At 44.4% G+C, this 849,146-nt stretch overlaps 4 protein-coding genes, 5 long non-coding RNA genes and 2 pseudogenes across 43 annotated transcripts; 4 read left to right on the top strand and 7 right to left on the bottom strand.

The window, feature by feature from the left end:
- Window positions 1-18,285: 18,285 nt before the first annotated feature.
- LOC147362567 (uncharacterized) lies at window positions 18,286-55,576 on the bottom strand. 4 transcript variants are annotated; one of them, XM_086325308.1, is made up of 6 exons: window positions 52,280-55,576; window positions 52,092-52,150; window positions 50,969-51,165; window positions 50,476-50,601; window positions 38,619-46,448; window positions 18,286-18,438 (listed from the first exon to the last, which is right to left on the bottom strand). In XM_086325308.1, the coding sequence occupies exons 1-4, from the start codon at window positions 52,491-52,493 to the stop codon at window positions 50,532-50,534; spliced, it is 540 nt and encodes a 179-aa protein (XP_086181434.1). In that variant the 5' UTR covers window positions 52,494-55,576; the 3' UTR covers window positions 18,286-18,438; window positions 38,619-46,448; window positions 50,476-50,531. The 4 variants fall into 4 exon arrangements, with proteins under 4 accessions (XP_086181434.1, XP_086181437.1, XP_086181435.1 ...); XM_086325311.1 differs by lacking the exon at window positions 50,969-51,165; XM_086325309.1 differs by lacking the exons at window positions 50,476-50,601; window positions 50,969-51,165 and having other exon boundaries at window positions 38,619-43,923.
- A 149-nt stretch (window positions 55,577-55,725) lies between these two features.
- Window positions 55,726-80,200, top strand: CRB2 (crumbs cell polarity complex component 2). Of its 3 annotated transcripts, XM_086325274.1 has the most exons (13): window positions 55,726-55,895; window positions 62,866-63,189; window positions 65,500-65,695; window positions 65,842-65,981; window positions 66,648-66,833; window positions 67,016-67,129; window positions 69,871-70,734; window positions 70,823-71,331; window positions 71,896-72,061; window positions 72,648-73,431; window positions 74,266-74,382; window positions 75,014-75,131; window positions 76,936-80,200. In XM_086325274.1, the coding sequence occupies exons 1-13, from the start codon at window positions 55,793-55,795 to the stop codon at window positions 77,158-77,160; spliced, it is 3,846 nt and encodes a 1,281-aa protein (XP_086181400.1). In that variant the 5' UTR covers window positions 55,726-55,792; the 3' UTR covers window positions 77,161-80,200. The 3 variants fall into 3 exon arrangements, with proteins under 3 accessions (XP_086181400.1, XP_086181401.1, XP_086181402.1); XM_086325275.1 differs by lacking the exon at window positions 67,016-67,129; XM_086325276.1 differs by lacking the exons at window positions 55,726-55,895; window positions 62,866-63,189; window positions 65,500-65,695; ... (1 more) ...; window positions 66,648-66,833; window positions 67,016-67,129 and adding an exon at window positions 67,147-68,657.
- Window positions 64,473-66,390, bottom strand: LOC147362566 (uncharacterized). The gene is made up of 3 exons (XR_015136363.1): window positions 66,153-66,390; window positions 65,365-65,506; window positions 64,473-64,933 (listed from the first exon to the last, which is right to left on the bottom strand). It is a non-coding gene; the product is annotated as an uncharacterized LOC147362566 (long non-coding RNA).
- Window positions 79,452-612,822, bottom strand: DENND1A (DENN domain containing 1A). Of its 27 annotated transcripts, none has more exons than XM_086325286.1 (24): window positions 612,528-612,822; window positions 583,921-583,992; window positions 567,970-568,040; window positions 467,946-467,989; window positions 431,550-431,669; window positions 359,921-359,990; window positions 345,479-345,559; window positions 340,658-340,711; window positions 327,411-327,521; window positions 306,611-306,711; window positions 288,701-288,746; window positions 263,957-264,058; window positions 230,302-230,427; window positions 146,987-147,091; window positions 146,542-146,629; window positions 144,555-144,595; window positions 142,278-142,349; window positions 141,014-141,070; window positions 132,571-132,702; window positions 107,197-107,253; window positions 100,833-100,921; window positions 86,784-86,912; window positions 83,737-83,992; window positions 79,452-82,495 (listed from the first exon to the last, which is right to left on the bottom strand). In XM_086325286.1, exons 3-24 carry the CDS (start codon window positions 568,009-568,011, stop codon window positions 81,308-81,310), a joined length of 3,111 nt encoding a protein of 1,036 aa, XP_086181412.1. In that variant the 5' UTR covers window positions 568,012-568,040; window positions 583,921-583,992; window positions 612,528-612,822; the 3' UTR covers window positions 79,452-81,307. The 27 variants fall into 27 exon arrangements, with proteins under 27 accessions (XP_086181412.1, XP_086181410.1, XP_086181405.1 ...); XM_086325284.1 differs by lacking the exon at window positions 467,946-467,989 and adding an exon at window positions 443,533-443,582 and having other exon boundaries at window positions 612,528-612,821; XM_086325279.1 differs by lacking the exon at window positions 583,921-583,992 and adding an exon at window positions 443,533-443,582 and having other exon boundaries at window positions 612,528-612,820.
- LOC147362564 (uncharacterized) lies at window positions 276,582-291,344 on the top strand. The gene is made up of 2 exons (XR_015136364.1): window positions 276,582-276,769; window positions 277,098-291,344. It is a non-coding gene; the product is annotated as an uncharacterized LOC147362564 (long non-coding RNA).
- Window positions 387,750-388,570, bottom strand: LOC147362563 (small ribosomal subunit protein uS10 pseudogene; annotated as a pseudogene). The gene has a single exon (XR_015136362.1). The product of XR_015136362.1 is annotated as a small ribosomal subunit protein uS10 pseudogene (transcript).
- LOC147362562 (glycine cleavage system H protein, mitochondrial pseudogene) lies at window positions 488,714-489,286 on the top strand (annotated as a pseudogene). The gene has a single exon (XR_015136361.1). The product of XR_015136361.1 is annotated as a glycine cleavage system H protein, mitochondrial pseudogene (transcript).
- A 62,652-nt stretch (window positions 612,823-675,474) lies between the features above and the next one.
- LOC147362560 (uncharacterized) lies at window positions 675,475-678,806 on the bottom strand. Of its 2 annotated transcripts, none has more exons than XR_015136360.1 (2): window positions 678,466-678,806; window positions 675,475-677,989 (listed from the first exon to the last, which is right to left on the bottom strand). It is a non-coding gene; the product is annotated as an uncharacterized LOC147362560 (long non-coding RNA). The 2 variants fall into 2 exon arrangements; XR_015136359.1 differs by lacking the exon at window positions 678,466-678,806 and adding an exon at window positions 678,118-678,449.
- Window positions 678,807-682,150: 3,344 nt separating this feature from the next.
- On the top strand, window positions 682,151-701,858 carry LHX2 (LIM homeobox 2). The gene is made up of 5 exons (XM_086325273.1): window positions 682,151-682,285; window positions 683,791-683,993; window positions 684,900-685,303; window positions 690,965-691,170; window positions 700,957-701,858. The coding sequence occupies exons 1-5, from the start codon at window positions 682,166-682,168 to the stop codon at window positions 701,242-701,244; spliced, it is 1,221 nt and encodes a 406-aa protein (XP_086181399.1). The 5' UTR covers window positions 682,151-682,165; the 3' UTR covers window positions 701,245-701,858.
- Window positions 701,859-746,578: 44,720 nt separating this feature from the next.
- LOC147362558 (uncharacterized) lies at window positions 746,579-747,092 on the bottom strand. The gene is made up of 2 exons (XR_015135682.1): window positions 747,002-747,092; window positions 746,579-746,721 (listed from the first exon to the last, which is right to left on the bottom strand). It is a non-coding gene; the product is annotated as an uncharacterized LOC147362558 (long non-coding RNA).
- Window positions 747,093-816,746: 69,654 nt separating this feature from the next.
- Window positions 816,747-822,821, bottom strand: LOC147362557 (uncharacterized). The gene is made up of 3 exons (XR_015135741.1): window positions 822,685-822,821; window positions 819,662-819,842; window positions 816,747-819,245 (listed from the first exon to the last, which is right to left on the bottom strand). It is a non-coding gene; the product is annotated as an uncharacterized LOC147362557 (long non-coding RNA).
- Between the last annotated feature and the right edge of the window lie 26,325 nt (window positions 822,822-849,146).

Below are 849,146 nucleotides of genomic sequence, written 5' to 3'. Positions count from 1 at the left end.
CAAATCATATATTCTTTTATTTTTTTGGCCACGCCATGTGGCATGTGAGATCTTGGTTCTGCAGTCAGGCATTGAACCCATCACCTCTGCATTGGAAGTGTGGAGTCTTAACCACTGGGCTGCCAGCGAAGTCCCCAAATCATATTCTACTGAATGGATTTTATTTATCCATTCACCAGTTGATGGGCTATGGGTTTCATTTGCTATTATGAAAAATGCTGCTATGAACATTCTTGTACACGTTTTAATGTGGACATATGTTTTCCTTTCTCTTGGGTATAGACCTGTATTTCTCTTTTCCAGCTGTGGATCCTAGGCCCCCATGAGACAACTTGCCCAAGGTTAGTGGCTAGACCATGGAAAAACTGTCCCTCCAACTTACATCTGTTTGATTTCGAACTCAGAGGTCTTTCACCTATTAGGCTAGACACACTTACACTCGTGCAAATTTGTTGACATGTACACACGTTACACCCACACACAACAGACAGTCCTTGGAGCCTGCTGCTTTGCCCAGGGTACAGGAATTCAACAAAATCTATCATCAAACAGAAGTGATGCGATGCTGAGGGAGATACTGAGACTCCCAAAGAATAAATAAGTCAGGACATCGATTTGAATATTACCGAGGGAAAGACCAAAAACATTTAAAGGGGAATAAAGAGATTAGTGATCAGCCAATGGCTCAAATGTGGTCTCTCGTAGCACGCACACAACTTGTATCGATTGCGACGAGGTTTCTGGAAACAAAAGCAATTTACCAGAAGAATAGTACACGAGTCAGAGATGTTTATGTGAAGAGAGCCTCATCTGAAATCTGTCCGGGGCTCTGCTCTCACCATCCAGTTACTCAGCGAGGGCGGGAGTAGCTTACATAAGCAAACTGGCCTCCGATGGGGCGAGCACAGGAAGATTTGATTTCACCGTTTCTGTGAGCGAGCAGGATCAGAAGCTATTCTGAGCGGCCTCAAAGGAAAAGCGCCAGAAATCATAAATAAAGAAGAAGTCAAGCGTGTCCAGTGGCCATATCAAATGTGACATTCCGGCAGAATGTGTGAACATGGTGTCTTTCAAGCTGCTGATTCTTTAAAAAAAAAAAGAAAATACCTTAATTCCCAGTGACAATAGCATTCGCTGCAGTTAAAACCTAACAGAAGGCAAAGCAATGTGGGGCATAAAGAAAAAAGTAATGCTTGGAGGAATGCAACATTCAGCCTTTCATTTATTTTCGATACCTTCTCTCTGCCTGTCCTTCTGGTCCCACTGTTCTCAAGTCAGTCGCCCTGCTTCATTTTTCCCCGTACTTTTTTTATCGCTCCCTGACCATACATTATTATATGTTTATTTGCTTATGGCCTGTGATGGCTAATTTCATGTGTCAGTGTGACTGGGTCAGGGGTGCCCAGGTATTTGGTCACATGTTTTCCTGGATGTGCCTGCCAACAGTGTTTTTGGAGGAGATGAACATTTGAATCAATGGACTTTAAGTAAAGCAGGTTGTTCTCCCTAATGTGGGTGGCCCTCATCCAGTCAATGAAGAGCCGAGTAGAAGAAGAGACGGAGGAAGAGGGAAATCTGCCTCCCTGTTTGAGTGAGGACTTTGGCTTTTTCTGCCCTCAGGCTGGAATCTACACCGTATGGTCTACTGAATTTCAGGCCTTTGGGCTCAGGCTGGAATTATATCACAGGCTTTCCTGGGTCTCCAGGTTGACAAATGCAGACTTGAGGGGTTTTTAACCTCTATAATTGTATGAGCCAGTTCCGTACAATAAATCACTTGCTATAAATACAGATAGAGATGATAGAGACAGAGGTATAGATGTATATGTATATATATCCCGTTGGTTCTGTTTCTCTGGTGAACCCTAATTACATGGCCCATCTCCCCTTGGAGTTTAAGTTATCTCACTTCCAGGTGATGACTCCAGCCTCCTAATTCATCTCTCTGGTTCTCTTTTAGCCTCCTCCTCAATTCATTTTCCACCAACTGGAAGGTTATTCTCCTGCTTTAAGTCACCAAGGTTTCCTCTGGGGTCCAGAGGGCCAAAGAGTAGACAGCAGGCCAGGCTCCCTGTTCTGGAGGCCTGACATCTGGCAGCCACAGATGGACACGCTTTCTGACCGGCTCTCTGAATTCAAGTGACTTGACTTTTCTCAGGTGCCCTCATGTCTCAGGGATGCTTACCCCTCTGATCACTCCCTTATCTACCTGTCTGCCAAACTGGGCCTCTCTGCTCCTTGCCTCCCTCCAAGAAGGTAGGAGTCACACGAGTCCAGCTCAGGCTCCTCAACGGGTCAGCCTTGACCCTAAAGCCTGGTAACAAACTCAAGCATGTATTCAGCTCACTCGCTGGCACACCGAAAGTGCTCAAAGGTGGGTAGCACTTATTTGCTGCTACTGCTGCTGCTAAGTCGCTCTAGTCGTGTCCTACTCTGTGCGACCCCATAGGCGGCAGCCCACCAGGCCCCGCCGTCCCTGGGATTCTCCAGGCAAGAATGCGGGAGTGGGTTGCCACTTCCTCCTCCAATGAATGAAAGTGAAAAGTGAAAGTGAAGTTGCTCAGTCGTGTCCAACTCCTAGCGACCCCATGGACTGCAGCCTACCAGGCTCCTCTGTCCATGGGATTTTCCAGGCAAGAGTACTGGAGTGGGTTGCTATTGCCTTCTCCAGCACTTAATAGCAGCTTTATTGAGATTATAATTCACACACCACAAAATTCACCCTTTAAAGTGTGAAATTCAGTGATATACTCAGAGTTGTGCAACCATTACCATTACCTGTTTTCAGAACATTTTTATCACCACCAAAGAAACCCTGTTACCATGAACAGTCCCCTGTTCTTTCTTCCCTCTTTCCAGTCCTTGGTAACCACTAATCTGCTTGCTGTCTCCATGGATTTACCTATTCTAGATATTTCATATAAAAAGAATCATACAACATGGGGTCTTTTGTGTTTGCCTTCTTTAATTTAGCATCATGTTTTAAAGATTTACCCATGTTGTGGTATGTCTCAGTCATTCAATCTTTTCTAATTGCCAAATATTATTCTATTGTATGCATAGATCACATTTTGTTTCTTCAGTCCCCATTTGACAGAGGTTGGGTTGTTTCTGCCTTTTGGCTATTACAAAAAATGCTTCTGCAAACATTCATGGATAAGTTTTTGTGTGGACAAATGTGTGGATGTGGGCAAGTACACAGTAGTGAAATTGCTGGATCATATGGTCACAAAGAATAGCAAGAAGAGATAAGAAAGCCTTCCTCAGTGATCAGTGCAAAGAAATAGAGGAAAACAGCAGAATGGGAAAGACTAGAGATCTCTTCAAGAAAATTAGAGATACCAAGGGAACATTTCATGCAAAGATGGGCTCGATAAAGGACAGAAATGGTACGGACCTGACAGAAGCAGAAGATATTAAGAAGAGGTGGCAAGAATACACAGAAGAACTGTACAAAAAAGATCTTCATGACCCAGATAATTACGATGATGTGATCATTGACCTAGAGCCAGACATCCTGGAATGTGAGGTCAAGTGGGCCTTAGAAAGCATCACTACGAACAAAGCTAGTGGAGGTGATGGAATTCCAGTTGAGCTATTTCAAATCCTGAAAGATGATGCTGTGAAAGTGCTGCACTCAATATGCCAGCAAATTTGGAAAACTCAGCAGTGGCCACAGGACTGGAAAAGGTCAGTTTTCATTCCAATCCCAAAGAAAGGCCATGCCAAAGAACGCTCAAACTACTGCACAATTGAACTCATCTCACATGCTAGTAAAGTTATGCTCAAAATTCTCCAAGCCAGGCTTCAGCAATACGTGAACTGTGAACTTCCTGATGTTCAAACTGGTTTTAGAAAAGGCAGAGGTACCAGAGATCAAATTGCCAACATCCGCTCGATCATGGAAAAAGCAAGAGAGTTCCAGAAAAACATCTATTTCTGCTTTATTGACTATGCCAAAGCCTTTGACTGTGTGGATCACAATCAACCATGGAAAATTCTGAAAGAGATGGGCATACCAGACCACCTGACCTGCCTCTTGAGAAATCTGTATGCAGGTCAGGAAGCAACAGTTAGAACTGGACATGGAACAACAGACTGGTTCCAAATAGGATAAGGAGTACGTCAAGGCTGTATACTGTCACCCTGCTTATTTAACTTCTATGCAGAGTACATCATGAGAAACGCTGGACTGGAAGAAGCACAAGCTGCAATCAAGATTGCCAGGAGAAATATCAATAACCTCAGATATGCAGATGACACCACCCTTATGGCAGAAAGTGAAGAGGAACTAAAGAGCCTCTTGATGAAAGTGAAAGTGGAGAGTGAAAAAGTTGGCTTAAAGCTCAACACTCAGAAAACGAAGATCATGGCATCCGGTCCCATCACTTCATGGGAAATAGATGGGGAAACAGTGGAAACAGTGTCAGACTTTATTTTGTGGGGCTCCAAAATCACTGTAGATGGTGACTGCAGCCATGAAATTAAAAGATGCTTACTCCTTGGAAGGAAAGTTATGACCAACCTAGACAGCATATTCAAAAGCAGAGACATTACTTTGCCAACAAAGGTCCATCTAGTCAAGGCTATGGTTTTTCCTGTGGTCATGTATGGATGTGAGAGTTGGACTGTGAAGAAAGCTGAGCACCGAAGAATTGATGCTTTTGAACTATGGTGTTGGAGAAGACTCTTGAGAGTCCCTTGCAAGGAGATCCAACCAGTCCATCCTAAAGGAGATCAGTCCTGGGTGTTCATTGGAAGGACTGATGTTGAAGCTGAAACTCCAGTACTTTGGCCACCTCATGTGAAAAGTTGACTCCTTGGAAAAGACTCTGATGCTGGGAGGATTGGGGGCAGGAGGAGAAGGGGACGACAGAGGATGAGATGGCTGGATGGCATCACTGACTCGATGGATGTGAGTCTGAGTGAACTCCGGGAGTTGGTGATGGACAGGGAGGCCTGGTGTGCTTCGATTCATGGGGTTGCAAAGAGTTGGACACGACTGAGCGACTGAACTAACTAACTATGGCCACTGTATATTTAACTATCTAAGAACATGCCAAACTGTTTTCAAAAGTAGTTGTAGCATTTTACATTCCCACCAGCCATGTAACAGGGTTCTAATCTCTCCACATCCTCATCAACACTTGTTATTGTCTTTGTTTTAGCTATGCTAGTGGCTGCTGCTGCTGCTGCTAAGTTGCGTCAGTCGTGTCCGACTCTGTGCAACCCCACAGACAGAAGCCCACCAGGCTCCCCCATCCCTAGGATTCTCTAGGAAGAATACTGGAGTGAGTTGCCATTTCCTTCTCCAATGTATAAAAGTGAAAAGTCAAAGTGAAGTCACTCAGTCGTGTCTGACTCTTTGCGACCCCATGGACTGCAGCCTACCAGGCTCTCCATCCATGGGATTTTCCAGGCAAGAGTACTGGAGTGGGGTGCCATTGCCTTCTCCATCCTAGTGGACATAGTGCTTAATATTCATCGTGGGAACTGGGGTAAATGTTGTGTGCTCAAGAACCCACCCAGCCTCCCTGTTGCCCATCCTTCAAGATGCTGACCAATCTCAGTTGCCAGATTCCTACTTGGCTTCCACCTAGCATCTCTTTTCCTTTTCCTGGCTCCATCCCTCACTTTCTCATACATGGAGACACCCTTCTCTCTGTGCTGTTGGTAGTTTTACCACCCCAAACTAGAAAACATCTAGAACCAGGTACAGCTACCTGACTGAGGAATATGACTGCTGTCTGGACCTTCCAGGGTTTGAAACCAGTGTTCTTGGTATGGACTCCAGCCCACACTGAGCACAAGTACTCTGTCCCTTTAGATACCACAAGAGGAAACAGAGTTAGCTCTGATTAAGGTCAGTTCAAGATACAGTTAATGAGGGACTTCCCTGGGGGTCCAGTGGCTAAAACTCTGTGCTCCCTATGCAGGGAGGGCCCGAGTTCGATTCATGACCAGGGAACTAGGTCCCACATGCTGCAACTAAAGATCCTGCACACTGCAACTTAGACCTGGTGCAGCCAAATAAATATTAAAAAAAAAATAATAAGTGGAATTTCCGTAGGTAGTCCAGTGGCAAAAAATCCACCTGCCAATGTGGGGGACACAGGCTTGACTCCTGGTTGGGGAACTAAGATTCCACATGCGACTGGGCAACTAGGCCCATACACCACAAGTACTGAGCCCATGTGCCCAGAGCCTGCCCTCTGCAGGAAGAGAAGCCACCGCCGTGAGAAGCCCACACACCGCAACGAAGGGTAGCATCTGCTCAGCACAACTAGAGAAAGCTCCAACACAGCAGTGAAGACCCAACACAGCCCTCCCACCCAAATGATAATGTAAAAAATACAGAACCTACACAACAACATATTTACACAAAAAATCGTTAAAACAAAGTACAGTCAACGATGCATGGCAACAGTGGTAACACTGGCCAGCATTTATTTATTTGGCGTTCCCCATTGGCCTGGCACTGTGCTAAGAGCTATGTCGATCTTTATGACAGTCTTGTGAAGGAACACAGTTATTTCCATTTTACTGATGAGGAAATTCTGTTGAGAGGACGAATCACTTACTCAAGGATACACAACATGCAAACACTACAATGTAAGCCGTGGGTCATCCGAGGCAGAATCTAAACGCTTACCTGGTATGTTGCACCTCCCGACGCTTCGGAGATGAGCGAGGTGCAGTCCTGCTCTCCAGTTCCAGGTACCAAACTCGGTAGGAGTTTCCTATTGATGCTGTATGTAACAAGTTAACAGAAACCGAGTTATACACAAAGTCCAAACAACACAAATTAATTATCTTATAGTTCTGGGGGGTCCAAGTTCCCTGTGGGTCTTAACGGGCTAGAATGAAGATGTGGGCAGGGCAGGGTGGCATTCTTTATGGAGGCTCTGGGAGTGAATCCCTTTTCTCATCTCTAGTCTCTCTAGGCTGCCTGTGTTCCTCTACTTGTGGCTCCTTCCTCCACCTTCAAAGCCAGCAACTTTTTTTGGCCTTTGGTTTTCCAATAACCTCTCTAGAATAGCCACTTTGGCTCTAAATTTGAGAAGTTCTAAGACTTTGCAACCCTATGGTTGTTTTTTTTTTGTTTTTTTTGTTTTTTTTAATTGAGCTCACCAGAGGACCAGAATGGGCCAAAGCTAACAAAATGTTCTCAACCCTTATCAAAAATGCAGAAGTGTGTTGACACATGCTACAACATGGATGAACCTTGAAAACATTATACTAAATGAAAGGCCACATATGGTATGATTCCATTTATATGAAATCTCCAGAGTAGGCAAATCTATAGAGACAGAAAGTAGACACATGATTGCCAAGGGTTGGAGAAGTTGAGGTGAAATAGTAAGGGATTAGTAGGTACAGGGTTTCTTTATGGAGTGATGAAAATATTCTGAAGTTAGTGGTGATGGTTGCACAACTGTGAGTATACCACTGAACTGTATACTATAAAAGGATGAATTTTGTGGTATTACTATAGGAAAAAACAAATCTGACTCCATATTGGATGTTTCTTTTACTTCAATCTTTGTATTCTATTGCTTTTGCTGCAAGTTAATCATCAAAGGCATGTTGTCTGTAACCTTAAATTATACATAATTGCCCATCTCTGGGAACCCTGCCACCCAGGTAATGAGTGTTAAGCTAAAATATCATTGTTCAACTTCTGATCAGGCCCACCTGTGCAGGGTGGCAAGAGGGAAGAAATCAACACATCGCCTACAGAGTCTAACTGGAACCAGGATTTTACTCCCTCCCCTCCTAGAATTCTAACACAGAGACGATGGCTCTTTGGGATATTTATCCACCATCTTCTTGGTCTACTGGCTTCCCAAATAAAAATAAAGTCGCTATTCCTTGCTCCAACAACCCCTCTCTCCATTTACTGGTGAGCAGTATAAGCTTCAGCAAAGCACAGCCGCTGCTCCTTACCTTGGACGAGGGGTATCTCCTCACCGCCGCCCTTCCTGACCTTCAACTTGGGATAGCTCCTCTAGGCCCTCCTGCTCCTGCACAGCTACAGCTCCTTGGGCGTGGGGTTGGTCCTCCCGCTGCCTCTGGCCTCAGGCGTGGGGTTGCTCCTCCTGGTGGCCGCCCCTGACCTCGGATGCGGGGTAGCTCCTCTCGGCCATTCCTGTGCCGTCGCAGCCTGGCACTCTCGGCTGCTGCCCCTGACCTTGATGGTCAAGCTGGTTTTAGAAAAGGCAGAGGAACCAGAGATCAAATTGACAACATCCGCTGGATCATGGAAAGCAAGAGAGTTCCAGAAAAACATCTATTTCTGCTTTATTGACTATGCCAAAGCCTTTGACTATGTGGATCACAATAAACTGTGGAAAATTCTGAAAGAGATGGGCATACCAGACCACCTGACCTGCCTCTTGAGAAATCTGTATGCAGGTCAGGAAGCAACAGTTAGAACTGGACATGGAACAACAGACTGGTTCCAAATAGGAAAAGGAGTACGTCAAGGCTGTATATTGTCACCCTGCTTATTTAACTTCTATGCAGAGTACATCATGAGAAATGCTGGACTGGAAGAAACACAAGCTGGAATCAAGATTGCCAGGAGAAATATCAATAACCTCAGATATGCAGATGACACCACCCTTATGGCAGAAAGTGAAGAGGAACTCAAAAGCCTCTTGATGAAAGTGAAAGTGGAGAGTGAAAAAGTTGGCTTAAAGCTCAACATTCAGAAAACAAAGATCATGGCATCTGGTCCCATCACTTCATGGGAAATAGATGGGGAAACAGTGGAAACAGTGTCAGACTTTATTTTGTGGGGCTCCAAAATCACTGCAGATGGTGACTGCAGCCATGAAATTAAAAGATGCTTACTCCTTGGAAGGAAAGTTATGACCAACCTAGATAGCATATTCAAAAGCAGAGACATTACTTTGCCAACAAAGGTCCGTCTAGTCAAGGCTATGGTTTTTCCTGTGGTCATGTATGGATGTGAGAGTTGGACTGTGAAGAAGGCTGAGCGCCGAAGAATTGAAGCTTTTGAACTGTGGTGTTGGAGAAGACTCTTGAGAGTCCCTTGGACTGCAAGGAGATCCAACCAGTCCATTCTGAAGGAGATCAGCCCTGGGATTTCTTTGGAAGGAATGATGCTAAAGCTGAAACTCCAGTACTTTGGCCACCTCATGCAAAGAGTTGACTCCTTGGAAAAGACTCTGATGCTGGGAGGGATTGGGGGCAGGAGGAGAAGGGGACGACAGAGGATGAGATGGCTGGATGGCATCACGGACTCGATGGACGTGAGTCTGAGTGAACTCCGGGAGTTGGTGATGGACAGGGAGGCCTGGCGTGCTGCGATTATGGGGTCTCAAAGAGTCGGACACAACTGAGCTACTGAACTGAACTGAAGTATGAGCTTATTTGTGAGTTACATCTCAATAAGGCTTTAAAAAATGTGGTAAGTGTAAAAGGTGTTCTTGGGACACAAGGTTTCTTAGTCAAATCTGGGCTTTGGGAAAGGTTCTCCAGAGGATGCGATGGAAGATGAGTTAGTGTCAAATGAAGGAAGATAGAAAGAGCATGTAGGCAGAGGGAGCATGGAGGTGTGAATAAGTATGGCCTGTTGATGAGCCTTGTTAGATGAATGGACAGATGGATGGACAGACAAGTGAATGAACGAATAGTGGAGGGAGGGTAGATGGATGGAGGTGGGTCAGTGGATGCAGTGGCAATTTAGGCATGCATAACCTAATGATCTTATCTTATCCAACAGTTATCTCAGCCTTTATGGCTTACTCCCTTGATGTTTGGGTCAGGAATTTAGGGAATGTCAAAGATGAAAGACACAGTATGGCCCCTGGGGAGTCTGCAGTCCTGAGTGCAGAGTTGTGGAGCCACATTACTCTTGGTAGGGGACTTCCCAGGAGAGCCACCAATGGTTACATTTAGGGGACAGACAGAAGGAGGAACTAGAGAAGCAGGTGGAATCAGAGAGCCAGGCAGGAACCAGCCTGGGGCAGCCTCACCAATCAGCTCTGCAGGGAAAAAGAAGCCATGGAACAGGACACCCTCAAGGTGGCATGTCGTCTGGGGAGGGCCCTAGCATCAGACTTAGGAGACCTACATCCTTGTCCCCTTTCTGCATTTGAATCCCTATATGGCTACAGGCTGGACACTAACTCTCTCTGGACTCCACTTCCTTGTCTGTTTGATAACAAACTCACCACTTCATGGCAAAAAGGAGGAGAAAAAGTGGAAGCACTGACAGATTTTATTTTCTCAGGCTCCAAAATCACCGTGGACAGTGACTGCAGCCATGAAATTAAAAGACGCTTGCTCCTTGGAAGAAAAGCTCTGACAAACCTAGATAATGTATAGGAAAGACATCACTTTGCCCACAAAGGTCCATATAGTTAAAGCTATGATTTTTCAAGTAGTCATGTATGGGTGTGAGAATTGGACCATAAAGAAGGCTGAGGACTGAAGAATTGATGCTGTTGAATTGTGATGTTGGAGAAGACTCTTGAGAGTCCCTTGGACTGCAAGGATATTAAGCCCATCAGTCCTAAAGGAAATCAACCTTGAATATTCATTGGAAGGACTGATGTTGAAGCTCCAGTATTTTGGTCACCTGATGCAAAGAGCTGATTTATAAGAAAAGACCCTGATGCTGGGAAAAATTGAAGCCAATAGGAGAAGAAGGTGGCAGAGGATGAGATAGATAGCATCACTGACTCAATAAACATGAACTTGAGCAAACTCGGGGAGACAGTGGAGGACAGAGGAACCTGGCGTGGTGCAGTCCACAGGGTCGCAAAGAGTTGGATACTACTGAGCGACGGATGAATGATGATGAATGTGAGCTTGAAAGTTTCAAAGGCCCTTCGGTGAAACGGAGTTGGTGGGGTTTTGAGACTCAGCAAAGCAAGGGCAGAAACATCATTTCCAATCAGTGCCAGGCAGTGTGGTACAGAGGAAAGAGCGTAACCTCTGGCCTTGGATGGTACTGAACTCTCATCCAGCCTCACCCCTTACTAGATTCAACGTCTTGGGCTATCGCCATAACTTTCCAAGCCTAACTTCCCTCATTTGTGCAACAAGGCTATTAATGCTTATCTCGCAGAGTTCTTGGGAAGCCTTAAGTAAACTGAAAACTGTATGGACAGCACTCGACATTTATCAATTTTTTAAAAATGTTAGTTCCCATCCCCTGATTTTATCTCTCTGCTTAGTGCACATATTTTAGGTCTTAATTTGCACCCTGTTCCCTCTTCCTCCAAGAAGACCCAGCACCAGGGTTGAGCCCCGGGAGCCATGAGTATTAATAACCCTGGTCCCTTGGTCATAGTTGATTGGACTCTGCTGGGTGCCTGAATCAGTGACACATTTGAGAGTCAAGTTTACTTGAGTAAACAAAGGACGAAAAGAAGGAAGAAGAGAAGTTTCCTTCGTGTCTTGACTTAATTTGATCAGCTTCTCACTGACGCTTTGGGTACCTCTCTAGACTTATCCCTGAGGCTGAAGGCCTGACTGATGTCACCACATCACAGGTCTTCCCTGTGGTCTGCCCCTGACAAGGACCCCTCTGAAGAAGAGAGGGTACAGGGGCAGACAAGAGGAAGGACCCCGCTGAGATGTGCTGACCTTGGCCAGGAATGGCCTCCTCTGGCTGGGCCAGAGATTCATGGGTGGGTATACGAGGCAGCCTTAAGGACTAGCAGTGACTCAGGTGGTCCCTGAGGGTTCCTGATAAGGAGGCTCAGGACAACAACGAAGACCGCAATCTAAGCCTCCCGACTCCATTTTGTGCAGACAGGCCCTTGAGGGTCCAGTGCTTCTCTGGTGCCAGGCCACGGAGTGCCATCTGCCAAAGCTGGTCTGCTCTAGGGCCCCTGCAAGCTGACTCCCCCCATCTCAGCCGTCGTGCTCCCTGCTTCACCCCCCCAGTGCCTCTCTCCTACCTTTATCCCATCTCCTGGCTGCCGCCGCCACCACTTCTTATTCATTCCTGGCTTTCGATCTCTGTTCTCTTACTGTGTCTCTTGGCTTCTGGCCTTGCAAAAACAGAGCTCTGCCTCTCTCCGGAGGCTGCCTCTCAAACCCCGAGAGGGAAGCACGTTGGCTCCTTTGGTCACTGTTATCTGTGCTCAGTACATGGGGCTCAGCCAGGCTCCTCCCCAGGCCACTGGCCCACCTGTGGGGTGGCTACCTTTGTGTTGGGTACACACCTTAATCCAGTGTGCAAGGGTGGGTCAGCCAGGCAGCTTTACTCTAGAAGGGGCCTGGGCCTGGCAGCTCTCAGAGAATGCTACATCTTTCTCTAACATATCTGGGGAAGGAGCAAATGAGACTGTGGAGGTGACTATGCTTTGAAAAGTATAATGGGCCTGCTGGCACAGAATATCTACTCTTCACCACATTAACAAGGCCGTCACGTTGCTGCTCCTAGGGAACTTTTGCTTCCCTAGGACTTGTGGCCAAGGGCAGTGGGTACCAATGGCCCTGGTCTGTGATTTCCAAACCCCTCTCCAGGGAAGTTGCTGGGACAGCCAGCCCCTCTCCACCTTCCCCCACTAGTGCTGCTTCTTCGAGAACCCTCCTTACCTGCTTCTCTGCTGCAGCTCCAGTCTCTCTGGGCTCTCCCGACAAGGTGCACAGAGCCCCACGCTGCCCAAGTGCTCCCAGGTGCTCGCACTTTACAGCTCCTTCCATGGGGACCTCAGAACATTCCCAACAGCTGGGGAAGCAGCGCCCTCTTCTTTTCAGCCTTACCCACGGGGAGTAGGGGGAGGAGGCTCGGCCCTTCACTACCTTCTAGCTCACGTGAGCTAGCCTGTTGAAGAGAACGCCTCTTCCTCTGTCAAGGTCCCAAATTCCAGAGAGAGGACTAAGGCTGGTTCAGCTGGGGTCAGAGGTCCGTACCTGTGCAACCAGCTGCAGCCAAAGGCCATGTTGGAACCATCTCCACAGACAGGCAGTGGGTGACAGTGGAGGGGGTCGTCCAGGACCAAGCCTTCACACCGAGGAACCCACACATGTCACGGTCCTGTGCTACCAGATCTCTGATCTCTCCCCGGCACTTGAGCCAGTGACCCAGACTGGCATCAATCACCAGGACCCTCTGCTTCCTTGTGGAGCTTCCTACCCACCTCTGGCCTTGGAGATAGAGTTTCTTCTCTCCCCCTTTTTCCTTTGACTGTCATTCTTTGCACCTCAGGGCTGGACTCTCAGCCCCCAATTCCCTTCACTTGTTTTGGAATCCAAGGGACGAGGGGCGGGCAGGGTGGCCAGCTGATCAGATGGGTGATCCTGACATCTTGGAGTTTCCAGGCTGCTCTGCAGCTTAGGCCCCCTTCTCCTACCTCTAGATATATTCTATTCTTCTTCTTTGCTAATAGCTATCCTGAGATAATAATTCACATACAATATAATTCACCACCTGTTTAAAGTGTACAATTCAATGTTTTGTTGAATATTTTGTGTTCACAATTACAAAACCATCACTCCAATTTGCAACATCCCCCTCCAAATCCCTATTAGCATCATTCACTTTTTTTTTTTGCACCAACTCCTCCCCCCACACCTATAGACAATCCCCCATCTACATTCTGCCTGTATATATTTTTCTATGCCCGACATTTCATAAATGGAATCATACAACATATGGTCTTTTGTCACTGGTTTCTTTCTCTTTTTATATTTTTATTTATTTATTTGACTGTTTTTGGTTGTCCCATGCAAGATTTTTGATCTTCATTGCAGCACGTGAACTCTGGGTTGCAGCCTGTGGGATATAGTTCCCTGACCAGGAATTGAACCCAGGTCCCCTGTGTTGGGACCACCAGGGAAGTCCCTTGGCTTCTTTCACTTAAGATTTTCAAGGTTCAATCACATTGTAGCAGATATCAGTACTTTATTTCCTCTTATGATGGAATAATATCCCATTGTGTGGACAAACCACGTTTTTATTTATCCGTTCATCAGCTGGCAGACAGTTGAGTTGTTTCTTCTTTTGGGCAATTATGAAGAATGCTGCTGTGAAAATTCATGTAAAAGTTTCTGCATGGACTCATTTTCATTTCTCCTGGGTATACAGCTAGGAGTAGAATGACTGGATCATACAGTAGCTCTATGTTCAACTTTTTGACGACCTGCCAGGCTGTTTTCCAAAGCGAGTACACTATTTTGCATTTCCATCAGCAGTGTGTGAGGGCTCCAAGTTCCCCACATCCTCGCCAACACTTGCAACTACTTGTCTTCTTAACTGCAGCCTTGAGAAGTTCTTTCTGTCCATCCTTGAAGGACTTGCTCAGAGGCTGGCTCTTCTACGATCCCCTCCTCTCTCCCTGACTTCTCTCCTTGGACTCCCTGCCTCCTTATGATTCCATGTAACAGGACCTTTATAAAACTCCAATGATGCCAAGGGAAGGCCTCCTGCTTGGGCTGAGTCAGAACCAGTCCCCTCTGGCTCAATGTGTGATTTGAATGGAGATTAGTGAAAGCCCAAGCGAAACCAGCCCTCCATAAGCTGCTGTCACAGGTGAAAGCTTCCATTAGAACCATTCCTCTAGGACAAGGGACTAGCCCTGAGCTTACTCAGGGCTCCATTGATTTGTAAAACAGAAACTCACTTAACTCCATACAGAGACTTGTCAGGGGGCAGAGCAGTATTTGGCATTCAGTCTCCATTATTCTGAAAACAGTAATTAGATTTTTTAAGTCCATTCTTCACCCTCTCTTAGTCTATTTGGTTTAGGTGGGCCTGGACCCAGCCAGAGGTAATGGCCCCTGTTTGGCCAATCACAATAATGGTTTAGGGTCACGTGACCAATTCTGCGCCAGTAATAATCAGTCCTGGGACCTTTTCTAGATGAGCCAATGAGTCAGCAGAAACACTGATCTGCAGAGGGGAAAAAAAGGAGATATGCAGAGAAAAAGCAGGAATGGGAGATTATGTGGCCTCAGGGAGAGAGGTCAAGAGCGAGAGATGTGGAGTCAGAAGCAGCCTGTTCATTCCTTTGGTTTCTGGCTGTGCTTTCTGCAGTGGATTCCATGACATTCCCCCTTGTTTTATTATACACTCCATTTTTAGTTGAAATTCTTCACTAGTCAAGATTCATTCACTTTTGTATTGATCTAATTTTGTATCAAATTAGCTTAAACAAGAAATGGGAGATCTCTGGGCACACAACATCAGAAAACTCAAGGGATAAATCCAGGTATGGCAGAATTTAGAACCTCAGATGACATCACTGAGAAGTAGTCTCTTTTTCTCTGTGTTGGCATCCTCATTAGGCATCCTCATTAGGCAGGGTTTCCCAAGAGGTAGACAAGATGGCCCCAGAAACTCCAGGCTGTATGGAGACCCCTGAAAGACAGCAACTCCTTCCCAAAAGTTCAGTAATGTTGGAGACAGATTCCCATTAGGCCCCAGATCTGCCACTGCTGTTAGTGCTGTTCGTACATGCCTTGGTGGTGTGTGTGTGCTCAGTCATGTTGGATTCTTAGTGACCCCATGAACTGTTGCCCACCAGCCTCCTCTGCCCATGGAATTTTCCAGGCAAGAATACTGGAGTGGGTTGCCATTTCCTCCTATGGGGGATCTTCCCAACTCAGGGATTGAACCAGCGTCTCCTGCATTGGTAGGCAGATTCTTTACCACTGAGCCACTTGGGAAGCCCTTAGTGCTGTTTACTTTCAGCCTTTTGGGGTTAGGGGAGGGGAGGAGGAGAGAAAGAGGAAGAAAGGCATAGGATTTGTTTAGTACCTATTGGCTTGGGGGTCACTGTTCAGCCCCTTTACCTGTGATGGAGCTCATTCACAACCTTGGCTGATTGCCAGTAAAGGAGGGCCAATCGTGTTCAAAGAACAGTCCTTCTGTGCCTGAGACTTCCTGGACTTGAATATGCAAAGATGGCAAGATTTGGGACAGGGCCTGAGAAGTTTGAATTGTTCTGTCTAGGAAAGTAGGAAAATTTGGAGGGGGTTAAAAATAATAATCGATAGTGTGATCACTCATCTAGAGCCAGACATCCTGGAATGTGAAGTCAAGTGGGCCTTAGAAAGCATCACTATGAACAAAGCTAGTGGAAGTGATGGAATTCCAGTTGAGCTCTTTCAAATCCTGAAAGATGATTCTGTAAAAGTGCTGCACTCAATATGCCAGCAAATTTGGAAAACTCAGCAGTGGCCACAGGACTGGAAAAGGGCAGTTTTCATTCCAATCCCAAAGAAAGGCAATGCCAAAGAACGCTCAAACTACCACACAATTGCACCCATCTCACACGCTAGTAAAGTAAGGCTCAAAATTCTCCAAGCCAGGCTTCAGCAATACATGAACTGTGAACTTCCTGATGTTCAAACCGGTTTTAGAAAAGGCAGAGGAACCAGAGATCAAATTGACAACATCCGCTGGATCATGGAAAGCAAGAGAGTTCCAGAAAAACACCTATTTCTGCTTTATTGACTATGCCAAAGCCTTTGACTGTGTGGATCACAATAAACTGTGGAAAATTCTGAAAGAGATGGGCATACCAGACCACCTGACCTGCCTCTTGAGAAATCTGTATGCAGGTCAGGAAGCAACAGTTAGAACTGGACATGGAACAACAGACTGGTTCCAAATAGGAAAAGGAGTACGTCAAGGCTGTATATTGTCACCCTGCTTATTTAACTTCTATGCAGAGTACATCATGAGAAACGCTGGACTGGAAGAAACACAAGCTGGAATCAAGATTGCCGGGAGAAATATCAATAACCTCAGATATGCAGATGACACCACCCTTATGGCAGAAAGTGAAGAGGAACTCAAAAGCCTCTTGATGAAAGTGAAAGTGGAGAGTGATAAAGTTGGCTTAAAGCTCAACATTCAGAAAATGAAGATCATGGCATCCGGTCCCATCACTTCATGGGAAATAGATGGGGAAACAGTGGAAACAGTGTCAGACTTTATTTTGTGGGGCTCCAAAATCACTGTAGATGGTGACTGCAGCCATGAAATTAAAAGATGCTTACTTCTTGGAAGGAAAGTTATGACCAACCTAGATAGCATATTCAAAAGCAGAGACATTACTTTGCCAACAAAGGTCCGTCTAGTCAAGGCTATGGTTTTTCCTGTGGTCATGTATGGATGTGAGAGTTGGACTGTGAAGAAGGCTGAGCGCTGAAGAATTGAAGCTTTTGAACTGTGGTGTTGGAGAAGACTCTTGAGAGTCCCTTGGACTGCAAGGAGATCCAACCAGTCCATTCTGAAGGAGATCAGCCCTGGGATTTCTTTGGAAGGAATGATGCTAAAGCTGAAACGCCAGTACTTGGGCCACCTCATGCGAAGAGTTGACTCCTTGGAAAAGACTCTGATGCTGGGAGGGATTGGGGGCAGGAGGAGAAGGGGACGACAGAGGATGAGATGGCTGGATGGCATCACTGACTCGATGGACATGAGTGTGAGTGAACTCCGGGAGTTGGTGATGGACAGGGAGGCCTGGCATGCTGTGATTCATGAGGTTGCAAAGAGTCGGACACAACTGAGTGACTGAACTGAACTGAAAAATAATAATAGCTGACATTATTAACACTCTGCTAAGGGCTTCCCATGGATTGCTTTATGAAATCCTCACCACCAATCCTGTTATCTTCAGCTTTTATTATCCTCAGAGAAAGATGAAATTGATGTTCAGAGAGGTTAGGTAACTCTCATATTATCACATAGCTGATGAGATGCAAAGCCAGGCTCACAGAGTCAGGCCATATGGGAGCAGAACTCTTGCATTTAACCACTGGACTATTTTGAGTCTCAAGGAAGAGAGGTGTGAAAAAGAAGATGAGGAAGAGAGCCAGGATTATTGTACAACACAGGGAATATAGCCAATATTTTATAACAACTAAAAATGAAGTATAACCTTTAAAAATTGTGAATCACTATATTGTACACCTGTAACTTATATAATATTGTACATTGACCATGTCGTTGCTGTTTAACAGCTAAGTCATGTCAAAGCCTTTTGTGACCTGATGGACTGTAGACTGCCAGGCTCCTCCATCCATGGGATTCTCCAGGAAAGAATACTGGAGTGGGTTGCCATTTCATTCTGCAGGGGATCTTCCCGACCCAGGGATTAAACCCACGTCTCCTGCATTGGCAAGCGGATCCTTTACCGCTGAGCTACCAGGGAAGCCCACATTGACTATGCTTCAATTAAAAAAATTTTTTTAAAGGAAAAGAAAAGAGCCAGGCTGGGGAACTGTGTGAGATAAAGGGGTCCATGAAAACTTCTCCGGGGTGAAACTTTAAAGAACAGGACTGTCCAATGTCTGTTTGAAGTTTTTATTGTCGCACTTGAAACCTTCCCTCTGACTTCCCGAAATCTCCCTCTGCCTGCCTTCTACACAAATACCTCTGCGGTGGGTTTCTGGTGGAAATAGCAGAAGGCGACGGCCACATTCCACGTCTCAGTCAGGGCGCTGTGAAAACAAAACAGCAGACCTGGGTCAGAGGCCCGATCCAGACACTAAACGAATTTAGCAGAAGTCGCTGCTCTGATGCAGAAGGGAGGGAGAAAACATAAACCAGAGTGCTCCAAAGCATAGGCGGTATCTTTGCATTCCCACAGGGTGTGGAATATGGCTTTGAACTGATATTTTTGAAATCATAAAGGATTGGGGGTGGGTAGCCCAGCTGATACATGGGTTACGTACAGAGGGGAAACTGAAGCTGAGAGACGCCCCAGTTCCCCATTAGCCTCCCCATGCCCCAAGCCTTGGGCTGGCGGTTTTGAAGATCGACTCCAGTTTACACAGAGCATGGAGTGGGCCAATGACTTAGGTGAGAAAGGGGCCAGGGAGGGACTTGGGTTCCTTGGGTCCGAGTGTCTGAGCCGGAGCATAAGCCCTCTTGCGGGAACTGACACGGATGAACTTAGGGGGAGTGGGCTGGCTTCGCTACCTTCGGTGGGGAGGGTCCCAGGCCTGGCATGTGGCTCTGTCTGCAAATGGGCCTCAACTGGCTCCTGCTGTAAGCCGAGGAGACACGGGGGCAGCGAGCCAGGCTGAACTTGGCCAGGGACTCCGGTGAGAGACTCAGACCTGCCTGGTGAACTCTGATGAGGGGAAAGCCTGGAACGCTGGGCCCTGAGGGGGAGGGGGTATGGGGGGCTGTCTCAGAGGCGGCCCTGAGAGGCAGCCAGAGCCGGAGGAGGGGCGCAGGAAGCAGGGAGGTAAACTTGACCCGCCGCCCACCTGGGCAGGCTCAAGGCTGTTTGGTTTCCCAGAGCAGCTGAGAGATGCGTCTTGTCAGTTGCCAGAGGGGCCAGAGCCCGGCCAGGATCTGGCGGCTGCCCCGCTCTCAGGCGAGTTCCCGCAGCTTTTCCTCCCTCTCCTGAACGTTCCATTGGCTCCTCCGAGGCTCCCTTCCCGTCCTCTCCCATCCTGCTTTCCCTCCGAGGCTGCAGCGTCCCTTCTATCTGATGATGCCCAGATGTCCACCTCCCGAGAGTCCCCGACCTCGTACCCATCCCTGCCCCCGCATTGCCACAGACCCCTCAGCCTCAGAGGCCCTGATTCACACTCCCCTCTGCAGCCCTAGGCCTGGGGAGCAATACTCCCTTCCGCAGTCCTTTCTCTCCTTACGTCCCCTGACCCCCAGGAGAGAGCTAGACCTTGAGGTCAGGTCCCCAACTAGCCCTGTTTACCAGTGGGTGGGCGCTGGGGGAATCCGATCCCGCCCATGCCTGTGTCTCTTATGTTGAAGCTCTGCTCTTCCTGTGCCTGCGCTCTCCTTCTGCTGTCTTCCCACCCTGGCTGCAGAGGTGGTTGGCTAAGTGCGGCCTGAGCTCTCTGCTGCTAGGTGCTTCCTCTCTGGAAAGTCATCCACGTGACGCTGCGTCAGGCCTATCCCACCTGGCCCAGTGAAGGTGATGGGATCCTGAGATTTGGCCTCGGCCTTGGAGGAGAGGTCTCCTTGGTCCTTAAACCAACCTGGGTTGGGAGGCGGGCTCGCCATTGATCTGAGGGTGTTACCGGCACCAACCAATAACACGGTGACCTGCATTTCCTGAGATAGGCTGCCCCCAGACCGTGCAGAGAGGGGTGAGTGGAGAGATAGGTGTCCCGCTTCCTGGGTCCCTCTGCTTGATCCATTCAAAAAAGCCTCATTCTGTCCTGATTTCTAACCATCTTTCCCCTTCAAATCAGACCGTTTTTTGTGTTCCCCTCATAGACGGTTTATTAAGGACTTTCAGGTCCCTGGGTTACAATTATGGCACAGCTTTATGTTTTCAATAACAGCGACCAGCTGGGCTCTGCAAACCCCTCCACCAGTGGGGAGTTATGCACCTTTGATAGTATTTGGTCCAGTTTCAAACGTTCAGACAGCTTTTGATTATGAAAGCAATCTTTCTCTCGTTAAGGTCTGGTCATTTCAAAACTTCAGGCTCAAATTTGATCCCAAACTTTCTTCTTCCTCCACAAGGTAAGCTAAGCTGGGAGCTCTGGGGGCTGGAGGTGTGAGTGTGGGGTCTGTCAAACACAGTCACACAGTCACACACACACACACCCTTCCTTGTGTGATTGTGAGATCTGTCACACATACACACAAACACACACTTCTTCTGTGTGAGTGTGGGGTCTGTCTCTCTCTCTCTCTCTCTCTCACACACACACACACACACACATACATACCCTTCCTCTGGGCTCACCCCCCAGGGTTGGGGTCAGGGGAGCAGAAGCAGGGAAATGGCCATCCCTCTAGCAGCACCTGGCCAGGCTGTGGTTCCCCTCCTGTAAGTCATGGCTGTGGTGTCTGCAGGTCTGGAGGTAGTAAGTGGAGGCCCCCAGGCCCCTCTGACCAGGGACCCAATCCCAGGCCTCTCCCCCAGGCACAATTGGTCCCTCCCAGACAAAGCTACACCTTCCAGTGACCCCTCAGCCACATCCCTCCAGTGCCGAGACCCCAGCCCCAGGCTAAGAAGGTTCCAGGGAGCCCATCACCTCCACCTCCTCCCAATTCCCCACATCCTGTGCTTGGCTTGACCTCTCTAACTCCCAGGTACCAGAATCCAAAGGACTCTATCCTGGCATTGTGTCATCATGTCCCCCTGTGGTGGTCTTAGGGCAGGTGGCAGTCCATGGCTAAGTCCATACCATTTGGGTAAAGACATGTCAGTCTCCCCTTCTTGCAGTCACCCCCAGACTTTACAGTCAGTACCTGTGGGCTCCCATTTCTCCATGCTGGGGAGAACCACCGGGCACCTGCTCTCCTGCCCTCTCCCTGCAGGTCTCTGAGTGGGGGACAGAGGCATATTGCGATTGTTAGTTTCCTCAAAAGGCAAATTTCTCCAGGCTCTGATGCTCTCAGTGGTAAACCCACCAAACCTGTTGGGCCTCTCTCCTACAGGGGCCCAGAGTCTCAGGGTGATTTCTGGACAAAGATTCCTATCAGGACCTCCCGCTGTGCTGTTCCACCTGCCCACGCTGGGCCGGGACCCCAGAGACCACGGAGTCATCCTAACCACCTTTCTCTTCTCACTGCCCCTGCAACAAACCTCTCCTAGACCGTCAGATCCACCTCTCTGCTCCCTGTTCAGCGTTCAGTTGGGCCCATCTCTTCTCACCTGGACATGCCCTTCATTGCCTCCTCTGCCCCAGTTCCTCCCACCAATGGCAGTGACCTTCCTGAAACTCCTCAAATGTTAGTCTAGTTATATCCCTCCCTCTACCATCCTCTGCTGGTTCCCTAATACTAGGGAATATTCTAGCTCCTGCTCCCACATTCTAGGCCTCTCTCAACTTGAGCTCCAGCTTCCTCTCCAGCTAAGTCCACACTTGTTAGCCACTGCTGGCTTCATATAGTACACAGCCTGACCACTGGTCGTGACTGGCCCCTGGCTCTGTATCGAGGGCTGTGAGGATGAATCAGCAGGAAGGAGAGTGCTGTCATCGATTAGTGATGCCTGCCATGGGCCCAGCTAGCAGAGCTGCTGGGTGTTTGCCTCCCTGTTCTACCCAGGGATCCAACCTGGGTCTCCGGCATCGAAGGCAGATTCTTTACTGTCTGAGCCACCAGGGAAGCCCCAGTTCCAAACTGTCCACCTTTTCCCACCTGGAGGCCACCCTGGACTCTCCATAGCACACTGCCTCTGTAAACTCTCCACTTGTCCCCACCCTTCCATGACTTCACACATGCCATCCCCCCTGCCGAGACTCCCCTCCACTTGTCCTCCATTGTCAAGTCGCCCCTCACTTTTCCATCTTTCTAGACTTAACTGGGGCAACCTTGCATCTTTTTTGCCCAGGTTTACACTGTCAGTTCAGTCACTCAGTTGTGTCCAACTCTTTGCGACCCCATAATTGCAGCACACCAGGCCTCCCTGTCCATCACCAACTCCCGGAGTTCACTCACACTCACGTCCATCGAGTCAGTGATGCCATCCGGCCATCTCATCCTCTGTCGTCCCCTTCTCCTCCTGCCCCCAATCCCTCCCAGCATCAGAGTCTTTTTCAATGAGTCAGCTCTTCCCATGAGGTGGCCAAAGTACTGGAGTTTCAGCTTTAGCATCATTCCTTCCAAAGAAATCCCAGGGCTGATCTCCTTCAGAATGGACTGGTTGGATCTCCTTGCAGTCCAAGGGACTCTCAAGAGTCTTATCCAACACCATAGTTCAAAAGCATCAATTCTTCGGCGCTCAGCTTTCTTCACAGTCCAACTCTCACATCCATACGTGACCACAGGAAAAACCATAGCCTTGACTAGACGGACCTTTGTTGGCAAAGTAATGTCTGCTTTTGAATATGCTGTCTAGGTTGTCATAACTTTCCTTCCAAGGAGTAAGCATCTTTTAATTTCATGGCTGCAGTCACCATCTACAGTGATTTTGGAGCCCCACAAAATAAAGTCTGACACTGTTTCCACTGTTTCCCCATCTATTTCCCATGAAGTGATGAGACCGGATGCCATGATCTTCGTTTTCTGAATGTTGAGCTTTAAGCCAACTTTTTCACTCTCCACTTTCACTTTCATCAAGAGGCTCTTTAGTTCCTCTTCACTTTCTGCCATAAGGGTGGTGTCATCTGCATATCTGAGGTTATTGATATTTCTCCCGGCAATCTTGATTCCAGCTTGTGTTTCTTCCAGTCCAGCGTTTCTCATGATGTACTCTGCATAGAAGTTAAATAAGCAGGGTGACAATATACAGCCTTGACGTACTCCTTTTCCTATTTGGAACCAGTCTGTTGTTCCATGTCCAGTTCTAACTGTTGCTTCCTGACCTGCATACAGATTTCTCAAGAGGCAGGTCAGGTGGTCTGGTATGCCCATCTCTTTCAGAATTTTCCACAGTTTATTGTGATCCACACAGTCAAAGGCTTTGGCATAGTCAATAAAGCAGAAATAGATGTTTTTCTGGAACTCTCTTGCTTTTTCCATGATCCAGCGGATGTTGGCAATTTAATCTCTGGTTCCTCTGCTTTTTCTAAAACCAGCTTGAACAGGAAGTTCACGGTTCACATATTGCTGAAGCCTGGCTTGGAGAATTTTGAGCATTACTTTACTAGCGTGTGAGATGAGTAGCCCACCATAATTATTAGTAAGGCCTCTTTACTCTCATACGAGTCCCAGTCTGCACTGTGAATTATGTACACTCACCCTGACTCTAGCACATATGATGCTAAAGGTGCCTCCTGTCATTTTTAGGGCTGTCTTTCCAGTACCCAGCCCAGTGTCTGGCACAGAGAGATATCTTAGACTGAAGTGGAATTTAACTGGCTGGAAGAAAGAGAGAAAGCAGTTGGCAGGGAGAGGCGGAGAGAGCTGGTGTTGACTGGCATTGGAGTGGCCCCAATGCCCAGTGGACCAGTCAGTTACCTGCATTACAGGAAGCCGGCGCTTCCCATCGGCCCCTCAGCTCAGGACCCTGGGGGATGGGCTGAGATGCAGAAACCCGAGGTGGGAGACTATAAAAAAACTGACTGAGGGGGCCCAGATCCTGCTAGCCCACCAGTGTCATCTGAAAGTAAGACATCTAAAAATACAGCTGCAGACAAACAGGAAGTGGGTGCAGCCAGGAGGTGGCTAAGACACAGCTCTTGGTCTGCACTGCCTGCCACCCTGAGGGTATCCTGGCGGGGGCACTGGCACCCCAGGATCTTCGCTCTGGTAGTGCCCCCTACTTGGAAGGTTCCTCCTTCCCTGGACTCTTCCCCTGTGGAACTCCCCTTCTGGAAGCTCTCAGCTTCAAGGACACTTCAAGAAAGCTGTCTCTGATCTGTCACCCCTCCCCTCAATCTGGATAGATTAGTTCTGATCTCTCCTCCATGGCTCTGTCCTTAGATCATTATTTCTGTGATCGTCTGCCTAACCCTGACCAAAGCCCCTCATACAACCTGGGTCAGAGGGCTTAAAGTCAGGCGCCTGGGCTCAGATTCCCGGGGCGTGACCTTGCGCTGCATGCTCTGCACCTCCTCTGTAAAATCTTTCCTTGCCTGTAAAATGGAGACAGTTCCAGCAGCCGCCTCCTCCGGGTGGTTATGTTGGTAGTGTGCTTTGAAGCACGTCACATGTCTAGAACCTTCCGTGACACCTTGTAAATCACCTTATTATCAGCATTCAGTACTATTACTTGAATCCTAAAGGAAATCAACTGTGGAATATTCATTGGAAGGACTGATGCTGAAGCTCAGTTCAGTTCAGTTCAGTTCAGTCGCTCAGTTGTGTCTGACTCTTTGCGACCCCATGGACTGCAGCACGCCAGGCTTCCCTGTCCATCACCAACTTCCAGAGCTTGCTAAAATTCACATCCATAGAGTCAGTGATGCCATCCAACCATCTCATCTTCTGTTGTCCCCTTCTCCTCCTCCGTTCAATCTTTCCCAGCATCAAGGTCTTTTCTAAGGAGTCAGTTCTTTGCATCAGGTGGCCAAAATATTGGAGTACTGGAGCTTCAGCAACAGTCCTTCCAATGAATATTCAGGGCTTATTTCCTTTAGGATTAACTGGTTTGATCTTCTTGAAATCCAGGGGACTCTCAAGAGTCTTCTCCAACACCACAGTTCAAAAGCATCAATTCTTCAGCACCCAGCTTTCTTCACAGTCCAATTCTCACATCCATACATGACTACTGGAAAAACCATAGCTTTGACTAGATGGACCTTTGTTGGCAAAGTAATGTCTCTGCTTTTTAATATGCTGTCTAGGTTGATCACAGCTTTTCTTCCAAGGAGCAAGCGTCTTTTAATTTCATGGCTGCAGTTACCATCTGTAGTGATTTTGGAGCCCCCCAAAATAAAGTCTCTCACTATTTCCATTGTTTCCCCATCTATTTGCCATGAAGTGATGGGACCAGATGCCATGATCTTAGTTTTCTGAATGTTGAGTTTTAAGTCAACCTTTTCACTCTCCTCTTTCACTTTCATCAAGAGGCTCTTCAGTTCCTCTTCACTTTCTGTCATAAGGGTGGTGTCATCTGTATATTTGAAGTTATTGATATTTCTCTTGGCAATCTTGATTCCAGCTTATGCTTCATCCAGCCACCATTTTGCATGATGTACTCTGCACAGAAGTTAAATAAGCAGGGTGACAATATACAGCCTTGATGTACTCCTTTCCCATTTTGGAACCAGTCCATTGTCCCATGTCCAGTTCTAACTGTTGCTTCTTGACCTGCATATAGATTTCTCAAGAGGCAGGTCAGGTGGTCTGGTATTCCCATCTCTTGAAGAATTTTCCAAGTTTGTTGTGATTTCCATAGTTTGTTGTGATCCGCAGAGTCAAAGGCTTTGGTGTAGTCAATAAAACAGAAGTAGATGTTTTTTTGGAACTCTGTTGCTTTGCTTTTTTGATGATCCAAAGGATGTTGGTAATTTGATCTCTGGTTCCTCTGCCTTTTTAAACCCAGCTTGAACATCTGGAAGTTCTTGGTACTATTGGAGCCTCGCTTGGAGAATTTTGAGCATTACTTTGCTAGTGTGTGAGATGAGTTCAATTGTGTGGTAGTTTGAACATCCTTTGGCATTGCCTTTCTTTGGGCTGGAAATGAAAACTGACCTTTCCCAGTCCTATGGCCACTGCTGAGTTTTCCAAATTTGAAGGCATATTCAGTGCAGCACTTTCACAGCATCATCTATTAGGATTTGAAATAGCTCAACTGGAATTTCATCACCTCCACTAGCTTTGTTCGTAGTCCCACTTGACTTTGCATTCCAGGATATCTGGCTGTAGGTGAGTGATCACTCCATTGTGGTTATCTGGGTCATTAAGATCTTTTTTGTACAGTTCTTCTGTGTATTTTTGCCACCTCTTCTTAGTATCTTCTGCTTCTGTTAGGTCCATACCATTTCTGTCCTTTATTGTGCCCATCTTTGCATGAAATGTTCCCTTGGTATCTCTAATTTTCTTGAAGAGATCTCTAGTCTTTCCCATTCTATTATTTCCTCTATTTCTTTGCATTGACCCCTGGGAAGGTTTTCTTGACTCTCCCTACTATTCTTTGGAACTCTGCATTCAGATGGGTGTATCCTTCCTTTTCTCCTTTGCCTTAAGCTTCTCTATTTTCTCAGCTATCTGTAAGGCTTCCTCAGACAACCGTTTTGCATTTCTTTTCCTTGGGGATGGTCTTGATCACTGCCTCCTGTACAGTGTCATGAACCTCTGTCCATAGTTCTTCAGGCACGATGTCTATCAGATCTCATCTCCTGAATCTATTTGTCACTTCCACTATGTAATTGTCAGGGATTTGATTTAGGTCATACCTGAATGGTCTAGTGGTTTTCCCTACTTTATTCAATTTAAGTCTGAATTTTGCAATAAGGAGCTCATGGTCTGAGCCACAGTCAGCTCCTGGTCTTGTTTTTGCTGACTATATAAAGCTTCTCCATATTCAAACTGCAATATAATCAATCTGATTTTGGTATTGACCATCAGGTGATGTCCATGTGTAGAGTCATCTCTTGTGTTGTTGGAAGAGGGTGTTTGCTATGACCAGTGCATTCTCTTGGCAAAACTCTGTTAGCCTTTGCCCTGCTTCATTTTGTACTCCAAGACCAAACTTGCCTGTTACTCCTGTGAAGAGTCAACTCATTAGAAAAGACACTGATGCTGGGAAAGCTTGAGGGCAAAAGGAGAAGGGGGTGGCAGAGGATGAGATGGTTAGATAGTATCACTGATTCAGTGGATATGAATTTGAGCAAACTCCCAGAGATAGTGAAGGACAGGGAAGCCTGGAGTGCTGCAGTCCATGGGGTTGCAAAGAGTTGGACACAACTGAGCGACTGAACAACAACATCTATTACTGGAGGGCAGGGCTGAACTGATACTCTTGCCTCACCCTGGAGCCCCAGTAAAGTCCTTGACTTGTTTATCAAGTGAACACATTTTTTTTTAATGTACCACTTGGTTCCAAGAAAAAGACTTAAGGCCACGCGACAACACGTGCTATTGAGAGTTCTGCAATGTTAGAGCAAGCTTAAAATGTTAGTTATTTTTCCTAGGCAGCCCTGGTCTCTCCCATGGATAACCATCCCTCCCACCACAGCCTGGTGTGAACTAGCAGGAACCCACTACACTGGGGCTCCCTCCCTCCCAGAGTGCCTGCCTCTGGTCACAAGAAAAGTCTGTGTCCCAGGGCACTGAACTGAAATGTGCCTCAGGTCGCTTCCTGCCACTGGTCCCGGTTCTGCCCTTCAGGCCTTGGACTGAGAAAACCTGCAGGAGATTTGAGCACAGGGAACCTGGCAAATCCTGGATGTAAGTGTAGGGTGTGGGGTGGGGGGGTGGAGCGAGGGCCTGGGGAGGTGCCCTGGGCTGGCTGGCCATCCCTCTTCAGGCCTCTGAGGGCAAGTTGGGCATGTGAGGACGACGGAGCTGTGTTTTAGTTAAACCGTTGTTCTTGCAGGAGTCCCATGGAGCCTGAATAATTGACAGTGTGGTCAGCAGCTGACCGCTACTTCCAAGCGTGGTGGAAATTGACTGGGTCAACATTTACTGCCCCAGCCCCAGGAGGCCCCGGGGGTCAGAGGTGAGAAACACTGCCACGTCCTGCGTCCTAACCAAGCAGTGGGACCCGAGTCAGGCAGACCTGTCTCTGTGCTCAGCCCCGTCCCTCGGCCAGTCTGCTTCTTCTCTTCTGTGGGGCCAGGAATCTGCTCCTTATGGCAGGTAGATGGGCAAAGTGTCCACAATCAGAACACGGATACAAACGATGGGCAGGAGGGGTAGGGTGAAGAGTCCTATTTGGGTCTGAGGGGTTTGCTGCAGTCTGGAGGAGAGGAGGTTCTGGAGCTGATGGAGCTGGAACTCCGGGAGGCTGCAGTACTAAGTGGTCCGCAAAGCTACAGGAGCTGATGAGGGCGTCCCCGGTGAGGGCGGCGCAAGAGGCCTGGAAGGCCACGGATAATTAAGGAATGGGGGTGGGGCTGGGAGAGGAGACCCCAGGGGGACAGTGAAGGAGCTGCCAAGGAGCAGCAGTGTGGGGCAAGGTCAGAGTGTGGAAAGCTGCTCAGAGGTTAGGGAGGATCAGGACTGAAAGGGATCTGTCTTCCGGATCTGGGGGGCTTATCAGGGCCCCCTGTGAGGGCAGTTGTAGGAGTGTTGCTGGGTGGGTGGGAGGAGAACCAGGGCCATGAGTGGAGCTGAAGGGTGCCCAGGCACTCACTCACATGGGTGATACCCAGATGCACAGGGCCATGAGGGGAGCCAAAGGGCAGCCAGACACTCACTTACATGGGTGATACCCGGTTGCAGCTCTGGCATCATCAGGAATACAGGATTTAGCCCAAGATCAGCCCCTATATGTACAAGTCCTAAGTTTGTATCTGATATTAATTCTTTCTCAGCCTAGTCCCTGTTGTCTTCACTAACCTCTTCCCCCTACAATCGTCATCCAGAGAACTCCTATTTACCCTTCAAATCCCACTTTGAATATCTCCTCCCACCCCAGGCAGTTCCTGATGTCTGCCCACGTAGAGTTAACCCCTCTCCCCTCTGTACCTTGGACTTTCTTTCTTCTTTTGCATGTGCGTGGTTGTTCATTCATTGACCGGGGTTGACTGCATACCTACTATGCACCAGGCACTGTGAGGACCCTGGAGGTTCAGTGGGAACAAGACAAATGGGGACAAACTCTGTTTCCAACCAGCTTAGGCCAAAAAAAGTGGGAAGCTCAAGCAGACAATGGATAACCAGATTGCTACTGGGCAGGGCCGCAGCTGGGCCAGGGGTCAGGATGCTGCCAGCTCCCTCCCCACCGCCCCACCCCGTTTTACGCCTTTCCTCTGTCTCTTCAGCTTCCTTTCCTACTCAAATTTCCTTCCCCCACTTTGTGGAAAACAAAACTACTCTTAACTCATGAGTCCCCACCAGGGAGGCTGTAACAGTTTCCCCCAGTTCTAGTTTTAAAAAGACAACTGCGGAGAAGGAACTGGTTGGCCAGGTTTGGGTCAGGAGTCTTGCTTCCTTAATCAATGAGCTGATACTAGAGAGTGAATCATGTGACAATGACTTCTCTCTAGGGACTGCCTGGCTCTACAGAGTGGAGACAGGAGCTCAGCCCTGGAAGAACTAAGGACCTTCTTCCAATAAGAACCATGCAGGGAGGATGGGATGGTCCTCCAACCAGATCCTAAGGCGAAGGAGACCTACGTTGTAGATGAAGGAATACTGGTACCAGCAGTCTGGGGGCTACAGTTCAGAGGGTCCTCACCTTCTTGGTGTCCTGGACCCCTCTGGCATCAAGGGAAGAGTGTGGACCTCTTCTCAGGATAATGGTTTTAGAAGCACAAATGAAAATACATGGGATTACAAAGAATACCAATTATGCTGATTCTTAGGAACTTAACTGTTGAAGGAGTGTGAAAAGACATTGGAAATTTGCTCTGAAATCTCCTGGAGGGGAGAGATGGGAATCCTGGCCTTTCCCTTGAGGGTGGAGGCTGTTAGACCTGCCTGGGGCCTGGAATGGCCCTGAAGGAAGCTGGCAACCAAGGAGCTCCTTGGAGGGAGGGGGTCGGTGACCAGGTACAGCAGGCAGGGCTCTTGGCAGCCCCGTCAGTGGAGACTGACTCTGGTTAATGTAAAGGAGGCATTTGGGAAAGTGTCAGGTGCGGCATTCGATTGATGGCGGACTGGAGAAACAGGTTTGACGGGAACCCAGAGAGTGCCCGCCCAGCCAGGATGCCACACTGGAGTGTGCCGCTTGCCAGCTGATCGCCACGGCTCCGGCTGGCACCTGGAGATGGTGCCATTCTGCAGCAGTGGCCTTTAAAGGTCCACCTGACGCTGGGCCTCCGTGCCACTCCAGCAATTCCCAGACCCAGGAGGGTGTGTCCAGACTTCAGGGCTTCCTTGGTGGCTGAGCGGTAAAGAATCTGCCTGCAGTTCAGGAGACCCGGGTTCAATCCCTGGGTTGGGAAGATCCCCTGGAGAAGGGAATGGCAACTCACTCTAGTACTCTTGCCTGGAGAATCCCATGGACAGAGGACTCTGGCAGGCTACATTCCATAGCGTCGCACAGAGTTGGATACAACTGAAGCAAGTAAGCAGCAGCAGCAGTCCGTATTCCAGCCTCAGAATACATGTCCTGGTCAGCGTCTGCGGTGGCGGGAGTCTGCTCACCATCTGGGGATCCCTCAGATGGATACTGGCTAACCAAAGCGACAAACTTCTGCTATGCCCAGTTCTGAGGAGTGTGTGTGTGTGCACACGCGTGCACACGTATGAGAACTGAGGCCCTGGGTCATCTTCTCAGTGCTGTTCTGTTGAGAGCCTGGGCCTGGGGTGGTGTGAGGTGACATGTAGCCCTTGGGAGAGAGGCTGTTGCCTCCCTGGAAAAGGAGACACTGCTGGCCTGACCCAGAGAACAGGGCCTTTCAGGAAATGAACCCCTTTCCCCCATTTCTTCTCTGCAACCCTTTAGAGACAAGGGTTGCTGCTGACTCCTTCTGGAATGGGTTAGCCAGGGCCCTGGGATTCTCAGACTGATCATGGGCGGGGGTGGTCTCTCAAGAGACCAGGCATCCAGTGATCAATGGACAGGGCTCAAAAAGATGAGATCTTGGGGCTAACCCAAGTCCAGTGGTTAAGACTCTGAGTTCCCAATGCAGGGGTCCTGGGATTGATCCCTGGTCAGAGAACTAGATCCCACATTCTGCAACTGAGGATTGAAGATCCTGCATGCCCCAACTGAGACCCAGTGCAGCCAAATAAATAAGAACAAAAAAGATGAACTCCTACTGAGAACCTCAAACTGGGGGCATGGGTGACCTGCACCTCCGTTTCAGTACTCTCTGCCCACGCAGCTTTCAGCCTAGACCGGGCCAGCTGTTCACCCATCTGTCTCTTCTTCCTCTGAGGCACACAGCCGGGCTACGCTTCCCAACCTTCCTTGCAGTTAAGTATTGAAGGTGACCTTGGATCAACTGATGCAACACGGACAGAGGTGGCCTGATCCACTTCTAGGCCCATGTTGTTGTTTAGCCGCTAGGTTGTATCCAACCCTTTTGTGACCTCATAGACTGTGGCCCGCCAGGTTCCTCTGTCCATGGGATTTCCCAGGCAAGAATACTGGAGTGGGCTGCCATTTCCTTCTCCAGGGGATCTTCCTGACTTAGGGATCAAACCCACATCTCCTGCACATCAGGCAGATTCTTTATCACTGAGCCACCTGGGAAGCCCCGAAGTTTTTATAAAAATCCATAAAACCGTGCAAGCCTCCAAATTCTTCTCCCAGTCAGCCGAAAGCAGATGATTCTGAGGCTCTCGAGGAGGGTGTAGCCACAAGGAGGAGGGCGCCTGGGTCCCTGAATCACCGCGTGGAAGGCCCATCCACCCATCACCCACCACCACATCTGCCCCATGAGCTGGAAAGACAGCTCCTCTGTGCCACGGAGACCGGTGCACGGCTCTGCAGCAGTGGGGCTTCACTGACACACTCAGAAGATGACCGCTGAGCCAAGCTGCTCCCCGATCATGGATGAAGCACTGGCCTGTCCTGGGCCTCAGATTCCCTGACTACCAACAAACAGCCCAGGGAACTCTACCCAATAAATATCCTGTAATAACCTATATGGGAAACGAATCTGAAAAAGAATGTATATATATATATATATATATATATATATATATATGTATGTATAACTGAGTATACTGTTATACATGTATAACAGGTATAATATATATATGTGTGTGTGTATATATATATATGTATAATGCTGTATACCTGAGACAAACACAACACTGTAATCAACTCTACGCCAATTAGCAAAGAAGTCACACTCACACAAACATCCCTTGACTAGATGAGAGCCCAGGCCAGGCAATCTCTAGGGAGGGACCTTTCCTTCTGGGGCAAGGCAGAATTTTAGCTGCACAGTTGCATGCATGCACCCACGCGCGCGCGCGCACACACACACACACACCCCTGCACTGTAAGGAGGCCCAGGAATGATTTCGTGACAGTATTTTTCTCAAGACCTAAATGAGGACAGCAACCTGGAACCTTGTTTCTAACAGACATAAATGTAACAAAACACATGCTGTAGATCAGTAAAATGCGAGGGCCAATTTCAGTGATAAAATGCGCTGTTTATCTGTATTTTTATACCTTCCAGGGTCATAAAAAGAACTACACTCTCGTCAGATGGTGTCCACGCACAGACAGCACTGCAGGGAGAGAGGAAGTGGCAGCTTTTGTTCTTATAACCTTGTGATCCTCTGGGACTAAACAGCCATCCCTGTTGGCCGTTTTTTGACTCCTCCAGGGCTGGGGGAGGGCGTGGGGTGGGCGTAGAGCAGAAAGGGAACAGCAGCAGATGCTGTGGAGGGCGGTTTCTCCCCTGGCTCCTGCTTCTCCCCTTTCTCACACGGAGAACGGTACCAGTGAGGCTGCGGTCTTGCGCCGGTACTTTGTCACAAAGGTCCTTGATGCTAACGACGGCTCACACTTGTCTACCAGGCAGTGCTTACGTGCACATTGTACAAACTCATTTAAACCTCCTGATATAATTCGGCAGGGGGCATGTACAGATAGGAACACTGGGGCACAGAGAGGTGGAGAACTTGTCCAAGGTCACACAGCCAGCCAGTAAACAAGTTGATGTCTCACCTAGCCAGTTCTGGCTCCACGGCCGCCTCTCTAGGTTGGGAGAAAGAGGCTGATCCTTATTACAAAAGCCACCAGAAGCAGAGAAAAGGAGAAAGAAAGTGAACAGAAACTCGCTGCTGGGTGGCGGCCCCCACCAGACATCTGGCAATGTCTGGAGACATTCTTGGTTGTCACAAGTGGGAGGATGGATTACTTTCGTCTATCCATCAAGAGGATAGAGGTCATGGCTGCTAAACATCCTACAAGGCCCCGGACTGCCCCCACCTCCAACAAAGAATTATCCAGCCCCCAAATGTCAGTAGCAGCTAGGTTGAGAAAACCTGCTCTGAGGTCAGGCAGGCCTGTGACCTCTGCCATCTCCTAGCTGTGTGGCCTGGGGCAACGGGCTCACCCACTCTGAGCTTCACTGTCTTTAGGAGAACACTGGGTAGGGTATGAGTGAGGCAAAGCCTGATGCATAGGAAGTGCTCAATAGATGCCAACTCTTGTCTCCACCTTAGCCTTCCCTGCCCTTCCCCATCCTCACCCGCCCCAGGCCCTGTCACGTTTCTTGACAGAGAACCAGAACTGGCTCTCCCCAGTGAGCCTGGGAGACTTAAGGAGTTTATATTCCCCTGCTCACTCCTGGATGTGCCGCCGTCTTCAGTGCCTCTAATTACTTATTTAAAGGCTATCGATTCCTTGGCTGCTGCTCGGAGGCCTCACGGAATTGCCTGTCTCGCAAAGAGCAGAAGTGCCTCGGCCTCACGGTTGCGGCCCCAACCTGACATAACCAGGCAGGGGGTTATTTGCGCTGGGGATGCTCATGAAATATTCATGTACTGATTTAAATACCGAGGATGTGGAGCTGGAAAGAGCCAGAGAGATTGTATCAGCAAAGTGCGCCCTCGTCCAGTAGGGGATGTGGTTGGGTTTGGTGGGGAGGGAGGCCAGCACGTGAGGATTCAAGACAGATACCCAAGCCTCGGGCTCACTATGTGACCTTGGGCAGGTCACTTGCCCATCCTGGGCCTTTGATTCCTCCACTGTCATGAGAAAAAGGGGGTGGTGAGGCTTAAATGAGGTGGATATACAAGAAAAAACGTAGCACATAGTTGGCCGGAAAGATTTAACTGTGTTTAAAAGTCAGTAGGCTTCATAACTGGTTCACTTTGCTGTGCTAGAGAAGCTAACACAACAGTGTAAAGCAATTACACTCCCAACAAAAATTAATAAAAAATAAGTAAAAAAAGAAAAAGTCAGCGAGCCTGTCTGAGCCTTAATTTCCTCCTCCAGAAATTTCCTGGGGCTTCCCAGGTGTCACTTGTGGTAATAAACCTGCTTGCCAATGCAGGAGATGTAAGAGACATGGATTGAACCCCTGGGTCAGAAGGATCTCCTGGAGAAGGGCATGGCAACCCACTCTAGTATTCTTGCCTGGAGAATCCCATGGACGGAGGAGCCTGGTGGACTATAGTCCAAAGTGTTGCAAAGAGTCAGAGATGACTGAAGCAACTTAGCACACACAGAAAAATTTCCTAGGGTTGTTAAAGCTAAATGAGGTGACAGATGTGATTACCTTATACTAGGCAGAGACAAAAGGTTGGCTGATAAATGTCAAGTGCGTTTAACTAACATGTATCAGTGCCCAGGTGCTGTGCTAAGTCCCAGGTACTGTGCTAAGGGCTTAACAGACACTAGCTCTCAGAATCTCCCAGCAACTACGGTGGAAGGTATTGTTGTCTGAGTTCCACTGTCCTGCTGATAAACTGACCGCTGGGGGTGGGGGCAGTGGAGTCCTGATTTGTAATGTTTGCCAATTTCCCTGATGTAAACAGTCCCACCTGTGTGACGGGCCAGTGTGATGTCACTGAATAGATCTGCGATGAGATGTACGTACCACTGGATCCCTGATTAGAGATGAGGAAACTGAGGCTCAGAGAGGTTGAGAGATTTGGCCAGGGTCACACACCATGATGGGTCAGAACCAGGACAAGGCCACGCATCCTTTCTCACAGTCCAGTGCTCCTCTCAATTAATAAGAAATAAGTAAAAAGTAAAAATACTTAGGGCAGTGTGGGGGCCACCTTGTCCTCCCCCCCATCCCAAAGCTAGTTTAGGAAGCCAAGAGAACCACCATTCGTGGAGCACTGGCTCCAAGCTGGGCCCTGTGCCGGGTGATTAAAGATGACACCTTCTTACTGATTGATCCCAACAGCATGTGAGGAATTCTGATTGCCAATTAACGGAGGAGGCAAACAAGCCTAGAGGGTGCGGTGACTTGCCCAAGGCCACAGAGCAGGAATGAAGTAGAACTAGGAATTCGAACCCAGGCCTCCAATGACTCTGAAGCCCACGTAACTTCCTCTGCACCATCCAGCCAGGCCCTTGCCCTGGACCCCAGCCCCCAGACTACCTGATTCATGGAGGGATCCTTGTGGAAACCCCACTGGCACTCAGACCCATTTGCTCTCCAAATTCACCCTCTTTCTCTGTCTCAATGATGTCTATTTGAATCAACTAGGATTTAAAAGAAATCAGTCATTAGGCCCCAGGTCAGATCACGTCTCAGTGGAAGAGGAGCAAGGACCAAGTGGCCCTGGTGTTAAAAGCTTTCCAGGGGATTCTGAAGTGCAGCAGGTCCTGGGAATCACAGTCCTGTTATTTTGTTATCCCTGGTGCCCCTGGGAAGAGGCAGTGGCGAATGGGGACATGTCAGACCCTAAAGGAGTCCCCAAGTGCCAATGGAGGACCCCAATGGCCCTCAAGGATACCAAGGATGTGTTGGTGGGGGATTGTTTCCGCATCTTAAATGGACACACGCCAACTTCAGCCTCTTCCTGAATGAGTTCCCTTGTCATAGAACTGACCTCCGCGGACTGTGGGCACTGGACAAGCACACAGGGCAACTTTTTTCCTCCCCTTGACTCAGCAGCCCACCACTCATTTATTCATTCACTCAGCACATGTTTACAGGGCCAAACACGGGACTGAGTGCTGGGGCACAACAGTGACCGAAGAGTGCACATGGACCAGTGCGTGCAACCGGACGAGAAAACCTGCATTCACAATTGCTGGGGATTTTCTGGCTTTGCTCAGAAAAATGAATCGTACTACAGAAGGGAATGGCAATCCACCCCAGTACTCTTGCCTGGAGAATCCCACGGACAGAGGAGCTTGGCGGGCTACCGTTCGTGGGATCGCAGAGCTGGACACGACTGAGTGACTAACACTACTAGAGGAGGCAGGACGGCCATGCTGATGTCTTGCTTCTGAAGAGGAAGGAGAGGAAGAGAAGGTGGGGCAGGAGGGAGAGAGGCTGGGTTGGGCTCAGGGGCAGGGCGATCAGAGCCGGGCAGCTGAGGAAGCGGGGTTCCTACAAGTCTGGGCCTCAGGGCTAGGTCAGCGGGCATCTCCCCGGTCACCCCCAGGGAAATCGTTAAAGGGTGTCAGGTCCATTGCCTTTGCGATAGAAAAAAGGAAAGAGACAAGGCAGGATCACAAAGACAGGGCTGCCTCCTGCCGAACTCCTCCCGTTTGGCTGAGTCAGCGATGCCGAGAGGCCTCCCTGGCCTCAGAACAGAATTGCAGGAATCTGCAGATATGCTAGGGTTTCTCTGAACAGGGACAGGGGAAATGAACTGCTGTTTTTCTCCTCTGGTTCTAGCTGCTGTCTTTACCCACTCCCACCCTGCGTCTTGCCCATATCTCTGAAAGGCCACTTGTCTCAGACTTCACAGCACTCGACAGTCTAGAAAGCCCTTGCAAAGAGCTCTATGGCCCCTAAAGTGGTTTATGACGCTGAAGTGCTTTTCGGATTATAAAAAGCTAATCCACAACTGCTTCCTTAATGCGGCAACATTTACAAAACGCTCTGCAAGTCACAACGTGTTTTATAGTTTGCCCCGTCCTCTGCAGTCCAAAAATGCTTGCCTCTCCAGAGGGAACTTTCTAGTTTGCAAACCCTGGTCACACCCCTCACCGCATCTGAACTGCAGAATTAGCTCCATGGTGAAGGCTAATAATATCTATTCCTTGTACAGCACTTAGAGTGTGCCCGGCAGCTGTGTGAGAGGTTTGTGTATGTTAATAGGCTTCGTGGGCACAACAACCTGGTGAAGCTGGTATTTCTATCATCCAGGTTTACAAATGAGGATGCTGAGGGCAGTGAGGTAAAGTGCTTTGACCAAGGTCACAGCACAGCAGAGCCTGCATTTGAGGCACTGAAGTTTCATGGGATGAAGGCAGCTTTTGTATCCATTTTTCAGACGAGGAAAACAAAGGCCCAGCTCTGCCCTGCTCACTGTGTCTCAGCACATCTTTTGGCTTCCCTTTTCCTTCTCTGCCGAGTCAAGGGATAAGCCTGCCTTGGTCTGGTCTCCTCCCAGCTCTGAACACATGTGGGACACAGCGGTGACAGCGACAACTGGAGAAGGGCCAGGCCTGAGAAGCCATGTTGGCCCTGCTCCCTGTATGGCCACCGTGTGGCAGGAGCCCTGCCTCGGTCTCTCCCTCTAGGGTTCTGCTCTACTCTGAACAGAACCCAGAGACCTCCTGCCTCACAGATAGGAGGAGGGAGGGCAAAGTGAGGGGTGTGAAGCACAGGGAACTTCTCTGGGGGCCTGACTCCAGGAAGGGAGCTGCAGAGAAGAGAGTAGGCTCCCCTGGAGAATCTTTCCTGAGAGCCTGGCGGAGGGGAAATCACATAGTCCAATCCCAACCCACTGTACAGATGGGAAAACTAAGGCCCAACAGGTGAGAGACTCATTTGTGGTCATGCAGAGCACAGGATGCAGAGGTGGGACTAGGATTTATTTCTACACTCTTCCATGGCCCAAGAGGGCAACTGGCTTTTTATATAACAAGGCCTCAGACATTTGTTCATTCATTCATTCAGCTACTCAGTCAGCTAGTCATTCGACAAACGTTCTCCGTCTCCATTACATGCCAGACCCTGGAAACAACAGTGGTGGGTACAGTCACGGCCCCGATTCTCATGGAGTTCACAGTCTAGAGCCAAGCTGTCCAACACAGTAGCCACATGTGTTCTATTATGCACTTGAAATGCAGCCTGTCCAAACTGTAAGTGTAAAAGACACACTGGTTTTTGAAGATCTAGTAGGGAAAAAAAAGTTCTAAAAAAAACTCAGTTGTTATATTGATTACGTATAGAAATATTTGGAATATGTTGGGTGAAATGGGCTTCCTGGTGGCTCAGATGGTAAAGAATCTGCCTGCAATGCAGGAGACCCAGGTTCAATCCCTGGTTTAGGAAGATCTTCTAAAGAAGGGAGGGGCAACTCACTCCAGTATCCTTGCCTAGAAAATCCCACGGACAGAGCCTGGCGGGCTACGGTCCCTGGGGTTGCAAGGAGTCAGACACAACGGAGAAACTAACACACATGGGTGAAATAAAACATTAAAATTAACTTCAGCTGCTTCTCTTATTTTTTTAAGTAACTACTAGAAAATTAAAATTAAAAATTACTCAAGTGGCTTGTATTATGTTCCTCTTGTGCAGCGCTGGTCTATAGGGAAAGTCTGAAAAGGGACAAATAACCCCATTGGCAGCCTTACCTTTATGCTGATACCAGCCAGAGGTGCAGATAGGCTCGGACACCTCGTGGAAAGCTGATCCAAGACACAACGAAGGTCCAAGAGCTGGAGCCAACTTATCTCCAGTTCTCGGCTCTTCTCCTCCTGAAGGCCCCAGAAATCCCTTTTGTCGTTCTTCTTCCTTCGTTTTCTTTCCTTCTCCTCCCAGAATCCAAGGCCAGCTCCCCTTCAATCCCATTTCATGCCACCACCTGCAGGCTCTCCAGCAGCTGCAAGGCCGGCAGAGAGGCGCACGTGCGGCAGGTCCTGACTGCCCCCCTCCCGGCCCTCACAGCTGCGGCCCATCACCAGTAGTGACTCACCTGATTGTGCAGGGAGAGCACAGGAGGATCTGACCGTGGGGGAGGCCAGGAGGAGGCAGCATTTGAGCTGAGGCCCGGCTGCAGGCAGATGTGACTTCAGGGGACAGGAGGTGACAAGACCGGCTGTGCTGGGCTCTCAAGGGGTCCTGAGAGCAGGCCAGCGTTGCCTGGCTGGGACTCAGAAATCCAGGGCCGTGGCGGGAGGTGGGCTCTGGGAGTGGGCAGAGGCTACATCACAGGGCCGTGACAGCCTTGAATTAGGTCTTTATCTGGAGGGCACTGGGGAGCCCTGGAAGGTTTAGTGTAAGCAGAGTTGTTCCTGGAAGCCTGATGCTTTCCCTGCCCCGGGGCGAGGATCTCAGGAGGCAGAGCCTGAAGCTGGCTCTCTTCTTCTGAAAGCTGGCCCTGCTGGAATGCTAGCTCTACTGCTTCCCAAGGTCCCCTGCTGTGTGACCTTGACCAGACTGACTTCTCTGTGCTTTGGCTCCCAGGGGAGCCGGGATGACAGTGGTGATTCTCTGGGAGCGTTTTTTGCAAAGATCCAGAGATGTGCTGCCTGTGAGGTGCTTGGCACAGAGTAGGTCCACACATGGCTGTCCCCTTTCGCGTTCCCAAGTTCCCATCCCACCTGCCACATCCGTGCCCCCGCGCCTCAGGCAGCAGGAAGCAGGATGGGGGAACGTCTCCGAGCCCGCCAGAGTATTTATAGCTGTGTTCTGTCAGCTCGTTGTTGTTTTTCGGTTGCATATATATTTTTACATTCTCCTCCGTCACACATGGCTTCTCAGTGGCTGAGAAACAGTGCGGGTGGGTGGATGCAGAGGGTGGAGATGGAGGAGGTGGAGCCAGATGGCCCGGACAGCACCTGGGCACCTGAGGACCAGCAGGGGTCAGTGCTCTCCAGCTCAGCAACCATCACTGGTTGCTCCTCCTGTGGCGGGAGGAGCCCCCAGGCTTCAGGGCATTTCTCTCCCTTTGCCCTCTCTGCTCCACCCCGCGAGCGGCCTGCTTCCTTGGACAAGCACAAAGCAGGAGAAAGCACGCTGGACTCGGCCCTGCCACTCACCAGCTGCGCCACCGGGAGCAAGTGCCTGTCCCTCTCTGAGACAAATTTCCTGTCCTGTGAAACCGCAGCAGTGATTGCACCCTCTGGAGCTGCTGTGAGGACTAACGGCAAACCTGAATGCGCAGTAGCTGTTACCGACTGGATGCGCTCGTCTTGTGCCCCCAGGCCTTTGCTTGGGCTGTTCCCCCGACCCCTGTCCCCGTCCCCGGCCAGGAATTCTCTCCTCCTCCCAACCCGCACCTCCACTTGGAGAAGTCCTTCAGGGTCCACCTCTTCCAGTCCTCCTCCAGGCGCCCCGCAGAGCATCCCATTCTCTCTTGGAGCAACTCTGAGAGTTCTTTGCCCCAGTATTCTTTCTCCTCTGAAGATAGTTCACACATTCCTTGCTTATAAAAACAGCCTGCACCCACCCAGTGCAAAGCTTTCTCATGGTTCCATCCTGTCTTTGCACCATCCCCCGGGGATTGGGCACCGCGTCACCATGCTGCCGATAAGGAAGTGGGTTCAGGAAGGAAAGTGAGTCATCCAAGATCTCCTCCAATCAGGACTTCCAACTCAGGGCCTCACAGTCATTGCCATGAGCAGTCATGGGCATCTGCTCCTGCCCTGTGGCGGGCAGGTGCCCTCAGAATAAAGGTTGGTCCAAACAGCCCCTTTTGTACAGGACTCGGGGCTCTTCTCCCAGTCTAGGAGCCCATCAGGGCCAACTTTCCAACCTCTGAGCTTCTTCCCCTCCAACAAGGGACCCCCCCCCCGCCTCCACCAGGCCTCACCTCCAGCTCTGAAGTGGGGTGGGGTGGTGGTGGGGAAGGAGAGCACCATTGCTGGGCAGCAGCCTGGAAAGGATTCAGACCTTTCTGAGAGGGGGAAGGGGCCTTTTCCTGGGAGCCAGAGGTGGAACAGTGGCGATGGCCTCCACCTCTCCACTCTGCAAGACCAACCTCTCAGCTTTGCTGCTGTTTCTCTCCTTCAAAACCTCCTTACTTGGGACTTCCCTGGCGGTCCAGTGGCTACGACTCAGAGCTCCCAATGCAGGAGGCCTGACCATCCCTGGTCAGGGAACTATTATTAATAGATCTCACATGCCGCAAGAAAAACAAAATAAACTTCACAAACTTACTCACCTTTTCTCTCCTGCATTCACCCATCCTAAATCATTTATTCATCAATTACTTAGCTAATTCATGCACTTGCTTACTGCCTGGTGGATCACGGCTTCCCTGTCTACCAGCTGTGTCTCAGTTTCCCCATCTGTGAAATGGGGGTAATAATAATACCCACCTCAAAGGATCGTGCTGACATAGCAGCCGGTGTCTAGCAGGCACTTTACAAGTATCTGCTCTTAGGATGATTTTTCATTGACAGCATTTTCTAAGCACCAATTCTGTGCCTCATGTCACATGGTGACCAAGGTTAAGAAGCTCTGTTTAGAGGGAGAGGCAGACAAGACCAAGGGGGACGCCCACATGGCCTTGCCTATCCTATGTCTGGATGTCTTGCCTTAGTTCCCTGGCACATCAGGGGAGCGGGAAGAGCACAAGCCGACCCTCTATTTGCTAACTCTGTGCTCTTGGGTGGCAGATTGAACCCCTTCTGACCTAATTCTTTTTTAATTAATTTTTATTTTTTGGCTGTGCCACGAGGCATGTGGTATCTTAGTTCCCCCACATTAGAAGCACCGAGTCTTAACCACTGAGTTGCCAGGGAATTCCCCGTGACCTCAGTTTTACTATCTGTAAAGAGACCCAGCAGTAAGAATCTGGGGAGGAGGAAATGAACTCACGTGTGACCCTCCTGGGGCTCACAGTAGTCCGCTTCCAACAATGGCAGCAAGTACTGTTTCTGGTGTCTGGTGGGACTCGAGGCTCCCCAGGGTGCTGTGGAATCCCTGGGGGCTGAGACCCAGTTTCTTCCCCTTTCCTCCTCTTGCTCCCCCACCCTGGGTCCACCTACTGTCTCTCACCTCCACTCGGATGTTCATGCAGTTCCTCCCTCCTGAAATATCCTCTCTCCTGTCTCCTAGAGCTCTGATTGCAGTTCTTCGCGGCTTCCGGCCCCATGTAGCATGGCTTGCAAAGCAAATCTGGGGGAAGACCCACACCCTCCATTCACCTCCAGACTTACTTCCTGCTGCAGCCACGCCTCCAGGAGCCCACCTACTGGAGGGGCCAGTTGGGCTGGCCGCAGCCTCACCAAACTAGCTGGCGGTTGGGGCGTTATTGAGCTCCTGTGCCCTGAGGCTAAGCCCGTAGGGCCATCTCAGCGTCTCCCGCCCACCAGCTCCCAAGGCCCAGAGAACACTCCCTAGAGAGATGGTCCTGTTACACCCACTCACAGCATCCTGGATTGCTTCTTCCCAGCGCTAAGCACAATGGTGATGCATTTGTTTTTTGGTGGATGTGTTTTTCAATACGTGGCTCCTTTGCCAGCCTGTACATGCCACATAGGGTGGGCCCTGCCCCCCGTCCCAGTACCCAGGCCACACCTGGTACGTAGAGGATACTCACTGCACAGCTGTGGATGGATAGATGGATGCATAGATGGTTAGGTGGGTACATGGATGCGTGGATGGATGAGTGGATAGACAGATGGAAGGATCAACAGTGTGCGCAGATAGGGAAAGTGGCTGCCTTAGCCACTTAGTCCAATTCATGCTGCTATAACAGAATATCGCAGGCTGGTGGAGGGGGTGGGGTGGCTTTGAACAAAAGACCTTTTTCTCACAGTTCCGGAGGTTGAAAAGTCCAGGATCAAGGTGCTGCCAGATTCAGTGTCTGGTAAGAGCCCACTTCCTGGTTCGGCCATCTTTTGGGTATAACCTCACAAGGTGGATGGTATCATCAACACAACGGACATGAGCTTGAGCACCCTCCGGGAGATGGTGAAGGACAGGGAAGCCTGGTGTGCTGCAGTCCATGGGGTCAGAGAGAGTCGGACACTGAACCACAATACAAGGTAGAAGAGACAAGGGAGAGATCTCCCGGGGGCCTCTTTTAAAGGGCAGTATCCCATTCTTGAGGGCTTCACGCTGGAAGACCTCATCACCTCCCAAAGGCCCCACCTCTAAATACCCTCACACTGGGGGGTTAGGTTTCAGCACATCAATTTTGGGGGATCCAAACATTCTGTTAGCTACGGCCTTCACTCTTCCATTCAGATGAAGAGAGGACAGGAGAACAAGTGTCAGGAACTCTCAAGGTGAATCCCAGCTCTGCAGGTCTGGGCAAGCTTTGTCCCCTGCCCGGGCTGTTTCCTCACCTGTGCCGTGCCCACCACCATAGTGCCAACCTCAAGGAGATGGTGTGGGAATCAGAGCATATGAATTGGAGGGCCCTGAGAGGAGCAGTGTGCTGCCTGAAGCAGGGGCTGACTGCAGTTACTTACTCAAGGACCACCCACCCCTGTTCCTCACTCCCTTGCTGCCCTGCAGGCGTGGGGACTTGGTCAGCAGCTGGTTCAGGTGACCCACGGTGGGGGCGGGGAAGCCCCTGGGTGGCGTTTCTTTGGGAGACCAGCCTCTGCTTGAGCCTAGATACCACAGAGGCACAGACCGGTCCAGGGTCTGAATGGTTCTGCCATGGGTGAGGCTTCCTCCTCTGCCAAATGGGTGACAAGAGAGGCCCCCAGGGCGGCTCTGAGGAGACAGTAGGGTCATTCCGTGGAGCCCAGGACCCTCCCTGCTTGAGAAACGGCAGCTACGATGATGCTTCTCGTTTCCAGTTCGTATTGATGTTCCATAAAGAAGCTCTCTGGTGGTCCAGTGGCTAAGACTCCGTGTTCCCAATGCAGGCGTCCCGGGTTCGATCCCTGGTCAGAGAACTAGATCCCGCACGCCACAACTAAAAATCGCACATGCTGCAATGAAGATCGAAGATCCTGAGTGCCGCAACTCAGCCGCCTCAGGATCCAGCCAAGAAAACAAATAGTGAAAAGAAGAAGTAGGTCCCAGTTAGTCGTTTTTGAAAACACCTCCCTGAGAGGTGAGATTCTGCGACTCTGCGGGCATGGCTGATGGGGTCGTCAGCCAGCCTCCTCCAGTGAGGTTTACTCTGCTCCTACCCTCGGTCTCAGTCAGACTCCCGTCCCTTCCACTTACTCTCCCTTAGTTCTGTCTTAAGTGTCCTCTGACTTCCATGAGCTACTTGGGCTCAGCCTGCGGCCAGGCTCAGGCCTCAGTCTGGGACTCAGTCTGTGCTTAGAGTCAGGGCTCAGCCTGTGGCTGACACCGGGGCTCAGTCTGGGACTAGGATCAGAGCACGCACCGGAGCTGAACGTAGGCTCTGCCCGTAAGCAGTATTGAGTCCAGTTGGTGACCTGGACTGGATCTCAGTGAGTGCCAAGGTTGGGCTCTGACTGTGACGAGAACTGCAGACTGCAGTCCTGGAAAGCGACTCTGAGCTGCAGGTTTACTGGAGTGTGTCCACCTGGAAAGAAGTGGGAAGGCAGGACTGGGCAGAGGGAGAAGCTTGCAAAAGAGGCCCCTGCAGGGTTCCCTGGGGCTGTGACAGTCCTTCTGCGTCGTCCCAGTTGGGGCGAGGGAGCTGGGCCTTTGCAGCTCCCCAACAGTCAGACACTGGACTCCAGCTGCCCCGGGCAGGGGGCATTAACTCCGTGAACCAACAGCTGCCAATGGTCCCAGCAGCTGGGGTGGGTAATTGACCTGAGGGGGACTCTGGAGCCCCCAGGACCCCTTACAACCAGCTTCGGGGCTCTGGCTCAGACCAGGGTCTCAGCCAGATCCTGAGAATAGAAGACACATGGAGGCTGGACGTCCCCACAGACAGGCTCTCTGTGCCTGGCTTCCAGGACAGGGCCTGGGCTGGGCAGCACAGGCCTCAGCTCACACGTGGAGGAGGAAGAGAAAGTAAGCAGAACCATCTGGTCAGCCTCCCCGAGGCCCAGAGAGGGTCGGCCACCTGCCTGAGGTCACACAGCCGCCCAGAGCAGAGCCAGGCCTGGGGCCCAGGGCTTCTGAGACCAGAGCTTATGTTCTCTTGACAACACCAGACTGTGAGCCTGTTAGAAAGCAGAGGCTGGGGATGGGAGGAGGAGAGGTTCTCCACCCCATTCTTAGTCTGCCAACTCTGCTGCCTCTGGCTGGCCCACCAGTACCCATGCCCAGGGGAGGGAGTGGCATCTTGCGGGCCGGTGGCCCTTCTTGGGTAATGAGGCCCAGCCAGCGGTTTACAGGCCTTACAATGTGAATAATTTATTTGAAACCAAGTCTGGGAACACTGGATGATTTATTTAACAGGGGCTGCTGCTGGGGAGAGGGGAGGGCGACTTTGAACTACAAGAGGAAAGTGGTGCCTTGTGGATGGATTTAGAGAGGCCGATAGACCTGGATGGGGCTTCCCAGGTGGTAGTAGTGGTAAAGAACCCACCTGCCAAAGCAGGAGACATAAGAGACACAGGTTTGACCCGTAGGTCAATCCCCTGGAGGGTGGCATGGCAACCCACTCCGGTATTCTTGCCTGGAGAAGCCCATGGACAGAGGAGCCTGGAGGCCTACAGTCCATGCGGTCACAAAGAGTCAGACACGACTGAAGCAGCTTAGCACATGCCCATGTAGACCGGGTTCCAGTTCTAGTTCTGCCTCCTGCCAGCTGTGACTTCACCTCTACGTGCTTCAGTTTCCTCAGTTGTAAAACAGGGATAATAGAGTTGTTAGAAGGATAAAATGAGGCAGAATTTGGAGAATGCGTCAAATCATGTCTGGCTCATAGTAGGTGCTAGTAGGTGACCGAATAAAGGAAAGCTTATACATAACAGGAACTCAATTGACCATCTGCTCTATGCTGAGCCTCATGCCCAAAACATTACAGGCACTATTCCTACATTACAGATGAGAAAGTAGGAGCTCAGATAGGTTAAGTAACCTGCTCAAGCTCACACAGCTAGTCCTGGAAAAGCAGGGATTTGAACCCACAGGGCCTTCACACTTAACCACATTCCCATATCAAGGACCTGGCACACAGCTGGTGTCCAGTGAATGACCAACTCTTATTTTACTGAAACTTGTCCTTTCTCCCCTCACCTGCTATTAAATTTGATTCTAATAACCAATCTAACAGGTGGTCAGGAAGATCGTGGTCCCCGTTTCTCAGATGAGACGGCTGAGGCTCAGAGAGAGAGGTGAATCTTTCTCAGACCACAGTCCCAGATGGAACCCAGGTCTCTCCAGACCTTGCAGCCGCTGTCACAACTGTGATGTAACCGTTCAGCTGCGGGTGTGCCCGCTCGCCCCTGGGCAGCAATTCTGGGGGCAGAGCCTATGTCTTGGTTTCGCTTGATTCACAGAAGGTCCTCATTAAACATGAGACAAAGGGGACTTCCCTGGTGGTCCGATGGCTAAGACTCTGTGGTCCCAACGCGGGGCTCCCCGGTTTGATCCCTGGTCTGGGAAGATTCCATATGCCACAGCTAAGATCCAGCACAGCCAAATAAATAAATAAAATATTAAAAAATAAAGCAATGATTTATATATATATACATATAAACCCCAGGCAGTAGATGAGCTTTCTCCTTCCATCCTTGCATTGCCTTGCCCTGCCCCTGTAAGACACACTGGAACACCCCCACTTATGCACTCCCATGGGGTAAGGAGGGGGTGGGGGGTGTAGCTGGGGCTGGGGGACATCGCGGCTCCCCGAGCTACCTGCCCACTTGCTATGAACCACCCTGGCTCTTCCGAAGGGTGTGGTCCTTGGCCTCCCACAAGGGGCAGCACTTCACCCATCTCAGATTCCCGGGTCCTTGCCAAGGCATGTGGGGAGAGGGCATGTGCCCTCTCCACACTGACCTGGATGTCGGCACCGCCTGGATGTGAGCAAGGGGATGTAGCTGTTCAGCCCAGAGTGTCAGCCTGTGGCCACAGGGCTCTGTGTGTGTGTGTGAATGAATGGGAGTGCGTGTGTCTGTTATGTGTGAGTGGCATGTTTGTATAATAGGTGTGCATTGAGGATATTTCCGAATCTTGTGTCCATCTGTAGTTATTTGCAGGGGGTGTGTATGTTCCATGTAGCTGTCTGTACATATTTGAGCTTCAGATCTGGAAGGATCAGATGTACGTGTGTGAGCACCCATGTATGAGCATGAGCATGTTCGTGTATGTATTGGGGTGCTCTGGGTGGCATTGTGGGGACGTCTGCATACGTCTATCCAGGCAGGTGTAGGTCTATGTGAGTGAATCTGTGAGCCTGTGGAATCTTGAATGTGTCCAGGTATTTGCATATCTGTGGGATGTGTGTGTGTATATGTGTATTTGGTGTGTGATGTGTGCAGACACACAGGAGTATACAGAGAGAGCCCCAAGCTTTGGAGTGGGGAGTCTTTGTTGCAGGTCCAACTCTGCCCTGTGACCTCAGCTAGACCGCACCCCATCTAAATTGCTGGCAACCGGAGCTTGGTTATTTATGAGGCCTCGACTCGGGGCTCCTGGCCCAGAAGAGGCAGCTGGAAGTGCGCTCTAATGGTGTTGTGGGCAGGTTTTGTTACAGGTTATTAAAATCCTGTTAGCATTATTTTGGGCTTGGATATGCTCTTTCCATCCGACTGAAAAGGAAATGGATTTCCTGTTTCTGTGTCTCTATTTGTTATTCATTCTTTGTTTTCATAAAAATTTAAAAGATTGCACTATTTAGACTCAACTCGAGAGACCAATCACTTCTCCAAAAAGTGTGATTCTGCCACTCCCTTCCCTGCAGCCAGAGCCATCCTTCGACCCATCCAAATGCCCAGCTGTCCTGGGATCGCTCCCTGGTGGCCTCCAGCCCTCTGAATGTGCCCCATCCTCCCGGCCACCTCTGGGCCACCCTTGCTCTCTGCACTCCTGCCACACTGCTCGCTGGCCCCTCCTGAAACCTGCCAGCCTCCAGGCCTCTACCCATGGACCCCCTCTCCCCCCAGGGTGCCAGGAGATGTGGGAGGTGGTGCTCAGAAACCTCCCCCACACCAGGTTTCCGCAGGAAGGGTGGGGTGGGCACTGGCCGGTACTCCTCTAGTTTGAGAGCTCCTCTGACTTGGGGAGCTCTGCTCCGTTCCCCTCCCCTAGGTGGGGCTGCAGCGCTGGCCTGGATTGGTGTTGCCTCTGATAGTGGTGTGACCTTGGCAGCTCCCCTTCTCCCCGTGGGAGCAGAGGATGCGCACAGAATGAGACAGGATGGGCTCGCAGTACTCCTCACCCACAGTCCCTTAACCTCTGTCCTCACCTGCCTATCCCCCCAAATGCTCCCCCATCCTTACAAACCGGCGGCTGGAGGATGAGACAGCCCTGAGACAGTGAGCCACTGGACTTGGGCCAGGCCCTGGCAGTATCCCCAGAGCCTGCCTCTGAGCAGTGGGGTGGGTCCAGTCCCCCTTTGAGAAGGGGGTGGCAGCTGGCAGCTGGTGGGCGAGGGAAGTCTGGCCTATCTTGGAGCGCCCTCTAGTGTCTGCAGGGGGGCCTGCAGCCCATCCTTCAGGGCGGAGAGAGGACTGGGTTTGTCTGGACCACCTTCCCTGAGGCATCTTGCCAGCCTCTGTCTCCACCCTCATCCATTCATCACTGGGGGTTCACTAGGCTGGGGTTCGGGCACCTCTGGCCTCCTCCCTCTTTCTCAGCCCCAGCAAATACCACATTCTGTTGTTCCTGCTGCTCAAATGCTCACCCCCATCTCTGTCCTCTACCTTCCTCTCTCCTAATTCAGACCCCCTGGCCTTCCCCTGGAATACCTCTGCTCCTGCCCTTCTGCAGGGCACCTTCCTCACGCCTCCCAGAGGGCACTCTGCCACATACAAACCTGATCGCGTCACCCCTCTGCTTTAACCCCTTCTGTGGCTCCCCAGTGCCCCCAGGACAAAGCCCAGCTTCCTTGGCACCTTTCAAGTTCTGCGTGAGCCATCCTCTGCTGATGAAACAGCCTCTGATCACAGCCGTTCAGGCAGTGTTTCAGCTGTCTGCCGTCCCGCAGGTACGCAGGTACAACGGCACGATGTCTTCTCCCACACTTGACCTCTGCCCACGCTGGGTCTCCCCCCAGATATGCTTTCTGCCTCCTCTCTCACCAGAAATCTCCCACCTCCTCTAGCAAGCTGCCCTCCAACAGCTGGCCTCTATGTCCTGGGGCTCCCACCAGGCTCTGAGCTACTGCCTCCCAGCACTCTCTGGGCATCTGTCTTTCTACTACAGGTGAGTTCCCCAAGGGCAAAGGCCGACTGGCTCTCACTTGTGTATTTACCACCTACTACACGCTCTTCCTCAGGAGGGCATAGACATCTTGGAGCAGGGCATGGCCGCTCAACGCTGGGGCTCTGAGTGAAGCTGTGGGGTGCGCCTGACCAGACCTGGGGGGAGACCGAGGCTGCTCTGAGGCGGTGATGTCAGAACTGGGTCTTAAAAGAATCAGCCAGGCGTCAGCACACCATTCAACCCAGGTGGGCTTTCCAGGGAGCAGATCCTGGGAGCAAAGACTAATCAGCCAAAAACCAGCTGGGGAGTGTGAGTGAGTGTCTATGTGTGTTCAGCTGGGGGTCAGGGAAGGGGGCAGGTGGAGCTGGTGGTGAAGGTCCTCCTCTGGGGAGGGAAGCAGGCAGCTGCCTGTCAAGGATTCGGGCATCCTGTCCAGGAATTTAAACTTGGCCAGGGGGTAAATGGAGCCAAGGACTTGGGATTTGGAAAAGTCCCGCTGGTGGCTGGTGGAGAACCCAGGAACCTTCTGGGTGCCGTTCTGGGAATTTGTGGGGATACGTTCCGTTGTCGTGATGACTGGGGGCCCCACTAGCATTTGGTGGGTGGGCCCTGGATGCCAGCCACCCTGTGATGTGCAGGACTGTCCCCATCTTGGAGGATGTCCCGCAAGACTGTGACTTTCGAGTGTCTGGCCAGACATTCACGTGGAGGAAAAATATCTGTTTGTAAGTGTCTGAGCCCAGGACCCAGGTATAGCTTGCACTGAAATAAGAGCACTTTTGCAGGAATGCTCAGAGTTTTAACATATACTGAATTTGCTAGAAACACAACTTTCATGTAAATTGAAGAAAGACTGCTCTTTATTTTGTTCAGAACCTTACCCAGAGTTGTCACCATTTGGGAAAGTTACCTACTTAATGTCAACAGTACTTGTGGTATTTGAGTTGCTAATACATCATACTACATAGGTCTGCAAGTTGGGGCTGTTGCACGCAGGGGGGTTCTGCATGTAGGCGCAAGCTTCTCATTATTTTATCACGTCTTCCAGTGTAAATCAATTAAGAGTATTTACAACTAGAAAGATCTATCATCTTAAATTTAACCGATGCTCATTCTGTTCTTAACATGTGCCAAGCACTGTTCTAAATGCTTCATGAATAATTACTTATTTAATTCTGATAACAACTCTATGCAGTCAAGTGCTGCATAAAGGAAAAAAAAAAAAAAAAACTTTTTTGACTGGGGAGCTAACTGAGCACAGAGAAGTTTTAAGTAACTTACCTAAGGTCACACAGCTGGGAAGTGGAGAAGCCAGGATTTGAACCAGTGTCTACACTTCACCGCCAGCCTACAAGGGCTCCCTCGGATATTTCAGTCAGGGCACTGGGATTGTTTTCTGCTGAGGAACTGCACGCACATGCACGTCATTTCATTTCAGGGTAATAAGGGGTGTTACAAGACATTTGTTATCAAGGGGGAGTTGAAACAAAGTTAAGAACCACAGGTAGAGAGCTTGGGAGAGAAGTGGGCTGCTCAGGATGCTCACCCGAGGAGGGTTGTGTGAGATAGGCAGGGGGCTTGGAGCAGACCCAGACACACCGCAACATTCTGTGGGGGGAAAGGGAGCAAGGAACAGCCAGGCAGGCAGGAGGGAAGCAGGGGAGAGAGTTCCAAGATGGAGGGAGCGGGTGACAGCGAGGAAGGCTTTGGAGAGACCCAGTAAGGCCAGGGCTGAAGGCAGCCCCACACTTGGCCCCAAAGAGACCTGGGTTACCTGAGCAGAGAGCGCCTCCAGCGGAGCTGCGGTCGGAAGTGCACCCAGGGCTGGAGGAAGGAGCCGGAAGCCCTCCGCCTCCCGCTGCCTCCCAGCGTGGGGGCGGGGACGGAGCCGTTCGGAGGGCCGCCGGCATCAGCGAGGCAGTGGGGGGCAGACAGTAACCACGCAGCCCGGGGGAGGGGACATGTAGTGCCCTGCTGGGGGCGACCAGGGCAGAGGTCACCTTGGAAGAGGCCACCACCCCTCCCCCGCCTGCCCTGGGGGCAGTAGCCCTCTCTTCACGGAGCTCGGAGGTAGACACTAGTATTGCTCCAGTTTACAGATGGGGAAACTAAGGTTCACAAAAGTAAAGACAGACCAACAAAGTTTTGCCTAGGGGCACAGGGCAAAGTCAGGATTCAAATGAATGGGGCCTGATGACAAAGTGGGAGCTCAGTTATGTCCAACTCTTTGCGACCCCCATGGGCTGCAGGCCACCAGGCTGCTCTGTTCATGGGATTTCCCAGAAAAGAATAGTGGACCGGGTTGCCATTTCCTATTCCAGGGGAACCTTCCTGACCCAGGGATCGAACCCGTATCTCCGAACCTGTATCTGAGGGCAGGCAGATTCTTTACCACAGAGCCACTAGAGAAGACACTAAAGTAGGAAGTACCGACCACTAAGTTTTATGGCTACATCTCCCTACTGTTGGTGGGCACCCACCCCAAGACTGGGTGCCTCTGACCAGGGTAAGTAAGTGTAAGTGTTAATCGCTCAGTCGTGCCCGACTCTGCAACCCCATGGACTGCAGCCCACCAGGCTCCTCTGTCCATGGGATTTCTTCAGGCAAGAATGCTGGAGTGGATTGCCATTTCCTTCTCCAGGGGATCTTCCCGACTCAGGGATCGAACCTGGGTCTCCTGAACTGCAGGCAGATTCTTTACTGACTGAGCTACAAGGGACGCTCTCTGAGCAGGGAGCAGGGAGCAGGCAGCCAACAACTCTTTGAGCTGAGTAGAGTGCAAGTAGTCACCCTCCAGTCAGAGGTATGGGAGGGGAAAGGGTCGATGACAGGGTGTCCTCACTTCGAATCCCGCCCCTGCACTGATTAGCCGTGGGACCCGGGGCGGCCAGTCTCACCTCTCGGAGTCTCAGTTGTCTCATCCGTAAAATGGGGTCAATGCTGACCTTGCAGTGTCCTTGAGGGGATAAAATTAGGTCATGTTGGCTTCCTTCTCCCTTCCTCAGTCCCACCCCCAAGTTGGGAGGATGGAGGAAGTGGACTCTCCCGAGGGACCATCCTCTCAGAGGGGCTGGCCTACTCCTACCGGCTCTTCTCTTCTCCAGATCCGGGCCGGGGACTGCGTCACGACGGTCGCCCGCGGGTAACCTCGGTCGGCCTACCGCCGGCCGCCCACTCCCAGGCCCTTGCTTCCTGCTTACTCGGGCTCCCCCTGCCGGTGCGTTGAGTTCTCGCATCCCTCCCTCAGCGTCCTCCTCGCCCGCCTCGGTGACCTCCAGACCTCGCAGGACACTCCCCATTCTGACCACAAGGTGGCGCGGGGCGGCCACAGGACCCGGGCGTGGGGCAAGGGCGGGGTTGGAATTGTTCAGTCGCTAAGTTGTGTACGACTATGCGACCCCATGGACTGCAGCACGCCAGGCTTCCCAGTCTTTCAGTATCTCCGAGAGTTTGCTCAAACTCACGTCCATTGAGTCGGTGATGCCATCTAACCATCTCATCCTCTGTCACCCCCTTCTCATCCTGCCCTCAATCTTTCCCAGCATCTGGGTCTTTTCCAGTGAGTTGGCTCTTCGCATCAGGTGGACGAAATATTGGAGCTTCAGTTTCAGCATCAGTCCTACCAATGAATATTCAGGACTGATTTCCTTTAGGATTGACTGGTTCGATCTCCTTGCAGTCCAAGGGACTCTCAAGAGTCTTCTCCAACACCACAGTTCAAAAGCACCAATTCATCAGTGCTCACTCAGCTTTCTTTATAGTCCAACTCTCATATTCATACATGACTATTGGAAAATCATCGCTTTGACTAGACGGACCTTTGTCAGCAAAGTAATGTCTCTGCTTTTTAACATGCTGTCTAGGTTGGTCATAGCTTTTCTTCCAAGGAGCAAGTGTCTTGTGATTTTATGGCTGCAGTCACTGTCTACAGTGATTTTGGAGCCCAAGAAAATAAAATCTGCCACTGTTTCTACTTTTTCCCTATCTATTTGACATGAAGTGATGGGACCTGATGCCATGATCTTAGTTTTTTGAATGTTGAATTTTAAGTTTTTTCACTCTCTTCTTTTACCCTCATCAACAGGCTCTTTAGTTCCTCTTTGCTTTCTCCCATTAGAATGGTATCATCTGCATTATCTGAGGTTGTTAATATTTATGCCGGCAATCTTTATTCTAGTTTGTGATTCATCCAGCCTGGCATTTCCCGTGATATACTCTGCATGTAAGTTAAATATGCAGGGTGACAATATACAGCCTTGACATACTCCTTTCCCAATTTTGAACCATTCTGTTGTTCCATGTCCAGTTCTAACTGTTGCTTCTTGACCTGCATACAGGTTTCTCAGGAGGCAGGTAAGGTGGTCTGGTACTCCCATCTCTTTAAGAATCCACACACAGTCAAAGGCTTTAGTGTAGTCAATGAGGCAGAAGTAGGGCTTAGAATGGGAGCTCAGAAAGGCACCCTTCTGACCCCTGAGCTCACTGTAAAAATGTGGGTGTTTGTGTCTGTGTATCCAGAGACCCAGGGGGCTGTGGGAACCTTGGGGTCCTCCTGTTCTCTGCTTGGGGCTGCCTGGATCTCTGAGAAGCAGAATAAAGAGTACTTGCTTCAGCTCATTATCACCGCCATTTTATAGGTGAGGAAACTGAGGCCCAGGAAAGGCATTCACGCGCTGGGGTCACTCTCTAGTCAGTAGTAGAGCTGGGCTCAAACCTGGATCTGTTCAGCTGATGAGACTGTACTTTTCCCAACAGGTGGAGAAGGGCTTCCATGTGGAGCAGGGAGAGGTGAGAGAATTAAAGATGATTTTGGTGGGGAGCTCTAGAAACCGGGGTTTCCCTGGTGGCTCAGATGGTAAAGAATCGGCCTGCAATGCAGGAGACCCAGTTTGATCCCTGGGTCGGGAAGATCCCCCTGGAGGAGGAAATGGCAACCCACTCTAGTACTCTTGCCTGGAGAATCCCATGGACAGGGAAGCCTGGCGAGCTACAATGTATGGAGTCACAAAGAGTCGGACAGGACTGAGCAACTAACACTTCACTTGTAAAAACCAAGAAGCAACCCCCACCCCATAAGGACCAAGCCGGGAGGGTGGAGATGGGGCAGGGATTGGACAAGGGCCCGCCCAGGCCTTCGGTTCCCTCTCTGAGCACTTCCTGGCGCTGAAGGACAGCAGAGCCACTGCTGCCCATGACCTGCGTGACACCCACCGCTCCTTTCCCAGAACCGCTACGGACCATTGCCCATCCCTCCCACGCAGCCTGGAGCTCCATCAATTACTCAGGTCTGTCTCTCCAGACAGTGCCCTCGGGGTGTCAGGGACACATACAGAGCCCAGCAGAGGGCCTGGGAGGCCCGAGTCCATGGTCACTGAATTGGGGCATGAGGGGTGAGTTGGCAGGGGCCAGCTGCTCATTTCAGGAAGTCCTTTCAGTGAGGGGATTCTCCTTTCACCGCAGCTGAGGGCAGTGGAAGAATGGGCTGCGTTTTGATGTTGTAGTGCCTTTGAGATGACCTAGATTCCTGGGTCCAGGTCCTCGAAAGAACTCCTCCTTCACGCAAATAGATACTATTCCCCTCTCCAGCCTGGAGCAAGCAAACATCAAGTGCAGCAGGAGACTGTAAGGTTAGACAACAAGAAGGACTTCCCAGCAGTAGCGCAGGGAAAGCTTGCCGTTCAGAGCTGCTGTAATGGGCTGCCTTGGACTGTAAGGAAGCTTCTGGAGTCATAAACAGCAAAGGTGAAGATCTAGGCAAAGGGGAGAAATAGAAGAGACTCAGTTTGTCTGGTGAGGGGGTGGTGAGAATGGGGGCCTTAGCCTGGGGGCTGAGGTGAGAGGGGCTGTGTGTGGCAGTGTGGGAGTGCAGAGAAGCGGTGGGGGGGACCAAGGGACTCTGAGAAGGAAGAGCTGCCAGGAGTTGGTGGTGGACTGAATGTGGGGAGGGGGGCTTCAGCGGCAGGGGGAAGGGTGATGGGGAGGGGGTGGGTGCCTTTGTGGGTGGGAGGGAGCCCTGGGAGGGAGCAGGATGGGAGGACCAGGCTGAGTGGTAGGGGCTGTGGCTTCCAGCAGAGGGGAGGTCTGGGAGGGGAGCTTGGCCAGGCTGGGGAGGGAGCTGAGAGACGATGGGGAGGAGGGCAGGGTGGGATTGCTGGGAGGATTTGGGAGTAGCTGGATCCTCTGGTGAGAACAGTCCCCAGAACAGAAATGTCTCTGGGAGGCTGAGGCAGCAGGACCTGAGAGGTGGGAGGACAAGGCGGTGGGTGGGGGGGTGCGGTTCAGGAGGGAGAGAGGGGTGGGCCCTGAGATGAGGTCAGACCCACGGGGGCTCCTGAGGCCTCATCTGGAGTCTGGGGCCCCGGGCCTGGGGGAGAGGGGTGGCTCAGACCCCTCCTCTAGAACGCTGCTCAAGGTGGAGCTGCCAGGGAGGGCAGGGGAGGGAGGAGGGGGAGGGAGGAGGGGGAGGGGGAGGGGGAGGAGGAGGGGCGGGCGGGCGGGGCCGGGCCTCTGTCCACAGCATTAGTGCTGGTTGGAGGGAGAGGGGGGTGTGGAGCCAGCCTGGCCGCCTGTTCCCACAGCCGCCGAGCAGAGTGCTGCCATGGCGCTGGCCTGGCCTGGGACCCGGGACCCCAGGCCCTCGGCCCATCTCCTGCTGCTGCTGCTGCTGCTGCACAGGGCCCCAGTCCTCGCTCTACCAGCTGGTGAGTTGGGGTCCCAGGCTTGGGGGGCCTGGGGCTAGGTCTATCCACAAAGCAGACAGCCCAGGCCGTGGGGCTGTCCATGTGGGCGCCAGGCCCGACGGTGGGGTGCACAGGGTGTGCTGCTGTGGGGCGCTGGAGCTCGTGCCGTCCAGGGGGACTTTCTGGGGTCCAGAAAAGGGCCAGCTGTGGTCCCTGTGGTCTGGGTAACGGGTGGGCTGTTGTACCCTGTAAGGCGGGGGGTGGGGGGTGTTGGGCTGGGGTGTTCTGCCTGTGAGGCCTGAGTCTGGGGAGTCTGATGTGAGCTGTGTGCAGGTTGTGGACGGTGGGTTGTGGGTGCATTTAAGTTGTGAGGTGGGACAGCTGTCCTGCACGAGCCAGCAGTTGTGTCTGAGGCTCTGTGGGTGTGATGGGCTATATCCCAGTGTGAGTTGTGGGGCATAAGTTATCAAGTGGGATGAACCATCTCTGCTCTTGACATAAGGACGTGGGGTGGGGGCCGCAGACCCCAGCTCAGTGGATTGCGGTGGAGAACAGGGAAAGAGACGCAGGGTTTCTGCCTGCCTCGCTTTCATGTGTGTGTGTGTGTGTGTGTGTGTGTGTGTGTGTGTGTGTGAGGGACAGGGCTGGGGATGCTCTGGGGTCCCTGGGGGGTGGCTGGGTACTGTTGCCCCCCACACTCCTGGCATTCCCAGATCAAGCTGAAAGGGCTTTGTGAAGCCAGACTGTTCACCAAGAGGTTTTTGCTTTTGTCCAAGTGGATTCACGTGTGCGCGGGCTGGAATTCTTCCTGGGGGGTCTGGGGACGCTTTGTCTTGGTCACTATAGCTACAGGGCCAGGCCTGGGAAGCCTTGTGCAGGAGGGTGGCCTGGCCTCTGCAGCCCAGCCACTGGGGGAGCCCCCACCTCCTCAGAGTCCCCCCCGAGGCCCCTACCTGTGACCTTCTTCAGCCTCTAACAGGGCCCAGCTCACAAAACCTTTGTCTCCGCTCCCCTCTGCCGGGTCCTTGGGGAGGATGAGGCCCCCCAGCCCCCACCGTGTGCAGCAAGGAAACTGAGGTGAAGGGAGGGATGGGGGCTTATAAGCTGGGCCCTGAGGCAAATCAAAAAGGAGCTGGGGCCTGCTCTCTGCTCTCTGCACGAGGGGCACGGAGCCCTGGTCTGGGGATCTGGTGTCTGTCCCCAACCCGACAGTGCACACATATAGATCACACACATGCACACACGCACCTGCACACACATGTGCACACATAAGCCACACGTGTGTGTGCACACGCACCCCCACCCCCACAGCAGCACAGTCAGGTGGCGTGCACCAGGGCACACACCACCACATGAACAGGTGTCCACAGGCACATGTAGAGCCAGCACACATGCACTTGAGCACACACACCCACCTGTGTGTGACACACACGCGTGTGCATTCGTTCGCTAGTGTGCCTTCCCGTGAACCTTGTGGCAGAGTGAACACTGAGTAGACGGGCGCTGCAGAAGGGCACGGACACTGATCCACACACTCACCCCCACCTAGCCCTGCTGGGATCCCCAGGGCCAGCCTTTCCCCCTTCGATTTCAGCACAGGGAGCCCCCTCCCTGGGGATCCCCAGAAAGCCTGGGTGGGGGTGCTACGGGCATGAATATTTCTGGAGACCAGGACCCCAGGGTCTGACTGCCAGGAGGGCAAGGGCAGGAGATGACGTCATTTGAAAAGTAATTTCCATTCCAGAGGGGATGGGGTTCTGGATGCCCTGGGCCTCTGGCTCTGCCGCCCACCCCTACCAGGCCCTGAGCGGGGCCCCTCCGTCTGGGCCCGCTCGGCCACAAAAGCCTGGCTGGTTGCTAGGAGAGCACCAAGCATCTTGGAGCACAGTGGGGCATGTCGGGCTCTCACATCCCTCCCTCCCTGCCGCCTGCTCACCCGGGGAGCCCGGCTGACAAAGGGGTGGCGAGTCCAGCCCTTAAACCCAGCTCCTCCTCCAGCCCGAGCTGCGAGGGGACCTGGAAGACAGAGGCGGGGAGAAGGAGCCACATGCTAGCACCCCAACGTCAGGATTTGTTGGATAGTCACTGCTTGCCCCATGTAAAGATACTGAATAAATAATACACCAGCCTTTATGTGGCAGGCACTGTGCTGCTGGATTTTTGTTGTTCAGTTGCTAAGTCATGGCCAACTCTCTGTGGCCCCCTGGACTGCAGCATGCCAGGCTCCTCTGTCCTTCTCCCCGAATTTGCTCAATTTTTCATGTCCATTGAGTCAGTGATGCCATCTAACCATCTCATCCTCTGCTGCCCCCTTCTCTTCTTGCCATCAATCTTTCCCAGTATCAGGGTCTTTTCCAGTGAGTCAGCTCTTTGAGTCAGGTGGCCAAAGTATTGGAACTTTGGCTTTAGCATCAGTCCTTCCAGTGAATATTCAGTTGATTTCCTTTAGGATGGACTGGTTTGATCTCCTTGCAGTCGAAAGCTACTGGACTAGCATGATGGAATTTAATTCTCACAACAGCTCTGTGAGGTCAACTCTGATACCCCCAGTTTACATAGGAGGAAAGCGAGACCCTGAGAGGGTCAGTAACTTGCCCAGAATCACACCTGAGGATTTCACAGCCGCCTATGGGACAAGTCTATGGACAGTCACCTCTCTTCTCTGTGCTTCTGTCTAAAGGCAGCAAACCAGCTCATGCTGAGAGCTGCTACAAGAATTCAGCAAGAAAATGCAGTGGTTCTGTAACTTAGGTTTGGCGTGAAACCCCATTTCAAAGGAAATTTTAGACAGAAGCCAGAGGCCACTAACAGTTAAAAGTGGCCTGTTGGGGTGGCAGGTCTGGAAACCCATCTGCTTCGCCTCACCCTCCTTCCAGAAACTGCCTGCCTCCATGGCCCCAGCCCTCTGAGATCGTGGTTTGGAAACACTGGGATTTGCCAATGAGGACAAAGGACAGGCAGTGGATCCATGACGGCTATTGTTGGGATTATCAAAATGCTGCCTTTTAACCTCAGGAGATAAACATTCTTGTAAAAGACTGTCCCGAACTCTCCTCCCTTGTTAGAGTCCTTTAGCCCTTTCCGGATGCTCTGTCTCAGTTGCGCTGCACTGTTTCAGCCCTGCCCTTGGGGCCTCATGCTGCTAGATGGATAATTTTTTCCCTAGAAGCATGTCTTAAGGGATCTTGGGTGGCTTCTTAGATATATTCTCTTTTTTGCGTTGTCAAGATGAGAAGCTTCACAAAACCCACCTTCAGCAAACACTTCTCATGAGTTGGCAGTTCTCACTAGGCCTGTTACAAGTGCACATAATGTAGGCATTACTAGGCACCAGCAAGGCCTGGAACACCCTGGGATTGCTAGCAGCTGGGTTCAGGGTGGACAGGGAAGACTGCCCTCTCCGCCCAGGCTGATATTGGAAACTGCACTCTTAGGCAAACCTTCTGAGTCTCGAGTCTCTTTCAGTGCCTGGGGGAGGGCGGGCTAGAATGCTCTAAAGTGACAATACGTGGGTGGCAATTTAGAGTTTGCAGGATGGGAGTTTCAGAAGCACTGGGAGATGTGGACTTCTCACAAGGCTGGAAATGATCTGCTGCTTAGTTTTTCGAGGGGTGATCCTGGGCAAGTTAAACAGAAGTTTTCTTAATGGCCCCCATCCTTTCCAGTTTAACTCAAACTCAATAATGTGATAATAGATGTAAGACACGTAGCAGAGCTACACATGTACTCACGAACGGTTCCTGTTACTATAATCCTGTCCTTTGCGCGAAGAAGATTCCTTTCCGGGAGGTGGGTTCTGGGCCTTCCAGGGCAGGGCAGCAGGTCCGAGGGGAGGGGCGAGTGTCCGTTAATCCCTCCCTGGCCAGGTCGTCCCAGGCAGCCTGAGAGGTCAGGAAGGATTTGTAAAGATAAGCACAGGCCCCTCGTCACCCTGGCAACAGGCCACGCCCCTCCAGCCAGACCAGGAAGGCCCCGCCTCTGACCCGCCATCCTCACCTCTCCTCCGCTCAGCCCTGGGCGAGCCTGGCCTCCTGGGCTGGCTCCCTGAAGGCAGAGAGCCTAAGGTCAGTGCTCGTTCCCAAGCCTCAGTGTGCAAAGAACTCCCCAGGAAGCATGCTGCAGTGAAGATTCTTGGGCCCCGGAACCCAACAGTTCTGCATCTCTGGGTCTGGAGTGGGGCCCTAGCATCTGTATTCTTAATACAGGCCCTGGGGTGATGCTGGAACCCCCCAGGGTGGAGGCTCTGGAGCAGTGAGACCTGGGTTTGGATTCCAGGCCCTCTTGGGAAACTGTGAAGTCGCTTATCTCTGAGCGTCACTTTCCTCAACTGTGAAAAAGGAATGGTAGCACTGTCTACCCCCTAAGGTAAATGTGAAAACAGAGATTACACAAGAGAGATGGCTGTCCCTGTGGTGCAGACCGCCGCTCCACTGCATGCCTCCTGGGACAGAGGGCTCCCTCCCTCTCTGCCTGCAGGAAAACTCCTTCCTCAGTGGGGCCGGGCTCTGTCTCCTGGGGCCACCTGCTCCTTCGGGGACAAAGCACTTTCCCTGTCCCCCCAGGCGCTGTCTCTCCAGTCTGCTCTGAAATAGAGGGTTCTGAATCGGGGGGCAAAGCTCCAGATTGGGGTGGGATCCCTTAGGATGGTCATGCTTTCCTAGTGGCTCAGCGGTAAAGAATCCTCCTGCCAATGTAGGGTATTCGATCCCTGGGTCGGGAAGATCCCCTGGAGAAGGAAATGGTTACCCACTCCAGTATTCTTGCCTGGGAAATCCCATGGAGAGAGGAGCCTGGCAGGATACAGTCCATGGGGTTGCGAGAGTCGGGCACGACTGAGTGACTAAACAACAACAACAACAAGAACCCTTGGGTCACACACACGAAGAGGGACACCTTGTCAGGATCAAATGAAGGGCCTGCTGGCACAGGACCCAGGAGAAAGGGTTCCTCACAGTGGGAGCTGCGGGTGCTGTGCTGATCCTCCTGAGGGCTCTGGGTCCAGGGACCCAGGTCAAAATGGCCAGAGTTCTCACTGAAGGCTCACTGGTGCCCAGCAGGGCTTCACTCACGTCCCCTCAGTGGCTCCTCACAACACCCACAAGGTGGGCACTGCTCACACCCCACTGTTCACACAAGCTGGTCTGATGCCCATCACAGCATCCTCCCCTCTCCTTCAGACTGTTTAGCCCTGGGGGACAAGGCTGACCAGCCATCATGGTTCAGGGCGGGAAAAAAACAAGCTGCCCATAAGCCCCTCCCAGAGGCCCAGAAGCCCCCTGTCCTCACCCATGCAACCAGGCTTGGGGGAGTGGGGCTGTGGGCAGAGAGGGTCTGTGAACCTCAGCGCTCCAGGTCGTCTTGGCTGCACAGTGTTTCAGACCCTCTGTCCTCCTTGGCACAGGCCCGGCCCTGGGTGGGTGCTTGCCCCAACCCCCTCTTAGTGAGAATCTCCGGGAGTGAGCCCGGGCTGAGTTGTACCACGTGCTTTGGGAGCCGGGGGTGGGGCTGACAGCAGGTCTCTCCCTGGATCATTGGCTGGTACCTCTGTCTCCCTGCCGGTGGACCGCCCTGCCTGCTGGAATGTGGATGACGCCTGAGAGGCTGTCGAGCCTTATCTGGGGGTCTTTGCTGGGGAGGGGAGGGGAGGCACAGGGCTCGAAGCTGTGCTGGGGCCTGGTTAGTGTCTGGATGACAACCTGGGTGGGGGTGGGGCACCTTGGAGCACCAGGTGCGGGGGTGGGGGATGGAGGGGGGTGGGGGTGTGCCTCCTTCTTGGGGGCCGCTCCCTTCCCCAATCACATACGGAGTTCTTTGAACGTGTGGGCACTTGACTGCCGTCCCAAGGCTTGCAATCTGCCCTCATCCTATCAGGCATGTACGTTATCATCCCTCAGTAGGAGAAACGACTTGCCCGAGGTCTCACAGCTTGTTTTGAACTAGGGTTTGAACCCAGGACTCTCTGCCTTCACAGCTTCTAAGTTCTTACAGGGGCTTCCCTGGTGGCTCAGACAGTAAAGCGTCTGTCTGTAGTGCGGGAGACCCCGGTTCGATCCCTGGGTTGGGAAGATACCCTGGAGAAGGAAATGGCAATCCACTCCAGCACTCTTGCCTGGAAAATCCCATGGACGGAGGAGCCTGGTAGGCTACAGTCCATGGGGTCGCTTTCACTTTGGGCTTCCCTGGTGGCTCAGACGGTCTTACACCAGCTTGACACTGACAGGCCCTTAGCAAAGGAGGGCGGGAGGGAGGCGGGCCGCAGATCAGGAGGTGACCCTCTAACAGAGGGAGCTCTGCCTCGTGGAGACGTGTCCAGTGGCTGGAGCTGGGAGTTTGGTCAGCATGTCTCACTACCTGCCCTCTACCCTGTGACCGCGGCCAGTGCGGTCGCTCACATTTACTGATGGCAGATCCGGTGAGAAGTTCAGGGAGGGGAAGCAGGGTGGAGCGGGGAGAGGGGCCTTTGAAGTCCTCCATCTCCAGTTTCACGTAGGGATGGAATTACCAGACCCCCAGTGGGAGTGGCGGAGTGGGCAGTGGGAGGCCAGGGACCCCTCCCTAGGTGGGGCTGGAGCATTCGGACGGACCTTGAAGGCTGAGCCAGGACTCAGGCCAGAGACCTCACTTTCACACTTGAGCCTGGACCCGCTCTCCTGTAAAGTGGGCCCAATAGCGCCTGCCTGCAAGGGGTGCTGTGGGGATGTGCGGGCACTGGAGCACGGAGCTCACAGGGTCAGGGGGCGTCTGCTCACTAATCCTGCCTGGGGAGTCAGGCAGCCTGGGTCCTCCTTTACAGAGGAGACACTCCCCAAACCATTCCCAGATCTGGGTGCCTGTTGGGACCTTGTCTGTAGACCCCTTGGCCCTCTCTCCTGAGTCCCGACGACCTCCACTGCTCACCAACTCTGGGATCTGGGGATGGGCCTGAGTGTGGGGAGAGAGGTATCCCAGCAGCCCCTGTCCACCCTGCCCAGCCAGTCTCCTTTCTCTGCAGGGACGGTGCCTTCAGAGACCCCGGGTGCCTGCGCCTCAGACCCATGCGCTCCAGGGACCAAGTGCCAGGCTACAGAGAACGCTGGCTACAGCTGCGTGCCCCTGGAGCCCCGGGGCTGTGCCAGTCAGCCATGCCACCACGGCGCTCTGTGTGTGCCCCAGGGCCCAGGGCCCGATGACTTCCGCTGCTACTGTGTGCCGGGATTCCAGGGTCCACACTGTGAGCTGGACATCGATGAGTGTGCGTCCCGGCCCTGCCACCATGGGGCCACCTGCCGCAACCTGGCGGATCGTTACGAGTGCCACTGCCCGCTCGGCTATGAAGGTAACGGCCAGCTGCCCCGGAGGCGTGTAATGTCGGTCCTGTCAGCGACTCAGAGGTCAGATCGTGAATTTGGCTTTGGCCTTAGCATAGAGACCCGCTCTAGGCACCCTGGCAGTTCTGGGGTGTACCCACTCTTGGTCGTGCTGCGGAACTGATGCTTCTCAGGCAGCTGGCAGCTCTGGATGAGAATGTGGGTGAGTGAGAACTAGCACGGTGCCTGGCACAGAACAGGCACTGGACAATGTTATTTCAGTCCCTTGTGGGGTTCAGGTGATGCTGGGGGTGGAGACACCCTTCGGGCGTCTCTGGGACTAGAGTACAGATAGGCCTGCTTTGGCTTTAATGAGGACACGTCTAGACAGTATTTCCAGTATCGATTCACTCCAGACCTGTCATTGGTGGCTCATCTGATGCTTCGAGAGCATGAACACCCCTGGTATGGTTCAGGTTGTCATGCAGACCCCCCACCCCTGTGGGCAGCCCCCCCACAGCTCCTGCAGAGACACTGGTGGTCTTGCGCAAACTGTAATGTAGATGTACCCCCAGGGATCTCTGCTGTCTTGAGGGGGACAGTTCCTTCCTCCAAAGTCCCCGTCCCAGTCCCATTCAGGCTCCAAGTTGAGAGCAACCTGGAGCAACTGCATGCACATCAGGAAGGAGGGCACAGCTGGGACAGGTCTGGGGGTGAGGCTGGGTTTAGGGCAGCTGGGAGCCTGCAGTGTGGACACTCTGGGTTCCTGAATTCAGATGACTCCCTCTGACTGCAGAGGGCAGTTTGAGGTCACTCAGAGTTAGGCATACAGACTGGGGGGCTGGCTCCAGGAGAGGAGCTGTATCATGGAGAGACATCTCGGCACACAGATGAAAACGAAACTTCGGAAGTGGGTTCTGTGTACCTTTCTCATCACGTGAGAGTGCAGGTGTCTGGACAGATTAGTTGTGGACGTGTGAGGAGGTCATGCAAAAGGCCTCTGTCTCTGCCAGCATCCACGGGTGTCTGGGCTCCCTGAATGCATTTGTGGGAACCGTCTGGGTGGGGGGCGCCAGCAGGTGTGTGCGTGCCCGGATGTGTGGTGCTGACGCCTTGGGTAATGCTTTCTGGGTGAGCTGTGGACGTGAGTGGGGGCAGCATCTGCTGTGATTCATTTCCTCCTCCTTCCGCTCTGAGCCAGGCGGGGGAGGTTGGGATTCCAGGCGGCCTGGGCCTGGCTCCCCCTGGCACAGAGGGTGGGAGTGGGGCTGGGTCACAGGAAGGAGGGGCTCTGTTTTGTGCTCACTGAGCCGGGAATGGGGGAAGGTTCCAGCTGGAGCCAGCTGGGTCCCTGGCCCCCCATGACCAATCCCACTGAGGGAGCAGAGGCAGGGCCACTGGAGTGTTCGAAGGCAAGTGGGCTCCACGATGAACTCTGGCAGCTCGTTTCCAACCTCTGAGCTCCTCTATCTCCCTTCATCGACACAGCCCCTCCCGCAAGAGTCTCCCAACTGATTTAATTTTGTCCAGGACTGACAGGGTTCCCAGGACACAGGACTTTCAGTTTTAAAAGCAAGACGGTAGTTTGGCAGAAACCAACACAATTCTGTAAAGCAATTATCCTTCAATTTAAAAAAAAAAAAAAGGCAAGACGGTACAAGGGAAAACCCGAAGGAGCTGGTTACCTTGGTCCAGCATCTTTCGTTGGGGAGTGCCTCTCCTTGCTGGGGTCCCTCCTTACACCCTCCACAAAAAGCCGACAGAGTGAGCTTTCTAAAATGTAGAAAAGACCGTATAAGTCAGCCGCCTAAAACTTTTAGGATAAGGTCGGATCGTGTTACTTGGCCCCAAGGCCTGTCACCACCCGCTTTCTTGCCCCACCTTCTCCACTCTCCCCTTGTCTTCACCAACAGTCTCCCTGGAATCCAACTACCCGCACAAGCCCTTATCTTAGTCTAGCCAGTGCCTTCTCATCTTTCTCGATTCCCCAGGCTAAGACCCTGACTCTCGCCGTCACAGGATCTAGCACGTACCCACAGTAGCGCTTATCAAAATAGAAAAATCAATCCTCATTTACGTAATATTGACTAATCCCCCGTGTCCCGGGCTAGACTGCGGTGAGCTCTAGGGGGCAGGGAGGTCTGTGTTGTTTCCCTCTCACTGCCATTGCTGGCTCAAGAAACACCTGCTCTGGAAAGACGCACCAACGGATCCTCTCCGGATCCTGACATTCCGCTGCTGGTCACACTGTCTGGAGTGGGTCTGGGGTCAGCCTGGCTCGGCTTCTTCCGCTCTCCCTCTGGGCGTGCAGCTGTCCGTCTGTCTCGGGCCCTGTCCAGGCGTGACCTGCGAGACGGAGGTGGACGAGTGCGCCTCGGCGCCCTGCCTGCACGGGGGCTCGTGCCTGGACGGCGTGGGCTCATACCGCTGCGTGTGCGCGCCGGGCTACGGGGGCGCCAGCTGCCAGCTGGACCTGGACGAGTGCCAGAGCCAGCCTTGCGCACACGGGGGCGTGTGCCGCGACCTGGTCAACGGGTGAGCGGGAGGCCGTGCCCCCGGGCGGGGAGGCTGCGCGGTGTGCCGGCGCGGGGGTACGGGGAGGGGCGCGAGGCAGGGTACGGTGGAGGCAGGGGGCTGGGGGCTCGGGCACGTCCTCAGCTCGGGCCGCGCGCCCCCTTCAGGTTCCGGTGCGACTGCGCGGACACGGGCTACGAGGGCGAGCGCTGCGAGCTAGAGGTTCTGGAGTGCGCGTCGGCGCCCTGCGCGAACAACGCGTCCTGCCTCGAGGGCCTCGGGAGCTTCCGCTGCCTCTGCTGGCCAGGTGTGTGGGCATGCGCGCGCGCGCTCCCAGGGGGCCGGGGGCACAGGGTGCGGCGGCCCGGCCTGGGATGCCAGTGCGGGTGTGCGCTGGTGCAGAGTGCGCGCACGTGACTGCAGCTTCTCTGGGCCTCAGTTTCCCGATCTGCGAAGCAGGGCTGATCATAGCACTTACCCCTGGGCTGTTGGGAGCCGCTGCTGCTGCCTGCTCGCGCAGTCCTGTCAGACTCTTTGCGATCCCACGGACTGTAGCCTGCCAGGCTCCTCTGTCCGTGGGATTATCAGAATACTGGCGTCCGTTGCCATTTCCTTCTCCAGGGAAACTTTCTCCGGATCCAACCCAGGTCTCCGGCTTGGCAGGTGGATTCTTTACCACTGAACCACCTGGGAAGCCCGTTGTGAGGAGAGTAAATGAGTAAAGCCCACGAAGCCTTGGCACAGGGCCCTGCAGGAGCAGAGTGCTCAGTGATACTAGAAATAGTAATGATATTAGTCACATGTTGCTGGTGAAGGCGGTCCCGGTCACTCCTGTCCCGTGTGCCCCTGCCTCAGAGTATCTGGATTGGTGTTCTGAGTTGCTGTCCCAGCCTGGCCCTGGTGGGCTGGGCAGCAGTGGAGGAGTGCTGCCTGGTGGCCCCGTGTGACCTGATGCCCATGTGTGTGTCCCTAGGCTACAGTGGCGAGCGGTGCGAGGTGGATGAGGACGAATGTGCGGTGGGCCCCTGCCAGCATGGGGGCCAGTGCCTGCAGCGCTCGGATCCAACCCTCTATGGGGGCATCCAGGCCACTTTCCCAGATGACTTCAGCTTTCGCCAGGCTGCTGGCTTCGTGTGCCGCTGCCCTCCGGGCTTTGAGGGTGAGCCCCCTGCCCCCCTTCTAGGGAAGCAGGTCTGTAGTGTCCAAGTGCAGGGGAGGGATGCTGGAGTTGGGTTCAAGCATTTCTCTCTGGTCTCAGTCTCCCTAGCCGTAAAAATGGGCCCTTTCCAGTCCAGCTGGGCTCTGAGGAGGCGGAGGGAACCACAACTGGGCCTCTTGCAGGGGATGACTGCGGCGAGGATGTAGATGAGTGTGCCTCTCGGCCGTGCCTCAGTGGAGGCCTCTGCCAGGACCTGCCCAATGGCTTCCAGTGCCACTGTCCAGACGGCTACACAGGTGCCCGGGGTCGGGTGGGCACTGGGGCAGGGCCAGGTCAGAGTTGGTGGGCCTGGGGCAAGAAGAGCCCCTCTGGCTGATGTGTGGAGGCTGGGTTGATGGGGTTAAGGACATTAGGGAGGAGGTAGGGGCAGTGGCCCAGGCAACAGGAGAGAGGGCTGAGCTGCGACCTGGGCTTAGGGGGTGGGAGTGGAGGGAAAATGTTTTGGAGTAGAGGTTGAGAAATACTTACTAGGGGCATGCTCCAGGTCCTGAGGGTTATTCCAGGCATGAGGGGGATGTGTCAGAGATGAGGGCTGAGTTTCTGCCCTGGGTGGCACTGGGTAGAGAGGATGGTGGGTTCAGTCATCCACCCTGAGTCTGTTTGTGGAGCACCCACGGGAAGGAGTCTGGGTGGGGGGCTGAGACTGGGGGTCAGGAGGGTCATCCTGGCAGTTGGGGTCAGAGGCAGCCGAGGTTGTCCGGGAGGAAGTGTGGGATGATGGGCAGAGAGAACTCTAGACACCTGACATCGAAGGGCTGGGCAGAGGCTGGGGCCTGCGGGGAAGGGGACAGAGGAGGTGGAAGCGGCAGGGTGGTGTGTGGGTGGAGGGTGGGGGGCGTGTTACGGAAAGCTGAGGGACAGTGTCTGGAGAAGGGTGGGCGGGAGCTGGGTCTGCAGAGGCCTCTCCCTGCCTCGGGTACGGCGGACACACAGACACACAGACATCCTTCCCTGCGGACACTGATGAGCCCGAGGAGCGTCCCTGCTCTTCTGGAATGCCTGTGGCACCTCCCCCTGCCCGCCCGCATTCCTGTTCAGAATGCAGGGCCTCCTCTCCCTGGCACGGTTCCTGGGCACTGGCTCCCCAGCCCAGGGGAAGGAGGGGGCGATAACTGCCATCCCTTCCACCCTCACCCACACACAGATGCTGGGGTTCAGCCTCCCACTCCCGGGTGGCCAATACCCCTGGGCACCCTGCAGGCCCATCTCCTCCCCGCCACGCCCCAGAGCTGGGGTTCCCTGAGTCCTGCCCCAGAGGCAGTGGCCTCGTGGGTGCCTGGCACACAGTGGGCCCACGGCAGCACGCCCTGCTCTGCAGAGCACTCTCTGCACTGTGCTTCTCCTCAGCAGGGCCCCTGAGCTCGGGCTCTGACCCCCCGGCCTTACAGAGGAAGCCGGAGGGGCTCTCTCGTGGGTGTGTCATCCCCCAGGTTCAGTAGGGTCAGCGGAAGCCCAGCTCCTCCCCACGCTGAGCTCAGCTGACGGGTGACAGGGAGGTCAGCCCTCTGAGGTAAGGGCCCGGGAGAGGGAACCCCGGCTGTGGGGCTGGGCTCCTTGCCATCCTCCCTTTGGGTTGTGCTGGGCGTGGGGGAGGCCAGTGCCTGGCATTCCAGAGTCCGTGCTGAAGGAGGAGGCGGCCGGCCAGGCGGGGAGCACGGCTCCCCAGCCTCGGTGCCTGCCCGCCATTCTCAGCCCGTCCGTGGGGACATGCAATGGGGCTGCGGGCTCTGGGGACCTTCCTGCGGGTGTTGTGGCTCCTGGCAGGTAGGCAGGGTGGGGCCCTCAGGCAGGCGGAGGTGGAGTGCTGGGGCTGGCTGTCCCCGGAAGGTGGCGGTGGTTTGTGGGCTGACTGGGGCCAGGATTCAAATCCTGCTGGCTTCTCTAAGTTTGGGTCCCCCCTGGCTGGGTTACGCAGGCAGGTCTGGCCTCAGTGGTTGTGTGGAGGTTGTGACTGAGCAGGGGTGGGGCTGTGGCTTCTAGATCCATTCTGGGGCCAGACTACCTGACCTGGGGGCTCCTGGAAGGGAGGGTGACCCCACTGCCAGAGCGAGGGTCCTAGGGCAGAGGGATGGGGGTGGCATTAGAGCCAGGGCCTGCTCCAGTGCCACAGATGCATACACCCACCTCCGCTCCCTATTCCATTTCATCGCTCTGTTCACAAGGGCCATGTCATGTCCTTTGCTGGGCACCAAGGACGTACCCAGGCCCCTGGAGAAGATCTCAACTGTGTAAACAGATATTTTCAATCCAGGGTTCTGGGGAACTGTGCCTGGGAGTAGGCAAGGAATTGGGAGGGACACAGTAGCTTGCGGTTGAGGGCCAGGGAAGGCCTCCTAGAGGACTGGCCATTTGAATTTGGGCTTTGCTGGATGAGTAGGAGTTTGAAAGGCAGGGTTAGGAAAATGAGGCATGCCGAGCAGAGGGAGCAGTATGAGCGAAAGCCCAGAGGCAGGACTTCCAGGAAATGCTTGGAGGAACAGGCAGCTCGAGGTCTGTAGGAAGGCGGGTTGACATCTGAATGCTTGATAGTGCCCAGGCCATGAGGGATCAGGAGTGCCAGGGGGAGTGATGGGACATTACGCAGCAGAGGAGCTGGGCCAGGTCACGAGTTAGATCTCTGGCTGCTCGTAGAGGCGGATGATGGAGGGGGTTCTGAAGACTGGTGAACTAGAGGACGCTAGACTGTGGCCCAGAGAGTTCGTGAGTCCGGGAAGGCAAGGTGGGAGGAAAGCAGGCACTGGCGAGCGTGTAGGGGATGGACCTCACAGGGCCCGAAGACTCACCAGACGTGGGAACAAAGGGAGCATCCTGGATTCCAGCCTCTGGGGACTTCTGAGGACCTCAAGAAGTCCTTTGAGAACTGGGAATGGGTTCAGTTGATGGATACTGAGCTCCTTGTCCCAAGAGGCAGGTAGGCTCTGGGTCAAGACTGTGGTTCTGGCCTTGGTGCTGAGCCTTGGCCTGGTCTCTCCCGAAGGCCCGACGTGTCAGGAAGACATGGACGAATGCCTGTCGGAGCCTTGCCTCCATGGTGGGACCTGTGAAGACACCGTGGCAGGCTACATCTGTGGGTGCCCCAAGGCCTGGGGTGGATTGGATTGTTCTGTGCCACTCACCGGCTGCCAGGGCCACACTTGCCCACCGACTGCCACCTGCGTCCCTACCTTCGAGTCAGGGGTTCACAGTTACACCTGCCGCTGCCCACCTGGTACCCATGGACCTTTCTGTGGCCAGAATACTACATTCTCCATGGTGGCTGGGAACCCCGTACGGGCTTCGGTGCCAGCTGGCAGCTCCCTAGGTCTTGCCCTGAGGTTTCGTACCACGATACGTGTGGGTGCCTTGGCCACGTGCTCTGACACTCAAGGCAGCGTGGAGCTGGCGCTGGTGGAGGCCAGGCTTCAGGCCACACTCTGGAGCCACGGCAAGAATGTGCTCGTCCTGAGGCTGCTGGAACCACCCCTCAATGATGGCCACTGGCACCGAGTGGAGGTGACGCTCCGCCTGGGGGTCCTGGAGTTGCGGCTCTGGCATGAAGGCTGTCCCGCCCACCTCTGTGTGGCCTCCAGTCCCATGGCCACGGCTGCCCCGGCCCCCACGCCTGCTGGGTCCCGCTTCACCCAGCTGGGCGGCGTGGCCTTTGCGGGCTGCCTCCAGGATGTGCAGGTGGATGGGCATCTCCTGCTGCCCGAGGACCTTGGTGAGAATGTCCTCCTGGGCTGCTGGCACCAGGAGCACTGCCAGCCTCCGCCTTGTGCCCACGGAGGGGTCTGCGTGGACCTGTGGACTCACTTCCATTGTGACTGCCCCCGGCCCTACAGCGGTCCCACGTGTGCTGATGGTGAGGCACGGGCCAGGTGGGCCCCAGGGCAGCGGCTGTGCCTGCCGTGGCCTGCAGGCCTCACGCCTGGCACCCTCTCTCCCTGCAGAGGTTCCTGCTGCCACCTTTGGCTTGGGGGGCACCCTGAGCTCTGCCTCCTTCCTACTCGACCAGCCGCCAGGCCCCAACCTCACCGTGTCCTTCCTCCTCCGCACCCGGGAACCTGCTGGCCTTCTGCTCCAGCTCACCAACGATTCGGTCGCTGGCCTGACAGTGTTCCTGAGCGAGGGCCAGATCCGGGCCGAGGCACTGGGCAGTCCTGCTCTGGTGCTCCCGGGGCGCTGGGATGACGGGCTCCGCCACCTGGTGACACTCAGCTTCGGGCCTGATCAGCTGTGGGGTGTGGGGCAGCAGGTGCACGTGGGCGGCAGGCTCCTCCCTGGTGACGCCGAGCCCTGGGGTGGGCCCTTCCGAGGCTGCATGCAGGACGTGCGACTCAATGACCTCCACCTCCCCTTCTTTCCACCACTGCTGGGGAACTCCAGCCTGCCCAGCGTGCCCGGCCGCGGGCAGTCCTGGAACCTCACCATGGGCTGCGTCTCTGAGGACACATGCAATGTGAGTGCCAAGAGGAAGGGGTGGGTCCTTTTTCCAGGATCTTCCCTGCATCTCTGGGAGTCAGCATGCCCTTCTACTGGTCAGGGTAGCACCAGGAGGTGGGGCGTCTGCCCATGGTTCCAAGGCTGAAGACAGAGCAGGGTTCGCTTCCATTTCTTTTCTGGCAAGCTGATCTTGCCCTCTGGTAGTCCCCATACCTCCCCTCTCAGTTGTGGTCTGAGACAGACACCCTAGCCTGGGCAGAGGGCTGCCCAAGACTTTCTGCAGGAGTTTGGTGGACAGAGACACCCAGGGTCATGAACAAAGCACCAGCCCTAGAATTGGAATAGCCTGGGTGTGAGCTTGGGCTGCTCTGTTTACTGCCTTGGTGACTCAGGCAGTTGGGTTCTCCTGAGCCTCAGTTTCCTCATCTGAAAAATGGGAATGCTAGGTACTTTCCTATCTGTTTGTGAGGAGGTGATGTATCTGCAGTAGGTGCCCAGTGAAGAGCCACTGTAGGGATGTTTACGGTGGGGAGATGCCAGCCCCAGGCCTGAGCCAGTCCCTGTCCCGATTCTCCTGCAGCCTGAGCCCTGTCTCAATGGTGGGACTTGCCTCGTCACCTGGAATGACTTCCACTGCACCTGCCCTGCCAACTTCACTGGGCCCACGTGTGCCCAGCAGCTGTGGTGTCCTGGCCAGCCCTGTCTCCCGCCTGCCACCTGTGAGGAGGTCCCTGATGGCTTTGTCTGTGAGTGCCTGCCCTGGGCAGCCCACATGCTGGACACCCAAGCTGGCTTAGATCCGTCACCTGCCTCAGGGCTCAGGGACAGTAGACAGGATGGTTGCAGCCTGGAGGAGGAGAGCACTTGCTAGGTTTTCAAGGGCGAATAAGACCTTGGGCAGAGGGAGCGACATATCAGCAAGGGGGCAAAGCACGTGCAAAGGCCTGTGAGGTTTATAAGAACTTGGGACTTTCTGGGGGAGCCATGGGGGCGCCAGCAGGAGAAGCCCATGCTCAGCATTTTAAAAAGAAGACAGTTCAAAGGATTGCAGTGAAGAGCGAGTGGGCGGATTTTCTGAAGGGGTGTTACTGCCTGGTTTGTGACCTGGGGGGCAGCGTGGCTGCCCAGAGTTGGTTCTCTGGAGGTAAGAGAGTTCTATGAGGTACGGGGAACACTTCCTGGGATTAGATCCTAGGTGGGTGTGTGTGCCCCCAGGCCCAAACGGCGGGGGTTGGGGGAGTGGAGGCGGCGAATGGTCCCCACATCACCCAGGTGTGCTTGGGTTGGGGTGGGGGCCGAGAGGCCGTCCTCCGACGCTCTCTCCCCTCGCAGGTGTGGCGGAGGCCACGTTCCGCGAGGGACCCCCGGCGGAATTCAGCGGGCACAACGCGTCATCGGGCAGCGCTCTCAGCGGCCTCTCGCTGGTCTTCCGCACTCGCGACCCCGAGGCAGGGCTGTTGCGCGCTGAGGACGGCCCGGCCGCCGTGTGGCTGGCGGTGCGCAACGGCTCGCTGGCGGCCGGCGTGCGCAGCGGCGCCGGTTTGCCCCGCGCGGTGCTGCCAGCGCCCGGGCCGCGTGTGGCCGACGGCGCCTGGCACCGCGTGCGCCTGGCCATGGAGCAGCCCGCGGCCGTCGCTTCGCGCTGGCTGCTCTGGCTGGACGGCGCGGCGACGCCGGTGTCGCTGCGTGGCCTGGCCGGCGACCTGGACTTCCTGCGCGGCCCGGGCGCCGCGCGAGTCCTGCTGGCCGAGAACTTCACGGGCTGCCTGGGCCGCGTGGCGCTCGGCGGCCACCCGCTACCCCTGGCGCGCCCGCGGCCCGGCGCGGCCCCCGGCTCCCGCGAGCCCTTCTCGGCCCGGCCCGGAGCGCCCGCCCCGCACCTCGGCTGCAGCGGCGCTCCCGTGTGTGTCCCCTCGCCCTGCCTGCACGGCGGCGCCTGCCGCGACCTCTTCGACGCCTTCGCCTGCGCCTGCGGCCCGGGCTGGGAGGGCCCGCGCTGCGAGGACCGCGCCGACCCGTGTCGCTCGGCGCCCTGCGCCCGCGGCCGCTGCCACGCACACCCAGACGGTCACTTCGAGTGCCGCTGCCCGCCTGGCTTCGCAGGCCCGCGCTGCAGGTGCGGTCGGCCGGCCGGGGTGGCCTGGGTCCGAGGGGTGAGGAGTTGAGGGTAGGCCCCCGGGGGCGGTGGATGGGACAGACTACACTGGAAGCCCGACTGGGGAAGCGCTGGTTCCATCGGCCAGCCCCGTCCCTTCTCTGAGCCACTTCGCTGTGATCTGTAACTTGGGAACAACAGCCCCCTAGCGTTGCCAGATAAAATACAGGACACCCGGGTGAATTTAAAGTTGAGATAAACAAAGCTGTCCTCTGGGAGTGGGGGTGGGGGAATCAGAGCTAGTGTTGGAAGAAAACTTAAGAGGCTCTCCTGCGGAGCTGCCCATCACGGACATCTCCCCCCTCCCTGAGTCCCGTGGGACAGGGGCAGAGAAGGATGCTCGGAGTCTTGGCCGCTTCCCATATTCAGTTTGGCTATGACTTCTAGCTCTTTCGGATCCAAGCTTATGGAAGGGTGTCTGGCAGAGGTCTGACTCCCCTTCTCCCTGCAAAGAAGGTCAGGCTTTATGTCCAGGAGCCTGCTCTTACCCCGGGAGGGTCCTTACCTTTCATCAGCTCCTCAAAGGTCTCTGAGCCGCCAAGGGTTCTGCCAGGGTCTAGCTGTGGTACACCTTGTTGGGGGTGGGGCTGGAGCAGTAGAGTGGCAGCCCGGTGTCCCACCCCTCCCACCCCAGACACTACTTCCACGACTTCCAGCAGGGTCTGTCGGAGGTGGCCCTGAATTCCTTGGATGATGATGCAGAAGGCTCAGGTTGCCTGAGTGACCCACAGGGCGTGGGGGTGGGCCAGGTCCCCTGTGTCCTCTCCCAAGTCCAGCCCCTGTGCTTTCTCTCAGGTTGCCTGTCCCACCAGAGGGGTGCAGCCTGAACATCACCTGTCTCAACGGTGGCCAGTGTGAGGAGGGGCCCCAGGGGGCCAACTGCAGCTGCCAGGAGAGCTTTGCTGGGCAGAGGTGGGTCTGGGCTCCGTAAGCCTGGGAGGTGCGCTGGGGAGTGTGGAGAGTACAGATCCAAAGGCAGGGAGTGGACGTCCGGATCCCCTCCAACCAGGGTGGGTGAAGTGGGGTATGGATCCTTGCTCACCTAGTCAGACCTTACTGTCATCACTGCGCTAGACACTCCACCTCTGTCACCTGAGATCTTTCCTTCTGGGGCTTCCAAGACCATCATCCTCTGTTACCAGACACCTGCTGGAGAGTAGTTGCCTAGTGGTGTTTCTTAGAGCACCACACTCAGCATCAGGACCACGTGGGGATACTATGCAAATAGAGGCTCTGGGTCCTCCTGTCGGAGTCAGCATCCCTGGGCAGGCGCCTTTACACAGGCTCCCCTGTGCTTTCAATGGAGTGAGAGGGTGGTTCTTGGTCACGAGTGTTGGGGTGAAGGGGTCTGCTGCATAATGAGGGTCGTATTCAACTTAGGTCCCCCTGGCAGGGCCCAACCGGGTTGGGACCGTGCTGGGGGCAGCGGGTGAGCGGCGTGGAGGGTGTGGGGCGGATTTGAGGAGGTAAAGGAGCTGGGGGAGCTAGAGGCAGCCTGGGAGGGAGCAGCTTCCTCAGCCCCGCCCTCTTCCCTGCCTCCCAGATGTCAGATCCCCTGTGAAGCCAACCCCTGCTTGAATGGGGGCACCTGCCGGGCAGCTGATGGGGTGTACGAATGTGTCTGCAATGCCAGGTTCTCAGGCCAGTTCTGCGAAGTGGTGGTGAGTGATGGCCGACGGGGAGGGTGGCTTGTTTTGGACTTTGTGAGATGATGTTGTGGGGGGCGGGGGGCGTGTGTACAGGGCCTGTGGAGTTATTCCTGGACCTGTCACAGGGTGGGGAGTAGCAGGCCAAGGAGACAGGGCCCTTCCACACCCCTGCACAGGAGGTCTGTTCATTCTGGGGGAGCCTGGGGACCGCCCCCTCCTCCCCCACCGACCATTCCTCTGGGGACCGCAGTGAATTCTGGGATTTACGTTGGTGGATATAGGAGCCTGTAATCTCTGGTGGTTTCTGAGCCAGGTTTGGAAAGTAGGAAGATTTGGGGAGCCCAGGACTCTAAGCCAGAGAAGGCTTGGCTGCCGTGAAGCCAGGCGCAGCTGAAGGGGGCGGTGGAGGGGGGGAATAGATGGGGGCCAGCAGGCAGCCTGAGCATGGACCTCCCTCTGGCCCCCTCCCCTCCAAGGGGGCAGAGCGGACTCTGCAGGCCCAGGCAGAAGTGAGCCAGAGTGGGCCTGGCAAGGGAGGGGCACGAAGCCTCGGGAGGCGCCTTGATCTCCACAGGCTTCTGGCGGGCCGGGTCATAAACCCCAATCCCCTCTGCTTCTGGGGAAATGCTTCCTTTCAAGTTGAACTTTACAGCCTCTGGCTCCCCCTCCCGCCCTCCTCCTAGGGAGGAAATGGCTTTACAGCTCCCCCAGGCTGGAGGCTGGCCTGCCCTGGTTGCTTCGGGGCTGGGGTGAATTTTTCTCTACAGCCTTGGGCACCTTCTTCAGAGCTGGGGGCTGAGACTGGGACCCAGGCTGCAGTGGGCTGAGAGGTCTCATGGGATGGAGGGAGGGCCGATGAATCTGAGACCCTGGGCCTCTGCCCCCTCCCCAGAAATCTGTGATTCTGGGGCTCTAGAGCTCCAGGTCTGTAGAATCTTTTGATGGGGCATCCAGGTGTCTGTCTGGGCCCCCCACAGCCTGGTCTGTGTATCTCCTGGGGGTGGGGGCCGGCTGGGGGACTCTGAGCTCACCATCAACCAGGTCAGCCTGCTCCACCTCATGCCCTGCATGGGCCCCCTGGCCCTGAGATGCCTCCCACTTGGGGCTTAGGCATGGTCTTTGCAGACCTTCAAAAAACCAGAGCGCCCTTTGGGGTTGGGAAGCATCAAGTCCCATCACTTGTTTGGGTGTCTCTTGAGAGAGGTGGGGTGGCAGGGCTGGGTGCTGAGGCCCACCTTGGCCAGCTGAAGGAAGGACCTTTGGCTGGAATTCGAGACTGCAGGATGGTAGTGTGAGCTGGGCATGGCATGGCATGGTGTTGGGGGTGGACAGAGGGCAGTGCCAGTCCTGGTTCATCAGCCCCTAGTCGTGTGTCTGGGGGAATCTGGGCAGAGCCTCCGTGTTCTCCTCTCATACTTACCGAGTGTCTACTGAGCAGGCTGTCCTCTCAGTGTTTTGGGGATACACGGGTGGACAAAATAAACCACAGATTCCTGTCCTCACGGGCAGCCTCGCTCTCACTTCATCAGATCACTGTGAGGTTTACGTGAAACCCCACGCTTGGGGTTGAGCTCCTACTAGGCATTCAGTAAATGTGTTTCTCTTCTACTGGAAGTCCTTGGTTGTACAGGAATCCCCTTGCAGTGGCTATGATAGGTGGCTCCTTTGCTCGCATACCCCTGGGGCCAGGTCTCTCACTCGCTCTCAGGGAAGCTTCCGCCCCATGGTGCTTTTTTCCTCTCCTTTGCAGGGCCTGGGGTTGGGGTGGGGTCTCCCCAGCTCCACTGTCTCAGGCCTCTTACTGCGTCTCTTGCAGAAAGGCCTACCACTGCCGCTGCCGTTCCCGCTGCTGGAGGTAGCAGTGCCCGCGGCCTGCGCCTGCCTCCTCCTCCTCCTCTTGGGCCTCCTCTCAGGGATCCTGGCGGCCAGAAAGCGCCGCCAGTCAGAGGGCACCTACAGTCCGAGCCAGCAGGAGGTGGCCGGAGCCCGGCTGGAGATGGACAGCGTCCTCAAGGTGCCGCCCGAGGAGAGACTCATCTAGGCCCACCTGGCTGCAGCTCCAGCCCCTGTGAGGGCCTCGATTTCTACCTGGAGACCCAAGGAGGCCACTTCTGGGAGCCTGCAGGGAAATGGCTGGCCACTTCTTAGCCTTGGAGAGCTGCTGCAGGGCTCAGGATACCTGCTGGGCAAGTGTCCCCTTTGCCAGGAGCCCCTGCCCCTGCCCCGTGCTGGGCTGAGGGGAAGGGGCACGCTCAGGGAAACAGAGGCGCCTGTAACGTTGTGGACATTCACTGTCCAGCCGCCAGGTCTCACCTCGGCAGATGCACGGCTGTGCTGGGAGAAGCACCTGTGGGTGCACACGATGTGTTTTGGGGTGTGTGTGTATACGTACATGTGTGTAAGTGTGTGTGTACCCGGGACTGTTGATCTGCAGATACCCGTGTGAGTGTTAGGGATGGGGTCGTGGGCATGTTGTCCTTGTTTGTGCGTGTGATCGTGTAGTGGGTGCAGCTGGCCCCACGGAGGAGCAGCTGGGCGGAGGAGACCACCTTCTCTGTCCTGGGACAGGGGCAGCCCGGGGCCACGAGTGCTCCTGGAGGCCAGGCCAGGGCTGGCCCAAGGACCAGAGCCCCAGCTCTGGCAGCTTCTCCCACCTCCCGTCTCCGGAGGCCTGGAGGCAGCTGGAAATCAGCAGGATGGGGGGCAGGAGCCAGAGGTTAATATATGAGCTCCCGGTTCTCCAAACAGATGCTCCTGGAGGGAGATTTGACTGCCCTGCGCTGGAGCCAGGCGCTGTCTGGGATGTGGACTGCAGGGCAGACCTGCAGGAGCCGGGGGTGGAGTTGGGGGGGTAGTGTCTGGGCCCGCACAGTCTGCCTCCTGCGGGCCTGTTGCTCGGAGAACGCGGAAAGCAGCCCTGGCCTACCTCACAGGGCTGTTGTGAAGATGGTGGGTGACTATGGGGAAGGATGGGGCTCTGGGATTCGTTACAGTCCAGCCTGCTGTGGGGCTACCTGGGTCGTCCTGTTAGGTGTCCGGAAGGGAGAGGGAGGGCACGGGGAAGGGGCCTCCCCGAGGGGGCGATGAGGATGGAGGAGCCACCCTCCCTGCCCACCTTGTGCTTCTCCAGTTCCTTCCGCACCAGCGAGGCTGCTCCTTCACCTGCAGACCAGTCGCCTCCCTAACGGTCGCTGGGAGGATTTGAGGAGAGGATGCGTAGGAAGCCCTCAGGGTTGTTCCCTGAGGCAGGTGCTCAGCAAACATTGGCACCACCTCTGTGTCGGGGCTGGTCCTGTGGACAGACACAGATGAGGGGAAGAGCTGGCCGCTTTGCTTCCGGCCCCTTCCCTGGTGATGCCGCCACACTAGGATCTCTGATAGGCATCTGTCGGAGGGCCTGGCCTCTGAGCTTCAGAGTCCCTTTGTCCCTGACCTGGACATGTGCCCTTTGGTCCTTCCTGTTTCCCAGGCCAGCGCCCCCTGTGCCAAGACCAGGAGACCCCTTTCCACTTCTCGATTGTAGGTTGACCTTACCCAGCCCCCGCAGGGGTCTCATCCAACTTCCAGAGGCACAGGAATCAGTGGGAGGTGGAGCCATGTGGTGATGGGGCCACAGGATGGGGTGGGAGGACTGAGGCTGGACGCTAGGCTCCAGGGGCTTGCTTGGTCCTTAGCCTGTAGGAGGTGGGACCAACTTTCCCTGGGGCTCCTGGGAAAGGCAGGGAGAAAACATCTGGTACCATGAGCTTAGCCAAGCTGCTGCCTTGATTAGTTCATCAAGTCAGAGATTTGGCAAACCTGTGTTTTTGCAGATTCCTAAGACAAGACATTCTGGGTGGAACCCCAGTGTATAAAAGCTGGGTGGTTCTTTTTTGTCCTCCTCTTGTTCTTGAGACTTCTGCGAACTTGTAATTTTCAAGCACAGACCAGGGAGGGAGACACAGACAGAATGATGGGCAGGTGGGGGTGAGGGGTGGGGACAGTTAAGGGTGGGGACACCCTTAACATCCACTCTGGGTGCTTGGTTCAGGTATCCTCTCCAACCAGGTATCCAGGTATCCCCTTGAGCTTTACTTTTCCTGGAGCCAAGGTGCCTTTGACGTCATTGGTGACCTGGAGCCCTGCTATGTGGGGCCCGGCAGCCCTGTGCCCAACTGTGACCAGCCTATCCCTCAGAGGCCTGAATGGGAACAGGCTTGGGGGTGGGCCAGGGTCAAAGCCTTCCTGACGACTACATGGGTCCTGCCTCTACCTCTACAAACGCAGATGCTGAAGGTTCCCCGAGGTGGAGTCCCCTCCCTGCAGAGCTTCCTCAGGACACAGAGATACCAGTTTCTCTCCAAGAAGATTTTATTGAACGCACACACAAAATTCATCCTTGGATTTGCAGACTCAGTCCAGCAAGGGAAGAGACAGCAGTGCTCTTGTGAACATGGTGCTCTTGCCACCGGCCCCAGCCAGGGAGACCATGGGGTGGGCTCGGCTTCCCTGAGGCCACCGAGCACCTCTTGCCTTAAGACTCTGCCCCCCGTCAGGACAGGGCTCGGGGGTCTGCCCAGGATGGATCTGCAATCTCTGCTGAAACACCTGAGTGTCCTAGAGGCACCCGTGTGGCCCAGGCGTGACACAGCGCCCTGCTTCCGGTGGCCAGAGGACATTGTAGAGACTGAAAGAGAGGACTTGCCCCAGGGGCCGGGACTGACGAAGGTGCTCGTGTGGGGCCAGCAGCCCTTCACACCCCATGCTGTTGGAGCAAACCTCAGGGTCGGGCCTCGCTCACTCACGGGTGGGGGTGATCTCCCAGTCCCTCAGATGATGACAAGGCTCCCTGGGGTTATAGGGGCCTCTAGAAACCCCCTTGCCCCCTCAGACACCCCTGAGACTGTGTGTCTGACCATTCACAAATAGGAAATGAGAAATCAGGTCGAAATGTTCACAATTTCCTGCATGTCTCAGATGGTTGTTTTCTTAAATGGTTGGGCCATATTTTAACTTGGTTTATTGAAACTAGTCAATTTCAAGATTCCATCAAATCAATAAAAGTAAAAAGGAAAAGAAAGATAAAAGAAATAATAACAAAACATTTCAATTCAGCTTTGGTGATGTTGGCCTCAGGAACTTCTATGCTGGCAGGAATCACAAGGTGGGCAGGGAGGGGGTGACTCCAAGCCCTCCTGCCTCCAGGCTGCCAGAAGCCAAGCCTGCTCACTCACCAGGGGCCTGGAGAGGGGCTTAGTGCCCTGCCCCCTCCTGCCCCAAGGAGCCAGGCACTGGGACCCTTGCATCTCTGTGGTGGTAAGCTTGGCCTTCCAGTGGGGGTCTGGGTGTCTGCTTCTCAGCTCTGCCCCCTGAGACCCACTCGACAAGAGTCTGAGCCTCATGTGATCATAACTGGAGACCAGGAGAACCTCTAGGGACCCAAGGGAGAGTGTGGACAGCGGCCGGACCCGTCCCAATGCTCTTGGGTTTGCCTGTTGCCGTCTTGTCTTCTATAATCAAAGTTGCTGGTGCTCCCGGCCCTCATGCAGGGCTGGCTGGGGCTTGGTTTGGTTACCACAAGGGATCCCGTGGATCCCTCAGCCCCCAGATCCCAACCAAGTCAGAAAAACGGAGGTGGAGGGGTTGGGGTGAAGACTCAGTAAAGAAAGAGTGTGCATATTGCTAGACAGGGTTTGGAAATGCCTCGCCAGGTAGATCCTCCACCTGGGGAGGGGTGGGGGAGGGGGGTTCCTTACTTCAAACTCCAAACCACGTGCCTCTCGTGCAGACGAGCTGGTGTACCGCCAACACTCGTGCCCATCAAGGTGGGGTGTGCGGGCTGGGCTGCAGCTGGGGCAAGAGAACGGGGCTCAGGAGGAGACATCCTGAGGACACGCGGGGCTCCTGGTGGGCAGTTTCCAGAGGGAAGGTGGGTAAGATGTGGCCTGGGGCAATCGCTGGCCCAGCTGACCTCTTTAGTGCAAAACCCAACTAGGGGGGCAGGGGAAGGGTCGGGACAGGACAGGCACCCAGGAGCTGGGTCGATTCCCAGGCTGGAACTGGCGCCATTCTCCAGAGATGGGCAGTGTGGAAAGGAGGAGGGGCGGCAGAGAGGGTTCCCATCCCTTCCCACCAGTAGAACCTGGGTAGAAACAGCAGCAGGGGAAGCAGGGCCGGCCGGCCTTGGCTCGCCCCACCCTCAGCGCTGCTCACTCGAAGGTCTCCCATTGCTTCCTGAGCTGCTCCACGGAGCCGGGGGCTGGGGCCGAGCTCACATCTTGCTTGGTTTTCCGTAACAAATCCTCAAAGGGGTCTCTGGCCTCTCGTGGAGCAGAGGGCTGCAGTGCTGGCTCTAGGCCCTGGGGGGGCCTGGCTGGGAGGAGTGGGGGTTCTCCAGGCCTCAGGGCCAGCCCTTGCTTGGCCTCGGCGGCCCTGGCACTTGAGCGGGCCAGGGGCAATGTTCGGATCCTTGAGGGGGCGACTGCTGGGGGACCCAGAGGCTGCAGGGAGTGGGTACCCATGGGCACTTGGCCAAAGAGGTTGGGCATGGAGAGGGCAGACAGGTTGGGCTGAGATCGATGTGGGGCACAGAAGCCAGAATTGGACAGCAGGAGGCTGGGGGCAAAGGCTGGCCCCAGGGAAGCAGGAGGGGCCCCAAAAGGCCCAGCTGGTGCAGAGACCAGGGGCATGGTGGGCAGTGTCGCTGGCAGAGGTGGGACAAAGGGGTTGAGTGATGGCTGTGGAAATGGGGTGGGGGTCCCCATGGGGGGAAAACTAAATTGGGGAGTAAATGGGGTGGCTACATTTGGGGCTGTAGGGCCTGGTGGAAGGGAGCTGCCTGACCAGGTTGTGTTAAGTGGGTCCAGCAGGGCCAGCAGGGCATCACTGCTGCTGCCGGCAGCCCCTGGGGCCAGGCTGAGTGGCTGGAGCAGTTCAGTGGGGTCTTGGGGTGCAGCACTGGAGAGGAGCCCAGGGAATGGGGTTGAGCTGAGGGCAGCCCGCCTTTCCCGCTCAGCCGGCAGTTGTTCCAAGAAGTCGCCAAGGGCGATGCCGGGGGCCTGGAGCTTGGCTGGGCGGGCAGTAGGAGGCGGGGGCACGATGCCCAGCTCTGGGGTCTTCCTGCCCTGGGGCCGGGGGATAGTGATGCTGCCCAGGGTGGGTGTGGGCACCTCCTCCTTGTCGCTGGGGTTCAGGAGGCCATTCTGGTTCTGGGGCCTGCAGGGTGAGGCCAGGGAGTTCCCGAGCAGGGCTGAGGGCTTCTCGGGGCAGGCGGCGGGCGGCTTGCTGGGGATGGCCATGTCATCCTGGCCTAGGCTCCAGAGCCTGCTGTGCGGGTGGGCGAGCTTCAAGGCCCCTGGTGTCCCACGGCTCCTGTCACTTCTGCCCAGGTCCAGCCTCTGCCGGAGAGAGCGAGGGAGGCAATGACTGCAGCTGACCGGGGACAGATGGGCTCTCCCCACCCCCTCCTGTGCGCCAGGGGGACACTGGGGCTGTGGTCCTGGGAGTGTGGCCAGCTAGGTCTCTGGGGCTCAGGGAAGTTGGGGGCTCGGCCCAGATCAGCAGTAGAAAGCAAGCCCAGGTCTGTCTGGACTCCAGGCCAGGCTTCTCTCACTAGGGTGGCACAAAGGGTCTCCAGAAAAAGCCCTGTCTTTTCAAGCCAGCGCTGCTAATTAGTTTTAGGAAAAGGACTCCATCTGCTGACCCTCTACTGGCCTGACCCATTTTACTTTTCAAAGCGTGTGGGCACTTTCAGCCACCCCTGAGCCCAAGAGGGCAAGTGAGGCTCGGGGGCTGGGTGAGGGCACACTGGCTGGGGATGAAATAGGACTGGGCTCTGTCCAGCTCTGCCACCTGCTGGGCCACGACCTGGGTGTCATGTCCCTTCTCTTGGCCTGAGCTCCCTCATTGGCAGCCTGGAAATAGCAATTCCCTACAGATGGGCTTGTGTGAATCATCGGATATGTGTGCTAAGTTGCTTCAGTCGTGTCCAACTCTTTGAAACCCCATGGACTGTAGCCCCCCAGGCTCCTCTGTCCATGGGGATTCTCCAGGCAAGAATACTGGAGTGGGTTGCCATGCCCTCCTCCAGGGGATCTTCCTGACCCAGGGATCGAACCCTTGTCTCTTAACATCTCCTGCATTGGCAGGTGTGTTCTTTACCACTAGCGCCCCCTGGATACGTGGGAGCTTTGTGAATTCCACACTGTGACCCAGGGACTGCAGAGTCAGCAGCCGCCTGGCATAAGTGAGGAGACAGGCACAGGTGGTGACAGACTGAAAGTCTCAAGGAAGATCAGGGGTCACAGGTGAGTATCCAGAGCCCCAGAGCTCTGATCCACAGGCTCTTCAAGGAGCCTGGTGAGGTGGGGACAATCCCAGCTCCATCAGGGGTCATGGCGCCGCCCATGAAGCAGCGGGCAGATTTTCATCAGGCTGTAGCTGTTCTCCAGCGATCACTGTGTGCGGGGCTCTGGCCACTGGCCTGCCCGGCAGAGTTTGCAGTCAGAGTGACTCTGAGCACTGGCTGAGGGACTTGGAAAAGTGGCTCTTTCTCCTTTGGTGTCTCACTGTCATGTGGGAAAACCTGCCTCACGTGCAGAAAGTGCCCCCAGCCCGTGCCCACCTCCAACCACCATACCTGATAGTCAAAGGTCCCCGGCTGCTCCCTCAGGTCTTTGGGGGTCCGAAGGTCTTCCAAGCTTTTGGCCTGGCCCAGCTGCTGCAGCGGGACTTCCATGTCGAGGTTGCTGAAGACATCCTCCAGGAGGTTGATGCTGGCGGCCCGGTCGTGTGGAGCTGGGGTGGGGCCCACGGGCTCCCGCGCTCGCTGCTCCGGGCTTTCGGCCTCGTCCCCTGCACTGTCTGACTCCTTGAGTGTCCGATATGGCTGTGGCCTGGGGGGAGGCAGAGCAGGCTGGATTCTCCCACCCAGAGCCGTCCCGGAAGGAGCAAGCAGCCCCCACCCCGGAGAACTTCCAGGCCTCAAGGAGCACAGCTGGGAGCCTTGGGAGAGGAGAGTGTTCTGGGTCCCTGCAAGTGCAGGTGTCTGAACAGTGCCTGTCAGACAGACAGACAGACCTGGGCTGATCTCGGGTTCCGCTCACTGAGGGGCCTTGGGCAAGTTGCTCTGGCTCTAGCTTGCACCAGGGAGCCCACTTAGTTTCCTCCAGACCACAAGACCTACCATAGAACTGGTCAGCAGGCTCCCACACCATTCACACAAGGCATGAGGAATGGGGCACAGCCGGAGAGGGAACCGGCAGGAGGACTCACTCCTGAGCCCGTTGTCCGTACCCTCACCCCTGCAGTAGTCGGGTCCTGGGCCCAGCCTGTGCGGAACTGAGCAGGGGGAACTCTCCCCCAGGGGGCTGCACAGTGCACCCCAGGATCCTCAGCCACGAACTACCTAGGCCTCAGCCTGTGCTGATCTCGGTTCCAGCCCTGGTGCCACCTCTTGCTGTGGGACCTTGGGCAAGTCACTTAACCTCTCTGAGCCTCAGCTGCTCCCCCGTTCCAGAGTGCACGTCCTTGCAACTGGTGGTGGAGATGACACGAGCAGACGTGGTGCCGGCTGTAGCAGGCATGCTGAGGCTGTTAACACATCCTGTGCATTCATGCACCAAAATCTTATAGCCAACCCAGGTGCTGGGGACACTGGGTGCCTCTCGCTATCCTCTCTCACAAGCCTGAGCCCCAGGGTACGTGGAGAATGCTGCCCAGACCTCTTGTGAAACTAGGTCGGAGTAGCATCCTACCTCCAATCACAAGGCTCTGCCCCCTGGGTCAGGCGGAAACTGCTCATGGCTCTGGTAAAGTGGGGAAGGTCGCCACCTGGTGGTCTGAAGGCCCACTTGCATGAACCTGGGCAGGGGGACAGTCAGTAGAGGAAAAGGGGCTCAACCAACAGTCTTGACTCTGGCAAGGACTGCGTCAGACTGTACTATCTCCCTGAAGCCATACAAGCAGCCCATGAAGTAGGACTCACACCCTCCACTTTATAGATGAGGAAGCTGAAGCTCAGAGAGGCAAGTAACGGAACCTAAGTCACACAGCACCTGGCAAGAGGCAGAAGTGGAAGCCAAGTATGAGAAACTTCTAAAGTCCCTCACTTGCTCTAACTAAGCCATCTGACCAAGCTCCTTTAACCAAGTTTGAACACAGTGAAGGAGACAAAGAAAAGTCAGTGTGCTTTGTAGTTAAGGAAACAGAGTTTCTTTAGAAGGAATTCATTTTAAGATGGCCGTTTCCCTTTAAACACACACAAAACCCTATGCTTTTCATAGATCATGGTTCAGGGAGTGAGCATTATTTTAAATAATTAAGGCATCAATTAATTTAAAAAGAACGTGGCTGGCCAGATCCCACGGTGGGGGTCCTTGGCTGTTATCTGTGTGTGATCCTTTTACCAGCAAGGCAATTGTAAGTTGATACATGGCTGGACATTTCTTATTCCAGTGATGCAATCTTTATTTTAATTAATAATAGAAATAATAACTGATACATTAAGTCTATGATATTATAGATACTATTGCTTAGGACAAGGCTTTTCTCCTAGTTTTAATGAAGGAGATTCACTGTACAGACCAGGCAGCACGCAAAACTTGGGCAACACTGGCTTAGGGCACTGCTCTCTAAGTGAGGACCTCAGGAGGGGGCTGACTTGCCTGCAGTCACAGGGGAGCTGGTGGCACAAAGGGCCAGAAGCTCCTTGCCTGTGGGGGCAGTGGCAGGAAGAGAGCTTTTGGGCTTGTCGGGTGCCCCAAGGAACCCACAGGCCCAGCCTTGGAGGAGAGAGTGGGTGCAGGGAGATAGTGAAGGGGGCTGACAAGGGGGGAGCAAGGGGAGAGCCCCTCTTCTGTAATCGGGCTGGAATGGTTCACTCCCCAAGGTCTGCTGTGGGTGTTCAGCAAAGGGCAGTTCCCTTCCCCTGAAGGCTCCCATTAGAAACACCATGCAAACAGATAAACACAGACCAGAGCTGGCCCTCTGCTCAGTCCCAGCTGGGAAAAGCCTGTGGGTGGAGAGGCAAGAAGTGGCGAAAAAAACAGGCAGCCACCAAAGCCCAGTTCCCGGGGTGGCTGTGTTGTGGTGAACCTTCTTTTTCTCTTTCTTTGTTGCAATTTGTAATTAGAAGGCGGCTTAGGCTATAAATAATAATGAGAAAAGTTATCTTAAAGTCAGACAAATCGGTAAGATCTTTGGCCATGCCATCATTAATATATATATATTCCATACCAGTAACTTTGTTTTGTTTTTTTTTTTTAAACTTTAAATCTGACGCTCCATCTCCATGGCTTCCCAAGGTGTGCTGAGATAAAGGAAGACTGGGCAGCAACAACCAGCCTAACCGCAGCCGACGCTGCAGTCGGCAACCCCAGTAACAGTCCAGTGCATTCTCCCTGTGAGGAAGGAGACCGATGTTCCCGTCTCACACCTTCACAGCCCAGTCACCCTTGTTACCTCACCCCATCGCCACAGGCCCTGTGGGGCTGGCGGAATGAACGCCCTGGGAGGAGGCACACGGGGGGCCGGGGGAGGTGCGCCGCCCTGCACGCGGGCGCCGGACGGCAGCAGCCCCAGGCACCCTCCCCACACGCAAGCACAAGCTGGCCACCCCCGCCCCTTCAAGTGGTCCCGGAGAGTCACCAAGCCGAGCTCAGGAAAACGGAAGAAGGAAGGAGAGACCATTCAAAGGGAGTGGAGAAGAAAAAGCTTTCGGTGAAGCCAGAGCTCGGGCCCTCTTCCCGCTGGCACTCATCGTCAGAGGAGTCTTCGGAGAGGAAGACAGCATAGTGTCGCAAGGGCCTTACGAGGCTGGGGCAGAGGGAGACAAGAGAGAAGACCGTTAGGAGGCACCTCAGGACCCCGCGTGGTGGGGAGGGAAGGAGGCCTGCAGGCCGGTGCCTGACCCTGGCCTCCCTCTGCCGGCCAGGGAGGAAGCTGTCCAGAGAAGGCCCGATGGGCCCCCACGGTGAGGAAGCTGGTCCCGAACAGAAAAGAAACTGTGGGTTTGCCACCTGTGTCAAGAGCCTTAAATGCATCTATGACCTCATGATTTCACTTTCATTTAGATACCCCAAACTGTAGCAACAGATTATGCACAAAGATGTCCATTACCACTCTGTTTATAAAATACGAGACAATCTAAATTTCTGCAGTAGGAATCTGGTGAAGTGAATTATGGTACAGTTGGCTGAGTATTATCTTCTCATTAAACTATGTTTATAAAAACCTTCTGTCTCATTTGCTAATGGAAAAATGCATAGAAAAAAGACTGGAAAGGCAGGTGTCTAAATGTCAACAAAAGCTAGGGGATTTTGGGTAATTTTTTTTTCCCTTCTCCCATTTTTTATTTTCGTGTCTTCTACATTTTCTCCAATGTGCATATCTACTTCAATAATCAGGAAAAAATAAAAAATGAAAAAGTTAAAGAAGAAAGTGAGCCACGTGGAAGAGCACTCGCAAGAAGGCCCTTTTCTGATTAGCGGCCGCTCTCTGGAGTCTCCCTCAGATGCCTCTTCAGAGAGTCTTTTTCATCTGTGATGTGGAAATTAAATATTCATTGTTATAAAAAATACATCTCCCTTGTCAGCCACCTGTGAGCTCTACCTCTATAAACACAAACACATACACAGCCCACGCCGGCTCCTATGAATTATACACTGACCAGGGCGCGTGAGAGGCGTGTGCTCAGGAGAGAGAGGCTGGACCCCACAGCTCTTGGTTCAAATCCTGGCCCCACGGCTGCTGCCCCAACATACAACTGGGGAGCCGGCAGCCCACGCCTCTACCCAGTGCAGAGGGCTGGATGCACACCGAGGGTCTCCTGGGCACTGGTGAAATTTGGAGAGGTACCTCAAACACAGGAGACACAGGGATACCTGATCGGGACTGTCTCCTCTCTCCCCAGACCCCAGCCAGAGCAGTCTCCTTTCTTTGCCTCATATGATGCAATTCCCTTCTGACTTCATTTCAGGAAGAGGAAACATGTCCAAAAAAGTGCATGGGTACCAGGGCTGGAGGGTAAGTGAGAGACAGCAGCTGTCCCTGGGGGGACTGGGCAAGTGGGCTGTGACCCACCATCCCCGGTGCTAAGACAGTTGTTACCCAAGGATATCTTGTTCTTTCAAATGTGGAATCAAAGCTGGCGCCCAGGGCTGAGGGCCCAGCACGATCACACTTGACCCTTCATTGCCTTGCACTGTCCCTGAAAGTTAGCCAGGCAGAGAGTTTTGTCCTCGTACTGAAGGGGAGGTTGAGGCTCAGAGAGGGGAATTCACTTGCCCAGGGCTGCACAGGGAGGTCACCACTCTCCTCTCCATTCCCAGGCCGCCTTCCCGGGTGTCAGGGACAAGATGCATGTCAGCCCACCAGGACTGGTGGCAGCATGGCCTAGAACGTGCATTTGTCTCTGCTCAGGAGAGAGGGCAGGAAGGTCTGACCCGCAGGAATGTGCCCTGGCCAGCACAGGGGCCAGACTGGGACATAAAATACAGCTCAGCAGAAGGGCCACTTTCCACATGGCGCCTGGAATCTTGCTCTGAATCACAGTCCTGGCCTTGCCAATCTCTTGATGGTGATTTCACCTCAGCTGGTCATGCAGTGTCTAAAGCATCAGCAGTACTGATGTTCAGATGTGTCTGGAATGACTTATTCATCTGTCTAAAGGTTAGGAGGACCCCTTCTTACTTGCCAGCACTGGACTGTTGTCCCGAGTGGGGTGGGGCGCAGCGGGGCAGGCACTCTGCCTTAGGCTGCATTCAGAGAGCTCGTGGAAGGTGCTGGGCAGGCGGGAGGCTCTGAGCAGGGCGGGCGCTGCTTTGTGCCTAGCAAGCCCATCTCTGTGCTGCTTTCCTGCTGCCCCCGCCACCTGCCTTTGCCTTTGCCTGCTGCACTGACTGCCCTGGCCTGCAACACTCAGCTCAAACCGCTCTCCTAGATGCCTTCCTGGAGCTCCCAGTGGAATTTTCTCCCTAGATGGAGTGGGCTTCTCCTTGGGCTGAGTGGTTTAGCGCTTCATCAGTACAGCTGTGTGTGCTGTGTTTAGTTGCTCAGCTGTGTCTGACTCTTTGCGACCCCATGGACTGTAGCCTGCCAGGCTCCTCTGTCCGTGGGGAGTCTCCAGGCAAGAATACTAGAGTGGGTTGCCATGCCCTCCTCCAGAATCATCAATAGAGCTGAACCTCTTGCAGTTCTGTTTGTGATGAGGTCCTCAAGGGCAGCAGCCTGGTGCATTCTCTCTATCCCCACACCCCTGGCACAGTGTTAGGGCAGAGGAAGTCTGCTGAGGGACTGAGCAGAAGCCAGCGTGCTGGGGAGACGAGGCCTCGCACGCGCCCATTTTATCCCTCTTTCTGGACACCCACCAGGCACATGATCCTTTGCTCAGCTTGAGGATGCAGTGTAGGAAGGTCCCCTCTCTGATGTGGAGAAAAGGGAACCCTCCGACACTGTTGGTGGGAATGTAAATTGGTATAGCTACTATGGAGAGTCGTATGGAGGTGCCTTAAAAAACTAAAAATAGAGTTGCCATGTGATCCTACAATCCCACTCCTGGGCATACATCCAGAGAAAACTCTAATTTGAAGGCATACACGCACCCAATATTCATAGCAGCACTATGCACAATAGCCGAGACATGGAAGCAACCTAAATGCCCATCGATAAATGGACGGATAAAGAAGATGTGGGACATGCATACACAATGGAATATTACTCAGCCATAAGAAGGGATGAAATAATGCCATTTGCAGCAACATGGATTGGACCTACAGATTGCTGTACTAAGTGAAATAAGACAGAAAAAGACGAATATCATAGGACATCATTTTTATGTGGAATCTAAAATGTGATTTAAATGAACTTATTTACAAAACAGAAACAGACTCACAGACAAAGAAAAACTTACGGTTACCAAAGGGGAAGGTGGGTGATAAATTAGGAGTTTGGAAATAGCAGATACAAACTACTATATATAAAATACATAAATATCAAGGTCCTACTGTAGAGCACAGGAAACTCTAATATCTTACAATAAACCATAATGGGAAAGAATATGAAAAAGAATATTAATTTAAGAATGAATAGGACCACGTTTATGGATGAAAGTGTTATATATACGGGGGCAGGTGGGAATCTCAGAAAAATGCTTACAATAGTATCCACAAGGAGGTACTGTGCCAGTGTCTTTACATAGGTTATTTCTACCACCCTGCCCCCACCCCCTAGCAGGAAGGTGTCACTGCACAGATTTTAGAGAGGACAAGACTGTCATAAGTCCATTCATCCACCTGTCTTGTCCAGTTACCCATGCACCCAATCGAAAAGCACAGCCTGAGTGCCGACTGAGAAGACCCAGTGCTAGATGAGCACTGGGGGTCATGGTGAAGAAGAAAGGTGTGATCAGGCCACCCAACCGGGAGGTGATGAGCAGGGACTCCAGTTCAGAGCCCTCTCCTTCCAGTCCTCTGGGCTGGTGGAAGACTGTGTACATGTGGGCCTCGTATCTCTGCTTGAGTCAAACTGAATGAGGCTTTGGTGACGCTCAAATCCATCTTGAATGCATTCCAGAACCTGTCCAAGCACAGTCCCCTCCTCTGGCTTTGACAAGCAAGCAGAGAGCACAGCTTGGCACATTAGCTGGATGCCACTAAAGCTGCCAGCAATATCTGGATTCATATGAGAGCCAAGAGCCTTTGTGCTGGACTCTACCTTGGTTTTGTTGTCAGGCTGCTGCACTTCCCATCATTGTCAGAATCCAGTGACTCCCGCGGGCAGATCACAGGTGCTTGGGGGCGAGGTGGGGGAGAGGGAGCCTCACTGTCCAGCTCAACATTTTCCTCTCCAGCTGGCTCTTTTGACCAGGCCAGGCTGGTCGGGCAGGGCTTCAACATGAGGTCCAGGGTGTCTCCTGGACACACTATCTGTCTCTCAAGAGTGATGGAAATACCCAGACAAGAACTCTGCCATGTGGTTTGATGAGAGTTTCTTCAGGTCCAGGCTTTGGGCCACATGGATGACGATGCTGACACTAGCAGTATTTACAAGTGTTGGGCTAAATGCTGTCCGTACGGTTTCTGATTAATTACTCATCACATCATCCTTATTCTGCAGATAAAGCAGCCAAGGCTCAGAGAGGCAGAGTCACTTGCCCAGTGTCACACAGCAGCTAAGGGCAGAGCATGGAATTTGGATCCGCCTGACTCTAAACCACTTTGTGATCCTGCCTCTTTAGTTCTGTGGATCTGAAACAATGAAATAAGGGGTTGTGTGTTTCTCCTTCCACTTTTGATAAAAGGTGAGATTTCAAAATAAACTTATTTAAATTCAGCTGCTCATGTTTGCCCATGAAACATACAGTCAGATATTTGTCAGAGATAAAGGATAAACCGTCGAATATGTCCAGGTTTAAATTTTTTATTAGCTTAAGGCAGAATATGAAAAAAAAAAAGCATACCTCTTCCCTCATTAACCCAATTCAGCTACTACCCTGCAGTCTGCCACCCACCACTTGCCTGGATTTTATTACACACAAAGAGCTGTCTGTGAAAAGGCAGGTCATGGCAAACTTGGCTACCCAGTGAGGGCTGCCGGGGTCTTGGCGAGAAAGAAAGGCCCGCTGTCCATCACATTCAGAGCCCAGTGTCTCCCACGGCTGCTCCCGCCTCTGCCCACCTCATCTCGGCACGGAGTTCCCATGCAGATGACTCCCCGAACCCTCTCTAATGTTTGGTGTAACGTGTCGCTGGCTAGCACGCGCATGTGACAGTGGTGACAGGCGCGGCTGTTCCTTTTTAAATACCATGTCAGAGACACGGCGTCAGGAAGCGGGGACGTGCTCTGTGGCTCTCTGCCGTGCCGGGATCGCACGGGCTTAGTTTTTAATGAGGAAGATCTGCATCTCGAGAGTTTTTTTCATGTGTCACATCGCGTGGACAAATCAGCAGCACGTCACGCTGGCCCACAATGAAATGCTGACAAATGTAGATATTTCAAATTTAATTGACATTTAAATATACTTGAGATAAAGAAGGGGAAAAAATCAGCAAGGACTTGGTCTCCAGAGGTAACGAATGAGGGGAGCTGGTGATCATGTTTTAAAGGATCATTTCATTCCAGCACAAAGGATCTTTACTTTACTGGACGCCGCTCTGGCATCCACTGATTACAAGGCTCCTGTTGGGCCGCTGGGCAGGGACAGGCCCCAAGACAAGGCCTGTCTGTCCACCCTCCCCCAAAGTGCTAGCCAGACCGACCTCGGGACAGTCATTGTACCTCCCTGAACCTCAGTTTCTTATCTGCAAAATGGAGATTCTACAGCCCTCTTGTTAGTCTTATCACAAGAGCTGAGGACACTCGTGAAGGGCTTCACACGGTGCCCAGTGCACGCTCAGCTCCTGCCCAGATGCTACGCTCACCTGTCCACAAACAGATTTTGCACCTCTCCACCCTGTTCAGAGTCTCCCCTGGGTGTTCAAGGACGAATAGGGTGGTCCTGCCTTCAAAGATCTCCCCAGTCAAGGTTGCTGGTCCCCAGCTGGGCACGTCTCAGCACATCAGAGTCACCTGAGAGCTCCCCTACCTGGAGGCGCTGACATGCCTCCTTGCCAGCACTGCCACACAGGGCTGATACTCTGGAGGGCACCTTAGCACAGGCGTGGGTTAAAAACAGAGAAAAAGGCTCTGAAGCAAGTCTCTTCTATGGAAGGGACGAGTGTGGTGGAGGACCCATAAGGGAAGCTCTGGAACATCCACTGGAGCTATTCCGTGTGCCTGGGGCAAGGCTAGGACTGCTAAACAGGAAGAAGAAATAAAGACAGATATGGGAACCTGCTGGACACGCGGTCTTTGTTCTCAGTGGTAGGTGAATATCCACTTAAGAACAGCGATGAGAGACTCGCTGCTGTGATGAGAAGGTGTCTTCCTGTTCCGTGGACTGGTCGAGGGTGGATGGTGAGTGTGAGGCCAGGGCCTTTCCTTCCTGTTGGGGACTTGCCCTGCCAGAGTGCAGTGGTGCGTGTGCCCAGCTCAGGGGCCCCTGGACAAGGCGCCACCTGGGAGGTGACATGGGGGCTGGGCTTTAATCATGAGTCCAACAGAGGCTGTACAGTGGCCTGGAGGTGTCTCTGTGGAGGAGTGGGCACGGGGGCTTGAGGGTGGCAGGTGGGGTTGGCAGGGACCAGGTGGTGTGAGGTCGGGGTGGGGCGGTGGTGGCCTGGGGAGCCGGCACGGGGCACTTACTGGCTCCACTGCCCTCATCTCCATCTCCTGGGTTAGTTGTGCCTTTTACCTTTCTTTAGTATCTTGCTAATTGTCCACTTATTCATCAACCTGTGTCTGTCTATCTGCCTTCCTCCCACAAAGATCACTAGTGTGTACTCCCCATGTCCACACCCACATCCAGCAGGCTGAGGAGACCTTCCCTGGTGCCGGGTGGACACTCACGCAGGCGGAAAGGCCTGGCTCCACTCTCCCACCCTTCATGTTCTCTGCTGGAGGGAAGACGGGGAAGGGGACACCTTGGGGGCGCTCTCCTTACCCGGAAGAGAAATTATGTAGATGCTGAGAAACACCCATCCCTCATCCTGAGGACAGTCTCTGCCTGCCAAGAGCGCAAGTCTTTTCTAGGGACTGAGGCAGCAGTTGTGGGAAGGTGTCTGGTGTGGAAGCAGTGGATGTGGATGTGGGACCCAGTGGGCCTGGGTATACGTGCTGGAGCCAGGGCAGGTCATTCCCCCTGACAGAGTCTTGGTTCCCCCGTGGCTGGGTGGGCTGACAATGCCGTCACTGTGAAGGCTTTGGGGGAGTAGGGGAGGCTAACTAAGATGACACATGTCAAAGTACTGGGCCCAGAACAGGTGCTTGGGAAATGGTGACATGGAATTTGGACTGGGGACGGTGCTTGTTGGTGTGGCAGAGCCTTTCAGAGGAGACTGAGCTCAGTGACATCTTGAGGAGGGGGTGCTGTGTCTGAAGGCATCATAAAGGCTTGGCTTTTCAGTTGCATCTAATCCCCTACTGTGACCACTCCTGGGAGAGTCCCTCCTTCCGGGTGGTAGGTGGAAGTGGTCGACATGAGGGGTTCCTGTGTCTTCCTGGGCTGCTGTGTATGCTGGGGGCCCTGCGGCAGCTCCTGCTTTTCTAGTCTGGGCTCAGGCGTCATGCCTGGCTTCTGTCTTGGCTTTGTCTCTGGGGCCTAAAACTCACCGGTGGAGAGCGGGCAGGGGCCAAGTCGGGTCAGAAGCCTCTTGCCTCGCTAATTGAGTCTGCACCCACCTGCTTGATCTCCTGGCGGCTTGCCAGGCCGTAGTGCCCAGGAAGCTGCCCCTACCCCCTGGGTCCTAGGGCCCAGCTGGCACCCTGGAGATTGCTCCCGGGGCTGATTGCAGCTTCTAGCTCTTAGAGGGCCAGGCCAGGCAGGTGCTGCTAAGCCTCCTAATCACGCCTGGCTCATAGCAGGTGCTCTTTACACATCTGTGGTTTTTAACTGACACCAGCCCTCATCTCCAGGACGCTGGGCTGTAAGCTGCCCGCGGGGATTCCTCCGTTCACTCATTCAGTAAATATCCCTGAACAGAGCTGGGCCAGGCTCTGGTCTTGAAGTTGAAGAGTCAAAGCTGATGGTCACACAGCCCTGCCCTACTTACAGACTATGGGGGTGTGTGAGTGTGCGTGTGGCATGCGGTGATACACGACATGGTAGGTCATGGCTTCGTCAGGGGAAGTCCTGGGTGTTGTGGGCTTAGGAGGAGGCAGGCTGCAGCAGTCACGGCTGCTAACTGAGGATGCTTGTGTGGCTCCTATGGGCAGCTTCCCAGATTGTGTTCTTCGGGATGTTAACAGGTATTGCAAAAAAAAAAAAAAAAAAAAGACAGCAAAGAGAGTTGTGCAATGTCTCGGACTGGCAGCTGGTGGGCCAGGATGCTGCCCAAGTCTGCGGATGCCAAGCCAGGCATGTACACCAGGCCCTCACTCTTGGGCAGCTCTGGGTCTGGGCAGGAGGCAGAGGGGCTCCGGTTGTGATCCTGAGCCAGAGGCCGTGCTGAGCCCAAGGAGACTCAGCATGGGGGCAGGGGAAGTGGGGGTGAAGCAGACGTCATCTCCTGCCAGAGCATGTGTGCAACCAGCCTGAAGAGATACGACTGCAAAGTGTCCTGAGACCTGGTCTTTGGGCAGAGCTCTCACTAAATGCTTCTGGCAGCTTCTTCTGATCTTACTTTAATCTTCGGGGGCTTTGGGTACTGGGGTCATGCAGTGCCATTCAGATGAGCAGACTCTCCAATTCCTGAGCAGTGGGGGCTGGCCGTTTGGTGCACACACTGCCTGCCCAGCCAGCACCACCTGCAGAAGTACTCCTCGTCCAGAAGGATCTCTAAGGCCAGCCGCGTGTCCCGATGGGTCTCTGGACCCAGATTCCCGGGGATTCCACAGTTCTGATGGGAGTGTAAAGTGGTGTGATTCTTTCAGAAAGTTATTTAGCAACACAGAACAGAAATCTGTCTAAAAGACTGGTTAAGGACAGACGTTCCTGGCAGTCCAGTGGTGGAGACTTGGGGGTGTGGGTTCCATCCCTGGTGGGGGAGCTAAGATTCCATGTGCCTTGAATCTCACATGCCTTGAGGCCAAAAATCAAAGCAAAATAAGAAGCAGTAGTAACAAATTCAGTAAAGACTTAAAAAATGGTCCACGTCAAAATATCTTAAAAAAAAAAAAAGACTGGTTAAGGGTTGGTCTTTGGTGTTACGGACAGCTCTGCCACTACCTAGCTTTGTGACCAAGTGCAGCCAGCACTTCTTGGAGTCACAGCTACTGCTTCTATACAACAGAGCTAATGACACCTACCCCTGCCCCCAGATTTCCATGAGGATTTAATGAAACAATGTATGTAAAATGCTTAGCATGCCGTATTCAGTTAATGGTAGTTGTTCTTATAATGATATAAAAACTTGGAGGACAAGGACATTCACTTTGGCATTTTTCACATTTGTGAAAAACTGGAACAGTTTACAAATCCCATATAAGGGGTGTGGTCAGGCAGACCACATAGATACACACAGTGGGATCTTCCATTCCATGGTCACCACGGGGCTAGCAAGGACATGGGGATAGCGGCCTGTAAGCGTGGCTAAGGACAGACTTTCCTGGAAGTCCAGTGTACAATGGGATATTGCAAGGAGGCTGGCAGCTCTGCAAGATACATCTAGAAAATGTGCAGAAATGCTAGTAAGTGGTGGAACTGAAGTAGTGGGATTCAGAATGAACTTGTCTCTTTTCCTTAACTTCCAGCTCACCTGTAAGGCTACTGGGTTATTTTTACAAACAAAGAAAATTACTGGTAAAGAGCAGTTTTTTTACATGGATCTGGCCAGAGAAATGACAGGGCAATGGCTTACAGGCCCCTGGTGGCTGAACACAGACTATTCTCACTTACTTATTTCGAACTCCAAATAACCAGCCTACAGCGGGTCAAGACTCAGGTGGCTGGAGGGTGCTCTGTGTCACCTTTAGCGGACAAGGTATGCACTGAAGGAGCTCAGTCTCTGCGGCTGGCAGGACTGGGCACACCTCAGATCTACAATGAGCACAAGCTCTGTCACCATTAGGACTCAGAAGACAGCCCTATCCTTCCAGGTGATTATGCAGATTTAAGAAAAGGTGGGGACTGCTCCTAACTGTCTCCCTCCCAACTCTCACAGCAGAATGAAATTTCGCGAATGAAAGAGAGGCACCTGGGGACCAGTAGGTCATCCCTTTCCTTTGGCCTCTGCTTGCTGTGTGTGGTCCTGAGGGGCGGGCAGTACTGAGCAGTGCTGCCTTTTACAGCTTGCTATAGACTCTTTCTAAGCCTTAGGTTGGATGCGAAATTGCCCCATATCTAGCAAGCCGGAGGGAAGATAAGGTGGGGCCTGGGAGCCATGCACGCTCCCGTTGAAAAGCCTACCTTTAATGGGGTGGGGAGCTGTGACCTCAGTGTGCCTACTGCAGCCGCCATCATCCTCATAGTCATAATTAGGTTCTTAACAAAAAGGGCTGGATGCTGCAGAAGAAAGGACCAGGCCTGTCATCGAAAAGATGATCTCTCCATTTTCCAGCCCCCAGACCTTGGGCAAGTTATGGAAAGCCTCTCTCCGAGCCTCAGTTTCCCCATCTGTTCAATGGGAAAGCCACTACCCACCCTTCACCATCTTCAGGGATGTTCAGTATATGTTACTTCTCTTTCCTTCCCCAGATAGAAACACTCAGCCACCAGAGAACACTGCCTCCTGAGCTAGAAGAGGACTGAACAGCTCTGGTTCCCAACCCCAGGGAAGCAGAGAGGAAGGTAGCGTGCAGGATAAGACACCTCAGGACATGGAGCTCTCTGGGCAAAGCCAGGAGAACAATGGACCCCCTTGGGCAGCACAGTACAACCGAGAGAACGAAGCTGAGCAGCACCGGGAGTCCTGGCCCTGCCGCTTTCTAACTGGATGGCCTGGAACCCTGGTTCATTCCTTCCCGAGCCTGAGTTCCCATTCTGTGGGAAGGATGCCTAAGAGGGCCAAGAACACATCAGGAGCTCACTGTACTCGCTGCCAACTGGCCTCTGACCCACGGCCCATTCCGTCCAATCCCTCCTAATCCTAACTCTTACCCTAGGGGATCCTTGGGGCATACCATCAGTCCTGCTGTGAATAATAATGTAAGTAGCTAATACTTCTGGAAAAGTCATCACTGAATATTAATGAGCTAATGTTAACCGAAAAACAGAGGGAAATGTTATCCCCAGAAGACTTCCTAAAGGAGTCTTCCAATCGCCATCAAATGGTTTTGAGGGGCTAGGACACCTACTTTTCACTGGGGAAGAAAATTTAACATAGGAAACATTTTGCTTTGGGAAATTGCAAGTCAATAAAATTTAGCTGTGGGATTCCCCTTAGGGCACCCTTTAAAATCTTAAGAAGCTCACACCTGGTAGGTTTTTGAAGATGTTTGTGGAATGAATGGAGGCAAGAATGGACATAAGTTGGAAAGCAAAAAAATGGACTTCAGTGAAGGCAGTGGCCAGCAGTGCTAAGGCAGTGCCAGCGGCCTCGATGAATTCCAGATGCCGCTGCCGCAGGAGGCCGTGGAGACCGACTTATTCTGAATCAGCTCCATCTTGTGGTCCACACAATTAATTATTTAATGTGCTTTTTGGAAGTGAAAGTTGGGGCAAGAAGTCAGGAGGACCGAATCCCGCCCTCCACTTCAAAGATCCTGTGTCTCCTTCTGCCGCCAAAAATCCTCCAAGTTTCTGATGCACTCTGGTATTCCCAGCGGAGACAAAGATTGTGATTCAAGAGAATCCAGGCCAGATTAAAGGGCCAGGCACCGAGTCCGCGTGCCCAGCACTGAACCACCCGCAACAAAGCCCCATTAGGATGTGGCTCCTGCCCGCCGGCTTGTCTTCTCGTGTCTCCCGACACAATGCTGACAGACTGGGGAGGGGCGGGTTCTTCCCCCCAAAACAACATTTTATGAGGAGTCTGTTTTATTAAAATATTTTCCGCTGGATGCTTCCTGTGTTTCAAGAAGTTGGTCTTGCCAGCTGGAGCTGATGACAGTTGAGAAAAACACATCCAAGTGCTGTTGTGACATGGCATTTGGAAGTGGAGCACAACAGGGGGTGGGGGCAGGGAGAAGGCAGCATGGGACGAGACGCAGGGAAACAGCCGGGTTACACCAGAAATGTCACTGGCGCTACAGGAATACAGCCCTGCCTTCCCTCACCCCGTAAAAAAAAAAGAAGTGAACAGAAACTCTTGGAATGATGTTCTAAAATGTACCTCCCTATCTCCTGGTGGGCCACTGTACGGTGGAGCACTGTTATGCGTGATCACAGAGAACTTGTCATTTGTCTTCTATAACTGCCAGTGTGCCAGCCCACTAAACTAGCCAACCCTGCTCCCACCGGTTCATTTCAACCTCAAATGTTTCCCCCAAAGAAATCCAGAACAAGGCATAATGCAATAAAACAAAACAAAACCCACACAAAGTGGTACCGACCCAGCTCTGGTAACCACCAGAATGATGGGGGTGCCAGACACTGGCTCTTTGCATACACTGACGAAGCAATCTCCTATCACGGGGCTGGAAAAGCAACAGCGTAAATACGTGTGGTGGGGAGGTCCAAGCTCTAATCGGGAACTTGGCCACAAATGGGCAATGCTTTTCGGTAGACTGGCAGGTGTTGGTGTGTTTCTGGTACAATGCAAGGATATTCTGGATTTGCCTTTCAGTATCTCCAGGCCCATGACCCTCTATCCAGTACATAAATATTATGTACTGGATAATAAAATATTTAGTCCAGTTTTAAAGAGATGACTCTAAAGAAAAGTGACGCACTTCTTCCCCCTAAAGAGAAATCTTTGGGCTCTGAGGCACTCTGAAGCCACACTGCATTCTCTCCACAAGGGGGCAATCATAATCCACAGCAGGGAAACAATCCGCATTCCCTTTGTGCACAGCTCAAGTGAAACCTACACCCGACTTCTGGAGTCCCCTCTTCCAAATTCTCCATCACCACGCATCTCCCAAGACACACAGACACACAGGTTTGAGGGCCTCCTAGGCAGGCTGGTTCTGTAACCACACCGCAGTCTCCCGTGATACTGAACTATATACCAGAGAATCCTGGATGACAGGCAGGCTAGGCCACAGCCCGGCATCTGAGAATTTCTGCTTTCTTTTGGCTCCTATTCTTGCTAGGACCTGCCATCTCTCTTAACTTCCTTTCCTGAGAAATTTTCTGAAAACAGGGCAGCCAGGAGAAGCACTGCCCTCTTCACCCAAGGGACATCAGGGTCCCAGGGGCAATGATTTTGGCTCGCAAAAACCCGAGGTGGATTCATGTACTTTTCAGGGCGTCATGGGAAGCCGGCGTGTAGCTGCTGAGTTGTCTGGGCAGAGACCAGGGGCTGTGCACCTTGGGGACCAAGGGCAGACAGCATCCTCTGATGGAAGCAGTGCTACCTTCTCCAGACAGCGCTGAAGCCAGGAAGCCTCTCACATTCACACCGCTCACCTCTGGCCCTGGCGTTCCCCTCACCTACCCAACGTCCGCCCAGAGAATGATTCTAAGCCAGGTCCTCTGCTTGCTATGGGGCATGAAACCCAGCACCTGTCCTGAGGAGCTCTGGGCCCGAGAGCTAGAAAAGCAGACTCATGATGAGCTAAACGCTATGGCACAGCTGAGCAGAGGTGCTGGTGCGGGGGGCGGTGGATGAGGATAGCCCTGGGTGTACCTCCCTTGAGCAGCCCAGGCCTAGGAAGGTGGCGCGTGTGTGAGTCGCTCAGTCGTGTCTGACTCTTTGCAGTCCCAAGGACTGTAGCCCACCAGATTCCATGGGTCTTGGCCCTCATTAAATAGGCAGCCTCCTCAACTGGGTTCCTAACTCTCTCCTGCTGACCCTCTATTTTTAGCGTAAGAAAAAGCCGAGAACCACTTTCTGAGCTTGTCTGAGTACCCCGTGGGTGTCACTACTCAAAACCCAGCCTGGTGCCCGGCATCCTGGCCTCTGGGGCCTCCTGCTGGTGTGACAACTGCCAGCGGAACCGACACTGAAGATCAAGCCCTGCTCCCCGACTGACCTCTTTGTGAAACACCCGCTCAGGGCTCCGGGGAAGCCCTTCAAAGGCCAGGGCTGCCGCGTGGGCTCCACAAAGCACTGGCCCCCCTGGGCTCCTGCAGAGGGGAGGGGAGGACGGGGTACTCACTGGTCGGGGCTCGAGACGGACGTCCTTCGGGCTTCCACTGTGATGTTGCTCTTCGGTCTTTTAACGACGTGTGGACGGGGAGGGCGCACCTAGAATGGGCATGGGGAAAATCCCCGAGAAGGGCTGAGTTGGAAAAGCCATTCAAGGACATTTTCAAGATGTAGGTAAGCAGCCCTAAAACAAACGTTAAGGGATTTTCAGAGCACAGACTTAAAGGCTGTGCTTATGATGGAGACTTTTGAAGTGGTGGCCGATCTGTGAACTGGAATCTGTGGCCTACTCAAAGGAGAAAGGCTCTTCTAAAGGGCTGGGTGTCCTGATTTGCACCCAGCGGGTGGTTCCACCTGCTTCCTTGTGGGGCTGCCCTGAGGGCTTAGCGAGACACTGTCTGGGCATGACCCGGAACAAAGAGGCCCTAATAGTAAGTCCCGCTTGCCTTCTCCTGGAACCTGGAAACCAGTTTGTTAGAACAAGGAGGTTTCACTCAGACTTTGTGTTTAGGGCACACATGCCTATTTTGTTCTTTTTAACAGCTGAATTATAGGATGCTTGTTTTACTCTCTAAGTGGGAGGGTGGAGAAGCAAATACTAACAGCATTAGGGCACCAATTAAAGTCCTCCTTCTGCTCCCCTGGGCAGCCCTGTGCAAGGCTCGGTCTGGACCCTCACACAGTCCGTGTGGCCACTGCACTCACCACACAGACAAGCTAAAGGGCCGGAGCCGGGGGTATTGACGGTGAAGGGCATAGTCTCCTGGTCCACGGCCAGACTGCAGAGACACGGTGGTTTTTTTTACTACCTACGGCCTCTGAAGGCTAAGATGAGGGATTGTATAAAAAGACACTTCCTTTTCCTACTAGAGCCGGTGATGACAGTTAGGCTAAGAATTTCTAGGTGTCCTTAGAAGAACGCTCGTTTGGGCCAGTCAACACTAACTGGCTTTAAATTTGGTACCACCATCTCTGTACAATGCCAGAGGAGGACTGGAGAGAGCCTATCTGTGAATTTTGTTGCCAGTAAGAAGGACCGAGCAGCCCAGTGCGGGCTGCTCCTGTTCTGCAGACGAGGGACCACTGCAGGCAACGTCACACTTGCTGAGGTTAGTGGACAAGACCGAGAAGGAGAGCACAGGCACGCTCCAAACCCTGCGCCCTCTCCTGGAACCTCCCCCAGCCCCAAACCCCGCACTGCTGGGCGACCCAACACGATGGCCCTGGAATACAGGTTACAGAAGCTGGCTGCGTAAGAGACAAGTCTTTACTGAGTTTCATCAGGCCCTCAGGCCTCCTCACATCTGATCTAACCAGAGGTTTTCCTGTGGAACAGCCAGTCTGATCTCAGCCTGGTTTGGCAAATCAGAGATGTGGTAAAAGCCAAGTGCAGTCCACTGAACTTGCTGTCTGCTATGGGGTTACTGTGACGCTCCAATGAGCTCATGGAGGCGAAGCGCTGGCATGGGGCCTGGCACACAGTAGGGGCTCAATACAAGCTCATCGTGCTTCCCTGTGACCTTATCAATAGCAGACGGAAGACAGGGGGCATCTCTGAATTAGAAGATGGATTTATGATGGTCTCATCCTTGCCTAGCACTCCGCTCCATGCCTGTATTAGTGACCCCCTCAGCTGGGTTTTTTGAAATGAACGTTGCTGCTTGGAATCTAAGAAGCGCGTAATAATGTTGCTGTTATTATCACTGCTATTAGAACAGTGCCTTCCACGGTGCAGACAGACGTCCAGTCACTGGCTGCTGAGCACACGAGTGGATCCACCCCACACCCGCGCTAACCCTGAACTGGTTTCTGGCCCAGAGCCTGCCTCCTCTGGCAGCTGGTAAGCAGGATCACCTGGTTTGCACCTGACTTTGCACCACAAAGAGGGCATGCAGTTGGGGGCAACTGCTGCCTTGCCCCGGGGTCCTGGGGTGGGGGCTTCAGGAAGGTCAGACAGTAAGGCCCGTTCGCCTGTCCCTGCCCACAGCTGCTCCTCGTACAATAGAGGTGGGTTAGGAATGTGAACTTGTGGCTGAAATGGGGGGATTAAGTTTGTGGCAACTTCAACTGAACTTGCAACGTGGTGAAACATGGGGAAAAAGAACAACAGAGCTAATTAGACGAGCTGAGCTGTCAGAGTGCCGCTGAATGGCTCAGCGCCAACAAACAAAAGGAATGGGTTGGCAATCAGCAGGATCGATGGAGAAGACTGCTTCATTAGGGATGATAAACCAGACAGAGCGGGAGAGGGAGGGGTGGGAGGGGGAGGGCGGCAGCGGAGGCGGGGGAGGGAGAAAAAGGCTCGGCAGACCCAGAGACAGTCACCTGCACGGCTGCAGGCACACCCAGAGTCACACACACGTCTGACTGGTGTGGACAAAGCAGACGCAAAATTATACTCACGGACAGACAACCACCCAGAGACATGCATAGAGGCATGGAGATGCCAACAGACCCACAGTCTGGCAAATACTCGCAGAGGCACGCACAGGAGGAGAAGGCCCACGCACGGATCTCTCTTTCTCTCTCTCTCTCTCTCTCTCTCTCTCACACACACACACACACACACATACACACACGGCCGTGGACGTACAGCTAGAGCCACACCAGACACAGACACACACAGACAAAATGGTTTAATTAAGCCCAAATCACAAGACGATGCAGACAACTGGCCCGTCATATTTCAGTGATCAGATGCGTCTTTCCGGGGTGCTTAGGAAGGGTGGGGGCTGGGGATGAGGGAAGAAACCAGGCGAACACACAACGCGACTGGCGCACCAGCACTCCGGTCCCAGCCGCGCTGGGGAGAAAATGCTAAACAGGGATTTAGAGCTCTGTTCAAGGGGGACTTGAGGGGAAAGTTGGGAAACCAGCCAATTCCCCACTGGATTTAAAACCTGAGAAATCTAAGTCGGCAGGGTTAAATGTGTATTGAATACAAAAGCACCGAGTACATTTGATTTTAATGGTGAGCAAGAAATAATAAATACAGAGCTTATAAAGCGCTTCACATGCGGCCGACCACAGCCTGCCTCTCCCCTGCACGCCCCAGCCCACTCCCCTGAGTCCACAGACACTGGCAAGGCTTTCTTCTGCTCTTTTCTTTCTCTGCTTTTTACAAAGAAAATCTAAATCCTCTGGTCACATCTGAACTCCAGCGACAGGTGCCAGGCTACAAAGCTCCTTCCAAAAAGGCTGGATGCTGGCCCCCACGCTCCCACTGCCCTGGGCTGACAGCCATACTTCTGCCGAGAATGCCTGCGGCTAAGTGACCCAGCAAAGCCCGGTCAGGGGCCAGAGGCTCCTGACATGGGAGCTTGGCGGGCCGTCATCTCTGAGGCCCTCGAAGCCACGGGGCTCATACTCCACGTCTTCCAGGTTCACCCCTAGTGTGCAGGGGTGCCCATGGAAATGCTTGCGTGAGGGCACTCAGAATGAACAGACCTGGGGCACCAGGGAATGCAAGGCCCCGAAAGCACAGAACTTCTAGGGCTCCCACATTAGCCCCACAGTGACCCTGCTTTGGATGAAGGTATTTGGGTGGGCAGAACTGGGCTACGTGTGTCCACCTCTTGCCAGGGACTGTGCTAGGTACTACAAATATACGACCTCATAACCCCACCAGGTAGGTAGGGCAACCCATTTTATAGATGATGAAACTAAGGCTCAGAGAAGGTATGCATATGGCTCCACGTCACACAGCGAAGAAGTGTCCAAACTGTGATTCAAACTAAGACCGGCCTCTCTGGCTTCCAGGCCCAGGAGGATCAGTTCTGTTTGGCCACCTGCCTCTTCAGTGTCTCATAATCCTAGACCCCCGAGTGCCAGGCCAGTCACCTCCCACACTAGGGCAGTGGCGGCAGCAGCTGCTACTCAGTGTTCAGGGCAGTATTTGCCTTCCCAAGTCCTCAGTCACTGGTGGATGTGGCTGGATTCCAGCCCTCCGCACCCCACCCCCCCAGGCTGTCCGGGTCCTCACACTGGCTACACAACCTGGAGTCAAAAGTAGCTGTCTCCAGCTTCTGAGTTCTTCCAAGGGGAGCAGTCCTGCCCCGGATCCTACTAAGAGATTCCCTGCCATCTTTGATCCTAGGTCCCTCCAGGCACTTCTTAGTGCTAGCCACTGGATGACTCTGACTTGGGAGAGGCTGCTTGGTGAGGAGTGAGGAGAGGCAGGGCAGAGGCAGGCCTGGGCTCAAAGGCCAGCATGGCCTCTGATTATCTCTGTGGTTTCAGCTGCCAACTGGGGACATCGCATCTGCCTCCTCTGGGTTGTTGTAAGGACAGAGGAGCAGAGTCTGAGGCACATTAAAGGTGCTCACTAAATGTCATTTCTTCTCACCTCTGCATCTGTGCCAGGGCCTAACACTGCAGTAGCGATTCCATAGGAAACACAAGCTACCACTGATTAAATTTTTCTCACCTGAAGGTTCTCCCCCCATCCTTTGTACTAAGATGGACTCTGTGGAGATGGAGGGCCCAGGGAACTTGGTATGCATGAAAGACCATAGGTTCTAGAGTCTGGTGACCCCTTTGTGTAGTTGAGGGACTTGGGTTAAGTTACTGAGCATCAGTTTTCTCATTTAAAACGGGTGGAGGAGATGCCTACTTCATAGAGATTCTGTGAGGCTCAGCTGGGATGATATGACTAAGAATGATTCGCTGACTATGAAAATCCTAGGTGAATGATTAAGAAACTGGGTCATTCCTTAGAAGTTTTAAGACTGAAAAATCTATTAAGAAGAATAAGAACCACTACTGTGTCCCAGGCCCTGTGCAAGGAGCCTTACAAATGACGTCTATACTCATGCTCACAAAAAACCTCCATGAACAAGGGTGTATTAGAGAGAGAGAGGGGCGAGGCTCAGAGAGAGCTTCAGGACTTGCCTAGAGTCACACAATCCGGGTATCAAGCCTGGCTCTGTCTATTCCCCAGATCCACGTTGCTATTGACTGCACTGAAATTCTCACTAAATCACACAACACTTGACCCAGACGTTGGCTTCCTGTCCCCCAGAGCAGTTTCTCTTTGCTGTTTGTGCCTCCCACCCAATGACAATAAGCAGAAACATTTCAGCCCCTCGACAGCTGTGCTGACCACGGTGTGACTGGGGTATGGGATGGCTCTGTCACGTGTGGAACCTCCGTGTCATGGCTGCCTCCACCCCAGCCCTGCAGCTCCCGTACACGGGAGGGAAGGGAAGGGAAGGAGGACAGTGCCACAGAATGGTCCAACATCCGTGCAGAGAAGGCCACCCATCCGACATTAGGTACGTGCAACAAGGATTCAAAAGACACAGTTTGAGAGCACTCCTAACCACTTCTGGTTTGGTGCCATCTGATTCAAATAGATCTTCACTCTAATAAACTCTTAAAAAAAAAAAAAAGCCAGACACAGCTCAGCCCAGTCACCTGCACCCCTCAGCTGCCACACTTTTCAAGATGGATGTGGACACCACAGCAGGGAGGGCAGGAGGGGCTGGGACTCGGGTTTGTGGGGAAACATGATGGCCACTGGGCTGGAACCAGACCCCTTTTGCTTGACTGCAAGAGTGGTGGCTGCTTTGAACAAGAAACAGAGAAACTCTTCTCTTGGTCAACAGCCCTCACTCAATGGTCCCAGCCAGTTTCCTTCCCATTTTAAAGGAAGCTGCTAAAGTTATCAGGCCTCAGCATGACTGAAGCCTTAGCTCACAAGAAAAAGGACTTCACTGATGCTGAACACCGGATCCGCGCCCAGTATTTTCCCAAGGCGTTTCTCTTGAGAAGACATGGATGGGTCCCTCTCCCTTGCCTGCCCATTCCCAGGTGTTGGTGGGTTTATCACATCTCGTCCTGCTTTTCTGCCCACCCTCGGAGCTTTGCTTGGGAAGGTGGAGCCCCATGTGCGGCCCGGGAGAGGAGGAGACTGGTCTCCATCTGAGCCGGCTCGATATTCTCTGGGCGTAGCGTCCGCCCCTGGGAAGGCACATCAAGTGCATTTCCAAACCAAGATCTGGCACAACGAGACCCCTGCTGCCAGACTTCCGTTTCCTTTGTGAGGAAGAGGCGGCTGCAGCCTTTAAAGCTCACTGGCTAGCAACGTGGCTCAACCTAGGAGACGCGCTCAAACCAGGCACGCATGGCAGACACAGCACACAGCAGCCCCGCTACCTACAGCTCCGACCTGCAAGTTGCCAAACTGGTTCAGAAGAAAGAGACAGAAGCTCAGGAAATGCAAGTCCGGGTACATGCCACACAGAGGGAAGCTGAAAAACCCACTTCCTGGTTTTCCTTGGCAAGGCAGCTGAGTTCAGACCCCCGAGGTTTAGTCAGGCGGGGAGACGGCTCAGGCAGTGTTAGGTGAGAGGGCAGAACCACTGGCTACTCACGGGCCTCGAGCGCTGTATCTTGGGAGGCGGCGGGCGAGTGGGACGGAGTCTCTGTGGCTGCATTAAAGTGGAAACTTAAGGAATCAGTACACACAGAGGTGGTTTGACGCATTTTCACACACAGCTCCGGGCATCCAGCCACCCAAGCCTGAGCCCAAGGGCCATCTTTGATGCCTCCCACTCCCATGGCTGGCTGCCGGCTCCTGCACACCCCATGTCTGAGGCCCTCTCCTCCACCTCTGGCCTGGATCACTATTATCAGCTGGGCCCCCGCCTGGAGCTCCTCAGCCATTCTCCACTCTGGCCGAGAGGAGTTTTCTTAAATGCAGTGTGACCTTGCCACCCCCAGCTTGGAGACTCTGCTGTCCTCTCCTGTCCTGGGGTGACAGTTCACCAAGGCCCTGGGCTGGCGTTCTAAATCCTCTAAGACCTGGCCTCTGCTGTGCCCTACCCAGACCCCTCCCAAACCTCCCCCCCCGTGCTCACTCGAAGACCCTTGCATGGCCCAAGGCTCTCAGGCCTGCTTCATGCCTGCCCAGCAGGTGGAATGACCCGCCCCACCCTGATCTGCCTGGCAAACTTTGCTTGTCCTTCGAGACTCTGCCAAGGTGGGGTGCTGTTCCCCAGTGCTCCCACTCATCACCCAGTGTCGCCCCGTGTCTGCCCCTCTGCCCTCCTACTCCTTCAAACGTTCATTTCCTTGAGGGACTCATCCCTGTACCATGGGGAAAATGTATCTTCTTAATAAATGTCTGATGAATAAATACAATTTGCACAAAATGCTTGGCTTTTGAATAAAAATCAGTGGAGCACAGATCTCTTAGCTTGAACCCTCTGTGTCGAAAGTCAAGCTTTGTTCTCTCAACAGCCTGCCCAGATATCTAGATGCCCTGGACAGTGGGGCAGATGAACACAGTGGAAGGAGAGTAAAGTCCACACTAGACCAAGGTCACGGACACTTGGCAAGCCCTGGGAGGCTTCTGGTTGGTTCTTCCCATCAGCCTCGTGGTTCACAGAGGTCCGTCATTACGCCGCAAAGTCCAGACCTGCACTTCCCACGACAGGGGCCAATGGCCACACAGGGTGAATCCAAATTCAGATGTGCTGTTAAGTGTAAAATGTACATTGGGTTTTGGAGACTTAGTTTGAAAAAGAATGCAAGATATCTCAATAACTTTTTATACTGATTATATGTTGAAACGAAAATGTTTTGGATATTTTGGTTAAATATATTATTAAAATTAATCTCGTCTGTTTCTTTTTAATTTTTAATACAGTTACCAAAATATTTAGAATTCCATATGTGGTTCGCATGTGTGGCTCCTGTTACATTTCTCTTGGACAGCACTTCAGAGCTTCACTTGGTTGGAGTGGTCCTCCAGACAGCAAACCTGCCTTACAATTCCTTCTCCACACCCGACTCCTGCGGGGAGAGGCTGTGTCTCCAGAGTTCCTGGATCCCTGGTGCCCAGCACAGGGCCAGTTGGAATGGCCTATGGAGAAAGTGGGCTGACAGACTTCGTGGAGAACTGGGGTCCCTCATGGCACCCTAAGAGCACATCTGGATGGAAATCAGCCTGGCTTCCTGGATCCTGTGCTGTTTGGAGTGTGGGCAAACCCTCACTCAGAGACCCTTCTTCAGCTGGAGGCTGTCGAGGGTTGGGATGCCGCCCAGAAAGACGAGCATGGCTGCCCGCAGGCACATAGGCTATGGTCCTCGTCCAACCCCTCAACTCTCACAAACACCCTCTGCTCCCCCAATCACCCTCTGCTCCCCTTGCTCTCGGTCCCTCTGCTTCTGGGTGGCCTCCTTCTCGAGCTCCAGAGCCCTCACCACTAGTCACCTCTGACCTGGCCGGCAGGGGTGGCAGTGGGGCTGGGGGCTTAGGAGATGACCTCTGGGGTCAGACAGTCTCACACTGAACCCAAGCCTGCGATTTAACCATCCAAGCTTGACTTTCCTCATCTGTAAATGCAGGTAATGGCACTACCCACCCGAGGGGACTGTTAGAAAGTTTCAATGAGATGATGTTTGCCAAGATCTTTGGCCAGTAGACACCAGCAACTATCACCATTAGCAGCTTTCCCACCCTCCAGCTTCTTCCCCCTCCAACCATCTTCCATCTTATTTCAGAGTGGACTTTAAAACAAACAAACAAACATGCCCAATTATGTTCTTTGTCAGCCTAAATCATCCCAGTGGAAGGCTGGCATCTCCTGAGCTATCTTCTGAGAAATACCATCCTGGGAGATGCATTGTATGAAAGAAGAAAAGGGGGTTCCCCTGGCAGACATGAGAAGTGTTGAGTCTTGCTCTGTTTGGAGATTTACGACGCCGGTTAGCACAGCAAAGCCTGTCAACCCTTCTGATAAAAACTCTACCCTCAACAGGCAAAACAGTATTAACTCTTCCCTCCCCCCACCCCGCCCCATAAAAGTCCTGCTTCCCATATTTATTTGAACAGACTCACATCCCCTATAACACCTGTTAAATATTCCCTGGAAAATGCTGACTGAAGTGTTCAAAGCCCTCCAGAGTCTGGGCCCCACACGTAAGCCTCTGCAAACTCCTCTCTCCCTCCAACCCTGCCCCACTCACCCCCTTGCTCTCCCTGAAAGCTCAGGTGTTCTTGAAGGCTGCTCCTGAAACACCTTCCATTTCCTTTTGTCTCACTCTTGGTGCCTCCGTTCATCCTTTGCTATCTGTCTCAAGCACCACCTCCCCCAGGGGGCCGGCCCTGCCCTACCCTGAGCGGCGAGGGTCAGATGCTCTGCCTGCCATGTATTCTTGGTACAAAGGTTGTAATTATCAGCTCACTCATCTAACTTCTCTGCTTATCCTGGGGTCTAGTGTGGTACTGGATAAATAGGTGCTCAGCAAGATTTCTGACTGAAGCTTCCTGGCACATGTAGAAGAAACACAACGGATGTCAGTTCTCCAGATTCTGTAATTATTTTGCTTTGATTGTCATCAGGAAGTATTAGCTCTTTCGCAACCGAATTTATAAATGGTGGGAAAAGCTGCCTCTTGACCACACCCAACCTAGAAACCAGGAGAGTAAACCAGGGGGATTTATAGACACTGAGAGAGGGTAACGCGGTACACGTGTTCTGAGTGAGACACGGGGTGGATCACAGCAGCTTCCCGAGGGCAAGGCACTGCTAAGAAGCTTCTGCCTCTTGGAGGGGAGAGGGTGAGAGCGCTGCTGAGCTGTAGTGGTTGCTGTTCCCCAAATATGCTGGGGGGCATGACAGCGGGGGACACAGGCTGAGGAGAGATGAGTCCTCTGGGGACAATTAGAACAGGCCATAGCATGGAGTGGTGGTGACTTAGTGGGGAGGAGAGGGTGCAGAGGGAAGCTAGGAAAAAAATCAACTCAACACACTGTTTTCTAGAACATGGCTCCAGTGCTCGGGAAGCTGAATCAGGGAGTGACTGAATGTGGGGCTACAATAGGTTGAGGTAAGGCCCGGGAGGACTGCACATTGCTGGCCAGACTCCGTGAAAGTCATTTCAGTAAACTGGAACCCCCACACCAACCCCAGCCACGCTCTAAGTCCCAGGTTCAGGTGGCCTTGTCTGCTTCTTCCATGGCTCTAGTGCCAGGAGCTTATCCTTCCATGGATAGGGACACAGACTGGAGGGAGGGAGAGTGGCCTGCTCTCAGGCCTCTTGACTGTAAATCCAGGGCCCCTCCCACAGCTGCACAAGAGGAGACCAAACCAGAAGAGCCTTGGAGCAGAGAATTGAGAGGTCCAGGCACTTTTACAGAGAAATCACGTCACGTGCGATCCTCAATTCCCTGGCTACATGGACGGCTGGTTCTTAAGTGAGTTTAAAAAGGCTGGGCCTTTGGCAATCTTTGGCTAAGAAGAGTTCTGTTCAGCAGTTGATCTGGCACTCCAGTGGGGGCACTGGAGGTTTCAGTGGCCAACATAAGCACCCGCCTTTCTGAAAGTCACGTGGAGTCCAGATGCAGATTCACTCTCCCAGAGTGCAAAGATCCCTTCCGTGAGCAGTGATGGAACAATTGTCTGGGGCCAGGGCCTGGGGATTCAGGAGAACAGGATAGAGTCTGTCCTTAAGGGGTGTATGATTCAATGGAATTTGACCTACTTCTCAGAAAAATACCTTTCTTAGAGTACAAAAAGCATTGCTAAAACCCCAAGAAATAGACTTTGGAAAGACTCATGTTCATGACTTGGCTCTGTAATTTTCTAGTTGAATTCAATCCTGGCTTTGCCATTTGGCATGTTATTCAATCTAAGCCTCAGTTAAGTCTTCTGTAAAATGGAAATAACTCCAGAGTCACCAGCACTGGCATGAGGATGCTATAGGAGGGCATCCCGGCTGTGGGAGGCTCTGGTCCGGCAACCTGCTGATGAAATGAGAACATCCGATCCTCTGTCCCTCCCTTAAATCCACAAGTCTTCCCAGAAGAGTCTTGTGAACGCCAGGATGTTGGCTTTCGAAGCAAGCGTGCTTTGAGCAGGGCACTGTTGAAAGGGACTGGGTTTTACTAATCTCTTCTATTTACATGATGTATTTTCCTTTCAAAGCATTTCTACTTCTCTTCTTTCCTTTGAGCCTCACATTCCCTGGTGAGGCAAGTTAGAGGAAGGTTATTTCCCTGCAGAAGAGGCGGCCCAGAGAGGTTAAGTGACTAACATGAGGTCACCGAGCTATTAGCAGGAACTAAAACAAGCAGGTTTTCTTAGTTCATTGTGCTATCCTTGTCAACTGAAACTTCCAAAGTCATCTGGAATCCTTTCTGATTTGGTTTTTCTACTCCATATCCTTTCTACTCTGCTGTTAGGAGATCTGTGCCTTAGAAAGCAGGCTGGTGAGAGAGTGACTGACATCCTCGCCTTCCTTCCTTATTTTAGCATCTCTTTCCAGTGCTTTCCAAAGAAGATTCTTGTCTCGATTCATTCAACAAACAATGGAGTATATTTTGTACAGGTGAAGGGCACAGTCCTGAATAAGACCCAGTCCTGCCCTCAGAGGGTTCCCACTCTGATGGAGGGGTTATAACCGAGGAGAGAGGGGTGCTGAGGTGTGTGGAAGCACCGGAGGGGCTCTTCTATCTGATGGCGGGGGAGTACAGAATTTAAGTGCACGAGACGGGAACCACAGCGATCCAGCAAGACTGAGGGTGAATATGAGGATGGGGTAGGTTGGGAGGAATGGCCTGTGGAGGTCACGTAATTTAAGGCCTTAAATGCCAGTTTAAGGAGTGTGGGTTTTCTCCTGAGTGCAGTGGGAAGAATTCAGGTAGGAAGGGACATATCAGAGGCCTTTGGTGTTCTTGCCGTAGAAGATGGATGGGAGGAGGTTGGGTAGGCTCCTAAGGACGGATACTCTCTTCCAGCTATGGCCTGTCTAGGCCTCCATGTTGTCAACTCACCAGCTGGCCACGTGACTGCTGGGAGATGTGGACATGAGCCGGTAAGCCCCAAAGTGTGACTGACACGAAGTCCCAGAGAAGAGAGGGACTCTTTGACCTCTGCCAGTCTCTGCCTGGCCCTCGGCGTTTATATCTGTCAGCTGTGGGGACCAGGTGAGTATGTTCATTGGCTATGAAACCCACATTGATGAGAACAGCATCTGATTTGCAGCTAATTTGTTGATGCAGCAAAACACATTGTTTCCAAAAGGTCAGGAGGGGAAGCTGTGTTGGAATATCAACTTAATTACCTGGGTGGCATGGACGAGCGGGCACCCAGCACGGGGCTGCAGGGTGGAGAACGCTTCACTGCTGGGAGCAGACCTGGGCAGATAGTAAAGCAGGAGGCGGGGGCAGCCTGCGAGGGGGCGCAGAGCCCAAAGCTGTTGTGGCCTGCTGTGAACTGACGCCTCGGCAGTGTACTACTCGCCAGCCCAGGAAGCCTCATGCCAGGAACGAGGGTCATGACTCCATCTCACAGACGAGGGGAGGCAAGACTTGCCCAGGGTCACACCGAGCAGTGGATGAGGGTCAAAGAGCTCATCTCACGTTAATCACGCACTGGTCCTGTGATGGACGTGGGAGGGGTTGGCTGTTCCAGAACCAATGCATGGATTTTCCCAGTCCCTAAGGAGGACACACCTTGGACCATCCCTTCAACATTCCTTCAAGGTCAGAATCAGTCTCCCCAATTCATTGCTGGGAAAGCAGGCTCAGAGAGGGGAGACACGCACTACCTAAGGCCACGCAAAGGTGAAATGTCAAAGTCAGTGAGGCAACAGGCTAGACTGCAAGCAGGGACCAGAGGTCTGGGGAAGGATGACCAGAGATGCCGAGCAGCTTCACTGAAGGCTGAGGGATATGCACGCAAAGCTTGGGGTAGGGCGGCAACTAGGGCCTCCACACTTCCTGTTCCAGGGGCCAGAGAAGGTGGGGTGCATGCAACGGTGGCTGGAGGCATAAGAATGGTGGCCTCCAAGGTCAGCCTTAAAGGGGATCTCAGATCCTCTGGGTCTGAATGGTGTCCTGAATTGTCCCATTTCTGTCAGATTTTCCTCTACCCACCCAGAGGAGGCCCTGGCATCAGTGGGGAGCCAGGGGAGATGCTGGGGGCTTCTCTGTCCCTGGGACATGCCCCAACCACATCCGCTGCCAGCAATGGACAGGGTGAAACAGAAAATTCACAATTAAACCCCGTCACTGTTTAACGAGGCAAGAGTTCACCTGGTTAATTTTCCTGGCTAGTAGCTACATCAATGCTCTGACCTGTGCATGAAACGGCCCCGGCTGGGAGAGGAAGACAAAGCTTTCTGTGGCTTTACAAAGGGCCTCTGGGCTGAGAGCAAGGCTCCTCTACTCCTCGGGAAGGGAGAGCCACTATTATGCAAGGTATGGAAATAAAAGAGGGCTTCTTTTGATAGGCCTCCAGAAAGGAGTGTATTGAAGCTATATTTGTGTGGAGTGTCTCCTTTGAAATGCCCAACCAGCTCTCTCAGGCACAGCTCTCGCCTGTCCCCCAACTCCTGTCATTATCTTGAATCCTCTCGTCCACACTTGATAGAGCTGATCCTGCTTGTTGGGGAGGATCAAATGCTTGCCTCCGCTTCAGAGTGCCAGCGAGGGTGCCGGAGAAGACTGCGCTGGTGTCCTACAGCACGTGCTCTGTACTGACAGTGCTGGCCAGGCCCTGGGCCCTTCGGGGGGACCCCAGGGTCCTCGGGCCCTGCGGAATCTGTAGAAGTAACCCTCAGCTCCAGGCTCTAATCTGGGAGGGTGCTCACTGAAAGATGCTGTGTGGGACGGACTTCCCCGTCAGAGCTGAGTGAGAAGTCTCCATCCTGTTGCACACACAGTGAGGGAAGGTGCTTCTTCGTGGGAGCGGGAGGCGGGGAGGGGCCGCACCCTGGAGCACCCTCGACAGGCCAGGGGTTACCCAGTATATCCCAGTCAGTTCTAAAGCTCCAGACAGAGGTGTGGCCGTGACCTCTCCTGCCTGAGTCGGCACACTGCACTAGGAAGCTGGTGGGGCTGGCCTTCGAGCGCTGGTTGTCAGACTCTGGAGACAGGTCCCATGTGCCCGTGGCTAACCTTCCTCAGGCAGCCTCGATGGGGGGCTGGGGCCTGAATGTGGCCCTCGAAGAAAAGCCGAAGTGCCTGCCATTGGGTCTGGAAGCCAGTGTCCCTGGAGAGAGGCCGCCGGGGACTCAGCCACCTCAACAAGTCACCTTGCGAGGCCATTCTCTCCACCGGGCCCATGAGTGAGAGCTGAGCTGAGAGACGGTTTCGCCTGGTCCTGAGAGCGAAGCATTCTTCCCCGATGTTGACAGGAGTAGTATTTTGTAGTGGTGCTGGTTAATTTGTAGTGGCATTTGTGGTTTGAAGCCTTGTCAAGATCCCTGATTACTTCCCGTGCAAGGAGCTCGGCTGACGGGGAAGTTCACATGCTGAACAAAAGCGGCGAGGCAGCTGGGAGGGAAGGCAGCGAGGGGGCCGGGTGACCCCGGCCGCTTGGGGGACAGAGGCGGGGGAGGGAGGAGGGCCAGCAGTGGGGCAGGGGAAGGGGGGGCCTTTTGTCTTTAGTCAGGTGCAGCTGCTCGGCCTCAATCGGTGGCATCCCTTGGCGGCCTGAGGTCGGGCAGCAGATGTGGCCGTGGCTGGGCAGGGGCCAGGAGCCTTGCTGACGCGTGCCATTCTCTGCCCAGACAGGAGCAAGGGGCGGGGGCTCCACTGCTACCCACAGCGGGGCAGCCATCTGGGATGCCATCAAGGGTGCCTGGGTGACATTCCCAGGAGGGGGCGATGCGAGGAGGGGCTTCCAGATGTTGGGAGGGAGAATCCCCCTCTGATAGCAGTGGCGGGTGGGGGGGTGGGTGGCTGTTTTGAGGCACTTGCTGTGTTTCAGGTTATGTTCTAGAAGTTCTACCTGGAAGGTCTCTAGTGATCTCAACAAACCTGCAGAGAAGGTAAAACTCCCCATTTGGCAGATGAAGAAACTGAGGCTGCACTGCTCAGTGACTTGCCCAGGCCCCACCGCTAACAGGTGGCAGAGCCGGGCTCCAGACTCAGGTTAAGTCTGACCCCAAAGAAGCCCACACTCCTTCCATCAGACCTGATGCACAAATGGCAGAGGAAGATGCTGAAATTTACCCCTTGAGGATGAGGGTGCTCCCCGCTCCTGGGGGAGTTCTTCCCCCTACCCCTCGTATCCTTGAGCTTTTTGCCTTGCTAGGTCTGTTCTGACCACACAGACATGTTCGTCTTTGCAGCCACCTACATGTCCCCAGGCCTGCATCCTGACTTGGGGAGGGTTTGCTCAGTACGTTTAAGGGCCAGGGCCCACTCAGCAAAACCAAGGCTAATTTATCATCTCAGGAATGATGTCTACCCCAAGCAGTACACTGCTAGGAAATTAAAATAAACATCTTCTCCTGATTTTGCAGTTGTACAGACAGAATTGCACAGAATCCTGTGATTCTCCAGAAAGGGAGTCTGGTGATTATGACAGCTTCCACATGGCTCACCCTGCCACCGGCAGCCCCTGTCCCAGCCCACCCACAGCTTGGGGGACTGGTCACATCCTGTAGGCAGTCCTCGACAGGCTATTCAAGATCCGGTCCCTGGCCCACCAGCTCCGTGTCCCATCATACCAAAGGCAGCCCCCCTGTCCAGCCCCACAAGGGGCTGCCCTGTGCTTCTGTGCCACAGCCCTTCCCAAGGCACGTGCTCGCTCTGTGTGCCCTCCCCACACCTGCTGACCTGGTGGGCTCAGCTCTTCCCTCAAGCCTCTGTCCCCTTCCCAGATGCTGTCCCTCTCTTTCTGACTGGATGCAGCCAGGCTTCTTTCTTCTGTCCCTCCGCTAAAGACAAGGGGCTCTTCACAAGTGCCATGGTTATCTTGGTCACGTCAGGATCCTGGGCTCTAGGTGCAAGGCCTGTGCATGGTCAGTGCAAAGTAGATGCTTGCCCAAGACCGCAGGACTAGCCTCAAATGGTCAGCAAGACCGTCGCCCAGCATTTGACCGATGTGGACCAACTGGCTGTCATCCTGTCACTGAATGCTGCTGTCCACTAAGCTGGCGATGTTTCTGATCAGGAACGGCCTGCTTCTGATCAGCAAAAACTCCCAACCTACAGGCATCCCGGTCTAACGGGTTGAGCCCAAGGCCACCCCAAAGAGCAAGACTTTCTGAGGAGAATGCACAGGTGGGAAGCTTAGATGTGAAATACCCCCCATATATTTCATGTCAAATTTCCCCCATGTCTGTTAAAGACAGTCAGGTTTGCCAGACAGAGATGGGTTTTTTTTTTTTTTTTCCCCTCTCTTCCCTCAGAACAAATGGATGGAGATCCTGGTTTTAAAATTCCTGGACCCTGGAATACATTTCTATCTGTGTCAAAGTCTAGCCCTCCACCGCCTCAGCAGAGTTTAAAATCCTAGCTAATAGGTTAACAACTGTTTTTCTTCAGCTTCAAATGAAGAATATCAGAAGGCTGGGGGGATATGCAGCTCTCCAATTTGTACGGACTGCACACAGCTCCCTGCAACGTGTGTTTGACAGGACTGACATTTTGTACCGCTGTGAGATGGGAAAACGTGTGACATTTTTATTCATGGTGGCGTACGCCCTTGTAATGATCAGCTCTGGTCGATGTGCTTACCGCAGCAGCCCCAGAGCCCTCGGAGAACAAACAGGAGCCCAAGGTGCCAGCAGTTCGACTGCCTTATTAAACACCGCCAGGATCCTAACGAAGACCAACTGCTGGAAAATCTCACTGTCAAATCCTCAAGGACATTGTCAGCGCACAGCTAACTGCATATATTTTTCATTTAAAATACTGAAATCCAGTCTTGTGCCATTACAACCAAGGGGAGGGGCACCCACTCCCGTGGCCATTCTGTCAGCTGCCTCTTTGGAGCTCCGGATGCTGGAGCCGGATGCCCAGTGGGGTTCACGACTCGAGAAGGGGGCAGTGGGAGATGGGAAACCAACCTTCTGAAAACGCAGCCCAACCTGAAAGTTTCAGGGCTCTGGTGAGAGTCCCTTGAAAAGTCGACCCACCAACTCCTAAGCCTGAGTGAATGTGCATAATGAGAAAATCCGATTCCCCCGCAAGCCGACTGTCTTCCTGGAGGTACAGCCCCTCACATCCCGCTCCTCGGTGCTCAGCAGCCTTCTGCTGGCGGCAGACCCTAAGCCAGCTGCAGGAACACACGGCCGTGGTAGGCTGCACACCTTGGCGGCAGAGCTGCGCGTCAGGGCGCCCACCTGCAATCTCACCACCTGCCTCGACTCCAAGACCTCGAGGTCAGCACGCAGGAGGACCTCCTCCCTTCGGTGGTCATTTCAAGTGCTGATGCACACTGATGGATGGCAGCCAATCACACGGCGGGCCCCGGAGCTTCTCCTGGTTGTTACGCAGGGTGGTTTGGTTATGGCTGTTCACGCTAACGTACTGATGTATTTATTTTGTAAGTGTGTATTATTTATGCAGTGCCTCCATTTCCATACTCCAGCCCTGATGTACCAAGACACACTCTGCTATTTATTTATGGGGTCCTTGGCGTAACAAGCCTAACAAGACACCCCTGTGTGGTTCTTAGGGGTTTGCAACAAACTGTAAGTGGTTGGCTAAACAACTGGATGTTCTCCATCCATCACGGGCAGAGGCTTGCATTTTAAGAGGCTGCCCATAAAGCTGGTTTAGCATAATATTGTACATCATCCTTGGCAGAAATGCCCTGGGATGCTGAAGAGCTGGCAACCCAGCGAGAAGGAGCTCTAACTTTCCTCGCTATGGGATGGGGCATGGGGTGAGAGTAAGCCGTGGGTACCCTGGTTACAGGCCCCAGAGTGAGGGGGGAAAGGAAGGCGGATGGAAGACAGTCCCGCAGAAAAAGCAGGACAATGAGGCTGGAGGTACCTTGTCTCTGCCCAGCTGGCCACTCTGTCTCTCCACAGAGCCTTTCCAGTGATCCCGTTCATCCTAACACACGCAGCTTTCACTGCAGGCTGCACCTCAAACCTCCCTTTAGAGCATGCTGGCTGGAGGAGAGAAATGCAGCCAGCAGCCAGCCTTGTGCCATTCCACGGTGAAGACAACAGCTCCCAGGGAGGGCATCCAGTGGACTGCGGTGTCTGTCTGTCTGGTCTCCTGGACCTCTTTCCCATCGTCCCCTCACCTTCACATCCATGAGCTCTTGCCAGAATGCTGGCAGTGCCATTAGTTGTCTCACCTGCTTCCTCCCCTTCCTGCAGCAGCTCAGAGTGGATCCTCCAGGGGCCATTCCCTCGAATATAAGCCCGCACTGGCTCCTGACACCCAAGAAATACCATTCAAGCTGCCCCAAGGCTTGGTCACTAACTACCTCTGCAGTCTGACTCCTGGCCCTCCCCAGCTACCTCCTGGCCTCTCCCTGCCCCACACTAGCCCCTGCTTCTCTGAAGAGTTGGGACTCTCCTCCTCTTTGCTATGTCATTCTCTTTACCTGGGATGCCCTCCTCCCCTGGCTCCACCTGATGTACAACTTATCTTTCAAGATTCAGCAGAAAAGTCACTGAGAAGGCACCCCTGGTCTCCCCAAACATTCTCAGGACTTCTCTCCAGTCAGAACACCTATATCCACTAGCTTTTCTCTTTGCATATGGCTTGTTCACTGTGTCTCCCAGACAAAGAGTGCCAAGAAGGCAGGACACACATCTCATGCCTTTGTGACCCTGGGGACTTGGACAGGGCTTGGAATCCAACATGCCTCATAGTACACTGGATAAGTGAAAGAAGGCGCTGAGGGCATAAAAAAGTAACTCAGGGTTCTGCCCGGCATCAGGTTTTTTAACCACAAAGACAGGAGGGCAGCAGGGGGAGAATTCTTAGCTGGTCATCACGGCTTGGGCAATGGAAGGTGTTTGGTAGACAGCTCAGGGGTGCAGATGCCCCTCTGTCCTGGAGCACCACCGTCTCCTGCCTTCTGCTAATCGCTTTACCCAGCTGCCTCCTCAGGCACCATCTTGCCAAAGGTCAACTTACTGCCCCTCTGGAAACGTTCGCTATCAACCTCTCCAGAGAGTGAAAACAAGGATCCACCGAGAAGGGGTGAGGGACCAGGACATCCCAAGGAGGGCGACCAGGTGGCTGTGACCATGGAACCATATGGCTGATGGGCAGTAAGGTCTCAAAAATACAGTTTACATTGCTTCAAGGCAATGTTAATCCCCCAACACTTCGCATGTTAAGTGAGATATAATCTGCGATCCTTTAGGAGAAGTCCCTTTTACATATTCTCTTCTAGTACTTTTATTATATTTTAAAATTCTTTATAGTATAAACAAAATGATTTGATATTCCAGAAGACATGGAATTAAGCAGACCGACAATAAAACTAAGCCGGCAAAAACAATGGCCGGAGTTAGGGACACAGTCAGTGCCATCTCAGGTCGAGTGGGCAGGAGGCTGGCAAGGCCGCCTTTGCTGCTGTTGCCACCAAGCTGACCCAGGTCCAGCGAGCTGAGCGGTGTGGTGGAAGAAGGCGGGGTCCTGAATCTGAATCCATCCTGCCAACCAGGGGATTAGGGTAAGGTCCCGGACCCCAGTGAGAACTGGGGCAGTCATGGTCCTTCCTGCATCAGTCTGGGGAAGATGATGTGAGAAAATGCAAACGCCCACCGATCACACTGCCCGGCGCCCAGCAGGCACTCAGAAGGGCAGCACCGCTGGTGTTCTTACCCCTGTGTGAAGAAATTCAGGGCTCTGTTAGGTTTATTCTGGGGAGAAACAGAACAGTGACCTTGACCTCCTTAGCCACCCTAAGCCGCACTGCTGGATTCTAAGCATGTCCCAAACCACTGGCAGCCACAGCCAGTTACCCCAGGAACCAGAGAGATCTGAGGCAGAAGGCTCGATGAGAGAGGTACAGTGAGGGAGGGCCTGGGCTCCAGCGTCAGGGAGGCCTGGTTTGGAAGTCTCGCTCTGCCACGTACAGTGTGATCTCGGGCAAGTTGCTTGACCTCTCTGAGCATCAGCTTTCTGGGGATAATAACAACTGTACTGATGTCATAGGATGTTGAGAAGACTCAGGGAGGTGACACCTGTTGAGGGGCCTGGCTTCCACGAGTAGGTCTGCATGAGCATGAAAACCAACGTGACCCATCTGACCCCTCCTCATCCTGTCACCTCCCAGGCAGCCCTTGTCACACCACCTCCCATCCCACCCCCTCCAGCACGGCCAGGTTAATCATTCACTTCATCCCCAAAAGGGCTCAGGGATTGATGGGGGACAAGGCGACAGGGAGCTCTTGGCACAGCGCTCCCATGGCCGCAGGGTGGGGACCGCCAGCGACACTGAGCTGACTCTCCTGGAGGATCATGCTTGTGGGATAGAATTTATTTCCAATATATTATGTTTTATTTCCCCTTCCCTGCTGGGATAAACTCTCCACCTTTGGCACAGAGAATTCTAATCTGACAAAATGCCTCCTCTGGTCTCGCTGAATCAGATTTCCTGCTCCTGTCCTGCTGGGCTCAGTCTCTCCCTGGCAGGGAGCTGCTCCAGCACAGACCTTAAAAGAAATGCTGCTTTTGGGCTCTGGTCAGTCCTCTGGCAAAGAGGCCCCGCTGTCACACTGCTGAACACAGACAGACTTGGGGGACGCAGGAGGCCTGTTGCACTCGCACGGCACTACACGCAGGGGTCCTCAAGTGAACACAGGCCTGCAGAACAACAGCTAGCCCTCCCCTCTTTGGTCTCTCCTGTTCTCTGAACTGACTGGCGGTTCAAGGGCATGGGGAGTGCACAGAGCTGCCTTCCCCTCTGCATGACTCAGGGCCTTCTGTGTAGTCAGTGTTCACCACTCAGTCGCTCCCTAGACTCCCTGGGCAACTCATCTGCACAGGCCCTAGGAGGCTGCTAAGGTCACGGGGAGGAGGTGGCCACTATTCGTGTCTGGGGACAGTGTGCCTGGCACAGGGAAAGTGCTGGTCCAGAGCCGGGAGGGGCTGGCTCTCCTGGGAGGAGTCAGGGAGCCTTGTGGGCCCTGAGAGGTTGATGGCATTTTGTTAGTTGGACAGAAGAGGAAGGACATTGCTGCACTGGAGACAGTAGGAGCAGATTTGTCTCTGGGTCCCCTAGCACCAGATCGGGGCCTGGACTGGAGCAGATACCCACAAACAGCTGGTGAAGGCATGAATATGGAATTGTGTTGGGCACTTCAGGAGAGGCAGGGACCCTGCCCCGGGTGGGGACACTTAGCAGAGTCTTGTGGGTGAGAAGGAACTGGCCTGACATCATGGACACAGGTGCCTCCAGCCCAGCAGGCCCGGCTGTGGGCAGGGTTTGGGGAGGGGTCTGGGGGACTGCGTACGTCCTCCTGATCATCCAGCATGTCCGTGCCTGGGGAGGGACTCCTGGAGAGGGACCCCCATTCCAGAGGGCTCAAGGGCTCGCCTATCTCACTACTTGCTGATGTTTCTGATGCCCCTTGTGCCTCCCAGATCAGCAGACGAGAGTGATGGGCAACCCCTGGGATATGACGGATGCATGGGCATAGTGGGACTGATGCCCAAGGGGAACCAAGGTGGGGCAGGTCTGGGGAAGGCCAAGGACAGCCTAAGACAGTGCAGTGAATGGAGCTCGTGAGACAGGAGTGGATGAAAAGCAGACACTGGAGCTGCCAGAGCAAAGAAAATGATGGAAACCACAGGGGTAGCTGGGTTCCCCGTAGAGTGGGGAGTCAGGGGACAGGCCAGAGCTGGGGAAGAGCTCTGTCCAAGGGAAGGAGGACAACAGACAGCTCCCTTGGTGGGAAGCCCAGTTCAGAACTCCTGCCTTGTTGGACTCGAACTTCATCCAACCACCAGTTTCCTGCCAGGTGGCCTGATTTCCATTCCTTGGTGTGTTTCAGTTGGACCTTTCTGGACGCTCTACCTTGGGCCAAAGGAACGGTTTAGAAGGCAAGAATCCTCTACTGCAACTGGCCAGAGAAAGCCATGGGGAGTGCGTGGACAAGACATAGGGAATTCCAGGGCTTAACTGAAGTCAGTTGCTACCCCATTCTAGAACAGGCTACAACGGCAGCTGTGTTTGGTCTCTCAGGTTCAGAACCTTCACCAAGTATCTGAGATGTGGCCTGAAGAAAGCTGCTCCACATAAACTAGGACAACGAGCTCTCTGCCCAGTCCTTGAAGCTGATGAAGAGCAAGGGCGTTCATTAAACATTGCGTCTACTCTACAGGAATCTCCAGCAAGTCAGCAGTGATGAGGTGATGGGCACCTCCTGAGCATGTTGGCGGGGAGTCACCCCCCCCTCAAACCAAACTGGTTGATGTTTAAAACAAACAAAAAGGAATTTTGAGACGGCCCATGACATGATCACACACCAGATGGATTCTGACCACAGGATGACGCTAAATCACTCACTGTGACACTGTGGGCCCCCTGAAGGCAGGGTATGGCCGTGTGATCATCAGCGTTTTCACAGGTGTGGAACAGAATGGGTATCCATGATTATCTGCTGAACAAGTGACCTTGGCTCTTTCTCTGCTCCTGGGCCCTGGTTGCCTGGCACACCCCACTCCCTGGAAGCTGTCACAGGCAACTGTGTCCATCTCTGTAACCTGTGAGCCCTGACTGTACCCCTGTACATGCCTCCCTGCCATGCGCTCACTTGTCCCCTCTCTATCTGGTGCCTGGTTGACTTCTGACCTTGATTCTCTACCATGTATGCTCTTGATTTCAAGATTGCTCACTGCTCTGTGTATGAACTTTTCTGTCATCAGACAGGAGGACAAGGGCCTGGGACGATGGCTCCTGTTTGGGCTCTGTGCACACTTATCGGTTTAATCTGTTTGCCCTTTGGATAACAGGCCCCCTGATTTCCTTTCCAGGAACCACCCTTCCTTCACGTCTTAGTGTGTGTTTCAGGAAGAGCCCTACCCCTGGCACCCAGGGAACCCTTGGCCACAATGACGGACTCTAAGACCAGCATGTGACCCCATGCTTTCTGCGGCAGTCACTAGGAAGTGACTCTCTCCCACTGTCTTGCTCCTGGCAGGTTATGGCCAGGAGCTGCTGCAGCTACCTGGCCACAAGGAAGGGAAAGTCCCCTGAGAACGGCACCAGCAGAGGAGGCCAAGCCAAATGCAGCCAAATACGGGTCTGATTGATGAGATTTAATGTCTGGATCAAGCCATACTTGAAGCTGGTATGAGGAAACAATTTCTCTTTTGGGGTTTATGTCCCTTGCAAACAAAGTAACCTAACTGATGTGGATTCCCTGGTCCTGGGGACTGGACTAGCTCCTGCCACCCCTAGTACTAACCCCTACACATGTCCAGTTTCTACCTTGCATGCAAACCCCAAGAAAGTACCCAGTTGCCTTTCGTGTCTAGTGATGGGTTTGGTGTGCAGTGTACACCAGGTGCAGGATACCGGCTTTCTTGTGTTGGTGTCAACTGAGGCCCAGAAACATTAAAGAAGGCCTGGGGTCTGGAAGGAAACTAGGAACAAGGATTACCTGTGGTTCAACATCCTGGGATCCTGGGTCACCTGCCTAGGCTGTGGCATAGACCCCATCAAGACAAAACCAGCAGGAAACTGCCGGGTTTTTAGCACAGAGCTGGGGTTTGAACCTGAGGTCTATTAATAGACAAATGGCTTTGAATCTTGACTGTGCTTCTGAGTTGTAAACCTTGGCTAATCCCCTAACCTCTCTGGGCCTTGCAGAGGAGACAATACCTGAGACCCGGCCGTGGCTGAAAGGACTAAGTGGGCTAGCCTATGGGAACTGTCCAGCCTGGCACCTGAACTGGGACACAGACCCACTTCTCCAGGTCTCAGCGAGGTGCCTGGCACATGGTGAGCAATTCAACATCACGGACGCCCTCCACTCCCTCACTGTTCTTCAACCATAAGAGGAGCTCCAACTGCTGTGAAAGTGCCCAAGACCTAGCAGAAGCGGGGTGGATACTACCCCCTAGCCCTCTGCAGTCCCCCTAACTTGTGCTGAATTGAAGTCAGGTGGTGGAGTTAAGAAAGCAAATTGCAATTTTGAACCTGGATTTTCATTTGGCTGCTGATATTGCTCAGCTTTTCCATGGCATGCCAGGAGCCCTTGAACTCCTTGTGGCAAGAGGAATACTATCTGAGAAGGCAACATCATATGTTTAATAAGAAATTGCTTGGATTTTCAACTCAATCCTTATGAATTTCCAGAATCTGACCTCCCTTTTTTGATTGGCAAGTTTTTCCTCTTGAAGTCGAACATGGCTGCTCATGGGAGCAAAGCCTGGCCTTGTTGATTCTGCATCAGAAAGCTGTCTCTGGGCTACCTGGACTTTTTGGGAAAGTGAGGCCACATGTGTCCCACCAGTTGCCCTCTCCAGACAGACCTGAAAAACCCACAAGGGACCACAACCGCTATGGGTGATGGCAGAGAGTGAGTCAAAAGAGCTCTGCAGCCGCCTGCCGGCGCTGAGGGCACAGCTGCCCTCCAGTCACCCTGCCGCCGGCAAGCGGGAGCTGGAGGGAATGGAGCTGGAGACCACCCCAGACGTGTCTGCTTTTTCACACAAAGTCATGGCTGAAAGAGTGGAAAAAGGAGTGATGGAAAAGGGGGAAATATGATTTGGAAACAACAGGGATTGAAGGGGCAGCCTGCAGAGGGCTCTGCCTCGTGGTCTGTGCAGGCGCGGCTGGTAAGTCAGGCCAAGAAGGCACTCTGACCGGCAGACCACAGCGTTCACTTCTCACTCACGCCTGGTGCCCCAGCCTGCGCCCTGGCCCCTGCCGCTCGTGTGTCTGAGTCAGACTTGGGCACCGTCTCCTGGCTGTGTCCCCAGCGCCTCTCCCTCTGCCCCACGATGCCAGCCCTCCTCGGTTTAGTGCTGACTTTCCACAAGAGCGTAGGCACGTGGGTCAGTTACACGTGTGCATGAGCTGGGGTGGCTGCCACTGAGGGGTGTATGTTCTGAGAGACGCCGGGTGACGGGTGCTGGGAAGACAGGCTGGCTGGGAGGCCCTGTCCGTGGGTGACTGACATCTGGCTCTGCTTCTGCTCCACTGGAGGAAGCGACCGATGTTTACTGAGCACCCGTGTGCAGCACAGAACCAGGCAGACAGCGCCTCACTTAATCCCTATAAGGGCCTGTGATGTGAATATTATTATCCCCACCTTCAAGCTGAGAAAACTGATCTCACCGAGGTTAAGTTACTGAGGGCAGGTTACCAGCTTGTTAGTGCCAGAACTGAAAATTTAAGCCCAGAGCTGCCTGATGCTTTATGTTCAACCACACTGCTTCCATCAGCTGATCAGCCTTTGCCTTTCAGCAGCTAAACTCCTGGGGGCATTGGGGTGGTGGTGCCATATTTACTTTCTCTCTCTTTCTGTGAATGGCTGTTACATATGTGTGTGTGTGTAATTTTTTGGCCATACCATTCTGAAAGCAAGTTTCAGACGTCACCTAAATACTGAAGTGTGCACCCCTGAGGCATAAAGATAAGCCCCTAAAAACCATGACATCAACAATAGCTCTATCATGTCACCTAACATCCCAGTCCATCTTCAGATCTCTGAACTTTTCAAAGAATATCTTTGATGCTTAAAAAAACAAATCCAAGTTCATATTTTGCATTTGTTTATACAGCTTAGTCTCTTTTACAGATGAAATCTTTGCTTTCTGGGAAGAATTCAAGGGGCACTGGACCTTCCCTTCCCTTGCCTGCTCTCTCCCCAGCTCTCCTCCTCTCCAGGTCCACTCATTTTGGGAGTCTGGGGTGTCCCAGAGCCCCCTCACCTCCCCTCTTTTCCTGGGGCATTTAGGACTAGCCCTTAGGAGCTCATAAAAACACAAAACGGAATGAGACAGGATCTAAATTCCTATAATACAAATCTGTCTACTGGGAAACAAAACCCTTATTTATGGAAAATGATTTGGAATTTGCTTTTGACCACTAATAGAATATTCATTTTCCTTTTTCCAAATGAATGGAATTATAAGCATAGCAACTGAAGTAAAACCAAATAACCTGGATACACAGAAAGTACTTAAACAATAATCAGTTATTAATCAGTTTAAAAATCCACATAAATAATAAAACCCTAAGACGTTTACTGAAGGCCAGGTCAGTGCCAAGCCCTGTGGTGGACATTCCAGGCTCACATTCTCATTGGGGGAGACAGGAAGGCATTAAAGATATGATTACAAAGCTGTGTGAGATGCACTGCATGTGCCAAGTTCTGAGGTAGGACAAAGACAGGAGCAACCAACTCAGTCGGGAGGATTTACACAAGGGACCGGCTCTGAGGGCAGACAGGCAGATAGATCATCACGGGCCTCATGGTCTACGTCAAGGGTGATGGGGAACCTTCAGGGGAGGCGAAGGGCAGGGAGGTGGCACGGCCACTGGTGTGTGGGTCAAGTGAGGCTGTATGGGGATGCAGCGCAGCTGAATCTGAAGGTCAGTTAGGAGGCTGTGGCTCAGTCCAAGTGAGCGGTAACACAGCCTGACCCACTGCTGTGTCAGAGGTGTGGAAGGCGAGGGACTGAGCAGTGTCAGGGGGCAGAAGGGACAGGCTTGGCAGGGTGGTGGGGAGCAGACCCGGGTTCCTGGATGGACCTCACTGCGGTGGGAGGTGGAGGAGGAGGGGCCGGTGTAGGTGGGAGTGTACCCTCAGCCTGTGGGGTGAGGTGTCGGGAAGGATGCGAACCTCGGTTGGAGGTGTGTGGGAGGCAACGGTGGAGTTGAAGGGAATTGTTGTGTGACTTCTAAGCCCAATGGGGTGGAGGGGTTCCTCAGAGCTGAGGGTGCCAGGAAGGTATTCATTGGCAGGGCAGCTTCTCCAGCCCAGCGTGAGCCTGGCACTAAACAGCCTGGCTCACGCTTGTAAAGTCAGAACTCTCCGCATGCACAGACAACAGGCAACCGCATTCCAGGAGCAGATCCTAAGGGTGTATCCAAACCACTCCATCCCAGGCCTCCAGAAACCATGGTAGCGCTTAGTTTGAGCTTTGGTTTAACTGGCTTTTCAAACTTTATGTTAAAGAGGTTTAGAAAGCTTTGCTCAACTGGGAGAACAGACACGTTTCAGTGCACATTTTTTTGGATTCTATCAGATTGGAAAGCAGGCAATTACTTTGTTTGTAGGATCAACTAGGGGTAACACAATGAAGCGGGTCCCAGAGTGGGTCTGCCCTGTCCTCCCAGCTCCTGAGAAGGCCCAGTCTGTGGCCGAGGCCCACGGCCCACAGCAGCACGTGCCCAGGACCAGAACCCAGTGTCCCTGGGTGCCACTGTCAGTGCGGTCCCCAAAGCCAGCGAGGGAGAGCTCAACTCAGTTGAGAGAAGAGGGCTGCTGCTGGTGGTGGAATAAGAATTAGCTCCTAATTCAAGCAAACGTCTTCTGGGCTTGTTTCCCCATCTGTACTATATTTATGAGACCATCTTCCTTACCACTTGACATCAAAGATTCAATTAAGGACTTCCCTGGTGGTCCAGACTTTGTGTTCCCAATGCAGGGGACCGAGGTTTGATCCCTTGTCAGGGAACTAGCTCCCACACGCTGCAAGGAAGATTCCGTGCCACAACTAAGACCCAGTGCAGCCAAAGAAAACAAAAGATTCAACTAAATTAGTACATAGGTCTTTTCAAAGAGGGGTGGATGGGACCAAAGCCAGGAGCCCTGAATGATGTGACCAAAGACTGAGTTCTCCATTGGATACAATAGTCACTCGATAGTGCCATATTTTCCCGATAGGGATACAAGCCACTCACACCCATGATTGGTGATGTGGGAAAGTAAAAATAAATGTAAATGTCTTCTAAGTTAAAAAAAAAAAAATTAGATGAGTACAGAAGTGAATGAGTACCAAGTAGCCTGTCTACCTAATTAAATACAGGGAGCACAGCAGTTTCCAAGGGGTGCTCCCTCTGCTAATTCCTCAGAGGGGGAAGAGTTAAGGCAAGATGTCTGGCTGAGGGGCACCCAGACCCTGCTGGGGAGGGCAGGGCTTCCTCACTCCTTCCCCAGCCACAGAGAGGAGAGCAGGCCTACTTCATACAGGAGAGAAAAGCATGGGGACACCTCAGGTTCTCTCTGGGCCCTCTGGCTCTCAGCTGCCAGGAGGGGAGAGCGTCTCCATTGAGTCTGGGAGATGGAACTGAGCATGCTCTGTGCTCCTGGTGCTCACTCCCCCGCCCCCTGCCCTGCTACACACACACAGCTGCCAGTGCACAGGCACCCTGGGCACCACCTGAAATTGCCCACATTTCCTGTGGGGCATAGCTCAGTCTTTTCAATTCAGAGATGAGGTTTGAGCAAGCCCATTTGGCTTCAGGTCTAAAGCCATATTCTCTTTTTAGCTTCTTGGTAAAAAAACAAAAAACTGGCATCCTTATCTCATTTGACTGTCTCCCGGGCTTTCTTTCTCATTTGATTCTGAACTTGAGAGAAAAAAAGTTATTTACAGCCTCCTTAGACCTAAACATTTTCCAAGGTAGGAAAAGATATTCTCAAGTCAGAGACTTTTGAACTCTTTAAAGAAATTAGATAAGGATGCAGAGGCTAACTAAAAATCCATTTACTTGACCTTGTTTGGAACCATCGACATGGCTCATGATGAACTGTGAGTGGTGTTACATTATGTCTGCTTTAGAAAAGAAATGAAAGGCTAGAGAGTTCAGTTTGTTGTCTTTTAGTTACAGGGCCCAGCTTAGGTCCACGGACAATGGGCCTGCAGGGGAAGAGGATGTCCCTGTGGGGGCCCTCAGAGAGCCCTGAGCTCACCTCTCTCAGTGTTCTCGTCACTCTGGGTTGGGCGTCCATTTGCTGGTCTGTCACCCTTATTATATCCCACAGGGACTTACCTATCTATTTATTTTACACATGGGTGAGCAGATGCAGAATCAAAGGGAGAAACGGTCATAATCTTGAAAGAAGAAGCTCCAGTGAAGCAGAAGCAAGAAAGTACCTTTTCTCCCCTGAGGGCTCTGCAAAGGCCACCCCCTACCCTGCTGCAACTGGCCACAGGTCTCCATGGAGTCCCCTGGCTGGCTTCACGGGCACTAACTTTGCAAGGTGGAGGGATGAATGTAATCAAGACCTCACTAGTCTCTGCCCCCAGTGGAAAGCTAACTGTTCTTAAAGAATGAAATCCACGGGAACACAGACTCAAGGCAAGGGTCTTTCTGAGGTTGGCGTGGACTGTCTGACTAGCTTAAATTATTTTTCTGGAACACAGTAGCTTTACTGGACATTTCAAACAGAAGCTGATGTCTCTGCTTGGTGAGGGAACTGAAGTGGGCTCTGGGGGTGAACCGTCCTGTGCTGGCAATATGGTCCTGGGAAGGTCCCTGAGCTCTGACTCTGGCTCGAAATACAGCTAAGGACCTCTTCCTCAGAGGGTGTGGCAGAAACGACAAGTTTTCCAAAAGGAGAATATGTACTATTAGGGCTATATGAGTAGTTTAGGTAACACATGGATGGACCTTATTTTTTTAGATAGACCTTATGAAAATATTGGGCCAGTATTGATAATCTATGGGTTTATCAACATCACTGCTTAAGAAAGTAAAATGTCAGATTAGTATAAATGTCAGGTTGGAGTCTGTTTAAAGAAAAATATGAAATGAAAAAAAAAAATAGTACAGATAGAACACAGAGGAGGGTGTGGCAAAAAACTCTGAAATGGAACTCAAAAGGCTTCTTTGAGAATGTACGGCCCCTGAAACACATGCCTGCCGGTAGAAGGTGCTCTAGAAACACTGCCTATTCTGGTCAATGGTTCATCAAAGCAGGTACCCAGGGAAGGACTGAAGGCCAAGCTAGCACCAGGGCAAAGCTGGAAAGAGTTAAAAGAAAGGGGTCTTGGGTTTCCCTGGCCCATCCCCCCTGCCGCTAATCTGTCACTTAATGAAGAAGCTGTGGCACAAGTGAGCTGGCTGGCAGTTCACTTACAGCAAACTGATTAAGAATGTTCAACCAACAGCAGACTGTAGACCTTTCCAGAGAAAATAAATAGAGTGTAGACTGTATGCAAATGTGTTTGTCACTTTGACAGCACGTCTCAATTAAGGCATCTCGCGGCTGTGGGTAGGCTCTGTGGCTGCAGCTGGAAGGGAGAGCCCGCTGCATGGCTGATACTTGGGGCTTGACCTTAATCCGCATGCATGCATTAAAAAAAAAAAAACCCTGCCTTCCTGTACACTTGCATAATGCTGGCAGCCACGTGAGGGAAGTGACAAACGGGGAAAAAAAGCCACTTTCATCCTCTCCAGTTTACAGACCTGTGAAGGCACAGACAGCTCTTATTTCAACAGAGTTTGGGGTGCCTTTTTTAATTGTTTATCCCCCACCCATGCGTGCACACACTCTTATTCTGCATTTAGCTGGGAATGACATTAAAGCATCTCTACTTCTCGCTGAAATGGAAAGAAGGTCTTTCTCCATTTCAAATAGGGCCTCCTTTTTTGTGTTTCGAAAATGGAATGTTTAACACCATGAAATCCCTCTCCCCCGCCCCCTCTTTCTCTGTAATGGGCTCCAAACTCCAGAGAGGGGCTCTTTTCATGGGAAGGTTAGTGTGTGCAGGAATGAGGACAAAGGAAAGCAGGAAGCTGGCTCTGGAGTGCCATGCTGGCGACAAGCAACCGACCGGGGGCTGCGCTTTCAGCAAACACAGTCAGAGAACTAGGGTGCAGATTCCTCCAACAGGGCTTGAACCCCAGGAAGGGGCAGCTCCTTGGGGTGCAAACACCGATGAAATTTGAAGATACTCATTAATCAAGTGAGCACTGCCCTGTGGATGCCTCTTTCCTATACTACACTTCAATTTTTATAACATCCCTTTAAAGTGTAAAATCAGAAAAGGGGGATGGATATCTCCAAGTTTAAGATGTATGAATGTATTATCTAAAAATATTGATCACAGAAGAAGATTCTTGTGTTTCAACAAACTCATCCCTCACCATAATAACCCACCACAACAGTTTCATTAGTTCCCTTCATTTCTAAATAGCTCAAAGACTGGTACATAGCAGGCACTTGATAAATGTCTGTTAAAAGCAGGAACATTTTAAATGCACGCTTCTAGATCTTTTAGGTGATAACATAGCATCATATTAAAGATAAAATCATGAAGATTATTTTAATCACGCTTCATCTAATTAATGGTTAAGAATCAAATGACTTAAGAATGAATAACCGTGCAAATTCTTATTATAGTCATAGCTTGCTAACAGAGCCATTTCTCACAAATCAAGATATTATGACTTTGGCTCATCAAGAGAGTCAATTCAAGAGAAGAAGAGGAGGGTATACAATGTTTTTTAACCAAAAATATAACCACTGATAGGACATGGATAAGAAAAATTTCAGTTTCTATGTTTTACTTAAGAGGAAAAAAAAAATCAAACAACTGAACAATGTTTTAAATGCTCAGGTTGAAAAAAGTTGGTTACAGAATCGGATCATGAGAATTATAGTGTGGGTGTTTACTCTGAGAAGCACGACCCCCAATATTGATTTTCAGGAAGTATATTAATAAAGAACTCCTAATTGATTTTTTAAGACTTCACTTGTTGTCTTTTATTTGAAGGTGCAAAGAAGGGCCTGGGATGCTGAAGCGTTCTAATGAGATGCTTAGCTAACAGAGGCACCTTAAACTGAGTGCCTTGGAATGGGGAGGCAGCAGCTGCATTTAATGACTTCACTTAACAGTTGAGCTGGTTTATGACCAGAGCCACACTGTCTTCTCAAAATTTCTGAAAATTCACCTTTTTGGAAACATGTTTCTACCAAGTGAACCTTTGACAATGTGCAGAACTCCATGGAGTTTTTTGTTTTGTCAGAGAGAGCTGAAATGAAAAACTGTTTACATGTGCTATATCGTCCGCTAAAACAACAGAAAGCCCAGGCCAGGCGAGGGGCCAGGTACATACCTGTCCAAAGTGGACTGTGATTGGCCGCCGGTCCTCTCGGAACTTGGGGTCCTTGGCCTCTACCAGTGGGGACGGCGCAGTCTTTGGCAGCTGCTCTTCTGTGGTGGGGGCACAGCCATTCTCAGTGATGTCCTGCAAGGAGAAGTCCCATGGCGGGGTTGGTGTCTGGGTTATGGCCCCTGCCATGAGCACAGGGGCTCTTTCCCACCCCACTGCTAAGACACCTGCCAGAGAACCCCCTCTCGGACACTCCTGCTAGAGATGGAGGAAATGGAAGGCTAACTTGGCCCTTTCACTTAGGGAAACCAAAATCATGCACATTATATTATAAAGACAACATAATAATTCACAATAGTGGGGAAGACCTTTCCTCCTGCTACCTCACACAGTTATTTTAATTTTTATATATTCACTCTGTCTGCATGCAGGCATTTAAAAATTACTTGCAATCACAACTCGTGCATAATTTTACATTCTGTTTCTTCTACTATAAACATTTCCATGGTACAATACAGTCATTAGAATGATCATTTTAATGGATGCATAATATTTCATTGAGCAGATACTCAATAATTTAATAAACCATTTTTACTACTACTGGGCATTTAGATTGCTCCTAATTTTTTTTTTAAACTTTTTTTTTAAACATCACAGGGATAAACACTGCCATCTTTCTTTCTTTTAGATTAATTCTTTAACAGAAATCCATAGGAATGCAACTGCTTGATCAAAAGATATACACATTATTAAGGCTTTTTATTCATTCTACCAAACTGCTTTCCAATTTACACCAACTACCAGCAATGGATGTATTATCAGTTTCACCATGCGTGTTAGCCATACCGTTTTAAAAATGTATTGCTAATTTAAGAGGTGAAAAGCTAGACCTTGTTGTTGTTTTAATTTGCATGACTTTGATGATTTGTGAGTGTGGACATTTTCTCTGCATTTGTTCACTGATGACGTTACTGTTTGTGAAAACCGTGTGTTCCTGCTCCCTCCTTAGCCTTAGTCTTTTCAGCAGAGAATGAAGAAAGACACTTAAGTCTGAGTTAGGATTCTATGACCTGGAGAAAATTTAGGGAGCCAGTGTCATCTTTTTTTTTAATTTAGAAATTCACATTTAATTTGTGCTTGTGATAAATAAAGTCAAATTTTAAGGTAAAGAAAAACCACAATGTGCAAAAAGCAGTGACGCTCCTTTCCCTAACGCTGGCAGCTGACCATCCCCGTGGGTTCTTCAGGACGTGGATAGTGCCGACTTGTGCAGTGAGGATCATATGGCTTTATTCAAGTCAGGAAAGTTGCTTAAATCTTCATTTAAGCAAGGCAGAGAATAAATGTACAAGTAAAAAACATTTAAATCGTTTTTTTTTTTTTTTTTTACTAAGTAAAAATAACTCACAGCTAGAATAAAATAATAAATACAGACAGAGGATGAGATGGTTGGATGGCATCACTGACTCGATACACATGAATTTGAGCAAGCTCTGGGAGTTGGTGATGGACAGGGAAGCCTGACATGCTGCAGTCCATGGAGTTGCAAAGAGGCGACTGAGCAACTGTACTGAACTATTTTCATTGCAAAAACAAATACACATTTTGGTCAACAAGACACATACCCTTAGTACTCATTAAATTCTGCACATAAAAGACTTGACAATTGATTGTTCTCACTGAGTTAAATACAGAGAATGGTGGCACGTGGAGGAAAGTGATCCCTTACTAAATAATAATGCATTAAAGAAGAAACACAGAACATCTTTGAGCCTCAGTCTCCTCACCTGTAAAATGGAGCTATGGTAGCTATGAGGAATAAAGATGATTAAGCCACATAAATGTCTAGAACATTTTTCCTCAGCAGTGTCCTATGTATGGTACTCAACAATAATAACTGAGTACCTACTAAAGAGGCACTCAATAAACTATAGGGAGTAAATAAACCGTGGTGGTTTAGTCACTAAGCTGTGTCCGACTCTTGCAACCACATGGACTGTAGCCTGCCAGGCTCCTCTGTCCATGGGACTCTGCAGGCAAGAATACTGGAGTGGGTTGCCATTTCCTTCTCCAGGGAATCTTCCCAACCCAGGAATCAAACCCAGGTCTCCTGCACTGCAGGCAGATTCTTTACTGACTCAGTTACAAGGGAAGCCCCAAATCAACTATACTTTAATAAAAATAAATAAACAATAGGGACTGCTCCCCCACTCCTCCTCTCTATATATTCAACTCCATACACCCAGCTGAGTCTCTGTGCTGCTTGGTAACAACACATGGAGATGGTGACCTCTTGGTTTTGCTAGGCAGGGCTTGCACCAAGTGGCCCCTGAGTCTCAGCCGGGCTGAGGCTCAGTGATGAGAGAAGCTGCCGCCAGCCAATTAGAAACAGCTCTCTTGGAAAGGGGCTGCCCAAAGGTGCTCAGGTCAAGTGGAACAAAGAGAGGGAGGGACTCCTTCAGTGCCAGAAAGTAACAAAGGGCACAAGGGGCATTATAGATCTAGTGGGGTTACTGAGAGGACATACATAAGAGGTTAAATAAAGCCAAACAAAACAGTTCACTTTTAGTTCAGGAAAAGTATTGCACTGTATGTGACTGGTTGGGGAGAAAAATAAAGACATGAAGCAGTAAGGTAAGCTAGTAAGAAAATATTGAGAGTAATGAAAACTATAAGATGATAACTATTTTTTAAAATGTCTGTTGTAGTTTTGGGCAAAGCGTCTTAGCTTAAATTTTTAAGTTAAAATTTCAAGTAAAAATGTCCTAGGTTTTGTTTTTACCATTAACTAGCTATCTGATCTTTCCAATTCACTCAACCTCTCTGTACCTATTTCTTTATTTTTACAACAGGGAGACCACCATCTGCTTGGCAAACTTCAAAGCTGCTAAGAGAATGGGTTAAATGAGATGAGATGTGAGGAAGCTTTGAAAAATGTCTAAGTCCTGTGCAAATTGAACATGAGACTTATTCCCTGCAAAATGGAAAAAGCACCATCTGAAAGGAAGAGCTTCCCTGTCCCTGTGCTGAGTGCCTACTACTTGCAGTCACTTCTCCAGGCCCTTGACCTTCACTATCACACTTAGCTTCCACAAGAACCACAAAGTAAATGGGATTATCACTCTTTTATAGGTGAGGAAACAGGGCTCAGAGAGGGCAAGTTACCCAAGACCACACTGCGAGAAAGCGGAGGAGCCCAGGGCAATGTGATTTATACCATATGGACCCATGACAACAGCACAAGAGAAGGTATTCTGAGTCAAGGAGGTGCTCAAAAACTCATCAGATGTGGCCTTGTCCTCAGAAACCCTATCACAACAAATCATTGTAAAGTTGAATAGGACATTTGGAAGCCAAATGTGTCCAGTATACACATGTGCTTGTGCATCAATATACATGTTAATTTTCTTTAGTTAGAAGACCCAAAGGTGCCCAAGATTTCTTACAAAGTCCTGGGGCTCGCCCCACTAATCTGTTAACTTCTTCACTATTTCTTTCACCTGGGGTAGGAAAACTGCTTCCTCCCAGGATCCTAGAGAACAGAGAGGGAGAAGTCCGTCAGGAAAGAAACAGGGGCTCACACCCTCTCCTGCAGGTACCAGCAGAGATCTTACATACTGCATGGATCCAAAAACACAATACTTGGTACCTGTGATTAAAGAAATTGTCCTTTAAGAATTAACTGAGATGCCATCAGCAAAGAGAATGGTAAAATTCTCATACTCTTCTGGTGGGAACACAAACTGCAATTCCTATCAAAACCCTAAAAGAGGAAAGAGCCTCTGGCCCACTAAGTCTACTTTCAGAAATTTATCCAGATGGAATAATTAAGAATTCCTACAAGGTTTACCTATGAGGATGTTTGCCTAAGAAATACTGGAACTAACTAAAGCGTCTAGCAATGGGATTAATGAATGTATGTACATCTATCAGATAAAACTGTATGTGGCCATTTAAAACAACATGTGCAGGAAATATTTAGTGTTTTGAGAAACGGTCAGGATACAGTGAGTGAAAATACAGGTTATAAAATTCCCTTTTTTCCTTGTTGATTTGTTGAATTTTCTCCACAATTTTTTTTTCTTTTTTGGTAAATGCTCAAAATGTCCTTAAAAAAAAAATCAAGAAGGTAACAGGCAGGGTAAATCTGTTCCTTCCTGAAGAGTCACACAGGAGGAAGACACTAGATGGAGCTGCGGGTAAGAGGCCGCTGAAGGTTGGTAGATTTCTCCCATAGCTCTGTTCAGAGCTGGGAGATTGTTAGTTCCCATCCCTTGGTCAACAAAGGAGTCAGAAAAGAATACAATTTCTATCACCTTCCCCAGGCTGGAATCAGAGATCACGCCTGGGATCTAATCTCCATTTGCCTCTGGAGAAGGCAGGGACTGAGTCCCTAGGAGGAGTCCGGAGATGGGAACCCAGAGGAAGAAGGGGGCTTGGCGTGGCCTTGGGTGGGAACTGGGGTGAGGGAGCTGAGGCTATATGACTTCATGAGGCAGAGATTCCAGAACATTCCTGGCCCATGGGAGGCAGGGAGCAGGGTGCCTGGAAGACTACTCTGGTGGCAGTGTGGAGGACCAAAAGGGAGAGGCTCCCAGCCCGGCCATGCTCTCCAGGTACACGCACACGGGTGTGTGGGCAGACCAGCCGCTCCAGATGCGGGATAGAAGAAGACAGACAGGTTGGAATCTCCCATTTGCCAAACGGCTACTATGTGTTGCTGTTTAAACCCATTATTTCTTCTAGTCCTTACAACAGTCCAGTAAAAATCTCTATTTCCCATACTTTATAAATGAGAAAAACTGGCAGGACTGAATCCGGCTTATCTGTCTGCTTCAGAGGCCCCAATTCCACACCACAGAGTGAGGGGTTTGAAGGCTCTCATGGGTGTGAGGCTGGGGCCTCCCATCTCTGACTTAGCTTCCTGGTCTCCATGTTCGGATTTGCGCAGTGTCCTTTTCCAGTCTACTTCACGCTACAGCAAATGCAAACTACGGGATGAATATTGATAGCAAAATAGTATCCAGAGTTGGAATTTCTGTGATTTGAGGCTGCAGTGGAGACAGGGAGCTGACAGTTGTGTGATACGGTGTGAAAATGTCTGTCCCACAAGAGTCTACCTGGGTCTCCCAGCCCCAAAGGTGCTGCCTCACTCCCTTCGATACAGTAGGAAATGCTTCGCCAGAAACTCAAGTCTTCACTGACTCAACTGTGAACCTGCTCCTTTCAGTCACACAGACTCTGAATCGACAAGCTCAAGGTATCTTTAAAAGATCAAATATTTAAAAAGGGCTGTGAGGGAATTCCCTGGAAGTCCACTGGTTTGGACTTGGCCCTTTCACAGCTGCAGCCTGGGCTGGGTTCAATCCCTGGTCAGGGAACTAAGATCCCTCAAGCTGTATGGTATGGCCAAAAAAACCCAAAAAAAGGCTGTGAAACGGGCCCATTTGACTCAGTCATTTTAATTTTATACTGAAGAAAATATTATTATTTTTCAGGGGTTCTCCAATAGGCAAAAAAAAGAAAAAAAAAAAGGGACATCCTTACATAAATATTTTAATGTTCCTCATAGGAAAGAAGGAGTGTGGGAATAGCTACTGTTTTTAAAAGAGGGCATTTGGTGCAGCGGTGTACAACACTGCAATAGAAGGAGGTTTGTTGAGAGCCACAGCCCAGCCATGCAGCATCCTCCCAACAGGCCAGGTCTGGTGGGGAGGGGCTCTGGATGAAAGAACTGATTTTCCCTTTAGAAAGTGATGGCTGGGTAGCATTCCTTGCCATTTCTTCTTCCTAATTTTGAGCAAGTTAAACTTCAAAGAAGGCTAAGCTATAGAAGAATTTGACCACCTTGCTCCATTTATCCAGAGAAATGTGTTATCCATCCTTTTTTGTTGTTGGGCTAAAGCAGAGCAGGTATGGAATAAAAGCTACACTACAGTCTCTATTAACAATTATTTGCCAATGGTCACAGGGATACTTTGAAAGCTCTTCTTTCAGAGGCTTTGAAAGTCTGCAGCACAAATGAACGAGGGATGGAGAAGGGCCCTGCTCAGTCATATTAGAGATGGACCTCCACACACCATGTTGACCTCTCCACAGGTCGGCCCCACATCTTCTATTTGCAATTCAAACCCAAGGCAAGAGCAAAGAGGGCAAGGTTGGGTTCTTGATTATATCTGTGGGGTCACCATTGCTATGCAGAGTTAGAGGAAGCCAGGTGGCAACCCAGTACATTTGAAAATTAGGTCTTTGTTGGGAACAGCCTCGATTTTGTAGCAGAAACCAAACTTGAGATGTCTACATGGGATGCATCTGGGGAGCCACACAGATATGTTGCCATGTAAAGGGAAGGTGGAGGGGTAAAAAAGCCAAGGAAATATTTTCTACTGCGGTGAGAGAGGTCAGACAAAGCCAGATCCTAAATTAGCTCAGGAAAGGGAGCTGGAGCCCTGTGGAAGACCTGGTCCTGTCTGTCCCGAACAATGCTAGAGTCTCAATTACAAAATGGCTCTTCCAAGAACAACTGCAAAATATCAAGTCTGCAGAAATCTGTAAGACCGAAGGGGGAAAAGTGAAAATTGAAAAGGGTGCACTAATAGATCTGTCAACAGTCCGATGGTGACAAGCCACATTTCTATGAAATGCCTTCACCGTTTGTGTCACCTGAAATGTACTGACACTCTCTATAGAACATTATCTCCTGAAGCTATTCTTGAAAAGACTGGCAGGGGGAAGAGGAACAGGGGAGGGAAGACTCTGCCTCAAATGCCATCAAGGAGAGGAAAGGGAGATGGTAGGGAGGAGAGTGATCTAGATTGTCTAAGTGAACCTTTGAACAACATCAAAAGCCCTCAGTTTAACTGGTTATTTGCACAAATTTTACCCATCATAAAAAGGGGATTTTCTTAAGGCCTGATGCTTATGTGTACAAGGAAGGAGGCGATGGCCTGCAGAGAACAGATCTGACCAAGGAGGCAACATGTGTCCTCTGCCTGAGGAGGCGACCTTTCTCTGCTTACTCCAAGTAACCTTCTAATACCAGCCTGATGCGGTTATCAAGGAAGAAGAGCCTGGTGACAGCTCCGCCCTCCCTGCCCCTCCATTTTACATCTGCAATCCAATTCAGTTACGCATGACTGGGATAGGAGATAAAAAGGTGTACTTAGGGACTTAAATAACATCCAAGTAAAGGATTCCACCTGCCAGTCTCTGGCAGAGTGCAACAGACCACAGTTAAGGTCTATCTGAATTTACATTAGCAGGATTTTTATTTCCAGGACTTGAATCTCAGCTGCTAAAAATTCACTCCCAGCTGAAACTAAGAATGTGAATGCTTAGTCAGAGCAAATTATTTTGCAATTAGAGGAATCAATTCCTTTGGCCATTTCAAATTAATGAGAGGTCCTTTCTGACTTCTAAAATTAAAACTGCTTTCAATTTTTAAAAAAACTGCCGAGATAGACAAAGATCCTTATTACCTGGCACATTTTGGAGGTGTGGAGATAATGAAGTAAGTGATCCCAAACATCTTTTGGAAAACAAAACACCTGTTTCAAGAAGGCAGTATGAAATACTACAGTGATAAGAGCACAGACACTGAAGCAGATGAATCTGGAATTGAATCCTGGCTCTGCCAGGCTCCACCAGTGTGACCTTGAACAAATTATTTCACCTTTTAACTGGGGGTCTCCTTACACAGGATATGAGAATAATACCCCCCCAGAGTGGCTCTATGGATTAAATGAGAAAGCTCCTGGGCTGGACCATCCTTAGAAAGTGCTTAATGAAGGGTAGCAATGCTAATACTGATGCTGATATTCATAATAATATAAAGATGCCCTCTCTGTTATAGCAACTTCCCTGCACAAATCTAGAGAATCAGGTAGGGGCAGTCTTAGTCAGGATGCAGTCTGTATGATTTTATATGACTTTACTGATGGTCCATGAAGACAATCAGAGTCTTTCCCTGCCCCTTGGGTCTCACATATGAACTGCGAGCAGAGCCTGCAGTATCCTCCTCAAACCCACGTGCAGGCTTGAACCACGGCAGTCATTTCCCTGGAGGTGCTTCTTGATTTTGGTTACAACCAGCCCCAGGGCAGAGGTCAGCTGTAGGAGCTGGTAGTGCTGGGGTGGGGAGGCCGAGCCAATCTGTATGGACCCTAGTGAAGTGCGGGCCCAGGGGGGTGAGCAGGGGAGAGACTAACAGTAGTAACTCTGAACTTGCTTGCCTTTGTGGGTTTAAGCCAGTCTTAATGTTATTTGAAGACAGTTTTTTGTCTGTGAATATTTATAACAGTGTGAAAACTCCCGGACAGCTGGTAATGCATTTTGAAGTGTGCTAACAACACTGTATCAAACAGCCTCTATTGATCACATCGTACTTTTTTGTGGCCACGCATTTCATACACGGTGCTTATACATTTTGAATAAGAACTTCAAGTACCTTTTGCTTCAAGCGGTTTTTCACCTCTTTTATTCCCATTTTTGCATGATCTTTTGCCTGCATGAAAAATTAATTTAAGTTAAGATTCCCCTTCTGTTTCCAGCAGGGACTGTGCTTGATTTCAGTCCATCGTGAATCACCTTCTCTGATTACTAGAAAAAGGAAGGAAAATGGGATCATCAAGTTGAAAATATAATGGCTATGAAAACAAATACAATGTTGAAAGGTTAAAAAAAAGCCCTTAAAGAGGCTACACAGATTTTATTTTCTGCATTTTGATGGCACTGATTTTTCCCCACCTCTGAAGCTCTTCTTCTGCTCTCTGTAATTATTTATATCTGCAGCCTGGCGACAGCTACCAGTAAGAGGAGAGCAGCAGCTTCTCCAGCTGCAAGGTTCAGAATATCCACTACGCTTAACCAGGGCAGGGCTTTAGGACCAATTTTCTGCCCAGGCCAAACAGACACATTGCTGGGTTTCTCTGATGCCATTTCTTAAATTTCATTTCAGCAGACACCCTGGCTTTGACTTTCTGTCATTCTACGACCTGTGCGGTTCTCTTGGCAGCTACCCACCCTATTAAAATAATTACTATTTAAGCACAGAAAGGACTAACAAAATTAAAAATGGAAATAAAACACAACCACCCCAGTTAAGTGTCTTGGAGTCAAATTAGGAAGCAGGAGAAACCATGAGAAAAAATACTTGAGGCTCGTAAAAGATGGAGCATCGGGAACCGGCGTGTTCTCTTATTTTCACTCTGCTGTGGGCACAAGTTTCACAAACAATGCATTTCCTATAGGGCGGTGATGAGAGAGATGATGAAGAATTTGGGACAAAAAAATGGGCATGTGTCCCACCACGAGCATTCTTCAGTAACCTGCAGAGCAGCTGCTTTATTCTGACATAATAGCGAGGATAAACACAGGAAAGGTCTACCAGAACACCCGACAGACCACAGCCTCTGGGTCTTCTGGATGGAGCACTGGAATTTTAGCCACCCCATCTACATCTGAAAAGCGAAAACAAGTAGCCGCCCATTTCTCTATTGCAGCCACTGTGTGCAGAAACATTTTAAATGAAAAAACGTCACTGACCTGGTCATAAAACATCAATGCTAAACAATTCTGAGAGTTTTGAGAGCTTTAGGAAATAACACAGCAGCCCCCAAATCAGCTCTGCAACATAGGGTTCAGTCTAAGAGTTTTGTCGTCATGCTCAGGAACAGATCTGTGTGGATCCCGAGACCAAGACCAGTACTTACGAACTTATAGACAGTCTTCATGGCCGGGTTTGCTTTCGTTTTTACAGTATTCAAAATTGCTCCACTTCCTTTCTATAATAAAAACGTCAGTTAGCAATTTGGACTGAAGATATAGTAGGCCAACAGCAACAAAGACCTCTTCTCTTTAATCAAGTTAAGCAACATTTCAAAAGTGTGTAACTTAATTAGAGGAACAGGCTTAGATGGTGACTGGTCCTGGGCAATTAAATTCCGACCACAGCAGAATCCCTATGGGTGGGTGTGGGGGCAGAGGGGGGATGGTGGATGGTGATAGAATAGCTGAGGTGGGACCCCAGGCTCAGTATTGTGCTTGGCACCTGTCTGCTGGCTGGGAGGAAAGCTCATCACAGGGTCTCTGAGGCAAAGCTTTCTTTGGAGTGATCTACAAGGAATTCTACAAGAAATCTACAAGAATTTCTTCTCAAGAAATTCTAGTTACCACGGACAACACTAAGATAAGTTTAATAACAATGGATGCTAACACTGAGCTGGGGCAGAAAACTGGGGGCCGATTAGGCAAGGTTATCTGGCTACTGTGACTACCTTAAGTCACGCAGCCTCCTTTCTTCCCCCTGGTTTTCTGTGTTGTTTGTAAGGACTCACGGCGGGGATGCCCCGGTTTAGGTTCTGAGGGTACCAAGCCACTAGAGGGCAGGTCTCTGCCTTCAAAGACCCCTAGTCTGGGGGGAAACAAGTGCCACCCAAGGTGGCAAGAACCACACTGGCCGTGCGCACAAGGCAGGTGGCGGCAGCTCATTGTGTAGCAGGATGGGGAAGGCATCAGAGGATGAAATATTTGGCCCATGAAGGAAGAGTAGGCGCTTGCGTTGGGGACAGCGCGGATAAGGACATTCCAGGGACAGGAAGCAGCTCATAAACAAACGCAGAAGCTGTAAAGCCATGGCATGTTCTGTGAGTAACAACAGTCAGCGCATCATAGGAGGACTGGCGAGTGGAACCGAGAGCCAGACGGGGTCAACCACAGAGGGCCAGCATGAGCAGTCCATATCCCAGAGGATTTTTAACCAAGTGCATCACATAATCAGATTTGTGGTGGTTTGGAAAGATATTGGGTTGGCCCAAAAGTTCATTCGGGTTTTTCTGCAACAATCCCAACAGATTTGAATGGAAAGAGAAATTGGATCCAGGGCATATACAAAAGAGTCAGACATACTATATAATTATTGGGATTAACTTTTAGCACAATTTTTGGTAACCGTCTATATTAGAAACCTTGAGCTTTAATTAAAAACTTCAAAATTTGACCTAGAAAGCATTCTCTGTTGTAGGATAATAGGAAATTTTCACCCACTCATTTGTTCCATACTGCTTTCCAAAATTACTCTGTATCCTATTTCAATGGTCCTTTAGAGTATTAAAACTCCCTTTATCAATCAATCAACGAGTCCTTATTGCTTGTCTGTGATTTGCCAAGTGCCATGTTTGGCCATTCGAGAAGAACAAAAGAAACCTTTCATTGAGGAATTGCTTACTCTCGGCCAACTGCAGCCACTTCCAAGGGGCCCGCCTTGGCAGCAGTGTGCTTGGCCCACGAGCAGGAGCGCACACTTACCACACCGCGCTGGGGCTCCTGTTTATGCGCCTGCCTCCCCAGCAAGAGGGGGATCTCCCCCAGGGCAGGGCCTGTGTCCTGCTTCCCACTGGATCCCAGTACCCAGTGCGGCGCCCGGCACACAGAAAGCCTTCGGTACATACTCACTGACGAACCCATTTAAGGAAAGGCAACATCTGAATTCTTTAGTGGCTTTTGAAGCCCTAGCACCTGGCTTCTAACACAATCAAAAACTGCTTACAACAAGAGTGAGGGGACGAAAACCCTCAGTGATGCATTTTCCATCCTCCCAGGAGCCTTGTGCTGTGAAACGTATTTCAGAGCAGGAAGTGGGACCGATTTTTGGGTTTCTCATGAAAAGTTCCCAACTGGTCTGACCCTAGAAAGAGACCCCTGGAAATCCTCTGAGGAGGCAATATCCTTTCAACACGCCTTGGCCTGCTTCCTGAGGCAAGGAAGCTTCTCCTGCCTCTCATCACCCTCACTGAGGGCGGACTTTGGACAGTCTCTTCCTGCTAGTCTCCACCTGGCACCAGAATGGCCTGGCTTTACAAACAAAAGTATCTTCAGCTGGGCGCACACAGTGCCCTGGGCCGAATGACAGCACTGTGGGTGGCAGGGCAGGAGGAGGGCGGCCAGCAGCCAAGGAGGAGCCCAGGTAGCTCTGCGGGGGTGGCACTTACCCGGACTGTGGAGAGCCACTGGTGGTATAGCTTATCACTCCCTGGGGAAAGAGGAGGCAGAGAAGCTGGTATTTAGAGAAGTCATACATCTGCCCTCAGGAGTTCCTCAAGTTGCTTTCAGCATGCAGGACTTGGAAAGCTCAAAATCTGGAGAACCACACGGAGGCTCCCACGCCCCCTCCCTGAAGGAGCTGCTGCCACAGGTTTCTTTCTCAGAGTGCTATCTGATCCTATCAGTGTCCTGAGTACAAACCCAAATCCTCCTTCTTGCCTACTGGATAGAGGTCAGACCCCCTAACAACCCTGCTTCTCTTCCTCCGTCTTGTCTTGGCACTGCCCACCATCTGCCTCTCCGTGCTGTACTACCATTCTGTACAACCTCAGGCTCCCTGATCATGCATCCTCCAAGCCGTCCATGCCCTCACAAATGCTGTTTCCCTTGCCTGGCTAACATTCCCTGCTCTCTCTGCTGCACACACTCAGTGACCAGCTCAGTCATTTCCTCTGTAGGCTTCTCCCACTCCTTGCCTTGAACTGGAGGGAAGGAGTTACCTATTCTTGTTACCTCTAGAATAGGTAACATCTATAGGTCTGTGCTCTCTAAAATCCTGAGAGTCACGCCAGGGCAGGAACCACAGGGCCGTGTGTCCAGTGTAAGCACACGTTCGGCCTGCCTTATGCTAAAGTAGTACCAGGAAAAGGAAAGGGGGGTGCTGTGGGGAACAGATTCATTTTATCTGGTGGGATATGGAGGTCTTAACAGCAGACAGCTTTTCTAGAAGACTGAATGACTTGACTTAGTTTATCAACACCTGAAGCCTGTCTCCTCCCCAGAACCCATAAATTCAACTGTTAGGACACTTCTCAAACCCGCCTCCGTTGTAAAGCTCTCATGTTACAGAGTGAGCGTTAATAGAGCCCTGTGCTACTTGCACAAAGACCTGTGTCTGCTCCTTTGCCTGCAATGGTTTAGTCTGTATTGTTTTTGGTTGTGAGTTTTCTCCTGGCAGTCTAAAAGTTCCCTGAGGGCAGAACTGGCCCCCTCTCATTCTTACTGTACAGAGTTGTGGTCACAGAAGAAGGCACTCAGGAAATGCTCCTCAGTGATTTCCACACTGGTTTTATTGTTTTTGATTACTGTGCTCTCCATGCAGCACAGGTTAGTCGGGCCTGACAAAGGGGTTCGTAGGTGAGATAATGCCTGGCTCTAAGAATTTATGCCCTGCCAGTTAGATTATCCAGCACAGTCCAGACCAGACACATGCCCAGCAATAAGAGGGGGCCTGTAGCTGACTACCATTGTTTTGCATTTAGCTTTACTTTGCCAACAAAGACTGAGGCGCTGAGATTTGGAAAGGCGGACAGATTGGGATTCAGGAGGCAGGGTCAGCCTCTAACACTTCTCTGGGCCTCAGATGCCTCCTCTGAAAAAATGAGAGCCTGATTCCTCTGGTTCTAAAAGCCTACAGAGACACGGCCCCTGCGATGATCTTTACATCTTAAAGAAACATTTAGCGATCCTGTGCCAGGGTCTGTCCTGGGTGTCTGCACACACCTTTCCTCAGGGTCTCTGATTTCATCTCAACAGGACTCCTATGAGGTAGGCACTGTTACAGTCCGTGCACAGATAACACTTCAGTTAAAAGAGGTGAATGACTCAACCAAGTCCTCACTGCTAGGTAGTGAATCCAGGTCTCCTAATTCAGTACCTTTTGTGCTTTCCACTGCATTGTGGGGGCCACCACGTTATCTAGACTTCACCCACCTGGGGGGAAGCAAGTGACCCCAAGATGCAGGACTTCAGTTGCACCAGTGCACATGTCATCAAAAAGGGAAGGGAATTCCTCCAACGTTTCAAGGCCAAGTTGGAAATCAGTCTCTCTTTCATCCCCAGTGAAGGAAAAAAGAAGTCATGGCCACTCCTTGTGAACACACCCCAATCCCACACACAGACCACAGCTCATAAAGAAAAATGAACTGCCCTTACCAGCATACTCGCTCATGTTGATCTCCTCTTCAAAAACATCACTGAAGCCCTCGCCAGAATTGAGAAGGTCTAATCTACCATCGATAAACTATACAAAGAAAGAACAAAAGCATATCAGCTTGTTCAAAGAAACAGGGGAAGGCCATTCAGCTGGGCTCCTTAGTATACGACCAAAGAACCAAGACAGGAAAAGGCCTTTGGAATTGTGAGTTTAAAAAACTGGCTGTGTGTTTATGATAACTTGTTAAACTACATGGCATATTTGCAAAGGCACTGTCTGGTGGCTAAGCACCCTCCTTGCCCAGTCTCCCTCCCCAGACCCTGGGCCTCTTTGCACTGAGGCCTGAGTCCCACCCATGTCTTCAGCCTCAGTGCTTAGAGTGGAGGCGGCTGCAGAAACCCCACTGGGGCCCCAGACGCAGACCAGGCAAGGGAGGCTGGGCACCTGTTTAAAGAGCTGCAGCTGGGTGGCATTCTGCAGGAACTGCCTCATGGCTCCTGAGCGATAGTGCGACACGAAGGCTTCCTCGCAGAAGGTGATTGGCTCCTCCTGGGAGACAGAGGTAAGATGGAGAGAGGAGGGTTAGAGGGAAGGAACGAGGCCATCAGTGCTTGAACTCTGGCAGGTGGCACTCCTACATCCGCTGACGTACCTCACTCTCACAGACCTGGGAAGTGGCTGTTATCCTGGTGGCATTCTACTCTACGGATGAGGAAGCTAGTTCAGAGAGGAGGAGACATCTCCCAAGGTCACAGAGCTGGTAGGAGGCAGGGTGGGAATGAAGGGCCCGATTCCAAACCCGGGCCGCTTCCATATTAGCCACAGTCATACCCCAACAGCAAGTTATGAGATGTGTCCTTCAGTGGGATGATTCCCAAACTTTTCTTTGCACTTGTAGGAGAGGAACCCGCTCTTTGGATAGCACTTTATACATAAGGAGCCCTGCTACCTTCAACAGCCCAGATGCTCTGGGGGTGCTGGGGGTGGGGATGCTGGCTGGGCTCTCCTTGCTGGCTGGTCTTCTCTCCACCCCGTGCCCCTCTCCCCATCCCATACCTTTGCAGTCCCTAAGGCAGTGAACACAGTTTGAAAACCATTTATAGAGTGATCTTAACCAGTAGCAAGTTATAATTTTAAAATAATAAACAGGGATGATCAAAAATAAGATTTTATCACCCAGGTAACTTTGTGCTTATGCTGTTTGATAAGGAAGTTTGCTTTTACCGAACCACATTTTATGAGTCAAGAAAACGACACCCTAAGCTTAAAAAACCACCCATCTTTGTAGTCAACACCTCAATCCTTCTTTGAAGGTATTTGGAGTACTCATCTACACAGACAAGGCTTTAATTTCAACAGTGTATTCTCAATTCTGAAAGATCAGACTTCTACATCTTGAACTGAATTAAAGGTACCCCTCCTCTCACAGACTTGGTGGCAAACACAGACGTTTGAAGCTCCACTTTTATCCTGCTTTAATGAGTTAGGTGAGTGTTAAATTTACTGTGTAGCTGCTATAAATTCCGAGAGTCCCTCCTGCTTAAATCCAGTCAATATTAGCTCAGCAACTGGGCAGACTTACTGCACAAGGATGATACTAAAATAATAGAGTAAGGGGGACATTTATTTGTATACAGTTGTACCCCACCTAATTTTACAAAGGAACTGAGGCCCCTAAAACAAAGAAAAAAAAATTGGTGCTGGAAAATACATAAACATATAAAATGTATTTATTTGTGAAAAGAGCATCTGGATATGCAGGTCCTGTGTGATTTCTAAAATTAAGTTACAGGGACTTTCCTGTGGTCCAGGGGCTAAGACTCAGGAGTCCCAATGCAGGGTGCCTGGGTTCAATCTCTGGTCAGGGAACTAGATCCCACGTGTCACTGTATGCTTCAACTAAAGATCCCACATGCCACAGTTAAGACCTGACACAGCCAAATAAACAAACATTCTTAAAATGAAATAAAATAAAGTTACAAAATTAGCTCTGAGCTTCCCAGCTGCCAAGGCAAGAAGGGAAGAAGAATGCAAATATTACACTGTCTTTGAGGAGAAAAACACACATCAGCTCCTCAGGGGAAAGAGTTTTCAGGACATTTATTACTTTGGCATGAACTTATACCTTCCTTGCTGCAAAGTGGAAAGATCAGCCAGTGAGAACCAACAGAAGCCCACCTGGAATTCCATTCCTGTGGTCTGGAAGTTTCTCACCCTTGGAACCACAGTAGGGCAATTAATTCTCTCTCCAGGAGGTCTCAACCATGAGCACAATGTCACTCATACACTGATCACTGCTAATGAACACTGTCAGTTCAGACTTCTCTCATTCCAAACTCATGTCTCAATCCCCACCTGGATGGAACCTCAAATTCAGAAGGGCCCAAAAACTGCCAATTACTATCCCATCTGGACTGCACTCTAAATCTGCTTTTCTTTCTGGAGTTATCATCATCCATGGCTGCTCACAGTAGACCTATCAGACTTCTGAGTCTGTCCCCTTTCCCCAGGGCAACGTCTCATCAGCCTGTCCCCTGCTCTCCATCCCTTGGCACAGGCCTGACTGCCATGGTAGGCGTTCAGCTTCATGTGGCTCTCCTCTTTTGTTCCTCCCCAACCACTTTAATTCTTCTGGCCAGAGAGATTTCTAAAATGCAAATTGGATCACGTCACTATCCTACTCAAGGACTGTGGAGATGTTACATTTGGGTGCTTATCTAGTCCTTGCACTAGACTATAAGCTTCATGTGGGCAGACGCAGTCCCCAGCTTTCTTTCCCAGAGTCCTTCTGTGTCACTTTCCTATGCTCTCCTGTACACCTGATGCTTCAAATGCATCTCCTAGTCACAGGCCAGGTTCTTTGCCACTTCCTCCTGTGCTTTTGCCAGTTCTGCTCCTTCTACCTGGGCTATCATCCTTTAAACACAGGCCTGTGTGTGGCAGTCACACACCCCTACTCAGTGCTCCCACAGTGCCTGGTACACCCTGCGTGCAGGGTAATCTTCACTGGTGTCCCCATGACCAGGAGCTCGAGAGGGCAGAGGCCCTGCTGGCCTCACTACTATACTCTCAGCCCCTAAGTAGAAACTCAGGGATACTGGTTAAAGAACCACAGAGTGTGTGTGGCCCTGGTTCTTATCATAGGAGCCCTGCAGTCTCTGTGTGGTTGAGATACCGCTTAGCCTGATGGTAAGGAGGTCTCAGAGCACGGGGCCTGATGAGTGACACTTGTGTCCAGGGAGCTTAGAGCTGCTCAGAGGAAATGCTCATTGGAGCTGTGAGCATTCAGTCCTGGAGATTTGGCCCAGCATTGCCAGGAAGAAGTCTGCTGAGGGATCAAAAAATTCAAGTTTGCAATCAGATTTGTATGCAAGAGTAGCCTGAGGCAGGCTTTAGCTGTAGGAGAGCAGAAAGAATCTCATCTTTGGGGAGATATGAACATGTTGGGGCTGTTGTCTATTTACTGGAGATGACAGCCCCCTGGTCAGATGTCTGTGTCATAGAAACAAACTGAAGGACATGGGCACGGATGGGAAGGACTTAGGGGAAATGTGACAGAGGGGGCCTTTCATGCAGAGAGCTCAGAGAACATTAGCCGTGTCAGCTGAGAATGGAAACAAGTACTGCCTATGGTGCCGGGCTGCTGGGCTGGGTGGCAAAATACCACCGGAGTCAGAGAGGAAAAGGCTAATCCTTTCGGGGCAGCAGGTGTGAACTTGGGAGAAGTGGACACGTTCAGTGGAGCCTGGGAGGGTAAGAGTCAGGTGAACCGTTCCCACCCAACGGGCGACCGTCCTGCCCTAACCTGGTGCTATTACTAGAGGCACGTGTGAGGTCTGACCGGCAGCAGGCACAGAGGGTGCTTTCCCTTGCAGGACTCATCTTCTAAGGAAGTGAGCATACTCACGGTTCACCTGATCCTTACGGAGGAGCAGGTCACATGCCCCGCACAGGGCAGAGTCTGAGTTTTACACAAGGTGGCTTCCGAAGCCCAGCCCTCTTGTGTATGGTCTGCTGTAGACTCGGGCCTTTCTCGAAGGCCTCAATTCTGTCTGCCCTTGGACACCTGCTGGGGAGCACAAGCCTTCTCTTCAAAGGGGGAGCCCCTCACGTTCTCCGAGCCCCTCAGAGATGAACTGCTCCCAGGAGGGAGGAGGTAAGCTGTGGTGAAGGTCCTTTCTGCCACAGGCCCAACTCAATGCCTACCCATTTGCACCCGCTTGTCCACCCGCTCCTGCAGTTGAAATGGGCGCCCCCATTCTGCTCTCTGCAGTGGTGGAGGGGAGTAGGTAAGCTGTCTCGTTAATTCCCTCCTTTGTAGGAAGTGCTGATTTAGTTCTCCTGTTAGGCTGATTAAACCTTTTGTCTTCTTGGGCGACACTCTAGGTGCTGGGGTTACTGACTGAGAGCGATTTTAATTCAGGCAAGTCAGGCCGTGAGCATTCAAGCTCAGATCACATTAGTGGAGTTTTCCGTCCCTGACCCGAAGGACAGATAAACAAAACTGCTTAACCCTATCAAGGACTTGGTTATGAAAAGACAAGTTTTACTCCTGGATTATCTTCTTGACACATGGAGTCGATAAAAAATTCCATTATTGATGAGTCCATCTTTGTTAACAGGTGAAGTTGGTGATTCCAAAGGTTTAATTCCAGAAATAAATGGCTTTTATCCACAGCACTGAGCGTACTGGCATAAAAATAAAATCTCCCATCAGATTCTTCAGCATCTTTCCTTGTTCTGCTGATGTATACTGAAAGCATCAAATTCTTATTTTTCTTCATAAATTTAATTTTTACCAAAATCTTATGTGCATATTTATCCTGAAATTTTAGGGGAAAAATGAGGTGCCCATTCTTTATGGACCTTCCTTAAATTAAAAAAGTGATAATTCTGGAAGATTCATCCATCCAAAAATTTTGAAACACCTACTGTGTGCCTGGTTCTGAGTTAGAGAAATACAAAGATGAATAAAATACAGTTCCTACAAGTAACACTAATAATCAAATGAGGGGTAGGGAGAGGATGAGGTATGTATGGATGATACAAGAATGGCAGAATGTTATGTTTATAGCAGCATCATTCACAAAAGTCAAAAGATGGAAGCAATCCAAGTGTCTACAGGCGAATAAACAAAATATACATACATTGAAATATTATTCAGCCTTCAGGAAGAAGGGCTTTTTGGCACAGGCTACAGTATGAATGAAACTTGAAAGTATCACGCTAAGTGAAATAGCCAGTAACAAAAGGACAACTCTCCTCTCTCTGGAGTTGTCATCTTCACAGGGACAGAAGTAGAATGGTGGTTGTCAGGGGCTGAAGGGGGAAGGAAGGGGAGCTGTTCTCTAAAGGACATAGGCTTCGTTTTGCAGGATGAAAAAAAGTTCTAGGGATGGCCAGTGGTGATGCTGCACGGCAACGTGAAGCGTGAATATATTTCATGTTCCTGGGCTGTCCACCTAAAAATGGTTGAACTGGTAAAATTTATGTAATATATATTTCACCATAATTAAATTTTTAAAAATGATACAATACCTATAGTTGTAGAAGCAGTGCAATAGGTACATAGGAGTTGGTGTATTTTGTACATATTTGAAGTTTTCCATAATAAAAACAAAAAACCTCCTGTTACCAAGGAGTCTGGCTACTTGAGGGAACAAATAAGCACAGTACAGCGTGATGACGGGCACATCAGAGGGCTGGTTCTGGTTTTTCTGGGTAAAGCCATCTTTAAAAAAAAAAACAAAACTTAAAAAAATTAAAGAAGAAATCTGATTCATTTGAGGTAACACAACATGGTGGAGAGAGAATATGTCCTGGGGTCAGAAAGTCCTGGACTTGAATCTGGACTCTGAAGATACTGGCCACGTGGTCTCAAGTAACTTGTCTTCTCTTATCTGCAACAATGACTCAAGGAAGGCCCATCTCTTAGGGTTGCTTCTAAGATTCAGACAGATGACAACAAATACATTTTGCACAAATAACTATTCTTGAGGGCAGAGACTGGGTTTTACTAAGACTGATAACATAATTTGTGGAAGCCAGTGTAAAAGAAATAAGCAGGAAAAAAGTGCTGTTGAGTACTAAAATATAAAGCTTTTTTTTCTTCATGATCTCTTTACGGTGCTTTTAAAGTTTGCTATTTAATGTCATTCCATGTAAAGAAAAAAATAAGAATTTAAATTATTAGCATGGCTTTAATTGTTCAGCTTTGTATCATGCAATGCCAGTTCTAAATGCTAACATATGTGGAATCGTATTTTGTAAATCATATATGCATTCGTGTTTTGTTCTTACCAGACAGTGGAAATGCTGCACAAAACTAACTCAACTGTTTTTTATTTCAATTCTTGATACACACACATTTTATTAACATTCTCTGTCTTTGGCTTACTGACGAGAAAAGAAAAGGGACGATGGTTGCTCCATCTTTTTCTCTCCTTCCTTGTCATCGAGGGAAGAGGTGGTTGGCTAACACAAGGATGAGTTAGGAACGTGACAGGTTTCTGCGGTCGTTATTGGTCTTCCTAGAACACCCCTGCCTTCTCTCAATGTTGAAGAACTTCTGGTTCTGACACAGAGTGTGGACTCTGGGGCCTGTCAGTGCCCCCTGTTGCGGCCGCAGACACTGACACGTTTACCCTGCCAGTGAGCTCCACGCATGCTGGATGAGCTGGAGCATGCTGTGCAGACCTCTGCTCCCGCGCACACCCCACTGCCCCTCAGCCTCCATCCACAGAGCACAAGTTCGAGGGTAAAATTGGTAAGGAAGTTTGAGATGGTGACAGAAGAGCATAAACCACACACAGGCCATCTGTGCACAGCGCTGCGGCTGCATACCGCACAACACACACCAGTGAGGCCTCCGGGCTTCACACTTCTCTTATCCCCCTCTCCCTTCATAGGCTAAATACTAATACTAATACTAAATAGCGGCTCTGGTTGTTGACTCTGTTTGCCATCTGGCTGGCCAGCGTAGAACAGCTTCAGGCAAGTGTGTAGGTTGACGGAGGTGGGGTTTCTAAACTCCTGAGCATGACACGCAAATCTCTATGTGACCTTCCCCAGCTAATGCTTCTTGCTTATGACCCATCTACCTTGTCCATACGCTCATTCCCTTCCAGAAAGTCTGGACTGTCGACCACCCACTGCTTTACACACTCTCACTCTTCTGGCTTCCTTCTTCATGTTACTTCCTTGTGAGAACCTTACCTGATGCCCTCAGGTAAAGAGAGCCTCCATTCCTCCTCCAAGCCCCTACACCTGTGCCCACTGGCCTCTTCCCAGCCCAGGGCAGACTCCTAGAGGTGGGCTAGGACCTGGCATGCAATAAACATTAGCTGAGTCACTGCAGGAAGAGGCAGATGTGGCAGCGGGACGCAGAGCTCGGCTCCAGCCCCAGCTCTGCCCCTGCGCACACGGCTGCACCCTTGGATCCCCATTCTCACCACCTGCCACAGGGGATCGCTCGGGGGTTAAACAGGGGTGAGTGTGATAGTGTGTTTAGTAATGCTTGACCATGGCCATGCATTAGAATCACCCAGGGCACTTTCTTAGTAGTTCCTAAAACTCCCCACGTGACTCGAATATGGCCAAGGTTGAGAACCACGCGCAAGTGAAAGTGACCAGCACAGCACCCACACCAATCAACGTTCATGTTTTGAAATTTAAGAGTAAAGAAATATTATAGAGAAAGCCAGAGAACCTGGCCCTGTTTATCACCAGTAGTCCCAAATCAACTGCATTTTGTTGAAGTACCTCCAATTTCCTAGTAAAATACCCAAATCACTGGCCAAAGTGCAGGAGAGCCATATCTTGCTCTGAGGTTTGAAGGGTCCTTTTAAAGCCTCCCCTGAGCAGCCAGTACTGTTTGCTCCGGGTCTCAGCACCACTCTCAGCTGGGTCACAACAGCTGCTCCTCACGGGGTTGGGCAAGGACCCTCGGTGAGTTCCCAGCAGACATGGAAAAGGCTGAGGATGGTGTCCAGCCTGCTGCTGCTGCTACTGCTGCTAAGTCGCTTCAGTCGTGTCCAACTCTGTGAGACCCCATAGACGGCAGCCCACCAGGCTCCCCCGTCCCTGGGATTCTCCAGGCAAGAATACTGGAGTGGGTTGCCATTTCCTTCTCCAATGTATGAAAGTGAAAAGTGAAAGTGAAGTCGCTCAGTCGTGTCCGACTCTTAGCGACCCCATGGACTGCAGCCTACCAGGCTCCTCCATCCATGGGATTTTCCAGGCAAGAGTACTGGAGTGGAGTGCCATTGCCTTCTCTGGGTGTCCAGCCTAGTATATGCCAAATACTTACTCCTGGGAGGCAGGGAAGGAGGGAGGGAGAGTTGGGACAGAAGGATTAGACTCCAGCTGATTCAGGTTAGCCAGAAGCAGGCATGAGTATAGGGTGAGGAGGCTGAGGTCGGCTGAGCACTTGCTCTGGACCAACATGTGTTAATACCTTCCCCTCCCGGAATCCTCACCAGAATCGTGGGCACCCATGAATGACCCCCACTGTACAGATGAGGAAAGGGTGCCCCGGCCAATGAAATGCTTTGCTCAAGGTTCCAGAGCTGGTGGGTCTGAATGACTCCCAAGTGCAAGCAGCTCTCCCCGCACCCTCAGAGGCACGTGGTGGTACATGCCTGAGTGCCACCAGGGGTGGAGGGTGGTGGGAAGGTGGTCGAACCACAGCCACAGTCATGGCTCTGATGGGGCTGGGCCGAGCCATGTTGGGGGATGAGAGGACCAAGACAGTCTTTCGAACCACGCATCTGGTAGCTCAGGCGCGCCAGGGACAGCCTCCCAGGCTGGGCCCCTGTGACTATAACAAGCCCTAAACAAAGAATCAATGTGTCACTGTGAAGGCGGCTCGCTGTTGGGATGATTTCAGTCAGGGAAATGTGGGTGCCCGACGAGAGCTCCTCAGATGATTTGCAGGGCCAGAGACAGCCGGGCTGACCGTATTTGCCCATTCGGGCGGGCCAGCCACTTGGTATTGACAGGAGACCCCACACACTCTTGCTAGATTACAGTAAAGACATTCAAATCACAGGCGCGCGGCCCACACCCAGCTCCTCTGTGCCAGCAGCTCCTGCCTTCTGCATTAACCGAGACAAACAGGGGGAAGTCAGGAAATTCTGATTAGCAGATGAGCCGGGAGGCTGCGGAAGCCGAGGAGACACGACGAAGGGGGTCCGCGTGCATACCAGCTTAAGATTTCCTTCCCAAAAGAAATGCAGATGGCGGCAGCTCGATGGGAAAGCAGGTGCCGTGATTAAACAGAGGCCGCTCACTGAGTGCCGCCTGCCCTGGGCGCTCTCCTGTGCATCGTCTCACTCTCCAAGGCCACCTGTGAGGCAGGTGTCGCCGAGATCTCCATTTGACAGATACAGCTACTGAGGCTCAGAGGGGTGAAGTCACTGGCCTCTGGCCATAGAGCTGGTCACAGACAGAGCCGGAGTCTGAAGCCAAGTCTGTCTGGCCCTGGCCTCATGTGACACAATATTATTTAAAATATAACACAGTATTTGTATCTCTCTCTCAAATACAGAGATAGTATTTGGTGTAGCAACTGCCACTGGGGCTCCTCTGGCAATTCGGGGTGATGGAGTAGAGGAAGGGTGGGCTCTGGAGAGATGAGTGAGTCTGGGCTCCACCCTGGGCTGGCAGGAGCCATCTAGCTGTGGAGCCTCTGTTTTCTTACCAAACATGCCGGTGACAACCCCCACCCTCATCCTCTGAGCACTCACACCATGACATCGGCAGATCCCAGGAGCAGCGGCTGGGTTAGTGAGAGCTGGTGACCACCCCTCATTGAGTGAACTGCCACGCTGTCCCCAGTAGGGAACCACACAGGGACACGCCAAGATCTCAGTGACCTTCTGCTCAGCCACCAGTGGGCCTCGCTGTCACTGAGCACCACATTCTCGGTTTTAACACAGTGACCCTTACATTCCAAAGTCCCAGGAAAGGATGTGCCGAACTGACTAGAGACGAGGATTTTGTTTCCTGAGAATGAGGACAAGACAGTTCAGGAGCACATACTGGAGAGGGGGTGGGTGTGGAGGCCCTGGTGGTCCCCTGGGCAAAAAGCAAACCAACCTGAAGAGTGACCAGGAGGAGAACCAACGTTTGCTATGGCCATGGGAATACGGGACTCACAGATCAAAAGGCTTTTAAAGCGCACAAAAATAAAACTGGAGCAGCACAAAATAATTCTGTAGAGAGGAGAAATCCCAACTCTCTGAGTTAAGTGAGGGGGAGACAGACAGACCTCACCCAAGATACACCAGTCCTTGGTGACACAGCCTCCAGGGAGCTCATTCACGGTACTGTCCACATGCTGGATTATCGGGCTCACTCACAAGGTCACAGACACATGACCAGCCCTCTCCCAAATGTCATTTATTCAGGGCCAACCTCTGGTGTCTGGATGGGGTGTGCTGCCCAGGAGGCTCTGGCAGCAAGTTTTTAGTCTTGAGCAAATGGAAGCATTGTGAAGGGGAAAGGGGACAAGGAGAGGAGCCGATATGCTCAGCTTGGCTTTGACTCCTTCTCCTGGCCTTCAATTTCTTCATCTATGAAATGGAAAGGGACTGGGCTAGAAAATCTTCAAGGTACTTTCAAATGTTAACATGTACCGTTTCTAGACACCCATCCAGGTCACTCTATAAAAGACCTTTCTCTACAAGGTCACCCACGCTCCCCACAGTGAATGTGTTTCTGTGCACAGCTCTCCATGCAGAGCTGGGAACAGGGAGAACACCATGCCGCTTTCTGCACTGTGGAAGGCCCTGAGCTCTCGGAGACAGTCTTCTTATTCCCCAAATGGAAGATACATTTCTTACCTCATGGGGCTATGCAGGGATCAACAAGTGATTCACATAAAATCAAACTCAGGCCTTGACTCCTAGAGGGGCTAAAAAATATTGGTTTTCTACCCCCAAATAATGGTCGTTCTCTGCCAGAGTGTGCTTCCTGTGACTTACTTCAGGGCCTGTGATGTGCACTCCCTGTCCAGGACACACATCGGGTCATTGGGATCAGGACCATGATGTGGAGCGACAAGAAAAGGATAACGCCCACAGAGACCTCTGCGGAGCCCCTGCCTGGGCTGGGCATGGCAGGCACGTGGAACCATGCTTGAAGGCTGGATCTGCACAATAACCCTACCAAGAGAGGCTCTTTATCCTCACCTTGCAGAGGGACACGACTTGCCCAAGGCCACAGCGCTCCAAAGAGCCAGGGCCGTATTTGAAGCCCTTTCTGTCTGTCCCTAAAGCCCAGACAGGCTCTTCCTGCAACACACCAGGGCACTCAGAGCATGCTTAGTTGCCCAAACTCTTTCCCACTCTGGGTTTCTGGGGGGACTTGAGACAAAGAAGATGATTTCTCACACATGAGCCCTTTCTCATGTGCTGGAGTCCCAGCCTAAGGAGACTGGAGTCTCTATATGGGGATTACGTACTGTCTGGGGACTCGAGAGAGGCTCAGAGCAGCCCAGAGCCCCGTGAGTGGGAAAGCCAGTGAGCCTCTGTGAGCCTGTTTCCTCACCTATAAACTGGGGATATTACCTACTTCATATCGAGAGGTTTGAGATGATACCATATTTGCCTAGATGCCAATTCTGAGGGGCACAGAGCAGTTGCACAAAGGCAGTTCAGGTCCTAACAGCTCTTTTCAGATGCCCTTTGAGAGCTGGGTGCTTCATCTTGTGTGGGGCCTTCTGCATCTTTCCCTCAACAAATACCTGTGATGGGGGCTGGGCGGGGTGTGGACTGTGAGAGCACAGACAGGGTGACTATGCAGGGCACAGCGGGGGGAGCTCCGAGAAAGGCCACGTGGTGGGGAGGGTGGGGGAACAGCAGCACTGATACAGAAACCCAGCTCCAAGGAAGGGCAGGCGTTCACTAGATCGCAAAGCAGAGGGGGCCAGGAGCAGCGGGGCGGCGACAAGGAGTGCGCGGTGAGGAAGTGCTGTCCCTGGGGCTTGAGGGGCACGCCACAGAAAGAGTGAGTGAGACAGAGATGTCACCTGTCTTCTTGAGAGCCAGAGATCTGAGGAGTGGTGAATGCTGGACCCCTATAATACACAACTGCCAAGAAAGGTGCAGAAAATAATTTACTCAGCACGCGCTAGCAGCTTGCCCCTGAGCAACCCACCCAGCCCTGAGCTGAGCCTCCCCTGTCCGAGGAGCAGACTTCATTCACAGGGAAAGAAGGGCTTCATTTTCTCAGAGCCTCATCTTCAAATCCACCCGCTATGGGCCAGGCTGCGGGCGGAAGTCCCCCCTCCTCGCCCTTCCTTCATGGATTAACTGGGGACAGCTGCCCTGGGACACCCCCGCCTTCCTTCTTCCTGCCTTGGCTGGGTGAGGCGTCCCTGCTCCGGGTTCCGCAGCCCCTGCGCCCTCCCACTGCAGCCCTTCCTGCCGTTTCTGTGCTCCTGGCCGCCCAGGCGTCCCTCACTAGATGCGGACTCCTCGTGGGCCCAGGTGGAGTCTTACGTGGCTCTGCCTCTCCTGTTCCTAGCACACTGCCTAGGTCAGCACAGGCACTCCGATGCTTGTTGAATGAATTATTCATGGAAGATAAGGCTACAGGAACACTTCCGAGAAAGAGGCCAATGGGGTGGAGAGCAAGACAGACAGACTGAGGATGCGAGCGTGAGGGTGAGCGAGAGGAAAGGAGGAGAGAACGTGGTGTGTGTGCTGGGAGGGGTAGCGAAGGGAGGCGGGAGGCTGGGAACACTGTCTAATTAGACCACATGTGCAGAGCAGCATCTGGCTCAAAGCGCAGCAGTTTACACCGCTCCTGGAGTTGTCGTGGAGACAACCACATGACCAGCCTGGAGCTGAGACTCGGGGGCAGCAATCCAGATGCACTCCTAACATATTCTGACAGAGAGCAGATGGGCAGCTATTTGCAGGGCCAAAAAATGCCAACTTCGCTCCCCTCCAGACCTGCGTGCCCTCACTGATCATTTTCATCTTGTAAAGTCATTCTTATCTGCCCTGGAACCACCAGTTCCTCCCGTGTAGGAATCAGTGTGAAAGCTGCTATTTCTGTAGTTCTCCGACCATCACAACTTCCGGCCTGCTCCTGTGGGCGAGGAAATGTCACCACCTTTAATGAAGGGGTCCTCTCCGCTGGGCTGCGCTGCTGCAAGGCTCCTCCCCCTTCCAATCTCTTTCTTCAACGTTAAAGTGTCTAAATTCCTCAGTCTTTAGGTCCCACTAAACAGATCCTGGATCAAGGGCAATGTTGAGCAAGTGTGGGGAGAAAAGAGGCTTTGTGGCTGAGCTCCTGCCAGGCCAGGTACTCACCTGGGCGTGCCCTGGGCCTCTCTCAGCTCGATTTACTTCTCTGCAAAATGGGCTTTGTAATATCTATTTTCATGGGGTTATTTCAGGATCAACGTAAATAATTATAGAAGATCCCTGAAAATAACAAAATCCTATAAAAATTTTTTCACCAGGATAAAAGTTCTTTATAAACCTCAAAAATTTTAGGTAGAAAGCTCATTAAAAAAAAAGGACAAAGGATGACAGAAAAGTGACCAAAAAAAATCTTAGGTTCTACATGAAGCTTGATTACCCAGGTATGTGGCAAATTTCTTATATCTTTGGTGAGGGGGGAAAATATCTAGTGTTGGAGAGTCAGGTTGGGTTTGAATTCTGGCTCTGATGCTTACCGGCAGTGTGATCTTTAGGAAGCAACTTAAGAGTTCTGTAGAGCTGCAGGTTCTTTATCCATTAAATGGGAATAATCATTTTTACCACTAATGACCTAATTCAGTATAATGACAACATATATAGGTACTCAGTAAAGGTTTCCCTTCTTCCTGCCTGATCATTTAACAGAATCAAGTAAGACTGAGGATAAGGAAGAGCAGTAGAAAGTGTGGGTTCAGTTAGAGTGGACTGGAGTCACCCTTCCTGGCTGTGTGGCCTTGGGAAAGCACTCATCTTTTCTGAGCCTCAGTTTCCTCTTCTGGAAAAGGAGAATAGGACCTACCTGTCATGCTGCTGTGTGGTCTACAGGGAACAGTGAACATAAAGCAGTTAATAAAGGCCATCATGATTCTCCCCTCTCTTACTGGAGAAATCCTCAACTCTTTTGGCAAAAATTACACCTTTTATGTGGGTCTAGCCTGGGGTACATATGCCACACTGTCTCAAAAGAAATGAGTTTCCTTTTTGATGGACAGGGCATAAAGTGACAAAGTGAAGTGAGGACCGGGACCAGAGGTGTGGGCTGCTTTGGGCTCCCACCAGCGTGGCATCCTGGCCCAGCCTGCTGCCTGAGTGGCGTGTGCGGCGGGCTTGTCCAGGTGCGCAGAGGCTTATTTATAAAGCACCGCAGGGCTTCCCGCTGCCACACACGCCTGCCGTCACAGGTGTGGGGAAGGCCTGGCTAAAAATACTGCTAACGTGGGTTTAATGTCGCCCAGCAGAGACTAATGATTGTTTTAAGTAAATATTAATTATAAGAGTCGCCTGGATAGAGTGGCATGAATATTCCTGCACCTACATACGCAGGCGAAGAGCCTATGTGGGGAGACAACTTCTTACATACCTCCTCCAGGGAGTTATTTAATGACTGGAGGACTCTAAATACTTGGGCCAATTCCTGGTTAAAAGAGTTGGGAAGTGTTTTAATATGTGAGATATAGGGATTTTCCTATCTGAGACAGATGATCTTCACCAGACCAAATAGTTGATTCGACTGGGCCCTTTACAATGAAAAATGATCACAGTGGTGCGCAGAACCCTGATTTGGTTCAGGGTCCAGCACGCTGGCCAGCCGATCGCGGGGGGCAAGTATCTGCCCAGGAGCCTGGAGGTGGGGACCACAGGTCTCTTCTGCTTCCAGTGCTTTGCTACTTGTGTCCCCTTGGGCATGCTCCCCCCGGCTCTAAGTCTCGGTTTCCTCACTCGTATGGGAAGCTAACATTGGGTGATCATTTTGATAATGGTTCCTACATCTAGTATCGCAAGGAGAATCACCTAGGGATGGCCTTTTTTTTTTTTTTTGGTTAGATATTGCATTTTATTAATTATTATTATTATTTTTTTTAATCTTAATTTTATTTTTAAAAAAAAAATCACATGCTCCCCATCCTGAACCCTCCTCCCTCCCAACCTCCCCATACCATCCCCCTGGGCCTTCCCAGCGCACCAGCCCCAAGCATCCAGCATCGTGCACTGAACCTGGACTGGCATCTCGTTTCATACATGACATTTCACATGTTTCAATGACATTCTCCCAAATCTTCCCACCCTCTCCCACAGAGTCCATAAGACTGTTCTATACATCAGTGTCTCTTTTGCTGTCTCGTACACAGGGTTATCGTTACCATCTTTCTAAATTCCATATACATGCGTTAGTATACTGTATTTATGTTTTTCCTTCTGGCTTACTTCACTCTGTATAATAGTCTCCAGTTTCATCCACCTCATTAGAACTGATTCAAATGTATTCTTTTTAATGGCTGAGTAATACTCCATTGTGTATATGTACCACAGCTTTCTTATCCATTCATCTGCTGATGGACATCTAGGTTGCTTCCATGTCCTGGCTATTATAAACAGTGCTGCGATGAACATTGGGGTACACGTGTCTCTTTCCCTTCTGGTTTCCTCAGTGTGTATGCCCAGCAGTGGGATTGCTGGATCATAAGGCAGTTCTATTTCCAGTTTTTTAAGGAATCTCCACACTGTTCTCCATAGTGGCTGTACTAATTTGCATTCCCACCAACAGTGTAAGAGGGTTCCCTTTTCTCCACACCCTCTCCAGCATTTATTATTTGTAGACTTTTGGATCGCAGCCATTCTGACTGGTGTGAAATGGTACCTCATAGTGGTTTTAATTTGCATTTCTCTGATAAAGAGTGATGTTGAACATCTTTTCAAGTGTTTGTTAGCCATCTGTATGTCTTCTTTGGAGAAATGTCTATTTAGATCTTTGGCCCATTTTTTTAAATGCAGATTCCTAGGCTGTGGCTCAGACCTTTACAAAGCTGCTCAGATGATTCTAACACATTTGGGAACCTGGGTGGGGTTCCCACTACTACAAGAGTAGCAGACACTTACATGTGCTTACCACATGTAAGTACAGACACCTTTTTAAGTGTTTTATGTGTATGTCCTCATTTATTTATTTTTCCTCATTTAATCCTTGTAACAGCCCCATGAGGTGGGCAACGGAGGCACAGAAATGAGTTAACTTTTCTAGGTTCAAACAGGCAGATCTGACACCCAGGTGGCCTGGCTCAGGTCTGTGCCAGACCTAGACTGTACGCAGCAGGGGGACGGTGGCTCTGCTCCTCTTCTCTACCACTGCGTCCTCAGTGCTCAGGGCAGAACCTTCTGGAGCAGGTGATGGACGCATTCATCCAATGTCCAAGTGCTTTTAGATAGCATATCTCACAACATCCCAAGGAAGATGCGATCATCACACCCTCCATTTTCAGACAAAGAAATCGAGGGCAGGACAGGGTGATAACCAACTTGAGGCCATTTCTGAGTGACGGGTGGGATGAGATTGGAGGCCAAGCTTGGCTTGCTCCTGTATCTCCTGCTATGTAGCCAGGCAGCACACAATGGCAAATTCCTGCTCCACAAGATGGATGTAAGGATTAAATGGATGTAAAACACCTCATATACTAAACTGCTTTCCAAATGCTCCTAGTAGACTACTTCTATTTCTCCCTAGTTGTTTACTTGAAAGTACCTGTTGCTATGACCCCACACAGTTTTTGGAAGAGAAGGTCCTCAGAGGGGTCTTTATACCTGAGCTCTTTTGCTGGGACGTGTGGACAATAACAGTTCTATGTAAGGCTAAGACATTCAATGGTCAGGGCCCCCAGACTCTGACTTTCTAGAACCTGGATTCATGATCTTCCAGCTCCTGATCTCTATGTCCCTGGGGTGTTTTTAAGTCCCAAAGTCCTGTCCAACTCTTTTGTGACCCCGTGGACTGTAGCCTGCCAATGTTCCCTGTCCATGGGATTTCCCAGGCAAGAATACTGGAGTGGATTGCCATTTCCTTTTCCAGGGGATCTTTCTGACCCAGGGATCAAACCTGCATTTCCTGCACTGCAGGTGGATTCTTTACCATTGCGCCCCTGGGGAAGCTCTGGTGTCCCAAGTCCCTACTGTAATAGACAAAGCTGAGGGAAGGGGGTGGGACTGCATCTGACCCAGCAGGACTTGGGAGGGACTCAGCCCAGATAACCAAAGCTGTCCTCTCTCTGTAGAAATTCCTCGTGAAAGTCTCAACCTCCACTGTCACAGTTGAGTTATTAAGTCTTCCAAAGGCTTCTGGAGTCTGTCAAGGGGATGGGCATCAAGGGGATGGGCTGCAGTCTGTGCCAGGGCACTACAGTGGCTGTGACTTCAGCCATTTCCTAGTCCACAAACTAAGGGCAGTTCAGTTCCCAGGAAATGGCAGGCCCCTTCCAACAGGGGCAGGCAGGTGTCTCTTTTTCCGGAATATCAGATCACCATGACTGTCCTTCTTTCCTTAATAATAATAGTAGTAGTAGTAATAGCAGTAAACACTTACTGAGTGTCTGCCTTTCACAAACGGTGTTCCAGTTAGCAGTTAGCATGCTGAGTTACTTAGAGGAAACTACTGATATCTGGGCTTCCCAGGTGGTGCAAGTAGCAAAGAACCCACCTGCTAATAAGGGAGACGTAAGAGACATGGGCTCAGTCCCTGGGTTGGGAAGATCCCCTGGAGGAGGGCATGGCAACCCACTCCAGTATTCTTGCCTGGAGAATCCCAAGGACAGAGGAGCCTGGCGGGCTAGAGCCATGGGGTCACAAAGAGTTGGACACGACTGAAGCCACTCAGAACATACTAGTATCTGCAACTTTCTCTGAAAATGCATCAAAAATAGGTGCAGTGAGAGACGGAAAGATGCCTGATGCAGCAGACATGGTATGATGTTAATGGCACAATCTAGCTGGTAGGTGGAGAAGGCAATTGCACCCCACTCCAGTACTCTTGCCTGGCAAACCCCATGGACGGAGGAGCCTGGTAGGCTGCAGTCCATGGGGTCGCTAAGAGTCGGACACGACTGAAGTGTGTCACTTCACTTCACACTTTTTCACTTTCATGCATTGGAGAAGGAAATGGCAACCCACTCCAGTGTTCTTGCCTGGAGAATCCCAGGGACGGGGGAGCCTGATGGGCTGCTGTCTGTGGGGTCGCACAGAGTCGGATACAACTGAAGTGACTTAGCAGCAGCAGCAGCAGCTGGTAGGTATGTGTGTGTTCACTGCAAAATTCTTTCAATTTGTATTGAAACATTTTAAACAAAATATTGGGGGGAAAACCCACAGAGGAACACAAAATATTAGGCTTCATGGGGCAAGGGTGGTGGCAGGCAGGATGTGTTATTCTACAATCAACTAGTTTTGAGGAGACACCGAACATGACATTGTGTTATCCAATTTATTGCTGATCTACTGATAGGGAAGTAGTAAAAGTGAGTTATAAATGAAAAAAACAATCTATTTATTGCACATCTACTCTGAGCCAGGCACTGGAATAGTAATGGCTAACCTGGTCAGTCTCTCTCCCTTCAGAGTGTAGGGAGATCACTGCCCCTACCCCCGCTACATATATGTGATGGGAACGTGAAGGCATCTACGCTCTTTTGACAGATCTGAAAATAAATCTCTGAAAGGTCAAGCAACTCACCCAAGACCATCTCACAGGTAGGTGGTGGGAGGGGGTTCCCACCTGTGCATGTCTTAAGTGCAAAGGCTGGGTTCCTTCTTCTGCCACCTTGCAAAAGGTCACCAACACCATCAAATCTCACTTGCTCTGGAGGAGAGGAACTACACAGAGAACTGAAATCCCAAGATTATTTCCAAATTTCATTCCAGCCATTCTTTTCAACCCTGCCCCTCATCAGACTGATTCATAGATTACTAGCAACCAACTTAATTGTCTTCACTTGGGAAATCTTTCAGCTTTGAAGGTGGCTCCCCAATCACTACCTTATGTAATGCTCGTGTTGCCCTGTAAGGTGACTCTGGGATTTCATCTGCCCTGTGACAGGCTGTCTGCTGAGTCCTCCCTTGCCTCTGCCCCAGAGCTAGTGGGGGCTGGTGAGTATGGCAGAAGGACAGGAGAAGCTGCCTAAAGAAAGCACAAGTTTGACAGAGTTTTGACCGGACAGTTCCAGGCTGTCTGCCTATTGGGCTGTCTGCCCCTTCAGGACCCCAAAGGCCTTTTGCCAATAACCTCTCCACAGGGACCAAAAGATTCTCCCTCTTGTTCTGGTGGTACACTGGGAACCTCTCACTTCTTGCTTCCTTTAGAAGATAACTGCAGGGTAATTTGAGGTTCCAGGCAGGGGGACTGTTAAAAGACCACCCCAAGAACCCCTGGAAAGAGCTTTTATTTAGTAATGATGAATGGGGAAAGCAAGTGTCACCTGAATTGTTTTACTAGCAACACATTCCCTGTGTCAGGACAGATAGAAAAAGAGAGCTGGTAATCTGAGTCACTCAGGAACAAAGTTGTTTTAAGAGAAACACAAGGTAACAGATTTCCTGCTGCAGGGTGACTTGACTTCTAAACATCCAATCCCCCGAGCCTTCCCTCTGACCCTGGGAGGCTGTGCTGGTTGGTTTTCGCCTACTGTCGCCTCCCTGGGCCCTGCTTCCAGGCTCTCCGTTCCCTCTCCTGCTGACCGCCACCCGGAGGGATCTTCCTAACATGCCACTTCTACCATCTAGCCACATCACACCCACTCAAAGCGCTGTCCTTCTTGCTGCCCGTGAGGGCTCCGAGGCTCCTCTCTGTTGGCCTGTGAACGCCCCAAAGGCTCCTCCAGCCACAACTCCAATGCCTACCCCTGCAGACTGGAAGTGTCGATCACCACAAACTGCCTGCAGCTCCCCGCACCAACCACACCGTTTCAGACCACCCCACTCTTCTCGTTCCTCCCTTCCTCATCAGGCTAACTCCTACTCACCCTACAAGGCCAAGCTGAGGTGTCATGGCTTGTAGGAGTCAGCCCTGTCCCCGGGGCCCCCCCTCTCTGGAACTTCTGTGGGCTCCCATAGCACCCCAAGCCAACCTCTATCACCTCATACAGTTCCCTCTTACACAGCCTGGCACACAAGTGGCACTGAGCACCTGTGTGCTGAATCAATGAATGAAAGAATGAATGAACTGTCTACAGCCCCGTATGGGGGTGAGTCCCATGAAGTGAAGCTGCTTTCTGAAAAGTAAAAGAATACCAAGATAGTTCGAAACAGACCCACACCATCCCAGAATTTTTCCTGGAGCAGACGGCTGCACAGCAAGGCTGCAATTATAGACACGCACACACACACGTGCACACATTGTTTAAAAAAATTCATAGAATGTACTTAACGCTGACTTTTTTTTTCTTATTGGAAACCTGTTTACAATCTTGTCCACTGTCAGTCTTAAATGTCACTTTTCAGAAAGATGGCTGCTGCCAGGAGAAATTTATTTTCAAATTGAATCACAGCATGTTCATGCAGAGAAGCGCCTCTTTTGAATCTCTAAATTGGAGGGAATTCAGGGAAGAGAACGCGAGGTGATTAGAATCTGCAAAGGCTGATTCAGGAGGAAAAATTATGAGGCTAAAATATGCATGGGTGAGCTAAACAGCCGCTATTAGTTGGTGGAGATGGTGAAGGCAGGATAACAACTACCTAGAAACCGATCAGAAAAGCGAGGATGCACAGGAAGAAGTGAAAGCAAGGCCAAGGGAGTGGGAGAATGAAATGGGGGGCGGGGAATCTAAGCAACAGGAAGAAAGCACACGTCTACTGACTGCCCATCTGTGCCAGGGACTGTGCAAGGCAGTCTTACTGGTTCAGCTTTTACCCATTATTATTCCTGTTGTAAAAGTGACGAGTCTGAGCTTCTGAGAGATGAAGAGACCCAAGTAAGGAAGTGGGGTGTGGGCGTCAGTGTCTACCAGCCACCCTCCCACCAGCTTAGGACTAAAACAAGTTTGCGGCAGGCATCACTGACCCTGCTATTTGCCAGAGGAGGGTGATCAGGGAGGGCTTCCTGGAGGGGGAACACGGTAGCTGAAGCTGATTATGCTTCTTTGTTCCTGCTCAGAAGAGAACTGTCAGCTTAGGAAGCTGAGCTGGACCTCAGCAAAGCTTCCTGAGCAGATACCCTCCCTGGGGAGTGTGAAGTGCCTGTCCTTCATGGCAGGTTCTGTGTTCCTGCTCAGAAGAGACCTGTCAGCTTAGGAAGCTGAGCCGGACCTCAGCAAAGCTTCCTGAGCAGATCCCCTCCCTGGGGAGTGTGAAGTGCCTGTCCTTCGTGGCAGGTTCTGTGTTCCTGCTGAGCCAGCCAGCAGGCACGGTGCAGATTGGCTCTTGTACCTTTACGCCAAATGAACTTGGGCCAGTCTGAGCCCAATTTCTTCCCCGAGAAAATGGAGCTGATGCTACCAGCCTCATGGGGATGTTGTGAGGATGAAAGAACCAGCACGTGGTCGGAACCCAGTATGAACATTATTTTTCTTTAACACAAACATTGCATATGCTGTTGATCATTCCCTTGACCTGGCAACTGTGTACTCATCCATTAGGACCCAGCCCACGAAATGATGCCTTTAAGAAGCCTGTCCCAAATCTGCACAGTTCCCCCTACACCAACCCCAGGCCCACCCCTCCCCACCCTTCTGAGAGTCCAGCAGAGGCCTTGAGTCAGGATTGTGCTTTGCTCACTACTAAACCCCCAATCCCAAGGGCAGGGCCGGGCACACGGAAGGTGCTCCAGGGTCGCTGGTGAGCAGATGGCTGCGGGATTTGTTAGCCCCTCCATACGCTGTTGATGACCCCCCCCGGCGGCCTCCAGGAACTCAGAAAACTAGTTCCAAGTACAGCAAAGGCTGGACCTTGTTTGCTGCTCCTGTGTGCAGGCTCTTTCTATCTGGAAGGCCAGGGCTTACCAGCCCAGGCCCTGGGGCTCTGTGGGTTCCCCAGCCGTTAGTCAACCTGATGCTTGAAAACTGGTGTTTACTGGAGTCTCTCCTCGGCTCCACCTGTTGTGAAGGAAGTGTCCTGGGTTGACCAATGTGCCATTCTGATGGGTTCTGAGGGAGGGTGTGTTCTGGGTGGCTCGGGCTCCAGAGTGGGCTGGGCTGGGGATCTGGGCTCTGTTGTTCACTATCCACTTGACTGTGGGAATGTTTTTAAGCTAATCAAGCCTCAGTTTGTTGTTTGCAAAATGGGCATAATATAACCTACCTCACAGTGCTGTCAGGGGAACAGACAGATTTTATGCCTGACTCAGGGAGAGACGTGTGATGAAGACTCAGTGGCTGGTAACTGTTATTACAATCTATTCGTTCCATCTCCTCGAACTACATAGTAAACTGGTTATTTCCTAGTAATTGTGGTTGTCCAACATAAGCTATTACTTAATTCATTTAAAAACTTGTTTAAATCTGGTCATAGTGACTTGGTTCTGTGGAGTTGGCACCTCTGGTCTTTGAGAAGCCTGAGTGCCTATCCTAAAAGCTCTCTATCCAGTCCCCAAGGAGCCCATGCCAGAAAACTCTCTGTGTCCCCGGCCATCTAGTAATCCTATCTAGTGGGCCACATGGTGAAGGGAGAGAGCTCGGTTTCTGTAGACAGAGGGACCTGGGTTTGAATCCCACCCTGACTCCCAAGCCCCTGGGCAACTTATAGCAAAATGGCTCAGGTGGAGGCAAAGGGCTGTGGTGAGGAATTGATGTTTGGATCCCAGTGTCCTGTGATCCACCAGGGCACGAGAAGAGGGCTCCCCACCCGAGGGTTCCTCCAGCCAGCCCTCTGACACTGTCCGTCCCCTGCCTTTAATCAGTGATTGTCCTAACTTCAGGGTGGCTGTCTCTCGACTCACCAACACTGACTGACAACCTACTAATATACTGGGTGCTTTCTAGGTCCTGGGGAAGGTGCAGTGGTCAGGAGATCTGAAGTCTTCACCCTGCATTTGAGGGCCTCCTGCTCGGGCCCTTCCCTTCCCTTCTTGCCTCACTGACCCCCGCCCTTGCTCCCTACTCTGCAACAGTGCCAAGGGCCTTCGGGTCTGCGAATATACAGGGCGTGCTCTCACCACTGAGTCTTTGCCCAGGTTCCTTCTGCTTGGATGGTTCTTGTTCACATCATCCACTGGCCTGATGGTGCCTCCTGCCCTCTCCCCGTCTCACGCACGAGCTTCCCGCAGTGCACAGTGTGGTGCAAGAGGGAGGCCCTGGGCAACAGCAGGGAGTTCACTGGCTGTAGTGGCCCGCAGCCTTGGTCTTCACTGGCTGTAGTGGCCCGCAGCCTTGGTCTTCACTGGCTGTAGTGGCCCGCAGCCTTGGTCTTGCCCAGCTCCATACCTTCCCACCTTGTCACCTGGGGCAGGTGACACCACCGCTCTGCCCCCATTTCCTCTCCTGTAACACAGACATGGTAATGTCTGCCTCAAAGTTTCATTTCAAGGAATACAGGAGACTATGGCAGGCATGTGGAAAATGGCAGCTATTGTAATTGTCTCCATAGTTTCCTGCCTGTTCCTCTAACTAGACTGGGAACTCCCTAAGGGCAGGAGCCATGCCTCCTTCCTTTCTCAGGATGCCCCATGGGAGGTGCAGAGCCTGGTGCACTTGAAATGAGCAAGTGACAAGTCTTGGGGAGACGTGTCTCTTGAAATCAAAAGCCTCTTTGGTGCTGAAGGAGTTAAAATCTGCTCGTGCTTATAAACAAGCCCCATTTCAGCTCAGCACTATCACTGGGTGTGAGTCACAAGGCTTAGCAGGTGTGGGCAATAATTAAAGGCTTCAGCAATCTACCTGGGCAAGGTATTTTTGCCTCTTATTCCAAAGAGGAAAGTCTCTCTATGGAGAGCAGAGGAGCTCATTAATGAGACTAATTAGGTGTAAAGGGGGTAGAGGCTGGCATCAGCTGCAGCTTGGAGAAGCTAATCATTAAGCTCTGTAATCTCCTCCATGGAACACAAGCAGCTCAGGCTCAGGGGCTGGAAGCAGGCTCCCACACCTGAGTACCTGACCATGGGCTTTGGATAGGCTGCAAGGCCTTACCTCCTCCCCCTGCCATGCTCCACCAGGACACTTCTCTCTCTCTCTCTCTCTCTCACACACACACATACACACACACACACGCGTGCATGTGCATGTGCATACACCCATGTGGCATCGGGTCAGCTTCCAGCAAAGGATGCGGCTCATTCAAGAAGAGGATTTTCTCTTAGTGTTTCCTCACCCCTGAGGAGAACATGCTGGGAAGTTGTGCCTTGGGTTTCATAAGCTTTCCTGGATACAAGGAATGGATCAAAGAATCTACTTCTTGACCTCCACATGTGGAAGATGAAACTCCATGCCTAGAATTCCAGATTGTCTAGCCACCATTAACATTTACTTGGCACTGACCTGTGAGCTCAGGGACCTGTGGACTGGGGGCTGGTATCCCAAGATGTCCTGGATACACTGATGCATGGTAGGAAGGACAGGAGGGAGGGTGGTGGGGAGAGAACAGAGGGACCGACTGGGCCACTTTTCTCAACTCTGTGGCTTTGGTCAAATCACAACAACCCCAAGCCGTAATTCCCTTGTCTGTGAAAGGAGCATAAGAAGATCATGGGTGCAAGAGCATTTTCAAAAGTATAAACCACTTATAGAAGTATTTCACTTATAATTATCTTGCGTTAAAATTTCAGTAAAAGAAAGAGGCTGATCATTGAGGAAGTGGGAAAATAATTCCAATAATGTCTTCACTCAGGGCTTGAGCTCGCCAAGGGCAGATGTCCTTGACCAGGGCTGCGGAGACAGAGAAACTCACACCTGGAAATGGGCTCTCAGATGCTGGAGCCAAAGATACAGAGCTCGCATCGGCTTCAGCCTAGCTGCCTGCTGCTTGGGATGCTCTCCATCTCGGGGACGTGCCTCAGAGACTCCTGGGAGGCAGGGAAGGAAGCAGCTCGGCTCCATATCTCCCCCGTGAGACCACACAGCCCCCTCTGACCTTCTATACCCAGAGCCATGTCCGACAGGAGCCAACACACCCTGAGGGGCAGTTTGCGGGGGACACCCTCCTTGCCTTTATGGCCTCAGCTCTGCCGTGAGCACTGAGGCGAAGCCTTCCCTGATACCCAGCGTCCTCCCCCCCCTACCAATCTCCTGAAGTCCTTTCATCTTCTTGGCAGCCTCCAACCCACCACTGACCACTTGTTTTCATGTTTGTCTTTTCCACCCCATTGCGAATGGGAAGTGAAAATCCTTCTTCTCAACGAAGCTGATCTTGCCAACCCCCGTCCAACCACGGGGTGGGCATGTGACCTATGTCTGGCCAACTGAAGGCCCCATCGTCTGGTAACAGTGATGGGTTCAGGGTGGCCCAGATGTAGCCAAACTGCGCCAAGTGGTCCCCCCTGAGAGCTGGTGCACAGACGCCATGGGTGGAGACTCACTTTAAGCTCTAAAGACCACACAGGCCTTATGCTGCTACTGCAAGAGAATAGAATCTCTTGCCTCTAAAGCAAGAGAATGTTTGAAATAAAAACTAACAGGCAAGCCAAGCCAAGCCTAACAGTGATCAGTGAGAGATGAGACATCATTTGAGCTCCTGAATCCAGCCATGGCTGTAGCAAGAGAAGCCTCAGGGTTCTCAGCTATGCGAGCCAAGAAATTCTCCCGCATGCCTTTTTTTTACCCAAGTTAAAGTTCTACCATCTACAGCCAAGAGAGGCCAAGCCAGGGGTTTAACCAGGTCTAAGGCCGTTTTAGTCAACTTGCAGGTTTTTTTCCTCCCCAATATTATTGCTGCTACCATCCTAACTAGAACAGTCTCCATATTTATCGCCTGCCCCCCTTGCCTTTTAATTATGAGCCAAGGTCACAGTTCTTGACCAGAGACAAGCAAAGACATTGCAGGACCCAAGGCTGCTCTCAGACCGATGCCTGTGGTCCCCAAATTGCTTTCCTGCTTGTAGCTGTCCTGTGGACATTTTCTGACCCCACATGCTCCTTATAAAACCATGTTTGTTTCTCTAACTTTTCTTCTGAGATCCCTTAGAATGTTTTCTATCATTTCCTTGATCTGAACAACAACAACAAAAATCATGAAAATATCAATATACTCCATGTCCTATAAAATCAATAGTTTTAAAATAATTGGAATTAAAAATGGGAGCAGGGGAGCCCAAGACCTGCTCTCAATAACAGTACGAAGCACTCTGAAAGGGGTGCTGATATGTCTGGAGCTGTGATGCTTCATGTACATATTATAATCCCCATCTCACAGATGAAGAAACTGAGACTCAAGAGGGGGTGAAGTAAGCTACTTTCTATCACAGAGCTTGGCAAATGCCTATTCCTCCCTGTTTAAGGCCCAGCTTGAGTGCTGTCTTCCCTGTGACCTGAGCTGCCTTCCTGGCATCTCCAGCAGAGCCCCCCAGTTACCAAGCAGGGTCTTGCTGATGGTTACAGGTGGGCCACCATAGCAGGCAAGATCTCAAGAGAGAGACTTTTTCATTCATCTCCACATCCTGTCCATCAGCACAGGGCCTGGCCCTGGCTACAGTAAATCTTCATTGGAGTAAATAAGTGGCTGAGGGAGTCATGATTTGAACCCCGCCTGCTCAACTGTAAGCCAGGGAGAGCTTCCCCTCCCCCAGCTGCCTCCATGACTGCCTCTGGTTCTCCCTGGAGGGAGGCAGGCTGGGTAGAAGTGGTTACAAGACCAGAAGGAGCACGGACAATGGTAATAAATATGTAAAACCCAGAATTCATTACATCAAGCTAATTCCAAATGCAAAAGACACCACATCCTCTGAGACATATCCCAACGAAGGAGTCTGGTTTGCGGCTAGAAGAGCGGACCAGAATTGTTTGGTCTGACTTAAATGATTCTCTTCTTGATGGGCAAGGTATCCACAAGGCTCTCCATCCTCTACTAACTTTGTGCCCAAGGGATCATCTCCCACCCAGTCTCGGTTTTAATCCTTTAAAAGATCCTTCTTTTGGTCCCTGAGAGATCTCACCACTTGATGGCTCTAAACTAGAGACTCTCTGGTCAGGAATCTCAAAATCTGAGAAGCAGAGGATATAGTTCTCTCTCTCTTTTTTTTTTGAGAATGTAGCTCTCTTAAAGAGACAGTGTTACAGCAAGATGTTAACATTACACAAAGTAAACTGTGTCCTCTGAGGGGGAAATGCTCCACCAACCAGAAATAAAGTGAATATTCCTCATGCAGTGCACTTGAAAACAGGCACGTTCGTGTGGTGCCTGCCTTCATCTGTCAGCCCAAAGAAAGGGAGAAAGGGCCTGGCGAGCCACCCAGGAAAGACAGCTAATGCTTACAATTCAGGCAGGCAGGAGGTCTGCAAATGCTCCCCTCTAGCCTCCCACACTCGAAACATTTCCTGTAGTGAGGGCTTCAAAGGTAGAAAGGGGAAAAAAGATTTCCCCTCTGCCCTATGCCAGCCAAGAGAATATCCTTCTGTTCCCTCTGCCACACACACACACACACAGAGCTACAGGAGAGAACCAAAACTATACACCTTAGCAAGAAAGGAGGGGATTGTGTTTGAGACCATAGATGAAGGTCATGCCAAAAGCACGTGATCTGAAGTGAGAGGTTCAATTCCTATTTCTGAAACTTATGAGGACTAAAGGAGATTAGGAGAGGGTGTGGGAAGAGGCACTCCACGTGAGCTGTTACACAACAGTGGGCACACACATCTACAGATTCTGGCACTCACTAGATGGTATTGATGGGGTCTTCATTATCAACCATAGGAAAGACTGTTCTTCAGTAAAAACTAATGAGCGAAGTCTTGAAGGGCACTGGACAAAGCCCTATTCCTCCCCACTGAAGGCCCCAAACTTCTTTTCTATTGCCTTTGCCTCAGTGGTAAAGCTCCAAATAAAGTTCTCTCTCTGCTGTGGTACTGAAGGTCCCAGTTAAATGTTGCATGATCTCTTTTAAAAGATAAAAGTCAAGTTCAGCCCTATTAATCACTAACACTTTACTGAAAACTAACTAATACATTTGGTGTCTAAAAGCAGAAGAACAAGTCACATCAGATTTTGTGTTAAGGTAGCTTGAGAAGGCAATGGCACCCCACTCCAGTACTTTTGCCTGGAAAATCCCATGGACGGAGGAGCCTGGTGGGCTGCAGTCCATGGGGTCGCTAGAGTCGGACACGACTGAGCGACTTCACTTTCACTTTTCACCTTCATGCATTGGAGAAGGAAATGGCAACCCACTCCAGTGTTCTTGCCTGGAGAATCCCAGGGACGGGGAAGCCTGGTGGGCTGCCGTCTATGGGGTCGCACAGAGTTGGACACGACTGAAGCGACTTAGCAGCAGCAGCTTGAGGGTAGGGTTGGGGCGGGAGGGGGAAGTGGCTACTATAGGTACAATACAGGCTAGTATTAGTGAGACACCTGGAAAAACTCAGTCTCCATGTGGGCAAAACAGAGAAACATTGGCCGAACAACCATAGCTAAATGATGGGTTTGCAGCTGTTGTCAAACTGTTGACCAAAGTGCTTTGTGTGCTTTCTACTTTGTTCTGATCTAACCAACATCACCAATAGTGGCTTAGATAGAAGCACAGAAAATGCTGATCAAATCTGTAAAGGAGATGGTGACAGCAAGAATTAAAAAAAAAAAAATTCTCAGGAGACAGGAACAATGGGCTGAAGCTAACAAGCTGAGATGTATTTGGGACAAATGTAAATTCCTACACTTAAGTTAAAAAAAATCAACTTACAAGTACTAGTCAAGGCTGACCTGTTTTAAAAGCAATTTATATGGCAGGTGTAAAAGTGATAGAATTTTACATTCAGTACATGTTCAGCAATGGTCAACAGTGTGATACGGTGCAAAAAAAGATAATGCAACCTGCTACATTCACAGAAGTAAAAAATCTAGAGCTGTACTCAAGTCCAATAAAGTCCAATAGAGATTTAATGCCAGTCACACATGCAATTTAAAATTCTCTAGCATCATGTTTAAAAAGTAAAAACAGAAACAGGGGAAATTAATTCTAATAATGTGTTATATTTTACCCAATAAATACAGTAATTATAATTTCAATATGTAATCAATATGGAAAATTATTAATGAGTTTTACATTCTTTTCCCATACCGAGTCTTAGAAATCTTGTTATATTTTGCCCTTTCAACCCATCTCCATTTGGACTAGCCACGTTTCAAGTGTCCTACAGCCACATCTAGCAAGTGGCTACTGTACTGGACATCACATGCCTTGAGTAAGAGTGGGGACAGGTCCTCCAAGTTTTACTCACATCAGACTACATGTGGATTTATTTAGGAAGGACAGTGATAGACCAGAGCCCTCCAGAGACTAGCTGAAGAACTCGGACGTGAAGGCTGAGTGCAAAAGGACTTCTAAGACTGAGAGTAAGATCGTAAGCAAGAGATACTAGTGTTACGTGGCTACAGAGCATAAAATTAGAACTAGAGGATGAAAACTGTGACAAGATTTGGCTCTTTAACAACAGGTTTTCCTGACACCAAAAGTGTGTAAGCACAGGCCAACTAACCTACAGAAGAAAAGGATGTATGTAGACAGGAAGACGGATGCCATCTAAGATCCCTGTCACTTCCAAGGTCTAAGTGTGACCACCAGGTAAAATGGCTGGCTGTCTAGCTGATAATCAGAACATGTACTTCGAAAGACATTTTCTCCATCAGGCAGTCTTTTTGGGGGATAGGTTTATTCTGGCTGTCCCTCACAGGCTGCCTGTGTGGTTCTGGTTCAGACAAAGGCACTGTGGGGCCTGAATTTGCATGATGTCTACTGTCAAGGAGTTTACAAGTGAAGGTATGCAGAGAACATTTCTTGCTAATGCTGTCAACTTGCTGGCTCCCAGCTGACTATGGTGAACAGAAGTGCCATTAGAAGGGTCTCTGTGTGAATGTTCCTTCTGCCATCTCATGGGAAAAGGACATTTCTAGTTGCTCCACAGATTCCAAAGACTGAGAGGCCTCTGGCCCCTAAGAGTTGCTGGGAAGCCCAGAGCTCTGTTTGAATGTGTCACAGACACCCCGATATCAACATGTCCCCAACTCAACTCTTTATCTCCTACCCCACCCTGTTCCTCTGTGACCTCGGGTCTGGCAGAGTTCTCTGTTGAGCCAGGAGGCCATCTCTGAGGTGGGTACTGGCTCTCACAACCTGGTGGGAGGAGCACATGTGACCGATGTAAAGCAGACTGGCTGGGACAGAGGGCTTCCCCGGCGCCCTGGGAGGGGCGGGGGGATGGCAGAGATGACTCCCACCTGGGGGAGCCTGGGAAGACCTTTCAGAGAAGGGCCCCCTCCCCTCTCCCCCTGATGTTCATCGGGGAACATGTGTCAGCTGTGTGCCGTGCACTGACGACTGCCAAGGACTCTGATGGGGTTTTGGTCCTTGGGGTGCCTGCAGTCTTCTGGGAGAGACAGGCACACGAATAATGGAGATAAAGGGCTTAAGGGAGAGGACAGAAGCTTGCCTGGGAATAAAGAAGGTCTGAGAGAAGAAGGGGTGGATGCCACCTGGGCTGTCGTGGAAAAGCCAGGCAGAGGAACAGAGGGCGGGATGCTCCTGCTGTGCCTTGAACCTGGTTGGGTGGAGCCTGGAGGGTGTTGCAGGCAAAGAGAGAGCATGAGCCAAAGCATGAGCAGAGCAGCCTGGGGCCAGAGGCCCTCAAGCGAGGCCCTTCAGCCCTCCACAAGGGGACTGGAGAACAGAGGAGAATGTGAAGAGGAGTGAAAGGAGGCAATCGCTGGCCAGATCATGAAGGTCTTAGATGCTAGGACAAGGAGTTGAGACACTATCCTCTAAGACTTGGGGGGCACAGAAGGGTTTTAAGATCAGATCTGCCAGGAGTAAGTGTACATTTTTTAATACAAGAATTTTTTTTTTTGGTCCCTGCCTTCATTTTAGTAAAAATGAAGCATTATGGAGCTGGCAAATCATCTCTGCATCCCAAAGACAGTGCGACATGTGATAATGACTGTGAAGCGAGGCTGAGCCTGTTAGCAAGAATGACCGGGGAGTGAGAGGCAGGAGTGGTGCATTACCCTCCACCATCGTCTCTTTGTTTGAGCATCATTAGGAAAGGAGCCATTAGGAAAACGCCAGCCAGGTAATAGGAGGGAAACAGGTCTTGGCAGGGCTGTGTTACCCATAGAGAAATTAGCAAATAAAATTCAGAGAAGGCAGGGGCCTCTGTGCTTGCCCATGGAGTTTCTCAGGCAGTAACAGCACACAGGCAGCCACCTGAGAAACTTATGATGAGGCCACAGACTTGCTCAGCGCCCCGCAGCAGGCTTCAGGTGGGCAGCAGCAGCCTTCCCAGGTGGGACCTTCATCCCCAGGCTCCTCGCAAGGGCTGCCCTTCACCCCCGCACCGCTCTCCCAGTCACTGGGTGATGCACCAGGGATGGTGTGAGGACCCAGGAAGCCCGCCTCCCTGAACTGATGGCATTGGAGCCTTGAGGGAGGCAGGGCGGGGCTGTCAGCCATATTCCACAACTGTGGGCAGCAGGGGAGGGAGGGACTCGGGTTATTCATGCATCTGTTCCTAGGCACTCTGCTTAGCCCCATGTTCCTCCTATCGAAGTGATCACTCAGAATACAGAAAGTGTAAAAAAAGGTGAGGTGACTCCCTGGTCTGAGCGTTGGAACTGCCATTATGGCAAAGAGGGGTGACCCAGAGGGTGGCGTCATCACAGTAATAACTCTCTCCCCTTCCTAATTCTCTTAGGTTTCAGATATCCCTTCACCCGAGATTTCACGGAGCGCCTGGTACAAGCCGGGAGCCCGAGGAGAGTCTCTATGCTGTAGTCCAGTCTGGTGCTTCCAACAGGAATCCCTGAAGGAATTCGGCTGGGACCAGAAATCTGATTTCCAGGGGTTAAAGTTGGGCACTCTGCCTTAGGGGTACCTGAGAAGCACTGCTGGGTGATGAGCAACTGCTGAAGGGTTACAGGTGGGAGGAGGACAGGGTGTGGAAAACGGCTTGAGGCGGGAGAGTGGAGGCTGGGGGATGGGAGGATGACTGCTTGTACCACCATCACTTCATGAACAGCTTCTGGTTCTCTCTCCTGATGGCAGTTTAAAAGAGAAGGAGACATCCTGGGTGTGGTGAGGAGCTGGGATAATCTGTCTCTAAACGTGTTCTGCAAAGGTTTCTAGGGAAATCCCCTCCAATAGGGGTGCTACCTCCTGGGAAACAGGGGATCTGGGCAGGCAGCCAGGGGCTCTTCACCTCTCCTGGTGGGGTGGCAGAGCGCATTTGAGTGGGCCAGGCCTGAGGGTCTCTCAGCTGACAGCTGCTTCGATGCCAGGAATTTTCATGTCACCTTGTACTGTGGGAAGAGGTGCCAAAGATGAGGCTGGATCCCCAGAGCTTCCTACTTAGCCAGTAATACCAGCTTTTTTTTACTGCTGCTGCAAAGGAAGCTGAAGCTGCGTGGTGGACACAGGGCCTGGAAGCTGGCCTCCTGTGAGGGTGGCTCCTCGTTGTGATGCTCCCCGGCAGCTGGCGGAGCCTGGACAGACAATTACAGCTAAGAATTTGTCCTCAACAGGTCATCAAGCCAGATCCTCTCTACGAAGGATACACAGTTTGACAACCTCATTTCCTCGCCTCTGAACAGCTGCTCTCTCTCTAGAAGCTCCACCTCACCTCCTAACTTGTTAGCAAACTTCTACTTATCTTTTAAGATCCATCTCATATGTTACCTTGTCTTCTGAGAAGTCTTCAGACTTTTTTTAATACTTTTATACATCCATCTATCCCAACCCATCACTGTTTCATTCGCATATATATATTTATTTTTAATGTCTAACTACTTCACAGGACTTGAGCTTGGGCACAAGGGGCTGTACCTTATTCATCTTCTTATCACCAACAGGCAGCAGTGCTGGGCACACAGTGGGAGTCAGCTGAGTGCTTCTCAAATGGATGGTCTTAGGTAAGCTGGGCATTCTGGGAGCTGGGAATAGCCCTCGGAGGATACACTTTCATGAATACTCTGCATCTCTTCTTTCCATGGGCAGACATTCGAATGGCCCATTGCCCAAGTCACAACCTCAAAGACAAAGCCCCTTTTTCTTCTCAAAGAAATTATTTAATAAACCATGGGTGTTCGAAATTGCCACTTTCTCCACTATGAAAAACACCCTGAGGTGGGGGAAGCTGGGGAGGAGGCAAAGGAGAGGGACAAAATATCAGATGTGCATGGTCAGAGATCATGACACTTACATACCCCTAAGAACTCCTGACCAGTAATAAGCAAGTAATGTCCCAACAGAAGGACAAGAGGTTAGACTTGGATTCTTTCTAAGCCAAGCCAGAGTCCTGCTATCAGAGGCCTCTCCAGTTCCTGTCCATTTCTTACCTTCTAAAGTCCCCCTCTGAGCCATCTTCTTGGCCCATGACAAGTATGGAGAGTAATTTTCCGAGAGTTTCTAAGCACTATTTTTCTATTGTCTTAATGGCCCCACTAAGGGCACCATTGTTCCTTAGCGGTATACACGCTTCATTCTAGTAATTAGCTGTCAGAGAAGACCCGACAGCAGCCTAATGTTGTCCGCTCAAATCATATTAATGAAATGCAATCCACTCAAATGTCCTGGATGCATATCTGTAATTGCATTAAGCAGAGAGACTGGGGACATCAGGATCAAACTTCAGTCTCTGAACAGAGCGTTACGATCAAGCACATTAATCCATTATTTCTTCAGAATCTGACAGCCAATTAATATACCAGGCCTTCATACACCAGGCAAAGGATTGATGTCCCTGTCATGGTTTTGTTTTTTAAAAAAATCATTAAAATGACTGTTTGTACTCAGGGATGTCAAAGTAAATGCTGGGTGTAATGCTTCTAATCAAAATCAATTGTTCAAAGGTGGAAAGGTAAGAAACAAACTTTAGAGAAGCACTGTCATCTCTCCTCCCAAAAAAAAGAAATTTAAAGATCTGAAAGCTTCACTGCTTTCCCTGGTGTTTTAAACAAAAAAGTAGCTAAAATTAAGTACTAGTCAGAGTTCAAAAAGCTCAGCTTCATCAAGTGATTTTGAACAAGACACATTCAGCATGGGTTCTTTTGATTTTTAACACAAACAGGTCTTCATTTTAAGGATTTCACTAGTATTCACAGCTTAAGCACAAAAGTACACAGTGCGAGATGGCCCAGTCCTGAGTTTTCCCGCTTTAGTCCATAGAACACATTTTGTTAATTACCAAAGCTGCCTAACACAAATTAGAACTTCTGCCAGCCCGGGAAGGCAAAAATGAGAATAAATACCTCTTCAAATCTGCAGAATTGCACAAATGTCCTATGAGTCAGACCCACTTGGAAGAGTGTGCAGGTCAGCGGTACATTCAGGACTGTGATAAAATTTAATTAGAAGCTGCTATTAGGACACCATTATTGATGCGCTGGAGCACATGGAGATAAAGCTGCAGCCATGTATTGTCCGTGCCCTTGGTGAGAACTGTCTTGGTGGGGCTGGCTGCACTGTGCTGAAATCAAACTCATTTTTGGGTGGAGGACCGTAATGTGCATCCCCTACCGCTCCCCTGCCTCCTCTGGTATGTTCCAGCCACACAGCAATGCACACTTCCATGGTGGGTCCCTTGACAAATATTCCTTGATTCCTGAGTGACACCTTCAACACGGAGTCCCAACATCCCTTTCCTGAGCCAGGGCTGGTAAGCTTCCTGTGTGGCTCCACAACCCCCACGCTTCCCTCTAGCACGGTACCCACCAACACTGCGATGGAAACGCTGTGCTGCAACAGGACTCCCAGGCTGACTTTCTTCACCTGAGCATGTGCACGGCCACCTCACGTAGGGCCCAGCAGGCAGAGTGACTCAAGAAAAGCTTGCTGAATCCAACAGAGCCTGAATATCTTTATGGCTCTTGATGTGAACTGCCACGCTGCTTCCATACTCTCTCAGCAGCATAGGAGAGTGCTTCATGGGCATTATTCCAGTTGTAAAAATGAAGTGTGCCGATGCTGACTTCCATGGCTCACCATACAAATATGGCTGTTTCTAGTTTTATTTACATAGACCCATCTCCCTTCCACCTAAAACAACAAAAACTAAACCAAAACAAAAAAACCAACAATTCCACTTCTCAAGTTAAGTCCCGCCCAAGCCTTGGGAAATGGGACATTTATTTTATATGCAATACCACAAAAGTAGCAGTTGCCTCATCAACCCGGACCTCATGTTGAGAGAGGGAGAGGTTGTAATTACTGTGCAAGGAGGCTTCAGTGGACAGAGAGATGTACAGGGCATGAAACATGATGTGTGCAATTTTAGGGTTCATGTCAGAAAGAAACTTTTAATAGAAGAATTTAGATGCTGACAACTAAGAGATGGATTAAACATGCAAAGCGTTGAGTGCAATAACTGCTTGAAGTTCCTATTATATAAAAGAGTTCTGCACAACACAGGAGGGTGGGGAAGGAGGACACACCATTGACAGTGCACCTACTATGTGACTTGCACAGGCTCACTTTACATGGATCTCACATTCAGTCTCTACCACCATCCCTGTAAGGCAGGAATGATTACCCCTGTCTTACTAAGGAGGCTCAGGGAAACAAGTGTTAGTTGCTCAGTCATGTCCAACTTTTCGTGACTCCATGGACTGTAGCCTGCTGGGCTCCTCTGTTCATAGAATTGTCCAGGTAAGAATATTGAAATGGGCTGCCATTTCCTTCTCTAAGGGATTTTCCCGACCTAGGGATCAGTGCAGGGTCTTCTGCACTGCAGGCAGATTCTTTGCCATCTGAGCCACCAGTAACCTGTTTAAGATCATCAGTGCGCTAGCCAGGAGCAAAGCTGGAGTTTGAGTCCAGGTTTCCCTTGTCCTCCTTTGTTTTGTCCATCTTTTCTCTCCATGCCGTGTCTTACCAAAGGTCAACAATTTTTCTTTTGTGAAAAGAGTTTTAACTACCGTTAAAGCAAAGACTCTATTCAAAATATCCAGGAGCTTGGACACAGAAAGGTATTCAGTAAAGATGTGAGCAGAAGGTATAAATGAAGTGGGCCAGGGCTTTGTGGCCCAACAGGCTGGTGTTTAACTCCTGGCTCATTCATTTACTAGATGTGTGGTTTTAGGCAAATCACTTAGCCATTTCTAATACTTGGTTTCCTCATCTGAATTATGAGGATAAAACCACAAACCATAAGAGGATCCTCTAATTTTATCTAACCATTTTCTCCTGCTTACAGGTTGAAGGATGGTGGTAATTCATCCCTCAAGCCTCAGCTCAGTCACCTCCTCAACAGAGTGCCTCAGGGTACTTCTTGTTGACAGTAAACACGTCTGACTCCTCTACTCAACTCTGAGTACCAGGCCAAGCAGGATGCGGGTCCTCCCCTCTCTGCGCCCTCGGACTCCAGCACAGAGCAAGCATCCTCCATTCACACTTGGGCAAGCAAAAATCCTACACTTATTCCAGTCAGTCTGCCTACACGGCAGGGGAAAGTTTAATTAAAAAGCATAAAACCTGGGAAGCCAAAATTGAAAAAGACACAAGTACTCCAAAGTTCAACTGCAGCACTATTTATAATAACTAGGACATGGAAGCAACCTAGGTGTCCACTGACAGATGAATGGATAAAGAAGCTGTGGTACATATATACATGGAATATTACTCAGCCATAAAAAGGAATGCATTTGAGTCAGTTCTAATGAAGTCAATGAACCTAGAGCCTATTATACAGAGTGAAGTAAGTCAGAAAGAGAAAAACAAACATAGTGTATTAATGCATACATATGGAATCTAGAAAGACTAGTGATGAACCTATATACAGAGCAGCAGTGGAGACACAGACATACAGAGCAGACTTATGGACACGGGGCACGGGAGGAAGGAGAGGGTGGGATGTATGAAAGAGTAACGTGGAACCAGACACATCACCATATGTAAATTAGACAGCCCACGGGAATCTGCTGTGTGACTCAGGGAACTCAAACCGGGGCACTGTGATGACCTAGAAGGGTGGGCTAGGGAAGGAGGTTCAGGAGGAAGGGGATATAGGTATACCTATGGCTGAATTCATTTTGATATACGGCAGAAACTAATACAACACTGTAGAGCAATTATCTTTCAATTAAAAACAAATAAATTTAATTATAAAAAAAGCGGGAAGCCTAAACATTTACTTATTTTTTCCCCCTAGGTTTCATCATCTGTATGATTTTAAATGAAGCAGATCACCTGAATACACCATGGCGTCTGAATGAACAAATATTTGTAAATGACACTCAGAAAGGATGGGTGTGGAAGGCCTCTACAGGTCTCCAGGTCTCATAGTTCCAGTAGTGTCAAGTTGGCAGATAGGGTGGGATTAGATTTTCTTAAAAGCAAATCAAAGCACCAAGAGCACCAATTTCAAGCTCTACATGAATCCTGCTGTTGTTCTTAACTGGATCATCAACATTCAAGCCAAGGAGGAAAAATAAACTCAGACATGTTTTCCCTTCAGAGTCTGGCAGACTCCTATACACCCTTTAAAACCCACTACAGTCACACTTCCTGTGAAGCCTGCCCTAACTCCTCTTCTGGGTTCCCTGAACAGGCTTCAGTAACTGCGCTTAACACGTTGTGCTGAGAGTTCCCCACACGTCTCTCCCACGTGTAAGAACAAAGGCAGGGTTTCAACTCATGCTCAAGCCTCCAGTTCTGAGCTCAGTAGCAGGACTAGAATAAGGGCTTGATAACACATGCTGCGAGAAGGTAATGGCACCCCACTCCAGTACTCTTGCCTGGAGAGTCCCATGAACAGAGGAGCCTGGTAGGCTGCAGTCCATGGGGTTGCAAAGAGTCCGACACAACTGAGCAATTTCACTTTCACTTTTCACTTTCATGCGTTGGAGAAGGACATGGCAACCCACTCCAGTGTTCTTGCCTGGAGACTCCCAGGGACGGGGGAGCCTGGTGGGCTGCTGTCTATGGGGTCGCACAGAGTCGGAGACGACTGAAGCGACTTAGCAGCAGCAGCAGCAGCAGTAGCAGCAACATGTGCTGAGTTAAAGAAAAAACATCTTCACTCAAATGTGGGTTTCTCATTTTCAATAGCAAGGCCAGGACCTAACCATTAGGCTCAACTTAGGTCAGAGCCAGAGTATTGTTACACCAAAAATAAAGCCCACAAAATTTCTAAAAGGTCTATAGAGAAATACTTCTGAGCAATTTTTTAAACAACTTCCTTAGAATTCTTAACAGGGAGTAGTGAGAAGACGGACTGAAGTTCAGTTCCTGACTTTGCAATATCTAGTTGTGACCCTGGCTACTAAGCAAAGTCTTAGTTTGCTCATCGACTAAACAGGGACAACACCACTTACCTTGAGTTAAGTAATGCATGTAAGGTGACTTGTACAGTGCCTGGCAGACAGTCAGTGCTCTTAAACGGAGGCTTTCTGGGGCAGGCAGTATAGTTCAGTGTGAAGATAATGGACTTAGAAGCCAGTTGGATGGGTTTGAGGGCCATCAGCCATGTGACTTTGGGACAGTCAACCACTCTCTCCATGCTTCTTTCTCCTTACTCATCAAAGTGGAACAATTCCAATACCTGTCAGATGGTTTCAAGGACTGGCACATAGTAGGTCCCCAACAAATGGCTTCAGGGAACCAGGGAAACCTTTAGCATCAGTCTTCATCTTCTGCCTTCAACCTCCTAACCCCCAGCCCATCCTGTGTCATCACCAGCTCTATCTGTGGACCCTGGCAAGGCTGCCAGGCGGATGACTTTGACTATTGGCATCAGCTGGTTTCCTGTTTGAAGGACTCCTGGAAGCCCCAAATGCATGGAGATGTGGACTGTAATAAGAGAGGGTTCTCCTTTTTTAAAAAAATTTGGCCATGCCACACGGCATGTAGGATCCTAGTTCCCCAGCCAGGGATTGAACTTGTGGTTCCTGCATTGGAAGCACAGAACCACTGGGTCCTCAGGGAAGTCCCAGAGCGGGGCTCTCCTTAAAACGCACCTTGAACACTTTTCAGATACTGGTGATGCTCCCTTTCACTCTCCCCCAGCTCTAGTTCCTTCTCCAGGCCAGACTAATCTTTCTAAAATGCTGACCAGACCTTATGTTTCTACTGACTGCAGCTCTGTAGTGGGACTCCCCACCTCAAGCTCTACATCCTAAAGTTGGATCCACAGCATCAGAAGGACTTCTGCCTCAGAAGGGTTTGATGGTTAAAGAAATCTGAGAAACACTGGGTTAAACCAAGTTCAGTATGAGTAATTGCTGAGCATGTGGAGTCTTTATTGTACACAGTGTACTTCCAAGAAGTGAATCGAGTCAACTATATTCCCAGTGTCTCTTGGCCACAGAACCCCCTTTATTAGAAGAACACCCATTACCAGTTTGAAAAACACTGGGCATGCTCCTTAGAATGGAACCAAGAGCCTGAGACTTTTCACAAGACTTTCGTTCTAGTTTTGTCCCTCCCTCTGGCCCCTCCTCAGCCTATTGCCATGTTTTAATAGTGTAGAACTCGTGGCTTTGCTCCAGTATGTTGCACCCTCTCTTCCTGCCTTCTCCATTTGGTGAAACTGTGCTTGCCTTTCAAGGTCCAGCCCAAATATCTCTTCTTCTGTGACAACTGCCCCTCATCCCATCTCATTTATCTTCCACCTCTCTCCAAAGAGTACGCTATAAGGATCCATTTTAACAAAGGGATGACCTCGGCTTGCTTTTCACATATACTCCAGCCCCCACCACAGGAGACAAGCCCCTACAGGGCAGGGCCATGAATGACCGACCTTTGTACACCTGGCACCAGGCTGTCACAGGTTAGGTGCTCAGTTATGCTGAGTAAATGCTTACCATTCAGTAAGAAAGAGCCATTGCATGCAAAGTAACAGGATTTTTTAAAAATGTGGTCTAAATGCCTTAGGTTTTATAGACTTAAAGACTTTTTATTTCTCAGAACATAAATCCTTAGCATCTGACTATAAATTCTTAGTGGATTTAAAAGCATCATGTACTTTCTGCTCTACTGACTACAGAATCTGAGAAAAGCAGGGCCAACGGGCCTTCAAAGATCTGCTGACCCTGCTCATCATTTTAAAGATGAAGAAACCAGAGCCCAGAGGAGAGAGGGGCTCTTCCAAGGGCAGCTGTCCTGATGCCCAGGCCAGCCCTCCTTCCCTGAAGCACTGTGGGCTATACAGGCTATCCCCAGGGGTACAGACATGACTGACCACCGTCTTGAGAGCCAACTGCCTCCTCATGCCTAGCTAAGCTGAAGAGAACTTCTCTGCATTGGCGCCAAAATGTGCCGCCTGGTAATCATGGACTCAACAGTCACGAGCTGTGGCGCATACAGAAAAGGCTACAGAAAAGCAGTGACAGCAGGACACAAGGAAAGCCACGCCCACCCCCACCCCGCACCTCCAAAGAGCTGGCTGGTGTTCACACTCAGTGTTAAATGATGGCAGTCACATATTTCTTCAATATAACTCTGAAGGAACTCCGTGATAATTTGGCATCAATACGCAACTTATGTTACCTAACATATTTTAACGGCTACGACTCCCGCATGAGATATTCTATATGGACAGATCTATGGTGATTGGTAAATTACAATATGTACAAGTACAAATGCCTTTAAGGAAACAGAACTTTATGTAAATATGTGCTATTTTATACAGAATCCATGCTACCTACATACACAGGTTGCTGTAATAAATGTGTAAACAGATAATTGTTGGAGAAGATAATGTTTGCCTTCACAGTGACTTGGGTTTATCTCTTTAGACAATGGAGTGTGAAGTAGGATTTGTAAGTACCCTCCACATCTTGAGGCATGTAGGCACACAGCTTTAAAAGAGTTAACATGTCTCTACCAGAAGTCTTAACAAATTGAATCTTATTTAATTAGATATTGTATTTGGGGGGAAAAATGAAATAAAATTCTTTCATTAACTAAACCAAACTCCCTTAAAGGCAACAATATGTTCCTCTTTGTCAGGACAGAATGGAATGAAATCTTTATTTTAATTGGGGTCAGATGAGGAGCCATTTGGCTTCAGATGCTTTGTTTATCAGCCCTGAGCTTTATGGCTGAACCGGAACGTGAAATATTCCATTACACAACCGTTCCACTTAAAAGCCCACTTTCCCAGTGATTTTTCATATGTTAAACGCTGTAAATATAGCCCAAGCTTGCTTTGAAATTTAGCAATAGACTACTTAAAGATTCCCCAGTGACATGATGATCCCAGATGGCCTTGGGTCAGAGGTGCTAGTTCTTCTAGCCAGCAGCAAGCATGGCTTCCCTTAGACAAGGCCCTGTGTTGGAGAAGAGCAGGCAGGGAGCCATAATCATGCCACTGCCCCTCAGCGAGCATGAGTGTATGCCCTTCAGACACCTGAGCTGACAGGTTCCAGACTTATCAACAAGCACTTACTGCAAGCCAGGTTCTGAGTAACAGCACAGTATGGTGATTAAGAGCAAGGACTCTGGGCAAGTCATTTTAGTTCCCTCATCTGTTCAACAGGAAAAATAATACTGAATAGCCTCACCTCACAGGGTGTGAAGATAAATGAATAATATGTGTCAAGTGCTTTCAGAATGCCTGACAGAGTAAGGGCTATTATTATGATTACTGTTAATAAATTTTTCCATCTCTGTCCTCATAACAACTGAGGTAAGGATAAGCAAAGCCCTTTCATAAAGGACGAAACAGGCTCAGAGAGGGTAAGTTATTTGTCCAGAGTCACATAGCCTTCAATCCAGGCTTAAGTTCACAAAGAGATATTCCTTTCAGGACAAACAAAATAAACACACATTTAAACTTTAGAACCCACAAATGGTTCAAAATTTCTATATACTCTTTAAAAAAGAAACACATAACATTTTGGTATGGGTGACCAAGAGGTGGAGAATAAATCTGTAACCACTACCATTTTTTCCTATAACTTGTATCCCAAGGACTTCCTGTAGCCCAGACAGTAAAGAATCTGCCTGCAATGTAGAAGACCCAGGTTTGACCCCTGGGTCAGGAAGATGCTCTGGAAAAGGGAATGGTGACCCGCTCCAGTATTCTTGCCTGGAGAATCCCATGGATAGAGGACCCTGGCAGGCTATACAGTCTGTGGGGTCACAAAGAGTCGGACACGACTGAGTGACTCAAACGACACTACTACACTGTGTCCCTAAGGGAATTCTAAAATAGATCTTATTATCTATTAGTACAGAAAGATGGCCTACCTATCTGGCCTACCAAATTTAAAAATTGGCATCTTTATTATAACTGAGGATAACATTAGTCACGATTAAGTGTATTATTAACTCATTATGTGTTTACATGCAAGGTTCTAGGCTGAGAGCCATTTAAGTTGATTATGTGAGGTTATGATTTTTCTCCCCCAAATGGATAAAGGCAGGAAAATATAAATATAGTATAACTATTTCTTTTCTCAAAAATATTGGAACTTAAAATAAGTGTCAGAGAGTCAAAAAACAGTTTCCATGTCCACTGTGAAGTTTCATTTGGCTTTATTTGCTTTCTCCATAAAACGTATTTACTCAGAAAACAACTCGCTTTTCGTCTTTCAAGTTCTAGCATCGAAATTCATCTAGAGTTTCTGCATTTTTTTGAAGCACATCGGCAATGGGTTAATGATGACATTATCTGACAGCTCCCAAATAACACGGGCTAAGAGGGATGAAGCTAATGAAGAAATTACTCTCTCAGCTAGATTTGGCAAGTCCAGAGCCAGCGTTACACTCGACATGGCTCCTATAAAGAAACTGGGAAAGTGGCAAAGTTTCGTCAGAAGGCACAGTGTGCTTTCGTTTTCAGCGCTGACAACGTCTGCACCTGAGAGGGGCGAGTCAGATTCCAGCACTGTCTTTGAAATTTGCATTCACACATGCTTACAGAAAATACAGCCATTTCAAATTAAATGTATCATTCATGGTTCATAAATTCTAAGACAACATCCATATAGTTCTCTCTACATTTTCCCATCTTCTGCGAAATGTTCTGTTCTGGAAAATGTCATAAAATGAGCTGTTTCTGCAACTTCACAGTGGGTAATTTGATATGATGGTAAATCACTTCCCTTTACTATTTTCATATAATTGTGCCACAGTCTTTTGACACATAAAAAAGTGGACACCCACATACATGTAATTCACTAACTGTATATCTTCACTGAGGTAAAACGATTATTTTAAAAGTTATTGATTCTCTTAACCAGAGATCAAAGCTAAGGTACCATGAATATCTGAATAAATACCAAGGAAGGGTCAAAGGTAACAAAAGTGGAATCAGGTGAAGTACGAAGTGTGAAATTATCTTGAAAAGAAAGAAACTGAAGTAGCTCAGTCATGTCTGACTCTTTGTGACCCCATGGACTGTAGCCTACCAGGCTCCTCCGTCCATGGAATTTTCTAGGCAAGGGTACTGGAGTGGGTTGCCATTTCCTTCTCCAGGGGATCTTCCCGACCCAGGGATTGAATCTGGGTCTCCTGCATTGCAGGCAGACGCTTTACCATCTGAGCTACCAGGGAAGCCCGAAATTATCTTTAAAAAGTTTAAAATAATAGAGAAAAAAAGACAGATATACTGAATTTCCAGTTATCATAATGTTGTCTTATTCTTAGCACATTCTCAAACTTGAAAAAACACTGGAACCAGAGGAATTCAGAGGAGAGTGCCCCCAGCTGCAACTGACAACTGCAGCTGTAGCAGCAGAGCAGTAGAAAGAGGCTCAGCTTCAGCACAGACCCAGCTCTGGTCCCTGCTTGGTTGCTGACAAGCTTTGGACACCGGGAAAGTCACCTCTTACATTCAATTCCCTGTCTCTTCAGTTGAGGAATGTAACCAAAACTGGTACTTGCACCTCTTCCCTGACAGTTGGCTGTGTGTGTTAGGAGGGCTTTGTGAACCGCAGAGCTCAAGCCAATGCCAGCGATGGATGCTGCAGGGTGAGGCTGGGACGTGGACAGGAGAGGCAGAGGGCTGTAGCGTGGCTGGGCTAGGGGTCTGGGGGTTGGCTGTGGTCTGGGGTCATTTGGCTCTCACAACAAAACCCAGCAGCTGTCGGGGCCTTGTGACTTGAGGGTCTCCACTTTGCTCGCGTGTGGAAGCTGTGTGCGGTCAATCACAAGGGAAACCAAAAATCAGAGAGGAAGATGACAAAGGGAGAGAGAGGAACACAGAGGATCGAGTAGGGCAAAGTGTTCCTGGAAAATAAAAGCGCCAAACAAGAGCCAGCAGAATGGCAAAAAGGCAAACAGACGATCAAAAGCAAGAGAACAAAATGCAGGCCGGGAAGTCAGTGCCGAAGAATTGATTAGTCAAACATATGAATCTCTCACACTGAAGCAGAAATATCACAGCCCTGGCTCCTCACTGTGGAGCCCTCTCGGCATAATGGGAGCTATGAAGAAACCGGGGAATAAAGCAACTTTCATTTTTCCTCTGTGAACGCAGAGGGCCTGGCCCCATGAGGACCTTGCCTTGTGCTGGCTTCGAGGGGGAGCATGGCCCCTGGCCACGGGAGTGGGGTGCGAGTGAATGGGCCGGCACTCGGCTCACTTCACTTGAAAGCTTGAAGGCCTATACAGATGCAGATCTCGGGCAAGAACAGCATCCTGGGATGTGGACTTATAGATTCAAATGAGGAAAGGTGAGTGTCCTTCTCAGCACCATGGGGACTAGAGTTCCTTCGCTTCTCTGTTCGGCACTCCTTCCTTGCTGCATAGGCCTACCAGTTACTCCTGCAGCCAGGAATGACAGAGCTCTGCGGATCTCAATAAAGCAGGAGCCAGAAACAAATGATGTGACTGGAAGACGCCCAAATGTGTGGGGTGGCCCTAGAAAGGGTATATGTAAGTTTGGTTGGCAACAATAAAGAACTGTAGGCAGCTTGGAACGGTGGAAGGAGCAGCAGATTTGGAGCCAGCAGACGTTGGTTCTAATACTAGCTTTGCCATTAACAGTTATGTGATCTTGGCCAAATTACCTCATCTCTCTGAGACTCGGTTTCTTAAGCTGAAAAATGGGGATAATGATACATACCTTAAGGAATACTGTGAGGATTAAATTAAATGAGACGTGAAGATGCCTGGAAGTGTGTCTGTCTCACTGCTGTGCAGTTTAGGTGATTTGAAGAAGATATGCTGCCATATTTTAAAACATTTCTGGTATTTTGGAAACTAGAGAATGAGCTCCATATAACTTGTGGCTCTTCTCTGAATAAGCTACAGGAATTTGGGCCACTCAAGTTTATTTCCATTGAAAGTCACTCTGAGGCCTGTCACCTTTGGCCTTTCTTCTCTGGTGACCTCTGCGGTGGCCCGGCCTGAACTCTGGATGGAAGAACTCAGGCCTTGCTTCTCTGCTGACTCTGATTCTCAGGGCAGCCCAGGCCTTCTTGTTTACTCCATACCCAGAATCAGCCTGGCACAGGGGAAACAGCTCAGGCTTTGGGGTCAGAGACTCAGGTGGGAAAGCCACATCTACTACTGACTCAGTGGTAAAGTGTTTCTAAGTTCTCTATATACCGTATACGCATGAGCTACTGGAAATTTCAAGAAGGAAATACCTTTTTTTCAGAGTCGCTCCCAACGGGACACGTGAGATCCAACAGAACTGCTACAAATGGACGATTTTCTACATACCTTGGTGCTACACTGTAATTTTTATCAAGATTTCCGCCTCTTTATCTGCTTGCCAGGTGCCAACTAAGGCCTAGGGTCTGGGGACATCCGAGCTGGAAGATTCACTAGACTTAATCCAGCCCATCTCTTCCTTTTACTGCTGGAGAAATGGAGGCCCAAAGGGGTTAGACAATGTGCACCCATGTTACACAAGGAACTAGAAGTACTGCTTTCTGTTGCTGCTGCCCTGAGTTGGCTCCAGAGTTAACACACAGAGCACTGCTCTTGACCACTGGTAGGAAGGGACTAGCTGGCTGCTTCACGGACAGGATGGATCGGTCAGTACAACTGCGCTTGCTGCTGCCTGGAAGGCAAACGACTACAGAATAGAGGGACACACCCTTGCTGATAATGGCCTATACTGCCCACCAGGGTGTCTGCTTGAGATACACCTTAGATGAAAAGGCAAAACTGCTCATCTCATTGCAGCTTTGCCCAACATCTGTTCCCAAAGCCTCTATTCTCTAGGATAAAAAAGGTAAGAAGGCATCATCTAGAGACAAAGAGCTGCTATATACATGATATTCAAGAAATTGAAGTCAACAGCCATCTAGAAAATTCCCAGACTGAAAAAAATACTTGTAACCTATATCATGAACAAAAGGCTTATTCAACCCAATATATAAAAAGTTCCTAAAAATAAAGAAGAAAAAGAATAATTAACTAATATAAAATAGACAAAATCATATAGTTTATAGGGAAAAAAAACTCCACAAATTACTCTTAAATGTAAGAAAAGATATTCAACCTCACTTGTAATAATATGGATGTATATAAAATTTAATTGAGCTATCACTTCTTACCCATTAGACTGGAAACAATCCATAAGTTAGCAATATAGTCTACTGGTGAAGCTATGGGGTAACAGGATAGGAATGTGAAAAAATGAAACCCCTATGGAGGGGAATTTGGCACTACCTAGCAAAATGATATATGCAATTACCATCTGACCTGACAACCTCGCTTTTAGGATCTATCCCAAAGATATATTTAGAAAAACACAAACCGACATATGTACAGGTTACTCATTGTGACCTCTAACAGCAACATCCAAAGAACATCAACGTGGTACTGGCTGGAAAACACCTGTGACACACAACCACTCTGTGGAGCAAGAGAGAGCTGTGGAAAAGAATGAAGATCTCTATACACTGTGATGGACTGATCTCCAGAAAAGATTGTGTGCAAAAAAAAGTAGGATGCAAAAAAAATGTATGTAGAAGCTTACTTTTTTAAGTAACAAAGAGAGGTTATGGGGGAGGGAAGTATAAGGGTAGAAGGAATGGGGATGAAAGTCTGATTCTTTAATGACAAGTATATCAAGAATCTTAAAGATGTGCATATCCTTTAACCTGGCACTGAAATTACTGGGAACTTAGTTTAAGGAAAAACTCAAATGCCAATGAATTTCTCTTTGCAAAGCTGTTCATATCAAACCACTACTACCAAAAATTTAAATTTCCCTCCAGGGGGGCACAGTTAAGTAAATTGTGGCAAATCTAGGCAAAGGAATTAATAGCCATTTACAAAGACACTATACACTATCTCACGACCTGAGGAAAATCTCTATGATGAAGACCATACGCAAAAGAAGAAACAAATGTACATACATTCAATTATGTAAAAAGGCATAAAAACATTTGGAAAGAAATAGACCAATGGTGAATGCTGGTTGCCTTAGGGTGGTGGGAATGTTAAGAGACACTTTCCCCTCATGTTTGCTTGTCTTTTCCAAATTTTCTACAATGAAAATACATTATGTTCACAATCAGAAAAAACATTACACACTGTTATTTTTTGGATGTTGTTTCAACCTGGACCTTTGCCCTGGTGTATGTTTTTATGACTGCTCCTGTCATTACACCAAGAAGAGAAACATGGTAAGTGACTAGGTAGCCCCGAGTAGCATTAGGTGTTTACCTACGTAGGTAGGATTTTTATCTAGCACAAAGGACCCTATAAGTAGGAACATTCAAAGGCAATTAGTCGGTAACAATATTATAAATAGAAAAGGAGCCAAATAAATGTTTCCTGGATATCATTAATTTAGTTGCAAAATAGATTCAGAGTTACTCTGATAACCCCACATAAAGAAGGCACTCATTATAAAGACAGCCATGTGTTAAACAAGAAAATGTTAGATGCAGAGATGGCTCTGCTGTACACAACTAAGATATTCCCACGGAGACAGCAGTTCTCAAAATATCACCCTCAAAAACAAAAGCTTCGTCTAGGAAAACAATCCCAGCACAAAACTAATTGATTTGGTCCTGCCTACTTGTCTCAGAATCTGGCACACTCTTCCTCCTCCCTCCCTGCTCTGGCTTGGTCTGAATACTATGACCCAGTGCAGGCCACTTCTTGGAATGTTCTTATTTATAAAGTGAGCATAATAATTTACTTTACAAAACACTATTGTATAGGAGTACAGAGAAGACTGGACAAGAGGCACGGGGACACACTTAGCACAGTGCCGGGTAAGTCCTGTCGATCCCATCTCAAAGGAACTCATTCCCCTCTGTCTCCACTGCCACACGCAAGTTCAAGTCACCTCCATCTCCTGCCTGGGTGATCACAGTGATTTTCTATCTGCTCTCTGTGCTTCCCCTAAGGCCTCTCTCCCAGCAGCCAGCGTGATGAAACAAACAAACAATAACAAAAAAAACCCCAAACTGACTGCATCACACCTGTCTTAAAAACCTTCACTGGATTTCCACTGACTTTGAGTAAAATCCAAACTCCCTTCCATGACCTTCAAGACTGTGTGATCTGGCCTTGCTTAAATGTCTAACTTCAGCTCAGGCCACATGCTTTCTCTCCTGCTACGTCCTGGGCTCCCTGGTTTGGCTCCTCCAAGTTGTGGTGTCATCCCTTCACTCTGTCTCATACATCTTGCCTCAACTCACCCTGGTTGGCTGATTCTCACTCTTCATCTCTCAGGTAAAATGTCAGCTCCAAGAAGACTTCCTCAGTCACTCCATCTGAAGTAGAAGCACTGACGTACAACTCAGATGAAACACTTAAAATGATCTAGCTGTCCACTTCCCTGTTTACTGTGTCTGTTTCACTAGACTGTAAGCTCCTTGAGGACATCTGTCTCTAGGTGCTACTATGGGCTGCCTCATTTCCTCCTTTCTTTCTTAACACAACCACGATTTGTTCATGCCCTCACCCTCCTCCGTGAGGACAAGTGTTTCAGGCCCCATCCCAGAGGCAGGGGGTGGGTCCTCACACTGAAGCCAAGCCTAGTGGTCTCAATTTCCTTGCCAGTGACTGCTTAGGGCATATGCATGCGACTCAATTCTGGTGAATGACGCATGAGAAGAAGTCACCAGGAGAGGTTCTGGCAAAGGTTTTCTGAATCTTAAGAGAGATCAGGAAGAGAAGGTCCTTTTTTCTGCCTTTTGAGACTGTTGTGAGGATGTAATGCCTGGAAGTGACACAGTCATCTTGAGACCATGAGGAAAGCCGTCCTAGTGGCATGGGTAGGAAGCTGAGGTCAGCAGATTCATGAATCAAAGAATGGGGTTCTTGACATCAATGAGTTGGCTCAATTAGCTAGACACAGAACTGCCTACCTCTGACCTATGATCGATAATAAAGTCATTATTTCAGATAGATTGTTGGCTGTAAGTTTCCCTGTATATTACTCTGTTCTCTTCTGCCTGCAATCCAGCACAGTGTCTAGCACATAGTACGTCTTCCATAAAACTTATTTGAATGAATGAATCAGAGTGTTAATTGTAAAGTATTACAAAAAAACATAAAATAAAGCCTTGATTTTAGAGTAAGATTCATGCCACTTCTATAAGAAAGTGTTCAGTTTTTGTTTCTCCCCTCTTCTACTTTTTTATTAAACCAACTATAGTAAAAGTAGTTTACTCCCACTTTCTCTGAGTGAAAGAAAAAAAAAAAGAGTGGAAAAAAGAGAAAGAAGAAATTTTAAGTGCAGTTCTACCATCCTAATGTAGTGCAGGACTGGGCTGTTACAGTAAAAGTTCTCACTATAAACATAGACTCTGTGTACCAAGGCAGCTCGCAGAGATGCAGTTCCCCAGTTCCTTTATGCACTAAAGTGTGGGTTTAAATTATTTTACAAATATCTCAGGAATAGGAAGAAAAATTTTCCATTGGCCATTAAGCTTCCTGGAATAGTCACAGAAAAATCTTTTCATGTATATGGAACATCCACTTCCAAAAAAGCAGCCTAGTGGTAAAGAGGTTTAGAATCAGACCTGGATTTGAATGCTGGCTCTGCAACCCCCTCGCTGTGTGACCTTGTGCAAGTCATTTACCTTCTCTGAGCTTCAACTTCCCCATCTGTAAAATGAGAATAATACCTAATTTATAGTTTATTTTTAAGTGTGCTACTCATATGGCCCTTAGCTTGGAGCTTAGTATACTGGTAAAACTCAAAAGATGCTATTATTAGGATGAAATCGTTCCTAAAATAATCCTTAAGTTTCATGATTTCTTAAAGAAGGGCCTTACACGTTGAAGGACACAGTGAAAAGTGTTAGTCGCTCAATAATGTCTGACTCTTTGCAACCCCATGGACTGTAGCCTGCCAAGCTCCTCTGCCCATGCAATTTTCCAGGCAAGGATACTGGAGTGGGTAGCCATCCCCTTCTCCAGGGGATCTTTCCAACCCAGGGACTGAACCTGGGTCTCCTGCATTGCAGGCAGATTCTTTACGGTCTGAACCACCAGGAGAGCCAGTTGAAGGACACTGGAGTTGGCTAAATGCCATGTGTTAATTGAGATCTGGCTTCCCAGTATTGCCGAAAGCCAGCCTCCTTCCTGGGAGACAGCGAGGGCAGTGAAAAGAGCAGAGGCCTTGGAATCAGTCAGAACTGGACTCCAGTCCCAGCCATGTACTCAAAGACTGTGACCTTAGGTCTGGCACGAAATCTCTGCTTTTCAGTGTCCTCGCCTGTAACAGGGGTCCTACTACGTACGTCCCCACCCTCTGCCCAGCATCTCTGTGGACTGAGTGACAGAGCACACGGATAGTGTCGAGCACTGTGCCTGGTGCACAGGAGGGATACAATACACACTGACCCCCATTTTTTCAGTATCAGCTCTTCTTAATCATACTCAGGTTGAAACCAGAAGTTCTGACTACACAATGAACTGGGCCCCCATGGCAGGAGGGTGCAGGAATGGTAAAGCTGGTTTGAAAAAGACGACTAAATTGCTCAACAATGGCAAATACATATAATAAATCTATCCCACAAATGGTTTATTTGGTTTTAACGCCTTGCTGAGCTGCATCCCGCTACCCTCTTGAACATGGGGGTCTCTACAGCTCACTCACACAGAGAAAATTGGCAGACCCCTTCCCTCTACCCAGAGTTGCTTCTTGTGCCCTCTGCCCGAGGATGGTAATGTCACAAGAGCAAGGGAGCTGCACAATGCCCAGAGATTTATGAAAATAAGCATCTGAAAAAGGGAATGCTGTGCAGAGAGTGGTCGTGTGGGCAGGCCTGGTGCATGGGAGCAATTAGAGCAGGTTTGCAACAACTCAGTGCTGTTCTATTCAATTGCTTAAAGAATTGCCATAGCAACAGCAGCCACACATAGTAAAGTGGCAGCAAGATGGAGCAAACACTTGAAAAAGACTCTCTCTTGTTAACCCTCCTCCCCTCCCCAAAATGAATAAAGGGTCATTTTTTCCCTCTAAAATAGTCTTCCAATCAATGTCCACACTTCATGCCAAAGTGGATGACTAGATGCCCATCTTTCTTCTTCTTTTTTTTTTCTGTTAATAACAGCAGCTGCCTTTTAATGATCTCCTACTATGTCCTGGGCCCTGGGCTGATGGAAACTTCACCTAATAATTCTAGCAACTGGTATTTACTAAGTACATACTATATCTGCAACTGGGGATGTGAGCTGTCCTGGACATTGTCTCTACCTTCAAGTGAGAGGGAGCCACACAAATCTGCTTATGAGATGGGGTGGCATCTGAGCCAAGTCTTTTTTTTTTTTTTTTTTTTCACATATTTACAAAGTATTTTATTTTGTATATAATAAACTAAATTATTAGTTTATTCAACGATCATTTAAATATGTATATATCTTGTGCATAAACACATCAGGTATATATATGTGAGCAAATTGAGTCACAGAGTTTGACCCTTTGGATCTTTGAGGCAAAGATTCCAATAAAACTTAAAGTAACATTTGGTAAGAAGCTTTAGGCAAGCCTTAACAGTTCATTAATTTCTATCATTATAAACAAGTAATGGAATTTTCAAGTTACAGTGATGGCAGTTATAATAATACAAACTCTTTCAATTAAAATACCTATAAAAATTCATAAAAAGAGAGTAACTGAGAGCTACAATTTGGACTTGAACATACTAACAGATCATGTCCCAAATAGCATGTCCCTAAATGTATCACTAACTGTGCTGAATTTTTCAAATGCATTCTGGAATTTCATATGTTGCAAGCTCTTAACTAGATTAATAGTAGTTCTAAGAAAGGTAGAGTAAGCCTTTGACTTAAACAACTGCCCAACTGCCCGATCCTGGCGTCAGGGCCCAGGGAATGTGAGGAATGTAAAGGAGCCAATCCCTACACCATAGCATGGAAATAGACTAAAATTCTTCTCCTCATTGTCTCTACTCCTTATCTCTTCATGTTGATTGAACACTCAGTGGGCACCCATTATGTGTTAGGGATCTACAGATGAATAAGAAACTCCCTTTTTGTTCAAAAAACTCTCAGTCTAATGTATAGGAGAAACATGGAGGTAAAGCATTTATGTGAGGCCATATCTAACTGCTAACCTATGGAGTTAGGAGAGCACATTGAGTAATTTACTTGACAAAATAAAACAGATTTTGGGAGGGGTGTATGGGGAAGGGCGAACATTTAGGGAGCGCTGCTTCCTGTCAGCCGATGGCCTAGGGCCCTTAGCTATGTTATGCATGGACAGTAATGACAACCCCCTGATGTGTTAACAGGCTGATCTCCAACTTCATGCCACGTGCTCTTCCTCATCCTGTGGCTGAGATGTTCTTCATCCTACAAGAACCATGGGAAGCAGTAATTCCTATTTCATGTGTACAGTAAGTGTGGAACCAGAGTTCAGCTAGCTGTGACTTGCTTTTAGGACCATATGGCTAGTAAGTTCGAGTTAGAGACTCATCCTGATTAAAAAATCTGTCTTGTTTACTTGGTGTGCTGAATAGAAACAGACTGACAGGTCACTAGTGGGAGACATCATTCACAGCCTGTTCGTGGAATAGCAGAGGTTGGGGCTGGAACCCAGACCAGTGGAGTGGCCTCTTTAGAGAGACTCTATGTAGAAAAGAGTTCTCTCCCCTGCTTTCAGGGCTGTTATTAGGCACAATCTACCCTGCTGGGAAGTGGGAAGGTGACTAAAGGAAGGAGCATAGCAAGAATTCCAGCTTCCTTTTTCTGAGGCCTTCCCTGAAATATGTGCTACCCACCTAAATTCTATGAGAGAAGACACTGTTTGAGAGTTTCCCTCAATCACCTGTGTACGTAGGTGGGTGGCAGACAAATGCCACAAGCCAGGGGGCAGAGAGAAGACTGCTTTAGCTGGATCCTTCTCTTTCTGATCGATAACTCACTGAACAATTGTCAGCTGGCATCATGACCCTGCTCCATAAAAGTCACAGGGGAAAAGAATTTAAGAACATGCTCCGAACATAGGAAAAAACAGGCAGACTGTGCAGAGTCCACTTCCTTCTCACTGATGGGCAAATTCCCAGCATCAGGTCAAAGAAAACCATACATCTTCCAGGTCCATCTAGTAAGTGCTCGCCACCATTCTCTATTCAAACCTTCTCCCCTTTCCCTAGCTGCTCACCTGTCCCTTTTGTCCCCAGCCACACACACAGACATACACACACATCTGCCTGGATGTTGCAGAGAAAACTAAAACCATTAGATGGACCCCTGCTCCAACCTCTTTTTTTCACCAGAATCCCTCCCCCACTTCAGGCTTCCTTCCCCACTGAAACTCAGACAGAGGGGCAGAGGGCCTGTTCTGTGTTCCAAGGCCAGTGTAACCACCCTGCTTTGCCAAACTCCCTCCTTCTCAGGGCCTCAGTTCTGTCAAATATCCTTACCTCCCCTTTCCTTCTCATCAGCATTTTAATGTGCTCATGTTTCTTCCAATGTTAAAACAACAAACACTCTCATCCCTGCTCCCCCACTCCATTTTTCTTCCTTCCTATAAAGCCACCTGGCTATCATGATTCCCTCTCTCTACTTCCTACCAGCCAAATTGTCCAGAGGAGTTGTCCAGTTTCACCCAAGATGCTGAAGACCTTCTTGTGGCTAAAACCCACAGGAGAATCTATGTCTTTATCTAATTAACCTTTCTTCAGTGGTTGGACACTGTTTACTAAGCACTCTTATCCCAGGCTTTGCTGTGTTAGCCTGGTTTTATTCCCACCTCTCTGGATGTATCTTCTCTGGCTCCTTCACTGGCTCCCCCCATTTTTTTGACAGCCTCTTACATACAGATGTTCTTTCTCTTGTGCTCTCTTTACCTCTTATGCTCTTATTTCCCCTAGTTAAATATTTACCATCCATATATTGACATCTCTCAAATCTCTATCTCCATCCCACTCCTCTCTCCAGATTCATATTCAAAGTGGTTCTTCTTCCTTCATCTGAGGGGACAGGAATAGCCCTACCCAGTCACCTGGCTCAGTCTGACTTTTCTTCTCTCCATTCACTCAGTTACCAAGACCTGGGGATTTTACCTCATTGTGTTTCTCAAGCCCATCCACTTCTTTCTGTCTTTTCAGCCAGGTGGCCATCGTCTTTCCCCTGGGCTATGGTAACAGCCTCCAGGGTAGGTTCTGCCTCCAAGTTTGTCTCCCTATTAATCAGTTCTCCTCACACTAATACCACAGTCATCTTTAAAAATTGCCTGCATATTCATGTAATTTCCTTGCTTTAACAACTCTTCCATAGTGGTCCCAGTGATATCAGAATTCATCTTCAGCTTCCTGACTTGGCTTAAAAGGTCCTCCCTGATCTGGCCACACCTACCTTTAAATTTCACTTCTTGCCACGCCTCTTCCTATGCCAATGTCTGTTACCCTCAGAGGATGCTTCCCCCTCCCTGTTCCCTGGCTAACTTGTACTTCTCAAATTTCAGCTTGGGTATCACCTCTTGTGGGGCACCTTCACTGAGCCCCAGTTCCTGGTTGGGTGCCCCTACTAGGATCCATCCTCATCCTCTACTTCCTCTCTGGAGCATTCCTTAAATTGTATTATATTGATTATTTGCTTGTCATTCTCACCACTGGTCTGTCTCATTTTCAGTTGCTAACCTAGTGCCCAGTGTGATTACTGAGACAAAAGAGGAGCTATTTGTGGTTACAACAACAAACAGATGAGTGAAAAGAGAGCTCAAAGAAAGGTACACTTTTTTTTGTTTGTTTTTTAAGTTCATGCCACAAGAGTGGATGGCATAAGACGGTAGGAAAATAACACCAGATTTTTAGTATGAATCAGTTCCTAACCTTGATTCTGCAAGTGACTTGCTTTGTGACCTGGATTGATTGTTTAACGTCTTAGAATCTCAGTTCCTCATCTGTAAAACTGATGTTACCACCTTTCTCTCAGGTTGCTGTATTAAATGAGATGACATGTAAAAAGGACCTGCCATCATGCAGGGTGCATAACAGGCCTCAGAAGTGTGTGTGTGTGTTTAATTAAGTGAAAAAGTCTAATTATTCAAAAAGAATATTTTGAGGTGCATGAGAATAGAGCTGACTGGTAAGACACATGACCAGCACTCCATCTGCAATGATGAAAGAAAGCTAAAGTCAGGAGTCACGAACTCAGTATCAAAGCTATTCTGTGCAAAGGAGAGGATTCCTCCAAAGATGCTAAATTAGAAGAACTAAGTTTCCACACGTTGTTCTCATTACCTTCCTAGAAAGTTGCTGAGAAAGTGAAGTCATTTTTCTTGGGCGGCTTCTCTAGTACACTGTTCTTACAGAAAACCAACATTGCTGATTTCCTCAAGGACTGGGGGTTGCTTAAACAGAAATCAAGATGAAGAGAAACATTTGCCATATTTATTGCTGGAGCCTGATGGTGTGGAAAAAACTCTCCATACAGGCCCCCAAGCTGGAATCCTAGAAGTCACCCAAGACCAGTCCCTTTCTAGCCAGCGCTACATATTTTGACTGACTGATCCTATCTCTTAAATCTCTCTCAGATTTGTTCTCTTTGCTCCATTTCCACTACTCAGAGTTTTAAGTTCAGTTTTTCTTCTATGAACTACTAACGGCCTTCTCACTGGTCTTTGCTTTGGTCTCATTTCCTTCCAACCAACTTTCTGGATGGCATTAGAAAGCAAGTGTTCCCTGCTTCAAATCCCCAAGTAACTGCAGTACACCCAAAGCTCAAGTGAGGCAGTTAAAGGATTCCACAAACTGGCCCCTGCCTCCCAGTGTTATTCAAAATCACTCTCTCTAATCCAGCCATGCCTCAGGTGGAATGAATATGTCTTTTCTAAAGGGTTATTACTCTTACTGTCCCCTCTACTTAAAATCTTTTGTTTTCTGGAAAACTCTTTCAAGCCCATTTCAAGTGAATATCTACTCCTCTGAGAGCCATTCAACCTATCCTGGCAGATTTAAACATATCTTTTTTGTGCCGTTTACTTACCTAGCACCTTCCTTCATTTTACTGCATTATAACTGTTTTTCATGTTTGTTTTCCTCATGGGCCTGTGAGCCCCCCTGTCAAAAAATATGATGAATATAGTATTTTTAAATTAATGAATGAATGATAAAATAATGTATGTGTAACTCTCATCTTTGGTTGTTATGCCCAAGCTGGGTGGTGTGAGCTCTTAGCAAAATGTTACTGAGCTACTTGAGATAAACAACAGAGACTTCTGGGGTGGCTCAGACCGTAAAAGAATCTACCTGCAATGCGGGAGACCTGTGTTCAATCCCTGGGTTGGGAAGATCCCCTGGAGGAGGGCATGGCAACCCACTCCAGGATTCTTGCCTGGAGAATCCCCATGGACAGAGGAGCCTGGCGGGCTGCAGTCCACAGGGTCACAGAGTCTGACACTATTGAGTGACTAAGCATGCATAATGTCACAAAGAAATTAAAAGGGGTGTGATCTGCACAGAAAAAGTCTGTGTGTGTTTGGACCCTTCCTCCCCCTGCTATAGTGATACTCAACACCCAGCATTCTGTGGGCACTTAACAAATGTTGAATAATAACAGTAGACTTTTTATTTCTAGAATAACATTGTAAACATTTCGTCACTTCCCTGTGGTTAAAAAATTCTAAGTTTAACAACATCTGCCCAATAAAACAAAACCAAAATTCTGCTACTGAGAAAAGATAAGTGGGACACAAACAAACCTTGGTGAACAGTCTATTTAGACAGCTGAAAGAATGGGAAAGATGGAAATTTTGTGTACCATGAAAGATAAAAAGGAACTAAAGTTCCATTTCTCAGAAACAATGTAGGACAAAAATGGAAAAGAAGCCAAATATAACTCCTGACACTTCTCAGGTCTTCTAGCATGTGGTACTTCACACAGGCTGAAGCTGAAGTCATGTTCATCCTCCCAGTTACATCCACCCACACGACAGGATAATGCAGTGATCTGAAGCTATTTTACTGTTCTGGGGTTTTAACTTCAGGGATGAACTCATTAAATAGAACCCAGATCAGAAGTCAGGAAGATATGGATTCAAATTCAGGCTCCTACTTCTTACTAGCTATTTTATATAGGGCAAAATCCAATTTTTTTTAAAAATCATAAAATTAGAAGAATATCACCTATTTTGGAGATAGTACTTAAGAGTTCAGCAGAACAAAGCAGAGACAGATTAAAAGAAGATAAAAGAGTAGCTGGATAATAGCTTGGAGGTACCAACGTATTTATATAGGAGATTCCAGAATAAAAAAATATCAAACAAAGGAAACCCTAGGTTTGGCAGAGAAGTAATACTTAAAAAGATAAAGGTTGAGAAAATTCCAGAGTTGAGGAAAGAGGAGCCCTCAGACTGAAGAGACACTACAAGTACCAAGCAGCATGAATAAAAATAAAGAGATAGCTAGATACATTATAGTAAAATTGCAGAATAAAAGATGAAAGAACTTCCTAAAGAAAAAAGATGGATTTTTTTTTTTTTTTTTAACAAAAGAAAGATAAGTGGGTTGATCATGGACTTTTCACCAGTGAAAACAGATGAGAAAAGACACATTTTCAAAGGAAGAAGGAAAACTGTTAATGTACAGTTTTATACCCAGATAAACTATCCTTCAAGAGTCACAGTGAAATAAAAATATTTCAGACATATAAAGATAAAAGGGATTGGTAGATTCTCATTGAACAAAATATGAAAAACATCATTCAGCAAGAATAAAACTGTACACAGGGAAATGACAGTAAACACAGATGTTGGTAAATTATAAAACCAGTCTTTTATTTATTTTTCAAAACAGTTAATATTCTAATAATGATAAGATTTGTACATGGGGGTGCACAATGAGTAAAGTATATTAAAATCCTCGTATTGTTTAGGAAGAGAATAAAGATGCTAAATAATTTAGAATTGTTGATGTATGTGATTAAATTGTTAATTTATGTGTTAATTAATTGTTATCTGGGCTAGACTCCCAAAAAGATCTTCCTGGAATAGCAAAATGTCTCCCTTTTCCATTCTGTAGACGTAGTTTTCCTATTATATTTCCTAAAAAGCCTGCCTTACACTAAGCTCAAGTTTCAAGCTACTCTGTAGAAAGCTTGTTTAGGCGCTCTTCCCTGTTCTGCTTTGGTCTTTTTCTCAGCTGAATCATTTCCATTCCCTGTGAATTTCTTTCATTTTTCATATTTGAACTTCAATTAAAAAAAAAAGCTTTTCCAATTCTCTACTCTTTCTTTTTCTTTTGACATAATTTCAGATTTACAGAAAAATTGCAAGAATAGTATAATATAAAGAATTCCTATTTACCCACCACCCAGATTCCCAAAATGTCAACATTTTAACACAATGGCTTTATCCTCTCTCCCCACACACATATTACTATATTACATGTATGTTTTATCTGTATACAGGGTTTCTCTGAACCATATGGGAATAAGTTTAAGACATGATGTCCCTTTACCCCTACATACTTTAGTCAGTTCTGCTATAATGTGACATATATCTTCCTAAAATTCACCATACTTGGGCACAGTGCTCAAAAACTTCATCAGTGATATGTTAGAAATAAAATAGAAACCTCCTAAAAACAGTATGCCATTTTACACATGTTCAGCGGGTAAGAAATATATAAATACTATATGTCATTTTTACCTTGAAAAAGACTTGAAGTTCGCTGTGGAGATGGGTGTCAGAAGGACTGCAACATGTGGGTAGATTCTGAAGTGGTGGAAGAAGGATGGAGAACTGAAAGATTTGTGGACAGAAATATGTGGCTCGTCACTTTGTTCACGTGTGCATTCTGTGTATTCTGACACATCTTGGTTAATTTGAAATCTTGGTTAGTTTAGGTGCAGTTATCTACATTCGCCTAGTATTTCTCATGGATGATATCACACATAATCAAACATGACTGAATATATTATGCTCAAACTGTTCCCAAATATATCAATTGTATTAGAGCAATCTTGTGTTGTTAAAACAGGCACTATAGCAAACTGTAGTTCCTAAAATCAAGAACGGCATTTTACATAACCATGGTATGATGATCAAAATCAGGAAATTAACATTGGTACGGTAAAAATCTAATCTACAGGCTTTACTCAGAATTCACCAATTGTCCCAATGATGACTTTGTACAGTAAAAGAAAATCCTGGCTCATATATTGCATGCAGTTGTCCTGTTGCTGCTGCTGCTAAGTCACCTCAATCGTGTCTGACTCTGTGCGACCCCATAGACGGCAGCCCACCAGGCTCCCCTGTCCCTGGGATTCTCCAGGCAAGAACACTGGAGTGGGTTGCCATTTCCTTCGCTAATGCATGAAAGTAAAAAGTGAAAGTGAAGTCGCTCAGTCGTGTCTGACCCTCAGCGACCCCATGGATTGCAGCCTACCAGGCTCCTCCGTCCGTGGGATTTTCCAGGCAAGAGTACTGGAGTGGGGTGCCATCGCCTTCTCCTAGTTGTCCTGTTAGTCTTCTTCAATTGAGAATAGTTCTTGGGGTCTTTCTTTTTGTAAGACATTAATATTTTTGAAGAGTAAAAGCCTGCTATTTAATAGAATGTGCCTCAACCCAGGTCAAACCCTGTACTCTTAGCTCAATCTATTACTGTTGGCTAAGGCACTATTAATGCCTGAAATCTTCCTGAATGTGATTCAAGTGCGGAGGTAGGGTCTGTATCTTTTATCATGACTTCCTTTGAAAAACTAAGTGAAATTTGCATTGGGAAACCTAGAAAATGGCAGTTACCTAACTTCCCTTAAAATAAAAGTCCCTTCTTTTAAGAAAATTAAAAACTAAAACACACACAGAAAGCCCATCTACCACAGAAGGTAATTGGCTTACCATACTCCAAAGTACAGAAGTACATGTCACTCACTTAACAGTCATTTTTAGAAGTCTGACATTCAGATTAATATTTTAGGAAGGCTATTGTGACTGGAGGAGGAAGGTTGGGAACTAACATTTTTAAAGCATCTACAATATGGTAATTATACACATTATGGTAATATGCATTTAATCCTCGAAACAGCTCTGTAAAGTTGGCGTTAATGTTCCAATTTTACAGATAAGGAATATGAACTCCTGCCTAGATTGCTCTAAATCGTATACTCTTTCTCCCATATCTCACTGTATCTTCTAAGAACTGCCAGGGTTCTCATGTGTATTAATCAACAAAAAGACAAACCAGCAAGGCTGCAGTCCAAGGCAGAGCATGAATCAAAGAAGCTGAATTTCAGACATGGATAAACAATGCAGATAGTGGTTGTCACTGCTTTACCCAGAGCTAGCACTCACAAATAACGCTGTCATGCACAAGCATATCTAGGACAGGGTATGTAGAAACTGCAGGGTTACAAGTTAATATTTGGATGAATTATCTCATGTGGGGCTTCCTCAGTTTCTGCTATTTAAATGTTTCTCCTGAAAAAGGAAAAGCACATTTTCTACAGAGCCAAGCTGTGTATCTGATTCAACATTTGCCATGTGGTAGTTGAACACCAAGCTCTGTGTCAAGCAAATGGAAGGTGCTCAATATATGATTCAATAAAACATTTTGAAAATGCTTTTAATCAGTTTAGTGGTGGGCTTTTTTCCCCAACTGGATTCTTATCTTGACTAAAAAGAAAATGGCACAATCTAGTCATTCATTCATTCACTCTTCTGAGCACACAAAAAACAAGTCTAAGGAATCTACAAGAACATTCTAGTATCCTTTGTATCCTAAGGTTTACAACAGGAAAGTTCTAAATAACAGATGAGAAGAAACACCACTTATCTCTCTAAACCATAGAGAGTTCCTCATAATTCTTCTAGAAGTACCACACTGAAGCGTGACTTTCTCAGATTCTAAAACTTGCCATTCCCTGTGCCATAGCTGGAGTTCAGAAAGGGTATCCTCTTGGAATTTGGGGGTTGGTGACTGTGATTTCTTTGTGTATACCCTTCCTGTGGGATATCTGGAGGGCTGGAAATTGGAGAGAAAGCACCTTCTAACTAGTCAGGTAGGTTTTAGAATAAGGTATGTGATGCTGCTGCTACTAAATGTGACACATTAGATCATTCTGACACTCGTGGTTCACAGCTGCAGGAGGCAATTCACCTGTCCAACAAAGTTTCTGAAGTCTTTCTTCCTAGAAAGGCCAACAAAGGTAAAGGGTGTAAATTGAATTACCTGTGTTTAGTTACCAAAAACCTGGGAAAGAATGTTTACTTAAATTGAGACACCCTATCTCTTCCAAAGAAATCCAGAACCTCAACATATTGGGTGAAGCCACACTTCATGATCCTTAGGAAGTTGGGAATGTGTTACCCTAAGAAGGGTTCAGACCTTGCAATCTCTAGGCTGGATTTTAAATGTAATATTCTGAAATTATAAAATTATTAACACCTTATCTACTTTATAATTCCACTGAGCTGCCTTTAATTCACAATGTAATTTATATTTACACATGAAAGACTATATGTAACCCACATTAAGTTATGTAGCACAATAATAAAATGACCATCTGTGAAGCTATCCCCTAACTTAAGAAACCGACATTATCACTGCATTGTCTTGGTATCCTACCCTGTCTCTTCCTATCCCTTTCCCTAGACCCCACTAACTACTACTCTCAATTCTGTTTCTCATTCCCTAAAGTGTTTTTTTTTTTTTAATGGGTTTATCACACATCTCTGTGGCCTAAATAATATTTAGCTTGGCTTATTAGTGAGCCTTTAAAAAACTAGTACTGCTGCTGCTAAGATTCATTCCTGTTGTTGTTTCACTAACTCACTAAGTTTTATGGTTACGTAATACCACATAAATATACTACAATCATTAATTATTCTTCAGTATATATTTGCATTATTTCCAGTTTTTTGCTGCTATGAAATTTTTTGTACATATCTCCTAGCCTAAATGGACAAGAGCTTCAACTTTATAAAATAATGTTGAATTGCTTTCTAAAATTGAGGGGCCAATTTATATTTTAAGCCAGCAAAATAAGGACACCTATTGCTTTATACAGTCACCAATACAAGTACTGGCTTCCTAATTTTTCACAATTTAATGGGTGCAAAATGTAATGATGCTTTGGTCTTAATTTCAGCTTCTTTGATTTATTAGTGAAGTTGAATATATTTTCAGAATATCTGAAATATCTGTTCATATCTTTCCTCTGTTTTAATTATTATTAATTTAAAGAAATTCTTTATAAAACCAGAAACCAAGTCTCTATCTATTAAAGTTGCAAGTATCTTCCTTCAGTCTGTGGCTTGTTTTTCAACCCTCCCCCCGCCCCCACCCCCACACACACCACTTGCCTTTATAGTATCTATTTGTTTAGGAGTAAAGCTCTAGGTGACTTTCTCTGAGAAATAAGATTCAAAAAGCTAAGAAACTGGAGGTAGACCAAGATCCCAGAAGACATCTTTGAGTCTTCTCTTTCCCTCATCTGGCACATTAGCAAGTCCCGTCATCAGGTTATACCCCAAATCTGACCACTGTTTTCCACACCCTCTAGGCCACACTGGTCTCTCCTCCAGTTCCCTGACTTCTCCTCTGGAGCCTCTAAAGTCCTTCCCCCACATAGCAGCCAAAACAGGCTTCTTAAAACTTCATTCAAACATGTTACTCTTCTGTTAAAGTTCCTCCAATGGTTTCCACTGCACCAACGTTAAAATCCAAACACTTCCTGAGCCCACAAGGTCCTTCACAATCCTTTGCCTACTTCTCTGACCTGTCTCCTAGGACTCTGCCTCAGACATGCTGCCTTACTTTCCCTCTCTCAAATGGGCCAAACTCTTTTCTTCCTCGGGTATCTGTATCTGCTGTGTGTTTTGCCTGGAATGCTTTTACCCCAGGTAACTGTACACCTGTTATTTCTCATCATTTAGCTCTCTGGTCAGATGCCACCTCCTTGAAGAACACCAAAAAGCACCTCCACGTTCCCCTCAAACCTATTACTCACTGTCCCTTCCATGTTTTCTCCTCTTTGTGGTACTTGTCACCATCTGAAGTCATCTTTCATTTTTTGTTCATGTGTATCACCTGTCTTCCTTCCAGTAGAAGCTCCATGAGAGGAGTTATTACATTTGTGGTTTTCTCAGGAAGAAATGGAAAAACAGAAAAGAAGGATTCTGGGAATTTGCTGGTCATGGTAACAGTAGTAGCACAGTTTTTTCAGTATCTTCAAATCCTCACTTAAAAAAGGCGGAAAAACTAGAAAGCAAAACTTCAAACACACATGCAACATTTACAACAAAAACTGGTGAACAATGAACCCCAAAATACAAGCAGATGAGTACAAACCATCAATATTGCAAATCACCAACAGACCTGCTTGGTGTCAGTGTCTGGAGACGTGAGAACAAGTGAACCTCCAAACAACCAATAGGCATTTGCAAAAAGCTCAGTAGGCCAATTTAAGAACAGCAGTTGAAACTGGGACCTGCTGACCTCTGCAACAGCTGAGTGCAGAGACCTACAATAAGAAGTGTAGGGGCTGGAGCAGCCTAGCCCCTGCAAGCCTCTATGAACTTGAGAGAATGTGTCTGGACTCTCTTCCATGGCAGGGATATACACTCTGGACAGAAGCTGCTGGGAGTGGAAACAAGACAGAGCAGCATAATGACAAGGAAGACGAATGTCTAGATCAAACTGGGAGATGGGAACACAGAAAGAAAGGTTCACAAAGCATCTGTCAAACTTTTGAATACTACTGAAAATGGCAAAGAGGGAGTTCTGTGAAGTCAGAAAAGCTTTCTTGAACTCCATCTCATCCTTAAGTCAGGAAAACTAATTTCACATAAAAAGGGATAATACAAAAGCACTGAGGTAAAATCCCCCACAAAGTTGTAAGAAATAAAAGAGTGAGATATATCCACAAAAAATATCCTGAAAGATATGCCCACAAATAGATTAAAACTGCAATCTACTATTTGAAAATAAGCTAAAGACATTAAGAAAATTATACAAAGTATGCAAGAATAACATATACATGAACTGTAAAAACTCAGAAATGAGGGTACAGAACTTGAATAAGAATTAGAAATAAAAGAAAAATCTTTTCTGAAATGAAGGCTAAACTAAAGGGACCATAAGAGCATATCAATATCAACTCAACAGATAATGCTTTAAGAAAAACGAAAAAGAGAAAGTCTTTAAAAATTAAAAAAAAAGGAGAAATTCTATCTTAACAGTAATATAAAGTTAAAAAAGCAATTGAGATAAAAAAGATTTTAAAGAAAGTGAAAAGTACTGAAGACAGGCAAAGAAGATTAAATATACAAATAATTGGAGCCCCTGAAGAAGAAAAATGAATACGAAGAACAGAACCAATGCTAAAACCTATCATTCAAGAAAATTTTTTTTGAAACTAAAAAAAGACTCAAAATTGTATGTTTCACATATGTTGAATGTGTTAGTTGCTTAGTTACGTCCAACTCATTGCGACCCCATGGACCCCTTAGCCCACCAGGCTCCTCTGTCCATGGGATTTCCCAGGCAAGAATACTGGTGTGGGGTGTCATTTCCTTGTCCAGAGGATCTTCCTGATCTAAGGAGAGAACCAGTGTCTCCTGTATTGCAGGCTGATTCTGAGCCATATTACATACCTGAGATGACAGAACCAAAATGACCATCCAGGACTGCCTAATAAGATTACTGGACTTTAGGAGAGAAAAAACTCCTTAGCATCTAATAAAAAAGAACATGCAATTTATTAAAAAAGAAAATTCAGATAATCATCAGACTTTGATAAGAGCAACACTTTTTGCCAAAAGAAAACATAGCAATACGTTTAAGACATTCAAGAAAAGAAAGTATGAGCCAAGGATTTTATATCCAGGAAAACTGACTCATCTAGAAAGGGCATAGAAAGATTATTATCCACCTTTAACAACAGAGGGAATATTGTTCTCATGAGTCTTCCTGAGGAATCTACTAGGGAGCCAGCTTCAGACAACCAGAATGGCCAAAAAGCTATCACCATTAGAACTGGTTATAGTAACCTAAAGCCTGAGGCTAACAAGGGCTGATAAGGAGAAAGGCTAGTGTGTTATGGCTGTGTGTTCTAGCAAACCAAATACAGTTTTACAGACAAAATCTGCAGGGAGAATAGGGAAAGAATACACAAAGCAAAGTTAAAAGATACTCTAATTGTGTTGGTAGTAACATCTGTAGTGCTTTCTGAGGTTCTGTGAAAGTGAAGTTGCTTAGTCGTGTCCAACTCTTTGTGACTCCATGGACTGTAGCCTACCAGGCTCCTTGGTCCATGGGATTTTCCAGGCAAGAATACTGGAGTGGGTTGCCATTTCCTTCTCCAGGGGATCTTTCCGACCCAGGGATCGAACCCGGGTCTCCCGCATTGTAGGCAGACGCTTTACCATCTGAGCCACCAGGAAAGCCCTATGAAAATAAATGAGTAATTATGGGATATTGTAATTCTGTTATCCCCCATGCCCTTCAGAACCAGAATTCTCAGTATAGAAGAAAGGAAATATTAATGTGATAGAGAAGAAGTTAAGCAAAAGGTTTGTAGTCTTGAATTTGGGTGGGATGTATCCATCTATATGCACATGTACACATGTATTCGAGTGTGTGTGTCTCCCTCCTTTGTCCACTGAAAAGGCCTGGAAACAGTGACCAATCCAGTAGTAGTGAATATCCTAAGAACTCAGATGTTGGTTTTGAGATATTACTTCTCACTAAAAGAAACCAGTGCTTCCTGAAGAAATGTCTGATTCTAGGTTTGGGGCAGGAAAGGTATAAGATGAGTCTGGGGCATCTTGTAATTTCAGATAACAAGGGAGCTAGGGTCATGAACAACAACAAAAAATACTCAGGGCCAACCTGAACAAATTCTCAATGGCCAACATGAGATAGTTTGAGTTTCAATAACAATGATAACTTCAATGGGCCCAAACCTATCAAATATGTTTAAATCTATCAAGTTGTAGTAATACATATACAAAAGAACTGTCATGCTTTGAGGGTGTTAGGGAGTTAATTCTTTATACTAAACACTGGTAAATATAGGAAAGAATCAGCATTTACCTTGTCTTTGCCACAGCAACTATGACACTGGATAACAATATAGTACATGAAGCAAAGTGCCTCTTTATAAAAACATTCCAACTAATAAATCAAAAATAAACAATAAACTGAGAATATCCTCATTTTGCAACTCCCAATGAATAAACATATGTAGATATTAAGCGTCACTGGCTACTAAAAATCACTAATTACGATGCAACCAAACTTGATATGCCTCTCGTAGCCTTGTCAAACACCACCTGCAGTCTCACCAGAAGACTGAACCTTAGTCCATCTGATTTCAAAACTCAGTCACCAGTTATCAGGAAATATAGAGGACAGAGCCTGGTGGGCTGCCGTCTATGGGGTCGCACAGAGTCGGACACGACTGAAGCGACTTAGCAGCAGCAGCATAGAGGACAGAGGAACACAGTGAACAGCACCATGATCATGCAATTGGCATGAAAGGGGTGGAGGAGGAACCTATAATTTTAAAGAGAATTTTAAAAGCCATATAACTTTTTTTTTTTAATGGACAAGACTAAACTACAGCATCTAGGGACATACATTTGGGTAATAAAACTATTTTTAAAAAGTATTAAAGTCAGTATGATGGTTACTTTTGGTAGGAGGAAAAGAATTTTGATGAAAGGGGTTTCTGGAGAGGGTAGAGAAGAAAGAAAGTGAAAGTTGCTCAGTTATGTCCAATTCTTTGCAACCCCATGGACTAGACAGTCCATGGAATTCCCCAGGCCAGAATACTGGAGTGGGTAGCCATTCCCTTCTCCAGGGGATCTTCTCAACCCAGGAATCGAACCCAGGTCTCCCACATTACAGGTAGATTCTTTACCAGCTGAGCCACAGTAAAGTTCTATTTCTTGTTCTGAGTAGTGTTGGTCTTCAGCCATTTATTTGATTAAGGCAGTTTTCTTTATCTGTTTTACAATGGAGAGATTTTTTAAAATGTATAATGATACCTATCCAGTGGGAAATATTGTAATGACTGAATGTCAACATTTCTTTGTAAAATGTCATTACGATGAGAAGTCTTACTATCTTTTCCTTAAATTATGTTGTCTTGACTTTGAAAAAGAAACCTTCATACTAACTCTATTGTGTCCTCATAGGATAGAATGTAGAGAAAACTCTGCTATAAATTAAGTCATTTTTAATCATCTTCAAAATTAATATTATTGATAATGGAGGAAGTTGTGCGTAAGTGGGGACAGGAGGTATATGGGAAACTCTATCTTCCACTAAATTTTTCTGTGAACCTAAAACTCCTCTAAAATATGAAGTTTATTTATTAAAAAAAAAAAAATCCCTACCTAATATTAAGTTCATTCCACGTATCAGGCACCATGCTCAGTTCAGTTCAGTCTCTCAGTCGTGTCTGACTCTTTGTGACCCCATGAATCACAGCACGCCAGGCCTCCCTGTCCATCATCAACTCCCAGAGTTCACTCAAATTCATGTCCATTGAGTCGGTGATGCCATCCAGCCAGCTTATCCTCTGTCGTCCCCTTCTCCTCCTGCCCCCAATCCCTCCTAGCATCAGAGTCTTTTCCAATGAGTCAACTCTTCGCATGAGGAGGCCAAAGTATTATCATTTCAGCTTCAGCATCAGTCCTTCCAATGAACACCCAGGACTGATCTCCTTTAGGAGGGCACCATGCTAAATTATCTCATCTAATCCTCACAACAATCCTATGAGGCAGACTACATTTGTTCTCCTTTTACAGATGAGGAAACCAAATCACAGAGCAGTTAATTAACTTGCTCAAAATTATATCAATAGAAAAGTAGAACCTAGGTCTATTTGACTTCTGTGGGCATTTCCATACTTGATCCATCTCTTAATGCCCAGTCTCTACTTTGGGAATTCAACTGATTTACTGAAAAGTAAAGATCAGGAAACATACATTAAGGTTACAGAAGCTACCACATACAGCACCACTTCTTGGAAACAGAGAGAAAAGAGGCATGAGTTCCTTTGAGCCCACTTGTCACAGAGACCCTCCTCTAGGACAGAGTGATCTCTCCAGCACTAGGGCTTGAATCTAAGCTGGCAAGATGCTTTCCTGCATCAAGATTAAATGGTTTGGGAAATCAGAGAGAAGAAACAGCTCCATGCTGCTGACAGCAGGGAGTGCAGCAAAAATGTTTTCTGTACCCTAGGAATGCAAAGTCACCACCCTGACACATTGAATTATCAACTCTGGACTAAGAAGCAAGATGTTAGAGTTCACATTTCTTCACTCGATGCTGGAAACCATCACCAAAGAGAATCAGAAGCAGCATGGAACCAGTGGGTAAAAAGGTGAGTTCTAGACCCAGATGGCCCCGGCCCTCCATCCTGGCTCTCTCCTACCAGCACCTACCTCACCCAGGGGCCCTCTTTATCCCCTTCCTTGGTTTTCTTTTTTCAAATGACATTTATCACCACGTGACACAGTATAAATGGACTTCCATCTTTGTTTCCTGTCTGTGTCTCCCTAGAATACGAGATGTAAGGGCTGGGGCTTAATTTTGTTCACTGCTGCATCTCTAAGCACTTAGAACAGAGTCTGACATAGTAGGGTCTTGTTAAATGTTTGTTGAAAGTTATTGGTTTAAATTATTTCAACTCTCTTTAAGTTCCTTATCAAACCAGGGATACATACAATGCACATTTAACCATGAAAATATAAGTAAAGGGCAAGAAGTAGGCATTCAATAAATAATGGGTTCTCCTTGTATATCTTTTGCATAACATTCCTCAACAGAGGATAAAATTAATCAACTCAGGATAAAAGCTCCCCTTCAAGGGATAATGACTTTTTGAGCTGGCAACTAACTTGCTCAGCATACCCTCAAACCTAGAGACCATTTTTAAAGCTGTGAACATGAGAGTAAAAGTGTATCACAGTAGGAATATGGGCAGAGAAAATCTCAAGGAAATGGTTTATGAATAATGCCAGTGAGCTGTGACTGAGGAGAACAGGGTGAGTGGAGACCTGCCAGGTCACATCACTAACAGGGACCAGCAAACCAAACATGAATAATCTCCAGTTAAAGGCTTTCCAAAATTCCTGCCACACCTCCATGGAATGTGACTGCTGGTGAATTAGGCATTCACTGGATAAAAGGGAAGCTGCCCCTACAGTCTGTTGTGGTGAGCAGAGGCAATTAACAGAGAGCAAGTGCTTTATATCCACCATCTCATTTAATTCTGAAAATAATTTTTAGGAGGGTGGTATTTTTATCCCCATAAAACAAATTAGAAACCTGTGGTTCAGTGGGAAAGGGCTTCGGAGGTTTCACCTCTTGTAAGTGGTGGCTTTCCTGGAATCTCATCTTTCTTTAGCCTGTACTGAACTGATAACTACAATACATGGAGGGGTACCTCTCCAACACTGGAATATTCCATTGCACATTCAAGCTGCCCCTACTCCAATGCCCCCAGGAAGTGAATATATTAAGAAATTAGACATTACTAGATAACAAATGCTAGCTAATAAAGTGAAGTGAAAGTGGCTCAGTTGTGTCCAACTCTTTGTGACCCCCACAGACTGTATAGTCCATGGAATTCTCTAGGCCAGAATACTGGAGTGGGTAGCCTTTGCCTTCTCCAGCGGATCTTCCCAAGCCAGGGATCGAACCCAGGTCCCCTGCATTGCAGGTGGATTCTTCACCAGCTGAGCAAAATGGGAAGAACTTCAGCCAGTTCACTGAAGTCTGGAGTAGTCAATCAACATATGCGGATCTCTAACACTCCTGTTGGCTCCAGGCTAAGCCCCCAAGTTTTAAATATCTTATTCTTGTTTCAGTTTAAGATAGGAATCAGCCAGACATGTCAAAGACACCTTGTGAAGGTATCACTTACTTATTCTCCTTCCTTACAATTCAGGAACTAAGGTTTAGGGAAGTATAATAACTTGCCTAGAGTCACATGGCTGGGAAGAGGCAGAGTCCAGGTTGGCACCAGGTTTAACTATAAATCAGGTGTTTGTTTGTTTTTTTAAACTTCACCATGTTGTTTATTATTTGCCAGGGGGGTGTGTGTCAGTAAATAGCCTTAATATCTGGAATCTGGGAGCGTTGGTTCTGAGACTGTCTGACCTCAGACCCTCTCTCCACTCTGCTCTATTCTGTACAGTGGGCAGGCTGAGTTCCCTGGTATCCTGAGTCAGCTGGCTTCCTGCTTGGTTTGGCACATGCAAGGTGCTGGTGGGAGATGAGGAGGAGAGGGAGGGAGAGGCTGAGTGTTTTCCCTCTCCCCTGCTGGGGTGGGCTGTCCAGCAGTGGTTCACCTCCATCTGACCCAAGCATCCACAGCACAGACCCACAGGTTCCAGCTTCTGTCAGGTGACCCTCGCCTCGGACTCAGGCACACCACCTCTGCTCTTGCTAATCTCTGGATTATCTTTGCTCCTCTGTCAGCTGGATAACCATTTACTGAATTGTTTTCCCTCCTGTAAACATATGAAGTGGTTCCTGTCATCCTGGTTAGATCCTGACTGATATATGGATCAAACTGCTGGCCGGAGGGGATGGGGACCGGTGGCCTGTGGCCCTGCACTGAGAAAGCCTAAGTGATGGCTGGGCTCCGTGTCTTACTTGTTAGCCACAATCTTCTGTCTGACTTGAAAAGCAATGCTCTGGAAAAGGAACATGCTTTTTTTAACCTGAGGCTCATAGCAGTGAGACTGGAGTGAAATGAACACAGTTGGTATCCCAACTCCACGGCCTTACAGCAAGAAACATTCATAATCAATCTTTAGCTACAGCAGTGTTTCCCAAACTGTGGTGAGAAGTAGTTGATGCCTGGAATGTTAATAGGTAGTTTGTGGGGAAAAGCATTTGAAAAATGTTAACAAAGTTAATCAGGTTTCTTTATAACAGGACTGTAGTAAGGTACATTGTAAATATTTTTTTTTAAAAGTATTACAGTATGCAACATGCAACAGTCACAAATCTTATGTGCTTAGGAAACATATCAATATCTTGTGGATCTAACATTTCAAGGACCATTGTTCTAGAAATGCTGGTTTATGGTATTAGCGCTAAACCCCACGGTAAAGAGTCTGCTTGCAACGCGGGAGACCTCGGTTTGATCCCTGGGTCGGGAAGATCCCCGGGTCGGGAAGATCCCCTGGAGAAGGAAATAGCAACCCACTCCAGTATTCTTGCCTGGAGAATCCCATGGAAGGAGGAGTCTGGCAGGCTCTCTGTGACCATGGGGTCATAAAAGTCGGACATGACCGAGAGACTTCACTTAGGTCTTTCATGGACTGGAGCTGATGCTTTCTTCACTTCGTCCTCAGCCATACTCCTTCCTGTCTATGCTCCAGACACACAACTGCTCACAGTACCTGACCATGTAGTTTCATGCCATGTAGTTTCAATGTCCCTCACCTCTGCAAGGGCTACTTTCTGCCCTTGCTCCTGGGGTACTGCTACTGCTTCTGCATGGCACTATCCCAGGGCATTCTTCCCCGGTGAGCTTTCCCTCGGCGTCCAGAAAGAAGTGACTGCCAGTGCCTTTGGATGTCCACCACCTTGTACAACATTTCACTATTGCAGTTACCAAACTTAGTGCAACTCTCTGTTTACCTTCTCTCTGCCCTGCATGGCTCTTAAGAACAGGACTGAATCTTTCTTGTCAGTGTGTGCAAGCCAGTGCCCTAGGCTGGGTGGTCACCAGGTCAGGTTTGTCAAGGGGAACAAGTATACTAAGATTTTAGGCACTTGTATTCACTTCCTGCTAAGGTTTGATTATACTCGACTTAAAAACATGTTAAGTCAAAGTTCCATTGTTATGATGATCCATGATAAATTAACCCTATATTAATGTAGCTTTTATTATGATGAAAATAAGTGATTTTCTTAAAACAACAACAACGAAACCCTAGTATCAATTGAAAAATGACTAATATTAAGAATATTTAGCACCTGGATTAACACTGCTACCAGAAAGCTCGCCACTAGGTGTCAGCCAAGGAAAAGGGGAGGAAGGACCGCACTTCAGAAATGGTTTACTTTTTCATCCAATTATCACTGTCAATATCAACTATTCAAACAACAAAATATTAGGCCATTAGAATTATCTATTAATGGGATGTTTTTAAGAATATATCTAAAATTTTGAAATTTCCCCTTTGCAATTCATAAATAGTTCATAAATGGTGTTAGTTTAACCTGTATTTTTCAAGAAACATTTGCATAGATTGGAGACGCTGACTCCTAAGAGGACACCAGATCACTATTCTTCTGAAATGGCCTCAAATTGTACATAACACAGATCATATGCTAATCATCACTGGGGCGAGCGGTCAGAGGAAAGAGCATGGTTGTGAGAATCAGACAGATGGAAAGTCCGAATCCTGGCTCTGCCACTTCTTAAAAAAAGTGACACAACTTTTCCTAGCCTCAATTTCTCATCAACAAAATGGGGCCACGTGACTTCTTCCATATGAGGACTGTAAAAATCAAACAAGGGAATATATATATATAAAGAGTGTGGCATAAAATAAATCCTTTGTATTATTTTCTTTTTCTTAAGACTTTGAGTCTTAATGACTTATTTAACAAAACTGTGTGTCAACTCCCAAACTGCTAAGGACACTGTAACTAGGTACTATTGTCATTTCTTTCCGTCCACAGAGAATTATTAGGCACTGTCTATGTACTAGGCTCTGTGCCAGGGATACATGGCTGCCCACGACATACTACCGAAGCTTCCATCTCTTGGTGAAAGGATAGCATAAGGTTGAATGTGACTGTCTATTTCTGAGAATATACCCATTCCCCACAGAAAATCAGCGTGGATGCATGTCTGAGGGATTGAGGGTGGGGGTGGGGCAAGGATATCTACAATTTCATCCTCTAAGCATCATTATGTGCCACCCCCCTCAACAAACCCACCATTACTCCACCTTACATTACTGAACCTCCACTGTGTGCTGGGGGTACAAGAAGGAGTAAGACAAAATCTTCTTTTCAAGAAGCTCACAGTCTGGCTAGGTACATGAAGTCTGCACTGTTTCAGGCTCTAAATTGTCAAATGTTATCTCTGCTTGAAAATGGATCAGTCTCTTTTTCAGAGTCTCACTGAAAAAGTAAATGACCCTAAAGTGAGATGATCTGACTTAAGACATTGGTGACAGTAACCATGCCTCTTTGCCACTGCTTCTGCAAAGACACAGTATTTTAACACTGCCACCATGGATTCAGCTTACTTGCTGAATTAATATGCTGCCTGGTGCATTTTCTTAGCTAGAACTGAATATTTACTGGGTGTGGTGATTTTCACAGAGGGTGAGCCCCTCCAGATCCTAATGGCCTGGCGTTGGCTAGCACGCGGATGCTGCGTAGAGTCTTTGTCTCACATTCACACGTTCATGGTGTGGTGTTTGTGTCAGGTTCTTCCTCTCATGCTCTAAGATGAAGCTGTGGATAATTTTTTTTTTTAAACTAAGCATCTATATTGTGCAACACTGAAACATTTACCACCAGTCTTTCTAATGCATACTATGGGGAAAATGGTATAATTCATTCATTTGTTCAGTCATTCATTCAACAAACATTTAATGAGCACCTACTAAATATTAGACTATGTTTAGGACACCAAGGATTACCAAACGTGGTCCCATCCAGCAGGAACAAAGTAAGAAAGGAGCCAGGATTATTAAATGAGATCAAGTGAAAGCCTGGAATTCCTCCTGGATAGTCTAAGATACACTAGCTGTGTTTTATTTTTCAAGTATTTTAGAACATATGGGGATTTCATTTTGATCATATTCAGTGATGCTCTTTGAAATCATACAAGTAAAGCTTGATCATTGTGTTTAAGAGGATTTCCTGCCAGTTCTCATCTTCTCTCACTTAAGGACTGACTTTTCACTTGAGCAGTCTACTTCTAGAACAACGACTCTTAGTTCAGTGAGTATTCACTGTGGTGTGACTCAAGGTGCCAGGACTCCCAAAGTCTCTTCCTGAGCAACAACCATGTCTCTGGGAGGTGGACAGTGGATATGTGGTGCCAATATCAAACAAGGGTCATCTCCCCCCAACAGGCAAACATTGTTTTGATGAAATAGGTAAAAAGATTCTTAGTTCTATTTTCTCTTATGCCTATTAGAAAGTAATGCATTTTGGAATTTTAAATCCTTGGTACTACCACTCCTACTTGTCTGGAAGTGCAGTAACATGAATAAATAAATATTAAATAAACACAAATGAAGGAAACAAATGTGATTTCTTACAAATCCTTTATGCCATTATTTGAGATAAAAACTGAACTTTCATGGTTACTTCAAAAGACAGAAATAAATGGGCCAGAATCTTGGGTTTTGCCTGGTTTCAGATAGCCTGATACCTACTGAATAAGTATGGCCATTAGTGTTCTAGAACGGGACAGTCTCATTTCCTCCTCTTCCTTCTTTACCTTCTTGTTATCCAGAAAAGGTCATTCTCAGTTAAAATCCACTATTAGCAAAAAGCTACATTATCACTATTTTTCTCAATAGTCTTACAGAGTAGGTATTATCTCCATACTGTTTATACTGTTCATGGGGTTCTCAAGGCAAGAATACTGAAGTGGTTTGCCATTCCCTTCTCCAGTGGACCACATTCCGTCAGACCTCTCCACCATGACCCGTCCGTCTTGGGTGGCCCCACACGGCATGGCTTAGTTTCACTGAGTTAGATAAGGCTGTGGTCCGTGTGATCACACGGGCTAGTTTTCTGTGATTATCTCCATTTTAAAGATGAGACAATTGAGACTCAGGTCATCTTCTGGCAGATGCCACAGCCAGGATTAAAACCTAGGTGACTCTAACGACCATAGCTTTCCATCATACTCAGGAGCCTCCTGAGCCACTTGGAGCCACAGAGCTACAGGGCTGGTCCTGGAGCCCTGGTGTTGGAAGCCTCTCCCCTTTTCCTACTGCATTCCCAGGACATGATCTGGACTTTGGATAAACACAAAAACGATAAAAACAGTAACCACTTACCAGTCCCTCCCTAGGCCACCACAGACTCCTGTGTCAATGCATCTATTTAGCTCAGGCCTATAGACTTTGGCTATAATTCCCTACCTACTTACCTGGAACAAACTGGAAAATAAGAAAATCTTTTACCAACTTTTCCTATAGAACATTCATAGGTACCCATCCATACTTCACAGACAAATGTAACATTAGCATGGCCTGTATGTGGAAAACAGTTTGGTGGCTCCTAAAAAAGGTAAACATAAAATTACTATATTACCTAACAATTCCACTCCTAAGTATACTTCCTGAAGAACTGAAAACAAGCACTCAAACAAATACTTGTACAGATATATTCATAGTGGCATTATTCTCAATAACCAAACATTAACAGATGAATGGGAACATAAAATGCATGGGTATATATACACATTCAGTGGAATATTATTCAGCCAAAAAGGGATGACGCTCTGACACATGCTACAATGTGGATATGTTAAGTGAAATAAGCCAGACACAGAAGAACAATATATGATTTCATTTATACGAAATACCCGGAATAGGCAAATTCCTAGAGACAGAAAGTAGAAGTCACCAGGCGCTAGTAGGCTGGGGGAACTGAGAGTTATTGCTTAATGAGTTCAGCATTTCTGTTTGGGGTGATGAAAAATTCTGAAAATACATAGTGATAGTGGTTATACAACACTGTGAATGTAATTAATGCCATTGAATTGTAACTAAACAATGGTTGAAATTGGAATTTTTATGTTATTTATGTTTTACCACAATTTAAAAAAAGTAAAAAGCAAAGGCTCTGGAAACAAACATGTGTTTGACTCCCTGCTCTACCATTGCCAAGCTGTATGGAGACTCTCGGAGTCAGCCTTGAGGCACACATACCAGTCCCTTCCATGCTTCATCTCATTTCTCCTTTCCCTTGGTTCCCTTATTTCCTTATCTCATCTCGCTTTAAGGTTCCACAGGCTTTTTTGTTTTCTGTGTGTGTGTGTGTGTGTGTGTATGTGTGTTAGCATAAAACAGAGGCACAGACAAATTAGTAACATCATTTATGTATGTTCTGGGTACACTCTGCTTGCCTCTGTGGAGGGCAGGGAGCACACACCAGGAAGCATTCTCAATTCTTTCCATTTTGAGTTGCTCCTAGGCTGAGTCAACAGAAATCTGCTTCCTTACCACGTTGTGACAAGTTGGCACCCAGAGTCAGGCTCTTGCAGACTTGTATTTCTCCGAGTCAGAAGACTTTGAAATAAGGCATACCAAAGCTTTATTTACAAAGATGGTTGGTGGAATATTAATGATAATCTCAAAAAACTGGAAACAATCTAAACGTTCAATGTGAGATGGTCACAGAAATTAAGGCAGCTGTGCTTGATAGAATATTCTGCAGCCGTGTAAAAGAGCCTAGGATGTAATGTAAAATGGAGGAGCAATAAGATTTTAACTTAAGATCTGAAAGCAATGTAAACACTTTGCATAATGAAAAACAATAAGAATGTACAAAAGGTAGTTGAGTAGTTGTATTAGTTTTGTGGAACTACAGGGATATTTTAATTTTCCTAGTTTGTAAATTTCTTTCTTTTTTTTCTTTTTAATTTTCTGTTACACTAAATCACATAAGTAGAGTTTGGGTTTTGTTTTGTTTTTTAAACCATGAGATCAGTGGTGTTACCCAACCAGGAGACAGATACATATGGTATTTTTCTGACCTGCTCCAACATAACCTCGTCCGTTCATGCTTGAAAGCCAGGTTATCAATCTGCTTTTATCTTAATGTCTCTGTCTTCAAGGGGTTTTAGGTGGATAAATATGACTCAGCAGAATTATGTCCGAAATCAGAGGCTGAAAGGTGGATGATGGTAGCATTCCCATAGCTGAATCTGGAGCCGGGCCTCTTGGGAAGGACTAAGCAGGCAGGACTGGAGGAACTGGCTCCTGCCTACACAGGCAGTGCCGCTTCTTTGCGGCACTGATGTTGACTGTCGGTTTACCGTCCCCACTTCAGCCATCGTGCCCTGTGGGTAGGGGCTGAGCTCCATTCGTCCTGGGGAGGCCCAGCTAGCACGCTGGCCCAGAGAGAGCCACATGAGCCTGTTGAATAAACAACTCTCACTGTGCTCCATCTATACTGGCCTTTGCACTGCTACCGGCATGGAACCGAATGCATCTTAAAGTTCCAATCCCCACCAGTTTTGCTGTTTGATATCACATTTACCAGGGACCTGCAATGGATCAAACATGGGAAAAGCACCTTCATACACATTGCCTTAAGATGACTCCACAGAGCCATGAGCTAGGAACTAAGAAACTATGGCCAGAAAAAAGGATGCAATTAAAGCACACAATTCTATTTTTGAAAGTTCTTTAAAACTGAGGCCACTGTGCTAAGAAATGTCTTCCAAAGAGAGGGTGGTGGTGTAGTCTTATTCCGATTTCAAGATGATATAATTTTAAACAAAGGAGTGAGGTAAAGTAAGATTCTTTTTAAAATTCATTCGTTTTCCTGAGGAGGGAGAAAGGGGACTCGAGGCAAATTCAAGACCCACACTGCTATACACATATTCCAAAAGTTGCAATCTTCTACCCAGCAGAGAAAGGATCCTTGGCCTAGCAATTAAAATCATTTGTCTTTTATCCCCTTCTTGCCAAAAAGGACCCCAGCCCTAACTAGTTAATCCCTAACACACACTGCTACTCCCAGAGTTGCCTGGCAACTGCTAGGAGGCGTGTCAGAGAGCAAGAAAGGCCTAAATAAATGAGCTGAAGCCTGGGCTGCCGCTTGACACGGATAAAGGAGGTTTTTCCAAATGGAGCTGCCTGGCTGCTTGTGGTTCTGTCATTAAAGTGGAGAAGAACAAGTCGGCTTGCCCAATATTGTTAAATACCTCGGGCTTTGCACCTGATATTCTCTGAGTGATGGAAAAATGGCTCACATGCCCTTGTGATTCACCGACACTCTCCCCTCTGCCTGGCAGAGCAACAGCAACAACCTCCAAAGCCTCAAGCCAGGGAAGAAGCAATGTGCATGCACTGAACAGAGGTCAAGGGCCAACCCCAGCCCCACACACTTCACACTTCTCTGTTCTTTCATTTCTTTCACCCATCCTTCTGACCACTGTTCCAAAACACAAGCATTGATGCCTCTGCTATGCCACGACCTATGCCCCGTGATGGAAATGCAGAGAAAGAGTTGTTAATGTGGAACACGAGGAAATCAGAACAAAGGCAAGAGAGAGGGTCGGGTGGAAGAAACCTGGGTTTTCGAGTCAGGCCGATTTGAGTCTGACCCCAGGCTCATAACTGCCAGGAAGTAACGGACAACTGCTGCCCCTCTCCCATCTGTGATGTGGGCAGCGAGGGGTAGTCGTGGGGAATTACTATGACCACAGATGCAAAGCAACTCAGGGATGAAGCCTGTTGGAAGCTGTCGAGCAGGTAGAAGACTCGGCTATAGCTGGATACCCTGGGGTCTCACTTTCTGATCCTCGGGAGGAATAAGTCACCTGGCCCTAAAGAGAGACCTCACTGGGGATCCCACAGGGGCCCTCTGGCCCTGAGATGGGCACATGGCAGAAGGCACAGATGGAGGGGGCAGCCTGGCACCTGGCTGGGCCTCAGCAAGGAGGCTGCCTTCCTCTTCCCTTCCAGGCAGGGGAAAGAAAATGAAGCTTGAGACTCCCCAGCCAGCTGCATTTTGAATTTTTTTTTTTCAGTAGGAGAGAAAGAAAAAAGGCCAAGGAGTTGAAAATCTCAAGCAAGCTCTGGGCCGTGGAGGAACTGCTGCCCATCTCTGCCTCTTGGGCTGGGCTGGGCCCCTCCAGAGGGGCCCCACTGGAGCCGAGCAGAAAAGCACACCAAGCCTGTGATGTTGCATCTTTTAAAAAACCCAAGCCCTGTGACTTGGCAGTGACCTGAGTCCCATGGCCACAGCTGCTGGCCCAGGTGGGAAGCTCCTACACTGTATCCTCCGTGCCTCACACGCTCCTGCAGGCCATCTCTGTCCTCAGCCTTAGGCCGTTTCCCACTCGACCTGCCCCAGAGTCTCCCCTCCAGGCTACCAACCACTTCTGGCCACCAGCCTTCTCCTCCAATTTATGAACTGAAGGCCTTAAATGCACTCGGGTACCTTCAACTCAATAAAACCAAGTTGAGGATGCCGCCTAGGGAAATAATTCACACCATGGGATGAAGATTTATACAGAGATATTCACCACAGTGTGGTTTAAGATGGTGAAAGTTACCAGCAAGCAAATGAACCAGCGATGGGATAATGTGGTGGGCCTCTGCACTGGTTTCAGATGGCAAGGACCTGATAAAAATCTCTGTGAGTGGGGCCCAGACATTTACCTTTTTAAGAGCCCCACAGGCAATTCTGATCTACAGCCAGAGATGAGACCCCCTGGAGTCACCTGATGAGAGATGTGCAGCCAATTTTTAAAGAGTTTTTATATGATATGGAAAAAGTGCTTACTACACTCTAAAAGGCGAAACTAAATAACAGGGAACTAGATTGCTTTGCCAGGAATGTCTCAACTCTCTAAAAGTGAAAAATCAAAACCTCAAAGTAAAAACAAAAACAACCCCAATCTTCCAACTTATCCCTCCCCCTCTTATATACAGAATAGACAACTGATAAGGACCTACTGCATAGTACAGGGAACTCAATTCAATACTCTGTAAAGACCTATATAGAGAAGAATCTAAAGAGACTGGATATACATATATGTATAACTGATTCACTCTGCTGTACAGCAGAAACTAACACATTATAAATCAGTTATTCCTCAATACATTTTTTTTAAAGATGAGGAAAACCCAAAACAGAAAAAAAAAAAAAAAGTGAAACAAAAAAAAACCCAGAAAAACAAAAAAAAAAAGAAAAGAAAAAAAGAAAAGCCCAAAATAAACATACAAACTCCAAAACCTAGAACCTTGGTGGAAACATGCTAACATATTATCTCAGCTCCAGATGAAAGGATTATGGGTATTTTCTCATTTCTATTCCCATTACTTTAAACCTTTCTTAAAAAAGAAAAACCAACAAAAAACCAAGAGCAGTTTTGTTTTGTTTTTTTAAATAATCAGAGAAACACAGAAAAGACAAGTGGCCCCATGAAGGACACCCCCTCCTCAGCACTGTGCTGCTTGCCGCCCAAGCGGGCTCGTCCAGGCACTGTTCTCCACGCCTCCCATACGGCCTGACTCTAAAACCCCTGACCCCTTCTTGAGCTCACATGCATTTTGCAGTCATTATTTTAATTAATCTCACAAACAATCTGGTATTGGAAGTGTTGTTATTCCTTTTTTTTTTTTAGATGAGGGGAATTGGCTAGAATTAAATCTACGGTTTAAAAACCATCTAGATAACATCATGAGGCTTGGTCAGAAACTTTCAGGCCTTTGGCTTCTCTCTTGGCCTTACAAAAAAGAGCTATTCTGGTGCACATAAATCAGACCAATAGCATGACAAGTCTGCCTTATTTCATTGATTTATAAGATGCAAATTTCTTCACATGTTAACATCTCTGAAATCTGGATGTCTTACAGTTGATGGCATCCTTCAATTATAATTGGCAGCACCCTTTCTTAACGATACCTGAAACAGTGGTACACCTTACGATGGAATGACACGTAAAATTCAATGAAAGGTACCATGTTTATAATCAATGCTATTTTTAATGACTTCATAATATTCTATCACATGGATATACTTTAATTTACTTAACCAGTTATTTATCATTATGGACACTTAGTCTATTCCACATTTTGACCATTATAATCTGTTACTCAGGACACTTTCACATCAAGCTGTCCCTGTTTCTACTATGGCCATCATCATCCTCTCCCAGATCCATATCTTAGGAGACATTTTGATATTTCTTGCCCCTCATCTCTCATATCTCATCTATTTCTAGACTCATCTGGTCATTTCTTCTTCATAGTACCTTTTCCTGGTGTAGCCACTGAAGGGCTATCTTCTGAGTTCTCCAGCAGTCCCCTGGTCTCTGCTTCTGGTCTCCTTTTCAGTCCTGTCCTGCATTACTAGTCAAACATGACTTCAGTCACATCATGTCTCTGCTCACACCCCCAGTCTAGGATCTAAGGCTCTGTCAAATTTGGCTCTAGCCTCTCCTGCAGCCAGCCCTCTCTCTCTACCCAAACCCATGACCCCAGACAAAGAGGCTATGAGGGGTCCTGTCTCCAAGTCTTCACTCACTCAGATAATTCCATGCCCACCACAGGAAGAGTTGCTGCTATCCTTCTTTTTCCAAGTTTTACCTTTCCTCTGAACTGTATTATGGCTCACTTGTTCCTTATAACCATCTGAAAATGTAGACTAAGTCTTCTTTTTCTCATTTCACAGTAAAGAAACTGCAGTTTAGGGAGATTAAGTGCCCTACTCAAGGTTGTACAGCCTAGAAGTACAGAGCCAGGCTGTAAACTCTTGGACTTCCATCTTTAAACCTGAGGCCTTCAAGGATGTATAGCAGGATGTTTTACTCGCTCAGTCGTGTCTGAATCTTTGTGACCCCATGGACTATAGCCTGCCAGGCTCCTCTGTACTTGGAATTCTCCAGGCAAGAATACTGGAGTGGGTTGCCATTTCCTTCTCCAGGGGAGTTTCCCAACCCAGGGATTGAACCCAGGTCTCCTGCATTGCAGGAGATGCTTTACCATCTGAGAGACGTAAGTACAAATACAACCATAAACTCCTCTGGAGGAGCAATTTGTGCCCAGATTATATACCCAGCAATATGTACCAGAATCAACAGTCTCTGGACTCAAGACGTACTCATGACAACAATGACATCTTTGTAAGACTGTAAATACTTCATGTCAATATCAGTCCCAGGAGCCTAAGATAAGGACAGGCCAGTTGTCCCATTCTTACTTTAAAGATGGGAAGAAAACAGAACTTTCCTTGAATTCTATCAGCTTTCAAAACAGCACTGAACCTGACTGGTTTGGCTGGGCCCAAGGTCAGGACAAAGAATCCAAGCCACCTGTCTTGGAGACAGCAGGACATGAGAAACTTGCTTTAAGCTGAAGGGCTTTTCAGGACCTAAGGGAAGTATCTCTTAAGAAGCAAAGGCAGTGCATTCCTTCTGTCCAGTGACACAGCCGAGCAAGTCGGGCCCTAGTGCTGGATGGAAGACGAGAACAAGGTGGCTCGAGGCTGCTGTTCCGTGGGCACCCACTGCCCCAACCACTTCACAGAGTGTGCACCCTGGCTAAAGGGTGCTTGCTATCACTCTGTGCTTCACTTACACACATGATGGATTCATAACAGTGAAAAAGTCCTTATCCAGGTATAACTGTGGCTTATGAGGATCATGGTCAAGGTTCACCGTCAGAGTTTGCACATGAAATGCACTGTCTGATACCTACTCATCTTTTGTCATTTAATCTAACAAAATGTCTGTCTAGGTCCCTCAGAACCACTCTGACTAGGTTGGGTGTGGTTGCCATCTCCTCCTGCTCAGGATGGAGTCCCATGTCCTGAGAGGAAAGGGCTATCAGCAAGGTCCCCTCCAGCATCCTTTCCTATGCAGTGAGGCAGGCCCCTGGGCCAATTTCTCCATTCTCCTTGGCCGAGAGGCTATGAATAATCAAGCATCTGATGAAAGCTTCTCACTGAAGTTGGGAGAGCTGATAGTTTCTTTGGTTTTAGGGTTGACCTGGTGTCTTCCATCCTCACAATAACTAATCACCTCACGGATGAGGCAACAGAGAGAGGCTCTGAAACGCTGATGGGCTCTGGAGGCAGATGACATCATTCCCCAGTCCTCAGCACACTTAGTAGTCAGTATACCAAGACCACTCTGGGAACCTCTAAGAAGTGAGCCTCTGGATACTCTGCTCTCTCAAGTGTGGAGAAGAGGTTCCTTTGCAAGAAAAGGGCAGTGAGGCACAGAGGGAAGCATGGGCTTTGGGACAACCTACCTGGCTCTTCCACTGGTTAGCAAGTCATTGTTTCTGTGAGCCTCACTTTCCCCATTTGTCAAGTGAAGATGATCACTGCTACCCCACAGGCTTACCAGGACTTCTCAGTTAGAGCAGATGTGTACACTGCTAAGCACTGTGACCCGCAGAGGGTGCTGCTGTCCAGGGAAGGGAGGGGTCCTAACATCCACAGGAGCAGACAGTCCTCCACTCGGGGCAGCGCAGCTTCCTTGTGCTAAGAGGTAGCATGAGGGGAGCACTCTTTTCCGTCTCCACCAAACACACACACACAACCTCCTTTGGTGAATTCAACAGCAAGATGACTAGCAAGTTTCTTGTGGCCCTGACCAAACATGGACTTGTGACATGCCAAGAAGCTACTCACCGGCTCGATTTTCAGAGCGTTTCGGTAGCTGCCGAAGAAAGCGGCCTGGGCCTTGAGGAAGGCTCTGGCCACACCATCGCCAGTTGTCGTGGACACCTTCTTCAGCCGGCTCTTCAAGGAAGAGATCTGATGACAGAAAAGAGATACAGGCTGAGGGCAGGGTGGGAGGACGATGGCTATCCCTCATGCGCACAGAGCTTTAGAAAACCCTGGGGAGGGGGTGGATCTGACACCTCGGCTACTGGGAGAGCATACACACATTCAGGATTAGGGCAGGTTTTTGAAATGTAAATAAATGTTGCTCTTATTAGTGCATATCTAAGAAAAACAAAAACAAAATCACTTTCTAAGCAGTTTTAATGTGTCAGGTAATTGCTTTCACATAAATTTCTGTACTTAATTCTTTCAACAATCCTATAGAAAAGGGATTCTGTTCCTATCTTACAAGGGTATTAACAGTCTCAGAGAGATTAGATTACATGCCTAGTAACAAACCAAAGAAGTGGTCAAGTTGGAATTATGAATTGAAATCTTATAATCTGAGGCCAAACTATACAAATTTTTTTAGTTCCAATTCTATTTCCTCTTTAGATTACTTACAAATATTAGAAATAAATGGCTTATTTATAACACATAATACAGTATATATTATTATATACCTCATACCCCAAATATTTATCAAATGTATTATAAATTATATTTCCCTGCAATGCAGGAGACCCCAGTTCTATTCCTGGGTCGGGAAGATCCCCTGGAGAAGGACAGGCTACACATTCCAGTAGTATTCAAGAAGTATTCTTGGGCTTCCTGGTGGCTCAGTCGGTAAAGAATCTGTCTGCAATGTGGTACACCTGGGTTCGATCCCTGGGCTGGGAAGATTCCTTTGAGGAGGGTACGACAATCCACTCCATAAAGATGTGTGCTTAGTTGCTCAGTTGTGTCTGACTCTTTGCAACCCTATGGACTACAGCCCACCGGCCTCCTTTGCCCATGGGAGTTCTGCAGGCAAGAATACTGGAGTGAGTTGCCATTCCCTCCTCTAGGGGATCTTCTCAACCTAGGGGTCAAATCCACGTCTCCCACATCGCAGGTGGATTCTTTACCAACCGAGCCACCAGGGAAGCCCCCATAAAGTATATATAATATATATTATTATAAAACTCATACTCTAAAGGAACAGTCATTATATAGATGTACAGAAACACACATACATCTTATAGATATGCATGCAACAGATTAACATAAAAAAGACAAAGTCATGGCAATGGAAAAAGAATAAGTCAGGTATAGATTTAGTATATAAACATAAGCCATCAGGTCTTATGTTTTCAAACTGTGGAAAATTCTTAAACAGATGGAAATACCAGACCACATTACCTGCTCCTGAGAAATCTGTATGCAGATCAAGAAGCAACCGAACTGGACATGGAACAATGGGCTGGTTCCAAATTGTGAAAGGAGTACGTCAAGGCTGTACATTGTCATCCTGCTTATTTAACTTATATGCAGAGTACATCATGCAAAATGCCAGGCTGGATGATCACAAGTTGGAATTAAGATTTCCAGGAGAAATATCAATAACCCAGATATGCAGATGACATCACCTTTATGGCAGAAAGCAAAGAGGAACTAAAGAGCCTCTTGATGAAAGTGAAAGATATGCAGATGACATCACCTTTATGGCAGAAAGCAAAGAGGAACTAAAGAGCCTCTTGATGAAAGTGAAAGAGGAGAGTGAAAAAACTGGATTAAAACTCAACATTCAAAAAACTAAGATCATAGCATTGGCCCATAAATTCATGGCAAATAGATAGGGAAACAATGGAAACAGTGACAGACTTTATTTTTTATGGCTCCAAAATCACTGCAGATGATGACTACAGCCACAAAATTAAAAGATGCTTGCTCCTTGGAAGAAAAATTATGACCATCCTAGACAACATATTAAAAAGGAGAGACATTACTTTACCAACAAAGGTCCATCTAGTCAAAGCTATGGTTTTTCCAGTAATTATGTATGGATGTGAGAGTTGGACCATAAAGAAAGCTGAGCGCCAAAGAATTGATGCTTTTGAATTGTGATGTTGGAGAAGACTCTTGAGAGTCCCTTGGACTGCAAGGAGATCCAACCAGTCAAGCCTAAAGGAAATCAGTCCTCAATATTCATTGGAAGGACTGATGATGAAGCTGAAACTCTAATACTTTGCCACCTGATGTGAAGAACTGACTCATGTAAAAAGACCCTGATGCTAGGAAAGATTGAAGGCAGGAGGAGAAGGGGACGACAGAGGATGAGATGGTTGGATGGCATCCCTGACTTGATGGACATGAGTTTGAGCAAACTCTGGGAGTTGGTGATAGACAGGGAGGTCTGGCGTGCTGCAGTCCATGGGGTTCCAAAGCGTTGGACACAACTGAGTGACCGAACTGAACTGAACATCAGGTCTTACATAATAGGTAGAAGTAGACTTCAAATTTGAGTTGAGCCTCCTAGCCGTCAAAGCAAAAAGGAAAACATGAGAAGCTGTGGAATTCTTTGGGTCAAAACAGTTGTACAAATAAACACAAAATTTACTGAAGATGAGAACTGAAAGAGATTTTTCCTGAATCCTCAATGTAGGAAAGATTGTGTGAGCTGACAGTTGTTACCCTCAAAGTCAGAGACAAGATCAACCCTCCCAGGCTGTTTCCAATAAGCCATTCATCTCAGGATGCCATACTGCACAGCTTCTGGGCACACCACTCACACTGTGTTCCATGTGAAAATTGCCCCTGGAATCAGGCAACTTGGTAGCCTTGAAACAATGGTGATACAATGGTGAGCAAAACCAGACAGCAAAAACTTAAACTTATACTCTTGTGAGGAAAATACCAATACATGTGATATTACTACCATGATGAGCCTGTGCTAGAGCTCACCAAGGAGGTCAAGGAAGCCTTTGTGGAGAGAAACAGGCTTATACTGAGATCTGAAGGATGAGCTGAAGCAGTTAATTCACAAAGAATGGAAGAAACAGTGTACCAAACTTGGGGATCAGCATCTGTAAAGACACTATAGTGCAGAAGAGTTCAGAGACTAGGGAGAACTGTGGCTTCACTTGAGAGAAGGTGGAGAAGATAGCTTAAAATGAGAAAAATGGAAGGGCTGGGGTTAAGAATTGAATACATTAAGGAATTTTCCCCTGACTTTGAGATAAATGTAAAGCTAACAACTGTTTTTAAGTGTACAGGTGATATATCAAGAGCGCAATTTAGGAATCTGTATGGGACTTAGATATAGGACTACCTAACGGCCTGACATTATTGATGGATAAGATCTAGGGTAAAATTTTAAGGTCAAATAGGAAATTAGATGCAGGTGGTCCATGAATTATCAACAAAATTTTTTTTAACATGAATGAGTAATGATTTTTTTTCTGGGTGTAGGCTGTACAGCTATATTCAGGTTCCTAAAGGTGCCTGTGAACATAAAAATATTAAGAATCTGGGATGGATTATACTCACTTTTGAAACATTCCATGGACATTATTTCTTGTCAGAAGCCCCAGGCATCTGACAAGGGGTTTGTAATAGCTTATTAAGATATATTTTACATATTATAAAATTCATTCATTGAAAATGTATAATTCAGAAGTTTAAGTACAGTGACAATGTTGTACAACTATCATTACTAAATTCTAGAATACTTTCATCACCCCAAAAAAGAGAATCCAGCTTATTGGTAGGCACTTCTTACTCCCCACTCCTCTTGTCCCCTTCTCCCTTACCCCAGTCCTAGATAACCCCTGATCCACATCTCGTCTCCATGAATCTGCCTCTTTTGGACATTCCATATAAATGGAACCATATACTATACGGTCCTTCTTGTGACTGGCTTCTTTCACTTAGCAGTGTTGTTGCTGTTGGTCAGTCACTAAGTCGTGTCTGACTCTTTGCTACCCCATGAACTGCAGCATATCAGGCTTCCCTGTCCTTCACTATCTCTCATACTCATTTGCTCAAACTCATGTCCATTGAGTCAGTGATGGCATCCAATCATCTCATCTCATTGCCCTCCTCTCCTCTTGCCCTCAATCGTTTCTACCATCAGGGTTTTGCCAATGAGTCAGCTCTTTGCAACAGGTGGCCACAGTATTGGAGCTTTAGCATCAGACCGTCCAATGAATTTTCAGGTTTAATTTCCTTTAGGATTGACTGGTTTGATCTCCTTGCAGTCCAGGGGACTCTCAAGAGTCTTCTCCAACACTACAGTTCGAAAGCGTCAGTTATTTGGCACTCAGCCTTCTTTATGGTCCAACTCTCACATCCATACATGACTACTGGAAAAAACATAGCTTTGACTATATGGACCTTTGTCAGCAGAGTGATGTCTCTGCTTTGTAATACACTGTCTATGTTTGTCATAGCTTTCCTTCCAAGGAGCAAGTGTCTTTTAATTTCGTGGCTGCAATCACCATCTGCAGTGATTTTGGAGCCATAATATATAAAGTCTGTCACTATTTCCACATTTTCCCCAGCTATTTGCCATGAAGTGATAGGACCAGATGCTATGATCTTAGTTTTGTGAATGCTGAGTTTTAATCCAGCTTTCTCATTCTCTTCTTTCACCTTCATCAACAGGCTCTTTGGTTTCTCTTCATTTTCTGCCATTAAAGTGGTATTATCTGCATATCTGAGGTTGTTGATATTTTTCCTGGCAATCTTGATTCCAGCTTGTGATTCATCCAGCCCAGCATTTTGCATGATGTACTCCGCATGTAAGTTAAATAAGCAGGGTGACAACATACAACCTTGATGTACTCCTTTCCCAATTTTGAACCAGTCCATTGTCCATTGTCCACGTTTGTTTCTCAAAATCTCTGCTGTCTCCACATAAAAGCATATACAGAAATGACGCAGATGCCGATCAGCTGATGGAGAAACATAAAATGTGTTCTTTCCATACTTAGCCTAGTGCTCATTATAAACATATTTCATCCACACTGTGGCACTTATTAGTACTTCATTCTTTTTCACAGGTGAATAATATTTCATCATATGGAAAGAGCACATTTTATGCATCTCCATCAACTGAAGGGCATCTGGGTCATTTCTATTTTTTGGCTATTATTAATGCTGCTGTGAACATTCATGTATAAGCTTTTATGTGCAGACAGCAGAGATTTTGAGGCCAGAAACCAAATGGCAAAAATACACTGCTAGATCTTTTAAGATAAAAACAATCTGTGTTACTGTACTTGGGGGAAGAAACCCTGTGCCGCTGCTACAGGGGCAAACCACATGCTTCGAAAATCCAGTGTGTGTAGGCAGGGTGATCTCCTTCTTGGCTAAGCCAAAAGGGATGGGAACATGTGTTGATGGGGTAGCCACTGCATCTCCATGCAGAGGTGGGCCAAGGAAATCAGTTTTCCTCTGGAAGCAGCTTGGAGCCTATCTCCACACCTGGTTGTAAATATTCTGTTTATCGTGACTCGCCCCCACCCATCCCACCCCTATTCTGGGACTCATGAGTCCCAGAGCCCATTCATGTGGTGAGAGCCCACAAGAAGCAGCACTGGCCACCTGGTGCCCGGTGGACTGCCATGGGCCTCCAACTTGAAATAGCAATATAAGAAAAAAACATGTTTTATTAACATGTTAAAAATATTGCTCACTTCCCACCCTCCAAATAATAAAAATTCTGCCTTTCTAAGGGACGAGGGTGACATTTCCATCCTTTGAAATAGTGCAAGCTGGTGTCACTCTTTTGGCTCCTCAAAGCCCTTGGGCCACCTGTGCTGCAGATTATTCCTCACTTAACCTTCCCTGGCCTTTCCCTTTCATTCGGGAGGTGTTTAATTACCTTGGACTCACAGGGCTGCACTTCAGGTGAGCCTCTCCTAATGGCCTCATTACCATTTTGCACAAAGAAGTCGTTGCTGATTGTAACTGAGCAAATAGGAGTGTGTGCCTTCCCGCTAGCCCCAGCTGCTCTGAAACCAGCCAAGCAGTCCTGGGTTCCCGGTGCCCCTGTGACCACTTAGGCCAAGACTTCTGAAGACCTCTCCTCACCCTGAAACAAGGAGAAGCTTTTGTCAGCACTTCAAAATTTGAAACTTCAAGTATATGCGCATCTGATAACTGGTGATAACATTCTGTCCTTTAAATAAAAGCGAGGAAGGAAAATCTGAAGCTTAAATAACCCACAGTTGTCTAAAACCCAACTTGCTCTGAGTGCTCCTGCAGATGCTGGTCAAATCATTAACATCAGGGATCATCTGGCATAATCTGGGGGGGGACAGAAAAGCCAGTGGGGGTAATGAGGTATCAGGAGGGAGACAGAAAACAAAGGGAAGAGAGTACAGAATTGAACTGGTAAGCTTCTTAGCTCTCCCATTCCTCCTCTTCTCCCATCTTGGGTAGCACAGCATCCTCCAACCAGTCTCCCAGGCTAGATTCAGATGTTAGATCCCTTTCTTCTCCTTCTTTTCCCAGAACCATTCTCCACATGTTATCTCCTCCTCCCCCAATATACTCAGAATCTCTCAGTGTCCATGACCTTGGCCCTGCGCTGCTCCACTCTGCCCATCCTCTCTGATCAGTGGAGTTGTTTCCTAGATGGGCTGGCTTCAGTTTTCCCTCAGTGCCATCTATCCATAGCTGTTCTAGTATTCTCAGAAACATATGAATCTGATTTCTGTCAAAGTCCTTCAGTGCCCCCACTCTTGGCCATGACCACTTGCAGAAAAACATTCCAACTCCTCAGAGCAGTCTGTGACGCTTTCTTCAAATGGCCTTGCTTCCTTTGGCCCCACTTAACGGATACTTGACTTACACTGAATTGCTATCTAGAAGCATATACTACTCTCCAGCCCAAACACATGCTGACAACTCAGATGGAACTGTCCCTGGTCCCTTTCTGTCCCACTCATGAACATCTATTTACTCTTTGAAAGACCATGTAAGTACCCATGAGTAGGGGCCTATGCTATGCTATGCTAAGTCACTTCAGTCGTGTCCGACTCTGTGCGACCCCATAGACAGCAGCCCACCAGGTTCCCCCGTCCCTGGGATTCTCCAGGCAAGAATACTGGCCTGGGTTGCCATTTCCTTCTCCAATGCATGAAAGTGAAAAGTGAAAGTAAAGTCACTCAGTCGTGTCCAACTCTTAGCGACCCCATGGATTGCAGCCTAACAGGCTCCTCCGTCCATGGGATTTTCCAAGCAAGAGTACTGGAGTAGGGTGCCATTGCCTTCTCCGGAGTATGGGACCTATTAAATAAATTATACCACATCCTCGAAATACCACATAGCTGCTAAAAGAAGTGTAGCAGTACTTTATGAAGTAACATGAAAAGATGTTCACAAACTACTCCCAAATGAGGGGAAAATACAAGTTACAGAGCAATACATATACTATGAATCATTCAGAAATATATATAAAGACATAAAGTCATTTTTATATATGGCTGTTTATATACAGGTAGTAAGAATATAAAATGCCAAGGATCAAACTAACCATGTGGAGATACTTTCACTTTCTACTTGATGCACTTTTGATTGCTTTGATTATCCTTTATAAAAAAGCATGTTACTTTTATAATGAAGAATTCAAATGAAGTGTTTCTCTTTAACAGTCAAATTAAACATTGCCTTGGGTTAAGGGAAAGCGGGAATCCAGATGTCCCCTCCTTTGTGAAGCCCTCCCTGACCACTAAGACAGGCTTAACGACGTCCTGTCTGGGCCCCCTGGACTGGTAGGTGATGTGTCCGTGAACTGCAGTGTCTACCACCTTTCCTACTAGAGTTCCTAAAAGGGCCAGCAGTGTTCCCGCAGTACTTGGCCCAGGGTTATCATCCAGCACTTTTTGCTAAATAAAAGAACAGATGAACGAGTGTTTCGACATTTTGAAAGGCATTTCCAGTGGTTGAGCCTCCTTGCTTGGAGGAAAGTCTAGGATTACGTTCTTCAGTGACTGATCATTGGAAGAACTGGTCTGGACTGAGAAGGATTGGGGGAGAAGTGGATACTCATCCACTTCCCTTTTGCAGAAGACCATCACTAAGACTGCAACCAAAACTGCAAGGAAAATGAAGCTCTGGTGACTAAGTCAATTAAAGTGGACACCTGCACCAGTCATACTCGGCACTGCACATGCCACACGTCCAGGAACATATGCAACACAGACCACCCCATCCTGCACCCTCTCGTTTGCTCTGGTCACTGCAGGCTCTACCTCTGGGCCTCTTGGCTTCATTGGTCCTCTATCCCTAATACACTCCTCAGGCAGTAGGTGTAGAGCTTGAGTCACAAATGCCTAAGATTAGAGATTAGCTTTCCTTACTTTCTTAATCTTTCTGAGCTTCAGTGCGTTTGCTGTAAATTGAGGTATTTGTAACACATACATTGTGAGGATTAAAATATGATAGATGCAAATGGAAAACAGACGCAGCAAACTGCCTGGCTTTGGGCTTTGGTTGGTTAGTACCTGGACTATTGCATCAATCTTTTCAACTGGTGGCGCTTCCCCTGTTTTCTTCCTGGTCTAATCCATCCTTTGCTATGAATTACCTAAAATGAGAAGCTGAACATATCACTCCCTTCCTCTAAAATTTTCAGTGACTCCATGGTGTTAACATATAAAGTCCAAATTCCTTAGCACAATATTCAAAGCCTTCTATGGGTCTGGCTCCAGCTCTGTTTCCAACATTATCTTTTGCTCAGTTTCAGGGGCCTCAGAACTGTCCCTAAGCCTGGATACACTTTATGTCATTCTCTAACAAAACTTTTCTATTAGAAAAAAATTAAAAAGCCGCTGACTTTCTGTAATTCTCTCTGTCAGACCAAATAGCTCTTTCTCAGGGCACATTAGTCTGTTACTTTGGTTGATGCCTAATCTTTGCAGGCCCCATGCAGGAGAAATTAAAAGATGCTTGCACATCTCGTGCTGGGAACAGAGTTACACATGACCAGGGCCCAGCTCCTATGAGATTGTAGTCAAGCACCCCCAGGCCAGCCATAAGTTAGCTTAATACTACTCCAGAGGGGGTTCTCCCATTGAATTCATCATCATCATCATCATCATCATTTGTTGTTGCTGTTCAGTTGCTCAGTCATGTCCGACTTTTTGGGACCCCAAGGACTGCAGCACGCCAGGCTTCCCTGTCTATCATCAACTCCCGGAGCCTATTCCATTGTGTCCATGTGTCAGTGATGCCATCCAACCATCGCATCTTCTGTCATCCTCTTCTCCTGCCTTCAATCTTTCCCAGCATCAGGGTCTTTTCTAATGAGTTGGTTCTTCGCATCAGATGGCCAAAGTATTGGAGCTTCAGCTTTAGCATCAGTCCTTCTAATGAATATTCAGGACTGATTTCCTTTAGGATTGACAGGTTTGATCTCCTTGCAGTCCAAGGGATTCTCAAGAGACTTCTCCAACACCACACTTCAAAAGCATCAGTTCTTTGGTGTTCAGCCTTCTTTATGGTCCAACTCTCACAACCATACATGACTACTGGAAAAACCATAGCTTTGACTATACAGACATTTGTAGGCAAAACAATGTCTTTGATTTTTAATACACTGTCTGGGTTGGTCATAGCTTTTCTTTCAAGGAGCAAGCATCTTTTAATTTCATGGCTGCAGTCACCATCTGCAGTGATTTTGGAGTCATAAAAAATAAAGTCTGTTACTGTTTCCATTGTTTCCCCATCTATTCGCCATTAATTGAGTAGACCGGATGCCATGATCTCAGTTTTTGGAACGTTGAGTTTTAAGCCAGCTTTTTCATTCTCCTCTTTCACTTTCAATAAGAGGCTCTTTAGTTCCTCTTTGCTTTCTGCCATAAGGGTGGTGTCATCTGCATATCTGAGGTTATTCATATTTCTCCTGGCAATCTTGATTCCAGCTTGTGCTTCATCCAGCTGGCATTTTGCATGATGTACTCTGCATATAAGTTAAATAAGCAGGGTGACAATATATGGCCTTGATGTCCTCCTTTCCCAATTTTGAACCAAGCTGTTGTTTCATGTCCATTTCTAACTGTTTCTTCTTGACCTGCATGCAGGTTTCTCAGGAGGCAGGTAAGGTGATTTCCATGCCTTGAAGAATTTTCCACAGTTTGTTGTGATCCACACAGTCAAAGGTTTTAGCATAGTCAATGAAGCAGATATTTTTCTGGAATTCTCTTGCCTTTTCTATGATCCAACGGATGTTGGCAATTTGATCTCTGGTGCCTCTGCCTTTTCTAAATCCAGCTTGAACATCTGGGAGTTCTCAGTTCATGCACTGTTTAAACCTGGCTTGGAGAATTTTGAGCTTTACTTTGCTAGCATGTGAAGTGAATGCAATTGTGTGGTAGTTTGAATATTCTTTGGCATTGCCCTTCTTTGGGATTGGAACGAAAACTGACCTTTTCCAGTTCCTTTTTCCAGTCCTCAGCAGAAAGCCCACTGCTGAGTTTTCCATTATTTGCTGGCATATTGAGTGCAGCACTTTAATAGCATCATCTTTTTGGAACTGAAATAGCACAGTTGGAATTCTATCACCTCCACTAGCTTTGTTCATAGTGATGCTTCCTAAGGCCCATTTGACTTCGAATTCCAGGATGTCTGGCTCTAGGTGAGTGATCACATCATCGTGGTTATCTGGGTCATGAAGATCTTTTTGGTATAGTTCTTCTGTGTATTCTTGCCACCTCTTCTTAAAATCTTCTGCTTCTGTTAGGTCCATACTGTTTTTGTCCTTTATTGTGCCCATCTTTGCATGAAATGTTCCCTTGGTATCTAATTTTCTTGAAGAGATCTCTAGTCTTTCCCATTCTATTGTTTTCCTCTATTTCTTTGCATTGATTGCTTAGGAAGGCTTTCTTATCTCTCCTTGCTAGTCTTTGGAACTCTGCACTCAGATGGGTATAGTTTTCCTTTTCTCCTTTGCCTTTAGCTTCTCTTCTTTTCTCAGCTATTTGTAAGGCCTCTTCAGACAACCATTTTGCCTTTTTGCATTTCTTTTTCTTGGGAATGGTCTTGATCACTGCCTCCGGTACAATGTCACAAACCTCCACCCATAGTTCTTCAGGCACTCTATCAGATCTAATCCCTTGAATCTATTTGTCACTTCCATTGAATAATCATAAAGGATTCGATTTAGGTCATACTTGAATGGCCTAGTGGTTTTCCCTACTTTCTTCAATTTAAGTCTGGATTTGGCAATTAGGAGTTCATGATCTGAACCACATGATCTGAAGGAGTTCGTGATTTGAGCTACAGTCAGCTCCTGGTCTTGTTTTTGCTGACTGTATAGTCATCTTTGGCTTTTTTGTATAACCAGCAGCTGACATATCTTCCTTCCCACTGTGATGAAGACAATGCTTACAATTCATATCAGCATTCAACAAATACAGGTGTCTTTCTTCATCACTAGGTTGCAACTTGTTGGGCTAGAGGCAATAAGGATGGTATGCTAGTCACCTGTCACCTCTAAAACACTCCTATTCACCTCTTTCTGTCAGTGCTGGCAACTTCAGATCTTTCAGCAGCTTCCCCACTGCTCTGAGGATAAAGACTGAAGTCGAGCCTGCAAGACTCCAGCCTTTTTCAGAACTGCGGCTCCTGCACCCCCTCCATGGCTTCAGCCACCCCACTGGGCTGCAGTCGCCCAGGCCCCTCTCACACCTCAGGATGTTTGGATAAGCTAACTCCTCTATCTGGAGTGTTCTCACCAACATCACCCTGGCCTAGCATTCAGCACCATGCAATAGGCCTTTCCACAAATAATCCACCACCTGTGTTGTCCAATATAATAGCTGCTAAGGAGCACTTGAAATGTAGCTGCTCCGTGAGGAACTGCATTTTATTTCATTTCAATCTATTTAAATTTAAATAGCCACGTGTGAATATTAGCTACCATACTGGACATCCCAGGGCCTAGATTAACTCCTGCTCATCCTTCCAGTCTTAGCTCAATAACACAGCCTCAGTCTGACTCTCTCAGATTAAATCAAGGTTCCCTTGTCAAATACTCTAAAAGTATCCTTTCCTTTAGAGACAAACAGCAATGTAACGATGCATTGTGTGACAGTCCATCAATGTCTGTCTCTTCCATAAGACTGAGGTTCTAGGGAGGCAAGGACCATGGCCACCCTCAGTGCTGGCATAACACTGCAAGCAGAGATACAGCTCTTCTCAAAGTCTGACTCAAGTTAGCCTGTGCAGGGGGCCCCACTTCTTGCATTAACCACTCAGTGTCAGAACTAGAGTTTAAAGTTTTGTGTGTGTGTGTGTGTGTGACAAATCAGATACCTATCATCAGCTGTAAGAGGGGCAACAGAATTACTTTCTCTTCCCCTTTAAAAAATAGCCCTTAAGGATTAAGGCAAATGGATTCTTCCTTTCCTGAATAAACTAGACATCAAGGCTTTGTTATAAGATCTCCTGGGGAACATGTGGGTCTGGAGAGGGGAGAGGGAATTATTTCCTTGTTTTCCCATCCTCAGGGGCACACATACATTGGCTCCTCTGCTGCCTTCACGTGGACATTGAAAATGGTACGGTAATCTGTTAGTGCCTTAGTTTTTGTCGCAAGTTTGAAGTAAAAAGTTTTGATGTGTAAAGGCAATCTCACTCCCCTTTTTCTGAGTAATAGTTTCTGGGAAAACCAGGAAAAAGGAATAAGAATTAGTATTTATCAAGCACTCTACTAGGTACCAAAAGCCATGGTAGGTGTTTTCATACCCAGCACTGCATTAAAATTTCAGAACAAGAAGGCCAGGGTGATGGTTATCCCCACTATACAGATGAGAAAAGTGAACCTTAGCTCCAAGTCACACAGACAACAGAGCCAGGGGCAGAGGCCAAAGTCAAGTACAAATGTGTCTTACTCCAAAGTCTGTGCTATTCCATTAATTCTCACTGCTGCCAGGATTTTTTAGACAAGCAAATAAGATTTGTCCACAATACTGGTTTATTTTTTCCACAGCTGAATATATCTCCATTATTGCTTCCTTTCATTCCTTGCTTTTCTGTTTCTTGCTTGAGAACATGGTTGTACCTTGACCTCGGTTGGCTTTAATTGCTTCTTCTGCATCCCATTTTCCCCTCAAAGAGCCTGGTTCTCCATGGGGGAGTGGGGACTGTGCTAGTTATGTGGAGCTCCAAGCTGGGGCTGGCTATGACCCCAGGGGCCCAGGTTTCTGCTCCCTCTGTCTCTCCTGACATCTCATGGGCCAAGTATTAAGTCAGAAAGTTAGAGGCAAGCATTACAATTCTAAGCAGCTTTTTGACAGACAAAAAGATCAATTTTCATTATGTGAGTGGCTACTTCACTACAAGCTATAATGGCTTTGTTGAGCAGCCTGAGAAGAAACTATCAAGTCCTCAGGATGACATTCTTGGAGTAAAAAAGTACAATTTTAAAACGAAAAGGCCCATTTCTACTATCTGCCAAATAAAGCACAGGAGCAGTCATGTGCTCACAGTGCACTCCAGCCCCCTCCCTGCGCAGTTAATCCTAATACCTCAGCATTGTAAATGGAAACACCAGCAGCAAAAATTTCTGCATTTGTCTATTTGTAATATTCATCTTCCTCCAAACACCTTTTTTTTTTTTTGCCTGAAGCAGAAGAAATTGTCTTTGTTTTCCTTAAAAAACAATTTAGTTTTAACACACCACACACACATACACACACAATGAATGCAGCTGAACACTGAAAGAGGGTATAAGATTTGAGCTCAAAGTAAATGTGTATTTATAGTATTAGGTGGTCATTCAATAAAAAGATTATCTCTATCCAAATGTGTGCCTGCATGTATGCCTATGTATGTATGTATCCATGGAGTATTTTCAAAGAAGGGTTTTCTCCCCCATACTTCTGGCAGTTTAGGTTTAAAGGTCAGATTTAAACTATCACCATGTTTCACAACGCAATCTGTGCAGTGCTGCGTAATGAAATGGTTCAGTAAAGGTGCTCGTGGAAATTCTTTTAATTAGGTCTAAGGCTTTTCAGTTGTCAACATGAATAAACCAAGAACCATTCTCTTGCAAACACAAGGCACAAAATACAAACGCAAGTTACCTTTGAAAAGACAGATACACACTTGTAAAAGGAAAGTTATAATACATGTTTTTTTACAACATATCCTTCACCAATTAAAAAAAAAATACAAACCAACATCTTCCAACAACAAAATTGACTGAAGATTAGAAATAAAGTGGTTACTCTATTTCTAATGAATCAGGACACATGCCTGGTTCTAATGAAAAGTATTTGGAGGAAGACTAAGTTAATCATAACTAAAAATGTTTACTAAGAGACTGACTTTCTTCATGAGCAAAAGTCACCTTTCCATTTAACTATAATTAATTCTACAGATCAGCAGTTTTTCAGCCAGACATGTGAATGTCCCATAACAACTCCCTCAAATTGAATGATAGTGATTAAAAATGCACAAAAATACACTTTTGCACCCAGCATTATCAGAGACCCAAAAGATCAGCATACCACAGTAGAAACATCAAGATTCCTGCTTTTCAAAGCTGTGTGCTGCTGCTGCTAAGTCGCTTCAGTTGTGTCCGACTCTGTGCGACCCCATAGACGGCAGCCCATAGACACACTAAATTATGTAGATTTGGAATTCTCAGCTATCTGCTCAAAGTTGAATCTAGGGATTGAAATTCACAAAATGAAAACTACAAGACATGGAAGATTGCTTAGGGAAGTTGGCTTGTATTTGCATTGAGCTCTGATGGAAAAAGGAAAACTAAACAAATGATTCCAATCATCACCAATAGTTCATATTTAGATGTATACAAAGGTGTTCATAAAAGCCAAATGTCTGGCCTGAGACTGATGTGGAATGGGACAATCCAAATGGAGAAATGGCTGCATGTAATAAACGTGTAATAAATCCAGGCCTTGATTGATCAACCAAAGAATGTATGTCTGGCAAACCCTGAGTTCAAATTCTGACTCAGCTGCAAGGCATCTTCTTTACTTCTTCCCTTCATTTATCAAAAAAGGGGTAAAGTACCTCCCCCCTGCCCTCAGGATTGTTATGTAGATTAAATGTCAAAATTTTCAAAGCCTCTACCACAGTGCCTGGCACACAGTAGGAGCCTAACAGGTGGTGACTACTCTTCCATACTAACCCAACTCCAAAGCCAAAAAACTACCCAAGCCATTATTTTAGCATAAAAAATAATGGGCTCACAATTAACATTTTTCTAGGGCATCAATGACTGAAATGTCACTCATTATGCTAAGCTTATTGACCCAAACATATGTGTCGCTGCTGCTGCTGTTGTTTTTCAGTTGCTTCATCGTGTCTGATTCTATGTGACCCCATGGACTGCAGCACACCAGGTTCCTCTGTCATTCACTATCTCTGGGAGTTTGCTCACACTCATGTCCATTGAGTCGGTGATGCCATCCAACCATCTCATCCTCTGCCGCCCCCTTCTCTTTCTGCCCTCAATCCTTCCCAGCATCAGAGTCTTTGCTTAAGAGTTAATGAAGTGCTTGGTGTTTACAAAGGAAAAAGTAGGATTTGTCTCTGCAACAATCCTGGGCTGAATGGATACAGATTTCCATGCTTAGGAATGCAGCCAGGCTGGATCCCTGGTGGATCACATGGATATATCCACACAGACTGAGATATCTCCCAAGGGGATCTGGGCATCTCCACCTCCTCAGGGGAGAAAAAAAAAAAAACAAAAAAAATAAGAAGGGAGGGTGGGAAGTATATATAATAGATGTGTTTCACAGTGTCCCTGCTGTGATGAACAACTTGATCCACTTACAGTTCCAAACACATGATGCATAAAAGAGCTGACAGAAATTCAATTCTTGCAAAGAAAAGCATCTGCTCTCTAGTAGGAACGGCCAAATATTAAGCAGTTTTAAGGCAGGGCAAAGACCGAGAGGAGCAAACTTCATTATCTAGATAGCCGGAGTCAAGAAATGCAGGAGATCACAAATGAACGAAGAAGTAGCCGAGATTCCAAGCATTAATTACCCAGAGTAAGATGATTCAAGTTAAATCTTTGTTACGACAAATATTAAACCCAGCTGTGTTTATGTAGCAGTTGTGAAAAAGAAGGAAAAAAAAGAAATCCGTGTACAATATCTGTGAGCTCTGCCAGTTAATTGAATTCGCTGGCAGCACTTCCTCTACCACGAGCCAAACATCCTCAAAGATAAAATGTAGCTTTTAAACAGACCTGGGGAAAACGGAATCAAGAAATTTCAACCAATAAAACACAACTCTTTACTGGTATAAAAGTAAAGTAAAATTCAGTAATGAAAGGAAGGAAGTCTCTTAAACATTTACTGCATTCCAGAGTGTGGAGTTGTGGTTTATTGCCAAGGTCTCTTCTGATGTCCCACAGAGCTCCTGCTCCAGCATCTTTAATGAAGCCCCATAAACTCCCATAAAATACTCGATTGTTGACAAATCATACACACACACACTCAGGGAAAGGCCCTCTGGATCACGACATACCTTCCCTTCTTTCATGAAATTTACAAGTCATGGAGTGGACACTGTCATGGAGAGTGGTCGAGCACAGAGCAGACACCTATAGATAATCCCCTAAAGCACAAGCAATGAATGACTGGATAATGGTGATGCTGATAAGAGTTCTACTCAGCAAACTGTCCCCTGACCCAAGTCCGATGTCAGATTTGGGGTGGAGAGAACTTGGCCAGATTCTAAGAACCAGAGAAGCAAGAAGAGGTTGGGTCCAACCCCTTAGTCTGCAGTGCAGTAGATTCTATCTACTATCTATCGTATCATTCCTGACCTAACTACCTTAGTAGATTCCCACTGCCCAAAATATGAAGTCCAAACTTGTTTTTATGACAGAAGACCAGTTCCCATATGATCTTTTCCATCTACTTCTTTAGTTTCATCTTTTGTCCTTCCCAAACACACACCCTGTGCTCCAGCTGGACTAAACTATTATTCCCTGCCCAAACACATTACCCTTTTGTTCACACCTCCAGCTTCAATGCATTCCATTCCCGCCTCCCAGTATGCTCGTCTCTCCTTTTCCAGGAACAGTGACTGTTTCTTGTACATCTCCATGTTCCTATGGTCCAACACACTTGAGCACACATCCAAAAAACTTTGGCTGGATAAACAATCTCCACTCGTAAACTGGCTATCGACCTGCCCTTTTGGGACACACTGAACCAGAAGCATCTGGAGGCTCCTATGGATGGAAACAAAGCTGCTGGTACAAGATGTGCCAGGAGAGCAGGCAGAGACTATAAAGGGACATATTATGGAGCCTGAATTTTACCCAGAGGAAAATGAGGAACCATTAAAGGGTTTTAAGTTGAAGAGTGATATTCACGTTCCAGACTATGCCTTTATTTACAGCAGTAGAGAATGGTCTGGGATTGGATAAGTGGGGACAAGGCTGGAAGTCCAGTTTTCTACAGCTGTTTTACTAACTAGCCACTGACCTCACTGAGTCTTAAATCTTCTCTGCATCTGTTATATCCAATACAAAGTGTGACACATAGTAGGTGCTCAGGAAATGCCTGTTTTGGTTTTTTTCTGGCTTTACTGAGGTCTAATTGACAAAATTGTGTACATTTGAAGTGCACAAGGTGACAATTTGATAAATGTATGTATTATGAAGTAGTCACAATTAATTAACATATTCATAATTTCACAGGGTTACTTTTTCACTGTGTGTGGTAAGAACACACCACACACAGTGTTAAGATCTATTCTCTTAGCAAATTCCAAGTATGAAACAGATTACTAACTATAGTCACCATGCTGTACCTCAGATCTTTGGAACTTATTTATGTTATAATTGAAGTTTGTAACCTCTGACCAACGTTTCCTCACAGGAAATACCTGTTGAATGATGAAATCTTCTATTAGAGGATACTAACAGTATGTTTTAATGTGTTAGAAGGATCAAATCCATGAGGGTAAAAGTCCACAATGCCTCTACACATAACACATAAGATACTCAACACAATCAGAGCCTGTCCATCTCCCCACTCAGCATTTTTCTTCCTATTGGGATTTTAAGAATGGTTTTTCCCAATGTTTACTATTAGTTCAGACATTTCCCAGAAGGACAGACTGCTAAGCCCGATAGCCTATGATGTCTGCTCCCTTGCTTCTGGGATTAAATGCACTGTTGTCTCATAGGCTGGCACACCAACATCAAGGAGGCCCTGCAGCAGCCTCTATAGAGGCTGAGGGTTCTGGGCCTGTGGAAAAACATGGCATAGAGAAGCTCCAGCCAACAAGCTGTTAGCAATGGCCTAACAAATCAAGGCCATCTCTGAGCAGGGGCTGCTCTCTATCCAAGTAGCATACTAAGCAGAGGTACTCCAGAGGCGAGGCAGCAAGCAGATTCCAGGCTGATTTGAATCTGGACCTTTCTGAACCAGTTTTGCCTTTGGACTCCCATAGACAGTCAGTTGCATGGTACAGCCCATTTTTAATGTAATCTGAACCAGTCCTGAGGTCACAACTAAACAAGACGCTGTCATTCATTCAGTGAAAAGTTACTCAGTATGTGCTATATATTGAACTCTGGGGCAGAAACAAACGTGAAGAAGGAAGAGTTTTTAGTCCCTACCCTGGAGGGGATTGAAGAGAGGACACTAAAAGACAAAAATAACTCCCATATAACATGACGAGTGCTGCAAGAGAAGGATGAGCCACACGCTTTGAGAATACAAAGAATACAGCAATCAACTACTGAGGGACAGTCAAGAAAAACTCGATTCTAGAAAGACCAGAAAGCTGACTGGAGTTGGAAGAGACTGAAGACAGGACTGTAATGAGGAAGCCATGGCCAATTTTCCAGTTTCACAGAAGAGAAGTACAGGGTCCAAACAACTACCAGCCTCACACAGGTGACAGGGGTACATATACATGCATATGATCTTCACTAAAAATTATACGGATTTTAAACAATTTTTCAAAAGTAGGTGCTAACTTTCATGTTAGTGATAAAAGTGAAAACTAATAGTCTTTCAGGGGAGATGGTGGTATTTAAAAGTACGCATCAAAAGCCTTAAATTTTTATATATTCATGACTCAGAAATTCTACTTCTAGCAATTCATGCTGCTGCTGCTGCTAAGTCACTTCAGTCGTGTCTGACTCTGTGTGACCCCATAGACCACAGCCCACCAGGCTCCCCCGTCCCTGGGATTCTCCAGGCAAGAACACTGGAGTGGGTTGCCATTTTCTTCTCCAAGAAATTCATGGAATTTGAGTAAATGAGACAGATTTAGCTACAGATCATTGGGATTCCCTGGTGGTTCAGTCCTCCTGCCAATTCAGGAGACGTGAGTTTGATCCCTGGGTCGGGAAGATCCCTTGGGATCTCCTGGAAAAGGAAATGGCAACCTGCTCCAGTATTCTTGGCTGGAAAATCCCATGGACAGAGGACCCTGGCAGCCTACAGTCCATGGGGTGGCAAACAATCGGACACAACTTAGCAGCTAAACAACAACAATGTCCATCATATAGTTTAAAATAATGTGTGTGTTAGTTAGTTCAACTCTTTGCAACCACATGGACTGTAGCCCGCCGGGTTCCTCTGTCCATGGAATTCTCCAGGCAAGAGTACCTAAGTGGGTAGGGAGCCATTCTCTTCTCCAGGGGATCTCCCCAATCCAGGGACTGGACCTGGGTCTCCCACATTCCAGGCAGATTCTTTGCTGTCTGAGCCACCATGGAAGCCCTTAAAATAAAGCAAAAGTTGAAATTATCAGGTCAAATATATTATGGCTCAGACAGTAAAGAATCTATCTGTGATGCAGGAGACCCAGATTCAATCCCTGGGTCAGGAAGATCCCCTGGAAAAGGGAATGGCTACCCACTCCAATACTCTTGCCTGGAGAGTTTCATGGACAGAGGAGCCTGGCAGGTTATAGTCCATCGGGTCACAAAGAGTCAGACATGACTGAGTGACTAACACTTTTACTTTCATATATTATGGTATAGATTCATACAATGAAATGGTAGTTCACACTTTAAAAGGTATGAGTTCTGATGATTAAAATGGTCACACAATATCAATGGCTTTCTTTTTTTTTACTATGATGCAATTAATGCATTATACTTGGTAAACTAGTATTATATGTATATTATATACAATACATTTAATTAAAAAGTTTCATGAATTGATGCTTACCCATATTATCTGTGATATACTCTGATATTTCTTATTCAACTCCATTTAAAAAATGCTTGCTGTGACCCATTAAGTTGATTTTATGGTTTCACTAATGGGTGACTACTTGCATTTAAAGAAAACCACTTTTAGGTTGTAAAGTAAAATCCCAATGGCATTTAGTAATCATGACCAAAGAGTCAAAATGCTTGGCACTCAATATACCCAGTGAATTATAGTTGTACTGTACACTGAATTTCTCCTGTCTCTTTTGAAAAAGGAACTCTGCTCTTCAGAGATCTTTGCTTTTCCAGATACCTGTACAAAGTGGAGTTAAATGTTGAATAAATGAGTTTTCCAAGACCTAGAGTTCAAACCAGACTGCATATTTTGCTCTGTCTTTCATTCACTCACTCACTCCACAAACATTCACCGAGTGCCCCTGTGAGCCATGCACTGTGCCAGGGCTGTGTTCACAACCATGCAGAGCCTAAATGCTTAGGAGGGGAAAGAGTTATGATGTAGCAAGTGGTATAAAAGAGGTATGGAAACAAACGTTATGAAATCCCAGAGAAGGCAGTGCCAAATTGTGGGAGCATCATATTGACAGAAGTGACATTTGAGGGGTGCCTTATAGAACAAACAGGTTCAGCCATGCAGAGAAGCAAGGGTGTCCTAACCAGAGGGAAGAGCATGGAAAGAAACACAGAGATGTGGAAGAGCATGAGGCCTTGGGGAACGGGATCACTCTGCGTGTGGCTAGGAAATGGGGTGTGAATAGGGAAGACACACAAGATGAGGCTGAGAGGTTGCCTGGGGTCAGCGTCCAGCTCGTGAAGAAATGGATGCTGCATAGAAGGACTGGAAACTACTCTGGCCTGGGGCACTGTGGATGCTCTGTGAACAGTATCTTTCTTCTCTTGCCTTCTTCCCTTTCTCACATCAATGAAGACTGCTCAAGGTGGTTTCTCTGTCTCTTCACAGACTTAGAAACCTCTTGGATATCCCTCCAAAATTCCACTAAGAAACAAGAAGAAGTTTAAGTGATTTAATATGCAACATTAAATCATTTGTGATTTTTTTAATCCAAAGAATATGGAAAAGAAAGAGAAACTATAGTCCTGAAGACATACAAACCATAAAGTCAAAAGCCAAGATTCAAGTGTTTCAGGAGACAGGAGGAAAGATGATTTTTCCATCATAAAACTAGTAATAATGGTATCACGGAAAATTTAGAAAATGTTAACTCATAACTTTACTATCTTAATATACTACTGTTGATAAGTTGAAAGTTCTTTTAAAAATCTTTTACTTCTGAGTATCTGGGTGTTTTTTTCCACTATAGTTATAGTAGAGATATCATTCAATATTCTGCTTTTTTTTTCACTGAATTGTATCCTTAGCATTTCCTGTGTTGTCCACATTCTTTATCCCCATCATTTTTTAGTGACTGTATGGAACACCAGTGGAATAAATCACCTTAAATACTCCCCTTAATTTTGGATATTAAGATTGTTTCCAATTTGAGTTAACGTAATACTATTTGGTAAGGTGGCTTTCTCCATTTAGAAGTATTTGTCAGAAAAAAATCTTGAAAGTAGAATACATACAGTCAAAAGGGAATACGTACTTTAATGTCCTATTACATATATCACCACACACGAAAGCCTGATTTAGAAGAGCATCAATCAGGTTATAGAAAGTATGAAGTAAAACAAAGTGTAAACAGATGGTAAGGGTCTTCATATACTCATGCATACACATGAGTGCCTTTGGCCTGTGAGTTTCAGGCCAAAGAATATCAGAAATGGCCCCGACTGAGCTCTGGGAAATCAGTGATAAGGTGCGGTACGTCCGCATCACTGGAAGCCTGGAAGAGTTTGAGCTCTCTTTTACCAAGCTTTTTAAAAGCCTTACAAACTATCCATTGGCTAAACAGCATACAATTAACACTCTTGAAGGAACAAGAGATGCTCTTTAAATTTTAAGAGGGAAACGTGAAGAGTGCTTAGTCAAATGGCTGTAGAGGGAGGGACATGATGTTTCTGTTCTCAGCATCCACATGGGCTTGAGATGAACATGAAGTCTATACACAGGCCTTGACATCAATAAAAGATGGACTATTCTTGTCATATTCCTTCCCCCAAATCCACGGCTAGGGAACAACACAATCTTGTCAGTGAAGGCAATACATCTGCAAGTGTCATGATCCCAGCACAGTACAACAGTGTTAGCCTTGCCAACTTTTTTTTTTTTTTCAAAAGGTACAAAAAACTAACCGAGATAAAGATTACAAAATTCAAGACTAAATTGTCTAGGCAACTAGCAGAAAGCCAAAGCCACTCTGTCTCCAAAGTTATCCCATGACCCACATTCATAAATCATGTGAAAATCAACAGAGCTGTTCTGAAAGCTACTGTGTTAGAACTTCTTTTAAAAATTAATTTCTAAGTCCTCTTCCTTTTTAAAATTTACTGTATCAAGTCATAATTAATATACAGTAGAATGTAAACATTTAAAAAGCACAATTCAATGAGTTTTGACAAATATATACATCTGTGCAACCATTACCACAATCAAAAAACAGAACATTTCCTTCACCTCAAAATAGTCTTTGGTGCCCTTTTCAGTCAGTTCCTGCATTCTCCATCCCAGGCCAGGGTAACTGCTGGCCTGCTTTCACCTACTATAGACTAGTTTTATCTCTTTCAGATTTTATACACAGGAAATCATATAGTATATTCTCATATGTATGGCTTTTTTCCCTCAGTGTAATATACTCAAGATTCATCCATACTGCTTTGTGTATCACAAGTATGTTATAATGAATAATGCAGTAAAAAATAGGGATAAAATATTGTTTATCCATCTAATAGCTGATGGACATTAAGGATATTACCAGGTACTGTTTACCATGAATAAAGTTGCTATAAATTGGACTGTGAAGAAAGCTGAGTGCCGAAGAATTGATGCTTTTGAACTGTGGTGTTGGAGAAGACTCTTGAGAGTCCCTTGGACTGCAAGGAGATCCAACCAGTCCATTCTGAAGGAGATCAGCCCTGGGTGTTCTTTGGAAGGAATGATGCTAAGGCTGAAACTCCAGTACTTTGGCCAACTCATGCAAAGAATTGACTCATTGGAAAAGACTCTGATGCTGGGAGGGATTGGGGGCAGGAGGAGAAGGGGACGACAGAGGATCAGATGGCTGGATGGCATCACTGACTCGATGGACATGAGTCTGAGTGAACTCGGGGAGTTGGTGATGGACAGGGAGGCCTGGCGTGCTGTGATTCATGGGGTTGCAAAGAGTGGGACACGACTGAGCGACTGAACTGAACTGAAACACCCATGTACAAATCTATTTGAATTATACATGTTCATTTATAAAATAATGGATAAATACCTAGGAATGGAATGATTGGGTTATATTGTTGGTATACATTTGACTTCAGAGAAAACTGCCAAACTGCTTTCCAAGGATTGTACCATTTTATGCTCCCACCACCAGTGATGAAAGCTTCAGATCAGTTTTTTCTACATCCTTGCTAAGAGCTGTTATTGTCAGTCTTTAAAACATTTTTTTTTAAAGTCAGGCATGACTTGCTTACAGTAAAATTTACCACTTTCAATGGCTAGTTTTATGAATTTTCAAAGATACATATAGCCATATGACCATCCACACAATCAAGACATAGAACAGTTCCATCATCCCCCAAATTTCCCTTGTAGCCCTTTATAGTCAGCTCCTCCTCCCACCCTCTGCTCCTGACAACCACTAGTTTGATTTCTCTCTTGATAGTTTTGCCTATTCCTAAATGTTAAATAAAAGGATTATTTCACTTGGCATAATGTGAGAGTCACCCATTCTGTTGGATGGTACTCAGTTTCTTTTGATTGCCAAGTAGCATTCCATTTTACAGGTATACCACTGTCCCCTACCAGTTAAAGGACATTTGGAATGCTTCCAGTTTCTGGTGATTATGAATAGACTGGTTAAATACATTCACATACATGTGTTAGTGTGCACATAAGTTTTCATTTTCTTGGGTGAATACCTGAGACTGGAATTACTTGGTCACAGGGTAAACATTTAAGATACTCATTTTTAAGAAATGCATGGTCTTTTTATTTTAGCCATACCAGTACCTTCCTTGTGATATTAATTAACACCCTCACAGAGCATCTTTCCCTGTGCTTACTGGCTATTTGAATATCTTTTATTGTTAAGCATCTCTTCAAGTTTTTTGCTTACTTTTTAACTGCACTGTTGTCTTATTCAGTTTAGCGTTCTTTATTCTGCGGAAAAAGTCCTCTTGCAGATATAAGTATCAAGAGTATTTTCTCTCACTCTGTGGCTTGCCCCTTTGTTCTTAAAATGGTGACTTTTGAATAGAATCAAATTTTACCTTTTATGAGGTTCAATTATGACTTCTTTTATGAAGTGTGTTTTATGTCTTGACTAAGGAAACTTTGCCTACCTCAAGTTCATGAAGATTTTCCCCTATATTTTCCTCTATTCATTTTACAGTTTTTGCCTCTAAGGTTAGGTCTATAATCCATTTTGGGCTAATATTTGCATGAGGTAAAAGTCAATGTTCATTTTTTCCCACATAGATATCCAGTTCTTCCAGTAGCATTTGTTGAAGAAAACTATCCTTTCTCAGTTGAATTACTTTGGCATATTTATTGAAGATCATTAAACCATTTATGTTTGGGTCTAATTCTGAACTGTTTATTCTGTTCTATTGAACTCTTTTTACCTACAATGCTGATCTACATTCACTATAACTTTATTGTAAGTCTTAAAAGTAGGTAATTCAAGTCCTACAACTTTGTTCTTTTTCAACATTGTTTTGGCTATTCTAGATCTTTCGCATATTCATGTACATTTTAGAATCAGCTTTAGCTGTTTTTTCTTTTTTAAGCCATCTGGAATTTGGGCTGGGATTACATTGAATCTATAGATCAATTTAGGAAAAATTAACATCTTAAAAATATTGAGTCTTCCAGTCCAAAAAGTGGAATATCTTTCCATTTGTTTAGGTCTTTTAAATTATTTTCTCAGAAATGTTTTATAGCTTTCAGTATACAAATCTTGCACATATTTTGTTAAATTTATTCCTAAGTATTTTGTGTTTTGTGTGCTATTTTAAATGGTACTTTAAAATATTTCATTTTCAATTGCTCATTGCTACTATGGAGAAATACAGTTGGTTTTGTACACTAACCTTATCCTGTACCTTTGCTAAATTTACGAGATGCCCCCCTTCAGGATCTTCCATATACACGATCATGTTGTCTGAGTAAAGACAATTTTTCCTTTCTTTCTAATCTTTAGTGCTTTTATTTCTTTTACTTTTCTTAGTGAATGGTTAGAAACTCAGTACAATGTTGAGTAGAAATGGGCAAACACCCTTTTTTTGTTCTCATTCTCAGGTGTAAAGCACTGTCTTTCACCACTAAGTATGATGTTATTAAGTTCTTCCTACATGCTCTTTATCACAATGAGGATACTTAAGTTTGCTAAGAGCTTTTATCAAAGACAGATATTTAATTTTTCCTAAAATCCCTTTTTTGGGGGGTTTATGTTTTGATACTGCTTTCCTTTTTCAGTCTGTTGATATGATAAATTACACTGATTTATTTTCAAACATTTAACCAGTCTGTACACATTTGATCATGATATACTGTCCTTTTTTATATACTGTTAGATTCAATTTGCTAATATTTTGTTAAAGATTTTTACATCTATATTTATTAGGTATATTGGTCAATAGCTTTCTTTTCTTTGATTTTCATGTCAGGGTAATGCTGACCTCAAACAATAAGGTGGACGGTGTTCCTTTCCTATTTTCTGAAAATGTTAGTGTAAGATGTATCCTTAAAGATACCATAGAATTAATCAGTGAAGCTATCTGGGCCTGGAGTTTTCTTTGTGGGAAAAGTTTTAACTACAAATTTCTTTAATAGAAACAGTAATATTTTTCTATTTTCTATTCCTTCTTCAGTCACTTTACATAACATGTATTTCAAAGTATTTGTTCATTTCATCCAATTCGTCAAAATTATAGGCGTCAAGTTGTTCCTAATACTGCCTTAATTCCTTTTTTTCTCTCACAGTAAAGTTGCAGTGGTAGTAGAGAGATTGCCCATGTACTCCTCACCCAATTTCTGTTTCCCATATCTCACATTACCATGGCCCATGTCGAAACTAAGAAACTGACACTGGTATATTATTATTAACTGAACTCCACACTATATTGTGATTTCACCAGGTTTCCATGAGTGTGTCTTTTCTAACCTAGGATCCAATTCAGAATTCCACACTATATTTTATTGTCATGTCCCTTTAGTCTCCTCCGGTCTGTGACAGTTCCCCAGTCTTTCCTATGTTTTTATGACCTTGAGAGTTTATTTACTTACTTTGTTCTGAACTGTGCAGCATGTGGGATTTTAGTTCCACCTGCAGTAGAAGTACAGAGTCTTAACCTCTAGACTGCCAGGCAAGTCCCTGGCCTTGATAGTTTTGAGAAGTACCTGATAGAAGGTCCTTCAATTTGAGTTTATCAGAAGGTTTTGTCATGATTTGACTGGGTTTTTAGAAAGAATATCACAAAGGTGACGTATCCTCTTCATCACATCATATCAAAGTTACACAATATTCACATGACATCACTTGGTTAAGGTAGTTTCTGCCATTTCTCCACTAAAGTTCTCTTTTTCCCTTCACATACTTTAGTTTTTGAAAGAGAGTCATTAAGTCCAGCCCACACTTAAATGTGTAAGTGTGTGCGTGTGGGCGGGGGTGGGGTGGGGAGATGGAGATTAAACTCTTTCTTCTAAACAGGATAGTATCTACAGATATTATTTAGAAATATTCTATAAGGGAGATTTGTTTCTTCTCCCCTACCAATTCTCCTCATTAGTGTTTGTATGGTATATCTTCTCTATCCTTTTACTTTTCATCTGACTCTATATTTACAGTGGAATTCTCATAGATAGCATATAATTGAGTCTTTTAAAGAGTAATTTAATATCTTCCAATAAGTGGATTATTTAGACCATGCACATTTAATGTAATAATCAGTAAGGTTGGATAAGTCTATCATCTTGCTAACTTTTCTATTTGCTCCATCTGTGTTTGGTTCCTTTATTTACCCCAAACCCTCGCCAAATCTTTTGGGTCTTCATTTTATTGGCTTATTAGCTATATTTCACTGTTTCATTTTTTTTCCTTAGTGGCTCCTCTAAGGTTTACAATACACATTTTTAAGAGTATACTTTCAAATAATATTATACCACTTTATATAGAATTTAAGAACCTTAGCACAGTATACTTCCATTCTCTACCTGTCCTTTATGCTACTGAGTTCATATATTTTACTTTCATGTATAGCACATAATACACAGATATTATTTACTTTAAATATTCAATTATCTTTTTTAGAAATTAAAAGTGAGAAAAGAGCCTCTTGCATTTACTCACATATTTACTACTTCTGGCACTCTTCACTCCTCACTGTCCCAGTTTCTCTATGGTATCATCACTCTCCCATGTGAAGAACCTCCTTTAACGTTTCTTACAGTGCAGGTCTGCTGACGACTTCTCTCACTTTTATTTGTCTGAAGAAGCTTTACATTTTGCCTTTATTTTAGACGGATATTTTCACTGGATATAGATTTTGAGGTTGACAAGCATTTTCTTCGTTACTTCAAAAATGTCATTCCATTCTCTTCTGGTTCATGTTGTTTCTTACAAGAAGTCTTCTGTCATCAATTCTTTCTTTTATATAATGTATCTTTTTTCTTTAGCTAATGTTAAACTTTTCTTTGTATCACTTGTTATCATGATACACTTTTGTGTGGTTTTGTTTGAGTCTATTAGGCTCAAGATTCATTGAGCTTCCTGAAACTCTGAGTTTACTGTTTTCATTAAAATAGGAAAAAAAAATGGCCATAATCTCATTAGATATTTTTTTCTGTCCCTCTCCTCCTTCCTCTCCTTCTAGTTCTCTAATTACACGTTAGTCCTCTTGATATTACACTAATGGCTCCTCGAGGTTCTTTTTACTTTCTATGCTTTTTCAGTCTTTTCCTTTCTATGCTTCATAATGGATAGTTTTTATTGCTATGTCTTCAAGTTCATTGATCACTTATGCTTGAGTGTCTAATATCCTTTTAATCCTATCAGTGAAAATTTTATTTCAGGTTATTATATTTTTCACCTCTAGATATTCCCTTTCATTCTTTTTATATCTTCCATTTCTCTCCTAATTCAGTTCAAGCCTCTCTTTAAATTCATGAGCATACTTACAACTTTTATAATGTCTGCCTTAAGGTTCTCATCTGCTAATTCCATCGTATCTGTCATTTTTTAAGTTTGTTTCTATTAACTATATTTTGTCTTGGTTATAGATTACATCATTTCTGATTCTCAATATGTCTAGTATTTTTTGATAGGATGCTAGATACTGTGAATGTTACATTGTTGGGTGTTAAATTTTTAGTCTCTTTTAAAAGTGGGTTGCTAAGTTGCTTCAGTCATGTCCGACTCTGTGCGACCCCATAGATAGGCAGCCCACTAGGCTCCCCCGTCCCTGGGATTCTCCAGGCAAGAACACCAGAGTGGGTTGCCATTGCCTTCTCCAATGCATGAAAGCGAAAAGTGAAAGTGAAGTCTCTCAGTCGTTTCCGACTCTTCGTGATCCCATGGACTGCAGCCTGCCAGGCTCCTCCATCCATGGGATTTTCCAGGCAAGAGTACTGGAGTGGGGTGCCATCACCTTGTTTTGACAGGTTCATTTTCCTGTATATCAGGTTGATCCTGATAAGTTTTAAAAAGAAACGGTTTTATTTAAAACTTTTTACTGAAGTTTAACATACATATAGACAAAAGTACACACATCACTCATGTCCTGCTTAATAAATTCTTGGTCATGTACCTGGCATTCAGATCAAAACCCAGCACATTACCAGCATCACTCAAGCCCTCTCTTATGCTCCTCAAGGCTTGATTTTTAAGCTACATGAGGGCAGGGCTAAAATTACCTTTACTCTAGAGCTAATTTAGACTACTCCACCAAGGCACGGCCTCTGGGGTTTCTAATGATTGCCTGAGTGATCAACAAGCTCTCCTTACTTTGACTGGCTAGAGCCTGAATGACTCCTACTCTGTGGAAGCTCCCCTCTACACATGGGCAGATCTGTCTACAGCAGATGAGCCAAGAGGACTCAGTTTAGATTTTTTTGCTGAGTAGCTCCCTTGTATCTGGTACTCCGACCCACAAATTTAAACCACCTCCCCCTCAAACTCAGATGTCTAACCCCTTGATTCAACAAGACTGTTGTGCTTCACTGGGGAGTCCCCTCTAGCAACAGAGTCTAGAAAATGCTTCAAGGCAGAAAGCCACGAGGACCAGAGTCTTCATCTCAATTGCTTCCTTTCTCTCAGGGATTATATTCCTGCACTGCCTGTTGTCCAATATGTGAAAACAGTTGTTTTCATATTTGCCCAGAGTTTTATTTGTAAATGGAGGGAGGAGAAATTCAGTTCCAATTATTCCATCGTGGCTAGAAGCAGAACAAAGGCCTCTTTTAATAAAATTTCCAGCATGGATGCCATGTTTTGCAAGATTTCATCTACCAAAATAACCCAATCCATATGTCCCTTCCATCCTTCCATCTATCTATTCAGTGGCTGCTACATCCCTCAGAAACAAAGATGAATAAAACTTGATTCCTGCCCTCAAAGAACTCACAATTAAAAGGGAAAGCCAGAAATGTATATTGCTGGCTGGTAAGTGTAATTTTATAAGTAATACAGGGGCTTCTGAGAACAAAGAGAAAGGTACAGTCAAATCTACTTAGAGAGGTCAGAGAAGGTTTTTACAGTCTTACATTTAGCCTAAGTCTTATAAATGAATAGAGATTGACAGATGGAACAGAACATTCGGGACAAAAGAAACTGTATGCAAAGTATAAAGTAATGAAACAACATGTAAAATTGGGAGAATTATTAATTCCAAACACCTATAACATAGAGTTTGAAGCAGGGAGAGGAAAGAGCTAAAGTTATGGGGAAAAAAATGGGAGGATCCTATCAAAAAGGGGGGCCTTGCATACCACGCTGACCATTATTCACATCCATAATTCATCATCACTGACTCCACCTACAGAACTTTATACATATTATGTTCATTACATTTAATTCTCACAACCACCTTATAAGGAAATTAAGCCTCAGAGAGCTTACATAATTTTGTCCAAGATCATATGATAAGTAAGTGAAGAAGCCAGAATCTAAACAAAGGTCTATCTTATTCCAAAACCAACAAAAGAAACTTGCCTTTTAAATCTATAGGAACTGGGAAGTTATAGAAGGATTATTTTTGTTTTCAGAAGTTGTTTTTTGTTCTTAAAATTGTGTTCATTGATGAAATGGTTTTCAGTTGGAGGAAATAAAGTTAAATTTATGTTTTAGAAAGGGCTCTCTGGTACAAGAGTAACAAAGGCTGGCATCTGAAGAACCAGTTCCGAGGCTGCTCCAAACAGTGCGGGAGAGGAATAAGAGCTTGGATTAGGTGGTGTTTAGGATGGATGGCGAAGACAATTTGAGAAACTTTAAGAAGCACAATCTGCAAGATGCAGTAAACAAGCAGCTTTGACAAAAGGGGAGATGGTTAGGTCAACTGGATGTACTGAGTCATTGAAAGGACACAGTTCTGTAGCACACGCAGAGGACAAAGGTGTGCTGGATGAGATTTCTCCCTCTCAAGGACTTGACAGCTCACATAGCCTCGAGGAAGGCAAGCACCTTTCAGCACTAGATGGTGGGGACATCACGAGTGCCCAGTGCTTCAGTCCCAACTGCTACTGGCTCTGCTGCCACAGGCCCAGCATCCAGATCTGAGACTTGGAGGGCAAGGTCATTGCAGGTGAACTGAAACAAGAAGTTATCAGTACCAGTGGCAAAGCACAGTCGCCCCAATAGTGTTGTATGCTGGCTTTGTATGCTGATGGCCAAACTCTGTTGGCTGCAGCAGACAATCTGGAACAAGTATGGCAGGTGACCATCAACACCCACTACAAAGAGCTTTAAAAACAATAAAACTCATTTTCTCATTAAAAAAAAAAAAATCAAATCTTTGAGTCAGATCTATGAATCCCACTGAATCACAGTAACTACTGTAAGGATCACTCACGACTATATAGGAATCTTGGATGAGTCTAGAGCCCCATTCTGGAAACCACTGCTGTAGGACCCTTCAGAATCCACCTTGTAAATGGGAGGTCCTCTTCATGCAGGCTGAGAAGTGTTAGGATAAGGAGGGAACCAACTGTCTTCTAACTCCGCCTGTACTTATTGACAGTGATCCTATTAAAGACAAATGCGGGCACCATTTATCACACACTGACAGCATGTGAACTTGGCGCCAAGCATCTGGTGAACACCACATCTCACTCACTTGCCACGACAACCTAACGACAGGCCTAGTACTCCTCTTTCAAGGATGGGAACCTGAAGCTCAGCAAGAGAAAACGACTTGCTCATAGTTGTTGTTTTGATCAGGAACCAAAGATTTGGTTCCCTGATCATTTAAAAGGCATCTTGGAATGTGGCATCTTCAGGAGGCTTCCGTTACCCTCCCCCTGGGCAATTCTGTGTCTGATTCTTATTTTCTTTTGGTCTCTAACATGCTATACCTTGAGATATATGTAATTTACATGTTTGTTTCCCCTAGTGGAATATGCTCTTAGAAGGGAAGGACTAGATCTGCTTTGTCTTTGCTATTCGAAGTGCAGCACCGGGTCAGAGCACCGCCTGTGGGACAGTTGGTCCCCTCCATGGTTTCTGAGCCATCAGTCACTCATCCCCAGCTGCCTGGGGCTCTCAGCCATTCCTTGGACCTCAAATACCCCAGGTTTACATTCTACATTTGCTCAGCAACTACAAAGTCCATACCTAAAACATCCATGACTTAAAGAGAGAACTTTTCCATTGAAAGGGAAGCGGAATAGAAACCTCAAATTCCTTGGATCAAAAGAACTCAAATTACAGCCAAGAGGTCCAAAGACACCAACCACATACCCCGTCCTGATCAACTGCAGACCTCACAGGGCTGGCATTTTCATCTTTCCTACGCTGTCATCTCTCTCTGCCTCAGAGGGGGGCCATGCACACAAAGTGGAGGCAGCATGGGTGGGGCATCATCCATACTAGGCTCCAACCATGGCTCTGCCCTCACCAGCCTTATGGTTGGTGGCAAGACATGCACCCCTCGAGCATCTTTTCTCCCGCACCTACTCCATGGAGCTAGGATGCCAACTGAATGAGACCCCAGATGCAGAGGCACCTAGAGGGGCACTGGGGCCGGTGGCTCTGGAGTGACAGAGCTGGGTTCACTTCTATGGCTCCCCTTCTTTTTAGCTCTGTGGGTGAAGTGAGGATGAGACAAATACCTTCCAAGAGGTGTGAAGCGTAAATGGAAGGTCAGTGATGAGTGTTTAGCATGTAAAAGTCAGTGAATTGTACCACTGTTCAACTATGGTACAAGTAACTCATCCTTACAAATGACCCCCCAAAACCTTGCAGCGAGTTAAGAGCAGAGTCTGAAACCCTGCTGCCAACCATTCATCAACAAGCAGCAACCTCTCCCAGGCAGCTAACCCCCAAGGGCCACTGGGACTCCTGGCAGTGATGCAGGGCAGTGCCCACTGGCCACCACGCAAACCCAGACCTGCATAGTGCACATGGTTAGGAGCACCCACCCCTTCCAGTCTGGAAGCCAGCATGACTTTATACACTTTCTCTCAAGCAGAGTCATGGACACTAAACCACAAACATTAGAACTGTACTTCTGAGGGGACCCCAATCCTCCTCATTTGTATGAATGATGGGGCAGACTGGGTCTACTTCAAAAAGCCACACATAAGGCAGCTCTCAGGTATATGGTCAGGTGTCAGTGTGGCAAATGTGGCAGCCAGTTGCTTTCCCCTAAATAGGCACACCTTCTGTCTAGTCCTGAGGTAACTAAGCAAAAAATAGATTTAGGGCACGTGGAGCCACATACAGAACACCGGCAGCAAATACTCTGCCACATGGGAAATGGCTGGGTTTGACGATGGCACAAGAAAAAAATGTAGGCTTGAAGTGCCCCAAATTGCTCACACTGAAGCCCTTCTGCCTGCCTTTGGTGGGGTTACCTGGGGAGGTTGTTCTGTTCTCTAGACACGGCAGTGGCAATGGGGATGGCAAGACCCCCTAACTCCCCAGGAAGAGAGGCTGTCTAGACCCTAGAGTCACTTCAGGTGAGGGTTATGAGAGCAATACAAAACTAAAAAAGTGAACCACCTCCCAACTTCCTTCACTGAGACAAAGGTTCCAGAGGTCATAACAGAAACCAACTGTGCTTCCTAGGCCACAGGAAAACCACAGCGGTCTCTACCTCTTCTCCTCCCCAAAGGCATGTTCATGGCCACTGCAGGAGCTCCCAGGAGTCAGAACGCAAGAGCTCATTACCCACCACATCATTTGGGAGGCTCTGGAGGTCATCAAAGGGGGTTTCCAGGGTGTTGGTGTCCACATTCAGGATCACGACATCATCCAGGGCCATGCTTCTGACTTTCTGCAAGTAAAAGAAAAAATCCAGAAGAGAAAATCATCGAACTGCCACGAAGACACAGACATTTCCCTGGCTTCCTCAGGGAAAGGGGAGTGAGGAGGAAAAGTGACATCTGACAAAGTGTACTCTGTGGCAGGTGCAATGCCAAGCAGTTAACATGTGAGGCCATCTAACTATCACAAAAACTCTGTGAGTTTCTATGGTTATCCCCAACCCCCAGGAGTGAAAAGGGTTTCAGAGACTAAGTTAAATGCCCTGGGTCACACAGCTAGGGGGACAGATCTTTACACCCCAACATTACTTTTTTCCCCTATATTTTCAAGTTAAAATAAAAAAGAAGAAGCTGAAGTCTAAAGCTCTGGCTCCAGGAACTCAGATATACAGTTAGCTCTTACTATAGTCTCATTCCATCCATCTCTTCTCATTTACCAAAGATTACTTGGCCATCTCTCTCAGATCTTGGCATTCTTGGGTATGGAATACGTTGTACAACCTAGTGTTAACATATTAACATTTCTCTTAAACATTAAGTAGAAAGGTCATACTTTCAATTTGGTTCCATTTTCCACAAAAATCCAGTGAATCATGGCTCTCAGGTTCTGGCCATAACCCATTCTTCTACTGGTATAACAACAGGAAGGGTAAGGGAGGCTTGTGCCTACCAGGTGTTCATATTTGGTGAGAGGATGAAGGGACTGTCTGCTGACACGAAGAGCCTACCAGCCGGCAGTAACTCTCCATGGTTTGTAGAAGTGTAAGCCTATGAGTAAGCTAGTTTTCAATCACATTATTTACCCACTGCTAGAATCCACCTCTACTTCCCCTCACCTACTTCCTACTGCCAATCTCCTTCAATCTTCTTACCCCATTATATATCAAAGCTCATTTCTTTAGAGTCTGGAACTTTCATTTTGTCCTGATTAAGCAGAAAGACCCTGTAATTTGTGGTCCAAACTGGGACACTTGTGGATATGAAAGAATATATTATACCAGGGCAGCAGCGTAAGATGAGCTATGTGGTCACCCTATGTAGAAGGGGTCAGTTTCATCATCAGCCAACCTCTGTGCTACCGGGTATGACTGTGCAGGTATGCACTGCCCAGCACGCCCTGCTAGCCAAGCTGAGGATGAGATCTGCCAACCCACGAGCTGGCTGACAGGCATCAGTTGAAGGCGTGGGTAGGTGCTGGTGGAGGGAGAGAGGAGATGCCCTTTCCTAATTCATCCCAGAGCACTGTATGGGTTAGTGATGGAGCTGGATGTCCCAACGGCTGCTAAAGCCTATGTTTGCTAATGCCCTGGAAAAGGACAACAATTACAGTGTAATAGATGCTCACTAGCACATGTTCTATGCTTTACTTACTAATTTTTTATCAATCCTTGCAAAGTGTACCCTATTATCTTCATGTTAGGTAACTTGAGGAAAATGAGGTTCAGAGAGGTGAGGTGAGTGGCAGAGGTAACGCAGCAGTGGCCACCTACACAGCCTGTGCTCTTGCACGGCACTTTAGCCTCCTTGTTCTCAGACACCCCCAGAGAAACCAAATTCTGCCATGCTTGTTGCTCTGAGCCCTAGCACCCCTTGGCCTGCCTGCCTCCCCCTGTTGGGGTGTGAGTTCCCTCAGGGGCTCATCAGTTTGGTTCAGCACTGCATAATAACCAGCACTCAACAAAATGATTGGCACCTGGTAAGCGCTCGTTAATATTGGTTGATGTTTGTTGCCTCAAATCCCAGCCTCGAGGACAGACTTTGGTACCTAAGTAAACATTTTGAGATTTTTCTCAGCAGGAGGATGGAGCCATGCTGGTCAGAAGCCTCCTAGAGTTGAAACAATACTCCCAGAGGGCAGGGTCCTGGAACTCTTCCACTCAACAAGACCAGCAGCCTCAAATTTCGGCTGCTGTTGACTTCTTCAGGGGCTAGTCCACAAACCTATCAATCATTTCATACATTTACTAAATGCTTCCTGTGGGCGGAGAGCCACAGGGGAGGGACAAGATTGCCTACTTGGAGGTTTATTTTTTCTTCCAAACCCCAAAGCTCATATTAACTGACTGCTTTATTCACAGGGTAAAAAGCTAGCAGCAAGCAACATTGATAACTATTATTTTACAAAGCACAATCCCGTTTTACAGTTGAGAACATTAAGACTCATGAGGAACTGTCCGGAGCTCCTTAGCTGCCTTACTTTGCAATCTAACAGGTTAAATAGTTAGCAGTGCACAAGCAGGGAGTGACAAAAACAGCCTCAGTCAGAACCTTTTTCACTTACATCACATTTTAGAGCTCACAAAGCACTTGCACACAGATTCTTTCATTCTCAGTAGTAGCTGGAGATGAGCGGTCACCATTTTATAGATGAGAAACTGAGCCTTAGAGAGGTGAAGGGGCTTGCTCAAGGTTATATGGTTACTAATTGGCCCCTTCATCTGTAAAATCAAGAAGGTAACTGTGACTATCCCTCTTAGCCCTCTTCCTTGTGGACTGCTGTGAGGACTGGAGGTGGTGTGCGCATAGCACTGGGCACACAGTAGCCTTATAGTAGCTTTTATTATTGCTATTATAATATACACATCAGCCACGACCCCAGTTTGGAAACTATAGTGGCAATGACCTAAGGGCAAAAATCCTCTGGTCCCTTCTGGTAACTGCTGGGCTCTCACTTCAAAGGCAGAGACCCTGGCACTGGACACAGAAAGGGAGAAGGGGTCATGGGGGGCTCCAGAACTTAGCCAGGGACTCCAGGCTGCTGCACCCCACAATCACTAATTTTGCCTCATCTGACCTCCAAAGAGCTCCAGAGAGCCCCAAACAGATGGGGGCAAGAGGCCTGGCCACTGGAGAGAAGCCTGGGCTGAAAGGCCCAGCGACAAGGCTGTTGATACTGGACCAGGATCGGGTGTTGTTTCTGCATTCCCAGTGGGGCCCCGCTGCACAGACCAGCCCTTGTAGGCTCTCCATGGCTGGGCTGGAGCAGGCTTTTGATTTCTTCCCACTCCTGGCTGGAGGACTTGCTGCTTAAGCTGTGTGGAGTGTTTACTTTTTGAACAATGGCAGTAGGCTGAAGAAGAGGAAAAAACCTGGCCCTTTTTTCTGACTTAGCAGGCCAGGGTCCCCTTAGTAACCAAAATGCTTGTGCACCAGGCTCCAGGAGGAGCTGGGTCGGCACAGTTTCCTCTCATAGGACAATGCTGCCCTCCTGGTGGCAAGGCCTCTTCCAAAGGGGCTGGCATGGACTCAAGGGCCTTCCTGAAGCTCATGTTCCCAAGGAAAGAATCGGAGGCCAGCTTGGCCGGATGGTGCCCTATCCTTGAAAGGCTCAAGGAAACAAGAGGAAAAAAGGCAAAAAACAAAACAAAACCCACAAAACCTCTTAAGCTGGGGGGTGGGGTGGGTAGTGCTGATGGAGAAGGAAACTGGGCCATTACTGTATGCCTGCCTTTAACCCTGACTATGCTATGAGGGCAATATCAAAGGAGGAGGCTCAGAGGGGTCAAAGAAACTGGTCCAAATCACACAGATAAGGAGTGACAGAGCTGACTTTTAAACTCAGAATGACTCTTTCTGAAGACGTCCTCAAATCAGCTGCTCAGACTTCAGAACAAGTATCTACATAGGGCATGCAGCTACACCAGCACTCTCAGGGCTTGCTTCCTCTTATGCAAAAGGACCCTTGTCTTTTGTATCATAAAAATTACGTGTGTAAAATGTATATATATGGCTGAGTCCCTTTGCTATTCACTTGAAACTATCACAGCACTGTTAAGCACCTACACCCCAATACAAAATAAAAAGTGAACAAAATACATATGTTTAAAAAAAATTGGAAAGACAAAGAAGTTCAAAGAAGAAAACTGTGGTTACCCTAATCCTCCTCTTGGAGATAACATTTTGGTGTATTTCCTTCCATAACTCTCTGTCCCAATACCTCCTTTTAAAACCACAGTTGAAGCAATTCATAATGTTTCTTTCTGATTTTCTCATTTACTACAATATAAGCAACATTTCACTTCATTAAAAGCTTTGTGAAGATCATTGCTAATTGCTACAAAATGTTCCACTTCCTAGAAACAAACCCAATCAAGCCCCTTTTATTGACTATTTCCAGTTTTTAAGAAAATATTATAAATATTGTTGAGAAATCTGTAGGCATGAAGCCTATGCTTTAGGATGGATTCCTCGAAGTGGAATTTCCTTTCCACTTCTTAAAGAGTGTCCCTCTCAAATTCAACTTTGAGAGAGATATCTTTACTTCCAATTATTTTAAAGTCATTTTATCCACAGCTTGTGTTTCCTACTCTAAGTGAAGAAAAATCAGCAAAGACACGAGCAGATGTCAAAATAGTCCTCCAAAAACCCTACCCAATTAAAACACTTACTAGTACCACAGCACACCGAGACAGCTCTCCGGTAGCTCGTCCCACCAACACATTCCCTCTCTTTTTAGTTACAACATATGCCAAAGCTCCTGCCAGCTGCAAACCCTCCCCCCACCAGACTCTATAGGCTTTTTCTCAGAATGAAAAAAAAAAAAAGATACTGACATGCACACCGGCTTTCCAAATGGCATTTCTTGCACAGAGAAACACACAAAAATGGCATCTTCCCATAAATACTGTTAATCAAAAATGTCTTTCCCTTTATGTTTTGTCATAGAAATCTGACCTCTGTTTTTCAGGACAAGAAAGGGGAAAAAAAATCACAGCATGCGAGGTGGTCAGGGGAACCTGAGCAGACACAGATTCAGCCTCATAAATTCTCCAGGTTTTAGATGGGGATCATGGTAGTACCCACCTCACAGAGTTCTCGTGAGGATTAGATAAGCAAATGTACACAGAGTTAGCAAGATTCCCAGGACGTCCACAGAGGAATTCAGCCAACAGTGGCTCTCCGGCCTGTCACCTCTTCCTCTCGGAGCCTCAGCGAAGCCTGGCTAACCTTACCCCAGAGGGCTTGAGGGAGCAGTTTGCCTTTCCTCATGTGAGCCTGTGGTTTACTCCCACAACCAGAATAATACATCCATCTAGAGTATTAATCCAGGCATTTGATCCCTTCTCTGGTGTGTGGGCTTCTTGGGGCCACCAAAACAGATCTCTGAACTTTCGGCTCCTACCCCAGTATCTGGCCCACAGCAGGCAGTTTCTGAATGAACACATGAATCAAGGAGAGGCAGCAGAGCCTAGACATGAGGAGCACGGGGTCGGAAGCCAGTGTGTCTGAGCTCTCACTCAGCGCCACCACTCGCCAGCTGTGTAAACTTGCACGTTTCACTTCACCTCTCTGCACCTCAGTTTTCTCCTCTATAAACAGTGCCTACATCTCACACTTGTGATGAGGATCAAATGGGCTAACATTTCTAAAGCACTTAGACTAATGACAGGCACATGAGAAGCTCAAGACGAAATGTAAATTAAATGGTCTTTTGAGGGTGATGAAAATATTCTATATCTTTATTGGTAGTATATAAAACTCAGAATTCATTGAATTGTACACTTTAAATGGGTCATTTGTTGTGCATAAGTTATAACACAATGAGTTGATAAACACATTAATGCTATGTCCAGAATACAGAATAAAACCACAATGCTACTGCTGCTGCTGCTAAGTCACTTCAGTCGTGTCCGACTCTGTGCGACCCCATAGACGGAAACCCACCAGGCTCCGCCGTCCCTGGGATTCTCCAGGCAAGAACACTGGAGTGGGTTGCCATTTCCTTCTCCAATGCATGAAAGTGAAAAGTGAAAGTGAAGTCACTCAGTCGAGTCTGACTCTCAGCGACCCCATGGACTGCAGCCCACCAGGCTCCTCCATCCATGGGATTTTCCAGGCAAAAGTACTGGAGTGGGGTGCCATCGCCTTCTCTGAAAACCACAGTAGACCATGAAAAATAACAACGAATGAATGATGGTGACCAAACGCCACATGGAAAGGTAATTCTGCCCTGAGCTACCAACAATGTACATTCTGATTTGCAGCTGTGTTTGGCTCCCAGTCTTTCTTTTTTTGTCTAGCCTAGGATTTTTAAAACTGTTTTTCTACTCATACCCTCCTAGGCTAAATATAGAGTCCAATGCCCCTGATATCCTTCCCGACACAAAAGTGGGGTCCACTTGAGAACCACTCTACCTTCAGTGGATCTTCTCTAGTCGAGATTTCACTGAACCTTACTTTCTAAAGTTGATTGTGTGAAAACAATGGGTCCTCCCCAAGGCCGGCTAAAATATAAAGTATCAGCTGAACCTGTTCAAACCACAGCAATCTTTCACACAGATAGGGATGACCCTGTTTATCTAGGGAGGGCATTGGGCAGCGAGGGACAAAAGGCAGGACTTAGAATCAGGTCCTAAAATGAAGAGCAAGGATTTGCACTGGTCAGGTAATGCAGAGGATCCAAAGAATGGTCAAGAGCATGTGCTGCTTCCCTGGTGATGAAGCTGGGGGCTGGAGGTGGAGCAAAGAAGCTGGTTCTAGACCTTGATGAGCAGGGGCCCAGGTCCATCTCTGCTGCCTCAGCTGAGCACTAGGGTCCTTAACTTGGATGGAGGCTGTGGGGAGGGTGGGTCGGTGAGGTGGCATGTATGGAATCCATGAGCCAGGGCATGGTGAATCTTTTCTGCTGTCCTTCCACCAGGACCATCATCAGGGCAGAGCTACGTCTTCTTTATCTTTGCAACTCCAGTGCCCAGGATGGTGCCTGACACAGGGCAATTGCTGATTAACCGAAGAATGAGTGAAATACTGTTGCCGGGCCCACTCTACCGGGAGGCAGGCCTGGTACAGATGTCAGTGTGAGCCCCAGTGGACAATGTAAGCTCAGTATGAGTCTGCACAGGAAGTGTAATGGGAATAGCAACAATAATGACAACAACAATAAACGTGTAAAATTATCACGACTAATTCATGTAGAATTAATTCACAGTTGACAAAGAAAGTAAGATAGGCATTACCATGGTAGCTAAGATGTGGGTTCTAGAATGAGACAGCCAGCTTCAAGTCTTGCCTCTGCAACTGTGTACCTTCAGTTCTTTACGGAGTCTGTTTTCTCATCTATAAAATGGGGATAATACTACCTACTCTCCAGCAGTGTGTGGTGGTTTAAGGGGGATAATGTGCTGTGCTGTGCTTAGTTGCTCAGTCGTGTCTGACTCTGTGCAACCCCATGGACTGTAGTCCGCCAGGCTCCTCTGTCCATGGGGATTCTCCAGGTAGGAATACTGGAGTGGGTTGCCATGCCCTCCTCCAGGGCATGTTCCCAACCCAGGGACTGAACCCACATCTCCTGCATTGTAGGTGGATTCTTTACCATCTGAACCACTAGGAAAGCCCCTTGTGGGATAATACATGTAAAGAATTTAACACAGCATCTGGTTGCAATAAGTGTAATAAATGGAAGGCTCTCAAAAGCAAGTTTCTATCCTTGCAATTTGAAAGTAAGACTAGAATTCCAAGACTGTATGACTGTGAACAACTGATTTTCAGACCAAAGGAAAAGGCCAATGACTCCACTATTATGATTTTATGCCATTAAAAACTACTCCAACCTATTGTTCTTTTCCTGGCTATGTCTTCTTTCCCTGAGGACATGAGCGTATTCTCTGGAGCCTGAATTGCCCAAGTCCAAGTCCCAACTCCACCAGTTCTTGGGCAAACCCTTTAACCTCTCTGTGCCTCAGTTTCCTCATATGTCTGATGAGATTAAAATAGTCCTGACACCCAGGACAATCATTACCCTTGGGTTAGAGGGAGAATGACAAGGGGGTACAAGAGGGGCTTTGGGGGCTTGTAGTTGATCTGGTGGTGCTTTAAAATAACTTTAAAATAGCTGCTTTAAAATAACTCATCTTGCTCTACACTTCAGATGAGTGTACACCTCCTATAAATCTCATACTTCAGCAAAATGTTTACAAAAAGCAAATAATATAGACTTCACTGGATTGTTGTGGTGGTTAAATGCGTTAATATACGTATAGTACCTATAATAGTGTCTGGCATATAATAAGCACTGGGTATTGCCTATTGTTACTATGAAAGCAGTACAGTAATAATTCTACAAATAAAAAGGATGCAATGTAGACTATATCTCACTGTCAGAAAATTTGTTTGCAAAGGTAGACCCCTCCTAGACACCTATGGCTTTTTCAGTCAGCCCTGTCCCCTTCTCCAGTGAGGAGAAAAGCAACAATATTATTGGGTACCTCCCAAGAGACCTGTGCAGTCCTGAGTCAGCCTGCTTTGGGAGAGTAACAGGACTGAGTAGGGGTCAGATTGGACTTTGGGTTTAACCTTCTTTAATTCCTACTTACAGGACCTACAGCAGGTTATTTAAACGTAGTTGAACCTCAGTTTCTTTCTCTATAAAATGGGGCCCTGACCATGTGCTACACAGGATTGTGACAGGATTAAGTAAAAAGGAAAAAAAAAAAGAAACATTTATTTTATACCTATGTGACCAAGTTCCCATCTGCCTAGGATGCTGGTCTTGGCTACAGGCAGGCCTTCTCCCTGCTGGAGGGACCCCTGAGGCTTGTAAGCAGTCTCCTCTCCGATGGCTGACCAGCGACTGAGACAGCACTTCTGACACCAGCATCTAGACCACCAAGCAAAAGGGACAGGTCTAGACCGACTTCCTGCAAAGACACTTTGCTTCAAGAGGATGCATCCATCCTCTTAAATCAAAGCATTATCAAGCCCACAAAGTGCTTTGCTTTGGCACTATGTGGAAAATCCAGTATTCGTTTCTCTTTGAGAAAGGCACAGCTGATATGGCTCCTGGCATTGCAGTTTATGTCTCACTTAGGTATAACTTCTCGGCAGCTTTCTTTCCTTGTTTAAGTTTTGAAAGGTACGGAATAAACCAAAATCTGCATATTAATAGTTCACCAATCTAAACTTTATCCTAAACAACTACTGCTGGACTTCACACCGTCACCTCTTAAAGGCTGGTTACGAGTGGGCTGAGGCAGAGCTAACTTTACAGGGGCCTGCACAGGAACAGGGACTGTGTTAACTCTGCATCCATCAGATGACTGACTCCCAGAACAACAAAAAGAGCTCCTAGGTGATGTGTTCCTCCTGTGGCCCAACCCTTACATGTACCATTTAATGCAATCCTCATGACACCCTGTGGAGGAGGCACAGTGGTAAAGAATTTGCCCACCAGTGCAGGAGACACACGGGACGCGGTTCAATCCCTGGATCAGGAAGATCTCTGGAGTAGAAAATGGCAACCCACTCCAGTATTCTTGCTGGAAAATTCCATGGGCAGAGGAGACTGGCGGGCTACTGTCCAAGGGGTCACAAAGAGTCAGAAACGACTGAGCGTGCACGCTGCCTCATGACACGCTTGTGCAGAAATGAGGAAATGCAGGGTCAGAGAGGCAAAATAATTTGTCCAAAGTCCACGGCTTAGCAGCAGCGGAGATAACACTGAACTCAGATGAACATCAAAAACTCTGTATTACCCAGTGTATCTTGCTAACTGCTCTGACACTGCTTCCATCACAAACATATTGAGCAATTGTAATTTAAGAGATGTTTGTCAGGGACACACAAGAGGAATCAAGCAGCTTGATGGCTGGTCCAGACACCATTAAAATTTTCAAGGGAAAGGGTTTGCTATGGAATGCTGTACCCATTTGGATGGATAAGGACACTGAGGCTAAAGAGATTAATAGTTTGCTCATGTTCTCCCAAATAGCGTTTGTCAGAGAAAGGATCTGAATTTGGGTTCTCCATGCCAGTATTCCTTCCACTATACTCATATCAAATGTACTCAAATACATGCGCATGTATATGAGAACATAACAAAGAACAGCATGGGGAGCTGCTGGCCTCCTAGGAGGAAGGGAAAGAGAAATTAGAGGGAAAGTGGAAAGGACAGGAAGAGGAAAGGCAAATATTCAGGTATTCTAAATTCTCTATTCCCTCCTGAAATCTCAGATACACGTGGAGGGAAGAGCGACATTTTCCTTCCCTTCCTCTGGCCCCAAAGGTCACTGAGCTGCCAAGCCGTTGATAAACGTAGTGGTTTTTCCTTTGGAGCCAGGAGTCACTGATTTGCTCCTTCCTGCTCCACAAAATTAAAAATCTGAGTCCGGCAGTTCAGAGGACCCCTGAAAACACTGCTGGAATTTCCCAGGGTGCTTTAAACAGAAACAGAAACTTGGCAGGGGAGGGAAGTGTGGAAGCACCTCACAGCTCAGGCCAAATCCTCTCCTCACAAGGTAATAAGCACTGATTCTCATTAAAAAAAATTCAAGAGATTTTTCAACCCAGGTCAGCAAAGGGGCTATTTCTCCAATGGGCTTTTCCTCCTTTTCTGACCATCCATCCATTGGACATTCATTCATTCACCCATTCATTCATACATTTGGTTAGTCATGTCAACCCAATGCATGACTAAAAGGTGATCTCTAAACTCAAGAGGTTCCCAGCCTACTTGTGTTGGGGTGTGGGGGAGAGGGAGTAAACTATAATCAATAAGCCTAAGAAAAGGCACAGTCATAGGAGGTAGAAAAGACCTCACTCTGGTGAAATATCTCCATTCACACAGAGCCTGCCCAGCTGCCTCCTCAGGATGGTCATGGGCTACAGCTGCAGACTCTCAAGGTTGGTATCCTGGCTCACTCACTCACCAGCCAGGCAGCTTTTTTAGGCAAGGCCCTTTTCCTCCTCCAGCAACAATTTCCTTATCTGTGAAACTGGGACTTGATGCTCACCTTCAGGATTGTTAAAAGAAGTCATGGTAGGGCATGAGCTTCATAGAGGGCCAGCCACATAGCAGAAGCTCAGTCAGTGCTGACCCACCTCCTTCTAAGACTTTGGTTTTGCCAGCTCTTCAGCTCACTTTAGAAGTCCACCAAACACAGCACCACCATCCCCCCTGGCCTTTCCTCTGTTCCACCAGAATGGAGGCGTGAGTCCATGTACATCTATGACACAGCTGAGGTTTTACCCCAAACTGAAACACCCTTCCTACTGCTAGAAACTCAGTTTCCTCATTTGTAAAAAGAGGACGAGGAAGGTATCAACACCGTTCACCTCCACTGCAAAATGCAAACAAGAGATGAGGTGGAAGAGCACCTGGAAAGACATGAAGATGGCCAAGACATGGATCACCATGGATTATCTTCATCCTGCAACACTCTGCTCTTCTACAAAACCTTCCTATTTCTGTTCCCACAGCAAGTGGCCTTCTCTGGTCCTAAGCAAGTATAGTGGGCAACACAGATTTGGCTCCCCAATTAACACTTGATTAGTGATGTTTCTAATTAATTCATGTGTACCTGTCACTTTTCCCTTAAAGTAACTCTTTTAACTATACTATATTTACATACAAGGTAATACCACCACTGTCATCTATAAAATATTGTAGAGTTCGAAAACACTACATTTTAAAAAAATACATGATTTCATTTGATCCTCAAAGCAACCTCATGGAATAGGTATTATTATTCCCATCTCACAGAAGAGAAAAATGAAGCTCTTGTCCCAGGTCCTGAGAAATAGCAGAGCCAGGATTTGAGCTCTGGACTGCCAGTCCCCAAAGCCTGGTCCTCTTGTCCTCTCTGTGGGGCCTCCTCTCCTTCTCTAGTTTACCAAATACTGAGGACATTCACATAGGTCACATATTTCTTTTGTAACCTCCATGGATATATTTATCAGAGGCTAGATATATAATAAAAAACAGAACCGAAAAGCAGGGCCAGTATCATTTTTCTTTGTACACACTAAAACACTTCACACAACAAAATAATTTGGTTTGAATTCTTGTCCTACTAATCATTAGCTGTATGACTCTGGATGAGTTACTTAACCTTTCTGTGCCCAAATTTCATCATCTGTAAAGCAAAGCCATTACCTCTAAAGAACAGACTTGTGAAAATTAAATAATGAGCTTAATGCATCCAGCAGTATTTCAAAATAGTATCCATCCAATTTGAAATGATGAAACTTAAATTTAAGAGTTTCACTTGGGGTTTAAGGGGATGATGATTCCCTAGCCCCAGAATGGTTTGGGGTCGCCCTTTCAGAGAAGAGGGCCTCCTTCCTCCCACACAACTGCCACTTGCCATCATTCATTCATCACTAACCACAGCAAACCTGGACTCCCATCTCCACCTGCCTTTTATTTGAAATGTCAATTTTTAAAGAGTGGAGAGGTTGGAAACCCAATTTAACAAGCATGCTGAAACATTGTTTATTGCCCCCATAAACATGGCTTAGTGAGAATTACGGACTTAATCAGAGTGAACTTATCTCCCGGTGAAAAGGAACACTTTAAATTTCAGAAATGGCACCTTCACTGTGAAAATCTCTTAACTTTTCAAACAAACGACAGGGGGTCTTAAACATATGGGCAGTAAAGGGGCAGCCATTACTGTGATTTGTCTTGCCCAAGAGCCAAGGAGCCCTAAAGGTCCATAACAACTTTAAGATCTAGGAAAAATATTTGGAAAATCATATTCAGGAGACATGTCTCTAAAAACACCCGAAAGGTCCGCCGAGTGGGAAGTAATATCTGTAGAGTTGCTTGGGGTTGCCAAAAGAAAGGACCCTGTCGTCATTAGAACAGGGGCTATTTAATAAACAGAAGCACTGAGAAAGCTCACCTTTCCTCCTGTGTGTAAGATTAACCATTTAGCAATAGGCAATATTTTGGGACCAGCTTATCACAAGAGAGGTGCTACAAAAATCCCAAAGGCTGCTAAATGGTTTGTGTGATTTTTTTCTTTTTAAAAAACATTTTCAGAGGATGAGGTCCTGTGAACCCCAGCTTCCTCATTTGAGGCTTAAGACTGCTCTGATCATTCCGGAAAAGGTTTTCATAAAGATGCCCCATTTTGCGCAGAATGTATGAGCCTGGCTGCCAGAGGCAGGAAAGGCAACAGATATAAAATTTTATTATTTCAATGCCCCAGTAGCAGCCAGGAGGACTTAATGAAATCGCCAAGATTTACAATCTGAAATAGCTATTGCACAGACAGATATGGTTAAGGGAGCTGTGCCCTCTGACCTTTCAACCCTTTGATCCTCACACAGCAGGTGGCCTGGAGCCCCCTCCTGGGCATCTTCCCGCTCTTCCGACACTGCTGAACCTTGATGTACAATAAGTCTGACCCTACACAGGTGACTCTCACAGTGCTTATCACCAGCAGCTGCTGCTAATGGAACAGCCCGAACCACTTGGCCTCGAGACTCTAACTTCGAGAAGCTGGGAGAGGGATCTGCTGTGCTGCGTCCAAATGGTGCTGAAATGATGCCCGATAGTTCAGCCCCAAGTCCAGTTGCTCGGAAACGCTTAACGATGTCATTACCAAAAACTGTCCTAGAAATGAAACTCTGATCTCCTTCAATCCATACTTTGAGTTAAAAAAAAAAAAATCACCTTTTAAAAATAAATCACAAATCTCAAAAAAAAAAAAAAAAAAAATCAACCCCGAAGTCCCAAATGCATCTCTCAGAACTTCCCTAAAACCATGTGCAGCAAATTTATACCAATGAAAATCAAAACAATTTTTGGAAACCTAAAATTGACTGTTTTCAGTTCCATGAAATTTCATTTAAAAAACCCCATATGCCAAAATGTCCAAATTCTCTTATTTTTAAAAATTGGGATGACTTCCAAAATCATAGCTATCTTTTTCTTCCTTTTTTTTCCCTTCTAAAGCTAAGGATGGGTAATGTGCATATGTACTTATCAAGCTTCATAATTTAACCCATTCGGTCAGTACAAAATACTTTCAATGAAATGCTGAAGAGGCAGGATATAAATTTATTATGACTGCATCCTTTAAAACAATTGACTCCTAGGCACCAGGATTTAATAGATATTCTGTTTGGTTAAGAACGTGTCTAGGAGTCTAGGCAGGCCCAGTCTGCAGGTTTTCGTTTTTGTCAGATATTTGGGTTTATGGAAGAAAGGGTTTTAGGCAGGACAGAAAAAACATGCTGTGGGATGTTGATAATGTCCAACTTAAGAGCCACTGTTGATTATATTTAGGAAAAGCTCTGAGCCCATGCCTCTGTTTCTAAACAGACATAATACAGTGGCCTCATTCGTTACCTGCAAAGGCATGAGCTTAGGTCCTGAATGTCTGAACCCAATAAGCAAAAAAAAAAAAAAAAAGCCCCACTTCTTTTGTAGTCTAAGAGGCATATATTTTAAATGCTCAACTTTAAATTCATTTTGAAATCAGCTAAGAATCAGACTATATGTAGACAGAGGTTTATAGGCTTCAATTTTAGTCATACTTTCCTCTATAGTTAAGTTTAAGTTTAGTAGAGAGAGCAGTTTAATGGAGAAATTGGTTTAGTAGGGGGAAAAGAAGGTAGAGTTATTATATTACAGTGTGACCACTCTGTACAAAATTATTATTAAGCCCTCTTCTTCAGAGATGCCCACTGGAAATGCTTTATTAATAATAGCAGCTACCTTTGAGTGAGGGCCTACTGATGTGCATAGAACTTCAGCCGTATTATTTCTAACTGTCATCATTTTAAGGCAGGTGACCCCGTTTTGCAGATGAAGATCTTATGGCATACATGCACAGATGCTCAGTGAGTTGCCCAAGCAGGACAAATAGTGGAGCTGGGATTCAAACTCCTGTCACTGGTCACTGCCTGTCTCCTAAAACCCTTGGTCCACCCACATTTTTTCCAACAAAAGCAAAACAAAGACAAACAAAACAATATGCAATAATTCTTGCATAAAATGCCAGATTTCAGCTTGCTTACACATTTCCATGGTCCATTTAAAGGCCTTCTGAATCAATTATTTTAGGTCATTAAGGGGAAGTTTAATTTGGTTGACAAACACCCCTACTGTGGTGACCTCACATATCAGCAACAAATGTCTGATGGTCACAAACCTGTACCGTGAGTCTGCTGAGCATGGTGTTAAACAAAACCACATGTGCTCTGATTCCAAGTGGGATTTGACTAGGCTGACCAAGGGTACTGCTCTTCAATCATCATATGCTGGTCTCTAAGCACCCATGATGGCCCTGCCCCTAATCACTTGCAAGGAGTTTATGAAAAGAAGGCACCAGTCCCACATGGCTGTGTTCGGTTGAGAGTGCCTTTAAGCTAATGAAATTTAGAAAAAGTCACTCAGTAAAAAATACAAAATGAGGCTGAAAAAGAGGGCAGAGCTAACCTTAGGTAGATGTCTCAGCTTATTTTAAAGAAAATTTACCAGTTCTACACATATACTGATAATCACTTCCATTTATTTGGCGCCTACAACGCGTCAGGTACCAATTTTCTAATTTACTCCTCATTAAAAAGTTCCTATGAAGTGGAGAATCTACCCATTTTACAAGCAAGGAGTCTGAAGCTCAAAGAGGCACTTTTACATCCCCATCTGCAAAATAGGAGCATCCCTCTCAAAGGTGTGACAATTAAAAATTACATGGCTCAAGTGCCATGTATATTAGTAGAACATCATTCAATGGGTGATATTATTATTATTAAATATTTTCAATAGGCATCTCTTCAGAGGATAACATAATAGTAGTTTTGTACAAAGTGGTCAAACTCAAACTGTGTTTCCTTCTGCTAACCTGATTTCTCCTTTAAACAAAGGAGCGTGTTTAAAGTCGCCTAGTAGCAGTGGAGCTAGAATTTGAATCCAGGTCTCCATAACTCTAGAGGCCAAGAATTCTTTCTACTCTGTTCCATAGTTTCCTGCATGCTGCTCTTTATCTTAATCTGATAGAAATTTGGAAAAGTTCTTTTAGTAACAATTTAGAAACTTAGGTTTTCTTTGACGTCAGTTTCAACATTGCTAAATTGACTGGCTAAGGGATGACAGGAAAGTTGGAAAACAAAAGCATCAATGATGGTTTTGCATTTTCTACTGGGATCCTCCCTAATAAATTACTCAGTTTTTCTGATCTATAACAGAGGGCTATGTCATCTCACAAGAGAACATTTCAGTCACAACAAATTAGACTGAAAATGTACTGACTGCAAGAGATACTTAAATCAGCCAGAAGTACTTGTTCCCTTTGATTACATAAATTACTACTAGATTTAAGTTGCTTTATATTAACTAATTCCAACATTAAGATAAGTGACATTTAAAAACCACACTCATTTTAAAAGCAGATGCCATGAGGAGGAGAGAGCTTCTAGAGGAAATTCATCAGGTGAAATCCAGAACATTCTTCAGGCTCTAATTTTGCTCTGAATGCTCTGGATGTGACAGATTCACATGTGATGATTTTGCTTGATAACAGCATGCTAAGGAAATTCTAGCAAGACCAAGCTACTGGCCAATTCTTTTTCTTTTTATATAATTAAGCAAGCATTAGGGATTCATTGATCTAAACTTTGCCTCTTATTTTTATAGTACTCACTATGAGGAATAATGTTTGGTAGAATTTTTTAGAAAAGCTCTTCACATCCATTATATCAATTAGTTCTCACAACTCTCTGAGATGGATAATATGATCTTAATTTCACTGATGAGAGAATGGAGATTGGAGAGGCTAAGTAACCAGCTCTAGTCACAAGTGTACTCAGAGCTTTCTTCTGGAGAAATACGAGGCTGGCAAACGTCACCCCTCCTTTCCCCTTGCCGCAATCTCCAGCACGCGGCCTGGAAGCCTCCCTGAGAGGGAGAAGCTCAGGCAAAGGTGAGAGCCTGTATGCCCAGGGCTGGGGTAATCTATACAGCCTCACCCAGGGGCTCTGGGGTTTGACAAGTCCATCAAAGCAGGGAAACTGGATGCAAATTATTTTCTCTCTCTGAGCCTCAGCTTCCCCGTTTGCAAATACGGATATCTCCTCCTTGGCAGAGAGATTCTTAGGATGTGCAGAAGTGAGAACAGGTGGAGCACCCAGCGCTGTGTGTGGTGTCGAGAAAGACACAAAAGACGGTAGCTCCTTCCCAATGGGAGGGCCTCTCCCTTTCTTGCTAAAGCTCTTTCCATGAGCCTATGACTGGAATTACCAGGTGGAATTTTTCAGGCAAATATCACCTTTTTATAAAGCAGGGCTATGATTACTCATCACTAACAAACAGATCTCACATGCAGTGTCTCAATTCTTGTGAGGACAGATGCACAACCACCACCTATACCTGCATATAGTTATGGCTCAGAGTTTCTGCATGAATCACAATATTAACAAGGGAAAACTATATCTGACTACTGTCTACCTGTGGCGTCCTATGACGAAGCAAAACGGTACAATGGTAAACAAGAAATATTCTTCTAACACTCACCATGAAACTTTTAAAAAATAAACATTAAAAAAATGAACAAAGGATTAAAGACTTCCTATGCCAGAGAAAAATGAAAAGAAAAAAACTAGTTAAAATGGTGCCAATTCAGTTGACAGATATTCAAGTTCTCTGCGAGGTAAAGGGGCATAAAAGTTATTTTTCCTTGTCTGTAAATAAGTAAATCCTGTTATTTTGTGTGAAAGCTTCACAGTCAAACCACTACAGACATAGACAAATACCAGATCTGGGTCCTAGCAATCAAGAAGAGGCATTTCAAATGTGGACTGGGATGCTGTCCATGGAGTGGTGTCTCAGTGCTGTCCCAAGCATTCAGTGCATTTGCAAAACCAGGCTTCCATGTGCTCCAGAGAAACCTTCGCACATAAAAGATGGTGAGGAAGAGAGGTAAGCTGTGGGCTGGGCCTGTCTCCTTGTGCCCACATCACATGTGTCTTGAAATTGCATTAGTGGGAGAGGTAGGAAGAGGCCTTATGAACTTGGTACCCGGGTGTCACTCCCCCTGTTCCTACCACCTGGAACTAGTACTTAGTATATATCCTAAATTTATCCTCTCAAATTTGAGCTGTAGAAAAATTATCTAATTCATAGAAAGTAGTTGGAAACAGAGAGGAAACAAAAATCTAGTAAAAAATGTGCTTAAAACTGCAAAGAAAGTCTTCGCTATAAACATCTCTATCATGGTTCAGAAGCTTGGGTTTGGGACAATAACATCTGAATTTTATATATATGGTTGTTGTGTGTAATATACTTAAGAATTACCTTGATCTTTACAAATATCACTCTACTTTATTAACTTGGTTAAGCCATTTCCAAACATTTTATATGGAAGGACCGTGTTTCTAAGAGCCCAGGAGGAGGCGGCCTGACCATGTCCCTCCCCTATTTACACCCTTCAATGGCTCCCCACTGCCCTATAAAGTTGAGACTCTTTAACACGGCTTACAAGGCCCTGGATGGCCTGGCCCTGGCCTGCCTCCCTCAGCAATCCTCTCCCTACTTCAGCTCCATGCTCCTGCCAGACAATGGACTGTTCAGACCTCCTGGGAAATGCCATGATCTACACTGTAAATCTTTGTATATGATGCTCCCTGTCCCCTTGGTGGAAGACAAATTTATCTGCTCAGTTTCCATTCAGGCATTCCTTTCCTCGGAGAAGCAGAGCCCTCAAGGCTCAGTTTGCTGTCTTCTCTAGCAGAGCCTTCAGCTTCTCAAACTCCCTCCATTTACTTTCTCCTTGTCTGCTTCTGTTCCAGACAAAACTCTGCAGGCACAGAGTGTGTCACACTCACCATTTTATATAGAACCCCTAGTGCAATACAGTGCCTAGTACACATCAGGCTCTCCAAACATTTCTATAGAAGGGGCTGCGTACCGTGTACCGACCACAGGCCATACACTGGGATACGCTGGATATACATGGAACTCATTTCTTTAATCTTTACCACACTCTTAAAAGATGGGCCCTAAGGTCAGGAAGCAACAGTTAAAACTGGATATGGAACAACAGACTGGTTCCAAATAGGAAAAGGAGTATGTCAAAGCTGTATATTGTCACCCTGCTTATTTAACTTATATGCAGAGTACATCATGAGAAATGCTGGGCTGGAAGAAGCACAAGCTGGAATCAAGATTGCCGGGAGAAATATCAGTCACCTCAGATATGCAGATGACACCACCCTTATGGCAGAAAGTGAAGAAGAACTAAAGAGCCTCTTGATGAAAGTAAAAGAGGAGAGTGGAAAAGTTGGCTTAAAGCTCAACGTTCAGAAAACTAAGATCATGGCATCTGGTCCCATCACTTCATGGGAAATAGATGGGGAAACAGTGGAAACAGTGTCAGACTTTATTCTTCTGGGCTCCACAATCACTGCAGATGGTGACTGCAGCCATGAAATTAAAAGATGCTGACTCCTTGGAAAGAAAGTTATGACCAACCTAGATAGCATATTAAAAAGCAGAGATATTACTTTGTCAACAAAGGTCTGTCTAGTCAAGGCTATGGTTTTTCCTGTGGTCATGTATGGATGTGAGAGTTGGACTGTGAAGAAAGCTGAGCGCCAAAGAATTGATGCTTTTGAACTGCGGTGTTGGAGAAGACTCTTGAGAGTCCCTTGGACTGCAAGGAGATCCAACCTGTCCATTTTAAAGGAGACCAGTCCTGGGTGTTCTTTGGAAGGACTGACGCTAAAGCTGAAACTCCAATACTTTGGCTCCCTCAGGCGAAGAGCTGACTCATTGGAAAACACTCTGATGCTGGGAGGGATTGAGGGCAGGAGGAGAAGGGGACGACAGAGGGTGAGATGGCTGGATGGCATCACCGACTCGATGGACATGAGTTTGGGTAAACTCCGGGAGTTGGTGATGGACAGGGAGGCCTGGTGTGCTGCAATTCATGGGGTTGCAAAGAGTTGGACACGACTGAGTGACTGAACTGAACTGAACTGAACCACCCCTATAGATGAAGAAAGTAAACACAGACACAAAATAACACTGACATTACTACTGAGGGGAATGGTCAAGCAGGGAATTAGAAGTCCATTTATCAAGTTCTTATGAAGTACCACTCCCACCCCCAGCAGTGTCTCCAGCACTGTTGACCAGGAGAAAATAGGGCGGGTACAAGCCAATTCTACTGAAATTCTTTCCCTAGGGAATGAAAATGATAATCCCTGGAACCCATGAGTCCCTAAAACACAATTTCAAAGCCATCAACTCAACATAAATGGCTTTAAGGCCACTAAGGAAATAAAAACAGCAATGGCTGCTAACCTTCATTGAACTCATGCCACTGCCCCTATTTTACAGGCGAGAAAACAGGTGCAGAGGTCCATCGCCTTGCCCAAGATCAAACAAGGAGGGAGCAGGAAAGCCAGAACCCACGGCCCATTCCCACTGACACGTTTTTCTGCCTCTGTGCAAAGGGGAGCTTCACCTTCAGGCTAACCTGAGCCTCTGTCTGCACTGCGTCACTGCTATCACTTTTCTTTCCTGCTTCTTGACCATTCCACCACCAGGAATTAAAAACACAAAAATAAAACAAACCACCTTCTGCATGCATTCCTCATGCTCTGAGGCCTGCATACAGAGCACTGTTGGTGAGGCTTGGAAAGCAAGATCTTCACTTATCACAAAAGGAGAAGGAACACACCTACCAGACCTGATCTGGCACCCCACTACCAGACCTGGCACAGAGCAGGAGCCGCAGAGCATCTCCTGCACTCAACTGAGGTCGAGGGAATGAAGGGAAATAGTTACTGTGTAATCTGGCCACGTTTTGGTATTTCCTAGCCAGCTAACAGGATCATTCTCTCCAAGAAGAAACTAGGTCTATGCCAATACCCTTGGCTATCCCGCTAACTTACCACCAGCCTCAAATTAGTGTTTGCTTAAACGAGAGAAAGGATATAAAAAGGCAGTGGAGGGATAAGAATGAGGATCAGCTAGAAACTTGTCACTTTAGAAGGAAGGCAGACTCTTCTAGGTGACTATGTTACCAGCTCTTACCCTGTAAGAGCATGAAGGCTGGAATTAAATCTTCTCCCCAAATAACCTTTTTTCAAATGAGAACACTAGGTTATAATTTATATTTCTTTTTGTGCAACAAATTTGAGTGTCATAAAAATGGTTAAAAAGTCTTCCTATGGTAGCTTTTTCTAAACTTTTATGAACATCTGCCACATTCATTTGAAGTTTAAAAAATTCTGGCACATATGCAAAGGCATAATAAGGTGCCTATAGCTTTCAAGAAAAAATAACAAGACAGTAAAAAATAAGCCTTTTGCTGAATTGCCAGTAAGAAAACTAGTGTGCAAGAGGAGATGGGCCCTGCCTAGCTCCTTCCTGAAAGAGCTTTCCTTTGGGCCCAGGTACATGCTCCACCCCAAGCATTATAGCCCACAGTTCTTGGAAGAAGTCTCAGGGAAGCATCTCTCTCATTTGAAGGTATAATAGAACCAGATCAGTGTGATCAAAAAGCACGACTAGAGCACTCCGAGTCTGAACTGAAATCCAGGGGAAATCAGGAGACTACATCTCTTGACTTGGGAGTTCACAGCTGCCTCACACATGTGGGCAATGCTGTTTTGTTTGACAGTGTCTCAGCTGGCTTCAAGAGTGGGTCAACTACTATTTTGGTTTTTCTTTCAGTTCTGACCACGTATCAGTACAGCATGGCAAACTCCTCCCTAATTTAAATCAACAGGGCTAAGATTTATCTTGGCCAGTGCTTCCCAAACCTTCTCATTTAAAACCCTTCAAAAGCTGAGGAGAGTGAACTTGGAACCATTCACCTAAGTGCAAAACTCTGTCTCAAGTTTTAGCTCCAAAATTATGCATGTTGTGCACTGCATGTTTTATTACCAAAACCCCCCCCCTTGTTTTCAATTACTACAATCATATGAAAAGTAAAAAAAAAAAAAAAAAAAATTTGACTCCTTCCATCTTTAAGTAAAATTACGGTGCTGGGTTCCCTGAAAGGAGAAGGCAATGGCACCGCACTCCTGTACCCTTGCCTGGAAAATCCCATGGACGGAGGAGCCCGGTAGGCTGCAGTCCATGGGGTCGTGAAGAGTTGGACACGACTGAATGACTTCACTTTCCCTTTGCACTTTCAGGCATTGGAGAAGGAAATGGCAACCCACTCCAGTGTTCTTGCCTGGAGAATCCCAGGGATGGGGGAGCCTGGTGGGCTGCCGTCTGTGGGGTCGCACCGAGTCGGACACGACTGAAGCGACTTAGCAGCAGTGCCCTGAAAACAGCAACACCTTTTGGAGGGCTCTAAGTGTGTTCTGAATTCCAGGTTTCCATGCACTTACTCCATCCTTCTTTTCAGAAGGCACCTGTTGGGCATCCTGCTGAGTACTGAGGACACCACAGTGAACAAAGCATTGTCCTTGTTCCCAAAGAGCCCCTGCTCCTAGGGCTGATGGAGAGGACAGGGAAGCCAATAGCTGTCATCCTGGGCAAGAGGCAGAGTAAGCAAAGGCAACAGTCAAATGGGAGGCCTCTCAAACAGCTGGGGAAGAGGAAGCTTAGCGTGCAGGGGGGCACAGGGATGTGGGGGTGTTAGGGACCAGCCAGAGCCCTGGCTATCAGGAGACAGTGAGCAGACAGAAGGCTTGACAGCAGCAGGGAGATGAGCAGACCCAGGGGTGTGGCAGAGGCGGCTGGAAGGCGGGCTACTGAGCTCAGAGCGACCAGGTAGAGGGCAGCCCCTATATGTTTGACAGGGGTTGAATTTCATACTCATCTGCATACCTCTATGACCTAGCAAAATGTGTGGAACACAGAGGCCTTGATTTAGATTTTTGAATGAAAAACAAGGCTTTGCAAAAATCTAAAAAAGCAAAGTAAAACATCTATAAAGGCAGTGAGAAAGGAACCGAGGGAGAGACATGTCAGAGACTTTGTGACTGAGTAGAAAGAATAAGGAAGCAGACGCTCAGCCACGCTCAGTGTTCCCTTGTGGCTTTTCAGCCAGTGGTGCCACTCACAGGGACCAGGGACAGCGGAAGGGGACTGAAGGAACTCGATGGGTGTGTATGTACAGATAATAAGGGGTTTGGGGAAGACTGAATTTGAGACATCGATAGTACGTCTTGGTGACCTTCAATTGGGACTTGCAACTCTGGGCTGTAAGTTCAGAGAGAGGCATGTCAGTGTTAGAATCACAGCTGGGAGTCATGGACATCACCTTGGTAGCAAAAGCAAAAAACCTTTAAAAAGATGGCCAGAGGGTATATAGAGAAGAAAAGCAAGCCAAGACTGGAAACCTGGATAATGCTTAAGGTAAAGGACCATGAAAAGCAGTCGGAAAAAATCCGTGCTGGAACAGTCCGGAAGGCAGAAGAGGCAGGAAAGAGCTGTGGATGCTGATAGACCAAATGGTCTTTAGATTAGTGTTTCCAACTGTACAACAATTGGCACGAAAGGTCTATTAGCAAGTATTCACTTTCAATTTTTCACACAGGAGCTTTGAATACACCCCCAAACTTGACAAACAAAGGTAAAACACAGAAGAAATCTCTTCAATCTGATCTAAATACACCATCCAAGATAGTCCATAAACTGTGTACTGTATGTGTTCAGGGCTGGGTGATGACAAGGAGGAACTGTTAACAGAATGTAGGAGCCACATGGCCGTCCTGTCAAATTAGAAATTTGAGCAGATTTCTGTGGTCTATTTTGATCAAGATTCTCAATGTCAAACAAACAGGTTTTTCGATAACCAACTTGTTTCATTTTCGTAAGCACAATAGCACAGTGTGCAACAGTGAAGAAGCAGGTGGTCCTCGTCGACGTGAAATGAAGGGAACAGAAGAAGAGAAGCGGCACTTCCTTTAAGCCATGCAAAGCATCATCACAGACGGACATGGCTTCAGCTTTTCCCTCTGAGAGCTTGTCTCCTGTGCAAAACAGCCAAGTCCCCTGCCTCCTGTCCTATTTTGCTCCAGCGCAAATTCAGCTCTCTCCCGAGGAGGGAAAAGCTTAGGGTTCATGTCGACAAACCAGCAACACTGACAAAAGCACAGAAAAGTCCTTTAAAAGAATTGCTATCTACTCAGTACAGCCATGCAGAAAGCAATCTGTCCTTAGATTCATAGCTTTGACCAAGCATTTCTACTTTAGGGGTTCTATGCTAAGGAAGTAAGTCAAGATGCAGATTAAGCCTTATGCATAAAGATGTTCACTGAAATGCTATTTATAATAGTGAAAAATTATAAACAGCGTAAGTGTCCAACAGTAACGGGAAAATGGTTATGCTGTGGCATATTCAAACAGTTGGAAGGACAGGTAGCAAATTAAAAATTATTACTGACAGTAGACAAAAACGCAGAAATCCCCATGCCATAATATTAAATAAAATAAAGACATAAAATTGTATACCATATCAGCTAAATACATTTATAGAAAATATATATTCACAGAATAAAGACAAGGACGAAGAATAATAAAATGCTAACAGATGAATCTGGAATAATGATACTGCGGATAATTTTAATTTTCCTCTTTATACTTCTATATATTTTCTATACCACATTTTCTACAGAGAAAAATGTAATATAGTGGCAGTGATTTATAATAAACATCATTTTGAAAAGTGAATCATTTTCCTTCCCTCATTCAAACTCTTGAAGAACCCTTTCCTCCTGCCTCTTTGAACTTCACTCCCTCACCCATGAAAACTGACAATCTCCAAACAAAGTGGAAAAACACTGGAAATAAGAGCCCAGTGGAAAGGGTCTAAGCTGAACGCCCAGCTCTGTGCACGAGGTGTTGCTCTGACACACTCCCATGTGTAGCGCTGTGAATCCAGAGACTGCGTCTCTTCCACTGCCATGAAGCAAACAAAACCACAAGTAGAGAGATCCGGGGAGGAGAGAAGTCAACTTACCTCCATTAAACTTAAATGGATTCCTATGAGGTAGGGCATGGGAGCACTGTGAAGAGAAACAGAGACACACAGCTGCTTTAATGTCTGTTGCTTCTGACAGAAAATTACAGATGGTTCACTATTTGGAGAAAAACTGTTTTAATAAACGTATGCACAGTTACATTTCCTTTCACAACAAAAATCCTAATATGACATTTTGTTCCCAAGCCTAGAAACTTAGGAAGGATTTCAAAAGGCAGGCAGCCTTGGAAGCAGTATGAGGGGCGGGAAGAGTGCTGACCTTGGCGTTAGTCCCTAAATAGTAGGCATGTGATTGCATAGCCTTAGTTGCCTTATCTTTAAAATGGCATTTTGGAATCTAACTGCCAGCTTGCTACCAGAATGAGAAAATATACACTGAGTGACCAGTATGGTTCCTGGTACAAATGGGAACCACTGTTGCCATGATTACAACAGATAAAGCAATTAGCAATGTCAGATGGAGGGCATAATGTGCTTCAAAGAGGAATGATTTTTTTTTTATTTGCTATTTCCTTCTGCCATCAAAAGATGTGATCTGTCTATTCTAACTGGACAGAGAATATCACAGACAGTAAGCATCTTCAACCTAATTGCACACATGCCATCTGATGATACTGTAATTCAAAAAACCTTTTCAAAGTGCTTCATTTCCAGAGCAATGGATTCCCTTAGTTAGTGACTGAGCAGGAGGTGAGAATCCAGCTCCAAGGGCTTTAAAACCTGGGCATCAAGGATTCATTTCCCTTGATTTCAGGTGCACACACATACACATTATCATCATGTTGCTACTTACCAATGATAAATGGGATAAACATTATACAAGGAACTTCAAATTCAACTTCCTTAATTCACACAACAACCTCACAAGGTAGGTATTACGCCCACTTCACAGAGGAGGGAGTAGGCCCAGGGCACGTAAATCACTTGATGCTTTCAAACTGTGGTGCTGGACAGCAAGGAGATCAAACCAGTCAATACGAAAGGAAATCAAACCTGAATATTCATTGGAAGGACTGGTGCTAAAGCTGAAGCTCCAATTCTCTGGCCACCTGATGCGAAGAATCGACTCATTGGAAAAGACCCTGATGCTGGGAAAGATTGAAGGCAGGAGGAGGAGGGAGCGACAGAGGATGAGACGGTTGGATGGTGTCACTGACTCAATGGACATGAGTTTGAGCAAACTCAGGGAGATAGTGAAGGACAGGGAAGCTTGGGGTGGTGCAGTTCATGCGGTTTCAAAGAGTCAGACAAGACTGAGCAACTGAGCAACAACAATGCCACAAAACAAGCAGCAACCCTAGGATTTGACTCCAGAGCTTCTTCCTCTACGGCACTTTGCCTTGTAATACTGGACTGAACATTCCCAATCCCACCTCCCACACAGCGTTTTTCCTGGGAGTAGTGGAGGGAGTAGAGATGAAGGGAGAGATTGACAACTTTTCCATCTGTCTCTCCAATGTGTGATACATCCTGGGAAAGGTACAAAGGATATTTTATGAGACCAGTGGAAAGACATCTGCCTCAGTCTGAGGTGACCAGGTACCTTCCCTGCAGGGCAGCTGGTGGCATGGAAGTAGACCTAGGAAGGTGGCTTTCTTGGGGATAGGGTAGGGAAACAAGGAGTGAGTGGTAAGAAATGAAAAAAGGGGAGGTTTTCTTTCCACTGAATGCTAAAGAGTTTAGACTTTATCCTGAAAGCAATGGATAGGCAATGAAGGTTTTTGAAACATCAGATGTGCATTTTAAAATTGCTCAAACATTTAAAAATAAGAAAGAGCACAATTCCCTCATTACCATTCAACAAATAAAATTCTTCAAGCAAAAATCCTTCTCCAGAATATAAAATGTTCTCCTTACTACAGATCTCAGCAGTAATATATCTTGGGAGCCTGTAAAACAGACTTGAATATTAGCAGCACAGTATGGGAAATATTCTTTTAGAAGACTTTTGTATTTGATAATAGCCAAAGAAAGAACTGGACACGCAACTGCAGTGAAAGTGGAGTTGTCTTTTCTTTCCTTTTTTCTTCTTCTCTCCTTTAAAAAAAAAAAAAGTATCCGCTGTGCACATTCAGCTTCCCTTCGCTTCTAGGGGCAAAGAAATGCCCTATGATATTTTTTTCCCTTAAACTGTAAACCATTAGTTTAGCTGCCAGCTACACAAATGCTCAAACTTCCCAGTGTGCCTGGCTCTGCTGTCCAAGCTTTCTCTAGTGTACACTGAAATGAATGTGTTTCTAATTAAGTAGCTTCAGGAACACGACAGCTTCAATGTCAAAAATACAAAGTCTGAACCCTGGCAGGAAGTCTTAAGACTGCAAATGTCTCATCTAGTGGAACCTTGCCTAATGTAATGAAAGGAAGCAGGAAGAGTACAGAATTCCAGAAAAAATGGCCACTTATTAATGTGTCCAGAAGCACAGCCAAACACATAGAAGGGAGAAAAACTCAAATCCATAATATTTAACCAAATCTCATAAACTTCCCCAGCTCCCACCAGCACTGTCATGCAAGTGACAAATGACCCTGAGTTTTAATTAGAATTTCAGAACTGAAATTCCAAACAAATGAGCTAATGTATAGAAAAAGACACTCAAACAACTCAGAGAAAGGTAAAAATAAATATCCACAGAAATTTATATAATTTGACTATAGGCTTTTACCTTAAAAAAATTTTTTCTCTAGAATTTTAAATAGGTGTTAATGCCTTGTCTCTTTGTCTTGCAGTAAAAACCAATGAAAGAGAGGAAAAAGGAGTCTTAGAAGTGAAGGCAGACGTAGAAAGGGACAAAGTGAGACTCACTCTTCAGGTACCATTAGGTAGGTATTTTTTTTAAGCCCAATAATTTTCCAAAGAGTAATTATGGCTTATCATAGAAATGTAGTTTCTTAGCCAACTTAGGGCTGAAATAGCTCGGTATTTAGCAAATATTTTAAAACACATTTATTCTGAAATCACAGCACGCCATGTTTTTTATGAATGCAAATTTGGATAAATAACCTTTTACATTGTCATCGTTTGCTTACATAGCCTCAAATGCATCCCTGAATCTACCGCACTTTTGCTCTGCAAATATACTGGTTACAAATTTCAAATGGGGAGAGGGAGAGAGGGAAAAAAAAGAAAACCAGAGACTTCTTAAGATCTTAAAGTAGCAAGTATGTAACTGGGTAATTCTACCTACATTCTGAAAACAACTTTTATTCTTAATAATACCTCAATAGTTATGGCAGTTACTGACTTCTCTCTCGCTCTCTCTTTTTTGTTGTTGTTGTTGTAAAGAGAATGGAAACACTCATGATCAAGTTATCACAACTACTTTTATTTTTACATTATTCTCCTCCAATATTAACACTAACATTTTAAAATACCTTTGAAATTACAGAGTGCATATATTTTATTGCTTTCTCATTGGCTGCATTAACATTTCCCATATTATACCGCAACCTTTGTGATTGTTTTAAAGACTATATAATATTCCACCAAGTATGGATGTCCCTTAATTTACTGAACTCTATTGCTAGAGTTAGACATTAAGTCACTTCCATCTTTTCACTATGAATAACATCATAACGAAAATGAACAATCTCATGTGCACGAATTTTCAAACATGGAATTACCAAGTCAAAGGGCAGAACTGTTTTTAACATCTTTTGTTATATTTTGGCAAAAGTGTCTTTAAAAGGGCAGTACCAACCTCAGTGGAAATCTTTCAGGATTGTTGCAATGATTAGAGAGAACCCATGAAACGCCTCGCCCAGGAACACCACATGGTAGACTTGGTAAGTCATCGTGTCCCAGCGGTCTCTCGTCACAGCCTGGGTGGACATGGCTGATACCACTGGACTCATTCTCCTAGAGCCCAGGGTTTCCTGTTCCTACCCTTGTTCTGAAGGGCACCTGACAAAATCCTGGTGAGGACAGCTGAGACTCCATGAGGAGCATGCGGTGCTTGACACGCATCACCTCTACTCATGAGTTTCTGATTCCAACATGATCTCTTGTCACTTGTCTACTTACTAAGTTCAGTCACGTTGCTTATCACTTTCTTTGGAGGGCAACCTTTAACCTTGATTTTATGTACCACCAAAAATGCAAAAACCACCAAGTAATCTATGATTCATTACTTGCTTATCACACACAGTGACAAATTTTTAAAACCACTCATTACTATTTCTTTAAAAGAAAATATAGCAAAAAACTTGGTTAAGCTAGTTCTAAAAAATTTCATATTCAGAACCTGACTCATCTGGATCATCTTCTGATTCAGAGTCATTAATGCCCATGCTTTCTCCAAGGGTATCTCAGAAACAAAATGTAATACTTTTTCTAGATGCTATCTATCTTCTTTTGTTGGCTCCCAGAAAGAACTTGCTTGTTGACTATCAAGAAAATGTCAATGCAAATAGCTGTTTCACCAATAGCAAATGAACACCATGCTTCTATGCTCTGGTGCCTTTCAGTATTCACAGTGACTTTACATTTCCATGTTGAATCTGACTGAGATTTGGAAGACATTTTAAATGGAAAATTTGACACCACACATGCAGAACCAACAATGCACATAATTAAAGGGGTGATAATAATAAGAGCTGGGTTTCCCTGGTGGTTCAGTGGTAAAGAAACTGCTTGTCAATGCAGGAGATGCAGGTTCAATCCCTGGGTAGGGAGGATCTCCTGGAGAAGGAAATGGTAACCCATCCCATTGTTCTTGCCTGGGAAACCCATGGACAGAGAACCTAGAGGGCTATAGTCTATGGGGTCGCAAAGAGTCGGACATGACTTAGTGCGTCAGCAATAACAACAATATTAACAGCTATGACCAAGTTCATGCATAGACAGGCTATCACAACCATGTCACAACTGTCTGATGGATGACAGCAATTGTGGGACGCACTGTACATCTCTGAGTTTTGGGACAGGGTGTATCTGCCCTAGGCCTTTGTTCTCTGGGAATTATGGCACTGCCTGACTTCATCAGTGTCACCCTGGAAGAATAAAAGCTATTCTTTCTTCCTTCTCCCCTGCAAAGCAGAGGAGTTATATTGCTAGTGTCAAAGGCAAGGACAACGTAATGACCTTTACCTGAAAGGTGTTTACTCTGAATCCTCTTAAGGGAAAAAGGAACTAATATCAATTGAGTTACTATAAATCAGCTGCCTTTATGCATCACTTCTATACAATTTTCAAGGCAACTCTGCAAGGTATCACTACTATCCACATTTTCAGATGGAGAAACAGGTTCGGAAAGGTGAAGTAACTTGCCCCCAGGGTCACAGAGCTAGTAAGCAGTGAAGCTGAAATTCAAAGTCAGGGCTGTTGGACTGAAAGCCTAAACTGTCACATACTCAGTACTAAAGCCAAAAGAAGGGGAGTGCTGGCAAACTGAGGGGGCTGTTCACCCAATCCTCTCACTGACTCCAGGCCTGCGATGCAGGCCACACAGCTTTGAGGTAGATCCTGTAGCATGAGCTCCTTCCCAGCAATGGACAGGCATGGACATGGATACTGCAGACTTATTAATGATCCTGTAGTCCCCGTTCATCATTACTGCACTTTCTCCATTTGCTAATTCCTTTCCCCCAGATAACCAGGGCCCTCTTAATTATGTTCCCCTGAGGAGACTGGCTACTAATTGGAAAAGAGTCAGGTGAAACAAAGGAACACTGGCTGCCCAAATACATAAAATGCAGCTTCCTGAGACAAAGACGGAGGGGAGGAGAGATGAGATGTGGAGGGAGGTATGGGGACCTCCACCCCCATGTGAGCAACATCCCTTTGACCTCGGTAAGGATATAGCTTAGAGCTCTCAGGGGTTTGGAAGGGCCACTCTTTCTTTTCGCATATTAATGCACAGTGAGCTCTACAATGTACATATCACAGCCCCTGCCTTGCCTCTCAGAGGCATACCACCTTTTAGCCAATACCCAAATCTGCAAAGGGATCCCACCAGTCTTTCCTCAGTTCACTGTCTTTAAAGAAAGGAAAATCTGGTCTTATACATTTGAGCTTTTCTTCCTTCCTTCCTCCCTCCCACTCGAAAAGAAACCAAAGTGTAAACACAGTTTGTCTTAGTTTAAAATTCTGCTCTGAAATAACGAGGCCCAGCATTGTTGGAGAGATTAAAGGACAACAGAATGGGGAAAGGAAAGTGAACAAAAACCATACAACACACCTTATTGGAGAACACAAATAATTCTAGTTTTCATCTTCCTAAGAGTGACCAGAGAGATGGGCCACAGGCTAATACAACGGCAGAGTTGCACAGGGAGCCGAGAAGAGCACGTGGTGTCTACGGTGCACTCGCCTCAGTCAGCGCTAGGCTGAGGGCACGACGGCATTTTCTCACTGGATCCTCAGGACCACGGTACAAGGTGGGTACTGTCATCACTACCAACTATACAGATGAAGAAACAAAGGCTGGGAAGCTAAACAATTCAGTGAGGTCACACAGCTAGTAAATGGCAGCCCTGAGACTAGAACGCAAACCTGTCTTACTGAGTCAGAGCAAGCCCACTGTTCCCCTAGGAGCTCAGCATGTGCCTGGCTGTGGAAGAAGAGCAGAAAGAGGTTTGGAGGTTTTTTCCTAACCTGTTCCCTGGGGGCCTGCCAGCAGCTGTGCAAAGTCTCGGGCCCTTCCACATTCTGTTCAAGACCCTGGCCAGCCCCCTCACCACAGGAACCCTAACCTGCCTCTGGGCTGAGCCACACGTGTCTCTGTGGGCCCTTCCCTGTGTCCTCCAAGTCCTACTGAACCCCGCGGTCTGCCAAACATCCCTTCTCAGATCACCCCAAGGTTGCTATAACCTCCCTATTCAGAGGATTTTGTCTGGGTTGCCCATTTGGCATGAAGCACATGCTAATTTATATGGTTATTCCAGACTGTCGGGCATGGAGAGCCAAACTGTGTTTCCCATTCCCCAGAGTCCATGGTGGGGCCATGAGAAGAGCAGGAGAAATAAAGAGGCGGGATGTGCTGAGTGCTCACCAAATACCAAGGGCTGTGCAGGGGCCCTTATCTCATTTAATCCTCAAATAATCCAACGTATACCATCCATTTTATAAATTAAAAAAGGGACCCTCAGAAACTTGCCCATGGTCACAGTTAATGGTGATTCCAGCCCAAATCCTCCTACTTTAAAGTTTCTTATGATTTACTTTTTTTTATACCATTATGTTACACTTAAGAAAAAAATGGGCATTTGACAGTTATAGCTGAAAAATAAAATAGCAAGTGGACACTTTGTAGCCAGGATAAAAATACATTTGCAAATAGCTTAAATGAGCTGATATGCTTTCTTGTTCTAAACGGAATTTCAGGTAACTTATAGGAATATGTTTAGTACAACAGAAAAATATGAAAAAAAAAATAGAGGCAAAGGGAAAGAACATAAGCTGGGGTGAGGTGGGTACTTCAATGTGTGCTGTAAGGTTCTGCATGCCTGCTGGGATGGCCACACATCTGGCTCTGAGTCCTCCAACTGCCAACCCAAAGAGGGAAACAGGATTGTCACACGATTCGCAGTGTCCACAGAGAAAAATAAACTAGTCACCTAGGAGCTTCAACTTTAAAAAGGCAACTGAGGAGGGGTAAGAGAGAAAACCAACATCTTGTGGTGCATTTACTAAGTGTTCAGTGTTTCCCATATCCTGGTCAGTCAATATTACTATGCATCAGGCGCCACACTGGACAGGGGATAGACAAGAGAACAAATAGTTCTGAACCCTACCTATTTAGAGCTTACATTCAACAGCAGACAGCAAATAAGCATATTCTTGTAGGTGCGTACGCGGCTGTGAGGAGAGTTACAAGGTGCCTGGGGGTAGACCTGAGATGACCTCATCTCAAACCCACAGTGATCTTGAAAGTCTGATCTCCATAATTCACAGAGGAGCCTATGGCTCCAAGAGGTTAAGTGACTTGACAAAGGTCACAGCTGGTGAGAGGCAGAAAATATGACTTGAAAGGTGGAAGGGGTGCAAAATGCCATTAGTTAATCGAGATTTTCTTAGGGAAAAAAGGATTTAACTTCTTGCGTGGCTTCCAACAGGCCCTCCCTGATTTATGAGCAGTAGCACAGGATGAAGGTCCATGTGAGGATAGGAGCAATCTTAGATTAGGAGGCAGTACAGACTGCCGAGCTGCCATCCGCGTTTCAATGGCCAGAGCATGGGGCTCACAGCAATGGAGGAGCTGGGTGCACAGTGCTGGGCACTGGGGATGGTCTGCTAATGCGAGACACGTGCGTATCGGAGCTGACCGTGAAGCGGGGGAGGGAGGACAATGTCCTCCTGAGAGTGGCCCTGTGGCTTCCTGGGGTAACCCTGGGGCCTGGCAAAAGAGCCGCAAGCCACCAAACCCAACTGAAACAGACACAAGAGTTACAAAGATAACGACTGGATGGAAACCCAGAAAGGTCAACATCAAAGCCTAGAGTAGTTTCCCCTTTTATGCCTCCTCAGTCTACCGGAAGGAGACAGACTAGGGAAATCAGGAAGGGCTCCATGGCTGAGACCACTGCGGCAGGAGAAGTTAATCACAGAGGAAAGGTCAGGAAACGGGGCTCTCTATTGCCCCCAGAGAGTTCAATGAGAACCATAAGAGCCAGAGCCAGGTCACAAAAGAAGTCTCCGGTTTGAGCCACCAGAGACCCATGAAACCCTCATAGAAATGCAGGAACGAATGATGCACAGAAAAAATGAGAAGACAAAAAGAGGTTTTGGATAAATAAACCAAGAGAAATTAACCACCCAAAACAGTGTAAAAGTTGAAAATGCAAGAGGTAATGAGGGAAAGAAAATCTCTGTTTTTCTAGGACTAAGATACGTCACATGTCAAGATGCATAGCGTCCAATTACATTTTCAGCATAGCCTCTCAGTCTTTCAAATATTCACATGGAAGACAAACCCCCGTTTGTTGTGAGGTTACTCTGAGCTGAGCACTGAACTGCTGCTTTGTGTCTTCTTCTCGTGAAAGAGGCAGGAACACATCCCCAAATCCCCACCATGAGGGAACCTCCTCCAGAACTGAAGCTTCTCTGAAGATGACGTTACATGGCCTGTGGCTCCTGCTCTACTGGTGACCACAAATATATGTAGAATATCTTTGCTGTAGAGGCCACTGCACTGTCTTACAAGTTTCAGAGTTTCTAAGTGTTGGATTCAAGATAGTCTCCAGGTCAGAAGAGTGAAGAATTACCTATCAGATGTGTCACAAGAAATCGAAAACCAGACCAAGATAAGCACAGGTCAGAGCCAGCTGTGTCCCATGGAGATCAGGCAGAAACTGGGGCAAAGGAAGCAGGCTGTTGCCCCTCATCACATCAGGCAGCAGAAAGAGGACTGGGAAGTGGGACTATCAGGGTGGGTCCAGATACTCAGATGCAGATGTAGCAGCAAAGGAGGTGGAGGGCCATGGGGCAGTGGGCTGCAATCATGAGTGTGTCCCAAAGAGAGAGTCAGTTCAGTTGCTCAGTCGTGTCTGACTCTTTGCGACTCTATGGACTGCAACATGCCAGTCCTCCCTGTCCATCACCAACTCCCAGAGTCTATTCAAACTAATGCCCATCAAGTCGGTGATGCCATCCAACCACCTCATCCTCTGTCTTTCCCTTCTCCTCCCACCTTCAGTCTTTCCCAACATCAGGGTCTTTTCAAATGAGTCAGTTCTTCCCATCAGGTGGCCAAAGTACTGGAGTTTCAGCTTCAGCATCAGTGCTTCCAATGAATATTCAGGACTGATTTCCTTTATGAGTGACTGGTTGGATCCCCTTGCAGTCCAAGGGACTCTCAAGAGTCTTCTCCAACACCACAGTTCAAAAGCATCAATTCTTCGGTGCTTGGCTTTCTTTATAGTCCAACTCTCACATCCATACACGACTACTGGAAAAACTATAGCCTTGACTAGACGGACCTTTGTTGACAAAGTAATGTCTCTGCTTTTTAATATGCTGTCTGGGTTGGTCATAACTTTCCTTCCAAGGAGTAAGTGTCTTTTAATTTCATGGCTGCAATCACCATCTGCAGTGATTTTGGAGCCTAAAAAAATAAAGTCTGACACTGTTTCCACTGTTTCCCCATCTATTTCCCATGAAGTGATGGGACCAGATGCCATGATCTTAGTTTTCTGAATGTTGAGTTTTAAGCCAACTTTTCCAGTCTCCTCTTTCACTTTCATCAAGAGGCTCTTTAGTTCTTCACTTTCTGCCATAAGGGTGGTATCATCTGCATATCTGAGGTGATTGATATTTCTCCCGGCAATCTTGATTCCAGCTTGTGCTTCTTCCAGCCCAGCGTTTCTCATGATGTGCTCTGCATATAAGTTAAATAAGCAGGGTGACAATATACAGCCTTGACGTACTCCTTTCCTGGTTTGGAACCAGTCTGTTGTTCCATGTGTAGCTCTAACTGTTGCTTTCTGACCTGCATACAGGTTTCTCAAGAGGCAGGTCAGGTGGTCTGGTATTCCCATCTCTTTCAGAATTTTCCACAGTTTATTGTGATCCACACAGTCTTACTAACAACAATAAAAAATGTATTAAAAACTTAATGGATCTGGAATGAAACAGTGGTGATGGCTACACAACCTTGTGAATACATGAAAAACCACTGAACTGTACACTTTTAAAATGATTAATTTTATGGTATATGAATTATGCTTCAATTTTTAAAAATAAAATGGAGAACCTGAAAAGGCAGTTTTGCTATAGAACTTAGAGAGTATAGGTATGCTGCTGCTGCTAAGTCGCTTCAGTCATGTCCGACTCTGTGCGACCCCATAGACGGCGGCCCATCAGGCTCCTCTGTCCCTGGGATTCTCAAGGCAAGAACACTGGAGTGGGTTGCCATTTCCTTCTCCAATGCATTAAAGTGGAAAGTGAAAGGGAAGTTGCTCAGTTGTGTCCGACTCTTAGCGACCCCATGGACTGCAGCCCACCAGGCTCTTCCGTCCATGGGAGTTTCCAGGCAAGAGTACTGGAGTGGGTTGCCAGTGCCTTCTCCAGAGTATAGGTATAGATTCTTACAAATCCATGGCATCAATAATGCAAACAGCCATCTTTCCTCTCTCTCATTTTTTCCACCAGGAAGACAGTTTACTCAGAAATTGTCCAAAGCTTCCTCCAAAGGCTCCTGGCACTTTCAGTTTGGGGTGCTGCTGAAGGAAATGAGGGTGCATCTCAATACAGGCCTCAGTGACTGTCATCATCTAACAATTTCTGTTTAGGTACCTACTTGATGCTAGGCTCTTTATGTAGAACTGTATTTTTGATATATTCCTGTGGATGAGAAAAGAGAAGTTCAGAGAGACTATGTGATTCAACTAAAGACATATTCAGTAGGACCAGAGCCAGGATTTGGACCCAGAGGTTTGACTTCCAAGCGTGAATTATCTTCTACTACTCAGCCTCTCTGCTGGAACCTCAAGGTCAAGTTCAGCCAAATTTTAATACGGGATTTACCCAGGAATCTATAATTTTACTTTGTTCAACCAACATACATCATTTGTGAACTTTCTAACCATTAGGTCCAGGACAGACCTAACTTCCCTCCTTGTTTTGTCTGAAACTGAAATCCTGGTCCTTATCCCCTCTTAGGCTTCCAGACAAGTTCTTGCTGCAGTGGTTGCTCGCTCTGAGCAATGGACCTATTATGGCCCCTTGATGCTTACTAGCTTAAAAAAAGAAACAAGAACAAACTGTCCCAACTTTTACCTGGACACCTGAGTTCTTTTGTGAAGTAGTATTTCCTCAGGTCCAGAACCATCTATAAGCCTCTGCCTCTCTATGCCCAGTGCTAGAGACATAAAGGCACTCATATTTACTTGCTCCAAAATGGAAAAGACACAGTTTTTGCTTAGGTGTTAGAATCCAATTTTGATTGATTATATATTAAAGAATTTTAGTGATACTTGTCTACCTAATCCACTTTCATCCTATCTGGATTTGCAAACTTGCACTGGATTGTTGAATCATATATATGTGTGTGTGTGTATGCACATGTACATATTAATATATATTGACTATAAATACATATCAATCTTAACAGAAATCAACCCTGAACACTCATTGGAAGGACTGATGCTGAAGCTGAAGCTCCAATACTTCGGCCACCTGATGTGAAAAGCAGACTCATTGGAAAAGACTCTAATGCTGGGAAAGATCAAAGGCAAAAGGAGAAGAGGGTGGCAAAGGATGAGATGGTTGGACAACATCACCAATTCAATGGACATGAACTTGGACAAGCTCCGGGAGATAGGGACAGGGAGGTCTGGCGTGCTACAGTCCATGGGGTTGCAGAGTTGGACATGACTTGGCAACTGAACAACATAAATACACACACACACACACACACACATATATATAGTCAGTAATAACAAAAATAGTACCTACTCTTTATGGTCACCTGCTGTTTATCAGTGTGTGGGTGCTGCCACTTCAGTTGTGTCTGACTCTTTGCGACCCCATGGACTGTAGCCATCCAGGCTCCTCTGTCACGGGATTCTCCAGGCAAGAATACTGGAGTGTGTAGTCATTTCCTCCTCCAGAGGATCTTTCCAACCCAGGGATCAAACTTGCGTCTCATATCTCCTGCATTGGCAGGTGGGTTCTTTACCACTAAATACTATTCACATTTAACAGAAAACTGGCTTAGAGGTGTTCAGCAACCTCAAAACAGTAAATGGGGAAACCAGAACCAAAGCTGGAGTTTTCTGTTTCTACTATAACACACTTTGTTGATTTCTATCACTGACACCAAGGATATCAATAATTTCACTTTAGCATCAATTTATTCCCAATACCCAGCTCTAGTCATCCATTTGTCGTTTCACAGCTGTGTCTAGACTGCTACCCTTTTACCCACATGGACCATGCACCCTGTAAAAAGGCATATTAAGACTGGCTAAAAATCCTAGATGGAATACATGATGTAGCATGGAGGGGGGTTATTCAGAACCCCACATATAGTACAGATAAAGAGCCTAGAACTAGTATGTCTCACAGAGAATCTAAGCATGCCCACTCTGAGTGGAAGAATGAATCCCAGAGACATCTAGAAATGCCAGAAAATACAATGAATTTTACAAAGTTGGATACAAAATCCAAACCTTAACTGTGCACATTTAACTTTTTAGTTCAGTCATACCCTCAAAGAAAATCAGGCGTTAGCTACTAACTTGGCTCTTGGCCTGGCTGCCCTTTGGGGGAAATATGAACTTGTCCTGATCTGTTTGGAAATATTTTATCACATATTTAGAAATACATTAACAGGTATCCAGAATAACCCAAATGTACAATTCAATTTGAGAACTGATTTGGTCCTTATTTAGGACTACTTCTGAAGGACTAAGGGAAAAAAGGGAATTTACGTGGAAAATACCATATGGCTTCTATTGGGACCTTTTATTAGCAACATTTAATTAGCATAGTGCCTGGTACAGAATAAGTGCTCTATAAATATTTGTTGAATGAATAATAATGAATGATAACATTAGTCCACAATTATTAGCCATTCATCAAAAAGCCTATGTAAAGAATTTTTTCCACAAAATCTTGGTGACAGGCACATCTTATTCTCTAATTCTTTAAAGGACATTAGTAAGGAAAGCTTTAATATGAAATGGCCTTGGATTTCAAGTGCAGGCTCTACCATTTCCTAGTTGTGTCATGGTGGGTAAGTCGCTAAACTTCTTTGCGCTTCAGTTTCCTAATCTATACAATAGAGCTAACCTTGTGCCATGCCATGCTAAGTCACTTCAGTCATGTCCAACTCCTTGCAGCCTATGGGCTATAGCCCACCAGACTCCTCTGTCCATGGGATTCTCCAGGCAAGAATACTGGAACGGGTTGCCATTTCCTACTCCAGGGCATCTTCCTGACCCAGGGGTCAAACCCGCGTCTCTTACGTCTCCTGCATTGGCAGACAAGTTCTTTACCACTAGCACCACCTGGGAAGCCCCAATATTTACCTTACAGTTTGATTTTAAAGATCTGCAGTAATGTTTATAAAGAGCTTGACTTGCACACTGTACTCCATCTATGGTGATTATTATTATGAAAGGGAATGCTGATTTTCATCAGCAAGTGTATCCCTTTGTCCCCACAATAGGAAGGCTTTTCCAATACTGGCCGAGGTCAGGACTGCCATCAGCCAAGGTAGGGAACATTCTCATTTTCACTTTCAAAATCAAGAGAATGGCACAGCTCTAAAGTAGAAAGGAACCAGCAGCACATGTTTTTAAATATTCATAAGGGCTGGAAATGTCTTACTCCTTTCGTTTTCTCTGCCATCTGCTTTTGTTTCTTTTCTTTTCATTCTTATGCCACAGCTGCAAATGAAAACAACCATACAATAACCCAAGTTAAATAAAAAAAATCAAAATAAAAACAATCTGATGGGTAAAAAGAGAAGATGAATTATAAAGTTTTTCCCTGAGCTCACAAGGCAGCAGAAACAAGAAAAACGTTTGATGTGAGTAAAACCTTCTGGAAACCAAAACCCATGTCCCATGTTTATAATAACCATAATAAGAGCAACCACCATTTACTAAACGGCCCCTATGTGCCACTTGATATCAGTATCTCTAATTTCTAAAGCCATTCTTCAAAGTAAGTAAATCAAACCCATTTTACAGAAAACAAATGCCAAATCAGAGAGGTAAGATAGACTTTTAATGGTTATACAGCTATTAAGAGATGAAACAGATTTGAACTTGGGCCTCTCTGAATATAAAGCTCAGACACTTTTTCTACCACTCTCTCCAAAAATGGGAAGGAACATGAAAAAAATTAATTTAGGAAATATTTAAGGCAGACTATTTGTATTAAATGGATTTTCTTCAGATAATTAAAATCTGTGATTATAGCTCTAATTAAAGTTAACTTAGATAATTGGTTGTTGTATTTGTGAATGTGCAATTAGTCTTCCACATAATTGCTGGGTTTCAGCATCATACTTTCCATGTACTCACTGCATCCCACAGCTTTGCTACACTGGCTTCTGTGTTACCAAAGGCCCACATTACAGCTCTTAGGGTTTCTGGGTCCAAGGACTATGATCTATGAAACCAATAGTAGGGTCTGGGTTCAACCCTATTTTAGCATGTCTTTGTCCAGAAGTCAATGAACACCTTATCTTCAAGTGTAATGTAAAAAGCTCTTACAGCCTACACTGTTGTCCTGAAAACTCCTAGCAGCATGTACCTGAAGAAAAACTGGCAGCAGTGGTCCTCATGTGTTAATTACACTTGCGAAGTCTATTATGCATAGAAAGGGCACCTGCTGGCAGTGAAAATGACTAGAATCTGCCCTTCCTGTGCAGTGAGTAAATTGAGAGTTCATTTCTACAGGAGATAATAGTTTTCAGATTCCATTTCGTGTATCCCCTGCATGGGGATATACTTAACATTTAAATCATCTGCAGAGGAACAAACCTCCTTCAAATTTACATGTTTCAGGCTCCTAGCACTTTACTTAAAATGCTGGTTATCCCTGCTGGCTCTTACCACCAAGGATTAAACTCAACAGTGGTGAAAGTCACCAAGCACAACAGAATAAAGTTATTAGCATTGACTCAAATTTCATGACATTTGTAGTTTCTGACCAAAGCAGTGGTAGCAGGCTGAAGGTGATCAAATCAAGCCTTAAATAGAGGATCTGTTTTTTTCTCTTGGGGTCTTTTATTTCATCATTCTTACATCTTGCAGTTAATAAACAGATACCAATCCCCAAAGGCCTGTAATCATCCTATGGTCAAATGTCAAAAAGTTCTTTCATGAAAACAAGAGACCAGCAGAGAGACTACAATCACATAAACAGAAACTTCCAATACAGAGTCTAATCCAAACCCACTCGGGCTCTAAAAATCAACAAGCCTCAACTATGAGCTTTTAGAGTGAAAGTTTGGGGTGACAAGGGCTTGGCAACTGTCCTTGCCAAGTCTTCCCTTCTTGGTTAGAGCTGCTGCACCACTGCTCTCGGTCAGGCTGGTAACAGTCCTTGAGAGGGTTAGAGATTGAGAGGAAGCTGAAAAGAGGATTGTGGGTCAGCTTCCACAGGAAAAAGTGAAACAGCTAATAAATCCTCTATACAAACAAGAAAGGAGAGCTGTGACCTGAGATGGTGGCTGGAAGTAACAACTGGCCAGAATAAACATTGATTTTTTTTTTTAATGAAACTTTTCAATTACAGAACTATACTTTTTCATTGTTAGAAATATGTGAAAGTATGGAAAATACTATAGAGATCATGCAGAATTCTTCTCTCTCCCCCACAACACAAATCACTGTTAACATTTTGGTGTCTTTCCTTCCAGATTTCTGCCTCTCTATATGTTTGTTTGTGTGTATCTAATTTTTGTGTTTTATATATATATATATACACACATAATTTTTGTTTGTTTTTATAAAAATGGAATAGTGGTGACTGTAGCTATAAAATTAAAAGACACTTGCTCCTTGGAAGGAAAGCTATGACAAACCTAGACAGAGTATTAAAAAGCAGAGACATCACTCTGTCGACAAAGGTCCCTACAGTCAAAGCTATGGTTTTTCCAGTAGTCATGTATAGATGTGAGAGTTAAACCATAAAGAAAGTTGAGTACTGAAGAACTGATGCTTTTGAATTGTGGTGCTAGAGAAGACTCTTGAGAGTCCCAACCAATCTTAAAAGAAATCAACTCTGAATATTCATTAGAAGGACTGATGCTGAAGTTCCAATACTTTGGCCACCTGATGCAAACAGCCAGCTGATCGGTAAAGACCCTGATGTTGGGAAAGACTGAGGGCAGAAGGAGAAGGGGGCAGCAGAGGATGAGATGGTTAGACAGCATCACTGACTCTATGAACATGAATCTGAGCAAACTCCAGGAGACAGAGAAGGACAAGGAGCCTGGTGTGCTGCAGTCTGTGGGGTTACAAAGAGCTGGACACAATTTAGTGACTGAACAACAACAACATCTATTTTAGGGAAAGTTACTAAATCTTTTGCGGCCTTGGTTTATCGACCTGTGAAATGGAGCTAATAATACTTGCCTTACAGGGTTGCTGGAAGAATAAAATGAGATCACAGATGTAAAGAGATGGTCCAATAAGTGATGAGGGGACAGGAGGGAGGCACAGCAGAGATTCAAATGTGGCAACCATTGTTATCACTGATGTGAGTGATGGAGCATTTTCGTCTTCAGTTTTGGGACTCTGAGCTGCTGGTTTTAGACTAGATAACAATTTAGCAATCAAAACTTTCCAAGTAATGGAAAGTGAAAGCTGTACCATGAGAGAGGCAGAGGGACTACAATGACTTTCTCAGCTCCACCAATCCCTGCACACCCAAGCCCCTTGGAGTTCCTACCTGAAGCATCAAGACACAGCTAAGCCTCTTCCAGGAAGAATTCCAAGTCAGCCTCCCTCCCTTCTTCAACTAAAACACATTTCACTCAATAGTGAAATTTCCTTCAAAAGACTTCCCCTCAAAAGAGTGTTTTGAAGCCTGGCTTGTACTCCCAAACCACAGCTGAGGGTAAGTCTTACAGAACGTGCCAGGGCATAGCTGAAACTTGAAGACCTTGGGGATCTCGATTGTTCCTGACACCAGTTTCCAATTTGTCTTAAGGAAAAAAAAAATCACACAACTATTTGGTGCTTTGGTTTCCCTACACCAAGGAATGGGGAAGGTATTATCTACCCACTTGAACTCTCTAGAACGCCATGATGTATATCAAAGCTGTTTGGAAACAAACAGGCCAGTGCAATCTGGTGATCTAAAATTCAGATCACTTTGAAGTTAATATTTTTAATTTATAGTCATCAACCGCATTACAAGTTATTGACCTGAGATGCCTGATCATTCTCTGGAGAAGGAACAGCAGAGGACAGGGTGGGCAGTGGCCTTACCAGCAGTAGTCCAGCAGATGTGGAGGCAGGACAGGGATGTACACGTGCTGCCAGAACATGGGGTAGAGCATCGCAGCAGACCCGTGGATGCAGGCAGTCAACTGCAACAGAGATTAAAGATTCAGAGCTAAACAGTTGAAGTTGGGAAACACTCATTTGAGTTCAACAATAAAATTAAATATATACTTATCAACATATTTAGAATAAGTTAACTCAATAACCCTAAATCAAGCTTAATAAGAGCTTCATTTTCCAAAAAATGTATTTTTTTTCATGATTATGAAGCTAATATACAATGACAGTAGAAAATTTAGAAACTGGAGAAAAAGATTAAAGTCTTCACCATCTGAAGATAACTTAACATTTTGGTATATTATTCATACATGTGTATGTGTGTGCTCAGTCATGTCCGACTCTTTGAGACCCCATGGACTATGGCCTGCCAGGCTTTTCTGTCCATGGAATTTTCCAGATAAGAATACTGGAGTGGGTTGTTATTTCCTATTCCAGGGAATCTTCCTGACCCAGGGATCGAACCTGCCTCTCTTGCATTGGCAGGCAGATTCTTTACTACTGTACTGCCTGGGAAACCCATTACCTATATATGGACTTTTCTAATAAAATCAGGATTACTGTAAACACAGTGTTAACTTTCCCTTTAAGTTAATATTATTTGCTGGCGTTTTCCCATATCTTTAAGTATTCTTAGAAAATATCTTTTAATGCCACCCAATGAATTTCTCATATTATATTTAAGCACTCTTCCATCATTAAGTTATATACTTGGATCAACTCAATAACTTTTATATATGGTCCCTACATGCAGAATTTAAAGACAAAGGTTATAAATATTTTAAGGCACTTAACAAATATAGTAATACAAATACAATAAATGTATTCATAGAATAAATAGATAAAGGGTTGAGGCTCTTTATACTCCCCCAGCCATGTACTGGACTGCTTGGCCTCTCTGTACCTCACTGTACCTATCTTCATTTTATTTTTACTTCTCTGATCATGACTGAAGTTGAACATCTTATTATATGTTCTAAACTATATTTCTTAAGTAAATGATCTGTTCATATTCTTAGTCCACTTTTTCTAAAGAGAATTTAGTATATTTTAATTGATTTAGAAGAAATTCTGGATATGCAAAGGACAGTAATCTTTTGTAAGGGTTTTTGAAAATAATTTATGCTTAACTTTCTTTGAAGTTGTGGGTAAAGAGAAAGCTTAAATAATTACATGGGCAAATATTTCCCTTCATGATGGTTTCCACTGTTTTTATACTAAGTCCTTCAAATTCTTCCTCAGCATTTAACTCTTTAATCCATCTGGAATTAATTTTGGTTTAAGGGCTAAGGTGAGAATTTATTTTTTCCACAGAGTTAATCAATGGCTCCAACACTGTTTACTAACATCCTTCCACTCCCTCCTTTTTTGGCCTGTCTCTATTTCATATTTCTTTTTTTTTCTTAAGAGTTACATATATGACACAATCAGTATTTGATATAACAGAAAAATTAGGAAATGAAGATACGATGGAATAAAACTGCTACAAAATTCAATACAGTGAAAGAAGGAAAAAACCAACACCTTTGGAGATAGGGCTATGAAGTGACAAAAGCCAACAACACATGTTTCTTTCTGTCTTTTTTCTTTAATGTTTCTTCGGTTTCTGGGAAGCCTGTTCCCATGAGGACTTTTCTTCTTTTGGAAGCTGTTAACCAGCCTTTGCTGACAGAAGGACATTTACGTGGCAAAAGAGTGACGCGGCAAGGCCCAGTTAAAAGAATCCCAGAGGTTAGTGTAACATGAACAGCTTTAAATTGGATATTCTGCTGATGGTTCACAGTTGTGAGAGCTGTGTATTAAACCCAAGGCTGCTACTTTTTTCCCCTCCTTTTCCCTCCAGACCCTGTTCTTTAAATCAGGTACATGCCATGAACAGGAGCTCATCCAACAAGCGCTCAAAAGCAAGTCCCAGTGACTCTGACAAGGCTTGTAGGTTTAATCCATCTTTTCTCAACCCATTTTGGTAGGTTTCCACATAAAAAAGGCTGTCTGTCATATTATACATGACTAATATCTTCGGGCTTAGAAGAGATAAAAAATATTTGCTGGTGTTGAGTGAGTGGAAAATGAACCAACTTTACTCCAACTCCACCCTGAAGTCAGGCTGGAGGGTTTACATCAGCCTTCAATCCCAGCTCTCTTCTTCTCCATCCTTTAACCAAGTGCCAGAGTACTCATTCTAAAGTGCAGGTCCAGTCATGTAACATCCTGCTTTGAATGTGCTTGGGGGCATACCTGGAACAGGCATGTCTTCGTGTCTGCAGCTCCCCATCTACCTATAGAGAAGCATCTCCAGCCACAGTCCCTGCAATCTTCTCCAGGTTTATCCTTGGAATAAACTGTTTGCAGATTTACGAGTAGATATGTACTCCTTTTCCTGCCCTCTGTATTCCCACAGGCCCAGATCCATGACCCTAGAGTCTGTTCACTATCTTCTTCTGCAAAGCTTTGCATGGCTCCGCTGGGCATGTGTCTCCTTTATTGATGGGATTATAACTGTGTGGGTTTGTCCTCTCACTGTAAAGGGCAGAAGGACCCTGTCTCTCTTATGCTCAGTGGCACAATAAATATACACATATATACACGTTTATGTGCTAGGTAATGCAATATTTATTGAATAAATAAAAAACAATTCCCACTTAGAATATACTCATAAAGACAGCTAGTGGCTTGGTTTTTCATGCTCCTTGACCACCATTTTCATGAGTCTCGGAGAATAGGGTTTAAGACTCAAATTCCAAAATAATAACAGTAAGCTTAGACATACAAATACACTACTTTTGGAAAATCAAGTCAATGGATTCATCCATCCATTTATTTAATAATATGCCTACTCTGTAACTCTACAACACACCAAATAAATAAAAGCACTTAAAAATCTGTATGGTGCCACCCAGATACAAGGTGGTATCATCATATGTATTCACCAGTAATTCTCTTTGAAAAAGTCTTTTAATAGAATGTTCCTGGTTAAGACAGAACTTGAATACCGGCCTCTTTTTAGTTTAAATTGGTTTGAGTCTAAATCCTATTTCAAGCAACACAGCGGCACGGATCTTATCTTCAGACAATGTCCTTTTCATGTCTCTTTAGCCTAAAAAAACCCAAAAAAACCTAGCAAGCTAAATTACAAGGTTTTAAAATTACTTATCCTTCCTAAAAATCAAACTTAAGATGTCTGATCATCATTTTCATTGGGAAATTTTCTCAGTGCCAAATCTCTGCAGCTATAATAAAATGCTCTTACCCATTTGGTTAAAAAACAAACAAACAAACAAAGAGTTCTTTGGCTCTTTTCCAAAATACTAAATGACACACACAATGTGTATCATTTCTTAGAAATAATGGCTACGTGGACCACAGAAAAGCATTATGATACATCTTTGCTTAATCAGAAATAATATATATTCCATACATTATCATTAGCCACTTACTTTAAAAAAACAAACCTCTAAAACCAACCCTATTAAAAAAAAATAAGAGTCCTAAAGGACTACGCTCATTCCTTACAGAATACAAAATTTAAAAGTAATGAAAGTATATAATTTGGATTGTCATCAACAAGGGGGTATTGTGAATATTTAATTGAAGTGCAAGTTGAGGAAAATGATCCTATCAAAATCTCACTCAGTGGGAGAATAGAAAGATAGTATGTGTAAAATTTGCCCAAAGTCATTAGTCACAATGAATATTCATCAGAAGCCAATTATCAATCCCATTTAATGACACCCCAAAAGATTTTGCCCTAAAGCAGCTGAATAGTCTAAGACTCCAGACAAAACTAGACAAATTACACAGCCAACAGCTAGTCTAGCCAGGACACAAATTGTAAAGTAAACCACTGGTGGGTTTTTGGACGCACTTTTAGCAAATTCTGTCCTCAATTAAAGGTGCACAAGGTCAGTCTGATTTTGGAGCTTTCTTTTTGGCTGCATAGTTTCCTTTGAGGCAGAGGGAGAGAAAGGAGAGGCAGTGGAGGTAGGATGCGAATGAAGAGCAATCAAGGATAGGGTTTGAAAGATCAGAGACACTTTTTTTTTTTTTAATTTGAGGTATTTCTTAGGGATAATACCCAGATTGTCACAATCTTAGATACCAATCCAACTGACTCCTAAGAGAATCCTGCAATTTAACATGGAATAAAAGTAAAGAGACCTTCATTAAGGAAAAAAAGGAATCTCAACAGTGTATGTGCCAGGCACCCTGCCAGGGGTTTACGTGTTAAGTCACTTTAGTACATCAGTTGTGTCCAACTCTTTGCGACCCTATGGATTATAGCCCACCAGGATCCTCTGTCCATGGGATATTTCAGGGATATTACTGCAGCAGGTTGGCATTTCCTACACCAGGGTATCTTCCTGACCCAGGCATCAAACCCTCCTCTCTTACAGCTCCTGCATTGGCAGGCGGGTTCTTTACCACTAGCGCCACCTGGGGGTTTGTTGTTGTTGTTCAGTCACTAAGTCGTGTCTGACTCTTCACGATCCCATGGACTGTAGCCCACCAGGCTCCTCTGTCCATGGGATTTCCCAGGCGAGAATACTGGAGTGGGTTGCCATGCCCTTCTCCAGGGGATCTTCCTGACCCAGGGATCGAACCCACGTCTTCTGCATTGCAGGCACTGGCAGGCAGATTCTTTACCACTGAGCCACCAGGGAAGCCCCTGGGTGTTTAGGATCTTGCAAAATACTGTTTTAGAGGTAGGAGTTTGTGTGTGTCTGTGTGTACACATATGTATTCAACACCACACTTCACAGATAAGAAAACAGTTTCACAGGTGAAATGACTTGCCCAAGGCCACACAGCTTGTAAGTGACAGACGGGACTCTGTAGTAAGAGACATTTCCAGGTCTGTCAGACTATAATAGGCACCTCCACAACACAAAAGTTAACTACGAATGTTTTGAGTGTCTATACTGTGGCAATACACCAGGCTCAGGATTCTGAACTAGGTGACATATTGTCCCTGTTGGCATGGCCAAATTATGTAGAATTTGCCATGCTGTTAGATGATCAAATATCTAAAAGCACAATACCAATCAACAGAAAATGATTTTAAAAACAAATACAGCTGATCATTTCCTGAGGATAAGTTACATTTAAGTAAGGTAGTGTAGTATCTTTAATCCATAGGAAATTCTAGACAATGAAGTAACAAGTGTTAAAGGGAAAGGTTTACATTCCCATTTGGGCACTGGAAAGTCCTGCTGGAAAGTCTGGCTTTCACACATTTTCATGGAGCATCCACTAAATCTCTTTTTGATCTGAGCAAGTCATTTCCACTCCTGGGTCTCAATATAGAAAACAAGAGGTTAGATTACATGATCCCTGTCCCCACGTTCAGTTTTGACAACTTTGATCTAGAGGAACTGCTTACCCTTTGGCATAAAGAATGTTTCTCCTCTGCCCCAGTTCACTTTCCTCAACCATACTAAGTACAAGGACAACAGACTGTCTCAAAGTTGGTCTTGCTCTCTCATCTCTGCAATCACGGGCACACCTGAGATTCATGTGGTCTCCGGGAAGCACCACCTTTCAATCATCTCATCTCCATCACCTGACTGTGGAGGGTACAGCCTTCCTCCATGCTTGGCCCTTGACACTCTAAAGGTCTCAGAGGTAGATAATCTTAGGAGACTACGGGCATGAGACTAAAGATGTGAGTTCCTCAAGGACAGAGACCACATTTGATCCTCTCTTTATCTCTAACTATGCTTAATACAGAGCAGGTGCTGAGTAAGTGTTTGGGGAATGTTAGAATGCCTTCACCTTAACATCATGAGGAATGGTAGACAAGATTATCACACATTTAAGAAACTGCCTAATATATCATAACTAGAAGCTAAATTCTGAAAAGATATTGAGATTGCAAGTTTCAAAAGTTGAAAAAAAGGAAAAAAAAATCAGATCATCAGATGGTCAGAGTCATTCTTCAAATACAAGAACTCAGAATGTTAAAAGATTAAACTGACACCGGCTTCATCACAGGGTTAGAGGCATCTGGATTTCTCCTCTGAACCCTAACATCAGGAAACTGATAAAACGAATATAGAAAGAATATCAGATCATTAACCTTAAAGATGGGTCATTTTTCAGTCTACTTATTTCAGCCAAGGATAATCTTATGTAGAACAACTGTACAAAACTGTATGAATCTTACAAAAGTTGTTAGCTTTCTCAATTTGAGAACTAGATTCTTCTATTTAATTATAAGGCACCTTTCAAGTCATAAGGAAGTAAATGGTGCAGTGATTCAGACAATGTGATTCAAAGAGTGTTTTGATTTTTATTTTACTCTCACATGTAAAACCCACTATAAGATCAGCAAAAAGTCTTCAGTAAAACCTTCAGGGACTCTGAAAGTTAATGTACTCAAACCTTCGAAGAGTATCAGAAAAACCTTTAATTATAAATGGCTCAATTGTATTTACTATAGTTAGTGAGGGAAGAGTTGACTTTTCAAGAAACTATCCAAGATGCTTTAGGGGAAAGAGAATTTAGAAAACCTAAGAAATTAAAGGCCTTCAGCTATTCTAGACAGAAAGTGGGCATGCGAGCAGAAAGAAGGAAAAGAGTAAAGAATGCTCTGCTTTTCTTAGAAGTCAAATTCAATGCTTCAGTATTTTTTTTTTTTTTTTGTGGGGTTGGAAGGTCAATCTTTCTTCAAATAGTTTTTCTTTCAGTTGGGTGGAACCCATCTTACCGCTTGCTTCTCCACTATTCTCTGGGGAAAGGGAGGGGGAAAACTTCCACAAAAACCAACATAGCACCATGGAGTCAAGTTGAGTGCCTTCCACTAAGAGAAAGATCATCCAGACCAGGAGGAAGTTTTCCCAGGCAATCACTTGCCTACTCAATCGCGTCTCTTCCCGCCCTCCCCTCTTTGTTCTTAAAGCTACTTACTAACTAGAGTGATCAGAGTAAGTTATTAACCAGAGCAACAAGTTTCACGCCAAGATCTGACACTTCAAAACATCAAAGCAATTAAAACCATCAGAGAAAAGTTTTAGCTACCAAAGCAGAGGCAGACTCTGTGGTATTACAAACTATGTGTAAATAAGCCTGCAGCATCACACGTGGGAAACTGCGGACTTTTTTGTAAGATAATAGAGACAAAAGATAAAATTACATTGGGATTGATAACAATTCATTTTAATTCATGGACAGCCACTTCTCCATTCTGTGCCTGTGACAGTCTAATTGATCCTGGAGTCAGGACGTGCCCTGCAGATCCCTGAAAAGGTGCAACCATTGTCAGTGAGTTCCAGCTGGCACTCAAGAAAAAAAATCTATTTTCCACCTCAAGTCTAGCATAAGTGAATATTTATATTTCTTTGAAAATATTTCCAAGGTCATAATTTGTATTTAGCTAATTTACTGCTTTAATAAAGAAATCACATTTTTTAAAAGAAAGGAAGCATAATTGAACACAGAATCATGAATACCTAGCTATCAGTAATCCCATATGTGAAAAAGAAACTAAGAAAACTTGAGGTAGTAGGAGTTACTAGATTTGAAGGCACAGGGAAAAAAAAAACAAAACTCCCCCTGTATAGTTTTGTCAGATAAATTCAATCTCAGAAAGTAACACTGAATTCAGAAAGATTGAAGCTATGACCAGATATCACAGTGACCACTTACTAAGCATTTACTATCTGCCAAGCACTGTTCTAAGTGCTTCACATATACAATGTAACTCATTTAATCTTCACTGTAGCCCTATAAGGAGAAGGCAATGGCACCCCACTCCAGTACTCTTGCCTGGAAAATCCCATGGACGGAGGGCCTGGTAGGCTGCAGTCCATGGGGTCGCGCAGAGTAGGACATGACTGAGCGACTTCACTTTCACTTTTCACTTTCATGCATTGGCGAAGGAAATGGCAACCCACTCCAGTGTTCTTGCCTGGAGAATCCCAGGGACGGGGGAGCCTGGTGGGCTGCCGTCTATGGGGTCGCACAGAGTCAGACACAACTGAAGCAACTTAGCAGCAGCAGCAGTAGCCCTATAAAGTAGGTAGCATTGTTGTTCTCATTTATAGATGAGGATATTAAGATTCCTAGATGTCAAGGTCTTGGATATTGTGTGATCTTGTGTAAAGTCACAGTAGTGGCAGAAGTAGGCTATAAACTTAGGGAGATGAGCTCCAGAGTTTGTGCTCTTAGCTCACAGGAAACTGCTTCTGTGATACGATCTGAATTAAATCGATAATTACCGAGTATACACTATGTGTACACACCATGCCCTCAAGCAATTCAAAATAGAGAGAAAAAGATCAAAATGCACACAATCAACTTCAACACAAAAGCATTATGAAAGAGGTGCTATAACATAGGTTCAAGTGCGCTAGCATATAAAGAAGGAATCTTTAATTCTGCCTGGGGCAAGAATCAGGCCTGCCTGCCAGAAAAAAAGAGAGAGAGGCAGGAGGGCAGAACCTGGAAGGATGAAGACAGGAAGCAGTTAGTCTTGCTCCCTGGGAGTCTGCTCTGGTGGTAATGCTGGGTCAAATGAACACAGCAGTTTCTTAGGCCACTCCAGCTCTACGCAGTAATGCCTGTGGAGATTTGAACAGGAAATGACAATTTAGTCAATGACTATGTGACTAGTGAGAAGTGGGTGGATATGGAAAATCTCATACGAGTTGCCATGACTATTCTGTTGCTTGGATTCATTCACCATCTACTCTCACCAGTTGTACTAATTAAATCTTCAGAGCTCTTCCAGGATCTCTATCGCCTTCTTTGCTTCAGAAAGTCAATCAGTTTATTGCCCCAAAAAACTAGGATTCAGAGTCAACATTTACTAAATGAGTAGTATGTGTCCAGCAATGGGCTACTGGCTTTCATATCTCTGAAAAACTCTGAGGGGAGTATTAACACTACCTTCTTTTTACTGAAAAGATTAAGTTTCCCGGGGCAACATGGCTAGGGAGGATCAAGTTACACAGGAAGAACTTCAACAAAACCATCTTGACTTGAAGCCTGGTGCTCTCTCCTCCTCTTGTCCTTTTTCTTGGGAAAAGCTAGCAGAAGCAGGGCTGTCTGAATCATCTAGCAGGGAAAACACATAGATAGCAAGACAGCACAAGAGAAAATACATGAATTTTCACAAGGTCTATATGAACTCCCAATGATATAGTCTAACCTCACATCATACTTCATTTGCTCATCAGTGACCATGCTTTCAGCTTGCAGAAATAAAAAAAAAATTGAGTTCTTGACTTCTGACCACACAGTAGGTGCTCCAATTGTGTTAACAAACTCCACACAGATGTCTGCCAATGTGAGTGCCATTAGGGCTTTTTCAAGTATATTAAGATGTCAGTGACTTGCAAGGAAAGTTATGACCAACCTAGATAGCATATTAAAAAGCAGAGACATTACTTTGCCAACAAAGGTCCATCTAGTCAAGGCTATGGTTTTTCCAGTGGTCGTGTATGGATGTGAGAGTTGGACTGTGAAGAAAGCTGAGCACCGAAAAATTGATGCTTTTGAACTGTGGTGTTGGAGACTCTTGAGAGTCCCTTGGACTGCAAGGAGATCCAACCAGTCCATTCTGAAGATCAGTCCTGGGTGTTCTTTGGAAGGAATGATGCTAAAGCTGAAACTCCAGTACTTTGGCCACCTCATGTGAAGCACTGACTCGTTGGAAAAGACTCTGACGCTGGGAGGGATTGGGGGCAGGAGGAAAAGGGGACGACAGAGGATGAGATGGCTGGATGGCATCACTGACTCGATGGACATGAGTTTGTGTGAACTCCGGGAGATGGTGATGGACAGGGAGGCCTGGCGTGTTGCGATTCATGGGGTTGCAAAGAGTCGGACATGACTGAGCGACTGAACTGAACTGAACTGACTTGAATATCACCTCTTAGTGCTTTATGGTAGAGATCTGATTCTTAAAAGAGTCATATAAAAAAGTTATTAATCCTATAATCTAGTGAAAGTGAAGTGAAGTCGCTCAGTCGTGTCCGACTCTTTGCAACCCCACGGACTGTAGCCTATCAGGCTCCTCCGTCCATGGGATTTTCCAGGCAAGAGTGCTGGAGTGGATTGCCATTAAGGAACATACAATTTATTTCACAAACTGACTACACCACTAAAATAATACACAAGATACTCTGCCAATGTTCTCAATGCAATGGCTGAAAAGAAACATCACCTCTCTAGATCCATTTATACAGATGTATCTAAAACTACCCTAGTAGACTACATCAGCACCCAACAGTACTGAGAGATTAAATTACTCTTAGCTCTTTCCTGTTCTAGACTGCTGCTGCTAAGTTGCTTCAGTCGTGTCTGACTCTGTGCGACCCCACAGACTCAGAGCTCTTTCAGAAATATGGAAATAATTTTTTAGTGCTAATCTGTACTCACAAATGGAGAAGGAAATGGCAACCCACTCCAGTATTCTTGCTTAGAGAATCCTGTGGATGGAGGAGCTGGTGGGCTGCTGTCCATAGGGTAGCACAGTCGGACACGACTGAAGCGACTTAGCATGCATGCATGCATTGGAGAAGGAAATGGCAGCCCACTCCAGTATTCTTGCCTGGAGAATCCCAGGGATGGCGGAGCCTGGTGCACTACTGTCTATGGGGTTGCACAGAGTAGGACACGACTGAAGCAACTTAGCAGCAGTAGCAGTACTCAGAAATGCTTTCTAAACAAACTTAATCAGCCCTTATTATATAGTCTCAAGATGAAAAGGACTCTACTGATGCAAAATAATCAAAGAATAAATACTGTCTTAGAGAACTGGTCCTGAATCTGGTTATGTATCAGTAATTTGGGAAACTTTAAAAAAATAGACATTCCACAGTCCCATCTTAGACCTTTTGAATTAGAATGTCTAGAGGTGGTACCCAAGAACTTAAATTTTTATTATTATTTTTAATTTATTTAAATTGGAGAATAATTAGTTTACAACATTGTGATGATTTTAGCCATAATCAACATGAATCAGCCACAGGTATACATTTGTCCCACCCCATCCTGAATCCCCCTCCCACCTCCCTCCTTACCCTATTCCTCTGCGGTTGTCCCAGAGCACCGGCTTTGAGTGCCTTGCTTCATGCATCAAACTTGCACTGGTCATCTATTTTACATATGGTAATGTACATGTTTCAATGCTATTGTCTCAAATCATCCCCTGCTCTCCTTCTCCCTCTGAGTCCAAAAGTTTGTTCTTTACATCTGTGTGTCCTTTGCTGCCCTGCATGTAGGATCACTGGTATCGTCTTTCTAAATTCCATATATATGCGTTAATATATAGTATTTGTCTTTCTTTTCAACTTATTTCACTCTGTATAATAGGCTCCAGGTTCATCCACCTCATTAGAACTGACTCAAATGCATTCCTTTTTGTAGCTGAGAACTTAAATTTTTAATAAGCTGAGTGATTTCTAACACAACTAACTCAGGGATCAGCATTTGGGAATCACTAACAATCTGAACCCTCTGTCTAGTCCAAAACATGTGCTCAATGTGTTGAAGCAAGAAGGGCAGGAGAGGAAGGTAAGAACAAGTAGGGAGACCATGACGGGTTGAAGTCACAGCAATATTTAAAGTACTGCAAATTAAACTGTTGTTACTCTATATATTATATAGCTTATACATCCTCTATAACATCAATGTTCTTCATTCTTGTAGTCTAACATGAACAAGAGAAAAGGAACTCGCACATAATAAATGAAGAACCTAGTTCAAAAAGCAGCTAAGTGTATTTACATTTAAAGACCAGAGAAAAACCACATAAATAAAACATACCAATCTTTTCTATTTCCTGCCAATGGAAGTTCCTTTCATTTATTTCTAACAGTTTTTAATATTCTCTGAGCCACAATAAAATTTTATGTGATGGAGATTAGAGAGGCTATGCTATTTGAAAGTTTGGCTGCAGAGTCTGTATTTCATGCCACTTCGTTACATTTTGTTAAGGATTTCCCTCTTCACCAAAAGGGATTAGTTTTCTTCTCACTTCTTTGAATACTCTTCTTAGGTTGTTAGTGTGAACTAGGTTAATCTCTCTTTTAACATATAAAAGATGAACAAACAAAATGTTCAATTTATTTTATTTTTTTAAATGGAACACTAAATTTAGTCTTAGAATTCTCTGTTTGGTAAGTTTCCAGTTACAAGGTCTTGGCTTCCCTTGAGCACAGTTTGAAACAAAATAATGCAGTTTGTTCCGATGGCTGGAACATGCAGAGTGGAGTATGCAGGCAAAGAGGCTCTGGCTCTGGTCCAGTATTTCAAACCTTCTTAGGCTGCCACTCCCATCTAGGCTTCAAGGGCTCCAGATAAGCAAACAGGATTAGTTATTTCTAGCCCAGAAGAGCTAGAAAAGCTTTATACACATCATTTAGGGACATAGCCCACTCTACAAGTCAGGGTAGTCATGACCAGGTAGATCTGATCAGGAAAGAAGTAAAGATGAAGCCAAGATCTGAAAAATTCCCTAGTCCACAAACTGACTCTTCTTAGGTCACAAGACCAGGTGGTGCTAAAACAGTGGATGCTGTGAATGGAAGTGGATAGGACAGGACTGGAACAAGGTTGGGAAGTTCCCTATCCCTTCACACCAACACTGAAGTGTCTACTAAGGCCACAACTGAGGGTGCTGGGGGAAAAAAGAAATATCACCCACCACTCTCCAGGCCATCAAGTCCTGCCAAGACACATTTTCTGGGATAATAGGAAGAAATTGACAGGGAGAGATATTGGGCTTTTTTTTTTTTTTTTTCCTTCTGTACATGGTATACTTGGAGAAGGAAACAGCAACCCACTCCAGTATGCTTGCCTAGAAAATTTCATGGACAGGGAGCCTGGTGGGCTATAGTCCATGGGGTCATAGAGTCAGATACGACTGAGTGATTAAACGACATAACATACTATTAGAAAAATAGTAATTATTTTCATAGTTGTGGGTATCACACAAATAATTAGGTGTGGAGGCTCAATTAATTAGGTAACAGCCTTGCCACCAAATTGTGCTTCCTTCCTAAGAACTTGTTTTAAAAAGCATCTCTTAAGTGTGACAGACATGCCTCTGGTTCTTGTGACAGTTCCCACACAAGGATTCTGATGTTTGTTTGAGAGGTGACACCCAATAAATATAACCTGGTCCCCACAGCAAGCACTCTGAAGGGGCCAAGATTGATCTGTGTAATTCCTGGTTGTTTCTCCCTTTTCTGAAGCCAAAGCCTCCCTTCCCCAGACACAGCACATAATGACCCACCAGCATGTCCTTTTCTTCTATGACTAGGGCATAACCTTGGGCAAGAGAACCCATCTCTCTGAGTGGACAGATCATTCTGTAAAATGGGGATAATACTGCTCTTCTAGGACTTCTGTTGCAATTAGATGATATTATTTCTATAAAGGTCTTATTTTAGACTTACTTGCTATCCACAAGAGTTACCAAAAAACAATCTTGAGTTAAACTCAGATATGAAAATCTGGAAGAAAAATGGGGCCTTTGTGCTAGAAGAAATCTCACTGAAGCATTTACATTAGAGAACAAGATGTAGTTAAATCTTTCCTATTTATCATTTATAAAGGAAAACAATCAATACACACTGCACAAAAAGAACAAAAAGTTAACATTTTTCTTACACAGAATATCACAACATTATTGACAGAGAAAGCCTGAAATGAATATTACCTGACTCTGAACTAAACATGGCTGGGTTTGTCTCTATTGACACACAGTCAGTTTTATGAAACATGGCCCTCTGGGATGTTCAACAGCTTTTATCTTTCAGATGCTTGATGGCTCTGAGAAGCATCAAGCCTACATCTGTATGAAACAAAATTGAGAAAAATGTGGTTTGTCAAGGTATGGCAGGCCACATCTGGATCTGTCAAGAGAGGGTCATCAAAAACTTCAGGCTACAGTATTCTTTGCATTTTCCATCATCAAAAAGATAATAAAAAGTCAGTATTGAGTAAGTAAAAGGCAACAATTAGAAAGCTTTTAAACTCTAAAATTGAAGAGGTCCAAAGGCTCGGAGAAGGCATTGGCGAACCACTCCAGTACTTTTGCCTGGAAACTCCCAGGGACGGAGGAGCCTGGTGGGCTGCCGTCTATGGGGTCGCACAGAGTCGGACATGACTGAAGCGACTTAGCAGCAGCAGCAGCAGCAGCAAAGGCTTGGATAAAAGGGATGTCTACTCAGTTACTTATCCCCAGAGAAACAACACAAAACAGATCAGGATGTTGCTGATCCCCTATGAGGTAAAAGAAGACCTTCTCCTTCCCTAAAGAGATATCCACCATCCACCATCCATTAGTAAAACTTAGAACTCAGTTAAGAATCAACTGTCTGTTTAAAAGTTTTTAAGCCAAAGTAATGTGTTTATAGCCTGAAAAACGAAACAAAAAGTGTTAAAGGCTTATACTACTGACAAATAGCAGCCCGTCTCATGATATCCCTTACCCTTAATCAAAAGTAATCACATTCAACACAATATTTATCTCCTTATTTTTAAAAAGTATTTAATTTAAAATTTTAAACATTAATCTTTGACTTACCATTATAGATATTAATAATTTATCAAAAACATATACATACATCTTATGCCAAACTGTTCTAGGAGTTTCGCAACTCATTTTATTTGACATGAGGTCACTGGTGACCAAACAGAAGCTATTTCATTGGAGGTAAGGGCTAAATCACAACACAAGACAGAGGAGAGAATGAGAGGAGAGGAATTAGACAGTAAACAGAAGTAACTCTCTTGAGGAATTTTATTCTAAAAGGAAGAAAAGAAATGGGATAAAAGGGATGTGTTTAAGGATGTTTTGTTTTGAAGTTTGGGAGACAATATACTGTGCTGGTAAGTACTTAAGACTGTACCAGTAAAGAAAAAAAAAAAAAAAAGATGCAGGATTGAGAAAGCTCAATGCTGGAGGAATTCCGTAAGGTGACAAGAAGGATGCTGCAGTATTAGCTTTCCTATGAGGCCCTTCTTGGTCATCTATCTAAACTGCAATCCCTGCCACACCAGTCGTCATCCACTCTCCTCCTCTGCTTTATTGTACTCCTTGTACTTAGAACTAGCTACTATTCTGTATTTTTAACCCACCTCATTTACTGATCTACTCTACTAGAACATAAGCTTCATATGAGGACAGGGACTTTTGCCTATTTTGTTCACTGCTGTATTACCAGTACCTATGGCAGTGCCACAAAAGCTATTTGCTGAATGAAGTCAGGTGGACACATGGAATGGTTGGCCTGGAGAGAATGGACAGTTCATCCACAACAGAGAAGGTGAGTGGAGGACTAGCTACCACAGGTTGACAGGTGTGGTAGGGGCTGGCACCACTCTCTCCTGAGCACTTTCATTAGATAAAGATGGAATTTTAGGTAAGAAATATTTTTCCCTTAGAAGTTTAGGCACTGCTTCACTATCTTCTCATTTCTAGAACTGCCACTGTGAAATCTTGTGCAAGTCTGATTCTTAATGTTTATACAATGACTTTGTCTCTATCTCTGTATTGTAAAATTTCATGATAAAAAGGACTTTTTAACTTTCAAAGAATTCCTGAAGCCAAAACCTCCCTTCCCCTGACACTACATCATAATGACCTATGTGCCTGTTTCTTCTATGACTACCATGTGGCCTTAGGCAAGTTAACCCCTGTCTCTGAGTGAATGGGTCATTCTGTAAAATGGGGATAATATTGCTTTTTAAACTTTTAAAGAATTCTGAAATATATATACATATAAAAGCACATATACCATATAAGCAACATTTAAAAGAGAAAAAATTAAGACTCCAAAACCCAGCACCTGTTTAGAGTTGGCCAACTACAGCCCAAAGGCTAAGTTTGGTGTGCTTTCTACTTTTGTAAATACAGCTTCTTAGAAGAGTCACTCTCACTAGTTTACTGACTGTAAACGACGACGTCGTGCTGTGCGCATGTTAAGTCCCTTCAGCTGTGTCTGACTCTTTGCGACCCCATGGACTGGAGCCCACTAGGCTTCTCTGTCCATGGGCTTCTCCAGGCAAAGATACTGGAGTGGGTTGCCATTTCCTCCTCCAGGGGATCTTCCCAACTCAGGGATTGAACCCACGTCTCTTATGTCTCCTGAACTGGCAGGCGGGTTCTTTACCACTAGCGCCACCTGTGAAGCCCTTGAGTCCAGTAATTGCATCAAAGACCATATTTACTACTGGCCCCTTTAAAAATGTTTGCTGATCCCTAACCTAGCTCAAGACAGAAAACAATATTTCTGATGTCACATGTACGCCTCCTCCCAACTGTACTCCTTTCACTCTCTCTGAGGAAACTACTACCTATATTTTGTATTAATAATTGCCCCTCCTTGTATATGCATCCTTAAATAATATGACATTTAGTTTTTCTTACTTGAACTTTATATTAATGAAATCATATTTGATATTCTTTTGTAGCTTGTTTCTTTTCCGCAGAATTCTGCACGAGAGGCCCAATCATATTGACAGTGGAGTTCATCTTCACTTACACAGTATTCTACTGTACAACTATGCAACAATTTATGAGTTCTCTGTTGATGGTTATGGGGGCCGGATTTATAAAACAAAACACTATGCTATGAACGTGGCTGCACATGTATCCCACTATTACATGATCAAAAACAGTGTGTAGGTATGTGCATACAGTCCCCCCCGCCCCCACCAATTCTGCCCAAGAGTGGAACTGCTCAGTTTGGGGCATATGCAAATACTTCTGTACCACATACTCTTCAAAGCGTAGTACATGAAATTCTCTAGTACATCTGCAACATAACACTTGGCTTTATCAGACACCTAATTTTTGCAAACCTAGTGTTTTAATCACTGTAGTTTTAATTTGCTTTTCTGCGATTAATGTGGTTGAGCATCTTTCCATATATTTATTAGTCATTTGTGTTTTTTCTGTGAAATGTCCATTTGTGCTTTTAGCCAATGTTTCTATTGATAGATTTGTCTTCTGCTTTTTTTAGTGTAGTTTTTCATATATTCCAGATGTTAATCTTTTGTCACTTTTATATATAGCAAATATCTCACCTCAGCTTGTGACTTGTCTTTCCATTCTTTGAATGGTATTTTTTAATGACAAAAATTCACAATTTTAACCTTTCTCTTTATACAATGCATAATTTGAATTATTTAACTGAATCCATTTCTATTCCAAGATCACAGATCTACTCCTATTTTGTCTTCTAACAGTTTTAAAATTTTGCCTTGATCTATTTGGAATTCAGTTTTGCATGTTGTATAAGACATAAATTACCTTTCCTGTGTGGATAATCAGTTATTGAAAAGTCCATCCTTTCCCCCAGATTTTACAATGCTACCTCTGCAGTATATGAAGAACCCACACCATGTGATCTGTTTCTGCAATTTCTATTCCATTCTACCAGTCTATTTGTGTATCCTTACACCATTACTCCCCAGGTGACAGCTAGTGGTAAAAAATCCACCTGCCAGTGCAGGAGATGCAAGAGACTGGGGTTCAGTCCCTGGATTGGGACGATCCCCTGGGGAACGGAATGACAACTCACTCCAGTATTCTTGCCTACAAATCCCATGGACAGAGGAGCCTGTTGGGCTACAGTCCATGGGGTCACAAAGAGTTGGACAAGATTGAGCATGCACACAGGCACATGCCATTAGTAGTATCTTAATTACCATAGCTCCATATAAAGTCTTGATGTCTGGTAAAGCAAGCTTTGGGCTTCCCTGGTGGCTCAGACGGTAAAGAATCTGCCTGCAATGAGGGAAACCTGGGTTCAATCCCTGAGTTGGGAAGATCCCCTGGAGGAGGGCATGGCAACGCACTCAAGTGGGTTGAGACTCTCTTGTCTAGAGAATCCCCATGGACAGAGGAGCCTGGTGAGCTACAGTCTATGGGGTCCCAAAGAGTTGGACATGACTGAGCGACTAAGCACAAAGCAAGCTTTACCAACAATTCTTTTTCTTCAAATATGTCTTGGCTCTTCCTTTGGCTTTCCACATTAGTTTCATAATCAGTTTGCCAAGTACTATGTAAAATCCTACTGGGATTTTGAATAGAAATGTATGCAATCTACAATATACATCATTTTGGAGTGAAATGATGCCTTCAATATAATGAGTCTTGCTATTCATGAACATGGTCATGCTTTTTCTCTACTGAATATTCATTTATCAACATATGAATTTCCCCTTGCAATAAGTTAACATTGTGAGTTATAATAATAGATTTTCTAGTATTACCAGGCTTACATTTCTGGAATAAAATCAAGTCAGTTACTATGAATTATATTTGTTATGTATTTGCTACTGTTTAGATTGAGATTTCTACAGTTATGTTAATGAGTAAGATTGGCTGATAAGTTCTCTTTTGTGTGTGTCTTTTCATGCAGCTGAATGTCAAAATTATACAAGTGTCACAAGAAAAGCTGGGATGTGTTCTTTCTTTTTTCTTGACTCTTAAGAAGTTTGTCTAAGATTGAAATTACCTGTGATAAAACATACTTGTAAAACCATCTGGGCTGAGTGTTTTGGAAAAAAATTTTTTATGTATAGATTAAATTTCTATAAATTGAATGACCTATTCAATTTTTATTAAGAAGAAATAGGAAATTCAATTTTTATATTTATTCTTAATTCAATTTTGGTAAATTATATTTTTCTGTTCATTTCACCTTAGTTTTTGAATATTGGCATAAAATGAGTAAAGAATTTTCTTAATACCTAAAACTTCTGCTGCATTTGCTCATTTTGCTTGCTAATTTACTTCTTTATTTCATTTTAGTTTTGGGAAGGAGCAGAAATAACTGCGTGTTTAATCCACTACATTTATCTAAATAGTATCACACAAAAGGTACATTCTTACTTATCTCTAAGACTGAGAAATAACAGAACATACTACAAACTGTTGTATGACAATTAAATGAGTTAATAGATGGAAAGGGCTTAGCACAGTGCCTGGCACATACTAAGGGATCAAAAATACTATGGTAATATCATAGAGAATTCAATTCCACTGTTATGATGTCCTATTTTTGTTACACTTAAGCTTAATAGTTTAAAGCAATAGCAACTGGTTATGGACTAGACTCTTTCAAGTTTAATAGTTCAAAGCAATAGTAACTGGTTATGGACTAGACTCTTTCAAATGTACTCAATCTATTCAGTCTCATCAGGAGGTAATGATTGGCAATACTCTCATTCTGAAACTCAGTCTGGTGTTCAGGCCCTGAGATTATGAACTACATTTACAGTCCAAAATAAAGTGCAAAACAAAGGAAGAGGTCTATTATGGGCTGTTTTCCCTTGAGGGCAAGGGCCATGCTTCTATCACCTACTAGTGCTATAAGCCTAGCACCCAACAGGCAATTAAAAAAATGTGCATACCTGACAAGCAAACAATACCAAAAAAATAAAATAATAAAATTACAATGAAAGCCATAAGGAAAATTCTAATGGTCTCACTAGTTTGCATTTATTAGGTGCCTTGAATTCATAGCTAAACACATAGGTAAATCAGAGGCCTATGATTCTTTCCATAGGTCCTTCAATAGGGAAATTTCCACAATAAGGTCTTTCTACCCTTTCTAACAGTCGATTTCTTTATATAAATTTTACCTCAAAAAAAAAAAACTGTAAACACAATAAATTTTAGTTAACAAACATACTCATTTGGGGGAAGCATAATGATGTTTGTGATTTACTTTGAAATACATCAAAAAATAAGATGGCTTGAAGAATGGTATGAGGAATAGATAAATATGTGCCAAAGGAAGCATAGTAATCTGTTAAATGGCAGAATCTAGATGAAATTATGCAGGTGTTCACTGCAAACTGATTTCAATTTTTCTATGTTGGAGAATTTTCATAACAGGTACTGGGAAAAAGACAAACTCTTATACTTAGCAAATTAAAAAACTAATATAAAAAGAATATGAAAAAATTTGTATTATATAGTGAAAGTTATTATAATAAAAAAAGAGTTCATCCCAATTTTTAACTCAAGAACCCTATAAGATAAATGGAAAAAGATATTAACAAAATGAAAATAGGAAAAAAAATGCATGAAAAATATTCAGTTACTTCTAACTAAAAAAATTAAAAATAAATCAAACCTGCAATACCATTTTATGCTATTTTGTTAGGAAAATTAAAGCACATGTCCACAAGCACACATACAACTCTGGCAAGGATGCAGTGCAAATGGTACACTCATCCACAACTGGCAACCTCCACAATAAAAAAGCCTGTTTGGGAAGCAATTTGGCATCCATAAGGCACAGCACCTATCTGTCCTTTGACTTGGTGGTCCCAATTTTTAGAATATGAATTGTATTAGTCAAATGAAGCCAAAAGATGTTCACTGCAGTGTTACCTAAGAAAGGATTAAACTATGAACAACCTAAATGGCCCTCAAGAGAAGAAAGATTTAGCAAACGATGACACATCAGTATAATGGAATATGACAGAGACATCTCAAAAATGACAATAACAAAAGCTTATATGGAAATACTTAAAGTGTTCATCACACACAATCAAACAGGAAACTATAACTGATTGTTAAGCTACAAGAATAAATCAAATGTGCATTGACACTGTAAAGGGACATGAATAATTAATAAAAATGACATGCTATTATCTGAGAGGATTGTGGATGATTTCTAAAGTTTTGTTTAATCTTTCTGATACATCTTTCAATTAAAATGAAATTAAACAGCCCGTTTCAAGACTGTCTACTCACAGTGCTGAGTTTGCTGCAAATGATGAGTATCCGGCGTTCGTACAGCATACTGGCATACAGATGTAACATGTTGTTTACATCCACAGCCACAAAATATTCTGTCAGATTTCTCTAGGAGAAAGAAGAAGGGGAGGTTTGTGGCTTATTTTCTTTGTTCTTATTAGAAACAGTATCTAACAGAATCTAATAATCAGAAAGTATACTTCCCTCTTCCCCTGTCCTAGTCTTTCTCCCTGGAAGACCAGATCTCAGTCACATGTAAATCATGAAACGTGAAGTTGGAACAGAATTTAGAGATGAAGTAGTCTGAGCAACCACACCTCTGAATGGTGATTACAGTCTACAACGTGAGGTCACAGGCAACACTTTCAGTTCTGAAAGGTGAGCAGGACAAGAAGTCTGCAATCTCACAAATGAGGAAATCAAGGCAAGAGAGAGGTACCGAGATCAAAAAACCTAATGACTGGTAAAGACAGGAAGGAAATGGCAATCCACTCCAGGACTATGGCCTGGAAAATCCCATGGACAGAGGAGCATGGTAGGCTACAGCCCATGGGGTCGCAAAGAGTCGGACACGACTGAGCGACTTCACTTCACAGCTCTAATGCGAGGTCCTAGAACTTTCCCAATGCACCATGCCATATGTATAAGCAAAAGAAAGTACCCAGGGACCAAAATGCTTCTGGCATACAGCCTGTTTTTGTCCAACAGGCTCCCCCCGCAAAGGCCGGGCATGCTCCTCTCCAGTCATCGCTGCTGGGGTCCCCCTTCTCCACAGTTTACATTCTCTAAAACGGCTCAGCTGGAAGTAAAGCAATTTTCAAGATCTACAATTTCCAGGTATTTCACTCAAAAGACGGGAAAAACCATTGAAAACAAGCAGCAGCAAGTTGTGACAACGCAGTGTTTTAAACTAGCTTTTGTCTGTAGCCTGGGCTTCATTCCTTTAATTAGTACTATAGATTGGTACTCTGCAGATTTCAGAAAAAAAAGTAATGTGTTTCATTTCTGCAACCCTTTCTATACCCACCTGACTTTAATAATACACATGAATATGCTAATTTCTTTAGTGTTACGGGTTTTCAATGCCATACAATATAATCCTCTGAAAATGAAAGGGGTTGGAGAGGGAAGGAACACTATTGCCAGGGGTTGCAGTTTATAATGATGAAAGATCCATAACCCATAAATTCAAGTAAACCAGGTGGATTTTATATGCAAAATAGCATAAAGTGCTTTTCAACAATATTATGGGTTGGGAATAAGAATGGGCACTTATCTTATGATTTATGATTGTTTGATTTGAGTACCAGTTTAACTATTGACCTTTGTAAATAAAGCATGCGTGAATTAACAGGTCCCCATACTGACTACCTACCAAATACCAGGCACTGGACCAGGTACTCTTGGCGGTGTAATTTTAAGCACTCTTCACAAAAACCCAATGAGGTATTATTCTTTCCAACATATAGATAAATTAAGTCTGGGAGAGAGTAGTAACTGCTCAAGTTACTACTGGACCCCAATGCAACACCATAGCCCATATACTTTCTCTTATATTACACTGTCCCTCTTAAATACTTTTAAACATCCACAACATACAATGCTTTACATATATTATTTCACTCATCTTGAAGCCACTCCTTGGACAAATATCTCTTCTGCGTGTGTGTATCCAGACATGTCTGACTCTTTGTGACCCTACGGGCTCTAGCCTGCCAGGCTCCTCTGTCCATGGGATTTCCCAGGCAAGAATACTGGAGTGGGTTGCCATTTCCTCTTCCAGGAGATCTTTCTGATCCAGGGATCAAACCCACATATTGTGCGGCCCCTGCACTGGGAGGCAGATTCATTACCACTGAGCCACCTGGGAAGTTTTATTATCATCTCTACATACAGATAAGAAAACAGAGGTACAGAGGAGTAACTTGACCAAGGTCATACAGTAAGTGGATAAGGCATTGTTCAGTCTTGGGTAGGTTTGTCTCTAAATCTGTGCTTTTTTTCTTTACTGTTGCTGTTGTTCAGTCACTAAGTTGTGTCCAACTCTTTGTGACCCCATAAACTGCAGCACACCAGGCTTCTTTGTCCATCACTATCTCCCTGAATTTCCTCAAATTACATTGTTTTTTTTTTCTTTATACACCACTAAAAATAGTGGATAAAAATCTATATTTGGACAGAACAATGCAGGATCAAAGTATGGCCAAAGAAAAAGTGTTTTTGTTAAAAACTGTTATTCTATTTACTGAGTAATCCTTATGTGCCAGACAATAGGTACTTTACCTATTTTCTCTCTAATCTTCTCAACAACCCTGAGAAAGGCATTATCATCTCCATTTTATAGATGGGAAAACTGAGGCTCAGGAAGGTTAAACAGTCTTCCAAAGGTCACCCAGCTAGAAAGGGCCAAGCTTCCAAACCAAGTTTCCTGAACCCCAAACTCTGGCTCTAACCACCATAGCAATTTGCCTCTTAACAAACTTGAAAAACAAAATAAGCAAGAAAGCCAGTTGGAATTGGTCAACAAGTGTATCTCTTGCCCAGTGGACTGAGGAGTGCTGAGCTAATGAAGCCAGGGTAGGGTTTGTTCTGAAGAGTGACACGGCAGAGCTATTCTCGCAAACAAAATACAAGGCCCTCAGCTGAGCATTTCAGTCAAAAGCTTAACTGCTGATGAATTACATGCATTTTTCTTTTAGGAGAGGATGGAAGTAAAAAGAAAATAGAAATGAGGAGCTTAAAGAAGGCCAGAAAGCCCATTAGCACTTTTGACAGATCCAAAGATAACTCTGAAGCCACCAAAACGTGGCCTCAAGAGTCTGCCAAGAAGCTTCACGCTGGGTAGAAATATGTTACACAGCTTGCCGTCCAAATAGGGAGACACAGCGTCAGAGACAAATCCTGTGCCTTATTTTGGTGGGAGAAAAAAAAATCACAAGGATACTTTTGTGGATGGGGAAGGGAACATTTCTGAAATAAAAACACCACTTGGTTGAGGCATAACCCCCAACCCAATCAGGTTCTGAAGGATTCAGGTGCTTGTTCCAAAAACTCTACACAGGTATGTTAAAAATATGTAACATTTAACCAAATTCTCTCTAAACTGTCATGTACTTTTTTTGGTATTTCTCATCCCATCTGTGCTGATTACCAAGATATTTGTGTCTAAACAGAAGCTGTCTTTCTTATCTGCTTCCTCCCTGCCTCTTTCCTTCTGGGACACCACCCGCCTCAGCAGTGGGGAGTGGGTGGGATTGGCCACAGCCCTGGGAACCTCGCTCAGCCCTGGGAGCACCTGTGGGGCAGAGCAGACCTTGGGAACACCTGGAGGGAGCCCTTGCGGTTCCCACCAAGCCTCATCTCAGAAGAAAACCCCTCAGAGAGAGGGGCCTCCTTCCCCCTGCCTTTAAGCATCTGGTGGCTTAAGCTACAGCAACCCTCAATTTCTCAAACCTGTCATGCTTTTCACACCCCTAGGCCTTTACTTCCATTGCTTCCTCCACCTGGAATGCTTTTCCCTTCCTTAAGGACACCCATTTACTTTTCAAGACCCAGCTCAAATGTCACCTCCTCCTGAAAGGTTTCCTCAACTCCTCATTTTTCAAGCTGCCCTTTGTGCTTCCATGACAATCTGTCTCTATCATATAATCACTCAGTTACAAGTATGTTTTTGCCACCAGACTGACATCCCTTTGGGTGAAATGACATATCCCATAATCTAGCAGTTTGATGAAAGAGGGAATCAATGAGTGGAGAAAGCCACTGACTGAAGACTACGGCTCATTAGCTCAGGTGTGAGCAGGGAGGTGTAAGAGAAACACGAGGGCTTGGATGGTGTGTTAGGAAGAATGCAGCACTTGACTTCAGAAAACCTCGGTCTGAATTGGATGAAGTGATCAATTACTTAGTCATGATGAAGGGCCCACAGGAAAAGAATTGACATTGGAGACTCACAAAACCAGGCAAGGTAGCTTTAAAAGCCATCTGAAGCTACATTATTTAAAATGTAAAGAAATAGGCAGTTTGTTCGTCAAGTAACTAGGGCAGGGGGTAAGGAGAACTGTACACAGAGGCAGGTGCACATGTCACAGCTAGATCAACCATATTTCTCGGATAGGTAAGAACACAGTATAGGGAGTGTGGAATAAGAAAAGAAGGCTTCCGTGGCAAGTAGTCCTGTGTCAGGACTGCAGCCAGAACATATTGTGAGCTTGTATTTATAAAATACACAGGTATTTTATACCTGTGTATAAAATACACAGGTATGCCACTTTCTCCCAGCACTTGGCTTCAGTGGAATTAAGTCTTCAGTCTTCCACTTCTGTCTCCTATAATCAGCTAGTCAACAAATACTGATGACTCCTACTAAGTGCTTAGTAAACCCTGGGAGCTGTGCCCACAGAGATTAACTAAACATGATCCCCACTTTCCACAAGTGGCACTGGACCCAGAAACCTGGTATGCCAAGAACTGTCAGTTCAGTCGCTCAGTCATGTCCGACTCTTTGCAACCCCATGGACTGCAGCATGCCAGGCTTAGAACTCTGATGCTGGCTAAACATGCTCCACAGCTGGCTGAGAAGGGAAGATTCAGCTCTGCCAGATGGATATGAGGTGAAGGCTGGGGAAGACTTGACATAGGAGAAGACACTTGCTCTAGGCCTCCAACAAGGGGTTCACTCAGGGCACGCGGGAGAAGCATGTTCCAGCCAGAGGCAAGAGGGAGAGAGCGGCTCTACGCAGGTCAGTGGAGTGAAGGGCAGGATGCAGGGCAGGGAATGTGCTGGGGTAGAGAAGCTGGGTTCAGAGCCTATGGGAGCCTAGACTTTCCTCACAGCTAACAGGGAGCTGCGGAAGGATTAGGACATAAGCATATCTGTGCTGCAGAAGAATCTCCCTAGAGGTCCTGTGGAGGATGTACAGGAGGGGGCAAGCAGCTAACAGGTGCTACTGCCATATTCAGGGAGAGAATGAATAAAACAAGTTATTCAAATAAAAACTTTGCATATGGATGTCACAGATCTCTGTAAACTGGAATCCAGGACTTGATAATGGTTAGACTTGAGAGGGGGTTGGCAGGATCTGGGACAAGCCCCTGAATTCCAGGTTCCTGTGCTCCACATCTGTCCACTTGCCTGACAAGTTTTTTTTTAAGGGAAAGTCCAGCCTTTTGATGAAGAATCAACTGTCCTTCTAAAGAACCACCAATGCTGTCAAACAAAGTGTACCCCTAGTCTTGGGCCTAGTGTCCTGGGTTATAATGTCATCATGGCTAAGCCAATTATCAATTATCAGGGAACAACCACCTCCTTTATTCCCTGATAATTACTCTTCCATGTGACTCATCTTCTAGAAAAGGAAAACCTTGCTTAGAGGGACTGCTTCCCAGTGTCTATGCTCAAAAGGGCTGAGTCTTCTCAGTGCCAGTATGTTTTTTAGGCTTAAGGAAGAACAGTCCTTTTATATTCATGGAGTTTAAGCATTATTTCAGTTGCATATAGTTATGTGCCTCTGAGCATCCTCCTTTATGTCTAGCGTTTATTAAATGGGCCCAATATATAGGGTTAAGAAGCAGGGACACAAAGTTGACCACTTCCCAGGCTGAATGGGGCTCAGTTCTGAGGAAGGTCTCTGGTTAACAGAGACAGAGCAGCCTGGAAGTTAAGCTTCAAAAGAGGCATGTGCTGCACAAGTTCCTTAGACTCTCCAGGCTTTTCATCTCCACAAAGCAACAGCGGCGAAGAACCCTTCCAGCTCTAACTCTCTGTGGCTCTAAATCCAGACAAAGAAGAGAGGAAGACACCTGGCAGAACACCATTTCCCCCAGGAGAAGCCCCATAATGGCTGCTGCCTGCTAGCTGTCCCTGCTGGTTGCAGTACCAATCCAGGTGGCTGGGGACTTCAGGCTCACTGTGATCCACGCCCCGGGTGAGGAAGCAGGTGGGGATGGGTGTGGTGATCAGGGGTGGGGAATGGGGGGTGGGTGCAATGAGCCTCAGGATGGAAGGGGATACAGTGGAGCTTAGAGAAAAAGCGTCTTAGGTTCAGTACCTTAGGGAAATGAGATAATCCCCAAACCAAAGAACAGACTCTAAGCTGGGTACTCCTTGGAGCCTTTGAAACAGATGCTAGTCCGCCCCACGGTCTGTCATTTTATTAGTCTTTGTCACTCTCAGCTTCATACACAGTATAGATGATAAAGACTTACTGTACTATGTCTGGAAGAGACAGTTCAAGAAGCTGGTTTTGCCCAGGGAACTTATTTCCTGAAACAGCTCCTGCTCAGATTATTTTACCATAATGTAAATCTTTAAAATCCTCAATTTTTAAAAAAGAATTTAGGTTACTTTAGTTGTGTAGGATTCTTAAAAAGGAATTATAAATTTGGATTCTAAAATAATCAGTTTGAGAAAGAATCCCACACACTCACATAAGCAATCAAGTCAGAGAAGTATATTATAGGAAAGAAAGCAGAGTTTACCCAGAGGTCAACTTTATCCCTCTGTGTGAATGGAAAAACCATTAGAATAAACAATTACCTGACAACTCTTAATAGCAACAATGGAATTCTCTATAATCTCAGGACTTGATAATAGGTCTCCTACTACCACCTCAACTTTGTTTATTTTTGAAAGTCACAACGAGTTCATAAATCTTTTCTATATCATGGTGCATCTTTTGACAAAGCGGAGTCTGGCCAATGTTATATGTAACTGTCCATTTTAAATGCTTTCCTCGCATCATTAACCACTTGGAATGACACAGGCCAGATAATCAAGACAGGTTTGTTTAATATTCTAAAACAAGGTCTATATGATTATCCATTAATCAAAAGTAAACTTCAAAACCTGGCCACTAAAAAAATCCCTTATACAGCCAGTTTAAAAAGTAATTATTAATACGTATTTGTTTGTGATCTGTGACTTTTTAAAAAACGCAGGTCAACCGTTTAAAATTTATAAAAATTTATGCTCATTTAATTACTGCCTGTATAAAATTCACTCCTACATGTGTTAGCTTGATAGACAGAAAAAACCCTGAAGAGCAATTACATAGTGATAGTTTTTCAGTGAAAAGGAAGAAAATATTTTTACACAGAAACTGAAGAAATAATGAGAATTAACTTCAACAGGGATCTGAAAATGGAAAGAATTAATTTTCTACATTTGCTTTTCATTAACATCTTGCAGACTCACTGGCCCAAAAGCCAAGTGAAAGGAACTGTTATTTTTCCTTCTCCTGAGAGTGACTGCATTGCTCATTCATTCAATCATTTCATAAATGTACACTGAATATCTACTCTGTTTTAGGTACAGTGTTAATAACGGAGATTCACTGCTGAAAAAATACTGACCCCTGTCCATATGGAAGCAGAAACTAAACACATAGTCACACGATTAATTATATAATTTACACTTAGGATGAATGATTTCTTAGGAAGGTACTGGGAGCCATGCAGTGGAGGGCCAGGACCCAGCAGCATCTCGGTGCTAGAATCAGACTGACCCAAATGTGACTGGCTGGGTGGCTAGGGGCAAGTTACTTTACATCTCTGGGCTTCGTTTCCTCTGCAGAATAGGGATAACAACCACACTGTAAGGTGGCTGTGAAGATGTCATGATATAACAAATATTAATAGTACCTGATCTGATCCATGGTGGGTGTTCAACCAGTACTACCTCCTTTGTCTCTCATGTTAATCCTTCCCTGAAATCGTCCAAAGAATAGGATTATCTGGTGACAGAATCAAGTTTCATACCCCCATCCTTTTACCCGTTTCTTGTTCTCTTAGTTCAGTATGTTCGTAAGAGGAGACAAACATATAGTATACACAACACCTTCCACATGACAGGCACGAGTGTCCTGGACTCCATTCCTTGTACCATTTCCAGTCAACAGTGGGTGCTAAGAGGCTTTCGTAGCCAAACATACACTCCATGAGAAGTGTTGATCTTCACAGCCAGTAATGTCAGCAAAAACCGAGACAAGACAAGCTCCAAGAAGTAATGCACCTAGCCCTCCACAGCAACTCAAGAGAGGTTAAGGCTAGAATTAAAAGAGAGCCAAAGGATGAAGGGAAAGGAAGGATCATCAAAAGCAGTATCTCTGTTGCACCAGGCATTGAACTTGGAACTTTACATGTAATACTTCATTTGTTCCTCCCATTTTGCTTTATTAGACGAGGACGCTAGAGAATATAAGTATCTCAAAATCCCCAGAGTGGTACAGCCCAGTGTTTGGCTGTCTCCAAAACTCATGTTCTTTCCACCAGCAGACTACATCATATTAACAACTCCTTCGTTATTGCTTGTTTCAATTTGCAATGCAGCAATTTAGTCATTTTAAATTAATCCTTGAAAAATCACCAAGAGAGTAAAATGCAAATTTCAACATGGCTAGAGCTCAACAGTGAGTCTATGTCAAAAATCACACAAATTGGTCCTACATAAGTTCAGATTCTCCTTAGAGGAAAAGCTTTCCTGCTTCATTTCATACTTGAAATAGGAAAAACCATTTCTTTTCCTTTTTCCTCATAAATATCAAAAGTCAACCATACGGAGGCAGGGGGGTATAATGGAAACAAAATGCTTTGGTTCCTTACAAACCCGGGTCACTACACCCCATTTGGAAGCAGACCTTGGGCTCTAACCTCAGGCCTGTGAGTCCTGGGTCCCCACATGTAAAATGAGGCTCACGTCTACCTCTCACAGAGTAGCTGTAAGGATTTAAATGGAACCATGTATGTTAGGAGGCTGGCAGATTGTTTTTATTATTCCTGCTTAGAAACAAACAAGGCCAGCCTTTTACTGGTTTGCAAAGGAGGATTTAGAGGACAATGGGTCATATGCAGGGAATTGGTTCATTAGTGGCAAAATCAGCAGAGGGAATGCAAATTTTTTTTTTTAATGGTGGGGGCAGGGGAGGTGGCATACAGTGCGGAAAGGAATTGGAGGTGGGGCTAAGAAAAAGATGAAGTTTTTTTTCCTACACTATTTTTAATCTTAGCAATTGTGGTTTTGAAAATTGAGAAATTACCAGGACTTTCAGGTACCTTACAGTTCTTAAGGAATTCGCAGTCCTTAAAATTAAAAAATTAAAAGATGAATTTAACTTAGGCGATGACTGCTATTATAACATTATTTATAATAGCAGAACATTAGAAACAATCTAAATGTCTATTAATAGGTGAAGCATAGTTAAAACATGAGGGCATTTCCATGGATTTAACACATGTATTTGCTTTTCTCTCTCCTGATACCATGCAACTATCAGCCCTCAGCCAGGAAAAGTCACAATGATATAATTTTGAGAGGCATAAACCTCAAAGAACAGGAGAAAAGAGAGTAATGGAAGAGAGATGTCAAAATTTTTGGAAGCCAGATGTTATTAAAGAAATGGTTCTTAACCTGGGTCATTCAGCCCCAGTGAACTTTTAGCAATGTCTGGAGACACAGTCATCACAGGTGGAGATGTTGGTACCATCTTACAATGGATAGAGCTCAGGGATGCTGTTGAACACCCTGCAACATACAAGACAACCCTAAACAACAAAGAATGATCTGGTCCAGGGTATCAAGAGTATCAATCAAGGTTGAGAAACTAGAGAAGACTGAGTTGGCAGCCCAGAAAAGTCTGGGACCAGGGCAGAGGGCAGCAAGTATCCAGCCCAACTCACATCACAGAACTCTAGAAAAGTTCAGGAACTGGAGACATCCAGGACCTCTAAAGGCTAAGGGAAGAGTGCCAATAAAAATAAGAGTATTCAGTCCCAAGATACTCCTCTCCCAGCTCACTCAGCTAGTCAACTAGCCTTTTGGCACCCTTCCTGAGCGATAAATGTTTACTTTCTGGTAACCAGAAAGACTTGGGAACACTAGGTACAGCTGAGCACAGGGGATAAATAATTAAATAAAAATAGGAGAGGTGCTTAAAGTATACATGCTAAATGTTCATATTCTATAAGCTACCACCCTACTTGGCTTCCAGAACACCTGTAATAAAGCTTACACTATTGGCAAGAGAAAACCGACTGGTCCAAAAGGAAAGATTTTGATATGATCATTAATATCTAAATAATAGCCAATTTCAATGTCTTCCCCTCTGTGACCCAACTATTCCATCAAGTAGATGAATATTTAATTTCTAGTTTTATTTCATTGTAATAAAAGACAGTGGCCTGTGAAAATCTGAGTTTTCCTATTTTGAATTCTTCAGTGCAATCTAGCACATAATCAATTTTCATAAATGTTCCAGGTCACATCCCTGGTTTCTGCTCTTTCTATAGGACTTTTCCAGTTTGAGGGGGGTTTCTTCACTGTCTATACCTTATTGACTGCTCAATAATCATCTCCTTTAAATTGCAGAAATTCCTCAAATTTTCTAGTTCATGGTGGCTCCTTCTGCCATTAAGTGGACATTTTTCTCCTTAATTTTATAGTTCTTTTGTCATTTCAATGGAATTTTGAGGGAGATAAAAGGTTAAATTATGGGCTCACAGGGTAGCAAAGTATATGAGAATTCATTTTCTAGTATCAAAAAGATTAATGTTTAAATTCCAATTCTACCACTTCTTGAAATAATATTCAGCCTTAAAAAAGAAGGAAATTCTGATATGCTACAGCATGGATGAGCCACAAATGCATTATGCTAAGTGAAATAAACCAAACACAAAAGGACAAGTATTATATGACTCTCCTTAAATGAAGTGCCTAGAGTAGTCAAATTCATACAGTCAGAATAGTGGTTGCCAGGTGATGGGAGGAAAAGGGAAGTGAGTTGTTTAAAGAGTTGGTTTCAGCTGGGAAAGATGAAAAAATTCTGGAGATGGATGTTGGTGACACTTGCACAATAATGTAAATGTGTTCACCAATGAAATTATATATTTAAAAGAGGGTTAAAACAGTAAATTTTATGTTATGTATATTTTGCCACAAGTTAAAAAAATAATTGAGTGCCTTAGTGGTAGTGATTCTGTATTTAACTCTACATAGTACTATGTACAGTTCAAGTAAAATATTTTGAAATATGTCTTAAGACTAGACTAGCTATGTGATTCAGCTTGTTCAGGGGGCAAATATTACCCTCTGCTGTCTCAGACTCAAGTTCATTGCTACGTTTTTAAGAGACAGGGGTGGGGGTCCTTACACTTTTATCCACAAATCCTTTACTTTCTTAAAAGTGAATTAAAAAATGTAGTAGGAGCACAATTCTACTTGAGTATATCTACCCTAATTAAAAAAAAAGATCTTCACGACCAAGATAATCACGATGGTGTGATCACTCACCTAGAGCCAGATATCCTGGAATGTGAAGTCAAGTGGGCCTTAGAAAGCATCACTACGAACAAAGCTAGTGGAAGTGATGGAACTCCAGTTGAGCTATTTCAAATCCTGGAAGATGATGCTGTGAAAGTGCTGTACTCAATATGCCAGCAAATTTGGAAAACTCAACAGAGGCCACAGGACTGGAAAAGGTCTGTTTTCATTCCAATCCCAAAGAAAGGCAATGCCAAAGAATGCTCAAACTACCGCACAATTGCACTCATCTCACATGCTAGTAAAGTAATGCTCAAAATTGTCCAAGCCAGGCTTCAGCAATATGTGAACCGTGAACTTCCAGATGTTCAGGCTGGTTTTAGAAAAGGTAGAGGAACCAGAGATCAAATTGCCAACATCCGCTGGTTCATAGAAAAAGCAAGAAAGTTCCAGAAAAACACCTATTTCTGCTTTATTGACTATACCGAAGCCTTTGACTGTGTGGATCACAATAAACTGTGGAAAATCCTTCAAGAGATGGGAATACCAGACCACCTGACTTGCCTCTTGAGAAATCTGTATGCAGGTCAGAAGCAACAGTTAGAATTGGACATGGAACAAAAGACTGGTTCCAAATAGGAAAAGGAGTACATCAAGGCTGTATATTGTCACCCTGCTTATTTAACTTCTATGCAGAGTACATCATGAGAAACGCTGGGCTGGAAGAAGCACAAGCTGGAATCAAGGTTGCTGGGAGAAATATCAATAACCTCAGAAATGCAGATGACACCACCCTTATGGCAGAAAGTGAAGAGGAACTCAAAAGCCTCTTGATGAAAGTGAAAGTGGAGAGTGAAAAAGTTGGCTTAAAGCTCAACATTCAGAAAACTAAGATCATGGCATCTGGTCCCATCACTTCATGGCAAATAGATGGGGAAACAGTGGAAATAGCGTCAGACTTTATATTGGGGGCTCCAAAATCACTGCAGATGGTGATTGCAGCCATGAAATTAAAAGACGTTTACTCCTTGGAAGGAAAGTTATGACCAACCTAGACGGCATATTAAAAAGCAGAGACATAACTTTGCCAACAAAAGTCCGTCTAGTCAAGGCTATGGTTTTTCCAGTGGTCATGTATGGATGTGAGAGTTGGACTGTGAAGAAAGCCGAGCGTGGAAGAATTGATGCTTTTGAACTGTGGTGTTGGAGAAGACTCTTGAGAGTCCCTTGGACTGCAAGGAGATCCAACCAGTCCATTCTAAAGGAGATCAGTCCTGGGTTTCTTTGGAAGGAATGATGCCGAAGCTGAAACTCCAATACTTTGGCCACCTCATGCGAAGAGTTGACTCATTGGAAAAGACTCCATTGCTGGGAGGGATTGGGGGCAGGAGGAGAAGGGGACAACAGAGGATGAGACGGCTGGATGGCATCACTGACTCGATGGACATGAGTTTGGGTGAACTCCGGGAGTTGGTGATGGACAGGGAGGCCTGGAGTGCTGCAGTTCATGGGGTCGCAAAGAGTTGGACACGACTGAGCGACTGAACTGATCCTAATAAAGAGATCTTCGTACGAGAAGTTCTTTATACAAAAGCATTTTATTTACAAGAAAAAGTAAAACCAACTCAATTCACAACAGCAAAGAAATAGCTAAGTAAACAACACAGCAAATTGAATATTATGCAGTCAAAAAAAATGATTATGAATGAAATGGCAAAATGCTTATATAAGAGGTAATTCTAACTATGTAAATAATACATTCTAAAAAGACTACAATGAGACACCAATATGTTAATAGGTGAGTAATTTGCAAAGTATGAATAATGATTATTTCTTGTCTTTATACTTCTTTATTTTTCAAATATTCTCTATATGGTTTTGCTTTTATAATGTATTGTTTTTATAGTAGGAAAATATACCCCTTTATTTTCTTTCAAAATTAGTAAAAATGAAGAATAAAAATTTAATTCACATCTGCCCAAGTACTTACATTCTCAGGGATGCTGGGAAGTTCTCTGGTATCAGGCACAGTAAAATAAGAATGCTGTAAAGGAAGATAAAAAATATTTATTCCTGAAAAAGTATGCAACAAGCACATCATTCAGAAACCAGGTAAATGATATGAAGATAATTCCTCACTCAACTAAAGAAATAAGCGTTTCACTCATAGAGAATAGTCTAAGGAATATTTTCTTTGGATAATATTGGATTAAAGCCAGATACATTAAATCACCGTTTAGTAGATGGAGTTCTTTTCCATGAGAGAGGAACATCTTTAGGAAATACAAAAGAACAGTTCAAAGAAGTTAAAGGCTAATTTCTCATATGACATTTTCAGGCTACTGAACACATGAAAGCTGCAGACTTCATAATTTATTGTTCACTGAGGCATGTGGACTCCAGGGACCAAATATCACTAGGTTTACTCATGAATGGTCTTTACCAACCAAACCTGCAATTTAATTTCAGCATCTGAGATTATACTCATCTATAAACTGTGGGCCAAATCTGTCCCAAAGGCCCAAGGGATGGTAAGGATAGCTCCAGCCGAGGGACTGCGGCACTGAGACACTGTAGACGGCTAACAGTGGAGAATGTCTCTCAACTACGCGTGCTCTCCAAGTAAGCCTCCTGACTTCCAGTGCAAATTCCAGTGAAGGGAGCTGAATCAGTGGAGTTGAAACCCTGACCTGTTCAGAGAACTTTTAAGGAGACATCTCCATGCATGTAACAAGCATGTGTCTCTGAGTTAAATGAAAATAGGATGAACTGATGACACCTCCTCTGTGCTCCTAAAGACGCAGAGAACAATGGCAAGCAGGAATGGAAAGAGCTTGGTGCTGGCCAATTAAAGAAGGGATTGTGCAAAGGCCAGGAAAGGTCACATACAGAGAATGTCAGCTTAGCCATGGCCTAAGTTCAAACCTAGACCCCCAAGTGACATTTCAGGAAGCTCCCACCCCCCATTCTTGGATAACTACAAAATAAGTAAGTCTCTGGAAAAATGAGTTGCACAGGCTTCCTAAAATGAAAGGCTTCCAATAACAAAAAGGCCAACAATAACATTATAAGCTATTTTTCTAATATTCGGCAGATATTTACGAACATCTGCTACATGGAAGGCTTTACCTTCCAAGTATAAAGTACCACCAGATACTTTATAAACAGTATCTCTAATTTCCACAGGAAAATTTAAGAAATTATCTCCATATTACAAATGGGTAAATTAAGGCTTAGAGAAGTAAAGTGACTTAAGGTCATATAGCTAGTTGGTGACAGAACTAGGATTGAAACCAGGTTTGCATAACCAGAGCTTTGTTCTTTCCATGATAACACACTGTTATACCTGTGCTTTTTATGAGCAAATTATAGCTAAAGCTATTTGAATTAAATAAACTAAAAAGTAAAAAGCAACAAATATTAAAAGATAACTTAAGAAAACACCCTTTGTAGTGCATTATTCCAAAATCTGTGTCTTTGTGCCAAAACATTATATATTAAGGATTACAATAGAGGGGACATAGGTAAACCTATGTCTGATTCATGTTGATATTTGGTAAAAACCAACACAATAAAGAAATTATCCTTCAATTAAAAAAAAAAACCAAACCAGCTCTCCAACAAATACTAAAGGATATTCTCTAGACAGGAAACACAAAAATGGTGTATAAACTCGAACCCAAAACAATAAAGTAAATGGCAACGGGATCATACTTATTAGTAATTACCTTAAACGTAAATGGGTTGAATGCCCCAACCAAAAGACAAAGACTGGCTGAATGGATACAAAAACAAGACCCCTACATATGTTGTCTACAAGAGACCCACCTCAAAACAGGGGACACATACAGACTGAAAGTGAAGGGCTGGAAAAAGATTTTCCATGCAAATTGGGACCAAAAGAAAGCAGGAGTCACAATACTCATATCAGATAAATTAGACTTTAAAACAAAGGCTGTGAAAAGAGACAAAGAAGGTCACTACATAATGATCAAAGGATCAATCCAAGAAGAAGACATAACAATTATAAATATATATCCACCCAACATGGGAGCACCGCAGTATGTAAGACAAATGCTAACAAGTATGAAAGGAGAAATTAACAATAACACAATAATAGTGGGAGACTTTAATACCCCACTCACACTTATGGATAGATCAACTAAACAGAAAATTAACAAGGAAAAAAAAAAACAAACAAACATGTATCTATAAAGCTCACTAAAGCAAAGCACAGTAAAATGAGGTATGGCAATAAAAGGCAAAAAAATAAATAAATAAAATAAAATAAAATAAAAGTATTGTAGTAGAGATCATGTAGCATATTCGTTATGGGAAACTAATTAAGTCAACTCAAGAACAAAGATTAAAATAGTAAAAGTAAAATACAAGGTTAAATTCGATGCCATAAGATACCAAATTTTATACCAAATGGCTAGAAGGCAGTCCCAGGAACTGTTCAGTAACGGCAGTCTACATGGTGATGAAGTCACTGAATAAGGATTAGCACAGTGAGGGAGAAAGGACTGGAACTGCAGAGTCAGCCACTTAATAGTTATGTGATCGTAGGCAATTCCAATTAATAGCTCAGAAGCTATTTTTTTTTTAACCTGTAAATGGGAACTGTTCAGAACAACTGTTCTGAAGAATAAATGTTTTGTATGTTAAGTGTCTAGCATTCCATCAATGGTATTTTAATAGAAAATTATTATCACTATTCTCAACTGTAGGTTTGTATTCCGATTTTTCTCAATCACCTACAGCAGACACACAGAAACACTCTTGTGACTAAAGACAAAAAGTCCAAGACTGTCATTTTATCATCTTTTCAGGCTTTATAATCTAGATGAGACTAACTTTTCAGAAATGAAACACACAGAGAGGAATTCCTTGTGAACAGGAAAAAAAGAAAATATCTGCCTTTACAAATGCAACAGATTGTAAATAGTGAGCCTATGCAATCCCCAAACCAAGTAGTCCCCAGGCTGTCCTTTGAGATTCTGTCTTGCTCCATCGCCCATGAAATGCTGGGACCAGAGGAGGTCAGAAACATTCCTAGAAACCACTGGCATGAAACAGCTGCACCTTCCAACAGTTCTTCCTGCCCCGGCAATGGCTTGTCCTTGAGGCCTGGCAGCCACTCAGGGGAAGGATAAGGCCCTTCCTCCCCAGCAGCTGGTGACCCAGCCCGGCTACTCCCCAGCTACCTGTCGGATGTCATTACAGACTGAAGCAGGGAGATCAAGCTGCTTAGGAAAAGGGACAGAGACAAAGGCAAGGCTGCTCAGCTCTGCAGCAGGGAGTAGGGCAGGTTTAAAGCTCATTTCTTCATCTTTTTCAGACATTCTTCCTTACACAATATTTCTTGGAAAAGGCTTCTTTCCCTCCTCTGCTCCACTGCAATAAGCAAAAGCCTCTACCAATTCCTTCTTTCCTTCCTTTCTTTCAACATTCATGGCCTAGTGGAAAAAAACATAGGCTTGGGTTTAAAAGCCCCAATCTCACTGATTAACCATACGACCTTGGATGGGCAAGTATCTTTTCCTCTCTAAGTCTTAACTATGACATAAGAATGCCAATATCTATTTTTAGAGTTGTTTTAAACATTAGAGATATATACTTGGCATAAATTAGGAACTTGGTATATAGTAGATGTATTATTAGTTATTGGCAGTAATACTGCTTTTAATGTGATCATCATAAAAAACCTTTCCATGTTCATTTTCTTTAAGAGGGCAAATACTGAGATAATTACCATTGACTATCAACACTGTACCTGCTTCTGGTGAAGATGAAAGACAAAACTTTTTAGAACATTCAGACCCTACAACATTGGGGAAAACAGCCCCTGGATAATCAATAGCTGGCCAAAGAGTGTCCATCTGAGAATTCTGAAGAAGGTCATGACTAGCATTTGACCCAGAGAATTACAGTAACTAAAATATGAAAAAAAAAAAAAAACCCTTCTTATCCAACACCTTATCTGATAGATGAGGAAATCGAGGCCCATGAGGTTAAAGGTTTTGATTAAGATCACTCAGGTCATTGGCAAAACTATGACTTGGGGATTGAAATCTCCCAGTTTATAATTCAAAAGCTTTTCTACCCAGACCACATAGCATGTATGTAAGAGAGTTCAAGGAAACAATCTGGCCAGGAACTGTGCTAGGCAGTCTCCATTCTCGTCCTCAAGAGAGGGTGTGCAGTCCAGTGGGGGAGATAGGAAAACAGGTTGTTCCAAAGTGTTGTGACTAAGTACTGCAAAGTGTACAAGATGCTTGGGACAAAAAAAGAAAACCTTACCTAAGCCTTCGGGGGTGTGAGGGGAGGATTTTGCTGGAATAAAAATTTGAGTTGAGTTCTGAAGGATGAGTATGGGTTACCCTGGTAAACAGGGGAAAGGTGGTATTGAAGGTTTGGGGAAGCAGGATGGGCTTCAGCAAAGGCACAGACACAGCAGGGTTGTGTGGGGTCACCGGGTGGAGGAGGCGAAGCATGAGGCAGGGAGCCCCAGGACAGGGGTTGAGGAGGCAAGGGTTGGCTGTCCCATTCCAAGCCCAACACCTGCCATCAGGAGATGCTAGTGATGGAATGATAGACAGGAAGAGAGGAGCATGGGGGCATTTGGGAGCCCTCTCTCATGAAATCATAGAGAAAGAAAGAAATACAACTCCCTGGCCTGTCTTGAGATCTCTAAGTATTTGGGGGTGGGGAAGGTACATATGACAAAAAGACAATCTCATTTGGCTCTTTCTTATTGTTAACAATGGAATGGTTTCTCAGTGATTGCTAATATTCTACCCCCACTTACCACACTGAGATGAACAGACACTCCTGGGTCAGGGATAGGAAGTTTGTACAGAGTTTCAAGAAGCTCATTCCACTGACTCTCCTGAAAGAAATAAAAGGCTTAAGTAACAAAGGCAAGACTGAGCCCTTAGTCAGAGACCTGCAGGGAGGTCTGGGCACACAGTGAACTATGGGCCCTCATGACTGAGGGGGCTGGGGAGGTGCTGGCCCCACAACAGAAATAGGTTTGATATTCAAGTAGAGTTGGACAAAAGACAGTGCTTATGGCTCAATAAAAGAACCAAATAGATCCTCCCACACCAAGTTTGACATTTTCTACTCAGTGAGACACCTACCATGACCGCCTTTTATGGATCATATACCATAAGCTCTCAGCAAATCTATCCTCTCAACTCCATAGCAACAACTTTTAAATGCAAACAATCCCAGCTTACAGGGCGGGGGTGGTAGGGAGAAATAACGATGACACTATAGATCTTGTCTTTATCATCATTACTCTCAATTAATTTTATTGAGTGTTCACCAGATACACACAGCAGCCTCCAATTATGGAAAGTTAAAAATGAACTACTACAACAGCACGCAATAGAGGCTGGTGGCTGTGCATTTTAATTAGAGAAATCGAGCCACAGGATGAAACATAAAGCAGTACAAATTATTCGATTGAAAACAGATTCACCTTTAAAATGCTCAAAAGAACACTGCTTACAGAATCATCCAAAAGCTATTTCTCCCACCCTGTGGAATTCTCTGTGCTGATAAAATAGTAATAAGCTTACATTTGTACCCATTTGGTAGCTGTTTTCAGCCTCACAACTACCTCACTTTACAGACTGAAAACTAAGGCTCCGAAGGGTAAAGCAACTTGACTCAAATCAGCCAGCTGGGAACTGCACAGCCAGAAGCTAACCACAGGTTTTCTGTGTTCAAACCCAGAGCCCTCTCTGCTGTTCACAACTGTCTTTGTTAGTGAATTTAAAGGAGAGGGAAAAGAGGATAAGTCCAGATTAAAATCATGTTTTCAATCTGAATTCATAACTTACTCAAATTTCTCAGAGGGTAGAAATGAACATGTGCAGGCACACAAGTTTAATTTTGCTTTGAAACAATCTCAAACTTACAGAAGAATTTTAGGACATTACAAAAACAACAACAACAACAAAACCCTTTATTTTCCATTTGAGGGTGGATTACCAGTATTATGCCCTGTCATCCATAAACACCAAGGATGTTCTCCTACATAACCACGATCAGGAAATTAACACTGAAACATCATCATCATCTAATCCTCAGATCCTACCAAATGTTGTCAATTATGCCAATAATGCCCTTGATAGCAAAACAATCCAGTTCAGGAACAAGTGCTGCCTTCAGTTGCTATGACCCTAGTTTCTATCAGTCAGGAACAGTTCCTACATTTGTAAGAACTTGACAGTGAAACCAATCACTTTGTAGAATAATGCTCACTTGTCTGATGTTTTCTACTGATTCAGATTTCAATTCATCCCATTTCTGCTGACGCTCACTTTAATCATTTGATTAATTCATCTGATGTCTCTACTGTAAGATCAATCATTCTCCCTCTGTGTTGAGTAAGCATTTTGTGAAGCAATACTTTATGTAAATCAATAGCTTTTTAGTTTCTCTTCACTTTCCACCATAAGGGTGGGGTCACCTGCATATCTGAGGATATCGATATTTCTCCCGGCAATCTTGATTCCAGCTTGTGCTTCTTCCAGCCCAGAGTTTCTCATGATGTACTATGCATATAAGTTAAATAAGCAGGGTGACAATATACAGCATTGACGTATTCCTTTTCCTATTTGGAACCAGTCTGTCGTTCCATGTCCAGTTCTAACTGACCTGCATACAGGTTTCTCAAGAGACAGGTCAGGTGGTCTGGTATTCCCATCTCTTTCAGAATTTTCCAGTTTATAGTGATCCACACGGTCAAAGGCTTTGGCATAGTCAGTAAAGCAGAAATAGATGTTTTTCTGGAACTCTCTTGGTTTTTCGATGATCCAGCAGATGTTGGCAATTTGATCTCTGGTTCCTCTGCCTTTTCTAAAACCAGCTTGAACATCTGGAAGTTCACAGTTCACATATTGCTGAAGCCTGGCTTGGAGAATTTTGAGCATTACTTTACTAGCGTGTGAGATGAGTGCAATTGTGCGGTAGTTTGAGCATTCTTTGGCATTGCCTTTCTTTGGGATTGGAATGAAAACTGACCTTTTCCAGTCCTGTGGCCACTGCTGAGTTTTCCAAATTTGCTGGCATGTTGAGTACAGCACTTTTACAGCGTCATCTTCCAGGATTTGAAATAGCTCAACTGGAGTTCCATCACCTCCACTAGCTTTGTTTGTAGTGATGCTTTCTAAGGCCCACTTGACTTCACATTCCAGGATGTCTGGCTCTAGGTGAGTGATCACACCATCATGAAAGTGAAAAAGGAGAGTGAAAAAGTTGGCTTAAAGCTCAACATTCAGAAAATGAAGATCATGGCATCTGGTCCCATCACTTCATGGGAAATAGATGGGGAAACAGGGGAAACAGTGTCAGACTTTATTTTTGGGGGCTCCAAAATCACTGTAGATGGTGACTGCAGCCATGAAATTAAAAGATGCTTACTCCTTGGAAGGAAAGTTATGACCAACCTAGATAGCATATTAAAAAGCAGAGACATTTCTTTACCAACAAAGGTCTGTCTAGTCAAGGCTATGGTTTTTCCAGTGGTCATGTATGGATGTGAGAGTGGGACTGTGAAGAAAGCTGAGCGCTGAAGAATTAATGCTTTTGAACTATGGTGTTGGAGAAGACTTTTGAGAGTCCTTTGGACTGCAAGGAGATCCAACCAGTCCATTCTAAAGGAGATCAGTCTTGGGTGTTCATTGGAAGGACTGATGCTGAAGCTGAAACTCCAATACTTTGGCCACCTCATATGAAGAGTTGACTCATTGGAAAAGACCCTGATGCTGGAAAGGATTGGGGGCAGGAGGAGAAGGGGACGACAGAGGATGAGATGGCTGGATGGCATCACCGACTCGATGGACGTGAGTTTGGGTAAACTCCAGGAGTTGGTGATAGACAGAGAGGCATGGCGTGCTGCGGTTCATGGGGTTGCAAAGAGTCGGGACACGACTGAGCAACTGAACTAAACTGAACTGACTTTGTGTAAATATCACATTCCCCTTTTAATTTATCTATTTACTTATTTATATTAGTATGCACACATGGTCTTCTGTTTTATTTAAGGGGTTATAATCCTTTTGTATCATTATTTGTTCTGATGCTCAAATTGTCCCAGATATGACCAGTGAAAATCCTTTGCTCCTTCAAACTCACTTTTGTGTCTTTCTGGCATTTTTACATCATTTTTTTAGATTTTAATTTCTTATAATTTTTTGCTTTATTACTGCTTGAAACAAAGTAGTGACTCTAACATCATGAACAATTAAATAAGGAAGCAGGACTGCAGAGTAGAGAAGAGAAATAATTTCCACAAAGCAAGAAAAAAAAAAAAAAAAGAACTTTATTCAGTGAGATCTCTATGACCCACATGATTAGCAAATTTTGAACTGCAATTTCACTCTATGTCTTTAACCAATTATTCTTCTGGCTCAGCTTTATTTATTTACTTCTGGAAAATAGTATACAAAGCTTTTTATTTGTATTTTTAAATTAATTTTTATTGGAGTATAGTTGCTTTACAGTGTTGTGTTAGTTAGCAAATGAATCCGTTATATGTATACATATATCCCCTATTTTTTTATTTTCCTTCCTGTTTAGGTCATCACACAGAGCACTGAGGATAGTTCCCTGTGCTATACAGTAGGTTCTCATTAGTTATCTACCTTTTGCATAGTAGTGTATATTTATCAATCCCAATCACCCAATTCATCTCACCCTCCCTTCCCTGCATTGGTATCCATGTTTGTTCTCTACAACTGTGTGTCTATTTCTGCTTTACAAATAAGTTCATCTGTACCATTTTCTAGATTTAACATATAAGCAATATTACACATTTGTTTTTCTTTCTGACTTATTTCACTTTGTATGAAATAAGTCTCTAGATCCATTCACATCTCTGCAAATGACACAATTTCACTCCTTTTTGTGGCTGAGCAATATTCCACTGTATACATGAATGGCATCTTCGTCTATACCTCTGCTGATGGACATTTGGGTTGTTTCCATGTCCTGGCTATTGTAAACAGTGCTGCAATGAACACTGGGGTGCATGTATCTTTTTCAAGTATAGCTTCCTCTGGGTATATGCCCAAGAACGGAATTGCTGGGTCATATGGTAGTTCTATTTTTAGTATTTTAATGAAACTCCATACTGTTCTCATGGGTTTCCCAGGTGGCACTAGTGGTAAAGAATCTACCTGCCAATGCAGAAGCTGCAAGAGGCGTAGGTTCAATCCCTGGGTCAGGACTATCCCCTGGAGCAGGAAATGGCAACCCGCTCCAGTATTCTTGCCTGGAAAATTCCAGAAGCACCTGGTGGGCCACAGTCCATGGGGCCGCAAAGAGTTGAACTCGACTGTGCACATACTGCTCTCCATGGTGGCCATACCAATTCACGTTCCCAAAAACAGTATAGGAGAATTTCCTTTTCTCCACAACCTCTCCAGCATCTATTGCTTATAGATTAAAAAAAAAATTCATTTATTCAGCTGTACTGGGTCTTAGTTGCAGCAAGCAGGATCTAGTTCCCTGACCAGGGATCAAACCGAGGTCCCCTGCACTGGGAACAAGGAGTCTTAGCCACTGGACCATCAGGGAAATCCCTGTAGATTTTCAGAAGATGGTTATTCTGACCAGTATGAGGTGATACCTCATTGGCATTCATTTGATTTGACTGGCATTCATTTCTCTAATAATTGGTGATGCTGAGCATCTTTTCATGCGTTTGTTGGCCATCTTAATGTCTTCTTTGGAGAAATGTCTATTTAGGTCTTCAGCCTATTTTTTTTCTATTGGGTTGTTTGGTTTTTTAATACTTAGCTGCATAAACTGTATATTTTGAAGATAAATCCCTTATCAGCTGCTTTATTTGCAAACATTTCCCCCCATTCTGAGGGTGGCCTTTTCATCTTGTTTATGATTTACTTTGCTGTGCAAAAGCTTTTAAGTTTAATTAGGTCCCATTTGTTTATTTTTATTTTCATTTACATTATTCTAGGAGGTTACTTGGAAAATCCCACGGATGGAGGAGCCTGGTAGGCTGCAGTCCATGGGGTCGCGAAGAGTCGGACATGACTGAGCGACTTCACTTTCACGCATTGGAGAAGGAAATGGCAACCCACTCCAGTGTTCTTGCCTGGAGAATTCCAGGGACGGGGGAGCCTGGTGGGCTGCCATCTATGGGGTCACACAGAGTCAGACACGACTGAAGTGACTTAGCAGCAGCAGGAGGTGGGTCAAAAAAAGATCTTGCTGTGATTTATGTCAAAGAGTGCCTAAGAGTGCCCTATGTTTTCCTCTGAGTGTCCAGCATTATATTTAGGTCTTTAATCCATTTTGAGTTTATTTTTGCGTATGGTGTTAGGCAGTGTTCTAACACATTCTTTAACATGCAGCTGTCCAGTTTTCCCAGCACCACTTATTCGAAATACTGTCTTTTACCCCCTGTATATTCTTGTCCCAATGTCATAGACTAGGTGACTACAGGAGTGTGGGTTTACCTCTGAGCTTTCTATCCTGCTCCATTGATCTATAATTCTGCTTTTGTTCCAGAATCATGCTGCCTTGATTACTGTAGCTTTGAAGTAAGGTCTGAAGTCAGGGAGCCTGATTCCGCCAGCTCCATTTTCCTTTCTCAAGATTGTTTTGGCTATTTGGAGTCTCTTTTGTTTCCGTACAAATTGTAAAAAATGTTGTTCTTATTTTGTGGAAAATGCCACTGGTCATTTGATAGGGATTGCACTGAATCTATAGATTGCTTTGGGTAGAAGAGTCTTTTTCATAATATTGAGGCTTCCAATCCAAGAACATGGTATATCTCTTCATTTGTGTCATCTTTGATTTCTTTCATCAGTGTCTTAAGTTTTCTAAGTATGGTCTTTTGCCTCCTTAGGTAGGTTTATTCCTAGGTATTTTATTCTTTTTGTTGCAATGGTAAATGGGGTTGTCACCTTAATTTCTCTTTCTGATCTTGTCAGTGTATAGGAATGCAAGAGATTTCTGTGTATTAATTTTGTATCCTGCATCTTTACCAAATTAATTGATTAGCTCTAGTAGTTTTCTGGTGGCATCTTTAGGATTCTCTACGTATAGTACCATGTCATCTGCAAACAGTGACAGTTTTACTACTTCTTTTCCAGTTGGGTTCCTTTTTAAGATTACTTTTTCTTCTCTGATTGCCATGGTAGGACTTCCAAAACTGTTTTTAGTAAGAGTGATGAGAGTGGATATCCTTGTCTTGTTCCTGATCTTAAGAAGAAATGCTTTCAGCTTTTCCCCAATGAGAATGATGGTTGCTGTGGGTTTGTCTTATATGGCCTTTAAGGTACATTCCCTTTATGCCCTCTTTCTGGAGAGTTTTTATCATAAACGTGTGTTGAATTTTGTAAAAAGTTTTTTCTGCATCTATTGAGATGGTCATATGGTTTTTATTTTCAGTCTGTTATTATGGTGTATCACTTAACTGATCTGCGTGTATTGAAGAATTCTTGCATCTCTGGGATAAATTCCACTTGATCATGGTGCATTGGTGGTTTGCTAATATTTTGTGGAGGATTTTTGCATCTATGTTTCTTGGTGATATTGACCTATAATTTTCTTTGTGATATCTTTGTCTGGTTTTGGTATCAGGGTGATTGATGGTGGCCTTGTAGAGTAAGCTTGGGAGTGTCCCTCCTTCTGTAATTTTCTGGAAGAGTTAGAGAAGTTATTAGCTCTTCTCTAAATGTTTGATAGGATTTACCTATCAGCCATCAGGTCCTGGACTTCTGTTTGTTGGAAGATTTTTAATCCGTTTCAATTTCATGATTAGACTACTCATATTTTCTATTTCTTCCTGATTTAGTCTTGGAAGGTTTGTCCCTTTCTTCCAGGTAGTCCATTTTATTGGCATATAGTTGCTTGTAGTAGTCTCTTACGATCCTTTGTATTTCTACAGTTCAATTGTAATTTCTTTTTCATATCTAGTTTTACTGATTTGAGTCCTTTGCCTTTTATTCTTGATGATTCTGGCTAAAGGTTTATTCATTTTATTTATCTTCTCAAAGAAACAGTGTTTAGTTTCACTGTTGCTACCGTTTTCTTCTTTTCCATTTCATTTATTTCTGCTCTGATCTTTATGATTTCTTTCCTTCTATTAACTTTGAGGGCTTTTTGTTGTTCTTTCTCCAGCTGCTTTAAGTGTAACCTTAGGTTGTTCAAGATTTTTCTTGTTTTTTTGTTTTGGTGGAACTGTACTGCTATACACTTCCCTCTTTTGCTGCATCCCATAGGTTTTGGGTGGTGTTTTCATTACCATTTGTTTCTAAGTCTTTTAAAAAATTTCCTCTTTGATTTCTTCAGTGATCCGTTGGTTATTTAGTAGCATATTGTTTAGCCTCCATGTGTTTTTTTTTTCACAGCTCTTTTTTTTCCTATGCAAGTGTGACAGTCACTCGGTCGTGTCTGCTTTCCGACCCCATGGACTATACAGTCCATGGAATTCTCCAGGTCAGAATACTGGAGTGGGTAGCCGTTCCCTTCTCCAGGAGATCTTCCCAACCCAGGGATCGAACCCAGGTCTCCCATATTGCAGGCCGGTTCTTTACCAGCTGAGCTGCAAGGGAAGCCCTAAACCTGATTTCTAATCTCACAGGGTTGTGGTCATGCTTGATACGATTTCAATTTTATTAAATTTACTGAGGCTTTACAATAAAATAAATTAAAAAAAATTTTTTTTCCAAGGCTTAGTTTGTGACCTAAGATGTTATCTATCCTGGAGAATGTTCTGTGCACACTTGAGAAGAAACTATATTCTGCAGCTTTGGATGGAATGTCTATAAATATCAGTGAAGTTTATCTGGCCTAATGTATCATTAAAAGCTTCTGCTTTCTTATTAATTTTCTGTCTGGATGATTTGTCCATTGCTGTAGGTAAGGTGTTAAACTCCACCACTGTTATTGTTACAGTCAATTCCCCCTTTTACGTCTGTTAGTGTTTGTCTTATGTATTGAGGTGTTCCTATGTTGGGTGCACAAATATTTAAAATGGTTATATCTTCTTTTTGGATTGATTCCTTGATCATTATGTAATGTCCTTCCTTGTCTCTTGTAAGAGTCTTTATTTTAAATTCTATTTTGTCTGATATGGGTATTGCTACTCCAGCTTTGACTTCCATTTGCATATGGTATCCTTTTTCCATCCCCTGCTTTCACTCTCCATGTGTCCCTAGTTCTGAAGTAGGTCTCTTGTAGACTGCATATATATAGTTCATGTCCTTTGATCCATTCAGCCAGACTATGTCTTTTGGCTGGAGCATTTAAATTTAAGGTAATTATCTATACATATGTTCCTACTGCCATTTTCTTAATTGTTTTGGGTTGTGTTTTGTCGGGTTTTTTTCTCTCTCTTATATTTCCCTCTTAAAGAAGTTTCTTTAGCACGTATTGTAAAGCTGGTTTGGTATGCTGAATTCTCTCAGCTTTTGCTTGTCTATACAGTTTTTCATTTCTCCATCAAATCTGAATGAGATCCTTACTGGGTAGAGTAATCTTGCTGTGTTTAGTCACTCAGTCATGTCTGACTTTCTGCGACTCCATGGACTGCAATCTGCCAGGCTCCTTTGTCCATGGGGATCCTCCACACAAGGATGCTGGAGTGGGTTGCTATGCCCTCCTCCAGAGGGTCTTCCCATCTCAGGGATTGAACCCAGGCCGCACTGCAGGTGGATTCTTTACTGACTGAGCCACCGGAGAAGCCTAAGAATGCTGGAGTGGGTAGCCTATTCCTTCTCCAGAGGATCTTTCAACCCAGGAATCAAACCAGGGTCTCCTGCATTGCAGGTATATTCTTTACCAGCTGAGCTACCAGGGAAATCTTGGTAGTAGATTTTTCCTTTCATCATTTTAAATATGGCCTTCCACTCCCTTCTGCCCTGCATAGTTTCTGCTAAAAAAATCTTATGGGGAATCACCTTGTATGTTATTTTCTGCTTTTAATATATTTTCATTGTATTTAATTTTTGCTAGCATGTTTCTCCATGGATTTATCCTGTATAAGACTTTCTGCACTTTCTGGACTTGAGTGACTATGTCCTTTCCCATGTTAGGGAAGTTTTTGACTCTAATTTTCAAATATTTTCTCAGACCCTTTCTCTTCTTCTGGAATCCCTATAAATCAACTGCTGTTGCAGTTAATGTTGTCACAGAGGACTCTGAGACTGTCCTCATTTCTTTTCATTCTTTTTTCTTCATTCTGCTCTGCAGCAGTATTTCCACCATTCCATCTTTCAGCTCATTTATCCATTCTTCTGCTCAGTTAGTCTGCTATTGATTTCTTCCAGTGTATTTTTAATTTCAGTTATTGCGTTGTTCAACCATGATTATTTTTTATCCGTGTTCTTTTAGGTCCTTGTTATCTTCTTGATCTATATCTCTATTCTATTTCTGAGATCTTGGGTCATCTTTATTATAATACTCTGAATTCTTTTCCAGGTAGATTGTCTATTTCCTCCCTTCATTTACTTGGTCCTCTTGGTTTTTACCTAGCTCCTTCATCTGCAATATTTTTTCCATCTTCTCAACTTGTCTAACTTACCATACTTGCAATCTCCTTTCTGATGGCTGTAGGGTCACAGTTTCTCTTGCTTCTGGTTTCTGTCCTCCAGTGGATCAGGTTGGTCCAGGAGCTTGTGTAGGCTTCCTGGTGGGAGGGACCAGTGCCTGTGCTCCAGTGGGCAGGACTGAGTCCTGTCACTCTGATGGGAAGGGTTACATTGGGGGGGGGTGTTTTGGGGTGTCTGTGAGCTTACTATGACTTTAAGCAGCCTGTTTGTTAATGGGTGGGATTGTGTTCCTATCTCGATGGTTGTTTGGCCTGAGGCTCCCAGCACTGGAGTCTGCAAAAAGTTGAGTGGAGCTAAGTCTTGGTATCTAAGCTAACAGCTGTCCCTTCCCTAGGTCTGCTCTCCAAATCCCACTTTTCAGCACCCAGCCTCCCTCCACACCAGCAGACACACAACTCAGGCTGGGGTATGCAGGCTGCACAAATCTTATTCTGGTCTACCTCTCACAGACTGGTTGCTGGTTCCCCTCCGATCCTCTGAAGTTCCTTCTTTGTCCCAGCTGACTTCCGCAGAGTGAAGGGGTTTCTCTGAGTGTAGGAATCCCTCCTCATCCTTCAGCTCCCTGCCAGGGGTGCTGTTCCCTTCCTATTTATTTCCTCTTTTCTTTCTTTCATCCTATCTGGTTGTGTGGGGATTTTTCTTGTGCTTTTAGGTGTCCAGAGAGTTCTGCTAGTGTTCAGTAGGTGCTCTGTGAGAACAGAGAACAGTTCCATTTGCAGATATATTCTTGATGTATTTGTGAGGATAGGTGAATTCCACATCCTCCTATTCTGCCATCTTGACCCCTCCACCCCAAAATGTTTTGAGCACCTCCTCACTTTTGGCACAAAAAGATATCCCAGACTCATCTTTTCACAAGTATAAAAAGAATTAGACATTTCTTCAAGGAGTCCCTGCTCCTTTCAGTAGAAAATGGATTTCAGTTCAGTTGCTCAGTTGTGTCTGAATCTTTGCGACCCCATGGACTGTTTTCCAGCATCAGGGTCTTTTCCAATGAGTCAGTTCTTCACGTCAGGTGGCCAAAGTATTGGAGCTTCAGCATCAGTCCTTCCAATGAATATTCAGGACCTTAAGGATGGACTGGTTGGATCTCCTTGCAGTCCAAGGGACTCTCAAGAGTCTTCTCCAACACCATAGTTCAAAAGCATCAATTCTTCAATGTTCAGTTTTCTTTATGGTGCAGCTCTCTCATCCATACATGACTATTGGAGAAACCATAGCTTTGACCAGAAAATGGATTTAGGAACCAAGATTTGGGTACCCGGGTATGTGCTCCCTGCTACTTGTGTACAGTGGATACTTGGGTGTGCTCACTGCTACTTGTGTACAGTGGAAAACGGGGTGCTCACTGCTACTTGTGTACTGTGGACCCCAGGCCCTTCCAGTGGATAGGGCCAGGGGACATCTCTCTCACACGCACAACCCACAGTACACAGTTACATCTCCATTTTCTGTATATCTGTCACATATACTGAAAGCCATGGGGTTCACACCAATGACTCATTTCAATCCAACACAGGAATAATCGTAGTTTCTTCTCTTTACATATTTTAACTATATTCTAGCCAAAGTGAAAAATGTTGCCTTTATTTCCTTAATATATCGACTTGCTTGTATGTAAGCAATCCTCTCCATCTAGATGTCCTTCTTACTCTGCTCAAATACTGACATCCAGTGCTAGGCCACCAATATCTGCCCCCCTCCCCTGGATCTCCCACCAACAAAAATGCCCTCCTTACCCCAGGGTTCATCACCCTAGTGCTCAGCCATTGCTGCTGTCCTCTTTCCACGTGCCTCCTGTAGATCCCACTGAAGTTCTGACATCTGGTGCCCAAATAAAGCCAAGACACTGTCACCACTGCTGATGCTGTTGCTAAGTCACTTCAGTCATGTCCAACTCTGTGCGACCCCATAGATGGCAGCCCACCAGGCTCCCCCGTCCCTGGGATTCTCCAGGCAAGAACACTGGAGTGGGTTGCCATTTCCTTCTCCAATGCATGAAAGTAAAAAGCGAAAGTGAAGTCGTTCAGTCGAGTCCGACTCTTAGCGACCCCATGGACTGCAGCCTACCAGGCTCCTCTGTCCATGGGATTCTCCAGGCAAGGGTACTGGAGTGGGGTGCCATTGCCTTCTCCACTGTCACCACTGTCCCACGTAAATGCGTCATTGCTTAGCCTCCAACACCCTCAAACAGACTGCTCACTCTCTCTCTGGATCAGACGCCCTCCTCACCCTCTGCCATCCCTTCTGCCGAGATGTCATCATTACTTTATTCAGGGCCTGATAATCACTGTGCATCAGTGACTCAAAGAGACACCCTCATGATGTAGCTTAGACTCTGTCCTCCATGCTGAGCCATCACGGTCACTCCCCATGCCCTTAATTGAAGCTCACCTACCCTGTACAACTTTCTCAATGACTTCTGGACTTGGGGAAGAGTTTGTTTTTTTTTTTTTTTTTTAATTAAATCTCTTTCTACCTGGTCTAATCTGATAACCCACATCTTGCAAATAATCAAGCCAGTTGCAAGCAGACTACCTATCTTCTGTGTCATAATTTCTTTGACCAGAAGAAATTCAATAAACAAGAGTCTTTCGTATAAGGGAAACAGACTCCACTAGAACAGATCACTGAACTCAGTTTCCAACATTCCAAGAGGCAGGGTCCTTAACTGAGGCAAAGGCCCAGAGGATTGGTACACCAGTTTTACAGAGTAATAATCCTATCTGCCCTGTGCATAGTTTGTTACCCACCTAATATTTCCTGTACCCCAAGACATGTTTTTAAAAGTCTAGTAAGTCTTTTTTTTAATGACTGGAGCTTATATATGGTGGGGAAAAAATGTGAGTTAAGTTCCAATTGTAAGACTGTTAACAGCCTACATGTTATACAATTCTATTTACTAAAGACGTCTTTCACTTTTAAACGAAAAACCAAATGTTTGACAAAAGTGAACCATGAATCGGAAATCAATGAGCAGATCCAAGGTGGCTACAACTCATTCATCAAAGCGTAAACCACTTCTTTTATGACAGAATTCCCTGATACCTAAAGCATCCTTTCGGAATGAGTGTAGTGATCCGGGGAGCCATTTCTATTAGTTATTTCTTCCATTTACTGTGGCCTCTGGAATACACTTGCCAATGAGTAAATCTAACTTAAAGATTTATCCATTATTGACACAATTTCTACCTTTTCTTCAAAAATAGCATTTCCCAAAATGTGTTCCAGGAAACATTGGTATCTCAGAATGCTGTCAATATTTGTCATGGAATTAAAAGGTATGGGGCTGTTGTGAATTTCTAGGTAACGTAGATTTCTCCACTGTAGGACTTTTCAGAGTCTATGTTACAGGAATTTTAAGGAGACAAAAATGAGGCACAGCTTTCCCTTTCCCTGACCCCAGTATTACTCACCTATGGTACTCTTTTTGAATGGAGCATTTTTTAGAACTAATGTTCTGTAGACAATATGATGGGGGAAACTCTCTAACATTTAATAAGAATGCATCTCTTTAATTAAAAATCTTAGACCATTTACAAGAAATGAAACTATAATAAGTTAGTTTTATAGACAAATATTCAACTAACTAATAATCAAAGAAATGAAATTAAAACAATGAGAACTGTTCACTTGTCAAGGACACAATGAAGTCATCAAAAGCTAATGATGTGACTGTGGTAATCCAGGTATCCCTGTACTTTGCCAGTAAAGGGTATCTTTTACCCTTTACTGGCAAAATACAGGAGTACAATTCTTCTGGAAAGAAGCTTGGCAAATGTTTTAAAATATTTATGTCTACTAACCTTCAAATGGCCCATCTGAGATTCTCCTTTTAAGGAAACACTCCAAAATGAAGAAAATGTTTTATGTTCAAAGATGTTAATGGCTATACAATAATGGAAAAAAATCCCAGATAATGAAAATTCCTAATAACAGAGAAATGTCTCAGTAAACCAAGGTACATGATACATGATACGCAGCCATGGTAAAGATTTACAATGTTTTTATTATTATGGAATAAACACTTCCATTACTATGGTACCTAAAATTGTGGGTCTCAAAAGTCTAAATACAGTTCCAGTTGCCTCGACACCCACGGAAGATACTTCAGCATGTCACTTCTTCCCAAAGTACAGTGAGGTACAGCTGAACTTTTAAAGTGATTTTCAGACCCTTAAAAAAATTACTGTAAAAGCACAAGAAAGCCCTACTGAAATGGGACTGGGACATTGGGTTAGTCACTTGCCAGTTAAGTGTTTTATTGACAAACCCTAACAATTCAAATTTGTGCCTCAGCAAAATTATTATTTAATACATATCATGAACTTTCAGAGCTGTTTGGGAATATAAGATGGTGAATATTAACTCTGAATGCTAAGGGCCTATTTATTATGTATGTAATTCAAAAAGTAAAGGAAGAAAACATCCCAAAATGCTAGCGATATTTATTTGAGGTTGGGGGGAAGGTAGGGAGACATATTAGGAGCGACTTTCGTTTCCTTCTTACTGCTTTCTGAATTTCCCAAACTTTCTATAATGGGAACGTGTTACTTTTTCAGTAAACATTTTAGTGAAATACACAGCACTATTATTTTTATAATTATAAAAGTTAAAGTTTACTTATTAAACAGAGTAAAATAGAAGGTAAATACCTGTCCTTTTGTCGTGTAATCTGCCAAGATGTTAAGTAGCTTATAAAATACTTCGAACCAGGGGAGATAGCTGAGGGAAGAAGAGGAAACACACGAACTATTAGTATACAGGTCAAAAACTTTAATCAGGAGCTAATTCAAGACAGTACATTTCAGTTTCTCTTTATATCCTGAAGGGCTTTCCTGTTGTAGGCTGTGCTAGAAATGCAGACTGGTAAAATGCTAATTATTTCTGAGATTTTAAAAAATTGCCTGTGTAAGGCAGAGGATTGAATGTCCATTATAAATTATTCCCATGCCTCAGAGCTAGAACAGGTTCATAAAGAAGAAATTCAAAGCAGACTCTGCAATCAGGAACCATCTCTGAAGAGGCCCCCAGGCTCCTCCCACCACACCCACCCCTTCCAGGAAAGCTTCTATTCAAGTTTCTCATGATTGGACACACATGGCCACACAGACACTCGCATAGACACACATACACGGCACTTTCACCGTTGCTGTGTGCAAGTGTCCCAAAGGCCCCAAGAGCTTGAAACCATTCATCAAACTTTCTATTATAATACAGCCTTCTCTGTGCTTATTGCAGCAAGAGCTCTGACTCTCTGCCCCCACTGCCCTCCAGCAGGTCCTGAGCATCATGTCCCTTAATTCTGACGAGAGCCTGGTCCTGACCTTAGTCCATCCTCTGTGTGGCTCACAGAGTGCTCTAAGATGTGAGTGTAAATGGCCCACTGGATTCCATCCCTGCAGCGGTGCCCCATCACTGCAGGACTGCTCAGGACAGCATTCGAGGCTCTTCTGTCAGGTCCTTGACCGTCCTTCCAGTCGCGCTCACTTTGCACCCCATATACACATCCCTCTCACTGCAGTCATACTCTGAGGAACGTCTAGGCATTCTCAAGACTGCCCGGGTCTGCGCTGCATACACTTGGCACTGTTCTTCCTCTGACCTTCACGATCTTCTCTAGCTGACTTCTGCTCATTCTCCTAATAGTTCCCCACTGCTGCCCTGCCCCGACTCTCAAGCCCTAATTCCCCTTTTTCTGTACTGCCCTGTCACATGCCTTCCCAACAGATTAAACATGACAATAAGGAAGGAATCACATCCTTCTTACTCTGTCTTCCCAGGGCCAAGCACGGAGCCTGGCAGACCCTCAGTGCTCAGTGTTGATAACAAACAAAAACAGCAGAGGCGTATTAGTGCTACAGAATTATTGCTGAAACATATTCCTACTCCCAAGAAGTTTTTTCACTTAAAACATCAATAGCTTTGTTCTCCATAGAAAACTTTTCCAAAATGACATCAAACAGTCATGTGGGAAGAGTATCCTATCAACTGCTTGCCGTCATGCTCACATCTGCCCTGCTGCGCTCATAGTGTCCATTACCAATAGAGTGGAGGACTGACTCCATCCCACCAGGCAGAAGGAAATCAGCGCCCTGGACAGATTACCAGCTGTACTGCTGAGGGTAATAAATGAAGTGAGAGGGAACAGAGAGGATAGATAAAGTGCACAGCTCTCTGTCATTAATGTCTGTCTGAAGCCAGCACATGCTACTGTAAAATTTAAGTAGCTTATCAAAATATACTGATAAGCAACTTAACTTTTCACTTCTCTGACAGTATTATCACTTATGTTAATATGCTTCAATCAGCTCTGGCAACTGCATATTGATTATTATAGAGCAAATGACTGCTGCCACTTTACACAGCATTTACTTTGGCAGAGTAATGTAAACATTCAAGAGGGATTAGGGAGGAGATAAGTTTCCCTCTTCCTATTCTGTTAAATAAACCTCTGCTGAGTTAAAAGCCATTATAGAATGAACAATAAATCCCCTCAGAAAAAAACTCCTGCCCAGATTAGAGGACTCTCAGTAAACAAACTTAACCAAGGATTACAAATATCTTTCTTCTTTTCCCTGAAAGAAAAAAATACCACTAGTTAAATCCAGCGGGAAGGGGTCGGTGGGGGGGAAGCAAGAGAAAATATTTTCTTGTAAGGAAACCATGGTTTCAAGTAAATGAGAGCAAAGTTGCAGTCATTTTAGGAAGACTTGAAGGGACATGGGACAGGCTGCTTCTCTGATAATTTAGGACTGCGGTGCACAGGAAGCAGTTCTGGCCACTAGGTCCAACTGACCAACACAGTTTGTGAGGATGCAGGAGGATGACAGGCTACAGTCGCCTGGCCCACAGCCGACTGTGCCCAGGATCTCACACTCAACCTCGACCCCACCAAATCGATTCTTTTTGGCTACACTAAACAGAACCCTCAGCCATGGGAGGCTTTGCAGTTGCCCTGGAAATCAGCCATCTCTCTCTCCAGCCTGACCGGACACAACTGCTCCCCACATGTTGTCCCCTGTGCACTGACAGATGAGTATCTAGCGATGGCAGTGTTAAGGTCTTGAAACCAAAACCCAGCTGTCTTCTTCTTCAAAGGATCCCTCTTTTCCCCTGTTGGGAGGCCAGGGTTCACAGCTGAACTTTATCCAGTGGTGTTTCCTGTACTGCTTCATTAGTGCCGACACAACAGCTTCGAGCTGCTGGCAAGGGTGCAGGTGAGGATATGGAGACCCTCGGCTCCATTTTGTGCTCGTCTGTCAGCACGAAGTAAACACTACTTCCCAATCCAAAGGCAGGAAACAAACGCTCCATTGTGCTGCTCCCTCCTCCCTGGATAGCTAACGGACTTCCAAACATCTCAGGGCTTGCTCAACTTGCTCCCTTCATGCGACTGCTCAAGTTTGCAATGCAGAGCATCACCACGTGTTGGGCTCAGTTCAAGGCTGGGGCCCCAAATCCCAAAGAGTCCCTGCATTGAAGAAGGCCATGGTCCTTTGTGGGAAAAAGAGATAATATAACAAAGAGTAATAGTTTAGGTGGGGGTGCTGGATCTCTTTCCCAAGTGCTTTATTTAGCCTAGGCTTTTGGATCTAATTATTAAATTACAAGGGAACATGAAAACAAATAAACAAACAAAGAAAAAAACAGTCTCAGTCATGTCTGACTCTTTGTGACCCCATAAGTAGACCGAGTATATAGAATAATGACATGAGTTGAGAAAGTAAAAAATTTAAACCATGGTTTTAGGGGAGGGCACACAATGGAGAGAATAGCTAGTTGCATCTATTTGTAGGAGTCAATATGCATCACACAGAAAGGCTGGGCTTCAGCTAAGTCTTGAAAGAGGCTGTTCTTAGTGTATGGGAAGAAGGTTGGAAGGGGTGGAGATAAAGAGCACAGGAAAAACACACACGCAATGGCTTGCCAGCACAAACCTGGGCATGACTTGAGAACTGTGTGCAGCTGGAATAGCCAGAGAGTAGGGTGTGCAGGCTGAAAGATGAGGCAGTGTGCAGAAGGGTCAGGCTCTGGAGGGGCTCTCATGCCAAACCCACGGGCCTCCCTTTTATTCTGTAATCCGTGGGGAACCATAGGGCCAGTTAAAGAGAAGAAACATTTTGAAGATGAGTATTTAGAGCCAGGCAGAAAGTGCTTATTTCCCACTCAGCACAACCCAGTGGATCATCTCAGCCCTGCCAGAGCCAGTGTCCACTTTGCTACCCTAAAGAGAAAACCTTAGATAATACGATCTGGTAATACCCATAATTTGAAAAAGATCAATATAAATGCTCGGGCTCTAGTATGAACAAAAAAATGAAAACTACTTTATAATAAACGGTTTAATATTTAAACACTCAGGCACCATTTTATTAGGAGATAAAATGAAACAGTACCTCCTCAAGGGGCTTGTGGCAGATGTGCATCTACTTGTGTTGAGAATGATGAGTTTAAGGCTAAGAAGACTGACATGCAATATGGTTTTTCAGTTTTTCTTGGTGATTTCCACTTGCCTGAGAAGCTCTTAAAACTCCATCATGGGTACTCTAAGGGAGGTATCCCTTCTTTTCTTACTTCCCATCAGCAGATTTTTGTCACCCAGGATTTACTGGATGACAAAACATCCCTTGACTAAGGCTATTTGCCATTCAGTTGTTAAAGCTTTCATATTAACCACCCCCACCCTCAAAATTTAAAGACGCAGAGCAGCACAGCACATGGGAAAACACAGACTTGAGTCGACTCTGCATGAATCTCGGTAGCAACTGTGACACCTCAGGGAAGTGATCTCTCACAGACTCAATTTCCTCTTCTATAAAAAGATATATACCCTCTAATGAATGTAACTGATGTATACAAGAGACATCCAACCTAGGGCCTGGAATACTCTTCTGTCCCTCTCCGCCTAACATTCTTAGTGTCTGCTTCAGAGGCTCCTCCAGGACTCTGTATACCCCATGCCCTGCAGTCACCAGAGTGGATAGCAGAGTACAAGCTGTTATTAAGAGGAAAATACTCACACATGATATGACCGCTTAAACCAGTAAGTCCCCACTCAGCCCTTCAAGTTTGACTAGCATCTCTATCTACCCCACTGCTAGTGTCTTGGATGGTCCAACATCTACAAGAAAATGCAAATAAAACTACAGCCTCTGCAAACAATGCAGAATTTCATGAAGCCCTTGTTAAGATGCTGGACACCTGCTCAGAGTCAAGGCAAAGTGACTAACAAACGAAGACCTGGCAGCATTAGACCAACAAGGGATGAGAGAAAAATCAAGAAAAACAAGGATGCTGGCACCAAAGTCAAGTCAAAAGAATATGAATTCAGTATCAAAGGGTTAAGAGAAGCTTTGGGAAAATTGATGACATCTTCAAATACTTTTGGAAAAATGACTGCTTTTATGATTATGCTATGAAAGTTAAATATGATATATTATTATGTCTGAAAAATCAAAAAACCTCCCCCCAAACCCCACTTGACTCATTATTCTAAGATTTAATGTGTTGCTAGAATAAAAGCTAGATTTTGTCCAAATGAATTTATTTTTAAAGTTTATTTCTTTTTTTTTCCTAGATAAAATTTTAAAATAAATCTCCCTTCATTTTTACTATAAAATTTTGGTTCCACTTAAATAGGTGCATTTTAGTCCCAGCTCCTGGGCTTATCCACATGAAGACTCACCTTAGTTCTTGATTAGTGTCAACTCCATGAGAACAAAGATCAAGTCTGCTTAGTGTTTAATCTCTAATATGTGTTAAACATCCACTAGGTCAGAACTTCCCTTGGCAGATGTAACTCATCCCTACAGTTTCTACTGAGGCCGTTACCACCAGAGCCAGAGAGGAACAGTTAACCAACTCTTATTGGAAAGTGGGGCTTCAGACTTAGGAAGTGGGGTTTTGTGTAGAAAAATGCTCCAGAAACAAAAACAATTGCTATCAGTGGACTGCTGGAGTCTGTGACAAATAATTAAAATAGAGTGAGCACACATTCCAAGCAGACCAAGAAGTACCCACAAACTTAAGATTTCTTACTCCTTGTCCTTCAGCATCAGTAAATCCCACTATCCACTTTTTCTTTTCCCACTTTAAGTACTACGGGAAAATGTCACAAACTAAACTGATTATTGCAGTTTGATAACCTAATTTTTCAAGCACAGGTGAACCTCTAAAACTGCCCAGGTATCCACTGATCTGTTAGTGTATCAGGCCCCAAGTTTCTCTGAGTTTGCTCTAAACTTGCTCTTTCTCCCATCTCTAAAATCCATCTCTCCTGCTCTTCAAAAGATACTCTTCTCTCAAACCTTACTGAAGAAAAAAGCTCTAACATGAGCTTTCCTCCCTCCCATTCCTACACCTCTCATGCCCTCCCCTTACCCTCCCAACTGGAGGCAGAAAGTGGGAAGACTCTAGACTTCAACCACACTGCCTTCTGTAAGACCTATCTTCTCCCTCGTTACACTCAGTCAACAAGGATTCCCATCTTTAAGCCCAACAAAACCATCCATGTGTGCAGTTTTCACACATACAGTTCTCAAACTACAGCTTTAGCATCGAGGTGAACACATGTTCCTCCCTATGAGAAAAATATCCACATCTTCCTGAGCTAACCGCACAAGCTTCACTGAACATTTTCTGGAATTTAAAATGGAGGTGACATTTACAGTTCAAACATCACACATTTCCAGATCATTCACTTTTCAAATGTTGTGGTCAATCATCCATGAAACCACATATTCCTCTGTATTTATTAAGAGCCATCTGATGTATGGCTGGCACTCTGCAAGGTGCATGAGTAATGAGATCCAGGACCCAGCATTCGGGGAGCTCACTATTTCATGAAGGAAGCAGACACACTGGTGTTCTAGAAAGTTTTCCCATGGAAAAAGACAGTTTGCTGATCAATTTTACACAGACTGCTAAGCCAGGAGATCCACCTATTCTGTCACTAGCTGTGGCCTGGACCATTTCTCCTCCCCAACATGTGAAATGGGGATATTTAACTTACACGGCGATTGTGAGAGGAAAACATACACATCCACCACTGAGCCTGAAACAGACTGAACAATGTTTTTCCCTGATGAAATCACACTCTTTCGCCATTAAGATCAAAAGGTGGAATAACCTAAATAAGAAAAAACAAACAAACTCAATCCCCTTTGGGAGATCAGAGATAGTTTCACTCAATCTGAGCGAATATTCTACTTTGCTCACAGTTGCTAATCTCAAATTGTAAATTTAGTATGGTTTCCAGTTAAGCTCCAGAATCTCTGATTTATGCCCATAATTAACATCCCATTGTGATATCTATTATATCTATGCAGGAAAATGTATGTACTGAATGAGCAGAAATATTAATTTGCCTTAAAAAAAAAAACAAGCTGCCATAAAACATCTGTGCTTACATAAAGCTACCCAAACATACACTTGGATTTGATTTTGGAAAAAAGACTCTCTTCTCTCTTGATGGGTATTCAATAATTGTTGCTTTTAGAGAGCGGATCTGTCATCTTCTTTTCTATGACAGCATTACTATGATTGAGGGAGATTGCTCAGGAGGAAAGCAAGGAGACACTTTTCTGTTATCACCGGTGAAGTGTTGGTAACAGAAGATCTGTAGAGTAATGACACCTGCACTGACAATTCACTGTAATTCTCAGATATTTTCCATTGAGCCCAGAGAGGGCGAGCACAGAGGCCTTTCATCATTTTCCTAAGAGAGTTTATGATGCAGCCCACTCCTGCATTCACACACCTGCAAGTTTTTTTCCCATTCAGAGCATCTTATTTTATGGTTTAAATTACTACTGTAATATAATGTAATGGGTTAGTGAGGGTCTAACCATGGCCCACCTTACAGAAGCTTTCATAGACTAAAGGAGAAACACATTGTCTCTGTTGGGAAAAAAAAACACACACACACAACAAAAGGAAGAAATGGCTACACAAGAAATCTTGTCCTACTTTCAGTAGTAAACAACAAAATTAATTATCCCACTGAGACAACATTTGATATTATTCACATTTTAGAGCTTGGAAGAAGAAGCTAATGAGGAAAGGGGGCAATTTATCAAGTGTTAGGTGCTTTGACATATTACTCTTTACAACAACTCTATGAGATAAATTATCATTCCATTTCACAGAGGAGAAAACCGAGTCTCAGGGAAGCAAAGTGATTTACCTGGGACAGTACAGCTACTAAAAGCACAGCTCAGACATAAAATTAGTCCAATGTGATTTCTATTCTACTCACTCCATACAACACAGTGTTAATTGTACAACCTGATCAAGTGCAACAGTCAATCCTGAGGTGAGGATTTAAAATCCTTAGCGTGTAGTTCTTACTGTAATACCTTGATAAAATGAAAGCTTGCCTCCAAAGGCCCCTCGGCTCGAAGCATTCTGAGCAATCCAACTCTGGCTGCCTCCCAACAATTCAGCGTGTTTTCTTACTTTGCCAGCTCCAGGGACACTAGTCATGTGTCAGCTCTTCACTGCTTTAGGAATTAGTGTACACGCTACATTCAGAAACACAAATATAAATAGCTCGATTTAAAATGTTTTAATCAAGCATGACAAAAGATATATTTTAAGCTTCCAGGGCTTCGTGTCAAAAACCAACGCCTTTGAGTAATTTGAGGAAATTACCTTGAGAAACAATGGCCTGTGTCATAGATTCTTAGACCGTTGCCTTTTAAAACATAAAGCTTTAAATGTATGCTTATGGTGACAATTAAGGAAATGCTAGATTAGACAGGGCATCAGTTTTCCACAAATAGCACTTAAATTTAAGTTCATTTCCACCCCAGATCTCTGCTTGAATGTTGTATCATTCAGTCACAAATCTCTCTATAAAAGTGTCTGACTGTCTCTTAAAACCATTTATGCTCTATGCTTCAGTGCCTTTCCTTGGCAACTTTTTCCATATGCTTAACTTCTTTCAGGAAAGCAGTTCTGTCTCAATTCACAGGACAGCAAACTAATCAACACAAGCAAGCAGGCAGGTAAAGAAAGGAAAGGAGACGGGCACACAGAGAGAAAGCAGGATATAGATGTAGCTGGTCCAAGAAACATAATGTTTTAGAAGGCAGAGAGTTTTAGACCAAAAGAAAACTAACCAACCACCTACCCCCAAGCAATCAGAGAGCCCTGAACTTGAATTTATAACCCAAATACCCTGTACCATATGCAACTTGAGACACACAACTGGTAGCACTATTGGGGATTTATGACTTATGACTTGTTCATATTTAATTTGTAACCAAACACTTCCCCTTCCTCTTAGCTACCTTAGAACTCTTGATTAACTCTTGTTTTCACAGGTCAGAGGTTAAATAAAGGAAGGGAAGCATTCTGGGGTGAGACTGCCCAGAGCACCACATCCAAGAGTGACCTGTGCAAGGAGCATTAAAATAAGTGATAAGACTAGAGATTGTTCAAGACAGCTGATGTTCAAAGCCTCCTTTGGGTACAAGGCAGGATCTTGCAACTAGAGAGCTGGCAAAAAAGGCAGACAGGAAACTGCTCTCAAGTTACCTTTTGTGACAGAGCAACTCTCTTACCAAGAGGTTTCTCCCAAAATATTTTTGGAAATGAGACTGAGGCTTTAAGTGAAGGTGAAACAGAACTTGTAAAAGCCAAATAGCTCTTCTCCTCCCTTTGTTCTGCCAGATGCATCTGTCCTGCCCATCAGAGTCTCCTACTCCAAAGAAAACCTCCACGGCTAGCTCATCGTTTTTGTTTGTTTGTTTGTTTGTTTGTTTTTGCAGACCTAGGCTAGCATCAGAGAAGCAGATTTCTTGTACACACAGAGGCACAGCCATCCTGCTGAACAGGATATAATCTGTCCAACTGAAAGACCCATCTTGTTCCAAGTACCTACTGGTGTGCCATTCATCATGCACCAAACAGATCAAAATAGTAATAGCAGAGACCATCATTTATTCTGGAATACCAATTTATGCTCATCTGTTTTATGGCTAGCTCTCATTTATTCATTCGTCTCTTCATCCCTTCCTTCCTTTATTCACTGCCTAATATAAGCCATGCACTGGATTGAGAGTTGACTAAGGCATAGCTTCCACTAAAGCAAGTCATTGATTTAAATTTGTATGTGAAACCATTATGGAATTAAGAATGATCTGATAGACGCAACATAACAAAGGTTGGAAAATGTGGGAAGCAGTGGTAAGTCACCCCGCAAGGAGCTAAGGCACATGTTTTCTCTGCACTAAAATCACAGAACACAGCCAGAGCCTGGAGCAGACAGTTTCCTCAGCAGAGTCCTTCAACAGGACGGAGGAACCCAATGCTGAGCAACCTGAGAAAGTAGGCATCCACTACAAAGTGATCAGAGTTGAAATATAAAATGCCATTAGTCACTCTCTGCTGTTTCCCGGACAGAATATCCTACTTATTTTTAAAACAATTTTTGTGCTTATGGCTTATTGCTTTATTATAATCCAGGGGAAGAAATCCATAATGCTACAAAAGCTTAAAACTGGAGTCATTAAACTCTCTTAAAGTGTGACAGCTTAGAGGAAGGTCAAGTATTTGGTTAAACAAGTCATAAGTCATCAGCCCCCAGCAGCACCACCAGTTGTGTGTCTCCCTCAAAAGAAACCCTAAATACTAATCTTTAGAGACAGGAAGCTCAGCCAGCAATCCTGGCAGAAACCGGTTTCTTTGACATAAATTCTAAAACTCATAAAGTATGAAAGAGAGCAGGAAAACTGTCTTTCAGGGAGTAACTGTTAAAAGCAGAATATGAAGGTTAGAAAATGTATCCATGAATTATTTTTACTTTATTTCCACCAGCATTAAATTATGTAACCATTTTTGGTGCTTTATTTTAAATGGAAGTTCTACACGTCTATAATAGCAAAACATATGTACATACATCTAAATATGTGCTAAAAGAATGGTTAAATAAATTATGATATATCCAGGCAATAGAAAATTAGGGTTTAAATATTTTTAGAAATACTGTAGGAAAATGCCCACGAAATAATAGACAGTTGATTCAATTGTGCAGGTCCATTTATACGTGAATTTTTTTCACTAAATGCAATACCTGCATTTTCATTTTACAGATCTTTAAGTAACTATGGCATCTGGTCCCATCACTTCATGGGAAATAGATGGGAAAACAGTGGAAACAGCGTCAGACTTTATTTTTGGGGGCTCCAAAATCACTGCAGATGGTGACTGCAGCCATTAAATTAAAGACACTTACTCCTTGTAAGGAAAGTTATGACCAACCTAGACAGCATATTAAAAACCATGATTTTACTTTGCCAACAAAGGTCCATCTAGTCAAGGCTATGGTTTTTCCAATGGTCATGTATGGATGTGAGAGTTGGACTGTGAAGAAAGCTGAGCGCCGAAGAATTGATGCTTTTGAACTGTGGCGCTGGAGAACACTCTTGGGAGTCCCCTGGACTGCAAGGAGATCCAACCAGTCCATCCTAAAGGAGACGAGTCCTGGGTGTTCACTGGAAGGACTGATGCTGAAACTCCAATACTTTGGCTACCTCATACAAAGAGTTGACTCATTGGAAAAGACTCTGATGCTGGGAGGGATTGGGGGCAGGAGGAGAAGGGGACAACAGAGGATGAGATGGTTAGATGGTATCACTGACTCAATGGACATGGGTTTGGGTGGACTCCGGGAGTTGGTGATGGACAGGGAGGCCTGGCGTGCTGCAGTTCATGGGGTCACAAAGAGTCGGACACGACTGAGTGACTGAACTGAAACTGAACTGAACTGAAGTAACTGTGGGGAAAAGTTTGTGTTCGATTACAATATCAAAAGATTGAATCAAAAGAACTAAGGTCTGAATTCTGCTTCTATGCAAGCTGTTTCAACTTCCTGCCCTTAGGGCAGTCATTTATGGACTCTTCTGCTTTTGAGGCAGGGATAGCAGTATGTGCATCTTCACCTTGTGATGGGGGCTGCACCTCTAACTCCATGTTTTCAAGGGTCAACTTTAGATTGAAAAAAAGTAATATTTACAAACTACATATCATATGCAATCACATACACTCATAGAAAGACTAGAAGATAAAAAATTAATGGTTATTTCTAGGTAGTGGGATTACAGATAACTTTGTTTCATTCATCATCCTTCTCTGCATTTTCTATGACTTATCTACTGAGTATGCAGTACCTTAAAAATTTGATAAAGGTTTTTTTGTGTGTTTTAAGTACTTTATCTTATTCATAATTAGAAATACTTGGAACCAGGCTAATGTACAGTAATTCACAAATTATGGACAATCAAAATAATGGAATACCTTTTAAAACTTTCAAGTGTAGGATTTTTTTTTTAAAGTTTGATGTTATTAGAAAAAAATTATTTTAGAGTCACAAACTTATAAGCATAAAATTTTATTTTTTATTTTTGCTTATTTTTTATTGAAGTATAATTAAAGTACAATATAAATTCCAGGTGTACGATATAGTGATTCACATTTTTTTGAGGTTATGCTCCATTTATAGTTACAATGAAAGGTTGGCTATATTCCCTATGTTGTACAAATACATCCTTGCAGTTTATTTTATACATAATAGTATGCACCTTTACCTCCTAGCCCTATACTGCCCCTTCCCCCTTGGAATATTATATATTCATTAAAAACAAACTACAGGAAAATATTTCAACATAGAAAAACATTAACAATATATTTATATATAAAAGTAGGCTCTATAATATGTACAAATGATTTTTCATTTTGTGTGTTTTCCTGTATTTCCCAAGCTTTCTACAATACATATGTATTACTTTTACTTACTTTAAAAAATTTTTTAAAGCCACATGTTTGATTCCTCTCTGCCTACCAACTTCCAAGTGATTTTGTTTGACTGTAGGGAAGTGGATTGGTTAGGGACAGCAGAATCTAAAGCCTATCCTCTTGTTTCCTTAAGTGTGCTTGATTAACTGTGACCACCCAGTTCTCAAAGAGGTTCTGTGGATGAAACCAGACCATGCTTATTACAGATCTCAATTTCAGGGAAGAATGGTGGGTTAACAGGGTTTTCAGTGATCTTCCTTACTGTGGGAGCAATCAGCCTCCATAAAGCTTGGTGGGTCTCAGAAAGGAGACACTCAGTTACGCAAGGCCATGTTAAGTTGAGAGGGGAAAGAAAAAAGGGTCAGAATCTTTTTTTTTCCATTAGATTTTGAGGCCAAATCCCCAAGGCTGGATAGTTCATATAAACATTTAGTATCACAGTAAACTGTGGAAAATTCTGAAAGAGATGGGAATACCAGACCACCTGACATGCCTCTTGAGAAATTATGCAGGTCAGGAATCAACAGTTGAGAACTGGACATGGAACAACAGACTGGTTCCAAATAGGAAAAGGAGTATGTCAAGGCTGTATATTGTCACCCTGCTTATTTAACTTATATGCAGAGTACATCATGAGAAACGCTGGGCTGGAGGAAGCACAAGCTGGAATCAAGATTGCTGGGAGAAATATCAATAACCTCAGATATGCAGATGACACCACCCTTATGGCAGAAAGTGAAAAGGAACTAAAAAGCCTCTTGATGAAAGTGAAAGTGGAGAGTGAAAAAGTTGGCTTAAAGCTCAACATTCAGAAAACGAACATCATGGCATCCGGTCCCATCACTTCATGGCAAATAGATGGGGAAACAGTGGAAACAGCATCAGACTTTATTTTTTTGGGCTCCCAAATCACTGCAGATGGTGACTGCAGCCATTAAATTAAAAGACGCTTACTCCTTGGAAGGAAAGTTATGACCAACCTAGACAGCATATTAAAAAGCAGAGACATAGCTTTGCCAACAAAGGTCCGTCTAGTCAAGGCTATGGTTTTTCCAGTGGTCATGTATGGATGTGAGAGTTGGACTGTGAAAAAAGCTGAGCACCGAAGAATTGATGCTTTTGAACTGTGGTGCTGGAGAACACTCTTGCGAGTCCCTTGGACTGCAAGGAGATCCAACCAGTCCATTCTAAAGGAGATCAGTCCTAGGTGTTCATTGGAAGGACTGATGTTGAAGCTGGAACTCCAATACTTTGGCCACCTTATGCAAAGAGCTGACTCATTGGAAAAGACCCTGATGCTGGGAGGGATTGGGGGCAGGAGGAGAAGGGGACAACAGAGGATGAGATGACTGGATGGCATCACCGACTCGACGCACATGAGTTTGGGTGTACTCGGGAGTTGGTGATGCACAGGGAGGCCTGGCGTGCTGCAGTTCATGGGGTCGCAAAGAATCGGACACAACTGAGTGACTGAACTGAACTGAACTGAAGCATCAATACATGCCAGCCTGTGCTAGACAGCAAGATAAATACATGAGCAAGACACAGCACTGTCTGTCCTCAAGGAACCTAGGTCTCTCAGGGTAAGACAGACATGTAAATGGTTAATCTTGATGTACTGTGAAGCTGCTGTGATACAATGGGGCACTGAGAGCTATGGAAATGCTGAGGAAGAGCATCTCAACCAGACTTGGGTATTAGCTAAACAAAGAAGAGAAGTTAGATGAAAGAAAATTGTACTTCCAAATGAAAGGACAAAATACACCAGAGGCATAGAGACAATGGACTACAAATGACTTGAGGTGGTTGTTTTCCACTTAAAGATAAGGGCAAGATGTTTATCTGTGTGATTTTTGGGGGGAATCAGTTGGGAGGTTGGGTTGGGGGGTGCAGATGGGATTCTTGGCAGTAGAAGAAAATGAGAATAGAGAAATCCAAAAAGACCAGCTTGTGAGGAGTTTTATGTACAAGACTAGGGAGTTTTCCTCTTTTCCTGAAAGCAGAGTTTTAAGAGGGATTTGATCAGTTTTGTTTTTTCAGAAGTGCACTTTAAAGACAGAGTGGACACTGAACTGAAAGGGGAAGTATGGAAGCAGATAAACTCAAAGGTTCTAAGAACCAGGTAGCTGGCAACCCTCTAAAAAGAAGGTTCTAATAGTGAACGCTCTTTTAATCACTTAAAGAAATTACTGAATGCAATTAAAAAGCTTTGGCTCCAGGAGAACTGAAAACTGAGTTCTTATTAGGCAAAGGCTGGCCTGAAGATTGAACCTCCTACAGAATAAACATCTACTGTGTGAGTCTTAGGAGAGGAGGACAGCCCAGAACAACAGGCTTGTTTCCCCCACCTATTAGAGGGCTCCCCCTGAGCTATAACTTCATCTCTCCAAGCCCACTTTCCTTTGCCAAAGGACAATACTTTCTATTTATGCTTTCTATTTATCTAACAAGGCCATCATATAGAATGAATTAAGCAACTTAATACAAATTTAATTATAACCTTCTAATGCAAATAATACAGAGTGCCCATCAGAGTCCACAGACCACACCAAGCACTCAAAACCAGGTGGCTTCTATTGTGATTATTAGGTAGGAGATGGTTACCTGCTCTTTCAGGAGAAGGAGTGGTTCTAAGCCACATTTTGGATTATTTCAAATGCCTTTAAAATGCTGAGCACCACAAGTGTTAGGGGAAGCACACTGACTGAAACCGCTCACCCTGGCCAGGTACCACAGTAACCATTTGCATGAACTGTTTTACGACAGGAGGTCCTAGTAAAGAATACGGAACTAATAAGCCACCACCAACCAGAAGAGTTTGAGAAAGGTCAAAAGAAGACAGCACATGTCTGACCACCTCCCAGAATCCTTCTCATTGGCATCCATCTTGGCTGAGTGATAAGGGCTCCCCCAGGAAGGACTCTGAGTAAGAATGATTGGCCAAAGACAACCCAGAAACTAATGCCATCACCATGAAACCCAAGACTGAGAGTCACATGGCAGAGCAGTTCTCCTGGGTTCCCTTACCTACTGCTCTCTGCCCAGGTGCCCTTTCCAATAGCATCTCTTGTTTTGCCAGCATGTGTGTCTCCTTGGACAATTGTTTTCCAAGTGTTAGACAAAAGCCCACTCTGGGGCCCTGGAAGGGGTCCCCTTTCCTGCAACACAAACGTGGGTGTATTCTTTATAATTACTTTTAACATTTGTCATAAAAGGGGGAACTAGGGTCAAAGAAATCTTATTAATACTTATGAACTTGAAATACTAATCAGCCGTGAAAAAGAATGTAATTTTGCCATTTGCAGCAACACGGATGGAGTTGGAGGGCATTATGCTAAAAGTGAAATAAGTCAGACACAGCAAGACAAATACTGTATGATATCACATATAAAATCTAAAAAATACAACAAACTAGTAAATATAACAAAAAAGAAATAGACTCATAGATATACAGAACAGTAAACATACCAGTGGGAAGAGGAAAGGGAGGGCAATAAACAGATAGGATATTAAGAGGCACAAACTATTAGGTATAAAATAAACTATAAGGACACATTATACAATATGGGGAATGTAACTATAAACAGAGTATAAATTTAAAATTCTGAATCACTATATTGTATACTTATAAATTATAAATTATAATATTATACTACACTTCAATAAAAGTAAATAAATACACTATACCTCCCCTCAAAAGAGGGAAAAAATATTTATCCACTTGATACAAAAGATTTCATTTCAAAGACTGAATAAAAACAAAGAAAAAACATAGGAATCATAAATGTGTTACTAGTATTGTTTGAATGATTTCTCAGTTAATGACTCTTTACAAGATAACACTGCAAATAATTACTTAGGCTTTCCTGACTGAAGGAATATTACATATTGTTCTTGACTAATTAAATAAGACTTAAGCCTAGAAGATTTATGTTATAATGATATAAAAGATAGCAACAGTAATAAGACTCTACAAGCTATCATTAAACAAACATATGGATGTTAACATTTTTACCTCTCACAAATGTTTGAACTTAACTTCTATTTTAAAATATAGCAGCTTCAGTTAATTCAAAGATCCATTCTCCATACTGAGCCATTCACAGGATGGGAATGAAAATATCTAGTCCCTAAGCTATGTCAGGCAGGAACCAAGCAGTTCAAGGGCATTATCTCTACTCCCCTTCTCTACTCCTTGCCAGAGCTACAAGACATGGGTATTGTCAGCTATAACTAACAGAAAGAGAAACGGAGGCTCAAAGGTGTTCAGTGACTTGCTCAAGATCACCAAGCTACTAAAGCTGCAGTCAAGATTTGACGTAAGGTCTTTTGGTTCCAGAACTCATGGTACTTTTTCTTTTTTATAAATCAATTTCAAATTATAAAAAGTGAAAGTGAAGTCGCTCAGTCCTGTCCAACTCTTTGCAACCCCGTGGACTGTAGCCCACCAGGCTCCTCCGTCCATGGGATTCTCCAGGCAAGAATACTGGAGTGGGTTGCCATTTCCTTCTCCAGTGGATCCTCCCAACCCAGGGATTGAACCCAGGTCTCCCGCATTGCAGGCAGATGCTTTAACCTCTGACCCACCAGGGAAGTCCATTTACACATAATGAAGCCCAATCATTCTATGTATACATGAAGAGGAGTTTTGATAACTATATACATCTGTGTAACCACCACCACAATCAGTATGTACAACATTTCCAGGACCCCTGTAGTATCACTGACTCAATGGACATGTATTTGAGCAAACTCTGGGAGCTAGTGGGGGACAGAGGAGACTGGCGTGCTGCAGTCCATGGGGTTGCAAAGAGTCTGATGGGACTTAGCGACTGAACCACCACCACCACCACCCCAATTGATCCCCCTCATCCTTTGTAGAGTGTCTACCACACTATACTGAGATCATCTCTTTACCACCTGTTCTTCCCACCATTCAGTTCAGTTCAGTTGCTCAGTTGCATCTGACTCTTTGCGACTCCACGGACTGCAGCGCGCCAGGCCTCCCTGTCCATCACCAACTCCTGGAGCTTACTCAAACTCATGTCCATTGAGTTGATAATGCCATCCAACCATCTCATCCTCTGTCATTCAAAATTTACTTTTTTTTTAACCTCAAATTAAAATTATTTCACTTGGGTGTATAGTTCTATGAGTTTTGACAAACGTACACTGTGGTTTAACAGCCACAGACAATTAAGACAAGGAACACTTCTACCCCATATCACTCAATTTACTTATGCTGTGCTTTTGTAGTCAACAGTTCCCCCACTCCCAGCACCTGATCAGTTTCCAATTCCTATAATTTTGCCTTTTTCAGATATGTCAAATGAAATAACATAGTATGTAGCCACTGTCATAATCTATCAAGGCTTTTATTAAAACTTTTAAGCCACACTGTATATTTTAGCCTTTTCTTTATTTTTCCTAGAGGACTTTGCCATTTCCACACTTAGATTAAGACAAGTTTTAATAGTGACATATTCCCACAGTCATTCCAATGTCTCACAACACCAAGGCACTAGCTGTTGCTCTATCCCAGGTGAGGAAATGTTACAGGAATACCTTCAGTTCACTTAATGCATTAAAACAGTATACCATTTGCAAACTTCCTTGTTATGTTATTTAAGGCAGAGTTCAAGAGAACAGCAAGCAGAGAGAAGAAAATCTTCTTTAAGTGAACAATGCAAAGAAATAGAGGAAAACAACAGAATGAGAAAGACTAGAAATTTCTTCAAGAATATTGGAGATATCAAGGGAACATTTTGTGCAAGGATGGGCTTGATAAAGGATAGAAACAGCAAGGACCTAACAGAAGCAGAAGAGATTAAGAAGAAGTGGCAAGATTACACAGAAGAACTATACAAGAAAAGTGATAATGACCTGGATAAATCATGATGGTGTGGTCACTCACCTACAGCCAGACATCCTGCAGTGTGAAGTCAAGTGGGCCTTAGGAAGCATTACTACAAAAAAAACTAGTGGAGGTGATGGAATTCTAGCTGAGCTATATCAAATCCTAAAAGATGATGCTGTTGAAATGCTGCACTCAACATGCCAGCAAATTTGGAAAACTCAGCAATAGCCACAAGATTGGAAAAGGCCAGTTTTCATTACAATCCCAGAGAAGTGTAATGTCAAAGAATATTCAAACTACTAATGATTGCATTCATTTCAGATGCTAGCAAGGTTATGCTCAAAATCCTTCAAGCTAGGTTTCAGTAGTACGTGAACTGAGAACTTCAATATGTATAAGCTGGGTTTCGAAAAGGCAGAAGAACCAGAGATCAAATTGCCAACATCTGCTGGATCACAGGAAACGCAAGGGAATTCCAGAAAAACATCTACTTCTGCTTCATTGATTATGCTAAAGGCTTTGTGTGGATCACAACAAACTGTGGAAAATTATTCAAGAGATGGGAATACCAGGCCACCTTACCTGTCTCTTGAGAAACCTGTATGCAGATCAGTTCAGTTCAGTCGCTGAGTCGTGTCCGACTCTTTGTGACTCCATGAACTGCAACACGCCAGGCCTCCCTGTCCATCACCAACTCCCGGAGTCCACCCAAACCCATCTCCATCGAGTTGGTGATGCCATCCAACCATCTCATCCTCTGTCGTCCCCTTCTCCTCCTGCCCTCAATCTTTCCCAGCATCAGGGTCTTTTCCAATGAGTCAGTTAAATAAGCAGAGTGACAATATACAGCCTTGACGTACTGCTTTTCCTATTTGGAACCAGTCTGTTGTTCCATGTCCAGTTCTAACTCTTCCTTCCTGACCTGCATACAGGTTTCTCAAGAGGCAGGTCAGGTGGTCTGGTATTCCCATCTGTTTCAGAATTTTCCACAGTTTGTTGTGATCCACACAGTCAAAGATTTTGGCGTAGTCAATAAAGCAGAAGTTTTTCTGGATCTCTCTTGCTTTTTCGATGATCCAGCAGATGTTGGCAATTTGATCTCTGGTTCCTCTGCCTTTTCTAAAACCAGCTTGAAGTATGCAGGTCAAGAAGCAACAATTAGAACCAGACATGGAACAAGAGGCTGGTTCAAAATTGGGAAAGCAGTATGACAATGCTGTATACTGTCACCTTGCTAATTTACCTTATATGCAGAGTACATCAATGTGAAATGCCAGGCTGGATGAATCACAAGCTGGAATGAAGACTGGCAGGAGAAATATCAATAACCTCAGATATGCAGGTGATACCAACCTAATGGCAGAAATTGAAGAGGAACTAAAGAGCCTCTTGATGAGGGTGAAAGAAGAAAGTGAAAAAGCTGGCTTAAAACCCAACATTCAAAAAAGCTAACATCATGGCATACAGTCGAATCACTTCATGGCAAATAGATGGGGAAAAGGTGGAAACAGTGACAGACTTTATTTTGTTGGGCTCCAAAATCACTGTGGATGGAGACTGCAGCCATGAAATTAAAAGATACTTGTTCCTTGGGAGGAAAGCTATGACCAACTTAGACAAGAGTATTAAAAAGCAGAGACACCACTCTGCCGACAAAGGTCCCTATAGGCAAAGCTATGGTTTTTCCAGTAGTCATGAATGGATGTGAGAGTTGGACTATAAGGAAGGCTGAGTGCTTAAGAACTGATGCTTTTCAATTGTGGTGCTGGAGAGAACTCTTGAGATTCCCTTGGACTGCAAGGAGATCATACCAATCAATCCTAAAGGAAATCAACCCTTAATATTCATTGGAATGACTGATGCTAAAGCTGAAGCGGCAATACTTTGGCCACCTGATGTGAAGAGCCAACTCATGGAAAAGACCCTAATGCTGGAAAAGACTGAAGGCAAAAGAAGGGGGTGGCAGAGGATGAGATGGTTAGGTAGCATCACCAACTCAACAGACACTTAGAGCAAACTCAGGGAGATAGTGAAGGACTGGGAAGCCTGGTGTGCTGCAGTCTGTGGGGGTCACTAAGAATCAGACGTGATTTAGTGACTGAACAAAACAGGTGTTATTTAATACCAATAAATTACCTAAGATACATCTTACATGTGAATGAAAGAAACCATCTGTCTACACTGGGGTCGTAGGATATCCTATCTCCGTATTGCCTTGCTTTCTTCTAGCTATGAGGCCAGCCCAGAGATCTGACCATAACACTATGGGTAGTGCCAAGGGTTTGCTCCAAAACCAGAAAAAGCAGAACCCAAGCTCCCTGTCACCTGCCCAACCAGATGAGTCAAAGGTGGTGTGAGAGCAGCCAGTTGCTCTAAACTGTTCAACCTTTTCATTTTATAGCAGAAGAAAGGGAAGTTCAGAGAATGGAAGAGACTCACTTAGAGCCATGCATTTTTCAGAATCAAAAGGGTATCTCAACAAACCCAGAATGTTGTCCCCAGTGAATGGATTAGCAATCCCTCAGTATTATTCTCGCCTTTCTTTTTCTGCTATATTTCCTACCAACTAGGATGCAAAAGAACATGGCTTCTCTTGTGTGAGAGAATGTAGAGTAGTTGCTGTCTTCAATATCTAGAATTGTCCTGAAACATCAAAATTTCAGTTGGATTCTACAGGAAATTCCCACAGTCTCTTACTAACCAGGATGTGAAATAATGTTTGTTTAGCTCCAAATTTGAGGATCTTTCTGTCTCCTGCACATTTTGATATCTGTTCTGACAACAATCTGGCTTTAGTATTCTATGGCTCATTTAGACATCAAACATGTATTGACTGTGAGGCCCTTTGCTGCGTCCTGGGCTAGCAAGTGAATAAGATGCAGTTTCTAGTTTTAAGAAGCTCAGTGTCCAGAGGGGGAACCAGACACATAAATCAACAAGGGTAATTACTGAGATAACTAAATTGAGAAAAGTGTGCACAGTCACCAATTATCTCGCACATGAGCTTGCACACACACATACACTCATGGGGCAGATGACCAGCTCCATCATATGTGGCAGAATTTCTTTGAATCTTAACAGGGCTTAATTCTAGAATTAAGTAGAAATGGTCACATTAGAAGAACCTTTATTTACAGAGGACGATTGAACAAAGGCTACTGGAGCTCAGGATCCAATCGTGATCCCCAAAAAGGGCTTCTTGATTTTTATGAACAATTTTCTTCTTTCTTTTACTCTTAATACAGAAAAACTGGCATCTTTGTCTGGGTCCAGAATATAAAATCAGGAAATAAAATGGCAAGTCTTACAACTGCGAACTTCAATCAGCTCATTACAAACCAAAGGGACATATTTGAATGCATGTTGCTACATTCATTTACCTATTCTGCCAAGCCATTCAATTACATGATTTCAGATTTTGTATAAAAAATACAGCCATGTTTCTTTCAAAAGCTGGTATTTGGAGAAAGGTGATTAGAACAGCATGCTATGATACATTAATACAGTGGTTTCATTTAATGGACAATGGCAGTTGCTCAAATGCTCCCGGTACTTTAAATTATTACACTTAGAATTCATGACTACAACGTGTCTCGACTTTTTTCTTTACTGCTGCACAATACACTCCATTGCCACTGTGAATGCAAACAAAACACATTATCAGAAGAGTTTTATTAGCATTTATAATCTTAATGAAAGTCATTTCTAAAGGTGGGGGGCAAGTATAGCGGGTTGTGAACACTAAGAAGGATAAAGTGCCATAACTGAGGAAAAGTGGAAAAACAGGAGAAAAAACCTAAAGCAGAAGAAATATCTTAAACAAAATTTAACATCTCCTTGGAGAGAGAGGACACAAAAGAGATGGAGTTTATTCTAACCAGAAGCAGCTGTTGCTGTTCGAATTAGGAAGCATTCCTAATGAATCAGCAGTTCTTATAATAAATACACTCCCCTTTGAAATGTGAGGATTCCGCTATGAGAATTTCTTTTGATATATTTTTTACATGAACTCATTAGACAGAGAAGAGGCAAGGATTGAGCATGTTCCTTTCTAAATTATGACAGAGATCTTATCCATATCAAGTCTTCCCAAGGTTAGTTAGGTGGGGCACAGGAAAACAAAAAATAAAAAACACAAAGCTAAAATGATTTTTACAGATCAGTATCCTTTGCAACTCACTTCAAGCAAACTTTGTAAGATGCTATGTTAACAGTGACATCTTACAAAATACCTGCTACTACTCTAACAAGATCCAGTTAAGTTTAAAATGAAATCAGAGCTATATAAACAATGAAAAAGGCATGTGTTTTGCATTCATTAAAAGGAATCCCCAAATTCCACCATGGTGAAGAGCTGCTTGCAGACTATATCCTGTTCCCCAGATATCCCTCTTGCCATTTTAAGAAGAAAAAAAGGAAAAAAAAATGCATATTTATAAATATGCACACAGGCATATTTATTTCATCTCCACCTAGGTTCCATATTACTTTTTCTTTTCTTGCATTTAAAACTGCCATTTTAACAAAGGTTTCTCCAAGTAAAAATCACTGTGCTCCTATTAACAAAGACCGAAAATTTAAAGGGACATCTTCCCATTAGCAGAGGTAAGAGAAACTGGATGGGCATTATTCTACCTATCAGTTTTCTTCAACTTTTAATCTATCAGTCCTTCTCCTCTTCTTCTATGGTGGGGTTCCAGGATTCTTGGACCCTTGGTACTCAATTCAAACACCAGGAACCCCAGAAAGAGTTGTAGAGTGACATAAGGAATAACAGAGAGACTGTAAAGCTGTCTCATCTTTCTCCCTTAACACCAATGATACTTAAGTCTTAAACTTGGAAATGAAAATGAAAGGATATCCTAAACATAAACATCATCTTTAAGCTGCTTAAAAACAACCCTTTACACAAACTAAGACATGACTTCCTATCTCACTTAGGTCACTTGTGCTCTCAACAACAGGGTAAGGGAACACAAGGATGATAGGCAGACCTGCAGAAAACAGAAGCCAAGGACCAAGATGCTTTAACTCTCCCATTACCATGTCATACAGAAAAGGCCGAACAGTGTACCCTCCGAGGTAAGGAAACTTGCACCATGTGAGTAGGAGTGGTAGACTACTTTGATTCTATAAAATCAAAGCCCTAATACAGGTGAATCCAGGGAACACACTAAGGAGTCTTGAGGAAAGATCCCTTTGTTTAAAGGTCTGTGTGTGTGTGTGTGTGTGTGTGTGTTCTACATTCTGAGTAATTAGAATAGTGGGGCTCAAAAAGGCTCAGGAAATGAGTCTGAGATCAGTTGATAAATGTTAAACGTGTCCTTCTCTCAGCTGAAGAAAACAAGGAAGACAGAAAGGGATTGAGTGACTTGACCAATGTTACCTAATTTTGTTTTAAAGTGGGACTAAATGTCCTAGGGGATAGACTACTAAAAATTAGCGCTCCTTTGTTTTCCAAAACAAGTAGCCAGCAAATATTTCCACAGAATTCCCCTGCAAATCTGTATTCCAAGAGGAACGCCTGTCCTGGCCTGGTGCGTATGTGGCCCAGGCCTTCATCAACCGAAAAAGACGGCTCTGCAGTTGTACATTGTTTCACCCCATGCGCTACACTGGACAAGCACACCAGCTTTGGAAGTATTTTATTGGATGAGAATGGACAAAATACATGAAGGACTGGCAGGGGAAAAGAAGTTTGATATCTAAAATGTAGACAATGATTTCTACACAATGATATGTGCTTCAGAGCTGCTTATGACAGCAAAAAAATGCAAAGAGCTTGCAAACAGCTTAAAAATTAGCAGGTGGTGGTCCAGTGGTAAGAATGTGCCTTGCAATGCAAGGGACACAGCTTCAGTGCCTGGTGCAGGAAGATCCCATGTGCCGCAGAGCAACTAAGCCCCTGTGCCACAACTACTGAAGCCTGTGCGCTCTTAAGAGTCTGTGCTCTGCAACAATAAAAGCTACCACACCGATAAGCCTGTGCACCTCAATGAAAAGTAGCCCCCACTCAAAGCAACTAGAGAAAGCCCACATGCAGCAACAAAGACCCATCTCAGTCAAAAAATTAAATAAACAAATAAATCTTAAAAAAAAATTAGCAGCATGTTTTTCTTAAGGGCTGGAATAAAAGCTATTTAATTATAAACCCAAGCTTCACACACTAGCGATAGGTGACCTACTGAAAACTCATGTTTTCCTTTTCTTTAAAATGGAACTAACTACTTGAAAGAGCTCTTGCAAGGATTCAACAGTATAATTCATGTGACATGCTTAGCACAGTTTCCATGTGGAAAGTAATTAATAAGTGGCAGCAACTATTACTATTATAAATTTCAACAGTAAAGATCATTAGATTAAATATGAATCTCCTATGTGATTTAGTATTATGTGGCCATTAAAATGTCTTTCAGAGAGAAAAGTTTAACATTACAGAACTATATAAAATGAATGTCAAATAGAAACTGTATATGATCTCAAACATGTAAATTTAAAATTATGTGGGGGAAGGGGCAAGGTGGGGATAGGAGATTAAGAGGTGAAAACTACTATGTTTAAAATAAATAATACACAAGGATGTATTATACAACACAGGAATATAATAGCCAATATCTTTTAATAAATTTAAATTATAATCTGTAAAATACTAAATCACTGTGTTCTACAAATATAACTCAACTATACATTAATTAAAATTTATTAGTAGCCATATTAAAGAAAGTGAGAAAATTAATATGTGCATATGTATTATATGCATATTATATATTTTTTAAATAAAACACTAAAAGAAAATGCACCACAATTTTTACTTTTGGATGGTGGAATTAGAGATATTTTCTTCTTTATTGAAAAACATATATTCATTCAAGTGTTCCAACAACAGTGTTCCATCAACACTTTTTCTTGATAGACCATCCTCTCCCCACTCCCTTTAATCATCTTGGCACCTTTATTTAAAAAATAATTAACTGATTCTCTATTCTTTTCCACTGACCTATATGCCTATTCTTGTGTCAATACCACAATGTATACTACTGATTACTATAGCTTTACAACAAGAATTGAAATCAGATAATGTATTTCTTCCAACTTTATTCTTCTTTTTTCAAACTCTGTTTGGCTAAGCCCTTTGCCATATGAATTTCCATACAAATTTTAGAATCTAGCTCGTCGAGTTCTATTTAAAAAGCCTAGTGGTATCGCACTGACCCTGTAGATCAACTTGGGGGAACTGACATCTGTACCAGTAAAGGTCCTCCAAAGAAACAGAATCAATAGGACATATATAAATAAAGAGATTTATTTTAAGGAATTGGTACAAGCAAGTCAAAAATATGTATGGCAGGTCAGCAGACTAGAAACTCAGGCAGGATTTCTCTTACAACTGTGAGGCGGAATTCCCTCTTTTTTTGGGAAACCTGTTGTTTTGCTCTTAAAGCCTTCAACTGATTGGATGAAGCCCACCCACATTATGGAGGGTTTCTTCCTTTATTTAAAGTTAACTGATTATAAATGTTAATCACAGCATCATCTAGACTAGTGTTAGACCAAACAACTGGGCATCAGAGCTTAGCCAAATTACGCATCACAACATCCTGACAAGAGTGAGTCTTTGAATCCAAGAGCGTGCTTTCTCTCTTTACTTATTTAGTTCTTCTTTTAACATATCTCAGCAATGTTTTATACTTTTTGGGGTCAGGTCATGCAAATATATTGTTGAGTTTACCCATAAGTACTTCATATTTTCATATTACAAAAGCAATGTTTTAATGATTGCAGTTTATAATATTAATACCAATTTCCTTAACTCACATCATACACAAAATCACCAGAAATGGGTCAAGGACCTAAATATGAGATAAATCTATAAAGTGTCTAGAAGAAAATATAGGAGAAAATCTTTGTGCTCTTGTATTATGCAAAGACTTCATAAGATACAAAAACCATGAACCATAAAAGAAAAAAATCAATAAACTGGATTTTGAAATTAAAACCTTATGGTACATGAAAGATACTTTTAAGAAAATGAAAAGCCAAGCCACAGACTGAAGAAATATTTGCAAGGCACATTATCTAATAAGAGACTTATAGTCAGAACATATTAAAAAAAACAAAACCTTATGATTACTAGCTCAGTAATCATAAGACAAAGAACCCATTCTTAAAAATGATCAATAGGTTTGAAAAGATGCTTTACAAAAGATGATGTGCAATATCTTCTAGTATATAAGTACATGAAAAGACTTCCAACACTGTAAATCATCAGATCAGATCAGTCACTCAGTCGTGTCCAACTCTTTGCGACCCCATGGACTGTAGCCCACCAGGCTCCTCTGTCCACAGTATTCTCAAGGCAAGAATACTGGAATGGGTATCCATTCCCTTCTCCAGGGGATCTTCTTGGCCCAGGGGTCGAACCTGGGTCTTCTGCACTGCAGGTGGATTCTTTACCATCTGAGCCACCAAGGAAGAACAAGAAACTTCTGAGTGAAACAAAAAACTCTATATATCTTGACTACAGTAGTGGTTACACATCTGTATATATTTGTCAAACTTTCATACCAATTTTAAGTGAGAGAGAGAATGTGTATGTGTGGTTACATTTTTTAGATCTTCCTTATTGGCATATGGAGATATTTTGAGAAACTCTCCCAATCAATACAATTAAAATGATATAGTTACACACACACATAAACACACACAATCTTTAAACGTAATGCTAACCTGGCAAAAAGCATAGGCTCCAGAGAGCAAAAAATGAAATGGAAACTCAAACTCAGAATGGAAAATTAGCATCAAAGTTGGCTTTTACCCTGAAGCTCTTTGCCAAACGATGGGCTCTTTCAGCTCCCAAATAATAGAGATAGAAGGCAGAAATGAAAGGAGATAAAGCCTAGAAACCTCTAAAGATACTACAACTTAAAGCTTGAAGACTACATCTCTAGTGGAACGATAAAAAGAATTGAAAACATTCTGCCAGTAGAGAATTTTCCATTCTTGATGTTCTCACAGGGTGGAAGGCAAACATCTCTACTGATACTGACAATTTCTAACTAAAAGTGTGTTCTCACATAGATCTGCAATTCAAAATTTTACCTACAAATCTGGATAAAATGATCAACGGATAATATAGAGAGCACCACAATCATTAGGACTCCTGGCTAACAGCCAGAAAAGAGTGGGTGACATTACTCATAACATGGTTTAAATAGACAAAAAGAAAAAAAATATGAAAAAGATAAGCAACATGAAAGAAAGTGAAAAAGTTAAACACATCCTAATCAGATTTCCAGAAGGATATAATAAAAAGAATGGAGAAGAAACAGTAGTCAGAGAAGTAATGGCTGAGAACATTCCAGAATTGCTATTCCAGAATTTTGCTGATCCACAAATCCCAAGCAAGGTAAGTGAAATCCATGTCAGAGACAAAGCACTATGAAAATGCAGAACTCCAAATAAAACAGCATGAGAGAAGAAGTGATTTCATGTAAGAACAACTATTAGACTTAACTCATTTGGGGCAAGTAAATACACAAGTAAAAGCAAATTAGAAACACCAAAGGACCTCCTTAAACTAATAAAGAATTAATACCTAAGATCTTATTAGAGAAATATTAAAATACTTTAAAATCGGGAATAATAAAAGGGTATTCACTATCTGTCTCTACACAACACTGTACTGCAGACACAGGGCACCACAACCAAAGAAGAAAATAAAAGGTATAAATAACTGAAAGAAGACAAGACCAAACACTCACTTATAAGTTAAATACTTTTCTATCAGAAACCCAAAAGAAATTAAAATTAGTAGAATTAATTAAGGAGCTGGGCAAAAAAAATCAATATTCAAAAATCATTTTAGTTTCTAAAGAATAGAAAAATAGAAAATGCAAAAACAAAATGCAAAAGGTATTTGCCATTTACAAAAGATATTTTAAAAGTTCTCAGGGGGAAATTGATCCAAAGACATGCAGGATCATTATGGAAGAAAAATATTTAGAGGGAGGGCATACCACACAGCTTGTAGGATCTTAGTTCACCAACCAGGGATTGAACCCCATGGTAGTGAAAGCACCAAGTCCTAACTACTGGACCACCAGGGAATTCCCAAGAAACTTTTTTTTTTTTTTTTAAACAACTGATTATCGATTTATTAAAAAGGTTGATTTAGGCATCGGCAATGGTGACTTCCACCTCGACTCCCGGCTCAATACTGATGGAAGTGATCTGCTTGACAATTTCAGAAGGACTGTGCAGGTCAATGAGTCGCTTGTGGATCCTCATTTGGAATCGATCCCAAGTCTTAGAACCTTCACCACAAGGAGTTTTCCTCGTAGTTATTCTCAGAGTCTTGGTAGGCATCCGAACTGGTCCTTTCACTTTGAGATTCTTTTCCTTCGCTCCTCTGATCAAGTCAGCCCACACCTTCTCCAGAGACTTCATGTTGGGGCTGGTGAGGGTGATCCTAATCCGGTGAATGGCCACCTCTGGCTCCACTGGAGTCTTGCCGGTGTCTTTAAAGGCCATGGCTGCAGTGTGGCTTCCTGACCGACTTGTTCCTCGGCGAGAGCGAACAGCGGTGAGTCAGGAGCAGGAGCGGGCGGCACAAAAGTCCGCAGCAGCCGAGACCGCGTCTTCCTCAAAGAGCCCAAGAAACTTTTAAATGTTACTGCTAAGTCATTTCAGTTGTGTCCGACTCTGTGCGACCCCATAGACGGCAGCCCACCAGGCTCCCCCATCCCTGGGATTCTCCAGGCAAGAACACTGGAGTGGGTTGCCATTTCCTTCGCCAATGCATGAAAGTGAAAAGTGAAAGTGAAGTCGCTCAGTCGTGTCCGACCCTCAGCTACCCCATGGACTGCAGCCTACCAGGCTCCTCCATCCATGGGATTTTCCAGGCAAGAGTACTGGAGTGGGGTGCCACTGCCTTCTCCATAAATGTTACTAAATGATATTAAAATAAGACCTAAAGAGTCTTATGTTGAAAAATTGGGTAGGAAGACTCAATTAACAGAGATGTCAATTCACCCTAGACTTTTCTATGTATTCAGTGAAAAGTCCAATCAAAATATCACCATGGCTTTTATGAAATTTGATGAGTTTAAAATTTACATGAAAAGGAAGGACCAAGCAAAGCAGGATATTTTTGAGAAAAGTAAGGAAACTTTCCTGACAGGTATTAAGACTATCATAATCAACACAGCAACCGATTAGCACAAGGATAGACAAATTAGCTAACAGAACAAAATGAAAAGCCAAAAATAAGACCATGCATATAGGAAAATGCTCTATGACAGGGTTGGCACTGTAAATTCCTAGGGGAAAGACTAGATACTCAAGATGTTATAAGGGCAATTGAACATCCAAATTGGGGGGTGAGGGGAATGGATCCCAACTGTATAGTAGCCATAAAAAGCTTTTCCAGGTGGATTAAAGCTTTAAATGTGAAAGACAGAAATGTCAAACTTTTGGAAGAGAAATAACTCTGATAACAACTTAGAACAAAGACCTTATAAAAGTACATATCTTAGTATCTCTCATGAACACAGACTCAAAAATTCTAAACGAAATATTAGCCAACCAAGACCAGTAATATACTAACAAGAATGAAATATATTATTAAATGGATTGGTAGAATATTTTAAAACTCTAATTTACCATTTCAAAAGAATAAAGAAGAGAGATGTTTATAGCAATATATGCAGAATAAACAACAAAACTCAACATCTATTCAAAATAAAAACTCTCAGAAAACTAGGAATATAAGGAAACCTCAATTTAAGGGCAGCTCTAAAAAAATCTACAGCTCAAACTTTACGGTAAAACACTGTTCTCCCTTAAGCACTGAGAACAAGACAAAGATAATCGCTCCTCAGTTCAGCTCAGTTGCTCAGTCTTTTTGACTCTGCGACCCCATGGACTGCAGCACGCCAGGTTTCCTTGTCCATCACCAACTCCCCGGAGCTTGCTCAGACTCATGTCCATCGAGTCAGTGATGCCATCCAGCCATCTCATCCTTTGTCAGCCCCTTCTTCTCCCATCTTCAATCTTTCCCAGCATCAGGGTCTTTTCCAATGAGTCAGTTCTTCACATTTGGTGGCCAAAGAGTTTCAGCTTCAGCATCAGTCCTTCCAATGAATATTCACGACTGATTTCCTTTAGGATTGACTAGCTTGATCTCCTTGAAGTCCAAGGGACTCTCAAGAGTCTTCTTCAACACCACAGTTCAAAAGCATCAATTCTTCAGTGCTCAGCTTTCATAGTCCAACTCTCACATCCATACATGATGACTGGAAAAAACATGGCTTTGACTACACAGACCTTTGTTGGCAAAGTAATATCTCTGCTTTTTAATATGCTAGGTTGGCTATAGCTTTCCTTCCAAGGAGCAAGCATCTTTTAATTTCATGCCTGCAGTCACCATCTGCAGTGATTTTGGAGCCCAAGAAAAGAAAGTCTGCCACTGTTTGCATTGTTTCCCCATCTATTTGCCATGAAGTGATGGGACTGAATGCCATGATCTTATTTTTTTTGAATGCTGAGTTTTAAGCCAGCTTTTTCACTCTGCTCTTTCACTTACATCAAGAGGTTCTTTGGTTCCTCTTTGATTTCTGCCATAAGGGTGGTGTCATCTGCATATCTGAGGTTATTGATATTTCTTCTGGCTATCTTGATTCCAGCTTGTGCTTCATCCAACCCAGCATTTCACATGATGTACTCTGCATATAAGTTAAATAAGCAAGGTGACAATATACAGCTTTGACGTACTCCTTTCCCAATTTGGAACCAGTCTGTTGTTCCATGACCGGTTCTAACTGTTGCTTCTTTATCTGTATTCAGATTTCTCAGGATGCAGGGAAGGTGGTCTGGTATTCCCATCTCTTGAAGAATTTTCCCAGTTTGTTGTGACCCACACAGTGTAAGGCTTTGGTGTAATCAATAAAGCAGAAGTAGATGTTTTTCTGGAATTTTCTTGCTTTTCCTACAATCCAATGGATGTTGGTAATTTGAGCTCTGGTTCCTCTGCCTTTTCTAAATCCAGCTTGAACATCTGGAAGTTCACGGTTCACGTATTGTTGAAGCCTGGCTTGGAGAATTTTGAGCATTACTTTGCTAGCATGCGAGACGAGTGCAATTGTGCAGTAGTCTGAACATTCTTTGGCATTGTCCCTCTTTGGGATTGGCACTGATTATTCTTTGCTCACTTCTGAATTTGACCTCAGAGAGCCAGCAGCCTCTTACTGTCCTCCCCCTTCTTCCAGGTACTTTCCCATATCCAGTTAAGTTTTCTGCAAAGGCTTGCCTTCCACTAGCATCAAAGATTACTATGTCCTTGGTACATGACCACGGACATGTACCTCAACAATAGCTACTGTCCTCCCACCATCTCTGTAGGAGCCAATTCTGGCAGATATAATGTATACCATCTACCTTGTGAACTGTATTTCTAATGGTACCTATTAAACTGTGTTAGTTGCTCAGTCATGTTCAACTTTTTGTGACCCCATGGACTGTAGCCCTGTAGCCTGCCAGGCTTCTCTGTTCATGGGATTCTCTGTTCATGGGATTCTCCAGCAAGAACACTGGAGTGGGTAGCCACTCCCTTCTCCAGAGGATCTTCCTGACTCAGGGATCCTACTCAGGTCTCCTGCACTGCAGGCAGATTCTTTACCATCTGAGCCACCAGGGAAGCCCAAGTACCTACTAAAGTTGCTCCTAAAACTTGGCCATACTCATTAAGAGGTGGAAAATGCATGGCAAATTTTCCACCTAAAATCTCTAAGGAATCTGAAACCAAGGTTTCCTCAGGCCAAATGATCTAAAATTCAAGGGAATATGGCGAGAGAGGTATTCGAAAGGAAAAATTAACATTTGTTCAGCAACTACTCTGTGCCAGACATTTACCTATACATGCTATCTAATCCTTGCCACAACTCAATGGATAAAGAATTACCAGCACAGATAAAGAATCCAACACTCAGAAAGGTGTAGTAACTTTCTAAAAGTAGACAGCAATTGGTAGACAACGTTTTGAACTCAGGTCTTTCTGATTTCAAAGTCCAAATTCCTTACCTAGCTATATAAATAATACTCAGATTTGTACATTTATTTTTGCTAAAAGCAATAATCTGAAATTATAAAAATGAGGAAAAGGTAACTACTGAGCAATATGATGTAAGATATTGCTCTGTTTTGTTTTTTATACCACTAAGCAGACTGCGTAACAAGGCACCATGTATTAAGAGTTTTAACTGGCCTTTTGTTTGATTATAGGCAACAAGCAACTGGGAAATCACTCTCAGAGTCTGAATGGCCAATTCTGAAGGCTGAGTCCAACAAAACTATTACTCTAGGGTATCCCTTCTGACTATTCACCAGCAAGGAAAGAAAACCCAAGTGCAGTTTAATTGTCAAGTCATGTAAAGGTGATTTATCTAAAGAAAATTAGGTTTGCACTTTTAAGAAATTCCGATGTTTAAAATTTGTTAGGGACCTCACATTCCCTTAAATATTAACTAAAAAGTCTTGAAAGAGACCATTTCAATTTCTCTCTCCCATCTACCTTGGATGAGTAACAGGTATTTAAGAATGTTTATACAAAAAGAAATAAATATATATCAGTGTTTACATATGAATTCAATAGCTTTTCTCTTCAAACTTCACTGCTACTGTGAAATACCATCAAAAACCAGAAACATCATTGGTACGTGGGACAGAAGCAGTCATCCAACACCCTGGCCTTTCAGGTATTTAAGTGACCTGTCATCTTTCTGATGACTTTCTTTATTGCACTTCAGCTATCTCTTCCCTTGGTCTCCTCTTGACCTTCCCAGTGCCAAACTAAGACTCCCCAGTTCTAAACTACTCTAAACCCACTTTCCTATCCTTGGTGTTTGCTCACTTTACAACTCCTACATACTTGTTCTGAACCCTCATACCAATAGTCTCTTCATTCTCTCCCTTTATCAGACCTGATATTCTTCACTCATGCCTTTACCAGAAGGTCCATCATATCAAGACCCTAATGGCCCACATCTCTTATCCTTTCATCACCTTTTCGTGGAAATCTTTTATCCCTGAATGAATCTAACTATTTACTTTCTCTGTGCCTGCACTGAAGCTGATGTGCACAACTGGGGAAAAATTCCTCACCAATGTTATCCCTCTAAAAATTCTACCTGTATAAAAAGTCTACAGCATCAATTAAGCCTTCAATATCACCCAGCAATTGTTTTCTCACTAGTCAGCCTAGGAAACTATTTTAAATCTTCTCTAACATCCACTCAAACATCTACTCTCCATACACTCTCCTTTTTATTCTCAATATCTTATCTCACCATTCATTTCATCAAGACAATAGAAACTAACAAACAAGAATTGCCTCAACTTTCCAGCAACATTCATTTATTCTCGATGTATGAAACACCACTGGATATCTGGGGTCTGGAACCAGATCACCTACATTCTTATTCTAGTTTTATCCTTTGGATAAGTCACTTAACTTCTTTGTGCTTTGGTTTATTCATTTCTAAATTGGAGATCTGAGTAGTACCAGCTTTGCAGGGTAGTTGTGAGAGTTAACAAGAAGCATATTTGGAGCATTTAGAATGGTGCCTGGCACAAAGTAAGCGTGCCAAAAATTTTAGCCACTACCCACCACCATCATATGGGCTTGCCTGATAGCTCAGTTGCTACAGAATCTGCCTGCAATGCAGGAGGCCTCGACTCCTGGGTCGGGAAGATCCACTGGAGAAGGGATAGGCTACCTACTCCAGTATTCTTGGGTTTCCCTTGTGGCTCAGCGTGGGCTTCCCTGGTGGTTTAGAGGTTAAAGCGTCTACTAGCAATGCGGGAGACCTGGGTTTGATCCCTGGGTTGGGAAGATCCTCTGGAGAAGGAAATGGCAACCCACTCCAGTATTCTTGCCTGGAGAATCCCACGGACGGAGGAGCTTGGTGCGCTACAGTCCATGGGGTCGCAAAGAGTCGGACACGACTGAGCGACTTCACTTTCACTTTCACTTTGTGGTAAAGAATCTGCCTGCAATGCCTGAGACCTGGGTTCGATCCCTGGGTTGGGAAGATCCCCTGGAGAAGGGAAAGGTTACCCACTCCAGTATTCTGGCCTGGGGAATTTCATGGACTATATAGTCCATAGGGTTGCAAAGAGTTGGACGCAACCAAGTGACTTTCACTTTCACCACCATCATGACAACTACATGGGCCAGGCACCAGATGTATACAAATCTATATGCAATCTTTCCTCCTCCCCTTCTGGTATAACATAAGAGAAGTCTGTGCCTCCTCCAAGGCCAATACCTCCTCTCTTTCTTTCACCTGGGTTTAGAATAGGATAAAACAGAAATAAATACAGCCTAATGTGAGAAGACCCGGACGGCAAACATAACTAGCCCAAGGTCATAAGGCTATTAAAATGTAGAGCTGGGTTAAGAAATCAAGTCAGCCTCTATAACTACATCATTCTGCCTTCTACATTTCCTTCAGATTTGACAGAAAGTTCTCCCTAAATACTTCAGCTCCTGTTACAGAAGTAAAGCTCAGGTTTGACAAATGAGAATTTCCCCCAAAGTAAATACAGGCTTTTAAAGGCCTGAAACTACAAACATGCATAAAACACTCTAAATTACAGAAGAAGGAGTACCGAATTCTGAAGGTGGTCAGAAAAGGCTTCATAGTCTACAGGATGCCAACAGGAATACTGTGAACAGAAGTATGCAGAAAATCCCTGGCTGAGAGTTAACAAGGGGCAGGGAAAGCCTTGACAGTGAGAAAAAGTTAGAGCTGCTACCAGCAGGAAATCTCCTGGACATGACAAAATCTGTTTAATAAAAAAGGAGAACATATTAAAACTATTTGGCATGTGGGCCCAAATCAAACGGTACAGCATGAAAGTCTGGAGATCACCTGAGGACTAAAAGCAGCGGCCCTTCAAGTAGGGAGTTAGAGTTCCAACAGCTGTCAAGGAATCCTGATCCTTCAAATACTATTAAAGAGGTAATATAAAAGAACTTTAAGGAGTAACTGTGGAGGTGGCAGATAAGAGATTTCACTATGTTCAGAACACCTGGAATCACTTAAGAGACATCTGTTATCATCTGGGAATCAGAGATTAGAGTGCAAGACCACTGGTTTAGGTCAATTCAGAATAGCATTTCCATTTCTCTGCCCAACTGTTCATACAGGTAGGGCTACGGGACTTTGAGCTTTTCATCACAGCTTTACATGGATTCCTTATCATGGCACTTAAAACTATATAGTTCTCCTACAAATCAGGATAAATACAATAGATAATTTATAAAATTAAGACAGTGAGAATATTAAAAAAGTTAGACTATCCTAAATATCACAATATGCCAGGAATTCTTATATACAGTATATTTAATTCTCATGAGAGTATAATTATATATTTGACTGATTAATAGAATTATCATCTCTAACCTGATGTTTAGAAGTAAACTACCTTGCTCAGGGACATACAGTTCGTACTGAGATTCAACTCTCTATCTGATTTTGCCACTATACCTTTTCATATAGGGAGAGCAGGGTGAAAAAAATCACAAAATGATGTCCCTTCACAAAACTAGACCAATGGCTTACAGACAAAAGTCATCTAAAAACACTGGAATTTACAAGTTACTTAAAAAACAATGTGCTTAATTAGAAGCATTTTTGCCCAGCAGGCATGTTAGAAATGATCAAATAACGCAGACAAAGCAGTGGCATTTTCTGCTGGAGAATGTACAGCTGGCTGGATCAGCCTGGGTGGTGAGAACCCCTCACCCTCAGCACTGCTTTGGAATGCTCCCGGAAGTCATTCTGGTGGGCTGGGACTGGTGTTCTTTTCCATGCAATGCTTTGGTCACAGACATCAACCCCAGTAGTTGGGGAGGTTGAGAAAGCATGCAGGTAGCTCCCTCCAGGCCACCTTGTTAACTACCAGGTCGGAGGGACAAAAGCCCTCAGAGTCAGCACTGTCATCACACGTGCTAAGTCGCTTCAGTAGTGCCCGACTCTTTGCAACCCCATGGACTGTAGCACGCCAGGCTCCTCGTCCATGGGGTTCTCCAGGCAAGAATACTGGAATGGATTGCCATGCCCTCCTGCAGGGGATCTTCCTGACCCAGGGATCGAAAGCTGCGTTTCCTATGTCTCCTGCATTGGCAAATGGCTTCTTTACCACCAGTGTCACCTGGGAAGGCCCAGAACGATCGTCACAGAATGCCGTACTGCTCTGACATGAGAAAAGTAGCATAACTTTACATACTTCCATAAGCCTGTGCATTACTATAACTATAAAACAATGGAGAAATTGCAGAGAACAAATAAATTGAAAATGGATTCCATTCTAGGCTCTCTCTTCATAATTGGAGTCCCCAGGTTGGTTGCCAGGAACAAACATTTCTCAGTAACAGATTTCACTAACTTCTTAGAAATTATTTTTTCACCAACTTCCAATATGTGTTTCCTATACAAGTTAACTGCTCTGGATTAGCAAGAAAAATGAGAATACATTGTTGCAAAAAGTTAACCCTGAGGCTTAGAGACCCTGGGATGGCAGGGTATCAGGTTCTGAAACTCACTCATGAACAAAAGAGGTGTTCAATACATCCATGGTTAGTGGGTGAGGAGAATTCTTCAGCAAACTACCTAGGGTTGGTGTTCAGCGGTTAACCAGCATTTCCCTGGATTTGAACTCTGCTGATTCTACCCCAAGGTACCCAGATTTTAGGATCATCAACTGTAGGACTGGAGCTCAGGGAAATTTACGCTCCAAAATTAGATTTTAAAGCCACAACAATTGCCCCTTAAGGGCCTGACTTGTGCTGCCCTGGACCACTCTAGGGAGAAGCCTCTTTCAGAATATATGTGATCTGGGTTACTACCAAAAGCACAGCAAAGACTATTTTCATGTACTCACTTAACAAAGACACTGTAAGAAATTCTAGAGAGTGGCAGGAAAGCACAGCATAAGAACAAGGGAAATTACCTCTCCTGAAATCATTGTTTCTCAGTTGGCATCTTCACAGATCTCTACTCCTGGGTCAAATTAGATCTGATCAAGTAGAGAGTAGACCCATGGATGACACTTACCTTCAAAGAGGAAAGAACACTTGTGATGCCCATTTGTCTTTAAAGGTTCCCAAACATAACAGTATTAAGCTCTCATTTTCAGCATTAGCTAAAAGAGTATTCAAAGCCTTAAAAGGGAGAAGAGGGGAAAGGAAGGGAGCCTGCCGAGGCATCACAGCTGCCTTGAAAGCTGGAAGACCGCTGTAGTCACAGTCCATCAGTTTCATGCCTGTGGTTTCCTTTCATTCTCAGAGTCAATTTAAATTACTAATAATCAGAAAACCTACAAGACAAGACATCTATTAAAGACAACTACTAATAAAATAAAAACTAAATATCAAATCGGATCATGGTACGGCTGGCTCCTGGGTTATAATTTAAGCTTGCATGAAGTGCAAACTAATGCAATGGAGGCACTGCTCTGAAGAACAAAATTAATTGCCTTTGTGAGTTCTCCCAACTCACAACACTCCTTCAGGGAAGTTACTGCTTTGTTAACAAACAGTAGCCACTTAAAATCCCAGATGTTATTAGTGTCCCATACCTTCTTGGCAGGACAGAAGCGAAGGAATAAATTTTTGTTCTCCATAAACTATGCCAACATTTTAAAGTTGGGACCACTTTACTATAATCATATGAATCATAAATACAAATACATAATCTAGTTTTTAAGTCTGATACAAATAACTGTCTTGGTGAGTGAATGTGGCTACTTCCTATTTTACTATTCCTTTCACCTGCTGAAGTTACAATGTAAAATACACAGAGAAAGAATAAATATGGTTACATTATAGCCCAAGAAACTCTGCAGTGTTTGGTGGCATTTGACATAAAATTTAATTGAGAACATCAGATTAGTCAGGTGACACAGTTCTGATCAAGTAACCTTGGAGAAGTAACACCTTCTCTGGATCTCTTTGGGAAATTGAGAAGCAAAATGACTCTGCTAATAAGTGTGGCTATAAATTTCACGAGAGTGGAGATTTTCTTGATTACCACTGTAGTCCCAACACTTATTTGTTGAAAAAATGAATAGAGTCCATACAATGGGCCAAATTCTCACAAGAGGTATATAGGACAACTTCTCTCTTCCCTACAACACCAACATGAAAGGAAATGATTATCTCTATTTCACAGACAAGGAAATGAAGTTTAAAAAGAAACCCAACTGTGCAAGATCCACAGCTACTGGGTGGAGTGGGGATTTGAACCTAGGTTTGCCTAACACTAAAACCTAACTTCATATTTATTTCCACTAAGAGAAAAATAAGTGTTTCTGTGAAATTTAATTATTTTACCTATACCACACATCCCAAATGACTTTTCATCCACCCAAAAAAACAGGATATACACCATTTTTAACTCCTAAACCCTATTTTAGTTAGGGGTTTTTTTTTTTTTTTAAAAAACACTTCGCTTACATTTAAGGAATTGTGAGTAACCCAGTGGACAGAGCATTGCAAGAGCCTTTCACAGTCTCCCAAAGGTTGCCCTTTGGCCACTTAATTTCCTCCAGCTTTTGCCAGAGTGCATAGTTTATTTCCGATCATTCTAATTCACTCACTGCTACAACGCCAGTGTGTTGTTGGAATGGCCCTATCGCTCTAGCATGAACGCTCCAAATTTCTGCAAAGCAGCTACAAAAGCAATTTTGGAAACATACAACTCTTAACAACTCTCCCATCTGGTTTTCACACCGGCTCCTTCCTCCATAAGCCTGCAGAAGTCACAGGCAGCTCCTGTTTTCTGGGAAACTAGCTGTCTTTTCATCTTGCTGGGTGTATGTTATGTCTGTCTGTCAGCAAATTGGGAAATGGCCTCCATCCTGACAGATACATTTTGCAAAGCCTTAAAAGCACACACACTAATGTGAAGAAAAAGGACATTTTTCTGTTTTTGGAATCTGGTTATTTGCTCTTTACAGCTTGTGTGTCAAGGGATTGGGATTTCCCAGGTAGATGTACTAATGTAAAATGCATTAGTGTTAAGGTGGGGGCTCCCAATCCACCCAGGGCCAAAGGGTTAATACAAAATGACAGAATTTAATGACTGCTATTACGGTTGCCAGGCAACCAAGAGAAGGTGTGCCATAAAGGCCTAATTAATGAATGAGGTAGCAAGAGTTTCTGTTAACTTGGTAAGCAGTTCACAGTTCACCATTGGCTGGCTTTGCCCAGATGGTAATACTCTTAAGCTTTCTTAGCTCCACTGAGCAGCAGCAAAATAATGTGATTATAGTTGCAGCTCTGGCTAAGTTCTGACATCTATTCCATACTCAGTGCAATTTCTCAAATCAGTTGAAACAAGAGTCTCCTACAAAGATTCGTATCAGGGATTATATGCTTGCACTTGAATCCTCATACGTCCGGGTCCAGAGGAACAGTGGGATGGTTATTTTCTGAGCACTCTTCTGCTGCAGTAACATTAAGAATAATCAAAATTTACAGTCAAATCTGAATGCCATTGGAATTAGAGGATTTGTTGGGAAAATGTTCTTTACAAAGTAAAGGACAGATGACAGTAATGAAGGACTACAGTGGGAGTGTCCACAACTTGCCAAGTGTCTGTACTGATGTCTTACGTTCATTATCTCTACCTTTCCACAGCTCTCTAAGGTAGGAAATACTGCTCTCACTTTATGAGCTAAGGCTCTGAGATACCGTTAATAAGTATCTTGTTCAGCATCACACCCATTGCTGGAATGTGGCTGAGGCACGATTCAAATCCTGTCCTGACTCCCCAGCCCATTCTCTCCACAGCATGCTATGCTGGGGATGACATCGTGAAGACAACTGCCCTCCTGAGAGTACTCACTTGGTGTCAAACCAGAGCTAACACTTAACATCTATTATTTTATTTGATCTTCATCCTTATAACAATGCAGATTTTGTTGGAATTATTAATCTCCTTTTTAAAGAGAAGGAAAATGAAATTCAGATATCTGGCCCAGTCAGAAATCTGGTAAATGGGGAAACACTTGCACTCAAATCCTCAGTTCAAACCCGCTGTTCTCTCACTGTGCCACACTACCTCCGCTCTTAAACTAGGACTGGCTCTAATTTCCATCCTGAAAATGGACATTACACTCAATTATTCTATTTTCTCCATGCCACAGGCATCAATTAAATATGTGAACTTTTCTTTGGACAGTGTACCTTCTACACCAGAATGTAGCTCAAAAGTCCCCACCTATTCAAACAGGGTTAGGTCCCTGAAAGCAGGTGTAATGGATTGGTGAGACAGAAATAAAGGTTTTTCACCCCCCAACCCTTAGCTAAGTCTTGAAGAAAACAGAGAAAACAAGAGGGGCTAGGGGCACAGAAGAGGCAGCAGTCTCAGAGGGCCCGAGATCCTAAGGGAAAGTTCTTACTCTTTAAGGGAGGAAGGCCTGTGCATGCTGAAGGGCCACAATGGGGCCCCAGATGAACAAAGGTGAAAAAAGCTGAAGAAAGACTGGGACCGGTTACTCTCATTAGTGGGCCCGCAACTTCAAATGTCATCAAAGTAGAGGACCAGGTCAGTCTAGCAAAAGATCAGAAGAACTGCCCCTCCAATCCTTTCAATCGCCAAAATACAGTCTTTTCACTAGCACAGACAAATGTTCACTTTTCTTACTACTTAAAATACATTCCAACCTTTTTGGACTAATCATGGCAGAGTCAATTTCATCCTTTTTTTTTAATGGTTGGGCCCAGGATTATTTACAATTGACTCTTGCTTATCTATGGCAGGAGCTTCCCTGGTGGCTCAGATGGTAAAGAATCTGCCTGCCATGTAGGAGAACCCTGCAATGTATGAGACCTGGGTTTAGCCCCTGGATTGGGAAGATTCCCTGGAGGAGGGCATGGCAACTCACTCCAGTATTCTTGCCTGAAGAATCCCATGGACAGAGGAGCCCAGCAGGCTAGAGTCTATGGAGTCGCAAAGAGTCAGACATGACTGAGCAATTAACGCCTTCACATCACTTTTATCAATGGCAAGCTTTAAAATCCTAGACTGATTTCCTGCTGCCACTCATGTGTGGGCTGCCTCAGTTCTGCTGTTTGTGAGCGTACACGCAGGGAAGACAAACAATACTAGATAAAGCAAAATGGAATCAGAAAACTAAATTATCTGCCTTTGCCCAAAAGAAATGGCATTTATTCATTCAGTCAACAAATATGCCATAAGCATTTAAAGGCAACATGCTAGGTATTTAAGTATAACAAACAGGCCTTTTAGATTATAAGCCTTCAAGATTTAGAATGTAAATGATATTAATAGTTCTTCCAAGTGTATAATTAAGTGAGAACTATCTTCTGCCTCAGTCTGCAAAGCTCACTCACTCGCTCACTTACTCTAATACCTCAACTCTCCCCTTCCCTATCTCCCCCAACACAGGCCTCAGAGTTTCCCTTCTGTCCTATTAACTAATTCATCTAAAATGGAAAATAATTTCTAACACACACATCTGATTTTGCCACCCCCCGCCACCCCAGGATTCTCCAGGTCACTCTTTACTGAAGTCGGGCTCAAGTCCAAAAGCCACACATGGCATGTGGTGTCCTTGCTCTCTGATCCTCCCCACACAGGCCCACTCTGCTGCAGGCACACTGAGTGACTGCTGCTCTTTGCCCCTATCCCAATCCCCACCTATGTGGGTAACACACTCATCTGCCCTTTAAGTGTCATCTCACTTCTGAATTTATTAAGTGAGCAACCTTCCCCAAAGCTTTCTTGTTTTATATATTTATGACACTCAAACGTTACCGTCTTCTCTTACAAAAATACCTAACCTCTGCATTGCCTAGTTCATAGCAGAATGCAATAAATATTTACTGAACTGATATTTATTGAATGGATGGACTATAACTACAGCATATATAACTATAACATACTACCAATTTTATATAGCAAGAAAAAACTACTCAAGCTTGATCTTTGCTTGCTACCCAGATTGTTAAAAAAAAAAAAGAAGAAAATTCCAAATTTTCCTTCCTTCTTTCATTTTTCTTCCTTCCTTGAACTAGCTCACTAGTTCAGCCTTTGTAGTCTTAGCAATTAGTGCTTACTCCCATCTTTCAAGTCAGTTGAGATGCTCCAATTAACCTGCATTTCTCATCCTTACCCTAGAGTTGGAAATTGAGAGCCACTATATAAAACATGCAGCATTCCTCAGAAGAGGGAGGATTCCAGAGATCACACATGTGGGACATCTAATCAACTTCTAAATTCACACATACCTAAACTTTCATAATGAGACTTTAGTATGAATTTCGTTCTTTTACTGAAACACTGCATTCTCAGTGCTGGCTCCAGGCCAAATCTGTCCTCAACTTTGGCACTGAGAGTTCACCACCTGAAGTGAGGAGAAGAGGAGAGAACGGGAAGAGAAGCAGAGGACCATAAAATTGCAAAAATATCCAATGAGCACACTTGAGAAGAAACGCCTGGTTGATTTAAAATGAAAACTAGGATGCAGACAGGAGGTGGCAGCATGGACTTGAGGTCTGAGCATCAAAATGCCTGGCCAGGCCTCCCTAGCCTTTTCTTCAAGGCTGTGCCACTGAGGCTAGACCATAACCTCTCTGAGCACAGGCCTGTCCTTTATAAAAGGAGCAACTCACTTGTCATAGTCTAAAGGATAGTCTAAGAACAAAAAGACTAAAGATAGTAAGCAATTCCTATAAGAATCAAGCTGGAAAAATGTAAATTATCTCCCAATGCTTTCATAGCTGATACAAAATAGTCAAAATCTGAGCTTGCATTCTAATTTTGACTAATATTCTAAATTGGTTTCTAATGCCTCAAAAACATGAAACTGGCTTTACTGTATGCCATTTCAATCTGGCTCAAAAGCCATTAGCAAATCCATCTACAGGAAGATTCTTATCAAACAGAAATTCAAAAGCAACTTTTAGTCATTTTTGAAATCTCCGTTTCAATGAGTTCTATCTAAGTTTACAGTAAAACATCCCTGCATCTGTAATGCCATTCAGAGAGCAATGATACCAATTAAGTATGCCTCAAACCTCAGTAATTGTTAAGAGTTTGATATGGCTAAAAATTTAAAAGTTGAATATAAAACTCTCTCATGACCCTCATTATATTTTTATTCAAAAAGTTGCAATATTAGTAGCATGATTGTGAGTTAAATGCTAAACTTCAGTGACATTCAGAGACGTCATTTACAAAGTTTTTTAAGACACTTAAAAGCTGAATGGCTCAGGTCTTTGATGTGACTGAATGCTTTGCAAACCAACTTGAGAAAAATTTCCTTTTCTCCAGTATGCAAAGGCAGCTGCCCATGACTACAGGTTCTAGAGTGTGATTTGGAAGCATTTTAGCAATACTCCTCATAATTCAAACCCTGGTTAGTGTCTGTCTTTAAGGGTCGTTGTTGGCCAGATGGAAAATATTAAGAAAAAGATATTGCAACGAAACCAGAGGCTGTGGAACACAGTTGCAAGCCCCAGTTAACCACAAGCAGACCTGCAGGCGGGCTCTGCTCAGCTATGAGCAGAACTCTGGCGCATCCTCTCTCTGCCCAGCAGCAGGAGGGCCCCAGGCCAGCTGAGAGCAGCCACTGTGCCAAACAGACTGTGCGAGTCTCACTGCTCCGATGCTTCCAGAGAAAGGGGGAGAATCGATGGGCTCCTTTGTAAACAACTTCTTGTGCTTTCAGGCTGTGACTGACTTCAAAGGTGGCATAACTTAATCCTGTCACAAATTATGCCATGGAAATCCTGAGGCCGTTTTCTTCCTGAGGAAATAAATACCTAAGTGGTGGTCGCTTATAAACTAGATTCTAACAGGTAAACAGCAAACAACAAAAGAAAAACAGGAATGGCTTTTAGCAAGGAAGAAAAATTGCATGGCCAAATATAATTTTTACTCACTATTTAAACCCATTTTCAGTAAAATCTTGCTGGATATTTTTAACAGATCTTAAATTTTTAAAAGTTTGGGTTGACTGTGACATTTCTGTATGTGTCTGTCTCCATTAACAGCTCCCAACTCAAAGTACTGACTCACCCTCAAATATTTGTTTTAATAAAATGTTTTAATTGCTAATAACGACTAAACTTTATTAAAGGCATAGATTTCAACAGGCATTCTTCTGAAGCCTTTATGTGTATTAAATTTCTGGAAAAAATCATTTTACCAAGAAAAACTCTCATTTAGATGTAAGGAAGTACATGATATAAGACAACTGTTAATATCATTATTCCCTTTACACAAAGGCCTAGGATAATTCAGTAATAACTTGTCTAAGATTTACTCTAAGTCTGACTATGAATCCAGATTCTTTCACTACTCCATGCCACGTCTCCAAAGCATTTGAACAAACTTTAGCCACTGCAAGCATGGCTCTTTCCGAAATGCAGTGGACCATGAAGCCCCTGAGGACAGGGATACGGCTTTATTCATAGCTGAATCCCCAGTATCCAGCATGAAAGGATGAAAAGAATGAACGAAGAGTAATAGAAGGAAGAGCCCCAGGCTTTATACCAGTTGCCCACGTGCAGGCAGACTTCCCTGGTGGCTCAGTGGTAAAGAATCCGCCTGCCAATGCAGGAGATGTGGGTTTGATCCCTGGGTCAGGAAGATGCCCTGAAGAAGGAAATGGCAACCCACTCCAGTATTCTTGCCTGGAAAATCCCAAGGACAGAGGAGCCTGGCAGGCTACAGTCCATGGGGTCTCCAGCATGACTTAGTAACTACACAACAACAACCACATGCAAGCACCCAAGATAGGCAGTGTTCATAGACTACAAGTGTCACAGGAGAGGGTACAGTACTGGATGGTTCTGATAACTGTGGGAAAAATTAGTGCATAAAGAAGAGGTCTTGTATATGGGTTTTTAACCTGGGCTCTAGAGACCATAGAGGGGTTCTGTGAAAACCTTTAAAGTCTATCAAACTTTATAAGGACATCCAAAAACATTTTTTTGAAGACAATTTCTGGAGCTTTCAGCATATTTTCAAAGGATTCCCAGCATTCAAAAAAGTTAGTCCAGTGAGGTAATAAAGTTGGAGAAGACTCTGTTGGATAACAGAGTGGGGAAGACCAAGGCCTCTGGTGGTCAAGGGCCTGTGTTCAAGACATGCACTCTGAGTAGTCACTGAACTCTGACCAGATCACCGTCACTCTGAAGCTCAGTGCTGTCATCTGTAATTTACACAGTTATCACAAGAATTAAGGGGGATAATGGATGTTAAAAGTACCAGCCATGATACTGTCTCTCTCTACCTGGCTGCACTCCAAGTATTTATAATACACAACAATAACACATGAGCAGGAGATGGTACAGAACCACTGAAGGGAATATAGTGAAACTAACAGTTGCTCTTTCTTCCCTGAAACTATTTAGTTGTCAGAATAAAAACCAAGGAAATGTCCTCATTTTTATCAAGCTAAAAGTTAATATCCATACCTTAAACTGGATTTTCTGAAGTAGAAGAAGGTAAATTGTATTCTCATATGCAAAGCAAAACAAAAGGAATTCTAAAATGCCTATGACATCTACTTAAAGAAGGAAACATGGATTCTGTCTCAAAATTCATTCACCTGTACAGAGATCCTCTTTTTCAGATCCTCCCAGGTATATCCTTTGAAGCTGCCTTCTTTGACATCATAATTACAAAATGGTACAAGGGCTAAGAGATAACAAGCAGATGAGGACTCAAAGAAGAAACATTAAGAAACAATCTTTTACTTGCTACATACCTTAAATGATAGGAAAATACCATCAGAAAACAAATACTATAAATTAGTGTGAAGCTCATGAAAATTTACTTTTATTTTTTTCAATATATCATTTACATTAGCAGCAACAACAACAAAAAAAAGTGGGGGGAGACATTTAGGTATAAATCTAACAAAATATTGTGGGACTGCTACACTGAAAACTACAAAACATGGAAGAAAGAAATTAAAGAAGTCCTGAAGAGAAAGATGTACGGTGTTCATGAACCAAAGGAACTAAAAATTTTGTTAAAATGTTAACTTTCCTCAAACTGATTTACATATTCAACCCAATATTAATCTAAACCCCAGTAGGACTTTCTGTAGATATCAAAAGGCAAGGAGCTAGAAGAGCAAAACTAGAACTAGAGGAACTAGAGTAGCAAATACAAGTTTGAAAAGAACACAGCTGGAAGACTCATGCTGATTTTGAGTTACTACAAAGCTATAATAATCAATATAGTGTGGTATTGACAGACACATAGATAGGACTGCGTTCAGGAAGAGATCTCACAAAAACAGTCAATTTTTGACAAAGATACAAAGGCGCTTCAATGGAGAAAAGATGGAATTTCAACAAATGTTGCCAGGAACGACTAGATGTCTGCATGCAAAAGAAAAAAGAAACAAAACAAAACAAAACAAAACCTCAATCTTATACCTAGAAAAAACTAACTCAAAATGGATCATAGACCTAAATGTAAAATATAAAACTTTCAAAAAGAAAAATAGGAGAACATCTTGTAGTCTTAAGTTAGGCAATGGTGCCTACATATGACATTTAAATCATGGTCCATAAAAGACTGATGTGTGAAGAATTAATAAAAATTTAAAAATTTACATAAAGTCATAGAAAAGTGAGTTTTTACAGACAAGTCAGAGAAAAAAAGTCTGCAACTCACATATCTAACAAAAGATTTATCAAGAATACTTAAAAAACTCTTAAAATTGAACAATAAATCAACATTTTAAATGGACAAAAGATTTGAACAGATACTTTACAAAATATGATACACACATGGCAAATAAGGACATGAACAGATGCTTAAAATACACCACTCATTAGGGAAATGCCAATTAAAACCAGAACGGATACCACTAACATCTATTTAACAGAATAGCTAAAATTTAGAAATAGTGATAATACCAAATACATAGTGAGGATGATAAGCATCTGGAGCTTCATACACTGCTAGCTGTTGTTGTTCAGTCACTCAGTTGTGTCCGCCTCTTGGCAGACATGCAAAAATGATACAGCCATTCTGCGAACCAGTTTGGCAGTTTCTGGTAAAATTGAATATATACTCAGCATATGATCTAGCAATTCTACTCCTAGATTTTTACCTGACAGAAACAAAAACTTGTGTTCACACAAAAACCTTTATGCAAATATTTACAATAACTTTACTCATCATCATAAAAACTGAAACAACCCAAACATCCTTCAGTGGTGAATGGATAAATAAACTGTGGTTATAGTCATACAAGAGAATTGAATACCTACTTTACAATAAAAAGAATGAGTCACTGATACACACAACATGTTGTTGTTCAGTCACTAAGTCATGTCCAACTCTTTGCGACTCCATGAACCACAGCACGCCAGGCTCCCCTGTCCTTCACTATTTCCTGGAGCGTGCTCAAATTCATGCCCATTGAATCAGTTATGACATCCAACCACCTCCTCCTCTGTTGCCCTGTGCTCCTCTTGCCCTCAGTCTTTCCCAGCATCAGGATCTCTGCCAAAGTATTGGAGCTTCAGCTTCAGTAACAGTCCTTCTAATGAATATTCAGGGATGATTTCCTTTAGGATTGACTGGTTTGATCTCCATGCTGTCCAAGGGACTCTCAAGAGGCTTCCTCTCCAGCACCACAATTCAAAAGCATCAATTCTTCAGCACTCAGGCTTCTTTGTGGTCCCACTCTCACATCCATACATGACTACTGGAAAAACCGTAGCTTTGACTGTACTATAGCTTTTCCAGCAAAGTGATATCTCTGCTTTTTAATGCACTGTCTAGGTTTGTCATAGCTTTCCTTCCAAGGAGCAAGTGTCTTTTAATTTTATGGCTGCACTCACCGTCCACACTGATTTTGGAGCCCAAGAAAATAAAGTCTGTCAGTTTGCACTTTTTCCCCATCTATTTGCCATAAAGTGATGGGACTAGATGCCATGGTCTGTTTTTTGAATGTTGAGTTTCAAGCTAGCTTTAAAAAAAAAAAAACTATATATATATATATATATATATATATATATATATATAAATTTGTTTATTTTAATTGGAGGCTAATTACTTTACAATATTGTATTGGTTTTGCCATACATCAACATGAATCCACCATGGGTGTACACGTGTTCCCCAGCCTGAGCCCCCCTCCCACCTCCCTCCCCGTACCATCCCTCTGGGTCATCCTAGTGCACCAGCCCCAAGCATCCTATATCATGCATTGAACCTGGACTGGCGATTTGTTTCATATGATATTATACATGTTTCAATGCCATTCTCCCAAATCATCCCACCTTCTCCCTCTCCCACAGAATTCAAAAGAGTGTTCTATACATCTGTGTCTCTTTTGCCGTCTTGCATACAGGGTTATCGTTACCATCTTTCTAAATTCCACATATATGCATTAGTATACTGTATTGGTGTTTTTCTTTCTAGCTTACTTCACTCTGTATAATAGGCTTCAGTTTCATCCACCTCATAAGAACTGATTCAAATGAATTCTTTTTAATGGCTGAGTAATACTCCATTGTGTGCATGTACCATGGTCAAGCTAGCTTTTTTAACTTGCCTCTTTTACCTTCATCAAAGAGGCTCTTCAGTTTCTCTTCACTTTCTGCCCTTAGGGTGGTACCATCTGCATATCTGAGATTGTTGATAGTTCTCCCAGCAATCTTGATTCTAAGGAGTCATCCAGCCCAGCATTTTACATGATGTACTCTACAAGTACATGACTTCCCTGGTGGCTCAGATGGTAAAGCGTTTGCCTACAATGCGGAAGACCTGGGTTCAATCCCTGGGTCAGGAAGATCCCCTGGAGTAGGAAATGGCAACCCACTCCAGTACTCTTGCCTGGAAAATCCATGGATGGAGGAGCCTGGTAGGCTACAGTCCATGGGGCCGCAAAGAGTCGAACACGACTGAGCAACTTCACTTTTCACTCTACATGTAAGTTACATAAGCCAGGTGACAATATTCATCCTTGATGTACTCCTTTCCTTTCTCAATTTTGCACCAGTCCATTGTTCCATGTCCAGTTCTAACTGTTGCTTCCTGTCCTGCATTGAGGTTTCTCAGGATGCAGGTAAGGTGGTCTGGTATTTCCATCTCTTTAAGAATCTTCCAGTTTGTAGCAATCCACACAAAGGCTTTAGTGTAGTCAATGAAGCAGAAGTAGATCATTTTTTCAAAATTCCCTTGCTTTATCTATGGTCCAAAGGATGTCGGCAATTTGATCTCTGGTTCCTCTGCCTTTTCTAAATCCTTTTTACATCTGAAGTTCTCAGTTTACATATTGTTGAAGCCAAGCTCGAAGGATTTTGAACATTACCCTGCTAGCATGTGAAGTGAGTGCAATTGTAGAGTAGTTTGAACACTCTTTAGCATTGCCTTTCTTTGGGATTGGAACGGAAACTGACCTTTTCTAGTCTTGTGGCCACTGCTGAGTTTTCCAAATTTGCTCGCATATTGAGTGCAGGACTTTAACAGCATCATCTTTCGGGATTTGAAATAGCTCAGCTGGAATTCCATCACCTGCATTAGCTTTGTTCATAGTAATGCTTCCTAAGGCCCACTTGACTTCACACTCCAGGATATCTGGCTCTAGGTGAGTGACCACATCATCATGGTTATCCAGCTCCTTAAGATCTTTTTTGTGTAGTTCTTCTGTGTATTCTTACCACCTCTTCTTGATCTCTCCGATTCTGTTAGGTCCTCACCGTTTCTGTCCTTTATTGTGCCCATCTTTGCATGAAATGTTCCCGTGGTATCTCCAATTTTCTTAAAGAGATCTCTAGTCTTTCCATTGCTTTCCTCTATTTATTTGCATTGTTCACTTAAGAAAGCTTTCTTTCTCTCCTTGCTATTCTCTGGAACTCTGCATTCAGTTGGGTATAACTTTCCCTTTCTCTTTTGCCTTTTGCTTCTCTTCTTTTCTCAGCTATTTGTGAGGCCTCCTCAGACAATCACTTTGCATTTCTCTTTCTCGGGGATGGTTTCAGTCACACCTCCTGTACAGTGTTACAAACCTCCATCTATAGTTCCTCAGGCACTGTCTACCAGATCTAATCTCTTGAATCTATTCATCACCTCCACTGTATAATAATAAGGCATTTGATTTAGGTCATACCTCAATGGCCTAGTGGTCTTCTGTACTTTCTTCAATTTTGCAATCTCCTTATTGCAAAAGCTCTGAATTTTGCAGTAAGGAGCTTATGATCTAACCCAGTCAGCTTCAGGTCCTGTTTTGCTGACTGTATAGAGCTTCTCCATTTTCAGTTGCAAAGAATATAATCAATCTGATTTTGGTATTGGCCATCTGGAGATGTCCACATGCAGAGTCATCTCTTGTGTTGTTGGAAGAGGGTGTTTGCTATGACTAGTATATTCTCTTGGCAAAACTCTTGTTAGCCTTTGCCCTGCTTCATTTTGTACTCCAAGGCCAAACATGTCTGTTACTCCAGGCATCTCTTAACTTTCTACTTTTATATTCAATCCCCTATGATAAAAAGGACATCTTTTTTTGGTGTTAGTTCTAGAAGGTCCTGTAGGTCTGCATAGAACCATTTAACTTCAGCTTCTTTGGCATTAGTGGTTGGGGCATAGACTTGGATTACTGATATTGAATGGTTTGCCTTGGAAATGAACCAAGATCATTCTCTCATGTTTGAGACTGCACCCAAATACTGCATTTTGGATTCTTCTGTTGACTACAAGGGCTAGTCCATTTCTTCTAAGGGATTCTTGCCCACAGTAGTAGATATAATGGCCATCTGAATTAAATTCACATATTCCAGTCCATTTTAGTTCTGTGATCCCTAAAATGTTGATGTTCACTCTTGCCATCTCCTCCTTGACCACATACAATTTATCCTGATTCATGGACCTAACAGTCCAGGTTCCTATGCAATATGGCTCTTTAAGCATCTGACCTTATTTTCACCACCAGATACATCCACACTGAGCACCATTTCTGCTTGGGCCCAGCCTCTTAATTCTTTCTGGGGCTATTTCTCTGCTCTTCCCCAGTAGCATATTGGACACCTACCAACCTGGGGGTTCATCTTCCATTGTCATATCTTTTTGCCTTTTCATACTGTTCATGGGGTTCTTCAGGCAAGAATACTGAAGTTCTTTGCCATTCCCTCTCCAGTGGACAACGTTTTGTCAGAACTCTCCACCATGACCTGTCTGGGATGTGGCCCTGCACAGCATGGTTCATAGCTTCCTTGAGTTACACAAGGCTGTGATCCATGTGATCATTCGGTTAGCTTTCTGTGATTGTGGTTTTCACAAACATGGGTGAAACTTAAAGACATTTTGCTATGTGAAACAGCAGTCCCCCAAAGATATAGAACACATGATTAGATTTTGCAGCATTTTATAGAAGACAAAAGTTTAGGGATGAAGAAAAGATCAGTCGTTGTCTATGGCTGGTAACAGGTATGTATGTGTGTGCTCATTCATTCAGTTGTATCCGACCCTCTGTGACCCCATGGACTATAACCTGTCAGGCTCCTCTGTCCATGGGATTTTCCAGGCAAGAATACTGGAGAGGGGTTGCCATTTTCTCCTCCAGGGGATCTTCCCGACCAGGGACTGAATCCACAAATCCTGCATCTCCTGCACTGGCAGTGGATTCTTTACCACTGAGCCACCTGGGAAGCCCCGTTGGCAACAGAAAGGGTTTAACTTTTTACAAAGGGAATTTGCTTATGGACTTATGGAACTCTAGTTTAATTGCAGTAGTAGATATGTTTTGACCCTGCATTTGTCAAAACTCATAAAACCATACATTTCAAAAAGTGAATTTAAAATAAACTAAAAATGACAAAATAGGATTAAAAGTCATACTATCTCAAGTTTGACAAAAAATAGATTTAAACTTTTCTAATGTGTCCACTTACTTGATCAAATTTGTTTAGGAATGTAGCCTCTGGAATTAGAAGAATTCTGCCACTTTTTAGTTATTTTGCTTCAGGCAAGCAACTTAATCTCTGCAAATCTCAGTTTTGTCTGTGTAATGTGGTCCATAGTGCCCTCTCCAAGGTTATTTTGAGGATTAAAAGAGAGAATGCATGGAAAGTACTCAGCAAACTGTAAGCATTTAATAAATATGAGCTGTTACAATGTTACACTCACCCCCAAACCAGAACTACTTTTAGATTTTCCCTGGTGACTGAGACCTTAAAGAATCCGCCTGCAGTGCAGGAGACCCGGGTTTGATCCCTGGGTTGGGAAGATCCTCTGGAGACAGGCATGGCAACCCATTTCAGTATTCTTGCCTGGAGAATCCCACGGACAGAGGAGCCTGGCAGGCTACAGTCCATGTGATCACAAAGAGTAGGACACAACTGAGCAATTAAGTACACACAGCACAAGACTGCACTATGAAACCAAGTAAAGTCAGCTATTCAGAGAAAACTGTTTAAGATACACAGATGACTAACCATTTACACAGGCATCTAATAGCCTCTGCTTTCCTTAGCAGGGTTGAATATTACAACTTATTGTTTAATTATATGTCTGCCTTCAAACCCAGGGTCATGTGAAGATGGGGAATGTGCATGTCTTATATAATACTCCATCTCTAGTGCCTATACTGGAATACCCAGCACCTACAGATAACCAGTAAATGTCTCCTGAACCTAAGTCAGATAAGCAGAAAGTATGTGATGGAGGCAGCACATAAGAGTGGGAGGAAAATGAATTTTAGCATCAGATGAGATAAGTTCAAATATTGACTGCTGCTGCTGCTGCTGCTGCTAAGTCGCTTCAGTCGTGTCTGACTCTGTGCGACCCCATAGACGGCAGCCCACCAGGCTCCACCATTCCTGGGATTCTCCAGGCAAGAACACTGGAGGGGGTTGCCATTTCCTTCTCCAATGCATGAGAGTGAAAAGTGAAAGTGAAGTCGCTCAGTCGTACCCGACTCTTAGCAGCCCCATGGACTTCAGCCCACCAGGCTCCTCCGTCCATGGGATTTTCCAGGCAAGAGTACTGGAGTGGGGTGCCATTGCCTTCACTATATAATATTAAAAACTAATATGAACTTATCCAGTGACATTGACAACTATCTAATCTAATTGTCTTATTTTACAGATGAGGTTGGTACAGGTCAGACATCTTGCCCAATGTCACCTGGCCTATCAGAAGTATATACAGAACTTGAAACCAAGTCCTAAAACTAGTATTTCCTATATACTACACTGCTGCCAATGAAGACTGTCTTAATTAACTACCAATGCTGTAAGGCTATTGACCTTAAAGTTATAGAATGTCAGTGTAACTTACTGGTATTTTTAAGACTAAGTTTCATTAAAGTCAGTGAGGTAAGCTAAAGGAGTACAGTAGTTAATCCTGTCTGAGTTAGAATTGTTATTATACTAAGTTAGAATTACTGTTGGGCTTCCCTAGTGGCTCAGCTGGTAAAGAATTTGCTTGCAATGAGGGAGACCCGGGTTCGATCCCTGGGTTGGGACGATCTCTTGGAGAAAGGAAAGGCTATCCATTCCAGTATTCTAGCCTGGAGAATTCCATGGACTGTATAGTCCTGGGGGTCACAAAGAGTCAGACACAACTGAGCAACTTTCGCTTACTTACTTAGAATTACTGTTGGTATCAACAGGGAAGACATTTAAAATTTTAAACACTTAACCTTGAATTGAACTAAGTCACTACGTAATTGTGCAGTTTGAATTAAATTTACTAAGAAAATCTAGTTATGTTTGGGGGGGGGCGGAAACAGAAGCAAAGACTTTCATGTGCATCCCTTGATCTTTAAAATAGTATTATATGATAACAGGAAGTACCAGGAAAAGATTTCAAACTTTTCTGCAGGGGACTTAGCAGCCATCACAGCACTTCAAAGGGAGCAAACAGTGGATTGATATGTATCGTGAGCAACTCCCATCCTCTGGAAATATTTTGAAAACAATACTCTTAAAACAAATGTACCTGAATTCCAAGTGAGTAACCGGACTGTTATTTGGTAACTGTTATTAAAGTTTTGACATTTACATTCTAAGCTATTACGTAACCAAAAATATAAATATCCTTCTGGGAATTTATAATCTCAGAAAATTCTTTCAAGACCATTTAAAAGACCAGTAAAATAACAAGTTTACTGGCCTTAAGCTGAGAAAACTTCCTAGAAGAATGACAAATTTAAATAGAGGAACAATATCCAGAATGTAAAGTGCTAAACAGATTAACATTTATCCAGGGAGTCACAACCAGCATTTGTTAAAGAGGATTTAGGATTATAGTTAAAATGAAATTAAATTTAAAATATTTAAACTAATCTATGTTTGCTTGTTACACACACAAAAACAGTCACTAAATGTAACTTAACGACCCTAAACAACTGTTTGCTGATTCTCCTTTTACAAAGTGAAAACCTGAAGAGAAACAATCACCACGAAGCTGCACAGTGCTGACACCCGGGCCAGATCACATCAAACAGTGCCTTCCGGTTCAACACAGCACAAGAGAATAAAACAATTTTTTCCCAATTTAAACTTGTCCCTAGAGCTGTAAAGAATGAAAAACCGCCGAGTCAACACCTTCTGGGTCTACGCTTGCTTGTGTATATGTTTTGGGGGGTGGGGAGGCGATGTTTTTGTTTGCTTGCTTTTCAGTTTTTACTTCATGCATCTTCAATCTATCTACATACTTTTCTGTCTGTGACTGCCCCCACCATTCATGGGCTTTGTAATGCTCTGAAAACTTGCATTCCAAATTATTAATGGAACAAACCTCATATCCTAAAGTGCCAAAAGAATTGGCTACTGGTACAGAAACCATTTGAAGGACACTAGCAACTTTTGTTAAGGCTATTGTTTTATAGTTAAATGACATTCAGAGCAACTTGAACTAGACCCTTCTACTATCAAAGAGTGCAATTCACTAGGTTGCCTAGGATTTGGCTGGCAGGCCATCCTAATATTTATCTGAGGACAACTTTCACCTTTGGCTAAAAAATACTAACACAGAGCTTGAAATTGACCAAAGTGAGGAAAGTAAATACTATGGAAAAGACATAAACTGATTTGCTGTGGCTATTACTCAAATGATGGAGCTTGCAATATTTTGTTGTAACATGTTCACATGTATGCTTGTGCACATATACAAATTTGAAAAGCTAAAAACATATTAGTATGTCTTTCAGCTACAGCATAACATTCCAGCCTTCACCCTAATCTAGAAATGCTTTGAAAAATAAAATCTGAGGATTTTAACCAGTTATCTGCCATACTCTCAAGAAAGGTGTTGAATCACTCTGATTTCAGTGTTGCTTTTCAATAGCAATAGGTGGGAAAAGAGGGATTTGTAGAGTTTTCAGAATTGACTTAAGTTTCAAATAATTCCCTTATAGACACTAGAGCAGGCAGTGCAGTAAGGGTGTAAGAAGGCCTAGCACAAAATTCATGTAGGAGAGAAGGGAGAGAAAGTAACAAGCAAACTTTGGGTTTTCTTCCTAAGCTTCAGGATCCTTATTTTCTTATTGAATGCAAATTTTAAAGCATTTATCTTTCCTAAGCCCTACAACTAAGTTCCTACTCAGAGTAAGGATAATCTTCTGATATAATAAAACAAAGGGAGAAAGCCAGACTTTAAAGCATCTGGGAGCTACAAATTAAGAAATGTAGTAGCCCACGGAAAAATCTCAGTCCAGCTTAGATATGACTTGTAACTGAAAGTTATCTCAGATTTTTAGGTCCCACTTTTGAGATGATGAACTCATACTATCTTTTAATGAGAGGTTCATATCTGCCTTTGATGTGTGAAAGACACTCCCAGCTGGAGGAAAGTACAAGAAAGATCTAAAATATTTGCTTCAGCTGCAAAGAGCTATTAATGAAAGTTTAGAAAATGAGGTAACATTAGGGGGAAATCTTTAGAAGAAAAGATGACATACTCTCAGTTTATGAACTCTTAGGGGAAAATATTCCCTCAAAATAAAATCTGACAAATAATCTCCCCTTTTCTACACATGAGAGTTGCTCACCCTCCACCTTGTTCAGAGTACATTTTTTAGTGCCCTGGTATGTAGGAGACAAAAAGGGGGGAGGGGGGCGCTTCATATAATTTGCTATTCACACAAAACACCAAGGTTGAAACTCACATAATAAATACAGAGGTTATGAAACCCAATGGATTCATCAGCTCAAATACAGGAGAGCTTTAGAATTAATTCTTGTAAAACAACATTTACACGTGCTTAAGAATAGGAGCACTTACAGTGAAATCCTGTGAGAAAGGGAACTGAACACAAGTTCAAAGAATTCCATGTAATTCTCTGTACTGTGTAATGTTCTGAGATTACTAGCATCTTAATGGACAAAAGGCAAGAAAAAATAGAATCTGACTTTGTCAGTCATTTATCTATCTAAATATATTCTCTAACAATCTTATCCACTCTTAGTATAGTGCATAGGCACAGAAAACAACCATCATTTCCATAGCCCATAGCCTAGTAAAGATTTTCTGGCTTCCCTGGTGTCTCACTGGTAAAGAGTCCACCTGCCAATGCAGGAGACGCAAGTTCAATCCCTGGTCAGGAAGATCTTCCGGAGAAGGAAATGGCAATCCATTCCAGTATTTCTGCTTGGGAAATCCAATGGACAGAGGACCCTGGAGGGCTACGTGGGGTCGCAATGAATCGGACACAACTGAAAGACTAAACAAACAAATAAACAAAGATTTTCTATTTAGAATTTGGGATATTTAGATCACTCTTAGCTGATCTTCAGAGTGACTAAATTCCCTGATTGAGCAGGGTGAGTCTTAGAGTCAGCAAAGTATTTGAGACTTTTTCTATGACACCCTTTGACAGAGAGGAGAGAAATATATGATGAAAATAATTAATTCCTTTCTGAAAAAAATTGTTTTTAACATCTATATCAGGTGTTTCATATAACATTTTAACCTATATGTTAACAACTTTACAAAGTAGGTCTCATTATTTTATCGATGTGGGAAATGAGAATTAGAAAAACTTAAGTGACTTGATTTGTCACATGGCTAATAAGTCAGAATTTGAATCTAGTTCTAAATCTAAAAGCTTTGCATTAGAATTTTAGGTCATTAAAACATTAGGACATCATCTACCTTCTGTGGAAGTAACAAATGGTCTAAAGGTAAAGGTATTGAGGAAGGGGTATTATTTATGTGTATGTGAACAAGCAAATACTGGGGCTGGGAAATAAGGTGCTTGTTTGTTTTTTACCAATTTTATTCATTCAACAAGAACTTAGGGTACACCTATGATAGATCAGGTATTCTCATATGTTCTCACACACATCTGAATTCTTATAAAGTCTCTAGGAAATTAAATACTTTCTCTCAGAGTTTCCATATTTCTAGCCTATGTGCCATTGATTCTTAGGCCAAGAATCCTTTTTCTCCTTACATGTGACTGATTAAAATCACACCAAACATCAGCAGCTTTTACAAGTGGTAAGTTTGCTGGAGTATTTATGTTAAAAATAACAACTTCAATGGCATAACTGGAGATAAATATTGCATTCCAACAACCAAAATTTAACAAGTAATCAAGTAGAGAGAGATATGGACTGATATGATTGTATATCTCAGGATGATAAATGATAATCAAGATAGCTTTCCTAACCACCATCAACATGGTATAGTATTAAAATAAAGAAACTTTGTAAGCAGAATAACTGTTTCCTCTTTTTAGTCTAATTAACTCATTCATTTTTTCAAAACATTCCATTTGCCTCCATGTCTTTAAATTCAGATAATGTAGTCTTTAAAGATAAGAACTAGAGAAAATACTAGTTTCTAGTCTCAATTACTATGCTGGTTTGCAGGGCCATCTAAGGCCCTTTCTTATAACTTTTTTTGACAGAGAACAAGGCACAAGAAACTGCTTAACATTCTCATGCCTCATTTCCTCAACCAATAAAATGAAGGGATATCCTGGCTACCCCTTCAGCTTGATAAAAACTGAAATTTGTTAAGTAAACCCCCAGAGTGGATGCTGAGTACCATCCAAAAATGTGTTGTTCTACATTTGGGCAATGCAACACCAATGAAAAAATTAAATCAAGGGTTTTGAGGAGAGAAGGGAAAGGCCAGAATCATCACCATCAGAAAGAAAGGGCAGTCAGTTTCTCTTTTCCTTATGTTGAGACAGAATTCTGAATCGTCTATCCCAGCCAGAACACTAGGAAGATGTGTTCAATCCAGGCCAGAGTGTTGCTTTTGGAGTGAAGGGGTATCACAGTGCTCTGGAGTTCAGTTTCCTCCGCACATACACAAACACAAGTGCACAGCGCCCCAATGCTGTTTGTCCCCTTGGCTTCACAGCCCTGCCAGTTGGCAAACCCAAGCCAGGAAGTTGTCAATTCCAATTGCGTTTAAGGCCATGTAGTCCTATTAAAGAAGCCTTGCTGGTTAAGGGGCGTCCTCTGTTTCCAAAGCATGGGAAAAAAAGGGGGGGGGATCTGCTTAGATTGGAGCTGGCAACTTTCACTGACTAGAGTTTTCAAGGAGCTATGAATGAGTTTAACAAAGGAGGTCTGTGGCTAGTTTCTGGCTGAAGTCCATGTCAACAGTTTTTAAGGTCACAGGCCACACTAACTAACATTTATTCCCAGCAGACCCTGCTCTAAACACAAGCTGTAAGTAGTACAAATTTGGAATTTTTCTGTAATCCCTTGAGATATTCCTGATCCTTCCACATGTTTCTGCTCAATTAAAAACAATTCTCACTTTGCACCACAAGAGAGGCCATGCTCAGCAATCTCAGTCCATCCTTAGGGTAGATGAACAAAAACCTGGCAAATCAAAGGGCTCGAGTGGGGAAGGGGAGGAATTCAGCTGGATCACACTGAAAAGTGCAGACAGCTCCCCAGGGGCTCAGTTTGTGAAAGCATAAAACGGGTTATGACAGAGATCCTGAGGCCATAAAAAGCAGGTTTGAGGCATGAATTGGGAATAGGTTCCTAGTCTTTTCACACAAATAGGATAGAAATTTCTGAGAAAATTAAAAGATCAATAAGAAGAGTGTAAAACAGTGGTAATCTATAGAATAGATGTTAAATATCCCACTGTGAAATTAATATAATCATTTCTCAGTTAAGATGAACTCTTACTTTCATTGTTTCTAAATTCAAGATGCTTCTTGAAATCAATCTGAAAACTCAATACAACTCCTATTTTCCCCTTGAAAAGCTGTTTTTAACCTCTGTGGTACATTTTATAACTGACAGTATTTTTAAATTTTGCAAGGCAACATGGGAATAATTACTTTGAATTGAGCACCAAAAATCTCATCTAATCCTCATGGCTACCATAGGAAGTATTTTCTGTTTTACGGATAAGGAAACTGAGGCTGAGAAATGTGAAGTGACTTGCTTCCATTCCTATGGCTAGTACACAGTCGAACTGAAGTGTGAAGACAAGTCTGATTCTGGAGCTCAAGTCCATTCTGGAAACTTAGGAGGAGAAAACCATACTAGAGTATCAGTGGTCATTTTGGTAGTTAAAGTACTACCATTTGCAGCATTCTATATTTGGAATCATGTTTTATATGAAGGTAGTTATAATTTTTCCAAATTAAAAAACACATAAACTGTGGTGCAATGAATATTTGAATTGAACTTGACAGGATAAAATTGCAAGAACTACTTCATTAAAAACATACAAAGAAGAAAATTTAAAACACACGTGATCCCATTACCTAACTAGTCTCAAAGTTAATGCTTAAAAGTATGCAATCACCCAGGCTTTTTTCCTCTAATTTTCTTACGAAATAGAGATATCATATATGAAAATTTGTATTTTGCTTTTTTTATATCTTAGATGTTTTCCATGTCATTAAATAATCACCAAAAGCATAATTTTAATGGTATTAATTTAGCAAACTCCCTCCATTAATTGTTACTAATTTCTCATTCTATATACTATAATAAACATCCTCATACATATATCTGTACATATATTTGAGTTTTCCTCAGAAGATTTTTAAAAAATGGGAACAATTCATATAAAGATTGTGAGTACATATCACCAATTATTTTCCAGGCATGTTGGATCATTTTCCACCTGGACCTACAGTGTATAAATGCCTACCTTATAGCCACTCAGTATCATCTTCAAGTTGATGTGACCAGGCTCACATAGACTTGGTTATGTACATGCCCACACAAATCCCATGTATGACAATGACATGTATATGTTACAATTGGTCTATCCTTCTTTTAGAAACTCCTGAGCCACATAATGTTGTAAGCTACCAGATACAACCTTAGCAAGATTTTTTGCCTATATCATCTCTAGTCTTCAGCACCACCACCCCCCCAAAAAAAAGTAGATATGAGGAAATTAAGGCCCAGAAAGAGTAAATGGAGCACCTAAAAGCACATTTCTGCATCAGCAGGATGAGGATTCAAATTCTGTTCTAATTCCAGACCATGCTCTTTATGCCATGCCATCTCACAGCTCATTTCACCTCAGAGATGATCAACTTGCTTCTTACAACCCCAGCAGTGCCTCTTTCTCTAGCAATGCCTCTTCAGACAATGAGGCCACATTAATCTTTAGGGAAATAAAGAATGACAAGACCCAGATCTCACAGGCTTTGAGAAAGGAGAATAGCAAGTTGCATGTCTTCTTTTAAGAAGCAGTAAGTGGCAGCAGTGTGGAACTAGAAGGAGGCTTACACACAGTTGGCAGAACAGTAAAAGGGCATAGCCACTTTAGAAAACAATTTGGCATTATCCAATAAAGCTGAAGATGTATGTACCCAACACACAGCTATTCAACTCCTAGGCTCATATACCACAAAACCGAGTGCCTTTGTGTACTAGGATATCTGTTCAAGAACGTTCATAAAAGCCACAAGCTGGAAATAGCCCAAATGGCCACCTATAGTTGAAAGCATAAACAAATTATAGTATGGTCATACAATATGTAATACTCATATAGTAAAGAGAAGAAACAGCATGGATGAATCTCAAAAACTGAGCAAAAGAAGACTTAAAATAATTTCATATCGTATAATTTAATTTATATAGGTTCCAAACCAGACAAAACCATACCATATTATTTAGGGATACATACACAGATGTAGGGCTTCCCTTGTAGCTCAGTTGGTAAAGAATCTGCCTGCAATGTAGGAGACCTGGGTTTGATTCCTGGGTCAGGAAGATTCCCTGGAGAAGGAAATGACAACCCACTCCAGTTATTCTTGCCTGGAGAATCCCATGTACAGAGGAGCCTGGCAGGCTATAATCCATAGGGTCACAAGAGTCAGACACAACTTAGCAACTAAACCACCACCACACAGGTGAACAAATTATTCTGAGGTGTTGGAAATTTCTTAACTGGGTAATTACATGAGTATTTGCTATATAATTTTTGTATGTACTTATGTGAGTATATATAATATATAAATATATGTACACACACATATATATACTTACATGTGTACATATCACTAAAATCAATGCATTTTCCTTTTGCAGATTATAGTTCACAGTTTACAAAAGAAAAGCACAGGGTTGTAGTTAAACATTTACATAGCAGATAAAACAGTACTTAAGTTCTTTGTGTGTTCTATTAGTCATCACAACGAAATTCTCAATTAGTATTATCCTCAATTCACCACTGAAATAACTGACAAAGATGAATGCTGGGTAAATGAAAACATTTTATATTATTAATCCAATTTTCAAGAAGATTAAAAAATCAAATATAGTACCAATTACCAATGTTCATTCAATTACAATGTAAGTATTATATTGAGGAAAGACAAATTCAGGGAGTCCCACTGCATGAAGGTAAACTCTCTCTTCAGATAAAAAGACCAGGGATAATAATCTCTGGGGAATTAAAAAAAAAAAATTTTTTTAAAGGTAAAAATAAGTATTGCTTCCAGTGGTTAGGGCACAAAGGCTATCTTTACTTAATGAGGATAATCAACACTTAGTATATTTTCATATACTAATAAAGAAAAGGTACAAATTAAAAATTTCTTTAAAATGATAACCAAAATTACCAAATATGTATTCCTTTTAAAACGGATGACAGCAAATGCCTAGCTCAGCAGAAAACTGGACACTAGCAAACATACTTTGCTTCTGGCTTGGAGTTGCTTTTGTGGCTTTTTGGTTTTTTTGTTTTGTTTTTTATCCCCCCAAAGACTTCTTGTTTTCTTGTGGGAGCAGGATTTTAAAACTTAAAAATTTTTTTAAAGGAAACCAGTCATTATGAGTTCAAGCAAAAAAACTACAGGACACCGATTTCTTTTTCCACCACACGTTTAAGTAAGTTCTAAAATGTCAAGTTTTTCTTTAGAGCCCAGCATTTTTTTTGCTGCATTTTGGGCTCATTAATACACATAAAGAGCTAGTTAAAATACCAGACTGAATAACTGAACAATGAGACAATTAACCCCAAATACAAAGCTCCACCTACTTTACTTCAAAGACATCTGAAATATAATAGATTAGAAACCATGAAGGATGATTCTCAGAATTAATTTTGTAATACATATTGCTTTGTATTTTAGATAAGGGATTTAAAATCTCCATAGAGGTACTCTAACACTTCTGAATTGAGTTAGAGACAATTGCCCTTAGCTTTGCTGAAGGTTACTGGTAGTTTCACTTGCCATGAAAGAGAAATAAAAATCTATTCAATTTCTACTGCATACTATAGTACAGAACTTAATTTTATCTACAATGTTTAAAAAGTCCCTAAGTTTCTACATGAAGTTTTAAGGTATGTATGGTTTCTTTACAGTCAGAATATAATATACTCAAAATCAACTGCTGTGCAACTTTAAAAGTAGTCCCTTTATGCTACATTACTTTTGCAATTTATAATATAACTTACACTAGTAAAGGATTACTTTGAAGATATAAATGTCAAAGTGAAACACAGAAAGGAAAAGTAAACTAAATACATTATTTGTCACTTGATTTAACTAAGACTTTTGATACTATTTCTATACTTTTTTGGGCTTCCCTTGTAGCTCAGTCAGTAAAGAATCTGCCTGCAGTGCAGGAGATCCGGGTTCGATCCCTGGGTTGGGAAGATCCCCTGGTGAGGGAAATGGCAACCCACTCCAGTATCCTTGCCTGGAAAATCTCATGGACAGAGGAGCCCGGTGGGCTGGGGTTGCAGAGTCGGGCACGACTGAGCAACTAACACTTATTTGAGCTTCCCTGGTAGCTCAGACGGTAAAGCATCTGCCTGCAATGCGGGAGACCTGGGTTCGGTCCCTGGGTTGGGAAAGTCTCCTCGAGAGGGAAATGGCAACCCACTCCAGTACTCTTGCCTGGAGAATCCCATGGACGGAGGAGCCTGGTAGCTATAGTCCACGGGGTCGCAAAGAGTCGGACACGGCTGAGCGAGTGCTTTGCCTTTGCCATACTTTTAGGTTCATTGTTTTCAGAAGTTAGCAACTATTCTTCATTGTCAAGAAATGGGTAATAGCTCACATGTTAAGATAAAAAGTAGTTGAGTTTTTTTAAAAAATGTAATTAGCTGAATGACAAATTCACTAGAACAAACGCATTTTTAAAAGAACATAAGTCTTAGCAGGAAAAAAAATTTTTTTTTATAACTAAGAGCTTCTTGTCTTGTAAATCAATTTCACACAATTTACAGTCAGAAAGATTCTCAGGAAAGAATATTTAATGATATGTAAAGACACTTACTTACAATATGATAAATGAAAACGCTGGACAGAAAACTATAATACAGCATGATCCCAATTCAAGGAAAGAAACACATCTAGTCATTATGGGAATCATAAGATGATAGACTGCTTTTCTTACTTTTCTGAAGTTTTTTAAATTCCTCTAGTGAGGAAGTATATCTTCACAACCTCAAAAAATTTTACATCTTAAAAATAAGTGACTCATAACTGACTGTAGGCATTGTGGGCTCTTCAAAGTGCAGATGGCATAATGATTTTTCTCCTTGAAATGATGTAAAGAGGTACACTATCTCAGTCTTCCAGGGCTTTTCCATGATGGACAAATGTTAGACTTTCTACTGCTTCTAAAACTGATCACTGGAAGGGCCAGAAAACTTAAATTCAAACTCTTCTTTGTATTCACAAATCTATCTTGTTCTTAAAATAAGAGTGTAGCTTAGATCCAAAGGGCAATTTTAGGTGTGAAGCATACTGAGTTATTTTCCTTTCTACCTCCTGCCCAGTGAAAAGCAATGATAAAGCTCAAATAAATACACTCTGCTTATTGTTGCTATTGTAGGAAAGTGGTTTGCTTGCAGGGAGGTCCAATAAAAATTGATGACACTCAAACTCAATCAAAACACTAGTGGCCTCTCCTATAGAATGCTTTTCCTGTCTTCCAAAAAGGGTCCCTCGTATGGAATTGTTAAGATTCTCTTTCTCTCAGAAGGCAGGCTTAGTTTTACTGGTTTTCCATTCAAACATACCTTACATCAGATTTAAAGAAAACTGTATCATTTTCTTTACTCTATAATCATATACCTGGGTTGTTCACACAGAATGCAACAACACTGGCCCTAAGGAAATATGACTTTTTGATGCTTGAGGCAACTGAGTCTTGAAAAACCTTAGTCCCAGGTGGTCTTGTGCTTATTCTCCCAAGTGGAAAAATCATTGTCATATCTTGGACAAGACTCTGGATTGTGGGGTCAGAAAACTGCTATCATCCAGCTAAAGAACTTGGGACAAAAAAAATCTTTCCTCTGCAGGTCTCATTTTCATCAGATATAAAATGAGGATGGGCTGTAGTACATTTTTCTTAAGAGGTCTTTAAATTCACTTCTGAAATCATTCTGCAAAGGTGAACAACCCATCATGGTTCTTTTATCTAAATATATATGATGAGAAACACACATTAAGAGCATTAAGAAAAGGAAGCGTTCTGCCTTCGAAACATAGAGTGAGATCATACCATGTCTATTGCAATGCCCAACTCATTCAATCCCAAAATGAAAATTTTCTTTTAGCCAAAGTCTTGGATTTTGGCAAACCAACCCTGAGCCAGGCTGGTTTCCTTTGTAAAAGACCAGGAGGAGTGAAAAAAGCTTCTTCTTCCAGTGGCTGGCCCTGAGGCTGGCTGCTGGTGCAGAAGACACACCTGTCTTTCCAACTGCCCAGCTTCCCAGCCCTCAAATGGTAGGCTACTAGGAGAGCAAGAGCAGTTTTATTTATTTCCCTTTCTCCTCTTTAAAGGTGATTTTGTTAAAACTGTACAGCTTGTTACCATTGTCGAATTGTGACTCCCTAGAGGATTATATATTTCTAAGCATGAAGGCATCTGTGTGGCAATAAAACATGCAACATGCCCCAACCACTTCATTTTTTTAATTAAGAAAAAAAAAAAAAGTTAAAGCCTCCCACAAAGTGATGTTCTGATGAGCACACCTCCCATGCAAGCCTTTCAAAATACTCTCAGAAAAGGCCCTGGGCCTAGTAAACCAGAGCCTCCACAGGCCCCATCCCATGGGTTCAGTTTCTGACAGAAGCCATGTGCCAGGATCCACAATGAGTGGAATTATAATCTGCCACAGCAATCAAGCCTTCTCCCAGCTGACCATCCAGAAAACAACATTGGCCCATCATACTTTTAAGGGAAGGAATTAAAAAGAAATCAAACAGCCCCAGAGAGATGGAAACACTCGAAAAGCAGAGGAAAATCTTCTGTTAAATAGTATGAAAGATCCAGGTTTCCCAAATGGCATTCAAGGCATTGGGAAGAAAGGCTGATGTCTCCCAGAGGGGACCCAGCTTTGATGACCAAACTGCCCTCAAACATCAGGCTGTACATTTTTGTACAGCAGGGTACCCTCAGGCGAGACAACCATAAATAGCTTAAAACAAGAATAGGAGATTCCATCTGTTTCTGGAATATTTCAGCAGCACCTGCTTTCAAGGTAAAACTCTGGGAGCTGTCCCCACAACCTTCCTTCTCAACTCCCTTCCCCATCCCCCATACACTTATTTAAAACTGAAGCAGCTAAAACACAATCCAAAAGGGTTTCTGCCATTCCACCTGCCTAAGGAAAGAGTCCTTTGATTTTTCTCCTAAACTGTATGTGTTGCTTAAAAAACACTGAAGCAGTTAGAGAAGCCCAAGTTCTCAAAACCAGACTCTATTACTTCTAGCTTCTTTTTTTCTGTGAAAACTGAGCTTTTTTGTTTATAGTAGAAATGAGTACAATACAGATGAAAAAAGGATGCAATAGTTGTTCTTGCCATTAAGTCAGAAAATGTTCCAGATCCTCACTTAACACAAAGTTTAAACATAAGCCCACACGCCAATCTGCATGGAAAGAAGGATAATAACTCCCCGATAAGATCCAAGGAACACATTCTATTAAGTTATTAAAAAAAAAAACAAAACACTAAAGTTGAGTCTTGAAAATTCCAATCTAAATCAGATGCTATTCCCAAAGTGATGTACAGCATCCCTCTAACAACCAGAAAACCCCAAGCTTGTGTAGATAGCAATTTCATGTACAAACATCAATATTTCTAACACCTGCCCCAGACCATCAGGTGACACAACATTTTCTATGGGATAAAGTCAAAATCTTGAGCATGGCCCACAAAGACTTTCACAGTCTTGTCCCAAGACTTTTACGGCACTGTCTCTCGCTATCGATCTTTCATCAGAATTCTCATCATTCTTTTACTGTACCTTCCATTTCTCTGGACCTCTGTGCACCAGTTCCCACTGCCCAGAGAGCTTTCCTCCCGTTCTCCTCCAGGCAAGCCTCCACTGATTCTCTAAGGTCCAATTTAACTGGAACCCAGCAGCAACACTTTCTCTGATTCTGCAAGTCAAACATGAGCTCTGCCTAATCTGTGACCCCAAAGAAACTTACGGATACATATTTTTTAAAAAAGCATCTATCACAATATATTTTAATTACTTATTTACTAGTTCCTTCCCAAAGACGAAGTGGCCCCCAAGACAGTAAGGGTAGTAGAAGTGAAATGGGAGATGGGTATCAAAATCAGAGGTGGCCTGGAACAGTGCACCTAGAAGCAAATTCAACTTCATATTTGGTAAAGGGCAAAAAGTATATATTGTTAACAGTTTGAAATACCAAGTTCAGAAAATGCAGCTTACCAAACTCTTGGATGAATAGGACAACTGAAAGGTTCTCATATGGGGAGCTGAGGCTAGATCTGTGTCTCTATTTTAAGGGACCTTGAGGTAAATAAAGGCCAAAGACCACATGTTATGCATTGCTCGTTCTTGAAATATGCTAGATACTAAGATACTTACTAAGTGAATACAAACTTTAAATGTTAGGCTAAAAAAAATTTAGATGCCATATTGATGAAACAAGTTATTTCTTCCCAAAATGGATAAGAGGTTCTGAACAACTCTATTTGGATATAAAGACTGTTACTCAAGGTTTCTCAAAAGCTGAAATAAGATCCCTATATATTAAGTAGAAAATTGTAGAACACAAATACTTTTAAAGTGCCTTTATAAAGAATAAGTTAATACTATATGGCTTATCTTCCATAATCTACTGCTCCCCACTCTAAGCAATACAGTTATGACTTTGAACTCCTACATTTCTTCTGATCATCCAAAACCAGAAGCTGTTTATAAACAGCATATTTTATTACAGTTTTAGCCTTGTTGGGTCATGTGTTTTTTGGGCAAAAGAAGCCACAAAAAAAGTGATCTAGGTCACTTTGTCTTTGTCTTACAATATTAAGATTTCAGAGGTAAATATTTAGTACATATTAGACTCAGATGGTGCTATCTGAGAATGCTAAAATACTTTCTTGGATTCTTGGGTTTATAAAGAAGAACAACTAACTTACTCATAACTCATGTTCTCCTAGCTGGTGCTTTTAACCTCGGGCTTCCCAGGTGGCACTAGTGGTAAAGAATCCACCTGCCAATGCAGGAGACATGAGAGATGTGGGTTCGACCCCTGGGTTGGGAAGATTCCCTGGAGGAGGACTCCTGTATTCTTGCCTAAAAAATCCCATGGACACAGGAGCCTGGCAGGCTACAGTCCATAGGGTTGCAAAGAGTCAGACATGACTGAAGCGACTGAACACACACACACACGCACACACCATCTAGTAACTAGCTAAATAATATAACGGTGACTCTCAAAGAAAAGTAAAATGCTTTAATATAAAGAACCAGTCAATTGTGGAAGGAAATAATGCATTTGACTTTATATACCATGGTATTTTTGTTAATAAGAGTTTTTACTTTAGTACAACTACAACTCTGTCAAGGTTAGCTGGTAACAAGAGTTCAAAAAAACTTTGAAAAAGAATTTTTTAAAATAAACTTAGGGATTCAATCCTTCATAAAACAAGTATTACTAACTGTCTACTACGTACAGAGACATTCTTTAATACGCTTTGGATGTATCTGTGAACAAAACAGGTTAAGAATTCCCAGGCTTCATGAAGCTTACATTCTAGTGGGGAAGAACAGACAATGCCCCTAACAATGAATCTAATAAGTTATATTGAGTAAAGGATGTCTAAGAACCTTTCATTGTAAAATTACGTCTAAATTTTGTAACATACTAATGACCCAATCCTTTATGGACACAATGCCTGTCCACTGTGTCACTGAATCCAAAGTGTAAGAATCAAAGGTGCACCTCTTACGACTAATATGAATTGTCCGGTAATATGAACCATGCTTCTGCCAACAACAGGACTTCGTATTTTCTCTTTGAATTAGTATCCAATGAGGCCTGTCCTCCCACTTGAGCCCCCAGTATTCTGCTTTTCCAACTGAATGGAATGGTTCTCCCTGTCTCTGAAAGTCATGCACTCCTCTGTCAAGCACTACACTAAGTGATGGGGATGCATATGCTGCTTAAGACACAACCTTTACCAGTAAAGAGTTAACTGTTCACTAGGAGAAAGACAAAAGAAGATCAAGGCTTATGAGTGGATAGCTTAAGAGTGCAAAGCATGCTGGGTGCATCCAGAAGATGGGATGATTACCTCTGCCTGGAAAAGGGGACTCTGAGAAATGCTCAAGCTGAGCCTGGAAGGATGGGTAAAAATGTATGAAGGCAGAAAGGTCTGATCGTTCATGTGGTCTAGGAAGCAAGTGAGCTAGGAAGCAAGTGAGCAAGTGAGAGAGAAAAAGTGATCCTAAGAAGCGAAATCCTAGAACAGTGGGGGCTATGTCTGCACAAATGCCATCACCAGGAACTACATCCCTCATGGGAAGAAATGGAAAAGCAAAAGTAAAGGTGGCAGCTGAGCAGACTTAAGAATACTGGGCACACTGAGAACATGACTGGAGTTTAAAACACACATTAACTAAAGGAAAAGCATCTGAAGCAAAGCAAGAAGACCAAACAGCAAAAGAAGATGATGCTAAATAATAATGTAACCCAGACCCAAGTCCCACCAATGTTCTCTTGGAAGACCTCTCCACTGGACATGTCACCAACCCGTTATCCAGGGTTAACAGCAAGTTCTTCCACTCACATGCTAGTCTCAACCCAGCAATGTTTCCAAATCAAGCACAGGGAAAGTGCCATTTTGTGTGCCCTGTACATAAGCAAAAACTGAATAAGATAAACAGAGCCTTCTGGCCTCATGTTAAATACCCATGAAATGCATGTCCCAGAATCCACAGAAGACTAAACTACAGCCACTATGCTCTGGGGCACTAGATTAGCAACAGTAAGAAGACACTATTCCACGGGCTCACTCTATGTGTTATATATAGCATATTGTAGCAAGATCATCCATCTCCCCAGCTCATCTCGGGAACTCTTCAAGGACAAGGACTAGCTCATAGTAAGCACTTGATTAAGGACTGACAAACAAGTGAATGAATTAACCCACCAAATTTTCCCCTATAGCTCCTAGCTAGTACACACCAATTGTACACACAATTGAAAACACACCAATTGCTGCTATTTTTCATTCTAAATGATAATAGCAAAAGGCTATTCAACTAGCCTGTCACAAACATGGCCCTACATGTAGATACAAACACCAGAATCAGATATGAGCAATTTTTAAACTTAAATTTTTAAATAAACAGTTTTCCACTCTCTGAAGTGTGCTGAGTGGTTGTAATTGTACCAATTCAAGAATCTCCCTTCCCTCAATACATACACCCAAGCTTTGAAAGAAACATCACATCCCAAAACATTATGGGACAAAACCTTTTTGCAAAACTTCAAGAACTTGGTTTAAACCCTCATCTCCCTGAATGACTACATAAATATGCAGTGTCCTAGCCAAGGCTGAAATACAACATCAGACAAAAATGTAAGAGAAAATTTTCTTGAAAAAAATTGTTAAATAAAAAAGTAAATAATAATTTATATCAGAGTCTAATACTCAGGGCAGGTAGTCCTTGGGCCTGGGCTAGAGGTGTGTTTGAGAACAGGAGTCTTGCAAAGCAGCCGGGTTTGTACCTCCATCTTAAGGTCTTTCCAGCAGTTGTCCTCTAGTGCTCAAATTAGATATACTATGCCTGATGAAGGAGCCAGTGGACTTCGCTGATTAAACACAATAATAAGATTTGTGTAGAGAAATGCAGAAGTAACATTTCTGACTGACAGTTATAGAGCTAAGACATTGAAAGTTAGCCCTCACCACCCCCATGGTGTTAGGGTGTGTGTGTGTCTGGGGGCAAGGGGGTCTGCTCTTAGTGAGGAAGAAAAGAAAATGCAGAGACTAGTACACCAGAGAACTACTCCTTCTGGAATTCATAGTGGGTCTGGCCTCGCTAGGCTCAAGCCCAAGATGGGAGACCCGGGTTTTGTCAGGGGCGCCTCCCTGCTATCCTGCCCTGTGCTGCTGCACATGAGCAGAGACAGGAGGCAGGCCCCTCTGCCACCTACTTAACCAAGGCAGATGCAGAGGAGAGTGTGTGGGATGCCTTTACCTCCCCCTCAGGAGGCGCCCAGCAGGAGCCCACAGAGCCAGCAGCTCTGAAATCAGATTTCCACACATCCTGCAACCCCGGAATATGCCATACCCCTCTGGCAGGAGGAAACAGAGCATTAAGTAAGCGTGCTTCTGGTGTGTGAAGGGAATTTTGGAAGACCTAAAGAAGCCTTCTCACAGGATTCTGCACTTTTTTCAAAACCTCTACGGAGGGAGCCAAGTTGGGAAACAGTTACTTACTCATTGACCCGAAAGGGGCAGGGGTGTTACTTTGAGAAGGACACAATCAGTGTCTGCAAGACGTCCTGAACTGCAGACACATACTTTATTAATAATCTTACATACACAAAATGTCCAAGGGAAAGCCTAACAGGCTAATTTCTGACAGCTCCAGATAACAGAAGGAGGAACTGAAGCCATACTGATTCTCCAGCTTCTACACACTCCACAGACGCAATGATCCCTTTTTCCACCCAAGGGATGTGATACAAATAAATAAATACAATTATCTGTAGAACTTAAAGTGCAAGGACAACATTGTAAAGTTCTTCTCCCCAAGTGCAGTGACTTATGGGAAGCAGATAGGAAAATAAAAAGAACAGCTGGAAAATTTAATTACAGAAGACCAACCCAAAAGCTGACATTGTTTCATAGAACTAGCCAATAGCCAAAGCCATTTTCCTTACCTTAAGATACAGAAGCAACTCTTTGCTCCTGAAGATAAGCGGCAGAACCCGAATCTCTGTTTGCTGTCAATGTCAGTGAGCACGAATGTGAAGTTCTGGCCAACTTGGCTAACTGTGAGGCTGCGCCAAAGAGAACAAAGGGGAAAATGAATGTGCAGTAAGTTTCCTGATAAAGTATCTAATCACAACAAGTCGTTGAACCTGTAACATTTCCTTTCTCAGTGGAATTCTTTATAAATGAACTTAACATTTACACACTTCAAGAGAAAAAACTGAGTGAGTATTTTTTAAAAAAGAAAAAGACAGCAAGCAGTGACCACCTCATCATAGCTACCAAACCTCCTACTTACTGCACTCAGGCAGGTGTCCCTGTTGAGCACTGCATCCAGTTTTGAAAGGTGCATCCTATTAACCTCATTTTACAGATGGAGAAATAGCCTAGAGTGCCACTGCGTAAGATGTCAGGTGGTAAATTGCAAAAAGCTGAATTTTAAACCTAGGCCTATCTGATACCAAAGTCTTCCCTGCCAGTTTGCTGGTAATGATGCTCACCTGATTATTCCTCTAGTTCAGAAAATAACAGGGACTGCAACAGCAGAATTTAAATGCCAGCCACAAAGTTAGACATTTGATATTATACTATCTCATTTACTCTCACAACAACCCTGGAACTTCAAGGATGTTCCCATTTTACAGAAAAGGAGACTATAGAACTTAATAAGTAAATAACTGAATCAAGTTCACGAAGCCACTAAGGGGAGGAGCTAGAATTCAAAAGAGGGCAGGGTTAGCTATTACTTTCCTAAATTCCTGTACCTTTCATAATTTCCAAATTTATGAGGACTATATTTTATATTTTATAGGACAGAAATAGCAAATGTCTTATCAATGCAAGATATTTTCTGAGAAATGGAAACAAGGTTTTACAGAAAAGCATTAAAGATAAAAACTAAAAATTCCTGCATCAACACAAAAATCAGCAGACCACACAAAAAACTAAAAACATTTCAAAAAATTAAGAAGCATATTACAAGTCAGATTAATCTAGAAACTCTTTTAAAGTTACAAAATGTTTTAAAATCCACTTTTTAAAATCAGTTTACCAGTTAGCCTTTGGATTCCTCTTTAAAAAGTCAAATCTTATACTTCCCTGGTGGCACAGTGGATAGGAATCTGCCTGCCAACACAGGGGATACAGGTTCAATCCTTGATCTGGGAAGATTTCACATGCTGTGGAGCAACTGAGTCCATGATCTACAATTACCAGGCCTGAGCTCCACAACAAGCAAAACCACCCCAATGAGAAGCCTACGCACCACAGTGAAGAGTACAGCCCCCATTGGCCATAACTAGAGAAAGCCCATGCAAAGCAACAGAGACCTAGACAGCCAAAAATAAATAAATAAAATTTTTAAATAGTTAAATATTACAAATTCTAGTATACAAATTTATGCAAACAAAATATTTTATAATTTGACACTGACTTATTCAAAGGAACTCATTAACTTGTATTTTATATATATATTTTACAAAACATACTCAAATTGATAAAATATTCAAATTAATGCTCTCACCTATAATTTGCTATAAATTGTCAGTAGAAATGAAAAATCATGGTTCACCAGGCCTTTTCCAAAGGCCGACTGATTGAGTTTTTGACAGCATACGAATTAAGTCTTTGAATATGGATAGCATTCTTTTCTAAAATTCCCTTATACAAGCCACATAAGAAAATTAAAGTATTTTAATTTTAAAAGACTATCAAAGTATTCCAGGACAAAAGGTCAGTGGACCCTACCTGGTCATATTTAAGGAAATAATTCCTGCCCTCAAAGAATGGTTAGAGATTACAAGAAAATAATTCAGAAAGCAAAGAGAGTTCCAACTCTTTTTTAACTAGGAAGGTGAACAAAAACAAGGTAGGAATTTAAAAGCAAGATGGTAATAAAACAGGTGTAAGTAAGTAATGCTATCCCTCCACCTTATGTAAGCCAGAAGAAGGAACACATTCCTATAAAAGTTATAGAGCTGTCAAGGGGATACCAAAACGCTACCTTCTTATGGCTGTTATGTTTTATCTATAAAGCTTGGATACAGTGTTACTATGGTGACTTAATACTATGTTTTAAAGGGGGATTATATGATTAATTTTAACAAGGTTGAGAACTGAAGATGTGTGAGAAACAGAATTCTAGCTCACATAATTAAAGTGATTGGGGGAAAAAAGTGGGCCTCATCAGAGGAGGGGGAAACCCTGTGTTATTAAACTATTTAAAGCAACAGGTCAAGATGATTCTAAGTTACAGATAAGGTCATGCTTTTATGAAGTACTATTATGTATTCATATAAAAGATGACTGTTCATTATCTTAACTAAGGTTTGGTTTCACTTCTAGAATTTTTAAAAAGAAGAATCCTACAAGGAAAGGTACCGATACAACTAGATGAAAAGAAAATACCCAGGATTTCTAGGAAAAGGACACAGAAGGAACACAACTTGGTTTGTGATCTGAGTGTCCTTAATTTCTCTATTATCTGTTCACTACCTATAAAAAGGCTGAAAACTCTTTCAGCTACACTGTAGGCTCAAAGAAAGGTTCATTACTCATTTGCTTGGTTCAAATCCCAACTCAACCACTTCCTACTGAGCCTTAGTTTAGCAAGTTACTTAACCTCCTGAGCAGCTCAGTTTCTCCTGAAAACAATCATCCAACTCAAAGCATATTTGGGGAATAAGTGAGTGTCTGGTACAAAGGCTAGACCACAGTAAGAACAATTAATAGAAGAGACACAAGTTGATACTTGCAATGAAAACTAAATTTCATCTTAGAATCTTCTTGACTCAGCTTTGTAATATTTGAAAGTGGAAATACGAAGGCTGCCTTTCTTCCCTCTCTATAACATCTTTTCAGCAAGGGGGAGTCTTCTGGGTGACCAAGAAAGTTGCTCATTCTTACATTAAAGTGAAAAAGATTCTTTTGGGGGTGCCACAACTTAGAAGGTGGGCACTTACTATTCTCAGTTGATTCACTTTTTAAATTCCCAGCAGGATGAAGTACAAGTCATTAAGAGCCCCAGATCATTAAATCCTAAAATATTTTTTCCTTGGACAGTTCAAATTAACATTCAAATTGAGTTCAGATTAACTCAAAGGAGTCTTAATCTTCAAGGAATTTATCATTTCCTCTCTACTTGCTGAGGTAGTCTGTAACAGTGTTCACTATTTCTCCATAAAAATGACTGTGGGGAAAGGATTGGCTTTCTTAAAGACTGCAGTTTTTGTGATTACCTCCAGGATCAGAATCCATATACTTTTTTTAATAAAAATCAGATTTCATAATGATTAAAGGCAGTGGGAACCTTAGAAACCAACTCATCCAACTCTCTTGTTTCATAGATAGGGAAGTTGAGGCTCAGGATGTTTTATTGTGGTGGTGATGGTGGTTTTGGTTTGCTTTTTTTCTTTTCAAAATAACCAAGACCAAAAGAAAAACCCACACACAATTCTGGTTGAAAATCCTTTCCATTCTGCCACACTGCATCAAATACAAGGAAAACTCTCCCAAGAAGTTACTATTTAGTTTAAGGAACTCAGGTATGTGAGGAATTCAGATAGTTGTCTCATCAAACAGACTAACTATACTTCCCACTAAGCAAGAGAAACCAAACTTGAGTACTTCCAGAATTAAGCCCAAGCGACCAGAGCCAGTATCACCCTTAGCTGTGCTTTCCACCTAGCTGTCTAGGTGAATACAGAAAATAGAAAACAACAACCATCTCAACCACAGACTTTAAATTTCATGCTGCCTCTTAAATGCCTGTCAGCCATTCAAGACCCCTCCTGCAGCATTTTGCCTAATCTTCAAATTATTTATAGGTTCAATGTATGAATGGTATGAAGCATGTGGATGGATAGTTTGATTCCAATCTTCCAGTCAGAAATCAGATTTCCTATATCAGCCTCACTTTTAAGTTTGAGGTGAGACGGTGGGATGGCATCACTGACTCAATGAACATAAGTTTGAACAAACTCCAGGAGATAGTGAAGGACAGGGAAGCCTGGTGTGCTACACAGTTCATGGGGTCGCAAAGAGTCAGTCATGACTTAGCGACTGAACAACAACACTTTTAAGTTTAGCTACATATCTTACAAACCAAGCAAGTACACTGCGCACTGGAACAAGTACTGAACATACAACATCCATCCCGCTGTGGAGCTGCCTGTCTCGATGGAGAAGCATAAACAAACACAAAGCGTATAGCTCGTGATAGTGTTATATGAAACCAAAGAAAGAACAAAGAGGGAAACAGAAGAAAAGGGAAAAGCCCTACTGAGATAATATGGTCAGAGACAGCTTCTCAAAAATGATGACAATACTGACCTAAAGGATGGGATGGAGTCTCTTCACTCCAGAACAGGGGACTTGGTGTTTCAGGCAGAGAAAGAGCTTCACAGAGAAGCTGTTTCTTTGGTTAGAAACAGCTGGGCATGCTCACGGTACAAAAAGGACTTCAGTACATCTAAGGCACAGGGGAGCAGAAGGAAGTGATTTAAGAAGGTGCTAGATAAAGCAAGCACCAGATCACGCAGAGTACTCCATAGATCATGGTAAAGAATTAAGATTGACTGATTGATTAGTAAGGGCAATGGAAAGGTATTCAATGATTTCAATCAAGAGAATAACAGTCTGGTCTACAGTTCTATAATTTTTATCTGACTCTTAGATGGAAAAGTTTGGAAGAAGGCAGAAGCAGAAAAAGAGAAATCAGGAGGCTAGAGCAAGTCCAGGTGAGGCTAGATGGTGGCTTAACTCCTGTACTGAGAGTGAAAATGGATCAGGTGGATAGATAGAGTCAGCAGATGAACTGAGATAGAGTTAAAAGGCAGTATATTACCATTTAATGGTAGGAAAGACTAACATGCTTGGGAAGAGCTCCAAGAGTTTTATTTGTGATATTAAGTCTAAGAAACTTGTAAATAGAAATGTCGAGTACATAGCTGAACACACTACATAGGAAATCTGGGGAAAAGCTTGGGCTGCTGCTGCTAAGTCACTTCAGTCATGTCCGACTCTGTGCAACCCCATAGACGGCAGCCCACCAGGCTCCCCCATCCCTGGGATTCTCCAGACAAGAATACTGGAGTGAGTTGCCATTTCCTTCTCCAATGCATGAAAATGAAAAGTGAAAGTGAAGTCACTCAGTCGTGTCTGACTCTTAGTGACCCCACGGACTGCAGCCTACCAGCCTCCTCCGTCCGTGGGATTTTCCAGGCAAGAGTACTGGAGTGGGGTGCCACTGCCTTCTCCAAGGCTTGGGCTAGAGCTATTAATCAGAAAGGCATCCACGCAAAGATGGTGTTTCACACCACAGTAAAGGATAAGATCACTTAGAAACAAAGTTCAGAGAGATACAAGAGAAACCAGGACTAAGTCAGAGAAACACCAGTTTAAAGGATGTGCCGTGCTGTGCTCAGTCATGTCTCTTTGCGACCCCATGGACTGCAGCCCACCAGGTTCCTCTGTCCATGGGGATTCTGCAGGCAAGAATACTGGAGTAGGTTGCCATTTCCTACTTCAGGGGATCTTCCCAACCCGGGGATGGAACCCAGGTCTCCTGCATTGCAGGCAGATTCTTTGCCATCTGAGCCAGCAGGGAAGCCCATTTAAAGGATGAGTAGAGATCAACAAGGAAGAAAAGAAGAACCACCAGGCAGAACAAGCAGGAAGGAGTGGTCGACTGTATCCACAGGCATCAAGATAAAAGACACCTACCGAATTGAGCAACATGGAGGCTTCAGACAATCTTGATAAGAAAAGCTCTAGCTGAATGTCAGAGCAGAAGACAAGCTTAAGAAGGCAGAGCAATAAATTAAATAGTGCAGGTAACTCTTCCAAAAAGAGGAGAAATAGGCAGTAATTGAATGGGCATGAAGAATCAAAAAAGTGAAAGTGAATTCGCTCAGCTGTGTCCAACTCTTTGCGACCCAATGGACTGTAGCCCACCAGGCTCCTCTGTCCATGGGATTTTGTAGGCAAGAATACTGGAGTGGGTTGCCATTTCCTTCTCCAGAGGATCTTCCCGACCCAGGGATTGAACCTGCGTCTCCCACATTGTAGGCAGATGCTTTACCATCTGAACTACCACAGAAGTCAACAGACTTCATGAAGAGTCAAAAATGGCTATTATTTTTAGGATGGAGGAATACCAGAATGTTTTTAAGCTGTTAGGAATAATTCCATACAGAATACAGGCAGAGGCTTATGATGCAGGAGAAAGAAGATGAAACGTAAGGTTTGGACTTTGGATTAGAATCCCAGATATACCACTCACTACTGATGTGATGAGCATAGGCACCTTTCTGAGCTTTATCTCTAAAATAGGAAAAATACTTACTTTGCAAAGTGGTTTTAAAAGTTAGAAATAATGTATACAAAGTAACTGGCATCTAATAGGTACACAGTGGAAGTAATTATTATTGTTATGAATTTATAAAATTTGAGAGATGGAACTGAAACATTTTACCAAACCTGTTTATTACAGCTTCCCAGCAAGTACTTATTGGGCCATCTACTGCCAAAGCATCCACTGCAGCTGCTTCTCCTTTCCCTCAGAGTATATGAAACATCAGACACGAATCAAGTTTTATCAAACTACCACATCTCCCAACCTTTAGTCATATGAACCTCAAAGCTTCCTTCCATAAACACACCTTTCATCTGCCTAAGACTCGGGTTTTTTACATTAGCTGCGCAAAGATCCAATTGGCAAAAATGGCATTGACCCAAAATGCCCGGAGACTAAGAGTAGGTAACACACTGCCAAATATCTGCTCGAGAAACTCACTCTTAACAACAGAGATGCCTCCACTCCCTCATCTACATGAGCCTGGCAAAGTAAAAATGAATCATAACTAGAGAATCAAAAAAGTATCAAAACAGAACAAGTATCAAAAGTAGGAACAGCAGGGATCTAGTTCAATTCCCTCATTTCATCCACGAAGAAACTAAGGTGCTTGTGGGAGAAGTCACTTGTCTAACAGTACACAGCAAGTCAACGGCAGAATGAAAACTATAACTGAGGTCTCCTAGTTGCTACCCTTGATGCCCTGTCCACTAAAGCCCAATTGCTTCATGGTTCTCGAATGCTATACAAAATGGTCACGGGGCATAGATTAACCAATAGTTCAAGCTAAACCAAGGGATTAAACCAAGGATGGAAAACAAGGGATGAAGGTGGCCAAATGGATTCCGTTTTGAAAAGTACAGCAGGATGAATGTATAGAAGTGGAAGCAAGAAGAGAGGTCTGGGCAGACACATGCCAATGCACTAATCATGTGCCTCAGTTTCATCTTTCAATTATCTGAACAAAAATGGGTTTAATTTTCTTCAGTTATCTGAATTTTCTACTTTTTCACAATAAATATATATTGCTTTTGAAATAAATGTTAAGAATGCTTGGTTAATTTGTGGTGTGATGGATCTAATGGTGGCAGTATGATATAGAACAAGTACGATGGAACTGGAAGTCATACAAATGTGGGTTTCAAAAGCAGCTCTACCACTTACCGATGGTGGGACCTTGGGCACATTACTGAACCTCTCTGAGGCTCTGTTTTCTCATATGTGGCTTTATGACAATGGCAATGTTGCCTTTAGTTGTAAGACAACATTTAGATGTGTAAGCCTTTAGTGAAGGAAAAGAACACAACACAATTCATGGCACATAACAGATACGTAAGAAAACGGTAAATAGCATCAGAACCACATTTGCACCTGTGATTACATCCTAAATCATTAAATGATGCCTCTGCCCTTGAAAAGACTGTCATTTCACTTCATGCTTATGTCACTCGTGTGTGTACTAGTATAATTAATAGGACAACTGAATGGTAGCTGGTTTTATGGTTCTGAAAGAAGACAAGCACAAACATGGAGAAGAATAGCTTTTCCATCATCCAGTGAGTCTCCTGAGTGCTTTGACCAACTGAAGCAGGTTGCCAGCTATCGAGAGCAAGTAAGTAGCACTGCAATATGAAGTGGTATTCAAATCTTTAAGAGACTGCTTTCATAAACAATAATAAAAATTTTTGAGAGTGATACAAGGATCTCAGCACTGTCACTTCACTGTTCCTTTCCATCAAGAGCCTCAAGTATAGTGTAGGGGAGACATGACTTTGGCTTGGGAATAAGATTATCTGCTTTTTATTCCCCCAGCTCTGTAATTACATAGTTGTGATATAAGCAAGGCATTTCACCTCTACAGATCTTACTTTCCCTTCTGTAAAATGGGATGCTTGAGTCAGATGAATTTCAGCTTTAAAGTCCTGTGGTCTTATTCCCACACATTTTCAAGACCCCCTTTCTTGCGAGAATCCAAGCTCTCCGGACACACACAGTATCCTCAGCAGGAGGCTCTACCTGCTCGGGTCAAATGATCTCTAGATCTCTAGGCTCATTCAGTTTCTTGTCTACTTTGCTCTTCAGTGTTGGGATCTCCCATTTACCCTCTTCTTGCTGTCCTTGCAGTCTCAATACAAGCCTCACTCACTATACAATGTTTTCTTTGACCTTCTCTGTCTTTCCCAACCTCACTACCCTTTTAGATAGATATTCTTTACTGTGTCTTTACAAAACTTTCTGGACTAGACTGAGAAACATGTGAAGAGTATGATACCATTTCCATATCACCCAACGTAATGCTACATATCCTGAACCTTCCTTGGTTCTTTTGTAAAAAAAGATACCACCACCATCTATCACCTAGAGTTGCTGGGAAGAATAAATGAGGTATTACTGTAAAAATGTCCAGAACATTGACTAGAATCATTTAAGAACTGAAATACTAATTCTCTTCTTTCCCTCCCTCTATTTGATGACTGGTCTTCCCACAAAGTGGTCTACTAAAAAAATGCACTCATTGTGGGAGACGGACATCTAAACTGTGCTGACAGCCTAAGCAATCCTTGGTAAGTCACAATTTCTCTACAACTCAGATTTCTTCCAGTGAAGAAAACAGCACTTGTTCTCATCTTTTATGACAGGAGGATAAAATGAGATAATACATGAGAAAACACTTTCTTTTGAAGAGCTACCAGCATTATTATGTTTCATAACTCCTAGCTTCAGAAAGAAAAATCTTAAAACAACAGATGAGACAGCAAGATGTCAATGTTAACGGATGATTTGATGATGACTGTGAAAATCCCACTCTTGATATATACCAGAAATATCAGAAAGTTGTATTACTGTTCCTTGAGGTAGAAAAGCACAGATACTGAAAAGATTAGGAAGCTTTCTTTTTTGAAACTAATCACCTGAAGCATTATTTCTCTCTCATGCCAACATACTTTCTAAGTCAAACAATATCATAAATACATCTGGGGTTTCGTGGGTCTTGGAATCTGGACATATCCATTCGACTGTGCTAACTGCAAGCTAATAAAAAACAGTGACATTAAAACTTCAGTTTTGTTTTGTTTGGTAAATAAACTTAATTGGCTCAGTCAGTAAAGAGTCTGTCTGCAATGCAGAAGACTGGGTTTGATCCCTGGGTTGGGAAGATCCCTGGAGAAGGAAATGGCAACCCACTCCAGTATTCTTGCCTGGAAAATCCCATGGACAGAGGAGCCTGGTGGGCTACAGTCCATGGAGTCACAGGAGTCAGACACAACTTAGCGACTAAACCTACCTACCTAAACTTAATTATTATCATCTTCTCTGCACTGAAGTATGCCACAGGTAGAAGTGGGGCAACAGAAAAGAAAAAATGCAGTCCCCCAAATACAGTGATTTATTTGTATCAATGAGAGTTATCAATGCCTACAGGGTGGGTAAAACAATACAATCTAAGAAAGAACCATTGCACACAGTAAAGATTAAAATATATCCATAAAGAGACATTTCAGTTCCAAATGTTTTTGTGAAAAAAAATATATATATATATGAGGAACACAATTAGAGGAGGCTAATTTGGAGAAAAGCATTTTAGAAGAAAGATGTTTTTCCAACAAAGTAAAGCCATCAGACATTACTAGTGACAGAACAAATTTTAGGACTATGCTTTTAGTCCTAAAGGACTAAAACCTAAGGACTTTGCTTTTCTTCCATTCTAGAATGTAATTACTCAGACAGGTAGGTAAGTAAAGATGGGTGTGTGGTGTGAGAGAGAGAGAGGGAAGGGGTGTGTGTGTATTTGGAGGGATTTAATCTCCTTGCACATTTCTTCTAATATTAGTTTATAAAGTCAATTAAGGAATACCTATCCAAAACAGATCACACTCTAACAAGGAGTCATATAAAAATATATTCTTATTTTTCTTTGTTAAACATCTCGCCACATTTTTAAAACATTTCAGCTTTATTAATCTGTATAAATATGTCCCTGCCATAATTTGTAATACAGTTTATAAGCGACTGGAGGAGATTTCATGCATCGCTAATTCATACATACAAATGTGAAGTTTGCATTAAACCTCTCTAAACAAAACCCTATTTCCTTGCTTTTTTTAGAAGCAATAGGATAAAGAAAAGACAAGAAGACTCTCATTACAGAGACTGACCCTCTTAAAATTAAGGCTATTCTGTTTTGAGCATCAACCTGCTACTAAAACAGCCCTGGTATCAGGATTTTAAAAGGCCTGAGTCTGGAAAGACTACAGTGGTTGACTGGCTTAAAAAATAACATGTTAGAATCAGAGAAAACAGTGATTATAAGTGGTTGGCAACATTCCAGAGCTGCTTTTTAGTACTCCTTTGCTTTTTAGTACTCTTTTAGACTCCTTTGGCTACCAATTCCCATCTCACACCATTCTTAGGTTTATGCCAAATAAACCAGGACACTGCGAATACAAAGTGTAGAAAAGATCCAAGCAGAATACTACCCATATGCACTCCAAATCACTAAATTCTTTCAGGCCTGCCTTGTCTGGGTATACTAAAATATACAACAAAACCTTCCTGAAGATGGGCACACTGTATAACTTTCTTGGAACAGATTATGGCACTTATTATTTATAATGATATTTTCTAAAACCTCTATCACTAAAAGTAGAATTTTTAATATATAACATTTACACAGTTTCATAGTTCAATTTTCCATGAAGAGAACATTACAAATAGGCAGCAATCAAGTGAAAAAATAAATGACTGCAAAAATAATGTTTAAACTATAAAGAAAAATATATAGACATTTCTTGAAAATAGGATAATTGTTTTGTCATTTTATTAACAGTTAGTAAATTATAGTTTTATTAGTTAAAAAAACTTCTAAAATTGTTTTAAAAGTAAGCCATTTATTTATAAATTAGCTATTGGCTTATTTAAAAACAAAAGTAATCCCTCAGACTATTTTAATTATCTTCAAGTTATCATATTTGTACTGCTTCAAGAGACAGTGAATCATAATGCAATACTAAGGAAATATTCAGATGACTTATTTTTTAGTTTAGCAATCTATTGAAAATGCTTATTTCCCCAAAGATACTATTCTTAGCCAGCTACACAAAATTCAAGACACTATTTGGCAACATGCCTTTTAAATAGCTGAATACCTTTGAACAAGTTGGGCCTATGTTGATTTAAAGTTGAAGTCTAACAAATTTAAAACAAAGTCCATATAATACTCATAAGGCAATATTACTTGGTTAAGTAAAATATATGCATATTTCAATAAAAATTAAATAGAACTGGATTAAATACCAACCATTCTTAATCATGGTTTGAGTCTGATAACCAAAATTTAAAAATTAATGTCACATAAACTACATCATACAAACTAACCAGTGCAAAGCTCTAGGCTTTAAACTTTTTGATGGTGTCAATAAAATCCCCAGGAAAGGAGAATACTGTAACTCTCCTTGGAACATAGGTGTTTTAAATCATGGTTAAACAGACAGAATGTTAAGAATGGTATGGTTTTTATTTTCCATAGCAAGTTTATTGACACTTTTTCTTTCTAGTAAAGTTTGAAAATCTGATACTACCTGTCCACATAGAAGGGGAAACAAAACTTGGTCAGAGTCTGTAGAACTTCCTGTGGAGAGAAAGAGAGATAATTTATACATCTAATGGGACCAATAAATCTAACATTAACCACGGCACACAATCTAGCAACTTTACCCTAAAGAAAGAGGAGACAGATGAAGAAATATGGGCTTTATCAATTACATGGGAGGAGTACCAGGCAGTCAATCATGAGAAATAATAAACATGATCAAACTTCATTAAAAATGAAAAATTAATCAAGAATCACACATGGGCAAGCAGCAGGAGTCGTGCAGGAAAGCTCTGAAGGGAGGGAGGCGGGTGGGTTGCTGAGTGTTAACACCCCTCCAGGGACCATCTCCAGCCTGACCATATGGATCAGAGTGAATAACACTGAGCCACATGGGTTTGGCCTGGCAGGGCCGCTGTTGCTGGCACCATTTTTGCCTGTTACCTAGGAACAGAGGGGGCCAGGATTAGACAACGCTTCTCAACATCAATAGGCCAAATCACAAGCAAAATAGAGAACCAACTTGAAGATAATTGTCCCCAAACATTATCAACTACATTTTTTTTAGAGTTTAAAACTTTATTTATTTACATTATAAAGAAGTTACCATTTCTGGCATGAATTTATTTTGTAATCAAAATATAAAAATTTTAAGGGTACAGTATTTTTAGTCTTTATCATTAAATATCATTATCAAAATGGTACACACTTACCTGCTTGCAATTTATAAAAACCCAAAGCAAACTACCAGTTTAAATTTCTTTTTACAAATATGTATGTATATAACACCAAACATTATTCCGGGAAAGTATGCAAAAGGGTACAAGAAAAACCAGACCCTTCAAAGAGTTATTCATAAAAGAGAAACTTCTAACATTAAGAATACTATATGAGACACAATATAAAGTGGTATATGACTTTTCCTAATAGATACACTGCACGTATAGAGAATATATACGCTGCAACACACAAACTCAAGTAATTATTATTTCCTTCGTAGAATTTTCTCTAACTTGACTTAATTTTAAAAGCAAACTTGGACAGACCACAGTTGGTGCTTATCATAAGTTCATAGACCAATGTTATAAATTTTGAAAAAGTATTCCTTTCATGCACTTGATTTGCTTTTTAACAATTTAAAATCCCAACTTCAAGACAAAATGAAGAACACATTTTTCAGTCATTGAGAAGCTGGTTCAAATTAAAACAAACCTGCCCATTGCAAATCCTAATCCAAGTGATAAATTAAAGATCAGTTTACAAATGTAGCACTTTTCTAACCAATAATAATGAATTATCAATGCTAACTGAATTGATGCTTCTCGCTTCATTTATTTTTAAAACCAGTTCTATCATTCAAGAAATAAACCACATCAATCTAATAACCCACTCAATGAAGCAGAAAGCACATTGACTTCCTCTGCCAGAGCATGTTCTGCCTACATAATTCAATTGAGCATATCCTACTTTTTAATATCATTTTGGACTGGATGTATATCACAGCACTGTTAAGGCACGTGGTGAAACAGAAAAGGAAAAGAAAAGTGAAAAATGGTGAGTAAGAATACTTCAGCATATCCTGGGGGCATTATTAATACATTAGTTAATTTCATAATGTGGCATAGTCAAAGACTATATATGTATGTGTGTATGTGTATATATTGTTTTAAAATTCATGTTAAAATAAATTGCAATAGGTAACAGGGAAACAGAAAAACAATGGCAATTTCTCAATGCATAATGTTATTATCAGGCCAATACTGGCAAAGAGATCATACAAAATATTTATTTTAATGTCTGCAGTTTTAATTATAAAATATATTATAACCCCCCACAAACTAGGCTCTTAGGATTTACATGCAAAATGAAATTCCTTACAAATTCCTTTCACATCAAGTTTCAAATACCACAAAGCATTGCTTGACTCTAGTTCATGTACCAAGCATTCTTTAAAACTCAGTCCCCTGTGCTCACTCATTGCCAACATCAGCTAAAAAGACATTTTATCCTTTACCCTTCAAAAGTTAGAGGTGCAGAAACACTCCTCTACTCTATGCTGGAGTTGAGCTGCCAAAAGGCCTCAAGATTTTTTGAAAGAAAAGACCCCCATGGCTACAGCAGAGTCAGAGAAATCTGATATGACCAACTTATTACTTACTACAATATAGAAACTACTTACCACTTTCTAATGTCAAGAGTAATAACCAACCATGAACTTGTCTGTCAGATAATATTAGAACAAATATCAAAATACCCAACGTAGGCCGAGTATAACCCACCTCCCAAGAGTTTTCCTTTTTACTCCAGAAAGCAGTGGTAAGTCTAATTAAGCAATGGGATGGAGGAGGGGAGGAGAGAAGGGAATAAAGGCAAATGTAGGCACATGTTTGTGCATTACAATATGTTTCTTCATGTTTGTGATATTACAAGAGCTTGATATTCCAATTTAAGTCAAACAACATGGTGGTGTGCTGTCAGAGAAGAAAACAAAAATGAGCATTACTCTGTGTTAGGCATATTCACACATTATCTCAATCAGAACTGAAAAATTAACTTCTCAGTTTGGGGAGGACAGGAAGAAGGGGAAAATAAGTAATGTTTTCTATAAACAAAAACTGATGAAACAAACCAATTTTCTTAATACTAATGTTCTCCCCTATTTATAAACATTTAACTACCTGATCCTCTCATTCCAAAGAAAAACACAATTAGTTTGATATGAAAAGTACCACTCTCGGAGAAAGGGGACTTTAAAAACCCTGATTTAAACATATTTTGAGCCTTATGCTTATAGTACAGTATCCCCCAGTCTTTCAATATTAACTTTACTGGGAAAACAGTCACTAGCCAGTTACCAACCCCTTTTTCTCTCTAGAACCTGTGTTAGAATCTCTAGTGTCTCTGGCTAGAGAACTTTCTTTGTGGAAGGTAATTTTCTTGTTTCCTCCTCTCTATCTCTGTCTGTCTCTCGCCTACCCAAGCTCTTTCAGACAACTAGCCTCAGTACAACCTCAACTGCCACATAAATCGGTCTTCGAGATGCAGTCCAGCTGATGAAATGTAAATGACCTCATTGCTAAGGCAGGGGGTGGGGAAGACTGTGCCAGCTCTCCAGATCAATTCCCAAGTTTATATTTTCACAAATCTTTTTATGTACAGTTTGATTTTTTAACATTTTAATGAGCAAAAAGTGCATCTATAGTAGCCAGTCACCACAGTTAAAGTGCAGGGCATGAACTAGATCCCAGGAGGGAACCAGTCCACCATGTCACCACTGGCTTTAGGACATTCGCCACCTGGTTCCATGTCCCCAGGTTCCAACTCTTTTCATAATCAAAACACTGCTGACATTATAAACCCCAGACGGGTTTTCTAAAATCCCTCCCAATCAATATATCCAACACATAACTTATTGGAGACAACACTGAGCTCATTGATTAAGGAGAGTTCAGTAGCAAAGTTTTCAAAATAAATGAGACAAGAATACAGCATTCAACCCCTTTGTGTCACCAGACAATTTATGAAATAGGCAATTTCCAAAAGGGCTTTTCTTCCCAACACAATATGCAATACTTCATGTTGGAAGAAGTAACAGCAGAGGGGGCAGGGAGAAAGTGTGGAGGGTGGGTAGTTGCACTAACCTTTCAGTTATGTGTATATTAAGCAGCAGATCACACAGTACAGGAGAAAAGCAACATCTACAAGCTCTGCCCGCAAGGAGATAAACCAAATCTCAGAATGTGAATCAAAATATGAAATCAACAACCCTAAGTCTGGATTTACTTGCAAATGAAAATCAGAAATGAACTCAAGATTTATTTCAGTCTTCTTTGGATTCACTTCACCCAATTTGAATTTGCATAAAGTCAGAGGGTCCATCAAGGGAACTTATTCCAATATGGACAAAGTCAATTATGTTCTGTTGAAACTGAGATATTACCTTAAAAACCTGGTAAAATTTTACATTTATAATATTATCTATAATAGAATTCCATCTGGAGGCAAAAAAAGTTTGAAGACTAAATTTAATTTAGTTAACAAGGATTATTAATAATGAGAAGGCTAAACCAATTCCCCCTGGATTTGGGGTGTGGAGTGAGAGGGTATATGAGATCCTGCAACACCCATCAGTTCAGATGTCAAATACTTTGTTTTCATTACTTCACTGAAACCCATAAGCAAAAATTAGTTGTGTTTAGTAGATTAAAACAACTGACAGTCAAACACAGACATACACACTCCACACATAAATGCCACCTGAAAGACAAAAAAATAAATGCCACCATGCTGATTATAACGTCCAGTGGGGTCACAAAATGTTGGGAAATGAGGCACATTCTCGACAGCTCAAAAGGAAAAAGAAAATGTGTGCAGGAGAAGATTTAAATAGAGCAAAGAGATGGCTTGAATTTTAAAATATGTAAAGCTATAATCAGCCTCTTTGTAGATTGCTGGTGTAGTGGTCAATAATTTACCTTTGTCCAAAAAAAGAGTGAAGGAGGAAGAAGCAGGGAGACAGTAAGAGAGCTAACTTGTGTAATATCTAATATGCATAGTTAATACAGTAATTAAAAATTAAATTATAATAATATATAGAAATTCACCATTTTCTATATCATGTATCATATACACTTTATGTCTAAATTATCAAGGACATTAAGTACATCGGTGGAAAGCTAATTTATTTGTTCATTTCAAAATGTAGATGTAGATCAGTGGAGCCCAAATACTGTTTCACTGTTTCTAAATACTCTTATTTCTAAAATACTGTTTCTATGTTTAATTTTTTTTTTAATAGCATGAGGGAAATGCTGACCCTCTAAGTCCTGCAATTGAGATCAGTGCAACTGACTTGAAAGAAAAGTCTTTGATTGATGATCTTAAAACTCAAGTTGAAAGTTAAAAACAGAACACACACAAAATCCAAACATATAAAAAAGCTAACAAAATTTCTACTTTAAGCCATTTCAAGTTAAAACCAGGGACTACAAGTAAAAGCTAACAGAGGTTTTAATGCTTATGATTAAGAAGAGTAAAACAGAATGGTAAGGTCTTAGAAGCTTAATTAGCACTAAGTTTAACGAGGTTGATCAGAAATTTCCTAAATATGAAAACAGGAAATACAATTTTTCTCCTTCACTAGAAATGTCAAATTAAACCCAAGATCCATACTACAGTTACAACCAAATTTTTGTATTTTTTTTTTTTCAGTGAGAAAAAGCTTTGAATAAGGGATTTTACAGAAAGGCCTTTCAACACCCAAACATAAAAGCCGGGTCAAATTTCTAACAACGCTGCTCAAATGCTACATACAGAGTCTGCTTCTTTTCTTTGGTTACTGCAATACTTATTCCCAGCTCACTTTTTATAAACTTTAGTTAATTTTGAGCCATACATATGTTATCACTAAGCTAACTTGTGTAATATCTAATATGCATAGTTAATATGGTAATTTAACTATAATAATATATAGAAATTCACCATTTTCTATATCATGTATCATATACACTTTATATCTAAATTATCAAGGACATTAAGTACATCAGTGGAAAGCTTACAACAGAAGAGCCACCTCTAGAACTAATTCTAAATCTAAATCTTCGTGACCTTTTAAGTCCAAAGTAAAAATACTGACTCTTATAAAAAAATTTTAAATTCTACACAATCGCTTTATCCTTTTGTATCTTTCCCTTTCTTTAAATATTACTTAAAACAAAGTTGTCCCCTAATTACAATATTATGTAACATCCTATATTCTCAGATTTAATTTTATTAACTTTAAACCTTACAGCAAAAGGTTTGAAAATGAGAGAGCTATATTTACAAGGTCAATGTTTAATAATCTTTTTTACACTGTTTCAAATACTTCCAAAACAAACAAATGATTTGGTTAGAATCTCCACAATTAGCATTCAGAGGTATCAGTAATACAATTCCTTACACTTAACAGTATTACTCTACAATATTTTGCTTTGTTAATTACCCTAAACCTTTCAAATCCTATTGTCTGAACATTTATGTTATCAATTTATCTAAAAGAAAGAAAGGTTGGGGGAAAATGCAAGGGCAAGGTTGGGGGGAACTTTGGTGGGGGACATAAATCAGAAGTTACCAAAGGAAGAAAGTCCCAATAGTGAAAGTGCAAATATCATTTTACTGAAGCAACTTGCCCTCAGGAAGATACTACTCAAAAAAAAAAAAAAAAAAAAAAAACTACTAATAGAAATACTATTTTGTAAGCATATTAAAAACTGTCGGATTTTAAATATTTTAAATGCTCACTAAAATGTGCACAGATGGGCAACTTTTCTATTCACATTAGTCTAGGAAAAAAATCTTTCATTATCAAGCTCAAAGTCCTTGAATTTTTTAAACTTAATTGTGCCTCTGTTTCTTAGAATTCACACCCCAAGGCCAAAGCTTTCCTGCCACCAGCCCTTCAAATCTGACTTGGACATTACACGGGAGGAGGCTCCAAGCCTCCCTGAGGTCTCACTCCTTTTACAACACGAGAAAAAGCAGTCGATAATGGGCCCATGCTGAATTCACTGCTCTCCACGTCTCCTCTGGGGACACAAGCCTAGCAGATGTGATAAAAACTGTGTCAGAGAAGTGGCTCTAGTTTGTGCCTTAATGACAACTTAAACCTCTAAACCAATACAACCAAAGGACTAACAGAACTGGCTGTTACCTCTCTCTCCTGCCAATCTTCGAATATCTCTGAACTAAATTAGCACCTCTACCCACAACATCCCCTGCCACCCCATAAAATCCATTCTAATTTTAAAAGATAAATGAATTCAGCAAACACACTGGCGGCACAAGTGTCTGGGCTCTGTGTGTGTGTGTCCTATAATTAAGCCCTAGCACATATTTCACGTAGTTTAGGTTTTTCCAAGGTATGATTGTGCATTCAGGTATCTTAAAGGACTGCCTAGTATATTTCTTCTGATCACCATTCTGATGACCACATTAACACATACAACTGGTAGCCTTACAGTTCCCCAAAAGTGCCTAAAGGCCTAACAGTTATTTTTAAATACATTCAACCATAGGAAAGAAAAGTGATATTCTGAGTTAAACATTCTAATTATTAAAATTTATACAGGAGAATTTTTAAAACCATGGGTGGTTATACTTTTCTTTTAACTTGTAAGAACTCTTTGTCTAGCCTAATGATATGGTAGCAAAAAAAAAAATTTAAATGTGTACTTCTGATAACATTTTCTAAATTCTATAATTCAGCCTTCAGATGATAGGCCTTTTTACCCAGTATCTTGAAAGCCTATTCAGTCACAATTGCATACCCACTTAATCAGCAATCATTGTTCTGGGATGCAGGACTTTGTTGTCAAGACAAGCACCAAAACCTTAAAAAAAATTTTTCAGAACTGGCATAAGAAAAAAGTGATCTTTGTCAGACAAGGACAAATTTATGCAAATCTTTTATAAACATTCACAAACATTTATTTAGCTTTTGAAATGTTGGCCTCATTTGAGAGCATGAAAATGAGGGGGAAGTAGGAAAACGCAAAGGACAGCTTAGAAGCTGGCACGCTACATAAATATTCAGAAGGAAGATTATAGGATTCATGTTAGGCTGTCTTAGGCTTCTCCAAAGTCCACACAGAATAGCAAAGAACAAAACTAACGAGAAGTACAGCAGATGTTAGACAATGCATCAGCCTCTTTTCCTCTCACTTGGCTATACTTGGACGCTTTTATATTTTCTTTCAATATGGTTAGGTCATTCAAGGATTCTCCTATAGACTATGTATTGTGGCTACAGATCTATAAGCTGGAGGTCTGTCAGCTTTCCAAAAGTTTCCAATGAAAAGGCATTATGCAAATTCTACTTCTCCTACCCTCTTTCAGGGGGGAAAAAAGCCTCCAGTATGCAGTCATCGGAGTATTGGAAGCCCCAGCCTTCATTTCTGTATAGCTGTGTTTGCCTCAGGGCCACGCTGCTTGTTTTGACAGTGGATCCCCCTAGATAGTTGGGATTAGTCGAGCTTGTTTAGATAAACTTGAAATCAAGGCCTTCTCTAGGTAGACAGCTAGATGTAGCTACCGAGTTTCCAGCTGCCTCCTCCTTTCATCCCCAAACAACTGGAGATTCACAGTAGCTATCACAGCCACAGGCTATGTCACATACATAAGTACAAAATTAAAGGCTGCTAAAAGAAGCCTTTGTAAGTTTTAGTGCTAAAATAAGGAATCTGTACTGCTTGGTTTATACAAATTATTCTAGCACTACCAGTATGGAACTGAAATCATCAGTTAACAAGGCATATTAATCAAGGTTCCCAGCTCCTTCAAGTAGACAGGATCATAGTTTGATAATATACCTAACCTTCTGCTTCTTAGCTCTTGTATGAGAGTAATCACTTAAAATGTTGAAAAGGAAATAATAGGCTTTATTTATCCAGTGGCAGGGGATGTCAGACACTGTCAACCAACACTGTGAGTAGAATATGAAAATCAAAATGTAAATATCATATCCACTTTTGAGAGAGAATTATTTAGCAATTGATTAGACAGGGCCTCAGTACACCATCATCTTCAATTACAGAACTGTTTCACAATCAACTTTTATTTTCCACAACTTGCAAATTCTGATGGAATGATATCAGGAGGATTCAAGAACTGGGGAAATTTATACTCAGAGCAGAACAGATCGATGACAGCTCATTACAAAGACAGAAGGCAAGTGATATGAAACACTATTGATATAAAAAGTATACAATTCAAATAGTTTTCTAAAATCTAACACTCAAAAGATTTTACTCTTTTGCAACTAGAAAATGTCTCTTCAGAGCACCAGAAAACTATAAAGAAAATAATTCAATTCCCATATATGTTTTATTTCATGTTACATATCTTGCTCCAACACATTGATGTTTACCTGAGGCTGCCTGGGATAACCTAAACACAACTGAAATAGGTTTAAACATTTTCCAGAACTATTATGTGATGAAGCATACAATACAAAAGGCTTCTGACCATACTGTCAAGTCACACAAGGCAATCTTCAAGCAAATTCACATATCATCAATGAAAACGTGCTTTCATAACTTTACAGTTAAGTCACTATTTAAAAGACTTAAGACACGTAAGAAATTCTGAAACTGCAGTCATCACTTGAAGTTTTCTAAAGAAAGTTTTGGGTTATTTCACGTACAACTACCAACTAAAGAAGGGCACACCAAACTTCTTCTCTAAAGGGTCTAGTAGTAAATATTTTAGGCTTTGTGGGCCACTTATAGTCCCTGTCACAGATTTTTCTGGGTTCCCCTCTTCACCGACTCTTCAAAAAAAGTAAAAATCATCTTAGCTCAAAAGTCACAAAGCCCTAACCTCTGATCTAGTGTGTCAAGAAACCTGGTCTTGACCAAAGTATTGGTCAAGTATTACCAAAACAAACTCACCAACACTCCAAAACTCAAATGTAGAAATTCCTGAAAAGTAAAATGATGGTCCCAATCATGTTAGTTGTCTGGTGATCCAACAATTCACACGTGATTATTGCTAAATGGCCAAATGTCTACTGCATACAAACATGCTCTCTTTTGGAAAAATGATTTAAAATACAAAGAAGTACAAAGAATTAAAAAGAAAACATATTTCCACCACTAGGAATTTACAACTGTTTCGTGGCATGGACTCTTCAGAGAAACAATTTCTTCTTATATTAACAGTTTGTCACTACAATTAAGGTACAGGAGTCTTCTTGACAGAAAAATGGATTCATGCTCTCTGGATTCTTAAGAGCTCTTCAATTTGAGAGTTATTTAGTTTATAATACTTTTAAAAATAATTTTACTTAAGTATAGTTGATTTACAGTGTCAATTTCTGCAGTACAGTAATGTGATTCCATAGTTTAAAATATTTTAGAAAGCAATATTAAAAGAGAAAAAAGCTTTTTCTGGTGCTCTCTAGGCCACTCACTCAAACACATGTTATATGTACACCCAACGTGCTACTGGATGTAGAAAACAGAAGAGCCTCTTCTTGACTCTCTCACTTCTCAATTTCTACTCCGCTCTCCAACTCCTTTCCCCTTATATCGGTTTCCTAGGAATTTATCTTCCTTCTCTCTCTGTATCCTCCTCCATTAATATAGTCTACTTTACCATCACTGTGTAAATAACTCAAGCTCAAATCATTTCTAAACTACCTCTCCACTCCAGATGCCCATTCCAGCTTTCTTTTGAACACTTCTTCCCCATGTACCATAGGTACTTCAAGCTCAACATGTTGAAAATTCAGGTGCATCATCTAGGTCCTAGTACACTGCTGTCTGCTAATCCCTTTCACGCCATGAGAACAAGAAAGAATTTAAGTACTTGGGGTACAGATGATCCATTCATGTGACTTTGATTCAAATACTTGCTGTGGTTGTTGAATTTCAAAATAACTCTGAAGAAGCCTTCCCAAGTGTCAACTAACAAGAAAAAGAACAAGAGTCCCAGAAATCAAGAATATTTCAAAGTCATCTCTAGATAAGAAAACTGGTATGTTTCCCTAAGTAAGATAATTTAGTACCAGACAACGTGCTACTGATCCTGTCTGCATGGAGTTTTCAATCTAGTTGGAAAGACAGATGTTATGCAAAGGAATATGCTAATACACTATTCAAATTGTGACAGCACACTCTCTTCAGTCCTTTCACAGCTTCTAAGACAAAATGACAGGGGCTTGAATTTAGATGAAAGGGTCAAGAAAGACATCTCAAAAGGCAACATTTTGAGCTGAGACTTGAGGAATGAGCAGATGTTTAGAAAAGCTAGACAGCATATGAAAAAGCAGAGACATTACCAACAAAGGTCCATCTAGTTAAAGTTATGGTTTTTCCAGTAGTCATGTATGGATGTGAGAGCTGAACTATAAAGAAAGCTGAGCACCAAAGAATCAATGCTTTTGAACTGTGCTGCTGGAGAAGACTCTTGAGAGTCCCTTGCACTGCAAGGAGATCAAACCTGTCAATCCTAAAGGAAATCAGTCCTGAATATTCATTGGAAGGACTGATGCTGAAGCTGAAACTCCAATACTTTGGCCACCTGATGCAAAGAACCGACTTACTGGAAAAGACCCTGATGCTAGGAAAGATTGAAGGCGGGAGGTGAAGGGGACGACAGAGGATGAGATGGTTGGATGGCATTACCAACACAATGGACATGAGTTTGAGTAAACTCTAGGACTTGGTGATGGACAGGGAAGCCTGGCATGCTTTAGTCCTTGGGGTCACAAAGAGTCAGACACGACTGAGCAGCTAAACTAAACTGAGGTGTTTACCACACAAAGATTGCAAGAAGGACAGGGAGAGGAAAATAAATAACAGCAAAAATAAACAACAGCACGAGTAAGAGCCCTTGCCATATTCAAAGAAATAAAATAAGCATGGCATGATGGAACAGAGGAGGTAAGGGAGAGAGTGGCAGAGACCAAATCATGCAGGGCATTAGAGGGCATGTCCGGGAATCTGGACTTGATTCTTGGGCACTGGAAGTCACTAGGAAGGTTTGAATCTTCTGCAACCCACTTGCATGTCACTTCCTAACCTTTCTGTCTACTCCCAAGTCTTCTAGATTCCCAGGGGATTCAGAAGCTCTTCTCAGTGAGCTCCCTGAGTCTCCTGAGTTCCCATGCCAATCCTATTGCCATCATGCCTATCATAAGACTATCCATAATCTCAAGACCCTCCATTTCCACAGGAGGGGAAAGACACACAACTGGGTGCCTGTCAGACCTCTGAGATGGAAGAGGGGCCTCAATAATAACCCTGGCAGCTGAGAGAGGGGTTGTGGTGGAAGAGAGCAACATAGCAACTGTACCAGATTTGAATAGGATCAGCTTAAATCTCCCTTCAGAACCTAACAGTCTACATGTCTTCTTGTTTAAGCTTCACAGGAAAGCAGTGAGACCAAATGGACAAAGAAGAACTGAGTTTATCAGAGAATCAATATTTATTCTTAATACAGAAAATGAAAAGAATACAGAAAACTATTAAATCTATATAAAATGTAACAGTAGTCATTCCTGTCAAAGGTTTACCATTGATGACTTAAACCTAAGAACTATGTATATAATTTAAAGTACCTAATTGACTTATCTAAGTTCTTCTGTTTCAGCCTGTATTTTGTTTTCCATATACCAATGGTCATCTGCCCTCTGGAGGAGGTTAAGCAACAAGTGGAAGGAGACTGACAAAGCCGCCGATGTGTGTCGTGTCTTGTGCTAGAAGCTTTACATATACACAGTGATCCTACGAGTAATCTGATATTGACATTACCACTTACCCGCTTACACATGAACTGAGCCTTGAAAGTCAGGTAAATTTATTTTCTGGTAGAATAGCAAAGAAATTTGCCTACCTGGAAACAGACAGTGATGGAAAAGCTAAGATTCAAACCCAACCACATCTCTCCTGGGAGCTCAAGCTCCTCCCATCTAATTTTCAAACTGCAGCAGTGGAGTAAAAGACTTTTGTTGTTGTGTCAAAAGCCGTAGGTTATGGTAACTTTATGTGCAAGCTCGCCCAGCTTACCCTGGTTATGCTCATTCAGTTGGTCACTCAGTCGTGTCCAACTCTTTGCGACCCCATGGACCGCAGCATGCCACGCCTCCCTGTCCATCACCAACTCCCAGAGTTTACTCAAACTCATGTCCATCGAGTTGGTGATGCCATCCAACCATCTCATCCTCTGTCATCCACTTCTCCTCCTGCCTTCAATCTTTCCCAGCATCAGGGTCTTTTTAATGAGTCAGTTCTTCGCATCAGGTGGCCAAAGTATTGGAGTTTCAGCTTCAACATCAGTCCTTCCAATGAATATTCAGGACTGACTTCTTTTAGTTATGCTCATTATCGCTATGTTATCATGGTGCCCCCTTGTACACTCACAAGTGTCCTGGATTGGATGCTATGGTCGTTAACCTTTGAGAAAGGGAAAACAATGGCTTATCTGAAGGGTACTACTGCCTTATAATGGGAAGCTGGGGAGTGGTATTAGAACAGTCTTTATCACTTGACTCAAGGCTCTTTATCCATATTATTGGATTTAACTACATTCTAGGACTTAATGCAATACCAGACATCAACAATTACACAGAAACAGCAGTCTTCTCTTTACTTCATTTTCCTCATGCTACATTAGAAAACATTTCTTATTAAAAAACTAGACTTATTCAAGTGTTGTGTACATATCATGCCTCATTCTCCTACAAATTCTACAAAATAAGAATTTTGTTTTACAGATGGAAAAAAAAAATGATGCTGAAAAAGTAAAGCCTTTGCTCAAAGTAACATTTCCAAAGTCAAATCTCATATAACATGGGGATACTTGCCTTTTACTTTTCTTTGAATCAAACATACCCTAACTTAAAAGTTTTTATGGGGGATGAAGTTTGTTAAAAAGTAAGTGAATAATGAAAAGTATCTTGGCTGTCATTATATATATTTGTTATAACAGATACATTTTTAAAATTCAAAATATTTCTCAATTTACCAGGATTTTAGATCTCTAGGAATGATAAACATTTGGCAAGTTGGAAGAATTCTCTGATAAAAATAATGTTCTTAACAACCACTGTTGATACTTCTAAAACAAGGCAACATGTTTGAAATATATTCAAATATAAGAATCTTAAATTCCTCTGTTAGGCAAGGTGAGATTTAATAAGTGTGTGTTTTGGTTTGTCCTGCTGCTGCTGCTAAGTCACTTCAGTCATGTCTGACTCTGTGCGACCCCATAGACGGCAGCCCACCAGGCCCCCTTGTCCCTGGGATTCTCCAGGCAAAAGCACTGGAGTGGGTTGCCATTTCCTTCTCCAATGCTCCTACTTTGTTCAAATTCTGAGCCCAAAGATCATAGTGTGAACATTATTTGGTTGTTTATTATTATAAATCAAATATTTGCCTATTAACATCCATGTACAGTACCAGGTCCTACAGATGAGACATGTAGCAGGCAAGTATCCCTGACTTTCTGCCTGGGAGAGAAGAAGGATACGTAAACAAGCATGTGCAATAAACTGTTTTAAGTTTTCTGACAGAAGTATGGTCAAGAAGAAGGCAGGCACTATCAAGTCCACCCAGGGGAAGTCAAAGATTCCTCAGAGGTGGTCATATTTCAGCTGACTTTTGAGAGGTGGGTCAGCATTTACTAAACAAGCAGACTAGGTATTTAAAATATTATATAAATGTCAAATAGTTAATAATACTTAGAATATTATATAAATATAATATACATATGAAATATTATAGAAAAATATTCCTGGGATAAAGGCAATGTGAAACAGTATTACATATTTCACAAGGTTGATATGACAGTACATGATTTTTGGTAAATTCATTTTTTTAAAAAAACAATGTTAATTATCTTTTCCATTTCTACCTACCAACTCTGCTATATAGGTAGATATAGATATACATACACACACATATGTGTACACACAAACTAGTTCACAGCCTGGGCTTCATGTTGTATCACATTTGAAATCTGAAACTGACCAAAGTCTGAAATTATGGTAGAAGAAGGAAATGGCAACCCACTCCAGTATTCTTGCCTGGAGAATCCCAGGGACGGAGGAGCCTGTTGGGCTGCCGTCTATGGGGTTGCACAGAGTCGGACACGACTGCCGTGACTTAGCAGCAGAGGAATATTAACTCCACTGCACAGAAGTATTTTTTGAATGAAAGTAAACACAAATAATACAAAGTACTACCTGCAACTAAAAAGGCTAATTTACAAGGACAGTGGGACAGTTTTAAAACCTGAATTTGAGGTTTTAAAAACGGAAAGTCTCCATATACAGATTTCACAGCAGAAATAAATAAAAGTAATTATTTAAAATCCTTTTATTACCATTTAAAGAGTTTCCATATTTTCTGTACATCTTCAGTTCAGTTCAGTTGCTCAGTCATGTCCCAATCTTTGCGACCCCATGAACCACAGTATGCCAGGCCTTCCTGTCCATCACCAACTCCCGGAGCCCACCCAAACCCATGTCCATTGTGTTGGTGATGCCATCCAACCATCTCATTCTCTGTCATCCCCTTCTCCTCCCGCCCTCAATCTTTCCCAGCATCAGGGTCTTTTAAAATAAGTCAGCTCTCTGCCTCAGGTGGCCAAAGTATTGGAGTTTCAGCTTCAATATCAGTCCCTCCAATGAACATTAAATTTCAGGACTTGTTTCAGGTCTTATCTCTTCATCTTTACTTGACAAAGTGCTCTCTCTTACTTTTCTGACCTCTCTAAATTTTGCTCTAGAACAGTGTGTACTTAGAAAGAAAAGATTTTTCAGAATTCTTCCTAGGATCAGTCTGAAATTCTCAAAGCAATGTTATGACACATAACCCTGCTGCTGCTGTTAAGTCGCTTCAGTCGTGTCCGACTCTGTGCGACCCCATAGACGGCAACCCACCAGGCTCCCCCGTCCCTGGGATTCTCCAGGCAAGAACACTGGAATGGGTTGCCATTTCCTTCTCCAATACATGAAAGGGAAAAGTGAAAGTGAAGTCGCTCAGTCGTGTCTGACTCTTCGCCACCCCCTGGACTGCAGCCCACCAGGCAATACCTGACAAAACAAAGGCACCAAAACCAGGTTACCCTGTTACCTTGCATCTATTCCCTAGAAAAAGTAGGCACTCTATAATAATTGGCTATTGCTAAATGTCAGGTATTATTCTGAGCACTCTACACATCTCAAATCACTTTAAACCTCACAAGAATCCCAAGATGCCTTTACTATAATTATCTCTAGATCACAGGTGAGAAAATGAAACCCCAAAGATGTAAATTCCAGTAAATGACAGAGCTGTCTCCAAAAGTTTTGTGCTATCCTTTCTGGAATCTGAACTCCTTAGCAATTATGTCTGTGTATTAATATACTTCATATTCACAATTATTCACTGGCCCCTAATTTATCCTAACTGCTAAGAAGAGCCAGTAATATCGACTATGGTCATTCCTATATTTGAAGAGTTCACAGTAAATAAATAATACAATTATTTATTGGGCTTCCCTGACAGCTCAGTTTCTAAAGAACCCACCTGCAATGCAGGAGACCCTGGTTTGATTCCTGGGTCAGGAAGATCCCCTGGAGAAAGTATAGGGTACCCACTCCAGTATTCTTGGGCTTCCATTGTGGCTCAGCTGGTAAAGAATCCACCTGCAATGTGGGAGACCTGGGTTCGATCCCTTGATTGGGAAGATCCCCTGGAGAAGGGAAAGGCTACCTACTCCAGTATTCTGGCCTGGAGAATTCCATGGACTATAGTCCAGGGATCGCAAAGAGTCGGACACAACTGAATGACTTTCACTCACTCAAACAATACAATAAAGGAATCAATGCACCAAGTGCTCAAGTGCTGAGGATAGAGAGACTAAGTCAGGGCAAGTTTTACAGAGGAAATGACAATAAACTGGGCATTTAATGTTGAAAAGAAGTATGTTGGATGGGAGGGAAGTGAGAAAGGCATTTCAACCATAAAAATATCTTGCACAAAAATATAGAGGTGGGAGAGAGCTAACCATGCTGGGAAATAGTGAAACATTCTATCTATGTCTGGTTATAAAGGGAAGTGGTAGGAAACCAGGCTGGAGGTTGGGGCAAGGTGATGGGCCTTAAATCCAAGTTAAGAAATTTGAAGTAGATCTTGAAGGCACCAGGGAACCATCAGGAGTTTTGATGTTAAGAGAATTGGTGTGACTTGATTTAGGTTTTACAAAGATATTTCTGGACATCTTATAGAAGGTAGTGATTACAAGGTCATTGGGTTGTAGGTCATCAGAAAGACTCCACAGGAAAGAAGATGAGTGTGAATGAGGAGAGAAACAGCAGAACAGGACAGACTAGAGAGCAATTTAGAGGGATAATAAACAGGGCTTGATGCAGGCTTGCAGGTACATCCAAATGAGCAACAAGGACTGATTAAGTAAGGCTAAAGTTAAGACTCAGACTACAGCTCCCAAAAGCAAGCATAATTCACTTAGTTATCAGAACTGAATACCTCACCAGAAATTAAGACTCTAATACTATTCAGAAATGTCTAAAATATGCCAGAGCTTTTTGGGAGCCAGAATAAAACCAGGAGAATACTTCTAATAGGAATAAGTAAGCATTATGTAATTTCATTTCCTAGGGTCAGGTTCAAGTAAGAGGTAGTACAACATAGTACAACATAGCCTGGCATGACTTCAGAAAGAACAGCTCAAAAAGAATTTGTCTTTCTAATGAGTTCTTTCTATATAACTGTAACAGCTGGGGAATGACCAAATTGGGACAAAATCTTCAACTCAAAAGAGTCTTAAATCAGAAAATGTATCAATTTTTCAACTGAATTTGGCTAAATGTTTAAGGTTTTGAAATACAGCTTCATTAAGATAAGCCAATCCAACCCCACCCCATTCTTAAATTCACCCTTTTCTGGAAATGGGGTGGGAGGGTGGGGAATAAAAGATACACATATGACAAGAATAGCACCCATTATATACAAAGTGGTTTTTCTTCAGCAAACACTAAAAGTTTTCAATCAAGGTAATAAATGTGACTTGTAACAGTACAGGGAGAAATAAGAGGCAACCTGTGACAGATTATTTTTTAGGATTACTTTTTCCCATCCATGAGCCTATAACTTGTAAAATATTTAAATAAGAATGGGAAACTTTCAAACATATACAAAGAAGCAGGCACTTAATTTGGGATGCATTTATACACCTGAAATCTTATCAATAGATTTTTTTTTTTGAATCTGTAATGTGTCCCTCAAAATAGCTACATTTGATAATAGTAAAGACTGCCCTACTTGAAGAAAGCTGCTTCAGCCTGGTGCTTTGTTGCCATTATGCTAAACAATTACTTCCTAGGTTTTAGGGTCTGAAGAAATTAAGAGCTTCTATCTGTGGATGAGAAAATTACAATTCTACCTACAATTGCAGACTGACAAGCTATTAAGAAATATGGAAATTGACCTTTTTGAGTAAGAGGGTTTGAAAAAAAATCCATGAATCAACAGTGACTTTTAGAAAAGCACACATCTAAAATAGACCTAAAAGATGATCTTCTTTAAAGGCAGCTGCAAGACCTTCCACTTGAGTTTCTCTGTACCACTCTTATTAACTTTACTAACTTCTATGGCTTCACAATACAAAGAACAGGAAACTGCAGAACTATGATTACACGGTGGTATCACTACCCAAAGCTTCTAGTTTTCAAAGTAGTATTCCCAATTTCTGGCCATGCCATTGTTCTAAACCTATCAAAACACTCTGAACATGTATTATCTTTGGGGGAGATGAAATCTTCTATTTCTTCCTTCCTCTTTACCTGGTACGGTGTCCAGATCATATTCTGCAGTCACTGTACTTATTAATCTCTCACTCAATTAATGCACAAAATCAAATCTAGTCTCCAACACAGTTTCTGCCACCAAAAACAGACATGGAGGGTGGGGAACCCAGAAAATGTAGCTACTTGTAAGTTAGCATTTTTAAAGCCAGATTTTGGAATCATTTTAAAGGGTGGCCTCTTGAAATTTTATGTAAGTAAATCCCTTGGATAATATTCAAATCAATTGACAAATTCTGTTCCATGGCATATAGTGTCATTGAAAGTTTCCAGGACCAACTTGACTTTACCATTTAAAGTGGATCAAATCTGAATGAACTGTATGAGTGGGCTGGAAGACCTAATTTTGGAGAAAAAGAGGAGGGAAAGAAAGCTCAAAAGTTTCCAACAGGATGGGAAACACCCAGGTCCAATTCCATTCTTTGTGAGCTTGGTGAATGCAAGGCCCAAAAAACCACAAACCCAAAGTCTCAGTTCCAACTGGTGGATTCTATGACTTTGACAAATCACTATAGAAAGACCAGTGGAATCTTTGTGGAATCAATGTCACACTTTATACAAACCAGGTACACTGCTGCTTATGTTTCTCTGCTCAACAGTTAAACAATAGGAGAATCAAATTTTATCACTTGTTTTCCATTTTGTGTAAATATTGTACATGTGTGTCATATTATACAATATTGGTGCAATGAGGCTTCCTTTCACAGTAAGAAAAAATGTAGGAGCTGTGCATTATATCTGTAGCTTTATTAGAGAGTATTCTTTCAATTAACCGGGGTAGGAACAAGTTTTGAATAGAAATGTCCAACCTCTGGCTCAAGATTTTGAAGAAAATAACTTGGAAGTTTCCGTACACAGCTGGTCACTAAAAGGAGGAGGCAATCGCCAACACATAAGTAGGGAGTCTTGGTTAAATATTATCTCTGTTGCCTTTCAAATCAGAATCTTTCAATCTACGTATATACTGTGAATAACTGAGCTTAATTTTTTTTTTTTAGAGCATACCTGAAGAACCATGAACAGATGAAAACTCCATATTTAAGCAATTACATGCAACTCAGAAATGCCAATTTCCATCACAATTAGCCTAAGTTATGCAACATATTTTTGTTCCTTTTTAGTATATAGGTGATGTATGTTTTTACAATTTGCTTAACTGCCTATAGTGAAATTTTAAAATCACACAGACCATATAAAACCATAAAAGAAAGGGTACCTTTTTATTTTTCCCAATGTACCATGTTTCTACATTGCTTATGGAGCTTATACAAGAAACACTGTTAGTTTCTATATAAAGATTTCCATAAAATTTTTATAGATTCTATAAATGCATAAAGATTGTTGGTTTTATTATAACCTCTGTTTCAGTGCCAGTGGAAAGAAAAATTACCTGCAACTCTGAAAAGCGATCTACAAATACAGGGACGGGTAGGTATGTTCAGACCTCTAGCTAAAGAGCTCTAAGACATTTGCTATATTTCATCAAAATATAGATGAGCGCAGGGGAGAATCAACTTCCAGCACATTCAACTCTAACCACCACTCTCAGAACAAACAGGCTATGAAAAAGTGCAATTGTGAGAACAAATGATTAAGTCTTCATGTTTTAGCACAAGAAGTAAATCACATCAAAACTAATGCATTTTTAAACTGTAGGTGTAATGCCTATTATACTTGACACATTACAAAGCTACTTATGGAAATCTTCTCTGTGATAGGTTACTATATCTTTATTCTAAATTATCTCATACTACATGTTATAATTACTAAAGGCTCATTTTTTAATCTGAAAAATCAAGTTTTAAAGCCAAAGATGGGATTTAGACGAGAGGGGTGACTATAATTTGCTAACATGTAAATTTAACTATCTTCTCCTTCAGTTCAATTAGTATTCATTAAAACTACACTAAACACAATGAATAAAGTTTTACCAATTATTTCCATAATTATGAATGAATACAGTAAACATCATAGAATAATTATAAATCCACTTAGTTAATTACAAGGCTAGTTCTAGCAGGGAAAGATATTCGTGGTTTTCTTTCTTATTTTTAATGCTAGATTGACATGTTGATAGCTTTGAGAAACGATTTCTAGAAATGAAACATATTATGATTATGCTCTTTTTTAACAAAAATTTTCTATTAGACAGGTTTACTAAGAGCTACATTATCTAAACTTATAGTAAGAGAATGAAAAGAATTTGGTTTAAGTTCCCAAAACCAAAGTAACTCAAAAATTGTATCTGTAATTTAGTAACCTTAACCTTAAAAAAAAATTAGATTAATTCAGATTACACTTAAGAGAGATATAACTTTTTAAATTTCACAAGTGTGTTGTTAACAGGTTTTTGGTTTTGTTTTGTTTTTTTTTTAATGCAGGATCCATTCCAATTCAGGATCCTACCAATGTTGATGTTTTAGTATTTAAACTAGCTAAGCATTAAACAAAGCAGATGAATAAGTAATATGAACTCTGAAAAGACCCTGCTTTTGCCTTTGTTGTTGTTTGTTTTTCTCTTTCAAAATACATAGGCATTGCATATCTTTCAGGAATTAACAAAGCCTGTACTTTCAGGTTTTAAGACAGTAAGTCTAGCAGATTTTAAATGAAATATTGAGTGCTACACTGATTTAATGGTTTTAAACCATAGATGTCATTGCAGTCTGAGGGTGTCACAGACAACTTAAGAAAGAAAAAAAAAGGGGGGGGCACAGAGAAATCACTTTGTCAGTAATTACCATCAAGAGTCCTAAAATGTGGCTCAGGCTGCTCATTACTACTTCCTTCTGTATCAAGACCCTTATTTACATTTCAGATTACATTTTTTATGAAACAGTAAGATCTATCAGAGCTGAGAGGACTGAAATAATGAGGGGAAAACATTTTAATAAAACGTGTTGGGTCTGCATTACTTCCGTGTCAGAAAGAAAGGCTACTTCTGTAGTGATGGATCATTTATTCTGCTTCTAAACGAGAAGCAAAAAAGATGAAACTGATGAACTTTTACTGCCCATTTGTCTTTAGCAGACAATTAAGACAGAGAAGATCAAAATGGATTATCATACCACGCAGACAACTGGCCCAACAGTAATACATCTCCGGGACCACAGATTTGTAACTCTCTTTTATCCCTCCCCTTTCTTCTTACTTCTTTTTCCACTCTAAAGGCAGTGCTAGCTTTGTGGCTCAAGGAGAGCCAAAAGGCTGGTCATCATTATTCAGTCACAGATGTCAATCTAACCTCCCTTTTTTCTCAGTTTCTAAAGCAGTGAGCCACAATAATTTGTGACAGATTCTTTTACTGTAAGGTACAAAGAACACACAGAATAAAACATCTAGCAGCAGCAAGCGTCTCTGATCAAGTGTGCTGGTACATGGGAAATACACTATATGTAAAAACAAGCACTAGTAGTTTAAGCGAATGGGGAAAAAACTGGGCGGCGGGGGGGTTGTGTGTGTGTATAGTAATAACTGCTATACTTTGTGGTGAATTATCTCAAATATTCCTTATGGGTTACATCACAAATGTGTTAATACTAGAAATATTGTCTAGATTAAGTACATATTCAGCATTTAAGGCTTATATGTAATAGATTTCTAAGAATTCCTTTATAATGGCACACCAAGGGAAAAGATAATTTGGCTTAATCCAACAAATGCTAAGAAGAAAAAACATTTAATATTAGAATCCAAATTATAAAAACATAAATAAAAACTCAGGTCTCAATTCCTTTACTACTAGGTCAACTCTCAAATTTCTTGGGGAAACACTGTGTCAAATTGGAAGAGATACCAAGTAAGGTAGTGACATGCATACATTTATAAGTCTACATCCAGCCTATGAGTATCATCCTCCAAATCTCCAAACTAAGTCACTGATCTAAACAAATGCCTATCCTAAGAGAACTTTAAAATAGCTAAAAGTTATTTAGATTCCTATTATAATTTTGAATTATTCCAACTTCAATACATAAAATACTTATAAGACTATTTATTAACTAAAGCAAAGAGAACTAAGTTAACAACACAACAATACTTAATCAGTAAACGGGGCACTATACGCAATGACAAAGTCAATGAAAATCTGTATTTCTCTTTATTTCTATTTCATTTTTCATGTGTATGTATGGAGCACCTGTATATATACATACTCTACCCAAACATAAACACATACATACATTTAAAGAACATGAAAAAATAAACACCAAATTATCACAGTAGTTATCTCTTGAGTAGTAAAATTTCGATGACTTGTATTTTTTTTCTTTTCATTCTTTTATTTTTGCTTTATTTCCTAAATTGCTTTTTGCTCATGAACATATTACCATGCAATTTTTTTTTTTAAGTTACCCCCCTCCCAAAAAAAAGATCATGGTGCTCATAAATTTCAGATACAGCAAGAAACTATGTTGAAAGGAACAAACCCAGGTGTCAACTATGTTAAGTTTTCTCCTACATAATTTTTTCTCATTGGGTAATTCAGATCATGGGACCAAAAAGGTAATCTACCTAGACCACAACATTTTAAAAGAATGATTTTCTTAAGAACTACGTGCATGTGTGCTTAGTCACTCAGTTATGTCCAACTCTGCGACCCCATGGAGTACAGCCTGCCACGCTCCTCTGTCCATGGAATTTTCCAGGCAAGAATACTGGAGTGAGTTGCCATTTCCTCCTCCAGGGGTAAGAACTATGGCAGCAAGTCTATTCTAAACAAAGCTTTAAGATGTTCCACCCTTTAAACATCGTCTAAAGAAAAAAATCTTTATAAGATCCTATAATCTTTGGATTGTGTAAATTAAATCCAAAGGGTTCAATTCCATACCAACTTAAGGTAAGATAAAAATTTAACTTTCCTGTTGGAAGATGAAGCCAGGGTAGAGTGAGAAAATGACTATTTTTGTTAAATTTCATTTTAAAGTCTTGAGGTCATATGCAAAAAAAAACTATACCAGTTTTCTTAGGTTCTTGTACAATCCATCTCATGACAAAGCATCTTATTATCCTGATTATCCAGTTATATTCCTAAAAATGTATGAGATGCCTTGCCCTATATACAACAGGCCACACTGCAAAGGTGGTAGTACTTACTGTACTGGATACTTATATTCCATCGTACTTATCCTCATCTAAGGACATTTTTTAATACACAAAATTAAATGGAGGCACTTCAGAAAAATGTTTCTATTTTGTACAATATACCACATGTAAAATGCTTTCTAAAGTTTATTATGTAATCAAGGATGCTTTTATTTCAAAACCTTTTAAAAATAAGTATACCAAAATGCATGTTTGGTATACTAACATAATATACCCCAAAAAGCTGGTATACCCCAAAAAGGTACAAAACATTTCTAATATTTCTCAAGATAGAAACTGAAATCCAGAATGTATAACCTGGATTTAATTATAAAGAGTAGAGCAGCTTCAGAACTTTAGCAGTATTTTGTGAGTAAAATAGTTCTTTCTACTCCATTCCATGCTTGCAGAATGCAAGAAATTCAAGATGGCACAATGGCAAGACCAACTCGCCAAACAACTTTCACTACCATCATTAAAACCACCCTCACCCTAAAGACCATTCTTGCATGTGTATCTATCTTGTCCTTTAAGTACTACCATGACACAGTTTCATTATTCATTTCCAATTTTAGGAAATGTTATAAGCTTCCATCCTCCCTACCTTTTTGTTATACTGGTTCCTGACTGCTTAAATAGAATTAAAAAAAAAAAAAGTTCACAGGCAATCCAAAAAGGATTTGCTAATGAACTGCAGGCTGTAGCATACCTCAAAGTGAAAAGTAAAATTTGTGATAGGTTTTCTTCCTTACTTTTTGTGCATGTTTCCCCTGAAGGTAACACCCCAAATCTAGCACCAATATTTTCAATCCTACTTCAGTATGTTTTACTTTTTGTCTTAGGTTCATAATTACTGTTTCCCTTCCTTCTAAAAATTCATTTATCTCTTTCAGTAAAAAGAACAGTAATAATATGTTGAACAACTCTGAAATAAATTTTGTCATGTAAAAAATTAATTACGCATTCCGAACCTGGTCACTGTAGTCCTCCGGGAATTGCCTCTGCACCTCAGGATCTGTAAATAATTGACAGATAATATTAATTGGCTTTGGATTAGTGAGCAAGCAGAGGATCACACATTAATATTTGATCAGAAGATGATAGCAGCCCTGGCAGGGGATCCAAGGGGGGCAGCTGAGGCTGCTACACTGATGAGCACAAGGAAGGACTCAGCAAGGCACTCCCACTACCCTCCTCCAGAAATACAAAAAAGAAAAATTGTAAAGACCCCATGCTACTGTTAACTTTAGACTATTACCTAATGCAAAAATCTTGCCAGCTGCAAACTGCCCTCAATACATTTTTCCAGAGAAAGTGAGTCTTAAATCTGCTTGACTTTTCTTCTCTTATCAGAAGTATCCTTTCACAGTTACAGATGTGGGCTTGGTATGTTCGGGTAGGGGTGGGGTCGGGGGCTGGGGTCGGGGAGAAGTCAGGTTGAAGGCAAGAATCAGATAAGAATTCTTTCAAGGAAGAAATGCAAAATTTCCTGTTTTAAAAAATAGAATAAATTCTTCCCAAAATATTTATGCTCTCTTGAAAATAGATGAAATTTTTCAAAAGAAAACAATACACTTTTAGCTTGTCAGTATTAACAAAATATCATATGAGATTAGACTTGCTCAGAAACTATAAAAATACATAGGTGAAGATATTTTTCATGACCAATCTGTTTAAAATGGAATCAGGAAAGTGGTCACTTGATTCTTCAACATAATTGCAGGATAACCCGATGCCATCATCTCTAAATCAATATAGAAGTGTACTAATTAAAAGCTATTAGCACTCCATTTGCTATTGATTAGGGAAACATTCAGTCTTTTCTAAAAAGAGAGATCTGGTTCCTCAGAGACACATTAAGAAGAGTGATCAGAATAGTATCTATTTGAGAAATTATGTATCAATGCAAAATGCTTTCATAAAACCACAATATTTGAAGGTCCCCAACCACAGTCCCCATAGTATATACTACTCAGTTGTCATATCTATCTTCTAAAATATCAATTTACTTCTCCATAAAAGTGAATCTATGTAAAAGTCAAAGTCCTCCATGTCACAAGATAAAAATGCAATTAATTGTTCTACAATTAAAAAATCAAAAAGGGGGGGAAATTATGGGCCTATTCACAAACTACATTTAAATCTTAGAAATGCTAGTTTTCAAGTCAATGGATGTCATTTTTCAACACTCAAGACTAATAACAAAAGGAATATTCAAAAGGTCACACAAAAAGCATAACTTCCCAAAACAGGTGGTGCAGAAAAGTTGAAACTACCTGTACACTACTTTGGCTCTTAAAGTGTCTTCTGATTGACTTTAAAACTAGGGACAAATTTCTTTACCCTCATCTGCAAATACTTGGAAGACACCAATGATATGTCTAGACCAGTACTAGTAGAATTCTAGAGTAATCCTCATTGCAGTACCTTGCAGGGCTGCTCTGGTAAGTCAGAGGAAGTAGCTGCTGAAAACACACAAGGATTGTGGATGTTGTGACAGGAGGCCAGAAGGCACAATCTTGTGGCATGAAAAGCACTAGGTATGGGGCGGGGGTGGGGATGGGGGAGGGGGGAATGGGGACTTGCCAGCAGGATGCAGAGAGACAGCCACAAGCCCAGCAAACCCCTAAAATGTGCTGTGGGGGTGGAGTAGAAGATCCAAAAAGAAGGCTCTAATTCCTAAAATATACATAAATGACTCTGTCCAGAAAAATAACTGGTATTTTAGGATTTAAAATCTGCTACTGAGACCCACCCCCCACACTCCCCGTGAAAATGCAGCTCTAAGTCACTGATGGACACAGTAATACAGAGGCTGGAAAAGCCACAAAATAATCTAAGGCTTATTCTTTTTCTTCCAGTTGTCATGTGGTGAACAGTTAGCTCTTCAACAAGAAAACTTCATACAAAAATGACTCACATATAAATCTTTAATATCAAGTCCTCTTTTATGCAATAGTTTGCTTCTTGGGAACCACAAAAATATCAATGGAAATAAAGAGGGAATAAAGTAAAAAACTACTTTTTATCACCATTTTCTGAGAGGATGAATATCAGAAACCAAAATTTGTAGTATATTCTTCAATTTTAAAAATGTTTGCTTATAAGTAGGAAAAGGAAGGTCTTTAAATCTCTTTAACCAACTAAGCCAACCATGTTAACAATAAACTACATTAATAATTTTGTGATTTTTTAAATGCATTTTATTCATATAGACTTGTAAAAAGAGAAGGAAAATAGATGAAAAAGATCAACTTGTTTTAATACAGTGAAAGTAAAAATGACCATGGAACTCCAAGATGGGGGCCATTCAAACCAGATTATTCTAAACACTGCCTCAATGATAGGCAGCATCAACTAAGTACCTCCATCAACTAAATTCCTTCAACTGTCCTGAGACTAACCCTAGAGTGGGACTCCCAGATTTTAACACAATTATGTTCCAACATAATACATGGATTATTATTTACAATGACTCAAGCATAAAGCTTTTGATTCCCTTTCTGTAAGACCCTGAGATTTACAAAAAAAACTTCATAGGTCTTTAACACTCTCAACAGCAACATTAAAAACAAAAAAAAGGCAATGCCTTTTAAAACTAAAGCCCAACTTATAAAGTTCCATTCAATTAGCTCAAAGATCCAGTCTGACAGTTAATAAAACTATGAAAGCCATTTTATAAAAATTAACACAAAAACTAAAAAAAAAAAAAAAAAAAATTGTATGAACTTTCTTTAAATGTCTATTTTGCACAGGGGGTTGAAATCATTTTTCACACTGAGTCAATTGCAATGCCTTAATGTCACCAAAATATCGACATTGGAAACATCTGAGTTAAAAAGGTCCAAATACAATCTGCTTTTCTCAAGCAACACAACACCCGCCTTACTAACAGTTTCAGCATGGCACATGTACAAAACCTAGCACCCTGCAGTTCAGCAAACCGCCTTTAAATTTTCTGTCTGGCAGCAATCCACTTGCGTGTCTGTATGCTTTTACAAGTACTCTATGTATTTCATTGCATCAGCTGCATTTCTTTGAGTTTTAAATGGTCTGGGAACATTTTATGACATGTTCTATATCTTTATATGGAAAATAACATACACTGGAAAACTGTGCATCAGTCTAATATTTATGTATCTATTTCTTTACCCACCATCCAATGCTATAATTGCTAATGCTCCAAAATTTCTTCTCACATTCATACCCTCACTGCCAAATGCAGTGTCACCAAACAGCTAACTTCCAACGCAAAAATCTGAAGATGAGAGTACTACCAAGGAAAAAAGGAAAAATTAACAATTTGTTTAGGCATTGGTAGTAAGAATAGTTATCAGCATATGTCAAGCTTTCTTTAAGAATTGTCCCTCTGATAGAAAATTAAGAACTTAATATAGTAATGCACTACACCCTTCTTTCTCAGCAAATTTCTCCAGATTTAACAAATTATTTAAAAAATTAAAAATCAACTTCAACATCTCCCAGGAAAACACAATCCTTTTGTTGAAAAGTATTTAAAATACCTTGCTAACAAGATGTATGGTATGGAAGAGTCCATACATGACTTAACCACATAAGGCTAAAAAGAGATAGCTGGCTCTAGAACAAGATTTTGCATTATGTCAATCTGATGAGACACCACCTTTTCTCAGCACTGTGACCATGCAAGACACTGACCCCACACTGACACATGTATGCCACTTCCACTGGAGGTCACAAAAGCATTTCCATATTTAAAGCAGACAGTTTACAGTATAGGACTCCCAAGAGCATAGTCTCATTCAGGAGTAGATGTGACATGACTATGCTTAATAGCCTATGTCTTCGCAGCAAAACAAAAACAAAAAAACTGCTCTCAGAAGAAATGCTTTTTTTTTTTTTTTTTAAAGAAAAGCTAATTTTCTTCTATCTCAATAGCCTTTTTACTGTAACGTACTATTAAATCTTTAAGATATACCAGATTGCCACAGGATGTTTAATTAATAGAATAAGACTTTGGGCAAGACTTACTGGAAAGGCACTATAAATTATTTTACACAGGCTCCAAAACCTTGAGTGCTGCCTTAGGCTTAAAGTTTCTAGAAAACGTGGCAGACAGATCTTTTACGACAGAAATGCAAAATAATTCATAGAAGTACCGTGCTTATGTATGAGGGTCCATTTGTAAACTGGTAACTAAAAAGTGTACATACACACAAACACATAGCTTACCAAATTATTCTCCTGTTTTCCTTTGCCACACCAATGACTGACTCCATTTCAAGGGTCAAGGCATGACACTTTAACTGATTATTGAAAAATACACTGATTCCATTTTCTGTGAAAGGTGTAGCAACTGCACAGTAATCAAATGTTACAATCTTCTACAACTGGAGCTCTTTTAGGAAATTTAAAAGAAACTGCAAATATAGCCATTAACATGGAAATCTACACTGCTTTCACTTTTAACATGCTAGATATCAAGGCAGAAAATGTTATATTTAACATCTACTAAATTCCAACCATTATCTCTAGGATATTTCAGTCAATAAGAGACAAATAGTGAATACATTTAAGCTTACAACAATAAAAATATGCCCTGTTAAAGTGAGACTTTAAAATGAGCTATAACGATATAATCTCATTGTTCAATTTCATGGAGTTTAAGATACTATCTTCCTTTCCCCTAAAACCATAAATGTTAATCCCAGCTGTAATCAGATTTAATTTTCCAGATGAGAAGATGAGAATATGCTGCAAGTGAATAATAGTCCATTACACTGCTCCTTCCCTAATGACACTTTCCATTTTTATATACTAAAAATATAGACCCTCAGAAAATAGTCTGCAAAGGTGTACATTTTGAGGACAAACTCAATCTTCCTCAACACACTTAAACTGTCTTTTAATCTTCAAGAAGAGAAGTTAATTTTTCGCATCATGTAGAATTAAAGTTTCTTGACAGGAGAACTGCAAACTGGACTGCACTAAACTAATAAAGAGCTTCAAGGACACTGCCTGTTAAATCTGGTTTAGCTACAAAAAGCTTCACCTACTTTATTTTATAAAATAACTGAATCATTAGTTTAGCATTTTAACTAAATGCAATCATTCTAGAAAATTATTTCATTTATGACTTAAAATTCACTTATTTAAAAAATACATTTTTGAAAGAAAAGTTTCACAGTTAAAAAAAGACACATTTTCCTTTTCCATGATAATGAAACCAAATGATTTATATTGTCTTTTCTTCTAAAAATTATTAATTAAAAATTACTGTATAGGACAACTTGGTACTTTGAGGTGGCTTAAAAGAGGGGATATTTGCTGTATAGCAGAAACTGACTCAACTATGTGAGGCAACTGTAACTACAATTAAAAAAAATTAATAATAAAAATAAAATAAACTACCTATTTTAAAAATTATTGATTCCAAAATGCAGATTTTATTCTGAAATTACAATGGAGAATAATTCACTGATTTTTTTAAAAATCATTTCAAAGTACTTTAAATGAACATTCAGCCTTCATACACCAATGGAATTTCTTACTTTAAAAATCTATTCTAGGTATTACCTTTTTGCTCCAAAACATGAAAACTGTTAAGACATAAAAACTTTGAGTCATCACCAATTTTTAACCATATTTCTATTCTAGACTTTCCCCTCAACAATAGCATTTAAAATACATTCAAATACTAATTCACAGCAACCAGCCTAATAAACAGGAGCGGTTTACCATCTACACCTATAATGAAAATCCAAATAGCGTTATTCAGTAAAGGAGAGCACAACCCACCTCAGTATGTTAAGCAATGGAACCATTCACGTGCCAGATTTCTCCTCAAACTAACCATATTTTGCCTTTCAGACATATCCTGCTTCGATGTGACTATTTATGAATAAACAACAGACACTGACCTATTGTTTTCAGTTGTCGGAGTTATGAATGTAGTACAGTTACCAATTAAGTGAATCAACAAGTACTAACTGCATCAGCTGTCCTACAAATAATGAGTCCATTGACATTATGCAGTAAAATAAGAGAGTTTCATCTCTTTCTAGAGAATGCTGATAGATTTTGACCAGCAAATACCACTACTTACTGATAATTTGAAATATTTCTCATAAACCAATTTCACTACAGGAATACAAATCTGATCATTAACCAAATTTCTGCTGTGTAAACCCAAAAATCAAGCCTAAGTCAAATTCCAAAGGGAAATTTAAAACAGAAAAGAGATGGTATGCTGGAAAGAATGAAAAAAGTCAAAAGAACACATTCACTTACACTTACCTTGTTCCCTACTGAATATCCTGGTTTTCAACTTTCACTATTATTTAAGTATTTAGGGTTTCTTACACCGGTTCAAAGTTTAGAACTAATCTGTAAAAATCTATCAGACTGATAAATATTGAAGAAGGTTTTTAATGGTTATAATCTCAGGCTTCCATTTAATTTCTCTAGGAGTTAAGATTAGTTTTACCCCACCTTTTTAAAGATTACCACAAATATCAGATTTTTATTCCAATGTGAATAATTACTTCAGATGTAACCTAAAGGACAGCTGTGCCTTTTATGTACTACCAAAGTGGGATCACTGCATATGGTCTTCATTAATAGAAACATTACATTTGTCCAATTTGGTGAAAAGAGATAACTTAATTATCTACTCAAATACAACTACTGACTGAGTACCCACTATGCACTCAGCCCAGCCCCAGGATCAAACCCTTGTCTCCTAAGTCCCCTGCACTGGCAGGAGACTTTACCACTAGCAGGTTTTTTGTTTTGTTTTGTTTTTCACCACTAGTGCCACCTCGGAAGCCCTTGATCAAAAGTGGAAAGTGTAAAAGAATTAGAATAAGCATGAGGAAGAGGAGAAGAAAGATCCAGTACAACTAAATAAAACCCAGTGAACAGGAGGGGAGTTCTCCTGCCCTTGGACAATCCCTGAATCCAACAAGAAAAAAGTTACCTCTTCTTTTCTGGCAAAAACTCAGCTAAAGAAAAACCACAGCGTGTTAGTTCCAAGAGCCCTCACACCTCACTGTTTACCTTGATACGAAAGACAGTCTCTCTACTTCTACTGGGGAATTGCACATGACTTCACTTACGGCTCAGCTGGTAAAGAACATGCGTGTGCAATGCAGGAGACCTGGGTTCGGTCCCTGGGTTGGGAAGATCCCCTGGAGAAGGAAAAGGCTACCCACACCAGCGTTCTGGCCTGGAGAATCCCATGGACTGTATCCATGGGATCACAAAGAGTCGGACACGACTGAGCGACTTTCACACCATGTTCCAAGCACTATAACAGGCATTTTACATAAAATGTCTAATTTTATCCTCATGACAAAGCTATGATATTGGGACTATCACAATTTTATCATAGTTAAAAAGGCAGTAAGTTATCACTCATTCAAAGTTAGAAAATTAGTATTTATACACGGTGCAAATCCTCTAATGTGATCGGCCCCATTGATCAATAAGACATAGTCTTTGCTCTCCCTGAGTTTACAGTTTAATGCAGAATACAAAGAATTAAACCAGCAATCCTTGCAAGGCCTGGTAAATGCTATCATAGTGATTAGCACAGGGGCACTGAGCCTAGTCCTGGCCAGGACAGAAAAAACTTCAGGGAAGAAGCGGCAGAGTCATGTGTAGAGTCCAAGGCTACACCAGGGTTCACCTCATACCACCACAGGCCCCTTCTGAACAGCCTAGGCGAGAATGAATAAGTATTTGTGAGTCCAGGGCCCATGTTTTACTTAGCTTTGTCTCCTACAAAATGTCTTACAGATTATATATACCCAACAGATATTTTGGCATAATAAAATAAATAGAATATAATAAATTCATTAAATACCCTGTCTCTCCAAATGGATAAAAGGCCAATTTCAAAACATCTAATTGAAAAGAAGCCTTTGAATGCCACAGGCTTACTAAAGATACACTGGCATATAGTAAGCACACAATAAATATTAGTTGTTGTTATATTATTAACCCCAGTGGAGAAATAAGCAAGCACTATAAATTAGATGGCTACAGATGTATAGGTGTACCTCAAATTGGAAATTCATGTGTTCCTGAAATAAACTTTTATAAACCCAATTAAAATTTTCCCATTGCCTGCTATTACCTACTTAGAAAATATTACAACTTTATCAGAAACTGATTTTCTCTGCATCGTCAGTGGTTCAAAAATCCTTTAGCTACAGTTTATTTGCCTCCTGGCATCTGTTTGCTAATGATCTGTAAACATCAAATGCACCAGGGACTCTCCCAGACTTATTGAAACCCTGAGGTGAATCTTTGTATAAACTGAAGGACCTTTCTGCTAATTCCTTTGCTTTCTAAGTTTGCATTCTAGATTCAGAAATAGTTTTATTAAAGATTTTTGAAGTAATAATTATAATGCTATCAGCTACCACTTCCTGAATGCCTAGGTATGCCAGTTGTTGCCACAGGTAGTTTTATTTTATTATTTTATTTAATCCTAACAACAACTCTGCCAGGTAAGTAGATGTAGCCTTATTTTATAAATAAGAAAAGTGAGACTCACTAAGAACAAATTCAGAGTTAAGTAACAGAGCTGGGGTTGAGCCTAGAATCACCAGACTACTAAGAATCCAACACTGGTTTTCATTTTTGCCTTTATTTATCTATGTTCTCCTGTTGATCTGTCTTCTAGTCATTGTTGTGTCTCAACAATAAGAATACAGCTGGACAAATAACTAAAACGTGTGATCATGAAACATGCTTTAGCAGATTATGAAGGAGAGCTTTCCAATTTCTCTATTTAAATTTTTTTGCCAAGTTCAGGATATAAATAAAATGACTCCAAAGTAACTAACACTCAATTCAAATAGTAAATACACTATTTCAAAGATAAGTTCATATTAAAAATTCAGAGTAATTTTGAAGGCTAGAGGTTATCCTTGTATCATCTATGAAAAAAATCACTGGCTAAACAAAACAAATAAGAACACAGAAAAAAAATGTCTTCCTACATAAGAAAATGTGTTTCCAAGTACCTCTAAACCAAACCACAGTGAGAACTAAGGCCAAACTAGTACACACCGTATAGATAAAGCCGACACACCAGCAAGGGAAACATACTATGCCTGTCAACCAGTTTTCGTATACCAAAATTCTGCCTTTCTTTCCTGGAGAAACAAGTCATTGTTGCTAGTTGTTATCTGTATCATTAGAGAAGCAGTGCCTACATCCTTTATCGCTTTTGTATGTGTGTGCATGGTAAAATATACATAACATAAATTTGCCATTTTAACCATTAAGTGTACACTTCAGTAGCATTATACATTATTCACATTATTGTATAACCATCACCATCATCCATTTCCAAAACTTTCATCTTTGCCAACTAAAATTCCGAACCCATTAAAAAAATTGGCCATTGTTCCCTCCTCCTCCTCCAGCCCCTGGCAACCATCATTCTTCTTTCTGCCTCTATGAATTTAACTACTCTAGGTACATCACATTAGTGGAGTCATACAATATTTGTCCTTTGATGACTGGCTTATTTCACCTGGCAATGTCTTCAAGGCTCATCCATGTTGTAGCATGTGTAAGAATTTCCTTTCTTTTTAAGGCTGAATAATATCCCATTGTATGTACACACCACATTTTGTTTCTCCATTTATTTATCTATGGACACAAGTTTCTTCTATCTTCTGGCTTTTGTGAATAATGTTGCTATGAATGTGTGAATACAGATATTTGTTCGAATTCCTGCTTTTTTTGGATATTTATTTGGAAGAGGAAATGCTGGATCATATGGCAATTCTACATTAAATTTTTTTTAGAATGGTTCTTTTAATTTTTACTAGTATCCTGTTAGCAAAATCATTTGAAGGTCCCATAAACACATCCCTGTAACTTTCCCTCATTTCTTACTCATTTGGCTAACTGTGGAAACTATACTCTTGAGAGTAGTCTTATATGTTATAACTTGGTCACTTTCCCTAAAACCCTGGTGGTCTCCAACCTGGATGGTCTCCAAAATGTACAGAACTAAACTTGACCATGCTTTATTCACCACACTTTGACTCATTCTGAAGAATTATTCAGATCATCTTCATTAACTTCCTATTTTAATAAACAGCTCTGTTTGGTTCTTCTAATATGGCTGAAGACTTTCATGTTTCTAAAAAGCTAGAATCCTTAACCTGGCCATTAAGACAAACCCACCCAGGACTTCCCTGGTGGCTCAGAGGGAAAGAATCTGCCTGCCAGTGCAGGAGACAGGCTCACTCACCAGTCTGGGAAGATCCCACATGCTGCAGAGCAACCAAGCCCAGGCATCACAACTATTGAGCCTATGCTCTAGAGCCCGGGAACCACAACTATTGACCCTATGTGTGTATCACAACTACTAAAGCCCACGTACCCTAGAGTCCAGGCTCCGCAACTAGAGAAGCCATCACAATGAGAAGCCTGCACACCACAACTAGAGAAAAGCCCAAGCAGTAGGAAAGACCCAGCACAGCCAAAAATAAATAAAATTACATATATAAAAAAGACAAACCCACACAATTTCATCTCTACTTCTTAAAAACAAATTCACATATCTAGCCCGCCTGATCAATTTACTTTCCTACAAAACCTGACGTCTTCTCACGTCTAAATCAGACCATGCTATCAGACATCAGAATTTATAAATTTGGCCAATTATATATTCTTACATGAATTAATATTCAATCACCCTGGCACTTAAAAAAATTAAAAAGGAACCATGTCCACCGTCTAAAGTGCAGTGAATTTTACACATGACTGGTAAATGAACAGCAAGCTGGCACATTCACTTACACTGCTCCCCGACTCAAGAAGCTCCTTTACGTCTTTCTAGCACTCATGGTCAGCTGGCAGCAAAACTCTCAACCTCTACGTTCCCAACACATTCTCACATTCTTACTGTGGTCAAAAGCTGGCTTCCTCGTGAGCCCTCTCAAGCGGTGAATGTTTCCTTTCCACTTCTCTTCCCACTGACCTGAAGGTGGAGTAGGTGGTCTCTGCTCCTTGTTGTCACTTTAGGAAACTTTCTCCTTCATTTTCCAAAACTCCAGATTTCAGTAGAGTCACTGGAGTATATTCCTCCTCCTAACTCTGCTGTCATCTACTGCTTTTCATTCCTTAACCTTCATGAATCCTGGTGCACTGCCCCTCACTCTGCCACTACTCCCACCACAGTCTTATTGATTTTGCTACATATTCACTTAGATGATGCTTCTAAATCCCAAAATTCTTGATTCTTTGCCCTCCTCCCTGCCCAAGGAACTTGTCTTCCAGCAATCTCAGCTACTCACTTCCAGGGTCATACCTGAACTCTACAGTTCCAATAACTGAAACCCCCTCAATAATCACATCTCAAGTACCTCAGGCTCCAACCATGACCTACCTCCTTTCCTTCAGTTCATTCTTCTCTAAAGCATCCCAAATTCATTCTTCAATTCCACAATGACCTACACTCTATCAATCTCTTCACTGCCCTTCATCCACCTCAAATCTACACTATCTTCCTTACCTAGCTTAAATTCTATTTTGTAACTATTCCTTCACCAACATCCTTGACTCCTTCATGCCTCTCTTATTTTGTTTTTGTCCTCCTTCCCTGGCAAAACCACAATCCTTGTTAAATCTAGTTATCTACCTACACCCCTGTACCTGACTGTGGCTAAAGAAATCCGCACAATTGTGCTAACTTTAAATTTGAATTACTCACTGTTAAGTGAGCTTTAATGTGACTTGGTAATTATACCACATTTTTCTTAAGTCATTACTCTTTTACTCTCCTTAATGACTATGTCATACTTTCTCCAACTTTCCCAACCTCAGTTAACACTAATTATCTTAACTTGCCCCTCCAGTGAGAAAATCGGGCAATCAGAAGAGAACTCTCACAAGCCTCCTCTGCCACTTTTATCCACTTATTATCTCTGACCCCAAAGACTCTGCCTTTATCCCATTACTATGAAGAACTGCACACAGGGTCTGAAAAGACCCTTCCTCCACCTGTGAACTAGGATAATATCCCCTCTCACCAACTCAAATACTGCTCCGCCAATTCTTTGTTCTATTAATTTTATGTCTCTGCTGGATCTTCACCATCAGCATGCAAATCTATTTTTTCTGCAATATTTTTAAAAGGTCAACCCCACCTCCTCACCATGGCTACCTCTCCATTCCTCTCATCCTTAGTCAGTCAGTTCAGTAGCTCAGTCATGTCTACTCTTTGCGACACCATGGACTGCAGCATGCCAGGCCTTCCTGTCCATCACCAACTACTGGAGCCTACTCAAACTCATGCCCATCACGTTGGTGATGCCATCCAATCATTTCATCCTCTGTTGTCCCCTTCTCCTCCCGTCTTCAATCTTGCCCAGCATCAGGGTCTTTGCCATTGATTCAATTATTTGCATCAGGTGGCCAAAGTATTAGAGTTTCAGCTTCAGCATAAGTCCTTCCAATGAACATCCAGGACTGATTTTCTTTAGGATGGACTGGTTAGATCTCCTTGCAGTCCAAGGGACTCTCAAGAGTCTTCTCCAATATCGTACTTCAAAAGCATCAATTCTTCGGTGCTCAGCTTTCTTTACAGTCTAACTTTCACATCCATACATGAAGACTAGAAAAACCCTAGCTTTGACTAAACAGAACTTTGTTGGTAAAGTAATGTCTCTGCTTTTTAATAAGCTGTCTAGGTTGGTCATAACTTTTCTTCCAAGGAGCAAGCGACTTTTAATTTCACGGCTGCAGTCACCATCTGCAGTGATTTTGGAGCCCCCAAAATAAAGTCTCTCACTGTTTCCATTGTTTCCCCATCTATTTGCCATGATCTTAGTTTTCTGAATGTTGAGTTTTAAGCCAACTTTTTCACTCTCCTCTTTCACTTTCATCAAGAGGCTCTTTAGTTCTTCTTCACTTTCTGCCATAAGGGTGGTGTCAATCTGCATATCTGAGGTTATTGATTTCTCCCAGCTATCTTGATTCCAGCTTGTGCTTCATCCAGCCCAGCATTTTGCATGATGTACTCTGCATATAAGTTAAATAAGCAGGGTGACAATATACAGCCTCTCATCCTATTTAAAGCTATATTCCTCAAAAGAGTATCTATACTCACTGTCACCAATTCCTAACCTCTTACTCTCCTGAACCATGCCAACCAAGCTTTCACCCCATCACTTCTCTAAAACAACTCATGTACCAATGACTCTCTTACTCTTGACATTAATTAATCCTCAGTCCTCATCTTACCTGACTTTCAACAACATTTGACACCATGACTGCTTCCTCCTCCTTGAAGCACTTTATGTGGCTTCCAGAGCATCTCACTTCTCTGTCCCACTGCTGCTCCTTGGGCTTCTCACCGACCTCTTCTGAAAGAAGAGCCCCAGAGTGTAGTCCTTGGACTTCACTTGTTCTTGGTGGTGTGTTTTGCTAGTCTCTTTCAGTTTTATCGACTTCCCTGGTGGCTCAGAGGGTAAAGCGTCTACCTACAATGTGGGAGACCTGGGATCAATCCCTGGGTCAGGAAGATCTCCTGGAGAAGGAAATGGCAACCCACTCCAGCATTCTTGCCTGGAAAATCCCATGGATGGAGGAACCTGGTAGGCTACAGTCCATGGGGTCGCAAAGAGTCGGACACGACTGAGCAACTTCACTTTCACTTTTTCAGTTTTATCACTTCAAATATGCACTGTCAACTGCATATTTCTCCAGCTCTGACCTCTCCCAACTCCAGACTCATTTATCAGTCTACTCAAGATCTCCAGTTGGATATCTAACAGACATCTCAAATTTAACATGTCCATCACTGAACTCCTGCTGTTTTCCTCACACTCAGATCCAATCTGTCAGCCAATTCCTAGGAGTTAATTCATCAAGGTTCCCATAGCTTCTGGGTTCTACAACCATTCCGAGGTATGGCTCAGTGGAGATATGTGAGGAACGATGGCTTGAGAAACAGGGCTTACAGGATAGGTGGGTCGTTTGGGGTGGCGGGGGGGATGGAGGTGGACGAACAGTTAGGTGGGCAGCAGAAGCTAGTACACAAGAGAAAGGAGAGGGAAGAAAAAAAATCCCAATCCTACTAAAGTTAACTGTTGTCAAAGTTTCAGTAACTCTTTTCCAAGCCTGAATAAACTTGGATTCTCAGAGAACTTCCTTGTGCTCAGGGTTCACTGAAACAAAGGTACAGCAGCAAAGCTGCCATCTTATTGCTTCCCTAAGACTTGCTCACACAATCCCTCATAGACGAATTTGAATAAACAAGCAACTCATCCCTGAGAATAGGAGTGACGCTTTGTCAGGGTTGGTTCTTCCCAGCTGCAATCTGGGGGTTACTGAAATGCAAGTTTCTATGCGCAAGACAAAGAGGGGCCAAACAATAACAAAACGTCAGAATAAATTCAGAGAAAAGTTTATTACAGGGCCCTGCAAGGAGACGGTTATTAGCTCATGCCTGAAAAACCCCAAATTCCCAAAAGCTTTCAGCAAAGCCCTTTAATAGGAGAAGTGAGGGAGGGCGTAGTTATCGTTGCAAACTTCTTGGTGTCAGATCCTTTTTTCTTGAGGTCAGGTCATGGTCAGGTAATGATGTTCCTGTAACCTCCACCAAAACAAATGTTAATTCTCTGTTCTGACAAGAAAGGGCAAAGTCCCAAGACACAATGTTCACCCTCCCAGGTCCTGGCTAAGAGGATGTAGATCTCAGTTGGCAGCCACCTTCAGGGCCAGGTCCCCAGACACTGGCCAGCTGTCATTGCTGAGGGAGCCAGGCACCTAACCCAACTGACTGTTAGGCTGCCCAGAGGGCGAGGGGTCTCACAGACTGTGACCCAGGCAGGCTGCCACTGCTACTAGGTCACAGAGACAGGAGTTGGGAAAGCGGTTCACCACTGCCTCAAGGCCTGGGCCCACCCAGTGGGTGGCCTTGGCGAGGGTTCTGGAGCCCTGCAGGACAGAGCCCCCTAAACTGTTTCCTGGGCTCCCCAGCTCTCCTGCTGGCCTGAGGCTGGGTGAGCTGGAGGACCCCTGGGAGACCAGGGATCTGCCTCTCACCTCACTGTCCACCTGACCACCACCACTCTGCTGACTGTTGGCCGAATAGCCCACTAACCGTCACTCATTGACAGTTGCTTGCTTGTGGGAGGGGCTCACTGTGGTGCTGACCAATGGCTGAGCAGGACCACTAAAGGGTCCTGCAGTAACTGTTGCTTGGTAAGAGAGTGTGGGGGTCGCAGTATACAGCCAGAGCTATGTCTTAAGAGCTGCACTCAGCCACACTCTGTTACAGTTCTCAAGACAGTTACTGGTTCTCAAGATTGGACCTTCTTGGATAGGGCCAATGATGGGAAACTGAAGGCAAGGACAGGTTAGGAGTCCAGCCTGAATAAGTAAGGAACACTCTGGCCCAATGAGGAAAACAGGACAAATGTGAAAGATCAGTCATTCACCTGGAAAGAAATGGGAGCCAACAATACAGCAGGGCTGACTGGGAAAGGTCAGGATTTCAGGTACAGCCTGAGAGTACATACAGTTTTGGTAAAAATACTGCTACATAAGCAGAAGATTCACCAGAGGAACAGAATAGTTGGTTACCTCAGAAGTTGTTTACTGTTTTTATATGCTTTCTACCTCTGGGTGGCATGGAGGAAAAGTGTTAGGCACCTACTAGATGCCAGTCAATGTTCAAAGTGTTTCACATCCGTTATTGTACTTAATCCTGAAAAGTTTATGAAGCAAACTTAATTCCTGTAAGTTCCAGGGGACCCCAGAAAGGAAAGTATAGCTGAACTTTGTTGTGTATGTTGAGCTACCGTGGCAGCAGTACATGGTTTGTCTTCCAAAGGGTGCGGTACTGGAAGAAGGAATGCTACCTGGACTGTGTGGTCAAAGAAGAGGGCTGTGGTAGTGCAGTGGGGTGCAGGTGTTACTGAATCACAAGTCCATGTACCCGACGCATAGTGAGGCCAATCAATGCTAACCATTTGAGTCTGGAACAGAGAAAAAGGTTTATTACAGGTTCATGCAAGGAGATGGGTGGTTCATGCTCTAAGAACCCCAAAGTTACTGAAAGCATTCAGCAAGCCCCTTTAAAGGCAAAAGGTGAGGGAGCGGCATGGTTAGTTGCTACAAACTTCTTGGTGTCAGATCCTTTATTCTTGAAGTCAGGTCATGGTCAGGTAATGCTGCTCCTGTAAATCTCTACCAAAGAAATGGCATTCTCTGTTTTGACCAGAAAGGGCAAAGTCCCAAGGCACAACTTTCACCCTCCAAGGCCCCAGTCCTGGCTAAGAGGAGGCAGATCTCCATTGGCAGTTCCTTCACAGCTAGTTTCCCATACCCTGCTCAGCTGTCACCCCTGAGGGAACCAGGCACCAAACCCAACTAGCCTTCAGTCTCCTCAAGTCACCCAAAAGGCAGGGGCCAGGTCCCACAAACTGCAACCCAGGTAGATGGCCACTGCCATTAGGTCACAGAAACAGGGATGGGGGAAGGGATTCACCACTGCCTCAAAGCCTGGCCCAAAGCTAGTGGAGGGCCTTAGTGAGGACTCTGGAGCCTTGTAGGGCATAGTCCCCAGTCTGTCCCCTGGGCCCTTCAGCTCACCTGCTGGCCCAAGGCTAGGTGACCTGGAGGGCCTTCAAGAGAAGGCCTGAATATGCCTCTTACCTCACTCTCCACCTGATGACCACCACACCACTGACCCTTGGCTGAATCGCTTCCCTACTGGGGCCTCATTGACAGTTACTTGTGGGCAGGGCCCACTGTGGTGCTGACCAATAGCTGAGCAGAACAACTAACCATCACTCACTGAGAGTTGGTTGCTTGTGGGTGGGGCCCACTGAGGCACCAACCAACAACTGAGCCTAGGAACATGGTGTGGAGTAATGAGACCCAGCAATGGCTGCCTGCTAAGGCCTGTGCTCATCCTGCTCTGTTATACAGGGTTGGTGTGTACTGGCTAGGATGTGTAGAGAGAAGGTATGGTCAGTGTCTTGGGAAAGAATTCTCCAATCTGTGATTGTTGAATCCTATAAATTTGTCACAGAGTGTGACTGAACACAGACCATAGTACACAGCCTTTGCTGTGCACCATTACCCCAGCCCTACCCAATTAACAGGCATCGGTTACCACGGGACCATTAGTGGTCCTGCTCACCCACTGGTTAGCACCACAGTGAGTCCCTCCCACAAGCAACCACTGTCAATGAGTGACAGTTAGTGGGCTATTCAGCCAACAGTCAGCAGAGTGGTGGTGGTCGGGTGGAAAGTGAGGTAAGAGGCAGATCCCTGGTCTCCCAGAGGACCTCCAGCTCACCCAGCTCAGGCCAGCAGGACACAGCCCCCTGCACGGCTCCAGAGCCCTTGCCAAGGCCACCCACTGGCCAGGCCCAGGCCTTGAGGCAGTGGTGAACCTCTTCCCCAACTCCTGTCTCTAAGGGTCAGCTGGGTTAGGTGCCTGGCTCTCTCAGCGATGACAACTGGCCAGTGTCTGGAGACCTGGCCCTGAGAGTGCTGCCAACTGAGATCTGCCTCTTCTTAGCCAGGAGCAGGACCTTGGAGGATGAACATTGTGTCTTAGGACTTTGCCCTTTGTCAGAGCAGAGAATAACATTTGTTTGGGGGAGAGGTTTACGGGAACATCATTACCTGACCATGACCTGACCTCAAGAAAAAAGAATCTGACACCAAGAAAGTTTGCAACAACTAACCATGCCCTCCCTCACCTTTCCTATAAAAGGGCTTTGCTGAAAGCTTTCGGGGAGTTTGCAGTTTTTCAGGCTTGAGCCACCCACCTCCTTGCTGGGCCCTGTAAAAAACCTTTCTGTGTCCCAAACTCTAACATTTTGTTATTGTTTGGTCTCTCCACACATCAAGCACAGGGACTTGCATTTCCATAACAAAACTACCCTGACAACATTTCCCTTCCCAAGCGAAAAAAAGGGGTCCAGTGAACTAGTTGGTCATTCATGGCAAGATTATTTTTACACATCACAATTAGTGATGTGTTAGGCACTAAGACAGAGAAGACAATGGCACCCCACTCCAGTACTCTTGCCTGGAAGATCCCATAGACGGAGGAGCCTGGTGGGCTGTAGTCCATCCAGTCGCTAAGAGTCAGACATGACTGAGTGACTTCACTTTCACTTTCCACTTTCATGCATTGGAGAAGGAAATGGCAACCCACTCCAGTGTTCTTGCCTGGAGAATCCCAGGGACGGGGGAGCCTGGTGGGCTGCCGTCTATGGGGTCGCACAGAGTCGGACACGACTGCAGTGACTTAGCAGCAGCAGCAGGTACTAAGAAGGCATCAAGAGACAAGATCCTATGGTTTCTCCTTGATAGAACACAAGGAATAGTCTCCTAAAATGACCCAGGTACAACAGAAATTAAGAAGCTTTGAAAAGGAAGGGTGAGTAGGTGACCTGTAAGACAAGTAGCAGTCTCTGCTAAAGAACTGTTGGCTCTCTTTCACATCAACATAGTCTAGAGTTACCAAGGTAACCAACATTTCAACTTTAGTTCTTTTATCCTTCTTGCCTAAAGCCTTGACCAGACCTTGTAAACAATCAACTGGGCCTCCCTTTCCTCTCACAGCTTCCAAAATTGAAGGCATTTCCCAAAAAGATGGGACACTATACACCACAGCTCACCACCCTGAAAGATGCCAGAAAAGGGTTACAAAGAGATGCTTCTGTTTTCCCTCTGCTCCCATCAGATTTGCAAAGGTTCAAAGTATGGGAAACATCTGGAGTCAAAAATCTGGGTAAATAAGCGCTCTCATATTTAATTAAGAGTGTGGTTGGACAGAAAGTAATTTAGTGCAATTTTCACCAGCACAAATACTCAATTTTAAATGTCTAGGAAGGAATGATGCTAAAGCTGAAACTCCAGTACTTTGGCCCCCTCATGCGAAGAGTTGACTCATTGGAAAAGACTCTGATGCTGGGAGGGATTGGGGGCCGGAGGAGAAGGGGATGACAGAGGATGAGATGGCTGGATGGCATCACTGACTCGATGGACGTGAGTCTGGGTGAACTCCGGGAGTTGGTGATGGACAGGGAGGCCTGGCGTGCTGTGATTCATGGGGTCGCAAAGAGTCGGACACGACTGAGCGACTGATCTGATCTGATGCCTTTTAAATCACCAATTTTACTTCTAAGAAAGCATCCATGGATTTCATGGAGATCACTGTCTTCTGCAAAAAAATTCATTAGAGTGTTGTTCAAAACACTAGTGTTGAACTTTCCTGACAGTTCAGTCAGTGGTTAAGATTCCACACTTCCAATGAAGGGGACACGGGTTTAAACCCTGATTGGGGAACTAAGATTCCGCATGCTGCATGGGGTGGCCAAGAAGAAAAAAAAAAAAATGCAACACTGAAAACATGAAGCCACCTAAATAATTAATGGGGCAATAGTTAAATAAACTCGGAGAAGGCAATGGCCCCACTCCAGTACTCTTGCCTGGAAAATCCCATGGATGTAGGAGCCTGATAGGCTGCAGTCCATGGGGTCACTAATTGTCGGACACGACTGAGCAATTTCACTTTCACTTTTCACTTTCACACATTGGAGAAGGAAATAGCAACCCACTCCAGTGTTCTTGCCTGGAGAATCCCAGGGACGGGGGAGCCTGGTGGGCTGCCGTCTATGGGGTCGCACAGAGTCGGACACGACTGAAGCAACTTGCAGCAGCAGCAGTTAAATAAACTATGGTAAATCTATGTAATAGAATGTTATAGAGTCATTCAGAGTGATTTAGGAGAATGTGGAACAACCAGAACCGTCATTTACTGTTAGGAACAATAAATTGGTACAACCACTTTAGAAATTATTTGACAATATTTAAGTAGGCTAAACAAACATACACCCACCTTATGACTCAGCAATTCCACTCCTAGGCATATAGCCAAGAGAAATAAGTGTACAGGTGTATCAAAAGACATACACAAGAATATTCATGGTAGGCTTATTGCTAGTAGTAAAATAAGTATCAGTCAACAGAAGGATATATAAATTGTGGTATATTCCTACAGTGCAATACTATATAGCGATTAGGAAGAACGAATTACATGTAACACCATGGATAAATTTTGATCAAAAGAAACTAGATGACCCCATTTATATGGAGTTCAAAAACCAACACTAATATACAGTTGTAACGATCAAAACAGTAGTTGCCTCTGCGGGCAGGAGGAGAAGGGAGGATACTGACTAGAAGGACACACAAATGGATCTTCTAGCTGTACTGAGGTGTAACTGACAAATAAAACCTGTGTATATTTAAAGTATAACTTGAGGCTTTGACATATTAATATGTAAACATTGTGAAATAATCAATCAAGCTAAATAATCTATCCATTACCTAATATAATATATAGTTACCTTTCTTGTGTGTGGTAAGAACACTTAAGATCTACACTCTTAGCAAATTTCAACTAGGTACACAATTCAGTATTGTTAACTACAGTCATACTGCGGTACCATAACTGAACTTGATCTTGGTGGGCTAAGTATATACATACATTAAGCTATTTGTTCTTGCTGTTTAGTTGCCAAGTCATATCCGATTCTTGAGCAACACCATGGACTGTAACCCACCAGGCTCCTCTACAATTAACTTTGTGGATTTACATTTTTGTAAACTGCAATACCTTTTTAAAAATAATGAATTGGGGGGCCCGCCCCGTCCCGCCCCGCCCCCGCCGGGCCGGGGTGCTCTAGGTGCCTCACGGAGACCCGTGCGAACATGGCGCTGCGCGCCGTGCGGAGCGTGCGGGCCGCGGTAGGCGGCCTGCGCGCCATCTCGGCACCCAGCGCGCCCTGCTCGCCGCGGCCCTGGGGACTGCGAGCGGGTGCAGTCCGGGAGCTGCGCACCGGCCCTGCTCTGCTATCGGTGCGGAAATTCACAGAAAAACACGAATGGGTAACAACAGAAAATGGTGTCGGAACAGTGGGAATCAGCAATTTTGCACAGGAAGCTTTGGGAGATGTTGTTTACTGTAGTCTGCCTGAAGTTGGGACAAAGTTGAACAAACAAGAGGAGTTTGGTGCTTTGGAAAGTGTGAAAGCTTCTAGTGAACTCTATTCTCCTCTATCAGGAGAAGTAACTGAAATTAATAAAGCTCTAGCAGAAAATCCAGGACTTGTCAACAAGTCTTGTTACGAAGATGGTTGGCTGATCAAGATGACATTCAGTAACCCTTCAGAACTAGATGAACTAATGAGTGAAGAAGCATATGAGAAATACATAAAATCTATTGAGGAGTGAAACTGGAACCCCTAAATAAACTACTTTGAAACAACTTAATCTAGCATAGTTGTCTTAAATTAGTGGTAGATAGATATTTAGAAAGCAACTTTTAGCAAAAGAAACTACTTGTAACAATGTTTCCTGAAGAAAATACCCCTTAACTTTCTAATGACCAGATAAACACTGCATCTTTTTCCACAGCATCCTGTGATTTTCAGGCTAGGCTCCAGTTATAATATTCAGAATTCCTGAAATTATCTCTGGTAAAACTAATTACAAAAATTATGTAATTCAAGGATAACTTGGTTATCTTAAACCTTATATGACTTGTAACTTGCTTACAGCTATCCTTGGATTTAGGTCAAAATTATCTTTCCACTAGAAATAACTGCCATTGGAGAAAAGTTTGTTAGTTGTATAGTGTCCAGTGAAGAATATTACTATCTTAATTTTGCAATACACTGTGTTTGCTGGTGCTATTTTTATACAGTGAAGCAACAGCCTTGCAGGAGAATAAACAATTTAATAATAAAACAGTCAACTTCTTAAAAAAAATAATAATAATGAATTGATTAGAACTATGTATGAAGGATATGGAAAGGTGTCCTTTTTAATAATTTTTAGTTGAACCTCTGAAATACTCTTATATTGAGTGCCATAGAGATTTAAAAATATTAACTTTTTAATAGCTTGTCTTTGGTATATTGCATGTATCACATAATTTACCCATTTAAAGCATATAATTCAAAAAAAATAAAATAAAGTATAATTCAATAATTATTAGTAAATTTACCAAGTTGTAAATCATCACCATTAAGTCAGTTTTAGAACATTTTCATTAAACTAAAGAAGTCCCTCATGCCCCTTTACTGTTAATCTATTTTCCTACTCCTGTTCCAAACAAGCAGTAATCTATCTGCCCCTATCTTCCCAGATTTGCTTTTTCTGGACATTCATCTAAACGGTATCATACATTGTGGGGTCTCTGCATCTTGCTTCTGTCTTTCCCTGAGCACAATGTTTTTCAAGTTTGTTCATGTCATGGCACATATAAGTAGTTTGTTCCTTTTTACAGTTTACTAGTTTCCTATGACATGAATATACCACATGTTATCTGACTTATCAGGTGATGACACAAATACTAACTTTTTGCAACATTCCTATCCACAAATACAGCTAAAGCATCACCCATCATCCTCATCCCATTTTCCTCCCCTTTTCAGAGGTCACCATTGTCTTGAGGTTGGTGTGCAGCCCTTCCCTTCGTGCTTTTATACAGTTAATACATACAAATATACCCATAACAAAATATACATTTGTTTTGTATTTTTATCATTGCCATATCTGGTTTACAATATGTAATATTTTTCAACTTGCTTTTTTTACTCACAATTATATTTTTAAGGTTTGTTCGTTTTGTCTCAAGTAGATTGGATTCATTCATTTTAAATGCTATAATATTCTCCAACTACAAATATGTCATAATTTATCTATTCCCCCTACTGATGACCATTTAGGTTTTATTTCCATCATCTTAGTTTCAGTGACATTGAATGTCTTACCTAACCACAATACTTCTTTTCTAGTGGGGTTTGGTGTTTATATGTCGAATCATTTTCAGTTTTATATTTTTAGTGAAAAAAATTGTCAGTATTAGGTATTCATTTAAGGACTTTGAGTTCATTTGATTCCAGCTGAAGTTGGAATCATTGGTAGACTCACAAATATATCATTCAGTGAATGTTTAGTTTTTCTTTAAATATTTTTTAGGTAGCATCACTTGGACAGAGGAAACTAGTGTGTATTTATATATATTTCAATATATTTCTACCATTAAAAAATCTATAAACATTTTTGATTGTGTCTCCTTGTGCACATGTGATAATTTCTCTACATTATCTACGTAAAAGTGACACTGCTGGTTCCCAGTGTATGAATACCCTCCACTTACTTTTACCAGCACTTAAGAGCTTTTGTTTCCCGACACGCTCACCAACACTTGCTATTATTCACCTTAAAATTTTTTCTGCCAGTCTCACATATGAAATGGCATCTCATGGTTTTGATTTGAATTTCCTTGATTTTTAGTCCTGTAATCTTTTCACATGGTGGTTATTTTAACTTGTTCTTTTGTGACTTGCTATTTAATATTTTGGTCTATTTTTCTACTTATTTCTTTCAGTTTCCTTATTATTCTAGATCTCAAGCCTTGCCAAATTTTTCCTTCAATCTGATCATTTTGTTTTGTTTATAGTTTGTTTGGTTTTTTTTGCCATACCAAAATTTTAAAGGTTAGTAAGGTCAAATCAAGTCTTTTACCTCATGATTTGTGCTTCTCCATATCTTATTTCAAGAAATCTTTTTCCTATCTATACCTTTAAAAATATTTCACATTTTATTTGAAAAGCTATGAATTTTTGTTTTTAAGGCAGTTCTTTAATCCAGCTGTAATTTATTTTTATGAATGGTGTGAGCAGGCAGGAAACTTGTTTCAAATGGACAGCCAATTGTCTCTGCCTGGTGACACCCATTCTGCTCTTTAACTCCTAAGGGCAGCTGGCAAAGCCTTCCTCATCCAAAAAAATGCCTCGAGAAAGAGTTGGATATGTAATTTTTCTTAGACCCAAAGAAAAAGACCTGATTCACATTTATCCAACAAAAACAATGAATCCAAACAGATAACAGACCACCAAGTACAAACACTAAGCAAGAGCAAAGTGGTCAGATATTTCTACCAGATTTCTTTTATGAATCGTGAAATATTAAGCTTTAGGAGCATTTCATGGGGACACAAATCCAAACTTTTACCTAGCCCTAAACTTCACAATCTCACAGCTTCCTTCTTTCCAAAGCTTAGTTTTAGAAAAAAGGCACAAGGAAACTGCCTATCTCAATAATTGCAATGTTAAGAGAAAACAAATGCCTCATTTGATACTGCTGCAATCATCTCTAAGCGTCATTCATAGTGACATTAGTACATAAACAAAAATTATTTCACCAATATAAATCCTCATGCAACTACTCTGGAGATTTTTACATAATGTTAACATTTACCACAATAATTTACATAATGTAGCTAGTATCAAGCAGCTAAATTTGAATTCTTTGTTCTCATGAAAAAGGGAAAGAACACCATTTTAGTTAATGATATGTTTCCGAATATGACACTACAAGGCATTCTTCAGGAGGTATATAACATGGACATTGATAATTTACTGAATAAATTCACTATGATCAATTCTTTTATAAAAATTCACAGGAACTGTTAATGAAAGCATATGTTAATTTAATATTTTTCACCCCTTCCTTCTCCTGCCATTTATTAAAGCCTAACTTATTGAGAATATAATTTTTAACAGTATTTCTTTGCAAATGCTATACTAAAACTGCTGTATAATTACCTTTTAGGTTGCAAATTCTCATTCTACATACTTTATAGTATATTTTAAATCCACTTAAAAATGTAAGCTCAATGGTCAAGAAAACAAAAAATACTCTTTGGTTTAAAAAAATCATTAATCATAATAAACTCAATTAGACACAGTATGAGGTTTTCCTCAAAGCCATACAATAATAATACAAGTATTGTATTGTTCAAATATTCTCATTGTTATACAGGTTGTCACATTTCATGTTTAATAGGAACTGACTCAAAGAGACCTTGAAACAAAAGTATCCTAACCAAGCAGCAGTTCCCAAAGTGTCATGCTAAAAAAACATTACTCTCCAATTCACACAATTCAAACAATCAAATCAGAGAACAACCACTTCTTTATTAATAGAACAATACACACTAGTTTCCTCTGTCCAAGTGATGCTACCTAAAAAATATTTAAAGAAAAACTAAACATTCACTGAATGATATATTTGTGAGTCTACCAATGATTCCAACTTCAGCTGGAAACAAATGAACTCAAAGTCCTTAAATGAATACCTAATACTGACAATTTTTTTCACTAAAAATATAAAACTGAAAATGATTCGACATATAAACACCAAACCCCACTAGAAAAGAAGTATTGTGGTTAGGTAAGACATTCAATGTCACTGAAACTAAGATGATGGAAATAAAACAGTACCTTCTTAACAAAGATATCACAAATAGCTTTATCCTTCAAAATTATTTATTCAAGATATAATTTGCTCCCCTACAGGGTCAGATGACAATGCAACTAACTTAATACAATCTAGGCACTGTCTATATATGCACCTTCTGTTTTTAAATCAGTAGGAACCACTGACCAGCATAAGCACTATTTCTAATTAGATACTCAGCAATTGTATAAAGTATGACACCCCCCTCAAATACACATTTGACCATAAAACTAGTTTAATAAATTCACATGACTACAGACAACTGCACCATATTGAACAGGATCTTAAAAAGGATCAGAAAGTCAGTTATTTCAAATAGCGATTTTACTGCAGATCAGGGATAACCTCCAACCACAACCCCAAAAGGGGGAAAATGTTTTATTAAAAGCATGTTTTCTAAGAGAATTCCTAAAGATACACAATATTATGTTCTATCTAATTTTCCAAACTGACTTATTCTCCTTTATTATATAATATCTAGTACATGGATAGGCTAAAACATATCTATCATTTAGTCTTTCAGGACAACCTAGTAGTCTGTATTCCCCCCGCCCCCCAAAAAATTGGTGTAATAATTAGAAGGAATAGGAAAACTTACTGCAACTATTCAGAGGATAAGGAAAATGGAAACAATTATTGAGGGCCTATTTGGCAATGGACCCCAAACTAACTAAACATTTCCTTTTTTAATTTTCACAACAATCCTATGAGATAAGCAATATTATTCTTAATTTACAGATGGAAAAAACATATCTTAGACGTTAACTGATTTCCCCAAGGTTATGAAGCTATTAAGTGACAGAGCCAAGACTTAATTTCAAATCTATAGGATTTCAAAGTCCAAACTTTCATCTGCACCAAGCTCTCCCCATTAAAAAAAGGTGAAATAGGCTTTATAGGTTAAACTGAGAAGTTAAATGCTGTGGATGAAGCTGTTTCTCAGCAGATTTATAATTTCAAATAAGTTTATAAGTTTATTCAATATGACTCCTTGTTAACTGGGAATGTTAATTTGGGAATCAAAAATCTGTGACAAATATCAAAACAATTTGGAGGAATATAAATAATTACCTGTCTCTCTAACACTAGGTTTGGGGGCAACAGAGTGATTCATTTCAATAGTCCCTTGAATAGAAGCAAATATCATCTTACTTTGAATTCACAAAGGACTGGACAGTTTTCAAAGAGTTTTCACAAACTTTAGAATTCATAAAGTCCTCAAAACAATCCAGTAAAATGTTACAGGAATATAGTGGATATATAAAAGAGGAAAATACAAAGAGGTATTCTAAATGCAGACAGTAGTGCTCATCAGTCCCACTAACTCCACACCTTCTCACAGCAAGAGAATACTGCCCCGTTCTAAAAATGCCCAAACTCTCTACATAAACAACTCCAGGTGCTACTATCATCATTTGAAAAATGACAAAGTTGAGGTTCAGAGCTTAGGCTATTAATGAGGGCACAAATTAAGTGTCAGGGATAAGACTGAGAACCAATCTTTGGCCTACAAGATCAGAGATTATTACTGTCCCTAGAAGTGCTTTTAAAGATAACTCATCTTTATACCAAATTATAATAGGAGATGTAAAGTTACACAGATTTCACTGTTCAGTCGCTCAGTCATGTCCGACTCTTTGCGACCTCATGAATTGCAGCACGCCAGGCCTCTGTGTCCATCACCAACTCACGTCCATCGAGTCAGTGATGCCATCCAGCCATCTCATCCTCTGTCGTCCCCTTCTCCTCCTGCCCCCAATCCCTCCCAGAATCAGAATAGTATTCACTGTAGGAAAATATAAATAGTAAACAGCACACTGGTCCACAGGTTGGGAGGCTTGAGGAAGAACATATCCTTTTATGTGAAGACATACACTTAAAGATGCTAATCATCCGTATGTAAGTTGTAACAGTAACATAGAATGGGAAAGACTAAAGATCTCAAGAAAATTGGGAGATATCAAGGGAACATTTCATGGATGGGCTAAGAAATGGTAAAAAGCTAACAGAAGAAGAAACTTTGAAAACTGTGGTAGAAGAGCATTTAACAGCTATCTACTGAGAACACTTCTCCATACTAATTTTTAAAGAATAGCTTTACTATCAGACCCTCTGCCTTTGTTTAAAATTACATATGATTTAAACACATGCACACATAGGTACACGTATAGAATGTACACATACACATATGTACACGTACCGAAGGGGACTTCACTATCCAAACTCTAACCATCCTAACAGTCAGATAAATGTCTGGATGAGTCTCAAAAATCCAAATTCTTGCTATGTGTCATTCCAAAATTAGGAATCGAATACTAAAGATTCAAATGATGCAGTAGCCTTGTCACCCAAACTCAAGAAAAAAGAGATTCTGAGAATAAGAAATATTTGATATAAATTGGAGTGTGTGCACGTGTGTTAACATATACCAGAATGTCAGCAATTATACCTAGGAATTGAGATTAGACACTATTTTAGCTTTTTCTTTTTGCTTTTCTGAGTTTTATAAATAATCTCCAACGTAGCTATTCTAAGTTAAAATTTAAAAGATTATCTTAAGATATAAATTCATATCAACCATGCAAACTAATACATTATTTAGGGATACTTACATATGTGGTAAAAATAATCATGAAAAGCAAGAAAATAGGGGAAAATGAGTGGTGAGGGGACCGTGGATGTTACCTGAGGGTAGAAATGAGGGACAACAGGAGGGCAGATTCAGGGAAGGAGTAGACAGAAGGCTTCCAGGCCTTAGCAATATTCCATATAAGCGAACGTGATAGTTTGCCTTCCAAGATGTCCCTCACAATTCCCACCACTCCTTTGGCACATGGCACTTCTTTCTCAAAGTCATGGAGTCTGCTGGCCCTTTCCTTCAACTGGGCTGACTTCATGACTTGCTTTGAACAACAGAATGCAGTGAAAATCATGCAGAGCAATCTGGGGGCCTAAGCCTTTAGAAGCTCAGCAGCTTCTGCTTTCATCTTTTTGGGACATGACTTCCATGTTACCTCAGGCTGAACTTCTGAATGAAGAGAGGCCATATGGGACAGAGAATGGCTCAGCCAGGACTTAGCTGTTCCGGCCACCTAGGTGAAGCATGAGACACATGCATGGAGTTCAAAAGATCAATTCTTTGGCGCTCAGCTTTCCTTATAGTCCAATTTTCACATCCATATATGACTACTGGAAAAACCATAGCTTTAACTAGATGGACCATTGTTGGCAAAGTAATGTCTCTGCTTTTTAATATGCTGTCTAGGTTTGTCACAGCTTTTCTTCCAAGAAGCAAGAGTCTTTTGATATTGTGATTGCAGTCACCATCTGCAGTGATTTTGGAGCCCCAAAAAATAAAGTCTCTCACTGTTTCCACTATTTCCCCATCTATTTGTCATGAGTGGATGGAACCAGATAACATGATCTTAGTTTTTGAATGTTGAGCTTTATGCTAGCTTTTTCACTCTCCTCTTACACTTTCATCAAGAGGCTCTTTAGTTCCTCTTCGCTTTTTGTCATAAAGGTGGTGTCATCTGCATATCTGAGGTAATTGAAATTTCTCCTGGCAATCTTGATTCCAGCTTGTGCTTCATCCAGCCCAGCATTTCACATGATGTACTCTTGCATATAAGTTAAATAAGCAGGGTGACAATATACAGTCTTGACGTACTCCTTTCCTGATTTGGAACCAGTCTGTTGCTCCATGTCCAGTTCTAACTGCTGCTTCTTGACCTGCATACAGATTTCTCAGGAGGCAGGTCAGGTGGTCTGGTACTCCCATCTCTTGGAGAATTTTCCACAGTTTGTTGTGATCCAAACATTCAAAGGCTTTGGCATAGTCAATAAAGCAGAAGTAGATGTTTTTGTGGAACTCTTGCTTTCTCGATGATCCAACGGATGTTGGCAATTTGATCTCTGGTTCCTCTGCCTTTCTAAACCCAGGTGAACATCTGCAAGTTGTTGGTTCACATACTACTGAAGACTAGTCTATACTTTTGTCTTATCTTTCTGTCCTAGTGTTTTTTGTTTGGGCTACAACAACATGGTAAGATAAAGAAGCATGCCATTGAAAACCACTTTAGAACAGTTTAAACAGCACAGGCATCCTGTGCAAAGATGTGAATACTGACTAGCTAAAACCATCTGGAACTGGCAATTTTTTAGGAGCAGTGTTTTGACAACTTTATCAATTTCCTCCGTGAATACTGTTCCAGGTAAGTTTTCTACCTCTTCTTCATCTACTTTGGTAATACGTACTTTCCTCTAAAATATTTATTTCATCACATAGTCATAGAAAAACAGTATTCGCATGTATAAATGCAACAGATTGACTATATACATAATAACAGAAATTATTTCTGAGCATTGGAAAATTTTTATATTGCAATTTCCCGAGTTTTCCAAAGTAAATCTCAGTTTTAAAATGAAAAAATGTAAAGAATAAACAAGAAATCACTGTATAGCTCCTGTTCTAAGAGTAGCACAGCATCTAACTCACCAGTCTGCAACAAGTGACAGAAATTCATGATAAGAAAACATGAAAATTGAACTCTGCATCTTGACCATAGTCTTTTCTTACAATGGATTAGAGGTAAAATTTTGTATTATTTGAGCATTTTCCATTAATAGCTCAAAACATATTAACTCTAAGGAAGGGGGCAATCTATGCTTGTATAAAATTTTATAAGATCCCCAGGATATTCTGTTCCATCAAGTCTGTAAGAGTTCCAAACAGGTGCCTTAACAGGGCTGCTTTCTCATGCCTTTTAAAATCCATTGGTGTCTCTAGCTTTGCAGAGGATGGGATCCAGTTTCTCAGCCCAACAATATGCAGAGGACAAGCACACAAAATACCATCCCAGTGGACACAATAATGCAGCAACAACCAGAAGCTCCAGCCTCCCTTAGCTTTTATTATCATAATTTATGCATCCTTAGAGACTGGAATATAAAACAGTGATTAATGCTGAGAACGTCAACACCATCAAAGGTTGGAACTGACCACTGGCTTTAAGGAAGGAAACCATAATTCAGTTACATGAACATTTATCAACCCCATATTTTAAAAATCCACTGAAAAATGAAATCACTTACCAAGCTACCATAATCATAACTATTATCATCTTAATCCTTTAAATGCTGTGGTTTCCTTTTATCTGGGTCTGTCTTTCTATAACTCTACATAGAATCTGGTTTTTTATACATCTGTACAGCACTTGATTTTATCAAACTAATATTAACAGCCTATAAAGTCACTAGAGTAATAAAATTTAATAAGAGCAATAATTTGAGCTATTAAAGAATGTCATTATGACAGATATAACTATGCTAACATCAACATTATATAGTATACATAAGACAGATGTCACCATAACAAATATTAACAACATGGAGATACATTTTCAATATAGTGGAAAAGGCCAGAGTACACAGTATACATAAGTAAAAATTTCTTTAAAAAAAACACAGGTTAGAAATAGATATAGGCTCCACATAAAGGGGTAAATTAGTAATCCCAGAAGTTTTGGTGATTGTATTGATGCCTAAGGAAGGTTCTAGGGCCTTGAACAGTGTAAGAAGTCAGCAAAGGCACAGAGAGTAACATCTCTTGAAGAACTGGATATATCCCCTTTTAGCTGCCCTAACTTAAACACAGCGTTGCCTATAGGTTACACTACACTGTGCTATCACTACAATAGCGGCTTTCAGACTTCTTTCTTTTACCCATAATCCGTATAAGAAATATGTTTGATCTCCAACTGGTAATACAGAACACCCACAACCACAAGTTTCAGGAAACACTACTTTTCTTTGTTGCTTTGTTCAGCTGCTAACTTGTGTCTGACTCTGCGACCCCATGGACTGGAACACACCAAGTTTCCCTGTCCTTTACTATCTCCTGGAGTTTGCTCAAACTCATGTCCATTGAGTCAGTGATGCCATCGAACCATCTCATCCTCTGTCACCCCCTTCTCCTTCTGCCCTCAATCTTTCCCAGCATCAGGGTCTTTTCTAAGGAATCAGCTCTTCACATCAGGTGGCCAAAGTATTGGAGCTTCAACTTCAGCATCAGTCCTTCCAATGAATATTCAGGGCTGGCTTCCTTTAGGATTGATTGGTTTGATCTCCTTGCAGTCCAAAAGACTCTTCTCAAACGTCGTCTCTAGCACAACACTTTGAAAGCATCAATTCTTTGGCGCTCAGCCTGCTGCATGGTCCAACTCTCACATCTGTACACAACTACTTGAAAAACCACAGCCGACTACACAGGCCTTTGTTGGCAAAGTGATGTCTCTGCTTGTTAATATGCTGTCTAGGTTTGTTATCATGTTATTTTATCTGATAATAGCTATTCTATTCCATTTCACATTTTAAAATTCACTTTGTGGCCCACTAAATTGATTTCATTACCCTCTAGTGGGCCATAACCTATAGTTTGAAAACCACTGGGAGGCCTTTCTTAATGCTTAGGGGGAAAAAAAAAGAAACTAATACCAGAAACCCATTATGTACCACATAATATGCAATAAGACATCATTTGTGTCCTAATTTAATTTTCACACCAACCCTATTAGGCAGGTAATGTTCATTGATTTCAACAAATATTCATCCCTTCAACAAATTTACTCAGTACTTATGTGTCAGGTACTGTGCTAAACTCTAGAAATAACTGAGCGGTGAGCGAAACATGCTATCTATGACCATGAAAGAAAGATACTAAATGAGAGGTAAATATTATAAAGAAAAACCAGAGCATGCTATGACAGCACATAATATACAGACCCAACTTACACTGAGAGATTATAAAAGCCTTCCTGAATACCACTGGAGCATAGATTTCAAGGAAGCAAACGAACTGGACAAAAGTAGGGAAAAGGAAAATGGTGTGGGCAGAAGCAACAGCAGTGACTGGAGAAGTCCTGAGGCAGGAAGGAATTTGGGTTAAAAGAGGAAATAAAGAAGGCCAGTGTAAGGATCACTGAGCACAAGAGAAATGAAGCTAAGGAAAAAGTCTGCTGTCAAGCCATGCACGATCTCATGGGGCACAGTAAGGACTTTAGAGTTTATTGGGGGGTAAAAAGGAAGGCATTGACAATTTTTGAACAAGATAGAGTGGAAGGCAGGGAAGAGGATCAGATATGGAGAATGAACTAGAATTAGGCAAAGCTGAATCTAAGTTTAGTTAGGTGGCCACAACAGTAGTCTGAGTCATACTTTTCTCACTTCAACACAGGTCATGGCAATGGAGGTGAAGAGAAGTTAGGAGACTTGAGATAAGAGGTAGAATTGAAGAGATAAGAGTAAGCCAGTGACTACAGAGACCAAGACAGAGGGACACGGAGACAATGACTCCCAGGTTTCTGGTACAAACAACTGTAAAATGGGCAAGCTGTAGAATAAAAAATTTGGGTGGAAGATCCTAAGTTCAGCTTGAGATGCCTATAAGGAGAAATTTAAGAAGAGCATGCAGCAGACAGAGTTATCACATACCTAATAAAAGTCAGAGACAGACTGGAATCCTGCCAAGACTACTGAACACTGAAATCAAAGTTCTTTCACAGCATTAAAATAAAGATGAGATTTATGATGATGACAATGATGAGTATGATACGCATCAGCTAGCAGTTATTGAACTTCTTTGTTCTACGTACTCACAACCACTCTACTGAAGCTGCTGAGGCCTAGAGGGATGAACTGTTCTGCAGAAGTTGACAAAGGGGCAACACCAAGATTGAAAATCAGATCTAGAAAAGGTCTGAAATTCTAAATCACAGTGTCTCACCAAAATTGGGATACCAATATCTTCAGCTCCCAATCACCTGCCAACAAGAGAATGAAAGTTCTTTGAAGACACAGCAGAGCTGATTCATCTTTGTGAACCCTATCACAATGCCTCATTAGTGGTTTGCTGAATGCAATGTGAAGAAGTATGTACTCAACTTACTGTTAAGTAAATGTTTTTTTAGATTTGGAAAATCACCAACAGATTACATATAATTAACTTTTTTTCCCCTAATGTATATAATTTAAACCCAAAAGGTGAAAGATGAAGTCGCTCAGTTATGTCCGACTCTTTGCGACCCCATGGACTATAACCTACCAGGTTCCTCCATCCATGGGATTTTCCAGGCAAGAGTACTGGAGTGGGTTGCCATTTCCTACTCCAGGGAACCTTCCTGAACCAGGGATCAAACCAGGGTCTCCTGCGTTGCAGGCAGATGCTTTACCGTTATTAACTTTTTTTTCTAATGTATATAATTTAAACCCAAAACTCTTAGTTAACTTTTGAAACTGTGAGGGTCACAAAATAAGTGAAAGATGTCAAAATGGCAATAATGCTCTTCAGACAGGTTACATATTCTATACAATATTTTTCCTGACACCAGCATACCTCATAGTCTATATCTAAGGTAGTACTAAATAAGCTATCATTCTGTTTTAAAAGTGAAGGTTTCAGCCATCTACTCTAGAAGAAGAGTAAACAATTAGAAAATAAAACAAAACTCCTCTACTAACCAGAAGTTTGGCCTCTGGAGAAAAATGTTAACTTCACTGTGTGATTCCAAATGTTAACTTCACTGTGCAGAGTGAAATTTCAGTTCAAGAACATTGGTATTACTTACACATCTTATATAAATCTTACTTACAACTAGAATGACTGAAATTAGTTCAAAGTTGATTTCATGGTATGTACTATAAGGAGACCTTCTAAGAAAGAAACCTTGGCTCCATTTACCCAATAAATGGTGAACAGCTTTTAAATGTGTAGGAGGCATGTTTACCACACTTCATAGACTCTAAGAAGCCACTGAGAGCAAGATGCACCAGTCTATGACTATGCCTGCCCCAAAAAAAAAAAATTTAAATTTAATTACAGTATAATGGCTTCTCATGTAAAATTAGATTATTCAGTTCTTTAGAACAGATTTTTTTTCATCTAACATTACTGTACATACCTAATAAATAGAATATAAGCACAGTAATGTGGCTCAGACAGTAAAGAATCTGCATGCAAAGCAATAGACCCAGGTTTCATCCCTAGGTAGGAAAAATCCCCTGGAGAAGGAAATGGCAACCCACTCCAGTATTCTTGCCTGGAGAATCCCAAGGACAGAGGAGCCTGGGGGTTACAGTCCATGGGGTTGCAAAGAGTCAGACACAACTGAACAATTTCCAAACTCAGTAACTTAATGGAAGTATTTCTAAAACTTCTTCACATTCAGAGAGCAACTCTTCTCAATCACTCTTCAACTCAAAATTCTCAATCCAGGCTGCTTCTAACAACATCATCCCCTGTTCTACCAGGAACACTTGGTGATACAGCTTTTTTTTTTCAAAATTTTTTTTCCCAAGCTGCTGACACTCATTTCACAATGAATGCTGACCTTATTGGAGGATCTAAAAGAAAGTTTTCAGATGAAAACCTAGACTCATATTCCTTTCTCAGACAGTTCTGAAATGTCAATAGTTGCAGGTGCCACATGGTATCTTGATACCCCAGGACTAAAAGCCCAGTTCTTCCATGCTTCAGCAATGACATCAAGACAGCTGCCTGGCCTGCACTGATTATAACACCCCATCTATTGTAAGATGCATTGTGATTTCAGACATTAAACTAAGGGAGAAAATGTGTTCCAGAAGTTATCCATAAGGTAATCTGGCTCTAACTCTACTAGATGGCACATTTATCACATGAAAGTCTCATCTGGAAAGGAAAACATGGTTGACTGTAATTTTGTACCCAACTGTTCACTGCTCCTTCCTGGAGAGATTATACATCCCTGCCTATTGGTGTATGACTTGCAGTATGTCCTTCTCTATGGAAGTAGTGGCCAAAGAAACGTGAATGTGAGTGATCTGTGCCAATTCGCAGCCAAAGCTGTGCAGGCCATTATGTCTCCATTGTTTCTCTTTCCTTTCACCATGAGAGAGGCATGTCTCAGCTGAGTGCTACTCCTTCAGTCTGGGTCCCTGATTAAGATACAGAGCTGACCCTGGAGCAGAGCTACAATGAAAACACACTGTGGGAAAGTAATAAACTTGTTTTTCTCAGCCACGGAGATTTCTGGGGTCCTTTCTGTTAACTTAAGACAGAATAACCTAGGGAAAGTTTATCAGAACCGAATATTCCTGATATGAACTCTAAAAACCTACTTCCAAATGGCAGGGCCTCCAACGCTCCTCTAAGCCACCACGTTCTCCCCTGTAACCTACTGTGTGGCACACACTTACCCTTTGTCACGTACTTCTAGGCTAGTTGGATCAAACCACTCCTCACATCACACTCCATGCTACTCTTGATTCTTTTGGCTTAAGTTTCTCAGTACTAGTTCTCCTCTTTGCATTCTCATCTTGCTCCTCAGACTTGATTCAAGATACCATTTCCCATTGAATCCCCAATGAATCTATTCCTGTTCTCCGCCATAGCCTGCCATCCCATCTATCGTGTCCCAGAACCCAGCAACTTTGGCACATATCCTGTGGACAACCATGTCACTCCATCAGATGTGAGTTTCAAACACAACTAGATTCTCATAGTTGGAGGTCTATCAAGAAGTACTTTAAAAATCCTCTTTCAAACTGAATATGATCCAAAGCAATATGAAAAAAAAAGTTAAAACAATGTAAAGTTTGACTCTAGAACTAATCATCTAAAGCTAACTTAAAGGTGGAAAATAACTTCTAAAATTCTAACAAATCTGTAATTAACCACACAGTATAGAATGAAAATTATACACTGAGATTTAACAAGAAATCAAAACTTATAATGTATGGCAAATACTGTACTTGGAAAGTGTTTTTTCCATTGAAAAATAACTAAATACAACTAACTGTGTAGGTGGATTCACATCCAATTATTCATGCATACAAAATTAATCATAGGTTTCTACATTCTACAGTACATATATATACCCACAAAATACTGATCCTATTTGAACTTGTTTCTCTGTCATTTAGATTTCCTGTGTACTTGCCATATAACATCAAAGTACTTGTTACCCTCAAGTCCAAAGTCTGAAAGAGAAAGTGGACTAGAACAGGATTATTTACTGCCTCAAGGGAAAGATTCTGTTGTGATCTTGAACAAATTCATTAATGTATTCAAACATCTGTTGACTCACAAGGAAAATGAAGGGAGTACCATCTTCCTCAAGGAATTAATGTTATGAAAGTGAAACATAATAATTAACTTAAACCAGTGCCTGAATAAACGGCTCCATTTTTAAAAGCTAGCTGAATTTCCATTCCAGTAAAGAAGAACTATAATTTAGATCTATATTTCTATTCAGAAAAAAATAGAACAGATGAATACAAAATAAAAAAGAACAACCACTCAAAGGCATCAAAGAACTACCAAAAAGGTATCAAATTACATTGTGCCAAGATCCCAGAGATCCTTTAAAAAAAGTTTTTTTCCTACCTTTGGGGCCACATTTCTCCTAAAGGTGTGGGCTGATATGAGGAAAGGTAGGTAAGAGGTTAAAAGGTGATCAAAGTTTTCACATCACCAACAGGTTAACAGGATGAAACTAAAATTCAGGGCCCATAAAAGGGAGATCAGGCTTCCCAGATGTCACTGGTGGTAAGGAAAACGCCTGCCAATGCAGGAGACATTAGAGACATGGGTTCAATTCCTGGGTCAGAAAGATTCCCTGGAGGAGGGCAGAGCAACACACTCCAGTATTCTTGCCTGGGAAATCCCATGGACAGAGGGAGCCTGGTGGGCTACCCTCCATAGAGTCCATAGGGTCACAAAAGAGTCACAGTCCATAGGGTCACAAAAGAGTCACACATGACTGAAGTGACTTGGCACGCACACAAAAGGGAGGTCATCTCAGGAAGCACCTTGGGCTTTCAGCAGGAACCCTGAATAATTACGCCTCATGATAAAAATTCAGTTCAGCTCAGTTGCTCAGTCGTGTCCAGCTCTTTGCAACCCCATGGACTGCAGCACGCCAGGCCTCCCTGTCCATCACCAACTCCTGGAGCTTGCTCAAACTCATGTCCATAGTCAGTGATGCCATCCAACCATCTCATCCTCTGTCATCCCCTTCTCCTGCCTTCAATCTTGCCCAGCATCAGGGTTTTTGCCAATGAGTCAGTGATTCACATCAGGTGGCCAAAGTATTGGAGTTTCAGCTTCAATCTCAGTCCTTCCAATGAATATTCAGGACTGATTTCCTTTAGGAGTGACTGTTTAGATCTCCTGGCACTCCAAGGGACTTTCAAGAGTCTTCTCCAACACCACAGTTCAAAAGCATCAATTCTTTGGCACTCAGCTTTCTTTACGGTCCAACTCTCACATCCATGCATAACAACTGGAAAAACCATAGCTTTAACTAGATGGACCTTTGTTGGCAAAGTAACGTCTCTACTTTTTAATACGTTGTCGAGGTTGGTCATAGCTTTTCTTCCAAGGAGCAAGCATATTTTAATTTCATGCCTGCAGTCAACATCTACAGTGATTCTGCAGCCCAAGAAAATAAAGTCTCTCACTGTTTCCACTGTTTCCCCATCTATTTGCCAAGAAGTGACGGGACCAGATGCCACGATCTTTACTTTCTGAATGTTGATTTTTAAGCCAACTTTTTTTTTTTACTTCTCCTCTTTCAATTTCATCAAGAGGCTCTTTAGTTCCTCTTCAGCTTCTGCCATAAGGGTGGTGTCATCTGCATATCTGAGGTTATTGATATTTCTCCCAGCAATCTTGATTCCAGCTTGTGCTTCAGCCAGCCCAGCATTTCGTATGATGTACTGTGCATATAAGTTAAATAAGCAGAGTGACAATATACAGCCTTGACATACTCCTTTCACCATTTGGAACCAGTCTGTTGTTCCATGTCCAGTTCTAACTGCTGCTTCTTGACCTGCATACAGATTTCTCAGGAGGTAGGTCAAGTGGTCTGGTATTCCCATCTCTTTCAGAATTTTCCACAGTTTGTTGTGATTCACACAGTCAAAGGCTTTGGCGTAGTCAATAAAGCAGAAGTAGATGTTTTTCTGGAACTTTCTTGCTTTTTTGGTGATCCAATGGATGTTGGCAATTTGATCTCTGGTTCCTCTGCCTTTTCTAAATCCAGCTTCTACATGTGGAATTTCACGGTTCATGTACTGTTGAAGCCTGGCTTGGAGAATTTTGAGCAGTACTTTGCAAGTGTATGAAATGAGTGCAATTGTGCAGTAGTTTGAACATTCTTTGGCATTGCCCTTCTTTGGGACTGGAATGAAAACCTGACCTTTTTCAGTCTTGTGGCCACTGATGAGTTTTCCAGATTTGCTGGCATATTGAGAGCAGCAATTAAACAGCATCGTCTTTTAGGATTTGAAATAGCTCAACTGGAACTCCATCACCTCCACTAGCTTTGTTCGTAGTGATGCTTCCTAAGGCCCACTTGACTTCGCATTCCAGGATGTCTGGCTCGAGGTGAGTGATCACACCATCATGGTTATCTGGTTCATGAAGATCTTTTTTGTATAGTTCTGTGTATTCTTGCCACCTCTTCTTAATATCGTCTGCTTCTGTTAGGTCCGTACCTTTTCTGTCGTTTATTGTGCCCATCTTTGGATGAAGTGTTCCCTTGGTATCTCTAATTTCCTTGAAGAGATCTCTAGTCTTTCCCATTCTATTGTTTTCCTCTATTTCTTTGCATTGATCGCTGAGGAAAGCTTTCTTATCTTTCCTTGCTATTCTTTGGAACTCTGCATTCAGATGGGTATATCTTTCCTTTTCTCCTTTGCCTTTCACTTCTCTTCTTTTCTCAGCTATTTCTAAGGCCTCCTCAGACAGCCATTTTGCCTTTTTGCATTTCTTTTTCTTGGGGATGGCCTTGATCACTGCCTCCTGTACAATACCACAAACCTGCATCCATAGTTCTTCAGGCACTCTATCAGATCTAATCCCTTGAATCTATTTGTCACTTCCACTGTATAATCATAAGGGATTTGATTTAGGTCATACCTGAATGGTCTAGTGATTTTCCCCACTTTTTTCAATTTAAGTCCAATACAAACAAGATGGTGGAGTAGAAGGACATGCGCTCATCTTCTCCCGCGAGAACTCGAAAATTACAACTTTCTGCTGAACAACTGTCAACAGGAGAATGTTGGATTCCACCAAAAAAAGATACCACACATCCAAGGGCAAAGTAGAAGCCCCAGCAAGATGGTAGGAGGGGCAAAATCACGTTTAGTATCAAACCCCATACCCACCAGAGATGCTCAGCTCAAACAAAACTTGTGTGCACCAGGAGATCCCACAGAGACTGAGCCAGACCTGCCTTTGAGTGTTTGAGTGTCTCCTGTGGAGGTACAGGGTCAGCAGTGATCTGCCACAGTGGGAGTGGCTCTGAGTACAGCAGACCTGGGTATGGCATAAGCCCTCTTGGAGGAGGTCACCATTAACCCCACCATAGAGCTACCAGAACTTACACAGAACTGGGGAAACAGACTCTTGGGGGGCACAAACAAAACCTGTGTGCAGCAGAACCAGGAGAAAGGAGTAGTGACCCCACAAGACACTAACCCAGACTTGCCTGTGAGTGTCCAGGAGTCTCAGGCAGAGATGTGAGTCAGCAGTGGCCTGTTATAGGGTCTGGGGCATTGAGTGCAGCAGTGAGAGCACAGGACCTTTTGAAGGAGGTCACCATTATCTTCATTACCTCCACTATAGTTTGGCCTCAGGTCAAACAGGGAGGGAACACAGCCTGGCCCATCAAAAGAAAATCGGATTAAAGATTTATTAAGCATTTACTGTGAAAGTGCTGCACTCAATATGCCAGCAAATTTGGAAAACTCAGCAGTGGCCACAGGACTGTAAAAGGTCAGTTTTCATTCCAATCCCAAAGAAAGGCAATGCCAAAGAATGCTCAAACTACTGCACAACTGCACTCATTTCACACGCTAGTAAAGTAATGCTCAAAATTCTCCAAGCCAGGCTTCAGCAATATGTGAACCGTGAACTTCCTGATGTTCAAGCTGGTTTTAGAAAAGGCAGAGGAACCAGAGATCAAATTGCCAACATCTGCTGGATCATCAAAAAAGCAAGAGAGTTCCAGAAAAACATCTATTTCTCCTTTATTGACTATGCCAAAGCCTTTGACTATGTGGATCACAATAAACTGTGGAAAATTCTGAAAGAGATGGGAATACCAGACCACCTGATCTGCCTCTTGAGGAATTTGTATGCAGGTCAGGAAGCAACAGTTAGAACTGGACATGGAACAACAGAATGGTTCCAAATAGGAAAAAGAGTATGTCAAGGCTGTATATTGTCACCCTGCTTATTTAACTTCTATGCAGAGTACATTATGAGAAACGCTGGGCTGGAGGAAGCACAAGCTGGAATCAAGATTGCCAGGAGAAATATCAATAACCTCAGATATGCAGATGACACCACCCTTATGGCAGAAAGTGAAGAGGAACTCAAAAGCCTCTTGATGAAAGTGAAAGAGGAGAGTGAAAAAGTTGGCTTAAAGCTCAACATTCAGAAAATGAAGATCATGGCATCCGGTCCCACCACTTCACGGGAAATAGGTGGGGAAACAGTGGAAACAGTGTCAGACTTTATTCTCTGGGGCTCCAAAATCACTGCAGATGGTGACTGCAGCCATGAAATTAAAAGACGCTTACTTCTTGGAAGGAAAGTTATGACCAACCTAGATAGCATATTCAAAAGCAGAGATGTTACTTTGCCAACAAAGGTCCGTCTAGTCAAGGCTATGGTTTTTCCAGTGGTCATGTATGGATGTGAGAGTTGTTCTGTGAAGAAGGCTGAGCGCCGAAGAATTGATGCTTTTGAACTGTGGTGTTGGAGAAGACTCTAGAGAGTCCCTTGGACTGTGAGGAGATCCAACCAGTCCATTCTGAAGGAGATCAGCCCTGAGATTTCTTTGGAAGGAATGATGCTAAAGCTGAAACTCCAGTACTTTGGCCACCTCATGCAAAGAGTTGACTCATTGGAAAAGACTCTGATGCTGGGTGGGATTGGGGGCAGGAGAAGAAGGGGACGACAGAGGATGAGATGGCTGGATGGCATCAATGACTCGATGGACGTGAGTCTGGGTGAACTCCAGGAGTTGGTGATGGACAGGGAGGCCTGGCGTGCTGCAATTCATGGGGTCACAAAGAGTCGGACATGACTGAGCAACTGAACTGAACTGAAGCATTTACTGAGCCTTTGACTGTGTGGATCACAATAAACTGTAGAAAATTCTTCAAGAGATGGGAATACTAGACCACTTGACCTGCCTCCTGAGAAATCTGTATGCAGATCAGGAAGCAACAGTTAAAACTGGACATGGAACAACAGACTGGTTCCAAATCAGGAAAATGAATGAAGTCGCTCAGTCGTGTCTGACTCTTTGTGACCCCATGGACAGTAGCCTGCACCAGGCTCCTCTGTCCATGGGATTTTCTAGGCAAGACTACTGGAGTGGGTTGTCATTTCCTTCTCCAGGGAATCTTCCTGACCAGGGATCGAACCTAGGTCTCCCTCATTGTAGACAGACGCTTTACCATCTGAGCCACCAGGGATGATGAAGCAGGAAAGGAGTACGTCAAAGCTGTATATTGTCACTCTGCTTATTTAACTTATATGCAGAGTACATCATGAGAAATGCTGGGCTGGAGGAAGCACAAGCTGGAATCAAGATTGCTGGGAAAAATATCAATAACCTCAGATATGCAGATGACACCACCCTTGTGGCAGAAACTGAAGAAGAACTAAAGAGTCTCTTGGAGAAAGTGAAAGAGGAGAGTGAAAAAGTTGGCTTAAAACTCAACATTCAGAAAACTAAGATCATGGCATCTGATCCCATCCATTCATGGCAAATAGATGGGGAAACAATGGAAATGGTGAAAGATTTTATTTTTTTTGTACTCCAAAATCACTGCAGATGGTGACTCCAGTCATGAAATTAAAAGACAATTGCTCCTTTGAAGAAAAGCTATGACCAACCTCGACAGTGTATTAAAAAGCAGAGACATTACTTTGCCAACAAAGTTCTGTCTAGTCAAAGCTGTGGTTTTTCCAGTAGTCATGTATGGATGTGAGAACTGGACCATAAAGAAAGCTGAGTGCTGAAGAATTGATGCTTTTGAACTGTGGTGTGGAGAAGTCTCTTGCGAGTCCCTTGGAGTGCCAGGAGATCCAACCAGTCACTCCTAAAGGAAACCAGTCCTGAATATTCATTAGAAGGACTGATGCTGAAGCTGAAACTCCAATACTTTGGCCACCTGATGCAAAGAATTGATTCATTTGAAAAGACCCTAATGCTGGGAAAGATTGAATGTGGTAGGAGAAGGGAACAACAGAGGATGAGATGGATGGATGGCATCACTGACTCAATGGACATGAGTTTGAGCAAACTCCAGGAGTTGGTGATGGACAGGGAGGCCTGACGTACTGCAGTCCATGTGGTTACAGAGTCAGACACAAATGAGCGACTGAACTGACTAATTGAACATGGCCCCGCCCATCAGAACAAGACCCATTTTCCCCCTCAGTCAGTCTCTCCTATCAGGAATCTTCCATAAGCCTCTTATCCTTATCCATCAGAGGGCAGACAGAATGAAAACCACAATCACAGAAAACTAATGATAAAAATGAAAAGGAAATAATGATTCCTCAAAGACTGAAGCCCATCTTCAAATGATCTAAATCTCTGACTGGCAGAGAAAAAGGATGGGGTGAAAGAACTGGAGATTGTTATTGCCCCAAACTAAACACTCTAAACTTCAAGCAGGACAAATACAACACAGTACAACTGGTGAAAACAGAAGATGAAGAGGAAAACCTTAAAACCAGCCAGAAAAAAAGAAACATTACCAAAGGAACAACAATAAGATTTATAACTGACTTTCCAGTAGAAGAAATGGAACCCAGAAGACAATGAGATAATACCATTAAGATTCCGGGAAAAAATAACTGCCAAACTAGATTCTTACACCCAATTAAAATATCTAAGATGAAGGTGATAATCTAGGAAGAAGAAGGTGGGGCAGCAGCATGGGTTTTGAAACTCTAAATAATCTAAATAAGTTCCTCTCCCAGGATAAGGCCCTACACTGAAGCGAAATGTGGCTGAAATTAAAATGAATGAAAAAACTACAAGTTAAGTAAAATTAAATTTTCATGTAAATGAGCAACAAAAACTTGTTAAGGTAAGATCCAATAGGAAGTTACAACAACAAAAACCAGAATAAGAGTCAGACTTATATTCCTACAGACAATGAAAGCATGTCAGAAAAACATAGCCACAAAATAATCAAAACTGTAATATTCTATTTCAAAATAGTTAAAATATATTAAGAAAATTGTACAAGACATGAAAGAACAGAAGTCAAAACTATAAGTGTACAAAAGAAGCAATGAACTCAGGAAAGAATCAGAATTAAAAAATCATTTCAGATATGAAAACTAATTAGAGGAAATATGAAAACAAACACATATAACAGATAGAGCCTGAAGAGAAACATAAGTGAGGGTAGTGAGGGCAGGGGCAGAGGGAGCCCAAAAGAAATGAAGAAACAGAAAGGATTCAAAATAAAGTACCAAATTTTGAAGAGAGACGCAAAGAAAATCAAACAGATAACATGAAGTAGAAGTCATTCAGTAGTGTCCAACTCTTTGTGACCCCATGGACTATACAGTCCATGGAATTCTCCAGGTAAGAATACTGGAGTGGGTAGCCTTTCCCTTCTCCAGGGGATCTATCCAACCCAGGGATCAAACTCAGGTCTCCCACATTGTAGGCAGATTCTTTACTAGCTGAGTCACAAGAGAAGCCCAAGAATACTGGAGTGGATAGCCTATTCCTTCTCCAGCGCATCTTCACAACCCAGGAATCGAACCAGGGTCTCCTGCATTGCAGGTGGATTCTTTACCAACTGAGCCATCAGGGAAGCTCCCAAACAGATACACAATTAACGATAAAAAGAAAAAAGCAAGAGAAAATACACTAAAAAATACCTAATTCAAGAAAACTTGTTAAAATGTAAAAAAATAAAAGCTTTGAAATTATATGTTGAATAAATACACCAAGTATCTCAGACTATTAACCTAGAACATCCAACACCAAGACATAGTCTAGTAAAATTACGCGGCTTTGGACCAAGATGGAATAAATGTAATGACAGAATTTGCTTAAAGCCTGAACCAAGAACAAAAAACAAACCAAAAAAAAACAACAGTTATCAAGACACTAGACATCAGGAAGTAAAGGATAGTAGTCCCAGAGAATGAGAGACAAATAAAGTAAGTCTATAGTTGTACCAGCTTGCTGTCAAGTTTCCAGGAGGGTGAAGCCAGGAGAATCCCACCAGACTCTTTCAGTTGAAGAGACACAGCTGAGGAAGTCAAGGAAAATCAAGGTGGCCAAAGTTAGCAGGGTAGAGGACCAAAGAGGGAAGAAATGCACAGAGCACTCTGGAAATTCTCAGAGGGCCCCTCTTAACTATTCAGGATAGTGCTGATCTACACATGCATGTGAGGAAATCATCTAAGGATGGGGGAAAATCATCCTAGAGGTTTAAAGGGAAGAATGTCCATACTTATACAAGGCCAGAAACAGTGACTGTTCCTCCCAGCTAGACAGAAAAAACACTCATGATTCACTGGATACTACCTAGAGTACAAAAAAGGGTCTTACCTCAGTAGTGGGGAATAATTAGCCCCAGATTAAATGTTGCTTTTGGCACTAACAAATCTTAAAAGCAAGACTACAAAGTATCAAATTGTTTCCAAGTAAATCAACTATGATGCTGGGAAAGATTGAAGGCAGGAGGAAAAGAGGAGGACAGAGGATGAGATGCTTGGATGGCATCACTGATTCAATGGACATGAGTTTGAGCAAGCTCTAAGAGTTTGTGATGGACAGGGAAGCTGGGCATGCTGCAGCCCATGGGGTCACAAAGAGTCAGACATGACTGAGTGACTGAACTGAAGTGAAATCAACTATGCATCAGAAAACTAGCTCAAGAATACTTCAGTTCAGTTCAGTCCAGTCACTCAGTCGTGTCCAACTCTTTGCGACCCCATGAATTGCAGCACGCCAGGCCTCCCTGTCCATCACCAACTCCTGGAGTTCACTCAAACTCATGTCCATCGAGTCGTTGACGCCATCCAGCCATCTCATCCTCTGTCATCCCCTTCTCCTCCTTCCCCCAATCCCTCCCAGTGTCAGTCTTTTCCAACGAGTCAACTCTTCACATGAGGTAGCCAAAGTACTGGAGTTTACAGGAATACAAAAATATCCAGCATCTAGCAAGGTAAAATTCACTTTCTTTGGCATCCAATCAAAGGTTACCAGGTATACAAAGAAGCAGGAAAATACAAAGTAATTCATTATCCTGAAAATTGTTAAGAAGCCACCATTTATCTTACCTTTAATTATGAACAGAAACACAATGACAAAGTAGTATATCTCTGTACAAGTATTCCTACTACTAAATTAATGGATCAAGGCAGTGAGTAACAACATCTATTAACATAAAGGGAGACAACTGGACATTCTGCACCTCCACAAAAAAAAAAAAAAAAAATCACCAACACCTATGTCTTGACAAAGAGATCGAACATGATTCTAATCAAGCCTTCAGGCCCAGGAGCCAATTTGAAGAAAACACAAAGGAGAGAGGAACAAGTTAAAACACACCATGAGTATGCAATCAGCAAAATACAGACTATGGGAAACTAATAGGTCACATGCCTGGTGTTCTTCAGTAGACAAATTTTAATAAAAATAAAGGGATATAAGGTGAGCTTCCCTTGTGGCTCAGATGAGAAAGAATCTGCCTGCAAGGCAGGAGACTTGGATTGGATCCCTGGATTGGGAAGATTTTCTGGATAAGGGAATGGCTACCCACTCCAGTATTCTTGCCTGGAGAATTTCATGGACAGAGGAGCCTGGTGGGCTACAGTCCATGAGGTCGCAAAAAGCTGGACACAATTGAGTGACTAACACTTTTCAATTTTCTAGTAATTTAAAGGGATCCATTTAAAAATTTTAATGTATAAGACTAAACTATACTGCCTAAGAAGGCATACCTGAGTGATAAAATTATGAAGAAACACAAGAAAGTGATTACTATAAAGTTAGGACAGTTATTTTAAGGGAGGAGACAGTTAAGATTGAGATGGGCCACATGGAACATTATTTCAACAATTAAAAAGGAATGCAGTGGTGATATGTTCCATAACATTGATGAACCTTGAAAACCGTATGCTAAGTAAAAGAAACCAGACACAAAAAGCCACATCCTGTATGATTTCTTATATGAAATGTTCAGAATAGGCAAATCGATTCAGACAAAAGTAAGTTTATGGTTGCCAGGGGAATAGGCTTCTCCAGTGGCTCACACGGTAAAGAGTCTGTCTGCAATGCAGAAGATGCAAGAGACACGGGTTCAGTCCTTGGGTTGGGAAGATCCCCTGGAGAAGGAAATGGCAACCCACTCCAGTATTCTTGCCTGTAAAATCCGAGGGACAGAGGTGTCTGGTGGGCTACAGTCCATGGGGTTGCAAAGAGTCAGACATGACTGTACAACTGACACAGAGAGGATGAGGAAAAAGTGGAATGACTGCTAATGGGCATGCGGCTCCTTCTTAAGGGTGATAAAAATGTCCTAGAATTAGACAGTAGTGATGATTGCACAACCTTGTGAATACCCTCCCTCCCCCCAAAAATTCAATCAGTAGTATGCTTTAAATGGTGAATTTCATGGTATGTGAATAAAACTTCCATTTTAAAAATACCAGATGAAGTAAACTTTAAGGCAAAAATCGTTACTAGATATAAAAATGGTCCTTTCATGATGATAAAAAGTTTAATTTATGAGGAAGAAATAATTCTCAATTAGTATGCACCCCTAATAATACCACCTAAAATGTACAAAGCAAAAACCGACAGAACTACATACAAGGATAAATGAAAAAAACAAAATCATATTCTATGATCTGGTTTATACACATTTCTTCTGCAACTAAAAAAACAAAAAGTTAATAAGGGCACAGATGAATTGAAAAAATCTTGACCTAGCTGGCATAGAACACTGCAACAACAACTGCACGATACATGGAACATTTACCAGAAAATGACCAAATTCTGGGCCATAAACCAAGTCACAATAAATTTCACATGATTAAAATCATAAAGAAGAGGAGATCAGTAACATTTTTCTTAAAGGGCCACAGAGTTAATTATTTTAACTCATGGACTAAATGGCGTATATCATAACTATTCATTCTGCTGTTGTAGCAAGAAAGCAGTCATAGATAATACATAAACAAATGAGTATGGCTGTGTTCCAGTAAAATGTCACTTATAAAAACAGATGTCTGACCCCCTGGGCAACAGTTTGCAAACCCCCAAAAGACTATGTATTCTGGCCAAATTGAAATTAAGCTAAAAACCACCAGCAAAAAATAAATAATAATTTGAAAAATCTCTATGTGCTTAGTCGTTCAGTCGTATCTCTTTGCGGTCCCACATACTGTAGCCTGCCACGCTCTTCTGTCCATGGAATTTTCCAGGCAAGAATATTGGAGTGGGCTGCCATTTCCTCCTCCAGGGGATCTTCCTGACCCAGGGATCAAACCCACATTTCTTATGTCTTCTGCATTAGCAGAAGAGTTCTTTACCACTAGTGTGACTTGGGAAGCCCTGAAAAATCTCTAGATGGTTGGAAATTGAAAAGTACACTTCTAAATAACATTCAGGTTAAAGTCAAAATAAAAATTAGAAGATACACTGAACTTTAAAATTAAAACATTAATAAACTTTGTGATACAACCAAAATCATGATTACAGGGGGAAACGTAACCTTTATTTTTTAAAAGATTTAGCAGGAAGTAAGAAAAGCTGAAAATCAATGATGTAAGCCAGGATAAGCAAATTATAGTTCCAGGATCAAATCCAACCCACCATCTGTTGTTATAAATAAAGTTTTATTGAAACGCAGACCTGTCCTTTGTTTACATATTATCTATGGCTGCTTCCCTTTTACAGCAGCAGAGGTGAACAGTTAGAATTGTATGATCCATAAAGTCAAAAATTCTAATTAAAAGACATAATTTAGAATAGCAGAGAATACCAAATATCCAGGAACAGGTCTAATGAAAGGTGAACAAAACTCCTACACAGAAAGTTGTAATAACCGAGAAATTACAAAAGACTTAAATGGACAAATATGTCATGTTCATGACATAATTCTCCACGTGAAGACTAGTGAAGTTGCTCAGTCGTGTCTCACTCTTTGCGACCCCATGGACCATAACCTACTAGGCCCCTCTGTCCATGGGATTTTCCAGGCAAGAGTACTGGAGTGGGTTGCCATTAAATAATCAACCTGTTCCAAATATTTACCAATTCAATAGAATCCTAATCAAAATTCTACCAAGATGTTTCAAAGAAATTAACAAGTCAATTCAAAAATTATATGAAACTACGAAGACCAACAATAATCAAAAAAAATGTTTAACAATAATAAAATGGAAGAATTTACATTACTAGATAATACAACTTATTTTAAAACTTCAGTATTCATTCAGTTGATACTCATACAAGCAAAGATAACTACATCAGGAAGAGACCCACCCATATATGGACTTTTGATTAATGAAAAGTAGGGGAGAAGACGGAGAAGGCAATAGCACCCCACTCCAGTACTCTTGCCTGGAAAATCCCATGGATGGAGGAGCCTGGTAGGCTGCAGTCCATGGGGTCACTGAGAGTCGGACACGACTGAGAGACTTCACCTTCTCTTTTCACTTTCATGCATTGGAGAAGGAAATGGCAACCCACTCCAGTGTTCTTGCCTGGAGAATCCCAGGGACGGGGAAGCCTGGTGGGCTGCCGTCTATGGGGCCACAGAGTTGGACACGACTGAAGTGACTTAGCATAGCATAGCATAGCATAGCGCAGGGGAGAAGAGGAGGGAAAGTGACAGAGGCAGCCAAACAGCTGCCCTATGCCTCATACCATGCTCCCCTCCCCCACCAAAAGAAAAAACAAAAAATCAATCAATTCCAGGTACACTGCAGACTACATATGAAAGGCAAAATTCAATGTTAAAACTTCCAGGATAAATACAGCAGACAGTCTCTTAAATCCTTGGAATAGGGAAAGAGTTTTAAAATAGGACACAAAAAGCACATAGGATATATGTGAAAAGTAAAAATTATGGACTATATGAAAAGTAAAAATTTCTACTCAGCAGAAGACCCCATCAAGAATTGAAAGACAGCCCCATTCTTGCCATTTTTATTCAACATAACACTGGAAGTCCTGGCCAGAGCAGTTAGACAAGAAGAAGAAATAAACGGCATCCAAATTGGAAAGGAAGAAGTAAAATTGTTCTATCTGCAGATGATATAACCTTATATAAAGAAAACCCTAAAGACTTCATCAAAAAATATTAGAAATAATAAATGAATGTAGTAAAGTGGCAGGGCACAAAATCAACATACAAAAATCTATACTTACATTTCTATATGCCAATAATGAGCCAGCAGAGAAAGAATTATGAAAACAATTCCATTTATAATCATGTCAAGAGAATAAAATACCCAGGGAATAACTTTAACCAAAAAGATGAAAGAGCTGTACATTGAAAACTATAAGACATTACTGAAAGAACCTGAAGATGATACACAAGAAAGGTATTCGGGGCTCCTGGACTGAAACAACTAACGTTGTTAAAATTTCCATGTTATCTAAAGTCATCTTCAGATTCAATGCAATTCCTATCAAAATCCCAAGGACATTTTTCAGAGAAATAGAACAAAAAATTCTAAAGTTTGTATAAAACCACAAAAGACCTCAAACAGTCAAAGCAATTCTGAGAAAAAAGAACAAAGCTGGAGGTATCACACTTCCTGATTTTGATCTGAATTACAAAACCACAGTAAACAAAACAGAATGGTATTGGCAAAAAAAAAAAGATACGTATCTCAATGAGTAGAAGTGAAAGCCCAGAAATAAACCCAAACACATATGGACAATTAAATTACAAAAAATGAGCAAGAAATAAACAATAAAGAAAGAGCAATCACTTCAATAAATGGTGCTGGGAAAACTGGACGGCCATGTGCAAAAAAAAAAAAAAAGCAAAACTAGACCATCTCACACTATACACAAAAATCAACTCAAAAAATATTAAAAACTTAAATGTAAGACCTGAAACCATAAAACTCCTAGAAGAAAACATGGACAATATGCTCTTTGACATCAGTCTTAGCAATGTCTTTCTAAATATGTCTCCTCAGGCAAGGGAAACAAAAACAAAAATAAAAAAATGGGACTACATCAAACTAAAATAGCTTCTACACAGCAAAGGAAACCATCAACAAAACAAAAAGACAACTTACCAAATAGCAAAAGATATTTGCAAATGATATACTTGACAAAGGGTTAATATACAAAATATATAAAGAACTCATATAACTCAAAAACAAAACAAAAACCCAATTTTAAAAATGAGCAGAGAAACTGAATAGACATTTTCTCAAAGAAGACATACAGATGGCCAACAGGTTTGAAAAGTTGCTCAATAACACTATTAGAAAAATGAAAATCAAAACCACAACGAAATATCATCTCATACCTACTAGAATGCCTGTTATCAAAAAGGCAAGAAATAACAAGTGTGGGCAAAGATATGGAGAAAAGGGATCCCTCATGCACTGTTGACAGAAATGTAAATTAGTGTAGCCACCTATGGAAATTAGTATGGAGATTTCTCAAAAAAAAAATATGAATAGACTCACCATACAATCCAGCAATTCCACTTCTGGGTATTTATCCAAAGACTATAAACACACTAATTCAAAGATATATGTACTTCCATTTTCATCACAGCATTATTTATAATAACTAAGATATGGAAAAAACCTCAGTGTCCATTAATAGATGGATAAAGAAGATGTGGTAGATACATACAATGGAATACTATTCAGTCATTTTTTAAAAAGATAAAATCTTGCTGTTTTTGACAACATGGATGGACTTTGAGGGTATTAATCTAAGTAAAATAAGCCAGATGAATGATTAAAAAAACCATATGATTCCTCTCATATGCAGAATATTAAAAAGAAATGAAATTAATGAACCAGCCAAACCAAACAAAAACATGTACATATAAAGAACAGAGTAGTGGTTGCCAGAGGGGAAGATTTGGGGGGAATGAAATAGGTAAAGGAGATCAACTACATTAATGAATGAAAACAAATCTTTGATAGTAAGCACACTGCAGGGTATACAGAGGTAGAAATATAATGCTGTACACGTGAAACCTAAGTAAAAGTTATAAACCAATATTACCTCGTTTTAAAAAAAGAGGGGAAAGATAAGCCATAGACTAGACGATAAGGGTAACAAATATAACCAAAGGACTTATAATCATATTTTTAAAACTAAAAGAAAAACAAAATAGCCAAACAACCAATAAATATATTAAAAGATGAACAATTTCATTACTAATAGGAAAATGCAAATTAAACCACAATGAAATACATACAACCACCTAGTATGGCTAAAATTGAAAAGAGTTTTTATATTTAAGTGTTGGTAAAGATGTGGAGCGATGGAAACTCTCACACATAGTTAAATGGGAAGCAAATTAGTTTAATCACATTGGGAGAACTGCTTGGCATTTTATGCTAAAGTTAAACATGCACATATTCTATGACCTAGCAATTTCACTAAGTATAAATCAACAGAACAGAAATGTGAGAACATAAGCACCAAATATATTCAAAATAATGACATATGCTTCATTATTAGAAATAGCCAAAAACAAAAGGGAAATGTCAATGTCTATAGACAACAAAATGGATCGATTATGGACTATTCATACAACAGAACACTGCATGGCAAGGAATGAAATAAGCAAACTATAGTCACATAACAAGGATAATCTCATATATGTGGATGGTGAGCGAAAGAAGCCAAACGAAGAAATAAACACATTCATGACTAGTTATATGATTCCACTTATATATGTTCAAAAACAGGCAAAAACAATCAATGTTGTTAGAAGTTAAGATAATGGTTCTCTTTAGGGAAAAAGGAGGGGGCGATGTTTGGAAGTATACATAAGGATGGCTTACAAGATGCTGGTAAATGTTCTATTTCTTTACCTGGGTGGGAGTTACATGGCTTAACTTTGTTATAATTAATCAAGTTTTTAACTTAAAATTTCTTTACCTTCCTGTGTACTTAAACTTTTTCTAAACATAAAAACAAAAATGATTAGCTTAAAAAAAAAGTTAGCATGCAACATGTTTTGTCAGCCAATTTTCTTTCTTCTCTAAAATCCTTGGGGGTGGGGGGAGGTGAAATTTTCTATAATGATTAAATGAAGCCCCTATTAATTGTGAATCAACAGGATATACTTTGAGCTTAAAAGGCGTAATATTTGGATTTTAGAAATAGGATAGCAGAACGTCATCTTCAGCTTCACAAGCAATGAAGGTTTCTCAATTTGCCTCTGTGTTTGATTTAACTGGAGGAAAAATACCCATGTATTTTTCTGCACATAAGCTTCCAAGTGGGAAAATGAGAGTAATTCACTTTTTAAACTTTAAAAAGATAATCTGCATTTATAATACACAACAGTGGGTCTCAAAACCACAGTTTAAGCAGAATACAGTGGCTCGTTTCTTATTATTACTACTGTTAGAAGAATGATTCTTTGACACAAATTAAGATATTTGAAATTCCTTTGCCAAAAGAAAAATAGATGAAAGGTATTTACCTCCTCCAAAATTTAGCAAGCACCAAAATTTATTCAACACAAAAGGATCGTGGCATACTGATAAAACAAAAATCAGTATCATTTACTGAGTTTTATTATGTGCCAGGCACTTGCTAAGCATTTAAGATATTTATTTTATCACAGCAACACCACTATGAGGAAGACAGGATTATTTTTTCCATTTTATAGATGAGGATATAGAGGCTTATATAAGCAAATAATTTGCACACAATAAGTAACACAGGGGACATTTAATTAGTTTTTCAGTTTGGTGTAAAAAATCAGTTTTCTATTTATATTTTCTATTTTGTATCTTTTTTTATCTTGAAATTTTGAGCTTAAGTATTATATAGAGTAGGGAATGTGCACAGATATGTACATACATACACACATACTCATAAGGGTTTTAAAGACAAAAAACAACCCACATCTGCAAGTCCGCTGTGCAGCACTGCGCCTGACAGAGCTTAGGTTTGCTCTAAAAAACAAAACGGACTTCTCAATGATAGACGAACAAGCCAAAGCACTGCATATAGTAAGTCTACAAAGCATTAACTGGATTAATTAGCAAGGGATTTGAGAAGCAGCTTGGAGCTAGGAAACCAAAACACTAAATTGTTTAAATACTTTGGCAAAAGATCAAGGTTTCTAGGCAGCACTGGGTCTCCTTCCATCCTTTTCATTCCATGTTTTAACACATTTAACCTGTCTGAGGTACTTTTTCATGAAATATGAATGACATTGTCAAAATACCAAAAAGAAAAGTGAATTTAAAAAATACTGCAAGCTGTTACCAATTCTGCCAACATGCGAGAGCCCAGGCAACATTAATTACAAATCAATCGCTTAGGATATAAACAGCTCTTATCACTGGTAAACTCTCCCTCTAAAATAACTTGCTTTAGATCAAAAAATAAAAAAGCAAATGTCTCTTCTATTATACTTGGTGACCTAATCAGGACAAAGAAACAAAATAAAACAGGAGAAAATGCATGGAAGAGTAAATGTGAAAAAGGAATCCTAGCTAGATGAACGCGTGGAATGCTACAAGAACAGCACTATCATTTAGAAATAATGAAGAGGAAGTCAGGGTAGGGACACTCACTGAATGGGTTTCTGGTTTCCAGGAAGTAAGAATTTTTACAACGCAAGTGATTTTCACAAACACATATGGCAGCAAAATGATAAAAGAAAGCTTTCAACTACACAATCATGGAGGGGAAAAAAAAAATCTAGTTTTATGAGGGCCAAGCACACACATCGCAACCCCTCCCCCAACTCCACCACACACAAATGCCCAATCAAAATAATAAACTCAAAAATCAAAGGGTTCTTCCAAAAGTCTGGTTAATCTAGAATCTGGCCACAAACTACTAATTTCCCTCAGTCTATCTTGACTATCTCTTAATTTTCCTAAAGGGTTAGAGGAAAATCTAAGTACCTTTCTACAGCAAAAACTCAAAATTCACTACAACACTATTCATTTATTCCAGTGGGTGGAAAAATAAGAAAGAAATCACTAACTTTCTATCAAAATACATTCAGATTTCTCTTATATACCCTTAGGTTTCAACAGACATAAGTACAAAAGTGGGAAGAGCTTCAGCTACAAAGCTTGGTGAAAGCAGTAATGGCTGAGGACGGTTTTCTTAGCCTCCATCAATTAAATGATGAATATGCTCCATCTTGGAGCACTGCAAGGATAAAAGATACATCTGCACTATGAAGTAGCGTATCTGATCAAAGTAAGTGTTCACCAGTTACTATTACTTCTTGGTATACGGTATGTAAAGCTTCAAGGACAATACGAATTCTTTGCTGAATGAGAAATTTTATTGACAATTTCATAAACAAGGTTCTGGCAGATTATGGTGGGTTGCTATATGCTGCTCATGAACAAAATTTATTCCAGTATGTCCAAGGCACTATGTCCTCAAAGAGTTCACAGCACTCTCACATCAATTGTGCACTTTTACAAAATAACTGAGGAAAAGCTAATGGGCAATAATACCCCTGAGTTTACATATGAACTAACAAGACAGAGGAAATCAGAGAGTTAAACAGGGCAGCCAAGCTCATATAAATTTCCTGACTACAGGTGTTTTATTCACTAAGCTTGGCTGCTTGTAAAAGAAAAAAACACACAAATTAATTTTTTTCAAATAAAATTATAATGAAGCAAGTGAGTGAGTGGAAGTCGCTCAGTCGTGTCCAACTCTTTGTGACCCCATGGACTACACAGTCCATGGAATTCTCCAGGTGAGAATTCTGGAGTGGGTAGCCTTTCCCTTCTCCAGGGGATCTTCCCAACTCAGGGATTGAACCCAGATCTCCCACATTGCAGTCAGAGTCTTTACTAGCTGAGCCACAAGGGAATTCCAAGAATACTGGAGTGGGTAGCCTATCCCTTCTCCAGCAGATCTTCCTGACCCAAGAATCAAACCAGTGTTTCCTGCATTGCAGGCAGATTCTTTACCAACTGAGCTATCAGGGAAGCCCGTTTTCCAAAAAAAATGAGAGGATATATCAAAAAATTTCCAAAAGAAAAGTGGCCCAAAAGGGTAGACAAAAATGTATTACACTTTGGGTTTAAGTTTTTTAATATTTCATATGATTGAAATTTTTTTAAGTGACAATATCATACACTATTCAAATCTGAGGAAATACTAAAGAACTATTGCATTATAATAATTTTCCACACAGGTATACGTAGCTTTTTAAAAATATTTAATGCTGTCTTAAACTAGTTGCTTATTCACGTTACAAAATTCACTACTTCTTCACAGAAGTTCTGTTTCATTTAGCAGTGGCTAGTTTACATAAAACACTAACAAAAAACATTAGGGGATACTTATTGAACAAAACAGGCTACAACTATATCTGTTATCTTCTTTAGTTCCCTCACTAAACATTTATTGCATACCTACAGTAAGTGAGGTACTCTGAATAACTTGTATCACTAAATGTCTTATCCTTTAATTCTCAAAACAACCTTAGGAGGCAAATGGCAATAATTCTGCATCACTGATGAGAAAACTGAGATCCAGAAAGATTAAGTGCCTTGCCCATATTAGCGTACTGATCATTGAAGGATCAGGATTTAAACTCTACACTGAGCATAAAACCCGTGCATCTTAGACTATGCAGGTTGCGTTCCCATATCCCTGCATTCTTTGTAATTAAAATATTCAAAGGGATACCCCATCACACTGCCTTCACAGACACCAGTGTCTCATCACTCAGCGAAGATTCTGCACAATTAGCCCCCTCTGCCTGCTCCCAAAAGGACTGAGCATCTTTCAACAAACCAGGTCAAGTTAAAGAAGAAAACACAACTTTAAAACAGTCTTGTTGCATTAGCACAACCCAGAAGCAACCAGATTCCCTTATCCAGAGTTAAAAATACAAATACAACATTCAGACGTATACAGCTCTTCTGAAAACTGAAAAACTATTTTTAAATTATTTTCCAAAGCTATACAATTTCTATAAGGAAAGGTTGCAAGCACAATTAAGGAGTCCTTGACCCTAGTGTTGCCAATCTCACTCCAAACCTCAAGGTTAGAACCTCTCTTCCTAAAGAGTTCCAACAAATCTTAGGCAAAAATTAAGAAAGTTGAAAATATGCTCAAATGTAAAAACCAAGAAAAATGTTAGTCTACTTTGAATTCAGCTAATGTAAGTTGAAGGCATAAGACAAACCAATGCAAATTCCACATCATTCTGACGTTCACACACTCCTCTTCATCAGCTGCTGACGAGTGAATCTGCATTACAGAAACACATTTGATAACAAAAAACTGTACCAGCTCCTTCATTCCTCACAGCAAGCCTCGAGGATGAGCCCCATTAATAACTCCATTTTACATATTAAAAAATAAAGTTAACTAATATAGTCTATCATCACACAGCTTATAAATGGCAGCAACTGAACTAGAATTTATGCTTTTAACTGAACCATAAATGAAGCAAAATCTTGTTCCCACAGTGAAGTTGAACCCTCCAGAACACACCTGAAACATTATCTTAAACAGAGATATCACAGACATAGGCATATTCTTTTTGAAGTAACACAGTATAGTGGAAAGATGCAGGCCTAGAATCAAATCACCAATCTACTACTTACTAACTGTAAGTTAATTTCTCTGTGTCTTGGTTTGCAACAACTATAAAAATAAAAGCAACCATTCACATTTTATGGGTTCCAAGAAGAATAAGAAAAAATATGCACACATGTATACATATACATGTATATGTGCACCCGTGTGTGTGTGCGCTAAGTCGCTTCAGTTGTGTCTGACCCTGTGCAACCCTATGGACTGTAGCCTGCCAGGCTCCTCTGTCCATGGGATTCTCCAGGCAAGTACTGGAGTGGGTTGCCCTTTCCTTCTCCAGGGAATGTTCCTGACCCAGGGATCAAACCCACAGCTCTTATGTCTCCTGCATTGGCAGGTGAATTCTTTACCACTAGTGCCATCTGGAAGTTGCATGTATGCACACGTGTGTGTGTATATGTGTGTAAAACAAACAAAAGGGCAACAAATGCTGTCATATCCACCCTATTATCTACCTCTTGAGTTTGCTTTATCTCAATACTCAGAAGAAAAATGATAATGATGATGACTCTTAAAAAGCAAATGCAGAAACTAACCAGGTCACCAGAAAATTGAAATGCTGACAAGAAATTGAAGAAGAAAATGGCAACCCTCTCTCATATTCTTGCCTGAAGAATTTCATGGACAGAGGAGCCTGGTCTATAGTCCATGGGGTCGCAAAGTGTTGGACATGACTGAGTGACTTTCACTCAAAGAAATAGCCATATCAAGAGTCATCAGTCACAATGAACCAAACCCAAACACCCCAAAAACTTGCTTAAATTGCATCAGATATTTCTACCAATCATTCAATGTGGCACCTGGAAAGAAAACCCAACTAAGAAAATTTTTCCTTCTAAATTCAATTTCCTTGCATAGTGGTAAGCAAAATCCAACTACAGATTTGGACCCTCGGGGAGTCCTACTTTAGAAATCTAATTCCAAAAGAAAATCACATCACCTGCTCTCAATGGTAAACTCCAAAATCTCCAAACATTTCCTCAGTTTCCAAATACTACACATGACTGAGAGAGTTCATATACTTATTTACAGGCAAGTTCTCAGCACATTAGGTAGAAATTATCTTTATGTGTATATCATCTCCACAAAGGCACACATGGGCAAGGCTCATGTCTTATCTAGCTACATTCACCCATGCTCACCCACGGCCCCCAAAAAAGGCAGTGTAGCACAACACACCTGGGTGACCACAGGGACCATCCTTCAGTTGAGCCACATACTCTCTGCTGGGAACAGACAAAGAAAATGTCTGCTAGCCTTGGAAAGCCAAATTTGAAAGATCATATAGCCTGACGATGCCAACGTGAACCATAATCAAGGTAAGCAGGGAACCAAGGAAGCCAACAGGGAAAAAAAAGAGAATAAGCCACCTCATGATGGACCTGATACAATCACCCCAGTCCGTGACTTTCAGCTACAGCTTGTCCTCATGAAGCACAGCTACATTTTACTTCCTATTCTTCCCTGTACAACAGATCCCTTCACTTCCATTCCTGCCTTCTTGAGATAGTTTTAGTGAAATTCTACTCCTTGCATTCAAAAAAGCCTTAACAAGGACATTAGCCCAAAGCCTGATACACAAAAAGGATTCAATTAGACATTTTAAAACAGGAGAATAAACCTTATGAAACTGATGTTCGATGGGCAGTCCCATAAATACAGATAGACAGACCAAGTTCCCTTAATCCACTTACCAAAAAATTGCTGAGGAAATACAGTATTTGACACATGACAATTTATTCTAATTTATCATCCAATAATAATTAAAAGCATTCAAAGCTTACAGTGAAGTTCATATTGCAATTCATATTTTCTTTTAAATTAAATAATTTGGAATCTTGTGAAGAGTCCCACCTTTCAGCTCATTACCTCATTCTTGTGCAAATACAATCTGTCTATCAACATATTAGCATTTCAATCACCTTTGCTTTTTTCATAACTGGGAGAAGCTGTCTTCATTTATTCCTATTGAGCATATACCATCTATGAATTATTTCTAAAGCTAGGCAGTAAAATTGAATTTAAATTCAAATAAATGAGAAACTGAAACTATTTCGAAAGTAAATGTAAGACACTGATTCAGTATATATGCTCCCAAATAGAATAAACACGCTTTTCAATGATTAACTCACTTTAAGCTGCAAATAATATCTTCTGAATTAAGTTGCTATAATAGTTTGAAATGGAAAACGAATCTCACAATTCAAGAATTTTTTCTATTTTTTTTTTTTTAAGAATTCTGCATCAATTTATATTTCTGAGGTAAATACAACCACCATTCAAAAAAATTTTTTTTCTAAGTCCCCTTTAAGCACTCCTTTAAGGCACTGACCATAAATGGTGTAATTTGCCCTGGACATCATTAAAATGTAAAGTTAATGAGGATTCAGCTGAAAACAGAAGGAATGTAACCTATTTTCAGGCAAAAGTTCTAACACAGCAATCAGAGGAAAAAGCTCTTTGATGTTTCTTTGTCTCTTCTCATTAATGTTTTTTTGGTCTCAAAAAAAGAAAGAGACAAGACTATTTAAACCAAAAAAAAATTTTTATATGTATACACATGCATACCAAAGTTTAAACACAATAATTATAACAGAACTCCAATGAGGTCATTAGAATTTTTTTGTGTGAGATAAACAAGAGTTAGTCATGTAAAGATCAGGATAACACCACCTACTTGGCAGAATTGTTGCAAGGTTTTGAGATATTGTAAGTAAAGTGTGTAGCCCAGTAACTGATGCATGGAAGGTACTCACTGATACTAATTCTCTCCCCTTTTGTCCCTCTGGTCTCCAAAGGCCCAGTAGAGTGCTAGCACAAAAGCAGTGCTCAAAGGACAGCCATTATTATTATCACACATGATGCATTCCTTTTTCCTGTTATATTAACATGATGTATTCCCTTTTCCTGCTATATTAATCCTAACCTTCTTTTCAAGATTTATGCAAGACTCAGCACCTCCTGTCACTAGGCAGGTGGGGCATTATCCAAATAACCAGCGTGGAGTAAACAGTCCCACGTGACCTTTCATCATGTGAAGTGCCTGCACAGGTATAAATATTATATCCTCTCCGGTTTTATTGCCTCATTTTACAATTATACTACTAAACAGCAAAATAGCATGCAGAATGTTAAGTGGCATTCTGTTGCTTGGAATTTTATCCCAAGGCTCCATTCAGAATAACAAATGTGGGAGCTATTTCATCTCCGCTCTATTGTGAAGAAAGTCATCACCTTTACTTAAATATATACAAGTATTTGGCTTTCTGTAATCCATTTTGTGTTAAGTGAAATACAAAATTTAAGCTTAAATCTTAAACCAAATGTGACAATTACCAAGAAGGTGTCATTTAGGAAGTATTATAGTGATTTCAAGAGAGCTTACCATATACTTTGTATGAATAACTGTTATTATCAGGCTCATAACCCCACTATACAAAGCCCAATCAGCAATAAGTGGATCTATTAAAGATGATCCACCCCTATATAACACTAGAATCCAGAAATTCTCTACACCCAAACAAAAAAATTGTAAATTCAATAATCAGTTTTTCTAAACATTAAAAGATCAAAATAATGTTTCCCAAGCAAATTTCATCTTAAAAGCATTTCCACATAAATTATCTCATTGTCACTGACTCATTCATTCCATAAGTATTTATTAAATCTTCTTAGTATTGAGTACTGGTCATACAGTGATAAAGAAAACAGCAGATAATAACTACTCTCTCAGAGTTTTAGGTCCAGTGGAGAAGCTCAAACAAACAAATAGCCATGTCAAGAGCTACAAGAGAATACGGTATTGTTACAGAACAAGTTTACTTTGGTGATCTCAAAAAGTTTCCCTGAGGAAGCAATGTCTGAGACAAGAGTGAAGGAATGGGAATTAACCTAGTTAACAAAAAGGGGCAGAGGAGGGGTAAGGAAGGTTTAGGATACTGGTAGCTGAGATGGAAAGAAATGACTAAAAGACATTTGGGTAAATCAATCAAGTATTTATAATGCACTGAATAGGCTGAGTGGGATGGTAGGTGACCAGGATAAATACAGTAGGTTTCTAGCATTCAGAACTGGATTAAAATTTTTTAAAGTCTTGCTGACTAAAAAGGGAACAGATCTTCATCTGGGTTAATGGGGAAATCGAGTTAGGATTTCGATATTTTGAATTTCAGATGCCTCTGAGGCATCCAAATGTACTAGGAGCTCAGAGGAGGAATTTCCTACCTCATTCATTTATTCAACATGCAATTCCTAAGAAACAATTATGTGTCAGTCCCCAAGCTCAAAGGAGATGAACAAGATGCTGAGCTGCTCTTTGAAATAAACACACACAGTAACAGAGGTGCAGAAGTGCACTGACGTTCAAAGGAAGGAGAAACAAAGACTGCCTGGACAATCAGGGAAGACAAGACGAAGAAAATTCTTTAAAGATAAACAGCAATCCCTAAATGGACAAAGGGAAAGGCGTTTTAGACAAAGGAAAAGCATCTGAAAATGGTAATTAGTTTGCAATAGCTGCAAGTACAAAGGGTATGAGTAGTAAAAGGAAAAAACAAAAGGACCAGGGGTCCCTGGTGGCTCAGTGGTAAAGAATCCACCTGCCAATGCAGGAGACAGGAGTTCGATCCCTGGCCCAGGAAGATCCCACGTGCCACAGAGCAACTAACCCCATGTGCCACAGCTTCTGAGCCTGTGCTCTAGAGCCCAGGAGCCACAACTAATGAGCCCACGCGCTGCAACTACCAAAGCCAAGTGCCTGGAGCCCATGCTCTGCAACGAGAAGCCCACGCACACAACTAGACAACAGCTAGAGAGTAGACACCTTGTGCCACAACCAGAGAAAAGCCCACGTGCAGCAATGAAGACCCAGCACAGGCGAAAATGAAATAAAACTGCAAAAGAGCATAAGGACCAAATCTGCAGAAATAGAAAGGCTTATAAGAGAATCCTATGTTCTTTCTTCCAAACAATGTGAACAAATTACACAATTTAGATAAAATGGACAAACTCCTAGAAAACCACAAACTACCAAAACTGACTCCGGAAGAAGCAGATTATCAAAACAGACCTATAACAAGTAAAGACAATAAATTACTAATTTTAAAATGTCCACCAAACAACAAAAGTGCAAATCCACATGACTGCACTGGTGAATGCTACCATACATTTTAAGAATAATGAAGACCAATTCTTCACAAAGTCTTTGAAAAAATACAACAGAAGAAAAACTTTCCAACTCTTTTATGAAGGAAGTATTAATACTGATAGCAGAACCAAAATATACATCACAAGAAAAGTACACATATGCAAAAATCATCAACAAGGCATCAGCAAACCATATCAAGTAACACATAAAAAAAGAATTAAGTTGGGTTGAGCAGCTCCAGCTCCACCTCTGGTGCAGGGCCCGTGGACTTAGTGATACAGCAGGACCACTGGATCTGGAAGGTGGGTGGGCAGAGCCGAGCTGCTCATTTAAAAAAAAAAAAAAGAATTATACCCAGGGTGAGCCGAATAAGTGAAAGAAATTAAGAGGTACAAGCCTCCAGTTATAAAATAAACAAGAGGTGGATATGTAATATACAGCATAAAGAATATGGTTAATAACATTGTAATAACTTTGTATCCAGACAAATGGTTACTAGACCTATCATGGTAACCCTAAATCAAATCACTATGTAGTGAAACTGAAACATAATATTGTATGTCAATTACATTTCAGTTAAAAGTAAAAAGGATATACACCATGCTACTGCTAAGTCACTTCAGTCGTGTCTGACTCTGTGTGACCCCAGAGACGGCAGCCCACCAGGCTCCCCCGTCCCTGGGATTCTCCAGGCAAGAACACTGGAGTGGGTTGCCATTTCCTTCTCCAATGCATGAAAGTGAAAAGTGAAAGTGAAGTCGCTCAGTCATGTCCGACTCTTAGCGACCCCATGGACTGCAGCCTACCAGGCTCCTCCATCCATGGGATTTTCCAAGCAAGAGTACTGGAGTGACTGAAATTTATTCCGAGGATGCAAGGTAGGCCTAATATTCAAAAATAGATAAATATAATAAATCATCAGTTCAGTTGCACAGTCATGTCTGACTCTGTGTGACCCCATGGACTGCAACACACCAGGCTTCCCTGTCCATCACCAACTCCTGGAGCTTGCTTAAACTCATGTTCATTGAGTCGGGGATGCTATCCAACCACCTCATCCTCTGGCGTCCCCTTCTCCTCCTGCCTTCAATCTTTCCCAGCATCAGGGCCTTTTCCAATGAGTCAGTTCTTCACATCAGGTGGCCAGTGTATTGGAGCTTCAGCTTCAGCATCAGTCCTTCCAATGAATATTCAGGACTGATTTCCTTTAGGATTGACTGATTGGATCTCCTTGAAGTCCAAGGGACTCTCAAGAGTCTTCCCCAACACCACAGTTCAAAAGAATCAGTTCCTTGGTGTTCAAATTTCTTTATACGCCAACTCTCACATCCATACATGACCACTGGAAAAACTATAGCCTTGACTAGATGGACCTTTGTTGGCAAAGTAACGTCTCTGCTTTTTATGCTGTCTAGGTTTGTCATAGGTTTTCTTCCAAGGAGCAAGCGTCTTTTAATTTCATGGCTGCAGTCACCATCTGCAGTGATCTTGGAGCCTAAGAAAATCAAGTCTGTCACTGTTTCCTTTGTTTTCCCATCTACTGCTATGAAGTGATGGGAATGGATGCCATGATCTTCGTTTTGTGAATGTTGAGCTTTAAGCCATTTTTGCAGTCTCCTCTTTCAACCTCATCAAGAGGCTCTTTAGTTCGTCTCTGCTCTCTGCCATAAGGGTGATGTCATCTGCATATCTGAGGTTATTGATATTTCTCCCGGCAATCTTGATTCCAGCTGTGTGTCATCCAGCCTGGCATTTCACATGATATACTCTACATATAAGTTAAATAAGCAGGGTGACAGTATACAGCCTTGATGTACTCCTTTCCTGATTTGGAACCAGTCTGTTGTTTCATGTCTGGTTCTAACTGTTGCTTCTTTACCTGCATAAGATTTCTCAGGAGGCAGGTAAGGTGGTCTGGTATTTCTATCTCTTGAAGAATGTTCCACACATTGCTATGATCCACACAGTCAAAGGTTTTAGCATAGTCAATGAAGCAGAAGTAAATGTTTTTATGGAACTCTCTTGCTTTTTCGATGATCCAACAGATGTTGGCAATTTGATCTCTGGTTCCTCTGCCTTTTCTAAAACCAGCTTGCACATCTGGGAGTTCTCGGTTCAATTACTGTTGAAGCCTAGCTTGGAGACTTTTGAGCATTATTTTGCTAGCGTGTGAGATGAGTGTAATTGTACAGTAGTTTGAACACTCTTTGGCATTGGCCTTTCTTTGGGATTGGAAAGAAAACTGAACTTTTCCAGACCTGTGGCCACTGCTGAGTTTTCCAAATGTGCTGGCATAATGAGTGCAGCACTTTCACAGCATCATCTTTTAGGATTTGAAATAGCTCAGCTGGAATCCCATCACCTCCACTAGCTTTGATCATAGTGATGCTTCCGAAGGCCCACTTGACTTCGCATTCCAGGTTGTCTGGCTCTGGGTGAGTGAGCACATCATTGTGGTTTTCTAGGTCATTAAGATCTTTTTTGTATAATTCTTCTGTGTATTCTTCCCACCTCTTCTTAATATTTTCTGCCTCTATTAGGTCCATACCATTTCTGTCCTTTATTGTGCCCATCTTTGCATGATATGTTCCCTTGGTACTTCTCATTTTCTTGAAGAGATCTCTAGCCTTTCCTTTCCTTATCTTTTTTGTCTAGCCATTCTATTGTTTTTCTCTATTTCTTTGCATTGATCACTTACGAAGGCTATCTAATCTCTCCCTGTTATTCTCTGGAACTCTGCATTCAGATGAGTATATCTTTGCTTTTCTCTTTTGCCTTCCACTTCTCTTTTTTTCTCAGCTATTCGTAAGGCCTCCTCAGACAACCATTTTGCCTTTTCGCATTTCTTTTTCTTGGGGATGGTCTTGATCACTGCCTCCTGTACGGTGTTACAAACCTCCATCCATAGTTCTTCAGGCACTCTGTCTATCAGATCTAATCCCTTGAATCTATTTGTCACTTTCATTGTATAATCGTAAGGGATTTGATTTAGGTCATACCTGAATGGTCTAGTAGCTTTCTCTACTTTCTTCAATTTAAGTCTGAATTTGGCTATAAGGACTTCATGGTCTGTGCCACAGTCAGCTCCCAGTCTTGTTTTTGCTGACTGTATAGAATTTCTCCATCTTTGACTGCAAAGAGTATAATCAATCTGATTTCAGTATTGACCATCTGGTGATGTCCATGTGTAGAATCATCTCTTTTGTTGTTGGCAGAGGGTGTTTGCTATGAACAGTCATTCTCTTGGCAAAAGGCTGCTTTTTCTGTACTCCTGCTCTTGTACTCCCTGCTTCATTTTGTACTCCAAGGCCAAACTTGCCTGTTACTCCAGGTATCTCTTGACTTCCTATTTTTGCATTCCAGTCCCCTTTGATGAAAAGGACATCTTTTTGGTGTTAGCTCTACAAGGTCTTGTAGGTCTTCATAGAACTGTTCAACTTCAGCATTCTTGCCTTGAGAACCCCATGAACAACATGAGAAGTATTCGAGTAGTGCCTCTACTACCTGGTAGTCATGTGACCTTGGGCAGATTATATAATGTCTGCATGCCACAGTTTTTCCATCTGTAAAATTGAGACAAAAATAAGTATCTCCTGGGGTTTTTGTGAGGATTAAATGAGTTACAGGTAAAGTATATAGAACAACAGCTGGTTAAATAGTTAAGTTCTATGTAGGTCACAGCCACCATGATTTTTAGTGTAACTATTAAAAGTATAGAAAAAGCATCTAAAATCCAATTATAAGAGGGAAAACAAGAATTAGAAAAATGCTTGATTAACCCAAAAAGGGGAATAAAAGAAAACTTTAAAAGCATTCCCAATGAAAGACAGAGATATCAAACTACACTTTAAAAGATCCAGTTATATGTTGCTTACAAGACATACTTCAAAATAAAACTGAAAAAGCAAATAAAACAATGAAAATATATAATTTGATGACTTTTGACATATGCATTAACACATGAAACTATGAAAACTATCAGTCACCCCTAAAAGTTTTCCCCTGCTTCTTTGAAATCTATTCCTCCCTCTCCACACACCACCACCCATCTCTAGGAAATCCCTGATGGGCCTTCTGTCATAAACTATAGATTAGTTCTCACTTTCTAGGGTTTTACAGAAATGGAAGCAGAAATGCTTTCTGTCACAAACTATAGATTGGTTTTCACTTTCTAGTATTTTATATAAATGGAATCAGAAAGTATGTACTCTTTTGTAGTCTGGCTTCTTTTGCTCAGCATAATCATGCTGAGACTCATCCAAGTTGCTCAACAACTTGATCCTTTTACTGGGATTCTATTGTATGTATATAATTCAATTTGTTTATCCATTCCCAGCTTGTCCCAACAGCAAATGATGTTAAAATTAAGAAATGACTCCTGGGTAAAGGTCAAATCCATGGCCCTCTTAAGATACCCTGTCTCAAGATGATGCTGAGGGCATAATTTTAAAATTCTCTATAAGACCTCCAAAAGATCCAATGTGGTACAGTAGAGAATCATTCAAACAACAGGGCTTTTAGGAAATTTAAGAGTATGGTTCCTCAGTGGTCTTTTAGAAACCCAAAGCAGAAACAGTTCATCTCATTTGTAGATACAATTCATATGTAGATATGAATATTATGCTTAGGAGTAATCCAATGGTTTTGCAAGAGAACTAAGGATTTTTAAAAAGAACCATACCGGGAGAAAAACTACCAGCTTGGACTGAAAGGAACAGAGAAAATACAAAAAAAAGAAAAAGACATCTGAATCACCAAACTCTACAGGCCTGAAGCAGGCTGAGGAAACTACTGAGTTGCTGGCACAGGTTCCCTTTTCTTGAAAAAGAAAGACAACTCAAAACCCAGATGCCTAGAAGATAGAACTAAGAACCACAGAGAATCATTTTCAGGCAAGGACTGGACTGAGTCTCCATCAAGAAACTTCAACATTTGCCCAGCTATACTTCAGGACTGCTATGGAGCACAGCCTCCTGTGTGCTCCTATGTACCTCCCACTGCCTCCTTTAAGAATATGAGTGTCTCTGGTAACTGTCTTATGCCTGTCCCACCATTATATGTTGGGGAAGGAATGGAGGAGGAAGGGCAGGTGGGTGATAGCGACAAATAACTTTTCTCTTTAGTTCACAAACTAAGAGGACCTGTGTCTGAGAAGTTGTACTTAAGGAATTATATCTGAGGCACTTCATTCTCATCTAGGCCTGATATAGTTCAGAACATTGAGGGGTATGAGCTGACACTATAATGGGATTAAACTTTTAGGGGGCCTTGGAGGAGACTGAATGTACATATATTTCCATAGCAATAGGGTACAATGTTGCCCCTGCTAGTCTGAGTTTCCACAGCACCTTGTGTCTATCTTTAATATATTTATACCAAATATTTATAGTTGCTGGTTTACAATTCATTTTCCTCACCAGATTTAAACTCCTTAAGAAACAAAGTGTTTATTTATACCCAAAGCACTGAATAGTCCCTTAAACTACTTGTTTCAGTGTATGAATCAGTATATGAAGCAAGCCCAGGATGTCAAGGATCCAGGTCATGCAAATTCATGCTGACAGAGACAAGGCCAGGTTCCCAAGGCACTTGTGAGACAGCCCTCAGTGAAACAGTCAGGAACACTAAGCAATTAAAAACAAGAATAATCACTTTATAGATCATAGCAGTATATTGTTGTTGCTGCTGTTCAGTCACTAAGTCGTGTTCGACTCTTTGCAATCCCGTGGACTACAGAATACCAGGCTTCCCAGTCCTTCATTATTTCCTGGGGTTGGCTCAAACTCACGTCCATTGAATTGGTGATGCTATCTGACCATCTCATCCTCTGCCATCCCCTTCTCCTTTTGCCTTCAGTCTTTCCCAGCATCAGGGTCTTTTCTAAGGAGCCAGTTCTTCCCATTAGGTGGCCCAAGTATTGGAACTTCAGCTTCAGCATCAGTCCTTCCAGTGAATATTCAGGGTTGATTTCCTTTATGATTGACTGGCTTGATCTCCTTGCTGTCCAAGAGACTCAAGAATCTTCTCCAACACCACAATTCAAAAGCATCAATTCTTTGGTGCTCAGTCTTCTTTCTTTATGGTCCACTGCTCACGTCTATACATGACTATCGGGAAAACCATAGCTTTGACTGTACCGACCAATGTTGGCAAAGTGATGTGTCTGCTTTGTAACATGCTGTCTAGGTTTGTCCTAGCAATGTATGGAATACTGAAAATTAGAACTGATTCTCAAGAACATCCTGAAAACATCACCCTACATGTATTTTACTAGAGTGACATAGCTCAAAAACATTATCTGATCAGAGTACAACTAAAGAAAAACCTTCCAAAGGTGATTTTTTTTTCATTTTAAGCTTTACTGTAAATAATAAGTGATAGGTTATCAACAGGGCAGAATAAAGTGGACTCCTCAGCTGTTGCATAAAAGAGAAGGGAGGGGAAAAAAGGAAGGAGGGAAGGGGGAAGGAAATATTTCACTTAAAACATTTTCTTTAAAGGCCCCTGAATGGAAGACAAGGAAATTATCAGCTCCAGCATGTTTACTCTGCTAACACTTGGGCTTTAGGGAACAAATCCTTCCATGAGGGTTTTTAAGAGATTTCTTTTTTGACACAATAAGGGCTCGGTGATAGAGTAAAGCCACCATTCAGCATCACTCCAGGGCAGCACGTAGAGACATCTTTCCCTCTTGAGATGCCAGCTTCTCAATAAGACTACTGTTGTTTTAACTGGGCTAGAAAGTTTCTCAGACACAGTAGTACCTCTTTTAGATAATTATTGCAACATACCCAAAAGAGCAACTTCTAAGATATCTTCCTGGAAAAAAATAAGTATATATCCTTATCTTTAAAAAGTCATCTCTATTGTCTGAGCATGTAATTTCCAAGAAAAGGGAAACTTTGGGTAAAACAAACATTGGGCAGCAATAACTGAGTCAGACAAAAGTACTTACAAATCAGTTTTGAATTTGTTAAAGTACCTTATTTTAAGCCTGATCATTCTTAGTACTTTTCTTCTGGCAAATCAACCCTCCTGGTCTCTTAAACAAATGGCCATCAGTGAACATTCATTCCAGCTCCCAGCTAACTCTTCTGCCCAGGAATCTGAGACTGTTGCTTGACCCCAATTATAGCTTTCCTAAAGAACTACTGAGACCCTTGAGGCTTAATACTTTGTCTCAGATCAAAAAAATAAAATTCAAACTGACCCAGAAAGCAATCCAGAACCCAAATAAACTGAGTGATTTAACCACTTTAGGCAAATGATTAACAATCCAAATGAAGTCTCTCCTCTTCTGTCTCTTGGTCAAACATATCTTTATCAGTTACCTAGATAGTATCAGATACTGCATAACCTACTGCATACATAGTGGTAATAAATGCAGTGCATGGGAAATAGAAGATAATGAACCAATCTTTGATACACACTAAATCTCTTTTCCACCCTGCTAGGAAAAACAAGGCTAAGTCCCTGGAGATATTCTAGAAGTAAATGTAACTGCAGGTAAAAATCCCACTCTAAAAAACACAATTACAGTGTCTGGCTCAGAGTAAATGGGGCCATTTCAAAAGCCTCACAAACTACTGATACTAATGTTATCTTGCTTATTTGGACAAAATAAATTCCACAGAATGAGAAATTCTCCATAACAAATATTTTTAAATATCTCTTCATTTAGGTAGCTACCTACTAAATAGGGTTATCCATTGGAAAAGAATTTAAGCAACATTGTTCTTGACCTAAAGAATAAAAGAAAAGAACTATAATACAATATGCAGGGTATCAAAAGGAAAATCATCTAACCAAGTCTGAATGGGGCTGGGGAAGAGAAGGAGGTAAGGGTAGACAGAAGGGATGGTTAAAAAAGATCTGGAAGAGGGGGCACCTGATCTGAGTCTTAAATGAAAGTAAACAAGGCAGAAAGGAGAAAGAAGATGGTAAAGAAAAAGGAAGAAGCAGAAGAGATTTAAGTGATATAGCTACAGCACAAGGTCAACGATGGGCTGATGAAGTAACAGGGAAGAAGGAGTACTAAGTCATGAAGGACTTTGTATGATGCTAAGGATTTGAGTATTACCATATAGATAATGGGAAGGCATTACACAGTTTACTCAAGAGATGGCAACGATTATATCTACACATCTTACTGACAGCAGGACAGAAGATGGGCTGGAAAGGGGAAGACTCCAGTTAGGAAACCAATTAAGTGGCAATAATTCAAGAAGAATAAGGAGAGCCAGAACTACAACAGAGGAAAAGCTGGATGATGAAGAAGAGAGACAGGAAAGAGACCAAGAAATTAGACTTCCTTTTTCTCTCCCTGTCGTCCTAATCAACAATTCAATCCTAAAGCCAAGGTAAACATCCATACTTGGTAAGAAGGAAACACAGTGGTTCAGAGCAGTGTCTACATAGCTCCCAACACAGGGAAAGAGAGTCCAAGCAATATGAGGAGTGTCCCTGCTGTAAGGGGCAATCTAGTATAGGTGTCAGAATCCAAGAAAAATAATGAGGGCATACACACAGGGGAGTTGCCCAGCACTAGAAGTCAGAGCCCAGGCAGGGAGAAAAAGGAATCACAGGGAGCAGCTGGCTGGTATGGGTTATCAGAGCCTAAACAGTTTGAGAAGAGTGCCCATGTAAAATTGGGAACCGAGGAGGATCAGTGCATTTAAACAGGGTAAAGGGACTTCTGCGCCTAATACAGGGTATCAGATCCTAAGCAGGAGGAGGAGGGCAACAACACAGAAGGAGGTGGCAGTCAGGTATGGAGTATCAAAACCCAAAGTGAATAAGGCATCCACAATGAAGAAACCAGCCTGTCATGAATTATCAAAGCCCAAGCTGGATGAGGTATGGCAGAGGCAGCATGGCAAATGGTGTCAAACCCTGGTAGGGTAAAGAGGGCATCCATGCTGGGAAGGAGGTAGTGGTAGCCATGATGAGAGACTGGTCATGTACTAGAGAATGATAAAGTAAGTTAGTGTGTTAAGGATAATGGGAAGCCGGGTACTTGCTGCCAAAAAAAAGAAGTTAATAATAGGGGAAAGGGAGAAAGCCAGAATGAATCTTGTGGTGTTAGACTGAAATTGGAAGTACTGAAAATACATCAATATACACAGATGGATACAGAAATACACTTAGATGTAAATGTGTGTTCACATATATATCACATACTCTTCTAGTTCCATCCACCAGGAAGGCCTAGGAGCAGCAAGACCTCAATAGCAATGAACACACCCAGCACCCAGATTTTTGCTGTTTTTTTAACTTTTTGGCTGCACCTCGAGGCATATGCAATCTTAGTTCCCCAACCATGAACCAAACCTGTGTCCTCTGCAGTGGAAGCACAGAGTTTAACCAGTGGACCACCAAGGGAAGCCCCAAATATTGCTTTTTTAATAGCATTCTCCACTCAGTTCAGTTCAGTCCCTGAGTCATGTCCAACTCTTTGTGACCCCAGGGACTGCAGCACACCAATTTTCCCTGTCCGTCACCAACTCCCGGAGTTTACTCAAATTCATGTCCATAGAGTCAGTGATGCATCCAACCATCTCATCCTCTTCATCCCCTTCTCCTTCCACCTTCAACCTTGCCCAGCATCAGGGTCTTTTCAAATGAGTCAGTTCTTCACATCAGGTGGACAAAGTATTGGAGTTTCAGCTTCAGCATCAGTCCTTCCAATGAATATACAGGAGGACTGATTTCCTTTAGGATGGACTGGTTTGATCTCCTGGCAGTCCAAGGGACTCTCAAGAGTCTTCTCCAACACCACAGTTCAAAAGCATCAATTCTTCAGCACTCATTTTTCTTTATAGTCTAACTCTCACATCCATACATGACTACTGGAAAAACCATAGCTTGGACTAGATGGACCTTTGTTGGCAAAGTAATGTCTCTGCTTTTTAATATATGGTCTAGGTTTGTCATAGGTTTTCTTCCAAGGAGCAAGTGTCTTTTAATTTCATGGCTGCAGTCACCATCTGCAGTGATTTTGGAGCCCAAGGAAATAAAGTCTCTCGCTATTTCCATTGTTTCCCCATCTATTTATTTGCCATGAAGTGATGGGACTGAATCATGATCTTCCTTTTGTGAATGTTGAGTTTTAAGCTAACTTTTTCACTCTTCTCTTTCACTTTCATCAAGAGGCTCTTTAGTTCCTCTTCACTTTCTGCCATAAGGGTGGTGTCATCTGCATATCTGAAGTTATTGATATTTCTCCTGACAATCTCAATTCCAGCTTACGCTTCAGCCAGCCCAGCATTTCATATGATGTACTCTGTGTATAAGTTAAATAAGCAGGGTGACAATATACAGCCTTGACATACTCCTTTCCTGATTTGGAACCAGTCCATTGTTCCATGTCCAGTAATAACTGTTGCTTCTTGACCTGCATAAGATTTCTCAGGAGGCAGGTCAGGTGGTCTGGTATGCCCATCTCTTGGAGAATTTTCCACAGTTTGTTGTGATCCACACATTCAAAGGGTTTGGCATAGTCAATAAAGCAGAAGTAGATGTTTTTATGGAACTCTCTTGCTTTTTTGAAGATCTAACAGATGTTGGCAATTTGGTCTCTGGTTCCTCTGCCTTTTTTAAATCCAGCTTGAACATCTGGACGTTCACAGTTCATGTATTGTTGAAGCCTGGCTTGAAGAATTTTGAGCATTACTTTGCTATTGAGCAAGATGAGTGCAATTGTGCAGTAGTTTGAGCATTCTTTGGCATTGCCTTTCTTTGGGACTGGAATGAAAACAGACCTGCTGAGTTTTTCAAATTTGCTGACATATTGAGTACAGCACTTTCACAGCATCATCTTTTAGGATTTGAAATAGCTCAACTGGAATTCCATCACCTCCACTAGTTTTGTTCATAGTGATGTTTCCTAAGGCCCACTTGACTTCGCATTCAGGATGTCTGGCTCTAGGTGAGTGACCACACTATTATAGTTATCTGGGTTAGCATTCTCCACTAAAAGAACCAAAGCTCCTTGGAAATATGGCAGATTTCAGAGCTAAGAAAAAAATAAATAAATAAAAGATGAGCATGGAACACCTTGTGCCAGAAAGCAAAGAGGTACTCAAGGAGTGGTGAGGATGTGTCAAAAGAGTAAAGTGCCCTCTCAAGCTGGTTCCTACTGATCAAAGTTGGAACAAACTGCATAATGCAATTCATTAAAATAGTCTAGGAAATTCAATAATAACCTTGAATAAAAAAGGAAATTCTGAGTCTGAAGTCAAACATACAAATAATCTGAAAGTGTAAAGAGGAAAGGAATATTGATATCATTTCAAGGTACTTTCCCCCAAAACATTTATAAAGATGTAAAGAGAAACTTTTCAATAGAGACGCCTGGCAAACTATCTTAATCACTATCAAGTGATCATCCTTAGCAATGGGACAAGTCAAAATCATGCACTATCTGACACGAGAAGAGCAAAGTATCACTTCTGTGATTTTCCTGCCAAAGATGCTCATTGTTGTTGTTGTTCAGTTGCTAACTCGTGTCTGACTCTGCAACTCCATGGACTGCAGCATGCCAGGCTTCCCTGTCCTTCACCTAAATGCTTAACTTCAATCTAACCACAAGGAAACATAAGACAAACACTAACTGAGGCCTGCAATCTTCACATGTCGAGATAATGCAAGTCAAGACTGAGAACTGTTGTCAACTGAGGAAGACTTAAAGAGACATAAAACTAAATGCAGCTTGTGATTCTAAATTGAATCCTATTGCTTTAAAGACCATTTTTGGGAAAATAAACTGTGAAAAATTCTTTGAGATGGGAATACCAGATCACCTCACCTGCCTCCTGAGAAACCTGCATGCAGGTCAAGAAGCAACAGTTAAAATCGGACATGGAACAACAGCCTGGTTCAAAATTGAGAAAGGAGTACATCAAGGCTGTATACTGTCACCCTGCTTATTTCACTTATACGCAGATTACATCAAGTGAAATGCCAGGCTGAATGACTCACAAGCTGGAATCAAGATTGCTGGGAGAAATATTAATAACCTCAAATATGCGGATGACACCACCCTTATAGCAGAAAGAAAAGACAAACTAAAGAGCCTATTGAGGAAGGTCAAAGAGGAGAGTGCAAAAGCTGGCTTAAAACTCAACATTCACAAAACGAAGATCATAGCATCCAATCCCATCACTTCATGGCAAACAGATGGAGGAACAATGAAAACACTGACAGACTTTCTTTTCTTGGGCTCCAAAATCACTGCAGATGGTGACTGCAGCCATGAGATTAAAAGATGCTTGCTCCTTGGAAGAAAACCTAATGGAACCTTAATAGCATATTCAAAAGCAGAGACATTACTTTGCCAACAAACGTCTGTCTAGTCAGAACTATGTTTTTTCCAGTGGTCATGTATGGATGTGAGAGTTGGACCATAAAGAAGGCTGAGTGCCAAAGAATTGATGCCTTTGAACTGTGGTGTTGGAGAAGATTCTTTAGAGTCCCTTGGACTGCCAGGAGATCAAACCGGTCAATCCTAAAGGAAATTAACCCTGAATATTCACTGGAAGGACTGATGCTTAAGTTGAAGCTCCAATACTTTGGCCACCTGATGCGAACAGCCAACTCACTGCAAAAGATCCTGATGCTGGGAAAGATTGAAGGCAGGAGGAGAAGGGAAGGTGAGAGGATGAGATGGTTGGAAGGCATCACCAACTCAATGGACATGAGTTTAAGGAGATGATGAAGGACAAGGAAGGCTGGCGTGAGGGAGTCCATGGGATCACAAAGAATCAGACACAACTGAGTGACTGAACAACCAAAACTGGGGGAACTGGCAAAACTGGGAATTAGATGGCAGTACTATATCAATGTTAATTTCCTCGTTTTCATGAGTATATTGTGGTTATATACAGGAGAATTGCCCTGTTTCCATCAAATATTGAATTTTTGAGGGGAAGATCTGCAACTTATTCTCAAGTGGTTTGGATTAGGGGGAGGCATAGACTTGCTTGAAATGTAATTACAACTTTTCTATAACTTTGAAATTGCTTAAAATATTTTTAAAGCTTTTTAAAAACATGGGGAAAGATACTGTGATTTAAGTGAATGTAGGGAGAATCTTGACTTTCAGGTTTCTGGAAGTGTAAGCAAATGAATGAGTATCAATGCCATTCAACAAAACCTTAGGAAAGAACTAACAGCTTTTAGGATTGGCTCTTCAGTTTTGTTTTGCTAGGTGTGGCCACTTCACTCTGGCCAGGAGTTGGGGTAGAAGATTGGGCGAAAGGGGTGCTAATTCAATTTGAAGAACCTCTGGGACATTGAGAGGCAGCTGCTGGCAGAGAAGCCAAGTCTGGCACCCAGGAGTCTGGGCCAGAGAGATAGACTGAGAAACTGTTGGTCTCTAAGTGATAGCAGAAACCAAGGTATGACTGAGATCACACTAGGAGAGTTTATACTCCTTCACATTCCAGAAACAATCTGAGATGACTTTTGAAAGCATACATATAGTTAAAATGATTTAAAAAAGTACACATGAAGGATTTCCCTGGTGGATAGGAATCTGCCTGTCAATGCAGGGAACATGGCTTTGATCCCGGGTCCAGAAAGATTCCACACATCATGGAGTAGCGAAGCCAGTGTGCCTCAAATACTGAGCCCACACTCTTGAGCCTGCGAGCTGCAACTAGTGAAGTCCACGTGCCTGGTGCTTCACAACAAGAGAAGCCACCGTGATAAGAAGCCCACGCCACACAGCAAAAGAGTAGCTCCCACTTACCGCAACTAGAGAAAGCCCAGTGCAGCCAAAAAATAAATAAAAGTGAAAAACACACGTGTAAACTGAGGGACTAAAGACAAAGGGAAGATTAAAAGGGGGGGAAATAAAGTCAGGGGAAACAATATTATGTAAAAATGCATAATAAAAAATGCATATGAAGATACTAGCTTACTAACAAAGCTGCATATAGCACACAGAGCTAGAAGGCATATAGCCCTAAGGTTCCTGAGGGCCACAGAGAACATACAGCAAAGAGGAGCCTGTGAACACTGCACGGACGCCCGTCTACCATACAGTCTGAGCTTCCTTCGTTAGCACTGACCAGTAGTATAAATCTGACGTTTTCCTTTTGAAAGAAAACACGGGTATATCATTTTCTGTTTGCTATCAAAATGAGCTTATATTTTAACACAGTATAAATAATAAAAGTTCTTATGTTTTTAAAATCATTAAAACACAAATCTACAACCATGAATGCTTTCTCTTCATTTATAGAATAAATTAAGAAAATTAACAACAGTAACAAACATTTGCATGGGGCTTACAGTTTGAAAAGCATTTGTATTTACTGTACATTATTTCACTCAGTCCTCATACCATCCACAATAACAATCAAGACTGGCACAGACTTAATTTCGCAGGTTAATAAATACGTTCAAAGAGGTCAAATTATGTATCCAAAATTATAAGGCTAATAAGTAGGTGAATTTGGACCATAATTCCAGTTTTCTGACTCCATGGTTTACACGTTCATTCACTCATTCATCCAATTATTTATGGAACACCTCTCAAAGAACACTGTCCATTAGGTACTGTTGCTACGAAGATCAAATAAAAGAACATGGGGCTGTTTACAAAGTGTGAAGCCTAAAAAATGATAAAGTATCATCATTAGATCATCCTTTAAAGATATCAGCCCTTCATACATTTTGGGGAAACTAAATATGATATGGAAATAGAAAACACGCATAAAATTGGGTTGGAATATATTGGAAAATGCATAAGCAGAGGAGTGGGCTAGGATGAAGCTGGGATAGGTAGGGGATAGATCACGGAAGATCTCATTTGCTCTGCTAATGAGCTTGACTGTAGCTTATGGTGAAAAGAAGACACAGAAAAGTGTAAGAACGGGAGTAATGTGGTCTCAGCTGTGCTTTTGAAAGATCCCTCAGATGACAACATTAAATATGGATGTGAAGGAAAACATAAAGGACAGTTAGGAGGCTATACTAATAAGCTCGGAAAAAGAGGGTGCACGCCTGAGCTAATTGAAGGTAGCCGCTTAACTTTAAGCTAATTTTAATCTGCAACATTGTGTTGTCTCTGGTCTCTAAAGACCTAAGGGAAACAGACAGGCCAATAGGCCCTTAGAAAGAACAAGTGTTGAACAAGCTGCAAGTCATACTATGGACAACTGAAAAAATAAAACAGACTCATCCCTGGGACTTTGTTTCTGCAATGGAGTTACACAGTATAATTACTATTCTTATTAATCTACAGGGAGCCTACTTTAAAGTCATTAGTTCATTGTTTCTTTTTAATCTGAATGATTCTCAGTAATTAAAGTTTTTATCAGTTACAGAATTCTCTATAGCAAAATAGAAGAGCTGACTTCAGATGCATTATGCTTTAAGCAAAAACTAACACTCATTAACAAGATTACCTGTTGTGATTAAATAAATACAAACTGTTTGCAAAGTTTGTAAATGAGTATAACAGCATAAAAGTAAAGCTTACCACTAACCACAAACCTTATTTTCTTAACTCTTCAAGTCCATGCAGGAAATAGCAATCTCTCATTTTTCAGTTTCCCACTTCCTCTCTGCATTGCCTAATAAACACCTATGCTTCACTTTCCGCTGCTTTAACTTCCTCAATTGTATCTGCTAATAATGCCTAAGCATGTTGAACAAAACAGCAGCCCCTGAAAGAAAGCCTGTGTCCTCTGCTTTACAGTGCTCCACATGGCATAATAGAGTTTCTAACAGTGCATCAGGTCGTAAAAGTTGTCCATATTATGGAATCTCAAGACGGCTATTTTGTGGAAAACATTAATTATATGTACAAAAAGTTCTTAACAAATCTTTAGTAAAGGCTGCAATTAATTTATGGAGCCATGAAAAGTATACAAAGGGTATCAGTGATAATACTAGAAAAAAGAAAGAGTTTCATCTGGCCATTAAACTGCAAAGTTCATGTCTAATTTGACTGGTAAGAGTCAGACTACAGACTATTAAACTTGGAAGGGATCTTAAAGGTAGTCTAGTCCAATGCCTATGCCCCCACTTCAAGGGTAAAAAACACATGTAAGATCCTGACCAGTGCTTACACAGCCTATTCTGACATCTCAATTTATTTAGAAAAATTCTCCTTCAAATATTCAAGTTTCAATTTGGCAGTTAATTTCAGTCTGCAGTTAAAAGGCACTAGCTGTCAGTCAGATCTCTCACCCAGTTCCCTCCTGAAAAGAAAAACTGACAGATCACAGGAGCTTTCTTTTGTAAACCAATTCTGGAACTTTCATGCTTCTTATTTGTTAGGTTAAAGGTTAAATTGCTGACCTGTGCCCTCCTGCTTAGCGGCCTTCCCCTTTTTCTGTAAAGCTTTATTTTGGGGCTGTATTTACATGGATTAGTCCCTTTTCACGCTAAGAAGGAATCTGTTCACAGCCAAAGCCTTAGTTCTGGTTGTACAAAAAGCAGCCACAATTATTCACCACCAGACAATGACCATATTGTGGATTTACAAAAAACCCACCCCAGCCATGGAAAGATCTGTTCTTGCTGCACAAAACAATAGAAGAAAAATCTTATCAAGCATTCAAGAGAAAGCAAACAAAGCAAGCCCACTGTGAACTTGATGAAGATGTCAAGCTCCTTTAAAATATATATATATAAATCAACAAAGAGGGGTTTTCTTGTAAAGTCTTGGGAGTGAGACTTTTTCTAGTCTGAGTTTCCCTTTCTGGTTAAACACAGTCAGTAGCAGCAAGACATTGACAGCCAAGACCAGCAAAAAGCTGCCATTTTCTAAGCACGCTTACAGACACTCTTTTAAATGCACAATGCAAAGAGGCTTTCCTTTCCAAATATGCCCAGTGCAAATGCCAGGCAAATCATTTTTAAGCTAGTCCCTTACTACACAAGCTCTCTCAGCAAAGGCAAAATTCCTGTCCCAATCTCTAAGGAACAAACATAGGCTACTTCCCCAACCTATAACTTACTAACTCCTTTGAAAAAAGAAGGGGGGGTGGGGGCAGGGGGTGGAGAAGGCATTGGATTTAATTAAACCATAGCTCCAATAAGATTTCCTCATCTGACACCCATGAAGTATTATACACACCCTGTTTCTTTGGGATGGGTTTGAATGACAGTTCTCAAGTCACAGAAACAAATTTTCACTGGGAACATTTTATGTAAGGTGAGGACTTCACAGCTGCTACAAAAGCTAACTCCAGTCTAGGACACAGCTGTCTAACAAGACATGAGAGCAAATACAAAAAATTTCTCTCATCAACATGTCTTTCAGATAGATGATTTCTATTTTCTTTAGGCTAAAATGACCTAAATCCACCACCAGCAGAACACCATTCAAGTAAAATAAGAAAGTGAAATAAACACTAGTAGAAACGAGCATTAAATGCATACCTAAGAATCCCTAAAATATAACTAATTTTTTTAAACAAATGGTACTTTAATTCATCACAGAGCAAAATACTAAAATAATACTTTATTGTTAACAATTTCCATCTGTAACAGTTTTCTTTGACACAGCCCTTCTCAGTCCTCTATTCCTCTATCTGCCTCTCCATTGCCCTAAGCCGTTCCTGCCAAAAAAAAAAAAGGCAATACCAAAAATGTCCAGTCACCGCTGTATCCATTGAGTCAGTGATCCATCCAACAGAGGATGAGATGGTCGGATGGCATCACCAATTCAATAAACATGAGTTTGAGCAAACTCCAAGAGATGGCAAAGGACAGGGAAGCCTGGCATGCTGCAGTCCAGAGGGTTGCAAAGAGTCAGACACGGCTGAGCAACTGAACAATAACCAAAAATTTAGCCACAATTTATAACTTGAGAGTAATATAATTTGTCTTCTTTAAAAGGGGGCTGAATTTATTAATATATGTATAACAACAGGGAACTGGTTAATCAAACTCTAAGGCTCTGATGGAACCTTCAAAAATCAAAATGTTTAAGATAACCAACTTTTTTGGGAGGTCTACATCGCAGGGCATGTGGGATCTTAGTTCTCCCCAATCAGGGATCAAACCCGTACCCTACCACAGTGGAAGCATGGAGTCTTAACCACTAAGCTGCCAGGAAGTCCCTGTGATAATCATCTTAAGGTCTTACTTTTTTTCATTAAAAATGTACACCAAAAAAGAATAATAAAAATTAAAAAAAATAAAAATGCATACCTGCAAGGTTATCAAATGGGAGTATTCAAAACCTGAGAGTGGGATTGCAATAGAGGCGATTTTATTCTAAACTTCCTATAAAATTTTGTCTTTTTGATAGTACTTTTAGTTTGATCATCAGTGCTATGAAAATGAGACAATTCTGGCCAATGGTCCTACTTAGATGACTATGACCACCACAGAAAGTACTTCCGTGCAAAGCCAAAGCACAAGAGTCTTAGAAGTTTGCTTACTTTGAATTAGGAAATTTATGATCCCCAAGAAAATAAGGATGGCACTACAAGGACCAGAACACAAGTAGGAAGTACTTAAACTCCTCACCAACTTCTAGGAGGAACAAGATTAAGGCACAAACTACACTCAGAGTCGATTCAAATGTAAATGCTCCGCTTCCTCTCTAACAATGATAAACTCCCTCAGAGTTAATAGTTTCTCCCTAAGAGATTCATCTCTCTTTTCAACTTAGAGGTATGTTTTGGAGAAAAGGAAGAAACACATGGTGGGGCTTAGAGCAAAACCTTTTAAATTCTTTGTCATAAAAGCTGTAGAGTAAACTACATTTCCTTTACTAATCCTTCGAACACTTGTTAAACTTGAGTGCGCTGACAACTTTGCCACTGCAATCACATTTTGGTTTCTAACAAGTTAAAAAAAAAAAAAAAATACTGTGGTTGTACTAAATTGTATTACCATCTTCCCTGAACTCCAAGTGAGAATTTATGCTGCCTGCACAAACTGTTGAAAGAGACACTCTCTAGGGAGAAATAACTTTTGGCACATTGCATAGCAAAGCTAAAGTTACAAAAGCAGGCTAAAATATCTCTTTCACCACACATATATTTTCATTCTCATTCGCTCCCTCTCTCTCTCTTCCTCCCCACTCTCTTGTCTCTCACACTTACTAACATGTAAACACAAAAACATGCTATGCCCTCCACAGGCAAAGGCACTGTTTTGGAAAACTCTTAGTTTAAGTTCATATCTGGAAAACTTTTAAATTATGCACAGAAGTTTTCTCTTTTTTAAATCAAGTATGTACATCTTTTTGTTACACAGCTTTTCCATGTCTTAGGAAATAATAAAACTCCACATTGCTCATCAAAATAAATTTTAAAAATACAGAAAATCATTATCAAGCAATTCAAAGACTCCACAGTCCTCCAAGCTATGAAAAATAATATAGGTGTTCTTTCATGTCAGGAGGCTGAAAGAGCAGAGAACAATGACTGGACAGAACTAAAGAAAACAAATGAGATGCTGTTATTTTATTGTTAGTATTTTATTTACTCTTCACAGCAACTCTAAAAGATAAACATTAACAAACATATTTGCAAGTAAAAAAACAAACAAAAAAAACTTCCCCAAGGTTATTAGCTGTGGAGCCATAATTCAGACCCAGCTCCACAGCTCCTTCCACTACACCCACTGCTCCAGCCAGAAGATAGAGTGGGCAGCTTTTACTGAGACAAATTCTCATGATGCCAGACCACCAGGCAGTTTCCCAGGGGCAGCAGAAAAAGCCTAAAATGCAAAAAGTATGGGCTGTTGCCGAGGCTTGAAGTAAATGCTTCATTGTACTCTGGGAAGTCTGATGGACACGTACTAAATGAAGAGGAAAAGGCATTCCTCACCCAGTGAGACAAGTGTAAGTGCGCCTTCCTCTAAACTTATCCTGAGCATCTCTGTTCATAGAAAAGGCAGAATAACATCTTCCAGAAAAACCACTAGAGAGAAAACTGCAATATAACTTGCTTCTAATATAAATCCCCTCCCTCTAGTTCGACCTAAGGATTTCCATTAAAAAACAGAATACAGCGAATTGAGCAGCCATTCAACCTACTGGAAATGAGATATTTATCAACAATAAAACTGCAGAGACTAATCAAAATATCAAGGTTTGCTACAAACAGCTGCAATTGTGTCATTTCATTCATTTGCCCAACAAATAGGTACTGAATGCTTACCACGTCCCACTCACTGTCTAGGTGCTGGGCACACATCAATGAACTGAATAAACAAAGACCTCTGCCCTTTCAGAACTGACAGTGTGGTAGCACAGGGTCTCTCAGGCTAATCAGAATCTGCCTAAGAGTCATATTTTTTTAACTAGTAAAAAGAAATAAACTATTCCTCCATGGGTCCGCAAATGCTTTGCCTTCTGTCTGAAATGCCTCCTGGGACCCTTCCCCAGCACCTATCACACAGCAAACTTTAATAAAAATTGCTGAATGGGTAAAATATGATTAAAAAAAATCTTTCTAAACAAAATGGAGAAAATGTAGTAGTGAACAGCCCTAAATCTCAACTTATATTGGGTCTAGGCCCGAACTTTAATCCTACAGCAGACCCAGAGCAGCTCAAACAAAACCTGAGTAAATTCAATCTCCATTCAGCAAACCCAAGAAAAATTAGGTCGGCTTGTTCCAGGGTCCAACCTCTAGGATTAAGAACTTTTTCAAAACCTAATCCGGACTTGCTAAGATTGCTGGACGTAAGAAAGGACCTAGTCAAGCCTTCCAAATGCCCTGGGCCTAGAACTGCCTTAGATCTGGTCTCAATGCCCTGTTATCACAGTATAGAAGGAACGAGCCTTCAATAGGTAGAGGTGACATTTCCTCAGTTCAGACCCGCAATGACCCTCAACTTCTAGTTCCAAGGATCAAAACAAATGAATCCAACTTATAAAACACAGTTCAGACTGAGAGGTGCTCTGTGCAGTATCCTGTGCTTAATTCTTTAATATTTTATCACTTAACCTTTGCAATAACACTATCAAGTACTATCAATTTCATCCCCATTTTACAATTTAGAAAAGAAACTAAGACAAGGATAGAGACTAAGTAATTTGCCCAAAATCACACAGAGAATAAGTCATAAGTGGAGTTGGAATTTGAACCCAGATGATCTAATCCTAGAAACCAAGCTCTTAACCAGATTTTTGCTAATAAAATTTTTGAAGTTTTACGGGGAAGAGAGATAAGAACTTCTATTAACTAAAAAATTTATCAGGAAGAGGAATAAACTAAATGTTATGCTGAGCTGATTTTCTATTTCATTGAGAGCCATGATGAAAATATTTTTCATTTCAGCCTTTGTAGAAAATCTTCCCCAAATAATTCCCCAATAATTTTCCATTCATAGCAAGTACAACCTAACAAACCTAATGGCACTCTCTTCCTGTGATGTTCTGCAAGTCAATTTCAACATTCTGAGTATCAGTGGTGATTACCACTGAGGACAGAAAACTGAGCTAAATATACACTAACTATTGACCATATTCCAGAAATGAGCTCTTTTAATAAATCTCTGATACCAATTTACTTTCTTGGCATGTGTCTCTTCTCACAACTAGACAGACCAAAGAACAAAAACCTCTGGTAGTTGAGGACAACTGTGACGTAAGTGGAGGAAAAAAATATATAGGTTACGCATTGGAAATTATCCATGTGTCCAAAGTGTACTTTTCTGGAAAGAACTCAGAATTAATCCCACATTTTCTGAAAGAGAAAACTGGTCATCCAGATAGTTTTCCTTTTCATCGAGTTCAGTATCTTCACTATTGTTCTAGTATTTTGAACCCTTTCAAAAAGGAATTTAATTATATCAGAAGGGAGATTTAACCTCTTAAAATCACAATTGCAGGAGGTTTCATTGTTTGGGGTTTATTGTGGTTTGAAGTTTGGGTTTTTGTTTCTGTTTTAAGGATGATGTTGAATTAAGTCATCACAAGAAAGCCTAATTTGTACTTGTTTCTGCGTTACGCATTTTAATACACAATGTCAACCAGAAACTGGCACTTGCCATCTACCTCTACAAGGATTAAATCACATGCTGCCACAGCTGCTGACCTCCAACAGCCCGCTGAAGGAGTTTAGGGTAGAAAGCAGGAATGAGGCACTCTGTGCTCCAGGAAAACCGGCAGGATAGATCTTCAGATAGTCAGATGTTCTCAGGAGCTGATTTTATGAGCCCGATTCTTGTATCTCCTCATATCTAGAAAAATACTAAAATACTTCATGGTGACAACGGTTTCTCGTGACTTGCAAAAACTTCATGAGACCAGCATAAACTTTATAAAAAATAAACATGCTTGATTGCATGTACTTCCCCTTTACCAAAATCACATATATACTGTCCCCCCCTTACCTCTTTGCAACAGATTCCCAAAACTATCTGAGGTGCTGCCTCCCAGGCTGCAGTCCTCACTGACCCAAATAAAACTTAACTCACAACTCTCACATTGTGCTTTTTTTTTTTTTAAGTAGACAATACTGTCTGTAATTCACCAACAAATAGATATAAGTTTCCTTTAAACAATAAGCAAACTAGAATCAGTTTAAATAATTTTCCCATGGTCAAACAATTAGTTGGTGGCACAAGAAATCTGACTTCAAAGACTACAGTCTCTCCACTACATTGTCTTTTATTACAAATTATTCATGAAGATATGAGTTGGCCCAAAAGTTTGCTCAGGTTTTTCTGCAACATCTTACAGAAAAGTCTGAATGAATTTTTGGGCCAACCCAATAGACATTGTTATAACCTAGACAGTAATTCATCTGCATCTATTTTGTCTTCAAATAAGGCTTTGTGATAACATAAAATTCTAATGCCTAAGAAACACTAAAGGTTAAAAAAAAAAGTCTTAAATCAAGCAATTTCTTAAAGTTTCCTGCTGGGCAAAGCAAGCTTACAGTGATAGCTTTCCTGAAGATTTATTTTTCTAATAAAAGCCTTTAGGGAGATTGCATGTTATCAATGTAACATAAAGAAGGAAATGCAAAATGTGTTGTGAAATAACACCAAAATAAGTTCCAAGGCTAGAATATAATTTCCTAAAGGTTAAATAAAGTTTCCTAAGCAGTTAAAACATGAGGTCCAGTTCCTGTCTTACAGAGCTCATATTCCACTTTCTAGAGTCTAGCACAGCGCTGAACCTAAAGTAAGAGCTCAAAGAATAAGTGATTAAAACTGTAACCAAAAATTAAATGTGTAAGAACTCAGTCATGTAGATTCCTGGGGAAATAAGACTTATATGACAGTTTTTGAGAAAGCTGAAGATATACATTTTTTTCAGCACTGAAACTTCATCATTTTGGTTGTAATTCTAAACTATATTATATCTCACTGCTTTTTTGAAAAGTATATTTTAATAAAACATTTTTCTGATGACTGCAGTGAACATTTATTTTGGCTGCCTAGCATCCATCCATTCTCCCTTCCACTGGTAATAGCACCAGATTTTCCTCTGGGGAACAACCCTGCCCCATTCTCAGCTACAGAACCCATACGGCACTGAACAGGCCTCCCACATACACACTCCTTCACTCCTCAATCGGCATCTCAAAGTCACCCACTCAAAACCACCATGATCGGTTCACAGAGCAGTCTATGACCCAAACAAGGCCTATTACAATGGTCCTTGGGTTAATGGCTCAAAATAATATAAGATACTCTTTTTCCACTTGGGTGACTAAACTAGTAGATACAAATTTTGGATTTGCTAGTAGCCATCTTTGCCATCATATAGGGACCACCTGCCCAGAAATGAACACAGAAGACAAAAAACCAAGAACTAAAGATATGACAAATCTATGAAACTATATGCAGAACACCTAGATCCAGCAAAATCCAAAGCCAGTTTTACCAGTGCCAATTCTCAATACTGAGAACCAATACATTCCCTATTTTGCTCAAGCCACATTTCAATGGGCTTCTGCCATTCTCGGCAAAAAGAATCTAATGCAATGATTTGAAGTTATCAACATAATCAACTGTGCTGATCAATATAATACAGAAAAATCTTCAGGGCAAACCAAAGCACATAGGGTATAAGCTAAGAGCTTTCCCATGAATAAAATATTTAAGTTTGAATGCATGGATTCTGAGAAATCTACTTTGGCTAGTTTGTTGTACTTCCCATTTTTCAGCTGCATTAGACTGATAACAACTGTTGGACATTAGAGTTCTACACAGATAGGAAATCTTGTGTTAAATAAAAATAACATAGTAATTTAAAATAACAGTATAATAAATTGCTGCTAAGTCACTTCAGTCGTGTCCGACTCTGTACAACTCCATAGACGGAAGCCCACCAGGCTCCCCCGTCCCTGGGATTCTCCAGGCAAGAACACTGGAGTGGGTTGCCATTTCCTTCTCCAATGCATGAAAGTGAAAAGTGAAAGGGAAGTCGCTCAGTTGTGTCCAACTCTTAGCAACCCCGTGGACTACAGCCTACCAAGCTCCTCCATCCATGGGATTTTCCAGGCAAGAGTACTGGAGTGGGGTGCCATTGCCTTCTCCAATAAATATTAATTAAATTATTAATAAAATATCATTTTATTAATAATTAAACATACTCTGGAATAAATCTAACCAAAATAAATACAAGAACTACATGAGAACTACAAAACTCTGATGAACAAAATCAAAGAATTAAATAAATGAAGATATATTCCATGTTCACAAATCAGAAGTCTCAATATTGTCAGGATGTCAGTTCTTCCTAACTTGATTTAAAGATTCAACACAATAACACAAAAAATACCAGCAAGTTACTTTGTGCATATCAACAAACTGATTCTAACGTTTACACAGAGAGGCAAAAGGCCCAGAATAGCCAACACAATATGAAGAAAAAAAACAAAATCTGAAGACTAACATTAACTGACTTCAAGACTGATCATAAGTTATAGAAACCAACAAAGGATGACATTGATGAAAGAACAGACAAATGGATCAATGAATCAACAGACAGCCCAGAAACAGACCCACAAAAATTAGTCAACTGATCTTTGCTAAAGCAGCGAAGGCAATGCAATGGAGCAACAATGGTCTCTTTTAACCAACAGAGCTGGAACAACTGGACATCCACACGCAAAATACTGAATCTAGACACATACTGAATCTTTCCTTCAGGGCTCACAAAAATTAACTCAAAATAGATTATGACCTAAATGTAAAATACAAAACTATAGATCATGATCTTGGGCATCTTGATGACCACAAACAGGACCTATGAAAGAAATAATTGATAAGCCAAACTTCATCAAAATTAAAAACTTATGCTCTGCCAAAGACAATATCAGGAAAACAAGAAAAACAAGCTATAGACTGGAAGAAAATGTTTACAAAATACACATTCAATAAAGGACTGTAATCCAAAATATACAATGAATTCTTAAAGCTCAAACATAAGAAAACAAACAACCCAATTTAACAAATGGGCAGAAGATCTTAACAGAAACCTCGCCAAAGAAGATACACAGATGGCAAATAAACATAAGAAAAGATGCTCCACATAATATGTAATCAGGAAGATGCAAATTAAAACAATGATACACCACACACCGCTGTACACCTTTAGAATGGCCAAAATTCAGAACACCACCACCACCAAATGCTGGTGAGGATACGGAGCAGCAGGAGCTCTCATTCGTGGGTGGTGGGAGTGCAAAGTGGTCCAGCTAACTTGGAAGACAGCTTGGTGATTTCTTACAAAACTAAACAGACTCTTGCCATAAAATCCAGCAATCAGGCTCCTTGATATTCACCCAAAGGAGCTGCAAACTTATCTCCACATGAACACCAACATGTGAATGTTTATTAGAAATGTTATTCATAACTGTCAATACCTGGAAGCAACCAAGATGTCCTTTAGTAAGTCAATGGATACATAAACCATGACACATCCAGGCCATGGAATATTATTCAGCACTAAAAAGAAATGAGGCATCAAGCCATGGAAAGACATGGAAAGACATTAAACAATATGACTAAGTGAAAGAAACTCATCTGAAAAGGCTACATACCAATATGATTCCAACTATCAATATATGACAATCTGGAAAAGGCAAAAGTGGAAAGAGTAAAAGGATCAGTGGTGGGGATCATCGAGTGGACAACAGGGAGGGCTAAACAGGTAGAGCACGAAATTTTTAGAGCAGTGAAAATACTCTGTATACTATAATGATGGATATATGTCATTATACATTTATCTAAATTCACAGAATATACAACACCAAGAGTGAACCATGACATAAACAATGGACTGTGGGTGATTATGACAAGTTAATGTAGGTTCATCAATTGTAACAAACATACCACATTCATGGGAAATGTTGATAATAGGAGAGCTTGTGAAGGTATGAGGTAGGCATATCCAGGAAATTTCTGTATCATCCTCTCAATTTTGCTGTGAACCTAAATCTTCTCTTTAAAAAAATTAAACCTTTCAAAACAATAACAACCCCTATTATTTGAGAACTTTCTTATCCCAAGCACTAAGCATTTTACTTTAATCCTTTCAACTGAATGAAGTAGGTACTATTAGGACCTCCATTTTATAGCTGAGAAAATGAGGCTCTGAGATTGGCATTTTGTGACAATAAAAATAAACAAACTCGCTGCTCACGTGGATTTTATTGTTTAGTGGATCAATGAATTCCTAGTCCACCTAGAAGGCCATAGGCCTAATACAATGAACCACAGAAACAGCAAGAAGAAACACACTGCTGTGAATAAATCAAAAATTGTGAGACTTCCCTATTTCGTAATTTATACCCATATGGCCCTTAAATCACACACTTTAGAAACAGGAAGAAATCTGGAATCAGTTCCAAATAACCAAACATTAAGAAAATACATTGCTCACTTTCTGTTACTTTGTAAGAACAGCGATTCAAAGTCATTCTACATACCAATTTAGAGCATCAACACTGTGTAATAAAAAAACATGGCTTTAAGCAAGGATATACAATTAAGGTAAAATTAAAAATGTGATTTCAATGGAGAAAAAAAGCAATTTGAAAAAGGCATAGAGGAGGGCTTCAGAGAAATTAAATGTTCTATTTCTTGAGTGTTAGGCACATGGATTTACCTTTATTCTTTAAACTACACATATACATACATATATATAAGTTGTGTCATAGTTTTTATAAACTTGTTTAAAGAATACAGTCACACTAGAGTTCAGATCCCAACTCAGAACTTTGAACAAGTCATTTCCTATCTGTAAGCTTTAATCATTTAATACTGATTGAAGTATGCAAGGCATACTACTATATGCAAAGCACTACTCTAGATGTTAGAATAACAAGTTTAAGAAACAATTTCCACTTTCACTGAACCCTGCTTTTCTTATCTATGCAATTGAGATGATACTTATTTCATTAGGTGGTGGGCAAAAGCTTAACTGCACTGAGGTCTCACCAGACTCACCTCTAGTTTAAAGAAACAATCATTGTAACAATCTTAAAATACAAAACACACTGTAATTCTCAAAACTATCCCTGATTTTTTAAAGTCAGCTTGAAGAGTACAGTGAGGTAAGGTTCCATGCCTCTATCCCAACAAGATGTTTTCTAACCGGAGTATCAGGTACTTAGAGTTAAGAGAAATTACAAAGATTAAGTAATCCATGTCTTTTGAGTGAGTAGTAACTTAGCCCTATTCAGTTCAGTTCAGTCGCTCAGTCGTGTCTGACTCTTTGTGACCCCATTAATCGCAGCACGCCAGGCCTCCCTGTCCATCACCAACTCCCGGAGTTCACTCAAACTCACATCCATCAAGTCGGTGATGCCATCTAGCCATCTCATCCTCCGTCATCCCCTTCTCCTCCTGCCCCCAATCCCTCCCAGCATTAGAGTCTTTTCCAATGAGTCAACTCTTCGCATGAGGTGGCCAAAGTATTGGAGTTTCAGCTTTAGCATCAGTCCTTCCAAAGAACACCCAGGACTGATTTCCTTTAGAATGGACTGGTTGGATCTCCTTGCAGTCCAAGGGACTGTCAAGAGTCTTCTCCAACACCACAGTTCAAAAGCATCAATTCTTCGGCACTCAACCTTCTTCACAGTCCAACTCTCACATCCATACATGACTACTGGAAAAACCATATCCTTGACTAGACGGACCTTTGTTGGCAAAGTCATGTCTCTGCTTTTGAATATGCTATCTAGGTTGGTCATAACTTTCTTACCAAGGAGTAAGCGTCTTTTAATTTGGCCCTATTACACTGCTACAAATCAGGATCCATATCTTAACACTCTGTAAAGTGCATTTAATTTTACTGGAAAATTCAGAAGAAGCAAAATAAAAGCTAAAGTAATCAAGTAATAAAAGTAACAAAAAATTTTTTAATTTAAAAATAAAGTAATAAAGCAAAATAAAAGCTAAAGTAAAGGCAGGAGGAGAAGGGGATAACAGAGGATAAGATGGGTGGATGGCATCACCAACTCAATGGACATGAGTTTGAGCCAGTTCCAGGAGTTGGTGATGGACAAGAAAGCCTGGCATGTGGCAGGCTTCATGGTGTCGCAAAGAGTCAAACATGACTGAGCGACTGAACTGAACTGAATTATGCTGAATCAAAAACAAAAAACATCGGAAAAAACAAAAACTCTAAGTCAAAGAGATACATGCATCCCAATGTCCATAGCAGCACTACTTACAATAGCCAAGATATGAAAATGACCCAAGTTCCCATCAACAGACAATTGGTTTAAGAAGACGTGGTGTATATACACAGTAGACTACTACTCAGCTATTAAAAAAGAATACTGCATTTGCGACAACATGGAGAGACCTAGAGAATATCACAGTAAGTGCTGTAACTCAAAAAAGACAATTATTATACAATATCACTTATACATGGAATCTAAAAACAAAGAAATCTATACACAAAACAAAAACAGACTTGGATATAGAAAACAAACTTATGGTTAACAAAGGGGGAAAAGGGAGGGATAAATGAGGAATATGCAATTAACAGATACAAGCTACTATATGTAAAACAGATAAACAATAAAGATCTACTATATGGCACAAGGACCTATTTTCAATACCTTGTAATAATCTATAATGGAAAATAATCTGAAAACACATACACACAGCCACAAGTGGTAGAATCAGGACTTTAACTTCATTCCTGTGACATCTTCCCCAGAATAGCTGTCTAATATGACCTGCACATGCAGTAAGGAATTCAGATATATAGGAAAAGGAAAATCAGGCTTATAGAGAAAATAAGGGGAGAGACAGTTTTCATTCATGAAAGTTGCAAATTTCTTTTTTTTTAATTGAAACTTAGTTGATTTATAATATTGTTATTTTTAGGGGAATAGCAAAGTGATTCAGTTGTATGTATGTGTATATATATGTATACATATATACATATATATACATGTATATATGTATATATATATATGTATATAGGGGTATAGCCAAGTGATTCAGTTGTATATATGTGTACTGAATCACTTTGCTATACCCCTAAAAATAACAATATTATAAATCAACTAAGTTTCAATTAAAAAAAAAAAGAAATTTGCAACTTTCATGAATGAAAACTGTCTCTCCCCTTATTTTCTCTATAAGCCTGATTTTTCTTTTCCTATATATCTGAATTCCTTACTGCATGTGCAGGTCATATTAGACAGCTTTTCTGGGGAAGATGTCACAGGAATGAAGTTAAAGTCCTGATTCTACCACTTGTGGCTGTCCAACTTGGACAAATACATTAAACTCTTCGAGCCTCAGTTTCCTCAAAAGTAAGACTCATCTTAGAGGGTTATTCAAGGTTTAAAAAGGAATACTACAAATGACTGGGATATAATAAGGACTCAATGAATGTTAGCTATTTTATCACCATTCTTTAAAAGTTTGCAGTGATTTATTATCCAATTATTATTGAAAATAAGAAGATGATAAATTTTGTTAATACCTCTAAGAATATTTTAATCTGAGGGAAAACAACTCTCAAAAAAGGCTTTTTCCTCCTCTTCATCTTTTAAAGAGACAGCATAAATTGTTTATTTTTCAAGTCAATTTTTTAAAAAATAGCTAATGATGATCATACACTGATCACAGGTGAAGATCCCAGAATCAGAGTCCTATAAATGAAAGCTTAAGAACAAATCTGGTATGTTCCTTCTATTCCTGCTTTCTGGAGAGTTTTTATCATAAATGGATGTGAACTAAATAGACATTTCTCCAAAGAAGACATACAGATGGCTAACAAACACATGAAAAGATGCTCAACATCACTCATTATCAGAGAAATGCAAATCAAAACCACTATGAGGTACCATTTCACACCAGTCAGAATGGCTGCGATCCAAAAGTCTACAAATAATAAGTGCTGGAGAGGGTGTGGAGAAAAGGGAACCCTCTTACACTGTTGGTGGGAATGCAAACTAGTACAGCCACTATGGAGAACAGTGTGGAGATTCCTTAAAAAACTGGAAATAGAACTGCCTTATGATCCAGCAATCCCACTGCTGGGCATACACACTGAGGAAACCAGAAGGGAAAGAGACACGTGTACCCCAATGTTCATCGCAGCACTGTTTATAATAGCCAGGACATGGAAGCAACCTAGATGTCCATCAGCAGATGAATGGATAAGAAAGCTGTGGTACATATACACAATGGAGTATTACTCAGCCATTAAAAAGAATACATTTGAATCAGTTCTAATGAGGTGGATGAAACTGGAGCCTATTATACAGAGTGAAGTAAGCCAGAAGGAAAAACATAAATACAGTATACTAAGGCATATATATGGAATTTAGAAAGATGGTAACAATAACCTGGTGTACGAGACAGCAAAAGAGACACTGATGTATAGAACAGTCTTACGGACTCTGTGGGAGAGGGAGAGGGTGGGAAGATTTGGGAGAGTGACATTGAAACATGTAGAATATCATGTAAGAAACGAGTTGCCAGTCCAGGTTCGATGCGCGATACTGGATGCTTGGGGCTGGTGCACTGGGACGACCCAGAGGGATGGTGTGGGGAGGGAGGAGGGAGGAGGGTTCAGGATGGGGAACACATGTATGCCTGTGGCGGATTCATTTTGATATTTGGCAAAACTAATACAATTATGTAAAGTTTAAAAATAAAATAAAATTTAAAAAAAAAAAAAGAACAAATCTGGTTCTCAATTATTTTAAGTGAGCCAACACTCAGTTTTCTTCATGAAACTGCTAATACAGAAATGTGAACAGATACTTAGGAGAGATTTGAAAGCCAGATGTTTTGTTTTGTTTTTTAAGATTACTGCTCAACTCCAAGGTAGCTGAAAAACTCAGTCAACCAAAGCATCACATCTTAAGCCTTCTTTTCACAGAATTCTCTCAACAGTTTCTCAACTTGACTATCTACGTCTTTTTGCTGCTAAGTCACTTCAGTCGTGTCCGACTCTGTGCGACCCCATAGACAGCAGCCCACTAGGCTCCTCTGTCCCTGGGATTCTCCAGGCAAGAATACTGGAGTGGGTTGCCACTTCCTTCTCCAATGCATGAAAGTGAAAAGTGAAAATGAAGTCATTCCGTCGTCCCCGATTCTTAGCGACACCAAGGACTGCAGCCTACCAGGCTCCTCCGTCCATGGGATTTTCCAGGCAAGAGTACCGGAGTGGGGTGCCACTGCCTTCTCCATAAATGTTACTAAATGATATTAAAATAAGACCTAAACACTGGGAGGAGAGCAAACAGAGAGAGGCTGGTCTGGGAACAGCCTTGAGAAACTCATGCTGCCACTCGCAATGTGAAGCAACTGCCCAAGAAGAGTGCTTACAGCAGGTTCAGAGATGCCAGCTGTAACGAAACACTTGTGTCTGAAATGCATTCCAGAGTGTAAGCATGGTCAGTGCCATCTGATCAAGGGACTGGGCAGGCTCATCTCTCTTGCAAGAGCACCCTTTTTCGAGACCTTCAGTCAGATAGACTGAACTCAGCTCTGGGAATTTTCACAACCGGAGGTGACTGTATTCCTATTCTGGGATCCCTATGTAAGGTGGGTTCTTGAACAAATAGACAAACTGGAGAACACAAAATGAAACTGGCAGAAAAAGGCACTAAAAAAATAAGAACAAAGTAGATCAAAGATCCACTCAAAATGATCTAACTTCTTTTTCTAAACAGTAAAACCACATACCTAAATAACAAGATTATACACAAAAGATATTCACTGGCATTATTTACAACAGGAGAACCCTGGAACCAATCTAAAGATGTAATTATCAGTAAATATGGCACATAGATATGATGTCATAATTTGTAGCAACTAAATTGATTTTTACAAAGCTATATTAATAATTTTAGGAAAAGTTTAATGATTCAGGGGAGAACAAGGAAAACACATACATGTAACATAAGTTTAGGGGGGAGTTTATATATTTACACACACACAAGGCTATAAGAAAATAAATCAAAACATTAGTTATTACTGAGTGATAATTTTTCTCTTCTTTATAATTTTTCAAAAATTTACACGTGGTCAAAAACTAGTATGAAAACCAGCTACTAAACTTTTACAGATAAATAGAAAAAATATACACTATGATAATCTGCTAATACATACTCAAGTGGAAAATTTTGTGTATTTTTTTTTTTACAATGAAAACATAATATATCACAGTACAAGAAAAATCATAAGAATGAAACTCACAGAAATTTATAGAACAAAACCTATACTGACTCCTCCAATTAAAGACCCATAAAGTAGTTTCAGTGCTCTCTAACCCACCTTCTCACAGCAGGGAATTAATCCCTCTGGGGGATGCAAACAAACTTCAAAGAGAAGATTATGCCCAGACACTAGTACTGTATATAGCGTAAGGTTTATACCTAAGTTTATTCAGGTATTTTGGCAAAGATCAGAGATGCAGATCCAAGAAACAAAGACTAATTTTAAGACAGATTCTTTACAGTCATCTAAATGGCAAAAATAATGCATTAAATAGTATCTGAAAAAGGCAAATAGAAGTTGTATTAGAAAAAAGAAAGGTTGTAGAAGTAGACAAAAGTTATCTAAAATCAAATATTTGACAGCTTATTCACTGGTATTAGCAACTGGGATATCCTACGAATTCCCAAACAAAGTAAGTGGTACCGTGAGTTCAGTGTGCGTACCCAAATTTTATTTGCACAAACTTTGGGAGAAGGTACCACTCAGTGTCATAGGTCTGAATGCAGTATCTAAGTAGATTGGACAAATTACATGTCTCTTCCATGGATGTTATAGAACGCTCTTCAGAGCACAGAACACATGACAGTTAACATCTTCACGAGTTCATACACAAAAAATAATCAATGGGGAAAAGAACTGTCTTTAACATCTAGTAATATTTCTTACTGGTCTTTCTCACATTTGTCATCCTTTTATTGTGAGATAATTTTTTAGGTGTTACTTAGAAGTACCTGACCATTTTATAAAAACATGTTTTATGTAGAAGAACAGAATATTTTAGTAATTCGGCTTTATTTAGTTTCCCAATTTTTAAAAATTTTGGATAAGGAATCAAATTTAAGTTTAGCTTTTCTGGATATTAATCATTTAATAGAAAATTAAAATACTTGACATATTAAAGAATGTGAAAGACAAAACTACAAGTTTCTTGGAAGAAAATATAGGACAATAGCTTCATATCTGTAGAGTAGGAAAATACCAATAAACTGTAGGTATGAAAATCAAGAAGTTTTGATCAAAGATACCAGACAGTGAAAGACAAACTATAGAGTAGGAGACAATATCTACAACCCACCTGGTCAGATAACCTACATAATGCACAGTTTCTTATAAAACAACACAGAAAAGATAGAAAAAATTTAAAAATGATTAAGCCTTGAACAGGCACTTTAAAAAAGAAGATATTTTGAGAGGTCAATAGTGTATGAAAAGGTGCTCAATCTCATTAGTCACCGGACAAGTATACAAATACCAACAATGAGGAGATACTACAACTATCAGGTTGGAAGATAACACCAAATCTAACTGTATTAAGGACTGTAAAGATGTTGAACAACAAAGACCAAACACCGCTGGAAGTAGTGTATATAAGCAAGATCCACTTTGAAAAACAGGCTAGCATGATCCAGTGATCAAGTATGGTATACATCCTATGTATATGTTTACATGCACCAGGATTTAGGTATTGATATAAAGGTCACCACCACATTGCTTGTAATAGCCAAAAATTGCAAACAACCTCAAGTCCTTTCAACAGTAGGATAAACTGTGATATAATCTTAAAGTGTTCTACACTGCAATGAAAATAAATGACCACCATACACACAGCAACACAGAAAACCCTTACAGAATTGAGTAAAAAAGCAGCAAAACTACATACAGAATAATTCTATAAAACTCAGAAACAGGCATTATTACTAAATTAAATTTTTCAAAGAGGTAAACTTATATGGTAAAACTACAAAGAAAAACAAAGAAATGAGTATCATAAAAGTCAGGATAGTAGTTACCTCTGGAAAAAGGGAGGCAGGGACTTCTGGGGCACTGGCCAGCCCCACCTATAATATTTACAGGGCCTAGGCCTAGGCAAGAGTACAAACTGAGGTCCACAAATCATATGTCTAAACATTTCAAAGATGTGAAATAAGCTAACAAACTATTAAATATGTTCCATTATCACAAGTACTTGGAAGGCCAGATTCACACTGAGAATTCTTGAATTCCTTAGAGTTCTATGTAGGAACATGGTTCACAGAAAATTGGCCATTGGCCATCTCTCCCTTTTCCATCCCACAATGCCAGGAACCTCACACACAGGGATGCAATCACCTACACTCCCAAGTCCAAGCTCCATGCCATCCCCTACTCCCCACAAACAGATACCCTGAGGCCACCCTTTGGGTCTAGGGGTGTGTATACCAGCAGCCAGTTGACCCTCAGAAGGACAGACCCCAAGGAAGACTCAGACTCTGGAAATAAGACTCTGGGGCCACTGGGTCAAGAAATTCTTAGATGTGAGGTACTCACAGTTTGTCTAGGATGGAAGGATTCACGATCTAAGCATGCCCCACAGACCCTATGGACTTGCCTGAAAAGGGCACTTCAGAAGAGGGCCAAAGCATAGGGCAAGGGCAGGAGTTCTCTTGCCAGGACCAGAATTTCCTTAGAACCAAGCAATATTATGTCTTCACCCGGGTAACAGTAACAAGGATACTCACTCTGTAACTATTAAACTGTACACAAAGGTTTAACGTATTTTTTTCCACAAATAATGGAATGAACATCACATCTCTGCTGATGTGATACATATTGAGAAGGACACATATGATATTTGAAATACTCCTATCCAAAATCCATAACCTGAATCTAATCATGAGGGTAGAATCAAACCTAGGGACTTTCTACAAAACAAGAGACTTAGGTTCTTCAGAAACATGACATAAAGATTAAAAAAGGGAGGAAGGGATTGCAAAACTATTCCAGACTGAAAGAAACTAAACAGCTGTGAAAACTAAATGGATTACATGATCCTGAATTCTGGATCAGAGGGGGGAAGTGCTATAAAGGATATTATTGGGACAACTGATTAAATTTGGACAAAAGACATTAACTTTCTTACTTCAGTAATGGGACTACAGTTATTTAAGAAAATGCCCTTATTCTTAGGAGATCTATCCTAAAGTATTTAAGGGTGAAGGGTCACAATGTCTGCAACTTATTCTCAAAATGTTTAGCAAAAAAATACAGTGATCAAGCAAATAAGGCAAAACAGTAACAACTGATGACTCTAAGGAAAGCGAGTATACACTTAACTACTCCTATAACTTATCTTTTAAAATATTTTCAAATTTTTAAGTTTTTAAAAAGTAAACTAAAGGGGTTAAATGAGACAAGAGTTGCCTACAGGAAGAGGAATTAGATAACTGAGAGAAGAGGATACGGTAAAGACGTCTCATTTTGTACACTCTTCCATCTTATTTGTACTTAAACTTTGTTCATATTCCCAAAAAAAAATTCATTTTAACTTTGGGAGGAAATAACTATAGCACTGAAAGGGGGAGCATTAGCAACTGTAGAAATAAGAAAAATTTTTGTCCCTAAATCTATCAAATCACAGCTATCACCAGCTAGTTACTCTGTCAAGTGGGCTCACAGAGGTACCACAGCTCGAACACCCCTAGTATCAGCTACCTCCCTTCTCAATCCAGTAGTTTGCACAGTTAGAGGCACAACTTAAGATGAATATTAACATTCTAGTTCCAGAACGACCATAAGTTTATAACATGTCCATTAATTCAGAAAGTGAAGCACCCAGGGATCGAACCCAGGTCTCCCACACTGCAGGCGGATTCTTTACTGTCTGAGACACCAGAGAAACCCAGGAATACTGGAGTGGGTAGCCTATCCCTTCTCCAGGGGATCTTCCTGACTCAGGAATCAAACAGGGGTCTCCTGCATTGCGGCCAGAGTTTGTACAAGCTGAGCTATCAGGAAAGCCCTAATAAGTTTATAACATGTCTCATTAATTCAGAAAGTGAAGCTCACACAGTTTTCACTTTTGATATTGAGAAATGCATTTAAGAAATGCTAGTGACATTGTACAAAGCCCTGGAGATGCCATGGAGAGATGTGTATAACATGGTCACTGTCCTCAAGAAGGCAACTTAGAGTGAAGAGGACTTGAACCAAAAGCCCTTGCTATTCGCTATTCCACACAGTAGCTGTAAGATCTCGGTAAGTTATCTGAGCTCTCAGATGCTGTTTTCTCATAGGCATAATGGAGATGCCATCCAACTATCTTTAAGAGTTGTACTGTAAGAACTTACTAGGTACATCAAGCATGTAGGACAACAGAACAATAGATACTCAACAAAAAGGTAACTATGTTATGAGCACTACAATCTAAGTAAAATAATGAAGTAGAAAATATGCCCAAGGTTGTACAGCCAATGATAGGCGTAACTACCACTGGAATCCTGATTACTCCAAGTTTCTAATCCAAATAAATTCATTCTCCATAAACACCAAATAAATATACACAACTGCTGTTGTGTAGACCAAGAGATGCTCCCTAATATATCTTTGGCAAACACATCACTGTCTTAGGCACCAAGAAAAAGAACACTAGGCCAGAAGGTGATTTTTGCTCATTAACCAGGAAGGATTTTAGGTCAAAAAGTGATTTATTCAGCCTGAACAAGATACTCTAATCTTATCCAAGACCCTGTTGTCCAGGAATACATGTCCAAATTAGTCCAAAAGCTAAACCAGAGGAGGTGTTTCCTTCAACTAATTTTCAACCTCTTTTTTAACCAGCTGACATAAAATTTACTGAATTAAATCTATTTCAAACATCTCCTCCCAGTTTAGTGGCAGAGATTTCCCTTTATATTATTTTATAACCTAATTCTAAACCCTCTTTATTAGCAAGGTGACAATATTTCATACTAAAATGTTGACTTCCAGGTATCTCTGAAAGATACAAACTAAAATCCAATGGTTACAATGAATAAAGCCATAATTCAAAGCTGTTAAAGCAATGACTCTTAAATTGTTCCCTAGGATGATGTGTGCACAGATAAAAGGGAAAGACACTTAAACACACTTAAAGATAAATAACAGTTTAGAATATTCACATATTATCCAATGTGCATGGCTATGTCATACAATAAACAAACATGGCATATCATAATGAAACATGCATACCTGAAAGAGTGCCACCTGTCCTAGGATAGGCCACTTCAACATACACTTCAAAGGTGGTCTCTGGGTTTTGCCTACAAAAGAAACAGACCATGATTACTAACAAGGACTAAGGCAGCATGAACAGAATATGCAGGCTGTGAAACAGGGCAAACCTTGATTAAAATCATTAGCTCTCCAACTTAATGGCTGTGGAACTTTGGACAAGTTACTCAACTTCTCTGAGCCATAGCCTTCCTAATCTATAAAATGAAAATACCTAAGCAGAATTATTATTGTGAAATGTAAAGAAAACAACAAAAATTGCCTAAATACAATGTCTAGCACATAATAGGTTAGCCGTTGTTATGATTTTACAGATGATATATTTCCCATTTATACAGATGGATCTCCAAAACCAAAAGAAAAACTTTGAGGAAATTCAAACCAAGGCAACACTAGCACAATGTAACATGCTCCCTCATACTCCAGGATAAAATATTCAGGTGATGACATTAACTTGCTTACTTACAGGTGTTAAAGACTCAAGAGAAACAGTATCCTATCTCATTAGGCTATTATGAAGACAGGATGCTAATCTAAAATTTAAGATACTGTTTCCTCACAGCAGGGGGTGGGGGGAGGTGGGGGGCGGGGGGAGGCTTCCCCTGCATTGGCAATGGCAAGTATATGAATGTTCATTACTATATCCTTTTACCTTTTTATGTCATGAATATTTCATATTAAGTTTTAAAAAGATCACAGCACTAACAAAATGTTAACAGTTGTTCATTCTGAGTGACAAGAACATCGGGGTTATATTATCTTTGTATTTTCTCTTTTCTCTTTGATTCTAAAACTACAATAAAAAGATTATTTCCAGATTGCAAGAAAATCATTTAGCAGAAGAAAATGTTACACATTCAAATGTCTATGACTGAATTCTATTTTAAACCTGACAACAAAGCTCAGAGAAGAAACTTTGAGTTGCCTAATCAGATCTAAGGGAACTGCAATCAACTAAATACCTTGAATTTGCCCAGCAGATTCCACTTTCCAAAATAACTATCTCATTTACCTCTTTTCATCTTCATTATAACCTTATGAGGTAGGTGATCAGACATCACCCTCACCATACAGGTGAGGAATCTAAAGCAGAGAGAGTCTAAATGACTTGGTAATCTCACAACTGGTTAGAAACACAACCAGAACTGCAACTTAGACCTCCAGGCACTCAAATTCTGGGTTTCATTGATTCTAAGATGAAATTTTTCTCCCACATTTTCCCATGTTTTACAGTCTATTGCATCTTACAAGTCTAAATGGCAATTTTTCTTTCTTGGTAGTACATATAATAACAGTGCATCTTATAAATAATGGCATCTTAGACTCAATATTGCAATACTCCAATTTCTCAGGAGTAGTTGCAAGTCAGGGATCTACTATTTCTCTTGTGAAGAACCATCATTTCCTTACTGAAGAGAAATTTCGAATGTGCTTTAAATAAGTACCTACAGTGAAAAGAGTTGCCTGCTCTAAAATTCAAGGGATTTAAATATACCTTTGTCAAATATAATTTTTAAATTAGACAATAAAGCAGAGTATCTTAACTAAAAGTAAACTCAAGTTTCAAGAAAGCTATTTCAAAATGCTTTTGTACTTTTTTTCCCCCTGCAAGAGGGTACAAAAAGACTGACAAGGTCAGCATCCTCTGGTCACCAAAACATTTGCGGAAAACACCATATGGAACATCCCTTGATTCAAATGATCTAAAAGTAGAGGGTTTGTTGAAAGAAAGGCATATTCTAAGTTCATCTAAAGAGCACCAAGAAGATTCCCTCTAAAACCTAGAAATATATTTAAGCCTATTCTGCAACTGGCTGAATTTCATCTCAGAATTTCATTCCTCTGGATTAAGATAATGGCTTTCAAAGTGTGTTCTGTGGGACCCTAGGACTCCATGGAGATTCCTCAAAGATTCCATGCATTTTTTTTTAACCCAAATGTCCACTTTTAAGTTTATTTTTCTCTATTTAAAAAACTGAAAGGAACAAACATGAGCATGCAAAGGTGTCACATACCAAATTTGTTTTTTTAACAGTGGAGCATTAATTTGTGCCACTGACTTAAGGCGTTTTGTACAGCTCTGCTGTCTAACTGAAGAACATTCTAATGCTGTCTAAACTCTATCTCTGCTTCTTCTCCCTTTCTCTTCAACACTTCGGCCAGGCTTCTGAACTCACCACACCACCAAAACAACTTGTCATGATCACCAGTGTCCTCCCCATTGCTAAAATGTGCCAAAATGGTCAATCTCAAATGCTTGTCTTAACCTCTCAGCAGCATTTGACACAGCTGATCGATTTGCCCTCCTTCTCCAAACACTTTCTTCATGTGCCTGCAGGACATCACTCTCTAGTGGTATTCTTCCTGCCTTACTGGCTGCTCCTTTGCTGATTCCTTCTCAGACAAAACTCTCCTACCTTCGAACTTAGTGCTAGACCTCTTCCTGCCTACACTCATTATCTAAATGATCTCATTCAGTCTCATGGTATTAATTACCAGGCAAATGCTGATGAGCTCCAAAGTCCTGTCTCCAACCCGACTTCTTCCCTGATCCTAGATTCCTTCATCCAACTGCCTCCTCAACATCCCCATCTGGATCTTTAAGAATTTTTGACTTAACAAATGGCACTTTTCTTCCTCAAACCTGCACTTCCTGATATCCAGTTATGCAGGCAAAAAAAAACAAAACAACAAACAAAAGACACCAAATCTAGTATCACCCTTCAGTCCTGTTTTATATGCCAAATCAATCAAACAAATTATGTTGATTTAATCATCAAAATATATCCAGAATCTCAATGATTCTCAGCATCCCCAACCAACCGTCCTTGATATATCATCAACATTTCACCTCATGGGGACTCTTTGCGACCCCATGAATCACAGCATGCCAAGCCTCCCTGTCCATCACCAACTCCCAGAGTTCACTCAGACTCATGTCCATCGAGTCGGTGATGCCATCCAGCCATCTCATCCTCTGTCGTCCCCTTCTCCTCCTGCCCCCAATCCCTCCCAGCATCAGGGTCTTTTCCAGTGAGTCAACACTTCACATGAGGTGGCCAAAGTACTGGAGTTTCAGCTTCAACACCAATCCTTCCAACGAACACCCAAGACTGATCTCCTTTAGAATGGACTGGTTGGATCTCCTGGCAGTCCAAGGGACTCTCAACACCACAGTTCAAAAACATCAATTCTTCAGCGCTCAGCCTTCTTCACAGTCCAACTCTCACATCCATACACGACCACAGGAAAAACCATAGCCTTGACTAGATGGACCTTTGTTAGCAAAGTAATCTCTCTGCTTTTGAATATGCTATCTAGGTTGGTCATAACTTTCTTACCAAGGAGTAAGCGTCTTTTAATTTCATGGCTACAATCACCATCTGCAGTGATTTTGGAGCCCAAAAAAATAAAGTCTGACACTGTTTCCACTGTTTCCCCATCGATTTCCCATTAAGTGATAGGACCAGATGCCATGATCTTCGTTTTCTGAATGTTGAGCTTTAAGCCAACTTTTTCACTCTCCACTTTCACTTTCATCAAGAGGCTTTTTAGTTCCTCTTCACTTTCTGCCATAAGGGTGGTGTCATCTGCATATCTGAGGTTATTGATATTTCTCCCAGCAACCTTGATTCCAGCTTGTGCTTCTTCCAGCCCAGCGTTTCTCATGATGTACTCTGCATATAAGTTAAATAAGCAGGATGACAATATACAGCCTTGATGTACTCCTTTTCCTATTTGGAACCAGTCTGTTGTTCCATGTCCAGTTCTAACTGTTGCTTCCTGACCTACATATAGGTTTATCAAGAGGCAGGTCAGGTGGTCTGGTATTCCCATCTCTTTTAGAATTTTCCACAGTTTATTGTGATCCACACAGTCAAAGGCTTTGGCATAGTCAATAAAGCAGAAATAGATGTTTTTCTGGAACTCTCTTGCTTTTTCCATGATCCAGCGGATGTGGGTAATTTGATGTCTGGTTCCTCTGCCTTTTCTAAAACCAGCTTGAACATCTGGAAGTTCACGGTTCACGTACTGCTGAAGCCTGGCTTGGAGAATTTTGAGCATTACTTTACTAGCATGAGATGAGTGCAATTGTGCAGTAGTTTGAGCATTCTTTGGCATTGCTTTTCTTTGGGATTGAAATGAAAACTGACCTTTTCCAGTCTGGTAAATTTTATGTTATATGCAATTTAATACAATTTAAAAAAAAAAAATGAGGAAAAAAGTCCTTACAAGGTTCTACATGATCTGGCCTCTGCCTATCTCTCCAATTGCATTTCAGAATTCTCTCCTCTTGCCCTCGGCATTCTAGCCACACTGGCCTTCTGTCTGCCCCTCAACACACCTAATTCATTTCTATCTTGTGGCCTTTTACACTAATCATCATATAGATGGCTCTTCCTGTCATTCAAAATACAACTTATACCTGACCTCCTCCAAAAGTCTTCCCCAACACACTCTCTACCATTGAATTTTAATTCTACACATCACAGCAATCACAATCTTGTTTCTCTCCTCTAAATGTAAACTGCAGGAGAGCAGGCATTTTTGTCTGTCACACCCACGAGTGTTTCCCAGGTGCCTAAACAGTCCCTGGCACACAGCCAGAATCAAATATTGAAAAGGGATAAAGGAAGTACAGACTAGCCTTCCCGGAGTCTAAAAAATTTCAATAAATGATAGGAATGATTATACACTTCTGTGACTCAAACTTCAGCACATTAAAAGATGAGATTTCAAGCCCCACCTCCAGGGTACCTGGGGCAGGACCCAAGACTTGACATTTCCAATAAGTACCCAGATAATAGTGATGCTACTGAACTAGTGATCACAGTTTAAGAACCACTGATCTAGTTAAATGGAACTCTTCATCTAAATAATTAGTACATACAATATAAAATAAACATAAGGTGTACCTCAATAATCCATATCAACAGTGCTTTTGCAATAAAAGATTTCAAAGGATAAAAGTATTTGTGGAAACAATGACGCTAACTTCTCTTCTACTGTTACACATAGTCATTGTTTCATTCTAATCAATTATAAACCTACCTAACTTTCTTACTCAGTTCAAATAGCTGCCAGAGTTCTATTACATGGAGCCAAAGATTATGACAGTTTCTTCAGGGGGAGGGGGGGAAATGCTGACTACCACACTAAAAACAAACCAGACTATATATGTTATTGTCATACTTATCCATGATCATTTACATGTTGTCTTATAGAAGAAGTAGTGATTAATGTTGTGACAAGTTAAATAACATACCAAGCAATATACATAAGGGCCACTGAAGTCAATGAAGATAGAAGCATTTTCTACTTCTCTGCAAATCAAAAAATAAGTTTTTAAGTTTCTCCTCTAAATGCAAATGACCAAGTGACTTAATATTTTCATTAAACCATTAATACAACAACAATTTCCAGAAACTCTGTGGAACTACCTTGAGACTACTTACTTCCTCCATTACTCTTTAAGATGCTTAATATTTTCAACTACTTGTAACTGAAAATCCAATTTCTGTCCTAGTAACACTCCTGCCAATTCAGTACATGTAATGATCCAGTGGTCATGTATGGATGTGAGAGTTGGACTGTGAAGAAAGCCGAGCGCCGAAGAATTGATGCTTTTGAACTGTGGTGTTGGAGAAGACTCTTGAGAGTCCCTTGGACTGCAAGGAGATCCAACCAGTCCATTCTAAAGGAGATCGGTGCTGGGTGTTCTTTGGAAGGAATGATGCTAAAGCTGAAACTCCAGTACTTTGGCCACCTCATGCGAAGAGTTGACTCATTGGAAAAGACTCTAATGCTGGGAGGGATTGGGGGCAGGAGGAGAAGGGGACGAAAGAGGATAAGATGGCTGGATGGCATCACCGACTCGATGGACGTGAGTTTGAATTGGAATTGGTGATAGACAGGGAGGCCTGGCATGCTGCAATTCATGGGGTCGCAAAGAGTCGGACACCACTGAGAGACTGAACTGAATGATGCTAAGAATAGCATGTTCTGAGCCACTTTCCAATACAGACCCAAGATTTCCCAGAGCACATCGTATCTTAACATATTACCATGGAAATGTCCTGCTTCTGCCATGATATCCCATCATCAATTGCCTCACACTCCTATACCTCCATGATCTGGAACTCTAACCATCAGCCAAGCTTTTTTTTTTTTTTTTGCCATCCACCCTTTCCTTGAGTGGTCTTGCACCCTAAGATCCAGCCATAGGGAACTACTTGCAGCTCTCTGAACAAACCATGCTCCAATTCTCTAGTGACAATATCATAACCATACCACTACTTGTACCTGTTTCGTATGTGCAAAGCACGATTACATGATTAAGCACTTTACATGCATTATCTCAGTTAACCTTCAACAACCCTATAAGTGTTATTACCCCCAGTTTAGAGATAAGGACCCTGAAACTCAGAAGATAAACTAGCCAAAGTCAAAGCAAGGAAATGACAGAATCAGCATTGATCACCCAAAAGCACTAACCACTTTACAATTCTACCTTATTCAGCTGCTCTTGTGCAAAGAACTGTCTTTCTAGTCTTTTCCCCTTCACAAATTCATTCATCAAGCCTTAGCTTAGGCATTTCCTCCTCTCTGGGAAGCCTTCTCAACCCCTCACCCTCACATCCTAGACTGAGTTAAGTGCCTCTCCACTGTGCTCCCATCTCTGTGCAAATGTTATTGCACTTCCACATTTTTGCAGCTCTAACACATTTGACTCTGATGCAATTACAATTACCTGGGGAGCTTTTAAAAGTCCTGAGGCTCAGACCACACCCCAGAACAATTAAATCAGAATCTCCAGGCATTGTTTGTTTTTTTTAAACCTCCCCAACTTATCCCAATGTGTAACCAGGAGAACCACCACTGGATCTCTAAGTATCTGTCTTCCCCACTAGACTGGGAGCTCCTTGAGGGCACCAACTGTCTTCTCATATTCCTAGTCATAAACCTGGCACAATAAAAGTTTGATGAATGAGTTTTCCTCTGACATCTGACACAGAGTTTCTAGTTCCCAATAACTGTTTCTCTTTCTCTAACAAGAAGTATGCTACTGAAAATGCCCTGCTTATCCCTGACTGTTATTCTTTAAAGATGTTTTCCTCTGGAGTCAAAGGTATCAATAAGTCACACCTGCTGACAACAGTCTCTGCTCTTAAATACGAAAAAATGACACACAAGCAGTTAAAATGTGTTTGAAGGAAGGGAGGTCTGCTCAGTTCTTGCCTCTGGGAGAATGAAGGCTGAGAGTAAGCCAAGAGAGATTTCTATTCAATACCACCCTCTTCTGAACACTCTCGGCGATGCCCTGGAAGGGCCATGCTCAGTGCTCAGGGCCATGTCATCAACGTGATTAAGTACACTCAGCTTGAAGTCATGAAACAGACAAAAGCTCTGACAATATTCAGGCAGCAGGAAAGCTAATTTTTTTCTTTAAAAAGCATCATGTTATTGATCACTCTGCTGGATCATCAGCTTTCAATTAGGACCTACTTTTCTCCGATTACAACGTATTATGAGATTAGGAGAAAAATGTAACACTAACTCCTCACAAGATGAATCTTTGCTGCGTAACATAACCATGCCATAATGCTAGGCCCTCATACCTTTACGTGTTATTTAGAAGTACTAAATGAGACACACACGGTACTGGGACCCCTTATTTCACAGCTATCAGATCTTCACACCAGTTAGTATTCTAAAGCAAAACAGCAGCCTATTCTCTATGGACTAGGGTAAAACTTCAGCACACTGTCTCCTTAGTTACAAACTGATATGCTGAGGGGGCTGAGGCATTTCAAAATTCATACCAACTGAACTGTCTTAAAGTTGACAACACGGTCAAAAGAAACTGTATACACTTCAGAATGTGCTAGCAAACATCACCTAATAAACATTGATTCCTTTAAGCTAGACAAACACACAAAAAGGTAGTGTTAATATTTCCAACAAGTCTCCATTTGTTTCAATAGCCTCTGAAATTAAAGCTGCTTTTCCAGGCTGAAAATGCTGTATCAAAGGGTGCTTTCTAACCCATAACAAGTTAACACCTCCATGGAAGAACACTGTCATTGTCGAGACTTGTCAGAAAATGATTAACTTAGTTGTGTAATTATATAAACATGTCATTTCAAGATTTTGCACTTAACTTTTCATTTCTAATAATGTTCTCAGGATCAGATTAATAAAGATACACAGATATTGCTGTGAGAGGAATTACAAAGTTTTACCTCACCCATTGAGTCCTATGGAAAGACTCTTACGCCACGATGTGCAAAGTAAGTTAACTCAAAGAAGCTGGATCCCAAGCAGATAGAGCCCACGTGCCCCTCCACAATGTACAGTACTCCATGCACTTTTAATAAGTTCTTTCCTGGCTGAGCAACAGTGCAAAATCTAGACTCTCCAATTATATTAATAGCATCAGCAAAGATGACATCCATTTCCTTATCAATAAGTACCTTTGCCCTTAACTTTTTTAAAAGCCTCCCCTAAGTTTTCTTCTGCTCTTTCTGAACAATTTACTCCTAAAACTATCATGTGGGCAGAGCAGGGCAGATGCCCATGTTGGCAATGGCTCAGCATGAGATGTTAAAGCCTGAGCAGGGTGAGGAAAATGTCTCTACGGAGGGGTGACCAGACAAGTGACATCAGATCATGAGCAAGGCCCACACTGGGAGGTGGCCTGGCCAATACAATGTCAGATCAGAGTGAATGAGGAAGGCATCTACTAAGGAGAAGCACCCTGGGATGAGAAGCCAGAACCTGAGTGGAAGTGAAAAGACCATCAGTGCTCAAGAAACAACCAGGATGTTAAAACACAAGTAGAGCGTGAACAGTGCGCCATGGAGGGACAGTCCAGCATGAGGGTCAGAGCCCAAGAGAGTGAGGAGCATGTCCAAGCAGAGGGACCCTAGAGACAGGTGGTGAGCCAGAGCAGGGATGAGGAGGCTGACTATGTGGGGTCAGAGAAGACTTGCCCAGCATATTGGGGATTCAGAGGGCATCTGGGGCATCCACAGGCCAGTGGGACAGCAAAAGTGAAAGTGTTAGTCGCTCAGTCATTCCCGACTCTTTGTGACCCCATGGACTGTAGCCCAATGCCAGGCTCCTTTGTCCATGGGATTCTCCAGGCAAGAACACTGGAGTGGGTTGCCATTTCCTTCTCCAGGGGATATTCCCAACCTAGGGGGACTGAACCTGGGTTTCCTGCATTACAGCCAGATTCTTTACTTTCTGAGTCACCAGGGAAACCCCAGTGGGAGAGCAGGGTCATGCCAAACCATCAACCTAGGCACTGTGACCCCAGGAAAGCAAGGTGAATGAGGAGAGCACCCACATAGGACAGAAGGTGATGGAGAAGCACACTCAATGCAAGTCCATGACCAGTAAGATAGGCCAAGTTTCTCACAGATGCAACTACCAGAAAACCAGAATGAACTCTATGGAGTTGGATTTGAATTGGAGATATTAGTGTGAACTCAAGGTTTTCAATAAATGTATAGTAGAGAACCGTAAATATAACCTGACTAATACACACATACTTCTGGGGTCTGTCTACTGAAAGGGCCTTGGCCCTTGTTCCCTTGTCAGGAACAACACCCAATAGCAATGAACATATCCAGTAACCAGACCTTGGCTTCTAAATACAACCATCCTCTAAAAGGAACTAGGGGTCCTTGGAGAAATATCAGATTCCAGGGCTGGGGCAGAGAAAGTACAAGATGAGACTGCAACATCTTATTGTACTAGAAAAAGAAGCACTCAAAGAATGATGGGGAGATGTCTAAAGGAGACAAGAGACAGCTTTGTAAGGCTCCTACTGCCAGTCTGGGTAAGGTGAGCATCAAAATCAATAATGATATTGACAGATTATTAAACAATCAAATAAACAGAAACCACAACACCCCATTGATGGAAATGAATAAATTGACAATTTAATGAGAAATGGAGCATTTACGTAGTTTTAAAGTATCTTCCCACAAAATCTTTACTAACTGCAATGACAAAGAGTAACTTTTCAGTGTAGAACTTCGGCAAAGACTACCTAATCAAGTCATTAAAGTGATCGCCATCAGGAATGGACCAATGGCTAGAATGCAAAGAGAAGAGCACACTAACACACCCATGATATTCCTGTCCAAGATGTGTAACCTGAAGCTAATCTTGAGGAGACATCAGACAAACCAATTGAGGGACCATCTGAAAAATATTTGACCTGTAATCTTCAAAAGTGTCAGGGTCATGAAAAATCAAGGCAAGACTGAAGATCTCTTCCAGACTGAAGGAAACTTAAGAGACAGGACAAATAAAGGCAACGTGTGACTCTGAACTGGATCGTTTTGGTGTAAAGAATGTTACTGAGACAATGACTGAAATATGAACAAGGTCTATCGACTAGATATAGTAATGATTCGATGTTAATTTCCTGATTTTGATGGTTGTATTGTGGTTATAAAGGAGAATACCCTTGTTTGTAGGAAAAGCACACTGAAGTACACATGGGTGATGGGGTATCTGGGTTTTTTTTAAGTTTTCTATATTGCTGACATTTCTGTTAGATTATGGTTGTTTTTTAAAAATGTTTTAGTAAAACAAAAACAACCATTCATTAATAGTAATTTCCCTGGCCTGTTTTTTTGTTTTTTAACCAAGACTTTCTCACAAAAATGATATGTGGTTCCATGGAAAGAGCCCCAGACTAAATATCAGAGAGCCTGGGTTCCAACCCAGCTAAATCCTTTACTCTCTGTGGAATTAGAATAAACCATTTACCCTTTCACACATCAACTTTCTCCCCCATCAAGAGATAACATCTGCCCTGCCCATCTCAGGGATCAAACGAAAGAAAAACGAGAAAGTGCTTTGTGAACTAAAAGATACTAAATCAAGGTAAAGAGTATTATTTATTATAAAAAAAATAGAATTGCTTCACCTTACAAATTACAGGCTTTGTGAGTAATCCAGACAGTATCGTGATCTGATACTCACGCTTTCAAATACTGTTACGAAAAGCAATCCAGAAAATTAGGAACTACCCAAATAGTAGCAATAGCCTATGGAATAAATGAATTTTAAGAACAAGGAATGGGAGTTCAAATTTAACAAAAAGTGAAGAATAAAAAAAAATCTCCACTCCAGGAAAAAATAAACACTGAACAAATGCAATGTATGAAAATCAAAAGGGTCTCCAGATATACAACTTTATCTCTCAATGGGTAATAAATACTGTGACTATTTGTACACTTTTGTAGCTACAGTGGAATTCCTACCTAAGTTTCTGCACCTGACTGTCAAAACCTTGCCAAGATTGTGGGACAGTATTATTTTCCCTGATTAACAGAAAGAAAAAAAAAAAAAATCCGAGGCTAGGAAGTGGTGACATTCCAGCTGATTCCTGATTGCCAGATTCCTAAGCCCATGACTTTTCCATGCCACCTTTTCAAAAACTACTGCCCGTTCAAAAACTATTCCGTTTTCTAAAGTAGCAACTCTTAATCTTAGACTACAGTGGAGGCACAGACCATCCCAAAAAGCTCATGAAAAGCTTTACTGCTCATGAAAAGCTTTACTACCTTCCCAGGAAAAAAAGACTAAATTTAATTTTTTTAACATGTAATTTTCAAGCAGCTCATAAGGCTACTCATGGAAATAGCTTATTTCACTGATGACTTGCTTTTATGTTCTTTCTCATTTAATCCTCAAGACAAGCCTATGAGAGGAAGGTTAATTACCCCATTTAAAAAGAGCAGATACTCTGCACAAGAGCAAACAATTTCTAAACTTTGTTAATATTTACCAGCACTTGGAGAAGGCAATGGCAACCCAATCCAGTACTCTTGCCTGGAAAATCCCATGGACGAAGGAGCCGGGTAGGCTGCAGTCCATGGGGTCACTAAGAGTTGACCACGACTGAGAGACTTCACTTTCACTTTTCACTCTCATGCATTGGAGAAGGAAATGGCAACCCAATCCAGTGTTCTTGCCTGGAGAATCCCAGGGACGGGGGAGCCTGGTAGGCTGCCGTCTATGGGGTCACACAGAGTCAGACATGACTGAAGCAACTTAGCAACAGCAGCAGCAGCTATGTGTCATATACTGTTCTAAGCAGTTTTTATGTATTACCTCATCTAATCTTCCCAACAACCTGTGAAAGAGCTACTATTATCATTCCTATTTTACAGATGAAGAAACTGAAATAAAAATAAAAGCTTAATTTCCCAAGATCAACAGCTTGTAAGAGACAAAGCTAGGATCTGAAATCACAATTTTAACTATATTTAATAAATACACACTAAAAATGCACCCAACTATAAAGTTATAGGACTTCTGCAACTGAATACATTTATACAATTTCTACTTCATTGGTTTTTTTAAGATTTTTCTTAAAAGAGAAGTTTTAGGTTCACAGTAAAGTTAAAAGGAAGATTAGAAAATTTCCTACATACATACTGCCTTCACACATGCCTTATCTTCCATTATCAACATCTCCCATCAGAGTGGTACATTCATAACAGTTGATGAACCTACATTGATGTATCATTGTCAACCAAAGTTCATTGTTTACATTACAGTTCACTTCAGGTATTGTGTATTCTATGTGTTTAGACATGTATCATGACATGTATCCAGCTTTATAGCACAGAGAATTTTCACTGCCCTAAAAATCCTGTGCTCCACCTATTCATCCCTCCATGCTCCATGCCCCAACACCTAGCAAGCACTGATTTTTCTTTTTTCTATTGTTTCCGTAATTTTGCCTTTTCCAAACTCTTATGTAGTTGGAATTATACAGTATAGTCTTTTCATATGGGTTTCTTTCACTTAGTAATATTTATTTAATATTTCTCTGTCTTTTCCTCCTCTGCTGCTGCTAAGTTGCTTCAGTCGTGTCCAACTCTGTGCGACCCCATAGATGGCAGCCCACCAGACTCCCCCGTCCTCCCTTCAAAAAGCAATCTAGCCACACTGCTAACACCTAAGGGCAACTGAAAATGTCTTCAGAACACTGAGCTCATGGTACTGAGCATTCCATGGGCAGTTTGGGCCTCCCTGAGAGCTGATTATCCAAGTTCAAGGATATTCAGGAATTATAAACTGCTTTTTATTTATTATTTATTTATTAGATCTGCTTTTTCTCAGCACAGAGTACTAGAGAAGAGAGAGCTACATAGAAAGAGAACTCCAGAGACCTGCAAAGGGCCCTCCTTGAGTATACAGCTTCAGTATTGATTAGTGTGTGTGTGTGTGTGTGTAAATTACTTGTGCTAGAGGAATAAATCTTAGAGATAGCCTGGTACTCACAAAGGGACAAAAATAATGCCTGTTTCCACCAACCAAGGTTAAAAAACAAAACGAAACAAACAAACCCTCATGACTCATAGTGCATGAGGCAGAGAACACAGTAGGATGTTACCTTAGCAATGGGTAATAATTATCCCCAGACCAAGTACTATTTCAGTTTTAGCTAACAAACCTTAAAAGCATGACCCAGAAGGATCAAACTCTTTCAAAGTGTCAATAACTGAAAAAATATATGAAACAACAGTTTTCAAAACATCAGGCAACATACCACAGCAATCCCTTGAGATATGGAAAACAAATGAGATGAGCCCATGATTGCCTCACACTACTAAACTAAGCCCAAGAATACTTACAAGAATACAAATATACCCAGTACCTTACAAGGTACAATACACAATGCCTGGCAGTCAATAAAAAATTACCAGACATGCAAAGAATCAAGAAAAAATAACCAATAACGAAGACAAAACAGTAACCTAGAACTGAAATAAATACTAGAATTAGCAGTCGGGACATTCCAAGTTGTTATAACTGTACTCTGCGCATTCAAAAAGTTAGAGACATGGGAGATTATAAAAAGAACCAAATGAATTTCTACAGACAAAAGCTACAACATAGGAGGTGAAAAATGCACTAAATAGGCCTAACAACAGAGTTAACTCTGTGGAAGATTAGTAAACTTGAAGACATTATTTTAAAACTTATCCAAGATCAAATAGAGAAAAAAGATCTCAAAAACAAAACAGAGGATCATGACCTGTGGGACAACTTAAAGCAGCCTCAAATATCAGGAATTGGAATTCCCAGAATGGGGAGGGGCAGAAAAGATATTTGAAAAAAATAATGGTCAAAACTTTCTAAATCTGATGAACACTATAAATGTACAAATCCAAAAAGTTCGACAAACCCAAGCACAAGAAACATGAAGAAATCTAAGACAAATGATAAGTAAGTTGCTCAAACCCAGTAATAAAGAGAAATCTTAAAAGCAGAACAAAACACACATGTTTCATTCACAGGAACAAAGAAAAGGATGACAGCAGATTTCTTGTCAGAAGCAAGGCAAAAGAGAAGCAGAGTAACATCTTTTAAGTACTGAAAGAAAAAACTGACAACCTAGAATTCTATTCCCAGAGAATATTTCAAAAGTGAAGGCAAAATAAAGATTTTTCAGACATTACAAACGCTGAAAGAATTCATCACCAGCAAACCTGCACTGTAATAAATGTTAGAAGTCCTTCAAACAGAAAGAAATGATGCTAGATGGAAATATAAATCCATACCAAGGAATAAAGAACATCAGAAATGGTAACAACATGAACTAAAGGAAAATGATCATCTCAGTAGATGCAATTTCACTGGAGAATTCTAAGCTTTTAAAGAATTAATACCAATTCTATACAATATCTTCCAGAAAACGAGAGGAAGAAACACTTTCCAACTCACTTTACAAGGCCTGTACTACTCTGATAACAAAACCAGACAAAGATAGTACCAAAAAAATAAATTCTACACATACACACTATAGACCAATACCCTTCTCAAATATAGACACACAAATCCTTAACAAAATTTTAGTAAATTCAATAATATACAATATGACCAAGTAGAGTTTATTCCTCTGATCCAAGACTGGCTCAATATGGAAAAATCAATGAAGTCGACATCATATTAAAGAAGAAAAATCTTCTTTCTCTAGGCTAAAGAAGAAAAATCATAATTACATCAATTCATGCAGAAAAAGCACTTAATAAAATTCAACATAATTTTTTAAAAAAGCTCAGAAAATTAGCCTCCTCAACCTAATAAAGGAACTCAACAAAAATCCTATAGTTAATGTAATACTTAATGGTGAAAGACTGACTATAGGATTGGGAACAAGGCAAATATATCCACCCTCACCACTTCTCTATCACACTAGAGAGTCTAAGCAGGGCAATAAGGCAAGAAAAAGAAATATCATAAGAAATGGAAGGGAAAAAAAAAATTGTTCCATTTGAAGACAACACAACTATCTACATAGAAAAGAATCTGGAATTTAAATTGAGATAGACTCATTTTCTCTTTCCTATCTACAATTCTTCCATTTCCAGATGACCTCCTTCTAAAAATTTCTCTTTGTAATCCTTCTCTAATGGCGTCCAAAGCAAAAATCATAGATTTGGACAGCTAAAGATTTAAGACTTCAAAAGCACAAACCATAATGTGAAAATATGATAGATTTGATTACATCAAATTAAGAATTTCTTTTCAACATAGGAAAATTTTGCTTAAAACTGAATTTTGTTTAAAAATAACATTTATTTTTTCTGTGACCTGGGGAAATACATCCAGCCACATTCAATTTTAATAACAACCTTCAAAATTGCTACTTATTCATCCATCACTAAGAAGTAGATATATGCATGCTGTAACACTATGAGACATACACACATACCTCTCTTTTTAAAAAAGTGGGGGGACCTCAACTTGATATCTAATAAGTTGAGTCAATCAAATTCTCTCCCCTAAGAATTCAGAACTGAGTCACAGAGCTACAATCAGTTATATGACTTTTTCTAGAACTTAGGTCTATTAACTGACAAAACTCACCTGAGGAATCTTTTTGAAGACACAGATTCCCAGGTCCCAGAGATTCTAATTCAGAGTATCCAGGGTGGGGTCCTAGTAAAAAATGTTAAGTTCCCCAGGTGAGTCTACTACATAGTCAGTCAAGTTTATGGCCTACTTAGTTAGTTAATAGTACCAACATCGACCACAAGTAGGAAGAGCCCATAGAGAGGAGGGAGACAGAAAATTCAATTACAGAGTTTGTTTGACCCTAGAAGGACCTGGAGAATGTGGGATTACCTGAGATACTGACTGGGAAACCTCAGCTCCAAGTGTTTAGGACCAAGTTCCATGTGACCTACCACCGACACCTATTCAAGTGTTTGATATTCCCTTAATATAAATATCATTGACAGACAGGAAAACTAAATTTCCATAAGATTTTCAGCTACAGTTGATATGCTCACTCACACAAATAATAAAATGATGCTTTTTAATTTATAATAGAACATCTTTACCTTTCACAGTTTATTATAGATTTACTCTAGATTTATTGACAGATGGCACTTAATCACAGATATAAAGTCACCAATATAAGGAAAGGCATCTTGGAATACCTAAGGAACCTAAGTTCAAGGCCCTTCAGAAAACTTCAAGACCAACTGGAAGAAAAAATAATCCACAGACCATCTTTGGAGCAAGTTTAGTTCAGTTCAGTTACTCAGCCGTGTCCGAATCTTGGTGACACCATGGGCTGCAGCAGGCCAGGCCTCCTTGTCCATCACGAACTCCCAGAATTTACTCAACTCATGTCCACTGAGTCGATGATGCCATCCAGCCATCTCATCCTCTGTCATCCCCTTCTCCTCCTGCCTTCAATCTTTCCCAGCATCCAGATCTTCTCAAATGAGTGAGCTCTTCACATCACGTGGCCAAAGCATTGGAGTTTCAGCTTCAACATCAGACCTTCCAACAAATATTCAGGACTTATTTCCTTTAGGATGGACTAGTTGGATCTCCCTGTAGTCCAAGGGACTCTCAAGAGTCTTCTCCAACACCACAGTTCAAAAGCATCAATTCTTCAGTGCTCAGCTTTCTTTATAGTCCAACTCTCACATCTACACATGACAACTGGAAAAACCACAGCTTTGACTAGATGGACCTCTGTTGGCAAAGTAATGTCTCTGCTTTTTTAATATGCTGCGTAGGTTGGTCATAGCTTTTCTTCCACGGAGTAAGCATCTTTTAATCTCATGGCTGCAGTCACCATCTGCAGTGATTTTGGAGCCCAAAAAAATAAAGTCTGACACTGTTTCCATTGCTTCCCCATCCATTTTCCATGAAGTGATGGGACCAGATGCCATGATCTTAGTTTTCTGAATGTTGAGTTTTAAGCCAACTTTTTCACTCTCCTTTCACTTTCATCAAGAGGCTTTTTAGTTCTTCTTTGCTTTCTGCCATAAGGGTGGTGTCATCTGCATATCTGAGGTTATTGATATTTCTCCTGGCAATCTTGATTCCAGCTTGTGCTTCTTCCAGCCCAGCGTTTCTCATGATGTACTCTGCATAGAAGTTAAATAAGCAGGATGACAATATACAGCCTTGACGTACTCTTTTCCTATTTGGAACCAGTGCATTGTTCCATCTCCAGTTCTAACTGTTGCTTCCTGACCTGCATATAGGTTTCTCAAGAGGCAGGTCAGGTAGTCTGGTATTCCCATCTCTTTCAGAATTTTCCAGTTTATTATGATCCACACAGTCAAAGGCTTCGGCATAGTCAATAAAGCAGAAATAGATGTTTTTCTGGAACTCTCTTGCTTTTTCCATGATCCAGTAGATGTTGGCAATTTGATCTCTGGTTCCTCTGCCTTTTCTAAAACCAGCTTGAACATCCGGAACAAACATATAGGAAACACCTTCTTCCAACAACACAAGAGACAACATTACACATGGGCATCACCAGATGGTCATACCGAAATCAAATGATTATATTCTTTGCAACCAAAGATGGAGAAGCTCTATACAGTCAACAAAAACAAGACTGGGAGCTGACTGTGGCTCAGATCATGAACTCCTTACTGCAAAATTCAGACTTAAATTGAAGAAAGTAGGGAAAACAACTAGGTCATTCAGGTATGACTTAAATCAAACCCCTTACTATTATACAGTGGAAGTGACAAATTCTAGGGATTAGATCTGATAGACAGAGTGCCTGAAGAACTACAGATGGAGGTTTGTAATGCTGTACAGGAGGTGATCAAAACCATCCCCAAGAAAAAGAAATGCAAAAAGGCAAAATGGTTGCCTAAGGAGGACTTACAAATAGCTGAGAAAAGAAGAGAAGCAAAAGGCTAAAGAAAAAAGGAAAGATATACCCATCTGAATACAGAGTTCCAAAGAATAACAAGGAAAGATAAGAAAGCCTTCCTAAGTGAACAATGCAAAGAAATAGAGGAAAACAACAGAATGGCAAAGACTAGAGATCTCTTCAAGAAAGTCTGAGATACCAAGGGAACATTTCATGCAAAGATGGGCACAATAAAGGCAAAAACGGGATGGACCTAACAGAAGCAGAAGATATTAAGAAGAGGTGGCAAGAATACACAGAAGAACTATACAAAAAAGATCTACATGAATCAGATAAACACAATGGTATGATCATTCACCTAGAGCCAGATATCTTGGAGTGTGAAGCCAAGTGGGCCTTTGAAAACCTCAGTACAAAGCTAACAGAGGTGATGGAATTCCAGCTAAGCTATTTCAAATCCTGAAAGATGATGCTGTGAAAGTGCCGCTCTCAATATGCCAGCAAATTTGGAAAACTCAGCAGTGACCACAGGACTGGAAAGGTCAGTTTTCCTTCCAGTCCCAAAGAAAGGCAATGCCAAAGAATGTTTAAACTACTGCACAATTACACTCATTTCACACACTAGAAAAATAATGCTCAAAAGTCTCCAAGCTGGGCTTCAACAGTAAGTAAACTGAGAACTCCCAGATGTTCAAGCTGGATTTAGAAAAGGCAGAGAAACCAGAGATCAAATGGTCAACATCCATTGAATCATAGAGAAAGCAAGAGAATTCCAAAAAAAAATCTGCTTCACGGATTATGCTAAAGCCTTTGACTGTGTGAATCACAACAAACTGTGGAAAATTCTCCAAGAGATGGGAATATCAGACCACCTCACCTGCCTCCTGAGAAATCTGTATGCGGGTTAAGAAGCAACAGTTAGAACTGGACATGGAACAATTGACTGGTTCAAAATTGGCAAAGGAGTACGTCAAGGCTGTATATTGTCACCCTGCTTATTTAACTTATATGCAGAGTACATCATGAGAAACTCTGGGCTGGAAGAAGCACAAGCTGGAATCAAGATTGCCAGAAACAATACCAATAACCTCAGATACGCAGATGACACCACCCTTATGGCAGAAAGCGAAGAGGAACTAAAGAGCCTCTTGATGAAAGTCAAAAAGGAGAGTGAAAAAGTTGACTTAAAACTCAACATTCACAAAAGGAAGATCATGGTATCCAATCCCATCACTGCATGCCAAATAGATGGGGAATAAAGATGGGAACAGTGACAGACTTTCTTTTCTTGGGCTCCAAAATCACTGAAAGTAGTGACTGCAGCCATGAAATTAAAAGACGCTTGCTCCTGGAAGAAAAGCCATGACAAAGCTAGACAGCGTATTAAAAAGTAGAGATGTTACTTTGCCGACAAAGGTCAGGTCCGTCTAGTCAAAGCTATGGCTTTTCTGGTTGTCATGTATGTCATGTGAGAGTTGGACTATAAAGAAGGCTGACCACTGAAGAATTGATGCTTCTGAACTGTGGTGTTGGAGAAGACTCTTGAGAGTCCCTTGGACTGCAAGGAGATCCAACCAGTCCATCCTAAAGGAAATCAGTCCTGAATATTCATTGGAAGGACTGATGCTGAAGCTGAAGTTCCGATACTTTTCCACCTCATAGGAAGAGCTGACTCATTAGAAAGGACCCTGAGCTGGGAAAGATTGAAAGCAGGACAAGAAGAGGACGACAGAGGATGAAATGGTTGGATGGCATCACCGACTCAATGGACATGAGTTTGAGCAAGCTCTGGGAGATGACGAAGGACAGGAAAGCCTGGCGTACTGCAGTCCGTGGGGTCACAAAGAGCTGGACATGACTGAACAACAACAAAATGTTTATTATCCAGTTTACCAGTAACGAACCTATGGTACAAATAAGTTAAAGTACTTGTCTGAGGTCAGGTATGTAGGAAATGAGGAAGCTGGGACTAGGACCCACACATTTTCACTCAAGTCCATGCTCCTAACTATTAAGTTACAGCCCAGAATGCCACAACACAATTTAGAAAATAAAGACAAAAAATACAATATAAGCTCCAAGGCTCCCAAATGCAATCAGAAATAAAGATACTCATTAGCATGCATGCAAGGCTGTTTACAATTCAGTCTTGGCTAGACCTTTCAGCTTCATCTGCCACCACCCTCCACACCAACACACACACACACACACAACACACACACAGTATTACAGTCACATTGCACTTATCAAACTTTAATCACCCTGCATGCCATGTATGTATACTTACCATTTATTGAACTATCTCAGAAGGGCTGGGCACTGAACAAAAGCTCTTTATACAACACACCTCATTTTTATCCACATGACAATACTGTGAGGTAGGAAATATTTCTGAATTTCACAAAAGTATCTTAGAGAAATTAAATAGCTTCCCTAAGGACAAATATCTTGAGTATATGAACTCAAACCCAGGTCTGTTCTTACTTCAGAGGACATGTTTTAGATGCCAGTTTGCCTGCCTAAATTTTCTGTATTTCCAAACAACATGCAATTCATTCAAGCTGCATCTAGAACAGTGATTAGCAAGTAGTTGGCATTTAAGAGATATGTGCTAATGAATGAAAGCCTCCTCTTTGGAGGCTCCTCTGACTCCCTTACAAAACTCAGTTGCTCTCTCCACACTGTCACAAGGCTTGCTTCAGAGCTCTAGCATAAGGATTCCCAGAAGGTAGTCTGTACTTTCTACTTATATATGCATATTATCCACTAGACTGGGAACCTTGTTTCACTTCATCTCTACTCTCAGCCCCCTAGTAAAGGCTTCGCTTTTAACAAGCACTAAGTTTGTTAACTGAATGAATTTCCCTGAGGAGGAAAAGAGAGATGAATAAGAGATTGATGATTCATATTAAAACTTCTTTTTTCTCGGGAAACAACATTCAGAGCTATGATATACTTAAATGTGTGCTCTATAAATATTTCCAGGTTTCAACTAGCATCTCAGGCATTTAAATTTAACTTATCCAACATGTATTTATGAGTGACCTAAACACATACTATAACGGCTCTTACTGCTGCTGCTAAGTCATTTCAGTGGTGGCCGACTCTGTGCGACCCCATAGACGGCAGCCCACCAGGCTCCCCCGTTCCTGAGATTCTCTAGGCAAGAACACTGGACTGGGTTGCCATTTCCTTCCTCTAAGGAGCTTACAAACTAGTCAAGGAGACAAAATCTAATATAAAGGTAAACAGTCAAATATGAGCTCCCATGAGGAAATACATGACTAGGTGTCACAGAAAAGGTAAAACAAAATGCGTTTACAAGTTTGCAAGTTGAAGACATCATTCTGGGCTAAGGCTGTGGGTCCAATTATCTGTGGACAGTTGGCAGGAAGACAGTGCAATGTATTTTCCATAGAAAGGTATTTAATTCAATTTTTAAAACTGTCCCTAATTTAACGTCATGTTCTTCCTGCTTTCTTGATGTAAAAATATAATTTCTTTTCAAAAATAATGGTGAGAGGATCATTTTTACATAGTTCCACAAAACTGGTTTTTAAATTTTTATTGGTAAAAACATTTCAAATATTTGGGAACTGCTGAGTTAGAGCATTCAAGAGAAGCATGATAAAGAGGTAGAATTTGAAGTGAACACTGCAGAATGAATAGGATTTGGCTAGTTGGGGAGGAAAGAGATTTTAATCAAGGGGAAGAGGCTGCACAAAGTACAGAGGTATGAATGTTCATGTAAAATTTGAAAAATAGCAACTAAATCTGGTTAAAACTTGGGAAAACTGCAGCTGCAAATTTCATTTCTGGCAATATGACAAGATAAGTACCTTTCTGAACTTCCATTGAAAACAAGTATAAATAATGGACTTTTTTCATCTTCTCAAATAAACACAGTGATGAGCTTACAAGAAAATAAGGAAGATTCAGATGAAAAACCAAGTGAAGACTGAAACCCAAGAAGGCAATCAAAACACATAATCTAGCTTCCTCCTTGAAGGCATTCACATAGACCAATGCAAGCTTCATTCTCCCAGTCTAACGGGTCTCAAGGAATGCAATACAAAACTAAGATCTAACCTAAGGCAGAAAGTGTAATAGACACCCTTCCCTAATAATTTAAAGTAGAACTACAAAGGTGATCAAGATAAGATACCCATCCATACATGTACCCATTCAGGAACTATAGTGAAAACCACTAGTCTCAAAACTTGGCATTGAGAAAGAAAGGAAAATCTTTCTGCAAGTTCAACCACAAGCTGACTCTCACAGGGATTGCTATGGAATGGTCAAAAAACCCTCAACCCTGGAATTTAAGTTAAAATGGTCACAAACTAAAAGTGGCCACAGGACACTAACAGAAAGAATTACATAATCTTCTCTGGAAAAATTCACTTCAACCTTGGCCTCAAAATAATTTTCACAAAAAGGTCCAGGAATTATGAACTCATGGGCAAAAATTAGAAAACCCTCAGGAAAACAAGCCCATAAGAACTTCAGAAATAAAAGACGGCAGAATCAGATGTTCAGAGACTTCAGATACTTGAATGATAAGTCTGCTGCTGCTGCTGCTAAGTCGCTTCAGTCATGTCTGACTCTGTGCGACCCCATAGATGGCAGCCCACCAGGCTCCCCAGTCACCGGGATTCTCCAGGCAAGAATACAGGAGTGGGTTGCCATTTCCTTCTCCAATGCATGAAAGTGTAAATTGAAAGTGCAGTTACTCAGTTGTGTCCAACTCCTAGCAATCCCATGTACTGCAGCCTACCAGGCTCCTCCATCCATGGGATTTTCCAGGCAAGAGTACTGGAGTGGGTTACCATTGCCTTCTCCCAATGATAAGTCTGGATAAGCTTAAATGACAAGCTTAAAGAAATAAAAGTGACTGAAATTAATAAATAGTAAGAAACTATGACATGATCAAGCAAAATTGAAAAAGAACAAAAAAATTCTCAAAATAAAAGAATAACACAATGGACGGCTTAGAAGCAGAAAAGATACAACCAAAGAGAATTTGTGAATATACAAAATTATATAGAATAGTATTCAGAGAAAAAATACTTTACAAGAAAGCAAAAGACACAGAAGATAAACACCGAAAATATAGAACTAGTCAGTATTCAAGAGGGGAAAAGAATGGGTTATAACAAATAGCAGGTTTTAGAAAACTGGTTTTAATACTCTACCTTCTCAGGTTCTCCTCTTTGCTTAGTACTGGGTCAGAAAATAGCTGAAAACTGACACAATAGACAATAGGACAGACAATAGACAGACACACATTCACTAACCCCAATTAATGCAATTAAATCTCTCAGTCCTCCCACTACGAGGTCTAGACTACAGGTGCATTTATAGGAAGAGCACAGCAGAACAGAGTTAATAAAGCCCCACCTTTTTGACCAGCAGAACAAAAAGGGAGCCCTACAGAACTGGAGAGACAGGAGAGGAAAGCTCAGAAAAAAAGACGGATAAAGTTGGCTTTGAACTTCAAGACTCACCTCTGAGTCCATCTACAATGTATGAGGGCTCCAATTGGCCCAAATTTCCATCAACACTTGATACTGTCAGCCATTCTATTGACTGTTTTGGGGCTTTCCCAATATTGTTTTAATTTGCATTTTCCTAGTGATTAATGCTAAGCATTTTTCATAAGTTTATTCATCTGTATATCTTCTTCGATAACCTTCTTTGAGAACATGTCTGTTCAAATCTTTTGCTCATTTTTCTCTACTGGATTGTGTCATACCGAGTTGTAAGAGTCTATATATTGAGTTTATATATAAATATGTTAGACAAATATTTTATATGAAGGCAGCAATGGAAATAGGAAGAACTGATCAAATGTGTGAGTTTTTGAGAAGTCTGGCTTGTCTTTTCATTTGCTTAAAGAGTGTCTTTTGATAAGTGAAAGATTTTAAATTTGATAAAGTCCAATTTCTCAATTATTCATATATAGTTTGCTTTTCTGTCCTACTCCAGAAGTTTGACAGCACTTTATCAACAGATTGGAGGGACAAGTGATATGTGAGGAATGGAAAAAACTCCCAGATTTCTGCCTTGGATGAATAAATAAATGCAACACCAAATTCAGAGTATCTTCTCAAAGGACATTCATAACCCACCATTAATTCAAATCATCTTTGCTGGACTCCTATTTTCCACTGACCTCCCAACAGCATTCTACATTGCTTACCTATGTCTCTTCTTTCCCCTAAGTTCAAACCTTGAACCTTGTTTTAATATATTCAGTTTGAAAACAACTCTCATAGCTTCACCTTTCTTATCCATGCCAATGATTTCCTAATCTCTCCTTTCTTTTGGTAATAGTGGCATCCAACATTTATCGAGGGCCTTACTCTGTTACAGGCACTAAGCCTGGCTTCTGCATGCCTACCACATATTTCTCTTCGGCCTATTGCACCCAACTCAGTTCATCACTCAATGCCAGTTCTCCCTCCTGACTCACCAGTTCCTTTCTACAGTATGTTGATGCTCCCAAACTGGTAAACACTGATATTACCATCTTTCACTTCAGCTTATCATCTCTTCCCAAATTCAATTCATTAGTAATTCTCCAACTATGTTACCTGAAACACTGGTGTTTTGGAACATAGACTAAGGTGCCAAATGTGGCCTTTTCCCAATGTGCATGAAAAAGCTAAAGTAATATAATTTTAAGTTTTTCTACTAAATATTTTTCTTAAACCTCTCTCACCTCCTATTCCCTATTCTAAAAAATAATATAAAGTGGTATCTAATTTAGGAAAGAAAAGTGTAGTTTGAAATTTAATAAATAAATATTTCACAGTATTCCTCAGAATACCATGATTTTAAGGTACACCATCATCTGAATGTGTTTGAGAACCACTGAACTAATAATGTGCAACTCATATCCCCGCTAATTGTTCTCTCCTTTGCAATATGGAACTTTTCCTATGAGGAAGACAAGACAAGGTGGGAAGCATCAGACCAATTTGGCTGAGAAGAGATTAATAAATGGGCCACCAGAACACTCTATAAATTTCTTCCTCCTTAATTCTAGCCTATGACTGCCTATTCTCTAGCACCAAAGAGAATATGGCACCCCACTCCAGTACTCTTGCCTGGAAAATCCCATGGACGGAGCAGCCTGATAGGCTGCAGTCCACCGGATCGCTAAGAGTCGGACACGACTTAGCGACTTCCCTTTCACTTTTCACTTTCATGCATTGGAGAAGGAAATGGCAACCCACTTCAGTATTCTTGCCTAGAGAATCCCAGGAATGGGGGAGCCTGGTGGGCTGCCGTCTATGGGGTCGTACAGAGTCAGACATGACTGAAGCGACTTAGCAGCAGCAAAGAGAATAACCAGCTTATAGGCAGAGTAGAAACAACTTTCATCCATCAGTGTCAGAAAGTCTAACATTATATACTAGTCACAGCCAGTGAGACCCCCCCAGGTTGCACTCTCCAGTTAAATCAGCATATTCTGAATTGTCTTTCTCTGGTAATAATCAGTATTTACTCTAGGGATAAAGCATAACAATCTTAGCCTAAGAAAAATACAAACAAATGTAAACATTTATAATCCCGAGGGGATTTGCCAAAGCCACATGGTTAAGGGATTATCAGTTATTTGGAACCATCACAAACATAAATAGTTGAAAGTTAAATATATAAAAAGACTACTATTTTGTGAATAAAGTACAGTCAACACCAAACTTCTGTGTCAGGTTAAACTTTAATTATTTAGTATTTATTAACTATGTGCCACACATGGTACAAGTCACTCAAGGTGTAACAGTGAGCAAGACTCTCCCAGCACTTGACTTCATGAAGTTTGCAGGCTACAGGAAGACATTCAAAGAAGAGTCACAGCCAAGGCTGATGGGCAGAGTTCCTCCAAGTGTAGCAGGAAGAGTAATGGGGATGCTCAGAGGTTTTTCCAGAGTTCTATTTGAGCTAAAACCTGAAGAATGATTAAAAGTTAACCCACGGTATGTGCATGTGTGCTCAGAGGTAGGAAGTGAGGAATGCTATGGATGAGGCTGGGGTCAGACAAGATTGGAAAGGGGACACTCAGAGTCATTATATATATATATATATATATATATATATATATATATATATAGGCTCCAAATCTGGAGAAGACAATGGCACCCCACTCCAGTACTCCTGCCTGGAAAATCCCATGAACGGAGGAGCCTGGCGGGCTGCATTCCATAGGGTCGCTAAGAGTCAGACACAACTAAGCGACTTCACTTTGACTTTTCACTTTCATGCATTGGAGAAGGAAATGGCAACATACTCCAGTGTTCTTGCCTGGAGAATCCCAGGGGTGGGGGAGCCTGGTGGGCTGCCGTCTATGGGATCGCACAGACTCGGACACAACTGAAGCGACTCAGCGGCAGCAGCAGACTCCAAATCTAGCTCTACCACTCATAACCCGTGTGTCCTGGGCAAACAACATCTCTGACTTTGAAAGTGAAAGTGTTAGTCACTCAGCAGTGTCCAACTCTTTGCGACCCCATGGACTGTAGCCCTTCAGGCTCCTCTGTCTATGGAGTTCTCCAGGCAAGAATACTGGAGTGGGTAACCATTCCCTTCTCCAGAGAATCTTCCCAACCTGGGGTTCAAATCTAGGTCTCCTGTATTGCAGGCAGATTCTTTACTGTCTGAGCCACCCAGGAAGTCCCACTTTATTAGTAAAAGGGGATACTAACAATTCTTATCCGGTAAGATTATAGTGAAAAATAAATAATATACTGAATGCAAAGTTATTAGCTTCCCACTTGTTAACTCTGTGACTTTCGGATATTGGAAGTCTTTTTCATCTGCAAGATGGGGATCACAGAAGTACTTACTCCACCAGGTTGTTAATGAAGGTATTAATAAATTCAAAGACTAAGTGTGAAGATTTAATGAGTTAACAAATGTAAAGTACTTAGAGTAAGTACTAATGTTCAAAAGAATTCAGTTAATGTTGGTCATTATTTTTATATTAATAGGCAGAGTCAAGATCTCAAAGGGTCTTTTAAGTCATGTGAGATATGTGGATTTTAATCTGAAAACACAGGAAGCAACTGAAGGATTTTAACCAGTGAACTGACATAATCAGATTTGCCCTTTGGAAGACTTACTTTGGATACTGATTGAACTGGAGAGAGACAAGAGTGATAGAAAGCATCGGTCAAGAGACGTTACAGTCATTACGGTAAGAGAGAACGGTGACCGGGATCAAGAGAGGATAGCAGTGCAAACAGAGACGAGTGCATGAATCAACAAGCTGATGTTTGGATTTAGGATATGAGATGTCCCTAGCATCTTACTGATCTTTCCTTCCCTCCTACCCTCCATCCACCCACTAGATTCATGACATTTCTTTAGTTCTCAGTACTCGTCACTCTATAACTGACTCCCAGACTATACCTAAAGATATAGTTTCTTACGACCTTCAGGTCCAAATTTTAACTGCCCTTGGAGAGCTCCCCACAGACAGTAACCTCACTCAATATAACTCAGATCAAACCAATGATTCATTTCCCCAGAAACATCTCAATTTCCTTATTTTTAATGCTGGCTCTGCCACCTTTTTCTCTCAGTTACCCAGGCTACAAATTCTGCAGTCATAATCCATCTGGTCATGAAGACTTTCTAATCTGACACTATGCCTTGACAACTCTCACTGATACCTGAACTACTAAAAATAAAGGCATATGTGATGCAAAATAAAAGGAAACATCCTAGTATCAGCCCTCATTACCACTCTTTTAATATAACAGGTTAATTTTTCTTCCCACCTTCGGCCACCTTACCCTTCAATCCTGATTATTACACTCATGGATCACTCACACACACACATGAACACACTGTAATAGGCAGGGGGAGCTACCTGATAACTTGACTTTCTTTTTAAAGTAGTTATATTGGTTATAATAATTACACATAAAAAGTACAGTGAGAACAAAGACAAAAATAACTCTAATGGAGTACACTCTGGGAATTTTAGTTCTTTTGCATGTTATTAGTTGAAAATATGAGAGTATCAGGCAGTAAGGGAATAAAATTCTACCTCACTAGTGCAAACACCTGCTAGTCTCTAGGAATTCAACTGGGAACAATGAACATGAACCAGTTCTTCAACCACAGACCTGAGAAAGGGATCTCAGGGTCAGCTGTGGGCATAAAGAACAGTATTCATGGTACCCCATTCATCCCACCTGGGGCAAACAGTAAAACTAGATAAGAGTCCACCTTGCTCAAGGGCATATGGAAAATAGAACACCTATTATAAATATTACAAATGGAAAGAGAACATCATCTCTTGGAGAACAAATATACTTCTGAAAAAGATTAACATATTTCAGGAAAGTGGCATATTTAAATAGAACAGAAACATGACTTCAACAAAACAGAAACAAGGGAGAATAAAAGAAGATAAAAAGACAACAAATGAGAGCCTTTTAAATAAGGATGAAGGAAAAGGAGTGACCTCAAAGGAGAATAAAAGATCATGGTATTAGACACATTACCTATGGTATGTGGTATTCCTGCCAAAATGTTTAAACATGAACTTTTAACATTAAAACAAATCCTAAATGGAGGACTTTAAAAAAAAACAATGGTCAGGATTCTTTAAAAAGTCAATGTCAGAGACAAAAAGAAAAAGAGAAAGCAGAACTGTTTTAGATGAAAGGGCACTAGAGACAGGACAGCTAAATACAATATATGATCCCTAATTGGACTCAGACTCAAAAACGAAACGCTGCAAAAGACATTATTGGAACTGGGAGAATTTAAATTAAATTTTATGTTAAATATATTATTTTGTGAATGCAAAATCTTTTCATGGTGATAAAAGAATTGTGGTTATATAGAAGAATATACTCGTTCTTAGGAGATATAGGCTAAAATACTAAGAGATAAAACATCATGATGACCATAACTTGAATTGGTCAGTCAAAAAAAATAAAATAAAATAATATCTGTGTATATAACACAGAAGGCGGAGTGAGTTTGAATGTGGAAGGTGGAAGGGAGGGATTATCTATCCCCTGATATTATAGGGAAACACAAATAAGCATTTTCCTATTCTCATTTCTCATTACTTATGAGTAATACTTTGGAGAAGGCAATGGTACCCCACTCCAGTACTCTTGCCTGGAAAATCCCATGGATGGAGGAGCCTGGTGGGCTGCAGTCCACGGGGTTGCGAAGAGTCAGACACGACTGAGCATCTTCACTTTCACTTTTCACTTTCATGCATTGGAGAAGGAAATGGCAACCCACTCCAGTGTTCTTGCCTGGAGAATCCCAGAGTCAGGGGAGCCTGGTGGGCTGCCATCAGTGGGGTCGCACAGAGTCGGACACGACTGAAGCGACTTAGTAGCAGCAGCATGAGTAATACTTAATTTTCTTAAATTCAATAGAGACTTCCCTTGCTAATCCAAACATCAGTAACCACTGATAACTTTTTACACTAAAAAAAAAAAAATCATACCATTTCTTCAACAGTTTTTTAAGGTAGTCCTCTTTCTCATAAAGCCAGTATAATCTTGATACCAAAATCTAACAAGAACATTACAAAAAAGAAGAATTATAGTCAAAATCATGAAAAAATAATAATAAAATACTAGTTAACTGAATCCAGCAATATGTATAAAAAGGATATCAAGACCAACCAAACAGGTTTATCCCAGGAATACAAAGTTACACATTTGAAAATAAATGTAGTTCACTTCATTAAAAAAGGGGGTTGAAAGGGATCAAAAAATCATCTCAGTAGATGCAGAAAATGCATTTGATAAAACTGAACAGCCACTCATGATGATAGTAACTGGCAACCTGAAACACCAACTGATGAAAACCAAAAAAAAAAAAAAAAAAACCTCCAACAAAAGTCAGCTCTAACTGAAGGGCCTGAGAAGGGGCCACCTAACAAGTCAGATGGAGAAGGCAATGGCACCCCACTCCAGTACTCTTGCCTGGAGAATCCCCTGGACGGAGGAGCCTGGTAGGCTGCAGTCCATGGGGTAGCTAAGAGTCAGACACAACTGAGCGACTTCACTTTCACTTCTCACTTTCATGCATTGGAGAAGGAAATGGAAACCCACTCCAGTGTTCTTGCCTGGAGAATCCCAGGGACGGGGGAGCCTGGTGGGCTACCATCTATGGGGTCGCAGAGAGTCAGACATGACTGAAGCGACTTAGCAGCAGCAGCAGCAACAAGTCAGAAAACTTTTAGGAAATAACTACCAAACAATACAGAAAAACCTGTGTGGTCCCACCCTCACTTGAGTCAGCAAAGGAAACACAGGGAAGCCACTTAGATTTCTACCTTTGCCAGGCTGTGCCGAAGTATCCCATCCACCTACCCCCTGCCAGTGTGGTGTTAGAGAAAGTCACGTAGGGAACCGGGGCTTTCCTTATACCCACTGCACAGTAACAAGGACTCTCACAACAAGGTTTCAGTGGAGACTGTGGAAAGCCTGGACTTCCATACTCACATGGCAGTAATTGAGTCCATAGAGGGAGCAGCAACAAGGTACCACTTGCACCCAGCCAGGGAGATACTGGTGGAGGTCTCCTGGGAACCACAACTCCCACCTCAGCCCTGCAGGAAAAGGGAATTCTGCACCCTAGGTGTCAATGAAGACTGAACATGAAATCTAGTCATATACCCCAATCTGACAATATGAAGGCAGAGTGCCATCTTCCCCTTCCAGGGCAGTGTCATAACGAGCCAGTTAAAAGACAGTGGGAAAATAAACTTCAAAGCTCTGCAGGAAAATTTTCCAACCTAGAACTCTATGACCATACAAACCATAAATCAAGTGCAAAAAAGCAGACATTTTTCAGACATGAAAAGACCTGTGAGAACTCAAACGCATTCTTTTCGCAAGTCCACTTGTGTGACTGCCTCCTATAAAAACTTAAATCTGTCCTCTAGAAAACAAAATAACACAGGGGCCAGGAAATAATGAAGTAGGGGAGTGGTGAAGGGACATTCCAAGATTACAACAACATAGCTGACTTTATACAAATCAACAGGAAGTTAGGAAGAAACCATCAGGGGAAAAAAAAAGAGCCCCAATAAAACTAAGTTTGGAAAAAATTAACGATATGGTAAAGTAATGCAAGAGAGGGGAAAAAAGGGATTTTTTTAAATCAAAATCCAAATATGGCTCTTTCCCAGTCCTACTTTCTGGGCTGCCAGCAGCAGTGCAGCACATATGGCCAAGTCCAAGAACCACACCACACATAACCAGTTCCAAAATGGCATCAATAAACCCTAATCACAATGGCTTTTTTAAGGAGGAGAAGCCTAAGTTCCTAAGGATCTTGAACTTTTTCAAGAAACACAAGAATGCTGTAAATAAGATGCACACCAATAAGACAAAGGCCATCAAAGCCTTTATCAAGCCCAAGATCCTGAAAGGCATCAGTCCTAGAAGCTTGGGAGACAAGCTTTAGCAGTGACACTGCTCTGCTGATCTGAGGCTACCGCAAGGTCAAAGTCAAAAGCCAAGGCTCAGGCTCCCAGAGGTGCCCTAGCCCTCACAAAGGCTACAAGTAGAGGTTTCAGTTTGCCAACAGGAGGATGGAAGCTTACTCGTGCGATGTCTTGGGCTGCTCTTTACACAAGGCTGTTGTCTCTGTGCTATTTTGTACATGTAAATGTAAAATATATACACATAGCCAGATACAAAACAAATTTAGCATAACTTTAAATTCTGAGTGGATTATAAAAGGTTATATGACCTTGATGTTAAGAACATTCTCCGTCAAATGAGATCATGACAACACTCCAAAAAAGAAGAAAATGTTATTCTAGCACCCTACGTGGCCTATGCTAAACAATATTTAAATATTCATAACACAATTTTTAGAGTTAACCTAAAGATAAATAATGGAAAACTTGGTCCTGGTCATGGATCAGAACAAAAATGACCTATCTTTCCCTTAGAAAGTGGGCGTCAAAAGACACTATTGAAAGTTAATGGAATAAAAACTATATTACATTAAAATACAATCATTATAAAAAATAGAAATATAGATACATATAAAACAGCAGAAAAGGAAGAGAATAATATTATAAAGGTACTCATCATCTTCCATTTCAGAGTGTCAACAAATACCATCTAAACTTAATATAATTAAGAGATAGAGATTTATCTAAGGGTTATGGGTTAACCAATAGAGCTAAAAATCAGTTAATAGAGGCTGTTTCTGAAGAAGTACAGTGTACGGTAGAGAATTATTACTCTTCATCATGAGCTCTTCCAAACGATTTGATTTGTTATCACAAGCATTAAGAGCTCTGATTAAAATAATTTTTAAAGTTTGACAAACACATTCTGTTGGTGAAGCTGTAAGGCAACAAAGCATTATCATATGTGGGAATATGAAATGGCTCAATCTGTGTGGAGGAGAATTTGACACTTTTTACTAAAGTCTATTATACTATTTTATAATTTTTTAAATATTTATTTATTTGGTCTTAGGAGAAGGCAATGGCACCCCACTTCAGTACTCTTGCCTGGAGAATCCCATGGACTCCGGAGGAGCCTGGTCGGCTGCAGTCCATGGGATCACCAGGAGTCAGACATAACTGAGCGACTTCACTTTCACTTTTCACTTTCATGCATTGGAGAAGGAAATGGCAACCCACTCCAGTGTTCTTGCCTGGAGAATCCCAGGGACGGGGGAGCCTGGTGGGCTGCAGTCTCTGGGGTCGCACAGAGTCGGACACGACTGAAGTGACTTAGCAGCATTTGGTCTTAGGTGCAGAATGTGGGATCTTTTTAGTTGCAGCATGTGAACTCTTAGTTTGTGGCATGTGGGATCTGGTTCCTTGACCACGGATCAAACCCAGGCCCCCTGCACTGGCAGCAGAGAGTCTCAGCTACTGGACCACCAGAGAAGTCCTTTTAATAATTTTACTAAAGTAACATTACATATAAATTTACTCCTTGACCCAGCAATACCACTTCTAAAAATCTATCCCAATGATATAATGGTAGAAATACAAAAAGGGACATACACAAGACAATTCATTACAGCACCATTTATAATAGCACTGGGAGCAACCTAAGGAGCATCAGCGTGAGACAGGTTGAAAAACCCATGTCCACCTATCCACTAGAGTACTGTGCTATCCCTACAGAGAAATGAGAATGACCTCTATATACTATTAAAAGTTAACTCTTTACAGGGAATAAAATGAGAAAAGTAAAGTAGAAAAAAGTGTACATAGAATACTATAATTTGAGAGTTGTTGAGGGGAGGGAATATGTTGATGTACTTACCTTTTTTCTAACAAAATGTAAAAAAAATTTTTTTAAACTAGCAACCTACAGAGGGAAGAAACAGGGTGATGTGTGAAGGATAGACATTAAACTTTTCTGAATACACCTTTTTTGCAGATTTGGCTCTGAAACCATGGAAGTATTTTATGTAATTATAAAACAAAATTATTTTTAAAAAGCAATCAGAAAAGATCGCAAAAAAAAAAAAAAACAACTATGAATTGAGTTGGTGACACAACCACTGAGAAAGAAATCATTTCTAGTGGTTTCACAACAGTAAACTGACTATACAATCCTAGTCCACATATACGCTTAAGGACAAAAAGAATCACCAAATTGAAAAAACACACCTGTCTTCACTACATACAGTTGGTAATGCTGGCTGAGTTCCATGGATATGGTGGGATAAAGCAAAAAGAATACTTCTGTTGGCATTATTGGAAATCAGAACTTTTGACATGAGTGATAAGAGATTCGGATGTAAGAATAATGAGGCTAAATTAAAATGTGATAGTCCTGAATTGTACATATCAATATGAACATGTGATATAGTTTACCTTAAAAATACACACATATACACACACAACTTCCTAGTTTCGATCCCTGGAGGAGCCTAGAAATAATGACTGACCTAGTAGGAAAAAAAAAAAAGTTCTAAAACCTAGACTGAAATATCTAACACCACCTCCCACCAAAAAGAAGCAAGACTCCTTAGAGAAATAGCAGAAAACAGGTCTGGAGCAGGAAACATACAAGATGAACCTGGAACATCTAGGTCATCACACCAAAAGGCAAGGGAGCTATTAAAACTACTGGGATTCTGTCAAAAGGACTCTGGACATTAACCTGAAGAAGCTTCCACTAGACAAAAATAGGGCAAATTAACATCCATGAGGATAACTACAGTAAAGTGAAATATAGCAAACAGGTTTAAATCTATTAATATGTGTTTAAAGTGATAATCAGAAAGAAAAAAAATCAGTCACCCTGGGAAAATGCTAGAAAACAGTTTGAAAAATGAATAAAATGAATCAAATATTTATTATGCCTTTCCCATATGAACTGCACCTCAGGGTGACCAAATAGTTGATATGCAGAAGTTTTTCTTTACAGAAGTATTCTAGTTAATATCAAGAAGAAATGATGGAAGTAAAATCATTTTATAGCCTCTAACAAATTAATGGATCAAAAAAGAGATAACCAGACATAATTTGCTTCAAAATAATCAAGGACTAGAAGGCGGAGAAGAGTTATCTATAAATGGAACTAAGAAAACCATAAATTAATAAGTGCTGAAACTGAGTGATGGGTATTTGGGGGCTCATTACACTATTCTCTCTGCTTTCACAATGTTTAAATTTTTCCAAAATAAAAAAAAGATAAATAATTTTAAGTATTCAGAAAAAAGGAATGAAGCTATATTTAAAAAGAGTAGAAGTGAACAGTGACACCATCCAAACAGATGAACATGAGTGAGTGAGTGAAGTCACTCAGTCGTGTCCTACTCTTTGTGACCCCATGGGCTGTAGCCTACCAGGCTCCTCCCTCCATGGGATTCTCCTGGAGTGGGTTGCCATTTCCTTCTCCAGGGGATCTTCCTGACCCTGGGATCGAACCCGAGTCTCCTGCATTCCAGGCAGATGTTTTAACCTCTGAGCCACCAGGGAAGATTTAGAATCTTTTCTAAAACTGAATAAAATTTTCAATTACTGGTGAGAGAGGAGGCACAAAATATTCTTAAATGTTATTATAATTTTAATTATTTGCATGCTCATCTTGTCTCTGAGTAAATTTAAAAGTTTTTCTCCCAACCAGTAAGAGGACTAGCACTTTGCATATACCAGGATCACAAACCTTCAAATAAATTCAGTAAAATATACAACACATCATCCTAACACACTCATAAAGAAAAAGCAAATACTTAGTCTTTAAAAAAAAAAAAAAAGCTATAAAAAGGAACACCTGCTTTCCTTTGAGAACTTTTTTTTTAACTTCAGATTGCTCAGACAAGTATGTCCCATTTACTCCAAACAATACTAATGAGAGCTGCCATCAGGTGGCTCAGTGATAAAGAATCTGCCTGCCAATGCAGGAGACTCGGGTTCAATCCCTCAGTCAAGAAGATGCCCTGGAGAAGGAAATGACAACCCACTGCAGTTTTCTTACCTGGGAAATCCCATGGACAGAGCTGTCTAGCGGGCTACATACAGTCCATGGGGTCGCAAGAAACAGATATGACTTAGTGACTACACAACATTTACTGAACAGCTAACTAAACAGCTATTTTTCTGCTGAACGTGTGAGTTGTCCAGTCGTGTTTGACTCATTGTGACCCCAGGGAGACTGTAGCCCACCAGGCTCTGTCCAGGGAATTCTCCAGGCAAGAATACTGGAGTGGGCAGCTAATCCTCAGAACAACTCTAAAGGTAGATTTATTAGCTTCCTTTCATAAATTAAAAAAACTGAGGCTCAAAAACTTAGAACTCAGATGGGGATTGTGAGTGCTTGTGGGAACTCAAACCTGAGGGTCTCCGAGGCCCACACCACCCTCACTCCTATCACGCCCTGGAGTACAGTAACTATTTGCTTGGAGTGAAACAGTATCTTTACCAAGATTGGTTTCCTTCCTCCTTTTTATTCATACAGCCTAGGCGAGATCAATGCAACATCCCTGAAACCTTTCCTGTGGCTAAAGTAAACTCAAAAGTTTATTTTTTCTCTCTTCCTAAAACCTAAGGTGGACAGATTTCCCCTCAGAAACTCGGGCAAGCCCACCTGAAGAATTATTCATCTAAACCGAACGCACGCATTCACTCTGGTGCCCTTAAAGATTTCTCTCTTTCTCACCACAGACTAAAATGCCTTCTCCCAATTATAACTTTTCACTTTTCCTCAGAAAAGCAAACATATTATATAACCAGTCCTCACCTTCCAAACACCCATTTATAACTTTGCTAACCTTAGCAAGTCATCTTTGATTCTTCTCTCGCCTCTTACATGTAATTTGTCACCAAGTCTTGTCAATTCTACCTAAAATCTCTGTCAAATTGTCCTTTTTTGAAAACCAAAACCTCACTTCAGGCCTTGATCTTCTGCCATATAAACTAAACATAGTTCTATAAAACAGCAGTCTCCAAATTTTTTCCATGCATTCCTCCCTATGGGTAAAAAAAACTTGAGCATACATCTATGTATTTTTATTTATAAATTATAAGAATGCTTTACTATACAAATCTATAGTATATTATTAGAAAACACAGAAACAGAAATTTTGAAAGGTATGAAAGTCAAAGAAAGTGAAAGTCACTCAGTCGTGTCCAACTCTTTGGGACCCCACGGACTGTACAGTGGAATTCTCCAGGCCAGAATACTGGAGTGGGTAACCTTTCCCTTCTCCAGGGGATCTTCCCAACCCAGGGATCAAACCAGGTCTCCCACATTGTGAGCATATTCTTTACCAGCTAAGCCACAAGGGAAGCCCAAGAATACAGGAGCGCATAGCCTATCCCTTCTCCAGCAGATCTTCTGGACCAAGGAATCGAACCCAGGTCTCCTGCGTTGCAGGTGGATTCTTTACCAACAGAGCTACCAGAGAAGCCTTTTGAAAGCTGATATAGAAACAAATAGAGATTCTAACATGTTTTTTTCACACCACAGTGGATCACGCTTCACAAGCCTGAGATATCACTGTTCTAAACTACTGCTGCCAAAGTAATCTTCCTAAACACCCAAATCTGATCATATTACATTCCCAACTCAATCCTTCAATAGCATCAGGTTGCAGTGGCACAAACCTGCTTTTTCAACTTTATCGCCTATAATCTTTATGCACATATTCTGCATTTCAGCTACATCTGTAATCTCCCTATGTCTTTTAAAGACACAATTCACCTGGAATGTCCTTATGCTTAATGTATACAACAGTATCTCTAGGAGAAAAATACATTCTAAATACTGTAACCAAATTACAATTGAACTTTGGGGATATAACCTATCTTTTCTACAGGAACACATATGTTTTCTTACTTCCTTTATTTGGTTCCTTTTCAAGTCCAAAATACTTGGAAAGAATGGATATGGATTCCAATTAAAGTAGGACCAACTTTGTTTTGTTTCCTCTGGTTTATTTTTCTTCATTGTTTATCTTTCCATTTCTCAACAAAATCCTTTTAACCAAAAAGGATGTTTCAAATCCAGAGATTAGTTCCTGCTAGAGCCAGGTAAAACACTAAACTTTGCAACTCACAATAAGAATTCCAGCCGGAGAAGTACTATATGACCTGCCTTCATGACTGAGCGACTGAACTGAACTGAAAAAGAAATGATACAGATGAACTTACAAAACAGAAAGACACTCACAGACTTAGAGAACAAACTTATGGTTGCCAGTGAGAGGGACGGAGGAAGGGGATAGTTAGGGAGTTTGGGACGTACATGTACACTCTGCTATATTTAAAATGAGTAACCAACAAGGACCTACTGTATAGCACAGGGAACTCTGCTCAAAGTTACACGGCAGCCTGGATGGGAGGGGAGTTTGGGGGAGAATGGATACATGTGTATGTATGGCTGAGTCCCTTCACTGTTCACCTGAAAGTATCACAACATTGTTAATTGGCTGTACCCCAAAACAAAAAGTGTAAAAAAAAAATGTTTAAAACCCTTTTGTGGGGTTTTTGGCCACAAAAGGAAATTCAGCTGGGACCTTACACACAAATTTAACAGTCTAGAAAAAAAACTTTTTTTTTTTCCTACAGCAATACTTTGCCTGTTTTAACCTTCCTGTCTGCTGTGCAAACCCCTCCAAGTTGATGGCAATGGCTCAGACTAGAATGATAGAGTTGCAGCAAAACATTTTCCAGAAAAGTCATGAAAATTCAAGGGACTATCTCTGGGTGCTAATAATGGAAAACTCAGTCTCTAGCAAGACTTTTTAAAGTTTTGTGTTGTTTTTTTTTTGATGTGGAACATTTTTTAAAGTCCTTATTGCACCTGTTACAATCCTGCTTCTATTTCATGTTTGGGGTTTTGGGCCACAAGGCATGTGGAAAAGCTCCCCAACCAGGAATCGAACCTGTACCCTCTGCACTGGAAGGCAACGTCTTAACCACTGGACCTCCAGGGAAGTCCCTCTAGCAAGACTTTTGTTCCACCACCCCAAGTCTTTGTACTCTCTCCTATGGAGACTGAGAGGGGAGCACCGTGGTGGGCAGAGGAAAGAGAAGAGTATTAGAGGGCCCTGGAGAGGAAGTCACATTTCAACTCCTACTCTTATCCCACAGAAGGAAGATATGTCAGCTGTGCTACACAAAGAAGTCAGTCTGTGGTGCATTTTGGTAATGGAATCCTTTAACAGGCTGTCCAAATAAAGCCCAGAGCAGAGCAATCTTAAAAAGCCAAGGCTGCTTCTCTGTATCAGAAAACAATGATGGGCTTATCCCCACTTTCCAGTCATATAACTTCCCCTGTTCTTCCTCCAGAAATCCTTCCTCCCTTCTCTAAATCTCTCTTTTCTTTTGGTTCCAGTTTCACCCTCTTCTGAGAAACCTATTTTGATCTACTCTAATCTTTCGTTTTCTATACAATTCTTGAGGGCCAAATCATAACCACAATGAGACACTACTTTACACAAAGTGGTGCAACTGCTTTGGAAAACAGTTTAACAGTTCCTTAAAAAGAGTTACAATATGATCTAGCGATTCCACTCCCAGGTATATACCCAAGAGAAATGAAAACATATGTCCACACAAAATGTTCACAGCAACATTATTCATAACAGTGAAAAAGTGGAAACAATCCAAATACCTAACAACTGATGAATGGGTGAATAAAATGTGCTTTATCCATACAATGAAATATTATTCAACAACAAAAAGTAATGGAATATTCAGATATGTTATCATATGGATAAATGTGGGAACCATTATGTTTAATAAAGACAAAGAATTATATATGATTCCATTTATATGGTAATGCCTAAAATTGACAAATCCATAGCAACTGTAAGTAGATCAGTAATTGCCTAGGGCTAAAAGGGTTTGGGGGGAATGGGTAGTGACCACTAATGTATATGGAGTTTCTTTCTGGAGTGATGCAAATGTTCTGGACTTGGATAGTGGTATTTTTAAGTATACTGAAAACCATTTAATTATATACTATAAAAGAGTAAGCTTTATAGTATATGAACTATATGTTAATAAAGTTGTTTGCAGATTACCGCAGCCTGCAGTAGGCCCTGCTCAGGGCCCCAGTCTCACCCCAGCCTCCCCACAACCAGTCACTACGTAAACCCACTGTCAGCTCCTGATAGTGCCTAAGGTTTTCTTGCCTCAAGGTGCGTATACGCTCTACTCTGCCTGGAATGAAGTCTTGTGAGTCTCTCTACATGACTAATGACTTATCCTTTAAGTCTCAACTGAAATGTCATCTCCACAGTAAGCTCTCCCTCACTGTGCTTCAGTCGTGTCCAACTCTTTGCAACCCTATGGAATGTGGCAAGCCAGGCTCCTCTGTCCATGGGATTCTCCAGGCAAGAATACTGGAGTGGGTCACCATTTCCTCTTCCAGGGTATCTTCCTGACCTGGGAATTGAACCCATGGCTCCTGCATCTCCTGCACATAGGCAGATTATTTACCTCTGAGGCACTGGAGAAACCCCTCTCCCTCACTCAGTTCAGTTGCTCTGAACTGCTCATGTCTGACTCTTTGCGACCCCAGGGACTGCAAATCGCCAGGCTTCCCTGTCCATCACCAACTCCTGGAGTTTGCTACCAGGCACATAACATAGTACTTCCATCAATTATGATAATAATGATGAATATAATAAGTGTGTGACACTCTTCTTAGTGAGATAGTAAGTAAATGAATGAATGGATAAATTTCTTGGTTACCAACCTCAAAAAGGTCATGGTCTGACAGGGACAGAAGACAGGCATACAGGCTAATGTAGAATAAACACCACCACAAAGCCAAATCGGCTGTCTTGTTCTGTCCCTATGCCTTCAAATCTTTGAGTATGCTTTTCTCCAAGCCCATAAATGTCAGGCTTCTTCAAACTCACTTAGAGTACTTCCTTCGATTACTTACAATCCACTTCCTGCCCTTGGTGCCTGGAAACAATTTCTAGGATGTCACCACAAACAATATTAAAACTGCCACAGTTTCCTGCTGTGTGTCTACATTATCAGTTAAATTGCTTCGTATTAACCACATTCCAGTCCACTGGGATCACTCAAACACTAAATAAGATTTAAAGATACCTGTCGAAGGTTGCCAGTTACCGTTGCTCCTTTTATCTCCCTAGATAAATAAACATCTGCTCAGGTTTAAGGTTAGGAGCTTCTCAGAATGCTACCTGTACACCGGTAACCTTTCCTGTCACCCAAGTAGATATCTGAGGCAAATCAAGGTTCCTTTACTAAAACGAGGATGAACTATAAACATTCTTCAGAAAAAATAAGAAATTGCTGCCTAGACCAGGGCAATTCAACTTAAAAACTTATAAACAGCCTTCCTCCTCAAGAGTTCAAATTGCTAACTGTTACTTTTTAACTCTCTACATTCATCTTGGAGCCTTTAGGTAGCATTACAATTCAGATCCCAACATATTTCATAAATGCATTCCATAAACTCTTCCTAAACAAACTGATGTATTAGGTACTGGGTCTGACACAAGGAACTCAAAGACAAGTAAGAACGTCCCTGCTCTCAATGAAGTTTATGTTCGGCTTAGCATAGGAGACACACAAAGAACTAAATTTAGTGCTATGACAGTGACAAATATGGAGGGGGGGGTCATAGAAACAGATGAAGGACAGCTGGCCTAGGTAGGGGAAAGCGTGCACAGATGAAGGACACCTGGCCTAGAGAGGCAGGCGCAGAGAACTGGCATCAGGGCTGGCATCCAATCTATGGCCTACAAACCCCAATTCTCTCATTTAAAAAATGGCTAATAGTACCTACATCATTGGGCAGTTGTGAGGATTAGATGAAATGATTCACAGAGAGCATTACTACCATACCTGACACAGAGATTACATTCAACCACCTTAACTTAAAAGGAAAGTTTCATCAAGCACTAAACCTCAACACCCGTGCCGAGCAACTCAACTGCTTTACTAGTCATATAACAGACACCAGCTTCATAATTACACACAGTATTGTTTTCAATCAACTTTCTTATTTTAATGAGAGACTGCTGAGTCCTGTTCTGCATGTTCACAATCTAATTCCTAGATCTTCAAAACCTTCTTCTCCATCACCTGAAACACACAGTTCTCTGACATTTCTGGAATAAAATAAAGCAATTTTCTTAGTCTTTTGATAGAAAAAGTATAAAAAGAAACTAACAATTACCGAGTTTTTAATATGGGTCCAGCAGTCATGTTGATACTGTATTTATTGCTCATTATGACCCTGCAATATATAGCCTTCCTCATTTTACCCTCAGGGTAACTATCTGTACAAAGTTTCATAGTCAGCAGACAAAAGTGGAATCTAAATCCAAATCTGATTCCATATTTTTAGCCTGACTAGATCAGCCACACAGTATCAGAGATGAGGAAAAAGCACAGGCAGCCTGCTTGGAGGGGCCCCCAAGCTCTCTTCCTCCACCCCTAAGACTGTCCTACACAATGCAGCCTGCACACTCAGACTTCACCTCAGCCAGGTGAATATCTTGAGCTCAGCCTGTGATTTCCTGTCCAGATGGAACTGATGGTCAATAGTGACCAAAGCCCTGTTTCCTCCAAAAATCAGGGAGGCACCTAAGAAAACCATTTCCTCACCACTTGTCGGTCCTTGTTCCTTACCTGTAGGCAAAAGCTTCCTAATCGACAGTCACTGTAAATCACAACTACTTTTCATAATTTCTCTCTTCATATTCTCTTTCAGCCTACCTCACAGGTGAAACTAACATATTTCCCATGTCTAAGTTTTTACCACCAAGCAATCACAGAGAAGGCAATGGCACCCCACTCCAGTACTCTTGCCTGGAAAATCCCATGGATAGAGGAGCCTGGAAGGCTGCAGTCCACAGGGTCGCTGCAGGTCGGACATGACTGAGCGACTTCACTTTCACTTTTCACTTTCATGCATTGGAGAAGGAAATGGCAACCCACTCCAGTGTTCTTGCCTGGAGAATCCCAGGGACAGGGGAGCCCGGTGGGCTGCCATCTATGGGGTTGCACAGAGTTGGACACGACTGAAGCAACTTAGCAGCAGCAATCTAGTTTCAAGATCAAGGTTATTCTTTATACTAATTTCACACCTAACAGAATTTCACACATAAATTCTCTTGCCCAAGCACTCAAGATAAATAGAGATGGGTTCCACAAAACACTGTGGAGAAATGTTTTTGTCAACCTGCAACGTTCAAGAGCAAGACACAGATCTGATGCCCAGTCATCTGAACTTCCACTTGGATTTTCATGCTGAGTCTGACATGGACATGCCTCATATCTGGCAAGTTTCTGAACTACTTTGTAACAAGAAGGGCAAGCATCCTCACAAGGATACCCTGCAACTCTAAGGTGGCTTTTGTAAAGTGTTTCTAAGTGCTATTGAAATCCAAGTTTACAACTCTTGCTTGGAAGCAGGAGCTAAACTTGGAGTGCCTCTTCAATCCCAATGCTTCACTACTTCTTTTTACCTCCCAAGCTTCTTAAGCCTATTTGGAGCATGCTTCTCCCCCCTCCCCCACTCCCCTCATTTCCACAAAAATCAAGAATTAACAGTGTACTCATCCAACTCTTCCATTTTCTTTATCATAATAAGCAAACTTTTCTAGTCTCAGGGCTGCTGCAGCCTGTTAGATGCGTCTGGTGAATGGAGACCTAAGCGAGTCAGAGGACTACAAGGCTGGCCAAAGGTCACACTGCATGGACACCAACTGAACAAGACATGCAACACTTGAATAATTACTAGATTTCGCCCATAAGGCCCTTCCCCTTTCAAACTTCCCTAGCATAATTCTCAAAATGCTGAAGTAAACACATTCTTCAGACTTTCTTCTAAGCAAGTTTAAAGTATCCTTTGAAAACTGTTTTAAGGAAAAGCCTGCACTGTTAACTTTGTTTTTAAATGCCCTTAAACAATTCTATTACTCATAGAGAAAAAGTGAACATTTGTTAGTGATTAGAGATAAGGCATCTCGTGTTCTGGAACTGAGGAAGGGAGAGGCCGAGAAGACCTGGCTGGGAGCGGAGATACAGTCAGTAGCAACACACCCAAGAGAGACTGCATAAAAGTTGCACTTTCCAAAGTCAACTTCTACGTCTAGAAAGAAGGCAACAATGTTTCAATGGGTTCTGAAGTCAGATGTATCAACATTTTCCCCAGAAATCTAACCCCTCACCAGGGACTCCAGATGAATGAATGAGTGAGGGAATTTGCCAGATTGGATTACAAAACCTTTCCAACAATTATCAAGATCAGGTGCTCGGTTACAGCACAGGGGTATCTTCCCTCACAGCCTCTGGCCTTGCTGTGGGGAGACTTGCATAGACAGGAAGGGGAGACAGGAGGAGAGAGAAAAGGGCCTTCTTCCTCCCCAGGACATCCAGACCTTAAGTCCTTGAGTGGCCCCTCCCTCTGAAAACCTCTCACGACTTTTATGGCCCCCCCTCCCACCATAGGCCTTAAGCAGCCAAGCTGCCACCTCAGGACTGCCCAACTCTCAGGGGCGCTCCGAACACCCATTTGGGGAGTTGCTTCTGGAGATTTCTCGCCCTACCCCCAACAGTTGTGTGACCATTTTCAGAGGCTCTCTGTAACCCCGGGGAGGAGGCCACCTTATAATCAGCTGTTCCCGCCCTCAGGTGAGGAGGGGACACCTGACCACTGGCGCCCTTCCACCCCGCGCGCACCCCGCCCCCGCGCCTCCCTGGATCGTCATGGCAACAGTCCCCCTCCCCGCATGACGCCAGCACGCGGGGCGCCCCTGGGGTCCCGGCAACAAGTCCCCCGCGCGGCCCGAGGCCTGCAGCGCTTGCCCGGCCTCGCCGCCCCTCGCCCGGCCCGGCTCCGCCCAGGCCGACCACACTCACTTGATCCTGGAGCCCATGGTCCCCCGGCCTCCTCATGGGCCCGCGGGCCCCGCTCGGCGCTGCGCTGCGCTGCCCGCCCGCCTGCGGCCGACCGGCCGACCGGCCTCCCTCCGGCGCTCTCCCCGCCCCTTCCTCCCTTCCCTCAGGCTGAGCCCGCCCGCTCGAGTCTCGCTCCCCAGCCGCAGCCGCAGCCGCCGCCGCCGCCTCCCGGGGTTAATGCACTCGCTTCAGCCGGGCGAACGCCATGGTCGCCGGCGCGCGTGCCCGGCGCGCGCCTCCCCCTCCGCCTCTCACACCCCCGCCCCCTCCCGCCCGCGCCGCCGCCGCCGCCGCCGCCGCCCGCGGGGGCTGCCGGGAACTGTAGTTGGCTCATGGGAGGCGGGGCGCGTGAGGGCGGAGGGGTTGGAGGGATTGGAGGGGTTGGAGGGGAACCGCGCATCAGCAGGTTGGACTCCGGGAACGCGGTGCATAGTGTCTTCCGGGTGATGGCCCCTAAAGACCTTCCCTCCCACTGTTCTGTAGAAACCAACACCTGAACCCCCCCCCCCAAAATGATGTTTATCCCATAGATAGAGACCCTCAAGCTACCATTCCTGTCTTGCGGAGTCCTCCCACCCAGTGGCTCTGGCTTAGAGATAAACTGTCTCCCACTCAGGCCTCCATGAAAAGACAGGTTTTTCCTTTGAAAACCCCACACCTTCCAATAAGTTCTTTAAGGGAGCCATAGACCCTCTGTCACACCAGCCACTTCCCCAACATGGTTCTTGGTGGAGGCCCTTCCTCTCCCCTTAGATCTTTAAGAAGACCTCACATCCCCACAGGAAAGCCACCTGGGGGTTTCATGGGACCCATTTAGTGGCTCTGCTCTGCCCTACTCTTGAGGACCTCTGCCTCCCTTTATTAGCCCTTTTTTTGGGGGAGGGGGGCGGGCTCCAATACAGAAATCTCATGACACCATAACAGTATCTGATAGAGATTCAGTCAAGGCAAATGAAGATACTTGAGAGCCAAAATCACCAACCTCCGCCCCCTTAGGGCTCACTTCCATGAACACCCCAATATCATCCCCTCTAGGCCTGGAAGAATCCTAAGTGAAAATTGCTCAGTCGTGTCTCTTTGCAACCCCATGGACTATACAGTCCATGGAATTCTCCAGGCCAGAATACTGGAGTGGGTAGCCTTTCCCTTCTCCAGGGCATCGTCCCAACCCAGGGATCGAACCTAGGTCTCCCTCATTGCAGGGGAAATGGGGGGGCGGGGGCGAGCAGGGGCGAGGAGGGGGTGGATTCTTTACTAGCTGAGCCACAAGGGAAGCCGGAAGAATAACAAAGACAGCTATAATGATCACTGCCTTTAGCTACTGTTTCATGCATGGGTGAATAAGTACCCTGTCTGAAGCAGGCACCATGTTTCCCCTACATGGTTTGCACCAACCCTGACAGTAACCTTGTGAGTTTATCCCCTCTTTTCGCAGAGCAAACTGCGGCATGTGCTCAACGTTACATTTCTAGTAGCTGGTGGAATGGAGATTAGCATCTAGACTGAATAATTCCAGACATGTGACACAGTTACTCACCTTTGGCCACAAGTCAGAAGACACTATAGGTTCATGGTTCACTGCTGAATTAGGCTTTTCTTCTCTTTTTTTACACTTTTCTGTTCTGAAATGCCATTCATCTCTTCTGCCATTTTAGCTCATAAATTCATTAAGTGTCTCCCCAGCCCTCAGTCACTACGATAACTAGCCCCAGCCAGGGAGGGAGGAAAGAAAACAAGAAGCGCTCCATTTGGAATTACATTCTGAATAAAGATAATCTCTGTCTTTTGCCTGTGCCCTAAGGTTGAAGGAAGGCATAGGATGAACTTTTTTGAATTAACACAAAAATTGAAAATGTCCCAACTGCCCGTTTGAATTCAAAGTCTTTTCCATCCAGACACCAACACTGCCTTATAAACACCCTCAGGACCAAAGCTCTGCTAGACAGGGAGGGCCTCTGTGGTGTTTATTCACCTTGTTTCCTATGAACCTTCTCCAAGGAATAGTTGTTATCAAGATCTCCCCTGGAATGAGCGACCAGTTCAAAGGCTCTGAGCAGGAGACTGTAAATAAAACAGAGTTATTTGGTAGAGGGCAAAGCTGGCTGCTTTTCAAAGGAGGTTGTAGCCATCCTGGCCACAAAAATGTCTGAGTGCCTGTTGGGTGGTGGTGGTGGTGGTAGCGGTGATGGTGGAAGTGATGTGTGTATGTTGGAGGGAGGGAGACTAGAAGGGAAGGGCTACATATCTGTCCAGGTGGCCTCTGAGACTGCAGGGTGGTCTGGGGAGAAAGCATTGAACTGGGAGTTAGAAGTCTGGCTTCTAATGCTAGCTGCATTGCAGTGACAAGCGGAGATTTTAAGCAAGTGATTAGACAATTGTCTGCTTCAGTTTCCTCCTCAGTAGAGTGGGTAGAGAGCTCAAGGAAAAGCTCACATCATAAGAGAGAGTGTGATGGAGGAATTAAGAGGTCAGGCTCTGGAGCCAGATTGCCTGGGTTCAAATCTCAGCTCTGTCTCTTGCTAAATTTGTGCCTTTGGGTACAGTATTCCCTGTCTCTGTGCTTCAGGTTCCCTGTCTGTAAAATGGAAATTATGGTAATAGATCTATCTTACTGAGGTGGCATGGGAATTAAATGAGTTAATGATGCTCATAAAGTACATAACAGTGACTAGCATATAATAAGCACTCAAAAGTTATTATTAATAGTATTAATCTTCATAATAAATAGTCCTGTACTTGGATTCAGGACACCTGAGTTCCCAGCCCAGGATGTAATTGTTTGCATTCTAAATCAATTAGACGTAAGTTCAGGTCAGTTGCTCACTCATGTTTGACTCTTTGCGACCCCATTGACTGCAGCACGCCAGGCTTCCCTGTGCATCACCAACTCCCAGAACTTGCTCAAACTCATGTCCATCGAGTTGGTGATGCCATCCAACCATCTCATCCTCTGTCATCCCCTTCTCCTTCCTGCCTTCAATCTTTCCCAGAATCAGGGTCTTTTCCAATGAGTCAGTTCTTCATCAGTTGGCCAAAGTATTGGGGCTTCAGCTTCAGCATCAGTCCTTCCAATGACTATTCAGGATTGATTTCCTATACAACTGACTGGTTTGATTTCCTTGCAGTCCAAAGGACTCTCAAGAGTCTTTTCCAACACCACAGTTCAAAAGCATCAATTCGTCAGCACTCAGCTTGCATTATGGTCCAACTCTCACATCCATACATGACTACTGGAAAAACTATAGCTTTGACTAGACGGACCTTTGTTGGCAATGTAATGTCTCTGCTTTTTAATATGCTGTCTAGATTGGTCATAGCTTTTCTTCCAAGGAGCAAACATCTTTTAATCTCATGGCTGCAGTCACCATCTGCAGTGATTTTGAAGCCCAAGAAAAGAAAGTCTGTCACTGTTTTCATTGTTTCCCCATCTATTTGCCACAAAGTGATGGGATTGGATGCCGTGATCTTCCTTTTGTGAATGTTGAGTTTTAAGCCAGCTTTTTCACTCTCCCCTTTTACTTTCATCAAGAGACTCTTTAGTTCTTCTTTACTTTCTGCCATAAGGGTGGTGTCATCTGCATATCTGAGGTTATTGATATTTCTCCCGGCAATCTTGATTCCAACTTGTGCTTCATTCAGCACGACATTTCACATGATGTACTCTGCATATGAGTTAAATAAGCAGGGTGACAATATACAACCTTGATGTGCTCCTTTCCCAATTTGGAACCGGTCCATTGTTCCATGTCAGGTTCTAGCTATTGCTTCTTGACTTGCAGGTAGTTTTCTCAGGAGGCAGGTGAGGTGGTCCAATCTGTTGAAGAATTTCCCCCAGTTTGTTGTGATCCACAGAATCAAAGGCTTTGGTGTAATCAATAAAACAGAAGTAGAACTCTCTTGCTTTTTCTATGATCCAATGGATGTTGGCAATTAGAAGTCAGTTCAACTGTAAATGATAGAAGACTGAAATAGCAGTGGTTGAAAAAAATAGAAGTTTATTTCTCTTTCACCTAAAGTCTAGAGATAAGCATTCCAGAGCTGGTATGAAAATCCCATAAATCATACTCATTTGAAGGCGTAGTGATAGGACAGGACAGTTGATTTAGTCTTGGGATGGTGGTTATTCTGCATTAGATTGTAAACTTGTCTTTGTGCCTCAGACTGTGACCTCTTTGAGGCTGGTGACCCACAATTCTACCTTATTGCTTCCCTATCCTCTAGGTGCAGCTTCCACCACATGGTCCAAGATGACTGCTTGAACAATCCAGACATCTAATCTGCAACCAGGACAACAGAAAAGAAGGCCATGCCCCACGCCAAGTCCTAATCTTTAAGTGCATTTTCCTGGAGTTGCTCCTACTTCTCCATTTACCTTCCACTGGTCAGAACTTAGTTGTACAATCACATCTCTAGGAAATATAACCTTTATATAAGAAATGAGAGAAAGAAACTGTGTGCACAGCTGAAGCCAGGGTAGGGGCACATTTCCAGGGAAGAAGGAGAGGTCAGACATTGCAATCTCAGCCAAGTCATGCTTGGCTATGTGACCCTGGTCAAGCTCCTGACTTTCTCTGGCCCTCAGTTTCCCTATCCAGAGTAAGAAATTCAGGCTAGCTGACCTCTTTCCAAAGTCCTTTTGAGTTCTAAAGTTCTCTAATCAGTAGCTTATTGTTTTATAGTGTAAAGCTAGGTGAATCTGATGTCATTCAAATAAAAGGAGACCTCTCTGCCAGATGCATAACATAATCAACTGTTGGAATTAAAGCCTTCCAGTGATGAGAAGTGGCTTAGGAACTTTACCTTCGGGACTGTTGTCAAAATAGGCTAACTGAACATATCTAGCAGATAAGAAGTCCAACGGTGTGTGTGATACCACCCGTGCAGACGCTGATGCTCCTGAGTTTCTAAGTTGGCCCTCACTCCTCTGTACGTGTTTGTTTTTTCTGCTTAGAATTTAAAGGACTATGTCTACTGAGGGAAGAACAGCAACCCCAAGGAGCACTAATACCCTGCTAATAATACAGTATGAAATGGCAGGACTGATGGGCCAGTCATCTGTTGTTCCCAGTACACTTTGTTGTGGTTATATACATACTTGTTTTTGTCGTTCAGTTGCTCAGTTCTTTTCAACTCTTTGCGACCCCATGAACTGCAGCACACCAGGCTTCCCTTCCTTCACCATCTCCTGGAGTTTGCTCAAACTCATGTCCATCAAGTCGGTGATGCCACCCAACTATCTCATCCTCTGTCGTCCCCTCTCCTCCTGCCTTTAATCTTTCCCAGCCTCAGGGTCTTTATCAGTGAGTCAGCTCTTTGCATCAGGTGGCCAAAGTATTGGAGCTTCAACTTCAGCATCAGTCCTTCCAATGAATATTCAGGGTTTATTTCCTTTAGGATTGACTGGTTTAATCTCCTTGCTGTCCAAGGGACTCTCAAGAGATATAATTTACATGCCATAAAATTCACTGTTTTAATATGTACAATTCAGTGTTTGTTAGCATAGTCGCAGAGTTGTACAACTATCACCAGTCTAATTCTAGAACATTTCATTCCAGAAAGAAACCCCACACCCATTAATAGTCACTCACTTTTGCTGCCCTGCTCCGAGCCCCTGGCAACCAGGAATCTACTTTCTGTCTCTATAGATTTGTGTATTCATACAAGTGCAATTATTTAATGATACGACTGACCTTTCTGTGTGACTTCTTGCATTTCACATAATATTTTCAAAGTTCGTCCATGTACCATCTATCAGTACTTCATTATCTTCTATTGTGTAATAATATTCAATTGTATGGAGAGGCCATATTTTGTTTCTCCACAATTGTTATTGATGGAGACTAGGGTTGTTTCCACTTTTCTAGCTATTATGCATAACACTGCTGTGACCATTGGTATATAATTTTTTGTGTGGGCATGTTTCTAATTCTCTTGGGTTTTGTGGTTATACTCTGCAGGAAGATCCACAACTTAATTAATAGGAGTGCTGCTCCACTCACTCAAAAAGCGAAGGTTAGTAATAAGGTAAATTTGGGATATCCAGAATCACATCAAGTTAAATGGGTTTCTTTACTGAATTTCTTGTGAACGTTCAGGTTAGCCACGCACATTATGGATCACCTAAGAGGGGAATGTTGTCGATGCATGTTGTTATTTAGTCCCTCAGTAGTGTCCGACTCTTTTGTGACCCCATGGACTATAGCCTTCCAGGCTTCTCTGTCCATGGAATTTTCTAGGCAAGAATACTGGAACAGGTTGCCATTTCCTGCTTCAAGGGATCTTCCCAACCCAGGGATCAAACCTACATCTCCTGTGTCTCCTGCATTGCCAGGGGGATTCTCTAACACTGAGCCACCTGGGAAGCCCCATGTAAGTGGGATCATACAGTATTTGTCCTTTTGTGATTGTTTATCTCACTTAGCGTACTGTCTTCAAGGTTAGTTTATGTTGAAACATATGACAGAAATCTCTGTCATTAATTTATTAATTCATCAATAAATTTCTATTGTTTATCTTTTCAAATGTCACTGGGTGGCTTCCACCTTTTGGCTGTTGTGAACAATGCTGTTATGAACATGGGTATACAGATAACTGTTTGTGTCCATGCTTTCAGTTCTTTTGAGTATATACTCAGAAGTGAAATTGCTGAATCATGTGGTAATTCTATTTTGGCGGTTGGGGTGGGGAGGGAAGCCACCATACTGTCTTACCATACATTCCCACCAGCAGGCATAAAGGTTCCAACTTCTCCATATCCTCACCAACACCTGTTATTGTGTGTGTGTCTTTTCCATATTAGCCATCCTAATAGATGTGAGGTGGTTGCGATTTGTATTTCCCTAATTAGTGATGCTAATTAATGTGCTTATTGGCCATTTGGATACCTTATTTGGAGAAATGTCTGCCGGGGACCAGCCCCAGCTGATCCAGGGTATTCGAAGGAGAGACGGCATAGGCGAGGATCAGGATACAATAGCTTCAATTAGATATTAATTAAAGATATAAAGAATAATAGAATAAGGATAGCTCAGTAGGAAAATTCAGTGGAGAAAAGAGGCTGAGTAGCTTGGTTTACGCGGGAGACCAATAAAACTTCAAGACAATAAGTTTGCACCACTTACGTAGGCCGCAGGCGTCCTTCCGTTCTCCCGAAGGAGAGGAGACACTGAGGCCTCCCCGGTCGGATCTTAGAAGCCCAGGCATAATTAGTAAGCATGGTGGGTTCCGCGCTCCAGATGGAGACTCAGCCAGAGTGAGAGAGAGAGCGACATGGGGAGACCAGTATTTCGAGAAACTGATCCCAATTCTTTATTTTCCATGGTCTACTTTTATACACTGAGATGTTATGCAAAAGTCACGCGGGGTCAGCAGTCCTGACTTTTATCAAAGTCAGGTGCTTCATACAAAGGTATACAGAGGTCTTAGGGGTGTTACATCATCTTCTGGCCAGGGGGGCCTGCTGACAATTTACGACCCTCTCCTTGTGATAGCGGTCAGTCAATCAGGACACTTATTTCTCCAGGGCTGATTATTCTCAAAACAGACGCCACCCAAATAAAGTTACATTCCTACAGGGTGAGGGTGTAGTGGGTTTTAGTTAAGGAAAGAATTTACTTAGCCTAAGGTCTAACGTGATTAATATCAAAGGTTAATTCTATATATTCATTAATGTGTGTAAGGGCAGGGGATATGGAGACTTAGCAACAAACATTGGCTCAACAAATGAAAAACCCTTCACCAACACAATTTCTAATTAGCCCATTATACTTATACTAATAGTTTTCTAACTTTTCTAAGGAACCTGTTTTTAGAAGGTTTAAAGCATCTCGTGCCTCTCACGGTTGGGAGGCTGTGAGCGATCACATGTGGCCGGACGAGCCTGTCAGGCAGGCTAGAGAACCTTCAGAGGAGTTTGTAGGTTAAAACACTCTTATCACGCCCAGGAATTATTATTAACTGGAGCTCTAGGTTAACTCCTTCTCCGAAAGAGGTGGTGGGGGACAGCCCCCCGTAAAGTCAGAGGTGTAGGTAAGAGCACAAAGTAGTAAAGTAGGCAGGCTCTGGTAATGGGGGTAGACGCTCGAGGATTTCCAGGGGGACTCCTGAGGCTCGATCCCGCCTTTGCGTATGTCGAGCCTCTTTCCTCATGACCTTTGTCATGGGCGGAGTACCTCACTCTGGCCCCCAACAAATGTCTAAGTCCTTTGTGGGCTTCCCTGGTGGCTCAGATGGTAAAGTGTATGCCTACAATTCAGGAGAGCCGGATTTGATCCCTGGGTCAGGAAGATCCCCTGGAGAAGGAAATGGCAACCCACTCCAGTACTCTTGCCTGGAAAATTCCATGGATGGAGGAGTCTGGTGGGCTACAGTCCATGGGGCTGCAAAGAGGCATGACTGAGCGACTTCACTTTCTTTCACTTTCAAAGTCCTTGACTCATTTTTTAATCAGGTTGTTGTTGATTTGTAGGAGTTTTTTATGTATGCTAGATATTAACCTCATCAGTTAAATAATTTCCAAATGCATTCCCCTATTCTATGGGTTCCTTTTCCACTCTGTTGAAGTGTTCTTTAACATAAAGTTTAAAATTTTGATGTAGTCCAGTTTATCTTTTTTTCTTTTGTAATCTGTGCATTTGATTTCATATCCAAGAAATCATTGCTAAATCTTATGTCATAAGGGGCTTCCCTGGTGGTTTAGAAGGTAAAGAATCTACCTGCAAGACATGAGAGCCGGGTTTGATCCCTGGGTTGGGAAGATCTCTTAGAGAAGGGAATGGCAACCCACTTCAGAGGAAAATTCCATGGACAGAGGAGCCTGGTAGGCTATAGTCCATAGGGTCGCAAAGAGTCAGACAAGACTGAGCATAAAACTTTTCCCTTATGTTTTCTTCTAAGAATTTTTATAATTTTAGCTCTTACATCTAGGACTTTGATCTAACTTGAGTTAATTTTTCTATTGGGTGTAAGGGAAAGGTCTTTGGCTTTTTTTTTTTTTTTAGAGGCTAAAAGGGCTTGATCCCTTCCTCTTATGTGGTTAATAATCCAGCCAGAGTGCTCACCTGCTAATTGTATGCTTCATTATTCCATTATTGTTAACAATACTACCTTGCAAATACTTAATGGTTTGTATTTTCCCAACTGCTCAATAATCAGAGAGTGCTATTATCCTTGCTTTAAAAGTGAAGGTGCTGATACATAGCAGGTGTAAGTGACTTACCTGAGATGAAACAGCCAGAAAGTAATGGAGCCAGGACTCAGCCCAGATGGCCTAACTCCTTTTGTGGGTTTGTTAGTTTCCTGAGATATAATGGTTTATTTTAGTACAATTTTCCTTCACTGATTTATTCATTAATTCATCAAATATTTTTCTTTGTGATGGAGTAACTTCATATTGTTAAAAAATTAAAAAACAAGAATAATAGCACATATAATTCCTTTGTAGTCCTCTCCTGGCCATACTTGGATGGAAAATGATGTACTTGTCTTTCCTTGCAGAAGCTAGAGGCATGCCCTCTGTGTGTGTAACCAGGGGCAAGTTAGTAACCTCTCTCAGATTCAGTGTCTGCATTTGTCAAATGAGGATAATAGTACCTTTCCCGCAGGGCCATTACGAGAATTTAATGTGTTAATACACACGAAGCACACAGATTGACCTTGCATTTGGTAATGGCTCAATGTGAACTATTACACAGTTGTCTTAACAATAAACAACCAATAAAAGCCAAATTCTAAGAAAGGCCAGTGAAAATTGATGATTTAAGACCTTGGGTCCCATAATTAGCCATGTGTATTGATCAGCAGTGCCTGTGATGCTTGTTCATGCTATGGAATCCAGAGTTCTTATCCTGGATATTCTAATTCAGAAGCATGATCAGAAACTCTTGTTTCTAAAGAAGCTCTTCAGGGGATACAGATCCACAATTAGGTAGGGAACCACTGATTTAAGCTTTACCTAGATGCCAGCATGAACTGAATTCCCACTGGTACCTTCAGGGCCTCAACAGGCCACCTGCTCCTCTTCCAAATATCATTAGCTTCCAGCTCTGGGTCCTGCATTCCCCACGCTGTCTTCCTAAAGCAGTCAGTGCATCTGGCTGAACATTGTTAGTACTTGGAGGCCCAAGGCAGGTGTCATCAGCAATCCATTCACTCATGTACCGAATCCCTCCTATGTGCCAGGTCTTGTGCTTAGAACTTTTTTACTTCCTGCTGAGGCTCATTCCTCTCCGCAGCCCCTTGGTGTAACATGGTCTTACTGTGCTTGGTGGCTAATGCTTATTGTCAGGGATACTGCTATAGATTAGAGGGTCTGTGGATTGAATACAATACTGAGTGGACACCCTGTCAAAGGATCTCTGTGTTTCCGAACTTGCTTCTAACCCTTGGCTTTCCAGCTCATTACCTTGCAATTTGTTCTTCCACATTCCTCCTCTCTACACCTCTATTTTTACCTCTATTTTAAATTTTGTACATGCTCTGTCTGCCCAGCCCTGACCTTGGCTCTTCTCCAAACCACCTTGTGTGTTCATTCTGCTTATTGGGGCTTCTAGGACCCCCTGCCCTAGAGCTCCTCCCACTTCCACCCAACATGAATATTTTGAGCAAGACTCAGGCATAAACTCCAGAGGTCCTGTTCTCCTCTTCCACATTGAAGATGGTCACCATGTACCTCCACCCTTTAGGAAGTGAGCTGAAAAGTTTGTTGGACTTTGCCCCATTGTACTCTTGGACGCTCTTGCCAGTTTTCCTTTACTTTATAATTTTCCCCACATGCATTTTATGTATTATTAATATGTATATTGTAAGTTATCAATATTTTCCCTACTTATTTCAACTACCACTTTTCCTAAGCCTCACATAACTAGTATTTTGCTTGTGAGCAGAAAGTATAATTGATAAAATTCTTAAGTTTCAATCCTAGTATATCTCCCACTTCACAAATCAAGGCAAAAAAAGTGAGTGACAGTGACATACTTGCCTTAGCATCTGAGTGGAGATTAATACCACAGTTCTCTGACCTCTTGGCCTGGGCAGAGTTTTTGCTGGTCAGTCAGAGTAGCCATGACACTGGGGAGAAGATCCTCTGATTCAATTCAATGACAGAGTATTTTTAATTTATAGGTAACTTACTGAGGTCCTCAAAGGGGACTCTGCCTCCTGAAAATAATGACCGGACCTTCAGTGACCTCTGCTTCCAGTGGTGAAAGTCAAATTGCTTTAGGAACAATAGAAGCAATATTGTGTGGTGGTTAGGGCACAGGCCGCTTAGGGTTGAATCCTGGCCCTCCTAGAGCAAATTGCTTAACCTTAACTTTGTCTTCTCATCTGGAAAATGGAGATATTATTAGCACTTGCTTCATGGGGAGATAATGAGAAAAAAGTTATTATATCTATAGACACTGAGGACTCAGCAATAGTTAAGTATTTGATAAATGAAGAATTATCATAGGTACAATTGGTGACCACTGACCACATGCTTTACTCCCATTATCTTCAATCTTTGCATCACCCCTGAAAGGCGGGTACTCAGACACACTTTAAGAGAGGACAGGTGATTTGCCACAGTCACCCAGCCAAAAGCAGTTTAAGAGCTGAGCACTGTGCTAAAGGGCTGTCTGATCCCCAAGCTGCCTCTTCTTCCAAAACAACTTCTACCAATTCTCATTCTCTTCTCTGTCTCTCTCAGCTCAGCTAAAAATATCCTGAGCAGCATCCTTATTAGCTAATATGCATACATTATTTTTTGCTTTCTGAACATAATTGGTTCATTCAAAGGGAAGGCTTCCACCTACATGAAGGAAGGAGCTGAGCTGCTCTGCGAAAACTCATCTGAATCCAGAAGTCAGCTCCCTGTGGAAGCCTCTGTGCTTCCAAACTGGTGTCCCTAGCTGGATGGCAGGGAGGCAGAGTGGAAAACAAACCTTCCATTCACACACTCCTGCCACACTGGAGCTGAGTGACTTTGGGTAAGTCCCTTCCCACTTACCAAGAGTCAGTATCCTCAGCTGTTAAATGGGGCTTCTAGAAGCACTTGCGTTAAAGAGTTGTGGTAAAGATCAAATGAGCTACCCTGTGGGGACTAATATCCAGTATGCAGTCCCTCAAAATCTGGGAGCTTCTATGACACAGGCATCCTGTGCAGAATAAACATCCAACACCTGCAGGAGAAACAGGATCGCCTAGTGATGAAATGCTCAGGGTCTGGAGCCAAGGGGATGATGGCTCAAACCCCCAGCATGTCCCAGGCTCTGGTTCTGTGACACAGTTTCTCTCTCTCCCCAAGCCTCAGTCTTCCTGTAGTAAAAGAGATATAATCTATATAAAGAGCTCAGTAATGAACAGTGGCTGCATTCACAGCAAGCCTCCCCAACCAGATCATCTCTCTAATAGCAGTGGGAGTAATTGATTTCTGCTTCCAGGGCAGCGCACACACGGACACCACAGTGTGTTCATCCTGGGGCAGAGTGTGTGTGCTCCGGGCAGCTAAAGCCAAACTGTCTGCCCCGAAATCTCCTGCTGGTAATGCGGCTGATGACAGCTTAATGGACTCTTTACCCTTGAATGCTAAGGGGAAGATAACTCATGGCATTATAACATATGAATGTAATGTGGATTTTTTTTCTTCTTGAGCATTGGAGAGAGACAGTCAGAAGCACATGTAGACTTGAGCCAGCAATCTCAGTCTCCCTCTTCCTGGCCCTGTCTGTGTGGGGGACAGATTTAGCCATTGCAATTAACCAAATCATTCATGTTTGTAAAATATAACCATATCCGTGTGTGTGTTTCCTTGAATGACCTGGATGCAGGACACAGTTTATGATGAGAGGATGTGAATGTTCCTAAATTATTGATTTTTTTCCAGGGACAAACCAGTTTTTCTGGAATGAATGGGCAAATGTACACACTCATGTGCACGCGCGCGCGCGCACACACACACACACACACAGATGCACACTGTTGTTATGGAGAAGCTGGTCAAAGATGCACCTGGATGACTTTCCAAAAGCCACACCATTCTGACCAGTCAGGTAGGAAACCCCCACTGTGGGAAGTTAACATTTTCCTCTTCCTCACAGTCTGAGAGAGGAGGGAGGTAGTGGCAGCCACAGACACCTCCATCAGATTGAGAGGGGTCAGGGAGGCAGGAATGAGGGCAAAGAGAACTGTGCGCAAGGGCAGGGAGACCACAGACTTGAAGAGTCAGATTGACCTGAGTTCAGATCACCATCTCCTCTTCCTCTTCTCGAAACCTCAGCTTCCCCAGCTGTATAGTGAGTTTCCTAACACCTCCTGGCGCGGTGCTATGAGAACTAATGACAAGGCAGGTAAAGACCGAGCAGGACAGGAGGCCCGGCGCCAGGCTCAGGGTCGTGCCGGGTGCAGGGGGGCCTTGCTCCTCCGCCCCGGGGGGAAATCTGGGCCAGGCAGGAGGCATCCCGGCAGAGTCCGGGCTCCCGTGCAGCGCAAGCAGAGTCCTCTCCAGCCACCAAGAGACTTGCCGAAAAGGGAGTGTGTGGAAGCGCGCGGCTCTCCATCTGGCTAATGTTCACTTGTGTTTCCTACTGGAGAGCATCACTTTTTTCACCTCACCTGGTTTGTTTACCCAAACAAGCTGCTCATTAACAACACGAATTGCATTTTCTGCAATTCTGTTGACAGCACAAATGTCTGCAGTCAGCTTGGGAGTTTGGTGGGAACTGTTGCCGGATTCCACCCAGCCCAGCCAGTGTGGCTTCTGAGGAAAGAAATCCAGTCCATGCAGGGGTGTGAGGTGGGGGGCAGGGAGCCTGGCTAGGGCCTGCTGTCTAGTCCCACCCAAAATCTCCAGACCCTGAGTGGAGACAGGGCCCTGGGCCCTCCTGGGAGAGATGAGGCGCTTTCCAGAAAGCAAAGGTAGACAGAAGATTTTCAAGCAGGAAGGAGGTGGGTGGGGGAAAGGAGCCAGACATGAAAGAGCAGATGAAACTCCAGACAGAGATACAGACCTGGCAGGGGGAGGCCCAGCCTCCAGCAGGGAGACCCTGAAGGGCTTCCCTCATGGACCCAGCAGAGCCTACATTCAACTGTCTTCAGCACCTCTGGCAACAAGAAGCAGATGAGAAAAATAAGAAATAATTATCTTTCTTCTTGGTTTGGCCCCACAAGGCTGAGCTCAACCTGGTTTGCCAAAGCACTGCTCTCTCACCTCTGTTGCTCAAGCAGGAAGAAAGACAAGGTTTTTAATGTGTGTTCATTTATTTTAAACGATGGCGCTCAGAGCGCGTGATGGCTTACCGATCACCATACAATTGTTGCTGAGGGGTAAGGAGGTGAGAAAAAAACATGGCCCTGCCTTTTTGTAGTTGGTAGTCTAGTGGAGGGAGTGATACTAAATTGTGTATCAGATAATTTCAAATCATGATGAGTTGGATAAAAGAAGTCCGGGATGTTACGGAAACATGTAACAGGAGAACTTGACCTCTGGCAGGGGCCATCGGGGGCATCTTCTCGAAAAAGTGAGATTGAAGCTAACCCCAATTAAGAGAAGTTATCTAACTGAAGAGTGGCAAGGAACAACGGGCCTATGTGTTTGGTTTCAGATTTCATCAAGACACCAAAGAAAGTCTTTGGGTTCCTCCTCTGTCTGAGGGAAGGCTTGTATGAAACCTGGGAAGTAAATGGTACCTGCCTGACTATTTGAGATGAGCTGTAGAAGGCATAGCCAAGACCATGGTCTGGCAGGTAGTACATATACACACGTATTTGTTAATGGAAAAAGAACATAGCAAAGGGTGCAGTTAGGAATTTCATACAAGAGACAGCATATGCAAAGCCTTAATATGTGCCCCCCATATGAATGTTAATAATAAATAAATAAACAATACTATTGTATCTGCAGTGACTCTCTCTATATCATCAGAGTTGAACTTCATAGCATCTCAATGAGATTAAGTCATCAAGCTCGCAGTTAGGGAAATCCCCAATTCAGGGTTCTTCTGCTCTTCCATGATGTTAACTCACAACTTGCTCATGCCCGCTCCTCACCCTGACAGACTCTGTTCTTAAAACAGCTCTTACCTCAAGAATAGGTGATATCAATTATCCAACAAGACCCCCATGCCCAGAAGTAGGACAGAAAACACTGGGGCCAAAGAGCCAGACCATCGTTCCTCTCCTTGCTAGGGGATCAAACATTCCTCATTGTGGCTTTTACTTTCCCCACCCTCTTCTAAAAAATTATTTATTCTGTAGGGCTTCCTGGTCCAACCCAAAGTCAAAAGGAGTGAGATAATAATAGCAGAGACGTGTTGAGAGATTGCCCCCATACCAGGCACTAACTAAGTGCATTACTTGTATTAACAGATTTAATTCTACTCACCCTATGAGGAAGACTCTTGATCATTCCCATTTAACAGATGTGGAAACTGAGGCATCAAGCTAATGAGTTGTGGATAATAGCACCCATCATACTTCCCAATCCCTTATCCCTCTTCAACTCTTTCTGGTGGTGGATCAACAATTGTTGATCCCTTCTATGCACCACACACCATGTGTACATGGTTTCATTTAATCCTTACATGAACCACCAGGTAGAATTGGTTTTTAACCCTCATTTTACAGAGAAGAAAACTGAAGTTCAGAAAGAGAAGTAACTCATCCCAGATTCCTGGGTTGGAGAAGATCTTAAATCCCAGTCTGTTTGAGTCCAAAGTGCATGTACTCAACTTCCAAGCCAGCAGGATTCTAGTGCATTATACTGTCTCCCGCATTCCTCACCCAGGAAATGTATCCACAGTGACACCATCACACCAGACACAGTTGAGAGGAAGAGCATCCAGCCTAGACTTCAATCTTCTCACTTGAAAATGGAGATAAAAATCCCTAAATCCTAGAATGATTTAGCAGATTAAATGATATTGTGTCTGTTAACTACTGGGAACACAGATGCACTTGAGAAATCCTCCTTAGCTCCCTTCTCCCAACTCTCTCTTCCCAGTCATTCAAACTGTCTTGGTTTGCCTGAGTCCATCCAGTCCCAATGGGTGCCCATACTCACCATCAGCCAAGGCAAGATGTTCCTTGAGGTTAGAAGAGTTGACCTCTGTTCCAGTTTCCTCTGGGCATTGTAAGGTGCTGTGTACACCTACGGCCTCATACAAATAATCACTAATAGCAGTAATAAACCACTCAGCTTTCATTTACCGCCAAGCACAACGCATTCTGACACGTCCCTCTAGAAAGGCAAGCCCATGGCTGCACAAACATGGGAAGTCATTTTCCAAGTGGGCATTTTCCTTGGAAGAACTAATTTAGCTTCATTTCTAGCAGGCTGCATTCCTGAGTCCTTTAAGTACAGAGGTTTCAACTGGCTGGGGTATATCCTGGGCTCAAGTGGGGGCCATTGCTCAAGAGCAAGAAGACCTTCAGCACCAAGCAGCATGCACTGGCTGGCGTGCATCCTGCAGGTGGGGAAACAGACACCCAGAGATGGGATAAAAACAAAGTAACCTAATAATCATCCCAGCTAGCATTTACCAAGCTAGAGATAATGGTAGAGACTGTTCCAGAAGAAAGTCTCCTCCAACAGGAAGCAATCAGCCACCAGTTAGAACAACCTGAATGAGGTCAAAGACTTTCCAGACTGGTAATGAAAAAATCTGAGCCTTTTCAGAAAGCAATTTGGTGTATGTGACAAAAGACTTTTAAAAGTCCATGATTTTTGAGGAATTCCAAGGTGATCCAGTGATTAGGATTCTGTTTCCACTACTGGTGGGCTCAGGTTCAATACCTGGCTGGGGAACTAAGAAACCATAAGCCACATAGTGTGACTGAAAAAAAAAAAAAAATCATACTTTGATATAATCATTTCCTTTCTCAGAATCTGACATCAATAATCAACGATGGAGACAGAATAAATGCATAAAAGGGTCACTACAGCATTACTTACATATGGTTTATTTTTTAAATTGAGTGTCTCTTATGTTCCAGGCAGTATATGGCACTGTCTGATGGTAGATTAGACTTCAGATTACCCAGGGCCGTTAAGTCCCCTTCATTCCCTAGGGAGGTAATGTGACAGAATAGAGGGATCCTGGGAGTTGGAAAGACCTGGATATTTTATTCATTCTTTCTTTGATTCACTCACTTGCTGCTTCTTCCTACAAATATTTGTTTAAAACCCTTCTATGTGAACACAGAATTACCATATGACCTAGCAATTCTAATCCTAGATATTCAACCAAAATAACTGAAAACAGGTATTCATGCAAATACTTGTACTTTAATGTTCTTAGCAGCATTATTCATAATAGACAAAGGTATAAACAACCCAAATGTCCATCAACCAACAAAGGGAAGAATAAAATGTGGTATATTCATACAATGGAATATTATTCAGCCACAAAAGGGAATGAATCAGTGATACACATTGCAACATGGATGATCCTTGAAAGCATTATGTGAAAAGAAAGAAGCCAGGCACAAAAGGTCATGTATCATGTGAGTCCACTGATATGAAATGTCCAGAACAGGCAAATCCATAGAGACAAAAAGTAGATTGTTGATTGCCAGGGAGTGAAGAGAGGCAGAAATGAGGAGCAACTGCTTAATGGGTACAGGGAACACTTTGGGGATAATGAAAATGTTTTAGAATTAGATGAAGGTAATGATTACACAACATTGTGAACCAAATGCCACTGAATGGTACATTTTTGAATGGTTAATTTTATGTTATGTGAATTTCACCTGAAAAATAATCCTTATGTGATTTTTAGGGAATTAGATACTTATTCTGGGAATGAGACAAAATTCCTGTCTCCATGGAGCTTGGGGTAGGCGGTCAACAAATCAGTAAACAAAACAAAAAGAATGATCACAGGTTGTGTTAAATCTAAAGCAGGGGATGGAGGTAGGAAAAACTGTGTGGGAAGTGGGGTTTTTCAGGTCTGGAAGACTCTCTGAAGAGGTGACATTGAACAAGAGCCAAATGAAGTGAAGGAGTAAATGATGTGGATATCTGGGTGGAGGGGGTTGGGGGTGGGGAAAGGATGTTCCAAACAGAGGGAAGGGGAGGTGCTGGAGCAAAGTTGAGCTTGGCTAGTTGTAGTCCAGCAAGGAAGCTGGTGTGATGGAAGCAGAGGGAACAAGGGAGTGTCTGGAAGGAGGCAGCCCATGGCCTGCCTGGGCTGCCCTCTCTGAACCAAATCCTCATTTCTAAAAGTGGGCCAGAATCCCTACCTTGAATTTCAGACACAAGGATGGGAAAAGGTCCCAAGCTTCACAGGCCGGTGAGAACAAGTGCATCAATACAAAGTCTTCTCTTTCTGGATTCTAGAAGACCAGACTTTCACAGTTCCAAGCAGGTCTGAGGTTCTCAGGGGATCTTAACAAGTGTCCACATCCCAGACCTGGACATCGCACACTGTCTCACCTGGACAAACCAGGACCAGGCAGAGCCCTGCCCTTGTACAGAGGGCATTTCCGGTCCTCTGGGCCTGCAGCTCAAGCCACCACCTAGGGACCATCATCATTCTGTGAAGTGAGAACACTCCCGCTGTGTGCTCAGTTAGTGAGGGTGGGTCCCCACAGCAAGCCTATTTGAGCCCCAAGTGATACAGAATTCAGAGAGGTGTTTCGATTCTTTCAATTCAAGGATGTGGTCCTTCGCTCCCTGGGGCACACAGCAGGAGGACTTTCATTGGCTCCTGGGCTGACCTTCCTTTTAAAGTCTCTCTGGTTATACCCAACAGCTTGATGGGAAGTACTCTCAGGGCCACCAGTGTAGCAGGGTCTCCACCACCCCAACTCTGTCTTGTCTGGGTAAATCCAAACCTCTGTGGGGGGTGGGGCTCAGTGTGTGCTGGATACTCCCGTGTGCTCCCCAGATCCACTCTCTGCTCTCCACCACTCTGCTCTGTGCCCCAAGACTCCAAGTGACGTGACTGCATCAGCCAGGTTCACCTTCCCTCTGGCTCCCGGTTGGGTTCCGCCAGTGGGAAACAACAGCAGAAGACTGGAGGGAGGAGGGGAGGGCCATGGGGCCCTACTTCCCACTACACTGCAGTTTGTAGAGGCTGCTTCTTCTCTCCTTGGCCACGGACTCCACACTGGTGACACCTGTCTGCAGCTGCAACACACATCAAATTCAGGGAGCTCCCCCTCGCCCAGCCTCTTACACCAAGGACAGTAATGACTCCCCTATTCTTGTTAATCGGGGATGCTTCACCATCCCGTAGCCCTACCCACCCATGCAGATCTCTTTATTGAACTCCTTTTATGTGTCCCCTCTTGAACATGTCCCCCCATCTCCATCTCAGACCCAGAGTGATGCCAGGAAAGCCTTTCCCCCCCAGGGGAGCCTCTCAGCTCCTACACAATCAGTGAATGTAAGCAAAGAACATCATCAACTCAAGCCCCCTTGTCAGTCCAGACAAGCAGCCTTGTTTCTTATAGCAATACGGGGTGAGCTCTTCCAGATCCAAGTTGGAGATGAAGAAAGGCTAAGGATAAGCACTTGGAAAGACATCTGAGGGTGAGCTCCTTTCAAAGCAAACAGAGCTTTGGAACAGTGGCGAGTTTTGTTATGACTGGTGGAAGCAGGGATGGACTACAGCTACAGGCATCTCTTCCCGGCTTCTCAGCCCTGTAGTTCCAACATAGACAGACATTCTGGAATGAGACAGAGAAGGACTGCAGCTAAAGTCTGGGATCTGATTGGGGGAAAAGATGACAGGATGCAAGCGTGTTGGAAAGGCCCAAGTTAATAGTTTGATTTTTCTCAGCTTTTCACAGAGTAAAAGAAGCAAAGGTGAGATGTTTATTTTCAAAGCAAGCAACATATTTCTTATGTTCTTATATTTCTTGTGACAATATCTCCGCTTAATAGCCTTATCATGTCTGATAACTTAGGAGATAAAATACATTTCTTTGATCTGAGCTAGTCAAGAAGAGTGACAGCTGGCATTCCGCACACAAATTTAGTGCCTTGTCTAATTGTGTTGACTTCTCATTATTGGAAAATCTCACGACCAGTAGAGAATTTTTTTTTTTTTTTACTTTATCAAACTGTTAACCATTTCCTAGCTCCTACCCCTACTCCACCCCTGACACACACCGCCTCTTGGAACTGATACCTTTCCAGAGTGGAGTCAAGGTTGAGCACGACTCAGCTCCGGGCTACAACTTGCATGAGAGGCTCTCGAGGCTTGCTGGTCAAGAAGTGGGTCCTCCCTGGCCCCGTGTGTATCTCCTATTCCAGCCTGGGGTGTTTATGCCCATTTGAACCCAATGAGAGCATCTATCTAGGCTGATTTTTAATGGATGTGTGTAATTTTATTGGGAGATCAGGATTATTTGCAAGTAAAGGCTGGAAAATAGAAATGCGTCCATGTTGGTCCCTGGATGGACACATAAACAGTTGTCATAGCTTATGGTGACTCTGTTGGAGTCTTGGTTTGATTTGGTTGTTTCCCCCCTGGGTGATCCAGGGGGCATCACTGCCTCTTTCTGAGCCTCAGTTTCCCTAAAGGTGAAACAGTTCCCTCACTGGGCAATGACTTGCCTACTTTAGATTACACTGGACTCACCTGGAGGTCTTTGTTAAACACGGGTTGCTAAGCCTCAATCTGGGGAGGAGGGGCCTGAAAATTTGCATTTCTAACAAACTGCCAGAGAGGGACCACACTTTGAGAGCCGCTTTCATGCCCAGTGGGGCAGATTACATGAGCTAAAAGATGTGTGAAAGACCCAGTGCAGGGCAGGTCTGAGCTTTGCTCAGTGGTTCTCTGTATAAACCATATACCTGCATACACAGCCTAAACCGTAGACCTGCATACGCAGCCTAAACCATAGACCTGCATGCACAGCCTAAACCATAGAACTTCATGCACAGCCTAAACCATAGACCTGCATGCACAGCCTAAACCATAGACCTGCATACACAGCCTAAACCATAGACGTTCATGCACAGCCTAAACCGTAGACCTGCATGCACAGCCTAAACCGTAGACCTGCATGCACAGCCTAAACCGTAGACCTGCATGCACAGCCTAAACCGTAGACCTGCATACGCAGCCTAAACCATAGACCTGCATGCACAGCCCTGGGAAAGCACAAAGAGGTGAAGAGGAGAGAAGTCTTCCTGGAGGTCGTTTGACCACAGAGGCCAGAAGGAGGAAGTGAACCAGCAAAGCTCATCTGTGGGCCGGCCAGCCCTCTCTGCTGAGAAAGACCGTTTAGCATTTTCCCCCTGAGGCAATGGCTTTCTAACTTTTTACTGTGACCTAAGAGAAGAAATGCATTTTACATCACCACCCTGAACACACATGTGCATATGTGTCACAACGGAAGCACAAAACAGGGCTTCTCCCTGCTGTGTGATGCACTCTAAGATTTTCAGTTTTATTGAGCGTTAAAAACATTCATTGCACAATCATTAATATTAACTAACTTAAATAGATGCTGTAGTAGATTACACACAGGGTGCATCTGACTCAGGTTTAGAGGGGCGTTTAAATCAGAAATGGGCTGGGGAGAGAGGAGGCAGGGAAGGTTTTTTATCATAGCTAACCCTATGAAGTGCTGACAATGCATCAGTCACAGTTATAAAATTGAGCAAAGTTTCAGATGAACAGGTTAAAACACACACACACTTGTGTGTGTGAGTGTGTATATGTGTGTGTGTATTTTGATTCATTTAATCCTCATACCAGCTCTCTGAGGTAGACGATATTATCAACATATTCATCTGCCATTTTACAGATAAGGTTGTAACCTGCCCAAGGTCAGATAATCAGCAGGTGGCAGATGGGACTCAAACCTAAGAACCCTAGCCCCAGATTCTGTAATCACAGCCACTCTGACCCACTGCATCTCTGTGCTAATGGATTGCAATAGACACTATCCCTGGAGACCCTAATCATGGTCCATCCTTTGGATCAACAAACATTGAAAGGATTTCAAGTGCCAGTCAGAATCCTGTACATTGGCACAGACCTAAATCAATTGCTTCATTTTGTTTTTCCACAAGTCCCTACTCAGATCACATCAGTCGCTCAGTCGTGTCCGACTCTTTGCGACCCCATGAATCACAGCACGCCAGGCCTCCCTGTCCATCACCAACTCCCGGAGTTCACTGAGACTCACGTCCATCGAGTCAGTGATGCTATCCAGCCATCTCATCCTCTGTTGTCCCCTTCTCCTCCTGCCCCCAATCCCTCCCAGCATCAGACTCTTTTCCAATGAGTCAATTCTTCGCATGAGGTGGCCAAAGTACTGGAGTTTCAGCTTTAGCATCATTCCCTCCAAATAGTAGTAGTCCCTACTAGGAGGGACCTTTTTTTTTTTTTTTTTTACCAGGTACTGGAGTACATGCAAATTAGTTAATTCACTTGCTCGTATGCTCAACATGTAGTCACTGGCACCTCCTCTTTGCCCAACCCTGCGCTGGAGCAGCCAAAGCTGGGCCTGACACTCAGGACTTGGAGGTCCAGGGACAATCAGGGGGCCCTCCCTTGGTTTTACTGACTGTTCCATCTGGATCCCTTCTTTTCCCCTAAAGAAACAAAAGACCAAGACTCCCTTTTCGTTTCTTCCTTGCTGCAACTTAAACACATAAAATACCAGGCAAGCAAAGACGATTTATGGAAGGTATTAATAAGGCCAAATTTGTGGTGACTGGTTTGGTTGCAGTCACTCCTTCCCGTGCTCTGGGCAGTGAGAGTTGCCAGGTAACACCTGTTAAACGAATTCTATGGTCCTTCTTTGGCCCCCATCCTGCTGACTTCCTGCCTCTCTCAGGATGCTCTGCAGCAGGCTTTGCTGCCAGGGAGTGGGCAGGCTGGTCCTTTGGGGAACCCCCTCTGCTAGTGGCTTAGCCAGAGCTTAGCTTGATTCCTTTGCATCACTCCCAAGGTGCACACTCACCAGCCTGAGGCTCTTCCTCACTGAACAGATTGCCCGGACTTTGGCCATGGTTTGAGGAAATCACGCTGAGTTAGTATTCTAAAGCTGTAAAGCCAGTTCTCTTCTGCTTTAGTCTTTTTTTCTCTCTCTGAGCTTCGTATTCTCTGTGTGCTGATCTGACTCAGAACATTGGCTTTCTTTCTGATAATTTTTTATGAATGGTAAAGACTTGGGCTTTGAATCAGACAGGCCTGAGGTTGAACTCTAATCCCACCACCTAGGGGCTCCGTGCCCTTGGCCAGTGACTTTATCACCTGAGCCTCAGTTTCCTCAACAGATAATGAGGATGAAAGAATGAGTGTAAAGATCAGCAGAGATGGAGGAGACATGACTAAATGCAATGTTGTGTGCCAGACTGAATCATGAGACAGAAAAAGGACAACAATGGGACAACTGATGAAATCTGAATAAAGCCTGCAGTTTAGTTAATAGTGTCATGCGCTAAGTTGCTTCAGTCGTGTCCAACTCTTTTCGAACCCATTGACTGTAGCCCTCTAGGCTCCTCTGTCCATGGGATTTTCCAGGCAAAAATATTGGAGTGGGTTGCCATACCCTCCTCCAGGGGATCTTCCCAACCCAGGGATCAAACCCATGCCTCTTATGTCTCCTGCATTGGCAGGCAGGTTTTTTACCACTAGCATCACCTGGAAAGCCCAATAGTGTCATATGGATATTAGTTTCTTACCTCTGATAAGTACGTTGGTCATGTAAGATGTTAACATTAGGAGAAAGCTGGGTGGAAAGGATACAGGAGCACTTTGCAGTATCTTTACAACTTTTCTGTAAATCTAAAATTATTCCCAAATAAAAAGTTAAAAAGGAATGCCTATAAGGCACTGGGCACAGTATCCAGATCCAGGAGATTCTTGAAAAAAGTTAGTTATCATCATCATGACGACAATCTCATTGATTCCTTGCAACTCTATGAAATAGGTGCAATTATCAGCCCCATGTTACAGACTTGGAAACTGAGACCCAGAGACGTGACAGTCTTACCCAAAGTCACACAGCTAGGAAGTGGCAGAACCCAAGTTCAGTCTAGCTCTGCCATCCACGCTCTTACCCACTCTGCTCCATAGAGTGATCATTTCTATAATAAATAAGTAATTATCACTACTTATGATAAGTAATAAGGAGTGAGGCAGATGGGTGTGAAACAAGCCCAGATTTTAGACCCAGAAAGTATTGGGTTCAAGAGTTCCCTCTGCTATGAACCCGGGGCAAGTTGTTTAACCTCTCTGAGCCTCAGGTCCTTTGTCATTAACGTGGAAATAAATGAACTCTCAGGCATCTGAGATGACAGTAAAGGGACTAATACATAGCAGAAGCTCAATGAATACTAATTCTTGCTCCAGCAACAAGTCTGACCTCCTGGTCGGACAACCGCCTCTCGCTCAGGGGATCGAGCAGGGAGTCTTACCTGGCTGTCAACTCTGATGCTGCCAGTTACTCACTGTGAAGCTTTGAACAAGCTGCTTCATGTCTCTGAGTGCCAGGTTGCTCAAGTATTAACTGACGATATATGTCCCTGCTTTGGAGGATCAGTGAGGGAATTAAGAGATGTATCTGAAAAACCCTCAGCACAATGCCTGGCACAAGATGAGTGCTCAGTGAATGGTAGATACCATTTAACAAGTATTTGATTCTCTCCCCTTATAGGCACACGATAGAGTGGCACCTCTTGACCCCCTGTGATGGGGGGGGTGACATGTCCTTGGCAATGAATTTTGAGTAAAAAAGTGACATGTATCATTTCCAGGCCAGGACACCTGATTGTCCGTGGGAGAAACTCCAAATCCCCTTTTACCCTTAGAGACAATGATCATAAACAAGAAGATGGCTGCTCATGGGTGTAAGTCCCTTTGTGACCAGATGAACAGCATCCTCATTTTGACCCATGATGGACACAGAGCATGAATGAGAAATACTCATTTATTGTGTTAAGCCACTGAAGTTTTAGGTTTTCTTACTATTGTAGCAAAATGTAGTTTAACCTATATAGTAGTTATATTAAATAACTTATAATAAAAAAGTATATATTTAATGAAATTAAAAACACTCTGGAGGCAACAAATAGTAGAATAACAGAGGCAGAAGATAGGATTAGTGAATTAGAAGATAGAATGGTAGAAATAAATGAATCAGAGAAGATAAAAGAAAAACGAATTAAAAGAAATGAGGACAATCTCAGAGACCTCCAGGACAATATTAAACGCTACAACATTCGAATCATAGGGGTTCCAGAAGAAGAAGACAAAAAGAAAGACCATGAGAAAATACTTGAGGAGATAATAGTGGAAAACTTCCCTAAAATGGGGAAGGAAATAATCACCCAAGTCCAAGAAACCCAGAGAGTCCCAAACAGGATAAACCCAAGGAGAAACACCCCAAGACACATATTAATCAAATTAACAAAGATCAAACACAAAGAACAAATATTAAAAGCAGCAAGGGAAAAACAACAAATAACAAACAAGGGAATTCCCATAAGGATAACAGCTGATCTTTCAATAGAAACTCTTCAAGCCAGGAGGGAATGGCAAGACATACTTAAAATGATGAAAGAAAATAACCTACAGCCCAGATTATTGTACCCAGCAAGGATCTCATTCAAATATGAAGGAGAAATCAAAAGCTTTTCAGACAAGCAAAAGCTGAGAGAATTCTGCACCACCAAACCAGCTCTCCAACAAATACTAAAGGATATTCTCTAGACAGGAAACACAAAAATGGTGTATAAACTCGAACCCAAAACAATAAAGTAAATGGCAACAGGATCATACTTATCAGTAATTACCTTAAACGTAAATGGGTTGAATGCCCCAACCAAAAGACAAAGACTGGCTGAATGGATACAAAAACAAGACCCCTACATATGTTGTCTACAAGAGACCCACCTCAAAACAGGGGACACATACAGACTGAAAGTGAAGGGCTGGAAAAAGATTTTCCATGCAAAGAGGGACCAAAAGAAAGCAGGAGTCACAATACTCATATCAGATAAAATAGACTTTAAAACAAAGGCTGTGAAAAGAGACAAAGAAGGTCACTACATAATGATCAAAGGATCAATCCAAGAAGAAGATATAACAATTATAAATATATATGCACCCAACATGGGAGCACCGCAGTATGTAAGACAAATGCTAACAAGTATGAAAGGAGAAATTAACAATAACACAATAATAGTGGGAGACTTTAATACCCCACTCACACCTATGGATAGATAAACTAAACAGAAAATTAACAAGGAAACACGAACTTTAAACGATACAATAGACCAGTTAGACCTAATTGATAGTTATAGGACATTTCATCCCCCCCCAAAAAAAAAGACTGCTCACTATGGCAATTATTGAAGCTGACTTAGGGTGACATAGAGGCTTATTTCCCTTTACCCTTTTGAGTTCTTAGCTGAGGATCTCTGTAAGAAATGACAGAATAGCAGGACAAAATCAAACAGAAGTTTATTAACATAAAAAAATAAAAATAAAATAAAATAAAAAAAAAAAGAAACTGAGAGAAACTCAAAATGTCTCACCTGTAAAGTCTGGTCATTAAAAACCTTATATGTTTCAGAGGAAACATCAGTAATTTAGTGAAAATACTAAAAAAAGATTCTAGTTGACAATTAAAGAATTTTGATTATTAAAAAAAAAAGTATATATTTATAAAAACACACACACACATATATATGCCATGTTCATTTACAAAGCACACTCAGTATCCCAGCAAACCATAATTTATCTCCATTTTACAGACGTGGACATAGAGGTCAAGGATGTTTGTCCAAGATCACATAGCTGGAAAGTAGCTGAGTCCGGACTTGAACATGGTTTCAAATTTCCAAATCTGCCTATTTATAGTATGATTACCAGCCACAAGCTATGCCATTCAAGAGTTTGGGTCCAAAACTCAGATCCCTGAGAGGTTTCTCAGAGGTGGTGACAAGGTTGAACTTTACTTTGTTCTCTTTCCATCTCTGCCTCTCACATCTTGCTTTGCTCTTTCATAGTTTTAATATCTGAAACCTCACACCAACCGTGTCAGTGATGCAAATGTTTTCAGAAAACATGTGCTGGGCATATGATTTCAGCCTAAGCTCTAGTGCTTTGTAATTTCTGTATTTTTCAACCAGACAGATACTTCCCTGCTCTGCAACTCCATTGCATGCTGTGCCTTTACTGTGAGTTCATTTTAGAATCTTATCCAAGCTCCAGCCTCTTATCGTTCCATGGACCTGAATGAGTTACTTACCCTGCGAACTGCATCCATAAAGTTGATTCATGAAACCTTCCTTCCCTGTGAAAAGCAGTTTTCAAACTCTGTAGAGCACCATACAAGAGTTGGTGGTCACCCAGCACTTAACTTATATATTCAACAGTAAGCATTTATTGAGCTTCTGCTCTATACGGCACTGAGAGCCTAGAGATAAGAAATGAATGAGACGCTGGGCTTGCCCTCAAGGAGGCAGTATGTTGTCATGGTTAAGAGCACACGTAGTGAAGTCAGACAGGAGTCCATTCCTTATTCTGACACTCACTTGTGCCCTTAAGCTTTTTTTTTCTTCAACTGCAAAATGGTGATGATATTAACATTTACTTCAAAGCACAGTTGTAAGGTTGAAAAGAGATGATGCCTAAACAGTGCACCTAAGAAACAGGTGGGAAACACTGAATAGGGTGACCGAGCGGTGTTTGGGAACGTCATTGGAGCTCCCAAGTGTCACAGTGGTAAAGAATCTGCCTGCTAGTGCGGAGATCCCTGGGTCGGGAAGATCCCCTGGAGAAGGAAATGGCAACCGCTCCAGTATTCTTCAGAGAAGGCAATGGCGAGCCACTCCAGTACTCTTGCCTGGAAAATCCCATGGATGGAGGAGCCTGGTGGGCTGCAGTCCATGGGATTGCTAAAGAGTCAGACATGACTGAGCGACTTCGGTTTCACTTTTCATTTTCATGCACTGGAGAAGGAAATGGCAACCCACTCCAGTGTTCTTGCCTGGAGAGTCCCAGGGACGGGGGGAGCCTGGTGGGCTGCCGTCTATGGGGTCGCGCAGAGTCGGACACGACTGAAGTGACTCAGCAGCCAGTATTCTTGCCTTGGGAATTCCACGGACAGAGAAGCCTGGCAGGCTCCAGTCCATGGTGTCGTGAAGAGACAGACACAATTAAACGACAAAGCACACTCATATAGGAGCTCTATAAATGTCTGTTGAAAAAAAGAAGGAAGAGAGTAATGCATGGACACAAATGAATGTGAGCTTCCATGAGGGATCTGGCCAAGTTGACCTTGATCTGATCTAAGTGGAGGCCCCTGGGACTACACTGACCAGAAGGCTTGACATCCCGGGACCCTCAGCATCAGGAGCCATCAAAGCCATGAGCACATTATAGCCTCCGTGGCATGTGAGAAAACATTCTTCTAGCCAGCACTCCCACTTGGGCAAGCAAGTGTTAACAGGATAGTGAGAAATGAGGAGGGAACATATGGAATGCCATTCTAATGCAGAAAGCTGGGACTAAACAACTCAGTGGCATGGAGCAGCCACCCTCCAGGCTCCAGCGGCTCCACTGGGCTCCCTTTCTTTCTCTGCGTGGTTTGGCAGATACCGCCAGCTCCGGTTTCAGCAAACAAATTTACATCCAGGGCTGAGGCCACAGGTGGATGATCAGGGCTTTGGGGTCAGGCAGACCCAGGTTTGAATCCCAGTACTCCACTCTCCCTCTGCAAGATCATGGAGAGGCCCATGCCCCGCTCTGAACTTGGATCCTGTATCCATCAAGTGGGGATTATACCACCTTTCTCACTCACATTTATTGAGTGGACTTTATGTGCATTTCCTGTGTCCACTCAACACTGACAATAATCCTAATACGGGTTATTACTATCTCCATTTAGTAGATTAGGAAACTGAAGTTTAGAGAGGTTACAAAACTTGGGACTTCTCTGGTGGTCCAGTGGTTAAGAATTCGCCTTCCAATGCAGGGGATGCAAATTCAATCCCTGATTGAAGAACTAAGATCCCACATGCCTCAGGGCAACCAGGCCCACAGGCCACAACTAAAGCAGTGCTCTGATGAAGACCCAGCAGAGCCGTACACACAAAAAGACTAAGCGGTTACAAAAGTTGCCCATAGCAAGCTGGACCTGAACTCAGGTCCGTCTGACACTGACGGCAATGCTTTCTCCACTTCCTGACTGGAAGACATTTGGCTCCCATTTCTTCCACTTCAAATTTCTTTAAATCTGGGAAGACATGGGGAAAAGAAACTCATTTTTAAAACCAATTTGAATAATTAAATTTGGCAGCAAAAAGCTCAGTATCAGAAACGCTTTTTTCACCACTCCATTGCTGAATCTGTTTAATGTATTTTGAACCAGCTTAGTTCGACTACTTACGAAATGGAGCAGGAGTTGAAATTTTGAAACTAGCAGCGAGGGGTCACATCTCTATGTTGTTCAGAGAAGTCTGTACTCAAAGTTGGCTTCCCACGGGAGCCATGGGGAGGTCACCCTCACCTCTGAACTCAATGGGGCTCTTTAAAGGCAAGAAGAGCAAGAGAGAAGGCACGAAGGAAGACTTGAAGAAGGCTTTGCGTCTGAAGCCATTTATTTCCATAACAAGCACGTTTCATCTTCAAAGCCCTTTACAAGCCATAATTAATCTTCAGAACACCTTAGTGAGGTGAGTGCATGGCATTATCTGGGCTTTATAGGCCAAGGTGGCCCAAGGGAGGCCTTTGGATAGTCTGGCAGGCCAGTCTAGGGTTTCCCAATCCCAAACCAGGTCCATTCAATTAATCCTCAGAAAATGTTTCCTGATGTGAAGGAAGCTGGGTAGGAAGAAGAAGCATAAGAACTTGGAACACCTGCAGAATGTAAATCCATTAAATGTGGTGTTGTTTAAATATGTTTCATTTTATTGGAATTATACATGGATTGTTAATTCTATTTACAGAACTAGTAATAGCAATAACTCACATTTGTGTTGATGTATTTACCATTTTAAGGTATCTTCATATGCAGTAGGTCAAGTGTAATTTCATTCAAGGCATATTTATTGAGCACTTACTTAATGCCAGGCTCTGAGAGGCCTGAGGATGGAGCAGTAAAGAAGGCAGGTAAGGGCCTGCTCTTATTGGACATGTGGCCTGGTGTGAGAATTATTATTCTTCCTCCCCTGTTTTCAACAGATGATGGAACTGAGGCTTAGGGTCACACAACGAAGGGGTGATGGAAGCAGAACTCAATCCAGGTTTGGCTGATTGTGAAGCTTGTCTTCCAGCCATGTACAAAGATGCTCGTGGCAGTGGTGCTGAAAATGGCAAAGAATTGGAAACAACCTGTATGTCCACTGTTTAGGAAATGGATAAATAAAATGTGGGAAATCCATGAAATGAAATACTACAGCAGTCAAAGGGAATGATTTCCAGCTACTTACAGATAAAGTCAAAAGGAAAATGTAAGAAACAGATGTATAACAGATCACTTCCACAAAAATTCAAAGCATACTCAAAGCAATGTGATATATTTATATATTTGTGAATAAAGGTATAGAAGATGGATTGAAAGGCCACATTAGATACATAATCATGGATGGACCGAAAGGCCACATTAGATACACAAGCATGGATATCTCCTTGTCTCAGCCCCCTACCTTTAAGTCTCAAGGGGGTTATGAGTTAAAGATAGGGGACTGAGACACAGCAGACGTGGGTCGGATCCCTGATTCAGGAAAATCCCCTGGAGGAGGCAATGCCAACCCACTCCAGTATTCTTGCCTGAAAAACCTCATGGATGGAGGAGTCCGGCAGGCTAAAGTCCGTGGGATCACACAGCGTGCACATGCAAGACTGAAAAATCAGGGGTGAGGGTGATGCTAGATGAAAAGAGTGGGGTGCCACAAATCAAGAGACCCAGCTGACAGACTCAGTTCATGTAAAGGCCCTTCCAGGGCCCCTCTAAGACTAATAACATCACAAGACACACACATCATCTGCTCTTTTCCAGGCTATATTCTCTCCCCTCAATCTCAGTGTCGAAATTGCCTGTCGAATTCGAACCAGCCAAAAAATCTAAATGAAAAACAGGAACAAAAAGAGCAAAATTTGAAACCAACTTGAGAAGTGAACAGTGTCTGTTTGGGCTGCAAATGGGTGCTGTCGAGCGTGTGTGACAGCCGTCATGGAGCAGAGACCAGAAGCAGCAGAGCTGTGAGCCCTTCTGGGACCAGGCCTGTCCCGTGGGCCAGGTCAGCCACAACGCCACAGAAGCCGTGGGGCAGCAGGGGAATCAGGGGTGGGGACTGCCCGCAGAATATTGCCTCCCAGAGCCACACTTGCCTGCTTCCATGTTGGTTTCCTGCCATGGCATGATCGATTCTTACAGATAACATTTTCTAAAAGTTGAGTGGTGCCAGGCAAACCATGCCAAAGCAGCTTCATTTCCATGCGTGGTCTTGGTGGATGGGGGAGGCTGTAGATTCAGAGTGATTCTGAATTCCAGTAAGGCACTTGAAGGAATATTTTGCCCACCTGGATCTTCTTAAAATGCAAATCTGACCTGGCCCCTCCACTGTTGAAACAATATGCTGGGAACTCCTTGGATATACACAGGAGGACTTGAGTGATCTTATCTCTGCCAAACTCCCATCCTGGTGCTTCTCCTCCCCCTATCCCTGCGAGCCTTTTCCTGCCTTGTTCCCAAGGTTAATCTGTATCCAGTTTTGAGACTCAACTGAAATGTTACCTCCCCACAGAACTTCCCAGACCTTTCCCCTTCTCCTGCTCCACTCAATCAGGAACCACTTGACATATCAACTACTTCACTTACTCTGTGTGAAGAGGACACTTACTGTCCTCTTACTGCAGAGGACAGTAAGTCTTAGGGCTAGATGTGCCTCAAAATTTAGGATTTTTCAGATTTTATAAAATAGCTGAATTTCATATAGCATATTTTATTTTAAAAAGCTTGAGCAGAATATGGAGCAGACCACTGTTAAAACCCCGTACTGTTTCTGCAGGAAATGCATGAATATTCACAGGCTAAATGAGGATTGTAAATAGTTTCATGTCAGTCCAGGCAAGATTTTGTCACTAAACTTCTGAAAAAAAATGTTGATATTGTTTTTCAGAGCATCTAGGATTTTGAAATTGTGGACCTATATCATTATTATTATTCCATTTTTTATTCTACCATCATAACAACAATCCTTAGGACAAATACAAGCACTTAATATTCACCAAGAATTATGCAAAACAATTGACATAAATAATCTCATCCTTAGGCCACCATGAGGTACAAAGAAGTTCAGTAATTTGCCCAGGTAAATGACAGAGTTGGGACTTGAACGTACAGCTCTTCTAACACCAAAGCACACTCTCAGCCACCACCCCCTAGTGCAGTTCCTTGCTGCTCTTTACACATCATGGCACTTATCTCCTTTTGCTGCAATTTATTCTCTATGAGTTTATCTCTCTAACTTTAGCCCCAAGCAGCTCTGCTGTGGGGACTTGGAGCTGCCCCATCCCTGTCCACTAATGAATGAATGAAACCCACATACATAGGACGGTGATTGTTGTGAGCCTGATGAAACTGTCGTGATTGGCTGTGTCACATGTTAATGAGTGGATTGATGCCACCCATATATTCACACACCAACATGGTTGCCTATCTGCCTGCTAAGGGCCCCAGAGTCAGGCAAAAACATCAAGTCAGCTTCCCTGCCCTCAAGAGGTTCACAGTCTAGGAGGAGAGACAGGATGTATCTCCCTGCCACTGTAACATGAAGTCAGGATATGACAGATGTCTACATAGCGCTTAGGAGCTTGAGGGAGGAGAGGCTATCCCCCTAAGGTTCATACAGGGCCTTGTGGATATATCCCTTAGCTATTTTTTGCATTAAAAACCATCCCCGGCACTTCCCCAGTGGTCCAGTGGTTAAGAATCCACCTGCCAATACAGAGAACATGGGTTTGATCCCTGACCTGCAAAGATCCCACATGCTACAACTACTGAAACCCGAGTGCCTAGAGCTGGTGATTTGCAACAAAAGAAGCCACTGCAATGAGAAGCCCATGCACCACAAGTAGAGAATGCTTGCTCGCAGCAACAAAGACCCAGTGCAGCCAAAAATAATAAAAATTTAAAAACCATCTCAAAACTCAATGGCTTAAAGCAATTGTTTCTTTAGCTCATGAGTCTGTGGGTAAGTTAGGCAGTTCCACTGATCTGAGCCTGCCTTAGCCGACCTGTGCTAGGCTCACTCATGTATCTGAGGTCAGCTGGTGGATGAACTGGGGCTGGTTGATCTCAGATGACCTTGGCTGAACTATTCAGCAGTTCTCCATGTGTGATTTCTTCTCCTCCAAAAGCCCAGGCTAAGCTTATTCACGTGACAGAAATGAGGGAAGGGGCAGTAGGAATTGAGGAAGTATGTAGGGTACCTTGAAGCCTAAATTCCTATCTCACAGGTCAGCTGGGAGGGCTAACTAAACTGAGGCAGAGAAGGTTCATTTTAGGTCAACTTGACTAAGCCACAGCGGGGCAGGGGGCAGATATTCAGCTGAACACTGTTCTGGGCATGTCTGTGAGGGTGTTTCTGGATGATATTAAATTTGAATCAGTAGTCTGACTAAAGCAGATTGCTCTCCCAATGTGGGTGGGCCACATCAAATCAGCTGAAGGCCTGAAAAGAACAATAAAACTGAGCAAAAGGAAATTCCTGTACCTGACTGCTTTTCAGCTGAAACTTTGGTCTTTTCCTGCCTTCAGACCCGAACTGACATCTTGGCCCTTCCTGGGTCTTGAGCCTGCCGGCCTTCAGACTGGACCAACGCCATCAGCTCGCCTGGATCTCTAGCTTGCCAACTGCAGATCTTGGAACTTGTCAGCCTCCACAGTTGTGTGACCCCATTCCTTATAATAAAAATGTATCTCCCATTGATTCTGTTTCTCTGGACAGCCCTGACTAATACAGAACGTGTCAAGCACAGAATAGACTCCTGATGGCATAAGAGTTGTTATGCCCTCTTCTCCCTCAAGCAGTGAGGTTAGGTTTTTCTTTTTGGGGGCTTCACTGTGTGGCATGCGGGATCTTAGTTCCCCATTAGGGGTTGAACCTGTGCCCCCTGCACTGGAAGCATGGAATCTTAACCACTGGACCGCCAGGGAAGTCCCTTTTCTTTTCTTTTTTAACTGAACTTTTCGTTGAAGTATAACAGGTACAGAAAAATGCATGAATCATGAATCATAAGCTTGATGAATTTTCTCAAAGTGAGCATGTCTGTGTAACCATCACCCCTATTAAGATAATCAGACATTACCACCCACCAAACCCTCCCTGCTCACTGCCTCATCCCCCAAAACAAGTACTTTTCTGACCTCTAGCCCTGTAGATCCATTTTGCTTGGTTTTGAACTCTATATAAATGGAATCAAATACCATTTTTATCTGGCTTCTTTCACTCGACATTATGTTTGAGTTCATAAGATTTACTCAACTCAAGAGTTCATAAGATTTACTTATGTTGTCACTTATGGCAATGATTTATTCTTTCTTGCTGCTGTATAATAGTCCATTATATAACTTTATCATGTGTTAGTGATTCATTCTATTGTTAATAGACATATGTCTCATTTCCAGTTGGGCAAATACTTTAAAAGTTGTTAATGGAGAAGGAAATGCAACCCACTTCAGTATTCTAGTCTGGGAAATCCTATGGACAGAGGAGCCTGTGGCGGGCTACAGTCCATGGAGTTGCAAAAGAATTGGACTTAGTGACTAAACAACAATAAGCATTCAGGTCCAAGGCTGCAAAGTACAAGAAATCAAGCAGAAAACAAAACACAAAAGTTGTTAAGAACATTACTTGCTTTTATTGTAGTAAAAGGTATGTAACATAACATTTACCATTTTGACCATTTTTAAGCACACAGTCCACGGGCATTAAGTGCATTCACATTGTTATGCAACCGTCACCACGCTTCATCTCCAGAGTTTTTCATCTTCCCAAACTGAAACTCTGTACTCATTCAATGAAATGCCCTCTCTCACCCCTCACCCCTTAGTAACCACTCTTCTACTTTTCGTCTGTGACACTATGAACACTTTTGAATATGTATGTTGGTGCATATATTCCCATATTTCTGTTAGGTAAATAATAATGACTGTATCAGGTAAGCATATGATCAGCTTTTGAAAATAACATCAAACCATTTTCTAACATGGGTGTACAAATTCACACTCCTACCAGCAGAATACAAGAGTTTCATTGCTCCACACCCTCACCATGACTTGGTATGGTCAGATTTTTAAATCTCAGCCATTCAGAGGGGGGTGAGGCAGTCTCTCACCGAGACTATGATCCCTATCTCTGTGATTTCTAGTGACACTGAGTACTTTGTCATATGCTTATTGGCCATTTGGATTGCTGATTTCGTCAAGTACCCAGTCAAGGGTTCAATTCAGTTTTCTATTGGATTGTCTGTCTTTTTCAAATTGATTTGTAGAGTTCTTTGTACATACCAGATATGAGTCCTTTGATAGATAAATGCACTGCAAATACACTCAGTTTGTGGCTTCCTAATTTTTTTCTCTCTTCATGATCTCTTTGATGAACAGTTCTTAATTTTGATGACGCTCAATGTATCGGTATTTTTAAATACTGGTTGAAGTTTGTTTGGTTACAGTTTTTGTGCCCTATCATTTTTCTGTACACCTGAAACTAACACAACATTGTTAATTAACTACAGTCCAATGTAAAATTTAAATTAAAAAAAATTATTTTAAAAAGTTTTTGTGTACTGAAATCTTTGCTTATTGAAGGTCATAGAGATAGTCTCCTTTGTTTGCTTCTAAAAGCTTCATTGTTTTATCTTTCACACTTGGATCTGACTAAAAGCTAATTTCCCCTGTGAATTTCATGACACCCCCGTATCTGGCTCCCTACTCTTCCCCTCCAGAGTACCCCATCACCTCCCCTCCTCACTGTGTTCCGGCAAATGAGGTAGAAGACTCAGCCTCCTCTAAGAGCCAGCAAAGCAACTGAAGACTCAGGTTGGTGGGAGAGGAGTGGGGAGATATTGGCTGGACTGACAACCATTGTGGTTGTATCCACAGTCCATTTCCAGCTGGGGACTTCTCAGCAGAGGGACGAAGGCTGTTCTTCCTCAAAGAGACACCACTTCTCCACTCCAACCTGGCTGATCTGAAAACATAGTCAGGGCTCTTCCTAGAGTGTGTAGGGCGCTGGAAAAGTATATTTTGCCGGGCTCTTGTTTATGCAAACCATTTGAGTCACTCAAAATCTGCAAGTCAGCACCATTCTGATGGCCCAGTATCATAAGCTTCTGCAAAATTCCACATGAACCACCAGGAATAAAAGATCCGCTCACTGGACCATCTTCTTAGAACTGGAGTCTGTCTGGTACACATGGGCACGAGGATTGAAGCTCTTCAAGCATCTGATTAAGGGGAGATGTTAATCTTAAGATGGCACAACCAGCTCAGCCAGTGCCAGTCACCAGAGGGGGCTTAGAAAATTCCAAGGCACTTGAAGAAGGAGGATCCACTGAGAAGCTGATGTGGAAGAAGGTCTAAGAATAATCTGGATATGTCATACCAGAGTGTGGTCTGGGGGTCCTGGGCGATCTTCCCTGGTCAAATCTTCACAGTCCGGTTTCCTGTCTTCTCCTTGTTTGGGTCCTGTGTTTCCTGGAAGTCCCATTGTCTGGCTGAATTCTTGGTCTACTGGCTCTCAAGCTCATAAGAAGTCACAGCCTTATTTTCATTTCTCCTTTGGGTAAATGATACATACTCAACTCCTCCCCCATTCTCATCTCCATCTAACTTTCTCTGCCTTCTCTGTTTCTTTAATTCTGCATCACTCTCTCTTTTCCTCCCTTCTTTCTCTCCTCATTTATCCCTCTACTTCTCCTCTTTCTCTTCTCCTACCAAACACACACGCAATTTGAGCCCTGCAGCCCCCAGACTTCTCTGGGCTCAACCCTTCTCCCAGGCAGGCATGCAAACCATATGTGGTGCCAGGAAAAAGCAGGAGCTTGGCGGATGTGGCGTGGCAGCCTGGTAACCATTTGTTTTCACAGTCCTCACCCTGTTAATATGTTGAAGCATCTCCATGCTTTAACCCTCTTGTGGCTGGTTGCTGTCTTGAAGGAAGAGACAGAAAAGCAAAGAGTATGAGAGAGCTTTGAAGTTCCCTCGTTTGTTTATTCATTCACCCAGTAACAATTGGTCGAGCCCTAAACTGCCCTCTGTGGGGCCTGGCTGGGGTCCGGGGAAGTAGAGGTAAAGCAAGCGGGCTTGGTCCAGCCTGAAGGGAAGTGAAAGTCGCTCAGTTATATCTGACTCTTTGAGACCCCACGGACTGTATGTAGCCTGCCAGGCTCCTCTGTCCATGGAATTCTCCAGGCCAGAATACTGGAGTGGATTGCCATTCCGTTTTCCAGGGGATCTTCCCAACCCAGGGATCAGACCCAGGTCTCCCACATTGCAGGAGGATTCTTTACCAGCTGAGCCATCAAGGAAGCCCAAGAATCCTGGAGTGGGTAGTTTATCCCTTCTCCACTGGATCTTCTTGACCCAGGAATCGAACTGGGGTCTCCTGCATTGCAGGTGGATGCTTTACCAACTGAGCTATCAGGGAAGCCCAATTTTATTGGGTCTCTTGCTTTGCAGGCAGATTTCTTTACCAGCTGAGATACTAGGGAAGCATGGACCAGCCTAAGAGGATTTCATAAGCTAAGGAGGGAGAGACATGGCAAAACTGTTCATATTTAGCCTGATACACACAGTGACAGAGGAGGAGGGGATGCTGGAGCATCAGGGAGGGCACCTAACCCAGCTTTGGGGTCAATGAGGCCTACTGGAGGAGGGCCTACTGGAGGAGCTGACTTGTGGAGGTCAATATCAAGGTCAGGTGGGTGCTAGCCAGGCAAGAAAGGAGGACTGAACATTCTACACAAAAGAAACAACAGGAAGAAAGACACAGAAACTTAAGAGAGCCTGGTACACCCAGGACACTGTTCAGAATGGTCATGTGTGTGTGTAGTGGGGGTGAACAACACGTAGAAATTGAAGCTAGAGAGGAAGGCGAAGTCCAGGTCATACTCTGAGGACCCTGAAAGCCTGGCTGAAGAGCTAGGACCTTATTCCAAAGGCCATTAACAGAGAGTGACAGAGTTACATTTGTGTTTCCGTAAGATTCCCGTGGCTTCAGGGTAGAAGAGGAATGGGAAGAGGGTGGCAAGAGACAGGGGGACTGAAGAGGAGTCCCTGCCTCTCTGTGGTGCCTCTGCCCCTCCAGTGGGGACCACGGCCCCCTTCCATCAGCCTTTATCTCCACTTTGGGCTTGTTCCTGGGTAGCTTCATTCACTTCACCAAGAAGGCCATCCGGGCTGGGCCAGGACAGGCAACCCCCAAGCCGGACTTTCCTGGGTCCAGCCATAGTCTCAGGCTGCCAGACTTCTGGACTTACCCTGACTTCAGGGGAAGGGAGGGACAAAGAAGCCCAATGCCTCAGGCAGGTAGGGCCCAGGCTCAGTGTGACCACTACCCACCTGGTTCTCACATGTCTAAGCGAAGCTCTGAGGCCCAGGTGCCCCCTAGTTTCGGTTTTTAACCACCTACCTGCTGGCTGAGTCCACATGGTAGGAAAACCTCAAAATCTAGACTCAGACTGCCAGAAGGACCTGGGGTCCTGTCCTGCACTGCTGTCACGTTTTGGCTTTGTGTGCCTGGGCAAGCCACTGCGCCTCTGGGCAACTTTCCTCACTTGCAAAGTGAGATTCTGCTCTTTACCCTTGGGGACTTGGGAGATTTGCAAGATAGGTTGGAAGCGTTATACCCAAAGTCAGACACGTGTGGGCCTTCAATGAATGGGACAGTGATTGTCACCTTTGTGTTGTCTGATGGCTCTAGTTGGAGTCCTTACTAATTATGTGACCTTGGGAAATTTACTCTCAGCAGGACTCTGTTTTCTCACCTGTAAAATGGGAATAATAGCAGTATATACTGTAGGGAATTGTGAGTTAATCCAGAAAAAGAGCCTACAACAATGCCTTGTATGTAGTAAACATACAATAATATCTTCTCTGAGTTTCTCATGACAAGTCTATTTTTTTCTTGTGATTTGAAGATACCACTGAAGCCAGGGTGGGTAAAGAATCTGCCTGCAATGCAGGAGACAAAGGGTCCACCCCAGGGTCAGGAAAGCCTCCTGGAGGAGGAAATGGCAACCTGCTCCATCAATTCTTGCCTGGGAAATCTCATGCGCAGAGGAACCTGGCGAGCTACAGTCCATAGGGTCACAAAGAGTTGGACACGACTGAAGCAACTGAGTACACACTCACAGAAGCCAGACCCCTTGAACAGAGCCCTAAGATGCAGCTTACATCCAAGTATCCCCCAGATTCCATATAATACAAGACAGTACTCACTGTGGAAATGTGCCTGGTGGAATGATGCCTGAGACATTTCACAGACAATGTTACCAAGACTAATTGGAGAGTGAGGTGTGGGTTTTGTTCAGTGAATTGTTTAGCTGAGTGTCACATTGGGTGAGCTGTAAGTCACTTCTAGGTTGGAGTAGGTCATTCATTTATTGTCAATAAACTCTGATACTTTCTCTGTGCCACAGAGGGATGCCGAGGGAAGCACACTGAAATCACTGCTTCTTATCAACGAGCAGACATGTTACTGAAATTTCCTAGGTGGATGATGTAAGCAAACTCCAATTCCCTGCAAGAAGAGCCAAGAGTAAAATTATTTCTTCTCTTCCAACAATTCCATATGATGTTTCCAGGTCTGGCAAAGACATTCCCTCTATTTAGAATCACCGAGTCTTAGCTTTCCAAGAAAATTCTAATGTAGCATTTCATTTAATCTACAAACAACCCTGTGAAGAAGTTATTATATCCTTCCTGTAGGAGAGGAAGCCAAGAGACCCAGTGATTTACACAGATCTACCAGCTAAAGAATGGAATAGCCAGGATTAGAACTCAGTTCTTCCCAATTTTGAAATTCACATTCCATTCTCTGCATGATGCTGACCTACAAGGCCCCCTCAATACCCCATTTACAGTGATTCTTTTTTGAGATTAAGTCCTCGGTGAAGAAAGTTTGTCTTCAAGAAGGAAGATCCCATTCTGAATTCCTTGATTATGGTTGGTTGAATAGCACCAGTTTTTCCCCCCCAAACCTTTCTTTTTTCTTGTTATGAAGGTAATTCATGCCTATTTTTAACAATTTGAACATCATCGGAACATTTACAATGTGTGAGTCACAGGTATTCCCCTCCCCCGAAATAACAGCTGTTAACAATATGGAACATATTCTTCCAGTCTTTCCCCATGCAAATATTAATAACACACACAAGTATCATAATAATTGTTAGCATTACAGAAATAAAGCATACCACATACCTTTACAAAAATTTAACACTATATTAAGAACATCGTTCACTGTCAATTCATAAAATCTGCCTCGTTCTTTCTAACAGGTGGCTTTAGACTGAATGTGTCCCCCTAAAATTAATATGTTGAAACATAATCTCCATTGTGAGGGTATTTGGAGGTGGGCCTTTGGGAGGTGATTAGGTCATGAGGGTGGAGCCCTAATGAATGGGATTAGTGCCCTTATAAAAGAGACTCCAGAGATCTCCCTCCCCTGCCTTCCTTCTGCCATGTGAGGTTATAGTGAGAAGATGTCCATCTGTGAACCAGAAAATGGGCCTTCACAAGACACCAAATCTGCCAGCATCTTGATCTTGGACTTCTCAGCTTCCAAAACTGTGTGACAAGTTGTGACTTTAAAACATCAAATTTCTGCTGTTGTTTTAAAGTCACACAGTCTATGGTGTTTTTGTTACAGCAAACCAAACTGACAAAGACGTAGGTGCATGATAATTCAAAGTACAGATCCATAATTTTTCTCACCACTCCCCTGTCGATGCATACTTTGCCTGTTGCCTTTTATCATTTACAAAAAAACTTTGCTGGAAGGATTCTTGAACTCTGTCCTGTTGTGCCCTACACTCCTTAGTTGAAGTATTTATAATCTCAACTGAGCACTTCTGTGAATGGCTTATTCAATATTTCTCTCCCTTACTAAGCTCTGAGAGTTTTTAAGCGAACCTAAAGGGATCTTGTCTGTGTGTTCATGAGATTATCTCGGTGGTGCTTAGTTCAGGGCCTGGTACACAGTAGACTGTCAATAAATTATTTTGTGTGAACACCTAAAGGAACACATTACTGAGTGGATCTGTGCATACTTGCGTTTGTGTCTGCAGGGCACATCACTAAAAGGAGAAATGTCAGGCCCAGGGTGTGCTTCTTTGAAGCATGTTTACAGGCTGCAAAGTTGCTTCTGGGAGGAAAAAAAAGAACTAATGAAGTTAGGAGGTTAGGAGAGGGCTGGTTTCCCCACACTGCAAGGAAGACAGGCTTTGGGAGAACATGAGGGTATAGTTGTAGTCCATTATGTCCCATGTCGGTTGCAGGGAACCCAGTGATGACACTTCCCCAGACTGCCGTTAAGGAGCTCTCACCTGTCGCCTGCTACCCAGAGAAGAAAGGAAATACGAAGTTGCTTTGCCTCAGCAGGGGAGACAGCCCCTTCCCCAACCCCAGCACGTGTGGGCACTGCCTGCTTCTAGCTACCCCCCACCCGGCCTCCAGCCCCTTGGTCTCTCTGCTACCTGGCAACCAGCAGTTAAAGATGCAGCCTTTGAAGCCTCTGTCTGCCCTGCCAGCTTTGGTATGGCCACCCCGTGCCCTCTCCTCAAAGTCAGAACAGGACCAACACCCAATATCTGACTTTAAAACCAGGGATTATGCCACAGCTGTGTGAGGCTGAGACCTCAGGCAGTGGGGGCAGCAGCAGAGCCTGGGGCCAGGAGTTAGAGAAGTAAAGGGACAGCCTGCAGGACCTCTCTGACTCAGGCCAGCAACTTTGTCTCATCTAAGGGATCGCTGTGTGGGGTTTCAGCTGTATGTGCGCATAGGTGTTGGGACCTCCCTTGTGGTCCAGTGGTTAAGAATCCACCTGCCAATGCAAGGGGTGTAGGCTCCATCCCTGGTCCATGAAGATCCCACAGGACACGGGGCAACGAAGCCCCATGAGCCACAACTACTGAAGCCAGTGTGCCTACAGCCCACTCTGCAAACGAGAGTGCATCTGTGCTCAGTTGCTCAGTCACGTCCGACTCTTTGCAATCCTATGGACCATAGCCCGCCAGGCTCCTCTGTTCATGGGCTTCTCCAGGCAAGAACACTTGAATGGGTTGCCATGCCCTCCTCCAGAGGATCTTCCCAACTCAGGGAAGGAACCCACATCTCCTGCGGCTCCTGCATAGCTGCATTCTTTACCACTGAGTCGCCAGGGAAGCCCCCCGCAATAAGAGTAGCCACTGTAATATGAAGCCGCCACATCGCAACTAGAGAGTAGCTCCCACTTGCCCCAATTAGAGAAAGCCCATGCACGGCAATGAAGACCCAGTCCAGCCAAAATCAAAACACAGGTGATGTGCCCAAGAGAACAGTTGGGACTACTTTTAGACTGCGGTGGTGGAAGGTAGCACTCCAAGGAGGTAGCATTTGGGCTGGGAGAGGGAGCCAGCCCAGTAATGACCTGGAAACAGAGTGTTCCTGGGGGAAGGCATGAAAAGTGCAGGGGCCCTGATCCAAGAACGAACTTGGTGTTTGATGGTCTGAAAGATGATCAGAACTGGAACATGGTAGGCCAGGTCAAGTCAAGCAGGACCTGGTAGGCATGAAAAGCATTTGGATCTTGTTTTGCATGCAGTGGGAAGTCATTTCCTACTTTGTATGCAAGTTACTGTTGAACATCCATTCATTCATCACTCATTCATTCAATCAGCCAGTTGGCCAGTCAGTTGACAATCCTTCTCTGAGCCAAAGCACAGAGACTGGGGAGACAGATGAATGAGAGACAGCCCTTGACCCTGCAAATCTCATAACCTAGTGAGTAGACAGTGTGGATGCAGATACTTACAACCTAAAGGGACATGCAGAGGAATATTCAAGGTGCTATGACCCCAGAGCACTTGTTTCTGAAGTGGGAGGATCAGGGAAGACCTCCAAGAACACACGACACATTTGAGCTGGATCTTGAAACACCAAGCACTGCGATGAACCACTGCCGTGCTCGATATATATTTATTAAGAGAAAGAAGGAAGGCGGGGAGGGAAAGAAGGAAGGGAGGGAGGACGAGAAGGAAGAAGGATGAGAATTTTCCAAGTGCTAAAAAGAAAAAGAGCATCTGAAGCAGAAAGAAGTACGTGTGCAGAGTTTTGGCGACATGAGACAGTGTGGAAAGGGGTCATAGGTGATGTCCCAGGTAAGAAGTGAGCAGAACACTTGCCCCCTCCAGTTCAGGAACTCCTGCCATGCATGCCACATAGTAGACGCACAGTAAAAGGTGATGGGTGGGGTGGTATTTAATGTAACTTGCTGAATATTTCAGCCTCTTGACTTCAAGGCACATGCTGGAATTGTACCTCTCTGCCATATGTAGAATTAGGTGTGGTTATTTGACTTGTCTTGGCCAGTACAATATGAGCTGAAATGACATGAATCACCTCCGAACAGAAGCTTTAAGAGCTGGCGAGTGATTTGTGGTGCTCACTTTTCCCTGCCTCAGCAATCACAGAAGCCTGGAGAAAGAGCTTTGCGCAGCTCGGGTCCTTGAGGGGAATAATATAGATAGAGCAAAGGTCCTGTCTCCAGTCAACCTGAAGCGTGCAGACAGGATAAACCACTGAGATACGGGGTGGGGGTAGGGTGGGGTGGGGTTGTTACTGCAGCAGATTTGAACCTCTCCTGATTCACAGAACGAATGAGTGAGTGAGCAGAGCTGAGGGAGATTTCTGAATTAAGGCAGGGGTATGCGACCCCTTTGGAAGTTATGGGTGTGGAGAGGCTGTCAAGGAATTAATCATCTGAAGCCCATTAAAAATATTTCTTGAGACAAAAACTGTGAAGTCTGTTAATTTAGCCAGTCAAAGGGAACTAGACTATCCTGTCAGCCACCCTGACCTCTCCCAGTGACTTTCAGTTCTCTTCTTTCCCAGGAACAGCATTTGAGCTTCCTCCAGTCCTCTTGCTTGGAAAATCCCATGGACAGAGGAGCCTGGTGGGCTACAGTCCATGGGGTCACTAAGAGTCAGACACGACTGAGTGACTTAACTTTCACTTTTCACTTTCATGCATTGGAGAAGGAAATGGCAACCCACTCCAGTGTTCTTGCCTGGAGAATCCCAGGGACGGGGGAGCCTGGTGGGCTGCCGTCTATGGGGTCGCACAGAGTCAGACGCGACTGAAGCGACTTAGCATAGCATAGCATGAGCATAGCTGTAGCCTTGGTCCATCGATTGGTTCATTGATTGTTTCCCAAACCTTTCCTGTGACCTAGTCTCTGACAGAGATAAAGGTAGAGATAGAGAAAAAGAGGAAGAGAGAGAAAGATGTCCCCAGTAGGAGAGATTGAGTTGGCTTCCCTGATGTGTGAGCAAGGTACAGAAGAATGGGCCGGAGTTGATCAAATGGAAAAGGCAGGAAGAGGAACTGAGGCAGAACAGTCAACATGTGCAAAGGCATAGGGTTATGAAAGACAAGTGAGGCTCTCAGATGGACTGAATGGCAGTGGTGGAGCCAGAGGCTTAGGCGTGGAGAGCTTGTGAAGGGCTTTGAGTGGCACACCAAGGGATGTGGACTTCTGTCCTTACATCAATAGAGTCAGCTAAGGTCTTTGGGCAAAAGAAGATGGGTCTGGTGAGAGCTGAGTTTGGGCTGTGAGAAGTATCAGGCAGGGGTCCCCCAGTCCCCACCTTCCCACCTTGCTCTCTGGAAGTGCAGTCCCAGTGGGACTAGTCCTTGCTCTGTATTTCCAGTGTCTCCATCCTGTTGCTTAGCAACCTCCTGCAGACCCCCTACCTGCCTCCCAGATCCCAACCAAGCCCATCCTTTGCCCAGCCGATAGCGTTGTTTCCTCCATCTTCTTATCTAGACAGGGACTTTTTAAACAAACAGCTACGAGTGAAGGCTTTCATGCCCACAACCTGGATTCAAGTCCCAGTCCACCAGTTTCCAGCTGGATGATTTGGCAAGTGAATCTCAGTTTCTTCATCGGTGAAATGGGACTGACAAGTGTATATACTTGATAATGTTGAAAGAGAAACAGCCCAAGGATAGAACTGAGCAAGGCACCTGGCACATAGTAAGGTTCAGTAAATGATCAATGTGATTATTATTAACAAAGCACTAACTTGTAGGGGACAAGAGTGGTGTTTAATGTGTGTTCAGCACTGAGAAGGAGGGAACGTTACATATCTCCAGCTACTCTGTAAGCTCTTTGGACTCATAGCTTGCACCCAATATGCCTTGAATCTCCTTGAAGGCCCTGATCTACCTGTGTCCTGGAGGGTGGACTAGCCAGGTGGATGGAAGGTTTGTACCAGGGACGTCTCCCTAAGCACAGGGGTCTGTGTTTCCCTGTCTCTAAACCCTGGGACCAGGGATGGGCAGCTGTGATGTGCAGCTACGAAGGTCCACCTGCCTCTGCCTGAGATGGCCAGGTCTGCACACGTGATGATGCCCCACCCACTTTGGAGGGTGCCTTTAGTAAGTGGTATGCACTGGAAAATCCCAAAGGCTTCTTCTGGAATGAGCCTGGTTAAGTTACAAGCACAAAGGGCTTCCCTGGTGGCTCAATTGGTAAAGAATCTGCCTGCAGTGCATGAGACACAGATTTGATTCCTGAGTTGGTAAGATCCCCTGGAGGAGGAAATTTCAACCCATTCCAGTATTCTTGCCTGGGAAATCCCATGGACAGAGGAGCTTGGTGGGCTACAGTCCATGGAGGTTGCAAGAGTTGAAAATGACTTATCGACTTAATCACCACCACATACCAGCTCCTAACAATACAGTCTAACCTCACACTATATTTGCACACCAGTGACTGTGCTTTCATCTTGCAGAAACCAAAAAAAAAAAAAAGGAGAAGGGCATGGCAACCCCCTCCAGTATTCTTGTTTGGAGAATCCCATGGAAAAAGGAGCCTGGCATGCTACAGTCCATGGGGTCGCTAAAGAGTCAGACATGACTGGAATGATTTAGCACACACACACACAATGGGTACAAAACAGACCTGGAGCTTTGGTCATACCTGAGTCCTTGGGATAATTGGGGTAAATTTTTCCTTAGGCCCAAGGAGGAAGGAGCCAGCCTCTGTGGCGTGACTGCTACATGCGGGCACTTGCACACTCAGAATCTCATCAAGTCCTCTCAGCACCCTTGCAAGTCACCCTTCTTATCTGACTTACAGATGGGGTCTCCAGACTCAAGAAGCCACTTGCCACCCAGTTCTAAGGAGCAGAGCCAGAGGAAGCAAGCTATACCTGATCCCCTAAACCAAAGACTTTAATTTCTATGAACTTAGGGGGAACATGTTCTAAAGAATCTCTTCTGCCAGGCTAAGCCCTGTTCACACTCTTTCTAGACAGTAAATCTGAGGATCTCACCCTCTAATACTCACCCTCAATGTGCTTGGAACCTTGCCATGGCCCACCTTGGCCTACTGGCTGTCCCTCACCTTCCCCTGAGTCTTTTCTAGCCCCCAGCAGGCACCAGTCCTTCGATCGATTCACTGCTCCTAATAATAACTTCTGGCCTTTGCCCATGTTCTTCCCTCTGCCCACAGGACTTCCCTGCACCCAAATCTCTGCGTGGAAAACTTAACTTTTCCTTCCCGGCAAAGCTCCAGCCTCACATCATCTGAGAGACCATCCTTGGGGCTCCTATGAGAACTCCCTCTACATAGTCTGCTAAGGCACTGTTGTCTATTTAGGGTCTTTCTCCACCACTGAATCACAAAGTCCTTGAAGGCCAAGGTGCTTGTATGCCTCAGACTTCCAATTCAGCAGCTCACAGATTTTGGAAGTGAATATTGATCTCTGCACATGTGATCTTCCTCCTCAACAGAGGATACTTGAGGGCTATGACTCAAGGCACAGCAATGCCAAAGGTTCACTAAAGCCCTGCTATGACCTAGGTCACAGCCAAGCAGTTTATTTATTTATTTTTAATTAATTAATTTTTTTGGGGGGGGGCTGTATTGGGTCTTTGTTGTTGCACAGGCTTCTCTCTAGTCTCATCTAGTGGAGGCTACTCTAGTTGCAGTTCACGAGCTTCTCATTGCAGTGGCTTCTCTTGTTGCAGAGCACAGGCTCAGTACTCGTGGCACACAGGCTTATTTGGTCTGCGGCATTGGAATCCTCCTGGATCAGGAGGTCTCCTGCCTTGGCAAGCAGATTCTTTTTTTACTGAGCCACCGGGGACACCCCCAAGCACTTTACATAGAATCGCTTATTGACTCCACGCACCTTGTGAGGAAGGTTCTTTTTTTATACCCATTTCACCCATGAGAAAACTGAGTCCCAAAGGGTTTAAACATCTTGCCCAAGGCTTCTTCATCTACTTAGCGACAAATCCAGGATTGTTAACTGAATCTGATGCCATTCTTTTCATATGTTTTTTCAATCTGTCAGAATTTACTGAGGCTCTGCTCTGTAGCAGGCGGAGTTTTAGGCACTGGGGACGCAACAGTGGACACTAGATAAGATGTGTTTGTGTTTGAGTATGAGTGTGTGAGTGTCTATGTGTGTGAGAGTGAGTGTGTATGTGCAAGTGTGTAGGGGTGTGTACGCGTGTGTACATGCACACGCATGGTAGAGGGTGCAGGTGCTGACCAGGGTGAGGATTAGGGAAGGCTTCCCAGAAGAAGTGGCATGCAAGCTGAGATCTAAGAGTGAACCACTGTTAAGTTGGCAAAGGTGGGGGGTCAGGGAGCCACTAGGAGAGGGAGCAGCAGAGGTCAAGGCCTGGAGTGAGGAAGAATACAGTGGCTCAGAGGAACTGGGGGAGGAGGAGGGCAGAGGCTGGTGGGAGATGAGGCTGGAGAAGCAGGCAGGGAGTCCCATCACAGAGGGCCTTTCTAAGAAAAGTCACCTTCAGAGATTTTTGATGACTTAGCAATTCAGTGCCCACAGCCTGCTGAGCGTTCCTCTGTTAGAACAGAGAAGGAAGACCCAGAGGCTGAGAGGGAGACAGCCCAGCTCTCAGACAGCTCTGGAGTGGAGTGGAGCAATGTGGACTCCAGGGCCAGAAGCTGGGAACCCTGGGGGCTGACTGGCTGTGTAGCCCTGGGCAAGCTGCTTTATCTCTCTGAGCTGGTCATTCCATGTGAAATAAAGAGACCATTCCCTATGTAGGTGCCCTAGAAATGCTCGGCCCTTCATTTCCTCCTAGAGAAAAGCGCTTATTTTGCCCAAGAGGGCCAACTCAGGATGGAATAAAACATTTATTGGACATGCTCTGACTCCTTGCAACTCCCAGCAGGCAGTAAAACCCAGGGCGGAAAAGCTGTCCCAGGGACTCTCAAAGATGAAAGGCATCCACTGTAAGGCTGGGCTCCCTACCAGCCTCTTATGGGCCTTCGCTGCTAGCCTCCGGGCTGCCTCTCCACTCTGCCCAGAGGTCAAATAAGCCAAAGTCTGTTTTTTCCCATCTTTTCACTCTGCCCCTGGACCAAGGAGAGTCTGACAAGCCTGGAGCTGCCACTTTCCGGCTGTGTGTTCCTGGGTAAGTGGATTTCCCTCTCTGAGAATAGTGGTTAAGGAGGTGGGTTCAAGTTCCTTCCTAGCTGTAAGGCCTGGGTTAAGTTTCTTGTGAGACTCCACCTCCTTATGTGGAAAACGGGAGAAATAATTACCAATGTGATTTTTGCAAAGGACAAAATAGATGATGAATGGAATACATTTGCCTAAAGCCTGGCACACAGCACTCAATAACAGAGGGCGGTTGCCTTTGCCTTTTAGCTAGGAAAGGTTTTTATTAGAAGTAAAGGAGGGACTTCTCTGGTGGTCCAGCGGTTAAGAATCCGCTTGCCAATGCAAGGGACAGGAGTTCAGTCCCTGGTCCAGGAAGACCCCACATGCCGCAGAGCAACTAAGCCAGTGTGTCCCAACTACTGAGCGTGCACTCCAGTGCCTGCCACCCACAGCTGCTGAAAGCCGGGCGCCCTAGAGCCCGTGCTCCGCAATAAGAGAAGCCACCACAGTGAAGCGTGTCCACCACGACAAAGAGTAGCCCCCTGCTCGCCACAACTATAGAAAGCAACGTACAGCAATGAAGACCCAGATCAGCCAAAATATACATAAATAAAATAACATAAAAAAGAAGTAAGGGAAATGTCAGCTTTGGTTGTTTTCACTGGGCTGAATACGCATAATATAAAAGTGATCATTTTAACTGTTTTACCTGTACAATTCAATGGCATTAAATACATCCATGTTGTCGCACAACCATCCCTGCCATCCTTCTCCACTTTCTCATCTTCCCAAACTGAAACTCTGCACTCACTAAACAGTAACTCCCATTCCCCCTCCCCCAGCCCCTGGCAGCCACCGTTCTAGTTTCTGTCCCGGGTACCAGGCGGCATTTTAGGCACCTGCTCCAGGTACCTCATACAAGTGGAACCACACAGTATTTGTCCCTCTGGCAGTGGCTTACAGACTTCATTTAGCATAATGTCCTCAGCGTTCACCCATGTTGCAGCACGTGTCAGAATTTCCTTCCTTTTAAAGACGGAATAATATCCCACTCTATGTATATAACATATTTTGCTTATCCATTCATCTGTCAGTGGACACGGGCTGCTTCTATGTTTTGGCCACTGTGAATAATCCTGCTATGAACAGGAGTGTACAGAGATATCTGTTTGAATCTCTGCTTTCAATTCTCTTGGATGTGTACCTAGGAGTGGAATTGCCAGATTTATATGGTAATTCTATGTTTAATTTTTATAGAGTGTGTTTTAAGGCCTCCATTTCTTGAACTTAAATGGAGGCACCATGGCCAGAGAGGGGCTCCTTCTCCACCCCTCCTCCCTCTGCCCACCATCTGGCTTTGGTGCCCAACTCAAGCCTCCTCTGAGTTATGCTGACTTGTATTGTGGTGGGTATAGAAACTGGTGTGTTTCTGGCCCTCCATTGACACATGGCATCCAGCCATCCCTTATAGGGCAGCTCTTGCCTCTGGCTTCCACTTCAAAGAGGAATTTAGGGGCCCCCTCCTGTTTGATAGAGCTCCCTAGATGAAGCTAAAGCACTGCCGCCTTGGCTCAGCACCATTAGGCGGATTACCTCTTCCTGCTGACAGCCCAGGGGACCCCCACCCCAGGGCATCGTTGTCTCCACAGCGCCACTGGCTTTCAGGGTCTGCGCCTCAGCAGGTTAATGCCCTGGTCGCAGATATGAATTTTGGGACCAGACAGATCTGGGCTGGAGACCTGACTCTAGCAGTTGCTGGTTCTATGACTTTGAGAAAGCCACTTCTCCCTTCCGAGCCTCAATCTCCTCATCTATAAAATGGGGGCAGTAATAGACTCTGTGAATAGGGAAATTGAGCTAAGGCGTGGAAATCCCTGAGCCTTCTGCCTGGTACAGAGCAAATGGTCGGTAAATGGAGCTGTCATGGCCGTAATCTTCACCTGGTCAGGCAGGAGACCAAAGGAGGCAGAGCTTCCAGATGGAGGGGGCAGGGTTGGGATGACAAAGCACCTCTGAGCGGGCCTCAAGGTCCCAGCTGAGGACACTTGTGAGAAGACTCCAGGTTGGCAAAGCCCAACTCCTTTCCTCCCCATGGGTCTATCTTTTCTTTCTCTTTTTTTAATTTTATTTTCGGCTGTTCTGGGTCTCCGTTGCTGCTTAGGCTCTTCTTTCGTTATGGTGAGTAGGGGGCTACTTCGTAGCTACTTCGTGGTGTGTGGGCTTCTCCCTGCGGTGGCTTCTCTTGTTATAGAGCACAGGCTCTAGGGAACGTGGGCTCACTAATTGCAGCTCCCAGACTCTATAGCTCAGGCTCGATAGTTGTGGAGCACAGGCTTAGTTGCTCCGTGGCATGTGGGATCTTCCCGGACCAGGGATCCAACCTGTGTCTTCTGCATTGGCAGGTGGATTCTTTACCACAGAGTCACTAGCGAAGCCCCCAGGGGCCTATCTTAATTTAAATTCCCTTTCCTTATTATGAGTTGAAGTTGGGGAAGGGAGTGTGCATTTATGGAATATCACTATTGTGCCTTATCGTGTCTCATGGAAAAAGTGTCATCCTTACAACTTTATCATTCTTTGATTGAATAGAAGAATTTTTGTGAGAAAATTGGCATTTATGAGAAAAATGTCATCAAAATGGGCATGTACAGGAGGCAGCGATATGGAAGTTGCCTCCTCATCTCTCTTTAAATCACTGTATTTGAACAGGACATTAGTGTTCACATGATTCTGTCACATGCTGCGTGGGTCACCTTGACCCACTTTACAGATGGTGACACTGAGGCTCTGAGGTGTGAAATGGGCCCCATAGAGGACTGGAGTTGGAAATAGCTCTTTCGGTTTTAATGGATTGCCATTATGGGATGACATAATGGGTTGAATGGTGACTTCCAAAAGGATACGTTCATGTCCAGGAACCAATGAATATGACCTTATTTGAGGGGAAGAAATGGGTCTGCAGATGTAATTAAGTTAAAGATCTTGAGCTGAAGTCCTCTTGAATAACACAGGTGGACCTTAAATCCAATGGCAAGTGTCCTTAAAAGAGGCAGAAGACGAGAAGACACAGAGGAGGAGAAGGTGGAATGCCTTGAGCCAGCAGCAGCTGGAAGAGGCAGGCAAGAATTCTCCCCTACAGGCTTCAGAGGGAGTTTGGCCCTGCTGACACCTTAACTTGAGACTTCTAACCTCCAAAACCGTGAGAGAAGAATTTTCTGTTAAGTCACCCAGTTTGCACTGATTTGTTATGGCAGCAGTAAGAACCTAACGCACTGGTGGTGACAGGACCCCCTAGCATGGCCTGCTCTTCAACATAAGCCCTCTTTGGCACGACCACTCCAGCCTCCCCTCTGGCCTCCTTGCCGCCAAGCTCACTCCCTTCAGTCCCTCTGCTGCACTGTGACTGCCAGAGGGATGTTACTAAAATACATCACAGCATTGCATTCCTGTTTGAAGCCTATCAGCTAGAACTGTCTGTTCCAAGTGACAGAAAACCCAACCCAAACTGGCTTACACAAAAAGGAAATTTATTGGCTCATGAAACTAAAAAAGGCCAGGAGCTAGGGCTAGCTTCATCTTGGCTGGATTTGGGGCTCAAACAATGTCGCTGGGACTCATTTTGCTCTGTCATGCTGCCTTCTGCTCTGTTGGCTTTGGTTTCAAGCTCTGCATGGCAGTGAGATGGTGGCAGCAGCCCCAAACCCTGCATCCTGTTAAATTAGAGACCAGCAGAAAGGTTCAAAGACCTCTGTCAAGTCCTCAGGCCCAAGTACTGGATTGGCTCTCATTGGGCCTGCTTAGCCATCCTTCAACCAATCACTGTGGCCACAGGAATAGAATGTGCTGATTGGCTTAGGTCTAGGTCACATGTTCCTTCCTCTGGCCTCAAGGTGGAGTTACCTCTATTAGAACCACATGGACTGACTGGGAGGGAAGAAGGGATATAAAGGGGAAGATGCAATCCCAAAAGACAAGTCCCACCTCAAGTATAGCAAATGAATGCTGAGCAGCCAAAACAAAACAAACAACAAAAACTCCCCCCAAAAAGCAAACACCAGTGAAGAAGAGTAAACGTCCACTCGGATGCTCTTCACTGGTTCTGCCAAGACACGTCAAGATCTCAATCTCTGGTCTCCAGCCTCACCTCAATTCCAATTTGCTTGACAACTCCAGGCTCTTTACTCTGTCATCCTATCCAACTGTCCATTCCTAGCCTGGCTATGCCTCTATGCCCTTGTCTCTCGTCCTGTTCTCTTTCCATCTGCCTGTCTCTCTTTCTCCTTATCTCTTTCTGCTGGACTCCTTTCTCCTGTGTCCTCTGGCATGTGTCTGACCATGTCTCCTGGATGTCTATTTCCTTCCTGGCCTCTTCCCCGATCCTTAGTTATTTGCAAAGTCCAGAAATGTGCCTGGAACCTCTAGCTTTTTCATCAGACTGAGAGAACCCCTTGAAGGCAGGGCAGCCTTTGGGCTTCTCGGCCAGGACTCCCTCCTATTCTGTGAGCCTCCTCCCGGCTCCCTTTCTCGGCAGGGCCTCTCTGCCCTGCCCAGGGTGGCAGGAACCCTCAGGGCCACCTGGACAGGGTGGCTGTTTGCTGCCCTGAGGACCCAGGCTGCTGTGGCTCTCCTTAATGAGCGTGCCTTCAGTGACACATTCATTATTCCTGTTCGGTCGCTTCGAGTCAAAACTGATTAGTTACACTTACCGCTGCAAAGATGTAATGATTTTATTGTTTATCTTCAATTTATTTTGATTAACATCTCCGTTTTCTTCATTGCAAGTGCAATTAGGTGCAATCTAACAGCGACTACTTTAATTTTGTTGAAATTAAGATGAATAAGTGACGGCTTATGGTGCTTTGTTTAACAAATAAATCATAGTTAAGAGGAGTGTATTAGTAATAAATGAAAAAAGACAGCTTAATTAAAATGCATGGAGCCAGCCTCTTGATGTACATCCAAAATCCAAGTCTGAATTCCAAAAATCAGAGAGAGCTGAGGGTTAAGAAGACCCTCGCTGCTTCTCACAACAGTGATCAGAAGATGACAGACGGCATGTTTTGGTTTGGAGGCTGCTGGGCAGAGAAGAGCAAGGCATACACATGACCCTTGTAAGCTGGTCACACCTTGTCAGCCAACACCACCAGGAACCCAGTGAGAAACCAGACTCGGAAGAACACAGGGAAAGAAGCCTCATCCCCAGGAGGGATCGGCTGCCAAGCCCACACCCTGAATTCTCTCTGGGAACCCACTGAGGGCAGGGGACAGGTTGCCCCTTGCCCCACCCTCCAGGTTCCCTTGGGAGGTGGAGAGCCTAATGCCAAGCCCAGAAACCCAGAGTCAGTCTCTCAGTGAGATCTCCTCCCTGCTGGACTGACAGGGACTTCCCCATCTCTTGATTTGGAAACAAAGTGCAAAAAGTCAGCCCTGGAAAGTTTCCCGTGTGAAGTTTAAAAGCGCCTGTACTGAAGAGGCCGGCTTTGAAGCAGCTCGCTGGGGCCCCTCGGCAGGCTCCTGCGAGTCAGAGGGCCGGCGCGTCTCAGATCCGCCGCAGCAGCCTCGGCAGGGCTGGGAAATGGGAATTGTTTTTAAGCTGAAAAATTACTCGTAGAGCTCACTCCTTTACCACCACCCTTCTTTTGTTCTCAGTCATCTCCTTCCTCCTCCTTTGCCTCCTTTTGCTTCCACTTTTTAGTGGCGAGAAGCAGGCAGACCTGGGTTCACATCTGGATGCAGGCTTTTACTAGCTGTGTGACCTCAGATTGGTGACTTAACCTCTCTGGACTCCAATGCTTACTCAGAAAAGGGAGAGCAATGCTGCCTCTGAGACAGTGGTGCTATGAAGGTTAGTCAAGATAACTGCACAAAAATGCGCAGGTCCTGCCTGGCCCAGAGGAGGAGCTCAATAAGCATTAGCTCCCTCCCTCTGTACAGATCCTCCTGTTTCCTCCTGTGTGTGTATTGCTCTTAGCTAGACCTTCACAGACAAGTCTCCTCATCCTTTCTCCTGCCTCACTTACCTCCTGTTTATCCTTAGTCCTTCTGCATTTAAACTTCGCTTTTCCTTTTCATCCATCCTCTCAATGCATGTTACTGAGTGCCCACCTTGTGCCAAGCCCTGTGTGACATCCTGAAGACTGTACAAGGTGAGCAGACCGGAACAGGCCTGGCCTTAAACAGCTTCCAGTCCCACGCCTCAGGGCCCCTTCATTATGGTCATTATGGTTCTGTGTGTCCACAAGTGTCTTCCCTGGGACTTCCCTGGTAGTCCAGTGGTTGAGAATCCGCTTTCCAACGCAGGGGACAAGGGTTTGATCCCTGGTTAGAGAACTAAGATCCCACATGCCACAGGGCAACCCAGCCCATGAACCACAACCAGAGAAGACCACGTGCCACAAAGAAAACTTGGCACAGCCAAACAAAGAAAAAAACATGTCTCCCCCATGAAACGAGCACTTTGGGAAGACAAGGGCAATGTCCAGCACAGAACTTGGCACACAGCAGGCTCTCAACAGCTCCTGACTGTTCGTTCCAGCAACAAATGCCAGCTGAGGACACTCCTTTGAAACTGACTGTAAAGGGCACAGAGAGGAAGGAACCATTCCAATACATGGTCTGGGGGAGGTCATGCTCCTGGGGCGGCACAGATGCCAAGGCAAGCAGGTGGACAGTGCTGGGACATGGCAGAGGAAAGGACAAGAGATGACAACTCCCTGAGACAGACCACAGGCAGAGGACACTTATGGGGACTGAATCTGGCTTCACCTGGCTTCCAGTCAAGAAAAGGGAAATCAGGGCTCATAGGGAAACAATGAGGCCTGGCTAGGCTCCTCCTCCATCTATAAGCTCCTCCCTCTCTCTACCTGGTCCCGCCTACCTCTCCAGCCTCATCCCTTTCATTCCTTCTGCTTCAGCTACACTGGCCTTTCTAGGGATATTCCCTTCTGCCTTTCCAAACAACCCCCCACCCCCACCCCACCCCTGAACTTGCTGATCACTCTTTTAAGAACTCTCTCTTTAACAGCACATTCCCAGTTCCTACAAATTGCAAGCCCCACAGCTGACTTCAGGTCTCACCTTGAGAAAACCCTTCCTGAGCCCCCAGCCCAGGTCAGTTTCCCTGGATGTTTGGTTTCAACTGTACTCTCTACTCCTTCATGGCACTTGTACAACTGGCATGAAATAATCATGGAATTGGTATCCAGAGTCTCTCTCTCGGGATAGCCTGCAAATTGCATGAAGACAGACAGATGTGGGTTCAAGGCCTCTTAGTGTGTGATCTTGGGCAAGTCACATCCCTCTAAGTTTCAATTTCGTCACCTGTGAAACGGGAACGGTAACTACCTCTCTTTTAGGATTGTGGTTGGGATCATTCACGGTATGCCTCATGTGTCTATAGAAGGTTATTTATTCTGTCTAGCTTTTACTCAAAAAATTCATAATGAGGATTACACTGAGGATACAGCTATTCACAAGACAGGTTGTCTCTGAAGCCACATTCCATCCAGGAAACATCTTTGAAGCTTAAAAGTCATTCAGTGTGTGTGTGTGTGTGTGTGTGTGTGTGTGTGTGTTAAGTCGGGGAGGAATAGGCTTTTTCCTGCTTGGGTTTAAGGACAGGAGAGAGTGTTGCCCTCCTGCTTGGTGTCAGTGAAGGAAGAACCAGCAAGTGCCAGGGCATGAGATGTTGAATCCATCTCTGAGATCTGCCCTGGGGACCACAGATGTTTCTCGCTAGAGGCTTTCCAGACCCCAGAAGAACCCACCTTTGGCTTTTGAGACCCCACGCTTGACCTTCCCAGCTGAACTGGCGTTTTGGTGGCTGTCTGGCCCAGGAGGCTGGGAGACTGGTTTTGCGGGGCACACTTGACACCTGGTGAGCCCTAGCCGCCAGGCAGCTGCCACAGTGACTGCTGCTCTTGGGTAAGTACGAACTCCAAGAGGGACAACCAGAGTCCAGGAACACTTCCCGCCTGCCCTCCCCGCGGCGGCGCCCCTCCCAACCACATCACCGAGAGCGAGCCACTTATTAACTCCTTTCAGACACGGAAACTGCAGCTGGGAGGGAGGAAGTGACTGGTCCGAGGTCTCAGAGCAGAGAAATGGACTAAGTTCTGATTCCGAGGCTGGGGCTGCTGCTTCAAGGCGGGAGAGATACATAGTCCTCCTGAGCATCGGGAGCAAGGAGGGGTGGAGAGTGAGGGGAGGCAGAAAGAAAGAAGAGAGTGTGGGTGATAATGGTGAGAACGACCGAGGAGAGAGGGTAAGAGAATCAGCACCACGGAGGCAGAGAAAACAGGCGCCGCGAGCAAGAGAGCTGGGGACAGCGGGAGGGACTGGGAGAGGAAGGTAGACAGAGAAACGCGACAGAGACCGGGAGATGGAGAGACACACGGGGAGGCGGGCAGAGACGGACCGACGGAACTGCCCGAGCTAGTGACAGTGCGGGGGGAGCGCGCGGCGGGCGCGGGCGGGCGGCGGGCGGGGGAGGAGAGGCCAGGATGCGGCGCCGCGCGGGCCCCCGCCCCCGCCCCCGCCCGGGCCGCACGCGCCCGCAGCCGGATGACCGCCGCCCCGCCCGCGACGCCGGCCCGTGCGGACCCGAGGCGGCCGGCAGCTGGCGGCGCGGGCCGGGCCGGGGAGTCCCGAGCCCCGCAGCGACGGCGGCAGTGCCCCGGCTCGGCTGGCCCTGATTGATTTGTCAGCCGAGGGGATCCGCGCGACGGGTCCTCGGCTTCCCCAAGCGCGAGGCCTCCCTTCCGCGCCTCGCCCGGCTCCCGGGCCGGTCCCGCAGGCTGGAGCTCCCCTCCCCCCGCCCCGGGCCCCGGCGCCCCTCCTCGTCCCCGCTCTCCGCGCCCCTCCTCCGGCTCGGCCGTGTTCGCCCGCGGGCCCTGGGGCTGCCCGCTGCCCTCTCGCCCCCCCTGGGCACCGTGCCAGCACCCCCAGCCCTCACCCTGCTGCTCCCCCCCAGCCCCGCGCCCCCGCCCCTCGCCCCTCGGCCCTGGCCCGGGGCCGCCCGCCGAGCCGGCCACACCCGCGGCGGAGGACTCGGAAAGGTAAGAGGGCTCCCCGGCCGCCCCGAGGGGCAGGGGGCTGCGGACGGGGGCACGGCGGGCACCCGCGTGCCGGGACTGGGAGACGCCGCTGCCACCGAGCGGGGACACGCGAGCTCCGCGGGCCGGGAGGGCGCTGGGCGAGTTAGAATCGCATCGGAGGACCCGGTGGGAATTTATGGGTGAGACAGTTGCCCGTCTTTCCGCCCTGGAACTCGGGGGTCTCACTCTCAGACAGAGATCTCTGCCCGTATCTTTTATCTTTTAAGGAATTCTCCTCCTCTCTCACCTTCATCTCAGAGTCTCTAAAAATTTATGGGACCGTTTTCCTCTGTCTCTTTTGAGGAATCACCTCTTTGCCTCTCTCTTTTTTCAGGCAAGAATCTCTTCTCATCCCGTTCCCCAAGTAAGCATAGTCTCTCCCTGCCTCACTGAGAAGGATTTTCTTCGTCTTTTTCACTCCCCAGTTGAGAAGCAGATTTTCTCTTCTCACAATTTACCACCGTCGTCTTCTCTCTTACCCATTATGAAGGCTAGAGTTCCTTCTCTGTCACCCTTTCACACCGTTTAATTCTGAGGATGCTGACTCCATTTGAGTTTTCAAGGAGGGGATGGACCTGTCTGTCTTTCTGGTGCAGGAGCCAGTTATGGGCACTCCTCACCCAAAACAGGTACCAGCCATCCCCATTAGCCTCCAGGCAAAGGGCAGCTGCCCAGGTGAATGGGGCATCTGTTTCCAGGGGCGAGGAGGGAAGACTTCACCCAGAAACAAAGAATTGAGACCAACTGAGACTGTCCCAGCCTCTTCCAAGACTGAAGAACCCCAGCTTCTGGGCTGAGGGCCCACATGGAGGCTCCCTCCCCCACCCCTTTAACTTTAAAATAGTTTAATGAACACAGAGAGAGAAATCATTTTTTTTTTTTTTTCTGCGTGGTGAGCAGTCTACAAAGAGAAAGGGTAAAGGAGGGAGAGGGCTTTAACTCTGATCCCCGCAATTAGTTCCCTGGGAGTGGGAAGGGGGGGCAACCTAGGAGCCTCAGTTCTTCAGATACAAAAGCATTTAGATCGCTTTAGACCGGTTAATCCTGAGTCTGGCTCGGGTCTCTTTTGTTTCCCAACTCCATTGTGGGTTTTGTGCAGTTTCTCTCTGTTCGCGTGATTGACTAGCCAATGGATGGTAATTATCCAAATGTCCCCTCTGTCCTTTGACTGACTTCTCCGTATTATGGGCAACTGTCATGCATTCTGTCATTCCATATCATATTACATGTATTATCATATGAAGTCTGCCCCCCTACCCCCGCATATAAAGGAGGGAGCCTCTGCCCAGATGCTGCTGCTTTTAGAAGGAAGGGCCCCGAGAAATTTGTTCTGGGCACGATTCGGAATACAGAGCAGGGGACTCCAGAAATGGGAGGTTCTGCAGGTAATTTGTTTTGCTGGCTGGAGGTGGGGGTGGGAGGTGGTCTCTGGGGTTGGGGTTAGAAAGACTGTGCTGCAGACTTGGAGCAGGCTTGCCAGCTGGTATTCCTCTGACCCGATGATTGGAGCGGTTTCGACAGATTGGAGAAACTTAGAACCAGTTTCTGGTATTTTGACCTCGGAATATCAGAAAAGTCTGCAGGGCTGAGTCCTTTTTGGGGATATTGGAGCTTAGTGGCATGTGCTTAGGACATGAGATCAGCCCTTGAGATCCCAACATACACCCCTTCTACTTGTATCTCTTCCTAGAACAAGCCCTTTGCACTCTTGTTCCCGTTTCCTGCCAAAGAGACTAGGGACAGAGGAGCCAGCCGTGTCTGTTCCAAACCCCTAGTATCTGATGCTGAATCTCAGAGAAGGGACAAGCTTTTCCAATGATGCTTTTTTTTTTTTTTTTTTACAGATACACTTAGTGCCCCTTGGTGCAATTGTGCATGCCATCACTTAAGAGGGAGGCAGGATTTATAACAAGGAGGCTTTGCAGATGGAGACTCTGGGGTCCTCTGAATCTGTGGGCAGGACTAGCCTTTCTTCTGCTAAAATGGGGGAGAAAATGTTTTATTATTACAGTGGATATGAAGTACCGCCCAGATGTACAGCCTCACAGTTAATTACCTTGTTCTTCATCAAATATATGAGCAATAAACTCTCCAGGAAGGGAAGGGTGTGTGTGTGTGTGTGTGTGTGTGTGTGTGTGTAAATAGATAGATGAAATCAGGAGAGAGAGAAACCAACACTGTTTTTAAGACCACAGAAAAAGATAGACTGTTTTATAGGAAGCTTGATACACTGCTGCAAGATGCTTTGAATTTTTCGATGATCAAATATACATGATCAAGCTGTGCATGTTAGGGTGTGAGGTGCACTGATGGTCAATGGCTATTGATCAGGCTGTTAAGTGTTTCTGCTCAGTTTTATAAATATAGATGGATCCCAAATGATTTAAAGAATTGGATAGTTAAGAAACTGGCATTCTACATTTCTTTGGAGAAAGGGAAATGGTTGGTCAGTTACAAAAAACACAAACCATTGTTTACTCCTCCCCCCACCCCACCCCCACCACACCTTGTAAAAGGAGAACTTCTTTTGCCAGGGGTATTCACGAACTGAGTAAAAATATTCCAAGTGTTTTGTTTGGGGTCTACTCAAAACAGTCACTTTACTTGAGCATTACACAGGCTGGGAGTCTACTTCCCTCTCTGTCTCTCTCTGTCTCTCTCTCACCCACCGATCCACCACCGCCCCCCCCCACACACAGAGGCAACCTCAATTTTGACCCAGACTGACGTGCTGCTGAAGAGATGGGGAGAGTGTCATTTTGGGGAGTAGGATCCAAGGTCCTTAAAACCCTTCTGGTTAGGAACAGGGTGAACTGGCCACATGGCCTTTCCAATTAGCTGATTTCTCACTAAAGATTTTTTAGAAAAGTGTGGGGGACATGGAGGAGTGAAGATTTAAAGATAACCTCTAATTGGTCTGGAAAAATTCAGCGAACACTTAGACAACCTCTCTATTTCTTTTACATTCTCTCTCTCTCTTTCCTCCTGTCTCTTTCACTTTGCCTCTAGAAATTAAAAGTGGACTTTGAAAGGAAGAGGCAATGAGGAACAGTTGAGAAGGGGGAGAAAAGAAAGCAAAGTCTTTATTTTTTAAAATTGTGTTGCATGGCAGTCTTATTTGTAATCATCCAATTAGTGGTTTTGTAAAAGGTCATGTTCAAGAAAATCAGCCTTCACCTAGATCAGTGAAACTTAAGCATACAGACAATTTATAGTTACGTTTTGGTTTTACATCTGTAAAAGACAGAGAGTGTGGATTTTAGATTTTTCTGTCTGGAAATAGCTTTTCCATCTAAGAGCCCCTCACTGGGGGAGCTCAGGCATTCCTATTGATAAATCCTCCCTGAAAATGGAACTGAAATTGGCATCCCTCAACAAAGTTGATTCACCTAGAAATGGATGAATCAGTCCTGATTGGGTGGACATGCCCTTTCACCTCACTGTGCCTGACCTATCACTTAATTAATCTCTCCCAGATGCAGAGCTGTTGACAATGCCAAAGATAAGCAGTATTTTGAACAAAGCAGAGAGCTTTTTAAAGCACAAGGCACAGGGAGGTTTGATGCTCTTAAAAATTTGTAAACCATCAGCATTTAGATGGAGTTTGTTACAGCTGAGACTCAGAGATGGTCCCATCTTTGCTAGAAACTTTCTAGGCTTTTCTTTAACTGCTGGTATCTATCTACACTCATTTTCTACCTCTCTTTTCTGTCTCTGGATCCCTTCTTCCTGCCACTCCCTCTCTCTGGATTCAGGCTATCCACGGCTAGTTTTCTCAAGATTGTCCTCTGCCTCCCAGCCTTGTCCCTGCCTCTTCAGATGCTTTTGATAGTATTAGGGCTATCGAGGTGGTCAGCTTCGAAGGCTTTGGGTGACAAAATATTGACTGCATCTGCTAGTGCCTTATGAAGGACATTTGTGCTGCAGGCACCTTGGTGACATACAGGGAGTAGTTCATTAATTAAAAGACTTGCTAATTGCTGCTTGAATGACTATACAGAGAGAATGAAATGAGTTTGTAAAAAATGACAATTTGGGGAATTTTTTTTTTTTTGCCTCAAACATTCTTATAAGCAGGTCCTAGGAAATGTGTTGCTTTTACTCATGCCTCTATCGTCAACTATTCAATTGAGCTTCAATTAATGATAATATATGGTCTGGGATCCTTACTGGGCTGACTGATGGAAGAGCTTTGTTGAATTTGGTGCAGGTGGCACTGTTTAATAAGCACAGGAAAGAGTGAATAATGTAGTGCTTGGAAAGAGAAGTAAATGCAAAATAGATCGCTCTAATTATGGCAGCCCCCAGAAATGGAGATGCAAGCTGAAATGGCCAACTACCCGGGAAATTCCAGAGATGATTGTCCCCTGCCTTTTTACTTTTGAGGACTGATGGTAGCTTAAAAGTAAATTTGGATGAGCTCATCTGCTTCAACACAAGCACAAATTCAAAATCTAGGTCTGATGACCTATCCACATTTGCGTTAACTGTCTAGAAGCCTTTAGCAGATAGTGCAATTCAGCTCTAAAACAGGGCCATCTGAGCATTCCTTCCTGCAGGAGATCGGCACAAGCTCATTACTACCAGTCTTCATGCTTTACTGCAAAGTGTCAGGAGATTCTGTTTTTGTTTTTGTTTTGTTTTGTTTGAATTTCTTTATGCCTGGGAAAATGAGTCTATTGGAAATCAAAGTGTGAATACTTGAGCAAACAGAATTTCCCATATACCTGCAAGGGCCCGTAATGATTTTCATTCATGCAAAGATAATCGATGGAACATTAGTTGTTTTAATTAATGGAAGAATAAAAATGGGGGAGGGGGCAAGAGGTTGGGCTTCGGTTGAAGCTTATGTGGGAAATGACTCGTTCCTCACCTAAGGAGACAATGCCGGCTGCCCAAATAGCAGTAGAGGTTTGCTAATCAAGCCAGTGGAAAGTTGGGCTGGGGTAGAGAAAGGGCTCTGCTGAAAGCGCAGGGAGAGACGGTGACCACGCTGAGCATTTTCCCTTCCGTGCAACCTCACTGTTCCCCTCAGAAATGTACCAACCACTTCACAGGAGAGGAACCTTCTTCCTTCCCAGGAAGGTGCGATTTGTGCTAGGAACCAGTATGTTTTGTGATGGTAAAATAGTGCCAGTGGCTGGGAAGCCAAAATCAACATTCCTTAGCCGGGATTAAGGAAGGGCTGGGGCTGAATACTTGTGAGCTTCAGGAAATGGGCTGACGGACCAGACTGCGTGTGCTAGATGTGGGGCAATCCACATGCAGTAATGTGTCCTGTGTGTGCTGAGAGTCTCTGGTTGAGGACTTGTGGGAGAGCCAAGTCCAGCATCTTTAGCCAAAACCCCCTCTTTTTGTTCTATGGAAATGTTTACCAAATCCTCCTCCAGTCTAGTCAGCGCTAGCTGCGTACCTGCGTCGATTAGTGTATGTGAAGCTTATAAAAGGTTTATGAGGGAACCTTTGGTTGGAAATAGAGTTTAGGGGTATACTGCTGTTAGAGAGGGGTGGCAGAGATGTCTCTGAATGGAGAAAAGACTGTGGTAGGAATTTTTCCAGATTCAAGCGCATGTAGATACAAGAGTTGTCAGTCAAGAGTTCAGCTGCCTCCTCCCCCAACCCCACTTTTTTTCCCCATACAATCTTCCTGATTTTCCTTTTAGCAAAATGTGGTTCCCTGTGTGAGGAAATTCATTGCTTTTAGTTGTGCTCCTACCTAAAAAGCAACCAGATTAACAGAATGAGCAAAATTCTAGGACTAGGGTCCCTTCTAGGACTGAGTAGTATTCTGGGTTAGGTTAAGAAAAATCACTCTCAAGCAATAGTGGTAGGTACACCAGTTTTAAAAAATGACACGTTGCAATATTTACTTTTTTTGTGTGCTTCCAGGGCAGTTTACATCTTGCATGGAAATTAGAAGGTAGAGAGATGCAATTAGCTTTGTGTATTTGTTACAATAGTGCTTTCGGAATAATCTGATCTGACAGATTTACATTGTTGACAATGTGATTTAAGCGGACCCAGATACAAACTTTCCCCACCCTAATCAGTAATGGTAAATCCTCTGCTGAGATGAACACTCTCCAGCCTAGTATATTCATTTTTTTTTTGCCGATTCCCTGTAATAAAATTGAACATTTTGTCACCACTTTGAGAAACACTGCCAAACACCTTAAAACACATGTCACACGCCAGCAGCCCCTCATTTCCCTCCTCCGGGAGTTTCTACATCTGGAATCATAATCACAGATAAAAACCTTGACAAAATTGCATCTGAGCACATTCCTCTCCGCAGCCTTTACTTTCTCATAACATTTAATACAATATTAATACCTGCTACCGAAAGGCAGGAGGGAGAAAAGGGCTGCCAACCTCCACGTTTCCTGATGCATCATGTTCAAACCTGAAATTCACACTTCGTGTTTCATTTTAAGTTCAGTGCATTTAACAGGGCCCTAGAGAGAGGGCCCTGGTTAGTTCCCCAACCTGCTCAGCTGACGCCCTGGGAGGCGGTCTCGGAACTGTTCAGATCGCTGCAGGGATAAGAGGAGGAGGAATTGGGCTCTTCTCTGCCTGAGTCGGGCCAAGCCATTTATCTATCAACAGACGTGGTATTCTTCCTCAAAAAAACCTAAGAAGCAGCTAATTTATATTGTCAGTATGAGTAACCAGCAGATTTTTGGTAAGGTTTGACCAAGGCAAAAAGAGTTGATTTCATAAAGTGGCCATGCTTGAGCTGATTTGCTGCTGACTGACAGCCTCTCACATCAGTATAAAACACTCCCCTCTTTGCCTCTCCTGCCCAGGCCTGGGTAGAAGGGGGTCATTTTTGAAAATATGAGACTTTTCTGTCATCCTTGTGACTCGGCTTCACCCTATCTCTTCTTGGAGATGTCCACAACCCCACATTCCTGCATGGTGGCAAGGAATCACCATTCCTCTGCTAAACAAACTCAAGACAGAGGTTAGAGAGAAGGGGAAAGTGCAGGGAGCTTTCCCCACTGGGGGGTTCCTGGGGGCCTGTGTGATTCACTGGAAGTGGGCTTTCAGTTGGTAGTTTTGTTCAGTCCTCGCCATTCTCTAACCAGAATTAGAGTCAAGACAGACCCCAGCAATCCCAGGGAGCCCAACCAGCAATGCTCCCTCCCCTTTTTAAAGTTTTTAACCACCAGATTTTTGAAATGAATAACTAGCACCTCTAGTAACAGCCTCACTGTAGAGAGACACACCCCCATAAACACACACACACTTCCCTAAGCAAGACCTACTTCACAGCTGAGCAAGGTATATAATTTGCTGAAGGGTGCAACCCTGAGAACAGGAGACATTACACTTTACTCAGGGAACCGAGGCAGGCAACTGGCCCTGTGACTGCAGCCAACAGCTCTAAGAACACAGTTCCTCCTGCTGCAAGGCAGAGAAGAAACAGTTGTCTTCACCTCTTTCTTCTTTGCAGTTATTATCCAAAAGGCTTTCCCCACCCCAACCCCCAGCACAATCCTCAGTGTTTCAGGTCATCCGTTGGCTGTGCCCAAAGGGGGTCCCCGGCAGGCCGGTCTGGGGCCAAAGAGGGCGGCTCCCCCTGCGCGGAATCCTTCCCTGGTGGCTCCCAAATCAGGCGTTTTCTCTGCCTGCCTTTCCCTCGGGAGAGACTCGAGAGGCTGCAAAAATCTGGGCGCCCGTTCGCTCGCTTGTCAAGAAGCAAACTGTCTTCACATTCTCCAAGAGCAACATCCCTGCCTAGGAAAAGGAAAGAAGAGGCAAAATAAATAAAACCAGTTAATGTTGTAGTTAACTTGCAAATCAAGTAAATCTGTTGGTGCCGTATTTGAGAAATAAACCATCAGAGCGTCACAGCAAACACACACTTCTGAACGTCTTCATTTTGATTTAATGGTATATCAGCGTCAACTATCGCTTCCTCTGCTGGTACACACGGCCTGATGCCGCGGGAGGAGGGTGCCCATGTTTATCACCGAGTGAGATGACTAATTACACCTTGTCAATCACCGGCTATGAAGACATAAAACCAGCGCGCACAATGAAGTAGTTGCCTGCAGCGTCAATTAGTTGGCGATTCGGAGGTTATTGCGTGGCCCTGCTTTGGCCGCCTCTAATAACGGGACAGAGCGCCGGGAACGGCGCACTGATCAATCACCCTCCTTCCGCGGCTACCCGGCTCCCGCCCCCTCTTCCCCCGCCAGGCCCGGCCTCACTTTCTCTGGGCGGCATGTGCTTCCTCCCTCCCGGCCCCGGCTCCGTGGCGCCGGCAGCCCCGGGAAGTTTCCGAGCGGCAGCTCCGCAGCCGGCAGCCCGGAGCCCCGCAGCCTTCGGGGAGCGCCAGGGCTGGTGGCCCCTTTGTTGGAAGAGGCGTGGAGGGAGAGCTTTTGTTCTGAGTTAGTCACGGTGGCCGGCTGGAGGCTGCTACCTCATTATGCGCCGGGTCTGCCTGTCTGCGAGGAAGCAGATGGTGGGGAGGTAGGCAGCGGCGAGAGTAGCCAGACCTGAATTCCGTTCACCTGTCACCTCCCACAGAAGGCAGGTTCAAGCGACCTGGGGAGTCCTTTCCCGTACCTGGGGGAGGGGCGTCGAGGGGCCTCTGTTTCCGGCGCTTCCGAAGGTTCCATTTACCTGCGGATGCCTGCTCCCCCCACCCGCCGCCATCCTCGCGGCTGCGGCTTCTTGCACCGTGTAAATGTCACTCACGTGTCAAGATGTGTGTTTACAGCCTGTTCCTCTCCTTGTTTAGTCTCCGTGGACAGGGCTCAGCGGTTGTGCGATGTTCCCCTCACCGCTGGGGGAGATTAGCAAAGTTACCGGCCTCTGAATTCAGGGCTGGGGTGTGTGTGGTGTCGGGGGCGGGAGGGGTGCCCAGATCCCGTGGCGGGAAATGAAGTTTGAGCCCTTTGCCGACCCGAGCGCGTCCCAGCCAGACACGGAGGGATACATACGCGGGCGCACCCGGCGGCAATCCTGTCAGGGAATTCGGGGTCGGTCGGCGGTGGGTGTGGGCTGTTGGTCAGAGAGGTGGCGAAGAAAGCGTGTGCTTACAGACATGGGGGAAGTGAAGAGCCGCAGGGTGTGTTTCCACCTTTCTGGGGAAGCCCGCGGCAAAGAGTAACCGAGTGCTCCTCCCCCGCCCCGCAGCTCCGAAGGGAGCCAGCCCCTCGAGTTCTAGGAAACGCATTGCATCCTTCCAGCTTGGGCACAGAGCTGTACCACGGACAAACGCTCAAGTGCTGTTACATTTTTTTCCCTACCCGTTGGGCAACCTCCCGATGAACCCCGGTGACTCCCAGATTAGATCTTCATTCCCTCCTTTCTTTGAAAGAAAGTGCCCCAGATGCGTCAGTAAAACATGCTTATGTGTACGCGTGCGGGCGTCAGTGTGCCTGGGCGCTGGCCTTGTGCAGGCGCTAGAGCACACACACGTCTGTGTGAACACTCGCGCACGCGCGTCTTTGGGTTGATGGTCCCGTTCCTCATTTGAGGGCATCTGTGCGTGTGCAGCATGTACACACATTCTTGTAACTTCGAAAGTTTTGCAAATATGCAAAACATGGTCTCAGAGAACCCTACACAGGCATCTCCATAGAGTTGTCTGAGAGTGCAACTTTACCTATAACTGCAATTTTCCAGTGTATAGATGCATCCTCCTGCCTGGCATTATATACTTACACTCGAAGTGTTTGCCAATGAAGATGAACATGTGCATTTGCACACAAAGCATGTCTGTGCTTGGGCATTACAAGCTCACATGTAGTTGTCTGAAATTCATGTAAGACTTGTGTAAAAGTATGTTTTGTACAGCCTCAGTTCTATGCCCTGTAAGGTAAACTACACAGATCCTGGCTAGCCCCTTACCTCTTATTGGCAATCAAGTCACTGCACACGAACCCGCCTCCAAGGCAGAGCCAGGAGACTGAGGTTCTGTAACTAGCTCATTCAGTTTTTCTCCACAATCACTTTTTATTCCCTAAATCCCTCTTCATCACCCACCCCGTCACTCCCAAGAGTCTCTTGGTGGAGCTTGAAGTCTGGGGGTTGGGGTGGTAGTTGGGACTCATGCGGCAGGCCAGGTTGTTGGAGAAGTGGTGCAGCCAAGCTGCAGGAAGGATGCCCTTCAGTAACTGGTCTGTGGCATGAGGCACCCAGCGGACAGCGCAATGGGCCTGTGGTTTTTAAGAACCTCAGTGATACCTAATGTAGCTCGGAGTGGGAAAGTTTTTAAAGGGAAGAAGAGAGGAAAGGAAGTGATGAAAGAATTTCCTTAGTGCCTACTATGTTCCAGGCATTTTACATTCGTGATCTCTTTCGCTCATCACATCCATGTGGAGAGGGCTTTCTTGTCCCTCACTTAAAAGATCAGAAACGGGCGTAGGGAAGTTAAGTCACTTGCCGAAGTTTACACTGCAAGTCAATGGCAGAACTAGGATCCGAACCCATGCCTTTCTCGTTCGTAAAGCCACGCTCACACTCACTCTTCCAGGTTGGAGAGAGACCGGGAAGAGAGAGTGGGAACTACACGCCGGGCCATTAATTGGGCCGTAGCTCGCTTGGAGCCAGGGTAAGCTGACTGGCCGCTCTCCCCGGGAGCCACAGCTCCCGCCGGTTCCTGCCGCTCTGGCTCAGCCGGGTCCGCAGGAGGCCTGCACGGCAGCCCGCAGCCTCGCAGCGCGAAGCCCAGGCGGAAGACAGGACTCGGCGGGAAGCGGCCGAAGGCTCCCCGAGCTCTGCTTCAGGCCGGCCTTCCCAGGCTTCCCCAGCCGGTGCCCGAGGGGCGGCTCCGGGCCGAGGGATTACCCGAGGGAGCCCTTCCTCAAGCATCTTCTGGCGGCTGCGCCTTCTTAGGATGGAGACGGCGGGGAGAGAAGGTTTAGTTTTCCTTCCCGAAGAAAATCGCAGCAAACTGTTTGTAGCTTAAAACTCCAAACCCCGCGCTCCCCCTCCTCCCTCGCTGGCTCCCGCCCCCGCCCCCCAGCCTCGCCCACCAGCTCCCACCATCTCGTCGCTCCTCTCCTCCTCTTGCGGTTCCCCTCCCTCTCGGGTCTCCCGCCTTCCCAGAGCACGCGCTGCCGGGGCCCGGGGTGCCGGGCGGCCAATGGCGCGGCGGCAGGACGTGATGTCAGGCGCGGCTGTAGAAAAGGCGCGGACGCTTGGCTGGCGCGGACTGCAGAGCCGGGGCTGGGCTCGGCGCGCTCTTGGAGAGCGTTGCGCGCGGCGGGGCCCGCGGCCGGCGGCTCCTCCTCCCACTCTGCTCCTCCTCCTTTTTCTCCTCCTCCTCCACCTCCGCCTCCTCCTCTTCCTCCTCCTCCTCTTCAATTCTCCTGGTGTCTCCGCTCGGCTAGCTGGCTCCGGAGAAACCCCTACTCCCATAGCCGACCCAGCGCCTAAGCGGGTCGCCTTGGGCTGGGGGCACACCCCGGGGAGGGGAGAGGTCCAGGCAGCTGGGCCGCCGCGGGCACCTAGTCGCTCCCTAGTGAGCCCCGACCGCAGCCGTCGCCGCCTCGGGCAGAGTTTGCGCTCCTGCTTTGCGCCCGGGGCGCCGAAGCCGGGCGGGCAATGCCCGCGGCGTGAAAGCGCCCGCGGCGGGGGCCGACCTCTGCCCTGGTCTCCTGCCCCCTCCCGCACCCCACCTCCTCCCCCACCCGCCCCGTGCCCTTGTGACCCTGGCTTTGGCGCCGCCGCCCAGGCGCCCCGCGATGTAGCTGCCCCCGCGCCTCGGCGGGAGGCGTCCTGGCCCGCGGGCGCCCGGGGCCCAGAGCCCGGCCTGGGGGCACAGCCGAGCTCGGGCGGGGCCGGGGCCGCGGTGGCGATGCACCGGGCCCGTTAGTGCGGGGAGCGCCAGGCAGCTGAGGCGGGGGGCAAGCCCTCCCGCGGAGGAGCCGCGCCCCCGGCCCCGCCGGTCCCGCCGCGATGCTGTTCCACAGCCTGTCGGGCCCCGAGGTGCACGGGGTCATCGACGAGATGGACCGCAGGGCCAAGAGCGAGGCTCCCGCCATCAGCTCCGCCATCGACCGCGGCGACACGGAGACGGTAGGCGCACGGCTGCGGGGTCCGGGCCAGAAGCTGGGACGCGGCCGGATCGGTCTGCGCCTTTGCTCTCCTAAGTTTGGGGGCACTTTGGGGAGTGTCCTTCGTGCCGCGCGGGACTGGACGCTGGGGATCTGCGGACAGGATGCAAGGCCCGTAGCTCCCGGCTCACGGGAAACCCGGCTGCTGGGGCGGAGGAGGGAAACAAGGTTGAGACCGAAATTTCAGACCCTAAAGGTGGAAGAGAGCATTTCTCCCGAAGTGGGAGCGAAGTCCTACCCGCGGCCCGATGGCTCTCTTCTCACTTCAAGGGGCTCTTTGGTCGCCAACCCCGCGCTCTCCTCGGCTCTGGCCGCCTTCGGCGCGGGGAAGGACGAACCAACCCGGCAGCACCGGGGTCTCCAGCCGACTGGAGCTACTCTCCGCCTCCTGGCAATCGGGGTTCCCGTCCCAGCACAGTTTCAGAGGTCGAAGTCTTCCAGGCCAGCGCTCTTCGTTGTTCGCATCTCGGGCCTCCTGGCTGGCCTCACTCGGCCCGGTTAGGGCTGGCCGTTCAGGCTCTGGCCTGGTTCTTGTGGAAGGAGAGTCCATTCGGATCTCCACACCTGGCTCCACCAGCCCAGCCCCAAATAGCCAGTTCCTTGCCTCCGACCTTCCTGGGGGCCAGACAAACAGACACTGCCCAAGCCAGGCCCCGCAGTGCCCTTTAGAGGCCAAGGAGGTGGGGAGCAGCAGCGAAGCTTCTCTGCTTGGAAAGCGAGAACAGCAGCCCCAGTGCCTCTTGTTTCCAAGCTCTTCTTCCGGAGTTGTACCCACTCAGCCTGTCAGGTTAGGAGAGGATTTGGATTGGGCCTGTCCTGCGTTGGGAGACTTTGAGGGTGCCCATGCACCACACTCAGCCTCTCTCAGGACCTAAGAGGGCCCCAGCCAATGTGGCAGAGGTGGTAGCCGCGCGCTATTTGCCCTGGCCTAAACCTCCGGCTTAAGAATTCAGAGATCACTGGGGTTAGGGGCCAAGAACTTGACCGAGTCTCTGGAGAGGAGTCTGGGTGGAGGGTGACTTTTATAATGGTCATCTTATCCCTTTTCTTGGGGCCCAGCAGAGTGGCTCCTTTAAGAAACAGTTTGGGGACAGCTTTTGGAGGGCTTGGCTGAAGTAGCCACGACTGCCCCCAGTCCTCCAACGAAGCATGAGCCCTTCGGGAAAAGAGCAGAGGGGACAGGAAGGGGGGAAAGTAAGGAGGAAGGTCTGTCCAGGCCAGCAGCCGGTCCCGGGCCTGCGACCGACTTGGGCTGCATGGGCGGACCTGGGTTCTGAGCCCCTTGGATATGGGCCTTTTGGCGTAGAGGAGGCGTACCACACACCCTGGCAGCCACCCCGCTGCGTTTAGGGCTAGCTCGAGCCACCGAGGGAGCTGCGGGTGCGTGCCTGTTTCCCCGCGGCGTGGCGGCGGTGGGGTCGCAGGCTGACGCAGGCGCTGCGGTCTCGCGCCTCCCTCCCTCCGCAGACCATGCCGTCCATCAGCAGTGACCGCGCTGCGCTGTGCGCCGGCTGCGGGGGCAAGATCTCCGACCGCTACTACCTGCTGGCGGTGGACAAGCAGTGGCACATGCGCTGCCTCAAGTGCTGCGAGTGCAAGCTCAACCTGGAGTCGGAGCTCACCTGCTTCAGCAAGGATGGAAGCATCTACTGCAAGGAAGACTACTACAGGTAGCCCCCACCTCGGGACCCACCGCCCCGGGGCAGCCAGGACCCCTGGTCTCAGATCCAGTCTTGTCCCAAGGGAGGGTTCCCTATGTAGATCCCCCCCTTCTCCAAGCCAGTACAAATTGACTGACATCCTTTTTAAGCAATAATCTGAGGGAACTCTTGGAAAGATCTGTGAAGTGTCGGTGGAGAGCCAGAGAAAAGCAGAAGCTGCCCTCTTTTTAGCTTAGACCAAAAATAAGCTTGAGTTGGGCACCCTTCTCCCTCTGAAGTTTCTTGGGTCAACTGGGGGGAACTGAAACAGGCACCCCCAGACCCAGGCAGTCTGGACTGGTGTGGAACAAAGTTGGAGACAGAGACGGGGATCAGATTGGGTGCATTTCCGGGTCTTTCCTGGAGATGGGAGTGAAAGCTGGTCAGGATTGAAGAACCGGAATCACTAACAGGCAGGCTCCAGGCTCCTTGGTTCTCTTCTCCTGGTTTAGGGTTAGGTCTGCTTATTTCAACCGCACCTCCCCTTCCCCTGCCTCTGTCTCTCTCCCTGTCTCTGTTTCTTAGGAATTACAAAGGTCTGTAGGATGCCCAGGCACTGGTGTGGAGGGCAGGGGTAGAGATTGAGGAAGGGATGAATGGGAAGTTTCCCTTACTCCCCAGCGAGGCTTTCCTAGGGCTTGCTCAGACTCTGGGTAAAGTAAAGCCTTTGTAGACACGAAAATGGTTAAGGGAAACTATGTTTCAGGGTTGGACCAGATATGGGCCAAAATCTAGTTCCCTCTTGCCCCATCCTCCAAGACCCGGTTGCCCGTCTTGAGTGGATTCCCACCAGTGGTAGCAGCGGTACCTGGAGGAGGGATACGAGGGGTACCCAACCGTGTGTCCCCACAGTCCCTCCCTCGATGGTCCCTACAGGCGCTTCTCTGTGCAGCGCTGCGCCCGCTGCCACCTGGGCATCTCGGCCTCGGAGATGGTGATGCGAGCTCGGGACTTGGTTTATCACCTCAACTGCTTCACGTGCACCACGTGTAACAAGATGCTGACCACGGGTGACCACTTCGGCATGAAGGACAGCCTGGTCTACTGCCGCTTGCACTTCGAGGCGCTGCTGCAGGGCGAGTACCCCGCGCACTTCAACCACGCCGACGTGGCGGCTGCAGCAGCGGCAGCCGCCGCGGCCAAGAGCGCCGGGCTGGGTGCAGCTGGGGCCAACCCTCTGGGTCTTCCCTACTACAATGGCGTGGGCACAGTGCAGAAGGGGCGGCCGAGGAAGCGCAAGAGCCCCGGGCCTGGGGCGGATCTGGCCGCCTACAACGCTGGTGAGTGCGAGGAGCCGCGAGCGGGCCCCGACGGGTTGAGGGAAGGTGCACAGAGTCAGAGGCTGAGGGCAAAGTGAATTTCAGTGTGCTGTACATGTTTACTGTCACTCTTGGCTTCCCCATGCCCACCAGATGACCTGGCAGAAAGCGCCATTAGCTCTCTGGGCTCCAGCCTTTGCGCCCTCGGCTGGAGTGGTCTTGATGCTCCCGGTGCAGTACCTCGAAGCCGAGAAATCTTTTAGAGGGTTTTTGTCTTGGGCCTTTTACCCACTTGGCTGAGCAGAAAGTGCAAGTATCGAGAAAGCATGGCAGAGCCGACACCACACAGGCTGTAGGCTGGCATGGCTGAGGGAGAGGATCTGGGGCAATGGTTGAGCGAGGCCGAGCGGCGGGGGTCCCAAGAGAAAGGACTGGCGGTGGCCCGGGGCCACCGAGTTTGGCCTGGCTTGCGGCCAGGTCATGTAAAGTTGTGCTGTGGGCGGCAGGCTCGGGAAACTTGGGCCCAGGAGCCTCTTGAGCAAAAGCGGGTTGTAGTGTCCTGCCCGATCCTCCTGTTCCACCAGGTCTCGGGTTCCCCCCCTGGTTCTTCTTCCGAGTTCCGGGTGACAGTGGGGCGCCGAGATGAGAGCTGCGACCCTCCAAAGCCGGCGCCCCAGGATGAGACCGAGAAGGCCTGGCTTTGCGCTGGGGTTGGGGTGGAGGGCTTGTTTCGAATTTCCGGCGTCTTTGAACCCTGTGTTGTTCCAGGAGAGGCTCTGCCCCCTCCCGCGTCCCTCCTAGCTCAGGACAGCTGCAGCGGTTCTGAGGCCCGTCAACATCTGCCCGAAGTCTGCACGGCTGGGAAGGTTTATGACTCCCTGGGCTTCTGAACTTGATAGAGTTTATTTGCAATTACTTTCTTTCTTTCGTTTGGGGCAGAATCGGATTCAGAGACTTTGTTTTCTTCCTCCTTTTCCCCTTAGTCTAATGTGCAAGTGGAAACAAAACAAAACCAAACCCCTGAACTGTGCGGAGAGGGCTGTGGTGGGGAAGAAGTCAGGATTATTTTCATCTTTAAAAATCTGAGCTGGCATGGGCAGGGGGTGGAGAATGATAGGTGGGTGGGGGTCCCCTGTTCGCTCCAACGAAGTTGTTTGTTGGGTGATCATGGGGCATATGTCTTGGTGTGTGGAGCTGGGAGGAAAATACAGCCCCCAGTCTGGTAAATGGTAAGGTGGCTGCAGCGAGGTCTGCAAGGCAGATTTAAGATTTGTTGAAAGCTCTGTAAGAGATGTGGCTTTCCAAAACTTGCATCCCTCGGTCACCCCCAACCCTGAACAGACTACCCTGAGTCCAGATCCGGTTCCCCAAAACAAAGCGGGTCTATTTATCAAGTGCGGTCGGCCTTCAGTAGAAAGCAGCGGGCGGGCTGGGCCACAGGGCTCCTGATGGGTGGGGAGCGGGACTATGTTTTCCCTGGGCAGACAGGTTTGCAATGGAAAGGTAGACGGTACAGCGATTTATTTGTGCTTTTTGCTGCTCCTCCACCTTCCCTGAGGAGGCCGCGCCACTCAGAGCAAGATGTGGCTGGAGGCTGAGTTTCAGAGAAGCTGGCACCTCTACAAGTCTGCCCCACGCATGCCTTCTCCTCCTTTTCTCTTTGGTCCCTTTCTCTTTTTTTCTCCTTTTGGGTCTCTAGGCCCCCGTTTCTCTCTCTGCGTGTGTCTCCAGGTTTCTCAGTTCCTGTCTCTTTCTCCATTCCGGTGTTCGTGTCTCTGGCCTTGGCCGGGCTTTCTAAGCTGGTGGAACCCGAGCAAGGCGCGCTGCCCGTGGCTGTGCGGATTGCTTACTCCGGGCTCCCGGACTAGATTGAGAAATGGGGGCGCCTCCCCGACCAGGCCTCCTTCTCCCCTGCCTGCTCCCGCTGAAGAGAAAGGGCCACAGTGTGGGCCGCGGGCTGTTGGGACTGGAAAGAGGGCCCCGTGGAGGGTGCGATTTCGGTGGTTATGTCCGGGCAAGTGTGTGTGTGTGTGTGTGTGTGTGCGCGCGCGTGATTCCGATTGTGAGGACTCGAGCTTGTTGGTGTGAATGTCCCACACCCAGGGGCCCAGCCACACGAACCCCCTGCAAAGCTCATCGCTGTGGGGGACAGTCGGTGGAGGAGCAGCGGCACCTTACTACGGGGCAGTGAGCTCGGGCAGAGTGGGGAGGGGGCGCCGTCGGTGCGCCCGGCCCTCGCTTAGGGAAGGACAGTTAGAGCGGCGGGGCCCGCAGGATCGGAAAGTCCTTCCGGGGCGGTGGCCGCCGCGGCTGGCCCTCCTCTGGAAGCCCCTCTGGTCCGAGATCTTAGCTCAGGTCCCGGAGGCAGAACTGAAACCTACCCGACCCCGGCCTCGGGCGCGGCAAGGCGGCCGGAGCCGGTTAGGGGCCCAGGCTCTGCGCCTCGCGTCCGAGTTTTCGCGCCGCCGCCACGGGAGTCCCGCGCGGACCGGCCGGATGCCCAGTTCCCCCAGCCCCAGCTTTGTGTGTGTGTGTGTGTGTGTGTGTGTGTGTGTGTGCGTGTGTGCGTGTGTGCGTGTGTGCGCGCGCGCCTGGCGGCGTAATTACTGATTTGATTCCAATCCATTATTTAGACAATTGAACCTACAATCTCGTCTTTAGTAAAATGAGGCGAAGTCAGATTTGATTACAGGTTCAGTCCCAGCGACAAGAGCTCGAAACCCGATGGGTTAATAACAGATCACGAGTAAATTATTCATGATTTTACGAGCTCTTTAGCTCCATTGAATCGGCCTAATTGAGAGGAAAAAAAAAAAAAAGGGAGAGAGAAAGCTTGGTTCTCCCCCTCCCCTCGTCCCCTTGCTCCTCCCCGGATCCGATCCTGGGGAATCTCACCCGGCTGGGAAGCTGGGGGCCAGAGTGAGGGGACCTGGGGCAGCAACCGAATCTGGGCCCAACAGCCGCTCCTTTGCCCCTAGTGCGGTCCCCTGCCCTTGCTGCTGGCCTTCCTGGGCCTCCCTACCTTGGGCCGAATTCTTTTCTGCCCTCCCCTCCTTTTTCATCCTTCCCCTTTTCCTCCCTACCCGGCCTGTAACGGCTTAGAAAAAGCCACGCCAAAGGGACCGGGCCTGCCCAAGACAGGGATTTAGTTCCTTAACCTGGACCCTCCACCACACCGCATCCCTACTATTTCTGGGCCTTGGTGACCCCTCTGGCTCTCTGTGTGTCTCCTGATTTTTTTCTGTCTTTGTAGCTGTCTCTCTCTGGTTCTTCCATATCCACTGCTTTCTTTTTCTCTCCCTCTCCTCTTTTTTCCTGGCTCTGTCCATCTTCCCCCATCCCCCTGCCCCCACCTCTCCTTTTCTCTCCATTCTCTCTTTTTTCTACATCTGTCTCTTTTTCTCCTTTTTCTGCCCTTTCCTTCTCCCTCCCCCAACCACCATCCGCGCCCCCCCCCAATATAGGCCGAGCTCAGGGCACATCCCTTGGGTGCATGGGGCGCCAGGGTCCCCATGGAGCTCATTAACAGCAGCAAGGCCCAGGTGGGGGCTGGGCGGAGGAATGGGCCCAGAGATCCCCTGTGGGGAGGCCTGCCCTACTCCCCAACCCCCCCCCACCTCCTGTGGAGCTGGGGACTAGGGGCAAGAAGAGGGTCTTTCCCCACAGCAGGGGGGCAGGGCAGTTTCCATGGATCACATTTGGAGTCATTCTCTGATCCCCTTTAAATTGCTGGATCCCCATTCTTTACTCTGGGTGCTCTCAGTGAGAGTAAAGCCCAGCTGGAGAACTTGGGTGCCTGGTTGCCTGTGGGAAGGGGACTTTAGGAGGTGTAGCTACTTGCTGACAACTTCAAGGTTAGGGATAAGACCTGCATCTTGCACACTTTTTCTGCAGGGGATTACTCCTCAGTTGGGCAGGGAGGAGTAGGCCACCAGGGGAGCAGGAGTGCTTCTGAGGTAGTATTGCCAGATAAAATGCAGGACTCCCAGTTAAATTTTAATTTTGGGTAAGCGACAATTTTTTTTTTTACTGTAAGTGTATCCCTTACAACATTTGAATTTTAAATAAAGGAAAAATACAATTTTTTAGTGTACGTGTATCCCACACAACATTTGAATTTTAATTCAATGAATAATTTTTTTTTAGTATAAGTGTATACAGTGCAATATTTGAGTTTTGGGCAAACAACAGATTAATTTTCAGTATAGGTATGTCCCATGCAGTATTTCAGATATCATTCTAAGAACTTGTTCATTGTTTATGTGCGATTCAAATTTAACTAGACAATCTGTATTTTTATTTGCTAAATCTGCAGCTCTGTTATGGGCATGTGATGAAACAGGAGATATATTCCCAGCTGCCCACTTTAGGGGGGACTGAATTAATCTCCTATGAGGTACTCCCCAAAGTAAGATGGCTCAGGATGTATTGAGGGGATCTTGGAGAAGGGTCCTGCATGTCCCCATCAGCCACCAGGTTGCTAAGCAACTTTCTGAAGCCCGAGTTTTCCATCCCTGTCCCCCACCCCTAGTGCCTTCCAGGCATTGGCAGCCCCAGCTGGGCCCCTTCTGGATAGGGACACGCTCCCCAAAGAGTCATGCTTCATCTTTGCCAGCCTTTGTGGTGTAGGGGAAAGAAACAGCAAGGAGGCAAGAACTGCAGTGTTGAATCTGGGCTCAGCCTTAACCAATGGTGTGGCTTCATTTCCCTTCCTGTTAGTTTCCTCATCTTTAAAATGGGGTGAATAGCAATTGGAGCAGTAGTGAAGCCCTCCCTAGCCCCACCCCCCCCCCCCACCCCTTGTATGTAGGGCCAAAGGCATACCCTGGGTGTGGAATACATGTTAATTTCTTCCTCCAACTTCCTTCCCTTTCTGGCTAAGTACTGTGCCACTCCTCGAAATTTCCAAAGATCGCTTAACCTCTCTGCCTCATTGATCTCGTTTGTAAAACTGAAAAGCGGCTGCCTCACAGGAGTGGTGAGGATGAAGCTACAAAATACAATTTCCAACCTCCAGCCCAGCATTTCCGGCCCAGGGCTAAGGGGTCCTGCAGTACTTTGGGTGTGGGAACGGAGAGATGAAAGTGGGTGGAGGGTTTGGAACGTGAGTGGAAGTCTATGACTTCTAGGTGCCTGCCCCTGACCCTGTGTGGGAGCAAGGGGCAGGGAAGGCTGCAGACTGCATTTCTCCTTAGGAGTTCGGGGAGAAGCGGGAAGGTAATGGGCCTGCTGTGTCCGAGGTCAAGTGATTTCCCTTTAGGAGCCTCAGTTTCAACATCTGTAAAAAGGGGGGAAATAATGCTTGGCTCAAAAGGTTTTGAGGATGAAAATGTGCATGTAAAGCCCATTAGCACATCTTGTGGAGTTGAATGTCATTGACAAGTTGTCATTACTATTTTTATTGTAACATGGTGGCTCAGAATGTTTTTTGGAATTTCCTAGAGCTGGATTTGAATCCAGCATTTCCAAGCTGAGAGACCCCGGGTATATGGCTCAACCTCAAATTCCCCTATAAATCTATAAAATGGGATAATATCTCCATCTCAGCGGGGTGCGGCACCCGCAGTGTGGTCCTGAGGCTAGAAACATTTGGCGGATCGTGAGGTGGGTGTGGACTTGGCAGTGTAGGGGGGGGGAGCCTGGCCAGGAGGTTCACCTTCGGCCTCTGCCTTCCCTCCCCAGCCCTGAGCTGCAACGAGAACGACGCGGAGCACCTGGACCGAGACCAGCCGTACCCGAGCAGCCAGAAGACGAAGCGCATGCGCACCTCCTTCAAGCACCACCAGCTTCGGACCATGAAGTCTTATTTTGCCATTAACCACAACCCCGACGCCAAGGACTTGAAGCAGCTCGCGCAAAAGACAGGCCTCACCAAGCGGGTCCTGCAGGTCAGCTGGGCCGGGGCTACGGGTGGGGGCCTCGGTGGCGTCAGGACCTGAGGAACCTGTGAGGTGGAACCCCACAGCGGCTGTGGGCCGCGGAAGGACCTCCTGTTCTATGTCCGCGTATCTCTTTATCTTTCCCTGTTCTCTTTCTCCATCTTTTCAGTCTATCTCTGGCTGTATTTCAAGTCCCCCACCCCTACCCCCGCCCTTACTCTGAGGTGTTCTCTCTCCTCAAGTTTTTGTCCCTCGGTGTTTCTGTTTTGTGTCCCTCTGTCCTCTTTGTCTACACAATTTCTTTTCTTTCTTGTAAGCAATTCTTAGTTGCTATTTATTACTCAAGTGATACACAAATATGTTCATGTTGTAAAAGGTTCAAGCATTTCAGATAACTCTAGAGCTCCCCTCCCCACCCTGGCCCCTTATACCACAATGCCAGTCCAAGGCAACTGCTGTTAGCCCTTTGCTCCTTCTGCTGCTTGCTCCTCGCTTGCTCTCTCTAGTTTCTTTCTTTCTGTCTCTCTCTCTGGATTTTCCTTCTGTTTCTTTGTTGTTTCTTAGACTCTCCCAGAAGCAAGGTTTGGTAAGGGAGAGGGGTTAGGGCAGATCCCCTGGGTGGAAGTAGATGGGTGCCTCTGAAACTGAGCAGCCTTGCGCTTGTATGGAGTGTGCTCTCTCGATAGAGAGGATCCAGCGTTTTCACCAGATTTCCTAAGGGTCCCTCCATCCCCTCAAAGATGTTAAGAACCTCCTTTGGGGAGTCCAGGGTGACCCAAATTCACGACAGTGTCCTGGATCACCAATTTTTAAATCTTCAGCTCCTCCTCTTACTCATTTCCTTGATCCGTGGCCTTAAATCACTTAACCCCTCTGAGCCTCAGTTTCCTTATATATGAAATGGGCACAAAAATTATCTACATTACAGGAGCTATTGAGATAATATAAGTCCCCATCACGGTAGCTGGCACTTAACCACTCAGTGGATGGTGGGTGAGAGTAACATTAACTAGATTCATCAGTTAACATATTAAATAGTATAAACGATTATTCTGGTGGCTGGACTTCAGTTTCCCCATCTGTATAATAAGGTGGGAGAATATCTCCCTTTATAGCCAGTTTAACCAGTTTATTCCTCAGACCATGTGATTGTAGGGATAACAACGCACATTTTGAGGTAAGAAAATCGAGAGAAGTAGTGATCTGTCTGTGGTCTCATAATAGGAGGAGTGGTGCTGGGATTTGAGTGCAGGCTAGTCCGTCCCAACTTCCAGCCCCCAAGTCTTTGAGGACTGAGGGCCCAGGGGTGGCTGGCAACACCGGTAGGTGACGGGTGATGATGACCCTGAAGGCTGTGAAGCCACTCTAAGTTTTCCCGCGAGTCTGTTAGGACTTAAAAAAAAAAAACATTTTGGGGGTGACAGAAGTAGCAGAGGGGATTGTGGGGCGGGTGAGGATCCGCAGGTCTCCGGAGACCGTGGAGTCCGGGTGCCCAGTGCGGCGCACCAGGAGTGGGGTCAGGGGCAGCTTGGTCTTGCCGGTTCGGTGACGTAGCGGAGGGAACTGAGGGCCCGCCAATGGGACGCCGTTGCGCCTCTTGGGCCCGCCCCTCTCCCCCCTCCCCGCAGAGCTCCGCTAGCCCCGCGGTTGCGTTTGGGTCCGCCTTGCCCAAGGGTTTCTCTGGCTGGGGCTCGAGAAGAGGCGGGGACCCTGCCGCGTCCCCGCTCCGTTGGGGTCTCGGGTCCCGCTGGTCCATTTCCCTCGGACTTGTCCTTTTGGGGGTTAGATCAGAGGACCCTCCTTGGCGCCCCCTCTGTTCCTCAGCCCTGGGGAATTTGGACTGTAGGGAATTCCTGGGGGGAATTTGGATCTGCAGCCGCCAACTTCTCTCTGGTTAGTAGTCCTTTCTTTCTAAGATGCCCTTATGGTGAATTGGTGATTCTCACCTTTCCATGGAAAGGATACGTGAATCAAGCCCTTGGAGCAGGCAGGGTCAGGAACAGGGGCTTGAAGTCAGGCAGAGCTGGTTCCCTTCTGTCCCTGTACTCAGTTGGATGTGTGTTTTGGATGAACTAATTACTCCCTCTCTGAGCCATAACTCTCTTATCTGTAAAATGGGCACCATTATGGCACACACACCTCCACACTTAATCCAGATTAAATGAAATAAAGAGTAAGCACCTGTAGTTGGGTCTGAATGTGGAGTGAGGAGCCAGTCTCTTTCAGCCTTAGTAAGGCAGGTGGCTTGATTTAGGAGTGCTTTGCCATTTCCAGCATAGTTACCTTTCATCTGACCAAGTACCTATTGACATCAGGCCCTGGGGACCCAGAGATGGATGAGCCACAGCCCTGGCCCTGAAGAATTTCAACTATTAGGTGTCAAGACTGACCCACGATCAGTTTCCCCATAGTGTGATCAATTGGGAGGGGAGGGATTCTGTGGAAGACCAGGGGAGAGACCAGTTACCTACCCTGTGCATGAGGAAAGGTTCACCTCGGTGACCTGGGTCTAGGCTTGCCCCTCCTCCCCTAGAATCCTGAGCCAGGGCTCTTAGCACCTGCATGCCCTCTCCACATGGGGACTTGTAAGAGCCAGGACATAGGACTAGTTGACAGAGAGAGAACCACTGACAGTTATGGTATGTCTACTAATCAGTATATGCTTGAGTGGTCTCCTGTGTCTACTATGTGTTAAAAGGCTTATGACATACATTTACTCATCAAGTCCTCACTATCAGGCATCATGATAGTGATACTCCTCGACTGTATAGATGAGAACATTGAGGCCCAAATGATTTTCACTTGCCCCAGGTCACACTTTGCTGTTAAGTAGCAGAGCTGGATCCAAATCCAGGCCCATCTGATCAATGGGCATTGCTCCTTCTCCCTAAGCCAGTCCAGCAGAGACTGCCTCTGAGTATCGTTTAGAGCCTGAACGTCGCTGGGGTGAGGTCAGTTGTACCTGAAAGGCACGCTGGACCACTGTTCTCCCTCCTCCCCTTTCTCCCAATCTCCTGTACAAATCCTTAACATTCCCTAATGGCACAACGGGTCATGATTATGCAGCAGTTTGCGAAGCATTGTCTTTCCAGTCAGTCATCTGTCTCCCTTACCTTAATATTTACCTGCTCATTTGCAGATGAGCAGCTTAAGAACTAGTGAGATGAAGTGATTTACTTGAGGATACAGGAACCGGTATTGGCAGGGTGGGGCCCTCTCCCAGGTGTTCTGACTACTGATGGGCCAGCTGGGGGCAGTTTGGGGCCAAGCAGCCGGTGGGGCTTTGAAAGGTAACACCTTTCTGACATACCAGCAATGTGATTTGGACACTTTAACGTCTCCTCTCAGAGCCCACATCCTTGTCTTTGAAGTGGAGATAATAATAGTTCGCACCCTGAGAATTCCTGAGGATTGAGACAGTGAATGGGAAGCATGATACTGCTGCTACAAAGTAGGTGCCCATGAAATGGTTTCTCATCACTGGCTACACCAGCTTAATGGTGCTAGGCCTTGGGTGCCCCCTGCAGGTTGTGGTCTGCATGGTGGGGCAGGTTGAGGTTGAGGCTGTGTTCCCAGAAGTAGATGATGTAGGGGGTGTGTGTGTGTGTGTGTGTGTGTGTATCTAGGGGTTCTGGGCTGTTACCAAATCTGTGATACATAAGCACCATCAACATGGCGTGCCTGGGGTGCAGTATCCCTGCCGGAATTTGAAGCTGATATGACGTCCAGACTCAGTCCTCCCACTGACTCCCTGAATGGTTATGAGCAAGTGACTTAACCTCTCTGAGCTTCAGCTATAAAATGAGGATGATAATGCTTTCCTAGGTGGTTGCAGGGAGTAAATAAGATGACATGATGGGTAATTTATAAAGTACATATTAGGGACTCAATACATACTATATTTCATACACATGTACCTAGCACGGTTCAGTCTACCATTCCCTTTTGCACACATTTAAAAGTTTAATTATCTTCATTTTGCAGATGAGAAAACTGAGGTTCAGAGAGGCTAAAATCCTTGCACTGAGTCTCACAGCTAATCAGTAATGAGAGGAGTCAAGCCAGGATTGGTCTGATTCCGGAGCTTTTCCAGTATAGCATAGTATAGGGATTGAGATTCTCAGCGCCCCCTCCCCTTGGATCTGGTTGCTGAATGCAGCAGTGTGTATGTGTTAGTCACTCAGTCGTGTCCAACTTTTTTTGACCCCGTGGACTGTCGCCTGCCAGGCTCCTCTGTCCATGGAATTCTCCAGGCAAGAATACTGGAGCGGGTTGCCATTTCCTCCTCCAGGGGATCTTCCCCACCCAGGGATTGAACCTGGATCTCCTGCATTGCAGGCAGATGTTTTACTCTCTAAGCTATTAGGGAAGCCCTGAATGCAGCAGTACAGAAGGGAGACTAGGGAAGGAGTGAGTCGTAGATGCTACGTCTTGGTATGCAAGTGGGAATTCTGTTGTAAAGCCCTAGGGGCGTAAAACATGCTCAGAACTTTCACTACCAACAGCAGGACAGCCTTAATACTTGTCACCAGTCAGCAAAGTGACTGGGAGACAGAATGGCCCCTTGGACAGTGGTCCATTAAGACGTTAAGCTTTACCAATTCTTGGAGACCACTCCTCAGCACATCCATGCACCTCCGTGTTGCCTCTCTTTTCTCCTGGAGAGGTGTCAGGAAGACAGAATATTAAGGTGCCATAGACTTGGGGAAGGGGCTGATGAGCTGATGGATTTGGATGGGTGGAGGTCTCCCTAGGGGTTCTGGGTGTGACTTTGAAGGAGAATACATTTTAACAATCAACAGTTTAAAAACATTCTTCAGATGACATTAGTCATCACTAACCTATGTGAGAGCTCAAGACCCGAGGATACGAGCTTTCCTCTGTTCACTCACTTCAACACGTACCCTGAGCTGCCATCTTCTGGGTGGGGCATGAGGTACTGAGTATTCAGCGGTGACCCCAGCAGTGAACAGGCCTGGCTGGAACTGTATGGTCCAGGGGGAGACAATGTCCAGCAAGGTAGTGTATAAATAATTAAAATGGTGATAAGATTGAGCTCTATATTTTTCCATATATTTGAAATATCTCATAGTTAAAATATCTTTTAAGTGACTCCAGGACCATTTAAGTTTGCAATAGGCTACAGACTGACCGTGTTCTTCTCTTGGTGATCAGAGTACACTGGGGCTAGCACAGGTATTGAGAACTCTTGAGCAGATTCAGTGTTGTCTAATCCAACATTTCCCAAATGCTTTTGGCCACAGAGCTCTTATTTAACTCTTGACAAAAATAAAATAGAAGTGCTAGGATGGAAAAATATAGGGGCGCAACGAGAGCAGAAACGTGAGGCCCTGACCTGGGGAGGGTGGTGGTCGGGGTGGCTTCACTGAGAAGGTGAGGTTTAAACTAGGCCTTCAGTTCACTGAGCCTCAGCTTCCCCACCTGTAAAATGGGGACAGTGAACATTGTTCTCCTGCCGTTTGTGCAGGACTATAGAGACTGTTTGATCTGGAAACGGACAGCTGAAGTTGGAGGGAATTTTATAGATGATTTGGTCCAAATCTCCCATTTTAGAAGAAAGGAAACTGAAACCCATAGATGTAGACTAACTTGTCCAAGGCTCCACAGCAAAGTAGTTGTAGCCCTGGAGCTGGAATCAAGGGGTCATGATGTCCAGGCCACTGCTCACATTTTTTATTCTTTCAAGAAAACTTTCTTTAAAGTTTATAAATAGCCCCACCATACAGAAGGTTAGAAAAATAGAGGGGAAAATTACCCTTATGAGGACACAGGAAACCAATAATCCAGGTCTACAGTTTGGAGGTCAAGTAGTGGATGGGGGTATGGGCCCAGCCTGCAGGGACTCACCTCTCAGCTCTACCTCTTTGGCTGGACTGTAGGCCTCATTCTTCTCGCCTGACCATAATATTAGTGTCAGCCTTATATGGCACTAACCGGAGTTCACATGTGTAAAATGCTTAGAACATTGCTTGGCCGTTGCCTTGAGAGTGGATAATACTGATCGTTATTACTTGCTTTATGAAGTTATACCAGAGGATATGATTCATTATTCTTTTTTCCCTCACATAACATTCATTGCTTCCCTGGTGGCTCAGATGGTAGAGAATCTGCCTGCAGTACAGGAGACCTGGGTTCAATCCCTGGTTTGGGAAGATCCCCTGGAGGAGGGCAAGGCTACCCGCTCTAGTATTCTTGCCTGGAGAATTCCATGGACAGAGGAGCCTGGCAGGCTACAGCCCATGGGGTCGCAGTCGGACATGACGAGCGACTAAGCACACGTAGCACAACATTCGTTATAAGACGTTTGCTCTGCGACTGCGTGGCGTGGCTGGGTCCTGACTTCCACTTGTCCCATCTTTGGTAGATGCTTTGGGTGCAGCCATTAATTTTCACGTCATGAAAAAATGCCAGTGGACATTTTGGGGCTTGAAGCTTTGGTCTTCCTGCTGGTTTCCTTAGCGGTGGTTTTGAAGGGGATTTGTGGGCAAAAAGGGTTTCCCACTGGCCCTCCTGGCCTCCTTGATGAAAGAATCCTGAAGAAGGGGATTTGTGAGGCAAGGCGCAGCCTGCAGGGCCAGTGGGTATCTGAGGAGGGGGCATGCAGCCATGTGGGCTGCCTCATTCACCTGGGACTTAAGCCCCAACTGAGGCACCCCGCCCCCGCCCTGGGAGATGAATAGGGAGGGCTGGGTGGGTAGAGCAGGTCATCTTCCTTGCTGCGGTTGCCCTGGAGTCACAGCCTGTGAGCACCCCCAAGAGGCCATAGAGATGGTGTGGTGCGGGCCAGTCCCCTTCCTGTATAGACAGGGAAACTGAGGCAGACCCCGAGGTAGGAGACTTGCACAGGTCACTTGGGCAGTGGCAGAAGCACAACTGGAGTTATGAAGTTACAACCTGCGCTCTTTCCACTACACTACAGTTGCTTCTGTTTATTCACTCACGCATTCATTCATTTATTCATTCACTTGCTGACTCACTCAGGATCATGTGGCAGGGAGAGCATGGACTTTTTAACGGCAGATCATCCTGAATCCTAACCTCCGCTTGGCCTTCGTGTGACCTTGGGCAAGTGACTTTGCCTCTCTGAGCCTCCTCTCTGGTTTTCAGTCTATAAAATGGGGATAATGACAGTACCCCCCTACTTGGCCTGTCATGGAGATAAGTTGTGATGGTGCGTGTTAGAGGAGGGACTGGTGCCTGGCACAAAGAGCTCTGTAAATGTTATCTGTTAGTATTGCTATTAACTCAGTGTGTGTGACTTGACTCTTCATCTTTGCCAGTCCCTGTGTGATATCCCCAGGGACATGAAGATGGCTCAGACAGGGTCCCTGTTCTAATATCCTCTTGGGAGGGGATTTAAAAAAAAATACCCTGGAGAATTCTGGTGACGCCTGGCTTAGGGTGAGAAACAAACTCCACATAAACCCCCACGGCAACTGGCTTTTGCTTGAGTTGTTGACTTTCATCCACCAGATTCCCAGTGCCTCAGATCCAGTAAAGCAGAGAAGGCCGTTGTGAAAGATGGTGTCATTGTTTACAAACCACTGTTAGGGGCAACGCCGGAGCAATAGCAAACAGCCAGCAACTAACTGGTTCCAGCCCTTCCCAAGGGCTTGGAGCCCCAGACCAATGGGCGATGCACTGCCCCCCCACCCCACCCCCAGGCTTCCTGCTCCTGCTCGGAGAGTCAGACTCACAGGGTATTCATGGGGCCACACACTCTTAGGATAGGATGGTGGCAAGAGCATCAAGGCTCCAGCCTTCTTTGTCTCCCCCGTCTGCAATGACACTTTGGGGGAGTCGTCTTCTCTCTCTGAGGGTGTCTGGGGACACCTCCATCATTTTCTCTGTCAGTCATTCTCTGGCCCAGACAGACACACAGTCTCACCCCTGCAGATTTCTGTGGGTTGAGCAGGGAAGAAGCCCCGACCCCAACCAGTGCCTCTGGAGGCTGGTCTTAGAAGCACCGTCCTTATTTGTGAGCCCCCAGAAGAGGTGATGGGCTTGCTTTGGGCAGAAGGCCAGGGGAAAATGTGCTTTCTTCCTGGAAGGAGCCAGCATGCATGGGAGAGAGCTTTGTTTCCCAACTTCACAGTGGCCATCTCTCTCCTTACCCCAGGATTCTTGAGGCTGTGCTTTTAAACTGAGCCCAAGTGGTATCAGGCCACCAAAAAGACAAGTTGGAGGCCACAAGCCCCCCTCTCTGGGGTGGTCCCCAGGGTAGGGTGGGGCCAGGAGTTGGTCCTTCCCATCCCTGTCTGAGACACAGGGAAGACAGGCAAATGCAGACACATCTGGAAATATGCAACTGGACACCCCAGAATCTGTAAAATTCCCTAAGCCCCTTTCTTTTATGGGGAGGTTTCTGGCGGGTGTTTTCCTCACGCAAAGGGAAGTGAAGGCGCCCAGCCCTTTGGCCTTTTTTTCTTTGCAAACTAGGACCTCCCACCCCCCTAGATTCTCTAGGCTTCTCCCGAAGTATTTTGAGGACCTCAGGGTACAGTGGGATCTCTCTATGCAGTTTGCTAGTGGTGGGGGGTGCTGCTGTGTGGACAAGTTTTGATGCTTCGTGTGTACAGGCTCGTGTGCAATGGTGTGGGCATGGATGTGTGCCTGTGTCTGCGCCAAGGGAAAAATGAAAGCAAACCCATATTCTCTCTCTCGGGCATTCTTTTCATACCAAGCTCAGTAACTGCCCTTTCCTCCCCCATGAAGGACGCTGGGACGAGGGCAGGTTGGGAGAGGGGGATCTTTAATTGGGCAGTTGTTCCCACTCTGCCTGGAGACCTGAAACCCAGTGGTCCAGGGTGCCTTCTCTGAGTGATGGTGGCAGGGATTAGGAGCGGTATCGTTTACCGACTTGAGTCCTCTGTGTTCTTTACACCCATTCTGGTATTTCCCAGACTTACCATGAAAAACTTGAAAATTGGTACCAACAAGGACTTGTGGGATTTTTGCCTGCTTAAAGTCGACTGCTGAGAAAAACCTGTCAACCATGGTCAAAAATGATGGAAATTTGGTTTGTGCGAATCTTCTAGAAGAGAAGAGAAATGCAACCTGAGCCACATACATAATTTTACATGGAAAATTTCCCAGTACCTTCGTTAAAACAAAAAGAAACTTGTAAAATTAATTGTAAGGCTATATCTTGTTTGGCCCAATTTTTCCAATAGAAAATATATTCATGAAAATAAAAGTGACCATTGAGATATTCTACCTCCTTCTGATATGGTTCTACCATTCTGATATATGGTTCTCAGCTACAGACCAGCTGTTTAGGGGCTAGGCTCATTTCAAGTGCTGGGTAGCCACATGTGGCTAGTGGCTAGGATATTAGAGAGTGGGGCTGAGTTCTGGAATCTTCTAACAAGGGGAGACCCCCATTACAGGCAGTTTGAGGAAAGGATGTTTTTATTGTATTAAGAACAAAGAATTGCCAGCCAAACCTTTTAAAAAAAAAAAAAATTTTTTTTTTTTAAATTTATTTGGCTGTGTTGTGTCTTAATTGCAGTACTGGGGGTCAGTTAATGCCCCGAGGTATAAGGGACCCTGACTCCCCAACCAGGGATCAAACATGTGTCCCCTGCATTGGAAGGCTGATACCCCCAGGGAAGTCCCTAGCCAGACTTTTAAATAAATCCCCACCCCCACCCCCATTCGAGCAGAACCCCCATTAGCATCTCTGGGCTTAAACAGTTGGAGCGATCTTTGCTCATCTCCTGTTCCTGCCCGCCCCGCCTTCCTCTGATCACCCCTTCCCTCTCCCCGACGCAGGTCTGGTTTCAGAACGCCCGGGCCAAGTTCAGGCGCAACCTCTTACGGCAGGAAAACACGGGCGTGGACAAGTCGACGGAGGCGGCGCTGCAGACAGGGACTCCGTCGGGGCCGGCCTCGGAGCTGTCCAACGCCTCGCTCAGCCCCTCCAGCACGCCCACCACCCTCACAGACTTGACTAGCCCCACCCTGCCGACTGTGACGTCCGTCTTAACTTCTGTGCCTGGCAACCTGGAGGGCCACGAGCCTCACAGCCCCTCGCAAACGACTCTTACCAACCTTTTCTAATGACTCTCGGCCCCACCCCCACCTCTGCCCCCGCCCCACAATTTCTTTAAAAAAGAAATTATCTTTAGTTGAATTCCAAGTGTATTTTAAAATAGAGGCTTTGAGCAACTAACTAACCACATTTTAGGATCTCGCCTGGAAACTGAGGAAGAAAATAATTGCGCCCCCCCACCCCCGGCTGACACAGCTCTGTGGACTGGAATTACTTGGAAGATCTATCTGCAACACAACATTTGTGTCACTGTACAGTTTTATGGACTGAGCGAGGAAAAACAACAAATAATTTAAGTTGGCTAGAGCTTCTGTATTTTCAAAGACTGCCACGTGCCTTAGGAATACTGTTTTATCTCCATACTTTGGATGACTTGTTCATTTTTTCTCTCCCTCTTTTTCTCTGTATATTTATGACCAGAGCAAAAATGTAAAAAAAAAAAAAGGAAAAAAAAAGTTTGTTACTTTGAATAGTCCTAAACAGAAAAGAAAAAAAAAAAAAAGGAAAAAAATCAAACCCCCTCCAACGGTCGCTTTGTTGTTTTAGAATTTTAAGGTGGAAGTCTGTTCGAATATCAGAATTTGTAAAATCTAACAAGTAATAAAACCACTTATTGAAACTAGTTGGTGCTGCTGCTGTTGAGTGAGGTGTGAAATTCACAGGACTTATAAAAGTCTTACCGAAACCCAGAGATAAATTCCAAAGTCTTCCCCTCTTTATCTATGATATTTAATTATAATGATTTATAAATATTTATAATATTTGTGGGGTCCCTCTTTGTGCCAGACTTTGGGCTGCTTGTTGGGAACCAGAGATGAAGTAGACACAATCCTGCCCTTAAGGAATTTAGAGTGGAGGCAGCGACAGACAAGAGATCATCTTAGCATGTGTGTTATGTACCAAGTGAGGAGTGTGTAAGCAGAATGCCATTCATTTATGCATTTGGTCTTTCAAAGATTAAATAAGTGTGCCATGCTGGATACATGTGACAAAGGTCAGAGGCCATCACACCTGCCTTTTCTGCTCTTCTCTGGGCTGGAAGGGTATGTCACGCAAGGAGGGAGGCCTGTTCGCATACGGAATGAATGCCGTCACCAAAGGGCAGCTTAAGCTCAAGCTTTCCTAATGAAAGACACAGAATTTCAGAATCTTCCACTGGGGCAAAACCAAATGAATTCGGTTCCTTTACTAACAAAGCGTCAGGTAATCACAGAAATCCAGAGCAAAGATGCATCCAGAGAGGACGGACGACGAGAGCAGGCCGAATGACGCTGGACTCTACTGTTGAGCAGTGTGAGCTGAAGGAAGTCGTTTCATCTCTCCCGGTCCCAGTTTCCTCAGCGAGGGGTCAATCATGACCCTTATGTGACAGCTGTAGTAGCGGTGAAGGGAGATGTGTTGAAGGGCCCAGCAGAGGACCTGGCATCCGCAGGAGCTCAGTGTATTTCATGGAATGACAAGTGACATCTTAGGACCACCTTGCAGGTGGAGAGCAGGAATGTGTGTATCCAGGCATTGCCTTGCTAGATGGATCAAGCAGGTGTGGCAGCGGTCCACTGGGCATCTTACATCCCACCGTGTTTTGCCCCAAGCTGTGCCACAGTGCACTGTTTTTGTTACCAGCTCGATCGAATGCCAGCCATCCTCTAGCACAAAGCCCCGCAGTGGCCCACCAACTTGAAAATCCGGAGGGAAAATCATGGCTGCTTTGAAGAGACAACAGCCAGGCAAGATTGGGCAGGGGAGCAGTCCAGCCCAGGACGGTGATCTGTCTCCCTTCCGCCTCCTGCCATCATGATGGGGAGCTGGCTGGAGAAGGGAATAGGGAAGAAATGTAAAGCCTGAAGTGCCTCACTTTCTGAAATGTTAAACACACCCACACTCACAAAACACTATTGTTGCTATTTAATGCCTGGTAAATAGAGATCAATCAATTTTTTGAAAACTTTTATACTGATGTATAATGTGCATAAAGGGTGCATTTCTGAAAATGAACAGCTTGATTGCTGTTTCCAAATGGACACACCCATGTAACTACCACCCAGATCAAGACACAGGATATTGACAGCACCCAGAAGTCTCCCTTGGGCCCCCTCCCTGTCAGCCCCTCCCAAGGTGGCTCCTATTCTGACTTGTAGCACCAGGGATTAGTTTTATCTGGTTTTGATCGATACATTTTTGTTGAATGAATTCAGGATTGCCCAAGACTAACCAACTTGCCTGGGGTCAGGCAGCTAGTGGTAGAGGAGCCAGGATTTGAACCAGATCTGTCTCCAGATGCCAAGCTCTCAACCTCAAACAGATACATTCATACTCACACACCCAAGCATGGAGGTTAAGAGCCTCAACTTTTCTGCCTGTCAAATAGAATAATAGAATCTACACCTCATTGATGACTGGGTAAGAGAATGCAAGCAGAGGACCTGGCCCATGGACAGCCACACATATATACCCTGACTCCACAGACATGCACACGTATACTCTTGAGGCATTAAAAGGATGGATAGACCCACAGGCTAAGATGCTCACTCCCAGACAGCCGCACATATCTTGCAGACAGACATAAACAGGCCCAGACGCTCACAGACCACCCCACACAGGGAGACCCGCACACAAACCCGGATGTGTACATATGCAAACATTTGCAGGCACCCAGACGCCCCCGCAGAGCCAGGCTGTGCCCCTGCTCAGGCCCGGACAGAGCCGAGTCTGATCCGTATCTCTGTCAGCACTGCCACCCAGACAGAGCAGGCCCTGGAATGATGCCCGGGGGTCCCCCGCCCCCTACTTGGGAGCAACTTCTGTAGCAGCACCCGCTGTTGGGCCAGGGAAGGGGGCGCTGCAGAGGAGGCTCTGCTCTCCCCAGAGTCCAGACTGAGAATAACATACACGGAGTGCGACACTCAGAGAGGACAGGGACAGGGAGGTGGGGAGGGAGGCAAAGAGTGGGACACAAAGAGAAAGGGACGGTGATGAAGACACACAGGCAGAGACGGAGAGGACAATAGGGACAAAGATAAGGGCAGAGAGGCAGAAGGACAGATCCCTAACAGACAGGGAAAGGGAGACGGAAAGAGAGAACAGCCACAGAGTAGCGAGAGAGATGGAAAGAGAGGGAACAGCCACAGAGTAGTGAAGAGGCAGAGAGACACAGACAGGGACCCAGGTTAAGAGACAGAGTCACAGGTGGACGGACGGCGTGATGGAGACAAAGGAGATGGAGGCTGAGAAGAATCAGAGATAAAGGGAGGTCCTGAGAGATAAAGGGAGAGCCAACAGAGACTGAGACAGAGCAAGGTAAACAGGTATGGTCGCTTTGAGGCTGGTGAAAAGTGACAGAGGGAGAAGGTGGCACCGGAAGGACAGCAGAAATAGAGGCTCAGGTTGGAGGGCAGGCACTTGGTGGGGCAGGGGCGGAGTCTGGGCTCAGGCTGCCAGCCCAGCTCTGTCCCCTGGTGATGGGAGGGAGGAGATGTTGTCATCATTGCCACATGAGACTCTGAGGCAGGTTCCCACCTCCCTATATGCTCCTCCAGAGGGGACCAAGGGACCATCACCAAAGCCTTTTGGGCTCCAACCTGCTGTGAACACAGAGAGCCTCCTGGTTCCTGAGACCTACACCCAGGAACAGGCATTTCCATTTCCAAACTGCAAATTAGGCAATTTGCAGGGGCTGACGTCTTGACTATGAATGTGCTCCGTTCTGTCCCATCCTATGAAGTCTCCTTTCCCCTGGAGCAGGGACATAGGGGGCAGATGGAAAAGACCTTCCACAGTCTTCTTTGCCTTGCAAGAATTCTGGCAAGGTACTTAGTCACTCTAGACCTCAGTATCTTAATCTGTAAAATGGGACCAATAGTATCCACCTTATATAGAGGTATTGTTAGGATTCCATAAATGAGTGTACACAATGCTATATTCGTGGTCTGACTAAATATTAAGGGAGCTACAGGGGAGAGGTGAGAAATTGTTTGAAGAAGTTGGGAGAGACTCCAAGAAGGTGTTGTGTGAGTTGGGATCTTGGACAAACCAAAAGTGACCTGGTGGAGAAGGGGAGAAGGTGAGCATTCCTGGTGAGAACACAGCAGTACAGGCAAGGGGATTCAGAGCACCCTGGGGAGTGGGGAGTAATTTGATGGCTGCGGGTGCTCTGGGAGGTGGGTCAGCTTCAGCTCACAGACACCTTGGATACCAGCTGGGGCTTGGCCCTGGGGGCTTGGGGAGATACCTCTGATCGCCATGCTCTTTCCTGAGCAGACCGCCTTCCCCACCCTGTACTCAGGTCGGAGTCCCACGTGGCAGAACCAGCTTCCTGGAGAGGAAGAGTTGGCCACTGTGGCTGGTGGGTCCTGCTGGCAAGAGTGGACACCTCCAGGCTTCATCTGCCAGCTGAAGCCCCAGGGAGGGGCTATCCTGGATCCTCCAGCCCCTGGAAACTCTAGGAGTGCCAGCAGGTCCTTCGTACCATCCTTTCCACCTTTCCCTTCCTCTCTTCCTCCCTTCTCCATGGCCCGGTGCTGGGCATTGAGGTCTGCAGTGCCCAATGGCTCAGTCATGTCTGACTCTATGACCTGATGGACTGTAGCCTAAAGGTACCCAGCCAGTGAGCATCAGAACTAGGTTCATCTTGCTAAAGGACATTTGTTGTTGTTGTTCAGTTGCCCAGTCGTGTCCTACTGTTTGAGACCCCATGGACTGCAGCACACCAGGCTTTCCCATCCTTCACTGTCTCCCGGAGTTTGCTCAAACTCATGTCCATTGAGTTGATGACCCCAACCAACTATCTCATCCTCTGTCATCCCCTTCTCTTCCTGCCTTCAATCTTTCCCAGCATCAGGGTCTTTTCCAATGAGTCAGCTCTTCGCATCAGGTGGCCAAAGTATTGGAGTTTCAGCTTCAGCATCAGTTCTTCCAATGAATATTCAGGGTTGATTTCCTTTAGGATTGACTGGTTTCATCTCCTTGTTGTCCAAGGGACTCTCAAGAGTCTTCTACAGCACCACAGTTTGAAGGCATCAGTTCTTCGGTGCTCACCCTTTTTTATTGTCCAGCTCTCACATCCATACATGACTACTGGAAAAACCATAGCTTTGACTAGATGGACCTTTGTTGGCAAAGTAATGTCTCTGCTTTTTAATATGCTGTCTAGGTTGGTCATAGTTTCTTCAGGCATGTCCTGTGCTGGTCACTGAGGATACCAGTGATAAGACAGCCCCTGCCCTTGTAGCACTCAGAGTCTTGTGAAGGATACCAATGTCAAATAACCTCAAAGTGACTATGGATGTCTGTGACAAGGTGTATGTGAGACCATACACACAGGTGAGGGAAAGAACAGCTTCCTGGAGGAAGGTGTCACAGAGACCAGATTCATGAGTGGGAATTAACTCAGCAAGTGGGAGGGGAAGGTGGAGAAAAAGGAGTAGCAGCATGTACAAAGGTCCTGAGTCGAGCAGGTCCGAGGCACTCAGAGGTAGCTAGAATGCCTGGAGCTTTCAGAGTAAGTCTGAGTGGTGGGAATTTGGGGCTGGAGACATGGCCATTTGCTTTCCAGGCAACTTGCCTGTATCTTTATTCCAAGAGCACCAGGAAACTGGAAAAGATGTCCGGGCAGTTGGGAACAAAGATAAAGGTGCAGTCAGATGATGGGGCACCCGACTGCATGGAGGCAGAGGAGATGGGCTGGCTATGGGAGGGAAAAAGGGGACAGAGCCACAACTGGGTGGATGGTAGTGCCTTTCGAGGCAATGGGAAAATCTGTTGGGAAGAGGTCGGGGGGCAGGGGAAATGACCAGGGATTTGGAGTTTATGATGCCTTTAAGACATTGAAGTGCTGACCCGTCCTTCCCATCAAGGGGCCCTGAGTCGCGGGAGGGAGGTGTGAAAGGCACTTGGGACATTTACATTGCTTCTCTTCTTTGAGTTTCCCATCCCTCCTGAGCAAGTGGGTCCTTAAGCTGGTGTGTGAGACTTAAGTCACGAGTTGGCCTCTGCCCACCTCTCTGGTGCAGGACTCGGGCCCTGTCCATCTCTGGGTTTAAAGCCAGCCAAGTACACACCAAATTCACCCATGCTTTATACGCTGGGTGAGCCCTCTGCCTGGGGGTCCTTCCCCCTTCTCCCTTCAAAAACTCCTGCTCAGTTGCTCCCTCCTTTATGGACGCTTGCTTGCTTAGCCTTCTTCCCTCCTGACCCTGTTGTAACTCGGGCCCTCAGAGTTAACTTACCACACAAGCAGTGATGTGTGTCTGTCCCCATTCACACCCTGCCACAGGCTCCCTGGGGCTGGCCCCTTCCTGCCTAGGTCAGCACAGCCAGCACACCGCTGGACACGGGGGTTCCTAGTAACATATCTAGAGCAAGTGAGCAAAGTCATGATGAATATGTAGGTGCATGCTTAAGGACTATTTTACTCTCTCACCACTGTAAGCTCTATGACTCAGTGTCCCTGTGTTCTTTATATCACACCCAGTCCGGTGCCTGGCAGGTGGTGGGTCCTTAAAAAAAAACACCTCCTAGATCCCGGAGAGATTAAGTGTCAGCATGGCCTTCCTGCGGATCAGAATCTGGCCCTTACACCTTTGGCCCTAGACGCTGTGCTGCTACCTACTTCTGAGATCCTGGGCGAATTACTTAACCTCTCTGAACTTCTAGCATCTTAAATCTGTAAAACGGAGGTAGTGCTTAACACCTACTTCACAGAGTTTCGTGAACACTGAAGGATATAACTCAGAGTGCCTGGCATGTAGGATGCTCTGCTGGGGTGGGGGTGGGGGGACGGGGGGAAGTGTTGCTATTTATTGAATTCAATTCAGTCTTTCACTTCAGGCACCTTTATGAGTCTTTGCTCCAACAGAAGAGGCAAGGGAGGGGGCTCCACTGTGGGACGGCCTCAGAATTTCTCAGCCAGAGGCTGGGGTGGGGGTGAGCTTCGAGGCGGTTCCGGGCAGAGGGGGTGGCTGCGGAGCCTGGAGCTGCTCGAGGAGGCCTCTGGGGACTGGGGAGGGGGCGGAAGCCGGAGCTGAGGTCGGATCCGGCAGGGTGAGGAGTCGAGACATCCTGCGGGGGCGCCCGCGGAGACCTAACCGAAGCTCCGGGGGGAGCCGCGCCGGCACCGTGGGGACTGGAAGAGGGACGCCAGGGGTGGGGCAACAGAGCCCCCGCAGCGACCGGGCGAAGGGCTCCCCCTGGCGGTGCACCGCGGCATTGCTCTGGTGGGGTCCGCACTGTTGAAATACCCTTCAGGGAGGTCAGATATCTGTTGTTTTAGTCGCTAAGTCTTTCGACCCGATAGACTGTAGCCCGCAAGGCTTCTCAGGCCATGGAATTTCCCAGGCAAGAATACTGGAGTGGGTTGCCATTTCCTCTTCCAGGGATCCTCCCGACTCAGGGCTTGAACCCTCATCTCCTGCATTGGCAGGCATTTTCTGTACCACTGAGCCACCTGGGGAGCCTCAGCTGAGAGACCTGAGAGCTATTCTATTTGGGGCTCTGGACGCTTTCCTCCGCTTCTGCTTTGGAGTCCCTAAGGTGTGCCAGGTACTGCATTAGGCAGTGTCCAGGGCTGTGACGGCATGGACTCACACAGCTCAGGGATTGGCACCCAGGAGGTCCCACCAAATGTCCTCCTTTCCTTTAGGCTCAGTCCTGCAAGCCTCTGGGCAGACATGTTGGGCTTAAGCCTGAGGTGTTCCCCAAGTATGGAAAGAGAAAAGGAAGTGCAATTCCAATTCCAGGCACCCATCCTGGGCTCCTCTGGGGGCTCACTCTGCACCTCCCTTCCCAGTGGCCTCCATGAATGAGGACTGAAGCCCATCTGCCTGGTGTGTGATGGGTGGGCAGGTGTGGGGTGTGCTGGGTATAGATTGGGGGGAGGTGTGTTTTGATGTCAGTTTCTGTTTGTGTCATGTTGGTGTGTATGTTAATTTGGGGGTGTCTAAAGGCAATGGCACCCCGCTCCAGTACTCTTACCTGGAAAATCCCATGGATGGAGGAGCCTGGTAGGCTGCAGTCCACGGGGTTGCTAAGAGTCGGACACGACTGAGCGACTTCACTTTCACTTTTCACTTTCATGCATTGGAGAAGGAAATGGCAACCCTTTCCAGTGTTCTTGCCTGGAGAATCCCAGGGACGGGAGAGCCTGATGGGCTGATGTCTATGGGGTCACACAGAGTCGGACACAACTGAAGTGACTTAGCAGCAGCAGCAGCAGCATGTCTTTGTTGGGGGTTTCCCAGGAGGCGCAGTGGTAAAGAACCCACCAGCCAATGCAGGAGATGCAAGACACTCAGGTTTGATCCTTGGGTGGGGAATATCTCCTGGAGTAGGAAGTGATAGCCCACTCCAGTATTCTTACCTGGAAAATTCCATTGACAGAGGAACCTGGTGGAGTAGTCTGTGGGATCGCAAAGAGTCAGACATGACTGACCATGTATGCGTGCACACATGTCTTTGTTGAGATGTGTGTGTCTGTGATCAGGTGTGTGCATCTTTGTTCAGGGATGTTTGTCCATGTGCGTCTATGACTAGGAGTGTGTGTCTGTGTCTGTGATCCAGAGTGTGTGTGTTTGTGATTAGGCATGTGTGTCTTTGTTCAAGGGTGTGTTTAAACACAGGGATAAGAGTTCAGATGAACACAGGTGTTCAAGGGGGTGTCTGTGTACTCCAGGTGGGGGGTAGGAATGCTGCAGTTTGGGGGTTTGTGTTATGGGGCTAAGGGTGATCTGGGCCTGCCTGAGGAGGGGGTGAAAAGCCCTAACCATGTTTGTACCCAACAGAGGAGTGGCCAGGCCCCTACCCTGTCCCCTTACTGCAGCCCGTCAGGACCAGTGCTTTCCTTTCCTCCCTCTTCCCTAAGCCCTACCCATATTGAGTCTAGCTCTCTATGTTCATCTTGGAGATGAAGAAACCAGGCCTCGAGCAGGGAGAGACTGGCCCAGGACTCTCAGCCAGAGGGCAGTGGAGCCAGGGTCCTGGCCAGACTGCCAGCTCCAGCCTGAATTCTTTCTTCTCCAGGAGGGCACTGCACACCTTGCGCCCAGCCTGGGGCGGGGGTGGAGATGGGTTTCTGGGCTGGGCTGCGTGGGGAGTAGGGCACAAAGGCCCAGTGTCTGCCCTGGCCTCTCCAGCCTGGCCCTGCCCTGTTCCGGGAGCCGGGTGGGTGTCCAGCGCCAGGCTGGGCGAAGAGGGCCACCTGTGACATCCATGCTCACCTGGGCCTGGCCCCAGTGCTGGACCCACCTGCCCCAGCGCCCCGTGTGCTGACTCTCACTGGGTGTGACCAGGAACTAACACTTTGCCCACATTCGGGGCTCATCGTGCCAGCTCTCAGCTGGCACCCACTCAGGCCCAAAGTGCTTCAGCTTGCCCTGCTTAGAGGAGGGGTTGATGAGTAATTAGGATCGTGATGATACCAACACATATATTAATAGAATCATAATAGTGGCTACTGTTTGCCGAGGCCTCACTATGTGCCATGTCTAAGGTTTGAAACAAGTTCAAGGGTGGCAATGGTGCAGGGTGGTTAGGACCTTGGGTTCTGGCGCCAACCAGACTGCTAGGATGATTCCCTTGCCAACAGTTCCCTTGGGCAAGGTCTTACAATCTCCCTGCCTCAATTTTTCCAGCTGTAAAGTGACTGGAGATGGGTTAACATACAAAAATCACTTGAGAATCCTGTCTGGCAATGACTAAGTGTGCAACAAATACTACCTCTCACCACTGTGATCTCCTTGGTGCCTCACGGCATCCTAGGAAGTACATACTATTATCCTCACTTTACAGATGAGGAAACTGAGGCTGAGCCATTAGCCATACATTGCAAAACAAGGGGGCATCCAGGCTGGGTCCCGGGAGCAGGCCTGATACCAAAGCCTGTGTCCGAGGCTGTGTTCCCCACACAGGCCTTGACGTGATAGTCCGTAGCTGATAAGCTCAGTTCTCTGAGAGTCCAGAAGGTGCATCAGCTTGTTAGAATCTTACCAGAGCCTGAAGATGGTATTTAATGTTAGCATCTCCCCCGATGAATGGAGAAATTGCAGTCCACAGAAAGTGCCTGGCCCAAGGTTGCACAGCAAGCGAGTGGCAGAGCCAGCACTTGACTCCAGGTCTTTCCACTGTTAAATAGCATAGTATGTGTTAGTCGCTCAGTCATGTCTGAGTCTTTGCAACCCCATGGACTGTAACCTGCCAGGCTCCTCTGTCCATGGAATTCTCCAGGCAAGAGTACTGGAGTAGGTAGCCAATTCCTTCTCCAGGGGATCTTCCAGACCCAGGGATCAAACCCAGGTCTTCTGCAGTGCAGGCAGATTCTTTACCACCTGAGCCACCAGGGAAGCCCTAAATAGCATCATTTTATGTAATTAGGGTTTCAGGGTGTTCCTACTGTGTGCCAGGTGTCATGTTAGCAGTGTGCCCACTTTAGCTTTTGTGATTCATATAATATTCTCTTTTTAAAAATTTATTTATTTTTAATTGGGGGATAATTACAGTGCTGTGTTGGTTAGTGATTCCTTGCTCTCTGTAATCCTCTATCTCTATCCTCTAGGCTGGGTCCCCTTAGAGGACAGAGCCAGAATGTGATTTATCTCTGGGTGCCCAAGGCCTGGCCTGCAGGGAGTGCATAGTCTGGGGTGGTAACATGGGTGAAGAGGGCTGCTAGAAGGAGCGGATGAAGGGGGACTTGGGAGGGAATGTAAGTGGGGCACCTACCTAGCCCTCCCTGGGGGTCAGGAAAGGGTACCTCGAAAAGCAGATATTTGTGTCAAGATGGAAAGGGCAGGTAGGCATAATATATTTACATCTGTGGTGACTTGTTTCTGTGTGATGCTGTGTGCCTGACATAACAATGATAAGTGTGATTTAAAAGTTTTAGGGAGTTCCCTGGTGGCCTAGTGGTTAGGATTCTGGGCTTCCACTGTTGAGACACAGATTTAATCCCTGGTCGGGGAACTGAGATACTTACAAGCTGCATGGTGCAATTAAAAAAAAAAAGTTTTATAGTCATTATCACATTTAATCCTCAAAATGTCTCATTTAATTCTCAGTACTTGAGGTTGCTACAAGAATTAGCCCTATCTTAGGGACTTCCCTAGTGATCCAGTGGTTAAGATTCTGCCCTTCCAATGCAGGGGACCTGGGTTTGATCCCTGGTTGGGGGACTAAGATCCTACATGCCATGCAGTGGGGCCAGAAAAAATAATAATAAAAAATAAAATAGCCCTATTTTATAAAGATACTTGGGCATAAGCTGATGAGGTTCTGGAGCTGCTGGAGCTGGAATTGCAACCTTGGTCATCTCCCTCCCTCCAGGCAAAGATGGAAAGGGGATAGGGATTGGGTAAGAAAACCCTCAGCTGTCTCATTTCTTTCCATCCAACACCTCTGTGAAGGTGCCTTAGCGCTCCTTAGTTTTAGAAGCAAGAAAGGAGGTGCCATGTGAAGATGAGGTTTCCCCCCTAATTTCTTGCTAGCTCTGCTTCCCTGGTGGCTCAGATGGTAAAGCGTCTGCCTGCATTGCGGGAGACCCAGGTTCAATCCCTGGGTCAGGAAGATCCCCTGGAGAAGGAAATGGCAATCCACTCCAGTACTCTTGCCTGGAAAATTCCATGGATGGAGGAGTCTGGTGGGCTATAGTCCATGGGGCTGCAAAGAATCGGACACAACTGAATGATTTCACTTTCTTTCTGCCCATCTTCAGTTCTTCCCTGGTTCCCATACCTCCATCACCGTGTTGCCCCAGAGCAGGGCCAGGCATGCACCAAGCACTCAATGGAGTGGTGCTGATGGATGCCTGGACCAGCCCCTCCTGGGCTCCAGGCTTGGGCGAGGACAGGGCCAGAGTTGGAGGCCCAGGCTGGTGCTAGGGCTATGGGAGAGTGGTTAAGAATGAGCATTAATTAAATGCCTCCTGCATGCTGGGCTCACGTGCAGGGTGGCTTGGGCTTGAGGGTAGGGGCTCTGGGTGGCCTCCGAAGAGCTGGGCTTCTAGCACATGGGACCCCCAGAGTTTCGCTGGAGCCCCCAGGGGAGCTGTCAGGACAGAGCCTCTCCGGGGTGAGCCAGCGTCTGGGGCCCACGGCTCTGAGCAGGCCAGGAAACGCCTGCTGGTGCATTTGTTTTTCCATCAACAACAGGCTTACGTAAACTCCTCGCCGGCTCTGAAGGCTGCCAGCACTGGGGAGGCGGCCTTATCTGATGGGGGCTCTGCCAGGGCCGGGGTTCCCTGCGTGTCCCAGCACAGGCCCCATGGAGAGAGCCCCACAGTGGGTGGGGGGGCGGGGCTTGGCACCGGGCCCGTTTGTCCCCCAAGATTACCAGGGGGAGCCAATCTCTGCCCCAGACTCCAGTTCCATGTTTCCAGTCCTGCATATGCCCATCAGGTACAGTACCCGCTGTACCTGTGCCCCACAAAGGGAAGCAAGTGGGCTGCAGTGAGGTGTTAGGGTTGCCCAGTCACCCCAGGTTTGTGCTGACCCAGTGGTTCTCAGAATACAGCTTGCTTGGGAGAAGAGTTTGGTTCACAAGCCTTACCTTTAGAGATTTCTGATTTAATAGGTCTGGGGTGGGACACGCTATCAACAAAAAAAATAAAAACTTTTTAGTTAGAAAACACTTCAAAATTACAGGAAAAGTAGGAATTTTAATACAGCAAATTCCCATACAACATTCTTAGAGTTACCAATTGTTTTTTTGTGTGTGTAGTTGTTGGTTTATTTATTTATTTTTGGCCACACTGTGTGGCACGTGGGGTTCCCTGACCAGGGGTGGAACTTGTGGCCCCTGCAACGGAAGCTTGAAGCCTTAACCACTGGACCTCCGAGGAATTCCCTGTAGAGTCACAATTGTTAGCCTTTTGCCACTTTTGCTTTCACTGTCTCGCTCTCCATACTCTCCCCTTCCAATTCTTGACATGGATATTATGTATTATTCCCACTTTACAGATGGGGAAAACTAAGGTTTAAGAGCTGAAATAACTTGTCCAAGAAAGTGGTGGAGCTGACATGTAAACGCAGATCTCAGATGCAAACTGTCACCATTTTTCCTTCTTTATGATTTTCTTGTGTTTAATACTTTGGATTTTTTGGCATTATTCACACTTGCACATAGTATTGGAAGGTATTACGTATGCTGTTTCCTCACTTTAGTATCTTAGCTCCTTACTTAAAGGCAGGGTTTGTTACCAGTTTCATGTGTATCTGTTCAGAAATACTCTAATACGAACAAAGCTAGTGGAGGTGATGGAATTCCAGTTGAGCTATTTCAAATCCTGAAAGATGATGCTGTGAAAGTGCTTCACTCAATATGCCAGCAAATTTGGAAAACTCAACAGTGGCCACAGGACTGGAAAAGGTCAGTTTTCATTCCAATCCCAAAGAAAGGCAATGCCAAAGAATGCTCAAACTACCACACGATTGCACTCATCTCACACGCTAGTAAAGTAATGCTCAAAATTCTCCAAGCCAGGCTTCAGCAATACGTGAACCGTGAACTTCCAGATGTTCAAGCTGGTTTTAGAAAAGGCAGAGGAACCAGAAACCAAATTGCCAACATCCACTGGATCATGGAAAAAACAAGAGAGTTCCAGAAAAACATCTATTTCTGCTTTATTGACTACGCCAAAGCCTTTGACTGTGTGGATCACAATAAACTGTGGAAAATTCTGAAAGAGATAGGAATACCAGACCACCTGACCTGCCTCTTGAGAAATGTGTATGCAGGTCAGGAAGCAACAGTTAAAACTGGACATGGAACAACAGACTGGATCCAAATAGGAAAAGGAGTACGTCAAGGCTGTATATTGTCACCCTGCTTATTTAACTTCTATGCAGAGTACATCATGAGAAACGCTGGGCTGGAAGAAGCACAAGCTGGAATCAAGATTGCCGGGAGAAATATCAATAACCTCAGATATGCAGATGACACCACCCTTATGGCAGAAAGTGAAGAGGAACTCAAAAGCCTCTTGATGAAAGTGAAAGAGGAGAGTGAGAGAGTTGGTGTAAAGCTCAACATTCAGAAAACGAAGATCATGGTATCTGGTTCCATCACTTCATGGGAAATAGATGGGGAAACAGTGGAAACAGTGTCAGACTTTATTTTTTTGGGCTCCAAAATCACTGCAGATGGTGACTGCAGTCATGAAATTAAAAGACACTTACTCCTTGGAAGAAAAATTATGACCAACCTAGATAGCATATTGAAAAGCAGAGACATTACTTTGCCAACAAAGGTTCGTCTAGTCAAGGCTATGGTTTTTCCAGTGGTCATGTATGGATGTGAGAGTTGGACCATAAAGAAGGCTGACCGTCAAAGAATTGATGCTTTTGAGCTGTGGTGTTGGAGAAGAGTCTTGAGAGTCCCTTGGACTGCAAGGAGATCCAACCAGTCCATCCTAAAGGAGATCAGCCCTGGGTGTTCTTTGGAGGGAATGATGCTGAGGCTGAAACTCCAGTACTTTGGCCCCCTCATGAGAAGAGCTGACTCATTGGAAAAGACTCTGATGCTGGGAGTGATTGGGGGCAGGAGGAGAAGGGGATGACAGAGGATGAGATGACTGGATGGCATCACCAACTCGATGGACGTGAGTCTGAATGAACTCCGGGAGATGGTGATGGACAGGGAGGCCTGGTGTGCTGCGATTCATGGGGTCGCAAAGAGTCAGACACGACTGAGTGGCTGAACTGAACTGAACTGCACTGATGGCCTAGTTTCCCCACAAATGGTGGTGTTTTGTTCATGTTGTTCTGCTCCTTGCTTCCTCCTTGCCCTTAGCTACATAGATTTTTCCACACTGTAAATATAAAACTGTTCCATTCTTTTAAAACAGTCCAGGCAATCCCCTGGCAGTCCAGTGGTAAAGACCTGGTACTTTCACTGCCAGGTCCTGGGTTCAATCCCCGTTTGGAGGACTAAGACCCTGTAAGCCTCTGTACGGCCATAGAAAAAAGCAAACAACAACAAAACCCCCATAAAAAACAGTCCATAGTATTACACCAAATAGATGTTCCACAATTCATTTCACTGTTGCTCTGCTGATGGCAAGTTAGGCTGTTTCTAATCTATTGTTATTATAAGCAAAGCTGCAACAAGTAGCCACATCTATACATCAAGTTGCATGTGTACAAGTGTATTTGTATGGCAGATTCCTAGAAATAGACTGACTGGGCTAAAGGGTATGTAGGTTTTTAATTTGCTTAGACATTGCCAAGTCTTTCTTCAGGGAGGTTGCACCAATTTGCCGTCCCACTTGCAATGAATGAGAATGCCTGTTTCCCACACCCTTGCCAACACAGCATGTTATCAAACTTTTTGATCTTTGTCAATCTGTTAGATATAAAATGATATCTCGTAGCTGTAATTTCATTTCTCCTGCTACAAGGGAGGTTGACCGTGTTTTCATATGACTAAGAATCATTTACATTTCCTTTCCTGGGAACTGTTTGTTTATATACTTTGCCTATCTTTTAATTAGGTTGGTTTTTTCCCTTCCTGATATGTAAGAGTTCTGAAAATAGCAAGAATATTAGCCCTTTCTCAATAACATCTGATATGTCTATAATATATATGCCTTTTGACTTTGTTTGTGTTACTTTTCATGAAGAATTAAAATCATTTTTTGTGGCCAAATTTATCAATCTTTTCATTTATGGGTTCTTTTTTTCTTTTTTTTTGCCATACTTCATGGCATATGGGATCTTAATTCCCCTACCAGGGATTGATCCTGTGCCCCCCTGTGGTGGAAGCACTGGGTCTTCACCACTAAACCACCAGGGAAGTCCCTAGATTTATTTATTTTTTTAATTATACTTTTAAAGGCCTTCCTTACTCTGAGAATCCTTTTGCAGTTATTCCCCAGTTTTATTCTAGAATTTGCTTTGGTATGCAGTGTGAGGTAGGGGTTCAGCTGTTTCTTCGGATGTCTGTTTTGCTGACCCACTGCTATTTACTGAATAATTCACCTTTTTATTATTGGTGAGTAATGTTACATATATCTGTATGAATTTTGGCAAAATATCAATAGGAATTTTAAAAGAAGCAAGCTGACTCTAAAGTCCTTATGGCAAAATAAGTAAGGGAATTCTGAGAACCTGAAAAAGAAGAGTAATGGAGGGTACTGGTTTTGACAGATATCAGAGCACAGCATAAATCTACAATGGGCATCCCTGGTGGCTCAGTGGTAAAGAATCCACCTGCCAATGCAGGAGTCCTGGGTTTGATCCCTGAGTCAGGAAGATCCCCTGGAGAAGGAAATGGCAACCCACTCCATTATTCTTGCCTGGGAAACCCCATGGACAGAGGGGCCTGGTGTGCTACGGTTCATGGGATCTCAAAAGAGATGGACATGACTGAGTAACTAAACAATACAACAAGCTTACAGTATTTTCAACAGTCTGCCACTGGTGCATTTTAGACAGATGGATCAATAGAACAGAACAGGAAATGTGAAACCATATTTGTAGTGGGTAAAACTGTATCTCCCCCAAAGATATGTTCAAGTCCTAAGCCCTAGGACTCAAAAGTATGATCTTATTGGAAATAGAGTCTTTGCAGATGTAATCAAGTTAAAATGAGATCATACTGAATTAGGGTCATTTTGGATTAGGTTTTAACCCAGTAGCTGGTGTCCTGATAAGAAGAGGGAAATTTGGAGGAGAGGTCCTGTAGGCCAAGGCAGAGATTGGCATTCTGCTGCCATAACCCTAGGAATGCCAAGGCAGCTACCAGAAGGTACGACAGGCTAACTGGGTGATTTGTTCCACCAGAGTCACCAGAGGGAGCCTGGCCCAGCTGACATCTTGATTGCAGACTTCTAGGCCCCAGAACTTTGAGAGAAAAACTTTCTGCTACTTAAAGTTACCCAGTTTGTGCTAATTTGCTATAGCAGCCCTTGGGAAACTGATATCGTAGCCAAATGCCTAGGGGAACTTAGTCTGTGACAAATGTAACCACTGCCTTCTATCATCTCAGATAGTTTTGTCTGTTCTTGAACTCCATATCCATGGTGTAATACGGTAAGGACTCTCTTGCGTCTGGCTTCCTCGGTACAACACAGTAAAGATGTGATTCATCCACGTTGCAGCTGCCGGCGGTTCATTCCCTTATGGCCGTGTCGTGCCCTGTCACAGAAATACACGACAGCTCGGCGATCCAGTTTCCTGTTGATGGCACTTAGTCCTTTCCAGGTCTGGGTCCGATATGAACCCGGCAGCTATGAACACACATATCAGGTATTCTGGTCGACGTATGCACTCAAGTCTTGAGCATACACCCAGGAGTGGAAAAGCACATATTGATGTTACCTTTGTTATAAAACAGGTTTGGAAAGATTGACAAATGATTTGTTGTTGCTTTAAAAGGAGTATGTAGAGAGTGTTGTATGGGAGGTGAATTCAGAGCTCTCTGGCCCCCCAGTTCTAGTGTCCAGGCTGTGTGGTTGGATTCCAGAGGGGAAAGTCAAGACAGGCATGGAGGATGAGGCATGGAGGACAAGAGCTGTGTCGGCTTTCAGGCCCCTCCCAGGGAGGAGAGGACAAGGTCGCCCAACACAGTGTCTCGATGGCAGTGTGCTGACACTATGGGCAGTGGGCAGAACTATGAGGTTCCTGTAAAGAGTCTGCTTTGGGGCCTTACTCTCCCCACCTGTGCAATGGGCTGGGGAGTCGACTCAGTGCATTTCTGAGGCTTTGGGGTCTTTGAGCATCTGCCTGACAGTTTTTTCTTTCAGCCCCTTTCTTCTGCGCCCCCAGGCTGCTGTCTGAGGCAGTATTGACTCTGGCAGGTTTTAAAGGGGTAGGGGGAAGGTCTCTGAGCCCTACAGCTTCTTCCAGAATGAACTCTGTGATCAGGGCCCCAGAGACCTCCTCCCGCTCTACCCAGGCCTCAGGCTCCCTGAGTATCCAAGGGAAGAAGGGATGAGGCATGCCAGCCTCAGCTATTTCCATGAAGTCAGAACAGCTGCCGTGCAGAGTCTGAGAAGTTGTTGTTCTGCCAGGGGGGCACCCCAAGGGAGATGCCAGAAGCAGGGCCCTGGCCACATCTGGGCGATCAGATCACCCCCAGATGAGCTCAGGACTTGCCCCCATACCTAGCGGCTGAACAGAAGTCCTCACCAGCCCAATCAGATATTCTTTGGTCTGGTGAAAACTGTCAGCAGGGCATTCAAGTGACTCCACAGCCCAGCACCACCACCCACAGGTGCCAGCCGAAGACACACACTAACCCGGGAATAATGCTTAGCAGTCCATGGTAGCATTCACTCGTTTGGAAAAAAAATGAAAACTGAACTAAAAATCTCAGAATGGCTCTGGATCAACATCCTCTCCCTGCCCCTCCTTGAACTACGGTTCTTCTGTGGGGGTATTCACTCCCTTGGTGGTTTGCTGGGAGGATTAAATGAGATGATGTCTACAAAGTGCTTCTCTCTGTGCCATCAGCAGTGATACACCAGATTGTATTGTTGCGGTAGGATCACGTAGCCCTTGGGAGGCAGTCCTGGGAGCCGGGGCTTTGACCAGGGAGGGCTTCTATACACAAGGCACGTGAGTGTTATCTACAGCTTGAAAGCATATGGGACCCTTCAGAGTCCTTTTTAGGTATGTTCTCCGGCTCTCCTTTGAATGTGTTTACAAAGTCCTGCCTCACAGGGCTTTCCTTTGTCAACCACACCCACTGTCCAGTTCTTCTGGGCACTGGGTTTCAGAACTGTTGGACCTGAGCCCTGTGTAAACAGCTGATTAGAGTGTATCAGGAGTAGTATTGATACTACTAATAATAACAATAGTATCATAACAAAGGGGCTTCCCTGGTGACTCAGTGGTAAAAAACCCATTTGGTCCCTGGGTTGGGAAGATTCTCTGGAGAAGGAAATGACAACCTACTCCAGTATTCTTGCCTAGGGACAGAGGAGTCTGGCGGGCTACAGTCCATGGGGTTACAAAACAGTCGGACACAATTTAGCAACTAAAAAGAAAACAAAACAATAATAGCAATACAATTGATATTATTGCATGTCTGGATATTTGTATCCGCATTATGAAGAAATAGCCACATGAATCGTTTGAAGGGTATATTTAGGACGGTCAGACTTGTTCTGTTAGTTCGCTCAAGCTGTCATAACAAAAATAATACATACTAGGCTAATAAACAGCAGAAATTTATTTCTCACAGTTTGTAAGTCCAAGATCAAAGATCTATAAGATTGGTGTTGGGTGAAGACCTCTTCCTGAGTCAAAGACAGCCATCTGTCATCACGTGGCAGAAGTGTAAGGCGCTCTCAGGAAAGCTCTTTTATAAGGGCACTAACCCCATTCATGAAGGCTTTGCCCTCTTGATCCAGTGAAGTGAAATGAAGTGAAGTGAAAGTCACTCAGTTGTGTCCGACTCTTTGCAACCCCACGGACAATACAGCCCATGGAGTTCTCCAGGCCAGAATACTGGAGCCATTTCCTTCTCCAGGGGTCTTTCTAACCCAGGGATCACACCCAGGTCTCCCACATTGCAGGTGGATTCTTTACCAGCTGAGCCACAAAGGAAGCCCAAGAATATTGGAGTGGGTAGCCTATCCCTTCTCTAGCAGATCTTCCCGACCCAAGAACTGAACCTGGGTCTTCTGCATTGCAGGCAGATTCTTTACCAACTGAGCTATCATGGAAGCCCCTCTTGATCTAATCACCTCCCAAAGGTCCCACTTCCGAATACCATCACATTGGGGTTAGGATTTCAGCATATAGATTTGGGAGGAACACATTCAGTCCATAGCACTTGATGTTCACCACATTACTCAGAGTGGCTCAGGGTATAGGGGCATGGGGCAGGGTCAGAAAGATGGGCAGGTGTCCTCCAAGTTTCTCAGACTGATGGTCAATGGTGGGCCATTTGCTGTCTGGCTGGGGGGCCTTGTATTAAAATGGCACAGACAGAGAAAAGGAATGGGCTTCAAATATGAGCTCCAAATCAGTCATTGAACATGGGAGTTAATTTGTGATCAAGTTGCTTCAAACACTGGCATCTCTGTGTAGCTTCTCCATGATTAGTAGAAGCAGGAATTGATTTATTTTACTGTGGGTAATTATCTCCCTGGTTACACAGGAGAAGCCACTTAATAATAATAACAAGAACTGGTATCCGTTCTTTCTCTGTGCTAGGTACATTTATGCATTTTATCTGCCTTATTACTTGAAATAACTCAGGGAATGGATGTGATCATTAGCCCAGAGAGATTAAATAACTTACCCAGGTAGTGAGTGGCAGATCTAGGATTCAAACCCAGGTTCACCTGTCTGATGGCCAAGGCCATATTCTAAACATCTAGCCTATACTGCCATGAAAGTGAAAGTGAAAGTTGTTCAGTCTTGTCTGACTCTTTGTGACTCCAAGGACTATCTAGTCCATGGAATTCTCCAGGTCAGAATACTGGAGTGGGTAGCACTTCCCTTCTCCAGGGGATCTTCCTAACCCAGGAATCAAACAAGGATCTCCTGAATTGCAGGTGTATTCTTTACCAACTGAGCTATCAGGTCAATCTTAAAGGAAATCAGTCCTGAATATTCATTTGAAGGACTGATGCTGAAGCTGAAACTGATACTTTGGCCACCTGATGCGAAGCACTGACTCATTGGAAAAGGCCCTGATGCTAGGAAAGATTGAAGGCAGGAGGAGAAGGGGATGACAGAGGATGAGATGGTTGGATGTCATCACCATCTTGATGGACATGAGTTTGAGCAAGCTCTGGGAATTGGTGATGGACAGGGAAGCCTGGTGTGCTGCAGTCCCTGGGGTCATAGAGTCAGACAAGACTGAGCAACTGAACTGAACTGAGCCTATACTGCATCCTGCCTTGTGACCTGCATTTTACCAAGTCCAAAGCTCCTGGTCTTTCTGGCTGGAACTGCAAAGGAATTGATGTTGCTGGATATGAGATCAACATAGAAAATCCATAGTGTGCTATCTATCAGAAATAACCAATTAGAAAATGTAAATGTAACAGGAAAAGGATAGGTTTTAAACTATAAACTCTAGTAATCAACTAAAGATGTTTCTCAATGAAGAAATAAAAAAGTATTATTGAAGAATACACACATGCACATAAGAATAATTCAGAAAACTAAGATCATTATATCCAGTCTCGTCACTTCATCGCAAATAGATGAGGGGAAAAATGGAAATAGTGACAGACTTTATTTTCTTGGAATCCAAAATCACTGTGGATGGTGACTGCAGCCATGAAATTAAAAGATGCTTGCTCCTTGGAAGAAAAGCTATGACAAACCTAGACAGCATATTAAAAAGCAGAGACATCACTTTGCTAACAAAGATCAGCCTAGTCAAAGCTATGGTTTTTCCAGTAGTCATGTATGGATGTGAGATTTGGACCATATAGAAGATTGAGCACCAAAGAATTGATCCTTTTGAACTGTGGTGCTGGAGAAGACGCTTGAGAGTCCCTTGGACAGCAAGAAGAGCAAGCCAGTCAATCCTAAAGGAAATCAATTCTGGATACTCATTGGAAGAACTGATGCTAAAGCTGAAGCTCTAATACTTTGGCCACCTGATGAGAAGACTCATTGGGAAAGACCCTGATGCTGGGAAAGATTGAGGACAGGAGGAGAAGGGGGCAACAGAGGATGAGATAGTTGGATGGCATCATCAACTCAATGGACATGAGTTTGAGCAAACTCCAGGAGATAGTGAAAGACAGGGAAGCCTGGTGTGCTGCAGTCCATGGACTTGCAAAGAGTAGGACACGACTGAGCAACTGAACAGCAATCATGTTCATGAAAAGGAAGACTCACTATCATAAATACTTTAATTTTCAAATGAATTGATAAGGTCTATGTAATTTCAATTAAAATTTTAATAAGATTTCTCATTAAACTTGTTAAACTGATCCTAAAATTCACACAGAAAGGTGCACAGATAGCTAAGACAAATCTGAGATAGAGTAACAAATATCCTAACTGACAAAACATCATGGTATTGGCAGAAGAACAGATACATAGGTCAGTGGAACAGAATCAAGAACCCTGAGACAAGCCCATGCATATATGGCCAATTAATTCATGACAAAGGAGCAAAAAACACACAGTGAAGAAAGGACAGTCTCTTCAATGAGTGGTATAGGGAAAACTGGACAGCCACATGCAAAAAAATGAAACTTGACCACTACCTCATTCCACATACAAAAATAAACTCAAAATGGATAAAGACTTGAATGTAAGACCTAAAACCATAAGACTCCTAGAAGAAAACATAGACAGTATGCTCTTTGACATCAGTCTTATCAATATCTCTCTAGATATATCTCCTCAGGCAAGGGAAACCAAAACAAAAATAAACAAATGAGTCTTCACATAAACTAAAAAGCTTCTGCACAGCAAAGGGATCTATCAATAAAGAAAAGACAACTTACTGAATGAAAGAAAATATTTGCAAATGATATATTTGACCAGGCGTTAGTATCCAAAATATATTAAGAACTTACACAACTCAACAACAAATTAACAATCCAATTAAAAAACAGGCAGAGGGAACTGGATAGACATTTTCCCAAAGACACAGAGATGGCCAATAGGCACATGAAAATGTGCTCAGCATCACAAGTTATTAAGGAAATGCAAGTCAAAGCTACAGTGAGGCATCACCTCATGCCTGTCAGAATGGCTATTATAAAAAAGACAAGAAGCAAGAAGAGTTGCCAAGGATGTGGAGAAATGAGAACCCTCACAAACTGTTGGTGGAAATGTAAATTAGTACAGCCACTATGGAACATTGTATGAGTGTGCCTCAAAAAATTAACAGCAGAACTACCATATGACTGAGCTTTCTTACTGCTGGGTATTTATCTAAAGAATAAGAAAACACTTATATGAAAAGATATATGCACCCTATATTTCACTATGCTAGTATTTACAATAGTCAAGATATGGAAGTGAGCCAAGTTTCCATCAATGGGTGAATGGAGAAAGTAGTTGTGGCATGTCTATATAATGGAATACTACTCAGTCATAAAAAGGATGATATCTTGTCATTTGTGACAAAATGGATGGCCCTTTAGGGTATTATACTAAGTGAAATAAGTTAGTTGGAGAAAGACAAATACCATATGATTTCACTCATATGCGGAATAAAACAACGAAGCAAAAACCAAAGATAAATGAACAAGCCTAACCAAACAAAAACAAACATAGGGATTTAGAGAGCAGAGTAGTACTTGTTAGAGGGGAAGAGGTGTTGGGGGAGGATAAAATGAGTAAAGGGGATCAACTGTGATGATGAAAACTAAATTTTGGGGGGTGAGCACAGTCTTGGATATACAGAAACAGATATGCATATGTGCTCAGTCACTCAGTTGTGTCCAGCTCTTTGTGACACTGTGAACTATAGCCCACCAGGCTCCTCTGTCCATAGGATTTACCAGGCAAGAGTACTGGAATGGGTTGCCATTTCCTTCTTCAGGGGATCTTCCCGACCTGGGGATCGAACCTGGATCTCCTGCACTGCAGGCAAATTCTTTACCACTGAGCCACCTGGGAAGCCCACAGAAACAGATATGCAATAAATTACTGACATTATACACATGAAACATAAAACACTATAAACCAATGTTACTTCAGTAAAAAAAGTCTTTAAAAATCCTGATTTATAAACCAATGTTTCTTCAATAATGATCAATCTTTAAAAGTCCTGATTTATTATGAAGCTTTGATAATGAACACATCCTGGTTACTAGCACAGTGGTAGACAAATAAATCTATGAAACTGAGAAGAGAACACAGAAACAGACCCAAGTTATATGGAACCTTGATGTATGATCAAAAAGCATTGAGGGAACGGAGGGACTATTCAAAATTAGGGTTTGGAGAAGCTTTCCAAGTGGAAAAAAAAATTAAATTAAACCCTGTCTCACACCATACAGAAAAATAAATGAGATGAATTAATAAATTACTAATACACATGACATCATTTATATAAAATTTAAAGCACAATAATATTATGTATTATTGGGGGATTTAAAAAATGGACTGGGTGGGTGCATACCAAATTCCTGATGGTAGTTTGCTTCTGTGTAAGGAAGGGGATGGTACTGGGAAGGAGTATAAAAAAGGACTTCAATATGAAAATCTTTAACATTGGTTCTTTTATTAAAAATGTCTAAAGCAAAAATGATGAATCATCTACATTTATTAACTCAGGGTGGGAGGTGTGTGTGGGTATTTGTTACTTTATATTCACTGGGTTCTAGTTATTCAGTGTGTCAGTTCAGTTCAGTCACTCAGTCGTGTCCGACTGTTTGAGACCCCATGAATCACAGCACGCCAGGCCTCCCTGTCCATCACCAACTCCCGGATTCACTCAAACTCACGTCCATCGAGTTGGTGATGCCATCCAGCCATCTCATCCTCTGTTGTCCCCTTCTCCTCCTGCCCCCAATCCCTCCCAGCATCAGAGTCTTTTCCAATGAGTCAATTCTTCGCATGAGGTGGCCAAAGTACTGGAGTTTCAGCTTTAGCATCATTCCTTCCAAAGAAATCCCAGGGCTGATCTCCTTCAGAATGGACTGGTTGGATCTCCTTGCAGTCCAAGGGACTCTCAAGAGTCTTCTCCAACACCACAGCTCAAAAGCATCAATTCTTCGGCGCTCAGCCTTCTTCACAGTCCAACTCTCACATCCATACATGACCACGGGAAAAACCATAGCCTTGACTAGACGGACCTTTGTTGGCAAAGTAATATCTCTGCTTTTGAATATGCTATCTAGGTTGGTCATAACTTTCCTTCCAAAGAGTAAGCGTCTTTTAATTTCATGACTGCAGTCACCATCTGCAGTGATTTTGGAGCCCCCCAAAAATAAAGTCTGACACTGTTTCCACTGTTTCCCCATCTATTTCCCATGAAGTGATGGGACCAGATGCCATGATCTTCGTTTTCTGAATGTTGAGCTTTAAGCCAACTCTCTCACTCTCCCCTTTCACTTTCAAGAGGCTCTTCAGTTCCTCTTCATTTTCTGCCATAAGGGTGGTGTCATCTGCATATCTGAGGTTATTAATATTTCTCCTGGCAATCTTGATTCCAGCTTGTGCTTCTTCCAGCCCAGCGTTTCTCACGATGTACTCTGTTAAGTCGCTTCAGTCATGTCTGACTCTGTGCGACCCCATAGACAGCAGCCCACCAGGCTCCCCTGTCCCTGGGATTCTCCAGGCAAGAACACTGGAGTGGGTTGCCATTTCCTTCTCCAATGCAGGAAAGTGAAAAGTGAAAGTGAAGTCGCTCAGTCGTGTCCGACTCCTAGCAACCCCATGGACTGCAGCCCACCAGGCTCCTCTGTCTATGGGATTTTCCGTCTCTGCATATAAGTTAAATAAGCAGAGTGACAATATACAGCCTTGACGTACTCCTTTTCCTATTTGGAACCAGTCTGTTGTTCCATGTCCAGTTCTAACTGTTGCCTCCTGACCTCCATATAGGTTTCTCAAGAGGCAGGTCAGGTGGTCTGGTATTCCCATCTCTTTCAGAATTTTCCACAGTTTATTGTGATCCACACAGTCAAAGGCTTTGGCATATTGAGTGTACATCTGTGACTATATATGTATCTGTGTACATAAGTGAATTTCAAGCCTTCACTTAAGGGTGTGTGCATTTATGTGTATTTCCCGTGTTCCTGCTTGTTCTGGCTGCCTTGCCAGCATCTTCTGCTCACTCTGGCCTGTAACATGGGAGGAGCAGCCCTGTTGGGGCACCCAGTGACCCTGAGTGATGAGTACAGCTGGATGGTGTGTCAGAAACCTGCTTTCTTCATACATCTTCCTGGAGGCAGCTCCTGAATCTTCTGGATAAAAAACGCCTCCAGGGTGGGAGCCCACGGAGACGCATACGATTCCTCTGGACTTAGCAGGAGCAATGGCAGAGGCAGGGGCTGCCTCCCACAGGCTCCTCAGTCCACTCTGAATGCCTTGATTCCTGGAAGCCAGAATCACAGACAATAGAAGTACTGAATGAATGCCTCCCCAAGAAAGAAGAAATGACCCAGCACCAGATGCGGGATGGAGCCTTGGCTGGGCAGGGTCTGTCTCCTTTGTGCATTGTCTTCCTTGAGACCACAGGAAAGTGGCTTCCGTCTCTCAGCCAGACACTAAGTCAAGGGGATGGTTGAGAACAGGATTTCCAATGATGCCATCTCCACGTCACATGTCTGCATCTGTGGAAGACATCAGTAATCAATCAGCAAATTTTCTGTCTTAGGTCCCACCTAGCTTCCAAATCCTTCTCAAACAAACCTCTGAGACCAGTCTGCCCCAGTTGCATGGGAGATGAAACCACCCTTGGTGTGGACGAGCCTTCAGGGTCTTTCTGACTCAGATGTTCTGAGATCCCAACCTCTGGGTGGCGGTAAAACACCCTGGGAACTTTCTCAGTTACCTAGTCCGGAAAATGGGACGAGAATCCCTCTGAGGTCTGCTATTAGACTGATTGAGGGAGAAGACATGGAATGAGCTCACAGCAGACAGTACTGAGCACAGGAAGGACATTTACACTGAGCACGGGAAGGACATGTAGAAAGTACAGTAGAGGCTGATTCAGGAGGAGGCAGTTAGTTCCCAGGTCTATCGTCACTGTCTTCCCCACTTCTGCCTTGGCTGTGAGGAGCAGCCAAGATGTCCTGGGCTCACGTGGGCATTGTATTGGATCCATTTCATTTCCTTCTTACTCATAAGGTTAAATATAATTATTATAATGATGATAGTAGCAAATAGATATAGCTTTATGTGTCTTGTCTGCTTATTCTAAGTTTTTTACACATATTAATTCATTTCACATAATTAGTTAATTCATGTTCACAGCTGCCCAGTAAATGGGTACTGTTATCATCCCTACTTTACAGATGAGAAAAACTGCAGCACAGGCTGGTTGAGTCACCTGCCCAAGCTTACCCAGCTGGCAAGTGTCAGAACAAGAATTTGGACCCGGGGAATCCCAAGTGTGAGGTTTTCCTGCCATTCGTAAGGTGCGGGCTGCCACCATTTAACAGATGAGGAGACTGAGCCTTGGAGAAGACAAGTGCCCAAGTTGCCCAGGCCTCCCTGAGTGGACAGATGAGAGTTTAACCCCGTTTGTCTGGCTTTTTTCCTGTACCATCCTAGTTTGCCCTGGGACCTGCACGCTCTCAGGAAGAATAGCAGAGCGTAGGGGCTCCAAAGTGGGGCCCTTTGAGCCTGCAGGAAGTCCATACAGAAGGTATGCCGCTGCCCTCAGGAAAGGGCGAGACTGCCACGTGGGAAGGTGCTGTGGGCCCTTGTGGGCAGCCTCATTGAGGCTGAGGAGGGGGCAGAGTTTGGGATTGCCATTGTGGTTGGGCCCTCCTTAGGGTGTAGGACTCAGCAGGGCTGACCACCCTCTTCGGGCCAGGAGGACACGGGAGCCAGGGCCTTTCTAGGCTGTGTCATGACGGTTTATGTACAAGATTGCTTCTTGGAGCCCAGATTCCTTAGGCTCTTCCTCCAGGTTATTTAGACCTGTCTCTGCATGGAAGCCATACTGGTGGGACCGAAGCTGGTGTCTGAGCATCATTGTTAGAGGAAACTTGAGGGGGTGGGCCAAGCTGGCACTGAGACCATGTCAGAAACATGTGCATGTGCACACACACACACACACACACACACACTCATTGTCCCACTCATACTCTCACATACAATCTCCAGTTCACACTCAATAGACCCACCCACTGGAGGTCATGAGTGAAGAGGGAGGATCCTGGTTCACCAGCCACTTAGGACCTCTTTGTTGTATGGCCTTGAACAAGACACTTGCCTCTCCCAGGCTTACTTTCCTCATCTGTAAAATGGGCACGACAGTCCAGTAGAAACCTCGTGGCTAACCTGATTGGTTCAAGCAGTTGTTTAGGTAATCAGAAGGTTGGCTAAGAAAAGCAGTTGTTAAAAGTGAATTCATAAATACCTTAAATATGTTCTAACATAAAAAAGTCAGTCGGGGCCAAAGCTGCTGCTTTGAGTTCAAGTCCTCTGGCTGGAGTTCTGCTTTGTTTCGCCTGTATACACAGAACATCGCTGAAGATTTCCAGTTCTGTTTTTTCTTGTTTTTAAGTGGAATGCAAGGACACTTGTGAAGCAATTTGAACTTGGAATTCCACATTGTTATTATCCCCTCCCACTCAGAATTTCTGCCATAAGGAAATCAGCAGATTTATTTTTAGCAATTCATCTTTATTGCATATTTCCGAAGTACTGGACTTAGTTTTTCTCAAAACATTACTTTCTCTTTCTTGCAATTAGATTTCATGAGTTTTGTTTTATTCAGATAAATTGTATGATTACAACAATAAATACAAATTGGTCCAAACTTTTGGGGAACAGGCACTTTCCTAGCTGTCAAGTGGTTAAGACTCTGCCCTTCCACCTCAGGAAGCATGGGTTTGATCCCTGGTTGGGGATCTAAGATCCCACATGCCATACACACACCAAAAAACCCCCCCAAAATAACCCCAAACTTTGGGGAACAAACCCTCCTGATTCAGCTGGTGGGAACAGAGCTTGGGTAGGGTGAAGAATGCTGTAGAAGTCTGAGCCATCAGCACTGGTAGGGAGCATCAGTGACTTCTGACCAGGGACTGGAGGGCCGCCAATAACCCGGTATGTTGGTTAAATGCAGATCAGTTAAGATAACGTCTCTGGAACACGTGTCAGGACTGTTGGGAGCATGAGAAACAATTTAGGCCTCTGGTCCAGCCCACGGGGGCCCTCAGATCTGTGGCTCTGGCTGCTACCCTTCTATAGCTCATCATAGCACTTGTCACCCTGACTTGTGAGGGTCCATGTCTGACTGCCTGCACTGTGAGGCTTCTTGAGGGCATGGTCCCCTTCTCTGGCTCTTCAGAGCGCAGTGCCAGGGTTTGATATGGTGTCTGGTTCCACAGACCAGACACCATATCATATTGTGCTCTTAATCACTGAATACACACGCCTAAGTACTGCAGGCACAGCAGCACTGCCAGTTGCCAAACATCCTTCTAGAAACCAGAAAAAGACTCTGCCTTTAACAACCAGTTTCCAGGTCCCTTGTGAGTGTGCCCCATGGAGGGTCCTGCAGCTGACCTCCTGTTTGGAGCCATGGTCCCAGGCCCTGAGTAGAAGAAAGGAAGCAGTTGGGATAAACACTCCATCTGGGTACCCCACAGCAGTCCCTAGGGTTTGTGACCTTACTGTGACCTTCCAAGTCACTAGATAAATTCCCAGAATGAATTTAACCTCCTGATGAGGGATGTTTAAGTTGTCTCTAGCCTTATCAAGTTACAAGCCATAGTGCAATGAACATCCTTATTTACACATATTTTTAGTCTTTGTTGTATTAAAAATAAAGCTCAAAGCTCAGTTGTGTCCAACTCTTTGTGACCCCATGGACTATAGCCCGCCAGGCTCCTCTGTCCATGGAATTTTCCTGGCAAGAATACTGGAGTGGGTTGCCACTTCCTTCTCCATTGTTGTATTTCTGTAGGTTAAATTGAAAAGTGGCACTGCTGGGTCAAAGAATATATGCATTTTTTCACTTAAGTAGCTGTTTTAGGAGGAGAACTGTAGTGGCAGCCTGGCCATCCCAGACTTCACCGGCCTGTACATAAACATGCTGTCCCACTGACATTAGCCCCCAAGTCCCAGTGGTCCTGGTCTTTGCCTAGTCGCCTGCAAGGCTTCAGCCATGCCACTGGACTCTCCAGCTGTTTGGTTCATCCCCAGTGATGGGAGGATCATCCCTTACTTGCCAGACGCAGCAGCAAGATGTGTTCTGATGTCCACTGCTGCCAGGACCCCTCAAGGTAGCCAAGTTGCACTCTGGTTGTGGAGGACAAATGGGGCTGTGGGCAGGGGAGCAGGATTCCCCTTTCTCTACCTCTGGGTCACTTTTTGTCTGCTGGGCCCAGAAGCAGCACTACCTGGCCAGGGCCTCATTGGATCTATCCCAAACCCAGTTCCTTCAGTCTCTTGGGCTGATCCTTTCGGCACAAAGGCCTAGAGAAGACTGGATTACTGTTCCTAGCTCTTCACTGTTTCTGTGAAATACCCAGGCACATCCTTTGCCACCCAACTTTGCAGTACCTCCCAGGAGAGCAAGTGGTGCATATTCTAGCTTGCTGTGAGGTTGGGCCTCCTGGTAACCAATGAGTTTGGTTTCTTCCTGGAAACCAATTGGTTTCAGCCAATGAAGAGTTAGCAGTCATGATGCCAGCAGAGCTTTAAAAGCACCTCTGTTGTTCGGGCTTAGCCATCCATCCTGAGAGGAGCACACCCTGGGTAGCTGGCCGCTTCTCCCAGAATGAGAGACACACAGAGCAGACTTAAACTTGACCTACAGCCTGCAGCTAAGCCCAGCCTACATCAGGAGAGCCCAGCAGGGCTAGCACAGTCACTGACTCATGAGTAAAAAGTAAATGCTTATTGTTACTTTCTAGTTTGGGGGCTGTTTGTTATGCAGCTTTATAACAATAACTAATACAGGACTGAAAAACAACCCTTTGCTATAAGGTCTTTAGAACATCCACTTTCTTTTCTAGGATCTTCTGCATCCAAAATAATTTGACATGTACATACTGCTTCTTATTTATTTATTTATAAATAAAATATTGCACTGGGTCTTTGTTACTCCACTCGGGCTTTCTCCAGTTGCAGAGAGCGGGGGCTACTCTCACTGCAGTGCGCTGGCTCTCACTGCAGCGGCTTCTCTTGTTGCAGAGCACAGGCTCTAGGTGCAGGGTTTCAGTAGTTGTGGTTTGCAGACTTAGTAGCTATGGCACACGGGCTAAGTTGCTCCTTGGCATGTGAAATTTTCCTGGACCAGGGATAGAACCTATGTTCCCTGCATTGGCAGGGGGATTGTCATCTACGACACCACCAAAGAAGTCCCCAAATAATTTATTCTTATTCAACAACCACAATACTAAAACTCCCATGATGTCAACCCATGCTAAGGATGGCTAGTTTAGAAGTTCCATAACCAATCAGACTCATTCCTGGCTTGGGCTTATCTGCTATATAATAATAGCAATAGTTATTCTTCTTCTGGAATTTCTGGCATAAAAAACCCTTTCCTAGTCCTGATCTTATCGATAGTCACAAACAGACTCGTGAAACAGCTGTCCCCACCCCCATCTTACAGGAAAGAACTGAGATGACTTGGTCAAGGTTCCCAGGCCTCGTGAGGTCTCTGGGGACCGATGGTTCCTGTGCCTTCTCTATCCAGATATGGTCCTGCGCCCGCATCCTTGTCAGTTCCATTTAAGCCCTCTTCCTGCCACCTGCCCAGGTCCTGGAGGAAGCTTGTGTCTGCGTCATGCCTCTTTCTTCTTATCTATGCTGAAGGCCAAAGTGAGTATCTCTCTGCCTTCAGGTTAGATCTTGCACCTTCAGGACTTTCTCAACATTGCCTCCACCTAGAATTTCCTTCTTCCCCCATCTCCATATGTCTGAATCCTACACACTGTGGTTAAATATTCATAACGTAAAATTCACTGCTGCTGCTGCTAAGTTGCTTCAGTCGTGTCCGACTCTGTGCGACCCCGTAGACGGCAGCGCACCAGGCTCCCCCGTCCCTGGGATTCTCCAGGCAAGAACACTGGAGCGGGTTGCCATTTCCTTTTCCATAAAATTCACCGCCTTACTGTTTAAAGTCTACAGCCCAATAGTGTTACATGCATTCACATTGCTATACAAACAACTTCCAGAATTCTTTTCATCTTGTACATCTGAAACTCTACACCCATTAAGCAACAACTCACTGTTCCCGTCTCCCCCACCCAGACTCTGGCAACCACCATTCTACTTTCTGTCTCTAAGAATTTAACTGCTCTAGGTACTTCAGATAAGTGAAATCATACAGCATTTGCCCTTTAGTAGCTGGCTTATTTCACTTAGTCTTTAAGATTCTCTCATGTAGCATGCATCAGAATTTTCTTTCTTTCTAAGGCTAAATAATATTTCTTTGTGACCTCATGGACTATACAGTCCATGGAATTCTCCAGGCCAGAATACTGGAGTGGGTAGCCTTTCCCTTCTCCAGGGGGTCGTCCCAATCCAGGCATCTAATCCAGGTCTCCCTCATCGCAGGCAGATTCTTTACCAGCTGAGCCTCAAGGGAAGCCCAAGAATACTGGAGTGGGTAGCCTATCCCTTCTCCAGAGGATCTTCTCGACCCAGGAATTGAACCAGGGTCTCCTGCATTGCAGGTGGATTCTTTACCAACTGAGCTGTCAGGGAAGCCCTAAACAATATTTCGTTTTATGTATATGTTGTATTTTAAAAATTCATTCATCCATCAGTGGACACTTGGGTTGCTTCCACCTTTTGGCTTTTGTCAATAATTCTGCTATAAACATGAGTGTAAAAAATATCTTCCTGAAACCCTGCTTTCAATGAATGTGCGTGAAATTTCTGGATCATGTGGTAACTCTATTTTTAATATTTTGAGGTTCCTCCTACTGTTTTCCACAGCAACTGTGCCATTTTACATCTTCACGAACAATGCACAGGAGTTCCAATTTCTCCACATCATCTCCAGCACTTGTTATTTTAAGCTTTTTTTAGTAGTAGCTATCATAATAGGTGTGAGGTGGCACCTCACTGTGGTTTTGAGATACACTGCCCTAGTATATCCTACCCATTCTTCAGCGTTTAGACCCGATGTCACCTCCTCTGTGTCATTTTTCCCGCACCTCCCTGTCCCCACACAGCTCTGGACTGTTGTATCTCCACTCTCGCTCTGCCCCTCCCTCTTTTTCTCCCTCCCTTCCTCCCCATCCCTTCTCTCTGTTTTCCTCCTTTGACTCTTAATGTCTGTTGTTTGCATCTCTTGGAAGGCCCTGAGGCCTTGCACTCTTGACTACCTCTGTCTCCCGCTCCTGTAGGGCGCGCAGGGACCTTGACTGAGCCACCTCTGGGCTCCCAGAACTGGGACGTGTTCACAGAGCAGATTCACAGGGATTTGGGAGTGACTGAACAATGAATGGATGGGTGTGTGGATGATGGGAAGGAGACGGAAGCACGAGTGAGTGTGTGGATGGTGGGTAGATGAGTTACACGACCGGGAGATGGAAGTGTGGGTGAGAGAAGGATGTTGGATTTCTCTCTGTCAAATGCTTTCCTGTCACTTCTAGACACTGAGCATTTTCATGACTCTACTCCAGAGACCTCCAAAGACAAGCCCCCTTGGGAGCTCTCTTATTTCTCCTGAACCCATTCACCTGGGCCTTTTTTCTCTTCTGATTCACTTCCCTCAGAGTCATCAAGCAAGGGGCAAGGAATGCCTGAAATCCAGCCTTCATTCTGCCTGCCAAGTTGCATGCCTTGGTAAGAGCTTCATCCATCAGTAGGAAGAGGCATTTTCTTTACACACAATGTGTTTCTCCCAGCCAAGTTTGAAGGGCTGTGATGGCTCAGAGGGGTGCCTTTTCCTCATTTAGATGAAGACAACTGTTAGGTAACAGGTGGCTCTGTCTCCCCAGTGGTTCTCACTCTTCTGTCTTATTTCTCTTCCTTTCTTCTTGCTCTTCTCCCTCCTCCATCTCCCCCCAACTCCCACCCATTTATTCTCCCTTCTTCACTCTTTCCTTCTACCACGTGGCTGGGGAAAAGAGCCAGGACTGGGAATCTAGATCAACTTTGGTTTTAAGCTGCTATATTTTTGTTTGAGTTATTGCACCTTTCTGAGCCTCAGTTTCCCCATCTGTAAAATGGAGCTAACAGTTCCCAACCATCAGGGTTGTGTGAATTAAATGACATAATGTGTGCAGAGTATCCCATAACAGGGACAGTAAAATGGTAGTCATTGCTTTTATCAATATGATCATCATCAGCTTCTCTTATATATATAAAAATATCACACTGGAGACCCGGGTTCCATTCCTAGGTTGGGAAGATCCCCTGGAGAAGGAAATGGCAACCCACTCCAGCATTCTTGCCTAGAGAATCCCATTGACAGAAGAGCCTGGCAGGCTACAGTCCATGGGGGTCAGAGGAGTCGGACATGACTTAGCAACTAAACCACCGACTACCAACACCACCAAAAAAAAAAGATCTGCCATTTATATACCATGACACACTAAACATCCATCTATTGCATTCTTTCTACCCTTTACCTGGAGCTCTTTTTTGTAAATTGAGCCTTTAATCTTTCACGACTGTGTCTTTTAAATAAAATACCCAGGCACAGGCTCACAGAGGTATCATTTAAATAAGTGAATTGATTAAATAAAGTCTGCTTCTAAGTGTTTGTTATCCATTCACTCAACCAGTGATCTACTCTTCTACGTGAAGTACAGTCATGAGAGCCTGCCCAAGTGTAATTTCACGAGGCTGGGGCTTGAGTCAGTCATTCATCTCTGTAGCTCGGGTGCGCAGGACAGGACCTGCCACAGAGGAAGCTCCTATAAGGATTTGTTGAATAAGGGAATGAACGGTGTGGCTGTTGGGCACATGTTGCCAGTGCCTTACCCATGTCCCTTTAGCCAAGGTCACCTGCAGACAACTCCCTATAAGCTGAGGGCCTACTCTCTCTACCTGAGGGTGTCCTCTGGTCATGCTCAGCCTACCTGTGGGCAGTCAAAAGTGCCCTAGCAGAAATCCTCAACAAGGAGGGCAGGGAACTAGAGCCCCATCAGCTGGAAACTTTTAAGGCATATCCTCTTGAGGATCCTCAATGGGATTAAGCTCCAGTTGCCCATAGTCATTACCCCTGCTGCTGCTGCTGCTAAGTCGCGTCAGTCCTGTCCAACTCTGTGCAACCCCATAGACGGCAGCCCAACAGGCTCCTCTGTCCCTGGGATTCTCCAGGCAAGAACACTGTGGAGTGGGTTGCCATTTCCCTCTCCAATGCATGAAAGTGAAAAGTGGAAGTGAAGTCTCTCAGTCGTGTCCGACTCTTAGCGACCCCATGGAGTGTAGCCTACCAGGCTCTTCCGTCCATGGGATTCTCCAGGCAAGAGTACTGGAGTGGGGTGCCATTGCCTTCTCCGGATCACCCTTACATTGACAGACAATTTATCAGCTTTTTATTTTCCCTATGTCACTTCCCTAATCCCTCACCATCTTTCCTGGGATGGTGTCCCAGATAAACTATTTGTGCCCAACTCATTGTCTTGAGGAATCCAAACTAAGACAAATGATATGAAAATTTTGTCTTTCAGCACATGAATCATTCAGTGTAGGAAAGCTAATTTATTTGAGTAGTTATGAATCAACTCATTATTCTGGAGAACAAAAATAGTTATGGTGTTTTAGCCTGTCTTTTAATTAATTAACTAATTGGCTGCACTGCACAGCGTGTGGGATCTTAAGTTTCCCAACCAGGGTTCGAATCTGTGCCCCCTGCGGTAGAAGCATAGGGTCTTAATCACTGGGCAGCCAGAGAAGTCCCAGTAAATACTCTTTGAAAGCTACAAAAGAGGGTTCTATGTTTGTTGAATGTGCAGACAATAATGTAGAGAGCAACGGTGAAGAATGTGGGCTTTGAATCAGATGAGTGGAAATCTTGGTTTATCACCGAGTAGTTGGATGACTGATGAAAAGTCCCTCTGCCTTCCTAAACCTCAGTTTCCTCTTCTGTAAAGTGGAGATAATAACTCTATACAGTGGATCTCATTTTGGTCTTTGGATTCCTTTACACTCTTAAAAATTACTGTTCTTCCCAAGATTTGGAAATTTCACAGCTGACTGTTTCTAACACTTTCATTCAATTAACAAATATTTATTGATCATCTTCTATTGTTATATTAAAATTATTGTTTCACAAACAAAAAGAGTTTTAATTTATGTTAGTTATTTGTTGTTGCTGTTCAGTCTCTAAGTCGTGTCTGACTCTTTTTTGACCCCATGGACTGTAGCCTGCCAGGCATCTCTGCCCATGGGATTTCCCGTGGAAAAACACTAGAATGGGTTGCCATTTCCTTCTCCAGGGCATCTTCCCAAGCCAGGGACTGAACTTATTTCTCCTACTTTGCAGGGTGCATTCTTTACTGCTGAGCCACCAGAGAAGCCATGTTCGTTATATGTATTGATATTTACTATATTATTAATAACATTGAAAGTAAAAATTTAAGAATATTGATTTATTGAAAAAGAACAGCACTAAATCCATTATCTATTAACATAAATAGCATAATTTTGATGAAAAATGTTTTCCAAAACAAAAATATGTTGAAAATATGGCATTCTTTTACATTTTGCAAATCACTTTAATGTTTGGCTTAATAGGAAAAAACTAGATTCATATTTGCTTTGGTAGTCAATGTGTTGTGATATGCTGTTTTAGTTGAATTATATACAAAAATCTGACCTCATGCAAATACATAGTTGAAGAGAGGAGTATTTTAATAGCTTTTTCAGATAATTATGGATATTCTTCTTTGTTACTACACCAAAACTTGACAAGCAGTCATTTTCAAAAGGTTAGTTGCAATGTAAACTCTGAATCATATTGATAAACATTTTATATTCTGTTTTATAAAAATCTGTTGGCTGGTCTTGCATTTTAAATGGATCTATGGACTGTGAAGAAGGCTGAGCGCTGAAGAATTAATGCTTTTGAACTGTGGTGTTGGAGAAGACTCTTGAGAGTCCCTTGGACTGCAGGGAGATCCAACCAGTCCATTCTGAAGGAGATCAGCCCTGGGATTTCTTTGGAAGGAATGATGCTGAGGCTGAAACTCCAGTACTTTGGCCCCCTCATGCAAAGAGTTGACTCATTGGAAAAGACTCTGATGCTGGGAGGGATTGGGAGCAAGAGGAGAAGGGGACAACAGAGGATGAGATGGCTGGATGGCGTCACTGACTCGATGGATGTGAGTCTGAGTGAACTCCGGGAGTTGGTGATGGACAGGGTGGCCTGGCGTGCTGCAATTCATGGGTTTGCAAAGAGTCAGACACGACTGAGCGACTGATCTGATCTGATCTGATTACCTACACGTGACTTTGTAGTATCATGCATCATCACTTGGAAAATATTGGTTGACTGTATTAGGCATATCTTCCAAATAGTGACATAGCTCAATATACAATATCAAAAAGTTATACTTGACAACACCTCATTAGTCTACAATTGTAAGGAAGCTATCAAACTCAGTTTTCTGTTGAAAGCTCAATTTTATCATTGGCGACAAATGCCAAGAATTGTTGTCCTGGAAGTGACAGGCTCATTTCTTTCATTTTTGAAGAAATGTCCGTCAAATGCCCAAGTCTGATTAACTAAAATTTATATATCATGTGAAAGAACTTTCAAGTGAAAATGGTATTCTGTGAAAAAAGTGGGTAGTTGAGCTTGCAACTCAAAGAGTCATACATTCCTTTTCCTTGTACTGAAGCATGTAGCAGAGGGAATTCCCTGGTGGTCCAGTGGCTAAAACTCCACACTCCCAATGCAGGGGGCCCAGGTTCAATCCCTGGTCAGGGAACTAGACACCCCCATGCCACAACTAAGAGTTTGTATGCTGCACTAAAAGATCCTGCATGCTGCAACTAAGACCTGGCATAATAAATAAATATTAAAAAAAAGAAACATGTAGCAGAAGGGTTTCCTGTGTACTCCCCATTTTTAGTGCTTAGTCGCTCAGTAGTGTCCGACTTTTTGCGACCCCACAGACTGTAGCCCGTCGGGCTTCTCTGTCCATAGGGATTCTCTGGGCAAGAGTACTGGAGTGTGTTGCCATGCCCTCCTCCAGGGGATCTTCCCAACCAAGGGATCGAACCTGGGTCTCCTGCATTGCAGGCAAAGATTCTTTACCGACTGAGCCACCAGGGAAGACCATCCCATTTTCTACACAGCATATTAAAAAGATATTAGACTCTGATGCTGGGAGGGATTGGGGGCAGGAGTAGAAGGGGACAACAGAGGATGAGATGGCTGGATGGCATCACTGACTCGATGGACGTCAGTCTGAGTGAACTCCAGGAGTTGGTGATGGACAGGGAAGCCTGGCGTGCTGCGATTCATGGGGTCGCAAAGAGTTGGACACGACTGAGCGACTGAACTGAACTGAACTGAATTCCAGGGTTGAAACTTAATAATATTAGTAACTTTTACTGATTCATCACGTTCATTTTTTAAACTGTGGTATTTGGTAATAAAGAATACAATGATCATTAGTACAGTTTTTGACATGACCTTGATTTACCTTTGCTTGTTCAATGTCAGTGCTAACATCAAACTGTGGGAAAGAAAGGCAAATAACTTCTAAGTACTGCTGTTAAAATATTTGACTTGCAAAATCTCTGAAACAGTCCTGGGGATGTCTGGGATCTGCAAATCATACCTTGAAAATTGCTGACCCTATTTAGTGAGATGTTGTAATAACTGTGAATATATATATATATATATATATATATATATAAATGGCATCATATAGGTTCTCAACTCAAACTGTTTCCTCTTCTTCTCCAGCTATGGCCCAATGACCCCTTCTTTAAGAAGGCTGTTCATCAACGCTTTCCTTTACTCTGTTACTTAGAAATAATGAGATCAGTCCTCTCTGTCATTCACTCTCCCACATTTGTGAGACCCAGGGAAACCTGGGAAGACCTAAGTCTGAGACTGTTTGACTCACAGATATACAGAGAATTCATCGATCACATAGTGATCCATGTAATTGGAGCTGGTCAATGTCCGAGTCCTAACCTGATTCTGAGTCCTAACCTAATACTTTGACAAATATTTTGTAAGTCTCAGTCTTATATTCTTTAGTCTTCTCCCAATTCTGCCTTTTTATGACCATGATAATCTACTTCAAAAGAGGCAAAAGGAGGAACTTCTCTGGTGGTACAGTGGTTAAGATTTCTCAGGGGTTGTGGGTTTGATCTCTGGTTGAGGAATTGGGGTTTCACATGCTTTAAAAATGAAGAGAGAGAAAACTCAAAAGAGGCAGGAGGAGAGCTTTCTATTCCTATCTTGTCCAAGGGTATTGCCTATGCTATACTCTCAGTAAGTTAAAAGAAAAATTAGTAAGATAATAAGTTTTCCATAAGTTAAAAGTAAGCACTGTTGAAGATTCCAAGGATTATATGAACTTTACATATCAAAGAGACTGGTTTCTGTCAGAAAGATACCAATGTCAGTGATATTTTAAAGCAGTCAGATGAGATGATAGAAAGAGCAAAGGAACTATAGAGAATCTATTGTGTACATTTCTGGCCATTCAAAGCATTTGTAAACAGGAAAGTCCTCCTTGTCTGAATTCACTTCCAATTCTGTTTTATTGTTAAATCCCTTTATTACTAATATTTCTCACTCCTTTTTCTTTGCAGAAGATTTCTAAGAAGGATGGACAAAGTCCTACTTCTTCACATATCATTATGAGTCAGGTTGCTTTCCCAGCATCCAAGACAATCCATCCCAATGAGAATAATGGCATTTTTCTGGAGGTTAAGGGAGAAATAAGTTATTTAAGAACCTTGGGGGCACCAAGAAAGAGCAAGCCTGGTGGACACTTCAGGTATCAGTGAGGTAGCAGGACTGGGTGTGAGTGGAGTTGTCAGACAGTGGGAGGGGTGGCCCAGAAAAGGGTAGAGGTAAAATCTTAAAGACACATTTGGCTGAACTGTATGAACTGCTCATGGATAACTTCTTCATCTGGCCTGGAATTCAATGCCATGATGGTGCCATTCTTTCACTTCTCCCTAGCCTTCTGGACCAGGGTTTCTGCCATGACCCATCAGCAAGTCACTGTGTGGGGCATTCATTCAATAAACGTTTCCTCAGAACACTTTTAATTTCAGGCTCTGAGTTGGATGTTGGTGTTAGACATTGCTCAGCCTCTGTTCCTGTCCTTGATTGCTCTTGATCTTGTAGGGGAGTCAGACCACCACAATCAACTCATTGTGGTAAGATTTATGACCAAGGGATTTCCAAGAGGCAGTGAGTCCAAGATTAGCTACTCCGCCTATTCCATGGTATTAGAGTAGGGTCCCGAAGGATGAGTAGAAGTTTGACGGGCGGAGAAACGTCTTTCTATACAAAAGCATGTGCAAAAACATACAGGGGTGTGAAAGAACATGGCTTTCTCAGGGAGAATGAGAAACTACAGTATCACTGGTTAGTGGGAAGAGATGGCGATGAACATGGGAAGGTGGAAACAGGTCAGTTCGTGAAATACCTTGAATGTCACTGTTAGGAGTTTGGACAGGGAGGAGAATCAGGGAAGTGTCAGACTCAAGCCTGGGCTTGCTGAACACTCAAGCACCAACTTAGAGGACTGAGAAGTTCCCAGCCTGACCAGGAGGATCTTATCTACTTCCTGCTGCAGTAGAAACTAATTCCAGGATGTCAGAGGCTCCAAGGAAGCTAGATAAGGCAGGCATACGATATTCCTGGCTGTGAAAGGCAGGGATGAGAAAAGAATCATTCAGTGTATTTCTGAGCCATTGAAAGCAATGTAAATCTCATTAACATGTATTTGTTTTAACTCCTACTGTATGCAATGAGATGCATATGTATGCTGTATGAGATGATCAGCATCAAAAAAGGGTGTTAGTTATTCAGTCGTGTCTGATTCTTTGCGACCCCATGGACTGTACCCTGCCAGTCTCCTCTGTCCCTGGAATTCTCCAGGCAAGAATACTAGTGTGGGTAGCCATTTCCTTCTCCAGGGGATCCTCCCAATCCAGGGATTGAATCCGAATGTCCTACATTGCAGCAGATTCTTTACTGTCTGAGCCACTGGGGAAGCCTGATCAGCATCAAGCCTAAGGTCAAATACCCATGCCTGAGAGCTTGGTTCCAACCTCAGCTCTGCCATTGATTTGCTGAATGAACTTGGGCAAACTGCTTCTCCTTTCTGGGCCAAAGTTTCCCCAGTGGTCTGATGTGGGATTTAGATTTGAGAATTCTGGCCATGACTTCTAGCTCTTCCATTCTGTGACTCTGACTTGCTCTCTGATCTTGGGTAAGCCCTTTCCCCTTTCTAGGCCTCAATTTCCTCATCTGTAAAATGGGAGGCAGGCCTAGACTTAGCTCAAGATACACAGATCCAGGGCAAAGGACACCCAAGTCTCCCCCTTCTCCCAGCCCAGGGTCCTGAGCCATCCCTCCAGCACACTTTAGCTTCCTCTACATTTCTCATCAAGATGCAACATACTTTAAATAGCATCTGCATGACTGGCTGGTTTTTTTTCTTCTCAGAGAAGCTCTCTACAAAGTGTGCCAAGTGGCAGCTGTCAGGGCCGAGGTGGCATTTCCCTCAGTGATGCTGACAGCAGCTGTCCCAGCGCAGGCTGAATGGAATGGAAATGACATCATGTTTATTCAGGAAAGATGTTCCCAGACCCAGATCAGTGTCAGCAAGATGCCGGGACGCTCGAGGATGGAAAACATGCCCGAGACCAGTCACTGGATCTCTTCTCCTGGAGCACACCTGGCACTGCACTCCCCCCACCCCTACCTCGCCTCACACAGGCACCGTACCCCGTGCCCTGCAGACCCACACCACCCCACACAAACACATCTCCACACATACCACACATCCCGACACAAAAACACCCACCACGCACGCTTCCCCTCACACATCACCCAGACACATATCAACACATGCCACAGTGGCAGCACACACATATGTACCATGTGTTCACGGATACACACACACCCAGAAGCATACACAAACGCACATGGTCATTCCCAATCTCGATGCAGACAACCACTCCTCACACATACATTCAGGTAGGGGCAGGGCAGCTGGGACGGAGAAGAAGCCACAGGTGCTAGAGTGTATAATCTGAACTTGCTTCTCTGTTGCTTCTCGACAATGGGTACCATCTAGTCCTTCATACTACTTCAAGGACTGAACAGCAAAGGCAATATCTTGTGCCAAGAAGACTTTGGAGTTAGGCAGACTTTGAATTTAGTTGGGACCATGAGTTCTGATGCTGAAGCTGAAGCTCTAGTACTTCGGCTACCTGATGAGAAGAGCTGACTCATTGGAAAAGACCCTGATGATGGGAAAGATTGAAGGCAAAAGGAGAAGGGGGCGGCAGAGGATGAGATGATTAGATAGCATCACCAACTCAGTAGACTTGAGTTTGCACAAACTCCAAAAGATAGTGAAGGACAGCGAAGCCTGGTGTGTTGCAGTTCATGGGGTTGCAAAGAGTCGGACACGAGTTAGCAACTGAGCAACAACAACATCAGTTCTAACTATGACACTGGGCATGATCTTTAATCACTCTGAGCCTCAGCTTATACATCATTAAAATGGGATGTTTAAAATAATCAGGATGTGTAGAAAGCCCTAAAGATGCCACCAAAAATATAGAATAAACAAATTCAGTAAAGTTTCAGGATACAAAATCAAAATATCAACACACTAACAATGAGCTATCAGAAAAATAAAGAAAATAATCCCAGTCACAATAACATTAAAAACAATAAAATACTTTAAAATACTTAGGAATAAATTTAACCAAGAAGGTGAAAATAAAAGCTATAAGATGTTGATGAAAGAAATGGAAAACACCAATGGAAAGATAGCCTATGTTCATCAACTGGGAGAATAAATATCATTAAAATGTCCATGCTATCCAAGACAATTTAGAGATGCAATGCAATCTCTATCAAGATTCCAATGGTATTTTTCATAAAAATAGAAAAAAAAAATCTTAAAATTTGTATGGAACCATAAAAGATCCCAAATAGCCAAAAGCAATCCTGAGAAAGAAGAACAAAGCTAGAGGCGTTATTCTTCCTGATTTCAAACTATATTACAAAGCTATAATCAAAACAGTATGGTACTGACACAAAAACAGGCACATTGGCCAATGTAACAAAATCAAAAGCCCAGAAACACACCCACTCATATATGGTCAGCTAATATTTGACAAAGGAGCCAAGAATAATACTTTTCAATGGGGAAAAGATAGTCTCTTCCATAAAAGATGTTGGGGATATTCACATGCAAAAGATCGGAACTAGGGACTTCCCTGGTGTTCCAATGGTTAAGAATTCACCTGCAAATGCAGGGGCCATGGGTTTGATCCCTGGTCTGGGAGATTCCACATGCCTCAGGGCAACTAAGCCTATGAGCTGCAACTGCTGAAGCCGGAATGCTCCAGGGCCCATGTGCTGCGACTACTGAGCCTGTGCACCCTAGAGCCCGTGCTCTACAACAAGGGGAGCCACGGCAACAAGAAGTCTGCACACCGCAATGAAGAGTAGCCCCTGCTTGCTGCAACCAAAGACCCAATAAAGTGAAAGTGAAAGTCACTCGGTCTTGTCTGACTCTTTGCGACCCCATGGACTATACAGTCCATGCAATTCTCCAGGCCAGAACACTGGAGTGGGTAGCCTTTCTCTTCTCCAGAGGATCTTCCCAACCCAGGGATTGAACCCAGGTCTCCCGCATTGCAGGTGGATTCTTTACAACTGAGCTATCAGGGAAGCATAAAGACCCAGTAAAGTCACAAATAAATTTAAAAAAAAATTTTTTTTTAAAAAGAAAGAAACTATACCCCTACCTTCCACCAATCACAAAATTAACTCAAAATACATTTAAGACCTGAAACCATCAAACTCCAAGAAGAAAACATAGAGAAAAAGCTCCTTGATTTCTACAGAAGCTCCACTCCAACTATAAAGGGCTCCCCACAGATTTTGTCCCTGCTTCCTTTGCTTAACCAACACAACAGCCCCTGGATTAGATTAACTTGTAGATTCTATTGCCTACCCTCCTTTCCATATGACTTTCCTGTTGCTAAAAAATAAATAAATAAAAACAGAAAAACTGAACAGCTACCAACTGTAGAACACCCGCTATGTGCCGGGCACTTTAATTATTTGTGTCTTTGAAATCTGACAACAATTCTGTGAAGTAGGGAGTCTTATTCCCATTTGACACATGAGAAACTTGAGGTCAAGAGAGGGACAGTGACTTACCCAAGGTCACAGAGTCAGTTTTAGCACATCTCCTGCTCCTGACGCTGCTATTTCCACCCTGGCACTGACAGCACTTAGCTTCCCTGAGTCAACACTCATTCCAAGATGGGTGCAAGATGGCAGGAAGCAGTATTGAGATTGGCAGTTGCTTGTTGGGGGATGGAGACATCCTTCTCTACCCTTATTTTACACACAGCTGCGGCTAATGTAAAACACAGCATCTGAAATCAGATGGTCCTGGATTCAAATTCTAGCATTGCCACTTCCCTAGGCAAATGACGGCACCTCTCTGAGCCTCAGTTTCCTCATCTAAAAAATGGGGATGATCAGAATACCTACCTCATGGGTTTGTTGTGAGAATTCAACAGGGTAAATACTATATGTGTAAGTATAGAGTTTAGAACATGCTGGGGAGAGGTGCCTAAATGGAGTGAGAATAGCAAAACATCAATAGCTGTTGAAGTGAGTACATGAATATGTGGGAGTTCATTCTATTTTTGTGTATGCTTGAAATTTTCTATCATAAAAAGGTTTTGAAAGAGTTTGTCTCAGTGCCTGCCACTAATGTTAACTGTTAATATAAGAGGAGGGGTAGGGTGGGAGTGGGTAGGGGGGCTTTCCTAGGATGGGGCTACACCCTATAACACAGGATTACTGTCACCTGAAAACAGGTGCAGCCACCCAAAGGGTCAGGAGTAACTGTTAAAAGAATTCACTGACCTGACCTGTTTATCTAGTTTCCTCCTGTTCTACTTACCTCCCCACTCATAATAAGGTCCCGCTGTCCCCTCCTCCTCAGCTGGCCGAGATCCTGCCTGCTCCGTCCTGGCACTGCACCGCAAATGAAATGATGATATTCTGGTTTCATTCCCTCTTTTTTCCCATCTGTTTTTTCTCTTTTTAAAAACAGCTCTATTGAGATACCATTCACATATCAGTCACTGTATATCTTCTTTGAAGAAAAGTCTATGCTCAGTTTGTAATTTTTTGTCTTTTTTAATTATTGAGTTGTAAGCATTTTTTATATCTTCTGAATATAAATCCCTTATCTGATATATGATTTGCAAATATTTTCTCCCATTTGTGAGTTCATTCTCTCTTAAGTTGGAGTCTCTCCTTCCAGAGGCCATCTGATCTCAGCTTTGCTAAATCCTGGAAACTTCCCTGGGGAATGCTGCTTGCTGACTGTGTGACCATGAGCAAGTAACCTCTCTGAGCTTCAGTTCCCTCATCTGCAGAGAGTGGGCCATGATGCCTGCTTCACAGGGTCACTGTGACAAACAACGTGGTGAGGAAATAAAAGCCACATGGTAAATGTAGTTCCCACAGCCCTTACAACTGGAATCTACCTGAAATCTACTTCAGATGCCTAAAGGCATCATCATTTGAGGGAGAGTCATTTACTTAAATTGTATGATATTAAATTATACAAAGTTGCTATATAAAATTATTTAATATAAAGTTATTACTATTTAGAACCTGTAAAATGTAGCACTCATCAGTCACTCCTGGTAGAATCCAGGCATTCAGCTCTTCCAGTCCAAGATGTACTGGGTCCATGCCTTTGTCTCCCAACTTCTTTCCTGACAAAATAAAAATAGAAGGAGAAAAGTTAAGTTAAACAGAGAATAAGTCCACAAGAGCAACTGTTGAGAGGGGGAGGGTTCACCATCTTTCTCTGGAAACCAGGAATTTCAACAAATGTGTGAAAGGTAGAAAACAGATGGGAGTGGGCCGACGGATGGAATGGGCACAGCCTAGAATACACTCCGAGAGGGTCCCGGAGGAGGTGGCAGTGGAGGGCCAGGCAGAGATTCTGCCCTCGGGTCAAGGCAGGAGAGGGGGCTGAAGGCAACACCTTACCTGCGGGTCTGCATGTGGGATCACGTCTGATGGCCTCTCCAGCCCTGCATTGTATCTTCTGTAGAAAGCAGTTTGCAGCATCTACCCCAGGCTGAAAAGCAGAAAGCTCTTTTTTAAAGAGAGTAAGCATACTGTCTGGGAAAGCTGAAGCTCCTCCTATGCATTTTGGTGACCTACAGTGAACGTCGCCCCTTTCTGACATTTGCAGGGGGGGCCTCCAGTTGGCTCTCAACATACTGGCCTTAAAACCAAGCCCACCAGTCACATAACCCACCTCTCCCCACCAGACCACACAGTCGAAATCTTCCGTTGGTGAGAGGCCTCAGAGAAAACTAATCTCTTTACAAAATAGCAGAGGAAACCCACACGAGCCACCCATTCCATTTATAAATATGAACAGACACCCAAGGAGCAGCAAGCATGTGAAGAGAACCAGCATTGTGAAAGAGAAAGATGAAGCTGAACAGTGAAATTGACCTGGAGGAAACAAAACTAATTCAGAGAATGGAGAGAACTTTACAAGATCCCTTAATTCATATATTCAGTTAGAAAATATAGCCATAAAACAAAGTCAGGTTGTCGTGAAAAAATGAGCAATCAGGTGACAAGAAATAACTGAAGGATTAAAATTACAATTGCAGAGAAAACTTCATCAAAAAGCCTGGGATGTAAGGCTGAAGACACATTCCAGACTATAGAGCAAAAAGTCAGAGTTTAATGTATATATTATAAGTGTATATTATAAAGACAAGTGCTGTATGGACCACAGAAAACAGAGGAGAGGAAATAGCCAAGGAAATAGCAGCAGAGGAACCTCCTGGGTGGTCCAGTGGTTCAGAATCTGCCTTCCAATGCAGAGGACGTGAGTTTGATCCTTGTTTGGGGAACTAAGATCCCACGTGCCACAGGGCAATTAAGCCTGTGTGCCACAACTAGTACCCAAATAAAAGACAATTAAAATAAAATAAGAAATAGCAGAAAATTCCCCAGAGAGAATCTTTACAATGAAAGGACCTAAAAGGTACCCAGCATGGTGAATGAGAAAATTCCCATATCTAATGCACATCTTCGTGAATTATTAAGGTAAAGAAGAAATCCTAAAAAATTTCAGAGAGAAAAAGCAGTCCACCAATGTAAGAATGGAATCAGACTACCACTAGCCATTCCATCAGCAACACTGGGTTCTAAGACAAAGGAGAAATAGTTTTAACATTCTGAAAGAAAATTATTTTCAACTTTAGATCTAAACCCCTCCTTATTATCAGTCAAACATGAGGGAGAGAATTTTTTAGACAAGCAATGACTCATAGTTCCATGTACCCCCTTTTGGGAAGTATTCTAGAGATAAAAGTCTTCCCTGGTGGCTTAGATGGTAAAGAATCTGCCTGCAATGCAGGAGACCCGGGTTCAATCTCTGGGTTGGGAGGATCCTCTTGAGAAGGAAATGGCTACCCACTCCAGTATTCTTGCCTGGGAAATCCCATGTCCATGGGGTCACAAAGAGTCAGACACGACTGAGTGACTATAACTTTCACTAGCAATAAAAAGGAAACAAACCCAGGAAGAGAGAGACATGGGGTTCAGGAACAGTGGGCCAACCCAAGGTGGAAGGATGACCATGAGGTTGCAAGGTTAGAAAACACTTGAACAGAAGGGAGAGGAGATTGGTTGGGTCAGGAAGAGGAAATGGGGAATTTGATAGACTGGTAGAGTAATAGAAAAAAAAAAATTTTTTTAAAGGAAGATATAATACAGTATAAAAAAGGGGGGGAAAGCAATTAAAAACTCCAGGAAAAGCAAATATTTGTAAGAAAGTCATGTTCCAAATACAAAGCAAACTAAAATATGGCAGTATTTTGAGTGTTTGAGAGAGCTTAGGAAAAAGAATCAGTTTGACTGTGATATTAAGACAAGTCTCCTACCAGTGACCTGGGGTCCTGACACTGGGTTTTAAGACAAGAAGTGGAATCCTAAGATATTACTTGACTCATCAGTGAATAATGTTTACATACTCACAATAATATAAATGCTCTTTCTTGAATTTCAGTATTTAGAGTAAAACTGTGGATGACATACAGAGGTATAGGCTGTGGTTGATGGAGAAGGCAATGGCACCCCACTCCAGCACTCTTGCCTGGAAAATCCCATGGACGGAGGAGCCTGGTGGGCCACAGTCCATGGAGTCGCTAAGAGTCGGACACGACTGAGCGACTTCACTTTCACTTTTCACTTTCATGCATTGGAGAAGGAAATGGCAACCCACTCCAGTGTTCTTGCCTGGAGAATCCCAGGGACGGGGGAGCCTGGTGGGCTGCCGTCTATGGGGTCACACAGAGTCGGACACGACCGAAGTGACTTAGCAGCAGCAGCAGGCTGTGGTTGAAGGATATAAGTACTACATGTGAAGAATATAAGTACTAGCAACCTTGACAAGGTGAAAATAAGGGTGTAGCTGGCAGAAAGGAGGGACAAAGTAGGGGTGCAAAGTTCTCACTTTCAAAGTGGGGAGTCAAGAAACACTCATTTAAAATCTGGTTTAAGAGTAGTAAGCAAGAAATGGTTTAAAGTACATTATTTACATACCATTGAAAGTGTCAAAGGTAACAGCTGGAAAGACTTAAAATAATTACTTAAGTTTCAAACGCTGGAAGCAGCAGCAGCAGCGAGGCAGACTAAGACAGCTGGCTTCCCATCTTTTACATCGTGGGGTTGGTCATGGTATAGATGATAAACCAAGAAATAGGGGGGACAAAGCAAGCTAGCTAGAGATACTGAGTTACCCACTAGAGAGTCAGAAAGACAAACTTTTTTTTTTTTTTTCCCCGAAAGTTGCTTTTCCCAGGTGCGACGGGTGGTTGCGGGTGGGATGGAAAAGGGTAGAAGACTTGTTTTTTTATCACCACCTCTTCTGTACCATTTGTTACTATGTAGGCATAGTGCTGTGATTCAAAAGGGATTGTTTAATAGACAAAAAGAAGGGTTCCAGGCATTCTAAAAGGAACAACTCAAGTGGGTACAAGACTCCCTGTCTGCCATCTGGCTGCCATTTAAATAATTTCCCCTCCTGTTTAAATCCCAGCTTTGCTTCCTGACAGGTCTTTGATTTGGGCATGCCACTTCTCCCAGCCTCAGCTTTCTTTCCTGTAAAAAGGGAACAATATCCTTGCCTAGTCAGGCAGTATAGACTACATCATGATGTATAAACATCCCAGTGCCCTTCTTCTTCCCTCCCCAGCTCCCTGCTTTCCCCCTGACATCCTAGGGAGGCTTTTTGGAACCTGAGGTATAAGACTGTTTTAAAAATTCAATCGAAAAAAAAAAAAGGCCTCAGTCCCTAAGAAACAGTCTTTGCTGCACAGCGGTGAACGGATGTTTTGCCTTGGTGCTGTTTCTGCCTTCCAAGGAATGGTCTGGACCAGCTGGCGTGTGCATGTGCGTGTGTGTGTGTGTGTGTGTGTGTATCACAGCCTAGTGGTCCCTATTTAATACTTGGGAAGGCGGTGTCAGCTGGAGGCTGCCGTGCTGCAAGCTTCTTGCTGAAAACGAAGGGCAAGGGGGTGACTGCTTAATGACTAGATGTTAAATGTTCCAAACAATTTATACATTTAGAATCCTAAGTTTTCAAAACTCAGCCCGCCGCGCGGTTCTGCAGATCTTGTTTATAACACATTCGGCTAAAATTATCTCAGTGCATACTGCACCTCCTATAGCACAGATGCTCCGGAACCTCAGCTCTGTTTTGATCCCAGATATTCGTGCTGAAGCTATTTGTGTTCGCCGTAAATGAAACACGAAACCGAGGAACAGTGGCTCTGGTGGTTTTTATAAATATGTGCCTAATCTTCACGGCAGGCACTGGGGTTCAAGTTTTATTTATGTGTGTTTTTGCCTCCTGGTGCCCCCAGGGGCTTGTTCCCATGTGCCTACAGGGGCTGCTGCCTGTATGGGGAGAACAAGGCAGGATGGAGCTGAGTCTCCTTCCTGAGGACTGTCCTCATCTTTGTCCTGGGAGGCAGCTCGGAGCAAAGCAAAGATCATGGGCTTCAGATTCAGCCACTACTTGGGGCAGTTCTTCCCCCCTGCCTGACCTTACCTTTCTCATCCATGAAATGGGGACAGTATAATCTCCTATCCACAGAGTTGTTGTGACGATTCTATGAAATGCTCAATAGATGTTAGTTCATACATTTGAGGGGTATTTACTGAGTAGACCAGAGTTATTAAGCCCTGTGCTATATTAGATCATGTGAAAAGCTTTAAACACTGCAGAAATGTAAGCCCTCCCCTCAGATCAAACATGTATGTCAGACTCTCGGGGCCAGGGAGACCCAGGCATCAGCTCTTAAAATTCCCTAGTGTTTGAGAATCACTGACCTAGATAAGTGCTTCCCAGACTTTCATGTGCACACAAGTTCCCCAGGATTTGTTAAAGTACAGATGGTGGTAGAGTAGGTTAGAGGTTGGGGAAGGGCCAGTGAGAGCTGCTTCTCCAAGGAGCGCATGGGTGATGTTGATGCTGCCAACTTGAAAGGCAAGGTTCTAGGCACTGTTGGTTCCCATGGGTACCAAGTTAGGCTGGGCAGAGGTAGTTACTGCCTACAAAGATCTTACAATTAAACAGGCGATGACCATGATAAAGGTTAACAACAAGAGAAGAACAGTGCCCTACGGGAGTGCATAGGGTACCATCAAATCAGGCTTTGGGAGCGGTGGTGGGAGGGTGTCAGCAATAACTTCCTGGAGCAAGCTAAGTTTTGGCCAGAAGAAAGAGGAGAGATGCTGGGGAGACTGATGCTGGCAGATGGAATAGCATGTGCAAAGGGTCAGAGGCAAGAGAGGGAAGCAAGGGCGAGGAGTTCAGGGTGACTGGAGTTTCCAAGTGAAGCTGGATCTGTAAGCAGGACCTAGATTACAAAGCAGCTTACTGGTCCTTAAGGTTCAAGGGACTGACATTTATCCAAAAAGAAAGGGTAGGGAAAGCAGTGAAAAGCTTACAGTGGAGAGAGAGCAATCAGGTTTGCCTGATAAAATTATCAGTCATCCCTCTTGCTCCATCTTCTCACCAAACCCCATCAGCAAAGCATCTCTGCAGAATAAAATTCAATACCAGCAATCAATGAGGAGGTCAATCAAGTCCCAACCATGCTCAGAGCTCAGAGCTAGCTGCTGCTGGGCGAGGTGGAGATAACATTGACCTTGTCCCCATCCTCTAAAAGTTCTTGACCTGTGTGTGTTTGGAGTGAGGGGTGGCGGGAGACAGACACCCAGAGAACATGAATAGGAGATGGAGTCCAGTAGATCTGGGGAGAGGAGTGTGATGTGTGATGGGAATGAAAGGGGCAGAGAGGGGTTCTGAGAAGGCTTCTGAGAGGAGGAGGACTTTTGGAGGCTGATACAAGGTCAGGGAAGAAAGGAGAGGGCATTCTGGAGGGACTGCCATGGGACATGCTGACCAGACCAGCAGAGCCTCAATAAGGAGTAAGGGGCCAGGGCCCAGCTAATGATTCCCAACACCTGGCACTCTATAAATGTTTGTTGAGTGAATATTGAAGGTAGTGTGGGGTTATGGACTGAATATTTGTGTCTCCCCAATATTCACATGTTGAAATACTGACCCCAGTGTATTTGGAGATGGGGCTTTTGGGAGGCAATTGGAGTTAGTTGAGGTCATGAGGGTTTCCCAGGTGGCGCTAGAGGCAAAAGAACCCACCTGCCAATGCAAGAGACATAAAAGATGTGGGTTTGATCTCTGAGTCGGGAAGATCCCCTGGAGAAGGAAATGGCAACCCATTCCAGTATTCTTGCTGGAGAACCCCATGGACAGAGGAATGTGGCAGGCTACAGTCCATAGGTCGCATAGTCGGCCACTACTAAAGCGACTCAGCAAGCAGCATGCATACACCAGGTCATGAGGGTGGGGCTCTCATGAAGGGATTAGTGTCTTTATAAGAAGAGACACCAGAGGGCTCGCTGTCCCTCTCCCCCCCACCCACCCCCACCCTCCCATGTCTCTCTCTCTCCCTTGGGTCTGCAAGGGCACAGTGAGAAGGCCATCTGTAAGCCAGGAGGAGAATTTTCACAAGGACCCAAATCAAATGACACCTTGATCTTAGGCTTCCCAGCCTCCGGAGGAGTGAGAAAATGATTTATGGTCTTTTGTTATGGGCCCCCAAGCTAACTAAGACTGGTGCAGTCTGAGTGTGAAGGGTCTGGCTGCATTGATTCCATTGGTTCTGCTGCCAAATTCTTCAGATACTGTAACGCTTCTGCTTGGTTGGTAAACAGTTGCTGGCCCAAATCCCTGGACAGCAACCACTGCCACCCCTGATACCAGGCCATCCAGCCCTGATGCCAGGCCATCCTGGCTCTCCCTCAAACTGCTGGATCATTTCATCCTCAAGCAACTGAAGAGTTAATGTCCTGACTACCAGGTGACCTTAGGGACCCTGCTCCAGGGCTACTGTCACTGATAGTTAGGGCCACATGGTCCAGTTGTTAAGGATTTGGAATGTCACTTTTGGCTGCTAGGAACCAAAGGCACCTCTGGGAGACTCAAGTCCAAATGCAGGTGAGCTGGAGGACCAGGCCGGCTCCCTGAGGCAGGGGTTGGATGAAGACAAAACCAGGGCGTGAAACCCTTAGTATCTAGCCCAGGAAACGAGATTTGTCTCATGCCGTGTTTCTCTCTGCACTGCCTGTCTGCTCCTCTCCCTCTCTGGCACCTGACTTCCTTCTCCTGGGTCCTCAAGGCAGGGCATGGCCAATAAGATCTCCTAAATTTAGGTGTCCTACGGTTTAGCCATCCAAAGAGCCTGACCTCTCATCAGTTTTCAGGTCTGATTGATCCAGGGACAGCCTCTGATTGAGCCAGCTTGAGTCACGTGCCCAGGCTGGACCAATCAACTGCAGCTTGGGGCGGGGTCATGCTTCCCAATAAGGTTGCTGCTGCTAAGTCACTTCCGACTCCGTGCAACCCTGTAGACGGCAGCCCACCAGGCTCCCCCCTCCCCGTCCCTGGGACTCTCCAGGCAAGAACACTGGAGTGGGTTGCCATTTCCTTCTCCAATGCATGAAAGTGAAAAGTGAAAGTGAAATCGCTCAGTCGTGCCCGACTCTTAGCGACCCCATGGACTTCAGCCCACCCAGGCTCCTCCGTCCATGGGATTTTCCAGGCAAGAGTACTGGAGTGGGGTGCCGTTGCCTTCTCCCCCCAGTAAGGTTGCCAGTACCCTAATGCTGCGGGAGAAATGTGCTTGTGTTAGGAGTCGGAGATTAAGAGGTAGTTTCCAAAAGAGGACAAAAGTCCCAGAAATGAGAAGAGGCTGGGTAGCCAAATCATAAGCATCCACTAGCCTAAGCTGAGGAATGTGGGCTTTGTAAATAGGCTGTGGGAAGCCAGGGGAGGTTTTGGAGGCATAGGCCGATCTGAATGAGGAAAGATTATTCCAGTAGGTGTGTAGAAGAAGATGAAGGAATAGACAGGGACCAGTGGAGGTCACTACAGTTTTCTAGGACAGAACTGACGAGGATGCTATTATTATTATTTCCAGGACAGAAGTGATGAGGATGTATTAAGGGTTACAAAGCAGGCAGAAGAGGGGTGGGGATGCAGGAAATCAACAGGGGAACGTGACAGGGAAGGGTCAGGGTGAATCCCAGCTGTGGTCTTGGTGACTTAGGGCCCCAGTCGTAATTTGGGAGTCATTCCTGTGGAGGGTGATGGGTCAGAACCCTGGAGAAGGCCAACATTTCACGCTTGGAATCCACCTGAATCCCTTCCCAGGGTGGCTGAAGAGAGGAGAGCTGAGATTAATCCTCAATACCAGGAGAAAGAGATTGCTATGATCTTGTTAATCTTGCAAATATAGGAATATGGGAATATGGGCCTGGCATTTTCACAGCTAGGAGGCTCAAGGAATTTCTCAAAGGTTGAACATCCTTATCAAGAGTCAACAAACTACACTTGTCTTGAAAATACACTTTTGTTTGAACACAGCCCCACTCATTGATTTACAGGTTATTTTGCCTGCAAAGCCCCAAATGTTTACTATCTGCCCGTTACATTGAAAGTTGCCTGACTCCTATTCCATCTCAGTTGCCCCAGCTATCCCTCATTGCAACTGTCACCCAGCTCCAGAGACCAAGGACCACAAGTCTCTTCTTCCGCAGAGTAAGACCCAGACAGCCTCCGGGATGCACAGATTAAAGTCTCTGTTTTTAATTCAAAAGTGTGAGTCCTGGTTTACCAGGGCCTACCTGTCAGTTCTGAAGTCATTACCAGGTTGTATCCCTGGTGGCCTGGTGAGTCCTTACGCAAATAGAATGCCTGGGTGTCCCCAGCTGTGCCAGTATCCTGGCAGCACCTGGATCAGACTGCTCCCTGGGCCTTCTCTTCCCCTGGAGAGTGGATGTCAAAGCATTTGCAGGAAGGCTGAGGCTGATTATGAAGCTGCGGAATGAAACAGCAGAGAGGAAATCCTGACAATCCAACTGTGAGGGCCGGGTGAGGCGGGGAGGGGCAGCCAGAGACATCAGTGTGAACACCCCGGGTGCGCTCCCCAGCCCAGCCAGGATGGAAGGAAGAGGGTAATTAAGAAGGAACTGGAGGCGCTCGACAGGGTAAGAATGAGGGTTTCCAGGTTTGAAGGTTGGGCTGGGGGGAGTCTGAGCTTGTGAAAAATGTTTAACACAAAACCAAAGGTACTTTAGGGTGGTCTTGGGGGAGAGAGTCGAGATAGAGACACTGTTCAGTGCTCATACAATGCTAAGGGAGACAGAACATTTTGGTTTCTTCCTGCCCCTCATGAAGGAGAATGGTATTCAAGGAGAAGGAAGAGCTAGTCCTAACAGGAGTGGCTCTTATGCACCAGGCATCCAGCCTCAGTCTATTGTTATTTTAGGTTTTTTTTTTTGTGGCTGTAACACATCCATACAGAAAACTGCACAAATAATAAGTGTACCGCTCAGCAGCTTGTCACAAATTGAACACACCCATGTGACCTCCCACCCCCTATCTCCTGTCCAGCCACTGTCTCCTCCAAGGGTGGTCACTGCCCTGACCTCTGATGCCCTAGGTTGGTTCTGCTCCTTTTTGAACTTCCTGTAAATGGAATTATAAAGTATGTTCACTTTTGTGTTAGGCTTCATTCACTCGGTATTATGAGACTCACACACACCAGTGCCTGCAGTTCTAGATGGTTCTTTTCCATTGCTATATCGTATGAATGCAGCATGGTGTGTGTATCCATTCTAGTCTTTATCTCCCTCTGTTCTACAGTCCACGTAGAATTGAGTTTTTTTACATAAGAAAAAGGTATGAAAAATAGTATCCTTATATTAGTTCAGAAAAGTGTGTGTGTGTGTGTGTCGAGAAAGAGAAGGAGGAAAGGGGGAGAGAGAGGGAACTCGTTCTATTCTGATGGACATTTGTGTGCTTTCCAGTGTGGACTGTTATGAATAGCTCTGCTGTGGACAGCCTGTAATCATGCTTTGATGGAAACATGCACACATTTCTGTGGGATATACTTAGAAGTGGAGTTTCTGGACATGGAATAGATGTAGATTTAGTTTTAGCTGATACTGATTAGGAAAAATTCTTATTCACATTTTATAAACAAGGGGGCTAAGGCTCAGTGAGAAGTGATTCTCCCTAAGATGTCCAGGTTCCTAGGGTCTAAAATCTCTGCCATTTCCTCCCAAAGCATCAGCCTTTGGAGAGGTCCCTGGTGATGGGCTATAGGGCTTGCGTTGTGTTTTGGGGGAGGGAGTGGTTTGTTTTTGTTTTTTGGGTGTTTTTGTTTTTTGTTTTTGGCTGTATGGCATGTGGGATCTTAGTTCCCCAGCCAGGGATCAAACCCGTGCCCCTGCTTTGGAAGTGTGGAGTATTAACCACTAGGCCACTAGGGAAGCCCTGGCTCTGCATTTAAATCATCATTTTCAGACAACTGAAAAGACTTGTCAAAGATGCCCCCCAAAATGGATCTGTGCTTATGTGAAGCCGGAAGGGATAATGCAAGTGCTGGGACTTTAAAAAGTGTCTTTGATTTTACTTGTAAAGGAGTTGCCAGTCACACAGGTTGTGGCAAGACTAAGGCTGCGGGGAGAAGTCATGAATATCTACCCAGAGGTGGAGTTCAGGGACCAGGTCTGTATGGATGCTGAGAGTGTAAACAGAAGGTGGAGAAGAGGTGGGACCAGAAGCCAGGAAGCCAGAAAAGGCCACAAGAGGCAGCAACATGGGGAGCAGGTGCTGGGCAGTGGGTTTGCTTCTAGTTTCTGAGGGTGTTTGGCTACTAGGGTGGCTTTAGTGTCAAGTGTTCATCTGTCTGACCAGGCAAAGTGGAAGCTTCCAGGGTGGCCTGGAGATGGCCGAGTGTGCACAGGGGTTGGTAAGGGGGCTGATGGATGGTCTTATGTGGTATGTGATCCCTGAGGGCGTACATCCAGGGTGAGTAAGTGTGTGAGCAGGTGAGGTGGGACTTCTGACTTTCTCCTAACCAATAGAACATGGCCAAGGCAATGGGCTGTCACTCCTGTGATTAGGTACATACACCAACACACACACCACACACACACACACATACACACGTGCAGACAGCTCCATCTTGCTAGCATGAGCTAGAGAAATCCTCCATGCTCGTGGGTTGAAGTAAGTCCCTTGAGACAAGGAGCTACAAGCAGCCTTCAGCCAATGTCCAGCAAACAGCCAGGGCCCTCTGTCATGGGCTGCAAAGAAACACATTCTGCCAACAACCTGAATGAGTTCGGAGAAGGACTTCCCCCCACTTGAGCCTCCAGATGAGAATGCAGCCCAGTGGCCACCTTCTTTGCTGCCTTCGGAGGTTTGGAGCAGAGGACCCAGCTAAGGCACGCCGGACTCCTGACCCACAGAAACTGCAAGATAATGAATATGTGCAGTTTTAGGCCGTGTGTGTGGGCATTTGTTATACAGGGAGAGAACACCAGTATGGTTGTGTGTATCTGAGTGGTGCAAGCTGTGGGCCACTCCGGGCGTTTGTGAGAGTGGGTGTGGATTCAGATGGCATGTGTTGGAATGTGTGTTTGTGGTATTTGAGTGTGCATCTAGGTGTGTGAATGTTTGGGTCTGTGTGTGGGAGTGGCAAAGGGATGTGTGTGTGTGCTAGTATATGTATGTGTCTATGAGTGAGCAAGTGTGTGCATGCACACATATGTGTGCTGTGCCTCCTCCCCCCAGACTCTTTTTATTACTTCCTCCCTGGGTTTGATGTTGGGGGTGAATAAAATTTAAAGAGCTCTAAAATTTTTTAGAAGAGCCCTAAAGGGAGTGGAGCTTTCCGTGCATGAGTCATTACCAGGAACACCTGTGAACTGTTGATTTTAATTGGGCCACAGCTGTCAGGTTGCAAGGGGAGGGATAGGTCCCTTGGACGGTCTGTCCCCAGCCCCCATCTCCTGTCAGATCTTTGGGTAGGTACAGAAGCAGGAGGGCAAGAGGGCCCCTGGAACCCTTGTCTGGCCAGACTCTCAGTCCTCCAGGAGGCAGTGGATAAGGGCTCAGTGCTTTGGGGACGTGGGCTGAGCCTAGGTCTCGCTGGTGCCTCACCCAGGTCTCAGGGCTCCTATCCGTCTGTCTCCTGTTTCCCTGTGCCAGGAACCACCACCTGAGACCTGGGCACCCCCGCCCCTTCGCATCCACACACCCGCTCACGTAGACAAATGCTCATCTGCGAATGCAAGCCACACTTGCAGCGACAGTGGCGAGGGCTGGTAGAGCCCCCACCATGTGCCAGGCCCTCTGCTACACCTCTACATACGTTAGATCCTTGAAACAAACTGGGAGGGGGGTACTCACCATCCCATTTCACCCACCAGGAGACTAAGGCACAGCGGGTTCGCGAGTAATGCATGGTCACCACTGCACTGACCCACACACAAGCACACACACACACACACACACACACGTCCACACGCCTGCCCCCCTCCAATTTCATCCCACATGCTCACACTTACTGATACTCACACACATTTGATGAAGACATCCAAATACTTGCCTGCCTTCTCAGCTGACAGTCACACGCACACACATGTGATCACACATGCAAATGCGGACCCTCATGCACACAGGTGTGTTCACCACCTACATGTCTTCTCCCTCGGATGCAGATATACCACCTCCCCCCTTAAACAGCCACTCACACTGACCTCAAGCATGCTTGAACGTGATCTCAGCCTCAGAACTCCTCCCAGGCTCCTCCAATTGTTAACGCAGGCCAGTTACGTTCCTTGCAGAGCTGAACCCCCAACCCACTCCCTGAGGGCAGGGCTGGGATGGCTTCTTTGTGGGCCTGCGGTGGGGCTGGTGAACTCATGGGTTCTCACAACTGCCCGTCTGCAGGGACTGGAAGAGGCAGTGCCTCTCAGGGCCCCTGAGACGGGCAAACCTGCCCACTTCACCACCAACCCGGCTCCTTGTCTATTGTCCATGCCAGTGAGACACAACCTTTTCTCCACTGTCACAAACATGATGTGTGACATTTGCGTGAGCCACTCACTCCCACCCTGGCACTTGCAGGCACTGGTTGAAATGCCCACCCTTCCACTCGCACTCAAGAAGTCAAGGAGGCCAGCGAGGGGAAATGATGTCATCATAGCCATGACCCTAAACAGTCAGGCACGTGACTCATGATTAGTGCCATCTGTTGGCCTCTGAGGCCTTTAGGGCCCTGGGGTCAGCTTTAACTTTAATATCTAAACAAAACGACCACCCCCACTCCATGAAGAGCAGGACCGAGTTCCCCTCCTGCCTCTGCCCGGTCACAGCCACCTTGTCACTTTCCTTCACTCTGTTTGGCGATGTGGCTTGTCTCAAGCCCATACTGCAGCCTGTTTCTCCAATGGCTCCATGTCTTCGTGCCCAGCTCCCTCATAGGCCACAGCTCCCCAGGCTGCTGGGCACAGCAACGTGCCCTGGCACTGCCAACCTTCTTCCTTCATTCCCCGAAGAATGGCCCACACAAGGCCATTGAGTGCACAGGAAGCAGTTTCTCATGAAAGTTGGTTGTGGTCCCTGCTGGCCCTCCCGCCGTTCTATGCCATCTTCTCCATCACAGGGGGACCCCTCTCTAGACTCTTCTCTTCTAGCCCCTCCTTATCAGCACCCCTGAGCCATTCTGAATTCCTTTTGAGGCACTTCACTGTCTGACCTCCTTCCCCCAGGGCCCTGCCCAGAGGCCTTCCTTGACCAAACTGGCCCATAGGATGCTGCCTTAACAAAGGAGCAGAGTTCCCTAAGAAGGACACCTGCACCCTCCCAGGCCAGCCGGCTCACAGCTCCTGCCACCTTCATGAAAACAGTTTCTACCGTTTCACCATACCAGGACACAGGACTTGCCACCCGCCACACAACAATGCTGATCTAACTCCCCTGGCTGAGGCCATGCCTGAGTTGGAGAAGAAATGGAGGCGTGAACCCACGCCTCTATCTGCGGTGGGGCAAGCAGCTCTGTGCTCAGTGAGAGACTCATCTGATTCCGGAGGGTAATTCACACTGCTGAGGAGGGAAGGACTCGCTTCCTCCTCTCCATCAGTGATTGATTCATTCAGCAGACCTCCCAGAGGCTCCTCTGGACTGGAAGAAGAGGGTAGAGAAGAATCAGAAGCAGGGAAATGGTGAGTTAGCAACACAGTGCAGTGAGAGAGAGAGATGAGCAAAGAGGCTTTATGCAAAGTTCCTGCCACAAAATTTTCCTAAAGCCTCTCCTCCCCCTCCCTCCCTCCCCCTCTTCCCTCCCCACACCTCCTCCTTTTGGTCCCACTGTGTGGTCTGCAGGATCTTAGTACCTGGACCAGCGGTCAAACCTGGGCCCCCTGCAGTGTAAGTGCCAGGTCCTAACTACTGGACCATCAGAGAAGTCCTGCTTCTTTCTCTTTTGCTCAAGAAACCATTTAGAAGCAAGTGAGAGGGAAGCTTCAATTCAGGCACTCCGGTATCCTATGGCAAAGCAAACTTCTGCACCCACCTGGGTCTCCCGCAGCCAACACTGAGTCTGTCGCCCTCCCCAAAGCCTGCTTGTTGCCCTGGCTGCCACATTTCTGTGCAAGGTGTTTTGGGGTGATGCCAAATGCTGCCTTCCTCATGCTTTAGTGAGTCTACCTCCTGGCTCCCTCCCTTCCTTCCCTCTCCTACCCCAGAGGAGGCAGAGTGACTTTTCTGACTGATAGTTTGGGGAAGAATCAACTGGGCTCAGTCTGCCCTTTAATCCTCTGTAAGCAAGCTGCCAACAGAGAGTAGGACTTCTCTGATGCTCTTCTCTGCCCTGCTTCCTGGGCCAGCTGCCCATGTTAGCACTTCCCAGGGGCGCATGGACCTTCTTCTGGGGTTTGGCTTGTAGATCTGTTTGACTCTCACCCATAAATATACTCCCTCACCTGGCTTTCATCAGGAAGCAAGGAGGCATCTGGCCTTCGTCAGCCTTGGCCTTATTTCTTAAATTGATCAGAACTCAGATGGGGAAGAAAGTGGTTCTTTATTGAACTTCATCAAGAACTTCAGCAAAAGGCACCCCAGTCCAGCTGTCCCTTAAATAAAAATCCCACCTTGCCTCTTCCCTCATCTCCATGCCTCAAGTTTAACTAACGCTTGTCAATGCAATGCTTACTAGACACTTTCAGACTCAATCACGTCACTCGATTACCAATCTCCTCCCTTGTCCAAGGTGCCACCGTGTCCCGAGCAATCACAGCTCCCTCACTGGCCTCCCTGCTGGCACCCTCCCTACCTGCTGTCTTTTTCTCTCCTGGCCATGTGACAGGTGCCCAGCGTCTGCCTCCATCCCATGTCCTCACTCACTACTTGAAACATCCACATCCTTTTTAGAGGGGACCATTCCTCATGTCTCCCCCTTTTTTTCTCACTTTCCCTCTGGACAGGGAGTCTATTTTTATTTTATTTCATGGAATTCATCTTTTGAAATAATTAACCACCTTCTTGCAGCAATTTTTCTTCACCCAGGAATGCAAAAATCACATAACACATTGGAATATTTTTTAACACCCACTTTAAATTATGCAGTTGCAATATTGTGATAAATATGTAGATCGGGGGGAGTTGGGGCAATATGTTCTGAGCCTGCAGCTGGACTCCATCCATCCCAATCCATGGAGGAGGTCAGTGGAGGGAAGGGGCACCAGGCACTCTCCTTGAACACCTGAAAGCAAGACTTGTCTTCAGCTTTTCCTTCCTCTGCAAACCCAAGATCCAGAGCACAGCCCATGCAGCCGCTGCCCCCTTCTCTGACTAGATTCTTTACGTGCCTGACCTCACTTCATGCTCCCGATAACCTTGGAATCAGGACTCCAGTTTAACAGATGTGCAAAGTGAGACTCAAAGTGGCCAAGCAAATTGCCCAGGAGAATGAGCAAGCCCAGCACTGCTGTGCAAGCAAGAGAGTTTCTGGTCAAGAGGACAATTTCATGACTCCAAGATGACTGTCACATATCTTTGCCTTTCTCCTCATTTCTCTAATGCTCTTCCCGCCTCCTCATGCTCAGTTCATCACTTTGCCTTCCTGTCTCCCTGAGGATGTGAAGCAATCTGAAGAGAACTATCTCTTTGGATTGGAGATGTTGGGAAATATTAAATAATGGTTCTCTGGTTAAGAAGGCATTGGTCTTCCCTGGTGGTCCAGGGGTTAAGAATCTGCCTGCCAATGTAGGTGACACGGATTCGATCCCAGGTCCAGGAAGATTCCACTTTCCACAGAGAAACTAAGCCTGTGTGCCCCGACAAGAGAAGCCACTGCAATGAGAAGCCCATGGTCCGCAACTAGAGAGTAGCCACTGCTGGTGGCAACTAGAGAAAGCCCGCACACAGCAACGAAGACCCAACGCGACCACAAAAAAGTTTAAAAAAGAAGATATTGATCTGTAGCACTTGCCAATTTCCATGATTTAAATCTTCCCACTGTAGCCTATTTCAAGCTGCCAATGGTTTACTAACCGATTCACCAAAGGTTCCTGTAAATTTAACCATCAGTTCTTCTGAGCCAACCCCAGGGGTGCTACCAGGCTGAATCCACCTGCCCCAGGTCCTCTTGCACCAGTGTATTTGCTCCTTTTCCACTTTCCCTGCTCTCACAAAGTGCTCCCTACTGCCCCTGCCTCTTCATGAGGCTGGTGCCTGCAGGGGAATGCCCCAGAACCCTCCCCTATCACCCAGCAAGGATTGCTGCTGCTGCTAAGTCGCTTCAGTCGTGTCCGACTCTGTGCAACCCCATAGACGGCAGCCCACCAGGCTCCCCCGTCCCTGGGATTCTCCAGGCAAGAACACTGGAGTGGGTTGCCATTTCCTTCTCCAATGCACGAAAGTGAAAAGTGAAAGTAGGAAGTCACTTGGTCGTGTCCGACTCTCAGCGACCCCTTGGACTGCAGCCTACCAGGCTCCTCTGTCCATGGGATTTTCCAGGCAAGAGTGCTGGAGTGGGCTGCCATTGCCTTCTCCGCCAGCAAGGATTGGACCCTTGCAAATACTGCCTCTCCCTCCTGAGGCAGCCATTTCCTGCTGCATTCGATCCATCTATCATCACACAAGCACATTGTGATGTCTCCTGGAAGAAAAGCTTCCCATGACTCTACATCCTCCTCCAGGCACCGCCCCATCTGGCTGATCTCCTTTGGAGCAAAAGTCTTGCAAGAGCATCTGGAGCTGCCATCTCCACCCCTTCCTCTTCCATTCACTCCTCAGCCTACCTGGTTTGGCCTTCATCCCTATCACTCCTGAGGATGCTCTGGTCAAGTCCCTGCAGTGTAAGTGCTGTGGTCTTTGGCTCTTTGGCCTCTGTGTTCTGGAGGGGTTGGCAGCAGCTACGAGTCTCTCTGCCACACCTGTTGCAACTTTTGTTCCTGCCATTCCCCCCACCCAGAATACTCTTGCCCCAGATTTCTATGTGATGCAATCCCTCACTTCCTCCAGGTTTCTGCTTCAGTGTTGTTTCCCTGACCACCTGGTTGAAAAAAGTGTCCGTCTTCCCCTCTGTGTCCATTTCCCTGCTTTATTCTCCCCACAGCTCTCATCATCACTTGACCTGTTACATATTTATTGATGAATTTGCTCATTGTGAATGGCAGAATATAAGCTCTCTGAAAGCAAGGGCTTCCTGTTTTGGTCGCTGATGTATTCCCAGCTCTTAGAACACATAGCAGGTGCTCAATAAAAATATTTGTGAGCCAAGTAGATTAATGAATGCACGGACAAAATAGTGGAACTAAAATTCAGATCCAGGTCTGTTTGACTTCAAAGCCTGTAGGCTTTCCTCTCTGCCACCCAGCCTTCTTTGGAGTTATTTCTATGAGCTAAAAGCCCCCAGGAGCTACTTCTCACTCCTAAGATTTGTTTGTTCTGTCGTGGTCTTGTTGGTTTTCCCCCATTTGGGGCACCGTAGTTAGAGACCCGCTTCTAGCTTAATTTTTCGTGGTACCACATGGCCTTTAGGAAAAATCTAAAATCCTGAGCCTGGCATACACAGCCTCCCCATCTCCTGATCCTGACATCCTTCTCTAGTCTGCCCTCCTGAGCCTGGCAGAGGTGCCCCACAGCCAGCTGAGCACTTGCAGCTCCCATCCACCCCAGATTCTGTCCTGTGTGTTCATTTGCTGCCATGACACAGTGCCACAGACTGGGTGACTTAGTCAATCGAGATGCGTTTTCTCATGGTTCCAGCAGCAAAAAGTCCGGGGTAGAGTACGGGAGGGCTTGGGAGGATCTGCTCCAGGCCTCTCTCCTTGGCTGTGAGCAGCTGTCTTCCCCTGTGGCTTCACGTTGTCATCCCTCTGTACGTACCTGTGTCCTGATTTCCTCTTCCTATAAGGACACCAGTCATATTGGACTAGGGTCCTTCCATACGACCTCATTCGACCTTCATTACCTCTTCAAAGGCCCTGTCTCCAAATACAGTCACACTGTGAGGTGTTGGGGGTAGGACTTAAATATGAATTCCTGCCCCTAACATCTGGCCGGGCTAACTCGATTCCCTAGCCCTCCCCTTCTCTGACTCCACACCCCAAAGGGGGCATCTTCTTTTTTTTTCTGCACTCCCTTGAACTGCCTGCCCTACCTCCACAGGGCATGCTAGATTGGAATAACTGCTTTTTATGTATTTTCCTCCCTTCATTCAACTATGACGTCCTTGAGGCCATCTGAAAGACTCACTTGGGAGCCTGCTTTTGGCCTCAGCACAAGGCACACACACAGTAGGTGTTTTGGAGATGACTGAGCACAGGCAGACACAAATGGCAGGAGGCACAGAATGGACAGGTTCCTGTTGTTAAAATGTCTTGCTGCTTACTATCTCCTGAAACAATGCCCTGGAGCAGACGAAATAACAAACTGCCAAGAACTATAGCAAACTCCAGGAGATAGTGAAGGACAGGGAAGCTGCAGTTCATGGGGTCACAAAGAGTCAGACGTGGCTTGGTGACTGAACAACAAGAACAACATCTTTCCTACTCCCACGGTCAAGAGTAAGAGTTCCTTCTGACTTTTTCTGGGGTCAACTCACTGTGTTTTGAGAAACTGAGGCCACAGAGACTCCTTGCATTTAATTCTGACTGCTTTCACTAGTTGACTTTGTGAGCTTGGTTTGCAGTTCACTTAACCACTGTGAGCACCTGTTTCCCTCTGACAAACGGGCATCACCACCCCTGACCTGTTATGAGCATCAGAGAAAACAATAGGAGGCTGAGTGCTTTGAAAAAATTCAGCTTTGTTCAGATGAAGATGTTATGTTATTGAATCCTAAATGGTGACATAGAAATTATTTCCCTTGAGTATTGTATGTATTTCTGTTAAATAATAGAACTTTACTGATTTGGAATAATTGGGGGGAGAGGGTGTTTGTAAATTAGAGATATGTCTGAATTATGGGACACTGCAAAATTTTTATTACTTTCAAATTAATGCGAATTAATGACTAACCCTTTATTGTCAAGACATGATCCCTTGGGAGCATTCCTTTAATGAACAGATAAGCATCATGGGTAATTAAGCATTCACTATAAATAAGAGGGTGCAAACTGAGTAATTTTTAAAGCACTGGGAAACTTTTTCTTATGAAAGCTAACCATCCTCCAAGTACCCTTGGTGTACTTGGCAAATATTTTCATGATACCCCACTTAGGTCAGATTGTGAAAAATTCTGAGTAAGCAGGATGGTGAGTCACTGAAGCGTGGCTATTCCCGAAATGACAGGCTGGGGATGGTGCTCAGAGTGGCAGGTGCTGGCAACCAGCAACCTTGTGAATTGCCCAGGACCCCTCAAGCCTGCAGATGGCTGAAGAGCTGGCAATACATCCAAAAGCTACACCCCCATCACACACATGCACGTGACCTTACACACACAGCCATTTCTCATTTGTGTGTGTTCTTGCATACCTAATTACATGTGCACTTATATAAAAGTCACACACAATCACATAACACAGCTATTCCTACACTCACAGATATGCACACACCCAATCTTATGTGTACACACACAACACAACAAAGACAATCACAAAGGTTGAGCATGCCACTTAGGATCCCAATCCTGGGTAAGAGAAAAAGGGTCTCAGGGGACTCCATGCATGTCTTTCTTCCAGAGATGATAGTACACAAGATGGGCTCACTCTGCTTCCAAAAAGCATGAGGTAGGACTCTTTATTCTCCAGCTTGTCAGGGAGAAAGCAGAGCATCCCTAGAAAAGAATGTCAGAACCAAAATCAGGAAACTAAGAAGAACAACAATAATGGTGAAAAGATATTGGGCACTTGCCATATGCATCTGTGCTAAGAATTTTAATGCATTTCTCCCCTGCTTCTTGTGAGAACCTCATGAGGAAGGGAATATTATCATCACCATTTTACAGATGAGGAAACTGAGGCTAAAGAGGCTAAGTGACTTGTCTAAAGTACCATAGTTAGCATGTGCTGAGCCAAGAGTCAAACCCAGGTTTGCCTATCTCCAATAGATATTACCCAAACTCTGTCTGAAATTCAGAACAGATGGACCCAACCAAATAAAAACTGACAAGACAGTGTGTGCGTGTGTGTTCAGGGGTTTACACTGAATGGGGGAAGAAGGAGAGAGCAACTGGTGCTCTGGGAGATACAACAGCCTATGGGAGTAGGAGGAAAGCCAAGCCCCTGGGACAACCTCCAACATTAAGGAATCTGAAGCTGACTTCACTGGAAAGGACACATGGTGATTTGTGCCTCTGCACTGAGAGTCTCAGAGTCAGATACCTGAAGTAATTGTAGTCACCAATTTATGGAGCATTTATGGAGAAACTGCTAAACCCTTTAGAAACAATATATCCTTTGATTCACTCAATAATCCTACAAAAGAGGTGCAATTACTAACTTCGCTTTATAGGTGAGAAAACAGGCTCAGAGAAGTTACCAAAGCAGGGAGCTAGTGAGTAACAGAGCTGGGATTCAAACCCAGGTCTGGCTTACTCCAAATCCCATGCTCTTTTCTTTCATTGCCTGTACCTGACTCGTCTTGCTGGAAGATGTGCTAAGAATCATGGTGGCTTTGACCACATCCCTGAATGGAGAAATGGGTATTAACAGAGATTCTGGAGTCTTGTCACTTTTCCCTACAGATTACTGGAATTGGAAAGGAAGAAGAGGAGGCAAGAATTATTAGGTGTTCTTGAAAATGTTTGAATTTCTGGACAGTGGTTTAAGAGATTGGAGTAATGAGAAGTCTTGGTTAACAATCAGTGGTCAACAAACATTACTGTGCTTTGTTCTTGTTTTTATTTCACTTATTAAGCTGGAGCTCTTGGAACCAACCCAACAGACATTCAGTGGAATGTACAGGAGGAAGAACATACACATCTGCTCACCGTGGGAAAGATAGCTTTCATTCTACAACTGTATTTTGAACATGGTGATAATGGTTGGAGAGAAAGTCCTGAAAACACTCCCTTTGATCTCGAAGACCTGTGAGAATGTTAGAGGTCAACGAATGAGGAGCAAGGGGGAGAGAATGGAAGAGACGGCAATCTTTTATCAGCACCATGGACAGCAGCCAAGCAGGCAAGGATGGGGAGCTGTCCTGGGTACTAGTGCTAACAGCTGGGAGAGGGGGCCTTTATCAAGTCGGCTATGTGCCAGGCACCATTCCAATGCTGTACAAATGGCATCTCATGTAATATATCCAATGGGCCTTCAATGTAGATGTCATTTCTCCCATTTTACAGACGCAAATATTGAAGATCAGTGAAAGAGAGCATCTTGTCCACATACTCACAGTAAATAATAGAGCTGGGATATGAACCTATAAATATCTGGCTATTGATCTAGCCCCTCTTCCCTGCTATCTCCCACCCTTAAGACCCCCAACCCCCATTCTCACCAGAGTGGGGACTCTACCACATATCTCTCTAGGGCAATCATCAAAAACAAGTGATCTTGGGCCCAGGCTAGGGAGGGCCTGATTTGTGAGTCTTTTGGTACTGGGAGCAGAACCCCTGGGAAGTGGAGTGTCTTATTCACTCTCAGCCATCCACCTGTCTTTCAACCATGCTCAAAACTTTGATCAGGGGAAGACAGTGGCAGACCTGGCTGATAAAGGGGACAAGGTGTCATGTAGGCCACCTGAGATGAAGGCACAGAGATCTTCACCACAGGCTCAGGTTTCCCATTTCAGAGCCCTTTCAGATTAGCAGAGGCTATAACACTGCACCAGCAGTCTCAGCCCCTCTCCCCAGGGGGTGCTGCCCAGCTGACATCCAGCACCTCCTGCTCCCTGAGCCCTAGTCTGAGCCCTACTGCTTTCCATGGGAAAGATAAGGCTGAAGGGCTGGGCTGAGCTATTTAGAAGAACTTTGAATTCTGAGCTACAGAATTTAGATTCTTTGACACAGAAAATATGGAGCCCCCCAAAAAATCACCATCCATTTTTTAAAAAATCTATATGAAGACCTGGGCATTGTACTTGGCCATTCCCATACATTTTATCATAAAATCTTCACTACAATCTTATATCCTTGGTGGCTCAGTCAGTAAAGAATCTGCCTGCAATGCAGGAGATGGGGATTTGATCCCTGAGTCAGAAAGATCCTCTGGAGAAGGAAATGGCAACCCACTCCAGTATTCTTGCCTGGTGAATTCCATGGAAAGGGGAGCCTGGTGGGCTAAAGTCATGGGGTCACAAGAGTTGGACACAACTTGGTGACTAAACCACCACCACAATCTTGTAATAGACTACCATGAGATAGTTACAATCATCCCATTTTTACAGGTGATGAAACTGAGGTCTGGTGGCGGGGGGACTTGTCTGATGCCACAGAGCTGATTCTGGGGGCAGAATCAGGATGAAAACTCTGGCCTGTGTATCTCCTAGTTCTGCACTCACTCTTATGAGGCCAGGGAACATTGGCCCCCTGAAGGCCAAGGACCTAGGGCTCAGGGGAAGGCCTGAGATGGAGGCTGGGGCCGAGAGGGCTTAAGGATCTGTCTCATTAGGGGTGGAGTCACCACTGTTGCAACCATTAACCCATCTTATAGGGAGATTACATGGGAACCATACAAATTAATGGTACTTTCTAGGAAGAAAGATTTATTTGGGGCTATCTACATGGGCATGGGGCTGGTGGTCTCTGGACTGTCAAGAAGGGGGCTGAAGCTAGGAGTGGCTCATGCTAAAGGAGTGCCTTAGAGGTTACTCCAAAGACCAGAAAGCCACTCCCACCAGAGGCAATCCAGCCTCAATCTTTGAGTCTCTGTTCCCAGGCCTCCCAGCCCCACAGATTCTCTCCCCTTCCTCCCAGATCCAAGCACAGTTCTCCCAGGCCACACCCAGAGGAATCCTTCTCCTCATGGTCACCTCTAGACAGATCATTCTCATTCTAAAAAGATGCCTCTGCAAGACAAGTTTTCCTCACTTGTAAAGAGGAAATAGTAATATCCACACAGAAGTATCACTAGTTGTGAGGATGAGACATGGTCACTGGGTTGCCTGGGCAAGCCCTGGGCCACCAGGTGATCCCAGGACAGTGAGCCTGTACTCTGGGTCTGAGAGCATCAGTGGTCTGGCAGCCACAGAAGGGAGGCTTAAATTAATGGCCACTCTGGAAGCTGTCCAAGGCCTTTGCAATTCTGAGCTCACCCCCAAAGCACCCCCTAACCCAGGCTTTTGATCACTCTGCATTCCTTTTTGTTCCCCTTCAGTCATGATGAATCAATTGTAAGTCCCCAAAGGTGTGATTTTCTCTCACTTCTGGGACATTGCCAACGCCGCCCTCTGGCTGAAGCTCTCCTCCACTCTGATTCACCAGCTAGTTCCTGCTACACCTTCAGGTAAAGACCTCAGCTTAGACACGGCTTCCCTGAGGGAGCTTTCCTTGACTCCCTGCCTGGGCAGGTATCACTGCTCTGTTCCCAGGGTGCATGTGCACTGGGCTGTGGGGTGACTTGGGGGCTGAATGGAAAATGAGGCAGGAGAGGCGAGGGTCACTGCCTCCATAATCGACACCTATTGCTGGAGAGGGAGCAGCAAGCAGCAGGAGGTGTGGGCTGGGGCTGCGGCACGCCACTGTGGCGGCCACCTGGAAGGTTTCCTGAGCTCAGCCTCTCCTGGGAGGGGCCCAGGTGTGGCGCTTTGTGAAGCTGGCCCCGAGGGTGGCTCTGCTTACTAGGCGGGTTGGAGTGGGAGGTAGCAGCCGGTCCTCAGAGGATCCAGGCCACCAGCTGGCAGGACTTGGTGCAGTATGCCCAACCCCCAAGCTCTTACCTGCCAAGAGGGGCCAGGGCAGTCAGGGAGGAAGTCTATGCCAGGACCCAGATCTAAGTCTAGACTCAGCTCTGCACAAACTCAAGTCAATACACTTGGTGTGTGACCCTGGACATGGCCAACATTAAAATGTGTGACTGTAAGTCTGCTGGGAACTGACTATGTGTTTATGTGTCTGTATGTATCTTTGTACACAAGCGTGCTGTATGTGCGGGCCCATGCACATATGTGTGCCTGGAGGTGTGCACCAGTGTGTCAACACCTGTAGTCTGTGTGTGAACTCATGGGTATGTGACATATGCAGCTGTGTGTTAGCAAACAGTCTAGTGATCAGGCACGTGGCTTTGGACTTTTACCCACTGAGACTCAAATCCCAGTTCAACCGCTTCTGAGCTCTGTGACCTCAAGCAAGTCACTTCGCTTCTCTGAGCCTTGTTTTCCTCATCTGTAAAATGGGGGCGAAAATTACCACGTGCATCCTGATTTTTGCAAAGGGATTCAGTAAAGCAGTATATGTTAATTACTTAGCACAGTGCTTTGTTAACTGGAAACACTTAATAAATATTGGCAATTAACATTTGTATTATATGTGGTTGTCTATAAATTTATGTGTATATCTCTTATGTGTCTATGAATTTATGCATGTGTTTATGGGTCAGTCTGGGATTAGGCATACATTATCCTGTGTTTATGTGTAAACACATATGTATGTGTGGGTATGTGTCTATATTTCACCTTTTAAATAAAACTTTCTATGATTCCCTGGAAGCTCAGGTGCCAGGGCAGTCACTAGGAATGAGATTTATGCTCTTGTGCCTGTGTTCTCTGTCGATTCGGTTGTGTCCGACTCTTTGTGACCCTATGGATTGGAGCCCACTAGGCTCCTCTGTCCATGGGATTTTCCCAACAAGAATACTGGAGTGGGTTGTCATTTTTTTCACTAGGGGATCTTCCCAACCTAGGGATCGAGCCTGCGTCTTCTGTGTCTGCCGCAATGCAGGCAGGTTCTTTACCACTGAGCCACCTTGAAAGTCCTGAGATTTACGCTCCTAACACATCTTAAAACCTCCTTCCCTGACCCTTAGTCTTTGAAAAGAGATGATTGTTATTTCAAAAAATAAAAATCTGAGTTCTCTGGAACTCACACACATATCAAGCCCCCATACCTAGGTAACATGTATGCACACATGTGTACATACATATTACTGTGTTGTTGTTTAGTCGCTGTGTAGTGTCCGACTCTTTTGTGATCCCATGGCCTCCAGCCTGCCAGGCTCCTCTGTTCATGGGATTCTCCAGGCAAGAATCCTGGAGTGGGTTGCCATTTCCTTCTCCAGGGGATCTTCCCAGCCCAGGGGTCAAACCTGCATCTCCTGCACCGGCAGGAGGATTCTTTACCACTGAGCCACCAGGGAAGCCCCGTACATACATATTAATGTCCATGATTGTCCGTGGCTCACCTGTGTAGCCCCATCCGCAGCTCAGGAGCCAACACAGCTAGCAGGCAACAACTAGTGCTTCTTAACTGAGTGATTCCATCTTGACCTTGGAAGGGAGCAGAAGTTCTTGCAAGCAGAAAGAGTCCTGAGCATGACAGCTAGAGAAGGGTGGGCCTTGAACCTTGCCTCCAATTCAGGGCCATTGTCACCGCATGTACCTTACAACAAAGAGCACAGATCTGAAGTCAGATGTGGGTTCAAGCCCTGCTCCCACAATGGCCCGAGAAACAGGAGGATTCACTTGGCTGCAATTTCTCTGAGCCCTTTGCCTGGACCCAACCCCAACCCTGGTTGCTGCAGATTAAGGAGACTCAGACCTCGTCTTTCCTCAGGAAGTTCCGTTCCCCAGCAGACCACCCCAGCAGGTGTGACACACCCAAGGAATTGTGGGGGATGACTGGGTGCTCATGGAAGGTAGTGTCCAGCCAGTCCAGGGACCAGGCAGCTTTGCTACTTGAAAGGCAGACTAGGGAAATGGATAATGAAATTGAGAGTAAGTGCTTAGCAAATGTACAGAGTAATTTCAGGTCTGTTGAATCTAATACATTCTAAAATGGAGGTTATATTCATACCCCAGTTGTTGTTGTTTTTAACATTTTGACTATTCACAATAGCCAAAAGGTGGAAAGCACCCAAACATCCATTCGTGGATGAATGGGTAAACAAAATGTGATCATTTTGCGGGCATGAAATATCATTCAGCCCTACAAGGAAGGAAATTCTGACACAGGCTACAACATGAATGAACCTTGAGGATGTTATGTTAAATGAAATAAACCAGACACAAAAGGACAACACGGCCTGATTCTGCTTATGTGAGGTACCTAGAATAATTAAAATTGGGCTTCCCTGATAGCTCAGTTGGTAAAGCATCCACCTGCAATGCAGGAGACCCTGGTTTGATTCCTGGGTTGGGAAGATCCCCTGGAGAAGAGATAGGCTTACCCACTCCAGTATTCTTGGGCTTCTCTGGTGGCTCAGCTAGTAAAGAATCTACCTGCAATGCAGGAGACCTGGGTTCCATCCCTGGGTTGGGAAGATCCCCTGGAGAAGGGAAAGGCTACCCACTCCAGTATTCTGGCCTGGAGAATTCCATGGACTGTATAGTCCATGGGGTTGCAAAGAGTCAAACATGACTGAACAACTTTCACTTTATAGAAAGTAGTAGAATGGTACTCACTGGGAAATGGAGGGAGGAGGAAGGGGGAGTTGTTGTTTAATGGGTACAGAGTTTCGGTTTTGCAAGATGGACAATGTTCTAGAGTACAGCAGAAACCAACACAATATTGTAAAGCAATTATCCTTCAATTAAAAATAAATTAACAAACATTCTAGAGATAGAGGGTGATGACAGTTGTGCAACATGGCTGTACATGTGAACATACTCAATGCTACGTGATGGGGTTCAGATGATAGATTTTACATTATGTAGATTTTACCACAACAAAAAATGGAATTTGTATTTACATTTTTAAAAGTCAGATTTATTGGGGTAAAATTTACACAGTAAAATTCACCCTTTTGAATGTGTAGTTCTACGAATTTTGACAAACAGTGCCACAATCAATACATGGAACATTTCCATCGTTCAAATGTTCCTTCACGCTCCTCTGTCATCAGCGACCCCCAACTCCCAGCCCAAACCCAGCCCGTGGCAAACAATGATCTCTTTTCTGTCACTGTAGCTTTGCTTTTCTTTAACGTCAAATGGATGGAATCATACAGAATGCAGTCTTTTGAGTCTAGCTTCTGTCACTTAGCATAATGCATCTGAAATTCCCCATACTGTGGGTCTTGACAGTTCTTTCCTTTCTATTGCTGAGTAGTATTCCAGTGCATAGATGTACCAAAGTTTATCCATTCACCATCAAGTTATTTCCAGTTTAGGATGATTATAAATAAAAATGCTGTGAACATTCTCAAATAGGTTTTACGTGGATGAATGTTTTCACTTCTTTTGGGCACATACCCAGGAGTGAGATTGCTGAGTCATACAGTAAATGAATATTTAACTTTATGTGAAACTACTATTTTCCAAGATAGTTATACCTGTCTTTGTTTTTATTTTTTTTTCTAGTAGCTTATTTCATCGTGTTTTTACAAAAACATCTCTCCATGATGGAAGTGGGGGAAAACTCTGGCTTGATTCTATCCCAGTGTTAGTTTGAGAAGCTCTAGTTTGGAAGGGGTCAATAGATGAAGTACTGAGGTGAAGACTTTTCAGCAGAGAGAATAGCAGGTGCTAAGGCCCAGGGGAAGGAGAGGGCTTGGCACACCTAGAGAACTGGGAGCCTGGGAGGGTTAGGGGCAGCTGGTGAGCCCTGGGACTAAGAATGGGGTCAGCGACCAGCTGGTGCAGGATAGGACTGAATTGAGACTTTATCTGGAGTGGGTGAGGAGAACCATTGAAGGATCTTAAACAGAAGAGGAAAATGATTTGATTTACATTTCAAAAAAGTTCCTCTGGCAGCTCCCAGGCCAAAGATAAGGAGACCTAGGGTGCTGGAGCAGCGGGGCATAGTGTGATTTGGATTTGGGGGTGAGCTAGATGTCGGTGGGGAGTAAGGCTTTAAGGGGGTTGGGGGGCCCCCAACTTCCCTCCCTTGGGCCAGATGCCCCTGCAGGGGCGTCAATGGGCAGATGCTTGCGGAGGGTGGCAGTCAGACAGGGGCTTGGAGACCTCCCAGTACTGCCTCCAGGAGTGCCTCCCCAGCCCAATCTGGACCCAATTCAGCTGTCACTCAGCAGGCCAGGCCTCTGAAAGGCCCCCAGAGAGCGGGTGATTTGCGAGGGCCTGGCCAGCCCATTATCCCACTGGGATTCGGTCTTTGCCAAGAGCAACAAAGAACTCAGCAAAGAGCTGGCTCTGGGCTTGGTGCAGGAGGAGGGGGAGGGGGAAGGGGCGGGGCTCACCTCAGGACCAGGCAAGGCGGAAGGAAGGTGTGGCTTTTAGCCTTCTCCGCAGGCACTTGTGAATCTGTGGGTGTTGGAGCCTCTGTGCACATAGTCCTACACTGTGTGGAGGCGCAGAAGTGCACACGTGAATATCTGCGTCTTGCATCTGTGTGTGTGTATCTAGAGCTCTGTGTGATATTCGCTGTCTGACCCTTCAGATCCTCTCTCCACTCTGCTCTGTGTCCCCTAAGGAGCCCGACCCAGGCACACATCAACCAGACTCCCGCGGGCTCCTATTAATAGTTGAGTTCAGCCAACTGTGGCTCAGCTGGTGAAGAAACCGCCTGCAATGCAGACCTGGGTTCAATCCCTGGGTTGGGAAGATCCCCTGGAGAAGGGGAAAGGCTACCCACTCCAGTATTCTGGCCTGGAGAATTCCGTGGACTGTATAGTCCACGGGGTCACAAAGACTTGGACACCACCAAACGACTTTTACTTTCATTTTTCACTTTCGGCCAACAGCAGGCCCAGCCAGCAGATAGAAGGGCAGGGGGCTGGACAGGTTGGCTCCTTCCCCATCAGGCTGTGGATCGACAGTGGCTGTGGTCCCGTTTGACCACCACAGTTTCTGTTGGGTGGTCCCCTGACAAGCTTCAGCTCTCGCCAACTCCCGAAGTCCCTCCCTTTCCTGACCCTTCAGGCCCAGGGATGGTGACCTGGTTCCCCACTGTGGCTTTTCATTTGCCCTTCACCCTTTCCTCACTCTTATACATAGCCTCTTTGTTAAATTTATCTCACCTGGTTTGCATGTTTCTTGCTAGGCTCCTGACTGAGACAGCAGGTGCAGACGTTGAGTGAGTGACCACGTGTGGATAGTACCTCTCTTGGCAGGGCTGTGCCTGGAGAGACCTGCATGCACATCAGTGTATATTGTTGCTGCTGTTGCTCAGTTGCTCAGTTGTGTCTGACTCTTTGTGATTCCACGGACTGCAGCACACCAGAAATGGAAATTCAACACACAAAACGTTATCACTACGCAGCTATTAAATGGCTTAAAAAGAGAAGGGAGGTAAAAAAGGAAGGAAGGAAGGAAAGGGGAGAGAGGGAGCAAGGAAAGCAAGTGAAATAGAGGAGAAAGAAGGAAATACACAAACTGACAATAGGAGGTATGAATGAGGCTGCAGAGCAGCCTGACTCTTTGCAACCCCGTGGACTGTAGCCCACCAGGCTCCTCTGTCCACGGAATTCTCCAGGCAAGAATACTGGAGTGGGTTGCCATTTCCTTCTCCAGGGCATCATCCTGACCCAGGGTTCAAACCCGGGTCTCCCACACTGCAGGCAGATTCTTTACTTTCTGAGCCACCAGGGAAGCCCCAGTGCGTATTGTGCACATGTACAAATATGCATGGGCTTTGTACACGTGGGCATCCTTCTGCGTGCCCATGTGACCATTTGTGAGTTGGGGCAAATGGCACAGATACCTATGTGGGTATGCACATGTGCATTTTTTTTAATTGTGTTTCTGTATGTCCATGGGTGTGTATGTCAGCTGTGTTTGGTGTTTTGGAGTAGGATGATTGTGAGTGGCTATGAATATGGGCTGGCAGAGTCACAATGGGAAGGAGGCCTGGTAGTGGCAGCTGCAGTCTCCTCCTACAGGCTCCCAGGCAGCTGAGGATCAGAGTGGCTCCGCCCAGGCTCCCCCTTGGGGCCTCTTAAGAAGCCATGCCCTTCCAAAGGGACCTGATCCCAGGAGTTCAGCTTGTTTTGTTCAACAAAGATCACTGGGAACCCTCACTGCCTCTCTAACTACCCTCTGGGATGCCCCCTCCCCTGTTCCAGGCTAGGGGAAGGTAACTTCCTTTAATGGCAGTTTTAGGATCTCAAATCAGGTGCAACATCAGACAATGTTCAGAGAGCAAAACCCATTCTTACTGAAAGGGTTAATATCTTTTTTTTTTTTTTTAGGGTTAATATCTTTACTCCATAAAAGGCTTATGCAAGAAAGACAGGAAACCCAGGAGTTATAAAGAACTCCCCCAAAATAAAATATTTTATGCAGTAAAAAGAATCAAAGAAATTTAAAAGACAAACTGGGAATAAGTATCTGTAATTTATATTGTGGAAAAGAGTAACATCTACAATATATAAAGAGTTCCCACAAACAAATAAGAAAATAACAGTTATCCAATAGTAAAGTGGGCTAGATATGAGGCCAAGTATTTCAGAAAGAAATATTACAAATGGTTAGTAAGTAGATGAAGAAAACTTGAGCTCATTAGTAACAATGAAAATTAAAACATGTGAGGAAACCACTTTTTGCCCAACAGACTTACTAAACTAAAACACTGGTGATATTCAGTGATGAAGTGGGTACGGGGAAATGAGCACACTCATATGCTGTTAGTGTGTGTGTGTGCTCAGTCATGTCTGACTCCATGGACTGTAGCCCACCAGGCTCCTCTGTCCATGGAGTTTTCCAGGCAAGAATACTGGAGTGGGTTGTTGTTTCCTTCTCCAGGGGATCTTCCCCACCCAGGGATCAAACCCATGTCTCCCATGTCTCCTGCATTGGTAGGCAGATCCTTTACCACTGTGCCACCTGGGAAGCCCCATGCTGTTAGAGAAAATATAAATTAATTTTATAATTCAGTTCACTTCAGTTGCTCAGTTGTATCCAACTCTTTACAACCCCATAGACTGCAGCATGCCAGGCCTCCCTGTCCATCACCAACTCCCAGAGTTTTCTCAAACTCATGTCCATTGAGTTGGTGATGCCATCCAACCATCTCATCCTCTGTCATCCCCTTCTTCTCCTGCCTTCAATCTTTCCCAGCATCAGGGTCTTTTCAAATGAATCAGCTCTTCGCATCAGGTGGCCAAAGTATTGGAGTTTCAGCTTCAACATCAGTCCTTCCAATGAATATTCAGGACTGATTTCCTTTAGGATGGACTAGTTGGATCTCCTTGCAATCCAAGGGACTCCCAAGAGTCTTCTCCAACACCACAGTTCAAAAGCATTAATTCTTTGGTGCTCAGCTTTCTTTATAGTCCAACTCTCACATCCATACATGACTACTGGAAAGACCATAGCCTTAACTAGATGAACCTTTGTTGGCAAAGTGATGTCTCTGCTTTTTAATATGCTGTCTAGGTTGGTCATAATTTTCTTCCAAAGAGTAAGCGTCTTTTAATTTCATGGCTGCAGTCACCATCTGCAGTGATTTTTGGAGCCCAAAAAGATAGTCTGCCACTGTTTCTACTGTTTCCCCATTTGCCATGAAGTGATGGGACCAGATGCCATGATCTTCGTTTTCTGAATGTTGAGCTTTAAGCCAACTTTTTCACTCTCCTCTTTCACTTTCATCAAGAGGCTCTTTTGTTCTTTGCTTTCTGCCATAAGAGTGATGTCATCTGCATATCTGAGGTTATTGATATTTCTCCTGGCAATCTTGACTCCAGCTTGTGCTTCATCCAGCCCAGCATTTCTCATGATGTACTCTTCATATAAGTTAAATAAACAGGGTGACAATATACAGCCTTGACGTACTCCTTTTCCTATTTGGAACCAGTCTGTTGTTCCATGTCCAGTTCTAACTGTTGCTTCCTGACCTGCATACAGATTTCTCAAGAGGCAGGTCAAGTGGTCTGGTATTCCCATCTCTTTCAGAATTTTCCACAGTTTGTGGTGATCCACACAGTCAAAGGCTTTGGCATAGTCAATAAAGCAGAAATAGATGTTTTTCTGGAACTCTCTTGCTTTTTCAATGATCCAACAGATGTTGGCAATTTGAAGTCTTGTTCCTCTGCCTTTTCTAAAACCACCTTAATATCTGGAAGTTCACAGTTCACGTATTGCTGAAGCCCGGCTTGGAGAATTTTGAGCATTACTTTACTAGCGTGTGAGGTGAGTGCAATTGTGTGGCAGTTTGAGCATTCTTTGGCATTGCCTTTCTTTGGGATTGGAATGAAAACTGACCTTTTCCAGTCCTGTGGCCACTGCTGAGTTGTCCAAATTTGCTGGCATATTGAGTGCAGCACTTTCATAGCATCATCTTTTAGGACTTGAAATAGCTCAACTGGAATTTCGTCACCTCCACTAGCTTTGTTTGTAGTGATGCTTTCTAAGGCCCACATGACTTCACATTCCAGGATGTCTGGTTCTAGGTGAGTGATCACACCATTAATTCTAATTAATTTAGGGAGAAATTTAGAAATATTTATCAAAAAATAAAGTATGTGTATTCTGTTGTTGTTCTGTTGCTAAGTCACATTTGATTCTCAGTGACTCCATGGACTGCAGCATGCCAGGCTTCCCTATACTTTACTGTCTCCCAGAGTTTGCTCAGATTCATGTCCATTGAGTCAGTGATGCTATCTAACCATCTCATCCTCGGCTTCCCTCTTCTTCTTTTGCCTTCAATCTTTCCCAGCATCAGGGTCTTTTCAAATGAGTCAGCTCTTCACATCAGGTGGCCAAAGTACTGGAGCTTCAGCTTCAGCATCATCCCTTCCAGTGAATATTCCAGACTGATTTCCTTTAGGATTGACATTGACTGGTTTGATCTCCTTGCTGCCCAAGGGATTCTCAAGAGTCTTCTCCAGTACCACAATTCAAAGGTATCAATTGTCTGGCGCTCAGCCTTCTTTATGGTCCAACTCTCATATCCATACATGACTACTGGAAAAAACATAGCTTTGACTATACAAATCTTTGTTGGCAAAGTGATGTCTCTGTCTAGGTTTGTCATAGATTTTCTCCCAAGGAGCAAGCGTTTCTTAATTTCATGGCTGCAATCACCATCCACAGTGATTTGGGAGCCTGAGAAAATAAAATCTGTCACTGTTTCCACTTTTCCCCTATTTTGTCATGAAATGATGGGAGCGTGTATTCTAGGTGCCAGCAATTCCCCTGTAAAAATTTATCCTACAAAATTACTAGCATATGCATGCAAAAATAAGGTTACTCCCTGCAGCATTGCCAGTAATGCAAAAATATTAGAGACAACTTAAACGTCCTTCAGGAGAATCAGGATTGAATACATTGTGGTATATCTATGACTCTGGAATACTATAGCACTATGGGAGTTCTTTGGAGGGAATGATGCTAAAGCTGAAACTCCAGTACTTTGCCACCTCATGCGAAGAGCTGACTCATTGGAAAAGACTCTGATGCTGGGAGGGATTGGGGGCAAGAGGAGAAGGGGACGACAGAGGATGAGATGGCTGGATGGCATCACTGACTCGATGGACGTCAGTCTGAGTGAACTCCGGGAGTTGGTGATGGACAGGGAGGTCTGGCGTGCTATGATTCATGGGGTCACAAAGAGTCGGACACGACTGAGCGACTGATCTGATCTGATCTGATCAAAAAAGAATGAAGTAGATCTATATTACTGACAGAATATCGCATATTTATTTATGTATTTACAATTTCATTTTGTTGATTTTTGGTTGTGCTGGGGCTTGGTTGCTCTGCGCTGGCTCTGTTGTTACTGTGGCGAGTGGGAACAACTCTTCATTGCGGTGCACGGGCCTCTTATTGCAGTGGCTGCTCTCATGGCAGAGCACAGGCTCTAGGTGTATGGGCTTCAGTAGTTTCAGCTCATGGGCTTTAGCTGCCCTGAAACTTGTGGAATCTTTCCAGACCGGGGATCGAACCTGTGTCCCCAGCATAGGCAGGCAGATTCCTAGCCACTGTACCACCAGGGAGGTCCTCGAATATTTTTTTAAAACTGGTTTATTCCTACATGTTTTTTCAAAATATTCATTTGTTTGGCTGTGTGGCACATGGAGTCTTTTGTTGTAGCTTGCAGGCTCTTTGTTACGGCACGTGGGCTTCTCTCTAGCTGCCGAGCGTAGGCTCTAGAGCACAGACTCAGTAGTTGTGGCACATGGGCTTACTTGCCCCAAGGCATGTGGCATCTTAATTCCCTGACCCCAGATCAAACCCGAATCCCTTGCATTGGCAACCACTGGAGTACCAGGAAAGTCCCTTGAATATGTTTTTTATTATGAAAAGCAAAATTTACAACAATGCATGTTAGACAGTTCACCTTGTGCTTCTGAACAATTTGGTGTGTAAAAAGACTTAATAGTGTGAAAATTGTTAATGTGCTTTAAAAAAGTTTTTGATCTTTGCAGTAGTTGGTCAGGGATCGTCCATCAATCTGGGGGGAATTGGGAACATCTAGAAGAAGGAAAAAGAGAAGAACAAATTCAGCTTCAGACATTCAAAAATAGGATTTTGTAGCTCGACAACAGTCAACTTCGTAGAGTTCCTATTTATCAATTAAAAATTTGGCCATGTGGTTAGCCTTGGAAGGAAAGATGTGACCTTGGGGAAAGCCTACCCCAAAGACAGAGTGGGGAGAGAAGGGCGGGGAAGGCAGTGAGGGAGGGGGACAGGAGGGCCCCAGTTCCTACCCTTTGAGCCTTGACTTAGGGATGGCAGCTGGTTAAGGGCGTTAGTGAAGGGAAAGGGAAAGTGTTAGTTACTCAGTCATGTCCAACTATTTGCATCCCTGTGGGTACCCACTAGGCTCCTCTGCCCATGGAATTCTCCAGGTTAGAATACTGGAGTGGGTAGCCATTCCCTTCCCCAGAGTATCTTCCCTACCCAGGGATCGCACCCAGGGCTCCCATATTGCAGGCGGATTCTTCACCATCTGCGCCACCAGGGAAGCCCATAGTGAAGGGATGTTATCATTAATGACAAAGAGGCCATGGCCTCCACTCTCCATTTTCACCTTAGGAAGAGATCGTCTGAGGACACCACTGCAAAACCTGGGCTGTGGTGCCCGGCTTCCTAGATGACCCTCATGGTCACCTTCTCGGCTAGTCCCTATTGGGACCAGTTCTGCTGGAGTTTGCTATGGACTGAATTGTGTGTCTTCAAAATCCATATGTTAGCACCCTAACCCTCAATGTGACTGTATTTGGAGACAGGACTTTGGAGGTGTCTTTGTTGTTTAGTAGCTAAGTCATGTCCAACTCTTTGTGACCCTGTGGACTGTAGACTCTGTCCATGGGATTTTCCCAGGCAGGAATACTGGAGCGGGTAGCCATTCCCTTCTCCAGGGGATCTTCCCAGGCCAGGGATTGAACTCGTGTCTCCTGCACTGGTAGGAGGATTCTTTACCTCTGAGCCACCAGGTAAGCCCTTGGGGAGGTGATTAAGGTTAAATAAAGTCATAAGGGTGGGATCCTAATCCCACAGGGTGGGATTATAGAGCTCTCTCCTAAGAGAGTTTCTCAGTCTCTGTCTCTCTGCCATGTGAGGACACAGTAAGAAGCGGCCATCTACAAACCAAGAAGAGATCTCTCACAAGGAACCAAATTGGCCGGCATCTTGACTGTGGACTCCCTGGTTTCTGCAACTGTGAAAACCAAACTTCTGTTGTTCAAGCCTCTCAGTCCATGGAACTGTGTTCTGGCGGTCCAAGCTGACTAAGACAGAGCTCTCGAATTTTGGTAGGACTTGTGAGCAAGGCATGACTGTCGTTTGTTCTGGGCTCTCATCAAGGATGTATGTGTGGCAAACCCTCAGAAGACAGACAGAGAAAGAAATGTCTCCCTCTGTGGCGAAGGGCAGGCATGCTCCTGCCCATTATAGAAGCTGTGGTTTCCCTCAGCTCAGAGCTCTCTCCTCTAATACAGCCCACTGAGCGAGCAGATGACTTCTAGCTCTCTTTATGCTGATCTGTGGGAACTGGGCACTGGGTGAAAAAAAAAATGCTGATTCTCTGGCTGTTACTATGGTTGTGAGTAGTGAACTGTCCTCTGTGTCTGACCCTGGAGCCACATGTCTTCTGTTAGCATCCAAGAAGTGAGGGCATCTAAGAAGCCTAACTTCTTAGCTTGTAAGTAGGGTAAAAATGGCAGCCCCTCATAGTCCCTAACAATTCACCCCGACACTGAATCAGACCTGACCCCCATGGCCAATAGAATACTGTGGAAGTGATGCTATGTGATGCCTGGACTTCAAGACCAGGTCACAGGAGCTGATACAGCTTCTGCCTGGCTCTCCTGGGAAGCTCACCCTTGGATCCCAGGCACCATGTGCTGAGGAAACCCCAGCTGCCCACGCAGACAACACAGCCCTCACTGGCTTGTTAGAAATGTGACCAAGCCAACCTGGAAGTGGATCCTCAGTCCCAGTCAACATTCTGCAGCCCTCCAGCATCTTACTGGAATCTCAGGAGTCATTCAGCCAGAACTGCCCCATCAAAGCCACCCCTAAATTCCTCACTCAGAGAAATCAATGAAAATATTAAATGATGACTGTTATTTTAAGTCATTGCATCTGGGGATGGTGTTTTAACGCAGCACAGGTAACTAATACATGGGACACAGGTTCCATCCTTTTAGTGGCAGGGTTATCCAGCAGAGGGAGATTTTGAGTTTTCCTGAAATCCCACGTGGTATGGAAGATGAGGTGAGAACTGCAGACCTGCCTGAGGGCTTCTGAGCCTCACTTTTCCCATCTGTATAATGGGAGGATGCTGAGAGTTCTCCCTTCCTAGGGTTGTGGTATCCATGTAAAGCATGTAGCACAGTGTACATGGAGACGTGAAGTTACTGTTAACTTTGGCATATAACAAACTCCATCACGAGCATGCACTGCTTTTAATGATTTTTCTGAGGTTAAAAATTCAGAAAAACCCAAATAGTAGTACAATAATCACTCATAATCACACAGCCTAGATTAACAACAAATAGCTTTTTGTCGCATTTGGATAAATCTTTTTTAAAATTTTTATTTATTTATTTGGCTGTGCCGGGTCTTGGTTGCAGCATGTGGGATCTTTAGCCTGTGGGATCTAATTCCCTGACCAGGGATTGAACCCAGACCCCCTGCTATGGGACTCTGGAGTCTTAGCCACTGGACCACCAGGGCTTGAAATCTTTTTAAAATTTGACAGCAATATATAAATATGTTCTCCCTTTGAGCAACTGACCCAAATATTAGGATGAAGCTGGGACCCTCTTGACCACTCCCCAAGTCCCACTCTTCCCTCCCTCCCCTGGATACAGCAGGAGTGTGCTCTGTTACCTCTGATGGCCGTTTTTCTCCCAATGCCACTTAATGATGTCACTGCACAGTTAGCCCCACCTCCAGCGTCACCTGCAGAGTCTGCCCCATCGCCCCATGTCAAACCAACACACACCAACTGTGTGTCACCTGTGTGTAGCGAGGTTCACTCATTTATGATGTCATCTGTGCACAGCCAGGCTCAGTGACGCATAAGCCCAGAGTCACTTGCCCACAATCAGCCACAAACAGCCATTTGCCGTCCCAGACTCCATCCATTGGGGCTTCCCTGGTAGCTCAGGCGGTTAAGAATCTGCCTGCAATGCGGGAGACCTGGGTTCAATCTCTGGATGGAGAAGATGCACTGGAGAAGGGAATGGCAACCCACTCCAGCATTCTTGCTGGAGCATTCCATGGACAGAGGAGCCTGGCGGGCCACAGTCCACGAGGTCGCCAACAGTCGGACAGGACCGAGCGACTACCACACTCCATCCACTACGCCATGTGGTATGACATCACACACAATGTCACAGGACACGGGCGGGCCCCGCCCCCCGCGGAGCCCCGCCCACAGGACTCACTACACCCTGGGCGCGGCTGCCGGCCAGCCTGGGGCCTGGATCGCCGGGCTTGGAGGCCTGGACCCAGGCCCTGCCTCTACCAGCAGGACCACCATTCAGGGGCTCCATCTCAGTGAGCTGAGGAGGCCCGGGCCGCTGCGGAAGCGAGAGCGAATGCAGAGAAAAGGCTTTGTTCTTTGTGGGCAGGTCATTAAGGGGAGCTGGAGCCCCTCTGCCAGCCCCTCCCCTCCCACAAAGGAACAAAACAGCAGCTATTTTTAGATTCGTGTCAAACTCCCTCAGACCCTGGGGTGGGGAGTCCCGTGAGAGAGGCATTTGTGAGGGCTCTAATGAGCGGCAGCAGCAGTACGGGGCCGACTCTCCAGGCAGCTGGCCCCCATCTCCGCCAGGGGAGGAGCCAGCCCCGGATGTTCCTGAGACAAAGGGAGGCCCGAGACAATGAGAACAATGCCCGGGCTCCCGGGTGCCTGCCTGTCGGGGAGCACCCCCCTACTTGTGCGAGGAGGTCCCATTGGGCACAGCGCGTGGGCATGGGGGCGCTCCTTCCCTGGTTGAACGCACGGGGCACTTTACAGGCCCCGTTTCCCTGAGGAGGCTACCTGGGACGAGGGGGTCTTGTGCCTGACAGCGCCTGGGCTCTTGCTACTACACAGACGTCATGTGATGGGCAGTTTTGGGCTCATCCAGCTAAGAAAGAATCCCCGCTCCGAACCCTTAGAGCTGTGTGGATTTGGGCCTCAATTTCCTCACCTGTAAAATGGGAACGATCATTCTCACCTCCCAGGAGTGTTATGAGGAGTCCAGGACGCATAAGTGGGTCCTCAGCAGGCTGAGCTGTGAGCTCCTCGCAGAGCAAGGGCCTCATCTACAACACGGCTGGAGAGCCCAAGACACTACCTGACACACAGTAGGTGATCAGCAAACTTTGTTGAAGAGGTTACTGAAGGGTCCTTAATAGCCTTCCGCCCTACAGGCTTGCCCCAACTTGGGTCACCCTCTTTCCAAGACTTGCCCGCAGGGTCCTTCCTCTTGGAAAGAAATTTGCCCTCTAAGACCAAGTCCCAGTCAGCGGGTGTCACCTCCCCGGGCTGGGAGCCCTATATTGCAATGACAGCGCCTGGCCACCAGGGGGCGCAGTCTCTTAACGTTTCCACACCAGCTTGAGTCCTTCCCATCACCACTCAGCCTGGAGCGCTGGAGATGGTACCCCTCACCGAAGCGGGTATCTGTCCACCTACTCAGCCAGAGATCTTGGGGCCATGCTCCTAAAACGCTGTGGAGGAGCAGCATTACAACCAAGACTGTCATCTTGCAATGGTTAGAAAGAAGCACTGTTCAGGTCTGACCTGCTTCTCCCGCATTGCAATGTCCTGCCCTCACAGATTATGGTGACCCATTGCTGCCCCAGGCTTACCCCACCAGACTTCAGGATTCCCTGTTCTGTACCCTCCCCTCCACAGCCAGAGAAGCCCAGACCATCAGAGCCAGAAGGTCCTCAAGTTGATTTGAGTGTCTCCTGCCCCATTTTACAGACGGGAAAACTAAGGTCCATAGAACAGACCTCAGGAATACACAGTGAGGAGGTAACTGGACCAAGACCCAAACCTGGGTTCTCTTTTTCAACTTGTGCTGTCTCATGCATGAGCTGTTTCACTGTTGTTCTGTTGTTCTTTAATTGCTAAGTCGTGTCCAACTCTCTTATGACTCTGTGGACTATATAGCCTGCCAGGCTCCTCTGTCCATGGAATTTTCCAGACAAGAATACTGGAATGGGCTGCCATTTCCTTCTCCAGGGAATCTTCTCAACCTAGGGATCAAACCCTCGTGTCCTGCATTGGCAGGTGGATTCTTTACCACCGAGCCACCTGGGAAGTCCCACTGTTGTTCTAGGGGAAGGATAAAAGGGGAAAGAACATTTTCAAGGACTTCTTATATTCTGTTCTAGATCTTTGCCTAGATCTGTACCTGCATTATTTGGTTGAATCCTCTGCCAACGCTTTGAATAAGGAGTTATCTCCACTTATGAATGCGGAAAGTGAGGTCTGGTGGGGTTGCCTGAAGTTTCACAGCTAAGAAATAGCAGCAATCATATTTGTCCCTGGAGCTGTCTGATTCCCAAATCCACATACTTTCTGTTCCGTTAGGTTGAACTGTATAAAATTGCCATTCCCAGAGGTCAAAGTTTTTAAAATACTTGGTGTTATATGTTTAAGTTTAATACTATGCCAAAGGGACTGTCTTATCCTAGAGGAAGGGGCCATTAATTGGAATATTCTGGTGGCAGCGGGGGTGGGAAAGTGAGGGGAAGATTTCTTTAAGAGTAAAACACCCTGAGGAGATGACTATTGCGGGAGAGATTCTTCCCTGCCCCGCAAAGCACAGATAAGATTCCTGAAATGGCTGTTGGCTCTAGAGGCTCCAGTTCATGAACTTCTGACCACAGAGGGGTCCTGCATCTTGGGCAGGAGGAGAACTGGAGGGGGGTCTTGAGGGAAGATGTGGCCTCTCTGGCTATGTCAGGGAGGCCCCTTGGAAGAGAGACAAACCTACATGATATAAATTTAGGATGTCACATAATGCCACAGAATATCGTGGCAAGGATGCCATAGAGTGCTGTTGAATGTCAAGGAATGTCGTAAAATGCTCTGGAATGTCAAAGAATGTCACAGGATATCGTGAATTCTTGTAAATGTCATAAATTGTTGTAAATGTCAAAAGATGTCACAGAATGCTGTAGATGGTTGTAAATGTCATTGGATGTCAAGGACCACCTTCCAATGTCATCATAGAATGCTGTAGATGGCTGTAAATGTCATGGAATGACTTAGAACGTCATCCTAGATCTCCTAGACCGTTGTAGGCTGTTACAGAATGTCGGCATCACAGAATGTCATGGAAAGTTCCAGTCAGTTGGAAAAGACTCTGGGTTCCAGGTTTACCTGCTCGTTTTGCAGATGGGAAAACTGAAGCCCAGAGAGGAAAAGGGGCTTGCCTAACGAAGCTCACCCAGATAGTCACTGGCAGATGTACATTCAGCATCTGGAGCTCTGGACTCCCAGCCCAAGCAGCCTCCCTTGGCTGACGCTCATGGGGACTAATTAACCCTGTGATGGAAACAGTGGTGCCCAGTGGGTATTCAGCAAAATTCCCAATTCTGGCTGGCACTAGCCCTATGTCAGAATGGGGAATTAACTCCACGTGTGGGGCTTTCTGGTCTGGAAAGCGAAATAATGAGGTCTTTACACTGAAATCAACAACATTCCTTCTCTTCAGAGGAAAGAGGGTGAGTATGTTGGGGCAGTCCTCAGAGACCTCTCCAGGCCCTGGGCCAGAAAAGGTGCCCCTGGGCTGTCCTGGCAGCCACTCCTTGACAGCCAGGGACTCAGAGGTGCCCAACTTTGTAGACAACTCTTGGCAGAGGCCCTGGGGCCCAGGAGGCTGGGTGTGGGTCTCAGAGGTGGGGAAGCAAGGGAGGGACCCTGGAAGGGTCTTTGCAGCCGGATGTCAGGCAGGCAGGAAGGATATCACTTTGGCTGAACCGACTGCCCTGAGGGGAATGGAATTCAGCAATAGGAATCCAAAGAGTCCCACTGTCTCGGCAGGTGGATGGATGAGGAATCATGGAGGCAGGTGCCAGATGCAAGTGTCTTCAGGAGATGGTCTTCCTTGGTCTCTGCATCTAGCAGGAGACTCCCCCTGTAATCAGACATGCTCTACTTTCCTCCTCCTGTCCCCAAACCCCAAATCTCTCCCTCTCCTCCCCCACTCTCTCCTTCCCTCTTGTAAAGATCCCCACCCAGAAATAGCTTGTCCCCTCTCCAGGGTCCTGAGCCGGCCCCTTGGTTCTAGAACCATCCTGAAGTTTCCTTGATGCACACCAATGGGCATAGCCCCAAAGCTCTCTGCCCTGCGAGGGGAAGTGAATTGGGGAAGACTCCCAGGGATCTGTTCCATCCCTACCAACACGGAGTCCCCTTCCCCTGACTGCTAGTCTAGGGACCTTTCCAGGCCCAGAGCCAATCCAGGGTGCCCCCCCGCCCCAAGGGGAGAGTTGGTAGTGGCACTGAGCCAGCTCACCAGGGAAGGTCCCTCTGGAAGACACTGGAGCTGGCCCAGGCTGACCACAGACACCTTCTAGCTGAGCCGGGGGTGGACAGAGGGAGGGGCTTTTGCCCCCCGGGGCTGGACCAGCAGTGACTCAGAGCCTTAGGCACCCGCTCTCTTAGCAAAGCCTTCCCTTCTCTCAAAGAATTCGCTCCCTGCAGCTGTAAAAATAACAAGGTCCCAGCAGAGCCTGGTGGCAGAGCTGAGTTCAGGAAGGGGCACGAAGAATGTGCAGGAGGAGCTGAGGGGAGAGGAACTCAGGCAGAGAAGGCCGTGGCACTGGGGGGCCTGCGGGTGACCAAGGGCTGTGCAGGACCACGGGAGGAGCTGTGGGATTGGCCCCGCTCTTGTCCATGTTAATGAAGCTTTCTAGCAGTGCAAGTGTGTGTGCAAAGACACTTCAGTCATGTCCTATTTTTTGCAACCCTGTGGACTGTAGCCCACCAGGTTCCTCTGTCAATGGGATTCTCTAGGCGAGAATATTGGAGTGGGTTGCCATTTCCTTCTCCAGGGGATCTTCCCGACCCAGGGATTGAACCCGCGTCTCATGCCTTCTGCACTGGCAGGCAGGTTCTTTACCACTAGCTCCACCAGGCACATGTGTTTTGGAGACTATACGTCTGCATGTGAGCACGTGTACCTGAGTGTGTCCTCACCCTGGTGGGGTGCTGTGTATATATCCACTGATGGGTATCTGCAGGTCATTCTGCATGTTGGAGTATATGTGTGTAAACCTGGATGTGTTTCCATGGGGATGGATGTGATTGTGCACATGTGTATCAAAATAAAAATGGCCTTAACAGCAGCCATCAGAGAATTTAGTTTAAAGACAGTGGAGAGCAGTGTTGAAGAGCTCTACCCTGGACTCAGGAAGATCTGAGTTCAAAGCCTGCTGTGGCACCTTGGGCAGGTAATTTGGCACCTGTGAATTTTAGTTTTCCCTCTGTAAAATGGGGACAATACTAGCGACACCCTTATAGGGTTATCATGAAGTTCGAGGGAGACAGTGAATGTAAAAGGGATCTGTGAACTGTAAAAGGCTGACAAGGGGTGGGAAAAGATGGGTAATATGGCTTTTGGTGAGTCCCGAGGAGAAACAGTAATACTATGCAAATCACGTGTGAGAATTGTAGCGGGAATAAGAGAGCAATAGAAGGAAGTGTCAGGCCCTAATAGGGGGAAGTGGGCATGCTGGGGACAATATTTATCCATGTGCCAATGTCAGTGCATTCCCACCCCTCCCCCACCCTCCATCCACTGTTTGCCAGCCTGTTCCCTGATCTTGAGTCCTAAAGAGTAAGAAGAATGGATATAGGAGATAGGAACAGAGAGATGGAAGGAGAGGCTGAGATGATGCAAATGATAAAGAACTGGGAGGAAGGGAGGAGAAGAAGGAAAGGAAAACAGAGAGGGGATCGTGGGGACTGGATGTGTGAAAGGCCGTAGAGCAGGTGCAGGTGTGAGACTGGGGAGCACAGAGGGGCTGGGGAGAAGCTGTGAGTTCTGACCTGGATCCCTTTAATGTTCTTGAAATCCATGTACAGGCTGAAATTCTTAATATCCTATTGGATGGCTGTATCTTGTGACTTCAAACGTGATTCTGGGCTGAGACTGGACCATTTAGGACCACCAAATGGTCTATAGTCTAATCAGCTACCCCAGTAGCTCAGATGGTAAAGAATCCACCTGCAATGAAGGAGACCCTGGTTCAATTCCTGGGTTGGGAAGATCCGCTGGAGATGGTTTAGCCTACCCACTTCAGTATTCTTTGGCTTCCCTGGTGGCTCAGCTGGTAAAGAATCTGTATGTAATGCAGGACACCCAGGTTCAATCCCTGGGTTGGGAAGATCCCCTGGAGAAAGGGAAAGGCCACTCACTCCAGTATTCTGGCCTGGAGAACTCCAGGGACTGTATAGTCCACGGGGTTGCAAAGAGTCTGACACGACTGATCGACTTTCACTAATCAGCTTTGTCTAAGGAAACTGGTCTGCCTCTGGGTGGGACAGCAGTCTGGGGAGAAGGAGATGATGGTGAGCTAGGCAGATCCCTCCAAAGGCCTCTTCCAACGAAGGGCACTTCTGATCCTTGGTGCCAGAGCATCCTCCCCGGGCAGGTGCTTCTCTGTCCCAACCAGGCAAAAGGTGGAAAGGCTGGAGAGGACCTCAGGGTCCTGGGGTTAGGGCAGCTTGGGACTCCCAACCTCCATCCAGGGCTGGATCATCTGTATATACTCTCTGCCCCAAAGAGCTTGTATTCTAGAAGAAGAGACAGAAACCATATTTCCATAGGACATGATAAGAGTAACAATAAAGGCATTACAAGGCAGAGCGTAGGGGAAAGTGTTGGCCAGTTCACCCATGCAGAGAAAGGGAGCCACAGAGGTGGTGACCTTCAACTTGAGTCTTGAGGTCTGAGCCAGAGACAGCCAAGAGGTCATGGAGGGAATGTGTTCCAGGGAGGCAGGAATAGCCTGTGCAGAGGGAGGCTGTGAGAAGCCTGGTATGTAAGGGAAAAACCGGGAGGATGAGGAGTGGGCCGTGAGAGGGAGAATCCAGAGCAGGAGGGGTAGGGGGAGGAGATGAATGGGGGAAGGAACTTCAGAGACCATGTCAGGGAGCACTTGAATTTCGGAGTAAAGGGAGAGGATTGTATCTTGAAGCAATGAGGAGCTTTAGAGATGTGGAAGGTTTTAATCAGGGAGTAACTGGATCGAAATGGCATTTGAGAGAGATTACTCAGCCTGCCAGGTGGGACCCAGGAGAGGAGAGGGGAGGCAGGAAGGCAGTCAGTATGAAATAATGGCAAACACACGGAGCTTTATGTGTGTTATTTCATCTTATCTTTTCCACAACTCAAGGCAAGATCGGCATTCTGGTTTTACAGATGAAGAAACGGACTTGAGAGATGAAGTGGATTTCCTAAGGTTGCAAACGGGACCAATCTGATGCCACAGCCCTCAGTCTCTGAGTCATGAGTCTGGGGTGAAGTGCGTGGGGTCTGGGTTCGAGTCTTCAGTGGAACGTGTGACTCTGACATCGTGTTGGTGACTGACACAGGGCTCTGGGCCTCAGTCTCCTCATCTGTACAGTGGGGTTAATAAGAGCATCCACCTCATGGGGGCTCGAGAATCAAGTGAGTTGATCTGTGCTCACCACCTGGCAGGCAGTGATTGCCCGCTGTCACGTGCTGCCATCACGGAGCCACAGCCATGAACCATTCAGCCTGAAAATGCAGGGAAAGCGGCTCTGGGTTGGGAGAAGGGGGAGGACTTGAAAGATGTAAGGAGTGGGATGGGAAGGATATGGTGGGAGGACAAGGAGGGAGGATCCTCAGGTGAAGACTCGAGCCCAGGCAGCCTGGACCCAGACCTTATGTACTTCACCCCAGGCTTGGAGACGGAGGACTGTGGCATCAGACGGTTTGGCTTGCAAGCTGTGTGACCTTGGGAAAGTCACTGGCTGTTCTGGGCAGCTCTGGGGGTTGGCAGGGCTCTTCACTTCTCTGGGGGACTGGAGGCTGAGCAGGTTCAGGGGATGGGGTTACTGAGGGATACTGTGTCTCCAGCTTCTATGAGCATCAGCCAGTCCCCAGCTGCCTCTGCAGTCTGGAGAACTGTGAGCTGCCTCTCAGCCCTGACCCTCACTCAGACAAAGACCTGTGCTCAGCTGACTCTCCCAGGGAAGCCTTATGACCTTGGCAGAGTCTAGGGATGGACCAGGGTTCACCAAGGCCAGCCAGAGGCCGTCTCCTCACCAGGTCTGGGACCCCCATCCAGCCTTGGAGACACTCCCAGGCCCCTGCTGGACTCCTGGCAGCAGTCCCTGCTGAGCGGACCTGGAGCCTCTGCAGGGCAGGTGTACCGAGAGAAATGGGATCTTTTCCTTGTGCGATTTTCTCGTGTGAGTCAACATGATACCACTGCCAGGAAAGTAAAAGCTTCTTTAAAAATGTAGGATTTTCTCCTAATATGTCATTTGGGGACTATTTAGGATGCCAAGGCCTTTTCAGTGTTTTAGAAAGAATGGATGTATTTGTGAAAAATACTGGGCGTACATATTCTTTCTTCTGAGCCCTCTATTATAAATGCCATTTAAAAAAAATTAAAGGAAAAAAATAAGGCAAAATGTACCAAACTGCAGTCCCTGTGGGAGGACTGTGTAAATTAGGGATGCTGCTGCTGGTGCTAAGTTGCTTCAGTCGTGTCCGACTCTTCTCGGCCCCATGGACTGCAGCCTACCAGGCTCCTCCGTCCATGAGATTTTCCAGGCAAGAGTACTGCAGTGGGGTGCCATTGCCTTCTCCAAATTAGGGATGAAGGACTGCTTTTGAGTTCAGACAGCCCCACGTATGAATTCCTCTTCGGTCCTTCCACATCTTGAACAGCAGACAAGTTATTTTCATCCGTTGGGGTCTCAGTTTGTTCATCTTCTAAATGGGCATGGAATTTCTGCAGTATTTTCTGACTCCAACAGCCAGTTCTCCAGACACCCACTGGCATCCAATAACTCAAAGCAATGCTGACACTACCTACCTAGAATTAGCATCGTATCCCACAAGTTGCAGGTCTGACAAGATAGCCCCCACCTCAGATGCCAGTTGCATCTGACCAACTGACTGTAAATTGGGATCCCAGGACCCCTACTTCAAGTTCAATAATTTGCTAGAACAGCTCCCAGAACTCAAGGGAGAAGACTTGCATTTGCTGGTTTATCATAAAGGCTGTAACTCCATACCAGCTAAATGGAAGCGATGCATAGGCCCAGAGTTTCCATTCCTTCTCCAGGTATGCCACCTCTCAATACCTTGACACTCCTGACAGTGTAGACAAGAGGAGTAAAGAAGCCAACACCAGAGGGTGAGCCAGACTGAGGGTTTGAGGAACCTGAGCCACTGTGAAATGCTGCGGGTGGGATGCACCTGCAGGAGCCACAGGTCAGTAGAGGGAAGGGCAGGACAACAGGGCTGGCCAGGGCCAGGTGGCAGGGGGCTGGCCTGGTGACCTGTATGTGGCTTCTTCTCTTCTTTAAACTGTCTTTAAATAAAAGTGGTACTGGAGGAGGGCATGGCAATTCACTCCAATATCCTTGCCTGGAGAGTCCCATGGACACAGGAGCCTAGCGGGCTACATAGAGTCACAAAGAGTCAGACGCAAATGAAGTGACTGAGCACACACACTCGCAGTATTTATTTAAAAGATCCCTTGGAAACAGATTCACTGGATCTGTATAGAAAGGTGAAAGAAAACAAAAGTCAGAAGAAGTCCATGTCCAAACATTAACTAATAAAATTATTTGGTTTATTTTCCTCCCATAGTCATTTCTTTTTTTCCCCATAATCATTTCTTTTACTGTATCTATCCATCCAGCCATCCATCTGTTTATCCATTAGCTCAACATTCAGAAAATGAAGATCATGGCATCTGGTCCCATCACTTCATGGGAAATAAATGGGGAAACATTGGAAACAGTGTCAGACTTTATTTTTGGGGGGCTCCAAAATCACTGCAGATGGTGATTGCAGCCATGAAATTAAAAGACGCTTACTCCTTGGAAGGAAAGTTATGACCAACCTAGATAGCATATTCAAAAGCAGAGACATTACTTTGCCAACAAAGGTCCGTCTAGTCAAGGCTATGGTTTTTCCAGTGGTCATGTATGGATGTGAGTTGGACTGTGAAGAAAGCTGAGCGCCGAAGAATTGATGCTTTTGAACTGTGGTGTTGGAGAAGACTCTTGAGAGTCCCTTGGACTGCAAGGAGACCCAACCAGTCCATCTAAAGGAGATTGGTCCTGGGTGTTCTTTGGAAGGAATGATGCTAAAGCTGAAATTCCACTACTTTGGCCACCTCATGTGAAGAGTTGACTCATTGGAAAAGACTGATGCTGGGAGGGACTGGGGGCAGGAGGAGAAGGGGACGACAGAGGATGAGATGGCTGGATGGCATCACCGACTTGATGGATGTGAGTTTGAGTGAACTCTGGGAGTTGGTAATGGACAGGGAGGCCTGGCGTGCTGCGATTCATGGGGTCGCAAAGAGTCAGACAAGACTGAGCGACTGAACTGACTGAACTGATCTAGCATCTATCTGTCTTATCTACTAACCTACCTATCTATCCATCTATCATTTATCCATCCATCCATCACCCATCTATCTACAAAATGGTGTCATAATATTCTTGATGATTTTCAGTCTGTCTTTACATGTTATGTGTGAGCATTTCTATGTTATTTAACATTCTCCTATGATACCATTCCCTATTTTAGGGAAATATGGCTTCTTTTTTTTAAACTTTTTATTATAAAATAGAGAGATAGAAGTCTCAAAACACAGTATATACCTTAATGAATTATAATAAACAGACACTCTTGTGACCACTACCTGGTTCAAGAAAGAGAATTCAGCCAGCTGCCCAAATGCCTCTTGATGCTTGGCCCAGTCACAATTGCTTCCTTCTCTCTAAAAGAACCAGCACCCTGGTTTTTATGTATGTTACTCTTTTGCATTTCTTTGTAGTTTCATCACTCTAGTGGATATACTTAGAGACTATAGTTTAGTTGGACATTTAAAAAAATTCAATATGCCTTTTAAGTTCTTTTAATCTACAGATTCCCCCTTCATTCTGTTCTTTTCCTTAAAATCTGTATCTTGAGAAAAGCTGCCCATTTGGCCTGTAGGAGTTCCACAGTCTGAATTCTATCCAGGGCAATTCATTGTGTCCTCTGTCTGCTGCTGCTGTTGTTTAGTCAGTCAGCCGTGTCCAACTCTTTTGCAAACCCAAGGACTATATAGCCCACTAGGCTCCTCTGTCCATGGGATTCTCCAGGCAAGATTACTGGAGTGGCTTGCCATTTCCTTCTCCAGGGGATCTTCCTGACCCAGGGATAGAACCCACATCTCTGTGTCTCCTGCATTGCAGGATAATTCTTTACCACTGTGCCACCAGGGAAGCCTATCCGTTGTACTTCTTGCAAACTCTCATTTTTAATGGTCCTGCCATGATTTGTAACCAATGCCTTTGGATTGCCCAGCTCATTTTTTTGAATTGCTATAACAAACACCACTAAGATGAACATGCTCATCTATGCACCTTTGTGTACTTGTGGCTACCTTGTTCTGCTGGGGCCTGTCACCCTCCCCTCCTCTAGCCACCCTCTCCTCCCCTCAGTCAGGAACAATGTGGTCTCACCTTTGGGTCAGCCTGACCAGCAGCCTCAGCCCACCTGCAGGCAGGGCTGCAGCCCATCAAGCTGCTTTCCAGAGCCCCATGACACTCTGGGTCCCACCCCACCCCATCCCCCCATCTGAGTTTGGTTCACTTTCCCACTCAGAGACCCCTTCCCACTTGGTCCAGTCTCTAGTCCTTCCCCACAACCCATATTTCTGAGGTCCCAGTAGCATTGGGAATGATCCCACCCAAAATACAGCTTGTATTTTTTTTTTCCTTTGTATGTGGTTGAAGTATTTACATATTGAAAAAAATGCACCCCAGCCTATGCTATTTGTGGCCCACACCATATCCGCTGGGGCCACCTCTAATATCACCTGCAGCTGCGGTGGCCACTTAGGGTTTTTCCAAGACAGCTGGAAAGTCATCTAGGGGAGCTGACAGTCTTGCTGTCAGTTTTCTTTCTTTCTGTTTGTTTTAAGATTATTTATTTATTTTTGGCTGCACCGGGTCTTTGTTGCTGCACACGGACTTTCTCTAGTTGCAGTGAACGGGGGCTACTCTTCATTGCGGTGCTCCGGCTTCTTATTGCGGTGGCTTCTCTTGTAGCGGAACGCAGGCTCTAGGTGTGCAAGCTTCAGCAGTTGTGGCTCACGGGCTCTAGAGCATAGGCTCTGTAGTTGTGGCACATGCATTTAGTTGCTCTTCAGCATATGGGATCTTCCCGGATCAGGGATTGAACCTGTGTCCCTTGCATTGGCAGGCGAATTCTTAACCACTAGACCACCAGAAAAGCCCTTGTTGTCAACTTTCAATCAGTGGATATGTTTGGGGAGCCAGTGAACAAATGCCCCTGTTTTCTGTCCTTCAGAGAGACAATTTTCAAATGTATTCTACACCCTTTCTTAGGAATTCCATGGCAGACCGACCATCACTTGCCCATTCCAATGTGAACCCTTTTCTGGTGTTCTCTCCTCCCCCATATCATTCCTCCTTTTCTTGCTTCAGTCTCGTGGTATGACCTCACAATTAAACTTTCAGTCCCCCAAGTCCTTGTCTCAGGCTCTGTTTTGAGGGGAACTCTAGTTAAGACATTGGAGTAGTATTTTGTGAATCATAGCCTGGTGACTGGGCTAACCAGAGTTCTCCAGAAGTAGGCAGCTTGAGAATCCACACCAAGGGGCCTGACACTCACTGATCTCTACAGTGATGCTGTCTCCTGTGCTTGAGAAACAGGCTGCAAACTAGGTGCCCACCTTCTGCCTGCCTGAATAGGAGATTTGAACCTCATGGCAAAAAGCCCTTGTCATTTCTCCGAGAGCATAGCAGTATGTTTCATTTGCCTGTTTCCAAGTAATGGCACATAAAATTGCCATGTGGAGACCTGAACTAGAGGAGAGAGACAAAGGCGAAGTGCTTGTGGGTCATCAGGAGTAAGGGACCAGACATGACCACCATGAGGTTCAGTGAAGTTTGTCTATTTTGTGGTTTTTATCATTACTTTCTTCATTTCAGTTTTAAATTAGGTTCATTGTTTTTTTAAGTCCCTTTGACAAAAAAGAATTATTATTTTTAAAGTTGGAAGAGCTCATTTGATCAATAAGACTCTCTAAAAAGTCAGTGGACAAGAAGACCAAAGACACACTAAAATAAAAATAAATCACACAAAAAAGACAAATGGCCAGTAAAAAGTAAAAACATGACCATCTATTCTAGTGAGCAAAATAAATGCAAATTAAAGTGGCAAGATGCCCTCTTTTGTCTATCAAGCTGGCAATGATTTTAAGATGTTTAAAATGCCTAGACAGTGTGACAGGCTGCCATTTATTCCCCCAAACACAACCTCTCTTCTACTACAGCCGAGTCATAGGTGGGCATATGAACCCCTGTTAGGCGAAACACATGAACTGAAACTGCCCACCCTGGCCAGGCACTCATTTGCATGAATTATTTTACAGCAGGAGGTCCTAGTGAGGAACATGGAACTGATAAGCCACCACCAGCTGGAAGAGTTCGGAAAAGGTACGTGTCCTACCACTTCCCAGAATTATTCTCTCTGGCATCCACCTTGGCTGAGCAACGGGTGTACCACTAGGAAGGACCCTGAGTCAGAGTGATTGGCCAGTGAAAACCTGGAAACTAATCCCATCACCATAAAACTCAAGATTGCAAGCCACATGGCAGAGCAGTCCTCCTGGGTTCTCTTACCTTCCTGCTCTCTGCCCTGGTGCCCCTTCCCAATAAAGTCTCTTGCTTTGTGAGCATGTGTGTCTCCTTGGACAATTAATTTCCAAGTGCTAGATAAGCCCCCCTTTTGGGCCCTGGAAAGAGTCCTCTTTTCTGCAATACACCCAGCTAGAAACTATATTCCCAGGCTCCTTTGCGGCTACGTATGACCATGTGAATAAATTCTTGTCAACAGAAGTGCTAGAAGTGATGTTTTTAATTTTAGTTTCACTTTGGAATGTGAAGTCAAGTGAGCCTTAGGAAGCATCACTATGAACAAAGTTAGTGGAGGTAGTGGAATTCCAGTTGAGCTATTTCAAATCCTAAAAGATGATGCTGTGAAAGTGCTGCACTCAATATGCCAGCAATTTGGAAAATGCAGAAGTGGCCACAGGACACGAAAAGGTCAGTTTTCATTCCAATCTCTAAGAAAGGCAATGCCAAAGAATGCTCAAACTGCCACACAGTTGCACTTATCTCACAGGCTAGTAGAGTAATGCTCAAAATTCTCCAAGCCAGGCTTCAGCAATACGTGAACTGTGAACTTCCAGATATTCAAGCTGGTTTTAGAAAAGACAGAGGAACCAGAGATCAAATTGCCAACATCCATTGCATCATAGAAAAAGCAAGAGAGTTCCAGAAAAACATCTATTTCTGCTTTGTTGACTATGCCAAGGCCTTTGACTGTGTGGATCACCACAAACTGTGGGAAATTCTGAAAGAGATGGGAATACCAGACCACTAGACCTGCCTCTTGAGAAATCTGTATGCAGGTCAGGAAGCAACAGTTAGAACTGGACATGGAACAACAGACTGGTTCCAAATAGGAAAAGGAGTACGTCAAGGCTGTATATTGTCACCCTGCTTTTTTAACTTATAAGCAGAGTACAGCATGAGAAACAGTGGGCTGGATGAAGCACAAGCTGGAATCAAGATTGCCAGGAGAAATATCAATAACCTCAGATATGCAGATGACACCACCCTTATGGCAGAAAGTGAAGAAGAACTAAAGAGCCTCTTGATGAAAGTGAAAATGGAGAGTGAAAAAGTTGGCTTAAAGCTCAACATTCAGAAAACGAAGATCATGGCATCTGGTCCCATTACTTAATGGCAAATAGATGGGGAAACAGTGGAAACAGTGACAGATTTTATTTTTCTGGGCTCCAAAATCACTGCAGATGGTGACTGCAGCCATGATATTAAAAGGCACTTACTCCTTGGAAGAAAAGTTATGACCAACCTAGACAGCATGTTAAAAAGCAGAGACATTACTTTGCCAACAAAGGTCGGTCTACTCAAAGCTATGGTTTTTCCAGTAGTCATGTATGGATGTGAGAGTTGGACTGTGAAGAAAGCTGAGCACCGAAGAATTGATGCTTTTGAGCTGTGCTGTTGGAGAAGATTCTTGAGAGTCCCTTGGACTGCAAGGAGATCCAACCAGTCCATTCTAAAGGAGATCAGTCCTGGGTGTTCTTTGGAAGGAATGATGCTAAAGTTCAAACTCCAGTACTTTGGCCACCTTATGTGAAGAGTTGACTCTGAAAAAGTCAACTTGGAAAAGACTCTGATGCTGGGAGGGATTGGGGGTGGGAGGAGAAGGGAACGACAGAGGATGAGATGGCTGGATGGCATCACCGGCTCAATGGACATGAGTTTGAGTAAACTTTGGGTGTTGGTGGTGGACAGGGAGGCCTGGCATGTTGCATTCCCTGGGGTCACAAAGAGTCAGACACAACTGAGCAACTGAAATGAACTGAACTGAACTGTTGTACTAGTCAGTGTTCTAGCAGGGAAGAGACAGCATCCTCAAATTGGCTAAACTGGGGAGAGCTAATTATAGGGACAATTTATGAAGGAATGGGCTTTTGTCTCTGGTTCCTGGGAGGTAACCACCAAATCCTCGGTATTTCCTGAGTGATAGGGGTGTCTTTGTTATTCATGATGGGCTCCTCAGGCCACATAGGATAGTTTATGCTTTTAAGGCGACTTGTGGTAGGCTCTTAGAAAGTTGATGCTAATGAGATGACTCAGGATGGAAGATGACCATATTAGAAAGTACAGCCGTGTGATTAGAGGGTTAAGGCTTTGAGCAACATGATAAAGCAAGTATTCATGAAGAAATAAGTATCAGTTAGCCAGCAAGAGTCTGTTCACTTGAACTCAATCAGTGTCCATATAATTATATCTCACTCCCTTTTCCCATTGCTTGAATTTGGGTCTGATTTCCTGTCTCTGAGACCTGCCCCATCTGCACTCTGTCCAGCTGTGTTTTAGCTTGATAACATTGGATTCTCATCCCCTATATACACTTTCATTCGTGATTTGACCATAGCTTCTTTGATCTGACTCCCACAATTGTCTCTCTTGTTAGATCCTACGTAATAACAAATTCTAACACTTCCCTTTCAGAATTGTTTACTCTCAAATAGTCCTTTTCTCACCTCTTAGCATAGTCTGGGTCCTGTTTATTTATAAGATGCATCTCTGGTAGCTTCAGGAAATTTGGTCCTCATGAACTGTGGCGGCAGTGTGGGAAGTGGCAGGATGCACTGTAGGAAAATGCAGACCACGTTTCAGCACCAAGGAGAGCTCTGAGGGAGCCGGATGATCTCATACTGACAAAAGCTTTTTATCCTAGGAAGCTCATGAATACCCCTATAGGTCACACCCACTGGAAATAATTGTTTGTCCCTGGGGTGACAAAACATTTCACTTATTATGCTAAGTATAATGGACTGATAGTGGTTACCCAAAGTGCTCTACTGGAGAGAAATTTAAAACCTTGTTTGCGTTTAATAGGAAATTGTTCTGAGATTGATTAATGATGTCTGCCACAGGTGGAAAATTAGTAAGTCATGGACTGTTTCTTATTTGTTTGCCAAATCTAGTCTAGCTCTTAAGGTACATATAGAAATTTTATGTACGTTTTGCTGTATCTGTCTATATTTTCCTTTTAGGTACTGTGTGCTGTTTTTTGTTTGTTTTTAATGAAGCCTTTCTTGCCATGAGATTATAAAAATATTCTTTTATTTTTTTCTAAAGTTTTCATATTTATATTTTAAATCTCATACATTTTGTTGGTCCACTCATATCTTCCTTATCTATAACATAAAGTTTTAATAACTATAACTTTGCATTTGGATAGCTTATAGTGAAGTGGAAATCTCTTTAAGATGTCTTTTTTAAGGTTTCTTGGCTATCCTTATGTATATTGTCTCCTTCAATGAACTTTAGAATCAGTTTGAAAATTTCCATTAGAATTTTAATTATGATTGCATTGAATTTATAAATTAATTTAAGGAGAACAGAATTTTTGTGATTTAAAATCTTCTTCAGGAACACTGTACATCTTTTTTTAAGTCTTTCTTTACATATATCAAAAATGTTGTGTACTTTTCTTTATAGAGGCTGTATGCATTTCTTGTTAAGTCTATTCCTGAATACTTTACACTTTTTGATACTATTGTGAGTGGCATTTTCCATGTAAAATGTTATAACTGGTTAGTACTAGTGATTTAGAAGGGCTTCCCTGGTAGCTCAACTGGTAAAAAATCTACCTTCAGTGAAAGAGACCTTGGTTCAATTCCTGGGTCAGGAAGATCCACTGGAGAAGGGATAGGCTACCTACTCCAGTATTCTTGGGCTTTCCTGGTGGCTCAGATGGTAAAGAATCTGCCCACAATGTGGGAGATCTGGGTTCGATCCCTGGGTTGGGAGGATTCCCTGGAGGGGGGCATGGCAACCCACTCCAGTATTCTTGCCTGGAGAATCCCCATGGACAGAGGAGCTGGGCAGGCTACAGTCCATGGGGTGGCAAAGCGTCGGACACAACTGAGCAACTGAGCACAGCAGCAAAGGTTCAGAAAGCTACTGAATTTTGTATGTTGTTCTTATATCCAAACTCTTTACTAAATTCTCCTACTAGTTTATAACAGCTTTTCATTATTTTCTTTTTGGATTTTCTGCACCTATTCCCTTCAAACAGTGATAGTTTCTCTTTGTTTTTCAATACTAATACTAAATCATCAATATATCTTATATTTTATGCCTTTAAAGGTAAGTTTCAGGCATCAGTACACCTCATCCTTAAGCACTTTAGCATGCATATTTTTAATTAGTATTCAATACTTGTTTATGATTCTTTTTTTCTCTTGAATTTATACTGCTTAATGCATAGAAGATCATACAACAGCATATTTCTAATTTTTCTCCCCCATCCATTGTGGTATTAGTCATACATTTTACTTTTTATATGTTACAAACATAAAATACATTAAATTTTATATTTGATTTATGCTATTTTCTTTTTTTTTTTTTCATATATGAGTGTAGGTCCAAGTTGTTGTCTGGTATTTTATTCCTTCTACTTATAAAAATCTTCTGTTTTTAGTGTAGATTGGCTGATTATGAATTTTCTCAGTTTTTATTTGTCTAAAAAGTTTTCTTCTAAATTTTTGAAGGGTATTCTCATTAGGTAGATTATTCTTAGTTGATGTTTTTTTTGTTTTTTTTTTTTTCTTTTAAAACCTTAATGATGTTACTATAAGGGCTTTTGCTTATGTTGTTTCTGTGACAAGTCTGCTATAATTCCTATCTTGGTTCTTCTTGTGTCTTTTATCTCTGGCAACTATAAGATTTAAGATTTTTTTCTTTAATTTTTAGTGGTTTGAGTATGTTGTAACTCTTTTTTTTTTTTTTTTTAAGTATCCTCCTTGGTGTGCTCTGAGCTTATTGGATCTGTGATTTGTTGTCTTTCATTAATTTCGGGAAATTCTCAGTAGTTGTTTCTTCAAATATTTCTTCTGACCTGATTTTTCCTCTTTTCAACTTTTGGAATTCCAGTTACACGTTTTTATTGTTATTCAGTCACTAAATTATGTCCAACTCTTTGCAACCCCATGGACCAAAGTACACCAGGCTTCCCTGTCCTTCACTATCTCCCAGACTTGGCTCAGATTCATGTCCACTAAGTCAGTGATGCTATCTAACCATCTCATCCTCTGCTGCTCTAGTCTCCTTTTGCCTTCGATCTTTCCCAGCATCAGGGTCTTTTCCAGTGAGTTGGTTCTTTGCATCAGGTGGCCAAAGTATTAGAGACTCAGCATCAGTCCTTCCAATGAATATTCAGGGTTGATTTCCTTCAGGATTGACTGATTTGATCTCCTGACAGTCCAAGGGGCTTTCAAAAGTCTTCTCCAGCACCACAATTAAAAAGCATCAATTTTTTGGTGGTAAGCATTGTTTACAGTCCAACTCTCACATCCATACATGACTACTGGAAAAACCAAGGCTTTGACTATATGGACCTTTGTCTGCAAATGACATCTTTGCTTTTTAATAGATAGTCTAGATTTATCATAGCTTTCCCTCCAAGGAGCAAGCATCTTTTAACTTCGTGGCTGCAATCACCATCAGCAGTGATTTTGGAACTCAAGAAAATAAAATCTATCACTGCTTCCACTTTTCCCCCTTCTATTTGTCATGAAGTGATGGGACTCAATGCCATGCTCTTAGTGTTTTTTTTGAATGTTGAGTTTGAAACCTGTTTTTCCACTCTCCTCTCTTACCCTCATCAAGAGTCTCTAGTTTCTCTTCACTTTCTGCCATTAGAGTGGTGTCATCTGCATATCTGAGGTTGTTGATATTTCTCCATGCCATCTTGATTCCAGCTTTTGATTCATCCAGCCCAGCATTTTGCATGATGTACTCTGAATATAAGTTTAATAAGCAGGGTTACAATATACAGCCTTGTTGTACTCCTTTCCCAATTTTGAGCCAGTCCATGTTCCATGTCTGCTTCTAACTGTTGCTTCTTGTCCTGCATACAAGTTTCTCAATAGACAGGTAAGATGATCTGGTATTCCCATCCCTTGAAGAATTTTCCACAGTTTGTTGTGATCCACACAGTCAAATTCTTTAGCACAGTCAATGAAGCAGAAGCAGATGTTTTTCTGGAAGTCCCTTGCTTTCTCCATGATCCAGCAAATGTTGGCAATTTGATCTCTGGTCCTCTGCCTTTTCTAAATCTAGCTTTAAAATCTGGAAGTTCTTGGTTCACATACTGCTGAAGCCTAGCTTGAAGGATTTTGAGCATAACCATCAGATCAGATCAGATCAGTCGCTCAGTCGTGTCCAACTCTTTTTGACCCCATGAATTGCAGCATGCCAGGCCTCCCTGTCCATTACCAACTCCCGGAGTTCACTGAGACTCACATCCATCGAGTCAGTGATGCCATCCAGCCATCTCATCCTCTGTCGTCCCCTTCTCCTCTTGCCCCCAATCCCTCCCAGCATCAGAGTCTTTTCCAATGAGTCAACTCTTCGCATGAGGGGGCCAAAGTACTGGAGTTTCAGCTTTAGCATCATTCCCTCCAAAGAAATCCCAGGGCTGATCTCCTTCAGAATGGACTGGTTGGATCTCCTTGCAGTCCAAGGGACTCTCAAGAGTCTTCTCCAGCACTACAGTTCAAAAGCATCAATTCTTCAGCGCTCAGCCTTCTTCACAGTCCAACTCTCACATCCATACATGAACACAGGAAAAACCATAGCCTTGACTAGACGAACCTTTGTTGGCAATGTCTCTGCTTTTGAATATGCTATCTAGGTTGGTCATAACTTTCCTTCCAAGGAGTAAGCGTCTTTTAATATCATGGCTGCAGTCACCATCTGCAGTGATTTTGGAGCCCAGAAAAAAAAGTCTGACACTTCCCACTGTTTCCCCATCTATTTCCCATGAAGTGATGGGACCAGATGCCATGATCTTCATTTTCTGAATGTTGAGCTTTAAGCCAACTTTTTCACTCTCCACTTTCACTTTCATCAAGAGGCTTTTTAGTTCCTCTTCACTTCTGCCATAAGGGTGGTGTCATCTGCATATCTGAGGTTATTGATATTTCTCCCGGCAATCTTGATTCCAGCTTATGTTTCTTCCAGTCCAGCATTTCTCATGATGTACTCTGCATATAAGTTAAATAAACAGGGTGACAATATACAGCCTTGATGAACTCCTTTTCCTATTTGGAACCAGTCGGTTGTTCCATGTCCAGTTCTAACTGTTGCTTCCTGACCTGCATATAGGTTTCTCATGAGGCAGATCAGGTTGTCTGGTATTCCCATCTCTTTCAGAATTTTCCACAGTTTATTGTGATCCACACAGTCAAAGGCTTTGGCATAGTCAATAAAGCAGAAATAGATGCTTTTCTGGAACTCTCTTGCTTTTTCTATGATCCAGCAGATGTTGGCAATTTGATCTCTGGTACCTCTGCCTTTTCTAAAACCAGCTTGAACATCAGGAAGTTCATGGTTCACATATTGCTGAAGCCTGGCTTGGAGAATTTTGAGCATTACTTTACTAGCGTGTGAGATGAGTGCAATTGTGTGGTAGTTTGAGCATTCTTTGGCATTGCCTTTCTTTGGGATTGGAATGAAAACTGACCTTTTCCAGTCCTGTGGCCACTGCTGAGTTTTCCAAATTTGCTGGCATGTTGAGTGCGGCACTTTCACAGCATCATCTTTCAGGATTTGGAATAGCTCAACTGGAATTTCATTACCTCCACTAGCTTTGTTCGTAATGATGCTTTCTAAGGCCCACTTGACTTCACATTCCAGGATGTCTGGCTCTAGGTCAGTGATCACACCATCGTGATTATCTGGGTCATGAAGATCTTTTTTGTACAGTTCTTCTGTGTATTCTTGCCACCTCTTCTTAATATCTTCTGCTTCTGTTAGGTCCATACCATTTCTGTCCTCTATCGAGCTCATCTTTGCATGAAATGTTCCTTTGGTATCTCTGATTTTCTTGAAGAGATCTTTAGTCTTTCCCATTCTGTTGTTTTCCTCTATTTCTTTGCATTGATCGCTGAAGAAGGCTTTCTTATCTCTTCTTGCTATTCTTTGGAACTCTGCATTCAGATGTTTATATCTTTCCTTTTCTCCTTTGCTTTTCACTTCTCTTCTTTTCACAGCTATTTGTAAGGCCTCCCCAGACAGCCATTTTGCTTTTTTGCATTTCTTTTCCATGGGGATGGTCTTGATCCCTGTCTCCTGTACAATGTCATGAACCTCATTCCATAGTTCATCAGGCACTCTATCAGATCTAGGCCCTTAAATCTATTTCTCACTTCCACTGTATAATCATAAGGGATTTGATTTAGGTCATACCTGAATGGTCTAGTGGTTTTCCCTACTTTCTTCAATTTCAGTCTGAATTTGGCAATAAGGAGTTCATGGTCTGAGCCACAGTCAGCTCCTGGTCTTGTTTTTGCTGACTGTATAGAGCTTCTCCATCTTTGGCTGCAAAGAATATAATTAATCTGATTTCGGTGTTGACCATCTGGTGATGTCCATGTATAGAGTCTTCTCTTGTGTTGTTGGAAGAGGGTAACATGTAAAATGAGCATAGTTGTATGGTAGTTTGAACATTCTTTGGCATTGCCCTTCTTTGGGATTGGAATGAAAAGTGACATTTTCCAGTCCTGTGGTCATTGCTAAGTTTTCCAAATTTGCTGACATATTGAGTGCAGCTCTTTAACAGCATCACCTTTTAGGATTTGAAATAGCTCAGCTGGAATTCCATCACTCCCATAAGCTTTGTTTGTAGTAATGCTTCCTAAGGCTCACTTGACTTCAGACTCCACAATGTTTGGCTCTAGGTGAGTGACCACACCCCCGTGATTATATGGGTCATTAAGATTTTTTTTGTACAGCTCTTCTGTGTATTTTTGCCACCTCTTCTTAATTTCTTCTGCTTCTGTTAGGTCCTTATTGTTTCTGTCTTTAATTGTGCCCGTCCTTGCATGAAATATTCCAGTTACATGTGTATTAGGCCATTTGATATTGTCCCACAGCTGCAAGTCTTAAATCAGTCCTTTTACCATTTTCTAAAAGATGCAAGCATCTTATAGAATTTTAACCCTATTTATCACTTCTAGGGTCTTCCCAGGTGATGCTAGTGGTAAAGAATCCACCTGCCAATGCAGGACATGGAAAAGACGTGGGTTCAATCCCTGGGTTGGGAAGATCCCCTGGAGGAGAACCTAGCAACCCACTCCAGCACTCTTGCCTGGAGAATCCTACGGACCGAGGAGCCTGGCGGGCTATAGTCCATAGGGTCACAAATCCATAGGGTCACAAAGAGTCAGATGAGACTGAAGCTACTTAGCATGCATATATCACTTCTAGACCTTTGTAATATTGATGCCATATATTTTACTTTAACATATTTTGTAAGCTCAATAACACATTTGCATTATTGCTGTTATAAACAGCTTTTATCCTTATATTTATCCATTTTTCTTCATTTTCCTTTCTTTTCTTCAGTTCCATGTAATCAGCTCATTTTCCTAATCTGAAAAGGCTTTCTGTGGTTTGAAATTTTTTTCTTTAGTATTTCTTATAGCACAAATGTGCTGGCAATGAATTTTTAACCTATTTTTATATGAAATGTCATGATCTCACTTTCATTTTTGAAGGCTATTTTTAGCATTCTGTTTTGCCACATTTTTTCTTTCTACACTTTATGGATTTCGTTCCATTGTCTTCTGGCTTCTATGGTTTCCATTGAAAAGTCAGCTGTAAGTTTTATTGTAATTCTTTGAAGATAATGTGGTAATGTGTCTTTTCCTCTTCTATGTCTCTTTTCCCTTTTAAGATGATGTCTTTTGTTTTTAGCACTTTGCCTATAAAGCCGTCTCATGTGGTTTTCTTTGGTTCTATCTGCTTGCAGTATGCTGAACTCCTTGTATTTTGGGGTTACTACCCTTCTAACTTTGAAAAATTCTCAGGTATTTTCTCTCCAAATATCAGAACTACCCCATTTCCTCTCTTCTCCCCTTCTTGAACTACAATTACACAATTTTAATAAAGAGAGGAAGACTCCTTATTTTCATTGTATCTCACATGTCTTTGTCTCTGTTCTATATATTGCAGTCTTTACCTCTTTCTATGCTGCTGACCTATCTGGACATTTTCTTCTGACATATTTTCTACTTCACTCAGTTCAGTTCAGTTGAGTTCAGTCGCTCAGTCGTGTCCAACTTTTTGCGACCCCATGAATTGCAGCATGCCAGGCCTCCCTGTCCATCACCATCTCCCGGAGTTCACTCTACTTCACTACGCTATGCTATGCTATGCTAAGTCACTTCAGTTGTGTCCGACTCTGTGTGACCCCATAGACGGTAGCCTACCAGGCTCCCCCGTCCCTGGGATTCTCCAGGCAAGAACACTGGAGTGGGTTGCCATGTCCTTCTCCAATGCGTGAAGGGAAAAGTGAAAGTGAAGTCACCTAGTCGTGTCCTCTATTTCACTAATTACCTCTTAAGCTGTGTCTAAACTGCTGTTAAACCAATTTAATGGATTTTAATTTTAGTTTTCATGATTTTGTTTTAGGATGCTTATTTGATTGTGTTTTTATAAATTTAAAATAACTTGAAATTCTCTATCTTTTCATTCATCTTGTCCATCTTTTCTGTGATTCAATTTAACATATTACTCATAGCTATTAAGTTCTTGTCTGGTAATTCTAGTATTTCATTCATCTGCTTGTTTGCTTCCACTTTTAAATTGGTTATTGGTCACACTTGCCTGCCCTTATACATGTTTAGTAATTTTAAAAAAATATGCCACACATTGTATACAAAAGAATTACAGAAGCTGCAGATGAAGGTTTTTTCTGACTCTTTGTTACATACATTGAATGTGGGAACTGATCACTTCAATACAATGAGGGACTGAGCTGGGTCAGGGCTGACTTGCACTTTTAGTAAGTCTCAGCCTATTTCTGATTTGTTCTTGTTCTTCGGACATGCTCTCCCTTCCCTCCACCCCCAAGCTTTTGGTTGAGAGACTGGAAAGTCTTTGACTCCTCAGCTCTAAGTAATTATGAGAAATTCAGTTTTTCTCTTTGCAGTTTTGAGCCTCTTGATGATGAGAGCACCAATGTTTGTGGCAATCTCCTCCCTCTAGCTTGATAAAGTACTGTTAAAGCAGATTTCACTTCACTTTTTGGAGGTTTTTGGACCAGCCACTCAGTCTACCACATAGACCCAGAACTCAAAAAATGTTCTGTGGGCACATTGCATTGTGTACGGCTATAGATTCCAACCTCCTCACTGGCTCTACAAGGTCACCAAAAGCTTTGCTGTCTTCTTGATATAGATCCTCAGCCTAAGCCAAGCAAGATCCTCACACTCAGCCTAGAATTGGAAAATGCTCTCAAGGCTGATTGTCAATTCATCTGGGAACGGCTCTTCCTCCTCTGCATTTTATTTCATCTAGACCTCATTACTACAGCTCTGTGACATTTTTAATAATATGATTTTACAATTTATCTCTTTTATTCCTATTTAATGTAATCTGGCCTGCCACAGCCTACTACATCCTACTCAGAGAGAAAATTCTCCTTCCCTTAAATGTTCAAGGCATATTTAAACTTACATTTTTCTTTATATGTCTAGAATTTCTCAGCATCTATATTCTTTCTTTGAACATGTTAAGGACACTTTCACTCCCCTTTCCCACCTCTAAATACATCCCACATTGAGGTCATCTGGGGTTTAGTTCCTGGGTGGTGGTTGTCATTGCTGCAACTGCTGTTAGACTTAGCCACAACATTTTACTATTTTTTTCATAAGTGTTTCCTGTATCCCATGTCTTTTTTAGCCTTGTGTTAATTTTTGTTTTCTTTGATGACAGTAATTCTTGAGTAGCTTCTTCAGAGAGTCTGTGAATAATAATTTTTTCAGAGAGTCTGTCCCAAAGTTTTCATTTTGCTCTAGTTGGGTTGGGTATAGGATCTTGGGATCAAAACAATTTTCTCCAGAAATCTGGAGAATTCCATTGTCTTTCAAAGAGAAATTATTTGCCAACCTGATTCTTACTCCTCTGAGGATAAGCAGTTCTCTCTCTCTCTCTCTTTCTCTAACTTTATCTTTTAAGACCTTTCTCCCGATATTTTACCACTATGTGTCCAAGGGGTGAATCTCCCTCCTTCCATTTATATGTTTAGCACTTGATTGATCCTTTGAATCTGAAGACTCTTGCCTTTCTTCAATGGAAATGTTCTCACTGATTAATTATCTTCTTTCCTCTGTCTTTCTGCTTTTGGAACACCTACTAAACACTAGATGAATGTTGAAACTTCCATATCTAGCCTCTTTGTTATTTAACTGTTTTTTTTTTTCCATTCTCTTCATCTCAGTCATTTTACCCAACAGTTGAGATAATCCTTTAGCTTATTTTTAACTCACTAATTTGTTCTTTCTTTCTCTATTCTTTTTTTTGGCCACACTGCACATTTTCCAGGATCTCAGTTCCCCAACAAAGGATTGAACCTGGATCTTGGCAGTAAAAATGTGAATCCTAACCACTAGACCACCAGGAAATTCCCACTAATTTGTTCTTTCAAAATAAATTTTGAAATATTTCAATGATACACAAAAGTATAAAGAATTAATACAAAAACATGCTGGCACACATCACCAAATTTTGTCAACTACTACCATTTTCCTTATTTTCTTCATATTTTTATTTTTAAGAAATAAAACATTACCAATATAATTGAAGCTCTTTTTATTCTCTTACCAATTCCATTCCCTTCCTTCTCACTTCAGGGATAACAGTTATATCAAATTTGGTCTTTATAACCTTAAAAATACCTTTTACAAAAGTGTTTCTATACTATATAGTTCATTTAAGGGCACTATTTCATAAATTTTAGCATTTGTGTAAAATTGTGTAACCACATCACAATCAATACCTAAAATAATTCCATCACTCAGAAAGGTATCCTCGTGCCCCTTTGCAGTTGATCCTCTGCTCTGATCCTGGCCCTAGACAATTGCTTTCTGTCATCATAGCTCTGCCTTTTCAATAACTTCAAATAAGTGTAATTGTATAGTGTATGGTCTTTTAAGTTTGATCTATTTTACTTACCATAATATTTTTGAGATTTGGTCATGTTTTTGCATGCATTACTTCATGGTTTAGTACTTTTTATAGCTGGATAGTATTTCCAAGTGTGGCTATACAATAATTCATTTATCTGTTCCCCAGTTGATAAACATTTAGATTACTTCCAGTTTGAGTCTCTTCTGTGTAATAAAACTATGAACATTTATGTATAGATCTTTGTGTGGACATATGCTTTAATTTCTTTCGAGTAAATAACTGGAAGTTGAATTGCTGTGTTATGCGTTGTGTGTGTTTAACTTTATGATTCTAACGTACTGTTCTCCGAAGTGACTCTGCCATTTTGCACTCCTGCCAGAAATCTATGAGAATTCCAGTTGCTCTATATCCTTGCCAACACTTGGTATTGCCAGTCTTTTTAACTTTAGTATGTAATGGTACCTCATAATTATTTTAATTTGTATTTCTCTAATGACTAGTGAAGCTGAGCATTTTTTCATGTAACTATTTCTGTTCATATATGTGCTTTCATGGAATTTCTGTTCAAATCTTTTGCCCATTTGTTCTGTGTTGTTTATCACATCACAAGAGTTCTTTATATATTTTGAATATGCACTTTTAATGTATGTTTTTCATGTAAATTTTATTGGAGTATAATCATCCATGTTACAGCGAATGCATCAAAAGTATATCTATTATTTTCATGTTTTAACTATATATAGTAGGCATTATACCAATTTATCATTCTGCATAGCCTTTTTTTGTTTCACTCAGCATTATATTTTTGAAATTTATCCCTTTGGATACGTGTAGCTCTAGATGATTCATTTTGTCTGTTGTATAGGATTCTATAATGTGACCAAAGCACAATGTGTTTATCCAATCTGTTGGATTATAGGCTGTTTCCAATTTTTTGCTATTACAAACAGTTTCGCAATGAACGCTCTTATACATGTTTCCTTACACACAAACAGAAGAGTTTCTCTGAGCACATACCTAGAAGTGGCATGGGAGCTGCATATCTTTAAATTTATTCAAATTTCTCTTTGGCTATATTCATTCTACTGTTCAGCCAACCTACTGAGTTTTAAATTTGAACAATTATTTAAAAATTTCAAGATCTCTTAGTGACTCATTTTAGTAACAGCCTGTTCTCAATTTATGGATGTGTTAGCGTCTCCAGTCTCCCTAGGGATGGTAATCACACTACTTTAAAGACTTCTTTTTTGTGTGCGGTCTCTCTTAAGTTGTATTCTCTTTAGTCTTATGTCTTCTCTTTGTTAAGTTTTATGTCTGTCTTGCACAGTGTTGATTTTCCTCAAATGCTTGAGTGTTCTTGGTTTTCTGCTCACCTTTGCTTTAAGAATCCTTTTTTTTTGCCTGTTTCTGAAGGATGATTTCAACCACAAGATCTTGCCTCTGATCATCATTGTGAAGGAGTTCTGCCTATGAATGGTGTGTGATAGAAGTTGGTCTTCTTCCTATTTCCTAGGGTATCACTGGATTCCTCAGAGCACATTCCTCACTCTCAGACCCAAATGTGTTCACTCCCTATGCTGGTTTGTGTGTAGATTCCCTTGACGTCAGCTCCTCAGCACAAGGGGAGTGGTGGAGGGCAGCTGGGCAGAGATGGGTCAGCCTGGCTGCTCTAAACGCAGCTTCTCGATTGCTCAGTCTCATGATTGCCCCAGGTCCCCCGTGCTGCTCTGGATACCCCCTGATCCTGTTGACTCTGAGTTGGGAGCATTCCTAGAGCCACCCCGACTACTTGCACAGTGATGCTCTCCTTATGTGTTTTGGGCTATGGGCTCCTCTGTCAACCCAAGCCTACGTACTTTCCATCTTTCAGGAATTCCACAAAGTTTCTGATCCACTGAGGACTTTCTTTCTTGATTTATACAACTGTTACAATAGAATACATTTACATTAATACATTTTTTTTTTCTGTTATAACTAGAGATTATAACGGTCTGTCATTTTAATCCAGTCTCTCATGCTTCTTTTCTTTAAGTTCCACCTTCTCTGTCTTCCTTGGAACTCTTGCTCCTTGGGTCTCTCTGTCTCTCTTTGTGTCTCTGTCTCTGGCAGTGGTTCCATTTCTTTGTCTTTCTCTGACTCCAGTTCTGATTCTATTTACATCTTTCTCCTTGGCTTTTCTAAGCCTTTCTGCCTCACCATCCCCTAATCTCAGTGGCTGGTCTGCATCAGTGGGAGGCTCTGGCCCCCACGGCTGGCTGGCTCTGGAGCAGTTTGTGGGTGGGGGAGCCCCAGATTGCTGCAACGTGGAACAAGGATTTCCAACACATGCTCCCTCTGGCAGCCTGCCACCACAGCTCACTGCCTGCCAACATCACACTTCAACTTAAAGAGGGAAAACTGCCAGACCAATGTTTTAGCTACAGCCCCGTGTCAGGGTTGCATGGGGGATCTCACCGCAGGCCCTGCCAGAAGTTAGAGCTGTGAGGGGACTGGGGAAGGGGCTTGGGGCTGCTCAGTGTTGATGGGGGGTCCTGGCTGCCACTCTCTCCCATCTCACTCACACTGAATATCAGTAAGTTTGCTTGGAATGTACTTTGAGTGTCTCCCAGGATGGGGGCTCTTCTTGGGCTTAGTTCTCACCTGGGCAGGTAGACACCTCGTGATCCTGCTTTCTCTCCTGTCCTGTGCCATCCACAGTGTGGTCACCTCCTCCATCTCTGGGCAGAGTAGCTCTGTGCTGTGAACTGAGACACTGTGAGCTCAGGGAATGGTCTGGAACTGAGGCAGTCAGTGGAATCACTCTGGTTTTACTGGTCAAGAGTTAGGAAATGTCAGCATTTCCTAACATTTTGTTCTTACCACTGAAGAAGCATTCATTCTCGCCAATGAAGACATTCCCTTCCCTCTCAGTGCAAAAGTTTTTTCTTTTCTAGAAGTGTACCCCTGCCAGCCTAGAAGTGCCCATCCTTGCTGGTACAGACATGCCCATCGATTCTAGCAAACATAAGGATTCCTATTCATATCAGTGTAGAAGCACATCTCTCTGCTTGTGAGATGCACCCTTCCCCTCTAGTATAGACTCACCCGTTCTTTCTTTCATGAGAATCATTCCCAGTTCAACCACCTCAGATGCTTCTGTTCTGATCGGTGTAGAAACATCCACAGCTGTGCACGCTATCCTTGCCAATACAGAAGCACCCTCTTGCTGACTCCTGCCAGAACTCAATTTACATGTCTCTTCTTCCAGGCAGCCTTCTCATTCTTTCCTGCATGTGCAGAAGCTCTCAGTCAGGGCAAGGGAGAAACATGCTCATTTCTACAATGTAGAAGTTCCTGGCACAGTCAGTGCACTATTTATTATTCCTCCTAATGTGACTTAGTCCAGTGTTCCAGCAGGGATGAGCCCATTCCAGACTCAGGCATGATGCCTTTTATTTATTTTTCACTATCATTTGCAAAATTGGAGTGTAGTTGCTTTGGACTTCACAGGTGGCGCTAGTGGTAAAGAACTGGCCTGCCAATGCCAGGAGACATAAGAGACATGGGTTGGATCCCTGGGTTGGGAAGGTCCCCTGAAACAGGGCATGGCAACCCACTCCAGTATTCCCGCCTGGAGAATCTCATGGACAGAGGAGCCTGGTGGGCTACGGTCCATAGGATTGCAAAGAGTTGGACATGACACACATAGTTCCTTTACAATGTTGGGTCAGTTGCTGCTGTACAACAATGTGAATCAGCTATCTGTATGCAATATCCCTTTTCTCTTGAGCCTCCCTGCCATCCCAGTCCTCTAGGTCATCACAGAGCACCAAACTGAGCTTCCTGTGCTATGCAGCAGCACCCCACTAGCTGTCGGGTTTACACATGATAGCACACATATGCGGAGAAGGCAATGGCACCCCACTGCAGTATTCTTGCCTGGAAAATCCCATGGACGGAGGAGCCTGGTAAGCTGCAGTCCATGGGGTTGCTAAGAGTCGGACTCAACTATGCGACTTCACTTTCCCTTTTCACATTCATGCATTGGAGAAGGAAGTGGCAACCCACTCCAGTGTTCTTGCCTGGAGAATCCCAGGGACGAGGGAGCCTGGTGGGCTGCCATCTATGGGGTCACACAGGGTCGGACAGGACTGAAGCGACGCAGCAGCAGCAGCATCGCATATATGTCAATGCTGTTCTCTCACTTCATCCCACCCTCTCCTTCTCCACTCTGTGTCCACAAGTCCACTCTGTCTGTGTCTCTATTCCTGCAGATAGGTTCATCAGTGTCAAATCCTCCTTTTAAGAGTACAGTGGTCTTAGAGCTTCAAATATAAAATTAAGCACGCATGTGTGCTAAGTCACTTTAGTCGTGTCCAACTCTTTGCAACCCTATGGACTATAGCCTGCCAGGCTCCTCTGTCCATGGGATTCTCCAGGCAAGAATACTGGAGTGGGTGGCCCTGCCCTCCCTCAGGGATCTTTCTAACCCAGGGATCCAACCCATGTCTCTTATGTCTCCTCCATCGGCAGTCCGGCTTCTTACCATTAGCGCCACTTGAGAAGGCTGCGTGTAAGCGTAGCAGTACACATTCTAACTAGTATAGAAATAGTGATTATTGAGAACACAGAGGTTCCCAATCCTATCTGGGCAAAAGTGCCCATCGGTATGGAAGCATCTCCCGGTGGGAGTGTAGAGGCTCCCAGCGCTGCCAATGTGGAGACACTCCTCTGCCACTGGAGGCAGGCACCTGGAAGACACTGAAGGAGTGTGTATCAGCAAGGGAGGGCAGCTGGAAAGGCAGGGTGGGGAGAGGGAGCCACTTGATCAAACCGACAGCCTGGCGGAAGTGCCGGCTGCCAATATAAACAGATAAGCACTAATAATCACTCTTTCTTAAAAGCCCCACTTGCATGTCCCATTTTCCTGAAGACGCCACCTGCACAGCTGCTCCTAATCAAGGACCATTTAATTCGCTCCCAGATCATTGTCTGCACTAATTGTCTTAAACAAACCGAAGTTCATTTCACCTTATTCCCCAAAGGCCTGGAGGGCTTCTAATTACCTGTAGGTGCTTCTCCACACAGCCCAGCTTCATTAAGGATCACAATATGTTCCTCTAATACGTTTCCCATTAAAATCCAATGGGTTCCCATCAAAATGAGTTATGTCCCAAGAAAAAAATCCACTAAAATATATTTTAATTAAAGTGAATTAGATATTGCATATGTCTGCTTCTACCAACAGGTTGCACTTGGAACCAATGCTGGCAGAAAACTGAGGGGAGAGATGTGAAAGAGAGAGGATGAGAAGGGGCAAGAAAGTTCAGTTGTGGGGAGAAGAGTTTGGAATCAGACAGTGGCGAAGCTACTGGCATTGTGACTTTAGGCAGCCACCTTATCTCTTTGAGCTTCAGTTTCCTCATATTTAAAAAGGAGATAATAATTCCTAAGCTTTCAGTTTATTTTTGACTGGAATAGAGATCATATATATATATAGTGCTTCACACAGAAAAAAGTACTCAATAAATGTTACTATTATATAACATTATAAATAAATACTGTATTAGTCAGCCGTGCTGAGTAACAAACAACCCCCACCCCCTCCAATCTCAAAGGCTTACAACAACAAATCTTTATCTCTCAAAAGAAGGACTGCAGGTTAGCCCTGCCCCTTGTGTCTTCTTGTTCTGCAACCCAGGCAGAAGGATCAGCCCCTCCCTGGGATATGTCATTCTCATGGCAGAGGGCAAAGAGCAAGAGAGCAAGCTGAACTATGCACCTGTGTTCAAGGCTTGTGCTACACATTTGGGTGTCACGTCACTTACTTTCCAACGGTCAGAGAAATTCACTCATTTGAGCGTGGCCCTTGTGCTGAGAACACTACCCACTTACCAGGAGGCAGGGCAAGGGCGGGGTTTATAATCTTCCTACAGGAAAGGAATGAATAATTGTCAACAATAAAATAATATGCCACAATCCTATCACTAGTGATTATAGCAGTGTTTCTCAAGTTTGCCTTGCAATAAAATCTCCTTGGGATCAAAATAGAGAGACCTGAGTCCCAATTCAGAGCTACTAAATCAAATTCTCTGGAGGAAGGTCCTAGGAATATGTATTTTAATGTATCTCAGATCATCTTTATCATGAAGAACATTTGAGAAACATAGATTTATGGAATAATGGATAAAAACTTTGATTCAGAGAGATCTGAGATTGCAAATTGTCTCCACCATGTATTAGCTGCGTCATCATGGGAAAGATTCTTAACCTCTGAACCTCTTCATTTGTGATAACATGTGCAAACCATACAGCACAGTGTGGTACAGGGCAATCCTTCAGTAAACATTAGCATTTCCTATTTAAAAAATAACAATAATAATGATGATAATCAATACATTGCAATAAATAGTAACTCCAAGAACAATAGTATTAAAAATGATAATGCTAATAATAAATATAATAATATAAATATAATAATAATGTACAGGTAAGAATTCAACAGGAAGAGCTATCTACAACCATTGGCTTTTGCTCTGAACTTTTTGGTAACAGTCCTTGACCCCAGCTACACATTCGAATCACCTGTGAACTTTAAAACATCCCAGTGCCTTGACCTTATCCCTGGAGATTATGATTTTATTAGTCCCAGGGGTGCTCCACGCTGGTCAAGCTCCCCAGGTGTTGCTACTATGCAGCCAAATATGAAAACCACTGCCCTAGGGTCTTGCTACTCAACGTGTGGTCCAAGGACCAGCAGCATCAGCATCCTCTGGGAGCTTGTTAGAAATGTGGAATCTCAGGTACCACTTTGAACCTGAAGAATCAGAATTCAAAGTTTGACAAGACTCCTAGGTGATTTTGCACTTGCAAAATTTGAGAAGCGCTGTCTCCAAGGACCTCCTTCCCCACCCCCTGCCCCACCTCTGGCCCAGTGGTTGCATCCTTCATCCTCTCGGTAACATTCAAGGCTGATGTTCCATCTTTTTAATTTTTAATTTAATTAATTTATTCGTTTTTGGCCGTGCTGGATCTTCACTGCTGAGCAGGCTTTTCTCTAGTTGCAGTGAGTGGGGACCACTCTTCATTGCAGGGCACGGGCGTCTTCTTCTGGTGGCTTCGCTTCTTGTGCAGCCGGGTTCTAGGGGCACAGTCTTCAGTAGACGCACTGTGTGGGCTTTAGAGCGCTGGCTCAGTAGCTGTGGTGCATGGGCTTAGTTGCTTCATGCCGCATGGGATCTTCCTGAATCAGGGATCGAACCCATATCTTCTGCATCGGCAGGCAGACTCTCCACCACTCTGAGCCACCAGGGAAGTCTGATATTCCGTCTCTAAAACCCCTCTCCCCCATCATCTTCTATCACACCACACACCTCTGGTTTTCCACATTTTTGGCTTCTCATCTTTTCCCTCACAAACACGTCTCTGTCTGCCTTGCTCTTCCTCTCACTGTCTCTGTCTCATTCTCTCTCCTCTGTCACTTTCCTTGTCTCACTGTCCCTCCTTCTGTATGACTGTCTTTCTCTCTCATCTTTCTTGCCTCTCCCATAAGCACATTTCAGTCTCTCTATCCAGTCTTTTTTCTGCTACTTTATGAATAGGCAGCCAAATATGGCCCCCTGACCCAGTTTTATGACTCGTTTCAAACAAGCAGCCAAAAAGGCAGCCCAGCATTTCTGAATCTCAATACCAAAGTCACAAGAGAGGAGCTGATTGGCTCCACTTGAGTCAGCATCCAGCCCTGGTCCAGCCAGCTGTGATGAGGGGAGCAGAGAGATGGGGATACTAACAGGGTCTGTGGAACTCTGCTCTGGGAGAGGGGCTGGTCTCCAAGGAGGGAGGTGGGGGGCTGGAGGAGCACAAAGGATGCTCACCACACCTGCCTGCCCAGGTGGATCCTCTTGGTGATCAGTTTTGACTTGAATCAAGCTTGACTTACCCATCCCTTTGGCCACTGTTATCTGAACTTCCGGTGGGTACCCATTGTCTTCATTCCAGCACAGGCTTCTTCTAGTCTTGGAGCCTCAGCTTCCTCATCTATGAAATGGTGACAACAGCCCCTCCCAGGAAGGCAGTTGCAAGATCCTACATGCCATCATGTGGGCAGAGTGCCCAGGGCCCTGTTGGTCAAGGTACCATGACACATTCAAGTTCCCTAAAGTCCCAGAAGTTCCCCTGGTCTTCACCTGCCCACCCCCTCCTCCTTCTTCCTCTCCTGCCATCACCATGCTCCCCCACTTCCAGTGTGGTCCCCGGATGCCTTGTGGTCACAGTCGGTGAGACACACCACCCTCCTCACCACATTATGTATCACTAATTTGGAACACAGACCAGGGTGTCCTCACTTAGCTATTGAAACCACAAGCTCCGATCATCTTTTCAGTCAACTGAGCCTCATGGCTAGCCTGGCTGGGCTCCTTGCAGACCAGCCATTGCCACCCAGCCCTCCTACCTGAAATCAGGTGGGGGCTACCAGATGGTGAATAAGGGAGGCAGGAAACCCCAGTGTCTATAGGACATCAAACATTCCAGGTACCTCTGAGGGCCCGTTGCTTTATGTTTCTTGTTGTTGGTATTATTTTCTCATCCATTGAGCAAATGTTCCCCATCATCATTTGGGTAGGGGGCTGGTCACTGGAGACTCGGAGATGCAGTCGAACAGGTGCTGAGCTTGGGAACCTCAGCCCATGATCTAAGGCTGGCCAGGTCTCACCAGCCTATGGATGCAAAAAAAAAAAAAAATCACCTGCAGATACGTACCCAGTCCCCCAGCCCAGCTCCTTGCCCCAGAACTCCAGTCTACCTCAAACCCCCCACCTGCCACCCCCATGAGATAGTTCTGGTTGTCCCCAGTGGAGTCTTGCATGAGCCCACGAACCCGACTGGGTTGTGTTGCTCTCTGTTTCCTCTGCCTCTCTCACTGGGCCGTGGTCCTCTCTGGCCCTGTGGGCACTTAGGCTGGCCCTTGAGACATTCAGTCTGTAGCACCAGGCTCTGCTCCACCCAGACCCTGCCTTGGCCTCGGCCCAGCCTCAGCCCTCTTGAAGATTTCCATGCCCGAGGTCCAGGCAGTTCCTGGGTCTGTGACAAATCGCTTTATGCTTAGTCAGGAGGCCCCTACAGCAGAGGGGCCCCACAGTGATGCAGCTTCATTAGAAACTGCTTTTTCAGTTTAAACCGCACAACAGCTCTCTCCCTTGGGTGTGGCACCAACCTCACTGGGATAGTAGCAGTAGGGGCGCTTCAAATCTGGAATGCTCCTTTTTGCTCAGACCCTGTTGCATACTCCAGAATCCATGTTTTCTAAAGATTAATTCTCCCTTCAAGGCCCTGCAGCCTCTCCCTGTGCCCTGGCTTCCTTTGGCCATCCTCAGCTGCAAGCAGCAGAAACCCCAACCCCACATGCCGTCTCACAGAGGAGGCAGAGGACCCGAGAAGCAGGGCTCCTCCCAGGTCCACAGCTCTGTGCTGGGTCGGGTGTGTTGCTCAGCAGGTATTCACTGGCCACCCCCTCCCCTGGGGGGTGGGTGTACATCCCAACCTGCCACGCTGGCCATGGCCGTGGGGCTTTCTTTGGCCTTTGGAATGTGAGCCAAGTCCCTAAAGTGCTTGTGTGAGTTAGACTGTCTTCAAGCCCCCATGATCTCCCAGGAGAGGAGCTCTCTTCCACTCACTGCAGCTCCTTCAGCCCTGGCCCCAGAATAAATACGTGTGGAACAGACCGGAACCCAACCCACAGCCTGCAGTGTGGTGCCCAGCCCTGTCTGGAGTAGCTGAACCACAGTGAACCTGCTGACCTGTGACCTCAAGCACTCTCAAGAAAGCCCGGTGTCACTTGCTGGGTTTTGGGGATGTTTGTCTTGTGGCATTATCCAGCAACAGCTCGGGCACTCTGGGTTGGGGGTCACTTCCTACAGGCCTGTCCCCACAGGTCTCAGATGGCTGCTGCAGGGCCAGCAGTTACGTTCTCAGACAGCCACGTGGAGAGGCAGGAGAAGGGAGCTTTTCTGCACGTGTCTCTTGGTTTTCATCGAAAGGGACACATTCCCCAGAAGCCTCCTCCCCCCTTGACGTCTCCTTCTGTCTAATGGGCAGACACACTCATGTCTAGTGCCTGTCACCTGTGTTCTGATCCATCACTGACAAGAAAAATGGGCTCACCGAGATTGGGTCACGTTAGGGAACATCTCCTCTTACCTTGTGGTGGGGCAAGGGACTCCATAAATCGTAGTGATGCCTGGCGGTCAACCAGACTGAGCGGGTTCCATTAGCCAGGAAGGAAGTGGGCCACGGCAAGTGAGTGGGAACCCACAGATGCGGCCACAGACTCTTGTGGCCCCAGGAAACCGACAATCAAGAGTACTATTTCTTAATGCATATGTCAAACACCTAATGCACAAATGCATGTGTTAAAACAGCACTCTGATCCTTATTTCTCTGTGTTTCCAGCAGGTCCTCTCTCCATTTGCTTAGGCAGAGGTGGACTGCCAGATTTTTTGCAGAACCATTAAATAAAACATTAGGCAGACCTCCAAAACATAAGACAGATAAGGACAGAACACTCTGGTTTGTAGACGATATGCGTGTGTGACAGTGGGGGCCAGGGAGAAGGATGAAGGGAGACCTGACCCACATTTTCTTGGCTTCCCTCTTCAGCCCCTCCCACCCAGGACCACTGAGGTATTGCCAGAGAACCTAGGATTCTGCCTAAGTCAGTTAGGAAATCGTTGTATAGCAAAAACAAAAGCCCCATTTATTGAGTAGTTACCATGTTCTAGGCAATTGTGCATACATTTGCACCTTTAATCTGACAATATCCTTTATGCAGGGTTCCATTCCCTCCCTCCAAAGGGAACTGGCCTCAGGACCGTGCCCCAAGCTGGCAGTGACGTGTTTGGGAAGAACATTCATTCTGGAAGCCAGTGGTGGCTTTCGGGAGGCCTGGGTTCGAGTTCCAGCTATGACTTTGACTTGCCGTGTGTCCTCGAGCAAGCCTCTTAACCTCTGTTGGTCTCTGTACCCTTATCTGCACCATGACACATTGGGTTCTCATGCTCTGATGCCCCAGGACCTACATTGAGGCCACCTCCGCTAGCCTGAATTGACATGTGCTAGGCGAGTCCTCCCTGCCGAGGAGGCAGAAGCAGCCTTGAAGGGCTTGGGCCCCTTAGAGAGGAAGTGGATCTGGAACCTCTGCACCTCCACCCGCCCGCACACGCTGCCACCATCTGACCTGATTAAAACCCAGCCGGTGGGGCCTGCCGGTGACTCAGTCCCTTGCTCTATCTGATTGTCAAAGTCGATTCCTAGAAGTTGAAAGTCACTTCTCCTCTGCCGCTACCAGCGCCACCACCTCCCCCACGAGGCGAGCTCTAATTCTGTCCCTTCACCACAGAGCCAGGACGCAGGCGGTGACAGTGTAAGGGGCTTTCAGGGGAAAGTCTGGGTTGGAAATCTAGAGGTCAGGCCATGCTGGAAGGGGTGAGAGAGGCCGAGAACCATCCTCGCTGGGGAGGAAATAGGATGTGTAAGCAGGAGGGGACACAAGACTGCACTCACCAGCCGTGTGCCCTCAGATGCAGTATGTCATTTCTCTGCCTCAGTTGCGTGTAAAATAAACAGGACGACTCTCCTTCCCAGTTTTACTTCTCAGAGATAACCAAGGCTAATAGCTCAGAATGTGTTCTTCTGGACTCTTCTCTTTGCAGACACAAAGCCAGGAGAGGGACAGAGGGAAAGATGGAAATAGAGATGAGAAGATTAGAGTGGCCTTGACCATTGTAACCACAACAATGGGATCACACTGGACAAGGAAGCGGCAAGGATATGCGCATGCTATGAAGACCTGCTTTGGGGAGCGTTTTCTGTCTCCCTCACCAACCTCCAAGAGAATCACAGGCACGACCAGAAGCAGGAACTTGGCCTTTCTTGTCACATCCCAGCACCTGGAGTGGCGCCAAGAGAGGTGGGAGGCAGAGGAGCCGCAGCAACGTTCAGGGGCTACCACCACGTCTCATCCCCCGCACCCACCTTCCATGGCTGCTGTTCACTTCCACCTTCCAAATCTCCTTCTCCAAGTCCTGAGAAGGACACACCACCCCTGAGTTACACAGTGAAATTCTGGGAAACATAGTTTCGTTAAGTTGACACAAAGCAAAACCACCCCCCTCCAGATGCTCAAGATCCCTTGGGGTGACACTGTGACAGAGAGCAGGAGAGTGAGGTCATCTGGGGTACATCAGTGAAAGTGTCTGTTGGCCCTCTGCCCAGGTGAGTGTGAACTGCTCTGACTCTTCTGAGGAGGATGGAAAAGATCATTCTACAGATCGATAGTCACACTAGGTGCCAGCATCTATGGCGTTCTGATGCAGTATTGGTGATGGGGGCTACCACGTACTTGAGTCTATGGTGGTTCCCCATCATCTCTGATCTACTGGGTTCTTACAGGGGCTCCACTGCTGAACCGAATGGGGATATAACAGAAGCCACCACTCCTGTATCCTTCCCGTCTTTGAGGGTAGTACTAATCTCTGCCATTTCTCCCAGCATGTGGCCTACCTCTGGTTTACTATTTTGTCTAGAAAAGGGAGGTGCAATTTAGAGCCCTCCTCTCCTGTTATAAAGTCTTTTATATCATAGGGCAGGGAACCAATGAGAATTCTGCCAGCTATTAAGTATATCCATCCCAGTGACACACGCAGGGACTGGAGAGATGACCGTGGGTGAGTCTATGGCCCAACAGACCCACTGCGAGATGGACAAAAGCCAGCGCTCATCTGTGGCCTCCGTCCACTCAACAATGGCACGCGGGTGGTTCTGTGGTCTTATATGACGCATCCATTCTCATATGTTCACCCTCTGAACCTTTTGATCCCTTCTCTGCACTCAGCCAAGGCAGTTTTGTTATCTCCAGCTCCCTGCAGACCAACTATGCCTCATGTCTACATGTCCCAGCAGTGTTAGGAGTGTCTCAGGGCTCCTGAGTCATTGCAGAGTTGTTCAGTCACTCAGTCATGTCCTACTTTTTGCGACCCCACGAACTGTAGCACGCCAGGCTTCCCTGTCCTTCACTATCTCCCGGAGTTTGCTCAAACTCACGTTCATTGAGTTGGTGATGCCATCCAACCATCTCATCCTCTGTCATCCCCTTCTCCTCCTGCTCTCAATCTTCCCCAGCATCAGGGTCTTTTCCATGAATCGGCTCTTTGAATCAGGTAGCCAAAGTATTGGAGCTTCAGCATTAGTCCTTCCAATGAATATTCAGGGTTGATTTCCTTTAGGATTGGACATTGCACAGTGCTCCTTGTCAATCTAGCCCTCTATTCTCCCTGCCCTGATAGAAGACCTTTAAGACTTCCTCCCAGGGGTGTTCTGGCTCCTTCAGCTCTTTCAGTAGATAATTTGTTTCTTCCTATTAAAGAGGAAATGTGAACTCCCTCAGACCAGGTTGAGAACTGATTTTAGTTACTGGTCTGCATAACAAGGGGCTTCCCAGGTGGCTCAGTGGTAAAGAATCTGCCTGCAATACAGGAGACGTAGGCTCTATCTCTGGGTCAGGAAGATCCTCTGGAGAAGGAAATGGCAACCCACTCCAGTATTCTTGCCTGGGAAATCCTATAGACAGAGGAGCCTGCCAAGTTACAGTCACAGAGAGTCAGACATGACTTAGCAACTAAAGTTCAAATTTTCTGCAGAGCAGTAGGAGAAGTGGGGGATGCCATGGAGGAATCCACATCATTCAGAGAGGCAGGCACCCCAGGGCAGACCTTTGCATTGTCTGCCACCACCAGGAGACTCTAGCAAAGAAGAGAGACCATTTCTACTTTCCAGAGGTTCAGGGGACTTTGAGGCTCAGGTTTATCAAGCAAATCCATACAGATGTTCCCATCCCAGTTCTCAGGGCCCCAGCTTTCTCTGGCAGCTCTTCTATCAGCCTGGAAGATCCACAGGGGCTGTGAATTCAGCCCCTGTTCCTTCACTACTCTTTCAGTTAACTCTTGGGTCTGATTTTCAGTACAGTCTGCCCCCTCCAGCTTCAGGAATTAAGGGGTGATCAAAGCACTGCCCTGGCAACCTTCTGGCTTTCCAGCTGAACCCTACGATGATAGTGGGCTGACCTGAGCCTGTCATTTTCTTCCTTCAGGGCTGTCATGGCAGTTGACCTCAGCCAAACAAGTTTGTAATCCTTCAAGTTACCATTGTGCCCCATCTCTCAAGGGCTAGAGCTACTGGATAAACCAGTGCTTTCCCTTCCACCTGCACCTCTAATCCAGTAAGATGAGAGTCTCAGCAAAGATGAGGCTACAGCATCCCAGGTACTTGCTAATGGTGTCATCCCACTGCACTCAACACCAGCAGTGTGGTACTGGCTGCCGTCTGGCTAGTGACGGATTCCATTCCAGAAGCCCACCCTGAGAGTCTATTCCTACGACCATTTGCATTACCAACTGTCTTTGGTTGGGTGCCCCCAGAAGCAGATCCTGAGGCAAGGATGGAGTATAAGCAGCTAGTTTATTTTACAGTTCCTCCCATAGAAGGAAAGGCAATAACACATGTATTAAAAAGCAGGTTCCCGCTGCGAGCAGCTGAGGCTCAGGCTCCCTGGGACGCTGACAAAGCAGAACATGCCCTAGATGATCCTGCCCGAAGGGCAAGAAAGCTGGGGTATGTATCCTCCTGCTGCTGTGTACCCATGGCTGAGTGTTGCCCCTGGGGGTGTTAACAGCCCAGTGCTTCTGGCCTCTGATAACCAACTCTGCAACAAGGTGAGGAGGAAGCACCAGAGCGGATGAGCACAGGTGCCTGCATCTGACACCATCAGCAAGTGCAGAAGGGATACAGGTGGGGCACCCACAAAGGCTGCTGACACCTATCCGTTGAGAATCAATGTACACCACAGGCATTGAAATGATTCAGTTCAGTTCAGTTCAGTCTCTCAGTCATGTCCGACTCTTTGCGACCCCATGAACCGCAGCACGCCAGGCCTCCCTGTCCATCACCAACTGCCAGAGTCAGCATACAAAGAGCTGAATTACTGACAGCGTACTATACTTAAGCCCTGGGCACGGTGTTACTCATCTCAATAGCACTGCTAAATGACTGTTATTAGGATCCCCATTTTACAGATGAGGAACCGAGACACAGATATTGAGCCAGTGGCCCCAGATGGCAGAGCTGTAGATTACTGTACTTCAAGCTCCACCCAGGCTCTAACTGTGTCTGGTTTTCTTTAATAATGCATATGAATACATACTTAATATACTACATGAATGATAAATTAATTTCATATCTGTGTGCAGTAAATTCTCTGAGGGCAGGAATAAGATTTTTTGGCTTCAGTATTCAGAGTACCTAGCCCCTAGCTGGGAGAAGGCAATGGCACCCCACTCCAGTACTCTTGCCTGGAAAATCACATGGATGGAGGAGCCTGGTAGGCTGCAGTCCATGGGGTCGCGAAGAGTCAGACACGACTGAGCGACTTCACTTTCACTTTTCACTTGCATGCATTGGAGAAGGAAATGGCAACCCACTCCAGTGTTCTTGCCTGGAGAATCCCAGGGACGGGGGAGCCTGGTGGGCTGCCGTCTCTGGGGTCACACAGAGTCGGACATGACTGAAGTGACTTAGCAGCAGCAGCAGCAGCCCCTAGCTGGTATTCGACAGGAACTTATTGAGTAAATGAGTGAATGACTCAAGAAGAGATCAAGAACTAGCAGTTTCTTCCTCAGCTACTGATAACTGTGTGATTTTGGATAAGTCTCCTTCCTTGTGTGGCCTCAGTTTCCCACTCTATAAACACCCCACACTAACCCTTGCCTCCTAGCCATCCAGCCCCTTGCTCCAGAGCCATCCTTACAGAAGTTTCTGGATTCTCGTGGAGCCTAACACTCCATTAGCCTTCTCACTGCTCTCCTCCAATGACCCCATCCTGGCTTCATTTCTCATCTTGATCAGCCCCGCCATCATATCATCATATTCGCCTGGTGACACTGGACACTAATGTCATCTCACACCACTGAATATGGCTGGAGAAAATCACACAACAACATTACCAGGTTCCATTCTAAATTCATGACCACAGGCCTCAAATGGGCACTTCAAGTTGCCCCATGGAGCCCTCTGTTTCTCTTCTTTGGAGTGACTGCTTCTGGCTTTTCCCCTTTCTTCTCTCTGTCACACTTATCAGCCCCTGGTCACCCCTCTGGCTCTCAGTAGATGACCTCACCCCAGACATCAGTTCAAAGAGCAGGTGCCAGGAGCCATGACAGTCTCCTAATCATGCCCTAGGAGACTATCCCATGGTGCTCTAGGTGCCATCCCTCCCTCCTCCCATCTTCTCAAGAGAGTCTCCTTCTCCTCCCCTCCTCCCCCACCTCCCATCATCCTCTCTGTCACCCAACCCAAATGGCCTCCAGGGACGTGCTCCAGGGGGAGAGGCAGGAGGCGGGGAGCCTGCATCCACCGCTCTCTCTCCAGCCTCTGTGGCAATGTGCTTATCTGTCTGCCCTGGTCTGATCCAGCTTGAGCCACCGAAACTCCCTGTTTGATCACCCAAATGGAATCTCAGCTTCTCTTCCATTTGGGGCTCCGTTCAGGGACACACCCCTCGACTCTAGATCTGGGCCCAATTTCAGCCAGTTCAGAGAGGTTTGAGCTGGTTCAAGATGAATGCATTCAGCTAGGACCAATTCCAAAAGATTTAAATCAACTGCACCGGTTTATGTAGCTCAGAAAAATTCTGCTGATCCAGCAGGGCTAAAACAGGCCAACCCAGGGAGCTGTGGACAGGTAGGGTCATGGAGCCCCAGCCCACAGCATGTAGCTTGAGCCAGTCCAAACCTGTTTGCTGATCCCATCCAGTTTGCTCTGGTCATAGTGAGCTTTTTAAGAGGATTGGGGCCCCACACAATTTTGCTTGAAAAAAAAAAAAAAAGCATTTGGAAACCACCAGGGGAACGATTGCTTAAGATGCCTTCCAGCACTGTTCTTTTTTAAAAAATAATTTTTATTGGAGTATAGTTGATTTACAATGCTGTGTTAGATTCAGGTGTACAGCAAAGGGAATGAGTTATACACATACATGTATCCACTCTTTTTTAGCTCTGCTCTTAATGGCATCAAGTGCTAAGGAAAAGGCCAGTACTGACTTCTGCCTAGGCTGTTTTCTTTTTAAATCTTTTGTTTTTATTTCTTATTTTTAGAGCCTTTGATTTTTGGAGCAGTTTTAGGTTTAAAACAAAACGGAAAATACACAGAATTCTTATATAATCACCCACTGTCCCTATTATTGACATCTTGTATTTCTATGGTATGTTTATTACAACTGATGAACCAATATCAGTTCGTTATTATTAACAACTAAAGTCCATAGTTCACATTAGGGTTCACTCTGTGTGTTGTGCATTCTGTGGGCTCTGAAAACATGATATGACACGTAGCCACCATTATAGTACCACGTGGAATAATTTCACTGCCCTAAAAATCATCTGTATTTTATCTACTTATCCCTCCTCCCACCCACTGATCTGTTTACTGTCTCCATTTGTGTTCTTCAGTCACTAAGTCATGTCCAATTCTTTCCAACCCCACAGCACACCAGGCTTCTCTGTCCTTCACTATCTCCTAGAATTTGCTCAAACTCATGTCCATTGAGTTGGTGAGGCAATATAACCCTATCACCCACTGTCGCCCTCTTCGCCTGCTTTCAGTCTTTCCCAGCACGAGAGTCTTCCAGTGAGTCAGCTCTTCACATCAAGTGGCCAACATATTGGAGCTTCAGCTTTAGCACCAGTCCCTCTAATAGATACTCAGGGTTGATTTCCTTTAGGGTTGACTGGTTTGATCTCCTTGCAGCCCAAGGTTAAGAGTCTTCTTCAGTACCACAATTCGAAAGCATCAGTTCTTCAGCACTCAGCCTTCTTTATGGTCCAACTCTCGCATCTATACATGACTACTGGAAAAACCATCAGTTCAGTTCAGTTCAGTCGCTCAGTCATGTCCGACTCTTTGCGACCCCATGAATCGCAGCACTCCAGGCCTCCCTGTCCATCACCATCTCCCGGAGTTCACTCAAACTCACGCCCATCGAGTCGGTGATGCCATCCAGCCATCTCATCCTCTGTCATCCCCTTCTCCTCCTGCCCCCAATCCCTCCTAGCATCAGAGTCTTTTCCAATGAGTCAACTCTTTGCATCAGGTGGCCAAAGTACTGGAGTTTCAGCTTTAGCATCATTCCCTCCAAAGAAATCCCAGGGCTGATCTTAAGAATGGACTGGTAGGATCTCCTTGCAGCCCAAGGGACTCTCAAGAGTCTTCTCCAACACCACAGTTCAAAAGCATCTATTCTTCGGCGCTCAGCTTTCTAGCTTTGACTATACAGACTTTTGTCGGCAAAGTGATGTCTGCTTTTTAATATGCTGTTTAGGGTTGTCATAGCTTTCTTTCCAAGGAGAAAGCCTCTTTTAATTTCATGGCTACAGTTACTGTCTCCATAGTTTTGCCTTTTCCAGAAGGTTATAGAAGGTCATACAGTTGGAATAACACAGTATATAGCCTTTTCAGACTGGCTTCTTTCATTTAGCAATATACATTTAATGTTCCTCCATGTCTTGTCATGGCTTAATAACTCTTTTTTTTTTTGGTAGTAAAATATACATAACATAAAATTTTCCATTTTAACCACTTTCAAGTGTATAGTTCCATGACCTTTAGTACATTCATAATGATGTATAGCCATCACCAGAACTAACCCTCTCCAGAACTTTTTTCCTTTTCCCAAACTGAAATTCCACTTGCCATAAACAATAACTCCCCGTTCCTAGTTCATTTCAGTTTATTTATCCATTTACTTATTGAAAGACATCTTGATGGCTACCAAGTTTTGACAATGATGAATAAAGTGACAGTACACATTTGCATTGGGGATTTCCCAGGTGGCACAGTGGTATAGAATCTTCCTGCCAATTCAGGAGACGCAAGAGACACAGGTATGATCCCTGGGTCAGGAAGATCCCCTGGGATAGGAAATGGCAACCCGCTCCAGTATTCTTGCCTGGGAGAATTCCATGGACAGAGAAGCCTGGCAGGCTACAGTTCATGTGCCAAGAGCTGCACACGACTGAGCAACTGAGCACACACACACCCCATTTGTTGTTGGGGTTTAGTAGTTAAATCATGTCAACTCTTTTGTGATGCCATGGACTGTAGCCTGCCAGGCTCCTCCGTCCATGGGATTTCCCAGGCCAGAATACTGGAGTGGATTGCCATTTTCCTTCTCCAGGGGATCTTCCTGACCCAGGGATGGAACCCACGTCCCTTGCATCTCCTGTATTGGCAGGCAGGTTCTTTAGCACTGAGCCACTGGGGAAGCCCTATCCCCAGTTTACAGATGAGCAAACTGAGGCTCAATGAAGTGAAAAAAGAACCCTTGCCTGTGGTCATGACTCTATGAACTGGCAGAGCCAGGACACCAAGCCAAGCTTTCAGGTTTTGAGAAACACACAAGATGCAGGGGGAGGACAAAGAGATGATGTCCAGGTTTTCATCCCACTCTGATTTGCTCCTTTTTTCTTTTTGACGAAACAAATACATTTGTTTTCTGACCTAATCATTCTTGGAGGAGAGTCCTTCCCTTCCCAGTCACTCTGTCATGGGAATAGCTTGCTGACTCAAAGCCAACAACCCACATCCCCATCCACCTACACACTTCACTGCAAATCCCCCTTCCTCGCCCAGCTACAGCTCTGGACTCACTTAGAACCAAAAACATCTTCAAGTTGATGAATCCCTTTCTCTTACAGATCTCTTCTCCCCTTGGTGTCCTGTGACTATGGACTCCCTGGGAAGACCAAGAGGGGCAGGCCTGTAGGGAGATGTTGCAGGCATCAACTATTGTGGGTGGTTTTCCCTATGGTCAGTGGTGGACTCCTCAACAGAGCTGAAATTCATGGGGTCATGTCACTCTGGATTCAAAGGATTCTCAACCATCAAAAGGACTGTACCAATCCACACCCACAGCTCGGCCCCTGGGCCCGGTCGGTAACCCCCAAGTGGCCTTCCTTCTCTCCCCCACACCCTGCTTATTCACGCCATCCCCAAGCCCCCTTAAGTACCAATAATGGAAGTGCTTACTAGGCCTCACAACAATTCACCCTTATGTTTTATTTATAGCTGACAAAGCTCCAAGCAGGAAAAATACAATCACACTTTAAATAATGGAAGTTGTAGGTATTAGAGCTACACGGGCAGTTACTGGAGTTGCCTCCATGTCTCCCTGCAGACCTGACGGGGCGCGTGCCGACTGCATTTTTAATTTTTAAAACATATTTCTTTCCAAATTATTCCACGATACAGAGGAGCCACATTTATGGGGGTGATAAATTACTGTAATAAAGTGCCTCTTCCTCAAATATATAGGACACAGCCACGCTGAGCACAGCCCGGCATGGGTAGCCCCGGGAGAGTGGTGGGATGTCCCACTGCCTCGCTTCACACTTTAATTATTTGGCCGATGTGTCCTACATTTTTAATACAGTCACAACTTTTCTTTAAGCAAAGAATTCAAACTGCCCACTCATTTGTATTTGTGTGTGTCCTTGTGCAGAGGGGCACACCGATGCGGGTTCCTGGGTGTGTGCCCATGGGTAGTGAGGCATGCATGGGTGAAAATAAATGTGTGTGGGGCATACGTGTGCATCTGTCTGTGAATATGCACATGTGCTGATGCCTGTTTTCACACCTGCAAACGTGTGTGTGGCGGCAGCTGGGTGCCCTGGTGCACATACCGGTGTATAGACACAGCTCTGAGGGCATAAGGCATTTGTGTATTGGCACACTTATGTGGACATGTCTGTGTTGGCTAAACGCACATGTTTGTGTACTTTTCTTTGTGTATACACAGCACGCTGGTGTGGAAGTGTGGGTTCAGGTGTGTTATTCTTAGCTGCCCTGCCTTCTCCTCCCAGACCTTCTTGTGCATTTGAATCATTTCTTCTGCATCAAATCAGTTGCCCTCCTTCCTCAAACTGTAAAGCACAGACACCAAGCCATGGGCTCTGAGGTCAGACTGCCTGGATTGAAACGGTCCTTACTAACTGCGGCACTGTGGGCGAAACTCTCAGTACCTCACTTGCCCCGTCTGTAAAATGGAGCTTGGATTAAGAGTACCTACCTCCTAGGACCGCTGGGAAGATGAATGCATCTAATATGTGCCAAGCAGCTCATGTGCAGGGAGCGCAAGCAGTAACTGTCGTTCTTCCTGACGGCCATGGCACAGGCTGCTGGAACCATCCTTGGAAAGTTACCTCCAGAAGAAAGCCAAGGATGGAAACCAAGAGTTGATGAGGGAGTGGCTTAGCTCAGCCCTTGCTCCAGTTCTCCTGGTAGGAGTAGGGCCTCAGGAGTGTCCCTTGGGAGCCTGTGCCTATCTCCACAAGCTTGTGGGTCCCAAAGGACAAGGCTGTGCCCATTTCATCTCAAGAAGAGTCCAGTGGAGCAGGCCCCGTGAGCATGTGTTGTGTGGGCAAACGCATGAATGGATGAACTGGGTAAGGGATGGGTGTAGGCAGTTTATTTGGGAGGCAGTGATCTTGGGAAGTAGGAGTGTGCAAATGAACTGATGACTCGGCGGGAACTTAGGACTCAGTACCCAAGTGGCTGTATGAAATGTGCCTGGAGTTGTCCACCTGGTGACTGGCAAGCTGGGGCACTTTGTCTTCCATTCCTCCCTGGGTAAGGGCTCTCCTGGGGACACTTCCAGCCCTGGCACTTCTGGGTGCCCTGTGAAAAGCTATCCAGCTCCTGTGGTACCAGAGAAAGTTTCAGATGGGGAAGTGGAGATGTGGGAGCTGGGGTGGGAAGATGCCTTCTGCGGTTAGGATGGGCCCTGCTTGGCAGGGACTTCAGAAATGGATCAGAGGGATACAGGCAGTGCATGCAGAGCTTCTGATCTGGGTCAGCATTGCATGTACAGACTCACAGATGGATGTGAGGGTGGACAGACGTGAATGCCCATGTGAAGGTTGGCAAGCTTTCTCTGAACAAGGAGGAGAGAAGCTGGTTGGTGGGGTGACCTTGAGGCCCACATCCTCCCCTCCAGGACAGATGAAGGCTCCCAAATTGTCAAAGCTAGAAACTCAGGAGGGGAGGCAGCCAAGAGGCTGGTGTCAGAGACTGCCTCTGGCAGATGTTCCTGGTCCACTCTTGACTGTCACACAGCAGGCCTGCCCCTCACAGACACTTCTCCTGCAGGACTGAAGCCCCTGCTCAGGATTGGAACCCAAGAAGAAAAGCAGGAATCAGAAAGCTAATTCTACAGCCTCATCTGTGCTATTCCTGGCCACACCCACCAGATCTGCAACCTCCTGGCTGCTTTCGCTTCCCCGCAAACACTCTTCTGCCTCCTTGACTTCGCATATGCTCTTCCCTCTGCCTGGAATGCCTTTCTCCCGTGGTCACCCTGGAAAATTCCTCTAGGAATCCATCAGGGCTCTCTTCAAATGCCATCTTCTGCACTAAGCCATCTGGCCCAAAGAAGCCCTCCCTCCCCTCTGCTCTCTGAGGACTTTCCTTGGTCCCCAAACCAGGATCCCTCTGGGGTTCTAATAATGTACTTGCTGGCACCCCTGTCCCCACCAGCTTTGGGCTCCTCAAGATCAAAAACCATGTATGTGTTACAGCTGCATTCCTGGGACCCAACCCGGAGCCTGGCTGGCCTCCGGGGCCTCAGTTGCCTCATCTGGAATTGAGGGTGATAATGGTGATATTATCATGGTGATAATGGGGTGATAATCACACTTACCTGATCATATTATTGTGAAGATTAGATGACTGAAATTTTAAAACGCTGTGCTTAGAACAGTCCCTGGCATGAGGTAAGTACTAGGTAAGTGTTGCTATCATCAATGTGCTTTGGAATGAATTTACAAGGCCTGAATGGAAGGGGAAACAGAATGGCCAGTGCTCACAACTGCCTTCCATCACCCCATTATACAGATGAGGACACCGAGGCTCAGGAAGAGCCGCACAGCTAGAAAGAGGCCGAGCCCGTGTCCTCCTCACCCTGGAGAGCCCTGTCTCCCTGTGTCCCTGTCTTTCATCCTCTTGGTCTCTCTTCCTCCTCCCCAGCGTCCTCCTCATCCCAGTGGGCTACAAGGGTCTGTCGAGGGGTGTGAGTAAAACATGGGCACTGATTCATTAGCAAACCTGGGATCACCAGCTGTGTGACCCTGTCGTGCTGGTGGTGCCCCCTCCCTTTTCCTCAGTTTCCCCATCATCTCTTGGGGACTTTGGGGGCCCTCTCCAAGGTCAAGTTTGCCACGACACTGGAAAAGCTGAAGCTTCATGGCTCCTCAGTTGCACAGGCTCTCTCTACATAAAAACTCACTTTCATAGGTAAATTTGTATTTGTGATTCTTTTGTTCTTAAAGATGGACTTTCAAAGGACAAGCCTCAGCAACGCCCCCAGCCTGAACCTGTCTTCCCCAAGACACTCTCTCAGGGCTTTCCAGCTGGATGTCAGCAAGGCTGGCAGTGCATCCACCCCACCCCACCCCACCCCATTCTACCCAGAAGTCAGTTCCTGCCCAGTGTCGGTCCTGTAGCACAAATGGGCACGTGGCCTTGGAGGAGGAACCTGGAGATCGTACAGTAAGTGAGGCTCCAGGTTGGGCTTGAACCCTGGTCTCTCAGCTCCAGAATCAGGCTGGTGCAGCTGTGGGGAAGCATGTGGGCTGTTCCTCACCCCTGAGTGCTCTGAGCTGTGGCTCAGAGAGTGACTGGGTGCCTCTGTAGGGGCCCAGGCACAGGGGCAGCTGTGGGTGGGGGTGTCCAGGGATGGCTGCTAAAATAAGTAGCAGCTTCCTCTGAAACGCCTCTGCGGTCTGTGCAGGGGAAGGAAGTGGAGGCCCGGAAACAGGAGGAGGCAGAGAGGTGAGAGGCCTGAAGCTGCTGCCAGCACCTCAGCGACCAAGCTAGGGCAGCCCCCACCCACCCAGATACCACAGGGGGCCTGGGCCAGGCTGCAGCCTTGGAGCCTGAGGAGCTCAGGCCCAGCCTTAACACAGCCCAGACTAGAGAAGCCCTCGGGTGAATCTTGGCCTCCCCCAAAGCCTCCCCAATCCCTGACCATCTCTGGCCTTTTCTCTACCTGGAATGCTCTTCCTCACCTTTTGCTGTAAGACCCAACATGAATGTCACCTCTTTTAGGAAGCCTTCCCTGATTGCCCCATAGACACACACACAGGAACAGGTACCAGAGACCTTCACTGTAAATAGTGTATTCACCGTGACAGCGGGCATTTACTGAGCGCTTCATGTTTACTGAGCGCCAGGTGCTCTGCCTGGATGATCTACTGAATTCTCAAAAAACATGATGCTACGTTTCTATCAATAGCTTCATTTTACAGATGAGTAAAGTGAAGGTCAGAGAAGATGAGCGACTTCCTTGAGGCCACACAGTCAGATGATGGCCGAGCCGAGAGTGTAACCCAGGTCCGAGTCCACAGCTCGGTCATTTCACCAGGCGCCGTCCTCTTAGACTAGGATGTGAGTGGTTGCCCCCAGAGTAGTGTGACACACCTGCACGCGGGAGTCTGGGCTGAAATACTAAGAAAGCATAAGTTTCAGCCCCGCCTTTGCCTGCTCCCTGGAGTAGCTGGGACCTCTCATTGTTCTAAGGGGAGAGAGAAGGCCAGGTTGTAATCAGGAAGCATTTCGGTATAAACATTTCTGGTAAACTGTGAAGAGATCTGAGAAATAGGTCCAAGGCTTCTCTGTCGAGTTGCGTTTTCTGTTGATAGATCTGCCCCCCTCAACCCCACCCACCACCCTGTCAACTGTGAGCTCCTTGTGGGCAGAGACCAAGCCTTGGTTTATTTGTCCACTGGAGGTTGCTTGGTACCCAGGAGGCTAGGACAGACTTGTTAAATGAGGGAATAAATGAATGAATGAAGATGGGTCCCTCCAATGCCATCAATTAATAGGAATGGCATCATTCCAGCTTAAAAATGCTAGGTTGACCTCCCTGCGTGCCAGCCTGTATAGGTGCCAGGGGTGGCTGACCATTTGGACAGAGTCCAGCTCAGGTCAGTGTCTGGCCAGGAGGTCCAGGAAGACTTCCACAAGCTTGCCCTCAGCCAGGGCTACACTCTAGCCCCTCAGGCCCGGGTCCACGGCTGCCCCTCATGGCTTTTCCAGCCTCCAAAGAGAAGACCTCCTTGCTGCGGCTGCAGCAGGTCCGAAGCCTCCTTGAGAGAAGGAGGAAGTGAAAGTGCTGTGCGGGTGAGTCATCGGGGGGTCCTGGGAGGGCCCAGGGTCAGCGTGGAGGGAAAGGCTGGGCTGGAAGAGACGTCAGAGTGGGAAGCCTTCCCAGGGCCCTGGAGGAAGACCTTTGAGGGTGCCCCAAGGGGAGGGGCCTGAAATCACCCCCTGCCTCCCTCCCCACCAGACACCAGGATCTTCAGCTTGGAAAAGAGAATGTGCAGGAGACACCATCCCGTTGCATGTCTGAGAGCTGTTGGGGGGCATTTGGGGCCAGACAGGGAAGTCACAGAGGCCATTCCCACCCCGAGGGCCACACCCTGGTGCCGAGCGGTCTCCCGGCAGACACAATGGCTGACAACCCTGGCGGTGGTACTGGGCAGTGGTCAAGGCATGGGCTCCGGGTTTGGACCTCCCGACCTGGAGTCCCAGCTCTGCCCTCAATGAGCCACACAGCTTCTCTCCATACCCTCAACTTCGTCCTCTGTACAGTGGGGTCATGGTCCCTAACCTAGAGTGACATGATTAAATACATTAACACATGGAAAGTGCACAGAGAGGGCCTGGTCCAAGGAAACTCGCAGTCAACAGCGACAGTTGTATCAGGCACAATCTCCTCAGGAAAACTGAAACACTCTCAGTTTTGAATAGAGGGAAGATCACTGCAGATGGTGACTACAGCCATGAAATTAAAAGACGCTAACTCCTTGGAAGAAAAGTTATGACCAACCTAGATAGCATATTGAAAAGCAGAGACATTACTTTGCCAACAAAGGTCCGTCTAGTCAAGGCTATGGGTTTTCCAGTGGTCATGTATGGACGTGAGAGTTGCATTGTGAAGAAGGCTGAGTGCCGAAGAATTGATGCTTTTGAACTGTGGTGTTGGAGAAGACTCTTGAGAGTCCCTTGGACTGCAAGAAGATCCAACCAGTCCATTCTGAAGGAGATCAGCCCTGGGATTTCTTTGGAGGGAATGATGATGAAACTGAAACTCCAGTACTTTGGCCATCTCATGCAAAGAGTTGACTCATTGGAAAAGACTCTGATGCTGGGAGGGATTGGGGGCAGGAGGAGAAGGGGATAACAGAAGATGAGATGGTTGGATGGCATCACTGACTCAATGGACGTGAGTCTGAGTGAACTCCGGGAGTTGGTGATGGACAGGGAGGCCTGGCATGCTATGATTCATGGGGTCGCAAAGAGTCGAACATGACTGAGCGAATGAACTGAACTGAACTGAATACAGGGGATGGTGACTCAAGCATCAAAGAGCCGAGACACTATCTGAGAGACGCTGCCGCCAGAGACCAGAGACGGTAGGAAGCCTGGAGGCCAGCAGGAGGAGGTGACTTATCAAAGTGGAGCATGAGCGAGTAGAGACAACAGACACGACAGCAGGGAAGGGTTATGGGCCAAAGAGGGTGAGGAAAGAATCTGGAGGCGGGACAGGCCAAGAACGAAGGGATACAAGAGAGTGCTACAGATGCAGATAGACTTCAGTCCTGTTCTACTTCCTCGTAGTACCACCTTCGTTCAGAACCTTAATTTTACTTCTCAGAGCCTTAATTTCCTCACTGATAAAACAGAAATAAAATAGCATGTAATAGTACCAACCACTTATATGAACTTCAGTTCTCACAACAGTCCTGAGTAGCAGGTACAACTATCAATATCACTATTATACCCATTTCACAGATGAGGGAATGAGGCACAGAGAAATCCCGTCACACAGCTGGGAAGTGGCAGAGTAGATGTGACCCAGTCTGTGTCCTACTCTTAACCACTAGCCGCGGTTCACAATTTTACCATCACTGGCTCTCCTCCCAGCTGGTCTCATCCGACTCAATGCCTCTCTCCATCTCAGAATTTTACCACAGCCCCCAACTCAGATTGATAACCAGCATCTGCTCCCAACATCTGACTTATCACTTTCCTCCCAGGTTTGGGCCCCTGGAGTCCCACTGATGTGGGTATGAGCCCTGACTCTGCCATTTTCCCTCTAGGGAGCCTGGAAGAAGCCACTTCCCTTCTAAAAGCCTTGGTTTCCTTGTCTCTGGCCCAGGGAGCTTTGTCCTGAGTTTGCTGGGCTGTGGTGGGGACATCATGAAGCCACACTCAGGACACCTGGGGCACCGGGAAGGAGGTGCGGTCCATCAAACTCTTATCAGAAGTTAATCATATCCGCAGTCCTGGGGACGAGGCCAAGTATTTCTTTGCTTTTCCCAACAAGTCCTCTGCAGGTGCATCATGGGAAAACATGTTAGGCATTGCTCGTTTGCTTTCAAGTGCAACTGCTCATCTCCTGCAAACTGCTTTTCCTGGGCTCCTTTGCCAGGTTGAGCTAATGGGAAGTTCTGGGAGGAGATTAGAGGGTGGGAGAAGCCAGGATATCCACCCCACTGCCTCCACCCCCGCGTTCTCTGCTTAAATGGAGGAGGGGTGGTGGAGCACGTCGTTTTTCCAGCACTGGCTGCCGTCTTTTGTGTCTTTAGCTCCTAAAGAACCTTTGGTTCCTGCCGTGATACAAACCACTGCTAGGCAGTACCATTCGGCTTCCCTGGTGGCTCAGACCAGGGAAGAATCTGCCTGCAATGCGGGAGACCTGAGTTCAATCCCTGGGTTGGGAAGATCCCCTGGAAGACGGCATGGCAACCCACTCCAGTATTCTTGCCTGGAGAATCCCCATGGACAGAGGAACCTGGTGGGCTACAGTCCATGGGGTTGCAAAGAGTCGGACATAACCGAGCATCTAAGTATAGTACAGAAAGTATCATCACTTTCTCCACTTGTCACTTCTGCCCCTGCCCGAATTGGATTGCCTCACCATTTACTATTTGACTCTTCCCTCTCCCATGTAATCAATTCCCTGTATTAAACTTCCTCTGTTTGAAATACCAAGACTGGCATCTGTCTTTCTGTCTGGCTCGACTCACAGCAGGCATCTAGGATTTTCCGTCCCCTAGAATATCCTCCACTTCTCCAAGCCTGGAGTCTTTATCCTGGAGGGTTGGAGTCAGATCCCTGAGGGCATGCGACGGGGAAGTGGACAGGGCTCTAGCTCCTTCTAGCTCTTTGCAGTGAACCTGCTCTGAGGGGACAAAGCTTTCCGATACTAACGCTGTCTCCTGCAGCATAAATGGTGTGTGTCATGTGAGCGAGGCTGTCTCCTTACTGTCTTTTCCCAGAGGTTCTCCAGCACCAAGTCAGGGGAGAGGAGAAAACAGTGAAGGAGGCAAAGAATGCCACATCGGGCCACACTAGCAGAGGACTTGGATGGAGCAGGTATTCAGCAAGCCTGTCTTGTCTTCCCCCTTCAGAGTCTTCCCCCTTCAGAGTCGTCCCTGGGACTCAAGCCAAAGCCTTGAATTTTAAAACCAGCCCTAAGGAGAAGGCTTCCCAGGTGACGCTAGTGGTAAAGAACCTACCTGCCAATGCAGGAGACTTAAGAGACGTGCGTTCGATCTCTGGGTCAGGAAGATCCCCTGGAGGAGGGCATGGCAACCCACTCCAGTATTCTTACCTGGAGAATCCCATGGACAAAGGAGCCTGGCAGGCTACAGTCTATGAGGTCGCAAAGAGTCAGACACACTGAAGCAACTTAGCACAAGGGGAATGGAGGTTTTCTTCAAGCCAGGGCAGCTGCCCCAGGGGCCCACTCCACCAAGAGCAAAGGACCAAGGCACAGACTCTAATGAGTGAATTGAGGGTGTGGTCCTGCCTCCCAGCCAGTACCTCTGGGGCTCCCATTGAGGGCTGCTCACAGAGGTCCTTCCCTTCCCTTCCAGAGCACTGGGTAAAGGTCACTTCAGTCAGCCCTCTGACTTTAGCCCACAGCAGAAGCCAATCAGCTGGGAGACTCTGGTGGGTCTCTCAGATCCTTCCAGGTGTCTTCTATCTCAGGCTCTGGGTTCCTGGCTTCATCCATCACTTTGAAGCCTCGTTCCCCTCACCCAGGGACCAAAGCAAATCCGAGGATTTCTGGGCTCTCAAAGTCTCCCTATCTGCATATTCTTTGGGGCACATGCAAGGCCCCCACAAAGGTAAGAGGAGCCCCAAAACTGCTCCTGTCCAGCCTTACCCTCTGTGGTAAGTGGGAAATGAGGGCTCAGAATAGAGACCTGCTGGAAGCCTGCAGTCACTGGCAGGTTGTGGGGAGCCATGGTGGTGAAGCAGGTGATGAACTGGACCAAGGCCCCAGGGACACCCCATCCCGCATCGGCATTTGGACAAGCACCCATACTTCATGTCACTCACAAGTACCAGAGGACACAGGCATCTACAAACCATCATATGCCCACAGAGACCACAGGCTCGGCAATTTAGGGGCTCACACTTGCATAAACACAAGCAAACATGTGCACTCCAATGGGTAGACATACGCACCCCTGATGTGTACCCATCCGTGGGTTTATATCTATATGCATACTCCTCAGCCCACACTCATGTACACATGTCACTAGGGAATCACACCCACATGCACAATATCACATGTATGCAATCTGCTACACATCCCATAACATGAGCGCATGCAAACAACTCACACACACACACACACACACTCATTAGCTCGCCAAGGTGCCCTCAAACATCTGGACACACTTCACACTCTGCAGGCTGGTGAACTTATGCTTGTGCACCCACGTGAGCAGATAGACACCCCTCCAGGATGGCTCCCATGCTGGTGACCCTGGGGATGACCGCAGGTGCAGGTACAGTGATGCCGCCTGTGTGCACACACCTGGCCACACAGAGCCTCCTCCGCCTTCTCCATGGAACGGACCCTTCTTGGTAAGCCCTTCTCAAGGAATCAGCAGCCACCTGGCTGCCCTTGGGACTAAGAAAACACCCTGCTCCCTCCCCAGCTCTGTACCCTAAGCTGGGTGGCCTGGGTCCTGGGGGAGACGGGGAGGCCTGCCCAGCTCAAAGTCTGGGGCCAAAGTCTTGTTTGCAGGCACAGGACGGAAGTTGCACAACCTGCCCCTGCGGCCGGCAACCCAGCTCATTGTCTCCAGCTTCCCCTTGGCCGCAGGCCCAGGCCCAGCCGGCCAACCTGTTTCTCTGGGGAGGATGGGGATGGTGGCTCCTCTCTCCCCTGCCTTGGGAACTAGTGGCCAAAGGACACTCCACTGGCCCTCAGCCATATATGCCACTCACTGGAGGTGGAGATGCACAGAACTTAGAACCTGATCTCTCCTCTACCAGTTGGGGAGCTAAAACATAGGACAGGCAGGAGGTTGGCCCAGGGTGACACAGCAAGCTGGAGGCACAACAGGGCTTGCATCCAGGCTCAATTTTCTCTCTAAGTTTAAGAATGATCATGCAGAAGCTCAATAGTTCTCATGCAGATGAGCATCTGGATTTAGATGGAGGGGACCCCAGAGTCTGTGAGTAGGAACCACCCTTCACCCTCAATCCCCACCATGGCTAAGTTAATTCATCAGAAGATCAGTTTGCTGTATCACCAACTCATTGAGCTAACCAAATTTACCCCTACTTTAAAATACTCTTTTTGATTTGTAAAGTTTCTAACAATGCATATGAGATGAATCAGGAAGGCCCTCAAGGGCCATGGAAAGCCAGACCCCTCTTCACCTCTGGGAGCTACAGCTCAGGCTAGGGTGCAACCCCCTGTCCCTTGGTCTTTATTTCCAGTTTCCTCAGCAACATGGAGGTGGCTTAGAGATAAACAATCTGAAAATCCCAGAAATCTACAGCTATTCAAAACCATCCCATGCCTGCCCTATTTTCTCTCCTTCCTTCCCTTCCTCCCACTTCCACTCCCTCTATCCATTTTTCCTTCTGCCTTTGATTTTTCTCATCTCATCTAGTTGAAACTCACAAGGCAGGTCCTAGTAGGCTGGTATGATAGCCCTTATGGGCAGAGTTAAAGTTGGGTGGGGCAGCAGCCCAGTGGGTCAGAGCATAGGTCTATATAGGGGATGGAGCAGATGAACAATCCACCATGGATTAAAGGAGCCAGTTTTCTCAGGGACAGTTCAGTTCAGTCACTCAGTCATGTCCGACTCTTTAAGACCCCATGGACTGCAGCATGCCAGGCTTCCCTGTCCATCACCAATTCCCGGAGCTTACACAAACTCATGTCATTGAGTCTGTGATGCCATCCAGCCATCTCATCCTCTGTCGGCCCCTTCTCTTCCTGCCTTCAATCCTTCCCAGCATCAGAATCTTTTCCAATGAGTCAGTTCTTCGCATCAGGTGGCCAAAGTATTGGAGCTTCGGCTTCAATATCAGTGCTTCCAATGAATATTCAGGACTGATTTCCTTTAGGATTGACTAGTTTGATCTCCTTGAAGTCCAAGGGGCAAGGACATGGACAAGGGAGGTACAAATATGGAAAGGAGGACCCTGAAGAACCCTGTGGTGTTGGATTGAAGTTGGAACTATCAGTGAGCTGCTGCTGCTATCAGTGAAAGACATGCTTTAAGGTGTTTGTGCTTGTGTTTTCTTGGCTCTGTTCACGGAGAAGGTCTGAGAGTAGCAATGCTTCAGTAGCAATGAGCACACTTACCACCAAGATCATATTTTCAGAATACCATTCTCCCCTAAAAAGGAATTCAGCTCTTTGGAGGAAGAGTTGATTGCCAGACTGATTTAGAGAAAGTACTAGTTGAGGCTGGACATGTTGTTGTGTCAGAAGGTAAAGAATAAGGGGATGTGTCAAAAAGATACAAGAGCCATATGGAAGGGGCTTTTTCTGGCCAAATCTGGTGTAAATTGAACATCAAAATAAATGGTATTGCTGGATCACAGCCCATCGAATGAAACAGAAATCCATGAATCCACATTTCTAAACAAACAAATAAATGAGTACACGGACAGAAGAGAATGCTTTTCCCTATAGCAGAGTGCCAAACAATAAATGAAAAAGGAAACTCACCTTTTGGCAACTATTATGATTGTTATTTTAGGTCAGAAACATCAAAGACTACTAAAACAATAGAAGTAAATGGAGTGAAGAATGGGATTTTTACATCTTGATAGATACTTATTACTTACAAAAGTAACAAAGTATCTTTACAATGGGGAAACTGAATAAAATGATGAATTAATCAGTTAACATCACCAGTGTCAACAGATCAAGGTTGTGCAGCACTTGACAGGGGGCAATGAGAAAGCATAGCTTATTCCTGGGATAGTCATAACATGTAATCAGGAGGAAACAAACACAAAGTGAGCAACATTCTCCAAAACAATTGCCTTGTTATCTTTAAACACCAAGAGTGTGAAACTCAAGGCAAGAATGGAGGGAGACTGGAGGCACATAGACGGGATGTTAGGTTGGGTCACCCTCTACCCCTGGCATCACGGGGGCAACTGGTGAAGCTTGAATGAGGTGTCTGGGTGAAAGGCACATGCCATTCTTCGTACTATTCTTGCATGTTTTCCACAATGTGAAATATCTTAAAATTATTTTTAATCCCATATAGCATAACTTTATGAAAGTGTTAAAGGAGGCTCCTGGATGGATGTCTCCAAGAAAAAGAGGAAGTGGAAGTGTTGCCTGATGACCTCATCTCCTAAGGGAGGATTTAGGATGAACTGGAATGAGCACCCAGAAAGCAGGCAAGCAGAAAACAGGAAAATGAACAATGCTGGGAGAAAGAGAAAGACTTTCAAGAAATAGTTGTAGGGATTCCCTGGTGGTCCAGTGGTTAAGAATCTATCTTCTGATGCAGGGGGATGTGGGTTTGATCCCTGGTCAGGGAACTAAAATCCCACATGCCTTGGAGACAATGAGCCCACAAGCCTCAACTAGAGAGTCCATGTGCTGCAAGGAAAGATCCCACATAATATAATGACCAGCTGCACGTCACAACTAAGACCTGATGCAGTCAAAGAAATATTTTTCAAAAAGAAAAATAATAAAATAGTCATTATAAAAAAGAAAACACTTAGTCATGTCCGACTCTTTGCAACCCCATAGACTATACAGTCCATGGAATTCTCCAGGCCAGAATACTGAAGTGGGTAGCCTTTCCCTTCTCCAGGGGATCTTCCCAACCTAGGGATCGAACCCAGATCTCCTGCATTGCAGGCAGATTCTTTACCAACTGAGATATCAGGGAAGCAAAAAAAAAAAACCAAACAAACAGTTGTAATCATAGTACTCTACATGGCTGGGCTCTCAACTGTATTTACATTGTCACAAAATAAACCCAGAATTTTTATCTAACCAAAACTTATGATATAAGGAAGATAGACCAGGAGAAGCAGGGAAGGAGATTCTACGGGAAGGAAATTCTTATCATCCAAAGTAGGAAGATGATAGATTATATTTAAAGCTGAAAATCAAGAAATAACAATATATTTGGGATAGAAAAGAACTTTTTCTTATAACTTGTACCTTGTTTAATGATAATTGTGTATATTATGCATTAATTCCTTCTGTGTGTGTGTATATATATATATATTTATATATATAACTCAATGAAGAAAATGTCAAAATAAATTTATATAAGAACCATATGAGTCTGCTATTTAGAAGTATAAAGGAAGGAAAAAGAAACTGCTGTGTCTTGCTGAAAGCAGTTGCCCCTGGTGGCTGGGAATTGGGGGCAAAGACAGATTAGACAGGAGACTGCATCCAGAACAAAGTACATGTATACGTTTAATAAAAGTTGAAATCAAAATAGAAAAATATAATGAAAAGAAATACATTTTGAGCAAAGCAGTAAATTTGGACAACTGGTGAAGCTGACTGTTTAGCAAAATCTGCAAAAGAATTCCCCAAATGCTAAAGTGCTGATGAAACATAAAGCTACTTTTTAAGAGATTAAAAAAAAAAAATCAGTCAATAATGAAAATTTCCCATGTGATACTATGGAAAAAATATTCATAGGGGATTATTTAAGAAGAATAAATGAACTAGAAGAGTAAATATTTTATGACCCTTAGCTTTGGCCACATTGAATAGACCTTGAAATGCTACCAGGAAGGAAATATGTCCGTTAGAAAAACGTACATTGAACATAAAAAGAGTATTACTTAAACAGGTTTTTGGAAAATCAGTCAATTTAGTAATATGGGCTAGTGGTCCTTCAGTGAGACTTTGGAGAACTAATATTGGTCAGATTGGCCTTCAGAGGTTTGGCGGGTAACCCTGCATCCAGAGACCTTTCCCAAGACCCAGTCCATTCTCACCCAGGTCCAGCACCAATCTCATCAGCAGTCTGTCTCCCTGGAGGAGAAGGTGCATACTCTTCTACACTACAACCTTCTTCTTCTACACTACAACTCTGTGTAGTGTAAACTTACAACCCTATTTTACAGATGAGAAAAGGAAAGCTTGGAGAAATGAATTGACTTGCCTGAAGCCTCATAATCAAAAAGTAGCTTAACTGGACTTGTCATATTGGTCCATGAACTCTAAGGCCAGGCTTCTCTTGCTCCCTGGCCCCTGGCTCTCCCACCTGCTGGCGCCAGACCTAATTAGAGCCTTGCTGGCCCCCAAGATGGGCTGGGAGGCAGATGTGTCATTAGAGCATGAGATGCTGGGAGCTCACACCATGTGTCATTATGTTTAATTACATGAGTTGAGGCTTCTGCGTGGGCTGGTGGAGCCAGAGCGTCTCTGTGCCCAGGTGACCAGGGAATTTCTGTAGCCAAGTACTGGGGCAGGGGCTGCTAGAGGTCCTTACTGCAGCCCTGGGAGCAAGGCCCGTGTTTCCTGCGTCTGCTGGAGAAAGCCTTCTTTCTGAGGCTATGGGGAGGGTCTTGGTGGGAAGGTGCTGTCCTTCATGCCTCTCTGGATGTTTTTATCCAGACTCCCACCTGGGCAGGCAATGGAGTAGAAGGAGAGAGCTACACAAAGGGAACAGTCCCCAGGTCCCCTCATCCTGTCCCCAGACAGATACAGGCTCGCACACACACACACACACACACACACACACTACATCAAAACATGGTTTTGCAACTTTTATCTGAACCTTTGGGTAAAGAGCTGGTTACACATTTATCAATGGCCTTGGGTGCTTCCTCTGGGGGAAGGGCAAGTGAGAAGGAATGTCGAACAGGAAGATGGGGTTTTGTCCTCTCTGGGCAGAGATGCCTGGTGGAAGCAACCATTTGCATATGTTCCACGAATAAACAGGTATTGAGTTGCTTCTGTGGGTCAGGCATTGTTCTAAGTACTGTTGTTGTGAGGTAAAGTTCCTGATTTTAAGGGGTTTACTTCTAAGGAATAAGAGACAATAAGCATACAAATAAACGTGCAAAGTACCAGATGGTGACAAGCGGTATACAGAAGTAGGGTGAGAGTGAGGAGCACATATTCATAGATGATGATTTGGTTGGAGAAACAGTCAAGGCACTCTCCCCTGGTTTGCCCAGCCAAACCCAAAGGATAGATGGAGAAAAACGTGGGTGGTAGAACTAAGGAGCTCATCACTGCCGCTGCCTCTTCCTCTTCGGCCTCTTCCTCTAATATTTCTTTTCTTTAGAAAATTAAATATTTTAAATATACATAAATTATGGAAAATTTCTGACAACTACTCATGTTTGAAAAATGAAACTTTAGATTTGTGAAAAACCAAAACCAAACTTACAAAGGCAATCAAAGCTCCCTATATTAGTCAGGAAAAGCTAGGTATGTGGTAATAACAAACAATCCCCAAAATCACAGAAGTTTTAAATAATAAAGATCTATTTCTGTCTCATCCTCTGTGTCCAAAGATAGTTGACCGGAGAGAGCTGTATTCATTCAGGAGCCCAGACTGATGAATGGTCCCCATTTTATGGTGCTGTGATATCAGTAGAAGACTTCAGGATTCACTATGTAGAAAAGGAAGTATGAAGACCCACACGTTTGCCCGTGAATGCTTACAATTGGCAGGGGCATATGTCGCTTCTGCTCATGTTTCCCTGGCTAAAGCAAGTCATGTGTCTATGCCCAACTTCAAAAGAGCAGTCAAACATAATCCACTTATGTGCTTTGAAGAAGACAAGAGTTGACACATCGGTGAGCATTGTTAATATCTACCACCTTCCCCATCCAATTTCCATCTATCCCTCATTCCCAAGTATAAGCCCCATCTGGAAGTTGTTGTGTATAATTTTTATTTATGAGCTTTTGTTTAACTTCCGATACACCTGTGTATGCATACTAAGTTGCTTTAGTTGTGTCCAACTCAATAGCCCACAAGATTCCTCCATCCATGGGATTCTCCAGGCAAGGGTACCAGAGTGGGTTGCCACGCCTTCCTCCAGGGAATCTTCCCGACCCAGGGATGGAAGCCGTGTCAGGTTCTTTACCATAGTGCCACCTGAGAAGCCCTAATATACCTGTATGTATCAGTCAACAATGTGTGTGTGTGCTCAGTCGCTTAGTCATGTCCAGTTCTTTGCCACCTTATGGACTATACCGAGTCAGGCCCCTCTGTCCAGGCAAGAATACTGGAGGGGGCTGCCATTTCCTTCTCCAGGGGATCTTCCCAACCCAGGGATCGAACTCTTGTCTCCTGCCTGTCTCCTGCACTGGCAGATGGAGTCTTTACCATTTGAGCCATCTGGGAAGCCTCATCAGTAAATAATACATGGGAAGAAATCACAAAGAAAATTAGAAGATAGTTTTAACTGAATGACAATGAAAACATATCAAAGTCTGTGTGATGCAGCTAAAACAGTATAACAGAGGAAAAGTTATAGCATTAAATGGATATCTTAAAAAAAGATGAATGTACCAAAACCAAGTATCTAAGCTTTTAGCTTAAGAAACTAAACAAAGGAGAGCAAATTAAACCTAAAGCAAGCAGAAATTTGAAAATAATATAGATAAGAGTAGAAACCAGTGAATAGAAAACAGAAAAACAAAAGAGAAAATAAATGAAACCATAAGCTAGCTCTTTGGAAATATCAACTTGATAAATCTCTAGCCAGACTGAACAGAAAAAAAAAAAAAAGAGAGAGAGAGAGAGATACAAAAGTGAAAAGGGGAGTTCACTGGTGGTCCAGTGGTTAAGATTCCACACTTCCACTGCAAGGGGCGCCGGTTCAATCCCTGGTTAGGGAAGTTTCACACGCCGGAGGGTGTGCCCCGCCCCCCACAAAAAAGGAACATCCCTGCAGATCCTAGGAACTTTAAAAAGCTGTAAGAAAATGTTTATGACCAACTTTATGACCATAAATTTGACAACCTAAGTGAAACAAGCAAGGGAATTCCCTGTTGATCCATTGGCTAGGCCTCGGTGTGGTCAAGGGCTCCCCTGATAGCTCAGTTTGATTCCTGGGTTGGGAGAATTCCCTGGAGAAGGGATAGGCTACCCACTCCAGTATTTTTGGTCGTCCCTCATGACTCAGCTGATAAAGAGTCCGCCTGCAATGTGGGAGACCTGAGTTCAATCCCTAGGTTGGAAAGATCCCCTGGAGAAGGGAAAGGCTACCCACTCCAGTATTCTGGCCTGGAGAATTCCATGGACTGTATAGTCCATGGGTTGCAAAGAGTTGGACATGACTGAGCAATTTTCACTTACACTTACAAGGAACTAAGATCCCACAGACTATGCAGTGAGGCAATAAAAGAAAAAGAAAAAAAAAATGAAACAGGTGAACTCATTGAAGGACACAAACTATCAAAGCTCACTCAGGAAAAAATAGACAACCCAAAGAATTGTATATCTATGAAGGAGCAGGAACTAATGGCTAATAAAAGGTTTCCCATGAAAATATTTCCAGGGCCAGATGGCTTCACTGGTAAATTATCCAAGTTAAATTCACTTTTAAAAATGTCATTATACATAAACTCTTTC

The sequence above is a fragment of the Bos grunniens genome, chromosome 11 (assembly GCF_055505025.1).
Source record: "Bos grunniens cultivar Pamir isolate PY7600 chromosome 11, Bosgru_T2T1.0, whole genome shotgun sequence".
In the NCBI taxonomy this organism is placed as follows: Eukaryota; Metazoa; Chordata; class Mammalia; order Artiodactyla; family Bovidae; genus Bos; species Bos grunniens.
The sequence above is the reverse complement of the archived record's forward strand: the minus strand, read 5'-3'. Positions and strand labels throughout refer to the sequence as shown.

Coding starts and splice junctions, on each gene's coding strand:
- LOC147362567 (XM_086325307.1), bottom strand. CDS start 52,493: ATGGGGAGTGTCCTGCGAGGTCTGGAGGTCACCGAGGCGGGCGAGGAG. Junction 51,166..52,091: donor GACAACTGAGACTCCGAGAG/GTGAGACTGGCC, acceptor CGCCCCCAGCAG/GGCACTACATGTCCCCTCCC. Junction 50,602..50,968: donor TGGAGGCGCTCTCTGCTCAG/GTAACCCAGGTC, acceptor ATGTGCGTGCAG/TTCCTCAGCAGAAAACAATC.
- CRB2 (XM_086325274.1), top strand. CDS start 55,793: ATGGCGCTGGCCTGGCCTGGGACCCGGGACCCCAGGCCCTCGGCCCAT. Junction 65,982..66,647: donor CCGCTGCCTCTGCTGGCCAG/GTGTGTGGGCAT, acceptor GTGTGTCCCTAG/GCTACAGTGGCGAGCGGTGC. Junction 75,132..76,935: donor GCCAGTTCTGCGAAGTGGTG/GTGAGTGATGGC, acceptor CGTCTCTTGCAG/AAAGGCCTACCACTGCCGCT.
- DENND1A (XM_086325278.1), bottom strand. Junction 147,092..230,301: donor ACGCTCTGAAAATCGAGCCG/GTGAGTAGCTTC, acceptor TCTGTCTCCCAG/GAGGAGCCAATCACCTTCTG. Junction 100,922..132,570: donor TCACAGTCCACTTTGGACAG/GTATGTACCTGG, acceptor TGCCCATTCTAG/GTGCGCCCTCCCCGTCCACA.
- LHX2 (XM_086325273.1), top strand. CDS start 682,166: ATGCTGTTCCACAGCCTGTCGGGCCCCGAGGTGCACGGGGTCATCGAC. Junction 682,286..683,790: donor ACCGCGGCGACACGGAGACG/GTAGGCGCACGG, acceptor CTCCCTCCGCAG/ACCATGCCGTCCATCAGCAG. Junction 685,304..690,964: donor TCTGGCCGCCTACAACGCTG/GTGAGTGCGAGG, acceptor TTCCCTCCCCAG/CCCTGAGCTGCAACGAGAAC.